Source organism: Mauremys reevesii, linkage group 1 (genome assembly GCF_016161935.1).
Source record: "Mauremys reevesii isolate NIE-2019 linkage group 1, ASM1616193v1, whole genome shotgun sequence".
Classification (NCBI taxonomy): domain Eukaryota; kingdom Metazoa; phylum Chordata; order Testudines; family Geoemydidae; genus Mauremys; species Mauremys reevesii.
Genome location: NC_052623.1, coordinates 28,007,904 through 29,161,336, shown reverse-complemented (window position 1 = coordinate 29,161,336; position 1,153,433 = coordinate 28,007,904). Strand labels below are relative to the sequence as shown.

Genomic DNA, 1,153,433 nt, shown 5'->3' with positions numbered 1-1,153,433 from the left:
AAGAATCGCTTCTCAAGCTCATAAAAACCTGATGAGATGAACTGATCGGCTAAAGGTGACAAAGCTATCAGCGCTTGTTAAAATTAGGCTTATATAGGGTTAATGGTTAATATATACAGTGTCTGTGTTTAATTTGATTTGTCCACCTGAAGCAGAAAAAGATTGGATTCATGCCCTGCCTGTAGTAAGCTTGTAGTTCAAGAGGTCTCTCTTCCCCAGCAGAGTTGTGGCCCTCGAGGATAAGGAGAACATAATCAAAGTAAATGGAGAATGTAACAGTGGTGGGGAGGGGAAAGAGAAAAAGGCATGAAAAAAATTACATCTGTGAGCATTGTGGATGACCCACCATGTGGGCAAAGTCCCTTTTTGTTACAAAGCTAGTAAACTAGTCACAGAGCCCTTGTTCCCACTAAATGTGACCCCCTACTGTGCCACTAGGGAAGGCCTAAGCTATACTGTGATTTTAGCCGCCATTGTTGCTGCACTGGTACAAACAATTCTCTGTTCTGCTACAGACTTCCTCTGCAATCTTGGACCAATCACTTCGGTTCTCTCTGCCTCAGTTCCCCCATCTGTAAAGCAGAGATAACAGTATTTCCCTACCTCAAAGGATCAGTTTTAACTAGTAAACCAGTTTGAAAAATGCACACCCAAAAGATGCAGTTCAGATGGCCTGATTCCTGCTGTAGACATCGCTAACGCCTCTTGAAGAGGTGGGTGGAAGGGAAAAATGGAAAAACCCTTTCTGTTGCTGTAGCACGTGTCTACACTGGTGCGGCACCACAGGTGTGCCACTATAGCATCTGTAGTGTTGCCAGCACCTTAGCATCTACAGAGCTGAACTCTCGTGCCTCTGAAGGTGGATCCCTCCCTCTGGTTGACTGCGATGTGTAGCCGCTCCTTTCCCTGACTCATGCTGAGATGTGCATGTGTCTTGTGCTGAGTATTGGGTTTGGTCTGGGTTCTCGCTATGAGGCAGCAGCTCCTAAACACAAGTGTTTTGGGGGAGATGGGGTTGGGGGAGAGGTATCTAACCTCAAAAGATTTCTGTGTTAAAGCTAATAGGCCCTGAATGTGGCACAGAAATCTGTCACATGGTCAATCTATTCCTTGTTGCTGCACTTCTGTTCACTGTCATCTAAGTAATTCTGTCCTAAAGGGTGACTGATCGCATTCACTACAGTGCTTACCAAACGGGAGCCACAGAAGTCAGTGTGTTTTCTGAACTTGATGCCTCTTCAGACCACCCTGCCCATCAGTACCAGCCTTCTTTAGCTTTCTAGCCTCCCTCCAGCTCCCACTGTCTACCAAAAGAGACTCACTCACAAGTGAGTGGAGAGCTGTTTACTGGCTCTGGCCTATTCACCAGCACAGAGATTGGAGCTGGCTGAAATTGTTTTTGACCAAACAGTTTTCTGTCAGAATATACAATTCGGTCAAATGCTAAACATTCCATGGGAACATGATGATTTAAACAAAATTTTCAACAGGAAAAAGTAAAAACAAATAGTTTCCATTTCCTTCATTTCAAGACATAAAAGTGTTTTGCTTTGATTTTATCACTTTGATTAATTTCATTTTGATTTGTATATTGTATTACATAATATTAACTTTAATAGTTTAGTTTTACATTCATGTTAAATGCTATATAAAATATACGATATTTTATATAATGTTTTTATATTATCAAAACAAAATGTTTGTACCTTGTAAAAATGAAACATTCTGACATTATCAAAATACAACATTCTGATGGTTTGAAATAGTTCAGAATTTTCACTCCATGGGAAATTTCCACATTTTGGTTTTTTGTTCCAATTCGTAAAGAAAAAAATTTGAAGCAGCAGAATTTCATGCAGAAATTCCATTTTGTGAACAGCTCTAATTGGGATCCATGCCTGGGAAGTCTTGCTTAAGCATCCACTGCTGCCTTGAACTGACCATTTCCAGCTGGACCCCTGAGTAAAGGAAGGGGCTCATCCTTAGAGCTTGTCTACACAGTGCTTTACTCTGCACCAGAGGGATGTACATTTTAATCTGCACTAATGTGTTGCACAGTCACTGGCCCATGTGGACCCTGTTGGCACACACTAAAGATTCCCTAGTGGCCATTAATGTAGACCCGTTTCAAACAGTACTACATGAACACACACTAAGGAACTTTTAGTGCGCACCAGTAGGGTCCACACAAACCAGTTAATGAACAATACGTTAGGAAGGACTAAAATTCACACCACTCTGGTCACTGGTGTGAACAAAAGCACCATGTAAACAAGCTCTGAGGTGGCCAGTCAGAGAAGTGAAGTGAGGCCAGTCAGGAATTCCAGCCTGGTTCTTTATTCTAGCAGCCACAGACTCCCTTTTTTCACCAGCACAATGACCACTAATGGTCCCAAACTTAGCTCAGAAATTAGCCAGTCTCCAGATGAGAGCCACTTGAAAAACGGTCCATTTCCTAAAGGATAATATGATCCAGTTTTGGCAGCCTTTAAGAGGTACAAGGACTCCTGTTTTGATCCTCAGTGGAGGCCCTATGGATCTTAAGACAGCACCGTCCACCTGTACTAGGATAAAAACAAAAAGTGTAGATTGTATAAAGCATTTAGCCCACAGCAAACCCTTTGATCCAATGCAGTACAATTTGGTATGCTCTTCCTATCGTTCAGTGCTGGTAAATTCAAATGGAGATCTTATTTTCCTAGCAATGCCGTCTATCTCCATCTTTGTAACAATCAGCCACTTGAGGCCAAAGTTTCATAAAACTTTGTGTGTATGCAAACTATACAGACGTGTAGGCAAGCATGCAAAGCCAGGCCCTAGGAACATGATGCCTTGTTCTGCTTATACAGGTATACATCCTCCATCTTGGCCGGGGGTTAAACTAGATCAGGGGTTCTCAAACTGGGGGTCAGGACCCCTCAGGGGGTCACAAGGCTATTACATGATGGGTTGTGAGCTGTCAACCTCCACCCCAAACCCCACTTTGCCTCCAGCATTTATAATGGTGTTTAATATATTTAAAAAGTTTTTAATTTATAAGGGGGGGTCACACTCAGAGACTTGCTACATGAAAGGGGTCACCAGTAAAAGAGTTTGAGAGCCACTGAACTACATGATCCTTGCAGTCCCTTCTAACCCTATGGTTCTGTGATTCTTTACTGGAGATATGTATTGTACTCACATGTGCATATTTTGCCTGCCCAGCTTAAATGCCTATATTTTAAAATACCAATACTTTACACATCAGTGCCTTTCATAGAAGTATGTCAATCAGTCATTAATGAATTAATCCTCACAACACACTGTGAAGTTTCCCATTTTACAGATGGAGAAGCTGAATCCTGGAAAGGTAAAGTGATTCCAACAGGATGTACAGAGATTTAATGACAGAGGCAGGGAATAGAACCCCAGACATCTGAACCCCTCTGCTTTCACCACTAAACTATGCATCTTCCTTAATCTAGCCCTTGATTTTTGTGTAACTAATATAATTCACATACAGCCAGGTTCTTACAATGTTATACCCATTTAGTCTCATACTCTACAAGTAGATGGGACTAGTTGATGAGGGAATTACTACTCTTGACATAAAAGAGAGAATCATAGGACAGGAAGGGACCTTGAGAGGTCATCTAGTCCAGTCCCCTGCATTCATGGCAGGACTAAGTATTATTAGACCATCCCTGACCAGGCCCTCTCAGAGCTCCAGAGAGGCCTGAGCCACTTCCAGCTTTTGAGCCCCCTAACCATAATAAAAATAAAAAGCGACAACACATGAAAACAAATTAAGGCACCAAAAAAACGAGTGAGAGATAATTTGAATATTTTTTATTTAACAAATGCTTTTCTGCCTTTTTCTGTGTGACTGCACTAATTATTGAGGAAAAATCTAGCTTTCGTGCAATGTCACAGTTGATATTAAGCATGGCGAACCCATTCAAATGCTCCTGTCCCATAGTTGAATGGTGATAGTTCTTTACCTGCTTCAGCACATTGAAGGTGCGTTCTCCTGAAGCCACTGATGCAGGCAAACTGACAAAAATACACAACGCAATTGTGATATTAGGAAACACCCCAAAGAGTCCAAGTTTGAGTATTTCTCGAAGCATAAATAATTCCTTAGTCAACTAGATGTAAAACTATAAAGACACTAAAATGTAACAATTCTCTACCTTTCAACATGCACTTGATCCAGCACCAGCCACCAGTAGTGGTTTGTTTATATAATCAGCTGATCTGAGAGGACATGTTCCTCACGGTCTAATCTTGTGCCATCAGAACCGATATATTTTATTAATATTTATGAACATTTTTCACTCTTTAATATGACAAAATCTATATCAGTTAACAAAAAAATTATGTCTTTACCAAAACACAGCTCTTATTTGCTTAAATGTGCAGCTGTAAGCTGAGAGAGTGTGCCACATTTTGGTCCGATAGGGATGCGCATAAAAACAAGTGGCAAAACTTATCAAATGCCAAAAAGTTAACAAGTGTCTAAATTTGAGGCCCCCTTTGAGCTTGAGGCCCAGGCCAAATGCCTCCCCTCCTCCCAATTGGCCCTGTCCCTGACAGGTGTTTGTCTAACCGGCTCTTAAAAATTTCCAGTGTTGGAGATTCCACAACCTCCCTAGGCAATTTATTCCAGTGCTTAATCACCCTGACAGTTATGAAGTTTTTCCTAATGTCCAACTAAACTGCATCAGAATCTGACCCATATGTAATAAACGTACCAAGCAGGGGCAGCTCTAGGTATTTTGCCGCCCCAAGCACGGCAGGCAGGCTGCCTTCGGTGGCACGCCTGCGGGAGGTCCGCCAAAGCCGCGGGAGCAGCGGACCCGCCGCAGGCATGCCGCTGAAGGCAACCTGCCTGCCGCCCTTGCGGTGACCGGCAGAGCGCCCCCTGTGGCTTGCTGCCCCAAGCATGCGCTTGGCGTCCTGGTGCCTGGAGCCGCCCCGGTACCAAAAGCTGCAGACTTCTTCAATGCTAGTTTAAACTTTTAGGATTAGGAATCCTAAAATCTAATACTAAGGACAATAGTTAAACTCATTTTGAAATTACTTTTACACTTATCTTCTGAGAGTCTAATACTTGGGGAGAATCATAAGTTAAAATTTAAAATACTGCTTCTGGCTGAATTTGTACTACACTTGTTATGTAGTTTTTCTGGTGCAGAGATTTTAGCTGTGGGGGGAGAGGTTTCTTATATAAATCCTGTGCTTATAGTAGTTGGGTGCATAATTAACAAACCAATACAAGTGCAGCTAATTAAAAAAGGCATTAAGAAGGCAAAGTCTAATTGTGGCTCTTAAACTTTATAAATGAGACAGAGCTATCAGGCAGAGTCAAAAAAGCCCCTTCTCAGCAGAGAATAATATCTGCAATGCACTTTGTCCTTCAGGAAGGATGTGAAACTTTCTGACAGAAACATGAGATGGCAACTTAACTGAGTCATAATGTCACAAGATCCAACAGTAAAAAAACATAGAGGAGATTAGGCACCAGCAACCTCCTGGCCTGTAAATATTGAGGCTGTTCAGTGCTAAAATATACCAAAACCCTAAGGTGCCAGTAGCATGCCAGGTGTACTGTGACTGAGAGGCAAGAGCTGTAAGTGCTTCAGCAATGAGGCCTTGTAGGCACTAACCCTGGTGGGTCCCAATAGCCACTCACACACATGGCTAAGTGAGATGGTATTTTACTAGGGCTGGCAGGGATGATTGCCCATACCCAACCGTAAACAGTTACAGTTCAAAGTGAGCACTAGCATTTAAATGTTTGGATGCCTGGGGAAGTTCAGTCGAGGGTTAGGTCTCTTCAGTCCTACTGTCTCTCCAATCCCGTCTCTATCCAAGCAAATAGGGGTTTGCAGACATCCAGGCCAGGCTCAGAGAGAGGGTCTCACTGGGCCCTGCCCAGCTGCTGCTGCTGCCCCCCAGAAGTCCCACACAGACCTGCATTCAGTTGTAATGTCCAGCAGTCACAACCTGTTCTACCACATCCAGCTCTGCGTAGCCTGTGGGGACTCTGCCTGCATCCAGCTTCTCCCAGCTCCTGGGTAGCAACGTGGTATCTGCTACAAAACAGAGCCAGCCAACTAACTCCTGGCTCAGGATCTTTCCCTTTGGGGACAGGACAGGATGGAAGGGTCCCTCTTGGCCATGGGAAATGGGAAGTGCAGTGGGGAGGGGCTGGTGGGAGTTGTAGTCCCCTGCTTAGCAGCTCTGCCATATCTCTCTTTTCATCCTGTTTATTTCTGAGTGATACCCTTCAGGCATTGTAATTGTTTCTGTTGCTGCGGCCTCTTTGGCTGTGTATATTGGGCCCAATGTTTCAAATGGCCATTTGCCACATGGTATTATTTACATTCTCTGCACATTTAATGCTAGTCCCTATAATTTTAATGAAACATCCAGGGAAGTCGGGGGATGGCCTCTTTACTCCTTTTAGGGGCTACCTCACTTATGGCTTATTCAAAGGCACCACGGGGTGGGCATGTTTTGACCCCCATCCTTCTCACCAGTGTTCCCCGTACACAGTGTGCACATGCGGTCTTGCAACAAGCGTCTGTAGGCCACGCACATCACAAACCATGCCACACACAACTTCCTCTGTCCTAGGGATGGGCGCTGCAATGGCCAGGCCAGCGACTCATGCCAGGCAGGGCTCTGCGGCTGCTGTGGATGGAAGCAGTGGTACCCAAAGAGGCTGGGGCTGGATCGGGCCAGGGAGCCGGTAGGAACGAGGGTAATTGGGCCTGAGACCAGAAGCAGCTATCCGTAGTGAGAGAGACAGGAGCTACTGGGACCCCACTTCCCAGCCTGGAGCCAGCTGTCCCTCCCACTGAGTCTCAATATCGCCCCCCCGTCCCGAAGCAGAGCACTCACCCTGCTCCTCCTGCTAACCCTGACACCCCCATGGTCCCCGGCTCACCAAGCAGAGCACCCACCCTGACACTATGACTCACCCCACTCCTCATACAGAACACCCACCCCTACATCCCCCCACTGCCCGGCATTCCCCTGCTCCCTCTACCTCTGACACCCCTGTTCCCTCATTTCCTATGCAGAACAGCCACCCCAACTCCTCTTCTGCCTGACATCCCAACTGCCCCCAACTCCCTATGCAGAGCACCCTCCCTGACACCTTCTTCTCTCCCTGCCACCCCAGCTTTCCCCCAGGGACCTGCTGCCCCTGGCTCTCCCCATGAGCACAGACTCAGCGGAGCGGCAGCTGTGACACATTGACAATATTCTGAATGAACTTTACTGAATTAAGTTAAACTTTATTTAACCTTATTCAATACCTTTGGGGTCCTTTGTATTAAAAAATGCAATTGCATAGGTGCTACTGTGGAATTTTATGTACCTTCTCTAGTAGGAGGAGGATGCTAATGTACTTTCTGTGTTATCACTCCTTTAAGTCAGCCCCGCCTCCCCAGAGTTCAGACAGGATTCTCCAGAGGCCAAGAAAGGATTTTTGAATAAATAGCCTGGTTTTAAACTGGCTAAGGACCTTCTTCCTAATCTAATAAATGGACAGGACCCCTGGTCCACAGAGAGCACCAATCCTTACAGAAGGGTTGGAAGGACTTGGCCTACTGAGAGGCCCATAAGACTGGGGCTTGTTCTGAGCTAAAGCTGTGATGAACGTGTGACCACAAAGGACACCCTGAGGTGGGGGTGTTGAAAGTCTGCTGCATCCAGAGCCCATGTGAGAGTTGGGGTGATGTCTGGTAAGCTTGTTAGCATGAGTGTACTCTATTTAATGTTTCTAATATGTTTTCTCTGTAATGCTTTTACCTTAAGAATAAAGTAGGCTTGAATAGAAAGAATTGTGAGATGCATTATAACTGTAGCAATTACACCTGGTAATGGTCTCTGAAAAGAAAGTGAGCAGGTGTGCTTGGGCAGCCTGTCTCTGTGGGGAATAACACAGTAAAGGCAGGAAACTGTGCAGCCTGGAAATACCCCAGTCAGAAGGGAGAGACACCCAAGGAAGGCAACTGTTGAGGAGCTGGAATCCTGAGAGTGGGTGCCCTTGCTGGGCCACTGAGAGGAATAAAGGTGCAGCTGCCTTGAACTGTGACCGCTGCGTCACCTAAGAACATAAGAACATAAGAAAGGCCGTACCGGGTCGGACCAAAGGTCCATCTAGCCCAGTATCTGTCTACCGACAGTGGCCAATGTCAGGTGCCCCTGAGGGAGTGAACCTAACAGGCAATGATCAAGTGATCTCTCTCCTGCCATCCATCTCCATCCTCTGACGAACAGAGGCTAGGGACACCATTCTTACCCATCCTGGCTAATAGCCATTTATGGACTTAGCCACCATGAATTTATCCAGTCCCCTTTTAAACATTGTTATAGTCCTAGCCTTCACAACCTCCTCAGGTAAGGAATTCCACAAGTTGACTGTGCGCTGCGTGAAGAAGAACTTCCTTTTATTTGTTTTAAACCTGCTGCCTATTAATTTCATTTGGTGACCCCTAGTTCTTGTATTATGGGAATAAGTAAATAACTTTTCCTTATCCACTTTCTCAACATCACTCATGATTTTATATACCTCTATCATATCCCCCCTTAGTCTCCTCTTTTCCAAACTGAAGAGTCCTAGCCTCTTTAATCTTTCCTCATATGGGACCCTCTTCAAACCCCTAATCATTTTAGTTGCTCTTTTCTGAACCTTTTCTAGTGCTAGAATATCTTTTTTTGAGGTGAGGAGACCACATCTGTACACAGTATTCGAGATGTGGGCATACCATGGATTTATATAAGGGCAATAATATATTCTCAGTCTTATTCTCTATCCCCTTTTTAATGATTCCTAACATCCTGTTTGCTTTTTGACCGCCTCTGCACACTGCGTGACATCTTCAGAGAACTATCCACGATAACTCCAAGATCTTTTCCTGACTCGTTGTAGCTAAATTAGCCCCCATCATGTTGTATGTATAGTTGGGGTTATTTTTTCCAATGTGCATTACTTTACATTTATCCACATTAAATTTCATTTGCCATTTTGTTGCCCAATCACTTAGTTTTGTGAGATCTTTTTGAAGTTCTTCACAATCTGCTTTGGTCTTAACTATCTTGAGTAGTTTAGTATCATCTGAAAACTTTGCCACCTCACTGTTTACCCCTTTCTCCAGATCATTTATGAATAAATTGAATAGGATTGGTCCTAGGACTGACCCTTGGGGAACACCACTAGTTACCCCTCTCCATTCTGAGAAATTACCATTAATTCCTACCCTTTGTTCCCTGTCCTTTAACCAGTTCTCAATCCATGAAAGGACCTTTCCTTTTATCCCATGACAGCTTAATTTACGTAAGAGCCTTTGGTGAGGGACCTTGTCAAAGGCTTTCTGGAAATCTAAGTACACTATGTCCACCGGATCCCCCTTGTCCACATGTATGTTGACCCCTTCAAAGAACTCTAATAGATTAGTAAGACACGATTTCCCTTTACAGAAACCATGTTGACTATCGCTCAAGAGTTTATGTTTTTCTATGTGTCTGACAATTTTATTCTTTACTATTGTTTCAACTAATTTGCCCGGTACCGACGTTAGACTTACCGGTCTGTAATTGCCAGGATCACCCCTAGAGCCCTTTTTAAATATTGGCGTTACATTAGCTAACTTCCAGTCATTGGGTACCGAAGCCGATTTAAAGGACAGGTTACAAACCTTGGTTAATAGTTCCGCAGCTTCCTGTGGTGGAAGCATTTGGGCCCCCTTGATTGGGGCCCTGTTGTCCTTTGGGGCAATAGTTTCCCTCCCCCCTTCTGGGTTCAGCCCAGCAACGCTGGGCTCAGGCCTCTCTGGGTGCCAGGGGCGAGCCTAGATGTTGGGAGCAGGGCAGCCAGTGACCCCATCCCAGCGAGCCTCCTCAGAAAATCCACCCCTGCACACACACACACATTGTAACTGTCCATCCTGACAGACATATTGCTTTCATGGAGTTAGGGCATTAGTGTAAGGATCTGAGGTGAGGGTCAGAGTTAAATCAGAGGTTTACAGAGGGCCTGATCCTGACAGAAGAAGTCCTTAGTCACCCAAGTCTCCTAACTGAAGGCAGGGGAATTGAGAGCTGCTGGGTTCTGAGCAATTTGGAAAATCTAGATACATGACTTCATGTATGTGCTTCAGTGGGAGTGGTTGGGCACTTAGCTCTTTTGAAAATCGAGTCCGGTATGTCCATCAGGACTGGAAACCCTCCATTACAGTTTGTGTTTTGAGAGTGGGCTTGGGTGTGTTCAAGAAACTTGAGCCCCTGTCCTAAAAATAAAGTTTCCTTCTTTCATTAAGGTCTCCTCTACTTATTTCCCCATAATTTGAGCCCTGGGAACATCCTGTTAATACCACTGGAAATGTAACTACTATGACTGGCAAATGTCCATTTGCATTGGCACCCAGTGAAGCTTAGCAGGATGTAAATAGGAAGCACAAGGGACTGGCGTGGGGGGAAGGATTTGTGCTTTCTGTGCCCAAATAAAGGGTCTGATCCTGCAAGGGCCTCAGTGCCAGCATCTCCCACTGAAGACAAAGGTACATTGAACTTTTTTTCATTTATATTGCAGTCTTTACGACAGGCATTATAACTTTGTTGGCATTGGGGACATTTTGCAAAAAATGAAAACAAAAATATCTCACCCTTGCTAATGCTGGTTCTGCATCACTGCTGTTGGAAACACTGAGGAAGCTAAAGGGGATGGTTAATTGGCTTCCACTGGTATTTCAAGTTCTATGCCAGTTAAACCTGCTCATAGCAAGATTAGATATCAGGGACTTACAAGCTACACACTCCCACCATGACTAGTACAAGCCACGGAGCCAAACTCATGGTTGGAAACTACTGCAAGTGTAAACTAGGCTCATGAGGCATAGGCGATCTGATGTGAAGAAATACTGATGTATCAGCAGTCAGAGGTTTGCAGGAGGAAGTGGCGAAGTCACAAGATGTTGTGCTGTGGTTTGGCTGCTTCAGCCCTTCTTCCAAGCAGTTTCGTTTGAATCCTGGCTGCTGGTTAATTTTCTGCATTTAACTATTCAGACCTAGTTTGACTTCCGGAGTAATGGTCAATTTAATTAGCTCTATAGTGAGCAAATGAGAGTGGGAGTTAGCAGATTTTTATTTTTGAAGGAATAGAGAAAACTTCAAAGCTGTCTGAAAAGGAAACCCCAACCTATTTATTATATTTGTTCTCTGGTTGTAATTACCTTGCCTCTTTCCCATTCTGTTATTAAACCCTGATTCCAAAATGGTATTTTAATAAACCCTATGTGCTCTTCTCTTCCTGTTTAACACTTGCTCCTTTTTTCACTCGCTGCTATTATACTGCAAAGACCGTCAACTTGTACAAAGTTGTCTGGTTCTAGGAAACATTTTTGTGCAATCAGGGCTCGTGGGTATGTATGAGGCACTGATGAATGAGTAAATTTCATTATCTTTTCTGTTAGCAAGGAAAGAAAATAGCTTTTGAAAAATAAATGGTGAAATCGATTAACAATAGCAAATAGAACTGTGTGTTAGAGATGCCATGGCTGCATGGTGTTAGAACACTATATTCTAGCTATTGCATCTGTCAGGTACAAGTAATGGGCTAGACTCTTGGGTGGTGTAAATCAGTGTTGCTCCATTGACATCACTGGAGCTACGCTGATTTACACCACCTGAGAACCTGGTACAGAGATGTCAGTAATTTACAGGAAGTACTACACACTTAAAAAGTAAGTAAAAGACCAAATTCTGCCCACGGCAGCTGTACCCTGCTGATAAACTTACGGAAACAATTCCCTCCACCAAGTGTGTAGCTCTCATTTATTATGAATGGGAATTACATGTGCACATCAAAGGGAGTATAGAACCCTGAGGCTAGCTCCAACTTGCTTTAGACTTTATCCTTGTTTTACTACAGCATATTTTATCTGGAAATTTGGAGTATTTCATCATGAAAAGAATGTCCTGACCAGTAGTGCATTTTCCTGTAGAAAAGGATTTGTTAATTTCAATTTGTGGACACTGTGAAAATTAAAATATCTTTAGACCAAAACCAGCAACTCCCAGTCAGAATCCAGCTCAGGCCAGTGGTTGCTGATTGTTGTTGATCTCATGGCCTTCTGGAGGCATATGCAAAATGAGTTTGGTGGTCTGTTTCCAGACTCTAACGGACAAATGTCCATGTCCCAGCAGCTGGCACTGATTGGTGGCTTCTCAGCTATCTCAACAGAGAGACTAAGAACTGATTAGGCCAGAATAACTGCCCTCTTGTCCACAAAGCTAATTCCCTCCCAAGCAAGATTGAGCCCTATTAGCAGAACAGGAAGGAATCTGTATTCATACATCCATGAGGTACCTGTTCTCTGGGTGAATGCAGAGGGATCTGGCTGTTTGATGTCTTGCTCCTTCTGAAGTCTTTAAATTTGTGCATTGTGAGTGTAAAATACTAATGGATCAGATTAATGTTTTATATATTTTGTCCTGATGTAAGGTACAAAGCATTAGGGAATCCAGACCCAGAGGACTTCAGTCTCCAGGTTTGACTATCTGGTACCTTTGATGAGCCCACATAATTTAGAAAAGTTTCTTCAAACAATAAATTCCATATAAACGTCTTCTGCCAGCCTTACATAACCACAGAATCATCATCATTATGTTCCTATTACATCTCTGGCGTTTAGGGCAGTGACAAAGCTCCTTCACTCCTGTCTGTTTCTGGCAAGTCTTTTAATGGTCCCCATCTGTGCCCCAGGTTTTTCAGCTCAGCTTCCACAGCTCCTCGCCATGTTGTTTTCGGGTGGCCTCGTTTTCGCTTGCCTTCAGGTGTCCATCGTATGCTACTCTGGTGATGGAATCAGTTTCCATCCGAAGCACATGACCGATCCATCTCCAACGCCTCCTGGCAATGATGGTGCTCAGATCCTCTTGGCTGCACTGCGTCAATAGATTGTGGTTTGAGATTGTTCTGGGCCAAAGGATACGGAGAATTTTTCTGAGGTAGGTTGTATGGAATTAAAACAGTTTGGACATGTCATACTTTCTCATTCCCCAGCATTCTGCACTATAAAGTAGTGTTAAAAGTACACAGCTCTGATAACTCTTGAGTTTGTTTTTGGTGTTGTATGTTGATGATTTCCAGACTGTATTTAAGCTTCTGAAGGTGCTCCTGGCTTTATTGATTTTGTTCCGGATGTCCTGGCTTGTTCCACTGTCCTGGCTGATGGTGCTGCCCAAGTATGTGAATGTTTCTACATTGGTGAGAACATAATCCTCTATCTCTACTGGTGATGGTGAGGCAATACTAAAGGTCATGATATCTGTCTCACTGCGATTAATTTTCAGTCCAATTTGCTGGCTGAATGCATTGAGTCTTTGCATGTCTTCTGTTGTACGCCGCATTACCCAGTCAATAGCAATGTTGAAGAGGATTTTAGACATGACACACCCTGATGTACTCCTCTTTTGACTTCAAAACTGAGCTCACTGTGATCAACGCTGCATGTAAAGTTGAAATAGAAGCTTTTGATAATGTTGATTATACAGAAAGGAATTCCATATGCCTGCAGAATGCGCCATAGGCTGGTCCTGTTAATACTATCAAAAGCCTTCTCAAAGTCTATGAAATATATGTAGAGTTGCTGTTGCCATTCTAAGCACTGTTCTATTATGTTTTGTAGAGTGAAGATCTGGTCTGTGCATCCACGCCCTTTCCGAAAACCAGCTTGCTCTTTTCTGAGAACGCTTATCAACTGCCTCTGATATACGCTGGACTATGATCTTACACAATACTTTACTTGGCACAGAGAAAAGTGTGATACCACACCAGTTATTACCATCACTGAGAGTTCCTTTCTTTGGTATCTTCACTATAACCCCATTGGTCTACTCATCTGGCACTTTTTCCCTTTCCCAGACTGATGTAAATAGAGGGGCCAGGATAGATGTTGCTAATTTAGGATTTACCTTGAACAATTCTGCCAGGAGCTTTCCCATTTTTTAAGGATTTGACGGCTTGAAAATCTCTTCCTTAGCTGGTATCAAGATCATCTTCTGACTCCTGGATGTTTGCTTTCTCTTTAGGTGGCTCCCTGTTCAGCAATTCTTTGAAATGCTCCGTCCAGCACATTTCTTGTTCTTTTTCAGTTATTAGGAGGTGTCCTTGTTTGTTCCTAATGAAAGAAGTTTGTTGGTGTCTGCCGTTTACCACTGATAAGCCACGTCACTTTGTAGACGGTTTCTTGTTCACCATGAGCAGCTACATCCTCTGCTTCTGTTGCCAGATTATCAATATAATGTCATTTGTCCGCTCTCACAAGGCGTTTGACCTCCTGGTGTGCTTTGCTATACTGCTCGTGGTATTTGTTCTTAGCTTCTGGGATTTTGTGTCTAAAACCTTTTTCCTTCAGGGCTTGTCTGGTTTCTATGGCGTTCCATGTGCTGGGTGTAATCCACTCCTTCCTCTCTTCTGCCTGTAGCCTAGACAGGCTTCACTGTTCTGTTTATAAATTGCTGTTACTTTGTCCCATTTCTTGTTGATCTCCTCATCTGCATTCCCCTCCTCTTCATCCAGGTCTGCAAGTGCTTGAAACCTGTTCTTTAACTGCTGAACCACAGAGAAGTGTGTACATATTAAAAACAAACAAACAACAAAAAAACCATCGTACCAAAGCAAAACACTTCACTGCGCACACAATTCTCCCCCTGGGGAGTTGGTGAGAGAGAGAGACTGAGCCACGCATGACAGATGTTAATCACCTGAAGAAGAGCTCTGTTTGTACCTTCCACCAACATATGTTGGCCCAATAAAAGATATTACCTTACTTCCCTTGTCTCTCACTTGTCTCATGTTGTTTAATGCACTATTGGAAGGTGCCCGGAGACTATGCTGAGAGGAAGGTGGCATATGAACCTATATACCAGTGGTCCCCAATGTGGTGCCCACGGGCACCATGGTGCCCGCCGGGGCATTTATATGCACCCGCCTAGTGCCCAGCAGGGGAGAGAAGCCGCGGCCCCACACCTGACGGGGACATAGAACTCAGGCTGCGAGCATGATGTTCTCTGTTCCCAGCAGGCGTGGGGCCCACCAAGTGCCCAGCAGGGGAGAGAAGCCGGTGCCCCGTGCCTGACAGTTCTCTGTCCTCGCAGCTTCTCTCTGTCTTCTCTCTTCTCTCTGGATTCATATATTATGTTATATTAAATATGATGATATTTCGTATTATTTAATGTACAAATACAAAATAAGCCTTGAAAAATTGTTGGCGCCCGCCACACTCTTCTGAAAACATGAATGTGCTACTGGCCACGGAAAGGTTGGGGACCAGTGCTATATACAATAGAATTCCCCAATTTGCACAAGTATTTGACATAACTGCATGCATAAATTAGGCACACAACTGCCAGTACATTGAAACTTTAAAAAAATCTAGCTCTTAATGCTGAAGCACTAATCAAATCCTTTTCTTCCCCAGCTCAGATTATATAAGGATATATGTGTGAATAGATAATACAGGGTCCTTTTCCTTTTGTGTTTTATTTCTGTATATAAATCACATTCTCTACAACATTCTGTGAGTTCGTATTTAATTGAATAGCCTGTCAAGTTTCACTCCACAGAGCTAGCCTGGTGGGAAGGCTGCACAAAGTCAATTGAGAGATTCTGAGAAATAATATTGTTTCGTTTTGGTTTTTTTGAAAATACACTAAGAAAAAGCCACTGAAATTAGTCTTGTTCTTAGTGGGATCCTCCACTGTGCAGTAATAATGAAAGAGCCAAAGCCTCTGTACAGCCGCCCACATATATGGAAAATGTTCACTTAATAGGCTACATCCGGCTCAACTGCTGGGTAACAATGGCTGCCTCTTGCGGGCCAAAAACTTAATATGAGAGGTGGGTGGTACAGGGCAAATTGTTGCTTAGTTCCTCTCACCATCATCTCTCTCCACAGTTAGTGGATTGTATTTTAAACCCCAGGCAGACTACTGTGCCTGAGTCCTTTGAACAGAGTTTGGAATCACACCCATGTTCTAGTGCTATGTGCGTCAGCCTGTCCTCTTTGGGCAAGGACTGTAAAGATCAGATCCATAGAACTGCACCTGTAATTCCTGCTGGGGCCTGAGCATCCTCAATTCCTATTGCTGGCAGTGGGAATTGAACTTCTCAACAGTTATTCAGCATCTTGTATGACTGGGTCCAGGAAACTCAGTGGGAGGTGCAAATGCTAAGCAGCTTTCAGGATATGGTCTCTAGTAATTTCAGTAGTAGTAACATAGATACTCTGCTGCTAAAAATAATTATCTTGTTATCTATAGCTATAGAGTAGGATATGCTTGACAATGGCTTTCCCTTAGGTGCATCAGAGTAGAAGGGAAACCTAAATCCATGGAGAACTGCCTGGTTTCGGCTCCCGCTGTAAACTCTATGCTCAGCCCAGCTGTGCCAAAAGGTTAATGAATTATTTGAATGTTTGTGCACGCAGCTAGTCTATGCTAAAACAGCCTTGTTGTCTTTGCTTCTCCCCACCTGCTTGTTGAATTCATTCTTCTGCTATATCTTGTCTTTTAGTATCATATTTTGGGGGCAGGGATGGTTTTTTATATGTTTGTACAGTGCCAAATACAACGAGGCCTGATTTGGCAGATGCCCGTGGGCACTACCACCGTATAAATAATCAATTTTCAAATGATTTACAGCTTTGGGCCAAAACCTTGAAAGGGAGAAAAAGGGGGTAATCTCATGGACTCAGCAACTTTGAATGTTTGAATTTGGGTTTTCCTGTTTGTTTAAAACCAAAGCTCAAGACAGAAGTAGGGAGTGGGGAGGAAGGGAAGTGAAAGTACTGTGTTTAACACAGATCTTTAATCTGTTAGAAAACAAGCATGGAAACTCTCTAGTTTGCAATGTGACAGGGCAATTTCCTGCCATGTATTGGGGATCCCATGTGGCATTGAGTGTGTATGAATGGTTTATGTATCATTATGGGCCAGCACTCCATAGAGGGAGGGGAGCCACAGCTCCTACAGAAAGTGAAAACAGCAGAGGATGATTCAGGCAAATCACTCAGGTTCTAACACCTCCAGAGAGGTACCACCACCTGGGGACGCTCATGTATTCTGGTTCAGATTGAATTCTCCAGTGACCAACAGACAAAGAACGGACAGTTGGATAGATAACCCTAGCTTAAGGTGACTCAGGGCCTCTCCCTGATCCAGCAGACAGGATCTGCTGTCCAAGGAGGGCCCAACCCTTGTGGAAGAGTTGGAAGGACTTTAGCCTCCCAAGGCTCCATAAGACTGAATGGTGACTGCTGGTGAGCTGTTAGCTTGCATATAGGAATGTTTATTCATTTTGATATGTTTTCTCTGCTGTGCTGTTACCTGAAGAATAAATGTGCTTGCTTGTAAAGAGCTGTGGGGTGACTTGTAACTGCTGGCAATACACAGTTCTTAGTCCAAGGAGCAAAAGCAAAGTGCAGGCACTGGCCATTTTATGCAGACTGGCTTGCTTGGGGTATTGCAGTGTAAACTATGGAGCTGTACAGCCTTAAAACCCCTGGTCAGGGGTATCTGCCCAAGAGAGGTAACAGCTGGGAGCTGGAAACCTTTAAGTGGATGCCTTTGAGAGACCACAGAGGGCGGGGGGGAAACAGGTACAACTGCTATATTTGCAATTCTCTGTTTTCCTAGCCAGGACCTTGCTTAATCTATGGATGGGAATTGAGTGATAAACTCCCCACTGTCTTTTCATTTCCATGGCACAGGTGTACTGACTTCTATGGAAACCTGGAAATTCTGTGACAGGGTGAGATGCACAGGAGAATATTAAAAAAAGGAAGGGGGTGATGGCAGTTCTAGTGTCAGAGATTAGTGGTATCTTTTTACAGAACAGTATTGACTGTGTTTACCTTCTAATATTTAATTTGTTTAAAACCCCTCTCTGGCTGTCTCTTCTGCCCTTTCAGGTTCTTCATTTCCAGTTTGCCGGAGGATCCAGTAAATGCATGGCACAAAACCCCAGGAATTCTTGATGCAGAATTCAGGGCCAGTGTTCTGTATGCCTCCCTGTGCTTCCTAGGGGGAGAGGGAAGCAATGGGTGAGAGGGAAAATGATGGGAGACAACGACCCAGAATTGGGGAGCAGGTGGGCAGACAATGGCAACAAATGAAGTGTGAAGGTCACCAGGGAAATCAGGTGGAAGTAGCAACAGGCAGGCAATCCACCCGGGGGTGGGATGGGGGGTAAGGAGAATTCTTGTAGCCTTGTTTGCTAGCAAACAAGAAAGTGGTATGATCTCTCAACAGTTGTCCAGTATTTCTTTAGATAGAGGATTCATATAACCTTGTCCAATCAAATACCAACTATTATTCAGGAGCCCTGTAATGACCCTGGTACTGGATAACCCATCAGCACACTGGTCTCCAGAGCAAGAACTTTCTTGTTCTCTTTCCCCTTTGTATGTGTGCAGGGTCAGGCAGGACGGTCTTGCAATGTAAGCACTTGCATGGGACACAGGTGATCTGGCTTCAATTCCCAACTCTGCCAGAGACTCAGTATCCCCTATTCTACTGATTTCAGTGTGAGTCTTGTGGTATATCTATTCTTCTTAAAGCCCCACTTCCTGGAGTCACGTGAGTATGTTATAATCTCAGTTTTCCTATTTCTGTGGAGTAAAAGCTTGGAAATGTGAACGCTGAAGGCTCAAAAAACAAAAGACAAGAACAATTCCATAGGCTACTGTGATACTCCCGCAAACACTGGAGATTTGTTTCCTACTTAACACTTTTATCCTTGTCCATTTCTTGCACTTTAATCCAGCTGTGTCTTCAATTTTCCAAATCAAGCATGGAATCCCCTGGAAAAAATGTTTCTTTCAGAGAGCACTTTATGAGCAAGCTGGACCTTTCCACGCACAGGCAGAAGGAAGGAGCATTGTAGGTCTGTAAGGTGCTCATGATTTTCTATGTAAGTTTTTCCAATGTAAAGGATCTCTTGGTTTCAGCACATACAGGGCCCACGTGTCCATTCTGCCAACGTTCTGCATAGCACAGCAACTGAGAAGTAGGGACAAAGGTGTCTTAATTCCACTTTAAAGCCTTCTCCAGTTCTGAGGCTGGCCCCCAGCATAAATCAAGGGCACTTCGGGGCTGCTCTGATGTATGCTACACCTCCACTGACCCCTTTCCTCTAATCTGTCCCCTACACTGGGGCCTTTGAGTAGGAGTGATGAAAGGTCAGCATAACAGCTCTGTTCCATCCAGGGAATCCTCAAGTGCCATGGGCATTCTCCAGTGACCAGATCTGCTGGCTTCATTGCCACTTTATAGCACCGGGTCAGTGTAAAAGAGCCATAGCACAATGGAGAATTGGGCCTAGAGTGTCTTTGGAATGCTTGCCTCCTTGCAAAAGAAGCCAAGGGTGTGCCCCCCTTTAAGTCCGGGGGGGATGGATAAGGAGGAGGGATAGCTTAGTGGTTTGAGCATTAGCTTGCTAAACCCAGGGCTGTGAGTTCAATCATTTAGGGAACTGGGGTAAAAATCTGTCTGGGGATTAGTCCTGCTTTGAGCAGGGGGTTAGACTAGATGACCTCCTGAGGTCCCTTCCAACCCTAATATTCTGTGTTCCCCAGAGTGCCATGAAGAGGTTGGGGGCTTAAAAAGGGAGAATCTGCTTTCACATGACAGGCACTTGCTTCCACAATGCTGCCTGGATTCCTCTCTCCCTCCCTTTGCTTCTGCAGGAGCCCTAACTCAGGGACTTTCCCAGATCTATTACAAAGTGCAGTGTTGAAACCCAAAGTTATGCAAGCAACTGCAGAGTCTGCAAAACTTTGCCCCAGAGGTTTGGATAGAGAGGAGGAATTGCCAGAAGTCAAGTCAGCCCTAACCTGTGGAAGCAGCATAGGCCAGCAAATCCAGAGGGACTTCTGTGGGGTAGGAGCAAAGGGAGCATGCCATAGTCATATCTCCCCTTTTCCTGTGTTTCCAGAGTCCCAGGGTGTGCGCTTGTCTCTGCTCACAGAAGCAGAAGGGAGCATTTGGCCCTGAATTAACAGGTAGTATAAATACACACGCACATACTGGCAGACCCTGTTGATATATACCATAGGGAAAACCAAGCATTGTTCTGAAGTGGATTAAGGGTGGAGGCAAAACCTTTGATTTTTCAGGCTTGTCTTTGAATGCCAATGTTTTTATGAGTCAAAATCAGATCCTGTTATGTTTAACATTTTTTCCCCATTCCTTTTCATTGTGGTGAGGGGAGTTTTTTGTTTGTTTGTTTGTTTGCTCGTTAAAAGCATCCTCATACTAAAAACCACTGAAAATGTAGCACATAAATAGAAATGAACTGGAACCTATTTTAAAAAAAAAATCAAGATCTGCGTATTCAGTGATTTTGCAGGTAAAGAAAAAGGCTTAAACCAGGTTTATTGCATCTGGAAGGTGCCAGCACAAGGCTCTGCAGTGTTTTAGTTAACTGATGAACAGGTACAACCCATGTGGTGTTAGTGTGACCTTTTCCACACCAGAAATATCCCTCAGACCTTGATGTGAGCAGATCTCCTCTCAGAAAACAGGACAGTTCAATCCTGAGTGGCCATTGAATGCCAAATGTTGTGGAGGTTTGCATCGGTGGCAATCCCTCAAGGTCGAGGATAATCTCTTTCACAGGTTTTATTTTTCATGGGTCCTTTGGTGACTGAAGAGTCTGATTCTTGAGCCACAGGTTCGCTGGCAGACATTGCAGGTAGTGCTGGAAGACAGGTTGGGCTGCGATTGCTGTGTGACCACTGTCTTTCCTTTCTCTTCTGGCATTTTTCTGCGACCAGGGCAAGGCGATTTTCCCCAAGGCGATTTTCCTCAAAAGTGGACATTCCCTCTCTGACAAATCTTCGTCAGTGATCTTTATCCTGGGCTGCTGTCTCCCAGTGTGTGGTGTTGATGCCACATCTCTTGATGTTTATCTTGAGGGTGTCTTTAAAGCATTTCTTTTGGCCGCCTCATTTCCTCTCCTTTGGTGAGTTGGGCATACAGCAGTTATTTTGGTAAGTGTACATCAGGCATGCACCCACCTCAACTGGTGCTGGATAATCAGGGCCTCAACCCTGACGTTGGCCTCTGTGAGGACACTGACGTCCCAACTCTTCTCTGTGGCTGTGAGACTTGGGTGACCGGTGTTCCCTCTAATTTTTTATGTCCATGTGTGGAATGAATTTTGTTATGTGCAACAATATGGAGGTGATGTGTGACACATCAGCTTCATATTGGTGCACATAACAAAATGCATGTGGTGGGGCCAGGGATGAGGGATGCAGGAGGGGTCTCAGGACTAGGGCAGAGGGTTGGGATGCAGGGGATGTGGGGCTGGGGATATGGAGTTTGCGGTGCAGGCTGCCCAGGGGCTACAGTGGGGAGAGATGACTCCCTCTAACCCCCAGCCCTCTCTCACTGCAGCAGCTCGGAGCCGGGGGAGAGGCGCCTACCGCCGGCTGCAGCAGCTCTGGCGGGGCTGGGCTGGGCCGAGGGAGAGGCTCCTCTCCCCCGGCCGCAGCAAGTCCGGGGCAGCTCCGTGCTAGGGTCAGTGGGGAGGAGCACCTCTGCCTCCTGCAGCAGCTCTGCGCTGGGGCCATGAGCCCCTGCGTGGGGCTAAATAGGCAGCTGCGCTGCCGCGCAGCATACAGGGAATGTAGTGGGTGACCTATAGAAAACACCTGAAAAATCTGGAACACCAGCACCAGCACTTTCTTTGGAAGATCCTCAACGTAAAGTGGGAGGATTGTTGCAGACAAAGAAGAACTGGAAAATGTAGAACACTTTGCCTATCTTGGCAGCCATCTCTCACAGAGGGCAGACAGAGACATTGAGATTCAGCACAGAATTTGCTGTGCCAGCCTTGCCTTTGGCAGACTTTCTTGCCGGGTGTTCAACAATCACAACATCAGAACGCATACTAGACTTTGAGTTTATAAAAGCAGTAGTAATCCCAACTCTTCTCTATGAAGGTTTATGCCATTTGTTCATTGTGTACTAGGAACATTTCATACAGGCCACTGAACCACCATTTTGCAGTCAAGCAGTAACTGTAAGTCACTATACAGAAATAATGAGGTTGAGAAGAGACGGCATCCCGCTCTGATGTCAGAGACCTGAGTTCTGTCCAGTGCTGTGGCTGACCTGCTGTTAGACTGTGACCAAATCACTTCACTTCTCAGGGCCTGTTTCCCTCCCTGCCCTTTGTCTGCCTTGCCTGTTTGGATTGTAAGCTCTTGGGGGTATGTTTGTCAAGTGCCTGGATATCATCTGGAGCCTTTAGGCACTACCATTACAAACTTAATAATCGACCTGGGCTGCATGTGAACTTACAACCCAGGTGAAAATTTTCACAGAGATGAAAGTCTGCGTCTCGTTACCCATGCCCAAGCCATGCCACCCTGGCCACTAACTATAATTTTACAAACCATGTACAATGCCTTGTTCAGCCAGGAAAGAAGACATACCCTGCACAGCTCTCTCTCCCCTGGTGAGTTATATGAGAACTAACAAATAATGTAGTAGATTTTATCAGTAACGGTCACAGAGGAAACGTTTCTTGCACAAAAACGATGCTGTCCTCAGAACATGAATCCCGTTTCCATTGTATATGTTCAGTCTGGCACCTTTCATCATCATCATCATGGCAGATTGAGTGCCCCCAAATCAATTCTAGCTAGGTCCTTATGACAGTCTGGCTGGATCGATGTTCAGTCTGTGTCATCCCTGGCAGTCTTATCACACCACTGAAGCTTTTGGCAACCATGTGATTGCTGGCCACGTTGCAGCGTTATCTGGCATCTTTCACATATATTCAATTCACTTGCGGGGAAGAGGGAGAAGGGGAATCCTCAGCAAATCTGACAAACAGCAGCCCCAGCATTCACAGGGACCCATGAAGGCAGGCAGCTAATTGTCCAAAGATGCATGCTGAGCAACCAGTTGCTTTTTTGTAATGCACATATTTTGTGGGCAAAGCTCAGTTGCCCTCTAAAAGCGATTTAGCTCAAAAGCTTTTGAGTTAGAGCAGCACAAAGGATGATATAAAAATGGGTGAAATTAAACTCCAGGAAAATTGAAATGATGCTTTTTATGTCAAGCATTAGATATAAATGGGATGTGCCTGGGCATGTCACCAGCCTTTCCATCTTTGATGGAGAAATTGCATCAGAGGCTAGAAGAGGAGGTAATGCAGGTATCAGCAATGATAATTGGGCTTTTCCCACCTGAAGACTGAGGTCAGGTTTCAGTCCCATCTCCCACACAATGAGCTGATAAATGTTAGGCACAGACGTAATGGCAGCAAGACTGGATTACTACTTAAAGAGCTGTATTGTGGGCTAATGAAAAGGCTGCCTGGAGCTAGTACAGAATGGAGCTGCATGATAGCCAGGGATGTGCCAGGGGATTCTGCATACATGTTGCTTCCTTCTCTGCTAGCTGCCTGCTGGTAAACAGAATGAGTTCAAGATCTTGATCACATTTGAAGCTGTAATGAATGGATCCTCAGGATATTACTAAAATTCTGGCATGCTAAGGACTTACTGAATGTGGGTAAAGGGCTACATAAGTGCTGATTAACATTACTGCCAATTTGCCTCCCCTTCTCAGGTCAGAGGGTAAGAGCACTTGGAGTGGGATGTCTGCAGAGAGAGTGGATTTTGTACCTTCTTCACTACAGCCCTGGAGTGCACTCCTCAGGCAGGGCACATACTTGACCTTATCTAAACACACATGTACATATAACTTCAAAGGGCACTCAGCATTTCAACTGAGTTACTTGTAATGAGGTTTTAGTTGGCTTTATGCACGGTGCGCAATCATGCTGCCACAAGCAATGCTGACTATTACGGTGTGGTGGCAAGTGTCAGAGGGGTAACCATATGAGTCTGGATCTGTAAAAAGTGACAGAGTCCTGTGGCACCTTATAGGCTAACAGACGTATTGGAGAATAAGCTTTCATGGGTGAATACTCATTTTGTCAAACGCATGATGGCAGCACCTAGTAGCTCCCGTCAAGGACCAGGGCCCCATTGTGCTAAGTATTGTACAAACACAGAACAAATAATGGTCCATTTTTCACCAGCGAAGCTGGGTTGGGCCTAGTCTGTACTTGGAAGATTGGATATAAACTCAGGTAGATATAGAGGACATGTAGAGAAAGCACAGATGCTGCAGAAAGTAGTGCTGGTGATTCAATAGGTGGCACCATTCACCAGTATGCCAGCACGGTTCTAAGGGTCAATGTGCTGCTGGGTGTCCATACTAAGCTCCTGATTAACTGGTCATTATGAATCACGTGGCATTTTAAGCAAGAACTAGAACTGCTATCTAGTGCCTCGCCCAAATGTCCACTGGGATAATTACATTCTGACTATATGAAGGCACTCTGCATTGTCAGTTGGAGATGGTATTCCTCACTTCCTGTCCCAAACTAGTGTGTAGCATAGCTGTGTGCTGCTAAGCACTTTGTCCCCTTAGTAGGGGAAGTAAGATATATAGGTCTTGTCTATAAGGGGTTTCTTTGCGCTGATAAAGTTACACTCATGCGGTGTCCCTGCTCCCCAAGTGTAGCTACATTGCACTAATGTAAACTGAGGGCAATAACCAGAGCAACTTACCCCAGTAATTTACTGAGTTCAGTCACACTGCAGCAGCAAGCCACATTTCACACCAGTGTAGCATGCCTACATTCGGGGTTAATGACCCTTCAACACCGATGTAATTACATTGATTTTATTTTACCTACACTGATGAAATTACATCAGTGGAAATTACCCTAATCTAGCGGAACCTATTATGATGTGTAGTATTTGGTTTGGGGTTTTTTTTTTGTTTGTTGGTTGGGTGTTTTTGTTCTTTTTTGCTTTGTAAAACTTGACCAGGTCCATCTGGATGAAAGGTGGATCCAAGGAAGAACCTTACCCTGCAATAAAGAATGCTATGGAAAATAGGGACTTGCAGCTTTATAAACTGAACACATATATTGTTAAAATCATTGTTTTGTAAAATACCCAAGTATACAAAGCTTCAGATATAAGACAAGTTTCAGAAAGGCTCAAATGCTTGAAAATTGGTGAACAGGGGAATCCTTGACACATCCTTAAATCCCTCATGGGCCTGAGTCTTACTTACATGGGGGCCCCTTTACATTAGTAGCTTTAGCTACTACAAAATTATATTAAATTAATACACTTACACCCTTTATCATAGTAGTAAGCAGGAGCCCTAGTTCTGGACCCTACTGTGCTAGGCACTGAACAGACGGTCCCTGCCCCAAAGAGCTTACAATGTAAGGGCATGTCTACACATACAGCACTGCTGCAGGGCAGCTGCACCAGCGCATCTGGTGAAGATGCTCTATGCTGACAGGAAAGAGCTCACCCATCGGCATAATAAAACCACCACCACAAGTGGCAGAAGCTGTGTCAGTGGGAGAAGCTCTCTTACCAGCATAGTGCTGTGCACACGAATGCTTATGTCAGTGTAATTTATGTTGCTTGGGGGGGAGCGGTATTCACACCCCAAAGTGACATACATTCTGTCAACATAAGCTGTAGTATCAGAGGGGTAGCCGTGTTAGTCTGGTTCTGTAGAAGCAGCAAAGAATCCTGTGGCACCTTATAGACTAACAGATGTTTTGCAGCATGAGCTTTCGTGGGTGAATACCCACTTCTTCGGATGCAAGCTGTAGTGTAGACATAGCCTAAGTATAAGTGTAGCCATGTCTACACTACCACTTACGTTGGCAAAACCTATGTCACTCAGGGGTTTGAAAAAGACAATCCCAGAGCAACATAAGTTTTACCGGCGTAAGTGGCAGTGTGCACAGAGCTTCTCCTGCCAACATAGCTACCGCTGCTCATGGAGGGTTTTATTATGTTGACAGGAGAGCTCTCTCCCATCAGCATAGAGCAGCTATACAAGTGTTCTGAACAGCCACACAGCTGAATCAGTACAGCTGTGCCCCTGTAAGCTTGCTAGTCTAAACATGACCTCGGACAAGAGAACAAGTGGATACAATAGCTGGATGGGGGAAGCATGAGATAGTATTGGCTTGCGTGATAGGCAGTGGTCTCAGCACACCAGCATCCTAACCAAACTGGTATAAAGTGGCCTTAGTGTAAATAAGAATCAGGCCTAATGGCTCTATAATGGGGCTAAGCTGCTCTCATTTAAATAAAGACTCTGTGTGTGTGTGTGTGTGTGTGTGTGTGTGTGTGTGTGTGTGTGTGTGTGTGTGTGTGTGTGTGTGTGTGTGTGTGTGTGTGTGTGTGTGTGTGTGCGCGCGCGCGCAAAAGAAAGCAACAATGGGAAATCAGAAGGGGAAAATTGAGAATGGGGAGAACAGCAGGACAAAAGGGAAAGGAGAGGAGCTAGCGGGGAAAAAATGGAGAATCTGTGCTTTCATAACTCAAAGACATCTGTTGGCCATGCTTTCTCTACATGTTGAGATAAAAGGCTTTGGGGTTGGACCATTTCTCATATAGATAATATATGTTGGGGGGGGGGAGAAGGCAGGGGGGTCTGTTCAGGAGGGAGTTTGGTTTTTTAATACAGTGTCAGAGGGTGAAAAACAATTAGGCATTGAAGCTGCTGATAAACAGGCAGGCAATTAGAGTACATTTTTTGAGGAGGATGTTACTCCCCCCATACCCCCCAACCCTTCAAATCTGATGGAAAAATGGAATGTTAGGTTTGACAAGATTTCAGGAAAAGTGCTAGAAATTGACAAGCTCTTGACATACTTAAAATGCTTCAATTCATAAGGCAGCTTGGATCAACAAGCAAAGAACTGAAAGATGAAAATTTAAAAAAAAACCCTCGAATAAATAATATACGTTTTCAAAACCCCAGGAAGAAAAGCAATCGTTAATATATAGGGCATTGAACATTCCTTTTAGTGCATATAGAGGTTAATTGCTACTTAGTGTAGAGGTCACACTATGCAACTCAGCATGCGTATCCATCTTATGCTTTACCTAAAATACAGCTTCATTTTAAGGCGAAGTGTGATTTGAGCTGGAAGGGCAGGCAAAAATAATAGGTTAAGAACAATTCTATTAAACAGTTGCATGATTGCAAATTTCCATTGGTTTTCATTTCTCCTCAACAAGGAGCATGTTGCATATCCTACCGAGACAGAAGCTTCTCTTACATTTGGCAAACAGCTATAAATAGCTATAAAAACCCAGGGGCTGATATCACTGCTCTACAGCCAAAATGCTTCTGAAATAAATGTAGTCAAACTTTACTAATTCTGGGTCACTGAGAACGAAAATGATGCTTAAAATTGTTGATTGGCTCTAGTTTTCAAGACATGCTATTGGGTCAGTATATACGACCCTTGACTTGGGAATAGCGGAGGATAAGTGAGTTATAAAGGGAAGGGATCTCAATTTAAACCAGAAATTACTAAAATACATCTTTGACTGGATCTATGAATAAATCTATGACTGGGTTTGGACAGTACTTGCTTTTTAGGCAAAACAATGAATGATGTAATCTGAAGCTGGTATTGCGTCATACATGATATTGTGAAAGTAGAATAAATTATATTGTAAAAATAAGAATGGATTAAAGAAATGTTGTATGTACCTTTAAGCAGAAATAAGAAATGTTGAAATTCAGGTGCCAGGAAAAAGAAACATTAGGCATAAACAATGGTGCTAATGGCAAAACATTAACAGAAGATGGGTAGTAGTTAGTAAGGGAATAAAATATGCATGCCTAACCCAGGTAAACTTATCTGATTCTGCTCCCTTTGTTATCTTGTTAAGTTCTCATCCTTTTATCTGTATAAATAAGATAGTTTGTGTCTTGTATGGGGCTCACATTATCTGGGTGTTATTAGCAGAAGCGCTGTGCTAATAAAACAGAGTGGTCTGACAAACTGTGAGTCCTGAGTCTAACTTTGACAATTTGGAGGTTCCACCGAGATGGCAACCGTCTTCACTGGGGCTGTGTGATTCCTGACTGTTTTTGTAGGATGACCGTGGCAGCCGGCACCTGGGCATTTGGCCCGAGCGGTCCTCCACTATAACAAGAAGGGTGCACAACCACAGTGAAGTCTACGCCATCGAACCTGTTGGTTCCCACTCTGTTCTGGTAGGGATCCCAGGATCTGGCATCAGGAATCTGGTCAGGTAATTATTTCTGTGTTTTGTCCGGACTGAGGACTGTTCTGTCTCTGTGTCTATCCGTCTTCCTGTGGAGTGTTTGAGTCTGGGGGCTTGGCTACACTTACAAATTTGCAGCGCTGCAGCAGGGTGTGAAAACACACCCTCTGCAGCGCTGCAAATTGCGGCGCTACAAAGCGCCAGTGTAATCAAAGCCCCAGCGCTGGGAGAGTTTTCTCCCAGCGCTGGCGCTTTGACTACACTTAGCGCTTCAAAGCGCTGCCGCGGCCAGCGCTGCCGCGGCAGCGCTTTGAAGTTTAAGTGTAGCCATAGCCTGGGTGCCATCTCCGTCCGGGGATCGGCCAACCAAGGGGTTCCTGTCCCTGTGGTCTGAGTGAGTGGAATCTGCACAATTGCAGCCGCACCACACTTTGGGTAAATCCCTGGGTGTGAAAGCAAGGGCAATTGAGGCAGTAGCCTGTGGGCTCCTTTTGTGTGTTGCACTGGGCATTGCTCTGACAAACCCGAATTTCCTTCTTGTGCGATTGGTGTGTGAAGTCCTCCTGTATGGGTAACCAGACGTCTAAGTAGGGACAGTTCTCAAAACCGGCTCATTTTATGTATTTAGGATGGGTCCAGACTCCTGTAAGAAGGGTCCGACTCCTGTAAATTTCTGGAAAATGGTCTAGGCTAACTCAGGGGATCCCAAAACTCAGTGGCCACTGTTAAAATCTTGGAACAAAGACCGAGTGGACATCTTAAAGGACAAACTCGGCCAACCTAAAACTAAATTGGCTAAAGAAGAGGTTAATTGTTTCATTCAGTGGTGGGAAGAGGCAAATCGTAGCTGGACAAAATCAAAAACTCGCCTCTCTCAAATATTCAAATAATAAGTTGAAAGCTTTATTAAAAGCTTCCTCTCCCACCACCAGACCGAGCGCCCCTTTACTCAAAAACCCACCCCGGATCGATCCAACCCCTTAATACTCCCATCTCATTGTAAAAGGACAAAAAGCAGGATCGGGCCCAGAAAAGGAGGCAAGCAACAGGAAAAAGAAAAAAAAAAAAAAAACCGAAAACCAGGTTGGAAGCCCTAAGGGCATAGTGTAAGGAGTAAGAAAAGCAGTAAGTGCAGGCATGAACCCCTGGAACAATACTTAAAATGGTGAAATCTGAGGTGATAAAGGTGTTATTTTGGGAGATAAACGAGTGATTTAAGGAAAGAGAGTGAAAAGTTAACTCTACAAAGGCTGGAGAGAATTAAGCAGTGCAAAGGAATGTTAAGGAAAAGAAAATGTGTATGTATCTAGTTGTCTGTGAAAATATGTAAAGTTCTAAGAATCTAAACCAGCACATCTGGTTTGTAAAACTCCTGTTTTGTAGGTGTAAGATAAATTAGTTTTGTTTTTGTTTTAATGCCACTAAAAATTCATTTGACTCTTAATTCAAAGTTGCAAAACTGACAGACCTTTTTGCAAGACACAGGTAATTAGTGTTGTTTGGCTTTGGGATTTAGCATTTAACCCTTAAGGGGTAACTTGATTCTTTATAAAATTTAAAATGTTTTTTAAATAAAAACCAAGTCATGGCTGCAATAGGGCAGTCAAAATCAGGAGAATAGGGAGAGATTCTGGAGTCTTTTTGTTTGGTTGGTGGTTGTTTTTTTTTGATAACAATAGCAGATAAGAGCTGTAGTGAAAGAATTAAAAAAAATATATTTTAACAGTGCCCCTCTGAAGCAACAGCAGAGGTGAGGTGCACAAAACAAAAAGAAGCAATGTTAAAAACACTGAGCCTTAAAATGGCTCTGTGTAATCAGACTGTCACTTTTGATAAGGGTACATGAAAACTCTGTAAGAAAAAAGAAACAGTTACATCGTATGTAAAAATTGATATGGCTAATGTTTAAAAAAAAAAAAAGTTGTAATATAGAAGGAATGTGCTTTTTCCCTAGGACATGTGCAGTGTATATTGTAAAAAGGGGTAAAAGAAATACAAATGAAATATGCTACTGAATTAAAATCCTATTAGGGCTCCAAAAAGAGCTGCAATAGACTGTTTTCTTTTTCAGATCTCTGTGTGTTTTGTAAGCAGGAGTTGAAAGTGGAAAGAAATTAAAACTCTGGTGGAAGTTAATTGTGTCCCTTTTAAGACAAAGTCTCTGAGCTCTGCTAATGGCTTTGAATCCACAAGCCAAGCCTGTGTTAATGCAAATTACCTAACTGATAAAGGAAGGTAAAAACTGCCAGCACAAAAGAAATTGCCTAAATAAAAGACATGGTATAACAAGATCCCTTTAAGAGATTTGATGCTAAATGTTATTGTTAATATTAAACATTGAAATAAATTTAATGTTAGTAAGTACCCTGTAACAACGTATAGTGTGTATGATTTTTGAAAAAACCTTGAAGGTAATATGGTAATAATGCTTCTCAGCTATTACCTGTGAATAAACTTAAAGCTTAACACAGCAGGAAAACATTACAAACTTGGTCTGCTATATAAGAAGAAAACTTTAGTTATTAAATTCATGAGGTGGTATACCTCAACAGTGGAATAATTTCCCATAACTCTTAAAAAGTAGAACCCATTAAAACCTGCCCTGCCTATAGAACAAAAAAAACAGGAAAATATGGAGGTAATTCCTCTGTTTTCCTGCAATCAGCAAGGGTATTTGTAAAAGAAAGGACTCTTTTAAGCGACAATCGATGCCACCCTGAAAGGGGTAGAAAAATGTTTTTTGTCTTTCAGAAAATCAAAAAAAAAGCTAATACCAGCTACAGAACAACCTATTACAAAAACAAATGAAAGTTAAAATAATACCAGCTACAGAACAACCTATTACAAAAACAAATGAAAGTTAAAAAAAACATACTGCAATAGCTATGAAATGTACTGAAATGCAGATATTTAGAACATAAAATGTTTTGGGTAATATCAGAAAATATTAAGGTTTTGATGCATCTGTTAAATCAAAGGAAAAGATTATTGTTTAATACCTATCAATATAACTGGATGCAGTATGTCTCCAGTACGGTAAGACAAAATTTGTTAAGTGAAGAAATTGTTGTTAAAATTGCACACCAACAGGCTCTGAAAAAATAAAAATAAAAAGTTAGCCCACTCCACAGATTGCACCTGGGATCCTTCTGGCTACCTCAAACCTCAAGCCAGTGGGCTGGGGAGGAAGGGAAACTATTGGACACTAGAGGTTGTACCAAGTGAACTCCTCAACAGTGGGTATGCTTATCCATGCCTGTTGCTCCAAAGCCCTGTAGTAAAGGCATCTCACTAGGATCCTGTATGTGGGATACAATTAATAATTAGGCCAAAGTATTGTATAACGGGCAATGTGTGTGTTAATTCTTGGAAAGAAGTGTTTTAAAAGGATAAAAGTGTTAGCAACCCATCAGTAGACAAATGTACATGTAATGTAAGTACTGTGTTTACTAATAATCACATTTACTATTTGCCACAACCAAAAGTCTCAGCTTACTGTAAGCACTGATTTAGCTGAGTTCTCTATCAGTCTTGGCATTAAATGGCAAACAGTTACCCATTATCTGTTTAAAAAGGTAACAAAACAATGTGGGAAACAGAACCATTCATATTATCTGGATGGTCTCCCACAACTACTGGCATACTAATGTTACTACCCCTAATTGTTTTTGGTTTTAAATTGTATGTGTTTAATTAAAATGTTTAAAATATGCTGGTAAATAAAACAAATGTATGCACAGCTAAAGCCACAGGCCCAAATCACCTCCCAGTATTTTACTACATAAGAAGTGACACTGGCGATTGATAATCTTAGTGTCAAAAGGGGGATAGAGCTGGACTTTATAATGTATAATTTGATTTCATCCTACCAGCCACCCTTTTTGAATAGCAGAAAGAAATGACCCTCTGGGACTATAAGATTCTGTTTTCCCATATGCATTACAAATTGGGCCCTCTCTAACTCTTTGTTTTAAGATTTAGGTAGTAAGAGACAGGATTCTCTATTGTGTCTATGTTAAGTAAATTAGAGAAACATTGAAGGCCTGGGTCTCAATGTAAATTGTCTTGGTTAATTGTAAAACTTAGCAAGGTTTAATTTGCAATGCCTTTTTGCTCAATATAAAATACTACTGTTTGTATTCTCAATCTGTTTGTGTGAATGAGGAATGAATGCATCAGGAAAAGATAAGGTGTGAAGGCCATTGTTATAGCCAGAGTCAAGAAAAGAAGCAAAAGACTTAAAGAGTATCAAAGAATCATCAGGCACTGCTTACTACCCAAACTGCTGTTAAACTGTCTGGCATCCGCAGCATGAATACATGCTTTGCCGTGTAAGAATGCACCACCCCAGCGAACCAATCACCACCTCAGGACCACGCAGAGTCAATTTTGACTCCAGAAGATGACGGAGGAACAGCCTGCAATACCTTACAATCTACTCTCGTAAGGGGTGCCAGAAGCAGACGACTACCTAAAGCAAGGCCCAAGAAAAAGCAGTAGTGAGCCTAGCGCCTGCTGCCTGGTGGACATAAAACTGTGACTACAGTTCCCTCAGCTGAGGTTGTCAGAACCAGAAGGGCCCTGCCTCCAACATGTGGTGCCTGTTCCTCGGCTGTTGGTGTCTGAAGGTCGGGGGAGTCCACAATGACAGCAGCAAGTGTGGATAGCTCAGACCCTTAATATTTCTAAATGCTGGGTCTGCAGCCACATCCCAGCCCACTGTCAAACTGATGTTCCTGTCCTGGCTATCCCACTCAATTCCCCAGACCTCACTGGAGGACCTTGTCCGCTTAACACAATATGGAACAGTAATGACACCTGGGAAGAGACTATTGGCAGTTCCTTTAACCCACTTAGGGGAGTAATACACCGGGCAAAAAGGCTCCTGAGGTTAAAAGAAGTAGTTAAAATAATGGCAAATAAAACTGGAGAAAGTTTTAAGAGCCCTGGCCAAAGAAACAGGGGCGGTCCGACAGGTGGCCCTCCAAAAACGTCAGGCATTGTACATAGTGCTGGCGGCCAAAGGAGGGACCTGTGCACTCATTGAAAAAGAATGTTGTGTGTATATACCTGACAATACCAATGAGGTAATAGATCGCGCTAGCCACTTAGAACAAATCGCATATCTTCCCCATGAAGAGCCGAGTTCTTTATGGAAGTGGCTAAGCAACCTGTTCAATTTCTCTGGCCTAGGAAACTGGTTGTTTCAGGGAGCCCTGACTATCCTGTTTGGAATCTTAGTGATTTTTGTATGTTTTCAGTTAATCTCCTGTTGTATCCAAAATTGTGTAAAATATGCCACCCAGGTGACTGCCCCAAAACAGAGTGCTAATACAATAATTTTAAATATTGCTAATGAACAAAGAGATAAAAAAACGGTTAATATGTAAAACCCAGTAAAATTTTGGTCATGGCGTAAGCTTGACCAAAAGGAGGGATTGTGAAAGTAGAATAAATTATATTGTAAAAATAAGAATGGATTAAAGAAATGTTGTATGTACCTTTAAGCAGAAATAAGAAATGTTGAAATTCAGGTGCCAGGAAAAGAAACATTAGGCATAAACAATGGTGCTAATGGCAAAACATTAACAGAAGATGGGTAGTAGTTAGTAAGGGAATAAAATATGCATGCCTAACCCAGGTAAACTTATCTGATTCTGCTCCCTTTGTTATCTTGTTAAGTTCTCATCCTTTTATCTGTATAAATAAGATAGTTTGTGTCTTGTATGGGGCTCACATTATCTGGGTGTTATTAGCAGAAGCGCTGTGCTAATAAAACAGAGTGGTCTGACAAACTGTGAGTCCTGAGTCTAACTTTGACAATATGAATTGCATCATGTTATTCCTAGAAGTCATGGATGATGCAATCATAACAAAGCTTACATCACTCTGCTGAACAAATTGCCCTATATCAGTTCTAGAAATCATACAGTGTCGTGCTCTCTTATTTGTCAGTGTTTGATTTTGCAAAGGGACACATTTCTGTTTAGCCAAAGTAAGCAGAGATGCCTCGTACTTGTGTGAACAGTGCAGATAACTTCTGCTATGTTTGTGGTGAAGTGACTTTTGCATCACAAAAGCGCAGTATAACCACTATGGTTAAGAAAGCCTATCACCTTTATTTTGGTTGCAAAATTGGAGATCAGGACAAGAGGTGGGCCCCACACATATGCTGCAACACTTGTGCAACAAATCTTCGCCAGTGGTTGAACAGGAAAAGGAAATCTATGCCTTTTGCAGTGCCAATGATTTGGAGAGAGCCAACAGATCATACCAGCAATTGCTACTTCTGCATGGTGCCTCCAGTTGGGAAAGGTGTGTCAAAGAAGAAAAAGTGGACTGTGCATTATCCAAACATTCCATCAGCTATACGCCCAGTACCCCACGGAGAAGGACTGCCGGTTCCTGATGCACCAGAATCATTCTCACTTGAGTCAGACGAGGAAGAGGAAGAGGATGAAACTTCTGGTCCTGAACCATCAATGTCACAGGACCCACATTTTCTCCCAGCCTCCTCCTCTGAACCACACCTCATAACACAAGGTGAACTGAATGACCTTGTCAGGGATTTGGAACTACCCAAGAGTAAGACAGAGCTGTTGGGCTCCAGACTACAGCAGTGGAATCTCCTAGCAGGTGATGTTAGGGTTTCCATGTTCCGTGACTGTCAAAAGGATCTTGTCCCATTCTTCTTCATGGAAGGTGATCTTGTAGCCTGCAACAACATCGATGGTGTGATGGCAGCCCTCAACATCGTTCACGATCCAGATGAGTGGAGACTGTTCATTGATTCATCGAAGATGAGTCTTAAAGCTGTTTTACTGCATAATGGCAATGTTTTGCCATCAATTCCAGTTGGTCATGCAGTCCATATGAAGGAAACCTATGACAACATGAAACAACTTTTGAGGTGCATAAACTAGGACCAACATCAGTGGCAGCTTTGTGGCGATTTGAAGGTTGTTGCTCTCTTGCTTGGTCTGCAGACTGGATACACAAAGTACTGCTGTTTTCTCTGCGAATGGGATAGTCGTGCAAGAGATTCCCACTACATCAAGAAAGATTGGCCACTCCGACAGTCATTGGAGCCTGGGAGGAAAAGTGTTCAGCATCCACCACTTGTTGAATCAAGGAAGATTTTGTTACCACCCTTACACATCAAGCTGGGTCTGATGAAGAACTTTGTCAAGGCCATTGACAAAACACAAGCAGCTTTCAAGTACCTCCATGGAAAATTTCCAAGGTTAAGTGAAGCTAAGATAAAGGAAGGTGTCTTTGTTGGTCCTCAGATTCGTGAACTTCTTCGAGATGATGCATTTGACCATGCACTGAGTGGCAAGGAAAATCATTCATTCATTCATTCATGCCCGTCACCCCAACCGGGGTATGGGCCGCCAACCACAGATCTCCAGAGTCTTCTATCCTGGGCCATTCGCTCTAGCTGGTTCCAGGTATAGCCCATTTTTTTGCTATCAACCTGAAGGTCGCGTCGCCAGGTATTTCTTGGGCGGCCTCTTTTCCGCTTGCCTTGGGGGTTCCACCGCAGTGCCTGTCTGGTGATGTTGGTTGGCTGCTTGCGTAGGCAAGGAAAAGACGGCATGGAAAGCCTTCCAGTTAGTGGCAATAAATTTTCTTGGAAACAACAAGGCAGACAACAGGTTGTTGGTGGAAAACCTCCTCAAGGCATACAAAAGCCTTGGTTGCAACATGTCACTAAAGATACATTTTTTGCACTCTCATCTAGATTTTTTTCCACCGAACTGCGGAGCAGTGAGCGACAAGCACGGCAAGCGATTTCACCAGGACATTGCAACAATGGAGAAACGCTATCAGGGCAAATGGAGCCCATCAATGCTTGCAGACTATTGCTGGACAGTGACAAGAGATGCTCCATTTAATGAATACAAGAGACAAGCCAAGAAGCGCCGAGTAGACACTGAATAGGACTAAACTATGTACATAATAGTTTTTTGCCTTTTGTTTCATAATAAATTTTAGTTATATAACCCTTTTGCTGATTTTTAAAGTGTTACATAAACAGGACAGATGAAATATTATCATGTAAAGCAACCATAAACACATTAAAAGACCTAGGTTTACAATTTATGATTAAAACTCTACTATCTACACAATATACATAGACATAAAATGTAAAAACTTAAATACCTTAGAAACAGTCAGTTGTTTTAATTGTCATATTTGAATTCAGCACATCAAAATACATAATAAATAGCACATTTTATCTCTGAAGCAGACAACTTCTCAAAAATTGTAGACCAGTGTATTTAACTGAAATCTTGCCTTGTTCACCCTTACCTTATCAGCCTGTACAATGCAGTAACGGCTCATGAATGTCATGTTACACCCTGGCCATTTGTCATGTCCACATACACTATCTAAGCTGTTGTTTTCTGAAAGTCTCTGAGGTCTATTGCCATATTCTATAATATGAACGTGCTCAGATGTAACTGACGAGCTCCTTGTCTAGTATAGATGAAACCCTATGTGAGCAAATGATGACCAGTACCACAGAGTAGGAATATGTGCATAAGGGTGGGGGAAAGTGTTTGAAGTAAATACAAACTAACCCTAATCTGCAGTCCACTCATCAGACCAATCCTTGAATTTTTAAATGGCCTAGTTAGCCTTTGTTTCCTCATGCATATTGTGCATTTCTAGGTCCTAAACAGGTCCAGCAGGGGCTACAGTAGAACCTCAGAGTTACAAACACCAGAGTTACAAACTGACCAGTCAACCACTCCTCATTTGGATCCGGAAGTACTCAACTAAGCACTAAATGTAAACTACTAAAAAATAAAGGGAAAGCAGCATTTTTTTCTGCATAGTGAAGTTTCAAAGCTGCATTAAGTCAATGTTCATTGTAAACATTTGAAAGAACAACCATACTATTTCCTCCCTTGGTATCCTGCTATTAATTGATTTGTCTCGTTAGACTGACCTCACACTTGGTAAGGCAACTCCCATCCTTTCATGTATTTATACCTGCTCCTGTATTTTTCACTCCATGCATCTGATGAAGTGGGATTTAGCCCACGAAAGCTTATGCCCAAATAAATTTGTTAGTCTCTAAGGTGCCACAAGGACTCCTCATTGTTTTTTCATAATATTTTGTTGAGTATTGAACATTACAGTTACAAACAACCTCCATTCCCAAGGTGTTCGTAACTCTGAGGTTCTAATGTATTCCAAAATACTGAAAGAAAAGCTTTTCTCATGAGAACTCTAGTCCTACGAAGTAGCAAAAATCTGTTTGGCTGCAATAGTTATCTGTGAAACTGCTGAGTTTCCATCTACAGCAAATTTACAGAAGTTCCTAATTTTTGTGTTTAAGAGAAGGATGTGTAATTTTTTATATTTTCACCATTTAAAAAACAAAATGCAGAAACAAAAGTTTTTAAAAAATCTGACTACTCCATTTGGTTCTTCCACTGACTTCATTCTGAGATTTAGGCAAAATACTTAATTTTTGTGCCTCAGTTTCCCCATATTAGAAATGGAGAACAGGTTTGGAAATAACCGTGAAGCTAAAAATTTAACCAAGCAAATACTTGCAAAGTGAAATGCTTTAGATTTGTAACTACTTATTTACATGAGAGTTGATTGGAAATTCCAAAATTTCATTTTTGCTCTGTTCTTATTTAGTTCAGACTGATATGGTTGTCCCTGGTATCAGGATTTCTAGTTTCCATTGCCACCCACTTTTCCACTTGACCCAAGTACAGAGTCATAAGAACATAAGAACGGCCATACTGGGTCAGACCAAAGGTCCATCTAACCCAGTATCCTTTCTTCTGACAGTGGCCAATGCCAGGTGCCCCAGAGGGATTGAACAGAACAGGTAATCATCAAGTGATCCATCCCCTGTCGCTCATTCCCAGCTTCTGGTAAACAGAGGCTAGGGACCCCATCCCTGCCCAGTCTGGCTAACAGCCATTGATGGACCTATCCTCCATGAATTTATCTAGTTCTTTTTTGAACCCTGTTATAGTCTTGGCCTTCACAACATCCTCTGGCAAAGAGTTCCACAGGTTGACTGTGCATTGTATGAAAAAATACTTCCTTTTGTTTGTTTTAAACCTGCTGCCTATTAATTTCATTTGGTGGCCTCTAGTTCTTGTGTTATGAGAAGGAGTAAATAACACTCCTTATTTACTTTCTCTATGCCACTCATGATTTTATAGACCTCTATCATATCCCCACTTAATCGTCTCTTTTCCAAGCTGAAAAGTCCCAGTTTTATTAATCTCTCTTCATATGGAAGCCGTTCCATACCCCTAATCATTTTTGTTGCCCTTTTCTGAACCTTTTCCAATTCCAATATATCTTTTTTGAGATGAGGTGACTGCATCTGCACACAATATTCAGTATGTGGGCGCACCATGAATTTATATAGGGACAATATGATATTTTCGGTCTTATTACGTATCCCTTTCTTAATGATTCCCAACATTCTGTTCACTTTTTTGACTGCCACTGCACATTGAGTGGATGTTTTCAGAGAACTATCCACAATGACTCCAAGATCTCTTTCTTGAGTGGTAACAACTAATTTAAATCCCATCATTTTATATGTATAGGCATCAGCCTACAGGATACTAACCAAACTCCAAATTAACTTCTCTGCTTTCGTTTCCTCATCCTTCAAAGTAAAAAGAATAGCACTTAACAGGGATCATGTGGATTACTTAGATCAGGTTTGTAAAATCCTTTGAAGACCAAAGTGTTTAATAAGTACCAACCATTATGAGTGAAATCTTGTCTATATGAGAGAGTCACCAGTTCTGATGACATTTCCTTTAAGAAAAGTAAGTTTTGAGGTCTACGAATCTTGATGTCACTTCACCATCTGCAACTCACTTTCTGTTTTCTTTACATCTTTTTAAAAATATGTCTGTCTGTTTAAATACCTGCATTAATACAAGTGAAATGAACATTTTCACTTTAATTTCTCTACATTTAAAATATGCTGAGCTCCAGGTAGTTTCTAAGATAATGGAATTTTCATATTGCTTTAATTACTGTAATATTTCTTGTTAATCTGCCCTAATTAGAGCAGTACCTGACAGTTTTCTAATCAACACTAAATTTGCATTATTATTTTGTTGGCCCTCAAAATAAGTCTCAAGTAAACCTCCAGCATGCACATGTTAACAAGTGAAAAGGTGCAGAGTGAATAACTAGAAACTTGAAATCAACATTGTTTGTTTAAACCAAGAACAGATTTTTCAAGAGCAATCCTGTACATATATAGAGTCTAGAACCATGTGAGCCACCCACAATGAAAAGTTGGCAGGATTATTTTTATTTATTTATATTACTGTAGCACCTAGGAGTCCTAACCAGAGCCCAGGACCCCACTGTGTTAGGTGCTGTACAAATGCAGAACAAAAAGTTTCCAACAAGCTTAGAATTCATTAAATGACAAAACCCAGACAAGGAATGATATTTACGTGTCTACAACCAGATTCTCCTAGACTTGCTTTGGTTGAGTAATACCCAGAGGTGAAAGTAAGCCCGTCCAGTCTGGCAGGGCTGCTGAGGGGGGAAAAAAGGGGCACCTTCCCTGGGGCCCAGGGCTCCCGGCAGTGGCCAGAGCCCCTGGCCCTTTAAATCACTGCTAGAGCCCTGGGGCTCCCAGCCACCGCCGCTGCTACTGCTACCATGGGGCTCCGGCCGCCGCTACTGCAGCTCCCATTGGCTGGGAATGGTGAACCGTGGCCACTGGGAGCTGCGAGCGGCCGTCCATGCAGACACTCAGGTAAATAAAGCGTCTCACAGCCTGCCAGAGGCTTACCCTGAACATGGCACGAACCAAGTTTGGGAACCACTGTTCTAGAGATTATGTTTAGACAGGAACCATGAGGAGCCACACCATCAGTCAGCCAAGGAACTGCATTGTCTCCTGCAGACCTTTGGGCTAGTAGATGTCCGGAGACTCTCTCACCCCACTGGTAGGCAGTACTCTTGACTGAAGGCTACTCCTAACCAGGTCTCGGGGCTAGACTGGATCGCTTTGATACCTTCAAGGCCAGTGTGAATATGTTTGTTGAGTCTTCCATGTCTCCCACTCACTTGTCTGATTATCATTATGTCTCTGTCAGTATGTCTCTACCTCTTCCTGCCTGCACTTTCCACTGGGGCTCTAACACCAAATTATTACAGGACTTGAATTTCACTCAGAGGTTTGCTGTTTTGGGAGCGTTGACGACAGTATGAGGCCCTGTATGAGTCCCTGAGGCAGTGGTGGGATGTCGGAAAGGTCCAGAGCCAACTGTTCTGTCAGCAGGATACCCAGGCTGACACGTGGTCCTTGCATCAGCACATGAGTGCCCTGCAACAAGACATCCTGGGCCTTCATGGCAACCTTGATGTGGGAATCCCAGTGCAGATTCACTAAACCTTAATTGAGAAGTACCAGCTCCTGAGGTGCTTCTTGGAAGAGAAGGTGACTGGTATGGGCCCGTTTTACTCTGCTCTGTGAAACTGACACTCCCACAAGGTTCTTTTTCAGGTTGGAGAAAAAGTCTACAGACCATTGACAGATGTTTTGCCTACATCTGCCAGATGGTTGTCTAGGGTTGATGGCTGTCTGGTCACCCTAGCCCCATTGTCATTGCAGGAGCTCTCTGTTGCAGTCCAGCAGCTCTCCTCAGGCCAGGCCCCAGGCATTGATGAGCTGCATCTTATAAGTCCTGACGTTTTTCTAGTGGTGCTGGAGTGCATCCAGGAGAAAGAGCTGCCCCGCAGTTTCCGCAGGGCAATGATCACCTTGCTGCACAGAAAAGGGGACCTCTGTGACTTACAGAGCTGGAGACCTTTTTCTCTTCCTGGTTCTGACTATAAGATTTTATCCAGGGGTTTGGCCAACCACTGAATGACTGTCTGGACTCTTTGATACAATCAGATCAAACATATTTTATTTGTACCTCTGTATTTTTGAGAATTTTTTTTTAATACAAGTATCAGAGGGGTAGCCGTGTTAGTCTGGATCTGTAAAAGCAACAAAGAATCCTGTGGCACCTTATAGACTAACAGACGTTCTGCAGCATGAGCTTTCGTGGGTGAATACCCACTTCTTCAGATTCAGCACTTTTTTAATACAAGACTTTTTTACTGTTAGCAAACTTTGTAACCCAGATCTGAGGCTTGTTTCAATGATACCAGGAGAAGGCCTTTGAAAGAGTTAACCATAGCTATCTTTTCAAAACATTAGAACAGAGGTGGGCAAACTATGGCTCGCAGGCCACATCTGGCCCGCGGGACTGTTCTGCCCGGCCCCAGAGCACCTGCCCCGGGAGGCTAGCCCCCGGCCTCTCCCCCACTGTCCTTCCTCCCCTGCAGCCTCAGCTCACTGCACCGTGGGCACAATGCTCTGGGCAGCGGGGCTGCTAGCTCCTGGGAAGCACAGCTGCAGAGCCTGGCCTGACCTGGTGCTCTGTGCTGTGCGGTGTGTGGCTTGTTCCAGCTGGGTGGCGCGGCTGCCTGTCCTGGTGCAGCCAGGCTGCCAGCCACCGGTGCTCCAGGCAGCACCGTAAGGGGGCTGGGAGTGGGGGAAGGGGCTTGGCTAGAGAGCAGGGGAGTTCAGGGGATGGTCAGGGGCTGGGAGTGTGGATGGGGTCGGGGCGGTCAGAGGGTGGGGAACAGAGGGGTTGGATGGGGCATGGGTCCCGAGAGGGCAGTCAGGAAGGAGGGGGCTTGGATGGGACAGTGGGGAGCAGCCAGGGGCAGGGGTTCCAGGGGTGGTCAGGAAGGAGAGGAGGGGTTGGATGGGGCAGCGGGGGGCAGTTAGGGGTGGGAGGGTCTGGGGGCCATCAGGGAACAGAGAGCGGGGGGTGGTGGATGGGGCAGGGTCCTGGGGGGGCCGTCAGGGAGCAAGAAGCAGGGAGGGTTGGATGGGGGGGGGGCCGGGCCATACCTGGCTGTTTGGGGAGGCACAGCCTCCCCTAAGTGGCCCTCCATACAATTTCGGAAACCCGATGCGGCCCTCAGGCCAAAAAGTTTGCCTGCCCCTGCATTAGAAGCTTTCAGGATTGGGTCAGTGTTCTCTTCATTTATTTCTTTATTGTACCACAATGTTTTTAATGTCTTAAAGATTAATGGGGTTCTTAGCCAATGCTTCCTGGTTTGTTCTTGGAGTGAGATACAGTGCTCGCATTTGGCCGGTTTCCTGCCTGGCTAACGTTTTGCTGGTTTGGGCAAAACTAGCTGTTTTGAAATCTCACCCGAACAGAATGGCCAGGGTAGAGTGATGTGAGGTGCTTGAGCTGTTCCATGCACTGTTTGTGGCCTGGCTGCAGATTGATTACAGCTTTCACAAATTGACTTGTAACCTGGACACTTTTTGGTTGACTTGGTGTGTTAACAATATTTTGAGTGAACTTGGTGATGCTGCTGCTTTAGTGATCCATGTTTAATGTTTCCTTAAAAGGTGTTCTGCTTTATTTTATTCATATATTTTTGTGTATAAAAACTTAAAATGTTATACAATTAAATTATAATGTAATTGTATAGGGATAAAGGTGTTTTTCATAACATGTCTCTCTCTCTCTCCCCTCCCCTGCACCCTTCTGTGAAAAGGTCTCAGTTTCATTCCTTTTCTCACTGTAAACAAACAAACAAAAAAGTCAGTGAAGACAAAGCCTTTGTAGACAGAGCTTCACTTTTCAAAACAATGCAAGGAGGGACAGGACTACACTTAAAACATTGTAGCTGTGCTGCTGTAGTGCTCCAGTGAAGACGCTGCCTACGACGACTGGAGGGCTTCTCCCCTCGGTATACGTACTCCCCATGTCTATACCAGGGGTTAGGTTGGTTTAACTGCATTGCTCAGGGGTGTGGATTTTTCACACCCTGAGTGACGTAATTATACTGCCCTAATTCCATAATGTAGAGCTGGCATAGGAGACAGACCTGCAGAAAACTGTCCACAGACAAAGAATAACAGCAAACAAAGTTTACTTGTTGAAATGTTAACTTCAACGCCTACTCAGGACTATATAAATGCTAATGTTATAACATCCTGGCTGTCAAAGAAACAAATCCAAACTCTATTAGACTCCTGTTGAGTTTGTGATTTACCCAGCACTTTATAATATTAGCATTTAAATGGTCACAGCCCAGACGTATCATCTGCTTCTCTCTCCTCCCCCACTTTGCCAATACAGAATTCTCTAGTCTTCCTTATGTCATAAGACACTGCACTGATCAGGGAAGGTAGCTAAACCTGTGAAAGAGACAAGGTGGGTGAGGTAGCATCTTTTATTGGACCCACTTCTGTTGGTGAAAGAGACCTGCTTTCAAGCTATGCAGAGCTCTTCTTCAGGTCTAGGAAAGGTACTCAGAAAAGTTGTTCCAATAAAAGATACTACCTCACCCACTTTGTCTCTCTAATATGTTGGGACCAACATGACTACAACAGAGACAAAACTGTTAACATTTCTGTTCTAAACTACCAGGCTAGAGCTTACTGCACTGAAATCTGCAATATCGAGGCTGAATCTTACCTAAGGCCTAGTCTACATACACGGTGGTAGGAGTTTAAGGTTGTATCTACCCTCTAAAAATAGGTGTGGTTTTTATGTATAGTCCTAGCAGAGACATGGCACAGGTAGCTTTTAATTCCATTTAGCTACTCAAGGTAAATGTCAGGTAGGGGATAGAGGTTGAGTTCCACTAGCTACGTGGAGGTAAAATCTACTCGTGCCTTAGACAAGGATTTTATATCATTAGCTAGCTCAGTGTAAAGACACACCTGTATTTGCAATGATGACATAAGAACAGCCATACTGGGTCAGACCAAAGGTCCATGCTAGCCCAGTATCCTGTCTTCTGACAGTGGCCAATGCCAGGTGTCCCAGAGGGAATGAACAGAGCAGGTAATCATCAAGTGATGCACCCCGTCACCCATTCCCAGCTTCTGACAAATATAGGCTAGGGACACCATCCCTGCCCATCCTGGCTAATAGCCATTGATGGGCCTATACTCCATGAACTTATCTAGTTCTTTTTTGTTGTTGTTGTTGAACCCTGTTATAGTCTTGGCCTTCACAACATCTCTGGCAAGGAGTTCCACAGGTTGACATAGCCTAAGGGTGTGACTCTAAACAGATTTAAGTTAAACAGGTGCAACTTAGCGTGTAGACAAGCCTTCAGAGACCATCAACTACAGGTGGAAAGGGAGGCACAAAGCACAGTCCAAACTCATATACAATCAATGTGACAGAGGTCAGATTGAAGCTTGGTCTACAGTACAAACTTACATAGGTATAACTAATTCTGCACCCTGAGTGATGTAGTTATACTGACCTAAACTCTGGTGTAGACAACACTATGTCAACAGGAGGGCTTCTCTCATCGACATAGCTATTGCTTTTCGGGGAGGTCGAGTACCTACGCCGTCAGCATAAGTACTAAGCGCTACAGTGGCAGAGAGCTAAAAGTGTAGACAAGCCCTGAGATAGAGATGCTTTCTGCTCCAAAAGAAGAGGGAAGTGCAAGAAGGATATTTCCTCATATTATCAAGAAAACTTGCCTTCAGAAAGTGAGGAGGTAAACATTGTTCCCTGCAGGGCCGGCTCCAGACCCCAGCGCGCCAAGCGCATGCTTGGGGCGGCGTCCCGCGGGAGGGCGGCAGGCAGCTCCGGTGGACCTCCTGCAGGCATGCCTGCGGAGGGACCACTGGTCCCGCGGCTCCGGTGGACCTCCCGCAGACGTGCCTGCGGAGGGTCCGCTGGTCCCGCGGCTTCGGTGGAGCATCCACAGGCGTGCCTGTGGGAGGTCCACCGGAGCTGCGGGACCAGCGGACCCTCCGCAGGCACGTTTGCAGGAGGTCCACCGGAGCCGCGGGACCGGCGACCGCCAGAGCACCCCCCGCAGCGTGCCGCCCTGCTTGGGGCGGCGCAAATCCTAGAGCCGCCCCTGGTTCCCTGACATCATGGGTGAAAGGTGAGAGTCAGACGAGATGGCATCATGCCATGTAGCCACCAGTCACAAGATCAGGAACAGTCAGAAATGGCAGTGCATATGGAAAACAAATTGTAGCTACCTTGGACATATCCATTAGGGGCCTGTTCCTTTTTTATTTTGGTACCTTGACAACATTTGTATAGCTTCTCGTCCCAACAAAGTCTCACTGAACTGAAGTCATGCCAGTTTCCTTATCTGCAATGTGGGAGGAATTTTAGTTCACCCACCTTTGTAAAACCTCTAATGATAGTCTCTGAATAAGTGCAGTGTGTTATTGTTTTTCTGTTCCCCTGAATAAGGACATTTACCAGCAATGTTGACATTGAAACTAATTCCTCCCCTTGAGGATGACTGGAAGAAATTAAAACTGTGAAGTATTGGCATTGAAATCCAGTGCTCTGGTTTAACTAAAGATGTGATTTTAAGCTCATTTAGTTAAACTAGTGCAGAAGACTGTGTGGACACTCTGATTTTGGTTCTAACCAGGTATAGCTTAACTCATTTAGGAATTGATTTAAACTAAACTGATATAAACCACTTTTAAAACAAAATAAGTAAATAACTAAAACAGTTTAAAAACACACCGTTAGTCAAAGCAATGCCAACTCCACTAGCATAGGTTATTGCTATATATCTTACTCCCCCTTGCTCCTCCCCAGAATCCATTCACTCATGCTTAAATTGTCTAGCATCTCTGGCTGTAGACATAACCCTCAGAATAGAAAGCTATGCACGTTTGGAATCTGCAGACACAATGAAACAACAGCCATTAAGAGAAATGTGAACTCTTTCATTCCAGGGCTTTGCTTGCAAATGCTCACACAGTTAACCATTTCACTGTTGATGATCAGGAATGCTCACTTCATGTGCTTATCTATTGTTACTGGATATACCTGTCATATGCTGGCAGCCTACTCATTTGAAAGGACCTTGTAAGCCACTAAGGCCAGGTCTACACTACAGCACTATATTGGTACAACTACGTCTTTCAGGGGTGTGAAAAATCCATGCCCTTGAGTGAGCCCTAACCTTCTGTGTAGGCAGTGCCATGTCGACCGGAGAGCTTCTCACGTCAACACAGCTACCGCTTCTCTCTCGTCAGCGAAGTAGCATCTTCACTAAAGCGCTTCCCTGTCGCGCTGTACGTGAAGAGAAGCCCAAAGGCTGCAAATCTGAGTATTCCGACAGGCTATTTAGCTAGTACATGTCCGTTGGAAAATTCGAACATGGATGCTTGCTACTGTCTGTAAAAATTATGTGTTTTGTCTACTTAGAATGTAAGCGCTGCAGAATAGGGACAGTCTGCTACTGTGTGCTGTACAGTGCCAGTGTTAGGTAAAAAGCAAGTCCTTACTCACCTCTCCAGCACCCGAGTTTGTGCGGAGTTGGTATGGGGCTCACAAATCTGTCAGAGACCAGACAATTCGTTGATCAACGGGCTCACACCATCCTTAGCTTACAGAAAAGCTTCGGAGTAAGTGTGGCAAGTTTATTAGGGGTGAGCATCAATGTTTATACACAGAAGTAAACAAAGTGATTAACAGATCATAATGGTCATGCATAATCAATCAAGATTCTACAGGATAAAACAGGTTAAAATGTAAATTAGAGAAGACAAAGGAGATGGCTACTTATTGGGAGGGGGGGTGTCATGAGTAGTTCGCAGGTCAGAGCTTTTGATTAAAAGTTTCAGACACAGACATGTAGTCTGAGTTAAGTTTCAGTTCATAAAGAGTTCAGACTCAACATTCCTCCATTTGTAGCTATTGGGATAACTATTTACCAACAGCTACACCCCATTTTAAGGAGCCAAGGGTCGCTATAATTTCAGCCTGGGCCAACTCGAAGAGAGTAAGGCCTTTGGCTGAAGTAGAAAAAGAATAAACTGACCCACATGAGTTTATGAGGGAGGGAACACACTGAATACAGCAACACAGTATTATAAGGATTACTATGGCCCCAACAATACCCACCAAGAGGTTTTTAACCCACCCAAATCCAGGCAACCAATTCCATAAGGCTCCCCACCAATCATAAGGTGGCTGGCCAGAGGAGTAGTTCTTAGCCATTTCCCTTAGATGTTGCATTTACTGGTTCCCACAAAAGTTGACCCTTTTTCTTTAACAAAACACAGTGATCCTGTCTGATTTGTTACCCTGAGATATCTGTTAATTGGCACTCCTGTTTTGTCCCATGTAAGATTGTGTTGGACTGGATCTTTTATTCTAGCCGTGGCATCCAAGTCATATTAGCAGTGGTCAGGGGAATGGGTGTGAAGGGGAGTCCCTGTTCTGCATTTACTGGAAATTGAGTACATACCCAGCAATTACTTCTATTTCCTAAAATACGAGTTTTAACCTCGTGGGAATATCTAATAAAAGCATTATCTTCATAAGCAGAAAATAAACTAAAAAGGCATAATAAAAAACATACAGTTGTCAGAATAAAAGGTCCTCTCATTTTTTCCGAGTCAATTTAAGTCTGATGTCTGAAAGAGGTAAGCTGGTCCACTGGTCAGAGGCAGTGTCCTCAGTGGTGGCAAGAGCTGCTGGTCCGTCACTGTGGTCCACTACGGCTGGCTTGACGGGAGTGGTGGATCCAGGATTTGCGCCCTTCCAGGAACACTGCAGTCTGGGTTGTTAAAAGAACCTGGTGGGGTCCAGTAAACCTCGGCTGGAGTTTGGCCCAGACGAAGTCCCCTGGTTGGAACGGGTGGATCTGTTCTTCCAGCGCACGGTCTGGGAAAACTGTGAGGCTTTCCAAAGGGTACGGAGGCGAGCCTGTAGGGAGAGAAACTGGCACGCGGTCATATGATCCTCCCAATAGTGAAACATCAGCACGTGGTAGCGCCCCGCCTTTGAAAGGGGGATGTCCATAGAGCAGTTCAAAGGGGGATAATCCCAATACACGGGTTGGGCGAGTACGAAGGTGAAACAGGACCAAGGGAAGTACCTGAGGCCACTTTAACCCTGTTTCCTGACAGTATTTAGCCAATGTAAGCTTAAGCTCCCTATTCATACGCTCAACTTTCCCGCTAGACTGGGGGTGGTAGGGTGTATGAAAGGAGTGTGAAATGCCCAGTCCTTGTTCTAAACGGCCAAGGACATTACCAGTAAAGTGGGGTCCGCGATCTGAATCAAGTATAAGAGGGATGCCAAACGGGTGCAATGTCTCTAAGGAGGATCTTCGCCACTGTGGCAGCAGTACAATTAGCAGTAGGAAAAGCTTCGACCCATGAAGTCAGAGGGCAAACCAAAACAAGGAGGTGCTTTTTCCCAAAAGCCTTTGGCATATTTGCAAAGTCAATTTGAAGATGTTGAAATGGAGCAGCAGGCGGAGGTCTTTTACCCTTAATTTTGTTAAGAGGCGGAGCAGGTTTATTACGCTGACATGTGCTGCATGCTTTCACTATTGACAGGCAGTAGGGTTGAATGCCTGGAGCATACCAAAAGCAGCGATGGTGTCCACAAGGGCGTATGCGCGTGTGACCCCCCCTATCATGGTGCCAGCGAACTGTCACGGGTATGTGGAGCGAGGAGGCAGGCTCGGCCATCCGGCATAAGCCAGGTCCTTTGACCAGAGTGGCTCGAGGCTCTCCACGACTGTAGTTCAGCAGTGGGTACTGGTACGGGTAAAAGCATACTTGCTATCAGTAAAAATGGTAACGGTCTTACCAGCGGCCAACTGGCAAGCTCGGGCCAGGCGGCTTGGGCCGGCTTGGCTCCCCAGTTGCCTGGCAGTGAGGCGGCCTCTTGAATGTCCCATTCAGAGGTGACTGCATAACCGTGAAACGCTTGCCATCAACATAGAAGGAGCTTCCGTCCGAGAAGAGGATGCAATCAGGGTTGTCCAGTGGCACGTCAAACAGGTTGTTCCTTATCTGTAAGATGCTATGAACTACTTCCACACAGTCGTGCTGTTCCTGGAGGACTGGCAGGTCAGGAAGCAAGGTAGCTGGATTAAGGGGCCCACACCTTTCAAAAATTAGGTTAGTGTCTTCTAGGAGTTCGGCCTCTAGCTGCTGCTGACGATGGGACGAAAAGACTTGGGTCGTGCCTCATTACGGAAGGGCTGACAAGGCATGAGAGGTCCAGACCAGGGTAAAATGGCCCAGGGTCAGGCTCTTTGCCTTTGTGATCAGCAGGGCAGCTGCTGCCAGAGTCCAGGTGCAGGATGGGGTTCCCTGAGCGACAGGGTCGATCTGCTGGGAATGGGGCCCGCTCAGCTGGGTAAGGACGCCACTAGCAATTCCGCCCCTCTTGTGGACAAAAAGGTGAAAGGGTTTGCTGTAATTGGGGGGGGGCGGAGAGACATGGAGGAGGCCACACTGTCCTTGAGTAACTGAAAGGCTTGGATTGTGTCTGGGGACCACTGCAAAGGGTCAGGAGCAAGGTTAGCAGTGAGTCGGTGGAGCGGTTTGCTTAACTCCCCACAGGACGTCAACCAAGGGTGACAGAAGCCAATTAATCCTAAGAAACCTCGAAGTTGTTTCTTGGTGTTTGGCAGAGGGCAGTTTTGGATAGTCTTTATGCGGACTGGGTCCATTTGTCTCCCCTCTGGGGTTAACAGGAAGCCCAGATATCGAACCTTCTGTGAGACCCACTGAATCTTGTTAGGGTCTACCTTGTGGCCTCTGGTGTGTAGGTATAATAAAAGTGCCTTACCATCGATGCGGAGGGCGGCTTCTTTGCGGTTACCTAGTAGGATGTCATCTACGTATAGGACTAACATGGATCCCTGCAGACTGGTGAAGCCTTCCAAGGCGTGGCGGAGGCATTGGCTGAAAATCGTGGGGCTGTCTCTGTAGCCTTGAGGAAGTCACACAGACATAACTTTGTCCCTCCCAGGTGAAACCAAAGAGATATTGAGAGTCTGGGTGTACAGGAATGCTGAAAAAGGCTGATTTTAAGTCAATAACAGTGAACCATTCAGCATCCCAGGGGATTTGGCTGATGATAGTAGCTGGATCAGGAACTACTGCATGAAGACGGACCACATACTGATTAATAACCCGTAGATCCTGTACAAAGCGCCAACGAATAGGGTCTCCGTCCTTTTTAGGAGGCTTTTTGACAGGCAGTATAGGGGTATTACAGGGAGTGCGCTGAGGGCGGACTAGCTTTTGTGCAATGAATCCCTCGACAATGGGGCGGATGCCTTCCCGAGCTTCCAGCGACAGGGGGTATTGGGGGACTGACAGGGGGCTAAGGAGGGCTTCACTTGAATCCTTACTGGCTCTGCTGAAAGGAGCAGGCCAACATCCGTGTCAGATATTCCGCAGCGGGTTGCAGGCAAGTCAGTGCGGTCCGGGGAGAGAGGGGGGGGGTTTCCCAATTACCCTGAGTTAGGGCCGACTCTCCTCACACTGTCATCAATAATCCTACCCTTCAGGAGTGCAGGTTAAAGTAGCCTCAAGCTTACAGAGTAAATCCTGCCCATCAAAGGGATCGGACAAGCTGGGGAAAAAGAAAACGGTGAGAAAACATTTATCAGCATAAATAACATTTAGAGGCAAAGTGAGTCCCAGAGACTGTGGGTTGCCTTCCACCCCAGTTGCAGTTTTAACCTCAGAGGATAGCCAGGGAGAGGGGGCATGATTTAAAAGAGAGAAAGTAGCTCCAGTATCAATGAGGAAACAGACAGGCAGTCCCTGGACTGAAAGGGTTAGATGAGGCTCTTTGCTGGGAGGGGAGAAAGTGAGGAAAGAGCCGGCTAAAGACATTAAGGAAAAAAGACCATCACATTGTTTGCCTTCGCCCCCGGGGTACCGTCATTGAGAAGGCTGAGTTCGCTGCAGCTGCTGCTGTTGCCTGTAGTTGATCCAGGCCTGAGGAACGGGCTGGGCTGGTGGTGCAGGAGTGTATTCGTCCCTGGTGTAAGTATCTGCGGATGCGACCGGACCTCTGGGCGTCCCCAGGGGCATTCACGTTTAAAGTGACCGGGTTGTCCGCACTGAAAACAATTTCCTGGTGGCTGGGGTTGCCAGGACCCTCTCCCCCGAGCACCCTGAGATCCCCTGCCACGGCCACGGCTTCTGCCTCGAATACCACCGCGAAAGCTAAAGCCATCAACTTATATTCTTCCTTTTTCTCTTTCTTTCTGCTACTTTCCCTTTCTCCCATGCAAAACTCCTCCCGAGGTGTGCCCCTCCATTTCCTCCTTATCCCTCTGCAGAGATTCCAATCTGGAGTCCTGCAGATTCCTCTGCACTCTGGAGAGAGTCCTTGCGGAGGAATAGGGCAGGTGCAGTGGGGACCAACTGACAAGTTAAAACACGCCGTGGTTTACACCCTTCATCGAAATAACATGGAGGGGTTCACTCGGAAGAATACCTGACTGCCATAATTTTTAAAGATTTCCACAGCTCTGCTGCTGTGTCCCAACAAAACCAGTAACATAACTGTCCCGGATGGTCTTTTCGATCTGGCTCCTTACTCCTCTTAAGGCAGCCTGTTCGAAAGAGCCATACGAAGGCCACCTCATCTCCGGGTCGGCCAATACCGCGGTATACCCAGTCCAATTCCTTACACACAGTGTGTACAACTTCCTCCTAGACATTCCTGTCTGTACTGGGAGTTTCCCTTCATTCCATAACTTATTTACAATCCCCAGCGGACTCTCAAGAGGCACGCTAGTCCCTTGACCCATGGTGTCTGACAGGAGCCCTCCAACTGGCGTTATCCTGCTGTCAGTACACGACCCTCAATATTGAATTGGCTGGGAGAAATCTCCGTGGCGCCTGCCAATTCGTATGTGAGTGGTCTGAACACTGGACAGAGGCACCGCACCAGAAGGAATCCCGGACGAGCCCCAAATTGTTAGGTAAAAGCAAGTCCTTACTCACCTCTCCAGCACCCGAGTTTGTGCGGAGTTGGTATGGGGCTCACAAATCTGTCAGAGACCAGACAATTCGTTGATCAACGGGCTCACACCATCCTTAGCTTACAGAAAAGCTTCGGAGTAAGTGTGGCAAGTTTATTAGGGGTGAGCATCAATGTTTATACACAGAAGTAAACAAAGTGATTAACAGATCATAATGGTCATGCATAATCAATCAAGATTCTACAGGATAAAACAGGTTAAAATGTAAATTAGAGAAGACAAAGGAGATGGCTACTTATTGGGAGGGGGGGTGTCATGAGTAGTTCGCAGGTCAGAGCTTTTGATTAAAAGTTTCAGACACAGACATGTAGTCTGAGTTAAGTTTCAGTTCATAAAGAGTTCAGACTCAACACCAGCACAACAGGACCCTCTTGTCAGCCGGTCCCTAGGCATTACTAAGCCTGATTAATAATTATGGGGAAATGATGGGAGCACTAGCGGAGACAAACACTAGTGGCTGCCATGTAATCATGGTGCCCTCTGAGCAGAAGAGAAAGGCGGGTGGGAAAAGGGGACGCTATGTTTTACATTTGAACAAACTGTATTAAAATATGAGGGAGAACCACAAGTTCAAAACAAGTCAGGATTTCTCTGACTGTGCAAGTCACACAGGATGGTTTGTGAGGAGCTGGAGGGGTTCCGTGGTTTGGTTTTGCACTTCCTTCTTTGTAAGTTTGGAGTTTGCAAAACTAGGCAGATTATTTGAGGTGCCAAAAGCCAGTGGAGGGATAGCTCAGTGGTTTGAGCTTTGGTCTTTTAAACCCCAGCTTATGAGCTCAATTCTTGAGGGGACCATTTAGGGATCTGGGGCAAAAATCTGTCTAGGGATGGGTCCTGCTTTGAGCAGCAGATTGGACTAGATGATCTCCTGAGGTCCCTTCCAACCCTGATGATTTTTTTTTTAAAGGGGGTTGGGAGTTTGCTCCATCTCTGCAACTCTTCAACTGCCGGGGAATCTGCACAGTCTGTTTTTTGTGGGGAGCGTTTTTACAGAGAGAGTTTGACCCAGAGGAGTGCTGAGCCACAGCGCGGTAGGGGGGGGGGAAAGAAGAGAGAGCCACCTCCCCGGCTCCTGGCCTCTTGTCAGTAGTCTAGTAATAAATAATGAATAGGGGTTTCACATCATGTCAATCATGTAAAAAAAAAAGCAAAAAAAAATGGAAAAAAAAAAAAAAAAAAGTAAAAAACAAAAAAAAAAAAAAAACAGACAAATCAAGGTGGTTTGAGTTTGATTCTGTAAAAAACTGGTCATTGGAGAGTTGCCAAATCAGATCTAGGAACCAATTTGCTTCTGGCATCTATTTCATATGAACCGCCCCTTACCCACAACCCCAAATTCAGTGGGAGGTGGAAGAGGGAAGAACTGGCAACATTGGTTTTGCCCCATCTCTTGAAATGTTTGACTAAAGATTGTCGTTGTACTTCAATGAGGACTTTGTCAAAAATGAAATGTTTGGGGGGGGGAAGCGAGGGGTGATTTTTTTTTAAAGGGAAGAAAATACACCCTTTCCTGCCCAGCGCCAGCCCGCAGCTTGTTCAGTGGGGGCGGATCTGCTACAGCAAAGTCTCTGCCTCTGGCTCCGTGTTGTCTGAAGCCCTGGGGAAGCTCATGCATGATGCTGGGGGACGGTGCGCGGCTAGCCGGGGATAACAGACCTGACACCCCACGAGGGAGCTGGGTTTGCTGCTGTATCCGCCTTGCTGCACCCAGCAGGCCAGCTGAAGAGGCCACGTTCCCCTTCTCCACGTGACCCCTCCGGGGCGGGGCGGGTCTGGCCCTGGATCCCCGGCGGCCCCAACCCGGTAGCGCGTAGAGCTGCGGGAGGGAGGCCGCTGCTGCTGCTGCTGCTGCCCTTGCTGGACTGTCTCCGCGCCGCCCGGTCCAGCTCGGCTCCCCCAGCAGCGGGGCCGTGTGGAGCCGCCGCCCGCAGGCATGGGGCGCTTAGCATGGTGCCTCTTCCCCGTCCTCCTGCTCTGCCAGCTCCGGGGGTCGCTGGCCGACACCCCGGCCAACTGCAGCTTTGCGGACCTGGAGGGCACCTGGATCTTCCACGTGGGGAAAGGGGGCCAGAACCGCCACATTAACTGCTCCGAGATGGGTAAGTGCTGGGGGGCATTTATTCCACCCCTTTCTCCACCCGGTTTTCTCTTTCTTTTTGCCTTTTTTCCTCTGGCCAGCCCGATAATCAGCTTGTGACAATCTCAGACAAACACGCTTTAGTTAAAATCCTTTTTTTTAAACGAACAAAAAAGCCCCCTTGGTCCCTTAAGAGTGTTGGCAAAACACGTTCTGTCCCCCCTGGCTTTTTAAAAACCGTGCGGCATGTCTGATCCACTCCTGTTTGAACAGATCCTTTCCCCCCTCCCCCCCCCCCATGCTGTCCCCCTAATTTATTTAGTGGGAAACTAAAACCACACGGGATATTTTCGTAAAAGGGATTATCTGGATTACGTGGCCCTTGGACCCCCTAAGAACTCCGTGGAAACTTGTGTATTTGTTTCTTCTCTTTAAATGACTTGTTTCTGGTTAATTTTCAGCTGGCCTGTTAGGAAATTCCCACTCTGATGTATCAATTCAGATATCAAAAGAGGAAGTAGAATGAGAAATTGGGTGTTAGCCCCCGCAATTCTGTAGGGAACTGAATGTGAGCTGTAAAAACTGTTTCAGAACTTTTCTCTTCCAAATTTAGGCATTTTGATTGTTACTAAGCAGCAATATGTTATGACAAGTTCAGGTTAGAATGGGAATAGGGACTAACAATGGAATTTCCCTCCCCTCTCACCATGCGATGCTAAAGGGCACATTGGTTACAAGTAAACCAAGCCTACAAATGTGAGTAATTTGTGGTTTTTAAGACTTGTAACTTTAAATAGGAAAGTTACGTCTGATTTCATTTTACTTGTCTTTTTTACCTTGCTTATGTCAGGAACAAGACTGCTACTTTTGTGTTTAAAAAGTGGTTGCAGTTAGTCTTGGATATCTTTTCTAATAGGGGTAGGGGCCTGCATTCACAAAGATACTTAAAGTCTCTAACGCCCAGATTTAGGTACCTAATTACCATTTTTAGAAGCCACTGTGATCTATAAAACTTCTGCTTGACTGCAGCTTAACCCTGTAGGTGCTTACATTTGCTTGGCACCTACATTTTTGCAGTAAAGTGTGCCTGACCCTGCCTCTGGGCATACACCAGGCTGCGTCACTCTAGGGATATTCTACACTTTGAGCTGAGTGTGTGATTAATGCCCAGCTTAAGGAGGGACACAGGCTAGCTCTCCTCAACCTCCTGGACTAAAAATGGTTGCTGTAGTGCAAGCAGTGTGGGGGAGGGGCTAATCACCCCAGTTAGGGCCTATCATAGATTCTGCTAGCCCCGCCCACCTCTTGTGCTGCCACTGTTCTGCTTTATTGTTAGCATGGGTATATTTCCTCAATCAAGGAATCACACTGTTGCCGGCCCAAAGGGCCCGAGAAGGGGCAACAGCGGGGTTTGTTGCCCGGTGTGCGTTGCACTAATTAACACACCAGGGTGGAGAAGCAAACCAAGTTTATTTGAGCTCAAATAAGGTGCCAGGGAGAAAAAGCAATCTCAAATCCTGCACACCCGCACGCAGGCGGGGTCCCAGCATTTATACCCCCCTTGTTTTTCCCCTTCCTCCCTCCCCCTTGCAACAGTTACACTTAACACTATAATGTAGCTTGTTAGAACTGTTCTCATTCGCATGTTTATCTATGGCCTTCACAGCACAGACGCATGCAGACTTTCCTCCCCCTTTTCCCTCGTCTTACTGCTGCTTTTTGCTGTTTCGAGCTATACTGCAGCTGCAAGCTAAGAAAGCTGACAGTTACACATTTTGCTTGCTGTTTATTAGCATCTTAGGCTGGTTAAAGTTCACAGCATGGAAGAATTTTGGTTTACTCAGGCCTAGAGTCACAACTTTGGTTCACTTAGGCCTAGGGACACCAACAACACCCAATCTCAAAGTGTAAATATGCCAGGACTCCTAAGCCCCAGAGCGATCCACAGAGCAGGGAGCTGCCTTAGAATCATAGAACTATAGGATTAGAAGGGTTAGGGACCACAAGGGTCATCTAGGATAACCCCTGCCAAGATGCAGGATTGCTATCAGATGGCTATCCAGCTTCCTTTTGAAAATCTCCAGTGAAGAAGCTTCCACAACCTCCCTAGGCAGTCTGTTCCATTGTCCTACTGGTTTTACAGTTAGGAAGTTTTTCCAGAGATTTAATCTAAATCTGCTATGCTGTAGTTTAGACCTGTTGCCTCTTGTCCTGCCCTGCGACCTGCCAGGTAGCCGATCTCTGTTCAAATCCTTTCTCACCTGGCAGAGGAGGGACTTGTAATGAGGGTCTCCCACATCCCAGGGCACATCCCAGGCGAGTACTTTAGCCCCTGGCCTAAATGTTTTGCGTGGGGTTCAGCCTCTGAGTGCACCTACTGGATTGGTCCTATACCCACAAGTTAGGCAGAGGAATAACTGTCTTCCCCTGGTTTCAGACCAGAGATAGGCACCGCCTACAGCTGGAGCTTAGGTGCCTCTCTCTGAAAGGGTGGATCTTAGGCCATGGCTACACTTGCAGATTTGCAGCGCTGCAGCAGGGTGTGAAAAAACACCCCCTCCAGCGCTGCAAGTTGCAGCGCTGCAAAGCGCCAGTGTGATCAGAGCCCCAGTGCTGGGAGCGCGGCTCCCAGCGCTGTACGTTAATCCCCATAGGGAGGTGGAGTACGGACAGCGCTGGGAGAGCTCTCTCCCAGCGCTGGCGCTCCGACCACACTCGCACTTCAAAGCGCTGCCGCGGGAGCGCTAAGTGTAGCCATAGCCTTAGACGCACTCCTGTCATCAACATCTCCCATTGGCTCGTTTAGGCATCTCCCTGCCCAGCTTGCTACAGTTTGTGGATCACATTCTAAGGCACCTGTCTCTCATCATGCCTTGTTTGGGGAGCCTGGGTGCCTGACTCAGACTGTGACTTTTAGGCATCTAAAAGTCAGTCACAGCAGTTGATCCAGGCCAGGGACCTTTTCTTTTAAAACAATTACAGTGGTTTGGAACATGGCTATGTGCAAATTTGATTGCCGCCGCGTATTTAAAAATGGTTTCAAAAATATTTTAAATGTCCTTTGTGGATGTGAATTTAATCAAGTGCCATTGGTGAAACTGTCCAACAGCTGCCTTCTCCCCCAGCCCAATATGGGGAATGCACATAAGTCATCTAAAATTGGGTCTCTTCCTCATATTGCCCCGTGGGAGTTTTATTTGTTCCTGCCCTAAATTCCATTCTCCTTCCACTCACTCCACCATCCATTCTCTGCATTTCACTCACCTGCCTCCATCTTGATGGCAGACTTCTGGGACTCTTCCCTCCCCATTCCCTGGGTGTGTATGGGTGGTATAATATAGCTCTATTGTGCCACTTGGCACTTCATAGCCTGAAGGAGTTTACCATCTACAGGGAAGGGAGGCGGGAGAGAACTGCCCTGAGGAGAGGTCATTTTCTCTTTCATATATTTCTGGGTTGGCCATCTTTTATTTTCAATCTGACTGGTGCTCTGCTGCTTCTCTTGAGATTTTAGTTGTGGGAAGCAAGCTTGGAGGAGGGATTCTGAGACGAGGAAGGGTGCCTCTGTTGGAACTGCCATGCAACGTCTGTTCTAGGCTGCATGGCACTAAATGGCAGAGCACTGATAATACCTAGCCACAGATGTGTGTTAAGAAGCCACTTATAGCTTTGCTGTGATTGGGCCAATCATTTCACTGCTATTAATATCCAGAGTTAAGGAAGCTTCTGTAATAGATTCCACTGCAGTAAAATAAACCTATTCCTGCAACAGGTGCTCAGTACTTCTCACATGCCAAACCCAGATATATAAAAACCATAAGTCTCTGAAAAAAGTCTAGTGCACCAAAAGGAAAAATGTATCAAGCAAAAAACTGATCCCGATAAAAGTTTATCTGCCTAGTGCTTGCTGCATGTCACATGAGACATATTTTACACAGCAGCCCTAAGGCCAGTATTTTATTTTCAAGTCTGGTAATGTAAGTTTGTAAGTGGCATAGTAAATTTCTGTTTTAACCCATCCATGTAAAAACTCTCTCATCTCTGCAGGACCTGTGGAAAATAAAGTAGTTGTGACTCTTCAGAAGGTGGCTGTAGCTCAAGATGATCTGGGCAATTTTGGCTTCTTCACCATAATTTACAATCAAGGCTTTGAAGTTGTAATAAATGATTACAAATGGTTTGCATTTTTTAAGGTAAGTTTTAATTTTTGTTATATTTGTCTTCCCCCTTCCCTACCCCCCAAAATCTATCTGTATTCTGGTTTCTCTTCATAGCAATGTTGCCTAGTGGTTAGAATACGGCCCTGGGACTCAAGAGACCCGAGTTCCATTCTTGACTCTGCCACTGGACTGCTGGTTGACCTTGAGCAACTTACTTCACCTAACTGTGCATCCTGCTCTTTGAAAGGGGAGTAACGGTACTGACCGCCTTTGAGATCTAGTGATGAAAAGCACAATATAAGGACTCCTAAGTATCCTTATATTAAAAAAAACCCCCTCAAACTATTCACCAGTGAAGGGTGTGGATTGCTGAACCAGACATTCTTGCTTGAGCCATCTATATTATGGACACTCTTTTGTCCTGATGAAAAGGAATGACAGTCTTTCATAGGGAAAATACTTTCCTGAGAGACTGATAGGATCTTGTCCAGGTATTACTGGGTGAGGTTCTCTGGCCTGTATATGCAGGTCGTCAGATTAGACTATCATAATGGTCTCATCTGGCCTTGAAATCTATGAAATTTTAAAGATTATAAAGTAGGAAAGAATGAGATCTAGTTATGTTTGCTTTGCATTGCAGTTCACCTGGGACATTGCAAAGGTAAATCCCTAAATGAATTTTAATTGCTTCAAGGCACTACGTATCACATCATGAATTATGAATTGTTGCTGTTACTAGGGTAATGGAGCTCAGTGTACTGGCTTGTTTTCTTTCACGCACTTAGGACGGAACTATTAATTCCACCTGCCAGAATTGAACATAATAGTGTTATTTGCCTTGACAGACACGCTTAGGGGAAATACTAGACTGACACAGACAGTGGGATCCTTAGGCTGATGTCTTTCACATTAAATGTGAAGAGTTGCTTCAAGAGCCAATAAAGTGAACAGTTTAGATAAATGTCAGTTATCAAGTTACATCTTGATAAACTGTCGAAACAGCATGTGGCTTCTGAAAGGAATGTAAACAAGTTGCATTTCCACAGATAGGCTCCCCTGGTGCAAGAGTTGCCGGGTAACAGTGCTGCTCCAGTAGCATTCACAAGAGATTAAACTTGGCTCTTGTGAAATCAAAGTTCATTTGGAGAGCACTAACTGAGTCAAAGGACCATGGAAGTCAGACTGATTAAAAACACCGATCTGACCTATTCTTTTATGTTTGTGAAAGCTGGTTTAGTGCCTTGAAATGTGGTGGTAACTGCTACCTAATGAGTATTCTGACTATGCCTCAAATGTTTGCATGAACAAGGAAGAATGAAGCTGTTTGAGATTCAGAGGAAAAAATCCAAGACTCCCTACTGCATGGCAATTTGACCCATTCCTGGTTTTGCAGATGTTGTTAGTAATTGGGACATAAGGTGCTTATTGAATAGGTAGGCTATTAGACCACTGTTGATTACTAATGTTTCAGACTCCTTCAGCAGGACACACCTGGGTTAAAGTCTTCCTTCTTACAAACATTAGGTTGGACTATTTGAGTTGATCATTAAGCAAATTATAACTAACTTGCATTTCAGAATAAGTCCCAGTCTCATTTGGATTCTGTAAAAGCAATTATTGAGACAGTTTATAAAAGAAAGGCAAAGATTGTTTTGGAAATCATGAGTAAATAGTACAGATGCTTAGCCTATGTTTGCACTAGCACCTTTGTCGATAAAACTCAGAGGTGTGAAAAAACACACCCCAATCGACATAAGTTACACTGACAGAAGTGCCGGTGTGACAGCGCTGTGTCTACAGGAGAACTCTCTCCTGCCAACATAGCTACTACCTCTCATTGGGGGTGGTTTAATTAACAGCTTAGAGCAGCTGTACGGAGACCTTAGGGCTTGGCTACACTTGCAAGTTAGAGCGTATTAAAGCAGCCCCAGGTGCCCTAACTCCCGACCTGTCCACACTGGCAAGGCACTTAGAGCGCCTGGACTCTGCAGCTGGAGCGCTCCTGGTAATCTGCCTCCACCAGAAGCATAACGCTGCTTGTGCCTTGGCTGAAACGCCCCAGGGTCATTGTGAATGAGGTGGTGCATTACTGCGCTTTGATCGGCCTCCGGAAATGTCCCATAATCCCCTTAAGTCAAGTGGCCACTCTTGTCATTGTTTTGGAATCATATCTCCTTTCAAAACTCTGTTTCTGACACCCAGCATGCTTATCTGCTCCGGAACAAAGCAAGCCATTAGTGTGGAACGTTGATTGCTGTGAGTGTGTGAGAGAGCGGTGGGTGGGGGGGTCTGAACTTACAAGCATGCTGACACACTCTCAGCACCCCAAAAACCCACACTCTCTTCCCTCACATACACACAGCACATTCCCTGTACACTCCACCCCACCCCCCGCATTTGAAAAGCATGTTGCAGCCACTTGAACGCTGGGATAGCTACCACAGTGCACTGCTCTTGTTGGCATTGTAAGAGCTGCTAACGTGGCCACACGAGTGCACTTCCACAGCGTTTTCCCTGCTGTGGTCTCCGAAAGCTGGTTTAACTCCCATTGCTCTACATCTGCAAGTGTAGCCATGCCTTTACAGCAATGCAGCTGCAGCACTACAGCTGTGCCACTGTAAGATCTTTAGTGTAGACACAGCCTTAGTGTTCACAACTCCTGATGCAGCTTTTTCTAAGGGCTAGACAAGAGTTTGCAGTTTCTACTCTGGCTGAACAAGGGAAGATGTTGTGTTTCTATTTCATGGGTGCAAGTTGGAAAGTTAAGATGCTGAGGAACATGGGGGAAAGCATGTCTCTCCTGTAAATTTGCAGATCAGTGAATCCTAGCTTTAGTCTGTTTCATATCTAAAGCTATCTGGGCCAATCTCATCTGATGTAAATTGGCATAGCTCCCTTGAAATCAGTGGAGGTACATTAGTTAGCAACAGCTGATGATGTGGTCCACTTATCTTCTACTGTAAAATCTTTAGGGAAAGGACTACCTGACTCTTAACTTCACAGTGCCAGGCACACTACTTACCTGTTCTAAAATGTTCAGGACGTTCCAAGTTGAAATGCAAAATATTATTTTAACATTGATCCTTAGAAGTGTTTAGATATAAAAGGTGAAAATAAAAGGTGACCCGGAGAGCAAAAAACAGGGTTTGTGCCATTTTTAGCTTTAAAAGTTGAGACTGTTTGTTTGTTTTTTGTGCTACCCTGGAAATGCCAGGAATGTCAAGTCTTGTTTTCTTTGTCTCTGTGGAGGATCCAGAGATGTGGATCCAGCTCTTAACTGAACAGGGACTGAGTGCTGAGTGTTTAGCGAGAGCTTTCATTCTCTTCAATAACTGCATTAGCTCAATGTTAACACAACCCACCAGTTCCTATTACTGCCCCCCCACCCTGGAGTGATGGAACAATTGGAACAACTTGTGTAGTGGGGGTGCTGAGAGCCATTGAACCAAACTGTAAACTCTGTATATGATGGAAACCACTTCAAGCCAGAGGGGTGCAGAAGTACCCTCAGCACCTCTAGTTCCAGCACCTATCCAGAGAGGATGAGTTATTACAGTGTGAAAGAAAAAAAATCACTTCCTCTGTTGGCTTGCTTTAGTTGCTTGGTGTCAGAATGCTTGTCCAGAAGACAATTCCTGTGTCCTCCCTAGTGTACACAGAGCACACTGCTACTAACTGCAGTTTGTACTGGGGTAAGTCATTTAACCTTTAGCTCTTGCTCTTTTCTGTAAACTGGGCATCATATTTATTTAACTCAGTAATAGTAGGGGTGTTGTGAGCTTCTGTACAATGGTTATGACAGGGTATTATGCCTTAAGGATACATACATGAGAAGTTTGACCTTAGTACATGTCTGCTATTGATATATAGATAGATAATATAATTTTCCTTTGTTCTTGCAACCTACTTACCAGTCACCCACTGTAAAATTTTCTTAGGATCTCACTGATTTTACAAGTCACTTGTTCTTACGCCTGGGCACTGTGGGGAAATGAGTTGTCACGCCAAAGGAATGGACTGGGTGAGCTTATCCATATATTTTTGTAGCTTTCAGTAGCTTGTGTAACTATTACCTAGCAAAGGAAGGCTTGTTTGTGTTTAGTTTTTTGTGTGGGCCCAACTTTAGAATCTTGCTCTTCCCCTCCCCCTCCCCCCAACCTCCTCTTAGCCTTGGATCCATTAAAAATGCAGAGTCCTACTGCATTTTGGCAGAGTTCCCATTTGTTACAAGTCATAGTTTTTATGCTGAATGTTTATTGCAACGTATGAAAAGGGGAGGATCTTGTAGCAGTGGTCTCTTCAAACATGCAGTGCATTTGCAGTGTGCTACATAAATAGCAACTCACTGATGTCCCAAAGAAGGAGGAGCATTTAACTTGAGCCAGGTATACACTTCAGACTTAAGGGGAATGGCTACACTTAGAGCTGCACAGCGCTGCCGTGGGAGTGCTCCCGCGGCAGCGCTTTGAAGTGTGAGTGTGGTCGCAGTGCCAGCGCTGGGAGAGAGCTCTCCCAGCGCTGCACATACGCCACCTCCCCGCGGGGATTAGCTTACAGCCCTGGGAGCCGCGCTCACACTGGCGCTTTGCAACTGTAACTTGCTGCGCTCAGGGGGGTGTTTTTTTCACATCCCTGAGCGAGAAAGTTGCAGCGCTGTAAAGCGCCAGTGTAGCCAAGCCCTAAGTGGACTTAACTAATGTTGCTTGGGGGTGTGAAAAATCCACACCTCATAAGCAACGTAGTTATACCAACCCTAACCTCCTCTGTAGACAGCACTACGTCGACAGGACAGCTTCTCCCATTGACCTATCTACCACCTCTCGGGGAGGTGGATTTACTACGCCAATGGGAGAAGCTCTCCCATCAGCGTAGTAGCATCTTCACTATAGCGCTACAGCAGTGCAGCTGTAGCACTGAATGCGAAGACAAGCCCTTGGGCTTTCACACCTATCACACAACTGGAGTTAATCCTGGCCTGCTCCACTGCAAAGACAAGGCAGGTAGCTATGCTGTCCCTTCTAAAGGTGACTAATAAGATTAAGCCTCTTAAAACTGAACTTTTAATGAATTTTGTAGGTACCCACTATTAAGAGGATCATGTAACTTTTTAAGAATGTATCTTGTTTTTTCTACAGGTCCTGAAATTTAGGCCCACATAGGATTGCTGTATGCTACATGTTGAAATCCAGCGTGCACTATATCAAACCTACCACAAATCCCATTGGAACTGGATTCTGTAATACAGGGTCTCTTCTAAAGTTAGTCCGTTATCCTGTGTAATAAACAGTTTCAAACTTTGCAATATTAAAACAGTAGGGTGAGATCTGGAGGATAAAATAAGTGTTATTCTCCCAAGCATCAGCTCTCTCATGATGCCAAAATAGGTGCCAGTCACAGATCTTAATATGGTTGCGCATCTCCTTTCTCTGCTGCTTTGATCAGCAGTGAAATAGGTACATCGGAGTTCATGTTGAAATCACGATATTAGCCAACGCCCCATGGATATGAATGTGAGCAGTTCCCATTTCTTAGAGCTGTTTGTTAATTTGTAGATTCAGACAGACCTCAGTATCAAGGACACTTGACTTACATTTTAAAAGTTGATGTTTGCAACCATACAGAACAGGCTCTTAAAGGTGAGTTACAAAGAGGAAAAAATGAGTTTGTGACCTTTTTTACTAAGACCCGAACAGTTTTTACAAAGTGAATTTTCAGTGCTTGTTTCTCACGTTAGAAATTCTTTTCTTTAGAGCCTAGCACGTGATGACTGGAGATTTAGTAAAACAGTGACATCACAAGAGCTTAGAGTGTGAAAGTTGAGCAAGAGGGGAAGAATTCAGTTAGTGTTTAAATCTTTTATGTTAGTTTTTGGTAACACCTATTTAACCTCAGTGACTAATGTACATTTTGGGGGCAGGAAGTCTGCTTATGACTCAACATCTCTGCCTCCTTAATTAAGGTATAAGCCAATATACAACCTCTGAGGCCTACCCTCCTCCAGCAAAACCAGGGAAGACTAAAGTTTGACATTTGTGATACAATTTTTTAATTTAAAAAGGGGGGTTGTTGCCACCCTTATGTATCAAAGGTGTTTTTAAAAAATGTCACAAGCCCAATTTGTTTTAAAAAAATAAAATCCCAGTTTAGATTCTGGAGCACAGAATGATGGCTAAAGTGCCTAGTTGCTAAGTGGCTGCAAACTGGCCTCACCTGGCCCCAGCAAAACAGGAACTTGCTGGAACCACTGTAAGGATAAAGCTTAGGTCAGTAGTGTAAGACATCACCAACATAGTGCATGCTGGGTATTTGCAGCAAGTAATAGCTGATTTGTGGGCCTAGACTTCAGGATCTGCCAAAGAAATAAGGTATGTTCTTGGTAGGTTTTAAATTTGAATGCACCTTGGTTTGGACCATTAGATTTGTGGATCATCTTTTAATCCTGTTAGTGAATTGAAATTAATAATTTTCACACTTCTGAGTGTGATTTTAATTACGTGCACCTACTGTTTGCTTACCCTTAATGTGTGAAATATAAATATATTCAGTCGTAAACCACCTTCTGCTGCAGAATAGCTGTCTGGTCTGCTCTCCTGATGCCAGTGCAAAAATGCATTTCCTGTCCAGTAGTTTACATTTGTGTAGATAGTGAATCCAATATTAGGCAGCAGCATGCAATGGTATACTTCTGGGTAACATCTCATTCTGTCAACATTTAGGTGTGCATTGCCCATTAATGTGCCCTGGAGTCCTATTGCAATTATGAAATAAGTCTTTCTCAATAAAAAGCTTAAGCATCTCACTATAAATTTCGCAGGAGAAAAGGAGCAAATGGGAGGAAAATTGTTCAAGATGTTAGGCTTTCTTAAAGACGTTTTGGCTTAACATAACTATTCCACGCTGGGCTCTGAACCATGTTCCTGAAATTTTTAAATGTTTATGTGATTGAGGCAAAAGAACTAACATGATCCTTGGATATTTAAATAAGGAAATATGGAGCAGGAGCAGGAAGACAGTATTACCTCTCTTTAGGTATTGGTATGCTCACTGCTGGCATACTGTGTCCAGTTCCGGTCTTTACAGTTTAAAAAGGATGTTGAAAACTTAGAGAAGGTTTCAGAGAAGATCTGTAAGACTGAAAAACATGCTTCATAATGGGAAATATAAGAAGCTCAACAGGAACAACTGTAATTATATAATCTAGAATGACTTACACATGCATCTGATGAAGTGGGCATTCACCCACGAAAGCTTATGCTTCAATACATCTGTTAGTCTTTAAGGTGCCACAGGACTCTTTGTTGCTTTTTACAGATCCAGACTAACACGGCTACCCCTCTGATACACTACAAAGGGAGAAAAGATGACATTAAAGGAGTACTTTCGTCTAGCAGAGGAATAACAATATCCAATGGTTAGAAGACTTTAAATCAAGATGTGCTCTCACTGCACCTGAAGTTAGGGGCTCAGTGCTTGAATCGCTTGGTGAATATCTGTGGCCTGCATTATACAGGAGGTCAGCTGGTTCCTTATTGGTTCCTTCTGTCCTAAAATCTATGAAGTTAGAAGAATTCAAACAGAAAATAAGTTTCAAGTTCTTAACAGTGAGGATAATTAACCACTGGACCAGAGTACCATGGGATGCAGAAAATTCTCCATCATTTGGAGTCTTTTTAAATAAAGACTGGATGCATTTTAAAAAGGCAGCTGTAGTTCAGCCACTGGTTGTTTTTCTAGTTAGTGTTCATGTACATAGTAGGGAAGAATATTTCCTCCACACCAGGCTCTGTTGGGTAAAATTCTACCTGTGTATGCAGGAGGGCAGACTAGATGATCAGATGGCTCCTCTTTGGCTTTAAAATCTGTGAATTTGTGCTCTTAAATCAGATTAGGTAGCAAGATATACTGCTGAGGGAATTCTGCACCACTGTGCAATGCAGAATTTTGCAGAAATTAACATGCTGCGTGCAGAATTTCCTTTCCCCACACAAATGGGCTGCAGTGCTGCTAGCTGCCACTAGGGGCCACTGGACCCAGCAGAGCCCAGTTCACACATGGAAGACAGTGCTGGGGGGGGGGGGGGGCTAGAGCAGTGTTTCTCAAACGGGGGTTTGCAAGGGTACTCCAGGGAGTCCGTAGGCCCTGCTGATCAACCCCTCCCCTCCCTCCCTCAACTACTCCTCCCTCCCAGCACCTCCTGCAAGCCGAGAAACAGCTGTTCAGTGGCGTGCACTGGAGTGGCGTGCACTGGGGGAGGAGCGGGGATGGGACAGGCTCGGGGGGGAAGGGGTCAGAAAGGTGGGGAAGAGAAGGGGCAGGTGTGGAGCAGGATTGGGAAGATGTGGGGTGGGGCCTTGGGGGAAGAGGTGGGGTGGAACCTAGGGCTGAGTGGGAGGCTTGGGGGGTCTGTGAAAAGTTTTAAATCAAAATGGGTGTCCTCAGGTTGCTAAAGTTTGAGAATCACTGAGCTAAAGGGTTCCTGGCAGCTGCAGTTTTCAGCACGGCCTGAGGGAAGGAGGCAGTAGTGCGCAGGAAACTCCATGCAAGCCTAGGACCGAGCATCAGGCTGTGTTTCCCTCTGGATCTCTGGGGAGTGAGGGAGTGTGGGTATCCGGGCAAGGGGGCCGAGGCCCTGTGGCTGGGCTCTGGGGCAGAAGGGGTGCAGATATCTGGGCTGGATTCTTAGGGGGGAGAGGAGGGAGTGTGGGTATCTGGGCAAGGGGGGGACCTGCAGCTGGGCTCTGAGGGGGGGTACTGGTATCGGGGCCAGGGGTCCCCATGGCTGGGCTATGGGGGGGTCCCTGTGGCTGGGCTATGGGGGGAAGGGGGTTTAGGTGTGTTGGCTGTGGTGGGCTCGGAGGGAGTGTGTGTGGGTGTCTGGCCCCCCGTCTGGGCTCTGTGTGGGGGAAGAGGGCAGAAAAATAGGAACTATATTGTCATAGGGGTTTATTTAACTCTCTGCTTCTTGGGGGGAATTTTTGTGTGTGTCTGTATTGTTACAGACATATTTTCTGCCAGGTATTTTGAAATAAATTACCAAAATAATTGAAACCGGTGTTATGTAGTGTTATTTTGACAAATAAAATTTGCAGAATTTTAAAATATTGTGCGCAGAATTTTTAATGTTTTGGCGCAGAATGCCCCCAGGAGTAAAGATCTCATGGGATTTTGATGCTGCATTAGCTGTTTGATGCTATGTCCTCTAGTGGACAGTGCTGTGCATTCTCTCTTCACCTTAAATCACTGTTCCCTAGCAGCAGCAGTTCTGAAGAAATCCAGGGCTGAGCAATAAGGAAGAGTGTTACACATTTTCTTGGGGGTGTAGTTTTTCTGCTGGAAAAAGAAATCTTAAAAATAAACGTAAAGAAGTTGGCAACCCACTTGTGTATCTGTGCTATTAATTGACAGCAGTTTTCGCTGTAAATTTCACTTCCAGTTTGCAAAAGTTTATTCTGGCCTTAGTTATCTCAGTAAAATGCCACACTATTTTCTCATGCAATTTGTGGGCAAGGCTACTCATGTCTTAAAGATGACCTCAGGATTTTAATAAATTGGTTTCTTTTGGACTCCTGTCGTATGTAAAAAGTATGCCTGAAAGGGGTTTCTAAAAGACATTTTTTGTTGCTTGTATCTGAGATATGAGGACTAAACTTATCTTCCCATGTTTTGTTGGATTGGTTGTGTATATCTGAGGATGTATAGCTCTTGCCTTAATGGAAGGGGCAGAGATGCTGAATCTTTAACAAAAGTTTCCTGTCTCCAAAATGTTAATTGCACATTGGAGGTTACAATAGTTAACTAATAGTCTGATTAAAAATCTCTTCGTTTCTTAGGCTGTGTCTACACTTTATGATAAATGTGGGCTTGCACATTGGCTAACAGAAGATCCTAGTGTAGACAAGGCAAACTGTAAAGGGGGGAAGCGATTTCCAGCCTGTTCAAGACCCGAACCTGCAGGCTCCACAGCAGCCCCCAGGGCTAAGCACCCACTCCCTGAGTCCTGTCCCCAGCGAGAGCAGGATTGCTCCATGACCCAGTTTGCTGAAGTCCCTGCAGTCAGGTTCCTCGGGCCCTGATGCACAAGGCATCCTTAGGGCTTAACCCCTTCCTGCCCGTGCTGTAGCCAGAGGGGGCTGGGTTATGTCAGTGGCCAGCAGCAACCTGGAGGTGTTAGCTGCCTTTCAACACTGTGCGGGCACGAAGGGACAAGCTTCTTCCAGCCACACTGGCGGGGAGGGAGAAGAGATGAGCTCTGGAAAGACACAGACCAAGTTGTCCTCTTTTTCCTCCTCCTCCCCTCTCCCCCCACAGCTGGAAGCAGCTCCCATCCCTTCCCTCCTGCACAGTGCTGAAAGGCTGCTGCTGGCCACATTCTGATGTGAACCCTGGCAGAAATCTGGAGAGAGGGGGCCTGTGACCCTGCGTGCCCCCCCCCAAGTGTTGCCTTGGGACGTGGCGCCAGGTACCAGGAGACGCAGGTCCATCCTGGGGGCCCAGCCAGGCATGGAGGGGAGGGCTGGTCAGTCACCCCTGCTGTATGAGAGAGGTGTACAGGTGTGTGTGTGTGTGTGTCACCTCTCTCTGTGTATGTGGGGGCTAGGTGTGTGTATGTCACCCCTCCCCATGTGAACCCTAAAGCCTTAAAGATAAGAAGGTAAATATAAAGAATCCAACTATGCAAGTATTTCTTTTTAACAGGCTCAGTCAACTTGATGTTAATTTGAATGTTTGTACTGCATAGTTCGGATTGATTGCTGTTGAACTGGCTTGAATACAAGTAATTTTACAAGGTGTCCCGTATTCAGCATAGGGAAATGTCGTTACCCTAAGTCAAGATAAACCCCAGAAAGTGTTAAAACTACAGCTTGCCTTGTCTACACTGGGATCTTATGTTAGCTAATAGACTAAAACCCCACCCTTTGTCATAGTATAGACATAGCCTAAGAAGGCAAAAGATTAACACATACGGGGGTTTACTTTGACCAGCTAATGTGTGTTAAAACTACAACTTGCTTTGTCTACACTAAGTTTTTTAACACATTAGTTACCAAGTGTTAAAAACACACCCATTTTTAGCAACCATGTCAAACAGCTGAAGTGAACATGTATCTTCAGTTCTGTGAATGACTATGTTGTTCAGGTTCTGAAGTGCATACGCTTATAATAAGCCTGCTTGAGGGTATATTCTGCTATACCAGTGCAGCACTGGCATACAATACTCATTAAAAAGGGAAGGTTTTAAAGCCTGAGGCCTTGGCTACACTTGCAAATTTGCAGCGCTGCAGCAGGGTGTGAAAACACACCCTCTCCAGCGCTGCAAATTGCGGCGCTGCAAAGCGCCAGTGTGGTCAAAGCCCCAGTGCTAGGAGCGCGGCTCCCAGCGCTGTCCGTTATTCCCCACAGGGAGGTGGAGTACGGACAGTGCTGGGAGAGCTCTCTCCCAGCGCTGGCGCTTTGACTACACTTAGCGCTTCAAAGCGCTGCCGCGGCAGCGCTTTGAAGAGCAAGTGTAGCCAAAGCCCTAGTTCCTGCGGGTTTAAAACAAGGGTTTATTTTTAATTTAATCTGTAGTTTTTGCTTAAGTTCATGAAATTTCAGTGTTGAGTGTTCAAATTTACTGAAAATGTTATGAGGCAAGGAAAGAGGACAAAATGCCTAAGGCTGCTTATTACAAGGATATGAGTCATTTGGTAATTTCACATTCTCCTATTGTAATATCTTATTTATGGTGCTGTTATACACCAAGGTGTTCTATTCATCTGAATAAAATCTGTCAATGATTTTCATTTCTAAAGACTGAGTTTTAATTTGCTTAAAACCAATGAAACCACTAAAAGATCCACATAGAAACCAGTCAGTTCCAGAAGATGGATGGGCCTGCAGCAAAGGGAATAAAACTGGGCTTGTGACCTCTTATGTTTCTTCATGATTTATAAAGAAAGCCTGAAGTTTTTTAACCAAAAGAGGACAGGGAGGCAGTTTTAGACTATTAAAATGCAGGTCCTGTTGGGCTTAGGTGTATACTGTTAGATCACATAAATAAATAGTGAGCTAAATAGGGACTTCAGCCAATGTTGCCACCATCCTGTTTTGAACACAAGACAAATGCTGTGGGCCTGTGTCTGGCTTGTTAGAAGGAGGATGGCAAGCGACTGGATATGGATTGTTAAGATTCAAGGTCGATACTCCTCATGAACATCACTATTCAGGGAGAGCCGAGTACAGTACATTCACAGTGAATGTTTATCAATGTAAATTTAATAACTTTCTGCTTGTGATACAGAACGTCTGGGCTTTATCAGCACTGTTGTGGAGAATCCCTCCAGACTATAGAACAAATCCTTTGACACCTCCCTCTCCCCACACACACACACACACCTCAAGGTATTCAGCAGACTGTATTTCTTTTCCCTCAGGCACTGTCTGTTTATTTGCACAGTAAGATGGGATGAATAGAACAAGCTAACAGGGCCGGCCTTAGTGAAAAATGGCGCCCTGGGTGGACTTGCATTTTGATGCCCCTACCCCTGCTACTAAGTTTCCTAAGCTGCGTGGCTGCCTATTAAGCCCTGTGCAGGGGCTCAGGGCTTCAGCGGGGGAGAGGCCTCTTCCCCCAGCGCGGATCTGCCACGGCGGGGAGAGGCGCCTCTCCCTCGGCCCCCAGTGCTGTGGTTAGAGGGGGGCTGGTGAGGAATCCTCTCTCCCTGCCGCAGCCCTGGGACAGCCTGCACCTCCAAACCTCTCATCCCTGGCCCCACCCCGCATCCCCCCACACCCCAACCCTTTGCCCCAGCACTGAGTCCCCTCCCACACTCCAAACCCCTTGGCCCCACCCCCACCACATGAATTTTGTTATGTGCATCAATATGAAGCTGATGTGTCACACCACCTCCATATCGATTAACAAAATTAATTCTGCACATGGATGTAAAAAATTAGAGGGAACACGGGCCCAGTGTCTCCCCGGGCTCCCCCCCACAACCCCCGGGTCCTGCTCCCTCCCCATTGTCCCGAGTTGCCTTCTGCAGCCTCACACCGGAGGCCTGCCCTGCTCCTTTTCTCCTGACCATGCTGCCCTCCTGACCACAGCACTCACCCCTAAGATTGGCCTGCTGTTGCTTTCCTACACCTCTGCCCAGTGACGGGTTTACTGTGGCTCCATGGAGCCAGGCCCATGCTCAGAAGAGGCCCCCGGTCTGCTCTGCTTGTGCCCCAAGATCCTGCTGGCTCCCCCTGCCCACCACTTGCTCCTCTCGGCCTGCCCGCCATCTGGCCGAGGGCTCCTCTCCGCCCGCTGGCCCCAACCCCTGCTCCTCTCAGCCCCTTGGCCAGACCCCAGGGCACCTCTGGCTCTGGGCAGTCTCTGCTTCCTACCACCTGTGGGGCCCCACCTGTCTCGCCGGAGCTGAGCCGCCTGGGACTGGAGCAGAAGCCTGGCCAATCCCAGCCAGGTGGTGGGGCAGGGGGACAATGTGGAGGACTTGGCTGGGCCCGTCCAGGCAAGTGTGTCTGTAGGGAGCCTGGCTGGGGCAGGACCTGGCCTGGCTGATCACGCCACTCCCGAGGGACCGGAGCGATTCTCTGCCCCGGGACCAGCCCTGGCTGTGCTGCCGGCTCAGCCTGGCAGACAGTCGCCTTCCAGCAGGCTGATGAGTGTGGCCGAGAGGCAGGGTGTGGGGGAGTGGGTCTCTTGGGGGTCGGGGTGGGGGGCTGGGCTGTGAAGGGGCAGGGAAGATCTGTGTTTTGGGGCACTAGGGAGTGGGGGTTCTGCGGGGGGTGCTGGGCAGTTGTGGGGCTGTGGGCAGTGGTGGTGTTGTGCAGGGCGCTGTACATTTGTGGGTGCGTCTGGGGGGGCACTGGGCATAGTGGGTCCGGGGGGGCTCTGGCCATAGGAAGTTGGGGGGTGTTGAGTGAAGGGGGGGCTGTGTGGTGTGGCGTAGAACTGCCCCCAAGGGGAAGGGACACGCTGGCAGCACAGGGCTGGGCAGGCCACTGTGCGTCTGTCAACTGCCGATTAGTATATAGTGCCCTCGCATTGGGAAGAGCGGGGCCGCCCCTGCCATGCCAGGCCCCATTGCCTCTGGCTGGCCCCTTGCTCCGGGGACTGACCTCCCCACGTCAGGCCCCATTGCCTCTGGCTGGCCCCTCGCTCTGGGGACTGACCTCCCCACGCCAGGCCCCATTGCCTCTGGCTGGCCCCTCGCTCTGGGGACTGACCTCCCCACGCCATGCTCCATTGCCTCTTTGGGGGCCCACAAAAGGTTAATCCGACCTTGCCTGGGCAGGAAACAGCAGCAGCTGCTTCTGCTCCTGATTCAGCTCAGCAGCCCCCCCCCCCCCTCCCCACACACACACACTCTTCCTCTAAACCAGGGGTTCTCAAACTGTGGGTCGGGACTCCAAAGTGGATTGTGACCCCGTTTTAATGGGGTCACCAGGGCTGGCGTTAGACTTGCTGGGGGCTGAAGCCCAAGCCCCACCACCTGAGGCCAAAGCCCAAGGGCTTCAGCCCTGGACAGCAGAGCTCAGGTTACAGGCCCCCTGCCTGGGTCTGAAGCCCTTGGGCTTTGGCTTTGACCACCCTACCTGGGGCAGTGAGGCTTTGGCTTTGGGCCCCCCAACCCAGGGTGGTGGGGCTCAGGTTTTGGTCCTCGCACCTGGGGTCCTGCTCTAAACCAAACCTCCTCCACACCCCAAGTTAGTGGGATGTTTCCTTCCATTTACTGGCCAAACTCCCCCCACTTCCCCACACCCCCATATGCTGCTGTGCTGGAGCACGCAGAGGCTAGGCTCTGTCTTTCTATGGAGAGGACTAGGAGAAGGAGGAGGTAGTGTCTCTCCTCCCCCCATCCCCCAAGGCGGAGAGGGTAGAGGGGCCTCACATATCTCACGCACTTGTATGGTGTGGCCAGCCAACAGTGTGTGTTGTTTGTGAGGAGTGCTCCTCAGCTGTCCCCTCCCCCAAGCAGTCAGGCCCCCATACACAGCTGCTGCAAGGGAAGGGAGAACAAGGAGGATGGCTTCCTCACCCAGGCCCCCTGGTGCCAGCTTCCTGGGGGGAGACAGAGCCAGGGCTGGCCTCCTCAGTGGGGATCCCCCAGAGCATGTTTGGGGAGAAGAGAAGGAAATGGGGGGGTATCCTCAGCCACCCCCCCAAATGGGGGGGGGGAAGCATGCCCTGGGGCACCTTAGCATGTTCCCCCCTCCTCTCCCAGTCTGCGCGGCTCACTGGGCACAGCAAAGAGGACTCTGCTCCCACCAGGCAGTAACTACACACACAGATACACAACTCTCCCCACCCCCAGCCAAGGAGGAGGGAGAACCATGTCTTTTCTTTTTTTGGGGGGGGGGGCGGGAGGAGGGGTTAAAGTACTGGTGAAAGACAAAGGTTTTGTCTACAATTTAGCAGTGTAGACATACTCTCAAGTGACAACATGGTTGCAGTGGTTCCCCAGACACTCTAGTGTAAATTGGCCCTAAACAGAATCTCATCACCACCACTCATTTGACACTCTCTCTTTCTAAGGCTGAGTATTCTGCTTTCAAAGCCCTGTTAATCCAGAAAGAAAGATATCAAAGCTTTAATATAAGGCTGAGCAGAGAGATTGATCTCATTAGATAACTTAATCTTTACCCCACTTTTAACCGGTGAAAATACTAGAGGGTGTAACGTGGAATGAGTGTTGGCTTTCAGAGATAAGATGAACAGGGAAGCATTGAAGTTGTAATGCACTGGAAATAGTATTTGTATTTAGCAAATCAATACAGCATTTATATGCAAATGAATTTCAGTAACACATCACCCTGTTCTTTGAAGCTGCCTTCTTTGAATCAACATTCATGGGGGAGGGAGGGAGTCTAGAATAAATTTTTGTTTAAACTGTCAAGGTGAACCTGTTTGCTTACATACAGTTAACACTGCTCACAAACTAGAGGAAAACTTGCCTTCTGGTCCAGCTCTCTGAAATGGAAAAACTAGGAGGTGTGAAGGTGCAGTGCTGTCTGAAGAACTATAAGGAGATAAAGCTGTGTGTCACACCAGGGTCTTTTGTCACGCTTCTTTCACTGACCTTATTTCATGGTCCCTGTGTATATGTATATCTTCCTTCTGTATTTTCCACTACATGCATCCGATGAAGTGGGCTGTAGTCCACGAAAGCTTATGCTACAATAAATTTGTTAGTCTCTAAGGTGCCACAAGTACTCCTATTCTTATTGCCACAGTACCTGAGGGCCAGAAGTGCAGAGGATTCTAATGCCCTGCCTGAACTACTGATTTTAACCCAGTTTGTACCAGTTTAGGACTTGGTTGGTAACCATAGCACTAAATGTGGTTCGCCCTTGCCAGAAGCCAAGCTAGAACCTGATTGTCTTCATATAACAAGTTCATAAGTTTAACTTTATTGTGTGGACAGGACTCTATCCGGTGGCTGGCTCGCTTTCCTCCTAGGTCTGTGTTCTCAGATGTCCAGAATGCATTGCCCCACATGCACTGATACTACAGTGTGAATGTCCTCCAGACACACTATTACATGGTGAAGCAGGGTGTATTGCCAGTAAGATTTTTCCAGACTACAACTGATACATTGTTCTGTGGAGAGCGGCTTAGTAGCAAATTACAGGTGTCACCCCTTAAACTCAGGTATCTTGATGTGGCTGTACATGTGTCTAACAGAGTTTGTTTGGTTTTCAGTACAAAAAGGAAGGACAAAACGTAACCAGTTACTGCCATGAGACCTTTCCAGGATGGGTGCATGACGTGCTAGGCCATAATTGGGCATGTTTTATCGGAAAGAAAGTTTCGCCCTCTCCTTCCAGCATTCATGTGAACCAGCTCCCTCATCAGAAACCAAGGGAAAGGTGAGTGCACACAGTGAATGGAGGATGACTTTTTATTTTGAACTACGGTGACAACAGCAGTTGTGCTTTAAGTTCCAGACTAAAATGAGTGGACTGGCTTGGGGGCAAGATACAAAGCTATAGTATCACAGCAAGTTTGTGGTCCAAATGAAACTAAATTCCTTAGGCCTAGGGGAAGCAAGTAGTGGTGATGGGGCCGTTTAGTGGACAGGGTTTCCATTTTCTTCAGATCCAGCATGCTGTCTTTAAGCTCAACTATAATCACAGGCAAAATGGAAAGCTACATTTAATTTGTTTAAAAAAGATCTGGAGATGTTCATAAAATTCCTGGACTATACGTGCAGAATCTGCAGCAATAATTCCTGATTAAGTGTTGTCAGATGGCGGCCACTCATTTCCAGCTGCTAAAAGCTAAATGGTGAATATCCTTACTTTTCAACATAAGAAATTACTGTGGTCGCTGGATATTATTCAGTCACAAATCCAAATAGAAGGAGAGGTGGTCTTAGTCAAGTTTTGGATTGAGATTTGATCCACCGCCTGAAAAAGTTGGAGAACCTCTGTCTAAATAACTTGGTCTGCTTGTCCAGTTGGCTCTCTGAGGTACACTCAGACTCTGAACCTTAATCTAGCATCAAACCAGTTCTAATAGAATAGAAGATCTAAAGCACTGGTGTGGGAATTTGAAAGACGAAGGTTAGGAAGTGGTCATTCCTGGATTTTCTGAATGCAGAGAATAGAGGAAAAGTTCTGAATTTAAATCTTAAATCCAAATAATCCCTTTCCGGCAAATGGTCCCATGTAATGTCCTCTTTAAATTACTGGGTCTTCTTAAGGTAAAAGGGGAGAAATGATTGGCTTGATATTTGTTTCTCCCCCACTCCACAAGGCAAGTCTATGCTTAAAACGCTGCTTCGGCGCAGCTGTGCTGCTGTAGTGCTTTAATGAAGACAGTAAGCTGACTGGAGAGAGTTCTCCTGTCGGCATAGTTAATCCACCTCCCCAACGGACGGTAACTACGTCTGCGGGAGTGCTGTCTACACCAGGGGCAAGGAGTCACTATAACTACGACGTTCCGGGGGTGGGTTTTTCACAATGTAGTTATGGCAATATAGGTCAGTAGGGTAGACCATACTTCAGTATTACAGCTGGTTTACAAGAGCCTGCTCCTAACCGAGTGGCAAAGTGTTAAGTTGTTTAATCACAGCAGTTGCGTGAATAGTGAGTAGTCTTCAGGCCAAACTTTTATCTTATTGTATTGTTCCTGATTGTCTGCAGGTTTTCAAGGAGGCCTTATGTACACAACTTTGACTTTGTGGAAGCTATCAATACTGTTCAGAAATCCTGGACAGCAACAACATACAAAGAATATGAAAACCTCTCCCTGGAAGAACTAACTAGAAGAGCTGGAGGTCTCAAGTCCAGAGCTCCGAGGTATTAAAGTTTTCCTACTTAGGTCACTCACGAGGCCTGCTGGTGAGAATCATTCTCTGAGTTCTTTGGAGCTGTGCTGAGTATCATCAGCTATGGATCTGGCTCCTAGTTCAGATTATATATAATATACTATGAAATCCAGATGTATTCAAACCCCTTACCAGTATGATTGAGTGCCAGCATATTTGCCTATTTGAGTCCTGATGATCCAAACATATCTGGCTGTCTTGCAAGCACTTCTGATGAATGGAAGTTTTTGCTGTTTGATCCAGTCCTGAAATTGCCTCAGAATATACAGATTAAAGGAAGAGGTGATAACATGGGTGTAGAATGGGAATTTTAGAATTAGACTCTTAACCATCCATCACTGAGGTTGTGCCCACACACAGCTGTGGCAAGCAGTTAGGTATTTTTATCCTTTAAATAACCTTAATTAAGAAGTGTATAACCTTCAGTCCAAAAACAGCCATAGGCAATCATGGCTGAAATACAGACAATGCAGATTTTCAGAAGTTCTCTGTCACTATATCAAATTGCCCATCCCAGTGTCTCCTTCTATAGATAACTTGGGGAGAATGCTGGCCTATATTTTATACATAGAGTAAGGCACACACCGTTCCATATCCAGCAGCAGGGGGTTGTGTAGGCACACCATAACCTCTGATTTCAGTACAGTCTGACCAAACTTGTAGGTGGCGGTAGAAATTGTTTTTCCTTTGAAATTTCCCATTGTGTAGCTGTTCCCTTCAGTATATTGGCAAGAAAGAGAGTAAAGCTACCTTCCTATCCCCTATGCCTAACATTGCTTTGCAATGTTTTAGCTTTGCAGATGTCTTTTTTCTCTCTCAGATGATTGACTCTCATGGTGTTGAGCCATGTCCTGAGGTAGGAGGGGGCTGTAGGGAAGAAATATTGTTCATACTTTCCCCCAAAACTTCACTGTACTGTAGCACTCAAGTGTGCAGGTAGAATTTGAAATGTCTCTAACTTTTGCTACTCTGATTATGAAGAACTCCAAATATTTGCTTTGTGCACGCAGATAATGTTGGGGCTTTCCGATACGTGGATAAGATTATGCGTTGTCTCTGTGAAGACAGTCACGTGCCCTCACAATCACAGAAAAACAGCGCTAGGTACAGACACACAAACATTAGACCCTCCATCATCTGGGTGTAATGTTAGATCTCTGTAGTGCACTTGGAGCAGCACTTGTTGGGCTGATCTCTCCAGTCTGCTGTGAGTAGGAGTGAGCCTGATGCTCGTCACAAGCGCTTGACTTTTAAAGGGAGTGGAATGCTTAACTGTGCAATCTTTTCGGCTTGTCTGCACTATGACCGTCCTCCAGCAACGGGTGCAGGTGAGGATGGTTTAGCTGCAAGTGTAGACCGGGATAGTCAGCATTCAGCACCACTTCAGTAGCTGCAGCGAAAGTCGGCTTCAAGTAGCTGTCTCCAAGCATCCTTTAACCGTGATCATCGGAAGCGTGGCCGGACACTTTGTCCTTGTCAGCGTTTGCAGTTAAACTGTGTTCACCTCTGACTGATGCACATTGACAGTAATTGGTGATTTTGTGTAGTTTCAAGAAACCCTGTGTATTCTTAATGAAATTTTGTTGATAGCACAGACATTCAGTAGCTGTTCGAAGTCTGTTGTAAGGCTGCCATTCTTGATGATATTGTGGTATTAGTTCAGCACTTCAAAACAAAAACAAACTTTTGGACTGATTTAACCAGGAGATTGTTACGGCACAAATAAACCCTTATCTGCTCCAGCAGGGATTATGACTATTTTCTCCTTGCCATATTCCATCCCACTGAAGCTAAGTACCTGTGAGACTTGACACCCATTCAGTGTGCATGGAGGGGGTTGCTAGCTCTAGATACTGTTAGGCAGTGGCGGATTAACACACAGGTCCTGGCCAATATGGGGGCACCTGGGAGCATTGGAACTGTGGCCCCGCCCTCTGCTCATCCTCTTCCCCCCTGTCGCCCCGCCTCCTGGCCAGAGTGGAAGCTGGAGCCATGCCAGAACTGGCCAGGGAGCCCTGGACCTTTTGCCTGCCCTGGGCAGAGGGCTGGGGGACCAAAGTCTGTGTCCTTGCCCCCTGGGTTGCACCATCCAGGACAGGTGGATAGTCTGGGGGCCCAGGGTCACCAGAACTGGGGGGCCAAGGGGACTGTGCCCTCCCACTTTTAATACAAGAAACCTGCCTTAGTGATGGGTGAGAGCATGGAGCCCCGTATCATCAGCGTTGGCCCCTGCTCAGCCAGGGCCGGCTCCGGGTGTGGCTGCAGCTCCCAGCCCCAGATGACTCCAGTTCTGGGCAGAGGGAGGCCGGCTTGGGTTGGGGGTTGGGTTGCAGTGTCCTGAGACAGGCAGTGGATGGATGTAGTTTTGGGGAGAAGTTCCCCCCCCCCACACACAAAAAACGGGTAAGGTGTGGAGGGGTGTTCAAGGGATCATGTGCCGTTGCCCTCCCCCACCATTTCTGCAGCTCTGAGCTGCTCTGCTCTGCCTGAAGGGGGATTGGGGACAAGGAGGTTGGGGGGCGGGGAGAAGCAGAGGGAAAAGAAGGGGATGAGAGGGTGGAGGAGGGAGAGGGGTGGGGCAGTGGTGAGGGGATGGGATGGGGAAGAGGCAGTGGGAAAGATGGATGGGATAGGGCAGGGGAAGGACAAGGAGAAGGGGGATGGGCTGGGGAGAGGAAGCTGAGGGGGAAGAGAAGGAGGATGGGGTGGGAAGAGAAAGGGGGAGTGGGAAGAGAAGAAGGAGGATGGGGTGGGGAGAGAAAGGAGGAGGGGGATGGGGAAGGGGGCAGTGGGGAGAGGCACTTTGCATCTGAATTGCCTGAGTGGCCACAGCTCATGCACTCGGGTCACTGCAGAAGCAGCCGCCACCCCCATTAAACTATCCCCCACAGCACCGGCAGCCCAGGTACCACTCCAGGTGAGGGAGGCAGAGCCAGGAGTACTGGCTTCAGCACACACATGCTGCCCCCCAAATGTAGCAATCAAACTATGCTTATGGAGGGGACGCACCTCTCCACCTCCCACCGCCCCAGGACCCACCTTGGCTCTCACTGCCCTTTAAGCAACGTTTAAATCCGTGGATCATCTGAGCCCTGTCCCAGAAGACTCTGCGCCGCGCGCTCCCCGCCTCAGTGCCCAGACCACCTGGCAGCTCGCTCCACAGCGCTGCTGGAAGGGGCTGCCGCACCTGCTCTCCTGCTCTGCTCCTGGCGGCGCTGGTGCTGCTGGGTTGGGACTTTGCAAGTTTTTGCTGCCGATTGTGGCAGCTGCAGTGCTGAGTGTAGGGGCCAGAGGGCAGCAAACCAATCCCAGGGGCTCCAGCAGCCTCTGCCCTGCCTATCCCTGTGCCTACCCTACACAGTGCACCACTGCACAGAGCCCAGTATCTCTTGGGGCACCCGCCCCTAGAGCCTGGGATCCCATTCTCTATAGCCAGAGATCCTACTGCACCCCCAGCCTGAGGTCCCCCCTACCCCAGAGGATACATCCCCTACAGACCAGGATCTCCTGGACACATCCAGTCCCCAATCCGGGATCCCCCCATCCCCTGGGGACACACTGAGAGTCCCCCACTAACTTGGCCTCCAACCTTCCCTGGACACCTCCCTGTTGCGGTTTAAACTGCTTGCAAAAAGCCAAGCACGTCTGAACCCCTCCCCATGCACATCCTCTCTCCAGAGCCCAGGATGTGACATTCTTCTCCCTCCACCCTCAGGTGAAACAGACACCTTCCCCCAAGACCATGGAGGTGAGGATCCCCCAGGCTGGGAATGGTGTGCGGATCTCACCAGGGGCGGCTCTAGCCATTTCGCCGCCCCAAGCACGGCGGTACGCCGCGGGGGGCGCTCTGCCGGTCTCCGGTCCTGCGGCTCCGGTGGACCTCCCGCAGACGTGCCTGCAGAGGCTCCGCTGGTCCCGTGGCTCCACCGAAGCCGTGGGACCAGCGAACCCTCCGCAGGCACGTCTGCGGGAGGTCCACCGGAGCCGCCTGCCGCCCTCCCGGCGACCGGCAGAGCGCCCCTTGCAGCATGCCGCCCCAAGCACGCGCTTGGCGTGCTGGGGCCTGGAGCCGCCCCTGGATCTCACATTGCTGGGAAGGTATCTGCTGGGATTGTTACCCTGCTCTGCACCAACCAGTACTCTGAGTAACAGGACAAAATCAAGAGGGGGGAACTCTCTGCTAGGAAGCAGTTCTGCAGAAAAGACCTAAGGGTTACAGTGGACGAGAAGCTGGCTATGGCTCAGCAGTGTGCCCTTGTTGCCAAGAAGGCTAACGGCATTTTGGGCTGTATAAGTAGGGGCATTGCCAGCAGATTAAGGGACGTGATCATTCCCCTCTATTCGACATTGGTGAGGCCTCATCTGGAGTACTGTGTCCAGTTTTGGGCCCCACACTATAAGAAGGATGTGGAAAAATTGGAGAGTCCAGCAGAGTGAAACAAAAGTGATTAGGGGGCTGGAGCACATGACTTATGAGGAGAGGCTGAGGGAACTGGGATTGTTTAGTCTGTAGAAGAGAAGAATGAGGGGGGATTTGATAGTCGCTTTCAACTACCTGAAAGGGGGTTCCAAAGAGGATGCATCTAGACTGTTCTCAGTGGTAGCAGATAACAGAACAAGGAGCAATGGTCTCAAGTTGCAGTGGGGGAGGTTTAGGTTGGATATTAGGAAAAAAGATTTCGCTAGGATGGTGTTGAAGCACTGGAAGGGGTTACCTAGGGAGGTGGTGTAATCTCCTTCCTTAGAGGTTTTTAAGGTCAGGCTTGACAAAGCCCTGGCTGGGATGATTTAGTTGGGAATTGGTCCTGCTGTGAGCAGGGGGTTGGACTAGATGACCTCCTGAGGTCCCTTCCAACCTTGATATTCTATGATTCTATGATTCAAAGCTATCAGGGGAAACCTTCCTGGCAGTGCGATCTCTGTCTTAAGAATAGTCTCCCAAGGGAAAGGCTGGAAACCTCAAGGCCTAGGACTTTTAAAAGGAGACTGGACAACAGGGGCGGCTCCAGGCACCAGCATGCCAAGCGCGTGCCTGGGGTGGCAAGCCACGGGGGGCGCTCTGCCGGTCGCCGCGAGGGCAGCAGGCAGGTTGCCTTTGGCGGCGTGCCTGCAGAGGGTCCGCTGGTCCCGCGGCTTCGGCGGACCTGCAGGCGTGCCACCAAATCCGTGGGACCGGGGACCTCCCGCAGGCAAGCCGCCGAAGGCAGCCTGCCTGCCGTGCTTGGGGAGGCAAAATACCTAGAGCCACTCCTGCTGGACAAAACATGCTGTAAGGAGCAACCCTGCATTGGCAGGGAGATAGACTGAGACGGGATGATCACAGAGGGATTTTTCTTCTCTATCTGCTATAATTCCATCCCACTATTCTGGGAGTACAAATTCAGGTACTAAAGACCTGCAGCCTGGATCCCATTGCACTGGGCTGGTGAATTCGTGCCCTGACATGCAACTCCTACTGAGCCAATGGTGCTATTAGTGTAGCTGTTTGCAGGTGCCCTTGTATTCAGCTGAACCCTTACACTCAGGGGTTGAGTGCATCCCCGCCATATTGTGAGCATGGACTCTGACACTGCTACCCTGGTGTGTGGATCCCAGCATCCTTGTACTGTGAATTTTCAGCCTTCACATCCTGCTGTATGTGTCTCATTTTGCTGGTAGTGCTAGTGCCAAGGTGTGGTGACGACATTATGCTAGAAATATGAATCCTGAAAATAGTGTCCTGGTGTGAGGGTCATTCTGGGCTGTTAATGCGAATCCTCCATTCTTGTATGCAGTGTTGTTGTAGCCTTGTTGGTCCCAGGATATTAGAGAGACAAGTTGGGTGAGGTAATGTCTTTTATTGGAGCGAGTTCTGTTGGTGTGAGAGACAAGCTTCCGAGCTTACACAGAGCTCTTCTTCACTCACCAACAGATGCAGGTCCACTAAAAGATACTGCATCACCCACCTTGTCTCTCTAATGTGAATCCTGTCATTATGGCCTTGTTGGGTGCATCCTAATATATTGAGGGCGTAAATCTTGGCCACTAGAGGAGGAGTGTAAATCTTAATGCTGGTAGCCTGCTGTTTAGATCTTACTCCACTCTGAGCCTGGGCGTTTTAATCTTGCCATGTGTATTCTGATGCAGTGAAGTTTGGAAATAAGGTGAACACGGGTCTGGCCATTACGGGTGGGCTCCGTGGCCAGGGGAGTGCTGTGGTCAAGAGGCCAGGAGCGGGATTGGGCCTGGGGTATGAGGCCATGGAAGGGATCTAGGGGCAATGTGGGGGAGGCAGTGGGGGCCAGGGGCAATGGGGGGCGTTCCTCCACCACTTTGGCCTTGGCCCCGCCCACTTTTACAAAAGTTTCATCACTCTTGGGCTCCCTCAGTGACCTGGCTCCCTGGGCAGCTGCCGCAGCTCTTACCATAGCCTGGCAGGGCCTCTGGGGAGAGGAGGAGCAGGGGCGGGGCCCATGGCGAGAGGGGTTGTGGGGGGCCCAAAAGTTCTTTGTGCCCAGGGCCCCAGTAAATCTTAATGTGCCTCTGCTGTTAGGAAATAGTCTGTGGAAGCAAAATGGCTGCAGGTGTCAGTTCCTCATGCAATCTCTTTTCCTCTGTCTAGAGGGTGCGATAGTATGTTAATGTCAAATGTATGTTCTTGTGTTTTAGACCGAAGCCTGCACCGTTAACGCCCGAATTAGTCAAACGAGCTTCAGGTTTGCCAGAATCCTGGGATTGGAGGAACATTAATGGTGTCAACTATGTCACTCCTGTACGAAACCAAGGTACTAGGTTTTTCATAATCCCTATAATGAGACTGTATACAAAGAGTACCTCATACTTAATCTATTCCACGTCAGTATCGTGAAAGATCTGAATTTGCTTTGCTGTATGGTTCCCTGTGATAGGCAGTAGAACACACCTGATATATAAACTCTCTGCTAAGGCTTGGAAAAGTTTTGTCTCTTAATACTTCCTGCCAAACTAGAAAACTACTTCCTGTCAGACTATCCGGTTCAGTACAGGAGTGAAAGTCAATTACCATGGCTCTCTGTATGGAGATGGTTAGCAAATTCTGTTTGTCCAAACTGTCATCATGATGAATTTCTGCCCACCACAATCTCAGAACTGATACAGTACAAGTTCAGTTATTAATTTTTTTGCTAATTGCTGCTGACAGCATATTATCATACAATTTTAACCAATAATCTCTTGAAGAATTGTTTATACCATCCTCAAGTCTCATTACTTAAATCTTTTTAGGAATAATTAGTTACATGACTGATCCGTTACAGAAATAGGTGTCTGTTTATGCTTTGGAAAGTGTAGACATTGGTAAACGTCTGATACCCCCCCCCCCAAACAAAATGCAACCATTGTAAAGCTTTCTCCTCACTCCTGCACTAGTACAGATCTTCCTTCTTAGCTGGATTTAAAGGTTCAGTCTTACTAGTATTTATTTGTAGTGGTTCAATATCTCCTCTTCAGGCAAATGGAATGGAGTGCTGCTCCAACGAAGTGGGTATTCACCCACGAAAGCTCATGCTCCAAAACGTCTGTTAGTCTATAAGGTGCCACAGGACTCTTTGCTGTTTCTATATAATGAAGTTGTTTCCTTAAACCATTGGTCCCTTTCCAATGCATGAGGAGAGTGTGTGTATGTGTGTGCGTACGTGTGTGTACTGAAAAATTCCTAACAGGATTTTTTTGGGGGGGAGGCAAAGGAGGATGATGGGGGGTGATGGAATGTGAGAGAGTTGGTTCACAATCTGATTTGTTGCTGAATGATGATAGGAAATACTGAAACACTTAAACAGGGATTATCAACAGCTAAAGGTAAAGACCTATGCTTCCTTCATACCTTCAGTTCACTTGAGAAATGTGGTATCGTCCCTTCTTCATTCAGTGGGTAACAAGATCGAAGGCAGTGGGTCTCAAACTTTTTTACTGGTGACCCCTTTCACATCGCACGCCTCTGAGCGGGACCCCCCCTAATAAATTAAACACACTTTTTAAAATATATTTAACACCATTATAAACGCTGGAGGGAAGCAGCATTTGGGGTGGAGGTTGGCAGCTCGCGACCCCCCTCATGTAATGACCTCATGACCCCCTGAGGGGTCCCGACCCTGAGTTTGAGAACCCCTGATCTAAGGCTTCCTCTTCCTGAGCAGCATTGTAAATATGTTCTCAGTATGGAGAATCTTGCTTTGCTGTTTTCAGGAATGAGAGTTGGCTAAACCCCCTCATACTGTGTTCACAAAGCACCTCCAACACGTAAAGGAATTTAGGTGGACTGTATTTGCATGTCACATTCAGCCAGAAATGAGCATCTTTGATATGATAAAGAGCCAAAAAGACAACCTTATTAATATGCGCAGTGCTGACATATCAGATAACCATCTTCTTTACAATAATTAACTATTGTAGATTTGCAGAGGCATCAGACATCAATGACTGTAAATAGTTAGTAAAATAGTGGCACAGTATTAAGATTTAGATGCTGAAAGTTTGAAAATGCACCGAAGACTAACAGAACCATGAGCAATAAGAAGAATGTTTTTTCAAACAGCCAATCATGCTAGGCAAACTTTCACGTGCTAAGCTGTTGAGACACTGCTGCATTCACTGAAAGATTATGCCTTCTTCATCTGTTGACTGTTAGAACCATGTGACTGCTACTATTGTCCCAAATGGACAAGAATTTCATAAGGACGAAGGTGTAGTCTTTGAAGATAATCCTTCAAAATTGCAGAGGCAGGCCTCCAGCCACACTTTTCTTGGTTTGTAATCTTTGTTTATGTGGAGATATACCTATGTCATAGAGCTGGAAGGGACCTTTAAAGGTTGTCAAGTCAAGTCCAGTCCAGTCCCCTGCCTTCACTAGTAGGACCAAGTACTGGTTTTACCCCAGATCCCTAAGTGGCCCCCTCTAGGATTGAGCTCACAACCATGGGTTTAGCAGGCCAATACTCAAACCACTGAGCTATCCCTCCCCCTATCTATGATAGCAAATCAGCATTCCCTAGTATAGTCAGTCACCTTTTTTTAGGTAACCACCTTTACTTACTATTAGGTACAGTAACTGAATTACTGTACCCTTTAATGCCAGCTAACACTTTAAGAGATAAAGGCCTGATGTACACTACAGATTTAGGTCGACATAAGGCAGCTTATGTTGACCTAATTATGTCAAAGTCTGACCACAGCCTCGTTCCCTCTGATGTAAGTGCTCTGCTACATTGATGTAAGAACTCCACCTCCACTTATGTCAGTGTAGACACTGTTAGGTATGTTGGCTGTCATTCTTGTCAATTTCATGGTGCCCTGCTGGAGCCTGATACTGAGAGAGAGGCCGGTAGGTTCCCTTCTGTGAATCTGGCATCCTCAGGCTGGGGTGGATGAGAGGTTCCAGCTAGAGGCCAGCTGCCCCCTGGGTTCTGGGAGGCAGAGCTCCCCACCCGGAGTGAGGAGCTGGGGAGTGGGGGCAGCTGGGCGGGCTGCAGGGAACCCAGGCTCTCAGCCCCCCACACGGCTCCTCTTAAGTCAGGGGAATCACTCCTGACGAGGACACGCACCACTGACAGAAGAGGCTAGTGAACCCTGGCAGGTAATTACTGCAGCGGCTGTAAGTCAACCTAACATAGCTCGGCTTAAGTTTGTAGTGTAGACATGCCCAATGCTCAGTTTGAAACTAGAAGCGAACAGAACAAAGAACTCTAATACAAATTAAGCTTCAATAAAATCACTGTCCCAGGAACCCCCCCTTCCCGTGCTTTAGATATCTTCTGCAGAAGAGATTAGTTTGAGAGGCTGCACTGCTGTCAGTTTCTACTGTGGGGAAATATTGTTGGGCAATTACATCACAGTAAGCACTTTAGCCCGGAGACCTAGGATTCTCAATAAATCTCTGCTCTGGCTCCTGTAATCTTCCTCTCAAACCAGAGTAGGTGGAAAAATATAGTGACCTACTGATTCCTCGCGTTTTAAAGGTGTTTTATGCCCTTTAATCATTTTTCATCATTTAATGATCCTTTTGCTACAGACTGAGTGGAATCTAATGCAGTGAAGTCTGTGATTGACTTGGAATTGAATTTGTGGGGAGCATCCAACATGCAACAGTTCCAGCAATTCTCTCTGATCTGCACTGATATTCCATTTCTGTGTGGGTGCCATTTAGGAGCTTCCCAGAGTGTACTGCTGCCGTTAATAGGGGAGAATGTTTTTTTTAAAAGAAGTTACTTCCAGGACAATGATTACATGAATGGACTCTTATGTATCTTTGCAAATGAGACCTGGCCTGCTGTGGCTTGGCCAATCAGCAAAAGATGGTATGATTGCGTAAGAATGGGTGTCACCTTTCACCACTTGGAACATGAATGCTCTTTGCCCAGCAGTGTGATCAGAGAGCAACTTCCACTCCCTCCTCTTCAGAGATGCATCCAACGTCTTAATGTTGAATAATGGTACAAAGTCCTGCTTTTATAATAGCCCTGTTTGATGCCCTCCTACACGCAGTTTGAGACATGAGGTAGTTTGGTTTTGTATTCCCAAAGCCTCATTCCTTTTTTAAGCTTTGCGGTTTTTTCCTTTGTAGTGGGTAACTACAACTGAGGGCCCTCCGTGAGGGGAAATAGTCAGAATAAGACCTCAGCTAAGCAACTCCCCTTCTGCAGTGAGGCTACTTCACTTTCAAAGTTTCTCTTACATCACAGAAAACACTGAGAGGGGGGCGGAAGGAGCTAAAACTAAAGGCAACACTAAATTTTGGTGTAAAATACGATGCTAGGTGATTTATCTTGTTGCCTGCCACCAGAGGACAACTACTCTGAAAACCCAGAGTATGACTGCATGCTGCTTGAGAGAATCACAAAATCCACAATATTAAACCTCACACTTACACTGCCAGACTCTAAAACAAGCCATTATTTTAGAAGCAGCGGTATAAGTATAGTGGTGCAGTGGGAAACTATGGATCTAAATATACTAACATGCTGAGGATATCTAGAATAGTATGTCCAGAGTTCAGTGGACACAGTCTCATAGGACACCTTATAGGAGGGCTTCCTAAAAAGCAGCCTCGAAGAGTTGGTTATGAGCATCTTCCGCACCATGCTAACAAATATTCTTTATATGACCATTCAGAGGCAACAGCTTAGCAATTATGCAGCTTTTAAAACTAGACAATTAAAAAGTTAAACTTAAAATTTTTAATAAGAGAAACGATATTAAAAAAAAACAACTTCTCTGTATTGCTGCTTCCTCTTAGGAGACATCAAACCTGCTTTATGACCACAGCTGATCTTTAAAGGGATTTCTAAATACTGACTTCAGTGGGGCTACTTTTGTGCTTACAGTTAAGCATATTTAAATAGCTCTCTTGAACTGGAGCCTAACTTTTGGTCAAACCGAAGACAATGTCAAAGCAGGGTTGACTTGATTCAACAACCTGTGCTCCTTTTACGGCACCCTGGTCTTGTTTAATTTACTGATGTTTTGTATTTCCTGTTTTCCTCAGCATCATGTGGCAGCTGCTATGCGTTTGCTTCCATGGGCATGTTAGAGGCAAGAATTCGTATCCGCACTAACAACTCTCAGACACCAATCTTCAGTCCTCAGCAGGTTGTGTCCTGCAGCTATTATTCTCAAGGTAAGTGGACTGGAGATGTTCTCCTGGTATTGAGGAGATGGGGGAGGAACACCACCCCAAGGATTTTGTCATTACAGGAGAGGAAGGGTTGACAGTCTCTTCTCATTGATTGGCAACCGTTTTTGTAAGCCTGTCTGTGGTCTCGGGGTGGGAAGCTCATTTGCTGTGAAATAGCAGCTTCAGAAAGCCAGGGTATTAGAACACGCTTCTTTCATGACTGAATGAGATGACTAATTCTTGAGTGTCACATGCTTAGGACTACATTTTATGGTAGCTGACTTCTGTGACTTCATCATAGTGATCCAGATTTCATTCCAGGGTCATTAGAGTCCATTTTGCCATGTACCTGGGAATCTTGTAATGAAGTTGAACCACCAGTGGTTTGCTTAACACTAGCTAGTGGTCTGCGGAGGCTTGCTACTCATTTGGTATCTGCTAAACTACTTCTCCTGCTGCTTGTGCAGGCATCCAGGCGCTTCATTGTAAACAGCCTTGGATGGCTGCAAAAAGCAGCTGGAAACAAGGAAAAGGAACCTGTCTAGGGGAATTTGCTGTGTTGGGGAAAGATCCTGGAGCTGTAATCCACCTGCAGAGGAGAGGGAATGTCTAGGGGAGCAGAGGACATTGGAATTGGGCAGTGTGTCCAGGGGAGTTAGGAGAAGGCCACCAGACTGGGTAGCACATTTAGGGAGAAGGGAACAAAATGTCCCTGAAGCATGTACAGAGGGAGGAAGAATGGAGGGGTGGAAGGAGGCAAAAGGAAAAGCAAAAATCAGTAGACTGTGTGATTCACTTGTGGGAAAAAGGATACCACCCCCACGGTATATGACAGCTACAATACATATGGTTTTTTACTAGTGCTATGTTTCCATGTAAGGAATTGCTGTGGTTACCATGGGGATGTCACACGGGTACAAATGGCTGAGGAGATGGATTGTGCAATAGGGATGAGGGAGTTAAGGTGGTCCACTCTGCCAGTCAGCTTGAGAGCCCCTGGGTGTTAAAGGAATGTTAGGCATTGTTTCCTCTTGATCTCAGGGGAGAGATAATAGCGGTTCCCTTTTAATTGTAACCTGCATTAGCCATGCTCAGTCTGATACAAAATATTGAGGATAATAAAGACTTGTGGGCATTTTTAAAACAATGAACTTACAAAATTGCAGCTTCCTCTCCTACCCCAAAAAGACCTTCTGCATGGAATAATCAGATCTTTTCTGACTGTTTCAGGTTGTGATGGCGGATTCCCATACCTCATTGCTGGGAAATACGTCCAAGATTTTGGTGTGGTGGAGGAAGAGTGTTTCCCTTACACAGCCACAGATTCTCCATGCACTCTGAAGCGGAACTGTTACCACTACTATGCCTCTGAGTACCACTACGTTGGAGGGTTTTATGGAGGCTGCAATGAAGCCCTGATGAAGCTTGAACTTGTCCTATTGGGGCCAATGGCCGTTGCTTTCGAAGTTTATAGTGATTTCATGCTCTATAGAGGAGGAATCTACCATCACACTGGGCTGCAGGATGAGTTAAACCCCTTTGAGTTGACCAATCATGCTGTGTTGCTCGTGGGGTATGGCAAAGATCCAGATACTGGTGAGAAGTTCTGGATAGTGAAAAACAGCTGGGGAAGCTCCTGGGGAGAAAATGGTTACTTCAGAATCCGCCGGGGCACTGATGAATGTGCAATTGAAAGTATAGCAGTGTCTGCAACTCCTGTCCCAAAATTATAAACCAAAACTCCTTTGCCCAGTGCCTCATTTCTGGGAAGCAAATTTCTCAGCCGTAGGAATGTATTGATTATATTATGTACTTGGAAAATTTTACTGCAGTATTTTAAAGCTTAAGAATGAGATTTTTCAGAATCATGTGAGCAGTTTTCACTCTCTACCACTGAGGACACTTCAAAATTCTGTTCTTTGTTTATGATACACAAAGATACACTTCCTGGCAGTAAATTCTTTAAGAATGCAGTTGCTGTTAGATTAACGGTAGTTATTCATCATTTATAAAGCCCCAATATTTTTTTTTCCCTTGGACAATCTTAAAACTAGATCTCAGAAGGAAATGATTGTTACAATCATCTATAATTATTTAAAGGGACACTTTTTAAAGTATTGTGCCTTACACAATAAATCAGGGAATCACTGCCTTTTAAAATTTGGCATCATCAGAGGATGATTATACTGTGACTAAAGGGAAACTTTAAAGCTTTAAGTGTTTGGCAGACGTGCAAGCAAAATGTCAGATGTCAAACTCTCTGAACTTCAAAGTTCGTTTTACATATTGGCCTTTTACTGCATTTATGTGGAGTTTTTTTAAGTTCCTGTTTTTATGAATGTCATTTGAATTCAATTCCAAGCTGATCCTTAATAAAAATCTGACTCTATTGCTGTGGGAGTTGTTCTTTGCTGAAGTTGATGCCTTTTTATTGCTATGACCTACACCAACAGCTTCAAAATTGAGAAGGGATATTCAGGTATTTTAGCATAAGGAAGATTTTGGCGTGGGTGGGGGAGGGGAATTACAAATCATCTGGCCTCCAGCCAGTTCTGTTCTGTATCAGTTCTTACTCTGCATGGTGTTGCTTTTTAGTGCAAGTGCAAGCAGAGTCTTTGTACAGCACCTAGCCCAGTGCAGTCCCAGTCCATGATTACAGCTTCTTGGTGGTATGGCAGTATTAAAAATAATCTGTGCATGAATGTAAATAAGGCTATGTCAGCTGTAATCCTCTTCACCAAGATGTAATACCTCAAGCCCCATACGTATCTGCTCCCTTATTCTCATGTCCGTATGTAGGTAAAAAAAGGAATGGCGAACGGGTATGACTGAAAAGATGTGAGCATAGACAGGTCCTCTGCAATGGGATGATGTCACATCGCTTCCTCCTGCAACTAGAGAGGAATAATGTGGCAGATGCATAGCAAGGCCCTTATCAATGCAGGATTGTCCTCCATTCTGTGTCCTTAACTGGCTCATACTTTTTACCAGGTATACAACAGTAAATCTGTGCTGTGCAGAATCATACTCCTTATATCTGGACAGACAGTCTGTTCACAGTGCCTCTTTATTTGTATTACAATAGCGGCTAGAGGCCCCAACGGAGATTGGGGGCCCCAAAGTGTTTCACAAACTCATGGTAAAATGGTCCCTGCCTCAAAGGTTACAGTCTAAATAGACCAGAGAAAGGGTGAAAGAAAGGCGCTATGACCCCTCTTTACAGGTGGGCAACTGAGGTGCAGAGACTAAGTGCATAACCTCTCAACAGTCCCTCAGTGCATAGGAATTCCCAGACTGGATCAGACCAGTGGCCAGCATGAGATGCTTCAGAGGAAGGTGGGAGCAGCCAGAAAAGAAGGCAGATACGGGATAATCTGCCTGCCATTCAGGTCTCATCCTAATCCCTAAAATTGGCTGTAGCATCAGAGCTGTCTCACACAGAACCAGAATAGGCTAGAGGTCTTCCCTGATACCCCTGAGTCATCTGAGGCTGTACTTCTACTTTTCATTTCCTTCTTCCCTTATTCCTGCTCTCTTCTCCTCTTCTATCTTTGAGTCAACTTAATACAAGCAGACAAGCTATTTGTAGATATTAGCTACCAGCCTCAGTCATCCATAGCCTGTTATTCTTCTATCATATTACAGATCCTTTAGGTTACTACTGGGATCTAGGGTAACTTTGAATAGCATTTTTCTGCTGTGGTAAAATCAATAATGCTTGCAGCACTCTTTCTCTTGTGCTTTACTATGGAGCTATTTAAATGCCCATTTTGTTTGCATATACAGAGGGCGTAACAGCTGGTATACTACAGCATGTTGCTGACTGCCACTAGGCTGGCTGGCAGTAAAATTGTTTAACTTCAGGATACTTAGCAATTTTGTTGGCTTGTTCTTGTCCACTAAAAAACTGCAGCTTACAAGCATTCAACTCAATTACTGTAACTTTGCAAAGGTGGCATGCGCCCACATGAGCCACTGGGACTAGCTGTAACCATGGTGAATGTCTTTTTCCCACCACAGCCCTCCCTCAAGCTGTTGCAGTCAAAATTTTTCATTGTAACCTTTTCTGATGAAAATTAGTTTTATCATCAAAATTGAAATTTCCATGGGAAATGTCCAGTTCTGAAACTTCCATGCTTTTGTTGCAAAAACCATTTTTTTGTGTATACTCATCTTTTTATTCTCAACCTCCGATGAAAGACTAATTTTTCTTAATTAAAACTTTCCCATGAAAGTTCGACTAAAACACATTTCATGACCTGCTCTGTTGCAGTACCTGTGCCTTATGGTATATAAAACAACCTGTTTAACAAGAAAAGCTTCATGGATGCAGGTACTGTACATGATGAAACTAAACACATGCATTAAATTAAACGCTGAAGTAACTCCAGAGTATGTACATACTGCAAAAAGTGCCCATCACAAACCAGTTCCTGGAGTATTGTGCTCTTTTTGTGAGGACCAACTGATTGGTGTAGGCAACATCAGGACTCTCACTCTATATTAGTACTGCAGCTGTGCACAGTTGACCCAATTCAGGATATAACTTGCTCCAAGCAAATGCACTTGCGGTGTTGTAGACAGCATTATAAACACCTGTGTGATTGTGAATGTGAGCTGTATTTTCCAAGTGGAAAAAGGCCTGTTTTCAGTCTCACAGTCTGAGGCCACTACACAATGGATAGTCATGGTTTCATCCTTAGTAACACACTTTGAACATATTGTATGTTCAAGGGTTCCTGTTCTTTGGCTGTCATCACTGTGTCGCCAACTCTCAACAATAACTGGCATGTTTCTTAAAGACCTGAAGTCAGGTAAATGCATCAGCTTCTCGGCTTTCCTTTAAAAAAGGGTTGTATGGTTATGGAGATACTCTTGAAAACATGAATGCGTCTTGATAAAGTTCAGAAGGCAAATAATTCCCAATGGATTTTTTAAAAATCTCATGGGTTTTTTTTTTAAAGCTTGGGCATTGTACTGGGGTGTGTGTGTGTGTGTCATAAACAGTTAGTTAAGGGTTAAGGTTTTTGTCTACCTGTAAAGGGTTAACAAGCAGTACCTGTGGACACCTGACCAGAGGACCAATGAGGGACAAGATATTTTCAAATCCCTGTGGAGGGAAGTTTTTTTTCCCTGTTCTTTGTTTTCTTAGAGAGTCTCTCTTGGGAATTAAGAGAGTCCAGACATCTTAATCAAGTCCTCCCAGGTTTCTGCAATAAATTCTTCTATTTAAGCTAGTGAGTATTAGCAAGGAACTAGTATTCTTATACTTTTATTTCTGTATTTGCAATTCTGTGTTTTGCTATAGCATTTCTTTAATTCTGTACTGTTATTGCTTTTACTGAGAAAGAAAGGAGGGGGAATTCTCTCCAGAGATTGATAAGTTTAGATCTGTATATTGTTCCATCTTGGTTACAGAGACAGTGACTTTCTTTTTTATTCTTTAATAAATTATTTTCTATTAAGGACTTGGTTGGTCTTTCCTTGGGTGGATTCTCAGGGAAAGGAGAGGAGGGAGGTATCCCTCTGTAGTTGGATCCCGGTATCTCTCCTAGGAAAAGGGAGGGGGGAGGAAGCAGGGGGGAATGGTTTATTTCTCCTGGGTGTAAGAACTCCATGGATTTGGGGCTCTTGGGATCCCCAAGGATTTTGGGGAAGGACTGTGTCCCAATCCATGTACCTGATTGGGTGGTGGCAGCTTTACCAGATCTAAACTAGGATTTTAGTTTAGAGGGAAACCAAGGCAGGTCCCCACTTTGGAACCCAACAGCTCTAAGTGGGGGTGAGACCTATGACAGTGTGTAAGTAAAATCTCCCACCATTACACTCTTACGGGCACTCATGGTAATGGTGGTGTAGAAAGGACATTGGTATTCACTATTACTTATCATGTCATCCACACCTGCTCCAAGCCAGTAAAAACACTGGTGTCCCCTCTATTACTAGCATTCCACAGGGGCAGTTGAATATAGTGGCGGTCTTCCCATAATCCAGTGTGATCACAGACGCACTCAGAACCAGACTCATTTGTTTTCATCTGGCTTGTAGTGTCCCGTATTTAATTATCATATTTCAGAAGTGTCAAACACGCAGCCCACTTCAGCTATTTACATGGCCAGCATGAGTCACTTGGAGTCTGTGGATTCTAAGATTTTATTAGTTTTCATTAGGGATTGTATGCTAAGAGGAATGGAACGAACCGTCTGCAAGGGATGGAGACATCAGGACGACATGCTGTCTTCCTGGAACCAGGATGTGACTGCAAGATTGGATAGGATTCTGGAATTGGCAGGCAAGGCCTCACTAGTGATAGTGAATACCAGTGGAGACACTGCTTCACATGATGCATTTGTAGATTATAAACTACTTCAGCGAACTCAGACATTCCCCTTCTTCAGTGGCCTGCCAAGTGATTTCCTTAGAGATCCTTCCTGTACCACAAGCAAAGGAAGACACAAGATTCTGGAAGTAAACCACTGGCTATGTAAGTGGTGTAAGATTGAAGGTTCTGGTTTCATGGAATATTGGTCATAGTTTGAATGGCCTCCATCTCAGGAAAAGGGCAACCAATCTTCAGGGAGACAGGCTAGTCAGGGGACTAGTGAGGACGGCATTAAACCAGCAAAGAGGCAGAACAACTGAACATTCATTTAGCAGAAAATCAAGGTGTCAAGAAAAAGATTAATTAAGGCATGAAGGGATGTGAAGAGAAGAAACTCTTTCATTGTCTATACATCAGTGCTAGGCGCCTAGCACTGATGTATAGACAATGAAAGAGGAATTTGAATTGCTCACTTAAGAGCATAAATTCAACCTAGTTGGTATTATTGAAACTCATTGAGAAGATTTGTGTGACTGAAATGTTTATCACTGGTATAACTAGAGCTGGTCAGAAATTCTGTGATGGAACATTTTTCTGTCAGAGAATGTTGATTCGTCAAAATCAAACTCTTCTGCTAAGACAGTTGAATTTCAATGAAGTCTGATGGAAAACAGGCAAGGTTCCTTGGAAACCAGCTTGCCCACCCAGCTCCTTAGCAACCCACTGGGCAGGCTGCAGGTAAACCTGGGCTTCCAAGCTCCTTGTTTTTCTGGCAGCTCACAAGGCCTCTTAGTTACGTGCCTTGTCTTTTATGCCCACCACTTTGGGGTAAGCCACATGACTGGTTATCTCAGAAAACCTCTGCCACCATTTTCCTACAGTCAACTTTCCAACACCAAACTTGTTAGTAATGGACCTGTAGCAGTCTGGGATAGCCAGATTCTAGGTGGTTATAGCAACCTACTTGTGGACCAGCATGGCTGCCCTCATGCACATCTTTATGCTGGGCAAGCTGTTCACGGTGCTCCAGAAGCTTTCTTTATGCAAACGTTCTGGACCCATTGCTCGTCATCCCAGGTCTGCATGACTATGTGGTTCCACCCAGTCTGTGCTTGTGACCCTGCCCCAGAAGTACTGATCTACATACAGGGCAGTGACTATACTGAGTGTCATGAGCAGCATCAGCCAGTTTGAGTCTTCCATGACTGTCACCTTCCTTCTCCATCATTAACTCTGCCAAGCTCCTTTGATGGGTCAGGAAACAACACTAAGGCAGATTTTAAGTGGTTAAAGGGATAGTAAACAGAACAAAGCAGATTACTCAGTAAATAAAAAAAGATGTAAACTGAGCTTAACACACTAGATAGGTAGGATATAAATTAGCAAATTTTCACCCTGAGTGATAAACAGGCTGGCAGATTCTTGTGCCTTGGCTTTCCCAGGTTTTCTTACACAGGCTAAAAATCCTTCCAGCCTGGGACCATCACTTCCCACAGTTCAGTCTTTGTTCCTCAGGTGTTTCCAGGTGTGTTGTTGTAGGGAGAGTGAGGTCCCTTCGTGTTGTCCTTGTCCCTTTTTGATATCTTCCCCCCACTTGCTGAAAAGTTTTGTGGTTTTTTTGCTGTGACCTGGGTCTAACAGTTCCCATTGTGTGGTGCTATCTCTGAGAGGTCTCTGCTGCACACAGTTCCTGGGCTGATCCTTATGCTTGTGTGCATTTCTTCAATAAGCCGCTAACATTGTAATGTAGCACATTTGAAATACAGAGACCTGGTCAATATTCCCAGCTTCAGATACAAAAATGATACATGCATACAGATTGGGTAAACACATTCCATGAATCATAACCTTTCCAATGATACCTTACATGAGCCATCTTGCATAAAGTACTCCTCAGTTATGTCATATCCATATAATAAGCATATTTTCATGAAGAATATGCAGTGTAATGTCACACAAATGATCTTTAATACTTAGTGATCAGTTGTCTAATAGATAAAGCGCAAGATGGGGTACTATTCAGACAACCAAATCACACTATATAACAGAGTGAGGAGCTCCTTGGGCACATATCTGTAATGTGAAGGGAACCTGGATTATCAGGGGACATCTGTATGAGTGACATATATTGGAGGACACATGCTGCAATACTAAAACATCCCTGGAACTTTTAAAAACCATAGGTGACAATTTCCTAGCTCAAAAAGTGTTTCTTCTGACCTAGGATAATTCTGTATTATCCTCACCTTGACAGATAAAGAGGAATCGATCACAGAACTAAAAATTAGTGGTTGCTTAAGTACAAGTGATCATGACTTGATTACATATATGTGCAAACAGAATAAAGTCCCAACCAGTAACTATATATATATTTGATACTTTAGAAAGGCCAGTTTTAAAAAGCTGAAAACAATTGAGCCAAATCAACTGGGAGAAAGAATTTAATCAGAAAGATATGATGGCAATTGAGAACTCTTAAGAACACTTTATTAGATGCCCCAAAGCCAAAAATCAAGAGAGACGGCTACACTTATTAAAACCACCACCTAGATTAGAAAGGAACTGAGAGCAGAAGGTAGTCAAACAAACACCCCTCCCCTCACCCCCCCATATATAACATAGAATAGAGGGGAAGTTGATAGCAATAAATATGATTTAGAAGGCAGAAAATCAATAAGGGAACCAAAAGGATACAAGGAGATGTCTCTGGCCACCAGAGTTAAGGACAATAAGGAGTTTTTAAGTATATCAGGAACAAATGGTACCCCATCAATGGTATTAGTCCCAAGACCAGCCTTAGAGATGGGTGATCTGGGCAATCATCCAGGGTGCCAACATTTCAGATGCCAAATCATCACATTCAGGAGCATCCAATCTCTGGGAGAAGTAGTGTTTTGTTCTCTGATTTTGGGGGTGGGAGGACTGAAAATATTTTCTGTTGTACGCTCCCAAACATTTAGGACCATCGCTGATTGGTCCATTACTAGGTAGAAATGGTAGAATTGTTCCATAAATATTTCTGTTCTCTGGGGAAAAACCCAGATGATATAGCTATATCAGATGATGATGATGATGAAATAAAATCAGTAGGTACCTACATGAGAAACAGAATAAAATAATAGAGAGCTCTTTAGTTAAGCAGACAAAGGTATAACAACCAGGGCCGGCTTTAGGAAGTGCAGGGCCCAATTCGAACATTTTCGGCGGGGCCCCAGCAAGGATGACTAAAAAAAAAAAATGTAAAAAAAAGCCTTTCATTTCTTAGCAACCGGTTCCCTATAAAAAGCTCTGATTTAAGGGATCTGCCACAATATGTATTTTTTGTACCAATAGGGTTACCATACATCCGTGTTTTTAAAAATTCCTGCCAGATGGCAATTTGAGAACCAAAAAGCCTGACATGTCTGGGAAAATACGGCTGTATGTTAACCCTACCTAAAGTTCTTTTTTAAAAAGATGGGCCTGAACTAGAAATGAGCTCTGTTTCACATGTGTGGGTCCCCGCCACTCCCTGGGGGGTGTGATAGGGTGACCAGATGTCCTGATTTTATAGGGACAGTCCCGATTTTTGGGTCTTTTTTTTTATATAGGATCCTATTACCCCACCCCCTGTTCCAATTTTTCACACTTGCTGTCTGGTCACCCTAGGGTGTGCACATGTGTGGGTCCCAGCCGCTCCCTGCCACCCCTCATTGAAGCAGGTGTGCAGGGTTATTGCCCTGGGAACTGCAGGGCACCAGTGGACATGGGGCTGGCTGGAGGCAGGGCAGGGGCTGACTGGAGGTAGGGTCTGGCTGCAGGCAGGGCAAGGGGTGCGGGGCTGGCTGGAGACAGGAGGATGTAGGGTGGGGTGGGCTGGCTGGCTTCAGGCAGGGCCGCAGGGGGTGCGGCAGGGGTTGGCTGGAGACAGAGAAGTGCGCGACTGGCTGGCTTCAGGCAGGGGGGTGCAGCAGGGGTTGGCTGGAGACAGGGCAGGGGGTGCGGGGCTGGTGTGGGCAGGGCAGGGGGTGCGGGGCTGGTGTGGGCAGGGCAGGGGGTGAAGGGCTGGTGTGGGCAGGGCAGGGGGGTGCAGCAAGGGCTGGCTGTGGGCAGGGGGTGTGGGGCTGGCTGGAGACAGGGCTGGCTGCAGGCAGGGCAGGGGGTGTGGGGCTGGCTGCGGGCAGGGCAGGGGGTGCAGCAGGGTCTGGCTGCAGGCAGGAGGTGCGGGTACAGGGGGTACAGCCCACCCTGTACAGTGAGTGCCCCCTCCTCCTCCCTCCCACACCGGGGTAGCAGCAGCAGCCTGGGGCTCGGGGGCTATTTAAAGGGCCTGTGGCTCCCCTGCTTCCACCACTCCGGCCCTTTAAATAGCTGCGGAAGCCCTGGGGAAGCGGTGGGGCTCCTGTGGCTATTTAAAGGGCTGGGGCGGTAGAAGGAAGGGGAGTCCCGGACTTTTTAAATAGCCCCCAGAGCCCCACAGCCCTACTCCAGGGCTCCAACAGTGGGGCTCTGGTGGCAATTTAAAGGGCCTGAGGCTCCAGTCCTGCCTGCCGTGCTTGGGGCGGCAAAATAACTAGAGCCGCCCCTGTATAGCAGATATTCAGTTACAGGAAATTTTAAAATGAAGATTGGATGTTCTAAAAAATTTGCTCTTATTCAACCCCATCTGCTGTACTTGAAGCAGGAATTAATTCAGGAAAGGCCAGACTGGATTGTCAGAATGGTCCCTTCTGGCCTTTGCTTTTAAAACCTATGAAAGTTTCTAGTTCATAAGACTGTGAAGTTTACATTCCAAATATAAACTGAGGATAACATTGTGGTTTTGTCATCTTGGGACCTTGTCCATCCCAAGGATTAATTAGCCCAATTTTCAGCCATCGTTGTCGAGGAAGCAGTTTAGCTGCATCGGTGCAAGCCTATAGTGTACACAGGAAAAGCCACAATTTGCACCAGAGAAGTTTATCATTGTAGCAAGGTTTGGAGGGTGTTATACAAGCCAGGGACATACTAGGATAAAGTATTTGTTTATTATGAGCTGGAGACCTCACCCATCATGCTCCCGTCCAGTGTTGCAGCTTTAATGCAAGGCCCTAAACATGATGAATGCTTAAATTACAGCTGCGTTTTATCAGTTTTCATCCCTGAATTACTGCTTTGTGTATATGCAGCTAGAAATCACACATTCGATGCTGATATTAAGTGGTATCTTAGCTGAGGCAGAAAATGACTTGCAGTTATTTCCAAGTTCAGTTTAAGGTATTTGTTTAGGCCTGTAAGACTGAATGATCTGGGAGCCAGTTTTGAGAACAAATTCCTCTCTGTATATGCCCCATTGAGGTTAAGATCACTGGGACCCTTAAGGTTTCTACTCTTCCTAAGACAGGACTCTCTGGAACAAGCAACAAGTCATAAGGCATAGTGGGTCCTTAATCCTTGTTTCTCAAAAACTTACCCTTCAGGAGACAACTAATGAGCTGACAGGACAATGGCAAATGTTTTTTCATTGGAAATTTAATTTTGTTTTGTTTTTGTCAAAATTTTCTATGACTTTTGTTGTTTTCAGAAAAAAAAATAACTAAAACCCATCTAATATGTTATTTTTATTTAAAATGGGTTTTAATTATTTTTTTCCTGAAAACAACAAAAGTCAGAAAATTTTGACAAAAACTGTATATATATATACACACACACACACGTGGATGCTGTAAAGATTTTCCTTTTAGGAAACTTGAAATAACTTTTTTTTTTTTTACTGAGAATGTCTTAGTTTTCACTTTTTGATTTTTGGTGAGCTCCCTCCTCCAATCCCAGAAAATGTCATTAAAATTATATTTTTCCATTAAAAAGTTCATTTTTTGAGGAAAAGCCATTTTTTGTCCAAATTACTTTTCAATCAATTTTATTTTTTTCAGCCAGCTTGACTTCTGGGTGTTGTAGTCTCTACAGCGATGGGTGGGAGTCAGTAACAACGAGCTATCAGAGCAGTGTGATATCACCATCCTATGCAGATGGGGCTGTTTAACTGTATGTTGAAATAATGTGAGGAGCCTCAACAGTGTTCCAGAGCCACCTGACCTCTGGGATGTGATTTGAACAACGTAAGATGTTAATTTCCTGTATGTTTAAATAACAAAATTGTGAACATGGCTATAGCTATGTAATTCTCTGCTATCCCTAGTGTGATCATTTCTGATTTAGCATCTTTTCCCTCAGCTTTACTGCTGAGCTTGGGCAAGTAAAGTCATGTGGGCTTGAGAAACGTGTTGTCTAGTAGTAAGAGGAGGAAATGGAGTCAGGATTCTTGGGTTCTATTCTGAGCTCTGCCAATGACTCTCTGTGTCCTAAGTCATTTAACCTTTGTTGTTGCAGCAGAACATACAGGCCATAGCCAGGTTGGGTCCCTTTATGCTCGTGTAACCCACTGATGAGTGTGTGTTACACTAGGCCCTATACAGACATATGATAAATGTCAATCCCTGCCTCAAAGACAATCAAAAAGACATGATGTAACAGGTGGCTGGGACAAGCAAGCTGGCTGAGAGAGGGTAACAAATATAATACAGTATGCACAAACCTCTCTGTAAATACAGGGCTTGCTACCGCTACCGCACCGGGCTCCTGGGCCTTACTGCGCCTGATTCACCCTGGCGTTATTCCAGTTTACACCTGTGTAATGAGTATAATCAGGCCTAATATTTGCAGAGTGCTCTGACAGCCTTTGATCCAGGCCATCCCCACAATGTGATCTTTATGGCAGCTGTCAGGCCCCTATTTGCCTCCCTGTGGGACTCTCTCTCTCTTTGTAATTTTAAGGCTGTTTTCATTGTATTTTTGTTTAATTATCATGAGCTGCTGGGGAAAAACACTTCAAAGGCAAAGTGTTTTTAAAATAACCACATAGGGATAATTTTCTGCTCTGCTCCTGAACGCCTCTCTGCAGCATATCCTGCATTTATTTGATAGATGGGAACTGCGGAGGAGAATGTGTGAACGGGAGCCATGGGCCAAAGAAGAATGTTGTGCAGAAGGTTAATGACCATTTAAGAAAGGTTCCAAATGGCTTTTGAGTCATTTCTCTGTTTGAATGAAGTTTTTTGTTTTTTTTTGCCATGAGGGAATGAGGGAAAAGTTAGTGTAAAATAAATAAGGTAGTAAATCTGATACAGGCTAAAGGGGAAAAAAATCACTATATGTCCAGTTTAAATATCCTGGTGATTCCCACTCGCATGTGCATGTTTAAAGTGATCAGCAGCTTTACAGTTGTGAAGAATTTCCTTCTCCATCCCCACCCCTAGAGCCCACTGGGAGAAGTTCACTTTCCTCTGGCTTCTCCTCCTCATTACCGACAGCTAAACTGCCTCCCAAGAAGCTAAACACATGAAATACTATCGTATCTGTTTACGTGGGAAATGAATCTAATTGCTACAGCTGCCACATGGATCTTGCATGTAGAAAGGTGGTCCCTGCAACTGCCAGTGAGCTGGGAGGTTGCCCTCATCTGTCATTCCTCCATCAATGTACGGTGTGAAGTGAACTACAAACAAGTTTAAGATTCCCTTGCTATAAATTACCCTGCAGCTGCAGGAGTGCAGATATTGGTGAATCTGTGTCTTTCCTCCTCCAGCCTCTAAAATGCCATCCACGGAGGAGCTCTCTGCCATGTTGTTTGTCATTTTTTTATTCCTTTAGAAGAAATTGAATGTAGTGCTTGGGCTGGGGAGGTGGGGCGTGGGGAGGGGGAGGGAGAGATTGACAGCCCAGCAGATTGAAGTACAGCATGGGCAACAGCTTCCCTATGCTGCCCTGCCAGTCGGCCCTTAAATTGACCTGAAGGGACAAATATAGCTCAGACTTCATTTAACAGGTGCCATAGAGTTGAAGGCCAGAAGGGACCATGACATCATCTAGTCCAGGGGTTCTCAAGCTCGGGGGGTCGGGACGCTTCAAGGGATTGTGAGGTAATTATATGGGGGGGGGCGGTTGTGAGCTGTCAGTGCCCACCCCAAACTCCGCTTTGCCCCTAGCATTCATAATGGTGTTAAATATATTTAAAAGTGTTTTTAATTTATAATGGGGGTCGCACTCAGAGGCTTGCTGTGTGAAAGGGGTCACCAGAACAAACGTTTGAGAACCACTGATCTAGTCTGACAACCTGTATAGCACAAGCTCTGAATTTTGACCCCGATACTCCTATATTGAGCCCAATGACTTTAGTTAAACTAAAGCGTTTCTGTTCTAAGAAAACCAAACCTTGTTTTGTCCTTCGCCTTGTTGCTGCTAATTAGTAACAATTGCCATGGTGGCTGTTTTTATAATGGGGATACTAGTCCCATTATTATTCATTTATTTATTTGTATTTTCAACACTCCTAGGAAAAACATGCCCAGATTGTTTTGGAGGAACCAACTTAAGGCTATCCTCTTTGCCTACACAAAGAAGCCAAGGACTGAATGAGCAGGAGGACAGTCACCCTTCTCCCTACTAAGGCTACATCAATCCGTGTTTCTCAAATGTGGCCACTGAGGGCTTTTCATGTGGCCACAGCCTCCTGGGCAATGATTGGGGCTGGAGGGGGGAAGCCTTGGTCCCTCTTCTGGGGCTGTCAGCAGGGGCTGGGCCCTGCCCCTCTCTGGAACAAAGAAACAGGCAGGTGGTGTGAGTCCCTCACCTTCCCTGGAGAGGTGGGGCTTGGGCTTCCGGCTTCAACCCTGGAGTGACGGGCGGTGGGCTCCATCCCCTGGCTGCAGGGTTTCAGGATCTGGCTGCGGGATCACGACCCCGGTACCCAGCCATGTGGCAGTGGGTGCCAGCCCCTGAGCTCACCCTCCCCCCCCATTGCTCCTGGTCCCCGCTGTGTCCTCCAGCCCTGGGCTTCGTTCACACAAGGCTCCAGTCGCAGGCTCACCACCACCCCATTGTCCCAACCCCGGCTGCCTCCCCAGCTCCTCACCCACCCACCCTATTGCATCTGGCCATGGCTGCCTCCCTCGGCCCACCATCTATCCCCCCATTGCCCGTAGCCCCCGCTGCCTCCCTACCCACCTCCCCATCCAAGGTTTATTTTGTCCTGCAGCTTGCCAGGGCTGAGTAAATCTGTTATGAAGTGATATCTGTATGTTTGTTAATATCACTTGTCCCTGCCTCCCAGCTAGCTAGCAATTCTGCCACTGTGAAAGAGATATTAACATACAAATATCACTTTTCACACAAGCAGACTTACTAGCTAGCACGTCTAAAAAAAAAAGCAACTAAGAAAGCAAAAGAAACAACAAAAAAGACAAGAACATACAAAGCCCCTTATTTGTTTCTATTCTGTTTAGGTCCAGTAAAGAATAGAGACAACCGTGCGTTATTTTATTGTTGGGTCTGCAAGAAACCCTACATAAATAAATTACAATGACTTGGACATGTATATGTGCATATTTATTTGTTTTTCCTAAAGTTAATTAAGTATTTTAGGAAAAATTGTCAGTGCGGCCACCAGCAACAGTTGGTGGCCGCACTCTGAGGCCACCAAAAATTTTGTTGTGAGACCCCTCTAGAGCTAGCGGTGTGATTTGCCTGCTCGTGTACCCAAACTTACGCTAGCTCTCGTTCAGCTAGTGCCAGTATAAATAGCACTGGCTCCCGAACCCTGGCCCCGCCCTCCCCACATGCCCTTTCTCCCTGATCACCCGCCCCAGTACTGCCCCTTTCCCCCCAAGCTGCTGCCCTCATGCCAGCTCTTCCCCCCTGAGGCCCTGCCCTCGCACCGTTGCTTTCCCCCAAGACCCGTCCCCCGACTAGCTCCTCTCTGTGCCCTTCCCCTGTGTTGCTCGCCCATACAGCTGGTAAAAAGTGATGGAGCCATGGCCCCCTGGAACCCCTGTTCCAGTGCTGCTGCCAGTAGGTATGTACTTGGCATGGCTCAGCCAGGCCTCTGCTGCTGCTACCCTTGCTTCTACAGCTTCACTACTATTTATACTCACACTAGCTTGATGAGTGCTAATGGTAGGATGTGTAAACGAGCAGGGGAAATCAAACCCCAGCTTGTAGTGTTGACGTAGCCTTAGTAGGGAGAAGTGTAACTTCCCTCCTTCTCATCAGGGCCGGCTCTAGGCACCAGCCCTCCAAGCATGTGCTTGGGGCAGCACTTTCCAAGGGGCAGCACTCCGCCCCCACTTTTTTTATTAATATTTTTTATTTTTTTGCTAGGGGGCGGCATTGCCGTGAGCCACTTGCCCTGTCACTGTGGGAGTCGGGATCCATGCCCCCTGCCCATCCCGGCAGGGCCTGCACAGCCCACACAGGGAAACGCCGCGCTGCCCTGGGGAGACTCGGAGCGTCAGCGGCAGCAGGACCCCTCCTCCCTCCCTGCATCCTGGGCCCCGTCTCCCTCCCTCCCCGGCTCCTCACACATTCCGAGCCCGGGCTGCGGTGGCGGCGAGAGGGGCTCCCAGAGTGTGTGAGGAGGCGGGGTCCCCTGGAGCTGAGCCCAGGCTGCAGCAGCGGCGAGAAGGGCTCCCAGAGTCAGGGCCGCCAGGCGGGGGGGGGTGCAAATGGGGCAATTTTCCCCAGGCCCCGGGCTCCGCAGGGGCCCCCATGAATATGTCGGAGGCTCCCCCCACCTCCTTCTTCTCCCATCCCCTAGTGTCTCAGCTGGTTACGGGGCGGGGCTGCGAGCTGCAGCCGAGTGGCGGGAACTCAGGCCCCACTGGAGACACCATGCCGCTGCAGCGCTGTCCAGGAGAGGGGGTAAGCGGCATGGTAAGGGGCTGGGGCCAGGCACCCCCCCTGACCCCCTTCCCCCCCAGCTCCGAGCCCAGCCCCTCTGAGCCGGGCACCCCCCCGACCCCATCCCCCACAGCCCTGACCCCCAGCTCCGAGCCCAGCCCCTCTGAGCCGGGCACCCCACAGCCCAGACCCCCAGCTCCAAGCCCAGCCCCTCTGAGCTGGGCACCCCCTCCCCACAGCCCAGACCCCCAGCTCTGAGCCCAGCCCCTCTGAGCTGGGCATCCCCCAACCCCAGCCCCCACAGCCCTGACCCCCAGCTCCAAGTCCAGCCCCTCTGAGCTGGGCACCCCCCGACCCCATCCCCCCCACAGCCCTGACCCCAGCTCCGAGCCCAGCCCCTCTGAGCCAGGCACCGTCCAGCCCCTCTGAGCCTGGCCCCCCCAACCCCATCCCCCCACAGCCCTGACCCCCAGCTCCGATCCCAGCCCCTCTGAGCCAGGCACCTCCCCGACCCCATCCCCCACAGCCCTGACCCCCAGCTCCAAGCCCAGCCCCTCTGAGCCGGGCACTGCCTGACCCCATCTCCCCACAGCCTTGAGCCCAGCCCCTGTGAGCCAGGCACCCCCCAACCCAGAGCCCAGCTCCCCACCCAGCCCTGGGCAACAGCAGCACCACCCCCAGGCAGCGACAGCCCATTGGCACCAACCATCACCATCACCCAGCAACAGCCCATTATGTAATTGCAAATGTAGACAGACCAGTAAAGCATTTAATGTTTTTAAATAATGTATTTAGTGTATTTTCAAATTATTACAAATTAATTTTTAATGTATTTCACTAGTTATTTTTTACATTTCCAAATAATTGTTACTATAGTATTGTAACTTTTTTTTACAGAAGGGGCCCCCGAAATTGCTTTGCCCCAGGCCCCCTGAATCCTTTGGGCAGCTCTGCCCAGAGTGTGTCAGGAGCGGAGAGGGAGGGAAGCGGGGTCCCCTGGAGCCGAGCCCGGGCTGCGGCGGTGGCGAGAGGGGCTCCTGGAGTGTGTGAGGAGGTGAGCGGCCGGCTGGGCTCGTCGGTGCTGAGCCCGTAGCCCTGCAGCCGGAGATCCTCGCCTTCCCGCCGGCTGGGCCAGGGCACCGTGAGGCTGAAGAGCAGCAGGTCCGGAGGGGCTCTCCAGGTCCTCGGCCACCAGCATGTCGGGAGGTGAGGGCGGTGAGCACAAACTGATCCACTTTGGCCACCAGCAGCGCCGCAAAGCCCAGGGAGGGGGCCATGTTCTCTGCCCCGCGCCGCCCCGCAGCTGCACCACCACCTGGAAGTACTCCTGCTCCGCGCCGCTCAGCAGCTCCACCCGCATGGGGACTGAGTCACAGCTGGGCCAGGGCTCGGCTGCCGTGTGCTGGTAGCGGATCCCACGTTTCGGGGGGAGCCCAGTGCTGGGGCGGCAGGAGGTGCGGGTGGGGGCACTGGTAGGCGGGAAGGGGAGCTCAGGGCTGGGGGGGGGCAGCCAAAATGTTTTTGCTTGGGGCGGCAAAAAACCTAGAGCCGGCCCTGCTTCTCATTCTATCCTTGGCTTCTCTCTGCAAGCAAAGGGGTAGGTGTTTTGCGCATGGACAACTCTCTGCAAAGAACTGGATTGAACCATCACATCTTGCTGTAAATGTGCCCAAAGACCCAGATACAATTAGGGCTCCCCTGTGCTAGGTGCTGTACAATCTCAGAGCCCATCAAGGTGTGCTGGGGACTGTGATGATATTGCAAAACTCTCTTGGCACAGGACAGCAAGTGGACAGTGTGAACAATTTTCAAAGCCTCCTAAGTGACTTAGGAGCCTAAGGCCAACTTCAAAAGTGACCTTTGCATGTCAGAGCCTAAGTCTTATTGAAAGTCAATGGGCCTTAGGCGCCTAAATCACTCAGCTGCTTTTGGAAATTTTGCCCTGGATTTAAACTGGTGACAGAAGTGAGAGCTCTGTATTTGTTTTCTTTAAACTGCTTTCGATGACCTGAATTACAATAAGCGACTGCACATGATGATGAAAAAGGAGTTGGAGACTCACACCCCTTCTGGGTGTGGCCCAAGGAATCTTGGGTGATCAGGAGGAATGCCAGGGAATTCAATTCCAGCAGGCTTTGCACTCATTGCTGGTTGCCATGGTTTCTATAGATGACTGTGCGCTGGGAAAAGACAATAAGCCCCACATGTTATGGCAGCTGGGAAGTTATTACTGATGGAAGGAATTAGGTTGGAGGTTTTTCCTCCCCAGAATGGGCAAATCCAATACATTGACAGAACCGCGTCTTGTACTCAGTTGATTCTGAGAGGGCAGGAAGAATGTGAGCCCAGAGCTTTCTAGGTAGGTCAGGCTGAAATGGGGACATGCATGTGTACAGTTCACAGAAACCTCCCCTGCTACCAGTTCTTCTTTCCTAATCATTTCATTCAGGTCAATTGGCTTGATCTTGCAGATGCGGTTTAGCATGAGACACAGTCTAAATTAATCTCTCCTTCGTGCTAACATCTTCGTAGCAGGAGAACTTAACCCTTTGCTAACCAGCTAGCTAGTTGTAGCACCTCAAGATGTGTATGCATATGTTTACATTTTCAGAAAACTACCCAGGCCAATATATTCCATTCCCTCAGTTAACTCATTAAGTACGTTCTTATTGAGGCTGCTTTTAAAGGATTGACTAGAAAAGGCCTTACTGATGTCATGTTGGAGATGTGATGAGTAATAAATTCAAGCAATATCGTGAGTGAAAAAGCGAGCAAGGGAGTAGTCCTTGCACCTGTGAGAATGTAGTAAGTAGATTTTTTTTAACTTGTCATGGATTCTTGCTAATTCCCAACGATTCTGATACTCTGCATGTAATAAGGGAAAGTCTTCCAAAGGATCTAATTATCCCCATTGAACTGTTAGTTAATAAAAAATGGATGGGTAGTTCTTGTCACCAAAGGAATTGCACAAGAATTTCCTTCTAAATCGTCTACAATAATATTGCTGCTGAGGTCGTGCTTTTGTAAATCAATTACAATTCCTCCTCCTTTCCCTGAGCCCTGTATTAACCTTGAGATTATATGCACATGTTTAAATTTCAAGCAGGATAATAACTGAAGGAAATTGCATCCAGTAGTGGGGAAAAAAACAATTACAATAAATTGGCTAGAAGGCTAAATCAGAAATATTAAACTCAACAGACGGAGGATAAAATACAAGAAATCTGACACTTGTTTTCATATTTATTTATTTGGTGTGCATTCACCTTGGGGAAAGAAGCAGGAAAAGCTGATTAATTCCTTATAGCTGCTATAGGCTGACTTTTCAGGCTTATCATTAGCAGGGTGTTTGTTTGTTTGTTTGTTTCTTAATTTAATAAGGAAACTGACCAAACACATACAAAACCTCCAGCGGAATCTGTACAAAAGAAGATCTTTAATAGGCAACCTTCCATCTCAAAAGATCACCTCAAACTATCCCCACATGTGCTGAGTACAATTCTGTTCTCTTTGTATTCAGCAACCAATTGTATGTTTGAGCCCTTGAGAGGTCACTTAAAACAGGTTTCACATTCACTTTCCATCTAGCTTATCTCCCCATCTAATCCCCACTGCCCTCCCCCGCAAAACATGAAAAATCATGGAACTAACATGAGATTTGCCAACCATCATATATGTGTGTGTTATATCTACAGCTGTTTGAAAAAACTTTGAAGGAAACAATTTACATCCAAGAATGTAGTTCTGCCCTAATTGAAATGCTTTGCAAAGTAGTATTAAGTTAATCAAAAGTACATTTTGGAGAAAACATGGGGAAAGAAGTTCATGAAACATTTCTATTTTTTTGTCTTGAAATAATTTGCATTTAGAATGTTTTCTTATTTTGTATTACATATTGTATACTATCAGTCAAAATCAAATCAAAATATTTTCAATTTTGTCTAATCAAAAGGTTTCAGTTGATCCACGTTTATTTTCTTTTTTGGAATTTTGCTTTGCAGAGCATTTTGAAATTTCCAGGTTTCATTCTGATTTGGAATGAAGTCAGAGTTCAAAATCTAGATATTCTGTGTGCAATAGAATTTCCATTCTCAGCACAGCTCCAGTTATGGCCCAACACCTGCCCTGTGTCTGCCTTGTTGTCACACTCTCTTCAGGGAGTCCAGAGCCATAAGCCATTGTGTTACCCCTCTCTCTCAGCAAGAGAGAGCTTTGTTGGCACTTAAGCTTTGTGACAGCTCCCTGCCACATCAGTGTGTCTGCCTAACCAGCAAACTCCTTGACACTCTGCCAATCCAAACCTTACCTTGCAGGTAACATTCAGTGAGCCCCAATTCCCAAGTTCCTCAGACATGTCTCTCTATAAAGAGCAGTCCTTTCTCTGGGCACTCACAGAAATATTGAAGTCTGCTGTTGCAAAGAGACATACACACACTAGCCTGTTAGCCCAACTGAGGACACACTCTTTACCTTAATACACAGCACTGAGATGGTTTATAGTAAAACTAAGACTAAGTTTATTGTGGAAGTAGAGAAAGAACTGACAGGGATTTGAAGGGGATTTCAATGCATGACAGTCTCTGTTAGCAAGAGTCAGGCTAGCTGTAACCCTAATAACACAAGATTTGTAGAAGCGAGGATTGTGTGAGGCGAGTGGGAAAGAACTGTGTGAGAAGTTGTTGCGACCGTGTGTAGATAAATATGGAATGTAGACTAGAGTCTAAATAAGTGAGAAAGATAAGTTATCAGGATTACCTATATATAAACAAAATGCAGCTGTTGCTTATTATTGTCTGTGTAGTGCTGCTTATTATTGTTTGTAATAAAGGTATAAATGCTTGCTGTAATTGTTTACCTGTAGAGAGACCTGCCTAGGAGGGGGAAACCCTGTGTCCTAGCGCACTTTCTCCCTCTATGCAATTGGTTGAGAATAAAGTATCTGACTTTGCTGCACCCAACCAGAGAGTTAGAACTATGTTTTTCTCCGACATTATTAACAAAGAACAGAGATTTAAGTTAATACTAAAGAAAAAGAGATAGGTATGGTTACAAACAAAACAAAAATAACACACTATCAAGTGCCTAAAAATTAGCTTTAGCAAGCTACAACTTTGCCTAAGCAGCTTTCTCACTTAGATCAGACCCTGAAGCCAGAGGATCTACTGATCACAGAATCAGAGAGTCCCGACCCCTTTGTCCTTTAAGTGATGGATAACTAAGGGATCCCTCCCCTTCATTTTATAGTCCAGAAAACCTTTGAAATGTATTCTTCTGAAGTGTATCCCACTGTAATGATGCTGCCTTTGGCGGGACACTTCTAAGAGTATCAGTTCAGGACAAATTGCTTAGAGCAAGGCAGTTACAGCCCAAGGCTGGGGTTTATCCACTACTAAGGCACACCAAACCAGCCAGAGAGGACTTTGATTTTACCCCACTGGCTAACCATAAGTCATACAAGCAATTCCCTTAGCCATTCCAGTTTCCCAGTATCACCACCAGTGCCACTCGTCCTGGGGATGAATGGTTATGAAAACCAATACCCCAGTAAAAGAAAAAAGGTTCTCCCGATTCCAGACCCAGGTTAATATACAAATTAGATCTTACTCACAAATCACACTGTTGCCAGTCCTTTAGAATCTAAAATCTAAAGGTTTATTCATAAAAAGAAAGAAATATAGATGAGAGCCAAGATTGGGTAAATGGAATCAATTACATACAGTAAAGGCAAAGTTCTTGGTTCAGGCGTGTAGTGGTGATGGAATAAACTGCAGGTTCAAATCAAGTTTCTAGAGTACATCCACAGCTGGGTCATTCAGTCCTTTGTTCAGAGCTTCAGTTTCTAGCAAGGTTCCTCCAGAAGTTAGAAGCAGTATTGAAGACAAGATGGAGGGGTTTTCAGGGCCTTTTATATTCTCTGCCTGTGGAAAATTACAGCAGCCAGATGGAGGCTGGAGTCACATGGGCAAGTCACCCATCCATGCATGACTCATTTGCAGGCCAACACCATCGTTTACATGTTAATTTGAACGTTCCCAGGAAAGCTCTGATGTGGATTGGCATATCCCAAAGTTCATTGTCAGTTAAGTGTTTCTTGACTGTGCACTTACTGAGAATAGTTCTTTCTCAAGAAGCTAACCAAATGCTTCAATGAGGCTACTTAGAATCAAAACACATTGAGATACAAGTACATAGCCAATAGTCATAACTTCAACTACAAAAATGATACACACATTCAGATAGCATAATCATAACCAGCAAATCATATGTTGCCTGATTTAGGGTGTACTAATATTAATTTGGATAATATGGGAATTAAATTTATTTAATTTTTACTTAATTTAATAATATCAATAGTAATTAATCATTAATATTAATTAGTATGGGTTCTAGGCTCGCCAATCTGTTTGATCAGAAGATAAAAGTTCTTGTCCTGAATCAGGCTCCACAGAATTTACAAAGGACCCTCAGGGGTACGACAGGAAGCTTACACTGAGACAGATTTAGCCTTAAAGCTTTTTATTAAAATCAATAATAGTAAGTAAATGGTAAAATAACCAGAGTTACAAAGTTACAATTGCATTACTGCTATTCAAAAGATACATATGATAATATAGTATTATATGCAACAAAGCTTTGGTTAACATACTCATACCCTTCCTTGATAACCTGGTGGTAAGTGACGCAGGAACAGCCTTGCGGTTCAGGTTTCTCAATTCTTGAGTGAGGGATGCAGTGCTTAGTCAAGTAAACCCTATTAAGCTTGGATAGCTCTTAGCATTTTCTAACTTAAACTTAAATCAAAACCTAATAAACAAAGAATAAAACTTAGGGAAACCAAGCTTAGCCTAGTTCCTTTGAAACTTAAAGTTTAAGAACAAGTATAGCCTACTAATAGTAGCAGTCATCGTAGATAGGCAGAATAGATAAAGTGGAGGAAGTAAGTGAGAATAGAGTAAAGTGAGAATGGAGATGGAGTAAAGTGAGAACTGGAGCTACTCTATTGAGGTGGGTTACCTCTTTTATAGGGCAAATGCTGGAAATCCTTCCTCTTATGCCCAAATTTCATTCCTCACCCACAGAAGTGTTAGGGTACACTTACCCCATAGGCTAGTATGTAGGTGCGTATTGATGACAGGTATGTACGCACATCAGTCTCTTGTGGTGTACTTGTTAAGTCTGTGGGTACAACATTGAAAACCCCCTATGCCATTCCCCATTGTCTATTGGTCTAAATAAAAGGTCATGGACATAGGCGTGAGTACTCATCTATTTATTTCTGAGTAAAAGGTCTTAATATAGATATGCTAACTTTGCTTTAGCTTAACATACAGGATATGGCCTGTAGGTCTCTTGCATTACAGCCAAACTTAATTTAATATAAATCTATAAATCTATTACAATAAACCAAATACTTAAACTATAAGAAAAGATATATATATATAGCAAGCAGGTTAGTCCTAAAGGCTACACATAACCTCTTTATAGACACCTCACATGACAACCTTTGTACAATATTCAGTGCCACTACAGGACCTTGATTTCCACAATGCCCTATTTGGTTCCAGTTTGTGTCAATAACATCACAATCCCCAGAGAAAATTTTTCTTCCCTGCTGTTTGTCCCTTCCTGTGGACTTCTCATCCCTCTGTTGTAAATGAGGCTTTCATTGTTTTAGTTCCACAATGCTTAATTTTCATTAAAGACACAAGGAGACAGCTACCTTCCCTCCTGGCTGGGAGAAAACCTGTTTCTCCCTTTGTTTGGTCACGGGCTGTAAAGCGTAATAGCAGTGAGTATCCATAATTCCTCCTATAGTATTAACACAGACATTTCACAATATTAATCACCAGTGTGACACCATCTTTCATAAAAGACCTTACTTGGTATATTTGTATACTACAGTACTATTGTATACAATCAGTTGATTCAACAGCTTATTCTTTGGGGCTCAGACCCCTGTTTTCCCAATGGGATGTCTAGACTCTGATTGTCACACTTGTATATTTAGATTGTAAGCTCCTCAGGGCCAGGACTGTCTGAACATTATGTCTGAACACTGCCTAGCAGAATGAGGCTCCATTCTTGCATGGGCTTTGAGGCACTGCTGTAATAAACATGATAAATAACAAAGATAATAATATGGAGGAAACTCAGGTCCAAGGTCTCATATACAGATGCCCAGCTTGTCAATGGTGATCACCACTCTATAACTCCTGCCCGCTTGCTGGCTCTTAAATTATCAGTGCCATAGAATAATAAATCTATACCTAAAAGCAGTTTAAACAATTTGAAAAATACTAACAAGCTGTGCATGCCCCAAGGCATAACTTCTGTTCTTTTACTCTTCTATCCCTCATTCTTCCCACCCTGCTCCATTTCTTCATTCTTCCTTGCGATGCTACAACTAGCTTAGTGCCAAATTCTGCACATCAGTACACAATACACATAAATCCTGTTATGTTCATCGGTGTCTGAATATCTGAGGGCTGAATTTGCTCCTTACATTGTAAGTCTCTAGGGACAGGGACTCTGGGAAGCTAGATGCTCTGTTGGTGTAAATTGGTGGAGCTTCACTGACTTCAGTTAAGCTTTGCTGAGTAACTCTGGCTGAGGATCTGGAGCTCTCTTTGAGTTGCCCGTAGAGGGTCATGAATACCTGTGGCGAGAACTGAGGATTAAAGGGCCACTTGGGTCATTTTACCAACATTCTGAAAAATATTATACTTTGTATACTGCTGGGTTTCTGATGTGTAAAATTCTGCCAGATTCCATACTCCTTTGGCTAGACTATATAAGCCACTTTGTGATACAGAAGTCATTCTGATTCCAAATATAGGCTCTCTACTAGGCAAAGCAGTTTCTGTAAAAAGGAAACCCTTAAATATGAGGCTGGAGAAATGGAGAGATGGACGGATAAGGTAAATTCATAGAATTAATGAGTTCCATTCAGGCAAAATAAAGGTTCTAATGAGAGTGGTGAGATACAAAGCTTACGCAGTCTTTGTCATGCCTGTACTGTGTCTCAGAGGAAAAAGTGTGACGGGGCCTCTGTGATAATCCTTTACTCAGGCCAAAATCCCATTAATTTTAATAGGAATGTTTGCCCAAGTGGAGAATGCAGCATGTTCTGTGCTGGGGATGCATAAGCTGTATACATTAGGGCTAGAATCTGGACCACGGTAGCAGCATGCTCTACCACTTTGATTCATGGCCTGTGTCAATGCCTACTGAAGTCAATGGAGGTCTTCAATCAGAATCATATAGAAGCTGTATTCTCCAGGTTAGCCAGGGAGAGCATAAAGTACCTAGCACAATGGGGTCCTGAACCTGAAAGAGGTCTCAGGGCTCTACCGTAGTATGAATAAAACCCATAGTAACTGGTTACAGTATGCAACACATTACACTTATTATCATACACCAAGCTGGAGTTCCCATCAAGGTACCATAGTCACGTCTTCCATGCCAGTGGAATGTCATGAGAATTCATTTTTAATGTACCAGGGGAAGGATTATTATTATTTTTTAACAATAGGCTCTTAAAAATGTTTCTAAATTAAGTTGTATTGAATCACTTCACTTTCCACAGAGGAAAAAATATAAAAGCCCTCATCTCTGCAGGTATAAAGCAATCCCTTTCTTTCTTGACCTTTCCCTTGCAAGAAGCAATGATAATCTTTTCAATAGCTCCTATAAATGGTAATCTAATGCACTCTGTGTCCCATAAAGGCAATAGGTATACAGTTCAATATGTCTTTGCTGCTTTGTAAGTAGTGGCAAGGGAGGGGTTGCCACCTCTTTAACAAGTGTCTAGATTGGGTCATCGCTCATGCTGTGCCTCTCTTGCATATTCTAATTTTACACCTAAATATTAGCAACCTGCTTTCTTATCAGGAGAGAATGAAGGCATAGTAACCACTTGGAGCAAGTGGTGGGTGATGGATCCATATAGGCCTTTGAACAGTGAGCACTGGAAAACTTCCGCTGGACTCTGGGCTAACGCTGGATGAAATTTTCCAAATTTTGATTTTTCATTAAAAAAATAAGTGTTTTTTTTTTTTTTAGAAAACTTTTCCCATTTTTTATCCATCATTACTCTGGGTCAGATTACCCTTCCTCGCAATTTGTAGAACCGTACCCCCCGGAGTAATGCCATTGACTTCAGTGGGATGGCTTGGATAGTAACACATTGATCCTTGTGAGTCAGAGTGGCAGAATCTGGCTTTCTGGCACTGAATTTACTTGGAAATTGCAGCAATGTTTGTTTTTGCACAACCTCTGTTGATATTTGTATGTGGTTATTGTCACAATTAAGCCTGTTGTTTCACATAATCAAGAAGAAAACATCTTTTTAAAAGATGAAGTTTCCATGATGGAAATTTATGTTTTCTAGCTTCTGGTAGGATTTGTCAGGAGAAGCACTGGCAATGATTCACAAATCCTTCACAAGGATTTTGAAGAGGAATGCAGTGATGTACACAGCAGTATTATCTTTATTTTTGCTATTGTTTTCTTTGCCTTTATGCCTTTCTTTAAACTTTAACATCTCATATCCATAGGCTGCAACACTCTCTCCTGCTGGAAAGCCATGGACAGGACTCACAGCAAGGAAACCTCCACCAGGACCTCATTTACAGAGATCTTCCCTGACTAGTCTGTCACTGATGTGGTAGGGCTTGCACTTCCTCCTCTATCCAAAATAGATTATGGAGCCTATCAGGAGCTCCATGGAAGGCATGGGATCCACATGAATCACTTGGGATCTGCTGGGCTTTCCACACCTTATTGCTGCAGCCTGTTAGAGGGCTTTCCCTTCACCCTCTCCCCTGGTTCTTGTCATGCAGACAGAAAGCAGAAGACCAGAAGTGAGGAGTGAGGTTGTGCTATCAGGGGCAGGTATTTCTTTAGCCTTTTAGTGTTTTACCTTCTTGCCCAATGCCCCCTTGCCCCTCCCGACTTGACCTTGCCTTGAGATAGGAGTTGAGGCAGTATTCAAGTGTGTGCTCGTATATTATACTCCCACCATGCCCGTAACACTTTAACTGTTCTTATCTGTTCCCATTATCCTAACAAACCCATCTGGCTAGACAGAAGCAACTTACCCAGTGTCTTTGTCCTTTGTTTACACATATTAGTAAGGATTCCTTTATTCACATATATTAGTAAGAATGTAAAAAATCAAACAGGCAAGCAAGACCCAAAATTCTATCTCAGGTGAAAATACAGGCCTGAATTCTACATTGTCACTAGCACTCTTAACACTGCCATTTCTACCTGTTAAAAAAGAAATTCTTTAGCAATCAAGAGGACATTGTTAACATGCTCAGGAGTTTACCAGTGCTCCTTGCTGGGATTTCTGTTCTTCTGATTCATTGTCCTTTATGTTCTCATGCTTCCTCTATCCCCTTAGGTAATGTGTAACAGTTCCAAAAGCACCTACGAGCAAAATTTAGGCTTATAAATCACTTGGGTGTTTTTGAAAATTTTACCAAATGTAACTGGGCTCCATGGAGAGGTGATTGCTATTCCTTAAGCTTTGGTTATCTCTTGTTTGACTGTTAGTGCCAGTGTTAGTTAATGGTGTGGATTTAGGCAAGTACAATATGAATTATTCCACTTTCGTCTTCTGTGCTCCATGGTTCCAGAGAGGATCTGGCAATGGACATCAAGAGTTATAGATAAGAGACTCTCCAGCAGGTACTGAAGAGAGGAGATTGTGTGTTTGCATCACTGCGGAATCAGACCTGTTCAAGAATTTATGAATGTCTCACCCTCTAATGTGAATACTTCTGCCTCCAAGAATTTTTTATGCCAGTAACGTCAACCAACCGGAGTTTAGCCAACACTAGACTTGCCCCTAAGTTCAATTTATCATTTGGAGAGTGGAGGGGGACAGAGAATAGAGGCAGTTCTGTGTAAGCCCCTGGTAAACCATCAGGGACAACAGAATTCAACTCAGTAGTTTGTACCTAACCATATAGCCCTATGCAGTCACATATCTTCAGGCCACTCTAGAATGCTGTGGAATCAATCCTGGAAAGTAATTACTAAATTATTTAGGTTTCAGAGTGGTAGCCGTGTTAGTCTGTATCAGCAAAAAGAACGAGGAGTACTTGTGGCTCCTTAGAGATTAACAAATTTATTTGGGCATAAGCTTTTGTGGGCTAAAACCTACTTCATTGGATGCATGCAGTGGAAAATACAGTAGGAAGATATATTTCCCCATGCTTATTTCTCCCTCACACACACTGTTACTCACACCTTCTTGTCAGCTGTTGAAAATGGGCCATCCTGATTATCACTACAAAAGTTTTTTTCTTCTGCTGATAATAGCCCCTTAATTGATTACTCTAGTTATAGCTGGTATGGCAACACCCATTTTTTCATGTTCTTTATGTATATATATTTTCCTAATGTATTTTCCACTGCATGCGTCCGATGAAGTGAGTTTTAGCCCACAAAAGCTTATGCTCAAATAAATTTGTTAGTCTCTAAGGTGCCAAAGGACTCCTCATTCTAAATTCTTTAGGTAAATGGCAAAGTCTACAAGAGCTTAGTAATAGGTTTTCACCAACTTTGGCTAGCAATGATGTTCAAGAGTTAGACACCATTAAGAGTTTAATTGTTCCTATGTGGAGGTTCTGGGGACTTGTCCACTAATTGTCAGTCTTGAGGACAATTGGCCCTTAATGCCATGGCCTGTTGGTAGAGCGCTTCCCTTTAACATCCAATGAATGTTCCATCACTTCTACTTGAAGCTTATAGCACTGAGTAAAGCCAGAGCTAGCAACGTACCTTAGGAAATTGATCTATGTCCACTTTTCCACTGGGCTACAGAGGACCATGCATTCCCTCACTGAAAGCCGGGCAGGAATTTCATGTTTCTTTGGAAAGGTTGTTTCTTATGCATCAGGTTGGATGCACTGCACCAGTGTAAACCTGATGTCACCAGCTTTTCATGGTTTACATTGGTGTAGCATGTCTACACTGGAGGTTTATTTTAACCAGTGCAGCTACATCAGATCATGGCCTGAGACAAGGCCTGAAAAGTTATTTTCCCCCTCCCAACTCTCCCTGCCTCTGCTCCTATGCTGATTCCCAAGCAGGGGCCTTCTTTTCTCTGGAGAAGGTAGAAGCAGCTGGATCTCTCACAAAGCCCTGATATACGCATTGCTCATGATTTCTCACATTGACTGTTGGCAGTCTTACAAATCCTACTTCTGGCCTGATATGGAGAAGTGTTAGAACAGGAAGCACAGATTCTGAAACAGCAGAGGGACAGATGAGACTCCGACACAGACAACTGCAGCTGGTTCCATCCCTACCATCTCTGCATGTGGCATTTGTCAAAGGGGGTGGCCCACACAGACATATGGCCCAGCTTGCACTGATTTACAGAACCCACAAGTTGCCACCCACAGAGCAGACAAGGTGAGCTAGGTAATAACTTTTATTGGACCAACTTCTGTTGGTGAAAGAAACAAGCTTGTGAGCTTAAACAGAGTTTTTCTTCAGGTCTGGGAAACATACCCTGAGCATCACAGCTAAATACAGCGTGGAACAGACTGTTTAGCATAAGCATACCCACAGAGCCATCAGTCATATGGATTATGCCCCACATCCTCCTAACAAACAGTTGTAGCTACAAAGGAAGGCCAAGAAATTCCATTATGCAGTGGAGGAAAATTCTTTCTTGGCACTTGTATCACCCCATTACCCGTGAGCAAAAGTACCACAATTAAGCCTCTCATTTTGGATGACTGTGTTTCTTTCTATTCAAAATTAAAATGATCTGATATTGGAGAAAAGTATGAGTACGGCATGGCTGTCAGTGGAAACTACCCTTACACACATTGCATCAGTAATATGATGTATGCAACCCATTGCCCATGTCCTGTAAGGTTCCAAGCTCCTCTTCTGAAGTGCCAAGTGGCCTCAAATCCCACTGGCTCTGAAAGGAGCTGAGAGTACTTTGTATCTTCTATGAATGGGTCATAGGACCAAGACCCTATATCAGTTTTCTTGTGATGGCTGTTATAAGACAGGCTATTAATGTACCCTACAGCTCCTTGAGGGGCTTCACTGTGCAGACAATTCCCTATGTGGTGAGACAATAGCAGCAGGGTACAAATGAAGCAAAGAAGATTGTATCTGATAGAACTGTATAAATAAATTGCACAAGTTCCCGTAGAAGTGGGCAACCAGTCTAACTCCTAACACAAATGACCCAAATCATTTTGCTGGATGTTCCTTAAACTGAGTCTATTGCTGCAGGTCTTTTCCTGTTGGGCAGAAGAATAACCCTAGGTTTTCGAAGCCATGTCTGAAGAATGGAGCGTATAAACTGTACTCCCTTTTAATATTGTGATGGGGGAGAGGAGAAGTTTCATTTATTTTTAGTTTCTTCACTTTGGGGGACAAATTCTCAACTTGTGAACATCGGTGTAGTTCCATCAAAGTCTGGGAAGTTGTGCCTGTACACACTAGCTGAGGATCTGCTCCTTTACATTTACATTTTTTTGAAAGTGATGGTAGTGCTGCCTTAGAGCCTGATGTTCTCCATGTAACATGAACAGTGGCTGTACAATCTTCACCAATGAGCCTCCAGTGTCTTCTAGAGGGGCCCCTCTCTAGGGATGAGAGGCTTCTTCAATCCACATGCCCATTCTGGCTGTGGTCTCTCTGATGAGATGCATGTGCTAATTGTGGTGGTGGGTCATGGTTTGGGCACTGATCCATTAGAAGCTTTGCCAGCTAATTTGAGACATAGCTATCTGGAGGGCAGCTGCAGCTTACGTCCATCTCTAACAGTACCTCTCAAGCCTTGGAGGGGGCTAAAATGAACTCACTGTTAGATGTCTGGTCCAAATTTTTGCTTGTAGCTTCATATTAGTGAGACTGAAACTAGCTTGATTGGTTCACTAGACTCACTTCAGCAATTACACTTGCATCCAGTTAATTGAATCTGCCTTCACTGAAGCTGTACTTTTCAGAATAACTGTGTACTATGGGCTAGTTTTACTGCTGTACTAGCCCCAGGGACAAGACATTTCATTTTTCTCACAGTAATATTGCATCTTTGTTATTAGATTTATCCATGACAGATGTCCTTCCCTTTATTACTTTTCACTTGGACCACTTCCATGCTTCGCTAGGTGTGCATTAAAATGCACTGGCTCTAAATTACAGTGCAGCCCAGCCACAACTTTTCTTTCCATTTACAAGTGGATTAGATCTGGGGTTTATACTGGCCCAAATCCTGATAAGTGGATTCAAGGGAGAAAGGGAAAAAGAAGTCATTGCAATGTCTCTTTCCCTCTTGGGAGACATTCATACTACAGTGATGGGCAATGATACAGGAACCTCCGTTGATAGGAGTGATGCACAGTGCTCAGCATCTCTCAGAATCTGGCCCATTTTAACTATGTTTGACCATTCCCGTCTAATTATTTTTCTAATAGGATGTAAGTTCTCAATCATTTGCCATTTGTAGTGAGTCTCTTAGATAGGGTACCCAATTTAGTTGCAGGTTATAAGATATCGTTCTCTGTTTTAAACACATTACATGTGTGTGAGTGAGCAGTGTGTGTGTGTATGTGTGAGGAGGGGGGATTGGGGCCTTTGGGCAGCAAGACAAATACTAATGAAAGTAAGAAGACTGATAACAAAATTAGCTTGACCTCCGTATCATGCTACACTGTGCTATATAGCGCTTGGAATTTAGGATTCTTTGTGCAGTGTAGGCAGAGCCTGTAGTGCTACCTGGACTTAAGGTTGCCCGGCAGTTCCCATTATATGACCCTGTTACCAGGTGCTTATAGTTTTGCCAAGCTTTATCAATTTGGGTTATCATTTGGGTGTTTGCCTCAGACAAAATTATTTTAAAAAGTTTCAGCTAAAACAGTTCAGCCATTTCAGAGAACAAATGTTAAAATTCTGGTGACCTTTTCCTTGAGATGTGCTAGCACACCCAAGCTTTGGAGCTGGAGCTTGGAATTTGACAAAGGCGTGACCTTTATGTAAGCACGTACCTTTTGCCAAACTACCCACATTTGACAGTGTTCTAAGCCCTTGAAAAATCTCATTTACGGTTACCGAGTCTTGTGATTTCACTAGAGTCAGTCTCCCTATTATATTTAAATAAAGCCTGGGGCCACAAACTGAATGATGAGGAACAAAAGGAAGACTGAATACTCATTCACTGACTGAGCATGAGTCCGGTGGAAAAAAATAGAATGTGAACATGTATTTAAAGACTATGTCAAAGCTTTGGAGTACTTGACTTTGCAACCTCAACTTTTTTCGGAGGACTTGCCTGTTTTTAGGACATAAATCAGTCTGGCTTGCTGTACTGTTTCTATAACAAATTAGTTTTGGAAGTAATGGCTTTCTAGGCCTGTCTACCCTATCCAGCTCATAGGAATGACATAGAATCATAGAATGAAAGGACTGGAAGAACCTCGAGAGGTCATCTAGTCCAGTCCCCTCCACTCATGGCAGGACTAAGTATTATCTAGACCATCCCTGACAGGTGCTTGTCTAACCTGCTCGTAAAAATCTCCAATGATGGAGATTATACAACCTCCCTAGGCAATTTATTCCAGTGCTTAACCACTCTGACAGTTAGGAAGTTTTTCTAATGTCCAAGCCAAGCCTCCCTTGCTGCAATTTAAGCCCATTGCTTCTTGTCCTATCCTCACAGGTTAAGAAAAAAAATCTCCCTCCTTCTTGTAACAACCTTTTATGTACTTTAAAACTGTTATCATGTCCTCTCTTAGTCTTCTCTTTTCCAGACTAAACAAACCCAATTTTTTCAATCTTCCCTCATTAGGTCATGTTTTCAAGACCTTTAATCATTTTTGTTCTTCAAAAAATGGCTGATGTAAAGTGCAAAGACGTTAGGACAAATGACAAAGTTAGAAGAAGAGTAGGATGTGAAATCAGGGTCCAAGACTGACTACATACAAAAATATTTCAATGGTGAGAACACAGCAGAAGACAAACAGATGATAGGATGGCAAAGAAAATAATGAAGACACAACCTAGGTCATCTGATCTAGAAGAGGACCCCTGACTAGATGGCAGGACAATGTACACAAAGACATGACAAGGCTGGGCTTAACGAAGGAACAAGCTATAGACAGGAATGAATGATGATGCTGTACTGCTCCAAGTTTCTGTAAAGTAATGCAAAGTAATGCACATTGGAAAACATAATCCCAACTATACATATAAAATGATGGGGTCTAAATTAGCTGTTACCACTCAAGAAAGAGATCTTGGAGTCATTGTGGATAGTTCTCTGAAAACATCCACTCAATGTGCAGCGGCAGTCATAAAAGCGAGCAGAATGTTGGGAATCATTAAGAAAGGAAGAGACAATAAGACATAAAATATCACATTGCTGCTATATAAATCCATGGTACGCCCACATCTTGAATACTGCGTGCAGATGTGGTTGCCCCATCTCAAAAAAGATATATTGGACTTGGAAAAGGTTCAGAAAAGGGCAACAAAAATGATTAGGGGTATGGAATGGCTTCCATATGAGGAGAGATTATTAAGACTGGAACTTTTCAGCTTGGAAAAGAGACAGCTAAGGGGGATATGATAGAGGTCTATAAAATCATGACTGGTTTGGAGAAAGTAAATAAGGAAGTGTTATTTACTCTGTGATGGATTGGATCACAGAAACCCCCTTGGGACTGCCACCTGATGTGCTGAAGTTACCTCTAGGCCTGTTTTCCCTGGCAGTTTGGGACTACAGTACCCTGCCTGGTTGTGTCAGACACCTAACCTGCTACAAACACAGACCCAGGTCTGAACCACATCCCCCAAATACTGCAGGCTTAACTGAAAATAGCTTAAGAAGTGCTCCTGTCTCCTACACACAGATACCCAGTTCCCAATGGGATCCAAACCCCAAATAAATCTGTTTTACTCTGTATAAAGCTTATATAGGGTAAACACATTAATTGTTCACCCTCTATAACACTGATAGAGAGATATGCACAGCTATTTGCTCCCCCAGGTATTAATACTTCTTCTGGGTTAATTAATAAGTAAAAAGTGATTTTATTAAATATAAAAAGTAGGATTTAAGTGGTTCCAAGTAATAACAGATAGAACAAAGTAAATTACCAAGCAAAAAACCCACAAAAGCATGCATGTCTAAGCCTAATACAGTAAGAAACTAAATGCAGGTAAATCTCACCCTCAGAAATGTTCCAATAAGCTTCTTTTACAGACTAGACTTCCTCCTAGTCTGGGTCCAGCAATCACTCACACCCCTGTAGTTACAGTCCTTTGTTCCAGTTTCTTTCAGGCATCCTTTTGGGTGGAGAGGCAGCTGAAAACAAAATGGAGGGGTTTCCCAGGGCCTTATATAATCTTTCTTTTGTGGATGGAAACCCCTTGTGTTCTCCTGTGCAGAATCACAGCTACAATATGGAGTTTTGAAGTCACATGGGCAAGTCACATGTCCATGCACGACTCAGTTCTTTACAGGCTGATGCCATTGTTTACATGTTAGTTTGAACATTCTTAGGAAAGCTTAGATGTGGATTGGCATCTCTCAAAGTCCATTGTTAGCTAAGTACTCCCAATTACTTGAATAACCCCTTCACACTATGTTGACCAAATCTGCTTTATGTGCTTCCTACAGCAAACACTTTAAATACAAGGATAGAGCCAACACTCATAACTTTAGGTATAAAAATGATACATGCATACAAATAGGATGAATACATTTAGTGGAACATAACCTTTGCAAAGATATGTTACATGCCATATCTAGCATAAAACATATTCCAGTTATGTCATCTTTACACTCATAAGCATATTTCTATAAAGCATTATGGGGTGCAGTGTCACATACTCTTTCTCATAACACAAGAATTAGGGGTCACCAAATGAAATTAATAGTCAGAAGATTTTAAACAAACAAAAGGAAGTATTTTTTCACAAAAGTACCATATAAGTTCATGGAGGATAGGTCCATCAATGGGCAGGATGGATAGGGGTGGTGTCTCTACCCTCTGTTTGCCAGAATATGGGAATGGGTGACAGTCAGAAGACAGGATACTGGGCTAGATGGACCTTTGGTCTGACCCAGTATGGCCATTCTTATGTTCTTCTTCTATGCATTTGATCATATATTTTCTTTGTGTATGTTTCATTTGTATTAAAATCCTAATAAATCATTTAACTGAAGAAAAAATGATTTAGGGCATGTTCCTCCTTATGTTGTAGTAAGTAGGAGTTTTGCTATCAACTTCAATGGCAGGAAGACCATGATGTGGACAGGTGCAGAGGATGAAAGATAAAACAATCAACAAGGCCCTGATTGAGCAGTTCATTCCTTTACAGCAAAGCATAACTAGGCACTAGATAGTCAGCAGCTTAGACTGCCTTAGAGTTAGGGGGTGGAGAAGGGTGGTGGTGCTCTTTCAAACTCCAATCACAAAATAAATTCCACCTTTCTGAGTCATCAGAATGACACACCGCACACAATATATTATTGAGCAAAAAAAAAAAATTTTTTGCATGGTCTCTTCACTCACCTTAAATTGTGAAGATCTGTGATCCTGCTTCTCTGTTCTTACATGTGGAATACAAACATGTTGGTATGTAAATAGCCATCACTAGGCATCTGTGTTAACTCCTCACTGAGAAGAATGGGGCAGCTCAGAGCTTTGTGCAGACTCACTGAACATCTCTGCATCAGTTACAATCGGTTCATGTTCTTGCGGTTTTCTTTGCAACCATGAGAGCTAGAGACTTCCTTAAGAAAGAAAGCTGAGATTCTGGAGGAAAAAAGACAGTGGATTTGGAGGAGTTTTGGTAGGGCATATTGGTACAGATGAGCGTTTCCAATCCTTTTGTAACACCCATTTACTGGCATGTAACTTGTTGACTCACTAACTTTATTGATTGATTAATTGATTGGCTTTTCTACGGCAATCATCACCATATTATCTGATCAATGCCTAAAATGAAGCATCTTCATTCTACCCATTTCATTTCAGAAAAGCCTACTACATGGAATTATTTCAAAAGCAATTGAATGCTGTGATAATTTTTTAAAAAGGACCATGCCCTTCAGACATGGAACAACCTATGAATTTGGTAAATAATTCAGCATTAGGAAAAGAGGAGATGGTTAATGCTGATATAATCTTGTATTCAGGAAAAAAAAGCATGATTTTAACTTAATGGTAGTATCTTGCTGATGCACTGCTCTAACTCATGTAGAAAGTACAATGAATCATGTAAAAGCAGCAAAGAATCCTGTGGCACCTTATAGACTAACAGATGTTTTAGAGCATGAGCTTTTGTGGGTGAATACCCACTTCGTCGGATGCAATGAATCATGGCCTTTCATACAAGTGTTTGCTTTACAGCATGATTTGAGTAGCTAAGTGAGGTCCTCTCATCAAAATGGGTGTTTGTGTTAGGGAGCTTTTAATTCTCATTTTTAAAATAGGATTATTAATGCACTAATGGATTTTAAAATTTGGAATCTATTTGCACCTGATTTTTGGCTCTGTGTGGGAAGATCCCCTGGACATAGCCCCACTGATGTCAATTAGTTCCATGCAGGGGCAGGATTTTACCCACAAGCCCTTCATTGCAGGATCAGGACCTATAGTATTAAGTCACTTTAAGTCCTTCTCTATACTGTGACTTAGCTCTGCTAGAAAAATGCTCCCAACCATTGTGGATAGGGGTGTTTCTGAGGTTAAATAAACCTTGCTATAGACTTCCCCTAAAAAATTGTCTATAGCCTGTTTTAGTCACGGAGTCAGAACATAATTCAGGGGAGGAAACCCATGCAAACCACACCTCTGATAACATAATTTCAACTGTCATATGGACTGGGATTTCAAAGTCTTAGTACCAATGCATGTTGAAATTCTAACCTATTTCAGAATAATAACCACTGACACTTGACCACAGGAACAAATTAATAGCTACCTCTCTAGATTGTGCAAGAGATTGTTTGTATATTAATGCAAATGTTTTTTCTGATAAAATGTCTGTCTGCAAGTTAATTATAACTTAAACACAATAATTTAATCAATGGAGCTCTATAGCTGTGTTTGGTAAGTCAACAGCCATTCCATTACAGGTGTGTTTGATGAGTCAACAGTCAAGGAATGTCTTCATCAGAAGAACTTTAGAAATAGAGAGAAATCCAAATGAATGCAATCTTTCTTGTCTTAAGGAGAAAAGTGGAAGGAAATGTACAGCTTTCCCTAAAACAGTATATTTCTTGGTAAAAGGATGTTTCTGCTATGTGTTAGTACCCCCATAACAGTCAGTGAATGTGCCATGACAAATGAAGGAGATAATGTGTTAATGAAAGGTGAACTCTCTCTTATTTAGCAAGCTACAGATACTAAGACACAGCATAAAAATAATCTATGATCTCAGAGTTTGGCAGAAGCCTAGGCTTAAAACTTCTTTTCTATGATTCATATTACTTTTAAAGAGAAAAATCTAAAGTACAAAATAGTCCTGTGTCATTTGAGTTTTGTGTAATTTTTTTTTGTTTTACTTCCTTCTCTGCTCTATATAATGCAAATTCTGTTGTATACTGTTTGACTGAGAGCACAGTCCATGCCATCTAAGACATGTGAAGCAATCAGAAACTGCACTGATGGGTGTTGTATAAAACCTAGATAGTTAAGTGCATATGAGTTAAGTACATGCATTTCCCATAGTCCCAGTCAGCCTCTTTGACTAAAACTATGGAAACCCAACTACTTTTGCATAAAGCCATTTCACCACCCAGAAAAATATTATTCACCTGTATTGCAGCAGCAACCAAAGACCTTGGTGAGGATTGAGGCCCTACTGTACTAAGTGCTGTACAAAGACGTGGTGAAATCCTGGGCCCCAATTACTACTGACTTCAATGAGATCAGAACTTCAGCCATGGTCCCTGCCGCATAGGGTGACCAGATGTCCCTATTTTATAGGGACAGTCCCGATATTTGGGGCTTTTTCTTCTATAGGCGCCTATTACTCCCCACCCCCTGTCCCGATTTTTCACACTTGCTGTCTGGTCACCCTACTGGCCCAAAAGACTGATCTCTGGAACTGATGTCTGAGCTGTAATGAGAGAAATTCTAAAAAACACTACTGTAGACAGGGTTACACATCTTCCCTCAAACTACTACATTTAGTTTGTTGCAGCTTTCTGTTCTTGTTATTTATAGAATGCCTGGTGTGTACGGAACACCTACCAGGCCACTAAAAGTGACAAATTCCCGCCACAAGGATTTTATACCTGAAACAGACATAGCATAGCAAGAGATGACAATAAATCTGGGCTGAGAATGGGGGATGCAAGTACTTGGATTACAAAGGTAAAATAACATGAGAAACTATTATTGTCACATACGTTGTCATTTTAAAAATAGTTTGTATTGACAATAAAACAATTAGTCTATATGTGTTTGTTAGCGGAGACACAGATTATTAAAAGCTGAACATTAAAGTACCGAATAATTTGACATTTTGTTTACAGTATGCTTATTCCCTGGATCTCATAGAAATAGACTGATGGACTAGTCAAGATGTATAGAATAAGGTCACACACCAACAATAGAGAGAAAAGATTGTCTTGTGGTCCCTTCCAGTCCTACGATTCTATCATTTTTGAGTCTATTATTTTAAGAGGTCTCTGAGGGCACGAGTTTAGCAAGATTCAAAGAGGGATTGGACATTTTTATGACTAACAGGAATATCCAGCATTATAATAGCTAATACTAACAAGAATTTTGAAATGGATATAAAACCTCATGCTTCAGGGTTTAAGCCAAAATCTGACTATTAGAGATTGGGATAAGACATTAATATGTGGCAAATTATCCTACACCTATCTACTGTGGAGTTTCTTGCACCTTTGGCCATTAGTATTGGCCAGTGTCAGAGATAAGATACTGACTAAATGGATGTTGGGTCTACTCCAACATGTAAATTCCTATATTTTCTATGTTCCTAACCACTCTTTGCATCAGTTTTCTAGTCTGTGAAATAGGGTCACTAATACACCCTTCCTCACAGGTGTGTAGTGAGCACTCGGAGATCCTGGGCTGGTAAATGCTGTGTAAGTGCAATTTATTTGTGTTCTAGAGATATGCAGGAATAAGAGTCACATGTTGTATACCCAAAGGTAACAATGCAAATTCAATGCGTGGTTTGACAACACAGGATCGGGCCAAAGTTAGCAACTGTTTGGATGGAGTATGTTGACTTTTCCCCTAAATTGTTGTCATTTCAGTCTGGCTGGCTACAGTCAACATAGCAGCTATTTAGACTCTGGGTTTGTCCAAGACACAGTGAGGAGGTGTGATCCCAGCACATCAAGGCATACCCAAGCAAGCCGTCATTGAGACAACTCACAAAAAATAGCAATGAAGCCAAGGCAGCTAGATGTCCCCAGGCGGGCTTGTAAAGCTAATGCCATGCTGCTATAGCTTCACTGCTGTGTTTAGCAAGCTAGCCCAATTAAAGAGAGGTATGCCACATGTGCTCAATCACACCTCCAATATACAGTGTAGGCATGCCCTGTCAGTAAGGCTAAGATTTTGTCATGGATATATTAAGTAAAAGTCATGGACAGGTCATGGGCAATAAAGAAAAATTCACAGAAGCCGTGACATTCTCTGACTTTTCCAAAAATATCTATGATAAAATGGGAAGGGGCTGGGCAGCTGTGGGGTGGCTGGGAGCTCTGGGCCCCCCCACCACCGGTGGGGGCTCAGAGCTCCAGGGTCCCCCTTGCCACCAGCAGTGGAAGGAAGCTGCAGTATCCCCCTGCCCCCTCCCCAGAGGTGGGGAGCTACAGGGGTCCCCCTGCTGCCTCGGGGTGAGTTGGGAGCTGCAGGGTCCCCCTGTCCCTGCATGGCAGCAGGGGAGCTGTGGGGGTCACTCTGCCCCACTGTGGTGGCGGGGAGCTGCAGGGATCTCCCTGCTGCTGCTGCTGCTGCTGCAGTGGTGGGGAGCTGCAGCGATCCCCCTGCCACTGCTACAGTGAAGAGCTGCAGGAGGGTGCTGTGGGAATCCCCCTATCTTGTGGCACCGGCTGGTGAGCTGCTGGGTCCCCCTACCCCACAGCTGCAGTGGCGTGATCTGGGGGTCCTCCTGCCCTGGGGTGGTGGCTGGGGAGCTGCTGGGGAGCCCCCCCATGCCTGTGGCGGCGGCTGGGAGCTGTGGAGTACCCCTACTGCCCCTGGCAGCTGAAAGCTTGGGAACCCTCTGCCTCAGGCAGCAAGGGTATCTCACAGCTCCCAGTGGCCAGGGCTGAAGTCACAGAGGTCTTTGGAAGTCACGGATTCTGTGCCTTCCGCGACCTCCATGACAAAGTCGTAGCCTATCAGTGTCATTGTTCCACATAGAAGGGCTGCAAACAAGAGTGAATTGAAATTTTTTGAAAGAAAGGGTTTATTTTATCTTTTAAAACAAAAGAATTTCAAGAAAAACTTGACTTTTTTGAAATTTTCCATTTTCACAAAATTTTTTGCAAAACTTTTAAATTCAATTTGTACAGAAGTTTTTATGAAAAATATTATTGAAATGGTTATTGGAATGTTTTGTTTACTGAAAACCTGTATTTTAATAAATGAAACTTTTCACTAATCATTTAAATAAACATTTGGATAAAATGTCTATGAAAAAATGTAAAAAAATTGAAAAAAGAATAAATGGATTAGTTCAAACTTGGCAAAATGGAAATAACTTCATTTTTTTTCCATTTAAATATTTATAAATATTTTTTATCAATCTACTTCCTATTTAAGTTCTCTTACCACATCTGTTACCATATTTAAAAATCATCTATAATGGAAAATCCACCATGATCACTGGCAAGTTGTTGCATTCATTAATTACTCTCATTGTTAAAAATTTACACCTTATTTCCAATCTGAGTTTGTCTAGCTTCAACTTCCAGCCATTGGATTGTTTTTTCCCTTCTCTGCAAGACTGAAGAGCCCATTATTAAATAGTTGCTCTCCATGTAGGTACTTACAGACTGTGCAATAGTAATTGTATATCATTCTAGTTTCTTAATCAAAATGTCGTGTGATACCAAGTCAAATGCCTTACAGAAGTCTAAGTATATTACATCAACACTATTACATTTATCAATGAATCTTATAATCTCATCAAAAAATATCAATTACTTCAACAAGATGTATTTTCCATAACACCATGTTGATTTGCATTAATTACATTACCCTCGTTTAATTCTTTGTTAATTGAGTCATGTATCAGATGCTTCATTATCTTGCCTGGGATCCATGTCTGGCTGACATCCCATTTGCCCTTTTTAAAATATTGGTACAACACTAGCTTTCTTGTAGTCTTCTAGAACTTTCCCAGTGCTCACAGACTTATCAGTATTAAGAGTCCAGTGAATTCCTCAGCAACTTAAAAAACTCTTAGATGTAAGTTATCTGGACCTGCTAATTTAAAAATGTCTGACTTTAGTAGTTTCTATTTAACATCCTCCAGAGATACTAGTGGAATGGAAAGAGTTTTATAATCACCTTGTAATAAGACTGTATCATCTGTTTTTCCTCAAATACAGAACAAAAATACTTACAGAACACTTCTGAATTTTCTGCATTATTACTGATAATTCTACCCTTTTCATCTACTAGTGGACCAGGGTTCGTTTTGTTCTTAATATATTTAAAGAGCTCTTTTTATTGTCCTTAACACTGCTGGCCATAGAGGTCTTCTGTGTCCCTTGGCTTCTCTTATCAATTTTCCACAATTCCTAACTTCTGATTACCATGATAGCTCTCAAAATTAAAGCCTAGGTCTCCTAGCCTAGGCAAATGGGACCACTCACACTGTGTAAAGTTAAGTATACATATATGTTTTTGCAGGGTTGGGGCTTTTGATTTTGGCAAACAGAGCAATGACCACCAATGTCCATATTCTGCAATACTGTCCTGTTTCTCATGAGTGAAGTTTATCAGCATTCCAGGAAAACACTGCTGGAACTGGTGTGCATCGTTTCATTTTAGATTCCAGTTCTATGGACAGGAAGAGCAACACTAAATCAGTTGTGTGGAGTGGCTATGAGCTTGTCTACCCTTAAACGGTATACAATCTTAACTATTCCAGTACAGTTAAAGTGGTACAAATTCTTTAATGTGGAAGCAGTGATATTGATATAAAGATGCTTTACATTGGCATAACTATTCCTATGCGGGAAAGGGAATAAGTCACCTTTGCACTGGAATAACTTCATTCACATGAAGGCTTTTAGTGGCTAAAAAAAACCTTGCATCCCTAACCATAGGTATATCAGTAAAACTTTTAAGTGTACAGCAGGTCTTAGCCAAGCTGTGATGATCTGAAAGGAAATTTCTTTTTCTTCTTTTTTTGTAATGCCTGGTATGTTGTGTGCTTGTTGAAACACACAGAGGGGAAAATATCCATTATTAAAGGATGAGTGTTCTTAAAAAAACCTGCCTTAAATCTAATTCACACATGAGGGACTCTCAGTGCAACAAGCAGTGAAACATGGCCAGGGCTGTCTATTGCATTGTCTTCCATGCAAACCCTTTAGTCCCCACGGTACTACTTATCCCACAGACACACCTCACACTGAACTCTGCAAAAAAGAAAAGAAAACTTTGTTGGAAGACTTTTCCTGCTTGATTTGCTCTCATGTTTCTTTCATCCTCCAGCTCTGCTGGCTGCTGGATCTGGGCGTTGCTGCTTCTGTGATAGGGGAGAGAGCCTCCACCTCCCTTCACTTCTTCCCTCCCTGGTTCCTCACTCCCTCTCTCCCGCTCAGCCTGGCAGGATCCTACCAGCAGAGCATGCAATCAGGGAGCAGCAGCAGCAGGGAAGATGCAGAAGCCTAGTCAGAATGAGCATCTCTACAAGCTACTGGTGATTGGGGACCTGGGTGTGGGCAAAACCAGCATCATCAAGCGCTACGTCCACCAGAACTTCTCCCCTCACTACCGGGCCACCATTGGGGTGGACTTTGCCTTGAAGGTGCTCAACTGGGATGCTGAGACGGTGGTACGGCTGCAGCTCTGGGATATTGCTGGTTAGTACAGAGGGGAAGGGAAGTGACAGAGGGAGGGGTCCAATTCCCTTGCCCCCACATCTGTCTAGTATTGCACAAAGTATTAACCCAAAACAGCATCAAGCCTTGAACTGGGAACTCTTGATGCTTTAAAAACAACGGAGGAGACCTAGGAGAGAACACCTCAGGTTAGATCAGAACTTCAGCGCTCCCCCAAAGGGTGGAGGAGGGAGGGTACGCCCTCCCCTTGGGGATTCAGTGCTAAGGCAGTTCTGCCTAGTCTCGCTCATCTTCTTCCCCACCCATGTACATGCACACTGTGACAGGGGCACATTGACAGAGTCTCTCATCACTTTTATGATTTTTTCCCCTCTCATTCAAATTGTTCTCACCCACCTTGCCTGACAATCTTAAGAGGTTTTGGGGTTGGGGTTGGGCTTTTTTTTTTTTTTTTTTGTGGGAGTAGGAAAAATGGTCTCCTCATTGTACGTTTTCTGGAGGAAGAAAAGGCTCATCAGGATTGTTAATGTGATTTTTACAGTTGTTAACCGAGGAAAGGCTATTGTTGGGTTAGTTTAGCAAACTTCTTTGATTTTTTTCCTTTCTGTTCCTCCCCCCTGGTGCAATCCAATAGAGCTATTCACACCGCTTTTTAAAAAATCACTATTTCTATTTGAGGAATAACCTCACTTGTCAATAAATGGTTTACTAATATTTCCTAGACATTTTACAGTAATATAAAGCAAAATTTGGTAAATTATTCTACACCATGAGAAAAATAATAAAAAAGGAACAATATTCTATCATGCCTGTTTTATTTCCATTTTTTAAACAGAATAAGGCCACATCATTGCAATAGATATTTTGGGAAAGATTTTATTTTTTTGCATTGGCCTATATTTTGCTTCTAATTAAAATCATGAATTTTCATTTTCAGTCTCTCTTTATAACCATTAATTGGGTTTCAGTGAGCAAAATGTAAATATGTCTCAACAGCACATTTAGCATGTCAGTACCAATTTTTCATTTAGTCTATATAAGAGAGAGAAACCGTAAATACTACTACTATAACTCAGAATTTTTTATACTACTATAACACAAAGCAAGGCCTTTTTCATTCAAATGAATTAAGAAGTTACCTTTACAAGTAAGGAACTGCAGAGAAAATTTTATCTGCTCTACTTACATTCTGACTTCTGACCTGTATTTTAGGTTTATTGACTTACTCTAGAATTACACCTACTGAGGCCAGTGAAATAAGAAAATTCTTAGCATTCTTTTTGAATAAGGGGATTTCATATACTTGTGTATTTGGCATAGACAGATAAGCTAGCTCATATCTGAGCTCTGAATTTGGCACTGTACTATCAAAACTACTAACACCACAGAAGATGGTTTATGCACAATCTTAAAACTATTTAAAAACAGATGCAGCATATCTAATGAGACATGTACTCACAGTTTTTAAAAACTTCTTTTGCATGCCTTGTTCCAGAGACTATATTAAACTGCTAATCATGTGATGTTGGATCATATGATGTAGCTTTCAGTCAGGCAGCAGAAGGTTTGAAAGCAATTACACCAAGCAGTAGTATTCAGTGGCTAGCACAATCTCTGAGTGATCACACATGACAGAGAGAATTACAGTACTTAAACTGGATTGCTAAACTCCAAAAATCTCAATGAAGGTCAGCACAGTGCTCAATAACAAACAGAAGTTACCATCTGAGTTCTAGTGTCTGGCTTCTAAGGAGTTTTAGTTGCTGACCAACGTAAAATAGAAAATAACTTCTGTAAGCTACACTTTAAATTCAAACCAGCACAATTCTGGTGTTAAAGCTACCATGAGTAAGGCAGCTGGCTGGTGTGGAAAACAAGTTGCTTGAAAATCAGAGGGAAGTAAATTTGATTGGGGACAGGCAGTGAACACAAGCAGTGTTTTGTTTTGTGTCTTTTATTCTGACTGTCGAGAACCACTGCGAGCAAAATACAAATATCCAAAGTATAAGAGAGGACAAGTGAAATTCCAGAGCTGCTCTGGGTCTCATTTTGGAAAATATCTTTATAAGGCAATGCTTAGCTTTGCAGAGGAAGCAATGCCCTTTATCCTACAACACAAATGGGTAGGTTTGGCTTTGTATTAGGGCAACACTAAAATCAGAAGATCCTGCAGATTTATCAGTCTGAGTTTTATAAGCTCCCCACTTCAGTGGTCACTGAATGTACTACCAAACATGGTGCTTACTCGCATGAGTAGATCAATTGTCCATTTCAGTGGAGCTACACGTGGTAGTAAATTGCAGGATCAAGCCCATAATTTGCTCAGCAGTAAAAGCACGGGGCTCGATTCTGAATGGTGCTGAGCATTGACAATTGCTATACTATACACAGCACCAGTGGAGATGAGAGCCCGGGGTGGCTGCATTATTTCTAGAATGAATTTATACTTTCCAGTGAGGTGTTTGGGCACAGTATAGCTCATTGAGACATAGAAGTAAGTGATGGAAAAGACAAAACTAGCTCTTTCAGTGCCATCCCCTGCCACTGCAGGAGTATCCCTGATGGGATATCTTCTAGTATTCTTATTGTAGCAGAAAAAAAAGGCATAATGAGATCTAATAACTAGAAGCTGAAACTGGATTAAATTTAGATTAGAAATAAAGCACAAACTTTAAACAGGGAGGGTAATTAACTATTAGATCAATTTAACAAGGGATGAGGTGGATTCTCCGTCACTTGATGCCTTTCTAAAAAATATGCTCTAGTGAAGTTATGGGCTTGATGCTGGAATTACTGGGTGAAGCTGTACAGCCTGTTTTCTACAAAAGCTCAGACTAAGTAAGCAAAATAGTCCATTTTGGCCTTTAAAAAATCTATGACTTTAGTGTTTTAATCAAGGCAAGTTCTAAAAATTCCAAGCAACTGTGTTTCCGGCACATCCATGGGGAGGGTATTCCACAATCCAATACTCCAGGAAGTTTTTCCTAATTCACAGCCTACCTTTTCCCTATCTTAACCTCATCCTATTACTCGTAGTTATATTTCAGAGTATGTCCCTATATAAATACTCTTGCAACTTGGATTTCACACCCTTCAAATAGTTGTAGTCTGTTATCCAATCCTCCTTTAGCTATTGATTAGCCAAGAGGCAGATAATTAGCTCTGTTAATCTTTCAGTCCCTGCATCCCCCTTATCTTTTTGTTGTTCTTTTCTGAGCTCCCTCCAATTTGTCGGTGTACTTTTGGAAGGTGGTGCCTAAACCTTAAACCAAAAATACCAGGCATAGTTTGAATCAGAGCCTTGGAGACAGACACTATTATCTACTTGGCCTGCAGTGGTGTGCTTGGCAAATACAGTCGAGAACTGTTTTGAAGCCACAATGTATTATGCTGCAAACTTGTCTAATTTGCTGTTCACTATCACTCCCTAGGTCTCTTTCAGAATTATAGCTTCCAGGTTTCCCAGTCCCACTGAGCACATGCATGTTGGATTATTTCTTTCTCTGATATATTGGTTTGCATTGTCCTAGCTTGGATCGACTCCTGTTACTTTTTGCCCGGGTCTGCCCCTCATATTGAAGACAGCAGCATTGTATTACGAATGGGTTTGTTTCCCATCCATGCCATTTTCACCTTCAGAGACAGACACATTCGCACAGATACTATTCAAATGTTTAACAAGCTGTAAAGTCTATAACAGCATTAGGCTCTATCACGAGCAAACGAGCCTTGCATTAATGCTGAACACATTATGTCCTCAGTAGATCATGCCCTTAGTAGGATGCCAAACATTTTGGGTCATATGCACAAAGAAGATAGTCATGGTGATTTCTCAGCTAAGCTCCCTTGAAATTACTGCTCTGCAGTCATAAAGAAGAAGCCCCATGTCCTTAAATGTGCTTCTTCTTTCACTCTTGCACAGAGACTGTCTGTGATTTGTGATGTGATCTGTCATCATCTGTGGGCCTGGGCCAGCACACTATACTTGCAGCCTGATTTCCAAGCTGCACACGTCTCAGTTGATGGCAGAGCTTAAATCCACTGCATGCCAATTTAGCAACCAGTCCAGCCCCCACTGAAGCTAATGGCAAAATTCCCACTGATTTAAATGGTGCAGAGTCTTCCCCATAACCAGAGAAAGGCCATTTTGAGGTGGAAAGTCCCAGCCCGAAAGCTACTCACTGGGACAGTGGAGGGAGGGGGGAGGAAGGAGAGGGGCATGGAGGTTTCAGAGCTCCCTGAAGAAAGAAAGCTCTTGACCCTGTCCATTCTCCCAACAAAGGTTGCTGGTTACTTAAACCATAGGGATGGAGGGATACATTTAATCTCTTGTAGCTCCCGGTGGATAAGCAGATGGACCTGGGCCTGGTTTTGAACTGGATTTTTTGTTTTAATTTTCACTTGAAAGTGGAGGTAGAAGGAGATGTCCTGCTCATCACTCCCCCCAGTCACCAGAGAATATGGGCAAAAAAGGGAATTTGGGCTCAACTATTTTTAGGCTGCAGGTGGAATTCTCACATTACCCTAGAGTCCATGGGAGAATATACCACTCTCTCCAAGACCCTTTGTCACTTTTATTACCTGCAATGACCACACTGTCCCCCAGACATCCTTAGCGTTCCCATGTATGAGCATGTCCTATTTTCCACACTGCCTCACTGGAGTGAAGTTCTACTTTAATGCCACCCTTCATTGACTCACTGGGCAGGGCTATACTGCACCTGGGAGCGAACCTTCCCTCCCAATGTATTCTCTATCTCCCCTGTTCCTCATACATATGAGGCAGCTGGGGGGAGGGGGGAGGAGAAGGAGGGAAGTGAGGTAGTTTGAGCTGCAGTTTCATTAGTATGTGGACAACAGTCAGATTTACTTCTACTCCTACACCATCACCACCAACAATAATAAAACTGGGTGGGGTAGTGACCCTGATTTCCAAGGGCATTTGCTATAGGGGCTTGAATGAGGGTGAGCTGGCTGAAGCTCAAATCATGTAATATGGGAATGCTGATAACTGGCTGCAGGGAAATATCTGCCCTCCAGTATTTGACTTCCTCTTCACTTCCAGGTGCAATTGAAAAGGGTGCTAGTGACTTATAAAGCACTATGTGTTTGGGCACTATCTCCATGGGCAGCGGGAATCATAGGCAGGAGAAGGCTGTGCCTTCCCAAACAGCCAGGTGTGGCCCTGCCCATGCTCTGCTCCCAGGCCCCCTCCTGCTTCCCGCTCTGGCTCTTCCTAGTTCCCCTGTGCCATGGCCCCAGCTGGGGCTGCATGCACCACCCACCCTCCTGACACTCCGGGGCTGGGGGCACTAACTTCAGGCAGGGGCTGGTGGCCATGGGAGGTGGGCTCTGGGCTCCAATGGATGGGGCGGGGCCTCGAGCAGAAGGGGTGGGGTTGGGAACTAGCCTCCTTGAGCTGGTGGTACACAGTCCGCCCATGACTATCTGCCCAAGAAGTCACCTCTCCATGATCTTCTGTTGCAGCCAAAATCAACTACACTGCTTGACCTAGATTTAAATGTCTGGGAGCAGCTGGCAGGGTGTCTTTAGTGGAGGGCTCTCAATTCTGGAATTAATTTCCTCCAGTGGTGGCCTACAAAGCCTACCTGTTCCACAGACTCTAACCAGATAGGCGATAGAATTGTGGAGCAGAGAGTGTTCGTTTTAACTTTTGGTTTATATTTTTCAGACTCTGAGCAGATACAGAGGCAGTTTTTAAAGTATAACTGGTCAGCTACACGTTCATGGTTGCAGTATAAATTATGACGTGGTTACTGGTGAGATTATGTAGGATCCATTTTTAGAAATCAATAAAGCGCAGATTTCGGTGCCCTTTATCTTTACTTGTGTCGAATGATACCTTAAGCCTCACTAGTGGTTCCACTGAGACCAATGGTACCATTTGTGGAGTGAGGTTGTATTCAGATCCTGATTGCTCATGGCGTATATGACCTTATTCCAGTACCTTGAGCTCATTGGGGGTCACTTGTAGAGTAAAACACATGAGTGAAGGTACTCTGAATCTGGCCATAAATAAATAAATTGTGTGATCTGGAAAAAGATGCACTGTTGTACCCATGAGCCAAACAAACAACTATTCCTTAAATTTCTGCTGCTTCTCATGACAAGTTACAGCCCAGCCCCCTTCTGCCCATCCCTGTAAAGGAGGAAACCAAAGACCCTGTGAGGAGCAGGAGATAATCCTGGTGTCTTGATCAACACTCCCTCTTGCAGTAAAACAGGTTCTAATGTTCAAGGCTGTGTTTGAGATACTGCTGAGTGCATGATGACTGGTCTGTTTTCTAACTCAGTCACTGCACTGTCTGTGTCTAACTCCCCACTCTAGCTATAACACCACTTCAAAGCACCATTCAAACATTAATGCAAGGGATCACTTTTCCTTAATGAGGATCACATCTTAATAAAACACATGTGTAGTTTGTGGAGAACCTCTTTTCCCATTCATAATTATACAAAATCCTTATGGCATCTAATGTAATTGGAAAAAGAACACCAGGAAAGAATTTAGGCCCAGACCCTCAAAGGTATTCAGTCACCTAACCCCCATTGCATTCAGTGGGAGCTAGTTGCTTAAATACCTTTGAGGATCTGGGTCTTGGTTACTTTGCTTTGCCGTTGGCTCCACTCTCTGCACATCTTCTTTTTTCCTCCTCCTAATGTTATGAGGTTGCTAATGTGGTCTCCACTTTGTGAATAGCTGCTTTCACATGCATCCAGGCTCTTCTTTGCAATGAAGAACTTGGACATCTTTTAAAGCGGCAGGAAGCAAAAGGCAGGGTCAACACTGTAGCACTTGCCAGCTCTTCAGGGACCACCAGTGGCCAGCGGAGCACACTCTGAGAGCCTCTGCATTAAGTAATTGTTTTGATTATTAGTGACTTTGAACCAGGGATCCCTTGATGCCAACCAGCAGCAAATACAGGGAGGTGCATAGGGTTTTACAGGAATCCCCTGGGTCAGATATCTGACTAATAGCTCACCGAAGGGTGGTATGTGAGGTCTCTACCAAAAGTCATAAGAACATAAGAACATAAGAAAGGCCGTACCGGGTCAGACCAAAGGTCCATCTAGCCCAGTATCTGTCTACCGACAGTGGCCAATGCCAGGTGCCCCAGAGGGAGTGAACCTAACAGGCAATGATCAAGTGATCTTTCTCCTGCCATCCATCTCCATCCTCTGACGAACAGAGGCTAGGGACACCATTCTTACCCATCCTAGCTAATAGCCATTTATGGACTTAGCTACCATGAATTTATCCAGTCCCCTTTTAAACATTGTTGTAGTCCTAGCCTTCACAACCTCCTCAGGTAAGGAGTTCCACAAGTTGACTGTGCGCTGCGTGAAGAAGAACTTCCTTTTATTTGTTTTAAACCTGCTGCCCATTCATTTCATTTGGTGACCCCTAGTTCTTGTATTATGGGAATAAGTAAATAACTTTTCCTTATCCACTTTCTCGACATCACTCATGATTTTATATACCTCTATCATATCCCCGCTTAGTCTTCTCTTTTCCAAGCTGAAGAGTCCTAGCCTCTTTAATCTTTCCTCATATGGGACCCTCCACCCTCTCCAAACCCCTAATCATTTTAGTTGCCCTTTTCTGAACCTTTTCTAGAGATAGAATATCTTTTTTGAGGTGAGGAGACCACATCTGTACACAGTATTCAAGATGTGGGCATACCATGGATTTATATAAGGGCAATAATATATTCTCAGTCTTATTTTCTATCCCCTTTTTAATGATTCCTAACATCCTGTTTGCTTTTTTGACCACCCCTGCACACTGCGTGGACATCTCCAGAGAGCTATCCACGATGACTCCAAGATCTTTTTCCTGACTCGTTGTAGCTAAATTAGCCCCTATCATGTTGTATGTATAGTTGGGGTTATTTTTTCCAATGTGCATTACTTTACATTTATCCACATTAAATTTCATTTGCCATTTTGTTGCCCAATCACTCAGTTTTGTGAGATCTTTTTGAAGTTCTTCATAATCTGCTTTGGTCTTAACTATCTTGAGTAGTTTAGTATCATCTGCAAACTTTGCCACCTCACTGTTTACCCGTTTCTCCAGATCATTTATGAATAAATTGAATAGGATTGGTCCTAGGACTGACCCCTGGGGAACACCACTAGTTACCCCTCTCCATTCTGAGAATTTACCATTAATTCCTATCCTTTGTTCCCTGTCCTTTAACCAGTTCTCAATCCATGAAAGGACCTTCCCTTTTATCCCATGACAGCTTAATTTACGTAAGAGCCTTTGGTGAGGGACCTTGTCAAAGGCTTTCTGGAAATCTAAGTACACTATGTCCACCGGATCCCCCTTGTCCACATGTTTGTTGACCCCTTCAAAGAACTCTAATAGATTAGTAAGACACGATTTCCCTTTACAGAAACCATGTTGACTATTGCTCAACAGTTTATGTTTTTCTATGTGTCTGACAATTTTATTCTTAACTATTGTTTCAACTAATTTGCCCGGTACCGACATTAGACTTACCGGTCTGTAATTGCCGGGATCACCCCTAGAGCCCTTTTTAAATATTGGCGTTACATTAGCTAACTTCCAGTCATTGGGTACCGAAGCCGATTTAAAGGACAGGTTACAAACCTTAGTTAATAGTTCCGCAACTTCACATTTGAGTTCTTTCAGAACTCTTGGGTGAATGCCATCTGGTCCCGGTGACTTGTTAATGTTGAGTTTATCAATTAATTCCAAAACCTCCTCTAGTGACACTTCAATCTGTGACAGTTCCTCAGATTTGTCACCTACAAAAGCCAGCTCAGGTTTGGGAATCTCCCTAACATCCTCAGCCGTGAAGACTGAAGCAAAGAATCCATTTAGTTTCTCTGCAATGACTTTATCGTCTTTAAGCGCTCCTTTTGTATTTTGATCGTCAAGGGGCCCCACTGGTTGTTTAGCAGGCTTCCTGCTTCTGATGTACTTAAAAAACATTTTGTTATTACCTTTAGAGTTTTTGGCTAGTTGTTCTTCAAACTCCTCTTTGGCTTTTCTTATTACATTCTTGCACTTAAGTTGGCAGTGTTTGTGCTCCTTTCTATTTGCCTCACTAGGATTTGACTTCCACTTTTTAAAGGAAGTCTTTTTATCTCTCACTGCTTCTTTTACATGGTTGTTAAGCCACAGTGGCTCTTTTTTAGTTCTTTTACTGTTTTTCTTAATTTGGGGTATACATTGAAGTTGTGCCTCTATTATGGTGTCTTTAAAAAGGGCCCATGCAACTTGCAGAGATTTCACTTTAGTCACTGTACCTTTTAACTTTTGCCTAACTAACCCCCTCATTTTTGTATAGTTCCCCCTTTTGAAATTAAATGCCACAGTGTTGGACAGTTGAGGTGTTCTTCCCACCACAGAGATGTTGAATGTTATTGTATTATGGTCACTATTTCCAAGCTGTCCTGCTATAGTTACCTCTTGGACCAGCTCCTGCACTCCACTCAGGATTAAATCTAGAGTTGCCTCTCCCCTTGTGGGTTCCAGTACCAGCTGCTCCATGAAGCAGTCATTTAAAGTATCGAGAAATTTTATCTCTGCATTTCATCCTGAAGTGAAATGTTCCCAGTCAATATGGGGATAATTGAAATTCCCCACTATTATTGGGTTCTTAATTTTGATAGCCTCTCTAATTTCCCTTAGCATTTCATCATCACTATTACTGTCCTGGTCAGGTGGTCGATAATAGATCCCTAATGTTATATTTTTACTAGAGCATGAAATTTCTATCCATAGAGATTCTATGGAACATGTGGATTCGCTTAAGATTTTTACTTCATTTGAATCTACACTTTCTTTCACATATAGTGCCACTCCTCCCCCTGCACGACCTGTTCTGTCCTTCTGATATATTTTGTACCCCGGAATGATTGTGTCCCATTGATTGCTCTCAGTCCACCAGGTTTCTGTGATGCCTATTATATCAATATCCTCCTTTATCACAAGGCACTCTAGTTCACCCATCTTATTATTTAGACTTCTGGCATTTGTGTACAAGCACTTTAAAAACTTGTCTCTGTTTATTAGCCTGCTTTTTTCTGATGTGCCAGATTCTTTTTTATGTGACTGTTTATCATCTGATCCGGCCCTTACATTATACTCTTCAGTCCTCTGCTCCTGACTATAACCTGGAGATTCTCTATCAGACTCTCCCCTAAGAAAAGTCTGTGTCCGATCCACACGCTCCTCTGCAGCAGTCGGCTTTCCCCCATCTCCTAGTTTAAAAACTGCTCTACAACCTTTTTAATGTTTAGTGCCAGCAGTCTGGTTCCACTTTGGTTTAGGTGGAGCCCATCTCTCCTGTATAGGCTCCTCCCATCCCAGAAGTCCATAGCCAAATGGTCATCATAATCATTGCAAAATGTATTGTTACAGGGTTGGGCCAGATGGCTACAGGAGACTGATAGAAGGCAGATATATTAGCCCCAGGTTAAGCAGGTCCCTTTTCCCTGGGTAAAGTAACAGGGGAAGTTCCAGAACAATCAGGAACTTGCTGGAACCAATTAAGGCAGACAGGCTAATTAGGATACCTGGAGCCAATTAAGAAGCTGCTACACTCAATTAAGACAGGCAGGCTAATGGGGGCACCTGGTTTAAAAAGGACCTCAATTCAGTAAGGAGCTGAGAGTGAGAGGGTGTGCTGCTGGAGGACTGAGGAGTACAAATGCTATCTGGCATCAGGAGAAAGGTCCTGTGGTGAGGATACAGAAGGTGTTGGGAGGAGGCCATGGGGAAGTAGCCCAGTGAGTTGTAGCTGTCACACAGGTGTTACATGAAACACTGTAGACAGCTGTGATCCACAGGGCCTTGGGCTGGAACCCGGAGTAGAGGATGGGCCCAGGTTTCCCCTATCCCTGCCCAAATCCCTATTGGAGACAGGAGGAATTGCCTGAACTGTGAATCCCACCAGAGGAGAAGGTCCCTGGCCTGTCTCCCGACCTACTAGGTGGGTCAGCAGAGACTGTGGGGATTGTTCTCCTCCCTTTCCCCATGCTGGCCAGTGGAGAGGTTAGCTGAGTGAATGGCAGGTTTGAGCCACTAGCAAAAGTGGCCAAACTGCCGTGAATCTCTGAGGTGAGCAAATCCACCAATAAGCGCAGGACCCACCCAGGCAGAGGAGGAACTTGGTCACAGTATGTATAGATAATATTTAAGGAGTTATGTATCCATACTGAAAACTTTGCTCTTAAGGTCTTGGAGATAAGGCAGGTGGTCAACAGGAGCTAACATACCTCTGAGATTTCTTTTCAGTCAGCAGGTAACTGACACCTATCTCCCTCTTTGACCACTTGTGTATTGTATGCCTCACATTGTATGACTATTTGCATGCTAAGCCAGGTACAAACTGAGAGACTGAATTCGACAAGGAAGGAGATCTACAGGATGAAATGAACTGCAGAGGGGTATCCCATTTATGAATAAAGACAAAAGATGAGGTGATATATCTTGGAGTGCAAAAAGACATACCTTCACCTAAGAGGCAAACTGATAATGTGCATATCTCAGAAAGAAGGGTCACAGCCTGTCTAGCTGTAAAGCACTGTAAGGGTTTGGGGTGAGCAATACTTTATTAGACACGAGAGTATCTTCTTATTTAAGTCTAGGCTCTAGAATGTGTGTTATTTTGTATATCACCATTTATTTCCAATATTTCTACTTCTTGCTGCTATAGCAATTGAATGTCCGTGCTTTGTTAAATAATCGTATACTTTATTTCACCATTAACATATCTAAGTGCTGTGTGTTAAGTGGAGCAGAGATCCGAGTTGGAACTGGTAAGCGGTGGTGTATTGATTCTTTGGAAGAAGTGGATCGAGTGTCAAGGGCTGGACTCTTGGGAGATGCTTGGAGGGATCGAGGGTTGGAATGTGCCAATTGCTAACCTGTAGAGTGATGGTGCGACTGCCAGGCCTAGCGGAGAATGCTTGTGTTGCCTGCGGACAGTGGAATTGGGGAGCTGACAGATTCGGCTTCCTCATACTAAGGGCAAGGGTAGGCAGGAGCCTCACAACCCTGGGTAGCCCCAGGAAGCATCACAGTGACAAACAGCCTTATGCTGCAACGGCATTACTCGCAAATAGATCATAATGGATTAACTACAATAAAGTCTTCAAATTTAGCCCATAACTTCAGTGATTTATCCCAACAAAGTTTTTTAAATACATGCAACATCTGGACTGAATAATGAGGCCATTAGTTACACTCAGAGTATATCTTATGCCAATTTACCAGTCATTAGTGTTACGCTTGTCAGTTTACTGATACGGTGACTTGATACGGTCATGGTGCAGTACTTTACAGGGTACAGAATATTTAACTCATAGTTTCCTTCGAAAATAATTGGAGTTTAGTGAAGTGGTTTAGTGTGTGTGTGTGTGTGTGTGTGTGTGTGTGTGTGTGTGTGTGTGTGTGTGTGTGTGTGTATGATAAAACTGTTTGAATACCTAGGACACAATTCTTGCCCATTGGTTCATGGGCTGGTGACCACCTATGTTTCAAAGAAATAATGTGATTGTAGGAAAGATGAAGGACAACCCTTTTTTTTTTTTTTTGACACAAAAATGCCTACTACCTTACATGCTCTTGCCAGGAGGGCCTTGTCTGCTAGGAAAAGGACTTTGGCTAGTGGCTGCAGAGTAGCTGCTTCAAAAAGACTGAGTGGGTTATTGTGCACAGACCTGTGCTCTCAGCTGTCCAAGGTAACAAAAGTCCAGCTCACATTGTTATATTACATTGTTTAGAAAAAGGTCCAAAAGTTAAGACAGACTAGATTAGTCTGAACAAAAATGTCTGCTGATCCCACCCAAGGACGGTGTTAAGAATATCACCAGTAAACGAGAGTCTGGAACTGGAAATTAATGGCCCAAAATGGCACGTCAGAAATTAGGCCTAATTGGTGAACAAAATTAGGCCAGGGACCATTCCACCCATCGTCCCTTTCTGGAATCTTTAAAAAAGAGATTTTTTTGGGGAGGTGGGAGAACAAAATGTGGAGGACAGGTAGGACGAAAACCAGTGAGCTCTACCATCATGATTGCCACGCCAACCATCTCCTGGGACCCAAGGATCCACCATGACACTGCTGGGCCTTCATTTTCCTGACCAGACTGGGCCAGAGAGAGGGACCTAGATGACACTGCCACCTCCACCAGCGTCAGCTAAATCCCGAACACCTAGAATGTAAGCCTTGGTTTTCCTGCTTCCACCTCCTTCCTCGTGTCATTTTCCTTCCTCACTTTATTTCTTCTCTTTCCTCTAACTCTTTTTGCTTTTTGTTTAATGAACACTGGGCTTAGCTGGCCAAGACTGCACCTTTTGCAACACTGCTGTGAGCCTGTGACTAGACAGGCAGCTCAAAACAATGCCTGAAGCAGCCCAGTGCTGGTACCAGTTTGGCAGGTCTTGGTGTGTCTGACCAGACCATATGCTGTGCCTGTGTTTCTCCAGCAATGAGGTTGTAAGTTAGAGTCAGCGCCAGATAAAGCTGCATTTTCTGTCTTTGCCACTCCCCTTTTGCATGTGTTTGTCTTCGTTTGCCTTCAAGGAAATGGAAGAACAGATTCATGAGGGATTCCCTGCAGAAAGGCTGCCAGGCCTCTGCCTCGCTCCAGAGACTCTGTCCTTCGTTGGTAAGCCTCTTTGGGATGCCCAGACCATCGTCATGCTAGTGAGGATGCTTGACCATCACCACTGGATCATGAAAGACCCCAGCCTCATACATGTGAAACCCTGCTTTATCTCCCAACTTCCTCCGGTCCTCTCTCTTGGCTTTTCACCTGATCCTGAGACCGCCTATACTGCACAGCAATGGCACAATGGGATGGGTCTACGCGGCCTGGGAAGGATCATGAAGGAGAGGAACCCAGTCAAGCTAGCCAAATGGCATCCCAGGCTGGGGCCGTCAGGCAGGATCTAGAGCAAGAGCTGTCATGGCCGCTTACCATCCATGACTGACCAGCCACTTTGTAGAGCCCTATTTTCCCACCTTCACCAGACTATCTCTTGTTTTGTGTCTATCTGTTTTGTCAAAAGCAGGAAAAATAACCGCTATTCACAGCAGTCATCTCAAAAACCAACAGAACTAACCCTTTCTTCCCCACTAAGAAGAATTGCTTGACAGAGTAAGGGACTGTAACTGACAGGCTCAGTCTGAAAAAGGGACTTTGATAAATTTTGATTGTTTGTTTGTTTGTTTTGCATAGCCACTCAGTTTCAATTTCAAAAGGCTTTGTTTAGTTTGCAAGGGGACCCAGTAGGCCAAACCCTCTGTAGTCGAAACCCTGAACCAGGACTAACTCTTTTTATTATTCTATGGTGAGTGGATCATGTTAACAGCTTAGACTCTCTTTTATTCCATCAAAATTAACACACCAGTGAGTAAATCTCTGGGTCTGGGATTCTCACATTTTTTAGAACGTTGGCCACATTTTAGAATGTTGGCCACCCCCACTCCCCTTCCATTTGCTAAAAGGCCGCATCCCTGCAGTGTGGACAGGGGGAATGCCTGCCTCAGGTGGTGGTCCATGTCCTATCCACATTAAGTCTCCTAATGTGCTTCTGAAGTGGTAGCCAATTACTTGAAATCAGGTCTGGTGGAGATGACCTCAGTTTATTAAAGGTGACTCGTGAAGGATTGTTTAAAATTGATCTTTTACCCTCTTTATGCTCATGATGTTTAATGAAGGCCTGACAAGCTTGTTTCTAGCTTAGAAATATCAGGAAGCTCAACTCTGGTCTCCCCTAGTTTTGCTGGTTGACTTGTTGGAGACGATCTCAGTGGATGTAAATTGTTCTCTCTGACCCCTGGTTTGAAGAGGTGAGAGGGGGCTGATTTTTTAACAAGGTCTCCACATCTTCAAAATGTTCATTAACCAACATTTTAGGCAGCCTTGACTAAAGTTCCTTCCCCCTCTCATTTATTCAGCTTTCACACGCTAGGTTACCGTGACATTATCCTTCCACTCGTTCTGCAATCCGAGAGTTCCCCAGGAATTTTTACTGTTAAAACACAAGCAGAAAATAAAACATTGAAACAAAACCAAAAACTTTTCAGGCTTTCTTTATCCCGCAAAAAGAAGCGGAAAAAACCATCCCAAGTCCAGGTTTTTTTGTCCCACCCGCCCTGCTTTGCAGGACAACTTTTTAGTCTTCCATTCTGACCCTGGCTCAGGGAGCTAGTGAGAGGCTTTCTGCCAGCGTAGATTCTTTGTCCAGCCAGGTTAGTGAGGCTGGTGGAATGAGAGAAGAATGCCATGCAGAAGGCTGTACCAGAGGAGAGGAAAGGCTTCTCTTTGCAAATGGCCATGATGGTGGGCATTGACTGAGCTAGCCAGAGAAGAGCCATAGTGGTGAGCTGTAGGACCAGCGTGGTGAGCTTCCCAATGCAAGGGCCAGAGAGGTTCATTGTGAAGGGCACGGTAAACACCCCAGTGTTAAAGATCAATGAGGCCTTGTTTACCCTTTGATGCATCACTGGACATTCATTCACTTTGGCCAGCATGGTCCAGTTTGCATAACTAGTTTTTTCCTGGTAAATAAGTCAAGATTCTGCAATATATTTTGCAAATGTAATTTAGAAACGCGGGGCCTCCCTCCTTGCAGCACCTTGCTGTGAAATCCTCGCTGGAAGGTGGAGAGAGGCCAGCACTGGGGGTGAGTGAGATCTTCAGTAAGCACGTTAGTAGATTTGCAAGGTCCTACTGGGACTGGAGGCATGTTATATATATGCACTGATCAGGGCTAGACTGAACTGTTAGGCTCAGCCCAGAGTAAGAAGTGGGGAGGTAGCTGCACCGCCCCAGGAGGAGACCTGGGAAGGAAATGTGCCTTGGAAGCACAGTCCCTTCCCACCCCACTTGCTTGGGGAGGAAGGAAGTTACTGCCCCCCTGTGCTCCCAGCTAATTACTCTGGCCGGTGAGCGCAGGAAGCAGGGTGGAACCAGGGGTCCTTTAAATCAGGGGTCAGCAGCCTTTCAGAAGTGGTGTGCTGAGTCTTCATTTATTCACTCTAATTTAAGGTTTCGCGTGCTAGTCATACATTTTAACGTTTTTAGACGGTCTCTTTCTATAAGTCTATAATACATAACTAAACTACTGTTGTATGTAAAGTAAAGAGTTTTTTAAAAATGTTTAAGAAGCTTCATTTAAAATTAAATTGCAGAGCCCCCCAAACCAGTGGCCAGGACCCAGGAAGTGTGAGTGCCACTGAAAATCAGCTTGCGTGCCACCTTTAGCACACGTGTCATAGGTTGCCTACCCCTGCTCTAAATCATTCTCCTCTCTGTCTCATCCCTGCTAACTTAGTGCCAAGGGGCATTATCTGACACTCACCCTCATGGCAAGAACTGTAGTCTGAGCAGTCTTTACTCAGCCAATTAGAGAACATAGAAGGCAGGGAGACTACTTCCATGTGAAGGAAAGCAAGGACTAGCCCTTGGCGAGCAAGAGACCATGAGCCTTGTGTATCAGAGTCGTCTATTCCAAGCGCTGCCATTGACTTGCAGTGTGACCATTAGCAAGTTTCTGAAGGTGGCTGAGCCTCAGTTTACCCATCTGTAAAATGGATACGATCGTTATTGCCATCAAAATGACACTGTGAGGCACAAGTTTACTGATCTAGTTTTTTATTTCATGCTTATCACCAGTGTCAATCCCTTGAGAGCCTTCCATGAAAAATAGGAAGTGTTACTGAGCCATGATACACGAACATTATTTATATCTGTTCCTGTTGTCGATCCTAGGCCGTTGGACAGAAATTAACTTTTGTCTGGAAAAAAAAATCTTCCCAACAAGTAGATTATTGAATAACACATGACTTAGCCACTCATCTGATTAGCCCATTGACAGAGATCATAAGACACTCTTATAAAACATGTCCGTAATAATAGTTCAACATGACCTTATGTTTTCCAGCAATGACATGTCCAAGTCTTCTTTCATCAATGCAGAGCAGTGTTTGTTTAAGGTATACGAAACCAAGACTAATTTAGAAAAGATGGAAGTTCACTCTTGGCTTCTGTATCATGTGAATGAATATCTCCTTGTTAGCCTGAATGTTAACCTAGAAAACAAAAGCTAAATATCTCAGATCTGCGGTACTGTCTGCGTAATACACATTCTCAGAATTCCACGTGCTAGTGCTGGGTGTGCTTTCTCAGTGTGACTTCCAAGAACTGGAAGGTAGCATGGAAAGGCAATGGGGCCTAATGATGAGAGTAGGCATTCCAGGAGCCAGGACTCCTGGGTTCTATTTCCAACTCTGTGGTTCAGGTTCAGGGTATGTTTCCTCTGCAGCTGGTGGTGTCACTTCCAGCCCAGGTAAAAGTAACCACTCAACCTTTGATGGCTCTAGAGTGCTAAAAAGAGTAGTGCAGTTGCAGAAGCACAGGCAGTGGCTTGGGGTAGGCACTGAAGTACAATCCTGTCCAAGATATTGGGTGCGTACTTGGGTGGCGAGGCTGAGCTGCTGCTCGTACCGCCATGGCTATCCTGCTATTTTTAGTGTTCTAGCTCGATCAAAACTCGTGTACGTGCATCTACGTGAGCTGGAAAACATGCCTCCTGCGGCAGTGGAGCTGTACGCTGCACCCGACCGTGCTGTGTGACCTCACAAAATCTCTTCATGCAAAATTCTACCTTGTATTATGTAGGAGCAAAGAGCTATGGAGGCTCCATGCCCTCCCATGCTACCCTCAGACACATGCAACAGGGGCAGGACAGATTAGATTGAGCATTCCTCTGAGTGCTAGGCAGGGCTCTGGTGTGACGAAGCAGGGCTTTTTTGTAACATTTTGATGAAGCCTATTTGTGCCTCAGTTTCCCCCCATACTTTGCATTCCTACCCAGGGGTAGGGTAGTAGCGTGCCCTGAAAACAAAGTTCATTCTGCCAGGAGAGGAGGGGTGTGTGCGCCACCTAGCTGTCTGAGTGGATTAAATGTGATTGAAAAGGCTGGCTGAGGCCAACCCATATCAATGGAAAATCTGAGAAGACAATGGGAGCAACTAACCAACAACCCAGAGGGAGGAAGATTTCTCCATCTTTCATCAGGGAAGCTAAATACAGATCCCAGCTCTAGAACAGAGGACTGGGTGGAATGAGGCAGGATAAGTGCGAGCTCTGGAAGAAGCTTGGGCTCTCTGACTTTGGAAGTGACTAAGGTCTGGTCTACACTAGAACATTGTCAGCTTTACTGTCACTCAAGGGTGTGAAAAATCCACACCTCCTGAGCAGCATAGCTGAGCCAGCCTCATTCCCAGTGTAGACAGTGCTAGGTCTATGGAAGAATTCTAGTGACCGCCTCTTGATGAGGTGGATTACCTATGCCAACTAGAGAACCTCAGAGTCTGCAAATGGAGTTTACCACATCTTGGAGGGTGAGTTGTTATAAGCTGACCAGAATGGACTATACTTGAATCTTTATTTCTCTCTGCTAACCTAAGCACATGCAATGCTGTGTTGCACCTGACTAGCAAACCCTACTCTGTTTTGAAAACACTGTTTGGGGTGTCACTGTAAAAACTGCCTGGGGTGCAGGCAAAGAAGGGACAAGTCTCTACTAGGAGTCTCTCTCAGATGGACTCACTGGACAGAGCTCAGTGTGTGAACAAGGAATGCAGGAGCCCAGTATCTCAGTCTAGGAGGCAGTGAGGTTGTATGGCCTACCCTGAAGGAAGAGTGAATCCTCTTGGTTCTTCCAAGAGACTGTCTAAAAGCACAGCACAGATACTATGGACCCACAACACTTGGCTATTATAACAGTAGCACTCCAGAGCTCCAAATGCACGTTAACAAATAATTTGGCAGCATGGCCAGGCATTAGTCTTGCACATATGCTCCTATTGTCATGAGGTGCATATTACTCCTTCTTGGAGCAGTAATCATGGGCTTTACTATGGCACATGTTGCTCTCAGCGTGCATGTGAACCATTAAGCCCTTTGGTTAACCACGGCTGCTGTACTTCCCACAGTGCATTTTATTCTTGTAAGGCTAGAATTTTGCCCTTAGTTTCTCTAGTACTTTTGTTTTCCCATCTGTAAAATGGGATAACATTTATATGCTTTGTGAGATGTATTAATATCTGTAAAGCCTGCTAAGATCCTTGGTATTTTCCCATAGGCCTGGAAACCTACTGGCTTAATAGGACTCTAGCACTACTAATATTTGAGCTTATGATAAAGTTATTACATTTCCTTAGACTCTAGCCCTATTAAACGCTTTCTGCTCTCTACACTCACTGGCATTTTCACACAAATGAGTCTATCACTCTGTATTATTGTTTAGATGAATTGTAGCTTTCCAGCTTTACAGCATTAAACTCCAGGCTAGATAATGTTCTGCCAGATAACACACAGGCATGTGAAATATTGACTCAGCCTGGAAGTGATGATTCAAATGATTTTTTCCCCTCCCATCTTCATCACAGGTCAGGAAAGATTTGGAAACATGACACGGGTCTATTACAGAGAAGCCATGGGAGCGTTTATTGTCTTTGATGTTACAAGACCAGCAACGTTTGAAGCGGTGACAAAATGGAAAGAGGATCTGGACTCTAAGTTGATTCTCCCGAATGGCAAACCCGTGGCAACAGTTCTCTTAGCAAACAAATGCGACCAGGGAAAAGATGTGCTTACGAACAACGGTCTCAAAATGGACCAGTTCTGCAAGGAGAATGGGTTTGTGGGATGGTTTGAAACATCGGCTAAGGTAATTACATTTCCTTTTTAATAAACCAAATGTGTGAGAAGCATTCCCCAAATGCAGAGACATTCACTACGAAAATGGGTTACTCAGTCACAATGTGTTCCTTGCAAAGCTCTTATCTCTGCTGAATTAATGAAGGGTAAATGGATGCACTTTTAAAAAACAGGTTTCAGAGTAGCAGCCGTGTTCCATTCTATGCATCCGAAGAAGTGGGCTGTAGCCCACGAAAGCTTATGTTCAAATAAATGTGTTAGTCTCTAAGGTGCCACAAGTACTCCTGTTTTTTTAAAAAACAGTAACACCTTTGGAAGAGAATGTATATCTATATTGAACCTTTCATCTCAAAGGATCTCAAAGCACTTTAGAAGCTAAATGCAGCACTCTGAAATGCAGCCACTGCTAAGGTGTGTATCTGATGCACAGCATATGCACAACAGTGTGAGGAAGAAGGCGTATTAGCAATGGACACCAGAGCTCCTCTTATGAAAGATGCCGTGAGCTCATTCATTCCCACACACAGAAAGGCTGCCTCTTCTCTAAGCTATGGCAGTTCTAATGTGCCCATCATTGCAAGTATTCAGTCTGAAAGATCTGAGCTGTCAGGGCCTCACATACAGAGAGAGTTTGGTCTGGTGATAAAGGCATGGACTGTTTGAAAGGCATGAAGCACCATACACATCTTGGGCTGTCTGTGTATTCAGTACTCCATAGTCTTTATCTTGTTAATAAGTAGATCATAAAACTAGTTCCAGTCGGCTGCTTTAAGGCAGTGGCTCTCAACCTTTCCAGATGACTGTACCCCTTTCAGGAGTCTAATTTGTCTTGTGCGTCCCCAAGTTTCACGTTACTTAAAAACTATTTGCTTACAAAATCAGACATATAAATAAAGTGTCACGGCACACTATTAATGAAAAATTGCTGACTTTCTCATTTTGACCATGTAATTATAAAATAAATTGGAATATAAATATTGTACTTACAGTTCAATGTATATAGAGCAGTATAAACAAGTCATTGCCTGTATGAAATTTTAGTTTGTACTGACTTTTTATGTAGCCTGTTATAAAACTAGGCAAATATCTAGATGAGCTGATGCAGCCCCTGGAAGACCTTTGTGTACCCCCAGGGGTATGTGTGCCCCTGGTTGAGAACCACTGCTTTAAGGGAATCAGTTTGCCAAAGTCTGTAGCTTGTCGTTTTACTTGTTAGAAGTATTTTTCCAGTGCTAAAATTTCTTGCATTCTTAGGACTAGATACTCAGCTGGTGTAAGTTTGTGTAGCTCGATTGAAGTCAGTGGAGCTCTGCTAGCTTACTCTAGCTGAGGATCTGGCTACTACAGTCCAGTGTTTCACTCCTCCTGGTGGTGGCAGTTGTTCAATAGCATCTAGTTTTTTATGGTATTTTGACACGTCCACTTCCAGGCCAGACTGGAAACCAAGAGAAGAAAAACATGAAAAAAGTGTTTAAGCGTTAACAATAAAAATTGTTTGGTTTAGATTCAAGAGATGGGTGAAGATGTCTTACACAGGCTTCTGCACAATAACATTGGCAAAACAAGAGAGGCCAGACAACATGTCTCATGCATTCAAAAAACAAAGACAAAAGAGGCATTAAGAACAGCAGCTAAAACCAGGAGGGGTGGAGGAGTTAGGGGGTTTAACTCAAGGGGAATTAGGCAGTAGGCACTTTTGAAAATAGCACGAGGTACCAATCTGCATCTTTAGGCACCCAAATACCTTGGTGTTTAGGGCCCAACTCAAAGGTGATGTGTAAGGTGAGGTATGCTAGACTTCTATAGACTCAAATTGTCTTACAACTACTTCCACCTTCTTATTGATGTGCCTGGGAATCTAAGTTCATATCATTTGCATGCTAGGGACCAGACAAATGTAAATTTAAGTTAATGTCTGAAGACAAGAAAGATTCAAAAAGTCTTTGATCAAATATGAAAAGCAGCTAAATTTAAGTTCCCTGACCTAAAAGGCTTAAAAATTAATATCAGTGGGAATAGGATGAACCAAGTCATTATTTTTTAGACTATTCTGCCTTTCTTAGTTACAAACCTCTAGGTTACCAGTTCAGGTTAGCAAAGTCATTCATTTGATCACTGGTGTTTGACCTGTGAGAAGTGAGTTTGTGGTGTTAATCTGATTCCTAGAAGTTAGGTGTCCCCATGGTAAAAATGAACACGGCAGTCATCACCCAATTGTTGGCAGTCTGTTCAGAGAAGCCAAGCAAGCCCTCTGAACTCAGCATTCAGTCATGTTGATGGAGCATGAATGTACTGCTGAGCTCAAGGATTGCTCATCTGTGGCAAAGTATTTTGCCTGGTGATGTCAGGAAGTTATTCTGGCTGGAACCTGGAAGAGCAGAGGACAATGAAAATGGAAGAATACCGTGGGCGGAGCATTAATCCAAACTCCTTTGAACCAAAAGAGGTTGGATTTTTAGCTAATTCTAAATTAGGGAAAGCTGTGGTTCAGATCTTATATTATTTAGTTCCCACATCTCTAATAGTCAAACAGTTCCCAAAGCATAGTTTGAACCATGTAGAGGTGGGGAAGAAATCAAGTATGACTGAGTTTTGAGTCCTGCGGCCATGTTAAAGTGGACAACCAATTATTATTTAATGGTCAGGGGGCACAACGCACATCATCCCCTCTCTTTTGCACATGTACACTAATGGATGAAGATCTGATGTCTTGAAATGTTCAGATACTTCCTTCACTCCCAACTGTGATTGGACACAGAAGTGCCACAATTATCCTGAGAAGCTGTTCTTTGTAAATTTCCACACCAGTTTTTCAGGCTTAGCTGGTAGAAATAATTCAGATAAACTTTAGATTTGTATCTAAACTTTGTGAACCTGATTGATTCATCTTAGGACCTCATCTTGCAAACACTCGCTCATGTAAGTAGTCCCATTAAATCCAATGAGACTACTCACATGAGTAAAATGACTCACATGTTTACAGGGTCAGGACCTTAGAAAGTTGCAAATCAGGAGTGATTCCACTGAAATCAGGGGAGTCACACCAGTGTATAACTAGTGTAAATGAGATCAGAATTGCTTCCCAGTTTGGTCTTAGTTCTGAATTTAAGGCAACGGTGTAACTTTAAAAAAAAGTTATGATTACAATTACTTGAAAGGCTCTAGTCTTTTTCAGCCAGGGGCAAATTAAACCATTGAACTCAGGGGTAGGGAAAATAAAAATCCACCTACATTTTACATAGAGAATAGAAATTATTTTCTGAAGTAGAATACTACTTACTGAGAATCCATCATACAGCAGCTAGCAGTTCAAACAGGTAATGACTCTTTTTTTGCTCAATTCTGGTGTAATTAGCTCTCCAGAGGTTTTTTTGGAAACATGCTTGGAATTGTTATAGCTTTCAGAGCAGAGTGAATATGATTCATGCCTTTTGGGAAAAGAAAGGTGATTATTTATAAAAATGCCCCCTTTAGTTCTGGATACATTGCAGAAGGCTGTGTTATATACATACCAATCATCTTTCAGACTGTCAGGGAGTTTAAAATTCCATTTGAAACTGTTGGAGAATTATACCATAGGATATTGTTGTATCATTCCTTGGTGCTATTTTTTTCTTAACTTAATAAGCTTAAAAACAAAACATTTGGAGACACAGAATGTACTCATATTGTTTTGGTTCTTTGATATTTGTAAGGGAAATATTTAATCAGTTTCAGTCTTCAGGGTACTGAAAGGATTTGGGGATTCACTCTGACAGGTTGCCTTGCTGTGTAAGAACACTGTGCAAAACAGTCATAATTGATACTTATTGCTACATTCTCACTTGAGGGGCTGGTCTCTCTTTGATGTATGCTTATCGCCCAATATTTTATTTAGTTGTATAGATTTCAGTCTAAAAAACCTTTCAATTTTTTTAGGCAATTCTGTCATAAATTTAAAGCCACAATATCATAGCAGATGTAAAAGATGCATTGTCCAAAGCAGCAAGACTTCTCCTTCCTACCACATACCATTTAAATAGCCCTCGTATGACCAATAAAGCTGAAAACCTCCTCCGTGCTTTGCTATCAGACAGAGATCCATGACTTTCACCACACACCTACGCATCACCACTATTGCCTGTTCAAATAGATGGGCTTTAAACTGTGCCTGCAAGGGCAATAATTTCAGCCTCATTGTCATTTCCCAATGAAAATGGACGTGATTTGTATGTGGAAACAAGCCAGGTCAGGCAAAACTAGATATACTTTTAAGTCTTGGCTCGGAAATCACTTGAAAATGTATTGCAAGTTGCTAAAGTTTTCTCTAGTTCTAGTTTGATTACCTCCTCTGCCATCTTCCCCGCCCCCCAATATATACATAATTGCTGGCTGACATTACTAATTTATGCAGGAGAAAGGGAAATAATTTTTGTCCTAAGTTGTCCAGTAAGTCTGTTAACAATGCTTTGCATATGTATAGTAACTTTAATCCAAAGAACTTTACAAACTTTGAGTAGGTGCGTATTCATTCCATTGAGGTTATACATAGGTAAATTGAGGTTAATTAACTTTCCTAAATTCATATAGTGACAAAGCTGGGATTATACTGAAGTTGACTAGTCCCCTACCCTAACAACTAAACAAAACCCCTGAGGTAAGAATAGGAAGTGTGATTGAGGTACCAGACTAGCAAGTCGGTGATTTGGGTTTACACCTGGGATCTGCTACTGATTCCCTTGTGATCTTGAGGAAGTTATATAATTGTTCAGCTCTTCATCCCTGAACTAGGGATGATAACGGTAGCCTGATAGACAAATGAACTATGTACTTCCTCTTCATACTGTGTGTCCTAGTGGCAGCTAGTGTGCAAGATGGGGACTTGGAGGACCTGTGTTCTAGTCTTGCCATTGACCTACTGTGTGACCTTCAGCAAGTCACTTTCCTTAGTGCCTCAGTTTCCCCACCTATAAAATGGAGATAATGTACTGACTTCTTCGATAAAGCATTTTGAGATCTATGGATGGAAAAGTGCCATGTAAGAGCTAGGTATTTATTTAAGTAGTATGCGTGTCTAAGTAGCAAATGACTATTAAAAACAAGCCACATTGAAGATTCTCAATGGAACAGGGTAGCTAGTTTTGATCTCCACAAAATAAAACTAGGCTGGGACATGTATTTGACACATCAAATCTAATCTGTTCTTCAGTTAATTGAAACCAAAGTGTCCCATTTGAAATTGCCAGGCTGGATTCATGACACACTCTTCCCTAATTTCCCCTTCTTAATTCATCCAAGGAAGTTTCTAGCACATGTGATCGCAAAAGTATCAGCTGCTGCTGTTATACACTGTCTGCTGGAGCCAAACTAGTAGTTATCTGGTTACAGTGGGGACTGAGATCATGGGCTCCCAGGTGGTTGATTCAGTCAGTCTGTTCCAGTGTTTGGTGCGGAAACTGTAGGAAAAAATGGTAGATGAGTGAGAGCGTGGGTCTGTGCCCCCATCTAGTGGCTGGAGGTTTATGCATCTGCTACTGCTTGCAGTTAGAGGGAGGTATTTTCCTATCAGTTCCCTTTTAGCTCAAGTGATAGAGGCTTGTACTCTTACCTCTGAAAGTCCAGAGGCCAGACCCAAGCAGGGTCAACTACACCTGCATGTGTCTAACTCTCATTTATGGATCCCTGCCGATTTCAGAAGCAACACATTTGCAGTCATAGAAAGAAGCTACTTGACAATAGAAATCTAGGAGTAATTTTGCACCCGAGGGCAACCCGGGCAATAAATCCAAGCTCTCCACATTGCAAAGAATAAAATGTTTCATTGGAAGTGTGAAAGGCCCATAAAACTAACAAAGGTCCTTTTTCATCAGTAAAGAAATAAAAGCCAGTCTAGTCCAAGGGGATTTATTTCAGATATTAAAACTGAATGCTCTTGATGCTAATGGTTTGCATTTGTGTTAGAATGAGATGACAGATGAGGGGGACCAGTCAGGAATACTAAGTAGCACACACACACACTGTGTAGTGCTTGGAGACCCTTTCAATAAAGTGTTTATTTTCTCATTCATTTAATGTAACATTTCTAGACAAGGACATTATTTCTGGTAGCAATTGGCTAAAAAGTTGTAAGCAGGGCCGGTGCTACCATTAAGGCGAACTAGGCGGTTGCCTAGGGCGCCAAGATTTGGGGGTGCCAAAAAGCAGTGCCCCCCAATTTTTTTTACAGCGTTCCTCCCCAAGCGCGCGATTGCCGCTCCACTTCTCCCACCTCCCAGGCTTGCAGCGCCAATCAGCTGTTTGGCGCTGCAAACCTGGGAGGAGAATTAGAGGGGGCGGTGTGCTCGCGGAGGAGGTGGAGCAGAAGTGAGCTGGGGTGGGGAGGTGCTGCACGGCTCCCCGGGCTGGGGGGGTGGGGAGCTGCCGCGGGGGTGCCTCAGGGCGGGGGGGAGGGAGCTGCCGCAGGGCTCCCCACCCCAGCTCACCTCTGCTACGCTCCCTCCCTGAGCACACTGTCACTGCTGCACTTCTCCTTCCTTCCAGGCTTGCGGTGCCACAAGCCTGGGAGGGGAGGAGAATTAAAGCGGGGGCGGCGTGCTCGGGGAGGAGGCGGAGGAGAGGTGAGCTAGGGTGGGGACTATCAGGTGCTAATCTTTACTGTTATATTCCTGGCAAAGTAGAGAAGAATGGAATATGTAGAGTGCTAGCCTGGGACTTGGAAAACCTGCGGTCAGTTCTGTTCTGCCAATGAGGTCTTGTGTGACCTTACACTGTAGACAAATCACTTAAGTCGCTCACCTGGTCAATGGAGATAATAGCACCCCCCCTTGCTCACTGGTGGGGTTGTGAGATTCTGCTATGGTGATGGGGCCCTATAAGTATCTTGGATAGCTAGAACTTCCATATTCTTTGGACATCTATAAAGGTGACTTAACAGGAGGCTAAATCAGGAGTGGCAGCAATCCCAGGTGGGGAGTAGCATCCCCCACAGTATCTATGGGGCCAGGTCCATGATGGTCTGAAGTGGCACTATCCCAGAGATGGGTTCTCTATTGCACCCTATAGAATGAAGGGAAGAGCATACTCAACATGCAAATAGAAGGTGATTAAAACATAAGGAAAAGCCGAGGGTGGACTGAGTGTTTCAACATTTTTGTTTGAATTGCATTCAGCAATGGGATTCCCGTGGCCTGTATTGTACAGAACAAAGGCAATAAATAAGGGAATGGTAAAGGAGGAGAATGGAAAGACACCATTTCAGTCTGTCAGTTGCTCCTCCTATGTTTTTTGTCTATTTTAGAAGACAATGAATGTTATTTCTTGTTATACTGTGAGCTGTTTCAGTACCAGCACTGGGGCATGTTTGATTAGTCTAACCTATCCATCAGTACCATCTTACGGTGTGTTGTCTTTGTTAGTTATCTTTTCTTTTGCTTCCTTGAACACACCCTTCCCTTGATTTTTCAGCACATCCGACTCTCTAAAATCCATGAACCTGTGGGTGCCCGTGTTGGGATAGCAGATCACCTTCTTTTGTCTACAGCTGCTTTGCAGTCTAGTGGGCTATTGATTTAGTTGAAGAACACATTGGGGCTGGAGGTGGAAATCAATATTTCATTAGGTAGATCAGAGCGGCAGCAGTAATACAGCAAAGATCAATCCACGGCCCTAAGATGCTGAGTCACACACCATGAGATTAGGGGCACAACAAAAGGTGATATAAACATAAGATAGCAAGCGGCTAAGGAACTGAACTGGGACTTGGGAGCACTGGATTCACTTCCTGGCATTGCTACAGACTTCTTGTGTGACCTTGGGCATGTCACTTAACCTCTTTGTGCTGCAGTTCTCACCTGTACGATGGGGATAGGTAATACCTCCCTATTTCACAGAGGTGACATGAGGATAAATTCATTAATGTTTATGAAATGCTTAGATTGGGCCACAGATATACTTGGGGGTTAATTAAAGTGAGTGGTTTAAGAGAGATTTTGTGGTAACTAAAATGTTAATAAAGATGTTTAGAAAATTATATTTGAAAAATTAAATGATTAAAAACCAAGGACTCATCCTGTTCATCAGGCCACTGAATGTAATAGCAGGGTGTTTATTTATGCCTTGGTTGAATTCAGAGATACAAAAGACCAAAGGCTGTATGGGGGCAGATGATGTGTGAATGGTATATTTGAAATTAAATTAGGCACGTATTGTTATAATGAAACCGCTCTAAAATATACACCACCTGTCTGGAGCATATGTGCAAGGTATAAAATAAGAGGCAACCAGCTGTATAATACCGAGATTTGCAGGTTTGTTTATCCTCCAGCTTAGGGTCTGATCCATGAAGTCCATGGGAGTTTTTCCAAAGACGTCAATGTCTGAGACGTTAGGCACGTACTTGAGGCTGCTAGCCCCTCCCACTGCTCCATCGCTGTGGTGACACTCTCTATTTTTAGCATGCTAGCTCAATAGGAGCTAGTGCCAGTATGTCTCCTTGAGCTGGGAGTCACACCCCCTCTGCAGCTCAAAGTGTAGACATACCCTAAGAGTGACATATTTCAATTTAGCTTAAATGTGTTTCTAATTGACTTCATCTAAGTGGAATAACTGATTTAAACTGAAACCTGTGTCCCTGTGTAACCCACACACCTTCTGCATATGGTGTTGTGTCCCATCTAATGGCACTGAGACCACTTAGAGAGAGAGAAAAAGCAATTAATGAGTCTGCTCTACAGCCTTAGCTAACAGCCAGTTGGCTTTTAGCTCATGCACTAAGATCCAGAGGTCTCATGTTCGATCCCACCTGCTGACAGCTGGGGTCTGTTGACGTTACACATGCAGCCTGTTACACCAATCTATCAGATTGGGTTTAAAATAAAACCATGAATTAAAACTGTGGAACACTGCATGTAGACAAGCCTGTGTACCACCTCTGTAAAGCCAGTATAAGTGATAGTGCAATCAGTCCCCCACTCATCCAGAAGCAAACTCACTAAGCATTTGTGTCCAGTAGGCAGCACAGGAATATGCTCATCCTCAAAGCACAGAGAAATATTGTAGAATATCAGGGATCTCAGGAGGTCATCTAGTTAAACCTGCTGCTCAAAGTGGGACCAATCACTAAATGGCCCCCCTCAAGGATTGAACTCATAACCCTGTTTAGGGTGCCAATGCTCCAAACCACTGAGCTATCCCTCCCTCCATGTACTTAATCCTCACTTCATGCCTGTGGTGGCAAAAAGCATGTCTTCAGCTGTTTTTACAGAACAGGAAACTGAGGTAGAGAGGTTACTCCCTTTAAATAATTTGCCTAAGGCCACAGAAGGAATCCATGAAAGGTTGAGACCACAGGCAGATTTTGTTGACCTCATCTAATCATAGTGGAGATGCATCTTATGCCAGCGATAGAGTTCTTTTGCTGGTATAGCTTATGCCAGATTCCTGAAAAAAAACCCAAGGTATATCAGCAAAAGGCCTTTTTTGCCAGTCTAATTGCATCTATACCAGGACTTTTGCCAGGATATTTGTTTGCTGGGGTATGACCCCCCCACACACACACTCTCCTAACTGATGGAGCTATGCTGGCGAAATATTTAAGTGAAGGCCAGGCCTGGCTCATATAGTTCTATGCTTTAAATTGCAGTTCACACCTCCCTCTTGCTCATTTCCAGTGTTCCCTTCCCTTCTATCATCCCCTTAGGAGGTTTATTTCAAGCCACTAACAATGAGGCATTTTGTTTCTGTTTTTAAATATTACTAGAGTTTAGGTAATTTCCAGATAGTCGAAGTATTCCTTAGAACTCCATCCTGCCTCTCCAGAAGGGAGGCAGCCTGGGGGTAGATGGAATATTTGTCACTTTATTAAGGACATCAAAGTGTGTGTGTGTGTGTGTCTATTTCATCTTCTTTTTTCTAAACCAGCACTTCGAGATCATTTTCTTGTTGGCCATGTCTTCTAATTAAATTTCACAGTGCCCTGAAAATGACTTGTTGCATGGCTGAGGAATTTGGGAGTCTGGTCTCAGAAAAATCATGTGATGCACTGTAGTTCTGAAGTTGCAGGTGGTGTATATTGATTCCCAGTTCTACACTAGCTGTTATATTTATAAATGTCTTGTGTTATGATTTGTTTGTTTATAATCAAGGGATATTATTTATAATTATTATTTATTGTTTATAATCAAGGGATATTCAAAGTTGAAATATTTAAGCACAGTCGTGTGTGTGTGTGTTTGTGTGTGTTTGAGTGAGAGAGAAATCCTTTAAAACCCAGGAACCAATTAAAAGACTGATCAGCTCCCTAGATTTCAGCTCTTTATTTTAGTACAAAGAGATGAGACCTGGTTCCATTGCATCTATGGAGTGTTGCTGTTGGCTACAAGGGGAGCAGGAGAACTAAAGACGTGAAGGCAAATGTATAAAGATATGCCGGGCTTCTGAGCCTCACTCCTCGGGATCATGATCTCTATCTCTGAAGCTAGACTAAGAGTGATATTGCTTTCTGAGAATTAAATAGGTGCAAACTCTGTATCTATAATAGACAAAATAATGAACCCAAATATCGCATTAGAGATTACTTGTATTAGGAGAAACTCAATTCTGTATCTGTATTCAGAGATCTTGTTCATCATGTATTGTTTTGTGCACTGGGCAGAAAAATCAACTGAAAAAATGGACAAGATTTTAAAACACAAATGCGATTGAAGGCAGTAATGACTGCTGAGTACTCAAGACTTTTGAAAATCAGGCTACTGATGCAGTGAAATATATGGCTATTTATTCAGGTGTACCCATTTTTGAAACTCTCTGCTGGTATGTTTTCTTTCATAAAGCAATACAAATGACCAGTGGTTTCCGTAGGCTAAATGGTACTGCTGTGTGTTATTTAATAGATATTTGAATGACGATGTATATAATGCCTAATTAATATAATCTGTACAAAACATTATTACATGCTGTCAATTCTTAAAGTCTGCTTTTATAGGAAAGTAAACGTTAGACGTTACCCAGTATTGACCTTAGAACATAGATATCCGACATGGTGTGTCTACTGTTTGGCTAATTAATTTCTCTCTCTCTTTCACCTGCAGGAAAACATAAATATAGACGAAGCTTCCAGATGCCTGGTGAAACACATAATTGCTAGTGAGAGTGATCTAATGCAGCCCATTGAAACGGATATTATAAAACCACACCTGAATTCTTCTAATATTGTCAGTTGTTCAGCTTGCTTTAAATCCTAAGGGACTCCCAGACTATTCCTGGATACTAGAGCTGAGCAAATAGTTAACAATGAATAATTTATCCAAAACACACAACCTGTTTTTCTGCTCACAGAATATCCATGAGCAGACTGCAATTTTCTTAAATGTATGTGTTGTTTAAAAATATTCAATGATTTTTTGACTTTTTGGATTGATTATAAACAGTTCACTTTAACAGTAACTATTCAAATTGTTTTGGTTAGTTGTGATTGGTCAGATAAGTCACATGGTGGTGTTCCTACTCCTTGATTAAATGAGTGAGCAAGAAATGCTCAGGCAAGTGATTTTAAAATTTGGTTAGGACATAAAAATGGCTATACTGGGTCAGACCAATGGTCCATCTAGCCTAGTATCCTGTCTTCTGACCATGAGCAGTGTCAGACGCTTCAAAGAAAATCAACAGAACAGGGAAATTGCAAGTGATCAATCCCCTGTCATCTACTCCCAGCTTCTGGGAGTCAGAGGCTGACGGATACCCAGAGCTTGGAGTTGCATCCCTGACCATCTTTGTTAACAGCCATGGACCTATACTCCATGAACTTACCTAATTATTTTTTGCACCCAGCTATAATTTTGGCCATCACAAATTTCCCTGGAAATGAGTTCCACGGGTTGACAGTGCACTGTCTGAAGAACTACTTCCTTGTATTTGTTTTAAATCTGCTGCCTATTAGTTTTATTGGGTGACCCTAGTTCTTGTGCTAGGTGAGGGGATAAATCAGTTCCCTGTTCACTTTCTCCACACCATTCATGATTTTATAGACCCCTGTCATATCCCCCCATAGTTGTCTTTTTTCTAAGCTGAACAGTCCTAGTCTTTTTAATCCTTGGTTATTGCAAATACTTACTCATATGACTTGGAAATTTGCTTTTTAACCATATTTTTCCAGTAAAATTTAAATGCATGAATGGTGACAGAAAGTAAAAACAAAAGGGGGCTGGAGTGAATATTCATAGGATGGTTTTTGCAGTATTTACCTAGCTCTCTTGGGTACTATCACAGGGTCTGCACAGGCTTCCTCCTTCTCTCCCTGTGCCCAGGCTGGTAAAATAAGAGCTCTCAGGCCTTCTTCTGCTGTTTCACCTTGTACTTTATTGTACAGTGCCACTACATGGTAGCACTGTATCCCCTTTCTAACCCATTCCAGGGTCTCTTGGCCCTTGAGGCTCCCTTCCTGTGGTGAGGAGACAGAGTTGTAGCCTCCTGTCCCCTCCCAGGCTAACCTCTTAACTGAGTTTGGTTCAGGGCTTTTATAGCACGCCCAGCCTTCAGCCCAGCTGTCGCTGCTTAGCTTAGCCTATTGAGGTGAGCCAGCTCTCGTTAGGGCCCGCAGCTGGGCTCTCTGCTGGCTGCTTTGGCCTTGGCCCTGGCTTCTCCACCTGAAAGCAGGGCTTAGCCAGCATTTTAGCAGGGCAGTCAAGAGGTTTTACCCCTGCCCTGCCACAGGTACCTATTATGAACACCACAATAACACATGAAATCTGAATTGTGGCAGCGTGGTCCGGTACGTAGCGCCTGGATTCTATTCCAGCCCTGCCACTGACCTTCTATGCATCCTTGGGGAAGTCACGTTTGTTTCCCATCCAACTCTTTGCCTAGCTTATCTTTTGGGGTAGTAAGCTCTTTGGGGCAAGGACTGTCTCTTCCAATGTACAGTGCCTCGCACAATGGGGTCCCAATCTCACCGGAGGCAGTTAGACACTACTGTAATATAAATAAGAATAATTCAACTGAATGCCAAGATGGAGGTGAATGGGTGGGACACACAGAGGCCAGTGCTTAGGTCTTGTATGGAGCAAAACAAAGTGTCCTTAAATTATGAAAGAATATTGAGTCAACAGGTCTTAAATTTTGGTCTGTGACTGAACCATCTCTTCTTATTATTATACATGCATTATAGAGTAGATCCAGGGACGGAGCTGTGATCAACCACAGCTTGCTAGTATTTGGTTTAAAGCCTCAAATTGTAAATATATTTCTGTCAAGTATTTTAGAGTCACAGCTTTTTAAAGCAAAAAAATGCCAGTGCAGAACAGTCTGTGCTGTCTGTATTTAGGGACAGGTGTCATGCATAGGGAATTGCTGAATTCAAGTCCAACCTCTGACACAGGCTCCTGCTGTGGCCTCAGTCCAATCACTTAACCTTTCTGCCTCAGTTTCCCCATCTGTAAAATAGAGTTAATAGAATTTGCCTACCACACTGGGCTTTTGTGCAGGTTATCGTCTGCATAGTGCTTTGGCAATTAAAACAGCTGTATAAGGCTAAGCATTATTAGAGTGAAGCATGATGGCTGCTTCGCTATTGCATGACTACATGGCTCTCTGATGTCTGCAAATAAAACTAGGGTTTGTCTTCACTGCAACAGCTGGCTTGAGTTACTCCGCTCCAGCTAGTTTAGCTTGAGTGACAAAGGCCACACTGTGAAATAACAAGCTACACACTGATTGGATTAGCAGCTGATGAGTTGTGCTACCTCGAGCTTTGGCCTGTGGCTGCATCCCCACTGCATTACTAGCTTGAGAATCAGCAGCACTCAAGCTTCAACCCACATCTCTTGCTAGGCCAGCTAGCTTGAACTTAAAGCACTGCTAAACTCCAGCTAGAGGTTTCTGTACGTGGACAGGAGTCAGGTCATCATCACTCAAGTTATACCTTGAGTTAATGCAATGAGATCCAGACTCCCTGGGACTAGGGTGCCTAAATACTTTTTGATCCTCAGTGCTTTAGGTAAGGAACTAGATGTCTCAATGGGACCAGAGACGTCTGATGTCTTGCTTTTCCAGAAACTAATATATATGAGATTGTGGAGCTAAACTGTGTTGTAACTTGGTCTCCAAGTATCAATGTGCTCTAGCTGTCCTCATCTTTACTTGTCCACAGCAGATTCCAATCAGTGTTCCTGAAACAGAAATGTAACCTCCTCCCAGATGTGCCTGTGGGAGAGCTTTGCCTGACCAAAGAGTTAAACATATTTCCTTGTTAAAAAGAAACAAAAATAAAACTAGTTTCTTTCCCTTAATGTACTGTCTTAATGTCTAGTAAGTTCCACACCTCTCATCCTTAGTTTGCTGTGTGCTTTTTGATCAGTCAAAGATTGGGGCCCAACTTTCCATGTAGGACAGATACAGATCCATTACCTCATCTATCAGGACCGAATTCTGCCCTGACTCTCTATGGATTGCATGACACGTATGTCAGTGCTGTGGTCATAAGTAGTTTCTCTTTGTTATGCTGAATAAAACACTGCAGTGCAGTGAAGAATCAGGCCCCTTTAAGGTGTGTAAAGGTAACATCATTCCAGATTTTTTTCCTGACGGCTGTGCACTGTTTTTATTTTATTTAGATTATGAGTAACTGCTAGGACACTTGCAATAAAACAAAAAATACACAACCACCACCAGGGTAAATGGAGATGCCGCATGCTGAGAGGATGTAAGCACTCCAGAGAGAATGCATGAATGTGATCACGTTGTGCCTAGATCCTTTCAGGACTGAGTATGAAATTTAGTTTATTGTTTAAATTCCTGACTGGATGGGATTTCCTTGGGTGTTACTGATATATTTCATATTAGCTTGCCCTATCTAGTGCTGGGGAGTGAGCTTTTGAATTCCATGGGCATTGTGGCAAAAAGGCTTTCGCTCTGGATTTCTGGAATGCCTTTGCCCTGCTATAAGAAATGAAGGGTGGCCATGATTCTCCACTGCCTTGCACATTGTGTAGTTATTGGCATCTGTGCAAAGTGGGGTTAAAATGATAACAGATTAGAATACACCATTCGCACCACACTGTTAGCTTTTTACAGTATTTTAGCACAGGTACAAATGAGCATACAAGCTGCTAGGCAGTGGAGAATCAGGCTTGAAATCTCCTGATAAGGAGACATGTCTCTTTATTCAGAATTTTGGGAACATTTTGATGTTTTAGTGCCAGACTTTGCAAGTTTCTCCCTGCCAAACATGGTAATGTTATTTTGCATTTTTATGTTGCTTTATATCTTTAGAGTTCTGTACAACCAGGATCTAACTGATTCCTACACACTCTTGGAGAAGCACGTAAGTATCATTAACACCACATTTCAGAGGGGGAAATTTACACACGGAAGGGCAAGTTTGGGTCTCTTACACCTGTATGACCCCAGTGAAGTTGGTGGGGTAAACTCCCATAAGAGCATCAGGCGTTTGGCCCCTTTTAAAATCAAGCTTCATTCTTCTTATGCATCATGATTCCAGAGAACAAAGTTGGCCTTAACTTTGGCCAATCAGAAATCAGCTTATTCCCAACAATACATGGTTTGGCCTTTGTGTACATATCCTTAATTGACTGAACAGCTGATATTTTGTTTCTGGAGCTCATTGGTTTTGGTTTAAATCTACAGATAATTAGACCTCTTTTTTTGGCTGTAGCTTGGTTGCCCACAGGTCTTTAAAGAAACTTGTCCATCTGAATTAAATGGAAATAGCCAATATATTTTAATGCAGGGAAATGCAATTTATGTCAATTGCTGGGAAACAGTTAATGCAAATACATGTAGTGCACCTGCATTTAAGCATATGACAGCAGGTTCTTATGGTAATAATAATAATAAAAACCATTTCTGGCAGAACACAGAATATGTATGTTCTATAAAATTAAACAAAATAGTGTATATGAATCCTTGTTTAACCATATGCAAATTCAACTACTCTCATACAACGCATCTCTGCTTCATGATTTTCTTTTTAGAATTGTTTCCTTTTGACTGTTCACTTGTTTTAGCACACTATATATAACCTGTCCCTTAATCTTTTAAGATAAGTGTTTGGCATTAATAAAAGTATTATATACTTGAGAAAGAAGCTTTTCCTTCCCTTTTCCCCTCCCTCCTGCCCCATTTAATCTTTTCCATTTTAAAGAGGCAGTTTAAATCCCCGATTTCTGAAATGGCCTCAATTCAGCTTCTGATTTTACAGGCATATTTTTGCGTCCACAAATAAATGCACCTGCAGTTTCATGAGCCTATCTGAATGGAGCATGCAGTCATGGAACTCAGATGGGTAACACGCTGCCTGTGCTTACAAATCAGGTAGCTCTTAACTGGACCCCTCATTAACTGTGAATGCAAAATTGTGCTTGCAGCACTATTGCCCATCCCAACCATACAAAACTGAGTCAGCCAATGAGTTGACTCTCTCCAAATGTGAGATTGGCTAAAAATTGAGAGATTTAAAAAAAAAATTTAAGGTAGGGTGACTTTGGGTTTTGAATCCTTTTGGGTTTGTATTTTCAAGCTTTTTGCAGCCAAGAGAGCTAGGGATTTTATTTAAAAAAAAATGAAAACAGATTCCCAGATTACGTGACTCCAGGAGCTGGGGCTTTAAGTAAAACAGTAAATATTGTGAGACTTGTGATAAAAACCACAACATGTGGCAACACATGTTGTAGTATTAGAGTGAGTCTCAAAATCAGGCCTTAGCCACATCAAATAATTTGGGAATATTAATCTGATGAAAGCAACAATCAATTGATTTGCCACTGCAGCACATAAAGCACCTAACTACTGGGCTGAAGTCCATATTCTTTTTTATGGTTTGAATATAGGAATATCAGTTTACAAAGATAAGGAGCTAATCCTAGCAGAACTACAGCAACCTACTACCCAGAGTCAAAGCGAATCTGATGAACATGCCCTGTAGACTTGTCTGCAGTTCAACAGCGACAGAAAGTTATTTGCCAACAGTTGTGTGTTTCCCTATAGGAGATGAGCTGGGGGCGGGAGGAGTGGGGGAGAGGGATATGTCTCAGTCTAATTCTCAGAGGGCTGGTTTTCACGCCAACAAAAAATACTGTGCTCACTCTGGTTGGCCAAGAATTAAATGGACATAGAGCAGTGGCTCTCAAACTTTTGTACTGGTGACCCCTTTCACACAGCAAGCCTCTGAGTGCAACCTCCTCTTATAAATTAAAACCACTTTTTAATATATTTAACACCATTATAAATACTGGAGGCAAAGCAGGGTTTGGGTTGGAGGTTGACAGCTCGTGACCACCCCCCCAAGTAATAACCTTGTAACCCCCTTGGGGGTCCCAACCTCCAATTTGAGAACCCCTGACAGAGTATGAGCTACATTTCCCCTAGAAATGGAACCTCAATTATAGGCTCATAAGAAGGTTGCTGTGGGGGGGGCTTGCACTGTGCCCCACCTGTACTTTAGCTTGTCTGCAGAAAGCTGGAGGATCTTTCAGGCCAGGATATCTCACAAGCATAACATTTGCATTTAAAAGAAACACCTTCCTGATTAATTTGTGCATGTATTCTTTGGGCTTGCACTAGCATCACAAATGATAATGACCACCGAGAGGCATTTCTTTGGGAATGAGGCCTCAGCCATGGATTGCACACAAAGAAAACAGATAACGGGTCCAAAGAGTGTGTTAGAATTACAAAAATCCTCAAAGAGCAGGTAAACCTACAGGTTGGGGAGGAAGTGTCACTAGTAGTACAAAAGTACTGTCAGGATGGGAAGAAGGAACTCTGCAAGAGTTCCAAGAAGACCAGTGTGAGGAGCAATACCTGGGGAGGGAAAAGAGCAATCAGTTGTAATCTTAAAATGTTTTTTTCCCATAGAGTTTTCTTACTAGAAGGCTGCTCCAAAGTGCTCTCAGGGGATTCACTGGGCTGAGCAACTAGCTCAATATACAGTATCTATGAACTATGGCTTGCTGTTAAGCAGCATTGTGGCAACCTCAAATGTCAACTCAGGAAACAATGGAAGACATCGAAACCTTTGGAAACATAATCTACAATCACAGGGTGCCTTAAAAATACAGTAGAAGGGCAATAAAGTAGTGCTGGGTTTAAATGACTTCCAATGCTCTCTATATGAGTTTCAGTAGGGAAGTTGTGTGCCAGTGTGTGCTCTAGACTTCTCTGCTCTCTCATTTGCTCTAGCTAATAATATATATATAGCTAGCTGCAGTGCAGCAAGCAGCAACAGTCAGGCATACCTGCTTACCTGTGCTGAGGTATGCTTCTGGCAGTTGTGTGTACTTGGCAATGCCAGCGTACCGCTGCTCACTGTTACTGCTATATTATATTTATATTATTTATATTACAAGCTGTTCTTATGAGTATGTGATGCTGGCTCTATAGTAGTGTAGTGATGTAGTGTAAAAGATGCTGTAGCTCAAACACAAGATGCAGGAATCACTGGATGAAATCCTCTGATCCTGAAATCAGTAGAGTGTAGTGTGTCAGATATCACAGTCGTCCTGGCTTTATAAATATATGATATAATATGAATCAAAGAATACATTTTTATCCATTTTCATAGGGACTTTGTTCACTGTTGGCTACCTTGAATAAACCTGCTATTTTTTTTCATTTTCTCAGACAGCTTTCAGTGCAGTTCATATTCTACCCTACCTTCAGCTTTCTTTTTCATCTCCATCTCTCATACATTCAGTGAAGAAGTTTCAGTGAAGAAGTTTAGCATTAGCTGTCTCCATTGGGTTTATGGATCTTTTCTCTCTTCACTCTCAATCTCACCTTACTCTTCTGCTTTACAAAGACTGCAAACAAAATCATCATCATCACATTTCATTCACACAAACAGCAAGCACAAAGCACATTGACAGTCCATCAACCAACCAGTCTGCAAGAGCTGCTGCTGCAGCCTAAGCTAATAAAATACAATATAATTACATATTTCACTATCCGCGGATCATCAGATCAAGATCACGGGTGGCGATGTGTCGCATCGCATCTAGTATAGAAAATGCGCTATAGCGCGCTAGATGCTCTCGCACCTCACCTCTTCTTTCCAAATGAATGAGAGAGGCAGAGTCAAAGGGAGGCGTCGCAGAGTCAACGGCTCACGGTAGTGAAGATCTCTATAAATGGTGAACAGCCGCTATTATTTGTCAGCTGATTATGCATCTAGATAGAGCCCCAGCCCTCATAGTGTAGAAGAGCCCTAAGCCCCAACCTACTACCAACTAAGAAAGCAGGACAACTAGAAGAAGCTAAAGACATAAGTTTCCCAAAGGCAACTGCTTATTGTAGCCTATTGGTTACATTAAGATAAGGGGGATGTAAGACATCCCTCAGACTGGCTAACATGATATTCTTATTATGGGATTTAAGGTCTTGCTAGAAATATTGTGTCCATTGCCTACCAGGACAGAGTAGGCTGGGAGGGATGCATTGGACAAAAACACAGGACACTGCCAGTGGGTATGGGGAAATGTATATACTCTCAAGAATGTCTATGGTTCTGTTTTTATTTTTCCTAGCTGAAAAATCTATGACTATATCATAGTAATTGACCATCAACCCAAGACTTGGCCAGTTCAGAAATTATGGCACATAACATGACATTTGGTTCTCAGTAGGATCTTTGCTAAGGTCATTCTGAGGCAAAGCAGACAAAAATTTAGGCCTAAGTGACTATCTGAAATGATGCAACTTCTCAAGGTGCCTTTGGAGGGCAGCTACTTAGACATAAAAGGTAAACAGAATCCGTTGTGTTTGGAATGAAGGGGGAATACAAATGAAGAACACATTGAAGTGAATGCCAAGAGGAAGAGAGAAATTAACAGATCAAATGAAATTGTTTTGTTAGGTTGGTTGATTGACAGGCACTGCTTATCCAATTAGAAAATTGATGTGCACACAGCACATGGAAGCCAGCCATTGCCTGTCAGACTTGGGAGGCTGACATTACTGTGAGGTTTGTTGTTCATTTGGGATCAGATTGTGCCAATTAAGCCCGAAGTAGGGGGCAGTGGAGAAGGGCATCATCTCAAGGTGAGTTCCATGTAGCATTGCCACTCCAAGAGGCTTTCTGAAGCTCCTGGGGAGTACAACCCCTGTGCCATGCCCTAGGAGGAGGCAGCATGTATTTCTCTTTGTTTCACAGGCGAAAAACAAATAAGTCAATCAAGTAGCCTGTTGACATGCCACCTGGTGATGTGATCTCATCAATTCTATATGCTAAGTATTGTTGGCTCTGTCCAGTACTTGGATGGGAGACAACCCAAGAAAGCCCAGGGTGCTGCAGAATAGTGCTATTGGGCAAGAAGTAGCTGGTACACTTTCCTCTTGGTGTTAGGGGACACTGTGCTGATTTAGAAGTTTTGGGGAGAAGAGAAGTCAAGTTTCTTCTGGCAGCCCAGTCCTATCCTAGGGAGAGAGGAAGGTTCCTCAACTCTGATGTGGTATGTGAGAGCTGGGTGACTAGGAGGAGTGGGGGAGTGAGAATTGGGGATCTGGGATGATTCAGAGAAGGGTATTGAAAGATACTGGAGGAAGAAATTGAGGAGCAGGGCTAGTGCAACCATTAGGCAAACTAGGCAGCTGACTAGGGCGCCAAGATTTGAGGGCACCAAAAAGCAGTGCTCAAAATGTCTGGGATGCTCACCCAGCGCCGTCTAAATGTGTAACCCTCTTTCTGCCGCTGTGCGAGGGGGCGCTGCAGCTTTGATCAGCTCCAGCTGGCCGGGAAGTGATGTCATTCCTCCTCCAGCTGCCGAGGGCACTGCACTGCTCCCTGCTGCTCTGGCTCTGCCCAAGGGCCCCACCCCTGCTCAGCCCCACTCTGCCCCCATTCCCCTGAGCTCTGCAGCAGGGCCGGGCCTGCACTCACCGCCTGGGGGGAAGTGCAGAGACCCGGCCCCAGCTGCGCCTCCGGGGAGCGCTGGGGGGTGGTTCCCCCCTGCCCCCCAAGCCAGCCCCGCCCCCCCAGAGGCCTGCCCCCCCAGAAGCCTGGGGCGCCCCCACCCCACCCGAGGACCCTCCCCCCACAGGGGGGCTGCATAGGGCCCCAGAATATCTAGGGATGGGCCTGGTACCCACCTCCCTGCCCACAGCCAGCCCCACACTCCCTGTCTCCAGCCAGCCCCTGTCACACTCCCCTGCCCTGCCCGAAGCCAGCCCCACACTCCCTATCTCCAGGCAACCCCTGCCGCACCCCCTGCCCTGTCTCCAGCCAACCCCACACCCCCTGCTCTGCCCGCAACCAGCCCCACACCCCCTGTCTCCAGCCAGCCCCATACCCCCGGTCTCCAGCCAGCCCCACACCCCCTGTATCCAGCCAGCCCCACACCCCCTGCCCTGCCCTGCCCGCAGCCAGCCCCACACCTCTTGTCTCCAGCCAACCCCTGCCGCACCCCCCTGCCCAGCCCGCAGCCAGCCCTGCACCCCCCTGCCCGCAGCCAGCCCCGCACGTCCCGTCTCCAGCCAACCCCTGCCGCACCCTCTGCCCTGTCTCCAGCCAACCCCACCCCCCCGTCTCCAGCCAACCCCACACCCCTGCCCTGCCTGCAGCCAGCCCCACACCCCTGTCTCCAGCCAACCCCTTCAGCACCCCCCTGCCCAGCCCGCAGCCAGCCTTGCACCCCCGTGCCCACAGCCAGGCCCGCACCCCCTGTCTCAGCCAACCCCTGCTGTACCCCCTGCCCTGCCTCCAGCCCCGCATCTCCTGTCTCCAGCCAACCCCTGCTACACTCCCTCCCCTGCCTCCAGCCAGCCCCACACCCCCTTGGCTCCAGCCAACCCATGCCACACCCCCCTGCCCGAAGCCAGCCAGCCCCACACCCTGTCAGGTTATTCATTTATTTTCATTAAATATGTAGACTAAATAATGAAATTAATAAAATTTAAAGCCGAACTTGTATTAATTCTAATGAACAATGCCATATTATGCAGTATTCATTTTTGAAAGTTTATAATCGATGCTCTGAGGGGAGGTGCAAGGTGGAAGTTTCACCTAGGGCGCAAAGTATCCTTGCACTGGCCCTGTTGAGGAGTGATTTAAATAGGATCCAGATGGAGAGGAAGGAGGAACATAAAAATACAGAAAGAAGGAAAGACAACCCATACAGAGAAAGAATGAGGGAATGGCAAGAGAAAGAGAGAGAGAGAGAGAGAGGAAATCAAGTTGAAAAAAAAGACAGGAAAAAAGTGCAGTAAAAGATTGGAGTGAAGAAGCTAAAATGACAGGAGAAAGCCAAGGAGTGTTTTGAGGTTTTATTTAATATTAGATTAATGTGATAATGTTTGCTATATATAAATACACATATACACACAACATTGCACTAATGTTTGATCTATATTTACACACTTACACATACAGTAATGCACTAATGTTTGCTATACACGTATGTGTGCATTCAATGTATGGATACAATTTTGCTCACAATTATTTGCACTTAAGTTACAGACACCTGGGTACCATACTGCACCTTTAGGTCAGATACTTGGTGTGTAAATAGCCCTAATTGCATTCACACAAGTAATTGCAGGTGTGTAATTTTGCTCAATTTTTGCAAGCACAAAATCAGTGGAGTCTGTCATGGCTATACCACGTACTGGCCTCCTACTCTGTTCACAATAAATCTATTTGGGATATGATTTGGCACCTAATAAGGCAAATGAGGGGGAAAAGATTGAAAAAATGGAAATTAGAAAAGGCAAATGAGGACAAATTCATTGCAAAATGTCTCTCAGATGTTAAGGAACATATAAGAGATTATCTTAGAATGGAGATTCATACATGGCTAATCTTATTGAGAAAACAATTTCAAGTGTGAATACGTGCATATGTCAAACAGATGTGGTTGTCAGCAGGAGCATAGTGGAGCTATGTGTCACAATGAGTAAAGAAAAGACTAGAGCCTTGAGGAAAGTGAAAAATGACATGATAAAAATTATTTCTATTTAAATGGGAAAAAGACCACTCTGCATAATTATAAGGGAAACAAAGAGAAGTTACTGGAGCTTTTTTTTTATAATTGGAGATATAACTATCTCCTAGAACTGGAAGGGACCTTGAAAAGTCATCAAGTCCAGCCCCCTGCCTTCACTAGCAGGACCAAGTACTGATTTTTGCCCCAGATCCCTAAGTGGCCCCTTTAAGGATTGAACTCACGGGCCAGTGCTCAAACCACTGAGCTATCCCTCCCCCAAGGCAATGAGTAAAGGAATATCAACAGTACTAAAAAAGTAGATTAATATAGACTTGTGGTATTTGTGAGAGGAGAAACTAGAGGCCTGATCCAAACTCAGTTGAAATAACTGTGCTTTGGATCAGGCCTAAGACCACTATGCTTGATGCAAGTTGTTTGAAGAGACACAGGCCAGCATTTCTTAGGGTTAATGATCTAAATTCATATTTAGGTACTTAAATGAAAATAGACTGATTTTCAAAAGTGCAGGACATCCACTGAACTCAATGGGAGCTCTGCCATTCTGAAAATCCAGCCTTCCACATAGTTGTAACAGGGATTTTGATCCCTCACATTAAGCATTTAGGACTGAAATTTTGGCCACAAATTATAAGCACACACTTCCCTTTAGCTAGAAAAACATTATGCAGAAATTATGTCCACATGTTAATGACTCACTCATTGAGAGAGAGAGAGAGAGAGAGAGACTCTAGTTCAACCACAAGTTGAGAAGCAGGAATCCCTTGGAGGAATTCCAACGCCTGTGTTGTGTAGGAGGTCAGACTAGTGATCATGGTGGTCCCTTCTGGCCTTAAAATCTATTAATCTGAAAATCACGAGTTTTAAATTGCAATTTAGGCCCGACATTTTCAAAGTGGCTACTGATTTTAAGAGATACAAATTTTGAGTGGCAAACTTGAGGCACCTAGGCCAGATTTTTAGAAGCACTTTGATGTAGTGCTGGCTCCGTATTGCAAGGCCTAAGGGATTTGGACAGCTAATTTTCAAAAGTGACTTAGACACTTAGGCCCAGATCCTCACATGTACTTAGCATTGTTCCCCTTGCTATTGTGAAACCTGCCTACCAGGCCATCTGCCACATACTAGAATACTCAGCTTCAAGTTAGGCATCCAGGCTTCCCATACAATGCATGGGGAGAGTTAGGTGCCCAGGAAAGGGGTCCTCAGAAGCCAGGAAGTTCATTGGGAAGCCACCTAAACTAGCCAGGAATGAAATGCCAAGGAGATGGGAGGGATGAGGACACCTAAGTGTCTGACCTGGTGTGCCCGGCTGATGTGAAGAGACGCTCTCTACAAATCAAGTTGAAGCTCCCCAGTCTAGTTTCATAGTCCACAGTGAGTAAAATGCCAAATATCCTGGTGTAAATGTAGAAAAGTAGATTCGATATGAGAGATCCTTTCAGTTTTAATAATCTAAAGTTAATAGTAACTGTTATAAGAGTGTTTTTCAATATGATTTTTTATCTTGAAAACATATCTTTAATCTCTGAGAACTACATTTTTCCCCCTATATAAATTAGTGCTGTTTTCCATTCCCATGTCGGTTTGTTCTTAATTTACTCTGCCATTGTATCTGGTTTGAGGGCCTTTTACAAATTGAAGACAGCCATCAAGTTGTTGCGTGTGCGTGCGTGTGTGCGTGTAATAGGTGGTTATATGTCATTTACCATAATGTCTTTCATCTTGTATGAAAGTCAATAATGGCTGATGGCTAAGAACCTTTATTTCTTTCTTTATTTTTTCAGTCTAAGAAGAAAGGTTATAGCCAATAATCACACACTGCAATGAATATTCCCCTGCAGGCCAGGACACACATTTTGAAGTATAAGCACTTCTGAACAACCGTATGTGCGTTAAGTCTGTGATAATATATCAGTGGTTGTTTGGCTAGTCAGTCTAAAATAAAAATAGAAGCTACTGGTCCAATCAGTGACACAACCTTTGCATGTGTTCTTCCTGTGAATGCATTTTATTTATTCCTTCCTGTCTTACTTTCCCCTTTACATTTTGTACAGTTTGGACAGTTGCTGTTGACCCCTTTACATTGATTTAATTGATTGCCTGAATTATGATGACCCAACAGCTGCATTAATCAACGTAACACATCTGACTCATTTTCTCATATTAGCCCTCAGGGAAATCCTCTAGCAAATTATGTCCACATGTTAATCTCCTTTGAATAATCAGTTCATTTAAAGCCTCAGGCACTAAAATCAATGTATTTTCTTATAAATCAGCTTCCTAATTTAAAATGACATAGCCTTTTTTCTTCCTCAGGTGAAAGCCAAATTATACACCTAATTCATATCCAAACAACGCTCATTTAAGGCGGGGGGGATAGGATGAGCATCATATCCTTCAATGAATGTGAATTGTAAGCTTTCAGAATCTAATGAATTTACCTACAGCATTCAAGTTCAAAGAGCATTCTCATCCTTAATCTTCTCCAATAATGAACTGCAATACTGATAATCATCAAGATGAAACAAAGGTGCTCACTCTTCATCTTCTCCAGGAAATCTTTCCCTCTCATAATCTCATGCTGTGTTTTAGATGTAATACCAATAGCCTGAGTGAGGACAAAGCAGGTCAGGTTACCTGGTTTATTGTTTCTAGTGCCTTCTACAAGGAATTTCAAAGGTCTCACTTTGTAAACTCTTACACCTAATTTGCAGGTAGAGTTACTGCAGTTCTGTATGCATATTGTGCATTTGTGCAGATAGATGACCAGTTATATGCACAAATGTGAGTGCAAATACTGGATTGGCATAGATCAGTGGTTCTCAAATTTTAGCAACCCAAGGACCCCCATTTTTATTTAAAAATTTCCAAGGACACCCCATGCCAGCTTCTAATTTTCCCCAGGGGTACTCAATCCTGCTCAGCACCAGGCCCCACCCTCACTTGACCTCTTCCCCCAAGGCCCACTCCTGCCCCACCTCTTCCCAACCCACTTCACCCCTGCCCCTCCTCTTCCCTGCTTTTTTCCACCCCCTCCCCCAAGCGCCCCTTGTCCTTGCTCCTCCCTTCCCTCCCAGCACCTTCTGCAGGAGGCACTGGGAGGGAAGGGGAGGAGTTGATCAGTGGGGCTGGCAGCCCCAGACATGACTCGCAGACCCCCTGGAGTCCCCGGACCCCAGTTTGAGAACTGCTGGCATAGATGATTGTGGTAACTGTATATACAAAACAGGGGTGAAACTCATCACCTCCCAGAGGGCTGGTCTATGCACTCCTTAAGCGCTTAATTGGCTCATAAGTCTTATTCTGTCTAGCTGCATATGAATGAATCTGCCTCTAAATGTACAAATTAGAAAAAAAATCAGGTCCTAATTTTGCCATAACATGTTTGGTAAAAGTCGGTGTTTAGGTGGGTATCCATTATCAAAACTCTCCTTCCTTCCTGGACTATTGAATACGGATTGTTGTTGGTTTTTTGCACTTGACTCCAGAGATGCCTGCTTTCAATGGAGCTTTCTGTGTATAAGCCACATGGGACTTTGGATGGAAGACATCATGTAAGCATCAAGTATTCTGACTGAGGCAGGAAGCAGATAGACAAAGTGATGGGTTATTTAACAGTAGATGTTTTAAAGGATCTGGCTGGAGAAAGATTTAAATGAATCGCTGCTCAAGCATGGTGAGAAGTCAGTAGTTCTAGCACTGATGGCACAGCATTAGCCAATCCATTAGGTATGGGCTTTTGTCAGAGGCACAGTGCTGTACTAGGTGGACCAATGGTCTGCTCCTGCATGGTAACTCCTATGTTCTTATGCTAAACACATGCAATGAAAGTAACTCCAAAATGAATGAACAGTTATGGGCCCTGCCTCCAAGAGCTTACAGTCTAATTATAGATGTGGCATGATGAATGAGAGTAACAAACAGAGTCTGGGGAAGGACAAATGTTACAGCATTAGGATCACATGGTTTCTTATCATAGGCATGTGAATTACCTGCATGTCTCACTTCTAAGAAAGCTTCTTTAAAATAATTATTATTGTTGCTTTGTTTCTTACGGGATCATGGAAGCAGTGATTCTTAAGGCGGGATCTGAGAGAACAGGCAAATTATACAGTATCCATTACCTGAAAAGAGTTTTTGATTCTTCCCTCAGGGAGAGGATGCTTTTGAAGTTACTGTGGATAACTCCCTAGACAAATTATTCAGCTGCTCTATTCTTCCTAGGAAATCTTAAAAATGGCATTGAAATGTTAGCTCAGTGTATTTTTTACTAATAAAATTGCTCTGTGCGTGTCTTGTGTGTGGTGAACCAAGAAGAATTAGGAAACATCTGTATGGCAACATTTCTACACTTGAGTAAGCCTACAATCTAACCTACTGTTGTAAATTTTAATAGATTCCTCACTCAATAAGATGAAACTCATGTTAGCAGAAGTGGTTTGGTGCTAAGTGCATACAAAGAAATATTGACAGTTAAAAGTTACATTAGAATCATAATGGTTTCAAATCCCACAGTGTCTTCATGGCAGGAAACGTAACAGGAGTCTTTACAAACCTTCTCATTAGAGTATCCATCAAATTACTCTAACAAGTTTTCCTCTCTGTCCACATTAAATTGTGAATGGACGTGTTCTCTCATTCTCTATAAACAGGTTGTTTCGAGTTCTAAGCAATAAGAATAGGCTTCCTTTGTTGGATTTAGACAATGTTTGGTATATTTTATAGATGTTTAAGCATCAAGTGCATTTTCTCATGGTTATAGCAGATGACTGAGGATTAAATCTTGTACCCATTGAAGTCAATGAGCAAACTCCCCATTAACTTGAATAGAGACTGAGAGAAATAGGACTCCTGGGTTCTATTCCTGGTCCTGCCACTGACTCATGGGACAAATCTCATAGGCCTAACTTTACAAAGGTTCCTGTGAAGACATGCAATTTCATATATCAAAGTTTATTTACCTGCATGCCTCTTTTCAAACCATTGAGCTGGTGGAAAATTAGGCCTGAATAATTCATAGACATGGTATGGCTAATCAGTGGGATGTTGAAAAGATGCTTCTGTGTGACAATCACCGCTGACAACTCTCACCTCCTCCCATCCCTGTTTTCCTCCCTCATCCTCTCTTCTTGCAGTCTCTCTTCAGCTCATTTTGGAGCAACTGCAAGGGATGCTGAAAAGCAGACACGGGCCTGAAAACAGGCCGCTATGAAATAGAGTTTAAGCACTTTGATTTGCTCCAGTGCTGCAATTTTGGAATGCGGATGGCAAGGGCAGGCTGGACAACACAGTGTATCTACGCAAAGGATCTTTTACTGTGCATACTTTCCCGTGACAAAAGGTATTTGCTTCTAGCCTGGTGGACTAGACAATAGCACCGAAGGACCTCTTAACTGAATTTAGTTGTGGGGGAAGAGCTGAGCAATGGGCATAAGGAAAGAACTTGCCCTTACACAAAATATCCCTCATTCCAAGGAAACTATAGGAACAAATCCACTTTCCACCCCCTGGAAGCAAGTTCCTAGAGGGATCACAAACCTGGTAATGTTCTAGTTTCAGACTCTAAGCAGCTCTACATCATCTCAAAGGATTGTCCCATTGTGGAAAGCTTAGGCTGCCCAGGAATCTCAATGGCAGCCCAGCCTATGGACGCTCCATCAGGATTGTGAGAGATCAGCACATAGCTTGTTCACCCTGGCCGCACCGGCACTGTCCTATTTTGGTGCTGTGCTACTCAGCTCTAGGGCTCCCAGGGTCAGTGGGAATTGGGGGTGTCTTGTGCCTCTGCAACCCTCCTTCAAGCCTGAAAATGTGAAGCAAGTGACTCCGAAAAGGCTCAGAAACTGGAAGGCAAATAAAAAGATTTCAAAGTTCATTATTCAAAACAAGCTACTAGTTTTAAGCCAATCTCATGATTTTTTGGGAGCTTGACTCATGATTTCAGGAATTGTGGGACTGGCAATAATGTTACCGCTTTTCAGTCTGACCAGTTAACCAATACTCAGGGCTTTGTGGGAGGAGAAATGGGCCTTAGAGGCAGGTAGATCTTTGATGGAGTCTTGTTTGTTGACCAAGAATGTTCATTTATAAAACCATAGGAGGACAGGTAGGGACCTCCTGGGTCATCAACTTCATCAGGAGAGGCTGAGGGAGCCCCACATGAGTGTATACCATAGCCAATGGCTAGGGCACTCATCCCTCTTCACATCACGTCTCCCTGTCAAATGAAGGACGGACTTGAACTGGAGGTCTCCCATGATCCAGGTAAGTATTGTAACCACAGGGCTTGTAGAGGAATGCTAAACTGTATTACACTTCAGCCAGTAGGTGGTACTGTGTGAATCCTTATTTAAGCTAACCTCAGCCACACCTCATAGAACATTAAAGTTGTGAGGGAGGTCATGCTCCGCACCCAGCCTCTTGCTGAAACAGTGCAGGCAGAGGCTGCTTTAGCTGTAGGCAGACAGGCAGCTGCCTAAGGTGTCAGGTTGGTGGTGATGGGGGATGAGGCTGGTTGGGAGGCTGCTAGCCTGGGCTCCAAGGAATAGGCTGCCAGCGAAGCACTTGCCTGCCTGGTGTGGGTAAGTGTAGTGAGGCGGCCTGGCTCCCGGCCGCACCTGAGAGAGAGGAACCAGAACAACCACCTCAGTGGGCGGAGCCACCACCACCTGTCCCCGCCCCCCAGAAGTCAAGGGGCGGGACAGGAAGTATAAAGGCCCGGCCCCAACGCTCAGTTGCAAGCCGGCGGCCGGAGAGGACAGACGCTCCTGCCCGAGCTCCTGCTAGACCGAGCCTTCCCCGAGCCAGGTCTCTGGAGGTGGACGGACCGAGCCTTCCCCGAGCCAGGTATCCGGAGGTGGACGGACCGAGCCTTCCCCGAGCCAGGTATCCGGAGGTGGACGGACCGAGCCTCCCCCGAGCCAGGTACACAGAGGAGGACTGGCCGAGCCTTCCTCGAGCCAGGTACCCTGAGGAGGACTGGCCGAGCGTGCCCCGAGCCCGGTACCCCGAGGAGCTGTTGGAGCGTCCCCCCGACCTGAGTCCTGAGGAGCAGCCTGAGCGAGCCGGCTCTCAGCACGGCGAGGAGCCCATGGTGTGGGACCCAGCGCCCGACCCCAGAGATGAGCAGGTATCCGAAGAGGGAGAGATGGAGTGTAGCCCGGGGGTAGCCGACCCCTGTCAGGCTGTAGGCACCGAGGTGCCCATGTCAGTGTGTTGCGGTCAGGACCCCACTGACCAGCGGCAGTGATAGCTGCTAATAGGGCCCCGGGCTGGGACACAGTGGAGTGGGTGGGCCTGTGTCCCCCCTGCCACCCCGCTCAAGGGTGGCAGCCTCCCCCTCCAACCAGCGCTCCGGCATCGTAGCCTGCACTTACCTGCTGTTGCTCAGCTCCTGCTACAAGGACCTGAGCCCTGACTTTGTTATTGTTGTTGCTCAGCTCATGCTACAAGGACCTGAGCCCTGACTTTGTTATTGCTGTAGCTCAGCTCCTGATACAAGGACCTGAGCCCTGAACTATTATTGCTGCTCAGCCCCTGCTGTAAGGATCTGATCCTAGAACTGCTGTGTTGCTGCCCCGCCCTGACTGAGGGCCTGGGCTTCCTGACTTTGTTATTGCTCAGCTCCTGCTACAAGGGCCTGAGCCCCTTGAACTATTGTTTGCTGCCCCGTCCTGACTGAGGGCCTGGGTTTATCTCATTGACTCTGTGCCGCTCAGCCCTGACGGAGGGTCTGAGCTTAGAACTGTTATTTGCTGCCCCGCCCTGACTGAGGGCGTGGGCTTTATTGACTGCTTGCCTTTTGTTCAGCCCCTGCCTGAGGGGCGGAACCCCTGGACCTTCGGAGACTGATCACTGACTTAGGCCGTGTAGTGAGGCGGCCTGGCTCCCGGCCGCACCTGAGAGGGCCGAGCCCCCGCACCGAGCCCCCGCACCGAGCTAAGATTATAGCTGCAGCTTCGGGCTGCGCCTGCCAGCACCAGGGCTTTGACCACAAGTGCAGTGATCCACCTGACTACATCAGCGTTGTGCCCGGGAAGCCACTACTCCAACTCTACTGTGTCCAGACTTTGGAGGGGTCACCACTGAGTGGGTTATGAGTCTAAAAGGGAGGAGCTAATCCGGAAAGGTGTGGGGATGCCGGCTGGGCTAGGTGGGAAGAAACCTGCCACTTCCTCTGTGAGGGGGATCAGCACAGGATGGGAAGTTCATTCTGCCGTTACCTGTTAAAAGTTATGCTACGCCTCACCTCCCCTAAGTTTCTTTGTGGATCTATCCCTGTGTGTCTAATGAACCAGTGAACGTTTCCGGGGAGTAAGAAAACAATCCTCACATACTGGAAAGATTTATGCCTCCTATGGTGGAGGTGCATTTGTTTTGCTCGTTAATTAATCAGGGTTGCGATTCCACAATTCTTATACTTTTAAAACTCCCGCACACTAATAAGAATGGATGTGAGCACTAGTGGATGCGGTGTCTTATGAAAGGGCAACATAAAGGTTACATTGCTCAGCACCTCTGGAAATCATTTTTATTCAGGAATCTAAATATGGATTGTGTCCAGCTTTAGACAGCGACATCTGAAAGTTTTGACTTAGGTGACTTAATTCACTATGCTTGCTGTTGCACCATTTTGCATTTGGAGAGTGAACTCTAAATCATGTCTATAAAAATTGTTGCCTCTTTGCATATTTTGGTGGATACGTCACTTCTTATCCAATAAAAAATATTGGAACAAAAATTAAAATAGGGGTTAGGGAGAAAGGTTACATGATATGGAAATTTTTATCAAGTGCGCATATAACTCATCCCATCTAATTATTTTTCCTAGGAAAGGTGACTTCTAAAAAAATAAGATACATTTTTCTTGGCTGCATTCCTCTCCTGCATGAGTTGAGGCACCATCTCACCTGAGCATTGTACCAAAATAAGCAACATCCTCATCAAAACTATCTTTTATTACAATTTAATGTTTTGATAGAATTTATCGCAATTATCTTTTCCAGTGTAGAACGTCAGTGAATATTGACCTCATGTGTGCAGTACAAAACAGTATGTGTAAACATTATAAACATGAACTTTCTATTCCATATGCATCATGTATTCTTCAAGTGAGATGGCTGTTCAGGCCTGCTGATTGAAGACTATATATATTCAAAACAGATTTATATTATAAGGTCTTTGAGGTAGGGACCATCTTTTGTACAAAGGAGTCCTGATCCATGACTAGGGCTACAAGGCTAAATAACAGAAATTCCCTTTCTACTTCACCATCCACGGCCCCATTTCAGGAAAGCATTTGAAGTACAGGTTTAACTTTAAGGGTGTGTTTTCCCATTTAACACATGCATGCATCAAATGGACTGAAGCATGTGCAGAACCTTCACTGCTTTTCCTGAATCGTGGCCAAGCCTGACATTGCAGATGACAACCACTTTGTCACTCAAAATTAGAGCAATCAAAACTTTTCCATGTAACTATATTTTTGATGGGAAAAGGCTTATTCTGTGGGCAAAAAAATCAGCGAAAACAATTTTTTTTTCACAAAAAAGCCATTAGCCAACAGAAATGCATTTAAACAGAAATGCTTCAACCAGCTCTAATTTTCAATAAAAATGGTAATGTAACAGAAAATAAATTCATTTTCATCGATATTTTTTACTGAAAAAGAACAAAATTCCCAACCTGATTTACCCAAAATAAAACAAATTAACTTCATGCAACATCCTCTCTCATCTTCAGAATCCACCAGTCCCTGTACACCCTTGGACTTGCCAGCAGACAGTGTTGGCAAACAGCCAGTTGCAGAGGCATTCAGTGACCACAGAGGCATTGCTTTCTGGGGTGGAAGGTGACCTCCTGCAAACACACCTCTGAGCTCTAACCAAGGACAGCCAACTGGGAGAGGGGTGCAGCGGAGGCAGAGAGTGACATGTTAAAGCAGGGGTTCTCAAACTGGGGGTTGGGACCCCTGAGGGGGTTGTGAGGTTATTACAAGGGGGATCACGAGCTGTCAGCCCCCACCCCAAACCCCGCTTTGCCGCCAGCATTTATAATGGCGTTAAATATATTTAAAAGTGTTTTTCATTTATAATGGGGGTCGCACTCAGAGGCTTGGTATGTGAAAGGAGTCACCAGTACAAAAGTTTGAGAACCGCTGTGTTAAAGTGACTTTCGTTTGTTGACTTTCCCACTGCAAGGTGGGAAACTGAGGCAAAGTACACTGCCCAGTGCATTGTGGGGTTGGGTCTGCTTATGGTTGAATGATTTTGAATGTGATTGTGGTGTTTTTCCAAATTAATGCTTGATTCCCTTTCCCTTTTAATAAAAGTTCTCCTTTGTTCTACGCCAACTCCGCACTTGCGAGAGGGGAAGTATTGTCTCAAAGAGGCACCCAGGGATGGGATTAAGTTTTGCCAGGTTACTGGGTGGGGGCTCGAGCCAGTTCTGTTTAGTATTGTTAAAAGGAACCCTAGGTATTGAACCCAGTCCTTGTTGCTTCCGACTCCACCTGGCAGAAGGGTTACATAAGCCCATGCGTCAGGGCTTTGCTGAATTGGGGGCTGTGGGATCCGACGCGGTAGGTGCTCAGTGCATCTTATAAGGTTCTACATTCCCTCCACACCTGCTGATACAAAATGTTCTTCATCTGGCTAGATTTGTCCTTATTCCATAGCTCGCTGTGTGACAGCTTCTCAGAGCCCAAGACATTTATCACTTTTGCATCACCACTCTGTGCTTTTGCTGTGCTGTAGGAAGATGTGTGCTATTTATCACATTCGAAATACAAGAAACAATTAAAAAGTCCCACTCTTTTAATGAGATGGTTCTTCTTGTGTCAGTTTTTAGAAATGAATATTGCCAACACTTTTTAAGTGCGCCTGATTAGCATTCGTCACTCACTGTTCTCAAGGCTAGAGGATCATGCTCCTGACACTTGCAGAATCTGCACTGAGCCTACCTATTGGGTAGCTGTCATGTTTAATTATTATCAGTCCCTGCCACTGAGTCTACTTCTAAGCCCTTGGCTAGATACAGTGAATTGCTTTTCTAGGTAGGAATGTATTCATGGTGTGTGTTTCACTAACTTGTATAAATATATGACCTGCCAATCTACAAAGCACGAAAGCTAGAGAAATGATTGCTTTCTTACCATTTAAACAGTTTAAATGTTGTGCATGACAAAGAATCTATCTAAAATTATCTAAGCATATTGATGGTCTTGTAAAGATACCATTGGTATATAAGTATGACCCTGGCAGATAAAACCCCAAATAAGCACTGAAGAAAATTCAACTCTTTCTCATTACTCAAGCTGTGACAACTGATCATTTTCAAATACTGCTGTGTGTAATAATTGATAAATGTTGACTTTTTAAAGGCAGCCATTGTATGTATTAAAGTGACAGAGAAAATATTTTGGACTCATTAAACAAAAGGATGAATGTGGTATATTGACATCTAGTAAAGACTTGATATGGCTGATTCATGCAGAACCAGAATTATGTAAGCTCATGAAATTGCCCTAGGAGACTATTAATTTGTTGTGCTGTGGCAACAGAGACCTACTGTATCTATTTATGAGAGCTGCATTTGTCTAAGCTACATCCCTATTTAACCCCTTGATTTATGAAACTCTATGAATATACAATATGAAACTGGAGAAAAGCCTGTTGAGAGTCTTTGCGTTAAGTTTAGAGGCGAGAGCAACAAGGATGATGTTGTGGTGGATGTCTGCTATAGACCACCACACCAAGAGGATGAGGTAGATGAGGCTTTCTTTGGACAACTAACAGAAGTTTCCAGATCACAGGCCCTGGTTCTCATGGAGGACTTCAATCACCCTGACATCTCCTGGGAGAGTAATACAGCAGTGCACAGACAATCCAGGAAGTTATTGGAGACAACTTCCTGGTGCAAGTGCAGGAGGAACCAACTAGGGGCCATGCTCCTCTTGACCTGCTGCTCATAAACAGGGAAGAATTGGTAGGGGAAGTAGAAGTGGTGGCAACATGGGCAGCAACGACCATGAGATGGTTGAGTTCAGGATCCTGACAAAAGAAAGAAAGGAGAGCAGCAGAATACAGACCCAGGACTTCAGTAAAGCAGATTTTGACTCCTTCAGGGAACTGATGGGCAGGATCCCCTGGGAGGCTAATATGAGGGGAAAAAGAGTCCAGGAGACCTGGCTGTATTCTAAAGAAGCTTTAAGGATTGAGGGTGCAGGAACAAACCATCCCTATGTGCAGAAAGAATAGCAAATATGGCAGGTGACCAGCTTGGCTTAATAAAGAAATCTTCAGTGAGCTTAAACACAAAAAGGAAGCTTACAAGAAGTGGAAACTTGGATAGATGACTAGAAAGGAGTATAAAAATATTGCTCAAGCATTCAGGAGTGTAATCAGGAAGGCCAAAGCACAATTGGAGTTGCAGCTAGCAAGTGATGTGAAGGGTAACAAGAAAGGTTACTACAGGTATATTAGCAACAAGAAGGTGGTCAGGGAAAGTGTGGGACCTTACTGAATGGGGGAGGCAACCTATTGACAGATGTTGTGAAAAAAAGCTGAAGTACTCAATGCTTTTTTTGCCTCGGTCTTCACAGATAAGGTCAGCTCCCAGACTGTTGCACTGGGAAGCACAGTATGGGGAGGAGGTGAGCAGCCCTCAGTGGTGAAAGAACAGGTTAAGGACTATTTAGAAAAGCTGAACATGTCTAGTTGGCAGCTGGTATCAAGCAGAGTGCCCCAGGAGTCTGTCCTGGGGCTGGTTTTGGTCAACATCTTCATTAATTATCTGTATGATGGGATGGATTGCACCCTAAGCAAATTTGCGGATGACACTAAGCTAGGGGGAAGAGGTAGATACACTGGAGGGTAGGGATAGGGTCTAGAGTGACCTAAACAAATTGGAGAATTGGGCTAAAAGAAATCTGATGAGGTTCAACAAGGACAAATGCAGAGTCCTTCACTTAGGATGGAAGAATCCCATGCACCGCTACAGGCTGGGGACTGACTGGCTAAGAGGCAGTTCTGCCGAAAAGGATCTGGGGATTACAGTGGACGAGAAGCTGGATATGAGTCAACAGTGTGCCCTTGTTGCCAAGAAGGCTAACAGCATATTGGGCTGCATTAGTAGGAGCATTGCCAGCAGATCAAGGGAAGTGATTATTCCCCTCTATTTGGCACTGGTGAGGCCACATCTGGAGTATTGTGTCCATCTAAGGGCCCCTCACTACAGAAGTGATCTGGACAAATTGAAGAGAGTCCAGGGGAGGGCAACAAAAATGATTAGGGGGCTGAGGCACATGACTTATGAGGAGAGGCTGAGGGAACTGAGGTTATTTAATCTGCAGAAGAGAAGAGTGAGGGGGGATTTGATAGCAGCCTTCAACTACCTGAAGTGGGGTTCCAAAGGGGATGGAGTTAGGCTGTTCTCAGTGATGGGACATGACAGAACAAGGAGCAATGGTCTCAAGTTGCAGTGGGGGAGGTTTAGATTGGATATTAGGAAAAACTATTTGACTAGGAGGGTGGTGAAGCACTGGAATGGGCTACCTAGGGAGGTGGTGGAATCTCCATCCTTAGAGGTTTTTAAAGCCCGGCTTGACAAAGCCCTGGCTGGGATGATTTAGTTGGGGTTGGCCCTGCTTTCAGCAGAGGGTTGGACTAGATGACCTGAGATCTCTTCTAACCCTGAGATTCTATGATTCTATTCAGCCTCTGCACGTAGATCCAGATTCAAGATCATGACCTAAGTTTGTGAAATCTTTTGGGAATCTTTCAAAAATGGTAATACTCTCCAATGAGTCAACAGTGTGCCCATGTTGCCAAGAAGGCTAACGGCATTTTGGGCTGTATAAGTAGGGACATTGGCAGCAGACCGAGGGATGTGATAATTCCCCTCTGTTCGACATTGGCGAGGCCTCATCTGGAGTACTCTGTCCACTTTTGGGCCCCACACTACAAGAAGGATGTGGAAAAATTGGAGAGTCCAGTGAAGGGCAACAAAAATGATTAGGGGGCTGGAGCACATGATTTATGAGGAGAGGCTGAGGGAACTGGGATTGTTTAGTCTGCAGAAGAGAAGAATGAGGGGGGATTTGATAGCTGCTTTCAACTACCTGAAAGGTCCCTGTGATGGGTTAGATCACAGAACCCCCTCTTAGGAGCTGCCACCTGCTGTGCCAAGACTACCTCTGCTCCTGCTGTCCCTGCCAGCTTGGGACCCCAGCACCCCATCTCGCTGAGCCAGGACACACCTGTTTGCTCCAACAAAGACCCAGGGTCTGAATTATTTGCCCCAAAGCTGCAGACCTAACTGAAAGCAGCTTACAGAAGTGTGCTTGTCTTTAACACTCAGATGCTCAACTCCCAATGGGGTCTAAACCCAAATAAATCTGTTTTACCCTGTATAAAGCTTAAGCAGGGTAAACTCATGAATTGTTTGCCCTCTATAACGCTGATAGAGAGATATGCACAGTGGTTTGCCCCACCCCCAGGTATTAATACATACTCTGGGTTAATTAATAAGTAAAAAGTGTTTTTATTAAATACAGAAAGTAAGATTTAAGTGGTTCTAAGTAGTAACAGACATAACAAAGTGAGTTACCAAGCAAAATAAAACAAAACACGCAAATCTAAGTCTAATACAGTAATACAATTGAATACAGATAACGTCTCACCCTGAAGATGTTTCAATACATTTCTTTCACAGATTGGATGCCTTCCCAGTCTGGGAACAATCCTTTCCCCTGGTACAGCCCTTGTTCCAGCTCAGGTGGTAGCGAGGGGATTCCTCATTATGGCCCTTCTCTTTGTTCTGTTCCACCCATTTAGATATCTTTTGCATAAGGTGGGAATCCTTTGTCTCTCTCTGGGTCCTCCCACCCCCCTTCTCAATGAAAAGACACCAGGTTAAAGAGGGATTCCAGTTCACGTGACATGATCACGTCACTGCAAGACTTCATTACCCACATGCCAGCACACGTATAGAGGAAGACTTACAGGTAAAACAGATCCGTCTGCAATCAATTGTCCTGGTTAATGGGAGCAGGGCCGGCTCTAGGCACCAGCCCTCCAAGCATGTGCTTGGGGCAGCACTTTCCAAGGGGCGGCACTCCACTCCCACTTTTTTATTTTTATTTTTAATTTTTTTGCTAGGGGCGGCATTGCCGTGAGCCGGCCCTGGCGCAGCCACTTGCCCTGTCAGTGTGGGAGTCGGGATCCACGCCCCCTGCCCATCCTGGCGGCGCCCTGCACAGCCCACTCAGGGAAATGCCGCGCTGCCCTGGGGAGACTCAGGGCAGCAGCAGCAGCAGGACCCCTCCTCCCTCCCTGCATCCCGGGCCCCACCTCCCTCCCTCCCCAGCTCCTCACACATTCCGAGCCCGGGCTGCGGCGGCGGCGAAAGGGGCTCCCAGAGTCAGGGCCACCCGGGGGGTGGTGCAAGTGGGGCACCCATGAGTATGTCGGAGGCTTCCCCTGCCTCCATCTTCCCCTATCCCCTAGTGTCTCAGCTGGTTAGGGGGTGGGGCTGCGAGTGGCGGGAACTCAGACCCCACTGGAGACACCATGCCGCTGCAGCGCTGTCCAGGAGAGGGGGTAAGCGGCATGGTAAGGGGCCAGGGCCAGGCACCCCCTCCGACTCCCTTCCCGCCCAGCTCCGAGCCCAGCCCCTCTGAGCTGGGCACCGCCCGACCCCATCCCCCACAGCTCTGACCCCCAGCTCCGAGTCCAGCCCCTCTGAGCCGGGCACCACCCGACCCCATCCCCCACAGCCCTGACCCCCAGCTCCGAGTCCAGCCCCTCTGAGCCGGGCACCGCCCCCGACCCCATCCCCCCCACAGCCCAGACCGCCAGCTCCGAGCCCAGCCCCTCTGAGCTGGGCACCGCCCCCGACCCCATCCCCCCCACAGCCCAGACCCCCAGCTCCGAGCCCAGCCCCTCTGAGCCGGGCACCACCTGACCCCATCTCCCCACAGCCCTGAGCCAAGCCCCTGTGAGCCAAGCACCCCACAACCCAGAGCCCAGCCCTGGGCAACAGCAGCACCACCCCCAGGCAGCGACAGCCCATTGGCACCAACCATCACCATCACCCAGCAACAGCCCATTATGTAATTGCAAATGTAGACAGACCAGTAAGCATTTAATGTTTTTAAATAATGTATTTAGTGTATTTTCAAATTATGACAAATTAATTTTTTAATGTATTTCACTAGTTATTTTTTACATTTCCAAATACATGTTACTATAATATTGCAACTTTTTTTTATGGAAGGGGCCCCCGAAATTGCTTTGCCCCAGGCCCCCTGAATCCTTTGGGCAGCTCTGCCCAGAGTGTGTCAGGAGCGGAGAGGGAGGGAAGCGGGGTCCCCTGGAGCCGAGCCCGGGCTGCGGCGGTGGCAAGAGGGGATCCCAGAGTGTGTGAGGAGGTGAGTGGCCAGCTGGGCTCGTCGGTGCTGAGCCCGTAGCCCTGCAGCCAGAGATCCTCGCCTTCCCGCCCACCGGGGCTGGGCCAGGGCATGGTGAGGCTGAAGAGCAGCAGGTCCGGGGGGCTCTCCAGGTCCTCGGCCACCAGCATGTCGGGGGTGAGGATGGTGAGCACGAACTGATCCACCTCGGCCACCAGCAGCGGCGCGAAGCCCAGGGAGGGGGCCATGTTCTCTGCCCCGCGCCGCCCCGCAGCCGCACCACCACCTGGAAGTACTCCCGCTCTGCACCGCCCAGCAGCTTCACCTGCTTGGGGACCGAGTCGCAGCTGGGTCAGGGCTCGGCTGCCGTGTGCTGGTAGCAGATCCCACGTTTGGGGGGGAGCCCAGTGCTGTGGTGGTGGGGGGGAAGAGAGAGCCCAGTGCTGGGGCGGCAGGGGGTGCGGGTGGGGGAGCACTGGTGGGCGGGGAGGGGAGCTCAGGGCTGGGGGGGGGGCAGCCAAAAATTTTTTTGCTTGGGGCGGCAAAAAACCTAGAGCCAGCCCTGAATGGGAGTCATGAAGATTACAAACCACCATTAATGGACCACATTTTGCATAATTACAATAGGCCCTCAGAGTTATACTTCATATTCCTAGTTTCAGATACGAGTGGTACATTTATACAAATAGGATGATCACACTCAGTAGATTATAAGCTTTGTAATGATACCTTACAAGAAACCTTTTGCATGACGCATATTCCAGTTACATTAGTATATTTTCATAAAATCATATAGAGTGCAATGTCACAGTCCCTTCCAACCCTGATAGTCTATGAAATATTAATAATAATTGGAGATATACCAATCTCCTAGAGCTGGAAGGGACCTTGAAAGGTCATTGAGTCCAGCCCCCTGCCTTCACTAGCAGGACCAATATTTTTGCCCCAGATTTGAACTCACAACCCTGGGGTTAGCAGGCCAATACTCAAACCACTGAGCTATCCCTCCCCCCTATATATATAATTAACATGATTACTACTACTAACTGCTAACTCATTATATCTACCAAGAAGATAACTTTATGAATGTACTGTGAATAGCATGCAGAATAACATTGCTTTTTAATAATTTTCAGCATGATGGTTGTGCACCAGCACTAAAAATATGCTGTGATTGGCTACAAAATCTGCCAAGGCCAATAAAACCCTGAACTGAGCAACAACAGGAAAACAATTAGCCCAACATCCGCTGAAGCAGAAGGTACCAGCATGTCAGAACTCTGTTTCCTATTTAAGAAGCATTGCCTTGATTATTCCATGACAATGTTGGCATGCTTTCAATAACCAAGGCTGGTGGTATAATGACCTCCTCTTTCTGAAAGCAATTCAAAGCCAGGGAAAGAAATGTAGACCTTCGATTGCCAAGAAACAGGTTTTACATAGTGTGATGCTACCTAGCTGGCTGCCAGCTCTGACCAAGGCAACAGGTTAATTCACTCGCATATTAATAGAAACCAAAGAAATGAGAAAAGGTCATAATGTGTTCAAGCCAATTTGCTTGTTAGGATAGGCCAAAGAGGGGTGTCTTCACATTACATGTACATGGCATATGCCAGATAATTACATTTGCCCTAAATGCTTGAATACTAGTGAAATGCTAATATTATTGTCTTCACCCATCTTAAACTTATTGATTTACATTGCATTTAGTTAGCTCTAGATCAAATGGCTGTATTCGCGTTTAGATGTGAGTTCACTTAATATGTAAAACTTCCTGAAACTAATGAAGGATTGTTTCGGGCTATCACATTACTCCTGTAAACTAATGAAAGATTGTCTGGATGGCTGTAACTAAATGCATTATGTATAATTACCCATGAAACGGGATTGGAGCCTTGGAACTGTAAATGAAGTCACATGTTAACGTCAAAGCATGGGTCTTTGCATTCAACAATGGAAAATCCACAAACTTTGTCTGCATTTAGTCAACAAAGCAAGAGCCCATGCTATGCTGAGAACATTTGCCACACTGTTTTCAACTAGAAGAAGGAACCCTGGGAGCGATTCTGCTTCTCTGGACTGATGGATTCTGACAGAGAGAAACCTGAGTGATTGGATAGAGGTCCCCAAAACCTTTTGAGTAACCATGAGAGACTTATGAAAAACCAGCAGATTATTATTCCTCTGCTAATCATTTGGATTTACAAACTCTGACTCACCTGTAATGTATTTTACCTCAATAACTCTCATTTCTTTTTTCTTAGCTAATACATCTTTAGTTAGTTTACTAGAGAAATTGTCTACAGTGTTGTCTTTGGTGTGAGATCCTGAGTATCCATTGACCTAGGGTAAGTGACTGGCCCTTTGGAGCTGGGAATAACCTAATGTGAGGTGATTTTTGGTTTGAATAACATTTAATCTCTTAGATCTCTTAGTCCAGTTTGCCTGGGTGGCAAGATGCTCTGGGGAGCCTAAAGGGGACTGTTTGTGACTCGATGATAAGATTAATATAGTGATCCAGGAGTGCACAGCTGTCACTGGCTTGGTGAAATCTAATAGAATATACCGCCAGTTTGGGGCATCTGCCCTGTTTTCTGACAGCCTGACCTGAGATTGGCATTCTCAGTTGTGACACAGTTTTTAAAACAGACCCCTACTACATAAATATATTACAGTAAAAGCCATTAAGACTTTCATTGCTTTCTAAACCCCAGATTGTGTTCTTTTTAGGCTATGTTTTCCTCCAAGTGACTGGCCCACATAAGATGATAAGAGTTTACTGCTAGCAGTTAAAGAAGTTACTCCTTATGTTCAAGTAGCAGAGGCTTATGCTTCCACTGCTGGAGATCTCAGGTTCAGTTTCCAGTAATGACTATTTATGGTAGCTGCTACAAATAGGGGTTCATCCAGAATTGGAACTTGTCATGGACTTCAAGTCCACAGAATGAGCTCCCCAACCTGGGCAGTCTGTGACCCAGTGTTCAATGTTTTATATCTCTTCCAGTGGCTGGTTCCAGAGGATATAATCTACTATGGTTATCAAGTTGAGGGGTTACTCCTTCAGCTCCATGGTAGAGATTCATGCTTTTCACATTGGAGGGCTTAGGTTCAGATACTGTTGATGACCCAGGATGGAAATCATTACATAGGCACAACATTATATGAGTCTATATTTCCCACAAAAACAAAGGGTTTGGGGTTTTTAAAGTTAAAATTAACAGATTATAATATTGCTGCTCCAGAAAATGTTTGCAACAAACCTACAATCATCAACACCTCCTCTGGGTTCAGGTTTAGTTAGAAACTCAAAACTCAGTACAGGTTCACTGAATTCCCAATGTCAGACTGGTAACATTACAGTCATGGAGAAGTAGACACTACTGGCCATGATAATAGTTTACTCATCTTGATCTTGCCGGTGACGAATGGGATTTCTCATTCTTTGACAAGAATGTACGGCAATTACTAATATAGTCTGGTGGAGCTTTATGACGCCATCTTTGGGAGTGACTATTTTCCTCTATCCAAATCGGTCTCCTCAAGATGCATGGGCCATTAAGGGGTATTATCACTCCCACTTCCCATCCAGAGATATTATATGTTGCCATCAACATATAAGTGGCTTTGGAATTAGTTTTATGCTGAAACCTTCTGTGATGCTTCCCAGGAGTACCCAGGGCTGTGAGGCACCTCGCTACCACCTGCCCTTAGCACGGGGGAAGCCTTGTCTGAGCCTGCAGTGGTTCAACTCCCCAACTCCACCAGTCACAGGCATCACAAACATCCCTCTCTGGGCCTCGCAAGCTCTGCAGTCACTGCACAGGTTAGCAATTGGCACCAACCCCCAAGCCCACTGAGCATCTCCTTGAAGTGTCCAGACCTGTTCCTCCGGACACTTGCAGTATTAACAGATGCGCTGCTTCCAAAGAAACAGTACACCCCAGCTTACCAGTTCTACCCCTGATCACTGCTCATCTTAGCGCTCAGTACTGAGGTATGTTTATAGTGAAGTCAAGCATATTTAACAAAGCACAGAGATTCAAGTGATAGCAAGAAGAAGTATTGGAAACAAATGGTTACATATGAAATCATAACATGCATTCTAGAGCCTAGGCTTCATTAACAAGCGACTCTTGTGTCTAATAAAGTATTGCTTACCCCAAATCCCTGCAGTGCTTTACAGCCAGACAGGCTGTGACCCTTCTTTCATGAGACATGCATGCTGTCAATTTGCCACTTAGGTGAAGGATTCATCATCTCTCTTTTGAGACCCATCCTTTGTCTTTATTCATAATCAGGACACTGCTGTGCAGTTTATTTCATCCTGTAGATTTCCTCTTGTAGATCTCACAATCTCTCAATTTGCACAGGGCTCAGTATGCACATGGGCATACAGTGCGATGCATACAATATACAAATGGCCAGGCAGGGAGATAGGTGTCAGTTACCTCCTGCCTGAAAGGAACATCTCCGAAGTATGTCACCTCCTGGAGACCTGTCTTAATTCCAAAACCTTAAGAACATAATTTTCAGCATAGATACATAACTCCTTCAATATTATCCAAACATACATTTTGCATTGATTATGATCACCAGTGGGCTACTGCCTCTCAGTAGAGACCTCACATGCCACCCTTTGATGAAGTATTATATATATATATCTGTCTCAGGGGATCCCTATACAACCCTTGTGCCTTCTCCCAGTTTCCGTCATGGGGTCCCTGGGTCACACCTACTATAGATTCCTTTCTTTCGTCTTCTTCTGGGAGAAAGCTCCATGTTTGTGGATCCACACTCAGCTCCTCACAGTATTTAAACTTCTGAGGTTTTTAAACGTCAGGTTATAATCTGTTGTCCCAAAGGTCCATGCTAGGACCAGTATTATTTAATACAGTTAATGATCTGGGGAAGAGGGTGAAGAGTGAACTACAGAATCTGCAGCTCACACAAACAATTTTAGGTTGGAGAAGCCTGAATAATAAAGCTAGGAGGATGGACAGCATACAGGCAGCAGACCAGCTCATATTTTTCTTTGACCTTTAGATTCTTCCTCACTGCCTCACCCAACCCACCACTCTAATGGCAACTTGCAAAATGTTGATGGGAAGTGAGTGAATGTAAGTGGGAAGAGAATCAATGTTTCTGAGAGAAATCCTGTAAAGTAGTTGATGTACAAGTACTTCTAATGTAATGCAGTAGAAAAAAAGAAATATCTAAGAAACACAAAATGTCTGTGGAATCCTACAGATGATGCAATGCAGCCCTTTTTATATCAGACACCATTAAACTTTATTTGCAGAACTCTAGGGCCAGATCCACAGCTAGTGGAAATCAGCATAACTCCAGTGACTTCAGGGGAGCTATGGCAGTTTATACTACTTGAGGATCTGGCCTGAGCTTCTGTTTATATTTCAGACATTAACAACAATGGAAATAACACATTAGCATACAGGGGTGACTGGACCCCTTGTGGCACCCATTATCTGCATGCTTGTGCAGTTTTCATCTCAGCTCTCCCCTTAAGCTGCACCATGGCTAGCAGCTCATTGCACTCCTGCTGAGATATATTAATGATGCCCTGCTCTCAGGCGATAATGGTGTCATTATTTTGTGTCACCCCAGTCTTTACAGATTTCTAGAAAATATTCCCATAAAGCATATAAAGATCCCATAAAGATCGATATTTTCCAAGAAACATCTGCAGCACAATAGCAGTAAACTTTCTGTACTTGCCATAAACTGCTCCAGTGAGCCCATTAAATTTAGTAGGAACTCAGCACACGGGAGCACTTGATTGCTTCATTACTGGTTTTATCTCATTTTAAAACCTGCTCACTGCAGAAACAAACAACGAAACAAACCTTTTAAAGATAAATAGAGAAGTTCTGCAGAAGTTAATCTATCACCGGAACCTTTAACACACACTGTGTTACATATGGCATATTTGTAAGCAGAGTGTAATAAAATTATTTGGAAAGTGCGAAGGAAAACATTACATTTGACAGTTTAAAAAATCTGATTAAAACCACACAGAATTGATTGTACTGTGGTACTGTTGTTTGCATGTGGCCTCCTAGACAATGATGTGTAAGAATCAGGGTAATAACCTGGCAGACTGCAAATCCTGGAGCACAAATCCCTGGGTCCTATGAAGATATGGAATCTGAGCAAGTGGAAAAACTTTCCAGTCTGATTTTCAACAGCCAGGGTAGTTCTATTTGCTTCAGTCTGGAGAATCAGGCTCCTTGTTTATCAATTTTGAAAGACTGGTATATTCAGGTGGCAGAGCTTGCTTCATTTGAGCATCTCATTTGCATGATATGATGGGGCACAACTCACCACACTAGCACCTCCTGCGGGTCCTCTTGTGGATCAGCTCCACAGGTCGGTACACTCACTCTCGGTGGTGTCTCACTTGCCATCATTTCTACTCCTGGAGCCATGTCGCTCCAAGGAGCGCAGCATCCTCTTCAGGACGCAGCCCTCGGGCTGTGCCACAGTGTGCTCCCTGCTTCTGGGGGACAGTACCAAAGTCCAATGGTCCAGCCACTTCCTCAGTGGCAAGTGGGATTGGGGACCCAGGTCCACCCACTACTCTGAGTCCCGGCCTAGGGATCCTGTAGATGGCAGCTGCATACTGCGTCCCCTCCAACCCCTCAGTCTACTTCCCTGGGCCACTTCCTCACAGACCCAGCACCATCTCTGCTCTTACCTCTGGGCCTCAACATGCCAGTCTTAGCAGCCAGCCTGGTGCTCGCTTTCACTCCCCTGATCCTGCTCAGCACTGCCCTGTCCAAGGTGCTAGCAGTCTTCCTCCTGCAACTGAATCTGCTCTGCAGCTCTTCTTATATGGGCCTGCCAGGCCCTGATTGGCTGCTCCTCGCAGCCCCTCTCTAATTGGCTGCCTTCTGCGCAGCCTACCTTGGGCTCTATTAACTCCTTATGGGCCTGTGTGGGGCAGAGGCTCCATTACACATGTTTAAAGACAAAACTGAGGGTGCTAATGTGATGCAGCAGGGGTTATCTAAAGGAAAGCAGAGATGTGAAAATGACACATCCATGAGATCACTAGGGTTGTGGAGACATGGCACATGGGCAGTGCTGGTGAAGGCCCTGATTTTGTTTCTGTAAAATATCTCTTTGTTGTTTCCCTTTGTGTTTGTTGCTTTTAAAAACTTTGTTTTGTGACGTTATTTTCGCCCTCAGTCAAGAAGCCCATCTCCAGATCTTCCTCAAATAGCAGCCTGGAGAAACACTCCTCACAGCTGCAAATCACCACCCATATGTAGCTTCTCCAAAGAACCTTTAGCAGCCACTAAGAGTGTTGCAATTTCAAGTGCATCTAGTTTTTTCTTTCATAGATTTTTCTGCCTCCTGCCCCAGGGGAGACACAGCATTATGTGTTGTGAGATTATATTATCCCTGCAATCTTTATGCTCTTTCACTGCACTCCTCATCATCCACTACCATTATCTTCATAATAGTGGAGGTCTTAATCTTCAGTATTATCTTCATATCATCCTGGCTGAGCCATGGCTCTTAGTCAGAGACTATAAAGAGTTATAGATAGCCAAGACATTTCAAATGACCAACCCCATTACCATGCATATGCATGACAGGATCTTTTGTATGACAGGCCCTGTTACCCCTTTATGAGTGTGAAAAAAATGGTCCAACCCAGCTATTTCAGAATAACTCTTCTACATGGACACTATTTTCCAGAATAAAACTGATTTTAATTTGGACTGATTACTTGGCTTGGTGAGCAGAGTTATTATTCTGAAATAAGGTCACTTTTATTCAAGATATTATTTTATTCACATGATAGCTATTCCAGAATAGCTACTGCAGAAGAGTTATCTGCAGTTACGTAATGGTTGGGATAGCTTTTCTGGTTAATTTCCCCACGTAGACAAGCCCATAGTGTTTCTTTCATCTTGCTATTATAAAGTAATATACAACACTCTCACCCTCCCATATTCCACTGCATTAAGTGTATTATATTATTTATTTTCCACAACCTAATCTAACCTAACATGGAAAGGTCCTATGTATCCATTGTGTTGCACTAGCAGTTTAAAATACTTATATTGTATATTTATTCAGATCCTTCATAATGAAAAATTCTATAAGTGTTTTATATGAGAGAAAGACAGACATAGAGACAGGGTAGAAGCACAGGTGGGTGAGTAAGGCTGGAGAAGGCTCAGCACCCTCCTTATCTGAGCCAGCCACCTGCCCGCATGCACAGCCCAGCTCATCAGGTGAAGCCCTCATCTTTGGCAGTACCAAGGCCAGATGAACAGAGAGAATCCCTGGAGCCCAGCGGTGGACAGGTGAGTCCACAAGGCCCTGGAATGGTGATGTGAGCAGTCTGTCATGCGAGCAGAGCTGGGATTGGTGCCAGCAAGGGAAAGAGCGAGACAGAGGAAGGAGAGGAGAGGGGCTGTGGAGGAGGGAGGCAGACACAGTCAAAGTCTTCTGTGACCAGCCAGCATCGGCACCACCACACAGCTCCTTGCACTCCCAGCCACCCTGCTCACACATTCTTCCACCAAAGCCCCGCAGACAACCCTCACTCCAGCCAACCCACATTGCCATAGCCTCAGACCCCATAGGGATGGCCATGCTGGAGATGGGATATTGGATGAGGAGGACTAGGGTTGTGAGGTGGTACCAAGCGAGTGCTTGGCTGGCTGGTTCTTGTTCACATGCGATCACCAGATGTGGGGTTGGGAAAGATTTTTCCCCCGGGTCAGATTGCCAATGACCGTGGGTTGCTTTGGGTTTTTTGCCTTACTCTGCGGTATGTGGGTCCAGGTCACTTGCCATGATTACCTGGGTGTACCTCACTTAATTATTTCCCTGCCATGGCGGGGGTCTTGCTGTCTGTGAGCTATAGTATTTTTGCTAATGGTGCTAGCGTGAGTGTGCTGGGTGGTGTTGGTGACCTGTGACACACAGGAGGTCAGACTAGAAGATTCCAACTCACCCCTCACAGCTCCCAACCCTCCTCTTTCAGCCCCCATCCAACACCAAATAACCCTCCCACCCAGCCTCCACTTAAACCCATCCAACCCCCTGCTACCCTAAACCCACCCAAACTCCTCCCAAATAAACCCAAACCTCACAAAATCTCCTCCAGCCACTGCCCCACCCATCCCACCTCCCCACTACACTAACCCCCATCTCCCCAAATAAACCCACCCATCCCATAACCCTGCAAATAAATGCCCCCCATCAAATATCACTTTGCCAAAATCCTCTCCAAACTCTCCACATTGTTCACCATATTCCTAGCCCAATTCCCTGATAAACCCACCTCCTAAAATCTCCCCTACTCCCTATCCCACTATCCACACCATACCAAACCATTTCCTCCCTCCAACCTCCTTTTTCACCCCTGCCACTCCACCATCCCTTACTCCCCACCCCCCAAGCCTTTCTGCTGCTCCCAGCACCCAAATCCATCTACTCTAAAGATCACCCCAAATGCACCCCAACTGCTAGCTGCACCAACCTCACTCTTCCTTCTTCAATTGCTCCAGTCCCCTATTGCTCACCCAGGAACCCCTCCCCACCCCAGGACTCCTCATCTCTTAAGCCTGAGCATCAGCATCCCATCTTCACTTTGGAGTGTTAGGTGAGGCTGGTGACCTTTTTCCCCCTCCTCTCCTCTCCTACTTATCTTCTTGGGGCAGTCAGATGGCTAGTCATAATCTCTTTACTTGGGGTTCTTTGATCTGCTCTGGCTGTATGACTCATACTGCGTGATTCTGCAACACACACACACACACACCAGCCGCTCATTTTTCGAACAGAAAGCGCTTTCACTGTCTTATTTGTTCTGGTCACAGATGTTTGCAATGCAATTCCTCATCGGGCCTCAGAACCGCCACTATGGATGCAGGTGAAAATATTTTCTAACCCTCACCACTTTCATATCATTCTAATTTGTCACATCTTGAAAACTGCTGCAGTCCCTGTGATCTGAGAGGAAGAATTAAAGAGATAAGAAATCCTATTATCTTATTGCCAAAATCTATTTTAGCAGAATTTCCTTAGCAATCTTGCATATGACCATGACATGGTTGATAATACTCAGCATGGCCAACATTCTAATCTCATTTTCATCAGAAGAAAACCACAGTGACTCTAGGCTGTCAGTGGAATAATTTCAAATTTCTCCTAATGTAAGCGGAATCAGAATCTGGCCTTGGTTCTTTTACTTTAATATAAATATAATTTGCTACCTATAAAGTTTCCAAAGCAATGGAGGGTATGAAGTCACCAATCCTGGTTGGATAGCTAGCCTTGCCTACAGAAAGTGGTTGATGCACCCAATATGCTATTGTTTTGCCACTCTGGTGGATCCCAGTTATTTCTACAGTGTACCTATTTCAATGCTCTAACATCAGTGCCAGTCATACAAAACAAAAAGACATAAATATGTAATGAGGCATACAAAACTCTGGGTCTCCTTGTACATTTTATCACATCCTATGGCTAATCTTCTCGTTCAGCACTGACGGTCCATTAGTTTGACTCCCAACTGTATTCATAAAGCCAACTTGGAATTTCTGTGCAAGACTGAAATCTTCCACCCTATCTGCTAATCTAAAAGGCTTCGCCACACAGCATTTGAAAGGAAGAAATGAATATTTATTAAAAACATTACTCTTTTCAAAGCTTTAGAAAACATTTGGATACGATAAGAGCCATGGAATATCGAATGCTAAAATGACACTGCTGTCCCTCGTCACCTTAGTTCTCAGAAAATGTTCATGACAAGACTGAAATTCAGATAAGAGGCCTTTTTCCCCCTATTATTTTTTAATCCTCCAGATCCCATTGACACTCTGCAGTATGTTAGAGTGGTAACTGTTAATTTACCTTTGTTGGCTACAAGCTCAAACAAACATGTAGACAATCCAGCTGGGTGTTTTTATTTTAAGCTGCCATTTTGTTCCTCAGGTGATTGGAGCATCTGTGTCGGGATGTCCCAACTCACCTTGCTGAAGCCCAAGGAGAGAAATGTGAGAAAGACTATGTGTGACAGACTTCCCCGGGGGGTGCAACCTGGGACTGGGGTACTGCTAAGCCTTCTGTCTCACCAGCTTGGGTTCCCTTATTCAGCGTGATGCTGTGATAAGCTGCAGACCTCTCCCAGTCCTGCAGTCACACAAGCATTTACACAGGCAGGGACACACCCACCTGGAGTTACATGAATGTCTTTGCCAATCACTCAACAATAGAGAGGCTTCAGCCTCCAGCCTAGGACCCAGAGCTGTACCATCTTGCCCTGTTCAAAACCCTGACCAGTGTAAGTTTATTTCCCAGTCCACCCCTCCCTCACTGTGGAGAGGACAATGCATCAGCCCCTGGTCCTGAGCAGATTTCCCTTTTGCACTTCAAACAACACACTGCTTTAGGTAAAAAATATATAACAGGTTTATGAACTACAGAAGGATAGATTTTAAGTGATTATAAGTAATAGCGTACAGATCAAAGTTGGTTACCTAAGAAATAAAACAAAATCGCAATCTAAGTTCTATACACTAGACAGGATTTGAATCAAGTAATGTCTCACCTGATGGTACAAACAGTTTGCAGATCTTCCATATACAGGCTGGGATTCCTTCTTTCCTACCTGGAACCACCTTCCCCAGTTCAGTCTTTGTTCCTGAGGTGTTTCCAGATGTTGAGTTGTAGGAGGAATGAGGCCCAGTGATGATGTCACTTATCCCTTTTATAGCTTCTTTCATGTGGAGGGAACTTCTTTGTTCCAAGCAAAGTCCCCAGAGGAGTTTGTGGAAAAGTACAGGCACAAGATGGAGTCCGGTATCACATGATCTAGTCACATGCCCTTGCATGCTTCGATGAGTCATAGCAGCCATTACTCATATACTGGCTGAAGTATCCACAGGAAAGCCCATCACGTGAGGATAAGCTTTTCCCATGGCCCATTGTGTTCACTGATGGGCCATTACCTTGAATGATCCACTCACAATGTGCTGGCTAGACCGGATGTAAACTAACTTGTGGGAATTACCCAGGAGCAAACACATTTGAAATACAGATGCATAGTTAATATTCATAACTTCAGGTAAAAAATGATACATGAATACATGAACAAGTAAGATAATCATATTTAGCAAACCATAACTTTTCCGTTGATACCCTACATGACACACTTCATACAAAACATATCAATCAGGTTACCATGGTAAATATGGGGGTGCTAGGGTGTTGCTTTGGGGTACAAAATCACACTGTGAAGATCCACACATGGCATGAGCTGGTGGTTTGGTAGTCTCTCTGCCTATTTAATTACATTAGCCAAAGAGCAAGAACTGTTGTCTAGTGGTTTAAGCAACAAGTTCTAATTCTGGGCCACTTATTGGTTGTGTAACTTTGGGCAAGCCCCTTCGCTTCTGTTTTCTATTGCTAATAGAACAATAATACTTGCTTTTCCTACCTCACAGAGGTGCGGTGAAAGTAAATATTGCTACAGCACTTAAATAGTATTAAAGATTCTGGCATGACTGTGGGCTGGTGGAGCCCCTAGAGTAAATTAGAGATACCCAGAGTGTGGTCTAGTTTGTGGTAGCTGTCTGAGCGCTGCACATGACTATGCCACAGCCCAAAATATCCATAGTGCTCTGTGCTACAGAAGCTACCTCTGACCCCTCTTTACGGTGTCCCTACTCCATAGAGGCTTGCTAAGGAAGCAGCATAGGCCTAATTATATCAGACCCACATTGTTCCTGCACCATGGGATTTCTCTCACTTCCTTGGGGTAGCTTTGTGGCCTTTGTACACTACCAGAAGAGAGAATAAAAGGGGTCTGGCATGAAGAAGAATCCCTCTTCTGGTCTTTAGCAATTAAACAAGGACAGAGTCATTGTGCGGGGTTGCTAAGGATTTAAAGTAAAACTTTTAATAATATTTTTGCTTCTTCCGACCACCTCAGCAATGCCTTTGTGGTGAGAGTGACTTTCTTCAGGAGGGAGGGATAGCTCAGTGGTTTGCACATTGGCTTGCTAAACCCAGTGTTGTTAGTTCAATTCTTGAGAAGGCTACTTAGGGATGTGGGGCAAAAATCAGTATGTGGTCCTGCTAGTGAAGGCAGGGGGGTGGACTCAATGACCTTTCAAGGTCCCTTCCAGTTCTAGGAGATTGGTATATCTCCTATTATTATTTGAGAGGTTAGCCTTACCATGGTGGATATATGGTTCTTTCAGTGCCATCCCTTCATTGCACCAAATCTGCATAGTCAGAAGCAGCACCATTTGTAAGTTACTGACAAAAAGTGTCAAGTATCAGAGGGGGAGCCATGTTAGTCTGGATCTGTAAAAGCAGCAAAGAATCCTGTGGCACCTTATAGACTAACAGATGTTTTGCAGCATGAGCTTTCGTGGGTGAATACCCACTTCTTCGGATGCAAGTGTGTGGCAGACATCACTCTGTAACTAATCATCTAGATTCCTGTCTATTGTTCCTTTAAATTTCATCTCCTGTTTGCAGAGACAGCAGCAGCCATGTTGTGAAGCAGAGTTCATGAAGTGCGTTACACATGAAATACACACTGGCTCTCTTATGGAGACATTTACTTTTCTTTTTTGTTGTTTCCTTTAAAATATAAAAGTCATTTTGATGGAAAGCTTGTGATTGTTCTTTGTCTCTGGAAAACCACACCAGAGTGCTGCCCTGGAATATTTGATTCAGCAGAGTGGCGATAACAGTGTGAATGGCAGCAGGAAACTTTACAAAACTGAGTTTCAATATCCTGAAAGATTCTTTCTGGTGTAAAAGGATCAGCACTCACCCTGATAGCTGCATTTAGCTCATGATATTACCTCCTGAAGTTTTACAGTGGGACGCTATCCCCTGTGTAAACGATAAACTGGAACTTCCTGGAGCTGTGAACTAGTCAGCTGGGCAAAGCAGCTGGACCATAGAACAGTAAGCCTGGAAATGATTAAAACAAAGTAGGATTTATGGTGTGCAGAGCATCAGTTATTTCAGAGCTGAGGCTAAGGCTTTAAGGTGTGAGGCATATTTTTTTCATAACTAATTTTCTGAAGAGACTGCCAAATTTTCTGACAAGCACCTTAGCTCACAACTAGCTCACCAATGCAATTTTTCTTTCTCCACCTTTAATTTATGGTGTTAAAGCAGAGACAGAGAGCAGAATGCTGAAACCAGCTAGTTTAACTAGATGAAAAGATAGTTAGCAAGAGACATGCACAGTTCAATGCCTCCAGGGTGAGAGCACTCTCATTCTGGGGCACTGGGCAGAGGAGAAGATGTGAATGAGGATAGCTCCAGGACCTCAGAGTCACCATTCCCATACACATTGGAAATATGTAATTATGTCTGCAGGTAATAATGCAGGTAGCTACTCCCTGCTTCACTTTTGGCATCCAATGTAGCTGCCACAGGAGCAGTTCCTTCATGTGAAAGAAGGCCTAATGCTGGAAACACAGAGAGTAATTCAACAATGCTTTCTGAAAGAGTTGTTACACTGATGATGTGCTTATTCTACAGGAAATATCAAAAGCCACACACACCGCATTTGAATGCTCTCTTGAAACATGCCAGTAAAGTCAGAATGGCTTGCTGAAAAATTGCGAGCTTGCAGGAGAGAAATTATACACTATCAATGCCTATGGAGCTGAACCTAGGACAGACAAGAACACAAACTCCTCAGGCCTCAAAGCCATGACTCCTGAATTAAAAAGACACCTGAAAGATGATCACCCAGATGCAGTATGAACATTCATACTTAACCTTACACTAGCTACAGAATGACTCAAAAAAGTAATGACTCCATCTGTTCAGACAATAGTGTACCAAGCTGAAGAAGATTGTAGTGGTGTATCTCTTATCTTATAGCCCGGGGACAATTCTTATCCACTTTAAACATGAAAGGGAATGACAACCAGTTTTCTTTTAAAAGGACTAATGGAGGTCTACCAAAGGAAGGGCATTGGTATTCTGACAACAATTACCCTCTGAGGGTCTCCACTTAAACACTCTTATGTCAAATGAGAAACAGGACATTGAGAAAAGAGTTATACTGACTCTGTGACCAAAAATATCCAAGCATCCACCAGCCAATTAAAACAGATGGCAGTTCAAAAGACAGAGGGCATCTGCTTACGACTCAGTCTTTCCAAAAGAGCTGGGAACTTTAGACAGAACTCTCGACAGATCTGACTCTTTGTTGGCAGGAATATAGCCATATCCATATGGCAGAAGATCTGCTGCTGATGCAAATACAGAGTAATACCAGTCATTGATGGAAACATTGCTACACAGATGGTACATTGGTCTATCGGGAGGATCACAAAGCACAGGTGGACAAGCTATCTTGAGACAGTTTCAGAAAAGCACTCTGCCCCTGAATTTAAAATGTGAATGCATAAAAGAAATTTTGCTGTCAGAATATTTCCTCACATTGACATTGTTAATCAGAGGTAGAAACAGGAAGCCAATTAAGGACACATTATTTCATAAGTGTTTTATTGTTAAAGAAATTACAACTAAACTATTCTTTACAGAGTTGTAACACTAACAATGGTTCAATTCCCCTGATTCTGTGCTCTTTCTGCATTTTTTCCTCTCTTCTTGAAGCATCATTGCCAGCTGAAAAAATATCATTTTGCACCGTTACTAAAATAATCAAGGGATGCGTTTGTTATCAAATATGTCGAGGCATTGTTTGCAGTTGGTGGCGATTTTATATATTCACAGCTGGTCCTTTTATGTTCTTGCTTACTTGAATCCAACACATTCTATATGTTTATACGCTGCCTTACAGAAAAGATACTAAGTGATATGGAAGGATAGTTTATATCAGAATCTGTCTCTCTCCATAGGCATAGTGCAAGGCCTACTGAAATCAAAGAGAGCCTTTTCCATTAATTTCAAAAGGCTTTTGATGAGACCTCACATGAATACAACACTTATTGTATTGACCAAACATTTTAAAAGTCTTGTAAATTGTAATATTAATTTTGTGTTTATAGGGTCTGGAGGATAATAAATAAAAGAGAGAGAGTTATACAATAATGGGTAACAGCACAAATATTGTATGGGCTGATCTATCTGTTCTGCTAATCATAGTTCATATAAGATGAACCCTCTAAAATATCCAGCATTGGCCAGTTTCAGAAATAGACTATCTGACCAAATGTGTCATTGGTTTGTTCTGTGATGGTACTACTGGTTACTCCATGAAAATCTATGTTAGTACACACACATGCCCATTGCTATATACATATTTTACAACTTGGCTTATATGCTCTGAGCAATGCTGCTCACATATAACTTCCAAATCTTGTGGGATATAAAAGAGCTTGTGCTGCTTATCATGATCACATATAAACAATTTTGACTCCCAAAATAGATATATTAATGACATGTTGTCTTGTATGAATCAGGTTAAATTAGGTCGAAATAAAAGATTAACAGAAGTTTTGGACAATAATTTATACTGAAAGTTCTAGCCATTTTAAACATTAACTCTGAATGCCCCCCAGATTGTGTAGGCTCTCCTAATTCATACCCATTTGGTTTGCAATAAAGCCTTTAGCACTATCCCTACTTTTGAATTGCACTCTTTCCCATAGTTAGCCAGCAGGTATTCTCTTTAAAGAGCTCATATTCTTTCCCCCTCCAATCCAATTGCCTCAGTATGATACATCCTTGTCTTTGGTAGTGTGCCCATTAAAATAGAGGTCTCATTAGTCTTCTTTCTGGTAACATTCTGTGATCTCTGGGCCTCATGTTGAACTGACTACCACCTGTTTGTTTCAACCAATCTATCTGAATCAACTTCATTCTTGTTTCTTTGGCTTGATTATGGCTACAGTCCTATGACCTCATGCCATTCTTCAGGAAAAGGCAGTCTTATGGTACCCATCTCTCCTAGCAGTATTTGACAACTACGGAGACAGAATTCTTGGCTGTTGCAGTCTTGAGAGGATAAGATCTTCAAAGATCTGTGAATGAATTTTCCTCTCCCTAAGTCAAAACAAGCCCATAGCAACTTCCTGGAGAGACTGAAATCTTTTTGGTTTCCTTTTCAGGATGTGTTTTCTGAAGTTTATTTCTGGTGTTGGGCTGTTGGATAAATAGTAGATTTCCTCTTGGATTCTTTATTTGATTACTGAGCCTGTTGCCTTTTCAGAGTTTTCTAGTTGTAATTTAGTTCTGGGCAGCACTCAAATGAGTCCAACTGAGAGAATTATGGCATTTGTCAATTGATTAATTTTTGCAATTCATTGTCGTTATTCTTCAGTCTCTTCTTTCACATGTTCATTGCAAAACTAAAAATCACTCCACTGCAAGCTTTTTTCTCATTGAGCCAGCTCCATTGATTTCAGCAGGTTCTGAGTGAGGTCCACTATGCACAAAGTCCACTCCTCTCTTCTCTGAAGGTGTTCATAGCCTACTGACAGCAGAAGTGGTGGTAGGATGGTGTAACATTTGGGGGGAGCCATGCAGTTCTGATTCTTTGAAGCTTCCTGTGAGTCATAAATAGGGATCAACATGGGAAAGGGGGAAGATCTACTGCAAAACAATTCTTCCAATCCTCCTCCCCCAACCCCAGTAGAAGGCCAACACAGCCTTAAGGGTGCAGTAGCAGCTGTAGAGAGGATCTACAGCCACTCTCTGGCCTAAGATAGGAGGACCTCTTGCAAAAATCATGTATGAGGATTGTAATGAGGCCCAGGCTGCACCCCCCGGTATTCGGCCCCTGCCCTCCCTCTTTAATGAGTCAGGGACACTCCAGTCTGGTGCAACACCTGTACTCTATTCTATATTCTCAAAAGGTTTCCTACCACCAGTTCCCAACTATATACAGGCTTCACAGCTACTTTGCCTATAACAGGCTTGGCCAGCAACAGACTAGGAGGCTCCCACCTCCTTCAGTGCCTGACCTTTCCCTTTATCTCCCCCCCTCCTTTCTCTGGCTTCCTCCCAGCCTTTATAGTTCTGGGCTAATAAGATGGGCAGGTGTGGCCAGTTACCAGGCAGGCCCAGGGCTATTCACCCAGCCCCAATCTATCCCCCTTGATTGGGGCTGGAGTGGCAGGAGCTGATTAAGGGCTTCTCAACCAGCATCCTGCCACAAGAATATATATATCAAGACAACTCAGTGGTAACCTGTCATCTGCCTACCAAAGCATCCCCTCTGCATAGTCTATTAACTCTGTTTCATTCTAGAAATGGGTAAAACTCAAAAGATTGGGAGCTTGGATGTGGTCCAACAGTTGGCACAGTCAGCAGGAACACCAGAACTTCTTAAGTCTGTAAAACTGGGCTGAATGTCTCATACGAGCTGCTTTCTTGTGAGGTTTCCACCACTCCAGGCAGGGAATAGAAATGTCACAGCCAATTACTGATATGTACGTGTGTATATAGTTATACATAAAAATGACCTGGAGTATTTTCTAACCCTTTTGGCTCATCTCATTATTATTTATTGTACAACAATAAAGAACATTTCATTATAGAAAGTGTAATAAAAACATTCTACAGCAGTGCATATAAATCAAAGGAGAGAAATATACCAAATGGCAGCTATCCTTGCTGATGATTAATACTTAGGGTGACCAGATGTCCTGATTTTATAGGGACAGTCCTGATTTTTGGGTCTTTTTCTTATATAGGCTCCTATTACCCCCCACTCCCATCCCGATTTTTCACACTTGCTGTCTGGTCACCCTATTAATACTAGTTGTTTAAAAGTTACAGGTACACATAACGATTAAGAGATTATTCTGTTCTTCAGGCACTGGCTGATTCCTTAATACTCATAAAAGGAATAAATAATACTGTCTACTCTCTATTGATTTGAAATGAGAGCACTCAGGTGTGCAGACATGAGTTCTGAATAACTTTAGCATTTCCTTTGCCTGGTATTAAGACCATGTAATATAATAGGCAATTACAGGAAAGCCTTCAAGGCTATTGCTTTTGTAAAAATATACTAGCACAAAACAAATATGGATTGCAGTTTTCCCTGGGGAAGAAAAATATGATTGAAAAACCTATGAATCTAGTTGGCACAACAGATGAGAGCATTATGTAAGACTGTGGATAATTGGAAGAAATTACTATAGAACAACAGTACTGCATTTGATAGACAGAAAACTGACAGGATTAATCTGAAATGTTTTCTCTCAGAGTTCTAAAATAAATACAAGAGATAATATTCAATTTTCAAATTACTGGCGAAAAATTGAATCAGTAAAAGCCACATTTTTATCACACTTTTATGAAAAAATTAAATCCTTCTCTATAAGCACAGATAGTGGAACAGAATATGCATATGCACAAAACAAAATGTTCTTAGAGACTCAGATTATAATTGATAACTATCATTTAGCATTAAAGGGATAGAATCCCAGACTAAGCCCACCCCCAACTGAAATCACAGTGTAATCTGTGCACCCAAAAGAAAAGCATGCAGACTAGTTGCACCTGCAAAGACATTCATCTATCAGTGCAAACTATTGGTATATGCAGCAACAATTTTGCATGTGCTATTTTTTCAGGTAATTTGAGTAATTTGGAGGAGGGGTAGGAAAACCTGTTATATTCAGGTTTGAAAAATTGGCCCTTAGAATGAAGTCTGAGACACTATCTTTAGGAGAATGACCATTGTGCAAGTATTTCAGCAAACATAGTAGATCATCCTTTGCTCACAGAAGCTTTAGGCCTAGATGCACAAAGGGAATTGGGTGTTGCAATGCTCAATGTCCTGGCAATTTTTAGGCAACTAGAAAAAAAAAATCACAGGAACACACTACGATTCACAAAGCCTGAGTCAGGCATCTAAACTCTTGATGCACGTTCTGGGGAGAGAAAGGAACCTTAGAATGTGGCTCACCAAAGCCAGCATGCTAGATGGGGAGACCTCTAAGCTAGCCAATAGGAGATGCCGAGGAGGTGTGCTGAGCCTCACCCCTCTCATGGAGACAGGCACCTGGCTGCAGAAAGGTGCCAACCTCAGATTGCAATTCTTAGTTGTGAACCCTTTCCTGGAGTTAGACACTTTTTACAAGCTGGGGTGGTGGAGAAAGAAAGGGAAAAAGAAGAGCACCTCCCTGGTAACTTTTAGCTCCGGGTTATGGGTACTCCTCTGGGATGTGGGAGACCCCCAGTACAAGCCCTCCATCTATCTGATTAGGAGGAAGGATTTGAATGGAGATTTGCTACTTCTACAGTGCATGCCATAGCCACTGGCTATAGGATACTCTGATGGGCAGGGGCTCTCCTGTTGAAGCGGTTCTGCTTTGGATAAATAATGAAATAGTCATTATGCCAGAGAGTGAGATAGAGCACAAACATGTGAATGACTCTATAGCCTGGTGGCAAGTGCATTCATCCAGGATGCAGGGGATCCAGTCCCCCTGCTCCAATCACTCTTTTATTAGCTTCAACAGGAGAAACTGAGGGAGGCCCACATGAAAATATCCTGTAGCCCAGTGGCTAGAGCATACACCTCAGAGTTGGCAGATCCCTGTTCAAATTCCTTCTCATCAGATAGCATAGGGGTATGAACTGGGTGACTCCCAGATGAGTACCTAACCCTGGCTAAAAGTAATGACAGAGGGCATGATGACTGGCATGTGTGTTGCGTTCCTGTTTAAGGTTCTGTGTGTGCGTACAGAGTTGGTTGTGTGCAGCTACTCAGAACCCACTGATTCATACTTGCTGTTTGGATTATTATGTTCTGTCCAGACTATTGGCAAATTTGACACCATTAGCTCAGGACTAAACAACTACAAAAGCAGTTTCTCCTCCCTTGGTGTTCACACCTCAACTGCTAGAAGAGGGCCTCATCCTCCCTGATTGAACTAACCTCGTTATCTCTAGACTGATTCTTGCCTGCATACTTATACCTGCCTCTGGAAATTTCCATTACATGTGTCTGATGAAGTGGGTATTCACCCAAGAAAGCTCATGCTCCAATACATTTGTTAGTCTCTAAGGTGCAACAGGACTCTTTGTTACTTCTGGCACCTTAGCGACTAACAAATTTATTTGAGCATAAGCTTTGTCTCCTCTCATAAAGCCAATGGACTTTCAATGGGACTTAGGCATTTTTGAAAAAAATGATTCAGTTTATTCACAAAATAATTCACATATCCCTACTGAGGAGCTTCCACGTTAACCACCACCTAATGATGTAGGTTTTACTAGATTTTAGGGCAAATGTGAATAACTCGGAAAAATTCACAAAAAAAATCTCTAAGGAAACAAATCCCTGAATTAAAATGTACTGAACCACAAGAAGAAAAGGCCTCACACCTGGAGTCAATACATTCATGGGCTGCTGAGAAAGCAACAAAGGAGAAATTGTTTACAACCAGACCTTACTTCTGGATGCCAGAATCCAAAATAATTAAGTTTAATTTGAGCAATTAGTGTTCCAGTTAACCCCTGTTAAATTTAAGAGGGGTATTTATGCATATTTTCCCAACCATATAGCATATGAACTGCGTTTAGGCACTTCATATAACTCTGGCTTATTCTTCTATATTCCATCAACGATTTTCAAGCAATCCCTGGTTTGACCTTGTATGCCAGGTTTTAGCTCAAAGCAAAATTAACATCCTGAATTATAAAATCCTGATAACTGGGAATTATAATGGGAAAGCTGATGGTCCCTTAGCTATATTTATGCTATTGGGCATGATTAATGTAACATTCTGAAGATAGACAAATTAGAGAGGGAATAATAGTGCAACCAGTTCTCTGAAACATTAATCAGAAGAAAGTGATTTCACTGGAAACATTCACCTGAAAGGCTTTAGCTAAACTAGTCAGTCTATGGATGCGCTGAAGACTGAAATCACAGCAGAATCATAGAAATTAGAAATGGAATGGACCTTTTAGGCCATCTTATCTGATTTTCTGCCAGTCCCAGAATCCAATCCATTTTAAGCAAAAAAGCAGACAGAAAACTCCACAAAGTGAGAAATATTTCACTACTTCCAAATTAAGGCTGTCTGGATATATGATGGCATCCACAATTAGGAACACTGCAGCTGGTCAGGACTTTGCAGTTGGTATGATGAAGGATAAGGATTTGGATTTTTTTTCTTCATCTCCACAAATCCATAGAATAACACTGTAACCATTATCAATTTTGCAATGGAATAGACCATCACTTGAACCTCTGTCCTACATGGTTCATTTACAACAGGTCATCTGTGTATCTAGAAGATCTGTGAGTAAAAAGAAGATTTCAGAAGACAAGCATATATTTGAGAAAAATCATATCCAAATTCTATAAACTATGCAACCACTGCTGAATGCCTCATTCAAAGGCCCGAAGGCAGTTTTTAACCAACTTCAAACAAAACAGAATGGGAACTACTTGCCTTCATTTCCTGAGACCTCACACATGGAAAGGAGAGCTAGGAACATATTAAAAACAACAAACAACAGGCCCCCTGGCCCCTTTAAAACCCCCACTCATCAGCTTACAAAGGCATTCAACTTGATTGCTTGGGTATGCAGTTTACTATCAAATTAGAGTCTGATGTTGAGTGACTTTACTTCCAGATATGTTTAGATGAAACAGGAAATGAAATTCTAAAGTTCCCAGGGCTATTCCTGTCTACCTGGCCAGTGCATTGGAGTTGAGAGTGCTGTCCAGAGTGGTCACAATGAAGCACTCTGGGATAGCTCCTGGAGGCCAATACCGTCGAACTGCGTCCACACTACCCCAAATTCAACCCAGCAAGGTTGATTTCAGCACTAATCCCCTCGTCAGGTACCAAGAGTACCAAAATCTATTTTAAGAGTCCTTTAAGTCAACAGAAATGGCTGTGTTGTGTGGACGGGTGCAGCATAAAATCGATCTAACGCTGCTAAATTTGACCTAAACTCATAGTGTAGACCAAGCCTAAGACTAGGTTTCCAAGTCAACTCAGTAGAACTTTAATTGGTGGGTGGTAAATATATACAAACTTCCACTATGAAGATGAGAATGTTTATATGGAATCTACATGAAAACATATTTCCAGTTTCTAACTTCTAAACAGTTTTACTAAAAACCTAGTTTAATAATAACACTGAGTCTTTCATATTTTAAAGACCTGTGAAATCTAGCAGCAACATCTTACATGTTATTTTAGAAAATGCAATATGTAGGAGCTGAGATTTGCTTGGCGTGCTAGAAACACCACTGTTTGTAGAAACCTACAGTACAAAAATACTTACAAGCTTCCCTCATTTGAAATTTTAATAAAATTTCAGCAATGTAGAGGTTCAAAGCAACTTCCCTAATCATCAGTGCATACTGCTAGTGAAAATAGAAAGAAAGGAAAGCTAGAAAACAAGTCAAAGCTTAGGTGAAAGCTAATTGCTATTTAACTTTCTTACTGTGTGTGGAAAAAACTTGAAAAGGTCATTTCTAAGAAATATATATATATATAAAAGCTCCCACACAGTCTATTCCAGGGGCACTGTGCTCATCTAAGGATGACAAGTGGATTATCTGTATATCAACCATATTATTCCCTAGATCCTTAACTTGAAAGGCCAAAGGAGCATAGCTAAGGGGCATCCGTGCAAGCAAGAGAGATTCATTTCATCTCACAAAGTAATCGATCCCTTAATAAATATCACTTACTGGAAGTACTTAAAATTAGTTTATTTTGTTCTGTTTGCATCAAGGAAAAGAAGGAAATATTCATCCTTCCATTCAATAAAAGGTGCGGCCATTTTTGGTTTGTTTTTTTTTTAAATGTAGCATTCTGAACCGTGAGGCAGATTTCCAGGACAAGCCACAGGGTTCTTACTAGAGGTGTTTTCTCAGATAGAATGCCTAATGAAGTCCATAGGCCAAGTCTTGAGATCCTTGCTTGGTATGAAGGAAGTAGAGATTTGCCTTTGGCAAGAGGAGTTGCCTGTTTATGTGATTAAATAAAACATTGAGTAAGAACATCGGAATTTGATGTAATTAGAATTTTTACCTCAGTAGGGATGAAGAAAAGAACACAGGATTAGGTCTTTGGTAGTCCAATACTGGGAATTGGAGACATGATTTAAGACAGTGGTTCTCAACCAGGGGTATGTGTACCCCTGGGGGTACACAGAGGACTTCCAAGGGGTGCATCAAGTCATCTAGATATTTGCCTAGTTTTACAACAGGCTCCGTAAAATTCACTAGTTAGTAGAAACTAAAATTTCATACAATGACTTGTTTATACTGCTCTATATACTGTACACTGAAATGTGAGTACAATATTTATATTCCAATTGATTTATTTTATAATTATGTGGTAAAAATGAGAAAGTAAGCATTTTTTCAGTAATAGTGTGCTGTGACACTTGTATTTTTATGTCTGATTTTGTAAGCAAGTCGTTTCTAAGTGAGGTGTAGCTTCGGGGTTCACAAGACAAATCAAACTCCTGAAAGAGGTACAGTAGTCTGGAAAGGTTGAGAGCCACTGATTTAAGGGAAAAGAGATCGTTTGAAGGGAAGGAAAGCTTCCAACCATTATTGAGGTTATAAGAAGCTTTGGGTTAGTTTCTAAAGATTTGTCAGCAATGAGTGAATGTCAATACATTTGCTGAATACAACCAATATCAGTCATATTCAACCAGACCAATATTAAACTTCCAGATTTTGGGGAGCTTGCATAGCAAAATCGCCAAGCCTCATAGGAGTATCCCAGTCAATCGGCATGTGGGTTTAGTCAGTCAGTCCTGTAAACTATGTGACTTAGCAATTTTACGGCAACTTTTGGATCAGGGGCAGGGGGATGGGAACTTTTTCAAGTGTCACTTATGTATGTTTGAAAAAAAAAAAAAAAAATATTTTAGCTTAGGCGCAATATCAAGTATGATGGTGAAGTCTTGTGAAGAGAGGTGCTGCGGTTCCTGGGCAATCTCAAATCCCAAGGAAAGGAAGGAGGATTTTTTTTTTAATGATGAAAAAAGCCATCCGACGGACGGCAGGAGTGAGAGGAGAGTTCAGGTCATGAAATGTGCCGTTATATGGCGCTCTCTCAAATTTCAATTTTGGTGGGATAACTGCTGCTGAAAATCTTGAGCCCAAAACAGTTCAAAACCATGAACAGCAGGGTTTCAATGAAAGTTTGTTGTTAACCTTGTTCATGTCAGAAGATGCATATTGTGTTTGCACCCCGGGAACTGAGAAAAGAACCATTTTACAGTGTTTTTTTGTTTTGTTTTATTTTGTTTTTGCACCATATGTGCACCCTCCTTATCCTATCTTGTACAAACAGGCATATTTTATATGGCCTTCAGACTTAGTTACCACCCTCATAAGACAAACGGCTGTTCTCATGTAAAAAAAAAATCCATGCTGCAATGCACATCCTAATCCTGTCCTCAGAAGTAAAAACTTCCCATAGTTTACAATTCCCAAGTCTCACAAACACCAATATTTTTCTGAACATGTAAAGAATTTTTTTAAAACAGATACACAACAGAGATTTTCTTTTCAATCTTTTCAATGGAGGGAAAATATCCTATCACTGCAAAAAGAAGTCTGATCACTTTCTTAACCCAGGACACCTCTTCTGGAAACTGTGGGAGGCAAATAAAACCCATTTCTGAAAAGACATAGCAAGATAAACACCAACAAAAATCACACAACTGCAGGAATTCTGTAGGGACCGCCACCAGTGCTAAATTCATGCATATAATAGCAGTGTGAAAAGAAATGAGGCATTTATGAGTAACAGGGCAGTTAATTTCAGGGAGGATAGGGACAGATTTGCAGCAATTCTCTAATAAACCAAGGCACTGGAAGTGGTTTCCCCACTGTTTACTGTGCATAAAAGTGCCTAGCACAGCTGACAGTATAAATAGTATTAGAACTGAAACCAAGAAGGGATGAATTAAACTTTTGAGGGCCGGACAATATAGATTCCGCAAATTCTCATGACAGTCTCTTTAAAAATAATCAGTTGATGCAGCTAATTGAGTCATCCTGAGCTGTCTGCATAGCTTTTTATATAATTTCTTCTTTATTAGCTCCCCTAGAATCAATTACAAGTTCACTTTTGTAGTTGTGTTCATCAGAGTGTGACTCTAGTATAATAATAGTCTCATATTAGATACAACAATAAATTAACATCTGGTTGGGTGAGTTTGTGAAGGCCTTACGCTCAACCCAACAGCATTGTTGTGTTTGTCTATTTGTCTGTAAGTATATGACACAATAACTTTTGAACACCATATCTGATTAATTTCAGGGTAAATTCAAGGCATCAGAACCATCTGATTTTGGAGGAAATCGGAAAACCAAAAATGGAAGATGAGAGATACAAGAAGCCCCTGCCAGCGGTTTAGCACAGTCATAACTTCAAGAACCTCTGCCATTGTCTATTGATCAACCAACCAGTTGATGACACCCTTTAACGCCTTCCAGGATATACTACTATCTCAACTCTGCCTGTGCTCTCAACAGAGTTTAACATGTTGACACTCTGAATGACTTATCTCCAAGACAGAAAGAGGAATTATGGTAGAGCAGAAAGGGGAATTGAGATGTGCAAGTAGACCCTGGCCTGGAGGATACAACAGGGAAGAGGGGAGGGAGGAATGGGGCACACATCACTCCTGGCAGACGGGGGAAGTTGGAATGGGTACATTAATGAAAGACAGAGCCTATGGCACAAGGGGAAGAGTATGAGGGTAATGAGTGTTCATACAGAGTCTCTGCTATGGAGGTAGGGGAAATTGGGCACACACAGAGCCCCTGCCATGGGGGAGATGGGGAATCCTGGAATAGGAGGAAGGGGCAATGAGGGCAAAGGGATATGGGGGTACACACAGAGTTCTGCATGGAGGGGGTAGAATGCAGGAACTTGATATGGGGCATACAAAGCCCCGGGCATTGGGGAGATTGGGCAGAGTTGCTGGGAGTCTCTGACAAAAAAAAGAGGGAGATGGGAAGGCAGCACACAGGAAACTTGAGAGGGGGGATGGAAGATGCAAGGCGTCCCTGGAGTGTGCAGTGAGCTCAGCCTACACAATATTTGCATTTAAACCACTGAATCTTATTTTTTCTCCTTATTAATATGAACCCAGGCCAATAGCTCTAATACTGTGTCTCTTTTCCATATATTACTCTTTATTGATGGGATCCTTCAGTAAGTTATGGAATGCACCATTTTTTCTGTCTTGTACCTGCACCTGCCTTCATGAAAATAATTCTTAAGAAGAAATATTACCAACAAGTTACCCAGCTGTGCTGCGTTAATCTGTTTCAGTTAATGCATAGGTCTCAAACAGCTACAGATTGCAGATAGGTTTAAACCAGAACACACAATGGTTGATTCAGTTGTAAATTTGTGTATCCTGAAGACATCTGTGTCACCTAATCTTAACCACTGTATGTACTGGACACTAGTTGATCAGAAATGAAAGTGGTGTTTGGTAGAGGCTGGTAGGTGGTTCCTCCAATGTTTTATTATGAATCATAGCAGTAGGACTACTTATGTACTGAGGATGTGGATGGCAATGTACAAGAATGAAAGGAAATACAGTTTCTAGTTTGGAGAGCTTACAACTGATAGATGTAGAACAAAGCCCTGATCCCTTGATATAACCCAAATGGGTGGACTGCTGGAGCTAAGCAGAATTAATGGAGCTCCATTCAGATGTCATTCTGTGAGGAATAACCAGCAGTATCAGGACCTAAAACAGGATGCACAAGAAAATCCATAGGAGGGAAATGAGTCTTTCGGAGGGATTTGAGTAAGAAAAACTAGCTGCTTAGTAAACCAAGACTAACTGTCCATCTATGGTACCTATACATCCTCCAGTAAGGTAGTGCCTGAGAGCCTCACAGTCTTTAATGTATTTATCCGCACACCTTTAGGAGGTAGGGAAGCACTTTGAGTCCTAGATTACAGAGAGGGAACTGAGTCACTAAGTGATTTGCCCAACTTCACACAGAAAAATCTGGCGGTGCAAGGAATTGAATCTAGGTCTCCTAAGTGCCAGGCTTGTGCCCCTAAGCACTGTACCATTCCTGTTGGCAGGGCATAGGTGGGTGGGGTCCTTCCACCCATAAAGATGTCTAATTCGGGAAACCATCTTCCAAAACCAGACAGAGTAGCAGTGGAAGGAGAGACAAGAATCTGTGATGAGAAACAGATGGGGAGGACCTCCAAGAACATGGAAGAGTTCAGAATAACCAACAAAGGTGACCATAAGAGACAGCAACTCCAAAGGATGCAGAGGTTGGGCAGTCAATAGGGATAGCATAAATCCCAGGGTGATGAATGCTATATAAAAATCTAAAGCAGTGAGAGCTTTAATGCAGAACCAAAGGCAAAAGATCTATTTTGCACAAAGTGAAGTTTATCAACTAGGGTGGGATTTTCAAAAGCTCTCAACACTGTCTTAACTCTGCTCTCACTGAAGTCAGTTGGAGTTTTGTCATTGACACTGACAGGAGCTGCTGAGTAAACATGTATTGCTTTGAAAAAATCCCACTCCAGATCAGAATACTGGAGATCGAACAGTTACTCAGAGTTCAGTTTCTTTATCATCATGGTGGGGGTCTACTCATCTGTATACAGTTCAAACAAAAATACTCACATTTTGCAAGAGGCATATTTTGAACGTTAAATGTCTCTGGAATGCTCTTGTAATTAGCAAATGGATAAAGAAAAATTAAGGACACAACATGACTAGACTCCCAACCAGGTTATTATTATAGCTTTTATTTTTCTTATTGTATTTTCAGAAGAGATTCTAATATGGGACTTGATTCCTGTCAAGAGAGCACCTGAATAGAGTAATGCTTGTACATGGTGTTTATATCTCATAATGCTGTCTATTTAGACATAGTTGATTCTTCATGTAAGGCTGATATGGGGACCTTGAAAAATAACAGCGTGATTCTCATTTATTTTCTTCTCAGGAAACCTGTTTTCTTCCAAGAATTTAAAAAAAAAATACACTCAGTCCTTCCAGCTGTGTTGCTGTATTCTAGATTTATAAAACGCAATACTTGCTCTTTTTTGTTACCAGGCATTGCAAAAATTTAAGTGACCCATCAGTCAAGATTTCCCACTGTGGTAAAAACAATTTGGTAATTGTCCTGTGAATTAGGGAAGTGAACACTGGTAGGATTCTTGAATTGGGTATTTTCTTGGGCGATGATGTGGAAATAATAGATTTAATGAGAACTGTGTAACAATGTGGAATACAATTTCATTCTTGAATAAATTTCACATCTTTCTAACTACACAATAGATTAACGTAAAGAATCAAGTACTGTAGGGAACAAGCCAGGAGAACCTGCTGCTAAACACAAAGACAGTATTGCCAGATTTGAGTTGCAGTAGATTTTGTGCAGAACAACAAAAGAAAGACAAATAGAAGGCAAGGAATGGTGGTTATAGACAGAAAGGGTTGAATTTTAACATAGTCCCAAGGAATTCACCCATGCATTCACTTCCCTGCCCTCCCCACCCTCACCCCTCGCAGCTTCCCCCTCAATTGCCAATAATGAGAATTGCTTCATTAAATCTCTGAGCATCCCACTGAAAAAAATATATCTCAACATGTGCAGTAATAGCTAGGCATTATGTTTTTAGAAATCCTTTACCCAGAGAGTGGCTCTACTTTAATTACACAGTGCCTATGTGTGGTGAAAGGCAAAGGATTAAGAATCACAGATTGCCCTCTACTGTTGTCTTGACATATTGCAACATGGTTTCCACATGATTGCAGTCCCTGAGTGGTGCATTAGTCATTCCAGAGCAGTCAAAAGGCTCAGTGATACATGTGACTAGACAAACTAAAGACTGAGAGTATGCCGGTTATGGCATGCCCAGTCCAGCATTAGGGCACAGCTACATAGGCCCAGAGAGAAGCCTCCCTCAGCTCCCCAGTGTATAGAGTCACTTCTATGCTCCTTACTGGTATTACAGCCAGTGTTCTTCCCTGCAAACTGAACCTGCTCCATCTGCCAGGCTCCCTGCCTTTTCCCTCCAGGGCCGCTCAGAGGATTCAGGGAGCCTGGGGTCTTCAGGGGCGGGGGCCCCCCGCTTCGGTGGTAATTCAGCGGCGGGGGGTTCTTCCGCTCCGGGACCCGTTGCCAAAGTGCCCCGAAGACCCACGCCAGGGCCCCCCCGCCGCCGAATTACCACCGAAGACCCGGCACTTTGGCGGCGGGTCCCGCTTCGGCGGCAATTCGGCGGCAGGGTGTCCTTCCGCCCTAACGGAAGAAGCTTCGGGGGCCCGGGCCCCACAAGAGTTTTCCAGGGTCCCCAGAGTGAGTGAAGGTCCCTGCTCCAGGGTCCCCAAAAAATTCTCGTGGGGGCCCCTGCGGGGCCTGGGGCCTGTGGCAAATTGCCTCACTTCCCGCCCCCCCACCTCTGGGCAGCCCTGTTTCCCTCCATCTCCTTTAGGGCTGTGTCTGCCCCAAGAGAATTGGGACAAGGCAGTCGGCTCTCGCTGAACAGGGACTGCAATTCTTTCGTGGCTCTTAATGGGTGCTGTGCAAACTGAGGGATGGGGACAAGGAAGGGGCTAAGGCTTAGTGCATCCTATCTCCCTTCTGCTGTACACCTGGGAAAGATCAGGCAGAATCTTTCCCAAAGAAGCTAAACAACCATTCGCACTGGAGGTTTGTCAGGTGTAAGCTATTGTACTTTGTATCTGAGGTTGTGTTACAGAACACACCTTTATGGTCAGGACCTACAGAAGGAAACTAAAGGAGTAAAAAGGAAGACAGATGAATACATGAACCAGAGGTTTGGTCAGAGGGATAGCCAAAATAGTGAGTGATGTGGCGAACATTTCAAAAATGTTAGCTGGCAGATTTAAGCACAGTGCAACTCCTGGTTCCTGACAGTAGAGATGGCTCTGGGGCCTGAGGCAAGGGGAGGGAAATTTAGCCAAGACAGCTTTCGTTACCATCCAGTATGATATCATCTGAATATGCTGATTTCAAAAAAATTACGGTTGAGCATAAGAGTTAAAGGGACAATGTCAGTCCTGAGGTAAACAGATACAAATCCATTGACCTCATGAATATTGACTCCATGGATCTCAGTGGACTTGCATCCGCTAACCTCAGACCTGAATTTGGCCAGAGGAACCAGGGATGGGCAGAAAAGAGGGAGACTATCAGGAGATATAATATAGATTTTGGTGTCATTTGCATAGAAGTCATACAGACGGCTGGATTCACATACTCAGAGGAAAACTGTGTTCATTTTATATAACAGAATGGAAATTATAAAAATATTGGTGAACTACCTAGCCATCTACACTACACCTATCACTGTGATATCAGAGCAGCACTGCACTGATGCACCTTTGCAGCCCCAATAGCTATAAACCTATGCTTATGGAGAACAGAGAAGTGGTTAATGTAGGCCTGGCAAGAGGCAGGAAGTGGAACAGCTGAGTTTATGTTCAACTCCACAGATGTGGAGTTTGTCTCGGATCGACCCTGCCGGGTCGGTCACGCCCCTGGTGGGCGCCGAGAAGAGACGGCCGAACTGACTATCTAGAGGGAAGCAAAAAGTCGTATAAGGTTTCCGAAGGTGAACCCGCGAAAGGATCATTACGGACCGACCGGCTGCGCGCGCGCCGCCGCTCGGCCCCGCGCGCGCCCGCGAAACCGGCCCCGCCCCGCACCTCATGCTACAAAACAGCTTCTACAGATGTGATGTCAGCATATGTGGGCTAATGTGTTTTAAAAGTCTATTTTAAACAGGGCCACACTTCCATGTTAAAGCGGTAAGTTAAACTCAAACAGAGAGCCCTGGCTTTAACTCAAGCAATGTAATACGTGCTGAAGGCAACATACCTTGTCTAGACAGACTAGACTTTTCAAACATGTTAACCAACATGTGCTAATATCACACCTTTACATCTGAGTCTAGGCAAGGCCAAAGAAGGTGTCCTCCAGAGCACAGATGCTTGGAGAACAGCAAGAAGGACCCTGAGGAAAGGGCTCAGGGCTCTCAAGTCAAAAAATCCTAGCTAAGAGCAGAAGTTCTCAGTGTGGACAGACCACTTTTCTGACCCACTACATGCTTCTTTGGAGGGGCACTAGCTGCAGATGGGCTGGGCTGCATTCCAAGAGTGTGTGCTATCTTTTCTTCTCCTCTGGGCCTTGGTGAAAATGTTCAGGTGTCCCAGGATCATAAGTCTTGGCCACTCTGCCAGGACAAACAACAGCACTCAGAAACCTGCATTCTTTGGAAGCCTAATAGGAAAGATTGTCTAAAAGGGATTCCCCACCCTCACTCCAACCCCGCATGAAGGGATCTCTCATGCATGTGAAGTTGGATGGAAATAGAAGGACTCTGTCCACTCTGAACAAAACTTAATCTCTAGTTAGAGATTGGGGAGTGTAGATTTGTGAGCATATGTTTATATGCAACAAGCCAACGGATTTTTTTTAAACCTTCCTTCCCACTAGCACCAGCTGCTGAGTCTTCCTTGACATCCTCCCCTGTGCATCTCAGTGCATGTTCAGCAGTTTATCTCAAGAGGGGGAGGGTGGGAAGAAGAGAGAGAGCAGCCCATTAGCAAGTAGTCTGACCGCATTAATAGTTCAACTCCAGCCCATAAGGCTATTTTCAGACTCAATTCAGGAGATAAGGTTATAGACCTGCACTATACAGGACTCTGGCCATGTGATGGATATCTTAGCATTTTGTGCTGCTCACAAGGCTTTAATTCTATCAGTGATCAAACTCACAAGAGAAGAATCCCTATTCTTCCCTTAAGATATTTTTCTCTTTGATTATTACCTTCTGCCAGGGTAAGTATCAGACAACAATCCCTGAACAGCTTTTATACTTCTCTGAGTCCCCTTGTGGCAAATCAGTGGTTTACTGCGTAGCAGAATCAAATCACTCCTTTTAATGTAATGAAAGCCTTTTCGATGCCTGTGGGGATTTTCACCAGGAAGTACTCAGATCCCAAAGCAGCAGCTCTAGTGCTTGCACTACAAGAATCTCCAAATAGCTGTCAACAGTAATAGCAGAAATATCCTTTTCCCCAGCCCTCTTGCCACTAGCAGGCAAGACCATCCTGATTTGCTGACAACTAACATGTTAATTTAAAGTAGCATCAAAATGGGCATCTCTCAGATCTCTAGTGGCCTGAGCGTATGAGCTGAGATTCAAGTAAATCACAGCAGCTATCCACAGCATTACACTTTCAAAGTAGCACTTAAGCTCTGCAAGAAATAATGCTTTGTGTCCGATATTGCAAACTGAAATTAGAATTGAAAATTCTGTTGGAAGTTGTAGGGTTTTGTCATGGGGTGTATAGATCCCATTCTGGCCTGGCAACCAAAGAGTTAATGCAGCATCTACCAACCAGTGGCTCATTGGCAGCCTCATAGCAGCTAGGAGAATAAAAGAGCTAAGCCCAGAGGTGGGGTAGCTAACAGAGGAGCAAGCAGAGAAGGAAAATCCTGCCAGCCAACTGGCGAGAAGCCACTCAGAAACACCACCCCAGAGAAGGGGCAACCAGATCTACAGGCTGGAGAAATTTACAGAAACATGGGAGGTAGGAAGGAGCTCAGGCCACAGCAGGAGGAGGTGTTGAGGCTTCAATCTGCCTGCTTGCCTGGATTAAGGGTCCTGAGCTGGAATCCAGTGGAGTGGGTGGGCGGGGGTTCCCCTACTGATCCATCAATAGAGACTTAAGAACCAAACGGGTCTCCACCCTTGAGGATCAGGACCAGCTATCCCCACAAAGTAAAAGGGGAAACCTCTACATCCCAATTGGACTGAAAATAACACCATTCATAGCCCCGAACAGGACTACCAGAGAGACCTAGGCAAGAGGGGCTGACTGACTAAACAGGGAGGAGTGGTAGATACGCTGGAGGGTAGGCATAGGATACAGAGGGACCTAGACAAATTAGAGGATTGGGCCAAATGAAACCTGATGAGGTTCAACAAGGACAAGTGCAGAGTCCCGCACTCAGGACAGAAGAATCCCATCCACTGCTACAGACTAGGGACCAAGTGGCTAGGCATCAGTTCTGCAGAATATGACCTAGGGGTTACAGTGGACGAGAAGCTGGACATGAGTCAACAGTGTGCCCAGGAAGGCTAACAGCATTTGGAGCTGTATAAGTAGGGGCATTGCCAGCAGATTGAGGGACGTGATCATTCCCCTCTATTCAGCATTGGTGAGGCCTCATCTGGAGTACTGTGTCCACTTTTGGGCACCAAAGTACAAGAAGGATGTGGAAAAATTAGAGTCCTGTGGAGGTCAACAAAAATGATTAGGGGGCTGGAGCACATGACTTATGAGAAGAGGCTGAGGGAACTGGGACTATTTAGTCTGAAGAAAAGAAGAATGAGGGGGAATTTGATAGCTGCTTTCAACTACTGGAAAGGGGGTTCCAAAGAAGATGGATCTAGACTGTTCTCAGTGGTAGCATATGATAGAACAAGGAGTAATGGTCTCAAGTTGCAGTGGGGGAGGTTTAGGTTGGATATTAGGAAAAACTTTTTCACTAGGGGGGTGGTGAAGCACTGGAATGGGTTACCTAGGGAGGTTTTTAAGGTCAGGCTTGACAAAGCCCTCGGTGGGATGATTTATTTGGGAATTGGTCCTGCTTTGAGCAGGGGGTTGGACCTCCTGAGGTTCCAACCCTGATAGTCTATGATTCTATGACTGCTGCACCAGCCCACGCAGACTCTGTGCAAAGCTCTTTCTGAAGAAAGGGGGCACTGTCACATTAGCACACCACCTCACAGGTCTACAAGACCATTCTTCTGTAAATATGTGGTCATAGGGACCTCAGGAGATAATCTAGTGCAACCCCCTGGCTCAAAGCAGGACCAATCCCCAGACAGATTTTTGCCCAGATCCCTAAATGGCCCCCTCCAGGAGGGAACTCACAAGACTAGGTTTAGCAGGCCAATGCTCAAACCACTGAGCTATCCCTCCCTCCTCACCTGATGAAAAAGTGTAGCAACTGCTGGCTGGACATTGTGCCTTTGAATAGTTCCTTTTTTGCTGAAATATCATTAAAACAAAGTGTTAAAAAAGAAAACCATAAAAAAGTAGCCAGTTCTTTTATAGCTTCTTTAAGGTAATTCATTAATGCTCTTCAAATAAAACAATTTAATAGTCCAGTCACATGACTTATGAACAACTTAAATCTAATAGCTTATAGTAATTAACATGCATCGCTAGAGTATATCAGATAAGGCTATTTCCATGCTATGAATTTACCATTCAGTTTTGTGGTTCTTGCACACACAGTGCGCCTGCTTCAGATTTCACTTACATTGGTGTAAATCGGGAATAACTCCCAATGAAATCAGTTGAGGGACACTCATGTAAAACCAAAAAGGACAAAAAGAGTCATACAATATAGCTTAATAACTGGAACTTTACTGAGAAACACCATTGCAGTGCTTCTGGATAACATTAATTCTTCTGCCAATACTGAAACAAAACCATTTGCTTCCCAATTTATGTTTGCCCCTGAATTATAAGGTTCAAGTTAGATAATAATCTATTTGATGTAACAACTCCTCACACTTTTCATCTTCAGAGCATTTTACAGCTGTTACTAAGCTAAATATAATCATTAGTCCCCTGCAAAGTAGGTACAGTCAGTTTAGTTCACTGAGCAAAAGTCTACCTAATAATCAGCATTCGTATTAAAGCCTACTAATTTCATAGAATCGTAGGACTGGAAGGGACCTCAAGAGGTCATCTAGTCCAGTCCCCTGCACTCCTGACAGGACTAAGTATTATCTAGACCATTCCTGACAGGTGTTTTCTAACCTGCTCTTAAAAATCTCCAACGGAAATTCCAAAACATCCCTAGGCAATTTATTCCAGTCCTTAGCCACCCTGACAGTTTGGAAGTTTTTCCTAATATCCAACCTAAACCACCTTTGCTGCAATTTAAGCCCATTGCTTCTTGTCCTGTCCTCAGAGGTTAAGGAGAACAATTTTTCTCTCTCCTTCTTGTAACAAACTTTTTAAAGATTGAGTTATGAAAAAATAAGGCTCATCTAGCTGCATAATTTGTACAAGCAAGTCCTTTAAAGAAGAGCTTTAATATATCAAAAATTAGATCAGAAACTATCAAATTAAATTTCACAATTTTAAATTGAAAAGATTTTATCTGAGGTAAGATTCTTCGTGTTCGTTCCCCTCTAATCATCGTCTTTTTATAAATGGGGAGACAAGCTATGCGATTAAGGCCTCCAACTCTGCCAAACACATCAAAGCACACAAGTAGTCCCACTGAAGTCAATGGGATTTCTCGCATGCTTAAAGGTGTAGAAGATCAGGGCTTAAGCCCAAGGTCATAGAAAGCTAAAGTCACTGCCAGAATTTCCTGGCTCCCAATCCTGTACTCGACTTCAAAGGGAATTTTCCCTTGGTAAAGTATGAATTAGCTCTTGGTTATTTATGTGTAATAAATGCCATACTATGCTCTGACTCCCAGTTCTAGACATTGTGGGTGAAATCCTGAACCCACTGAAATCAGTGACAAGATTCCCTTGGATTTCAACAGGGCCAGGACTTCACCCAGTCATCTTGCTCTGCATACTTGCAAGTAAAGCATATTTAAACCAAAAGATTCTTGCCATATGACATGCTTATGATAATTGATAAATGAATGCATAACATCTCATTTACCAAGCAGCAGTTCACCACAACACCACCCCTGCTTTCATTAACTACGATAATAATGAATATCTGCAATTTGCCACAAGAGCACTGTACAATAATGTACACACATTTATATTAGACTTGGATTTTAAGAGAGACGTTTTCTGAAAACCAAACTTATAGTCTTCTCCCCAATACCCTAATGGTCCAAAAAGGCTGAAATGTTACTTCAATTTGTGCTTTATTTTCCTGATATGTTTTGTAAAATCCTTTTAAAGTAAATGAACAGCCTACACAATGACTCATGACCAGCTTTTCCCACTTATTTTTTTTTCTAAAGATGCCCAGTGGTGTTAAATAAAGAGCATTTCTCCTCCTCCTCCCAGGTTAATTTTCCATATGTAAAATCTTCTATTTTACGGGAGATGGTTCTTATGAAACAAATCTCACCCACCCTGGGATTTAAAAAAACAACCACCTTAAAGCATAAACAATATGGAATAACAAGATAAGATTCCAGTGAAGATTATTAAACATGCTTTTAGTTTATAAGAAAAAATGCAAAAAAAATATGATTTTGATAAATTCTGAGACATCCTTTTTTTTTTTTTCAAACTGGATTACATATTTACTATTTCCCAAAGGCATTTGCCAATAAGTAAAAGTGGAGGCTAAATTATGCTTGTCCAAACAAGCTTCAATTTGTTAAAGTATGTCAGGGTTGGAATTAGAATTGAAATGCGGAGACAATGGTTTAGTAGTGAGTAAGAGTTCGGTCGAGAGACAACCAATTAAAGCAGCTAAGGCCCAATCCTGTAATCAGGAAAACCTTCCCCTTGATAAAAAGGATAGTCTGCCTTGCCCTTATACAGATGCATGGGGAGGGCCCTCTGCACTGGCCTGTAGAGTGGGATCAGTGCTAGGGGTGTGTGCCAAACTCCCTGTAGAGATGTAGTAGCTGCTGCGTTCACCCTGCAGTCCAGTGAGCTCAGGGAGACATTGTGTTGCATGCCTGATGCTGTTCCTGAACCCTGCAACTCCACACTGCTCATGACTGTTGGCTATGTCTAACTAGCACGGTCCAGCCCATAATCACTAGATCTGGCTACAAAATGAAAAACTAGTTTCGTGAAAAATTTCAAATGTTTTCATTTGAAAGGGCTCAAGAGGCCCATTTTTTTTTTGTTAAATTGAATACTTTGAAAATATTTTCAAGATGCTTAGTTCTTATTTTACTTAGCAAAATCACAGTTTAAAATAAATGATACTGACATTTAGTTTTCGATAACCATTTAATTTTATTCAATAAAGTTTTCTGAAAAAAAACAAAAATGACATTTCTTTACCAAAAATTCCGTTTCTGAAAAATAGCAGTTTTTGGATTAAAAAAAAATCATGTGAAATATGTTGATGTTGACAACCTCTAAGAATTACCTTGAAACCAACGGGACTGTTGTCATATAAGAACCTTGGGGTCCAGTTGGTTGTGACATTGGGCTCAAAGATGTAAAGATCCCAACTTATTTTCTATTGCACATTGAACTGTTAATTGCGGTTCATAGATTTTGTGCAAAGAAACTCTGGCCTGCTTTTACCATAGCAACCAGATCAGAAAATATTTTCTGAACAGTTAGCAAAGACACCCAGAGCAAAAACACATAGAATTCAAAGGGCTAATGATTTTTCATTGTGGGGAAGTTGCTTTATATGGCAGGGGAAATTGGTGTTTAAAAGTCTCCCACTGGTGCCAAAATATTTTCATGGAGAAGAGTCGAACTCCTCTACAAATCCTTTTGGTTCAGTTATAGTTCTTAGGATGGTACCTGCTGTCACACCAATGCTCCACAAGAGCAGAAGAGAAAAGACAGGGAAAAGGTAAACTTCTCTCTCCCTGATGTTTGCTTCATTCACGTGCTGTAGGTGTGATATGAAGACATGTCGGTCATGCACAGATATGCTTTAGATGCTGGACCCTGGGATGATTCCTGGTTACATAGGGAGACATGCAGGTAGATTGGCGGCTGTATGACAGCAATCTCCACCCTGCACTTAGACCCTGGTGAAGTCCACACCTCAGAGCTATTGTTTCTGCAAACTCAGGCAGGCACCTCTGTATCAGTTGTATTAACTTCACATTTTGAAGATTTTCTTTGCAACCATAAAAGCTAGAGACTGAAATGAAGGCAACGAGACTCTGGAGAACAATGGAGAGGCCTGACGGCTGTCCCAGAGAGTGTTTCGTGTACTACATGCTGGGTAATAACACGAAAGGACTTCATTCTTATTTCAACTAACCTGGCCATTTAATAAAGCAACCATTTAAAGAGCTGCTCCAACTGCAGCCATGTGCACATGGACTGAATTCCAAGTGCCTCCTCCAAATTGCTCCCTTCTGCAACCCATGTAATGGAAGGTATGTCAAAATGTAAATCAACCAGTTTGGTAAAATAAACTGTCCTCACATCTTCAAGAAAAATAACCCACTAAGAGATAAAGTAAAACTTTTTACACTGACAAATTTTGCTATACAAATGTATGAGTGCGATTGTGTGATGGGGTTGCTTGTGATGGTAGAGGGCAAGGCTCAGCAGCCCTGGGGCTCACTTCGGTTTATAGCTTATGTTCCTAAATGCTCATGCTTCAGGTTTTCAGCTGGCCTCCTGTAGGAGTCAGGCAGGGATTCCCCCTGCCCCCCACCCCCATGTATTCCCCCATGTATTCTGATTATTTATTTATCTCCTTCCTCTGACATGTAAGGGATGGCTGCGGCCTGAGATGAGACATTGGATGGGGAGGGCCAGGGCTCTGACATGGCACTGAGCATTCCCTCTCTCAGGTGCATGGCTGGCTGGTTCCTGCTCAAACGCTCAGAATCTAACTCATCACCACATGTGGGGTCAGGAAGGAATTTTCCCCCAGGTCAGACCTTGGGCTGGAGTGGGGGTAGTTCAACTTCCTATGCTGTGCATGGATCCAGATAAATTGCCAGGATTATCTGGGTATATCTCACTTACTCATTTCCCTACCACTGCAGGGGCCTCAGGCATTGGTTCACCTCAGTCCCTGTTATTCCCTGCCTGTGGCACATTATAGTCTAGTCTCCCGCAGGCTGTAATACTTTGGTCTAATTCTGGTGTGCAGGTGCTGGGTGGCCTGTGATACATAGAAAGTCAGACTAGATGATCTGGTCGTCCCATCTGGCCTTAAACTCTATGACCCCAAATCCCTCAGGAGAAGTTTCCTCCCATGATGCCCAAGAGAACAACTGGAGCTTGTCACATGTCTGGAAAATTAACAGATCCAAGATCTGGTGGACCTTTTAGTACAGTTACTAATCTCATAGACTCGTCTTATTCAGTTAGTCTGGGAGCTAGCCAGAGAACTACAGAAGTGTCTGAATCAGCCTTGGCCAGCATAGTGATCATACAGCGTTGCCGACTCTTGCCGTTTCTCGTGAGAAATGAGATTTTGACTGGGGCTGGAGCCAGCCTGCCCATGACTGCAGAAGCTTTAGCCCTGCCTGAAATTCAACACCATTCTCACTGGAGGAAAGAAGAGAGGAGAAAGAGCCCAGCAGCTCAGGGAGGCTCTGCTCCCCACTCCTCCACTGAGAGTAATGGGTCAGTCTGCTCTCTGCTCCTCCCAGCTCCATCTCCAAAGCAGCAGGGCTGAGAAGGTCCCCCCTCGCCCCGGCAGCCTGGGAAAGGAGAGAAGGGATCCTGCTGCATCTTCCCACCACCACCTCCCCAGAACTGGGAGATAGGGTGACAACCATTGGAGCAGCAAGAGGAGCAGATATGCAGCTAATGGGACAAAATAGATTTGGGGTGAGGGTGCATAATTAATTGAGGGGGTAGAATTGATGAGGGGCCTGGGGTGACAGAACTGATTGCTGGCCAAGGGATATAAGTGCAATGTTGGAGCTTGGGGGGAAGTTGGAAGCTCTGCACCATCAGGCTGCCAGAGAGAGGAGACCAAATCTACTGTAATCACTAAATTTGAGAGAACTGGCAACACCTTGGAGGTGGGCAGGGGAGTTCAAAAGCTTTTAAATTGTTTTTTAAAAGTCTTGTGATTTGGGGGCCAGACTTATGAGCCGTTAGGGTGTGATTCATGAGTTCTGAACTCTTGGGGTTGGTAATACTGACTGCGTTAGTCTTCTCAGTTATGAAGGACACTTCACTTGAGCCAAGGATATAGGTAAGGGAACCTTCATAGGTGAACACCCTGCTAGCAGTCCCCTCACATTTCATGAGAGAAATGCAATTGGACAGCTGCTACTGATCACAACTGTGGCAGCATCCCATGGAGTGAAGTGTGTATGTGGGGTCTCAGCTGGTCCCAAACCATGCAGCACTCGGGAACTCTACTAAGAAGCCAACTGGCAACCACCACGTGCCATGTTTTGGCCATGTCATGCTGGATCTCAGTAGGAGGAGGATCAATCTCCTTGGGCTCAGGGTGGTAGAATAGTCAGGAAGGCATAAAACTAATAACAAAAGGAGAGGGTAAAAAGGGAAGATAGAGAAATCCGTTAGAACAATTCAAGAAGATAAAAACACAATGAATGAGGGAACCAAAAAACACCAAGAGAAGAAATTCTTTAATTGCATATATATTAACGCTAGGAGCCTGGGTAAAAGAGGAATTGGAATTTCTCATTTATGAGCATAAACTCAATCTGGCTGGTATTACTGAAACTTGGTGAGATGATTCACATGATTGGAATCAATGGTTCCAGCCTATTTAGGAAGGACTGAATGGGCAAAAGGGGAGGGACAGCAACACACACTAGGTGAGTGTACACTGCAGGATTCTTTGGGCAGTGTGTAATGTACATACACCAGCGGTGGGCAACCTGCAGCCCCCAGGCTGCATGCGATGCATCCCATCAGGATAATCTGATTACGGGCTGCGAGACATTTTGCTGACATTAACCGTCTGCAGGCATGGCCCCATGCAGCTCTCAGTGGCCCTGGTTCACCATTCCTGGCCAATGGGAGCTGCAGGAAGCAGTGGGTCACAGGGATGTGCTGGCCACCGCTTCCCGCAACTCCCATTGGCTGGCAACAGAGAACCATGGTCACTGAGAGATGTGGGGAGTGGTGCCTGCAGACAGCCAATTCCAGCAAAATGTCTCGTGGCCCACAATCAGATTACCCTGATGGGCCACATGCAGCCCACGGGCCACTGGTTGCCCATCAATGCCATACATGCATAGCCCCCCTCGCACAGTGTAGACAGTGAGGCATAGATTAAGCCAGTAAAGATACATCTGAAGGGTATATACCCTATATGTTCTCTCCTGGCCCAACCTGTGCCTCCCAGCTACACTACATTGCCTCCTATTGCTGGAGCATTTCTCCTGCAGAAATGATGGGTGGGAGGGGGGAAATCAGGAAAGTCTGCCAGCTCTCTACTGTTGGAGCCCTTATCCACCCCAGGGAAAGACTCTGGTAGAAGGGAAAGGCTCTGCAGTGAGGGAGGCAGTGGGGAAAAAGGTTCTGCCTTTCACACAGGGCCAATTTCACAAAGCTGAAAACATTTATGAGCCAAATCAGCTGGGAGGAAGAATTTAATCATAAAAATGTGACTGATAAATGGGAATTGTTTAAGAACATGTTAGATTCCCATAAAGCCACAATCGAGGAAGAAGGTCATATTGGTTAAAAATACCTGGCCTAGATTAGAGGGCAGCTGTAAATAAAATAATAATAATAATATATAACAAATAGAAGTGGAAAATTAAAGTTATTAATAGAGATCAGAGGCCAGGAATTGTAGAAAGTTGATAAGGGAAGCAAAGGGACACAGACATCTATGACCAGCGAAGCTAAGGAAAATAAGGTTTTTTAAAATTATATTAGCATCAAAAGAGTGCTATTGGTCCCTTAATAGATAGAAATTGTACAATTATCAATAATAATACAGAAAAGGCAGAAGTGTTCAATAAATATTTCTGTTCTGTGTTTGGGGGGAAAAACAGATCATGTAGTCATATCAAAACTCTTTGCATTCCACTAGCATGTCAGGAAATGTTACACAGAAACTACTAAAATTACATATTTTTAAAATCAGCAGATTCAGATAATTTGCATGCAAGAGTTTTTAAAAGAGCTGGCTGAGGAGCTTGTTGGACTGTTATGCATTGATTTTCATTAAGTTTTGGAACACTACTAGTGTTCCAAAAGACCAAAGGACAATTAAGGTTTCCTGGGGCCTGGGGCCAAAGCAAGTGTGGGGGGCCCTCCCCACCCTTTCCACCTGCATTCCCACCCCTGTTCTATCCTTTCCACCTGTAACCCCAAGTACAGCCCCTATTCCACCCATGGTCCCACACCCTTCCACTCCCCCCCACTGCAGCAAGCAACCCATTTGATCTTTTCTGCCCCCATCCCAAAGACCGTAGAAGCTCTGTTCCCCACACTGCAACCCCAGGGCCGCAGTGGGTAGTGAGACCTCCCCCCAGCCCTGAGGCTGTGACAGGGAGCGAAAGCGCCTCCAGTCCTGGGGGGTGGGGGGCAGCCACAATTTGAGCATATGAGTGGATAATCATCCCAGTTTGATGCTGTGATCAAAAGGGCTAATGTAATCCTTGGATGCATAAACAGGGGAACCTTGAGCAGGAGAAGAGAGGTTATTTTACCTCTGTATAAGGCATTGGTGTGACCACTGCTGGAATACTGTGTCCATTTCCGGTGTTCAAGAAGGATGTTGATACACTGGAGAGAGTTCAGAGAAGAGTCACAAGAGGGATTAAAGGATTAGAAAATATGCTTTATAGTGATTGAGCTATTTGGATCTATCTATTTATCTTAACAAAGAGAAGGTTAAGAGGCCACACAATCATATAATCATACAATATAATGGGGGCTAATTTAGCTACAACTAATCAGGAAAGAGATCTTGGAGTCATCATGGATAGCTCTCTGAAGATGCCCATGCAGTGTGCAGCGGCAGTCAAAAAAGAAAACAGGATGTTAGGAATCATTCAAAAAGGGATAGAGGATAAAACGGAGATTATCTTATTGCCCTTAAATAAATCCATGGTGTCATAAGTAGTTAGTTAAGGGTTAAGTTCTACCTGTAAAGGGTTAACACAGACCTGGTGAAACACCTGACCAAAGGACCAATCAGGGAAGAGAATTTGAAAATCCCAGAGAGCGGGAACTTGGGTCTCTGTGTTCTTTGTTCTGTGTTCTTAGCCGTCTGGAACTACACCAGCCCAGATGCTTAATCAAGTCTGCTCATCTTTCTGAACTAATTTCTTCTATTCAAGCTAGAGAGTATTAGAAGTACTGGGTAATTTCATATAAGAATCCTGTGTCTGCAATTCTGTGTGTTTGTATTGATTATTTGTAATTTTGCCTGTATTGTTTGTACTGAGGAAAAGGGAGAAATTTCTCCAGGGATTAATAAGATTAGACCCTATGAATGTCTATCTTGGATTCATAGAGATTGTGTATTTTTTTTCTTTTTTTATTCTTTTAATAAACTCTTTTAGGTTCAAGACTTGGTTAAGTTCCTTACCTGTGGATTCAGGGGAAGGAAGCTAGGCGCCACTCTGTGGAGACAAGGGTTGTCTCCAAGCAGAGAAAGCAGGGAAGGGAGAGGGAAGTGAAAGGAATCTTTCTCCCTCTGTGATTTGATCTGTGCTTCCCCAGGAAAGTCTCTGGAAGGAGGAGGGGGGAACAGAGGGGTGTCTCGATTCACCGAATCAATCGAGTGGTGGCAGCGAGAAGGAAACCTACCCTAAGGGTTAGGGTGGGGGGAGAATACCTGCGGGTCCCCATCTTTGAACTCACAAGCTCAAAGTGGGTGTGAGACCCTAGGACACATGGTATGCCCATACCTTGAATACTGCGCACAGATGTGGTCTCCTCAACTCAAAAAAGATATACTGGCATTGGAAAAGGTTCAGAGAAGGGCAACTAAAATGATTAGGGGTTTGGAACGGGTCCCATATGAGGGGAGATTAAAGAGACTAGGACTTTTCAGCATGGAAAAGAGGAGATTAAGAGGGGATATGATAGAGGTATAGAAAATCATGAGTGGTGTGGAGAAAGTGAATAAGGAAAAGTTATTGACTTGTTCCCATAATATAAGAAGTAGGGGCCACCAAATGAAATTAATGGGCAGCAGGTTTAAAACAAATAAAAGGAAGTTCTTCTTCACACAGCGCACAGTCAGTGTGTGGAACTCCTTGCCTGAGGAGGTTGTGAAGGCTAGGACTATAATAGGATTTAAAAGAGAACTAGATAAATTCATGGTGGTTAAGTCCATAAATGGCTATTAGCCAGGATGGGTAAAGAATGGTGTCCCTAGCTGCTATTTGTCAGAGGGGGGAGATGGATGGCAGGAGAGAGATCACTTGATCATTACCTGTTAGATTCACTCCCTCTGGGGCACCTGGCTTTGGCCACTGTTGGCAGACGGGATACTGGGTGGGATGGACCTTTGGTCTGGCCCAGTATGGCCATTCTTATGTTCTTAGGTGACTTGATTGCAGTCTGAGTACTTACGTGGGAACAAATATTTAATAATGGATTCTGATCCACTGGCTGGAAGCTGAAGCTAGACAAATTCAGATTGGAAATAATGAGTACATTAAGTGAGAGTAACCATTGGAACAGTTTACCAACAGTTGTGATGGATTCTCCCTCACTAGCAATTTTAAAATAAAGTTTGGATTTTTTTTCTAAAACAATGTGTTTGGGGATTATTTTGTTCAGTGGCCTGTGTTGGAGGTCAGATTAGAAGGTGCCAGTCATCTCTTCTTGCCTAGGAATCTAATATGCTCAGTGTGTTACAATAGTCTAATCTCCTGGCTGCAGAGACATGGATAATTTTTTGGCCCAACATACAATCAAACTAGTCACTGTCAGTCAACCAAAATCTGAAGATCTTTTAAATGTAGAAAAAATAAAAATGATTTTACAGTAAACCCCTTTTTATGATGATTGAGGAGTTCATAAAATCAAAAAAATCTCAAAATGTAGTAGGTCTGGCACATAAGAGGCAGTATAGTGCATTGTATCACTTTCTTCTTATCCTTCAAACCACTGCAAAGCAATTTCCAGAACACTGAAGGCATCGGAATGTGAAGGGCTGTCGATTTGTTCTTCATCAACATCATTTTTGTCCCTATTCCACCTTCTCCGCCTCCCCCCTCACCCCGGCTGTTGGTAAACAATGGTTGGTATAACTGGTTGTTCGTAAGAATTAATGTTTGTAAAATCAACTTGCAACAGTACTTGGCATCACATAGATTAGCATATTGTATGTCAGTTTAAAACAAGAGTTTTAAGGACCTCTTGAACCCACCTAGAGAACAGATTGTTGCCACTATATTTTCCTATTATTAATTATATTGGTTTAGCACCAACAGAACTCAGCTACACAAACACAAAATAAAGCTAAATGTTCCAGCTCCAAACAGCTTGCAATCAAAGACAAATTAGGTGTTCTAAGCTGAGCAGTTCTAGTAAAGGTGCTTGAAAACTTCTGTGTAAACATTACATTGCCTATTTAACACCATAATTAAGACTTTTTTTTATTTTAAACTTGTATCCTTCCTTCTCTAGTTTCAGGCCATTACCGGAAGCAATATGTAGCAAAAGTGGTATTAATTATTCCTTCTCAACCCCCTTCAGCTACCAAGAATAATTCCTACCCCACCTTCTATATTTAATAGACCATCAAATCTCCTAGCAACTGCCACATTACCAAGTTATTCAGTTGTTCCAAGATTTGCTATGAAAATGGTATTAGGTGACTGCCAGATAAAGCAAGGCTTGAAGCATCTTTCTAGTTCATCATTCTCCCTTCTAGCAGCAGTGACAAAAATTGGATCCCGGTTGCTGTTTTAATGTTACTAATTTTGGCACATATCTTTGCTCTTGTGCTACTTGCACAACTACAAAAGTTAATGGGAGTTTTGCATAAAATCAATGGTAGAACATGACAATTCCTGCTAAATTCACATTCCCATAATTTAATTTAATTACATCTCTAATTGGTCACCCATGGCAAAGATCTTGTTATATAATGTCTACTATTTTATTTAGGTGGGTGCATGGGAAGGTTTTAGCATTTTCTCACAGAAGCAATACACATGCTGAGTGATGATTTAAATGTTTCTCTAAAGCTGTCGTGGAAAAATATGAATAATAGGAGACCAAGATGTAAAAAAACATTGCAACTACCTCAGACACCTCTTAAAATAAAAAAATATCAAATACGGACCTCATAAAAGGTCCTAAAATCTTAACTAATACAAATAAGTAGTTTTTTCCAAATCCCTCCCATGCCAAATAATTCCACAGGAGTCTTCCCCACTTTTCTGCTTTTCTAAAATGCACAATACATTCCCACTTAATTTGAAAAAGGACAGTTCACAGAAGCAGTTGGCACCAGTATTGTCACTCATCACTTTAAGAAAGTAGTCTTTAAACATGCTTCGATAATCAGAGACGCTTGGGCAATAAAATACCCACTCCCTGCCTTCTTCTTACATGATTCCTCTCTTATCTGCCCCTCACTGAACTCTTTCAAGAAGTTTTGCTTCCAAAAGTCAGCATTTCCAGAAAGGAAAATTTGAATTTCAACAAAGTAGCATATCTGGGTTAGAAACATGGAATCATAGAAATGAAGGGGTGGAAGGGAGCTCAGGAAATCCTTTCGCCTGAGCTTGGTCAGAATTAGTTATACCTAGACATACATCATGTCCATCCAATATCGTGGAACAGTCTGAGCCTGTGGCACTGTCTATGTGTCTGAAAGGAGGAGCGCAGGGACTGAGTTTGACTCAGTCACAAAAGTCAGTTTATGCCAAATCCTCTAATTGAGCTGCAACTTCCAGTGTAGATGACCTTCCAGGCTGACGTGTGCACTTCTTGTAAAACAGCCATTCGGATTGCAAGGAGGAGGGTAAAGAGCTACAGTCAGAGCTGGTCAAAAATTCAAGGTTCCATTCCCTGGGAAATTCTGACATTTAGAAGTTTTCTTTCATCCCAAATCAGAAGAGAGTTGAAACTTCCTGTGAAACAAAACTCTAAAAAAATATTGTGTCAGAATGTGACATTACCTAGGGTATAATCTGTACCATTTAACAGTCATGTACCCTCAATTCTCCAGCCTAGGGTTCAGGAGATAAAGTCTGTAGGGATGGGAATCTCTAGATGTTTCTTTGCCAACATGTAAATTTCTCACTCACACCCTTTTCCCTGCTAAAGAATGGCCACTTAGGCAATAGTCTATTTGATTTTGTTCATACCTGGCTGAGGCATCAGTTTGCCTTTTGTCTCCGAGGAAACAGTTTGTGGCTGCTCTCTGTAATATCATATAGTAGAATCTTACAACTTTACATACAGTATTGCCACACGTATTTTACCAGGATGGTAATGATCAGCAAGTCATGAGTTTTCAAATGATACCGCACAAGGCATAGTTTGTACAAAATCTATCTTATTATGCAAAAGGGGTGAACATAGATTACAGACTTTCACACAAAAATATCTAGCTGAAGCACCTCGTTGTGACTTTAAACTATTATTTTTTTCTAGTTTAATGCAGAGGTTCTCAAACTGTGGTCCATGGACCACCAGTGGTCCATGAGCTCCATTCAGGTGGTCCACGGATAGTTCCCTCTAAGGTGCACACTTGCATGGCCACACATGAGAGAATGAAGGGCCACCCACCTAATTAGTGGAGCTGTGCAGGACCCTAGATAAGAGTGGGGTCAGAAGAGGAGGTGAGGGGAATTTGGGATGTGCAGGGCTGCAGCAGCCAAAGAAAGAGGCAACTTTCCCCAGCTCCAGGACTGCAGCTGCTGGAAAGCAATGGTCCTCCTTCCCAGCCCCAGCTCGGGGGCTGCCACTGCAGGGAGAGAGGGCATATCCATCACATTAGAAAGGTAAGACTACTGATATTAAAATATGAGTTGTGTGCTTTTATTTGTAGAACAAAAAACATTATTAAAGTTTTTTTTAATATAGCGCTTTTATCTAAAGAGCTTTAAAATAGTTAGCTAACAGTACAAACAACATTTGGAAAGATCATGTGGTCTACTGAGACCCCCAGCAATTTTCAAGTGGCCTGTGGAAAAAAAAAAGTTTGAAAAACCACTGGTTTAATGTATTATGTAACAGCTGAAAATATAAAGTCAAAGCGCTTCATTTTAACTTTATTAAAACCTTTGTTTTGATAATTTTGTCAGAATCCATACTTGCCATGAAATATTTCAGTGTTGTCAAATCAGCATTTTCTGATGGTACACTGTCCCATAAGAAAACTTTCAGCCAGTTTGTAGGGGGCAACCCTCAGACCCTGCTGTCCATCATTCATACTGTCTTCTGCCCTGCCCACTACCAGTTTGTAGCACACAAGGGGTTCTCTGAGTCAGACAACAGGCAAAAGAAGGGTCCTCTCCCCTTATGAGAGAAGAGTGAAGACAAAGGTAGTCTGTCTCTGAGGCAGTCTTTCTGGATTCACCAATATGAGGTTGGTGTATCAGAGTCTATTGTCCCTTAGTGGGGCCTACGCTGAGCTCCTCCTCCTGGGGCATACTGCTTTACAGTTGGTCTGTACAGCTCTGGGAGTGGTGGAACCTGCGACTGTCTCCTTCTCGGCTGACGTGTCTGCTGTCAGCCGTCTCTGAGGTGGAGCAGCCCTTCTTCTGATCACCACCCCCCTTTCTGTGGCAGGTTTCCTTTTTTAAGCTCCTCCCTCTCCAGGCAGAACAGATGCAGGTGTGCCTCATTAGTGCTGAGCAGGCCCAGAAGAGCTTGTTAGTCTCTTCTCCAACAGAGTGGGGGCGTGTCCCTTCACACAGCTCTAGGTGCTGGGTATAAGAACCTGAATAGAACAGTGTAGGAGTCCTCAGAGGGCCAGGTGGCCTAGTGGTTAGTGCATTTGATTTCCAGTCTCTTGCCTCCCAGCAGGAAGGGCCTTCTGTCCAGTTCTTAACTCTTGTATGTGGCTTATCCTCACATCAGGGTTTTCAGTGTCCTTACCAGAAGAGGAAGAAGGGTGGAAGTGAGGATTATTTCTCACCTGCAACAAGGACAGTTTGGTAGGAAAGTCCAGGCCCTCCCCCTCCACCAGGCTCTGACCCAAAACCCTATGAGACAAAACAACATCCCATAGCTGCCTCCCTGGGTCACTTCTTACTATCCGTCTCCCCCAAAGTCTCCAAGTTCAATATTAGATAGCAAAGGGGCAGGGCTACCTGGGCCCAGTATTGTCCTTTAATCCCTTCAGGCCCGGTGTGGGGTTTGTACACCCCATCACAAACAGAAAAACAGAACTCATGCTGTTGGACTGACACCAGAGTGTGAGAACCTAGAGAATAAGGGAAAATAATAATGCTGGCTCTGGTTAATGGGAAGAGAAGGAGGATATGCATCCTTCCTATAGCTGGTGGTGCTGCTATTTCAGCATCCACTCTGACTAATGCTTGTTTCCATGGTTGCTGCAGAATCTGCCCTTGTTTCTACTGCATGTGCCATTAATGCATCTGCTCAGGACTTGTTTTCAACCCCTATTTAAAATAGCAGGAGCTCTTCCGCTCTGCTCCCGCCCCCCAAGGAGCTGGGTTACAGAGGAAAGTTTCATTGCTATTCTTTGCCCTCTCTCACTTCATTGTTGAGAACACCTTGCCCGTGATATTTTATGCACAGGGTCTGCCTTACTGAAAATGGTGCCCTGGGCGAACTTGTATTTTGGTACCCTTCCTCCCCTATCACCCCTGGCTTCCTATGGGCAGCGGGCTCCCTCCCCCGTACCCCCCTCCCCCCCATCGCCTCTGGGTCATTACCTATACTTCATATGGAATGTCCACAGGAAAGTCCATTCAAGGTAAATGGGCATCTTCCATGGTCCATTGTGAGTTAAGTGTTCCTTGATGAGCCACTTACTTTCACTAGTCCCTTCAAGATGTGCTGGCTAACTACCTTGTGGGTGTTACCCCAGGAGCAAACATTTGAAATATAAGTATAAAGCCAATACTCATAACTTGAAATACAAAAATGATACATGCATACAAATAACAAACATTCAGCAAATCATAACCTTTTCCTAGACATCTTACATACCACATTTTGTACAAGATTTGTTGCAAATATATAACAGTGGTTACAACAATGATCTATATGGTCATATTTTAATCAGATAACGTCACAATGAGTAACTGATACAACTAGCAAATTCCTAGGCCACTGTCAGCAGAAGTGCAGAAGGAAGGCATGGCACATGGTCTAATTACCAAACTTGCTTCTGTGCTGCTGCGGTGACTTGTGGTGCCTAGCGCTTGGTCTGCGGCTCAAGGCAGGCTTCATGCTGTCACATGGGGGCTGCATCTTGCCAGATCCCACGGCCCTCCTGCAGCCCCTAGCTCACCATGGGCATTTTGACAGGAAGTACCAAGAGTAATAACAATAATAATAATACAATTGTGTGTGGGGGGGTGTGAGAGAAAGCCAGTGAGCGAGCCAATGTGTGTGTGTGTGTGACTGTGTGTTGGGGGATTGTGTAAGAGACAGAGTGTATGTGGGTGTGAGCCTCTGTGTGTGTGTGTAAGTTTGAGACAGTGAGCACACTGTCACTTTGAGTCCCCCCTCCCTGCCTTCTCCCCCACTGCTCAGCCCAGCTTCCCGCCCCCCCGTCCCCGTGGAAGTTTCGCTCCTCCTGGCCCCGGCCTGGCAGGCCCCTTCCAGAGACCAAGCAGTGCAGGGCCCTAGCCAGGGAGGGACTCGGCTCTGCTCTGAGCAGCGAGCGGTGCCACTCTGGGCTCCCCGGGGTTGGGGAAGAGGCAGAGCCCTTCGCCGGCCAGCTGAGGAGCGAGTGAGGGAGAGGCTAAGGGGTCAGGGAGAAGCCCGCAAGCCCAGTGCGGGGGAGGGGCGGAGAAGAGAGGAGTCTGGCCACAGCCAGCCAGGGGAAGCCCGAGCCCCTTGTTGCACCCCCATGGCTATGGAGCCCTGGGCGTGGGCCCCATTTGCCTGGCCCTAAGGCTGGCCCTGTTTATGCTTTATTAGGGGGGAGGCCTCCTTTCGTCCAGTTATTTTGCCAGACACCTTCAGCTCTCCACTTGAGTGTGAGATAGATCATATCAGTACAAATCTGGCAAGAAAACAGCCTACTGGTATTTTGCATTAAGACATAGTCTGTAGATGGAGTTCCCTGTTAATATCCTGGCCCTCAGTTGAAGGGAGGATTGGAAGTATTCCCCTGCCTATGATGGAGCTCAGCCCTTCTCTGCAGTATTGTCAACCCCAAGTGTTCAAAAAATTATGAGTCAGGCTCCAAAACACTTGGAATTGGCTTAAAAACATGTGATTTTTAAAAAGCATTTATTTGCCTTTTGGAGTTGAAAATGTGAGCCCTGAGCATCCCAAGCTTTTTTCTGCAGCCATTAGAGTTATAAACTATCATAAAACAGTCACCAGATTCCAACAGCTGTAAGTCTAACAAAAACAAAAAGCAATTGCTGCAAGACTCACGATATAATTGTGAAAGTTGGCAAGACTGAAACAGTCGAATCAGCCCTGGCAAAGATTAGTTACTTGAGAGACTGATGCAAACAATTTACTTTCCAGAATTATTTGTCTTTGAAAGGGACCAGATTGACAGGTATTGATAGCTGACAGGTATTTAAGGACAGATACCCTCTGACCCCAACCCTTCCCTTGTAGGTGGGTCTGGGGATTAGTTCTCACCCAGTCTGGCACCCCTTTCTGTCAGTTGACCACACTGCAGCCTCTCTCTGGGACTAGGGGTGCTCCTTCTTCATGACTTAGACCTCCAGCCAGGTCATTATTTTTTCAATTCCTTCTGGGACATCAAAGTCCCACTGGACAAGCTAGCCATATGCTGTGTCAGGCAGTCTTCTAGCCCAAGTCCAGGTCCAGTGCCACCTTCCAAGCAACTGGTAGAAGAACCTGGGCCCATCCTCTACTCAGAGTTCCAGCCCAGGGACCCTATGCCTAACAACCAGGGTCTACTCAATCTGAGACCCTGTTGCTGTTTTCCTGGGCTCCTTCCGACCTCACTTCTTTATCTCTTGACCCACCTCTGGGTTTACCAGCTCAAGCTTCCTCTGCTCCCAGTGGCTACTCCACTGCTTTCAGCTGCTTGACAAATTTTGTAGTTCAGGGAAGGATCCTAGGGTTTACATGCCCCAAAACTCCTTCTTGTCCCTAACCAACTCCCTTTCTCCCAAGGGAATGACTGCAGACTTCCTCCCTGCAGCTCCATCTTGCTCTCAGCTTCCTAGCTTCATACAAGCCCAGCCTGTCCCTGCCCAACTGAGCTTCTTCTTCAATTAGACTGTATTCATCCTGGCTCTCCTCCAGGTGCAGCCTATAAGGTAATTGACCCCTTTTAACCTGCTCAGGCCCTTGGGTGGGATAGACACCCTGTCACACCCCTCCAGAATATCTTCTCACCAGTTTCAAATGACACTGCGCTACACTATGAATACACTCAATAGCTTGTAAAGGGCAAAACATGCACATTTTCACCAAAGCACATCTCCATAAATAGTTTGGTTTCCCCAGAGCCATTGCATCCCACTTTGGATACAGCAGTGAAGGTGGTTTTGCTTAAATGTGAACAAATCCCCTGGTCCCTCACTCCTTCTCTTTGCAACCCCACCATCATACTGTGTTGTCACAGGCAAAGGGAGAATATTTTTGTAGGAGTCTGTGACTGTGTTTCATGTACACAATGCTGGGTAATCACATGAGGGGACGCTGTACTTGTAGAACTCAAACTGGCTCTTTATTAGGACATCTATTTGTAGAGGTACTGCTATCGGCCATATGCTTACGGACTGACTTCCTGGTGTCCCCTTCAAACTTTTCCCTCCTGCAAACTGTGCTCCTCCCTCCGAGTTCCACATGGATTGCTATAGCCTGCTCCACCATTGCCACCCCCCACAACAGCCGCCATGTTGAAAAGGGTTACAACCGAGAATGAGATTCTACTGGGTCCTGGAGGGAAAATTTCCTTTAGTGCATTTCCCCTGTCCTGCCACCTATTTAGAGGCTGGGAGGATGTTCATTTCCAAACTGACATTGACCACCTGCCTTGAGAAGGAGCTGCTGAAGGCAATTCACATGAAATGGGGATCAGAGTATTAGACCTTGGTATGAGACCAAGAGCCACCAAAAGCTCATGAACACATGAGCAAAGGGCTGGGTACAAGTTATCAAAGCATCTAACCCTAATTGCAGAGTGAGTCTGCAATTGAACTTGCAGTAGGACTCTCCAGATGATGCGTCTATGTCCTTTCCTCTTCCCCTGCTCAATATTCTCATGGCTTCCTCTGCCCAAAAGAAATATAAAAATTGTATAGGTCAGCACCTAACAAAGGAGGAGCCTTCTACAAGGCAGTGAACAAACTGGATGAGACAGAAAGTGACTGAAGAGTTAAGGGATGATGCCTCTTGACTCTTTTTAATTGGGCGTCTCGTACCTAGTGTAACCAGAAGAGGCATTACCAGTCAGCATGCCCCAGAGGAGTGAGTTGGACATTGAAGAGACTGGAACAGCTCTAATTGCATGCTTCTGTCTCTCTTAGGATATTGCCTCCTGGTTGTCAGGATAGAATACCAAAGAGGGAGTGTCACAAAGTGATTGCCTGGTGGGCTAGGATGACCTGAGCAGCACAGGAAAAAAGAAAAGGAGGGAAGGGGGGGTAGGAAAAAATAAAGGAGCCAGAAAGAAAGTAGTAATAATTATAAAGGGGTGTATCAGTATGTAGTTTATCAGCATCTATAGTCTTTAGTCCCATTTCCCCATAGTTCTTTTACATTTATGGCTAATCACAATTTTCCTAGAGATAGCCCATGCTATCAATTTTCCTATTGATAGCCCACGCTCCCCAAACTGGATACCTTTTCCCCAAGATGTTTGTTTCTTCCCCTGCCTCTTTCTGGAGCTGCTTTTCCTAGACACTCCTTCCACCCCTGTCTTCTTGAGTGTAACCTCATCCTTCTCTCCTCCTTGGAATGAGCTGGGTCTGGCTTTTACAGACACCCTCCCACTCCCAGCAGCCTCTAAGAGGACTGGTTAATTGGAATCAGCTGCTTGGGTGTTGTTTCCCGCCCCCCAACCCCATGTGACACATAACTCTGTCACAAGGGGGCTATTAATCTTGTTCCACACCAAGACCAATGACTCAATACTGTAGATGGTGATAACCTGGAAGCCTTTAGAGCAGTTTAGAGGATTGCTACACAATAGCAATAAGCAGGGAAGAAACAAAGCACAATGGTAATATCTAGCCAGTGAAGGGAAAATCTTGGCAACCATGTTTTATTTACAGAGATATCCAGATGAAATAGTAGATTTAGAGTCTGATCCAAAGCCAAGCCAGGAAGTCCTTACTCAGACTTTTGACTAAGTATGTGAGCAGTGAGAACTTAAATAAAGATTTAAGGATTTGGCCCAAGAGAAGCCAAAGTTACATGTAAGCTAATTAACAAACGTGACTGCGCTAATAGAAACAGTCACTGAATGCTAAAAGTTCAAGTTCGCTCTTGAATGTCTGTAGTGACAGAAGATGCTCTTTACAAAGTTGCACTTTTAAATAATTCCTAATTAAAGAAATTTGAAAAGCTCATTTCCTCTGGATTTTTTCCACTAAAAAGGCTTTAAATGTAATTTTGCAATATGCATGACTATTTTTAAAAGGCGTTTAAAATAAGTTGGCAATCTCCCCCCATTTCAAAGTTGATAATCCTTTCTGAATAAAAAAGAAACATTCATCAAGTGGTTTTTGTTTGTTTCCCCCTCCATAGCTCCCCCATCCCCGGCCATAGAGCTTAAGGCCAGAAGGGACCATTTGATCATTTAGTCTGACCTCCAGTATAACACAGGGCATTAAATTTCACCCCGTTACCTCTATAGGGAACACAATAACTTGGGTTAGACTGAATCATTTCAGTCCTTAGGAGACTAAACTGTTGTATGCCACAGGCAGACAGTAGGAGAGATGAAGGTGCCATCAATACTTGAAGCTTCTGCAATGGCAGGGAATTGATTAGGTGAGATATGTTCAGATGATCCACAGCCAACCTACAGAGAAGGGGAAAAACAAACAAACAAACAAAAAAACCCACCAAGGTCCCTGCTAATATGACTCGTGGAAAAATTCTTTCACAACCCCAGAACTGGCAATCAGCTTGACCCTCAATATATGAATGAGACACAACAGCAAGGCTCCCAAGAAAAAGAATTCTCTGTCCCACCTCAGAGCATAGGCCCACCCTGTGTGGAATCTTGTCTATGGCCGTGGCCAATCCCTGATGCCCACAATTTAACCCATTTAAGTGTTAGAGTGGTGTACAGGGCAAGGGATAGCTCAGAAGTTTGAGCATTGGCTTGCTAAACCCAGCGTTGTGAGCTCAATATTTGAGGGGGGCCACTTAGGGATCTGGGGCAAAAAATCAGTACTTGGTCCTGCTAGAGGAGGCTGGACTTAATGACCTTTCAGGATCCCTTCCAATTCTATGAGATGGGTATAGCTCCATATATTATTATACCTGTGCACAGATCCCAAAGTGATGCATGTGGTATAAGAAATTAGGTAGAATAGATTTATTTCAACTGTATTTCAAAACAAATCTTACTGTGCTGTAGTGAAATATATCCAATTTCTGTAGATGTACTGCTATAAACCACATTAATAGTCAAAGATGCCAAGGTTAATATACTGTTAAATGTCACCTGACTGTAAAATTTAAAAGGCCTGATTCTCCTTTCACTTATGCTGGTTTTAGTGGGGTTAATCCTGATTTACCATAGTGCAAGTGAGAGGAGAATTGAAAGTGCTTTCTGACTTCTACATTAGTCATCCCACTCAATGACGCTCTAGAGCAGTGGGGGGCTTCCCGCAGCTCCCATTGGCTGGGAATGGTGAACTGTGGCCACTGGGAGCTGCGAGCGGCCGTGCCTGCAGATGGTCAATGTCAGCAAAATGTCTCGCAGCCCACAATCAGGTTACCCTGAAGGGCCGCGGGTTGCCCACCACTGCTCTAGAGGGTGAAAATCAGGAAAGCCTGCCAGTTTTTTAAGCTGAAAGCACATTCATTTTATACACTCATGCCCTGTAATTCTGAGTTTGTTCCTAGACGTCTGACACCAACACTTCTGTGAGATCGAGCTGGAAGAGCTAGCTGGGTTATTTGGCTTGGAGGAGGGATAATTATATAATTTGATATGCTTGTTTTCATACCAACCCCAGAGTGCTTTTCCAGCCAATGCTGGTGTCTGAACTCTAGGTACACGCTCCGGAGAGTGAGTCACAGTCAGGAAAGCACAAAGCTTCTTTTGATAGGATGCTATAGAGCATGTAAATAGCCACGTTGTGCCATTAGCTTTTTTAAAACTAGTTTATCAACATCCATGCACTCACTGTAACAAATTAATATCAAAACAAAAACTATCATCCCCAGACTATGGTTGATAAACTCCAGAAGGGACCCCATTGTCTTAAACCACTATATTAAAATAACTCCAAGGATGCCAGTATAATTTTGCTTGACCTGTTAAAAGCACATCTCTGCAGGCAACTGATTTTAGCAGTTCCCTTGGGTGAGTGCTTGCTTAAAACAGGTTTCACTGTATTATAAAAGACTTACAGCAAAATATTATGTCTAATTACTTCTTATCACAGTTTAACTTTTCGATGTTAATTAAATGCATTAATTTCTGTTGCCAGCCAACATGATCTTAGTCATTGGGTGAAAGTTACAAGTCTGTTATTATTATAAATTGGGTTCATGAGTATTAAAATCTGTCATTTTCCATGGACTTAATCAGTATTTATTACCCTCAATAAATAAATTTTGTCATTAGCATACAACTGACACTTGATATACATCAGCCACTTTATAAATATATCTTTGCCATAGCTGTAACAAAATGGGAATCTCTGGTACTTCTTTATAAAGCACAGAAAAATAGTCTGTAGGTTATTATTTATGCTGTTTTATGGCATGGCAGAGTGAAATGGATTTAAATAAAATTAGAACCCCACTAAATTTTCTGTCATGCTGTCTGGAGTGGCTCAAGAGTGTGAGTGACAACCTCAGGGCAGACTGTTAAGCAAGGCACAAAACCCAAACTGGTTGTGAGTTCTATACTTGGATTTGACATGTATCAAGTGTAAACTCCTCAGGCATTTTAACAGCCTAACCATGGAGTCACAGACAGTACCCTGGGATACTCCAGTTTACCTTGCAAGCTTGCCTTTGGTCCCATACTCCAAAAATCATAGCAATATTCAGGTTACTCCCAGTCCCAAAGGCTAAGTCACTTACCCCAGGTCAATTACACCTTAGATCTTACACCAAAGACAACGTTGGTAGCCCACCCTGTAATAATAAAAAGAAATAAGAGAGTTGTTTACAATGTTAAGGAGATAAACATACATATACCAATGATTTACAGTCTTAGGTTTCAGAAGATGATAGAAGTTGGTATAATAAGCAAACTGTATATATCTGTTAGGGCTAACCCAGACTAAGCAGCTGGGGATCTCTTGCTTATGCTTAGAAATCTTGTTTTCTTACAGTCCAAGCAGCATAGAGATAGTTTCTTCTTGTCAAGGATTTTTATTCCCTTCTCCCAGAGTTCAAGCTTATGGAACAAGTCCACCTGCACATTTCTCCTTCATGGGTGTGGGGGAAGCAATCAACAAAGTCTTTTGTCCTCTGATATTCCACAATGGCTCATTTGGTTTCAGTGGGCCTTCTTCTGGGCAGGACCTAACACCTCCTGTGGTAAACTAGTATTTCACACTGGGAATGCTTCTTTCCTGACTTTGGGGGTTTCAGTTTCATCACAAACACTTTTAGAATCACAGAGCAAGCACTTAAATATTACCTCATAACACGGGATACAGATATCATGAGATAAATGCATGCAGCAATTTACAAGTGTTTCATAAAGTCTAAACACTAAATACTAAATACATTTTCATAAATCTAATACCTGCTTTAACAATAGTAACACAAAGTGAGCCAATGTTCAGCTGAGCCCTTGGCATGAGCTGGCACCTGATCTGCCAGCGTCACATTTTCATCTAGAACTAGATGATGTTTTTCAGGTTCACAAAATGTATCAACTCCCCCCATTATTTTTTCATTCTTGCACACCTGTGCATGTCTTACTCCTATTTGGGGCTGTAAGCAAAACTATGAACATACTGTTAAGGTTATTCTCATGGGATCTCTAGCCCTTCCCATAGCAGTAAGTGCCTGAAGTCTCCGGATGCACAGGAGAACGAATAAAAGAAATGAATGTAGGGATGTACCAGAGTTGTGGGCTGACAAGATTGACTTTACAGTGGGAGAAGGGGAAAAAAGTTTTGTGGCTGGAAAAAAAAAGTGTTTTGGATGAATCAACGAGTCAGTGGAGGAGAGGAGAGAGCAGGAAGGAAGAGGCTGAATAGTCATGGACAATGATGACTATGCCCTGGTCTACACTAAGCTCGGGGGTCGAACTAGGGTACGCGAATTCAGCTACGTGAATAACGTAGCTGAATTCGAACTACCCTAGTTCGACTTACCGTCCAGACGCGCGAAGCGAACTCCGCGGCTCCAAGGTCGACTCCGGCAACTCCTCCTGCCGCGGTGGAGTACCGGAGTTCGAACTAGCGCTTCCGGGGTTCGAACTATCGCGTCTAGATCAGACGCGATAGTTCGAACTACGAGCAGTCGAACTCGCCGCGTCGACCGTCCTGGTAAGTGTAAACGTACCCTTGGAGATCTTGGAGGGGTCTGGTGGAGGGGAGGGAGCATAGGTGAGTGTGCAGTATTGAAGGAGTGGAGGTGTGTGGCCAGAGAAAGGGAACTCTGAAGGAGAGATTAGAAAAGCAATACGGTGAAAGACAATGTCAGGTGAGCAATTACATTGGTGAGTGAAAAAGTTAATTCAGGGCTGAAGATCAACTGAGGCCGAAGGTGATTAATGGATCCGATGGGACTTGAAAGTGGAAGCTGAGGTCACTAAGGATGTGGTTGGGTGACTGAGATGAGAGGAAGAGGGAGAGCCAGATGTCAGAGATGAGTCACTGGGTAGATGGCAGCGGTATGGAAGGGGAGAGAAAGAAGAATCAGAGTGATGCTCAAAAGGAGCAGGAACTGAATGGGAGGAGGGGCTGGAGCTGGCAAAGTGGCAGAAGCAGGAAAGGAAATGCCTGATTCTCCCACTGTGATCCTTGGGAGCTGGCTCCGGGGGAGGGGCGTAAGAGAAGAAAGAGCTGCCATAAGTGACAGTGGCTACAGAGGTGCTGTAAGATTCATAGATTCCAAGGCCAGAAGGGACCAATATGATCAAACAAAGATGGGAAGATGCTGAGACTTAATCAAATACCATCCTGGATGTGTGAGAATGTAAGGAAAAAAGGGTTATAAAAGATTGTGAGGCCATCTCCTCATTGGGATATTGGGATGACAGGACAATGGAAACCTTATTATCCTTCCCTCTATGGTGCTTCTCCACTTCCTGTTCATTCCATCTTCACTTCTGATTGTCTTGTCTCCATAAGGTTGTGGGTATATGCAATGCAGGAGGTCATTTTGCTACACTTATCTTTCTTTCTGTGGCTGCTTGTATGCTTGTATACTTGTATGAATTTGGGTACTAAATAAAGTCTTTGTGTTTCTATGCACATGTCTCAACGATCTAATTTCCCATAACAAATCTCAAATAGCCACCTGATAAAATAACCTGTTATTAGAGCCTTGTGCATTTTGCACCCTAAATTAATCATAGGCGACAGTGAGCACACTTAGCAGCTCACGCTCATTGTTTACAAGTGCCCAACTGACCATGCCAGCTCCATGCACTAGATGTGCTCCTGCTTGGAGGAGACAGGAAGTATTGGATATGTTGGGGCTGTGGGGAGAAGACTCTGTGTAAGCACAGCTATAGACTAGCCACAGAAATGTGGACATCTATGTGAAGAATGCCTGGGGGATGCAGGGGATCAGCAGTGCTGCATGAAAGCAAAGGAACTTCACCAGGAACATCATAGGTTTCAGGAGGGGCAACAATAGAACTGATGCTGCCTCGCATAACTGCCTCTTTTACAATGAATTGCATGCCATACTTGGCAGAAACTCCACCAGCACCCTAAAAATCACCATGGATATCTTGGAGGTGTCTGAGACAAAGCCCCCTGCCATGAACAGCAAGGAGGAAGGGTGGCAGGGAGGAGATGCGATGAGGGACTCCAGCCATGCCACAAGCCAGAATTTGTTAGAGACTCTCCTACAGTCTAGCCAGTCCCACTAGATGCGTGCAGATGAGCCTGTTGAAGGAAAAGGAACCCAGAAAAGTGTGTGCACACGTTTTTCCTTACAAAGTTTAAATCTGAAGATGGCGTCCATTCCATCCCCAAGTTAACAAGACAAAGGTTTCAACTTTTCGTTGTAGGAGAAGAAGTTAAATGCAAGCATGGGCAATGTTGTGTGAATGTGTACAGTAAATGAAGATATCCTTAGTCATACTGAGCAGAGAATTGCTTAATCAGATTTTCTTCTGAAAATTCTCCTCTCCCTGTCTCTGAATTGAACAGTGCCAGGGTGGAAGATGGTGGCACATAAGAACGGCCATACTGGGTCAGACCAAAGGTCCATCTAGCTCAGTATCATGTCTTCTGACATTGGCCGGTGGATGTTGACAGACAGACACCCGGTCTGGGGACCAGTCCCATCCAGAGCCTCACAGCGCCTGCCTGATTCACTTTGGTGTTACTCCAATTTAATGCCATTCTCCAAGGGGTTATGCTGGTGAATGCCATTCCAGAAGGATGTTATCAATGAAAGAGAAGTCAGAAAAAAGCCTCAAGACTGATTCACAGGTTAGAAACCCTGCCGCCTAGTGAGAGACTGAGGAGCTCTATCTCTTTTGCTTAATGAAGAGAAGGTTACGGGGTGACTCAGTCACAGTCTCTAAGTACCTACATGGGGGGCTGGGGAGGGGCTGCAGGGAGCCAGGGTCTTGCCCACCTCTGATGCCTGCAGTCCCTTTGTGATGTCAGGACCCGCCTGGTCCTGGCCCTTTATGATGCGTCACTGGAACAAACAGCCCCTCAGGCGAGATCCAGCCACAGCAGTAGCAGGGAGTGTAGTGTCTCCACGCCCAGTGCGCGTCCAGACCGTCCTCCCCAGCATGTTTGACGCAGGAGTGGGGATCATGCAGAGCTGGTTCTGTGCCTGCTTTGACAGCTCCTGGGTGTTGTACACCTGCATCCTTCTGGTCCTGGTCATCTGGGTGGCCATGGCGACGCAGCACAGCTTCTCCTGGAGAAGCAGGATGGTAGGAGGACCCTCCCCAACCCCCCACCCCCAAGCCTTCCTGCGCTCTCAGCAGAGCTTGCCTGGACACAGCCTCATGGAAGGGAGGGTGGGTGGGTGGGTGGAAGTGCCCGAGGCCCCCTGTTCTAACCAGGCCCCGTTGGGCTGGTGGGGCACATCCACAGCGAGAGACAGGGCCACAGACAGAGCTCGTGGCTCCATTCATTGGTTGTTCCTTACTGCACCGACCACCAGCTAGTGCTAGAAATGCCAGGGCTCTCCCTCGTGGTCCCAGGGTTCCCGGCACCCCTGGCACTAAGCCGGCTCTGGCCAGTTATTTCTCTCCGCTGGGGGAAGCTGAACAAACCCTCCCAGCTCCCTCCCAAAGCCACAAGCTTTCCTGGGTCCCTGGCCTCCCAGCCGGCCAGGGAGAGGGCAGGCAAGAGGTGGGGGGAGAAAGAGGGAATCCAGGACAGATCTTTGGGTTTGGTCAGTTGGGGATCCTGCCTTGGGTCCCAGATCAGTTGGGGAGCTGGGCTCGCAGGTGGGAACCAGGGGAGACGGGGAGAGAAGAGGAAGCCAGAGCACATTGCGAAGCCCAAGGGCCTGGTCCCCATTCGACTCATAACACTGGGGGCAGAAATCACCCACTCTGGTGTGGCGATGCCCCGATGTCGGGGGGTGGGGGACCCAGGATTGTTCCAATGACACTTGGGTGGGGAGCCCGGGGCATGGCCGAAGGATCGTGAAGTTCCCCAGCTGCAGGAGGTGGAGGGAAGCATGGGCACCCCTGGCACTGGGCTGGGCGGGAGGCTGGCACTGCACGGCCTCAGTCTGGGTACCACGTAACTCTGCCGCTTCCTTGGCTCCCGCAGGCTCTTCTGGTCAGCAGGCTCCGGTGGAGGGGGACGGAGGACGAGGGAGAAGGTAAGGCCCTGCCTCACGCTCCCTAACGGCTCCCTGGCTCAGAATCCCAGGGCTTCTCCCAAGCCCTCCACCCTGGCCCAGGGGTCCCACACGAGGCCTCCCAGACTTGGCCTGCCCCTGGGGATGGGAGCAGGAGCCAAGGTGCTGACTGGAGCCGGGATAAGCTGACATGCTGCTAACGAATCGTCGTCTGGGGGCTTTGCAGTGATGGATGCAAACACCCGATTGTCCCCTCTGGCAGGTTGTCCCCATGTCCTCCAGGGCTTTGCGCAGGCTAATGGTGAGCATCGGGGGGGAGCTACCTGCCCTTCCCAGAACAGGGCAGCTTTGCCAGCAGGAGGCACTGCCCACTGCCCAGCAGATCTTGTCTTTATTTCACCCCATCTGCTCTGTCTTGGATAGGGGTGTAGCCCCCTGGCACTCCATTGCTGTGCATCATACCAGGGCTTGCAAGGCCAAGGCTGCTAGGTGCCGCCAGCCCCTGACATTTGCCAGAGAGATTTCCTGGGATCCCGCACACTGGCGAGACCCATTTCTGCAGGATGGGACACTGGCTGGGTTATTTGCACCAGGACCATGTGCCATTCGGGTTTTTGGTACTGGGATAGCACACCGGCCAGATTCACGGCCCTGGCACGATGCCTGGGCCAGATTCCCGGCGCTGGGACTTCACCGTGGCCAGGTTCACAGCACTGGCAGTGTTTGAGAGGGGGCCTGGCGTGGTGCTGGCGGAGTGTTTCATCGGGCTCCGGGCTCTCACAAGCTCAGCATGCCTGGTTCTGGAGCAGCAGCGCAGAGTGGCCTGGGGCCAGGGCACTGGAATGAGGGGGCCGGGGGGCCATGCCCTCTGACTTTGGACTGGCTGTAAGGGCGAGCAAGAGGCAGGGCATGCAGAGAAGAAAGAGCAAGCGGGTAGCAGGCTCTTGGAGGGAAGCAGTGGCAGAGGAGCGGGGCTTGGTGTGGGAGCGAGGACTCAGGGGGAATGGGTCACAGGCGGGCAGGGCGCTGGGAGAAGGAGTGGCATGGGGCAGGGTCTAGGGGTTAGGAGCAGTGTGGGAGTGGGGATTCGGGGTTGGGGTGGTACGGGTGGGTGGGGTCACGGTTCGGGTGCCCGTGGCCGCCGCTACGTTCAGGCCCCATCTCTCCTCAGAAGCCCTCTCTGCTGTTCTGTTTTAGGTGCAAAGAAGCAGTGGGTGAAACAGCCGCGTGACCGGCTGTGCCGGGACCCCCCACACCGTGCTCGCCAAGCCGCCAGGCGCAGCTCCATCCGCCAGTTGCTGTGTGACAACTCAGACTGTGCCCTGTGCAATGAGGCGGCCTGGCAAGCCGAGCGGCTGGTATATGCCGACAGGGCCAGCGCGTGGGTCCCTGCCGGGCCAGGATCACCTCCTGCTCCCGCATCCTGCTCCAAAGGCAGCGTGGAGCTCAATGTGAGGCACAAGCACATCCAGTACCTCTGGGCTCTCCCCACCCTGTACGCGGAGTCCCTGGCCAAGATGGTGCCCTGCCCGCCCGTGCCACCCACCCCCCTGCTGCCCCTGGGTGTGGCCATCGAGTTCTGCCCCCTGGAGACCCCCTTCATGGCCCCCGAGGGCCGGGAGCTGCTGGAGAGGCATGTCCTGAAGAAGCGGCTGCAGCACGAATGGGGCCTGCCGGGCCTGGTGCGGCGATCGCTGAGGTGTTTCATGCCACCCACGCGCCCCAGGCCCAAGGGGAGCGACCGGCCGGCAGCCATGGAGCTCCGTGTCAGCAGCAGGGCCCCTCCCATCCCTCTGGCCACCAAGAGGGAGCTGGAAGCCCAAATCCGGCGGAGGGTGGCCGAGAGGAGGTGGGGGCTTCCCAGGAGGGTGCAGGAGTCCCTGTGGGGCTTCATGCTCCCCACGACCGCAGCTCCGGGGACACATCCAGACACTCAAGGCAGAAGGGCCAGCCGGCCGCTCAGGGGGCTATCAGCGAGAAGGGCTCCAAGAGAATCACCCTCCAGGGCGGCACCCGTGGGCCCCACAGCGGTGGCTGTCTCCTTAGCCAGGCCCCTGGGAACTGCATGGCGCCAGCAGCTCAGCCGGGACACGTGCCACCAGCTGCTGGAGAGACATGTGACCAGGAAAAACATAGAGATCCGTCTGGGCCTGATCCCCCGCAGGGCCCAACAGTCACAGGAAGCCGCCCGCCGGGTGGGAAAGCTCCCCTTGCCCCGGCTGATTCGGCCGGGCCAGAGATCCCTGGAGCTGCGGCCCCGGGAGCTGCTCTTCCTGGAGCAGGCGGCCTCGGATCACCTGGAGCTCAACCTTCTCCACAAGCACCTGAGCTTCAGGTGGGGGCTGCCCACGCTCTACCGACAGTCCCTGGCCAAGCTGTTCCACGCAGGCCCCTCGCCCGCCCCGCCGCCCTCCAGCTCCCGCACAGCTGGGGCCGAGTTCACGGAGCAGGAGCTGACCTTCCTCCCACCGGGAGCCCGGGAGGAGCTGGAGCTGCACGTGAGGAAGAAGAGGCTGCAGCACGAGTGGGGGCTGCCTCTGATCATCCACAAATCCATGCGGGGCCTGATGGCGGCTCCCCCCCGCCCCGGCCAGCCCAAGGCCCCTCCGCCAGCTGACGAGGACGTGGCCGTTCTCCAGCCCGAGCTGTTCTTCCTCAGAGAGGGCAGCAGACGAGAGCTGGAGCTCAGCCTCCGCAAGAGACTCATGCACCGGCGCTGGGGGCTGCCCAGGAGGATCCAGGAGTCGGTGCGGCTGCTCCAGCCTGCCTCAGCCCCTGCGGAGTTCAGGCCTCGCAGCCGTACAGAAAAGGATGCAGAAGGGCCTTTCCTGCTGCCCTGGCACAAGAGCACCGTGCACCTGGAGCGGGGCATGGGGAAAGCCAGGAGAGCGGTCGCTGCTCCCCACCAGCGGCTCAGCCTGGGACGTGACGCTCAGGAGCGGCTGCAGATCCATGTGGCAAAGAAATGTGTGGAGATCCGGCTGGGGGCCGTCCCCACTGCAGTGAGACGCTCTTGGCAAAGGCTGCATCTCGTATCCCGGCTGCCCCTCCCCAAGCTGATCCCTGCTGGGGACAGGCCCCCGAAAGCCAGGAACCCCCTGCTGCCCTTCGTGCACCCGGTGGGCGTCTGCCACCTAGAGCTGAATGTGCAGCACAAACATCTCACGGCCCTGTGGGGCCTGGGCACTCTCTACACCCAGTCCCTCAGCAGGATGGTCCCCAGGGCACCCCCTGGGCCGGTTCCACCCCGTGAGGCTGAAGTCGAGTTCTGGGCGCGGGAGGCTCTGTTCCTGGGCCCGGAGGCCAGAGAGGCCCTGGAGCTGCACGTAAGGAAGAAGAGGCTGCAGCACGAGTGGGGGCTGCCTCTCATAGTCCAGAAAGCCATGCGGAGCCTGATGGCGGCTGCCCCCCACCCTGGCCAGCCCAAGGCCCCTCCGCCAGCCGACGGGGACGTGGCCGTTCTCCAGCCCGAGCTGTTCTTCCTCAGAGAGGGCAGCAGACGAGAGCTGGAGCTCAGCCTCCGCAAGAGACTCATGCACCGGCGCTGGGGGCTTCCCAGGAGGATCCAGGAGTCGGTGCGGCTGCTCCAGCCTGCCTCAGCCCCTGCGGAGTTCAGGCCTCGCAGCCGTACAGAAAAGGATACAGAAGGGCCTTTCCTGCTGCCCTGGCACAAGAGCACCGTGCACCTGGAGCGGGGCGTGGGGAAAGCCAGGAGAGTGGTTGCTGCTCCCCACCCACGGCTCAGCCTGGGACGTGACGCTCAGGAGCGGCTGCAGATCCACGTGGCAAAGAAATGTGTGGAGATGCGGCTGGGGGCCGTCCCCGCTGCAGTGAGACGCTCTTGGCAAAGGCTGCATCTCGTGTCCCGGCTGCCCCTCCCCAAGCTGATCCCTGCTGGGGACAGGGCCCCGAAAGCCAGGAACCCCCTGCTGCCCTTCGTGCACCCGGTGGGCGTCTGCCACCTAGAGCTGAATGTGCAGCACAAACATCTCACGGCCCTGTGGGGCCTGGGCACTCTCTACACCCAGTCCCTCAGCAGGATGGTCCCCAGGGCACCCCCTGGGCCGGTTCCACCCCGTGAGGCTGAAGTCGAGTTCTGGGCACGGGAGGCTCTGTTCCTGGGCCCAGAGGCCAGAGAGGCCCTCGAGCTGCACGTCAGGAAGAAGAGGCTGCAGCACGAATGGGGCTTCCCTGCACTCATCGAACGGTCGCTCAGAGCCTTTGTGCCGGAGCCCCCGCTGCCGGGGCCGACCGCAGCCCGCCAACGCGCCGAGCTGCACGTCCTCATCCTGGGGCAGGAGACTTCGCTCATGGACGGGGACACGAGAGGCCACCTGGAGCGTCACCTCCGGAAGATGACGCTGCAGCGGAGGTGGGGCCTTCCCCGGAGGATCCAGGAGTCCTTGCGGCTGTTTGCTGCTACTGCCCTGCCGGCTGGCCCGCAGCTTCCTGGGGCCGGTGGAGAAAGGGGCGTCGGGCAAAGCCGGCTGAGGCCCAGCCAGCCAGACGTCCCCGCAGGCAGCCGCTTGGCAGGAGACAGCAGAACCCATGGCCTTGCTGCCGAGCGGAGGGACAAGCTCCAGCGGCACCTCGCGAGGAAGTGCCTAGAGATCAGGCTGGGGGTGAGGCCGGCCCTGGTGAAGAGATCCCAGAGAGTGGCCAGGGACGGGGAGAGGATCCGCCTCCCCAGGCTGATCTGTGCAGGCCAGAAGCCCCCCAAACCCAGGGGCGGCTCCCTGCTCTGCCTGCCGCCCACGGCTGTGAATACACTGGACATGAACGTGAGACACAAGCAGCTGGTGCATTTCTGGGGGCTGCCCACGCTGCAGGCGGCGTCTCTGCAGAGGATGATGCCGAAGGCTCCAGCTGTGCCGCTGGGGCGTGCAGCAGGGAGGGCCCGGATTCAGATGGGCCTGGCTGGACGCATTGGGGCTGAGGAGCCGGAGAGGAACGGTTACAAGGAGCCGCCTCTGGTCACGGGGCCGCCTCTGATCACAGCCGAGGCCAGGGACCATCTGGAGAGCCACATCCTGAGAAAGAAGCTCCAGCACGAGTGGGGCTTACCGCGGGTGGTGCTGAGATCCCTGGGCGCGTTCACACCCTCACCGCCTGGGAGGGGACCCCCGAGGCAGGCCCAGGCCCCAGCCAGCGAGAGCGTCACCACGGGCAGCCTGCTCTTCCTGCACACGGAAACCAGGGAGCACCTGGAGTCACACGTCAGGAAACTGGCCCTGGAGCGGAGATGGGGCCTGCCCAAGAGGATCCTGGAGTCCCTACAGATGTTCCTGCCGCCTGCCCAACCAGGAGCAGAGCCCAGAGGCCAAACCCAGCCCCTGCTCCAAGTCTCCCCTACACCCCCCCAAGGTCCTACAGCCCTCTGCATGGGTCAATTGGAAGAGCTCCAGCCAGGCCCCGGGGAGCCCCTCACCCACCGGTCCCAGCACTGGCTTGAAATGGGGGTAAAGGAGGGCAAAGCCAGCTGCTCTGAGGCAGTGTCCCAACACACCCTGGGGAGCAGCAGCAGGAGAAGCCAGGAGACCTCCAAGATGAGCAATAAGGAAGGGCCCCCCAGCCTCATCACTCCCAGCCTGTAACCAGAGACAATGCGGGAGACAAAGTTTCGTCCGCAGCCTCCAATGAGCTTGTGGGCCCCCTGTCCAGCAGCCGGGGGCCAGCCAGCCCCTCGGAGCAGCGCCCGCGGTCTGCAGAGGGGCTGTCCCAGTTCAGCACTGAGGGCGAGTGGGAGATGGTCGGGGACTGGGACAGCGAAGCCGTGGCAGCCTGGGATGCGGAACGAGAAGGCAGCCTGGGGTGGAAGAAGAGGAGGGACACCAAGGGGCAACGCGGCATGAGAGAGATGCCAGCGGAGGGGACAGGCCCCAGGGCTGGAACCAACATGAGGCAGACAGACGCCCTGGTGCTGACTGAGGCACCGCCCGGGGCTGAACAGCCGCCCCGTGCACCTCCAGGGAGAGGGGCCGAGTCACCGTCCGTCCCCTGCAAGGGGAAGGGCTCCACCTTCAGGGGAATCATGCTGGGCTTCCTCAAACGCGTCACCTCCAGGGCATCGGTGGAGAAGAGAGGGCAGGTCGACAGGTCAATGGCTGCACCACACGGAGCCCCACCGCCCCCTCAGAAACTCGCCCCATCCCCCAAGAGCGTGACCTTCAACGCCAACGTCCACGTGCGGGCAGAGGTCAGGAGATGCCAGCTGTGTTCCAGCGCGGAGGAGATGGACGGTGCTGGGAGAAAGGAGCCAGCCGCAGCCGCTCGGACCAGGGGGCTGCCAGGGAATGGGGCTCCCCAGGAATCTGGGGCAGCCTCCCCCGATGCCAGGCGAGGAGACAGTGTGACCAGGGGAGAAGAACCTTCTCCAGAGGAAACAGGGCCCTCAGCAGAGTATGGTGGATACCAAGAGCGGGTGACCCTGAGAGTGAGCGAATGCAGAGAGGGGCAGGTGCATGACCCCAGTGGGACGCCAGCTGTGCCAGCAGGACCTTCCGCCCAGTGGCCACCACCCCCAGCCTGCCCCGCTGCCAGGGACGCCAGAACAACCGGCAGTCACAACGGAGAAGGAGGAAAAGGAGTCTCACAGTCTGGCTCAGCAGCCCGGGGCTCCAACCAGCCGTCTCCCAGGGAGTCCTCCAGAACAAAGCTCAGAGAGCAGAGGGGTCGGGGACTCAGCCCTTCTCGCCCACGGGGTCTCTCCAAGAGCCAGGTGGAAGGCCCGCGGTGCAGCGGCAGGGCCAGAGGACCAGACAGCGAGGGGATCCTGGCCCGCAGCAGAGAGTGGAGATCCAGCAGCAGAGGGAGGCCCACCGGCAGAAGAACAAGGTCCAGAAGCAGAGAAGGGGAATCCCTGGTGGGAGAGGAAGTCCAGGATCGGCAGGGCACATGCAGGAGGCCAGGCAAGGCCAGGTCACACAGGGTGGCCACACCAGCCAATGGCGTGGGAGGAAATGCCACCGAGGACACATCTGGGACACTCGGAGTGTCTAATCTGGAGCGCTGTGGGCACCGGGCCAGGCTGGAAACTGAGCTTCCGCAGCCAGGGTCACGTCCTGGCAAGAGTGCAGGCCAAGTGTGCTGGTTCCACCAGCATGGTGCTCACGCCCACCTTCGCCACGTACACGACAGAACGCCAGCGCTGCGCGGAGAGAACCTGTGTGCCCTGCGGGAGAGGATGCAGGCCCGGCGGAGGAAGCTGTCCCCGTCACTCAACAGCGCCGCCTCCGAAGAGGAGAGCCGCCTCCGGGCCTTGGACGAAAGTTAGGGTTGGGGCTTGCAGGTGGCTAATAAAGCTCAATTTTGTGTGCAATCCACAGGAGTGAACTGAGGCCCAACACAGCAGCAGAGGGGAGGGCAGGGTCTAGTGGCTGGCACTACTGTTGCCAGGTGTCCAGTTTTTGACAGGAAGGCCTGGTCGAAAAGGGACCATGGTGGCTCCAGTCAGCACCGCTGACCAGGCCATTAAAAGTCCACTTGGCAGCACAATGGGGCTAAGGCAGGTTTCCTGCCTGCCGTGGCTTCACCTGGCACCCAGAAGTAACGGTATGTCCCTCTTCCAGTTCCTACGCATAGGGGCAGCCAGGAGGCTCTGCACGCTGCCTCCACCCCAAGCGCCAGCTTCACAGCTCCCATTGGCCGTGGTTCCCAGCCAATGAGAGCTGCGGGGGCGGTGTCTGCAGACAGGGCAGCGTGCAGAGCCCCCTGGCTGTGCCTCTGGGTGGGAGTCAGAGGGGGAACATGCCACTGCTTTTGGGAGCTGTCTGAAGTAAGTGCTGCCTAGATCCTTCACCCTGACCCCCTCCTGCGCCCCAACCCCTGTCCTAGCCCTGACCCCCTCCCACTCCTCAAACCCCTCATCCCCATCCTCACCCCAAAACCTGCACTCCCAGCTGAAGTCCTCACCCCCCCGCACCGCAACCCTGAATTCCTCATTTCTGGCCCCACCCCAGAGCTGGCACTCCCAGCCAGAGCCCTCACCCCCTCCCGCACCCCAACCTCCAGAGCCAGCCCAGTGAAATGAGCGAGTGAGCGAGGGTGGGGAGAGTGAGCGTCAGAGGGAGGAGGGATGGAGTGAGTGGGGGCGGGGCCTCGGAGAAGGGCAGGGTCAGGGCAAGGGTGTTTTGTGAAAGTAGAATGTTGGCAACCCCACCTGTGCAGCGCCTGGCACAACAGGGTTTGATCCCAGCTGAGGCAGCGCCTGTATCTCACACTGTGTCTGGGCAGCGCCTGGCACAACAGGGCCCTGATCCCAGCTGGGGCAGGGCCTGTCTCTCACGCTGTGTCTGGGCAGCGCCTGGCACAAGGGAGCTCTGATCTCAGCTGCAGCTGTGAGATAACTAATGATAACGAGCAGAAGCTGAGCTATAATTAGCATCCTTGGAACTGCATTCAGGCCCGTCAGCCCCATCCCGGAGCAGGGTGCCCTGTGCTGGGCAGACATGGCATACAAGCCATCTCCTGCCCCACAGGGCTCTCAGGCTTAGGCCCCGATCCTGTGGTGAGCTCCCTATGGGCACAGCTGTGTCCCTACATGCTGCACCTCGCAGGAGTGGGGCTAACCTGGGACAAGACGGGACAGGTGGGTGAGGGGCAGCTGCCCGGCCGGCCGTGGGTGTGCAGAGGAGCTGGGTGTGATTGGGAGATGGCCTCAGCTGTATTGTTAACAGAGGGGAACAAGGCTCATAGGGTAGGAGCCCCCTTAGGAAGGAATCAAACGTGGGGGACCCAGTGGCGGGGCACTGGCCTGACACTCAAGAGGCCTGGGTTCAATTCCTGCTTCAGACAGGTCCATCCTGGGTGATCCTGAGCAAGTCACTGCGGCTGGACCCACAAAGTCTCTGGGGTAGAGCGATGCAGCATGGCGTTGTCAGTGACTTCAATCCCTGGGCTCCACAAAGCAGAGCTCGGCGCCTGGGCTCCCTGCACAGGGTCTAGGAGAGGTGGGTTGCCTGGGAAGGGGACCCACAAAGCCAGCACACCAGGAGGGGAGCCACATACGCCAGCCAGGTGCTAACCCCCCCAACACTGGAGCCAGTCTCTAGGAAAGTATCAGAGGGGTAGCCGTGTTAGTCTGGATCTGTAAAAGCAGCAAAGAATCCTGTGGCAGCTTATAGACTAACACGTTTTGGAGCATGACCTTTCGTGGGTGAATACCCACTGCATTGGATGCAGGTAGTGGAAATCTCCAGGGGCAGGTATATATATGCAAGCAAGAAGCAGGCTACAGATAATGAGGTTAGTTCAATCAGGGAGAATGAGGCCCTCTTCTAGCAGCTGAGGTGTGAAAACACCTCATCAGGGATCTACAACCCATCCTGGACCTTGACCCCACACTTTCACAGGCTTTGGGTGGCAGTCCAGTCCTTGCCCACAGACAACCTGCCAACCTGAAGCATATTCTCACCAGTAACTGCACACCGCACCATAATAACTCTAACTCAGGAACCAATCCATGCAACAAACCTCGATGCCAACTCTGTCCACATATCTACACCACCGACACCATCACAGGACCTAACCAGATCAGCCACACCATCACCGGTTCACTCACCTGCATGTCCACCAATGTAATATACGCCAGCAATGCCCCTCTGCCATGGAACAACAAACAAAAGTAGAGGAGTTATGTGCTTTTCATCCCCCATGGGGTTAGGTGGGGGAGGGGGCCATGTGGACCATTTTGTGTATGTACATAGGGATGTCCCTTTTATCCTCCTGAGAGATCTTGATGAAATTTTCAAGGAGATACTCTGCCATCTTCTCCCAAAGGTTTCTAGGGATGGCAGCCTTATTTCTTCCTCCCAAGTAGGATACTTTCTCATGCTACCTCAGGATGAGTTTGGCTGGCTCTGTTGCAGTAAACAGAGTAGTGGCATAAAGTCCCAGGTGACTTTGTGACACAAGTAGCAGCTGTGTTCTACATGTCTTTGTGACTCTCAGGAGTGAGATATCAGCTAAAATCACCACCACCTATGCAAAATAGTACCAATATTCAGTGCCACTGCCCTATACTTGTACTCATAGAAAAAGGACTGAAAACTTATAGCTTCCTACAACAGAAAGTCCTCCCCCTCCCCCCCCCCCCGAGCACATATTCACCATGGCTAGGGCTGGAGAGCGCTGTTATGCTGAGCTGTACAAAGGTGAAGCATCAATAAACATTTCTTACTAAAATAATATGGGAAGGGAGTTTTGAAACTTATCTTTCCCTTTCCATTGTCACTGTAAATCAATGGTATAGCTGTCCATTTTTATAAGTAGCTTCTCATGTGGCAGCCTGGAGGACTGCTCCCATCCATGCCCACAGAATGCCTGGCCCTGATGAGGTGAAAAAGGAATAGGACTAGGGAGGCCATGTTCTGCAAGATTCTTCAAACAGTGTTGCATTGGACCTTGAATAAAGGGAGAAGGCTAATATGACCAACAGTATGGAGAAAGACAGAGGACAGAAGAAGGCCCAGGAATCTCAGCAGAACAAGGAGAGAGAAATGCACTAGGATATAATGGATCTTCTCAGGCAGTAAACACAATTGCTGCGGACTCTGGTTGAGCTACCAGATTTGGTTGGTCCAAAAATTCCAGATTCTGTATGATTTTCTATCCTTGTAGAACTCGATGGTCGCTGTTCCCTGCACCTCCAACATACCACATGGTGTCTCAGACTGCATCTTAACCTCTACCACTCCATCCTGGGGGATAACGAGGAGAACTGTAGCTTCATATACACTGACCTGTAAGAATGAGGGTTGGTGTACGTGTACCCAGAATGAACTACATTTGTGCTCTCAAATGGACAGAAATGTTTACTCCCTTTCTAATTTTAAATTTTCACCCCATTAATTTATGTTAAAAATTGTATAACATTGTCTGTGGGTTTTATTTACATATTGATTTTCTTCACTCCCCCCCCCTTAGTAAAATTCTATTTTTAGGAGAATCACATTATCTGTATTAGTTTACAACTAATATTGCAAAATGCATAGCTGTAGTCAAACCAAACAGTACTTGTAAAGCTACACAATTCTTAGCAGCATCCAAAGCTCCAGGCGCAGAGAACACTCCTATGCAGAACATTCTGTGACAGACAGGTAATGTTCTCTTTCAAAGTCTCCCTCAACTGCATAGCACCATGTTGAGCTCTTGCAACAGTCCTTGTGTGTGGCTATTCAACATCAGCAAACAGCCACTCACCCTCTGCCCTGGCAGCAGATTTTCCCTCACAAATATTATGCAGGACATAACAAGCAGCTGTAACCATGGCGATATTTTTCTCACTGAGATCCAGTTTAGTGAGTAAACACCTTCAGCATCCCTTCAGTCTACCAAAGCACATTCAGCTGTCATTCAGCACCTGCTGAGCTGATAGCTGAATCTTTCATTGGTGCTCTTGAAGTGGCTGGTAGGCTGATTCATGAGCCAAGAGATCAAAAGGTAGGCTGGATCCCCAGAATCACCACTGGCATTTCAATGTTGCCAATGGTAATTGCTGGTCAGGAAAGAATGTCCCTCTTTGCAACTTTCTGAACAGTCCTGTGTTCTTAAGGATGAAAGCGTCATACACCTTCCCTGACCAGTCCAAACTGATATCAGTGAAGCATCCTCAGTGATCCACCAATGCTTGCATAACAATTGAAAAGTTGCCCTTTCTGTTAATCTACACTGATGCAAGGTACCAAAATAAAACTATACATGGTATATATCAGCCTGCCACAGTTCAAATCCATCTGGCTGCAAATCCATCTGCTATTTCCTGCTCATTGCCTAGAGTCACAGTCCTGTGTAGCAGGAGATGATTAATGGCCCTACATATTTTCATAACAGTCCCCACTGTGGATTTTCCAACTCCAGAATGATTTCTCACTGACCAGTAGCAATCTGGTGTTGCAAGCTTCTGCAGTGCAATCACCACTTCCTTCTCTGCTGTCAATGACACTCTCATTCTGGTATCTATGCACTGACGGGCTGGGCTGGGAGGAGCTCGGCACACAGATTCAGGAATGTTCTGCAGCCACTGTTCGTCACCCCATACCAGTCAGTTTTCATTTCTCAGGCCTAGAAGTGGTGCTCCACCATCAGTTGCTGCTCTGTGAACACCACCACCAACTATGAACTATGCTTTTTTATGTCCCTCACCAAACAGTCTTCAAAGAAATCCTCATGTCCCCTAGGTGTTGTGGTACTTCCTGAAGGTCTATAAATACAGGAGACTCCTACATCCTATATTTGCAAAGTTCATGAGAAAGTGCAGAGCTCTATGGGATCCATGTCAGAAATGGCAGAGACTGAAAAGTGCCATGCATGTTTGTGTGATTTTTAAAGGAAGGCATGAAAATTATGGCATATGAATGGCATTATGGGATGGAGAACATTCTGTGCCAGGAATTTGACCCCTAGCTCCCAGAAATCCCTGGGCAAGTCATTTCTATCCCACAATATTTTGTGAAAATTTCCCCAAAGGCATTGTGCTAGATGGTGGTGCATGACACACTGGGATACCTACCCATGGTGCACTGCACTTTACAGCAACATAGGCGTTCCTCATGAGTATGCACAGCACTGACATAAGCAGCCAAGTATGCATGCAACCCAAATGATATACAGACTTTGCTGGCTGTATGCTGGCGTACCTTGCATTAACCACAGTCTGTAATGTAGAGATGGCCTAAGTATTTCACCAATATCTAACTGTGTATACATCCACATAAACAGAACTAGCAAGATGGTCTGACATATGACAGAGTGGTGACTTCACCAAAGGTTCCAGTGGTGGCACTACATGTCACAATGAAGTCTTTCAGGGTGTCTACACTGCAACTGTGAGTGAGCCTTCCAGTCGGGGCAGACAGACTCATGCAAACAGGGTTCATCTTGCATGCTAAAAATATCTGTGTGGAGGTTCAGACTAGCCACCCGAGCTCAGACTCACCTGACCCGCAGGGTCCAAGCTCAGGTAGCTAGTCCAAGACTCTGCTGGTGCTGAAATATCTGCACTATATTTGAGCAAGATTGAACAAGCCATGTTAACCCAAGTCTCTGTCCCAGCTTGCTCCCAGCTGCAATGTAGACATACCCTGAAAAAAGCCTTCTGATGCCACCAGGATTTGGGCCTTTGACTCCAACAGGAGATTTGCCTAAACAGGAATGTCAGGACTGGCTGCATACATGACTGTGACAATGCACTGGCATTACACCAAGTGTGTTTTAAAACATCTCCAACCCATGATGGTTTCAGAACATCTCTTTTAAGAGGCAGTTTTTTAAATCAAATTGCAAAAGTGTTTGTGCTCCTGTTACACAAATTGTAAAATCCAGCTAATTGTTTTGGGAAGGAACTAATTAGGAGAATTATCAAGGACAAGATTAAGCTGAATGCAATTCACTGTCTTCAAGAGGGATGTGTTAAAATGGCACTTCTCCTGTCGTCAGCAACTCATTGTAGTTAACTGGGGTGAACTGGTGTTTGCAACAAACTCACAATTGTGTGACTCCTTGGTCATTTCATGCTGATTCCCTACAGTAATCAAGGGGGGGGGGGAGTCACATTTTGGTGTGGCCAAGATCATTGTACACACCAGAGGCCCCTTACATTCTTCCATTTCCTCAAGCTCTCTGTGTGCCACACTCTCATGCCTCTCTATTTCAGGGACTCCCTGCAACCCTTTCCTCCATTCATGTCCCCTACTCACCTATCCCCCTATGCCAGGAGCTGTGTGCTCCCATTCCCAGTGCTCTGTGTGTCTTGCATTCTCCCCTGCCCCCACCATACTAAGGTCTCCCTTCTCCCCTCTACCAGAGGCTCGGTGTGCCCCCCATTCCTCTCTCCACCCTATGCCAGAGTCTGCCATTCTCTCCCCATATCAGGAGCTCTGTGTGCGCCACATTCCGCTCTGATCCCCCATTTCCCCTTAGCATTCTTATTTATTTTCTTTCAGTCTGGAGATAATTCATTCAGGGTGTCAGTATGTTAAACTGTATTGGGAGGATGGATATAGCTCAGATGAGAGATTTTGTTATGATGGAAGGTGTTCACCGCTACCATTAAGTTGTTTGATCTATAGCAGGGGTAGGTTGCACATGAGCTGATTTTCAGTGGCACTCACACTGCCTGGGTCCTGGCCACCAGTCCGGGGGGCTCTGCATTTTAATTTAATTTTAAATGAAGCTTCTGAAACATTTTGAAACCTTATTTACTTTACATATAACAATTGTTTAGTTATATATTATTGACTTATAGAAAGAGACCTTCTCAAAAGGTTAAAATGCATTACTGGCACGCAAAACCGTAAATTAGAGTGAATAAATGAAGACTCGGCACACCACTTCTGAAAGGTTGCCGACCCCTGATCTATAGACAGTAACAGAGGCGTCTGAAGCTGCTGGCTCTGCTAACCAGAAGCAAAAGGCTCCAGGTGTTCCTGTGATGGGGTATACAAACTCCACATTGGGCCTGAAGGGGTTAAGATGCAATAGTGGGCCCAGGTAGCCCGGTAGAGCACGCTCCAGCTGGAGGAGAGAAGGAGCGGGTTAAAAGGAGCTCAGAAGCCCAGGCAAGGAGTGGTGGACAGGTTGTAGTAGAGAAGAAACTTTCTCCAGGAAGCCAGACAGAAAGTGGCACCTAAGCGGGGGACAACAGAGCTGATAAGGCCCCAGGCCAAGTCTTAGCCAACCACCAGCCACTTTGAGACCCAGCAGGTCATAGACCCATACAGTTAGAAGGGACCACAAGGGTCATCTAGTCTAACCCCCTGTCAAGATGCAGGATTTGTTGAGTCTAAACCATCCAAGACAGATGGCTATCCCTAGGCAATTTGTTCCATTGTGCTACTGTTCTTACAGTCAGGAAGTTTTTCCCGAGATTTAATCTAAATCTGCTATGCTGTAGTTTGAGCCCATTGCCTCTTGTCCTGCCCTCTATGTCAAGAGAGAACAATTTTTCTCCAACTTTTTTATGGCAACCAGTGATGGGGTGTTCACTGCTACCCTTGCTCTGAAAAGGTTAACGAAGACTAAGCAGGGGGCTAGCTAACCCAACAGACAACAGATGAAAGGAATCAGGTGGCTAAGGTCCCCAGACTGAGTGAGGGAGCCCAGCTGGGGAGGAATGACCAGGGCCAGGCTTATAAAGACAGGAAATTGTCAGCAGAAAGGGGGCTGCTGGGAAAGGCTGCAGTCACTCCCTGGGAGGAGGGAGGTTGCAGAGATGTGTAGCCTGCAGTAGCTCTCTGTGAAGAGGGAGTGATGAAGTTGGCAAACCCAGAGAGGGGAAGCACCAGATGTTAAGAGGAGGGCTCAAAGAAAGGCAGTAAGATCCAGGGGGGAACAGACCTTGACTGCTGGCTATAAGGTCCCGGAGCTGGAACCCGAAGTAGAAGGCCTGCCTGAGTTCCCCTGCCAGCCACTGAGGGAGTAGCACTATATGGCAGTGAATGGGAAGACTGCCTGAGGTAGCTAGTGTGGGGAGAGATTTTGAAAGACTTTGTTACCCTGGAAGAAGAAAATGCGTAGAGTGACCTGGCCAGAGGGCTGAGTCACAAAAAGTCAGCAGCAGCTCGTGGAGTGAGAGAGGGGCTGCAGACCCAGAGAGATAAGCTGAGAGACAGTGTGCAACTGTGGGAAGGGAGGTTGACTTTATGAGCTATTGCCCAGAGTGGCCAGGAGGAGGTGCCAGCCTAGCAATGAGTGGAGCCCCTTGTCACACAGCATTTCAAGTGTTTGAGGGGGGGACCTGATCGTGTTCTTCAATCTCCTCTTTTCCAAATTAAACATACCCAGTCCCTTCAGCCTACGCTCACGTGGCTTGCATTCCATCCTTTTTATCATTTTTGTAGTTTGCCTCTTCATCCTTTCCAGTTTCTCTACATCCTTTCTGTATAGTGATAACCAAAATTGAACACAGTACTCCAGCTGAGTCTTAACCAGTGCCAAGCAGGGTGGTACTATCACCTTCCGTGACTTGCATGCTATGCCTCTGTTAATGCAACCCAAACTTGCATTTGCTTTTTTCGCAACATTATCGCATTGTTGACTCACATTGAGGTTGTGATCTAGTACAACTCCCCAATCCTTCTCAGTAGTGCTCCTGCCAAGGCAGTTATCCTCCCTTCTGTATTTGTACATTTGGTTTTTCTTCCCTAAGGGTAGAACCTTACATTTGTCTTTGTTGAATTTCATTTTGTTGTCTATAGCCCATTTCTCCAATAGATCGGGTTCCCTTTGAATTTTAGTTCTATCCTTCAAAGTGCTGGCAACCCCCTCCCTCAGCTTTGTGTCCTCTTCAATTGATCAGTATGTTCTCTATTGCTACGTCCAGGTCATTAATAAAGATGTTAAACAACACCAGACCCAGAACAGATTTCCGTCTAACCTCACTTGAGACCTCTCTCCAATCTGACATCATTCCATTAATAGTTACCCTTTCTTTGTGGTTGTTTAACCAATTATGAGTTCACTTAATGGTGGTTCTACCAAGCCTACATTTCTCCAGCTTACTTATGAGAATGTAATGTGGGACTGTCAAAAGCCTTGCTGAAGTCCAGGTACATTATGCATTTCCCCCATCCACCAAACCAGTTACATTACCAAAGAAGGGAATCAAGCTGGTTTGGCATGGTTTGTTCTTAGTAAATTCATGCTGGCTGCTGGGTCCTGTAGAAACGGGCTCATCTGGACCTTTTATGTGAAGCTATTGACTGTTTGGACTACAGGGGCCATGTCCCAAACTAAAGGAGCACATAGGTAGGAAGTAGCCCAGTGTGGCAGACTTAGTCTCTCTGTGTGGGGGAACCTGCCAGTGTTATTTCCCACAGGGCCCTGGACTGAACCATACTGAAGAGGGAGGGTCCAGGTCCTCTTACCATACTCTACTTAAGGGCATAGGCCCAGACAGAGTGGGGGAGGCCAAAACATTCCTGGCACTGCTACCACACCGGGCACCATTCCCATTTGCCCCACAACCACCCCCAGGACACAGAGACAAGGGATTGAAGTCAGGTGCACTAACCACTAGGCCAGCTGGCCCTCTGAGCACCCTATCTCAATATCCAATTTCCTCCTTTCAGTTTTCCAATTTTCATCAGAATCAACAGAGTTTTTCCCATCAATGCCTAGAATATTCCCTGAAGTTTTGGAATTGTTCTGATATGGCACTTGTGATGGTACCTCCCACAAGACTTTATGGAAATATGCTTAGAATGTGTTTTTTGTTACATATGCCATGTTACATATCTCCATAAAGGTTATAATCTACTGAATGTATTAATCCTATTTGTATGCATGTATCATTTTTTGTATTCGAAGTTATGAATGTTATGAATGTTGGCTGTGTACTGGCTTGATTTCTAAATAACCTTAGTAGAGCATTTGGTCGGTTCCTGGAGAAAGGAATGTTGAAATTAAGTATCTAATCAAGAAATACTTAAAGGACAATGGATCTTGGAATGCTCCAATCCACATAAGAAGTCTACTTGAGGACATTCAAGGTAGCATGTAAACAATGGCTGCTACCTGTAAAAACTGTGAGTCATACATGGACATGTGACTTGTCCAGGTGACTCCTAAACGCCATCTTGGAGCTGGACTTTGCATAGGAGTGAGGGGGGGAGTCTCCAACCACAAGAGAAAGTCTATTTAAACCCCTGGGAGACCCCTTCATTTTGTCTTCAGTTGGCTAATGAGAGAGGCTCTTCACCCCCAAGATACTTGGAAGAAACTGGAACAAAGGGCAGTAACTAAAGGGGATGTGAGTGATTGCTGGACCCAGGCTAAAAGGAGATTAGTCTGTAAAAGGGAGCATTCTGGAACTGGTGAGGATCTTATCTGTATTCAGTTTGATTAGACAGAGATTTGCGCATTTTATTTTATTTTGCTTGGTGACTTTGTTCTGTCTGTTACTACTTGGAACCACTCAAATCCTGTATTTCTGTATTTAATAAAATCACTTTTTACTTATTTATTAACTCAGAGTATGTATTAATACCTGGGGGAGCAAACAGCCATGCATATCTCTCTATCAGTGTTATAGAGGGCGAACAATTTATAAGTTTACCCTGCATAAGCTTTATACAGGGTAAAACAGATTTATTTGGGTTTTAGACCCCATTGGGAGTTGGGCATCTGAGTGTTAAAGACAAGCACACTTCTGTTAGCTGCTTTCAGGTAAACCTGCAGCTTTGGGGCAAGTAATTCAGACCCTGGGTCTGTGTTGGAGCAGACGGGTGTGTCTGGCTCAGCAAGACAGGGTGCTGGAGTCCTGAGCTGGCAGGGAAAGCAGGGGTAGAAGTAGTCTTGGCACACTGGGTGGCAGTTCCCAAAGGGGGTTCTGTGATCCAACCCATCACAGCGCTGTGGCAGGTAACAATATTCCCAGTTTGTGGATGGGAAAACCGAGATGCAAAGAGGTTAACTTGCCATAGGTCACAAAGCAAATCAGCAGAAGAGCTGAGAACAGCCTTGTGTTCTCTTGAGTCCAGGTCTAGTGCCCAAGACAATAGACTACACTGTCTCTTCTATTGCGACTCCTTGCTGAGTCACTCACACTAACATATAAGAACATACAGTTGCTATAGTGGATCAGATCTGCTGATTCATCTATTCCAGTATCTAATCTCCAATAGTGGGGAGTAACAGCTGCTTCAGAGGAAGGTGAAATAAACTCTGAAACACTTATGGGAAAACCTGCCCTCAGGAAAAGTTTACTTCTAACCCAATCTCTCACCAATGGGGTTTATGCCCTGAAGTATGAGAGTTTATATTCCTTTCAAATCTTGCCTAATCCCTCTGCCAAGTGCCAATGGCAACAACAAGGGCTTGGTTCAATGACTAATGGCAAAAAATAAATAAAAGAATGGCTTGATCTCCCACACAGGGTCATACTCATACTTATATATCATACTTGGTATGATATAACCTTTTCCAGAGGGTTTGGCTATGGTATGATATAACCTTTTCCAGAGGGTTTGGCTGGAGAGTCTTGCTCGCATGCTCGGGGTTCAGCTGACTGCCATATTTGGGGTCGGGAAGGAATTTTCCTCCAGGGAAGATTGGGGCCCTGGCCTGGAGTTTTTTCCTCCCTCAAAGCATGGGGGGGGGGGGTCGCTTGCTGGAGGTGGGGTGGGATCGTGGCCTGCATCTTGCAGGAGGTCAGACTAGATGATCATAATGGTCCCTTCTGATCTTGAATTCTATGATTCTATGATTCTATGATACTCTTATTTCTGGCTCTGGGAAATAAAATAGAACTTCTCTGATCACCTTTGCAGGTGTTTCCCCCTCATCTATAGGCACTCCCATCTTTGGGGAACAGGGAACAGAGAAATCAGGGGAGACGAGAACACAGTCCGAAGAAACATGAAAAAACACCACCACCAAAACATGTAAATGAATAGTCATATAAGGAGGAGATACTCACATAAGTGCCCACCTGCTGGGTGTCTAGAAGTCTGCCTCACCACAAATCCTACTCTCAGTCTCCTCAGTGGTAACCAAAGTTATGTGAGGGTGGCTGTCCTCTGATGGGCTGTTCCAGTCTGAAAGAACTGCTCAGCCAGGTCAAAATCAAAGGGGCAGTCACTTGATGCTATTCAATGATTTTGGTTCATTTCCACTATCTCAGTTGGCCAGAGTGCAGTGAAGGCAGGTTTCTGCCACTTCAGTCAGTCCTGAGTATGCTTCTCCACCAGTCCACTCAGGCCTCATTCCCATATAGGACACAAGATCTTTAGATGAGGGAACCTAATATAAAATAGGACAGTTGCTTCCAGAGTTAGAGGTCCTTGTGGGAGCTGGATTTTATAATGCACTATAAGAATTAATGTATTTTTTGGAGCTGGATTTTATGATGTCCTATAAGAATTAATGTATGATTTGATTTCATCCTGCTAAACACCCCTTTTTGAATAGCAGAAAGGAATGACAGACCAGAACAATCCTTCTGACTGATTATGGTCACCTTTTGTTTTAGGATGTGTTATAATGTCTACTATGGTTTCCTATATGTGTTACAAATTAAACACTCTAGTCAAATATAAATTTCTTTGTTTTAAGGTTTAGCAAGTAAGAGACAGGATTCTCTATTGTGTCTATGTTAAGTAGATTAGAGAAACATTGAAGGCAAGGTTTAATTTGCAATGCCTTTCTGCTCGATATAAAATACTACTGTTTGTAGTCTCAATCTGTTTGTGTGAATGTGGATGTATGCATCAGGAAAAGATAAGGTGTGAAGGCCATTGTTATAGCCAGAGTCAAGGAAGAAAAAGTAAAGAGACTTAAAGGACATCAAAGAATCATCAACGCGCATCCATAATGAAGGGTAGATTGACGACCCTGCGGTAAAGGATGGCACCCCTGAGGACAATTGACTAAATCAAACAAAGGACAGGATGACCCTCTCGGAGGTGTATTGGAATGTTTACACCAATTCACAAACTGACACAGCAAAATCCATAGACTTCAACAAAGGAAAAAAACCTATAAGAACCAAGATGCTTGGCCATGGGACGTTGGGTTCGTCTTGCCACACTCCAGGAGCATCGGATCGTGTCCGACAAGAGCCCAGCTCCACACTCATGCTCAATCTAACTGGCCATTAGATTGACTCAAGCTACAACAGACTGGTAACTATGAACAGCACTGGCAGGACTCTGAGTATATGTGTGTGTGTGTGTGTGTGTGACTGAAAAGCATATGCTAACTGTTGTATTCTCAATAAATGCTGTGTATTTACCTTCCTCTATAAAGATCCCGTGTCCTTTGTATGAGCATAACATCCTGACCTCTAGGAGAAAAAATTATCTCACCTTTCTTGTTGTAATTCATTTCTAGTAATGTCATGGTGACCCTTCATGCAAGGTATATCATGCACAGTTCTTATGCCCTTTTCTTAAACCGTAATGATAATTATATTATCACCTTTGCACATCAAAACTTAAATACCAACTAAAACAAAACACAGTAGATGGAATTATGTGTAAATAAGATGTAAATGAAGCTGTCCAGAGCTGACTTCTTTCCCAAAAAAAGGCAGCAAAGAGCTCTAGATTTTCTGGCCATGGATGTTACGTCTGTTTACGCACACATGTATACACTACTATAACTCTCATACTATTATCTTAACTATATTTAAGATGCTTTGCGTAATCGTTACTTTTAAAGAAATTAATGAAATAAGAGCATCTCTCAACACAGTGTTTTTCTTCGATAAGTGGGAAGCTGGGATTGGCACATTTCTGTTTCCACTTAGATCTGTGACAATTAAAAAGATTGTATAGTATTGTGTGTCACTGCACAACCACACAGATGGTCTATAGTTACTAGAAACAACATGTCAAGAAAATTAATATTTTTATTAATAAATGCTTGTAATCTTCAGTTTTGCTTTATATTTAAGTAATTTATGATAAGTATCTTCCTGCCACAGATTTTTTGAACACCAGTCACAGCTTCACAATTGTTCTCAATTTCATGTTTAAAACTAAGAACCCTAATCACAATAGTATAATGAATTGGGTCTTATACATAAGTCAAATTAAATAGACAGCAGGAGGTTGTTGGTTGTTTTGTTGTTGTTGGTTTGGTTTGGTTTTGTATTTTAAAACAGCAGTGTTGAGTTGCTTTGACTTAAGCATATACAAGATCAAATATTTTCCCGCTCCACTCACATTCCCCACATTGTTATATAACATTGTCTTTTCATATTTTCATTCCTGTGATCCTGTTGCTATGGAAATCTTCCTCCATAATGTCTGCAGACAGGACTTACAAGTGTTGAGGACCTGTGAACCTGCAGCATTCCAATGTATCTTATGATCAATTTAGTACAGCACCAAAGGAATGCAAGTTAAAACATAGTTTATAAAGAGATCTCTGCTGCTCAGCAGCTAAAATGGCTAACTGTTTTTAATGACTACTAAAATGCAACTGCCTTTGGGATGGAACTCAGCAATCAATCTGGGTACATTTACACTACAATCAAACGTATTATTGCAGCTCAGGAAGACATACCCATACTAGCTTTAATTTAGCTAGCATGGCTAAAAATAAAATGAAGGCAGAACCTGGCACACACTAGCAATGCAAGTACATGCCCTGGGTTGCAGGCTGCTTTTACAGCCGGTGTCACACAGCCGCATCATCACTGCTAGTCTTAGCCACATTAACTAGATTAAAGCTCGTGTGAGTAAGCCTAAATGAGCAGCAATCATACCCCCAACTGCAGTGTAGATGTAACTTCTGTGACATCTGTTCTTTACAAAAGGATTATTCTTTTGGAGGAAAAGTTAAAAATAAAATGTCAGTATTTTGCCCTGGAATTCAGGGAAATGTTACTCCAGAATTTGGTCCAGCTAATTGCAACCACAATGTATGCATTCTGCCACCATGAATTAATAAACCAGAACACCACATAGTTAAGAGTTAATTTGAACAAGCGGGGCTTCCGGAGGCAAGGTCAAATGCTAGCTGCAGAATTTCAGAATGGGAGGAGGGGAGAAAAGCGTCAACAACTTGAGACTGGAAGAAAATAAGTGGATGGAGACCCTGAGTTTGGGCGCCTTTGATATAGAAGCTTATTATAACTAAGAAGAAGTGAGCTTTAGCTCACGAAAGCTCATGCTTAAATAAATTTGTTAGTCTTTAAGGTGCCACAAGTACTCCTGTTTTTTTTTTGTTTTTTTTTTTTTTTTGCGGATACAGACTAACACGGCTGCTACTCTGAAACCTAAGATTATTAGGAATGTTTCGTTGAGAAGTAGTTTACTGAAGTTTGGAGAAGTGATGATCCAGTTGGGGTCACTATGAGCTTTGCATTTTGTAAAAATTAGTTATAAAAAGACTAGATAATAATTTGGAGCAGTTCTCTGAAACTATCCTGAGAGACTTTTTCCAGATACCATACTCCCTGGTGGGGAAGTGACCAGCCATCTCTGACCTGCTGCTAATTACTCGAAACCCTCTCAGCTTCTAGGTAACTATTTGGGATGTTCTAAACCTATTGCTTATATCCCTGTGTCCTTAAATCTAATAAATAGTAGGTTTAGATAAGAGCAAACTTACTTGTATTAACGTTTCATCAGCCGGAAGTGCTGGGTTCCCCTTGATTTATTCCTGACACCTCCTGGAGTGAAACAGTTAAGTTATCACTGCTTCGGGTTCTGGAAACACTGGGTAATAAGTAGTCAGAATGCAATCGCTATTATAGCACTGTTGTATTTAGTTAGATGGAATAAATGGGCCAAAAGGTGTTAACATAACCCACTCACGGTCCAACATTAAACAAGGTCCAGGGGTTGGTATACAGAGACCTCAGCTTGCTTAGTACCATGGTGCACACACCATTAAAATTCCTATTAACATTTTATTAAAGATGCAGAAAAGAAGGACAAACAGTTCGAGCATTTGAAATGTAAATAAGGCTTTCATTTTAACATTTCTTGTTCCCTTCCCCTTTAGCTGGAGAGAGTTTTAAAAGGAGAAACCCTCTTGTTTGACAGTCTCTTAGATGGTATCAAAGCTGTTGTTATTGCTGCAGCTGTTAAAGTCCTTTCATTCCAGGTGGTGTTTGGGACTCAGATGGAGCCGGTAGGGTGGTGATGTCATCTGACTCTCTCTTTCTGTCCCGGTCTGATCTGGACATTTCTCAAGATCAGGATGATGAAGGCCCGGGGTCCCCGTAAACAGAGGGGGTGGCAGTCATGATGGTGAAGCTTGCTTCAGGAGTCTCAATCTATTCTGTTGAGTGTTCTTTTTTTTGTTTTCTCATACTTCTCACGGAAAATCTCTTTCTTTTAAGGACCCAAAAAGGGCACAATGGCTGGAATAGCCCATTACCTCATTATTTTGTCTACCAATTAGATCCAACATCCAACATATGAATTCTGGCTAATTAACATCTGGCTTCACATCTCCTGTTTTTAACAAGCATAATTTCAACAAAATCATATTAACTTGGCCTTTTTGTTTACACTAATTTAGTTATTCTGTCTCCCTTTCATAACTTTTCCCATCAACATTTGTTATTATAATATCTTATGAACATTTAGATGCTTTTCACAGGTGAACTCACAATTTGGATAAATTTGTAGGTCCAGTTATCACAACATAATCTCTCTCTTTTTTGAATCAGTTCCACCTAGGATTGGACATTTGTTCATAAAACCACAATTACAAAAAAAAACCCAAACCCTAATTTTAGTTTAAATATATACAGGAAAGAAAGGGGTGGAAGTACTTGGCTATATTTTAAGGTTTGCAAATTCCTTATTTGTAAATTGGTATTTACAAATATTACTTGATCAAATATTACAAAAAAATTACAGCTAGTAAGGCTTTGGACACAGTGCCACATGACATTCTCATAAGCAAACTAGGGAAAAGTGATCTAGATGAAATTATTATTAGGTGGGTGCACAACTTCTTGAAAGACCATACTCAAAGAGTACTTGTTATCAATGGTTCACTGACAAACTGGGAGGGCATATTCAGTGGCATCCCGCAGGGGTCACACTTGGGTCTGTTACTATTAAATATTCATTAATGACTTCAATAATGGTGTGGAGAGTATGGTGTGTTGTTTTTTTTCATTGCAGATGACACCAAGCTGGGAAGGGTTGCAAGCACTTTGAAGGACAAGATTAGAATTGGACTGAATTCAAGAACATGAAATTCAATAAAGACAAGTGCAAACAACTTTATTTAGGAAGGAAATCTCAAAAGCACAACTACAGAATGGGGAACAACTGGCTAGGTGGTAGTACTGCTGAAAAAAAGGTTCTGGGGCAGGGTACAGTGGATCACAAATCGAATATGAGCCAACAATGTGATGCATTTGGAAAAAAGGCTAATGTAATTCTGTAGTGTGTTAACAGGAGTGCCAAAGGTAAGACATGGGAGATAGTTCTCCTGCTCTACTCAGCACTGACAAGACCTCAGCTGGCGTATTCTGTCCAATTCTGGTACCACTCTTTAGGAAAGATGTGGACAGATTGGAGAGAGTCCGGGGGGAGAACAACAAAAATGACAAAAGGTTTAGAAAGCCTGACCTATGAGGAAAGGTGAAAAAACTGGGCATGTGTAGTCTAGAGAAAGGAAGACCAAGGCAGGGCCTCATAGCAATCTTCAACTATGTTAAGAGCTGTTATACAGAGGATGTTTACCAATTGTTCTCCATATCCACTGAAAGTGGGACAAGGAGTAATACTGTGCTTAAGTACTGGAATAGGCTACTAAGGGAGGCTGTAGAATACCCATCATAGGTAATTTTTAAGAATAGGTTGGACAAACAGCTGTCAAAGATGGTCTAGGTCTACTTGGTCCTGCCTAAGCACTGGAGATGGACTAGATGACCTCTTGAGGTCCCTTCCAGCCCAACATTTCTATCATTCTATTATTATAAACCCAGGAAATTCAGACTTAAATCTAAAAGAAGTCCACATATGTTGGTTAGAGCTGGGGGGTTTTAATGTATGTTTGGCAAAAAAAAAATAATCTAAATTTTACAATGAAAAAACTGAAAAACTAGGGTGAGGGAAAAGAGAGAAGAAGGTTTTTTAAATGTATTTTATTATAATTTTTTTGTCTTTTCATTTAAAAAAATCAGACAAATTTGAAAGTACAGTTTCAAGGTTTTTGTTTATTTTTAAAAGGACCAGATTTTTTTTTTAAAGTTTCACATGAAACATTTTGGTCAGTTGTAATGCTGAGATATGGAAATGCACAACTGAAGGCACTGAAGCAAATTTATGGCTGCCCTGCAATGACACCGAACAACTTCCATACAATTATAACTAAGGCATTTTAATGTTTGTGGTCCCTCCCAGCTTAAAAGAGGGAAATTTTCTGTGCACCATCAAAGATCTACAACCTATTCTGAAAGACGATTCCTCACTCTCACAGATCTGGGGAGACAGACCAGTCCTTGCTTACAGGCAGCCCCCAACCTGAAGCAAATACTCACCAGCAACCACACACCACACAACAAAAACACTAACCCAGGAACCTATCCTTGCAACAAAGCCCGATGCCAACTCTGTCAACATATCTATTCAAGTGACACCATCATAGGACCTAATCACATCAGCCACACCATCAGGGGCTAGTTCACCTGCACGTCTACCAATGTGATATATGCCATTATGTGCCAGCAATGCCCCTCTGCCAGGTACATTGGCCAAACTGGACAGTCTCTACCCAAAAGAATAAATGGATACAAATCTGACAGCAGGAATCATAACATTCAAAAACCAGTAGGAGAACACTGGTCTCTCAGTAACAGACTTAAAGGTGGCAATTTTGCAACAGAAAAGTTTCAAAAACAGACTCCAACGAGAAACTGCTGAACTAGAATTAATTTGCAAACTAGATACCATTAACTTGGGCTGGGTCATTACACAAATTGAATCTATTTCCTCATGTTAAGTATCCTCACACCTTCTTGTCACCTGTCTGAATGGGCCATCTTGATTATCACTACAAAAATTTTTTTTCTCCTGCTGATAACAGCTCATCTTAATTAATTAGCCTCTTAGAGTTAGTATGGCAACTTCCATCTTTTCATGTTTTCTGTATGTATATATATCTTCTTACTATATGTTCCACTCTATGCATCTGATGAAGTGGGCTGTAGCCCATGGAAGCTTATGCTCAAATACATTTGTTAGTTTCTAAGGTGCCACAAGTACTCCAATTCTCTGTAAGTCTCTCTGAAGGAGAACACCGTTTTTCAATCTCTACTGAAGGAGAAAACATTCATTATGAAGAACAGAAATAATGATCATTAATCCTGAAAAATATTTTAAACACACACACACACACACAGAACTACCTCTCCCTACCAATTTTTATGCAGATGGGCAATGCCTGAGATTGAGCTGAGATCATTTGAAATAAAAGAAGTCTGGCACAGGTTGGTACATTTCTTAAAGGACTTTTTAAAAAAAATGTTCCACAAATTAATGGGTTTATTTGGGTTTATTTGTGCTAACAGTTTATTTGTGCCAAACAATAAGTGGTATAAGTCTGGGGAGAAAGAAGTGTTTTCTTTATATGTATTAGAGATTGAATCCCTACTTTAAGTGCAAAACTCAATTCAGTCTTAACAATCGAGCCATGAGTGGTGCCCTCATAATATTGTATGTATAGCAATTGTTGTACCTACTAGTGAAGTGCACATAGGGGTGTATTTAAACATACACTAAATATACTGAATTTCACCAAGACAGTGAATATCCCTACTCCTATGAAAAATGAAGTGGGATCTTTAGTAATCACAAGTGTTTGATATCTAGCTGCTAGATCTCATCTGAAAGATAGTACCTCTAGCAGCACACTACTCCTATTGCCCTGCTGGGTATTGGTTCAGTATTGACTTGTAGATAGCACTCTTCTCTCACATCACATCCAGCAGCACTTACCCTGGGGTTTCCCTGGAGGTCTCTCATACAAGAAATATAGCAATACCTTACCATACATGATGAATTTAGTCAAAGTTAGTGATGTTCCTCACTCACCCCCATCAGGAGTCTGATCTATATTCTTTCCCTCTTTGCTTAGATAATAGTTTCTGAAGGAGGAATGTTCATTGTGTCAATGGGTTCTTGTTGCCTAGGAACAGTTTTCAATTTGCCACTCTGTAAGTATTTAGGTCACTAGTGAATTAATCTTTTTTAAATTATAGCTATGTAGTCAATCACTAATTCTGAACTACCCCAGTGAGAATTGGCAGTACAGTACTTAGTTCTTCATGGACTGAAAACTTAAACTGATGTTCCACTTCCAAAGAAATTCTGGGGGTCGTGTAGGAGAAGCTGGTTCTTGTTCATAATTAGAAAATGTTAGTGCTTTGTAAAAAATAACTCTGGTTATCTACTCATTAAGATCTAATTTGCCATTATTGTCTAAAAACTTGTCTACACATGAAAATTAATTTGGAATAAAGTAGGGTTTGCATTTCAAGTGGATTAACTACTCCTACATGGATTATATTAATTCATAGAATGGCACTCATTTCAGAATAAGAATGTCCACACATGGGGTTAATCAGGAATAGTTAATCGGGAACAGCTATTCTTGAATAACTCTCCATGTAGACAAGCCCTCTGAAGTCATCGAAAAAAATTCCAATAACTTCAGTGGTCCAGGATCAGAACCAAGGTTGATAATCTGTTACGATGCAGAAAATAAGTTCTCTTTCTTTGAAGCATTATTGATCTTAAGAAGATGTAAGGGTATTTCAAAGTCTTTCAACCTTATACAGATGGCAGAAATGCCCATTACTCCACAAGGGTTGCTAATACCCATCATTCCTGGAACACTTCAAAGGGGCAAAGGGTTTTTTTGTTTTTGTTCTGTTTTAATCTTTTAATTTGCAGGAAAGTGACAAATAGTACTCACTGTAAACCCAAAATTGCCATTAACCGCATTAAAAAGAAGGCACAAGTATGCCACTACTGTATACTAAATAGCAAGTATCCAAGGCCCTTTAATAAATGTAGAAGACTCCCATGGCTCCACTACCCATTACTTAGCCAGGTTGTACAGTAATGAGATAATTGTGCCTTGTTCTTGTCTGTTACAGCTCCATTTTGTTTCTTAAAGCTGCCCCCTTACTCCATTTTGTTCTTGTTCTCCTCTGTGGCCGCCCCTCCCTGGCTGTTAAGTTGTTTACCAGGGCCTCTGCCCTTCTCAAAGGGAGGGCCCCCTAAGTTGTTTAACAAAAGCCATTGCCCTTCTCAAAGGGATGGCCACTTATGCTAAGTGGGACCACTGCCCTGTTCAAAGGGTTAGTCCTGTTATCACCTTGTTAAAACCTGGGCTTGGTGTAGGGTAGGCTCTGTCCAGAGCTGCAAGACCTATTGTGTTTTTAAGATCCTGGGCATGAGTCATACCTCTGGGCTCAGGGCTAGTCCAAACATGCCTATGTGGCTACCTGCAGTTTTTCCCTGCCTGCTCTCCTCCCTGTGAGAAGGGGAGCCAATCAGAGTTACTGGCGGGAAGCTGCCAGGGTTTGCCTTTAAAAACAGACATTTTTTGAACAGACTTCAGAAAGGTTCTTGCATTGTTGCCTGGTCTGATCAACCAGGGGTTCTGGGGGTCCTTTCTCCGCTCTCGTTTCATTTTTGAGCATACCCCCATTTTTGAACCCCCCCCACGAAGAACGAATTGCTGCCTGAGAGATCTCCTGATTATCAAGACTGTACCAAGCCTTCTGATGTTCTTGCTGCTTCTGCCTCTGCTGCTGCCTTGTGGGATGGTAAGAATCCCTCTGTGAAACTTTCTATACTTTTATTTTATTATTTTAGCTGCTGGCTCTGTCTCCCCAGCACACAGACTCAAGCTAAACCTTGGTCTGTGTCCTAAAACCTCTCTTACAATCCCCCCTCCATCCTGGCTGCTGGCTCTGTCTCCCCAGCACACAGACTCAAGCTAAACTTTGGTCTGTGTTTTAAAACCTCTCTCTTAAACCCCGTGGCACTCTGCCACTGAAAATAAGTTTGTGCTGCTGCTAAGTTCTGCTCCTGTGGGCTTTGCCTTGGACTGTTTTCAGCTGTATCCACTGCTGCAGTCACCCCCACCCCCCTCTTTGGAGCTGTGTCCTGGACACACACCACTCAGCCCTCTGGAACTATCCTTAGCATAAGGTGCACCCATTAAGTTAAGTTTAGCATTATAATTTGTAAGTTAGGCTTAGAGAATTGTTGCATTGTGTTTTAATTTCTGTAGTCTTGGTTAAGTTAGCTCATAGATAAGATTTTGCTGTGTTCTGTATAATTGTAATTGTCTGTCTTCCCACTGCAACACCCCCCCAGCTTCTCTGTGTCTTTCTACCTTGTTACACTCTCTCTGCTGCTTAAGTTTGCAGCCTGTTTGCTCTGTCTCACTAAGTTTAAATCTCTAGCATAAAACCCCATTGGTTACTTTCTTCCTTTCTGATACCCCTCACATTCTACATTTACACCACTGTGACACATTTTTACCTAAAATTGTTTGTTGTTTAACACATTTTATCCATAACTGTTAGTTGGTTATATGCTGCTGTGACACACCTTTTTACATAGAAATCGCTAGCTACCTGTTACATTTATACCTCAGTGTTAACTGATTACCCACTGTATTGTATCCTACTGTGTTGTACCCCACTATTGAAACCCCCTTACTGTTTACCAAAAAAAGAAACCCCTGCCCAATTGTCTACCTTAACAACCCCATACCCCTCACTATTGAATTTTCCCTGTTTTTGTATTTTCTTAATAAAGTTTATTTTGCACTCCACCCGTGTGGTAATTGTTCCCCAAGATCCCATATACCTGCAGGCAGGGACAATTCTATCATATATTACCTGAAATTTTGATTTTAATGTGAGACCTATTTTGTCATTTTCCTGGTAATTAAAAAATTCTGTTTACTCCTCACCCTTTAGAGTATTCCAGCAGCAGCCCTTACTGGGTGATAGTCCTGGTCAGAAGATGCCCACATTCATTTAATATTTCTTTATTTATCAATCCCTCCAGCTCCCTCCTGATATCTCTTGCTTATCTCTGAAGTCCCTCCATTTTGTCAATATCTTTCTGGTGCCCGGAACAGAATACGGTATTCCACCTGTGGTCAAACGAAGATCTATAGAGAGGGACTATAGCTGCCTTGCTCGGTAGTGTGGCAACTGTATATGCAGAACAAACTAGCAATTAATTATGCACAGAAGGGTCATTCAAAAGGAATTCAAATGATGAGTGCTATGGGCGGGTATGGAGACAACATTGACAGTGTTCATTCCATTCACACCAAAAATATCCTACCTGCTAAGGTCTTGAATTCCTCAGATTCCACTGAAGTCTTCTAATTCTTAATGAAGCAGTACATAATAACGCATTTGGGACAAGATACAGGCCAGATCGTCTGCTAGTGTGAATTGGTATGGCTTCAGTAGGGTGACCAGAAAGCAAGTGTGAAAAATCGAGACGGGGGTGGGAGGTAATAGGCGCCTATACAAGACAAAGCCCAGAATGTCAGGACTGTCCCTATAAAATTGGGACATCTGGTCACCCTAGGCTTCAGTGAAGTCAATGACAGTATGCTAATTTACATCACCTGGGGATTTTGCCTATTATATTACTGCCATGATATCTAAGTTTATGAGAGCAAACAGAGAGCCAGAGGATAGCCCAGAGGAAAAGGTTTCAGCCTAGACAGATTTGGAATATGTAAAGAGAAATGGTACAACATAAAAAGACTCATTTGCATTGTAAACTTTAGATGTACAAATTGAAATGAAAGACTATACGTATTTGTCAAGCCACATTTAGGTACTAGGACTCAATCTGGAGCACTGTCATATAATCATAAAAATGTAGGGCTGGAAGGGTTCTTGAGAGGTCATGTAATCCATTCCCCTTCACTGAGGCAGGACCAAGTAAACCTAGACCATCCCTGACAGGTGTTTGTCTAACCTGTTCAAAAAACCCTCAAATGATGGGGGCTCCCTAAGCCTTCCTTGGTAACCTGTTCCAGTATTTAACTATCCTTATAATTTGAAAGTTTTTCCTAATTTCTAACCTAAATCTCCCTTGCTACAGATTTAGCCAATTACCTCTTGTCATATCTTCAGTGAAAAATAATTAATCGCCATCCTCTTTATCACAGCACTTAACATAGTTGAAGACTTTATCAACTTTTCTTTTCTCAAGACTAAACATGCCTAGTTTTTTTAGACCTATTTTAATTTTTCTTGCCATCTTCTGGACACTCTCCAATTTGTCCACTTTCTTAAACTGTATCAGAGGGGTAGCCATGTTAGTCTGGATCTGTAAAAGCAGCAAAGAATCCTGTGGCACCTTATAGACTAACAGACGTTTGGGAGCATGAGCTTTCGTGGGTGAATACCCACTTCGTCGGATGCATCTGTGACACACTCCTAGATACATTCTCCCAGTTTGACAGTGAACCATTGCTAATTATTATTTGAGTATGGTTTTTCAACCAGTTGTGCACCCAATTTATAATAATTTAATCTAAACCACATTTCCTTAGTTTGCTTATGAAAATGTCACATGGGACTGTGAAAATCCTTACTAACCTTAGGCTATATCACATTTGGTGCTTGTTTTGGGGATCAATTACAACATTCTTGTAAAGTTTTTAACCTAAATTATTGAGATGTGGTATCAACCTTAACTCCAGCTGAATATAGTTTATTCCTAGACAAAACAGTGGTGTGTTTCTATTGGAACTGTAAGACTCTTATATTATCAGGTGAAATGAATCAGCTTAGCAGCCATAGGTCAGCTGAAGCGGGGGAGGTTCTATGGCATTTGAAAGGATGGTTGGTGCAGCAGATCGAGGGATGTGATCATTCCCCTCTATTCGGCATTTGTGAAGACTCATCTGGAGTACTGTGTCCAGTTTTGGGCCCCACACTACAAGAAGGATGTGGAAAAATTGGAAAGAGTCCAGCGGAGAGCAACAAAAATGATCAGGGGGCTGGAGCACATGACTTATGAGGAGAGGCTGAGGAAACTGGAAGAGAAGAGATGACTGAGGGGGGATTTGATAGCTGCTTTCAACTACCTGAAAGGGGTTTTCAAAGGGGATGTATATAGACTGTTCTCAGTGGTAGCAGATGACAGAACAAGGAGTAATGGTCTCCAGTTGCAGTGGGGAAGGTTTAGGTTGGATATTAGGAAAAACGTTTTCACTAGGAGAGTGGTGACGCACTGTAATGGGTTACCTAAGGAGGTGGTGGAATCTCCTTCCTTAGAGGTTTTTAAGATCAGGCTTGACAAAGCCCTGGCTGGGATGATTTAGCTGGGGATTGGTCCTGCTTTGAGCAGGGGGTTGGACTAGATGACCTCCTGAGGTCCCTTCCAACCCTGATATTCTATGGTTCTATGTGGGGAGTGGATCAGGTAGACAGGGTTCCTGAGGAACCTGGAAGCGACATTGCCATGAAGAAAATCCTACAGCCCACTCCTCTTGGGCAAATTCAGTATTGCTCCAACCCTGATGGAAATGTTGGGAAGTGCGGGAGGTGAGAATTGTGTGTGAGAGGAAATCATGTTTTTCACCCTCCAATCAAGAAGCATTTGTTTTGCAAGAGGAGATGGGGCAGAAATCCAGGAGGAAAACCTCTTTTCTAAAGTCATGTTAAGCTAAGAAGAGGGAAGTTGAGGTTTGAAAGTTATTAATGAGGAATTGTTTTAAATGTGATTCTTGAAGGAGAAAGGAGTTCAAAAGAAGAGAGAACTTCCACGTCTTTGGGTCTGATCCAAAGTCTCCTGAAGTTAATGGCTAAAAACGTCAACAGACTTTGAGTCAGATCCTTAGAGATGTCTGAGCTTTTCCCAAGTCAAGTAGAGGTGACTGGAGAAACTTAGAACAGGGAAACTCAATTCCAGAGGACCAGGCCTGATCCTTTGAATAGAGGATTAATCCCTCGACCCCAGTGATTTTCTTCTATTGTGTTGCTGGGCTTCCTGAATCAAAGCCCCACCTAGAGCTAGTGGTTTGTCACAAGAGAGTTGAGGAAAGTCACAATAGGAATGTCTGTGATCTTAACCTAGCTCAGCCCTGCAGCATCCCTTTATGTTTAAGTTACAGGTATTCCCCATGCCCCAAAAGGTGAAATCCCTTGAATACACCTAAAAAGCTCCTGGTGCAGCCACATTGGCTAATCAAATATTGGGACTTTAGAGGGAGTAGAACTGGAATTTGTTACTAGCTGAAATTCAGACAAGTGTTGATGAAGTGCAGAGGTGTGAAAAAGAAATGGATCATGCAAAGCACAGGGTTTGTCCTCAGTGGGCTGTGGAGTAGCACATCTACCCTTCTTCTTCTTGTTACCTTAGTTCTGTTTTGTTCTTGTTCTTCCTTATTATAGAGAAACTCAGAAGCTGGTTAAATTTCACCCCTACGGAAATGGTTTCCATCACCTTCCTTCACTGGTTACCAAGAGTTTTATGGAGGCTGAATCTGCAGCTGAAATTAGTGTCTCATGCCCAGCAGTATTTGACTGATAGAACAGATTCTCTCCTTCAGAGTAAGGGATTAATCTTCCCCAAACATTTTATTCTGCCTGTTAAAAATACAGGGTACATAACATATGCTGACCTTTTGGAAATAATTAGCAGATGATGGAACCTGAGGGGTATGAAGTTAAAGGCCCTGGCAGATCATCATACCATTATCTAACATTTCTAAGTGACAGTGGTTGAATGTGGCTTATCATTAAAGATTTCCTAAGGGAGTGGCACCAACTATCCCTTTTGTTTTCGACAGGCCGGTAGCTGGCTGAGCCACTCTGAGGGGGACTCTCCAGTCTTAAAGGGCAGCTGATCTCAGAGAGCTCTCTAACATCAGAAAGGGAGAGGATCTTCTTTCTCAAGGGATGCTTCCTCCCATTCCCAACCAGCTGTAGGATGGAGGCTTCTTCTCCCAACATCTGCTTTCTGGAGCAGAGTTAACACAATAACTTTGCCTTCACCCAGAAAAACAAATAAACCAAAAACAGACAAATGTGTTACTATGCCAGAGTACTATAGCTAAGTTGCAATGGGCCAGGGTTGTCAAATGTTGTCAGCCTGCCTGCCTCTTCACTACAGTGACCAGAAATGGGTCTGTTATTCCTTTAAACTGTATTTTCTTATGTTTAGCAAAAGTTATTTGGCTATGTCAATCATAAGACACTGGCATATCTAGTGTATATGTGGCTTATTCTTCTTTTCAGTGAAAAGGAGCATAACAACTTGCCCTACTGCTCCTTCTCTTGGATTCCTGGCTCTCGAGAAGGCTCTTTTGCTAAAGAAACTGTACACGTTTACTGAGTTTCTTAACCAAGATAACATAATAAACATTTACTATTCTTAAAGCTACTCCAGAGGAGGAAGACAACAGTCATTCAGTCACTTATACAGTGCAATCATTCCCTTTTATCAGCTAAATAAATAGAGTACTGAGTGCAAACAGATTTGCCTAAAGATTTTCCTTTCTTTTTAAAAAGCTATGGGCTGAGAGCGCTGCACAGGAAGTGAGCAAGTATCTGGGCTTTGCACAGGAATTTTCCCTGGGTGCTAAAGGTGACAAAATTCTGTCCCCACAGTTGCACCACACCTGAGGAACTGTCCTGCTCCTATTGCTGCAGCCTCAGAGCTACAGTGCACTTTGCTGTTTTGCACTCGTTGTCTGAGTGGGGTTTCGCTTTGGAAGAACTTCAAAGCCTCTCTACACAGTGACCCAGACAAAGCCGCCATGGAAGAATCCCTCTGCGTGTCTTTCCCATTTGTAGGTGTTTCCTATGCTGTTTTAGAGGTCTTGCATTGCCATGCTGCATTCTGCAAAATCTAGCACAACAGGGTCTCAGTATCTTGGTTGGGGCCTCTAGGCACTACAGTTATACAAATAAATACTAATCCAAAATGTTGTCAGTGTCAATGAAAGCTTCACGTCCATCTAAATGCAGAGAATGTTGCCCAAATTATGTTTACTTTGTTTCAGTTTTATGGGTAACAATAAGCTAATGAAAGATTATTTGCAAATTGGAAGGAATAAATAATGTGGACTCTAGAAGAAAACAACTACAATTTCATTTCTGTAACCATCTGTTGAAGTTTACAAATAATATGTATTTATTCTAGGAACCTTTGCTTATCCAGACTGGAAAATAAATCTTTCTTGGCTATATGTAGATATTAATAATAACTAATAATGACACTATGTGTCAAATAACAGGTTGTGGAGCATAACTGGATTTAAGGTGACTGACAGATTAGAAAAGGCTAAAAAAAGACTTAATAGCACAGTCTTACAGGTCTAAAATATGTTCACTTGTCTAATCTTTTTAGAGCAAAATGCGTCAGTTCAAAATTCTTAGCCACACACCCCATTATTGAGCGTACGTCACTTTTCGCTTCAGCCTGTTGTCAAACTTCTTTCATCAGGTAGAACTTTCACAAAGCCAGAAAATTGCATGAGTCTTTACTAAGTCATGTTATGTGGCTCAACAGCTCCCAAGGGAGGGAAATATTGGACAAACTGAGGGTACATCAGTAGTTTCTGGAAGTGACCAGAGATACTTATGAGCAAGCTTCCATGAAACACTTAAAGCCATTTTTCTTCCCTTGGCAGCTTTTATCCATGCAGGGACATCTGACTGGCACACGGTGATATGAAAATAGTCAACTGACAAAACCACTAGATGTTTAGTCCTCTGGACCAGCTCTTTTCTTTTATTACCCTAGCTTTTTCAAAACCTCTCAAGTATGTCTCCATTAGCCTCTTTTCCCACTCACCCTTTTAGTGTCTGATATTTATTTCTCATACACAAGCTTTCAGGATGGAGGAATTTCAGTTGAGGTTAAGGAAAAACTTGAACAAAGAACACATGCAAATTCCCACGAATGAGCACACACAGTGGGCCTGAGTCATCCCTGTGCCAGTGCTGAGCCCAGCACAGGGAAGGAGAAGGGACGCAATGTATCACTCCAGTCCTGGATCTGTTAAGGGCTTGTGTCCCTCCATCAACTCCCATCCAATGCAGGTTAGAGCTGCCCTGCGATGTACCTTAACTTGTGTCCTATAGAACTATAATGATAACTATTGTCATGCTATCTGGAGTGGTTCACGACCATGAGTGCCAATCTCAGGGCACACTGTCAAAAAGCAGGGCAGACACCCCAAACTGGTGGTATGTTCTATAATTAGATTTCATCAGCCCAGTAACAAATGTGAACTTCTGAAGCACTGTAACCGTCTTATCATGGACTGGTCATTCCAGTCTAGCTTGCCACCCACGCAAGCTGGACTTAGTGATAAACGGTCACTTACACAAAAAATCAGAAAATATTCAAGTTGCTCCCAGTCCCAAGAGACCAATCACTTACCCCAGATCATAGACTTTTGAGTCAGAAGGGACCATCGTGATCATCTAGTCTGACCCCTGGCACTTTGCAGGCCACAAAACCTCACCACAGACCCCTAGCCTCTGGCTCAGTTATTGAAGTCCTCAAATCAATGTTTAAAAACTGCAAGTTACAGAGAATTCACCATTTACACTAGTTTAAACCTGCAAGTGACCTGTGCTGCAGGCTGCAGAGGAAGGCAAAAAAAGCCCAGGGTCTCTGCCAATCTGACCCAGGGCAAAATTCCTTCCCAACCCCAAATGTGGCAATCAGTTAGACCCTGAGGATGTGGGCAAGACCTGCCAGCCAGATACCTGGGAAAGAATTCTCTGTAATAACTCAGAGCCCTCACCATCTAGTGTCCTGTCTCCAGCAGATGGGGATTTATACCTTAGATCTCACACCAAAGACAATACTGGGAGCCAATCCTATAGTAAACTAACTAAGAATTTATTAACTAGGACAAAGAAATGAGAGAGCTATTTACAGGTTAAAGCAGGCAACATATAAGCACAAATGAGTTACAGTTTAGGGTTCCAAGAAGGGACAGAGATGTAATAATCTGTCCACTGAATGTCTTTTAGGGCTAACCCAAGTTGACCCAGGAGCTCTCTACTTTTGTTTCTTAGCTTCAGCCCTCATGAGAGTCCAAACAGCAAAGAGATCCAGGCCTGGTCTTCCTTAGGTTGACATAAGCTGTTTTGCATCAACTTAGCTGTGGAAGTGTCTTTACTTAAATTTGGCTCCTGCTGACATAAGTGCATCTATGCCAATTTAGTGACATCATCTCCCCAAGTGGCGTAGAGTCACCACTGATGTAATTAAATCAATGCAGTGTCAGCGCAGACACTGTTGTTTACAGTGACTGTTACTGGCTTTCAGGAGTCATCCCACAATGCCCCACACTGACAATACAATCAATACAAGTGCTGCTGGTGATGACATGCACCACTGACACAAGGAGCCAAGTGTGCGCACACACAAGCGATTTAATAACTGCGACAGCTGAATGCCAACATTAGGTCGACATAATTGTGTAGACATGGCCTCAGTTACTCCTGGACAGGGATTTTTAATCCCCTCCACTCCAGAGTCCAAAACTGATGGGATGAGTTCATGCATAGGTCTCCTCTTCATGGAGGGAGTTAGGAATGTATTCAGCAGGCCCGCTGTCCTTTGAAGGCAAATATGTAGCATCAGTGAGGCATCTTACATGCAGGATGAGCACTTATCCTTAATTAATGCTTCTTTTCCTGTTTGGTGAGTTACACAATTACAGAGGTTTACAGTGCAAACACTCAATATAACTTTATACCATGGGCTATAGAGATTATAAGCAAGATCAATACATGCAGCTGCCTGCAAACATTTCATAAAGTCTAAACACTAAATGGAGTCTTATTATCTTAACATCCAAGAGCTATTTTGAACATGCTAATACACAGGTGAGCCGGACTGGTTTCCAGCTATGCATTTGCAAGTGTTCGGTGAGGCCTGGGGCCCTGGCATGAGCTGGCACCTCATTTGCCAGCATCACACCGATAAGCCATTGTGGCAGCTGCAATAGCTGGACATCAGAGTGCCCCAGCCATACCACCTGCTTCCCCTGGCCTGCCCAAATATGCTTCAAGCATGCCTCCTGCACCAGGAGTTCCTAAGGGAGAGGAGGGGGGGGCTTAGCTTGGCTCTGCCTGTAAGGTTCTGTGCCCTGTCCACCAGAGATATGTGGATGGAGGAACTCATGGCTGCTTTGTGTCCATTGTATCCTGGTGTAGAAATTACCTATTACTAGTGATTGTCTAACAAGGGATGGTTGAACGCCTTTGATCTGTTCCCTATTACATACAAAGGGCTTGTCTACACAGCAAGTCACCACATGGCAAATCGAGGTGTGACTCTACAGCACACCAGCTTGCTGCGCAGTAACATGCCACCCTGCAGTGAAAGTTAACAAGCCAAACTTTCAGGACTCTGTATCAATGTCCACACAGGACATTCCTGCACAGCAAGCTGGTGCACTGTAGATTCACACTGTGGCTTGCCATGCAGTAAGCCCAAAGCCTGTTGTATTGCTATTTCTTACGCCCTTTATTAAGCATTGCAAAAAGCCTATGGTAACCTGAGAACTTTAACATGGCACTATGTTGCACATACAACTCCATGGTAGCAGCGGAGTTAGGCCTCAGATCTTCCTGCCCCAGAAGCACAGGTCCTTGCCATTTAAGCTAAAAAGAGAATCCCCTTCATCTATTAGCACTGGAGGGTCTATGAATCATACAGTGATGATGTTCTGGTTCCCTCTAGTAGAATGTAGTGGAACACATCCACTAGCCAGTCTATGACAATATCTTCTAAAAGGGTTTTTTAGTTTCCTTTTTTCTCCTGTCCCCATGCCAACTACCTTGAATCAGGCTTGTACATTCCTAAATATTTCACCATCTAATCCCCCAAATACTTTCTAAGCCTCTCTTCTTGTTTGACTAACCTCCATTTGATGTGTAGGTAGGATTTTCCTGATAAAGGCAAGATGCTGGTATTAGCCGTTTTCCAGGTCCCCAGAGAGAGAGCTGACAAGCTTTGCTAAAATTAGGATTAGGCGAATAATGAACAATGTTGTCAGGTTTGCCTCTTTTTATTACAAACTCTCTTCAAGAGGAATGCAGCTTTATTTTTTCAGACAATTCTCCTCTCAAACCATTTTCACAGGGAAGTAATTCCATTGGCTTGGACGCACTTGAACGCTGGTGTAAGTGAAAATGCTTCCGGATATAAGCGCGGAAAATCAGGCCTGTTATTTTGACTGCCAGAGGGATTCCATAGTAATGCATTGGAAACATAGTAAGAATAATTAAATAATAGCAAAGTAGTTTACTACATAGGTTGAGTTCAAAAATGCCTGCTTTTCTTGGCTTTTGTCACGATCTACATATATGCAAGATATCACAGTCGCATCCCTTGCAGCAGTTACAGCAATTATTTTGATGGGAAAGCATGGTATTTTTAGCTTCTTTTAATGCAATTTAGCAGCTAAAAATCAAAAAGGTGAGTTGCCATCAAGAGACAAGACAGCTCTTTATAATCCACTAGTAAATGCTCTATGGTCCATGGCTAGACAGCCACTGCATTAAGGAAAATAAGATTTGCTTTGTTTGTGTGCATTATTTCCATACTGAAACCCAGGAAAGCTGTCAATGTGAGTTATTCACTTGATAGCAGCTCTCCCACTTTCATATGGGGCTGGGTTCCAGCTTGAGCACCTCTGCTGACTGCAGCAGCAGCAGGGCAGTATAGCAAGAGAAGCTGCCTCAAGGAGGTCAAAACAAACACATTAAAGTCCAAGAAACCAAGAGGCAATCACTGCAGATCACATAGTGTACTGTGCTCACAGCAACATCTACCATTGACACGGCTGCCACACTGGATCAGTTTCAGTTCTTCAGTGGCTCTCAGATGTAGCTCCATATAGAGCTGATTACACTATAATCTCACAGTGAGTACATCTAGATTGCAATAACTGGGTATGATTGCAGTTCAAGTAGCAGTGAAGCTGTGGCAGCTTGCATTTCGGCATGTACTGTACAAGCCCTTTAGGAACCCTGCTCCTGTATGCAGGATAGCTAGATGAAAGCTAGTTTGGGTATGTCTGCAAAAACTGCATTCACAGCCTCTGTTTGCAATCTAGACATACCCATGACATAAGCATGTATGACAGAAGTGAGGTCCCCACCTGAAAAAAATGGATACAACTGCCTGAACTGCTCGTGAACGGGCTGAGAATTATTCATAGAAATCACTCCATTAGTAATCTTGAACAACCAATACCTCTGTGAAAGTTGTAAATTGCTCATGGGCAATTCATAAGCAGAAAAAGAGGCAAAACTCTTCTCACAGATTAGTTTCTATTAAATATTCTATCAAATCAAATGACAAAGGATAATAAATAAACAAACTGCATTTCCCCCGCAGCAACCCAGGAGTGATCTACCCTGCTGGAACCTCCTGCATGGCATAGCATGTCCCATGGCCTTCAAGTTACATATACTCTGAACAAAGGCAGATTTAGTGCAGTTCAACTTTAACAGGACTAAGAGTTTGATCCTGCCAAACTCCCACATTCTGCAGTGCCCTAGGATCATACGCTAAAAAGGCTACATGGCATAGAGAAGTTCAGTGTTCTTCCCATAAGTAAGTATTTAATACTGGAAGTGAAGAAAGTGATGATGTAACACAAACCTGTTGTGGACAGCAAGTTAAAAAAATACAGATAAATCACTGAGCACAGCATCTTTCTGCCAAATGGGAAGTTGGATTTACGGCATCAGCAGGCCTGAAAGGGTGATAAGGAAGTATCTCTATATGATGGGGAGGATTTGTCAGAGTAACAATGTACTCTTTAAATATATCAGAGGGATAAATACCAGGGAAGGAGTGGAATTATTTCAGCTCAGTGCTAATGTGGACACGAGGACAAACGGATATAAATTGTCAGTCAGGAAATTCAGGCTTGAAATTAGACGAAGGTTTCTAACCATCAGGGGAGTGCAATACTGGAACAGCCTACCGAGGGAAACAGTGGGGGCGAAGGACCTCCACGACTTTAAGATTAAGCTAGATAAGTTTATGGAGGAGATGGTATGATAGGATAACGGGCTTAGTCAATAGGTCAATTAAGTGCCACACTGGTAAATAGTACAATGGGTCAATGATATGATATAACCTTTTTCCAGAGGGTATGGCTGGAGAGTCTTGCCCGCATGCTCGGGGTTCAGCTGACCGCCATATTTGGGGTCGGGAAGGAATTTTCCTCCAGAGAAGATTGGCAGTGGCCCTGGAGGTTTTTCGCCTTCCTCCGAAGCATGGGGCAGGGGTCGCTTGCTAAAGGAGTGGGTGGATTGGCTTATGTGGCCTGCATCTAGCAGGAGGTCAGACTAGATGATCATAATGGTCCCTTCTGATCTTGAATTCTATGATTCTAGTATCAGGAAGAAGGTCAAGCTTATGAGTGTCCCATATCTGACAAGAAATGTCAATGCCATTTACTTGCTAATAAAAATAGACTGTTCTCTCTTAATTGAATAACGTGGCTAGTTTAGTTTGGTTGTTCAGTTTAATTACTGACGTTTCTCCCAGTCCTCTAATGTGAATAGCTGCTTAAAGACAGCTACGTTCCTCCAGTCTCCTCACAGAAGTGTGGTAAATCTGGGTACCTTTGTAGGTAGTAGTTTTGCCCCAAAAGCACAAGTAACTGAGCCCAAGTACTTTGAAAATCATAATTGTCAGGCAGCACATTCTACTTCTCCTTCTTTTCGTCCATGCTTCTGTTGGCCAGACAGTGATATAAACTACCTAGACTTGCACAATAAGGGCCCAATTCAGGAAAGCACTTGAGAAGTCAGCCTTAAACATGCGCTTACGTCCTATTGATTTCAATGGTTTGAAATATCAGTCTAAAAATTAAGTTCGTGTTTAGGTGCATTCGTGAACTGGGGCCTCCAGGGCCGGCTCCAGGCACCAGCGAAGAGAGCAGGTGCTTGGGGCAGCCTATGGAAACGGGCAGCACGTGCAGGTCTTCAGTGGCAATTCGGTGGTGGGTCCCTCAGTCCCTCTTAGAGCGAAGGACCCGCCGCTGAATTGCCGCCGAAGAACGGAGCGGCGTGGTAGAGCTGCCGCCGAAGTGCCATCTATCACGGCTTTTTTTTCTTCCCTAACTTTGCCGCTTGGGGAGGCATAAAAGCTGGATCCAGCCCTGGGGGCCTCAGAACACACAAGTGACAAAAATAAAGTCCTGATAGCAGTTTAGTGAGTCTTCTGCCTTCCCCTTTCTCCATTTCAGTCTCTCTCTTGCCATCACAGATCTTCCTCCATTTTTTTCTCCCTCCATCCTATTTACCCACTCCTATATTCTGTTCCTTTCATGCCTCATCCTCCTTCCATAAGTTGTCTCCCTGCCACTGATTTTGGACATCCAAACAGGGTGCATGGAACCTTCGCAGCACTGAACCCATCCATCTCACTGTCTATCACTGGGTTTGGAGGTATGTTCAGGAGGAATAGGTTTGGGTTCTTTTGCTTGTTATTTTTTTTACTTTACTTCACCCATGGTGTTTCCTTTATCACAGTCAGCAACACACTGAAAACTGTGCCACAAAGACAAATTCGTCCTTTCTGTGACTTGAGTGAAATCAACAGAATTACATCAAGAATGAATTCCCCCCCATATAGTTTAGGTGAACAATGACTAAGGGGGATATATTAAATATTTACAAGTATGTTAAGGAAGTAAACACCACGGAGCAAAAAAATATTTCATGATGATACAAATCAGTCTTGTGCTTAGCAAATTACAATACAGCAGAGGCAGGTTCCATCATCAATATCTAATATCACCATTAGGGCTTTCAGGTAAAATACTCCAAAGTACTTAAGTGACTTAGGATCCTAAGTTCCATTGACTTTCAATAAATGTTCCTACGTCACTTCTGAAAATGAGACTCTCATATTGTGAAAGTAGAATGAATTATATTGTAAAAATAAGAATGGATTAAAGAAATGTTGTATGTACCTTTAAGCAGAAATAAGAAATGTTGAAATACAGGTGCCAGGAAAAGAAACATTAGGCATAAACAATGGTGCTAATGGAGAAACATTAACAGAAGATCGGTAATAGTTAGTAAGGAAATAAGCTATGCATGCCTAACCCAGGTAAACTTATCAGATTCTGCTTCCTTTGTTACCTTGTTAAGTTCTCACCCTTTTATCTGTATAAGGGCTTGGCTACACTTACAAATTTGCAGCGCTGCAGCAGGGTGTGAAAACACACCCTCTCCAGCGCTGCAAATTGCGGCGCTGCAAAGCGCCAGTGTGGTCAAAGCCCCAGCGCTGGGAGCGCGGCTCCCAGCGCTGTCTGTTATTCCCCACAGGGAGGTGGAGTACGGACAGCGCTGGGAAAGCTTTCTCCCAGCGCTGGTGCTTTGACTACACTTAGCGCTTCAAAGCGCTGCCACGGCAGCGCTACCGCGGCAGCGCTTTGAAGTGCTAAGTGTAGCTACAGCCTAAATAAGATAGTTTGTGTCTTGCATGGGGCTCACATTATCTGGGTGTTATTAGCAGAGCGCTGTGCTAATAAAACAGAGTGGTCTGACAAACTGTGAATCCTGAGTCTAACTTTGACAATATCTAGGCATTTTAAAAAACGTCCTTCATGTCCTAACGTTTATTTCATATCCCTCAAAATCCTAATAATTCTCTGCAGTTTTCTTATAGTCCATTGAATTTCTTAATTGTCTCATCTTCCTTCCAAATCTTTACAGACTTTCGCATTATGCCAACAAAAGAACTAATAAGCATTTTATTTAATTCTTTAGAGAGAGAAACGAAAACATTAGGATTCCAGCAGCATGAGTTTCTCAAGGATGATGAGACACGAAGTTGGGAGTGTCGGACTTTCTATTGCCAGTTTATACAATGTCCTGTGGCTCTATTGTGCAACTCTCTGTCAAATGACAAAAGCCTAGACATTAAGAGAAAATGGAATTGCCAGAAATGAAGAGTTAATTCCCTTGCACAGATTGAATCTTCCGGGATCTGTTGTAGTTGATAATAGCATTGTATAATCAATTATCCAAAAGGGATCATGCTTTAAAAGGCAGAGAGAGAGAGGGAGAGAGAGAAAGTTTTGTTTCACATTTACCTCTGCCACGAAACTTTGTGGGAGTCCCATTGATAGACATATGGTACAGTGTGTTCTGTCAGGGAAATGACAGCTACTCTTTCACCCTTGGGCAGTAAACGGAAAAGCTGCTGGTTTATAAGCAGAATTCTAAAAATAATGAATGTTTCTTTAAAACTGCAGTATAGTGTGACTCATGCATCAATCTAGTCTAAACTTAACTCCAAACATGTGATTCATCACAGTCAAGAAGTTATGTATGAATACAAAATTCTGTGAATTTTGGCTTTAAATTTTTTTTATTATTATTTGTGAATCTGCTGGGAATTTTTTGTTAAGTATCACAAGCAAGTCTAGATATTACTTGTGGAGTATCTAGTGCTGCTCTTAGTAGTTATTTGATACCTAAGCTTTGAAACTGGTCACCCAGGATATGAGTGTGTGTCAAATATAAGCAATGGATGTTGTATAACATATAAACTAGTTTTAAAGCCTTGTGAATCAGAAGATTATCCAGTGGTTAAAGCACCAGATGCGGCTGAAGGAGATCGAGATTCAAATCCCAATTCTGCCACAGACTGACTGTATAACCTTGGGCAAGTCACTAATTCTTTGTGTGCCTCAGCTCCATGTTGCTAAAATGGAGCTAACAGTATTTCCCGTTTCCCACTCTTTGTCTGCCCTTCAGGGCAGAGACCGTCTCTTACAGTGTGTCTGCACAGTGCCTAGCACAATGGGTCAGTATTTCTGATGGTATTTGTGTTGGCTGAACACACAGACCAGGATGAAACCATTGTTAGCGCTATGGCAGCTAACTGATAAAGTATCTGCATTCACAGCTAAGCCCTGGTTCAGGGCTCTGCTGAGCTTGGGAGGGTGCTGGCAGTGGCCTCCTACTCAGCGACCTCTGCTAAGGTGGGTGGGGGAAGAAGTCTTCCTCCTCTGGGATGGATCCTAGCCCACCAGAACACAGGGACTGGTGGTCCAGGGAAACGAGCAGTCCCACCAGGTCCCAGAGGAGTTGTGGTGACTCCTAGGTAGCCCAGCAGATGTTCTGGTTGACACCGAAAATAGGGTTGGGGCCCCAAGTTGAGGCATGACTAAGGCTCCAGATTGTTTTACATCTGGCCCTGCAGGCAATTGGGATCATTTATCATTTCCGCTGTTTTGTGATAAAAACTTCTGTACTCATTAGCACAGTCATTTGAACAATAGGATTCTCTCTTTCCTGTTTCAGATGTGACCACTGAAATCAGCTCTACAAACAGTGGATCTGCAACAGATGGGAACATTTAATACTTTGAAAGAAAGTTATGCCATTTTTTATGCATCTGTGAAGCTATGACAGCAAACACGACATAGAAATATACACAATAAATACAACAAAGCACTCCAGATGAGATAATTTGCTCATTTTGTTGCTGTCACACCCACTCCGTAACTGCATAATCATAACATATAGGGGCAGTAAGCAGAACATATCTTATTACTACACCAACAGGCGCATATTACTACTGTGGAGTGTTAATTTTAGCTACATTATGCAGCCTCACATAATTAAGCAATTAATATACAGACATAACCAGCCTTTCATATGCCCTATCTCACCTCTAACAACTTTTCTAGCGCTGTGTGGCCATGCCAATTTTTACTTTGCATAGATTTTGGGGGAAATCCTGTACTTTCGGCAGAATTCTTAGCATTACCATCCAAATGCAAGAGTCCATGAAATTAGATTAGTTGCAAAGCACTTTAAAGGAAAAAACAAAGTAGATATATTAAAAAGGCTGTTTTAATGTGGGCTGCTGAGCTCAATGCAGCAGTAAAAGGAAGGTTCAAAGATTCTCCTGAAGAGGCATAGAAAGTAGCCCCAGCTAGCAAATAAAGGGCTGAGCGCTTCCCATTGAATGATTAGTGTCTATGGAATGTGGGGTGCTCAGTACATCAGAGGCCTAGTTTACACTTAAAATGTAGCTGTGGTGCTTAGGGGTGTGCTGTAGTTATGCCAACCTAACCATTGGTGTAGACACAGCTAGGTCGGTAGAAGAATGCTTCTGTCAACTTAGCTACTGTTACTGTTACTGAGGGAAATGGTGTCCCTTTCCATTGCTGTATGCTGTATGCTGTGTCTATAGGGTTATGCCAGTATAGCTACAGCATCATAGCTATGCCAATATAGTTCCCGTAGCGTCGGCATGACCACAGGAATTGCTCCAAAGTCTCCAAATTCAGGTGTGACTTCTGCTTAACTTGGAATGTTGTAAATTTAAGGTAAAAAGTGATGAGAAAGACTCAGATAGTAGGCTGCGTTCAAGAGGCAAATTACTCCTATCTAGTAGCAAGAGTAAGGCTTACACGCACAGCTAAGCTCCTCATTAGCATGATGATTATCACACTTCCTTGTATCCTCAGACACATCCACTGCCTCACTTTTTTTTTTTTTTTTGCAAGGCACATGATTAAAAAGTTGGGACAGGCAGGTAGGGGATCCAAAAGTACTAACACCCAGTGGAGATGACAGAGAAAGAGGGGTGAAAAAGAAAACAACAAAAGGCTAAGGTGAATGATTAAAGAAAAGAGACAGTCAGGTGCTCTCTCATCCCACAGTGTTTATTCTTTGGAAAGTGCAGTTTATCCATCTGAAGATGCAATTGAGAGTCCTTGATAAACAGAACAATGAATGCAGCCTGTCATTAAGTCTATAAAAGTCTTTACACTAGATGAATAATAAATGTTAATGCAGTTTACTTATCTTGGATAAAAAGCTAACACTGTTGCTTATATCCTAGTGACGTGGCCAGAGCTAGTTTGGGTTTTCTGGCTGTACCATTAAACACGGTAGCTGGATTTTAAAAATATTGGAAAGTGTTATGAGTCTGACCAGGATAAAAATGGGCTAGTGAAATCCTCATGTTTCAGGGCCATAGATGAAAACTGCAGGAGTGTCTCCCACATAGAGCATTGTATCACTGATGTTGTTTGTGTCTGGGGCTGGGTCTACCTTTCTCTGACAAATTAAGAATTAGCTTCTGATCTTGGAAAACCTGCAGATTTTGCATTCTACAGAGGAGTAGACTGGGGAGAAGCCTAAATATTAAGATGGGTGAACTTGAGTGCCTTGGAATTAAATGAGGATATTGATATAATAGACATCACAAAAACTTGATGGAATGATGATAATCAATGGGACACTGTAATATCAAGGTACAAAATATATAGGAATGACTGAGTAGTTCATGCTGATGGGGAAGTGGCACTATATGTGAAATAAAGCATACAGTCAAATATAGTAAAAACCTTACATGAATCAAACCATATAATAGAATCTCTATGGATAAAAACTTCATGTTTGATTGATAAGAGTATAGCAGTAGGGAGATGCTAACAACCACCTGACCAGGATGGTGACATTGATTGTGAAATGCTCAGGGGGATTAGAGAGGCTACAAAAAACACTAATTTCCACTACTTGCATCCGACGAAGTGGGTATTCACCCACGTAAACTCATGCTGCAAAACGTCTGTTAGTCTATAAGGTGCCACAGGATTCTTTGCTGCTTTTACAAAAAACAGAAAGCCTAATAATAATGGGGGATTTCAACTCTCCCCGTATTGACTGGGTACATGTCACCTCAGGACAGGATGCAGCAATAAAATTTTTAGGCACCACTAATGACTGCTTCTTGCAGCAGCTAGTCCTGGAACCCACAAGGGGATAGGTAATTCTTGATTTAGTCCTAACTGGCTCCAGGATCTGGTCCAAGAGGTAAATGTAGCTGAATCTCTCAGTTATAGTGACCATAATGTCATTAAATTTATCTTTGTTGTAGGGGTGGAAATGCCAAATAAACCCATTGCAATAGTGTTTAACTTCAAAAAGGGAAACTACACAAAAATGAAGAGGCAAGTTAAATAGCAGTTAAAAGGAATAGTCACAAGAGTGAAATGCCTCCAAGCTGCATGGAAACTATTGAAAATCATCATCATAAAGCAACAAAGAATCCTGTTAGTCTATAAGGTGCCACAGGATTCTTTGTTGCTTTTACAGATCCAGACTAACACGGCTACCCCTCTGATACTTATCATCATAAAGGCGCAAGCTAAATTTATAACTCAAATTTAAAAAAACAAAAAACAGTAAGAGGACTAAAAAAATTCCACCATGGCTAAACAAAAGAGTGAAAAAGGTGGTTGGGGCAAAAAAATTGCTTTTAAAATTGGAAGTTAAATCTTACTGAGGAAAATAGAAAGGAACATAAACTCTGACTAGTCTAGTGTAAAAGTATAAGTAGGCAGGCCAAAAAAGAATTTGAAGAGCAACTAGTAAAATACACAAAAACTAACAGCAACATTTCTTTAAGTACATTAGAAGCAGGAAGCCTGCCAAACAATCAGTGAGGCCAATGGACAATTGAGGTGCTAAAGCAGGGGTCGACAATCTTTCAGAAATGGTGTGCCGAGTCTTCATTAATTCACTCTGATTTAAGGTTTTGCGTGCCGGTCATACATTTTAATGTTCTTAGAAGATGTCTTTCTACAAGTCTATAATATATAACTAAACTACTGTTGTATGTCAAGTAAATAAGGTTTTTAAAATGTTTAAGAAGCTTCATTTAAAATTAAATAAAATGCAGAGCCCCCCGGAGCAGTGCCCAGGACCCAAGCAGTGTAAGTGCCACTGAAAATCAGCTCGCGTGCCGCCTTCGGCACCAGTGCCGTAGGTTGCCTACCCCTGTGCTAAAGGAACACTCAAGGAAGGCAAGGCTGTTGCAGAGAAGCTAAATGAATTCCTTGCATTGGTCTTCACTGCAGAGGGCGGGAAGGAGATTCCCACACCTGACGCATTCTTTTTACGTGACGAATCTAAGGATTTGTCCCCGGTTGAGGTGTCAGTAGAGGAGGTTTTGGAACAAATTGATAAATTAAACAATAATAAGTCATCAGGACCAAATGATGTTCATCCAAGAGTTCTGAAAGAACCCAAATATGAAATTGCCGAACTACTAACTGCGATATGTATGTAACTTAATGTTTAAATCAACCTCTGTACCAGATGACTGGAGGATAGCTAATGTATGGCCGATTTTAAAAAAGGCTCCAGAGGCAATCCTGACTATTAGAGGTTGGTAAGCCTAACTTCAGTACCAGACAAATTGGTTGAAACTATAGGAAAGAACAGAATTATCAGACACATAGGTGAACAAGATATGTTGGGGAAGAGTCAACATAGCTTTTGTAAAGGGAAATCATGCTTCACCAATCTATTAGAATTCTTGGAGGGTGTCAACAAGCATGTGGACTAGGGAGATCCAGTTAATATAGTATACTTGGACTTTCAGAAACGTTGACACCAAAGGCTCTTAAGCAAAGTAAGCAGCATTGCCCTGATTAAAAGATAGGAAATAATGGGTAGGAATAAATGGCCAGTTTAAACAGTGAAAAGAGGTAAATACAGGGTCCTCCAAGGTTCTGCACTGGAATCTGTCCTGTTCACCGTTTTCATAAATGAGCTGCAAAAGGGGGTAAACAGTGAGGTGGCAAAGTTTGCAGATGATACAAAATTTGCAGATGATAAAAACTACTCAAGATAGTTAAGTCCAAAGCAGACTACGAAGATCTACAAAAGGATCTTGCAAAACTGGGTGACTGGGCAACAAAATGGCAGATGAAAGTCAATGTTGATAAATGCAAAGTAATGCACATTGAAAAACTTAATCCCAACTATACATATTAAATGATGGGGTCTAAATTAGCACTTACCTCTCAAGAGAGAGATCTTGGCATCATTATGGATAGTTCTCTGAAAACATCCACTCAATATGCAGCAGCAGTCAAAAAAGCAAACAGAATGTTGGGAATCATTAAGAAAGGGATAGATAATAAGACAGAAAATATCATATTACCTCTATATAAATCCATGGTGCACTCACATCTTGAATACTGCGCGCAAACATGGTTGTCCCAACTCAAAAAAGATATATTGGAATTGGAAAAGGTTCAGAAAAGGGCAACAAATATGATCAGAGGTATGGAACAGCTTCCGTCTGCGGAGAGATTAATAAGATTGGGACTTTTCAGCTTAGAAAAGAGATGACTAAGGGGGGATATAATAGAGGTCTATAAAATCATGACTGGTGTGGAGAACTGTTATTTACTCCTTTTCATAACACAAGAACTGAGGGCCACAAAATGAAATTAATAGGCAGCAGGTTTAAAACAAACAAAAGGAAGTATTTTTTTCACACAATGCACTGTCAATCTGTGGAACTCCTTGCCAGCGGATGTTGTGAAGGCCAGAACTATAACAGGGTTCAAAAGAGAACTAGATAAATTCATGGAGGATAGGTCCCTCAATGGTTGTTAGCCAGGATGGGCAGGGATGCTGTCCCTAGACTCTGTTTGCCAGAAGCTGGGAATGGGTGACAAGGGATGGATCATTGATGATTACCTGTTCTGTTCTTTCTCTCTGGGGCACCTGGCATTGGCCACTATCAGAAGACAAGATATTGGGCTAGATAGACCTTTGTTCTGACCGAATATGGCCATTCTTATGTACTCAAGATAGTTAAGTCCAAAGCTGACTGTGAAGAGTTACAAATGTATCTCACAAAACTGGGTGACTGAACAATAAAATGGAAGATGAAATTCAGTGTTGATGTGTGCAAAGTAATGCACACTTGAAAACATAATCCCAACTATACATACAAAATGATGGGGTCTAAGTTAGCTGTTACCACTCAAGAAAGAGATTTTGGGGTCATAGCTGCTGCTGCACCCACTGGCATGAAGTGGTTTCCATCATATACAGGGTTTACAGTTTGGTTCAATGGCTCTCAGCACCCGCTTGGAGTCATTGTGGATAGTTCTCTGAAAACATCTGCTCAGTGCAGTGGCAGTCAAAAAAACAGAATGTTAGGAGCCATTAAGAAAGGGATAGATATTAAAACAGAAAATATCATAATGCCACTATCTAAATCCCACACTTTGAATACTGCATGCAGCCCTGGTCACCCCATCTCAAAAAAGATATATCAGAATTGGAAAATGTACAGAGAAGGGCAACGAAAATGATTGGGGGTACAGAATAGCTTCCATACAAGGCTCTGTTTTCTGAGTAAAGAAATGACTAAGGGGGGATATGATAGAGGTCTCTAAAATCAGGAATGGTGTGGAGAAAGTGAATAAGGAAATGTTATTGACCCCTTCACGTAACACAAAAACTAGGGCAACACAATTAAATTAATAGGTAGCAGGCTTAAAACAAACATACTTCTTCACACAATTGCACAGTTAACTTGAGGAACTCATTGCCAGGGCATGTTGTGAAAGCAAAAACTATAACTGGGTTCAAGAGATAATTAGATAAGTTCATGAAGTATAGGTCCATCAGTGGCTGTTAGCCAAGATGATCTGAGACACAACCCCAGGCTCTGGATGTCCCTAAACCTCTGACTGTCAGAAGCTGGAGAGGATCACTCGATAATTGCCCTCTTTTGTTCATTCCCTCTAAATCATCTAGCACTGATCACTGTCAGAAGACAGGATACTTTGCTAGATGGATCATTGGTCTGACCCAGTATGGCCGTTCTTATGTTCTTATGAGAAGAATCTTACACCCTGATGGAAATAGTCATGTGGGTTTTTTCTATGTAGAAGAGATTTTAGTACTCAATTCTGACTCAGCCAAACACCATAAGCTGCAAAGAGACTTTAGACTGAATAAGGACAGATGTTTTTGTCCCATATTTAAAAAATGAAAGGGACTTTCCATTCCTATGTATTTATCAAGCAGTGTTTCAGCTCCCTGAACATAATTTATAAATTTCCTTCCTTGGAATGAAATTACGTGCATTGATTTGCTTGCAGACCTGCTGTTAACAAGATTTGTTTCATTACAAATGATTAGCAAGAAGTCCAATTGTTGTTCAATAAGTGAAAAAATCTAATTTATCACTTCAATGAGACTCCTTTACAGGCTGCCAGGCAGTGGGAAATTTTTAAATCTGAAGAAGAAGGAGAAGAAAAAACAAATACCCAAAAGCATTTACAGCACATAACCCCTGGGTGAAACTTTTGATGTCTTCTCTTTAAGAAGAGGGGGGGAATCTATTCTAATTGCTATGCCATAATGAAGAACAGCTTGCCTTCATGTTCTGTGTCTTTGATGGTTACTAGCTTGTTCAGGTTGTATGCACCAGCAAAAAGTGTTTGTCTAATTTATGGAAAACATAACAAGGAAAAACTTTTGTCTTCTATAGCAAAAGTTCATCCAAGTGATCTGAATATCAAAATAAATCTCTGAACAACTAAAATTCATCTCCTGTGTTCACATTTCTAATCCCAAAAAGACTATCTACTCATTCTTCCCACCATGTGAAATTCAGGATGATGACCTGAAAAAATGAGAGGAGTGTCCTATTCGTTTTACTATTATTATTATTATTATTTTAAGGAATAAAAAGAAGTGGAAGGAAGACAGATTTTGTTGAGCTGTGCTAGAACAGGGAACAGCAGACTGCAGATGTCAGGGAGTCAGTATTACTCTGCCCTTCCCATATTACTAAATAGAAGAGGGGGATCCCGGATGGATGAGAGAAGGGCCCCAGGATGGAAAATATCTAGAGCCACTGTGCTAGACAAACTGCTGATTTAACTTGGTGGCAGAATACATACTTCCAAAAATGACAAGTCATCCCTATCCAAAAGAATTGGGGCCACATGGATTGGGGCCAGAGCTCATAACTTACTTAGAGGTAAAATATAGAGCAGGAAATATGATGGTCTCTGGCTCAAACAACTTGCCAACATGGCTGTTCCCTTAGAGAACTATGGCACAGCCCAACATTAGGGAGCTACACTTCTGAATAAAAGTATAATTATAATATGGCTTTGGACACCAGGACACAAATGCAGCCCTAGCCTTCTTAGAAAATTTCGAAAGGGCCTGCCTTGGGTACAGCATCTCTACAGACCAGTATATGGTGGAGCTGAGGCTGCAGCTCAGTGGACCCTTAGCAAAGGTGGCAGCTGAAATGCCTAAGGAACACATGAACAGCTACAAACTTTTTAAAACCAAGGCCAGAATTAGAATGGGACTAACACCCGAGCACGCCCATCAGCGGTTCAGAGCCCTAAGGTGGAAACCAGACGTGATATTTTCCTGACACGCCCACCACATTGTAAAAAATTGGGATGCCTGGATATCAGGAGCAAGCGTTAAATCTCTGGAAAATCTGCCTTTCCTAATACAAATAGAGCAGTTCTTAGAGGGTGTTCCTGAGGAAATAGAAAGGTATATCCTAGATGGGAAGCCCAAAACTGTAATCCAGGTGAGGGAGATTGGGACCAAATGGATAGAGGTGGCAGAAAAGAAAAAAACTAGTAGCAGTTGGAGCGAATATCAGAAGGGGCAACCCGAAACCAAACTCTACCACCGGGGCATCCCAAGTCCCCACCTACATCCCAAGGAAAACCCCTTATCGTCCCACCACACCAGTCTCCAGCAACCCACCTCACCCCAATGACCAGTCAGCTGGGCGACGTTTTAAATGTAATGAGCTGGGGCATATAAAGACCAACTGCCCCAAGAACCCCAATAGATTGCAGTTCATTACATGAGAATCACACCAAAGGTCCCCAGACCCTGGGCAGGAAGAAGGTTATCGCGTGGAGGGACACCGGAGCACAAGTGTCAGCTATCCACCAATCCTTAGTGGACCCCAAATTCATCAACCCAGAGGCCCAGGTGATGATTCAACCCTTCATACTCTCTAAGCTTGCCTACAGCCAAGTTGCCTGTTCAGTACAAGGACTGGTCAGGAATGTGGACTTTTGCAGTCTATGATGATTATCCCATTCCCATGTTGCTGGGGGAAGACTTGGCCAACCACATGAAGCTAGCCAAGAGGGTGGGAATGGCCACCCACAGCCAGGCTAAGCAAACCTTCACACCTAGCTCCATTCCTGCACCTTCTATAAGGGCCCAGTCTATGTTACCAGAGACTCAGACTGAGGTCATGGAACCGGACCCTATGCCAATGTCTGCGGCAACAGTAGTGGATCCAGTCGCAGAGACCCAGACAGAGCCCGTCCCAGAACTGGAACTGGCAGAGCAACCAGCACCAGAACCATTGCCAGCCCTGAATCCAGCACTTGCAACCCCGTTTACAACTCCAACGCTAGAGGGCACTAGTGAGCCTGCACTGGCAGCAGCAGATAAACCTACGCAGGAGGATCAGCAGAAGCCTGAAATACAACATAATGTGCCAGCGGAGAGCGGTTCACAGTCAACAGAAACAGCCCCATCACCTACATCACTTCCAGAGGGACCAAGACCAAGTCCACAATTCAATGAGGAACTGATGTCTCCAGCCTCAAGGGAACAGTTCCAGGCCAAGCAGGAAGCAGATGAAAGCCTCCAGGGAGCTTGGAGGGCAGCACGGAGCAACCCACCGCCTTTTAGCTCTTCTAAACGATCCCAGTTTGTTGTAGAAAGAGGGAAAGAAGTGTCGTGGGAAGGGCCATTCATGGTCCAAGAACACCTGGGAGCTGATAACTATCTCATAGAATCCCCCACCTCAAACCTAAAGTGCACCACGTTAATTCTCTAAAGCCCTTTTATTCCAGATAATTAAAGGCTTGTCAGTTTACAGCCCAGGGAAAAGATGATGCTGAGTGGCCTGAAGATGTCTTCTACAAAGAAAAAAGTGACGGTGGTTTGGAAGAGGTGAACTTCTCTATGACCCTCAGATGTATGCAGCGAAAGCAGATCAAGGAGCTGTGCACTAACTTTACGCCGATGTTCTCAGCCACCCCAAGACGGACGGAACAGGCATATCACTCCATTGACACAGGTACTGCTACCTACCAGGTGTAAACCTTGCGGATACAGACTAACACCTACCGGGTGTCTCCTCAAGCCAAGACTGCTATAGAATGGAAGATCCAGGACATTTTACAGATGGGTATAATCCGCCCCTCTAACAGTGCAAGGGCATCTCCAGTGGTTCTAGTTCCCAAACCAGATGGGGAGATACGCTTTTGCATGGACTACCATAAGCTAAATGCTGTAACTTGCCCAGGCAACTTTCCAATGCCACGCACAGATGAGCTATTGGAGAAACTGGGATGTGCCCAGTTCAGCTCTACCTTAGACTTAACCAAGGGGTCCTGGCAAGTACCACTAGATGAAAGGTCAGCCTTCATCACCCATGCAGGGCTGTATGAATTTAATGTGCTCCCTTTCGGGCTGCGAAATGCACCCACCACCTTCCAAAGACTTGTAGATGGTCTCCTAGCAGAATTGGAAGAATCTGAAGTTGCCTACCTTGATGATGTGACCATTTTTTCTGATTCATGCGCAGAACACCTGGAGCATCTGCAAAAAGTCTTTGAGGGCATAAGGAAGGCAGAACTAACTGTTAAGGCTAAAAAAGTGTCAAATAGTCCTAAACAGAGTGACTTACCTTGGACAACAGGTGGGTCAAGGAACTATCAACCCCCTACAGGACAAAAGAACAGGAGTACTTGTGGCACCTTAGAGACTAACAAATTTATTTCGTGAGCTGTAGCTCACGAAAGCTCATGCTGAAATAAATCTGTTAGTCTCTAAGGTGCCACAAGTACTCCTGTTCTTTTTGCGGATACAGACTAACACGGCTGCTACTCTGAAACCTACAGGCCAAAGTGACTGCTATCCAAAAGTGACTTGTCCCAAAGTCAAAGAAACAGGTCCAATCCTTCTTAGGGTTGGCCGGATATTACAAGCGATTTGTACTGCACTACAGCCAAATCGCTGCCCCACTGACAGACCTAACCAAAAAGAAACAGCCAAATGCAGTTCAGTGGACTGAAGAAGGCCTTTAACCAGCTTAAAGCGACGCTCATGTCTGACCCTGTGCTAAGGGCCCCAGACTTTGACAAACCTTTCCTAGTAACCACAGATGCGTCTGAGAGTGTGTAAGAGCAATTTTAATGCAGGAAAGACCGGATCAAGAATTCCATCCTGTCATGTTTCTCAGCAAAAAACTGTCTGAGAGGGAAAGCCACTGGTCAATCAGCAAAAAGAAATGTTAGGCAATTGTATACACACTGAAGAAGCTACGCCCATATGTCTGGGGACAGCGTTTCCACCTACAAACCAACCATGCTGCACTGAAGTGGCTTCATACGGTCAAGGACAATAACAAAGAACTTCTTCGGTGGAGTTTAGCTCTCCAAGATTTTAATTTTGAAATAGGACACATTTCAGGAGCTTCTAACAAAGTGGCTAATGCACTCTCCCATGAAAGTTTCCCAAAATCAACTGGTTAAAATTGTCCTTGAAATGTAAAAAATACTGTTAGGTTTATATAATCAGTAGTATATCTAGACGTGCATGTGTCTTATTATTTCTGTTTTCTCCCAGGGCTCCAGGAAGAAATCACAGCCAGTGTGGAGCAGACTGTCCAGCCCTGTCTGTGATTTGGGGGGGCGTGTCATAAACATACAGCTAAAGGTAGCATAAAATCCCTAATTACCCTGTAAAGGGTTAATTCCTCTTTTACCTATAAAGGGTTAAGCAGCTCAGATAACCTGGTTGGCACCTGACCAAAAGGACCAATAAGGGGAGAAGATACTTTTAAATCTGTGGGGGAAGGTTCTTGTTTGTGTCTTTGTTTTGTTCTCTCAGAGTCAGCAAAGGAACCAGGACAGGGTAAATATATCTCCCTAAGCCATATCTGGACCAAGCATCTAGTATTGCAGAAATAGTAAGTAATAGCAAAGAGATGTGTTAGATTATCTTTTGTTTTAGCTTGTGAATTTTCCCTGTGCTAAGAGGGAGGTTTATCCCTGTTTTTGTAACTTTAAAGTTTTGCCTAGAGGGGAAATCCTCTGTGTTTGGAATCTTTTTGTTACCCTGTAAAGTTATCTTCCATCCTGATTTTACAGAGGTGATTATTTTATCTTTTTTTAAAAATAAACTTCTTTTATGAACCTGATTGTTTTTCAGTGTCCTAAAGACCCAGGGGGTTTGATCTGTGCTCACTTTGTAACCAGTTGGTTAGGATATTATTCTCAAGCCTCTCCGGGAAAGGGGGTGTAGGGGTTTGGGGAGATATTTGGGGGGAAGGTAGGGCTCCAAGTGGCCCTCCTTGAATGTTTGTTTAAATCACTTGGTGGTGGCAGCGATCAAGGACAAGGTGGAATTTGTACCTTAAGAAAGTTTTAACCTAAATTGGTAAAAATAAGCTTAGGGGGTCTTTCATATGGGTCCCCACATCTGTACCCCAGAGTTCAGAGTGGGGAAGGAACCCTGACAAAGCCAAAGTTAAAAACAACCCCTTGGAAGAGCTGCTGAGCCCCAGAGCTGAGGAGGAGGAAAAAACCAAAGCTTAGGTTGAGAACTGCCCACGGCTAAACTACAGAGGAAAAACCTCATTTCCTCTCCCCCAGACCCCTATACCAGTTGGAATGTTTTACTCGCACTTGAAAACCTTTCTCCTAAGAGTAAGGGTTTGAAATGAGGCTATAACTACACGAGCAGCCCAGTCTTCTGCAAAGCTGTGGTAGTGGGTAGTGGTGGAAGTGCTTTGATGTTTATAGTCTCTTGAGAAGAACTGTCAGTGAAACCTTAGAGAGAACAAATCGCATTTCCCCATCTGCCTGCCTGTGGCACTCGCTTCAGAGGCAGCCGGCCTGCTTAAAGTTTAACTTTTAATTAAGTTCTGTTCAGGAGCACTGAAAGTTAGTCTCCAGTTTGACTTTATATGGAAATGTTAAACTTCAAAGAGCAACCCAGCCGCCCACAAGGGCTGATGAGCAGAGTAGGCAGGCAGATGCTAAAAAGAGACAAATGGCACTTTTTGTCTTTGCCATGTGTCTATGGGCATTGAATGGAAAGAAGGACCGAACAGGGGATAAAAGTGGAGAGGAGAAGACAAGTGAGAAGAGAAGAGAGAAATGGAAATAGGGGACAGGTAGGGGGAGGAAATGGGAAATGGAAAATACTGGGAATGACTAGAAATCAAGCCCAATGTAAGTAAGGGTGGCAGAAACTGGCCTTGCATTTTTTAATTCCCTTTTTGTTTTGCTGTTAACTGTCCTTTATGCTAACAGCACTTTGTACTATGCTGACGGTGTAAAGGGGGTGTCAAGGTCGCTTACATTTGTAATTGTAATGAGGTGTTAGCATACATGAGAATTCGTGGGATAGGTACTACTCAGTAAGGGTAAGTCTACACTGCAGTCGGAGGTGCGATTCCAGCACATGTAGACATATCTACGCTAGCTTCAGTCTAGCTAGCTCAGGTATTGGTAGCAGTGAAACTGCGGCAGCATGGATGTCAGCACAGCCCAGCCGCAGTTAAGGACTCAGGGTCTCAGGCAGGCTTGTACAGCCTGGGTTGCCACCGCTTCACTGATATTGGTACCCGAGCGCTTAGTTAAAGCTAGATGGGGTATGTCTACATGTGCTGCAATCACAACTCCACTTGCAGCGTAGATGTGCCCTATGTGAGTGTTCAATGGGGGCAGTTCCCCGGAAGATGCCCTGGTAAAAGAACTGTGACTCAGTCACAAACCCTTCTCTGTTCCCCCTTCCTGCAGCCCTTTACTGGTGTACTTCCCCCTCTTGCCAGCTCAGCTGCACGGCCTGGTGCATTGAGGGGGGGCTGGGTGAGGAGAAAGCCAACTCCCCCTATCTGCCCCTCCATTGCGCATGCTGCTGGACATGCGGCCCACTTGCTCTATGGGAGGAACAAAGACATGGAATGGGCGAGGTGGTCTGATGCTCCTGTGTGCCTGGGTTTGCTTGCCTCAGCCGTAGCCCAAACTAAGTTTTTATTGCCACCTTCCTCCCTACCCACCTCCCACCCACTTGGAAAGCGCTTTGAGACCCCACACTAAGGAAGAAGGGGTGGTGGGGCAGAATTGAGCCAAGAAGGCCCCATCACTCAGCAACTGCCAGGCCTGCTCCCTAAGGAGGACCTGTTTACAAGGAAGCTCTGGCAGTCCAGCATGGAGGAGAGACTGGATGCAAGAAGGCAGACAGGCTGCAGTTGCTGAGATAGAAGCACTCTACAGAGGAAAGACAGGGCCTGGGAGTAAGACTTAGCCAGGATCCCGCTGCCCCCGGACTAAGGGGGCAGGGGGAACTGGACTTTGAGGGTGAGCAGTGTGAGCAGTAGGCTGAAGAGAAACAGGGAAGATAGGGAGTGGCCCAGGAGAGACTGATCTGGAGTGCACCCAGAAGGGAACGAGCCATCTCTCACCCCTTGGGTCCTGGGCTGGGACTTAGTGGAGAGAGAGGGCCCACGTCCCCCTATTCTTCCCTCTTCCTCTACTCCCTGGCCACCTGAGAGATCCCAGACGGCTCTGGGGTGGTGACAAACTGGCTTGGCCCCTGGGCCCCTGGACTGCCCAGAAGACCTGCCTCAAGGCTCACAGAGACTGTTTGGCCACAGCCTGACCACTAGGCCTGCTGTCCCCTGAGCGGAACCTGCTACAAGATCATGTGACAGAAGTCTGGCTACTTATTAACTACTGGGTAGATTTGAAGGTGTTGATTTTGACCAGCACAGCCCTAAATGGCTGGCTGCTACGTATGTGAAAATCTCCTCCCGAGGTGTGTCACAGCTGCATTCAGCAGGGGCCCCCGAATGACAGTCCTACTTATATAGGAGAGAGGGGACAGCTGGCTGGGTGTTCCCCAGGATAGAGGGGAGCTGACTGGCCTTTAGGGCATGCTGTAAGACCCACTTGTTTTCCCAAACCGTGAGGAATGGGAAGGCTCAGGTGGGAAACCTTAATATGTTTTGTGCTGATGGTATATTGCTTGTGGCTGTGAATAAGCTGATGGATGGTTGAAGGAGCAGGTCTGTTTCATGCTCATGTATTAAAGAATCAAGGGATAAATCTCTCTTTTTTAATGGGCATCTGTATAACACTAAAGAAATCAATATAATAAAGATTTAATCTCAACATAATACTATTAGTAACCTGATTAAAGGATGTTCTGGGGTCATAGGGTCTCTTCTCAGATATTTGAATTTGTCACCCTGCCGCAGAGGCAAATGCCAATAGCCAAGCAATGCAGACCCTGAGGAGGCTTAGGGTAAAATTTTTCCAAAAGTTCTTAAGTGACTTAGGAGCCTAAATCTCATTCCCATAGTCTTTCTCCTAAGAAATATGGGATTTCTGGGATTTAGGTGCCTAAAGATCAAGAGAGGGGCCTACTGGCATTTTCAAAGGTAGTCATAGAGTGTATAATGCAGTGGGTCTCAAACTTTTTTACTGGTGACCCCTTTCACATCGCAAGCCTCTGAGTGCAACTCCCCTAATAAATTAAATACACTGTTTAATAAATTTAACGCTATTATAAATGCTGGAGGCAAGCGGCGTTTGGGGTGGAGGTTGACAGCTCGCAACCCGCCATGTAATGACCTCATGACCCCTGAGGGGTCCCGACCCCCAGTTTGAGAACCGCTGGTATAGTGTTTATGGAGAATTCATGATATGATCCATGTCATCTTTTTCTTTAGAGTATATAACATAGCAGCCAGCTCACAGTAGTCCATTCCAGGTTTTGGGTTTCTACTGGAGAGTTCAGTTAGTTATGCTTCGGGAAACTGCATGCAGTGTGCAACTGGATTAAACAATGGAATCTTAATTTGAAACTACATGCAGCATCTGTGTGATTTTTTCCAGAAGCTACTACTCAGGCCACAACAGGGTGTGATTGCAATGTGTGTAGACATACTTAAGCTAACTTTAAACTAGCTAGCTCCAATTCTGGAGCAGGGAAGCCATGGCCACATGCTGTTCCGCACAGGCTAGCCCCACAAGTAATGACCCAGACTTCTGAGCAGGCTTGTATAGCTTGAGCTGTAGTGCACCGTGGCATGGCTTCACTGCTCCAGTATCTGAACAAGCTAGATTAAAGCTATCTTGGGTATTTCTACGCGAGCTGCAATCCAGCCTTGCAGTGTAGACTGCAGTGTACCCTCTGTGAGGGTATCTCCCATTAACTCTGAAAGGGAGTTAAGCACTTAATCTTCACAGGCACTTTTATAAATCATGCTAGGCGCCTATCTGCATCCTTGGGCACCTAGATATCATTGTAAATCTGCCCCTTATGCCTTTTTGAAACTTTTACTCAACATGCTAAGCTGAAGGACTGGAACAGTGAGAAAATGGAGAGTGAGGGTTCAGCTAACAATGACAAACGGAACCGAGAAGGAGTATTCTCTGGAGAGCAGCGAGTGAGGAGGGCGTGGGAGGAGAAAAAAGAATGGAATGACAGATGACATGCCCTCAAGCCTTCTCTGAAGACCGTGGAAGAAATTAGCAACAGTGGAATTCTGACATAGAAGTCAGAGGAAGGTGATAGCCACAAGTCATCCAAGCCACTCAAAATCAATATCTGTCAAGGCATGCCAAGAAAAAAGAAAAATATTGCAATGGGGTCAGGCTTCTGGAGCATTCAGTGGTGCCTAGCAGAAAAGCAAAATCTCAGGGAGCTGGCTAGAGCCGCAAGAGGCAGCAGTTTGAAGAAGTAGGAAGAGATCTGTTCATTTAGGTCAGATGGGCAGTGACTTGGGGGGGGGGGTTGTTTGTTTGATTTTACCTTCTGCAGCATGTGGGTACATGTCACTTGCCAGGATTATCTGGGCATATCTCATTTAGTCATTTCCCTCCCCTTGCAGGGGCCTTGAGCACTGGTGCACCTTGGTCCCTCTTATTCTCTACCTGTGGCACATAATAGTCTAATCTCTCATGGGTCTCATTTACTTTGGTCTCATTTCCGTTATTGGGTTTAGTGTGCGAGTGGTGTTTGTGGCCTGTGATATACACAGGAGGTCAGATTAATTGAGTGCTCCCTTCTGGCCTTAAAAATCTATGACTCCCTCTCTTTTGCCTCAGTGTCCTTTGGGCAACATAGTGTCCTTTCTCTTGACCTCAGAGCAACAATGGAACTAACCCTTTTAAGTCCTTCAGTTTCACATTGCCTTCTGCACATGACATTTGTTTTATTCCAAATTCTTTGGGCCAAAATATTTCTCTGTGTTCATTCTGTTGCATCCTTTGCAGAACAACCATGAAAATCCTACCAGCCCATGCCCAAAAATCTGCTCACCTTCATTTTACCATGATGATAAATGATCATGAAAAATTAATATTTTACTTGCCTTGCCTTCGAGAAATAACATTTTATAATCCTCTTTTGACGTGATTGGAGCTACACCAGGGATGTATTTGACCCATTATTATTATATTTCTTGATACCATATAAAGGTTAAGGTCCCAATATAATCATTTAATAAATTTAAGCTATGTTTCTTCATGCTGACATATTTAAGTAATTAATATGAATAAGAATTCTCTTCACATGAGTTGTGATTCCACAGGATAGACTCCCCTCTTCCCCATTCAAATAATTTTTACATGGAAGAATAAATCTAAGACTAATCTTCAGTTTATCTTTTGACAGTAAGTATCTCTAGGGTGGGATATTACAGTGCAAGTCCAGAAATCTGTTCTGTAGTTCAACTAATTTAATTCAGGGATTTATGGGTGAATGTATTGTGGAAAAGCTAGAAATGCCAAAGCACTGGTCTGTTTATTTCTTAACAAAATTCAGAGTATTAAAACATTGTTAAGAATTGTATTACTAATTGAATCAAAAATTAATTAGCTTATTTGAACCTTTAGTAACTCTTTTCATACCTTATCACAGTTCTCTTCCTTTTTAATTTACCAGAATTGTATTAACAGAACTTCAATTATTTTTAATCGTCATCGGAGTAATTTACTCCAAATCTTTTGCGGCTGGTTTACATGGGCAGATTATCCCTAAAGGTTCACAAATTCTTGGGGAGTTTTAGAAATATTCTTTATGTTAAAAGGTCAATAATGATAAATGACATAGTGCTGTTTGTAGGTTTGCATGCACCAAATTTGTTGATGTCTGCACCATTTTCACCTAGGTCAGCTCACCTCCCCTTAAGAAATTCATTCTTATAAAGTTTCTAGATGATTTATGATAATCACATCCAAACAATTGACTAAACAAAGCCTCTACGTTTCTCCCAATTTTTTTTAGCAAAAAGAGGCTGAATGCCTAATTAAGTACATTTGCACCAAATCTGCTATTGCTCACATCCCTCTGTGCATTGTGTTTCAAACACCCTTCCCTATTTCCTCCTGTACAAAGCTATAGAAAATGGCATGTGAGAGTGTGACAGGGTGTATTCAGCCTTTGTGGTTCCCTGGTGGGGGCCCCACAATCCTACTATGTTCCACCCCAGGAAGAACCAAATGCAGAGGAAAAGAACAGTGCAGATGGGTCCTCCAAGCTTGCCTAAAGAGGACTCTCTGAAAGCAGCCATTTTGGTAAACACAAAGATCTGGTCCTCCAAGGGCTAGAGGCACTAGCAACAGCCAGTCAGGGTTCTGCTGGCCCACATACAAGGAACTGCTTGGCCTTAGTGGGTCAGTTCCTGGGTGGGTCCAGAGGAGTGAAGAAGGGTGCCCCTCTCTGGCCAGAGGAACCTGACACAGAATTGCATAGCAGAGATTGCAGGGAGAGAGAGAGAGAGAGATGATGACATTGGCCCCGAGATAGGCCTGGAGATAAAATGGCCTGGTAGGAAGAGGCCCATGGCAATAGCAGTGAAGGATTAGAGTAAGCAGTATGTGACTGTGGTGCATAGGGTCCCTGGATTGGAACCCAGAGTAGTGGGTGGGCCCAGTTTCCCCTACCAGCTACAGGTAAAATGGCATAAACCCCAAGAAGGGGATAGGCCTTATTTGAGAGCCCAAACAAAGGGCTGATTTTAAAGGTCCGAGAGCCAGGCCTGAAGACCCTAACAAGGGCAAATAGTCTGTTTATTTACTGGACCCTTTAATACCCCAGAAGGGGTTCATCCAGACTTTGTGATTTGGCTGGAGGACTAAGCCATTGAAGACCTGCCAAGGTTGGCAGGCACCCTGCAGGGAATAGCAAGGTTGAGGAAAAAAGCCTGCAGAACCACATCCTGCCACTTGGAGGAGCCCAAGAGCGGAATGCCCTTTTACAGTGAGGAACTCCCCAAGGATTGGAAGTGGAAGATAGTTAAGACCAAAGCAGACTGTGAAGAATTTTAAAAAGATCTCACAAAACAAAGTGATTGGGCAACAAGATGGCAAATGAAATTTAATGTGGATAAATGTAAAGTAATGCACACTGAAAGAACAAGGGGCCACCAAATGAAATTAATGGGCAGCAGGTTTAAACAAATAAAAGAAAGATATTCTCCATCTTATTCTCTATTCCTTTTTTAATGCTTCCTAACATCCTATTTGCTTTTCTGACTGGCGCTGCACACTGCATGGACATCTTCAGAGAACTATCCACGATGACTCTGAGATCTCTTTCTTGATGAGTTGTAGCTAAATTAGCCCTACCATCCGGGGTATGCCCACATCTTGAATACTGCATACGGATGTGGTCTCCTCATCTCAAAAAAGATATACTGGCATTAGAAAAGGTTCAGAGAAGGGCAACTAAAATGATTAGGGGTTTGGAATGGGTCCCATATAAGGAGAGATTAAAGAGGCTAGGACTTTTCAGCTTGGAAAAGAGGAGACTAAGGAGGGATATGATAGAGGTATATAAAATCATAATTGGTGTGGAGAAAGTGAATAAGGAAAAGTTATTTACTTGTTCCCATAATATAAGAACTAGGGGCCACCAAATGAAATTAATGGGCAGCAAGTTTAAACAAATAAAAGGAAGCTCTTCTTCACCCAGTGCACAGTCAACCTGTGGAACTCCTTGCCTGAGGAGGTTGTGAAGGCTAGGACTATAACAGGGTTTAAAAGAGAACTAGATAAATTCATGGAGGTTAAGTCCATTAATGGTTATTAGCCAGGATGGGTAAGGAATGGTGTCCCTAGCCTCTGTTTGTCAGAGGGTGGAGATGGATGTCAGGAGAGTGATCACTTGATCATTGCCTGTTAGGTTGACTCCCTCTGGGACACCTGACATTGGTCACTGTCGGTAGACAGATACTGGTCTGAATGGACCTTTGGCCATTCTTATGTTCTTATGAAGGGAATTCACTTTTCCCCTGTGGCAGTGAGTAGGATGGAGTAGGATCGATCTACAGCTGGCATTTAAATCTCTGTGACCTGCAACCATTGTAGACCCTCTAAGTTGGAGATAGAAGTAATGGTAGCCAGTGGAGTATGTAGACACTGACTCCTGCCATGAAACAGGGTATTGCGTCTTTTGTAACCAGGGCCGGCTCCAGGCACCAGCGCAGGAGCAAATGGGAAGGGGCGGCATGTCCATCTCTTTGGCAGCAATTCGGCGGCGAGTCCCAATTGCCGCTGAATTGCCACTGAAGAATGAAGCGGCGGTGGTAGAAGTGCCGATTGCAGCTTTTTTTCCCCCCCTGCTGCTTGGGGCAGCAAAAACGTTGGAGCCGGCCCTGTTTGTAACCTTGCCCCATGTCATGTGACCAGAACCAGAAACTAAAGACCAATGATCAGTTTCTTATTCATCTCTGAACCACACCATAGCGTCAGAAGAAAACTGAATCTTTGGCAAAAATGTAGCAAATAAAACCATCTGAATCCTTCAGCCTGGAATGGAACCTGGTAGAGAATTAGAGGAGGTGGTTGCAGGAACTGCAGAAAGAGGAGTTTGAAGTAAAACATTACCGAAGTACTCCCTACTTCTAAAAGAAACTCTGCTGTGATTGTAATTTCCTTGGGACAGGACTGTCTCTTATTGTTTGTATGTACAATCTCAGTTGGGCTACTGCAATTATAAAATAATTATCATAATAGATTTCAAAATGAAGCTTCTTTTAAAAAAAATTAACACAATAAGAGCATCTGAAATATTAACTGGTGCAAAACAACACCTCTCTCAAAGATAGCTGTTCCAAATCTTACCAATGTTTCTTCAAAACCTTGTCCAACACACTGAGAATAAGCATAGGAAACTTCATCCCAAGAAGTAAACTATTCAGAAACTTGAGTATGAAAGCAGGAGCTTATAATGAACGAGATTTCCCAACCATAGCTGTGTTATTGCTACTGCCACGTGGGACTATTTGTTCATTTTTCATCGTTCCAATCTAATTTTTGGAATGACATGCCAGAATTAATACAGATACTAGAATAAATGTCTTGTGCGTCATGATGTAGTATTTTGTCTTTACATTGTTTCATTTTTGATGGCCTTCATTTTTCAATACCACCTGTTTATTATAAGGGTTTTGTTATTGTTCTAACACATATTATTTCATAAGTAACACAATGGAAATTAATTCACATAACATTTCAGTAGAGCCATCCCACCGACCATAACACTCAGATCGCACAGATCCCACCGAGGGTTCAATGCAGGGTTCAATGCACTCTGATCATTAAACACATACATGTAGCAAGTAGTATGTTTTATTAATGTTACATATTCCCTATCATTGATGTATTTCAAAGATTACATGCATTTCTTTTGGCTGAATTCCCCATTATAGATTTTTCTATGCTGTTCAGATTCCTGCTCAGACTTTAAGATATCTTGCTTTTCCTTTGACAAAAGTCTGTTTGATAAAGGCAAAAAGTTGGCCTTCAAGCTAATAAATCATACAATTGTAAGCACAGGGAAAGAGCATGTGTGCTCTACTAGATGTTCCTAAGCAGCATGACACTTCACATAAGTTCTTTTTGCAGCACAAAAAGTGACCTTGGATTATTACTTTGGCTCATGTCTTATATTGTGTCACAGAGCTTCAGCATGCAGAATTTTAATTAGGATAGAGAGTGGAGAAAATCAACACGTTTGATCCATTGGCTTTTCACTGCACTGGAAATCGTTCTGATCTGTGAGGTCTGGCAGCAGGCATAGGGAGTTTCAGGAATGATTGCCTAAACAGTGTCCAGTTTGTTTTTAATGGGAGAATCTTTGGGACTCTTCTTCATCCTTCTCCTCAAAAGGGCCCACATCAAGCTGAATGCAGTCCTTCTGATTTCAGAGAGCTGAATGCAGCTATCTCTGGAGCCACACAGCTACAGGATTGACTGGAAGGGTGTTATGTCTGCATTGTACCCACAAGGCTGAGCATGCTGCCTCCTTTGCATTCCTAGGTCCTGTCCATTTGAGGAGCCAGGAATTGTGACTGGCTTTGGAAGCCATTCTGTTCAGCTTTCGAAGGCATCTGACTGAATTGCTCACATATGCTCGTAAGTAAATAAACCTTCCTCTTCAGATTTATGGACTTGCAATTTAACAGAATGTTCCCTTGCTCTGGTAGTTTGACTTCTATCACTCTGCTCAAGCAGCTATAACACCGCTGGCCCCTTACTGAAGCTGCCCCTTGTAAAGTATTTTCTATAGACTGGGAAATGTAAGGGTAGGTTTTCTATCCTCACATCCTTAGATGTGTATTGATTTATTCTCCGACAGGTAGAAATCAAAGCCACACGCAACAAGAGTGAAACTAAACAAATCCTTCCCTGTAATTTCTAAGGATTTGTCGTTATATCCTCGAGGCTGTCCAATTCTGGGGACATGAAGCAATTACAAAAATAAAAATGAAAGGCACCACTGCAAAAAGATCCTCGTGCCTGACCTCTGACAGGGAGTCATTTCCATCCCAGCACTTCCTTCCAGCTGTGCTCATTCATTTCAGTCTCACTAGCAAAGATAGGCAAAAGAGAAGCAGCTAATGTACTTACACTCAAAGCTACAGACTACCAATAAGAGTAAAATAAATAGTTATAAGTAGCTGTCTTGGATATCTTAAACAACAAAACCTTTCTTGTTCTCTTTCTTGTCTATAGGGAGAGAGAAAGAAGGAAAGAACAGTGCTTGCCAAAGGCATAGCCTCACTAATCCTAGAACTATGATCCATTATTTTTTAATCTTCCCAAGAGAAATGGACCTGTCTCCCATCTAATAATCATTTCTCTAGAGGCATTCCAAAAATAGTAATAGATCCTGAAGTTTTCCAAGGCCGCAGGCACTAGTTAAGGTATCTCTTGAATTGCTATGCTGGCTACCCCTGAAGAATGTGTAGGGTTGGGTGGATATGGGCAGACACGATATTACAGTCCACTGACCATTATTCTAAAGGCTTTAAGACGTGGTGGGAAAATAGAGAGCAGCCATTTTGACATTAATTGACATCAATTGGAGAAATTTTTTTAAAAAACATAGATCAAAAGGAAACACTTGCAAAGCAATCATAAGAACAGCCAACATGGTTTATTGAAAGTACAAACTGTGCCAAACTAATTTGTTCAAATTATTCAAGGCTGTTACTGAGGCTGGTTGAGCCTTGAGAATTTCCAGGAGCTGCAAACCTCTTAGGCTATTTTGGAGGTTCGCAAAATTAGCTAAACCTGTTCAACTTTGTGAATTGCTTCCTTTCCTGTAATTTATATAAGACTCTAGTAATATGAATTTGCAGAATTGGTCCCTATGTTAATGCAGCATTAAAGGTTGAACATTTAAAAGGCTTTAACATTAGGATACGTATTGGTCCTAGAGCAACGTAAACTCAACTGATTTACAAATAGGATGCCGTGATACAGTGATACATGGTGCGGGGGAAGATCCCTTTTATGGACACCTAGCCATCCAGTTAGCTATAAAGTCCCTCTTGGTGGCTGCTTGAATTATCTGTAAAGGGTTAAAAGTCCTCAGGTAAAGAAAAGGGAGTGGGCACCTGACCAAAAGAGCCAATGGGAAAGCTAGAACTTTTTAAAATGGGGGGGGGGAGTTTTCCCTTTGTCTCTCTGTTGTTCTTTGGACTTCAGGGACATGGAGTAGCAATCCTATAAGCAGCAATGCTGTGTAAGGCTTGAACAAGGTATGTAAATTCATCCTTTATACCTGGAAGAAATCATTTGGCTAGGGAATGTTTAGTTAGACACAATTAGATTTATTTTTTATTTTGGCTTGTGGATCTCTTCTGTGCTACCCCAGATGCTTTTGTTTGCTGTAACCTTTAAGCTGAACCCCCAAGAAAGCTATTTTGGTGCTTGATTTTTGGAATTGCTCTTTTAAGATCTAGCAAAAAGCCTAAGTTCCAGATGTATTTTTTTCCTTTTTATTTTTAATAAAATTTACCTTTTTTAAGAACAGGATTGGATTTTTGGTGTCCTAAGAGATTTGTACCTATGCTGTTTGATTAGCTTGTGACAACAGTTAATTTCCTTTGTTTTGTTTCTCAGCTCTTCCCTGGATGGGAGGTGAAAGGGCTTGAGGGTACCCCACAGGAAGGAATTCCCAAGTGTTCCTTCCTGGGTTCAAAGGGATTTTTTTTGCATTTGGGTGGTGGCAGCATTTACCAAGCCAAGGTCAGAGAGAAGCTGTAACTTTGGGAGTGTAATACAAGCCTGGAGTGGCAAGTATTAGTTTTTTTAAATCCTTGCAGGCCCCCACTTCCTGCGCTCAGAGTGACAGAGTGGGGATTCAGCCTTGACAGATGCGGTGGGGGGCACACCAGTTAATAAACTGCCCCCAAATTCCAGTCCATGGGCAATGGTGGAGGAACCTCATTTGCCCCCCACTCAGGCCAAATCTCTTGGTTCCCTTCCATATTTTTTGGGAAGTCAGGAATTTACCCAGAAGTAAATGTTTCATTCAGATACATACTAATGATTTCAGCCACCAAGAGGGCAGAGACAGAACCACAGTCATAAAAATGATCCAAGTAGGGACCCCTAGGGGAAGTCACATCTCAACCCAGCAGTAATACAATGCACTGAGTCCCTGATGCTTCTGTAACAGAACAATCCTAACTTAACACACTCAGACACAAAATGGTCCAAACTGCCTTCAGCCTCTTTCCCCTTGCAGCGGCTGCAGTGCTAGCTCAGAGTAGTCAGGTGCAGTCTCTAATGCCTTGCCAGGTGTCTCTTCCTATGGTCAGAGTGCTGGTCAAGGCTCCCTCTGTTGGGTCTGGATCTCTCTGGCAGATGGGCTGCAGCTGTACACCCAGGCAGCTGTCTAGGCCAAATTCCTAGCTTTGGGCTCAGTCTCTGCTCAGGTTTGCTCCCTATCACAGCAGCAGCGACATGTGATTCCTGCCTCTTCCTAGTGGCCTCCTGCCAGCACGAACCATGCACCTGCCTATTAGCCCAGAACCAACCTGGCAGCAGGGCCGGCTCCAGACCCCAGCGCGCCAAGCAGGCGCGTGGGGCGGCATTTTGCCGGCAGGGCGGCATTTGGCTCCGGCGGACCTTCCGCAGTCATGCCTGCGGGAGCTCCACCGGAGCCCCGGAATGAGCGGACCTGCCACAGGCATGGCTGCGGAGGGTCCCCTCTTCCCGCGGCTCCGCTTCAGCTCCCGCAGGCATGACTGCGGCGGGTGCGCTGGTCCCGCAGCTCGGACGGAGCTCCCGCAGGCATGCCTGCGGATGCTCCGCCGGAGCCGCGGGACCAGCGCACCCGCCGCAGATGCTTCTGCCCCGGCCGCGGGACCGGGGAAGGGTGGCGAGCGTGCCGCCCTGCTTGGGGCGGTGTAATTTCTAGAGCCGCCCCTGCCTGCCAGCCTGTATCAAATCCCCTGTCCACACTTGGGCAGGGCTGAGGTATGGCACAGCATTCCCCTCCTCCAGTGAAAGGCAGCCTGGTAGCAGGAAGTCCTGCCTGTGCCTGATCATTAGCTGACCAGGGCACTGAGGGTTAAGGGTATAGCTACACTGCAATTAGACACCCACAGCTGGCCCATGCCAGCTGACTCAGGCTCACGGGGCTCAAGCCAAGGGGCTGTTTAAATGTGGTTTAGACATTTCAGACTTGGGCTGCAGCCCAATCTGTCGGACTCTCCCACCTCACAAGATCCTAGAGCCTGGGCTCCAGCCCAAGGCTAAATGTGTACACTGCAATTAAACAGACCCTTAGCCCAAGCCCAAGTCATAAGAACATAAGAATTGCCCTGCTGGGTCAGAAAAAAGCTCCATCTAGCCCAGTATCCTGTCTACTGACAGTGGCCAATGCCAGGTGCCCCAGAGGGAATTAACAGAACAGGTAATCATCAAGTGATCCATCACCTGCCGCTCATTCCCGGCTTCTGGCAAACAGAGGCTAGGGACACCATTCCCGCCCATCCTGGCTAATAGCCTTTGAGGGACCTATGCTCCATGAATTTATTCTAGCACTAGAAAAGGTTCAGAAAAGGGTGACTAAAATGATTAGGGGTTTGGAGAGGGTCCCATACGAGGAAAGGTTAAAGAGGCTAGGACTCTTCAGCTTGGAAAAGAGAAGACTAAGGGGGGATATGATAGAGGTATATAAAATCATGAGTGATGTCGAGAAAGTGGACAAGGAAAAGTTATTTACTTATTCCCATAATAAAAGAACTAGGGGTCACCAAATGAAATTAATAGGCAGCAGGTTTAAAACAAATAAAAGGAAGTTCTTCACGCAGCGCACAGTCAACTTGTGGAACTCCTTACCTGAGGAGGTTGTGAAGGCTAGGACTATAACAATGTTTAAAAGGGGACTGGATAAATTCATGGTGGCTAAGTCCATAAATGGCTATTAGCTAGGATGGGTAAGAATGGTGTCCCTAGCCTCTGTTCATCAGAGGATGGAGATGGATAGCAGGAGAGAGATCACTTGATCATTGCCTGTTAGGTTCACTCCCTCTGGGGCACCTGGCCACTGTCGGTAGACAGATACTGGGCTAGATGGACCTTTGGTCTGACCTGGTACGGCCATTCTTATATTATGTTAGTTCTTTTTTTAACCCTGTTATAGTCTTGGCCTTCACAACATCCTCTGTCAAGGAGTTCCACAGGTTCACTGTGCATTGTGTGAAGAAATACTTCCTTTTCTTTGTTTTAAACCTGCTGACTATTAATTTCATTTGGTGACCCCTAGTTCTTGTATTATGAGAAGTAGTAAACAACATTTCCTTATCTACTTTCTCTATACAAGTTATGTTTTTATAGACCTCAATCATATCTCCCCTTAACCGTCTCTTTTCCAAGCTGAAAAGTCCCAATCTTATTAATCTCTCCTTATACAGAAGCCATTCCATATCCCTAATCATTTTTGTTGCCCTTTTCTGAACCTTTACCAAATCCAATATATCTTTTTTGAGATGGGGCGACCACATCTGCACACAATATTCAAGATGTGGGCGCACCATGGATTTATATAGAGGCAACATGATATTTTTTGTCCTATTATCTATCCCTTTCTTAATGATTCCCAGCATTTTGTTCACTTTTTTGACTGCTGCTGCACATTGAATGGATGTTTTCAGAGAACTATCCACAATCACTCCAAGATCTCTTTCTTGAGTGGTAACGGCTAATTTAAAACCCATCATTTTCTATGTATAGTTGGGATTATGCTTTCCAATGTGCATTACTTTGCATTTATCAACATTAAATTTCATCTGCCATTTTTTTGTCCAGTCACCCAGTTTTGAGAGATCCTTTTGTAGCTCTTCACAGTCTGCCTGGGTCTTAACTAGCGTTAGTAATTTTGTATCATCCGCAAACTTTGCCACCTCACTGTTTTCCCCCTTTTTCCAGATCATTTATGAATATGTTGAATAGGACTGATCCCAGAACAGACCCCTGGGGGACACCACTATTTACCTCTCTCCATTCTGAAAACTGACCATTTATACCTGACCTTTGTTTCCTATCTTTTAACCAGTTACCAATCCATGAGAGCACCTTCCATCTTATCCCTTGGCAGCTTACTTTGTATAAGAGCCTTTGGTGAGGGACCTTTGTGGATTGCCACGGACTCGCAGGGGCGAAAGAAAATGCAGGCCTGTTATTTACCAGGCTGCACGTGGCAACAGACTATATTGGTAAGGGATGCAAGGGGAGTGTGGGTCACGATGCAAACTGCAGACACACACACACACATACACTAAACTTAATCAATTTAAAAGTTTTATTGGGGATAATTACAAGGGGTAAGGGAGCAGTGTATGATTAGCTAATAGAGTTAATGAAACTACTTTTTTTTTGAATAACAAATTAAAAAAACTTAAAAAACAAAACTGTGATTGATAAAAGAGAATTTCTTTGTTTGCAATTGCATTATTTGTTGAGGCAGAAATATATGTACATATATTTGTAACTGAAACCTTTTTGAACTTTGCACAAAAATTGGTGTTAATATACTATGATTACACCCCAACCATGATTTTAAAATAGTGTGGTACCACATCTTATATATATATATTTTTAAAAGGGTATAAAATTGACTTTTGTTGCAACAAAATAAAAATAATAAAAAAAAAAATAGTCATGTGACACACACAACATACAAGACAAACTTACAATTAAAAACAAATGGCGCCAAAATTCTATTCATATTTGTACAAAATAACACAACCAAAAATAAAAAGTAAAAGGGTTAAACATTTGAATAAATAAATTATTACCTTATTTAAAACTTGTAGCATAAATTTGATAAAAATATATTAGTATTTGCCAAATGTATTGTATTAATTCGGTAACAAGGAATTTTGCATTACTTTATATTTAACATTATTTTAAAACTCTGCTATATGGAAATAAGAAAAGCCCATGTTACAAATATTAGTTAGTGGTTAGAATAAGAAGCAAAGAGTGCACTTCTGTTGCTTGGCAACCATATCTTCAAGAAAGTTAGGAATAATTCCAGCTGTTGCATTCCTGAAGGGTTAAAATAATTAATTTACCATATTTAAAGTTTTTACCTTGTTTTCTTTTTGTTTCTTGTTTTGTTCTGTTTTCAATTGCTTTATTTTTTGGAGGTTTCTGTAAAAACTATAGCTTTTAATTTTTAAAACAAAAAGAGAGAGCCGAAGTGAGGAGAGGCGGAGGAGGGAAAGGGGGGGGTGAAGAGCAACCTAGGAAGGTAGCGAGACCTGAGCCAAGAAAGATTAACTCCATCAAGGTTAGTTATCGCAACAGGCAAAGCTTCTGCTACAGTTTTAGATTCAGTAAATTCTGGGGCTGTTGGCAGAGCTGGATACAGAGGAGTTTTAGGAGCTTCATATGGGGGTGGCAAAATTTTCTGAGAGGGACTTGAGGGGGGGGGATAGTGATGGGCTCTACCTTTTCTGTCTTCTCCTCATTATCATTTTTAGGAGAGCCTGGGGCTGCCTGTTTAGCTGCAAACATTGTGCCCCCGTGGAGGACAGAGCACAGATCAAGGGCCTTGCATATCATGCTAAACAGGACGGTGGAAACATCCTCAGAGTGTCTTCCAGGGTTAATGGCACAGTATAGCCTTTTAGAGTTTTGCCCGAGCCAAGGGAACAGATCCATTCTATTTTTGGATTGGTCGAATTTTGGCTAGTAAAAAGGTGAAACTGCAAATGTTGGAACTGTTCAGTTTCATCATCTGCGTGGTCTGCAGCGTGCCACGGGCATGGCCCAACTTCCTTGCATCCTGTTCGTGACGCCATGTGGATTGCCACGGACTCGCAGGGGCGAAAGAAAATGCAGGCCTGTTATTTACCAGGCTGCATGTGGCAACAGACTATATTGGTAAGGGATGCAAGGGGAGTGTGGGTCACGATGCAAACTGCAGACACACACACACACATACACTAAACTTAATCAATTTAAAAGTTTTATTGGGGATAATTACAAGGGGTAAGGGAGCAGTGTATGATTAGCTAATAGAGTTAATGAAACTTAAAACACACGACTAAAATATCTACTAACAATATTTATAAACAAAGATGCAGCATTTAGTAATAACTGATACTTACAAATACAAACCAACGCATAACGACCGGCAAACGTAGAAGCTCTGTTTGAAACATGTGAGCTGAGAGAGAGGCTTCGAGGTGATCAGGCTCGGTTACGGGCATACACAGGATACACGGGTATACACAGGATACACGGGTATACACAGGATTCGTTTTTCTTTCTCCTCTCCCTGCCTGCACATGGCAGGCAGGCCATAAAGTACCCACAATGACATCATAGAAGTGTCATAGGGGACGGGGCCCAAAACCTGTTTGTGTTTGTTTCTGATTGGCACAAGCGAAGTTAGCACCATGTAGGGGAGCAGGTGCCTTAAAGTCTGGCTTCGCCCCCAAAAGGTGAGGAAATGCATATTGTCTTAGAATGTGTTTAACACTGAATGACAAAAAGAGGCCAGGGCAATACTGGTATGGCAAGTTCTACAGGATGCAGACAGGAACTCATCTCAACAACCTTGTGAAAGGCTTTCTGAAAATCTAAGTACACTATATCCACTGGATCCCCTTGGTCCACATGCTTGTTGACCCCCCTCAAAGAATTCTAGTAGATTGGTGAGGCATGATTTCCCTTTACTAAAACCATGTTGACTCTTCCTCAACAAATTATGTTCATCTATGTGTCTGATAACATTGTTCTTTATTATAGTTTCAACCAGTTTTCCTGGTACTGAAGTCAGGCTTACAGGCCTGTAATTGCCAGGATCACCATTGGAGCCCTTTTTAAAAATGGTGTCATATTAGCTATCCTCCAGTCATCTGGTACAGAAGCTGATTTAAATGATAGGTTACAGGCTACAGTTAGTCATTCTTCAGTTTGGGGGGAGGGATAGCTCAGTGGTTTGAGCATTGGCCTGCTAAACCTAGGGTTATGAGTTCAATCCTTGAGGAGGCCACTTAGGGATCAGGGGCAAAAATTGGTCCTGCTAGTGAAGGCAGGGGGCTGGACTCAATGACCTTTCAAGGTCCCTTCCAGTTCTAGGAGATTGGTATATCTCCAATTATTTATTTTTTAATTTCACATTTGAGTTCCTTCAGAAGTCTTGGGTGAATACCATCTGGTCCTGGTGACTTATTGCTACTTAATTTATCAGTTTGTTCCACAACCTCCTCTAATGATACCTCAATCTGGGACAGTTCCTCAGATCTGTCACCTAAAAAGAATGGCTCAGGTTTGGGAATCTCTCTCACATCCTCAGCCATGAAGACCAATGCAAAGAATTCATTTAGTTTCTCCACAATGGCCTTATTGTCCTTGAGTGCTCCTTTAGCACCTCGATCGTCCAGTGGCCCCACTGGTTGTTTAATGGGCTTTCTGCTTCTGATGTGTTTTTTTTTTTTTTTTTTTTTTACATTGCTATTACTTTTTGAGTCTTTGGCTAACTATTCCTCAAATTCTTTTCTGGCCTTCCTAACTGTATTTTTACACTTCATTTGCCAGTGTTTATGCTCCTTTTTATTTTCCTCACTAGGATTTAACTTCCACTTTTTAAAAGATGCCTTTTTGCCTCTCACTACTTCTTTTACTTTGTTGTTTAGCCACGGTGGCTCTTTTTTGGTTCTCTTACTACGTTTTTTAATTTGGGTATACATTTAAGTTGAGCCTCTATTATAGTGTCTTTAAAAAGTTTCCACGCAGGTTGCAGAGATTTCACTTTTGGCACTGTACCCATTAATTTCTATTAACTAACCTCCTCATTTTTGTGTAGTTCCCCTTTCTGAAATTAAATGCTACAGTGTTGGGCTGCTGTGGTGTTTTTCCTGCCACAGGGATATTAAATTTAGCTATATTATGGTCACTGTTACCAAGCTGTCCAGCTATATTCACCTCTTGGACCTGATCCTGTGCTCCACTTAGGACTAAATCAAGAATTGCTTCTCCTCTGGTGGGTTCCAGGACTAGCTGCTCCAAGAAGCAGTCATGTACGGTGTCAAGAAACTTTATCTCTGCATCCTGTCCTGAGGTGACATGTACCCAGTCAATATGGGGATAACTGAAATCCCCCATTATTATGATTGAGTTTTTTATTTTAATAGCCTCTCTAATCTCCCTGAGCATTTCACAGTCACTATCACCAGCCTGGTCAGGTGGTCGGTAATATATCCCTACCACTATATTCTTCTTATTAGAGCATGGAATTTCTATCCATAGAGAGTCTATGGTACAGTTTGATTCATTTACAATTTGTACTTCATTTGATTCTACACTTTTTTTTACATATAGTGCCACTCCCCAACTAGCATGACCTGTTCTGTCTTTCCTATATATTTTGTACGCTGGTATTACTGTGTCCCATTGGTTATCCTCATTCCACCAAGTTTCTGTGATGCCTATTATATCAATATCCTCATTTAATACAAGGCACTCAAACAAATCTTTGTTATAGCCCGGGTGCCCCCTTCTGCAATGTATCTCACTTCAAAATGTGCTATCATCCTTATATTTCATTTCTGAATTTTGCTTATCATCCTTGCACTCGTGTTCAGCAAATAACTCAAAATGGGAACTGCCTGACTCTGCCATCATCATCATTTATAATCGTAATCTTTTCCCCACTGCTCAAATCATAAAACAGGAAAAATGAGAGTAGACCAGCACTGTCTCACACATTACTGTCATGAAAAATTCACCTGGTGGATATTCCAAAGTACACATGAAAATAAGTGACACTGTTACCCACCCTTTCCCCCTTGTATCTTTGATCCCCAGGAAATAAAAAATTACCACACCATTGGCCTCAAGCCAGCTGGAGAACTGAACACTATTTATAACCTGTGTCCCAGGTTAGTCTTCTACAGTGAGAGAGCAAAGGGCACTTTGCAGTTCAGCGCTTTACATTCGCATGTGAGCAAATGCTTCCTGTCTCTCGGGGCTTGATTCCGATTGTCCTTACACCAGTTGTAACTGCATTATCCTCTGTGCGGTCACTTATGATTTACAGCAGCGTAGTGAGTGAGATGAAAATTAGCTCCTTTGAGGTAATCCATACCACTGTCTTATTTTCATCAGTTCCTTCTTTTTGTCTCTGATGTATGAGAAGGTGCTATCTTTGGGGCAATCCCCATACGTGGGGCTCCTCACAACAGTTCTTTGTAAATTATCATAGCTCCAATTACACCAGCTGAGGATCTCCCCCAACTGTATAGGAAAGGAGGCAGGATTCAGAAATCCCTTTCAGGGATGCACACCACCCGTGTGCACCAAAAAGCCTTTCTCCACAGAGTTCCCTATGCATCAGGGCAGAGCAGGGATTTAGAGGAACAGCTGAGCAAAACTGTTCAACCAAAACCTTTTTCAGTGGTGAGACAGGCAGGAGGTTGGAGTGGGAGTTGCTACTATGTGGCTATAAAGGGAGGTGTATAAGCAATTTGGAGGTTACTCAAATCCTAAGGCTGCACTGCCATTCCACAGCCTATGTGGGAGGATAACATGCTTCCCTAACCCCCTGCCCACACTCCATAGCACACCCCCAGCTACTCTGGGAATGATTTGAGCCTTGGTGCTTTATCTAATGGTTCCCAAACTAATTATGGCATGTGATCATTTACATGAAGTTTTAAACCTCTATAGCTGCCTTATTCTGATTGCAGTAGGTCTACAGACTTTTCCGTTCATGCTTGAAGTTGCAAACCCAGCTGACAGACGGGCTGCCATCAGACCCACCAGCTGCTGCTGTCACCTTCCTCATCAGCATATAATTGGCTCTGGCAAGATGCTCCAGTTGTATGCAACCAGCCAAAACAAATTCAAGATCCAAAACAAACTTTCGCGACCCACAACATTTTTAAAAAATAAACACCCACATTTAAATCTGTGAAGAGTTTTGATGCTACTCAGCATTTTTATAAGTATTTTTATGGGTATGTTGGCTCCAATTTACATGAAATCTGACTCAGATTTGCAAGAAACTAAAAAGAAAGAAAAGTGATTTACCATAACAATGAAATCTGCCTTACTTAAGCCTTAAAGACTAGAAATAATTGACTGTGGCCTAGAGATGGGGTAAAAATTCTCAAAGTGCTTATGTGACTTAGGAGCCTAAATCCTACTTTCAAAAGTGAAACACTTCATACCCAAAGTCTCATTTAAAGTCAATGGGACTAAATCACTTTTGAAAATAGGACTTAATTTCAAAGTACCTAAGTGACTTAAGAACTATCACCACAGTATACTTATTTGGTCGATAGTTAAAGACCCACAGGTGACTGGAAGGTGGTCAAGCAATGGAACAAATTGCCTAGGGAGATTGTGGAATCTCTGGCCCTATTTCCATTTGAAACCACATGCCACGTATGAGCAGGAAATAGAGGTGACTTATTGGTTTCTTCTGAAGCTAGATGTTTGTTAAAAAAAAATATGATGGTCCTCTGACCTGCTATACCTCACCAGTCTGATGTTATCTGTTTCCATGGTGTTTTGAATGTCTGCAACAACTTTAGGCACCAATCCTGAAAAGGGATCTGCAGGTGCATCCTCTTGAGTTTACAGGAGTTAGTTCAAGCACCAGGCGTACACTTGAAAGTACCTTTATAGACACAGTGTTATGATATAAAACTTTTATTGCCCCATTTTTACTTGAACTGCTGCCAGTGGTGGTTAGAGTGGCACAATGGTCTGTCAGACAGGCCAGTTACTATCATATACACCAGCTGCAGCAGTTGCCAGCCTTGTCAGCATATTGTGAGCTCTGGCGCGCTGCCTCATTTATGTGCATTCACAGAATACTCCATATACTTACCTCCCAGCCCCCATACCAGTTAATCAATGACACCTTCAGAAGGCTCAAGTTTCACACAGATAAATGGGATTTTACCCTGAGCTGGTTCTCCCATGCAGCAGGCCTGAGTCAGGTTGAAAATGCAGGCAGTGCTTTTCACAGCCATGGGATCCTACAGGAATCTAAGCTCTTGGTAGATTTTTAAGGCAGGCCCCTTGTCTCCTTTGCAGTGTACAGAATGCGTCAGCAGTCCAAAAATAAATATTAATAGCAGTTGTGATCAATCCAGATGGAGAATAACAAAAAACACCACACATACCAGAAAGAATGAATTCCTAGGGGATAAAAACTAAACAGAAAAGGCAGTTTAAATAACTACAAGTGTTTTCCAGAAGAGAATGACTATTGTTATGAGCTGGGTGAAACCTTGCGTAAGCGGGATGCATCCAACGAAGTGGGTATTCACCCATGAAAGCTCATGCTCCAATAAGTCTGTTAGTCTATAAGGTGCCACAGGACTCTTTGCTGCTTGTGTAAGCAGGATCTGAATGAATGCTTCCCTGAGAGCTAGCTGGGATGGGGAGAGACTTGCATTCGTTTATGTGTTTGTTCCTGCTCTGCTTACATATTCAGCAAAAAGTGATCAACTTTGGCTGGTGTTGGGCACAAATCACCTTAGCACTGATGCAGGGGTAGTGAAATATGGTTACCAATGTTGTAATTATTGTAGGAATACTGGAAAGTAGGACTGTGCTTAACCTGCCACCCTCAGTTGACAGAACCTCATTGTCAGGGGCTCAAATGTCAGAGCCCTGTGAAAGTAAGAGGGGTGGGGACAGGCTAGGAAGCTGCATAGCCTCCCTAGACTGGTTTAAACTGTTCTTCCCCACTGTTCAAAGACAAGAGCTAAATAGCAGCAAAGAGTCCTGTGGCACCTTATAGACTAACAGAAGTTTTGGAGCATGAGCTTCCGTGGGTGAATACCCACTTCATCGGATGCTAAATAGAGCTAAATAGATTTCATTAAGAGCCTTTTTATGTTATGTTCAATGCCCAATCAGAGCTGAAATCAGTTGTGGTAGGACTATGTTTCTGCCCAGCCTGCAAAGAGCTGAAAATTACTAAGAGACTAATGTGCAGAGGTCATGGCAGGTGGCAGCAGAAGGCAACTGACAGTCAGCTGGTGAACGAGTGGCTGGTGAAGCGGCGAGGCACAATGAGCGGGAAGCAAGGTGGCTGGTGGAGAGGTGTGGTGAGAGTGGTGAGCAGGCAGCCAGCAGGGTGGTGGCAGAGAGGCATGACAAGCACCCAGCAGGGCGACTGGTGGAGAGGCACAGTGAGCAGGCAGCCAGCGTGAGTGGGGTGGCCGGCAGAGAGGGGCAGCGAGTGAGTGCCTGAGCAAGTAATACGCCTCTTTACCCAGGGGCGGCATGCCTGCTGCGGCAGGACCTGCCGCAGTCATGCCTGAGGTGGGTGAGCTCCCTAGAGCCGCCTGTCTTTACCCCACCCAGGGTGAACTCTGCAGATGCACCTCTGAACTCTGGGTCTGCATTGACTAAGGACAGCAACTGTGAGTGGGGTGCAGAGAAGGGTCAGGCATGTGAAAGGGACTTCTGGGTTGCTGGACTTAAGCACCTGAGGGGGAAAGGACATTGCCCAACTTACTTAGTGGTGGGTCTTTTACTCATGGGTTATGTTTATGAACCCTGTTTGCGGTGTTTTCCCAAATTAACACCGAGTTACTTCCCTCCTTTTATTAAGTTTCTTTTCTACACTCAGACTCTGTGCTTGTGAGTGGGGAAGTATTGCCTCTCAGAGGTGCCCAGGGTGGTATGTAAATTTCCCAGGTTACTGGGTGGGGGTTCGAGCTGGTTCTGTGTTTGTATGAATGGAAAGGAACCCCTAGATATTGAACCCAGTCCTGGCTGCTGCTGGCTCCACCTGGCAGAAGGGTTACACTTGTTATGGGCAGAATTAAAATCTTATTAAGGCTGATGGGTATGAATGCATCCTTCAGTTAGCATAACTGTAAGGATAAATTAATCACAAACCTCTACTTAAAGCAAAAAGGGTTATAGGAACCCACCCAGCAGTTTTAGACTGAGTGGATGGAGGAGCTTTTGCTGAGTAGTGTTTTGGGTAAAGTGTGTGGGAGGAAAAAGAGAACAGAGACTCAGAGGCAAAAAGCAAGCAAGCCAAGCAGAAGTCTAAGCATGGTGAGACTCTGGAGAAGTGTCGAGGAAGGTTCTGGGACTGGTGCTGGCTATAGAAGCTTAGAGATGTAAGCAAAGAAGCTATCCCCTGTTGTTTTGGTTCCTCCTGAATTCAGAGAAGCAGGACCTTGCACCTTCCTTGTAAATAAACAAGACAGCATCAGATTAAACAACAGACTCAGTTATCAGTCTGTACTCTCCACTGGAACATCACCAGGGCCCTGAATTTTGATTAGCTGCTTGGGTCAAAAAGGGGCAGTGTTGTGTAGCTCAACGAGAACTTCTCAAATACACCCTTTATTACCTTCCTAACCTGAAGTCTGTGCGCTAAGTGACATAAAGGTGATAGCCTTATCGGGTGGTGTTCTTCACATACATTGCATGAGACATGAGGCCATTGTGGCTATTAGGTGCTAGGCAGCCCTGGGGTGGTACGGAGAGGCACTGCCCCAGGAGAACTCCAGACCTTTGGGGCACACTCTTGCAATTCATACATTTGTAAAGCCAGATGGGATCATTAGGTCCTCTGGTATGATTTCCTATATATCACGGACCATTAAATTTAACCCCGTTACCCCTGTCTTGTAGAGAGCTAAATAGTTTGTGTTTGACAAACACATCTTCCAGGAGGGCATCAAGTTTTGTCTGAAGGCATCAAGAGATGGAGAATCCAGTAGTTTGTTCCAGTGGGTCATCACCCTCACTGTTCAAAATGTATGCCTTAATTCTGACTTGAATGTGCCTGTTTCAGTGCCAGCCAATGGCTCTTGTTGATCCTTTCTCCACCAGATTGAAGAGTCCTCTAGTGCCCAGTATTTCTCCCCCAGGAAGGTATTTATACACTGTAATTAAGTCACTTCTCAACTTTTTTATTTATTTTTATAAACTACACAGCTGTAAGGCACTTTTTTCCAGCCTTCAAATCATTTCTATGGTACTCTAAGCATTTCTCTCTACAGCTGGCTCTTCTAGTCAGTAGAGAAGTGTCACGCACCCACACCTTTTCTCCTTTCTCCTCCCTGTCCCCTCTGGGGAGGCTAGCATCCATAGGAGTGCTGTAGGAAGCAGCCCCTGCAGCTGCTGTTAGGCCCAACTCCTTGCAATCTTCCATTTAGCACACAATGTGGCCCATAACGTGCGCTTATAATTTTCTCTTTTCTGCTGATCTGGACTCCAACAGATGCTATTCTTAACACAGAGATGCAAAGGAAGGGGTTACCTAGCAACACGAGCCACGTGACCCCTTTCTGAATATTTCTACCTCCTACTCAGATTTCTGAAGGTTCACAGGCACAGAGTGTTTGCATGGAGATGCAGCCACCTAATGTCCTCTGGATCAAAGCGATGATCACGGGCTAGAAGTCTACATCATTAGTGAGCTGGGAAGCACCTAGGGTTTGATGCTGTCAGACATGGTGTCAGGGAAGTCAGAATAATCTCCCTCAGGTTTCCAGAACTATTTCTTCCTTCACAATGTCTGCCAGGAAATTTGTTTTAATATATTTAAATTGATCATGAATTTCCAGTGTTTAAACTAAAAAATAATCCGTTTTTTTTCCTCCAGAAGTATGCCCATACAAGACATGTTTGTCTAACACTGTCCTTCAAATTGTAGTGGTTTAGAATAAATAGAACCAGGCTATAAATGAAAAACCCACCCCATCCTGGAAGCTCTATTCTGAAGATGGGACAAAAACAATTTTTTTTTTCATGTCTCATGTTCTCATCTGAGGGTAACCAGGCCCAAAACAGCCTTGCGTTTGCGTCTGGATTACAAAAGTTATGTTTCCCCATACACAAAGAGCAAATAGATACTTCCAGCTGGAATATCCTTTTATTTCAAATTGAGGTAAAAACAAATCCTAAAGTAAAGTCTTTGCGAGAGCATGTGTGTCCTCCGACAGTCGGCACTGACATGAGCACAAAACAGCTGCTTGTCTCTAGTGACAACAGAATCCCAAGGGAGGGAGTGGTTCAGTACACAGCAAAACAAGATACATAAGAGTTACAACCTAAGAGCACTGCACATAGCTGATACTTACACTGACAGAGCATTTATCCCAAGGCCCTTCATATATTCACAGTTCTGTACACTACATGGCAGCTTATCTGGGGTACTTATATGGCTGCCATCACCTTAGTAGCTGAGTACCTTAAAGCAGGAGTTCTCAAACTGAGGGTCAGGATCCCAAAGTCAGTCGTGACCCTGTGTTAATGGGATTGCCAGTGCTGGTGTTAGACTTGCTGGGGTCTTGGGCCAGTGCCAAAGCCCATACCCCACTGCCTGAAGCCAGAGCGCCACTGCCTGGGATCAAAGCCGAAGCGGGGCTCAGGTCTCTGCTTCAGCCCTGGGCAGCAGGACTCAGGTTACAGGCCCCCTGCCTGGGGCCAAAACCCTTGGGTCTCAGCTTTGCCCCCCCCCAATATCCTAGGGTTTGAGCTTTGGCTTTGCCCTCCCCCACCCCCACCCCGCCTGGGGTGGTGGGGTCAGGTAGGCTTAGGCTTCAGTCCCCCCTCCTGGGGTTGTATAGTGATTTTGTAGAAGGGGTAACAGAGCAATGAAGTTTGAGAATTGCTATCTGAAAGCATTTATCCTCAACACCCCTGTGAAGTAGAGAAGTGATATTATACCCAGTTTACAAGTGGAGGAAACTGAGGAACTAGATTTGCCTGTGGTCACATAGGAACCCTGCAGCCGAGTAGGGAACTGAACTCAGCTCTTTTGAGGCCCACACTCACCGCCCTTAGCCACAGGACTCATTCCTCTCGAACTACATCCTCAAATTGCATACATGTTATCGCACAGCCGGGGCGGCTCTAGGGATTTTGCCGCCCCAAGCACGGCAGGCAGGCTGCCTCCGGCGGTTTGCCTGCAGGAGGTCCACCGAAGCCGCGGGACCAGCGGACCCTCTGCAGGCAAGCCGCCGAAGGCAGCCTGCCTGCGGCGCCGGCAGAGCGCCCACCGCGACTTGCTGCCCCAAGCACGCACTTGGCGTGCTGGGGCCTGGAGCCGCCCCTGCACACAGCACACACTATCCTTACCGCTCATTAGTCAGCTAACATTGAAAAAGAGACCCTTTTTCATGAAGAATTACTTTAGACCAGCCTGGGTCCTATGCATGTGCCTTCAGAATGTCACATAGCCTGCAGTGCAAGGGAATCACCTCACCTTCCTTCACCATTCAGAAACTGTTGAGAAAGGAGGTACCGGTAACTCTCATTTTCCAACTATGAATTTATAGAAAAAGTTCTTCATCAGTACTTCCAAATTCCAAAAAAGTCACTTTTTAGATATAGTTCATAGAGTGCTCAGCCACCATTGAAATGTAGCCACTTCTGTGCCAGTGACATGACAATAGTTTGGAAGAAAATAAATTTCCTCTTGCAGTTTCAGTGAAATAAGTTAAGAGGACAGAAAGTGAGCTAATTATTTTGGAATTTGACTAGGGTAACATGGCTAATACTCCTGCTCTCACAAAGTCAGAATGTTGGTTCAGAGGGGCAGGAGTGTCACTTAGTGAATCATTAAAAAAAAAATCAAAAGGCCGGGCGGGGGGGGGGGGGTGTACACCCGCACCCTAGGGGACTGAGCACAAAACTGGGAACCAGGAATGTCTACATTCTAATCCTATCTCTACCAAAGAGTGGATATATTTCATATTCGATTTTTTGCAGAAACTTGTTTTGTTTGCATTTTTTTGGTTGTTTCCTTGTGTTGTTTTTTTTGTTCAAACAAAAGTTCCACAGATTCAAAGCCAGACAGAAAGATAAAAGATTGGGGTGGGGGGGAGGTTGGAAATTATAGATGCTAACTTAGTGGGGGGGGGAGGAGGAATAATAGACATTGTTTGGCTCACGCTGTCAGTTTTGGAGAGCATAATAAAATAATATGAAGTTGATAAGTGGTAAACAGTTACAGTCACCTGTGAAGGTGCCAAAATGTGCACATCCCAAAGCACCATCATATTTTAAATGCCTGCCATTCAGAGAATGGAAATGCATTTCCCAAAGGGCAAATTCATTGTTCATTGTATTTTAGCTTGTCAGTTTGGGTACACTAGTTTGCTGTTTTCATGTAATTATCCTTGAAAGCATTTCAATTAATGCATTTGCAGCTGAAATTATAGTGCGGGACATTATTATAATACCTCAGGTTAAGGCAGCAAATCACTGCTGTTCTTAAGAAGAAATAAATTAGTGTGATAATTATCTGACCACTTAGACTGGGGTTTTCTTTTAGTAGAGTGGCAGTTGTGAACTTCTGGTATAAAAAACCCAATGAAACTGGGTAGTATGAACCAAATGAAATATGTATTCACAAGCCATTCTCTGTCTTTATATTAGTATTTGTAGTTATCAGAACAACAACAGTTTCAGCTGAGGTGCCATAAACTTGATTTTATTCTTCACCACTAAAATCCACCAAAAGTATTGCTCATTGCTTCCTGTGTAACATATCAAGTGCTGAGGATAGCAGGTTATACTGATAATTCTGCTACCTGGAGCTTGCCTGGAGCAGGGAGCAAAGTTGTCAGGTGGAAGGTGGTTCTCTGGCTGCCAGGATGTTGGTTCCCTGGCTGCCGCTCCCCATCCCTGCAGGACGGCCACTTGCTCCCAGGGGCGGCTCTAGGAATTCCGCCGCCCCAAGCACGGCAGCACGCCACGGGGGCGCGCTGGCGGTCGCCGGTCCCGCGGCTCCGGTGGACCTCCTGCAGACGTGCCTGCGGAGGGTCCGCTGGTCCCGCGGCTCCAGTGGAGCATCCGCAGGCATTCCTGCGGGAGGTCCACCAGGCCGTGGGACCAGCGGACCCTCCACAGGCACGTCTGCGGGAGGTTCACCGGAGCCGCCTGCCGCCCTCCCGGTGACAGGCAGAGCGCCCCCTGCGGCATGCCGCCCCAAGCACACGCTTGGCGTGCTGGGGTCTAGAGCCGGCCCTGCTTGCTCCCACTCCAGCTCTGTCCCTTGCTCCTGGGTCCCATCTCCCTCATTGGTGCTGCGTGTGCAGGGGTGCCCGGGCAGCATGCACTGTGAGGGTGGCAATTGGGAACCAGCCCCCAAACTTCCCCATAACCTCCCAGAGATCCCCTATTCCTGCCTCCCCAGGGGCAAGGATAAGGTATCCTCAGAACATATTGCCTTTGAGTAAAGCTAAAAAGGAACCCGGCTTAAATGAGAAAAAGGAATTAAAAAGATGTTGATGGCATTTTGCCAGCTGGTTAGCAACATCTGGTTGGCCTTCTGATGCTTCACTGCAGAAGGTAATCCTGCTCTAAGGTAGATTAATTTTCAGGTTTAAACTGTAGTTGCCATAGTCCACACAGATCCAGGATTGTGGCCTTCATGAAGCAGGTAGCAGGACGACTAGGAAGTGGGTATGACTCAGTTCTATGACTTTTCCATTCCCACTTTGGTTACTGTGGCTTTGATACATTATTTGAAAAAACAAACAAACAAAAACCCCACCCACTTTTATATCCATGCTAAATTTCTATGTAATACATTTGAACCAACCTTCCTCCTGCCCCCAAGCACTTTGGACGAGTAATAAGAAGTAAGAATATTGGACAGCAAAAAGTAAAGAAAGAATACTATCTAGAGAAATGCAAGGTTCTCTTTAGCTCAGGGGGAGTGAGCTATCGGAGATGGTTCTCAACCCCAAAAAGATAACACATAGGATCAAATCCTACTTACCTTATTCATGTGAGTGAGTATTCCTGTTGAAGGAAAAAGGAATTATATCTGAGAAAGGACTGAACCCAGGACTCCAGCCTTTGGCCTTATAAAAAGATAAGGGATCCCCAAGGGTTGTTGGAGCACACTGGACCCCAAGCCTTGGGGATGCACTTCACTACTCCGCAGCTGGCAACAGCCAGGCTGTGGGGTGGGGAATGTTTTTCCTCTGAAACCTACATTTTATGTCAAACTTCAAAACAAACAGGCAAAATTAAATGTAAAAAAACCAAATACCTCCATTGAACATCCCATTTTAAAAATAAAGAATTTCAACATTTCATTTTACTAGTTTGACAGCCCGGGAGACTGATGTTCTAATTATCTTCAGAACAGGTGCACATGGGCATTTTCCTGCCAATGTGACTCAGCCTAGAGGTGGAGAGCCCAGTTCTTTGGTTAGATGGTAGTTCAGTATAAAGCCTTCTCAAACTGCTCTATTGAGACAGCCACCAAAGGAGCTAATTATGCAACTTATGTATTCGTGATCCTTATGGGCACCTGAGTCCCCTCAATCACACCGCCACAGTTAGGAAACAGGGTGAGCAGTAGAGTTTCCCACAGTGCAGCACATTACTAGGGCTAGAATGTCAATATTGGAGGGTGTCAGGTATCAGAGGGGAAGCCGTGTTAGTCTGGATCTGTAAAAAGGAACAGAGTCCTGTGGCACCTTATAGACTAACAGACGTATTGGAGCATAAGCTTTCGTGGGTGAATACCCACTTCGTCAGATGCATGACGAGTGGGTATTCACCCATCTGTTAGTCTATAAGGTGCCACAGGACTCTTTGTTGATTTGGGGGTGGGGGTCTAGGCACTTTGGGATACATTTACTTTGACATGGGTCTGTGCACTGCAGTGTGGATGCCAGCGCCCTAGGTTCTGGCACGGGTCAGAATATTCTTAACCTAGGGTTAAAATGCATTGGAGACACTCAAGCCCAGATTCCCTGATACAGGTCAGCTGACTCAAGTCCCAGTAACCTTAGGCTAACATTGCTGTGTAGACATAGGCAGACAGGTGATCAAACACTGTGATGACTGCCATAGAAAAGCCTGTATGTAACATTAATGTAGGTGGAGTGTCAAAATTCTGCTATACAGTAACCCAGCTTGTGATCACTCCTTTTTGTGAAGAGTGATTCCGTTTCCAGTCCTGCTATTATCCCACATTTACTAAGTACCGGAACATACATTCCATTAAAAAATGCACATCATCCTCATTCACCTTTAACCTCCCTTTAACATTTCATCAGTCACCCAATCTATTTTCCTTCTCTCCTTGCTTTCTGTGTAAATGCGCAGTTCTCCTTTAAAATTTTTTGGTTTACAAACGAGTTTGGTTTTTCACACCGGAATGAATGGCATCTTTTGCTGTGCTCTTCCATATAGGACACAGTGCCAAGATGGGACAAAGGTATGGCAACACTGTGCATTCAGATGGCTATTATCCAAGGTGAAAAATTGTTTTAACATTAATATTTCCACTGATCTTGTCCTTCAGAGAGCTAATAAAAGGGTAGAGGGCCAGGGTCTTACAGGAACCCTCCCATCACTCTAAAATACTACAGAGTGCCAATGAAGCAAAAACTGATGGATTGTGTCATAATCATTCCCTAAATGCCAGAAGCTGTATGTTATGTTCAAGGTGTTTTGAGAGATAAGAACTGTGATGGCTTGGGTGGCTGAGAACTGATATCACTGGTTATCTGAAGGCAATCACTTTATCTGAGTACAGTCCTGTGGCTGATGAAAGAATGGTGTCAGGGTGAGATAGGTAGGCAACTTGAAAGAGATTACTTTTAGGTTCTCTTATTTCCTTTTTTAGCTTCTTCCAAGCACAGAGGGATGACTCCAACCTCATCGGGGTGATGAGTATGAACGGGAGGATTCCTAAAATATTAATAAACCCCCCTCTTCTTTTTGAAAAGAGCTGGTATCCTGCCCATTTCAGTAGTGAGAGAGAATGGGTGCCAGGGGATCTCTCTTTTTATGTTAGCAAATGATAAAAACACATCCTAATAAACATTCTCCTGTGATAGAACATTTTGATTACTGCTGTATTCCTTTAAGTATATGTTCAGGAAGAGAGAGATAATTGAACTTCTCTCTGTGAAAACTCTTACTGTGTAAATATGCTAAGACACGGCTATATATAGATATAGATATAGATATTATCAAAGGAAGACATTGTTCCAAGACCAGGCTGGAGCACCATCTTTTTCTCAGCCTCTTTGTACCTGATCATTGCAGGATGTACTTTAAAGACTCTTAGCAGAGGACTAGATACACTTCATTAAGTAGGCACATGTGTCTGAGTTAAGGGAGCTAGAAGTGAAGTATTATTTCTTGGAGAGAAGTTGTACAGACCAGGGTCAAAGTACTGAAGGTCCAGTCCTGCCTAGATGAAGTCAATGACAAAACTCTCCTGGACAATGTTGAGTGCCTCCTGGAATATGTTGTTGAAATCAGTGGGGAAGTGAGAGTGCTCTGCACCGCCCAGGCCTGCTAGTGGTAGGTGTATTTTATGAGGCACAAGATTGAAACATATGACAACTTCAACAGGTATAATATTTGAGATTGAAATTATCCTCCCTTATTTAGGATTGGAGTGCTCCTCTAAAATTTGGTCTACACTACCAATTTATGTTGGTTTAACGCTGTCACCAGGGCATGCAGACCTGACCCCCGGTGTAAACAGCTTGGGGAGGTGGAGTAACTATGCCAGCATGTCCTGTCAGCATAAGTAGTATCTTCAATAAGCGTTACAGTGGGTAAGTGTAGACAAGACCTAAGACACAGCCCTTGGAGAGGCACACTGAAGTGGGCAAAGGTGCAAGGGGAATAACTTTCAATGCCCTTTTAGGGAGTGCCTCATAGATACCCATGTGCCTAGTAAGTCGAACCAAGGTTCCCTTCTCCCTATCTGCCCCTGCCCACTTGCTCCCAGAGGAGAAGCACCTTGGGTGAAACCAGGAGCCACCTTCCAGGAAGCTTAACTCAGGTGGTGCTGGGGCAAGAATCAATAATGAGTCTTTACTCTCCCCACATACAGCCATGCATGGTTGCGTAGGGCTATGCACCTTAATTAGTTAATATTTATAAAGCACTTTAAAAATTGTAGAAACCTTATGTTATTGTCATTATGCAATTCTGGTTCATTGAACTTCCTGATGGTTCTGGCTGACACCAGAAGTGAGCCAATGAGCAAAGTGCACCAATCATGGGATATTTTGGGAAGGTTCAATATATATTTTTTTATCATTTAATACCTGACAGTCAAACACCATCCATTAATTTAAAAGGGGCTTACCAGGCAGGCTGTGAAATGCCTTGCAGTCTATTACAATCACAAACCAATTGGGGGAAAGTTATTACCAATACTATACTTCTGGGGAATGAAAGCAACACGGAGGTGGGGAAAAGTCTCCTGAGAAAATGAGTGCAATTAAACAAAATAAGAAAGGTGCTGAATTTAGGGGAAAATAAATCACACCTCGCCAAAGGCAGACTGTGTACAGTTAACATGGCATACATAAAAACAATCTAGACTTAATTGATTGCCACTGCTGCCCAACATCTTCCATGGCGGGAGGGATAGCTCAGTGGTTTGAGCATTAGCCTGCTATACCCAGGGTTGTGAGCTCAATCCTTGAGGAGGCCACTTAAGAATCTGGGGCAAAAATTGGTTCTGCTAGTGAAGGCAGGGGGCTGGACTCAATGACTTTTCAAGGTCCCTTCCAGTTCTAGAAGATTGGTATATCTCCAATTATTACCTTTATGTACTTAGTGCATCATTAAGTCAGATAGGGTCTGTGGATTAAGCTGCACCATAAGGAGATGGGGTGGACTGGAGCCAGAAAAGCATGATATGAATCAGACATTTATTTAATGAAGAGATATTTTCTGGAATTCCTAGTAAAGCCAAGCTTCTGGTAGAGGGATCATTAGACCACGGCATTATTAATCTGGTTCAATGCCAGAACATACAGCCTAACCCAGGGGTCAGCAACCTTTGGCACGCAGCTCACCAGTGTAAGCACCCTGGTGAGCAGAACCAGTTTGTTTACCTGCTGCATCCCCAGGTTCGGCCGATCACAGCTCCCACTGGCCGTAGTTCACCGCTCCAGGCCAATGGGGGCTGCGGGAAGCAGCACAGGCTGAGGAATGTGCTGGCTGTTGCTTCCCGCCACCCCCATTGGCCTGGGGCGGCGAACTGCAGCCAGTGGGAGCCGCGATCGGCCGAACCCGCAGACGCGGCAGGTAAACAAACTGGCCCAGCCCACCAGGGTGCTTACCCTGGTGAGCCGTGTGCCAGAGGTTGCCGACCCCTGGCCTAACCTAAACACATTGAAATCAAAGACTGCCATTGGCTTCAGTGGGCACCGAAGCAGGCTCATCCAGAATAAGTACTTCAGGTATGAGAAACAACAAATTCAAACTATTTCTCCGGAGTTGTGGAACACCTATTAATAAGTAATATTCTAGTGTCTCTATCACCTTCACAAAGGTTGTCTTATGTCAATATTTTGCAATTGCAGCCACACCCCACCAGTAAAAGGTACAACACAGCTAAATTAGCCTAACTCATAGTCCATTAGTTCCTTAATACAAGTATCTGTCCTCCCCCCTTGTTAAGACAAGATTGAACAGGTAGTTTAGCATAAGTCAGTTAGCCACATGGGGCAGGGAGACAGGAAGGGGTGAACGGTCCCTTAGAATTTTTGCTAACTACTTATGCTAGACTATCTGCTTGATCTTGTGTTTACCTGGGACACTGAGTATCTTTCCCAGACCTGAATTATAGCTCTGTGTGGCTTGAAAGCTTGTCTCTCTCACCAGTAGAAGTTGGTCCAATAAAAGATATTACCTCATCCATCTTGTCTCTCTACTACCCTGGGACCGACATGGCTACAACAACACTGCATCTATCTAACTTTGTAGTCACCTAAGTCACTCAGCACCTACAGTTTCACTGTAAAAGTCCCCATTGCACCCAAGTTTCAGCTTCTGGGCATGCGCAGGCATCACCCCACCTATCTCACCTGTGGGGCCAAACGAGTAGATGTGCTCAGAACATGTTTAATTGTACACAAAACAGTTGGGGAGAAAGGAGAAGGATTCTTCCCTTATAACCTTCAGCCCAATGGTTAAGAAACTCCCCTGGGATATAGGAGAGCCTGGTTCACTTCCTCCTCTACCTGGTGGGAATGGATCTGAACAGGGTTCTCCTCTCAGGTGGAGCCCTGAACTGTGGGATATTTGAATGCGTGTTTCTCTCAGTCTCTCCTATTTGAAGCCATTCCACTTTGCATAAATAATTAAATGTTCAGTGGTTAGGGCACTCACCTGAGAAGAGGCAGCAGGAATGGAACTGGGGTCCTTTTTCTAAACCAAAAAGTGAGTGTTGCTTAATTTTCCAGAAAATTTATAATTCATTGCATCTCACCTCTCTTTTCTTCTAGGGTTTATTTGTATCCTGAACTGTTATCTTGTCATATGTATGATTAGTTTTTGGAATTTGTATTTCATCTTAGCTATGCTACCATCTGTTATGATCTAGTTCCACCTGCCAAAATAATTCAGTCAGAATCCAATTACATCCAAACCAGGAGTCAGGAGTGTGTCTGTTCAGAAGTGTCATAGTTACATCAGATCATAGAACATTATTGTATTACCTCTACCTGTTTCTTAACCTAATACAATATACCATAAAATCCTGCCTCAGCCACCTTAATCTTGATCCAGAGTTCTTGACAGCTAGATTTTTCTCAGATACCAATAGCTCTTTTCAAGCCTGAATTTACATTTTTGGCAGACATTTCAAAATCTGTGAATTATTTATTCCTTATGTATCTTTCAATCACTTAACTCCCCTGTACTGTAAGTTCATTATATTTTCAGTAGACATGTCTCTATATACCATAATTCAGAAGTTCTCAAACGGCAAGGTTTGGAAGGCTCATCTCTTCCAGAGATAGTAGGCGAGTGGAAGAATATTTTGTTATTATTTGCTGTGGCTTTCACTTAGGACTCAGGAAAAGCAAAACTATCTATTATGTGCTGAACATCAAAGGGGTGAGTTCTAGTCTGATACAAGTAAGGGAAAAGACAGAGGCTTTTTGCGCCATATTTAAGGATACAAGTCTAGAAAATCCTCTTAAAAGCTACTGCTGCTGCCTACCCAGCAAATCAATGAACTCACACCTTACTTTAGAAAGCAGCCACTTGAAATGTAAACAACAATGACTTTTTTTCATTTGTGGAAATGAACAAATTGGACAAGTTTAATTCTCGTGGCATTCTGTTGAGGTAGGTGCGTGTTGCTCTACCTATTCTGCAGAAGGGGAAACTGAGATACACAGTGGTTAAGTGATCCCAAGGTCCTACGTCAAATCGGGGAGAGCCAGAAGAAACAGCTAGTTACTGTAACTGCGGTTCTTCGAGATGTGATGCAGATGTGTATTCTGCTTTGGTGTTTGCATGCCCAGTGCACCAGAGCCAGAGAATTTTGTCTAGCAGTACCTGTAGAGGGAAAGCACTTTCATCTCGTGTCCTTAGGCCAACTCGTGACTATATGAAGCAGAGCTGTCCTGATCCCCCACCCCCCTCAGTTCATTTGCACCAAATGCCCAGACTCTAGATGCTGATGCAGAGCAGATGGAGAATGGGTCATGAACTACATGTCTGCATCACATCTCAAAGAACCAGGGTTACAGTAAGTAACCGTTTTTTCTTCTTCAAGTATGTGCAGCTATGCATTCCACTTAGGGTGACTCAAAACCAGTACCTGCCTGTGGCAGGGCAATGACTCACCGGCACAGCGCCTCCTGCTGGTCATCCTGGGAATTAGCTCTTACAGCCCAGAGTGCCCTCTGAAGGCTGGTATCTCGCCTGCCGCCAGCCCCCCATGTCCCTCCTGGACCCTGATGCCCTTTAAATTAGGGTTCTGCTCCCCGCAGCAGCCCACAATCTGGGTCCCCCCACCCAGGGGAACCCCCACTCCTCTATCCCCACCTTGCCTCATTGGCTACTGCCAGTCACCATCTAGTCCCCACTCACTAGGGCAGACTGCAGTGTAAAAGCCTCTCATCATCAGCAAGCGGGGTTAGGACCTGCTGCCTTTGCCTATCTCTGGTCTGCCCCCTGCAGCCCCAGTACCTATTTGGCCCTTTTAGCAAGGCCAGCAGCCTGGGGTTTCTCCTGGCTGGAGCTCCCCAGCTCCCTCAGCCCTCCCCCAGCCCTGCTCCACCTCAGGTGCCCTTCTCAGCTCCCAGGCAGCCAGGTCCCTCTCTCTCAGGAAGCTAGAGAGAGTCTCTGTGTGCTCCTGGCCCACTGCCCTCTTATAAGCAACAGCGTAGCTAGGGGGGGTGCAGGGGAAGCCGCCGCTTCCCCTCAGCACATTTTACAAAAGCGGCAGCTTAGTTAGGCGCTACCATGGCACCAGTGGGTGGGGCCCACACTCCAATCTGAAGCTTGGCGTGCCAGGCTGGTGCTGGGCTCCTGCAGGCAAGGGGGCAGCATGGCCAGAGAAGCCATGGGGGGGCGGCGGGCACGGCCAGAGGAGCGAGGGGGATCGGCTCCTCGGCCATAGCGCCCCACTCTCAGTGCAGCCCCAACATCACCGCAGCTGCCTCCTGCAGCGGCTCAGGGCTCGGCGGCCAAGCGCTCCCGCCCCTTGCTAATGCGGCAGCAGCAACATCTCCCGGCAGTGGCTCGCAGCCTATTATACAAGTGTGTAGGGGGAGGAGAGGGACCAACCATGCACTCCCTGCTTAAACCAAAGCTAACTAACAGTAAATGTAACTAACAGCATACTGAGAGTACTAACTATATACAACAAGAAAGTCACTCAGAAACAGAGAGATTGTGAGGTTAGAAACCACACAGAGCAATGACTCCAGCCACAGGTGGTAAGAAGGTACTGAGGCAGGATCAGGGCTGCACCACCTCATATTGCCAGGGAAGGGGCTAAGGCCAAGAGGCACAAACAACACCCTTCTACGTGTACTGCTAGGCAAAATTCTCCGGCTCCAGTGCGCTGGGTGCACATACACCTAAATGGAATAAACAGCTGCATCTACTTGAAGACAAAACTGAAACCACGTCTTCAAGACAATCCTCTGCTCTACCCACTAGACCATGCTCCTACTAACAGGTTGGTTTAAACTCACAGAGAGGTTTTTAAATCTCTCTTAAATGTGAGATAGAAGGCTCTTTAATCTAACAAAGGCATAAGAAGTTCCAATAGCTGGAAGTTTAAAGCAGTGGAGTTCAAACTGGAAATGCGACAGATTTTAACCATGAGAATAATTAACAAGTGGGACAGACTACCAAGGGAAGTGGCTTTTTCAATCAAGATCGGCTCTCTTTTGAAAGTAGTGGCTCCAACAGAGAGAAGGGTTCTGTGGTGCTAGGCACTGTACACATACAGTGAGAGACTGCTCCGAAAAGTTTACAACCTAAAGAGCTAAGACAGATATAAGATGGGAGGGGAAAGAGAACAGTGAGGTGACTCGCCTGAGGCCACACAGCAGATAATGGCAGAGACAGGAACAGAATCCAGGTCTCCTGACTCCCTTTTCCCCGTTGAACAGACTATGCTGCTGCAGTGCTAAAACTGCTGGACTGCAGTGTTATTTTGCTGTCACCACAGTCCTTTTCCTCTGCTGTTTGCCATCTTGCCCACTAATGCTTATTGCCTGTCTCAAACTTTGTCCGTAATGGCTCTTCTCAATAACAAGTATTTTCTTGCATAAATGATCTTGCCAACTTTCTCTCCTCTTTCATTATGGGAACCGTTTAGTGTCATTACTCCTCTAACCTAATTTTCAAAGTCAATTATGATTCCATTATCTCTATCTTACTACATTATACACCCATATAATGTCTAACGTGAGATTAAAGCTGTAATATGTAATTGCCTTCATTTATTTAGTATTTATTTGAAAATGAAACTATAAAATATAAAACAGCAGGATTTCTTTATTATTAAATCAATGTAATTATGACAAATGAGGTGAAAGAAGAGTAAATATATTTGTGAAATCCCAGCAGCAGTTCTCAGAAAGAAAGGAAGGATCAGTCATGGATTATGAATCTCCATTTACACTTTACAACTAATAAAAATCTATACACCCTTGTTATAAACAATCAACACAAGGTTACATAACCTCATTTTTTATTTGTATTATGCTAATACCTTGCACCCTGGTGTAATAGGCACTGTAAATAAGAGTCTGTCCCTGCACCGAAGAGTTTACAATCTAAATATTACACTGTAGACAACAGCTGGATAAACAGGTGGTGGGAGAACAAGAAAATAATGAGACAACGTTGATAATTGTAGATGATACTGGTCAGTTATGTGATGGCCATAAATATGTAATTCTTTGCCCTGAGTTAAAACTGCTGGATCTGATCAATGATAATGTACTAGTATAACACAAATCTGTCTTTGACATACATCAGAATTGATATGATCACATAATATGTATTTATAGAATGCCACTTATACAGTGCAGTGAGATTCAACATGAATCAACACCAGTTTATATGCAGCTGGAGGAGATAAAAGCAGCATACAAATAAAAATGCAAACTAGGAGAGGTAGAAACATGAGTGTGCCATGTGATGTAATGCAAGAGGAAATCCTGGTCTAAAGTGTATTAGCAGCTATACCTTGTATAGCCATAGATATTATCATTCCTCTGTACCTATCCGTAATCAAACCACACTGGGAGTACTGTGTTCAGTCCAGGGCAGAATAGTTTAGAAAGGTCATTGATAAGCTGTAGGCCGTCCAAAGAAGGGTGAAAAAGTGATTAAGACTGGGGTTTCCACTGGAGCCTAAGATAGAGTTAGGTGGGCTTCTAACTGCCTTGGGTGCTTTGAAAACCCCAGCCTAAATGATTACCAGGTACATCCTAGCTGTGGTGCTGGAACGAGGGGTGCTGGCTTGAAGTAGTAATAATAAACACCAAATACATGATTTCTAGCCACACCCCCACCATAAAAATTGTTCCTGCAGCCTATGTGAGAAAAATGAAGGGACTGGATGTGCTCATTTTAGAACAGGCAGCAAAGAAAAGACATGATAAGATGCTATGGGCCAAATGCTGCATCGTGCCAGGATTACCATTAAAATACCGTATTTTCCGGCGTATAAGACGACTTTTTATACTAAAAAACAACCCCCAAAAATCGGGGGTCGTCTTATACGCCGGGTATAAACAGCGGGCAGCCCAGAGCCCTCTGATTCCCGGCCGCGGCTGGGATTTAAAAGACTCTGTGCTCCCCGCCGCAGTGGGCAGCCCAGAGCCCTCTGATTCCCGGCCGCGGCTGGGATTTAAAAGGCTCTGTGCTCCCCGCCGCAGCGGGCAGCCCAGAGCCCTCTGACTCCCCGCCGTGGCTGGGATTTAAAGGGCTCTGGGCTTCCCGCGGTTTCAGGCAGCCCAGAGCCCTCTGACTTCCCACCGCGGCTGGGATTTAAAAGGCTCTGGGCTCCCTGCCGCAGCAGGGCTGGACTTGATGACCTTTCAAGGTCTCTTCCAGTTCTAGGAGATTGGTATATCTCCAATTATTACCTTTAAAATTACCATTTGCTGTAGCTTTGAAAACACTCTTTACTCAGGTTAGTCAGTAGGCACTTTTCGCTCCCTTTGGGATTGGACAAACAAAACCAATCGGCATTGCACAATGCTCCAGCAGCTTCCACAAAACTGTGATGAACTGAAACTTTATGCCTATAACATTACTGAGTGAGGTAATATCTTTTACTGGACCAACTTCAAGCCGCAAAGACCTCTTCTTTTACCTGACCAGTCTCGTCTCTCTACTATCCTGGGAACGACAGCTACAAGTACACTGCATAAAACATTAATGACAACGTGGGGATAGACACAGCTTTTCTTTTTATCTTGTTAAGTCTAAAGTTAATTAGCCATGTTGTTGATCCAAACTGCTCTGAATTGGGCTGCTTTTGAGGGTATCATTCCAGCATAGATCCTTGAGTAAGGGAGCAGGAAATTCTGCCTAACATAATAATTGTGTATTACCCATTGGCTGGATTCTCAGACAGCAGCAGTTTTATTGTGCTCATAAGAAGATAAGGATTGGTTAAAATTGAAGTTTTGCACCTGTTATGTGTATGAAGTCACTATATAAGCAAACACTGAATTACCAGCAACTTCCTTCCTCCTAAATACCCACAAGTACTCAAGGGCACAGCACAAATGCAAAGTGACCCCCTTCACCACCCACCAAATTACACTTCCTAACCACACCACGCATTTCGGTATCTGGTGGCTCTGCACTGGTATGCAGCCCCACCTCTGCTGTCTCTGTCCAAGAGCTTGGCAAGATGCTGTTGCCGTGTGTTCTCCCTCCGAAGGGCTGCCTTCCCAGTCCCCACACATACTGTTCCTATAACCAATTGCTTCAGTGTCTGCTGCATTCAGTTGGGGACAGCAGGAAGCCTGAATCAAAGAAGCTGTTAATTTTTCCCACTGCCTGCTAGCAGAAGCAGCTCTTTGAAGTGAAGGCAAGAGCTTGGCCCACCTCCTACTGTCCCTCTGCTCTCCTATCCATACCTGCAGCTATCTCTCCTTTGCCTCTACATGCCAGTTGAATATGGGGAGGAATGGGAAGGAGATATTCATGGAGCTTGACTTTTCTTCCTGTGGCAGTATTGGCTTTCTGCAGGTTTCCCCAGTCCTGGTTGGGCTGCTGCGAGAGGATTTATGACCATCTGGAAAGTTTTTCCTTTCCAGTGGTCTTCTGGGAAGCAGGAACTAGTGTAGGTTCCTGCTAGATGGAGATCACCTAATTCAAATGATTTTGTCATGTGGGCCTAAGACAATCATGCAAGCTAATACCATGGGGAGAAAAATTCTTTCACTTAATTATCATCTATTATATGTATTAAGTCACATATAGGCACCTCTCAGGATCAGGATCCCATTGTGGTGGGTGTTGTACATACACAGAGGTCTGAACAGGAGCTGTTCAAGCAGTTTGCCTCTGATATTGGCTGTTGTAAACTTGAGGGTCAGCATTTCCATTTGTATTGGGGATAAGGCTCTAGGACAGGACAATCCTACATTGGTAGGGAGTTGCATTATAAAGATCAAATGGCTCTTTGCCATGTCTAACTTCTCCGGTGCATATTTCCTTCTAGTTTAAATAACGTTGAGCCATCAGTAAATCTGAATCCCTGGGTTGTCAGTAAAAGTCAAGATAAAAATACCCCAAACTGCACACAGCAAGCTCCATCCAAAGATACCATTTCTTGGATAAAATGCACGTCATTCAACATGACAATAGACTCTAGAAATAGGAGCCCCATTGTGACATTGGCACATTAAATTATTGCCTTTTGCATGAAAAGCTCAACAAGCCAAGGCAATAAATGGCTAATATTAGCACTCAAAGTTGCTTTTCATATTTCATTTATCAAATATTTTCCTTCTGTGTCACTTCTCTTGTTGCTTTCTCACCTTGAAACAAAAAGCCAACTCCTTCTTGTTTGCATTAGGAACTGATTTCCTCTCATATTATTCACAATTGCTAATAGTACTTCCTTCTGGGAAAATGCCTTTACAGAGCCCAATCCTGCTCCCACTGAAGATACTAATCAAACTCCCACTAACTGAAGTGGGAGCAAGGTTTGGCTCTTGGGTCGTATTGTTGCTCTCTTTAGTTGTGTAGAATCAGAGACTGTGATCATCAGCATTAAGAAGAGGCAGTAGAGAAGTCAGACACTCATGACGGGGTTAACTAAATCCTGCTCCTTTGTGCAAGAGTTTGCAGCCTCACACTGCCTTGTGAGGAACAGTGGCATTTGGCAAAGTTTTCAAAAGCCTTAGTCAGAAAGGAGTGAAACAGCTAAAAGCTTCGGTAGCAGCATCCTATCCTAGCCCTTAGTGCCATTCTTCATAAGCGTTCATGTATCACTCAGCAGGGTAAGAAAATGCAGCTGTTGAAAGGTTATGGGCTCTTCCTGCTCCTTGTTAAAGCAACTTTGTTCTTGAATAGCAGCTTGATTCCTGGCCACTTCTGCCCACAAGAATTCAGAGAGAGTAATGCACTATGCCTGGCTGCCACTTGGGTCTGCAAAGACTGGGGACAGGGTGTAAAAAGTCTCCACCACCCTCAGACCTCCTGATCATTTGCCAGGCATAACTGCAATTTCTGCACTGCCCCACGCAGATGGGCTGCTGTTTCTTAGCAACCTCTGGATACAAACACCCAAAAAGGAATGGGAAGGAGGAAGGGCCATGCCCCCTCCATGCTGGCCAGTCAGGAGCTCTGGGTTCCATTCTGGCTCCGGGCAACTTCAGGATAGTCACTTGACTGATGTGCTTCTGTTTCCCAAATCTGCAAAATGGTATACTACTGACCTTAGATGAGGGGTTTAACATAAGAACGGCCGTACCGGGTCAGAGCAAAGGTCCATCTAGCCCAGTATCTGTCTACCGATTGTGGCCAATGCCAGGTGTCCCAGAGGGAGTGAACCTAACAGGCAATGATCAAGTGATCTCTCTCCTGCTGTCCATCTCCATCCTCTGACAAACAGAGGTTAGGGACACCATTCCTTACCCATCCTGGCTAATAGCCATTTATGGACTTAACCACCATGAATTTATCCAGTTCTCTTTTAAACGCTGTTATAGTCCTAGCCTTCACGACCTCCTCAGGTAAGGAGTTCCACAAGTTGACTGTGCGCTGCGTGAAGAAGAACTTCCTTTTATTTGTTTTAAACCTGCTGCCTATTAATTTCATTTGGTGACCCCTAGTTCTTGTATTATGGGAATAAGTAAATAACTTTTCCTTATCCACTTTCTCCACATCACTCATGATTTTATATACTTCTATCATATCCCCCCTTAGTCTCCTCTTTTCCAAGCTGAAGAGTCCTAGCCTCTTTAATCTTTCCTCATATGGGACCCTCTCCAAACCCCTAATCATTTTAGTTGCCGTTTTCTGAACCTTTTCTAGTGCCAGTATCACCTTAATTCATTAGAGATCGTAAAATGCATTGAGATCCTCAGACGAAAGGGCCTATTTAAGTCCAACCCACTGAACCATCCCTGAGCAGAATGCAGCTTGATTAAAACATGAGGCTTTTTTAAAGTCCTGTGCTGTGCACCACAAGTTTCCAGTGCACAGAATGCTAGCTCTCTCTCTTTGGAGGGGTGTTGTCAATCAAAGCAATCAAGGATGGGAAACCCTAAACAAAGTTATCAATACTCCCCCATCAGAATTATTCCAAAGAAAAACCACCTGTTACTTTGAAGTGTTCCTCAAACATGCACCAGACAAAGATGAGGTGCAAGCATAAGGATACAACTCAGAAACAGAGTAGTTCAACTCACACACACACCCTCGACCCTTCTGCCAGCTGTGGAAGCCAGTAAATAATTAACAAGGATTTGAAGAGATCTTAATGAATGTTAGTTAGCAAGAGTCAGGCCATACTGTAACCTTAATGACGTAAGACTTGTAGGAGCAAAGATAGTGCGAGGCGACAGGACAGGAACTGTGTACAAAGTTATTATGACCTTGCAATCACTAACCAAAATGCAGGCTTGCTTTTCTTAGGATTGAGACAAATAAGATAAGCCTTTTTGCTGTGTATAAACAAAATGTAGTTGTTGCTTTTTACTGTCTGTATTATTGTTAGAAATTGTCTGTAAAAGGTATAAAGGCTTGCTGTGATTGTTTACCAGTTGAGAGACCTGTCCAGGACCCTGTGTCCTATGGCACTCTCTCCCTCCATGGTAATTACTGGAGAAATAATAAAGTATTTAATTTTGCTGCACCCAAACAAAAAAGCGAGAACTGAGTTTTTCTTCGACACAGCCTAACAGTCCCAAGGGAACATCGGAGCTAGGATTACCATACATCCGTGTTTTCCATGTTTTCCATGTTTTCCTCTTTTTTTATCCTTTGCCCTCTGTCTGGGTGGATTATTTCAAATAAAAGGAAATGTCTGGGATTTTTGTGGAGCAGACGTTGCAGCTCAGAAAGAAAAAGCTGGCTCCATGTTCTGATTGGTCCCTCCGCTGTGCCTGATCCTGCCCACCCAGGCCCCGGCTCCCAGCAGAGATGTGCTGATGGCTGGCTGGCACTGCATCCCAGACCTGCACCAGCCGCCCTGCCACGTGACAGGGAACAACACTGCCCCCAACTCAAGAGTGCGGCTGCAGGTAACCCCTCAAGCACCCCAAGTACCCCTACCCAGTACATTCATACTCACTTCCTGCACCTCCCAAATACCCCCCACCCACAACTTTACCCTCCTCCATCTCCCCTCTTCAATTGTGTCTTCTTTTTAGGAACCTGAAAGAGGGTAACCCTAGTCTGAGTGGGCCACCAGCTCATGGAAGACAGCCTGTTTCAGGAGGGCAGCCTTTTCTGACATGGGGAGGAAAGCATCAGGCCTCTACAATTAATTTAATATTACATTTCTGAAAATGTGCCTTGACCCTGGACAAAAACAAAAAATCAGGTAACAAGCTGTGATGGGATGCATGAATACTAACGTGTGACAAGGAGAGATCTACTCACGCTGACAAACAGTGAGGGAAGGAAAGAATCTTCTCTTATTGGACTGAATCCATCTAATGTGTTGATATTTTTAATGAGGATCACATCAATGCATCCTTTGGTCTTGTTTTTGGTATGATTAAGTTTCTTCACACAACCTTTTCAGGCATAGCATTATCACTATTTACTGTTTATATTGTGACATTGCCCTCAGGTTCCAATCAAGATGAAGGCCTCCTGGTGCTAGGCACTCGACAAACACATATACATGTTACCTGTCCTGAAGAGATGATAATCTAAGACAAGAGTGATGTGTACGGTGGGGGAGGAGGTCCATATAGCCTAGCCTATACTATACCAGTCTATGCACTATGGTGAGCTAATATTAATGTCTCACTACAACCATGTCATCGAGCACACTGCTCCCATAGTGACGTTCTTTTCTACCATTTGAGTGATGATCCACTTCCTTCCTGCTATTGCTTGCTCTTCTTCCCCCAAGTCACAGACCCCCTGCCCTCTTTGCACCTGCCAGTCATCAGCTATGGATTCCATCAATTTTAGCTGCCACCTGAGCTCAAATAGCCTCTCAGATTGCTTTAAACAAAGGCAGCAGCGGCAGCAGCAGCAGCAGTCCGTGCTCATGAGTGGCTGAGTGAGGAAGAACTGGGAGCACTACTGAGAATCTACTCAGGGCATGAAACTAAAGCTCCAAGTTACATGAGCTTCAATCAAACTTTAGGGTACCACTGGAACCCCTGAATGTAATTATAGCCCCATCATTCACAGCTGCTTGTTATTTATCCTCTATTTATTTAATGGACTTAGCAAAAAGAATCTCATTGCCATTTGACAACATGAAAGTGCCATATTCACAGTTGCTAAATACGCTCAAGCGGGCTGTATTTCATCGCTGTCAGGCTACACCTCTGAAATATGGTTATTTTAAAGTGCAGGAACCCCTGGCTACTGGTATAGAATATTAACTAATAAGATGGAAGCATGGGAATGAATTAATATCAAGTGTATAATGGCTGGCTGAGTTACCGCTCCTATCACAAACCTGCCACCCTCTATGCCTCAATTTATATTTTATAGTTCAGGCAGATTAGTTCTGATTGGTTTGAGCTGCAGGTATTTCTGGGGGTGGGGAAGTAACTTGGCTTGGCTTTGCTTGCTGTGCACTTTAAACAATAAACAAGCCCCATATGGCACATTGTAGCAGCATATTTCCATCAGAGCATTTTCACATAGGTCTTCCGTTAATCAGCTAGACTTTGTTATGTGTAGACAGTGAAAAAAGAGGAACATATACACACATGCTAGTAAAAAGGGGTGAACTAAGATGTGGGCAAAGTAGGGTCCTTTGGGGATAAGTTTAATACAGCTCTTAATTTTGTACTTGGAGTCTAGATGATACAACCATGGGCATATTAGTTAGGCAGGCAAGAGTGTATGTGTGTGTTTGGCTCTGGCCTAATATTAAGTTCATGCATTTATAGAAACTGTATTAGGTTCATACATAGCAGTCTGGCAAAGTGCACCAGCGTGGTGCTTCTGCACTAGCACTTACTATACTGTTGCCACATTGGACGCACGGATCGCTTTGTATTACTAGTTCCAAGGGCTGCCATTTTAAGGGCCTCTTCCTCCCTCTAAAGGCAGAATTGAAAAGTTTTTATTTTAATTGATAGGTTACAGAACTAAACCTGAAACCTGGGTGGGAAAATGGAAACTAAGTAAAGTTTAAAAGAATCAGAACAACTGTTCTTAAAAAAAAAGTTTACCCAAAGTATATGTGTGTGTAGGGGGGATCAAAACTAGCACCAGAGCCATGACACTGTTGTGTTCCTGTCCTGCAACACTGCGATATCATGGACAGTCCTAGAGTAACAGAACCATGAAGATATAAAGTCCAAAACAGAGTTTCCACTGACTGATGGAATTAATAATGACAGGTGTTTGTAATACTAGGCCGCTAGCACAGAAATTCCATCTGCCAAGATAAAGGAACTATGATGGGTTCGGTCACAGAGATCCCCTTGGGGCTGTCACCTGATGTGCTGAAATTACCTCTGAGCCCATTTTCCCTGCCAGCCTGGGACTCCAGAACCCTGCCTTGTTAAGCCAGACACACTAGACTGCTGCAACACAGACCCCAGGGTCTGGGCCACAGCCCCAAAGCTGCAGGTTTAACTGAAAACAACTCAGCAAGTTACTTGTCTCCAGCACCCAGACACCCAGCTCCCAATGGGGTCCAAACCCCAAATAAATCCATTTTACTCTGTAAAAAGCTTATACAGGGTAAATTCATAAATTGTTCACCCTCTATATCACTGATAGAGAGATATGCACAGCTGTTTGCCCCCCAGGTATTAATCACTTACTCTGGGTTTATTAGTAAACAAAAGTGATTTTATTAAATATAAAAAGTAGGATTTAAGTGGCTCCAAGTAATAACAGACAGAGCAAAGTAAGTCACAAAGCAAAAACATGCAAATCTAAGCCTAATACATTAAGAAACTGATACAGGTAATATCTCACCCTCAGAGATGTTCCAATAAGCTTCTTTCACAGACTAGACTCCTTCCAAGTTTTGGACCAATCCATTCCCCTGGTACAGTCCTTGTTAGTTCCAGCAGACACCTTAGGTGGTAAGCAGGGACTTTCTCATGACTGGCAGCCCCCTTTGTTCTGTTCCACCCCCTTTTAGAGCTTTGGCACAAGGCGGGAATCTTTTGTCTCTCTGGGTCCCCACCCCTCCTTCTAAATGGAAAAGTTTTGATGGCGGGCCATGAATGGAAAGATTGATTTCATTATCAGGTTACATGGTCACATGTCACTGTAAAACCCCTAATCTCTATTCCCCATGGGCTGGCCCGCACATACAGAGGAAGGTTTGCAGGTAAATAAACCATTTACAACCAATTGTCCTAGTCAATGGGAGCCATCAAGATTCTAAACCACCATTAATGGCCTACACTTTGCATAATTACAATAGGACCTCAGAGTTATACTTCATATTTCTAGCTTCAGATACAAGAATGATACATGCATACAAATAGGAGGAATATATTCAGTAGGTTATAACCTTTGTTATGATACCTTACAAGACACATTTTGCATAAAGCATGTTACATCATATTTCCACTCATAAGCATATTTCCATAAAACATATGGAGTGCAACGTCACAGGAACCCATAGGCAATGGAGAGTCTAAGGAATGAAGGAACCTTGCCAATAGAAGGATGTTGATAAATTGGAGAGGGTTACAGAACTAAGAGAATGATTAAATGATTAGAAAGCATGCCTTATAGTGACAGAGTCAAACAGCTCAATCAGTGAAACAGAATGGTAAGGGTAGACTTTTGACCACAGTTTATTAGTACCTTCATGGGGGAAAATATTTGATAAAGGTTCTTCAGTCAAACCAAGAAAGTTATAACATGATCTAATGGCTGGAAGTTGAAATAAGATAAATTCAGACTGGAAATAAGGTGAACATTTTAAGCAGTGAAAGGAATTAACCATTGAATCAACTTACCAAAGGTTATGGTAGATTCTCAGTCATTGGCAGTTTTAAAATAAAGACTGTTATTTTTTATTTAAAAAAAAAAGGTATGCTCTAGGAGAGGGGTGGGCAAACTACTGCCCGGGGGCTGCACCTGGCCCTTCAGACATTTTAAACTGGCCCTAGAGCTCCCTCCAGAGCCCTCACCCCCTCACACCCCCCAATTTCATGAGCATTCATGGCCCACCATACATTGATGTGGCCCTTGGGCCAAAAAGTTTGCCCACCCTTGCTCTAGGAACTACCTGGGGAAGTTCTATGGCCTATGTTCTGCTGGAGGTCAGACAATGGTCTTGGAATCTATGAATCTTTAACAGCTTAAATTAGCTCGAGTCCCATTTTCTCAGAGACTTCTCTCCTTTTACGCTGTGCTTAACTGGGACATTTAGAATATGGACACCTCAAGCACAAAGTGCAAAGCTAGGGCAAAGATGTGGCCCTGTATTTGTCAGTCTGACTTCACCCAGTTACAGCTCCTGCTTTAGAATAGATGTGAATGGAAAAAAACACCCCTAAGGAAAGAGATGTCAAGCCTAGCATTTTCCTTCAGCGTCACTGGCAACTCAAGTTACCCATTAGGGTTAGATGTCAAAGAACCTGAATAGAATAGAACATACCCAAATTAACAACTGACCATTGTTTTGTCTCTCTTTCCTAATGGGCAGAGAAAGATACAACAAGATTAAGTAGCTGGAAGTTAAACTAGATAAAGGCAGAGTGGATATAAGATGCAAATTTTTAACAGTGATGGTAATTAACGATTGGAACAACCTACCAAGGGTTGTGGTAGATTCTCCATCACTGGCAATTTTTAACATCAAGATTAGATGTTTTTCTAAAAGACCTGCTCTAGTTCAGATTAGTTCAGGGAAGTGCTATGCTCTGTGTTATGCGGGAGGTCAAATTAGATGGGGCTAGATTCACAAAGAAACTCAGGCATGGCAAAAGAAATTTGGTCCAACTGTGAATAAAGAGTCATTAGAAAAAGAGAGAGGTTTTATAGCCTGGTGCTTAGTGCATTCATCTAGGCAATGGGAGAACCAGTATCCACTCCCTCTTCTCCAAGGACTTTTTAAATTACTTATACCCGGTGGGATAGATTCAACAGGAGAAACTGGGGAGGCCAGCATTAGAATATTCTATAGCCCAATGGTTCGAGCACTCATGTGAGTGGTGGTAGAGCCTGTTCAAATCCTTCTCCCCCTCAGGCAGAGCTGCTGACTGGGAGGGGTCTCCCAGGTGAGTACTTTAGTCACTGGGCTAAAAGTTGTGAGGGAGGTCCTTCTCCTTGTAAGCTTGCCTATAGGGGCCCGGTCCAGTAGGTGAGCTCTGAGCACACTTACTGGATTGGGCCCCGCAGGCATATTAGGCAAAGGAACATCTATCCTTCCACTATTCGTGCATCGGTCTGATCCAGGCATCCAGATACCTGGCATGGTGTTGCAATAACGTGCAGAGGCAGAAGTATAGCTGATGAGGAAACTTTAACTGCAAAAATGTAGGTGCCAAGTGAGCTTAGTTGCCAATAGCATTCAGCAGCAGCTAAGTCTAGTGGGGGAGGCTGTGAATCCCAGCAGGGCCTGATTCAGGGATATGGGCACCTAGGCCCTTTTGTGAATCTAGCCCATGATATCAATGGTCTCTTCTGGCCTTATAATCTAGGACTCAGTAGGGTCAGAAAAGATTAGAATATGGCAAACCTGGGTTCATTTGACTCTATATAGAACTTCAGGCCCTGGATATGATCTGGACAAACTGGAGAAATGGCCTGAACTAGAAAGGATGAAATTTAATGAGGACAAACACAAAGTACTCCACTTAGGAAGGAACAATCAATTGCACACATACAAAATGGTAAATGACCACCCAGGAAGGAGTACTGTGGAAAGTGATCTGAGGGCCATAGTGGATCACAAGCGAGCCAACAGTGTAACATTTGCAAAAAAACCAACTTCATTCTGGGATGTATTAGCAGGAGTGTTGTAAGCAAGACATAAGAAGTAATTCTTCCGCTCTACTCCGCGCTGACTAGGCCTCAGAGGGAGTATTCTGGGCACCATATTTCAGGAAAGATGTGGACAAAATTAGAGAAAGTCCAGAGAAAAGCAACAAAAATGATTAAAGGGCTAGAAAACATGACCTATGAGGGAAGATTGGAAAAAAATTGATTTGTTTAGTCAGGAGAAGAGAAGACTGAAAGGGGACACGATAACAGTTTTCAAGTACCTAAAAGGTTGTTACAAGGAAGGAGAAAAAAATTTTGTCCTTAACCTTGGAGGATAGGACAAGAAGCAATGGACTTAAATTGCAGCAAGGGCAGTTTAGGTTGGACATTAGGAAAAATGTCCTGTCAGGGTGGTTAAGCACTAGAATAAATTGCTGAGGGAGGTTGTGGAATCTCCACCCCTGGAGATTTTTAAGAGCAGGTTAGACAAACACTTGTCAGGGATGGTTTAGATAATATGTAGTCCAGCCATGAGTCAGGGAACTGGACTAGATGACCTCTTGAGGTTCCTTCCAGTCCTACAATTCTATGATTCTACATTAGTTCCACAGAAAAAATGAATTAGCCTGTTTTATAAGGTCTTGAGCATGCTCCCACAGCTCTATTCGTAGCACCCTTGTTACAGAGTGGCAAGATGAGACACAGGAAGGTTAAATAACTTGTCCAAGGTCACACACTGGGTCAGTGACAGACACAAAGTCCCCAGATTTAATTTCCCTTCTCTAACTATTAGGTAACACTGCCTCCAAGTGGGTTATTCCTGTATACCTGCAAACTCATGGGAACCTTCATTAACATAAATTTTTAAGGACTAAACTGAGAAAGAATTAACTAATTACACTGATAATGCTGCAACGTGGGATTGCTGCTGTTGTTATAATACAGGAACATTATGTCCTGGAGAGCCTCCAGGATATGATGCAGGTTGGGTAAAGCATCGAGGTTACAAGCAAAATGTGAATTTTTATTCTTTTCATTCCCTCCTCCATTTATTCCCTTATTTTCATCATTTCTTTTTCCTTCCTTTTTTTGTTTCTATCACCCATTAAGCTGCAGTCATGCTGCTCACCCCTGCAGCGCTGAATGGGGACTTCATAATCAGCACTTTAGACATATGCTCAGTATAAAATCTGAGTGGATTTTAAAAACTGATCTCAGTAATTCCCAAAAGTGCTTTTAATCGGTTTGACAATTATCTGGACAAAGATCTGCCCCAAAGATCTTACATTCTAAGATGTAAGGTCGGTGCTGGGGCCGGTTTTATTCAATATCTTCATTAACGATCTGGAGGATGGTGTGGACTGCACCCTTAGCAAGTTTGCAGATGACACTAAACTGGGAGGAGTGGTTGATACGCTGGAGGGTAGGGATAGGATACAGAGGGACCTAGACAAATTAGAGGATTGGGCCAAAGGAAATATGATGAGGTTCAACAAGGACAAGTGCAGAGTCCTGCACTTAGGACGGAAGAATCCCATGCACTGCTACAGACTAGGGACCGAATGGCTGGGCAGCAGTTCTGCAGAAAAGGACCTAGGGGTTACGGTGGACGAAAAGCTGAATATGAGTCAACAGTGTGCCCTTGTTGCCAAGAAGGCTAATGGCATTTTGGGTTGTATAAGTAGGGGCATTTCCAGCAGATCAAGGGATGTGATCATTCCCCTCTACTCAGCACTGGTGAGGCCTCATTTGGAGTACTGTGTCCAGTTTTGGGCCCCACACTACAAGAAGGATGTGGACAAATTGGAGAGAGTCCAGCGGAGGGCAACAAAAATGATTAGGGGGCTGGAGCACATGACTTATGAGGAGAGGCTGAGGGAACTGGGATTGTTTAGTCTGCAGAAGAGAAGAATGAGGGGGGATTTGATAGCTGCTTTCAACTACCTGAAAGGGGGTTCCAAAGAGGATGGATCTAGACTGTTCTCAGTGGTAGAAGATGACAGAACAAGGAGTAATGGTCTCAAGTTGCAGAGGGGGAGGTTTAGGTTGGACATTAGGAAAAACTTTTTCACTAGTAGGGTGGTGAAGCACTGGAATGGGTTACCTAGGGAGGTAGTGGAATCTCCTTCCTTAGAGGTTTTTAAGGTCAGGCTTGACAAAGCCCTGGCTGGGATGATTTAGTTGGGTTTGGTCCTGTTTTGAGCAGGGGGTTGGACTAGATGACCTCCTGAGGTCCCTTCCAACCCTGAGATTCTATGATTCTATGATTCTAAGGAGCTAAGACAAAGAAAGAATGGGAGGAGATAGAGGCACAAAGGGGGAGTGATTTGCCCAAGGTCCCACAGCAAGCCAATAACAGGGCCAGGAATAGAACCAAGGTATCCTGACTTCCAGTCCAGTGTCCTGTCCACTAGTTCACAAGAAGCACGTCCACTCCCTAGGGAGTCTCACAGAGGTGACATTAGTTGCCCTCTTGTTTTCAGACTTTGATGCTTAAAAGTCACCATACAACATCAGGTGTTATACTATTCACTATGAAGAGAACTAGAATCTAACCATAGCTGGGCATAATTTTAAAAGCAGAGGGTCTTGGAAGAAAGTGGAGGTTGTCCCAGTTTAGACTTGGCTCTGAATTTGGCCCTGTCTGTATCGATTATATTAACCACTCACTAGTGATTGTGCAATTTCCCTCCCCTATTTTGGGAGATGTCATCCCACCTAGCGTATATAATACACATGATATCTATATTCATGTTTAACAAAAGGGTTAAATCTAGCCATTTTCGAGGCTAAGCTGTTCGGGGGGATTCTGTTGTACAGCACCTATCACCGTGCAAGCACCAACAGCAACAAATAATAAAAGTAACAGTGATGATAACATTAGCTGATGTTTGCCTTGAGTTTTTGGATAGATCTGGGAGAAACTCAATTTCCATTCCATGGAAATTCTGACATTTTGAAAACGTTTTCATTCTGACTTGAAGTGAAAAGCAGAAAAGTTGAAGTTTCCTGTGGAAAGGAAAATCCAAAATAATTTTCAAAAAAAAAAAGTTAAAAATTTCCTTCTCTATAACTAATTATTAGACTGACAATGCTTTATCAAGGTAGAATGATCAATATATTTAATATGTGACCCTTTTGCCAGGTGTTGGAAGCTGCAACCAGGGCCAGGCTCAAATGTCTAGAGGTTACTCTTGAAATTAACCAACACCATCAGCTCAAGCCCCCACCTAGAAACTAAATACCTTCCCTGGGTTCATTAAACAGGCAACACTTCCCTGATCACAAGCACTGAGGCCACATATAAAACAAGGAAAGACTTTATATAGCAACTATATATATATATATAAATGAATAATGAGTAAAACACTCACTACCACAGTAACTTTGACTGTAGTCCTTTACCTCAGTTCCCTACCCATCAGTGTGAACATCCAATAGCCAAATGTCCTTTTAATATTTTACTTCCCTCAATATCTCTCTACTACACCCCACTCCTGGTTTGGTTTCTGTGGGCAATGTATGCCCAGAATCAAGGAGTGCCCTTGGTCAGGCCCGTATACAGCACCTAGGGGAAATGCTGCCTTGCCTGGTCCTGAGGTTTCTCCACCTAAACCACTGTAATGATCTCAGCTGTATTGGTGCTGGACAGAGGGAGCCCTGACCAGAATTCACTCAGCTCAGTTGCTGCTTTCTGTAGCTTCACTGAAGCCCCACCCCTTCCCCCCAAAGCTGCCTCTGCACCTGTTGTGTATTTGGTTGTCATGGTTTTTGTTGCTATGGCAACTGAGTTAGATTATTATGGGTTAGCTCAACCAGTTTCAACCGGCTGAGTGAGCTCTCTGTATATCTGTAAATAAAATGGAGGTTTTGGTTAGCTGCCTGCTCTCTGGCCTCAAGTGATTGCTTCCTACACCGGCTGCCCCAAGGATTTAACAGCACCCCTCACCTCTTGCTAAAGAATGACCTCTGCATTGCCTCTTTGCAAAGTCTCCAGTGCAGGGGAAATCAGTGGCATATAAAAGCCTTGATCACACTCCTTGCCACAAAATAGGAGCCCCTTTCCCACTGCCTTTCCTTTCTAGTCAGTCCCACTGCTCCACCAATATCCAGCGTATGTAGTTCTTGTGAGTCTCAAGTGTGTCACTTGGAGGATTTCTGGGTAGAAAGCTTATGAAAATGAACTCCTTCTGTAGCTGTACTTTCCCCTGTTCACCAACGTATAGTAGTACCAAGCTGCCTAGTAGCTAGAGCTTCAGACCACACTACTTACAAATGGATGTGACGGACGATGTAGCTCGCACCGAAGGCACATGGCAGGCTAGGTCTGTTGAGGTAGAATCTAAAAATTAGAGAAATGTAAATGTGGATGCTAGAGTTTGGGTGTTGCTTTCACTAAGGCTGATAACCTGTGCACTCTGCAGTGAGAATCAGGCTAAATCACTCTAGGGATGATAAGTATCAGAGGGGTAGCCGTGTTAGTCTGTAGCCACAAAAACAACGAGGAGTCCGGTGGCACCTTAAAGACTAACAGATTTATTTGGGCATAAGCTTTTGTGGGTAAAAACCACTTCAGCTGCAGAAGAAGTGTTTTTTTGCCCATGATAGCTTATGCCCAAATAAATCTGTTAGTCTTTAAGGTGCCCGCAAACTCCTCGTTGTTCTAGTGCTGATAGTCCTCCAATACCTTCCCACAATCCTCCCTACCCCCAAGTGCCTAGAATCACAGACAAGTTCTCTCACAATTCACTGGGAATCAAACAGCAGCTCAGCTTACTGCAACACAAAGAACCACGGGATCTGACGCCCAAAAGGCCTAGTGGGACATTCTGGGGAGTGCAGTACCAGGGAAGACATAGTAAGTCAGATAGGGCTTTGCAGTGCAGTTGCTCCACCTGGGCTAGGCTAACCCAGATGCTTATCACCCAGATTAATTGCAGAGAAGACATCTAAGTGGGTAGCTGGGGATCCCCCACATTTAGGTATCTGATTTTCAAAAGGTACTGACCCCCCACAGTTGCTACTGAAGTTAATGAGAGCTGAGTATGCTCCAGTACCTTTTGAAAACATCAAGTCCATTTTATTTCAATATCTAAATGTAACCCTTCTGCCAGGTAGAGTCAGCAGTAATAAGGGCTGGGTTCAATATCTAGGGTTCTTAACAATACAAAACAGAACTGGCTCAAGCCCCCTGGGAAAACTAACCACCACTCCTATCACAAGTACCTGAGTTGGCACCTATTGCAAGCACTGAGTTGGTGTATAGCAAAGAAAACTTTTAATAAAGGGAAAGGAACCTGGCATTAATTTGGGAAAGTGCCACAAACATGATTTGCAAGCAAATGACCATGAGCAAAACACCCATCCCAGAGTACATTGGGCAGTGTCCTTTGCCTCAGGTTCTCACTTTGCGGAATCTGAAAAACAAATGTGCCTTTAATATGCCCATTCCAGCTCCCTCCATCCCACCCCACTCAGTTGTCCTTGGTCAGTGAAGACCCAGAGTTCAAAGGTGCTTTTGTGAGAGTTCACTTCCCACCCCAGCGTGGGAGAGGAGGGGAAGGCACTGAGCAATGCCTCAGCAGCTGTTGCTGCACCATTCTCTCTTTCTCTGCCTGCTGATACCACCGCACCATCATCCACGCAGGCGCTGGCTGCCCTGCCATCAATCACTCTGCCACTGCACCATCACCTGCTGTGTCATCACCCACTCCACCTCTGGCCACCATATCGTCAATCACTCTGCCACTATACCTACACCCACTACCCCTTCATCCCCTGTGTCATACTGCAACCTCTGCAACGTCTTGAGGTCCCCACACTTATCACAGCTCTCAATAATTTCAGCAGTTAGTGGGGGAGCATCACTACTAGGGCAGGCTGGTCAGTTTCTTCCACTGGAAATGCTGCCTCTCAGTAGATCTAAGGTTTAACACTTTGATGTGGTTATCTGTGATTTCAGCTTTTGTGATTCCTAACAAAGCAAAAGATACCTAATTGATTCTGATCAGCTCTGTCATTAAACAGTGAGAGGAGAAAGATCAAATAGCCTCCAGAATGCCTCAGGCAGAGACCACACTAGGTGCCAGTATTTATCCTCCCCATTGCATCCACTAGGATTTGGCACCCCAACCCCCCATGCTTAGTGCAGTTCAGTTGAGGATGACCACTCTCAGTCAAGGTACGTCAAGCACAGTTCTGCTGCCCTTTACTCACACTACAAGAGTAACTACACTTTATTACACTTGCACCAAATACCAAAATGATTTGCAATCCAACGTCAGCCAAAAGTGATCATTTGGGCAAAACAGCTCCATCATGCTGTGTGCCTAGGCAGAGTAGGCATGTCTATGCAAACAAGGTTGGTTCCTAGAGTCTTTCCCCCAGCTCATCACTAGATGTCAGGGGAGAGCTCATTCAGACCCAGCTTATGTAAGTATGTATTTAGACACCTAGAACTTTAGGCGCCCAGGTTTGAAAATTCTGAGATAGAATCAAAGGAACAGAACCAATCAGTTGAGGAGATTAGAGCTATGCTGATTTGCAATAGCTCAGGATCCAACCAATTTTTTTTAAATGAGCTTAGATACCAAAGCACAACTTCTGGAAGGTGGACCCTGGAACAATTGTGCAGGGCCCTGACTCTGAATTATTCTAGTAATATCTGGATGCTGCTGAATGAAAGCTTTATACAGGAATAAATCATAAGATATATCTAGTCTTAAAAAAATATTGCTATCCTTCAATGTCAAAGTGCCCAACTGCTTTTTCTTTAGTTCTGTATGTCCTGTTACTTCCTCCTGTGTATGCCATGTATTTGGTCACTGTGGTCCCAGTCCTGTTACCACTGCAGTCAACAGGGCAGATTCTCCCCACCTAATCATAAGTAAGGTCCCATCCAAGCCAAACTGCAGAATTTGTTTATTTTGTCTCTGAACAGTCTATTTCCCTTTAGAAATACTCAGTGTCTGAATTTCCTGTGGGTTAAATATGTTTGAAAGGAGACTCTTCCTTGACCTAACACCGATATGAGCTGTGGTCTGTTTATGCTATGTTAAATATTCTATTCAAAAGCAATACATTATCTGAATTCACATCCCACTTTTTGTGTAATAAAATTATCATCAAAATTAGACGTGGTACTAACCTAATTTGATTTAGCTAATCTAATTTGTATTTGTAATTTAGCACAGCAGCTGCTGATAAATTTATATTGTAGTGACCAAAGAATGCCTCATGTCTATTTGTTTATAAAGATATTAATAATCATTTTTTTCTCCTTTGCATTTCTTTTCACACATGTATACTTTCAGATTCCCTGACTGAGGAAAGCATTCCTTATCCAGGACAGTATGTAAGCACATGTCTGACTTTAGCTGTTGAAGTTATATGGACTCAACACATGCTTTAAGTTGAACATGTATCTGCCTGCCATTCTGAATAGGGATAGATGTAACCAAGGGCTTATGTATTTTCATGAATCAGGGCCTATGTTTCCATACAGTAGCTCAGCAGGAGTACATCTAAATACAGGTCACAAATACCCATACAAATATTCATTCTGAACAGCTTGTGAACAATTTTGCAGAAGATGCATAAAATAATCATGACTAGTAAATACATAAGTCAAAATCAAGACTTGTTTGCAGATCAACCACTAACTGAAAAACTTAGTGTGAAATGATGGTTATTCATTGCAAATTGTTTGCCCAGCTACAGCTGCATGCCCTAATCTAAACCACAGTCTAAACCCATTTGACAATTATTCCTTAATTGTTTCTGACCTTGAAAATAAAAGACAAGTGTCCTTAGCATCTTTCTATACCTCATAAGGGGCAGATTCGAGGACAGGACTGTGATTTCTAAGACAAAGACATTTTGTATACAATATTTTTGTTTCCTTATTGGGGATAGCAGTTGCTAAGAGCTTAAAGGGTTGAGACAGAGTCAATATAAGCTTTTAGCATTTTATTGTGTCTGTGTCTATTGTTTGATCTGCAATTGTCTTTTAAAGCTGGCTAGCACAGTACCTAAGGGACTGTATCCTGCACAACAGAATTAAGTAAGGCCACAGAATATTTATGTCTACCGTGAAGAATCCAGCATAACCAGTTATAGTTTAATTCAAAGGATGCATTGCTAGGGGATAAACGTGACATTGAAATCTTTCCTTCACTGTTCTTCCAATATCTGCTGCAGTCAGATAAAATATAGGAGGAAGGGGAAACTTTCATTTTTAGTTTCTAAAGCATGTGGATGCTTTTCTTCGCCTTTTATTTTATCTGCTTTTAATTGTCTGCTGAGGAATTATTATGATTCTTCAGTATTAAATCCTAAAGGATGTAAAATTGCCTCAGGAGGAGCTCTTCCTCATCTGTAATTTTAGAAAAGAGAAAGATTGGGAAGTGTGGGGGGGAAAACACAGTATCCTTCTACTTTTAAACTATTATGAATATTTGTAAGGAATTGAAGCTATTTAAGATGAAAAGCCTTTCATCTAACATTTGGGTGAACTATTTATACTGAATAAATTCCATATTCCACAAGTTGAGCCTTTTTTCCCATTTGCAAATTACTCAAAATGGTTTGCAAACACTTCATGCAAATATATTTCAGCCCGTGGGCCATTCATAGGGTGACCAGATGTCCCGATTTTATAGGGACAGTCTCAATTTTTTAGGCTTTTTCTTATATAGATTCTATTACCCCCTAACTCCTGTCCTGATTTTTCACCCTTGCTGTCTGGTCACCCTAGCCATTCATGAATTATTGTCTTGGACCATTTGCTACTTAGTACTCATATTTGGTTGGTCACTTACGTCACATGGCATTGTTTCTGCTTTCTGATTGGATAGTTTAAACAGTTATAAAGAAGATGAGGGAAATAGGATTTCAAGATGGCTGTGCAGACATTTCCAGTGCAAATGTTCATGGAAGTGCACTCATTGAGTGCTCACCATATTCATGATTTTGAAGGACATTTCTGGGGGAAAAAAATCATCAGTGGCACTAACATTCTTGAGTTACTAATTCAGATTTGAACATAGGCAATAGTTAAAGAGACCTCAAGTACCGAAGCTCGATTGGTATTTATTAACTAATTTTTAGTACAGCACAGAACAGAAAAGCACACACTTTACCAAGTCTGAGGAAGTGAAGCTTGCAGTTGATGACAGGTATTACAGACTGATTTCAGTGCTGTCTGATTTGATTCATTGCCTACCATTGAACTTTATTATAGGTACCTTGTTTACAGTTTTGCTTTAGGATGGTTCTTCTTTTCATATACAAACTTATTCATATTTTTAGCACATTTCCAAACTTCCTGACATATTTCATTACCTTCCACCTGTAAGATCAGTGTCTGGTGCTTATTCATTGTTTGTATCATTTATAAATAGATATAAACTTCCAATAAATATATTAAATTTTTCAGCTTAACATCGGTTAGTCTTGTGGTTAGTACACTCCTCGCAAAATCATTTATTAAGCCAGGGCACTATATTAAAAGTCATTTTCTATCTTTTGCAAATTGGCCTTTTCCACATCACACAACAACTTAACAGGATTATCAAAGCATCTTGGGAGTTTGGTTTATCTGGTTGGCCTAGTATAATTTTTGCCCACCAGTCAACACTTGGAAAACAAAAGGTCAGCAACTCAAAGTGGACTCATGCACTGAGGTTTTATTATGTGAATTTGGAAAACACAGATTGGAGGAAGGAAAGGACAGCTCTAATTATATCATGGAACTTCAAGGAAGTTGAATGTCCCCAAAGATATCCATGGAATAGAACTGGCAATTACTTTAGTACATTGGATTTTCTATCAGTAGTAGGGCAAAGTTTCCATCTTTTTTTCTAACTCAACAACAAGTTATTGGGATCAATGGGGTCCACTGATGTAGTGGGGAAGAATAATCCCCTACATTTCACTGGGTGTAATTCTGTAGCCTATATTATATCTATGAATCTATCACATTGTGTTGCTATAGTAATGAAATTAGGCAAATTTGTCAGCAATTCTCAAGATAACATCAGCAAGAATACCTGCCCAAAGATCAATAAGAGATCAACAGAGAACACCTTAAACTTCATAATCAGCCAGACAAACATCTCGTGGGTAAATCAGATATTCTAAAATGTACTATAATCCAACAGACACCTTATCAGCTACTTGTAAAAAATGGTTAGTGAGATTGATCAAATGAAAGTCATTTAGCCCTTGAAGAACAAACTGTCAAGTGTTTATTGCTTCTAAGGCAAACATCAATCTCTGATTATTTATGGTCTAGCAGCCATCGTTTGTTTATTTGATGGCTCAAACACAGATCTACTAAGGTTTGCCAAAGTTTATCCATGCGGCAGCAGTAAAGAAATGTGCTGCAACTACAAAACTAAGTTGTATTGAACATTAATCTTCTATCTGTTTTCAGCTACATGGGCTGTCTGCTACATTTCAGCTACTAATGGTCATTTGGTACAATAGGCAAAAGGTAGAGTAACTTTGCTGCTGTCTATCCAGCTGACATAGTAGACAGTGAAGCTGCTTGGGAGTGGGTAGGTTGTCTTTTCATAAAACTTAAAGAAAGCCAGAGTCTGACAATGTTATTTCTCTATGTGAAAGACTTTTTAAACACATTTCTAGCTGTAATAGGTTCAAGTTTGTTACTTGTTTCACCTACAGCACAAACTTTCCTGGACCATTTTTTCTTCCTGATACCATTAAAATACTTAATGTTTTACTGACTTAAACACAGAATCACAGAAATGTAGGACGTGGAGGGATCTCTAGAGGTCACCTAGTCCATCCTCCCATGCTAAGGAAGTATTAAGTATACCTAGACCATCCCTGATACGTTTTATTAAAACTACTTGGCGCCTGAGTCAGATTTGTATTTCACGTAACCCCATTAGCTTCAGTATGATTACCGCATGGATGAATTTGGATCATTGGTTTAGAATCTCTCTCCTGAAAACAAAATAATAATTGTTATTGAACATGTTCTGCCTTAATGTTCTTGACATCTGTGGGTGTGTCTTCTGTAGGAACAAGAGCCTATTCTTAGCTAACACAAAGTAAAACCCTAATGAAGGCAAGATAATCTGTAGTTTTCATACATGTTACATCGTGGTAAAGACTATGGGGGAGACCTAGAGGTTACCTTGACGTGATAACTCATGTTTAAACTACAACTGCCCTGTCTTCACCATGGCTAGTTTGTGTCAGTTATCTCACATTAGCTAACATGAGATTAGAAAACACATTTTTCCTAGTGAAGACAAAGCCTGTGCAATCACAGTGACTTCGGTAGAGGAGCATAGAGTGTAAGTCATAGCAGAATTTGGCCATGTACCTCTCAATGTTAGTAGAGGAAAAATGAACAGTGCCTACTACTCTCTGGGCCTGATGGAGTTATTAGTGGAAAACTGCATAAGACTGAAGAAACACCATCGTGAATCAGCCTTGTTACCTTCCACCTTGCTTCACAACAGAATCTCTGCTGATTTAATGATGGGAGGGAATCTAATTTTTTGTGTTCTCTTTTCTAAGAGTGAGACATTTTGATGGTAACTTGTGACAGCGAGGGCTGTTACGCTGAGTCGACAATATAATAACATGAGAGAGGCCAGGTGAGTCAGGTAATCTCTTTTGGGGGCCAGTTTCTGTTGGTAAAATAGACATGCTTTCAAGCTCCACAGAGCTCTTCTTCAGGTCACCTGAAGCTTTCTGCATTTGTCAACAGAAACTGGTCCAATAAAAGATATCACTTCACCCACCTTGTGCCTCTAATATCCTGGGACCAACATGGCTACAACAACACTGCAAACATATTGACATGCTCAGGCTTAGAGGCAATAGAGTTTCAGATTTTTTTTAAGTCATGAGAAGGTTTACTCGCCCAGTTTTTCTTACAATAGCTTTTTATAGCAATAAAGGAGTCATAATATCCAGTGTTAGACAGTATTTGTTATATTCGCCTGTTGGCTCTCAACTTAGACTGTAAGTTCCTTGGGGCCAGAGTGTCTTTTATACAGCACCAAGCACAATGGGCTCTGATCCCTGATTGGGGTATCTAGCACCACCATAACATTGTGACCCTTGTTGACCAAAGCAGCCAGTCAAAGTTTGGAGCCTTTCAGGTATGCCAGGTAGGAGTAGAAATTGATTTGGACTCTAGTATTTTCTTTGATGCCATCTTATTTATTTACAAGGAAGGCACAACAAAAGCCAGTTGTTTTGTTCAGTGTTTCCAACTTCAGTTGTTTTGTTCAGTGTTTTCAACTCAAACAGCTTTTTCTCTTAGCTTTATCTTAGGGACACATTACGGTGCTTCCAGGCGGTGTCCGCTTGACTTTCTCTTTCTGCTTCTGTCATGCTTCTCTCGCTCTGTCCCTGTGTCTCTCTGCTTGATTACTCTCTGGGCTTGTCTACACTGCCCCAGATAGAACTCTCAGTGTTTTTGTTCTGACTGCTTCGCATATGCTACATGGTAGAACTGAATGACTGCAAAAACAAATGCCACATTTCTGGTTGCAAAACATTTTGAAATATAGTGTGTAAAGTGTTTTTTTCCCCCTCACATGTACACACTTTCTTTAAAAAGAAAGGAAGACACAGTGGGGAACCCCACAATCCAGAAACGGACTGAAACAAAGCACAGGGGAATGGGGATTTAGGTTTTACAGCCTGTTCTATTGGTAATGCCAATCCTGCTAAATAGTCTGACTAGCTCTTCACCTACCTTTTTGACAGGAGCATTCCTTAAAGGGCTAGCCTCTGAATATCAGATCACGTACTCATCCCCATAGACCACTTTTCTAGTAGAGCCACAATACATATGTCCATCCTTTTGAAAGGGGTGCACACTAAAATAATTGGCATCTGTTTGCACCTCACACTCTTACAGAAGGACAGTCTATTGATCGTGGACAAGTCTTAAATGTCCTCATCACTGTATTGATACCAGAGTAGTCTCTTTTCCCAGGCAGTCTGTAAGGGGGATCTGATAGGCTAGACTGTAGATGTGTGTCTGCTATAGCCAGCAGCTACAGAAAATATTCCTTAACTCAATCTGTAGCTCTAGAGGTCTTGGGTTTGATCTCTGTGATGACCAAGATCACTACATTTGTATATGTGCAGTGTCAGTTCATGCCAGCTTCCCTTTATAAAAAGCATTTAGCTGGCCAGTTATGCTTGGTGGCCTCTATGGATTAAGGACATGGCATATGAAATGGGAAGTTGTTCTAAGCATAGGCTGCAGTATGGGAGAAAAATAGAGGGAGTATTAAGATCAGAGGACTCAGAGGAGAGAAGGTTTCAGCCTGTAACACGAAAGCTCTAAATTCCTGCTCTAAAAGGACCCATAACTTAGATGGAGATTCATAATAATATTGCTCACCTTCACTGGCTCATGAGCAACAGTTCTGCTCTCTTTTCAAGGTGTTTAAGAGCCCTTTTGAAAAGTGTCTTGGAAGGCAGCCACTACGCACAGGATACGCAGCAGCATACAAATGGGATTTGCTGTAGAATACCTGGAGATTTTCTCTATGCTACTAATGCACAGTGAGAAGAGAAGAAAACTCAGGACTCAGCTTTGAGAAACTCATTTCAATGGAGCAGACATTATGGAACAGGAGACTTTGACAAGCTAATACGAGCTACCTTCCTTCTGAAGCCAGGGTGGCAGGGTGTAGATGTCCTGCCTGGGTTCTAGTGGACTGGATGCTAACTCCCTGCTAAGAACTTCACACCCACATGGTTAGAAAAGTGAGGTGTTAAGGTAGGAATCCTATGTGTGTATTCAACCCCCATTACCTACATCAGTGGTCCCCGACCTTTTTTACCTGATGGGCGCCAGAAGACGAGCCACGGAGGACCGTGGCAATGGATAAGCATCTGCCAAAATGCCACCGACAAGCAGCAATGTCAATAGGCATCGCTGCCAACAAGCAGCATCATCCAGAGGCATGGCCACCAAAAATTGGCAGCATTTTGGCGGCGATGCCTCTGGATGACGCTGCTTGGTGGCATTTTGGCGGATGCTCGTCTGCTGACCAGTATGCGGGCGTACTTAGATGCCTCGGCGGGCGCCATGGCGCTGTGTTGGGGACCCCTGGCCTACATTTTACTTTATGCTTAGGGGAGCCCAGGGCTGCTACCAAGATGGTCCCCCTGGAGGGCAGACAGGGGAGTAGGTGTAATCACAAATCTTAAATGCAGTTTTAGAATTTCCCTATACAGTATAGATCTCTGGGAGGCAACGAAGGGCAGTGCTTTACAGACCCAATCTAGCCATATGACCCTTCCGGGCCTCAGCTCAACCATCCAAAAAAAACCCAAGTGGGATAATATTTCCCTGAAGGGTGCTGTAATGCTTGTGATGCTGTCTGAGCTGCACAGATGAAGCGTGCTATGCAGTGCAGTGCTCAGTATTGTTTTTGTTAGGGCTCAAACTGGTAGAATGTGTCTGAGAAGTTTGTATGAGGACAGCTATTGGATCACATAATTTGTTTCCATTAGTCTCCTCCAGCACTTCCATCACTAGTACAGTATATATATATCCTCACCCCTGATCTGTTGACAGTCCCAGTTGCATTTACGCCACAGTCACTGACAGACTTGATACAATATTATTGATTGAGCCTGGTGCGCTCTCTCTCTTACCTGCAATTATTGACGAGTCAGCAATCACTGTTCTGTATTTTTATGTCAGTTGGGTATTTAGACATCGATATATCTTCCACTTTGATTCATATGTTCCTTTTAAATCAATAGCTAACCACCTCGACTAATGTTACCTTCATCAATTTTTTCCTATAATAATTTCAGCAATTGTGTAACATGAATCATAATATTTGTCATGAACCAAAAAAGAATTAGTATATTACACACAGAGCCCTGGGAGATTGTCCTTTGGCTGGATACTCATTCAGCTGCTGTGTTTGGGACACCTGTGCTTTAAGTCTCCCGAGTCTGAACAGACTCCAGGTATTATCCCTGGCTCAGGTTTCTAGGAACACTCAGAGTGAAGCTCCTCTCTCTAACGCCCACTCCTGACAGCTGGGAGCCCACAATTCCACTATCTAGCCCCTGGGACTAACCCCTCAGGCTCCCTCATAGCATAAGCACAGCCTCTCCCAGAGCTCCAGTCATATGGTTGCTTTGTCTCTATAGCCCACCTCTTCAAGGGGACATGACAGTGAAAGCCAGACACACATACAGACATTGCACAGGATTCCAAACAAAACTACTCTTGACTTAGATAGCACAAGAGATACACAACTCTAGACAAAATAATAAACACACCTGTATGTATTTTCCTGCCTCAGTTTCCTCACCACTTTGAAGACTTCTCTGAGCTTAGAGCAGAGCCCACTGAGGGATCCAGGATCCCCTCCTGTACATGGCTTCTCTTCAGAACCACGAAGTGTCTCTCTGACTCTTACTTCTGCAGCCTGTGCCTTTCTGCTCTCTTCTCAAAATAGCTGCTGCAATGCTCTCTTTTATAACCTCCCATCCCCTTTGGCAGGTAACCCTCTATTAGGGTCATCAGGTGATCCAACTCCTTCACCTGGTGATCATTGATTTGTTACCAGCCCACCTGGGCAGACTGGTTCTTCGGGGCATCAGCTAACTCGTTGTCCAGGGGGGCTTCTATCTGAATAGAGGACCATCAAGGTTTAACAAACATCCCTTATTAACTTTATGCTATCACTCCTTGGAATTTCAGTCTAGATGGGAGGTAAAAGGACAAGAGAGAAGGCAGCAAACCCACATTCAAAATGGAGTCTGTAGTCTGCCACAGGTACCCTTGAAGATCCCCCCAATATCAAACAGATTTCATAAGCTGTGCATAGACAGATGTGGACAAATGACCAGGAAAGAGTATAAAAATATTGCTCAGGCATGCAGGAGTGAAATCAGGAAGGCCAAATCACACTTGGAATTGCAGCTAGCAAGAGATGTTAAGCGTAACAAAAAGGGTTTCTTCAGGTATGTTAGCAACAAGAAGAAAGTCAAGGAAAGTGTGGGCCCCTTACTGAATGAGGGAGGCAACCTAGTGACAGAGGATGTGGGAAAAGCTAATGTACTCAATGCTTTTTTTGCCTCCGTTTTCACGAACAAGGTCAGCTCCCAGACTACTGCACTGGGCAGCACAGCGTGGGGAGGAGGTGACCAGCCCTCTGTGGAGAAAGAATTGGTTCGGAACTATTTAGAAAAACTGGACGAGCACAAGTCCATGGGGCCGGATGCACTACATCCGAGGGTGCTAAAGGATGTGATTGCAGAGCCATTGGCCATTATCTTTGAAAAACTCATGGCGATCAGGGGAGGTCCCGGATAACTGGAAAAAGGCTAATCTAGTGCTCATCTTTAAAAAAGGGAAAGAGGAGGATCCGGGGAACTACAGGTCAGTCAGTCTCACCTCAGTCCCTGGAAAAATCATGGAGCAGGTCCTCAAGGAATCAATTCTGAAGCTCTTAGAGGAGAGGAAAGTAATCAGAAACAGTCAGCATGGATTCACCAAGGGCAAGTCATGCCTGACTAACCTAATTGCCTTCTATGATGAGATAACTGGCTCTGTGGATGAGGGGAAAGCAGTGGACATGTTATTCCTTGACTTTAGCAAAGCTTTTGGCACGGTCTCCCACAGTATTCTTGCTGGCAAGTTAAAGAAGTATGGGCTGGATGAATGGACTATAAGGCAGATAGAAAGCTGGGTAGATCATCAGGCTCAATGGGTAGTGATCAATGGCTCCATGTCTAGTTGGCAGCTGGTATCAAGCGGAGTGCCCCAAGGGTTGGTCCTGGGGCCGGTTTTGTTCAACATCTTCATTAATGTTCTGGAGGATGGCGTGGATTGCACCCTCAGCAAGTTTGCAGATGACACTAAACTGGGGGGAGAGGTAGATAGAGTGGAGGGTAGGGATAGGATACAGAGGGATCTAGACAAATTAGAGGATTGGGCCAAAATAAATCTGATGAGGTTCAGCAAGGACAAGTGCAGAGTCCTGTACTTAGGATGGAAGAATCCCATGCACTGCTACAGACTAGGGACCGACTGGCTAAGCAGCAGTTCTGCAGAATAGAAACTGGGGATTACAGAGGATGAGAAGCTGGATATGAGTCAGTAGTGTGCCCTTGTTGGCAAGAAGGCTAAAGGCATATTGGGCTGCATTAGTAGGAGCATTGCCAGCAGATCGAGGGAACTGATTATTCCCCTCTATTCAGCACTGGTGAGGCCACATCTGGAGTACTGAGTCCTGTTTTGAGGCCCCCACTACAGAAAGGATTTGGACAAATTGGAGAGAGTCCAGCGGAAGGCAACAAAAATGATCCGGGTGCTGGGGCACATGACTTACAAGAGAGACTGACGGAACTGGGCTTGTTTAGTCTGCAGAAGAGAAGAATGAGGGGGGATTTGATAGTTGCTTTCAACTACCTGAAAGGGGGTTCCAAAGGGGATGTATCTAGACTGTTCTCAGTGGTATCAGATGACAGAACAAGGAGTAATGGTCTCAAGTTGCAGTGGGGGAGGGTTAGGTTGGATATTAGGAAAAACTTTTTCACTAGTAGGGTGGTGAAGCACTGGAATGGGTTACCTAGGGAGGTGGTGGAATCTTCTTCCTTAGAGGTTTTTAAGGTCAAGCTTGACAAAGCCCTGGCTGGGACGATTTAGTTGGGGATTGGTCCTGCTGTGAGTAGGGGGTTGGACTAGATGACCTCCTGAGGTCCCTTCCAACCCTGATAGTCTATGATTCCATAACAGATCCCCAAATTGTCACACACATGAATTGTATTTTTAAGAAGAATTAGTAGTTGTGTTAATGCCCTTTCAATCAGCTCAAAAGATAAAAGAAGTGAAACATGGGCTGAGAAATAGAAGTGAAGAACTGATGTTCCAGTGATGGTTTGTCAGAAACATCGATCACTGATGAATGTATGAAACACATGCTGAGTAGCATGAAGTATAACAGAACAAATAGCATTAGGGTTCTGATCCACGTCCCACTGAAGTCAGTAGAAAGACTCCCATTAACTTCTGTTGGACTGGGTCACAAGAGATGGAAAAACTTCAGTTAAAGAAGCATATCATTAATATTAGATGAAGCTTACTTTTTTGGTAAGAACTGGTTTTAATGAAAGGGTAAAATACAGCAAACGGTATTTAGTGAAGAAATCCAGTGATAAATTGTTACATTAATATAATGGATGATTATTATTAATATCACTACAATTATGTAAAGAAACCTTGCTCAAGATTGAGGTCACATGGTGCTAAGTATTTCATAAAAATATGTGAAGGTATGTTCCTGGCCCTAAACATCTCCCAATCTATATAAAATATTTAAGGGGGGGTGGACAGAGGAGAAAGGAAGGATGGCCCAGTGGCTGGGACCTTATCCTTGACTGTAGAAGACCAACGTTCAATTCTCTGCTTGGCAACAGGTTTCCTGTGTGACCTTGGGTAAGTCACAGAGGCTATCAGTAAATTGGGAATGTAGCCTTTCATTTTATTAAAGTGAAATTTGTAATGTGGTGGTACACCCCCATGGGTTCGGCTCTGCTGGCTACAGTTTAAAGCTTAATAGAGTGAAAGTCACCTCTGCTACTTGCTTCAGATTTAGAATCTCTAGGAACACATAAAGACCGAGGAGAGTGTCCATGCAGACTTTTACAAGTATAAGGTCTGGTGTCCTTTTTAAAAGTTTTATTAAAGTTACAATTAAGGTTATGATTACCGAAGCATATAGAAATCCTATAAAGACCTATGCATAAGTTACAAATGTAGTCATACTCACATCCTTAATGATATTCTTAGGGTCTGATGGATGCCCTGCCAATTAATCATCAGTAGAGGGTCGGTTCCTGATGGAGTTTTCCTGTAGAGAACTCATTTTATCCAATCTAGGAGTTCTCTTTTGTCTTGCGATTCTGACTACACCTACGCACTGCACATATACGTGAAGCTGTCCACCCTCTTTTTTCTTATTTGTATTGTGTCCCCTAAGAATATTTGGGTACCCTGTTTTTCATAGGTTGGTTATAGTTCCTTTTGTTCTCATTAGCATTTACGTATGATGTATACCCTGTGGTTAGGGCACATGTTAGAACAATGTGACTACTGGGTATCTTGTAGTCAAAATTCTCTTATGGTTAATTTTTCACAATACCACCCATCGGCACATCTTTTCCTGTAATTTTGTGGCATTGAGTAAATCTTTGTCACTTACCTATGGCCTAATAGGGCTAAACTAAAATCTTTCAGGCCTCAGCTGTAGGCCTTGCATTTCAGCCCTACTTAATGAGATACCTAATACATACTTTTCACTTCTCAGTATTTATCAATCTTGTACTTCTCTAATCCTACAACTTCAATCTATTTATCATACAATGACATGACATGACATAGCCATGGCATGGTAGTTAATCATAGCATCACACCATAAAACAATGATAAAATGAAGTAATTGGCTATAGCTAGAATAATGTATTTATCCTCACAGCACCCTTGTAAGTCAGGGAAGCATTGAAGATTGTGAAGCCCTTTGAGATCTATTGATGAAAAGTGCTCATTAAAGCATCATCACCAAATGTGCATAGTTACTAAGATCTGTTGCCCAAGCCAGAGTGACCACATTCAATGGCATCATAGAGTGAAGTTCCCAGTTCTTGCTGAATTCTCAAATCTGGTGCAGCAACACCACACAGGGTCAGTCCTGGAGACGTGGCCAGAAAGTGTGCAATGCCACTTCTGAACATAGTGAGCAATTGGAGGACAGCCAGATTTCTGCAAGATTAGCACATTTTGCACAGTCAAACCACTTTATACTCACAATTTGATGCTGAGAGTGCATATTGTGACAGTGCCCCCCATAAGGCTTTATGGAATATGCTTATGAATGTATATATGACAAAACCAGAATATGTTTTATGCTACATATGCCATGTAACATATCTCTGTAAAGGTTACGATCTACTAAATCTGTTAATCCTATTTGTATGCATGTATCATTTTTGTACTTGAAGTTAGGAATATTGGCTGTATACTTGCTTGATTTTAACTAGCCTAGTAGAGCGTTTGGTCAGATTCTTGAGAAAAGTGCAAATTAAGTGTCCAATCAAAGACCACTTAAGCCAACAATGAACTTGAAGATGCCAATCCACATCTGAGTTTTCACAGGGATGTGGCTTGGCTGGTAAAAACTGAGTCATGCATGGACATGTGGCTTGCCCACGTGACTCCAGAACTCCATCTTGGAGCTGGACTTTGCATAGAAGAGAGGAGGGCATCTCCACCCAAAAGAGAAAGTCTATTTAAACCCCTGGGAGACCCCTCCATTTTGTCTTCAGCTGGCTCAAGAAATAGCCTCTCCACCTCCAAAGATACCTGAAAGAGACTGGAACAGAGGACAGTAACTACAGGGAGTGTGAGTGATTGCTGGACCCAGGCTAGAAGGAGACTAGTCTGTAAAAGGAAGCTTACTGGAACTGGTGAGGTTTTTATCTGTACTCAGTTGTCTTACTGTATTATAGACTCAGACTTACATGTTTCATTTTATTTTACTTGGTAATTCACTTTGTTCTGTTACTACTTAGAACTGCTTAAATCCTACTTTCTGTATTTAATAAAATCACTTTTCACTTATTAATTAACTCAAAGTATGTATTAATACCTGGGGGAGGGGGGCAAACAGCTGTACATATCTCTCTATCAGCGTTATAGCAGGCGAACAATTTATGAGTTTATCCTGTATAAGCTTTATACAGGGTAAAATGGATTTATTTGGGCTTTGGACCCCATTGGGAGTTGGGCAACTGAGTGTTAAAGACAGGAACACTTCTGTAAACTGCTTTCAGTTAAGTCTGCAGCTTTGGGGCACGTGGTTCAGACCCTGGGTCTGTGTTGGAGCAGACAGGTGTGTCTGGCTCAACAAGACAGGGTGCTGGAGTCCTGAGCTGGCAGGGAAGGCAGGGGCAGAAGTAGTCTTGGCACATCAGTTGGCAGTTCCCAAGGGGGTTTCTGTGATCCAACCTGTCACACATATGAATACATCTATCCACTCCAACTCTGCCCGAAAGAGGGTCCGAGGTTTCTGACCCATATAGCAATACAGGCAGCACACAGGTCTGACAGATCTTAATTTTTTTTCCATCCAGAGGCAAGACATGGATTTCATGCAGGAGGCAGCGAGATATAATCATTGGAGTATGTCTGGTTTGCGGCAACTGATTGAACTCTGCTTACAGCTTAGGTAGATGAACTTGTAAATGTTCTCCCCAGTGCTCTACCCCACCCGCACATGGGTTCGATTTGACCAGCTCCAGAAATGGAGGCGGAAGCATCCATTAAAAACAACATACCTGGGATGGATCAAAAAAATCTGAATAAACCATTTTCCTGTTGACAAATGAAGTATTGTCAAAATGGAAATTTGCTGTGGGAGATCAATTTCAGTGGAATTTTCTGTTGGGGAAAATCTGAATGAAAGGTTTAATTTCAGCAGGCTGGAGGGAGAAAGCGCACACCTTCCTCCTAAATAACTTTCCCTGTAATGGCACCTCTTTTACTTTTTAATCCCACTCCATCGTGTGATGATGAGCAGGAAACCTGGGTTCTACTTGTAATTCCTTACAGGCTGAAACTTAACAAGTGTCTTTATACCATGTCACAGCATCATTTCCTGCAGCTATGAAAACTGAGTCACAGAAATAGCAAGTGACTTGGTCACTCAGTGAGTCAATAGCAGAACTATGAAGAAGACCCAAAACACCTGGCTCATGGTCTCTTCTTTTAACCACTATGAACACGAATTGGCAAAGTTCATCCATAGCAATATTTTCCAAACCCATAAATAAAGAGAAGACATAAGTCATTCACAAGCTCATGACTCATATTTGTACAGCTCCATACGTTTTCCTGATGTTCAAAATCACAGGCATTGTTTAAGGAGAATTAGAATTTCTTACGGAATATGGAAATCTGGGCATGACTGTCTTTGTCCTTTGCATTTGTCAGCAGTGCAAAATTTCTTAGTCACTTGCTTTCCACCCAAATTTTTAATTCTATTCATTAACTACTTTTAACTCATATTCAGATTATGGGCATACCTCCTCAGGCTGCACACTGGACATTCAAATTTATTCAAGACAATGAAGGGCCTTCAAGAAATTAAAACATGACTGTGGCTATCTTCAAGTCAAGATAAACCCCAGGTGGGAGAGATAGGACTGACTTCAACTAGCTACATTGAGATGTAAACTGCCTGTGCCTTTCCTCTACTAGCATTTTATATCAAGGTAGCTATATCAGTGTAAACACACACACCCCTATTTTTTTCAGTGAAGACAAAACCTGTTTGGGTAAGTCTTTGCTGCAGAATTAGCTTGATATCTACAATAGAGCTAACTCTTCTTAAGTTAGCCTTACTCCCATGAGAGCGGCCACACTGCAAAATAACACTCAAGAGGCATTGAGCGATTGGATGAGCAGCACAAAGTAGTTGTGTGTCCCCTGCATTACAAGAGGTTGAGCACCTGCAGCAGTGAAGCTTCAACCCATATCCCTAGATGGGCCAGCTAACTCAAGTTTAAAGCACCACTTAACTAGAGCTAGAGATTTGTGCTGTGTGGACATGAATTTGGGTGAGGGCAACACTCGAGCCACCACTGCATTGAAAACAAGCGCTATGGCTTTAACAAAGGTTTCCCATCAATTGCCTTAGATCTAGGAAAATACTGTGTCCGAGTCATTTAAAACTTGACAGGGCAAAGAACTGAAGAGCACACAGTAAAGAATATTTCTGCCAGTGAAATATTCTGCCATTTCTGCCAGTGAAATGGAGATGACTTAATAGTTTTTTTCCACCTTTCATGTCCTCTGCCAAATCAAATCTCCTCTGTGATTTTTTGCAGAGCAATTTGCAAATACATGCATTTTCAGTGTCTCTAAGTTATAAATCAAGTGGAAAGATCTTTGCGTATTATGAATCCCACTGTATTTGAATTATTTTCACAATGTAGCAATGGCTTCTGTCTTGAGAGTCTGCATCATATTTCTGAGCAGATGATAGTTGTAGATTTTAACCTCTCTGAGCATCTAGAAACTGCAGACCTCTCTCAAGAGAGTGGGGTTTTTTGGGGGCAGGGGGAGGATGGAAACAAGGAAGATTTTACCTAATTTACAGGTGATACTAAATTAATCCTAACTACTGTTACCGATTAATTAACGTGATAGTGACACTGGCAGACCAGGTGCCAGCTCATGCCAAGGTACCCATGTCTCAGTTGAACACAGACAACTACATACCTGGAATCAATCTGGATCACCTGTGTGTTAGTATTGATAAAATAAGTATTAGAATTATAAGAATGTGTTTTCGTGTCTAGACTTTATGGAATGCTTGTAAGTGGCTGCCTGCATTAATCTCATTTACAACATCTGTATACCAGCTTGTAAGGCAATATTTGAGCATGTGCACTGGGAGCTCCTGTAACTGTGAATCACCAGACAGGACAGAGGACACTAACTAGAATGAAGGTGATTCTATGACTTCTTATCCACCAGGAAAGGTTCTTTGACGCCAGACAGAGTATTGTGGGACATTAAAATGGATAAAGGGCTTTGTTGTTCTGCGACTCCTAACCCCACATGAAGATGAGCTATGCAAGTGGATTCCTCACATCAGCTGAATTTGGAGTGTCCATTCACTCATCATGACCAGGCTCCCATGGCAAAGAGAGTGAGCTGCTGATCGGGGAGAGGGTGGTCGCACTTCTCTGCTGCTGAGCAGAGGCTGACACAATCCAGGGTGCAAAAGTACCAGCACTCCATTCCGGCACAAAACCCGCGCTGGACTAGTGTTCCAGAGCATTCCAGCTCGACTCGAGCTCTCAGCTGTGACTCACCCTCCACTTCCCAGGAGGTTTCTGCCACTCTGACAGCTTCCATTTGCTTGTGAATTAAGAAACAAATTTTACCACTTTCAGCCCCCAATCTCACCGCTTTGGCATCTGAAGAGACATGAGACTAAGCTGTTCACACTTGCCCAGAACTGGTTCTGGACATGGAAGGCTACATTGAAAAGCAGTGCTCAAGAATAATGCCCTGCTTCAAGAGTCCAGCTCCATATTGGACTCCAGATTTGTGGCCTCTCTTCTGCCTCAAGAGGTCCAGGGATTGGCTCCCTGCTCAGTGCAGATTCCACTGGCCTAAGACTGGGGCACTTCATTGGGCCGGATCATCTGCTGGTGTAGATTGGAAGTGCGTCAATTTGCACCAGCTGAGGATCTGGGCCACTGAAGTGCAAACTGGGTTCAGATTCACTTCAATATCTGCTGAACTTCCTGATTAGAAACCCCAGGCAACCTCTTCAGGATCAATTACTTCTAGACTAGACCCTGGAATAACCCTTCGATTGAATATCTAATCACCACCAAATTACATCCACAACTAGTTAAAATGTAACCTTTAAAAAATGTTAGATCTCAAGTCTCAGAGAGATTGTAAATTTTTGGATCAACACATGCTTTGGAATGATTGAGCACTAAAGAAGTAGGGCTGATTGTGCTGATCCAGCACATTTTTGTTAGAGCAAGCACAACACAAGCTGGAAACCAAGAAGTTTTCAGTTTTCAGCAACAAGAATGAATTTTCTTTTTCACTTTTCAGCAACCCAAAATCAAAATGTTTTCATTGGAAAGGTGAACATTTTCACTAAAACCAAAATAATTTTGCCTGACTGGCTAAGATTTTTTAGTTGTCATAAAGCACAAAAAAATCAATTTGGGATGGGTTTTTTTGACAAAAATAACATAAGAACATAAGAATGGCCAGATTGATAAGACCAGTGGTCCATCTAGCCAAGTACCCCATTTTCCCGCAGTGGCCAATGCCAGGTGCTTCAGAGGGAATGAACAGAACAGGTAATCATCAAGTGATCGTCCTCCACTCTCAGCTTCTGGCAATCAGAGGCTAGGGACACCAAGAGCATGGGGGTCGCATCCCTGGCCCCCTTGGCTAATAGCCATTGATGGACCTATCCTTCATGAACTCATCCAATTCCTTTTTGTACCTATATTTTGGCCTTCACAACATCCCCTGGCAATGAGTTCCACAGGGTGCCTGTGCATTGTGTGAAGAAATTTTCCTTTTGTTTGTTTTAAACCTACTGCCTACTACTTTCATTCTGATTCTTGTGTTATATGAAGGAATAAATAATACTTCCTTATTCACTTTCTCCATGCCATTCATGATTTTATAGACCTCTGTCATATCCCCTCTTGGTCGTGTTTTTTCCAAGTTGAAAAGTCCCAGTCTTTTGAAGCTCTCCTATACAGAAGCTGTGCCATACCCTTAAGCATTTTTGTTGCCCTACTCTTTAACTTTTCCAATTCTAATATATCTTTTTGAGACGGGTGACCAGAACTGCATGAAGTATTCCAGGTGTGTATGTACTATGGATTTATATAGTGGCATTATGATATTTTATGTCTTATCTACCTCTTTCCTAATGGTTCTTAACATTCTGTTAGTTTTTTTGACTGCCACTGCACGTTGAACAAATGCAATCACCACTCACTTCTCAACTGTCAATGCAGCATTCATTCTGGTGTCCCTGTGCTGGAGGCCTGGGATGAGTTTGGCACAGAGATCCAGTCAGGGATAGGTTGGGTCCCACAGGACTACTCCACACCAGCGGACAGTCAGAAGAACTACAGCTTCACATACACTGACCTGTGAGAGCCATGGTTGCTGTATGTATAGCCGAAATACACTCAAAGAGACATGAATGCTTTTCCCCTTCTTAAGTTCTGTTCCATTAATTTATTTCAGAAGTTTTTATTGTATTTGCCTTTTAATTGCACATTGTTTTTTTGCACTGGTTTTGGTATGCAATAAAATCTATTTTTGCTAAATAATTAATCTTTCTTACTTCACAACATATGCTGCAGAATGCCTAGCACTACTGAAAGAACCCACTACTTGTTATTGTACAAGGCAACAGAACTCACAGGATCAGTGACAAACACAGCATAATAATTATAAATATACAGCAAGCACTGCAAAATGAATAGGTGCATTAACAAATGGTGTTACATTCATAAAGGTACACCGACACCCCCCAAAACACCTGGGCCAGGTAGAGCACAGTCTACCCCAACTCAGAACTGTGGCTGTTAAAGTCCTCTTTCAAGACCTCCCTCAGCGGGCACAGCTCCATGTTGGGCTCTTCTAATAGCCCTCACGTCTGACTGTTCAAACCCAGTAGACAGCCACACCACCTCTGCCCCAGTGGCAACTTTCCCCCTTTGCCTCACAGATATTATGCAGGACACAGCAGACAGCTATAACCATTGGGATATTTTTCCTCACTGAGTTCCAATCTGGTGAGGAAACAATACCAACCTCCCTTCAATCTAACAAAAGCACATTCAATTGTCATTCTGCACCTGCAGAGCCAGTAAACTAATCTTTCCTTGGTGCTGTTGAGGTGGCTGGTGTACAGCTTCATGAGCCAGGGGAGCAAGAGACAGGCTGGGTCTCCCAGGGCCACCATTGGCATTTCAACATCACCAATGCTAATCTTCTGGTAAGCAAAGAAAGAATGTGCCTGTTTGTAGCGTTCTGAACAGTCCTGTGTTCTTAAAGGTGTGGGCGTCATGCACCTTTCCTGACCAGCCCACACTGATTTTGATGAAGTGACCCTAGTGATCCACCAGTGCTTGCATAACCATAAAAGAGTAGCCCTCTCCATTGAGGTACTCTATGGCAAGGTGGGATGATGCCAAAATAGGGATATGTGTGCCCTCTATTGCTCCACTGCAGTTTGGGAATTACATGTCTGTAAATCCATCCACTATGTCCTGCACATTATGTTACTGATAGTAACAGTCCTGCATGGCAAGAGATGATTAATGGCCCTGCACCCTTGTACGACAGTGGCTCCCACTGTGGATTTTCCAACTCCAAACTGATTTCCCACTGACTGGTAAAATTTGGTGTTGCAAGCCTCCACAGAGCTACCACCACTCACTTCTCAGCTGTCAGTGTAGCTCTCGTGCTGGTCTCCCTGTGCTGGAGGGCTGAGGTAAGTTTGGCACACAGATCCAGGAATGTGACCTTTTGCATCTGAAAGTTCTACAGCCACTGCTCATCATCCCAAACTGCATTATGATGCGATCCCACCAGTCATTGATCCTTTCCCAGGCCCAGATGCAGTGCTCCACTGTCTGTAGCTGCTCCATGAATGCCACCAACAACTTTGAACTGGTTTTCGCTATGTCCCACAGCAATCCATCCTCCACAAAATCATCATGTCCCCCAATGGTTGCGTTTCTTCCTGTGGGTCTGCAAGGACCAGAGGATCATTCGTTCTGTGTTTGCAACGTTTGTGACAATAGTGCAAAGCTGGCTCCATGCTTCTGTCAGAGATGAGGCCAGCAAGAAGTGCTGCACTGGTACATGGGATTTTTTTTTTAAACACAAAAATTATGGGATATGGATGATATTATGGGATGGAGAAAGATGCATGACAGGAACTTAACTCCATGCTGCCAGCACCCTTGCACAACTTGTTTCTGCCCTATCATGCATGGCCAATATTTCCCAAAAGACAGTGTGTCTTGTGATGGCCAGTTGCATGCAGTGTGCATTGACACAAGCACTTCTAGTGAGTATGTGCAGTACAGACACAGGGAATCAAGGATGCATGCACACAAGCATTATACTAACTGCAACAGCTTTACGCCAGCACAGCTTGTGTTGACCAAAGTTTGTAGTGTAGACTTGACTTTAGGCACTTTTGAAAATTTTTCCCTCCAAATAAATGAAAAGTTAATAAAATTATTGGTAGCTGTCCACAATTTCAGATTCCTAAATTTGAAGTTCATAAGAAAACTGGAACTATTCACAACTAAACTCATTCCTGTTGCCCAACCGGCTATAAAAGTCCAGGGTCAGAATTTGGGTGAAGAAGATTCAGTCCAGTTCTTATTTTTTATTCCAGACCAGCTAGCCTTGTCAGAAGATCTCCTCCTACAAGTATTATTCAAGCAAAACTCCCACTGATTTGTAGCATCTATATGCAAATGCAATGGGCCCAATTCTCCACTCCCTATCCACCTGTGTAAACCAGGAGTGGCTGCTGACACCACTGGAGTCACCCTGGTGCAAAACCTGTGTAAGTAAGAAGAGTACTGGGCCCAACATAGCTAACATATTATTTCTTTGCACACTTCCTCACATTTTAGTACTTCTGTTATAAAATATATTTTATTTTCTCCAGCTCTCAGGTATTTTGTGTATTGTGTTTTGTCTTCTTATATAGATGCATCCAGATTTATATCACTGCAAGGAGCTTTTTAGCTGTTACAAGGCCCAGCAGACAAATTGCTCATTATTTTGGAGAAGTTTAAGACTAGGTTATGTTTCAAGGGCAAAAATGCAGCAGTATGATAAATGGTATACCTGATTCTTTTTTTTCTTTTTTGTTAATGCTTTTTAAACTGTAGGTAGGAGAAGCCTGGGCTGAAACACATTGGTGACAAATGTGTATGCACAGTAAGTGCCATTTTTATTGATGGGATTTTTATTTTAGCTTAAAAACTATATCTGGTTTATACTCTTTTTTTTTTTTTGCTTCAAAGAGACTGTGACAGGGTGTGTAACGTCTTTTACTCAGTGCTAGCCTCATGGGGATTAGCTCTTCTGGGTCTGATGCTCCCTTCCATCACGTATTCCCACCACAGTTCCTCTTGATTTCCAGGAGCTGGAGTGCTTGCACTTCATGGCTTTCCCTCTGGCTGGCCACTTTGCAGTTTTCCTCTTCCGGGGTAGACAAGTTCCTCCAGACAATCTGCCCATGTGTTGTCTCGGGAACTCTTCTGTGCCACTTTCCCAGTGGCTGACAGGAGAACCTGGGGCCACTCACAGCTCTGGATTCCAGCCCAGGGACTCTACAACAGTGGTGGGCAACCTGCAGCCCACGGGTCACATGCAGCCCATCAGGGTAATACGATTGTGAGCTATGAGACATTTTGCTGGCATTGACCATCCGCAGGCATGGCTCCCAGCAGCTCCCAGTGGCTGTGTGTGATGGGTTCAGTCACAGAGATCCCCTTGGGACTGTCACGTGATATGATGAATTTACCTCTGAGCCCATTTTCTCTGCCAGCTTGGGATTCCAGAACCCTGCCTTGTTAGGCCAGACATGCCAGCCTGCTGCAATACAGACTCAGGGTCTGGGCCACACCCCTAAATCTGCAGACTTTAACCAAAAACTGCTCAGCAGGTCACCTATCTCCAGCACCCAGATACCCTGTTCCCAATGGGATCCAAATCCCAAATAAATCTGTATCAGAGGGGTAGCCGTGTTAGTCTGGATCTGTAAAAGCAGCAAAGGGTCCTGTGGCACCTTTTAGACTAACAGATGTATTGGAGAATGAGCCCACGAAAGCTCATGCTCCAATACGTCTGTTATTCTATAAGGTGCCAAATAAATCTGTTTTACTCAGTTTAAAGCTTATACAGGGTAAACTCATAAATCGTCCACCCTCTATAACACTGATAGAGAGATATGCACAGCTGTTTGCTCCCCCAGGTATTAATCACTTACTCTGGGTTTATCAATAAACAAAAGTGATTTTATTAAGTATAAAAAGTAGGATTTAAGTAGTTCCAAGTAATAACAGACAGAACAAAGTAAGTTACCAAGCAAAATACAGCAAAAACACGCAAGTCTAAGCTTAATACATTAAGAAACTGATTACAGGTAAAATCTCACCCTCAGAGATGTTCCAATAAGCTTCTTTCACAGACTAGACTCCTTCCTAGTCTGGGCCCAATCTTTTCCCCTGGTACAGTCCTTGTTAGTTCCAGTAGGCTTCTTAGATGGAAAGCAGGGGTGTTTTCATGATTGGCCACCTCCTTTGTTCTGTTCCACCCCCTTTTTTATCTTTGGCACAAGGCAGGAATCTTTTGTCTCTCTAGGTCCCTATCCCTCCTTCTAAATGGGAAAGCAACAGGTTTAAGATGGATTCCTGTATCATGTGACATGGTCACATGTCCTGTGAGACCCCAGCTTCCATTCTTCCAGGGCTGGCCCACACCCACCAGGAAGGTTTTCAAGTAAACAGATCATTTACAACCAATTGTCCTAGTCAATGGGAGCCATCAAGATTCTAAACCACCATTAATGGCCTACACTTTGCATAATTACAGTAGGACCTCAGAGTTATACTTCATATTCCTAGTTTCAGATACAAGAATGATACATTCATACAAACAGGATGAACACACTCAGTAGATTATAAGCTTTGTAATGATACCTTACAAGACATCTTTTGCATAAAGCATGTTCCAGTTACATTATATTCACACTCATAAGCATATTTCCATAAAACATTACGGAGTACAATGTCACACCGTGGTTTGCTGTTCCCGTTGCCCATCACCGCCCTACAATTAGCAGCCAACATCTACAACATCTCAACCCTTGCTGCCATTTCCCTGGGCTTCTCCCTGCTGTGCCCTCCAAGGCTTTCTTTTCCATCAGCCCTTTGGGTAAATCCTTCCTTCAGGGTCAAGATCCCAGGGCTTCTGCTCCCCTCTGTGTTTCCTCCCCTTCTCCTCACTAGGTCCAGAGAGCAACCTAGAATTCCTCACTGAAGCCCCGTCTGCTCTCACTCCCTGGCTCTATACAATTCTGACCTTAAAGTCTATGAGTCCAAGTCCCACCTACTCCTGCCCAAATGGGTTCCATCTTCAATCAGTTCATGTCAGTCAAGCCTAAGTCTCCCCCAGGTGCAGTAGGTTAATTAACCCCTTTTGAGCCAAGGTGACCACCCATCACAGGGTGGCTTGCCTCTTCAAGGGCCAGAGGCCTGGGGCCAGCCAATCCTAGTTAATAAGTAGGCACCCCTGAGTAGGGAATCAGGTTATTCCCTATAAGTGCAGCGGGGAACAACAGAGAGGGGAAAGTTCAATCAACAAAAGACAGTAAGCAATGCCCCTGAAGGGAAGACATTGAGACCAAGGGCAGCAGGGAAGATCCTGAGACATCGGGGAATCTGGGGCTTGGAGGGCAGACTTTTATATTTCTTTTTGGATTTTAAGTTAATAAACTAGACCGTAAGGAGGACTGGTGTTATTGGACTTGTAAAAGCCTCTTTGTGAGTTTATTGAGGAACCAAGAGGTGAAACTGAGGGAGAGAGGTCACTTGTAGGGCTGCCCTGGGGGGGCGTGTCCTGGGTGAGGCCACTCATTGACAGAGAGAAACAAGTCTGCGGAACGTCTTTGTTTCCATCTTTACACAGTTAGTATTTTTCCATGCTGTCAAATTACAGTAAACTGATACTTTAGACAGTTAGAGAAGTAAAAACTGCTAGTGCTGCTTGATGTAGCAATGGCTTTCCTTCTCTCTAGGCAAAGGTGGCCATTGCCTGGATTTCCCTCACTGCTAGCTAGTTTAACTTTCTAACTGAAGTGGAAAAACTCCACCTTATCCAGGATATAAGGATTATCCAGAATTGTGCTGTCTCAGGGTTACAGCCCTCTCTCAAGGCTCTATCCGCCTTCACCCCAATCTGGGGTATAATAGCAATACCCCCAGCTGGTCCCTCAAGTCAAAGGGGAGCTCCCAGTTCTAAGAGTCCAGCCTTGGGCCCAAGACAACAAAGCAGGCATCAGGTCTGACCACAAATTCTTCCTGTTCAGCTTTATCCCTCCATGGCTACCGTCATGCTTACAGGGTGAGCTGTGCTTTAGCCCATTTTTAGTCCCTCTCTAGTGCACCCTTCTAGTGACAGGTTTCGTATCTTCTCCCCTCTCTGCCTGGAGCCATATGGTCCTACCACTCAGACAGGATCCCTGGGTTGCAGTACCTTTGCTTCCCCACTATGATAACATGACAAGCCCAACTGTATTTGGCACCTTTCTTCCAGGAACCTGTGACCATCAGCAGATTAAAGTCACTCCAGAACAGCTGCTTCACAACAAACTTCTTGATTATTCACCCAGAGGAGCATAGCAAGCTGAGAACCTTTAAAAGGTTAAAATAACAACTGTCTGTCTCTATCTGGTCTCACCTAAACTTCCTTTCCACTCGGCCCAGGACCCTTACTTATGATCTGGAGAAACAGACAGCTGTCCACTTCCCCTCTTCCTTTTTAGGCAATGTTTTTTTGTGGTTTATTGTCCCTTTGATCCTAAGCTCTAACCCTGGGAAAATAGCCTGATAACCTGGCTAGAGACATCCAGGTAGGTATTTCCCAATAAATAGCTCTCCCACTGTTCTCTTAAACCCTTTGTATTCCCCCCCCCCTTATCTCTGTCATTGTTTCATTTCCTGTTAGGGGGAAACAAACAGCCTCCTTTGATTTAACCCTGCGCAGTCGTGCCTAATATCATGAGGGGCACAAACTAAAGTGCATATCATCTTTATACAAAATAATATTCATTCTCCACAGCTCCCTACTTTGCTTTGCCACAGTCTCTTCATTTCCCTTTAAGGGTCTTTAGCCTAAAACAACATCTCTTCCACAGCCGCCTCACTATCTTGTCTCTGCACCATGTGTTCAAAAGCCTTTCACAGGCCTGTAGACTGAAGAGAACTGGAGCACTTACCCCTTTGCGAGAGAAAGAGAAATATTATTTTTATTATATATTAGAGCGGGTTGGAAAATGTCCCCAACTCCCTGGAAAATTGTAATTTCTCATTTTTTTAAAATGAAAACCTCAAACAATGCCTTGTGTTAGATCTTCAGAGGCACTACATATTCATCATTCCCACTGAAGTTAATTAGAGCTGTTAGTGCCCTGCACCTCTGCAAATCAAGCCCATGGTGTCTCAAGTTGGAAACCCAAAACAGGTGCAGACAAAAATCTATGAACGCTTCAGTCTGTTTGGTTTCATATTTCTGTGCTGCAGTTTCCCTATCAGTTAAATAGGGATAAAGATGCATAACCACCTTTTGTAAAGCACTTTGACAAGTACAGATGAAAAACAAGTGCTAAGTACCATTATTAATGTATTATTACCATTGAATACTGCAGTAGACTTTAACAAGCTAAAATACTAGAACCACCTTCCACGGGGATGTTCCAAAAGATTATTCTGCAGCTTATCTGATAGTGCTTTGAGCCATTACAGTGGAATGCTTTATTTTTAAGCATATATATGGGAGTATCTGTGATTGTGTTGACCTCCTGCACTTGCATGTTTTCTTTGGCCTTGCTGATACATTGACCTCTCCGGACAATATTCAGTCACTAGCGGTAGGATCCACAAAAGTACTTAGGTGCCTAAACCCCAGACTTAAGCATCTAAGTCCCTGTTTTGGCTCCATTGTGATCCACAAATCTCCCACTGACTGCTATAGGCACTAAACTCACTTGGTGCCCAAGTTTTCAGGGTAAAAGCTCCTTCGGCACTTATGTTTCAGCTCCTTCTAAGCATTCAAGACACCGCTCTCCTGTTTAAGTTCCAGAGCAATTCACAAACTAGGGAAAGACAGCCACTTAGCCACCTAACTCACATGTGGGGCCTGATCTGATAGGTGGCCTCTGAGCATGCCTACCAGATCGGATCACATTCAAAATCTGGGGGCTGGAGGAGGAGATGGTGCTGCGCACCTTATAACTTTTAGCCCAGTGTTTAGAGTAGTCACATAGGATATGGGAGACCGAACTTCAGTTTCCCCTACCCTTCCCTACCCCATCAGAAGAGGCAAAAGGAGACCCCTGTTCAAATCCTACATTGTAGGAGAGTGCTCTAACCATTGAGCTATGTGGGATTCCCTCAGTCTCTCCTGCTGAAGGTGTTCCACTGTGGATAAATTATGAAAGAGTGGTTGAAGCAGGGGGACTGGCCTCAGGGTCTCCCAATTCCCATGGGACTAAAGAGGCATTTTCTCGCTTGCTCTACCTGTTCTACTGTGGATGAATACTAAAATGGTATTGGCTGGGCAGAGAATAGGGAAGTGAATCTGCGTCTCCCATATCCCAGGTCAGTGCTCTAATCACTGGGCTAAAACGAGTTATAACGTAGGCTCTTCCTCCGTGCAGAGCAAGACAGACGGCAAACCTATCCTCACAAGAAACACATTGCCACCTGACTGCAGGAAGCTGCCTCCCATTCCTAAATCACTAAATGGAGATAGGCACCTAATTCCAGGCTTCAAGGAGGCACCTATCTCTGAAAGAGTGGCAGGGGTTAGGACTCACCCCTCTTGTCAGCCTCTCTTATGGGTTAGCTTAGGCAGCTCCCCACCTAGAATGCTAGCTTCTGTGGATCACATTCTTGGGCACCTATCTCTCCTCATTCATTGTGTAAAGTGCCTAACTTGGCTTTGTGGATCACAGTATCGTTCCTTTGATTTTCTAGGCACATGTAAGTTCGGTGCCATGATGCTCAGCATTGCAACGCCTAAGTCCATTTGTAGATCCCACCTTAAGTTGATGATAAACAGGTCTTAAGTGTCCTTGTCCCTGGGTCTAAAATAAATCCTCCATTCATGACCATATTCCTTTTGTCTGGCCTGTAGGCAAAGAGTGCCAATGAGCCTCAGACTTCATTTGATCAAAATATGGCCTATTATGGTAGGACAGACCTGACCCAAAGACCCAAAATCTTGACAGGAATATGTGGAAGAGTCAATGCCCCAATTATTCCAATGTAGCCAAGAATAAAATTAAATATATTTAGAATATAGAGGTGAAATATAAGTATTAATTAATGTTGTAACATAGGCCTCAGACCTGTAACAGACATGTCAAGTCTCACTCATTGGACTTGAGACTCACCTATTAGCATGCTATCTCACTCTCACACACATTCCTAACCTTATCTCATGAATTTTGACTAAATATATAAAGATTTAAAATATTTTTGCTCAGGCGCAATAAGAGACAACACTACATCTAGGGCCTCAGGCCCGAGGCTTAGAGCTTGGAAAGCCGCTTTCCAAGCTTGTTTACTTTGGTGACCATGGAGACTACAGGCCTGCATTCTGTGTGCACATGAGAGGAGAGAGGAGGCTATGCAAGGGGGGAGTTGTGTGTGTGAGTACTTGGTCAAAAAAATATGAGTTTGCCCAAAAAACGAGCAGGACTTGATCAAAAGTTTGCAGGTTCTGCAAAATACAGTTCAAAATTTAAACTGCACTGGGCAAATGTATGGCTTTTTCCCTGTAATAGGCAAGACTTATTTTTTTAAATATATACTGTATCGGCAGGAGGTGTCCTGTGGCCATCAAGAAGAAAAAGACGTGACTCGTCATTTGCCAAGTGAAATACACTGTACAAATATCAGAGCAGTCTTCACAGCATTAATTCCTTTAGTACCGGTGCCGAATCCCCTCTCTGATAAAGTAGATTATGTATGTTTAATAATTATGATTACTGTTATTATTAATTAATTATCATTATTTGTATTGTTGTTGTTATTGTTATTTATTTATTTATTTATTTATTATTAGTCCTCTTCAGAGCACTTGGGTTTCCAAGCAGTAATTTGTTTGCTGACATTTTTTACTTTGGTAGTGCAGTAATTTATTCCGAGTACTTTGTCAGAAACTCTGTTTGCAGTGTTCTTTCACAGTGCTCAGTCTTGTTTGAAAGAATAAGACACATTTAGAGTAACCCTTGGACTAGATGGGACACTGTCCTCTATTATCCAAGAGAAGCTGGAAAATCCTGACCCATGTTTCAAGTTTGAAGAATTTAAAAAGAATTTATAAAAACAGCAAAGGGGCCAGATGGTAATATAACAAAGCACGTGAATAAAATATGAAACTAGATATTAGATATTAAAAGAAATGTGGAATCTCAATCCTTTATCTATAGTTCGTTAGCTTCAAATTAATTAAATTCAATTAAACGACTATTTATTTTTAACATTCATTTCATGTACTGTTTGGTTGTGTTTTATTTTAATGATTTAATTTTAATTAATTTATTTTGCATTTATTTATTTTGGAATCTGATTACTTTATTTTAGTTTTCTGTAATTGTAATATGATCAATAATATACAAACCAAATAATATTTGTACTGTAAAGTGTTTTTCAAATGGATGATCTCTATGGCAGGGTGATATGCAAAATAAACATATTGTTGTCTTGATAAAACAGTTTTCTTTTTTGTTAGGTTTATGTAAAATATTTCTCTTGTTCTGTCCACTGACTGTGTGCCTAAACCAGGGGTTACTAACTTTGGTCCTCAGAGATCTCCAACCATCCAGATTTTTGTTCCAACCAGCAAATTTTATTAAAATCTACTGGTTTGTACCGCATATACAATTTTCACATGCCCTAGACTTTAGTAAGAATTAGGACATTTAAGTGATTCGTATGCAATATTAAGCAGTGTACATTTTAAAATAAACGATTTTATTTTATTACTCTATATTGGATTAAAAACCCTGGACTATTGGATGTTGCTAAGGACCAAAAATGAGAGTCCCAGACTTAAGCATTGACCTAACACACCACCTGGAAAGTCTCACTCTTTGGCCTTGAATCTCACTCTTTGAGGGCCTCACGTCTCGCTCTTAAGGACAGCTAACCCTTGGCATCTCTGCTTTAAAATATTCAGCTTAGCCATACAAGGCCTTAAGCCTGAAAAAGGTGGCATGACTAGTTGACTGCAAGATAATCTGTACTAATAATGTGTAAGATTGCAGTGAAAGATGTGTCGAGATGTTCTGGAAACTATGCAACAATAGACTGGAAAATATGCTGCAATGTGCCAGTTACTACCACAAGATGCTTGATAGTAACGTTTTGGAGGATTCTGTAATAACCTCAAGTTGCTATGGTAACTCAAGAGAGTAGATGTTAATGAGAATAAAGGGAACTAAGGAGATAGCCAATGAGAGATGGGGCACCCCTACATTGGGGTGTGGAAGTAGGAATAAGGAAAAAAGAGTTGGAACTCTTATGCATATGTATGAGCCTGAGTAGGCATAAGCATAACCCAGGATAAAAAGGTGTTGCCCAGCCTGTGTGCTGGTGAAGTGGGGGGAGGAAACACATGGGGAGACACCAGGGTGGCAACCATGGGTGACTATGATAACAATGAATATGATGATGAGGAAGATAATGACTGACACTCCAGGGTCCCCCAGCAGGAGATGTGAGTCAGAGCGTTGTACTTCAGTGTTTGTGGGATAGTTTATCTGCTTAGTGGATTTGTTAATGAAGAGACTTGTTATAAATTTCAATTGCTTCTCGGTGCTTCTAGGGTCTATGATTCTAAAGATACTACTAATAATATTCATGATGCTGTAGCCCTCAGGAAACCAGTGCAGTCTAAGTGACTGATTTGATTGATTAATCAGTATTAATCACCAATCCATCAATAAGGCTACACCAAAAAGAGAAGATGATAAACTGGAAAAAAAAAAAGGAAACAGTAAAAAGCAGAATAAACAATAGCAACAAGAAAAAAAGAGAAAAAAATGGATTGGTTAACATTTCTCCCATAATATCTTTTTATATATAACAAAACCCTGAAAAAAATGACAAAGTTTGCCACACTAAAGCATTAGTTATTTCAACACTCACTGTCCTCTCTGATGTCTTATTTATCTTGTGTGTTTCACGTACCACATGCTGGGTATCACCAGGAGAGAATTCCATGTTTCTAAAACTAAACGGGCTCTTTATTAAGATAATTATATTATGCTGAGATGTACTGGTAACTGCTTAGATCACAAATGTCTTTGAGATTGGGTGTGAATGCACCCTTCAGTTAACATAACTGGTCATATGAGTTAATCAAAAGCCCCCAGTTTACAACAAAAGGCAGTTGTGAACTTTTGCTGAGTGTTGTGTGTTGCTTTTGGGTATGTCGGCTAAAGGGATTTGGGGTTGTAAACTAAGAAACTGCTTCCTTTGTTCTTGGTTCCTCCTCAGTTAAAAGAAACAGGATGTTCTACATTCCTTGTAAATAAGATTCTGTCAAAGAAAATTTCAGACTCCATCAATTTCTGTTTTCAACTGGAATGTCACCAGGGCCCCAGACTTTGACTAGCCATTCAGGTTGAAAAGGAACAATAACTGTTTACAGAGACACTGCATCTGCAGCTAGCATTGCAGCCACGTGCACATAGAACTGGCTTCCCAGGGCCATTTCCTAACTCTTCGCTCCTGAAACCTGTTCTCCTCCCTTCAAGTTCCATCAGGTTGCTACATTACGGTCCTGTCTCTTACTCTTGCTTTTCTTGTATTTATGGGGGGGTTGTTCATCTTCCCCAATGACAAACATTTCTTCCTCCTTCATTTGTCTAAAAATCACCCCTGTACCCCATTTAGGACACTCCTTTTCCTACCCTTCCCTCAGCAACATCTAGCAGTCATTCTGATTTCCCCTTCTCTTTCTAGTCTCTGCTCAGAGTCCTTCTTTCTCTTCTTAATACCCTCTGCTCTACTCAGGTTAGCGTAACCCTCCTTGTCTCCTACTTCCCCTTTTCACATTCATGTCAAAATGCCCTTCGCACCTATTCCCAGTTCTGCCACCAACTTGCTGCATGACCTCATGGCCGCCCGGGGGGGGGGCAAGTGGGGCAATTTACCCCAGGCCCCGGGCCCAGCAGGGGCCCCCACGAGAGTTTTTCGGGGCCCCTGGAGCAGGGTCCTTCACTTGCTCCAGGGGCCCTGGAAAACTCTCGCGGGGCCCAGGCCCCCAGAGCTTCTTCGCTCCCGGTCTTCGCTGGCGGGGGGGTCCTTCCTCTCCGGGACAGAAGGATCCCCCGCCGCCGAAGACCCCGGGCCCCCAGAATCCTCTGGGCGGCCCTGCATGACCTTGGGCAAATTCCTTCATCTCCCTCTGATTCTGTTTCCCCTCCCTTTGTCTGTTTAGATTGCAGACTCTTTAGGGCAGGGACTGTCTCTTATTATGCATTTGTACAGCGCCTAGCACAATGGGGCCCTGATCTCAGTTGTAACCTCTAGATGCTGCTGTAATACAAATCAGGGTGGACTTTTCTCCCTCCCACTTAATAAAGTTTGAATACTGGTCTGTAAAGCATAAACAGATATAGAGACACAGGCACATGCTGCTTTGTCCATCTCGCCATGAGTGCTCTTCTTAAAATTAAAACAAGAAAAACACATCAAGACTACTTGCAGTTAATACTTTCAGTATTTGTGCAGCATTGTGAATGAAATCCTGGCTGGTATGTACACCTGACTATTCCTTTATATTTTCTTGGTGCTCTGCAAGAAAGTTTAAGTTGCTGCATTCATTTTTTTATCTTCTCTGAATACAAAGATTTTTAGTTTTAAAAATTCATGAATTCTGCCAAAACTGTTGGGCCAGATCTTCAGCTTGAGTAAACCAACATAGGCGCTTTGTCATCACTAGAGCTATGTTGAAATGTACCACTGGTCTCCATTGTGTCTCGTTATGTTTAGGGGGAAAGCTTAAAAATAAAGATTACCTTCACTGTCATCCTGCAAATGAAACTTAGCTCTTATATAGCCTTGGTATTAGTTGAAAGGTGACCTCAAATGACACTAAGTATTATACATGAATATGCAATGTACCTAAGGCAAACTCAGATTTGTCCTCACTCCTTGCTCAGGTAAGCTCCCACTGATGTTTGCCTAAGACCAAAGACGTGATTGTAGCTGTCCCCTGCACAGGTGTAAAGGAAAGTGTACAAGGAAATATTCCCAACCCCACCCTATTTATGGTCTGTGTAAGAATCAGTTGCAACGTGGCTAGGGAGCACCAACCATGGGAGCACTGAAAGAGACTGGAGAGGGACTGGGTGAGGTCATTGACTCCCTGTTCAGGAGAAATAGGTAGGCATGGAGGAGAACATGTGATGTCCCTTCTCGACAGGTAGCAGAGCGACTGCCCCAGGAGCCCCAACAAGCAATTCTAGTGGAGCTGGCCAGAATTCCTCCTGGAGAATAAGGTTGCAGTATAGCCCCTCTGCAGCCCCTCCAGCTTGCGAAAGGCAGACACTGTCCAGGTTTTCCAGCACAGTAGGATTTCACATGCTACATAACCTCTCTCTTTATTTAAGAGGCAGATACAAAGAAGAGATGAGTCCTAAAGTGGTAATAAATGTAAGACAGGATTTTTTACATATGTGCTTAAGTAAATGAACAGAATGAGAAAATTACAGCTGCTGCTGTTTACATTTCTGAAATGTATAGGATGAAGAGTGTTTAAAAACAACTTCCCTGTGATCAGGTATGGTCTTAAGAGTTATCGTAGCGTTCAGTTACAGAGACGGTTAATAATTCTTCCATGTATCCATGCCAGTATGAACACTCTCCTCCACTCTGCTTTCAGGAAGCCAGTACAAGAGGCTGCCTCTTACTCATTATGACTTAACCAGTCAAGAAGAGAGTTATTTCTGTCATGCAGGAGACTACTGAGGCTGATAATGCCATATGTTTGGAAAGAAAATATATGTTTATGGCTCCTAAATACTGTGTGGATTCCCCAGACCTGTAGGCAAAAAGCTTCTGGCTTTACAGTCTAAATAGACTCTTCAATAAAGTATATAGGCCAAACTAAGATGCCTTCATTTTTCTTTCTTCCCAGTTTCCTGGCAGCGGTATATTAAAAAGGACTGTTTCCTTCTTGTACAGCTGGTTCCATTCCTGATGAATTTACCTTATTGCAATTACACCAGGCTTTCCAGCAGCTCCTAGTGACTTGGGGCCTCGTCGACCAAGGTGTTGCACAACGTCAATGCCTATTGACTCTACTGGGAGTTGGCACGGTAATGTTTTCCGTATTATATCCAGCCTTTCCTTAATACAGTCTAATGCTTGTCTTGCTTTTTAGACAACAGCAGCATATTGATTACAAGTTTTCATTGACTTGTTCCACAATAACACTTCACTAAAGGCCCTAACTGGAGCCTTTATTAGCAGTTTCTGTGGAGATGCCACATTGAAGGAGCACAGAACCTGTCATGTCCAGGGAGGCAGAATGGTGTAGTCAGTGGATAAGGAATCGGACTGTCAGTCAGGCACCCTAGGTTCTATTTCTCATTCTGCCACTAAACCTGTGGTATGACTTTGGAAAGTTATTTGACAGTTCTGTGCTTCTGTTTCACCTTTCATCCCTTGTCTATTTAGGTTATGAGCTTTTCAGGGTAGTGACTATCTCTTAGTAGGTGTTTATATAGCCCTAATACAATGGGATCCCAATCTCAGTTGGGACTTCCTTGGTACTGCTGCACTCTAAACAATTAATAATAACAATGCAAATATATGATCTCTCCAAATTGCTATTGACACATATTGGTGGAGTGGTTTTGGGAAGCTTGTACCACTTCCTATACTGTGCCTGTTTAGGGGATAGAAAACTCATTTTAGCTTAACTAAGGATGAGCTCCACAAAGTTATCTTCATAAATTAATAGTTCAAAGTAAAGAAGTAGCTCAGTTGGGTATATCTGTGCTTTTCAAATACTGTAAGATCAGCCCAAAAAATAGATCGACCCCAATCCACAAAGGTGTTTAAACTCCAAACTTCCACTGAAATAAATGGTAATTAGTGTCTAAATACCTTTGTGAAACTGGGCCATCATTCCCATCTTCCAGCCTATTTCTTTTTAGCACTCTATGCTTTTAGTTAAGCCACCTGGGATCACTAGAAATCCAAGAAATACATTTCCTTTATACTCAGATATCTTCATATTTATATTACAAGCCTATTTTGTATCCCCAAGTACATCTCATCCCAATATTGTTTTTATAGGAAAACGTATAAAAGTCACTTGCATTTTTACAATCAGAAAAATGCAAAAGAAAAGAGTCGGAGGAATGTGAAAACTGACAAAAGCAAGAAGCACAGAAACACCTTGCAAGATCTCCCAGAATCAACTAACCATCTCTCCTTCTGGCTGGTTACAAGGCAAACAAGATCAAAATCTTGTAGGCTCCTGCACAGTGAAATCACACATGTTTCCTGGTTCTTTAGGAAAGACAGACAAAACAATGGCCAATCGTTATTTTGGATATGTTCTAGTCTATTCAGGTTCTTTAATACATAACCCTAACAAGTAACTTCAGTTGCTAATGACACTGAAGAAAATGCTAAACCTGACCCTATTTACTTTTAAAGGGTGTCAGTCCAGGCTATTCTGAAAGAGCAGTTGTAACTGGGTGAAGCTAGACTCCCAAATGCAGGGTCGGAGCCTTTACCAAGCTGAAGTGTCTACTTTCTAAGTGTCCCAGTTAAGCACAGATGACATGATGGTGTAAAGAGAGATAAGCAGTCTCTGAGAAAATGGGACTTGAGCCAAATAAACATCTTCCAACATGTTATGGCAGGTGTCACCAGGTAGCAATTTTTCATTTAGTCTTCCAAGTTCTTATTCTTAGAATGCAAGCAACTGTTCCGTCTTGGCAAGACATGCTGTGTTGTTCTTAGTTTGGGCTATTCAAAGTTCACTGGACAGGCAGGATCTGATTAGAGAGAGCTGTGCAAGCAGCAGGCGAGTTTGCTGTCTGCTACAGTGTGTGATTAGACCCAGTTCTTGAGGCTGAGTTGCTTCCTGGGAATTGCGTAATGGCATAAGGCTGAGATTCCCAAAAGAAGGGATTGTTCTGCATGCTCTCTGCAGCCATCTCTCTTCCTAGAACAGAGTATATATGTCAATTAAAAAAGTTGCCCTTGGAATATATCCAGACCCCACATTACTCCTTTCTCCTCCACTGTTGATCTGCAAGGCCACAGACATCTGCTACCACTTGGCAGAGAGACAATAATAAGAATCAGTATCTTGAACCCAGAATTCATTTGTCAGCTAGAAGAAGTACTGGTCTGATGTGTTCTTGCAGTTTGCCATATTTACAAGACAATATGCTGTGCACTGCTGCAGTAGCTACAGTCGCTGGGACGTAGGAACAGCGTGTATTTAGCAAACAGATAAAACCCTGTGGATACCAGAGAGGAGTGGGTGCAGCTATCCGACCTGCCAGTAAAAGGTGTGGGCAGTGCTGGTATGTGGGTATCTAGCAGGAGTTGTGCAAATGCCTAAAATAGAAGGACCTTGAGACTGCACATACCTTGGCCATGGCAGGGTTAGATTTCCTCCATGGAAGGTAAAGTCACAATTCCTGCCAGTTCCTTAAATTGCCCTTCCTGCCCCACACTTACTAACATAACCCCATGAGTCCCTGGACTGAGACAGCCACTTTTCAACCAATATCCCATGGATTCAAGCTATGTGAAGTAAAGAAACCACATTGTCCTCATTTGAGGAGCAGACACAGAGCTGGGTTTCATCAGCATATTGGTGATGTGGAAACCCATAGCACTTGCTGGTGATCTCATATAAATGTTAAATGAGAGCGGCATCAGGGTACTGACACCGCTTAGGTGCCCCAGGTGGACTATTGCAGTAAATAGAGGGATTTGTGGCCCCACTACAAGCAGAAAGGTAGGAATTAAGATTCCTCTCTATAATCCAAAGTAGCAGTGTGATGTCTTTGGGCTTCTGGCAGCAAGACTGTAACATTAACAAGATCAATCGTCAAGGGCTCTTATAATATGTTGAGAAACCTTGTTTCATTGAAAAGTGACCCTGTGACAAGTAGGACTGAAATCTAAACATCTGCCTGTTAATATTGCCAGAGGTGCACCTGGGAAACCACAGGTCCTGATTGCATTGGGGCTATGGGCACAATGGAGTGGTTAGCATGTAATGCTGTCAGATGGCATGTTAGGAAGGCAGTCTGCAGTGACTGGGCTACATGACAATTCCCAGCAAATCAGCCAGTGGTGTTCTCATTCTGTGTCTGTTACACTATCGGCTGGTATGTCAGGGATATCAGACCTCCAGGATGCACTGTCATGTGTGGTGTAGTTAGGGTGAGGGAGATGAGGCCATCTGCACATAGACACACACATACTTGCTGTGTGATGACCTCCTGTAGATCAGTCACATAACAGCACTGCTTTGGGGGGGGTTTCAGATCTCAATACTCCTCCCTGTTAAAGGAGGACAATGTCACAGATCACTACCTCATGGTATGTTAAAAGGATATAAAATGACAAGTAACAAATGCTTTGGGCCAAAAACCTTAATATAAAAGACAGACTTAAAATTCACTTTTTTATGAATAATCTCTCCTTGTCATATGCATGTGTGAGCACATGCACCCACACGCACCCACATTCTACTAACATAGGTATTATGTAAGAGGCCAGGTTAGATTATCATAGTGGTCCTGTCTGGTCTTAACACACACATATATGTGTGTGTATATTAAGATCACATACATATATTTGTGTGTCTCTGTGTCTTATTGTAACTGAGTACTTAAGCCAGCAAAACACTTCAGCGTGTGCTCAATTTTAAGCAAAGGAGTAATCCCATTGATTTCAATGGGACCGCTCCTGTGCTTAACTTTAAGTGCATGCTTAAGTGCTTTGCTGGATCAAGACCTTTATGAAAAATAACAAGTTCACAGCCACAAGGAGTGCAGTTACCAAGGTTTGCCATTTAAGTCTTTTGTATATCATGTTTTTCCTGCTCATCTTGATAATACATTATATTCTTAGAGGATGTAGTTTTTACCAGACTTAATCAATTGTTTACTACCCATATCAGTTGCACCTGACAGGTTTCATTTCCTGTAAAGAAATTGCTGTTGAAAATGAACTGAGTTCTATGAAATCCCTTAAAGATTCAAACGATTGCTCAAAACCAGCTGGCCAGTCCAGGTGGTGTAATATATATCAATCAGCCATGTGGAGTCATCCTCTTATGCATTACTAGTGATCAGCCCACTTTAGATTCATTACATATTGCCATCTTTAGATACGCTTTCCAGAAATTTACCACAGTAATTTTATGTCTTTCTGCTAATGCTTCAAAGCTACCCAGTATATATAATTACATACACACATCTACATTAAAGCAATGTTGAGGTTGCAAGTTAAACACTCAAAATTTAGGAAATACCAGGATTAAAGTTGCCCATGCAACCTTGATTTGCCACCCCACCCCCTTACGTATATGCCTTATGATTCATTCTTTAATGATCACATGTTATTTCCCCTCTCCTGCCCTGGAGCCCCTGCCTCAATCACTGTACAATATAGAGAGTGCTTAATCAGTGAGCAGCTATTCAATATTTTCTTTTCTTCTATTTTCATTGTTTCATGTACGGTTCCAGGCCTTATTTACTGCACACTGTTCAAAATCTGTTCTGAAGACGGAGCTATTCATGTCCTGATGGGCTTTTCCCTGATGCTCATCACTGTAATATCTGAGTGCTTCACAAATGCTAATGGATTTATTTTTACAATACCCCTATGAGGTGGGAGGCTATTATTCGCCATTTTTTACAGATGGGGATCTGAGGAAGAGAAATTAATGTAAAAAATTTCCACTAATTTTGTGTGACCAATTTGAGATGCCTAGCATTACATAATACTTCATATGTTCAGAGCACAGCTCCCACTGGCTTCATAAGAACGGCCATACTAGTTCAGACCAAAGGTACATCTAGCCCAGTATCCTGTCATCCTGTCACAGTGGCCAATGCCAGGTGCCCCAGAGGGAATGGACAGAACAGGTAATCATCAAGTGATCCATCCCATTGCCCAATCCCAGTTTATAGCAAACAGAGGCTAGGGACACCATCCCTGTCCATCCTGGCTAATAGCCACTGATGGACCCATCCTCCATGAACTTATCTAGTTCTTTTTAAAACCCTGTTATAGCCTTGGCCTTCGCAACATCCTCTGGCAAGGAGTTCCACAGGTTCACTGTGCATTGTGTGAAAAAATACTTCCTTTTGTTTGTTTTAAATCTGCTTTCTATTAATTTCATTTGGTGACCCCTAGTTCTTGTGTTATGAGGAGTGTATAACACTTCCTTATCTCCTTTCTTCACACCAGTCATGATTTTATAGACCTCTATCATATCCCCCCATTCGTCATCTCTTTTCCAAGCTGAAAAGTCCCAGTCTTATTAATCTCTCCTCATATGGCAGCCGTTCCATACCCCTAATAATTTTTGTTGCCCTTTTCTGAACCTTTCCAATTCCAGTATATCTTTTTTGAGATGGGGTGACCACATCTGCATGCAGTATTCAAGATGTGAGCATACCACGGATTTATATAGAGACAATATGATATTTTCTATCTTATTATCTATCCCTTTCTTAATGACTCCCAACATTCTGTTTGCTTTTTTGACTGCCGCTGCACGGTGAGTGGATGTTTTAAGAGAACTATCCACAATGATACCAAGATCTTTTTCTTGAGTGTTAACAGCTAATTTAGACCCCATCATTTTATATGTACAGTTGGGATTATGTTTTCCAATGTGCATTACTTTGCATTTATCAACATTGAATTTCATCTGCCATTTTGTTCCCCAGTCACTCAGTTTTGTGAGATCCTTTTCTAGCTATTTGCAGTCTGCTTGGGACTTAACTATCTTGAATAATTTTGTATCATCTGCACATTTGCCACCTGTTTACCCCTTTTTTCAGATCATTTATGAATATGTTGAATAGCACTGGGCCCAGTACAGACCCCTGGGGGACACCACTATTTACCTCTCTCCATTCTGAAAACTGACCATTTATTCCTACCCTTTGTTTCCTATCTTTTATCTTTTCCAGTTACTGATCCATCAGAGGACCTTCCCTGTTATCCCATGACAGCTTACCTTGCTTAAGAGTCTTTGGTGAGGGACCTTGTCAAAGGCTTTCTGAAAATCTAAGTACACTATATCCACTGGATCCCCCTTGTTCACATGCTTGTTGCCCCCCGTCAAAGAACTCTGAGGCATGATTTCCCTTTACAAAAATTATGTTGACTCTTTTGTTCATCTATATGTCTGACTCAGTTGGAGTTGTGAGTGCTCAAACCTCCTCAAAATCAGATGCAGGATCTTGAGTGAAGCATTCAGAAAATGAGGAGCACACAATTAGTGACCACCTGTGAAAAGTCTGGTGACTTGCCCTGTGTCAAGTAGGAACACTGTGCCAGAGGGCAGGAATAGAATCTGATTCCTCCCTATGGCTCTGAAGCATAAGCATTCAGCTGCTTTTACAGTAGAAAAATAACAATTAGATGCAACATGCATCATTCAGACATTTACAGTTATCAATTTTCATTTAGCATCAATTCCTGCCTAATGGGATTCCCATTAATATCTTAGTGAATTGAGCTGACATTAAATTTAACCCTTTGAGGTTCATCTTATAATGGATATGCCTATACTCACTGCTATACATTGCCATTTAGTCTCAGTGGGAGCTGACGTGTGACGAACTCTTTAGGAAATCAGACCATTTATTCAGGTGCATAAGTATGAACGTAGAACCATAATTTGAGACACCCTTTTTAAAAGGTTTTCCCTCTAGTATAAGCTTAAAGGAATGAAAAAGGGCCTATGAATGTACATTGGGCAGCAAGTCTGCACATTGTGTTGGTGGACAAGCTGAAGAACAAATGACTTAGACCTAGATCACAGTATTTCAAACAGGATTAAGCATGCAATAGACCAAGATCTGCATGTAATATTTTTAAGCAATATTATTGCAGGAAGGCTGTAGGAGGTAGAATTTAAAAAGTTAAGTCCTGTTAATGTAAAGTCATAATACACCTCTACCCCGATATAATACGACCCAATATAACATGAATTCGGATATAACGCGGTAAAGCAGCACTCCGAGCAGGGGCAGGGCTGCACACTCTGGCGGATCAAAGCAAGTTTGATATAATGCAGTTTCACCTATAATGTGGTAAGATTTTTTGGCTCCCAAGGACAGTGTTATATCGGGGTAGAGGTGTATATCTGCCTACTTGTCCAGCGGTCTATGAAAGTTCTGTCTATGTGTCTTTGGTACAATATGGAAATGATCTATAAAATTAACTATTATTTGTAAAATCTTTGAATTTCTCTCTTTCTTGTAAATTTATTTATTTATTCGTTTATTATGTGTGTTTTCAGATAGGATTCCCCGGTTACCCTCTTCCACTGGTAAAAACCTTTAAAATTGAAAATTAATGATGCATGTCATGAACAATAGTTTTGATGGAACAAGAAGAAACAGCAAGCCACTCACTGAGTGTAACACTACACAAGGAGGCTACAGAATTGAAAGGCATCCCAAGAGCCAACTGCCTTCTTTGACATATATACACTAAGGGAGAGATGAGAGCAAAGCACTCAGGCTGCTTATGAAGTTGATGGCTTTAATGGTCTTTTGCACTGTACAATTAAGAGTAGGTTAAGGGGGTCAAATTGCAAACATTAATGCCATTTTTATGCCAGTTCATAGTGGGGGGGGGTTAACCCTGAATTTTTAGATCTTTTGTGAAGTTTGGGGAGATCAAGTTTTTTCCCTGCAAGGTAGAGGGAAGAGACATATAAATTGTGTGTGAAAAATTCAACCAGGAAGAATAGTGTGAATTTTTAAAGAAGAGGAGGATGTTCCTCCCCCAAAACTGTCTAGCATGTTAAAAATGGGGCCGAACCAGTAGGGTCTGGTTTTGCATTTATCTCCACATGCAGGGTGAAATTCACATAGCAGAAGGCCTATGCACAATGCCAAAGTCCCATTTAAACCCTCAAAAATGAATTTAATTAAATGCGAATCAGCTTCAGTGGTGCTCCTGCTGACCCTTTCCATTGGGGAGAACTTCATCTTTGCCTACCACTTTACAAATGCAGATTGCCTAGACTCCATAGTAACTCACCTTTATCACCACTTTATACAGGGGAAACTGGCTAGGTTAAATGACTTGGTGAACATCATCCAGCAGGAGTCAGAAACACAATTAGAACACACATTTCAATGCTAGTCCCAAATCTAATCTAACAGACCACAGTGCTCCCTACCCCCAGCTAAACTATTTGATTTTCCTGAAATTTGATTTCCTCTTCTGTGAACCTGAGTCAGTAATATTTCCCAAGAAGAGAAATCTGTACAGACACATAAATGTAAGATGTCTTCAGTCACCGGTTGGATAAGTAAACATTGTTTATGAATTTAAAAACTGAGTCTCAGAAATGCCCATCGCCACCCCCACACAAAAAACGTCAACTGACTTTGGTTTTGCAGGAAACGTGAACTTGAAAACATCCTGATTTTGTCAAGGAAAAGAGCCACTTTAATAATGAACATTTCACCCAGCTATACCATAGTGCAATCATTTCTCAGCTGGAAATGATTCAGTAGTAAGTAATTTGGAATATCAGCAAGGAGCTATATTTAATACACTGCATGTTTTATCAGGTCCAGGTATTACACATATCCTTCTTCTGCCTGTGGTCAGAATGGTTCCCCTGATTAATATCACTGTAGAATTTTCCTAATTTCTGATTTTAAAATAATTTCCTTTTTCCATCTTAGACATTTATATTTTGATTACTGTATGAGACCAGTACCAGGAGCTTTTAAAGCGAGAACAATTTGCTTTTTAAAAGTGGTCACTTTGGTGAGAATTTTCTCTGCACGCAACATTGTATTAGAGACATCTGACAAAGAAGTATATCCAAGCCAGTGACGGTTACAGATGGAGGTGTTCATTTTTGGTTAAGACCATGCACTGGAACTCGACAGGTCTGGATTCCATTCCTGGCTGTGTCACAGTCTTCCTATGTGACTCTGAACAAGTCACTTAGGTGACGGGTTCTAAAGGGTTAGTGTCTCAATGTCCTTTGATTTTTTTCATTGTGTTACTCATCCCATTCTCTGCTTGATCCACAGTGGATATGGATTTGTTACAGCTTTCTGCCTGAGAGTGATTCTTTAGCTCAAACAACAGCAAATGTACTCTTTTAGCTCTGAGGTCCCCACTTCAATCCCTGATGTGTCTCTGCCATCACGCCACCGTTCCCACAGTTCTCCGTCTCGCAGGGATGTTGCAAGAAAAATGTCAGGGTTTGTGAGGTGCTCAGATATTACAGTGATGGGGGCCAGATAAGTACCTGGAAAGATAATTGGTCTTCAGTTAACCACATGTTGGAGATTCAGAGGAAAAATATTTCTTAAGAAAACGAACAAAAAATGAATTTTGTTTATAATTAGGCCACAGCAGGAGGAATAGTAATGATATGAGTAGCATTGACGGTACTTAGCATTTGTGCTCTTATTCTATAGGCACTTACCTGGCCCCATCAACACATCATCCCAAATGCTTGGGAGGCGCTCCTCGTAAACAGCCATACAGATGCCTCATTATTAGGGCCCTACCAAATTCACGGCTGTGCAAAATGGGTCACGGATTGTGAAATAAGCCCTCCCCTGTGAAATCTAGCTATTGCGGGGAAGGGGAAAGGGCAGGGCGGGGGGCACACCAGCCCGGGGCTCCTACCATTCCCTGGACTCTAGTCCCTGGTCTGGGGCATAGGCGGCAGGTTCGTATAATTTTTGGTGGGGCCCAAAATGGTGATCCCCACCCCCGCTCTCACCCTGTAAGCTGATATAAAATGAAGCTACAATGCGTCAGCACCACAAGATTACAAGGGTCACTTAAAAGTGGAAAGTCAGAAGCAGCACTTGCCTATTAATACCTAATATACGGTATTAAATTTTGTTGCACCTGTTGTGACAAAGTGGGAATGTTCTTAATGTTTTCTCTGAATACTGTGTGGGTGCCTCAGTTTCCCCTGCAAAGTGCCAACTGACAGTGTTGGGGACAAAGAGATCAGGTGGCCTCCTTGTCCGGAAGAGACACAAAGGCCAGATGAGGGAGTGTCAGTTTGGAGCTAGCTGGGGAAATCAGGAGAGGCCCAGAACTTGGGTCTGGGCTCCCCACCCCCCAAGATGGACCTGACTGAGGGGTCCTGTTTTCTGTACTTACAAGCTCTGTTTTAGACTGTATCCCTGTCATCTAATAAACCTTCTGTTTTACTGTCTGGCTGAGAGTCACATCTGACTGCGGAGTTGGGGTGCAGGGACCTCTGGTTGCCCCAGGACCTGCCTGGGCAGACTTGCTGCGGAAAGTGCACAGTGTGGAAGGGCATGCTGAATGCTCCGAGGTCAGACCCAGGAAGGTGTAAGCTTCTTGCCCTGGAGACAGTATGCTCAGAGAGGAGGCTCCCCCAGAGTCCTGACTGGCTTTGTATGGAGTTGTTCCAAAGCATCCCAGCATCCCCTTCCACACCATGCGCTTCCCGGAAGTCTGCACAGGCACTGACACTCCCTCCTCTGGCCTTTGTCTCTTTTCCAAGCATTAGGAGGCCACCTGATCTCTTTGTTCTCCAACACCTTCAGTTGGCACCTTGCAGAAGAGTGGCCCAGGCCATCAGTTGCCTGGAGGCAGGGTTGCAGCCATTCTCTGTGCCGACGGCATCACACTGGCCCTCTAGGGCTTTACAACAATCACACCCCCTTATCCCACCATCTAGAGCCTTAAGAAATGCATTGGGGAAACTGAGGCACACAGACAGTATTCAGAGAAAACACCTGTATACGACCAGTTACATACTTTGAAGGGTGTAAAATGATCAAATATTGTGCTAAATACAATGATACTCCAAACACCTTCAGTTGGCACCTTGCAGGAGAGTGGCCCAGGCCATCAGTTGCCTGGAGACAAGGTGTCGGCCATTCTCTGTGCAGACAGCATCACACTGGCCCTCTAGGGCTTTACAACAATCACACCCCCTTATCCCACCATCTAGAGCCTTAAGAAATGCATTGGGGAAACTGAGGCACACAGACAGTATTCTGAGAAAACACCTGTATACGACCAGTTACATACTTTGAAGGGTGTAAAATAATCAAATATTGTGCTAAATACAATGCTACTCCAAACTGACCACCAAATTTAAGTTGCATGTTTTTCCCCTCAGGTGAGGGTTCTGGGGTGGGGCTGGGGATGAGGGGTTCACAGTGCAGGAGCGTGCTCGGTGCTGGGGGTGCAGGCTTTGGGGTGAGGCAGGGCTGAGGATGAGGAACTTGGGGTGCAGACAGGCTGCCCCAGGGCTAGGGCCAGAGAGGACTCCCCATCACCACCACTGGCAGCAGCAAGCTCCAGGGGAGGGTCCCCTCCTGCCCCCCATGGCACACACACTCTGCACATGCTCCTAGAGCCCCTCTCAGGTCCAGAAAGCTCACTCCCCTCCCCTATGATGGGTACTGGGGGCACAGGTGGCCTTCCATGTTGCTGCCCCTCACCATAACTTCACTGTGGAGGATGGGGCTGCCTTGCCCAGCATGGGGCAGAAGTGGGGTAGGCAGGGTGGTGGCTGGCTATGGGGTGGGGGAGCAGGGTGTCATAAAATTCACCCAAGCCCCAGCTGCTCAGGTCTAGGAAGCCTCCCTCTCCCATCCCTCCTGTGGCGGGTGGGTTGGTGGGTGCTGGGGGAGGGGGCATTGCCTTCACATGTGGCTTCCTGCCTCCCCTGTGCAGCCTGCTGTGCCTCACTGGGGGTAGGAGTGGGGGCTGGGACTGGGGCTGGGGCTGGGGCTGGGGCAGGGGGGGAATCATAGGGTCAAACACTCAAACATAATAAAAAATCATAGGGTCAAACACTCACGGAAGCCCCAACTGCTGCTAAGGTGAATGATGTCTGTCTCCTGGCCCGTTTGTGTCTCCTCCAGGTAGGGGCAGGGCAGGGGAGGGGAGGGGAGGGGAGGCCCCCTCCCCTCCCCTCCCCTCCCCCTCCTGAGTGCTTCAGCAGTCGTTAGCACTTTCCTCTTATGCTAATGCTGCAGCCCTTAGGCTACCGGCAGCAGCAGCAAAGGAGAGAGAGAGAGAGACGTGCTGTGCGCTCTCTTTACATTCAGGCAGGGAAACTCCGGGGAGGGGGAAAAATCTAATATTTCCAAATATTGGTGGAGCAGAGCCCCTGATTATGAATATTCCTGGGGCTTTAGCTCCAAGAGCCCATATAAGTTGGCGCCCATGGTCTGGGGAGGGACAGGATTTACTATTCCCCCGCACAGCTGCTCTCGGGGGAAAATCAGACCCACCTCCGGTACCTCCTGCGGCTGCAGGAAGCCCAGCTCTGAAGGCAGCACAGAAGTGAGGGTGGCACTCCCACGACCTCCCCTGTGACAGCTTTATGACCCCCTCACAGCTCCCTTTTGGGTCAGGACCCTCTCGATTTCAACTCAGTGAAATTTCAGATGTAAACATCTGAAAATGTGAAATTGACTAATTTTCAAATCGTATGGCTGTGAAATTGAAATTTATCTGAGCTGTAAAGATGGGGAGGGAGGGTGATGAGCAATTGAATCAAACTGCATGCATGCAATATTAGTGTATTATAAAAGTGTAGCAGGTAAGATCTTTTATGAATGCCTGAAATACACCAGTGATTAATATTGTAGAATGTACATTTTAGCACTATATAAGGAATTATGGATATTCATTGATAGTTTGGCCAGACAGGAGGAAATGTGAGAGCTATCCAGGACTGGTGCAACCATTTAGGCGACCTAGGCAGTCGCCTAGGGCGCTAGGATTTGGGGGGCGCCATTTTCTTCGGCAGCGACTGCGGCGGCCGGATCTTCGGCCACCCCAGTCGCCGCCAGCATTTAAGCAGAGGGATCTGGGGCAGGGGAGCACGGGGAGGGCTGCCTGCAGCAAGTAAGGGGCGGGGGGCGGCACGCAGGGGAACTCCCCGCCCCAGCTCACCCCTGCCCCGGCGAGCACGCCGTGGCTGCTTCACTTCTCCCACCTCCCAGGCTTGTGGCGCCTAAGCTGATTGGCGCCGCAAGCCTGGGAGGCGGGAGAAGTGAAGCACACGGCGTGCTCGGGGAGGAGTTGGGGCAGGGGTGAGCTGCTTCACTTCTCCCACCTCCCAGGCTTGCGGCGCCAATCAGCTTAGGCGCCGCAAGCCTGGGAGGCGGGCGAAGTGAAGCAGCGACAGCGTGCTCGGGGTGCTCATGCACGGAGCAGGGGTGAGCTGGTGCTGGGGTCGGGGTGGGGAGCTGCCGCAAGGGGGGTGCCTCAGGGCAGAGGGGGGGAGCTCCCACGGAGGGGAGGGTGCCTCAGGGTGGGGGCATGGGGTGGGAGGGCGCAAGGTGGAAGTTTTGCCTCAGGTGCAAAACATCCTTGCACCGGCCCTGCAGCTATCGACCCGTCTTCAGTGTAAATTAAACATAGTAGACTCAGAAACAATGGAAGCTCTATTTACATTGAACTCTTACAGTGGGATGGGAAGCCCACAGGAAGGGAAGAACCGCCCTGCCTCTTGAAACATGTTCGTTTCACTTTGGAAGCTATAAGGACAGAAGCCATTTTAGGCATCCATCAGGAGACAGACACAAGGGAACAGAGCTCTTGCAAGCTGAGAAAGATGGGTTCTTCAGCCAAGCAGGGAGGGTTGAAGTCTCTGGGAACTAAATATAGGTGCAAAATCTGCTTAGGCAAAAATCTTTCACTGAACAAGAGAAGGGAAGCCATCACCTCGTACTTCTGTGGAAGGTCCTGATGGAGGGAAAGTCAGCCATGGCTGGGAAGCAAAATGGCTGGCGAGAGAAACCATCTTGAACAAAGCCTGTGCCTTGCTAGATTTAGTTTGAGACTTTTAGAACAATATTTTGTTTTGTTTTACTTGTAGCTTTTTCTATTTTCATTCCTTATATTTGAACTCACTTAATCCTATGTATATTTTGTTAATACATTTATTTCATTTTACCATAAACCAAGACAGTGCCGTGTTTAAAAGGAAGGGTGTATTCACCCCAGTTAAGCTAATAACCTGCGATGTGTTTTGTGTCTTTAGAAGATTTCTCTGAGTTGTCCAGGGAAAGCTGGACATTGCAGAGCACATGGTTTTGAGGAAATTGGTGATTGACAGTGTGTTGGGGTCACCTGGCTGGTTGCAACCAAGGCTGGTGGAAGCCAGACTGGGGCAGACAGGCTGTTGGGTCAGAGCTGACAAACCAGGGCTGTCCAGCACACAGACGCTCAGGTGTGACCTGCATGCTGGTAGGCTGGCAGTGAGTGGCCCATGTAGGGAGCTACAACAGCAAAGCATCGTGAGGCACCCAAGGTTACAGCGCAGATGGTGACACAACCCCTCAGTGGTCTGGACTGCACCCCACAACATGACAGTAGAGAAGAAGAGATATTTACATTTATAGCATATTTTTAAACCTCCAATTCAAAAGAGAGAGTAGCAACAAAGACAGCACATATAGATGATTACACTACGTTGCTAGAATGTAAATTAAAGAACACAGAATTATTTCTATATGCAACATTCCAGAATTCCTTAGGAATCTTTACTGTTTCAAAAAAGGATGAAGGAGACTCTTCCTGGGGAAACAATGACATCTGCTGGCGTTTAATGAACAAAATTCAGTTTAATTCCTGTATGTTTCAAAGCGGCACATTGTACTATGGCCCCAATGTTCCTGTGTAAATGCCAATTACTGTGACAGCAATGCAATATAACCAAATCGCAGCTGTTTCTTGAAAAATATGCAAAAGACAATTTGAAGGTCAGCTTCATAGAAAGAAATACAATGTGCCTTCATTGAAATGAGATACAAATCACAGGAATTTATAGGAATTTCTCTTAATCTATATTTTCAGTTCTCTGAGCAAAAGACTCAATTTATCCAGAGTCATTTTCTATCATTCCATCATCAGTACATTTAAAAAATATTTTTATATTTTTACCAGTAGCACGTTCAAAAGAATTCTTCGATTCTGTTCTGTAACTGAAAACAAAAATAGATTGTACACAATAACATGTCAGCCAATGGATAGTATGAAGTGGAATTCATATTTACTGATCAGCACTTGTACTGACCATTTGATTGTATGCATCTCTTTTTATTTTTCAATAAACAAATCATGCTGGGGGTATTCTACTGCTGGGGGGGTACCATATGCAAAATTAGAAGTAAAACTGAGGTTTTTCTGAGTGCTTATGGAAATATACATGGCGGTTCTTGGAGGGGTAGCAATTTCTGTTGGATATGCTGTTTAGTTTCACTTTGTGTCCTGAACGGCTGTATAGTGTTGCTGGTCATTGATAAGAAGTTGTGCATTTCAGGGCAAAGGTGCCTTTATTTCAGAATTAGAATAATAGAATATCAGGGTTGGAAGGGATCTCAGGAGGTCACTTAGTCCAACCCCCTGCTCAGAGCAGGACCACTCCCCAACTAAATCATCCCAGCCAGGGCTTTGTCAAGCTGGGTCTTAAAAACCTGTAAGGAAGGAGATTCTACCACCTCCCTAGGTAACCCATTCCAGTACTTCACCATCCTCCTAGTGAAAAAGTTTTTCCTAATATCCAACCTAAACCTCCCCCACTGCAACTTGAGACCATTACTCCTTGTTCTGTCATCTGCCACCACTGAGAACCGTCTAGATCCAGCCTCTTTGGAACCCCCTTTCAGGTAGTTGAAAGCAGCTATCAAATCCCCTGTCATTCTTCTCTTCTGCAGACTAAATAATCCCATTTCCCTCAGCCTCTCCTCATAAATCATGTGCTCCAGCCCCCTAATAATTGCTGTTGCCCTCTGCTGGACTCTTTCCAGTTTTTCCACATCCTTCTTGTAGTGTGGGGCCCAAAACTAGACACAGTACTCCAGATGAGGCCTCACCAATACCAAATAGAGGGGAATGATCACGTCCCTCGATCTGCTGGCAGTGCTCCTACTTATACAGCCCAAAATGCCGTTAGCCTTCTTGGCAACAAGGGCACACTACTGACTCACATCCAGCTTCTCATCCACTGTAATCCCCAGTTTCTATTCTGCAGAACTGCCGCCTAGCCATTCGGCTCCTAGTCTGTAGCAGTGCATGGGATTCTTCCATCCTAAGTGCAGGACTCTGCATTGTCCTTGTTGAACCTCATCAGATTTCTTTTAGCCCAACCCTCTAATTTGTCTAGATCCCTCTGTATCCTATCCCTACCCTCCAGCATATTTACCACTCCTCCCAGTGTAGTGTCATCTGCAAACTTGCTGAGGGTGCAATCCATGACATCCTCCAGGTCTCTAATTAAGATATTGAACAAACTGGTCCCAGGACCAACCCTTGGGGCACTCCGCTTGATACCGTCTGCCAACTAGACATGGAGCCATTGATCACTACCCGTTGAGCCCGATGATCTAGCCAGCTTTCTATCCACCTTATAGTCCACTCATCCAGCCCATACTTCTTTAACTTGCTGAATGTAGTGATCTGCTATCACAAATTGTGTATTCATTTTAGTTCATCCAACACTTTCAGATCCTTTGGAATGAAAGACACTATATGAGTGTCGGTATTATATGGTTATATGCGAATACCAACAGTGGTAGGAAACACTCTTCTGTGCTGGACTAGTCAAATTATTGTGCCTATTCTTCTCAGTTGAGGATGTAGCCACATTGACCATACTTTTACCACCTCCAGATTAGATCTGTTTTTGACCCCTTTACTTCTCACTTCTGTTTAAGTAAAAGCAAACCACTTGACATTCAGGAACCCCTACTTTTCTTCTCTGTAATTTGAACATTGATCATGGTTATGGGTGTATCAGAGCTACATAGACATTGAAAACCAATGATGCAGCTGACTCTGTGGCAGAACATAGCTGCTGTTTAACAACCCATGGCAACAAGAAACAGCTTTTTAGGACAGGAAGTTGACAATAGAGTGTGAAGAATTTTATGTTTTCACATGAAGCCTCCAAGCACTGTAGACGGTCTTCAGCATCATATTTTCCTGTTAATGACTTAGCCCAGCGAAAATGTAAGTTGACAGTGAAATAGTAAAGTCATCTAAAGGCAAAAGATATTTTCTATCTTGTCAGCAATTTGAGTGAAAATATTATGATGATTCAGGGAACAACTGTAGAAACAGTCAGTCCTCAGTAGACCTGCAAATTTTCAATAGAAAGCCAATCACCAGAAGCTTAAAGTTAGCATAATTATATTTTATGTATAGTAGTGAGAAAACTTATAAGGCAGAAATGGCAGAGGACCAGCATCTACTACATCCTAATTAATACTTTAAGCATGGTATCACAGGTGGCTGAAACAGAACAATGCAAACATTAAATACAAGGGAGAACTTAATTGTATTTTACTGAGCTGTGCATCTCTCTGCTTACTGTATAACCCACTTGTTAGAGGGCTTCCCCTTCATCCTGTCCCCTGGTTCTTGTAGCACAGACAGAAAGCAGAAGATCAGAAATCTGAAGTGCAGGCAATGCAATGTTTATTGGGGTTGGTTTCCAGCAAACATGTATACCATAACTCTGACGCCGCAAAACCTTGTTTCCCAGCATCCCATTCCCACCTCTGATGCTGAAGAGCGTTTTCTCCGTCTTCCTTCTTCCCAGCTCTGATGCCGCAGAGCCTGCCTGTGTCCCCTTTTCCAATTCCCACCTCCTCCTTCTTAGCAGGCCCAAATATACCTGTAATGCACGCCCTCCGTCCCGTCCTTTACAACTTATGGTCATGTTCCGGTTTGGAAGGTTGTGTGTCTAGGGTCTTTGTCCCACCTCTTTTGTATCCCATGGGAGGGGTGAGGAGTGAGGCTATGCTATGGACAGGGACAGGCATTTCTTTGGCCTTTTATACCTTCCCCCCCAATTCCCGCTTGCCCCTCCCAACTGGCTGCTTGACCTTGGCTTGAGAGAAAAGCCAGGCAGGCTTCCAGTGTATGCTCATATATTACACTCCCACCATACCCTGTAACACTTTAGTTCCATCTCTCATTTCTTTTCACCTCATCTGCTTTTGGGCAGATGTAAAACACAGTGTCTTTGTCCTTTGTTTACACATATTCGTGTACAATATAAGAGTGTCAAAAAGTCAAACCCAAAATTCTATCTCAGGCTGCCAAACCAGCTTATATGCTAACACCTCTTCAGAACTGCATACATTGCTTTGCAGTTGTCTGCTTCTTTGTTGCCTTGTCAGTTATTTAGATGTTGTGTAACCATATTAGTTAATGTGTGTGCAGTGTTTTGAATAGATGACTCACAATACAGTCACTAAGTATTATTGTTGCCCCTTTTCAACCTGAGTGGCTAGTCAAAGTTTGGGGCCTTGAGCATGTTCCAGTTGGAAGTAGAAATTGATGGAGTTTGATATTTTCTTTGATGCAAACTTTTTTTATTTACAGGGAATGTACAAAGTCCTGGGTCTCTGAACACAAAAGGAACCAAGAACAAAACGAATCCGTTTCTTGGCTTATAGACCCGAAGCCCTTTTAGCCAACACTAGACCCAAAAGAGTTCTCTCTAGCTTTTTCCAAGGTCAAACTGTGCTTATAGGCTCCTATTTGGCTTTCTTACCTCTTCCTCTCTCTCTGTTCTTGTCTGTTCTCAATTTCTGTGTGAACTCTCTCTCTACACACACACACACACACACACACACACACACACACACATACCTCTACCCAAAACAATATTCAGCTCCTGGGCAGGTTCACACACACCTTTTGTCTTAGGTGGGGGCTCATACTTATAGTTATGTTAATTTAAGGGTGAGTTCACACCTATCAATTGCAATGGCATTTTAACTCAATCCACAGCAACCTCATAATACCCAGATCATGACACTGTTATTTCCATTAGGTTAAATCTTAGGCTACGTCTTCACTACCCGCTGTATTTGCGGGTAGCAATCGATTTCTCGGGGATCAATATATCGCGTCTCATCTAGACGCGATATATCGATCCCCGAATGAGCTCCTGTCGACTCCGGAACTCCACCAACCCGAACGGCGGTAGCGGAGTCGACATGGGGAGCCGCGGACGTTGATCCCGCACCATGAGGATGGTAGGTAATTCGATATAAGATACTTCGACTTCAGCTACGTTATTCACATAGCTGAAGTTGCGTATCTTAGATCGATTTCCCCCCGTAGTGTAGACCGGGCCTACATAACATAGCGAAAAGATAGTGTTTAAAGTCAACTAGTCTCATTTCAAGAATATAACCAGGGTATTTCATTACATTAAATACTCAAATGACTTGTGTTTTTGCAACACACCTAACAATTGTTCAGGCACAGTGTCCCATTGGGTAGAATCATAGACTACCAGGGTTTGAAGGGACCTCAGAAGGTCATCTAGTCCAACCCCCTGCTCAAAGCAGGACCAATCCCCAACTAAACCATCCCAGCCAGGGCTTTGTCAAGCCTGACCTTAAAAACCTCTAAGGAAAGAGATTCTACCACCTCTCTAGGCAACCCATTCCAGTGCTACACCACTCTCCAAACAGATACCACCCTCTCCATCCAGTATATGGAGTAGCCAATATAAGGCTTGAACCCATGACCTTGGTGTTAGTCACACCATGCTCTGACCAGCTGAGCTAGCTGGCTCACAAGGTGTGGATCCATGCTTGCCTCACCTAGCATGCAGATTGTGGCAATTAAGTGCAGAGTATAGTAGACGGGCAAATCCGCTATTAGTGTTAGTGGAGTCTACTGAGATTTCAAGCTCCACCATTGCAAATAAGAGCTTAGTCCTGCCCACATTAGGAGCTGAACTGGCACAGCTACACTAGTGGCTATAATTGGGGTAAATCCTTAGTCTAGACAAACCCTAGATTGTCAATTTTTGTAGGAAGGGCCCTGCCTTTCTTGGATCTCTAAAGCACCATGTCCATCCATGGTACCTTGTAAATAATAGCAGTAAAGTTAATAGTTTTGTCTGCATTAAGCATCCGTGTTCTTTCTACTGGCTTTTTAGCAGATGTTGAATAAAACCAGGCAAAATTCCCATTGAAATCTAACAAGATTGAGTTGATCAAGCAGTACAAGTTACACATGACTCATTGGCTAGACGTGGGTGTAACTTTCATGCTAAGTCGCAAGGAGGACAGGATTGTAGTAGGAAAACAACGATCATAAGATATGTTACAAATGTGCAAAATAGCACAGGTTGTGGGGGCTGCCTTATTTGACACCTTTTTACTCTTCCTGCTGGCTTGTTTTCTTGCTACACCCTACCATCCCATCAGCAGGATACTTTCCTTGATATATTCCCCCTTATGAGCATGGAATGTACTCAGCCATTTACATTACATCAGTGAATTTGGCCCTGCATAAGGCCAGCGGGATTTTAATATACAAAATCAGTGATTCTGGCACATAATCAATTAAGGGGAAAAACAAGTGCGTGTCAGCTTCAATTTCAATTATAAGCACATAAGAAGGGACAACAGTCTTATTGGTAAATAGAGAAACACGTGGGGAAATAAGTGTTATTCTCAAGTTTCTAAGATAATATTAATAATAGTGGAACAAGCATAAAACAAACTAGTTAGTTCTTGAAAGTGTCCTTTTAATGTGTTTTACAAAATACTGCACCAAAATAAATGTTTACACAATAAGCCTTCATGTCCCTGAAGCAGCCAGCAGTGTCCATTGGACCAGCCATATTTAACTCCAGCATGCATCCAATACAGTAGTTAAATTTGCAATCATACCATGAATTATAGCAGCTCTGAGAGCGTTTCAATGGTCTATCTGCATTACAGAAACGATTTGAACCCTCTGAGAAACTCTTACCTCCATCCGTCCCTTTCGAATTCACATTAAAAATCATAAGCAATTGACACAAATCATAATTGTTTCTAATAGATTAAAATGTATATCTACAGAATGTCTCAAGTCAGCACATTTCTATCTATTTATTGATTCTGCTGCAGGATCTGCATCACCGGACCTTTCCACCAAGGACAGATTTAGGGGCAGACGACCCATGCAACCACGTGGGGTGCTGGTCTTGAGGGGCGCTGGGCTTGGGGTGCTGTTTTCATTGTTAGTGATAAAAAGAAAAATAGAATGTTTGAAGTTCAATGTTTCAGGCATTCCATATATGGAATTACGCTAAGCTCCTAGATGTTCTGGATCTTTGTAGAATCTCGTGGAACCTTCCACACTTTCTGAGAACTACATTTTCCTCAAACTTCCTGGAATGTTGTCATCTATGCCCTCGGAGGTGTATAAGAGGCGTGGCATCGTCAGGCAGTCAGTGAGATATAAGAACAAACTGAAGTGAAGTGAGAACCCAGCTGCGATATTGTGAACCTTGTTTTATTGTGTAATTGTGAAAGTGTACTTGTGTTTTAAGACTTGAAGAGTGTAAGTAGCAACTAATATAGGACATATTTAATGAGATGCCAGAGTTATGTATTGAACCTCATCTATGCACAGTATAAAAGAAATATTGTTACTTTTTTTGCCACGCTTAACACATAAATGGAAGGAGGTCAAGTCGAGGCTCAAGCTGAATAAATGCATAGATGTAGAAACCCAGCATTGGAGGAACGTGTTCAAGCGTATGATCTCAATAACCCTCTTCCTTGCAAAGAATAATTTGGTTTTCCTGGGCTTGTTGGATAATTTGTTCACTGAACATAATGGTAATTTACTCAGTTTGGTAGAGCTCCTTGGGAAATAAAACAATGTCATGCGTCAGCACTTATGTGAAATAGTTCATAAAGAAGCTATGGACCATTATGGCAGCAGAACAATTAAAAATGAATTGATTGACCGTATGGCAAGGAAGGTACTCAATAGCATATTGATGCCACTCAGCAAAGCAAAGTACTAGGCTTTAATACTGGACCGCACTCCCGACATTAGTCACAGTGGAAAGATGTCATTTACAGTAAAATTTGTTGATGACGAGGACGGCTGTATCCAAGTAAAAGAAGACTTTATCTGTTTCTGGTCTGTGGACAACTCTTCTGGAAAAGGCCTAACAGAGCTGTTTATGAACATTTTGAATGACAATAAAATAAAGCTTCAGGAATGCTGCAGCCAAGGCTATGACAATGGCGTGAACATGAAGGGAAGAAACAGTGGCATCCAGGCAAGGATCCCTGCGCTGAATCCAAAAGCTTTCTTTGTGCCTTGTGGCTGCCATTCCCTCAACCTGGTTGTTTCAGATGCAGCATTAGATTCAGTATCTGTCTTCAGAGTTCTGCAAAGGATATACATCCTGGTCTCAGCATCAATTAACAGGTGGAAGAGACTCACAGACAATGTTACAAATCTGACCATGAAGCCTCTAAGTGATACTTCCTGGGAGAGCTACATTGACAGCGTAAGACCAGTGAGGTACCAAGTGACTGAGGTTTATGATGCCCTGATGGAACGGGTGCAGTCGAGTAAAGCTGAAACCAGAAGCGACATGAGATGCAAAGCCTGGCAAACCAGATCACTGACTTCAAATTTCTGGTCTCAGTTGTGGTTTGGCACGATATCCTGTTCCAAGTAAGTGTTGTAAGCAAGGCATTGCAAACTCAGTAGATGGACATCGTGACCACTACTACTTCAATGAGAAGCTGCCTTGATTTTGTTGTGGCCTACAGAGACGAGAGATTTGAAGATGCTATCCCTGCTGCCAAAGAAATGGCGGAAAACTTAGGAGTTCAGCCTGTCTTCAAGAAAACTCGTATTCATCGGAAGAAGAGACAGTTTGGTTATGAGGGCAGAAATGAGGTGATGGGAAGCTTGGAAGAAAAATTCAAGAGGGGATTTTTTTGCTCGCTCATTGACACTGTTCAAGTGTCCATTGAAGAAAGGTTCGGACAAATGAAGCACCACAAAAAGACCTGGGGGTGGGTGTGTATGACCTTAGTAAACTGTTGACAGACCGGAATGTACTCTTGAACAATTGTACAGACCATCATTGGATTCTGGCACATGGGGAATGTTCAAAGGGCAATGATAAAGACCTCTATGTTGAATTGGACAATATCCGTCACATTTTGCAACAAGGGTAGCACCCTCCACTCCAGGTCCTCCAATTCATTAATGATGCAGAGAGCTGAAGGACACTTTTCCTAACATGTGGATAATTTTGAGGATTTTGCTCATGCTGCTGGTCACAGCCGCAAGTGTTGAGTGCAGCTTTTCAAAGCTCAGGTTCATTAATCTTCGATCGACAATGGCCAAAGAGAGACTGACATTGCTTGCTATTTTATTGCTTGAAAATGCCATTGGCCAGTCTCTGAATCTCTCTAATGCTGCGCTTCAGTTAACAAGGACAAAAGTGAGAAAAGCAACCTTTTGAACTAGGGCTAACATTCCAAGTCTGTTGCCTACTGTAGCTCTACCTAATACCAATCCACACAATGTTGGTGCACAGTTCAATTTATTGATATGAGTACGTTTCAGTCAGTTGTTCTTAAAATTAAAAATGTTTTTGTTTCCTCTAAGTTTATAGAAAATGTTATTTGCTTATAAATGGCACGACTACCTACAGATTTACAGATCCTAGCATGAAAATCTATCATCTTATAAAATCGTGAAATGGGCTACAAATGCAATAAAGAATAAGGTATTGAAAAGTTTAACAAATAGAAGGGAGGTGCCAAAGATGCTCCTCGCCTAGGGTGCCAACTGCTTTCTACCCACGTGAAGCTGCAGTGACTTTGATGGGGCTCAGAGTGAGTGTAAGGGTCTGGCCAACACACATGCGACTGCAGGATCAGGAGCTATGTCCTTATTTAGCTGCAGATGCACCATGCTATTTAGAGAGACATTGACAAGCCCATGTACTTTTGGCTCTTCTCTGGGCTAACTTATGTGAGGAGGAAGAACCCAACCTCTATTCTGATGAATGAGCCCCCTGCCAATGCCATGAGTTAGATCCACCTCTTTATACCTCTGACCTTTGGAGCTTCAGAACCCACAGATGTCACAGGGTTGAATGGAGCCTTAAGTTATGACCACATGACTGCACAAATTAAATGCACAGGATATCATCAGAAGTGAAGCTATATCCTTCACACTCGTGTACCTCAGTATTAATATAGAAGATGAGCCAGATTCTGCTCTCATTTTCACTGCTACAAGTCCACTAACATCACTAGGGTTGCACCAGAACAAGTGAACAGAATTTGGCCCACTGTGTCAAAATCACTGATGTTCAACGCAGCAGGGAAACTTATATACAAATATTGGTAACAGGTACACTTCAGACACTATCCTGGAATCAGTTCACAGGACAAACTCCTAGGGACTACACAGGAGTTTTTCCTTCTGCAAGATGAGCAGTATCAGTTCCCTAGTGATGAAATTCCAGGCCCATTGCTTTATGCCTCCCTTCCCCCCAATGAGAGCAGGTGCATGATGGCTTAGAAATAAATTCAATAGCAGAGTAGCACAGTAACAGTTTGAGTGTTAATAGTCCAGACCTATTAGAAATATGCAAAGGAAAAACTTGATCTAGGGTAAAGGCTGCGAATATCTTCACTGCTGTTTGCCTAAGTGACTTAACTGGAGTTACTACTATGTATGGTAGAGGTGATCTTGGCTCCTCAGCCATAAATATCTTTAGTCAAGTTTTCTATGTATATCCCCTCCACCCCCAGAGCATAAGTGAAGTAGGTCATCTTTAAATACTTTCAAACTTCCACATATTATACAGTATATTGTGGATTCTCACAGCTGGAGGTCAAGGTTCAAGCAACAAAGGAAAAGAATCTGCCTGTTCTTCCAAATGTTCTTGGGTGTGTCTACACTGCAATAAAACACCTGTGGCTGATCCCCATCAAGTGACTCAGGCTCACAGGGCTCAGGCTGCAAGGCTATAGAACTGCAGCATAGACATTTGGGATCAGACTGGAGCCCGAGGTCTGGGATCTATCCCCTTTATGGGTCCCAGAGCCCAGGTTCGAGCCAGAGCCTGCATGTCTAGACTGCAATTTTTTAGCCCAGCAACCCGAGTCCTGTGAGCCTGAGTCAGCTGGTACAGGACAACCACAGGTGTTTTCTTGCAGCATAGACATATCCCTGGATACTGTATTTTGAAAATATGAATTGGATTGAGATGGCCCCTATTTCTTCTTCTAAAACTTAAATAACACTTTGGAGCAGCCCAGTGCTGTTTAAATTCCAGTCAGATCCACCTTCCAATCTTCACCATTTCCTAAGAAATGCCATCTGGGGCTGGCAAATAGGAAAAGCTGTTAGCTCATCTACTGGCCCATTCTGTGAGATTAATGAATACATCAGGGGAGAGGTCAGAGGCAGCATGGAAAAGAGAGTCTTTGCTGTCTCTGCGTCTTTCATAAAGGAACACAGAAATTATTTTAATCTCAGAACATCCCTCCAACTTTCCAATTTAGTAAACTACCACCTTTGGCAAAGGTGATGCAGGGGAGACCTGTGGTTAAAATAACCTAGCAGCCTGGGAATTGGCGGGAGGGCAATGTTACCAAAATCTGAGAGCCAAAAATGTTATCTGCATATCCATGCAGTGAGGGGGAGAAATTAAGAAGCACAAGATTATTGCAGCCAGAAAGCAGGTATCTAGGGACAAAAGTGTCATCTCATCAAGTGATGCCGGATATCAAAGCGCTGCTGCTATTTAAATTTTTGGGCTCAGTTCTAATACAGGAACACAGACTGATAAAAGCATCCATGCATGCTAGCCCTATTACAAACTTCTTTGCTGTTTCTTGCTGTATTAACTACCTCAAGTGTTTGAAAAAATGATATTTTAAAAAATAATCTCATAATTTTTATGACAATGAATTTTGGATTATTTTGATTTGCCTTCAGGTTTTGGAGCTTTTAGGGTTTGGTTTTTCAGAATTTTCATTATACCCAAGAGGGCTAGCCACTTCTTTTTTTCAAATGAAAGCTAAAGTTCTCCTATAAGCACTTAATTCCTGAAGAAAAATTGAAGGGCGGGGAGGAAGTATTGTGAGACTCTCAATAAAACAGGGGTTCTCAAACTGGGGGTGAGGACCCCTCAGGGGGTTACAAGGTTATTACATCGGGGGGTCATGAGATGTCAGCCTCCACCTCAAACCCCGCTTTGCCTCCAGCATTTATAATGGTGTTAAATATATAAAAATGTGTTTTTATTTATAAGGTGGGGTCGCACTCAGAGGTTTGCTATGTGAAAGGGGTCACCAGTACAAAAGTTTGAGAACTACTGCAATAAAACAGCATGAGTTGGCAACATGTGTTTGTGACCTTGACCCATTTATAACCAAACACACAGTCATTGACATTTTTTTTCTATTTAAAATTTAATTGTTAGGTGCCAATTCCTAAAAGGCTCTGTGGCACCTCAACAAAGGATTGAAAAGATGCCCCTAACCCTGGCTCTTCTAATCTAGAGTTGTGTCATAAAACCTGGAGATAAAGCCACCAACTGAGCTTCTGTGAGCCAATCATCCTGCACAATACAAACATGGCATCTCAGGTTGTTACCCTGGGGCTAGCACATTCAACTGTACCCTGTACAGCTGAGCCAAAAGAAAATAAAAACAAATTAGGAGCAACGTGCAATTACCATCAGCAGCCACTTTGAGGTACTAGCACAGGGGTAGGCAACCTGTGGCACGCGAGCTGATTTTCAGTGGCACTCGCACTGCCTGGGTCCTGGCCATCAGTCCAGGGGGCTCTGCATTTTAATTTAATTTTAAATGAAGCTTCTTAAACATTTTAAAAACCTTATTTAATTTACATACAATAATAGTTTAGTTATATATTATAGACTTATAGAAAGACACCTTCTAAAAACTTTAAAGTGTATTACTGGCACATGAAACCTTAAATTAGAGTGACTAAATGAAGACTCGGCACACCACTTCTGAAAGGTTGCCAACCCCTGTACTAGCAGGTAGTGGTTGTCTGGCCTACATGTCTTTGCACCAAAGAAGAGTTAGTAGCATCATTAGCCAGTTCCCCTGCCTAGTGGCTCAATGGAGTATGATTTCAGCATTCAGTCTGGCTTCTGAACAGGTGTCCTGAAGTGAAGGGAGAACAAGCCTCTTCCTCTCAGTCTCAGCACACCTCTGTGAGATGAGGCAGTATATAGTCTATAACTCATCAAGACTATGGCAATTATGCCCATATAAATTCATGAATGGAATCAAAAAACAGGAGGTGAAGAAAAGATGGGCCAATTCATATATGCCTATCCCTGATACACTGATTAATGAAAAATATCATGACAGTGCCCTGTAAAACCATACATCCAGAGAGAGTTTTATACAGTACCCGATGACATCTGCATGTTTTTAAAAGAAGATAATTTAAAGGCCACATGTGGAGCCAAAATAAGTAGAAGCCAGCAACAGACACCAAAAACATTGAACAGTATGCGATTTAATGAACTACTGGAGAATTTAACATGCACTTTTTTCTGGATCATAGAATTTACCTGACTCATAGAATTTACCCTGTACCATTTGTCTAGATGACAAATGTAATTTGAATAAGTTGTGGGGGGGGGAGATGAAGGACTCCATAGTAAAGCTAAAGGGGGTACAATCAAGGCTCAATTTAGTGATTAAAATCCTTTGTGATGTATTTATTATGCCAGTTATACAGACGGAAGAACAAAGGCATGGGGAGTTTAAGTGACTTACCCAAGTCCACAGAGCAACTCAAGGGAAGAACCAGGAACACAACCCAAGAATTCAATCTCCTCTTGCTGTAACTAATAGACAAAACTGTCTCAGTACAAAATACAGCTGTTTTTCCCCTGTGACTCATCCCATTCCTCCCTTCCAAGTACTTATTCTTCAAACCTTTCCAGCTTCTGTAGGCATCTGAGTGTTTAGAATACCAAACTGCATTATCACTTCCTTACGACTTTCTGTTGTACAGCAATTCCTAGGATTTCTGCAGAGATAATCTATTTTCTTTTTCCCTCTGACTAGCTGCTGAAGGGGAAATACAGCACTATATTGTTGCTCGTGTATGTATCTCTCCCACTGACAGCTCATCGGTTTGCCTTACATTCTGATTCATGTCTTCTGAAAAGCATAGAAAGCATCAATAAGGGAAGCAATAGAATCAAAGGGGCCTTTTCAGGACAAGTTATTTTCATGCCATTATCGGGTGACCAGATGTCCCGATTTAATAGGGACAGTTCCGATATTTGGGGCTTTTTCTTACATGGGTGCCTATTACCCCCCACCTTCAGTCCCGATTTTTCACACTTGCTATCTGGTCACTCTATGCCATTATTGCAGAAGATGACCTTGCAACTCATTAACATAATAGGCTCTACAAATGGCATGTTAGGTATATGAATCCATGTCAACAAGCAGAAAGTGGGGATGACTATCAAAGATGAGAAAGGTAAAATGTTGCATGGCTTGACAAATGATAGCTTTGCATGCCCTGCCCTCTACATCATCTAGTGTACCGTGCCTTGTATAAGCTGATGATGCAACACTGAGCAGAGAAAGAAGTTTGTTCTGTTTACAGATCTGTAAGCAGGAAGTCAAGTTCTGAAGTGGTAGCACAAGGATGTTTTGTGTCATTACACAAGCCTACCTGAGATGTGCTTAACAGATAGAATACTATTGTCCACCTGTCAAAGAAGTGGAGTGGAGATACCGTCAAATGAAATGACATATGGAATCTAACAGTGGTGAACAGAACTTTCACAGCTATAGTGCACTGCAAACCCTTGTAAATACTCACCTAGCAGAAGCATTTGTGTGAAGTCGTGGTGTTGAGGGAACATGTGGGTCATGTCTACCAACACTTCAAAGGCTGCAATGAACCACAGAGTTCCAAGCAAAAACAAGGCATCCCCACAGCATCTCCTCTGTTCATAAAATATTGACAGACTATTTATGGATCTCCTCAGACAACTGTTTGTTGTTTTTCAGCATTAAAGTAATATGAAGGTGCTTCACATCCCATAGGTCATTTGGCTTTCATGTGTCCATTCTGGTACCCACTGGCCCTTCTGCAGTGATGATGTTATGGAAGATTGCAGTCATTTTCATTTCACTCAGATTGTCATATTCAACTTTCTCTCCCCTCTGAGGTTGGAGTTCCATTATTTTTGAGAGCCCCAAACAGTTAATTCCATTCAACGGCAGGAAGAAACCCAACTCATCTTAGATTAAACACACATCCTGGGTGAAATCCTGGCCACACTGAAAATGTATCAGATACAGATAAAACAACATAGATTGTATATGCTTAATATGGGATCCTGTGTGCCATTCTATAACCGTGGTATACAATAACGGTGCAGTTTAGCTTTGTGCCCCTAGTCAGAGCTATGCATCTCTCTATCTCGCTCTCTGTCAGAGAGAGCTAGTCCCCCAGGACAATGATAATCAGAGCACAATCTTATGTAGGATACCCCCTGGAAAAGAAGGTTGCTTCTCAGGCACTCGATCAGATATAGGTACCTGTGTGTTTGTTCATAAGCTATTACAGTTCTCAATACGCACTAGTTTACAATATCCCTCTACCAACAGAGAACAGTATTTGACTATTTGCACTGTGACTATTTGTATAGCACTAACCGAATGCTACATTACATTATAGACAACTAGTAAGATGTGGTCAGGGCCGGTGCAACTACTTAGGCAAACTAGGCAGCCCCTAGGGCGCCTAGTGGTTGAGGGCGCCTAAAAGCCCACTCAGGTGAGGAGGTGGAGTGGAGGTGAGCTGGGGTAGGAGGGGGGTGCAGGGAGGGCCACCCACAGTAATGGGGGGGGCGCACAGGGGAACCGCTCCCCGCCCCAGATCACCTCCACTCTGCCTCCTCTACTGAGCACACAGCCCCCACTCTAAGTCTCCTCCAATGGCCGCCGCAAGCCTGGGATGGGAGGAGAATTAGAGCAGCTCCGGCGTGCTCAGCGGAGGAGAGCTGGGGTGGGTTCCCCGGGCAGGGTTATCTACCGTGGCGGGCGGTGTTAGCTGCCATGGAGGGGGGCGGGGTTAGCTTCCACGGAGGGTGCTCCCCAGGCCAGGTTAGCTGCCGTGGAGGGGGGGCTTGCAAGGGAGGGTAGCTGCTGTGAGGGGGCTCCCGGGTGGGGGTGGGTTAGCTGCTGTGGCGGGTGGGGTTAGCTGCCGCGGGGGGGGCTCCTCGGGTGGGAGGAGTGGGTGGGCGTGGTTAACTGCCATGGGGACGGTGGGCAGGGTAAGCTGGGTGGGGGGGTGGTGCAAGGTGGAAGTTTCGCCTAGGGCACGAAACTTCCTTGCACCGGCCCTGGATGTGGTCCCTTCTCAGCGAGCTTACAAGCTATGTAGACATCATACAAATGTAGCAGGGGGAAAGGGAGGTCACAAGAAGCCAGTGTGAATGATTGGGGAGGTAAGACACCTGTCTTATTAGTGCCATGATTTTTGCCTTTAAAAAAATAGGGGGAAGGAAGTTAGAAGAATTTTCCCAAGGGACTGTAAATTGTTTCCTAAATAGAAGATTGAGTTTTGCAGTTAAGTGCATATTAAAAAGGAAGCACCATGAAGAGGAGAGAATGGGGATGTTGCAGCCCAGGTTAAGGACTGCATGTCTGGTAGGGAAGAATGAGGAAGAGGTCACATAGAAGAAGAAGTGGAAAATAAAACAGATGAAAGGGTTGGTGAGTGAGATGGTGTGGCCAGCAAACTTCTTTCCCCCCATTACAATTCTATCCAATTGATTCATATGACAGCTGTATTTTATAGCCTTCACAATAATGCTTCCTCCAATCTCAGTCCAACATAGCTCATCAGAAGGGGACTTCTATTCTCCAGCTATGAAACAAAACCTATTCTTTCATTCAAGTGTCTCCCAGTACTCAAATCTGTAAGCGTGTTTCCAAATTAGCCCTCTTATTCTTTGGCTAAAGATTGCCCTTAAGATCTTCCTTTCAGTGATCACAAAATGCTGCCAAATAAGCTTCTTGAATAATGTTCTGCTAACATCCAAGGGAGTGAACAGAGAACAGTTTCAGGGACAGCCTCACTATTAGTATGCACAGAAATTGCTCTGTTGGCAGGTCGGCCCCTTGTATAAAGAATAGCTCAATTGCACGGTCCTTGATCACACCTTAAAACGGAGCTTTGCCATAGAAAATAAACTGCATTGTCTCAGAAGAATGAGAGGACCTCAGTTAGTCACAAATGGTGAAGTAGTCTAGGAGATAGCTGAGTTCCTACATGTCAAGGACTAAAATAATTAAGACCAGGGCCTTGAAATGGAAGTAGGGAGCCAATGTCAGATGCAGTATGTTCTCTACGGTGTTTCCTGCTTCACGAGTGGACTGCTACATTCTGCACACACTATAATTTCCATTCTGCACCTATATGCAGCTCCAGATTGGAGTCATTTACTCTGCAGTGATACATAGATGATCAATAATACTGCAATTTGCTCATATTACCCTTCTCATCTTTCCATCTTAAATCACTTTCCAATGGAGAGTGTCATTATCCTCAGATGGGGAAAAGGAGGCACAGACAGGTGATGTAACTTGTCCTAGGTCATTTACTGACAGAACTAAATTCTGAACCCGACTCCCATTCCAATGTCCTGCCCTACCTGGAGAAAATTTTATTATAAGCATGTTTTCAGTTATTATTTTAAAGCACTAATTAACAAGCCCTTCTATTGATAAACCATTTAGAATTTTTTTAAATGCCACTTTTTGATTCAATCAATTTGACAGTGTTCCTTTTAACATTCGCTTGTGGAAAATGCTTCTTTCACACACAGTTTGAGCAGCACATTATTGGACAACTGAATTTTTAATATGATGTGTCGTGATTAAAAAGACATAAAAAGCCACATATTTCCCCATATCCTCACTCCATTCTTAATGTTTTCTGGCACTATTTGTAGATAATCTGACCAATAATGTTTCTTGTATGCTAAGTGCCCGCTCATACACATTGGCTTTACTGGTTAAGTTATCAGGAAACAGATAAAAAAAAATCTCCCCTTCCTTCATGGAAAAGCTTTCTTGGCTTTTGGCATCATGCAAATACTGTTATTTAGTTGAAGAGTTATGACAATCCTGGGAAAAGGAGATTAGACTGAATGTATTTGACAAAGTAGTGTATCAACATTCTAAACATGGCTTGGTTATGGAAATGAAATCTGGGGTGGTAATTCAACTATTAAAGCATAAAAATGCTTAATTAAATGGAATTCTTGCATTAAATTTCACTTTATTCTCCACATATAAAGTTGCTTTCTTCAGTTCTGTAAATTAGCACTTGCATAGCAACATATAATTAAAAACTAATATCAACTCGTTTTGAAGTTATAAAAAGTGTTCCACTTAACGCTGTGAATGCTAACCTGTGTTACAGACAGACTTTCATGGACTGAAAACAGAAACACCTTTTATATACATTATTGGAATGCATTTGAGGAGTTCATGCCTACTTTCTGTAAAAAAAATATTGACTAGAACTGGGGGAAAAAAGCAACAGATTCATGAGTATATTCAATATCGAACACCTGCCGCGTAGTTGGAAGAAATGTTCTCAGCTCCTGGAATTTTCACAAATGTCAGCATGAATAATTAAACTTCCAAAAGTTCATACCAGAAGGTGCATTATTTGCTATTCATCATTCTCTTGCTTAAAAAGCATCAGTCATCCAATCAAAGAGCAGAAACAATGACATGTGACTTAGGGTGGCCAATAATAGGGACATTTGTTTGCCAATATCCTATAAGCCAGGGTTGGCAGCTTGTTCAGCCCTCATTACTGAAGGAAAGATTAGCCAAACAGTGGGTTCTTGCAGTATGCTCTTAATCATACAGTCATAGAAGATTAGGATTGGAAGAGACCTCAGGAGGTCATCTAGTCCAACCCCCTGGTCAAAGCAGGACCAACACAAACTAAATCACCCCAGCCAGGGCTTTGTCAAGCCGGGCCTTAAAAACCTCTAAGGATGGAGATTCCACCACCGCTCTAGGTAACCCGTTCCAGTGCTTCACCACCCTCCTAGTGAAATAGTGTTTCCTAATATCCAACCTAGACCTCCCGCACTGCAACTACAGACCATTGCTTCTTGTTCTGTCATCTGCCACCACTGAGAACAGCTGAGCTCCATCCTCTTCAGAACCCCCCTTGAGGTAGTTGAAAGCTGCTATCAAATCCCCCATCACTCTTCTCTTCTGCAGACTAAACAAGCCCAGTTCCCTCAGCATCTCCTCGTAAGTCATGTGCCCCAGCACCCGAATCATTTTTGTTGTCCTCCGCTGGACTCTCTCCAATTTGTCCAAATCCTTTCTGTAGTGGGGGCACCCAAAACTGGAGGCAATACTACAGATGTGGCCTCACCAGTGCTGAATAGAAGGGAATAATCACTTCCCTCGATCTTCTGGCAATGCTCCTACTAATGCAGCCCAATATGCCTTTAGCCTTCTGGCCAACAAGGGCACAGTGCTGACTCATATCCAGCTTCTCATCCACTGTAATCCCCAGTTTCTATTCTGCAGAACTGCTGCTTAGCCAGTCAGTCCCCAGCCAGTAGCAGTGCATGGGATTCTTCCGTCCTAAGTGCAGGACTCTGCACTTGTACTTGTTCAACCTCTTTAGATTTCTTTTGGACCAATCCTCCAATTTGTCTAGGTCACTCTGGACCCTATCCCTACCCTCCAGCATATCTACCTCTCCCCTCAGCTGAGGGTCATCTGCAAACTTGCTGAGGGTGCAATCCTCCCATCATCTAGATCATTAATACAGATGCTGAACAAAACCAGCCCCAGGACTGACCCCTGGGGTGCTCTGCTTGATACCGGCTGCCAACTAGACATCGAGCCGATGATCACTACCTGTTGATCCCGATGATCTACTCAGCTTTCTATCTACCATACTGTCCATTCATCCAATTTATACTTTTTTAATTTGCTGGCAAGAATACTGTAGAAGACCATATCAGAAGCTTTGCTAAAGTTAAGATATATCACGTTCACATATCCACAGAGCCAGTTATCTCATCATTGAAAGCAATCAGGTTGGTCAGGCATGAATTGCCCTTGGTGAATCCATGCTGACTGTTCCTGATCACCTCCTCTCCTCCAAGTGCTTCAAAATGGTTTACTTGAGGACCTGCTTCATGATTTTTCCGAGGACTGAAGTGAGGCTGACCAGTCTGTAGTTCTCTGGGTTCTCCTTCTTCCCTTTTTTAAAGATGGGCATTATATTTGCCTTTTTCTGATCATCCGGGACCTCCCCCGATCTCCGTGAGTTTTGAAAGATAATGGCCAATGGCTCTGCAATCACATCAGCCAATTCCCTCAGCACTCTCAGATGCATTAGATCTGGACCCACGGACTTGTGCATGTCCAGCTTTTCTAAATAGTCCTTAACCTGCTCTTTCACCACTGAGGGCTGCTCACCTCCTCCCCATATTGTGTTGCCCAGGACAGCAGTGTGGGAGCTGACCTTGTCTGTGAAGACCAAGGCAAAAAAAGCATTGAGTACTTCAGCTTTTTCCATATTATCGGTCACTAGGTTGCCTCCCCCATGCAGTAAGGGTCCCACACTTTCTCTGACCTTTGTGTTTTGGCCTTCCTGATTACACCCCTGCATGCTTGAGCAATATTTTTATATTCCTCCCTAGTCATCTGACCAAGTTTCCACTTCTTGTAAGCTTCCTTTTTATGTTTAAGCTCACCAAAGATTTCACTGTTAAGTCAAGCTGGTCGCCTGCCATATTTGCTATTCTTTCTGCACATCAGGATGGTATGTTACTGAGGTACTGTCTCTTTCTGATCTATGTACACAAGAGTCCTACACCAGGAATGTCCTGCTCCCGCTCCTGAAACGTTCACTCTGTTCTCCGACAGTCACAGCTTTATTATATAAAATCACTTAAGATGATATTCAGCTTTCAAGCAATTTTCAGCTCAGTTTCCTTACTTATACACCCCAAGTGAACCTCATGACCCCCACAATACATCACATTCTCACAAAAGTGTGTTCAATGTCCTGAAGTTGGAGAGTAAATTCTTCTTAGAGCTTCCAAGATGAGAATATAAGCTAAAGAATCTGGATAACAGAGCACTAGAATATTTACTGGATGCTACTTACAGTAGCTGTGATATTTGTTAGCCAGCCAGTTCAATAACTACCCTCATCATAGAATCCCTAAATTTTTCCATGGCAGTTTGCATCTCTGTTATAAAAATAAAATTCCAGTTACAACTGATATATCTTTGGCGTCTGGGGATTTAAAGACACAGGAAAACTGAGGAGATGAGACAGTTATGTTGGTAAAGAAACAAACGGGTCTAAAGGGAATCTCTCATCAGCATAATAACTGATCACTCCCAGTGTACCAATTGCTTTAATGAATGTGCAGTGAAACTGAGTTACTACAAGCGACACTGGACCAGGATGCTAATTACATTCTATGACATAGAAACAGCATATGCATATAGATAGATATGCCTTTCTCAAGCTTACAGCTACTTAACATATTGTGTGTGTGTCAAAAGCTAAGCAAACAGTTTTAGACAAGATACAAACACTGAAGGATGTGATGAACTCCTTCAATATGTTCACTAGCCAAAATTCTGACAGCAATGTAGATAGAGCACATGATGCAACAAGTTGATATTACAACAAGGTCTCACTACGCCATGATGAACAGATGAAACTGCATTAAAATACCTGGGAAGACGTGTGGAATGGTTTTTTAACTCTCTAGCAAAAAGACAAACAAGAGGGAACAGGGGATGGGGTTCAAGGCACCTTGCCTAAGACAACAGCAGGGATTGAATACAGGAGCTTCAGCACTAAGGCTACGAAGCAGCAGAGCACTTCAATATGTTCTTTCCCATTGACTTCAATGGCACTGAAGCATAGGCATAGAATTGAGGACATGCTTAAGTACTTTGCTAAATCAGGGCCTGAAAGCATGAACCTCTAGTGACTTCAGCTGGCAGCTGTAGCAGATTTATCCTGTTATGTGAACCAGCCACTAAATGGGGACAATTACCCACACCCTCCTAGCAGGGGTTCCAGAAACTCTACAGTGAAGCAGAGAGAAGGGGAGTGTAATTTTACAGATAATACCATTTTTTTAATTCTAAACAGAGTTTCTTGTTCAGTGTGGAAGATGCCAGCTTTCTTTGATTCTTCACTCTTGTCACATGCTGATAGCATCCTATCATGTTAAAATAGCATCACGCTGTGACATTTCAAAGGGCCCAGAAGTGATCTGGAGACCCGCAAATGTCCAGCACTTAGAGGATGAAGGATTGTCCTGTCAATATCAGATCAATCCAGGAAAACCTAGACAGAATGACAACCCTAGTCTAGACATCAATGCCAAATATTTCAGCAATGGACCCAATATCTGGTTAACTCATTAAAAAAGTAGTTTACTTAAAATAGCCAACACTTACCAGGTACCTGTTGGTTAAAGGAGAGAATGTCTCACTCATCTTAATCCTTCTTGGCCCAGCCTTGTTTCACTTCATTCCACATCTGTCCCCATGTTTGAAAGGCTTCCACAGAACTCTGCTCACACTAACAAGTAGTGTATCCGTTTAAGGAGTTGGTGTTCTTCACAAAGTATCCTTACATCAATGGCCCAGTCACAGGAGAGGCTCTTGAGTAGGAGTGAGGAGAACTATATTCTATTCCAGACTCTTCCACTGACCTACTATGTGACTAGTCAATTTACCTTTCTGTGCCCCTGTTTCCCTTTTGTGTGTCCTGTCTATTTAAACTACATGGTATTCAGGGCAGGGCTGCCTTTCACTGTATGTTTATACAATGCCTAGCACAGTGAGATTCAAACCTCAGTCTAAGCACCCCAGTAACATAAGGCAAGTTACAATGAACAGTGAACAAACAACTCTTCAACACGGTTTCTTTAAAACAGGGATCGGCAACCTTTGGCACGCAGCTCGCCAGGGTGCTTACCTTGGTGGGCCGGGCTGGTTTGTTTACCTGCAGCATCCGCAGGTTCGGCCAATCGCGGCTCCCACTGGCCACGGTTCACCACTCCAGGCCAATGGGGGCTGCAGGAAGCGGCGCAGGCCGAGGGATGTACTGGGACGCCACTTCCCGCAGCCCCCATTGGCCTGGAGCGGCGAACCACAGCCAGTGGGGGCCGTGATCGGCCGAACCTGCAGACATGGCAGGTAAACAAACCGGCCCTGCCCACCGGGGACTTACCCTGGCAAGCTGCATGCCAACGGTTGCCAATCCCTGGTTTAAAATGAATGAATTATACTTTGGAAGGAGTATAACCATTTTATATATGGAAACGTCTCTATGAAAATCAGCTTTGACTGAAGACAAAATATTGAAAATCAGTTTGTCCCTGGAAGTTGGGCTGGTAACTGACCAAGCAAGTAATTAATCATATAGAGCAATGATGGACAGGTTCCAGACAATAAATCCAACCAGGATTTGTAGCATTTGTTAAGTTGCATGAAAATAAACATGCACATTTGTGAGAAAGAGGTTTAGGTAAATTAAAACAAAAAGCCTTATAAAGGGTTCAATCATTACTTTTTATAAAGTAGAACCTTAGGTGACAAACATAAATATTTACCGTGTGACAGATACTGTCCTTTATACATCTAATTTAGTTAATCATTTCTTTCCTCCAAGGCTTCCACTGAATTCAGAAAACAATGGCTATGAGTCATTTATCACACCTATCACTGAAAAGGAATTATTAAAATCAGCTCCATTCCTCTAACAGCTGAAGGAGACTGGTTCAGTAAATACAAGTTTTCATGTTCTACTACAGTATTTTTACTTTTAAATTTGTTTGGAGGGAAAAACTAATTAACATATGATAATTAAAAACAAAAAGAAAAAGAAAATTCAAGACAAAAACGTTCAGGAATGCAATCTGCACTGGGAGTAAGAGGTCACAATTCACTATCTTACTCCCTGGGTAAGTAAGCTGCACTGGTCCTTTCCCAGGTACAGATCACTTCCCCCTCCATGCCAGTTCAGCTGAACTGTGTTCCCAATAAGTATTTCCCAGTAAGTAGAGTTGGAAGTTCCTGTCAAGGTCACTTTAAAATGCATTTTATTTTGTCAAAGATCTTTTGCTGCAAAATTCATGAATCACAGAACATGACCAAACTGACATAAATCAGAACCAGAATTTGAAAACCACAAGCTGCTGTTTTTAGCCTATAATACAGTCATTCTTTTTAGTGTCCAGAGTAGTCCATTCAGATTTTTTAAACAGATTAATATCTAATTCATATTATAGGCTGCCTTAGAAAATGAAGACCAAGTATTTGGCCTCAGTTCAGCAAAGCACTTAAACACATGCTTAAGGCCCATTAACTTCAAAAGAATTTAATCACATATTTAAGTTCCTTTAAACTAATCGGTCTCATTGTATGTTATTTTTCCATACGTTAGCTGTTTGATGAACTTTAAATCTTCATCTAACTGCCTGTTATGCAGATGAGAAGCTGTGTCTGGATTTTGAAAATGAAAGTGAATTCCTATTTCTAAAGCCGTTACTGCAAAGACTTGTACAATGAACAAGCCATGTAAAACAAACACCTACAAAACTCTATATTTGTCCGCACAAATTTGCATGCATAACTCAGGTAACTGCATACAGCTTGTGTGTGCAGTTGCCTTATTTGTTCACGCAAACCTGATGTACATGAACGTGAAGGTTTGCAAATGCAATGGGTACTCATGCAATTCGTGCAGCTTGCCAGCTTCTTAAAATGTCCCAATGGCACTTTGCACAAGAATATGCTGCAATTCAGAGGGAGGAAGAGAGCCTTGGCTAGTGTGGAATATCCTCAAGAAATAAACAATTAAGAGAAGTTTCGAGTTTTCCTTCCCATCTCTACTTTCAAAGACAGTGGTTCTCAACCATTTCCATCCCAGCGCTCCCATCATGCTTCCCTATAGACGTGATCCTCATCAGAACCACCATCACCACAACACACACACACACACACCCCTATCATTTAGCAACTGAGGTTGGGAGCAGGTTAGCTGTGACCACCTAACACATATTTGTCACCTCCCTATGTATTGTGATCCTGTTTTAAGATTCTACTAGGGTAGCAGAGGAGTCTGTTCTTCTGCTGATATAAATAAGTGTTGCCATCCACACAAGTTTATTGGAATTACCCTTTTGGATGTCCCTGTGTTGAAGAGAGAGTTAAACCACTTTGGTAGCTGTATGCGGACTTAACTTGCATCGACCAAAGTTTGTAGTGTAGAAATGGCAAATTTGACAAAATTCAGTATATGTTATGATATCTTCTTCACCTTTTCCTGAGTTCTCAGTGGTAGAAATTAGCTATAATTTCTGTTGAGTTTGTTTAAAATAAAAGCTGATTTGTGAGGCAGACAATGCTTCATTCAAACCAGTTCTGTTTTTCTCTTTATTACTTTTTGTTTTACTCTCTTACACTGTAGTCTCTTCCATTTCCTAAATCCCTTAGTTTAAATTTGAAGCAAAATAGCTTCCAGATGTAACTTTACTGCTCCCTTGACCACATAATGAAAACTAACAGACACTGCAGAACCCTACTGAGGGAGTGCTATTAATAAGCTAAGCAAATACCTAGCATACATTTTTTTTACTGCGGTGCTGTATGAAAAAAATAATGCAAATCACCTGGAATAGCTACCTGATGAAGTGCAATGACAATTAAACAGTAACAGATTCATTCTTTGCTCTGCCCCTTTCTGATAGCACACACGATTGATAGCTGTTGTTTCAAATATGGATATATACCACGTACGTTTTGAAATTCACTACTTGTAATTTTACTACTTTAATATATGCAAAATTATTCCACTTGCCTTTCAGATATATTTGTGTGTTAAATAAGGTTGCAGCGAACGTTCACTCACTGTTTGTTCAGAATGCAAAGTACTAATCTGTTCTAATTAGATTTCCAATAGCCCTTCTGCAGAGTCAGTTTACAGCTTCTTAGTTTATAACTATCATTCAAAAATACTTTGCATGGTGCATTAAAATAAATGTGAGGCTTAAGTCAGAGAAGATTCATGCCTAATATTGAGTGATAAGACTGCCTCTCCACTCAGCTAGCCTAAGGAGTTTATTTTCCACAATTAATTTTTAAATGTAGCAGAAATTAGAATTCAAAAGCTGCCCTTATGGTGGAAATGTAACTACTTTAGCCTCCCACTCTCAAAGCTGCCTTCAAACCAGGCAGGCTTTTTTTAATCACTTTGACCGAAGCAAGATAAAAAAGAGTGTACGGAAATCCAAAGACCTGATAAAGAATTTTTACTGGAAAGATAACATTTTTGAAGCATTCAGAGCCAAATCCACTGAATCAGGGTAGTGACAAAATTAAAGAAAGAAATTATTGTCAACATTAAAATTTAACCTACGACACGCACATTTCTTGGTGGATTGTTAGGACCAGAGAAAATATACCTGATAAATGTAGTGATGCCCTCTAGCCAGAGTCTGACCTCAGTGATATCAATGTAAAAATATGAATCAACTACACTGAAGACAGTAGAGTTACTCAGGATTTACACCAGTGGAAAATATCATAACCTTCTAATCAGGGCATGAGTTGCACAGAGCTAACAGCATGAGGTTCCAGACCTGGCTCTTCTGCGAACTCATGCCTCCTACCAACTTCAGCTAGCCAAATGGCTTGGACCACTCTTCTCCAATGCTGACTGTAATTCACTCTTCTCTGGGTTGATCCAGGGGCCTACCCAGAAGCCATAGCTAGTGCAACACCTACTTCCTTAGCAAATCAAAACCAACATGAACATTTTACACCAATGCTCTATGCACTGTACTGGCTGCCAGTCAGATTCCCAGGTCCTCATCTTCAAAGCCTTGAATGAGCTAGCTCAAGAATGTTTATTAGGATGTCAGCCCAGGTTTCAACTTGTGAGGGTAAGGACATTGAGGTCAATGGTAATTGGGACAAAATACAACATGGTTTTACAAAAGGTAGATCATGCCAAACCAACCTGATCTCCTTCTTTGAGAAGGTAACAGATTTTTTAGACAAAGGAAACGCAGTGGATCTAATTTACCTCGATTTCAGTAAGGCATTTGATACGGTTCCACATGGGGAATTATTAGTTAAATTGGAAAAGATGGGGATCAATATGAAAATTGAAAGATGATAAGGAACTGGTTAAAGGGGAGATTACAATGGGTCATACTGAAAGGTGAACTGTCAGGCTGGAAGGAGGTTACTAATGGAGTTCCTCAGGGATCGGTTTTGGGACCAATCTTATTTAATCTTTGTATTACTGATCTTGGCACAAAAAGTGGGAATTTTCCTCCAGGGCAGACTGGCAGAGGCCCTGGAGGTTTTTCACCTTCCTCTGCTGCATGGGGCACGGGTCACTTGCTGGAGGATTCTCTGCATCTTGAGGTATTTAAACCACAATTTGAGGACTTCAATAACTCAGACATAGGTTAGGGGTTTGTTACAGGAGTGGGTGGGTGAGATTCTGTGGCCTGCGTTGTGCAGGAGGTCAGACTAGATTATCATAATGGTCCCTTCTGACCTTAAAGTCTATGAGTCTATGAGTTCTGAGTAAAGGACCCACAATTCTGGGATATATTTCTTCAGGCTGTCACTTACTCCACTAGCATCCAAGTGCTGAGTCACCCTGTGCAGCACAACTCATTCACTAGCACCTGTCACTGTTCAAAAATGGTTTCCAAGGAGAATAAAAACAACTCTACTTTCCAGGGGCAAATTCTGTCCTTTAATATTGTGAGGTGCACATATGCTGCTGTAACAAACATCCAGGGTCATTACTGGGCACTCAGAGCCATTCAAAAATTTTTGACTGAAATCGTGGTTATTGAAAAATGTAGTTTTGTCAAAATAAAAATGTTTCATGAAAATAGTTTGATGTTAATGAAATGTTCATTTCATTTTGATTGGCCAAAATGAAATGAAAATTTCAATCCAAAACGAAAGAATGGCAGCTCCACAAAGTCCCCAGCATGGGCCAGTGGCTGAAGGCTTCAGTCTGGCCCTATGCAATATGCTTATATTCATGTAAAAGACATAGAGTAGGGCATCGATCTTGGGTACTAACATGAAAATATGTATATAGTATATAAGCATTATTTAGCAGATACAAATCCATACAAATTAGTAGCTTCAGCAGTTGAACTTATAACAATGTCAGCAAGTGGCTGATTTGTTTTGTAATAAACTTGTATTAAGTGCGTGGGCAGGGGGATAGAGGGCAGAATTCCTACCTAGCCTGACAAACAGCAGTGTTTTGCTGCATAGCCCCCATCTTTGAGAAAAATAAAATCTTGAGATCTGTCAAACATGACTGAGAATCCTGGGTGCTACCATAATGCAAATAATAAAAAAATAGAAGAACACGCCTAAAATTCCCTGCTTCCTTGAGATGTCCGGCATTTATAAACAGGGAAAGGGATATGTTTGGAGGGCTGTACCCTTGATACATGAAAAAGATAAAGTGATTGATGTGATCAAGTGGCTCGGTTACTGAACTGCGAGTCAGGAAATGTGGATTCTATGTCCAGATCTACCACTAACCTGTTGCAAGCCCTTAAGCAAGTCATCGTGCCTCTCAATGATCTTGTTTTCCCTTCCAACTTTGTCTTATCTATTTAAATTGGGACAAGGACTGTCTCCTGCTATGTGCATGTTCAGTACTTATCAAAATAATTGGGGCTCCTAGGCTCTGCCGTATAACAAATAGTAAGAGATTAAGCTGATTGAAGACGTGCAGAAGAAACAAGCATAGGAGATTGTGATAGGTTACACCTCTCTGACATCCTCTTGGGGAGAGGGATGTCTTGGACATTCTTCTCTGGATGGCAGTTTGACTGTAATCTGAGTTCTATATTTGGGGTACAGGAATATTAACATTTGTGATGACTCTTGAGTGAAATAGTATTATTGTCTATATGTCTCTCTGAAGGTTGTGGTAACCTGTATCTGAACTGTTTAATGGATAAATTACCCTGTGCTAATTGCCAGGATGTTTGGGAGAAAGAATTAAGCCTATTGTTTGCTCAGGCCAAAAGGTTGCTGGAAATGTATAAGAACCCTGGGACACAATCCTGCTTCATCTCAGATCTGCTTTTGGTTTCAAGAGGGGGAAACCTTAAGCCATAAGGATTGAGATCCCCAGTCATTGACTGGAGTCACCTTGAATATGGACATTGGACTATAACCTATGGACTATTTCTAAAAGGACTGTTGGCAACTACAAGCTCACTTCTGCCATGTATCTGAATCTCAAGAATTGAATTCAAGTCTGTATGTATATTCATATTTTAACCAACACTCTCTCTCTTTTCTTTTTTAATAAATTTTAGCTTAGTTAATAAAAATTGGCTAATAGTGTGTATTTTGGGTAAGATCTAAGTTATAATTGGACGTGGGTATGTGGCTGATCCTTTGGGATTGGAAGAACCTTTTATTTTATATGATGAGATAAGATTTTCAGGAATCATCATCATATCTGACAGGTGTGTCTGGATGGAGGCCTGAGGCTGGGCACTTTAAGGGAACTGCCTTGTTTGGACTTCTGAGTAACCAGTGAGGTAATACCGGAGCTGTTTTGGGCTGGCTTGGTAAATCTAAGTATTGGAATATCCACCAGCGTTTGGGGTTTGTCTGCCCCGTTTGGTCTGCAGTTCACCCTGATTGAGTGACCTCAGCTGGCTCCCACGGGCAGCACCATCACAATGTTATCAATGAAAGACTGATTCAAAGGTTAGAAACCCTGCCGCCTAGTGAGAGACTCACGGAGCTCAATCTCTTTGCTTAATGAAGAGAGGGTTACAGGGTGACTCTGTCACAGTCTCTAAGTACCTACATGGGGTGCTGGGGAGGGGCTGCAGGGAGCCAGGGTCTTGCCCACCTCTGATGCCTGCAGTCCCTTTGTGATGTCAGGACCCGCCTGGTCCTGGCCCTTTATGATGCGTCACTGGAACAAACAGCCCCTCAGGCGAGATCCAGCCACAGCAGTAGCAGGGAGTGTAGTGTCTCCACGCCCAGTGCGTGTCCAGACCGTCCTCCCCAGCATGTTTGACGCGGGAGTGGGGATCATGCAGAGCTGGTTCTGTGCCTGCTTTGACAGCTCCTGGGTGTTGTACACCTGCATCCTTCTGGTCCTGGTCATCTGGGTGGCCATGGCGACGCAGCACAGCTTCTCCTGGAGAAGCAGGATGGTAGGAGAAGCCTCCCCAACCCCCCTCCCCCAAGCCTTCCTGCGCTCTCAGCAGAGCTTGCCTGGACACAGCCTCATGGAAGGGAGGGTGGGTGGGTGGGTGGGAGCACCCGAGGTCCCCTGTTATGACCAGGCCCCGTTGGGCTGGTGGGGCACATCCACAGCGAGAGACAGGGCCACAGACAGAGCTCCTGGCTCCATTCATTGGTTGTTCCTTACTGCCCCGACCACCAGCTAGTGCTAGAAATGCCAGGGCTCTCCCTTGTGGTCCCAGGGTTCCCGGCACCCCTGGCACTAAGCCGGCTCTGGCCAGTTATTTCCCTCCGCTGGGGGAAGCTGAACAAACCCTCCCAGCTCCCTCCCAAAGCCACAAGCTTTCCTGGGTCCCTGGCCTCCCAGCCGGCCAGGAAGAGGGCAGGCAAGAGGTGGGGGGGAAAAGGGGGAATCCAGGACAGATCTTTGGGTTTGGTCAGTTGGGGATCCTGCCTCGGGTCCCAGATCAGTTGGGGAGCTGGGCTCGCAGGTGGGAACCAGGGGAGACGGGGAGAGAAGAGGAAGCCAGAGCACATTGCGAAGCCCAAGGGCCTGGTCCTCATTCGACTCATAACATCGGGCACAGAAATCACCCTCCGCAAGGGTCAGACCCAGGGCCCACGGACAGCAAAGGAGGAACCTGCTGCCCCTCCCCCCAGGTTACTCTGTGGCTGATGCCGTTTCGGCTCCAGGCAGGGTGCCCAGCCGGCTACAGTGTCTGTGTTGGTCACCCAGCTCCCCAAAACAACCGGGCGTTGAACGGCTCAGCCGGCCCCAGTCCCAGAACTAACATCCCAGCACATGGCCCTGCTTGGGCTTCCTGGTGCCGGGGTCCCCAGAGCCCCGGGGGCGATGCGGCAGCTCCTACAGCCTCGGTTTCTTGAACAGACTGTAATCCGCAGCTCAGCTGGTACCAGAATGGGGCAGCCTGGAATTCAAGGGGCTGAGGGAGTGCCAGGGGCAGCCTGGTGCCCAGGCAATAGAAAGGGGAGCCCAGGGCAGTCCTTCCAGCCTGTGTTCCCTGGCGTATGGCCATGGGCTGCGGGGGGTAGGGGGCAGTGGTGAGCCAGGGACCCCTTGGCATGTGGTTGGAGAGGGAAGCCCAGGTTACCTGGCTGGGAGGCTGCAGAAAGAGGCCACTCCGGCTCTGTGGCTGCCCCTACCCAGAGCTAGGGGGCGATTCCCAGCTGGCATGGGGTTCTCACGCTAGCTCTCACCGACTGGTGGCACGGGCAGCCGGAGCCGTGGCACAGGCTAGCTGCCCCCATCCGTACCCATGGCAGCCAGACGGGTCTGTCCTAGCCTGTGCTGCTGCTGTGCGCGAAACCACGCTTACATCTCTGGGTTTAGCGCGCTAGCTGGAGGGGATGTAGCATGAATCTGTCTGTGCAAGCTGGGAATCACCCTGCCAGCTCCAGGGGCAGATGGGGCCCATGCGTGTGGGTCCGGGGGCAGCAGAACATCCCAGACACTTGGCGTAAGCTGGCTCCAGTGGGGCGCGGCTGCAGAGGCTGTGGGCACAGCCTGGCCTTTCTCCCAGGGCCCTGCTGTGACTCTGGTGTGGCGATGCCCCGATGTCGGGGGGTGGGGGACCCAGGATTGTTCCAATGACTCTCGGGTGGGGAGCCCGGGGCATGGCCGAAGGAGCCTGAAGTTCTCCAGCTGCAGGAGGTGGAGGGAAGCGTGGGCACCCCTGGCACCGGGCTGGGCTGGGCGGGAGGCTGGCACTGCACGGCCTCAGTCTGGGTACCACGTAACTCTGCCGCTTCCTTGGCTCCCGCAGGCTCTTCTGGTCAGCAGGCTCCGGTGGAGGGGGACGGAGGACGAGGGAGAAGGTAAGGCCCTGCCTCACGCTCCCTGACGGCTCCCTGGCTCAGAATCCCAGGGCTTCTCCCAAGCCCTCCACCCTGGCCCAGGGGTCCCACACGAGGCCCCCCAGACTTGGCCTGCCCCTGGGGATGGGAGCAGGAGCCAAGGTGCTGACTGGAGCCGGGATAAGCTGACACGGTGCTAACGAACCGTCGTCTGGGGGCTTTGCAGCGATGGAGGCAAACACCCCATTGTCTGTCCCCTCTGGCAGGTTGTCCCCATGTCCTCCAGGGCTTTGCGCAGGCTAATGGTGAGCATCGGGGGGGAGCTACCTGCCCTTCCCAGAACAGGGCAGCTTTGCCAGCAGGAGGCACTGCCCACTGCCCAGCAGATCTTGTCTTTATTTCACCCCATCTGCTCTGTCTTGAATAGGGGTGTAGCCCCCTGGCACTCCGTTGCTGTGCATCGTACCAGGGCTTGCAAGGCCAAGGCTGCTTGGTGCCGCCAGCCCCTGACATTTGCCAGAGAGATTTCCTGGGATCCCGCACACTGGCGAGACCCATTTCTGCAGGATGGGGCACCGGCTGGGTTATTTGCACCAGGACCATGTGCCATCCAGGTTTCTGGTACTGGGACAGTGCACCGGCCAGATTCACGGCCCTGGCACGATGCCCGGGCCGGGTTCACGGCGCTGGGACTTCACCGTGGCCAGGTTCACAGCACTGGCGGTGTTTGAGAGGGGGCCCGGCGTGGTGCTGGCGGAGAGCTTCATCAGGCTCTGGGCTCTCACAAGCTCAGCATGCCTGGTTCTGGAGCAGCAGCGCACAGTGGCCTGGGGCCAGGGCACTGGAATGAGGGGGCCGGGGGGCCATGCCCACTGACTTTTGACTTGCTGTAAGGGCAAGCAACAGGAGGCAGGGCGTGCGGAGAAAAAAGAGCAAGCGGGGGGCAGGCTCTTGGAGGGAAGCAGTGGCGGAGGAGCGGGGCTTGGTGTGGGGGCGAGGACTCGGGGGAATGGGTCACAGGCGGGTGGGGCGCTGGGAGAAGGAGTGGCACGGGGCAGGGCCTCGGGGTTAGGAGCAGTGCGGGAAAGGGGATTCGGGGTTGGGACAGTACAGGTGGGTGGGGTCACGGTTCGGGTGCCCGTGGCCCCCGCTACGTTCAGGCCCCATCTCTCCTCAGAAGCCCTCTCTGCTGTTCTGTTTTAGGTGCAAAGAAGCGGCAGGTGAAGCAGCCGCGTGACCGGCTGTGCTGGGACCCCCCACGCCGCGCTCGCCAAGCTGCCAGGCGCCGCTCCATCCGCCAGCTGCTGTGTGACAACTCAGACTGCGCCCTGTGCGACGAGGCGGCCCGGCAAGCCGAGCGGCTGGTATACGCAGACAGGGCCAGTGCGTGGGTCCCTGCTGGGCCAGGGTCACCTCCCACTCCCGCCTCCGGCTCCAAAGGGAGGAATCTGCTCGGTAGATCCATGTGGAGAGGCCTGGATGTGCTACAGTGGTGCGGCTTTAGGACATCTATGGGCGACCAGGTCCTCCCACCGGCGCAGGGCCCCTTCCCACCCAGCAAGTCCCGCTCCCCTCCCGAGCAACAGGCAGGCAGCCGGAAAACGGAGTGCCGCCCGTCGAGGGAGGATGAGGAGAGGCTGTCCCGCCCACAGCAGGCCAAAGGCTCCTCCACAGAGCAGGACGAATGTCTCTTCTGCTCCTCTCTCTGGAATGAGACTCTCCTTCGCGGGCAAGAGCACGCCCAGAGCTCCTCTTCTCTACAGCACGAGCCGCCCCTACTCGCTTGGGAGCTGAGAAATGGATCAAGCCAGCACGAGCCATTTCTTCCCAGGCATGAGGAGCACCCCGGCCCCGCTCCTGCCCAGCACGAGCCCTTCCCTCCAAGCCAAGCGGAACATGGCTGGGTCGGGAGTTTCCTGCGCAGAGGCAGAGCAAGGAGCCCCCAGGCCGCTCCCCAGAGGCATGTGCATCCCCCCGATTGGGTGCCGTTTCTGGCCAAGTCCCCAGGCAGGACCAGGATGTCAGGGCGGAAGGCCAAATGGCAGCGAGACCAAGAAAGCACGGCACCCAGGGCCACGGGGGAAGCTCCGATGTCTCTGGCTGGGAGACCCCTGGCGCGGGTCAGCCCTGGAGCCCTGCGTGTGGCCGGCAGGCTCGAATTGGCCGAAGTGGAGACTCCCTTCCTCCAGCGCGACGTCAGGGCGAGTCTCGAGTGGCACGTCCAGGTAAAGAGGCTGCAGCTCACCCTGGGGCTGCCCTGCACCCTGCAGAGCGCTTTGAAGATCTTCATGCCCCCAGCACCGAAACCCATCGCAAGCAAACCCTCGGGGGCAGGCATGGTGGTGACGATGCCACAGACCCTGCCCTTCCTGAGCGTCGGCTCCAGGACAGAGCTGGAGCGGCATCTGCAAAGGATGGTGCATCTTAAGAGATGGGGGCTGCCCAAGAGGATCCAGGAGTCCCTGAGGCTGCTGATGCCAGCCACACCTCCACACCCCCGGCTCAGCCCCCTGCCGTCTGGGAGATGGGCTCCAAGGGGGCCAGGCCCAGTGACAAGGGCAGCCCAGATGCCCGGCCTCAGAGCTAGAGCCCCAGCCCAGGCCTCCCAGGGCCCCGCCAGAGCATCCAGATCCGCGCCTGGCTCTCACTGCTACAGAGACACCCGGGAGCTGCAGGTGCACATTGCCAGGAAGGGCTTGGAAATCAGACTAGGCGCACTGCCCGCCGTGCTGAGGAGCTCTCAGAAAATGGCTGCCCTGGGGCGCAGAGACCTGCTCCTGCCTAAACTGATCCCCCCAGGCTGCAAGGCCCCCCTGGCCCGCCACCAGCTCTGCCCCCTGCTCAGCTGCAAGGCAGGCAGCATGGAGCTCAACGTGAGGCACAAGCACATCCAGTACCTCTGGGCTCTCCCCACCCTGTAGGCAGAGTCCCTGGCCAAGATGGTGCCCTGCCCACCCGTGCCACCTGCCCCCCTGCTGCCCCTGGGTGTGGCCATCGAGTTCTGCCCCCTGGAGACCCCCTTCATGGCCCCCGAGGGCCGGGAGCTGCTGGAGAGGCATGCCCTGAGGAAGTGGCTGCAGCACGAATGGGGCCTGCCGGGCCTGGTGCGGCGATCGCTGAGGTGTTTCATGCCACCCCCGCCCACGCGCCCCAGGCCAAAGGGGAGCGACCGGCCGGCAGCCATGGAGCTCCGTGTCAGCAGCGGGGCCCCTCCCATCCCTCTGGCCACCAAGAGGGAGCTGGAAGCCCACATCCGGCGCAAGGTGGCCGAGAGGAGGTGGGGGCTCCCCAGGAGGGTGCAGGAGTCCCTGCGGGGCTTCTTGCCCCCCACGACCGCAGCTCCAGGGACACATCCAGACACGCAAGCCAGAAGGGCCAGCCGGCCGCTCAGGGGGCTGTCAGTGAGAAGGGCTCCAAGAGAATCACCCTCCAGGGCGGCACCCGTGGGCCCCACAGCGGTGGCTGTCTCCTTAGCCGAGCCCCTGGGAACTGCATGGCGCCAGCAGCTCAGCCGGGACACATGCCACCAGCTGCTGAAGAGACATGTGACCAGGAAAAACATACAGATCCGTCTGGGCCTCATCCCCCGCAGGGCCCAACACTCACAGGAAGCTGCCCGCCGGGTGGGAAAGCTCCCCTTGCCCCGGCTGATTCGGCCGGGCCAGAGATCCCTGGAGCTGCGGCCCCGGGAGCTGCTCTTCCTGGAGCAGGCAGCCTCGGATCACCTGGAGCTCAACCTTCTCCACAAGCACCTGAGCTTCAGGTGGGGGCTGCCCACACTACCGACAGTCCCTGGCCAAGCTGTTCCACGCAGGCCCCTCGCCCGCCCCACCGCCCTCCAGCTCCCGCGCAGCTGGGACCAAGTTCACGGAGCAGGAGCTGCCCTTCCTCCCACCGGGAGCCCGGGAGGAGCTGGAGCTGCACGTGAGGAAGAAGAGGCTGCAGCACGAGTGGGGGCTGCCTCTGATCATCCAGAAATCCATGCGGGGCCTGATGGCGGCTCCCCCCCGCCCCGGCCAGCCCAAGGCCCCTCCGCCGGCCGACAGTGACGTGGCCGTTCTCCAGCCTGAGCTGTCCTTCCTCAGTGAGGGCAGCAGACGAGAGCTGGAGCTCAGCCTCCGCAAGAGACTCATGCACCGGCGCTGGGGGCTGCCCAGGAGGATCCAGGAGTCGGTGCGGCTGCTTCAACCTGCCTCAGCGCACGCGGAGCTTAGGCCCCACGGACCCACGGAAAGGGATGCAGAGGGGCCTTTCCTGCTGCCCTGGCACAAGAGCGCCGTGCACCTGGAGTGGGGCGTGGGGAAAGCCAGGAGAGTGGTCGCTGCTCCCCACCCGCGGCTCAGCCTGGGACGTGACGCTCAGAAGTGGCTGCAGATCCACGTAGCAAAGAAATGTGTGGAGACCCGGCTGGGGGCCGTCCCCACTGCAGTGAGACGCTCTTGGCAAAGGCTGCATCTCGTGTCCCGGCTGCCCCTCCCCAAGCTGATCCCTGCTGGGGACAGGGCCCCGAAAGCCAGGAGCCCCCTGCTGCCCTTCGTGCACTCAGAGGACGTCTGCCACCTAGAGCTGAATGTGCAGCACAAACATCTCATGGCCCTGTGGGGCCTGGGCACTCTCTACACCCAGTCCCTCAGCAGGATGGTCCCCAGGGCACCCCCTGGGCCGGTTCCACCCCGTGAGGCTGAAGTCGAGTTCTGGGCACGGGAGGCTCTGTTCCTGGGCCCAGAGGCCAGACAGGCCCTCGAGCTGCACGTCAGGAAGAAGAGGCTGCAGCACGAATGGGGCTTCCCCGCACTCATTGAACGGTCGCTCAGAGCCTTTGTGCCAGAGCCCCCGCTGCCGGGGCCGACCGCAGCCCGCCAACGCGCCGAGCTGCACATCCTTGTCCTGGGGCAGGAGACTTCGCTCATGGATGGGGACACGAGAGGCCACCTGGAGCGTCACCTCCGGAAGATGACGCTGCAGCGGAGGTGGGGCCTTCCCCGGAGGATGCAGGAGTCCTTGCGGCTGTTTGCTGCTTTTGCCCCACCAACTGGCCCGCAGCTTCCTGGGGCCGGTGGAGAAAGGAGCGTCGGGCAAAGCCGGCTGAGGCCCAGCCAGCCAGACGTCCCCGCAGGCAGCCGCTTGGCAGGAGACAGCAGAACCCATGGCCTTGCTGCCGAGTGGAGGGACGAGCTCCAGCGGCACCTCGCGAGGAAGTGCCTAGAGATCAGGCTCGGGGTGAGGCCGGCCCTGGTGAAGAGATCCCAGAGAGTGGCCAGGGACGGGGAGAGGATCCGCCTCCCCAGGCTGATCTGTGCAGGCCAGAAGCCCCCCAAGCCCAGGGCCGGCTCCCTGCTCTGCCTGCCACCCACGGCTGTGAATACACTAGACATGAACGTGAGACACAAGCAGCTGGTGCATTTCTGGGGGCTGCCCACGCTGCAGGCGGCGTCTCTGCGGAGGATGATGCCGAAAGCTCCGGCTGTGCCGCTGGGGAGTGCAGCAGGGAGGGCCCGGATTCAGATGGGCCTGGCTGGATGCATTGGGGCTGAGGAGCCGGAGAGGAACGGCTACAAGGAGCCGCCTCTGGTCACGGGGCCGCCTCTGGTCACAGCCGAGGCCAGGGACCATCTGGAGAGCCACATCCTGAGAAAGAAGCTCCAGCACGAGTGGGGCTTACCTCGGGTGGTGCTGAGATCCCTGGGCGCGTTCACACCCCCACCGCCTGGGAGGGGACCCCCGAGGCGGGCCCAGGCCCCAGCCAGCGAGAGCTTCACCACGGGCAGCCTGCTCTTCCTGCACACAGAAACCAGGGAGCACCTGGAGTCACACGTCAGGAAACTGGCCCTGGAGCGGAGATGGGGCCTGCCCAAGAGGATCCTGGAGTCCCTACAGATGTTCCTGCCGCCTGCCCAACCAGGAGCAGAGCCCAGAGGCCAAACCCAGCCCCTGCTCCATGTCTCCCCTACACCCCCCCAAGGTCCTACAGCCCTCTGCACGGGTCAATTGGAAGAGCTCCAGCCAGGCCCCGGGGAGCCCCTCACCCACCGGTCCCAGCACTGGCTTGAAATGGGGGTAAAGGAGGGCAAAGCCAGCTGCTCTGAGGCAGTGTCCCAACACACCCTGGGGAGCAGCAGCAGGAGAAGCCAGGAGACCTCCCAGACTAGCAATGGGGAAGGGCCCCCCAGCTCCCCACGCCGCTTCCTGGAGGACAAGGCAGAGCTGACATCCACCCTGGACTTTCCCAGGAAGAAGGTGCTGAGAATTTCCCACAGGGCCCAGGAGTCCCAGAGACGGACCTTACGCCGGGTGGCCCATGAGTCTTACCCACAGCAGAGAGAGCAGAACTCTGAGGAAATTCCTGGGCAGTGGAGGACCCACGATGGCGAAGGAGCTCCATGGATGGCGGGGACCGGCAGGCGCTCCCGGAGCTCGTCTGTGGAGACAGCTGTTTGGAATGAGAAGAGGATCTCGCGGGAGCTGGAATCCAGCTTCAGGAGAATAGCCCGGAGCCGCAGCCACCATGGCCCAGGGGGGAAGCAGCCTCTGTCTCTGGAAATCGTGGGCCACCTGGAAATGGGCCATTGCACATGCTTGGACTGCCCTTGCTGCAAGATCAAGGGGTGGGACGGCGCCCGCTCTCTGGGGGCCAGCTCTCCTGGGTGGCAGACACAGCGTATCCATGCAAGGGGGTCAGCAGCTCTCCTAGGAGATGCGGCAGCTCCAACCCCTCTGCATGCTGAGCCCGGATGGCAGGGGCAGGACACTCCCAGTGTGGCAAAATATGAACCGCCTGCCTCCTCTCAGTCGTCTCCGGAGGGCAGCGAGTCCAGGGCCTCTGACTGGTCTGAGGGAGAAAGCTCTCGCGCAGCCTCTCGCCCAGCGCCCAAGGGGCCCACGCTGGCACGGGTGCATCTTGCTTCTCCGCGAGCCGCAGCACACCGGCTGGACATCCACCTGGCACAGAAGGTCCTGGGCTCCTTCATCCTGCCGCCCTGCGTCATACACTCCCAGGCCATCTATGCCGACATGGCAGCTGAGCGGCTGAGAGCCGCTGCCCAGGAACACAGGCGGGAAATGAACATCCGGCTGCAGCGCAGGAGGGGCCGGAAAAGCCAGCTGGGAGGGCCCCGAGATGATGTCAGTACAGCACTTGGCCAATAGACAGTAAGATTAAAACCATGATAGATCCTAATACGATCCACAAGAGTTTCTGGTCTATCATATAATTAGCTATTTAGATCTATCATGACAAGCACAATATTTTAGGACCTGCCCTGCCATCTGTAATTGAATTTACCCAACAATATTTGTACAATATTATTCTTTACTATAATAATTTAGGGCCCAATCCTATTTCCCCTAAAGTCAATAGAAGTCTTACCATTGATGTCAATGGGAACTAAATCAGGTCATAATGCTTGGCAGTGGTACTGTTCGTCAGCCTATAATTTCCACTCAAAGAAACATTTGTGCCCATTTCTTGCATTTATTTGCTGTTGGTTTGCAGTGATGGGCACATAAATGAAGCTGGCAAGGTTCTGATCCTATTTACCAGCACAAATCCAGGGGAGCTCCATTGCATCCCAAGGAATTACTTTGTATTTAAATTGATGTAACTGAGATCAGAATCCAGCCAACCATATTCAAACTAAGACATATATTCTGTATTCTTCTCAGAGAAGGTACATTTCTCATGCACAGTAAAAAAACAAACACACACACACACACACACAACACACACACAACCCTCTACATTCTCCTTTTGTTTCTACCACTTTTTCAATCAACAATGTCCTCATAGTTATCAGACTCTAAGCTACAGTGCCAAACACTATGGGCTGGTCTACACTACCGCATAATTTAACCTATTGAAAAAGACACACACACCCCAAGTGACGTAAGTTACATCGACTTAAGCACTGTCCACACTGGTGCTATGTCAACAGGAGATGCTTTCCCACTGACATAACTTCCGCCTCTCACGGAGGTGAGTATATTAAGTCTCTAGTGTAGACTTGCCCTATATTTAAGGAGACTTTATTCTTTTGACTTGATTGATTCAAATAATTTCAGGCAAGAAGTTATTTCCATTTTGCACATTGGTGCAGTGCCAAATAGACTTGCATAATGAAAGAAAGGTTATCTGAATCTGACCGCTAGAGAGAGAATGTAAAGTAATATCTAAGGCAGGCCTGCACAACTCGTAAAGCGACGAGGGCCACATTCCTCCAAAGAAAACAGCTAAGGGCCGAAACCTCCCGGCCCTGCAGAAACACCCCACCCCAAGGCCGCCCAGCCCTGCGGAAACAAACCCTCCTTCCCCAGCGCTGCCCCACCAAAACAGCTGTGGGCCAAAAAGGAAGGTTGGGGGTGGGGAGGTGATACTTCATTTTAAATCAACCAGGGGCTCCCAGCTGAAGAGGTGGCTGGGAGCCCTCAGGGGCAAATTAAAGGGCCCGGGTCTCCGGCGGCTGGGGGAACCCAGCAGGGCCAGCTCTAGGTTTTTTGCTGCCCCAAGCAAAAAAAAATGTGGCTGCCCCCCGTCCCAGCCCTGGGCTCCCCTCTGTACCCCCCTGCTGCCCCAGTCCTGGGCTCTCCCACCACCCACACACACCCCCTGCCGCCCCAGTGCTGGGCTTCCCCCTTTCCTCCCCACCAGTGCCCTCCCTCCACCCTGCTGCTGCCCCAGCCCTGGGCTCCCCTCCACCAGTGCCCCCCCACCTCCTGCCACCCCAGCCCTGGGTCACTGGTAACTCGCTCCCAGGGTGGGTCATTCAGCAGGAATTTTGGATGTGCACAAAACACAGACTGGATTGGTTCCCATATGGTTACAGAGCTGCAGTAAAGTGGAACAATTTTCAGCTTGTGTGATTGGAGGATATCTGGATCCATATTATAAGACTGTCCTCCATAAATGAGGAAAAGTTGAGGTGCCTGTATTATTCTTTTGTTCCACTCTTTCTTTCTATGGGGAATTTGCCAATGCAATATCACTGTCTTCCTTTTAAACAAACAAAAAGGCAATGGCTGTTGAAAATATCAATTCCAGTGCTAATAAGCATTTCTTGCTCAATTTTATCCTGCTTTTTCTACAGCAAGTTACAGTGGATCAGTATATTTGATTTGGGAGAAATGAAGTAACAGCTGCCCAAACTGAGCTTGAGCACTCCTGAATTTTGAGGTGTTCAAATCTGGAAGGCAGGTGCTGAGGGAGGGGGGCTGTGGGCTCTGCGGGGGAGCATGGCAGCAACATGTCTGGAGCTGCATGGAGCCAGACACGCTGGTCTGAGTGGCACGGTAAGGGGGCTGGGGTTTGGAGAAGGGGTAGGGAGTTCCAGGGGGCAGTCAAGGGACAGGGAGCAGGAGGGGTTGGATGGGGCGGAGGTTCGGGGGGGCAGTCAGGGGACAGGCAGGGGGTGAGGCATGGGAGTCTCAGGGGTTCATCAGGGGACAGGTAGAGGGTGAGGTCATGAGGGGACATTGGGGGGATCTCAGGAGGGGGCAGTTGGGGACAAGGAGAGGGGAGGCTTCGATAGGGGCTGGGGTCCCAAGGGGCAGTTAGGGGCAGGGGTCTTGGGAGGGGGCAATCGGGGGACAAGGAGCAGCGGCATTTAGATAGGGGGTGGGGTCCTGGGAGAGGGGTATCAGGGGACAAGGACCAGTGGTGTTAGATAGGGGGTGGGGGTTCTGGGGGGCAGTTAGGGCAGGGGTCCGTGGAGGGGGCAATCAGCAGCCGCGGGCCAGGATTCAAAGGGCTCTGGGCTGCTCTCCGCTGCGGGCAGCCCAGAGCCCTTTGATTCCCCGCCGCAGCTGGAATTTAAAGGGCTCTGAGCTCCCCGCGGCTGCGGGCAGCCCAGAGCTCTCTGACTCCCGGCCGCGGCTGAGATTTAAAGGGCTCTGGGCTCCCTGTGGCTGCGGGCCGTATGTTGTGCAGGCCTGATCTAAGGCCTCTGTTAGACTTTGCAAGGCCCTATTGGAAAAGTAAAAGTAGAACTCTTTTTTGTACTGTCTTTAAGGAATACCGGGCCTGACTCGTCGCTCATTTACTCCAGCTTAAGACTGGTATAACTGCATTTACCTCGGTTGAGTTTCTCCACCTTTATACTAGTGTACGCTGAAGAAGAATTAGGTGCCACATACTGAAAGTGCTTTGACTTGTGTTGTGACTACCTTTGATAAGCTTAAAGCCAATATTAGAAATCTAAGTCATACATTACTTGTATTGTGCACATCCAGCTTACCTATGAGGTATGCACTTAAATCTTTTTAGGATCCAGGTCTTAGGGTGCAAGTAACTCATGACAAGGCCTCATAACTACAGTATGGACTCAAATGTGCCTTTCCGGGGCATGCAAGGGAAGGGGGAACAGGAGGCACCTAGAAGAGACTACAGTAGCCTTAATGTTGCACAAGTGCTGTGCAGAAAGGGACTTTTTTTAGAAAATATACAATTTTGTGGGGCTTGAGGTTGGAAGACCAATTGAAGCATATTCTTTCACTATGAAAAATAGTTCCTATGATATGCAAATATGGTATGAATAAGTTCAATGCTTTTTCTCTGCTCTATTTAATATTTTTTTCCTAACCCCACTCTCCTGGACTATTTATTCTCTTTCTCCCTACTTTCATTCCCCCAGAAGCCTGGCTGACCTTTCAATGGCCCAAATCTGCTTTCAAGTTTCTTTCTGTTAGAAAAAAGGCCTTGGGAATATTGATCCTAAGTCTCAATTTATTTTTTAAAATAGAAAATGGTCAAAAAACCACTGGGGGACCATAAAATGCTGTTAAAAGTAATGAATTGCTCAGAAACCTAATGGTAAGAACATGCTTAAGTGTTTGCAGGATCAGTGTCTTAGGCTGTAAGCTATTTAGGACAGGCGCTGTATTCTATTTTATGTGTCTGCAACACCTTGTACAATCAGCCCTCCACCTTGGGCACTACGTTAATACAAATAATAAGAGTGAACCTTAACCTACAGATTCACTACAGTATCATTGTCCTTGTGAATGGCTTGTTTTCCCTTCAAGAGTTTTAAAGGAGAATGTATTTGATAGTACTCAGAGTATTTAGAAATAAGTGATGATTGCAGTCAAACATTAGGCAGCCTGATGAGTGCAGAGTTACTAATTACTGACTTACAGAGCCAAAAATGTACATACCATAAGGAAAAAGCAATAATGAATCTATAAAAATCAGTTTCCAGAGTCTGCTTTGTCTGGAGCCCTCGGTGTTCTTACTCATCATGGTTTAGAACTGTAGGTATCCATCTCCTTCTTGGCCAGTTCCTCAGCCAGAGGCAGCTCGCTGGAATAATTTACAGCTTTGATTCTCCCATGACATTTGAGGAAGATTTAGGCAAAAGGTCAAGTTGGAAGCTAGTTGTAATTTCAATATTTCTGTAAGAGTCACCCATACTTCTCTTTACCAGAAATAAAAAGCATGTTGTCTACATTATCTTGACCAAGGAAAGTCCATCCATCTGCTTTCACTCCTACTCAGCCAGCCATTGACATTCACAGTATTGTTTCCTCATAGCCGATAATGATACTAAGTAATTTGCTATATCTTTAACCTCAAATGTTTTCAGAATGTTCCACAAACTGAGGGTCCAAGTTTTGCAGTCTTTACTTAGGTTAAACAGCTACAATAATGTCCAAGTGTACAGGGTCCTATAGAAAGGCATCACTTCACTCAGCTCTGTCGAGCAACCACCATTGGGATAAAGCTGTTTTAAGAGTGTACAGCAATACTACACAAAGATTTTGTATCCAATTGAAACTGGATACAGGCCACACTGCAAAGTTCAGAGCTGCTGGTTTGTTTTGGCCATTATAGCAATAAAGGACTGAAACAAAGTCTGGTTTTGAATCCAGAATTTTGGGGTATTCATATCTGGAGTTGGTATCTCTGACTGAACTTGCAGAGGATTTTAGGACGCCAGAATGTAAAATGTTTCTTCCAATACTACATCTCCCCTGACGTGCCTCTGTCTCTGGGTTCAGAAGACCGCTGCCACCATGTCATGGTCTTACCCTCACTTGAAACTGGGGGGTTTCAAGTTGAGGACCAGCATGTATCCCCCCACCCTAATGTAAAATGTTTCTTCCAATACTACATCTCCCCTGACTACCATGCTGGCATTGGCTCATTACTGACTCATCAGAAGTGCTATTTATACAGCTGAACATATATAACCTTATGTATATAGATTGGCTTATTAAGCTCACTCACCATTTTAACTGAAATATAGTGCTTAACCATCACAATGGTTCTACCTACATGCTAACTTTTTTCTTGATTATAAGAATCTCTGCCATATTACTTCAGATGCAGGAAGATTGGTCCTGCTTTGAGCAGGCGGTTGGACTGAGGTCCCTTCCAACCCTGATATTCTATGATTCTATGATTCTAAGATATATTTTCCCTCTGTTTGTCTACACAAACATTTAGTTTGCAACAAACTGGGGTGTGAATATACCCTGCACTAGCCTGCCACTCACACCCTAACTGTCCATGTGGACCCTGCCGACAGACACTAGCAGTTCGTTAGTGTGCTTTGATCTACTTAGCTTTGAAATGGGAGTAGATATTGGAGCAGAAAAGGGATGCTCTGGGGCAAGGTTTTAACTATGTTTTGGCTCTACTTGGCTGACCACCTAACAGGCAGTGGGCAGCCAGAACAAGATAGAGCAGTACCAGCCCCAGAATCCAGGAGACAGAAAGTTGGCTTATAGATACCCTTTACCCTTCTCCAAAGCCAGAATCAGGGGGGTGACAGGTTGTACCCTCCAGGGCGCAGTCTGGGAGCCATTGGAACACAGACACAACACCCTGAACAAAGACCAATGGTTTACACCAGGGGTAGGCAACCTATGGCATACATGCCGAAGGCGGCACACGAGCTGATTTTCAGCGGCACTCACACTACCCAGGTCCTGGCCACTAGTCTGGGGGGGGGTCTTCATTTTAATTTAATTTTAAATTAAGCTTCTTAAACATTTTTAAAACCTTATTTACTTTACATACAACAATAGTTTAGTTATATATTATAGACTTATAGAAAGAGACTTTCTAAAAACGTTAAAATGTATGACTGGCATGCGAAACCTTAAATGAGAGTGAATAAATGAAGACTCGGCACAGCACTTCTGAAAGGTTGTCGATCCCTGCTTTACACACATGTGTTTCCTTTCCTGCTGCTCTGGCTGTTCCACTGCTTGTTTTACTTCTGGACTACTGGAGTCCCAAGGAGCAGAACAGAAGCTCAGCCAGCTCTGGCTGTTTCACTGTGGCTAAATAATGTGTGAGTGAATGGAGCAGGGGGGTTGGACCAAGAGTCTCCTGCCTCCCAGGTGGTGATCTAATCATTGGACTGCAGAGTCATTCCCTCTCTAGCCCAATGGTGATGTAATGATTTATCCAGTGGAACAGCTTTAGCATGAGAGATTGAGGAGCACCACCTCAGGCTGTCCCATAGCTCTGTAGTTAAAGCACTCTTGCAATGCAGGAGACCCCCTGCAGGAGACCCCTTTCTCCCCTTTGGCAGATGTGGTAGAATGTAACCTGGGTTTCCCACACCCCAAGTAACGGTGTGAACCACTAGTCTGTAAGTTATAAGGCAGGCACTTTCTCCTCCTCCAGCCATTTTGTGTGGGGTGAGGCAGTTGCCTACCCCATTCCCACAAGAAATGCTTTAGGTGCCTAAGCCACTTGACTCTGGGTGATGGGTTCCCATTCATAGATTGCTAGGCAGAGCTAGGCACCTCTGTGCAGTCCAGACTTAGGTGCCTCTTTCTGAGAGAGGGGCAGGACTTAGCTCAAACCCGTCTCCTCAGCATCTCCCATTGGCTAGCTTAGGCAGCTCCCCACCTAGCATGTTGGCTTTTGTGGACCACAGTCTTAGGCATCTATCTGTCTCCATTCATTGTCCAGGAAGCCTAAGGCACCTAACTCAGTTTTGTGAATTGCAGTGTTGTTCCTATGATTTTTTAGGTGCCAAAAGTTAGGCACCATGATGCTCAGCGTTCCAATGCTGATGTCCATTTGTGGAGCTCACCCTGTGCTCCTAACTCTATTAGGCATGTCTGAAAATTTTACTCTAGATTTCATGGTGGCACCCCTTTTAAAATTTCTTTTCTATGATTCTTTACATTAGCATATACCTCCCCATATACCCCTACAGCAAATCAATTATAAGGATTTAATTTCTGAACCTGATAATTAAGAGTGTCTAGGATTTGTTCCAAAACAAATTCTTCCACGTCTTTGAAGAGCTATCACTGCCAGAAAGGGACAGCGATGACAGATATATGCTTCCTTCTTAGTAACCATTGAGGACTCCCCATTCTAACAAAATCTATACAGTTGCTTGAATTACTTTTGGAACTTAAAGTTCAAGTAAGCTCATTTAAAAATTGATTATATGAATAATTTTTGTGACATTCTAGTTTTGCATGCTTCGAGCAGTGCTACCAACACATCCCTCTCCTCTGGTGGCCAGATCTTGAATAGGACCTGATCTGGTAGGTGTGCTCAGAAGCTGCCTACTGGAGCAGGCCCCACATGTGATATAGGCATTCAGCTGCCTGTCATCCCACAATTTGCGATTCACTCTGTGGCTCAGGTGGGAGATAGGCCCTGGACACCTACAGAGAGGCAGCACTGCGCATGTTCAAAGTCAGAAACGTAGACACCAAGTGAATTTAGGCACCTACAGGAGTGGGTGAGAGTTTTGTAGATTGCAGTGGAGGCTAAACTGGGATTTATGCACCTAAAGCCAAGACTTAGGCCCTTAAGTAGGGGGTGTAAGCGCCTGTGCAACTTTTGTAGATCCCACCTCTAAATCCCATTTTCAAAAATGACTTAGCCTAACTCTCACTGAAAGTGAATGGGACTTAGGCACCTAAGTCACTTACGGCTAGATCCCCAGAGGAACTTGTGCATGGCAACATTCAGGCCTGAAGTAGATGTCTAAGCTCCCTATACATTGCTCAGAATGGGATTCACTGGCTAAGGTAGTCCAGTAGGATATGCAGAGGAGAGGGTGTGGCCTACAGCACACATAAGATATAGGTATTATTATTATTATTCCTTCAGTATCATGTCCTCTACTGAAGTAGGGTTAAATACTGGTGATTTTTCGTGTAGCAGAAATTCTGAAGAATTCCCATTATTTACTCAGGCCAGACAGAACATTAAGTGCCTTCTATTTTCACCTCAAGCTGTTAACTCTATTTTGATCACTAAAGACTCCCAAACAGGTCTCTACTGTTTAATTAAGACTCTCTCATTATCTTACTGCCATACAGTTACAGTAGGAAAGGTATTAAACTGGGGAATGATAACTGCCATTATCCATAACCTTTCAAGAACACTGTGATTATCTAATCTTCTAGGTGTGTGAGAAAATATTTAAAAGAAGCATGTTGCTAATACTGGGGGGAAACAGATCTGCAAACTGACATTACTTACTATACCTACAGACAGTTTCTCCTTTGAAAAGAATGCCTTAATTATGGAAGATACCATTCTTCATTTCCCTTATTATCCTCCAGAACTTTGTGAAGAATATTACCTTGACCAGAGGAAGTCTAGGTACGCCAATTAAGAGCATTTATTGACTGGGTAGCTAATGCAATTGCATAATTAAGTTAGACATTTCTTTTATACCTCCGAAGTAGCACAGTAAAAGAAACTGTCTGAAAAATATCTGTCACTGCAGCTAGGAAAAATCTTCTGCCTTGTTTCTGCTCCAAACACACAAGCCCTATGTTTTCTCTTAAGCCCTTATCATGGATCTTCAGGACTTTATGTATGTGGCACCCTGTACCTCAAGGCAGCACCTGGAACTCCCATATTCACCATTGTCATATAATTATGATGTGTTTTGTACAAAGTGTGCCTTTTGAGGTATCATTTTAAAAGTCTTGATGTTGTGTTTGTTTAACATAAATATGTTGTGTATGTGTATGTGTTGTATTGTAGTGTGAAGTTTTGTTCTGCTAGTGTGTTACTGAAATATGTTGTGTGTCAGGAGGACCAAGGTACAACAATGGAGTAGCCAGACATGCTGATGGCCCATTAAACGGAATCCACTGTCTCAACAACTGTATACAATGGAGACTTCTCATAGAGAGCAGGTAGACAGTGGAATCTGCTCAGCCCACATCATAGCAAAGAAGAAAGCAAGAGCTGGAGAAAACTATAAAGAGAGAAGTGACATGACTTGGCCTCTTCCCTCACTGCATCACCTCACACCAAAGAAGACAGACTTGGGAGGGTGGAGGGGGGGTTAAGGAGGGCTTCAGAGAGTTTTTTGTTTTGTTTTTCTGCTTTGTGTTTGTGTTGTCTGTCAGTGAGGTGAGACACTATAGCTCAGTGGTTTGGGTTGCACTGGCCTGCTAAACTAAGACTTGTGTTGTGAGCTCTGGGGGGGGGGGGGGGGAGGGCAAAAGGGCAAATCAGCACTGTTAGTGAAGTGAAGGCAGAGAGCAGAGCTTAATCTAGTTTTCTTTTCCTTTCCTTTGAGATAGGTATATATTATTATATTTTATTTTTTTTTTTTTTTTTTAGTTTTTTAGTATAGAACTATAGAACTTAATTTTTTTTTTATTTTTATTTTACTCACTTGCTACTTTGCTCTCTAAATCACGTAAAATCTGTCTTCTTCTCTGTTATAAATGTGTTTATTATTTTACCTAAAACTGTGTTTTGGTTAAAGTTACTGGGAAATCTCAACTCAGTTTACCAAGGCTAGTGTATGTCCTTACCACATGGAGGGAGAGGCGGACTGGATATCAGTCTTCTGACCAGTGCAAGATGGTACAGTTCTGGGGTGCCAGGCTGGAGAGGGGGGGAAGGCTCTCTTGTTCTCTGTTTTTTGGTTCATGGTGGTGAGATGCATTCATGTAAATCGGTTGGGTGTGTCTCTGCCTGTGGATTTCTGTGTAAATGCAATACCTGCCAGAGGTTTGTAGCTTGTCACAGCATCACAGTGTGAGAGGGATACCCCAGGTTGCTGAGACAGGTAGCTCAGCAGTCCCACAGTTCAGGTTGCACCCCGAGAACGCAGTTACAATGTCTTTCCTCTGCAGTGGGTAAATTTCACCCATATAGCACAGGCCTAAATCTTTGCTGAACAATGTAGAGTAAGTTTATGGGCTAATACTTTCATCACTGGATCCTAAAATGTTTTAAAGGCCCTCATACACTTTTGTGATAGGCTCAATACAAAAAACTGAATTCACAGATTCATAGATTCCAAGGCCAGAAGGGACCATTGAGATCATCTGGTCTGACCTCCTGTATAACACAGGTCACAGAACTTCCCCAAAATAATTCCTAGAGCAAATCTTTTACAAAAAACATCCAATCTTGAATTTAAAATTTCCACTGATGGAGAAGCCACCACAACTCTTGGTAAATTGTTCCAATGGTTAATTACCCTCACTGTTTAAAATGCATGCCTTATTTTCAGTCTGAATTTGTCTTGCTTCAACTTCCAAACCATTGGATCATGTTGTACCTTTCTCTGCTAGATTGAAGAACCCATTATCAAATATTTATTCCCCAAGTAGGTACTCATAGACTGTAATCAAGTCACCCCTTAATCTTCTCTTTGTTAAGCTAAATAGGTTGAGCTCTTTGAGTCTATCACTATAAGGCAGGTTTTCCCAGTTCTTTAATTATTCTTATGCCTCTTCTCTGAAATCTCTCCTATTTATCATCATCCTTCTTGAATTGTGGGCACCAGAGCTGGTATTCCAGCAGTGGTCATACCAGTGCCAAATATAGAGGTAAAATAACCTCTCTACTCCAGACTGTCCTGTTTATACATCCCGAGATTGTATGAGCCCTTTAACCATAGCATCACATTAGGAGCTCATATTCAGCTGATTATCCACCATGATTCCCAAATAGTTTTAGAGTCACTGCTTCCTGGGATAGAGTCCCCCATACTATAAGTCTGGCCTACATTCTTTGTTCCTAGATGTATATATTTACATTTAGCCATATTAAAATGCATATTGTTTGCCTGTATTTTATGCTTACCAAGCAGTCCAGATTGGTCTCAATCAGTGACCTATCCTCTTCATTATTTACTACTCCCCTAACTTTTGTGCCATCTGCAAACTTTATCAGTGATGATATGGTTTCTTCCAGGTCGTTGATAAAAATGTTAAATAGGATAGAGCCCAGAAACAATCCCTGTGGAAAAAACACCCAAACGATTATCATCTTTCTAATGTATTTCTATGGAACCCATCAATCGTAGTGCAGGAGCACTTATATGAAGTATTGTGTTAATTCGTGTCACTTATAGATTATTGTCAGAGGTGAAAGTAAGCCGGTACGGGCCGCTACGGAGGACCGGTAAGAAAAGGTGCAGTAACTACCGGCAAGAAAATCGAGCATTCTCTCCCTCTCTGCCTCCTTCTCCTGGCTCCAGCAATATTGAGGGTCTGAGCCCGGCTCCACAAATGTTCGGGGCCGGGTCTCCCCCCTGGTCCCACCTGCTGCCCCCCCGCGCCTCCCCTGAGTGTGCCCTGGCCCCGCTTTGCTGCCCCCATGCACCTCCCTGGGTCCCGGAGCAGAGTGTTTGTCTCTCCCTGTCCCCTGCAGCTCCATGCTGCCTGCCTGCATTAACTGCCGCCACAGGGTCCTAGTGCCCCCCTTCACTTCTGCCAGGGCAGGCTGCCCTTCCCCCTTGGATCCTTTCATTTTCCAGTGGGACCCTCCACCAGTCCAGCCACCCCCTGCCTGCAGTCACTGCTCTTGCCCCATGCTGGGCAAGGGGCAGCCCCAGTGAGGCTACAATGAGGGGCAGCAGCGGGGAGGAGGCGCACATGTGCTGGCAGCCCCACCCCCACCCCACACCTGGCATGGCACCCACCATAGGGGAGGCGAGGGGGATTCCTGGACCTGAGAGGGGCCCTAGGAGCATGTGCAGTGATGGGGGGGTGGGTGTGTGTGTTGCTGGGGGGGGGGGGGAGACGGGGGTCCCTACTCCAGAGCTCGCTGCTGCCAGCAGGGAGAGGGCTGGGGGGAGTCCTTCTCTCTGGCTCCAGTCCCAGGGCAGCCTGCCTGCACCCCAAACTCATCCCCAGCCCTGCCCACACCCCCAGCCAGAGCCCTCATCCCCCTGCACCCTAACCCTCTGCCTCAGCCCTGAGCCTCTCCAATACCCCAAACCCCTCATCCCCAGCCACATCCCAAATCCACTCCCAGCCTCACCCCACAGACCTCACCCCTGCACCCCCTCCCTCCACACTCCCTCCCATCCCCAAACTCCCTCCCAGTACCTGCACCCCCTCCCTCCACACCCCCTCTTATCCCCAAACTCCCTCCCAGTACCTGCACCCCCTCCCTCCACACTCCCTCCCATCCCCAAACTCCCTCCCAGAGCCTGCACCCCAGCCCCTGCCCCAGACCTCCTTCCCCACCCAAACTCCCTCCTAGAGTCTTGGGCAGGTGGGGGGTGGAGTTTGGGGGGGCAGAGTTTGGGCAGGGGCAGGTTCTGGGCACCTTCAAAATTTCTACAAACCTATCACCCCTGCCGGCAAGAGCTGGTGCACCATACCAGGGTGGACCGGCTTCCTGAGGCAGCAATTTAAAGGGCTGGAGCCCAGGGCCCTTTAAATTGCTGCCGGAGCCCTGCTGCCAGAGCCCTGGGGTAGCAGCTGCAGGGCTCAGGTGGCAATTTAAAGGGCCCAGGGTTCCTCCCGCTGCCTCTGCCTTCCTAGGCCCTTTAAATAGCCACCGGAGCCCTGCCGCTGCTACCCCAGGGCTCCAGCAGCAGGTCTCCGGAGATGATTTAAAGGGCCCTGGAGGGTAGCGGCAGCAGGAGCCCCGGGCCCTGCTGCTGGAGCCCCAGGGCTCCGTCAGCAATTTAAAGGGCCCGGGGCTCTGCTGCGGTAGCAGCAGCTAGAGCCCCAGGCCCTTTAAATCGCCCCATTTAAATTGCCCCCGAACCCCATGGCTCTCAGCCACCTCTGCAGCTGGGAGCTCAGGGGGTGATTTAAAGGGCTTGGGGCACCCAGCTGCTGCTACCACAGACCTAGCCCTGGGCCCTTTAAATCCTGATTTAAAGGGCCTGGGGATTTAAAAGCTCCTCCTCTTCAGGTGGAGGCCACGCCCCTCCTCAGGATTCCAGAGTACCGGCAAGTCCTTTAAGTTACTTTCACCCCTGATTATTGTCCTTTTTGCTGTTAAATGCCCTTGTGTTTGCTAAGGGATGATTTAGTAGCCATTTTATCAAGAAATTGGAAGCAGACTGGGCTTCCTTGTCTGTCTTCTCCAAACGACTGTGACATTTCTTTTTGTGGTCAGACTGCCCCAGGTTATTGCAAAAAAGGTGGCAGCAAATTATGCCCTGCTGGTATTCAATCCATTCAGCCTACTGCTGAATGCCTCCTTCAAAAATCTCATCTGAACACTTCTACTGGATGAACTCTACCAGTTTTCTTTATGGCAGAATCCTACTGAATTGACAGTAAAAGACCAGTAGTAGTACAACCCCCACTCCCTCACACACTGCACGCTGCTCTCTGGTATGAAATATGGCTTGCCTTGACTATAGGGTCAAATGAAGAGTTCTGTCCTCTTTCTAGTACTAACTGAAAGTGTTTTCCATTAAGGTTGTAATGAATCAACTAGCATAGCCGAAGAAATATATAGAGCAAATGACACTTCAAAAAAAGCAATGTTTTTATCTAGAGGATACTTACACTGCGTTTAGATTTTCATAGCTTCTAGAGCCGACAACAGGAAGTGGGTTATATAGCAATACAGTATGGAAGAAATGGAAAAGGGGAATTCTCCATACATCAGGCAGGTTGTACGGTCTAATGGCTAGAAAAGGCAATAGGGAAGTCATGCTTTTGAGTTCTATTCCTAGCTTTGCTACTCATTCACTAAGTACCAGATTCTAGGTCCTCAAAGATATTTCGGTTCCTAAGTTCCAATGAAATCAATGGAAGTTAGGAGCCTCAACACCTTTGAGGATCTGGACCCAGACTCTGATAAACTTACTTGTGTTCACTAGTACCTTACTCCTTGAGCAGTCCCATTGATTTCAAAGATTACATTGAAAATTTTAATTATTATTAAAATACATAGGTAATCTTCACCTCCATTTCCCTGGGTGACAATGAGCCCTATTCCTTGTCCTTGTGCAGGTCCTTTATCTGCTGGTAGGATTAATAGGGGATATAATGGCATCTTCCCAACTTGTGGTCTACCCTACAATTCTCAGCAGCCTCAGCGGACTTTGTCAAAACAAGTGGTTGTTTATGTGCAGTTAAATGTGATGCGAAAGGTTTTTTAAAAGTTTTCATAATATATATCTGAATACATATGTAAAGAAATTACAAAGGCCTGTTGAGAATATTGTGAATATCAAAATCAGACAGCTGTATCTCCTATCACTCTGCTGGAAATCTTTATCAGATCATCCCCGGTCTGCGGTCCTAGTAATAACAATTTTCATAGATATTACATAGGCAATAACTGATTCTGGTGGGCCATCCCCAGAGCCCTTGTTTAACCCGAGCAGCTAGTCAAACTTGAGGGCTTTGGGGATGTTCCAGTTGAAGTAGAAATTGATGGAGTCTGATATTTTCTTTGATGCAATCCTGTTTATTTCCAAGGAATGTACGAAATCCTGTGTCTCCAAATGCAGACAAAACGAAGAACAACAGGAGCAGTTTCTTAGCTTACAGTCTGAAGCTTCGTTAGCCAACAGACATAAAAACTCTCTCTCTAGCTTTCTCCAGGGTCACACTGTGCTTACTGGTTACTGCTTGGCTGGCTTTCTTTCTTTCTTTCTCCCTCTCCCTCTCTCTCTCTCTCTCTCTCTGTGTTGTCTGCTCTCAGTTTCTGTGAGCTCTCTCTCCCTTTTTCTCTCACATACATGCACACACCACTACCCAAAATAATACTCAGCCAAAAGTTACTGGCTGGCTTCACACACCCCTTTTGTCTAAGATGGGGACTTATGCTCACATTATGTTAAATGAAAGGTGAGTTCACACCTATTAATCTCGTTGGGGCTTTAACTCAAACCATAACAAGTTTTCACCCAGCTCATAACACTGGCAATCAATGATCAGCTACATTACAAAAGGAGCCCTTTGCCCAGACAGTCATTTATTGCCAGGAAATTCATGACCTGCAGATGATAATAGTGATAACAAAATCTAGGCCAGTGTTTTTAAAAATTAAAGAACATTTTAAAAAGTTTAACTACCTCTTTAATGGCTCCATTCTCAGCTGGTGTAAATTGCTGCAAGGCCTTTGAAGCCAATGGAGTAATATCAATTTACATCAGCTGAGATTCTGGCCCCGTATGTGGAAAAATTGAAAATGGAATTACATATTTCTGTGGGTATTGCGGTCCATTTACAGTGCTGGCCTTTCCTGAGCAGCTAAAGAGCAGCACAGTAACAATTAGGTATGGAGTTTGCTGCCAACCTTTCATTAGGTTTGTAAGTACATTGATTGATTCTGCTGTCTAACCAAAGTAAACTGTGGCAGAAGGTCCAATTTGGATTTCACATCTTTTGAACCTCTAGATTCTTCTGCCCTTATTCATACTGAGTAGTACTTTTACTCCTTAAGTGTTTCCAAAGGTAGTATTAATGCAGTAAGTTACTAATCAACATAAAAGTGGCAGGGTCTTGCCTGTTGCAAATACTGTGTAAATTACATCTTTGTGAGTCCATTGAGTTCACTGGGATTTACTCCTTAGTTATGCCAGTGTAAGTGAACACAGAATCAGACCCATAGTCTTTAACAGTATGTCTACACTGCAGCTGGGAGCGTGCCTCCCAACACATATAGACAGACTTGTGCTGGTAGGGCTCAAACTTGCACACTAAAAATAGCAGTGTGGACATAGTGGCGCCAGCAGTGACTCAGACTAGCCACTCAAGCTCAGGAATAGGTGGGCTCAGTGCTTAATTCGTGGCAGGGCTGAGTCCTGGCACCTCTGGGCTTGGTAATTCAGCGCTCCAGGACCTCTGGGCTTGGTAATTCAGCGCTCCGGCACCTCTGGGCTTGGTAATTCAGAGCTCCGGCACCTCTGGGCTTGGTAATTCAGTGCTCCGGCACCTCTGGGCTTGGTAATTCAGAGCTCCGGCACCTCTGGGCTTGGGAATTCAGAGCTCTGGCACCTCTAGGCTTGGTAATTCAGAGCTCTGGCACCTCTGGGCTTGGTAATTCAGAGCTCTGGCATCTCTAGGCTTGGTAATTCAGAGCTCCGGCACCTCTGGGCTTGGTAATTCAGTGCTCCGGCACCTCTGGGCTTGGTAATTCAGAGCTCCGGCACCTCTGGGCTTGGGAATTCAGAGCTCTGGCACCTCTGGGCTTGGGAATTCAGAGCTCTGGCACCTCTAGTCTTGGTAATTCAGACCTCCGGCATCTCTGGGCTTGGTAATTCAGAGCTCTGGCACCTCTGGGCTTGGTAATTCAGAGCTCCGGCATCTCTAGGCTTGGTATATCAGAGCTCCAGCACCTCTAGGCTTGGTAATTCAGAGCTCTGGCACCTCTGGGCTTGGTAATTCAGAGCTCCGGCACCTCTAGGCTTGGTATATCAGAGCTCCAGCACCTCTGGACTTGGTAATTCAGAGCTCTGGCACCTCTGGGCTTGGTAATTCAGAGCTCCGGCATCTCTAGGCTTGGTACATCAGAGCTCCCGCACCTCTAGGCTTGGTAATTCAGAGCTCTGGCACCTCTGGGCTTGGTAATTCAGAGCTCCGGCACCTCTAGGCTTGGTATATCAGAGCTCCAGCACCTCTAGGCTTGGTATATCAGAGCTCCGGCACCTCTGGGCTTGTCATGTCAGTTATGAAAGTAAAAAAATTGCTTGAGCCCTGGCACCTCTTTCATTACAAATGAAGCACTGGGTGAGCTTGAAAGTTTCAGCTGCTGCCTGCGCTGCAACATCCACACTGCAATTTTTAGAGCACTGACTCGAGCCACCCCTAGTGCTAGTCTCTCTACCCAAGCTGGGAGGCTCACTCCCAGCTGCAGTGTAGACATTCCCTTACAGTAGACTTGTAACAAGTTAATTCCCTTCACATTTGATGATCAGTTTAATTCCAGTTCTCGGATAAGCCCCAGAAACTAAAATACCTGGCCACAGGCAAAAAAGAAAAATTCACAGAAACCCATGACCCGTCCTGACTTTTGCTCAAATATCCATGATAAAATGAGAAGGGGCTGGGCAGATGCTGGGTGGCTGGGCGCTCCAGCCCCGCTCCACAACATGCCGGCAGCCAGGGAGCCGCGGGAATCCTGCTGCCATCGCCTGTGGCTGGGGAGCTGCAGGGGTTCCCCAATGCCACCCATGGTGGTCGGGGAGCTGCTGGGGGAGCTGCTGGGTCCCCCATGCTGCACGAGGCAGCTGGGGGGGGCTGCATAGTATCCCCCAGCCCATGGCGGCTGGGAGCTTGGGGGCACCACTGCCTCAAGCGGCTGGCATACCTCCCAGTTCCCTACCACTGCGACAGGCTGCAGGACCCTGTAGCTCCCAGTCCCTGGGGCTGAAGTCACGGAGGTCTTTGGAAGTCACAGATTCCGTAACTTCCATGACCTCCATGACTAAATTGTAGCCTTAGCCATGGGGGTATAAATAAGTGAGACTAATACATGCAGCATCCTACAAGGTATTCGTAAGTGCTAAGCGCCAAACACATTCTTACAACTCTATCTATCTTAATAATACCAACATACAAGCGAGCCAGACTAGTTTCCAGCTCTGCATTTGTTAGTGTTCAGAGAGCCCTGGGGCTTTGGCATGAGCTGGCACCTGGTCTGCCAGCATCACAATCAATCATAGATTAAGTCCTTCTGATGAGAAGCTGAAAATCAGACAAAGCGTGAAATAGAACATTATTCTTCCAATCACATCACAAAGAATTAAAGAGGAAAATAATAACAAAGCGACAATTTTTAACATTGACATTTTGTTGTTTCTTGCTGTACAGCATATAATTATTTTCACAGTAAAAGTTTCATTTCTTTTCTGACCCACAATTAGATCCTAGTTCTCTGCCAAAAATACATACAGGATAAGAGGCTTCCGCTTATTATCAGTGTTGCCATTTTGTTACACGATAAACTATTAGTAAACACACACTAGCTGCAGGGGGGGAAATCTAAAAATCACACAGAAGAAAAGAGAGAGAGATGAATGAGTAAAACACTGATAACCAGAAATTCATTTGTAGCCAATAGAGCAGAAAATATCAAGCTAGAAAACTGACAGAAACAAACAGGGTTTTCCATTATTGTATCTGAACTAAGAAGGAGATTCTGTTAAGGAAATATCAGTGTCACACCAAACAACTGAAAAGAAGACACAAACACGATAATTATTTTCTTCACTTTCTGCTGAGAAGCTTGGTCTTTCTGGGGAATCTTAAATAAAGTTGTGTGCTTACAGGGCCGCCCAGAGGGGGGTGCAAATGGGGGGGCCCCGCAGGGGCCCCCACAAGAATATAATATTCTAGAGTTTTGCAACTTTTTTTATGGAAGAGGCCCCCCAAAATTGCTTTGCCCCAGGCCCCCTGAATCCTCTGGGTGGCCCTGTGTGCTTAACAGCTGAACTAAGAGGAAGGATGATCTAATGCCCATAGCATTGGCTGTGGAATCAAGAAGATGTGTGTTCAATTCCTGCCTTTGTAACGGGCTTCCTGTGTGGCCCTGAGGAAGTTGATTAAGGTCTGATCCCACTCCCACCAAAGTCAATGGCAAAACGCCTGAAATTTGGCTGGAATGAGAAAACCTTTAATTCCTCTATCTCCTGTCTGTTAAATGGGGATCATAATTACATCTGGTTGAACAAAGGGACAATTTCTTTGCAAAAATTTGCCTTTTTTCAGTCAAATGATTTCACAGTTAGAAATATTCCAACCAGATCTAATAAAATGGTTCCTTTCTCCCGCCATCTGTCCTGTCTGCTTATATTATAAGCTCTTCAGCGTAGGGGGTTATCTCCTACTCTGTGTATGTACAATGTCTAGCACAAGGGAGGCTTTGTTTCACTTGGTGCCTCTAGATGTTGTGATACAAACAATACCAAAGTTGGACCTTTTCAAAAAATATAGAGCAATGTTGTACAGTCATTTTTTTATTTTTTAAACCTACTAGTCATATAAATAGAGTATTTTTTTACATACAGGATCTTGCATTTTTCATTAAAGATCAAAATCCTAAAATTGTCTTTCCTGAAGTTGCAAAATAAACAGAGGACACATTAAAGATGTTTCACAGGAGATGAGGAGAAAGCTTCTAGAAAGCTGATTCTAGATGGCTTTTACTCTGGGCCACTTCTGCTGGAAATAGACTGTGGAAGTGACATTCAGAACCAGATTAGCTTTAGGCTTTGTTTGAGGCTATTGTTCACATGTCAGAGAAAAACAGGAGTAAGGATTTGGTGTTAACTGCATTGAAAACTTGCAAATTAAAGTCAGTGAAGCTACTCGCACTCTGTAAAGTCAGGTGTGTCAGTGCACTGTTGCAGGATTAGGCCTAACAGATAATACTAGTTTTTGTCTCTAGTACCCCTGAGCTTTCACATAGGGCATGGCAGCGTGGTTCGAAGGCCAGATGGGAGTTAGGCACCTAAATACCATTAAAAATCTGGTCTTGAGACAACGGGACACCTTTTGCCACAGTTTCCATGCTGTCTATCCCGACCCTTTGCAATCCGGCATTGTTAGATACATAGATGCACTTTTAGACATCTTGAATGGTAAAACTCTTATGAGACCAGCTGTTCCTACACTATTTTATCTGGTATTGAAAATAACCCCCTTTCAGTTTGGGATCTGACCCTGCACCTAAACTAATGGGTGGCTTGTACCGGAATTTGAATTCAAACCACACTCTCCACTGTAGCCCAAAACATTTCCTTTGGAGAGATTTCAATCCAGAGTTCCAATTTTGGCCCATTTCCAATGGAAAACAGGAGAAATGTGAAGTATAAAACAACCACCCTGGGAGGATGATGAGCCAGATTCTAGTCATAGTGACATCCGTGTGAAGTAACTGCTCTGCTGTAAAGATAAATATTTATACCACTATCACTGAAATCAACAACAGTCACTTTATAGTTGATGTAGTTTATTATCATGTTTAAATTCATCTGTCTGGTTCTATTGCATATCCTGATATGACGAGGTCCAATCAGCACTTCTGCAAGAGAAAAGCTACACCTCTTTAACCTACTAGAGCTCTTGAGACATAGCCATGACACTGCCAAGAATCTCGGGCAAACCCCCTCATAAGAGGCTATTATGAAAACTAAACAGTAATGGTTCAGAAACTAGGTAAGGCCAAAAACAAAGAGTACATGGCCAAAAGGCTAGTGGTAGCTCTTTAGAAAAGGGACCGTCTGCTCACAATGTCATATGTCCTCTTTGCACAGTGTTTGAAGTCTACAGCTCATTCAGTTTCATAAATGCTTTGCCAGTGCAATGTTCCTCAGTGGGTTAATAAGCATTCTTCCCACTAAGATTAGCTGTGCCACGTATTGACTGAAGAACGTATACTAAGGATTTAATTCAGTTCTGGTAATCCTATTGGTTGAATGATTGGTACCACACAAAGTTTTCATCAAATGATTATTTCAAACTAGAGAGGAAAAAGAATTGTCAAGCTTAATTTCCACCACGTTCATTCTTCTGCTTTCTTAAACAGATGCATATAGGGTGTGCACAGACTGTAAACAAATAGGAGCAGAAATGTTGGATTTGTGTGCTCCTATAAATCATAGAAGCACACAATGCTGTACCTTTTCAATAGAGAAGAGACTGAACAGCATTTTATTGCTTGTCTTAGAATCTAGATATGGGAAAGACCTAATCAGTCATCCTGTACTTCCCTTACCGATGCAGGATTTTTATCATCTATATAATTGTATTGCTTTTTCCAGTCCAGTTTTAAGTAACCCAAATAATCTGTCTATTCTTACCAGCCACTTGGTTTAGTGACAAGAAAAAAAGTGCAGAACGTGGTCCAACCTTAGCTACCATCAGCAGCACAATGACAGCAACAGAGTGATGATGGGTTTGTGTATTTCTGTACATTGCCAGACTGACACAATGTCCTTGGATAAAGTCTTTAGAAAATATGTGTCTTGTTGAGCAACTGCAACTGAAGAAAAAATGCCGTCATGTTAGTGTAAAGGAGCAAATACCATTTCTTCATGCCCTAGTTATTAGATAAAGTATAGCTTGAGAGGCAAGAAAATCAGAGACAAAATGCTCCACCAGCTCTCCATTGAAAGAGTGCAGTATTCAGGAAAAATCTGACTCTTACAGAACATGAAAGGCCAGCTAGTAAAGATTCTACTTGCCAGGTTATCAGCAAGAACAATGAATTACTGATGATACCTAAAAAAGAAAAAGCACTTAGAATCCTGAGAAAGCACAGACACCTTTAAAACAGAGAGGTGTTATGTAGTATGTGATATGATTGAGGACTGTATTGCAGAAACTAATTGCATGTGCTTTAATATAATAACAGGGCAGTGTCCTATCAAAATTACTATTTAGTTCAATAATTATATCACTGTTATTGTAAAGATGCATTTTCCCACTTCTTCCCCTGTGATGTTTGGGCTTCTCTGCATGTATGTTGAAGACGTTGTTGTTTTTAATTTCTTGTAAAGAAACCCAATTTCCTGTGCTAGTGTGACAGAGGGCAATTTCCTGCAATATCCTAGATAAGCTTTATTAAATTAAGTTTAATAACTTTGGGGTCCATTGTATTAAAAATGCAATTGTTTATGTGTTCTTGTAGGACTGTAGGTAACTTTTCCAGGAGAATGACTAATGTAAACCATGGGTAAATGTTAAGAACTTCAAAGATCTGTTTGGGATTTAATACATAGACCCGTAGACTTAAGGTCAGAAGGGACCATTAGGTCATCTAGTCTGACCTCCTGCACACTGTAGGCCACAGAATCTCACCCACCCACTCCTAGAACAAACCCCTAACCTATCTCTGAATTACTGAAGTCCTCAAATCGTGGTTTAAAGACCTCAAGGTGCAGAGAATCCTCCAGCAAGTGACCCAATGCTGCAGAGGAAGGCGAAAAACCTCCACAGCCTCTGCCAATCTTCCCTGGAGGAAAATTCCTTCCCGACCCCAAATATGGCAATCAGTTAAATTCTGAGCACGTGGGCAAGATTCACCATCCAGACACCCAGGAAAGAAATCTCTGTAGTAATTCAGATCCCACTCCATCTAACATCCCATCACAGACCATTGGGCATATTTACCTGCTAATAATCAAAGATCAATTAATTGCCAAAATTAGGCTATCCCATCATACCATCCCCTCCATAAACTTATCAAGCTTAGTCTTGTAGCCAGATATGTCTTTTGCCCCCACTACTCCCCTTGAAAGGCTGTTCCAGAACTTCACTCCTCTAATGGTTAGAAACCTTCGTCTAATTTCAAGTCTAAACTTCCTAGTGTCCAGTTTATATCCATTTGTTCTTGTGTCCACATTGGTACTAAGCTTAAATAATTCCTCTCCCTCCCTGATATTTATCCCTCTGATATATTTACAAAGATCAATCATATCTCCCCTCAGTCTTCTTTTGGTTAGGCTAAACAAGCCAAGCTCTTTGAGTCTCCTTTCATAAGACAGGTTTTCCATTCCTCACATCATCCTTCTCTGTACCTGTTCCAGTTTGAATTCATCCTTCTTAAACATGGGAGACCAGAACTACACACAGTGTTCCAGATGGGGTCTCTAACGGTACTAACACCTCCTTATCTTTACTGGAAACACCTTGCCTGATGCATCCTAAAACCTCATTAGCCTTTTTAAGGGCCATATCACATTGGCGGCTCATAGTCATCCTGTGATCACCAATACTCCGAGGTCCTTCTCCTCCTCTGTTACTTCCAACTGATGTGTCCCCAATTTATAACTAAAATTCTTGTTATTAATCCCTAAATGCATGACCTTGCACTTTTCACTATTAAATTTCATCCTATTACTATTACTCCAGTTTACAAGGTCATCCAGATCTTCCTGTATGACATCCCGGTCCTTCTCTGTGTTAGCAATACCTCCCAGCTTTGTGTTATCCGCAAACTTTATTAGCACATTCCCACTTTTTGTGCCAAGGTCAGTAATAAAAAGGTTAAATAAGATTGGTCCCAAAACCGATCCCTGAGGAACTCCACTAGTAACCTCCTTCCAGCCTGACAGTTCACCTTTTAGTATGACCTGTTGTAGTCTCCCCTTTAACCAGTTTCTTGTCCACCTTTCAATTTTCATATTGATCCCCATCTTTTCCAATTTAACTAATAATGTGAAGTGGGTTTCCTAAAAGCTACTTTTGAGGCCTTTTGAAGCTACGGCTTGGGGAGAAAAACCAGTTGTCTCCTGAGTACCTGCAGATCAAAGACCCTGAACTGTATAAAAGATGGAGTGGATTAGTCTTTTCCTGTATGCTAGTTCTGAGGTGAGACTGTTATGAACTTGTGACCATAGGAGAGACCCTTCTGTGGGATCTGAAGGACTACTCACCTACTAGAGCCCATGTTGGAGTTGAGATGATCTTTGGTAAGCTTATTAGCATGCGTGTAGATTCTTTTATTGTTTCAAATATGTTTTCTCTGTAATGATTTCACCTCAAGAATAAATAATCTTGCACAGGAAGAGCTGTGTGTTAGCTTGACTGTGGGCAGTTACACTCTTCCTCTCTGAGGAGAAAGCGAGCGGGTGTGTTTGGGCAGTCTGTCTCTTGCTGGGAATAACACAGTGAAGCAGGGAACTGTTCAGCCTGGACATACCCCAGTCAGAAGGGAGAGAGATGCCTGTATCACATTCTAGGGTCAAACCAGACCAACAAGTGATTGTATCTCCACCTGCCCTGCAACTTTGGGCACCTCACAAAGCTTTGCTGTTGTAGCTCCCAACCTGGGCCACTGACATAGAGCGACAGATCACACCCTGGGTGTCTGTGTTTAGCTGCAGTCCTGGACCAGCAACTTTGATCCCAGAAGCCTGTCAGTAACACACTAGCCACCCTGTGACTTCCAGCAGCCTTGATTACTCCCTGCAGGGTGACCCAAACACATTCCCAGTGCCAAATTTCCCCCAAAACTTGTGTTCTGCACTGTCCAGTCCTCTCCTGGACAGTTCAGATATTATAGGGCTGTTGCTCCTGTAAGGGGTCAATATGCAACAGCCCACTACTTTAAATGGAGTTACCAACCAGCTCAGTTTAAACACAACACTGGATTAGTTTAGATAAAAAACACAAGTTTATTTAACTAAAAAGGGAGAGTTTTTATGTGAGTACAAGTATAAGGTATTAAAGTCAGAAATGGTTACAACAGAAATAAAGATAAAACATTTTCTAGTAGCTAAAAATTAACACATTAGGCTTGGTTCAAGGTAAAATCTTTGCCACATGCTCCCAGTAACTTTGCTGACGGGTATATTAAAGATGGATACACTTGCACTGAGGCTGAGATAGAAGTGGGAGGCAGACTTGTTGAAAGTTTTCTGGGTAAAGTTAAAAAGGGTAAAAAACAAGGATGATGTCATTGTAGGGGGTCTAATATAGACCACCTAACCAGGGACAAGAAATGAATGAGACTTTTTTTAAATAACTAAAAAAAATCCAAAGCACAGGATTTAGTAGTGATGGGGGACTTAAAGTATTAAGATATCTGTTGGGAAAATAGTACAGCAGGGAACAGATTATCCAGCAGTTCTTGGAATGCATTGGAGACAACTTTTTATAGCAGAAGGTGGAGAAAGCAATTAGGGGAGATGCAGTACTAGATTTGATTTTGACAAATAGGGAGGAACTGGTTGAGAATTTGTAGGTGGAAGGCAGCTTGGGTGAAAGTGATCATGAAATGACAGAGATCATGATACTAAGGAATGGTAAGGAGGGCAAATAGCAGACTAAAGACAATGGGCTTCAGGAAGGCAGACTCTAGCAAACTCAGAGAACAGGTAAGTAAGATCCCATGGAAAGCATTTCTAAGGGAAAAAGAGATCAGGAGAGTTGGTAGTTTTTAAAAGAGACATTATTAAGGGTACAAGAGCATAGGAAAGATAGGCAATATGGTAAGACTGCCTTAACCAGTAGATCGTCAATGACCTGGAACTCAAAAAAGAGTTATATAAAAAGTGGAAACTAGGTCAATTTATGAAGGATGAATATAAAAAACAATACAAGCATATATGGACAATATATCCTGCCTATCCTTCCTGAACAAGCTGTACCCTTTTACATCAATATTTCAATCATATGAATTATTCCATCAAATCTGTGATGCCAATTATGTTGTAACTGTGATTATTCTAATATTGCTAGTTCTTCCTGTTTATTCTCCATACTTCTTGCATTAGTATACAGACATCTAAGAAAGCAGCAAGGAGTCTTGTGGCACCTTATAGGCTAACAGACGTTTTGGAGCATGAGCTTTCGTGGGTGAATACCCACTTCGTCAGATGCATCTCTGACTCTTTGCTGCTTTTACAGATCCAGACTAACACGGCTACCCCTCTGATACTTGACATCTAAGAAGTTCATTAGATTTTGCCTCTATATTCTCCCTTGTCTCTCCTTTGTCCAAGCTGTGATGTTACCCAGGGTTCTTTCAACCCAAAGCTCTTGGTAACTTTACTCTGTGCGAGGAGGTGTCAGGAAATAAATCAGGGGAGACACAGCCATCCGACCAATAGATGGCTGGCACAAACAGGACAACACAAGAGTGCTTTCACTGAAAGCTAAACTTTACTTAGTCTCAAGCACTTACACACGTCCGCAACAAGATTAGTAAAACACCCCCAACCCTCGATAATTACCGAAGCTGAGTGTGGCTCTCGAGTGGCACAGTGGCAGCCTATCTGCCGGTGGGGAACACAAGATGCATCCAGAGGGAGAGACCAGTCCTGAAGAGTCCCCCCATCTCAAGCTTTTCCCCCTTATTTATACATTAGTAATACAATGACATGTCCCTTAAAGAAACCTTGTTAAGTAAGTAGTTGTGATGATCCAGCAAGAGGTTCCTTCTGATTATTGATTAACCAGGTGTGGGGTTTTCCGGAGTTTGCAGCCTTGAGACCCCAATAGACATTCCTGGGGCATATCCTACTCTTTTCAAATGCATGTATCAGCAATTTCAACACAATTCTTATCAGGAAGGACGCGGGGTCAAGCTGCCCTTTCTGTGGCACCCCAAAACCCCCTCCCCTCCTGCCTTGGTCAAGCTGCATGGCCACTTTACAGCCTGCTGAGTAGGTTGCTTTTTAACAATAAGCCAAAGTGGTTTGCCAAAGTCTCCCTGTACAGTGATTCCCCATGTTCCTCCTAGATTCCAACCCTTCACCCAGGTCTCCATGTTTTGGACTTACCTATGAGCTTTCCCTCCTGCCCCCATTGAACCTAGTCTGTATCCGAAGATACTCTTCTCCTTCCTTGATAATGGACCCCATCTCTGCTCAGCAGTCCTTCCCAGAACAGCAGCCCATGGCTGAGGAAGCTGAAGCCTTCCTGGCAAAACTATGCCACCTGCCCACAAAGCAGGTAAGCACACATGCTGCATTCAGTGAAATAAACTGGATAGCCGCCACTCCATGGCTGGATTTCTGCCTGAATTATTTTTACTCTTACAGTTGTTGTCGTTATTGTTGTTGTTTACTTGGGAGTTTTTTGGGAGGGGGGAGACTTCACTGGCCTATGTTTAGAGAATGTTTGTTAGGTGTACGTGGCTCTTGCACTCCCTCTCTAAACTCTTTCGCAAAACTCCCCTGTTCGTTTGTGCATCCTCTGCTTGCTTAGGAGCTGGCTTTTTAGACCACTCAGTTAGCCTCACCCCCTCACGAAGGGACCCTAAAGGGATTAGGGATCAAAAGATGGCAGGCGAGAGCCTTATTAAAAAGCTCCCAGCCTTGCCTAGGAGACCCCCAAACAAACCACGCTCTAAACAGCAATTAGAGAATCAAGCCTGTTTCTGTTTTTGTTTCCTTTGAAGCCAGCTAGTTGTTTATTGACCTCAACTACCTAATTTGGGAGCATTTGAAATAATCACAAGAGCTATTTTGTTCCTGCTGACTGAAAGCGACCTTGGAACTGTTAAACTAATGGGGCCAAATCCTTAGCTGGTTTGGCATAGCTTCACTGCTTTCTACAGAGCTAGATCTGCCAATTATCTAGCAATGTGGAAAGGAAAAGCTGTTACCATGGAGCTCCTGGGAAGTTGCATTTGCCCACAGAATTAGTTATGAAACTAGAAAACTAGCTGGCAGAACACTTTGCTGTAGTAACGTCCTGGGATTGGAGAAAAGTTACAAGGAGAATAAATTTTTCTCTAAATGAGCTATTTCCTACCCCTTGAAGTTGCTAATTTTTCTAAGAATTGATACCCTATGGTGATATCCTAAATCAGAGCTGGGCAAACTTTTTGGCCCGAGGGCCACATCTGGGTGGGGAAATTGCATGCAGGGCCATGAATGTAGCGCTGGGGCAGGGGGTTGGGGTGCGGGAGGGAGTGCCGGGTGTGGGAGAGGGTGCAGTGTGCAGGAAGGGGCTCAGGACAAGGGGTTGGGGTTCAGGAGGGGTGCAGGGTACAGAAGAGGGCTCAGGGCAGGGGGTTGGGGTACAGGAAGGGTGCAGCAGGGGGCTCAGGGCAGGGGGGTTGGGGTGCAGGAGGTATTCAGGGTGTGGGCTCCAGCCCTGCGCCGCTTACCTCGAGCGGCTCCAGGGTGGCAGCAGTGTGCAGCAGGGCTAAGGCAGGGTCCCTGAGGGCCCTCGCCCCCCCGCCACTCCCGGAAGTGGCCAGCATGTCCAGCAGTGGCTCCTGGGGGTGGGGTGGGGCAGGCAGCTCCACAGTGCGCTGCTCTCAACTGTGGGTACCATCTCCTAAGCTCCCGTCGGCCACGGTTCCCCATTCCCCACCAATGGGAGCTGCAGGGAGCGGTGCCTGCAAGCGAGGGCAGCACACGGAGCCCTCTGCAACCCTGCCCAGGGGCCGCAGAGAATTGGTGCAGGCCACTTCCTGGAGCAGCGTGTGGCCAGGGCAAGCTGGGAGCCTGCCTTAGCCCTGCTGAGCCACAGGGTTGGCAATCCCGTGGGCCAGATTGAAAGCCCTGATGGGCTAGATCCAGCCTGCAGGCCGTAGTTTGCCCTCCCCAGTCCTAGAGCATATGGGTTTTGCTTGTAAATAAAGCTGGGTGTCTATGGTCTGAGTGAGATTTTCCCCTACCCATGTAGTAATTGCCCGGCCAGCGCTTGCTGGATGTTTAGCTCTAAGTATTTAGTATTGAATGTTTATATTGTCATATGTTTGTTTAATTGTTCTATTGTTATATGTTATAGAGTTAACTGAGATTGTTATTGCATTTGGCGTGTCTCTTATTTGCCACGCCACTTCATCCTTCTATTAGTGTATTACTTTTATTATTATTGCACTGTATCTTTTTGTTGCCGCACCACTTATCTTGATCATATCTACCACTTATCATATCTATCTCTAGTCTTTTATTGTAACCAGTCACTTCTAAATAAATATTATTTCTGTTTTCAAAGTATTACTGCGTGTGTGCCTATTCTACATCAGAGGGCTGTGCCTGCGTCCTTTCAAGGGTCCGCCAGGCTAGCTTGCTTCCTTGGCAATTACTTTCGGGAGGGCTACAACCTTGGCTACCGGTTTAGATAATTAGAATATAACTGAATTAAATCTTCCGGTAACACTATCCCCATCATACCTCCTTCCCTGTTTCAGGCAGGGAGGCTACATCCTGGGCCCTCGTGTGCCACCCTCCCAGCGAGGGACTCGGACACCCCTACACAGCTTTGCTTAGCTCACAACGCAGGAGCACACGATCGCGCTCCCTTCTGGGAGTTGCAGTTTCCCACCCCCGCCCGCCATCTGAGCAAGCTGGGGACTACAACTCCCAGAATGCCCGGTGGGCTATTGCTGCTGCTGCGTGATTCAGAGAGAGCTGCCTGCTGGGGAGGCTGGGTGACACCACACTAGATAGATGACTGTGTGCTGAGCACCCTGACCCTGCCAGGCCCCTGGGCTGACATTGAGACATCGAGGATCATCCAGCCCACTGACTACTCCCCCAGGCTTCTCATACATGTGGGCACCCATGATACTGCAAGTTATGACACTGAGCAGATCAGAAGAGACTACAGAGCTCTGGGAGTGAGGGTGTGGGTGCTAGGGGTGCAGGTGGTGTTTTCATGTCATGGGCCCAGGCAGAGACAGACACATCCTGGAGGTGAATGCCTGGCTTCATTTGTTGCAATGAGCTCATGGCCCTCAGAGACTGAGTACAAGGTTTTGAGACTGGAATGGCTGAACTGGAGAAGCTAAGGGAGACAGAGAGGTACACAGATGAGACTTTCTGAGACACAGTACAGTGGGTTCCACCCCCAGTCTGACAGTTTCTGTGCTGTTGAGGAGGATGAAAATCTCGTGGAAGGAGAATATCAAGGTGCTGTAGAGGGAAATGATCCCATAGTTGGGACTCTCCTTCCAGATGATGCCAGGGTATCCTTTTGCACTGAGGGACCCCAGTTGTTAAGAACTGGCAGGTAACAGACATGGGGGCTTTGATCATTAGAAATAGAGATAGCTGGATTTGTGACGACTAGGAGCACCACATGGTGAATTGCCTGCCAGGTGCGAAGGTTGTGGACCTGTCCAGACATCTAGAAAGACTTATGTGCGGTGCTGGGAAGAAGCCAGTGGCTCTGGTACATGTAGGTACCAGTGACATAGGGAAGGATAAGAGAGAGGTCTCAGAGGCCAAATTTAAGCTGCTAGGTAAGAGATTGAAGTCCAGGACCTCCATGGTAGCATTCTCTGAGATGCTTCCAGTTCCAGACACATGGCCATTTAGACAGGCTGAACTGCAGGGTCTCAGTGCATGGATGAGATCATGGTATAAGGAGGAGGGTTTAGGTTTATTAGGACCTGGGGAACCTTTTAGGAAAGGAGGAGACTATACAGGAAGGATGGGCTTCACCTAAACCAAAATGAAACCAGAAGGGAGTTATTAAAGGAGCTGCTCTATAGTCTTGTAAAGAGAAGAGGATAGAAGTTGATAAAGTACAGGCAGGAACTGAAAAGAGACAGTCAAACAAAAGAGTACCATTCAATTACATCACATGAAGGCAGAAAACTAAATACTGACAAATTTTATAAGTGCTTGTAGACAAATGCAAGAAGTCTAAATACTAAGATGGGTGAACTTGAGTGCTTGGCATTAAATGAGGATATTGATATAATAAGCATCACAGATACTTGGTGGAATGATGATAATCAATGGGACACGGTAAAACTGTGGTGTTAAGCTGTCTAGGGCTCACAACCATGAATGTCAACTTCCGGGCAGACTGTTAAACAGGGCACAAAACCCAAACTGGCTGTGTGTTCTATAACTAGATTTCACCAACCCAGTATCAAATATGACTTTCTCAAGCACTATAACAGCCTTACCATAGAGTCACAGACATTCCTCTTGGGCACTCCGGTCTGTCTTGCCACTGAGGAAAGCTTCGGTTTGTGATAGATGGTTCCTTACACCAAAAATCACACAATATTCAGGTTACTCTAGGTCCCAAAGGACCGGTTACTTACGCCAGGTCAATCGCACCCCACCAAATACCACACCTGTAGCCAATTCAGTAATATATTAACTAAAGACTTATTAACTAAGAAAAATGAGAGTTATTTACAAACTTAAAACAGGTAAACATACACACACGAATGAGTTACAGTCTTGGGTTCCAAAAGCTGAGAGTAGCTAACCCAAACTAAGCAATTTGGGGAAACAATGTTCTCTGCAAATTCCAGGCAGCATACTGATAAAATTCCTCCTGGTTAGGCATTTTTATTCCCTTCCTCCAGAATTTAAAGTCATGGAACAAGTGCCTGCGCCTGTCTCCTCTTTATGGGTATGTGGTGGGGGCAAATCAACAAACATGGGGTCCTTTGATGTTTCACAATGGCTTATTTGGTTTCAATGGGCCTTTTTGTATGTAGGACCAGCACTTTACACAAATTAATGCTTCTTTCCTCTTTGGTGAGTTATACAATTAAAGATGTTATAAGTGAGATCAATACATGCAGCATCCTACAAATATTTCATCAAATCTAAAGCCCAAACACACTTATCAACAGAACAACTATTTTAACAATGCTAACACACAGGTGAGCCAGCTATGCATTTGTCAGTGTTCAGTGAGGGCTAGGGGCCTTGGCATGAGGGGAGGATTTATTAAAAGAAATATTCTATAACCTAGGAAACAGGAGAGGATAGAAGTTGAAAAGTTACAGGTAAGAACTAAAGAGAAACAGTGAAACAAAAAAAGAGTGTCATTCAATTACATCTCAGGAAGACAAACAACTAAATTCTGACAAATGTTGTAAGTGCTGGTAAACAAATGCAAAAAGTCTATATAATATGGGTGAGCTCGAGTGCCAGGTATTAAATGAGGATATTGATATAATAGGCATCAAAGAAATTTGGTGGGATGATGATAATCAATGGAATACTGTAATACCAGGATATAAAATATATAGGAATGACAGAGTAACTTGTGCTGGTGGGGGAGTGGCACTATATACAAAAGAAAGCATAGAGTCAAATATAGTAAAAAAAATCTTAAATTAATCAAACAGTACCATAGAATTTCTATGGATAGAAATTTTATGCTTGAATAATAAGAGTATAGCAGTAGGAATATACTACTGAGCCCGAGTCACAGGAGGGTGACTATGGCCTGGTCTACACTAGGGGTGGGGGGTTCGATCTAAGGTACGCAACTTCAGCTACGCGAATAGCGTAGCTGAAGTCGAAGTACCTTAGTTCGAATTACTTACCCGTCCTCACGGCGCAGGATCGACGTCCGCGGCTCCCCCATCGACTCCGCCACCGCCGTTCGCGGTGGTGGAGTTCCGGAGTCGACGGGAGCGCATTCGAAGTTCGATATATCGCGTCTAGATGAGACGTGATATATCGAACTCCGAGAAATCGATTGCTACCCGCCGATATGGCGGGTAGTGAAGACGTACCCTTTGATTGTGAAATGCTCAAGGAGATGAGAGAGGCTACAAAAACAGACAATCCAATAATAGTGGAGCATGTCAGCTATCTCCTTATTGACTGGGTTAATGATTGCTTCTTGGAGCATCTAGTCCTGGAACCCAAAAAGGGAGAGGCAATTCTTGATTTAATCCAAAGTGGCACAGGATCTGGTCGATCCAAGAGATTAATGTAGCTGAACTGTTTAATAATAGCAACTATATTGTAATTACATTTAACATTTTTGTTGAGGGGAAAACAACAAAGAAACCCACCACTGTAACATTTAACTTCAAAAATGGGAACCACACAAAAATGAGGAGGCTAGTTAAATAAAATTAAAAGATACAGTCACAAGAGTGAAATGACTGTAAGGGAAATCACTGACCAAGTATTATTTTATCAACTACAATTGGTTAATAACATAGCAAAAGCATCCTGATTGGTTAATAACTTAGATTGGTTAATTATTAAATCACACAGTGTTTTAATATCATGTGCTGCAAAGAGCCGCGGGAGACACATTAAAGAGCCACTTGGAGCTCACAAGCCTCAGTTTGAGTGTCACTGATCTAGAGACTCCTGCAGCACGGGATGGGAACCTGAGGCTGCACCACAGGAAGAGAAGCTGGGGAAGACAAACACACTGGTGGACGGGTGGGGAAGAAGGCACTTGCATTAGAACTTTTCGGGGTTGCAGTAAAGGGGCTGTCTGGTTTCACTCTCCAACCCCAACTTTTTGGTCAAAATTATTCCTCTTTTAACCAAGCTTCTAACCCCTGAGCTTAAGGTTGTGCAACAAGAAAGCTAGACAGGGGCCTAGAAAGTGCTATTCTTTCACCCTGTCATGTATTACTAACCCAATTTCACTAAAAGGGATGAACATTATGGGGCTCTGTGACACACAGGCCCATGTGTGGTTCACTACTCTGTGTCAGCAACTTTTGTCAGGCCTGACATACTCACTACACCTAGCAGACTGTTGTCATGCAAGATGTCACTGGAACCCAATAAATCACTGTTCATTAATATTCTTGCATGATGTATGTACGGGGTGTGTTGAGTCTGGGGACAAAACAGTGAGTTTAGGCAGATATAAGGGGAGAGAAGAAGCCATGTTGGCTTCCATCACTGGAAAGACACAAGGGGCCAGAGCTCTTGCAAGCTGAGAAGGATGGGGCCTTCAGCCAAGGGGGTCAAAGCCTCTGGAAACTGAGTACAGATGAGAAACCTGCTTAGACAAAGATCTTTCACCTAGGAAGACAAAGGAAACCAGCACCTTGTACTTCTGTGAAAGGTCCTGACTGAGAGAAAGTCAGCCATGGCTCGAAAGAAAAAGATTGTAAGAAATCTACCTTGAACCAAGGCTGTAGCTTGTTAAGTCTTAGCCACCTGTGTGTGTATTTTTACTTTTGTTTGTTTGTAACCCAATCTATCTTCAATCCCTTTTACTCGGTATCACTTAACCTATGTCCTTTTGTTAATATGCTTGTTTTACTTTTAAACTAAACTGACCTAGTGCTGTGTTTGAATTGAAGTGATTGTTAACTCCATTTAAAATGATACGCTGCACTTTTGTCCCTTTAAAGGAGCAGCAAACCTTATTATTTCCGCGGGTGTTCCCAAGAGAAGGCAGGACACGTCAGGGTAGATGGTTTGGGGGAAATTCAGGAGTAGGTGTGTTGAGGTCACCCTGCAAGTAGTTACCAAAGCTGGTGAAGACCAGGGTGGTGTTATTGTGTTGTAGACAGGCTGCTGGGGTCAGAGAGCTGAAGCAGGGTGGCACAACCCACAGACACTCAATGATCTACATGTTTGTCCACTAGCTGTTGGTGTCCAGGCTGTGAACCACAGCAGCAGAGCATTTAAGGCACCCAGAGTTACAGGGCAGGTGATGGCACAACCTCTCACTGGTCGGAATTGCACCCCAGAATGTGACAGGCTCCGTCTGAGGGAGCCCATATCAGAACAAGAATTCTTAGCTCCCATATGTGAGACTCACCTATAAGGTAATTACACTGAGGTGTTTATCAAACATGACACAGTAACACAAATGTTTTGTCCCTGAAAAAGGCAAATTAGTTTATCGCTCTAGGGAAAAACATCAATAAATCAATCAGTAGAAGGTAAACTCCATGAGTGAAATACGTAATGACTGTGCAGAAGCAATTGTCTCACTGGCAGCCTCAAGAGATCAGAGAAAGAGGATTATGTAAGTGATGAAAAATACAGATGTAATTGTGATTATGAAGTTTAAAATGTAATTATTCATTTTGCATCAGAAGAGAGAAAAACAAGCTTTTAAGAATCACTGAGGCCACAGATTGTCATGAAAAGCAGCAGCTGTTTCAAATACCCAATAGTGAATCTATTGAAAGAACAAAAAGATCACTGTTACTCTTAAAACATTGTTTGACTGTATTATGAAGTATAAACAAATGTCATAATGGATTTTTTCTGTAAAATTCTGTTATTGCCCTTAACTTAAAATACGTTAAATGTTATTCCTTTTGAGATACTTGTTTAGGCTTGACATTTAAATATAAGACATTGTTTATGCAGTTCTTAGGCAGTTTGTCCTTCAGATGCACTTGAGGGAAATGGCTTTAAAAACTCAGCCATGTCTGCGTAAGATTTTTTTTGGAAAAGAAAGTAGATAGCATAGCAAATAATCCAAGTGTATCACTTCAAAGGAACTTTTGTGGCACACATTCCAAGAATCAAAGGATCAGACGATAAACAACAATAAAACCTTTTACCCCATCCTTCAAGGTACTGACTACCTCTGCCATACACGACCATTGGCTTCAATGAGGATTGAGGATGCTCAGCATCTCACAGGGTCAAACCCTTACTGTGGTATCCACCTTTAGTGTTACAGAATCATATTAAGTCTTTAAATTATAATCAAATATTTGTTATAATGAGTTAGGAAGTCTTCTAAGAGTTCATTCAAAGGTGGATTAAAAATGCATTTTAGGCGGAAAACTTTATCATGTTTTCACTGGAAAGCAAGTTCAATGCATATTAGCAGGTCTGTTATGAGCCAGACAAGCTGTTGGGTTTTAATTTTCCCTCCTTTCCCTCTCAAAGGTCTCAGGCCATGTTACAGTGAAGTCAGCTGTTTTGGACTACAGTTTTATAGATTCAAAGGCCCGAAGGGACCGTTGAGATCATCTAGTCTCACCATCTGTGTATAACACAGGCCACAGAACTTCCCCCAAAGTAATTTCTAGAGCATATCTTTTAGGAAACCATCCAATCTTGATTTTAAAATTGTCAGTAATGGAGAATCCACCAGGACCCTTGCTAAATTGTTCCAATGTTTAATTAGTGTCACCATTAAAAATGTAGATCTTATTTCCATCTGAATTTGTCTACCTTCAACTTCCAGCCATAGTTATTCCCCATGTAGATACCAATAATCTTTAATCAAGTCACCCCTTAGCATACTCTTTGTTAAGATAAATAGATTGCCCTCCTGGAGTCTATCACTATAAGGCAAGTTTTCTAATCCTTTAATCATTCTCATGGCTTTTCTCTGAACCCTCTCCAATTTATTAACTTAATTCTGCATTGTGGACACCAGAACTCAAAATAGTAGTCCAACAATGGTCATACCAGTGCCAAATACAGATGTAATATAATCTCTCTACTTCTACTCAAGTTTACTGTTTATGAATCCCTGCTTATGCACTAGCCCTTTCGGCCACAGGGTCACCCTGGGAGCTCATGGTCATCTAATTTTCAACCCTACCCCAAATCTTTTTCAATGTCCTTCTCTCAGGATAGAGTCCCCCATCCTCTAATAGGGCCTACATTCTTTGTTCCAATATGTATACATTTGCATTTAGCCATATTAAAATGCGTATAGTTTGCTTGTGCCCGACCTACCAAGCAATCCACATCACTCTGAATCAGTGACTGGTCTTCTTCATTATTTACCACTGCCCCAATTTTTGCGTCATCTGCAAACTTTATCAGTGATAATTTTATGTTTTCTTCCAGATCATTAATAAAAATGTTACATAGCATAGGGCCAAGAACAGATCCCTGCAGGACTCACTAGAAACACACCCATTTGATTATGATTCCCTATTTACAATTACCTTTTGGGACGTATTAATTAGCCAGCTTTTAATTCATCTAATATGTGCCATGTTCATTTTATATCATTCTGGTATGGTATGACTACATTAACTGTTTGTTTCCCAATTACAGAACAAAAATATTTATTGAACAAGTCCGCCTTTTCAGCATTGCTACCATTTCCATCTAATAATGGAACAATAACATTGCTAGGATTCTTTTTGTTCCTAATATATTTTAAATACTCCTCCTTATTGTCCTAAATTCTGCAGGACAGTTTTCTCTTTGTGTCCTTTTGTTTCCTTTATCAATTTTCTACAATTCCCAGCTTCTGAACTATACTACCGTAATTACTATCAACTTCCCCTTCCTTTCATGTGTTATATGTTATTTTATTTTAATTTTATTTTTTATAGCTGCCTTCACCTACTCTCTAAAGCAGATCAGTTTTTTTTACCAATATGGCCTTCTTTCTCGATTGTGGTTTTTGGGGCCTCTAGTAAAGTATTCTTAAATAATTTCCAATCATCATTTACATTTTTTTTATTACATTCTCCCTACAGCTACTTTGGCTCACTGGTCTGGACTTGATTCTGTTTGAACATTATAAATGTGACCAAATCCTAATCACTTGTACCTTGGTTACCATTATTTTTTAATTCTGTGATAAGTTCCTCTTTATCTGTCAGTAATATAGAATATTATAATATAGAATTCCACCATGTTGGCTGAAACACTTTTTGAATTGTGAAATTGTCATCTATAATGTTTAGAAATTCCAAGTATGTTTTAGTAGTGGCAGCATGAGATCTCCTGCACTGTCACTCAAAGTGAAGTCCTTCATGATCACGTAACTTTTTTTCCCCTACACTTTATAGATAAGTGTATAAGAAGCCGGTGTTCCTGTTCCCTAGTATGATTTGATGGTCTGTAGCAGACGCCAACTAATATCCCATTTGGTGATTTGCCTGTTAGGACACTCATCCAACAGTACTCATGATCATTTTCTTCCAAGCTATATGTGACTCAGAAACATGTATGCCATTTGTTACACAGGGGGGCACTCATCATCCCCTTTTGCCCACTCAATAGATTATAAAGATTGATTTTAACATTCCAGTCCTGGGAATCATCCCATCAGGTTTCAATAATACCCTCTAGATCAAGTTTATGTTCATAAATGAGGCATTCCAGTTCCTCTTGTTGGTTACCCAGGCACCTAGCATTGCTGTATGGCAATTACATAGTTTCTTCTCTTCATGTCCTTGGTTCCTTTATTAATTTTGTTCTCAACATCTTGATTTTGTGCTGAGGTGTTCATATCTTCCCTCTTTTTATCCTCCCATTTTCTTATTGGCTTAACGCTCTCTAGCCTGCCTATCTCCAAGAAGGCCACCCAAACTATACAACCTCCTTGTCTCACAGAAGGTGGACCAATGTTCTACAAAACCAAAATCTACACCACTTACGAGGCCAAAGGTTCATAGATGCTGGGTCTGATGGACTCAGTAGGAATATTGCCTGAGCAAGGACTGCTGGACTGGACCCAATATAGGTCTTAAGGGATGCTTGTTTAAAGGCACCTCAACCCTACACCCATTGCTGATATCATTTTGTATTTTTTCACAGCCTATATTTTTAAAAAGTGGCTTGGGCTTGCCAAATTAGACTGTGTAATTGTGTGTTCCTATTACTGTCCTTTTGGGATGCATTGTAACCCCTTTAGTCTGTCCAGAAACCACCCAGGGTTTTCCTCACTTCATCCTAGAAAGGGACTCAGCAGCTTCTGAGACATTGTACACCCCTCCCCCACCACCAGACACATGCACAAATGTGCACAGACACTGACCCTGTGCTGCCTGATCCATGCATTTGGGAGCCGCATGAATGAGGGAAGGACACTATGTGGGCTGAAGAGATGCACATCATCTCCCCTCTCAGCCACAGCCTTGTGGGTTTTACCCAGAAAAGATAATTCACCACAATGAACCAGACTAAGGTTCTGAACACCTTCTGTTCTAAGTCCAGCTGCTTGCAAGGGTGGTTGAGTTTGATAGCCAAAAAAAGCACTTATTCTTGAGTGGAGCTTCCCTTCTTTCCAAGAGGAGAGTGTTTTTCTCTGAAAGCAGAGCCTTTTTGCAGTGGGTTACAATTGACTATAATTGCTCTGCTTCCCATCTCTTCCTGGCCTTCATTAACCTTCCACCATCCCTAAGGGAAAGGAGTTGGTGATCTTGGTCCAATTCCAAATGGACAGGTCTCCACATCACACGTACTCTCTGAACAGATGGAAGAAAAGCAGCCCGTCGTATTAACAACTCAATGGAAATGGTGCAAAAGTGTATACAAAACTATATAGAAATGGAGCTGTAGTCAGCAGGCTCCAGGCAATTCACCACTGCAGCCACCTGTATATTGCAAAATGTGGATGTTTCCTGTACTTACATTATACGCAGAGGCAGCATTGCAATATGGGCCAGAGCTCATTCCTTTCTGTGTGGTCTCACGTGGTAAAATATCCTGTGGTCTAGGAGAGATTTAACACCAAGAAAGCCTTCAGTGGGAGAAACACCTTTAAGAAAAAGGGATTCTGGTTCATAGGTGCACAATGTAAACACAGCAATAGGTGAACATTAGGATGTGTGTGCTTGCAGCTACATTGTAAGGGGCAAGAGAATAGACTTTTCAGTGGGAGTAACACATCTGGTGCAGCAAGCTCCCTGCAGCAGTTAATGATAAAAAAAAAAAGGTACCAAGATACTGTAATAAAGACTACAATGGAAAGCTTTAGAGAAACAGATGCAATTGGACTGAGCACGTCAGGTCAAATTGCAAAACCCCAAGAGTGGCAACAAAGAGCAAATACAGCTCAGAGCCACAGTGCAAAGAACTTCTGGACAATCGGCTTCTATTTTTGCACTGTGATCTCAACGTAATCTTTTCCTGGTGCCTGGTGTGTCCTCCCTATCAGCTACTCCTGATACCTTGTAGAGTCCTCAGAGTGACTCCTCAGGGCAACTGAGGGAGTTTCATCCAATCCTCTTCCTTCAGAAGGATGGTGGCTGGGACTTAGGATCTGCAGAGACAAAGCAACGAGAAATGAAGACGCATTTGCACGCTCAGCCGCTAAGAGAACAGAAATGATATGGTAAGAATTATCCCCTGATCAGAAAAACATAACACAGATTGAATATTTGCATCTAGTCCGTGGACTAACAATTCTAAAGGATGCACTCAAATAATGAATCCATTCCAGCAACTCAGACTCTGCTCGGGCATATTCTAAATGGAGAAAAGTTGGCTAAAACTGTCAAATTATCCATTTTACCCTAGTCATGGATTCATTGCAGGAAGTGAGTGAATCACCAAGAGAATCTTCTGTGGCACCTTGACTTCTCCCTGCAGGGCTGCCATACAAACACTGAACAAGCCAGATGCTATTTAGGTTGAGATCTGCAAAACCACCGCAGAAGGTGGCATAAATGACAGCACAATAAAACCTTTGAGGGAGGTCTCCCTGAGAAGAATCTTGGGCTGCTCTAGGTCTCTGAAAAGGCAGCTATGAATCTCCTGAAGGGCTGGAGTCTGAGATGTGCCATGATTCTGCAAAGTCCTCAGGCATATGCTTAATACTGCACTGCTCATTGCTTCCTTTTTCGAGCTGGGAACTATTTCTCATGAGTAAGGGTAGCTGAGGCTAGCCCTTAGGTTGTAGTGCTGTACCACTCTGTTCTGGTTTTGCACCTTTGCTACAGCACTTTCAGTAGTGCCATGACTAATGGCATTTGCCCATTTCTTTATCATAAAGGATTTTATAGTTTCTTCCTAAGTGCTCCAAGAGCTTCTGTATAAACCAGTATTCTGAGTTAGTAAGAGTTAGTGCCCAGGCACAAGTATGTTGATAACTTTTCTGATTAATGATAATATTAGCCTCTGACTGTGTGTCTCAGCTCTTTCTATCAATAAATATGCAGGTATTTTTCCTTTGGTATGAAAGGACAGACAACATGAAAAATGACAAGCACTAATATTCCTGGGACACTTGCCAACCTGTTTCCCTTGGCATTTGTCCATGCCAGCAACACTCTAACCAAACCCTAAGTATAAACAAGTGGTACTGGTACTTTCCCTCAGCTTTTTCAAAGAGCTTCTACCTTTGGGTAGTTTCCCATTACAGAATAAGTACTTTCCTTTGCTGCTGTCTGTGCAGCTTCATTAGGGTTTGCAGACTGTGCTATTTTCTTATTACCACAGTGTGGAATCCATGAAGAGACTTGGGTGTTGCAACACTGAGTCTCATGACACCAAACTTTTAGGTGCCTAGGAAATCACAGGAACCACACTGAGAGATGCAAAGCTGAGTTAGACACCAAGGCTCACTCTACAATGGCAGGGGAGAGATAAACACCTTAGAATGCAATCCGCCAAAGCTGGCACAGTCGGCAGGGAACCACCGAGCTAATCAATGGGAGATGTCTATCTGCTAAGCCCCACCCCTTTCTCAGACATTGGCACCTAAGTCCAGCCACAGGGAGGTACCTATCTCTGCTAGCAATGCACAAATGGGAATCTCTCCCCGGCCTTAGACCTCTACGCAGTTTCTTGTGGTAATGAGTTAGGCGCTTGCCTCACTCCACACAAAATGCTGGAGGAGGAGGTGCCCGTGTCCAACTTATAACTTTTAGTCCAGTGTTCAGAGCACTCGCCTGTGGTGTGAAAGACCCAGGCTGGACTCCCCTCTCCCTGGGAGGAGGTTAAGAAAGGATTTGAACAGGGGTCTGCAACCTCTCAGGAGAGTGTGCTAACCACTGAGCTCTGGGATATGTGTGCTGATGTGGGGCTTCCTAAATCTCTCCTGCTGAAACTGTTCCACAGGGGATAAGTACTGAAAGAGTGATTGGAGCAGAGGGATTTGAGCCAGGATCTTCTGCCCCCCGAGTGGGTGCCACCCACTGGACTGCAGAGTCATTCCCAGTATAGCTCTCTCTCTCTCTCTCTCTCTCTCTGGCCCAATCACTCTTTCTGTATTTATCCACAGTGGAACAACTACAACAGGAGCCATTGAGGGGGCCCCAAATCAGAATATTCCAGAGCTCAGGGGTTAGAGCTAACTCCTGAAAAGTGAGTCATCTGTTCAAATCCCTACTCTTACTCTGCCAGGGCGGGGGGATTGAACCTGGGTCTCCCATATCCCAGGTGAGTGCTCTAACCATCGGGTTAAAAGTTCTGAAGTGGGCACGCTGTGAACACACTTACTGGGTTGGGCCCCTGGGTCAAGTCAGCCAAATGCCTATCTTCCCTTGGCTCTGGGGTTTAGTGGGGTAACAGGCATCCTGACACCTAGAAGAAAGCTGCTGTGAGCACGACCGGAGGCAGAAACTTGGGCGTCTCCAGGGTTCAGCAGGAGTTTGGAGGATCACAGAGGGGGACTCAGGTGTATAAATCTGGACATAAGCACCTTACGTAGTTTTATGGATTCCACCCTAAATGCTTCCCAAACACCAGCAAAATAGTGGGCGAAGCCTTGTGCATGATGGAAAGTGTGTTCCCTCTTGAAGATCCAGCATCCAACCAACAATAGGGTAAGAGATCATGGTAGATATATTAACATTTAAAAGCTTGGTATTTTACAGACTGTCAACTATTAAGGGACAGATTATTATGGGCTCTCCCTGCAGAGAAAGTGCATGAGAAAGAAACTGCAGAGAAAGTGGCATCCGCAGTCTATGATCTTAGGAGAGAGCACAGGAGGATCAGCTCCACAGGGCACTGTGAAGGGGACGCCCTCCTCAGCCTGCATAGGGCAGAGTTAGGGTCATGAGACTGGACTGGGCACAGAATCTGCAGTTTCACATATACATCAGGCCTAACACATGTGCCAATGGCATATAGGAGATAAGGCTCATGTCTGCTGCTCCAGAGGAGACAGCCACTGAGGGAACATGGGGAGCTCTAGCATCCTGCGTCCTAGCTCCAGGTTTGGGGATGGAATTTGCTCCCCTAGGCTCTCAAAACTTCACCCATAGGCAACCCATTTTCACTGGGGTTCACATGGATGAAGCAAATTCATTTCATTTAATATATTGATGCATGATCAGAGGGCCAGAGAAATTGAGAGGAAAAGGAGGAAGCGAGCACAGCATGAAATAAGTCTCCTGGGGACTGATTCTTCCCTGCCTTGCACCTTCAGTAGCCACTTACACTTGTGCGAGGTGGATGCAAAATGCAACAAGTATAAATGACTGCACAAAGTACAAAGCAGGAAAGAAGCAGGCTCAAGGATTCTTTTTGTCCGTGCAGCAGACGGAAAGAGCAGAGATGGGAATGGGGTGGTGTGTGGATTGAGTCATCCACTTATACTCTTTTGCCCACACTGTAAATCTGCTTTGAAATCATTTACATCCTTCAGCTGTACTGCATTTAACAGCATAGTCATTCTTTACATGGAGCTGCCTGTTCCATTTAAACATTATATTTTACCTTTACCCTTAGAAGGTTGACTATTAATCAGGAGACAGGAGAGATCGGCAGCTAAGGGGGAATTAGGGAAAGTTGGAAGTATTTATTACAGCCATTTGGGCTCAAGGTATTCCAGGCTTATTTAATGTGCTGGTGCGGTGAACACAAAGTGGCTTTTTATCATTGCCACTCAGCTCTGATATATTAATTATACCAGCAGATGATCTGTACAGATATGCATATTTGGACTGGCCTACAGTTATAACAAAATTCATTACATCGATAACAGCTGACTAGACGGCAACAACTTACACACAAAATCAGGACCACAGCTAAGCCATTTGCCCTTGTGAAAGCACAGCTGGCCCTCTGCTTTAAATGTTAAGATCTGCGGAGAGCAGAACCACTCGCCACCCACCCTTCTATTGAGGCAACTGCCTGTTAGAGAGAGAGAAAAATACCCACTTCATCACTTTAGGACACTGGGGCCAGAACAAGGTAATGAAAAACAGACGTCATTTCCATTAGACTGTGAATGGACTCATGTTAGTATTTGCATTAAAAATTGCTTGTATAGTGCCGGACATTTACATGGTACTGTCTAGTCAGGTGGGTAGATTCTAGCCCCTCATGCCAGCCCCTTCGTACCAGTCTGGCAGTAAGAGGCGCCAGAAGGCTAGCATAGACAGCTGGTACAAGGATTTCTCTTGCATGGGGGAATCCCAAGGTGGTACAGAGGACACCACATCTGGCTCCACACTCAGTATAAGAGACATGTTGGGGTGTGCTGGTGAAGCAGGGGGCAGACTGTATTCTGTCAATCCTTGGTGGATCCCATGGACATCCTGAAGGCCCCTCTAACCTACGGCAGGGATCATCATGACCCTGCATCCACCCTGGGACTGTAGGAGCATAAGGGTGGCTTAGAGATAGAGACTTATGGGAAGAAACTTGGCAAAACGAACACAAATTTGCAAAATGTATCAGTTTGCATTTTTCACTAGAAAAAAATGTGGTCAAAAAATGTCACCCAGCTCTATTTCCAACCCCATTGCTCCTCCTTTTCTGGACCTCTGCTGACTGCAGCTTGGCCTGACTAGGGAATCTGGCTCCAGATGAGGCATGCCCTAGGCCCACAAAAGTTTGCAATCTGTGAGCAGTGGGCCAGAGATCCTCTGGTGGTGCAAATCTGTTTGGCCTCGTTGACTTCAACTAAGCTCTGCCAATTTACACCACCTGAGGATCTGGCTCCATAGCTGAACTCTTCCTTTCTCCTGTGTCTAGGATATCTATTCTCTTTGCTCATGTGTGTTATAAAAAAGAGAGTTAGATTATAAGGCTCGAAGGGACCATTATGATCGAATCTGACCTTCTGCAGACCACAGGCCTCTTATAGGAATTTAAATAATTCCTATAAATTCCTGTTTGAATCTGAAGAGATCATTTAGAAAAGCATCTAATCTTGATTTAAAAATTGCCGGTGATAGGGAATCCACCATTTCCAATTATTAATATTACCCTTGCTGTTAAAAATTTGTGCCATATTTTGAGTCTGAATTTATTCAATTTCAGCTTCCACCCACTGGATCTTGTGGTACCTTTGTCTTCTAGAGTGAAGAACCTTCTAGTATCAAATTTCTGTTTCCCTTGTAGAAACTTTTAAAATAGGCTTGCACTCATAATTCATTTATGATACTCTCTTTGTAATATATTGTTTGCCAAGTGTCATGATGTGAAATATAAAAGGATGAAAATTATGATTGAAACCTTCAGAAATGGCATTTTAATGTATATTCTGCAGGGGACTGGAGCCAGCGGAGCAGCTAACAAGAAGATCAAAATGTCCACTGACATCCGTAATGGATCTGCCACACATTTTTCTCCCTTGTTGTTTTTGTTTGTTTGTTCTGAAACCATTAAATTAGGCTGCAGTTTGAAATGCACTGCTTCCTAGTTCATTCCCACCCTTAGACTAAAATCAGGATTTGCCATTTTAAAAACAAGATTTGTGGGGGTCATTAAAGATCAAGGCATTAATTAAATTAATACATATTCTCAAAGTTGAGCTGCACGACCTTAGCACAGAATGAAAAGCAGCTCAACACAGCAGTCGATGCAGCTGTCTTCCAAATCTAATCAAAAGGGATCAAATCAAATTCTCAAAACTTCAGGGGCTGCATGTGTCCGGGGGAGAGGGAAATGGCATAAAATCGCTGCTTCAGTGATTTGCAGTTGCATTTATCAGAATCCTGCATAAAGGTAAAATCCACCTCTGCAGGAGCAAGGAAACCTTCTTTAATTGTCTGTTCTTGTTTACAACTTAATCAGCAATTCCTGCACAACAAGGAAATGGGGGGGGAGGAATTAAAGCAGCAATTCCGAATGATTTAAAAGCTGATTTACAAGAAAGAAAACAAAACCTGCCCAGATCATTGTTAATGGAAAAATATTAGGATGCCAAAGAACTAAAATCTGCCATGTAATGCCCTGTTTTACTAGGCATCACATCTAGCTCATCTTTCGCCAGGTTCATCCCTGTGCTGGGGCGTGGGTCAGTGTAGGAATGAAGGGTAGGCAGCCTGTGTTCCCTCTATTCACGTGCAGTGAGGGCTCAGAACAAGGCCCCTAGGTGTTGTCTACACAGCAATCAGGAGGCGTGATTGCAGCACATATAGAAATACCTGAAATAGCTTGGATCCAGTTAGCTTGCTAAAAATAGCAGTGTAGCTGCTGCAGATGCCACACTACAATCCCGCCCAGGATCTTGGGGACATGTGCCACCATGGCTACAGTGTAGAGTATCAGAGGGGTAGCCGTGTTAGTCTGGATCTGTAAAAGCAACTAAGAGTCCTGTGGCACCTTACAGATTAACAGCTGTATTGGAGCATGAGCTTTCGTGGGTGCATCCGACGAAGTGGGTATTCACCCACGAAAGCTCATGCTCCAATATGTCTGTTAGTCTATAAGGTGTCACAGGACTCTTTATTGCTTTTACATGGCTACGGTGCTATTTTTCTCGAGCTTCCCCAGTCAAAGCTAACTCATCCATGGCTATAGGCGCTGTCCCAACTGCAGTGCAGACATAGCCTTTGTATCTTAACAAGGGATTAGAATCGTCAGGACGCAGATCTGCCCTAACCACACCTCCTCCCACCCTCTCCTTCCTCTGCCCCACCCCGGCCTGCTCCAAAAAATACCCTGCCCCCATTCCCTCCCTGTGCTCCGGGTGTTCCTGGGGGTGGGATGGATGTGGTGTGGACCTGTGCCTGCCCTGTGGCCTCTTTGCTGCAGCCTAGCTAGTATAAAGAGGCTACAGGGCAATGATGATTTGGGCCTTTTGTTCACATCACACTGAAGTGATTGGCCCAATCCTGCAGCCCTTACTCACTGGAGAAGTCCCTTTGAAGTCCATAGAACAATTTGCTTGACATAGGCCTGGTCTACACTGGGGGCGGGGGAATCGATCTAAGTTATGAAACTTCAGCTACATGAATAACGTAGCTGAAGTTGACGTACTTAGATCTACTTACCACGGTGTCTTCACTGTGGTAAGTCGATGGCTGATGCTCCCCCGTCGACTCCGCCTGCGCCTCTTGCCCTGGTGGAGTACCAGAGTCAACAGGAGAGCACTCAGCGGTCGATTTATCGCGTCTAGACTAGCGGGATCGATCGCTGCCGTCGATCCAGCACGTAATGTAGACAAGCCCTAAGGCTAAACTCATGTGAGTAAGGGCTGTAGGATCAGGGCCAAATGAGACACCCCACGTGAATAAAGTGAGCACGGTTTGGCTCTAGACTTTTTCCCAGTGCATTGTGTGGTTGATATAAGATGGGGTAGGATAGTGGACTCCATAAAATGAGACATTCATAACTCCAGTGGAACTGGAGTGCGGAAGCAGAATGCTGCAGCATCACTACGGACCAGTCCCTCCATACGTAGCTTTTCAAATTAGCAAAATGCAGAGAAACAGCCTTTGTCCCATGTGTGATTTAATGATCTGCTGAGCCTGGAATGCCACATCTCTGCAAGTGTCTCAAAGTGTGGACAGAAAAACAGAATCTGTGTAGGCTTCAGCACAGTTTATGTCCTTCCAGGCGAGTGATGCACTAACTAGGAAGTGACATTACAACAGTTCATTACCACTCACTGAACAATGGGTGCTTTTCAAAGTTTAGTACAAGATATAGTAAAACCTCATTATACCATTGCCTGGGGAGATTTATAGGGGTTATATCCATCTAACATTTTAGCCAAATTTCAAAGGGGAAAAAAAAGCACTGAAAAAAAGCTTTCTTGCATTGCTTCAGTCTAAGTTTGCAAGAAATGAGGTGTTGTGTCAAATGTTGACTCCCACCTTTGCTCTGCCAATGTCGCCAGCCTTCACCACCCTTTTGTTACATTTTTAAAGATGCTCTTTTGCGCTTTCTCCCATGCTGCCCCTCATGCATGGAAGAAGCTCATCATACACATCTGCAAGCCACCTCATTGTCTCCCTTAAAACACTTCTCTGCCACGATGCTTAAAAAATACATTGTTAGGCAGATGCACTGTTGTGGCTGTTGCTTTAGCATGCTGACAGCATTGTCTCATTGTTACCTTGTGCTCTACCCTCTCTGTCTGTGGTTTCTTGTTTTAGGCTTCGATTGTCAGCTCTTTAGGTCAGGGATGATATTTTTGTTCTGTGTTTGTGCAAAAAGGGGCCCTCAGCCATGAATGGGGCCCCTACATGCTACGGCAATACAAATAATAAACAACAACCTGCATGCTTTAGCTACAGAGATGGCTTAGGTACTAAGTGACATATAAACAGCAAATGTTCATTATTACAGTTTAATATAAGCTGTAAGTTTACTACGGTTTAATATAAGTTTGAAGATGATACTAAACTGCTCAAGATAGTTAAGACCAAAGCAGACTGTGAAGAACTTCAAAAAAGATCTCACAAAACTAAGGGATTGGGCAACAAAATGGCAAATTAAATTTAATGTGGATAAATGTAAAGTATTGCACATTGGAAAAAATAACCCCAACTATACATACAATATGATGGAGGCTAATTTAGCTACAACTAATCAGGAAAGAGATCTTGGAGTCATCGTGGATAGTTCTCTGAAGATGCCCATGCAGTGTGCAGCGGCAGTCAAAAAAGCAAACAGGATGTTAGGAATCATTCAAAAAGGGATAGAGAATAAGATGGAGAATATCTTCTTGCCTTTATATAAATCCATGGTAAGCCCACATCTTGAATACAGCATACAGATGTGGTCTCCTCATCTCAAAAAAGATATACTGGCATTAGAAAAGGTTGAAAGAAGGGCAACTAAAATGATTAGAGGTTTGGAACGGGTCCCATATGAGGAGCAATTAAAGAGGCTAGGACTTTTCAGCTTGGAAAAGAGGACACTAAGGAGGGATATGAGAGAGGTATGTAAAATCATAAGTGATGTGGAGAAAGTTATTCATTTGTTCCCATAATATAAGAACAAGGGGCCACCAAATGAAATTGATGGGCAGCAGGTTAAAACAAATAAAAGGAAGTTGTTCTTCACACAGCGCACAGTCAACCTGTGGAACTTCTTGCCTGAGGAGATTGTAAACCTAGGACTATAACAGGGTTTAAAAGAAAACTAGATAAATTCATGGAGGTTAAGTCCATTAATGGCTATTAGCCAGGATGGGCAATGAATGGTGTCCCTAGCCTCTGTTTGTCAGAGGGTGGAGATCGATGGCAGGAAAGAGATCACTTGATCATTACCTGTTAGATTCACTCCCTCTGGGACACCTGGCATTGGTCACTGTCAGAAGACAGAATACTGGGCTGGATGGACCTTTGGTCTGACCCAGTATGGCCATTCTTATGTGTAAGTACGGTTTATGGAGTTATTGTCATGTAAATAACTTTCAGAAATTCTGGCGTGCGTACAAGATGCTACATGAAGGTCTCTAAAGTAATGGAAAAATTGAATGGCATGTATATTATTGGAGAGAGAATATATTGTAATTGGAATATGGCTCATCAGCTCTGTCAGAACTGGGCTGTGGACATGGCTATATGCCACCTTTGCACTTCCTAATCCTCAGAAGCAAAATCAGCTCTCATTGTAACTTTGAACAGCCTCAAGGCTGTGCTAGATTACACCGAAAGGGGCAGTTACACCAGCTGGATATTGCCAGAGTACAGCAGGCTCTGGCCATGTTTTCTCCAACCCGTTGTATGCTCTGGCATATTTTCTATGCCAATGAATCCAGAAGGGGATACTGGACAGCTGGCTCTGGCAGGTGCCTGTTGAGGGAAATTTTACTGTAAAGCACCAAAGGTTCGTAGCATGAGCCAGAATCTCCCCTTGTGTCATAATGCACAAGCAGGCAGAGTTAAGGTACCATGTACAGCCTTAACTTTGCACAGTTAAATGCTGACATGTCAGGATGCCAATATTCTCCATGTAGTTTTTGGGTTTTGTTTTTTAAACGGACTAAGGTTTTGATTTTAAATAGAGAAGTAATAGCTACAAATAACACTTTTGTTCAATTGTGCGGATGTTTGCCAGCCTCAGCAAAAACTGCAGCACGTGGTTGCAAATTGAAGCACATCGCTGCAACCAGGGAAACATTTTGACTAAGTTTACTGCAAAAAGCAAATACCAAAATAATATTGTAATGAGTTTTGTTCCTTAGAACCGAAGTTTTCTAGCTGTCATGAGGCAAGCCTGAGGGGCAGCTCCTCAGATGGTATAAAATGAGCCTAGCTCCACTGACTTGAAGAGAAATTGACTTTCAAAACTAGTGCACCTGGCATGAAACCAGGCTTGATGCTGGAAACCCTTACTCGTAGAATTAGACCCACTGACTTCAGGTTCACGCAAGTAAACACTATTCCCCTGAAGAAGGATAGTCAAGATCATGCTCTCACAAAGCAATCTCTCTTAATTACGTTAGACTTTTATGTATTATTTGTGCAAAATTATTTGCCTCTATAACTATTTTGTATCAATGGTTCAAGTCACTTGAAGCCGCTTTAGCATATGTTTAAACTAATTGTAAAAGGAAGCTCTGTAAAGGGGGTTGAGCTTTCTCTGTGTCACTTCCATGCTGAGCTCTTTTGATTGGTTTTTGGAGCTGTATTAGAGACAGATAGCAAGAAAAAATGCTCAGAGGAGGGTAGTCTTATGACTAAAGCACTGGCCTGGGGCTCAGGAGCTGGTTCAGTCCCAGGTTGACCTTGGGGAAGTCACTTAATCCCTCTGAGTCTCAATACCTCACCCTGTAGGGCTATTCCTTGGACCGTTCTTTGGGCTATTCCTTTTGTTGGCATTTCCATACCCCGTTCTCAGGCTCTGGTAGGGGAATCCAGGCCCACCCTGTACTCTGAGCTCCAGCCCCAGGACCCTACATTAAGCACCTAGGTCTGCTTGTTCAAACATAATGTTTCCCTGGGTCACTTCCTACCTCTACATCCCCTTGTATTGCTTCTCCACAGCCTGTGCTTACACAGCATCCCTTTGGTTCTCAGGAATTAACAACTCTTCTGCCCTTCTGAGGCTCCACGGAAGAGCTTTTACTGACCCTAACTCAGGGCTTCCTCCACAGGACACTAACCTTCTCTAGCAGAGCTCTTCCTTGTTGCTTCTTGTCTTAGCAGGTTTTCTCTCTCTGCCTCCCTTCCCCAGGGACTCTGGTAGCCTCACCTAGGGATCTTTCTGCTCCTTGTAGGCCCAGGCTCATGACCTCCTTGCCTACACTGCTCTATGTGGGTCCTCTTACCTGACTTCCTGCCTGTGTAAACACTATCCCAGGACTCACATCCACAGGAACCTGATCCTATACCCTTAAGTTCTCCTACCTGCAGGAGAGTCCTGCCTTCTCCTCTGTGTATAGTCTCTTCCTTACCTTTCACTGATGGGGTCACTAATTATCCTTAAGATGCCATATCACCATCAGCTGGAGCCCATGGGCAAAGCTGAGCTAGCGACTCCTTGGTAAATTGTTCTAATGGTTAACTACCCTCCCTGTTAAAAATTTACACTTTGTTTCCAGTTTGTATTTGTCTAGCTTCAACTTCCAGCCATCGCCCTCTACACTGAAGAGCCCAATATCAAATATTTGTTCCCCCGTAGGTACTTAGACTGAGATCTCTTTAACCTTCTCTTTGTTAGCCTAAATAGACTGAGTTCCTCTAGCCCATCACTATAAGGTGTGTTTTCTAATCCTTTAATTATTCTTGTAACTCTCCTCTAAACCCTCTCCAGTTTAACAACATCCTTATTGATAACCAAAACTGAACACAATATTCCAGTACTGTTCTCACCAGTGCCAAATACAGAGGTAATATAACCTCCCTCCTCCTACTTGATATTCCACTGTTTATACATCCAAGAACTGCAATGGCCCTTTGTGGATACAGTATTGCAATAGTACAAATAAAGTGAGCCTTAGACTTTGAGTTTTACAGGTTCATAAAACGGGGTCAAAAATAATTAATGGAGAATGTGATGAGACATAAAATTCTAATTATGTTCCGCTAGCACATTTCATTCCAAAGGATCCCCAAATGCTCACTTTACTAATCACTAAAATGCAGCCAGGGCTTGGATGGAACACAGCAACCTTGTAACAATGCAAAAAAAAAAATTACACAGTTTAGGATTATTAACCAAAAATTGTAGATGTCTGAAATAAGGCATCTAAATCCATATTTACCCACCTAAATAAGTGGTTTGCATTTTCAAAGTTGCTAACCAGCTACAGCTGCTACGGACTTCAATGCGTTTTATGCGTGCTTGGCATTGTGAAAGTCAGGCCCTTTTTATTTAATTCTCTGAAATGGCTTTAGGAGCCTAACTTGGAGAAAAAATAGACTGGAAGTTTCAAAGGGGTCTAAAGAGGTGAAGCCCCCAACTTTCACTCCCAGCATTAATTTAAGTGAATGTGAAATGAAAATCTGTAACGTACACCCAGACAAAGTGCATTAAAAGCTACTGACTAGCCACGGAAGCTTGTTAGCCTCCTGATTGGCTGTGGAAAGATGAAGCGATTTATTCTCTAAACTGAAGAAATAATAAACAGTATTGAAACCAGAGTTGAATTTTATGCAGCTGATTCATCCTGTTAGTGCTGAACCAAATTTAGATAGTTTGAGGAGATCTGACAAGTCACTTTACATTGCTGTGTGATAGATCGATTAAATAAGGTGTGACAAAGTTCCTCCTCTACCTTGGTGGGTCCTGAGCTTATTGGCAGATTTGCTCACCTCAGTGATCTTCCCCACAGTCTGGATCAATTCTGGATCAATTCCTTCTGTGTCTGAGCAGGAATTGGGAGGTTTGGGGGGAACCCGGGCCCGCCCTCTACTCCGGGTTCCAGCCCAGGGCCCTGTGTATTGCAGCTGTCTATAGTGCCTCTTGTAACCACTGCATGACAGCTACAACTCCCTGGGATACTTCCCCATGGCCTCCTCCAAACACCTTCTTTATCCTCACCATAGGACCTTCCTCCTGGTGTCTGATAACTCCTTAGTCCTCCAGCAGCACACCCTCTCACTCTCAACTCCTTGCTCCCAGCTCCTCACACACACTTCCTCTCCTCTAGCTCCCTCTGGTCTGACTGGAGTGAGCTCCTTTTTAAACCCAGGTGCCCTGATTAGCCTGCCTTGATTGGCTGCAGGTGTTCTAATCAGCCTGTCTGCCTTAACTGGTTCTAGCAGGTTCCTGATTACTCTAGTGCAGCCCCTGCTCTGGTCACTCAGGGAACAGAAAACTACTCATCCAATGACCAGTATATTTGCCCTCGACCAGACTGTACCCCACTGGTCTGGGTCTGTCACAAAGGGTATAAAATCATCACAGAATGTGTAGAAGCTTTACAAATGACCAGAAAACTCCAAAGTGAACATCCCTACCAAGAAATGAAGTTGCTGACAGAGAGCTTAAAAATGAATGCAGATCATGTCATAACAGCCAAGGAGGCTACACAACACTGAACAGAACAGCACTGGAGGAACTTTTCAAAGACCATACGGCTGTGTGTGCTCCAAGAAAAAGATTCAGATTATATGTTAGTGCTTGTTGAAACTGTTGAAATTCTGCAAACAGAACCAGGACGTCCCTAGCCATTATGTGCATAAAGAATAGAATGAAACTACCTGTATGTATGGTTCTTGATTTGTAACTCCAGAATTATTTTTTATTGAACTGCCATTGAATTTCCCAAAACTCTTAATTGGCATATGCAGCTTGATTGTCAAATTGATAGAGACCTATATTAAGGACTTCTAATTTCTTACTGGTACCAAAATCACCTCCCTAGAGTTGAATAATATAAGTTCTCCCCTGTATTTATTATTTCTTGATAAGTTTTTTTTTCATTTTATGTTAAAATCATTCACTCAAACTTTGTAAACAGTGTCCTATAACCGTTTCTTCCTGTAATCTTATTTATTTTTTAACAATACCATACACATTTACAAGACTCTTGTCTGTAACGTGAGCTAAGCAACCCAAAAGTTAATTAATTTGTGAGAAACCCAGTAGGTGTAATTTATTAATTATTTAACTAATATAGATTCAATACAATATCTTCCCTAATGTTCACATGTACAATCTAACGACCAGATTTAGCTATCTTTAATCACACTGAATAGCACCTTGCTCTGCAAATAATTCCATTGATTTTAATGGAGCTACTACAGGAGTAAATTTGATACTCAAAGTGAGTAAGAGTAGATAGAATCTAACTTTTAGTGAACATAAGAACATCAGATTGGCCATACTGGATCCGACCTACAGTCCATCCAGTCCAGTATCCTGTCTTCTGAAAATGTCTGGTGCCAGATGCTTCAGAGGGAATGAACAGAATAGGGAAATTCTTGAGTGATCCATTCCCTGTTGTCCAGTCCCAACATCTGGCACTCAGAGCTTTATGGACACCCAGAACATAGGTTACATGCCTGACCATCTTGGCTAACAGCCATTCATGGACCTATCCTCCATGAACTTATTTAATTCTTTTTTGAACCCAGTTATATTTTTGGCCTTCACAACATCCCTGGCAATGAGTTCCACAGGTTGACTGTGTTGTGTGAAGAAATACTTCCTGATGTTTGTTTAAACCAGCTGCATTTTAATTTCATTGGTGGCCACAGGTTCTTATCTTATTTGAAGGGGCAAATAACACTTTCCTATTCACTTTCTCAACAGCATTCATGATTTTAAAGACCTCTACGTATGCCCCTTATTCATCTATTTTCTAAGCCCAGTCTTTTTAACCTCTCCTCGCCTGAAAGCTGTTCCCTCCACCAACCATTTTTCGTTGCCTTTCTCTCTACCTTTTCCAATTCTAATATATATGTCTTAAAATGGGGCAACCAGAACTGCAGGCAGTATTCAAGGTGTGGGGACACTTTGGTTTTATGTTGTAGCATTATGATATTTTCTGTTTTACTATCAATCCCTTTCCTAATGGTTCCTAACATTTTGTTCGCTTTTTTGACCATTGCTGCACTTTAAGCAGATGTTTTCAGATGACTACCCACAATGACTCCAAGATCTTTTTCTTGAGTTGTAACAGCTAATTTAGACCCCATCATTTTGTATACATAGTTAAAGTTATGTTTTCCAATGTGCATTAGTTTGCACTTATCACCATTCAATTTCATCTGCCATTTGGTTGCCCAGTCACCCCGTTTTGTAACTCTTCGCAGTCTGCTTTAACTATCTTGAGTAATTTTGTATCATCTGTCAACTTTGTCATCTCACTGTTTACCTCCTTTTCCAAATAATTTATGAATATGTTTAACAGCACAGGTACAGTGCAGATCCTTGGAGAAGTCAGATATTTACCTCTCTTTACTGTGCAAATTGACCATTTATTCCTACCCTTTGTTTTCAATCTTTTAACCAGTTACTGATCCATGAAAGCACCTTCCTTCTTATCCCATGTCTGCTTACTTTGCTTTAGGGCCTTTGGTGTGAGACCTTGTAGAAGGTGTTCTGAAAGTCGAAGTACACTATATCCACTGGATCACCCTTGTCCACATGCTTGTTGACACTCTTAAAGAATTCTGATAGATTTGTGAGGCATGATTTCCTTTTACAAAAGCCGTGTTGACTCTTCCCCAACATATCGTGTTCATCTGTGTGTCTGATAATCCTGTTCTTTACTACAGTTTCAACAAATTTGTCTGATATTGAAGTTAGACTTGCCAGGATCACCTCTGGAGTTGTTTTTATAAATTGGCACCACTTCAGCTATCCTCCAGTCATCTGATCCAGAGGCTGATTTAAGAGATAGGTTACATACCACAGTTAGGAGTTCTGCAATTTCATATTTGAGTTCCTTAAGAACTCTTGGGTGAATACCATGTACTCCTCATGACTTATTAATACCAATTTGTTCTAAAACCTCCTTTTTTGACATCTCAACCTCGGACAGTTCTTCAGATTTGTCACCTAAAAAGAATGAGTCAGGTGTGGGTATCTCCCTCACATCCTCTGAAGTCAACACTCATGCATAGAATTCATTTAGCTTCTCTACACCGGCCTTGTCTTCCTTGAGTGCTCCTTTATCACCTCGATCACTCAGTGGCCTCACTGATTGTTTGGCAGACTTCCTGCTTCAAATGTACTAGAATTAAATTTTGCTGTTAGTTTTTGCATTTTTTGGTAGTTGCTCTTCCCATTCTTTTTTGGCCTGTCTAATTATATTTTTACACTTGACTTGCCAGAGTTTGTGCTCCTTTCCATTTTCCTCAGCAGGGTTTGACTTCCAATTTTTAAAGGATTTTTTTTGCCTTGAACTTCCTCTTTTACTCTGCTTTTAGCCATAGTGGCATATTTTGATCCTCCTACTGTTTTTTTATATTTGGGGTATACATATAGTTTGACCTTCTATTATGGTATTGTTAAAACATTTCCATGCAGCTTGCATGCATTTCACTCTTGTACCTTCTAATTTCTAGTTAACCAGCCTCCTCATTTTTTGTAGTTCCCCGTTTTTGAAGTTAAATACTACTGTGGTATTTTCCCCCTACAAGGAAGTTAAATTAAATTACATTATGGTCGCTATTATCAAGTGGTTCAGTTACATTCATCTTTTGGACCAGATCCTATATGCCACTTCAGACTAAATCAAGAATTGCTTCTCCCCTTGTGGGTATCAGCATTAGCTGCTCCAAGAAGCAGTCATTAATGGTCTCTAGAAAAATTTATCTCTGTATTCCATCCTAAGATGATATATACCCAGTCAATACGGGGGACAGTTGAAATCCCCCATTATTATTGGGTTTTCTGTTTTTGTAGCCTCTCTAAGCTCCCTGAACATTTCACAGTCACTGTCACCATCTTAGTCAGGTGGCTGGTAATATATTCCTGCTGCTATACTCTTATTCAAGCAGAAAATTTCTATCCATAGAAATTCTATGACACTGCTTCCTTTCACATATAGTGCCACACCCCCACCTGCAAAACCTAATTTTTCATTCCTATGTATTTTGTACCCTGGCATTACCATCTCCCCTTGATTATCATCATTCCACCAAATTTCTGTGATGCCTGTTATTTCAATATCTTCATTTAATACCAGGCATTCAAGTTCACCCATCTCAGTATTTAGACTTCTAGCATTTGTATACAAACACATATATCATTTGTCAGTATTTAGTTGTTTGCTTTTGTGAGATATAATTGTATAATGGTGGTACAATGAATGGAGGTGAGAGTAGGCAGAGGAAAGGGAAGAAGAATGACAGCTATATAAATTCAGTGGCCATTTAGTTTAGGCATGTTCACATCATGGTGGTTCAGTGAAGGGTTATTTTTGATGGGCTCCATTTTGAGCTATACTACATGCCTGCACAGTGGGAAAGAGGCAGGGGCGGCTCTAGACATTTCGCCGCCTCAAGCACGGCAGCATGCCGCGGGGGGGCGCTCTGCCGGTCGCCGGTCCCACGGCTCCGGTTGACCTCCCACAGGCGTGCCTGCGGAGGGTCCGTTGGTCCTGTGGTTTCGGTGGAGCCGCGGGACCAGCGGACCCTCCGCAGGCATGCCGCCGAAGGCATCCTGCCTGCCGCCCTCCCGGTGACTGGCAGAGCACCCCCCGCGGCATGCCGCCCTAAGCATGCACTTGGCATGCTGGGGCCTGGAGCCGCCCCTGGAAAGAGCGTTTATGGACTCCTTTTACTCCCTTTGCACAGGCTAACCCCACATTTCCAGAACCTAGGTGGGAAGAGGGGAGCTGCTATTCCCCTTCTCACATAGATGGGCGGGGAGTGGGTGGAGCTTTGACATAGAGGGAGAAACAGAAACCAGATTAGGATTGACACATTCAGGTTCCTTCCTTGGTCCTGAAGCAGCATAGCTATGAGCTGCCACCTATTTGAGTTGCAATGTAGGGTCACGAATCCAGCCTCTGTGTCTAAAAGGTAAGGGAGATAAAGAGAAGAGAGTGGCCATCCTTGACTCACCTGTTGTGTGTATTGCAGAAGAGGTGAGTTTCCAAAAGAGATGTAAATACAGAGGGTGTTCTCATCTGAAAGGCAAAGAAAATGTTCATTAAATTATTTAGTGGCATCCCTTCTCTCGCTTTCATATCTTTTTACATAGGCATTCAAGCTCGGAAAGTATATTTCCAAGTGAACTAAGAAATTAAAATAAATCAATGTTTAAAATTTTATGTTATTTTATTTTATTTTGTTGTGACAAATGATTCATTTTTTACAACAGCCTAAATCAAAGCAGTTCACCTAGTGGCATTTTCTATTGGAGCTGCCATTATAAAAAACTGCTCTAATATATATTTTAACTGCATTGATCAATTTTTGTTTTTATGTCCTCTCCCTCTTGGGTGTAATGGCTCATAAACTGAATGTCATGTGTGATTAAATCAGCACTGTAACTTGACAACAAGGCCTTTAGGAGGGTGTCATAAAATAGAAAATATGCTATATTTGGTTAATTATGTTGTAATCTAAAACCTAATGATATTTTATAGCCTATGCTAATTCTCCAGTTAGCATTGGTTGCCATTAGTTTATAGGCCTGATAATTCAAGTGAGAGGAAATAGTTGTTAAACTGGAGTAACTTGTTATGAAATCAAGCCCTATATGGCACTTTGAGCCATCTTGTGATAGGAAGAGGCGTTCTGATTTATGCATTGTTGTACTAAGATCTCATTACTGAGGAGCTGATAGATTAGAACTGGTTTAAGCATTTTAATTTTTTTACACTTTGTTTCATAGAATTGAGCATTGCAAAAGAAGCAAAGCATGAAGAAGTTTGTTCTTCTCTTGATGTAGGCTCATGACTCCCATTAATTGTTATTATGCAATTAATTATTAATTATTATTATTATTATTATTTGGGGGGGTGTTTGTTTTTCGGGTTGTCTGACCCTAACAGTATCCCAATGCAAGGGGCTCATCGTATCTGGTAATGAGTTTCAGTTGGCCTGACCAGTCCAGTGTACCCCAATTTATTAATGTCATAAACTATATCTGATATGAGTCATTGGAAAAGTAATAACACATTGATCATTAATATTCTTCTGTTGTGTGTATATGGTTAAACACCCAAGGGATCATACAAATATGAAGGAAATGTGGAACTAAAATGTGTTTACCAGACAAGTCTGGGGAGCAGGGGTAGCTCCTGGCACCAGCACAGCAAGCGCGTGCCTGGGGCGGCCACAGGGGCGGCCTGCCGGTCGCCGTGAGGGTGGCAGTCAGGCTGCCGCGGCTTCGGCAGCAATTCAGCAGCGGGACCAGTGGACCTCTTGCAGGCATGCCGCCAAATCCGCGTTACCAGCAGACCTCCCTCAGGCATGCTGCCGAATCCACGTTACCAGCAGACATCCCTCAGGCACGCTGCCGAATCCACGTTACCGGCAGACATCCCTCAGGCATGCCGCCGAATCCACGTTACCGGCAGACATCCCTCAGGCATGCCGCCGAATCCACGTTACCGGCGGACCTCCCTCAGGCATGCCGCCGAATCCACGTTACCGGCGGACCTCCCTCAGGCATGCCGCCGAATCCACGTTACCGGCGGACCTCCCTCAGGCATGCCGCCGAATCCACGTTACCGGCGGACCTCCTCAGGCACGCCGCCGAATCCACGTTACCGGATACAGATACTCGGTGCATGCATGTCTGATGGCTGTCGGTATCTAGGCTGTGAGCCACAGCAGCAGAACATTTAAGGCACTCAGAGTGAGAGGGCAGGTGGAGACACAGCTCTTCACTGTTCTGGTGTGCTCCCCAGAACATGGTGGGGTGGAGAGACGAGAAGTTGGACACGTCCTTCATCTTCTCAAAAGACGACCTTTGGTAATATTCAACCATGATCCCGTCTTCCATCCAGATCTTCCTGACTCCATTTTCTTTGGTCCTGGAGGTTACTTTTGATTTATGTTTAAAAAATGTGTCATCCTTCCCAGTGTTTTCAGCTGCCAAACATTTTGTTTTGTTTATTATTCTCTTGCATGTCCTAGATAACTTAATGAATCTAGACCATGTTTTTTAAAGTACCCTCCCAGGTGCATATTACTGGATTTCAGGTCAATGGAAGCTACTGCATGGTTAGTATTTTTTTTTTTAAATCACACGGTCAACTTAGGGTCTTAAATATGAACTTAGGCGTATACTGCTAGGTTCCTGTTTCTGAAAATCTTTGGTCAGGTTTTCATTTCTTTCTCCCACAAAGATATACAGTAACTTTAGGGCTTTCCTGTCCATAAGGATTTGAATATATTAGTTTAACAATAATAAGGGAGTCAATTTATCCACAGTGATAATTTCCCTTTAACTAAAAGATAGTGAATTTTTTTTCCATTATGGATGAAGAAAGTATGTGCTGCTATTTTTCAGTTCATAGAACATTTGACTATAAAAATCCCATTTCTATTTACCAGGAAGGTAGACTGGTACTCACTATAACCCAGAAACCAAACGAATTGAAAGAAGGAAAGAGGTGATTTGTCTTTGTATCAAATGCATTTTTTAAAATAGTGTGCTCATGCCAGCTTTCATGTCCTCAGGTGTAACAAATTAAGGTTCCCAGCCCAGTTGCTGTGCAAAGAGACAAGGGATAAGAGACAGAAACCAGAAAGGGCTGCACCTCATTAACACTCTAGGAGATCAGACTAGATGATATAGGATGGGGTGGCCAAACTTACTGACCTTCTGAGCCACGTACAGAAATCTTCAGACGTTCAAGAGCCGGGGCACACCTGTTGGGTCTCAGGGCTTCATCCCCGCTCCCGCTGAAGCCTCGAGCTCCAGCAGGCGCCCCCTGTGGGGCTGCAGCCCAGAGACTCTCCCCTCCCCGCTGGGCAGAAGCTCCTACCCCACTACCACGCTGCATGACAGAGGTCCCAATCTCCCCCGCCCCGAGTCTGGTAGGTGGAGAATGGGGAGGACATGAAGGACTCTGCAAGCCACACTTTAACAGTAAAAGAACCGCCATGCGGCTCAGCAGCCATGGTTTGGCCACCCCGATATAGGAGGATCAAGAAGAGGAAGACAGCTCCTGGCTCCTGTGATTGGTTGTGCAAATCCAGCCACAAGCACTTGCTGTTATTTTGCTATAAGGAGAGGGTATATAGCTAGACGGAATCCCAGAGAGAAGACGCTTGCCTTATGGAATGACTATGAATCAGTGTCTCTGTGAATCCTGAGACCAGGCAGGGGCGGCTCCAGGCCCCAGCAGGCCAAGCGCATGCTTGGGGCAGCATGCCACGGGGGGCGCTCTGCCGGTCGCCGGGAGGGCGGCAGGTGGCTCCGGTGGACCTCCTGCAGGCATGCCTGCGGAGGGTCCGCTGGTCCCACGGCTTTGGTGGAGCCGCGGGACCAGTGGACCCTCCGCAGGCACGCCTGCGGGAGGTCCACCGAAGCCGCGGGACCAGCGGACCCTCCGCAGGCACTCCTGTGGGAGGTCCACCGGAGCCGCGGGACCGGCAGAGCACCCCACACGGCATGCCGCCATGCTTGGGGCGACGAAATGTCTAGAGCCGCCCCTGAGAACAGGGAGAGGTTTCTTGTGTTCTGGTTATTCTGTATCAACAGGGAAGAAACCTAATGGTTAGAGTTGCTTGAGCTGTGCACTCTGGAGAGAATATGACAGAAGTACTTGGGAACTGTCACCCAAAGCACCCTGTAGTCATACCCTACTCTCCACTGTGATAATCTTTATACAAAATATACCTTGTGATATATCATCTGAAAATGAATAACTCACTGGTCAATAATGTCATGGTGAAATCTATGTAGCAACATTATATGTAAAGTTGTGTCTTTCCCCTGTATAATGTTACTTGTCCAAAAGCAGCCAGCCCTGCCCAGGCAAAAGTTATTAAACAGGCCTATCCTAAACAAAGGAATGTGTGTTTACCTCAATTTATATATAAGCAGTAAACAGAACCATCAAGGCAGCAGAGTGTGTGTGTGGCGGGGGGAATATCATGAAATTCCTTCTCCATGAAATGCCATGTCAGCTTCCTCACTCTTTGAATAAGTTACTTTGAGGGGTAACCTTTGGGACAATCCATTTCAAATGTTCTCTATAAAAGAAAGGAGACAGAAAACCTCGCATTATCTCATTCACCTAAGAAGACAAAGAAACCAGCATCTTTGGGCCTCTGGAAGAGATCCTGACCAAGGAGGGGGTCAGCCACCATCTTGATAGAAGACTGGGGATGAGAAAAACTGTCTTAAACAAAGCCTTGAACCAAACCTTGCTAGATTACATTTTAGACTTGTGTTCTCACTTTTATTTGCTTGTAACCATTTCTATCTTTATCTCTTATACTTAACCTTACTTAAACCCCTATCTTCTTTTGCTAATAAACTTGTTTTACTATTAATCTAAACCAGTTGGGTTTGTACTAAAGTGAATGTTGATTGATTAATGTGGCAGGCTGGTGGGTTTTGTCTCCTTAAAGGATCAAATGGATCTTATTATTCCCGGAGAGAGCTGGACATATTGGAGCACACAGGTCTCAGGAGGTTCAAGGCTGGGGGAGGTGCTGGAGCCACCTGCTAACATTAACGGCTGATAAATGTTAAGGTGTTACGTGTGGTACAGACAAAACCGTGTCTGTGACAACCGCTGACAAGCTGTTGGTTCACAGTGGTTGAATGAGCGCTGCACAACGTACAGAACACAAAGGGCACACTGGCTGCTGGCTGTGTGTATGTGCCAGGCAAGGAGCCGCAAGTAGCAGAAACATTTTGGGGGCACTCAGGGTTATAACACAAGAGGTGACACAACCTCTCACTGGTCAGAATTTCACCCCAGAACATGACAGGAATGTGGCATAGCAAGTTCAGCACGTGGACTTGATTTCCACCCTGGTTGGTTAGGCCCCAAGATCAAACCTCTCCGCGAGTAAGTGGGAGCTCCCTATCTCCTTAGCATGGAAGAGGGAGCCTGTTACACTGCTGCCCCATGTCCTTTTTTGTGGGCTCTGATTTTGCTCAGCCCCAGCATGGGGACACGAGGGAGGTCTGCTCTTTGCACCTCTGAAGAAGGATAATATGTGATATAGCCCTAATATGCCCTTTTTCTATGCCATATGTTGTGGGTAGGGCCAAGGATCACTATTTAAAAATAGTGTGTGTCTATCTTCCATTCACAGCTGAGTCAGAGAAGGGCAGATAATCTGCTTGTGAGGGCGCTCTGATTTATTCAGCTCCCAAGCTGCAGTTTACAGAAAAAGTCAACAGTATTCAGTGTGGGCTTCAGTCTCATTGACATTCATTGACTCCACTGTGGTCTCAGCTGAGCTCAAGATTTCAGATAATAGCTTGAGTATTTAGCCAATAAGTAATGCTCATGTGAATTCAAGAAATGCCAGATTAATATTTATGCTAACAGGTAGATTCACTCCACAAAACAATCTCTTTACTGATAGATTATTCTATATTCATTTATGAATAGTGTATACCAGTTTGATGGGAAAATTCTCTTTTTCTCATTCTACAGTAAAGTGCTTGAAAGGTAATAAGAACACAAATTGCCTTTAGATCAATACAATACTTTTTTCAAAATAATTCCTTATCTTTCCATCATGGATTGTTCTGAAGACTAATCTACCTTCCTTATCAATACAAATGGAAAATTCCAGTAGGCCGTCTCATTAGAGTTGAATAAATGATTGATTTTTCAACTCAGTGGCTGAACCGAAAAGTATATACAAAAAATGTTTCCTTTTGAATGAAAACTGAATTATTATTTTTTTTTTGGTTTCTTGTGGAAACAAACACACATTTTTCTGGTTGAATTAAATGACATTTAAAATAAGAAACATTGAAACAAATGTTTTGTTTCAAAATAAAATGCTGAAATGGTCCACTGTAAAAATGTGAAAATGAACTATTTTTATTTTTTCAAAAAAATGTTCCTCATTTTTTATTCAGCCAAAACTTCACTTTTAAAATATTCTGACATGCAGGAAACACTTTCTTAAAAGACCATCAACTTCAATATCATCAACTTGGTATGTATGGTGTGGAAATTGCAATGGGTAAACTTCTAGCCCTTCCAAGGAGAAACCCCCAAAAGAAGTAGAATGAAGAGTCATTTCCCCTCATTGACAGGTCAAAACTGAATTTATTGAAAGGGAAATATGCTACCAGCTACTTTTAGGGACACAATGGAAGGCATACACATGAATATTGGGTATATATCCACCTATTTTCAGCTTATTCCCTATTTATTAGTTGTGAACATTGAAGCAAAAAGTTTATATAACAGATTCTAATTCACAAACCTTTGAAGGGTAAGTTTAGGAGATGAAGAGTTCTCTTTACTCATAGACTCGGACTTTAAGACCAGAAGGGACCATTATGATCATCTAGTCTGACCTCTTTGAGGCCAGAGAAACTCACTCCCCTGCATCCTCTGTCCCCCATCCCTCCCCCCGCACACACTTCTTGTAGTAGATCCATAACCTCTGGCTGAGTTACTGAAGCCCTCAAATCTTGATTTAAAGATTTCAAGTTACAGCAAATCCACCATTTACTTTAGTTCAAACCAGAAACCCCCCAGGGTCTCTGACCTGGGGGAAATTGCTTTCCAACCCCAAATATGGCAATCAGTTAGACCCTGAGCATGTGGACAAGACCTAACAGCCAGACACATGGGAAATAATTATTTGTAGTCACTCAGAACCCTACCCATTTAGGGTCTTTGGTCCTTAAGGTGCCAATTCTGTAAGATGTTCTGGCCAGCATACAAAACACCATTACAGTTAAGAAGGCTCTTTGCTGGCTCAGGGGTCCACATAACAGCTTGCAGGACCAGGGCCTTAGCCCATTTCAACCAGATCAGGAATATTTCCCAAACTGATTTCAACCCAGGAGATGGGACTCTCATTTCCCTTGGTAGATATTTCTAGAGGCTAATCAGTCTCATAATTTGAATGTTTTCCTGATATTAAGCCTAAATTTTCATTTTTAAAAAATGCCAACCCGTTGCGTATAGCTGTGCTCCCTTGTTAGTTGAACACAGAGTTTGTGATTCACTAGTGGCCTATGGCCCCACAATTTCTAATGTACAATATGTGCAGCACTTCTGAATCTAAAATGACTACTCCACCACCTGATATTACCTAAAATAAAGTCCATGGCCTGTGAACAAATACAGGAGTCTTACTTGAGTAAAAACACAGTAAAGAACTTCAAGATTTGGTCCAGTGATTTTTTTTTAATTAAGAAAATTCCAAAAGAAAATGTCCAAAAATCCATTTAAAAATTAAAAAAATCCTTCTAGAAACAGCAGAATCTACAATAATGGCCTAATAATCACAACTGCTGAAGTTCCTTTGATAAAAGTTCAATAATGGCATCTCAAATGTCCTAAGTCTCTGCAGAAAATGGTCCAGTGAAGAATGATGAATTATGCCTATCTATTCAGAGCATCTCAGACTAAAGCCTTATAATGCAACAATCTTAGGATCCAAAAGTCCAATATTGTGGGGGTGGGGAGGATTTGAATCCAGTATAATTCTGTGCTATACATAAAGAATATGACAACAATCTACTAGTTTGATTGACTGGACGGATCAATCTGGCCCTAATCAGCTAGAAGACAAATAAATGGGCAAACAGGTCTTTCACACGTTAGGTCTGTGGTTTCTTGTCTAGACCATGCAAGTGTGCGATACAGCAAGAGTTTGAAAAATAATGGTAAAATGTACCTCTGTTTAAATTGTATTTAATCAGGTTTCAGGCTAACTGCAAACTTTCCAACATAAAGACACAGAGCTGGATGAATAAAAGCCCTAGACAAAAAACATATTAAATGTCCTTTATAACAACAGAAACAAAGAAACCGGTGGAAGTTGATGGAATAGATCTAAATGCTTCCTTCCAACATGGCTCCCCAATCCTGGTCCCACTTTAATACAAGGGCCGTCTAGTTAGAACATGGCACAGCTTTGTCTACATTTGAGATTAACAATCAATGGTAGAGGTTTTTCTATTAGACCCACTGGTAGTAAGTTTTTACTTTGCAGCAATTGTCAGTTTAGAGTTTCTAAACTGTCCTGCCAAACATGTTTGATACATTTCCCCTTCCTTATTATTTATTGTGATGTAAGGCTATTGTAATGCAGTTCATTTAACAACTTTTAATAATATGCAAACGTTTGGTTAATAGTAACAGAAAATGTGGAGGGGTAGGAAGAGGAGTCCATGCATATACTGTACTGGCTCATCTATTGGGTCAAATTCTGTTCTTGCTTCTACTGGTAAAAACCCAGGATAACTCCTTTGAAGTCAACAGAGGAGGAGATGGTATGATAGGATAACGGGCTTAGTCAATAGGTCAATTAAGTGCCACACTGGTAAATAGTACAATGGGTCAATGATATGATATAACCTTTTTCTAGAGGGTATGGCTGGAGAGTCTTGCCCGCATGCTCGGGGTTCAGCTGACCGCCATATTTGGGGTCGGGAAGGAATTTTCCTCCAGGGAAGATTGGCAATGGCCCTGGAGGTTTTTCACCTTCCTCCGAAGCATGGGGCAGGGGTCGCTTGCTAAAGGAGTGGGTGGATCGGCTTATGTGGCCTGCATCTAGCAGGAGGTCAGACTAGATGATCATAATGGTCCCTTCTGATCTTGAATTCTATGATTCTATGAGGTATATGGGGTTTTCTATTCTGTGACTGAGAGCAGAATGGATGATAAGTTTTATAATAACATGCATCAAGCATTAGCACTTCAGAGATGCAGCAGTACCAAGGAAGAACTCCTTAATACAAATGTTATTGATTTTAAGCCATTTCTATTCAGTGGCATTGAACTAAAATTAGTGTAATAAAACAGACAATTGCTTTGAATACTATATTAAGTAATTAATTATAAGTGTACTTTCAGTTTCCTTTTTTTTTTTTGCCATTCCCTGAAGCAATGAGGACAACTTTATGCATAGTGAACAGGGCTTCAGTTAGCATGATTTTGAAAGCATGGTACAGCTCTACCCCAATATAACGCAACCCAATATAACATTAATTCAGATATAACGCGGTAAAGCAGCGGTCTGGGGGGTGCGGGGCTGCGCACTCCGGCGGATCAAAGCAAGTTCAATATAATGCGGTTTCATCTATAATGCAGTAAATTTTTTTGGTTCCCAAGGACAGCATTATATCGGGGTAGATGTGTACTAATTCAGGAACCTGAAGGAACAGCCAGAAATAGGAAGTATAGAGAAGTGGGAAACTTCTGGTTTATTTTTATGTGACTCAGTTTCCCTTTTGCATTGCGTTGTTTCCTCCCAGATATAAAGGGGCTAATATATTTCGTGAAGCAAGACAAGAAACACAATGACTGAAGGGAAATCACTAAGCATGAATGAACTATCAGAAACTAACATTAGATATCAACTACCCAGACATCTGTTGGGAAAATAATTTAGCTGGAAAAGATTATCCAACAAGATCCTGAAATGCATTGAAGACAACGTTTTATTACAGAAGGTGGAGAGAGACACGGACTAGGAGAGAGGCTGTTCTAGATTTGATTCAGTTAAACAGGGAGGAACTGGTTGAAAATTTGAATCTGGAAGGCAGCTTTGGTGAAAATGACCATGCAATGATAAGAGTTCAGTATTCTAAAGAATGGTAGGAGGGAAAACAGCAGGGGAAAAACAATGGACTACAAGAAGGCAGCCCTTAGCAATCTCAGAGAATTAGTAGGTAGGATCCCATGGGAAGCAAGTCTAAAGGAAAAAGGAGTTCAGGAGAATTGACAGTTCCTTAAAGAGACATTATTAAGGGCACAAGAGTGAATTATCGTAATGAATAGGAAGCTAGGAAGAATGGTAAGAGACCACCATGGCTTAACCAGAAGATCTTCAATTACTAGAAACTCAAAAAGAGTCATACAAAAATGGAAACTAAGTCAAATCACAAAGAATGAATATAAAAAAAGAACTCACAAGCATTTAGGGACAATATTAGAAAGGCCAAGGCACAAAACGAGATTAAACTAGCTAGGGATATAAAGGGTAACAAGAAAAATGTTTTACAAATACATTAGAAGCAAGAGGAAGGCCAAGGACAGGGTCGGCCCATTACTCAATGAGGAGGGGGAAACAAAAGCACAAAATGCAGCAATGACCAAAGAGTTAAATGCCTGTTTTGCTTCAGTTTTCACCAGAAAGATTAGCAGTGACTGGATGACTAACATAGTGGATATTGGTGTAAACAGGGTACGATCAGAGGCTAAAATAGGGAAAAGAACAAATTAAAAATTAGTGAGACAAGTTAGATGTCTTCAGTCAGCAAGGCCTGACAAAATACTTAAAGGACTACTTGAGAATATTTAAGGAACTGGCTGAAGAGACACTGAGCCATTAGCAATCTTTGAGAACTCTTGGAGGACAGGACAAGAAAAGGGTAAATATAATACCTATCTAGAAAAAGGAGACTAAAGATAATTCAGGGAATTACAGACCAGTCAGCTCAACTCCAGAAAGATAATGGAGCAAATAATCAAACAGTCAATTTGTAAGTACCTAGAAGATAATGAAGTGATTAACAACAGTTAACATGGATTTATCAAGAATAAATCATGTCAAACCAACCTAACATCCTTCTTTGACACAGTAACAAGCCTTGTCGATGGGGTGTGTCCCCCACTGCCTAGTATGGGACACAGCTAAGAGTGCCAATCTCAAGTCAGACTGCCAGAATACAGGGCATATACCCCAGGCTGGTGGTGCATTCTCTCAAATGACTTCACCAAGCCAGTTACAAATATGTGCTTCCAAAATATGGTACTAATTATATGGAGCTGCAGACAGTCCCCTTCAGACCCTCTAGTCCCTCGGTTCATTGTTCAAAGCTCTCTTTGGTTAGAAATCACAGTCCAGAGATGTGGAGTAGGAAAGAGGCCAGGGGATGATGTCACTGTCTCCAATGTATATGTGCATGGAAAGTTATGGGCACAAACATGGAGTCAGGGGGTCACATGTTTTACATGCCCTTGCTGAGTCATGAGGTATCCATTGGCTACATGCTCTGAGGCATCCTCAGGGCGGGACCATTAGAAAAGTTGATTCTCCTTACTGGCCCATCAGCCATGGCTGGCTGGTCTTGATGTAAATCTGTCTTGTGGGTGTTAACTGAGTAACACAACGTGTTTGAGATAGTAAAGATTCATAATTTCATATGCAATGATAATACATGCATATAAACAGAACAACATTGTTCAATAGACCACAACTTTTCCAATGATACTTACAAGGCATACTTTGTATAAGATTTATCATAATTATGCACCAGTGGTGGTACATCAGTGGTCACAACAGTGTTGATACATCAGTGGTGATACCTTTCTTTTTCTATAGTGTCAAAGGTGCAAGCAGTAGGTGTGATATATCACAACTTTAGTAAGTCTTTTAATACTATCTTACATGACTTTCTCATAAACAAACTAGGGAAATATAGCCTAGATGATCCTACTATAAGTTGGGTGCACAGCTGGTTGGAAAACATACTCAGATAACAAACAACGAGGAGTCCTTGTGGCACCTTAGAGACTAACAAATTTATTTGGGCATAAGCTTTCATGGGCTAGAACCCACTTCATCAGATGCATAGAGTGGAAAATACAGTTGCACGTATATATACGTAGTACATGAAAAGATGGGAGTTGCCTTAACAAGTGGGGGGTCAGTCTAAAGAGACAATTCAATTAACAGTTGACTATCAAGGGAGGAAAATCACTTTTATCGTGGTAATGAGGGTGGCCCATTTCAAACAGTTGATAAGAAGGTGTGAGGAACAGTAGGGGGAAATTAGTACGGTAAAATTAGTTTTTGTAATGACCCATCCACTCCCAGTCTTTATTCAGGCCTAATTTGATGGTGTCCAGTTTGCAAATTAATTCCAGTTCTGCAGTTTCACATTAGTAGTTATTAATTATTCACAATCAAGTTGGAAGGGGATATCGAATGGGGTTCCATGGAGATCTGTCCTGAGCCCAAATCTATTCAATATCTTCATAAATGACTTGGATAATGGCGTAGAGAGTATGTGTATACAGTCTGTGGATGATACAGAGCTGGGAGAGACTTCAAGCATTTTGGAGGACAGGATTCAAAATGATCTTGAAAAACTGGAGAAATGGTCTGAAATAAATAGGATGAAATTCAATAAGGACAAATGCGAAGTTCTACACTTAGAAAGGAACAATCGATTCCACACATACAAAATGGGAAATGACTGCCTGGAAAGGAGTACTGCAGAAAAGGAGCTGGTGGGGATAGCAGATCACAAACTAAAAGTGAGTGTTGCAGGGCAGGTACATCCCACCACGGGGTGTCAGGTCACATGTGGTTCAAAAGAAGGGAAAGGCTGTACCATAGCGAGTTAGTTCTTATGCTGATGGCCTTTACTATACACATGGTAGTATGGCCTAGTGGCTGGTGCCAATAAGGTCAGCCTTCCACTTGGGGCAGTGTGGCCCAATGGCCAGAGTCAGTAAAGTAGCCCACCTCTGGGATTGCGTGGCCTGTTGGGGGAGTGGGGCACCATTCAGGGGGGTGTGGCACCCCAGGAAAGGGGACTGAGGCCCTCCCTGCTCCTCCAAGTCCCAGCCCAGGGCCCTGGTGGTGGAGGGATCCTCCTGCAACATGCTGACTGGTTCCCCAGTGTACACACCATCCAAAAGTTTAAGTCCCGTGGGCTGCTTCTTACCCTTTCCCCCCTTGTCAAAGCTCTTCAGTTCCTCTGGGTCTCTAGGGTCCTCAAATGGCTGGGCTCCTGCTAGTGCAGTACCTTCTCGGAACTTGTCAGGCAGCCTGGAGTCTGTCAGAAACTGCAAGCCATGGTCCTGCACTCGGGGCCTATAGCAACTTGCAGCCTGCATCCTTTCCCTCCAGCAGCTTATCTAGACTGAACAGGGCTGCTACCTTTTATATGCTGCCTCCAGGCTGAGCATGTCCAGCAGGGTCAGAGGGGCAGGGCTTCCTCAGTCTGCAAAGCAGAGTTAACCCTCTCAGGGGTGGTGCGGGGTAGGTACGCCCCATCAAGGTGAAACAACAATGTAATACTGTTGAAAAAAAAGTCAACATCATGCTGAGATGTATTAGCAGAAGTGTTGTAAGAAAGACATGACAAGTAATTCTTTCACCCTGCTCAGCAGTGATAAGGCTTCAAACAGAGTACTGTGTCCAGTCCTGGGCACTACACTTTGGGAAAGATGTGGACAAACGGGAGAACGTCCAGAGGAGAGAAACAAAAATAATTAAAGGTCTAGAAAACATGGAACCATTAAAAAAAACTAGGTTTGACTATTCTAGAGACGAGAAGATGGGAGTGGGGCATGATAACAGTCTTCAAGAATGTAAAATACGTTATAAAGAGTTATATATGTGTATAAGAATGTTATAAAGAGGAGGGCAATAAATTATTTTTTTTAACCACTGAGGACAGGAGAACAAGCAATGGACTTAAATGCAGCCAGGGAGATTTAGGTTAGACATTAGGAAAAACTTTTTAACTGTAATGGTAAGTAAGCACTGGAACAAGTTACCAAAGGAAGTTGTGGAATCTCCATCATTGGAGATTTTTAAGAGCAGGTTAGACAAACGTTCGTCAGGGATTGCCTAGATCAGTGGTTCTCAACCAGGGGTCCGGGGCCCCTGGCGGGGATCACAAGCAGGTTTCAGGGAGGCTGCCAAGAAGGGCCAGCATTAGACTCTCTGAGGCCCAGGATAGAAAGCTGAAGCCCCACCGCATGGGGCTGAAGCCCAGGGCCCTGAGCTCTGCCATCCGGGGCTGAAGCCGAAGCCTGAGCAACGTAGCTTTGCGGGAGCCCCTGTGGCATGAGGCCTCAAGCAACTGCCCCGCTTGCTACCCCCTAACAGGGCCCTGGCTTTTATATGCAGAAAATCAGTTATTGTGGCAGAGCTGGGCCAGGGATTTTTTATAGCATATTGGGGGAGCTTCAGAAAGAAAAAGGTTGAGAACTCCTGGTCTAGATAATACTTAGTCCTGCCTCAGTGCAGGGGACTGGACTAGATGAACTATCAAGGTCCCTTCCTGTCTTATGATTCTATGATTCCATGACTGTGAAGAATCTCATGCACTACTACAGGTTGGGGACTGACTGGCTAAGCAGCAGTTCTGCAAAAAAGGACCTGGGGATTACAGTGGATGAGAAACTGGATATGAGTCATCAGTGTGCCCTCATTCCCAAGAAGGCTAATGGCATATTGGGCTGTATTAGTAGGATCATTGCCAGCAGATTGGGGAAAGTGATTATTCCCCTCTATTTGGCACTGGTGAGGCCACATCTGGAGTATTGTGTCTTGTTTTGGGGCCCCCACTACAGAAAGGATGTGGACAAATTGGAGAGAGTCCAATGGAGAGCAACAAAAATGACTAGGGGGCTAGGACACATGACTTACGAGGCGAGGATGAGGGAACTGGGATTATTTAGTCTGCAGAGGAGAAGAGTGAGGGGGGATTTGATAGCAGCCTTCAACTACCTGAAGGGGGGTTCCAAAGAGGATGGAGCTCAGCTGTTCTCAGTGGTGGCAGATGACAGAACAAGGAGTAATGGTCCCAAGTGGCAGTGGGGGAGGTCTAGGTTGGATATTAGGAAAAACTATTTCACTAGAAGGGTGGTGAAGCACTGGAATGGGTTACCTAGGGAGGTGGTGGAATCTCCATCCTTAGAGGTTTTTAAGGCCCGGCTTGACAAAGCCCTGGCTGGGCTGATTTTGTTGGGGTTGGTCCTGCTTTGATCAGGGGGTTGGACTACATGACTTCTGAGGTCTCTTCCAACCCTGATAGTCTATGATTATATGACTACTAACAGGTAAATTACTACAAATCTCTAGACAAGTAAATCAGCAGAAGTACTGCCCCACTTGTAGGGAATTGCAGATACAGGTTTTGACCGGGTTAAAGAGACCCAGCAAACTAAGAACTGAGAATTGTATAAAGGGACAATAGAGAGGTGTCTCCCTCAGTCAATCCAAGAGTTGACATGAGACTTTAATCAAGAAGATACAGTCAAACCTTGCAATAACGCGCCCCGCCATAACGCGAAATCACATACAACGCGATCATAAGTTGGCTCCCCTTTAAGGCCTAATACCAGTGGTCCCCAATGCCATGGCGCCCGCCGGGACATTGATGTGCCCCCGCCTAGTGCCCAGCAGGGGAGAGAAGCTGTGGCCCCGCGCCTGCTGGGGACAGAGAACTCCGAGGCTACGGGCGCCGGTGTTCACTGTCCCTGGCAGGCGCGGGGCTGCGGCTTCTCGCCCCTGCTGGGCACTAGGGGCACTAAGCACTAGGTGGTGCACATCCATGCACCGCATTGGGGACCACTGACTTAAACTGACCGGCTTGAAACCCCGCTATACCGTGACCCCGCATTTATCGCGATGGAATTTTTTGGACCCCAAACATCGCGTTATAGCAGGGTTTCACTGTAAAACCTTGCTGGAAGGGTCCGAGGAACTCTGACACCTACCAGGATCTGCATGTGGAAGACAGGTTACACCAGGGCATACAGGCATGCATACATACGTACGTACATTTTTTCTGTAATGCTTTTGTTCTAAATAAATATTTTGCTTTATGAAGGCTGGCTGGTCCCTGGTAAGCCCTTCATCACTGTCCCTGGGAGACAGCAAGTGTTGAAATAACATAAATAATTTGCTTATGAAGGCTGGCTGGTCACTAGCGAGCCATTTGTCATTGTCCCTGGGACACAGCAATTGTTGAAACAACATAACTTTGCATTATGAAGGCTGGCTGGTGACTAGTAAGCCTTTGGCATTGTCCCTGGGCGACAGCAAGTACTGAAGTAAACTCAGACTTGCTAAGGTGATCACAGTGAAGAGGAGGAGGAATTACAGTCTGAATCTGTGGTCTGGAGGGACAGGAACACAAGTTCCTGCTATGACAGTTCCCAGGAGTACACAGGGTTGTGAGGCACCTGGTTTAGGATGAGGAAGCCTTGTCTATGCCTGCTATGAGTCAATTTCTCAACAGCACCAGCCTCTGATAACACAAGCACTTGCCTTCCAGTCCCCTGCTTTCTCTTTACAGGTTAACAACAGGCAACCCCGAATGCTCCGAGCATCTCCCTGGAGCCGCGGATCCATGGACACTCGCAGATCCTGCTCCCAAAGAAATAGGACAACCCCTGCTTAGCAGCCACATCTTAGATCACAGCTCCCCTTAACTCACAGCACTTAGGTATGTTTACAGCGAAAACAAGTAAAAAGTTTATTTCCCCAAGAAACGAGTGTGACGTTACACCCCATATTCTTCATAGAAATATCATTATGATATGAATCTGCTATAACTAAGATGGGTCTTGTGCAAGACGGGTCTTGTAAGATATCATTGGAAAGGTTAGAATTTACTGAATGTGTTTACCCAATCTGTAGGCATGTATCATTTTTGTATCTGAAGCTGGCAATATTGACCATGTCTCTGTATTTCAGATGTGCTACGTTGGATGAGGCCAAACAATGTTAGCAGCACCCAAGCATAAGGATCACCCCAGGAACTGTGTGCAATAGAAACCTCTCAGAGATAGCACTACACAATGGGGACTGTTTGACCCAGGTCAGATAGCTCTACACAAGGGGGACTGTTTGACCCAGGTCATATCAAAAAAAGATTTCCAGCAAGTGGGGGGAAGATATAAATGTGGGACTATGACAACATGAGGGGTCCCCACTCTCCCTTCAACAACACACCTGGAAACACCTGAAGAACAAAGCCTGAACTGTGAGAAGTGATGGTCCCAGGTAAGCTCTTTAGCCTGTGTATGAAAATCTGGGAAAGCCAAAGCAACTTGTGCCTTAAGAATCTGCCAGCCTCTTTATCACTCAGGGTGAGAATTTGCTAATTTGTATCCACCTATCTAGTGTCAAGCTTTGTTTGTGTGTTTTATTTCATTTGCTTAGTAATCTGCTTTGTTCTGTTTGCTATCCCTTGAACCACTTAAAATCTGCCTTTTATAGTTAATAAAATTTGTTTTGCTTATTATTAAGCCCAGTTTATTCAGTTTCTAACTGGGTGGGGTGGGGGGCCAAGAAGTCAGACATATCTCTCTTCACATTGAGGAAGAGGGTGGATTTTATGAGATTGCACTGTACAGATATTTGTCTACAGTGTAAGACAGTAGTATTTTGAGTTTGTCTCCTAAAGCGGGGGGAGCACGTGAGTGCTGGGGGAGCCCTCTCACACAGAGCTGACTTCAGTCTCTGGCTGCAGCTGAGTATGGCCCTGCCCATGTGTGTGTGCTGCAAGAGGCCAAAGAGCCTAATTCAGCAAAGCAGGGTGAGAGAACCCAGGCTGGTTGAGCAGGGGAGGCTCAGTTAAACCCCGGCACATAAGGTGGCATCCTGGACGAGGGGGAAGGGGATCCAACTCGTCACACAGAGATTCCAGCAGAGTCAATGGTTGCATATAAAACAAAACACGACATGCACTCTAGACTTACTTAACTAGTTATTGTCATGTCATATAGAGCAAAAAGCACATCGAAAATCCTTCCAGCATATTACAGGCTTGGCTGTGAGCTTCCATTCATGAGACAAATCACGCTGTCCTCTTACCTTCTCAGTGGAAAGATGAAGAGTGTTGCCTCTGTCCCTACAGTTATGGTCCAAACATCCATTGTCTTCACTTGCAAACGGGATAACCCCCATCACTTGGGTTTTCCTGTCTAGAATCTATCTTGGAGATTTTGCAATTACTTGATTAGTATTTGGCTCATACTATAAATGGATGAACTACACTTTACTCATACTATAAATGAGTGAACTCAATTTACAAGTGGCCAGATGGATAGAGAATCATTTTTTGCCTGAGAGAAACCTGTTTCTCATCTTCTGGTGACTAGCCCCCATTCATGGACCTCAAGAGTGTAATTTTCAGCATGGATACATAACTCCTTATGTATTATCCATGCATACATTTCACAATAGCTATGAGGACCAATGTGACACAAGCTTTCAGTAGAGACCTTATATGGCATTCTTTGATGAACTAATGAGTAGATACCAAACTCAGGGGATCCCTGTCACCCTTAGGCACCCTGTACCCTCTGCCAGTTGTCACCAAGAGGTCCCTGGGTCATACCCACCTCAAAAAAGGTGTCAGTGGAGGCCTGAGTGGGGACATCCTCAAGGAGGCCATGAAGGTCAGGAGTGCAGTTGCCTTGGGAACTGTGACAGCGTGATGCTACTATTATATCCTTTAAATCCCAGGACACACAGGTTTACAGTTGGGTAGTGTGATTTGTAAAAATTATTGTATTTCTGGATTTGACTATATGAAGGGATAGCATGTAAAGAGAAACAAGCTATATCCTGACGTTATGGTGCTAATTAATTGTAGAAGGAATGTTTTCTTAGCCACCAAATGGAGTGTAATTATCTCTCATTTCACATTAAAGACTCAATTCTCACCTATGTCGAAGTTCTGCTCCTTGAATGGGATTGGGGGAGAGGACCTGGGAGCCAGTTACAGCTTCCCAATTTTGCCCTGGCTCAGCCGTGATATCAATTACAGAAGCCAATGGGCTGCTCTAGTTGAAGTCACTGGTGGAAGGGCCCTTAGAGACCCTCAGGCTAGTAGTGAGGATCAGCATAATGGAGCTCTGTTCTGCAGCATCTCAGCCCTACATTGTGGTAGAGGGAGGTGATTGGTCCTGGAGCTGCCTTTGCCAGGTACACCATCAGAGAGTACCCCTCTACAAAGAGAATTCTTCTCTGTCCATTTACAGCCAAGATCTGGCCACTTTGCACCACCTGAGCTGCACACAGGGACTGGATCATATCAGTACACCTGCTCTTATTAATGTTCATAGTACTTGTGTGGTACTCTCCTCTGTAGCTAAAGCAGCTAAGTTCATAACAGGAATCCAAGAGAAGATGCCAGAGAGACAGGCTGAAATGCAGGACTGAGTGGAGGGAACCAGGTGAGGAGTGGAAATGTCAATTTGCATCAGTACAAATCTGAGAGCAGATGAGATCACTAAAAGTAGGGTTCAAACTGTGACTGCTTCCTAGGCTTTGCTGCATCTAAAGTTGCCCAGGAATAAGGCGGGGTAAATGCTAGTGTGCTGAGCATCCTAGAGAGGACATATCTGTGGAGGATGGGGTGTGGCACATACCCATTAAGCCCCAGGAGACCAGTAATGAGGAAAACACAGGGTGCATTTGTTCAAAAAGGTGAAGCAAGGGCCACATTCACTCCAGCATTCCCAGCGAGATTATGCCTGCCTTTGTCCCATATACAGATGTGAGTGCAGCCACTGCCCCTTAGGCATTATAACCTCTTATTCCCATTCCCAACCAATATGGTTCAGGCTCTGGAAACCTTTGGTTTATGAATGGTAGTTTGTGTGTGTTGTGGGAAGAACAACACATATTGAGATCGAGCAGATGCAGTTGGGATGACTGGCAGCCTTTTTCTTTAATGCATCAGAAAGGAATTATCTACCAAAAATAGTAACACTGTCTGAGCGAATTAATTTGCACAGTACAGTAACAGCTCCAATTCAGTTTTTAACCATTAAATGTTGATTTCACTGCACACACAAACCAACAAAAAATATTTTCTTCAATAATAACTGACATTTGCAGAAAGGTAAGACCCTTTGTCTTCAGTTTATTTTGTTTAAAATTTATCAGTATTTATTATAAAAGTTAAAAATGGGTGAAAATCTGTGCAAAAATTAATTTCTGTTTTCTGGGTAAATATTGGGTTTATTATTGAGGGATGGGAGGACAGAAAAAAGCAACAAATAGAGAAAAATAAGAGTATTGCAAATAAAAGCAGTTTAATGCTGTGGTTTATTTCATGAATTGTACGTTAACAGTATACACACACACACACACACACATGCTTCTTCCGTCACATTGCCTCCCTTATTTTAACAGACAGCTTCTCATTTACATTTGGACTAATATATTATTCATATCACCACATCTACCAAAGGTAATGTATTGGATTTTTCTTAACATAATGCATATTTTCATGTACCTGTGTGATCCAAAATTCAAGTGAAAATCAGTAACAAAAGACAAATAATAGCTTTTGTAAAACCCAGGAAAATTTCAGTAAAAATGTAAATTATAGAAAGATAAACAGCTTAGACCAGTGTTTCCCAAACTTGGGATGCCGCTTGTGTAGGGAAAGCCCCTGGTGGGTCAGGCCGGTTTGTTTACCTGCCGCGTCCGCAGGTCCGGCCGATCGCGACTCCCACTGGCCACGGGTCGCTGCTCCAGGCCAATGGGAGCTGCAGGAAGCGGTGCAGGCCAAGGGATATACTGGCCGCTGCTTCCAGCAGCTCCCATCGGCCTGCAGCGGTGAACTGTGGCCAGTAGGAGCCGCGATCGGCTGGACCTGCAGACGCGGCAGGGGCTTTCCCTACACAAGCAACGTCCCAAGTTTTGGAAACACTGGGTTAGACAAACACCTGTCAGGGATGGTCTAGATAATATTTAGTCCTGCCTTGAGTGTAGGGGACTGGACTAGCAGATCTCTCGAAGTCCCTTCTAGTCCTATGATTCTATGATTGGCAAAGTAAAAAAAAAATGCTGCTTGAGAATTTATTTGACTTTGGATTTAAGGATATTTACTTTGTATATTTTGATACGTGATTTTGACAATATGTGTTTTAATGGTTATAAAGCTTTAACTTTTTGAATCTCAACATTTACTGTCATGAAATTATTGCCTGACCTCTCTGCCCATAATTTCCCACAGTGTAAAAAACTAAAATTGATAAAAATTGAAAAAAATACTTAAACCCCATAATTCTGTGAAACGGTGAAAAACTTAAATGAATAAAAAGATTCTTAAAAATGCTTAAAACTAAACATCAATACTCCCTCAAAACTATAAAAAAATAAAAATATAATTCAGCCAAGCCTATGTGTATGTGATGAAGTGAAGTATTTCATTTCATTTGGCAGTGTTTCATTTGTGATTGTGTAGATCGTCTCCAAATGGAGTCCTGCTTCCATAATACAGAGCGATGTTACACTGTCAGGCAGATGAGGTAGTGCTGGTTTCAGACTGAAAGAATGCTCTAAACGTACATAGCTTCACACAAGACTCATGCTCATACTCCACTATTTGCATTCTATACACAGCACCCTTCCCCCCAAAATATAACAGATGGGATGATATCTGCCCATTGTAAACCGAGAAAGGAAAAGGTTTTTCAATTTGTCATTTGTAAACTCCCAGACAGCAATAGATGGCTGCTGTTCTCTCTCTCTGCATTCTAACTGTTATCCAGGCTTCATTTGGCAGAAAACATGTTTAACTTTAAATGGGACAGAACAAATATTCTGGGTTGGTTGTTTCTCCTTTGATTTTTGTTTTTAAGCCTCCTCCATTTCCCCACAAAGTCTATTACCATCTAATAGAGTTTATCTAAATGGACACTCATAGGTAAACACCTAAAACAAGTGTTTTGATGCCTACATATAAATTGTGCTCTATAATATTTAGCACATGTTCAAAACACTTTATAGATATTAACATGCACGTCTGTAAGGCAGGTAGTTCAGATACGAACCAGTAGGAACCTTTGCCCTGAGCTCAAACCAGCCCTTTCATGATGTTTAGTTCAGATTTCTTTTCAATGGTTATTTTTAGGTACTTGGGCTTCTGTTTCTTGCTGGAACTGGAGGTGAAACAGACTGTCATTAAATGCCTTGTTTAAAGCTGTTTGGGGCCTATACAACGCCAATGGAAGTCAATGGAAAGACTCCCAGGCACTTAGGGTTCAATCCTGCAAGGGGCTGAGCCCTCTGGCCAGATCCTTAATGTTTAAGTATTTTGCTGGATTGAGCTAGAATGCTCAATACCTTGCAGGACTGGGTCCTAACTGCCCAGGTTTTCTGGATTCAAGATGTGTGGATTATTCAAATCCAAGATGTGTGGAATATTCATTTTTGGTAAACCATCCAACCTTTGCCTATCTGAGTCTAAACCTACGTTTTCAATTTTTGGTGCCACACAAGAGACTCTCTAGCTGATTGTCTGATTGCGTGACAATTTGCCTATGCTATTACGCAATCATCTTTTCAGTGCTTCTGAGATCATATGCATCACTGATGCCATCTTGACCCTTTGATATTCTCCTTTAATAAACTTTAAAGGTCTTCAGTACAACTTGGCTCTGGTTTTAAAAAATGGACATAGTGCTAGCAATTCAAAAAAAGAGAGAAAAAGTTAATGGACCAAATATAATCTTTGGAGAAAACTATCTGAGTTGACTTGTGGAACATTTGCTTTCAGATCATTAGCTGGCTCTGTTTTTATTAGTCAGCGTTCGCTACACTGATTTCCCAAGAGGAAATATGTGCAACCATTACCCTCCTTTAGCAGTCCACGTTTATTTGATCTCCAGTATGAAAGAAGCTCAATACATTTATTTAGTAAACAAATGCATAAAACCCAGATATCTTCTTGCTATTCAGAATCCCTTTCAATAAGTCAGTCACTGATGCAAACAAAGTCAACATTAGCTAATCATTTCATCTATCAGCAGGAATTCCACTAAATAATTTTTGAAACTATTTTACTATATGTAAAATAAGTGCTTACAAAGAATGTAAAAATAATGTAGTGCAACATGAAAGCTGAAGGTGATGTTTTGTAAAGGGGATATTCGTTTGATCTGCAAATATCTTTGTTTTAACTTAGATAAAAGAGAAATCTTACACACCTTTCATTTTTTTTAAATAAATGGTTCCTGAGGAAAAAGTTCATGCTTTGTTTAATAATTCCATGCATTTAAAACAGATTTGTCAATCTCATACTTTTCATTGTCCAGTGCAAACTTGTGAAGTTGTATATCTAATGGGTCTCGTTGTTTTTATTAATAATTGTTATTAGGATAGTGCTGTAGATGTGTGTGTTGGACTGATAGACACAGGTTCCCTGCCCTGAAAATCTTCATTCTGTAAACAGCTGCTAATCACTGTAATAAGAACTACAGCCTCAAGTCACTAAAGCGCTTAAGAACATGCTTAACATTAAGCACATGAATTAAGGAACATCCTTAATTTTAAGAATGTGAATAATTCCAGTTGAAGTCAATGGGACTACACGTGTGCTTAAAGCTAAGCATTTCCCTCAGGAGCGCCACCAGCTTTTTTGCTGCCCTAGGCAGTGGAAGGTCCCGCCCCCGAAATGCCGTCCCTGACAGAGGCAGCAGAAGGCCCCCCCCCCAAATGCCGATGACGACCGAGGCGGCCAAAGATCCGGCTGCCATGGTTGCCGTGCCTCAAATGTTAGCTCCCTAGGCGACCACTTAGGTCGCCTAATGGGTTGCACTGGCCCTGATTTCCCTTGGTGCTTTGCTGGATCAGGGATTGCATCAGATAGTAAGTGTTTGCAGGATTAGGCCCTATATTAATAGAACAACAGGAGATGGATGTTTTATCTCCATTTACCTAGAAAGCCACCTGCATCTTTATCATCTACAGAGGCCAGAACCTCAGTAGGTGTAAAGCAACATAATCCGCTGAAGTCCATGAAGCTATGTTGCTTTACAACAGTTGAGAATCCAAGTGTCGTGGTTTTAAGGGACCCATAATCTTAGAAATGGAATTACTTGGTGTAATCATTGGTTTCAAGCCTGAAGGAGTTTGGATTGCAGGAGTACAAACTGCTTTTTGTTTTCACAGTTTATTAAGAAAGGGGTAACTGTAGTCTTACTTTCCACCAAGTGGTAGAACATCAAAGTTACAATTAGAAGTCCACTTTATACAGTACATTTTGATTCCAATTTAATAAGTTAGATACTGTTTTATTATTGAAATTGCACTATTTGGTGTGTATAATAAACCAGTTTACATCTATGTTATTGTTGTATCTATGATAGTTGTAAAATAAGCGAGTTAACAGATTCTTGCATCTGAAGAAGTGGGTATTCACCCACGAAAGCTCATGCTGCAGAACGTCTGTTAGTCTATAGGGTGCCACAGGATTCTTTGTGAATTTTACGAGTTAACAGAGTAGTTAGTGATCCAGTAGCTATGTGCTTTGACTATCCTAAGAAAACATCAGGTTTGTGATTCTTAAAACTCAAAATCTGAATAATATCTATCAAGTTTCTTCATGCATACCTTGAAAACAGTTCACAAAGAAAGGAATTGTTATATGCATTTTACAGGTGCGGAAACTGAGGCACAGAGCCTTACCCAAGTTCACACTGCAGGTCAGTGGTAGAGACAGAAATAGAACTCAGCTCTCCTGATTCCTCAGTGCCCTGCCCAGTGCACCATACTGCCTTAAAGCCTATCAAACTAATTTAAGAATAAACCGGTAAAAATAAGTGTATTTGTGATTGTCGTTGCAATGAAATGTTTTTATAAGTTTGTTAATGTGCAAATGGTAAATTAGAAGGATTTTTTGCAAAGCCAGATGCAATGTACATTTAATCCAACAGAGCAGAATGCATTAGTTTAGTAATTTGCCAGTGTTTAAAGTTGCGTATATAATGTTGTTTTAATTACAATTCTTCTACAGAATGAGAGTGGGAAACTCTCTCATGGAACTGTGTGAACAGTTGCACTCACTGAGTTTTGCTGGCTTGGAGGTTAAAAATGGGCATCAGTAGCCATGCCAGATCTACTGCAGATGCAAAGCAGGAAAGTAAATATTCTTTTAGCCGCTAGTTTTAGAGCCCAGAGCGGGAACATATGCACATCTGGAGTGTGTACAGTAAATGAGGAAAATGTCCCCTTCCCTGTTTAAAAAAGGAATGAACCTTTGAGTCTATGTTTTTGTTAAAAAGCTGAAAATTCACAAACAGGGGCATGATACAGAAAAATATTGGTGCCTAGGTACTATGATGATAGGTGCCCTAAGAATGTTTATCTAGTAATATATAAATGCCTGAATACCGGTAATATTATTCCATGAACGTAACCATAATGTACAGGGTTAGCATGAGGCTAAATACAAAGAGAAATAAATTTCACAACATATGTTAAAGATCCCAGAAAGTTAGAAGTTCATTCACTTCCTCTTGAAACAGAAACTAAGGGCAGGTCTACAGGGCAGGGATTGATGCTCTGAGACCGATCCACCCACAGTCGATTTAGTGGGTCTAGTAAAGACCCCCCAAATTGACTGCAGATCACTCTCCAGTTGATCCCTGTACTCTACCCCAATGAGAAGAGTAAGGTAAGTCAATGGGAGATTTTCTCCCATTGACCCCCCCACGGTGTAGACCCCATGGTAACTCGACCTAAGGTACGTCGACTCCAGCTACGTTATTATTTTTGTTACTCATGAAAAAGAAAGAAGCTAAAGCTCCTATCCCCAATTCTGTTTTCCTGTGGGTCGTGGGGAAGGGAAAAGTTAAAATGCTGATGGGTTGTCCCAAAGCACACAGCTGGACATGACAAATATAGCACCCAGTTTCAGATAAATTACATCCCAGAATTCAGAAGGAAGCCAGGAGGGAGATATGAAAAGTTTTGATGGAAGATTTTTGATACAGTAGCTTGCATGGAGAGGGAAAGAAAAGGAAAGACGAAGCTTGGATTTAATTTATTTGGACAAAATCTGTGCTACACTAAAATCAGCTTTAGAAGTGCCATGACCTAGGAGGAAGGAAATGAAAGGTAACAGGCCATTTGGGAGGAGGAGCAAGTGGGATTTTAGTAGTATTAGGTCAAGTTGTGTTCATTATCCCATATTTTACTTTCATTCAGAATGAGGCACTCTCATTGGTATGAATGGGAGTTCTGTGCAAAGGCTGAGAATAGAACAAGGCCTCTATGTTTATAAATAACTAACTGCAATTACAAAGTGACTACCTTTATTATATATGTGCATTTTAATTCTCTAATCAACAATGCTGAGAAGCACCTAGCAGAGAGTCATGAGGCATATAAATAAGTGTCCAAGATGAATAATAATGCTATCAAACTTCAGCAACAGTCTCTCCTAACAAGTCCATAATCTAAAAAAGCGGAGGCTCCAAAAGATTATGATTAAGACAGAAGACCTCACTGAAATGGCTCAGATTCTGTCAGAGGGAAAGTGTTGAGCCCTCTCGCCCAGGGACCCTACATATGGTCGCTGTGGTGAAGCATGGCTAAGTGGGCTCAAAGAGTAGCTACTCTCTGCAGAAGCATCCTTCTCCAAACCAGCGGAGCATGAAAAGCCCATTTCGTGTTTTCAGCACACCCTGGTGTGCAGGTGCAGCCAGAAAGCCCATGGGAGCAAGGATGAGAAACCTGGGGAGTATAGCATGGCCATCTGTCTGCCTTCAGTACAGCCAGGGCTCATTACCCTGGTATCAGAGTACTCTTTTGTAATCCACATGGGAATAAAGGGTATTGAGCCCTGGGGCCTGAGGGATTCCAGCACTCTAGTCAACTGCTGGTGCTCCAACTGCCTTCTAGGAAACATATGAAAAGTTTGATTGAAAACAGCGAGTACTTTGAAAGTAGCCACCCTGTAGATACACAGCAATAAATCTTTCTGCTCAGTACCACCTTGCCAAAAATTAAGTTACATTCAATTTGAGGGCTTGACTGTGTCTTTCATTGCAGTGTGGAATGCTGCTGCACTAATGGTCGTCTTGACAAGAAAGAAGGATATCAGTTTAGAACACAGACATTTATTTCTCACATTAAAAAATGCCCATTTCTGCATAATTTAGCCATCGGTCATTATAGCCTCAAAATTCTGTGTGTCCATTTCACTTAGGGTGAAATTCTCAAGACCTAGCGCCACATAAGTCCCATTTATGCCCTGTAATCAACACTGCACGATGATAAACACCTAGCAGAGAGACAGTCAGCATGAACCCGACCTTAATCCACAAGGTTTAAGTGGATTTTAAGTGGTTATTAGGTATTGTGCTGGTCTTCCACAAAGAGGTGCATTTCACCCGAAGCTAACTGAATACACAGCATTTTTATAAGACTACAAATATTTCTGCCTAAAAATTGTCCCAGAATGGAACATAAAACTAATGTGAGAGATAAAGGTGGGATTTTCAAAAGCACCTAAGGGATTCTGGAGTATTCACTTGGTGCTACTGAATATCTACCCCCTTCATTGTATTCTAAATTTAGCCTTGAAGGTTTACATGAGCCTTTGTGAATGTCATCCAAAGTGAATTAGGCACACAGAATTTTATGAGACTAGATAGAATTCTGCACAGAGATGAAATTCACATTTAAATACCTGGATATTTCAGCTCAGAAAGAGTGAGAAACTGGGTCATTTGAGTTACAACTTGCACAGAGACACACTCTACGAGCTTTATTCTAATTGCCTTTTAAAAAGTGTTCACCACTTGCGCATTTCGTTCAGGTCAGCAGTGATGAAATCCCACCTCTCTTCAAATATCAGTTTTCGTCTTGTTTATAAACTTTGCCAAGCTCAGAAAGAATTAAGGTCTCATTCAGCTCAGTTTTGATTGCAAACAGAGAGAGATGAGTGTAAGCAGCCAAGAGATCATATCTGTGTGCATCAAATGTTTCCACGTGGGAATGTAAAAGAATATAAAAACAATGAGTCCCCCCCACCCCCTAGCTTAAGTTTAAGGGATTTACTGTACTAATTCTGGTACTGCACAGACTAAGGATGAGAATTCTAAAATCATATAAGAAGCCAAACTCTGCTCTCTGTTACACAGATGTGAATTGGCCCCGGTGTACTTTGCCTCTGGAGAATCAGGATTCATGCATGGGAGCAGGGCCGGCTCAAGACACCAGCGCGCCAAGCGCGCGCTTGGGGCGGCATTTTGCCGGCAGGGCGGCAGGTGGCTCCGGCGGACCTTCCGCAGTCACGCCTGCAGGAGGTCCACCTGAGCCGCGGGACCAGTGCGCCCTCCGCAGGCACGTCTGCAAGAGGCCCCCCGGAGCCGCGGGACCGGCGACCGGCAGCGTGCCCCCTGCGGCGTGTCGCCCTGCTTGGGGCAGCCAAATTCCTAGAGCCGCCCCTGCATGGGAGGATAGAACATTACAGTGTCATTTGCATGCCATTTTTGGTTTCCGCAAGAGACCCCAAGGAAAATGGCTAAATAACTGTTCCATTGAATGAGGAACCTGTTTGGTTTTGATTTTACAGGTGAAGCCGATGTGTGACCTTGTTTATGGTCTTCTCTTGGCAGACTAGTCAGGAAACAGCTACTAACTGGAGCCATGAGAGGAGTGACAATAATCACTTGTCTCCGTTATGATACAGATCGTTATCGTGGCCATTCAATAGTTGCTCCAGTTCTGTGTGTGGGCAAATGCAATGATAAAGTAAATACCATTTGGTGGCCTCTTATCAGTGACAAATCCCTGCATACCACAGTAGCCTTACTGGAACAGAGCAACAATGTATGGTGCTCTGTTTGAAATTTTAGGTTGGGTTTAATAAAGGGGGGGAATTTTTTACCGAACCTACTACACAAGGTGAAAAGTAATAGGATTTTTTTCAGTTTTAATAATCTAAGGTGTTGTTAGTAATGCAGGAAGGACCTGATACTACAGTCCTTACTGATGCAGAATGTCCACTGCCTCCAATAGAGGAATTTTGCCTGAATAGGGATGGCAGGATGGACCTGGAAATTTTTTTTAGGAGTATGATTGTTAAACCAACAGTGGTCCTCTAGACAGGGGTTCTCACAACAAAATTTTTGGTGGCCTCAGTGTGTGGCCACTAACTCTTGCTGGTGGCTGCTCTGACAAATTTTCCTAAAATACTTAATTAACTTTAGGAAAAACAAATAAATATGCACATAGCCACATCCACATCACTGTAATGTATTCATGGAGGGCTTTTTTCAGACTCGATAAAAATAACGTATTTTGTATTTTGGTGCCCTTGGCCCGCTGCCTCCTCTGGCCCCCCGCCTGTTGCGTCTAGCCCCTGCTGCTTCTCCCCACCTCCCAGGGATCCCCCTGGCCCCCACTGCCTTCCCCCCTCATTGCCCCAAGTTCCCTTCCATAGCCTCGCTCCCCAGGCTCATCCCACCCCTTGCCTCTTGACCACGGTACCCTGTAAGGCTGGCCTGCTCAAGCCCCACCACTCTGGGCTGAAGCCCAGGGCTGGAGCCCCACAGCTGGATTCAGGGTATGGGGCGGGGGGCAAAGTCCCACAGCTGAAACTGGGGGGAAGGGAGTTGAAGCAAGAGCCCCGCTGCTGGGGGAGGGTGGATAAGCAGCTGAAGTTGTGGGTGTGGGGGAGCTGGAGTCTCCAGCTGAAGCGAGGGAGGGGAGAGCAGAGCCTCTGGCTGAATCGGGAGGAGGGGAGCTGAAGCCGCCCCTGAAGTTCCCCACCTGAAGCTGGACAGGGAGGGCTGAAGCCTGCCCCTGGAATCCCTGAGCGCTGCAGGGGTAGGGGGGTGCTGCTTTGCCCTCTCCCCCGTCTCTTCCCAAGAGACTGTTGTGGCCACAGGAAAACCCCTGATGGCCACGTGTGGCATGGTGGCCTCATCTGAGAAATGCTGCTCTAAGATATAATTGAACCTTAGTTTGGCTTTCAAATTTGCAAGCTTTAACAGATCTGCAAACTGCCAGACTAGAATAAAAATACAGCCAGCACAGAGCAAAGCAAATTTTCAGGATTTACGAACATTTTCACAAATACACAGCAGTTGACCCAATACTTGCATATAACAAATAATATTTTCCCAAACCAGTCTCAGCATTTTTATTTGGAAAAATATTTGTGAATTATTTTTAATATCCAACCAGCTCTACATACAAGTGTTTTTATTCCTTTGTTGGCAATATTAACTATAATCTCTGACAGATGCCATGTTATAAACAATTAAAATGCTTTCATTTTGCTCCCTTTTATATCGTGATAATAAACAGAGAAAACTGGAAAATAGAAGAATAGGACATTTAAGCCACAAATAACAAGAAACAAACTAAGTGACCTACGAACTCAAGCAACTATACTAGTTTGCACTGTATTCACTGCTATCACATTACTCTGCTTCCTTTAGGGCCATTCTTATAAACTGAACCACAGAAAATGAGAAATGTGAAATGCATTTGTTTCTGAAAATCAATTCTCTTGGAGATCATCTGATTGCTAAAATCAAGGTTTCCTTGCCAGTAATGGCAAAAACAGCTGCAAAATGAACCCTGGAAACCCTTTTAATGATTTATTGAGCAGTCACCCAATTGCTGCAGTTTATTTTTTGAGCAGTCATTCTGTTCCCTAGATTCTAGCCAACCTTAATTAAGCTCCTTAATATGCAGGGGGATTGGGGAAAGGCTGGTCGTCAGGGACTTCATGGATAACATATTTGAGTGTGGTTTTCCTGTGGCTAATTAATCTGGGTTATTTTAGAGGCGGTAACGGTGCCTTGGAGAGCTCTAGAAGAAAACCTTCTATTATAAGACATCAAGTAAGTGTTATGCAATCCTCAAGCTCTTTTTTTTTTTAATCAGTTGGTTTCTTCTACCTAACTGTCCCATAACTCAGTAGGATGTGAGCATCTGTTGATATGAGCTGAAGAATTTAGTTTTCCTGAAAGACTTTAATGCATATTTCTGAAAGTTTACACACACACACACACACACACTCACAAATACAGTAAAAAAGTACATAAATAAAGAGATTTTATCAAAGAACTGTTGGTAACTTGGGGCAAAATTCTCCCCTGTGCTAAGGAACAGCACAAGGCATCACATTTCAGTCCTTAAAGCGCACACAGTCCTAAGGTTTATGGTGAGACTTAACTGAGGCCTAGAACTTGTACTACCCCACAGCACCGGGGTGAATGCTGCCCTTAGAGCAACAGAGTTATGTAGGAAAACTAGTTAATATGCAAAAAAGAACAGGTCAAGAGGCAGGGCTAGATATTGCTGAATCTCATAAACAGGTCTCGCTCCTTGTTGGTGCAGTGAGATCTGGCCCTGCATGGGAGCACAAAAGGTCACCAGAACAAAGAGCCTTCCACCTCCTTTACACAGAGGCTCGGTCCAGTGGCAGTGCCTGTTTAACAGGCCTGCAAAGTGTATGTCTGGGAACAAAGAATGTAGGCTATATTTGTAGCATGGAGGACTCTATCCTGGGAAGCAGTGACTCTGTAAAAGATTTGGGGGTCATGGTGGATAAACAGCTGAACATGAACTCGCAGTGAGATGCTATGGCCAAACAGCTAATATGATCTTGAGACATATAGAGAGGGGAATCTTGAGCAGCAGTAGAGAAGTTATGTTATCTCTATATTTGGCACTGGTGCAACCGCTGCTGGAATACTGTGTCCGGTTCTGGTATCCACAATTCAAGAAGGATGATGATAAATTGGTGAGAGTTCAGAGAAGAGCTACAAGAATGATTAAACGGGACTGAAAACCTGCCTTATAGTGATAGACTCAAGGAGCTCAATCTAGTTTAACAAAGAAAAGGTTAAGAGATGACTTCATTACAGTCTGTTAGTACCTACATGGGGAATAAATATTTAATAATGGGCTTTTCAATCAAGAAGAGAAAGGTATAACACAATCCAATGGCTGGAAGTTGAAGCTAGACAAATTCAGACTGAAAATAAGGTGTATATTTTTAAGAGTGAGAGTAACAATTTACCAAGAATTGAGGTGGATTCTCCATTACTGGTGATTTTTAAATCAAGGTTGTATGTTTTTCTAAAAGATATGCCCTAGGAATTATTTTGGGGAAGTTCTTCAGCTTATGCTATACAGGAGCACACACTAGATGACCACAATGGTCCTGTTTAGCATTAGTCTCTCTGAATTTACAAGGTATACGAGGATGGAAAGAAGTCGTGAACCTTCCAAGCTTGTAGCATTGCCTTCCAATAGGGTCACTGTTGGAGGGCAGTTACCCCACTCCTGGGAGAAAAGGTAGGCTGATTTGAAGACTTCAATGGCTCAGACACATGTTTGATACAGGAGTGGGTGGGTGAGATTCTGTAGCCTGCGTTGTGCAGGAGGTCAGACTAGAGCAGGCCTGCACAACTCGTAAAGCGGCGAGGGACACATTACTCCAAAGAAAACAGCTGAGGGCCAAAACACCCCAGCCCCGCGGAAACACCCCCACCCCAGCACGCCCAGCCCCACGGAAACACCCCGCCCCAGCGCCACCCAGCCCTGTGGAAACAAACCCTCCTTCCCCAGCGCCGCCCCACCAAAACAGCTGTGGGCCAAAAAGGAAGGTTGGGGGTGGAGGGTGATACTTTATTATGAATTTTTCAATTAAATCAAACAATTTTTTAAATTTAAAAAAAAATTATGAATCATGGAAAAATGAAAAACATCTGTTCCGTTGAAAGAAAACATTTGTACTTTTCATAATTACCTTGCAAATTGAATGAGAGATATTACATCTTTTCGGCAACAAGCTTATCGTATTCAGGGGTCATATTTGAAGTAGATATTTCCATAATGTCTTCCAAATGGTCATCAGTCAGAGAAGAACGTTGCTTGTTTTTATTCATGTTCATGATGGAAAATGTTTGTTCACATATGTAAGTGCTTCCAAAAATGCTGAACGTTTTCAGTGCAACTTCGATAAGATTTTTGTATTTTTCATTGTCCAGACTTCTGTAGAAGTCCCACAGGCTGCTTTCTCTGTGCTTATTTTGGTAAACTGCCAAACATTGAAGTTCAATAACCTCCAGCTGCAAATCTAGTGGCACTTCCTCTGGATCCACAGAAAAGGGATCTTCAATCGGCTTCAACTGGATGTCTTCTTCTTTAGACAAAGTAAGTCTTCTGTCAAATTCTTCAATCAAAAGATTAATGTGCTTTGTGTATTTTTCTCCTAACTCAGTGTGTTTGTGCTGAGGGATATGCTGTGCACAAGTGGGAAAGTTACACATTTCACCTTTTGACAGCTGACATCTGAAAAGTTTCGGTTTCATTTTGAAAGCTTTCCCTGCTGCACACATTTGAAATATAAGTTGATTTTTTCTCTGAAGTTGAATGTTGAGATCATTCAGGTGTTCTGTAATATCACAAAAGAAAAAGAGATCTTGATTCCAGGACTAATTTTCAAGCTCTGGGAAATTTATTGGCCCATCTTCTAGGAATTTTGCTACCTCCTCTTTCAAAGCAACGAAAAGCTGGAGCACTCTTCCTCAACTCAACCACCTCACTTCCGTATGGTAGATTAAGTCGCTGCACTTGGCGTCTACCCCTTCAAGAAAGGCTCAAAATGTCTTATGTTTTAGTCCTCTAGAACGGATGTAGTTTACAATGGAAACTACCACTGACATTACATGCTCAAATTTTAAGACTTTGCTACACAAAACCAGCTGATGTATAATGCAGTGATGTTTGGTTATTTGTCTCCTGATAAAGTCTTCAAGAAAAGTAACTGCTCCAACATTTTTTTCCGCACATAGCTGGAGCACCATCAGTACAAATGGCTACCAAGTTTGTGAAATCTAATCCCAATTTATCGTTCATGCACTTTATCACTTCACTGGAGATTTCTTTTCCCGTTGTGTGACCCGTCATGGAGCACATGCCAACAAGTCCTTCAGTAATTTCAAAGTTTTTATCAATACCTCTAATAAAAATAAGAAGTTGGGCGGTGTCTTTTAAATCGGTGCTTTCATCCATAGCGAGGGAGCAAAAGCAGAATTCACTGACTCTCTGCTTTAACTGATCACTTAGATTGGTAGAAATGTCAGCTGTTCTTCTCTGTACAGTCATGCGTGATAGACTGACATTTTCAAATATTCCCCTCTTTTCTCAACATAACTCAGATACAGCAAGCAACATACACTTTTTTTAAAACTCGCCTTCTGTGAAGCATTTCCCAGCAGCAGCAATTTCCTTAGAAATTTGAAAGCTTACTTTAGTAACCATATTGCTCTCAGTGCTCACTTTCTTGAAAATTTGCTGTTCTCCACTAAGGTTTTTCACTAAACTGGCTGCTATAATTATTTTTTCATTTGGGTTCAATTTGGCGAGATTGGGATGTTTAGTTTCAAAGTGCCACCGAAGGTTGTATTCTTTCGGAACGGCTAATGTTTCGCGACACACCGAGGCACATTATTTTGTCTGTGGAAACAGTACACAAGTATTTATTCATCCATTCAGTGTTGAAAACTCTGTGCTCTGATTCTATTTTTCTCTTTTTCTTTTCATTCATGGTATCCATTATGAAGCTCAAGATTTTGTTGAATAAATTCACACACAGGGAAACACTCACAGTCACACACAAAGAGAAGAGATATCTCACGGCACATGGCACACTAGCAAGGCACTGACGGTGTGTGGAAGCCTGTAGAGAGGGAAGGAAACGGTGCGCATAGGGTGACCAGATCACAGCAGTGAAATAGGACCCGCCCCCTCCCCGCTCAACCCCATCATCACACCCCTCTTCAACCCCCCAGGGGTTACTATATTACTGCACACAGCAGTCAATCAATGCAGTTGTAGATAAATCGCTGCATTATGCATTTTTGTATAACTTTTATATGACTTTGTATTGAACCTTGGTAATATGTTATAGCGGGCTCCTAAGCGAGGCCGGCTCCAGGCACCAGCTTATCAAGCAGGTGCTTGGGGCGGCAACACCGGAGCGGGGCGGCACTTTCAGGTATTCGGCGGCAATTCGGCAGAGGGTCGAAGGACCTCCCGCTGAATTGCCGCAGATCACGATCGCGGCTTTTTTTTGGGGGTGGGGCTGCTTGGGGCGGCAAAACCCCTGAAGCCGGCCCTGCCCCTAAGATAGTATAATTAAGGTAAAAGAAAAATTTCTTCTGTGCACATTTTTGAAGCAGAGTTCAAATTTGTGTGCCATGAGACAAATGTGCCCAAGCGAGTAAAATGCTTATACATTTAAAAAGTTTTAATTTGCAATTTGTGTCAATTTATATGGGTTTTCAGATGGAGATATCATAAGAAAAACAAAAGTTTGTGTTTTAAATTGAAAATTTTCCTAAAAAATATCAATAAATGATGATCAGCCAAGAATAAGATATGTAATTACAAATGCATTTTAATTTCCTTATTGGTCAAAATGTCAAAGACTGCTAAACTAACCTTACTGTTTTTCCCCGCGATCCTTTTCATTTGCCCATTCAATATAAACTCTGTCCAGATCTATCAGTCCTCAATCCAGCTGGTAACTCTTAATACATGTCAGCACCTCACACTGAACCCCCTACTCACAGTTTCCCAATACACACAGATTTCTCCTCCCTCCTCCCAGTGCCCATCCCCACAACCCCACCACAACTAAACAATGCCCCACCCAGACCACCACTGCCCAGTGCCCTGACACACACAGATCTCCCCCACTGCCCAGCACCCCCAACAGGCCCCCAATGCCTAGCACCCCCAAACACACAAACTTCCCCCACTGCCCAGCGCCCTCCACACACCTCCCAGACACTCACTCCACCACACCCTGCACCCTTCCCTGGCCGCACTCACCAGTCCTGCTGGGAGGTCTCTGGTTCCTAGGGTGAGAGCGGCAAGGGGAGTCTGCGCTCATCACAAGCGCGAGCTCCATGGCTCCCCTTGGCCAGGAAAAGCGCCAATGGGACCTGCTGGAGCTGCAGAGCGGGGCTTGAAGCGCCGGCAGCACACAGACAGCCTAAGAACCAGCAGGTCCCTCTGGCTCCAAGATTTGGGGGGGCCAAAAAGCGCTCAGGACGGGGCGGTGTCTGAGCCCTTTGTCCCGCTGGGGGGGGCGGTGGCCCGCGAGGGCTCCATGCCCGTGTCCCTCTTGGGGCGGGGGGGCGGCGGTGCACGAGGCTCCGTGCCCGTGTCCCGCTGGGGGGGGGAGCAGCTCACGAGGGCGCTGTGCTCGTGTCCCGCTGGGGGGGGGGGACGGCGCACAAGGGCTCCGTGCCCGTGTCCCGCTCGGGGGGGCGGTGGTGCACGAGGGCTCCGTGCCCGTGTCCTGCTGGGGGGGGGCGGCAGCGCACGAGGGCTCCGTGCCCGTGTCCTGCTGGGGAGGGGGGCGGTGGTGCACGAGGGCTCTGTGCCCGTGTTCCACTGGGGAAGGCAGCGGCGCGCGAGGGCTCCATGCTCGTGTTCTGTGGGAGGAGGCGGCAGCACATGAGGGCTCCATGCCTATGTCCCGCTGAGGGGGGCGTGGCGGCATGAGAGGGCTCCGTGCCCGTGTCCTGCTGGGGGGGGCAGCAGCGCGCGAGGGCTCCGTACCCATGTCCTGCTGGGGAGGGGGGGCAGTGGTGCACGAGGGCTCCGTGCCTGTATTCCGCTGGGGAGGGCAGCGGCGCGCGAGGGCTCCGTGCCTGTGTCCCACTTGGGGTGGGGGCAGGGGTGAAAGTAATTTACAGGACTTACTGGTACTGCCGGAGTCCTGAGGGGGTGTGGTCTCATCCAGAAGAGGCGTGGTCTCATCCAGAAGAGGCGGGGCTTCTCAAGATTTAAAGGCCCTGGGGCACCAGCTGTGGTTGGGAGACCCAGAGCCTTTAAATCAACCAGGGGCTCCCAGCTGAAGAGGTGGCTGGGAGCCCTCAGAGGCAAATTAAAGGGCCTGGGGCTCCGGTTGCCGGGTGGAACCCGGAGCTTTGCAGGGCTGGGGCAGGGATTTAAAGGGCCCAGAGCTCCTGCCACTGAGGGGAGCCCGAGCCCTTTAAATCCCATCCCCAGCCCGGCCGCCAGAGCCGTGGCTGAGATTCAAAGGGCTCTGGGCTGCCCGCAGAGCGTGGTGTTTCCCGTGTGCGCGGGGTTTAGAATCCCTCCACAGGCCATATGTTGTGCAGGCCTGGCCTAGATGATCAGAATGGTCCCTTCTGACGTTAAAGTCTATGATTCTATGAAAGAGGCACCGGGGTCCAGGAGGGACCCGGGGGCCCTGAAGCAGGAGAGACACCGACCAGCAGGAGGCACTTCGAGTGCTGGAAATGAGCTAATTCCTCAACGACCAGCAGCAGGCACCAGGGCAGTGAGTGCTCGATCGGCTACAGGGCTCTTCACTGAAACCCCACTGCTTGCAGCTTGGCTGTTGCATTACTTAGCCCTTCTTCCTCTTCTCCACGTTTAACACTGAACCTCAGGTACGCTCCATAGACCTCTGCTTACACAGTAACAAATGAGTTTGTTGGGATTCTGTGGCAATGCCAGCCTGGGTTAGCATCTGAGTGGCACTTATCCATTTAAATGTTAAATGAATTCTTCAGTGCCTGACACAGCTTCAGATTTAATTACTTTTGAAATGAAGAAGTAACTAAAACAAGAGCCATAATTAAATTTTACATGCAGAAGAGCAAACACATCGGTAACACCAGGGCGGTCGCCTAGGGCGCCAGGATTTGGGGAGTGGCATTTTGTGCGCTCCAACGGGGTGCACGGGAGCTTCCGGTTCTGTTCCCGTCACACCGCCGAAGAAGGACCTTCTGCCAACGTGCCGCGGAAAACAGCAATTGAGCAGCTCAATGACTGCCGCTGTCGCCTGTGGCATTTTGGGGAGGGTCCTTCTTCAGCGGCGCGATGGGAGTGGAACTGGAAGCTCCCATGCGCCCCGGGGGGAGCACACAAAATGCCGCCCCCCGAATTCTGCCTAGGGCGCCAGAAACCCTGGCGCCGCTCCTGGGTAACATTGCCAGGCCATGGACTAACTACTCGTTTCTGCTCCTAGGTTTGTCTCTGTGGCACTGCCCACTCCAAAGGCAGATTCCTTTGGACGATAACATGACAGACAGTGGAAAAACCTCCCTGCTTCTAAGGAATAAAACAGCTGCTGCTCAGTGGGAGAAAGTTATTACTTTTTACTTAGTGCTATTGGTGTGCACACGGTTTTACCATAAAAGCTAAAAGACAGGTCCCTGCTCCAGAGTTCAGACTTAACACAATGCGGTATCACAATAAACGAGTGCTGTGCATGCTTGTGTGTGCTGGGAGGGATTTTGGAGATAAATCACAATGAAGGAAGCAGTGCGACTATAGACTTAAGAGCTTCCTTTAAGGCATCCATTTTAAAAAAAAAATCTTGGCCCTAGCTCTGCATAGCGCAATATTCAGACTGTGCAGTCGCCGTCATTTCTGTTTCTGTACCATGTATACAGTGCATAAACAAGAGGCCTGGCCAAGCAGCTGCAATTCTCATCAGTTCCATTGCAACTCAAAGACAAGCCCAGGGTGACTGATAAAGGACATCTACTGGTGTTTAGTAATATCCAGGCATGTGTTGTTAAGTTCATGTATAAGGCACCGTGGACAGCAGCTGTTCACAATGGGGAGTGACTAATTATTATATTCCCCAGCACATTCATGGGCCTGCTTTTTTTGAAGAGCAAGTTCTCAAATGGTAATGAGACCTGGGTGTTTATTAGAGCACACTGCTAATGTGTCCAGGGCAGATGAATATTAACTAAAGGCCTGGAATAAAGATCAGTCTAATGCCAAGAAAAATGAAATGAAATACGTAAGGACATTAAAGTATAAACCTGTATTGAGTTAATCAAATGCAGGAACATTAATGGAGACAAGACAGGCAGATCTGGCAATCCTTGAAGCTGAGTCATGTTTTCGGGAAGGAGACGAGGAAGCATAATTAAGTTCTTATGCCCCGAGCTTCTTGGGACTGATTCTCCTCTTCTTCACATCAGTACAGAGCAGGAGTATTCCACGGAGATAAATGGAGTTTACTGACAAGAAAAACAGTAAATGAGAGCAGAAGTCTCCCAGTTTCCTGAGGCTTATGCGGTTCTCATCACCACTGTATCAGGGAGCCAAAGATAACAATGATTCTAATTTTCAGCCCTACCACTAAGAAGCAGATGGAGGGTCTTCTTATATATATATGTGTGAATGAATCTATGAGAATGAGGGTGTTATTGTGGGAAAACCTCAATTTTCTGGTCAGCTGCAGGTGGTCATGAGTTTTTTTGCTGCTGAAGCTACTTGGCCTCTCAACACCCCACAAGGCCTTTGCGGCCCAAATATACAGAAAAATTTACCTAGAAACCCTTTGCCTCTCTCTGTGGCCCTTTACTTCAGGAGACTTCAAAGAGCTTTACAGCCATTCATTACTGGAAACAGCCAGTTATTTTAGTTTCTCAACAGTCCTGTGTTTTAAAAATCTATGAACTATATAGCAGAGAGTTATATGGTTCCATGCACAAGGAGCAGTCATGGCCTTCCAGTCGGAATACTCTGTATATCACATTCAGAAGCAGCACCATCACCAGGATGAACTAATTAAGGTCTCCAGGAGAGAGCACCAAGTAAGTGTATCTGTCTCTTCTGAGCGACTGCACTGAACTGAAGGTAAAACTGGCTTCTAGTCACTATTAGGAGAGCAGGCGGAGTAGGGGGGAGATTATTCTGCATTTAAAGGTACAGTGTCACAGAAAACAAGTCATAGCAGATAAAAATTACATATGCTACCCAGTGAATATTTCCTGACTCTCTCTCCTCACAAGCAGGATAGTGTTTATCCATAACAGGGAAGCAGAGTGATGGTTTCTGCAAAGCTGTTGCATAAGAATAGGCAGTGACAGGGATACCCCTTGAGCAAAGTTTGCCCAAAACAAGCTTTCATGTGGCTACTTGTGTTTTGCCCCATTCTGGCAAGTGAAAATAAACAAGTGCAAAAATGCAACGGGAAAAGAGCTAATATGAATACTATGCAGTTGTCCAGTAACCATAGCAACACTCCTGTGGGACAATGAAGCATTATTGTACCCATTGTACAGACAGGGTGACCAGATGTCCTGATTTTATAGGGACAGTCCCGATTTTTGGGTCTTTTTCTTAAATAGGCTCCTATTACCCCCCACTCCCTGTCCTGATTTTTCACACTTGCTGTCTGGTCACCCTATGTACAGATAAGAACATAATTGTCCCCTAGTTGCACAGAGATTATGATGGGTGTATTGTGGTTGAGAAATAAATAGAACCCAACTTTCCAGATTCTCACTGCAATGCTCTAACCACTAGAATTTCTGCTTTCCACCCTTGAAAATAATCATGCATGAATACAGATACAAATCACCTCAGATTTCAGTGGCAGCTAGGCAATATTTATATACTGTACAACCTGTAAAAAAACTGGAAAACCTCAAGCTCACATAGTAAAAGTGTCAAACAGTCTGTTGTAATTGTCTTTCTCTTTTATAGCGTTTAACTGTAGCTAATGAAAAGAGACATTGCTGCTTGATTTAAAGAAAGAAAGCTTTTGCGGGGAAAGAATCACTACACTTTGTTTAATCAGAAAGAAAACATTAACTGGCTTATGCTGGTAATTGGTGATTTAGCTTTGAAACCAATGTAATGAAAAAAATAACCCTGATTAATAGCATTTCTGGCTTTAGCTGATGACCTAGAACTACTGATGTAGTAAAGATGAAAGAGATACAGTCATGCCACTGACAAAAGGGTTTGTAATTATGAATGATAATGGCTAGATTTGGCCAAATACCAAACTAGTTTTCAGCGATTATCCACTTGTAATTTTTATTTGAATTTGCTATTCTCGTTACTCCTTTCTCTTGGTTTTCCACAAACATGCACGTGCTCATGTTTTATCTTAACTTATATTCATGGAAAACAAAGTCACAAATTTACCTCTAACCAAGCTCAGTGGAAATGTTTGTGCAGCCATCCATTCCAGGCAGAATGATTTGTCTGGCCAATCTTAACAAGTAATATAGCTTTTATATATAGTGCTTTTGATCTGTAGAGCTCAAAGCACTTTGCAAAGTGGGTATCATCTTCATTTTACAGACAGGGAAAATAGGGCACAGAAAGGTAAAGTTTGCCTATGTAACCCAGGAGGACAGTGGCGCTCAGATAACTGTTCTTTATCAAAATATGCTCTAGTTCAAACACGAATTAATTCAGAAAATCCTATGGCCTGTGTTTTATAGGAGGTTCAACTAGACAATCACAGAGGTCCCTTCTGGCCTTATAATCTAAGACTAAGAATAGAGTTAAAAATGTTCACGGAAAAATTTATTGGCGATTCAAAATAAATGCAAAGCAAGGGAGAGCTGCTTGTGAACATCTACAAAGTCAACATAGCTATTGCGAACAATTGTATATGGAAGGCATTTAGATACAACACTGATGGGCAGCAGTATAAAGCTTTAAGCTAGAACGAATACCCTGCAATCAGAAAGACAGGTTCTAAATGTGGCAAAATTTTTGGTGTGAATTATTGGCTCATCTCTATAAATCAGACTAAAATTCATACACGATCGGCACCTTCCAGACGTCATCTTAGAAATCTATTGACACTCATCATCACCTGTCCATACCATCATATAATATAACAGCAGTTTTCAAACTGGGGTCACCGCTTGTGTAGTAGAAGCCCCTGGCGGGCTGGGCCAGTTTGTCTACCTGCCCTGTCCACATGTCCGGCCAATCACGGCTCCCTCTGGCTGCGGTTCGCCGCTGTATGCCAATGGGAGCTGCTGGAAGCGGTGGCCAGTATGTCCCTCGGCCCGTGCCACTTCCCGCAGCCCCCACTGGCCCAGAGCAGCAAACCGCGGCCAGTGGGAACCGCGATTGGCCGGACCTGCAGACAGGGCAGGTAAACAAACTGGCCCAGCCTGCCAGAGGCTTTCCCTACACAAGTGGCGACCCCAGTTTGAGAAACACTGTAATATAATAATCACATACTGACACACTGACCAAATACTTCCACACTCATGAGCAACAGATTTTACACCATTCCTTCTGGCTCTTTTTTAAAAAATGGAAGTAATTGTACTTAAGGAGTAATTTTCATCCAAGGATTTTAGGATTTTAACAATATATGCCAACACTTTCACCCTGACACACCCCACCGCAGGAACAACAAGTGTGATGTATTAACTCAAGGCTTGTCTTCACTACTGGGGGTAAGTCAACCTAAGTTAGGCTACTCCAGCTATGTCGATGTACCTTAGGGCACCTTACCCCCATGTCTTCACTGCGCTGCATCGATGGGCGACATTCTCCCATCTACTTACATGGGAGCTGGAGTACCGGGGTCGACCGGAGAGTGCTCTGCCATCAATTTAGCAGGTGTTCACTAGACCCACTAAGTCTGCTCAGTCATGCCTTCTAGACCCACTAAGTCGACCCCTGCTGCATCGATTGCAGTAGCTTGAGTCTCCCCCTAGTGAAGACCAGCCCTCAGAGAGAAACAAGTGATATTGGCTGGTTATGTATTATGAGCCAGCAGGAAAGCACAAAGTTCCACATCTTCAAAAGTATTTAGATGCCTAAGTCCACTGAATTGCAGATCTAAGCCAAAGTAACTTCACTGGGGCTATTTGCATTGATATGCTCAGCTTGCTGTGAGCAATGGATGCAGAACTGGGATCTGAACAATACTGCTCTGTTCCTTCTCGCTGGAGAACAACCACAGACAGACAAAGGAGAAGTTTTGTTTCAATTTTAAAAAGTTCTAGTCTTCCCATTGGCTCTTTTGCCCAGGTGCCCACTCACTTCCTTTTATCTATGCATTGCAGTGATACTTTTGAACCTTTTACAGGTAAAGCAAGTAGAGAACTGCTACTAAGAGGGATTTTATAGCTAACAGGCTGGCTGGGTCCATAAAAAGGAGCTATCCCCTCCCCTTTCATTTATCACAAATACAAATGTAAATATTTTGGGGGGGAAATCAAGTTTCTTCCACAAGATTTTGTTTTTGAAAAAAAGGCCATTTCTGATTTAAAACATTGTCACTTAAATGTTTTTGACCAGTTCTACTCCTTGTTTGACATCTCCAAAATTTACTCACACTGGCAGCACTTACTCATGTGATAAATCCTAGTGAAGTCAATGGGCCTGCCTGCGTGAATAGTAAAGTGGCAGAATTGGGCCCCGAAATGCTCGTAGTTACAGTGCCAATCTGCAACATCATTTGTTCAGGTAGCATGAAGCTATATCACGTTGCAGGGAGCCCCAGACAACCTGCTGGGTGAAGAATCCAAAGACAAATGACTTTCCAATATATAATAGAAATACTAACATGGCCCGACAGTTCGATGCTCAGGCATGCTGTGTGGTTTGCCACTCAACCTTAATGTATTTCTTGTGCGAAATCACCACAGCATGGGAAGTTCAAATTCAAGTATCAAAAAGGTATTAATGACGGAAGGCCAAATTCCCCTTTTGCTCACACCAGCATAACCAACGGTTTAGTTGCTAACCCAGAGTAATCAATTTCGCTATGGGGATAACTAGCTTTTTCCAGGAGATTATTTTAGCGACTTCAGCCAGGAAGTGTAGCGACCCTCTTGATTTTCACACATTCTGCTCCCTTCCCTAGGGAACAGAACACTGATTTAGGACTCAGTCCTGCAAGGTGCTGAGCCCTCTGGATTGACCCAGCAAAAGATTTAGGCAGGTGCTTAACTTTAAACGTGTGAATAGTCCCATTAACTTCACAGGGATACTAACAAGGTGATTAGAGTTAAGCACATGAGTAATCTCACTGAAGTTAATGGGACTATTCACATGCTTAAAATCTTTTGTGGGCTCAGGCCAGGGGGCTCAGCACCTTGCATAATCTAGTCCTTACTCCCCCTGATCCAAAGCCCATTGAAGTCAGTGGGATAGTTCCTGTTGATTCCAATTGGTTTTGGATTGGATCCTAGAAGCAGATTTCCTCATAGCAGGATGGCTGATACAAATGCACAGATACACACCTTTCAAGACCTGCATATAACTAGAAGGGCTGAACAGCAAAGGGGATTTGTTCCCACCATTCAATCCCTGCTGGTTATGCCCTTGTTAAAAAGCTTCCTGTTCTGTTCAAACATCTGTAATCAATACAGGCCTGTGGAACACTGCCAATTCATAAATAAGGCAAACATTTACCTTTGGTATCTTTAAGGTATCCAGGCTTTCTCTAACTTCATTCCCCTGCGATGGATGGACATGAATATCATCCTGCTAACTAATTTAACCCTTCAGCCAATCCGCAGTCTCCCAGTGATGACAAATAAGAGCAGATTTTTCTCCCTGCGGTACATACACAGCTTGCCAATATCTTGATTATAGTTTCATTAATATATTCTAATCTCATTTACAAGTAACAGAACGGGCATTTCCTCTGCACCTGAGTCTGGTCCTCAGTAGAAACAAATAAATGGGCGATCTGTCAGTTATTTTAGAAACAGTGTGCTGGGGAACCCACCTCATCACTTATTTCAGAAAAAAAGAGTTTTCCCTAACTCCATGGTACTTTGCAACTCATCTGCTGTCCTTGGGCCTCACCTTGGGAGCAATTTACAAATGCTAAAAACAGTAAGGGCCTGATTCTGTTCTCTCTGACCCCACAGGGGGATTGTGAATTGTTAATTTGCAACAAACACTAAAACGCTGCAATGTAGTAAATTGATAGGCACACGAGGTGAGTGGCTAGGGACAGAGAGGGCTCAGCCCTCCCTCCCCCATGTCTATCTCTGCCTTGTCATTTTCTGAGCCACCTCAGTGCCCACACACATGCCCAGCTCAGCGGGTAAACCCTGTGTCTGGCAGTGCCAAGGAAGCAGGCAGGGCGCTGCAGGGAGAGAGCCCACCTGTGTGCTGGGTTCCCCGCAGGTGGATCTAGATTCCTCAGTCCCAGCAAGGGGCGCTGGCACCTGAGCGCTGCTTCCCGGGAATGTTTGAAAAGACCCAGTTCCAGGGGACTCTGCCAGGCAGGGAGGTTTGGGATCCACATCTGGAGCAGGCCACAGTGGAGGAGGAAGAAGAGGTATGGCATCCGGGAGCCCCGGCAGGTGAGCTTTGTCCTAGTGCAGGCTCTTGAGAGGAGGAGATGGGGCTGGTGGGGAGTGGCAAGTGGAGTCTCTCCATGTTGGGGATCAGGATGAGGCTTGCTGGGAGATGGTGAGAGTCCCAGGAGAAGAGGGGAGAGATCCTGAGGTGATGGGGAGGGAAAGAGGGAGTCCCGGGGGAAGGAAAAGCATCCTGAAGGAGGGCAGGGAAGGGATCCTGAGGGGATTACTGGGTGAAGGAGTGTGCTGGGGGAAGTGGGGAGGGATACTGCGGCTCCACATCTGCCAACACCAGGGCAAGGAAGGGGATAGGGCAGGCATTATTGCAGGAGGGCCCTGCCTGCACATCTATATGCACCCATCACATGACACTGTGGCAGGATCCTCTGAATCTGTGAGTAGTGCGAGTCAACTGGATTGGTCAAGGAACAGGGCCTACTCCCACAGGACAGGACCACCCTGTGGGGTGAGTGCAGGGCATGCTCAGTCCCCCCAACCCCAAGAATATTTTCACCAGTCACCTATGAGGAAAGGTTAAAAAAAACTTTTTTCGTATTTTTAGTGTTAAGAAAAGAAGACTTAGGGGGGACCTGATAGTCTTCAGATATGTGAAGGACTGTTATAAAGAAGACAGTGATCAATTGTTCTCCATGTCCACCGACGGTAGGACAAGAAATAGATTAATCTGCAGTAAGGGAGATTTAGGTTAGATGTTAGGAAAAACGTTCTAACTCTAAGGGTTGATAAGCTCTAGAACAGGCTTCCAAGGGAGGTTGTGGAATCCCCAGCACTGGAGGTTTTTGAGAACAAGTTGGGGTTGTCTAGGTTGTCCTGCGGGGGTTGTCTAGTTTACTTAGTCCTGCCTCAATGCAGGGGGCTGGATTTTGTGACTTCTCAAGGTCCCTTCCAGCCCCACGGTTCTACGATTCTATGATGATCTAACTCTCCTTTCAGTCCCACTGGACAATCGCACTGTTTTTAATACTGTAATAAAGTGATCATGCTAGAGTTAACTGGGTTAACCAGCGTATTATGGGATGGCTCCATGCTGAGTCTGCCCCTCCCATACTTCCTGTTTTAGTCAGTAGGAGTTTCACACACACACTCTGTTGTGATACAGTTAAATAAAGCAGCAGTTCCTGGCCTGCACTCCGATGAGTAGATTTATTTTTGTTGCACTGAGCAGTTCTCTTTACAAAAAAAACACACGAAAAAAATGGATTTGCAGTATCTTATGGTAATTCACTTAGCAGTAGAAATAAAACACATATCTTCTCAATATGCCGTCTTTGCTACACTACTGGGCTAGATTCATTCAGCGGTGCAGCTTATTTTTCATTTCATTCACAGCCATGGATGCATAAGTCACAACGTTTTTCAAGCTTTCAAACAAACGTTTTACTCTAAATTCTGCATGCAGAGTGCTTAAGTCCTTTTTTCTCTCTGTCCTCCCTGAGAAAAGAAATCTTTTGATAGAAAAGGATTATTTGTAGCGTTTAAAGCAAACTACAATAGCTAATGAAGAGCTAATGATTAGCAGTAAGAATTAGAAATATTTCCCCCATCATTTAGCATGTGGATGTAACAATTTGTGCTGGCAGTGAAGGACAATAAGACAAATGTCTTAGCAGTTAAAGCATGGATATATGCTGTAATGATTATATCTATTCCTCCATCTTGTTTTAGAATTAGCGAATGATTTTAAATTCATATGATAATTATTCTAGGTCAGTCTAAAGAGGTGGGGAAAAAACAAGTTTCAACACTTCTTGAAACATCTAAGGCTGAGTTTCCAAATACTGTGTTCTTGTTGAGCCAAAAAATATGTATGATTCATAGATTCATAGACTTAAGGTCAGAAGGAACCATTATGGTCATCTAGTCTGAGCTCCTGCACACTGCAGGCCACAGAATCTCACCCACCCACTCCTGGAACAAACCCCTAACCTATGTCTGAGTTATTGAAGTCCTCAAATCGTGGTTTAAAGACCTCAAGGTGCAGAGAATCCTCCAGCAAGTGACCCATGCCCCACTCTGCAGAGGAAGCAGCAAAGAATCCTGTGGCACCTTATAGACTAACAGACGTTTTGCAGCATGAGCTTTCGTGGGTGAATACCCACTTCTTCGGATGCAAGACTTGCATCCGAAGAAGTGGGTATTCAAGCTCATGCTGCAAAACGCCTGTTAGTCTATAAGGTGCCACAGGATTCTTTGCTGCTCTACAGAACCAGACTAACACGGCTACCCCTCTGATACTCTGCAGAGGGAGGTGAAAAACCTCCAGGGCCTCTGCCAATCTGCCCTGGAGGAAAATTCCTTCCCGACCCCAAATATGGCAATCAGCTAAACCCTGAGCATGTGGGCAAGACTCACCAGCCAGACACCCAGGAAAGAATTCTCTGTAGTAACTCAGATCCCACCCCATCTAACATCCCATCACAGACCACTGGGCATATTTACCTGCTAATAATCAAAGATCAATTAATTGCCAAAATTAGGCTATCCCATCATACCATCCCCTCCATAAACTTATCAAGCTTAGTCTTGAAGCCAGATATGTCTTTTGCTCCCACTACTCCCTTTGAAAGGCTGTTCCAGAACTTCACTCCTCTAATGCAGGGGTCCCCAACCCCCAGGCCGCGGACCGGTACCGGTCCACGGCCTGTTAGGAACCGGGCCGCGAACCGACCCCTAGCACATCAAGCGGCGTGTCTCCGGCGGGGCCCCTAAACCCCGCCCCGCTCAGAGCCGCATGGTGAGGGGGCGGGGCTGCGAGCTCCGGGCTGAGCACAGCTCCCTCCGCTCGGCGAGGAGCTCCCCGCCCCGCCCCCTCACCACGCGGCTCTGAGCGGGACGGAGCTCAGACCCCGCCGGAGACACACTGCAGCTGTCGGGCGAGGCGCTGAGGCTCCGGGTGAGGAGGGAGCCGGGGGTAAGAGGCTGGGGCCAGGGGGGTTGGCTAAGGGGCAGGGAGTCCTGGGGACAGTCAGGGCACAGAGAGGGGCGGAGGTTGGGGGCAGTCAGGGGGCAGGGAATGGGGGGGTTGGATTGTGGGTGTTCTGGGGGGGGTCTGTCAGGACTCAGCGAGGGGGTGATAGGGGTTGGGGCAGTCAGGGGACAGGGAGCAGGGGTGGGGTCCCAGGGTGGTGGGGGTCTCTGGGGGATGGTGAGGGGACAAGGAGCAGGATGGGTCGGGGATTCTGAGGGGGGTGGGCAGTCGGGGGGGCAGGAAGTGGGTGGGAGTCAGATAGGGGGCAGGGCTCCCACTAATTCTTCATTATGGTCAGTTGTATAATTATTTCATTATATATTACAATAATAATAGAAATAAAAGTACAAAAATAAATGTAATGCGCTTGAATCGTCCCAAAACCATCCCACAGGTCCGCGGAATTTTTTTTTTCTACGAAACCGGTCCCTGGTGCCAAAAAGGTTGGGGACCACTGCTCTAATGGTTAGAAACCTTCGTCTAATTTCAAGTCTAAATTTCCTAGTGTCCAGTTTATATCCATTTGTTCTTGTGTCCACATTGGTACTAAGCTTAAATAATTCCTCTCCCTCCCTGATATTTATCCCTCTGATATATTTATAAAGATCAATTATATCTCCCCTCAGCCTTCTTTTGGTTAGGCTAAACAAGCCAAGCTCTTTCAGTCTCCTTTCATAGGACGGGTTTTCCATTCCTCGGATCATCCTAGTAGCCCTTCTCTGTACCTGTTCCAGTTTGAATTCATCTTTCTTAAACATGGGAGACCAGAACTGCACACAGTATTCCAGATGAGGTCTCACCAGTGCCTTGTATAATGGTACTAACACCTCCTTACTGGAAATACCTCGCCTGATGCATCCTAAAACCGCATTAGCTTTTTTTAATGGCTATATCACATTGGCAGCTCATAGTCATCCTGTGATCAACCAATACTCCAAGGTCCTTCTCCTCTTCTGTTACTTCCAACTGATGTGTCCCCAATTTATAACCAAAATTCTTATTAATCCCTAAATGCATGACCTTGCACTTTTCACTATTAAATTTCATCCTATTACTATTACTCCAGTTTAATTATTCATATGATGGCCACACATGAATCAACAGATTCAGTCTTCCATCGGTTGTGTGGATTGTCACTTCCTCTCCTGCTCCTGATTCAGCAAAGTACTTAAGCATGTGCATCAACTTCAAAGTTTAACTTTAACTTTGAAGTCAGTGGGTCTTAACCACATGCGAAAGTGCTTTGCTGAACTGGGAGGGAAGATTATAAACCGCTCTAACTCTGCGTAGTTGAACCAAGCTTCACCTAATGAATTCAATTGTAAGTTTCTAATTCAATTTTCAATCTTTCCAGTTCTCATGTGTTATTCCAAATGCAATAATAATCATACACTCCAAATGTGCCGGGTCAATACCTGCTCTAAATGCTCTTGTGTGATTGGTTTAACCAGGTGTACTGTATGTTTGATTGTTCCCCATATATTTTGCTGTCTAAGGGTACGTCCATACTAACCGCCCGGGTCGGCGGGTAGCGTTCGACTTCTCGGAGTTCGATATATTGCGTCTCATCTAGATGCGATATATTGAATTCCGAACGCGCTCCCGTCGACTCCGGAACTCCACCACCGCGAACGGCGGTGGCGGAGTCGACGGGGGAGCCACGGACTTTGATCCTGCGGTGTCTGGACGGGTGAGTAGTTCGAACTAAGGTAGTTTGAGTTCAGCTACACTATTTGCGTAGCTGAACTTGCGTACCTTAGTTCGACCCCCCACCCCCACCCCCAGTGTAGACCAGGCCTAAGTGTTTCTCTACACTGCAGGTGGGAATGTACTTTCCAGCTCAAGTGGACAGACATGTGCTAGCTCTCCTTGAGCTAGTGTACTAAAAATATCAGCGTAGTCTTGAGTAGCGTTGGTGGCGGCTCAGGCTAGCCACCCGAGTACATAGCCAGGGTATCCAAGCAGGTCTGTATTCAGAGTAGCAGCCTTGTTAGTCTGTATCCGCATAAAGAACACGGCTGCTAGTCTGAAACCTGAAAGTACTCCTGTTCTTTAAGCAGGTCTGTAGTCAATCAGAGCCTGAGCTGCCACCCGGGCTACCCTCACCTACACTGCTATTTTAGCACGCTAGCTCGAGCAGCGCTACCACTTGCCCATGTACTCAAGCTAGGAAGCGGGCTCCCAGTTTAAGCATTTGCATTTGAAAAATGTGGTGCTTAACATACAAGGTAGGTAGTGTCAAGAGTCAGCCTGAGCCAGCACATAGAGCCACCCCCAAACCAGTGTTTCTCTGGTGGCTCCATCTATTTGTTGTACAGGTCATGACTTTTCATTGAAAAACAATTCCTTTCCTTCCCCTTTCACTGTGTCAGTTTTACATCTGTGTAGACCAGGGATCGGCAACCTTTGGCATGCGGCCCATCAGGGAAATCCTCTGGCGGGTTGGGCCGGTTTGTTTACCTGCAGCGTCTGCAGGTTCGGACGATCGCAGCTTCCACTGGCTGTGGTTCACCGTTCCAGGCCAATGGGGGCTGTGTGAAATGGCAGCCAGAACATCCCTCAGCCCATGATGCTTCCCGCAGCCCCCATTGCCTGGAACGGCGAACCGCGGCCAGTGGGAGCTGCAATGGGCTGAACCTGTGGATGCTGCAGGTAAACAAACTGGCCTGGCCCGCCAGCAGATTTCCCTGATGGGCCGCATGCCAAAGGTTGCAGATCCCTGCACCGTGCTGGATTCTCCTCTCATGCAATGTATAAATCAGGAGGAGAAGGCAATAGAGTTACGTGGTGTAAAAGTGGTGTAATTAAACGTCAGATTGAACTAGCTACATTGCTGAGGGCTGTGAAAAATTTTGCCCCCTATGTGACATAGTTAGTTTGACCTAACTCCCACAGTAAGCACAATGAGGTAAATGGAAGAATTCTTCGGTCAACTTAGCAACTGTATCTACTAGGGGTGGATCTACGATAGCAATAAAAAAAACCTTCTATCGCTGTACTAAGTAGCTACACTACACACTACACTACACCCACTATTGCTGTGCCGCTGTAGTACTTGTAGAGGAGACATACCCTGAAATGACAGTCAGGCCCACTGACTTCAGCTCAAGACTTGTCTACACAATTAAACTGCAGCAAGCTTGGGTGGGAAGTTACTCCTACAAGCCTGACCTGGTCTATCTATCCAGGTGCACTCTGCTGATGTGCATTAACAGTTCATGAGAGCAGGGCCACCAAGAGCGGGGTTGGGCCCCGGTGAAAAAACTTTTTCGGGCCCCCCAGCAAGGGCGGACCGGCTAAACAGGGCTGACGAAGCCGGGGAAGCCAGGCCCGGGCCCCCTTCCGGACCGCCAGGCCCTGGTATTTTGTACTGGCTTCCCGCCCCCCACATCGGCCGTGCGTGAGAGTGCTTTGAAACAGGGCTAGATCAAAGTGCAGTAGCCAACCGTTAATAGGCATCAGCGGGGTACACATGGAGTTAGACCCTGGCAGGCTAGCACAGGCTTGATTTGCACCTCAGCTTGCCACGAACTAAATGTTCATGTAGATAAGTTGAATTTACTCCAGTTTAAGTGAAAAGAGAATCAGGCCCTAGATTCCTACCCCTGATGGTCGGTAAATACTCTTCCCAACATGAACCAAGACCTGCTGTTTTCCTTTCCGTTCAAGCAGAAAAAGAACAATGGACTGGATCTTCAGCTTGTGTAACTGGAATAGCTACACCAAAGCTAACAGACGTACATCAATTTACACCAGCTAAGAATCTGTGCCAGTGGCAGTAAAAAAGGTATTAACTGACCCCATATGACAAATGCAATGTCTGCAGTGTTAATTGTTTCGCTGCTGGTCATTTTACCAGTAACATTCATGGGATTGTGGGCTGATCTTGTGTAGGATATCACCACTTTCATTTCTTTCCTATCTGAGTACTACTCTGGGTACAGTGCTGCTTTTTATTGGATCAAAACTTAATTATAATACATAAGCATTTGGACTAAAACTGTCTATTAAATCACTAAGTCATAAAGAGGATTTCCCATTTTGGACATGTTCTGTCTTTATAGTCTAATATGATGTTGTAATCAAAAGTTAAATATATGGGCCGAATTTTCTTCTCACACCCTCATGGAATAGCAGTAACTGTTTACATCAATAGAGTTACACCAGCCTACAGTCAATGTAAACGGGAGGAGAATCTGAGATGGGAAAGTAGCCATTATTTATTTGCATTAGTAGCAACTACAGGCCCCAACTGAGATTGGAGCCGCATTGTGCTAGGCCAGGGGTAGGCAACCTATGGCACGCATGCTGAAGGCGGCACATGAGCTGATTTTCAGTGGCACTCACACTGCCCGGGTCCTGGCCACCGGTCCGGGGGGCTTCCATTTTAATTTAATTTTAAATGAAGCTTCTTAAACATTTTAAAAACCTTATTTACTTTACATACAACAATAGTTTTGTTATATATTATAGACTTAGAGAAAGAGACCTTCTAAAAACGTTAAAATGTATTACTGGCACGCGAAACCTTAAATTAGAGTGAATAAATGAAGACTTGGCACACCACTTCTGAAAGGTTGCCGACCCCTGTGCTGGGCACTGCACCAACACATAGTAAGAGACAGTTCCTGTCCCAAAGACCTTATAACTCACTGTTCTTTAAATCAGTGGAACTACTCACATGCTTAAAACTGAATCAGGGCCTAAACAGACCTGCTAGATAAAGGATGAGAGGGGAAACTGAGGCACAGAGAGGCCGAAGCAATGTGCCCAGTGACATACAGCAAATCAGTGGCACAGCTGGGACCAGAACCCACTATAAAACTAGGAGTAATGAAGGAAATGGGGGTTCTGAGTGAGTAAGTCAAGGCAGATTTGGTCTTTGAGAAGAAGAAGAGGGAAGGCAAGGCTCCTCAAACGCTTGATAAGTGTTGGGTGCTGTGTCTTCCTACAGAAGTATTTCATATGTGACAATTATATTTCCTAAAAGCCTTTTTCCAGTCATCTGTCCAAACCCCCCTCCACATCACCTCCTCCACCAGAATCAGTGCTTCATCACCATGACTAATAGGGACCGGAGCTGAAGTCGTGCATTGCAGAATTTCAAAGATGTAGCTGACTCGGAAAAAAACGTGGTCATTTGTCACCCAGAGTGCTGGAGAGAGATTCTGACATTTAGCTCATTTGAGGATTTTTTTTTTTAAAAGAAGATAAACACTTCACTAAGGCGTATTCAAAACAAAAAGTCAATGGTAGGCGTGTTGCCTGGCCTAATAAGGGCCTGAGAGAGGCTCTGACATTTGGCTAATGTTTCCTTTTCTAAAGAACTTTACACATTTGTCATAAAAATGAAAGGCAAGTCTGCTGCTTGGGGTCCATGTGATGGGGGTCCAGGAGCGGCTCTGACATTCATTTTGTTTGCAGGTAGGTATGAGCAAGATCCACATTCCCTACAAACGTATCCTTTGGGGTGTGAGCAGTATAATGGGAGAGGAGGGTGGGGAAACTCTGTGATGCTTCATTTAATTACCTGCAGGGCTTCAATATTTTTTTAAAGTAAAATAGTTTTCTCGTAAAAGTCCATAGCAAGGACAACCGGGAAGAGGACATTGCCTTGTTATGTTTGCACTTGTGCATTTTATTACAGGCACAACTTTGTATGTTTTTAAGGATAATTTAGCCCCAAATTTAAAGGTTTGAAGTGTTTCCCCTGGTTATAAAAGCGTCATCAATATTTCTGAGATGATCAGACAGTACAAGTGATAAGTACCACACCACAAATACAATAATTTTATCTGCAAGGTACTTATATGACCCTCATTACCACAGTATCTGAATGCCTGATAATCTGTTTTAATATATTCACTCCCACAACAGCCCTTTGAATACCATAATAATAAGAATGAATCTGACACTATTATTATGTCCCTTTTGGCAGCCAGGAAACTGAGATGCAGAAAGACTAAGGGTATTTCAGCACCTTAAGATACATGTTGGTGTCCTGTTGGATTTTGAGATGCACTGAGCCATTTAACTTCCATTGAAGTCCACTTGGCCCTGAATAATTTGCATAAAGTCAGGTAAGGGCAGGAACTGAATCTTGGTCCCCCAATGCTGAGGCTAACATGCTGGCCGTGGGACCATCCTTCCTGTCTTCATTATGTTGCTCAGTCATGCCTTCGTTTTCTATGCACTGCCTCTTTGAAATCTCTAACGATTCTGCTGTCTGGGGTGACAGGAAACCATTTTTTTCAGTTCAGTGCAGACTATTAACGAGGGGCGCACACTGGGCACCTGTGTGTAACCCACACACCTAGGTGTGGTGCTCTGTTCCATCTAGTGTTACTGAGACCACTTAGAGAGAGAGATTAATGAGTCTGTGCTATAGCCTTAGCTAAGTGCTGTATGGCATTTAGCGCCTGGTTCAATCCAGTCTGCCGACGGCTGGGGTCTGTCGGTGTTACATGTGCACATTCTCTCTATTGCTAAGAATTTACTCTTATTCCTTCTTATTTTGTTGCTCTCCTAAATGTAAAGAGAATGTAATTTAGACTGAAAAAACCTGTTTGTGCTCTGTGTATGGAGAAACATAATGCTTGAAAAATGCGCAGTGTACCTCATCTCTCTCCCTAGGGGAAATGCAGAGAAAAACCAAAAGTGAGTAAGGGTGGAGGCGTTAACTTCTGAAGAAATGTTAAAATGACCTACAGAAACAGTGCTTTGTCAAATGTTGTCTAAGGAAGGTGAGGGGTTGGCTGGCAGAAGGATTGCAAGAACCACATATAAGTATTTGAAATGGGTAAGCACTAAAGAGGAAAAGGAATAATTTAGAGGTTATAAATACAGCTAATGGGATAAAACTAGACGATGCGAAATGTAGGCTGAATATTATCAGGAAAAAAATCATAGCAAGTTTCCAAATATGTCTGTCAGCCCATCTTTTCTCAGGGCCCAACCACATGTAGCCTCTGCCCACTCCCCTGACCTGATGTACTTTGCATTCTCCCCTCCCTGTGCTTTGCCAGTGATACCAGTCTTGACACCTTCTCTTACACAAATATCTCCCATCCTGCCCTTTATGCCTGGAACGACCTCCCTGAGCCTGTTTGCCAGATGATCACACCTCTCATCTTAGTCACTCACGTCCCTTCTAAAAATCACTCCTGCCTTTGAGAAGTGAGTGGGGGAAGCAAGGTAACACAGTACAATTAACAGCACCTTCACAATGTGTGCATGCCTCATTGAAAACCTTGGGACCTTTATTACTGTCCCTTTCAGGTATGAACTAGATACTAATTTGTCCCTCATCACTGTAGTATCTGAGCTCCTCACAGTCTTTAATCTATTTATCCCACAACACCCCTGTTGTAGGATACAAGACTATTATATGCCCATTTTACAGATGCAGAACTGAAGCACAGAGAGATTCAGAGATTCAAAGTCACACAGGGAGCATGAATCCCAAACCAGTGCCCTAACCACTGTACCAACCTTCCTTTCTCTTCCCCACCATTTTGACTTTCCCTGACACTGGCCTACTTATGTCATGTCAGATTCCAATCCTGTGGATTCCAGGCCAGGAAGATGACCAGCACATTTTGGGGCAGTCAAAAACTAATAATGCCAAAAAATTAGATCTTTTCGAGCAAAAGGTCTACTCAACGGGGGGACTGCAACTCTAGATATCCAACCAGCAGGTCATCATCAGCAGGTACTCCTACAATACCTGCTCAGCTAAATTTATGGAGTTGCTCCTCTCAGACTCCTGCGTTGAATTTTCGGCTTTGGTTGAGGAAGAGAGACTGATTTCCAGAGCCTCCCTTCAGGTGGCACTTGACGGGCAGATGCAGCAACCAGAGTTATGACTACTGGAATGGCCATGAGAAGGGGCTCACCGCTCCAAGTTTCCGGCCTCCCTATGAGGTACAGCAAACAATCCAAGACCTGCCCTTTGAGGGTGAGACTCTCTTCTCAGAGAAGACGGACAAAAGGCTAAACAGCCTTAAAGATTCCAGAGCCACCCTCAGGTCCCTGGGCCTCTATACACCTTCAATGCAGCGGAGACACTTCCGTCTGCAGCTCCAGCAGCAGTTCGGCCAGCAGAACCGCCAAGATAGGTCCAGAAGGAAGAATCAGAAGGGCAGGAGAAGGCTGCGCCAACCCTCTGGCCAGGGCTCAGGACAACCCAAACTGTCTTCAGGGGCCAAGCCGGCCTTTTGAAGGCACAGTCGAGAATGGTGTACCATACCTGACAATGGATCTACCCTGCCTTACCTTCTCGTCCCAACTGTCCCCTTTCTACCCCTCGGATCGATGGGTCTCCGCACAGTAGAGAGGGGATTCCTCATCCAATTCTGTGCCCTCCTGCCCTTCAACCCCCCTTCCCCATCCCTCTTCAGGGACCCATCTCACAAGCAGCTCCTTATCGAGGAGATGCAGTCACTCCTATCTTTAGGGGCAGTGGAGGAGGAGCACAGGGGCGAGGGTTTCTATTCCCGGTATTTCCTAACGGCCTCAGGACGGCCTCAGGCCCATCCTAGACCTGCGAGAAATCAACAAGTTTGTGAAGAAACTCAAGTTCCGCATGGTCTCTCTGGCCTCCATCATTCCCCTCATTGGATCCAGCAGACTGGTATGCTGCCCTCGACTGGAAGGACATGTACTGTCATATCACGATCACCCAGCCCCACAGGAAGTACCCCATGTTCATGGTGAACAACACCCACTACCAATTTACAGTCCTCCCATTTGGCCTGTCAGCAACACATTGTGTTTTCACCAAGTGCATGGCAGCTGTCACTGCGTTTCTATGCAGGCAGCGGGTACAGGTATTTCTGTACCCTTGACGACTGGAAGCTCAGGGGCCGCTCCGAGACCCAAGTGGAAGCTCAGTTCAGATTCATCAGAAGCACCTTTGACAACCTGGGTCTCCTTCTAAACAAAGCAAAATCGACTCTGTCCTCCATCCAGAGGATAGAATTTATAAGGGCAGTACTGGACTCGACCCAGGCCAGGGCATACCTGCCGCAAGCGAGGTTTCAGGCCCTGACTGACATCATTTGAAGGCTCAGACAGTTTCCCACCACCACAGCAAGAAACTGCCTGAAGCTTCTGGGACACGTGGCTGCCTGTACCTACGTGATGCAGCATGCCAGGCTCAGGCTTCAATCTCTTCAGTTGTGGCTCGCGTCAGTGTACAGCTTGGACAGGATAGTGACCCTGCCATGCCTGAGCCTCGACTCCTTCCTGTGGTGGCTCAACCCTCCGGAGGTATACTCAGGGGTCCCCTTCACCAGTCCACACCCACCTTTGTCGCTAGTGATGGATGCATCAGACTTGGGCAGGGGAGCACATCTGGGAGACCTCAGGACTCAGGCTCTCTGGTCTCAGGCAGACCTGGGTCTCCACATCAACATCAGAGAGCTGAGAGCGGTGCACCTGGCATGCCAGACCTTCCATGCACACTTAACAGGACAATGTGTATCAGCCCTAATGGACAACACTACAGCAATGTTCTATATCAACAAACGGGGGTGCACGCTCCTCTCCCCTGTGCCAGGAAGCCCTCATGCTGTGGGACTTAGAACATTCAATACACCTGCAAGCATCGTGCCTCCCTGGGGTACAGAACGAGCTGGTGGACCACCTCAGCAGGTCATTCTACAGCTACGAATGGTCCCTTCACCCGGATGTCGCGATTTCAATCTTCCAGAGGTGGGAGTTTCCCCAGATAGACCTATTTGCCATGTGACGCAACAGGAAGTGCCAGCAGTTCTGCTCCTTCCAAAATCACAACCCGGGCTCCAGCACGGACGCATTCCTCCTTCCATGGGGACGCCATCTCCTTTACCCCTTTACGCCCATACCACTAGTTCAGAAGGTGCTCCTCAAGATCCGGAGGGAACGAGCTCAGGTCATATTGATAGCACCAGCCTGGCCCTGTCAGCAATGGAACACATCTCTCCTAGACATGTCCGTGGAAGCCCCGATCACCCGGCCGCTCTTCCAAGACTTTCTGACACAAGATCACGGCCTTCAACATCCAAACCTCAAGTTGCTTCATCTTACAGCATGGAAGCTCCATGGTTCAACCTGTTGGAGCCCTCCTGGTCAGACCAGGTTAGAGAGGTCCTCCTTGGCAGCAGAAAACCCTCTACGAGAGCCACATACCTTGCCAAGTTTCAGAGGGGTAGCCGTGTTAATCTGTATCAGCAAAAACATTGAGGAGGCCTTGTGACACCTTAGAGACTAACAAATGTATTTGAGCATAAGCTTTCATGGGCTAAAATCCACTTCATCAGATGCATGGACTGAAAAATACAGCAGGGGTATATATATTACAGCACATGAAAATATGGGAGTTACTTTACCAAGTGGGGGGTGGGGCTCAGTGCTAAGAAGGCCAATTCAAACAGGGTGAATGTAGCCTGTTCCTAACAGTTGACAAGAAGGGGTGAATATCAACAGAGGGAAAATTACTTTTTGTAGTGCTAATAAGCATGGATGTGGCTCATTCTCAACAGTTGACGAGAAGGTGTGAGTATCAACAGAGGGAAAATTATTTTTGTAGTGACCCAGCCACTCCCAGTCTTTATTCAGGCCTAATTTGATGGTGTCCAGTTTGCAAATTAATTCCAGATGTGCAGTTTCTCATTGATGTCTGTTTTTCAAGTTTTTTTTGTTGAAGAATGGCCACTTTTAAGTCTGTTATTGAGTGTCCAGGGAGACTGAAGTGTTCTCCTACTGGTTTTTGAATGTTACAATTCTTGATGTCTGATTTGTGTCCATTTATTCTTTTGCGCAGAGACTGTCCGGTTTGGCCAATGTACATGGCAGAGGGGCATTGCTGGCACGTGATGGCATTTATCACATTGGTGTGCCGGTGCACATCTACCAATGTGATATATGCCATCATGTGCCAGCAATGCCCCTCTATTAATATTCACCCCTTCTTGTCAACTGTTGGGAATAGGCTACATCCACCCTAATTGAATTGGCCTCATTAGCACTGACCCCCCCACTTGGTAAGGCGACTCCCATCTTTTCATGTGCTGTAATATATATACCTGCCTACTGTATTTTTCACTCCATGCATCTGATGAAGTGGGTTTTAGCCCACGAAAACTTATGCCCAAATATATTTGTTATACCTTGCCAAGTGGAAGAGATTTTCAATCTGGTCAGTGTAGCGCCATTCATCCCTGACATTAGCATCAGTGCCGCTTATTCTGGACTACCTCCTCCATGTGAAGTAGCAGGGGCTTTCGTTGTCATCAACAAGGGTGTACTTAGCCAACATCTCGGCCTTTCACCCAGGCGAGGAGGGTCGCACTGTGTTTGCTAACCCGATGGTCAGCCAGTTCTTAGGCTCAACAGGCTATACCCTGATGTCCATCAGCCTGTCCCAGTCTGGGACCCCAACCTGGTCCTTTCTAGACTCATGGGACCACCTTTTGATCCCTTGGCAACGTGCTCCCTGCTGTACCTCTCTTACAAGGTGGCGTTCCTGGTGGCGATAACCTCGGCCAGGAGAATGTCTGAACTCAAGGCCCTAACCTGAGAGTCTCCTTATACCATGTTCTATAAGGACAAGGTTCAGCTCAGACCTCAGCCTGCTTTCCTACTGAAGGTGGGTCGCAGTTTCACATTAACCAGGACATCTTTCTCCCGGTATTCTAGCAGCAGGGAGCAGAGACTCCACTAACTGGATGTTCACAAGGCGCTAGCTTTCTACATGAAGAGAATGAAGCCGTTCAGAAAATCGGTCCAGGTTTTCATGGCGGACAGAATGAAAGGCCTACCTGTGTCGTCACAACACATTTCATCATGGATCACGTCCTGCAGCTGCGAGTGCTACACCCTGGCGGGGGTTCCCACACCCCCAATCACTACACACTCCACCAGGGCACAGGCTTTGTCAACAGCATTCCTGGCTCAGGTTCCCACACAGGAAATCTGCAGAGCACTGACATGGTCCTCCATCGACACTTTCACCACGCACTATGGGATCACCCAGCAAGCCTGAGACGATGTGGCCTTCAGACGAGCAGTGCTCCAATCAGTGGACGACCCCGACTCTGCCTCCTAAACTTGGGCTTGTTAGAGACTTGATTTGAATGGACATGAACAAGCACTCAAATAGAAAAAACGGTTACTCACCTTCTCGTAACTATTATTCTTCGAGATGTGTTTTTTCCTGTCCATTCCAATACTTACCCTCCCACCCCTCTGTCGAAGTAGCCGGCAAGAAGGAATTGAGGTGGTGTGGGGTCGGCAGGGCTCTATATTGGGCACCATGAAGGCACGACTCCAGGGGGTGCCCAGACCGACCCTACAGTTGCTGCTAGGGGGAAAATCTTCCAACTACAATGAATGGGTGCACGCACACACCTGATTGGAATGGATATGAACAACGCATCTCAAAGAACAAGTTACGAGAAGGTGAGTAACCGGGTTTTTTTTTTTCAATTTCCATTTTTTTAAATAAAAGCCTAACAATTTTTGAAGAAAAACTGTTAATGGAAAACTTTGTTGTTGAAAATTTCCCACAAGATCAAAACACATTTCCTGGCCAGCTCGGAATGTGACTTAGGGAAAGGTCAGGTGGCTGGATCTATTATTATCTGGGTCCAACACCCAGAAGCAGAGGATACTTCAACACTAAGGTACCAGCACCACCTGCAGAAAAGCGGTGCTGTGCTCTGTGGCCTGATGGGAGATTTGTCTTACTAGCCCTTTTGCTACTCTGGCTTAGTACATAGGATGTCTCACTGCCCCTGACCACCCCAAAATATTTATTCTGAGAGGTTCAAAATAAATAACATACATGCACAAGAAATAAATACATCAAACCATATAAGCACAAAACTGTATTGTCTCATGGCAGTGCAAAGAATATATGCAGACAGGACAGCATTTAACATATTAAATTGTCCATTTCCCACCTGTAGGCTAATAAAGAGAGCCAAAAGATTGCATAACAGGCCATTCTAGTCAATTGGGGTCAGCTGCTATCAGAATACAAGTTTTCTGGTCCTTCCAGGAAGGATTATTGTAATTTGGTACTCATGAGTCTTCTGTTGAATAGCTGATACTGACAACAACTGGTACAGTGTATCCCTGCTCATGTTCTCACGGGAACCGGGAAATAATATCTCTCCAGTTATTTCCAGACTGTATTGGCTTTTAATCTGTCTGTACAATGATAAAAAGTTCTACTTTAGGGTTTGATTTGTCTCAGTGGCAAGGCTTCTACACACTTGTCTGAACTGATTAGCCCCTAATAAAATCCAATTTAATCCCCCCCCTCCGAAAACCCAAAACAAAACCTACCCCCAGCCTTACTAGTCTCACCTCCCCCCCCAATCTAGAAAAAGTCAAGGCTGCTGCTAAGAGGTTACCTCGTTTATATTCTGTTTTATAGAGTGTTCCTACTTTGTTCCTTTCGGTTTTCTTCTTCTGATCTTAGTCCTGTGGGCCGGCTCTTTGAGACCTTCTCCATTCCAGCCTGTCTTCAAGCAGTTCCTCAGAAACTCTGCAGCTACTCAGATTCTTTTGTATGACATCCATCCATCCATCCGTCTAGTTTTGGGCCTTCCAACCCTTCTCTTACCCTCCACTTCTAAATGGAATAACCTGTTTCCTATACTTCTGATTTTCTTTTCAGCTGCCTAAACCATCTCAACATTGAGTCATTGAATTTAAAGCCAAAAAGGACCACTAGGTCATCTAATCTGACCACCTATGTATCACAGACCACCAAGAATTACTCAGGAGCCACACACTAAACCCCCAAATGAAAATGGGACCAAAGTATGACAGCCAAGGGAAATGATTAACTGAGATACACCCAGAAAACCTTGCCAAGTGACCTACACCACACACAGTAGAGGAAGGCAACCCTCCCGCCCCCCCCAGGTTCATGGCCAATTTGACCTGGAAAAATTCCTTTCCGACCCCACATATGGCAATTAGTTAGATCCCGAGCATGTGAGCAAGAACCAGCCAGTGAAGCATCTCAGAGAGAGATTGCTTGGTACCACCTTGAGCTCTGGCCCACCTCATCCAATGTCCCATCTCCAGCCACTGTCATCCTTGATGTTTCAGAAGGAGACGGTAACAAAAAAAACTCCCAGAATACATTGGGAGTAAAAAATCCCTTCCTGATCCCCACCAGTGGTGGCTGAAACCTTCAAGCATGAGCTTTAGGAACATAAGACATAAACTGGAATTGAGCCTGGATTCCATCAGCTTTTCTTTCATTGGTACCACTGCCGTACTTCCCCTAATTCGTTCACTGTGAACATGGTCCACCCTTGTGAACTCCAAGCATCCATCTTTACATTCTCATTTCCACTGTATTCAAGATCTGCTCCTGTCTCTTCCTTGGTACCCAGCATTCAGAGCTATACAAAAGTGCAGGCCTAATTTCCCTCTTCTGCATCTTACTTTTCAATGCGACAGGCATTCTCCTATTGCAGCTCATGCCACTCATGTCTCTGCCTTTAGTTCAGGCCTTTACTGTTCTATGTATAAGTTTGTCATTGAGTTCACCATTATCCTGTACCAGTGAACCCAGACACTTGAACTATACTGTTGGTAGTGGATGGCCATCCCAGACTCAGTCTTGATGTCTTCCTGCAGTGTACCATCAGATTTACATATGCTCTGTTTTATTTCTGCTGATTTTCATCCCATTTCTTACAAGTACGCACATTCATCTCTCTAAATCTTCATCCACTTCTTCTTGGCTCGCCCTCATGAGCGCTACATCATCTGCAAAAAGCATGCACCAGGGTGCCACACGCTGGGTGTTTTCTACAAGCACATCGAGCATCCATGCAAAAAGAGTAAAGGGCGGGGTAGTGCTGAGCCTTGATGCACTCCAGCTCTTGTTCCTTTCTCTAGTTTCCACATTTTTATATAGATTTAGGTCAGGATTTCCAAATGTTATGCGTTTGGGGGTCTTGGCTGCCTAATCTGAGACACCTTAAAGAGCTTGGATATTCAGTGGGTGGGTAGTCAGCACTAACTGAAAATCAGGCCCCTTTTAAGGAGTCTCAAGTTGGGCACCCAAAATTACTAGTCGTCTTGGTCTCTACTATTTGCTGTGATTAAGTAATCGGCATGACTCATCTTAGCAACCTCATGGTTTTATCTTCCCCTTGCCTGCTCTTCCGGCAGCCTCTCCCTCTATGTCATCTCCAGCTGTTTTTCCTCCCTAACGTAAGGCCCGAAAACCCTTTCTCACCTGAGTGGATCTATAAAGGTCCATGAGTAAGGAATGCTCAGCTGAAATAGATCTGCAGGATCTGTCTGTGTTGGGCTGGGATTCCATCTTCATTTCCTCTGTAAAGCACCAACCACTTTTTGCCTCTCTACAAACAATAATTGTATTGGAGATGTTTACACCCAAAAAGATATAAACTGTGTGCTGCTGCGATAGGTTACATGGCTTTCTTATAGGCCACGAATTAGGAAAGCATCCCCATTCAGTTAGAGCACTTACAGATATGCTTAACAGTAGCCTCCATGTGCTTAATCTCATTGAAGCCAATGGGACTTTAACACAAGTTTAAGTGGTTTTCTGAATACAGATGAACTCAAGCAGGTGCTTAAGTGTTTTGCTGAATCATGGCCATAGTGTGTATAAAAAAAAATCCAGTTTTCTTGTCAGTTTCCCTGATCAAAGCAAAGTTACATATCGCTGATATTGCAATGTTTTCTGTTATCAAAATGCTGCACAATGGATTTCATGAAGACTGCTCAGGTTTCTCCACCGTCATGCAAATACCACCTCATTTTCTTCTGCAAATTCCTAGTAAAAGAATTATTCTCTACACTTATAGTTTTATATCTTTCCTTTAACTGCGTCAGTTACTGCAATAGCTGCTCAACTATACTCTTTGATAGTGCATCAACTGTGGAGACAGAGTGCCACCTTGTGGACATGTTTAAAAATATGTTACACACCTATTGTGCTAGGAATGCATGCAGTTGCATTTGTATTAAAGATCATGGAAATGCCAACCTGATACTTCTAAAACAGGGGTCGGCAACCTTTCAGAACTGGTGTGCTGAGTCTTCATTTATTCACTGTGATTTAAGGTTTCATGTGCCAGTAATACATTTTAATGTTTTTAGAAGGTCTCTTTCTATAAGTCTATAATATATAACTAAACTATTGTTGTATGTAAAGTAAATAAGGTTTTTAAAATGTTTAAGAAGTTAATTTAAAATTAAACTAAAATGCAGAGGTCTCTGGACCAGTGGCCAGGACCCGGGCAGTGAGAGTGCCACTGAAAATTAGCTTGTATGCCGCCTTTGGCACCTGTGCCATAGGTTGCCTACCCCTGCTCTAAAATAATCACTTTATGCCACTGCAAAGAGAACACCCTCTTCTGTCTAACCTAGTGGTATACTTTTATTTGTTACGAGGCATATTATAGTCATAGAAATAATTTTAAAAATAAATTAAGGATGCATAGAAAATGAGCTTTCTGCATGTTCTGGTCACACCGCCTACAAGTAATCAAATAAGCCGTCCTTTCAGAGGTTCTTTGACTATCACATAGGGGCCTGAGCTAAAGTTGGTAGAAGTCACTATAAAGATGTCACTGTTGACATCAATGCTCTTTGGCTCAGACCCGTAACTAGGGCATAGTCCAGCTCCCACAGGAGTTTCTCTGTTTACTTCAACAGGAGTTGGATTAGGCCAATATCCAGCATAAACTCATATGTAACATCCCCATGCAGAGCAGGAGCTTAATCCAAAACTCAAGGAGTGAAATCCTGGCCCCACTGAAATCAATGGCAGAACTTCCAATGACTTCAGTGGGGCCAGGAATTCAGCAAAAGTGCATTCCTGGGATGCATTAGTGGGGTAGGGTGGGGAAGCATGGCCCAATATCAGAACAGGCTCTGCCATTGTTCATTTGACACATTTGTAGCAGCTAAAATTAAATGAAATTAATTTCTTGTTTCATTTTTGTCTATTAATGTACAATGGTGCACACACTTACCAAAAGAGAAGGCTGGAGAGAGGATGTACAATTTTCATCTTTGTTTACCAAATGTTATCAGTTAATATTTTTTCATTTGTCTGAGTAAAAAAAGAAAATCAAATGTCTGGGATGATTTTATCCCATCTTGATGGCTCATACCCTGGTATGACCTTAAATAATGTTCAGTAAAAGACAACATGCTGAAACACTGACATTTAAATGAAATCATTGCCCTTTTATATTACATACACATGTTCAGCTGTTATAAATGATCGCGTTGCCTCGCAGTGTCAGAGTGATTAGGGAGATGAAGAATTCCTGGACCCAGCTAGAGTTCTGGGGAAGCATTCCAGTGATACAACTGGTGATAAATGTCTACAGAGGTATTTATCACCTTGGCACCAAGCACTGTGTGTAGGAAAGAACTATCACCTTCCACTGAGGAAGCACAGGTGGAAAGGACATTTAAAAAGAGTACAAATCGTGACTTTTATTGGTGTCAGGGGGCTGTGAGTGGGGACGGCAACCAGCCAGAAAGAGAGAGAGATTTAAAATGTGAAGAAGGTTTTATCTGCCTAGATCTCCTCAGTGCAGGCAACGATAAGATAACTAAGGGGCCTTACACTGGAAAGGGGAGCAGAGGCAAAACTCCATGACAGTTACAGGTGAAAGAATCCATTTTGTGGGGAATGATTTTAACCAGCAAGCTGTCCCTGCAGAGTGAGTAAGAGGAAACAACTGCCCAGGGAGAAGGAACAGCAGAGTCAGGAGGACAGCTGGGCAGTTCAGAATTGGATTTTCTGCCCTGCTCTAATTAATATTCCCTGTTTATGTGCTGGAGCTGGTCCCAAGTGGTTTCTCACTTACATAGCATAGGAAGAGAGTCATATGGGGCACTCACAAACCACTTTCTAATGTTAATTTTCCATTTGTTCGTGCATGATCGAGATGCACATTGTGGATATTAAAGTTAAACCTGTGGAATGGTATTTCCTTTTGTTCGCTGTGTCCCACTTAGAAGAAATCCTCCAAATGTAGTCAGAAAATCAGAGAAATTAGAGATGGAAAAGACCTATTAGATCATCTTGACCATTCCCTGGCTCAGTGGTACAAAGTAAGTAGGGTAACTCACCGTGGGAGTCAGTCCTCCCATTCCCTTGACACTGTTGTGTCTATTAATTTGGTAGGGTGGAATGGATTTCATGTCCTTGTTGTTTTGTTAACACACACACAAAAAGTGCATTTTGTATGGTAGGGCTGAATTTTTCTGAATTTAGGCATAATCCCGTGGAAACTGTATGTGGGGAGGATGGGGGATTATTTTCTCACAGAGTAACAGTTCGTTTTCCTCTTTTAGTTCTATCATTTAAAAAAATGAACCCACTTAGCATATTCAGAGCAGAGAAAATGTTTGATAAGTCTTTGAAAATACACGTGCAAATGGGAGCTACCAAGAGACTCCAACTGTCAAGCTACTGGCCTTTGTGTCCTCTCTCTAGTGAAAGCACCACGGAGTATTTTCTGTGGTCAGCTGCTAAAGATTTGGGCAATGAATTAACGTCCATAGCAAACCAAGGGCTCTGCATACTCCATTTCCCCTCTGAGCATTCCATCCTCTCTAGCTGCTGTCACTGACAGAAGGGCTGCTAGCCACGCAGAATTCCTCCCGTGCAGTTTCTATGCATATCTCCTCAGACCAACAGGAAACTTGATGACTCATTTTCCTCCCTTGCAAAAGTAACTACTGGTGACTGGGAATCAAAAACTTCCTGTGGAAACAAAGGAACAAAAGTGTTGCCATGACAAGCCCTGCCAGGAATGAAACCTCTAAATCACAATGAAATCGCTAGAGATCAGCTGGCTAAGGCTGCTCTGTTTGTTCACTGATCCTCTCTCTCTCTCTCTCTCACCCTGTTGTGCTGCTGTGATCGCAATAGCTGGGAGTACGAATGATACCATCAGTGATCCAGGAGAAGCTGGATAAATGCTGTGGCGAGTCAAACAGGCACCTCATTGGTCTCTGGATTAAGCCTATCATGAATCAATGCTCCTGCCCACAGTTGCACAAGGAGTACTGTACCCCTGATGTACAACAGAGATAACTTTCATTTTACGAGATCACCCAAAGTAGTAGAACTGTTTTGTATTATATACCACAGTCAGCATTCCCATCCTGCCCATAACCGATGAAATTGAGACGTTTGCCAAACATAGCACATGAAAGTCCGTGTTTCCTTCCTCCCATGGAAGGCGGTGGCTAAGCTACCATTGGCTTCAAGAGGGGTAGGATCAAGGCCTTAAAGAGCGATTTGGTCTCAAGCAATTTGGCTGGGACTTCAATTTCTAATCCCAGGCCTGACACGGACTCTTCTGGGCCCTGGCCAAGTCACTTTAATGTCCTACTCATGCTGATTAATTCATGTTTGTTCAGTCTGGAACTTTTAGCACTAAATAACTGTGAAGTAATTTTATGAGGTTAGAAATAAATTCTGTATTTTATGATATGCAGAGTGCTTGTTCCATCAACATCTGATGATGTACAACCCCTCCCCCTCAACACAATAAAATGTTGCTACCACCATATCACCAAAAATCACCCCCACCCCAGGCGTGGTGGTCCTACTGGAAATGTGCACTATGGCCATTTACACCTCAGAAGGTTCCCATTGGACAGCTGTACTGGATTCTCCCCATTGATTTCAATGGGAATTTGGCTCAATTCAAGATGGCAGAATTCATCTCTTACACTTTACATTCCTATTTAGAGTTTATACTCCCTGGAACCAGGAGGCTGATTTCTTTGGTGTCTTGTACACACACTGTTAGTACTACACAAATAACCATAACAGACCGAAGCAGCGGGCAGGTGCTCAGATACTATGGTGATGAGTATGGTATAAGAATCTATAAAGAATAGCACAGGCTATCCAGTTCTGTCCCATCTCGGAAACAGGATGATCTGCTTTATATAGTTCCTGCCAGGAACAATTGCTATCTGAGGCTCACAGGAGTTTTGCATGTAGATCTGAGGATGGCTAAATGAGAGCTGTGCATACAACTTCCTGTAGATGCACTGAAAAATCCAGATTGCTCGATAATGTACATTATCCAGTTAACTTCCCTGACAGCTGTACTGTAAACCAGAAAACCTCAAGCCAGAGATCTTGCATATGCTGCAGTTCATCATCAGAGATTGTACTGAGCCAAGTTTCCAGCAAGGCTAACATGTGAACAGCACTATCAAAGGAGAACAGCACTATCAAAGGAGAAGTTATTTAATCAGCTCTGCTTTGTTCTAAATGCTGCAAACAGCAAGGGGTCATTAGGAATTCTGCTGGTGAGTGGCTTTAAACATCAGCAATAAGAATTCTGGTTCAATCTGGTTTGCTGGGAGTAAGCTAATTGATTTGGTCCTGAAGTTCCTTCAGTACATCCATGAGAAAGAGATTTAGAAAGGTCAGTAGAAGCCTGGGGTGGAAAGTGGCCTATTACTGTACGATAATAATCGCTCTCGTCTTGGCCTCTCTCTGGTTTCTTGTCCTGACTTTGAGTAGACTGTTATGGTTGGATGAGGGATTTTTGCTGCTGTTCACTGTGTTATCCAGTGAGAATTGTATCAAAGTTTACAGAAAGGAAATAATTTCGTACAGTCTTGATGCTCTTGTGCCTATAAATCTGCAGCTTTGAGGACGAGATCATGCTATTCAGTCACATTCCATTTCCTCCCCCTTCCCAATATTCATTAATTCCCAAACAGACTGCAGCAACATCCCCTCGGCACTCAGGAGCAGGAGAAAAATGTGAATTTTGAAATGCAAAGGGAACTGGATTGGTATTGAAAATATTAAATCAAAGTCCCTATTTTTTCTCCAGATCGCGTTGACTTATGACAGGCCCCATGTGCATGTAACATGGACAGACCCCGGTCATCAGTGATGGGATAGAACTGGACCTCTGGAGCTAAATGCATGAGAGTCTATTGCATGAGCTAAAAGCCGCATGGCCCCTAGGTAAGGCTGTAGAGCAGACTCATTAATCTCTCTCTAAGTGGTCTCGTGCCACTAGATGGGACAGAGCACCACACCCGGGAGGTGTGTGGGTTACATGAACATAGCTAAAGACAGACTGATCACTCACCCAGAAAGATACCTCTACCCAAACTTCCACCATATTAGAAGCAGCTGCTTTTCCCTCCTCCCCACCTTCTCCTGGTCAAAGATACTCTGTGTCAATAATGCACTTTTTGGCTCTGGTGTATAGTTGCTTGGTTGGGGCATGGTCACTCTTTGCAGATGCATCCCATTGTAGAAACTACTCCTCTCCTGCCAATGTTAATATTGACCCTGTGAATGTGAACTTCAGGTGAAGAGGGCACTTGTTCAGCCACCCACACAACCTACCTTGTGATGTTTGGAATGGAAGGATGACGTACAGACCCGAACACTTGGAGGAATGACTTTGAGGGTTGCCAACCCTAGATGCATGTAGGGATTCTGTTGGATGGAAATACAAGGCAAATTAGACAGTGTTTTGACCTGCTGCTTCAGGGAGGTTTGTAAACTGGTGTTTTACTAAGAGCTTCTTGGAAGGTTATGTGGAGTTCTAATGTCCCAACCATAAGAGCGGATGGGAAGGTGTTCCAGGAGAGTAAGGACTAGAAGAACCAGGTACCCAGCACTACAACACAGGATGTTCACATCACTTAGGGGCTTTTAGGTAAACAAGTCCCATAAACTTTCTATGGGATTTGTACTCTTAAGTCACTTAGGAATTTTGGAAAAATCCCACCCACTGCCAGTGTGGAAGAAATTAGGATCTATTCATTTTTCCCATAGTTTAGATACTGTTAACAATTGTCTAGTTTTAATATATTTAATGTTGGTTTCATTTTTATCTGCATATATACATATATGAGAAGGATGATTGTTTTGGAACTAAGGCATGAGTCTTGGAGCTAGGAGACTGATGTCTGGGCTACACTTCAAATTTAGCTTGCCCTGGCTATATTGCTCAGAGGTCTGAAGCTATGGCAACTTCTGGTGGCTAGGAGTCATAAAAGAATGCTTCTGTCAACCTTGCTAGCACTGCTCAGAGAGGTGGATTACCTACACTCGTGTGCTCAGCCTTATTACGCAGGAGGGTCGCACAACCTTGGGTGGCCAAACAGATTCTACATATTGTAATAAGATGTAAAGTCACCTGTATTGATTTATATTTTAAGGTCAGCTTGTTTTGTATGTATTTAGATAGGTTGTTTGTATGTACAGTATTGTCTATTTACACACTTGTGTAAACTAAAATGATGTAAACATGATGACAAAACGCTAATGAATCGGCCATTAGTATATTTTGTTGAAGCAGGGCGCAGGCCTTCTGAAATGCTCTGGTGGGCCAGGTACAGCCCTGTAGGTTGGGCACTCCTGACCTACAGTGAGAGAAAAACTTCTTCCGTCACTGTAGAAAGCATCTCCGCTACTCAGCATAGCTACAGTGCTGTATTGTAGCCAAGCCCTAGGAGTTCTTTTCTGGATTCTGCCACATTCCTTTATTGACCTTAAGTCAAGTAACTTAATTTCCCTGTGCCTCAATTGCCTCGTCTGTAAACTGAGGGATGCTCTGTCTCACAGGGGCTATTTGGGTCTTAATTCACCAACATTTATAAAGCACTTGGTGATCTTCAGATGAAAGATGAAATACACAGTGCAAAGTTATTATACATGATGCTCCTTGGTTTGTTCTGAAAGTAGAAGCTCCACTGTTTGTTTTCCATTGTTCTTAGGCTTTGGTGAGAGCAGATAGAAAACATTTAATCTTTTTTCCTTCATCCTGTCATTGTGAATGGTTACAGTTAAGTGAAGGAAACAGAGGAGAAAGTGCCACCATAAGTTTGATCTGCCTTAAAACCACGGTAAATTTAAGAGGCCACAGGAATTTTCTACTTTGCTCTGAACTGCTGCAACCCAAAGACCAGTAATGCCAGTGCAAATCTTGAGCAGTGCCACTGACTTGAATGAAGTTGCTCTGTATTTCACTGGCCTGACTTAGATCAGTGGCAGTGTTACAATAACCCTCCATAAAAGCCACTTGTTACTTTCCTTCAGGGAGATGTTAGCCATTAGCAGCAGCATCTTTTCTTAACTGAAGAAGGTAAGTGTGGTGCCTACAGGACAGCTCCCCTGTGCTGTTGGAACATCGTTTGTTGTATTTAAGACTGGGAGAAAGTCTGTGGCTGTGATGATATGGGGGAGGTAATCCAGGGAGAATGCAGCTGAACAGTTTTATACGCCCATTTGGAACTAGCATGCAAGGAATGGCCAAGGCACAGTGTCCTGCTGTTATTACAGTATGGGGGCAGTAAAATAGGAGGCACCACCATGAGAAACTGTGTCTGGAAATATACTGGCATCTACCCTGAGAGTTTTGCTCAAGCAGACCTGCCAAGACATATTGGCAATGGAACTCAGAATTGCACCTGGGCTAGAAGGTCCCTGGTATGTATGGAGTTGCTGTGCTGACCGAGCCAGAAGTATCTCACTGCCAGAAGCAGGCATACAGCTGGCATTGGCAAGCGCCAGTGGGCTATTTTGCTGGATGCCAGGTAAGTACTGGCAGGATGATCACAGGAGTGTCAGGAAGTTGAAGTGATTGGGATAGGGGTGGCTTTTAGTGACACCTGTAGCCCAAACACAGCAGAAGTCCACTGGCGACTTCTAGTAGCAGCAGCAGCTGCAAGAAAAAGCTGAAACCTTTATTCTAAGATGCTGCTGATCCCCTTCCGAACACAACCATGGGGAGTTTTGCCTACAAACTCAGTCCCGACTGAAGGAGAGGACTGATAAAAGGCCCACCTTGGCTGCCTTTAGTTGCTGGGCAGAGGCATAAGATGAGAGAAAATTGCTGATATTGTTTTAGCTTAGATCCGGCAGCACTGCCAGTAGCAAAAATCCACAACGGTTGGAGATGGGACACTAGATGGGAAGGCTCTGAGTTACTACGGAGAATTATTGCTCAGGTATCTGCCTGGTGAGTCTTGCCCACGTGCTCAGGATCTAACTCATCACCATATTTTGGGAAGGATTTTCCCTGTGTCAGGTTGGCAGAGGGGGTTTTCACCTTCCTCTGCAGCCTGGGGCCCGGGTCACTTGCAGGCTTAAACTAGTGTAAATGGTGAATTGTCTGCAACTTGAAGTCTTTAAACAATGAATTGAGGACTTCAGTAATTCAGCCACAGGTTAGGGGTCTATTCCAGGAGTGGGTGGGTGAGATTCTGTGGCCTGCAATGTGCAGGAGATCAGACTAGATGACCATGATGATCCCCTCTGACCTTCAAGTCTATGAATTCCTATACTGATATGGAGACTTCAGCATCTCAGCAGCCAGCACAGTGAGATAGCAGGCACGGCAGACTCCTTCAGATACACCCAAAAGAAAAAAATAATTGCATAGTTACATACGGTGAGGGCTATGGCCTCTAGTCACTTTCAAAGGAAGCCCAACTGGGAATGCGTTAGAGTAGCAGGACTCTAGGCTTGATATGACTGGAGAATTGCTTAGATACGGCTTTGAGGGCAGTCATCACTCAGCCACCATCTCAGCACAGGGCTACCTGCTGAAAGAGCAATCTACAGTGAGCCCCTCTCTCTGCACGTGTCTCCCCAGTGCCAGCTGTACAGCCTGAATAATCAACATCCCCGCCTCCATGAGCCTCACCTGAGCCTTGCTTGGTTGAGTTGCAACCAAACTCTCATCCAAATAAATGTACCTGTAGAATGGCCCAGTAACTAAGAGACCCTTCAGAGTGGCTTGACATTAGTGTCCATAATAGGCACTAAGAATACTTACTAGCTGATGGGAAGAGAGAGGCAGCCTGCAGCAATGAGATACAAAATGGCCACTTTGGGGCTGCAGCAGATTGCCTTTCACATTTAATAAGGGCCAGAAAAGCATGATGAGGAATGTTTCTATAAGAGGGTGCTTCCAAACTGGAAAGGGCAGTGGTGGCTTCATAGTGGAAGTAGCTCCTAGGAAAGTTCCTCTGATTTAGTTGGGGATTGGTCCTGCTTTGAGCAGGGGTTGGACTAGATGACCTCCTGAGGTCCCTTCCAACCCCGATATTCTATGATTCTATGAAAGGGGTTGAACTCCCGCAATGAGCCAGGGATCTGGGTGAAATTTATCTCGGGACCATCAGTGGCAGAGCCTGGTGGAGCAGAACTATCAATGACCATCTTCTTTTGATCTTATGACTCTAATAACAATCTCGAGACACTGTGAGCACCTGTCATTTCCTGTGTTTAAAAATACCACAGCTGCATCAGAACCCAGACTCTCCCCCAGTAGCTCAAGATACACATTGAGCAGGAGAGGGGACACCCGCTGAGCTCTTTGGCTCAGTGTTCCAGATGGGTGGGCCACCTCAGAGAGAGGTGAGGGCACTTTGTCAGAAGTTTTGATGGGAATCAAGACTCCTGCTCTCTTTACCCTGTGTGTGGGATGTACACCAAGTAGCAGGAGGACTAGGCATGGCTGATTTTCTGTGTTCCTTGCCTCTGCTCAGGCTGCAGCTTTAGAAATGTGTATAAATACCTCACAATCCATATCCTTCCATACCATTAGGACCCCTTTCCATCCCGTTTCTCAGCTCCTCCATGTGAAAGTATGTTCCCTTTTGCATCTATAGGAAGCCATGACAGTGTGCTATTAAGAAAGTCTCTGTTCCAGACAGCACTGCTCGATTACTGGGATATTACTGAGTCATAGAAGAAAAAGAAACCTGCCCAATGCTGCCCTTTTATTTGTACAAATCTTATGTCTAGTACGATGCTGATCTTCCATACAGTACATAGGGGCAGGGCCATTTGTACTCTCTGGCTCTGTGGAATTCACCCCTGGCTGCAGAATTATATGTGAGAAGCTCAGCTTTCTTTTTTTTAAATGTGTTTCTAGCCCTAATGGTTGCGGAGAAAACCTTGAAAACATCAACAGAGCATAAACCAATGGAGTAATGCCTTGAGTCTCCAAACAGCCTGAAATGATAGCTGAACGATGTGAACTACCCCATGCATCTTAATGGATTGTTAACTCTGAAACCTAAAAATGACGATTGGTGCCATATTGAAAAATGAAATTGCAAGGCTATTGTAAAATAAATTGAATAGTGAAATAAATAGCTCTAGAGTTAGTGGACTGATTGTATTAATTAATTATGATTATTATTAGTAGTAGTATTGTAGCACCTAGGAACCCCAGTCACTTTCATAGTCTACTCAGCAAAAACCTCCATTAAAAAAATTATCTGGTGCTACTGCAGAATTTCCATCAGAGTGCTGCAGAATCTAGAGGTAGTGCTGCAAAGTCAGCTGGGCTTTGCACAGGAGTGTTATAACTACACAAATATAACAGTCAGCCTAGAGTTATCCTGTCCTACTGAGCAAAGGGTGCCATGCAAACAATTATATCTATGAATTAGGATGTCATTTTCTGTCACGGGTCCAGACAAATAAACCTTGTGCTGTGCCCAGAAATGTCGTGTTCACAGGGATATTGTTTTTGTGTCCAAGGAGATGATTCTCTTTAACATATAAGAATTTTACACTAAACAGAAAGACGTAAATTAATTGTAAATTCACACTAACCTGGGAATTCCAGAGAGCATAATACATCCCTAAAATGTGCAAAATCTGGGCAGTGGACTAGCATGCAGCATATACACAACTGATTTTGTTTGACTTAAAAAGGAGCAATGATGAACAGTGTTTTCATAGTCGAATACCATGTACAAGACAGTTTGATATATTTCTTCCCCATCACTGAGTTTTAGTTTGGTTGAATGGCTACATTTCATAAACTCTTATTTGTAAGAAAGTTCAGCTATATTTTCCTCATCTATTTTTTTTATTGTTCACATTTATCATATCCACCTATGCTAGGAAAAAGTACAGAACAATATTTGCCACATAAAAATCCTGGCTCTGATCTGGTCACTTGGAAGCGGACTAAGGGGAGGAAATCTCAGCAAAGTTCTTTGTGTGAAGTTTTCTACGTAGTTATCCCATCAGGGGCAGGTTTGGTCTCATGCTGCAAAACAGGCAGCAGGGAAGTTCCAAAGCCCCTGGGATCTGCATTGGCTCCAGACTGGAGAGTGTCCAGAGCCATCTGTGTGGATGTTTGATGTACTCATGGTAGCTATGCCCATAGCAGCTCCTTTTCCCACCTACCTCCACTCCCTGGCAGCGGGTGTTCAGTGTGGGTGTTGTCATGGGAATGAGAAATTTGTCCCTTTTGAGATCCTTGGATGAAACGTGCTTGATAAATACAATGTATCATTAACATCTGTCTGGGACCCAAGTGGGGGTGGATCTTCCGTACCCTTCAGGCACACTTGATAATTCTCCCATTAACTACTGCTCTCATGTCCTTACCAGCATTACCTTTGAGGCCTTCCGCTGCGGCAGTCAAGGAAAAAATGGATGGAATTGATGCCAGTCCGAGGAGAACTATACTGTGACTAGAAACCAAACCAGTCTTACTCATTGCATTGCAGAGCACTGGCACCCAACTCTGAGTATTCATTTGACCTCTCTGTTTTAATTAGGAAGCAGAAAACTACCCTGGCCTGCACTATGCAAAACCTTCTCAGATCAAAGTGAACTCTAATTCACATTTATGCATGTTATAGTCAAAGGATCCGGCAATTAAAATGAGCCTTATATTTGTTTGATATGGTAAAGTATAAAAACCATCATGCTGAGGATATCCATGGTTCCTGGGCTAAACATTTACACTTCAAAGGACATAACAGAAAGGTGGTCTGGTTGTTGTCTTTGCAAATGTAAAACTTCAGGAATTGCAATTAGTTGATTGAAATTCCATGTCTTTACAGAAAAAAATACATAAAAAGTAGTTCAAAACCAAAGAATGGCTAAAAATATCTAGTAGAAAATGTTCTTTCTCCTTTATTAAATAATGAAAACACTTGAAAGTGTGCTTTGACCCCAAAATCAACATCAGATGTAAGACGGTTGATGCTGTGCTCATCCTGAGTATGTGTTAACCTCATATGATTGAGGGCAATATGAATATTCATGTCTTGCAGGAAAAAAGAGGCAATTTCTAAAATTGAGCCGCCAAAATTGATGATGCTCCACCTATTTCCAAACATCCTCCATCATCTATACTCCCACTCCAGCTCATTGTAGGAGTGTGTTCGCTAGAGGACTAAAAATCTAAAAAAGAAAATCCAAACAAAAACCCGGGAACCCAGGTGTGCACCAAATGATACTACTCAATCCTACTGCTTTGTGTGACATCCTGTCCCTATGCTAAACTGTTCAGGCCAGTGACCTGTCTGTGAAGTGCACATTGACTTCGTACAAATTAATGTCATATTGATGCTAATAGTCACTAATCAGAATGGAAAGATGGACAGAGAGCAAGGAGAAATGGAGCTAAGGCAGATACTGCAATCTAACATACACAAGTGGTGGGCAAGGGGCAGTCATGAGGTGAAACCTGAGGGTAATTGAGTAAAACTGCAATTTAGGAGACACGGGATCTTGTCAGTTTCTGCCTGCTCAATTTATACCAATATGGAGACAATCTTGTCTAGAAAGATTCACTGTTGGTGGACTCAGGCGATGCATGATGGTTTCCAAGGAGACCATTTTGAACTTTTCATTGACCAGTCACTGCTCAGATCCCTGAGATCCAGCATGAGCCTGATCACACCTATGTTTTTGAATGTCCTGAAGTGTCTTGGATAAAAACCCTTCCCTCTTTCTCCCTAATATAAAACTTTGCTGAAAGTGATTGGATTTCCTGCAGCAGCTCTTCCAAAACAGTCCAACAAGAGCATTCAAGTTTTTCTAAAAACCTGATTTTCTACTTCCGCAGACAATTCTTAGCGCCCAGGTATCCAAGATGACTGGGGGTGGGGGGCTTACCAGGCTTCTAGTCTGCTTCTGAGAGGCAGATTGTGGCAGGCTACTGAGAGTGGCAGGTTGGCTATATGCTTTGGAGCCCTTTAGATTTTGTTGGTTATGGAAATGAATCCTAGAGTATTTTGGCTGCTGCTGTTGGGGCTAAGCACAGCTGTGCAGGGATACAGAACTTCTGTTATGCCAGTTGACATGAAAGACTGCTTTCTAAGTAGAACCCTTCCTGTCCTTTCCCTGCCTTGTCGGAGGGGCTCTTTGTGGGATTCTACTGGAGAAGCAGGCCTCCATCTTTCACCTTTGTCAGTGAGGCCTCCACCTGCTTCCCAAAGCTCTCCAGTGTAGACAGGGCCTTGAGGTTTCCCGGGAGCCCCTGGTGGAACCCAGAGGCCTGCAGCTAGGCAGATTTTAGTTGCCCACCCTTGACTCAGCAGCTTTTGATACGTAAGATGGTATCAAAGGCCATCTGTGCATAATACCAAGCCAGGTCGACACTCTCACAGAAGCTTCCTAAGCTCTTGCTACTTGTGCTTGGGAAGAAACTGGGCTTGGGGAAAGGCCTTTGTCCAGAGCTCAATTTCACCTATGGACGTGAAAGCCAGAGTCAGCAACATGAAGGGTTTCATCTGTGGACTGGCAGAGACATCTGATGCTCCTTGTTGTGGGACACAGTACCATAATTTCAGCCAGTCTTCACTCTGATCACTGCTGTCCAAACTCCTGTGCACAGCACACAAAGCCAGCAGCCTCGTTGGGGAGAGTGAGTTTCTGTTCACTTTCCTCCCACACCAAGCCCAATACACTCTCCTCCTCCTTCCCTGTTGCTGAGACATTCAGCCTTCTCTCCTCCTCCAACCTCTCTCCCTGCCCCAGTGACCCCAATCCCTCACTTTCTAACATCCTCTCCTCTCTCTCCCCCTCTCTTGCTTTTCTTCTCAACCTCTCACTCTCCTCAGGTTCTTCTCCCATCCATTAACCCAACCTTGATACACCCCATCCCCTTTGACCTACCATCCAATCTCTCTTCTTTTCATCTCCAAACTCACTAAACATTCCATCTACAACTGCTCTTCTGGGTTCTCTTCCCTCCAGCTTTGCCCAGATGGAGGTGGAGGGGGGTGTGGGTGGGTCACATGCCCCATGCCCCTTTTCTTCTTCTCTCACCTCTTGCCGGGATGCCCAACAGCAGCTATCCTGGGGGGGGGGCTGGTGGTGGCACTGGTGCAATGTGGATGAGGGGAGGAGGAGGGAGCAGACCCCCCCCCCTCCCCATCTCCTCTCCTGCTCTTCTCTCCCCCTCCTGGAGTCCCAGTGCCTCCCTGCTGCTTTTGCCTGCCTGCTCACTGAGATGAGTCAGGGGGTAGAGGCAGAGGCAATGCATGGGAAGGTCACGTGCCCCCCACTATCCAGTTACATGCTGCCTCTGCTTTCCTCCAATTCCATTCTTGACCCTCTCCAATCTGGCTTCTTCTGCCCTCTAATCTCCACAGAAACTGCTTGCACTGAAGTCTCTATTGGCCTCTTCCTGGCCAAATCTCAGGGCCTGTACTCCACCTTTATCAACTTCTCCCTACTTTTTGAAAATTTGGCTCCTGTTGCCTTTCATGGTTCTATTCTCATAGCAGTGGCTTTCCTTCCTCTCTGATTGCTCTTACCTTGTCTTGTTTCATGGGTCAGCCACCTCCCCTCCCCCCACTCTGTGGGCATCCCTGCTGGCTCAGTCCTCAGTCACATTCTCCTCTTCTTCTGTTGCTAATCTTTGCTCCATCAGGGTTTCCAGCCTTTACCATCCTCCAGACCACTTCTCCCTTAAACAATCTATGCTTTCTGCCATGCCGCCCCTTATGAATGGGAGAGGCTCCCTGATAAAATTCAAACAGCCGCTGCCTTATCCTCCTCCAAATCGCTCCATAAGACTCACCTGTGCCATGCTGCCATGGGTAGATAGGTGGCAGGCTTATTCCTTCCTACAAAATTCCTACAATACATGTAACTAACAAAGCTGTGTCAATTCTAACCTTATTTTCCTCTGCAGTGGCAATGTAACTGTCATCATAGGATTCCTCTCTCCTCTAAATCCAAGTAGTGACCATCACTCAGCCTGCTCCTCAGCCTTCCCTGAAACAAGTGGGATTCTATAAAATCTGTGCAATGCAATGTTGTATAGTTAAGCAAGCAAAAATCAGGAAATGCAAAGGTAATGAACGGCTGCAACCTTAAGTCTGCCACTTTGCATGTATTATGATACATTCTTTAAAGTCAAAGTCATATTGCCTTAGATATTGAAATGTGTATGTGCTGAGTTAACACTGTGTTTTCAGCCTTGTCTTTTGCATTGCCTGACTATAGCACTTAATGTAATGTTAAGGCTGAACAGTTAACGGCTTATTGCATTTATTATATGGAACATCACTGAGTATATTCATATGGCACTTTTATACAAAATATTTTAAAATAAAAAATATTAGCAAAGTCCTGTCTTTTGGTTTATGTTGTAAAGTGATGCAGGTTAAATCTACAAAGCTTAGTCATACGAAGAATTCATTCACCACCACTGGATTTCCTTTAGGGTTTTTACTAACAAAAGTGAACAGAAAATTAAAAATTTTTCAAGAAGCAAATATATTACTGTCAGGGAGGAAAACATTAGGACTAAGAGTGCTTTCCCCTTCCACCCATCCTACAAGTACTTGACTCCAATACAAATAATAATTTAAGGTTTAAAATGTTTTATTTTTACCTTACATGACAGCCATTAAAAACAAGGATTATGAATGTAGGAAACAAGAAGACATGGACTGAACTGGTATCTAGATATTGAGAGACAGTACTCAACTCTTAACTCAAATACAGAGATCTATCAACATTTTCATTCCAACAAAGAAAATCAAAGCTAAGCTATTTGTAAAAGATTTTGAAAAGTCTGAGACTGGCACACTCACTCTACTAAATCCTGATAGTCTAGTACATCAGTTCTAAAATGTTACCTAAAACATCTAGCATTCAGACTTCAGGTCGTGTGTTTTAGAAATGCTAATGGAAAAACAGTCCTTCCAACATTTCTTCTACAATCCTGCCAGAGTTCAGTAGATTTTAATTTTTTTTATTTTTGAGCAATTTTAGTTTACCATTACAAGCAAATAAGATATTGCACACAAACCTAGCTTTCAAAATTTTACTCACCCACTCAACTTGGGCCATGTATGTTGTTTTCACAAGGGATCATAAGTAACTGATGATCATCATTGTTATGGTAAAGGATGGACAGGTAGGTTTTGTGCATGGGCTGGTACATTTTCATGACAAATTGAAAATTGTGAAATTAAATGAAAGGGTGCTGAAATGTGTTAAGACTGGGACAGCATTACCGTTATGACATAGGTTCTATTAAGTAGTTATTTTATTATGTGCGGCAAAAGTTTCCAGCAAATAAACCAGATTTTTTTTTAAAATACATACATCTTTACTTCCCATTCACAGGCATCTGTCGCATTTCCATTATCTGCTCTTTTTAGTCGAATGCAAGTAAAGCTCATATTTTCCCTGAAAAGCTAGGAGACTCTTATCATAATTCAGCCATGGCTGCCCTGAACCGCCTATAAGCAACAGAAGTAGTAAAGGAATTAGCATGTCAAGATTTCACTTTAGAATACAAAGGTGAAGTGACATTTGTAAAAATATGCAGAGGAAGAAAAGTGGATTTTGAGCTGATATATTAAGTACCGTACTAAACTTCATGGAATTGTCTATAGTCACGACTGTATGCTATATCAAGGGGAAAGCATTCTTCATTGATTAACAGGAACAACTGAATATGAAGAAACATGAATGAATGTGTCAAATAAAACTGTTTTGCTATGATGGTTGAACTTTAGGAGTTTGGTCCCCTTTGAAGGCCATTGGAATTGCAATTTAGTATTGATGCTTAAATCAAGTAGATTTCATCTAAACTGATACTTGTCAAGTCTTTTTTGAAAAACTGATTTTAGTGTGTGTGTTTGTATTTTAACCTGTCTACTGTTTGGACTACCCTCTCAAAAGCTCAACCATTGCATTCCTCCCTCTCAATGTCTTGTCATTTTCCCTTTGGCAAATATTAACTTCCACACACTGCTGTTTCTTAAGAAGAACAAGTCACTGACACCTGGCTTTATACATTTCCTTTGTTCATGGTCTACATCAATGGAATGACAGCTCTGGAGTATGATTTATGGGCTAACCAGCACTCTTTTGGTGGTGGGCTGGCTGTTTTTTATAGCAAAATCTGGGTAGAAATAGCCTAGTCTGAATAAAAAGTGGCTATTGGTTATTTTTAACATTTTCAGTGACTGGTGGATTTTTAAAAACACATATTTGAAATTCAAGGGACATTTCTCACCAGACTAAGAGTTTTAAGATAAGGTAAAACTTTGGACCTAAACCATCCTTTCTAATTTTGGAAATATCATTAGTTTTACAAAGATATTTTCTACTGGAATGAGCTAAAGAAATTTTGAAAATGTTATTTTAAAGTATATTTACGTCATAGGTGTATTTTAATTCTCTTTTCTATAGATATATTACTCATTGATTTAATTCAGTCAAGAATCTACCATATTGTCAATCAACTAAAATGATCCAGAAACAATTTCTGGCTATGGAAAGGGCTTAATTATTAAGCCACATCTTCCTACAAAGCTTCAGTATTTCTGATTGGTAAAAAGCATTTCTCATTGAAATAATACTTAAGTGGAGCACAAGTCCTCTTCCATCTATTTGACTGTTAAGTTAATTAACTCTTCAGGACAAAATGATCATATTTAATCACAAGAGAAAGTATCATTTTTCAAGACAGTTCAATTGGTAGCTCCGGTGGTACAGAAGTATATCTTGGGTCAAGCTTAGGTATGAAATTCTTGAAGTTCTTAGATGCTTCAGTACCAAATACATCTAATACTCGTCTATTCATGACAGCAAACCTGAAATAGAAAAGACTCATGATAAAATGAACACTTTTTCCATTTAATAATAAATAAAATTACTTTAAAGTTATTCTATGTTGTAATGATGAAATATTGCTCATATCTTTGAAATATAGGCTTGAACCTGCACGTCTTATGCAGGCAAAATACCTGTTCAAGTCAATAAGGGTATGTCTTCACTATTGGCCGGATCGGCAGCCAGAGATGGATCCAGCGGAGATCAATTTATCGTGTCTAGTCTAGACACGATAAATTGATCCCTGAGCGTTCTCCTGTTGACTCCTGTACTCCAGCTCGGCGAGAGGCGCAGGCAGAGTCGATAGGGGAGTGGCAGCAGTCGACTCACCACAGTAAAGATACCACAGTAAGTCAATCTAAGTATGTCAACTAAGTTGCATAAGTTAGATCGATCTCCCCCACCAGTGTAAACCAGGCCAAAGAGTTTAGTCAAGCAGAGGAAGAATTGTAGGATATGATCTTAAGTTTGCAATCAGATCTTTAAAAAAACTTTAACTGCATTTGGATTTCATTGATGAAATTTTTCAACAAGCTGGGTGCTAAAAGCTTTTACAAACAGAAAGTAAGTTTTAAAAATTGTACTGGATGCTAAGGGCAGACATGCGAGAGAGGTAATCCTAAATAGTACATAAAATGGGGACTCAATTATCATCTTATGTTCTTAGAGAATTGCAAGCTTTTCATTTTGGACAACAAGGGTGCCTTTTTATGTTTGAACAATACAAATGCTTATGAAGTGAATCACTTAGCACTTAGATTTAATACATTTTACTACTTCTACCAGGAAAAAAATAAGCCATTTTCTTGTCCCCAGGATGAGCAAAAGCACAGTTCTGTCTACATGTCTCCTGAGATCCCCTCACAAATTTTAGTGCCGTCACAACATTTTCCTATTTTTAAGATGTTTTCCCTCCCCTGTTGCTGTGAAAGACTCACACAAGCAATAGGAAAAAATGACTGTCTACACAGCAGAAGAGTCAAACAGATTATACACAAAGTGGTATCAAAACACAAAACAAAGTGAAAAACATGCAGCTTTCTCCCAATAATCTCTTTCAGTTACAGTAAGCTTAAGGCAAACTAATTCAGGAAGAAGTGTGATTTTCAAATTGACATATTGGCCTTTTGTGCATTTTGCACATTATCAAGTTATCCCTGTTCAGTTTGGTTCTGTTTAGAGAATTATGAGCTTCCATAATTCTTCCCATTTTGGTAAGTCTGCTTTTAGATTGCTTGTCAAGTGATTCATCTTGTGCTGCGTTCTGCTGCATTGTCAGTTTATATTTTAGTTCATGTATAAACAATAAATCAATTTCAGACAAAAAGATCAATTTTAAAAAGAATATTTTTGATTTCCAGTGCAAATACAGAATAAAACAGGATTCAGCTGGACATATAATCATAAACTTTTTTAGATTCTAACTGGTCAAAAAATTTAATAAGAAACATACCTTCCAACAAAAAATATGGTCTTTTTTCAGAAAAGAAGCTTTTTGTGAAAAATTGTCAAAATCTTAAAAGTTTTCAAGTTTTTGTGAGAATTCTTAATATGTCTATACATTTTTGTATTAATACCTTTACTAAAATTGTGTTTGAAATCACTGTAAAACATTATTATGTTTGGAAATGATTTTAAACATGATTTTTGGAAATCTGCACTTTTGGTAAATGACAATGTTTGACAACTTTGAGCATGATTTTGATTTTAAAAAGATGAAATTACAGGGATAATTTCCTGAAAAACAGATGATGGATCAATTTCAAACCCTGCAAAACAGAATCAGGTCTTAAATTCTGAAACTGCAAAGCTGTTTTTCAACCAAGATGCTCTCCAAAGATCCCAGTTAAACTGCCTCATGTTTAACTAGATACTCACTTTAGAATAACGTTTTAAAATTTCTGTAGAATATGAAATTAGGTTTTCTCACAAATTTTGGATCCAAAAGTTTTTGAAGTGTTGAATAAGTAACAGTCACATTCATATAATTTTGACATATATTCACTACCAATTTTACCTAATACCTCATATAACGCAGACTTCTCCAAGAAGTCTTTGGCAGCAAGTGAATTAAAGAACACAGTACCTGTCTAGCTAAAATGAAATTTGCTACTAAGCATTTCCAACCACCTCAGTTACTTACCTGCCTTTTGTCAGTCGTAATAGGAATTTCCAGTAAGAAGGTCTCAGGGTTTGAACTTCCATCACAGCCTACAATCAGAATATCGATCATAATTTCTCCCATTAAGTAATTAAAACACTGTCAGGCATAGATACTAAGAAAATGAAAGTGACCTACCTGCAATGCTTACTCTCTAATGATATGTAGTCACAAGAGAGACATACTCTTGGGTCTGTGCTAAGTGCAAATGGCTAGTGAGAGAACCATAGCTAAAGTCTCTGACCATCATATCACAGCAGGGTAGCATGTCTGTTCCCCTACATGAAACCCCAGTCACCTGAGATGCCTCAATCCCCTCAATTGTAAAGATAGAAAATATACCACTTTATGGGGATGCTTTGCGGGTGACTAGGGTTGTTTTGGTTAAGCACCAGTGAATAAGAATTGAAGGTAAGTAACTTGATTTATTCTGAAGGAATGGTGTAGAAAACAGATTCTCACTCCCGGAGAATAAAAAGCTCCAGAAATGCATTCAGCCTGAACAACAGAAGTTGGGTTGGCAGATTCTGACAGCAGCATTCAGATGCAGGATGCAGTAGCAGAAAGTGGCAGGTGACTTGATCAACACGGCCAGGGCCTTTGCAGTAAACGTGGGAGGTAGATTCAACCAGCACAGCCAGGGCCGGACTGGAAAAGGCAAGGAAAGAGAGGTGGAGTAAACCATGAAGGAAGAGGTGGTTTTGAGGCACTATAGAAAGGCGGTGAAGGAGTAGGTGATTCAGGAGAGCAAAGAGAGGAGACGACTGCAGCTTGCTTCAAGTTGTAAAACTGGAGGTTTCTTTGTTCTTTGATTTTTCAAATCTACAGTTGCAGTTAAAGTGGATTGAGTGTGAAATTTTCCAATTCAGCAGTACACTGTGGTTGAACATTAAGACTTACTGTCTGTCTCCTGGAGCAAAATACTAAGTGAGGTGAAGTCTCTGCCAATCAGTGCATTTTTAATCGTCTTTGGTTAATACATCTTGAGATTTTTTTCCATAGAAGTCAAAACCTGCTTATGATACTCGCATTACATTACAAATGGATAAACAGTCATGGACAGACTAAATTATCTTCCCACCATAACAATACAAAACCAGTGTGGCAGACGCAGGAATAGGAGCTAGAGTGTGCTAACTCCTGCTTTATTATGGAATCTCCATTTCAACCCATTCTTTTAATCAAAATTTGAAATGAGTTAAAGGAATTTTGCTTTTTATTTGAAGGCAAAATACTTACCGCCTGAAAGCAGATTGCTGTGGAAATGGCATAGATGATGCTGTCTGCATGAGGAAAATAGGGAACCTTTCCTGCTTCAATGCCTTTGAAGTACATGGTCTAAAAAACAAACAAAACACATGCTGAGTAAATCATACCAAAGGCAAACAGTATGGACTTTATCGTTAGTTATGGTCCCATTCCTGAAGTCCCCTGCCAAATTTGTGACAGCTACTGAAATTCATGTGACTTTTTCTTATGCAAGAGCCGTAACCTGCAAGCTCATGGGCAGTCTGTAATTTATGTATGGACTTTTCACACTGGAGTGAAGTATACATTCAGTGGCAAGACTTACTAACGGGCTTCCCAACGTTGTTGGCTGCAGACTAGCTGCAGGAGGAGGGCAGAAAAGAGAAGCAGTGGAGGTAAGGAAAGCTCTGTGAACTCAGATCCACCCCACACTTTACATCTCTGGGCAACGCAGTCTATTTTCTCTCCTTGCTTTTGCAGTGATTCCTGATGCAGCTAGCCATGGGAACAACTCCCCTGTTCCTGTGGCATGCAGCTCACTTGTACCCAATGGAAACACCAGCAGATTTCCATCCCCCTGCACCCAACAAGCAGCACGTAGCCTTCCAGAGAATGGGGGAATGTAATGGGAAAGCCACAAAACAAGGGGAAAGAGAGCAAAAATAAATTAAAATAAAATAACTGGAAAGCTTTAAAAGAGAGAAATAAAAATCTTGATGAGCAGGAAGAAAGAACAAAAACAAAAAAAATAAAGGCAGACACTATATAGAGCCTGGAGAGAAAAGCATAGGGACAGTGATACTCTGTACCAGGGGTTGGTATGAGGGACTCCAATCACTCTGAAGGAGGCGGCAAACAAACCAAGGTTGGGAACCAGGGACAATGTAAATAGATGTGTAGTTTGTCAGTGCATTGATCTTTAGAAGCCTACCATTAACGTAGCTTTTTCCATCTTCAATGCTATTTGAACATTAACTAGCCTTCAAATACCTCTATGAGGAAAGTCAAGAAATACCACCGTGACACTCTGTACCTCAAAATAGCACCCTGGAACCCCCATATTCACTGCTGTCATATAATTATGAGATGTTTTGTACAAAGTCTGCCTTGTGAGGTATCGTTTAAGAAGTCTTCATCTGTTGAACATTAATATCCTATTGAGGTGTATGTGCTGTCGTTGTATGTGAAGTTATAAAGAATTGCTGTGTGTGTGTTACTGAAATACATCATGAAGTGGGGAATACCCAGCTAGCATTTCATTAGCAACAAAGGAGCAACTATCATTGCCCAGAGAGGCACTGATGGCCCATCAAGAAGAATCCAGTCTCCCAGAGGCTCCTTAGGGAGGGCACATATGCAATTAGGACTGCCTGACCCCACATCACAGCAAGGATCTTTCTAGTAGCTGGAAGAAAGTATAAAAGAGGTACAGTGACATCATCATTTGACCTCTCTCCTCCCCCATATCAACACCTGGAAGATCATCTGAAAGACACAGACTTTGAACTGGGGAGATTGGTCCCAGACTGGGAAGGGAATCTAGCTTGTGTATTGACAACTATGAGCTGCCCACAACATCTATTAGGGTGAAAGACTGCTTGATTCAAATCTTGCTTAGTCTGTAGAATTCAGACTGCAAGTTTATTCTTATTTCTTATATAACCAAATTTGATCTCTATGCCTGCTACTTATAATCACTTAAAATCTACCTTTCTGTAGTCAATAAATCTGTTTTATATTTTACCTAAAGTGGGTGTGCTCTTGGTTGAAGTGCTGGGGGAATCTGAGCTCAGATTACAAAGACTGGCGCATGTCCATTTTCTTATGATGAAGTGGCAAACTAATTAATGAGCTTGCGCTTTCTAGGGGAGCCTTGAGCAGTGTAAGATGGTATATTTCTGGGGTGCAAGGCTGGAAGCTGGGGTGACTGTGCCTCTCTCTGTATGATTCATGAGTGGCTCAGGGAGTTTAGTTGGGTGTGGGGGCTCCACATGCTGATGGCTGAGTGATCACAGCACCTAGAGGAGTTTGCTGCTTGTTTCTAACACAGCATTGTGAGAGACAGCCCAGGCTGGAGAGTTAAGGGGGCACAGCAGTCCCACAGTTACAGGTTGTACCCTAGGAATCCCGTCACACCCACATTACAAATGTGACTATTGTGGCAGATGGCTGCAATGACTTGTCCAAGTCAACAAAAGAAGTGTAAATGCTGAGATTAGAATGCAGAGGCTCCTGGATCCTAATAAACAGCACTATGTTAATGAGCACTAGGGAACTTTTAATGTGCACTGGGGCAAGGTTTATTTGGAGCAATTAGTGTGCAATACATTAGTGCGCTTTATTAATCTTTCCCCTCCCCACATAGTATGTATTACACCACCTGCAGATAAACCTTCTGGTTCCTGAGTTCCTAAGGCACTTTTGAAAATGGACTTCTGGCTCCCAAGTCACCTAGGTTCTTTTAAATGTTTTACCCCAAATGTCTATATGACATTGCACAGCATGGATTTGTTTATTTTAAAGGGGTATTTTAGATCTTGGAGAGTGCAGGAGGTAATCTCTCTGATACGTGCTTCTTTTTAAAAAGAACAAAGCAAACAAAGCAGTAACTAGTCAAATTCAATGGATATTTTGCTACCCTTAAACAACTCGAAATCACATACTTTCTTTTTGAGAAAACATTTAAAGTTTATTTTCTTGAACACAGCTTGACCTTCCAAGCAGCACACGCCTCTTTGGTCAGTTACCCTTGGCTTGTGTAATATGGTAAAAGAAATAAAAACTGAAATAAACCCATGCAGTATTTTTCTTATTTCATTGTAGCCACAATGTCTCAGACTAAAGGGCAGAGAAAACCATCAGCAATACAGCATAACATTTTATTTATTATAAATGGAGCCCTGACATACGTAGAACTAATACAACAGTGATAACTCTATGGGACTGAGTTGTGTTGACATATCATTAGGTAAACCACTTTTGGAATTTGAGTGTGGACTGTAAGGAACATGTAGGACCATGTTACATGTTTCTCTTTGTTTCACATTTCATCTTATTCTTCACATTTTTCTCTCTTTTCTTTAAAGCAAATTCATAGCTGGCAAAGGAGCTGGAATAACAGTGTTAGAGATTGGAGTCCTGGAGGCCAGTGGAAGGACGAGGCAATGGTTCAGGGTCTAGGCATAATGGGCAGGCAATGTCAGTTTACCCCAGTGGGGCTGCTAGGGGAAGAGCCATGAATAACTCATGATTTCATAGAAAAATCACAGTGAAACTTAACAAGACTCCAAAGAGTGATCTCCCCTTTTCTATCCCAACTCACACATTGTTAAACTGTGAATATAAATGTGGTTGTATGAACAATCCCTGAGTAGTTGTTTGCATAAGCAGTCACTCTTCATTTTTACTTTTTCCCAGGCTAACATAATTTTAATAGCTCATAGAAGTAAAACAGAATGGACTTCCAGACCTCAAAAAAAATGCAACGTCACTGGTGGTCACTTTCCAGGTTAGAATTTGATCAATGAACGCGAACAGGAAAGCAATTTCAGCTGCATGCTAAAACCAAAACTATTTTGAGTTACCATAATTCATAATTTAGACTAATGCCAAAATCAGGGAACAGAGGCAGGAAGTCAGCTGTAGGTTTTGGCAATAAATCTGAAGGGAAGGACTAGTTCTGATGTATGTTTTTGGTGGAAATTGACAAAATGCACATTCTTGGAACTTTCAGCTTTGAAATTCTGCGAATGTGACACAACAGGGGGCTACCAAAAAGGATATGAGGGGGAAATGAGAGGGAAAATATGTGCAGATAAATGGACAAACTGTTAGACTTAGTTCTGGAAAGGAGGGATATGAAGGAAATGAGACCGCAGGACTTAGCCATCACTTGGGCACGTCTGGTATAATAGAGCATCGTTATACAATCTAACATTACATTTGTACTTTTGGCCAATGCTTGTAACATTTGTTTTCTTCCTCCGCCCTGTTACAATGGCTAAGAAGAAACGCACTGGAACTAGCAGTGTACCTTACCTCCACTAGTTTGGAAGCCAGGTACATGGAGATAGTAGTGCTTTTGTAAAACATCATAGAAACTCCTGCCAGGGATCCTGCAACAGTTAGAAAACAAAATTATTGGTAAGAGCCTCAACTGTTTCCTTGCTATTGCTCAACACAATTCTGACATAACACAAACGTGTGACTCTCTCTATTAGCATCTATTATAACCAATGTTCAGTGATCTTTCTGTGCTGCATAGGAAAGGGTCTTTTATGCTTTTTAGAAAGGACAGACCCCAGTAATTTTGACACTGAGAGCCAAATCTTTAGCCCCGTGACCAGCTCCCCAGCCCCAGATCCCCCACCCTGCCCTGCCCCAATTGGTCTAGAGCAGGGGTCAGCAACCTTTCAGAAGTGGTGTGCCGAGTCTTCATTTATTCACTCTAATTTAAGGTTTCGCATGCCAGTAATACATTTTAATGTTTTTAGAAGGTCTCTTTCTATAAGCCTATAATATATAACTAAACTATTGTTGTATGTAAAGTAAATAAGGTTTTTAAAAATGTTTAAGAAGCTTCATTTAAAATTAAATTAAAATACAGAGGCCCCGGACCGGTGGCCAGGACCAGGCAGTGAGAGTGCCACTGAAAATCAGCTCGTGTGCCGTCTTCGGCACGCGTGCCATAGGTTGCCTACCCCTGGTCTAGAGGATCCATACAGTGGTGGATGTTCTGGACCTGTCTCTACACACCCACATGCCTGCTGCATAGCAGGTCCCCAGGGAGCAGCACTGTGCACCATGCAGACTGTGCACACTTCATACATACTCACTTCCCACCCCATCACTCCATGGTGGAACTGCACCAGTTCTATTGCCCAAGGACTTTCTTTGGCTCCAGCGGAAGGGCCAGGTTCTGTCCCTCTTTTTAAATGAACATGCTAACGTATACAGAGCAACTTCTATTAGAAACTGGGAAAGATCAAAATAAAAAAGACAACCTTACTCTTATGCCAAGTACAAGTATTGCCCTTGATGCTAAAACACAAACAATGCAAGGATAATTTATAAAAGGAAACCTCAGAACAAAAGTTTGGCATTTACATTAAACCACCTAAATGCTGATTTTCATTTCAACACAAGCTTCACATTTACTTTCCTGTTCTCAAAGCACTTCGAAATTCCAGAACAGGAATTCGAGACAAACTTCCAAATACATGCTCTCCGGTAGTATTTCACAATATGGTGCTTTTCATCCCTAAGTATCCTAAGGCGCTTTACAAATGGTGGGGTAAATGCTGTTCTGTGTTGTGTGCATTCGCTGTGGGGAGAAGAGCACGCACATGAATTCTAAGTTGAAGTGTCAGAGTAAAGAAGGATACTGGTCTCTTGAGTGCTATACTGGGAAACTGGTTAATGTGGCCATCAGCACACCATGGTTCCAAGGGTTAGCCTGCTGGACTCCTGGGCTCATGTGCAGATGATGGAATGTACTGCACAAACAAAAGGGGTTACATGATATCTATGTGCTGTCCTATGTATGCTATCAAGATGGCCCGATTACCTCCTTTTCCTCCTGCAATGCAGCTCCTAAAGTGTAAAGGCAGAATTTTGCTCTCTATGGGTAGGTTTACATCGCAAGCAAAGGTGTGTTTGTAGCAGGTATATCATGCTAGCTGTAACCTGCCTAGCATGGATAAAAACATTAGTACAAACGTGGTGGCACAGGCTTCAGCATGGGCTAGCTGCTATCCTACAAACCCTGCAGGGACCTTGGGTACGTGCTCGGGTTGTTTGCCCACACTAAAATGCAGGTTTCCTTCTCTAAACTACCATTCTTGTCCATTCTAGCTACATTAAAGCTAGCATAGGTACGCCTATCCATGCTACAATCATGTCTCTTCTTGCTGTGTAGAAATATCCTATGTGGTACTTACACACACACTAGAGGGGAAGGCAGAAGTTATCCGGATAATCAGGCTTGCTGCCTTGGGGGCCAACTTCCAGGGGATGCCGTGCTGCTCAGCCTTTTTTTCTTTTTTTGCACTCTACTGACTGACTGACTGGCCGGCCCCTTTTTGCTCCACTGATTGCCCTGCTCCTTTTACCACCACCCCCGCCGCAACCTCTTGGGCGGGGAGGGAGGGTGCCAAAAACTAGCCTACCTGTCAAAATGCCTGCAGTCACTCCTGTGGACAATCTATGCACAGCACATTGTACAAGAGAAGGGGAGAATTTGGTTAAAGATACTGGGGGCAAGCCCCTATTCTTACAAAGTGTCATGCAATCTTTAATGGCCACACAGGGAACGGAGCACCTTGGGTTTTAAAGGCTTCCTTCATTAGATCTCCTGGGATTCAGGTTATGTCCTTTAGAAGGAAGAAAGTCTGTTTCATACACACACAGCCACGCCCGCCCCCAATCAGGATTTGAACTTCTGGTTCCAGTAAGTCTAGATGTTTTAGAGCTGCTGCTAGAGACTCAGCCATTCCCTCTGGCTAAGCAACAGTAGCATGTTTACATTTATGCATTTAATCCAACATTTTAAATCTAAAGTCAATGTTACTGAGTTGGGCACTATCCATTTCTTCTCATGGACTTACCCGCTATAAGAGCATGAAGTTCATCATCCAGGTTTCGCACCCAGCGCAGGAAGCAACTAGTACCCTGCATTTGTGGGGGAAATACAATAGCCTCAGTTAGTCCTTTATTTAAAATGTTATTAGTTTGGTTACATTGCAGTATAATCCAATAATAATTCATAAATATCTATATAAGATATTCATTAAGGATCAACAACCACCTCATTGACAATTGTCCCTGCTGCTACTATACCCATTTATAAGGCTCACATCACTGGGGCTCCTGGGTGCACTTTATGTATTTTATATTAAGAGCAAACAAAATTTTCTCAACATTTGGGAGCATATATTGTGTGATCACTGAAACTAACTTTAAACTTACTCTGAAGAGAGAAGGGAAAATCCACCTGCTGTCTGATCACTGTCCACATATTTGTAGCAGCTTAATTTGCTGATCAATCCCTCCCCTCCACCACTCAGCTGTGAGGAACAAGAGTAGCCAAAGAGGATGGGAAGGTAGAGGAGGGTGACTTTGGTTGATCTCCACAAGGGCCAGAACACCCCCCAATTCCTCATGTGTCCACCCAACAGGTCCATGATGTTTTGATAAATCAGGGCTCCCAGTAACCTAAAGAGCAACTTTAAAATTTTGCAAATAGCTAAAAGTCCTAGTGGAATTTCAGTGTTGTTGTTGCCATGTTGGTTCCAGAATATTAGAGACAAGGTGGGTGGGAGCTGCGATTGGCTGAACCTGTGGACGTGGCAGGTAAACAAACCAGCCCGGCCCGCCAAGGGGCCGATCCCTGATCTAGCTTTACCTCCTATACAACACAGGCCATTAACTTTCACCTAGTTACCCTTGTATTGAGCCCTCAAATTTGTCTTTGACTGAAGCATAACTTGTGTTTGGCTAAAGTATATCTTCCAAAAAGCATCGGAAGATATCAAGATTTTTTTAAGTGGTCCATGATGTGTCCTCACTGCATCTTCTATTCCATTTTTTTTCTTGCAATAAGTGAGTGATTAGAAGATACTATATAAGACCTGCTTACGTTACACTATGCTTAGTAGGTGAGGTATAGATGTGGTTCTCTGTGACATATCTCAAACTGGAAATAAAAAACAATGTAACCCACAAGCAGTCACCCTTAAAGAATAAAAACATCAGGCAGAATACTTCATCCTTTATAAGCTCCAGTAAAAGATCTGAGTAGCTGCCATTTTCGTAAACTCTCAACAGCTCATTTGTGCAGTTCCACCAAAATTTTTAGTCCTGGTAATTAACAATTACTTGTGTCTAATTCTAGTCACTTTAAATGAAAAGTAAAATTCTGTTTTCTTGCTTTGCAGCTGGTAACAGTTGATTACAAAAGTAAGACAGTAGTTTGTAGCTTTTGAATACTCACGTACTTATGTCTGAATAAGCAACTGAAATATTGTTAATTTGGTTAAGGATATGAAATTGCTATAGTTACCTCAACATTTGAGTACTGCAGCATGCTCTGCATGTGGCTATAGGTTGGGCCTGATTCTCAGCTGGTGTAAATCAATATAATTCTGTTGACTTCAAGGGAGCTGCACTAATCTACATCAGCTGACAATCCAATCTATCAGTTCAGCATCTGAAACTGGAGCAGAAGGTGGCTTCCCAAGTGGTGAGTGGAGTGTCATAGGATTAGCACAAGACACCTTATCCTACAATTTTTTGCTGGTAGCTTCAAGGTTGTTACAAGGAGGAAGTTGAAAAATTGTTCTCATTAAGCGCTGGGGATAGGCTACGAAACAATGGGCTTACATTGGAGCAAGGGCAGTTTAGGTTAAACATTAGGAAAAACTTCCTGTCAGCGTAGTTAAGCACTCTAACAAACTGCCTAGAGAGGTTGTAGAATCTCCATTATTGTCTAACCTGTTCTGAAAACCTCTAAACACCTGTCAGGACTGGTCTACTTATTACTTAGTCCTGCCTTGAGTGCAGGGGGTTGGACTAGCTGACCTATTGAGGTCCCTTCCAGTCCTACACTTCTATGATTCTAAGGTAGAATTGAAGATGTTGGTTTTGAGCTAAAAAACCCTAAGTGGCTTGGGAGATGCCTACTTGAAAAAGTGCCCCTTCTCATGGGCAATAGTCTCTGCTGCAGACAATAGAGGTGGCTGAGCTAGAGTCTCCTCCGTGTAACAGAAAGGGCTGCTGACACCATCCGTGATGGTCTTTTCACTTTAGAATTCACTCCCTTCTAGGTCTGAAATTGCTCAAATCTGCTCACTTTCAGGACATACTGCAAACCTTATCTGTTTTTTTGAGCACTTGTGGGGAGAATGGCAGAGTAGATCCTGAGCTTGGGCATTGGCTTGACATTTATGATTTGATTACAGCGAGACTCTGTTATGGGCCGAGGGTCTGTACAATGTCAGAATGTTTAAGTAAAGATGGGGCCTTTTTTGTTATTTCTGAAATCAACATAAATAAATTATACTAAGTTTTCAATGTTTTTACACTTACTTTGTATATACTGACAAAAGATCCCAGAAAAGCGCCAAGCTGGAAGTTTTCCTTGTTATAGAATAGAGAAAGCAGCCGGGAAGGTTTTGTAAACAGATGCCTGAACGCTGATGGAATTCGAAGGCAACACTGGATCAGGTAACCAACACTAAACATTCTAATGAAGCCCTGAAGGAAAAGTTAAGAAACAGCAACTTAAAAAAAAACAACAAAAACCATGAGCTACACGAGTGCACTAGTAGCTTATTTTTGAAATGCAGCATTTTAGAAGCCCACTTTGTTGACATTATTTGAAATGTACCCTCCTTTCTTGGAACTTGAAACTAGCTTTTTGAACTAACTTCCCTGTAAAATAACTAAGGAAATAGAATCCTAGACTGCCTAGATTGACTGCCGTTCTTTTAATTTAAATGGAGACTTAAAAGGCCTCAAAGGACACACACTATCTCTACTCCAAAATTCTGTTCCTTGAAACAGTCCTAATGGCTTAATTTCCAGATTATTCTCTCCCCGCCTTCAACCACAGTTGGGTATGGAAAGGAAAGCAATGTGGTGAAGAAAATATGCCACATACTCAAACATCTGGAAGAAGTGCTGAGGGAGGGCAAAAGCCCATAACAAAATAAAGTCCTTTCAGAAAATGTGTGAATTAGACAGCGACACTGACTCCTTGGCACATGCCCGGGTTTTCTCAACAAACCACCAACCTGGAGGCTTTGCAAAGTCTGCTGTGAAGAAAGTGCAAACCCAGAAGAGATCATGTGCAGAACCGTTAAAAAAGATAAACAGGCTCATATGAAATGTTTCCTACTGCTCCACCCTGAAAGGCCAATATGTCTCAGAGTTTGTTTTGTAAAATGCCAAAACTCAGATTGGGTTGGTTCTTTCGTTCTAAATTCTTTTCTTTTTCTGTTTCTTGTAATTTTCTCAAAAGCTTCTTATGCTTATTCTTAGCCCACAGGTGACCATCTCTGAAAAGTCTGAAGAAATCTGTCCGCTCATTTAAAAAAAATCATCCAGGTGTGAGGAAAAAAAGCTTCAGCCTTTAAGAGAATTATTTAGAGGCCTCTTTTTTCTTTTTCTTTTAACAGTTTGATAATTTAAGAACAGTTTATTTTAAAGCATAAATCTAGGTATTTATCTCTCTCTCTCCAAATAACAGAAAATGCTTTTTTGGTTCATTTGAAAGTATCTGAACATCATGTGCTGAGCCCTGGTAGTACATTCTTACTGAATTAAGCAGGCCTCTGAGTGGGAGGTTCCAAATGTTCAAGGTTTCTGTTATTTGTTTGTAAAACCATTGGGCAGAGGATTGGAATTAACAATCTGTCCAATTCAGAAATTAAAAATCTGTGCATCATACAGGACATTTTAATCCCTCATAAAGAGTCCCAAAGCTTTATTCTGGTTAAACATGTTCAGCGACACCCATTTCTTGCAACAATAATATTGCATAACTTGTTATTTGTAAAACTGTTTATGAAACAAAGTAAGTGGGGGACAACAGTTAAATAACAATGTTTGGAAGGGGATGGACAGTATTAGTGCATTCTAGAATAAATGTATTGTGTGTTTTACAATGTTGCTAGTGAAGAGGCAGTAGCCAGATGCATGAAATAGCTGCTATGTGTCCCTCTCATTTGGCTTTAAAAGCTAAGTAAATTATATTCTCTGAGGCTCTTTTATCTCATATTTTCTAAATAGTTTATATCACAGTGAGGTATGATCATATAACAAAAGCCTCTATTTCAAAGTTTATGGGTAAGGCAGAATTAAATTTACTCCATGAAACTTAACTCTGAATTTTCTGACTTCTATGTAATTAAAATGTCAAATTTAAGATGAATTTAGATTACGTAAAATTACAGGAAGTTTTACAATAGTCACAAGCACAGGACAGATGGACTAGAACATGACGTATTATGCTGTTCCAATCTGCAAACTCTCTAGCACATGAGAAACTCATGAACAGTCCCACTGAAATGTGTGGGTTTGCAGGATCAGGTCCTTAGCTCTCATGTGTAACAAACAGTAGCAAGACCTATAAATACTGAATCTTTATCATTAGTTCAGTGAGCAATCAGGAGACAATTTTACAAATAGTTTATAGCTGATTTGCATTACCTGTAGTCACACAAAAAAATCTGTTTTGTAAATTACAAGCTCATCAATTATAACTTTTATTCTCCACAGAAAGATATCAGATCACAGGCAAATGAGTGGGGGAAAAGAAAAATATAAACAATACACAAAAGAGGTAAATTAATACGCCCTGAAATCTCTATATTAACCCTTTCCTTAGGAACCCTTTCTACATTGCAGAAATTTTATGATTTTGATATGAAGAGCCAGAAATAGCAGTGCAATTAAATTACACATCTGCAAAAATCATCTGAGTTCAATTTTTTAAAAAAGATTCTTTAAAAATATCTTGATAGTATTAAAACTCAATTCCAGAAATGTACATATTCAAAACAGAGTTCAGTAATATACCAGAAGTCAGATAAATTGTAGCAATGAATCCAAATAGTATTAAATCTATCCTTTTTTTTATAAATTTGTTTTCAAATTAAATGTAGAATCATTTACAAATTGAACTGTTCAGTATAGTATCCCACATCTCTTGAAACAATAATGAAATAAAAAAATAACTAAACAGATTGTAACCACTGGAGTATTCTCCTAATTTCCTTCTAGTCACCACGATTATGAGGTAAACTATACTGCTCATCTGCTGTTATCATCAGCACTGGCACAGAGAAACTGAAGTTCATCATTTTATATACACACTGCTGGCTAATATATATCTTCTTTTAAATTATCTGCTGGAATCAAGTGGATCAAAGGAGAAAGGGAAGGATCTTCAAATGCCTTTGTTGGGCTAGACAAACCTTTATAGAAGTCTACAGAGCCAAGACACCCAGATTATTTCAAATTCTAAGTGAAGTTTATGAAAATGAGGTGATCCACTAGCCATCTATCAAAGATAAAGATAAAAGGCTACTGCAGGTTATACTAGCTGGCTAATATGTGTCTAAATATGGAGCAGGAAAGAGAAAAAGAGAATATGATGGTAATGTATGTATGGCTATGATAATAAGAAGACAAGATGTTCAATGGTAAGGGAAAATATAATACAGAGGAAAACTTTTGGCTGTAAGTAGTTCACCAGAACAATCTCGTATTAAAAATCAATTCAAGAACAGAATTACAAAAACATGCTAGAATTCTGCCAGTAGAGATCTATTTCTGATCTTTTCCAGAGCTGACCTTTGGAGGAGCTCAAGACTAAAAATCAGAAAACTAGCCATACTTAAAAACCTACAGTTCTTTAAAAATCCATATGAACCAAAATAGGATATGATTCCATAAACATATTTTTCACTTGTTTTATTAATAAAAACAAAAAATAATGAGATTACAAACCTATGAAAGCAAAGAAATGCAGAGGTCTGTCTGCCACTTAAACATTAATTCCACCCATCTGGCTGGATGTATCAGATACTATACTGAGGCCTATGAAAAATGAAAATATGAACCCAAAGGCGTAATGGTGTTCTCTAACAACAGAATAACCTTTTCTTTGAGCTTTGCTTTTCTTCGTTTAAAGTCAGGCTGAATATTAGTTCAACTTAATTTCTGTAAGAAAGTTTCTAGTTTTGTCTGTCTGTCTGTTTTTGGGCAGGGAAGTGACATGGGAGCTTGGGAAACAGCTAGGTGGATGAGATACTCCGCTATTTCCTTGTTGCTTTTCCCTCTCATCATGCTTTGCATTGGAGTGACCTCTTCTTCAGCATCCATTAACGCTGCTCCTGGGGTAGGACAAAGGGGGTGCTATGGAGTCACCAGCCCTTACTGGCACGAGGAACTCGTAACCTGAACTCAGATTCAGTGCACTGAGTTACAGATATACAGTAGTGCTAACCTAATTTCCAGTTCATCCTTATATTTTAATACATATCATATCACCATTCAGACCAATGGGAACTTCAGTCACATTTGAAGTACTTTATTCTTTGATGGTGTCAACAAACATGGACAAGGAAGATCCAGAGAATATAATGCACTTGGACTTTCAGAAAGGCTTTGACAAGGTCTCACAACAAAGGCTCTTAAGCAAAGGAAGCAGTCATGGGATAAGAGGAAGGTCCTCTCATGGATCAGTAACTAGTTAAAAGATAGAAAACAAAGGGTCAGAATAAATAGTCAGTTTTCACAGTAGAGGCAAATAGCAGGGTCTCCCAAGGATCTGTAATGGGACCAGTGCTGTTTAACATAGGCATAAATGATCTGGAAAAAGGGATAAACAGTGAGGTGGAAAAGTTTGTAGATAATACAAAATACAAGATAGTTAAGCTGAGTTACAAAGGGATCTCACAAAATTGGGTGACTGGACAACACAATGGCAGATTAAATTCAGTGCTGGTAAGTGCAAAGTAATGCCCACTGGAAAACAATCTCAACTATACATACAAAATGATGGGGTCTAAATTAGCTATTACCACTAAAGAAAGAGATCTTGGCATCATCACGGATAGTTCTCGGAAAATATCTGCTTAAACTAAAAGAATGTTAGGAACCATTAGGAAAGGGATAGATAAGAAGACAGAAAATGTCATAATGCCACTATATAAATCCATGGTACACCCACACCTTGAACACTGCATACAGTTCTGGTTGCACCACCTCAAAAAGATATATTAGAATTGGAAATGGTAGCGAGAAGGGCAACAAAAATGATTAGCAGTATGGAACAGCTCCCATGAGGAGAGATTACAAAGACTGAGACTGTTCAGCTCGGAAAAGAGATAATTAAGGAGGGATATGATAAAGGTTTATACGATAATGAATTGTGTGAGAAAGTAACTAGGGAAGTGTTATTTACCCCATCACATAACACAAGAACCAGGGGTCAACCAATGGAATTAAGAGGCAGCAAATTTAAAACAAACATAAGGAAGTACTTCACACAACGCACAGTCAACCTCCGGAACTTGTTGCCAGGGAATGTTGTGAAGGCCAAAAGTATAACTGGGTTCAAAAAAGAATCAGATAAATCCATGTAGACTAGGTCCATCCATGGCTAATAGCCAAGATGGTTAGGGATGCAACCCCATGCTCTCAGTGCCCCCCAGTCTCTGACTGCTAGAAGCTGGGACTGAATGACAAGGGATGGATCACTTGAGAAATTGCCCTGTTCTATTCACTCCCCCTGAAGCATCTGACATGGGCCACTGTTGGAAGCAGGACACTGGACTAAATGGACCATCGGTTTGACCGAGTATGGCCGTTCTTATGTTCATTAAGCTAAATAAATTGAGCTCCTTGAGTCTATCACTGTAAGGCAGGTTTTCTAATCCTTTAATCATTCTCCTGGGTCTTCTCTGAACCCTCTATAATTTATCAACATCCTTCTTGAATTGTTGACACTAGAACTGGGCACGGTATTCCAGAAGCAGTCACACCAGTGCCAAATACAGAGGTAAAATAACTTCTCTACTTCTACTCAACATTCCTCTGTTTATGCATCCAAAGATCACATTAGCCCTTTTAGTCACAGCATTACATTGGGAACTCATGTTCAGCTGATTCTTCACCCTGACTCCCAAAACTTTTTCAGAGTCACTGCTTCCCACATCCTGTAAGTATGGCCCTACATCCTTTGTTCCTAGATCTGTACATTTACATTTAACTATGAAGGTGTGCAATAGCTAATTATACGTTGTCTTAACTTAGGCCCTGATCATACAAACACTTATGCACATGCTAATGTTACTACTATGTTAAGTCCAACTGAAGACATGGAATTTTATAGAATTTATATATTAGGCACACAATTTTGAAAATTCTGGCTAAAATAATAATAAAAAACAGGTGCTGAGTGGTTCCTTTTTCTCTCATCCCAAGGGGGGTCGGGGGGAGGTATTTTCTGTTAGTTATTCTAGTTGTGTTGTTTTTATGTCACTTTTCTTTAGTAAAAAAAAAAAGTTACAGTTATCCTGAATATTTTGTAAATATTTTATTACACATTTCCAGATCTATTAAGCAAAACACTTCACGTCCCACTGACTTCAATGGAACTTCAGTACATACTTAAATACTTTGTCGAATCAGAGGCTACCACTGTCACTAAGTCTGCTGAAATATTGCATAGTTCAAACAAGTGGTAACAAAATAATATTGAACAAGACACTGAGCTGTATAAATATAAGATAATAACTATTGTATTATACCTCCTCTAGAGCTTTATCTTAATGTAGCAAGCCTTGCCATTAAAAAACCAAAAGAGAGAAATTCTAACAGAATGGACTATTTTTAATGGGGGAAAAAAAGCATTTTAAAGATAAAATATAGCAGAAGCATCAATGAATTTTTGCTTCTCCATAAATAAAAAAATGTAGATTATTAAAAGATCAAGAACTGCTGAAGTTTCACCCAAAACTAAGACCATGTAGCAGGTGGTCCCACCTGTGCCAATCTTCTCCACACAGTACTCCTCTGAAAAAATGCACTGTCCATATTATGGAGGAGGCTAATTCATGCCACTGGACATAGACAGCTCTCTCTGTCTGCAGCAACTGTGGACAATCTCCCATTACCCCTTAAAATAAATTAATAGACTAGTGAGTCCAAAATCAAACACCACTGTGCCAGACATGCACAGCTGTATGTGTGCCACTGCTGATCTGTCTGCCCAGCACAGCACATTCCAGGTGCTTTTTTTAGGATAGAGCTGCAAATGGGATCAGTTACGAAGGCCTCATGTAATTAAACAAGTTTATTTTTTGCTCATCCATTTTTTTCCATTCACTTTAGGTTCTCAGACTATTGTAATTGTATTTCCAAGTGAAAGAAAGAAAGAATCTTGCTCAGAAGATGGTTTTCACAAACTTATAACTGACTCTTTTTATAATGAAAAAGCATGACCAACAACAGACTTCAGAGGCTAAGACATATGGAATCTGCATTTGCCCATTATAACTTACATATTCTCTTTCTGTACTAAACTTTATACATTTTCACCAGTCTCTATGAGTGTTTACAAAAAATGCCAGATTCATACTTACTTTAATGCAATATGAGATGCAATTGTCTTCATAATGTTTACAGCATCTATGTCTTGGACCATGTTTGCATCTGCAAAAGAAACAACAAAATCCATATTAACCAGAAGCTGGCTTTACTGTAATCTATTTAAGATTTTGCAAACTTTCTCTTGTTAAAAATGTATACAATAGTCTCTTGCTATTTCCCCATTATTTATTTTGCATGCCACCTTTTGACAAAGGCCTACATGACATTCTCATAAGCAAACTAGGGAAATGCGGTCTAGATGAAATTACTATAGGGGGGTGCACATCATGTTGAAAGCTTGCACTCACAGAGTAGTTATCAATAGTTCGCTGTCAAACTGGGAGGGCATATCTACTGGGGTCCCATTGGGGTCAGTCTGGGTCTGGTACTAGTTAATATTTACATTAATGATTTGGATAATGGAGAGAAGAGTATGCTTATACATTTGAAGATGATGCAAGCTGGGGGAGACTGCAAGCATTTTGGACAGGATTGGAATTCAAAACAACTTGACAATTTGGAAAATTGGTCTGAAATCAACAAGATGAAATTCAAATAAGACAAGTGCAAAGTACTACACTCAGGAAGGAAAAAAATCAAGTGCAAAACTAAAATTGGTGAATAACTGACTAGGGTGATAGTAATGCTGAAAAGGATCTGGGAGTTATAATGTATCACAAACTGACTATGAATCTACAACGTGACAGTTGTAAAAAGGGCTAATATCAATCTGGAGTGTATTAACAGGACTACTGTATGTAAGACATGGGGGGTAATTAACCCACTCTTCTCGGCATTGATAAGGCTTCAGCTGGAGTATTGTGTTCAGTTATGAGCACCACACCTTAGGAAATATGGGGACAAATTGGAGAGAGTCCAAAGAAGAGCAACAGAAATGATAAAAGGTTTAGAAAACCTGACCTATGAGGAAAGGTTAAAACACTGGGTACCTTTAGTCTTGAGAACAGAAACCTGAGGGGGGACCTGATAACAGTCTTCACATAAGTTAAGGGCTGTTATAAAGAGGATGGGGATCAATTGTTCTTCACGTCCACTGAAGGTAACACAAGAAGTAATGGGCTTAATCTGTAGCAAGGGAGGTTTAGGTTAAATATTAGGGAAAATGTCCTAACTATAAGGGTAGTTAAGCACTGGAAGAGGATTCCAAGGGAGGTTGTGGAATCCCCATCACTGGAATAGGTTGGACAAACACCTGTCAGGGATGGTCTAGGTATAATTGGTCCTGCCTCTGCACAGGAAGCTGAATTACATAACCTCTTGAAGTCTTGTCCTACATTTCCATGATTCAATTGTAAGGCATGGTGTACTTTTATGAAGTCATCCAAGTACTGTACAAATAAAACAGTACTTTATTAGTATTTCAGAAGTATACGTATGTGAATTTTGATCCAATCCTCTTTTCCATGCTAAGCTTGGGTAAATGGGCTATGCCTATAAATTCCCCACTTTTGCCAATGGGAAGGAATTATGAACCATCCCTCCAAGGCCATAGAGCTGTAGCAGGGCCATTCTGCAGCCTATGATCACTGACACGCTCCCCCCCACCCACTCAAATTAGACTGATGCTGCTGTTTTGGCCCGGGATCCACTGGCCATACTGCAATCCCTGCCTGAACCATCCTGGGGCCTACTGGAGGAGGCTGCAGAGGCCTCTCTCAACCATGACCATTCCACTGCAGTGTAGTCCAGCTGTTTATGGTACAGATTTTCTGCCGCCCTTACTTGGGATTAGGGTTTGTCTCAAAGCATAAAGTGGAGATGATTTTAGGGAGGATGGGATGTGTGGACTTTACAGTAATTAGACTTGTATGACACAGAATTAAAGGAAAGTCATTTCATACTAGCTCCAAAAATGATATTTTCTTGTAGTCAATTATTTGTGGTTTAATACAAAATAAATCACATAATTTATATACTGTGTCAAATATCTTGGAAGCTTTGAATCATGTATTGTAAAGTATATTGGCCATAAATCACCCACAAGGTTAGTTTATGTAGCAAAAATTGTAACGAGAACGTGATCAGGTTACAGACATTTAGAATCAATTATATCTGAAAGGAAACATATGGAAGAGAAACTTGAGAAAGTATTAGGATTAAAAATGCAATGGTTTTTAAATGTATGGGAAGAGGGAATCTGGAAATCCCAAAGGAAGTATACTCAAAATTTGTTAATCATTTAGCCTTCTAATGTTTAATAAATACATTTTGGCTAAAGGGACACTGATCATGCCTCACTATTTTCAATTAGTTCACATCAGGGGTATTTAAAACAGAATAGGTATGAAGAACAAGAAAGGGACGGGCCTTCTAGCTATTCCTTAGCTCAATGCTGGAGGTAAGTGTTTCTTTCTATTTGAAGGGCTTCCAGTCTGAAATAAGAGCTCTTCACCACCCCTTTCACAACACGGAATACTTAGAACATCTGTTTATCTACTGCCTGTCAGAAACATACCATAACAAGGACCAAGTCCTAAAAAGGGGGCTGCACACCTTTCTCTCCCATATAAGTAAACAGGAGCTGAGAGTGCTCAACCCACCTACTCTTATTTGTGTGGGTTCACTATAAATGATGCCCGGCAGGAGGCTTCTGCTGTGCTTAATTTACCATCACCAGAAGTATTACAATGGAGATTTAGCTAGTGCTCCACCTGTAGACTTATACTGCAGTAATGCTGGATTTGGGACATGGAAGGTCAACCGTGTTACCAAATGAAGAAGGGACAGGTAGGTGATGGAGCCTTGCTGCCCCACTTCAAAACCTTTGTCTATGGGAGAAAACAAGGGGTTTAAGGCTCTCCCAATGTTTTTTGCTGCAGATGAGAGAATGGACTAGAAGCTGACCAGAACTTCCCTGCCAAAGTGGGGATAGTTGAAGGCTGTTCCTGGACCACTTCACCTCCAATAGGATGAGGAAGCAGTAAGTGAAAACCAGTGAGGATTTTAAGAGCACCCCTGGAACGTTCCTCCAGCATGGGCAGAAGAGCCACAACACAGTCCAAAAGTGCACTCTTTTGTGAATGGTAGAACTGTGCATATCGAAGACCAGTTTGAAAGATCAGTGGTTCAAGTACAGCAATTTAGAAGGCGAAGAGAAACAAATGGAAACAGGCAAATGTTTTGTTTTAAAATCACCTGCCCATTTCTCTGGAATAATGGATGGCGAGTTATCGGTGCCTGCTTTCAAAAATTTAAAATGGCGTGTTCCTGATATGTCATTCGATATAGGCCTGGCACCACGTGTAGCAATTAGTATTATGGTAATGATCAAAGGGACAAAGACGTAGGCCATATTTACAGGGTTGGGGACTCTATCCTGGGAAGTAGTGACCCTGAAAAAGATTTGGGGATCGTGGTGGATAATCAGCTGAATATGAGCTCCCAGTGTGACGCTGTGGCCAAAAGGGCTAATGTAATCCTGGGATGCATAAACAGGGGAATCTTGAGCAGGATTAGAGAGGTTATGTTACCTCTGTACTTGGCACTGGTGCAATCGCTGCTGGAATACTGCATCCAGTTCTGGTGCCCACAATTCAAGAGGGATGTTGATAAATTGGAGAGGGTTCAGAGAAGAGCCACGGGAATGATTAAAGGATTAAAAATCATGTCTTACAGTGACAGACTCAAGGAGCTCAATCTATTTAGCTTCACAAAAAGGGGTGACTTGATTACAGTCTACAAATACAAAGATAGGGAACAAATATTTAACAATGGGCTCTTCAATCTAGCAGAGAAAGGTATAACATGATCCAATGGCTAGAAATTGAAGCGAGACAAATTCAGATTGGAAAAAAGGCGCACATTTTTAATGGTGAGAGTAATTAACCACTGGAACAATTTACCAAGGGCGATAGTGGATTCTCCATCACTGACAATTTTTAAATCAGAACTGGATATTTTTCTATAAGATACGCGCTAGGAATTATTTTGGAGAAGTTCTATGGCCCGTGCTATACATGAGGTCCGACTAAGCGATCCCAATGGTCTCTTCTGGCCTTAGAATTTATGAAGCAGTAGTCAGTCATTAAGCTATTCTTAAAGGGAAGGGGCAAAAAACCCACAGAGCGCACCAAAGCACTCTGGTCAAGGGTCCAATAATTTAGAACTGATTTCGTTTTTATTCCAGTTATCATAATTAAATCTACAACTGAAGTTAAAGTCATTTAGGGTCAAATTTACAAAAGTGCCTGAGTGACTTACAAAATTAAGTCTCAATGACTTAGGCTCCTAAGTGACTTAGGTACTTTTGAAAATGTTACCCTAAGACTCATTTTCAAAAGTGGCTTAGGCACTTAGCAGTCTACATTCCACTGATTTTCAGTGGGATTTATTCTCCTAAATGCCTAGGTCAGTTTTGAAAAATAGTTTTGAAATGTTACCCTCAGTAATTTGCATAGTCTAAAAAATTAAATGCAAGTTGGAAAGATTGATCAGAAATCAACAAAACAGATTAACTAAATCTAATCTATTTAGAAGCAAAGTACAAAAAAGCTGCAATATTTATGAATAAACACTAAAAAATGAAGAGAAGGATTCTTCAAACAATTATATCAAGAACATTGCGGGTGCCTAATAAATAACAAGAAAATCTGAGATTCTTCAAAGCAATCTAAGAGTATTAGGTGCCAGCTCTCACTGAATGTAGACTACAACCACAACATTAACACTAGCAGCAACATATAAATGTTTTGCTATGGCTTTATGACTCTTTTTATAACTAACAATACAACCTCACAAAACCTGTGAAGTATTTGACATACTGTACCCAGCCACTATATGCCACTGAAGTGTTCAGTTATGTACTAAATATCACCCTAACTGCTCCAAAATTAAAAGAAATATACTATTTGCTTTTATATTACCTAGTTAGTGAATTGTATATCTTAAGTAATATAAGCTAATGCTAATAAATAGGTTTATCTTTGTTTTACTTTGCTTTTAATATAGCTCACCATTTTGTTATTGCTATTACTCAATAAAAGAAATATAAATCTCTTGAATACAAATTAAAAATAGCATGAAACACTGTTGTTAAATATAAATATATGGAGATATACCTATCTCATAGAACTGGAAGGGACCCTGAAGGGTCATTGAGTCCAGCCCCCTGCCTTCCCTAGCAGGACCAAGTACTGATTTTGCCCCAGATCCCTAAGTGGCCCCTTCAAGGATTGAACTCACAACCCTGGGTTTTTTATACTCACACTTTGTCCACAAGTTTCTTTGTTAGAGCAATTATGTTCATTCGCCGCGATACTTCTTCCCGGTGCTTTATCTTTCTGTCTATTTTTGAAAATGCTACTTCTGGTGAAAATGAATGTGTGGGAATTTCTTCTTTACCTACAATGAACCTGGAAGGAAAAGGAAAATACAAGGCAATTATATTTCTTACTTTACAAACAAATAAAAAACCAAAGTTTTCAAAAGTGAATTCCACAGAGTAGTGTTAATAATTTACTGCACCTTTCAGCTCTTCTTTTGAGCACGGCCTGAGGTCCCAAATTTAGGAGGCAGGCAAGTGTCATTATCCCCATTGTACCAAAAGCAACACAGGATCAGAGAAGTTGCACAAGGAAATGTCTGGCAGAGCTAGGAATAAAACCCGAGTTTCTAATATGACAGACACAAGACTTAACCATGCACTGCATCGCATATGGACCTGCTGTGTCTATATGCCTCCTACGGTGCCTGTAAAATGGAGCCACTCCTGTATTCCCAGAGTGCTTTGTAAATATAAATATTAACAAACATACAGGACCCAGGACAAGACACAGTAGCAATGGATTTCTGCTTATTCCCAGTAGAATGCTGGGATTTAGGATTCCTGTCTCTGGAAGAGGAAATGTTGAATGCTCCTTTTCTCACACACATCACCTACCCCCACGCATTAGCACTGTATTCATTAGCATTGTAATCCCCCTTTTGTAAAATAGTCACACATTTGAAAACTCTCCTTTCCTGCCAATTCTATATTATGGCCTCTTTGAAATATGCAATATGTCTCAAAATACAGGAAGGGTTTACAACAGTACGGTTTCTCTTAAGGAAATTCTGGCCTCCTACAAAGCAGCTTCCAGTATACACATTTCCCCCAAATGGTCAATTTGAGCTAAAACTACTGGTTTGGGTTTTTTTTAGATACTTACTTAAGTGCAGAGAATGTAAATCCTTTCAAGCCATCTTTGCACCTGAAACAAAAAAATTAGGCTTTTGGTTTTGTGTGACAATCTGCATGCAATGAAAATAAAATCTCAGAGATAAAATATTGATGTAAAGCTGCCCAAGAACAACAACAATTTGGGGATAATGATTTGATTGTTACAAAATCCAATAAAGGAAAATAAGTATGCAACTAATTTATAGCCAACGGGGACAACACAGTTTTCAGCATGAAGCACACCATGGCCTTTGGGAATTTCCTGGGAGACTGTGGACAGAGAATACCCAGAACCTCCTGCATCCAAACTGATAGGGATATGAAGATCTTTAAAGAAGAGAGATCTAGGTTCTACCTCTGCTGTGACCGTGAGACAAATGCTCTACAGAAGTAACAACGTGAATTCTTAGGTGGCCACGGATTTGTTAGTTTTACCAAAAAATGTATAATGAGCTTGACAAAACATAAACCTACTGAAAGGGATGAGAAGTGTTCTGCACACTTTTTTTTTTTAAACACACTCTGAGTTTGAGAGCCAGTGTCTTCCTTCATATGGGAGCTGAATCCTGTACTCCTTACTCTGGAAACAACTTCCACTGTAAAAGTCACAGCATGCCAATTGTATGGCAGTTGCTCAGGTTCTGCAGCTCTTCCCCATGAGTGTATGGGACTACTTTTGTGAATAAGAGTAGCAAGAAAGGGCCCTAGATTTGTAAATGTTGATTGTGGTATAAATGTGTAAGATTTGCTCTAATACTCTGATGTTTTAATTGGCAACTGGAGTTTCAGGAGTTTGCTGTTTTCTGAACTGGGTGTGTTGACTGCAATTGGAGCCTGCAGCTGCTATGGATTCTTCCTGGATGACTATTGGCGTACCAGTGTCCTGCTGCTAGGGAAGCAAAGAGCAGCACTTTTTACTCTAGATTTTTTTTCTTTTTAGAGGGCTGTAAATCAGAGGGGAATAGATCATGATGAAAGTGCATCTAGACAGAACATACAACACATAGAAAAGATGCTATTTTATTCTATCAGTTAAAAAATACATTTTATACTAACAAAAGATAAAATCCTGCCGTTATGATAGCCAGTTGCCAAGGCTGGGAGAGTAGCAGTGGTTGAGCGGAAGGTCCTTGTGCCATGCTGCCCACGAAGGCCAAGATGCCTCAGGAAACCTTGGGGCACCACCATCTCTAGGACATGTAACTGCTACTCCAAGAAAGGAGCAGGTGTAGAGCATTTAGTGCCTGCTGCTGATGGCAGTGTGTGTATGAGAAAGTGGGGGAATGGAATGGGAAAGTGGCTTGAATTACTGACCAGGCTTGCTTGGGACTATGTACCACTGGATACATGTTACACAACCCTGCACAGACCATCATTCAGTTGCCCTCCTGCTCTTGGATGTGCTAATGAGGAGGAAAAGGCTTCTCGTGCTGTCTTTTCCCTTTACCCCAGCAAGCCTGAACACAAGATGACAGAATGTCAGCCAAAATGTTTAGATACATTTAGCTGAAGAAAGAAATTCACAAATCAACAAAGTCTTTCTTTATGCTGGCGTCCGCATGTGCTCTTGGTGAGATGTCACAACACTAAGTGCCCTTGGGAAATGCTTCCGCTTCACATGGGAAAGGACTCACACACACACATTTAAAGGGATTTATTCTCAACTATGTGAAAAGCTCTCATGAACGCGCAAGCATAATTACACCCAGCATTAGGGAAGCAGAACCAAACATAGTTACTGTTGTAAAAGCTGCTCTGCCCCCAAAATATCATATTTTATACACGACCATAGGTGTTCATGATACCTTACAGACAATAAAAAACCCATTAATACTAACACCTTTAATGTACAGAGCCTTAGAGTTGAAGATTTAAAAGTGTTTTACAAACTTAAAGACTCAGAACACACCTATGGGGAAACAGCAGGTAAGAATAATTATACCAGTTTTACAAAGAGATAAACTGAGACACATAGAGTTAGGTGGCTTGCATCCAAAATCACACAGCAAGTCACTGGAACAGCTTGGAATGGAACCCAGGAGTCCCGACACCCAGCTCTAATAATAAATAAATAAATAAAAACCCTCCTGTATCAGGAGTTAGGCCCCGATCCTGCAATTGACAGCATGTGGGTGACTGCGTGAAGCCCCACTGACTTCAGGGAGTTCCATACAATCTGCGTGTAGGCGATCAACTAAAATTGGGGCCTAAGTTTCTCATTTTATTTTTTCACGTGGCAGTCTTCTTTGCTCAGAATACAAACAATTAAAATGTGCAACTGAAGTTTAAATACACAAACAGTCATTTGGAGAGTTTTATGCAAACAGTAAAGTAATTAGAGTGCAACCCCGAAAAGTCATTTTGCCTCAATTCTGCAGCTTCAGTTTGCAAATGCTGCAACAATTATTACATCATTACACCAGTAGATGTCCCTAATCAACTGTTACTCAAGCGGGGACAGATCTGGGAGAATTCTTGACCAACATCGTTTCACTAGTAATTTTCTTTTAAACTCATATCAAAGACAACAATTAATAAATGCGGCACTGATCTTAAAACACTACCAGACATCTAAGTTACTCAAATGCAAAGCACTTACCCTAGGAAACATTAAAAACATTTCTCTACAACCTTTCATAATGCTTATCCTTATTAGCCATCTGTGATAATTAATTCCCACCTAGTTGTTAGTTTGTGTGAGAGTCATTATCAGAGTTATGGTATCACTATTATTTACCATTGTATTCATGTGAAACTTTCCAAACAAAATGCACCACCAGTTACATATATGGCTTAATGCAGGGGTTCTCAACCTTTTCTTTCTGAGCCCCCCCCCCCCAACATGCAATAAAAAAACTCTACGGCCCACCTGAGCCACAACAACTAGTTTTCTGCATAGAAAAGCAAGGACCGGAATTAGGGGGTAACAAGCAGTGCAACTGCCCGGGGCCCCATGCCACAGGGGCCCCCAGGAAGCTAAGTTGCTCAGGCTTCGACTTCAGTCCCAGGTGGAAGGGTTCAGGGCCCCGGGCTTCAGCCCATTTGGTGGGACTTCAGCTTTCTGCCCTGGGCCACAGAGTCCAACACTGGCCCTGCTTGACGAACCCCCTGAAACCTGCTCACGCCCCCAGGGGGGCCTGGACCCCTGGTTGAGAACCACTGGCTTAGCGTATAAGCAATATTACAGATATCATTGTATTTGGAGTTCTGTTTACAGCTCAGGTTTATTTAGTTTAACAAAATGAAGGTTAAGGGGTGACTTGATTACAGTGTATAAGTACCTAGATAGGGAACAAATATTTGACAATGGGCTCTTCAATCTAGCTGTGAAAGGTATAACATGATCCAATGGCTGGGAGTTGAAGCTAGACAAATTCCGATTGGAAATTAGGCATACATTTTTAAGAGAGAAATTGCCATTGGAACAATTTACCAAAGGTTGTGGTGGACTCTCCATCACTGACAATTTTTAAATCAGGGTAATCTTGGTAAAGTTCTATGACCCGTGTTATACAGGAGATCAGACTAGATGATCACAATGGTCCCTTCTGAGCTTGGAATCTGTGAATCATTTCCATGTTCTAAACTGCTAACATACATTCAGCATATGGCATCTTTTCTCACAACCCTGAAAGTCACTGGGCCAGATTCTCAACCCCCCAGCTTGGTATAATTTGGGCATCCTGAGCAGCATGAAGGGCCCATACTCTGGCTGCAGCTGGCCAGTTGAGAATTTTCCCTCCAGAAGGGAATTACCCACTGATGCAAAGCCAGATGAGCCAGCTCCTATGCCAACTGTCTCTTTCTAGTACAGGGGTACGACAGAAGAGAGAGGGAATGGAGCAGAGCTCTAGGATACTCTAACTTACGTCAGGACTACAGTTGGGTGAGTGTGACAACCCCATAAACAGTCCGGGGATCCTCCAACTTCTTGTGCCCAACAGATCTTGGCACAGGAGAGACTCTGGTCCATGTTATCCAAAATATCAGATGATGAAAAATATAATTTGAGGCCACACACACACACACACACTTTCCCCTAAAGGGAGCTACTCTTGCCACAATCTAGCACAGCTCTCCTGTGTGGAAGCAAAATTCAGTCAGGCTTAACAGTCAAGTCTTGAACCAACTCTAATTTTGTTGAGAGAGTCACGCTTAACCTCTAACCAATGTGTGGGGAAGGGAAGAGGTCTCCTCACCAAGCTGTAGAGCTAAAAGCCAGCTATTATATTTTCAATTTCTTTTATTGACATTCCTTGCTAAGACCTTTCTAAAGGCTCACCCTCTGTGATTGACTGACATGCTCTGCTCAAGAAGTCAGCTGGGGAAAAGAGTTTAATTACTGTCGTTTCACTCACTGTACTTGTCAGGAGAATGTGACACATTTACTGAAAAATCACAATTACTTATGTTATCCTTCAAGGTAAAAGTAAATTAGAAAATTCAACTTTCCCTACATTGAATTTCATTATGGCTGTGTGCTTTGGGAATTAAGCTCACTATTTTGCAGGAAGAAGAAGTACCATGGCCTAACAATTTACTGGTTGTGACAGAATATGCTTAAGAAGGATTAACGTATAAAGTAGGTGTCACCTACCAATCCAAAGATTAAGCCTAGTAGCCAGGGGAGAAAATGCAAGTTGTGACACCATGAAGCCATCCCCCACAAACCACAGCCCCTGCAATTTCAAGGAGTAAAAGTTGTCCACTCTTCAGTGTGCACTGGACTTCTTGTAATGCATTGTCAACCAACTTCCTATTTTATACACTTTAAATGCAGGTTACACTCTCTCTTGCTTCTGTTGTAACATCTTGCCTTTCCTTGTTTCCTTCCACTGTGTCCTATTAAAACATATAATGTGTCATTTTCCTGAGTTGCTTTCTGTGTCTGTCTCCTCTTTTCCTTCTCTCTCCCTCTACCCACTTGCAACTTCTTTTTCTCCTTTCCTTGATAGTATTATTTTAAGCTCTTCCTCTACAGTTTCTCTTTCCTTTCTCCTATTTCTCTCCTGTCACTCCCAATACAATTATTTTTTTTACCTATCCTATCAATATCTCTTGCACCCACCAGCTCACAATAATTTTTTTGCCTCAGAATCAAATAGATTGGGAATGAAATGGTGGATTTTTAATTAATAGCTCTGGAGAAAAATGGTTTCTATATGATCCATGAGACACTGAAGCTCAAGTGGACATAATGGATGTCTGGGCCACCTCCACAATGATTTTGACCCAAAGACGTGGGCATGTAAGCAGGTATTATTAGCCCAAGCTTAGTTCTGCTGCAAGCCATCTGAGAACTGATTGTATATTTGATGGCTTTGAAATATGGAAGTGAGGTTCAGTAATGTTTAACTCTCCCATAAGACCTGAAAGAGATACATATTACTCAATGGGATCAAATGAATCTCAAAACTATTCATTCCAAGCCAATAATATCTTTACCATAAGCCTCCTTGTACAAAATGAAATATCAGACATATATGGACAAAGGTACAGCCAACCTCTCTCTCTGGCTGAGACCAAAGCAGCTTTAATAGCTGAGGCCAAAGCAAACTTTAATAGCTCTTTCTGGTGTTCACACCGGATGAGCGGGCCTTTTAGCTGTTAAGCCAGCATTTCTAATAACAAGCATTGGTAAGCTTTATTAAATCTGCACTGACTCTTCACTACAACTGAGCTTTGCAACAAGAACCAGATTCATCTCAGATACACCAATGTAAACACAAAGTGACTCCACTAACTTCTATGGAGTTAGTTGCTCCAGATTTACACCAGCATGGATCAGAGAAGAATTTGCTACAGTGTCTTACCATTAGAGATGGAAACCAAACCTCAAATGTGAACTCACAACCCAAATTTTTGGGTTCTGATTTGAAACCCTGGATCAAAACCCACACGTGTGGTTTTGATTCTGTGTGCGCTCTAGAACCATAACAAGCCTATTTTCCTGATCCATTTCCAAATGTGGCCCAAGAGGTTAAAATGTGTAAGTTTTGACATTTGGGGCTCAAATCTTTTGAGAACAGTTTACAACATTTCAGTGCCACTTATCCTGAACATGAACCATATCTACTGTTCAGTCAGCAGGTAATATATGTCATCTGAAACCAGACCTGGATTCAAATACTATTTCTTTAGTCCATCTCTACTAATTAGGCAGCTTTAGCAAGAAAGTATTGGAATAATCTATTTTTTCTTTATCATTTTGGCCTCGTTAATAACAATTACAATTCTCTAATCTTTGAGAAGATTAAATCATATCTTCTCAAAGGGAATATCGTCTCAAAGCTTACATACCCTGCAGAAAGGAACCTTTGATATACATATGACCAATAGAAAGCATCTATGCTACCCAAAAAAGAACCAGGTAGAGCTGTTGTGATCCTAGCTGGGCAGTCACCATTTTACAACAAGTCAAATTGTAACATAAAAGTCTTACAACCATTGAGCGGACATCATACCAAAGCCTCTCGGAGTGAAAGTAAGATATTCCATTCACCAGCTGCTGTTCACATTAAAGAATTCTTCCCTAATATCAAACCTAAGTCTTTGCTTCCTTCAGACTCCTTCTCCGTGTCCTATCACCTACTACAACTGTGAAAAATTCCCGTCCTTCATTTTTCTATTGCTTCCTATAAAAATCATGACTGGTGTGGAGAAAGTAAATAAGGAAGTGTTATTTACACCTTCTCATAACACAAGAACGAGAGGTCACCAAATGAAATTAATAGGCAGCAGGTTTAATACAAACAAAAGGAAGTATTTCTTCACACAACACACAGTCAACCTGTGGAACTCTTTGCTAGAGGATGTTGTGAAGGCCAAGACTATAACAGGGTTAAAAAAAGAACTGGGTAAGTTAATGGAGAATAGGTCCCTCAGTGTCTATTAGCCAGGATGGGTAGAGGCTAGGGACACAATCCCTGTTTGCCAGAATCTGGGAATGGGCAACAGGGGATGGATCACTTGATAATTACCTGTTCTGTTCATTCCCTCTGGGGCACCTGGCATTGGTTGCTTTCGGAAGACAGGATACTGGGCTAGATGGACCATTGGTCTGACCCAGTATGGCCATTCTTATGTACCTTCCAGGGAAGGCTGTTTACCAGAAGCTGAAGTGCTCTGGGTACATTGCCTCTGTAGAGGCGCACTGCGGCAGCACAGCCATGAAGTGCTGGTGTAGCGCACACCATTTGCCCACTGGGACTGTAGAGATTGGTTCGGCATAGGAATATAGCCTGGGATTTATTAACCTTTCCCACAGTCAGGCAGGTCCAGGCGCAGACATGGCGACAGGGAAAAGGTTGGGTTCCAGAGCTGGACAGTGTAGTGCACCACATTCCCAGAGCTGCTGCACAGGGCCTCTGTGCAGATGGACTATGCCAGGATCTCCTGTGGATCCCGAGGGATATGTGAGGTTTGTTGGTGGGCCTTGCAACTCATTCCACAGCAGAGGGGAGGGATAAAGCTTCCCTCCACCCCACCCCCGAATGATGTAGAAGAAACTCAGTGAGCAAATTCCTTCCCTTACCCCTCTTCAGGGCCAGCTCCAGACCCCAGCGCGCCAAGCAGGCATGTGGGGCGGCATTTCGTGGCAGGGAGGCATTTCGTGGCAGGGCGGCATTTGGCTCCGGCGGACCTTCCGCAGTCATGCCTGCGGGAGGTCCACGGGAGCCCCGGGACGAACGGACCTGCCGCAGGCATGACTGCGGAGGTCCCTTCTTCCCGCGGCTCCGCTTGAGCTCCCGCAGGCATGACTGTGGCGGGTGCACTGGTCCCGCGGCTCGGACAGAGCTCCCGCAGGCATGCCCCGGCCGCGGGACCGGGGAAGGGCGGCGCAGTGCGCCCCCCTGCTTGGGGCGACGTAATTTCTAGAGCCGCCCCTGCCCCTCTTCACCTCCATTTACCATGGAAAGTGCCTAGAGTTGCCAATTTTGGTTGGACATATTCCTGGAGATTTCATCACATGACAATCTTTAATTAAAGATTAATCTTTAATTCCTGGGGACTCCAGGACAATCCTGGGGGCCAGGCAACCCTAAAGGTGACAATCCTTCCCAGTGTGACAGAGAATATTCCAAGACTGTTCATACAGCCGTAAAGAATAACCATTCCCAGGAGCCGAGCATTTTATAACCACATTCAGAATGAACTGCTTTAAAATGGTTTGGGATCATAAGGCAAAACCCACGATCCTGGAAAGGAAATCTGCTGGGGCAATTATGACAGAGAAAGGCTTTATAAACATAACCATTTTTCTCTCACAAGTTTTCTCTGTTGTAAACTATACATTTAGTTTTTCTTTGCCCAAAGGGCTTATCTACTCAGACCAGTCCTGGGAAAAAAATATGAAGGAAATTATTAAAGATAGCATCAACAAAAGAACCTTGTTTCCCAACCCACTATTTTTAATGTAAATTATGTCATGTTAGCTGGCATCACCCTATGGGGAAAGGAAGAGTTCGGTGATTTAAAGGAAAATGTAAAAACACTGCAGTAATATAGTCTCAATTCAAAGAAATAAATAGAAAGTACATATATACATTCAAAAACTGAAGTCATGCTCTGAAACCATCTTTAAACAGATCTTGAATATTGTTCCAGGTTTCCCCATAGTGTGGACAAGGCGTAACTTTTCAAAAATATATTTCAAATTTCAGATTAAAAAATTAACTGCATAGATGTCAAAAGCAGATGATGTGAAACTGTTAATTTTACTTAAAACAGTCAATACTGCAGTATAGGTGGGGTACAAATGCAAGAAGAGAACAAACTAAGGAAATCATCAAAAAGAACAGGAGTACTTGTGGCACCTTAGAAACTAACAAATTTATTTGAGCATAAGCTTTCATGGGCTAAAACCCACTTCGTCGGATGCATGCAGTGGAAAATACAGTAGGAAGATGTATATACACAGAGAACATGAACAAATGGGTGTTGCCATACCAGCTATAATGAGAGTAATCAATTAAGGTGGGATATTATCAGCAGGAGAAAAAACACTTTTGTAGTGAAATCTTGTTTCATTTTTCTTCCATACATGAAAAGGATGTGGATGCAGGTAGTTAATTATGTAGCATGACTGCAATATAATTGTGTTCACATTTTGGCATAACCATAAGAAACATCTAAGTTCTAGTTACTGCTCCAGAGTTACGCAATTAGATTCCTTCTGAAATGTAGAAATGCTGAACGTGTTTTATCATTTAAATAAAATCAAAATGTCTTTTAATTGTGCTTGAATTGCAAAATGACCTCCTCTATTGATACCTCAGTCTGGGACAATTCCTTAGGGCTTGTCTTCACTTCTGCTTTCCCATTGACGTAATTATTCCACCTCAATGGGAGGCGGAAGCTATGTTGACAGGACAGTCAATGTAACTTATGGCACCCAGGGAGGTGTTTTTTTCAGACCCCTGAGCGACCTAAGTTACATCCACTTAAGCGGTAGTGTAGACAAGACCTTAGATTTGTCACCTAAAAAGAATAGCTCAGGTATGGGAATCTCCCTCACATCCTCTACAGTGAAGAGTGATGGAAAGAATTCATTTAGCTTCTCTGAATGGCCTTGTTTATCTTGAGTGCTCTTTTAGCACCTTGATATTTCAGCGGCCCCACTGATTGTTTGGCAGGCTTTCCTGCTTCTGGTGTACTTAAAAAATGTTTTGCTGTTAGTTTCTGAGTCTCTTGTTAGTTGCTCCTCAAATTCTTTTTTGGCCTGCCTAATTATATGTAATCCCTCTGGGGTATAAAGAGCATGGCCCCTTTAAACCTTTGTTTAAGGAGAGGAAGTGCTGATTGTCCCAGGAAATGCTGGGATTTTTTTTTAGGGGGGGGAGAGGGAGGGAGGAAGAGGGTGCATGTGTGTGGAGCTCCAGACAGAAGTGCTGCAGCAACAGGCCCTCACAGAGTGAAGCAGCCGAGAAGCTGCCTGAAGCCAGAGAGGTGTAGAGCGGCCGAGCGGGGACACCCCAGGACAGGAGCCAGAAGGAGCACCGTGCCAGGGAGGAATCGCCCGAGGACAGGCCAGAGCTGGACCCAGTATCAGGGCTGCCCAGAGCTGCATGGGGCTGGGAGTACTGGGGCTTGTGATTTTGCATTGGTAATAAGGAGGGAGGCTATAGTTAACTAGGTGGGGAGGTTGTCACACTGTGTGGGTTTGCAGAGAGCAGCAGAAGAGGGCACCGGAGGGGTTTGTTGGGGAAAGTTTACTGGCACCATGCCAAAGATGACCAGGAGCACCCAAGACTCACCACCAGACTGGAACTTTGCCCAGAACTTCCCAACTCTTAGTGCATACACATTGCTGTGTCTGCCCTTTCAGACTGTGGCACCACTGGGCCTGTATTGAATGTAATCCTGATTTACTGCTCCTCCTATATTTCCCCCTGTTGTTTTTCTCCATTCATCCCACTGTGAATACATATTTCTCATATTATTCTGGTGTCTGTGTGTGTTCACTTTGGGGGATTTGAAACAGGTGCCCCTGTGGTGGAAGGGACTTTCCCTGCTGCATTCCTGCATGTGCCTTTTCTTGGCCGGAGCTGTAGCAGACTCCATCTTGGCCACAAGGGCGCTAAAGTTACATATACTTTTACACTTGGCTTGACAGAGTTTATGCTCCTTTCTATCTTCCTCAGTAGGATCTGACTTCCAGTTTTTAGAGGATGCCTTTTTGCCTCTAGCTGTTTCTTTTACTCGGTTGTTATAGCCCTGGTGACATTTTTGGGGTCCTCTTACTGTTCTTTTTAATTTGGGGTAGATGTTTAATTTGAGCCTCTATTATGGTGTTTTTAAGATGTTTCCAAGCAGCTTGCAGGCATTTCATTCTTTTAATTTCTTTTAATTTCTGTTTAACGAGCACCCTCATTTTTGTGTAGTTCCCCTTTCTGAAGTTAAATGCTACTGTGATTGGCTTCTTTGGAATTTCCCTTTCCCAACATAAGGATGTTAAATTTAATTATATTATGGATGCTATTAACAAGCGGTTCAGCAATATTCACCTCTTGGACAAGATTCTGCGCTCCACTTAGGACTAAATCAAGAATTGCCTCTTCCCTTGCTGGATTCAGGATTAGCTTCTCCAAGAAGCAGTTATTAATGGTGTCTAGAAACTTTATTTCTGACTCTTGTGCTGAGGTGGCATGTACCCAGGGAATATAGGCATAGATGAACTCCCCTGTTATTACTGCATTTTCTATTTTATTTCCCTGAGTATTTCACAATCATTTTTCACCATCCTGGCAAGGGGCTGGTAGTATATTCCTACTGATATATTCTTATTATTCAAGCATGGGATTTCTAGCCATAGAGAGTCTATGGTGCAGTTTGATTCATTTACATTTTTTCCTATATTTGACTCTATGCTTTCTTACATATATAGTGCCACTCCCTGACCAGAACAATCTACTCGGTCATTCCTATATATTTTATACCCTGGTATTACTGTGTCCCATTGATTATCATCGTTCCACCAAGCTTCTGTGATGCCTATTATATCAGTATCCTCATTAAATACCATGCACTCAAGTTTAGCCATCTTAATATTTAGACTTTTAGCATTTCTATACAAACACTTTCAAAATGAGTGGGATTTCAAGATGGCAATAACATAGAAAAGGTCACTCAATTTCTTATATAACACACACAAAAACATTATTTAACAACAGTTAATAGTGCAACAGGATATGCTCCACCCACCCAAAATTAAAAAATATGCAAATAAAAAGTTAAGGGAAAAGTCTCCAGGATTCAATGCCACTTTTAGCACAGTTATACAGTCTAACACTTCCATCTTCAAAAGACAGAAAAAATATGCACCCCAATTTCATCAAATTGTGCTTTTTATACAAAACCTTAACTCTGGCCTAATGCTCTCTCATAGATTCATAGACTCTAGGACTGGAAGGGACCTCGAAAAGTCATCGAATCCAGTCCCCTGCCCTCATGGCAGGACCAAATACTGTCTAGACCATCCCTGATAAACATTTATCTAACTTACTCTTAAATATCTCCAGAGATGGAGATTCCACAACCTCCCTAGGCAGTTTATTCCAATGTTTAACCACCCTGACAGTTAGGAACTTTTTCCTAGTGTCAAACCTAAACCTCCCTTGCTGCAGTTTAAACCCATTGCTTCTTGTTCTATCCTTAGAGGCTAAGATGAACAAGTTTTCTCCCACCTCCTTATGACACCCTTTTAGATACCTGAAAACTGCTATCATGTCCCCTCTCAGTCTTCTCTTTCCAAACTAAACAAACACAATTCTTTCAGCCTTCCTTCATAGGTCATGTTCTCAAGATCTTTAATCATTCTTGTTGCTCTTCTCTGGACTCTCTCCAATTTCTCCACATCTTTCTTGAAATGCGGTGCCCAGAACTGGACACAATACTCCAGCTGAGGCCTGACCAGCGCAGAGTAGAGCGGAAGAATGACTTCTCATGTCTTGCTCACAACACACCTGATAATGCATCCCAGAATCACGTTTGCTTTTTTTTGCAACAGCATCACACTGTTGACTCATATTTAGCTTATGGTCCACTATAACCCCTAGATCCCTTTCTGCCATACTCCTTCCTAGACAGTCTTTTCCCATTCTGTATGTGTGAAACTGATTGTTCCTTCCTAAGTGGAGCACTTTGCATTTGTCTTTATTAAACTTCATCCTGTTTACCTCAGACCATTTCTCCAATTTGTCCAGATCATATTACTGACTCTCTCACATTCTAAACGTGTGCAGCCTTATTCCACTTTAACATTTCAGAGGTCACACTTAATATTGGTCACACTTAAAATTTCTTCTGCTTTTGAAAGATTCTACTAGTTTGAGATGGATTCCATGTACTTAAAATGAATGCTCCTGGAACTAGTAATATTGCTCAAAAAAGCCCATCTTTTAAAATGAGAACATTGTAAGTAGTGGATTAATGGACATCAGATCTTAGCAACAAAACAGAATATTTGATTGGCAATCAAATGTAAGGTTTTGACTTATAGCATTCCGCACTCTGAATTCAGAATTGTAACTTGACTTCAGTATAAACAGTTTTCCTTTTCACTTCAGTGTCACATTCTTGTTAGAATTGCTTATCTAAAAATGTAATTGCTTGGATTCCTCAGGTTGACTTGAATGGGATTACTCCAAGTTAAGCACACACACAAGTGATTTTCTGGATCAGGACTTAGCACTTTGCAGGATCAATCCCTAAAGGGTAGGTGGGGGCGAAGAAGAAAATAAAAGCAAGATAATGACTGTCCTCAGCATATGATGGTCATGTGATCAAAAGTGCATATTTTTTCTATCTATCTATCTATCTCCAAATGCCTCTTTTACATAGCCATTAGTAGTTTACAGGAAATATTTCAGCCCTTGAGTTTAGGGCAAGCCACTGACATCCGAATTCAGTTACTGCAGTGTTTTCTTTCTGCTTGGCAAAAGTGCGAGGACTGCTTGAGTACCAACTCTGAGTGACACTCAGATGCACACACTTAAAAATTCGTAGTGTGTCTGGGAAGAAAAACAGCCGTCAAAGAAACACAAAGGTCTGTATGAGAACTTGGAACTCTCAGTAGTTTACAACAGTGGTGTGGGTGTGTATTGCATTTGTGACTTACAAGGTGTGACTTACTTTGCTTTTCCCATCTAACATGCTTATTCAAGAGTGTACGTATTTGTCCAGGAGCACAGCATTCTGTACCAGTGACAAGTCATTTCTCTCCTAGCAAGACAATAGACACACCTCTGGAATTCACATTTTCACTGACCTCCAACTGACCCGTGATTACACAGGGAAAGACTTACCTGGTTCTTTTGTACATAAAAAATGGCTCTGATAGACCTAAAGCACTAACAATTATGTCTGCTGCTCCTATGTTCGTAATTTTATTTTGCAGCACAAGTTTCAGTTCCATTCCAGAACATAAATACACACAGACCATACCACCTTTAGAGGAAACTGTAAGACATGCCTTCCTGCGAAAGCCTTCTTGCAATAACATTAGAAGAATGACTGATATAGCAGAGATAAATTCCACATATTCTAGCAACGCTTAAGAAAGAAAGGTGCAGAAGATGCCAGTTCTGTGACCTAAACATGAATTTTACTTTAAATTGTTAGCACCAGAAACCAGAGTGATGGACATACTATAAATAGATATTATTACTGTTCTATCAAAAGATTTCATTGCATATAGAGCTGATTATTTTTAGGTCTTGTATTGAACGAACACTAGTGGTTCTGAACTTTACACATATGCTTGTCATTCAGCTCCTGAGATTACACATAAGACCCAAGTTTAGGCATTCCTTTATACCAATATACAATGCTAATACAAAAAAGTTAAACTAATGGTCTTTTTACAATCAAATCCTAACCTTTTATCCCATCTCATCTCCACACCAACTATAATTGCTGTTTGTTTTAACATTTTCATTTCATCAATATTATTTACCATGAAATAACAGCAGCATTCCTGTAGTAAGCTTTTTCAGTTCCAAACTTCTACCATACCAAGCAGCAGTCAGATAGCTTAAGAAGGTTAGCATGCAATTCACATTACTCTGAGTATTTCTTATCACCTAAAATTGGTATATACATTTACAGAGAGGAAATGTAGTTCACTTATTATGATATGATTGGGGGCCACATATTCCAAAATACCTAAGACCCATTGACTTTAAAAGAATCATAGAATATCAAGGTTGGAAGGGACCTCAGGAGGTCATCTAGTCCAACCCCTTGCTCAAAGCAGGACCAATCCTCAACTATATCATCTCAGCCAGGGCTTTGTCAAGCCTGACCTTAAAAACCTCTAAGGAAGGAGATTCCACCACCTCTCTAGGTAACCCATTCCAGTGCTTCACCACCCTCCTAGTGAAAAAGTTTTTTCTAATATCCAACTTAAACCTCCCACACTGCAACTTGAGACCATTACTCCTTGTTCTGTCATCTGCTACCACTGAGAACAGTCTAGATCCATCCTCTTTGGAACCCCCTTTCAGGTAGTTGAAAGCAGCTATCAAATCCCCCCTCATTCTTCTCTTCTGCAGACTAAATAATCCCAGTTCCCTCAGTCTCTCTTCATAAGTCATGTGCTCCAGCCTCCTAATCATTTGTGTTGCCCTCCGCTGGACTCTTTCCAATTTTTCCACATCCTTCTTGTAGTGTTGGGCCCAAAACTGGACACAGTACTCCAGATGAGGCCTCACCAATGTTGAATAGAGGGGAATGATCACGTCCCTCCATCTGCTGGCAATGGTCCTACTTATACAGCCCAAAATGCCGTTAGCCTTCTTGGCAACAAGGGAACACTGTTGACTCATATCCAGCTTCTCGTTCACTGTAACCCCTAGGTCATTTTCTGCAGAACTGCTGCCTAGCCACTCGGTCCCTAGTCTGTAGCAGTGCATAGGATTCTTCTGTCCTAAGTGCAGAACTCTGCACTTGTCTTTGTTGAATCTCATCAGATTTCTTTTGGCCTAATTGTGCAATTTGTCTAGATCCCTCTGTATTCTACCCCTACCCTCCAGCGCATCCACCTCTCCTCCTAGTTTAGTGTCATCTGCAAACTTGCTGAGGGTGCAATCCACACCATCCACGAGATCATTAATGAAGATATTGAACTTATGTTCCTGAGTGCCTAAGTCATTTTTTAAAATGTTATTCTAGATCAAGTTCTTGGACTGCACTCCATGGACCACCAGTGAAAAGGAGAATCTCTGAAGGATTGTGTTTGAGACACAAAAATGGAGGAGACTTGGATGTTAGGAAGGGAAGTTGTACATGAGCGGATCTCTCTCTTAGAAAAGAGTCTGCTGAACTGAATGGTTGGAGAACCCTAGATTAGATTTTCCCCCTCTCTGGTTTATTTTTAAACAGTTAAATTGGCTGTAGCACTGGTGGAAGGTGCCATAATGAAGATATGTACATTAATGCCTATGACTGCAAATTCTGAAAGATATTTTTGTGTTGTCACAGTCTTGGAGCATAAGACTTTGAACAAAGGCACAGCTGGAACTAGTGGGTCCCCTTGGATGAACTTCTGTTCCTTTCAAGTCCAAAACTTACATAAATGTGGTTTCTGAACCATAAAGATTGTAATTTCCCCAATTTTGATTTTTAATAATAAAAACATGAGGAAAAGTCAGACTCAGCACTTTAACAGGAACTAAACACTTATGGAATACAATCACAAATAGAAGCCATAGCAACAACCTAGACAAGTATAATAAAAGGAAACAATTTCCTGGGTATACAACATTAAACACTTTGTTATTAATTCATTTAAACTGAATAGCAGAACAAACTATTTATAATAATAATCCTCCAATTCGGAGTTACAGCTGGAAAAATTAAACCTTGTAGATATCTGCTGTTCAATTTTGGGGGACCGATAAAACCTTCGTACTTATTTAAAACTTATTTATAATATACCGACACAATAGAAATCTTCTGTATTTACTGCCACTATGTAGAAAAAGTAGCAATCAGTGTTGTCAATTCCCATGATTGTATTGTGAGTCTTGCCATAGTCTGTGTTTTCTTAAAGCCTCAGCTCCTGGATTCATAGGGTAACATGCAACTATAAGGTTTCATCAAAAAACAAAATGAATCAAGTTTCTAGCTCTCGTGATCGCAGCGAAAACCATGAAAATGTGAGTTGTTTGTATCCTAAAGGCTTAAAAGCCAGACAGCAGTAAAAAGAAACCCCCAGGTCTTTTTTTTAAGTTAGGCCTGGTCTCCACTAGGCAACTTATGTTGGTATAACTATGTCACTCGGGTGTGTGGAAAATCCACATCCCTGAGCGATGCAGTTATACCAACCTACCTCCCGGTGTAGACAGCACTACTGCCTCTTGGGGAGGTAGAGTACCTGTGCTGAAGGGGGAAGGTCTTCTGTTGACATAGGTAACATCTTCACTGAAGCGCTACTGTGGCATTGCTGTGCCGCTGCAATGCTGTACGTGTAGACAAACCCTTAGTTTCATGATTTTGGAGGCTTCAATTTTTATTTATGTATTATTTATTTTTTAACACATTTAGGGGTTGGAAATACAGAGCCAAATATCTGCTGTATTTTATTTATTCATAGAGCTTTAAAGTAATCTGGAAAAACATTGACCGCTGTGCATGCACAGTTAGGAGCAAGAATAAAATCAGAGGTGAGAGTAATTCACAGATTGGAGGACAATCAGCCCCCTCTTTTCTATGCCTACCTATGAGGATCCTTCACATCTAAAGAGTATTATAATGAAAAACTGAAGGTATTATGGTTCTGTGTTGCTCTCCACTGGGGAACACTGAAGTTAAAATAAGCAACTGAGGAAATACATCCATTTTACACTAACATCAGAAAACACCCAATTCAGAGAAACAAACATTTTAAAATAAACTACTTTAAAAACCTGTTACTCTTCCAGCCAGGGCTGGTTATGTGGGAGGTATATGCTTTTGTGGTCCTTTAGAACAACGCCAGAAGGATGCGTCATGTACACACAATTATGTGGTTTTCCAGATCTGGCAGTGCTTCATCAAAATATAAAATCCATATTCTAGTCAAGTGTCTTTCCTAAAACACATGGTTAATCCAGTATCTAAGTGTCTGACAGGCAGGCCTTGGCTCAAACACGCCTCTCTTGGCCGCTGGCATTTAAAATTGGGAGTGAAGGCTTTTGATTTCAAGCCATGCCTTGTTTTGCCTCTGTCCATTTTTCATTGAAATAAACGGTCACACAGGCTCCAAAGGCAATGTTCCAACTGGTGTACAATAGAGAAAAAATGGATACACAAATCCAAATAGATCCCTTCTGGCCTTAACATTTGTGAAATTATTGCAATACAGATGAGGATAATACATAATATATTAAATGTCCACTGTGCAGGCTAGGATTTTTTAAAAAGGAAGCCTGCAGTTCTTCTAAGTTCATATTTAGGCTCCTAAATAAAAGGCCAGATTTTCAAGAGTGCTGAGCACTTGGCCCCAGGTTTCTAAAGGTATTTAGACATTATGACTCCTAAATGCCTAAATCCCTTTTGAAAATGAGATTTAGGCTCCTAAATCAGGTAGGTATTGCAATACTGAGCGCCACAATGCCTAAATACGTGTAAAAATATGGGTCTTAGTAACTCGCATTAAAGTCAATACTTTTGAGAATCAAACTACTTATTCAGGCCTAAATATGGACTTAGAAGCAAAACTTTGGGCACCCATTTAAAAAAAAATAATCTTGATCCTAGTGTTCTAGGATTTTGAGACTACAGCCACAAATATGTCAGAGTACAAAGGATATTAAAATTATGGTATTTCCACCCCAAAAGGAAGTGATCTAGTAATACAATTTTAAAAGTGCACACTTCAACAGGAATAGGATAGTCTACCAGGGTGTAGGAATGCTGGGGAGACTTTATCTGGGTGTAGTGTAGCCAGGGAAGGATAAACTTAACACTCACACACTAGATAACAATAACTACTACTAATCCAACTACAAAATGTGCCCTTTTAAAACAACGTGGGCTCCCCTCACTATTTTTTCACTACGTTTAACTGCTGTAACATGATACTTGCTGAGATGTAAAGCATATAATGTCAAATAACATGACACATTGAGTGACCGATTTTGACATGTTAAGGTTAAACATGTAAACTTGCTTGGCAGGGCAAATAACTGGCCCTGTCAAACAGGAAGCAATTTATCTGGAAATATTTGCTAACATTATCTGAATGCAGACAAACCACAGAACTGAAGGCTGAGCCAAACCAAGTGCTCTTTTCAGCTCTGCAAGCCAAACAAATAATCCAAGTTGCTGGAGTTGACTATGCATACGTATCACTGCTGTCACACAGGGATAATGCCAAAATATTCTCAGTGACTGCTCATCCTCTGTCAGGCAGTTGGAAGCCTTCAGTAGCTGGCCTATTTCTAATCACCATATCTTAGGGAAAAAACAGCTATCACTGTAATATCTTAATACCATACAACAAATATAAGCATGCCCTAAATGGCAATGTCTTCAGTCTCCCTTGTTCCCACTGTACATATTTGGATGTGGGTTTTTTCCCTCTCTTGCCTTTCCTCAGTCTCCAATGCTCCCAGCTATGGGCTAGTTTTTAGTAAATGTTGTTACTGTTGGAAGGCACTGTCAAAGGGGTGGGTCTTCCATTTATACCTGCTCATTGTCATTGTTTTCTGATACTGCTAAGGTGTTCCATAGCCGGGTCCTGCTACTGATAATACTCTGCTCCAAAAAGCCTTCTCCTGCGACCATCTAATTGAAGCATTTCTTGTGCAGCGCAATTATCTTGGAGGACCCTGGTTAGATAGGTGACCTTTCAGGTAGTTGGTTCTAATCTAAGTGTTTGCTATATCAGGATTAGGACCTTAAATTCAATCTGAAAAAGGGGTAAAAAGACAGCACAGCTCACAGAATACTGGTGTGATGTGTACACACTTGCTTTTGCTTCAACTTCGTGGGGGCAGTCAGATTCATCCCTAATAGAGTTAATAGAGGTGACTGAGATGAGAAACACATCTGAAAGGAAAAGGAATAATTTCCTAACCAGCAGAAGATGGCAAAATATGTTTCTTGCCACTGATGCTATCTCCAGGTCCAAGAACACCGGGCCGCCTGGGGGGGCGGGGGAAGTGGGGCAATTTGCCCCAGGCCCCGCAGGGGCCCCCATGAGAGTTTTTCGGGGCCCCTGAAGCGGGGTCCTTCACTCGCTCCGGGGGGCCTGGAAAACTCTCCTGGGGCCCAGGCCCCCGGAGTGTCTTCCGCTCCCGGTCTTCACCGGCGGGGGGGTCCTTCCGCTCCGCGGCGGAAGGACCCCCCGCCGCTGAATTACCGCTGATGCGGGACCCGCCGCTGAAGTGCAGCCGGGTCTTCGGTGGTAATTTGGCGGCGGCGGGTCCTACCGTTCCGGGACCCGCTGCCGAAGTGCCCCGAAGACCCACGGCGGGAGCCCCCTGCTGCTGAATTGCCGCCAAAGACCCGGCTGCACTTCGGCGGCGGATCCCGCTTCGGCGGTAATTCGGTGGGGGGGGACCCCGCCGCGGGTCTTCGGGGCACTTCGGCGGCGGGTCCCGGAGCAGAAGGACCCCCCGCCGCGGAATTACCGCCGAAGCAGTGGGCCCCCGTTGCCAAAGACCCCAGACCCCCGGAATCCTCTGGGCGGCCCTGCAAGAACAATGAATATTCCAGCAAGAACCTAGGGCTTGAACTAACTTGGTTACCAGTGGTTGGATGCATTTAATTTAGGGTGTGCTGACTGTTCAGCAAGATCTTTGAATTTCCTGCCACTTCCTCGCTGCATTACCTCTGTCTTCCCTGGGTGCAGACTGAACTTTTCATCCAATAACCTATTTGTTCTAGGCACTGGGATATGTTGGTAATGGCATAAGCTACATCAGTGGAGACGGTCACAGAGCTGCTATCCATGTGTTCTTAACACTGAAGACTATGGCATTTCATCTCTCTAAATTATATCATTTTATATAGACTCACAGCACAAGGATTCCAGTTCTAATGATAATTGATAGCAGCTCATTGTCAGCTGCTCTGGCACCAGTATATATCTCTGTGTGTGTCTAGAGAGGAGGGGTAGGAGAAAGGCTACAACTAAACCTTTCAGAACCCCCACAGAGAAGCATGTGTCCATCACACTTCTAACCAGTCTGATAAGAATGAGCAGAGTCAGCAGGAAACTATTCCATGAACCACTCTTGCCAGGTACTTTTTATGCAAGCCAGTAACACTTCTTGAACAATGGTGTCAAAGGTTGCTTAAAGGGAAAAGATTATGAGCATTGAACTGTGGTCCCCATCTATCTCCATCAGGGCTAGGAGGGTGATCTCTGTGCCATGATCCAGTCTGAAGCACGATTGTGAGCAGCCCAGGATATCAATGGAGGTCAGGTGGTATTGGAGCCTGATCGCTACCACCTCTTCTGTGACATTGATCAGGGAGATTAAGGTGGAAACAAGACAACCGCTTGCAGTTCCTGTGTGTCAGTGACAACTATTTAAGGATCACTGGAGTTTTGCATGGTGCATGGAGGTTTACAGGGAGCCCTCCTCAATGGGGTGCCAATGATATTACCAGGGAGCCCAGTCAGGAGAGACACAGGTCTGATTCACAGGTGGTAGGTCAGACAAGTCTCTGGGTTTCAGTGTGGTTCATAGACCCAAAGTCTATCAGGACAGTTGGAACAGACCATGTTCTTGCTCCTAGTATGGCTTTCACATTCACTGCAAGACCAGCTGTGATTTCGTCAATCCTCTGAAAAGTAAGGCGAGAGCTGCTTGCACCTGGAGTGGCTTGTGTCTGATGGTGGGCATGGGCATTTCTGATCAGTCAGCCAGACAGCTCTTTGGTGTGGGACTTGGCAGGTATTACTGCAGGAGAAAACATGGAACTTTTAGCCTCTGTCGCAGCTGCAGCATGTAACTGAGGAGGGGCTTGTGCCATTGTTGCCATTTAGATGGGCAGTCTTCATACCACTTCTGTTCTAATTCTGTGCTTCTGGCTATTACTGGGTATAGTTCATCTGTGAATAATGGTGATCTATGGGGATGTGGGCATTGTGGAGTTAGTCAACAGTTTAATATGGTACTTGGTTATAGTGTTTCACCAAAAAGTCTATGCCCTGATCTTGCTGTTGAGTGGATTATCCCTCTAGGGTCCTATGGAAGTTTACTGGATCAGGAGTTTTCTGGAACAAACTATTTTCATTGTTTCATAGGCAGCATGAAGGCATATTTCTGTTCTACATAGCAGTGATGGTGTTTTGTTGAGGCAAATGTGGGCACGGTACTTGCTAACACTCTATGTGTTAGAAAAGAAGGAAGAAAGCCAGTGGATAGAGGATTTTCCCAATAAAATATTTCTTCAGATCTGGTAGATCTCGCTGGCTGATGTGAGTTTAGTTTGCAGTATTGTACAAGAAAGCACAACAAGCTTGGATTTTTTCCTCTTATGGAGAATACCTCCTCCTTTCTGGCTCCCTAGAGTTCTAAACATATGCTCTATCTAACTGCACCTGATGCTGACTAAAAAGCTAGTCCAGATGCTGCCAAGTCATGCGACCACATGGATAGGATTGTTTAATTTTTAATTATCAGCAAGAGTTGGGCTAAAGTTCCAATCATAAATTCCTGCTCCCTTTTAACAACTTATCAATGGTATGTAAACAATTATGCAGTCCTTTGGCGGCAGACATGGATTCTTGGACCTGCACTATTTCACATGTTTACACTATGGTACAGTTCATTAAAGGAGTAGTTGTGGAAGGAATTATTGTAGCTTCAGGATTTGGCCTGCAGTAATCTAAAAATAACCTGTGGAACATATGCACAAATTAATTTTAAGCAAACCATGCAGTAAAGTACCAGCTGGGTGTGTCAGGAGGTGTCTTGTCAGTAAGCATATAGACAAACTACTCATACAGAACCATTTAAGAGAAAGGCATCTCTATTAATGTTTCAGACAAAAGATACTGACAATTGAAGTATTTTTACAGGTAAAACAGAGGAAATAAAGGTTTATGAAATGAGGATCTTTAAATTCAGGACATTTTCAGGTGAAGCGTTGATGGTAGCAAGTCATGGATATACTTCTACACAAGTTTTCTGTCAAAGAATTTTAAGAATAGTGGCTCTTTCACAAGATTTAGGAAATCCAGGGCAGTTGTAAGAACTGAGTGATAAAAACCCTCAAACAATGAAGAACTTAAGTTTTCAAAAATGTGAAGAAGCCGTGTTTTGAAATTTTGTGTGTCAGTCTCAGACACTGAGAATAAGGAAGGGATTCATGGCAAGGATTAGGATGTTACAAATCATATGGGACATATGAATAGGCGTCTGTTTCTATGTATCAATAGAGGTTTTAATTTCTGAATGAGAAGCTTTACTTAGGGCACATTCTTCAGTGAGATATTCTATGGGCTTTCCAGAATGCTCTGGGTTGACAACATACTATAGACTGACTTTACACACCAAATTTTTATCATCTGTTATAAATATTTCAACTTATGCCAGACTTGCACAAGATCTTTTAAGGACTATGTTTTATTATTTTGTTTTAATACAGTTTTATAAAAGCAGACATGGTGTTTTTTCAGTGGGGGGGGAGACAACTTTTTTTTTTTTTAATTAAGACAAACTAGAAGTAGAGAAAAGTCTCAAACTTTGGTACTATTACGAGAAGTTTAATAATGAGAACCTGTGACAATTTCTAGATCATATCAACGACTATTAAATAGTTAAGGCTGCGAATAGGTATCTTAACCACAATTGTCCTGCCACTCTAGATGCTATCTGAAACCTAGACTTCCCTGCGAAAAAAGCCTCAAACAGCTGGACTCCAGCTTAGATACACAAAATAAATCACTTGTGAGTGAATTCCGCCTCAGCAGCTCTAATCAGGACTCCATGCAAGCAACAAAACAAACAGAACCCAGAAAGAACATTAACATCCCTGGTAACCAGTGTTTACTAATTGTGCAGCATCAGGAAAATTTCAATAGAAAAGCAGAGACTGAATGGGATCGTCTGATAAGTCCACTGCACTCACACACTCCACACAATATTCTTGACCCTTTAGGTCACAACCTTTGCTCTCAAATCACTCATGCAATGGAGATAGAGGGTTCGCCTCATTCAGTTAAATCCTTGTAATTATTTGCTAGGACACTCAGTAATATGGAATTATATGTACAATACTTTGATGAATTACTCATGCTGTTTCCAAATGAAAAATACAGTAGATACAAATGCTATGTTAAAAATAAAATGCCTAAACTACAAGGTAGCCTCAAAATTCCTATAGAAGACAAAAGGTACAATTTTGTTTCTTTGGGCTTTTATGCTCATTCATGCTCTGTGTAAACAAAGCAGATTAAATAAATGGCCTTTCACTTGCTCTCATATTAGGGAAGTGTTAATAATGTCACTGTCAAAGAACGTAAGAGCTTTATCTAAAGCTAAAACCTACAACAAAGACAATGAAAACAGCACTGGCTGGTAACTGAACATGAAAGAGAGCATGTTAGCAGAGGGTAATGTAGGCAAGAGCAAGCTTATGGACATTCAGATTTCCTTCTCAAGTGCCACAGCCATAAGGAGAAAAATTAATTTTGCGCATAACTCAACTGACTTCACACCAGGGATAAATCTGGCCAATTGAGCTGTATACCAATGTTTACTTTGCCTTGTGAATCACATTTCATCCACTTATTTTTACGACTTACATAATAAAATACACAATGCAGCTATAAAAGTTTTCACTGAAGAGAAGAACTTTTTATTTTTGGATGGTTGTTACCATCTGTATTCACTTTTTGATTTGTAGTTGTTAAATTGGCTATTTTATATAGTTTTTTTTATTTAGATAGCATAAGTTATTTTTTTAAAAATAATTTTATCTCTATGTGAAAAGAATTAAACATGGTAGCATGTGACTAATATTTTATGGGGCATTTGCAACAAACTAAAGATAGAGAAAATTAAACGTTGATTCACTTAGACTCAAATCCCTTCATCTCTGTGAGTGCGTAGGACTTGACACACAGAAAAACCATGATGGGTCCAATGACTGGAGAGTAGGACAATCTTGTGCAGGTGGTCTTCTCTCTTTGGGCTCAATCTTTCATATTGCTGAGCACTGCCACGATCCACTTACGCACAAGCTTAACTTTAATTATTTGGGCATTTCTATTAAAGTAAAAAGGATTATTCATATGATTGAAGTTAAGCTCATGTTTAGGTGCTTTGCTGAATCAGGTCCAAGTGCTCAGCACCGCAGGACCAAGCCCCTTGTGCACTGCGAAGTTCAGCTCTGTGCACAGTGATTCTTCAGGTGCGTGACAGTCACAAAAATCACTTCTTGAGATATATATGGGATTAGAAAATGGCAGCCAGTTCCTGAAGTAACTAACTAACAGGAATTCCATTTGTTTACAAAACTATGTACAAAATATCTACTTGTGATGTTATCTGATAAAAATATGACAATATAGATCATTGTTGCAACCACTGTTATATATCTAGTCTGGTAAGACTAGGACTGGGATGCCCAAGGAAACTGGTTTTATGACTTTTTAGCCAGTGAGGTGAAACAGAAGTTTAATTTTGTTGCTGGTTTGATATATCCTATCGGGGATTAGCCACCACTCTTGGGTTGTGTTTGCCCTGTTTCTCAGCAGTTTGTCCTTAGTTTGGCACTCAGTTGTGACCCACTGAGGCATGGTTACAACCAGTCATGGGACTTCTCGTCATCATTTTTATCTATAACCTGGAAGAAAATAAAATCACTGACAGAGTTTCCAGGTGTCACAAAAATTGGAGGAACGGTAAAAATGAAGAGACAGGTCACTGATACAGAACGATATGGATTGCTTAGTGAAGAGGGTGCAAGCAAACAATATGCACTTAATATGGCCTTAGAATCTATGAAAAACCTCTCAAACTGAACATGGAAAATGCTCAGCTTTCCTGTGTCACTGCACAGGGGGTTCATTAGTCTTTGCTCAATTCTAACCACACCCACTGAACACAATCAAAGTAATTTTTCAATCCACTATTTTTAAGTTCCACCTCCCTCCCCCCACAAAAGATCTTACTCATCATTAAGAATTACGTACAACATCCCTGCTCTGGCAACTATCTCTGCATGGATGGACCCCTGTGGAGCACCACTGGCTTCAAGACTAATGGCCCAATTCTTCTAAGTGGCATGATCAATCTGTGGCCACTATTCCAGTATACAGGCTGGAGATACAGTTGCAAGGACACTGCACTGCAGCCTCATTCTCTGTTCCCAGTTTGGAGGGTGCATCCCTAAGCAGAATTATTTCAGCAGCAAACAGTATTATGCAGAATTAAGTATAATTCTCAGTACAGCACACTGATTCAGATACATGTATTTTTAACTATTTCACCATTCTACAAGCCCCTCAAGTTCTCTTCCTGAGAAATCTGTCTTTTTTAGAAAGAAAGAAAGAAAGAAAGAAAGAAAGAAAGAAAGAAAGAAAGAAAGAAAGGTATTTTCTCCCTTCACAGATCCACAATGTTTGGCTGGATAGAACAGACTGATCACGCTCATCATGAACCTATTTAGATTTAAGAGATGGCGGCCACCAGGCCTGGGTAGTCTGTACTATATTTAGGAATATATGAATTCTCTTCCCCTCAAAGTAAATTGTTTATTTTTTCAACACAAAAAAAATAACTATCTTTGCCAACAGAAAGGTAGGTTAAGTATTTGACAATACTGTTCTTGTATATATCCTATACTCTGAGGTGTATTCCAAATATTAACATATCTCACAGAGATCTGAAATCTCTTCTCCAACTTTAAATAGTGAATTAAAAACAAGCTGCTTCAAGAGCAGCTTTGAGCAAAAGCCTCAGACATTTTAACACACTCTCTCACCATGCTGGGCTGATAAAGTGCTAGCATGGAGGACCTGGTCATAAAATGATATATTCAGTTAACAATCCAGCCACCTAGATTTTAGTCATGCCTTTTTTAAAAGGTCAGGTCTAAATCTATGCAATGAATAATGAGAGCCATGCATTGTTTCTTTCTGCCAGCAGCGAGCAAGAATTCTGCTGGAGATGTGAGAAAGCTGACATCAGCAGGCCTGAAACTTGCCTCTACTGTCACCTGAAGGAAAAGTCCCAGTAGGGGCATGACTTGAATTGTAGTCAATTGGAGATGAGCGTGCACAGACATGACAACTCTGGGCCCTACGCTAGTACAACCACAACCACAGTAATCATGATATTCAGGAATGAGAAAACAACTATAAAGGAAGAACTGCGTGTTACAACAACTGTTGAAGTCAGTGTACTAATTAGAGTTGTGTGAATAACTAATTTTTTGGTTCAGTTTCAAAAACTGAAAAAATCTCAAAATAATTGTTTCAGGTCAACCCAAAACAAATTTATTTTTGAAGTTTTTAAATGAAATGAAAATAAAAGTTAAAAAAAAAGGTTGTTTTAGATTGAATGAAATGTTTAGCTTGACCCACAATGAAACACTTTCATTTTTAACACCTTTTTTAAACTAAAATTTAAGTAAAATTTGAAATGGAATGTTTTGAATTGAAAAGATTACTTTTTTGGATTTTTTTCTGCTGAAACAATTCAGTAAATTCATTAAATGTTTCAGTTGACCCAAATATGAATTTTTCTGGTGAAAAAAAAAGTGTCACTCAGCTTTAGTGCTAATTCATTTTCCTCTGTAAAGCAGAGAACCTCGCAGACAAAATCAAGTCTAATAAAAATCAAGTCTGTATAATCCTTTAACAATGTCAGTGTTTTAATCTTAATTACGAGTCCAGAGGGTGTTAATAATATGCTGTAATTAACTCACATCCTCTTCAGCACAAAGTATACACCACTTGGGTACTTTAATTGGTCAAGTCACTATAAACTATACAACAACACTGCCTGTGGGTCTCATTATGTGTTGATTTGTTTCATTTAATTTCTTCTTTATCCTCTCTAATTTACAAATCCTGTACACTGGGAGAGTTTAATTAGTGAATGTCTATCAAGTATTCATAGAATGCAAGTTCACAAAAAGTTATTCCGACCTATTCTCCTTTTTTGCTGAATGTTTCGCCTGACTGATTCATCTATTTTTTCTTATTGAGTCGCTTCCTTCACTGAACCAAATAACCTTTCAACTACTATTTTTGTTAATAGTATCCCTTTAGATCAATGAAAATATCATGCAGACTCACAGAGAGTACAGTACGGTATTTGCATGTGAAGACACTCTAAAAGAACCATTCTGGCAGTCATAGTCACATACAGCTTGAGAAAATACATGACAAATATTTTAGGGTTACTTATTATAATCCATATTTCTTCTTGCAGTAAAACTGCTATGTTACAAAGTATTGTTTTTTAAATTATGTAAATCAATCTTATGTAAAAATTTGAATTGCCCATGATATAATATTTATTGTATGCTTGATGGAAATAATAAATAAATAGGAAAAAACCCTGTTTGGGTCACTATATCAAAATCCATTTTTTTCCTGCAGAAATCTGTTAAGTGTCCATACTTATGTATTAGTGATTTACAGCTTGTGAGAATTATTGAAAATAAAAATATTTTTATCACTACACAGTGATAAAACAGTAATGCAAAAAGCAGAAAGTAGGGTGTATGCAAGCAGGCATTTCTTAAAGAAATTAATCCTATGAAAAATGTAAGACAGCACTAATATTTTGTCTCTGTGGGAAAAACAGTAAAAAAAAATGTATTAAAATGGGCATTTGAAAAATAAAAAGAACAAAGACAATATTTTGATTATTAGCATGCTTTGATATTCATTAAGAACAGCGGGGTGGCTGAAGGAGGAGGAATTCCCACTTGGCTAACAGGTGTGGGGGGAAGCAGTCCCTTTCAGACTGATGAAGACTGCAGAGCGTGACTTAGCTATCAGCACTGGTGTGAAAGAGAAGAGGGATTGCCAATGATTGATGAGCGTGACTTGGATATCAGGGGAGCACCGGAGTAAACTGGAGGATGAATACAGATGTGTCATAATGTGGACTACTGCTGCTGAAAAAAATGATAAGAACTGTGGCACTCCATGTCCTGGTTCTTACAGGGAAAGTATATATTTTAGTGTAGAGTTTAAAGAGCTTATCAAAGGGACCCAGAGCTTGGGATGAGCACACGTGGTTGTATATGTACTATACATATAAATCAAATCAATCAATATCATGCAGTTGCTTTAGTACAATTAAGTACCCAAATCATTGAGTTCCTTTAAGTCACATTTCCAGCTACAATTGGTACAATATAATAAAGTGGTTTCCACACACTGCTTTAAAAACAGTTAGCAGCATTCATAACCATGCATTGTAGAATTTTATCTTTGTCTCTCAGATGCAGCATTTCAGTAGTCCCTGTATTGAGCTCTTTGAAGTGTGTAACCAGAGTCCTGCTTGGTACTATGTATATCCACTTTATCCACAGTGATTGATCCTTCCTGTTCCCATGCAATCTCTCAGGCTACCAATGCTGAAAAATTTAGATCTCCATGTAATAGGCCCAGATCCTGCAAGTTGGCAACTTATTTTGTTTCCTAATAACTTGGTGTTATTATGGAGTTATTTGCCTTCCGCAGTTTCTGGGCACTGGGTAAAATGCTTGACATTTTTCATGATGCCTTCTTCTATATTGATAATTTTATGCTCCATCTTAATTCATGTTTCAAATATCTGTACATTCTAACAACTGATCAGTTTTGGGGTCCTAAGATTACAGATTAAGCTAGTGTGTGATCTGACTTTTGGTTTCTGTCCAAAACCTTTGTTTCTGTTTTGAGTGATTGTTCTCATGGATTCCAGGCGAGGGGTACCATGTGCACCACGTGAACAAGATCAATTTTTTTTGGCCAGCAGCATCCATTGGAGCCATACCTGTGCCCTGGATGTCCTCTCCCCGCCACCCAATGGCAGAAAGGGCAGAGTTGGCCCGATTATCCCTCAGTTTCTTCTCACTGCCTGTGGCAATGAGGCAGAACACTTGCAACATCCACCTGCTTCTCTGTGACTCTGCTGTAGTTAGTGTTAGTGATTAGTTAGTGTACTTGTGAAATAATTAGCTAATTTTTCATTTTCCGCTTGGCTTAGTAACAAATAAATTTTTAAATATTTTTTGCTAATTTTTATTTATAGACAGAAGAAGCTGTTCAGCTGAAGTTTAGAACATTCTACTCAAAAGCAGGAAAGCCTCAACTAGACTGACTTACAAAGCTAAGTTGAAAAGGTTTTCTATTTGGTCATCTCGTTACCAACTGTTTCCCCTGACAACACCCATTTTCAGTAATCCTGGACAATTTACTGTTAGTTCTATAAGGGTTCACCTAGCAGCAACATCTGCACATCATCTTTCTTTCCAGAACCTCATTGTATTTTCTCACCCTGCAGTGGATAGATTCCTTAAAGACCTTATTCATGTTTCTCCCCCTGTATGTGTGCCCCCTCTCTTCTGGCTCTTCAGTATAGTATTAATAGGGTTGATGGGTCCCCCCCACCTTTGAGCCTTTAGCAACTTGTTCCATGTAGCATCTATCAATGAAGACTTTTAGAAGTTGTTGCATCAGCTCGTAGGGTATGGAAGATTTAAGCCCTGGGGGCACATATCCTTATAGATAAGGACAAGGTCCTATAGCATAAGGACAGGGTCACTCTTGGGCCTCATTCCAAGCACCTACCCAAAGCTGTTTCATGTTCCATATGACCCAATATATTCATTTCCCAGTTTTCTTCCACAAGCTTCACTTAACACCAGGGAAAGCTAAACTTCATGTAGTTGATGCAGTAAGGGCATTATTGCATTACTTTTACAGATCAAAATAATTCAGCAGCACACCTAGACTGTTTGTGGCCTTAGATGATCGGATTAAGCATCAGTAATATCCTCACAGAAATTATCAACATGGGTCTCCTATTGTATAAGAACAAGTTACACGCTAATCAGGTTAGAACACCTAGCCCCATTAGAGCTCATTCCACTAGAGGTCAAGCAGATTCTGCTACCTTTTCAAAGAACCATCCCTATTTCTAAAATTTGTAGAGTAGGTCCTTGGAGCTCAGTCCACACATCTACAAGACACCATTCTTTGACAGAGGCTTCTAGATCAGATGCCTGTTTTGGTAGGGTTGTCCTGTAGTCATTGATTGAGTACATCTCGTAGTAGCTACTTCCAAGCAGACAGACAACTGCATGTTAGTCACCAAGAGTGGAATCCACGGGGACAATCACTCGAAGAAAGAAGTGTCCCATAGTAACTGAGGTTCTCTGAAATGTGTTGTCCACATAAATTCCAGATTCTGTTTGGTTGAAGAAAGTGAGGGATGGTTGGGACTGCTCTGCCTTTTATGCCTTCTGGTGTGGGGAATGTGAGGACATCTGGGGTGCAGGAATGGCCCCTGTGGCCATTGCTGGCCAAAAGAATCTGATCATGCATGCCTGAAACAAATGTGCACCAAGAGTGAAATCCATGCAGACAACATCGCTTGAAGAACCCCAGTTCATGTAACTCTTCTTCTTGACAACACTTTTGGAAGCCTCTGGAGTAACTAGACCTGGTTTTGGTGGAGTTTTACTCATCATGATTTTTTCTCAGTTGCCAGACCTCCAACTGGTTTAAGCATTGCATGACAAACTTGAAATCCTGGTCAGGTCCTTGATTTAAGTTTTTGGAAACCTTCAACAGTACTTTCTCAGCAGGACTAGATGAATCATTGAGTTGTTCCAGTACAGTAATTTCTAAGTAAGTTCCTAACCTTAGAAGAACCAATTCAAAATCTGAACAGAAAATGAACAAAACCCTGTCTTGCTTATCTTGTAAATCTGCTCTACAATGGTCTTTTCAGTCAGTTTCTGCACAGGGCTTAGCCAGATAACTTCCAGTGACTTTATACTGTTTAATCCCAGTTCATTAGTGTATAATTAGGATACTATACACAATTTTAATTTAATTTCATGTTGAGATAAATATTACATTAACTCATACACTTATTTTTGTTAATGTGACAAATTGGTGAACCTGTTTGTACAATTCATGTATTCTGTCTGAGAGATTATGAACTCTCTGTATGTAGCTGCTAACTCCATTTTGCCTTCTTTTGTTGACTGTCCATCTTCATGCTGGGCTGAAATGCCAAAGGCTGGAGGTAAAAGAATAACAAGAGAAGATCGTTGACATTAAATGCTCTTCTATCTAAATGGAATAGCTCTACACTTGCTACCAAGCAGATGAACTGATTTAGCAAGGGAGAGGTTGCCTTGGCAATGAAGTCACCTGGCAGGGGTCTGTGACCACCTGAAGAAGCTGAGCAGGACATCACCTGATAAAAGGGACAAAAAGATGAGGGAGAAACAACCCAGTATGTAGCAGTGGACTCTGCCTATCTTCCTGAACACAGATGATCCCCCAAAAGAAGAATGAGCTCACAAAGAGCTTTGAGTTTAGGATGTTCATTGTGTTCTGTGTGATCTGTATTCTCTTGTGCTTTATTTGTTAAGTAAAAGAGCAAGGGGCGTTAGATTCCTGTGTGAAGTGCCTGTGTGTATTCTAAGCTTCATAACTATAATGAACCAAACTGAAAAACCAGAATGCTCACTCAGGGGGGAGTGTATGTTTAAGCGATGGGGGAGTCTGAAGGGTCAGCACTGAGCCTAGAGTCTTGGCAGAAGGTCTTCACTTTGGGAGTGGGCCTAGGAACCCCAAGAATTGAGCAGTGGCTGGACTTCATTCAAGGTGCTGGAGGCTTAAACACCCTGGGAAGTCCCTGAACAGCAGTCTGGGTGGGCCAGTAGTGGGAGCCCAGCAGATCTGTGACAGCCAATTTCACTTTATTAATCTAACTTTAGGAAAGATTGATTTAGAGGGTGGAAAAACCATAGGCAGGAAGAGAGTTCTCCAAAAGAGTCATTCTCTAGCATTCTGCCTGAACCAGCCTCAGCAGGGTCCGATACAAGCAAGAAAAGAATTCATGCACAAATGGAAATAACCACCACTGCCAACATTTAGAAAGCCCTAAAATAATCCTTTCTACCACTGTGCTGTCAGGGGTTCATTTCCATGGCTAAAAAAAAAGAAAAAAAAAAGTCTGGGACTGAAATGAAGCTATTTCCTGTTGTTCAGCACAGCACATAGAAACAGTCCAGTGTTCTTCACATATGGAAGAGGTTCTTGGTCTCTGAGGGACTCAGGATTCACTCACTGGCTATCTCACTAATGAGTTTGCCAGACTTTTCTGAACCTGCAAATATAAGGCTGTCAGAGTGAATGGAGTCTGAAAGCATCACATGCAGATGAGTACCTGTTGCTACTGAACAGAGATTTCAAGTGTGTTCCTATAATAATAGGTAATACCATAATGTTGTATGCATTTATATTTTGAATTTCCTGTATCCACAAGGCAGAGAAGTGTGAAACAGTTTCTATATTGCTCTAAGTTTAGGTATAGTTAAAAGAAAATATTTTAGCTGAATTATCCATTTGCCAGGTGTATGTAAAAAAATTCAGATGTTTGATTTTTCAATTGATTATATTTCCAGAGTTGGTCCTCAAAAATCACAGATCTCAGAAGTGTTTAAAAATGCTCTCTATTTTTCAGTTCTATCTCCCTCCACCTCCAAACACACAAACAAGTTTGTGGTTGTGAGAACCAGCAGGAGGAAAAAAGTCATTTTAGAAACAGGAAAACTTAACTGTAAAACCACAACAACTGACAGGGGAACTCAGATGTAGGACATGAAACTACGATTAACCCTTTTTACATAACCCCGTAGATTTTAATAGATGATGTCCCTTTGGAGAACCTATAATTGAATTTAGTAAACCTTACTTTTGCACATTTATATATAGAATAGTGCTTGTCGTGGATTGGGCAAAAGAAATCTGATGAGGTTCAACAAGGACAAGTGCAGAGTCCTGCACTTAGGACGGAAGAATCCCATGCACTACTAGACTAGGGACTGAGTGGCTAGGCAGCAGTTCTACAGAAAAGGACCTAGGAGTTATAGTGGACGAGAAGCTGGATATGAGTCAATGGTGTGCCCTTGTTGCCAAGAAGGCTAACGGCATTTTGGGCTGTATAAGTAGGATCATTGCCAGCAGATGGAGAGATGTGATCATTCCCCTCTGTTCGGCATTGGTGAGGCCTCATCTGGAGTACTGTGTCCAGTTTTGGGCCCAACACTACAAGAAGGATGTCGAAAAATTGGAAAGAGTCCAGAGGAGGGCAACAAAAATGATTAGCGGGCTGGAGCACATAACTTATGAGGAGAGGCTGAGGGAACTGGGATTATTTAGTCTGCAGAAGAGAGAAAGAGGGGGGATTTGATAGCTGCTTTCAACTACCTGAAAAGGGGTTCCAAAGAGGATGGATCTAGACTGTTCTCAGTGGTAGCAGTGACAGAACAAGGAGTAATGGTCTCAAGTTGCAGTGGGGGAGGTTTAAGTTGGATATTAGGAAAAACCTTTTCACTAGGAGGGTGGTGAAGCACTGGAATGGGTTACCTAGAGAGGTGGTGGAATCTCCTTCCTTAGAGGTTTTTAAGGTCAGGCTTGACAAAGCCCTGGCTGAGATGATTTAGTTGGGGATTGGTCCTGCTTTGAGCAGGGGGTTGGACTAGATGACCTCCTGAGGTCCCCTCCAACCCTGAGATTCTATGTTGCCATCCTTAGATAGTCTCAAATGCAATTTAAAAATATATATATAGCTATCTAAAAATTGCCATGTCAGTATATATTTTATAACCTCTTAATCAAAGGGTTTAGTAAATCTTAGAGCAAAAATTCTATGGTTTTCAAAAACGGATAAGTATTTTGTATCTTCAAAACAAGCAAAACTAACATGTAAACATTGAAGAAGGTGTGCAGAGCAGTACAGTCAGGGGGCTCAGCTCCTGGGATGAGTGACAACATCAAGTAATTCCCTTCAGTGAAGCGAAAAGGAAGAGGTATTATCACACAAGTGGAAACCAAAAGAAATAATTCTTCACATGTGGCTTGGACTGTGTGGTGGTTGGATATAAAATGCTTGCCTAAATGCCAGACTAAGGTTTACTACCGTTTACTCTATATGACATGACAACTGAACAGAATTCAAGGAACAAGAAACCAAAATTACACTTCATGGTGTGTATTTCAAATAGCACTTCATTTAGTGTATTTCAATGGAATGTATACCATCCATACTAAGTTCCCACTTTTGCAAGTATCAACTAAAAAGGTGGATATGCACAATAAAGGCTCACTCTGGAGATGATCCAAATTGTTTTATTTATGAATAAATAGCTTCCAGGACTAAGCTCATAAGTGTGTGTGTATATTAGTATAACTTGGGAAGTAGATCAAAGATTTCAGCTTTTACAAATGGGGGTATAATGCATCCCATTTTATGTACCTATTTTAATAAGTGAAAAAAGTTTAAACAGAAGGTAGTTTAGAGTGATTATTACATTGTTATCTTGTCAGCTCCGGATAGCTTAATTTAAATGACATTAGTGTTTTGGCAGAAAAATAGCAGCTTATTAGACAAAATAATATTGATATATGAACAAATATGGACATGCATGATAAGAATGAGGCTCAACAACTATACTACAACTGAAAGTTTGACGAGCAAGTGCCCTCATACCTCAATGCAGCATAAGAAACAGTTTGAACAGCAAAAGTCTGAAAAGCAAACACTACCGAAGTCACCACCCACACATTATCTTCTCTTCCACTGAACCCTCAAATAAAGAAGGTAGAATGATCCATACTGGATTTTTGAAACTCAACTGCAAAAAAATCCCTCTCCTATTCCTCCCAGGTACAATGGGTGAAATCCTGGCTCCACTGACGACAATGTCAAAACATTCCTTGTCCTCAATGAGACCAGGATTTGAGCCCCTATCCCTAAGCAACACATTAAAAATCTCTCAAGAAGACAAAAATATTTTGGCATCAAGGTTCCCATAGCATAAATAACCACAGATACAGTGCTTGAAACATGACTGCTGCACTTTCATTAAAATGTTGGAATTTCTCAGTTGGACCCCCGGCTACATTTTTGGAACCGATTCTACAGTTCCAAGCTCCCCTTCATTAACTTAACACACAGTTTCCTTTTGTTTCATATTTAACCTCCAAACTTCCAACTACAACCAGCACTGGTTTGTCTGCAATTTGGGAAGTTGAGTTCACTTATATCTATGGAAAAAGTCCCCATTTTTTAATTTACTGTTGAATATCTATGGGTGAACTGTAGGCTCTACTCTCAGCTACACTAAGGCCCCTTTTCTAGGCTGCGTGATGCAGTTCACAGATCAATAAATGGAGCATGCAAAAAATCAGATAATATTGGAATTTCTGATAGTGTTCATGTTTAGGCTTACTGCTATTTTAAATTTGGACTAATGTTGCTAAAAGGAATAATTTTAGCTGGCATTATGAGTAGCTATGGAGATGAATATTAAATTTGGCTACTGCATAAGCAGTAGGTAATTTTGAAAATGTCAAGAATGAAAGAGACAAGGTGAGTGAGTTAACATCTTTTATCGGAGCAGTTTCTGTTAGTGAAAGAGACAAGCTTTCGAGAGCTTGTCTTTTTCACCAACAGAAGTTGGTCCAATAAAATATATTACCTTAGGCACCTTGTGTATCTCATATCCTTGGACCAACTGGCTACACCAACACTGCAAATAAGAAAAAGAATGAAATATTACAGCTATTTTTGCTGGAAATCATTCTGCTCCCAATATCATTTGAGTTCAGCGTGTTCTATTATATTGTAATACAAAACCTTCATTTCTATAGTACAGCAAAGAGGGCAGAGAAAAAAAAACTGTAGAGGAGATGGGGGGAGTATGTTGTCCATAAGTATTGCAATTCAGATGTAATGCAAGATGTTCTAAGACTCTAACAAAGGACTATGTACAATACTTAATGTACAAAGCGATAAGAGAAGTCTAGAAAAAACACAAGGCCAGAATTTACTTGATTTTGTGGATAATTCTGACAGTGACACATTACACTAACGTTCTCTCTCTTATAGCAGACACATCTCACAATATACTAAGTAATAAGGATTACTTATATAATTATATAGGTATATAAATAAGTAAAAGACACAGTTCTTGACCAGAGGAGCTTAAAGTCTCAGCTAGATGTTAATTACAAGAAAATCATTTTTACATGTATGTAAATATACATTACTACATGGTAACTTAGCTTAGAGACTTTCTGTGGAAAAGACAGGAAGGCGTTAAATGACAAGATGGTGACTGGTTGGGGCAGAAGATTGTGTTAACTATCAACGGCAGCACAGATGAAGGTATGAAAACCAGGCCAGGAAAGACATACAAGGAGCAACTAAACAGGAAGCTTGTGCAAGGAGAAGGAGGAGGAGAAAGTGTATTACCTCGAGATCTCAGAGCCCTGAACTTGAGGACCAGAAGTTTGAACTTGATTTGGCAACTGAATGGATGGCTGTGAAAGGACTTGAACTGGGAAACAACATGGTCAAAGTAGCAAGAGAGGAAGGTGATTTTTGCAGTACAAACTTAAGAAGCCACAGGCTTGATAGGAGGAGCTTGCAATAGTAGAAGAGGGATATTTTGGACAGTAAACCCTATGTTAACAAACTCCATATTCTTTTAATAATAATAATTTTGCCCTGTTTATTATTTATAGTACCACATAATAAGTTTATTAATGTTTCCTTTTTCTTTTAAGCAGATAGTCATTTTAATGGTCTTTCTCCAACCAAAGACAAAATTTCAGACAGACACCTTCATGCCCACATGTCTACTCATCTTCCTGTACTTTCAGCTCTCAAGACTGCTGGATTCTCTACTGGTCACACAGAAGATGTGCACTAGCCTTAGTGCAGCAATAAGTTAGATGGATTTGCAACTAAGTATCATTTGATTCAAATTTAATATGAACATTCAATTGACAATACCTGGAACAAATTAAGCCAGAATGTCTGTCATTGAAGGCACACCATTAGGCAGCTGGAGGAACATGAAAAAGGGGCTGATCCAAAGAATCCCTCCATCACATGCTACTCAAAGAAGGAAAATTGATAGGATTTAACAACATAGAGGACACAGCAAAGAGTGGCCCAGGATAGACAGAGATGGCAGAGCCTTGTTTGTGTCCTAAGCGACATCTCACAGCACAGGATGGATTCAGATTTTAAAAATTGATTTAAAATTTAATGTGAATGTAAAGAACCTCATATTTTCTATTTCACTGATTTCCAAAATCCCAAATTTAGGCTGAAACTGTGTTCTGTGACCTCGTTATAATCCCTAAAAACCAGCTTTACAATAGAAATATGACCCCAAGATCATCATCATAATCTAACAGTTTGAGCTTGAACCATTTCAGACAAAACATTCCAAATTGGTGATATCCATTCAATTATAGTATTTTGGGGGGAGGAGGGGAAGAAAGAAAACCAAACATTGTAAACACATAATAAAGAAAAAAATATTTTGAAGGTACAACTCAAGGTTGTGTCCATTTATGTACAGATATTTTATTATATTTCTATCAGTACTATTAAGTTAAGGCATAGATGCTACAGTGGTTATTGCTCCAGAAATTGGATAGATACGAAGCCATTAAATAGGCTGCACACTTTTTGCATTGTAAACATGTATTTGTTTTCTGGTGTTGAACTCCTCACTGGCAAATGTCTTTTCACATTCTTAAATATGAACAATTGTCCTGTGTACCACAATTGTGTGATATAGATTGTAAACTCTTTGGGGCAGTGTGACATTGTGCAGTCTATATGGTTTTATAAAAAATTAATAAGTGAATATAATGTAACTGAGATATGCTTCATGCAAAAGGTCTCTTGTAAGGTATCAATACAAAGCTTATAATCTACTGAGTGTGATCATCCTATTTGTATAAATGTATCACTCCTGTATCTGAAACTAGAAATATGAAATATAACTCTGAGGGCCTATTGTAATTATGCAAAGTGTGGGCCATTAATGGTGGTTTGTAATCTTGATGACTCCCATTAACTAGGACCATTGTCTGCAAATGGCTGTGTTTTACCTGTAAGTCTTCTTGTATACCTGTGTGCTGGTAAGGGGTAAAGAAGGTTTGGAGTAACATGTGATCATGTCACCTGAACTGGAATCCATCTTTAACCTGGTGTCTTTCCAGTTAGAAGGAGGAGGTGGGAACTCAGAGAGGGACAAAGGGATTCCCGCCTTATGCAAAAGATATATAAAGGGGTGGAAGAAAACAAAGAGAGGAGCCATCATGAAGAATCCCCTAGCTATCACCTGAGCTGGAACAAGAGCTGTACCAGGGGAAAGAATTGTGCCCAGGCCAGGAAGGTATCCAGTCTGAGGAAAAAAAACTTACTGAAGAATCTCTGAGGCTGAGATTATCTGTATTCAGTTTGATTAGACATAGATTTGCGCATTTTATTTTATTTTGCTTGGTGACTTACTTTGTTCTGTCTGTTACTACTTGGAACCACTTAAATCCTACTTTCTGTATTTAATAAAATCACTTTTTGCTTATTAATTAACTCAGAGTATGTACTAATACCTGGGGGAGCAAACAACTGTGCATATCTCTCTATCAGTGTTACAGAGGGAAACAATTTATGAGTTTACCCTGCATAAGCTTTACACAGGGTAAAACGGATTTATTTGGGTTTAGACCCCATTGGGAGTTGGGCATCTGAGTGCTAAAGACAAGTACACTTCTGTGAGCTGTTTTCAGGTTAACCTGCAGCTTTGGGGCAGGTAATTCAGACCCTGGGTCTGTGTTGGAGTAGACGGGAGTGTCTGGCTCAGCAAGACAAGGTGCTGGGGTCCCGAGCTGGCAGGGAAAACAAGAGCAGAGGTAGTCTTGGCACATCAGTTGGCAGCTCCCAAGGGGGTTTCTGTGATCCAACCTGTCACAGGCAGTATGCGGCTTTTGGATTGCAAAGTCATATTCAAATCTCTGTCATGCTGTGTAAATAATTTTTAAAATATCATCTTTTTGGTTGTTTTCATATTAATTTGATGTTTAAATTGTCCATCCAGATGAATTATTTTCTGCCAAGAAAACAAAATGTACTCAACTATGTTTGCTTCCTGGAGCTCTAAAAATACAATGTTTTGGAGTCAATGTTGCCAAACTGCACTAAAAATGGCTTAAATGAACAACAATTACTTTTATGTAATAATTGTCACTTTAGGTGATAGCATGTTGGAAATTTATGAATAAAATATGTTTTCCTGTTGATTTTGTCCTCTTTCACTTGGGAAACATTGTATTTTGTTGTGCATATACTGTAGTACAGACAGTACTGTTCTGTTTACTGCATATCCCGGTGCGTGCATATGCACAGCAGTAATAGCAATGCCTGGGAACACAGTACGTCAGCTCTTTGCAAAGCCACATGGCATGCATTTTATACTTTGATTAACTGCTGGTCTTTTGGTTGACTGCAGGAGTGCCTCACAAGGGGGTCACACATTGGTTTTGGCATAATATGCATTTGAAAACTTACCTTTTTTTAGTGAACACTAACACTAGCTATTCTTTGAGTCTGACATGTTTGAATTAGGTCAGTTATTTCTAGTTAATTAACTTTACAATAATAGCAGATCAAATCCTTTACTTACTTTAAAACATTTCTGAAATGGATAGGAAAATAAAGTTTTAAAATAGGATTATTCAAACTTTTAATGTCCCAATAAACCTAATTATTGATACATATAAATTCCTCTTGCACCTTTAATTCAGAATTTTGCAAAATTTTGTTGGCATACCTATCAATGTTATTTTAACATATTTTATGGGGATTTACTATTCTTTCACTCTATAGCAGACATGACAATGGAAGCTGTTACCAACATTTTACAGATTCTTCTACTCCATTGCTGAACTTATGGAAAGATAACCTAGGTCACTTCTTTGAAGCACCAATGCAAAAGATTCTGGGGCACAGCTGAGATCCAAAAACATGCTTCCCTGGGTACTTCTCTGTGTACTGCTAGCATGCACCCAATACCCGCACTAAGTGTCCATGTATGCTCCCGTCTCTTCTGTTTTTCATTCTGGTGCATTAGACAGCAATGAGTATTTCACAGCTTACCTCAATGTCATTTTTTGGTTTTTTTTTCTAAAGAGTAGGAAATTCATGGCTGGAGGGAAGGGAGCATGGAAGGGACAGAAATCACTGCATTTCTTTGGCACCACACATTTACAGAAATCAGCCAGGTGCTGTGAATCCCGATGACCCATCCCAAATGGGTGAGAAATGTCCCAGTGATCATACTCGGAAAGCAGGGTGTGCACACAAGTGAACAATAATTTTCATTTACAGACATATATTGGACATTGTGCTAAAACAGTTTGAAACGGGAACACACAAATAAAACACCTGGTCAAATTCTCTGAGAAGGGGGTGAGTATTACTGCCTGTGGACACGTCTCCTTGCCCTTCCCCTCCCACTGACAAGAGAGGGATGGCTGTGGAATATTGAGAGGGTGTAACAAACAGGGATGTCTCCTGCATGGAATTTGGCAGCCGAACACAGGCTGAATCAGGCTCACTGTTTCCCCTCCTACACATTCTCCCTTGTCAGGAATTGCCAGGAGATTTTTGGGGGCCAGTGCAGGATCATCCAGCATGCTCCTTCTCTGCCCTGCCAGATAGTCCGGCAACAGCACTGACAGGGGCAGGAAAACAGAGTCACACCACAAGTGTATTTTCTTCTGTGAACTTTTGGATTAACACCGCAAGCCAGTCACCTCTCCACTGCTAAGGGACACAGCGTTGTGTTTGTACAACTGCCACAGTGGATACTTCACCCACCTCTGCTTCTCCTGGTTTCTGCAGAGTGCCTCAGTACAGGGAGAGATCAGACACCAGGGACGGGGAATGGTAATAAACATTTGAAATGGTCACAGGGATAATGCATCGCCATGACATTCCTTGCACAACCACATGGCTCCCTTTCTCTTCCAAAACCTAAACGGGCCTGCACACTGTTAGAAGTGTTAGAGATGATACTGTAGTATTCAGGCCTGTATATTCACCTGAGATAGAATTTTGGGTCTTTTTTGCCCATTTGCCTTTTGAAATTTTTACTAATATGTGTATACAAAAAACGAAGACAGTGTGTGTTACATCTGCCCACAAGCCAGATGGGGTGATAAGAGATGGAGCTAAAGTGTTCCTGGGCAGAGTGGGAGTGTAATATGTGAGCGTACACTTGAAGGACAGTCCTGCCTCAACTCCTCTCGCGAGATAAGGTCAAACAAGCAGTGGGGAGGGACAAGGGGGATGGAGAGGGGGAAGGTACAAGAATCACTAAAAGCCAAAGAAATGCCTGTCCCTCACTGAAGCACAATCTCACTCCTTACCCCTCCCAGGGGATACAAAAGAGGTGGTACCAAAGCCCCTAGACCGTCCAAAATGGAACATGACCATGAATTGCAAGGGGTGGGACTGGAGGCATGCACTACAGGTATAATTATGCCTGTTTAAGGAAACATTGCATTGTCTGCCCTTTGGACTTCTAGTCTTCTGCTTTCTGTCTGCGTAACAAGAACCAGGGGAGGGGTGAAGGGAATACCCCTAACACACACAAGCAACCAAGCACCCCCACTTTCCTTCCGCATGGCTATTGTTTATAAGGGGAAGGAAAGATGGATAAGGAGGGGCGGTGTTGGGTTTTTGCACAAATATCATAAAACTGGTCTTTCCCCACCTAGGCCCTTTCAGTGCCCACCACTCTCTCCCCTCATTTCTGCCCAATCTGTGCAGCCCAGGGATCATTGCTGCCAGAATGATGGCTGCAAAATGCACAGACACAGGTGCACAGTAACTGCTCATTAGTAATCTGGTAAAGAGTCCACTAAATGCTTTACAGTAGTTCACAGGATTTCAATTTAATCATTAATTTTAAACCTGTGTTTTCCTCCGGGAGCATGTTGGAGTGGGGTAGGCCAGCTTTAGGTATATATATTACTGGAGCAAAAGAGTATATTTCCGGGGAGTGTGGGGATGTATTGTAACTTACCGGCCTCGGGTTCTCGTTCCTGTAGCAGCTCAGGTCATCCTCAGGACCTCAATGGTAGGCTTCATCAACTGGGTCCACTGGGTAGAGATCGGGTCTCCTGGGTGTTGCTCCAGGACTTCCCATGAGAGACCCTGAGGCCTGCTCACCCTGCCCCTCATCTGTGTCTCATCACACAAAAGGGGGTTGTGAGATACTTCAGGCTCTGTACTGGTAGCCCTGGAGAACACCCCGTCAAGCTCATCATAGCATGGGCACATGCTACGCCCGCTTCTGGAGTGATTGTTGGAGTACTTCAGCTTCATTATAGGAGCCTCAGGTGCTTCATGCATTCCTGGCACTGGGACAGAGTCCGGTGAATGCCCAAGCCTCTAAGAGAGGTTGATGGTCCTGCCAATCCAGGCGAAGTCATGGAGGATGATGTACTTTGACTACACTTTGATCAACACCCAGGTGTGCTCTAGAGAACAGGCGGCAGCTCTTGGAACATGGTCCATGATCACGTGTGGTGACCAATACAGTTCACGGAAGAATTGATCTGAAATGCTTAGTGCAGGATACTACTACCACGAGGGGGGCCAGGGACCTTTAAACCTTTGAGTACGGATCAGGCAGCAAAGGGATCAATACATTGTGGGAATGACCCTGGCGGACTATTGATACCCATGACCTGGGTACACTCCTCTTGCCCCTGTTCACATTGCACTGTAGAACAGGTACAGGGCCATGCCAGAGCATTGGTGTGTACATACCCACACCCCTCATGCATGCTAGCTTTTGTTCTATGCACTCTCCTTCAGGAATGTGCATCAGAGCCACAACAATGCACACGTAACAGTGTACAGTTGCAAATACATAGGCATAGTAAAGGATGAGTCAAGAGACTCAAATTTCAAACACACTGCTTTTTAAAAAAGTCAACGTGCATATAAATACAACAGTGTTTTATGAGTATATGTGAAATACAAGGAAAAACTGATAGCAACTCTTAGTTCCTGGTAGTTATAGCTGAAATACTGTATTTTAAAGGGACTCATTAAACTTACATCATATTTCTGCCTCAAATAGTTTTATCTATTGTTTCAGACACCACTGAAAATTACTATAGTTGAAAGACTTTCAAGAAAAAATATATTTCTCCATTTTTAGTATGTGTACTTGGTAGGCGTGTGTCAGCATTTTGGTTTCAATATTTTCTTTAAATAGTGCAGTTAGCCCTGTTTGTGCACCTCTTTCATGAAGCAACACAAGAAAGGACAATTTTTTTGAAACAGGAAACTGCAAATGTAAAAGCATAAAAACTGGCAGTGGGACTCGGGGCAGGTATAGCACCTGAAACTGCCTGCATTTCATTTTTTGTAACTGATTAGCTTTCAACGTCGGTAATGATCCTTTAAAATGCTGTATCTCTTGGCAGAAGCTATTGATGAAAGGAAGAGGGCTGCCATTTCTCTTTCTGCAGGAGAACTTGCACTCTTCAAATAAGCACATACAAACATACACTAGACACACAGTGTGTGACCATTACCATCCGTGTTTGTACTGCATTAAATCACAGCAATATTCCGACTACTCCTTAATGAGCCTCCTCCCTTGTACAATCAATCTTTGTTGCTCCAGTGAACTGCTATTTGTTTTGTTAGCAGCCCTTCCAAGCCTCAAACTTTAGGACTTGTACAATTTACTATATTTTGGCATATGCTTGACATATCGGCAGAAAAATTATTGCGATTTCCAGCTTGGTTGCTCTTTAAAGGAGTGATGCTTCAGTCTTTACCCAAAAAAAACCTCCCATTGAAGGCAATGAGAATTTTGCATACCTTAGGATCTCAAGTACTAACTTGTAAGCAAACTGAATGTGAAATTTGGACCCACACACCACACCTTATTCTTGTAAATACTTACACATGTGAGTAGTCCTACTGAGTTCAGTGTCAATAACAGACTTGACAGCGTTCTTAGTTATCTTAGTTCAATTATTCACATACATGTTTGAATGATCAGGGACTAAATGCCTTTATAGGGTTTCACTGATATAATGTAAACTCATTTTTCATTTCAACTTGAACAGAAAAAACCTTTACCTTAGAATGTTTTGACATGGTGTAGTTATTCATTACAATTCCAATGTACTTCTTCTAATTTATTTAATAGATTTCATACACTTTAAGACCAGAAGGGATCAGTACATCATCTAGTCTGACCTCCTGTATATCACAGGGCACTAAATTTCACCCAGGCATCTCTATATTAAAGTCAAGGATTTTTAGTTAAAACAAAGCATTTTAGTGCTCACGAAACTACACTGTGTGCCATAGCGGAGAACAGGAGAGACCAAAGTGCTATAAATGTCTAAGGCCCCTGCAATAGCAGGAAATTCATCAGGCTCATTTAGTATTTGATTCAGTGATTTAATAATTGATGCAATATTTCTTTAGTTTCTCATTGGGCAGTTACATATCCCATCCTCTCCTTCAGATTAAGTGACATTCTGGCTCCATTTATGTCAGTGGGAGTTTTGTCAGTGACTTTAACAGGGCCAAGATTTTACCCTATGGGTCCAATCCTGCTCCTTCTAGAGCCAGCAGAGATAGTGCCATTGACTTCAGTAGGAACAGGGCCAAGGCCTAAACCATTATTGTATATGAAACTGATCACATTTTGTTGGTTTGAGACTACAGCTATCTAGGCTAAAATTATTAAAAATCCCCAGAAACATTCTCCTCATGTATTTTCTAGTCAATATATCCAAAATACAGCAGACAATAAAGTATGTCTAATTATACAGGTTATGAGAAAATATCCCTAAAACCTAAATTTCACAGAACTGGAAACAGCAATATAAAAGCTGCTTTATAAAGTATAGAACATATGCCAGTAGAAATAATCTATGACATGGTCAGCTGTTTGCACAGCATAATTTATATTCTTCTACCAAAATACTAATGAAGTGTAAGCAGAAGGTAGAATGGAGAAGAATGATGTAATTTAACGTTTATAAAATTCCAGCCATTTCAGCCATTTGGCAGGCTTGAAATTATGTGCAGGATATATTGTTTGATACCATGTTTTACACTGACATTTTATCTTAGGGCAAAAAGCCAAATGAAAGACCACAAACATCTACCCACAAAGTAGCTTTTATTTGACTATTCCAGTCAGCAATTAGCTCACAGGAACAGAATTCTAAGTATTTCCAATGTCTATAGTTAAAAATATGCACATTACTAAAATGAAAGATAAACATCACATGTCCCATGCTACAAAAACTCTCCGAAGACCTATGTTACGGAAACATTACATTAGGAATATACAAAACCTATACAACTTTTGTACATAAAATATGCAGTTGTGTATTTTGGTGCAAAGTTCTTTTCATATGCACAAGGTTATTTGTTTTATAGAAATACATTTTACATTTGTTTAAGTTGCCTTCTGCAAAACTGAGGCCCCTGATATCTCTTACTAACATACAGTCAATAGGATTACTTATGTGATTAAGGACTACAGGATGGGGCCTTACGTTTCATGACTATGATGTCATCCTCAGGAACTACAACTTTTTCCACTGGGGAAAAATCCAGCCCATTGAATTGTAACAGCCAATCCAACAGAGTCTTGCTGACAAAGCACAAGATTGGGAGTCAAGCATTCCTGAATTCTATTCCTACCACTGCCTGGTCACTTCCTGTGTGTATGTGCTCCCATCTGTTAGACTGGGATAATACAGCATTACCGAAATGCCAAGCATTCCTGAATTCTGTTCCTACTACTGCCTGGTCACTTCCTATGTGTCTGTGCTCCCATCAACTAGAATGGGATAATACGGTATTACAGAGATGTTAGAGATCAATTGGGTAAAGTTACTAAAGAATTTGAAGATACAATCCTTTGTAAATGTGAGGTTATTATTACCCATTTCAAAACTTCTTACTCAGGGCAACTTTTTTTTTTAAGTTTTATTTTATTTTATGTTGAGAGATTTTGGTGCTTCTGATTTAAGTTTAATAAATAAGAAACCAGATATAAATTCGTCAGCTAGGGCAAAATTAGGTATCTACTTTTTAAAATAGAACAACAGAGCAGCAGCATAAGCAGAAAGGAAACGCTTGAGGAGAGGAATTTAGAGATAGGGGAGAAAGGAAAGCAACAGGAATAAGAGCAGCATTCAATCTGTTGCACCTAACACACAAAGTGTATGCATAAGAAACAACATGCAAAATGCCTTTGGGGAAAGATTGGGGGTGGGAATTAGAGCAGAGTAAAAAGCACCTTTCCCTTTCTTGCATGAACTGCTGGTTGTTCATCTCCTTTTTCTTTTTACAAATGGCAACAATATGCCCACTGCGGTTTTATGGGAATAGGTCTTTTGTCCAGCTACCTGGAAGATAAGGTTTGATGCCCATTTATGGGTTCTCTGACAGCAGGTGCAAGAAGGGGGAAAGCTTATAGGGATGGACAGTGGGGCCAGGTAAGGAAAAGGTCATTGCATAGCCCTTGCTGCCAAATGGAAGAATGTGTGCGTGGGAATTGGGGGGGGGGGGGAGAGGTATTTATACCATATGCAGTCACAGAGAGACCCTTTTTACCAGAACTGGGCTGGCAACACCCACCTATGAACTTTGCAAAAGGACTAGTTCCCTTTTGACCAACTGTCGGCATTATGTTACTTGCTCCTCAGGGAGCTGGGAAGGAATTTTTCACTCACTGCCATATTGGCCAAGGCTTTCACCACAGCTGGTCTGGTATTTATGGAGTTGAGTATGGGGGTTAGGTTATAATGCCACAACTTAACCTGTAAACTTGTGGCAGATGTCCAGGGCAGGTATTATTCAATACAGAAGGGATACAGTTATCAGATACAACGGATTAGAAAAGGATTTGAAGGAAAATCTCTCTTATGGGAGTTGAATAGGGAGGCTTGAGGCTCCTAAGTCTCATTATTAGCGAGCTGACCCTCCTTCCTTTTCCTGGCCCCCTTTAAGGGAGCTGAGGAAGGGAGTTTGAGGCTCCTCCATCTGGATCAGCAGGGAGCTGACCTCCTCCTGTGCACTATATGTTGCTGAGTACTTCCAGATATTATAAGTGAATAGGGCTGCTGCCTGATTAAACGACATCCATGGCTTCCTGTCTTTCTTCCAGCATGGACGGACAGAGAGAAGATGTTTGAGAACACATCCTCAAGCTTGGACTCCCTCCCTTCCCTCTCCCCCATCCCTGATTCTACTCAAGAAAGAATAGAAGGACACTTCAAACCTGGATTGCAATTTTCCTGGCTTAAAAATGAAGTGCCTTGTTATGTAGTATTATAACCAGTCTTATACCACTTCAAAGTCACTAAGCCTCAGGTAGCAATTCCGTACCACACTCTAATTTCTAGTAGTAAATTACATACTGCAACAGGAATACAGAAAGGATGGTTTTCTAGTTAAGGCACTGGAGTGGCCCTCAGGAAATCTGGGTTCAATCTCATTTCTCCCAAAGATTTCCTATCTGAACATTAGCAAATCACCTAATCCCTCAATGACTCAGTTCTCCATCTGTAAAATGAAAACAGTGCTTCAGAGATGTGTGAAAGTATAAATTAATGTTTATGAGATACCTACTATACAGAAAAACGTGTAAATAAAAGCAAGAAAATAGTATATACAGAACTGGAAATTTAAAAGAAAATTATTTAGCATTCCTAGAGATATAAACTATTGCAATCACTGATGACTACTTGAAGCAAAGCGCACCCAGAATTACTTTTAAAATCATGTAAAAATAAAATACCACTCTCAAACCCTATGAATGGATCTCTTTAGATTCAGGATTAAAGCAGCCGGAAGTCTCCTCTGCACTGTTTCCACTTTGAGACCTTGGCACTTTTACGCCAGGATCAAAGAGAGAGAAATCAGATCCATGAAGCTCAATTGCTTTCCCATCATCTGACTTGTAACATCAGCCTTGTTCTGAACAGTGCCTTAGGAGCACCAAACCATAAGGGCAATGTGCTACATTGTTGTTGATCAAATCACTGCAGAAAGCATTCCAGGGCAGCTGGGACACACAGGTCCTCAGCAGCAACAAGCAACTTATTCTCTAGGGCCTGAGAACCAGAAGCTATTTCCTCTCTTTTATTTTGCATGTTAGGATGACAGAAACATGATAAATAGCCAAAGCCCAGTCACATCAATGTACTAGAAAGACAAAAGGGCTTTGTGATTGACAGAGGGAACCTAGAAAAGGGGAGGAGACCCACTTTTTCTTTCTCTAGGGATGGCTCTAAACGGAGATGCCTGAAATTGTAGACGTTAAAAGCTTCTCCCATTACTACCAGCTCACCTTGCAGGTAAACACTTTCCTGGTTCACTGAATCACAGTCACATATCTGAAACAGAATCCCCACTGAAAGCTGATAATGGTGGAAAAATGCTGTCTGTTGTACTGCTGTAATTTTTGCATTGCTTGTATGTAGGCAGTGTACTTCCTCTCTTGTGTAGTCCCTGCAATTGGATCTAACCAGATGAAAAACAATCCACTAAAGAGAGGACAGAATTTATTGTTATAAGAGGGCAGGTTTCAATAAATTCCAAGTCTCTATCTACCATATGTCCGAAAATGACTGAACAAGGGGAAAAAAGAGTGAATCTAACCGTTAGTTTATAGTTAATGGTTAGCATTTTCTTCAAAAGTGTTAATTTGGTGGTGTGGCAAATGCAACGAGCTATCAAGAACTATTGTGTGATATAGATTTACATACTGGTAAATAAATGCGGCAATGGAATTACATACTATATCTGTGCCAAGATTTTTCTGTTTGCCTTAATGATAAACACAGTGCACACTAGGACTAAACCTACATTTTAAAACTGCCCATAACTTCCTCAAAAAATAAATTCATGCTAAGTCTAAAAGTGGTTTTGTTGTTGCTATTGAAAGTCAGAAACATTTCTCAATCTCGAGTTATGGAAGAGTGAAGGGGGGGAAGACTTTTCTTTTACTGTCAGAATATTTTATTGACTTTTGGTGCTCTTGTAACTCAAAAATGGATGTGCCAGTTTACTTCAAACACACAAAATGGATCTTTGGGCTGAATATGAAAAGCTTCCATCACAAAGACACAGTTTCGAGTTCGGAGTGACTGAAATTGGATGTTTACACTGGAACCCCTTCTCTCACAGAGGATCAGGAAAGCTTACTACAGCAGTCTTTTTACATATTGTAGGATCAGAAGCTGAACAACTACTTTAATTAGTGGAAATCACAAAACAGATTTACAAAGTGGAACAAAGACTTCAGACCATAAAAAGTAGGTTTTTCATCTGGGTCTAATAGAAAGGTAATGTATTCTTAGGGAAATGTGGAAGATTCTAAATAGTAGCTCGAAGATGAGAATACAATGCTATCAAGAAAGGATTCAACTTTCCATCTCAGTGCACAGAAAATCTCTTTTTCAGTGTGAAGGAAATAAAGTGAGAAGTACTGATGAGGATATGCAAAATCTCCTTTAAAAACAACAAAGGTTGCTCGAAGGCTTGGATGTCACTAATGTAGTGTCTTTCTTTTTAAAAGAAGCCAAAGGGGGAGAGAGACACTTCGACTCTGGGTATATTGTTTGAGAGTATAATTAAGGCTTATGTAGTACAATACTTGGATAAGTGTAATTGGCTAGGTTCAAACAACCACATCTCTGCAAGAGAAAATTGGCGGGAGGGGCGGGGGGGGCGGGAGAAGAGCTAAAGATGACCCGATACACATAAATTAGATACCTGGATTGTCCAAAATTGCTTTCAAATAAGCTCTTTCAAGAAAGGACTTTATTAAAAGCAAGATCACAAAACAGGCATCGTAGTAAATGATACAGTTTTCTCCTAGTTCTAGCCCTTTAATTGTATTTTCTTCCTCATTCTTGCAGGCCTTACTCTTGTTTGATCTTTATTTTTCTACTCTGGATACTATCCTGGCTCCCCTTCTTATGCCTCTATCTTCTCTGGTAAGGCAGCATATCTGGCGTCTAAAGCAGATGAATGAGTCAGGAGATTTGGTTCCTGACTGTCAATGACTCGCTGTATGACATTGGGGTATTTAATTAATCGCTGGGACTCAGTTTCCTTATTTATCAAATTTGGATAATACTTTGAGACAAGGTTCAGGGGCACTATCTAGTCTCTGATGAACAAGGAATTAACTCCAGTTCAGCTTCCCTATCCTCTTGGACAAGTGCTCAAGAGAAAGTTTACATAAGTGGCTGCCGGGCAGACAGACAGGAAAGAATGCCATTGAGAAGACGACTTCCATATCAGGGGAACGGGACTGGTTGAATGTACTCCAGCTGATGAATTTTTATTTTCCTGTTATAAAAACTGCCCTCTAACCACCTTCAAGAATAAATGTTAGAAAAAGATCCTATGGACTTTTGCTGCTGAAAAATTACACCAGATTACAAATATTTATTTGTCTACTTAAAGTAGTAACACTTGCAATATAGAGCATTTTTTCTGATTTTGTTCTCTATTTCACAAATATGTTTTCTAAAATTTCTTACCAACAATATACTTGTATTTCTTTACATTATATTTGGTGTGGTATGATTGCCAAAAGTCAAAGGAGGTTTAAGAACTAAAACAAATACACAAAAAGGACTTCATTGAAGCTGGTATGCATTTTCTCTGAAGAAACTCTTAATATTATGGGCAATAGGCCATTAACAATTATGGACAAAGTGACTAAAGTTTCCCTTGAGTTATAATCAAGAAAGTAACCTAAAAACGCTTGATCTATTAAGAATAAAACAAGCTTTTAGTACTAGAGAATATTTTATGATTCTAAATGTCTGTATTTAGAAAGTACTCATGAATATACAAAATAATGTAATTTTTGAACCTTACTATATTTTTGTTCATCATAATTTATAATTTTTACTATCATACTAGATTCTCATGACAATTTGGAAGGGACCAGAAAAAGCCAAGATTAAATTAAGAGTCATTTGCCAAGAGTTTGATTAAAAAGCATATTTTAAAGTTTGAGAGAAGTATAATGAGACAATATAGCTGAATGGCGTAGATCCAACAGTACATATGCAAATGAGTAGCACACTAGTAGTAGGAAGGTCATATATTTTACACTTACGATCAAAAAAAATTACAGAGATCTTTCTTTCAGAGGGAGAAAAATAAAGTCAGCAAATTTCAACTTTCCTCCCAAATCAAAGGAGAGCTCTGAAACACTTTCCTGAATGAATAAAAAAATACAAACAAGGTATCCCTACCCCTTCACTAACTGGTCAGTGTCTCAAAGAAAATTTGCAAAGTCATTGCTGAGTCCTGTACTTTAGAGCAATGAACAGATGGACTTTCAAAAAACAACGTAATTTATATAAAAAATAAGTGAGAAACTATTTCATAACGTTTTGCACAATCTGTCAGTGTAGGGAACTGTTTCATTATATTAAGACTAAACGTTCCCTGCCTTAATTTTATCTCATTACTTTAGGTAATAACCCACTATATTAGTAAGTATATTTATATTATACCCCTCACTGTAATATCTCAACAGTTCCCTTAAAAGCTAAATGTTACAAAACTATTTCTCGCTGTACACTGTATGAGCCGAGGCTTTTGTACGAAAAAAGGCATGTGCTCATAACAAGAATAGCAAAATTCATATATGCAGAAAGGGAACAAATTAAGGTTGCAAGAAAATACATATTTCTAACATTTCCTAAATTCCAAATGCTTTACTTTGCAACTTTAACATTCTTTTAACTAGATTAACTACAGATTTCACTACCTGTAGCAGCTATAACTGGGATGATAAAGAGCTAATTCTTGCTCTGGAGAAGTACAAAATTCTCTCTCTCCAGAAGTATAGACACTACTAGGGAGATCTCTGGGAAACCCGACACAGCTCTGTCATTAAGCCTTTCTACCTGATAATAAAGCTCAATTAACCATAGCTAGGACAGCTATCAAGTCTAGAGTGCTGGACTCAGCTGATCAGAGACAGCTTATCTAAAGAATTTGCAGTTCCCCTGTTGATCTTTATATCCTTCTAGCTTACTTTATATCCTATATCCCAATATATACTACTTTGGTACATGGGAAAGGAAGTGGCGCATACTTTTCAGTGAAACACACACATCCACAAAATAACAGTATGTAGGTATATAAAACACCATTCCACATCAAACTCCCATAGGGGGACAAAGAAATGACAAGAAACAGAAAATGTATCATACAATTTTATCCCTGTAAAGCTCCACACTACATGTGCATGGACAGTCCCTCCAATTATTGGAAGCAGTTGTAATCGGACTGGCTTTTGTACTCGTTTTGGTGGCCATGTCCAAAGATACGGTATTTTGACAACAGGATAAATATACCAAACAATAAGATTACTGGACTCTGTTTTCCCCATTCTACTAAGAATTTTCCATTTAAACTGTGTTCACACTTAATGATGGAAAGAAATGTGATCATTGGAATTTGGGAATGAAATATACTACCTTCCCTTGCTAACTAACCACAAATAGCATGACTGTTAATGCCTATGGAGAAGACACATAAGGATACGGAGAAAGAGCAGGGGCATTCACAGGGGGGACGGACCAGCAGGGGCATGGACCCCCAAATAATCAGTAGGGGCACAGAACTCCTCCATCTCTGGGGCTCTAGCGAGAGCGGACAGCTCCTCTGCTCCTGGCTGGAGAGCAAGCTCCTCTGACCTCAGGGTTACAGTGGAGGCACAGAACATGCCCCTCCAAAAGCAGTCAAATTTAAATTCCTGTGCACACCCCTGAGAAAACGTTATAGTATTGTAAAGCTTAAATCTCTTTACAACTGTAAGCAGAGTCAGGATGAGCTCTACCCTGACATCTGGTGGTGAATTGTGGAAAAGAACTTCAGGGGCTGGTCTTGTTTGCATAAGAACACCCACCCTGCCCAGCATGAGCCCACAGCCACCCAAATGGTCACTTTGGCTGCTGTGGGATCCCCAGTTTCTCTGTTATTGGGCAGGAAGAATAAAGTGTTACCCTGATTATCTGAATCAAGGCCAGTGGAACTGTTTTATGACAGAGGAACTCACCATCAACTAAGTAGCAGTCGCTAGACAAGGGACATGGGTTCCAAAACCCAGGCTAGGGACAGATATTTGTACCTGATGGTATCGTCCCTTTTGAGGGCCTGGAACACCAATTGCACTTCCTTCTCTCTCCACTGTTGAATAGCAGAGCTAATTTTGATTCCATTAAGAGTCTAGTTACAGGTTGCTGTGCTGAATTTGCTTTGGGACAATGGTTTACCAGCACTGGGGCTCCCTTACTATGAGCAGAAATCACTAAAGAGCTAAAAATATCAGAGGGGTAGCCGTGTTAGTCTGGATCTGTAAAAGCAGCAAAGAGTCCTGTGGCACCTTATAGACTAACAAACGTATTGGAGCATGAGCTTTCGTGGGTGAATACCCATTTCACTGGATGCATGTAAAGAGCTAAAATTACTAAGAGCTGAGATCACTGAGTGCTGTGTTAACTAGTGGGGGAGCCTGAAGATATATTGCTAAGTGGCTGGCAGAGCGGGGAAGTTTGTGGGACAGTTGGAGCGGGACAGCAAGTGAAGTGGAGCGGAGCGGAGCAGAGCAGTTCGTGGGACGGCTGGTGGAGCGGAGCGGCTCGTGGTGAAGCAGAGCCCCATGGAGAGGCAGGGCAGTCGGCTTTGGACCATGTAAGGTGCCCCTTAACAACCCGCGCACCCCTCCCTCCCATTTCCACCTAGGCTCGGGGGGGGGGACTTTTGAACTCTGGGGCTGCACTGACCAGGGACAGAGACTTTTGGGGTGTTGGACTTTTGGGGTGATCTTTTGGGTTGTTGGACTTAAGACCTTGAGGGGAAAAGGATACTGCCAAACTTACTTGTGGGTGGGTCTTTTGCTTATGGTTTGTGTTATGAATCCTGTTTGTGGTGTTTCCCCAACATAATGCTGCATTGTTTCCCTCCTTTATTAAAAGGATTTTGCTACACTCAGACTCTGTGTTTGTGAGAGGGGAAGTATTGCCTCTTAAGAGGCGCCCGGGGGGTGGTATATAATTGTCCCAGGTCACTGGGTGGGGACTCGAGCCGGTTTTGCATTGCATTATGGAAACGGAACCCCTAGATACTGAACCCGGCCCTTGTTGCTGCCAACTCAGACGGGCAGAAGAGTTATACTTCTTTCTGTGAGTCTCCCGGAAGTTCATTGACCTCCTACCCACCTCTTTTCCCCAAACATTATCCTATGCGTTATCAGCTCCACTTGAGGAGCATGGTACACGAAAGATACATACTTGTTCTTCTAGAATAAAGTGAGTTACTATTCATTCTTCCTCATAAGGTTTTATACTTATTTAATACTGCCTTTTCTGAAGACTTTTCTGAACTGGCTACATAGATAGTGCCTCACTTTTTCACTCAACATTGTCTGGTTTGGAAAGCAACAGGATAAGTGAAAGTAGGTGAGTCAAGTGGGGGTTAACTCAGAATGGGAATCTGGGTTCTACAAGGAGTTTAGTGCCTTGCTACACACTCAGCCAATACACTAGAGGAAAGAGAAAGAAAAAAGGTTTTTATTTTGATGCCAAACCTTATATACAAACCAAAATCAAACCTCAGCTCCATCTCTCAAGAAACACTGCATCTTGAAAATCAGGTTAAATAAAAAGTCAGTTTTCAGCTAAAATTTTCTAATGTTAATTTGCTGTAAATCTAGTTCTGTGAGGTTGCTGGCAGTAGAACTTGCTTCTTTGTGCTGGATTGAAAGTGAAAATGGGACATACAACTACTGTTCATTTGGAAAGTTAACAATTATTACAGGTCAATAAAAAGTGAGTGAGAAATGAAACTTATTATTCAAATTTTAGGCATGCTGTGTGGTCCAGTAGGTCAGGCCCATGCAGACCTGGGTTCTATTCCCAGCTCTGCCAATGAAACACTATGACATTGGGTAAATGAGGTAAACTGTGGACAATGTTTACCCAAATGATAACTGTGCAAAAGCAATGTGGTCTAGTGGTTAGCATATAGGATTGGTGTCAGGGAGTGTAGGGTGCAATCCAGACCAGTAAGGAGTTCTGTCACCACTTGCGCTGCAACCCTAGGTGCTTTGCAGTGTCTTGCTGCTGTAGCACCCAGCCTGGGATGCTCACAGTCAGCCTACAAGCATGCAGGTCACACCCTGAGAGTCTGTGTGCTAGACAACTGAATCACCTGATTGTATGCAGTATTACTGTATTATAAAAGTGTATAGAGTGAGCTCTTTTCTGAAAGCTCATGGCACACTGGTAATTAATATCATTGTGAAATGTATGTATTACCACTATATGAGGAAATAAAAATGCTTAATGATATGTTTTGAAGTCTGTGGTAAAACAAGTTCCCTCCCAAAGAGGAGAGAAGGCAGCTATCTACCAGTCTCCAATGAAATTAAGCATGGTGTGACCAAAAACAACAGAAACCCCATTTATACAGGAATCAGCAGGCAGATGGGAAGACCATCATGAGGTCATCCTGCCTCTTGAAGCAAGGTCATTGAACATTGGAAGACATAAGCAAGGACAGAGGCCATATATGACATCCATCACTTAACAGACACAAGGGAAAAGAGCTCTTACAAGCTGAGAAAGATGGGTCTTCCAACTGGGGGGGGGAGAGGGGGGCTGAAATTTCTGGGAACTGAATGTAGGTGAGAACCTGTTAAGGACCTTGGAAGACAAAGGAAGGCAGCATCTTGTACTTCTATGGAAGGCCCTGGGAAGAAGAATAACTGGTGAGAGAAACCATCTTGAATAAAGCCTGTACCTTGCTAGGTTAAGTTTTAGACTTTTAAATGTGTTTTCATTTTTATTTGCTTGTAACCCTTTCTAACTTTATTCCTTTTACTTGGCATCACTTCATCTATTTCCTATTGTTAATAAATTTGTTTTCTTTTTTACTATAAACCAACTCAGTGCAGTGTTTGAAGGAAAGGTTGTATTTACCCCAATTAAGTTAATAAACTGTGAATCAACATTATTGTTTCTCGGCGCTGTCCAGGACAGGGCTGGACATTGCAGAGCACATGATTTCGGGACAGTATGGGACAGGGTGTGTGTTGGGGTCACCTTGCTGATTCTAACCAAACCTGGTGAAAGCCAGAGTGGGGCTGTGGGATGCAGACAAGCTGCTGGGGTCAGAGTTACTGAACCAGGGTAGTCTAGCACACATGCTCAGGGTGTGGCCTGCTGCTTATAGGCTGGCTGTGAGCATCACAGGCTAGCTGCTACAGCAGCAAAGCACTGTAAGGCACCCTCGGTTGCAGGGCAAGTTGTGACACAACCCCTTACTGGTCTGGACTGCCCCCTAGCTCTATGACAACTCAGAGTTAGGAGTTCAAGGTTCTACTCCTATTCTGATACAATTCGCTGTGCAATCTTGGGTAAGTCTGGGAGGTACCTACAGTATAATGATTAAATTTATTATACAGCATTTTGTTTGCAAATAGGATTGGTGGGGGGGGGGTTGTTTTGTTTTTGCTCCCCCAGCAATTCCATTTTAAACATGATAGAATTAATCAGCTTGGCAAACAGAATACATTTACCACACTCTCTAGTTTTTGATTCTTAAATTTAAATTTCCTCAAATTCTTCTTTAGCATTCTACACAGCAACTCTCATTAACTGCAAAACAAGCACTGCAGATTTCCATAAGGAACAATATTCTACGATTGTGTCAAGTCAAGCATACAAAGACATTAACATTCCTTCATTTCAGCTTGATCTGCTTCTGTTTGAAATCTAAAATGCAGGAGTCATTGTTTTTTTTTCCAATTGCTAGTCAGACCTGCAGCACCTAAAAGTTTCCAGAAATCAGACTTCAGCAGAATATTTAAGATTTTCCAATTAAAAGTGCAATTACTAAAGAAAAATTGCCTATTACTGATAAGATGATGGGACTTCAGTGACAGGTGATGCAGAATTCAAGCTACGATTTGAGGGGAAAAATAGAATAAGAGACAGAATCATTTGTGATGAATACATATTAAAACCTCTAGTCCAATTATGATCCTGATTTCTGATAATAAAAAGTGAAACTGAAGACAGCCTAAAAAATAGCTAATTGATGCAATTATAGATATACTGAATCTTGCTGTCGTGTTGAGATAATATGACGTCTTTTTACATGACCCTTTGTTCAGAACCAGAGTCGTAGAATACATTGGTGATAGTTGTCATCTCTGCAATTGAATATTAACCTGAATAAAGCAGTCATCACCAGCATCCAATAAAGTAGTTAAAAATCACACAAAACATTAAATACTGCTATGCATTCAGAAACAAAACTTTTAACCTGGCTCTTAACTTAGTGGTTAAGACTAAATGATAATGTAGTTAAACTAGTTCCAACACTTGATAACTTTATTCCTATTATTCTATAGCAGGATTAGCTTCTTTTTGTCATTTACAATCTATTGTTCTGCTAATTAGCCAAAAACAAGTACTAAAAAAGAGTTTTCACGTAGTAAGAAAGGTGAGGCATAAGCAATATAAAAATCTAAATAGGCGCAACTCCTCATAGTCCTAGCCTGTTCATATAATAGTAAAAGCAGAATACAATTAAAAGGCATCAAACAGCTCTTCACATGCAGTTGTCTAAATACAAAAGGGAGCTTAATTGATCAAATAAAGGGGACTGAAGAGGTGGAGACACCCGACACTTATAAAACAATTAGGGGCACTCTGAAATACCATTTCAAAAATACAGGATATATGTTTCATTGCTAAAGAAAAGCAAATAGCCATAATTTGAGAGCACTGCAGTTACAATAATGAAATGGAATGAGAACTCTGCATGCAAAGGGAGCTTTCTGATTGGTTTTTAGTGAATTTATACAAGATTCAGTAATGCATCTTAACTGAATGGTAGGAGAGGGTAGCTTTACTTCTCAGGTGTCCGCATCTCATTTTATATTACAATCATAAATATAATAGACAAATATGTTTATATACATACTTATATACAGAGTGTGAGAGAGAGAGACTTAGCACCTTTCATCCTGAGGATGAAAACCCAAATTAATGAAAAGTGCCATGAGAGAACAGTGGAGGGAACCTCTGACAATAAGCATTCATTGCCGAAAGCATCTATGTTACTATCTTTGAATCTCTTGAGACGACTGTTAACGGCTTCCCTAGTACAAATTACAGTATGTTATATTAAAATAAAGAATCATATCAGAAACAAGATGTGTAACTCAATATTCCTGCTTGCAAGAATTTTATGCTTTGTGATCAGGAAATCACAGAAATTTCCTTAAACAGAAAATACTGTTTACTCATACAGTATCTGTTTCAAATAAATGTTTAATAAAATAATATGCTTCTTAAATTCTTCCCCACAGAAGACAGTGACTTTATTCTGAATTTTATGTTCAAATCCATTAATCAAATCATTCTACTTCCCTTAATAACTAGTTTCAGCTCGCAAATGCAGCTTTATACTTTACTTCCCAGTATTTAGAGCAGATGAATTAAGATATGTCTATTGTGAATCGGTACTATGTAGTCTAAGGATTAATTACCATAGCAACCAGTCTAGGCCTTTGACAATATATCTTCAAACAAATTGCTGGATTTTCTAAAGGTATGTGGATAGGATTTATATTTAGGTGTTTGAAAGTTTTTCATTATGTGGATTTTTTACAAAAGTATACAGTACTCTAAAAAGTTTTAGTATTCTCAGCATATACAAAGCTGCAGCTAAATATGGAAAACAAAAATGCTACAAAAAAATCCAAGGTATTTAAATTTTATACTCGATATATGTAATAGCAATCCTCCATCTTACTGGCCCCTCCCTCCCTTCCTCTCTCACTCTCTCTCAACAAAGAGCATAAAGGTTCTGATACTAAAAAGGCCCAGTTTTAAACTATACAGTTATTCTGGAAAGCTATCCCTCCCACTTCCCCCTTGTATTTTCAGGACTGATTTAAGGTAATGTGGACTCAAAGTTTCATCTAAACCTCTCCTTCAATATCTCTCCCTGTTCCAGACACACTGGAAATGTTTTGGAACCAAGGACAGCAGAGGAAGAGAAGTGCAGGAAGAAATGGGCATAACAACATCATAAGAACAGCCATACTGGGTCAAACCTGTGCCTGGGGGCAGCCCTTGATGAGCCAATCGTCCAGGTAGGGAAACACCTGAATTTCGTGCTTGTGCAGGAAGGCTGCTATAACTGCCATGCACTTTGTGAAGACCCTCGGGGCCACTGACAGGCCGGAAGGCAGGACTGCGAACTGGAGATGGATGTTGCCCAATACGAATCTGAGGTAACGTCTGTGTTGAGGGATTATCGCGATATGGAAATATGCGTCCTTCAAGTCTACGGTGGCGTACAAGTCTCCTGGATCCGTGGAGGGAATGATGGAGGACAGGGAGACCATACGGAACTTGTGCTTCTTCACAAACTTGTTCAGACGCCGGAAGTCCAGAATAGGTCTGAGGCCCCCTTTCGCCTTCAGTATTAGGAAATACTGAGAGTAGAACCCCCTGCCCCTGAATTCCTGAGGAACTTCCTCCACTGCCCCTACAACGAGGAGGGACTGCACTTCTAATTCAGGAAGTTGCTCGTGAGAGGGGTCCCTGAAGAGGGACGGGGAGGGAGGCTGGTGGGGCGGGAGGGAGGAGAATTGGATAGAATATCCCCTCTCTACCGTGCGAAGCACCCAACTGTCCGATGTGATTCGGGACCAGGCACGATAGAAGGGGGACAGATGTGACGAAAAGGTAGGATTGGTAGGATCCAAAGTCCTGACTGGTAGGTCATCCTCAAATTTGGGGTCTAGGCCCCGACGGAGGCCGTGGCTGGCCAGACGACTATCCAGAGGGCTGTTGTTGCTTCCTCCTCCTGCCACTTCTGCTCTGCCTACGCGAGGGTTCCAGGCAGTTCTGGGGCCGGTACAGTCGCGGGGCCGGCTGCGGTCTGAATTGCCTGCGCTAGGTGGCTGGAGTGTGCAGGCCCAGTGAGTGTAAGGGAGCCCTCGAGTCCTTTAGGCTATGGAGCCTCTTGCCCGTTCTCTCAGAAAACAGCGTGGGCCCTCAAAGGGGAGGTCCTGGATGGTCTGCTGGACTTCATGTGGAAGGCCCAAGACCTGAAGCCAGGACCCCCGCCGCATCACCAGCCCAGTGGCCAGCGTGCGGGAGGCTGCATCCACCGCATCCAGAGATGCACGCGAAATCAGCTTGGAGGGATGCATGCAAAATCAGCTTCCCCTCCTCCACCAGAGCGGAGAATTCCATTTGTGATTCCTGGGGAAGGAGTTCAGCAAACTTGGACAAGGCCGAGCACGTGTTATGGACATACCGGCTCACTATAGCCTGTTGGTTGGCTATACGTAGTTGCAGACCTCTTGTTGAGTACACCTTTCTACCAAAGAGGTCCAACTTCTTGGCTTCCCTGGTCTTTGGTGTAGACCCTTGAAACCCCTGATACTCCCTTTGGTTGGTCGCATCCACAACCAGAGAGTCCAGGGGAGGGTGAGCGTATAGGTGCTCATGGCCTTTGGAGGGTACAAAGTAGTGCCCCTCTGTCCTTTTGGCCATAGGGGCCAAAGAAGGTGGTGTCTGCCAAAGGATGCAGGATGTGTCAGCTATCATTTTGATCAACAGCAGGGCAACCCTAGACGGGCCCAAGGGAGCAAGGATGTCCACATCCACCTCGACCTCCTCTGCCTGAATTGCCAGGCTCTATGCGGTACGTTTAAGTAGCTGCTGAAGCACCCGGTCCTCTAGAGCCGGTGCTGCTGAAGTTCCTGCAACTGCCTCATCCAGCGAGGAAGAGGAGGAGATCACTTGCAGGGGACCTTCCTCACTACTCTCAGCCTCTGCAGGGTCCTGCAGTACACGGTACTCTGGTTGCGTGGTGGGTGCGGATGCAGCACCGCGACTGGTACCTGGGTCGATGCCGAATGGTGAGGCGTGCTGGGTGGTGCCTGTGGCGTCGAAAACATGGCCCCCATCGGTGCTGGTGTCTGACTAGGCGATGCCAGATTCTGTTGTGGCACACTCCTGTCGGACGGCGGTGCCGGTGGTGGAGGCATTTGCGCTGGAGCCACCAACATCGAGGAGACTGACGCAGACCTGGAGTGCGGACCGTGCACCTGTCCCAGGGTCTGATGGTAAGCCCAGGGAGTCAGAATGGCCACTGGAAGGGCAGTTGCCACTGCTGCTGCCACGGTGCTGGGTAAGGTCATTGGCTTGCCTGTGAAGCCGACCTCCTGCTCCTTGATCTACTGGAGCGGTAGGATTCCGTCTCCAACTCCGAGGTTTCCGAATATGAAGACTGAGGAGGGACACTACCCACTGTCGCCGGTGAGCGGTGCCGCGAGGCTGGGGAACGCTTTCTTTGCACCGTTACTGCCAGAGCGGTGCAGGGAGGGGACTGTGGCATCATCATGGCCGGCTTGCCCCTTGATTGGATCGGGGGTCAGGCCATCCTGGCAGCTCTTCCCTCCAGTGCAGGGAGGCCAGCACTGGGAGGCTTAATAAGTCTGAGGCCGCCTCGAACACCTCCGGCATCGATGGGAGGTGCACATCCTCACTGAGCTCCGGGGACCTAGACCGGTCCAGACTCGACTGCACCCCCATGAGGACAGGAGTCAACGGGACCTTGGGAAGATGCGGCTGTAGCACGGCTTCTCCCACCACACTTGTGGACCCCGCTGGCCTTTTAAGGTCCTGGTGGGGTGATCGGCCCCTCACCGGCCTCTTCTTTTTCACAGGCACCGGTGATGGTGATCAGTGCCGCATGGAGGGCAATTTTCTATGTCCTGATTCTCTCTGGTGCCAGGACTTAAGAGTTCTTAGACTGGGCCTCCTCTCTTGCTAATGGTGCTGGAGCGCTGCGCACCGAGGATGAGGTGTTCGGCGCCGGGTCAGCAGGCTCGGGGTCCGAGTGTGGCCGTAAGGCCGCCTCCATCAGGAGCACTCTAAGTCTCTGCTCTCTGTCCTTAAGAGTCCTGGGACGAAACCCCTTACAGATACTGCACTGGTCTCTTTGGTGGCTCTCCCCGAGGCACCTCAAGCAGGGAGAGTGCAGGTCACTCTTTGGCATAAACTTCCTGCAGTCCGCACAGATTTTAAACCCTGGAGACCCGGGCATGCCCCAGGATGGGGCGACAATTATGGTGGGTGGGGAAGCCCCCCAAGAGCTATTAACTATCTTACAACTAACACTAACTCTAAACTATGAGAAAAAACAAACTATATACACTTAATAGAGACACTGATAGGCTTGCTGCGAGAGCGAGCAAAGTTCCAGCTAGCTGTCACTGGCAGTAAGAAGGAACTGAGGGGGTGGAAGGTCAGCGGGTCCCTATATAGGCCGCCATGGAGGCGCCACTCCAGGGGGCACACAGGCCGACCCTATGGCGCTGCTAGGGGAAAATCTTCCGGCTGGCATGCACGCAGCACGCTTGGAATGGACATGAACAATCACTCAAAGAAGAAGAATAAATCCAAGTAGAGCTTGTTGGCATCTCAAAGTGGGTAGGCAAAGTTTGGGTGTATTAGCATAATCGAGAAAGTGTGAGAGGTACTCTCTGAAGGCCCTGATGTCATGGTCAACTTTAAAGAAATGAGAGAAAAAATGTGGGAGACAACTGAAATAGAAGGAGGTATCAGCAAAAGACTGCATAAGAAGTTTAGAAAGGAAGAACTGGGATTGTCAGTAAAATATGCCTTTTCTTTGTAAATCTAAAACCTTTTATTCAACCTTGCCATACCACGGTACAGCTGATTTTTTCCCTGCATATTTTTTTCTATTCTATCCTCTGTTTCAGTCTTCTTCTCTCTTCCCTTGTCTCAATTTCCTTCCTTCTTTCCCTCCCATTCCTACTCTCTTCCTCTTTCATTCTTGCTCTTCTTCCTGCCGTTACCCTTTTGTCCCCCTTCAACTTTCCCCAAATTCACAGATTATAAAGTGAGATGGGACCATTTAGTCTGACCTCACTACATGGCACAGGCCATAGAAATTCCCTGAATTAATTCCTGATTGATCTATAGTATATCCTTTAGAAAAAAAATCCAATCTTGATTTGAAAATTGCTAGTGATGGAGAATCTATCATGATGCTTGGTAAATTGTTCCAATGATTAGTCACCCCCACTATTAAAAATTTGCCCTAATTCCCAGTCTGAATTTATCTAACTTCAGCATTCAGTCATTAGATTTTGTTAGACTTTTATCTGCTAGATTGAAGAGCCCATTATTGAATTTCTGTTCACAATGTAGGCACTTACAGACTAATCAAGTCACCCAATAACCTTCTCTTTTTAAAATTAAATACATTGAGCTCCTGGAGTCTCACTATGAGGCATGGATTTCAATCCTTTAATCATTCTCGTGATTCTTCTCTGAATCTTCTCTAACTTATCAGCATCCTCTTTAAACTGTGGACACCAGAACTGGACATAGGATTCCAGAAGTGTTCACAGTGTGCCAAGCACAGAGGTGTAATAACCTCCCTACTTCTGCTCAAGATTCCCCCATTTATACATCCAAAGCCCTTTTGGCCACAGCATCTCACTGGAAGCTCATGTTCAGCTGATTATCTACCATGACCCCCTAAGTCTTATTCAGAGTCACTGCTTCCCAAGATAGAGACCCCATTCTATACATATGACTTATATTCTTTGTTCCTAGATGTACAATTTTATATTTGGCCATATTAAAATACATATTTGGCCATATTAAAATACATATTACCAAGCGTCCCAGATCCCTTTGTATCCATGACCTGTCCTCTTCATTATCTACCACAATCAACTGAAATCTTCCTTTTTTCCCCCCTTTTCCCAGTTTAAGACTGTAACTCCACTCCCATAGTCCAAGCTACAGCACCCTGTCTGTCAGACTTCCTCTCTTCTTGTGGCTGGTGCATCAGATAAAATTATGTTTGGACAGTTCATCAGACTTTGCAGGAGGTTGCTTAAAAAGCCTGTTGATGCATCTAACAAACCTAGAAGGCAGCAGAGAAAAGCTGAAAGAAGAGTTGTTGGAGGAAGGGAGGCATTCTCAGAGATGCAGGATGCAGTTATGAGCACTGTGAGCTGTCAAGAATGAAGCTGGGGATAGCCACATCACAGACAGAGATGCAAAGATATGGGGCTGGCAGATTATTTGGAGGGGAAGCTTTTATATGTAGATGTCCTTTAACAATGGCATACGTCGGGGCAGTGTAATTGGGAAGACAGGGAGAGGGGCTAGCACTCCCACCCCAATATCTGGGAGAAGTGAAAGCCAGACCCAACTATGTTCCACACATAGGGAGTGGGGGGAGGGAAGATGGATGAGAACAGGATCTGGAAGAGGGGCTGGAGCAGATTCCATTTCCACAGTGCATGAGATCAGGTAGGACTCCCTGGTCCACATCGGTCCTTCCTTTCAGCCACCACAGGTCCTGGAGGGGACACTCGGCCTGTGGGAGGGGCAAGAACATGTGCACCAGCCAGCGGGGTGGGGGATGGGACAGCACACCAGCACAAGGGCAAGGGACAAGAATGTGTCGGTGCACAGGGCAGCAGCCACCAGGAAGGCAGTGGGCACCTGCCCTCTAGGGACTGACATAGGAGTGGCAGTAGGAACTAGCAGGATGCCCCTTCCCAGGCTGAGGCCTGGCTGCCCCTGCCGCCCCTCACAAAGTTTCGGTAGATCCTCTTGCTTCCCCTCCTATCCCCATACCCCTGCATTCACAGGAAGCTTCCTTCCCCCTACACTATGGTTGCCAACTTGGTAATATTTAAAATCTGGACACTCCGGCAGGAGTGTCAGAACCTCCCCTGCCCTGCCTATTCCCTCCAAATCCCTGGCCCGCCTCTTGTCCCCGAGGCTCCACCCCCATCCACGTCACTTCCCCCCTCTTCCCTGTCGCTTGCTGCTTTTCCCCTTTCACTCCCTCGCCTGGGTCAGGGGGGACTCGCCTGCGCAGCCAGGGCTGGGAGCTGCAGCCACCTGGCTCAGTAACAAAGCGAGGAACAACATCACAACCTTTAAAAATCAAGTTTGTCCTGCAGCAGTTTTCAGATGATCTGCTCTGATATCCCCATACAGCTTCAGGTCCTAAACCCAGGTCTCAGGAAGATATTAATGTACAATTTACCCCTATGTACTACAGCACTGATTGCCTTTCCCTTCATCTGGTGTCTTCAGCCTGCCCTTTTCCTCTCTCCTCTTTCCCAATCCCTGTAACCTGGGGTCAGCTGTACAATGGGAAAAACTGAGGACTTATTCAGGCCTTTTTAATAAGTTACTTTCAAGAGGCCAACATGAGAATTTTAATTAAACCTGTGCATTCAAACTACTTACACTGCATACTTAAATTGCCTTTGTATGTCAGACTTTGCCAAAAGGTTTGTAGAAAATTTGTGTGGAACTGCAGCTATTCCCAGTAGATACCCAGTATGTAAAACTATCATAATGCATTCTTTTACAGAAGTGCGTATCTTAAGTTATATTATCCTGTGCCAAGGCTATTAGTAGAATGATCCAAACCAACTTCTGCTAAAGTCTTAGGAACATTATATATATATTCTCATTTACTTTAGAACAGGAGAGCTTTTCTTCTGCCCAGAAAATTAAAAATGTGTTTGTCGTGACATCCACAGGTGGCAATGAGACCTACCAATTCCTAGAGCCTTCAGAAAACCTTTGTCTTCACATTTACTTGTGAATAGACCATGTTAGTAATGTTCAGGATTACAAGAGTGAAAGGGCAATGACCAGTAATGAACGTGTTGCCCCAAACTCTGAAAAAAAGAAAATGAGTTTTAAGCCTAGCAGGCCAAAGTGAATCACTCTCGAGTGATTTCCTGTTTATACTCCCTTTAAAACAAACCATTTTCTAAACCTTCCCTGCAAACAGAATGATTAATAATGATTGCTGACAAATTTCCTGAGCAAAATACTTTACTTGTAGCAAGAGAGCCCAGTTACAAAACAAAATGATCAGTCATATTTTTAAAATAATGGGATCCATCTGAAAAGAGCCAACTTAGACAATTTCAGCCATACAAAAGATGTGATCACTATAAAAGGAGCCAAGGCAGAAAAGAGTTAGCCAAGTAAAAGCAGACAGAATTATAGCCACATTTCTCTGCACAGATCCCACATGTAGATTTAGAAGAAGATAACTATTACTCCGAATTGTATCTAGTTTAATTTGGCTGTTTGAATAGCTAACGCCTTACAAACTTGCTCATTTGTAACAAAGATGGTTTGAAATGTAAGCTGTTTCTTAAATTCAGAGCTCATTAAAAGGTATTGGACTGATCTCCTGGGCACTGGCGTTTTCATGTTTAGCCACCTGTAAGAAAGGAAGGAATAATGTGAACTACTGACACACATTGCTGGGTTCTAAATTAGCTGTAACCAGCCAGGGGGAAAAAGCCAGGGGATATTTATGGACAGTTATGTGAAAACATCTACTCAGTGCGCAGTGGTCGTCAAGAGAAAAAAAAACGTTTGGCTACATAAAGACTAGTTTAGAAAATAATAATAGAAATATTGTAATGTCATTTTAGAGACAAGAGATATGCTGTCACCTTGAGCACCATGTTCAGGTTTGGTCACTCTTGTCTTGAAAGTGAAACAACAGAAATAGAAGTGGTCTGGAGATTAGCAGAGGAAATGAAGTGGATACATGAAAAGAGGAGAGACTAAAAAGATCAGGATGGCGTAGTTTACAGAGGAGCCAGATAAGAAGGGACATGAAAGAGGCATATAAAATGACTGATTACAAGAAGATATATAAGACAGCACCTGATTTAATACAAGAATAAGGGATTTTCCAACAAATGTAAAAGACAAAACTTCAAAAACTGAGTAAAGGAATTGCCTTTTTACACAATGCATAATAGGAAAGTTTGTGTGGATATACATGAAAATTTCCTTTCTCTGAATAATAATGTCCGCAGATCCATTAGGTAGGATCCTCAGCCTATTTGCTGCTTTGGAGGAAGACTCAGACATGCCAGACATTGACAGGAAGAGGTTTGGTCCTGCCAGTTTGAGATAAACTTCCACAGCAAATGGTAACTGCCTGATAAAATGGTCTATACTGAATTCACTTCACAAATAACTCCAGATAGATATTACATATACTGCAGAGCTTAACAGAAACATACACATTTATCAGCTAAGGTCATATCAGATCTTTGTTTACAATAGAACAATCACTTTGGGTTGGTCTGGATCTTTGAAATTCACTGTGCTGAGAAAGGAAATTTTATGGGAGACATGGAAAAAATGTCCTATTCTCATGTAATAGTGATCACATATTCGTTACGATGAGATCGTAGGGATGAGATGTGTTACAATGCCTCAAGGGAGAGAGAGAACCTTATTAAGATTATATATAGATATTGATTTTTTTCTCTTTTACTGGAGGACTACAGCACTTTTGTCCCAAAGGCAGCATCAGCCAAGATCAACTTGGAGAACAAAGAGCATGTGTGAACTGAACCATGTAGCTGGTTGGAAGATTCTCTCTTATAAGGCATGTGATTTCCATCTTCTTCATAAGGCTGTTCTTGCCACAGATAGACAGTTCCGATATTATCCACATAAATAATTGTTTTTGTGTTGTAGACCCTGGAAAAGGCAACCTTAACCAAATGGGATATTCTAGAACTGATGGACAAACCAAAGGCCAAAAACCTGCATTGGAAATGCTGTTGTCCCAAAATAAAGCATAGGTTTTTCCTGTGGGATCAATAAAGGGGGATAGAGAAGACGTTCCCCTATAGACAATGGGAAAATCCTCTATGTGATGAATGTCTCAGTAGATTTGGGTGTCCCCATGTTGGATTAGATATTTTCTGGGAATCTGTTGGAGATATTCCAAGTTGAGCTCCTGCTGGATTTGTTTGTCACCAGGAACAGGAGATTTGTTTGTGACCACGAATAGCATGCAGTAAAAGTCCCTGGGGTCTATTGCCCAACTCTGCACCAGATGACAGAAAGTTTAATGACTATTCTCCATGTGATTTGTCTTCTTTTCTTCCTGTGACAGCCCTTGTAGCCCTCTACACAAAGCTCCCTCCAGAGGCTCCTGGGAAAAGGAGCTTGGGGGTTGAAAGATTTATCGCTGATGGGTGACAGGACACGGTCCTGAGCGAAGGTCCTATCTGGGAACAGAGGGATTCTGCTGCAGTTATTAGGCTAACAATTTTCTCCCTTGTTGCAAACCTGACTCCAGGCCTGCAGATCCAGAGCATACTCTGAAGTCGACTGCTGCATGGGATTTCCCATTTGGGCCAGGTTAATTGAGAAAAAAGACTGGGAGAGACCCTGGTTCAAGAGAAGAAAAAAGGTATGGGCTTGAGGGCCCATTACTGAATTCACTCTTATCCTCAGAAACAGAACTGAGACCAACATCCTCCATCTGTAGTCTTATTTGTAGAGAATGGAAATATGGTGTAGCTGTACTTAGATCATGGCTGGAATCATGGCCAACATTTGGGCACCACCTTTCTCTTTTCTTTGAAGGTACTCTGTCTGACCCCTTATTGAATTGTCCTGGCTCCCCGTCTAGCTCCTCAGGGTTGCCCTTCCATTGCAGTCATTTTTGAGGAGGCAGGAAGTCTGTTCTGCAGAAAGGGAGAGACATTGTGAACCACGCCCCACAGGATTCTCCTCTGAGGGACCTTTGACTGCACAAGGCTCTAAAATCTACATCCCTCACTATGTGTGGTGCAGTGAGGTCATTGCAGACCTTCTGGGTTTATCTTTCAGCCACACTGCACAAAGGACAGCAGTACTTTCTCGGAAGAATCTTCTGGCCATGGTCTAAGATAGGTTATTCTACCAGTTGGATCACAGAATGGCAATTCATATGTTACTATAGCATGAACAGAGACAGTAAAATGTCCTGATGCTGCCTCATTAGTATGCTTCAATCCTGTCCTGATGTGACTGTGCTACTAGAAGAGAGAAGGTGGTTTTGGTATCCATCCAAGGGACTCTCAAAGCAGTGGTATTACAGAATGACACATTCAGTGATGTCTTTGATTAAGCAAGAATTTATTAGAGTATTTCACAGAGAACAAAGAGAATTTTTAAATGGCAACATACAATATATTGCTGTGCTAAATGCCCTACATAAGCTGGTTAATGTGCTGTACTAAGTTTTCATTTTACCTTTTAATTTCCCCTTTAAATCACTGGTTCACCACCACAGAAACAAACAAATAATTAGCAACTTTTAAAATAACCAGCATTCAAAACTTTCACAAAATTACCCAGCATTTTAGATTTTCTTATAAGAATTCCTCCAGACAGGTGTCTAGTATCAACATTACAAGTGAAATCCCCCAGGCCATTCATATGCTGCCATAACACAACTCAGGAGAGCAGCACATAACAAAACAAAGAGATGCCTGCCAATTTCAGAATCTTAATGGGTGGTGGATGAGGAAAGGAATGCTTTTTAGAAGCTTTTACAATGATGTTTCCCCCCTCCACAGTATATTCTCAGCCAATATTTATAAGTGATTGAATGGCTATGTAATTATGAAAAATAAAACAAAACAAAAAACACAGTTGCAAAACTCCAGGACCTCTACCAGAAAATTCTAACACAAAGGTTGTAGGTATATGTTATTTTAAGGAACGACTACCCAAGTATAGGGATGGAATGACTTTAGGAAACTGATATTTAAAATTCAAGCACTGAAAAATTACACGTTTTTAATATGCATTTCTTACAAACTAAGAAAAAGAACATTTTAAAATGAGTTTCTAACCCAAACCACACACTGCATATTTTTTAAAAGAATACAAATTGATATATAATAATAAAATATGTAAAAACAAATTAAAAAGCAGCTACACTCCAATTAAAAATAGGCACACCAAATAGGGACACCTGCACTCCAAAGATATTTTACAATCACTTCTTTTATTGTGATTTTACAGTTACTGAAATGATCAGTATACATGCTGTATATATTAGTTCATATGCTCCTAATATTTACTTATAAAGAATAACGACTATCTTCCTAGCAGTAAACCATTCAGAACAACTGGGATGGAATATAGAGGTTTCGTACCTACAATGGCTGCCTTAGCACAGTTTTCATTAGTTTAAATAAGTTCCACAGCTATTTATCTGCATGTGTGTATGTGTGTGTGTATATATACACACACACACATATACATTTTACACATAGATACATACCTCATAAACTCACTTTTCTTCTAAATTCTTTGGATAATTTGTCTTCATGCACCATTAAGTTTTGGAACTAACAGCAGCAAGTGGCACTAAGACCTATCCAGTAGACTTGCTCCAGGAATATATTAGGTGGTGGTATCTTGAGCTCAGAATTAAATGAGTTAGTGGACAATTTTCTGTTTCAAGTAATCCTTTAATATTAATAGAAATACTAGTAATATAACATACCTGAAAAAGAACATGAACAGAGCAGCTGTGATGCAGAACAAAAGGACCTATAAGAAGGAGAAAGAACATTATTACATAAGAAGGTTAGACTAACTCTATATCTAAATCTGTTTAGGATCAGGGGAGGCCTCACAGACATTAGAATGTGAAGTTTACCTTCATTTTCCATGTTGAATGGGCCTGATCCAAAGCCTATTGAAGTCAACAGAAATAATTATCATTTCAGTAGGCTTTTAGTTCAGGCCCTGTATAAATGAATCAATAAAAATATAAAACCTAGGGTCAGGATGGTGCAATGACAAAAACAGCAAAGCAGGCAGAGTTTGAAATAGTGCGAGATTCATTTCCTTCATGTAACGTTTTACATAACCAACCATAGGATGAAATGTTTTACAATTCACTCAAATGGAAGGATACCAAGGTTGTATGGAACAGAGATAAATTTAGCTCTGTGGGGGACAGCTGAGCAGAATATTTTTTTTACTGGTCTGAGAACATCACCTTCAAGACCACCCTAGGAATAGGAATTTGGAACTTTTATCATTTCATTTTTAGTGTTTTCCATTTGGAAATAATACAGAGCACAGTATATACAGTGTAATTATTCAGACATATCTTACAAATACTTACAGGCAACTTTCCCCCTTTTTAAAGTACCCTAATGTAAATATACTGTAGAGCTAAAGGCTAGAAGACTCTATAAGGAAAGACTAAATAAAACTGAAATGGTAACATGAGGGGAGAAAGTGAATGCTTATCATTAAATTATTGTAGGCCTTTCACAAGTGACCTGATAAGTTTGCTTATTGCTCCTCTTATTTTCTCCATCAGGGACATTCTAGACGACTCTTTAAGATAGTCAGCACAGGAAGGAAAAATATCTAATTTCCATCTGAGTGTCCACTAAGACAGGAATGTTGACCTTTTAGTATAGCACAATTCACAGTTATTTTTAGCATTTAATGAACTTTAGTGGGAACACTTGAGATTTGGCATTTAGAACTGTTACCAGTCTTTTCTACATGACAGAGATACGGTTTCCAAACTTTCACTATGCTAATATAGCATTTTTTATTTTTAAAGTGCTTTACAAACATAACTTTTACTATTATTCAGACAAATTGGATTTACGGAGGAACTTATTAGCAAGTTTCCAAACATTTTTCTTTTGTTTCCTTTTAAAGGTTGTCAGAAGCAGCACACAATATTCAGGATTGCCTTTTAGACATTCAAAGCAAAATTCTTGGTCCATGGAAGTCAATGGCAAAACTCCCATTGGCTGCAACGGGACTAAGATTTCACCACAGAAGAGGGATTTTCTCCCATCCGCTGTCACTGTAAAAGGGCCAGTTGAGTCCCATGTCCAGCCAGGGAAGAATTCCTCCTAGTGTAGGCTTTGGACAAAGCAGCTTACACTGTTCTATGAGTCTCCTGCCACAAGCCCCAGCATTGGAGGCATGTCATGGGCACAGGCAAGGTTGCGGTATATGCTGAAGGCAGGGCTGCATTACACAGTGCTGTGGGGAACCAGGGCAACATTATCAACCATAGGAAGCTGTAACTTAGGCAGGGCTGTCTACAATACTCTGGAGCCCTCACAGGTCCCTGCAATTGCCCACAATTGGGAGGACATAAAAATGGCTTAGTTCCCTGTGCCTCCTAGGGATGCAAGTTTTGTTCTGTGCCTCTGCACTCCAGGAACTTCTGGCCTCTTCTGGATTGCAAACTTCTTGTAAGGACTCAAACACTGCCGATGGCTGCCGTTTAAAAACAAGTAAACTTAGAGAGAATATTATGTTGGGACACAATGTTATCCAAAAGATATGGACAAATTGCAGGGATTTCAGAAGGGAGCTATGTAGGGTGACCATATGTCCTGTTTTGGCCAGGACAGTCCCTTTTTTAGACCCTGTCCCGGCTGCCCCAACTTTTTTGACAAAACTGAGCATTTCTCCTGTTTGTTCTGCAGGATGCAGAGGAACATGTATGAGATGGGGGAGGGGGCGAGTGACAATGCCAGCCCTGCAGTGGAGGGTGCGGGAGGGGGAGCGTCTCAGGCTGACCTGCCCTGCATGCAGGGAGGAGGGGGGGCATTGAGAAGCCAAGTGCACGGGCAGGTGGGTGCTGGGGGGGTGGGACTCGGACCATCAGCTCTGTGTATGGGCTTGGACGATCAGCCCCATGTGCAGGGGGAAGGGGTTTTCGGGGTGGGAGGGGGATCGCGGGTAGACAGCGGGGGGGGGGGGGTGCGGGCGAGAGCTCAGGCCAGCCCCGGGGTGTCCTATTTTTCCTTTGAGAAAATATGGTCACCCTAGAGCTATGAATATTTTCAAGAAGCAAGAGAAGAGGTTGAAAGAGCTAAATAAGAGGGAGAATAGTGAGTTAGGGTGCTGCATGGAGGTACAAAAGACCTTTTCTGTAACTGGTGTTCTTCAAGATGCGTTGCTCATGTCTGTTCTACAATAGGTGTGCATGCTCGCCACGTGCACCGGTGCCGGAAGTTTTTTCCCTAGCAGTACCCATAGGGGAGCACCCTAGCGATCCCCAGAGTGGCACCGTTATGGTGCGGTATAAGGAGTGCTGCGCACTCCCCCCATCCTCAGTTCCTTCTTGCCAGACAACTCTGACGGAGGAGAAGGAGGGCGGGATGTGGAATAGACATGAGCAACGCATCTCAAAGAATACCAGTTACGGAAAAGGTAACTGTCTTTTCTTCTTTGATTGATTGCTCATGTGTATTCCACAATAGATGATTCCAAGCTATATCTGTTGGAGGTGGGAAGGAGTTCACAAACTCATGGGACGGAGAATGGCCCTGCCGAACCCAGCGCCTTCCCTGATCAGAGAGACAATTGCAAAATGCGAGGTGAACGTGTGAACTGAAGACCACGTGGCAGCCCTACAAATGTCCTGAATGGGGACACGGGCCAAAAAGGCAGCCGACAAGGCCTGCACCCTAGTCATAGAATCATAGAATCTCAGGGTTGGAAGGGACCTCAGGAGGTCATCTAGTCCAACCCCCTGCTCAAAGCAGGACCAAACCCAACTAAATCATCCCAGCCAGGGCTTTGTCAAGCCTGACCTTAAAAACCTCTAAGGAAGGAGATTCCACCACCTCCCTAGGTAACCCATTCCAGTTCTTCACCACCCTACTAGTGAAAAAGTTTTTCCTAATATCCAACCTAAACCTCCCCCTCTGCAACTTGAGACCATTACTCCTTGTTCTGTCATCTTCTACCACTGAGAACAGTCTAGATCCATCCTCTTTGGAACCCCCTTTCAGGTAGTTGAAAGCAGCTATCAAATCCCCCCTCATTCTTCTCTTCTGCAGGCTAAACAATCCCAGTCGAGTGCGCCTTCACAGTTGGTGGTGGAGGGATTCCCGCCAGGTCGTTAACAAGTACAGATGCACGAGGTGATCCATTTGGAGAGCCGCTGAATGGAGATCGGCCAACCCTTCATGCACTCGGCTAAAGCGATGAACAGTTACGAGGACTTTCTGAACGGCTTAATCCGCTCCAAGTAAAAAGCCAGAGCCTGTCTCACATCCAGCGTGTGGAGGCGGCGCTCATCACTGGACGCATGGAGCTTGGGGCAGAGGACCAGCAGAAAAATGTCCTGACCCATGTGACAGGTGGAGACCACCTTCGGGAGGAACGAAGGGTGTGGGCGGAGCTGGACCTTATCTTTATGAAACACTGTGTATGGGGGCTTGGAGGTCAGGGCCCCGAGTTCTGAGATCTGCCTAGCCGACATGATCGCAACCAGGAAGGCTACCTTCCACGAGAGCTGTGACCAGGAGCACATGGCTAGAGGCACAAACGGGGGTCCCGTGAGATGGGCCAACACCAGGTTTAGGTCCCACTGCAGGACTGGGGGCCTAACATACGGGAATAGACGATCCAACCCCTTAAGGAATTGGCCAGTCATAGCATGGGAGAATACCGTGTGGCCCTGCACCGGCGGATGGAAGGCCGATATGGCCACCAGTGCACCTTGACCGCCCAGATAAACTTTATGTGTTGTACTGGGACTAATGTGGACTTGGTGTTGTTCACCAACAGGCCCAAAGTGGTGCACATGGACAGAAGGAGCGCCACGTGATCCAGCACCTGCGACCGGGAGCTGCCCTTGACCAACCAGTTGTCCAGATAGGGGAAGATCTAGACCTCCCCAGCACCTAAGGTAGGCCGCCGCCACCGACATACACTTTGTGAATACCCTGGGAGCAGTAGACAGGCCAAACTCATAGACTCATAGACTTTAAGGTCAGAAGGGACCATTATGATCATCTAGTCTGACCTCCTGCACAACGCAGGCCACAGAATCTCACTCACCCACTCCTGGAACAAACCCCTAACCTAGGTCTGAGTTACTGAAGTCCTCAAATCGTGGTTTAAAGATCTCAAGGTGCAGAGAATCCTCCAGCAAGTGACCTGTGCCCCACCCTGCAGAGGAAGGCGAAAAACCTCCAGGGCCTCTGCCAATCTGCCCTGGAGGAAAATTCCTTCCCGACCCCAAATATGGCAATCAGTTAAACCCTGAGCATGTGGGCAATAGTCACCAGCCAGACACCCAGGAAAGAATTCTCTTTAGTAACTCAGATCCCATCCCATCTAACATCCCATCACAGATCATTGGGCATATTTACCTGCTAATAATCAAATATCAATTAATTGCCAAAATTAGGCTATCCCGTCATACCATTCCCTCCATAAACTTATCAAGCTTAGTCTTGAAGCCAAATATGTCTTTTGCCCCCACTACTCCCCTTGGAAGGCTGTTCCAGAACTTCACTCCTCTAATGGTTAGAAACCTTCGTCTAATTTCAAAGTCTAAACTTCCTAGTGTCCAGTTTATATCCATTTGTTCTTGTGTCCACATTGGTATTAAGCTTAAATAATTCCTCTCCCTCCCTGATATTTATCCCTCTGATATATTTATAAAGAGCAACCATATCTCCCCTCAGCCTTCTTTTGGTTAGGCTAAACAAGCCAAGCTCTTTCAGTCTCCTTTCATAAGACAGGTTTTCCAGTCCTCGGATCATCCTAGTAGCCCTTCTCTGTACCTGTTCCAGTTTGAATTCATTCTTCTTAAACATGGGAGACCAGAACTGCACACAATATTCCAGATGAGGTCTCACCAGTGCCTTGTATAACGGTATTAACACCTTCTTATCTTTACTGGAAATACCTCGCCTGATGCATCCCAAGACCGCATTAGCTTTTTTAACAGCCATATCACATTGGCGGCTCAGTTATCCTGTGATCAACCAATACTCCGAGGTCCTTCTCTGATGTGTCCCCAATTCATAACCAAAATTCTTGTTATTAATCCCTAAATGCATGACCTTGCACTTTTGACTATTAAATTTCATCCTATTACTATTACTCCAGTTTACAAGGTCATCCAGATCTTCCTGTATGATATCCCGGTCCTTCTCTGTATTAGCAATACCTCCCAGCTTTGTGTCATCTGCAGACTTTATTAGCACATTCCCACTTTTTGTGCCAAGGTCAGTAATAAAAAGGTTAAATAAGATTGGTCCCAAAACCGATCCCTGAGGAACTCCACTAGTAACCTCCTTCCAGCCTGACAGTTCACCTTTCAGTATAACCCATTGTAGTCTCCCCTTTAACCAGTTCCTTATCCACCTTTCAATTTTCATTTTGATTCCCATCTTTTCCAATTTAACTAATCCTCACATGGAACCGTATCAAATGCCTTACTGAAATCGAGGTAAATTAGATCCACTGCATTTCCTTTGTCTAAAAAATCTGTTACCTTCTCAAAGAAGGAAATCAGGTTGGTTTGGCACAATCTACCTTTTGTAAAACCATGTTGTATTTTGTCCCAATTACCACTGACTTCAATGTCCTTAACTACTTTCTCCTTCAAATTTTTTTCCAAGACCTTGCATACTATAGATGTCAAACTAACAGGCCTATAGTTACTCGGATCACTTTTTTCTTTCTTAAAAATAGTAACTGTTAGCAATTCTCCAGTCATACGGTACAACCCTTGAGTTTACTGATTCATTAAAAATTCTTGCTAATGGGCTTGCAATTTCATCTGCCAGTTCCTTTAATATTCTTTGATGAAAATTATCTGGGCACCCCAATTTAGTCCCATTAAGCTGTTCGAATTTGGTAGTGTTCCTGCCCCACTGTGAAATGGAGGAAGTATCTATGCTCCTCGAATATATCAATGTGGAAGTACACGTCCTGCAGATCGAGGGTGGTGTACCAGTCCCCGAGATCCAGGGAGGGGATGATGGAGGCCAGGGAGACCATGTGGAACTTGAGCTTCACCATGTATTGGTTCAGGCCTCGCAGGTCCAAGATGGGCCTGAGCCCCCCTTTGGCCTCCAGGATAAGGAAATAGTGGGAGTAGTACTCCTTGTCTTTGAACTCACCAGGTACTGCTTCCACTGCTCCTAGGCCAAGGAGCCACCCCACCTCCTGCTCGAGCAGAGCCTCATGCAAGGGGTCCCCCAGGAGGGACAGGGGCAGGGGGCGGTGGTGGTTGGGCTGGGAGGAAGTAAACTGGAGGGTGTAGCCCTGGGAGATGGTGTTGAGGACCCATCGGTTCAAGGTCAGCTGCAACCACTCCAGGGGGAAAGCACACAACCAACTGGAGAAGGGAAGCTTTATTGAGGGTGGACCCCAGTGAGAACTGGCGGGGTGCCCCCAGGTGTCCTGTCAAAACTGCCTTTTCCCTGCTTGCTTGCCCTTGGAGGACCCAGGATATGGGGGTGGGGGGACGACAGGCTGAGACTGCCTTTGTGGGCATCTCTTATAGTGCCGTGACTTTGACTGGGTGGCCTGCGCAGGAGTCTACTGCGGCTTGAACTTAGGTTTACCCAGAGCCGGAACATAGAGACCCAAAGTCTGGAGACTCGTGCGGGAGTCTTTCAAGCCACACAGCTTTGTATCCATTTGTTCTGCAAACTGAGCTTTGCAGTCATAATGGGAGGTCCTGCAGGGAGGTCTGCACCTTACTGGACAGCCCAGAGAGCGGGAGCCATGACGCCCTTCTCATGGACACCGTGGAGGCCCTAGACCGTGTGGCCACGTCCGCTGCATCCGAAGCTGCCTGCAGGGTTGCCCTGGCAGCTGCTGTGCCCTCCTCCACCAGCACTTTGAACTCCTTCCTATTGCGCTCCTGGAGGGAGTCCTCGAACTTGGGCAGGGAGCCCCACAGATTGAACTCATACCGGCCCAGGGGAGCCTGGTAGTTCACCACCTGTAACTGGACGCTCAAGGACCAATACATTTTCTTCCAAATGAGTCCAGCCTCCTTGAATCTTTATTTTTCAGGGTAGGGGCTGGTTGGCCCTGCCGTTACCTGTGGTTGACCGATTTGACCACCAGGGAGTTAGAAGCAAGGTGGGTGTATAAGTATTCATGCCCCTTGGTGGGTACAAAATACTTGCGTTCCACTCTCTTAGAGATGGGGGCCAAGGAGGCCAGGGTTTGCCACAGGGCATTTGAAATTTTCACCACCCCTTCGTGGAGAGGCAAGGCCACCCTGCCCAGTGCCGAGGAGAACAGTACATTAAAGAGAGTCCGAGGGCTCTTCCAGCTCCTCTGCCTGGAGGTGGAGGCTTGATTACACCCTTTTTAAGAGCTTTTGGTGGGCCCTAAAGTCCGCCTGCGGAACGGAGGGAAGAAGGGCCATAATCGCCTCCTGCGGGAAGGGTGAGGAAGCCGGCGCGGTACTTTGTTTGTCCACTGGCACCGGAGGGTCCACCACCTGGTCGGTCTCTGGGCACGGAGCTGAGGATGTATGTCCCACCAACTCCTTCCTCAGAGGTCGGGAAAGGGAGGCTGATGGTCGTTCTGAGGCCCCGGCCACTGAGCAAGCCCCCACTGGGGCTGCGTTGGGGCCACGGTGCCCACTGGTACCATTGGGTCGGCCACAGGGCCGGGTGCCACCGCACCTGCTGTGGCACCGGTGGAGCTGGCTGTTCGGCCTGGCTTTCCTGGCTCATTGATGGAAAATTACAAAGGGATGACATACAACCCGCCGCTGTTTCTGGACTGGGAGGAGCGGCGGCGCCAGGAGCAATGCCGACCACGGGACCGCGATCCCTTAAGAACATAAGAACGGCAATACTGGGTTAGACCAAAGGTCCATCCAGCCCGGTATCCTGTCTATCAACAGTGGCCAATGCCAGGTACCCCAGAGGGAGTGAACCTAACAGGCAATAATCAAGTGATCTCTCTCCTGCCATCCATCTCCACCCTCTGACAAACAGAGGCTAGGGACACCATTCCTTAGCCCACCTTGCCAATAGCCACTAATGGACTCAACCTCCATGAATTTACCTAGTTCTCTTTTAAACTCTGTTATAGTCCTAGCCTTCACAACCTCCTCAGGCAAGGAGTTCCACAGGTTGACTGTGCGCTGTGTGAAGAAGAACTTCCTTTTGTTTTAAATCTGTTGCCCATTAATTTCATTTGGTGGCCCCTAGTTCTTATATTATGGGAACAAGTAAATACCTTTTCCTTATTCACTTTCTCCACACCACTCATGATTTTATATACCTCTATCATATCCCTCCTTAGTCTCCTCTTTTCCAAGCTGAAAAGTCCTAGTCTCTTTAATCTCTCCTCATATGGGACTCATTCCAAACCCCCTAATCATTTTAGTTGCCCTTTTCTGAACTTTTTCTAATGCCAGTATATCTTTTTTGAGATGAGGAGACCACATCTGTGCGCAGTATTCAAGACGTGGGCATATCAAGGATTTATGTAAGGGAAATAAGATATTCTCCGTCTTATTCTCTATCCCTTTTTGAATGATTGCTAACATCCTGTTTGCTTTTTTTGTCTGCGTGGATGTCTTCAGAGAACTATCCACGATGACTCCAAGATCTCTTTCCTGATTAGTTGTAGCTCCCGACATGGAGGACCGGTACTGTCAGTAACAGCTGCTCCGCGATCGGTTCCGGTGGGCGGACCCACGACGGTGAAATGCCAGCGATCGACGCCCAGGGCTGCAGAGGCGGTGCTGTGGCGGGGTCCTGGAGCACGATGACGAACAGGAACGATATCAACATTTGTGCCGTGACTGGCTGCGATAGCCCCTCTGAGACGAGGACCTTTGGCGTCATCTGCTTCGGTCCCATCAGTGTTCGCTCCTCAAGGCGGAGTGGTGCCAAGAGTCTCAGTCAGACAGAACCCAACCTGACAGCCTGGTGGGCGTCAAGGGCGATCCATGTGGACTTTGCCCTGAATGGACTCTGGGCGGCGAACAGCGTCAGGAACGTTCCCTCGACCGAGACTGAACCGGGGGCGACTGTGGAGATCCCAGCGGCGGCTTGCCTCTGGAGCGCGGGGCTGACATCGGCGGTGCTCCTGGTATCGGCATGGACATAACATCCCGGGCTGCCTGCAGGGCCTTTGGTGTGGAGGGCATCTGGACATCCGGGAAGGCCTGCTCTGAATAGGCCGGGCTATTCTGCTCGACTTGAGTCGAGGTCAGTGGGGATCGAGGACTGCCCAACATGGGTTTAGCCTCTGTCCTGGGTTTACCCTGTGCCACGGCGAAGAAGTCTTCTTCCTAGCCTTCTTGGCGTGCCCCGTGGACGGGGAGCGATGCCGACTAGTCGATGGCGCCCAAGGGTCGCCGCGCATCGACACCGTGGTGCCTGGTGCTGACTCAGAGTGGCGCTCCAGAACCAGGGTCAGCGCCCACTCCATCAGAATAGCTCAGCGCCTGATGTCCCTTTCTCTCTTGGTCCAAGGCTAAAACGACTTGCAAATCTTGCAGCGATCGCTGAGATGGGTTTCCCCCAAACAGCATAAACAGTCCACGTATGGATCACTCACTGGCATAGATCGCCTACAAGTGTCGCACGACTTAAAACCTGGGGAACAGGGCATGACCTGGCCCAGGTGCTCTAGCTAAACTAAATTAACTACAGGTACCATACGAACAAGCAGTTTTGGGGATGAGCTACAGCAAAACTGGAGCAGAGCAGATCCAAAGCTCCGTCACTGGAGGCAAGAAGGAACTGAGGGTGGGGGGAGCGCGCCATGGAGGCGCCATTCCAGGGGTCACTAGGGGAAAATCTTCCGGCACTAGTGCACATGGCAAGCACGCACACCTATTGTGGAATACACATGAGCAATCACTCGAAGAACTAGAAGAATGTGATAAAACTTAAAAAGGAGAAAATTAAGCTGAATATCAGGAAAAACTGAAATCTACTAAGCTCTGGAAAAGGGAAGTCATGCAGTCCCCACTGCTTGGGACTTCTATCAATTAGCCCGGCCAAGATACTGTAAAATGTAGAGTAGTGAGCTATCTTCTAACGTATTAGTCTTCTTCTCTAATTTGCGTTATTACTTTGTTTGGGTTGTGTTCTTAAATAAAGAATTTGTACCACATCTCAAGTCACACTGTCAGTAAAACAGTGTGGTAAAAGGAGGAGGATTTGTTTCAGTTTCGTAACTAGCCTGCTCAAACCAGAAGCATACTTACATTTATGACTAAAGTACTTCATTTCTGCAGTTAATGAAACTACTGTTGCACATATAAACACTGCACTTCTGGTGAGTACCTGCTCCTTCCCCCAGCATATTTTCACTGCTACCTCTCGGCATAGTCCCATACAGGATTTCCATCCACATGTGCTGTCACAGTTGTAGCTCAGCATGCTGGCAAAAGTTAATTATTTTGTTTTAGCAGCAGTGATGATATTGGCAGCAGTTCAGTTTGTTACAAGGTCGGTTTGATCCCAAACAGCCAACTGGGGAGCATGTCATTAGATAAAGACTGCTGTTCAGATGTATCATCTAGAAGTACTCTGCTGATTTTAGATTAAAATATCATTGTTGATATTTCACTGACCATTTATACTGAAATTCTGTGGTGAAATTACTTCAAATAAATGTAAAGTCCCCTTTATGAAAATCTGCTTCTAGGTCACCTCCACGTCGTATTCTGTTCTAATCTAATCTTTACAGTTTGCTAGCTTCATAAAGTAAACTCCTCTCTCATTACCACACTCACCTTGGGAAATAAGCACAAAGTGACGCAAAAGAGATTAAATTACACCTTAATATAAAGCAGTTGGGAGACAAAGTAAAACACCCTTAATTCACAAGAAATATTGTAATACTTAGGTAACTGAAGTCAATACCCAATTTATTATGCAACCAAGCTATAACCTGATGGGTCAGATCTTTCCCCTATTCATTTGAAATATAGTTACAAAGAGGAGCCTTCTTTTGAAGGCTAAACTTCTGTGCAAAGTAGTTTATGATGCAAATACCAAAACAGACAGTAAGAACTTCCTCCAATTTTACAGAAATAGTTTGCATGAATCAGTTGGTAATAGACTTACAGTAAGGAGGAAATCCTGGCCTTATTGAAATTGGTGGCAAAACTCCCACTGACTACAATAGTGACAGATTTCACACTAAATCTTAAATATGCTGTTAATTAAGAGGACATCATCAACTCAAAAATCACACTGTGTGAAAACATATCTATTAATGATTTTAGTAACATGGGAAGATTAACACAAGGAATTGGAGAAAAAAATGTCTTTTTGTTTGTTTACTTTGTGTTTAATTGATTTCATTGATCCTGATCCCAATGAAGTTATTCAAATAAGTAAATATGATTCAGCCTAAGGGTTACAAAGTCAGGCCCTTAGTTTCACTTGTTTGTGAGCATTGGGGGACAGAAAATTATTTTTTAAAACAGGAAAGGTAAAAAAAACCCTGAAATTGACAAGGGAACTATAGTAGGACAGGCATCCCCCGAAACTACTTTTAATTATTTCTTTAAAAAAAAAGGTGACTAGATTTCAAGATCATTGTGTCCTATTCATGTGTTTTATCTCTGCACATGCACTTAGAAATATTTGATAAACACATTTTATAAATGTTAGATTACATTTTATACATAAGCTGATTGTATTTTAAAAGTTTCCTTCATTTTGTGAACAAACAAAACAAGGAAACAGTTGTGGGACTGCAAAATGAGCTATGCCCACACACACAGATGCCTGAAGTAACCTCTAAACCACAAGGGAAAAAATTGGTTTTAGAATATTATTTAAAATAACAAACACCTCTCTGGATACTGTTTTTAAGGGAAAGATGTGGGAATTAAATCAAAACACATGGCATCCCCGAATAAAATGGATGAAAAACTCTTCCAACTTATACAGTTTGGTTATGACCAGAGTCATAGATTGCCTAGGATTCAGCAAAAAGAGCAAATCCATGTTCATATATCCACAGCTACCACAACATTAATAATTTCAACTGGAGTGATTCAGGGCTGCAAACATTAACCAATGTTTTATGCCTGAGCAATTGGAATGTTTACAGTAAGATGACAAAGTCTCACACATAAGGTAACCCCAAGGGAGATATTTTACAGAATGTATCCTTCATTTCCTATTACTGCCATATATTTTATTAATCCTCTTGTTATTCTGCAGCTTGTGTGTTTACACAGAAGTAGTTTTGCTTCCTCACAACATTAATGTTTTTAAACATTAATACCGTCTCATAAGAGTCTAAAAAAATAAACAGTAAAAATTGTTCCCTTCATAATTTAAGCCATTGTTAAATGAAAAAGGAAAAGGCTAATGCAGTACTCCAACAAAACAAAACAAATGCCCTCTGTGGATTTAAAATTGAACATTCATACAATCTATGAAGTGAAAAACATGAAATGTTTAATTATCTAAGAGGTAAAAATAAGTATAATATTTTCTATATTAATATTCTCTCAAAAATGCAAACAATGAACATATATAACCAAATAATCACATATATCAATCAAGTCCATTGGCTCCCAGGCTGAATTTGTAGGGCTAGTGATTAGAAAAACATTGTTTTTCTTGTAAACAGAGCACATAGGATGTGCAGTGAAGCAGGTAATTCCATGTCTTTTATGAGACTTTTTTCCCCAGTATAAAAGCACATAATATATCCATTTAAGAAGTGAGTATTTTTGACTTATAATTAATCTATTTTATCATTAAGATTTGTGATGACTAAGAGGAAATAGCAAAGTATTGCTTTACTCTTGATTTAAATTGTATAAGGCTTTGCCTACCGAAACCATTCACTTTTCCTATTTACCGTCTGTAGCCAATATAACTGACTTAAATAACTGGACCTAAAATACTTACGCAAATGGACAACGGGGAAGTAATCCAATGACAAAATAAAGATAATAAACCAGTCTGATGAAAATTTACTGGGCAATGAGATGAGGGTTCTCACGAGAGGGTGAAGTGAGAAAGAAAGTAGACAGAAAAATGTGAGGATAACCATTCAACAACTAAAAAAGTGTTGTCCCATAGTGAGATTTTCAGCAGGAAATATAAAATTATTTCCTGAAGCAAGACTCATGGAATTCACACAAGAATAATATTTCAAGCAAAACCTTACTAATCCTACAATAATTGTTGTAATTGCCACAAGGGTGTTATGAAATTGCAAATGGGAAAGGAAGTGGATCGATAAGACTGTCTCTATTAAGATGTGGTCAAAAATACAAAAAAGGGGAACCACTGGACTGGGGTAAAGTAAAGAGGATGGAACCGTCACATAAATAACATTACAAAGGAGTCTTCTCAATATCTAATTACTTTTGTGAGAACAGCAATAAAATTGGGTTTCTGTTCACTTTGAATTGTTAGACTGGCTCTGTAATTTGTAACGAGATAGCTATCATATTCCAGTTTATTTCTCAAAACAGAGATAGTGAGGGACAGTATAAGAGTCACACACACACACACACACACACTACTAAATTTTCTTTAAATTTTACTTTGTTGGCAGAGATCAAACACTAAACAGTAGTGTGTTACAATGGGAGTTACTGCAAGAACTCCACAAGTTCCCATATAAAATAAGTGCCAGACTAATTTATTTCTGGAAAGGAATTGGCATTTATCGTGGATCACAAATTGAACGAGAGTAAACAATAAGGTGCAGCTGCAAAAAAGGCTGATATTCTGGGATGTATTAACAGGTGTGTCGTATGTATGACACAGGAGGTAAAACTGTCCCGCTCTCCTCAACACTGGTGAGGCCTCAGCTGGAGTACTGTGTCCAATATTGGGCATCATGCTTTAACAGAGAGGTGGACAAACTGGAGAAAGTGGACAGGAGAGCAACAAAAATGATCAAAAGTTTAGAAAACCTGACCTATGAGGAAAGATTAAAAAAACTGGGCATGTTTAGTCTTGAGAAAAGATGACTGATGGTGACCTGATAACATTCAAATATGGCTTTTATAAAGAGAATGATGGGCAGTTGTTTAGATAGATAGAACACGTTGTAATGGGCTTAATCTGCAACACATGAGATGTAGGTTACTGTGACAGAACGGACTAGGTCTGGAGGGCTCGCAGCCCTGCCTCACTCCACCCCAGAAAAGAGCAAAGAAGCAGTCCTCCAGGCAACCTAGTGTGGCTGCAGAAGAAGCAGCCAATCATAGGGGCTTCTGGAGTGGCCAGGAGGGCCATATAAAAAGAAATAGCAGAGACAGATCACTCAGTTGCTTCCTGGAGCTGGAAGAGCGAGAACCGGGTTCCTGGCTGGTTGGCAAAGCAGCAAGATGACAGACATCTCAGTGCAAGCAGATCTGAGCCCAGGGAGGACTGCTGAAGACAGGGGGGAGCCAGGCAGCAGTTCCTGGCTGGCTGAGGAGACCAAGCAAGGACTGACCCCAGAACCTAGCCAGACCAAGTGAGGGTACCACAATAGGCTCTGTTAGTGTGTTTAAAGACTGAGCCCGGGAGGGAGGGAGACTGTCAAACAAGACACACCAATGGAGGGCAACACAATGGGCCCTGTTGGACTGTTATAGAGGATAGTGTCTCCAGGGAGGACTGGGGTTTGTTCTGTTCCATCTACAGACAGTCTGTGACTCGGCTGGAGAGCTGAGTCACTGAAGACCAGTGTTCCCTCTAATTTTCCCCACACATTTGCGAAATGAATTTTGTTATGTGCACCAGTATGGAGATGATGTGTGACACATCACCTTCATATAGGTGCACATATCAAAACTCATGTGGAGGTGGGGCTGAGTGATTTGGAGTGTGGGAGGGGGCTTAGGGCTGGGGCAGAGGGATGAGAGGGCTCCAGCTGGGGGTGCGGGCTCTGGGATGGGGCTTGGGATAAGAAGCTCAGGGCTGGGGCAGAGGGTTGGGGTATTGGGGGTGAGGGCTCTCATTGGTGGTGTGGGCTTTGGGGTGGAGCCAGAGATGGTTTGGGGTGAAGACTACTCCGGGTCTACAGCAGGGAGAGAGGACTCCCTCCAGCAACACCTGGGTTGGGGTGGAGGAGGGGAAAGGCGCCTCTTCCCACCACAGCAGCTCAAGAGCTGGGGCCACAGGATAGGCCAGGGCTGGGTTTGGGCTGCCGCTGCCCCTTCCCCAGCTGCAGCAGGTCCATGGCTGAGTTGGGGCCAGAGGAGAGGCGCCTCCCCTGGCCATGGCAGGTCCCAGCTGTGCGGATTCCCTGAGCGCCTGTGCGGCACTTAATAGGCTGTTGCGTGGCCGTGCAGCTTACAAGGAACTTAGCTGAAGACCTGCCGAAGAAACCATCAACCAGAGGGGGTTCTCACAAGAGGTAGGTGCCAATCCCTTTACAGCTAGATAGTAAGAAAAACTTTAACTATAAGAATAGTTAAGCAGAGGAACAGGCTTCCAAGGAAGGTTGGGGAATCCCCCTCTCTGGAGGTTTTTAAGAAAAGGTTGGACAAACACCTGCCCAGGATGGTCTAGGTATATTTGATCTTGCTTCGGCACAGGGGGCTGGACTAGATGACCTCTCGATGTTCCTTTCAGCCCTACATTTGTGTTAATTTTATAAATTAAAGACCACTCAGAGTGAGATGCAGGACCATAGTAGCACCACTAGAGGCAAAAGGAGGGGCACAAGGTAGACACAAAAATTACTGTAACCCTCATTCAACAAATATGACCTTTCAAAATCTCCTGCCTTATTTTCAGACAACCTTCAGGGCCAGAAAAACAGAAAATTACCTGCATTAGTCAAAAGAAGCACATGCAATATGTACTTTGCAGCCAGCATTCTCAATAACTACAAAACAACAAATATATTAAAGCAAAATTCAAACTTCAAAATTGACAGCAATCTTGAAAAGAGAAAAATACTAAATATATAAATAATATAATTCTGTATTTTGAGTGAATTAAAGTTGAAAAATAGTATCCAGCGGGCCGGAAGTCTACTCCAGGTTTTTTCCTTGCATGGTCCATCCACCACTTGATTTATGTTACAGGGTCAATAAACTGAGCTTGGCAACATATAGACCTTGATGTTTTCCAGCTGTAGAAACAGATAAATCAAGACGACAGTCTAAATGTTTGTAGAAAGAGTGATACACCCTGCGCCACTGCTTTTAAAACTAACATTTACACTATATTTTTATTTAAATGTCTTTAATGAGATGCACATAAACTACATAAAAAAGAACACTGTTACACGTAGGTCAGTAAATTTGATGTGTAAATGTTTTATAGGTTTTGAAAGTCACTTACTCTATCATATTACATTTTATAAAAGGAATAAAGTTGCTGACAATGCATAGGGGGCAGAAGTGCTCACAATCGACATCAGACTTCAAAAGAGCTCAACTCGCGTTTAAACACTGAAATGAAATAGCCAGATTTTCAAGTGTTCAGCATTCAGCAGCTCCCAACTGCAGTTACTGAGCACATTTGACATACAGCTGCGGAAAACCTGGCCGCTATGGTTAGGGTAGATAAGCATTAGGTTGTGTAGGAGTGCTGGGCTGTCTGCAGGTCCTTGGGTCAGTAGATGCTGAGGTGTCTGAAGAGTGTTGCGGTTGCTGGGGAGAGTAGATGCTTGGGTGTTTTGGGGGTTTACTGGATGCTATTTGAGAAGAGTCAGAGTGGCTGGGTGCCACCTGCTTGTCTTGGGCACTTTTTCTTGTTTGGATCCAGCAGGACGAGTAACTACAGGGAAACAGAAGGCCTGTCACATGTGATTCTTCGCATGAATGTATTATTTATAATAATACAAGTAGTGTCTTTTATCCTGGAAGATCCCAGAATGCTGAAAGGAACTATGGTCTTGATACAGAGCTGTAACAGGGTCCTCTGCTCGCCCCTCTTCCTGAGGCCCTCTGCTGCCCCAATAAAGCACAGAGAGGCTTCTCTTGCTGCAGCACCTGAGGCTTTATTTACACAAGTTCCCACCACCAGTGATACTATTTACAGAGTTTGCAGGCCTGACAATCTCCTCTCCTACACAGAGTCTGCCCTCAGCCTGGAAACTGACCTTCCCCTGGCCATTCCCCCTTCTTCTGGCTGCCAGCCAGCCTTTATAGCCCTTGAACCCTCAGGCCCACAGGTGCAGCCAGTTCTAAAGGCCAGGCACCAGGCTTCTCCCCAGCCCCAATCTATTTCCCCTGATTGGTGCTGGCTGAGCAGGGGCTAATTAGGTGCCTTTGCACCAGCACCCTGCTACACACCTCCCCCCTTTAAGCTGGTGCCAGGCCTGGTCTTCCTCGGCCAGGGATTTTACTCTGAGGTTCGGCCCCCTGCCCAGCCAAGGGATCCCCAGAACAACCCCATGGGGCTCTGGCACACCCCAACCACAAAAGGTGCATCGGGTAGGGGGTGAGGCACCCCACAGGTCCACGCGCACCCAGAGGTATTCACACGGCTGGGCCGGCCGTTCCAGAGGCTCCTCTTCCTTTTCTAGTGGGGGTGACGGCTCAGAGCCTGCTGCCCCGAGTCGGCCCCCTGTCTCTGGTCCAGGCCCTCTGTCCCTTTGCTGTTGGGCCTCCCCCTGTTGGGTTTCTTCCACCTTCCCCGGGGTTCCCTCCCCCTGGTGGTCCTGCCCAGGAAGCTCCCTTGGCTTCTCAGTTACTCCCTCAGGTTCCTTATTTTGGCTTGGTTGTCTAGGCTGCTTGGTTTTTGCCTCTGGAGGTTGTGGGGCCTTCCCTTGCTTCGGGTCCACCTCCACCAGGGTCTTGCCCTCTCTTTCCAGGGATCTCTTTCCCCCTTTCTTTGATGGTCGCTTCCCCATAGTCTCTCTCCCCTTCTGGGGAGGGCGCCAGTCCAGCCCCAGGACCACGGGGTAAGCCAACCCTTCGATTACCCCCACCCGCTTCCAGGTAAACCGCCCTTGCACTTCAAGGGGTACCTGGGCCACGGGACAATATTCCCTATCCCCATGGATGCATTCCACTAACATCCGTTCCCCTGGGATAAGCCAATGCAGCTTCACTAAGCGCCGCTGTATAAGGGAGCAAGCGGAGGCCGTGTCCTCTAGACCCCTCTGAGGCCTTTTCCCAACCCGCACCGGGATAGTGGCCAACCCACACCTCTTTTTCCACCCTCCAATCCTAGTCCATCCACAAAGTTCAGCTGCCCCACATTCCATCACTGGGCAGTCCCGACTTTTACGTCCCAGCTGTCCACACCGCCAGCATACAAGCTGCCCCGTGTGGCTAGGGGTCCCCTTGGGCTCCTCCCGTCGCCTGTCTACTGGCTTCGCCCCGGTGTGCTCACGGGGTTTTCTGCCACCCTCTGTGTCCCGCGGGGCTCGATGCTCCCTCGGTGGGAAGTCAGCCTCTGCATACTCCTCTGTTCTTTGCACGGCAGCTTCTAGGGTGGCCGGCTGATGTCGCCGCACCCAAACCCGCACACTGTCAGGGAGGCATTGCATAAACTGTTCAAGGATCACTTGATCCATTATCTGTCCCACGGTGTGGGCATCGGGCCTCAACCACCGTGTTTGCCCAGTCTGTTAATTTTTGAGCAAAGACCTGGGGTCGCACGCCCCCTGCCCACCGGGCTGCCCGAAACTTCTGGCGATATTTCTCGGTCAAAAGCCCAAGGCGGTCCAAAATCGCTGCCTTCACTGCATCATAGTCCCTGGTTTGGGTCGTCCGTCAGGGCCATATACGCGGCCTGCACCTCGCCAGCGAGATAGGTGGCCAGCCGCAGGGCTGAGGTTGTCCGGTCCGATCCTGCGCCCAGGGCCACCTGCTCGAAGGTATCCAAAAAGGCGTCAGGGTCATCGGCTGGGGCCATCTTACAATGGCTGAGGCCTGGGTGCCATCTCTCACAGCAGGACTCACCAGCTTTTGCAGGAGCTGCTGCTGCACAGTCGACTGCTCCTTGATGAAGTCCTGTAGGGCCTTCTGCTGCTCTGCCTGCCAAGCGAGTAGAGCCTGCCTCTCCACCTGGTGGGACTGCTGGAAGGACTGCAGTGCTTTCCGCATTTCAGTCTGTTGCTCAGTGAGCCACTGCAGGGTGCTCTCCATTGCCAGGTCACCAAACTGTGTCTTTGGCACTAGGATCCCAGACAAGCTCCCACTTGTAACAGGGTCCTCTGCTCGCCCCTCTTCCTGAGGCCCTCTGCTGCCCCAATAAAGAGGCTTCTCTTGCTGCAGCACCCGAGGCTTTATTTACACAAGTTCCCACCACCAGTGATACTATTTACAGAGCTTGCAGGCCTGACAATCTCCTCTCCTACACAGAGTCTGCCCTCAGCCTGGAGACTGACCTTCCCCTGGCCATTCCCCCTTCTTCTGGCTGCCAGCCAGCCTTTATAACCCTTGAACCCTCAGGCCCACAGGTGCAGCCAGTTCTAAAGGCCAGGCACCAGGCTTCTCCCCAGCCCCAAATCTATTTCTCCTGATTGGGGCTGGCTGAGCAGGGACTAATTAGGTGCCTTTGCACCAGGGGCGGCTCTAGCCTTTTCGCCGCCCCAAGCACGGCGTCTGCCAGTCCCGGGTCCCGCGGCTCTGGTGGACCTCCTGCAGGCACGTCTGCAGGAGATCCACCGGAGCCACCTGCCGCCCTCCCGGTGACCGCAGAGCGCCCCCCGCGGTGTGCCGCCCCAAGCACGCACTTGGTGTGCTGGGGCCTGGAGCCGCCCCTGCTTTGCACCAACACCCTGCTACAAGAGCCCATTGATGTCAGTGTGAGTCCCTCCTCTGACTTCAGTAAGCTTTGCATCAGGCCCTACATGTGCATACGCCACTGAAAAGCAGCCAGCTGTGCAGTGAAAGACAGCCAATCATCACTCTGCAATAGTATGGAGAAAGAAATTTTTGGCCACTGACATAGGTTACAAAAAGCACTGTGCAGCCTTCAACATTCGTGCATAGAAGACAATTCTCTGTTTTAAATCTTCATCTGAAAGATCCTCACACAGTGAAGTGCATGGTACACTATATATACTGAGTCAGCTGTGTTGCTGAGTCTCCACTCAATAACCCCTCTCTGTCATTTCTGAGAGGGATTTATGTGTCAGCAGAGAAAAAAAGTGAGGCTACGATATGAGCTAAGAAGCAGCAAATGTACATGAAAGCATGCGGGACAAGGCCTCTGGTTTACAGATAAAAAAACTAGAATGAGCCACTGAATTAAACTTCAAACTTAGAAAAATACTTAACTATTTCTCTTCCACCCCCTTTCTCCATCCTTCCTTTTCACCACACACTTTTTGGTTTCTCCACTCTCCCATAGCAGATGCATAGTCTCTGCAGGTCACCTACCCTCTGCTGACCCAGGAAGTGTATTACAGTAATTACAGGTCTATCTCATCTTACGCTGGGGTTACGTTCCGCAGTCAGCGCGTAAAGCGAAAATTGCGTATAGTCAAAATTACATTGAGTGTAAAGGCGGGCAGAATCACCCGCACTACAGAAACAGTATTTAAATTGTTATTTTTCTCTTTTTTGTTGTTTTTTTTTGTTGTTTTTGCCGACCGCGTAAAGCTGAAATTGCACGTGTTAAATGCGCCTAAGATGCGACAGACCTGTAGCAAGGAAGTGATTTCCAGAGATCCTGATCAAGTAGAGTCACCTTAAAAAAGGCATTAGAAAAAAGCAAGATATTACAGCACACTTTCTTTTGATCACGTGATTTTTGAAAAAGTTAAGAAGTCGTCTTGTTCACACATCTGTATTTGTACATCCAAGTATTTGTGAGCTTAGAAAAACAAAAAATACTGGAAAAGAGTAAGCTTATTGATTTCTAAACTCAGAGTTGATATAACCAATGGCCCCATAGTTCTTACCTATGAAAAAGCTCCTGTGGGGCAGGTAAAAAAATATGAGGTTTTAAATTTTCTTCACATAGTCTGTTTGGGAGAAGTTCTCCCACCACTATCTACCTTCCTCATGTCATGAAACAGGACATGGAGCTGGCCTACATACTCTATAGTAGGGGTAGTCAATAGGCAGACCACAGGCCAAATCCAGCCCACCAGACACTTTTGAAAGGACAGTCAAAATCTTTTTTATTTACTTATTTTTTTATTACCGTATATACTCATTCATAAGCCAAATACGTTTGGTAAAAAAGCGACACATCAAAGAGCGGGGGTCAGCTTATAAACAGGTCTACACCAAAATTTGACGATTTTAAACTCTATGGAATCATTGAATTGAATATCTAATACATTGTCATTTTGTTTACCTGGAGCGTCTTCAGGCATGGAGCCCCTCAGCTCCCTGTGGGCCACTTCCCGCAGCTCCCATTGTCTGGGAACGGCGAACAGCGGCCACAGGGAGCTGAGGGGCTCCATGCCTCCAGACGCGCCAAAACATCCCGATCCGCCAGAGGCTTACCCTGACAGGCCAAGAGCCAAACTTTTCCAACCCCTGAAATATAGGGTCGGCTTATGAAAGGGTCATACAGTTTTTGCTATTTTTACCTATCCATTTTGGGGCGTTGGCTTATAAACAAACAGGCTAATGAATGCATATATACAGTACTTTCTCTGGAGTCTGGACCTTGACTATGCCTTGACCAAGAAATCTGGACCTTGGCAAAAATAATTGACTACCCCTTCCCTATAGATTTCAGCTCTGTGAAAACTATGCTCCCAATGTGCCATTCTGAAGATGTCCTGACTGGGCTTCCCCCTAGGGATCCACACCTCAATGCAGGGAAATCAGAAAGTTAATATAGCCTGGGGCTGCATTAAATTTTCTGTGGGGACCTCTTCAAGGTGCTCTCTGGGCCTGCTCCCAGCCTCCATATTCCAAATCTGACCCAGCTATTTTTGGGTCCTTTCTCATTCAGGGATCCCCAGAGAGATCTCGTGGGGAACAGGCTAAGAGAGGGACTCCCGGGAGGCTGCTGACTCCCCTGATACTTTCAGCATGGGAGTATGAATGGTCATGGGAGCAGGAACTGGAGCAAAGCAGAATAAGTCTACGAACTAGAAAGGCAATACAGACAGTTATAATCTATACAGAAGAGAAAAAAGAACAGACAAATAGGTGATACTAAGGCCTTGTCTACACTACACAGTTTTGTCAACAAAAGTCAGTTTTCATTGACAAATCAGTGCAGTGCAGAGCACTGTATTGCTCCTCCTGCTGATTTTACTCTCCTGCTATGCTGACATAATAAAACCACTTTGATGAGCGGCCAAGAGCTTTTTGTGACGAGTCAGGGAGTGCCAGTACAGACACTGCGCTTGCTTATGTCATCTTAAGTGGCCCCCAGGAGCTGTCACACAATGTCCATCAAGACAGCTGTAGTCAGCAGTTTCAGTTCCGCTGCCCTGCAACCAGGTACACAGTCCTGCACCTCCCTCCCTTTAAGCCCTGGGAAATTTTAAATTTCACTTCCTGTTTTCTCAGTGTGGAGAGTTCACATAGCATCTTCCCAGCTGACTATGCTGGCTTTCTGCAGCAAAGCAGGACCAATCCTCAACTAAATCATCCCAGCCAGGGCTTTGTCAAGCCTGACCTTAAAAACCTCTAAGGAAGGAGATTTCACCACCTCTCTAGGTAACCCATTCCAGTGCTTCACCACCCTCCTAGTGAAAAAGTTTTTCCTAATATCCAACCTAAACCTCCCCCACTGCAACTTGAAACCATTACTCTTTGTTCTGTCATCTGGTCCCATTGAGAACAATCTCTTCTCCGGACTAAATAATCCCAGTTCCTTCAGCCTCTCCTCAGAAGTCATATGCTCCAGCTCGTTAATCATTTGTGTTGCCCTCCATTGGACTCTTTCCAATTTTTCCACATCCTTCTTGTAGTGTGGGGCCCAAAACTGGACAGTACTCCAGATGAGCCCTCACCAATGTCGAATAGAGGGGAATGATCACGTCCCTCCATCTGCTGGCAATGCTCTTACTTATACAGCCCAAAATGCCGTTAGCCTTCTTGGCAACAAGGGCAAACTGTCAACTAATATCCAGCTTCTCGTCCACTGTAACCCCTAGGTCCTTTTCTGCAGAACTGTTGCCTAGCCACTCAGTCCCTAGTCTGTAGCAGTGCATGAGATTCTTCCATCCTAAGTGATAGGGATAGCTACCCACAGTGCACTGCTCTCTGATGCACCAACTGTGGATGTGCTCTGCCACCACAGAGAGCCTTGTGTGAACATGCACAAGCGATGTAATTTATCAGTTTATGATTGTCAACATAACTTAAGTCGACTTAACTCTGTAGTGTAGACATGGCCTAAATGACACAAGTATTTACAGTGTCAGAGCTACAATTCAACACTGAAGAGCATGAAATACAGTGAACAGAAGTATTATCTCTGTTTCAACTGTTGGTGCATCATAACATCTCTTTTCAAGTGTGGGCCTAACATGTAAAACCACCACCTTCTTAACCAACCTCTTGGCTCCCTGTGTAAGAGGTATAGCTATATATCTAGTAAAAAAAAAGCAAATTTTACCACTATTAGAACTGCACAGACAATACATCTATACTTCTAGTGTTTGAAGTGTTTTCTGAGCCACCCAACAGCAGCTTCATCAGCATAATGAAGGGTCCTAAGGCCACCACCAAATCTAGTCAATTGACACTTGTTGACAACATGTGCCATTGACTGACAGAAGCCATATTAACAAGGTGGGTCATCGCACAGACCTCATGCGTACAGGTTGGCTGTGCATATTCCTTGGTCAGTTTGGAACCTGTTCAGCAGAGTCCAAAGGTGATATGGCAGATCAAATCCAGGTCAGATCAGCAACAAGGAAACTATTCCAAATGTCTTTAGCTGACCACTCACCATGAGTTGAGACTACAGTTGATACCTCGATGTAAGTCAGGGGTAGGCAACCTATGGCATGCATGCCAAAGGCGGCACACGAGCTGATTTTCAGTGGCACTCATACTGCCCAGGTCCTGGCCACTGGTCCAGGGGGCTCTGCATTTTAATTTAATTTTAAATGAAGTTTCTTAAATATTTTAAAAACCTTATTTACTTTACATACAACAATAGTTTAGTTATATATTATAGACTTATAGAAAGAGACCTTCTAAAAACATTAAAATGTATTACTAGCATGCGAAACCTTAAATTAATTAGAGTGAATAAATGAAGACTCAGCACACCACCTTTGAAAGGTTGCCGACCCCTGATGTAAGTCATGCTCTGAGGTGACAGGAAATGTCAGTGTATAGTGGAAGATCTGGATTGGAACATAGCTTTTCCACCAGTCTGGCTGTAGACTCTCTGCAGTGAATGTGTGGAGGGGCTATGTTGCTCAGAACTGGTAGCCATAGGCTAGGAGTGGGGTACAGCTATGGGAGCCATGGATTCCGTTCTGCTGAAGCATCACCATATTGTCAGCTACATTCTGACTGCAGAAATTTTAATGCTAGAAACCTTGAGAGAGAAATAACACTGCTGACATCCAGATCTCAGTGATGTCCTATGCTGGCAGTTAAAAATTATTAAAGTTTTTACAGTAACTAATATGACTAACACATTTTAAGTATATTGCTTAGTAACATACTAAATACCAATATGCTGTTTACTTTCCTAGTTGTTACTATTGTTCTATTATTTCATTTATCCTTATTTGTTGCAATGTTTCAGTGATTAATACCCTTCAAGTGTAATTTCAGAGATTTAGTGAAATGGTCACAAATATTTACTCTTGAAATACTGGATTTACACCAAAAAGCAAATTCATTTTTAAAAATGCTTAAAGTAATCCACCAGGTCACTGTAGCCATTGAGGAATAGAATTTTCTACTATTTCCTCTGCTGATAATGATTATAATCACTCCTTTGTTGCTGTACACCTACATTTTCAGAGCAGTTTCTAGAACTCTTGTTTAACTCTTATAAGTAATTTTAACATTTGACCTTAAAGAATGTTGTTGCTTTAATAACAATGATTTCTATCTATGGGCTTTCTATAGAGCCTATTACTCATTATTATTTGTTAAACAAACAAAGCTTAATTTTAAGTAAAGGTTACACAATAGAGTAGTGCTATGCCCATTTATGACAGCAATGGTTTTGGCGCGCATCCCTTGCAGTACAAGTGTTTGAGATCATTTCCTAAATACTGCATTAATATTTTTTGGTTTTTACTTGCTGCACCTAAGTTTCCTAAACTCTCTCCCAGATGCATAAAAAGCACCAAAGCCATTTTCAAGAGGGAGTCTAGAAGATCCTTTTCCACCTGTATTGCTTGCCCTTCTTTTTCTTTCTTGGTGTGAAGAATTGGTCTCTCCTGGTATTAAATGCTAGCATAAATACCTTAGCTCTTAGCAATTGGATGATTAGACACACTGGCTCTGTAGTCACAAAAGAAGGCTCCTTTGGTTAAAAAAAAAAAACATTCTGGTTTAGTCAGGAGGTGAAGGTAGGAATAAAGAATGGGAAAAAAAAAACATACACAATGTATAACAAATGGAAGAATGGGGAAGCTGTTAGCAATGAGTAAAAATTGGCAGTTAGGAAATGCAGATAATTGATAAGGGAAACTAAAAAGTATCAATGAAAAACTCTATGGCCACTAGGGCTAGGGACAATAAGAAGGAATTTATTAAATTTTTCTGGAACAAACAAAAATCACAGCAATAGCATAGGTCTGATACTAGATAAGCATAGTAAAATTGTCAACTGGGATGAAGAAAAGGTCTACGTTTTCAACAAATATCTATTCTCTGGAAAGAAGCAAAATGATGTAGTCATGTCTTACAGTGATAATGAAATATTTTCTATCATTAGCTATGCAGGATGTTAAACAGCAACTATGAAAGTTAAACATGTTTAAATCAATGGGACTAGATAACCTGCACCCAAGAGGGGCTCACTATATTATTAATGTTGATTTTTAACTAATCTTGGAACACCAGGGAAATTCCAGATGGTGAGAAAGAGCCAATGTTGTGCCAATATTTTAAAGGGATGAACAGAATGACCCAGGATACTATAGGCTGGTTAGCCTGACAACGATTCCTGGTAAAATTATGGCAAGGCTGAGGGTTTGTGTACGCACACAAATTATACTGTTTCAACAATATAGGACATAATAAAAGTGGTATACACCTTCCTCACCCCCAGTGTGGATGCAGTTATATTGATATAAAGATGCTTTATACTGGTACAGCTATTACCATATGGGAAGGGGATTAAGCTATAGTGTTTTATCAATACAAATGTGTCCACACTAGGGATCATACTAGTTGTGACGTTATGAGTGTGATATAATATCTCATTGAAAGATGACAGGGCCAGAAAGAGTTAATTAACTCACAGACTGACCTGACCTATGGCCGAACTTTGGAAACTGGTTAGGAAGATACAATGAATAGAGCTTTGTAAATGCAAGCCTGCATGGTTAGAGGTAGAAAGGTAGGTGTTTGCTCAGGTCTTCTGATGTAAGCAAACAACTCCTGTCTATTGCTATAGCTTTGATTCAAAGATCAAAAAAGGAATATTAACATTTAGGAAGATACTTGAGTGAAATAGTATTATTGTCTATATGTCTCTTCGAAGGTTCTGGTAACCTGTATCTGAACTGTTTAATGGATAAATTACCCTGTGCTTATTGCCAGGATGTTTGGGAGAAGGAGAGTTAAGCCTATTGTTTTCTCAGGCCAAAAGGCTGCTGGAAATGTATAAGAATCCTGTGACACGATCCTGCTTCACCTCAGATCTGCTTTGGGTTTCAAGAGGGGGAAACCTTAAGCCATAAGGATTGAGTCCCCAGTCACTGACTGGAGTCCCCCTGAATATGGACATTGGACTATACCCTATGGACTATTTCTAAAAGGACTTTTGGCAACTACAAGCTCATCTCTACTATGTATCTGAACCTCAAGAATTGAATTCAAGTCTGTATGTATATTGATCTTTTTTACCAACTCTCTCTCTCTCTTCTTTTTTAATAAATTTTAGCTTAGTTAATAAGAATTGGCTAATAGTGTGTATTTTGGGTAAGATCTAAGTTATAATTGGACCTGAGTATGTGGCTGATCCTTTGGGACTGGAAGAACCTTTTCTTTTATATGATGAGATAAGATTTTCAGTAATCATCAGCATATCTGACGTGTGTGTCTGGACTGAGGCCTGAGGCTGGGCACTTTAAGGGAACTGCGGTGTTTGAACTTCTAAGTAACCAGTGAGTTACTATAGAAGCTGTTCTGTGCTGGCTTGGTAAATCTAAGTATTGGAATAACCACCAGTTTCTGGGGTTTGTCTGCCCCATTCTGTTTGCAGTTCACCCTAATTGAGCCCGTCACACTAGTACAGAAAACTGTGTGCAGACCAAGCCTGATATGGAACACAGTCAGTAAATAATTAAACGATGGTAGCATAATTAATGCCAATCAATATGGCTTTATGGAAAATAGGTCTCAAATAAACTTGGTATCATTTTTGGTGAGATCACCAGTTTGGTTGATAAAAATATATAATATAGTCTCTGTTATATAACACAGAATTCTATATGATACTTAACATAGGACCACATGATATTCTGGTTAAAAAAAAACCAGCACTGTAAAAAAAAAAAATCAGTGTAACCTATATTTAATAATTACAATTGTTCAACTGACAGATCTCAAAAAAGGAACTTTAAGAGGGAATCATCATCCAATGGAAGTATTTCTAGTGGGGTTCCCCCAGGACTCTTTTCTCGACCCAATACTATTCAATAACTATCACTGCTGGTAACATTTGCAGATGAGACAAAAATTGGTGGAGTAGTAAACAATGAGGGGGAACAAGTCTGTTATACAGATCGACCTGGATCACTTGGCAAGGTGGAATCATTTGAACAACACATATTTTTAACACAAAGTCTACATTTAGAAACAAAAGAATATAAGTCACACTTAAAAGACAGGGGACTGTATCTGTATCTGAAAAAGAGTTTGGGGTAATGATGTATAGCGTTGAACATAAGCTTCCAATGTGATTCTGTAGGTCAACTGTGATCCTCGGATGTATAAAGCAAGGAATATCAAGTAGGAGTAAGGAAGTGGCATTACCTCTGTATGGGTGGAAAGGGTTCAGGAAAGAGCCACAAGAATGATTCACACACTGGAATCATTTTACAGTGAGTAAAGAAGCTCAGGCTATGGCTACACTTAGCGCTGCACAGCGCTGCTGCGGAACGCTCCCGCAGCAGCGCTTTGAAGCGCGAGTGTGATCGGAACGCCAGCGCTGGGAGAGAGATCTCCCAGCGCTGTCCGTACTCCACCTCCCTATGGGGATTAACGTACAGCGCTGGGAGTCGTGCTCCCAGCGCTGGGGCTCTGATCACACTGGCGCTTTGCAGCGCCGCAACTTGCAGCACTGGAGGGGGTGTTTTTTCACACCCTGCTGCAGCGCTGCAAATCTGCAAGTGTAGCCATGGCCTCAGTCTATTTAGTTTATCCAAGAGAAGCTTAAGAGGTGACTTGATCACATTTTACAGGTATGAAGTACTTACATGGGAAAGACTGCTCTTTAACATTGAAGAAAATGGCATAACAATGGCTGGAAGCTGAAGCTATGCAAAGTGAGGCTAGAAATAAGGTGACATTTTTTCTAACAGTGAAAGTAATTAACCACTGGGCCTCATCACCAATTTATCTAGGGATGTGGTGCATTCTCCATCACTTGCTGTTTACGTCAAGACTAGATGTCTTTCTAAAAGAATGCTATAGCTCAGCAGAAGTTATATGCTTAAAGCAGGATGAAGTTCTCTGGCCAGGATTATGGAGGATGTCATATTAGATAATCCTCATGATTCCTTCTGGCTTTAAAATCTATAAGAAGATGGCTGCTGTTTTGCTCTTTAAAATGAAAGTATTAGAATTTAAAACAAACAAATAAAGAAGATTTCCAAGGCTTTAAAGTTCTCATATCACGTTCTTTTAGAAAGCTGTCAAGATTTTAGTGTCCTAATATAATGACATATAATTCTAAGTAATTTCAATATGAGTTGTGTACGCACATCTAAGGACCAAATACAGCTCTATTACTCCGGTTACTCAAAAGTCATGCAGTATCTTCTTTTATTAAATTTATTCCAAAAGTTCTGAACTAATTCTATGATAGTCATGTCTCATTTTACCAGTTACTATTGTTATGCCTTTTATTTTTCTCTGAACTGCACCTTCAACTCCTAAGAATTCTGTCTGCAGAGATAACGGCTATTTAGTTCTCAGATTTGCCACAGTCTTTTACACAGACACATTCACACTCTTACACAGAAACTTTATCTTCGTTCTTTATTGTTTGCCTTAAATCTAAAATAAAAGTAATTTTAGATTGAAAGCAGGTGTTTGTTCTTTGTGTAAAGAAATATAACTATCCATTGATAAATCCATAGTTCACTTTCCTCAAACTTATATTTGTAGTAATCCCAAACTGTGTGCGCCAACAGACATATACCTTTTATTGTAAGGTGGAAACATAATATTAAACTGTTGTGGTATTTCAAGTCACATAACACTTTTCCTTCTGTCTACAGTAAATCCTATTACAATGTAACCCATATAAGTCTACAAACACCTGGTTGTATTTTCATAATTGAAATCCATGGTGCATTAGGATAGTTTTTAAACTATTAAAAGTTTTGTTATAAGCTCCTGTCATAATCTTAGGAAATCTGCATCTTTATCACTTTTTAGGTTAAAAATAAGTAAATTGTAAAGCAATGAGGCATTACTACTGCTTCTGAATTGACACGCTTTATGAGAATGAAGAAACCAATTTGTCAGATGCTGGTTGGGCGCTGGGCCAATTTAGCTACACCTACACCACTGCAGCTGTTGGAGACTCTTGAACTTTTTCTGCCAGTAAGCCCCAAGCAATCTGTAGACAAATAAGATCAAAAGGAATACTAATATGTGATACTAACAAGAGATTATGTAGATTCATGTTAAAGCAGTGTTGTTTGATCATAATGAAATGATCAGAACTGACAAATGTATAACAAAAATCAAGCCAAAATGGAGAGCACCTGTCAGCATTAGAAGAAAAAGAAAAACGAAATCCTCAGATTTTTCCGGTTCACTAACTTCATATAAACATAGTACTGTAGTTAAGCACTTCAGTAATCCTTCATTTGTATTCACAAAAAGACACTTACCAGTTTTTAACTGGATTTTTTCCTAATGCACATGAAAAGGTGCAGTAGAATTACCCCAAACCACTTCTTTCTAGTTTTACCATTTCACACAAGTTCCTTTATAGTCTTTTCTGAACAAAGCTTGAGAGAACACAGTACAAAATAGTGCTCAAGTGAAACACTAACTGCCACATTATCTTTATACTTCCTTTACATCATCATTCTGTTTATCTAAAAACAGAGAGGGATCACTAGTGTATAATGCTCCATAATTACAAGATATACAGTCAGTTGAAAGTATCAGAGGGGTAGCCGTGTTAGTCTGGATCTGTAAAAGCAGCAGAGTCCTATGGCATCCGACGAAGTGGGTATTCACCCATGAAAGCTCATGCTCCAATACGTCTGTTAGTCTATAAGGTGCCACAGGACTCTTTGCTGCTTTTAGTCAGTTGAAAGTCCATCATATGATGGGTCACTTGTAGTAACTTGAACAAGGAGTATTTGTGGCACCTTAGAGACTAACAAATTTATTTGGGCATAAGCTTTCGTGGGCTAAAACCCTTCATCGGATTCAGGCAGTGGAAAATACAGTAGGAAGATATATATACACACACACACAGAACATGAAAAAATGGGTGTTGCCATACCAACTATAACAATACTAATCAATTAAGGTGGGCTATTATCAGCAGGAGAAAAAAAAACCTTTCGTAGTGATAATCAGGATGGCCCATTTCCAATAGTTGACAAGAAGGTGTGAGTAACAGCAGGGGAAAAATTAGCATGGGGAAATAGTTTTTACTTTGTGTAATGAACCATCCACTCCCAGTCTTTATTCAAGCCTAATTTAATGGTATCCAGTTTGCAAATTAATTCCAATTCTGCAGTTTCTCGTTGGAGTCTGTTTCTGAAGTTTTTTTTGTTGGAGAATTGCAACTTCTGCACACATACATTTATATTTCAGCACTGAAACGGTTTGGAGCTGTCACATGTTTTTGTACCTTTCCAAATTAAAAACTATTGATTTTGGTTCATAGTAATTAAAGAAAGATACTTTCCATCCATTTTTGCTAAAAGGAGGAAAATGGCAAGAGGAATCAACAGAAAATACCATTTAATAAAACTTATTTGCTTCCTCCTGCATCTTTGCTAAGGAAACTCAATCAGGTTGAGCCGGTCAAGGTAACAATTACCTTCCTTCGACAAAATTTTCAAAACCTCAGTCACTTCAGACCAATTGGGAAAACCAAGGCCACTCATTTTTCTTAGGTGTATAGCACATCAAAATAAGTCATCAGAAATCTGTGACAGACTTGATCTCACACAAAACTAGTGTAGAGATTTGAATGTATAAGTGCAAAGTAAAAGATTATAAGCAGGGCAGAGGGACACTATCCTTCATTAAGGAGAGTTCTGTTTCACTGTTAATGAGTTATTCCTGCAGAGTAGGAGGACTAAGTCATAATGCCCCAATTCAGTACTCATTGAAGTCAACGAGAATCTTTCCACTGACTTCAGTAGGGCTTTGGATCAGACTCTAGGAGGGGAGTGTATATCAACGCACTACATTTGCATGCTGGGGATTACATTTAAACTCACATCTTTGTAGACATGCATTTTCCCATATCATCCCTTTTTTATTCGGAAGTTTTAAAAGGAAGAGTGTAGGAGCACAATGAGATAGAGACTTAATTCTGTTCAAAGGGGAGGACGAAGCCTAGCGCTTGCTTACCCGTATTCGTACACAAGGGTTTTTCTGCTTACTTTTGTAGTAGAGCACAAGCTTGCAGGAACAAGCTAAATAAGGTTCTTAAATTATGCTAAAACTGTACTGTGATACATTATGTCATAAATTTAAGTAACAAAACCCAGCTTTTTATAAATTAATATTTCTGTTGAAATAATAAACTCGGAATTATGATTTTTTTAAAAGTCACTTGGAAAGAAAAAAACAGTGAAAAAATGAATAACCTTTTTAATGAGCACTTAAAATAAACTGCATGACAAGTGGACACTACTTGTCTCTATAGGTAAGTCTAATGTCTCTATATATCCATAGATATACATTAAATGTGACACTACCACATTTTCAGTTCATTTCTCTAAAAGAGCTCATCTTTAACCTCCACCCCCACTATGACTATAATGCTCTCTGGTTGGTTGGCTGTTTTCGTTTTTTAGGTGTGAGGTGGCTTGTTTAGTCTTCCCTAAGAGCAAATAGTATGGCTGCTGTGATGATGCCTTGTTAAAGACTCCCTGGATGGTGGCGAACTTCAGTCATTTTCTGAACCCTAGTTTGTCTTTACTATATTTTAAAAACAAGTCTATGAACACTCATTAAAAACGTTAATAGACACATTATAGTAATATAATTATAGTTTAATTCTACTTCTAAGGAAAATGTGTAAAGTTATTCTTATGTTGAACATATTTTTCAATAACTATACAAAAAATGTAATTTTTTCAAGCAAAAGTTTTCCCACAAGTTTCTGTAAGTCCAAAACTAATCATGCTACAGAAAAAACTCTACTACTTTTAAGGGTTTCCTGCAGTTCATGGACTAATATTTTTTCAAATAAAATTCTACAAAGCACAGACTATAGAAAATCCTCTCTAAGATATTTCCAAAACACTCATAAATCAATGTAAAAGTCAGCTTAGCTATGTTTAAATACAAGTGTTGTCTCTGCCCAAGAAACTGGAATGAGATGAACAAGCGGTATCTCAGCATGGCAGAACAACTCAATAACTTCATGCTGTGAAGATGATTAGGAGTGAAGTGGAGTCATACGGTCACATGTAATCCTTCACAATGCTCAGGCACTTGGAAACTGAAATGGTTCAACTTTATCTTTCAGATTTAAGTAGTCGTGCACTCACAATAAACGGCTAATTGGGGTGGAGGTTGATGCACAAATGTGCTATATTTAACTAAGTTTCGCAAGGGTCAAAGAATGGATAAAAACCCCTGTGTATTGAAAACAATAAAATGCAGCAAAAATGAGGGGAACATTAACTTGCCAAAAATGTCATGTGAAAACATTGGTTTAAACCTCCACAAAATTAATGCAGTTAATGTTTTAATAGAAAAAGCCCTTGAGGAGAACAGATGGTTCCTGATACATATTGTTTATGAATGCCATGAGACTTAAAACTGTTCTATACATACATTCTTTCCTTCTAACCATGTTATGATTCATACTGTAAAAGTAGTGATATTGGTATAAACTATATTTCCTAAAGTAAGATCTGGGCTTTAACTGACAAAAAATGCATAGAGCCCCATTATGTGACTACAATTAATTGAAATAAAGCATTCTGAACTTAAAACAAATATGAGTTTTTACAGGTTCATTAAATAAACAAATCTGCATGCCAGGTGACTTCTCTGACCAATGATAAATTAGCACAAGGCAGGGAAGAAAGTGTAAGAGCATATGATGGTTAAGAATAAAGAAGTTCTCCTTTAAGTAATCTGAAGTAAAAACCACAGTGTTCTTTTCATTGCAGTAATAAAGGGTTTAGCATAAGTGCCTTTAAATTAGATCAGCACAATAATAAATGAGGTTATAATTCCATTAAGTGGTTTTTATGGCATCATAAACCACAAGAATGGTGCTCAAGTGATTTAGAATGTAAGGATTTACAATTATGAACAAGCACCTGATGTTGCAAATGCTTACATCCATGAACAGCTTTACTCATGGGATACTCCCATTGATGTCCACGTGACTAAAGTTACTCACATGTTTAAGTGTTCACAGTATCAGGCACATACCATTCTGGTGTTATTCAAATGGCTTTCATATATTAGATAGACAGATAGATAGATAAGATGGGCTCCATAGTTAAGGTTGAGTTTCTTTTCCATTTAAAGGAGGGATTCGACCCCTTTGTTTTGCAGGGAAAATATAGTCTATCTTCCCCAAACGTATAGTACTTTAATTCAATGAGCCTAGAATGAATTTTCTGAGAAATCAGTAATCATGACGGGATAAAATCTGGTGTCTAAACATCAGTGTAATCTAATCTGGTACCACAAACACTAAAGTCCCCTCTTCATTATTGTATCATTACTGCATGACAGAGTTATGATTATTTGGGTGCCTTATCTGTCCGTTTCTTACCTTAACATGTTTGGATTTCTTATCATTGTAATTTTAACTCTGAATTTCCTGTGTTTATAACGCCTGATATGGGATAATTGCAACATCCCTGTAATGTTTTTACATTTAAGTTACTGATATATATGACCAACCTTAATTCAATGTTAACAGTTTATTTTGTTTTGATTTCTGTTTTTGTGCATGGTAATGACTTTAAATTGTTTTCCTTACCACTTGTTTTTTTGTAATATGCTTCTACAAACCTGAAAATAAAAGCCTTTTGCATACCAGATTTGTCCTTTTCTATTTGACACATTCTTTCCTTTAGCTTAAATGATTCCTGCTATTTTTACAACCTAAAACTACAATCAGTTCCTTATCATTGCTGAACATCTTTGTGTACTATTTTGAATGACTGTTGTAAGCACAGTTCTGGAAATAGTGTCTGTTAAGTTAGCTAACAAAATATTATTTTACAATTTTTATGATATATGAGAACAAAAAACAAAGTACCGTAGTCGTTCCCTTGCCTTTGTCCTCTTGCTTCTCTGTAACCCATGCCTCCATTTTTGATACTAATCTATGTGTCTTCTCTTCCTTTCTCTCAAATTGACCTGATTTATTTTTTTTTTCCTTTTCTGCACGGAGTCTAATAATGATCCTAGATTCTATCATGTCTCAGTTTGGCTTTTTTTTTGATGGAAACAAACTCTGAAAGCTTTGTCATGATTAACATGGTAAACTCAAAAGTGGCAAGAAACTTTAGTCTAAGCAAGTTTTTAAATAGACTTAAAATACTTAGGTTCCTAATGTTTTTGTATTATTCTTTTGTACTAATTCATAATACTGTAAATGCTAATTGCTTCTTTATATCAAAAGATTCCATTGTATTAAATTTACTTTCAAAATGTCACGTTTATCCAAAAATACAACATATAAAAAATGTCCACAACACACACTAGGAAAAAGCAAGACAAGAATTTTCAAACGTTCTAATTATTGCTAATACTCCAAATAATTACATTATGTAATAGAATACAATTTCAGTGTTCCCTTTAAGATGTGTGGCCGCTCAAGAGTCAATCAAGTGCAGTGCACTTGATTAGTAGAGCTGCACACATCTGGTGACTTGTGTTCAGGTGTCCCTCTCCCTGCTGCTCTGCAGCCGCATTGCTCCTGTCCCTCTGCCTTGGAGCCCCTGGCCAGCAGCTCCCAGGACCCTCCTGCTTGCTGTGCAGAGTGAGGAGGAAAGGGGTGGAGAGGTGCTGATGTCAGGGTGTCCCCCTACCAGAGCAGGGTGGGGGGGCTGGACTCAGGAGTGGGATGAAACTGCTGGCAGCTGCTGTGGTCTGAGCCTTCAGACTGGTGAGTGCCTCTCTGCTTAAAGAGACAGCACAGAGTCTCTAATACACTTCCTGAGCAGCGCATGCACACACACACACACACACACAGTGTGTGTGTCTCTCGCACACACACATACACACAATGTATCTCTCACACACACACACTGTATCCGTACACACACACTCTCTCTCTCTCACACACACACACACACACACACAGAGTCTCTGTGTGTGTGTCTCTCTCACACTCACCTCCCAACACATACTTGTGTTATTGTTCTTACTTCTTGGTACTTCCTGCAAGGCACACATATTCCCTGTAATTTTATTCTTTCAAAGTGCTGTTATTTTAGTTTTTTGACTGGTCTATGCATTTCATAATTTTATTTCTCTCTCATGCTTAAATTTAATTCTTTGAGTAATGAGTTCCAAAATGCCTAACCTGTCCTGGCTGGAGTAATTATCCCTATGGTAACTTTTTAAAAAATATATTATATTATATCCAGGTTTTTTGTTTCTACTGGTGGCACACATCTGCACATTACCTCAATATTGGTGCATATAACAAAATTATTTCTGCTCATGATGGAAAAAATTAGAGGGAACATTGCAGCTGATCATTTAAAAATCATCAACAAGCTATAATACTTAAATGCAAAATGCATGTTTTGTTTTGCAATAATTGCTAATAATAATGTTTCAGTACGTATATATTTAAACATTTTAGAAATATAAGAATAATACACTATAATGCACTATGCAATACTTCTGAAAAGAATGACAACCATGAACCCATGCACACACAAACTTTAGGTGGCAAAAGATCATGCATATTTTGGCAGCAGGCACAACCATAGTCTCAGTTATATTCAAAACATTGCCTGGAACAGCTCTTAAAAATATACAGTGTAGGAGGAGAAAATCTTTCCACTTCTCTTTACATTCAGGAGGTTATGAGGGAGCAAAAGATGTCTCAAATACTTGAAATGAAAGCCAGTTAAATAAGCAAATATTCTAATTACTGCTATCTACCACTGCTATCTCTTGTCTTCTAAATATCTCTTTAAAATATGCATACAACACAAGAATATAAACAAGCTGTCAAAGTTTTGATATTTTATAAACCCACCTAATATGTTAGATTTCATACACTCTAAGAAATCCAAAAGTGGCAAAATGCTGAAACATTTAAACCTCTACAGATCATGCTCATGAAAATCACAGGGAGTTTTATGCCAGTTAAAGTATGCAGGATCAGATAGTCTCTGGAAAGAAAATCATAAAATATATACTGATCCAAACTTTACTCCTTCAAATACTGGTACACCTCACTTTTTTTTTTATGATAGTCACAAAAATTAGCTGCTTGGATTTGCACAGCAAGTGAATCAAGCACTGCTCTCAGTTATATTGGTGCACACCCTTACCAGCATAACAGAGCACACAATATGGCCCATGAGTGTTTACAACTCTGAGGAACAAATGAGGATTATGTGGTTGTGAATTATTCAAATTAAGATACTTTAAAGGTATAATTAATTAGTGATATATATTTAAACATAATGTTACAAAAGTATGTTACAGCAATACTAGTAGAATTCTGAATATTAAATCCATATGTAATCCTGAAATTTAAATCTGGTTACTTCTCCTACAAATATTACAAATGCAGTGAATACTAAAACAACAATAAATTCTCTTAGCATCCTTTGCATGTCTCTCTTATTAGACTTATAATCATGCCTCCTTAGTTCATGCTATAGATTATCTTCCGGAATTTAATCTACACCATGGGATTTTTGTGTTCCCTATTTTGTTCAGGAGGTCATATTCACTGAACAATTACAAGGTCTGATATTACCCTATTATGCAAAAAAAAAAAAAAAACCCCACAACCTGATACTTCTCCTTAAAGCACATGTACTAAACTAGTATATCCAGAATTAACACTATGTAAAGAGGTGTCAAGAAAGTAACTATCAAATTTCTGTATTGTATCCAGCAACAGAGCACTTATCCCAACAGGCACTGTGAAAATTATGAATAGTCATGGAGTGAGGTAACCTTCTATTATGTATTAGAAAACTAGTTAAGGAACAGAAAAAATAGTAGGAATTTTCAGCACTTAAGTATACTTTACAAAGTCACATAGTACGCCCACTATTATTTTAATCTATTTATTAATGATTTGAAAGAGCAGTGAGATTATGTTTGTGGGTGACAAAATGTTTTAGGGAAGTCAAGATTAGAGAGTATTAGGAACAACTTCAGAAGAATCTAATAGAACTGGATATCTGGATGGCAGACAAATTCAAAATAACAGCATTATACATCTTCACCATGAATATAGTCATCCAAACTTACAAAAAAAAAAACCCAAAACAACCTCAAAACAGCGGGACTAAAAAAGGGATTGGTAGATACTCAGTTTGATTTGATTTCTATAAACATTGATTTGGCTGAGGTCTACAAGAAAAAAGCTACATTTGAAGGCGTTAGCTAGAGGACAGAGTTTTCAAAGTGTAACTGGAAATTGGGTTACTGTTCTTCTGCAGACCCTAGCTCAAGGCTTCCACAGGAGCCTACCCACTCCCTGTAGTTTCAACCCAGACTGACCTCACTCAGTCCTTTTATGAGGCCCAGATGTCCTTTAAAACATCAGCTGATCCCTTTAGCGTTGAGAATTTCTGTAACAATATCCAGCTTCCTCTTGAGGTTTGTAAATACTAAGATCTGTACCTTTGCAGGAGGCTGCAGCTTCTTGCTCTGTACAACTTTCTCTCCTGTTTCCTGTTGCTGTCTCCCCCTTTATAAGGCCAGTTCCCTTCCCTTCAGACCATCTGGGAAGCAGGTCATTAGTCCAGGTGCACTGGACTCTGCTCCTCCTTTAAAGGGCCAATCAACCTGTGACAGTTCTTTAAGAACACAAGAATGGCCATACTGGGTCAGACCAATGGTCCATTTAGCCCAGTAACATGTCATACGACAGTGGCCAGTGCCAGAAGCTTCAGAGCGAGTGATCAGAATAACACAATTATCATATAATCCATCCCGTCATTCAGTCCCAGCTTCTGGCAGGCAGAGGCTCAGTGATACCAGGAGCATGGGGTTGCATCCCTGACCATCTTCACTAACAGCCACTGATGAACATATTCTCCATTTACTTTTCTAATTCTTTTTTTAACTCATTACTTTTGGAGGTTACTTAAACAGATTTCACTATATTTTTCATTCTCATTTTCCTAGTAAAAGGTAAGTATTAATCTAATAAAGGAGATTATTTACCTGTAATTATGTTTCTCTGAAGGTATTACATAGGATTACCATTCCTGGATCTCAAGTAACCAGCATAGGATGGGGTACCTTGTCTCACCCTGAGAACTCAAGGCCCAAAAGTGAGAATACCATAGGTCTGGTATCTTTATCTTAGTATACACCAGTGAACAACTCTTATAATGCACAGGGTAGCCCAATAAATGCTGTCAGAGCAGCCTTAACTTCTGAATGCCTGATTTACTATGCTAAACACTACTACTATTACTATATAGACACTACTTTTTAAATTAAGTTTCCTATTTCTCTGTCTCTGTATATAATCAATTCCCTCCCAAAAAAATTAGCCAAGTTAAGGTTGTTTGACTGTATTTCCTTGTAACAAAACAATTTAAAACAAGGAAGTTATGGCAATATTCATAACTGTGGAAAAATAGTATCTGATCATATAATTAAACACTGCATCATATGACAAACACACAAGGGGCAGAATTAAGATTACTTTCCATTTTGGCATTTCCTAGTTTGATTTGCTTTGGAAATATAGAGCAAAATCCTAGCCCCACTGAAGTCAATTGGCGTTTTGCCAAAATTTCACCCATAATGTTTTTAATGTACTTTTTTTGTATAGAATATAAATTTTAATCCATGCTTCAGTTGTAAATATCCCAATCTTAACTAGAGAGACCCTGATGCCCTTCCTTAATATATATTAAAACCACATATCATTTGAAGTTTTAAATCCACTTGTTACTTTAGTTAAATATACTTGTTAAAATGATCAAGAATTAAAGTACTCAATTTAAGTTATCTTTGGGTTTAAGAGCTAACAATCGCATTGAAATGAATTGGATAATTCACATCTGGCAGATATTTATTTAGACCGTCTGCAGACTCAGGAAGGCAACATTTAATAAATGTATACTAATTTCTGGTTTTCAAGGTCTCCCCCCCCCAAAAAAAAACAAAAAAAACCACCCACCCAATAACCATGAAGGCTCTATATATAACTTTTGTTTAAATGAAAATTTAGATTTTGAAGCCTCTATTTGATTATTAATATACTCAACAATATATATGAACAAAAACATTCACTGACAATTATTTTGACTTGGACAAAAATGATAATCATGCTAATAAATTAAAAATTAAGAAATTGATAAACTGATGCATGTATATTTTTACGATTAAACTAACTTGTCATATTTTTATGATACAGACGTGAATTAATTTTTAAATCTCAAAGAAATCAGACATATATCCTGCTTTCCATGCAAATCTTAATTCAACCTTAACTATGGTGTCCCAATATACCATAATCAGAGAGAGAGACAGAGAAAGAAAGATACACACAGAGTGGGAACCGTGTCTACATCTTGGTTATTAGTGATATTCACCCGGCTGCTTTCACCTCTTCATTTACAGCTGGAATTTGCATGTGTTCTAGTAGCAGATTTCAAAGAATGTCTGTTCGGATAAATCAAGCATCAGATGGATGTTCAGCCACAGTAAAAGGGTTTTAATAGAATACCCAATGCATCAATCCACAGCTGGTTAACAGAAAACACAGTAGACATACAGTACAGCAGAGAGAGAGAGAATGTAATAAGCTAGCATGTAAATGATGATTAACTTGAATCAGATCATTAATTCTGCAAAATATAGAGATGGTGAAAAAATATGTTTATTTTGACCTGGATTGTTTAACTTTTATTATCCAGTACATTTAAAATATACAAAATGACAGTTAGGGTTTCTTTATATTTTCAGATTTTTTTTATATTTGCTCTATGTTTGGCACAGCACTGGAAAGAAATGTTAAAGCAGTTGAAAGTGGCAAGTCATAAGATAAACACAATGAAGTGTGACTGTCCATAAGAGCGTAGCATGTATTAATATGCAAAACCACCACAGAGGTTTCATGAAAAAGAAGTTAATTTGTCAGGCTGAAATTCTTCATTAATAAACAGGAGGTATATTTTTAATAGAGCGTTGAATGACGCAGAAATGTATTCACATTCAGAAATAAAGATAAGGCTCCCATCCTGCAAAGATTTATGCATGTGATTAACTTTCAGCATGTAAAAAGTCCCCAAAATCTTTGCAGGATCAGGGTCCAATCGTTTTACAGAAATGTTTTCAAAGTTAACAGTAAAAAAAAAAAAGGGAGGGGGGGATGGAAATCACACTGATCAGAAGACTTGCAGATTATGTGTAATATGACCTCTCTTCAATCAAATCCAACTTCTTCCTTGGTGTCTTTAAGAAGAGAGTTAATACTTTAAAAAAGTTATCCCCACATCTGGATCTTCCAATGTGCCGATATTATCAGATTGTAAACTCTTCAGGACAGGGATTGTCTTTATTGCTTGTGTTTATACAGTGCCAACCACATTACTGGTGCTAATCAAATAAGATAACTTGTAAAATGCAACAGCTGCAGCTTCTAACCTTGTCTTGTAATTTGGTCTTTAAAAACACCATGATATTTTTATTTACTTAATTTTAAAATCATGTAACTTGATTTTTTATCTATACAGTATCTCAGTAACAGAATTATACAATATTTCATATGTATGAGAGAAAAGAAAGTGATTTCTTTTTCTTCATCTGTCAATATGTGGACCAGTACTATACTTTAATTTTATGCAGGAATGCATATTGAATTTCTCTTACCAGCATGCATAAAAAGTAGTTTAATGCTGGTTTAATGTGTGTGTTTCTTGTAGAAATATCTATGATTAAGTCAGATTGTTCAGTCATACCATGAACTACATGTTGCTGTTTTGGAGTGTTTGTTATGTTTTTTAAAGTAACAGATTCTTGAGAACATTTGAGGAGTGGGAGGAGAAAGGCATGGTAAGCACAAATCTAAAATGCCTCTCTCATTTCCCATGATAGGAGCCTCCATAATGTACAGCTGACATTAGCTGTCATCATATGATAAAATTAACCCCTCAGGATAATAAGATCTATTAACAAATAACATTTTGTACTCACTGACTACAGCAGAAGAGATACATAATCAAAAGAATTATTCAGAAGAGGGTGAAAGCAAAGATCACATTGTGTGTTGAATGAAAAATGTAGGTACATGCTATATATTCATTGGATTTGCTCACGAGCATGTAAAGTAAAACTTTCTTGTATGGTAAGAATACTTCCATGTACCTTGAAAATAAGAAAGTAAAAACCACTCCCAAATAGTCAGAATTTCAAATCATATTGGAAAAAATATTTTAAAAGCTTTAAGGTGTGTTTTATAACTACGAAGTAAAAAAAAAAAACCCCACCCAAACCTCAAGAACTCAGGTACAAACTGTGCCCTGGTCCAAACTGATGTGCCTAGATTTTACAAAGGAAAATAATATAAATAAATATAGCACCTTTCATTGTAAATTATTCTTATGTGCTTTACAAAACATATATAGTCCAGTTGGGAGGGAAATGAATTATGAAAGCAATCACCTGGGGGGTCAGAGGTCAGAAGAAAAGGGGAAATTTGGACTAAAATAGTACAACAAACTGCTGCTGTTACAGAAATCTTTCAGGTCCACACAGAGAAAGCAGAATCCCTTTTTGGTAAGGCTTCATTAAAAAGACAAACATAGTAAACTGTATTTAGCAATCATTATTTCAATGTAATTTGCATGTGTGATTTCTGAAGTATTTTTGTTAGTTTTCTGAGAATATACAAAAAATCAGCAGGATTAATGAATCTTTATTGAAGTTTATCAATATGCAGTATTTATGATATTGACAATTAACTATTACCGACCCATTATGTGACTTAGCAAAGTAATATAACCTGTCAGAGCCTTAATTTCCCCGAACTATCAGACTTAAGGTTTACAAGAGTCTTTGAGATTCTTAGAGGAAGGGTAATAATACTAAAAGTATAGTAGTACTTTCTGGTTTAACACTGATATTGAGAAGAGAGAGAAAAATAGAGCCTTCATCTATGTCTTATTGACTCAGTAACCGATATATTGGTCGTTTTAAATAATAAAACATAAGTTTAAGGGCAACTCACGTTTTAAAGGGTAGGTGTATACTTTCAGTGTAGAAAGAACCAATTTACATATTTATTAGAACTTAATGCCCATGTGTTCTCTACAGGTAGGAGAAAAATTAAAAACTAGTCACCCTATTATACAACTGCTGTAGTAGTACCTAGTTCAATTCACTGAGAATAGTTACAAAACAGAGGCCTGATTCTGCACCCTCTGCTCCCATATGTGATACATGCAGGATCAAAATCTTGCACTTTCGCAGAGGACACTGACGGCTACAGAGAAGCTAGCCAATGTTTCATTCCTTTTGTTAGAACAATTCTCAATACAGAGCAGTTAAAATATTATTACAACAAGAAAGTTAATCTGCAACCAGATTACGATATGACAAAATGCTATGTCTTTTTGTTGACTCCTCCTAAATGTTGGCCATAGAAGTATTTAGAGGTTGGCATAGAGATTTCTAGAACTGTTTATATAGCACAAAAAACAATTCTCAAAAAGTCACTTAGTATAAGGGTCACAATAGTATCATAATCTTTACTGTATCTATATACATGGTTATCAATTTTTAAAGTGATCGGTTTACAGAGCTGATCTTTATCAGATACTTAGGAAAAATTAGCAATTATGAAGACCAAATTCCTGCCCAGTTTACAATCTAAACAGAGCTTTCAAGATTAAAAACCATTGAACAAAATAGAAATAAAAATCTAAACCTGCTGAACTCCACCTTTCTACTTCATAAATGGGATGGGAATTTTAGTATCATATGTTATGCAATTAAATTAATTACAAGTTGGTTGCCTAAGAAAAGCCAGGATAATCCATTGGTGTCACATGCAGATACCACCCATTTTTAAGAACATAATGATGCTCATACAAATCACCTAGTTAGGAATTTGAAAGAGTACCCTTGTAAATGTACAGAGCTATGTATGGAGGTCACAGCTTTCTGCATTTATGACTTACCACACTATTAATCATGCAGCTGCACTTGGTTAGCTCTTGACATGATTACATGTCTCACCAAAGTCAGTACATGGTGGTTTCAAACCTCTTGATCTTCCTTTAACACACCTACGCAGGCATATCAAGCTGCTTTAACACTATCACATGTATAATACCCAAACTATTATTTGTTAATAAATAATCATTAACAAATAATAATTTATTTGTAATAAAAATACAATACTGGGTGTCATCAGAGAAGGCTCCCAATTTAAAACAAAAAAACCCTCATGTGACTAGAGACAGTAGACATCCTGACAGGGTTATTTTAACAGATAGGAAATATGAACACTCGCAGTGGGTGTCTATTTGGGTACTTCTGTAAGGGCAGAATGAGGCTCAGGATCGAGCTCTATGATATTGAGGGGCTAGAATAAGGGTTGTTGCCCTGAGGAAGTATTCTCTCCTTGTCTTGAATATGCTGAACATATTATACTAAAGGGGACCTGACCTTTTTGCTTGGACACTTATACAAACACATTAAGGCCCTTCTGGAGGAACTCAAGGCTATGTTTCACTTGTTTAACATGATAGTTAAACTATGGACTTTGCACCAACCTCTTTGCTGTCTTCCTTTTAAGGTCCATGACAGTAATAATCACTTCATCCAAGTATTCATTTTGAACCTTTGGTGTTGGATAGAGAACTGATTTTTGCAATAATAGATCTGCTCTGAGAGACAGACACTGGAAGATCCGATGAGAGGTTAATCAGGCCTGAGAGGCATAACCTCTTCATCCAGAAAGTCAAAGTGAATGGCTGCTCTCTCCTTCCCGTATTTTGTATGGTGCTGGGTGAGCAATGGAAAAGGTAGAAAGTTGGAAAGTACAGACGCTGGCCAGCTCTGTGAGAGGTAGTTCACCACCTTCCATCCCAGATCTCAGCACATAGAGAGCCTGCAGGACATTTTATTGCTGTTTCTAGATGCAAAGAGGTTTGTCACCAAGTCACTAAAACTGATTTACAATAGGTGAGATTACTTCTGGGTGCAGGTTCCACTCTGCTTAATCCAACTTCTGCCATCTAACTCTCAGTGTTCAGCTCCCAACTAATGGGCAGTGCAGCCAGAGAGGAAACTTTGCTCTCCCTGGGAAAGCAGAAATATATTCTGTTATCCCTGGAAGGAACAGTGCTCCATGACCTCAACAAATTACTGTGTTACAGCTAGTGGATGCTGCGCTCTCTCTTTCTAATACCCATTCTCCATTACCTCCAGCTAGCATAAGGATCACTTTATCTGGTTCACTAACCACAGTATCATAGAAATGTAGTGCTGGGAGGAATCTTGAGAGGTCACCTAATCCATCCCCCAGAACTGAGGCAGGACCTAGACCATCCCTGACAGTCTTAAAAATCTCCTACAGAAGCCTATTCCAGTGCTTCATTATCCTTACAGTTAGACAGTTTTTTTCCTAATATCCAACCTAAATCTCCCTTGCTGCAGATTAAGCCCATTACTTCTTGTCATATCTTCGGTGGACATGGAGAACAACTGATCACCGTCCTCTTTATAACAGCCCTTAACATACACTCTCCCGGGGGCACAGATGAACTTTTGGAGGGGCACAGTGGGGTTCAGGCCAGCCCACATGGGGGGGCACGGAGGGAGCACCTTCCTGCCCCTAGCTCTGCTCTGGTCTCGGCCCCACCTCCTGGCCCCATCCCCAGCCTTGGTGCGGCTCTGCTCGCAGCCCTGCCCCTACCCCCAGCCTCGGCCATGGCTCCATTTCTGGCCCCGCTCCTGGCACCAGACCCACCCCCAGCTGCAGCCCCAGCCCTCTTACCCCTGTCCACGTTGCTCCCCCCCCTCCCCTCCTGGTCCTGGCTCCAGGGGGGCAGATGGGTTAGGGGGGCACAACCCTCAAAAGTCTGGAGACCACTGTCTTAACATATTTGAAGACTGTCTTCAGGTCTCCCCTCAGCCTTCTTTTCTCAAGACTAAGCATGCTCAGGTTTTTTTTTTTTTTTTTTAACCTTTTCTCATAGGTCAGGTTTCCTAAACCTTTTATCATTTTTGTTGCTCTCATCTCTCTCCAATGTGTTGATATCTTTCCTAAAGTGTGGTGCCCAGAATTGGACACAGTACTCCCGCTGAGGAGTGGCGCACAGAGAGGGACCAGTATCTCCAGATGTTTTGCAAATTGATCCTATTGTTGCCCATGTTCAATTTGTGATTGACTATAACCTCTGAAGTGTTTTCAGAAGTACTACCACCTAGTCAATTATTCCCCATTTTGTAGCTGTGCGTTTGATTTTTCCTTCCTAACTATAGTGCTTTGCACTTGTCTTTAATGAGGTTCATCTTGCTGAATTCAGATCAGTTTTCCAATTTGTCTCAATCATTTTGAATTCTCATCCTCTACTCTAAAGTGCTTGTAATCATTCCCAGCTTGGTGTCATCTGCAAATTTTATAAGTATACTCTCCACTCCATTATCCAAATCCTTAATGAAAATACTGACTAGTACTAGACCCAGGACAGACACCAGCAGGACCTCACTAGATATGTTTCCCCCTCCTCAATTTGACAACAAACTATTGAAAAGTACTCTTTGAGTACGGTCTTTCAATCTGTTTTGCATGCACCTTTCAGTAAAATTCATCTAGCCCACATTTCCCTAGTGTGCTCATGATAATATCATAAGGGACTGTGTCAAAAGTCTTACTAAAATCAAGATACATCACATCTACAGCTCTCCCTTCCTTTGCCAACCCTCGCCACCCACTAGGCCAGAATCTTGTCAAAGCATGATTTGATCCTGACAAATCCATGCTGGCTATTACTTATAACCCTATTATCCTCTTGGTGCTTACAAACAGATTGTTTAATAACTTGTTGCAGTCTCCAGGTCACTGTCCAAAAAGTCTGATTCTTTTTATTCATCAGGGAGGGAAGGAAAATATACAATGGGAACTTGATCTCTGCCAACCTGTGTGATATGGTGGGATGTGGAAGAAATAACAAGAATTAGTGGATAGGTGTCATAAAAACTCTGGTTCACTGACACATGCCTGCGTATCGGCTCAACATTCCCAATAAGATACATTAAGAACTGTATATTTTTGTTTCTGTGATACCACTTGTTTTCCTTTACAGCCATCTTCATCTTCTGTTAACATTCTTCTGAGATGAAACCTTGTACCTGATAGTATTCATCCTCAGCCCATGTCTGTGTTAGACTTCCGTAGCACTATATATTTGTTCATCACGCTCCAGAAGTTGTAGTACTGGTTTCCCTATACAGAGTCTGATCAGAAAAATTGTACAGGAAAAGATAAGTGAATTTACATCTTTCGTAAAGTCAATATTAAGACAGCCTGGGAGCACCTGTCACATTAAATGGTAATGATCAAAGTTGGACCACAACCAGAAGAAACATGGCTGGGCAGAAGGAGGAGGAGGAGTCTGAACCCCATGAAAAAGAGGAGTCATCAAAAAGACAATGTTTCATATATTAACCTGGTTGAAACAGAGGCAAGGATTTGCATGCAGGTTTTGTAATCCTTCCACACAGGGCCAACGAAGGGGGGAGCCAGTACAAATTACCGGGGCCTGGCGGTCCAGAAGGGGTCCCAGGGCCCGGCTTCCCTGGCTCTCTTTAGCCAGTCCGCCCTTGCTGGGGGGCCCGAAAAAATTTTTTCACCGGGGCCCGAACCCGCTCTCGGTGGCCCTGCTTCCACAGGTCTATTTATCTCTTGTGCTATCTAAGAGCAAAGCGTGTCTGTTTAGAAATTCCTTTGCAGTGTGTGTGTTTTTCTTGATTATGATGTCACTAAGTTCCCAAACGGGGAAACATTAAACTAAAGGGCACCCATAGCGTCAGTGGAACTCTGAGTGCATGCAAAAACTACTGGGGAAGCTTGGGAGAGCCAGCACCAGTTTCTGGACCAAGCAAGGCAATTGGACTTCAGAGTCTTTACTGCCACAAGGTGTGTCAGACACAAGGTCTATACCTGGAGAGCATATCTAGAGGCCCAGAAACAGTGCCTACATTCTGCCCAGCCCCAGCAAGTTGAGAGCATGTGGGACCCAGGGTTTGGGTCCAGTAGAGCAGACCATGAAGTGTCTACCAAGAGGAGCTCATCACGTGTTGCACACATTGTTGTACTTGGTATTCTGTAAGAAAGTGTCTATTGTTGTTTTGTTTTGGATATATATTTTACTATTTGATTCCCTCAGTCTGAGTCAGACAGCAGGCCTTCCTCTTCTGAGGAGAAAGAATTCCCTTTTGTGTGTCCATGCACATGCGCGCGCACACATACAAATAAGAAATTTGAAATAAAGTTTGGAATTTTCCCTAGAAAAGGTCTGCAGCAGGCTGGCAGGCCTGGCTGAGCCTCTTGCTGCCAAGGAGGCACATACAAAGGGAGAACTCCTTTGTTGCCACACCTTCAAACTGCAAGCATTGTAATGGATCTGTGAATCTCAGCATGATGAAGAATCACATTTTTGTCACCATTCTGGGATAGGCTTTCGTAGTGAAATAGTGTACGTAAATTCAGATACTAACACTCTTTATCTCACTAATATATGCTCTGATTTAAACCATACATGCATCAAGTATTGTGTTGTTCTTATGGCTCCTTTCTTTGGAAACTGATTGTTGGCAATGGCATTAGACTGCTGATTGTGTTTGGTTTTAGAAGTTAATGTATCACTTTTTTAAAACACTTCATCACTTAAATACTTTTCTGAATTGGGGGTGTTGAAACATTTGGAAATGTTAATTATTTGATTTTGATTCATAGGTCAAATTTTATAACTTCCTCATGTTTTCATCAAATATCAGTGTTCACAGACTCAACCTCTGTACAATAGAATACAAGGAAACTCAAGATGCACTATAGTTAAATAACAAAATCATCATTCAATGTATTAAAATAAAGAGAATGTTAAAGTCACATGCTTATGCACTCACAATTCTTATAATACCATAGTTAAATTTGAGTGCAAAACCTTAACTCTGCTGCCTTGTGAATATGCATTACAGTATGATCATTAATTACATGATCACATTATTTCTCAAAGAATCCAGTGTCAAACTTTTCTATAAGACACATGTTGCAAATTACAGTAATCTGTACTGCTCTGTGGATGCCATGAAAACTACATATACCAAAAGCACGCAGTACTCTGCACTAAAAACTTTCAGATGAAGTATAACAGAAGAATAACGGTGAAAATATCCTGGGGATCATAATGAAAACAACACTACCTGTGGTGTTTCAGTAATAGGACTTATTTTAAGTATATTGTTACTGTTTAATACAATTAAATATTTTGCACCTGGAACTATTTTGATGTTAGCTCATGGAAAAACACAGGTTTCAACTTCATTGTTTAATTTTACTTAGAGATGTATTAATAAATTTCAAATCAAGAGTATAAATTATGTACTTTTTTTTTCATTACAGAAACTATTGAACTGCATTTTAAATAAGTACATCTCTCCTCTAAAGATATCACGTTGACTAAATTCCTAATCTTGGATTAATGCTTCCAGTGTGAAGTAGATAGGAACACCTGAAGTACTTTAACATTTTTGTCTGTCAGACACTAGTAGGCACTCTTTCTGTTCCTAACATTGCATTAAAATAGTTCTGCACTTAATTAGCTACTAAATGTTGATAAAGTCTTCATGTCTCTCTCATTAGCATGACTGGTGCTCTACCTAAGAACAATTTACACATGAAAGACCTGATCCATTTGGTCTTCTGTAAAGAACAAACAATTTTTAGTAGAGTGTAATAACCTAATAAGAGGTTTACTGATAATGAGAATAATTGTAGGAAAAATAGCTTTAAGCTGAAACCTCTTAACACACTGAACTGTAAATACAGGACCTTTTTTGTTAAAGAAGTTGATATAACAGTAAGATCTTCAAATACAACATCAAACAGCTCAAGCACTTTTCTTTCTGACTACATTTACTTTCCTTTTGAACTGTCTCATTAAGGATCACTGAGAGGTAAACACAGACTTGGAGCTTTATCTAGAGAAAGATTAAAGGACTCCACACAACATCATTCACTTTGAAAACCCAAATACCTCCTAAGATGATTCTCTGTTTTGTGGTGCAGCAGTACCTGTAGACTTAGATATTGCACATGTCCTATTTGCATAGTGACAAGTGCTGTAAAGTCCTATTTGATAAATGAGACAAACCGTTACAAGTAACTGAAGCACAGTGAACAGACAAAATGGTGAGCAAGCTGATTATAAAATGTTAGTTGCATGAAACTGGTTAACATTTTTAGAATTACGGATCTTTTTGCAATTCAAATGCCATTGTTTAATTCAATATTTGCTAAAGTGTGGGGTACAAACATGTCTTTTAATTGTTCTACAGAATCGTAGCCTTCTTTTTTTTTTTTTAATGAAGTCCCTAGCTGTTACAATTACAAAGAAAATCTTGCAAATATCACCCAAGTGTGATTGGTTTTAACCTCTCCTCACAACCTTGTTTCCCTAGACATGGTGTTATCTTTTAGATTCGGAGGAGATAGCCACCCTACTTGGACTTGCAGGCCCTTGTTAATGGATAAGTGAAACAGGACATCCACTAGTATTAGACTGGAAAAAAAAAACACTATTTAAAATCTAATCCTACCAATAACATTACACACACAAACAGGAATATGAACCAAACCATGGAAATTTTATTCTATACAAATGGAGGAACCCTGCTGAAAATGTCCCTTCCCCTTCCAGTCAGCCTTCAGTGTCAGAATCCCTTTTCCTCTCTGAACTTAGTCTGTGGAAAAGTGTCCTTGGAAGAAACTCATGGCTTATCTACACAGCACTAGCAAAGCACACCAGAGGGGAACGATTTCTAAAGCACACTAACTACCCCATGTAGATCCTCCTGGCTCACTCAAACAGTACTGCATTGCCATGTTCTATGCATCATTTGGAGCATACCAGCAGGGTCTGCAGGAGACAGTTACAGTGCAGCATGTTAGTGTGTTTTACAAGTCATATCCCATTAGTGCACTGTGCCAAGCCATGTAGACAAGCCTTCAGTCTTTCAGGTGTCTTGTGGTCCTGGCCAAAATCTATCTCAATCCCTTTCTATTATTCTGCTGCCAATTACAAATCCAAAATGGCTACTCAGCCTTAAGTCTCTCTTCCAGACCATCCTCTTCCAGACTAAGGGTGTATCTACACTATAGCAGCTGAACCAGCACAGCTACAGCTGTGCCATTTTAGCACCATACTGCAAATGCTTCGTACATCAACAAAAGCTGTTTTTCCGTTAACGTAGTTAATCCACCTCTCCAAGAAGTGGCAGCTAGGTTGACAGAGGAATTCTTAGGTGTGGCTACAGTGGCAGTTAGGTTGACCCAACTAAATCGTGCAGAGCCTTGAGCAAAGTAGCTTGGTCAATTTTTCGGTGCAGACCAGGCTTAAGCCTTGGCTAAGCACTTCTCCAGGAAGTTCAAAGAAACCCCGTTGATGGATCATTCTGAAAGAACAAACTCTGTTAACGGCTGATGGAATGATGTCTGCCCGAGTTTACAGAGCCTGAAACAATACCTATGAGATGTGAACTACCCCGTTTGTTTCAATGGGTGCTAACTCAGATACCAATGATAACAATTTCAATGTCAACATTGTTAATGACAGTATTTCATGGCTGACCAAAGCATGGCTATGTCTACACTACAGAGCCTATGCCTGCATAGCCCCTAGTATACCAACAGTGTATGCTCAACAGGAGCATTTCTGCTGGTGTAGGAATACCACCTCCTGGAATGGCATTAGCTGTGGGTTCTGTTGGCTTAGCTATGTCACTAGGTTGTGTGGTTTTTTTACCCCCCTGATTGACACAGCTATGGTGGTATATGTTTTAAGTGTAGAGGAAGCCTAAGAAAGTATACTATGAAAATTTACTTTAAGTGACTGCTTATTTTGGTTTCAGAGTAGCAGCCGTGTTAGTCTATATCCGCAAAAAGAACAGGAGTACTTGTGGCACCTTAAAGACTAACAAATTTATTGTAGCATGAGCTTTCGTGAGCTACAGCTTACTTCTTCGGATGAAGAAGTGAGCTGTAGCTCACGAAAGCTCATGCTACAATAAATTTGTTAGTCTTTAAGGTGCCACAAGTACTCCTGTTCTTTTTGCTTATTTTGGGTAACTATAAACATTCATCAGTGTATTATCTCATAAGAACATGCCTCTTATACAAAGCATAAGAATACATACATTCTTTTCCACATCATGATTATTCAAAGCCTGACAATATATAGTATATTTTGCCATTTGGGGCCTCTAGTGCTTTGAATTGGAATTTCCTGAATTTAACTGAAAGTGCATGATTCCTGAAGCGACGGCATTTGCTGTTAACATCAGGAAATTCTCAACAGCACTGTAAATATTTAACTCTGATGCTGGAAGATGAGCTTTGTAGTAGTCAAAAAGTATTACAATTTCAAATCTCAAATTTTACAACAGCTCAGCAAAGTAAAAGGGTCGGGGGCGGGGGGACCAAGACCCATGACACCCTGCATCTCCCCCCAGATGAGGAGGGGTATGAGCACCTGGATAGTGAGGAAAAGCCAGCACCCAAGGGTGAGTGGGGAGGCAAAGAGGTTATAGGTATAATCGTAAAATAATTAAGTCACAGACACTCTCACACCACAGATTCAATATATCAGGAGTGTTTTTTGACTGGAAATGAACATGCACACTGTTGATCTTTCATGACTAAATTTTACTAATATATCAGCAGTAAATGAAAACGGAATCATATATGAATACATGTTTTAGGCCAAAATAATAACAATGAAAATTCTCTTCACATTTCATGGAACAGTTCTGATTTTTTGAAACTGAATAATGTAATAGCTATACTATACTATCAAATGTAATTGTTATAACTGGTTTCACTTTTCCTCCATTTTTTATTTTAAACTTTAAATTAAAAAAATCCTTTTATTAGAATTTAAAGGACTTTTTTCCTTCATTTTATTCTGGATTTTAGAAGACGTTACTGACTATCAAAACTCCAGACTCACTTCTGTAAAAGATATAATTGCAATGCAATAAAGCCAGAGACTTGGCTTTGCTAACAATAAGTTGTCCCAAGTTGACTAACCGTTTTGTGCTGTACTTAGATAGAATGACGACAGACTTTTTGGCAAAGCTGAGATTTCACATTTTTATACTGTTAAATATGAAAACAAGAAACTATATAAAATGCCATGGTTAATTATGCTATCATATTAGCTGGTTCGCAAATTCAGGTCCAGAAAACTCAAGAACTAAAATAACGTTAATGAAAATTTCAGCAAGGTAATTGAAGTTAAACTCTGTCTTTCATCAGTGAGCAGGAAGCTCTAAGTAAGTCAGCAGTTTTTGCACAATTATATTTCCGGTCTATTTCCTGTGAGCTCTCAAAAGGCTATCCTGTAAAATTCAGCCCAAGTTCACATCCTCTTCTGCCAGGTTACATAAAATAATGATATCAGGCGCATACATAAGAGACTATTCTACAAGACCCTGGCATGCAAGAATGATTAGGTCAAATGAAAATAAACAATGGACTTCAGTGACTTCACTACTGAAACAAAATATTCTATTATTCCTTCGGCATGTAGCTCTAGCAAAGATATCAAATCTAAAAAGTTAATTTGTGGGGAATTTAGACACACCTGATCTCATTGTAACTATGGGCCTGATTCTCTAAACCCATATTCAGACATGAAGCCCTCATTCTTTGAGGCCTCAGTTGCACCAGAAGACCCAAAGACTATATAGCAGTGGGATTGCAAAGAGCTACTGAATTAACGCAAAGAATTAACTTTGCTTTTTATCCAGTATCCACAGAGGTGCAATATTAGCCCCCATTTCAGAGCATCCCAGCCAACACTACTATGGCCTTTACGCTTTGTTTCCAGGGGCTCCTCATCCGATTGTACTTTTCCTTCCTCCCTCTCCACAACTTTTGCTCATGAGAGCAAAATAAAACTTTTATGATTTGCAGTACGCTTATTCAAAGCTGGAGGTGGAGAAGATATGTTCCCACTTTGCTACTCCAAAACATTTTCTACCTTGTGTATCTTTGGTATATCATTCTCTTCTGATATGGGACTGCCAAATTATCCTCTACTGCCTGCTGAAGGAGACACACACAGAGACATAAACATGGGCAAATCTACACTTAACACGTAGCATCGGCGCAGCTGCACTGATGCAGCTATAGCACTTAAGTGAAGATGCTCCTACACCAATGGGAGAGCTTAGTTGGCGTAGTTAATGCAGCTCCTCGAGAAGTAATAGCTGTATCAATGGGAGAAGTGTCGGCACAGTGCTGTCTACACAGGGGGTTAGGTTGATATAACTGTGTTGCTCTGGAGGTGTGGATTTTCATCAGTTATACTGATACAGGTCTTTAGTGTAGACCTGGTCTTAGTTTTCCCAATGTTTCCACCCTAGAATCACTTTTTTTTGTTGAATCCACAAAATAAAATATTTTGTCTTCATAAAGTGGGCTCTCAGCAGCAATTAACTACCAATATAAGTCCCAAGATGTACCAATTTCCTCTTCACACTATCAAGCTGAGGTGGTGGTTAAACAGAAACAGTTTTGTTAACCTAACTCCACTGGAAACACTGAAAGAAAACATCTGTCAAATGGAAAAGGACAAAGCCTGTAAGAAAACTCCCCATCAACACCACCACTCCTATCCCAGTTCTTTTCAGGAAGCATTTAAACAATGGAGAACAAGAAAAAAGAAAGAAAAATTACGTGACAATTCTAATCTGAATTTAAGGACAAATTCTCAATTATGTCCATCCTGGCAGCTTGTGCTCCTAGAATCACCGACCTCCATACATAGAGGAAACAGGAAACATCATGTGGCCTTCTCAAATTTGTTATTATTTTCTTTAGCAAGGTATAACCTGACCTCATGTGGACCTTAATGTTTACAGGCCAAAGGGAATAATTATAAAAGTGGAGGGGGGGAAAGGAGACAAAACCAGAACAGGATAGGCAAGGCAGCACGCTATCCCAATGCAGTTAAAAATCAGATTGCTAGATCAGATTACACATATTCAAGTTAACAAACGTCATCATTTTAAATCAGCGTAAAACACAGACCAATACTTTCAGCTATCACATTACAGGAAAAAAACTGGTAGAAACACCACCCTTTTATACACAAAGTTATCTTTTTACCTGGACAATATGCTTATTTCATAACGTTTGCAATATAATAAAATATTTGGCTTGGAACACAAAGTAAATTTAATAGGTTATTTTAATTTTGGTGCACTAATGGCTTTTACTTTGAACAACTGTATTCCTTTAAAGCTCCATTTAATGCACTCCTGATCATTCATATTTGGCTGTATGAACATATCTCCAAAGTGATCAATAAGAATAACACAATAAAAATAAGATTTTTTTTTATTCCACTTGGAATCAGAGCTCAATTTTTAGGCACCACATTTAAAAAGAACAAAACTGAGAGGTATCAGAGAAAACCTTAAAATAAAGTTTTAAAGCGGAAAATGAGGACAATGTAGGAATTTGGCATTTACACTTTGTAGAAAAGAAGAATTAAACATTCAACCAATGCATAAAGGGCTGTTAGGAACAGAGCGGGGATCAGCCAGGGCAGAACAAGAAAGAGTAAATTTCAGTACAGGGTCTGAAAATGCCAATTCTCACCCACTGTGGGTAAGCAGTCAGCTTTCTTCGGTAAGCACCCCAAACTCCCGTAGAGTCTAAGCACTGATTTTTAAAATAGACATGTCTAGACTTTAGAGTTGCAAAGATAACCTTCCAAATGTTAACCAATGGCAAACCAATGCAGTGCTGTCTTCTTGAGTCTGCAGGCAGATTTAAGCTGCAGCAGAGCAAAACTTGAGTTTTGTAAGTTTTCTCTAGGACTATGCTATTCTGAACCTGTGGAAGCAGTGAAACTGACAATTAGGTCCATTTCACTCCCCTGCTTGAGAAAGTTGACAGCAGCAGCACTGCCAGAAACTGGAGCTGTTCACTGGGGAAGATGACTCAAAATGGATTGGATAGAGTAGCAGACATACACTCCTCAAGGGCGGCTCCAGGCCCCAGCACGCCAAGCGCGTGCTTGGGGCGGCAAGCCGCGGGGGGCGCTCTGCCGGCACCGCGAGGGCGGCAGGCAGGCTGCCTTCGGCGGCTTGCCTGCGGAGGGTCCGCTGGTCTCGCGGCTTCGGAGGACCTCCTGCAGGCAAGCCGCCGGAGGCAGCCTGTCTGCCATGCTTGGGGGCGGCAAAATCCCTAGAGCTGCCCCAACACTCCTCACAGCAAATATAAAGCAACAGGAGGGTAGCCAGGAGGCTCTGGATTACAGGGGTAACAGAGAGGACCCATCGTTCCAGCCGTCAGAGGAGGAATTTTTGTGGGGAAGGGGCTTCATATTCATTGGACACTTACTAGCCAGAGTGATAGAAAAGATTAAGCCCTGAAACAGAGTCAAGGGACAGCTTCCTGGTATTAATCTCAGCACCCTCCACGTTCCCAGCAGCTGAGAGTGAGTTGGTATCTCACCTAGGATTCACCCACAGTTTATTGATTTTGAACACACCATGATCAATCTACCTTAAGAGAGAAAAAGTATAGTGAAGCCAGGAAGGGAAAGAATGTGTAACAAAAGCAAGGAGACGTAGTGAGTTTCATTTTTTAAAGAATATTTACACAAGAAGTTGGCTGCCAATGTTAGAATTAAATACTGCATTCAATTATTCAGTACACAATAGGACTACACTATGAGCTAGAGGTGTGATTCCTGGTTCAAGTAGACAGTCACACTAGCTGTTGTCGAGGTAGGGCACTAAAAATAGTATTGTTGCAGTAGCATGGGCAGCAGCAAGTGGCAGGACAAGCTAGACGTGAAAAATACATACCCACAAGGTTCATGTGGGTCTGTACTTGGCTACTATGTTATTTTAACACGCTAGCTTGATGAGAGAAAGTGCAAGTATGACTACATGAGATGCAATCACATGCCCAGCTCCGAGACATACCTTTGGTTTAATCCTCTAAACTGAAAGCAATATGGCCTTGGAGGATGGTGACAAAGGTCCATTAGGTCTGAGTAAAACTTTTCAAGCCCTGCTTCAATGTAATCAAGTAAATTTAAGTTAATTAAAAGAGGAAAATTTACTACTATAAAAACAGTTAGACAATGGGAAATTGTGGAACTTCCATAGTTGGAGCTGCCGAATTCTGGCCTAGTCATCCCTCTACTAACAGTGATGTAGGAATAATTAAATCTGTCTTGCACAATGAAGGGGGATAGAGTAGTACACACATTAGAGACTCCTTTCAACCCTAATGATAACAGAATGTTCTGGATTTTCTACAAAATAGTATTTTTTTTTTAAGATTCTTGATAAAACCTACAAAACTAAGAAAACTGAGGTAAAGCTTCCATAGTATCTTAAAGTTGGTCTCTGTGCATAATTATTACAGCATCCAAGATACTCTATCGGGTGGTACCTGAACATTTGGCAATGTTACACACCATTTGGAAAGTATCTATTTCACTAATAGGATGGTCAAACTTTTGGGAAACACTTTTTGCAGAAACTGCCCATGATTGTGGCATATTCCAAGAGAATAATGTCTAATGTCATCTTAAAGGGAACTAATACACATTTGTAAAAGAAAAAAAAGTTGAGAAGCCCACATGAATCTGGTTCTCAGAGTTTTACCATTAAGTTCAAGTAGGTCCAAACTATGCAATAGCAGAAATATTGAACGTATGCAATATTCTTAAAGATGACTTGCAAAGGAAAACAAATTGGTTTTGTGTGTTTCCCCCATTAGGTACAGTAACTCCTCACTTAAAGTCATCCTGGTTAACGTTGTTTCGTTGTTACGTTGCTGAGAACATGCTTGTTTAAAGTTGTACAATGCTCCCTTATAATGTAGTTTGGCAGCCACCTGCTTTGTTCACTGCTTGCAGGAAGAGCAGCCCGTTGCAGCTAGCTGGTGGGGGCTTGGAACCAGAGTGGACCGGCAGCCCCTATCAGCTCCCCATTCCCGGCAGCTGCCCACCAGCCTATCAATTGCCAGCAGTTCAGGTGTCCCTCCCGCCCATGCCATGTGCTCCTCCTGCCCTCTGCCTTGGAGCTATTGCTCGGAGCCTCCTGCTTGCTGTGCCGGGGGCGGAGGGGGTGAAGGGAGAGGGGGGCTAATGTCAGGATGTCCCCCTCCCTCAGGACAGAGGGAGCTTCCTGGTAGCAGCTGCCATCTCAACTTGTTGATCTACTTAAAAAGGCAGTGTACTTAGAGTGGGTTCAGCATACTTAAAGGAGCAACACACATCTCTCTCACACACACACACAGTTTGTGTCTCTGCCTGTCATGCTATCTCCCCTCCCTCCATTTGTGCTGCCTTGTAGAGTGTGAGGTTACATTAACAACGAGTTAACCCTTGAGGGCTCAGCCAATTGGTAATTCATCATTTAGCAGCAAGGCATTCCCTGGGAAATATCCCACCCTCTGACTTCACCACCTCAACTGAGCTTCACAATCATCATCGCTGTGCACCAGAATTAAATTGTTTAAAACTTATACGTGTGTGTGTGTGTGTGTGTGTGTGTGTACACACACACATACACACACACACACTATATATAGTCTTTTGTCTGGTGAAAAAATTTCCCTGGAACCTAACCTCCCTCTCCACCCCCCATTTACATTAATTCTTACGGGAAAATTGGATTCGCTTAACATCATTTCGCTTAAAGTCACATTTTTCAGGAACATAACTACAATGTTAAGCAAGGAGTTACTGTATTCTTTACCTTAGAAATGACAGGTATCATGCGTCACCAGTCTTCTGAAACCATGCCTCACAAATCTGTTATGTTTGGGGAGAGTCAATATGGCTTTTGTAAACGGAAAACCTGCCCCACCAATCTATTAGAATTATTTCAGAGTGTGATCAAGTATGTGGACAAGGGTGAACAAGTTGATACAGTATATTTGAGAGAGACAAGGTAGGTGAGGTTTTTATCTTTAACTGCACCAACTTCTTTTGGTGGAAGGTACAAGCTTTTGACCTACACAGAGTTTTTCTGTGTACTCAGACTTTCAGAAAGCCTTTGACAAAGTCCCTTACCAAAGGCTTTTAGGAAAATAAGCAGTCATGTTTTAAGAGGAAAGGTCCTTTCATGGATCAGTAACTTATTAAAAAACAGGAAACAAAGGGTTGGAATAAATGGTCAGTTTTCAGAATGGAGAGAGAGGTAAATAGCAGAATCCCTCAAGGGTCTGTACTGTGACCTGTGCTGTTCAACATATTCATACATTGTCTGGAAAAGGCAGTGAGCAGCGAAGTGCCAAAATTTGCAGATGAAACAAAGTTACTCAAGATATGAATTAAGATCAATGCTTACTGTGAAGAGTTACAAAGAGATCTCACAAAATTGTGTGACAAAATGGCAGATGAAATTCAATATTCATAAATGTAAAAAGTAAAGTAATGAATATTGAAAAAATAATCTCAACTATTCATACAAAATGATGGGGTCTAAATTAACTTATCACTCAAGAGAGATCTTGGAGTCATTGTGGATAATTCTCTGAAAACATCCACTCAATGTGCAATGGCAGTCATAAAAACCTAACAATGTTAGGAACCATTAGAAAAGGTATCGGTAATACAACAGAAAATAAAATAATGCCACTAAATAAATCCATGGTACGCCCACACCCTGAATACTGGGTGCAGTTCTGGTTGTCCCATTTCAAAAATGGATATATCAGAATTGGAAAAGGTGCAGGGAAGGGCAACAAAAATGATTAGGGATATGGAACAATTTCCATATGAGGAGACATTAAAAAGACTGGAACTGTTCATCTTAGAAAAGAGACAACTAAGAGGATGTATGACAGAAGTCTATAAAATCATTAATTGTATGGAGAAAGTGAATACAGAATGTACCCCTTACATAACACAAGAACTAGGGGACACCCAATGAAATTAATAGGTAGCAGGTTTAAAACAAACATAACGAAGTCCTTCTTCATACAAAGCACAGTCAACCTATGGAACTTTTTTCCAGGGGATGTTGTGAACGCCAAAAGCATAACTGGATTCTAAAAAGAATTAGATAAGTTCATGGAGAATAGGTCCATCAATGACTATTAGCAAAGATGCTCAGGCACACAAGCCCGTGCTCCAGGTGTCCCTAAACCTTTAACTGTCAGAAGCTGGGACTGGACGACAGGGTATGGATCACTCGATAAACTGCTCTGTTCTGTTCACTCCCTCTGAAGCATCTGACTCTGGCCAGTGTTGTAAAACAGGATTTGAGGCTAGGCAGACCATTGGTCTGACCCAGTATGGCCATTCTTCTTCCCCCATCCCTTTTTTAAGCAGGTCTTTCCATGGACAATTTACATTGAGAGACTTCTCAGATCTCAACTGAATCTTTAGCCAGAAGAGTTGTTCAACTTTTTTTAAAGGCATTTGTGTTAAGTAAGCGTTAAACAATTTTAAAAAGTTTAAAACGAATCTGAATAAAAATCGTGTCCCCTCAATTAATCAGGTTTCATTTCCTTGATATTCCAGGATGTTATAAACCTGCCAATTCTCCACTCACCCAAAGGATCTTCTAAAAAAAAAAAAAAAACCAAGGAAAACCTAAATTTCTACTGAGAAGAATAAGCAGAATAAGAAATAAACTTTGCAAAAACATTTCAAACTTTCTTTATACATCATAAATAAGCCCACAAAAAGGTGGCACAAACCATTTCTCTCTCCTCAGTAAGTCACCGGAACAGCAGCTATTCCTGAAGATTGGAAAGTAGCCAAAATTAAGTCTATTTTCTAAAAAGAAGCCAAGGAAATTTCATGCCATTGAGTTTCGCATTGTTTCTGGAGATATTGATTAAGAGTACAGTTAAGAAGCAAGTACTGTATAACTTTGATAGGTGTGATCTATAAGCATAGTCCCTGAAAGGGGAATTCATATTCTTCTAGTTCCTCAGAATCTTTTTAGAAGTTTAATATAACAGACAAGCAAGTCTAGGCAGAGAATTTACTTGAATTTTCAAAAGGGCTTGGATAAAACTCCTTAAAAGAGGTTAAGGAAATTACTGTAAACACAATCTAAGGTATTGTCTGCAACTGGAAATTTACCAAAATAGGTATTCCAGAATAGTTATTTTCATACAAACCCATATGTGGACACTTACTCTGGAATAAGAGTGCATTTTTCCAATTTAGCTTCTCTGGAATAGCTATTTCAGTAAATATGTAAGTATAGACAAGCTCTTAGACTTGGGGTTGGACTGGAGACCTTTGAATATCTAGTTGGTGAATAAATGATATGAGCACTTCTGCAGGAGGCAATCTTCCTTTAAATTCTGAACACCAGTCTGGTGTTAGGAGGCACTGTGCTGTTCTACTGCTGTCTTTTGGATTAGATGAAAAATAGAGGTCCTGGGCATCTGTAGTTATTAAAGAACCGCTGGTGTTCTCTGCAAAAAAAAAAAAAAAAAGGGAAATAATTTGGTTCCTAGCCAAATTCTAACCTGAATAATTACATTCAGCTGACCTAAAATTCCCCCGGAACTTTCAGTTGGATACTATTCTTCTTGTTTTAAATTTTTGTATAGTATTGCTGTGAAAGGTTAAACAGATGCTACGTTTCATTCCAGAGGTGCCTATACCAGTATGGATAAAATGACCTCAACTGACATTTTCCCATAGCGCACATACCTCTTGATAAATGATTCCAGTAAGTCACAAAGAATTACCTTAGCACTTTGCTAACTCATATACCTACTTTGGGCTTATAATTGTCAGTCTCTTCCCACTGCCAAACAATTTAAAAGTTAAGTGTTATAGTAAGATATAATATTAAAATGTTAATACATTAACACTTATCTCACCACATTTCCTAATACAGCATGAAAAATTATTAAAAACAAAATTATAATTACAAATACTTTAAAGTTCATTTTAGCTTAAGTTACCCTTTTAAAGATGTATTCACTTACTGATTGGTTCACAAAATTGGTCATTAGTGATTTGTCTTGCAGTTGGTGCAAATTAAAAATGTTTTACTGTATTGTAAAAGTTTTACGATCAGTTTGAAACCAAACTGAATATAGTAAGACTCCATTAGGCTAATGAGGGTTATTTATCATACTGGAATATTTTGTGTGCCTAACTCATCAGCTTTAATACTCATCATAAAATTGCCTCAATTACCTCCGCACATTAAAATAAAACTATGAAAACACCTTTAGCTGAAGCAGTTATATGCCTGGCTTTCCAATCTTCTATTTAAATATGTTAACATTGTGAACCTCACTGCTCCAACAGTCCTAACAACTGTGGATTCCCACACAAAGTAATTTTCATTGGTAGATTAATTTATTGCCATACTTTCATTGGTAGATTAATTTATGGGCTAATGTAACGCCAATATTTAAAAGGGGATCTAGAGGTGATCCCAGCAATTACAGACCGGTAAGTCTAACGTCGGTACCGGGCAAATTAGTTGAAACAATAGTTAAGAATAAAATTGTCAGACACATAGAAAAACAAACTGTTGAGCAATAGTCAACATGGTTTCTGTAAAGGGAAATCGTGTCTTACTAATCTATTAGAGTTCTTTGAAGGGGTCAACAAACATGTGGACAAGGGGGATCCGGTGGACATAGTGTATTTAGATTTCCAGAAAGCCTTTGACAAGGTCCCTCACCAAAGGCTCTTACGTAAATTAAGCTGTCAAGGGATAAAAGGGAAGGTCCTTTCATGGATTAAGAACTGGTTAAAAGAGAGGGAACAAAGGGTAGGAATTAATGGTAAATTCTCAGAATGGAGAGGGGTAACTAGTGGTGTTCCCCAAGGGTCAGTCCTAGGACCAATCCTATTCATAAATGATCTGGAGAAAGGAGTAAACAGTGAGGTGGCAAAGTTTACAGATGATACTAAACTACTCAAGATAGTTAAGACCAAAGCAGATTGTGAAGAACTTCAAAAAGATCTCACAAAACTAAGTGATTGGGCAACAAAATGGCAAATGAAATTTAACGTGGATAAATGTAAAGTAATGCACATTGGAAAAAATAACCCCAACTATACATACAATATGATGGGGGCTAATTTAGCTAAAACGAGTCAGGAAAAAGATCTTGGCGTCATCGTGGATAGTTCTCTGAAGATGTCCACGCAGTGTGCAGAGGCGGTCAAAAAAGCAAACAGGATGTTAGGAATCATTAAAAAGGGGATAGAGAATAAGACTGAGACTATATTATTGCCCTTATATAAATCCATGGTACGCCCACATCTCGAATACTGTGTACAGATGTGGTCTCCTCACCTCAAAAAAGATATTCTAGCACTAGAAAAGGTTCAGAAAAGGGCAACTAAAGTGATTAGGGGTTTGGAGAGGGTCCCATACGAGGAAAGATTAAAGAGGCTAGGACTCTTCAGCTTGGAAAAGAGAAGACTAAGGGGGCATATGATAGAGGTATATAAAATCATGAGTGATGTGGAGAAAGTGGATAAGGAAAAGTTATTTACTTATTCCCATAATACAAGAACTAGGGGTCACCAAATGAAATTACTAGGCAGCAGGTTTAAAACAAATAAAAGGAAGTTCTTCTTCACGCAGTGCACAGTCAACTTGTGGAACTCTTTACCTGAGGATGTTGTGAAGGCTAGGACTATAACAATGTTTAAAAGGGAACTGGATAAATTCATGGTGGCTAAGTCCATAAATGGCTATTAGCCAGGATGGGTAAGAATGGTGTCCCTAGCCTCTGTTCGTCAGAGGACGGAGCTGGATGGCAGGAGAGAGATCACTTGATCATTGCCTGTTAGGTTCACTCCCTCTGGGGCACCTGGCATTGGCCACTGTCGGTAGACAGATACTGGGCTAGATGGACCTTTGGTCTGACCCGGTACGGCCGTTCTTATGTTCTTATACTAAAGTAATAGAAAATTCTTAACACAGTAAGACAATTGCATAATGTGTAGTTAATTGTGGGAACCATATGCTGGCAGATTAGACTCATTTAACACCTTACATCCTAATGATTTATTGATAATCACATGCCCCACTGTGCTGTATTTATTATCAGCTGTCATTTCAAATGGTTTTCAGTGTTGTTGCTTGGTCCCAGGATATTAGAAAGACATGGTAGGTGAGGTTACATCTTTTACTGACTAATTTGTGTTGGTGGGACAAGCTTACAGGCTTACAGAGAGCTCTTCTTCAGGTCTGGGAAAGGTACTAAGAGTGCTACAGCTAATTACAAATGGAACGGATAAGGAGTTAACATATGTTGCAAGAGACCATTCAATGTAAAGTGGACCAACAATACTCTACAGTCATTGGACAAAGGAGGGTTAATGGGTTACAGATTGTTGTAATAAGCCATAAATCCAGTGTCTTTATTAAGTTCATGATTTTTGGTGTCTAGCAGAGTTATGAATTTAAGTTCTCAGACTTGTTTTTTGAAGATGTGCAGGTTTCCTTTGAGGATGATGTCTGAGAGATCAGATTTGGCGTGAAAAGTGTTGGCCCGTGGGTATATGGTGGTTTTGTCTTATCATTTTTCTGTGAGAGCTGTTACTAGGGCACCTAGCACACCAGATGCAGTACACTACATGCTGAGATAGACATGTTTAGGACCCATAGATTTTGAAAGGTGTGTTGTGCAGGGTATTGATAATTGTAGCAGTGGAGATATGGCTTCAGGTTTTTCATGTGGTATAGCAGAGGCTGGTGCACTTTTGAGTTGGTGTGTCCTGGTCTTTGGGGAGTTTGCTTCTGATGAGTTTGGAGGGTTGTTTGAAGGCCAGAAGAGGGGGTTCAGGAAACATTTATTGCAGGATGTGGTCCCCATTGAATACAGGCTGTGATTGTTTAATGATACCCTGTACCGGTTCCAGTGTGGGGTGGCAGGTGACAACTAGGGGTGTGCAGTCAGAGAGTCCCCCCCCCCCCGTATTGAAGCAGGCTCTCTTGAGATATTTGGGAGGCCCATTCTAAGATGTGATTTACTTCTCTGGTTGAGTGTGCTTGTTTGGTGAAGGCAGTTTTAAGTTTGTTAGGGTGCGTATCCTGGACTTTCTCCTCAGAGCATATTCTGTGGTACCTGAGTGCCTGGCTGTATATAACAGATTTCTTGGTGTGTTTGGGTGGTTGCTGGATCTGTGAACTTATGTGGGTTTCTTGTATATAGTTGTTTGTAGGGTTTCATTGCTGAAGCTGACTGTGGTATCCAGAAAGTAGATGTTGACGTGGGAGTGTTCTAGAGAGAGTTTGATGGATGGGTTGGGGTTGAAGTTGTGATGGAAATATATGAGCATCTTTAGGTCATCTGTCCAGAGGATGAAAATATCAATATATCTCAGGCATATCATTGTTTTTATGGTGCTTTTGTCCAGAAACTCTTTCTCAAAGTGTCCCATGAAGAGGTTAGCATATTGGAGAACCATCCTAGTACCCATGGCTGTTCCCATGGTTTGGACACAGTGTTTGTTACTGAATGTAAAATTGTTATGGGTGAGGATGAGATGGATGACCTTGGCAATGTGTTTGGGGGTGAATATCTGAATGTTGTCCCTTGTCTTGTAGATATTTGAGGCAGACAGCAATTCTGTCATTGCGAGGAATGTTGGTGTATAGGGAGAGGACATCACTGTTGGTAAGAATGGTGTTTTGAGGGAGGTTGTTAATATTGTGGAGTTTCTGGATTCAGTTGGTTGTGTCCTGGATGAAACTGGGCACTGTGTGTGATGAGTGGTTAGAGGATAGTTTCTACGAGTTCCGATATTCCTTCATCATGCTCAGATCTGATGGGACTTCCAGGTTTCCCTAGTTTGTGTATATTGGGAAGCATGTAGAAGGTCCCTGAGGTATGTTCATATTAGATGATGTTGTAGAGTTTCTCTTGGAATTGTTTGGGCAAGGATTTGATGACACCTTTAAATTCCTAGGCGAATTATGACGTGGGGGTCTTCTTCTAGTTCTCTATAGTAGGTGGTGTCAGAGAGTTGTAGGTTGGCCTCCTTGATGTAATCATCACAATTGAGGACTATGATGGCATCCCCTTGGTCTCCTGGTTTGCTCACTATCTGGTGGTTGGATTTCTGGGACTGTATAGCAATCTTCTCAATAGCGGAGAGTTTGTGGTGGATGTGATGTTTGTTAAGGATTTCAGAGTCTTTTTTTTCTTTTCTGAAGCAATCAATATAATGATCAAGTGTATGGTTTCGTCCAATTTGGGGTGTCCAGTCAAGTGATTCTTTTTTCTTATGACTGTCAGTGGGGTTGTGGTAGTTGTGGTAGTTGTGGGTGGTGTCATCTTTCTTGTGAAGGAATTCTTTGGGGCAAAGTCAGTAAAATAATTCTTGTTTTCCACATGTTAGTATGGTCTCAGGTTCTGTGATGGTAGTTGTGGGTGGTGTCATCTTTCTTGTGAAGGAATTCTTTGGGGCAAAGTCAGTAAAATAATTCTTGTTTTCCACATGTTAGTATGGTCTCAGGTTCTGTGATGGATCAGACATTCAGTCCCTTGGACTTTCAAATGGCTCTTTTCTATTTGGAATGAAACGAAAGAACCTGAGTTGATATGAAAAATGTAAGGAACGGACAATGATCAATCTTTTCCATTCACACTGATCATTCAACCTCTAGTTCCCCTGCATATGTCTGGAAAGAAAATGAGGATGCTCTTTTAGTTCTGATAAGAAATTCCTGTCAGACTCAGAGCTTATCTAAACAGGGGGTTAACCCACAGCTTTTTGCTGCCCATCAGGTAACATGCAGTACACAAGCCACAATGTGCACACGGAATAGTGTACCCATTGTCAAGGCACATCACTGTGTATACATGGCAGTGTTTTGCTACAAACTAAGGGAACGGAGTTCTCAGAGGGTATCCCATGATCCTTTGCTTCACTGATGAGCAACATGCATTCTGAGATTTTTCTTGTGGCACATAGTGGGATGTATAGCAGAACCGAGGCTAGCCCGATCTGTTTTTAAACTCCCATGATTAATCTGGCTCCACCCTGTATTTCCTTCATGGGAAGGCTATGCCATTTTTAATAGCTATTGGCCACAGACCAAACAGTGTTCCACACTGCTATGCTGGCAACCTTGAATATGCAGAGGCTGCTTGAACTGTACTTCAGCACTCAAAGCCAGATTAAGTTGCCTGCCACACTCCCAAGCATGGGGAGATTGACCTTTGGGGTCATTGTCATGCAGGTATGTGATGCCATGAAAAAGATAATGTTGCACTGGGTTATAAAAAGCCTTGCGGTCCTATCACACCCTGCCCCAGAAAATGAGCATGAAGGTGGGTCCCCCAAGCCTGCCTAGAGAGGATGCAGGGAAGCAACCAATCAGAATGCAGCAGGCCCAGTTAAAAGCCGCTGCAAAGCATAAGCAGATCAGTTGCAGGCTGGGAGTAGAAGGAGAGGAGTTGAGATCTTCAGCCGTGAGGTAAGGGTGAAGAGGAAGAGACCATGTGGGAAGTGGCCCAGGGAATAGCAGCGGCAACTATTACAGGAAGTAGCACATAACTGCTATTTATAGGGTCCCTGGGTCGGGATAGTTGCCAAAACCCCAAGAAGAGGATAAGGCTTGTTTAGAGGCCAAGGGAAGGGCAGGACTTAAAGAGTCTGCAGGGAGAAAGTCCTGGGGGCACTGTTCTATACCAGGGCAGACATAGACTTAAAGCTACCCCAGGAAGGGGCTGAGGACTGAGCCCAGAGACAGAGTGAAAGATGGTAACAAGGACACAGGACAAATCCTGTTGGGAAGGGGTTCCTTCATGTGTTGAGACTGTGTGTGACTTCCTCAGGAGTATGAGTAGGTAGCAAGATGTCCAGTACAAAATGCAAACAGCTGGGACAACATTGTCAGTGATGCCTATTGCTCTTATTTTGAGTCTCAGGCTTGAAACTGTGCAGTTGTATATCTAGCTGTTAACCCAGGGAAGAGCGGTTGGAAGTGCTTTGTGCAGTTCAGTGTTATTTATGAACGGTAGAAGTGCAACATTGTGGCAATCCCTGTTGTATCTTTTATCTTTGCCTGCCTGTGTTTTTAAAACCTTATGAATTAGTACAAAGTTTATTATTTTATGTGTAAAAAGAATTGTCGACTCCTTATGAATAAAATTTTAAATGTTTTTACTGTTAAACAATCTATTATGTCACAGAGACAAATCTTTAACTGAAATGAAAATGAACCTGCTTTTAATTATGAAAAAATATATTAAAAACTAGCTAACCACAAAGAACAGCATGCAGTGTCATTATCTACCTCAGAGAGTGAGAACACTAACAAAGCTTCTTTTCCTGTAATCACTGTCTCAATAAACTTTTGCATTTCACACAAAAGAATGTTTTCCTTATTCAACTCTCCCATAGTTGATGGTGGAGTAGAGGCTGCAGCTGCTGGGGCAAACAGGATAGGAGGGGCTAGCACTCTCCATGTAGGAGAGCTGAGGAAAGGAGAAAGGAAAACAGGTACATGGGCATGTGCCTTATGTGGCATGGGCTTGAAAATGGTTAGTAATCAGGACTTGAGCATGAGATGGAGTAGCCACCGTTTTAGAAAAGTGTAGGGGGGAACAAATGGACAGCCTGGGCCAATGGAGGGAGCAGGAGATGTAGGTGGGGACCTCAGACATGGAATGGCTTTTAGCTCACATCTGCCTACAATGGCTGTGACCATGGGGCAGCCGAAACAGAAACTAACATGGCAAAATAGTATAATAAATTAAAACTTAGATAGTAAGTCATTTTAAAAAATTACATGCCAAGGTTCCTGCCATAGTCCCTGTCTGGGTTGCTGCCTGGAACTGGGGTTGACTGCAACAGGGCAGGAATTGAACGTGCCGTCTACCTGTCCAGCATCAGGGTCTTGAGTCCTGAAGAGAGCCTGTCTTCTTGGAGAGAGCTCTTTACTGGCTTCTTCATTCTCATCTTCCAATGAGTCTTGCTCTTCTTGCTGGACATCCTTGAGGGGAGCATGCAGGTGTAGAGAAGGCAGCCAGCGGGCTCCACAAGCTTCCTGAGTAGGTAGTCATGTGGTTATACAAAATCCTGTCCAACTCCTCAAAAAATTGATAGGTTACATGTCCCCTTTCAGATTTTTTTCCCTGTTGACCCTCATTTTAATGTAGGTGCTGCTGAGCTGTTTGCGCTTTATGTGGCACTGTTCAGCATCCCGGTTGTGGCCCCTTGCAGATCTGCTTCACAATGTCCATAAAAAGGTTTTTATTCCGATAGCTGGCCACAAGAACTTCCTGCATCTACTCTTCTCCCCAGATGGCGATGAGATTCAGGGTCTGAGTGCAGCTCCAAGTGGCTGCTCAAGGCATGTGGTAGGGCTTCTGGAATATTATTTCAGCTACTGTGATAAATCGGAATCCAGGAGTGAATGGACAAAATCTGACTGTGCACCTTGTAAAGAGAGGAGGGAAGACCCAGTCAACTTGACCCCCGAACAAGGGATGGCACAACAGGTCAGTAAGAGTCACCCGCAAAGCAGTGTAGGATAGTCATTGGAAGACTGCCAAAGTAATTCACAGCAGCATTGCATGCACACAAACAATAGACTGGACTAACTTGCTTAGTGGAAAACTTAGTTTACTTTGAAAGAGGACTCCAGGGTTTGCAATAAATGCAGAGTCAAGTGTTTTCAGACCAGATTAATTTGATTTAGTCTAGCTTAAACTCTCCGTGTAGACAAGCCCTCAGTTAGTGAAGTATTACATTAAGAATGCTCTCCGTTTTAGAGAGGGAAAAAAAGAAAGAGGTTTCTTAGCAGTAACTGTTGTTCTTCAAGGGACGAATCTATTTTCACACTCTAGGGACTCAATGTACCTCTGACACAGTGTTCCAGTACCTTCTGGAAAGTAATGCCCGCTGGGGCTAAAATGAACCCCACCTCACCTCACCACAAATATACTGAGTCCAAGGGCTACAGAAGTGTAGTATGAGCCTTAATCTCTCCAGTTTCTTTCTCCTGAACTCTCAGAGTCCAAGGAGGCATAGACAACTCTGAAGGAAAGGAGAAGGATATAGGGAATATGAAGAGATATCCCTTGAAGAACTACAGATACTGGTAAATAACCTCTTCATGTGCCTGTGCTTATTGCCAATCAAGGGAGACCAGCAAACAATGCAGCTTTGATGGATGGCAGACAGAAGAATTCTCAATTGAACAATGATTATAGAACTGTCCTGTCAAACACTGCATAAGAATGAGAAGTGCAGTCCAACATATATACAGTAGAACCCCATTTATCCAACCCTCCATTATCTGGCTCTTCGTATTAACTGAACCACCAGTGAACACAGGCTCAGAAGTGAGCAATCTCTCCTGTGGCTGCTAGACATGCTGCAGCCTGCCTCTCACTTTCCCATTCTTTGGATAATCCGAATTTTTGATTAACTTACCTGGCCCCAGTCCCATTTAGATTGGATAAATGGGGTTCTGCTGTATTGAACTCCCAAGTAGCTATCGTACAAATCTCTACAGTAGATATGTTTTTAAGCAGACCATGGAGGCAGCCTCAGACATAGTTAGGGCTGCAGATCTGTCATGGCACTTTGTAATAAAAAAAATCATGGAATGGTCATGGTAAATTTAGTAAAAGTCACAGTTTTTGTGATTTTTGATAAACAATGTGGATGCAAATGAGGAGGAGAGACCTGAGGGATGGAGGGTGGAGAGAACTTGCCCCATACTCACCCAGAAGTGGAGGCTCCTGCTCTGTGGGGCTGGGCACTCCACTCTTGGTGTTGCAACCTGGCACAGCCCTCCATCATGACCGGGGCAGGAGGTGGGGCAGCTGGGTCAAATTTGAGTGAGTGGAAGTGCAACCTGGTGTATAGGTCACAACACCACTCCAACTGGGCCCTAAAGTGCTTTGCTGGATAAGAGTGAACTTAAGCATATGCTCAAATGCTTTTTCTGAATTTGGGTCTTAGACCCCAATCCTGCTAACACATATATAAATGTTTAATTTTACTAATGTGAATATTCCCATTAACAGGTGTGTAAGTGTTAGCAGGATCGAGGTCTTATGACACAATTCTCTCAGTTCTGCTCAGCAGATCTCAATTGCAATATTGTCTTCTACCTGAGGCCTGGTCTACACTATGCGTTTAAACCGATTTTAGGAGCGTTAAACTGATTTAACGCCGCACCCGTCCACACTAAGAGGCCCTTTATATCGATATAAAGGGCTCTTTAAACCGGTTTCTGTACTCCTCCCCAACAAGAGGAGTAGCGCTAATATCGGTATTACCATATCGGATTAGGGTTAGTGTGGCCACAAATCGACGGTATTGGCCTCCGGGCGGTATCCCACAGTGCACCACTGTGACCGCTCTGGACAGCAATCAGTACTCGGATGCAATGGCCAGGTAGATAGGAAAAGCCCCGCGAACTTTTGAACATCATTTCCTGCTTGCGCAGCGTGAAGCTCCGATCAGCACAGGTGGCGATGCAGTCCCAAATCCAAAAAGAGTTCCAGCATGGACCGTACGGATGTGATCACTGTATGGGCAGACAAATCTGTTCAGACAAATCCGTTACAGAAGACGAAATTCCAAAGCATTTTAAAAAAATCTCCAGCCACAGCAGGGACTCAGCACACTGCTGCGTGACAAGCGTAACGGAAAGCCAAAGAATCAAATGGACGCTCATGGAGGGAGGGAGGGGGGACTGAAGACTCCAGCTATCCCACAGTTCCTGCAGTCTCCGAAAAGCATTTGCATTCTTGGCTGAGCTCCCAATGCCTGTAGGGTCAAACACATTGTCCACGGTGGTTCAGGGCATAGCTCGTCAATTTACTCCCCCCACCCCACCCCCAGAAGGAAAAGGGAAAAAAATCGTCTCGACTCTTTTAAATGTCACCCTATGTCTACTGAATGCTGCTGGTAGACGCGATGCTGCGGCAGTGAACTGCAGCATCCTCGCCCCACCCTCCTTGGTTGCTGATGGTACAATATCGGTATTACCATATCATTGGGATGATGCTATCCATCATCATCATCAGCCTTGTGGCAGATGGTACAGTACAGAAGGACTGGTATCTGTCCTCATCATCAGCCCATGAGTGCTCCTGGCTGGCCTCCCAGTCATTCCCAGTAGATGGTACAGAACGGCTGGTAACCGTCTTCATCATAGCAACAGGGGGCTGAGCTCCATCAGCCCCCGCCCTTCATGTGTAAAGAAAAGATTCTGTACTGCCTGGACTATCATAGCAGCGGGATGCTGGGCTCCTCTCCCCAACACTGCTTAATGTCCTGTCTGGACTATCATAGCAGCTGGAGGCTGCCTTCCCCTCATTTTATCTCACTAACAAGTCACTGTTTCTTATTCCTGCATTCTTTATTACTTCATCACACAAATGGGGGGGCACTGCAACGGTAGCCCAGGAAGGCTGGGGGAGGAGGGAAGCAACAGGTGGGGTTGTTGTAGGGGCACCCCCTGTGAATGGCATGCAGCTCATCATTTCTGCGGGATCTGACACGGAGCGGCTGTGCTCTCTGGTTCTCTGATACACTTGCCCCATATTCTAGGCAGGACTGATTCTATTTTTAGATACCATAAAGGAGGGATTGACTCAGGGAGTCATTCCCATTTTTGTCTTTTGCGCCCCCAGCCGACCTCAGCCAGGGGCATCCATGACAGCAGCAGACAGTACAGTACAGAAGGACTGGTAACCGTCATCTCACTGCCAATTTACAATGGCAGCAGACAGTACAGAATGGCTGATAACCGTCTCTGCTATCATGCAAAAGCAAATGAATGCTGCTGTGTAGTGCTGCTGAATCGCCTCTGTCAGCGGCATCTAGTACACATACGGTGACAGTGACAAAAGGCAAAACAGGCTCCATGGCTGCCATGCTATGGCGTCTGCCAGGGCAATCCAGGGAAAAAGGGCGCAAAATGATTGTCTGCAGTTGCTTTCCCAGAGGAAGGAGTGACTGACGACATTTACCCAGAACCACCCGCGACAATGATTTTTGCCCCATCAGGCACTGGGATCTCAACCCAGAATTCCAAAGGGTGGGGGAGACTGCGGAAACTATGGGATAGCTACGGAATAGCTACCCACAGTGCAACGCTCCAGAAATCGATGCTAGCCTCGGACCGTGGACACACACCACCGAATTAATGTGCTTAGTGTGGCCGCGTGCACTTGACTTTATACAATCTGTTTTACTAAACCGGTTTATGTAAAATCGGTGTAGACATACCCTGAAATTGGAAATTCCCATAGAGGTAAATGGGAGATGTGCACCTAGGGAGACCAGTGTTAAGATCCAACAAGAGGGAAATTGTAAGGGGAATTGATCTGTAAGAAAAACAAAATAATCTCAGCAGGCAAAAATAAAAGTTAATTTCTCCCTCATTACTCTTCCTCTCATTTGCCATTCTTCAGCTTTGCACAGCATCTTTTTTTAGAGTCCAGACAAAATGCCCTAATAGATGACGAAGGGGTGTATAATACATACATTTCTAATTCTGAATAATTAATGAAAAGCCATCCCCCCCTTACTACAATCAAAGCTTCCATATAGGAAAACGTAAACCGATTGATACCATATGTCTTCCTGAATTGTTATTCCAGATGTATTCCTTTGAGTCACAAAATACAAGTTCCTGTTTCCTTTAAATAACATATTCCTAAAAAAAGGAAAATGAACTAATTTTTTTTGCAGTAGAAACTAGCTTGTTAAAAGTGCTAAAAGAATTATTGAAAGTTTGTACATCAAAACTTCATTAAATTCCTTCCTTAATAAAATCTGTGGACGTTAACTATTGCAAATTTGCATCAATTAAATATTGACATATAAAATTGTGAAAAAGCTCAATGACACTAACTTTAGCATTATATGATTGATGTTTCTATTTCCACAAGTAGCAAACTTTCACTTTTTCATGCATTTGAAGAGTAATAAAGATTCATTCTTCATTAGCACATAAGTAGAAGTAGTTTGATTTTATCAGGCAAATTGGATGGAATATTGAGTATGTCTGGAGATGATTTTTTTAAAATTAAAAATAACATGCTTACTTGACCTTCACTTTGACATTAAGCTAAAACTAGGAAACAAAATGATGCATAAGTTCTTTTTGAGAGAATATTTGAGTTACTGAATGTTAACAGTGCTAACTGAAGTCCTCCAGTTAGCCACAATTCAGATATGGTGAAGGCAACTCAGCAGTAGCTTTCCCACATTGCCCTGCCAATGACCTCAACCTTGTTTGGCCATTTTCTCTGAGGGCGAGAAGTAATTAAGTTTCCTTGCTAAATCAGTCTTGACCCTGTCCTGAGCACAGACATCACTTAAGCTTAATTGTATGTGGTGTTGTGAACAGTAGCCCATTAGGCAGTCTGCAGAGACCAGTAAACTCATTTCTGTAACATCTGCAGGGGACCTGATTTAAGTTCCTATAACTGAAAGAGCATTATTTTATTAATTCAATCACCTCTGGAATACATTTATTTTTCTTGTAGCAAAGAGCACATTAAAAAAACAGCTTTAAAGTTAGGAAATGCCAGAATTAATGCTGCCCAGGCATTTTTTTCTAGCATGCACATGCACACCCTCTTTGACATTAAGTGCAGACAGTTTATCAATATGGACTGCATATTTTGAACCTGAGTCCATCAACAAGGAATTAGTGTTCAGAAAACTATAACTGACAAGTACAGATTGGTTTCATGGTACACAGTATGAAAACTGCACCAACACAGTTTGTTCATGCTAACATTCCTGCTGCTGGTAGATCAGCTTCTCAGCCATCGTTACTATCTCATACTCCGACACAATAGTTGAAGAGGAACATTTCGTATCTTTACAGACCAAGAATGAGAGAAACCAATTTAATTCTGCACAAATGTAAGAATGTACTGGTGCAGAGAATGATATATAGCCAGATGTGTGCTCACAGAGACAGCAACTGTTTGCAGAACCTACAATTTATTACATAAGAAGACTGGGCCACAGTATTTAAGCTACCTTCCCACTAAAGCAGCTTGTTTTAAACTTATATAGGTGTTTAAATGTTTGAGGCCCAACTGTTCCTTGAAGCAAGATAAATCCTCACTGTGGGGGGGGGGGGGGAAGGGAGGCGGGGCAAACAACTTTACGTTTGGGTTCTCAGACTTTCCCTGGAATTCTTCTGTCAAGCAACTAAGGTTTGCCTCACTACAGAACTGACCAGAGGTTCCTATTCCCTAAACCTACTGAGCTCTTTTAATCCATAGGACACTGTTGACAAGCCTCTCTCAGCCCCCTACACAGCTCTCATAGCTCTTTCTTTAAAATAAATAAATAAATAAATAAATAATAACTTGTAGGAGGATATCGTGCAGTAGTTCTCAACCTATTTATCATTGTGGGCCACATATGCAGCTCTCTTTGTGTTATGTGGGCCACATCCACACACTATGCATACACTGTATGGCCCTGAGGATGTCACACGGGCTGTAGCTGTGTGCTGATTGGGCCACAAGAGGTCGAACCTCTGATAAAATGAATAAAATGATATTCACAGAGTCTATTAACTTATCTGCAAAAGGTCTGGATTTTTGGAACTTTGATGTTACTTATCTGACCACTCCTGGGACACCCATCTTCACCAGTAGGTCTTGCAATCATACAGTTGGGAAAAGGATGCAGCACTTTCCACAGACCCAGGATCCATTGGATCCCATACTTTTCCATTCACAGGAGGATACTGGAACCCTTGACATCTAGTCAATATTAATGTAAACGGCATACTTTATACTCTGATTTTGGACTTTTTAAAAGTAACCTTTATATAAAAATATTTAAATACTACATTTTAGAAAAATATTACAACTTATCGAAGCATTCAAACTAACAACATTTACCATTACTTTAAAGTTGAAGTTTTGTAACTGGATGTACCTGGTATATAACTACAAAACATAAGACAGAGTTTGAAAGATGTCCATTAGAGCTCCTTGCACAGTCAATGCTGTAAAAAATGTCTTTTGCTACCATCTATTCTATCTATAACTCTTGTTTAAATCTCTCCTGTTCCTGCTTTTCACCTGTTTAAATCGCTTATCCACCTATCATCTAAAATTACTGGTTAATGAGGGAAGCCATCCTAAACATTAAGCATTAGTTTGCATTATTATTTTGTATATTTAATCCCAAATTTTTTATTTCAAATGGGAAACTATAGTGTATGACCTCTAGTCATAGAAAATAAAGGAGAGGATACATACATTTCAATGTTGCATTTAAAGTTATGAAACCTGTTTACATACAGTCACATTTTAAATTTATGAAAATGACACTGAGAATTTTTGGACCATAAGTGTTTTATGATGATAAATCCACTGGAGGTCTGATGCATGAACCAGAACTACAGATCAAACCTGACTTGGGACAAATGAGAAGGCAAGAAAATAAATATACTTAGGGTATATGTCTACACTACAAAATTAGGTCGATTTTATAGAAGTCGATTTTATAAAGTCGATTGCATATGTCCACACTAAATGCATTAAGTCAGCAGAGTGCGTCCTCACTACCGTGGCTAGCATCAACTTACGGAGCATTGCACTGTGGTAGCTATCCCACAGTTCCCGCAGTCTCCACTGCCCATTGGAATTCTGGGTTAAGCTCCCACTGCCTGATGGTGCAAAAACATTGTCACAGGTGGTTTTGAGTACATGTCATCAGTCGCCCCTCCCTCCGTGAAAGCAATGGCAGATAATTGTTTCGCGCCTTTTTTCCTGGGTTACCCTGCAGATGCCATACCACGGCAAGCATGGAGCCCGCTCAGCTCACTGTCACAGCTGCTGCTGTGGGCAAGTCTACTGTGGGGGCTGCTGTGATGCAAGTAGCCAATGCAATAATTGACGTTCTGTTATCAAGGGTAGTGACTCTGGGAAATGTGCAGGCCTTTTTAGATTTTAGGTGCATCATATTCCTGTCCTTTGTCGCTGGTAAAGAAGTCTTGCAGCCGTGCATTCCAGTCCAGTCGGCACTATAACACCCCATAGAACTTCTGTGGTTGACATATGTAACAGCTCCAGGGCTCTTGCTCTTCTGCCTTGGCAACTTGCCCTACCCGGACCGCCAAGCAATCGACACAGAAGCTCCTGCAGCAACTGGCATTGCTACACAGCAGCAGCTCCTTGCCTTCGCAGCAGATGGTGCAGTAAGACAGCTAACCATCCTCATCGGACATGTAGCTTGGCCAGGGGTTCTGGGAACATCTTCCCGCCCCAGCTCCTAGCAACCTCCAGGGCATGGTGTACAGCTCCACCACTTCCGCTGCAACTCTGCTCTCCTGCTCGGGGGATCCATTCATGAAGCCTGGACAGTAGTAAGGAGCAGTTCAACTATAGGCTGAGCAAGTGCAGAATGGTGGTAGAATGTGCCTTTGGACATTTAAAAGCTCGCTGGCACTGTTGGTCAGACCTCAGAGCAACCAACATTCCCATTGTTATTGCTGCTTGCTGAGTGCTCCATAATATCTGTTAGAGTAGGGGGGAGATGTTTATGGTGGGGTGGGAGGTTGAGGCAAATCGCCTGGCATCCGATTTTGAGCAGTCAGACACCAGGGCTATTAGAAGAGCACAGCAAGGTGCGCTGCGCATCAGAGAGGCTTTGAAAACCAGTTTCATGACTGGCCAGTCTTCGGTGTGACAGTTGTGTGTGTTTCTCCTTCATGCAAACCCGCCCCCTTTGTTGATTTTAATTCCCTGTAAGCCATCCTCCCCCTTCAAAATAAAGTAACCATTGCTTTGAAACCATGCATTCTTTTTTATTAATTTTAAAAAAATTAGATAATGGGCAAGGTAGCCTGGGTGGGGTGGGGGAAGAGGGAAGGACAAGGCCACATTGCTTATTGTAGCCACACTAAAAATCAAACTGTTTGAATGACAACCCTCTGTTGCTTGGGCCATCCTCTGCAGTAGAGTGGCTGGGTGCCCACAGCCTCCCTCCCCACATTCTTGGGCGTCTGGGTGAGGTGGCTATGGAACATGGGGAGAAGGGTAGTCGGTTATACATGGATGCAGTGGGGAATCTGTGCTCTTGTTGGCTTTCCTGCAGCTCCAACAGACGCTTCTTCATGTCCATTTGCTCCCCCAACAGATGCTTCATCATACCTGTTTGCTCCCCAATTAGCCTCAACATCGCATCCTGCCTCCGCTCTTCGAGCTCACTTAATTCTTTCCTGGCCTCTGCCACTGAATGCCTCCATGCATTAAGCTGTGCCCTATCAGTGCGGGAGGACTGCATGAGCTCAGAAAACATGTCATCGTGAGTGTGTTTCTTTCACCTTCTAATCTGTGATAACCTCAGGGACGGAGATGATAGGGGGAGCGTAGAAACATTCTACGCTCTACGATTCTGGGGGGACTGCATGGTCACCTGTGCTGCTGAGTTCGCCATGCTGACCAAACAGGAAATGAAATTCAAAAGTTTTCGGGACTTTTCCTGTGTACCTGGCTAGTGCATCGGAGTTCAAAGTGCTGTCCAGAGCGGTCACAATGGAGCACTCTGGGATAGCTCCCAGAGGCCAATACCGTCGATTTGCATCTGCACTACCCCAAATTCAACCCAGCAAAGTCGATTTTAGTGCTACTCCCCTCATTGGGGAGGAGTACAGAAGTCAATTTTAAGAGCCCATTAGGTCGACAGAATGGGGATGGTTGTGTGGACACAGTCATTTTTAAATCGACCTAACGCGGCTAAATTCGACCTAACCCCATAGTGTAGACCAGGTCTCAGATAGGTAGTGGTACAGTGTTTTCCTCTTATTCCTCTGGTCTCTTGATACAGAGGAAAAAACTTTGATGACAAGTCCAAAATTGTTCTTGGCTCTTCAGGTACTTGAGACCATCTTAGAATCTCTCTGTTGTCAGACTTTGATTTGTCTCATCAATAGGACTTTGAAGAAAGCCAGTTCTTGTAACTTCCATGGCAGATTTAGAACTTTCTTTACAAGCATCAACTGGAGTAGAATGTCTCTGTTTTTACTGGACCAAAAAATAAGCTACCAGCAGACAGAGAAAATGCCCTTCACACAAACACCTAATACATCACGTATTTGTATGGGATAGGGATTAATTACAAAGACGACCATTTTTTGAATCCCCTTCTTTGAACCTAGTCTTTTTTGGATTCAGGGTCCATTATGACCGCAGAAAACAAACTAATCCAGTTGAGGTAAGAGAGCCAGCTCCTGTGATATCAAGATAACATAAATCTCAAAAACTATTTTATGGAAAGAGAAACCTTAACAGCACTATTCTAAGTATTAGTTGTAACAAACTAGCTCCTAACTATGGAGGAAATGTCCCCAGGCAATAGTTGGCAAACAATGGAATCTGAGGGTATATGTACATTGCAATTAAAAACCTGCGGCTTGCTCATGCCAGCTGACTCGGGCTCACGGGGCTCAGCCTAACGGGCTGGTTAATTGCAGTGTTGACATTCAGGCTCGAGCTGGAGTCTGGGCTCTAGGGCGCTACAAAATGGAGAGCCCGGGCTCCAGCCCAAGCCCAAATGTCTACGCCACAATTAAACACCCCCATGAGCCTAAGTTGGCTGGCATGGGCCAGCCGCAGTTGTCTAGTTGCAATGTTGACATGCTCTGAAGGACCACAGGGAGTTCCAACTTGCAGCTTCAGTGGGTAGAAGAAACTGAGTGCCTTCACTTCCTTTTATAAACTAGTCAGAGCATTCCATGGCTCATGACAAAGTCCATGCAGCCCGTAATAGTCAAAATATTCCACGGGGTTCTGTGCTTTGGTGTAAGGTGAAGTCACATTCCCAGGGGGGACCTCATGACAATAGTTAAAGGAGCAAGTACAGAAATGCAGAATTAAGATTTTCACTCTATCTTTAGGACAGCTAAATACATACAGGATTTTAACACTTCTCTGGTCTATGAATGGTACCAATTTGAGAAAGAAGCACAAGCCAAGTTAGTCTGGGAGCATAATGTAGTACTATCTCATTCTATGGGTAAGTTAGTGATAGAAAGCTAAAGGAGGTTTTGTTTGATTTGTACAAATCTACAGATTTTTCAGATGGTGTCTACAGGGCAGCAGGGGGACTCGCTGACTCCCCATCTGCCAGCTCCCAACTCCAGGTGGAAATTTTTATATACGTCACTGGAAATCGGTCCAGTTAGCTAACATTCAAAAGCCCTTTCTCCCACAAACTTAGAGGTACCAAAAATGACAAACCTAGACAATTATGCAGCTATTAGAGAAACTGATTAAAAAAATCAATATTTTTTGTATTATACTTTAACACAGGCAAGTCAAACATTCAGCCCTCAAAAAAGACGGTTACTCACCGTTGTAACTGTTGTTGTTCTGTGTGTGTCATATATATCCATCTCCATTGTGTGCCAGGCGCTGCTGTTTTGAGAGAGACCAGAGTAGTCCAAGATGTGGAATGGGGGGAAGGAGGGAAAAGAATAGCGCTTCGTGAGAGCAGGAGAAACGCCACCACTTGGCCAGATAAGTTAACCCGAGTGGGAAGATACCACCCAGGAAAGAAGAATGAGAAACAGCGCAGAACAACGTACACCGGATCTCGGAGCCCGGCGCAGCAGCGTGCTGTGTGCTGCAGTGAGGACAGGTGGTGAAGCCCCCATTGGTGGTTAGAAGGACCCTAATTTGGCTCTTTTGGGTCGATTGATGCCTACGATCACAGTCCTGTCACGTAGCTTCTTCCTTTGCTCCAGGAGGGCATCGAACTCTTGACAGAGTTCTAGACCATTCACCTAGCCTCCTTGGGTTTAGGGGCTGGTGCTGCTGTCCGCGGGACGACACTGATGCATGGCTGGATGGTCCTGGAGGAGCTGAAAAGCCCTTGTTAGAGTCTCCCTCTCTAATTGACGTCGCTCGACGCGGCACCGGGGATCGGTACCGGGAGGCATACCGGTACCGAGAACGGGACCTGCCACCGGAGCGGTGCCGGGCGGTCGACTGAGATCGCAAGGCTCAATGTCGGGAGTGGCTACCTGAGTCCCGGTGCCTGGAGTGGTGCCGGGAGCTGGAGCGGTGCTGAGTGTACCGGGCCGGCGAACGGGACGCTGACCGGTGCCGCGAGTACTACTGGTACCGAAATGGAGAACGGTGCTGAGACTGTGAGCGGCGTCGGGACCTCGATCGGTGACAGGACCAAGAACGTCTGTGGGACCACGATCGTGAACGGTGCCGCTCTGCGGTGCCGACGGAGGGTGGTCTGATCAAGGCAGGCTTGCCAACCGACTATATAACCCGCACCGGCGGTGCCAGGGGTTGAGGCAGCGCAGACGCTGTCATTGCAATCAGCTCCCTCGCCGTGGAAACTGTCTCCGGCGCGGAGGGAATAGCGAGCTCGACCACAGCTCGCGCCGGGGAGCTTTCAGGCATCGGACTCGACGGCTCTTGCGTGGCCGGGGTTGACGGTGCCGGTATTGTCGGTGCCACGGCAGGTATCGGAGCCGGGCGGTCCGACTTAGTATAGCGCTCAGGCTGCGGAGCAGGCGGCTCTGACGCAGCTTAATAGTGAGCTCGACCATGGCTCGTACCGGGGAGCTTTCCAGCACCGGACTCGACGGCTCTTGCATGGCCGGAGTTAACGGTGCCGATATTGTCGGTGCCGCGGCAGACATCGGTGCCGGGCGATCCGACTTAGTATAGCGCTCGGGCTGCGGAGCAGGCGGCTCGGACGCAGCAAGAGTCTTGTGCCTCTTCATCCTCCAGGAGAGGGATCCATGCCAAGCGGACGTCAGAGCCAGCAACGGACGGTGCCGAGAGGCCTTGGCGGTACCGGCGATCCAGTGCCGAGGGAGCGCTTCTTGAAGACTAACCAGCGCTCAGTGCCGAGAGCGGAGGAGCAAGAGCTGCCTCCCTCAGGAGCTGCTTGAGACGAAAGTCCCGCTCCCCTTTTGTTCTCGGATTAAAGGCCTTACAAATGCGGCACTTATCTGGTAGGTGAGATTCCTCAAGGCACTTAGGAGAAGATCTCTTGTCGGCATCGGCTTGTGGCCGGCCGAGCGTTGTGAAACCCTGTGAACCAGGCATCGTATCCGGCACCGGGTGCGGGGAAGGGGATAATCCCCGAACCCCTGTGAACTAAATACACTAACTATACTACAAACGAATAAAGTTAACTACAACTATATAAATCTGAACTATATACAAGAATTAACAAGAGAAACTACGAGTAGCTAGGGAAGTGGAAGACAGCTAAGCCGCGCTCCACTGTTCCAACGACCGACACGGGCAGTAAGAAGGAACTGAGGGGCGGATGGGTCGGCAGGGGTATATATCCTGCGCCATAGTGGCGCCACTCCAAGGGGCGCCCAGCCGACCCACCGAGTGTTGCTAGGGTAAAAATCTTCCGACGAACGTGCACGCGGCGCGCACACACCTAATTGGAATGGATATGAGCAATCACTCGAAGAAGAATTAAATTGTGGCCCTCAACTGACACTATTGTGTTATCAGTTAATGTTCAAAACATACTTGATTAATTTATTTAACATACATTGAGCATAAGGAAAAAACTGAAGATGCTGGGACAAATGACACCTATGGGAGAGACTCACCTTACACTAGGCCAGTGGTGTCCAAACTTTTCCTATCCCACCTCCCCTTATTAAAAATGGAATCTTCCCATGCCTCCCTCCGCCCCCATGCCCATTACTGCACAGCCAAGACTTCTTCAACAGCAGAGCTTAGGCTGAAGGTGGAGCTGGGGATAGAGGCAGAGCTGGCCTGGGGGCGGAGAGTGAATGAGGGCAGAGCTGTGCTGGGAGTGGAGCAGGAGGTGGAGCGAAGCTGCAGCTGGGGGCGAAGCTGAGATGGGGCCAGAGCAGGGGGTAGAATGGAGCTGCAGCTGAAGACGGAGCTAATCTTGGGGCAGAGTAGCACTCCCTCCCCATCCCCTGTGTGGGCTGGCCAGACCTCACTGCATGCCTCCCGAAACATTCCTCCAATGCCCCCAAAGCCCTATGGAATGGTGTCCCGAGAATAACAGCTGCTTCTTCCACAGTAAGCTGGAAGCCTGAAGGCATCCAGTAAGCACAGTTTCAGTAAGTGAGACAGGTGAGAAACTATATGAAGCAGTCACTCTTAGCGAGAATGTTGCATGGAAAGTAAGGTTAAGTGGGTGCCCTGACCCAAAAGATGCCCATACATACAATGTTGAGTATCACATTGATTATTACATTAAGAATGTATGTGAAGTGTTGTCTCAAAAGGTAAAAGCAACAGAAACACTGATTTTACTACTGCAAACAGCGATTGAGCTGGAGTTCATAAATTGCCTAGCAGAGGCTCAACTGGATTGAAAAGTGCTGGCTTGAGAATGTCGAACATGGGGTCCTTAGGTTCAATCACTACCTCTGCCTGCAACTCCATGTTGCGGGCAATCCTGGTGAGCCCTGTGGTCAACTGGAGGAGGGCCTGAAGTTGAAGTCCTTACCACCGCCTCGTCAGGGGACAAAGATGAGGAGGCCAGAGATGGAACGGGGTCCTTATGGCCCTCCAGCTCCCTGACCTCCACCTGATCAGAGTCTGGGGCCTCAGTGATGACCATAGCTGTGGTGGCGGTAGCCTAGCCTTGCAACAGGTCTTGCCTCAGTCATCTCAACGGTGACCTGGGCTGGCGGTGGGGCTTGTGCCAAAGTTGCCTCAAATCCCCAGGGCATAGACCGGTTCTTGGCTGGCTGGGGTGATCGGAGGCCACTGAGTGGGAGCCCCTAGAGAAGACCCCCGGGCCCAATGGTAAGCCTATGGATCCAAAAGAGCCATTGTGCTGGAGGCTGCCACCGTGGGTGCCATGCCATCGATGCCTCCCTCTGTTGCCTGTCAGATCTATGTCAGCTATGACAGGAATAGAAGGAGTCACCATCTGAGTCTGATGAGACAGATCTCGACCATGATGACCATGGGGGAGCCAAAGGGTACTGCGCCGGGGACCGGTGCAGAGCTGATGATGCGGGGGACTGGTGTTGAGGCGCCCGTGCTGGGAATTGGGCGTTGGGGACTGGTGCCGGGAATCTGGTACCAGGAACCAGTGCCGGTCCTCTCTAGGAGCCAGAGATGGTGCTGCAGCATGCTCAGTGCTGGGGAAGGGGAGCGATTTCTTGCTGCTGTCGGGGAACCGCACATGGAATCCGATGCTGGAGCGTGGTGCCTTGGCGACAGCGATCTGGAGCGGTGCCTAGGTGAATGGTTCTAGGCAGGAGAGGGTGACTGCTGCATCATGGCCGGCTTGCCTCTTGATGGCACTGGTCGCAGTGGTGCCAGAGGCTTTCCTCTGACCTTCGGGGACTGAGGCGCCGTCATGGCAATTAAATCTCTAGCGACTTCAAAAAGCATCCGGGCTGGGGGGTAGCTCTAACTCTTCCACCTGGCACTGCCCCTCCGGGAAGCCGCTGGGCGCCGGATTCGATGATTCCCTCGGAGGAGCCAAAGTCAACTGCTCCGGGTGCTCCTTCAAGGGATGCACCGGTGCAGCGCCTGCCGGTCCCACTGTTTTCAGCACCAGAGAGCATCCCCTGTCTGTTTTTCTATGCTGCTTGCATGGCACTGGGTGCAAGCGGTGCCAGCTTGTTTCCGCGGCATGCGGTGCTGGAAAGTGCCAGTGCCAAGAGTCTTTCCTTGACACCGTGTCATGTACAGATGCCAGAGCACCCCGTATGGACGCGCTCATGGGACTGGGGACAGAAAGCGCATTTCATGAGCAACTGTTTAAGTCTGAAATCTCACTCCTTTTTTGTTCTAGGGCAGAAAGCCCTGCAGATCTTGCAACTTTTTGTCTGGTGTGCCTCCCCCAAATACTTCAGACACGAGTCGTGAGGGTTGCCCGTTGGCATCGGCTTACTGCAGGTTCTGCAGGGTACAAAGCCTTGGGCTCATGGCATGCCCCAGGGAGGGGACTAGGGATTGGGGAAACCCCGCTCCCAAACCTCACTATACACACTGCTAAGAATAACTACAACTAAACTAAAATAAACTAACTACAGTAAAAAAAGAGCGCTAAGGGAAGTACTTGCTAGGTAAGCCATCACCATTCCAATGACCATCACTGGCCGTAAGAAGGATCTTAAAGGAATATGACCAGAAAGAAGACTCTACAATATTACACAAGTTCAATACAAAATAATTGACACCACGAATGTCTCCGATATCACAATGAAGAAACTACTGTCTCATACTTGCACAAAGGATGAGTTAACCATGCACCTTGTAGGAAAATGCTCCAGAATGAGAAGAACTGTGTTATTGCATAGTGTAATGGAGCTGCTGCCCTCGCACTGTTCAGTGGAGTTTCTTTGTAGCTGCCAGGAGGAAGATGACACTAAGATTACTCTGGGTTTTTGCATAAGGCACACATGCTCTAGTGGTTTCTCGGAGACACTATCCCAGACTTCTGCAAAATTCTGTTTTTGTGCCGGCTGCTGGAGAACAGAATTGCTGTATATCCCTAAGAGATGTGTTCCTATCACCTGGACCATTAAAAGCCAGTGGACTGTCAGGTGTCCATGCCCTTTCAGGATGTGACCTACTGGTAGTTTGGCTGGAAAGACCAAATTATCTTATTGGAAGGCATTTGATTCAGTCTCTGAAGACACTTTCTTCACTCTGAAGATGCACAGAGACAGTCACTGATGAAGTTCTAGATGCACTGAAGGCGTTCATATACCGAGTTTACCACTGGAAGACCAACATTACGATGCTTGCAGAGCTAAGATGGTGGATGTTTTCCAAGAAGCAGGGAAACTGAGAAAAATTGCCATAAACAAGGGGTGTATTTATATTTGCTATCAAGAGGACAAAATTACAAAGCAATAGAATGAATGGCTCTGGGATAACTGAGCACATTCAAAACTGCCCTCTCCTATAGGGCATGGATGGGTCTTGGATGATGGACTGATCATATCAGTTATGTGTGAAATACCACACACTCCTGAATCAATCCTTCAGCTAATCAAATGCTTGTGTGCAAAGACCAGATGCTCACCACCTTGCAAATATTTGGCCAGCAGCCTGCCTTGTATAGAGATATGCAAGTGCAGCATAGATGAGGATCAAGTGTGACAATGTGTCTAGCAGCGGTGCCCTAGACAGAGATGACACTGATGACAAGTTTGATGAATAAATATTTTCAGTACTACATGTCAAGGCTAACTTCCCCAGGACTACAGATGACTGTCTTTTTTTACGTAAGCAATGCATCCTTGTGTGAATGTATAATAAAAAAATGATTCTTAAACATTTTCTTGAATATATAGCTACCTAATTGTTTTAGGTTTGTCATGTGGCAGAAAGGGCTTTTGAATGATACCCAACTCGACCCGTGATGAAACTGTATTATCAACATTTCTACCAATTGTAGAACCTGGAGCTGGGAGTCTGGGATGGGGGTCAGGGGAGCGAGTCCCCACTGCCATGACGCAGAGGGCGACACCATTGAAATTATGATTCTGTAGATTTTTACGACTCAAATGTCAACTCCCTTACCTTTCTAGCATTAACTTGCCCACAGACTTACACATGCTCTCAGACTAAGTACTATTGGGTAACAGCCTTCTGCCTAAAGCTATAGTCCTGCTAATGCAAACAAATAATCTACTCTGAAGATAATCTTGTTTCTGGTAGAATGACAGACTTTGAGAGTTGCCAGACTCTATCCTTGGAGGCCTAACCTATCTCATCTAGCCCTAGCTGACCTATGGCCTTCCTTCAAAAGGATGAAACAGGCAACAATGAAATAACAGTTAGCTTCAGCAAGAAAAAACTCAGTTCTTTATAAGCCTTCAGAGAATAAAAGGAGTTTTAGGTTTAAAACAAAAGGACAGTAAATTCATCCCTTACTCTTGGTAAGAATACCTTGTGTCATTGAACTCCAATTTATTATTCAAGATACCACAGTGGCAACTAAGGATGCTATTCTGCAGCAATTCCACACAAGAAGCCACTCTGGAATCAGACCCTCCTAACTGAGTTGTTTCAATGGAGAAATAAAAACCATACAAAACTGCTTTTAAGGGCTAAAAAGGGAAAAATTAAAAAGGTTATACACAAGATATTTAATTTCTAAGGGGAAATCAACTTGTGTTTAAGAGTTCAGACCCTGTACAGTCACAAATTATGAAGAAATTCTGCTTTCATCCTTGTCCCTATGGAATGTTCATCCACATCACAAAATCACCACATGGCAGCATCAGATTCAAAACTGGCTTTCTCTGAAAATACAGAGGAATATGACACACTCCTATATTTATTTGAAAACAAAATTGAAGAGTGAATCCAACATTGCTCACCATTTATTAACTACATTTTTCAGAGGAATGGACAATCGAGTAATATACGTTCAAAAGCTTGTTCGAAGCTGGTCCAATAAAAGATATTACCTTGTCTCTCTTTAATATAATATCTGTTTTGAGCTGTTGACTCTTAGTTGCTCCTTTTCTTCAATTTTAATTTTATTTCTATAGTTTTAAACTAAATTCTACCCTCAGACACACTTCACTAACAATTGTATGCCGCTATCTGTGGCCACAATTTGGGTATTTGTTCATCATGATATCATTTGTTTTAGAGCAGGTGTTTCTATATATTCAAGTGACAGTCATTTACTAAATGTATTTTATTTTTAATGAGAAGTCAAATAATTACAATTTTTCCTTATAAACTATTTCAACAAAGCAAAGTTAATTCACAAACTTATGCCCCAATTCTATATTCCTTGCACACCCAAAATTTCCTTTCAAGTTGGCACAAACTATACTGGGAACTGAATAGATTTTCTGGTTTCCATTAGATTATTCTATACATTTGTTGTTGTTTTATATTCTATTTGTCACATATGGTTTTGGTTATGCCAAAGAATAATAAATTCTGGAACATACTAGCAAAGCGTCAAAAAATTTCAAGGAGGAGAAGACAATTTTTAAAAGTTAAGGTAAAAGTATTTCTCTGCTGACTTCCTCCTAGAATCTCTTCAGTAGAGGCAACTAGCAAATATACCTGAGTTTAACTCAATTTTTACTTTACCTTTAAACTTTACAGATCAAGGGGCAGATACTAACATGCCATTTTGTAATAAAATTTAGAGAAAGGAATCCACCTACTCACTACCCTGTATTCATGTAGATTCCTCCCTAAAACTCACTTCTGTGGTGCCTCCAGTATATTCCCTCATTCTTTATCTACTTTTTTAACTTAAAAAAAATTACAGACCCACAAAGAGGTGCGTATGCATAAGAAGTCACCATTCTCCCCTACTCTTCATGGTCTCCAATTATATCAAGTCTACCAGTCAAATGATAAACAATTTGGAGTGAGCTAACCATTTTTATAGAAATCAGGGCATCTTTGGACACTATGAAATAAATAACTTCAGCTAAAACGTGTGTTAACAAAACAGGCAGAAAAGTTCTCAGCACTCAACTGAGGCTTCAAAACCAATTTACTCTCCTCCTTCATGGCTGAAACTCACTATTCAACCATTTAAAATGGATGATCCAAGAGAGATTGAGACTAAAGATCCAATAACAGTGGCAACTGACAGCTTTCTTGTATTTGACAACCAGTCTTCTTAGCTCAAAAGAGGCACTCAGTCATTTGTACACTGGAGTAGCGGAGCTTAGGAATCATTCTTCATGACAGAGGCATCAGAAGACCCATACACTGAGCAGTAAAGATAGCTTTGGAAGATGAATGTTCTGCTCCCCTCCTCCCCAAGGAAAGTACACTTACATTTTTTAATAGGAAATTAAATAATTTGAGCACTTTATCCCCCGAAAGCTATTATAATCTGCCTCTCCAATACAAGCTTTTAATTTTCAGTCACATACCATTTCCTGATAGGATTTCTTATTCTGATCTCCCTGACAAAGTTGACAATGCATATAGAGTTTCTGTAAATAAGTTACCTTTGCACTGTTATTCATTCTGATTTAGCAAAGAAATCTTCCAGCTACAAACCATATTTAGAAATACCTCTGACGTATAACAATCCTAAAGCTTAAAGATGAACAGCAGAGTAGTTTTATTTTTATGTTTTTGTATTTCCCCTTTACGATGATGTATGAAGGACAGCCTCAATGTTTTTATTGTTTCCTGCCCTTCCCGTGCCCCAAAAAAGGCTCCTCTAAAAGCATTCCTTTGGGGGACTCTCCATCTGCATGTGTATGTCCATGCTCCCAAGCTGGTATCAGAATTTACAAGAGTTTCAGAACACTAGTCTGGGATGCTTATACTGAAATAAAATCCTTTAAGAGCAAAATAAAAATGAAGACACAGATCTGCAGCCTAGATCCATGCATGGAGGTGACCTTCCCTATAAGAAAGAGGGACTCCATTGTGTTTGTAGGCAACTATCTTTCTTTGTATTTCTGCACAGAAACTCCCTTTTTTGAGAGGGGGAAAAAGAAGGTGGATACGCACCCTGAAACACACAGATTAAGCATTTAGTTTATAAGATTTATGTAAATACAAGAAAACATCATCCCCATAAATTAACAGGACAGCAACAAAGCATTCAGACAAAAAGGACAGAAACCAGAGATGTCAGAGCAATCCGTGAGAGCAGAACTTTTGAACCCCTGATAATAATGACATCTTTGTGATATGAAAGCAAAGGGGTTAGGGGATCAGATGTCTGGTATCACATCACCATTTGCTCTATAATGTGCCTGTAAGTGATTAGGCCTGGCATGCCCTTGAGCTGAAATCATAGGAAACAAAATGTGCCCAAAACAACATTAATTAAATCAGAATCAGCTTTAGAAGACTCCCATTGATTTTTCAATCTAAAATGGTAGAGTTTCTGAAGCCTTCTGGCACGTATTCATGCACCACAGACATCACATTACAAGTCTAACAAAACATGAACAGAAGAATCATTATGCTACAAAAGTTAAATAAAATGGTACAATAATTTTATAGCATTTAGAATAAATTCCTCTGTACAGAAAAGATGCCTTGCTATTGAAAGGAACTTTTCTAATACATTGTTCTTTTTATGGTACACAGGCTAAAAATATTTTATTAGTGATTTGTATTTAATGGTTTCTCTTATATGGGTTTCAAGGCAGGCAGTTAAACTGGAATGAAGATTTTACTAAAAGCTGTTGATGTAAACAGAAGGGAATACTATTGTACCTTTAATTGAATTATATAGTTTAACTGATCTATGGTTCTATGTCCCATTCTGCTGAGAGACATGGAGGAAGGTGGGGGAAAAAACAGTGGAAAGGACCTTGAATCTGCAAAACCACTCCAGCATTGCCTTTTCCTTCTCTTTAATTAGCACCAGGTGACTGGGGTTCCATGGTTCTACGGTGAGGTAGAGAAAAAGAGTATGCACAACATTCTCTCCAGTTGGAAAACTTTAACCTAAGACTATTCAAATTAGCATTATATTATTATATTTACCTTTAAAACCCTTCTGAGAGTTATAATAATCTGGAATCTAACCCCAATAGCATGGAATTTCTCAATATTAATGCATAGATGATTGTAGCAAAGCGAGACTCACAGGTGCGGTACCTTCTGCTGGTTGTCCTGGGAATTAGCTCTCCAGCATACAGAACGCCTCTTACTGACCGGTGTCTCGCCTGACGCTGGCCCCCATGTCCCTCCTGGCCCCCGGTGCCCTTCACCTTCTGGTGCTGCCCCAGCAGTACCCCACCATGCTCTGAGGAACCCCCAGAGCTTCCCACGCTTCCAGGAGAACCCCCAACCCTCTCACCCACCTTGCCTCAGTGGCTACTGCCAGTCGTCATCTAGTCCCCGCTCACTGGGGCAAACTGCAGTCTGTAAACCACTCATGACTGGCAAGGGGGGTTTGGACCTGCTGCCTTTTCCTGCCGCCCAGTACCTCTCTTTAGGCCTTGTGCAAGGCCTGCATCCTGGGGAGTTACCAAGCTGGTGCTGCCCAGCTCCTCTTGCCTTTCTCCAGCACTTCTCTATCTCTGCTACCCTGCTCCAGGCAGCCAGGTCCTTCTCTCTCCACAGCTAGAGAGAGGCTGACTTAGCTCCTGGCTCACAGCCCTTTTATAGGGCCATTTGTGGCCTGACTGGGGCGTGGCCCCAGCTGCGGCCGCTTCCCCAATCAGCCTAGCCTTTCACAGGAGCAGGGTAACTGCCCTGCTACAATGATAAAAATGCACAGAGTAGAAATTCAAAATGTATTAGACACTGGTGAACTTTTGGAGGAAGTAAAAGTCTGTATGAAGGAACTAGCTCCACCCAGACGGCTGGCACAGAAAATTAACAAGGTTTGGGGGAAGATAAATAAAGTAGGGGCAGAGGGAAACCTGAAACTTCTATGGGGCTTTCTGGTAGGGCAAAGACATCTGCTAGAAGTGTCCACAATACTAAGGTATTTATCCAGTACAGGATAAGGATGCTATTTACATATGTATTGGAGCAAGGACAGGTTGAAATCACAAAGGTAAATTAAGGAAAAGTAACAAAATATAAGAAAAGGAAGTTAATAAAATAGAAACCAGGGCTAAATTATGCATGTACATACACAAACACACACAAATATAAGAAGTTTAAAAGTAAAAACACGTGAACTAGACTGTTTGACCATGGACGCATAAGATAACAGGCATTACAGAAATATGATGGAAACACAAAAATAAATGAGATATTACAATAGATAGCTAGACTACGCTGAATGGATAGATTAACATTATAGATGTGGGAGAGTAGCTTTATATGAAAGAGATGTCATTTTAGCTAATTAGTTATATTTTTTTCAGTACAGAAGACCATACAGTGAAATCTGTATGGGTACAAATCCCGGTCATAAGCATACACAAATAGACTAGAAAATTGTACTACCGGCCTCCTGATCAGGACAGGGATATTGAGTGCACTACAACAGCGAAATCAAAGAGGCAATTAAGCAATAATGGGTGACTTCAACTACACACATATACACTAGCCAAATGTCACAACGGGACAAGATGCAAAGAAATTTCTCAACAACTTTAACTATTGCTTTTTGGAACAACTAGTTTTAGAGCACACAATAGGTGAGGAGGAGACATTATTCTTGACTTAGTCCCACTATAAGTAACACATAAAAGTTGATTCAAGGGGTAACTATCAGTGAGACATGAAGTAACAGTGACAAAATATAATTAAATTCAATATCACAGGAGAAGCCATTGCACCTACAATCGGGTTGGTGAAACTATCTCTGGGAATGCGAATTCTTTTTTTAAAAAAGGGGGTGGGGGAAAGTTAGTCAAAAAGACCCTAAAGGCAAAAGTAAGGTAACAAAAATCCTTGACTGTCGCTTGGAGGTTATTTACACATACCATAGCAGAGTCACAGAGGACATGAATATCCCTAAATAAAAAAGAAGCAAGAAAAAAACAAACAGTATAGTTAAAAGGGAAGGTACAAGAGTTGAGCCAACTGAAAGCCACCCTTGGGGAAGCCAAATGAAAAGAGCATAAAACTATTGCAGGGAAAACATAAAATGGAAACTAGCAGTGCTACGAGGGAAATCAAAAAACAAACAGCCAGGCATCAAAATAATTTTTAAGGCATATACAAGCAAGAAATCCATGTGAATCTGTGGTCCACTGGAATACAGGGGTTAAATGAGCAAGTAAAGAAAGTAAAGATATTGCACAGAAACTGACTGATTTGTTTCAGCGGACTTCATTACAGAGTGTGTTGGAAAAACACCTATCCTAGCTTTTCTCATTCAAAAGGTACAAAGGATGAATTACTGTTGAAGACTGAGGTGACAAGTGGAAGTGCTGGAAAAAAAATTATAAATTAAAGACCAATAAGTCCCCAAGACCAGATGGTATACAGTCTAGAATTCAGGAGACGCTTACAAACATACTAGCTGAGCTACTAGTAAAAATATACACTCTCTTATTACAAACACATACAATAGTGGAGGGTTGAAGGTTAGAAAATGTTATGCTGGTCTTTAAAAAGGTGCTGAGATGATTCGGGGAATTACAGATCAATAAACCTTATTTCAGTACCAGGTATTGTGCAGGTACAACTGTCCACCTGTACACTATCAATTATGGGATTGGAACCAAGGATTAGAAACTAGCTTAGAGACACATGCAATTATTCTGGAAAATAAAGTTTTAGTGATTTATAAATGACCGACATTTACTTGCTGCTGTTGTATCCATTAATGTACCAAAACTGAGAAAAACATACTTCTTTGGCTCTTTACAGTAGACTATGTTATTGAAATATCCATCATCCATGACACCCTTCTATCAAATGCAACCTAGTATCTTTGAACACATGGAATCAATAGCAAATATGGTTTTGATTTTCAAGTAAAGGACATTCTGCTGAACCAACCAAGGCTGGACAATGATTAAGTCACAAAAATACAAGACCTATCCATGTGGAAATAATTGCTTTCCTAGCTCTATTGCTCTCCAAGTTGGATCATAACAAATAGAAGTTTTCTTAAGAAACCTTCCAATTTTTTGAAAAACAAAACCCAGGTGTTCTGTGGCTATCCCAGTATTGTTTGTTTTGTCTCAGTACAAAATTATAGCACATTTATTTTTGTACTCAAATTAAAAGCAGAATCAGTATTACAAAGGAAATGGAGGCCATGCTGAAGATAGCCATCTGTGGATGAAATAGCAAATATGGAGCAGTTATAGACAAGGCCACCAATGCTTCAGTGATGTGTGCTGATGTTACATTCCTGTTTGACTGAGAGATGCACCAGTCTCAATGAGATAAGCATCTCCTTGACTGGCGGTAGAAGAAAAATGATCAAGGGCATAGTAAAAAATCTTATAAAAAAAAGATACAAACATTTTACTTCATGCCAATTTCAATTATTTAGTGAAGGCAGGTATCTGGGAGATTGTTAAAGATTAATATAGGTATTTCAAATACTAAACTAGATCTCATCATTCTAACAGGATCCTGGATAGCTTATTCCTTTTATTCAGTATTTCCCTAAGAAAATGACTTTGACAAGTGTCAAACAAGTTTCCAAGTGAATTTTCCTTTTTTGTTTTTAATCAAAAAAAAAATCAAGAAGTCAAATTTTCTCCCTCATACATTGTTCCTCAAAATTCCTGAAGGAACTCTGAAAATCCCTCTTTATTCTTCCCTCTGTACTCTCTCAGAGCCCCATGTCATGCACACCATCATTCCAAACAATCACAACTCAATATCAAAGTCTATTAAAGCTGTGATAAATGAAGGGGAGAGAGGAGGTAGCTCCCTTTTTTGGACACCCATTTAGCTATAAAATCCCGGTTAGTAGCTGTTCTCTACTTGCTTTACCTGTAAAGGGTTAAAAAGTCCACAGGTAAAAGGGAGGGAGTGGTCACCTGACCAAAAGAGCCAATGGAAAGGCTAGAACTTTTTAAAATTGAAACAAAGAATCCCCTTTTGTCTGTCTGTCTGCTGTTCTCTCGGAAAGCAGTGACAGGGCTGGAACTATGCTGTAAAAGCTTGCGCCAGATATAAAAAAATAAAAATCATAACTAAAAACTACTTATTTGAAACCCCAGATACGTAAGTAGATCAGGAAATGTTTAGGAAGACACGATTAGTTTTCTCTCTTATTTCTTTCTGGCTTGTGGACTCCTCTGTGCTAACCCCAGGTGTTTTTGTTTTGCTTGTAACCTTTAAGCTGGACCTGAAGAGAGCTATCTTGATGCTTATTTTTTGTAATTTTTTTTAATCTAGCAAAAAGCCTAAGTTCCAAATGTATTTTCTTCCTTTCTGTTTGTAATAAAATTTACCTTGTTTGTTTGTTTTTTAAATAACCCCAGGCTTGGATTTTTGTGTCCTAAGAGGTTTGTGCATGTTGTTTAATTAGCTGTGGCAACAGCTAATTTCCTTTATTTTCTTTCTCAGCTTTTCCCTGTGGCGGAGGGGGTGAAAGTGTTTGAGGGTACCCCACAGGAAGGAATTCCCAAGTGCACCTTCCTGGGTTCCACCGGAGGGGTGGGGGGTTGCACTTGTGTAGTGGAAGCATCTACCCATCCAAGGTCAGAGAGAAGCTGTAACCTTGGGAGTTTTGTGAGATCCTTTTGTAGCTCTCTGCAGTCTGCCTGGGACTTAACTATCTTGAGTAGTTTTGTATCATCCTCAAATTTTGCCACCTCACCATTTACCCCTTTTTCCAGATCATTTATGAATATGTCGAATAGGACTGGCCCCAGTACAGATTACGAAATTAAATGCTACAGTGTTTGGCTGCTGTGGTGTTTTCCCCACCACAGGGATGTTAAATGTAATTATATTATGGTCACTATTACCAAGTAGTCCAGCTATATTCACCTCTTGGACCAGATCTGAGCTCCATTTAGGACTAAATCAAGAACTGCCTCTCCTCTTGTGAGTTCCAGGACTACTGGCTCCAAGAAGCAGTCATTTAAGGTATCAAGAAACTTTACCTCTGTATCCGGTTCTGAGGTGACATGTACCTAGTCAATATGGGGATAGTAGAAATCCCCCATTATTATTAATTATTATTATTATAACCTCTCTAATCTCCCAGAGCATTTCACAGTCATTAACACCATCCTGGTCAGGTGGTTGGTAATATATCCCTACTGCTATATTCTTATTATTAGAGCATGGAATTACTATCCACAGAGATTCTGTGGTACAGTTTGGTTCATTTAAGATTTTTACTTAATTTGATTCTACGCATTCTTTCACACATAGTACCACTCACCCACCAGCATGACCTGTTCTGTCCTTCAATATATTTTGTATCCTGGTATTATTGTGTCCCATTGATTATCCTCACTCCACCAAGTTTCTGTGATGCCTGTTATAGCAATTTAATATGCGGCACTCTAGTTCACCCATCTTATTATTTAGACTTCTAGCATTTGTAGATAAGCACTTTAAAAACTTGTCACTTTTTAGCTGTCTCCCATTACATGATGTAATTGAATGGGGCTCTTTTTCATTTCACTGTTTCTGATCTGACCCTGCCTGTATTTTATCATCTTCCATCCTCTGCTACTCACTAGAACATAGAGAATCTCCATTAATAGATCCGCCCCTAAAGGACGTCTCTGTCCGAACCATGTGCTCCTCCGCACCTGTCGGCTTTCCCCCAGCCTTTAGTTTAAAAACTACTCAACGACCTTTTTAATTTTAAGTGCCAACCATCTGGTTCCATTTTAGTTTAGGTGGAGCCCATCCTTCCTGTTTAGGCTCCCTCTTCCCCAAAAGTTTCCCCAATTCCTAACAAATCTGAACCACTCCTCTCTACACCATCGTCTCATCCACGCATTGAGATCGTACAGTTCTGCCCGTATAACTGGCCCTGCACGTGGAACTGGAAGCATTTCAGAGAATGCTACCATGGAGGTCTTGGACTTCAATCTCTTACCAAGCAGCCTAACTTTGGCCTCCACGACCTTCTTCCCTATGTCATTGGTACCTACACGTACCACGACCACAGGATCCTCCCCAGCACTACACATAACCTATCTAGATGTCTCGAGAGAACTGCAACCTTCGCACCAGGCAGGCAAGTCACCATGTGGTTCTTCCGGTCATCACAAACCCAGCTATCTATGTTTCTAATGATCAAATCACCCATAACTAGTACCTGTCTCTTCCAATAACTGGAGTTCCCTCCCCCTGGAGAGGTATCCTTAGTGCGAGGGGATACCACGACATCATCTGGAAGGAGAGTCCCAACTATGGGATCATTTCCCTCTGCTCCAGTTGGATGTGTTGTCAGATGCTACCGGTATGGTGCTCTGCTCTGTTTAGTGTTGATATCACTCGGCTGCGTGTGTGTGTTCCCTCTGCGTGCTGTCCCAGCTCTTCGAAGATAGCTGAACAGCAGACCCAAAGAGAACCCCCAATGACCACAGAGTCTAGAAAGGTACGAAGGCACGTCGGCCAGCTTTATTGCCATATGGACACAATTGCAGTTCCCCCTAGATCGTTACTCTACAGGGTATACTACGAGAGAGTGCCTCTTGGCAATGGACTTGGCTCAGTCAGTGGCGGGACTTTCCACTGCCCCCTTGGCGGACAACGACACCGCCCCAGGGATGCATTCTTATACACAGGTACAAACAAGTTACACATCCCTCCTGACGTATGAGGTGCAACCCCTCTACGTAGCAAGGTACAACCCCTTTACGTAGTAAGGTGCCACCTCTCACCTTGTACATGTTAGTTCGAACAAAACAACTCTATCCATCATATTACCCTTTTGGCCCTGTCATTGGGATGGGTCAGCCTGTTCCTTATTATTCGTGTGGAATGTACAAGTATGTGAATGTTCTGATTATCTAGTGTTCAGTACCTTTTAGGTACGTATCTTCTTGCAGCATTAGCCCTTTCCTTGCCAGCTTCTGTGAGCAGGGCCTGCCTCTGGCTCACAGCTTAACTTTGCTTTATGTTAGCAAAGTCTTGACCATTACTTTAGTTTAGGCCTCAGGCCTCATACCAGGCCTCTGATACCAAGGTTTATATCTTAGGGCCTCCTCTTACTACAGGATGTTCTCCTTCCCTGAGACTTTCATTGTCCTCCACAGCACAGAGGCTGTCGGACTGGGGGTGGGACCATTCTACTGTGTCCCAGAAAGTCTCATCTATGTACCTCTCTGTCTCTCTTAGCTCCTCCAGTTCAGCCACTCTGGTCTGCAAAGCGCATACACGGTCTCTGAAGGCCAGGATATCTTTGAACTGAATGCACTCATATGCCACCTGCCCATAGGGCAGGTAATCATACATGTTGCATTGGGTGCAATAAACTGGATAGCCCCCACTCTGTTGCTGGATTTCTGCCTGCGTTATCTTTTTCCTTCTGCAGCTCATTCCCTTGTTGTTGATTTGTTTTTATCAGGGGATGTTTTTGGCTTTAAGTTTAAAGAATGTTAAGTGTATCTAGCACCCTCTCACATGACCCTGTAAACTCCCTCGCAAAACTCCCCTGTTAGCCACTCCTGTTCACTAGCTCCTCTGGTCGCTTAGGAGCAGGCTTTTTAAAGTCCTGGTCTTCCTGACCCCTGGTTAAGGGTTGATGGGTGCTAAAGGGCTTAGGAATCAAAACCTCATTAAGAAGCTCTCAGCCTTACCTAGCAGGCCACTAGGCTCAGAACATGGTCCCCAAAACAAACAGACCACACAATATATTTCAGTCAAGCAGCAAGCACACCACAGACACAAACACACACACTACAAACAACAAACTTACTTACAGTAATTCTGTTCAAAGCATGTGCTAAGAAACATTGCTTTAAATCTAATATAGTTTGTCAAGCTCAAAAGCATTTTAGCTTTATTTTTCTTGTAACCATTTCTGACTCTTATGCCTCATTACCTGTACTCAGTCAAAAATCTACGTCTTTGCAGTTAATAAACTTGTTTTGTTGTTTTACCTAATCCAGTATGTTTAAATTAAAGTGTCTGGGTAACACTATTTAAGGTAGTGTATATTATTCCCTTAAAGGAATAACGGATTTAATAATCTGACCTGTCCAGGAGAGGGCTGGACAGTACAAGACATACATACCAGACATACATTTTGGGGGGCGAATCTGTGACTGGGAGTGTGTGGGGATCACTCGGCAGAGGTAACCAATGCTGGTAAAAGCCAAAATGTAACCACATGGACCTTCAGGATGTGTCTGCCATGCTGGAAATAGCGACAACGAGTCCTGTGGCACCTTATAGACTAACAGACGTATTGAAGCATAAGCTTTCGTGGGTGAATACCCACTTGCGTCTGATGAATTGGGTCTTTACCCACGAAAGCTTATGCTCCAATACATCTGTTAGTCTATAAGGTGCCACAGGACTCTGTCGCTTTTTACAGATCCAGACTAACATGGCTACCTCCCTGATACTTGACACCATGCTGGAAATAGTGGCCCTGGTGGGAGCTACTTCAGCAAGGCTTTGTAACCTAAGTTTGCGGGGCAGAGTGACACTGTCCCCCACTGCTATGGACTGCACCCCAGTATGTCACAGTATTTATTCCTCATTTTCATCTTTAGAGAAAAAAAGACAGTCTTTTGGTTAAGGCACTGTACTAGCTCTCAGAAGATAGGGGTTCACTTCCCAGTTCTAGCATAGACTTCTTGTAGAACTTTGGTCATATCATTTAATCTTTGTGCCCCAAATGGGGATGACAATACTTCTTTTCTCCCAGCCTGTATCTGTCTCACCTGTTTAGACTGTAAGCTCTTTGGAGCTGGAAGCATCTCTTATTAGATTTGTACAGCACTTAGCACAATGGGCCCCAGACTGGGCATATAACAATATATTTATAATGATAAATCTGTGAAAAATGCTGGCTCAGTTCTTTGTAAGGAAAAGCCAGGCCCTGACTCTGCAAACCCTTAAGTATGTGCTTAACTTATGCCATCACTGCACCAATGTAGCTACACAGGTCTATTATTATTGCAATGTTCTCCATAAAATTTCTTATAGCAATAAATTGTCAGGAAAGCACCTACCATGGAGTGAGCACACCAATTTAATAATGGAATAAAATAATTACTTTCCTTACATTTGTATATTTAATTACAATTTTAATAATGTAAATGCACCAAAGATAAAACAATTATTGTATATTTGTATAACTGATAAAAATAATTTATTTACATTTATAGTATATTGCATTTAGTTTGCTTTATCCACAAACAAAAGCTTTTGAAATTCTCTTGTTAAAATAGAGACAAGGTGGGTGAGGGAATATCTTTTATTGGGCTAACTTTAACCAACATGGTAAAATACTTATTTACATTGTAAAACAGTTTCTTCCTGAATTCAAAGCTGTTTATAGTATGTAAAACATAAGAATTAATGGAACCAATCTTCAGTGAACAGATAAAAAGGATGAAATTTCCAAAAAGTATTAAGGGAGTTAAGCACCCAACTCTAGCTGGCTTTCAGTGGGAACATAAATCTCTTATGCACTTTTTAAAACCCCATCCAAAATGTCGTATGTATGGATTTATAAAAAGACTTACGAATGAAAAATGGCTAAAATCCAAACCTATCATGTAGAAAGAGATAAGCAGCTAGTGAGGTCTGAATCAAAGAACATTTTAATGGACTCTTGAAATCTTCAAGAGACATTCAAAACCCGTATTTTTAAACACATGCTTATGTTTCAATGTTTTCTCTTTCATCATTCAATATAATCTCATTTGAATTCAAACTGAAAAGTTTTACTTGGGTTTGCCACAGGAAAGTATTTGCAGTTTAACTTCCATGACTACATAATAAATATGCTTGCATAACAATATATATATATATGTTCCATTAACAAACATGTGCTTCTATATGATTCAAATTGGTGGCAGTTCAAAGGGTTTTGTTTCACTTTCCACTTCTGTTTGAAAGGAACTGATGTTTTTTTCAACATACTTTGCAATTTACTATTGTTAAGCTTTTCTGTGTTTTTCTAATAGTCATTTATTTATTTCTCATTATCTGCAAACTTTCTAAAAATATAAATAATACACAAACAATAATTAAAACAACAACCTACAACACAGAAGACAGACTGATTCATTTACCCAGGTCAAGGTGTGATGCAATCACCTGGGCACTGGGTTAAGAACCACACACTCTTCCATGCTAATCTTGGATTTGACCAAGACTCTTTGCGGTCTTGGGCAGGTCCCTTAATCTCTATCTGTTATGTCTGTCTCAATCTGTAAAATGGAGATAACAATACTTAGCTATTAATCTTGTAGCAATGTCCTGATGATTAATTGTTTGACATTTATTAAGCACTTTGAAGATGAAAAGCATAATTTAAGTGGTAAGTATTATTATAGCATTGAAGGAAGAAATATTTGCCTTTCAAGAAACAATAGATAACTTCTATTTAGTAGACAGCTTTCTCTCAGGAAACTTTCCAAACTAGCACCTGAAATGTCCATCAATGTAGTCTATGACTCTATTGTCGTCTCATAATATATTAACAATTAACAATGAAAAGAAATAAAATTAAATTACAATAATGGCAGGAACTAATGCACAGTTGGGATACAATATGGCAAAGCATTCCCAGTGGAGTTACCATAATATCATCACTGCTCAATGACACATTATCTGTGATAATAATCTAACTCAAACCACTTTAGTCTTAAGAAGGTTTTAATACAAAAGAGTTGACGTTTGCATTGTGATAAACAGTACATGGACACTGGGTCTGCTTTCCATATAATACAATTTAAATTAGATAAAACATAGCCTCTGTACATTCTGTGTACCAGGAGACTTGCCAAGTTTCACAAAAGCACTGTAGGTAAATTCATATAGATGGGAAGGGTATTTCTGCATCTTAGAGCATTTGAGCTTAAAATGTTTAGCTCAAATTAACAACCAATCAGTGTAACTAGAACGCATACGTCAAGATTCATTCTCGTCAAATCCTTGTGCCTTCTGCATTCTGCCATCCAGCCCACTCTTAAAATAAATGAAATGCTGCCTCTCTCCTGGATAAGGGCCACAGATGTAAACAAAAGCCATTACACTGATAATAGCTGGTGGACTTTCCCTATCTTCCACCAGAGCGGTTTGGTCTAGCACACATTCCCATCTCTGCCTAGCACACATTCCCCAAAACAGACATTAACAGAAAATTCTATGACAAGAAAAATATGCTGAATCGTGAAGTTAATTATACTCTTGGCTTTTGTTACCTCTCCTTGATACTATTAATTTTTTTGGCATTAAGTCACAGCACAGTTCTTAACACTATCTACTTCATTTGGATAAATGACACTTGGTAGTATCATTTCCAACTTCCATGCCAAAACCTCAACAGGAATTTTGTAATCCATATATAAATAGCAAAATGATACAGCATCACAACATAAATTTCCCATTTCTTCAAAGGTAATAAAGAAAAGGCTTAAAAGTTCTGCATCCATACAGAGGAGATGGCTGAAAAGATGAATTCCCTGATACAGAGAAAGGCTGCAAGCAGGAAGTGAGAGAGAAGGTTTCCCCCAAATATTCAACATTACAAATTTCAAATCTATCTGGTCTTGGAAACTGGCCAGACTTGGAGCAGTTAATGATTTCTTCTTTGTTTGATAAGAAATTTTTTTCCAATTTGTTCATTGCAATGCAACATGAGGATTTGTAATTAAATTCAAGATGAACCCTAGTTTTTCCTCTAAAGTTAAACATTCCTGCTCCCACCTACGTTTCAAATACTGCTATGAAAACGTAACTAAAATTTCTCATTAGGAGAGTTTCCCTCTCAATCTGGCCTTTCCAAGAAACAACTAGACCTCCTTGGATTTTTATTGCCAACTTAGCACTTCTCATACTGAACATGGTCAACTAGAGGCTTGAGTTCAAGCTTTAATTTCCTCTGTTTTGGCTCACCATGAGCACTTTCTTTTGGGCACCATTCAAGTGTCCAGTTTCTTCTTGGAAGAAATAACTGTGTTTTTATAGGACTCTAGACAGTTTTGCTCCTTTTGGGAAATTCATTCTATTTACTGATGTCACTTCTGATTTTCAGGCTCAGATAGCTGTAATTACACAATGGGAACTTGTATCCAAACATCTTGTTTGATTCACCAAACTTACGTATTCAGGTTTTAACATGATAATATATTCAAGGAAAAAAACCTCATGCACTCACCTTTCCTTCTTCCCCTGCATCCTTTCTACTGAATAACGCTGATCTAATTATGTCAGTGTCTACACTACAGACTTGCTCCCACCAGTGTAAGTGCCCTACTACACAACACACTAACTCCACCTCCACGAGAGGCGTAGGGCTTATGTCTGTGTAGTCAGGGCAACTACAGGGGAGCAGGGGGCAACTTATATCAGCTGTTGGCTGTCTTGTCCATTTCATGGACAAGAAAGCCAGGCAGCTGGAGCTCCCCTGGAGAGCTGGGCAGCTGGACCCTTCTCCCAGCTGGGAGAGAGGCGAGAATGGACCCTGGTCCTGACCAGGACCCGGGCAAGAAGCCCAGGTGGCTAGACCCAGTTCCTAGTGAGGGGAGCTAAGGCAAGAAGATTGGGCAGCTGGACCCCGCTCTCAGCTGGGAATGTTGGCTGTCTTGTCAATTTCACCCTGAGAGCTGTGAAATTGAGAAGGCTTCCCAGCTCCTGGTGGGGAGCATGTGGGACAAGGGGGAGAAGCCAGGCAAGCTGCACCCCATTCCCCAGGAGTGAGAAGCAGGGAAGAGAGAAGCCCCGGGTGCCTTCCCCACACTCCTGGCAGGAACAGGAGGCAAGAAGCCCCCGGTGGCTTTCTCTCCGCTCCTCCCCACACTCTCGGCTGGGAAGGAGGAGTAGCGGGGGAGGGGGGCAGGAGCCTGTGGTGCAGCTGGGCTCCTAGCAGGGAGCTTCCAATAGAGCTGAGAAAACAGGCTCTCAGCTCCCCCACACTGCCCCACTTGGGTCGACAGAAGTGCTCCTGGTGAGGATGCACACCACCAAACAAAGGAGAGTAGTATGGACATGCACCACCGCAATCACTGCAGTGGCTGTATTTACATTTCTAGTATAGACATACCGAGTCTCCTAAGCAAATACTTTAATGTTATACCACTCAGTGCTGTAATTTAGGTAAGTAAAAGTTCTCCCATCTTTATGCTATATTGAAGCGTTCCATTGTATCTTTATCTGGATTTACTACTTTTACTTATTATACTAGTAACTGGCGTAGTCTATAAATATCACATTCAGTATAATTAGTGCTCTGCATTTTCAGTTTTTACTGATTTTCACTAATTACTAATTAATTAAAAAATTAGGGTTTTTTTAATTAAAGGAGTTCCAGTTTTACTGATTTACACCCATTTATCAATCCACTCAATATTTTTTCAGGTACTTATTTTTGTTAACATTAACGCTTTACACGGTTATTATGTGCTGCAGCTCTGACACTGAAACAGTTCCGCAGTGTAAAAAATACACAGTGGAGGTCGGAAAAATCAACCAACGCTGATTGAGCTAAGACTGACTCACAAGGAGAGGCTGCCCGCCTATTTCTTTGTGTCTGTTTAGTGGGGCGCTGAATTTAAACAATCAAGTATGGACAGATAAGATAAAAATTTAAACCTGGGGCGAAAACACAAATCTGTGTCTAAATACCAACAATAAAATCAGTGCTTAGAAATTATCAAGAAAAGTAAAGACAGGAGTGAAGAGAATCAATTGTGCTTCAAGTACTGCACCACTGAAGTCAATGTTTGTGCTGATAGAATAAAGGAGCATGTAGAAAGCAAGCAACACAAGAAACTTGAAGAAAGTGAGCTTTTGGATAAACAGTCAATATCAGGAGCATTCATCAGGGCTTTAATGAAAGAGAGGACACAGCACAATTGTGTCAATGAATTTGTGTGTGCTCTTTGTTTCACCAGACAACCACTGTTAATTGCAGAGGGGCCTATTGGTGACTTTGTGCGACAATACCATCCCACAGCAAAAATGTTTACTAATGCAGACAACCCCACTCAAAAGTATCTGAAAGAAAATGATGCTTTAGTATCTAAACTGATGCAACTAATTGATGGAAATGTGGTGTCTCGTCTCTATTTTTGATGAGTCTCTTGATACTTTGGAACATCCAATTCTTGGCCTTTTGTTTTTGTTTTTTTATTTCAAATCAAGTAAACTCGCATTATTTTGTGCTGATGTGACATTCATCCTCTCTACTGGCTGCCATTTTCTCAACACAGCAGTAATTGACATGTTTGAGATGTACCAACTAACTTGGAAAAATGTGGCCACAACTAACAAAATTCTGCTTTCTACTGGCTAAGTTCACATGGGAAATTAAAATCAATCACAAACCAGAGCTGCTATGTATTACCTGTACTGCTCATCTGATTAACACTGAGCTGTCAGCAGCTACTGCTACAGAAGAAATGAAAGATGTGAAATTCTGCATCACTGGATTCCAGGCCATTTTAAAGCATGTGAACAAGCTGAAGGCTTTGATTTGCACAGTGAGAGATAACTGTAGAGTCAAGTACTGATTAGCTACCCCAGTTGTGGCACATCAGTGGATGTAAACAAAGCATGGACTGTGCCAATGTGTCTCCTAGAGATCATCCTGAGTTTGTTGGTTCTAAAGCAGAAACTCAGAAGAGGCTGACAAATAACCAAAATGACTACCTTAGTGTGCAGAATCTGGCAATGTTCATTGTTGAAAACTTAGAATCACTGTGTGACACACAGAAAACATTGGCGTTTTCTTCGACTACTGCTAATACGTTTGCTAATACAGACTTTACCTTATCCTAACAACCAAAATCTCAGCTAAATTGAGCACAAAAGCTGCAGGACAAACATATGATGAGAAAACCCAACTGTTTCTGAAAATCCAATAAACCAAGAAAGCATTCAAAATCTTCAATACAATGCTTAGCGAAAAATGGAAAATGACAGTGGCCCGTAATCTGAACCCTTAAGTGTTTGGTGCATATAGAAAATGCCTAAATGTAACTGGTCCCCTGGAACTGAATTTTCACTCAGTCAATTAATGCTCACCCTTAAAAATACTGGGTACATTCATACTTAAATTATATGTTCCCTGTCTCTGGTCTTTGACATGGTGGATTTATTCGTCCATCAAATAAAGGAAGATCAAGCAAAGTCACATAGATAAGAGGAAGCACAGTGGCAATTCACATATATTTGCCTGCATTGATTAGGGCTGACATTTAATTTCCATCACAAACTCAGGCATATCAGAGGCTTTCTCCACCAAGGAAGAGACATAGGCAACTTGGAATCTAGGCAATTTCATAAACTGTGTTTAAAGCATTTTAAGGTACTATATCTGCCTCAACTCCCATTGCCAGGATTTGAGGGTTTAGAATCACATTCTTTTATTCTTTACAAATATTTTTCTCTTTCCAGTTGTGTGAAAGATAGTCACAAAAAACAGAGGAATCAAGGAAAGTGGCTTTTCACAAAAGGGCTGTCAACAGCTCTAAGTAAACTGGAAAAAATATTTTTCTTCTAATCTTAGTTATAGTCAACTTAGGTATTACAAGCAACAATAATAGATCAAACATTTTCAGTGTGATATATAAATTGACAGTATGTGTATTCAATTCACAGTCCCTGTCCTAGCATAAACGTCTATAAGACATCAACGCTTTGAAGGGTCTGATAATAGAAGAAGTTGTTGCTGGGAAATTGGGAAGCAGGAACAATTTCAATTCAAACAGAAGGATACTAAAACCATATAGGAACAATAATCTTATTCATAAAGCACAGAATAAGCAGATAGTTCTAAAAAAACCAAACATTCAGAACTGGAAGGGCAGCAAAAGCCAAATACCCATCAATACAGACTTCCTGGCTGCCCACTGTAATGTCTGTACTACTAGCTTTCCATAGAGTAATTGTAAGAGAAGGTAAATGGCTCAAAAAAGCTCCTGCTCCACATTGGTCTATGATCTGTGAACGTAACATTGCAATAGGACTTTTTTTTTTTTAAATCAACAAGGTAAAAATAGTAGTATCAGAGGAAGTGATTTAGGACTGACATTCGTATTACTACCATAATGCTCATAAAAAAGATAATTGTTTGTATTAGTCCACTTTTAAAAAGTGCAAGATTTAGTTAATAACTCTTTAAAAAGCAAAATGAATTCTCCACAATCCACATGGATCATTTCAAGCAAACCACATTTCTACTTTACTAGTATTAGTGCAACATTCATTCTAACACATATAACTAAGTACACCCAAATGAACAGCCTCGTATACTGTGCTCTGTGCTATCATAAGAAACACCCAGAGATCATGTCTCTCAAGACACTTTCTTCGAAGAGGTGGAGAGAAGCTGGACGTGTTGCATTTATTCCATACATAGCATCCTGCTGGAGAGCGCATCATATTTCCCACCCTGCACTTCAAGATGGAGGTGTAATTTCCAGATCAAGGAAGCATACCCACATTAGCTCTGATCAAGCTAGCGTGCTAAAAATAGAAGTGTAGCAGTGGTAGCATGAGGGTCTAGCTGCTAGAGAGATCACTTGATCATTGCCTGTTAGGTTCACTCCCTTTGGGGCACCTGGCATTGGCCACTGTCGGTAGACAGATACTGGGCTAGATGGACCTTTGGTCTGACCCAGTACGGCCGTTCTTATGTTCTTATGCCCTGAGAACAATCCCATCTGAGATGCTAGGTACATACTCGGGCAGCTAGCCTCTCCTCTTGCACATGCTGCTACAGCTACACTTCTACTTTTAGCACATAAGCTTGACCAGAGGTAGCCCAGATATGTCCCCTTGAGCTGGAAATTACACCTCTATCCCGAAGTGTAGACACACCCATAGTGACCAGTTGCAGAGAAGGTGAAGAGCAGTATAGAAAAAGCATAACGGACCCCATGTTCAGAACTGCTATAGCAAGATCAGATCTCAAGATAAAGAAACCGGGCCAGGGGAAAGCAGACACCTTTGTCCGATGCACAGGTACTCTACTCCACTTAAATAGGGCGAAATTAAGGTAATTTCAATAGCACAGAAAGAGAATATATGCTATAATATGATTGGCAATGTACAGCAAGTGCTGGGTCAACTAGACAAACATTTTGCATTTAAAATCAACACACGATATGATGAAATCAGGTAGCCATAACAATACACTTGAGTTTTCTAGAGTAATGACCCAAAAATACTACAACTCACAATAGTTTCAATATGTAGTTTGGACCATTACTGAAGAATACCATAACTGAGTATAGTATTTTCCATGGAATTGAGAGCTACTTAATCAGCAGAATGCAAATAATAGTGTCTCCATGTATGTCAACCCAAAGGACAAACAAAAAAACCATCACATACAGACACAAGCAGATATGAACAATATAACAGTCATACTTTAATTAATGATTGTCAAGTACTTGGAACATGTAATTAACCCCCATAATATTCCTGTTAGGTAGTAAAGAAACAAAAAGACGAAAATATGAAGTAGCTTGCCCGTAGCCACCCATCCGCAGAACCAGGAACTTCTAAAAGCCAAACTCATGTTAATTTCTCAAGACCCTGCTCCCTCCTCAGAACGTTCAGTAAAGAACCATCAGGGCTAAGTATCCTCCAGTGAGTCACCTAGATTACAGCGCTGCATCATGATTCAATGTAAAATGAAATATAAAGAACATGCCTTTCCCTAATGCACAGGATCTGGGCTCTCTACTCATTTGCAACAAACTGTAAAGCAGATAGACACATTATCTACAAGACTATCAACTCTCCAGTTATCTGAATATATATCCTAAGAATTTACAAAATATTAAATTAAAAAATAAATAAAACTTTACACCATATATGCAAAAACCAGACATTCAATCTTACTTCTCCATGCCTTAAAGGTGTAATTGCTCCTCTTGCTACCCCCATTCGAAAAAGGGTTTCCGTGGCCTGCATATAAAAATAAAAAATTGTTATTTTGAAAAGACAATATAGTAATGATGACTATTATTGTTCAGCTATTACACTTATGACTAAAATGTAAGTCAAGCTTATTAATTGTTTTACTACTCAACCATAAATAAGAATATTCAGAAAAAAATCCTACATGGTAACCTTCTTTCAAGGGCTATCAAGCAAAAGAGACACTCCGGACACATCTTTACGCTGAAATCCCTGCATATGTGCCATTTTATTTATGTTGTCAGGGTTTTCAAAGTTTCTGTTTTAGTAATATGAGTGTAAAGTAATGAAGAAGCTTTGAAGGCCACACCATGGGATGAAACCAGTCCTTTAAAGTATCTGGGCCCTTATTAGCTCCTTGGTAGTAGTGACATCACAAAATGGGGACTTATAGTAGAGAAGCCAAGGAGCACAATTTTGGGCCTAAGAAATGGTTACTCACCCTGCGCAGTAACTGTGGGTCTTTGAGATGTGTTCCCATATGGGAGTTCCACTTGAGATGCACTAGTGCTCACCTATGCCCTGGTCAGAGATTTCTCAAAGCAGTGTCCATTCATCCTGCACATATGTGTTAATCTTGTGCCCTGTCCCATTGTCATATAGTGCTATGAGATCAAACTGTCCCCAGTTCCTTCTCTACCATAAAGCCTCATGGCAGAAAACTCCAAAGCAGAGGGGGAAGAGGGCAGGTAGTTGAGCACCCATAGGGACACATCTCGAAGAACCATAGCTACTGCACAGTCACCATTTCTTCTTCCTCAAGTAGTTCCTTATAAGTACTTCACACTAGATGAGTACTGAGCAGTACCAGTTAAGGTGGAGGGAGCTTCAGACTTCAATCCAGTACAGCAGAAAGTATAGCTGAGCTGCACTCTGTATCAGAGGTGGAGTTGTGAGTTATTGCATAGTATTCAGAGAATGCATGTATAGAAGCCCATGTAGTGACTTTATAGATTTGGATGATAAGTATGTTTTTGAGGAAGACCGTGAAAGTGGCAATAGACCTTACAGAATGGATACATATGAGTAAGGGCAGCTCAATGTTATGAGACCAGTAACAGGAGTTAATGCAGTCTGATAACTGTAAGTCGCTGGTCAGAGATTACCAACCCCTTTGAGCTGTCTGCTATCGAGACGAATAACTTGTCGACCTTTCTGAAGGGTTTCTTTCTGTCTTGATAGAAGGCCAGAGCTCTCTCGACATTCGGGATATACAGCAGTGCATCCTGGGGATTCAGATGTGGTTTTGGATAGGAGATAGGCAAGTGAATGGGCTGATTGGGATGGAATTCAGAAGAGATCTTAGGTAAGAACTTAGGGTGGGGCCAGAGCATGACCTTGTATTTAAAAAAACACTGTGAAGGGGGGAAGAGGGTATGCCATCAGGGTCCCTATTTCACCAACCCCTCGCACCAAAATGATGGCTATCAGCAATACTGTCTTCATTGATAATGGAGCAATTAGCAAGTAGCCAGAGGTTCAACGGGTAGTCTTGTGAGGCATTTAAGGACCAGGTTGAGGTCTTATACTGGAGAAGGACGTTGGACCAGTAGATAGAAGTTCCCCAGCCCTCGGAGGAATCTGGCTGGTGTCGGGTTGGGTAAAGATGGAATAGCCCTCTATTGGGGGTTGAAAAGCCATGAGGACCGCCCGGTGGACGATAGACTAGAGGTTTTCAGAGGCAAGGTATAATGGAGTGAGGAGAGCAGCCCTGAACTAACACTTGTGAGACCGAAGTGAGGTCCTCAACAGAATCTTCTTCCTCAAGTTCATTGAAGAATGGTGCAGCGGAGATCTGAGACGCAATAACTGGTACCAGGCAAACCTCAGGAGATCAGGATGTCCTTGGTACCGAGAGCACATCGGAGCCTAGGAGCAGAGAGTCAGGAGTCTCAGATACAACCAGGTCCCAGGGAAAATGGAACTCTTGCAGTACCATGAGGGGCACTGGTACCAAGGCTGATGACTCAAATAAAAGCAACTACTGATTATAGAAAAAACTAACACTAACACTAGTGCTAACTATGAGTAAAGAGAATTAGAGTTGAGATCTCAAAAGAACAACTGCTAGAGCTCTGTCTCAGGCTGAGGCACTTGGGAAGGAACTAGGGGTGCTTCATCTGTGCAGTGTTATATGACAATGGGACAGGGCACAAGACTGATTAACATGCATGCACAGGTTGAACGGACACTGCTATGAGAAATCCCTGATCAAGGGCATAGGGGGTGCTAATGCACTTAGAGTGGAGCACCCGTAGGGATACTACTCGAAGAAGAATCTTTTTTTTTTTTTTTTTAAGATTAGTTTTTATTTGTGATGATTATCTCCTCCTTTTCCCGGTTAGTAGGGACAATTAACACATATATCTGAAATAACTGGAGCTTACCGACTTCTCAGAAAGTGAATGAACTGCATGGCATTGCCTATGTACCTTATTAGAAGAGGAAAATCATGCAAGTGAAACATCTGTGGAAAAGTGTTTAGCACTGGTAAATATTTCTAGTCACGTGCCTGCGGGCTGGTGGCTTTTGCAGAAAGAAAAGAAACAAGAAGCACCTCACCCGTGTGACATGTCCTTACACTTATATCTGGGATGTGATCAGATATGAGAATAAATTTATTCCTTGCAAATGTGGACTCACACTTGAACATCATCTTCTATAATGTATTTGTTCTGAATTGAAGTAGTATGCCTTTCATATAATTTGGGGTAGTGGGCTTTAATTTAAACTGTCCATAATGAATATAGCCTTTTCAATAGAAAATGGATCTGTTCATGAACATAAAAAGTCTATGTTTAAGGGTAGACTATATAAATACACACAGAGAGAGAAAGAAAGTTTAGCAAGCTACAGTTTAGAAGACAAAAACACAGATAAACTATAAAATATATTCAGAACATGAAAAGTAATTAAGCAAAAATGGTTAGTATCTCAGCTCTATTTATTTCTAATTTGGTGACTTTACATAGTAATGCACAGTGATTGGTACAGTAAGTAGCTTGATGCTGAAAGAACTACCAGATTTGCTGTTTTCTTACCGCTGTGTTTCAGGATATCCACTACACAAATTCAAGTAAAAGACAACAGTATCTCATAAGTTTGATGTACTTTTTTACATAGCATAAATTCAGAATAATCTACTATTCCTCTTACATATATATATTATATATATATATATATATATATATTATATATATATATATATATATATATAATAGCTTACTATATACATGTTTATTTTCATTTTATTTAAAGAAGCAGAAGCAGATCTATGGAAGAGCTTTCAATTGTGTTGTACTGTCTTTTCTCCTTGTAAATGAATGCAACAGCTCCAGAACACTGGACTTCAGAATTTATTAGCTCATTTCCACCCACAACAATCCATAGCAAATCCAAAATCTGATCATTCTTCTTCATCCTCTCAAAGAATAAAGGGGTGAGAGAACCCCACACAACCTTTTGTATGCTTCAGAATTGGCTTCTTTCATCAGCTCTTGCCACCAACATTTTTAAGGATGTTTCAGTCAAATAGAGCATTCTGTCAATACAGCTAAGCTTCCTTTGTTTCTATTGAAAACCACTGGTGTGTGTGACTTCCCTTTCACCTCTGCTAGTATGAGCTCTCTTTTAATACACTTGTACTCGCACAGCTAAGACCAGATGTCAAAGCCATGCAGAAACAAGGGGCAAATTCACAGCATTTGCAAATCTGGCACCATAGATTTCTTGATAGGAGCACCACTCTTCATGTGCTGAGTGTCACTAAGAAGATTAACGCTACTATCATAGTTTCCGACCGAGAGAGGGGTGGGGGAAATGAGGCCACCTATAGCTATTCACTAATTGACAATGACATGGTCACTGAGATAATGATAGGGTTTTTTGCTATGTAAAACCCAAAGAAGGCAATAAGAAGCTGTGTATATTTAAAAGGGTAACAATTAGACAAAAGACAAAGATTGATAAATGTTTGAGAGTAAGGGGGTAGGTGTTCACATAATATACTGATTTTGTTAAATTAAAGTTAGTATCTCACCCATTCAGTCATAGCTATGCAACAACTGTGTTTGGAGATTCTACAACAGTGGTCCCCAAAAATTTTACCTCACCGCCCCTCCCCCCCACTCCTGTCCCTCTTCCCCACTACTACCTCCCCACGGAGCCAGGGGTGGGCCTGCAACTCTGGGAAGGGGAGACGCGGACAGGGATAAGGGGTCAGAGGCTCAGGCCACAGCTGTGAGCAGGGACAGGAGCGGAGCCTTGGTCAAGGGCCAGGACCAACAGCCGGGGCCAGCAGATGGGGCCAGGGCCAGGAGCAGATGTGGATGGCACTCCCTCCCCACCCCTGTGGGGGCAGGCTTGGGCCCAGCTATGTCCCTCTTCCCCCCCCCAAAAAAAGTTCCTCCTTGTCCTCCTAGGGGGGCATGCCCCACAATTTGGGGACCTCTGTCCTATAATAACTGGATGTCTTAAATGAAAGAAAATAAACATTTCAAAACAAACCTTTCACTTCTCATTAAAGTGATTTCATAATTCTTTACAAATTTTAAATATCACCACACTGACTCTGCAAAGCAGAAGACAGAATTTATCAGGATACTAAAGTTACCATGCATCAACAAGTAAGAACATCTCATACATTTTAAATGAAAAGTTATGGCTAAAAAAACCTGGGAATGAAATGAGACATCCCAATACTTCAAATCTTTAAAATGTATTTTCAAATATAGTATAGGTTGATAGAATCTTATTAAGGTTGCCCAACACTTCCATTATAAGACCTTGTTTTCAGTTGCCTATAACTTTGCCAAACTTTAAACATTTGGACTTACAGTTTCCATGCAATCTGTCTCCCTGAGGCTGCTTTTTAAAATTTATGTGTGTATTTATTTATTTATTAAATGTCAGCAACAACTGTTCAGCTGCTTCCAAGAACCATGTTAGGAAAAATGTTTTTTCCATGTTAAAAATTTCTGGCAACTTTTTCTTTCAGAAACTCTAGCATCCCCATTCTTTGGAAGAGGGACTTGAAATTTGGCAGGGGGTGGCCTTTTTAAAAAAAAATAAAAATAAGAAATTTGACTTCTGCTATCCTCATGAAAAACCACACAAATTTGGGTTTTGAAAAACCTCAGTTCACATATGCTCAGTAGAGATTGCTAGAGCTTTGCTGCTTAAGTTCCCAAATAGTCCATCTGCACTGGGCATGCTCCAGGACAGCTCTGAGCAGAGATTTCCCTTCCAATTGCAGTTCCTGGTTGCTCCAGGCTATGCCAGGACCAGACACCAGAACTTAGAGCAGGGAGCTTGTCTCTCCTGTGCTCTCAATGCTTCCTTACTACTGACACCCAGGTGGGAAGCTGTCTGAATAGCCTGCAGAAGGGACAAAAGTCTGGAAGGGAGAAGAGACAGGAGCAGTGGGGGAATTGGGATTGGGAGTTACAGGGGAGACTAGGAACAGCTAAGCAAGGAGCTGATAAGGGGAACTGAGATTGAGAGTTATAACGGAGATACCGAGGCTGGCAGGCATGGGGACTAGGAATTGTAGTGGACACTGGGACTGGCTGGCCAAGGAGACTGGGAATGTGCTACATGAGGAAAATTGGACTCAGATGAAGAGTCAGTGGTTGGGAAGAGACAGGGCTGGTTAGAAGGGAAATGGCAGAAGGGATAAAGCCTCAGGAAAAACAAGCAGAAGAGTGCACCCACTGAAGCATATTTCTTTCTAGAGCCTGTAGTGGAACCCAAGATTTTTGAGTCTCCCCATTTTTCTGCTGTGAGCAAATTTCTGTGAAACCCACCGGCAAAGTGTCCCAACCACCTCTTGTGCTGGTCCACACACAAGATAACCTACTACTGCTATCTGTTACAAACTCAAGTGGCAAAAGTCAGTGCAGTATATTTAAAGTTACCAAACCTACTAATGAACCATGTGGTTGTCACTATGATGCAACATGATGTAATTTGTTTATTTTCAGTTGGCTTTTTTAAAAACCTAATAAATCACATATCAAAATCTACATTAAAAGAACATTATTAAGGCTGCAAAGTCAAGTGCTCAAAAGTTAGGAAACCCCCCTTCTGCTTTTGCATTACGATACAGTCTAATTACAGGATCACAGTCACATTTCCATAGAATCCATGCATCATTCAGTACACAGGGTAGACCTGCTCTGGAGATGAATCAGGGTTGTGTACTGAATGAGACTTGTTTACAGGACCCTTGCCTCATTCGTTGCAGAAGTTGAAAGGTGTGTAGTGAATGAGGCAGGAGATGGCAGGAAGAGAAAGTATGGTCTCATGCTTAAACCAGGGGAACTGAATTTTATCCCTGTCCCTGCCACAGAATTCCTATATGATGCTAGGCAAGTCACTCAAACCCGGCTTTTCACAGATGACCACTAATTCTGTGTTCCTCATTTTCTGGGTGCCTGACTTGACTCACTGTCAATGGGAGCTGTGCTTTGAATATATAATATGCTACATAATGCTATGTACTCTGAAAAATCAGGATTTAGGTGTCTCAATTTGCGCATCCAAAATTATGAATATTTTTTACCTTAATCTCTCTCAGCCTCAATTTCCATGTGTTCCCACTATCAACATATATCATGACTTCTTCCAAAATACAGGCCACAAAAATTCACCCAATAATTCCTACAGTGAAGGGAATTATTCCTCCATAGTATATAATGTTCACTGTTGGGACGAGTAATTTGTGGCTGAAATAGAGCATGTCTTTTAAAAATAATATATTTCAGAAAAAACTTCTCAATATAAATAAAATATTGATATCAAAAATATTTTTAATAGTTTCTGACAAAGCTGTCAGCAAAGCTGTCAGCAGGTGGACAATAGAAAACTCTTCATTCTTCAATCCCCTATCAATCTCTGTTTTCTTTTCTATAAAGTTTTAAATCACCAAACAATTTTTAAGATCAGGAAAATAAATGCTTATAAATGTCAGGAGCTATAATTTCCTAATTTTTTCTGCAATTTCCCCCAAAGAAAGAAATCTATTACTCCACATAATAACTTGGAAAATCACAATATACCACAGTTCCATACATGTCCAAGTTGAGACAGGTAGATCTGTGAGTCGTCAGCACAGAGATGGTAGTTGAATTTGTGTTTGCAGATAAGATTACCCAGACATAAGGTATAGAAGGGAAAAGAGAAGGGGACCAAAGGCAGAGCTCTATGGAACCCCCCCGAAATGTTGGAAAGAAGATAAGGAAGATCCTTTGAAGGACATACTGAAAGAGCAATTGGAAAGGAAGGAGAAGAACCAGGAAAGGAGAGTCATAGAAGCCAACGCTAGAACAAGGTTTTGAGAAGAGAAGAGAAGAGAAGAGAAGAGAACCACAACCACCGCCATCACAGCAGAAGAGAGAAAGAGGAAGAGTGGAAATCCCATGTGCTTTCTGGTATACTCCAGGATGAAGGAGTAAACACAGAGGCCACGTTCAGGTAATCATTTCTTTTATATGTGGTATCCGCCATACTGAAACAGATCAGTGATCCATATATTACTGGCACTTATCTGCTTCAGAAAAAAATTATGTAACTACGCAATACTACATGATAGGTGAGGTTTCTTTGTGACCCATGCTGGTGATTAGACTGTGGTGAGATTCATACTGATTGACGTCCCCTGTAAATTTATATCCTAGATCGTATATTTGGAAATGCTGCTCCTATTCATGTGAGTACTTAATTAATTTTTAATCTCTCCCCACAAATAAGAAGAAAGAGAAAAGGATCAGTAATTATCCTCTAACATTTAAATAGGTTAAACTACTACAGTATGTAGTAATTTTTCCCTAGTTAAAAAAGCTTATTGGCTTGTCTGCCATTTTAACTAGGAAAAAATGAATTATTGATCAATAATGTTTGAAGATAGATACTAATGCAGGGATCCCCAACGCGGTGCCCATGGGCGCTATGGCACCCGCCGAGGCATCTATGTGTGTCCGCGTACTGACCAGCGGACAAGCATCTGCCGAAATCAAGAGGCGTCACCGCCGAAATACCGTCGAAAAGTGACATCACTAAGAGGCGTCGCCACTGAAATGCCACTGATTTTCGGCAGCGACGCCTCTTGACTTTGCCACTTCTCGGGGCATTTCAGCAGATGCTTGTCCCCCGGCCACGGTCCTCAGTGGCTCGTTGTCCGGCGCCTGCCACCCAGAAAAGGTTGGGGACCACTGTACTAGTGTATTGTGACTGCAATGGTTGAGAATAGATGCATGCTATATTATATTATCATCATATCTTACTGGTAGTCAAAGGAAGCATTTTACTAAACAGAAAAGATCAGTACAGTCTAATGGTTTAATTAAAATATTTTAATTAGATAGTATATTTTTGCTTAATTCTAAGTTGTTCATTTTACTACAATAACGAATATCAATATTCATGCCACAATGTGTTCTGCTACTATGCATTTCCACTAAAAAAAAAGTATTGTTTCAAATGGCAAGACCTAAACATGAGGGTGAAACTTGGCTAATCTTAAATCCTTTAAACACAAACACAGAATCCTGGATATATCAAACACTCCATTTTAACAGACCTAAGTACATGATATTTTTAGCCAAAGAATTTATCAGATAAACAAGAAGTATGCAGAGTGCTACTCCCCCATAAATGAATCTCTGTCGTTCAACCATGTACCACTTCATAAAATCATTTCTAAAACTTCATTATTTCAGCATGAGATTTCTGGAGGAAACATTCTGCATGTTAGGCATTATGTCAAGACTTGTCTTTCCACATAAAATGGTTTTATAATGTCTACTAGTCTCTCTTGTGCAAACTTCAATATCCTCATATGAAAAAAACAGTAGCTGATGTATCATCGTAAACAAATTAATATATATCCCTATTTTGAATTTTAAAAGAAAGATACGCCAATATTATAACTCTTTTTAATCTTGATTTGTAATATTCAACATATTTCTCAATAGACTTTTTTTGCATGAGCACCAAATTAGATCATATTTTCCACACGGATAACAGAAATTGCTACTTTGTTCTTCCCAATTAAACTGAAGTCTTTATTAAATTACCCTGCTTTTTACAGACGAAAAAAGATGCAAATCTACGCCAGGATGTGCAATTGTAACTATTATGTACAATTCATGGTGTTAAAAACATTTCAGTCCAAGTGGTCTAAGGATAACCAACAAAAACAGGAAGTCTTGGAAATGATAAAACTATTGCTTACAAAACATTTTAAGAGAAATAATAAAGTGGAAATACAGATTAGCCTTTAAAATGTCCCTAGTACTGTACTGCTAAAGCTTGGTGTTTAATTAGTTATAGAGCATTTGGGGACTGTAGAAAGTTATGATCTGTTTTTATTCAGTTCATTGGAAGCATGCCTTAAGCTCCATACATCTCAGTATTTAAGCAGTGGTTTTAGGAATACTGTAAGTATACTTCTGTTCAGAGATATGGGTTAGTAAGTTATCTAAGGATTTAAATTATCAGCAGATGGTTTGAATGGCTTCAATGTGAATTAAGCCAAATGCGTAGTTACTGAATCCAGAAGAAAAGTGTATGTTTTTAGAAATGTATGTTCTGTCATGCCATATCTGATGCAATATGAAAGTGCATCATACTATGTTTTGTTATACCTGTAACATCATGCCAATGAATATGAGAAATGCATGTTTTTTCATATAATTTTTCTATCACATGCATCATGAATCAAACCAAAGATGAAAATGAAATTGACAGAAGATGAACTAAAAGTAGCATCCATCAACATGAAAATCTGCTTCTAGTTCTAGTCTTTAAAAAAGAAATATGTAAAAAATATGCGGATAAGGGAAGTTCATAAGGATTCAGGAATCTTCTGTGGTTTCAATCTACCTTTGAAGGCCTACCCTTGGAGACAGATTTATGGAAGTTATGCACAGTGATTTAGTGATTTAACTGAAATGTAAGAAAGTGAAATTTGTCACTGCATGTGCAGATTACATCCATTTCATTCTTACACCACAAAATATTGTGTAATTCACCCTAAGCTTGAAGATCTTGGATTCTATAGACATGCCCTGGTCTGTAGAATGGGGAAAGCTTTCATCTTTCAAAAACCTCAAAGAACCCACAAAATTATATATTATGAAAATGTTTACATACAAATCTGTTTCAGTTTCCTTATGATATAAAATTTTAAATAGGACATATTTCAAAGCTAATTTCTATTCTTATATGTCCTGGATATGCTACTCCTGAGAACATTCTGTGCCAAAAAATTAAAAATTCTGCACACAATATTTTAAAATTATGCACATTTTATTTATCAAATAAATGTGGGGGCTTCAGCATGGCAGTGGGGAGCACAAGCCACTAGCAGCACAGAGATGGGAGATCACTGTGCAGCTCCCTCCCCTTCCCCTCCACGAGACACAAACTCAGAAGTGAGGCTGCACCCAAACTTGACTCAGCACAAGGGCCGGGCCTGCCCCAGAAACACCCCAGGACCCTACCCCTGTCTGGGCAGGCAGGCTCAGCAAGGCAGGATCCAAGTGTGGAGGGGCTTAGTGTGTGGGGATCCAGGTGTGGGTTGAGAGGGTTCTGTGTGGGGCAATCTGGGTGCGGGTAGCTCAGTGGGGGATCTGGGTGCAGGTGGAATCTGGATGCACAGGGGCTTGTTTGGGGGTTCTGGTACAATGGTAATAGGACTCTGCAGGGGAGTCCAGGTGATGGTGGTTGGGGTTCAGAAGGGGGGGGGTCTAAGTATGCGGGGGGGATAGAGCTCAGTGGAGGGTCTGGGTGTGGAGGGGCTTAGTGTGTGGGGATCCAGGTGTGGGTTGAGAGGGTTCTGTGTGGGGCAATCTGGGTGCGGGTAGCTCAGTGGGGGATCTGGGTGCAGGTGGAATCTGGATGCACAGGGGCTTGTTTGGGGGTTCTGGTACAATGGTAATAGGACTCTGCAGGGAAGTCCAGGTGATGGTGGTTGGGGTTCAGAAGGGGGGGAGGTCTAAGTATGCGGGGGGGATAGAGCTCAGTGGAGGGTCTGGGTGTGGAGGGCTTAGTGGGGGGTGCAGATGCTGGGCGAGTGGGGCTCAGTGGGGTGGAGATCCAGGTGCAGCTGGTTGTGGCTCGGTTGGGTGGTGATCCAGATGCGGGTGACTCATTTGGTTGGTCCAGGTGCAGGGGGAGTCGGGCTCTAAGTGCAGTGGGTGAGGCTTGGCGGGTTTGGGTATGAGGGGGTCTGGCTGCATGGGAGTTGGGCAGATGGGGGTGCAGCTCCCTGTACAGGGATCCCTCACCATAGAGCTGAGAAGCAACGGGTGCAGGAATCGGGGGGATGGGGAGTTTGCAGAGGTTCCTGCACCCGGGACAGAAATCTGGGGGTGGGTGTAACCCGGCCCCGAATGCAATGCAGGGGAAGAGGAAGTCCTAACCTTCCCAGCCCATCCGGGACTAGCAGCTGAGCCCAACGCAGGGTAGAAGCCACCAGCCAGGTCTTCCCCAGTCCCCCTCTCCTTCCCCACAGTGATTTACCTCTCTGCTGGTTGCCCTGAGCACCAAAAACATATTGCTGGGGAGGGTCGCATAATCACTGTTGTGGCTTCCCTTTGCTTCCCCATCAGAAAGTCATTTTTCTGTGGGGAAGCAAAAAAAGCTGTGAGGGACAAAAATTCTGCACATGCGCAGTGGCACGGAATTCCCCCAGAAGTAATAATATGCACATAACAGATATTTGAGCAGATATGGGCAGTCTACCTGAAGCTATAAATAATATGTTACAATACGCCTTTGTTTATAAATACATTTTGTTTCTATCCATCCATATATGTCTTTTATAAGGTGCCGGCACTGTAGTATCTGACAGTCTCACAAATTCACTAAAGCAAATGCAAGGAGATCTCCATAGCTCTCTCCCCTTCCATCCTACAAACAGAGGAAAGTTGGTATTTGGATATTTTTCTATAAATGTATTATCTTGTTGAAGTTTCCTCCTGAATAGTTTCTGAAAATAATCCAGCAAACTTTATAATTATGTGGTATTTTCCCCAAAATCCCAATTATAATGCAACCTTTTTGCATCTTCACCTTATTTTCAAGATAGATGATAGATGTACCTAATAAAAGCACATTTTATAATATACTGTAATGCAAAGTAGTTTCACTACTGTTGCTGATGCAATTACTGTTGCACTAAAAGTGGATTTATTTTTATTTTATTTTTTTTAGATTTGTATAATGAATCTTGATCATGGCAATAACAATTTAAGATGAACTGATGCTTTATAAAGAATAAAACTTATTACTAAAAATTATTCCATAATAGAGGGAAAGGAAAGAGATATTCATAGATTTTTACAGCCAGATGGAACCATTATCTTCATCTAATTTAACTAGATGACAGGTCAGTTGCTTTTCCGCCAGTACTTCCTGCACTGAGTGCAATAACTTGTGGTGGAACAAGATCATATATTTAGAAAGAAATGCAATCTTGATGTCAAGCAGAGTAAGATGGTCAGGTGATAGACAATCTACCACACTCTTTAGTTAGCTTTTCAACTGTTTGGTTATACTTATTGTTAAAAATTTGCACTATATTTACAGTTTGAATTTTTCTAGCTTCGACAATGGATTTCGTTATGCCTTTGTCTAATACATTAAAAAGCCTTCTGCTATTTAAGATACTCATCATAGTTAGGCACCTAAGGCCAGACATTTAAATGTATTAAGACACCTGGTGGGTTTTTTAAAAGCATCCGGGCACCTAAGACCCATTGAAAGCAATGGGTTTTGAAACTTGTTTTTGAAAATCCCACTACATGCCTTAATATCTTTTAAAATCTGGTACTTACAAAATGATTAAGACACCCTTTACTATTGCCTTCTATAACCTAAATCAATTGACCTTTTTAGTCTCATTGTAAAGCACATTTTACAGACCCCATATCATCAGTCTTGTAGCTCTTTTCTGAATTCTACAATTTTTCAACACCCTTTGTAAAGTGTGGACACCAGATAGAAGGTACAGTGTTCTAATACAACGCACAGAAGTAACATCTTGCCTCTCCTTCCTCCAGTAACACAAACTGCATGGTACTGCATTGTTACATTGAATCCAATCTGTGTATCACAGTCGGCCAGAGATACCACGTAGGGGGCTCCCTGTTGTCACCACATAACACTATACTCACAGCCCTCAAATTCCCACTGAATCTATTATGTGATTAAAAACATAAGAATGGCATACTGGGTGAGACCAATGGTATCCTGCCTTCCAGCAGAGGCTGATGCTAGATGCTTCTGAGGGAATGAACGGAGCATGGCAATTATTGAGTGATCCACTGCCTGTTGTCCAGTCCCAGGTTCTAGCAGTCAGAGGTTATGGGATACCCAGAGCATGGGGTTGCATCCTTGACAATCTTGGCTAACAGCCACTGATGAACCTATCATGCATGAACTTATCTTCTTTTTTTAAACCCAGTTAAACTTTTGGCCTTCACAACATCCCCTGACAATGAGTTCCACTTATTGATTGCGTGAAAAAATATTTCCTTATGTTTGCTTTAAACCTGCTGCCTATTAATTTCATCAGATGACCTCCAGTTCCTATGTTATGTGAAGGAGTAAATAACATTTCCTTATTCACTTTCTCCACACCATTCATGATTTTATAGACATCTAACACAGTAGTTTTCAACCAGGGGAGACCAGGGACTGGTTTCAGGGGGTCCACCAAACATTAGACTTGCTAGGGCCCAGAGCAGAAAGCCAAAGCCCCGCCACACAGGACTGCACTCCGGGACCCCACGCCCCGTCACTCGGGGCTGAAGCCTGAGCAACTTACCCTCACAATGCCCCCTGTGGCATGGGGCCCCAGACAATTGCCCTGTTTGCTACCCCTTAACGCTGGCCCTGGCTTTTGTATGCAGAAACACAGTTGTTGTGGCACAGCTGGGACATGGAGTTTTTATGGCATGTTAAGGGGGCCTCAGAAAGAAAAAGGTTCAGAACCTCTGCTCTAACATATCCCCCCATAGTCATCCCTTTTCCAAGCTGAACAGTGTGAGTCTCTTTAATCTCTCCTCATATGAAAGCTGTTCCATACCCCTAATCATTTTTGTTGCCCTTCTCTGCATCCCTTCCAATTCTAATATGTCTATTAGACAAAAACTGAATATAGTATTCAAGGTGTGGGTGCACCGTGGATTTATACATTAGCATTATGATATTTTATCTATCCTTTCTAACGGTTACTAACACTGTTAGCTTTTTTTGACCTCTACTAGAAATTGATCAGATGTTTTCAGAGAACTATTCACAATGACTCCAAAATCTCTTTCTTGAATTGTAATAGCTAATTTAGACCCCATCATTTTGCATGTATACTTGGGATTATGTTTTCCAATGTGCATTACTTTGCTTTTATCAACACTGAATTTCATATGCCATTTTGTTGCCCAGTCACTCAGTTTTGTGAGACCCCTTTGTAACAATTTGTAGTTAGCTTTGCTCTTAACTATCTTGAGTAATTTTGTATCAACTGCAAATTTTGCCACCTCACTGTTTACCCTTTTTTCCAGATCATTTATGAATATGTTGAACAGTATAGCTGCCAGTGCAGATCCTTGAGGGATCCTGCTATATACCTCTCTCCACCAAGACAACTGACCAGATATTCCTACCCTTTGTTTCCTGTCTTGTTACTGATATATGAGAGGACTTTCTCTCTTATCCCATGACTGCTTACTTTACTTAAGTGCCTTTGGTGAGGTGCCCTCTTTCTATAAGTCCAAGTACACTATACCCATTGGATCACCCTTGTCCACATGTTTGACGTTATCCTCAAAGAATTGGAATAAATTGACAGACGTTTTGCAGCATGAGCTTTCGTGGGTGAATACCCACTTCTTCGTATTCACCCACGAAAGCTCGTGCTGCAAAACGTCTGTTAGTCTATAAGGTGCCACAGGATTCTTTGCTGCTTCTACAGAACCAGACTAACACGGCTACCCCTCTGATACTGGAATAAATTGGTGAGGCATGATTTCCCTTTACAAAAGCTGTATTGACTCTACCCCAATCTCCTGTGTTCATCTATATGTCTGCTAATTTTGTTCGTTATTACGGGTTTAAGCAATTTGCCTGGTATTGAAATTAGACTTAATGGCCTGTAATTACCAGAAGCTTTTTTAAAAAATTGTCCTTACATTAACTATCCTCCAGTCATCCGGTACAGAGGCTGATTTAAGCAATAGGTTACTTAGCAGAGTTAGCAGTTCTGCAATTTCATATCTGAGTCCCTTCAGAACTCTTGGGTGAATACCCTCTGGTCCTGGTGGATTATTACTGTTTAATTTATCAATCACCTTCTATGACAAGATAACTAGCTCTGTGGATGAGGGGAAAGCAGTGGACATGTTATTCCTTGACTTTAGCAAAGCTTTTGATACAGTCTCCCACAGTATTCTTCACAGCAAGTTAAAGAAGTATGGGCTGGATGAATGGACTGTAAGTGGACAGAAATCTGGCTAGATCATTGGGATCAACGGGTAGTGATCAATGGCTCCATGTCTAGTTGGCAGCTGGTATCAAGCGGAGTGCCCCAAGGGTCGGTCCTGGGGTCGGTTTTGATCAATATCTTCATTAATGATCTGGAGGATGGCATGGATTGCACCCTCAGCAAGTTTGGAGATGACACTAAACTGGGATGAGTGATAGATACGCTGGAGGGTAAGGATAGGATACAGAGGGATATAGACAAATTAGAGGATTGAGCCAAAAGAAATCTGATGAGGTTCAACAAGGACAAGTGCAGAGTCCTGCACTTAGGACGGAAGAATCCCATCCACTGCTACAGACGAGGGACCGAGTGCCTAGGCAGCAGTTCTGCAGAAAAGGACCTAGGGGTTACAGTGGACGAGAAGCTGGATATGAGTCAACAGTGTTGCCAAGAAGGCTAATAGCATTTTGGGCTGTATAAGTAGGATCATTGCCAGCAGATCGAGGGATCATTCCCCTCTGTTCGTCATTGGAGAGGCCTCATCTGGAGTACTGTGTCTAGTTTTGGGACCCATACTACAAGAATGTGGAAAAATTGGAAAGAGTCCAGCGGAGGGCAACAAAAATGATTAGGGGGCTGGAGGACATGACTTATGAGGAGAGGCTGAGGGAACTGGGATTATTTAGTCTGCAGAAGAGAAGAATGAGGGAGGATTTGATAGCTGCTTTCAACTACCTAAAAGGGGGTTCCAAAGAGGATGGATCTAGACTGTTCTCAGTGCTACCAGATGACAGAACAAAGAGTAATGGTCTCAAGTTGCAGTGGGGAAGGTTTAGGTTGGATATTAGGGGGAAAAAATTCACTAGAAGGGTGGTGAAGCACTGGAATGGATTACCTAGGAAGGTGGTGGAATCTTCTTCCTTAGAGGTTTTTACGGTCAGGCTTGACAAAGCCCTGGCTGGGATGATTTAGTTGGGGATTGGTCCTGCTTTAAGCAGGGGGTTGGACTGAGGTCCTTTCCAACCCTGATATTCTATGATTCTATGAATTTGTTTCAAAACCTCCTTTAACGACACCTCAATCTGAGACAGCTCCTCTGCTCTGTCACTCAAAGAATGGCTCAGATGTAGGAATCACCCTCACGTCCTCTACAGTGAAGACCTACACAAAAAATTCGTTTAGCTTCTTTGCAATGGCCTTGTCTTTCCTGAGTGCTCCTTTCATACTTAAATTGTCCAGTGGCCCCACTGATTGGCTGGAAGTCTTTCTAGTTCTTACGTATTTTTCAAAAAATTGCATTTAGTTTCTGTGGCTTTTGCTAGTTGTGCTTCAAATTCTTTTTTGGCTTACCTAATTACACTTTTAACTTGACTTGCAAGAGCTTACGTTCCTTTCTTGGTAGGATTTGACTTCCAATTTTTAAAGGATACTTTTTTTCCTCTAATCATCTATTACACTCTGTTGTTTAGACATGGTGGAGTTTTCTGGTCTTTTTACTTTTATTTTTTAAATTTGGGGTATACATTAATTTGAGCCTCTACTTTGGTAGTTTTAAAAAGTTCCAATGCATCTTGTGGGCAGCTCACTCTTGTGACTGATCCCTTTAATTTCTGTTTAACAAGTTTCCTCATTTTTTGTAGTTCCCTTTTTGAAGTTACATGCCACTATGGTGGGCTTCTTTGGTATTTCCCCTCCCCCAACACACAAGAATGTTAAATGTAAGTACATTATTGTCACTATTAACAAGTGGTTCAGCTACATTCACATCTTGGATCAGATCCTCTGCATCACTTTGGACTAAATCAAGAATTGTCTTTCCCCTTTTGAGTTCCAGGAGTAGCTGCTCCAAGATGTAATCATTAATGGTGTCTAGAAATTTTATCTTTGCATCCCATCCTGAGGTGACATGTTCCTGTCATTGTGGACATAGTTGACATTCCCCATTATTATTGGGTTTCCTGTTTTTGTTGCCTCTTTAATTTCCCTGAGCATTTCACAATCATAGTCACCATCCAGGTCATGGGGGCGGTAGTATACCCCTGCTGCTATATTCTAATTATTCCAAGCATAGGATTTCTAGCCATATTCTAAGGTACAGTTTGATTCATTTAAGGCCTGGTCTACACTAAAGGGGGGGGGGGTCGAACTAGGGATCGCAAGTTCAGCTAAGCAAATAGCGTAGCTGAACTCGAAGTACCCTAGTTCGACTGACTTACCCGTCCAGACGCAGCAGGGTCGAACTCCGCGGCTCCAAGGTCGACTCCGCCACCGCCGTTCGCGGTGGTGGAGTTCCGGAGTCGACCGGAGCACGCGGGGAGTTCGAACTATCGCGTCTTGATTAGACGCGATAGTTCGAACTCCGAGAAGTCGAACTCACCGCGTCGACCCGGACGGTGAGTATAGACCTACCCTAAGATTCTTCCTGTATTTGACTCTATGCTTTCTTTCTTTTGTAGCGCCACTCCCCCACCAGCATGACCTACTCTGCCATTCCTATAGATTTTGTACCCTGCCATTACCATTTCCCATTGATTATCACCATTCCACCTAGTTTCTGTGATCCCTATTAATATCCTCATTTAATACCAGACACTCAAGTTCACCCATCTTAATATTTAGACTTGTCAATATTTAGTTTTCTGCCTTCATGCAATGTAACTGAATGGAACTCTTTCATTTGATTATTTCTCTTCAGCTCCTACCTGCACTTTATTAACTTTTACCATCTCCTCTTTATTAGGTATAGAGCATCCTTTCAAAATTATCCTCCGTAAAGGGATGTACCTGTCCAAACCATGTGTGCCTCTGTACCTGTCAGCTTTCCCCTAAACCTTAGTTTCAAAACTAAGACAGCTATGGAGCTGGAAAGGACATTTGTTTGAAAACAATTCAAAATGTTCAAATAATTCAAGGTAGGCAAGATAATATCCTGGGACCAACATGGCTACAACAACACTGCAAAATATTAACTAATTTTTGACAACCAAGCCACGAGGCTGAGATGCTAGGACTGAATGTGTTCCACCAGAGGACTTTGCTCTAGACGTAGTTAAAAGAATAAAGAAGTTCCACATATATTTGCCATGCAGTAGAAAATCAAGATAAACAAGTATAGAACAATTAAAGTGAAAGCACATTTTTTCTTGAAACAACTTGCTTGGAGAAAAATAAACTTTGACTTGACTCAGCCACCAAGATATGACCTCCTCCACCTTCTCCAATCCTCAACAGCCACAGAAACCCACCAGCATCTCTCAGACTTGGGAACCACTATCTGCAGCAGCAAACTTTCACAGAGTTAGGAGCCTCCACCTATGAGTGTCCTGCTGAGATGCATAAATGAAATGCAATGACTGTTGATAGGGAGGTGAGGAGAGGACACTTATAGATGGGATAGAGGTTATCTCAATAAACATTATGTAGGTTGTGGACAAGTGGATACTCCACTATAGGATGGGAATTATACTTTCTACCTCACTTTAAGAATTAAGAAAAGAAAATGTGTTGATGCATTTAAATCAAAGGATAGATTATTTGAAATGGTTAGAAAAATAGTATAGAAAAGGGTAAAAAAGAGGTAAGATGTGTGCAGTTGTGACATCCCACTTCCTACAAGTCCCAAAATTTAGGAAAAAGGGGGTATGGCTGGAGCAGTCATAAACCCTAGCGATTACCAACTACCAGAACAAACCTGTTGGAGTCTTGGGCAACTGGGCATAAATTAAAGAAGACCCGAAACTGCTCTTACTTATGTGATAGACCAACCCAGTCCTTGCCCAGCCCCAAGATCACTACACAGAAAGAAAGAGAGCAGACCAGTGAGTAGACGCACACAGACAGACTAAAGTCAGAAGAGACCATCATGATCATCTGGTCTGACCTCTCTCACATTGAAGGCCACAGAACTTCACCCACTCACTCCTATAATAGACCCAAAACCTTTGGCTCAGTTACTGGAGTCTTTAAATCATGATTTGAGGACTTCAAGTTACAGAGAATCCACTATTTACACTAGTTTAAACCTGCAAGTGACCTGTGCCCTTGGCTGCAGAGGAAGGCAAAAAAAACCCTAGGGTCTCTGCCAATCTGAGCCAGGGGAAAATTCCTTCCCAACCCCAAATATGGCAATCAGTGAGACCCAGCAAGACCCAATAGCCAGACACCTGGGAAAGAATTCTAGGTAGTCAATAAGATCCCTCCCCATCTAGTGTCCCATCACTGCTGTTGGAGATATTTGCTATTAGCAGTCACAAATCAGCTACATCCCATTGTAGGCAGTCCTTCCTTGGAACATTCATGTTTAGCTGCGCATCACAAACAGAATGGCTTTGCAGTCTACAACAGCTACATACACCCATTCAGTGCAATTTCTTCTGGTACCTACAACGTCTTTCAACTTGTCAAACAAAATGTGCTTTCTCAGGCTGTCTCCCGTCTTCTAATCCATTCTGCTTCTGCATAATAATTTACAGAGATTACTGCTCGATAACATACAGTAAAACTACTCTAGATGAAGTGGTACAATATTTATAAATGTTCTCCTTGGAGTAATGAGTATCCCAAAGAAATACTGACTTGAATCTCTCATTAGAAACAATTGGCTCCTGACTTCCAAACACAATTAGGAAATCTAATCAAAGCTAATCAAGCTAGTTTACACCTTTGCCAAGCATAACCTCTGGAAAGAAAAAGGACAGATAGCAAAGATGAAACCTGAATGATATATAAAATATGCTTTGCAGTCCAATACTGCTATTCAAGTAAGGCTCTCAAATCTCTGTATAAGCTCCAAGCAAGTCCACAGTCCTGTGAATCCTGTAAGTTTACAGCTGCAGAATTTGCAGCAGAATTTACTCCTTACTACAAAATGTTGCTAAGGAATCTCAACTTTCATTTATTTATTTATTTATATTTCTATAGCCTTTATGACTGCACAGATAAACTTAACGAGTGAATCAATAGTAAAGTGACGTAGCGATGTCAGCCTGAGTTGCAGAGAACATGAAACATCAGCACTGAGAGGTATGAACTGCTTAATGAGGGCTCAGGAATTCTGCAGATGCAGTATCTGGTATTTTTCCAAGATGCCACAGAATGCCACATTTTCATCACAGAACTCAATATGTAGCCACAGCCAGTGGTGATGCCCAACATTTAATTTTGTCTCCTGATCCTGTGGGGACCTTCCTGTAGCTCGGTCTAGTTCTCCAGGTTTCTCCACAAGGAAGTTAATTGTATGACAGTGCATGCTCCCCATCACGGTCCCTGGAGCCAAGCAGCAAAGGGTCAGGAAGCAAGGGAGAGGGCCAAAAAGTAAGCTAGTGATCTGAGCTACCTGGAGAACAACACAACAGCCAAGGCCCAGAGAGCCAGAATAATATGACATTCTAGCTGAGTACAAACTCCTGTTGCCTCCACATAAATGGGGAGGAGGGAGGTGCTTAGCATGGGCTACCTGGACACCACCACACAAGGGGTTGTGGACAGGAAAAAAGACACTGAAGTCTGCTAAAAACAACCCCCTTCCCTGGCGCACACTGGGGAAAAAGAAGTTCAAAGCCAGCCCTCCTGGAGAACATCACCAAAAAACTGTCAGAAATAATTACTGATGAATGAATTTATATGGTAGTGACAGAAAGGAGGGGGATGATAATGAAGGAGGCTCATACAGGTACATTAAAGCTGCAGCAGAGTTTAACGGTCTTGCTGTGGAATTAAGTTCCCACTGTGTCATGGATTATATGGGGCCCAGAACCTCTGTGATATAATATATTGTTGGGTTCGCTTTATAGATAAGTAGACTGAGGCACACACAAAAATTAAGTGATTTGACCACAGTCTCTCAGTGAGAGAGTGGCACAGCTGAGAACAAAATCCAAGATTCCAACACTTAGTCTTCTGTTCTAATGCATGGAAAATGTCAAAGATTTGACATTTTAATGACATGGGCAAATTATTCTAATAGTCTTGGATCATATAATAGGGATATGTATAAGTTTCCCATCACCAAAAAAATTAATCAGAGCTGCAAATTTAGAAGTCTATACACCATACTGCTAAGCATGTATCTAGAATTTCTGAATAATTTAAGGGAACAGTAAATGATGGCATTAACATGCTTTCATTGACCAGAATTTTTTTGCTATAGTGAATGTTAAGTGGATTCAATTCAACACATTTAGTATATGCTTTACAAGATTTATGTTTAATGTGTTTCACAACTACGGTATCTTTTCTTGAGATGATTAGCTCATCATTTATGTTTCCCAAAGGTAAAAGCAGTTTTAAATAGGAGACCTCAATATTTATAAATCAAATAAAAATCTCCTCTCTAAACTGGTTAGTTTCTATGTATTGTAATTTATTACACACATTTATAAATAAAACTAATACAAACCTAATTAAAATATTTTCAAACAAGTGATTTATCATCAGTGTTGTGAACAATAAGTATTACTGACTACATCTAGTTTGGGTCAGATATTCAATTCATTTACCAACTGTGTTGTTTAAACATGTGTATGCAATATAATTATTCTGAACTAATTAGAAACAGAATACATAGAACTAACCTATTTTGTGTTCAGTGCAGTTTATAAAATGCCTCCCTTCTGTCTAGACTAGTTTAACAGACGTCTGACTAGGGTTGTACGTTAAAGGATGAATTTATTTCTGAGGTAAACTGACAAAACTCATTGGTGTCATATTTAGATATGGGGTATCATATCCAATTATGCACTTGAAATCAAATGTTGGCAAACAATTAAAGATCAAAATAGATAATCACTAACAAAGGTCACAAGATCTCCTTTGTATGTATTACAGGGAGAGTGATAACTAACACTACTTTAACACTGCCTAACACTTCCCATTATTAAAAAACAAAATGGACCATTTTTGAAGAGCGCTAACACTTCCATGGATTGGATCCATTCTTTGAGATATGGCAGGAGCACAACCCGAGGGTCTGGCTCTTTTGCTGGCCTCATGAAAATCATTTTTATTTCACCAAGTTATAAGCTGTGGAAAATACTCATAAGCAGTCTGTATATTCAGAAGAGGTTGCTAAGGGCTCACAGACCAAGTCACTCCACCTTCCACTGGCAATGATCATTCTCTCCCAAGCATCTTGCTTCAAGCAAGCTATACAGAACTGAACTTCTGGATGAGGTGGACACAAAGAAGGATCCTCCTCTTCCTAATACTCTTTGGCTTACAAAAAGGTGAACTGAAAACAGTTACAATTGTATGGAGAATTCGTCTTTTTTTCTTTTTCAAAAGCACATCAAATTACATACAAAACCTTAAAAGAATGTCATTAAGGTTGAAAAGTCAAGCATTCAATCCCTTTGTGAACATGCATCATCATCAGGGCCACAGAGACGCTGAGATTCCACAGCACTGGAATTCACTCTTTGCAGTATAATTGTATTCCAGAATCTCAGCTTTTGTTTCGCGTGTGTGTGCGCGCGCATACACACACACGCGCACACACATTTTATATATAGATATAATTATATTTCTAGACATCATGGTTGCAGAGACAACCTTGAAAATATGGACTGAATTGAATGTGAACCAATGCAGTGCAGTGAAGTATGCCTGAGTCACCAGGGAGCCTATAACAATACCTTGGAGATGTGTAAACAGCACGTTTCATCTCCATCATGGCACAGAAAATTATGTGGCTGCAGAAAGTGGAATTTTTCTAAGATGCCACAATTCTCCATTTTGTAGTATATATGCTCTGCCATTTTGTTTTATACCTCCTTGGTGAAGCTGCCTGACCAGGCAAACAGGTGTTGGAGAACAAGACCTGATAACCAGTCTTCAGGCAAAGTGTGAGTGGCTTCAACAGTTTATGTGGTTGGAGGGGCTGCATGAAACCAGAGCAGCAGCCAGAGCTTGGAAAGCTTAAGATAAAGCTGGCTACAAGCTCCTCCACTCCTGACATACACCAGGCTAAAAGGAGGTTATGTGCCAGGCCAAATGGACAACATTCCAATAGCCAAGATCACTGGCATAAGCAGCCTGCAGAACATACTGGGGAAAAAAAAATCACTGGAAGTAATCACTGCCTAATTTTATGAATATTTTCAACTATAAACCATTGCTCTGTGTGCTCTCTGCGCCTGCAGATGGGGCAGCACGCAGCACAGCCACACATCTGCGTAGGAGTCGGGGGGGGGGGGGCACACATTGCTGCTTCCAGGAGCCACTTAAGGTAAGCTGGAGCCTGCACCCCTGAGCGACCCTCCCCTCCCAACCCCCGCGTCCCAACCCTCTGCCCTAGCTCTGATCCCCATCTCGCCCTCCTATTTACTTCAGAGCATTTCTCCACAAGGTTTTTCAATTACAGTATCAATGACCCAGTATGGACTTTTACAGAGAGATGGGTGATCCAGTAGGGCTTTTGCTTATATTTCAGAAATACGACATTACAACAGCTCAATATTTTTGGCAGCTCCTCAAAAGAGGCATCCAAAATTACTAGCCTTCTGCTATTTTCAAAATCATTACAGCTTTTGAAGAACAGGACGAAGGCAAGATAAGTATATTGTACCAAAATGTAGAAACTGCTATTGCTACTAGTTGATAAAAATACATAATCTATATACTTCCAACAAAGAAAGGAGTATTGAAGAGTATTATTCCACTGTTAGTATATGTGGTTTGATATTGGCCTTTTCATTTCTGCCGTGTTTTAAGTAACTTTAAGAATTTTATTATTAAACATCATAACATGACAAGTACAGGAAACAGATAAAAATAGAATGCAACACACATTAAGACACTGCCAGATAGTATAGATCATTGTTTAAATCTTTCAAAAATAATTACTCAAGCTTTTTTTAAAAAAATAAAAAAAAATATTTTCTTAAATTATTTTGGATCAGATGTAAGCGTTAGTCCTGCAAACATTTATGTACATGTTTAACTTTACTCCCGTAAGTACATTAAGGACATGAGTGCATATTTGTGGGTTTGTGGTCTTAGTTTTGTTTGTATTTAAATACAACCCAAACAATGAACTTGCTCCTCTAAGCAGTAGCAGTGGAACCTGTGTTGACAAAGAGACTAATATCTGAAAGCTATTTAGAAGTACCCTGAACCTTAGGATCTTTGGAACTTGTCAACCAGATTGTGATACTTGCCTTCTTTAAGTAATTAAAATTAATCAAGAATGTTACTTTTATTTTTAAGGAAGTACTCATTAGCAAAATGTTAGAATGTATAACCCAAAAATTCCACATCTGTGGAACAAGGTAGGTCACACTTACAAGATGGGGGACTATATACTGGAATGTAGTAACACTGAAAAAGGCTTTGGTATCATAATAGATAGTTCACTGAACATGAGCTCCCAGAGCTTTGCAGCAGCTAAGGGCTAACGTGATCTTTGAAGTATAAAGAGTGAAATATCAAGTAGGAGTAAGGAGATGATGTTATTTCTGAATATGGATTTTATAGTGAGCATATTACTGGAATACCTTGTCGACACTTGAAAGAGAATTTTGAAAAACTGAAAAGGATTCAGAAAAGAGCTACAAGAATGATCTGAAGTCTTGAAAAATCTGCTGTATAGTGAGAGCAGCAAAGAATCCTGTGGCACCTTATAGACTAACAGACGTTTTGCAGCATGAGCTTTCGTGGGTGAATACCCACTTCTTCGGATGCAAGTGGTGGAAATTTCCAGGGGCAGGTTTATATATGCAAGCAAGAAGCAAGCTAGAGATAACGAGGTTAGTTCAATCAGGGAGGATGAGGCCCTGTTCTAGCAGTTGAGTGAAAACCAAGAGAGGAGAAACTGGTTCTGTAGTTGGCAAGCCATTCACAGTCTTTGTTTAATCCTGAGCTGATGGTGTCAAATTTGCAGATGAACTGGAGCTCAGCAGTTTCTCTTTGAAGTCTGGTCCTGAAGTTTTTTTGCTGCAGGATGGCCACCTTAAGATCTGCTATTGTGTGGCCAGGGAGGTTGAAGTGTTCTCCTACAGGTTTTTGTATATTGCCATTCCTAATATCTGATTTGTGTCCATTTATCCTTGGCCAATCATATGCCAGCAATGCCCCTCTGCTATGTACATCGGCCAAACTGGACAGTCTCTAAGGAAAAGGATAAATGGACACAAATCAGATCTTAGGTGGTCTAAATGATCTCTACTGACCTTAAAATCTTTGGACAACAAAATGAACTCCCCTACCCAAATGTGCTGTACAAATACAGTCTACTCCAGAATATTAGACACTTCTGCAAAAGCAGATTCCGTTATCCCAAAGAAGTGGTGGTGTTTTGAGCTTTATTTTTAATTATTTTGAACCCTACCATTGTAGAGTTTTTCAGCTGTCCGTGTGCCCCAGGCTTTCACTCCATGAAATACCACAGATGGGAATCATTGCAGATGATGTTCATAAACAGGAAGGCCACATTACTGCTTCCAAAATGCCAGTGCCACAGAAAAATGGAGACATGAATCTTGATTAGACTCCAGAGGTTGTGGAGTCTGTATGGCTGGCACCCATGGAGGCAGTAACTGAATGAACTGGAACTCTGTGTGTTTTATAGCAACTGAGTAAAATTTCAGAAACTGGTACTCCTTCATTTGCACTAATTAAACACAATGCAAAACATTATCCTCAGATGCCAAACTACGGGTTTTAACAACCTTATAAAAAGGGCAGCAATATAGAATTCTTTGTTTTATTAAAGGCAAAAGGAACCAGCCTACCTTGTCACTAGACAAAAAAGCAGAACTGGAAAACTTCCAAAACTGCTCAATAAGTGTGATTTTACTGGCCTGAGACTTTTACTAAATATATTGTAAATGAACTTACACTTGCTAGGTGGATGCCAGAACACAACTGTATCACTGTCTTACATTTATAATGTATTTCAATTCTTCATTTTTTGTCTGAGTTTCAGAGTTTCCTGCACTAGTTTACTTCAGCCACTGACATTTATTTGCACCATAAATTACCCCCAATGCAGTTTAGCACTTATACATAAATTTTACAAACACAACACATACAGTACACAGGCTTTAGTGATTAAAACCATGCTTCCACAAATGTAATATTTCCTTTACCTTTTTTCACTACCAATAATTCTGGAAAATGCAGAGACTGTCTCTTTTCACAAATATGAACATTAACTCTGCAACTCCTCTATTAAACATATGCAGGGACTTTTGGAGGCAAGGGGAAGGAGAAGGGGCTCCTTTCGAAAACAAATGGCATGTTTAGTTATACACTCGTGAATGTGGTCCTTTCATTTAGGAAAAATTTCAAAAGGGTGTTAAGAAGTTACAGCGGCACCTCTCTACTCTCTAGTGTTCAGGGTCTGACATTGTTTCTAATAAAAACTGTTTAGTTATTTATAACTTTGCTATAAAAACTAATTTAGGAATGAAAAATTGACATAAATGGTTTAAGTCCAGGAAACTTTTAAAATGGTGTTTAACTGTTTCTTATAGGAGTGCATAAAATTGAGTTATTTGTTTAAGGTTCTTTTTAAACTCTATGGTAACTTAACAGGTTTGTAGTTTGCATTGGGATTTTAACATTTATCTTTCAGTTTGCTTCTTTGGTTTTTGTTTTGTTTTGTTTTAAGAAAATGTATTTAAAGTTTTGGTAAATACAATCATGATAGTAAAAATGTATACAACAGAGTTATATTCAAAAAGATAAATCATAAAAGTATATTACTCAAGAATATGAAAGAGGACAAAAAGAGCTGTACATAAGTAGGATTATTAGCAATAAGCTTAGATACTTTACTTATATAACATGTACAACTAGCAATCTAAACAAATTTCTCTAAGACATTTTTTATTTGTTTTAATATACAAACAGCATGCCATCCAAAAACACGTTTATAGTCTCCGCTTAAGAACTCTGTCAACACAGGACCTTATTTTCACAATGCAGTGACATGGCAAAGTCTACAAGAGTTTCTTGTATCCAAAGGAATGAAAACCGAGTTCTCAGCCCAAGTCTGAACATTTTGTCAGTCCAGTATAAGAATGCTGATTGGTTGTTTGCTATGCAACGGGGTTTGTATTACAGAAAACTGCAAGTATCATAATTTTATTTTGAAAAGAAGTCCTGTCTTGATATTGTTTCTCATGGCAAATTACAAGGCAAAAGTCCTTAATTTTACACTTAACATTTATAAAGCCATTTAATGTTTAACCAATTTAAAAAAAACTCCTAATTCCCTGTACTGGTCATGTATAGCATCAGATTTGTTAAAATAAATAAAAAGAACCTTGTGACCAAAATTAGTAAATTCCTGGCTTTTCATGAAAAAAACACTCAATGTATTGAGTTTTATCATTCAACTCAATAAATCAGCACCCACCCTCTGAAAAATCTGAAGGAGCCCTAAGATGGGCATCAAAAAATTGAAGCAGCTAAAGTCACTAGTCACTTCTGAAAATCACATTTGATAGACTCATTTAAAAGATCTGCAACTAGGGCTTTGTCTACCTTAATTATTTCAAAATTCCTTAATGTAAGAGTCTGTTAATATAATTAGACTTACGAGAAAATATTCTAATCAGTTATAGCAGGCTATGTTGCTTAAACAGCTATGTAATCTCATCATAGACATTGAATTTGTCATGGCATCTTTGTGACCAATTTAAACAACACAGCAGCACTTATACTGCCGTAAAACCTTATAGAATCGATAATTTACAAAAGCAATGCAGTAACTACTAGTGTTTGTTTTCACAGTGGTTTCTGGTAAACCAATCACTAGGATTAAAACTACTACAACATACGGAGACTTTATATCAGCCTTACTGAAGAGGCTCAAGTTAAATAAGAACAGAAATAGATTTGTCATAATACAATTTCAGTTTTCAAATATCTGGAGCCAATTAACTTTGGGAAGTTTTAAAAGGGCCACCCAGTAATAAAAACAAAATAATTTGTGTCTGCTGTCTTATTTGTGATAATTTTTTTATTGCTACCTCAGTTTCAGATGTCATTATAATGACTTCCACATTCTGATTAAAATGTGAATTGAAGCCATATGTAAAAGATGCTCATTCCCATCAAGATCAGCAGAAATGCTCTTATTTTCAACTTGTTATACAGTAAAGTATATAAAGCCTAAGAGTAATGCAATTTCATTTCTGACGATTCTTAGCAGACAGATTTTTTTAATGCCACTATTATCCAAATAATTTAACTCCAGTTTCACATGACCCATATGGGGAAACCATCTGTGACCATGTAATTAAATCAGCATCCTAATGCATATGCACAAGAGAATTGAGGTTGAATAGATAACCTAACTTTTGAATGCTTTCATTTGTAACAGTAATATTCTTAACAGTTTTTTCCATTAAATATGCATCTCTATAGGTAGGTCTCACCTTAAATCACAACCATTCTCTCCCATCCCCTACTGAATGCTATCAGTGCCACTAGCCAGTCAAAACCTTGGCGGGCGAGGGGTGGGAGGGAGAATTCAGAGGTACACCTGCTACTCCTGGGGGAATTCTGCACAAAAAACATTTAAAATTCTCTAAAATTCTGCATGCTTTATTTGTCAAAATAGCACAATATAATCAATCCACTTTCAATTATTTTGGTAATTTATTTCAAAATTCCTGTCAGCAAGTATGTCTGTAACAACACAGAAAACAAAAAAGATTCAGGAAACGTTTTTTTGACAAACAGATTCATTACTAGGCATATTAATTCCGAACTCTTGAGTAACAATTCATTTAAACTACAATACAGAAACGAATTTCCTGCATCCCTCAGAAGTAGCGCTAAGGCTTTGGAGAGTTAGAGGCAACGGAGGAGCTGAGGAAGAGGGAAGTAATTGCTGGGAAGGGACCTGGGCATGAATTCTGCCTGCAAGCAGAGCTTTGGGCCAGTGTACACACACACACACGCACACACACTTTTCCTTATTTGATCCATCATATACCCTCTTAAGATATAAAATTATTGAGGGCCTGGATAACAAAGTTACAGAGCCTTTCATCTGTATGTAATCAGTTTGTATAAAGCCCAGATCATTAGGGACTGAAAGTTGTTCCTATCAAATGGATGTTTTATGACCTTTATAGGAGATGTTTACATCTGTTCCAGCTCGCAGCTCTCAAACTCACCACAGTACTTTACACTAACTGGCAGTCTCAGCAGGGAGGCAGAAGCACTGCCTAGAGACAATTACTTATTAACCCAGAGGTAGTCTTCCTCTGGATCAAGGCTGAAGCATGCTGGCAGGGCCATGTGGGTAAAGAGTTTGCCCTGCTGCAGAAAAATTATTCACCAGGGCTTTCAAACTCACTCTTTAAATAAGCAACAAACTCTCAACAAAACAAATTTTAACCTTAAGGATAGGATTATATGCAAATTATAAACCACAATTTGCACAAAACGTCACATGGAGCTGCATAAACCATAGCAGTTATGGAAAACATGCTTTTGGATCTAAATCCCTCTGATGTAAGTTGATGTAAATAGTGCTGACAATAGCCAATGCAATAAAAAAAAAGTGTCAATATGAAGGTTCCAGACATAAAGAGTGGAGTGGAAGAAAGTGTCTGACAACTGGGGAAGAACTGAAGATAGGACAAGAGATGGCAGCCCCGATGGAAATGAGGGAGCTGGTGTGTGAAACTAATAAGAATCAAGAACATAAGAATGGCCATAGTGGGTCAGACCAAAGGTCCATCAAGCCCAGTATCCTGTCCTCTGACAGTGGCCAATGGCAGGTGCCCCAAAGGGAATGAACAGACAGGTTATCATCAAGTGATCATGCCCTGTCACCCAATCCCAGCTTCTGGCAAACAGAGGCTAGGGACACCATTCCTGCCCATCCTGGCTAATAGGTCCATCAATGGCTATCTTCCATGAATCTATTTAGCTCCCTTTTGAACCCTGTTATAGTATTGGCCTTCACAACACCCTCTGGCAAGCAGTTCCAGAGGTTGACAGTGCATTGCATGAAAAAAAATACTTGTGTGTTTGCTTTAAACTTGCTACCTATTAATTTCATTTGGTGGCCCCTTGTTCTTGTATTATGAGAAGGAGTAAATAACATTTACTTTCTCTATACCACCATGATTTTACAGACCTCTATCATATCCCCCCTTAGTTGCCCCTGTTCCAAGATGAAAAGTGCCAGTCTTCTTAATCTCTCTGCATACAGAAGTCGTTCCATACCCCTAATAATTTTTGTTGCCCTTTTCTGAACCTTTTCCAATTCCAATATATCTTTTTTTGAAATGGGGCAACCACATCTGCACGCAGTATTCAAGGTGTGAGCGTACCATGGATTTATATAGAGGCAATATGATATTTTCTGTCTTATTATCCATCCCTTTCTTGATGTTTCCCAACATTCAGTTCACTTTTTTGACTGCCGCCGTACACTGAATGGATGATTTCAGAGAACTATCCACGACTCCAAGATCTCTTTCTTGAGTGGTAACAGCTAATTTAGATTCCATCATTGTATATGTATAGTTAGGATTATGTTTTCCAATGTGCATTACTTTGCATTTATCAACATTAAATTTCATCTGCCATTTTGTTGCCCAGTCACCCAGTTTTGTGAGATCCTTTTGTAGCTTTTCACAGTCTGCCTGAGACTTAACTATCTTGAGTAGTTTAGTAGCATCTGCAAATTTGGCCACATCAGTGTTTACCCCTTTTTCCAGATCATTTATGAATATGTTAAATAGGACTGGGCCCAGTACAGAACCCTGGAGGACACCACCACTTACCTCTCTCCATTCTGAAAACTGACCATTTATTCCTACCCTTTAACCAGCTACCAATCCATGAGTAAACCTTTCCTCATCCCATGACTGCTTATTTTGCTTAAGAGCCTTTGGTGAGGGACTTTGTCAAAGGCTTTCTGAAAATCTAAATACACTATATCCACTGGATCTCCTTTGTCCATATGCTCGTTCACCCCCCTCAAAGAATTCTAGTAGATTGGTGAGGCATGATTTCCCTTTATAAAAACCATGTTAACTATTTCCCATGATAGTTTTAACCAATTTGGACTTACTGGCCTATAGTTGCCAGGGTCACCTCTGAGCCCTTTTAAAAAAATTGGTGTCACATTAGCTCCTCCAGTGTTACAGATGACAGTTAGTAGTCCTGCAATTTCACAAGTTCCTTCAGAACTCTTGGGTGAATCCATCATCCAAAACCTCCTCTAATGACACCTCAATTTGGGACAGTTCCTCAGATCTGTCAAAAAAAAAAGAATGGGGTTGGGGAATCTCATCCTCTCATCACAGTGAAGACTAATGAGAATTGCATTCAGTTAGTTTCTCCTATACTTATCGCCTTTTTAGCCTTTGAGTGCTCTTTCGATCTTCTAGAGGTCCACTGTCCACTTTTTGTTTAGCAGGCTTTCTTCAAAAAAAAAATAAAAAAAAATTGCTTTTTTTTTTGGTTTCTTGGCTGTTTCTTTTTCTTCTTTTTTTTTTTCTAATTATATTTTTAGTTAAAAGTTATTTTTTTTTTTTTTCTTTTTTTATTTTCCTTTTATTTTTTATTTTAAATTTTTTTTTTTTGCATTTTTTGCTTTCTTTACTTTAACCTTTTTTCTTTTTTGACTCTTTTTTTTTTTTTTTTTTGTTTTTAAATTGGGGGTGGGAGTGCCAGTTAAGTTTGGGAGGCATACCAAAGAATCATCTAACTAACCTTCCTCAAAATCCTTAGGCCACCCCTGTGCATACTTGCATGATTACAGTGAATCACAGTGAGGAGGGGGGTAGCAATTCAAAGGATAAATATAATTTTGCAGCCATACCTAAAAATGCTAAGTGGGCTCTTGTATCAAGCTGTCAAGGAAATAAAGTCAGACAAAACAAATCACTCTGACTTGTTCAGTTAAAGAGGTACAGTACAGAGTCTTGCTGAACCAATATAGACAACTTATTTATCACCACTAAAAAAATAACTTAGCTTGAACCACAGACTGCATCAGATTTCCCCACACACTTAGGATGTAAATGGTATGCTTTCCTGCATTACTGTAGTGTCTGCCAAATATCCAACTATAACTTTTTGAATTTTCAGCTGATCAAGAACTAGTTCAGTAATGAGTTTCGACAGACTCAAGATTTGCAGTAGCAGTGGAACACAAATCATTAAAAAACCTTAGTATATCAGATGACTTCATACACAACAAAATTCCTCAAACTTTGATAAGCCAGAGTGAGAGCTGCTGACCACATTTACAATAATTTAGTAGTCTACAATGATATTGATATTTAAAAATAAGAACAATTCATAAGGAAATCAGATTTTTAAGGTGAAAAAAATCAAGAAACTTGCCCCGGGGAAGGAGAAGTTCACAGGGTGAGTAGAGGTGTACACAGGAAAATCCAGCTACTGAGAAGGTGAAAGGAAAGACTTTACATTACTCCCTCACCTCACATTTTCTATGTTTTTTCTCTTTTTTTTTTTTAAACTTTTCTTCTCTTTCCCTTCCACTTCTTTCTCCTTGTCTTTGCTTGAATCTTCTCCCCTCTTTTTAATTCTCTCCCTAGCTCTCACCCTCATATTTGCTCTCTCTGCCACACATTCTATCACTTGCACTCCCAGGTCCCTAATCAGGATCACACTTAAGCACAGAGACCACAATCCTTTTTCTTCCCTTTCATTCTTTTGATTCCCTTTAATACACTGCTACAATCCTATGCTCACATGAGCTGCAGAAGAAGCAGCAAACACATGGATCCCAGCCCCGGCCTGGGTCAGTAATCACCGACATATAGTGGCCGTGGCAGCTGCACTGTTTGTAGTCTAACCACCCATAGCAGTGCCCAGGGTCTCAGACTGCACATGCATCTAACTATATGTGGAAGAGGCCTGTCAGTCGGTGCTCCATGGGACACTTTATGGGGGACAGGGTGACACTGTATGATAGACTTGAGTTTTGTCAATTTCACCATCTTTGCTGGCTGAAAGTTTCATCAGAGGCACAGTCTGTTGGGATTTACAAAGCCAGAGCAAAACAGATTTCTTCAAAATCAGGAGAAACAACCTTTGTAAACAAAGAATGCTCCCAGGTTCCACAGACATACTGTTGCCCTATTTATTTATAAAAACAAAGACTATCATGTCTATTCATACAAATGTATAATGTGATGGGATTGTGGTGAACAGAAGTTAGGGTTGGTTTGGTTTGTTTTGAGGTCATGAAGAGGGAGAGAAGTGGGACAAAGTTAATAGTATCTTGGAGGAGATGGCTTGGGGAAAAATGTTTCACAGGCCTAGCAAAAAATGCTAAGGCTAGCCCCTTGCTGGTGAGATGGGAGCACAGAGAGGTGTTAGAAATCTAATATATGGACTTTACGTATAGCAGATTGAAAAAGTATCTGTTGCATGAAAAACAGTCTGAATTAATTTGCAATAAGAATATATTGTCTGCAATGCAAGTAAGAGTTTCATTGAATATTTTATTATTATGGTAGATACCACAGAAACTGAACATGTGTTTATGACTTCTCTAACTGTAACAGCTTTTGATATTGGACTTTAAAATTTGTTCTCAACATTGCTGAAAATAATAGTTCAAGGCCATGAGATGCTACAAAAATCAGCATTATGTCTAGTTTTATTTTATTAGCAGGAAGATCTTTGATGAGAATATTGTTAAACTGTGGCATCTGAGATGAGTCTTAAATAATGAAGAAACAATCAAACAGAATCATGAACTATAATCAAATAAATAGCTTGCAAACAGGCAATTTTTCATGCAATTCAGTGAAGCAGATACCAAGGTAATGTGAATACAGATAAGGAAGTGAAAGCAGTGGTTATCAAACAGAGGTCCAAATAACATCACTGGTCTAACAACTGAATTTTGAACTTCAAATAGTGCAGAATGGTTCATTAAATGTCTCTCATCTACAAATTGATACACAGAATGAAAGCATGGCAAATCACTGCTTTTAATTTATTATATTATAAATACTCTGACCCCTTGCATCGTTATTGCCTAAGATCATTTGGCTCAGGAAATGCAGTAAACCTTAGATAATTGATCTTCTGTACATTGTAAGTGTGATTACTGCCCTTCCCAGCCCTCCAGCAATGCCTATAGTTAATGCTGCCGAACATTTTTCATTATAAGCTCATTTTCAATTGGCTGTAATTTATCCAAACTTTAACTGTTCTGAGTTGAAGTTCTCCATGACAGGTCTGTGCCTCGGCCTGATTCTCTCTCTCTCACACACACACACACACACACACACACACACACCCTCTATGTGATAAGATGCTAGTTGGCACAGAGACTGAGATGAATACAGTTCAGCCAAAAGATATTCCTGGATTCAGAGTTTGAAATGAATTTATTTTCAGGAAAAAAATTTACTGAATAGCATAGCTAGTTCCATTTACATTCTTTGGTTCTATGTATCATGCCTTCAGAATTTAATTTAATAAACTGGTTGGCTAAATTTCAAAAAGAAACTACATGATTTCATCCATTAGTAAGACTTTTCTGTCAGTGTTAGCAGCTACTCTAAAGTCCATTAAAATAGCAGTATCTTAAACCTATGGATCAAATAGATTCACAAATGGAATATTAGTAGGCATTTATGCAATTTAATAAAAATCCTGCACACATTTTTGGTGGTGCTCTCATTCTACCTCGTGCTTTGCCTTGGGCCACTAATTTACCACACTTTGCAAGCATTATCAAACAATGCCCATATTCAAGTTTAGTATGTCTGTTTCAACACATAATGCTTTATATTGTACACGAGAGTTGTGACTCAGGACTCAAGGAGCTAGTTTGTACAGCTTAATGTGCTCAAGAACTGGTTCAGTTCCCTACAACTGTAATTAAGCTAAGAATCAGAGACATGGCAAACATCAAGTTTTCAAAGTAAAAGCAAGAGGATTATTCTTCTGGGCAAAAGTGCACTTCAGAGGGCATTTCAGCATAACTTACTCATTGAAGTGAGTGATCATTTCTCCTTTATAAAAATGCGTAAATCTGTACAGCAACTTCAGGAGCATTAAAAACATCTTTAATGGTAGTAGGTCTTTATATAGAAAAAAATATTTTAACTATTTATGGTAGAAAATATAAGGCCTTTAAAATATTCATATCTAAAAAAATATACTGGTTACCTACAGCTTTTTATGAACAACAACAGTTGGCGAAAGAAATACTCGCACGTAGGACAGTGCATATTATAGTTTTATAAAATGGGTAAGAGAAAAATTATGCATATTCATTGTCATCATCATCAGTCTCTCTACCCCATTAGGTAAGCCTGCACTGAAAGTTTTCACCAAGCATGCACATTGAAAACTTTCCACATCAACACTTTGGTATGCAAAACCTTCGAAATGACAACGATAAAAGTATTACACAGCAGAGTTTTGACTCTGAAGATTTTATAAAGGACACTTACGACAAGGTTCAGTCATTAGTTATTTTATTTATTTAACCATCTTGTTCGTGATTTTCTCTACACTTATATAAACACATTTTAACCTTTTCATTTTGAAGTGAGGGGAGTCAAAAATTAGATTTTTTTTTTCAAATTTTCAAAGGTAATAACTTAAGGGGATAATTTTTAAATAGCTGTAAATTCATAACCTTTTAATGCAATTTGAAGTTTACTGGAAGAAAATCTACCACACTACTAGCACTTCTCACTGAAACTGAGATACATATATTTATTTCTGTAACCTAAATCAGGGCTTGTCTACACAGGGAAATTAATTTGGATTAAGACAGGGTGTGAATTTAAAGAGGAATATCTATTCCTGATAAACTTCACGTGTAGACACTTATCTTAAACCTGGAATAAGAGTGTTATTCCAAATTAGTTTAATCCTGCAATAAAAGCATCCACACAGGAAGCTAATCAGGAATAATCTCCCAAATAAACCCCTTAAAGTTGGAATGGAAAAATTAAAAACTCTTTCCCTGTCAGCTCATTAATGCAGCAAACACTTTTTAGGTGGAAATCAACTTGTTAACACTGTACTTGAAAAAAACAAACACAAAATAAAAACCCTCTAAATGAACAGCATTCTAAACCCACTGCTTGACCATTCTTTTTCCTTGGGAACGAGTCCAGGTTCCACATTCCCTTCTAGTTGCTAGCTTCCCAATTCTGTGTGATGTGTCTCAGATCCTCAAGAAAAGTGAAAGGAATTGCATATGCAGCAGCCACTGAGCCACTCTACTGCTGACTGGCTGGTGAAAGATTCTTCAACTCTGGATAAACTCTGCACATAGTCACATTGCTCAAATCGTGCTCCATTTAAAATACTGGACGCAGAAGCTCCTGCTGTGGCCTCCATGCACTGTGGCGCATAGAGGTGAGCAGAGCACGGCCAGTGGATCCAAGATTACGTGGCTCCTCTGAACAAACCCCCATGAAGCAGGGCATGGAGACCACTGCAGTACTGAGGCTTCACTAGTGTTTAAAAAGGGTCTGGAGCTCTTCATTCCACCCCCATCAGACAGGGACGATTCCAATCCCATTCACCTCCACCCATATTTTCCTGCACAAAACCAGTGTATTCAGGCTGTCTTCTGGGTCCGGGATTTGATAGTTAAGAGATGAAAGAACAGCACTTGTGAATTGTGAAATTTTACTTGTGAATGGATTTCAAATAAAGTTGTACTGAGCAAGAAAAATAGTTAGTTTTACATAAGGAACAAAAACATTTTTATCTCGATTTTCAATCTTACCACCAGTTAGTAAAGGTGTTGAATGTTTTAAGAGAATCATGATTAAAATACTTTTTTGTTGCAGCTAAAATGGTCAAATATTTATTTTTCCAAATGTTTCCCCTGTAAGAGCTCAGCTTTAGAGTAAGGAGTTTACCTTTCACTTTTCCAACACCAATACTGCTTACAAGCTGGACTGTCTCCCATCAAGACTGACATTTACAAGCTGCAATAGAGGTTGTCCTCCTCCACTTTTCTAACCTTATTAAAGGCATAAGGAGCACATCACAGAGACAAGATTCCACATGCTCCACCTTCTCCCCCAGAATGCCAAATCAATGACTGTTTACACAATTAAAACTTGGTCTCAGCACTGTTTAAAGTCTACAGATCTTGTAACAGCATTGTGTAAAGAACTTTTAAAAATCCCCAAATGCTAACATTTGCCAATTCACACAAACTGATGGCTACACACCAACACATCCATTACACATGATTATAAACAGAAGGGAAATTACTTGGTTATTTACAGAATCAAAAATACCTCTGAAAACATTTTGCACACCAGCCTATGGGCCCCATTATACAGAGCAGAAAATGCTTTCTCCCTCCCAGTGCATACCCAAAAGTGTGCATACAGTTATAACAAAGATGACCAGGTTATATTTTTATGTACATGGACATTATGCACCACAAAGCATTAAAAGAAAGTGAGAAACAGAAGGGAGCTGGCTGTTTTGTGATATTTTTCCAAAGAAACTTCCTGCTTTTAACTCTAACTTCTAATCTAAACTTTTTCACAAAGAAAGAATACCGAACACTATGCGATTTTTAAACTGGCTTGCTATGTTTTCTTCCTGTAACATTAACAGTGGTGCTAATTATTATACATCAGACCTCCAGTTTGAAAACAATGATCAATACCCTATGACTGGCCTTAAGAAAAATATTTCAGAGCAGAATTAGCAGTATTATATATTCATATATGAAGGGGGTTAAATGTTTGAAGTGTTCTATTTCAACTAGTGCATTTTTAAATACAAAAGATAAAGTAATACTATATTTTTAAGTGTTCACCTATGATTCATATTCCTCCCATAAGACCGACCCATGGTAGTTACATTACTACATGATGTAACTTTAAACCCATTTGAAAACATCCAGAATAAATAAAGTACTTCAAACAGAGAACTACATTTTCTCCTTAGGGTCTTCATTTTTAAAAAACAATATTGTATAAAATTTGTCCAGGATATATTCTGCATAGTGCTTAGCTGTATATCCCAGATATCATAACAACAGGAAACACATAGGACTGATCCTATAAATTAAGTCAGTGTGAGCGCAGATGTAATACACAACATAACTGGAGAGACTTCAACAGAACTGCCAAAACTGTAAAAGATAAAGTATGAATCCAAACCTCCACATGTTACTAGAAGCTTTTTTTATAATAGGAAGGCAGTGTAGATTAGTAATTAAGCTAGACAACTGATGTCAAAGTCTATGGTTTCTATTTCCAGTTCTGTCACTAACTCATTGCAAGACTTTAGCACAGGCCCAAATTTTCACATATCGCATCTAAATTTTGGATGCTTCTGTCCAAGATACAATAATTCAATTCAAACCTTTTCCTTATGTAATAAGGACTCTCTTTCTGGTGATTATTTCTTTAGAGAGGGCTCAGAAAATTCAAAGAGTAATGTGCTCTATGCCTTATTCTATGATTTGTCAACAGTATAAGGTGGTGTTGAAATTAAATTCCAACCTTTCATTATTATTAATTTTGTGTACTACAGCAGTACCTACGAACTCCCATCAAGGTTCAGGGCCCTGTTGTGCTCAGCAGTTGTAGAGGCATGTAAAAAAGAAGACCATCCCTGGCCCAGGGAGCTCACAATGTACATGATAGCCAGGATACAATAAGTGGATGAAACAAACCAGGTGGTGGTAAGTTCAGAGAATGAGGTAATAAAATCAATAAAGTTTAGCTCAAACATAGCTCACACCATGCCTAACCAAGACCTGACTGGAGTGATTGGCAGGCATCACAGCAGAAGTAGATCTTGAGGTGGGATGTAAACAGAGGATGAGGTTGCATCTTCATGAATTTTGATGAGGAGATGGTCCCATTAACGTGGAGTGTCATGGGAGGAAGTGCAGAGTTGCTTGCGAAAGAAGCAGATAAGAAGGCAGTTAAGACTCCCAACACTGACAAAGTGAAGGGAGAACCTATGTCTTGAAGGCTGGATTTCCGGCTAAGGAGTTCAAAAATCATAAGTAAGACCCTCAAATTCCTAAGATTTTTTTAAAAAAATCTTGAAATTGAGCCAAAGTAAAAATTGTTTTTTGGTGTGTCTTCTGATTTTTCAACGTTCCCTGCACAACTGATACGGCCAGTGTGCGTGAGAATTACATTGCTAACTCTTGCAAATTTATAGCAAGGTGACTTTGACCCCTCTGCAGGAGCTGCCACTAGAGCAGTGGTTCTCAGCCAGAGGTATGCTTACCCCTGGGGGTACACAGAGGTCTTCCAGGGAGGTATATCAACTCATCTAATATACATCTCTACCTCGATATAACGCTGTCCTTGGGAGCCAAAAAAATCTTACCACATTATAGGTCAAACCATGTCATATTGAACTTGCTTTGATTCACCCGAGTGCGCAGCCCCGTCCCCTCGGAGCACTGCTTTACCGCGTTATACCCAAATTTGTGTTATATCGGGTGGCGTTATATCGAGGTACTGGTGTATTTCCCTAGAACAGGCTACATAAGAAGCATTAGCAAAGTTGGTACAAACTAAAATTTCATGCAGACAATGACTTCTTTATACTGATTTATATACTATAACTGAAATGTAAGTACAATATTTATATTCAAATTGACTTATTTTATAATTATATGGTAAAAATGAGAAAGTAAGCAATTTTTCAGTAGTAATGTGCTGTGAAAATGTTGTACGTTTATGCCTGATTTTTGTAAGCAAGTAGTTTTTAAGTGAGGTGAAACTTGGGGGTACGCAAGACAAATCAGACTCCTGAAAGGGGCACAATAGTTTGGAAAGGTTGAGAGCCACTGCAATAGAGGACCCAATCAAAAATGGAGTCCCCATTGTGCTAGGCACTATATAAGTACATAGTAGGAAACAGTCTTCACCTTGGAGAGCTTCCAATCTAGTGCAAAGCATGGTGGTGAGTGTGCGACATGGGAGCTGGACAGGGACTCACAACGGGCCACCAAATATCCATTAGATGGGAACAATTTTTAAACCCTGCTTAGCTAGGCAGAACTGAAACTAGTCATTTAAAGTCAAAAGGCTCTATAGCTCATAAGCAATACTCTGAGGCATCCACCTTTGAGCCTTGCTACCTAAAAAAAGAAAAATACACTAACTCCTCAATTAACATTGTAGTTATATTCCTAAAAAATGTGACTTTAAGCGAAACGATGTTAAGCGAATTCAATTTCCCCACAAGAATTAATGTAAATGGGGGGGGGGGGGGGTAGGCTCCAGGGAAATTTTTTTCACCAGACAAAAGACTATATATATACATACACACACACACACACACACACACAAAGTTTTAAACAAACAAATTAATACTGTACACAGCAATGATGATTGTGAAGCCTGGTTGAGGTGGTGGAGTCAGAGGGTGGAATATTTCCCAGGGAATGCCTTAGTGCTGAATGATGAACAAGCACTCAGCTGAGCCCTCAAGGGTTAACACATTGTTGTTAATGTAGGCTCACACTCTACAAGGCAGCACAAATAGAGGGAGGGTCGACAGCATGGCAGACAGAGACAGAGACACACACCTTATGTATGAGAGAGAGAGATGTGCATTCCCCCTTTCAGTATGTTGAACCCACTAAGTACATTGCCTTTTTAAGTAGATCAGCAAGTTGAGACAGCAGCTGCTGCTAGCAAGCCTGTTGTGTCCCCCTCTCCCCCCGCTCTATGGAGATTGGGTAAGTGGGGGGCAGGAGCAGGGGGACACCCTGACATTAGCACCCCTCTTCCCCCTCCCCCCTGCACAGCAAGCAGGAGGCTCCCTGAAGCAGCTCCAAGGCAGAGGGCAGGAGCAGCACATGACAGTGTGGGGAGGGACAGCTGAACTGCCGGCAACTGATAGCCTGCTGGGTGGCTGCCGCACAGGGAACTTAAGGGAGTGGGGAGCTAATGGGGGGCTGCTGGTCCACCCTGGTTCCAAGTCCCTATGAGTCAGCTGCAATGGGCTGCTCTTTCTGCAAGTGGTTGACAAACCAAGCGGCTGCCAAACAATGTTATAAGGGAGCACTGCACAACTTTAAACGAGCATGTTCTCTAATTGATCAGGAAAGTAACAACAAAACAATGTTAACCGGGACGACTTTAAGTGAGGAATTACTGTACAGTAAAACCTACTTTAGAGACCACCGCTGAAGAGAGACCACATGCTCACAAGTGACATGGGGAAAAGCAATGGACATGTTATTCCTTGACTTTAGAAAAGCTTTTGATACAGTCTCCCACAGTATTCTTGACAGAAAGTTAAAGAAGTATGGCCTGGATGAATGGACAATAAGGTGGCTAGAAAGCTGGCTAGATCATTGGGTAGTGATCAATGGTTCCAGGTCTAGTTGGCAGCCGGTATCAAGCAGAGTGCCCCCAGGATTGGTCCCGGGGCCGGTTTTGTTCAATATCTTCATTAATGATCTAGAGGATGGTGTGGATTGCACCCTCAGGAAGTTTGCAGATGATGCTAAACTGGGAGGAGTGGTAGATACACTGGAGGGTAGGGATAGGATACAGAGGGACCTAGACAAATTAGAGGATTGGGCCAAAAGAAATCTGATGAGGTTGAACAAGTGCAGAATCCTGCACTTAGGACGGAAGAATCCCATGCACTGCTACAGGCTAGGGACCAAGTGGCTAGGCAGCAGTTCTGCAGAAAAGGACTTAGAGATTAACAGTGAATGAGAAGCTGGATATGAGATCCTTGTCGCGAAGACAGTTAACAGCATTTTTGTATGTATAAGTAGGAGTATTGCCAGCAGATCGAGGGAAATGATCATTCCCCTCTATTCGGCATTGGTGAGGCCTCATCTGGAGTATTGTGTCCAGTTTTGGGCCCCACACTACAAGAAGGATGTGGAAAAATTGGAAAGAGTCCAGCGGAGGGCAACAAAAGTGATGAGGGGGCTGGAGCACGACTTATGAGGAGAGGCTGAGGGAACTGGGATTATTCAGTCGGCAGAAGAGAAGAATGAGGGGGGATTTGATAGCTGCTTTCAACTACCTGAAATGGAGTTCTAAAAAGGATGGATCTAGAGTGTTCTCAGTGGTACCTGATGACAGAACAAAGAGCAATGGTCTCAAGTTGCAGTGGGGGAGGTTTAGGTTGGATATTAGGAAAAACTTTTTCGCTAGGAGGGTGGTGAAGCACTGTAATGGGTTACCTAGGGAGGTGATGGAATCGCCTTCCTTAGAGGTTTTTAAGCTCAGGCTTGACAAAGCCCTAGCTGGGATGATTTAGTTGGGGATTGGCCCAGCTTTGAGCAGGGGATTGGACTAGATGACCTTCTGAGGTCCCTTCCAACCCTGATAGTCTATGATTCTATGACTACTTGCAGAGGCCACAGGACAACACTATTGTCTGGTGTGCAAACCTCTGAAGAGAGGCCAACTGGTCACTCTTGGCAGGTTTTACTGTAGTTTGTTTTTAAAGGGACAGCTCCTCTTGACCAAATCAGGAGAGGAAGGCTAGTTAGGGTGCGCTAGCCGAGGACGTGGGAGACTGGGGTTCAAGTCCATTTTGCATCAGACTTTCTTCTAAAAAACGAAGCAGTTGTGTGACAATATGCTTACCTATCAAATAATTTACAAAGCCCAAACACTTAGCAGTTATGTCATCAATCTCACACTGACTATATAATAAACCTCCACACATTCTTATCATATTGAAAGAAAAATTTCACAATACAATTATCTGAACTCTGACCCAAAATATATACTATTCCTTATCAGCAGTCACAAGATAGAAGCACATTATAAAATGCTTCAAAAAAAAAATCAGACATGTATACACCAAATGACACACATTGATCAGCCTCATATACAAATCCACAGACACACAATTTTAACATTATTAAATTACATATATATTGTTCTTAATATACAGCAATAATAAAGTAATTCCCCAGAAATACTCTACTGCCAGTAGAAAATATTAACTGATATTTCCCACTTATATAAGCTTAGATAGTGTAATAAAGCTAACAATATATTAAAACAAAAATAATCCATGGCTCACTTTTACATCTATTGAACTTTGAGAGAAGTATTTCCATGTTCTTGATAAGAACAACATGTTTTGATTTATTAGGTAGCCAGTGTGATATTGATATTCTTCATAATTTGTTTCCTTACATTTAAGTGTTTGTGTTTTACACAAGTGATAGTTTCACTTACAAACCTGAACCAGTTTTTGAAATAAAGGTGTTGGGTTTTTTTTGAGGTTGTCTCCACCCACTGACCCCCATTTTCTAAATAAGAAAAGCCTCAGTTTCTAGACTAAGGGGGAAATTTATCAGAACACTAGTATGGAGGCAGGTTTACCTCTATGCATGGCTTATAGGGATGAGTCCTCTGTCAGGGAGCACTTGCTTAAGGTAAGAAAACACGCATCTTACTTTCCCCACTCCACAGAATGAAAACAAATATCTTTAGATATATATGTTGAACCATACCCCTGAAGTGGTCCTTCTCTGAAGCTCTACTTGGAAAAAAATTGGTTTTATTTATCACAAGGAACTTCACTACTGACTCAACAGCCAACACAGTTGCTGGTTACAACGATGCATGAATTATATCTGGAAAAACCCCTCATGCATGTTTTCTAAGAAGTGCTATTGCTTATTATGGTCTTTCAAGTAGACAGATAAGGAAGTCTTCTACCATTTTAAGAATCACTTCTGAGTCTGTCCTCATATGGCACTCAAACATGAAATTAAAAGTACAAAAAGACTAATAGCACAATGGAGTCGTTAAACTGGAATGATGTAATAAATTCCTGCAACCATTAATTCTTTGAAATATCTATGTAAGAAGTTTGAAAGGTGCCTTAGAAGAGTCAGCTCATAATATTCAACCTACAACTAAGAAAAAGATTCCAATTACACAAAGGAAGGGAACTTGCAACACAAGAATACCTTGCAAAAGTGAGTGAAGAACTGAGAGAATCAGATTAGATAGCATATGCTAATAACGAACATCTCAAGTGAATATCAGAACTCTGGTACAACAACCACATTAGGGACTCAATCCTGTTTAGACTTACACACCTGCTTAACATTATGCACTGTGAGTAAACCCACTAATGTCAATGGGACTACTCACAGTTCATAAAATTAAGATAGCACGTAAAACCTTGCAGGATGAGGGCCTAAATTTTCAGGATTACCTTGAGTTAGGGACAAGGGGTTTTCCAAGATGTAGCTCAGTAGAAGCAGCCAAGACTTCTCATGGCACAGAAGGGTTCTATTTATTTATTTGTGTTAACCATAACATTATGCAATTGAGTTAAATATACAGCTATATCTAACCAGAAGTTTTAGTAGCCTACCCAAAGGACTCACGAGACAACCTGTGCAAGATCATGATAAAACTCTAGAACTTCAAGAGTCCAGCCACCAGAGCCAAAAAATATGAAATATGCATGGACAACTGAATCATCTTCTGAACTCACGCATTTTAAAAGACTAAAGCAACATTACAAAAAAGCAATTACAGATGCAATTAACAAAGCTATTTAGGCTGATAATCAGATTTCTTTACCTACTATATTTAAGTAAATTTTAGAATCAAAACAACAAGAAAGGGGGAAAAACTGAGACTGTCAGCTAAGAGATCACATGAGAATAACCCTCAAAGTGCTTTTTACTAAACCTCCATTTTGAATGGTAGTGTTTTGTAGGCATCATAGCAGAGGTAAGTTAAGGAAGGATGTGAAGGCGAAGTATTTAGGTAACTTGAAAGAATTATTTATATCTAGTAAATATGAAATAGTGCTGAAAATCAGCAGATTCAGTAATGTTAAACTCCTAACAATGAGCTTGAGAGAGAATGGGTTCCACAACCTGAACTGGAAGTATCAGTCACCATTATGCTTTCTAAAGGATGTGAAGAAAACTTCAGAATTAGAAGGGAGTCTATAATTTATAACTGAACTGTCTTCACAACATGTGCAAATACACAACATTCTTAGGTTGTCTAAACAAGTGAGACTAAACAGCCAGCTGGAGAAGCATCAATTTACATTTCTCCCACAGAAATGTCAGACATATGAAGTCGCTGAACTAAAACAAAAAAGAGAAAATGTATGTCTTAAAGAAAAATTTGGAATAAGCCAAAATAATAGACTAAATAGACTTAACCTTGTTTTACAAAAATTGGTAGAAATGGTTGAGTTGGAGTCCAGGATTATTCCTACAGAAATAAACTTTCCAGGTGGGCGAAAAAGATGCTACTTAGGGAGAGTAAAGGGGAGATTTCTGATAAGTTTTTGGGAAGATAAACACTGTAAATGGTGTTTTAATGAACCAATCAGGTAACAGCTGATAAACTCATTGGAAACACCCATTCTGGGGAGGGGTTTAGTGGACAGAAAGGGTAGCAACTCATGAGTGAGCTAGGGAGGCTTTAGCTGTGGACATTTCACTTTGTATTTTTAATGTGTTTAAGGACAAAATTCCATGCATGTTTTGTTCCATTTAGGTTCTTCTATTGGGCTCACCAGATCTGCGCACCTAGAGCTTGGATACTTGCATTTTAAATGAAATACACGCTGAAATAAATTAAATTCAAACAACATTACAACCAGAAATTTCACAGGAAGCCACCAGGAAAAGGTTCATGGCTGAAAAAGAACCCCCACAAATCAAAGTGAAGAAAATACTGGTGGGAGAGATTTTGTTTTAGCTAAATAAGTACTTACCATAGTGCTTTTCATTTTCAAACAACATTAATAAATCCCCCCAACACAGCTTTGGGGGCAAGTATTACATTTTGTACCTTACACCTAGAGGAACAGGCAGAGAATTTAAATTACTTCCAACACAGCATATCAGCATCACTGTTTGTATTAGCATTTAGGACTCTGTGAATCCCAGCTCTGCACTCAGATGATTCCCGCTCTCAAATTAAAATATAGATTTCTAAATTATGGGACCACAATTGATTACCCTGATTTAGGATTTTAGCGATGATATTCTGAATTTCTCTTTAGGAAGAATATCAGAGCTCATGATTCAATAATATATCTTAGCTCCTTACACTTCTTACCAAGGAAAATGTTTGCCTCTCCTCCGGAAACCAACAAAATGAACGCCCTGTTATATAATCTCTTGATTTTCATCATTTTAGCCAAAAATCACTAAATATGGACTCCTTACTTCAAGAAAGTCAATAATGAGAAGAAACCTGTATCAAATTGTTGAGTTCACCAAGATACACTAGTCAAATAATATGCTCTTGATGTTGAAGTCCCAGAGATATAAAACATTACTTTCTTGGTCTACAACCTTGCAATTTTACTGAACTTGAAGATTTTATAAGTCATATAAAATGTCAATATGTCTATTCTCTTAGATTGCAACGAAAAAGTACATCACTGCAGTTCTGAGAGCTATGGCAATGGCTGTGGGCAAAGAAACACAGAGCAGGACTGAGGATGCTCAGGAAATTCGGCACTTCAAAAGTTGGTAATAACTGGGTTTTTTCAAACGGAAAAATAATGCATCAAGTGCAAACCCACTGCACTGTGACCACAATGAGGCCTACTGGTGACTACTCTGGGAGCATGGTCCCATTACCAGAACTCAGTATTGAAAGGGACATTGATTCCCTGTCAGTTATAATCATGCCTCGGGTAAACATCCCTGGCAGCAGATTCAATTGATCACTTTCAAACCTTGTCAATATTCAAAGGAAGATACAAAATATTCAAAGAAATCTAGTACACATACAGAATTGTTGAGACTGACAAGGGACAATCTTCAAATTCCAAAACTAGAGCTTCAACAGAACAAGAAAAATTGTGTGATCCAAAAGATACCAGTCAACCATCTGATCTTTAGAGACCCAAAACATTAACACCAATCTGACAAATGATTAAAACCCACGCCATGGGAACAGTAACGGCTATAAACTACCACCAAATCAAAATGGTAGCATTTTATACCCACTTTCAGTAGTATAAGTAACTATATAAGGTACTAGGCAACAGTGAATCAGCCCCATTATATTAAATCCAGAGAGGAAAAAGAGAACAGGGAAAAATGCTTTTTACTATTTCCTTTTCATTTAAGCCTTTAATATTATAGAAAAAAAGAGATGTTTTCTTCTTTCCAGCCAGACATCTTTGGTGCATTACCGAAAAGCTCTCTCTTATGACCCCACAATCTTTTAATGTATTTACCTCAGAACACCTTTGTCAAGTAGTGATAGTACTACTATCACTATTTTAGAGGTGGGAACTGAGGCACAAAGAGGCTAAGTGACTTGACCAAGATCACACAGGAAGTCTGTAGTGGAGCAAAGACTTCAACTCGGGTCTCTCAAGTGCTAGGCTAGTAATCTAACAACTGCACTATCCTTCCTCTCTATACAACCAGAACTTTGCTTTACACAATCACTGTTCACAGTCATACTCTAATTAGAATTGTTGTCTACATTAGAGCTAGCTGCCGAAGATCTTTTCACAATGTGAATAATAACTTTCCTTTTATCTGTGTTATTCATGGGATTCTCAATAGTTAGTTTCTAAAAAAACAAAGCACATAATTTTCCTTGGAAATTAATATTTTTCTAGTGTAAAACTAAGTATTCAATATCTGATCCATTACTAAGGAAAAGCTTTGTCTGGATAATCACTTTCAAGTATTAATTATAGTTCATATTGATATATTTGTTAGTTACCAAATGCCAAATCTTTCCTTATTTGCTCACTGTGGGGAAAAATAAATGTAAATGGATTAAATAAATTTCAAACTAAAATATTGTAGTATCAAGCTTTAAAGAGTTACACAGGAAAGTTCAAAATGGCAAAGCAGCCTTGCATAAAAGGCAAGAGACAATGTATTAAATGTTTTCCCTGGCTCCTGCCAAGCTTCCTGCGCTGAAGTGATAGAAGAGGTTTCCTGAGGCTAACATGCCAAAAGCAATTAGCCATGTCAATCCGCAAGAACGCCAGCTGCCAGGATCTAACTTTATTACAGTATGATTTAAAAGTGAAGACATCAGCAATGCTTTAGTATCACATGGCTCCTAATTTTAAAACTTGCCTTTAAAAGATTTACTGTGGTGGTAGTGACAATGACCTTAAGTTTCAGAATCCTATCAATTATCTATAATATGATTATGTTAAGCATTCGGTTAATCAAATTAGTTTATATTATATCCCACTCAAAAGAAAATAAGATTTTAATCTATTTCTCCTTTAATATGAGTTTTATGTCATTTTTATACTTAAGAGTAGCAGTTTATTTCAATGCCTGTTTTGTTTGCCCAACAGTCTATTCCACAAAACACGATATGCATAAAGTACATAACTACCCCCATTTAGGGCACCTAATTTTGAATTCCAAAATATAATCTTTGGAAAGTGTCTTGAGTCTTTATCGACTAATGTAAAACATGCTTGGTCTCTCATTACTTTAAACCATCTGCATTTGATTTTTAAGCAAGGAGTTTGGAAATGTTGATCATACAATACGTTTCCTTGCAAAGTCACAACAGCAAACTTCAATGACTCAGTCAAAAGGAATGGAGATACATTTTTCTCCATTTACTTATCTGTGGTGTAGCTCTGTGAAACAAGTATTACTGTTGTACAGTAAGAGGCTCTGCTTCTTTTGACTTTCCAAATTATGAATAATTTCATCAGCCTCTTGAGAAAAATTCTATTCTAATACCTTCCTTTTGCTAGGCACCCTACTAGTCTAATCCTACTTAAACAAACAAACTGTCCTCTTACCAAAAACTTTTTTTTTAAAAAACACTTCTCTCGCAACCCTTCCATCTTGTCTACAGTCAGCAATAGTACTGTTCTTCTTGGACGTTTCTATACCACTGAGCATTCTCAGAGCAGTTGACCCAAGTACACTAGAATGGGGTAGGCCAAAAACAGCTTCCTTCTTCCTGTAACCAAGTAACACTTTCCTACTTCTAATCCCTACTCAAAACTCCCTTTTTGACCAACTTTTCATCATTAATCCTCTGCCTGGTGCTTTCAACTTCTGCTCTCGCTCCTGAGCAAAAAATACATTACATAAAATAGTTACAATAAAAACACACAACAAGTAAGAAGCACTGTAACAATTAAGAAATGTAATAAAGAGAAAGCTACTTACCTCATGTAACTGGAGGTTCTTCAAGATGTGTGGTCTCTATCTGTATTTCACTGTGGGTATGGATGTACACCATGCGCCCAAAGCTGGAGAATTTTGAAAGAGGTATTCATTGGTGCACACATGGGCCCTGTCTCACTTTGTGCCTCCAACCGAGAAGATAAAGGGTGAGGAGGATCAACTGCTTCTCCAGTTCCTTCTCCACTATGAATCTGAGAAGATCTGAAGCAGAGGGGAAGGAGGGCAGGAAATGTACTACAGATAGGACTACCCAAGAAACTCCAATTACTATAAGGTAAGTAACTTCCTCTTTTTTTTCGAGGGCTGGGCTCTATGTGTACTCCACTGTTGACAAGCAGTACTCAAAACAGGGGGAGCATGCAAGGGCTCTGATGGCAGAGCTGAATAAAGGACTGCTGTTCCAAAAAGATGCATCAGAGGAGTCCTGTACCAAAGCAAAGAGTCTAGCAAACGTGTTAACTATGCTTCACATAGCTGCCTTACAAATATCAAGTAGAGGCACTTCTTCAACCAACGCAATAGGTGTCGTGTGTGCTCTTGTGGAATGAGCTCTTACCGTATGAGGAGGGGGAAGATTAAACAGCTGATGGAGCAAATTACAGGCCAAGATCCATTTCAAGATTATTTGAAAGGATATAGCCTGACCCTTTCTGCTCTGGCAACAAATAGTCTAGGGGTTTTTCCTGACTGTTTTCATTCTCTGCAGGTAAAAGGCTAAGGCTCACCAAACATCAAGGGAAGAGAGCCTTCGTTCTTTGGAGGATGCATGCAGTTTTTGGAAGAACACAGGTAACCCTTCCCTTGCTAGTGAAGAGGAACCCACTCTATATATCCTCACTATAAGGGAGATTCCACTTCATGTGAGAATGACCCCCGAGAAGCGGTGGGGAAAGGAATGCAAACTATATCATAGAGCCAGAATGGATGACTGAGCACCTATTTGTCCATTGTTATGTATTGAAAAAGAGTGCTCGATGACACACACCCCCCAAAGTGTGTATGGGATTTGGAAGTGTTGGACTCAGTGTTTTGCACCTCTCGGGCTCCCATCACGGGATCGGAGCGGAATGAGGGACCCACTGCAGAAGGTGTGGGGAAGCGGGTCTTCTGAGCTCTCTGCTTCTCATGGGATGGCTCAAAAAGTCTCTGGTGGAAGAAATATTGAGCCATCAGTCTAGGCTTGTATTGTTGCCGATGGAATTTTCTCTTCAGGGCAAGTATATATATTCTGTTATGGAATTATGCACTAGAGCATAGTGTGTGGAAAAGGTGTGTAATGAACTCCACCTGGCTGCCTTGCATATGTCTGCGAGGGGCATGTTGTGGAGTGTGGCTGTAGCTGTTGCCTGCACTATCACAGAATGGGCCCATACCCCTTCAAGTAAGGATCATCCCAATAACTGATAGCAGCATGTAATGCACCCTGAGACACACTTGGAGACTCTCTGAGTGGCAATGGCTTGCCGTTTGACTCTCTCCACTATGGCTAGAAAAAGCCTAGGATATTTCCAAAATCACTTTGTCTGCTCAAGATAAAAGGCCAACACCCTACGAACATCTAATGAAAGAAGCCTTCTTTCCTCATTAGAATCTTGAGGGAAAAGGTAGGTAAATGGATGGATAACTGAGGTGGAATTGGAAAACCATTTTGGGTAGGAATTTGAAGATTCATTTGAAGAGACTTTATGAGGAAATGGCTTGACCTTAGTATTTTCCTCCAAAGGCAACATACTGTCTGGGTGACATACAAACCTGATTCATCCTATTCAGGTAATAAGTTAAAGCACTCAGAACATCCAGTGCACGGAGCTTTGAAGACTCGTGCAGAAACTGTTACTTGCAAGTTCATACTGCACCTGCTTGGTTGATAGATTGACTTCAGCCACTCCTGAAAGGGTCTGAGGCAAAGTCTGGCATGTGATGATATGAAAATGCATGAAGCCATGTGACCGAGTAACCAGACACAGACTTTCACTGAAGTAACAGGATGAGCCTGAAGATCTGAGTAGTACAAAATCTGTTGAGGAATAAAGGCTCTTGCCATTCTTAAATTGAGGACTGTTCCAATTAACTCTGACAGTTGGGTAGGAGTTGGAATTAATTTGCTGTGACAGACTCTCTTCCTCGCTTGGCCTCAAGATAAAAAAACTAAGTTCATTTCCTCTGATTTGAAGACCCTTTGGCAGTGGAGAAACCAAACAGAGGCACTCTAAATTAACAAGGTGCACCTGCCACCAAAAAAATGAGATGCAGCTAATAGGAAGTATCTGACACATGAAAATATGTGGTAAGTTGAAAGTTATCAACTAGTCCATGGTATCTAGGGAAGGAATTTTGGAAGTAAGAATTACCAACTGTAACTTGATGCAAAAAATAAATTTGTTGTGATTCCTGAGACTAGGATAGTTCACCACCACCGCTTCTTTGGAATTAGGAAGTACAGGAAATAGAATTCTCTGCACTTGATCACTCATTCTATTGTACTCAGGTGAATTAGGAGAATCTACCTCCTGTTGAAGTGGACATTCATGAGAAGGGTTTCTTAAGAGGGACAGTGTTGAGGATAGGGAAGAAGCAGGGACTGAAACTAGAGGACAGCCTTTCTGAATGACGTCAAAGAGCACAGGATTTCCACTACACGCATTTCTGGAAAAATGAAAGGCAGGTACCAAAAGGAGAGAAGAGATCCTTACAGATTAGTCCAAAGCACTCAACTGCAGCATCAAATGTACTGATTTTGGCTAGATGCAGGCTGAGATATCAATTGAAGAAGCAAAACCATTCCTTTGTGATAACATGGCCTCTTTCTGAAAGATTCTGTAGGTTTCTGATTATAGAAATAAGAACAGGAAGCTAGATGACACTGAGGTTGCTCTGCCTGGCTGCCATGAGCAGTAAGAAGGAAGTGAGTAATAGTTGGAATTGCCCAACCCTTTATGCTTGGGGGGAAAAGGCACAAAGGCATGCAGGATGCATGTACAAACCCAGCACACACTTCTGGATAAAAAATTACAACTCTGGTGCATGCACACAAGAAGTGGGATCCATGTGGACGGACCTTGAGAAGTTATGCTTCATCGCAGATAAAACATTACATTCAATACATAAATAATCACACAGCAGAAATTGTCTATGGCAATGTTTCCTAATACATTTAAACCACAGGAGATTATTTTGGAAACATTACAACACCGTAAGAAAATGTTGGCCAGAACGCTAACAGTAATGAAAAATTATTTTTCCTCACGGTATTTGTAAAATGTTATCATTATAAATAATGTGAGAAAAACCATAGCCAAAAAATTAGTTATGTAAGAAAAAACCACACATTTTCTCAGGGGTAAGGTAATAAAGGTAATAACTGGAGATCTACCAATCTCCTAGAACTGGAAGGGACCTTGAAAGGTCATCGAGTCCAGTCCCCTGCCTTCACTAGCAGGACCAATTTTTGCCCCAGATCCCTAAGTGGCCTCCTCAAGGATTGAACTTGGGGGGACTTTGGTACTGCTGAAAACTTTAAAATATATTAGTAAACCTAAATACATTTTTCTTTCTGTTGTTTTGACCTTGCACTGCCTTCACTCCTGGACTTCAATGGGAATACTGCCAAAGTAAAAGCAAAGGATCAGGTGCCATGTTTTCTAAATGCCAAATCAGTGTATTCAAGAGAAAAAGACCTCCTACCTTATTCATATATTCTCATTCTCTCTCTCTTTCATAGGATGCATGCCTTTTTATTAACATATGCTTTTACAACATTCTACCAAATATGCATCTTATCTTTGCTGCTTAAGTATACATACATCTTAAATTAGCCCAATTTTTTGTAAAGTATTGGAAAACCTGAAGATTTAGGAATATTTCAGTGTGCTGGGGAAACACTACTCAAAAATTTTAAGGACCTAGAAAGAAATATGTGACTATATTAAAAGTTACTTTTCCGGTACACCCTGAGGAACTTATTTTTAATCCAGGCTTCAGGAGTCTGGCACACAGTTAGACCAAATATTTCATGTGCCAAAGTCTTAGGAATGCAACTGACTGTCCCTCTTTCTCACTGAGAGGGGAGGGATAGCTCAGTGGTTTGAGCATTGGCCTGCTAAACCCAGGGTTGTGAGTTCAATCCTTGAGGGGGCCACTTAGGGAGCTGGGGCAAAAATTGGTCCTGCTAGTGAAGGCAGGGGGCTGGGCTTGATGACCTTTCAAGGTCCCTTCCAGTTCTAGGAGATTGGTAGATCTCCAATTATTTCTATAATTTCTAATTTCTATTTCTTTCACTGAGTGATTGAAATGGCCATAATTTCGAATGAACACACACTTGGTCCACTTAGGCAATCAAAGAACAAAGCATTTGCTTGTACTTTCAGAGTATGTTAAACGGTAACCACTCACTGTCCCTTGGTTTTTATGACATATAGAAACCTGTGGAACATTTATTAGAAGGTATCTGATTAATCTCTTCTGTTTTATGTATTTCATTTTAACAAGATGAATATTTTAGAAGTAGCTTTAACTGTTGCTTAAGTAGATTTGAGTAAAAAGAACTGTATAGACATAGATGGCTGGCTGTCTCAAGGGAATGGTTACAAGTTAAACAGCTGCTCATTGGTGGGCTGAATTCAGCCCAGTATCAACCAAGAATTCTCTCTTGGACATCTACTGGACGCCTGTTGTATTATGAAACATTTGAGCCCGAAGATGTGTGTCAAATGTGTTAACTCTGTAACTGTCCAACATTAAACAGTTTTAAACAAGGTTCAGGGTTTGGTATACAGAGACCTCAACCTGCTTAGTACCATGGCAAATACATCATTAATTTTGTTTAATCTTTTAGTGAAGATATAGAAAAGAAGAGGAAAAAACAGTTAAAGTGCTTGAAGTATTAAATAAGGCTTACATTTTAACAATCCATTGTTCCCTTTCCCTTTAGCTGTTTTTCAAATGACACCGTCTTTATTTGCTAGTCACTTAAATTATAATAGCTATCCTTTTCAGGGAAAAGAGGAGAAGTTAACTGAAATGGGCTGGAGCTATTTTTGCTCAAGTCCAATCCCACTTCCTAGAAAACAAAACAAGACAAACAGATAAGCAGGAACAAAAAAGAAATGCAAAGATAGAAAATACAGTTTCTGTCTCTGGTGTTGAATCTCACTTGCAACCTTGCTGCTAGAAAAGCACAGGCACAGCACATGGTCTTACCAGCCACTTTGAAACCTGGCAAAACTTGCGCCAGTGTCAGGGTGCTTAGGGAATGTCTTTTTGGTCACAGGTTTCCGAGTGGTAGCCGTGTTAGTCTGTATCACCAAAAACAACGAGGAGTCCTTGTGGCACCTTAGAGACTTGGTCACAGGCTCACCAGCAGCGTGGGCTAGCTAAGCCAGACATTTATTAGACAGAAGAAAAAAAGGAGAGGGATAGGAAAGAGAACAAATAAGGTCAGGAAGAAAAAGAAAACACAGAGATGATGACAGGACAAAGTCTCACATCTGAATTCAGCCAGAATGAGCGGAGGTGATGGTGTTATCTGTGTCCCTCTCTCTGGCCCCATCTGGTCAGGACATCTCTGAGGATCAGGACAGCAAAGACCCAATGTCATGGTGGATCCCGTGATACCAGGAGACAAAGGTGGCAACCATGAATGTAATACTCATGACAATGGTTGTTGGCAGACAGCTGCTTCTTAATTTCCCTCCTTCTGTCCCCCGAAAGTCTTTTCTTTTAAAAAGAAGTGATGGGTGGAATAACCCATCGCCTCATTTTGTCCTCCAATTACACCTCATTTCTGAAATGCCAATTTTGGTTCACTGTTTTCTGGTCACGCACTTCTCATTTATTAGGCTTAATTTTAACACAGTCACTGAATTATATCAATAGGCCTTTTTGTTTGTACTAATTCAGTCGGTCTCCCGTTTGCACCTTTTCACATCAACATTTATTGTTATAGGTACTGTGTATTTTTATGAACTTTCACTTACTTCCTACAACTGAGCTCACAATTTGGGTAAATTTGTAGATTCAGTTATCACAACATGCCCCACCATCAGCACTTCAGTTTGGAGAAAGAAAGCTCGAACTATTCATCTTTACTCGTAACTATTCTCCAGCTTATTACTGACAACTCCACTATCCTTTCCATCACCCAGACTCACAGCCTCAATTGCATTTTTGTCTACATTATCTTCCAGCATATGGTGTAATGCTAAATTACTTCTTCCACTTCAATTTCACCAAAATTCATCCTTTATCTCCAACACTTGTCCATGCCATGCTCCACCTGGATAGCAACAGACTCCTTCCTGACCCTCCCCAGGTCTCACCTCTCCTCCATTGTTTGTCCAAAATGCTAATGCTAAATTAATCTTCCTCTTCTGTCATAACAACCCCCTTTACATAGCTTCCAGTCTCTTATCACATCAAATTCAAGTTTCACATCCTCATCCCCTTTTCTTCTGACTGATCCATTCATATCCTCTCATTCTCTAAATCATGACTTTCCTGACATTGCTACCTACGACTGGAATAGTCTTCCACTTGTCTAAGAGTCTCCTCTCTACTGTCAATTAAATTTCTTCCAGGTGTCTTATTTCCCTCATTTTCCACACACTGCATTGTGTTACATCTTCTTTGTCTGGTATTTAACCTGTGTTCCTATAGGGTGACTTAAGACATTTGATTTAATTATAAAATTCAAAATGTGTTCCCTGAGCCACCACTTCTACAACTGTCTCCAGAAGCTTCCCTGTAATCCGGGGGGCATCTCTGATGTTAGCCAGGAGTGCTCTAAGCAGCTGTTGTCTCTTCCCTGCTGCACCTGCTCAGAAGCTCCCTGTTAGCCTCTTCTTGCATCAAAGAGGAGCAAGGAAAGTAATACTGGTTGCTCCAATGCCTGACTTACAGGACTGTGTGAGGCCCCAGGAAAACAGGAAGGAGCTTGACTGGCACTGCCTAAGCCCAGGAGAGAGCCTAGCAAGAGATGACTTCCCTCTGACAGCCATACCTCTCAACCCCCACACTCTGAAATGAGGGACAGTGACTCTCAAAATGAGAAAAATGAGGGATGGGACACTGAGGGACATTGCCCTGCGGCATTACAAGCCTGGGCCCCAATCCTGCAAGGCCGTTTGCCCATGCAGAATGCCCCTGTGGATCATCTGATAGGAATGAGATCTTAGCACTGCAGTGATCACTGCCCTTTCAGGGGTTCCAGTCTCCAGGTCTCTGTCACTGGACTCTTCCCCTGGGGTTTTACTGCTTCCTCCATTCCTACAATCTCTGCAGAGCAATCATACCCACAGCAGACTTAGTAACTCTGTCCCTAGTCAGGGACAGGACACCTCCCCATTGCCTTGCAGACTCAGGGAAACATCTCATGTGGGTGAGCTGCACATGCACAGCCCTATCAGGCATGAGGCTGCAGAATCATCTCATCACCCAAAAATCAGAGTCAGACGCGGGATGCCCAGCACTATGTAGGATACTAGAGAGGTAGGCTCCCACCCAATCAGCAAAGGCGACCCAGGAGAAGGAAAAAAGAGGATAGCTTGGGGGCTGCTCTAACTGGTGCATTGGCAACAGCCTCTCAGCAGCACACTCCAAACTCTCCCCCTGAATGAAGGATTGCAGGGAGGGAGGCATAGGAGCCAGCACAGCGTTTATTCATAGACTCTAGGACTGGAAGGGACCTCAAGAGGTCATCGAGTCCAGTCCCCTGCCCTCATGGCAGGACTAAATACTGTCTAGACCATCCCTGATAGACATTTATCTAAGCTACTCTTAAGTATCTGCAGAGATGGAGATTCCACAACCTCCCTAGGCAATTTATTCCAGTGTTTAACCACCCTGACAGTTAGGAACTTTTTCCTAATGTCCAACCTAAATCTTCCTTGCTACAGTTTAAGCCCATTACTTCTTGTTCTATCATTAGAGGCTAAGGTGAACAAGTTTTCTCCCTCCTCCTGATGACACCCTTTTAGATACCTGAAAACTGCTATCATGTCCCCTCTCAGTCTTCTCTTTTCCAAACTAAACAAACTCAATTCTTTCAGCCTTCCTTCGTAGGTCATGTTCTCAAGACCTTTAATCATTCTTGTTGCTCTTCTCTGGACCCTCTCCAATTTCTCCACATCTTTCTTGAAATATGGCGCCCAGAACTGGACACAATACTCCAGTTGAGGCCTAACCAGTGCAGAGTAGAGCGGAAGAATGACTTCTCGTGTCTTGCTCACAACACACCTGTTAATGCATCCCAGAATCACGTTTGCTTTTTTTGCAACAGCATCACCCTGTTGACTCATATTGAGTTTGTGGTCTACTATAACCCCTAGATCCCTTTCTGCTGTACTCCTTCCTAGACAGTCTCTTCCCATTCTGTATGTGTGAAACTGATTTTTCCTTCCTAAGTGGAGCACTTTGCATTTGTCTTTATTAAACTTCATCAGGTTTACCTCAGACCATTTCTCCAATTTGTCCAGATCATTTTAAATTATGACCCTGTCCTCCAAAGCAGTTCCAATCCCTCCCAGTTTGGTATCATCTGCAAACGTAATAAGCGTACTTTCTATGCCAACATCTAAGTCATTGATGAAGATATTGAACAGAGCCGGTCCCAAAACAGACCCCTGCGGAACCCCACTTGTTATACCTTTCCAGCAGGATTGGGAACCATTAATAACTACTCTCTGAGTACGTTCTCTGAGTACGGTTATCCAGCCAGTTATGCATCCACCTTATAGTAGCCCCATCTAAATCGTATTTGCCTAGTTTATCAATAAGAATATCATGCATTCTCTATTCCCCTCATGCTGGAGGAAGTCGGAGCAAGAACTTGTAGATGTTTCTGCCCAGGCAGCACAAAGGGAGTGCAACAGGGCTAAGAATCAGCTCTTAAATATTTATTGTTGCCCTTTGACCTTTGGAGCTAACCACCGCAAGTAAGGTCAGGAGGAAGTACTGTGAAACCCACTGCCCTAGTGAAATCCACCTCCGTTCACCTCTGCTCAACATTGTGATTTTTTTGAATGACAGTCATTTGCCCCATACTGATCTTTATTCATTAACATTCATATTGTGGTAATGCCTAGAACCCCACCAGCTCAGGACCCCATTGTTCTACATGCAGTACGATCAGAATATACTAATACCTGGCTCATATAGCACATTTCCTCAGTAGATCTCAAGGCACTTCATAATCTCTCATATATTTATCCTCACAACATCTCCTGAGGTAGGGAAGAATTATTATCCCCCATTTTACTGATGTGGAACTGAGGCACAGAGAGACTAAGTGACTTGCCCAAGGTCACAAAGGAAGTCTATGGCAGAGCAGGAAATTGAATCCTGGTCCCCAAAGCCTTAGGTGAGTGCCCTAACCACTGAATCAACCCTGCCCAAAACAGCCTACAGTCTCTCTTTCCTGATGGCTTTTCACCCTCGTGTTCGTACATCACAATCCCTGTTTTCTTTTAATTAATTTTAAAGAGGGTGTTTTAAATAGTGTTTTAATGTTATTTTAGAAGTTACAAAAGGAAGAGTGTCAGAATCTGTCCCATAATAAAAACATTGTAACTCAGTTAAGTTTCTACCCCATGCAAATAATGGTGTCAGAATTTGGTCCTAACCATCTCTGTGGGCGGGGCTAGTGGACAGCTGCAGAGAGATTGCTTCAAAAATAAATGTATTAATTATTGCTTTCTTTGTCTACATTCTTTAGGGTAGAGAATGTGTCTTAGTCTTTAAGGCATATGTTTTTGAAGCTAGGTAAATGATAAATGGGTAAGCAATGACTGAAGGGTGAAACATTTACACAATACCATGGAGTCCTTAAGGTTTAGAGTCTGATGCTCTCCTATGTTCATACACTTCTGATCAGTCTTATTTTTAATCAGGAAGGCATAATCTAGTGGTCTGACAAACCCAGGAATCTTGAGAGCTAATAATGGCTCGGCAACTGACTCAAATCCATGATACTCAGATCTGTGTCCTATACAAATCTGTTTCTCAGCCTCCCTGCCTCTAAAATTGGGATAAACTTGTCTACAACACAGGCATCTTCTGATATTTAGTTAATTTTTGTGGAGCACTTTAAAAATAAAAGTTTATTAGGAGTACAGCACCATATAATAAGTGCACATGGTACTTCAAAAATACAAACAATTAGAGGTTCCCAACTCAAGGAGTTTACAGACTAAATTTCAGATAAGATACACGGAGGTGGTAAATAGGATAAAGGGGAAAAGGGGGACAAAAAATCAAAGTTGTTTAATTTATGTGCTTTTTATAGTTATATTGGTTGAGCAGTGGGTGCTAGCTAACCCGCTGCTTTTGGTTAGCTTTCCAGTGTTAAGCATAGTTGTGTGTTTATAAAAAGTGTATATTTCCCCAATAGCCAATATATCAAGTTGATCCTAAGCAAGGTTAGTCTTTTACTTATCTTGACATTCTATGCCTTGGTCTTTAACATAGAACATTCCTTCTACAAGTGCTAAGTGTGCTTTTCCTTCTCACCACCTTAAATTAATTTGAAGATGCTGTTAAGTAGAAGACCATGTAATTTCTACTAATGCTGAATGTTTTCCTAGTTCATAATACATTATGACATAACTTTTTGAAATCTAACAGCCATGTGTCTTATTTATTGGCCACCCTTATCTATTAATATTTTCTACCTTTTCAGCCAAAAACAACTTTGGTGATTATGTTTCATTTTCCACCTCTTGTTGGAATCTTGGGGTTCCCTTTGATCCTAAATTATCCTTAGAGGATCAATTGCAATACTTCATTTACCATCTTAGAAATGTCTTGACTTCAACATGTGCAATCCAAAATAGAACTGGAAAGGCTTGTACGTGTCTGGGTGGCCTCCAGGACCAATCACTGTAACACTCTCTTCCTTGGTATTACAGAAATGTTGATTCATATATTGCAACTGGTTCAAGATTCTGAATCCCACATTCTCAGCAACTTTAGATCTAACCATACTACTTTACTTGTAAAATCTTTGCACTGATTTACGAGATTGTTGATTGATTTTAGATTCTGATTATCAAAAATAAAATTCTACAGACTCTTCCCCTCTGCTTATTTCTAATTCTTAGTTACTTCCAAAAACCCAGTAACAAAAATACAGTTCCTATAGTTAGAAAACAGAGCTTATGATCTTGTCTGTTAAACTAGACTGGTAACTGCTGAAGTCAAGACGATTAAAGATTAAATAGTCGATTTTTTCCTCCCCTGAAATAACTTATTTTTCAAGCTGGCATTCTATGGTAGCATAAAGATGCAGCTAGTTAGTTTAGCTCACCACTGAACTACTCCTAACTTGCCAGAATCCTTGACCAAATATTTCTAGCAATCCCCAGGCTTACTAAATATGCCTCTTCTTACTAGAGTGAGCATAAGGCTAGGAAGCAGGAGTTCTGTTCCAACCTCTTTCATTGGCCTTAACAATTTGCTGCATTTCACTACCTCATTGTTAAACATCACATCAATCACCCCAAGGAAGTAGATAAATATCACTACACCCATTTTGTAGATTAAGTTCGTTCTCTGAACACAGATGGCCCAGTTCTACCAATGGGATTATAATCAGAGTTGCACCTGGATATCAATGATAGAAATGGTCTCAGAATACAGAAGACTTAAAGTGGCTGTCAAAACACACTGCAGCAGTAGCCAAAGTAATTGTTATAACATATAGAAAATCTAGCACTACCCATCTCTCATTTCTAAAACTGGACAAATTTATGTATGTAGCAATTATGTATGTAGAGGTACAAAAACCTCTATAAAGTAAAACAAAACTGACAGCTCAGACCTAAATACTGATTTTAGCAAAGTCTGCAGCACAATTTATATAAATACTTCATCCATAAAACATCTGCATAGGATAAACATAACAGTCCTATGAGAAAAAATGAATATTATTGTTCCCATTGTATTAATCATATCAGAAAAATGTAATGAATTAATAAAATATGCAATTAGTCTTTATTCATTTTTTTTAATATTGCTTCTGACCAAAGTGCAAGAAAGCTCAATATATAATTTCCCATTTTACTTCTGCTCAACAATTGTACTGCTTAGTAATTCACTTATAATACATCATGTTTAACTTCTCAAACCAAAGTGTTGTCATTAAATATTAAACTTTATAAGTCTCCTGAATAGGATATTCTTTCAATCCTAAAGATAAATGTATTAAGACTATAAACTAATGAAGATTCAAATCACCAGGCATGTAGAGGTGTTTGTATTATAGCAAAGCAACACAACCAAGAAAACACTAATCATATTATATGTACATATACATATATATCACAGTTAAACAGAGCTGATCAAGCAGGGCCCCTGTTATTATGATTTTATTATTGTTCGAAGTACATCCAGTTTTGTGATTAGAATTCTTAATCCCAACCCATCACATTCTAGAGAAAGTTCAGGATTCCAAACAGTCTCCATTAAATGTTGTTGCACTACTTGACTTCTCTGTGGTATCCTTCTCAGAGATCTCTGTGGTATAGAGCTTAAAAACTAATGTGACACAGACCAAATGCTACATTTTATTTAAAGGAATATTTGCCCAATAATTCAAAAAAAATCGTTAGGTTATTCCTATGATTTTTTTAAACAAGTCTTTTGAACTCCTGTCCTGAAAAGTCCTTTCCAAATGGATAACATCTCCTATTAATTATTACCAATCTTATAATCTACACTTCCTCTGCAAGATGCTTGAGCAAATTGTTTTTACTCAATTAGGGAAGAAAAATGTTAAATCTTGCAAGACTAGATTACTTTTATTCGGAAGCCAAAGCTCTGTTAGCTTATGTAGTTAAAGGTCTGTGACAAGTCTGTTAAAAATCCCAGTTTAAAAAAATGTTAATGTCCACTTCTCAAATTCCAAAGGAAACTTGGCATGCAACCTATTCTATTTTCTTTAATGTAGGATGGGAACGTTCCTAGTGGGTAACATATTTTAAAGCATATATATTGTATTACACAAAAGGGAAGGTTATTTCTGTAACTGGAGCTTCTTCAAGATGTGTTGTCCCTATCTTTATTTCACACGTGGGTGTGCATGCATACCATGCGCCTGAATCTGGAAGTTTTTTCCAAGCAATGTCCATTGATCAGCACATGTGCGGAACGTCTTCTCATGCTCCTTACCAAGGGTTCAAGGAGCAGTGCGGGTCGACCTCACTCCAGTTCCTCCTCTTACCACAGTGAGGTCAAGTCCGAAGCAGAGGGGAAGGAGGACGGATAGTGGAATACAGATAGGGACCACACATCTCGAAGAAACTTCAGTTACAGTAAGTAACCTCCTCATGTTCAGCAGATTATTCTCCACCACCCCCAAAAAAATTTCAGTCACTGCTTCCAAGGATAAAAGTTCCCCATAACAAAAGGAGGGCATACATTCCTTGTTCCTAGATGTATACTTTTATATTTAATCATATTAAAACGCATACTGTTTGCTGGTGCCCAGTTTACCAAGTGATCTAGATCGCCGTGAATCAGTGACTTGTCCTTTTCATTATTTACCACTTCCCCAATTTTTGTGTTGTCCTCAATTTTTAGAGATGATTTATTGTTCTCTTCCAGGTCATGGATAAAAATATTAAATAGCATAGGGCCAAAAACCAATCCAGGTGGGATCACACTGAAACACACTGACTTGATGATTCCCTATTTACATTTAATCCACTTAATGTGTTCCATGTTAATTTTATATAGTTTTAGCTTTCTATAAAAATGTCATCTGGTATCAAGTCAAACGCCTTAAAGAACTATAAGTATATTACATCAGCAACATTACCTTTATCATCCAAATTTATAAACTCATCAAAAAATACACCAAATATATCAAATAGACAGGACCTATTTTCCATAAACCCATGATGATTTGCATTAATTACAATACACATTTAATTCTTTATTAGTTGAATCCCAAAGCAGCCACCTTATTTTCTGACAGGGACTGATGTCAGGCTGACAGGCCTATAATTACCCAGGTCATCCCTTTTATCCTTTTTTAAAATTGGCACAACGTTAGCTTCCTTCCAGTCCTCTGGAACTTTCCCTGTGCTCCAAAATTTAGCTTGTCAGCTAGTGCTTTTAAAACTCTAGGATGCACATTATCTGGACCAGCTGATTTTAAAATGTCTAACTTTAGTAGCTTCTTTTTATCATCCTTCAGAGATACTTGGGGAACGGAAGGTGTTATTACCATATGATGAGACTGCATCATCTGTGTTTCTCCAAATACAGAACAGAAATATTTATTGAACACTTCTGCCTTTTCAGCATTATTATTCAAAATTCTACCATTTCAATCTAGTAATGAACCAATACCATCATCAGGATTCATTTTGTTCCTAACACATTTAAAAAACTCCTTTTACTTTTTTGTCAATTTTCTACATTTCCTATATTCTGATTAATATCCATTTCTATCAATTTCCCTTTTCTTATGCACACATGCACACTAATTACAACTGCCTTCACTTCCCCTTTAAAACAATTCAGTTTTCTAACCAGCACAGCCTTAGTGAACCAGAACTGATGCCACACTTTGTTCCAGTTATAGGCCAATTTCACTTGCTAACAGTGATGTCAAAATATTGGCATATTGGCAAAAGTTTTGGCAAGGAGACTAGAGAAATTATGGGGTCTATCATACACCCCAAAGAAGTTGGGTTTGTCAGAGGTCATTATGGCTCTGATAAGCTTTCACTGCCATATTAACATTTTTTCAAATATGATGAACCCCAGTCATTCTAGCCTTAGACACAGAAAAGGATTTTGAAAGGTGGGCTGGAGATTGGTCCAAATCCAAATATTGTGGTATATAAAACCTACGTTTAGTTTCTGGATTCAACTGCTATATTCTAGCCCAACCTCTCACATCACGACCAACAATGTGGTCTCGGATAACCATGTCTTCAGGGACACAGTTGTCGATGCATGAAAGTCTGGGCTATCCTAGCTATGAGTTACCAGTTACATCCTCAGTTTTGTGGACAATTGTCTATACGGGGCAACCCAGATTTACAAATTAGGAACAAACCTATCATTTGGAAGGAATGACGGAGTAGGGGCATCATACAGCCTTTCCAATTAATCAATAGTGAGGGCTTTGTCCCTTTTCTAATGCCAAAGCAGTACTATAAACTGCCACCCTCAGCTGAGTGGCAGCACTTACAACGAAGACATTTACTACTACATCGATTTGACATGGACACATAGGACTGCCAGAGGCCTCAGAACTACAGAGGAACTTTAGAAATATTTCATAAACTCTTCAGACCCAGACTCTGCATGTATGATTTACTAATGAAGAAGAACTCCAATAGTCTAGAGTTCTTTGTGAAAGCATCAGAAGAGGAGTTACCACACTCTTAAAAGCATCTCAATGGTATAACATACTATGTTATGTTTAAAACGCCTCTTTGAATCATAGACTATGCTTGATAAAACAAAAGATTTTATTTAAAGTGGACTGGACACTACAGATGTTGCATAAGATAAAAGTCTTATCTTCTGATGTTTGTTGGTGCTGTAATAAAATAAAGCTCTGCTATGGGCCTGTCCAACAGTCAGGCAGCTTTGGAAAGAGGTGACAAGCGTTAAAATGGTGCTTGACTTCAGCAGCCAGGCCTATGCTGAAAATTATTTTTGGGGATATTTACCCACTAAGCTGGGTTTAACTCCACCACAGAGACTTTGGTTCTTGAGGGATGCAATGATCATCAAGTGATTTTACAAAGATGTAAGAACACAGTGGTTTTCAGACCTGTCTGAATGAGCAGCCAAAGAAAGCTGAGATCAATTATATGAATTCAAAGATATATGGCCCCCATTTCTAGATACATTTGGATGAAAAAAAATCAACATTCGGGCTGCTTGAAGAATGTCAGATGTTAATTCTTTTTTCTTCCTATTCATGAATGTCTTCTATTTTATTACTCTAAGTCACCACCACCACGTCTTATGTCTACATAGCTTTGTCTCGTATTTGTACACTTTTGACAAGTTTGTAAAACTAATTTTATTGGAAAGCCTGCAAGTTTACAGTATTCAGGAACGTATACAAGCTGTAAATCATTATCCTTTTAACACTTTTTTGTTATTTTTCCTTCACAAAAATCAATTAAAAAAAAATCACACAAAAAAGAAAAACCTAGGCTGAATATTGCTTGTGGAATAACCACATCATTCTGAGTCGTATGATCATGAGACATTTAAAAGTAAAATTACTATAACATTTACTTTGCAATGCACCATTTACATAAACTGAACACTCATATCATTGATTTTAATGGAATTTTACAGAGAGTATGGATTATACAGCAATTTTAATCAAGATTACCATGTGGTAAAATGTGTGTATTCAGGTATAACACATAATATAAATCAATTAACTAAAAATACAATTTAAGTGCAAGGGAATTTGAGAGACTAGACTCTAATCAAAATCAAACACGAAGTTCTTTACATGTCTTTACAATTAAATTGCTGCTGATATGGTACATAGGATGAGCAACTGTCTTAGGGCTGAGGTAGAAGAGAATCTAAGCACCATATAGTGAACTACGTTTCAATCTTCACTCTGAAATTATTTGCTTTTAAAAAAGAATTGTCAAACTTTTGGCATTAAGATAATTTTAGTTATCTGAAAATAAAAAAATGTCAAGGTTTAAAAAAAGACAATTAACTTAAATTATTAAAATTAATTTACAATCTGCACTACCAATACCATATATATTTTTATTCTTGGAAGAAAGGATTACTTACCAAATTAGCCATGTAGATTGTAAGCAGACCTCTCCTATAAACAGAAATGATCAGATTAGTGAGTAAAACACACCAGTATTAATCACCCCTCATGCTGAAACAAATTACAGTTTAATATAACAACGTAACAAAAACAGAAAGTTTTCCTACAGTATCTAGATGATAGCTTTGGTTTACTTATGTAGGTTTCAAGCATTATCCATGGCAGAAAAAATACAAGAAGACTCTCCACAGAAACCATGCCAGTAACACTGTGCTCAAAAACATTGCTCCAAAGCAGTTCAGTGACAATTGCTTCTAATTCTTAGTGATTACTCAATGATCAAATAAAGTTTTAACAAAATCTACAACTGATTTCTTGGCCTAATTCAGTGGTTCCCAACCTTTTCTGGTTGTGGACCACACAAATCCCAGCAATGTCTCCTCAGACCAGGCCCTTATATAGTTGCTACCGTTTTCTTTCTTGCCATTTTCTGCCTGTTTTCGGTGTTTTGTCCTTTTAAACTTTTTTTTCCACTTGAATTTTTAAGAGTGTTTGCTCTTGCTTTGTAGCTCACTGTTCTCCATGCTGCAGATGGTTACAAGCCATTTGCGATAGGGACATATGCTGGCAGGTCCATAAGTTTGAACATATATGCTCATGCTCTTTAGTTGAGTGCCACTGCAGCAGAGGACAGAAGCTTGAGTCTGTGGGCTGTTACCCATATCTGCAGCCTTGTACGTGTGAGCTAATCCTATGACACTTTGCATTAGAGATCACGGTGGGAGCAAGAACAGAAGTTTCCTTTCAAGGAGCCACCCCTATTAGCCTACCAGTCACAAAAGCACATTTGCACTGTGAAAGGGCAGACACAGGGTTATGCAATTTTCACTAACCCCACTGTTCATATGTTCCTATGCCTTGGCGAATGCTAGTTTTTAATCAGTGTTGCCAACTCTTGTGATTTTATCACAAGTCTTGCAATATTTTCTGTTTTCAGTGATGCTTCTGCTGTTGGAATCTAAATATTGCATTAGAATCTCAGTCTCTAAAAGAAAAGAAAAAGATCAGTGTACATGCACAGTAGAGCCTTCGTAGATTCTGGCAGCTAAATTTGCCAAATATTTGCACTAAGCTTTCTCCAGCTCAGGGCTGCAGTTCCCGGCCAATGGGAGCTGCAAAGCCAGCACTTGGGGCGAAGGAAGCGTGCAGGGGCCCCTGGCTGCCCTTACACGTAGGAGCCAGGGGGGGGACATGCCGCTGCTTCCAGGAGCTGCAGGGAGCTTGCCTTAACCCCCCTATGCCACCAACTGGACTTTTAACAACCCAGTCAGCAGTGCTGACCAGAGCCGCAGGATCCCTTTTTGATGGGGGCAATCCGGTCAAAAACCAGACACCTGGCAACCCTAGCCTCAGAGACAGGGCTAAGAGCCCTGCACCAAAGACTATCAGCAGCTAGAACAGGTGGATGGAAGATGTGTTTTGACATTTTTGTTATTAAACCAGACTCCAAAAATGAGAGTGGTTATTGAGAAAACACTAAGCGTAAAGCCTGATTAACTGGGATAGAACTGGATACTAAGGCTGTGGCAAAGCCAAAGCCAGACTGGATAAACTCTGTTACAAGCCTCCTTATGCATATTCATAAGAATACAGGCCTTCTGTAAATGGATTAGATAATTTTTTTTCCTTCTCCAAGATGCTTGCCTCATTCTGTACACAGAATGGATGATACTCTGTAAATAAACCATTAGTGAATTTGGCTGTTATCTGTACAACTACACAGCATCCAGGTCAAATAAGTACCTGGAAAAAGTGGAAGAAACCCATGAGTAAACTCCTGAGAACACTCAAAAGTGTTTTTGATAACATGTGGAATCCCTCCCATTAAGATGTAATAGCCAAGAAGAACTCATTGATACAATCAAGCACTTCACTGTCTAAGGAAAAAGAAGTGGACCCCCTTACTCCTGGAAATATTGATGCACCTTCTTTTCAGAGCCTGAGGATACCTTGGGGAAAGCTTCTGTCTATTTTGCTTTAGCTTGGCAGACTGGATTTATATTCCACAGCATCAAAGACCATGCTACAAACCCCTACTTATCCCACTACTACTTTGGGGAACATCTCTGCTTCTCTACCCTTTGGACAATTTAAATGGACTAGTTTTGTTACAGCTCCAGAAATTGCTTCAGAGTTGTCTCATTCCACTGAAGTGTTGAAGGTTCCTTTGTGACAGCACTGAAAATGCTGAAGGCATCCACTGGAAAACAGTACTGTAAGAGGCACAGTTGAGGTGTTCCCGCCTCCTGCTTTTAGCCTTCACTGTGTTGAGACACACATGGCAGCCAGACACTGTTACAGAGGTTGCCCTAAATGTTGCCCTAAGGCACAAATCAAATGGAAAAGGCAGGAGAAGCAGCACTAGACAGCAGAAAAATCCTGGCTGGCAACTGGTCATTATCTTGCCTGGCAGAGCAAATGAGGACGAACCCAGATCTTGCAAAATTGCAAACTGAGCCAAATAATATTTTGTAAGAGAATAAACTATACAAACTTGCATTTTGCTCTTCCCTCTGCTGGGCCCCACATGACAAAATAAATGCTTTTGGAACATTATCCTGGTGTGGTTTTATATTTAAGATAAGCATAAAAGAACCCATCAAAACAACTTTACATATCTCGTTTTTATAAACAGATCATATATATGGTTACATACATACACGTATTGAGGATGACTGTGTGCATACTGTGTGATATCCATGTGATAATCAAAGAGCTGTGTGATCATTCTCACAATTATATGATAGAGTTTATCAATACTTCTACATCAACTTTTTAAAAAAATCATTTCTGATATGCACAAATTTAGATTGTTAATTTCTTATGCTATATATAACCCTTAAGAACATAAGAACGGCCGTACCGGGTCAGATCAAAGGTCCATCTAGCCCAGTATCTGTCTACTGACAGTGGCCAATGCCAGGTGCCCCAGAGGGAGTGAACCTAACAGGCAATGATCAAGTGATCTCTCTCCTGCCATCCATCTCCATCCTCTGATGAACAGAGACTAGGGACACCATTCTTCACCCATCCTGGCTAATAGCCATTTATGGACTTAACCACCATGAATTTATCCAGTTCTCTTTTAAACGCTGTTATAGTCCTAGCCTTCACAACCTCCTCAGGTAAGGAGTTCCACAAGCTGACTGTGCGCTGCGTGGAGAACTTCCTTTTATTTGTTTTAAACCTGCTGCCTATTAATTTCATTTGGTGACCCCTAGTTCTTGTATTATGGGAAGAAGTAAATAACTTTTCCTTATCCACTTTCTCAACATCACTCATGATTTTATATACCTCTATCTTATCCCCCCTTAGTCTCCTCTTTTCCAAGCTGAAGAGTCCTAGCCTCTTTAATCTTTCCTCATATGGGACCCTCTCCAAACCCCTAATCATTTTAGTTGCCCTTTTCTGAATCTTTTCTAGTGCTAGAATATCTTTTTTGAGGTGAGGAGACCACATCTGTACACAGTATTCAAGATGTGGGCATACCATGGATTTATATAAAGGACAATAATATAGTCTCAGTCTTATTCTCTATCCCCTTTTTAATGATTCCTAACATCCTGTTTGCTTTTTTGACTGCCTCTGCACACTGCGTGGACATCTTCAGAGAACTATCCACGATGACTCCAAGATCTTTTTCCTGACTCGTTGTAGCTAAATTAGCCCCCCATCATATTGTATGTATAGTTGGGGTTATTTTTTTCCAATGTGCATTACTTTACATTTATCCACATTACATTTCATTTGCCATTTTGTTGTCCAATCACTTAGTTTTGTGAGATCTTTTTGAAGTTCTTCACAATCTGCTTTGGTCTTAACTATCTTGAGTAGTTTAGTATCATCTGCAAACTTTGCCACCTCACTGTTTACCCCTTTCGCCAGATCATTTATGAATAAATTGAATAGGATTGGTCTGACCCTTGGGGACCACCACTAGTTACCCCTCTCCATTCTGAGAATTTACCATTAATTCCTACCCTTTGTTCCCTCTCTTTTAACCAGTTCTCAATCCATGAAAGGACCTTCCCTTTTATCCCATGACAGCTTAATTTACGTAACAGCCTTTGGTGAGGGACCTTGTCAAAGGCTTTCTGGAAATCTAAGTACACTATGTCCACTGGATCCCCCTTGTCCACGTTTGTTGACCCCTTCAAAGAACTCTAATAGATTAGTAAGACACGATTTCCCTTTACAGAAACCATGTTGACTATTGCTCAACAGTTTATGTTTTTCTATGTGTCTGACAATTTTATTCTTAACTATTGTTTCGACAAATTTGCCCGGTACCGACGTTAGACTTACCGGTCTGTAATTGCCGAGATCACCTCTAGAGCCCTTTTTAAATATTGGCGTTACATTGGCTAACTTCCAGACATTGGCTACCGAAGCCGATTTAAAGGACAGGTTACAAACCTTAGTTAATAGTTCCGCAACTTCACATTTGAGTTCTTTCAGAACTCTTGGGTGAATGCCATCGGGTCCCGGTGACTTTTTAATGTTGAGTTTATCAATTAATTCCAAAACCTCCTCTAGTGACACTTCAATCTGTGACAGTTCCTCAGATTTGTCACCTACAAAAGCCAGCTCAGGTTTGGGAATCTCCCTAACATCCTCAGCTGTGAAGACTGAAGCAAAGAATCCATTTAGTTTCTCCGCAATGACTTTATTGTCTTTAAGAGCTCCTCTTGTATTTCGATCATCAAGGGGCCCCAAGGGGCACCTTATAGGAAAGTGGGCCTCAACCACTTCATAAATGCAATGGCAACTGAAAACTATTAAACAATAGAAAGCTTATCTCTCAATGAGTACTCAAGAACATATTTGATTTAATATATTGCATTCACCACAATGAATCCTTATCATTTAGGCACCCCATTTGACATATTCAAAACAAACATTCTTTCTACAAAATACCCATTCATTTTTTTAAATATGTAATCTTGGTAATTTGTTATTAACAGAGATCCCCAATTTGGATAGCTGCTACCATAATTTTCTCAAAAACAAAGTATGATTATCCAGATCAAAGCCCTTTTGAGAAATTAAAGATTTACTGCCACTTTATTTCCTGTGAATCCTGCTGATTTTAGAAGTTCCTCTTTCTTCACTCAATAATATAGAAATAAAACAAGCTCAGGGAAAACAAGGTTAATTTCATGGTATGCATCACCTGAGTAAACAAGGTTTTCTATCTCGTAGAACAGGTTTTTAATACCCTTTAAACAATTCTGTATCTGAAACCATTTATACCCACATTTGTAAAGTTATTATTGCAAAATGACAGTTGTCTATCCAACATCAACAACAAATATGACTCCCATCCTCAAAACAAACTACTGGTACCAATCTTGTAGTTACAGCACTGGATGGGGAGCCAGAAGAAACTCTTCCATTGACTGGACAAAAAAAAAAAAAAAAAAATGGGCAAGCCACGTAGCCTCTCTCTGTCTTCATAAATTCATATATTCCAAGACCAGAAAGCGCCATTGTGATCATCTAGTTTGATGTCTGTGTAACACAGGCCACAGAACTTCCCCAAAATAATTCCTAGGGAATTTCTTTTACCAATCCAATCCTGATTTTAAAATGATCAGTCATGGAGAATAGACCACAATCCTTGGTAAAACTGTTCAAATAATTAATTACTGTCACCACTATAATTTACAGGAATATTGTAAAGTTCTCTCTCCATTTCAAGATGGGGAATTAAAACAAAAAAGTATTAAACTTAGATCTCCAGAGTACTAGTCTGGCACCTTCAACACAAAACCTCCCTTACCATAGGCTTCCTCTTTCACCTTCCACACAATCTTACTGTTGGTGTAAGTCATCTCTTCTGCAGCACCCGCCATCTAAAACAGTCTTCTGTCTGTCTGCCTCAACTCTCCATTTTCAACTCTGATCTGAAAACACCTCCTCTTTAGCCCAAGTCTTTTAATTTGTCCTGCTCTGTTTTTAGGTTTTTTTAACTTTTTATTTCTTATTTCTAAACTGTTTTGAGATACAGTTTTTATAAAAATGACTATATAAAACAAGATTATTGTGCATCAAAGGATTTCCAACAACTGAATCTCAATCAACTCCTCTGACAGGTGTAAAATTATCTTCATTGAGAAAACATGCAAAAAGCTGCTCTGAAAAAACTAAACTCTAGCATCTGCCTTATGAGACTTGCAAAAGACTATTTTTAACATGGTGATTTATGTGTAGGGGCAGGGAAAGCTATAGGGTACCATCTACCCTCTCCATACCTATCCAAAATATTGACTCAATGATTAAGTGCTCAGACTTCCCAGGGAGAAGTCGACATCAAAATGGTTCCATTTCTGTTTCCAGCTATACTTGATCAAATCACAACTTCTCTGTGTCTCAGTTTTCTCATCTGTAAAATATAGATAATACTTATCTCGCCCAACTTTAATAAGATTTTATTAGGTGACTGAGATCCCTTGGTGGGAAATGCTATAGAGATGCTCTGCATTGCATATTCACTACTAAAAACAACAACACATCATTTATCTCTGTCCACACCTTCAAAGTCTTTGGTTTGGCTTCCCACATCACTATGAATTTCATTGATACAACAGTTCCCAAACTGTGGTTCATGGACCAAAAGTGGTCTTCAGAAAGCTGCCTGGTCATACGATGCTGCCTTGCTCCTCATTACCCGCTGATACACCACACTGAAGACAGCTAAAAATACATTAAAAACTTTCATTCAATTAATTTTACATATACCGGTATATTATGTTGTTATGAATGGGAGGGAAGGTTATCCGCAAGATCTCTCTATTAGGATGTGGTTTGACAATGCCTGCACTGACAAAAATGCACACAATGACTTATCATAATGAAACATGATAATACTATACTTGTTATCTGGGGTCAAGAAATGATTAGATGATAAAGTTTTATTCAAGTTTTAACTAAAAATTCCCTTAAGGACTACTATGTACTTTTAATTAATTTGTGCTATTTCCCAGACAGAATTTTAAATTATAGCAGCACGGTACTGATTCCCAGGAATTTTAACCTAAGCATGCAAATATTGGGAGATGCTACAAAACAGAATCTACCTATTAGATTTTTGTGTAATTTTTGCATAGGATATGTTACTATTGCAACAATAATTAACTAAGAAAGCATGTTCAGGTAGCCAGCATGTCCAGTTACTTGATTTAATCAAGTAATTAATTATTACCTGCACAAAATGAACTAATATTATAGAGAAAAACAAAATTCATTATAAGAATGCTTGCATTTGTAGTTCTTTAACACATAGTAAAATGAAAAAAACTCAAACACTGAAATTTCATCTGAAGAAAAATGTAAGAAATAATATGCAAAAGTAAACTATTAAACTTACAAAATCGACAGAGACTTATTATAAATATATCTTTAAAAACATTTTAAATAAAAGTAATTTACATCAGATGGTAGCCTTCTACAAGATAGCAGATCATTGTTTTAGCAAGTTCTTAAAAAAGAAAGAATTTTAATTTTAAAAAGGTTTTAAAGCACCTGAAGAGATTTTAAAAGAATTTATATTTACAGAAAGATCACCAGAAGAGCAAAGTGTGTGACTTTATGTTCCAAATTTCCAGTTTGTTTTAAAACTTTCAGTCCTTCCACCTGGACTCTGATCACTGAGCTATGCACTCACGCTACTGTTCATATCAAGCTAAAAATAGACAAAAATCCAAGGACATAAAATTAACATTAATGAATATTAAATTTATTCAGCTCAACAATGCTGTAGTGTCTGTCCACAAAAATCCATCCATAAAAGTGCTTTGCAAGTGATGATACATGTAACAGAATAAAGAGACACTAATTTTTAACAGTCCTCCTAAGGATGAACTGCAAATTATCAAGATCTCCAGCTAAACCGCTGTGATCACAGCTCATCACAATATGCATTTTTTTTTAAATCACCCTTGGAAACATTAGGACCTTGATGGTATCCAGCAGTGGTATGATTAACGCACAGGAAGACGCTGCCATCATGCACTCTGATTAGAGGACATGATAGACAAACGCAACTATTCTAAAAGAGTGAAGTCTGTGTATATTTACAGTTGCGCACAAATACATTATACTGTACCTTGTGTATATATAAACATAGCGATGTTTTTATACATACAACATAGGCCTGACCATGCAAGACATGGAATAGCCTGATCTCCCACTAAAGTCAATGGATCAAGCCTCTTATTTAAGTTTAGAATGCTTATAACATTACAAAAATTAAAGTTCCACCAAAAATGACCACACGTAAGGCTGGTAAGGATAAAGTGAGACTACTAGCTGTGTTTTGGGAAGGGTTATTAGGAGGGGATTAGCCAAAGACAAAGGAGGGGAAGGGAGAAGAGGGAGGGACAGAGGGAGTGCAGCAGAGCATGGAGGATAGGTGGTCTGAAGTTGAGGAGAAGAGATTGGGGGGGGGGGAGGAAGGATTGGTGCAAAACTGCCAATATGCACTGGGGAAAACTGTAGAAAGCAACCTGAGTCATCAGTATTAGTACCTGCTGCAACTGCTTCTGCTTCTCCACCAAAGAGAGTTTCCTTTCCCCACACCCTTGCAGCAGATATGGGATTAAGGGGGTTTTCAAACAGGAGGTGGGACAGGGGTTGTTCCCTACACAGTGATAACTGGAGTCTAGCAAGCCTACCCCAATTGTGAGCTCAACTGTTGGAAAGTGAATGAAAGTTTATACCAAGTTACAATAACCTATAACAATGAATACTGATGAAAAGGTACAAAAAGGAGACGGACTGGATTAGTCTAAACAAAAAGGGCTACTGATACAATCCAAGGACTGTGTTAAAGACTAATGAAGAAGAAGAATTTGAAATTAATGAATCAAAATTGGTATGTGGACAAATTTAGGCCTAATTGATTAACAAAATAATAAGGGAATGACCTATTCTACCAATCCTCTCCATCCTTCCTTTGGGCTTCTTAGAAAGTGATTTTGGGGATCTAAAGGGTAGACCAGACCCCGAGGGACTCCTTGGCGAAAGATGACACGGCTCTGTTTCATCCAAGAGAGACTGTCCTTTCTTAGTGAGTTTCGATCATTGGGATGTCTAGACCAACACACTGTTGAGGATGCCTGACTATCATCGCTGGACAAGCGAAAACCTCAGGCTCATACAAGAGATCCTTCTCTGTCTTCCCTTTCCTCTTGCACTCCTTTCCATCCCCCATTATTTTCTTCCTATTCCGCATTGCGCCAACCCACCCTGTTCTGTTCATGTGTATTGAAATAAAAACTTCAAAGAAAAACAAGCCACGGACACAAAAAAGAAACCATCTAAACCCTCTCCACCTCAGAATCTTTGTCCTGAAAACAAAAGGTCAGCCTGGTTCCATAGGTCCCCATGCCTTCCACCATTCACAAATTCTGTGAACTAGAGTTTTAGATGCGTCATCCTGTGCCTCAAGACAAGGCAAACAACAGCTCTGCCATAGGTAGCATAAACCCCTGTGTTAACAACTGCCAGAGTCTCAGAGAAAACACACAGCAAATGTCTATCCTTCCTTATGGAGCCAGATTCTAGGTCATCTGGTGTCTGAAAAAGTCCGTAAGTCAGGCTGCGCACAAGCAGGCTCCTGTTTTGAAGCTAACAAATCCCAAATGTATACATTAAAAGAGCATAATAATATAAAGTACTCCATTTGTCTCCTCTGACCCAGAGCAGGCCGCCCAGGGAAAACCTTCAGATACTATGTGCTTCCCTCATAGGTTACCTGTAACATACAATTACAATGAAATACCTGCCACCATACACCCCTCTACTTGAAGGGAACTCTTATTTTGAAGTTGTAACAATGCCCCTCTGACACAATCTTCTGGACAATTCAGTACTGCTAAATGGCATTCTGAAAAATATTCCTTAAGCACCTAATAGATTCAGAGATTCCAAGGCCAGAAGGAAACATGGTAATCATCTAGTCTGATCTCCTGTAGAACAGGCCACAGACGTACTTCCCCAAAGTAATTCCTAGATCATACCTTATGGGAAAATGTCCAATCTTGATTTAAAAATTGCCATGGATAAAGAATCTATTATAACTCTTGGTAAACTGTTCCCTCACTGTCAAAAATGTATGCCTTATTTCCGACTAGCTTAAACTTCCAGCCATTGAATTGTGTTATACCTTTCTCTGATAAGATTGAAGACCCCATTATTATATATTTGTTTACTCACATAGATACTTACAGACTGTCATCAAGTTACCCCTTAGCCTCCTCTTTGTTAAAATAGTCAGATTGAGCTCCTTGAGTCTATCACTCTAAAGTATGTTTTCTAATCCTTTAATCATTCTCTTAGCTCTTCTCTGAACTATCCAATTTATCAACATCCTTCTTGGATTCCAGGCACCAGGACTGGTCACAGTATTCCAGCAGCCATCTCATCAGTGACAAATACAGAGGTAAAATATCTTCTCTGCTCCTACTCCCCCTGTTTATACATCCCAGGATCGCAACAGATCTTTTGCCCACAGCATCACACTGCAAGCTCATGTTCAGCTGATTATCCACCTCAATTCCCTTCTGGTATAACACTCTCATAAACTTTAAGCCAATACACTGCAATGCTGTTGCCTGAATTTGCCAATCGGAAAAGCACCTTAAAGCAAGTTATATGCTGGAAGGAGCCTACTGGACTTTTGCAGGAAAAGAACAGCTTTTCAGAGGCTGCACCCCCTTTTTCCCCACCAGTTACTCCATTTCTGCCTTGTGACATTTCCCAGTAATACTGGAAAATGAGTGGCCATCCTCTGCCTCCAAGCATGTGAACTTTACAGCTCCCCCACAGGTACCATCTGCCTGGGAGCACAAACCCCAGGTACCATATGAACAAGGCTCATAATGTCTGCTAATAGCGCCACAGGCTACTCCAGTCTGTGCACAGTAACTTCTAACTAAATCTCCAGACTCTTCCACCACCAAAGCCAAACAACTTACTGGAAGAATGAAGTTTCCTGAGCCTGAAGCCATCTTGGCAGGAAGAGGAAATGAGATTTCGCTTTCTCGCTCTCTCTCTAACATCATTCCGAGACCAACTGCACCACGTGGCATTAGCACAACAAGGTGAGATGGACCATCCAGCTCCACCCAGCCCGAGAAGGACCAGTGAAAGAGAGGAATCCAACTATACGAGTCAAGTGACAACCCGGGCCAGGAAAGCAAGTCAGAACAACAGCTGTCGCGACCAACCTGACAGCCCAGAGCATACACCACCTATGACTGAGCAGACACTGAGAACATCAAAATCTGTACCTTTTCTCCCACTTCTGTATCAGTCTCTTCTGTTAGAAGTAGGAAAAGCAATCACTATTAATAGCAGTCAACTCAAAATTCAACAACAGAACTTACCCTTCCTTCCCCATTAAGGATTGCTTGACAAAATAAGACTAACTCATATCCTCTCTCTGAAAAAGGGAATTTGGTAAGTTTTTTTTAATCAAGTTTGTTCTGCATAACCAATTATATCAAATCTGCAAAACCAATCCAAATTCCAAATGATTTGTGATACAGTTTTCTATTCTCTGCCTCTTATGTATCTTAATAAATTTCCAAACTTTGACATGAATATTTGTGTATATTTTTCATGGGACAAAGCAGGCCACGGTCTCTGTACTGAAAATCCCAAACCATCTTTAACTGTTTAGCATTGGACAGTAACCAGGTCAAGTTAATACCTTTGACTCTCTGGGCCCACTTACTCTATCAAAATTAACACAACAGACCAGCCAGAGCCTAGTGCCTGGTGTCGGGAGTGGGGAGGAGAGAAAGGGGAAGAGAGAGATGTGTTTTTCCTTGCACAGTTCTGGCTCCAAGGGGTCTAGTAGAATTCTGGCTCCTATTGAGACTCATTTCTGCCCTTTACATTGAGGTGTAGCTTTACCTGATTAAACTTAGGTCTCCTGCCAACTGAGTCAGAATATGACAACACAGGGTATCCCCTTAAAGTGACGGTTCTTAAAATATGATCCACAAAGCACTCATGGCCCATAAGAGCCCACCATAGTAGTCTGTAGAATTAAATTTTGAGTACCAGTCAGCGGGGGATGGGGGAAATTGGACAGAAGGTCTATGAAATGACTGCAGTTAGAAAGAGGAATGCAGAATTACAAAGGTGGAAAATAACTTAAAGAAACACTATTACATCAATCTTTCATAGATTATAAGGCCAGAAGGAACCACTGTGATCATCTAGTTTAACCCTCTGCATAACATAGGCCATAGGACTTCCCTGAATTAATTCTTGTTTGAAGTAGAACAAATCTTTTAGAAAAAACAACCAATCTTAGTTTAAGAAATTGCCAGTAATTGAGAATCCACCACAACTCTCGGTAAACTGTTGCAAGAGTAGAAGAATCACTGTTTAAAATATATACCATATTTCCAGTCTGAAGTTGATTAAAACGTCTAGGCCAGAGGTTCTCAAACTGTGGGTCGGGACCCCAAAGTGGGTCACAACCCCATTTTAATGGAGTCGCCAGGGCTGGCATTTGACTTACTGGGACCCAGGGCTGAAGCCAAAGCCCGAGCTCCCACTGCCTGGGGCTGAAATCCATGAGCTTCAGCCCTGGGCAGCGGGACTCAGGCTTTGGCTTCAGCCCTGAGTGGCAGGATTCAGGCTACAGGCTCCTGCCCAAGGCTGAAGCCCTTGGATTTCGCCTTTGGCACCCCTGCCCAGCATGGTGGAGCATGGGCTTCGGCTTTGACTCCCCCCGCCCGGGGCAGCAGAGCTTCAGCAGCCTCAGGGTTCAGCCACTCGCCTCCAGGGTCATGTAGCAATTTTTGTTGTCAGAAAGGGGTTGTGGTGCAATGAAGTTTGAGAACCTCTGTTCTAGGCATTGGATCTTATAATAGCTTGACTGAAGAGCCCTCTGCTATCCAATTTGTGTTCCCCATTTAGGTACTTATAAACGGTGATAAAGTCAGCCCTTTAACCATCCTTTTGTTAAACTAAAGAGCTCAATCGATCACTATAAAAGCATATTTTTCAATTGTTTAATCATTTTGTGGCTTTTCTCTGACCCCTCTCTAATTTGTCAACATCCGTGTTGAATTCTGGACACCAGAAATGGACACAGTATTCCAGTATCAATCATACCAGTGGAAAATACAGAGGAAATGTAGCCTCCCTATTTCTATCTGATATTCCTCTGTTTATACATCCAAGGATTCCATTAGTTCTTTTAGGCACAGCATCCCACTGGGAGCTCAGGTTCAGCTGATTATCCACCATAGCCCCAAAGCACTTTTCAGAGTCAGTGCTTCATAGGACGTGCCCTCCATCCTATTAGTAAGGCCTACATTCTTTGTTCCTAGATATATAACTTTACATTTCGCCATAGTAAAGGTATATTGTTTGCTTACGCCCAGCTTACCATATGATCCAGATCACTCTGTATCGGTGATTTGTGCTCTTATTTACCACTCCCCCAATTTTTGTGTCATCTACAAACTTTATCAGTGATGATTTAATGTTTTCTTCCAGGTCATTAATAAAAATGTTAAATAGCTTAGCATGCTCAAGAACTGATCCCTGGGGAAGCCCCACTCGAAACACACCTGCTTACAATTTACAAGTGTTTACAGTTACATTTTGAGAACTATCAGGCAGTTTTTAATCCATTTCATGTGTACCATATTCATATTCCATTGTTCTAGTTACTTAATCAAAAAATCATGCAGTACCCAGACAAATGCTTTACTAAAGTCTAAGTATATTAAATCAACACTATTACCTTTGTCAACCTCACTTGTAATTTCATCAAAAAAAAATCAAGTTAGTTTGACAGGATCTATTTTCCATAGATCCATGCTGATTTGCATTATATTACCATCCTTTAATTCTCTATCAATCAAGTCCCAGATCAACTGTTCCATTAGTTTACATGAGGAATAGGATTGTGGGCTGTACCTTTAAACCTCTCTGAAACTCTCTGCTTACAAGTGGTGCGGAAAGCTGAGTGATGGTGGAAAGGAGAATACCAGTCCAATAAGTATGGGAAAACATCTGAGGTTTGGCATCATAATTGGGAGGCCCAAGGAGTCCCTCTCTTCGATATCCTTGGGTTTGGGTATAAGCTGGCCCTATGTTTTGAGGCTGTTGACGGGACCAGGAAGGAACTGGGTTACATCCCCTTAGAAGTCTGCGATCAAACCCTTAGGTTTAGTGTTAGAAATGGAACCTTTTACCCCTTAAAAATTGGTGTAGACACCCAGAGACCTCCCTGCCAGTTTCAAAAGGCCTATATTGAGAAATTGACAGGCGAACGTTATCAAGGGGAGTGGTTTCCTTCATTCCTTCCCTTGGGTCCCATAAATGAGACCCGTGCATATTATATGGACGTCTCCTCTGGCATTTTATCACCTCACTCATCCCTTGTAAAAATCTCTGAATGCCAGGGGGCGCTAGTAAGCTTTACATCACACTTGTTTGCTGTTACATACTGTGGGGGTATCTTAAACAACACCCACTCCATGGGACATTTGAATGCATCCCATTGGCGGGGCCGGGGCCGGGTATTTGGCAACTCCAAACATCGAGATGTTAGGGTAGATTGGCGCCACCGAGTAGCAGGAAGCTCCCTCACCCTTTATTTACAGAGCCCCGGTCTGTATTTTATTTGTGACCATAATGCTTATAAAGCCCTCCCGCTGGGTTGGCATGGCCGGTGTGGTGTGGTCAGACTATTACCAGACGTTCAAGTAAACACCACACTGGACTGACACCAAATCCTCAACCTGGGGACTTATTCTCACAAACTCTTCACACCCTTGAAAGGGGCTCGGGTTAAACGTGCCAAAAAAACCCTAGTAATCAGGCAAATGGGATTTCATTCCTTTATACGTGGACTTATTCCTGGACTGGGGGTAGCGGAGCTGGAAAGGGCAGTGGTAAACATTTCTGCAGAACTTGAAAAAGCAGCTAATGCCTCCTTGGACGCTTTCCGAAAGTTACAACAAGAAATCGATGACATAGCAGAAGTAACACTGCAAAATAGGCGTGTGCTAGAAGCCATGAATGCTGAAGTAGGGGGGGCCTGTGCTCGCATTGCGGAAAGATGCTGTTTTTATATTAATCGTTCTGGTTTAATTGAGGAGGATTTGCAGGCCAACAAGGATGCAGCTGTTGTTTTTCACACTGTATCTCTTGATCATACCCTTAATTTTGAGGACCTCCTCCCAGACCTTGGGTCATGGTTTACTGGCCTTTTCCGTAAAATTGTCGAATGGATTATTTTCTCTCTTTTCTTTCTGTGTGTCATTTTGGGTAATGTTGCAATGTGCAAAATGTTTGTGTAGTGCTGTTACTAAGGGCTCTACTGTCCGTAGGAGAACACAATATCTCTCCCTCCAGCTTGATCACAAATTGCGTAATGGGACGGACAATTTGGATTATCAGGCCCGAAGGGGAGACTGTGACAGTCAGCAGCGACCCCCTAACAGCTAGTAGCCATATAATAGCTGGCAACCATTAGGGGAAATTGGACACCTCACGAACACAGTAGCCTGAACTTTTGAACTGTCTTCCCTTATCTGCCCAGCAGGGATGGGGGCCCAAAGCTTCAGCACCTTGGGAGGCACCTGCCAGGACTCAGGGCTTGCAGGGATGCCGGTCTTGAGGCAGTTGAAGCTAATCCTAAGCCAGTTTTTGTTGAGCAGATTGCAGAAGTGCAGGGTTTGCTAACCACCAATCAAATGCTAACACGACCGAAGCCTGTGTGTGAGTGTGTATAAAAGATTCTTGGTTTTTGTATGGAGTAGGGTCTTTGTACCAAGGTGCAAAACTCTACTTTCTTCTGCAGAATAAAGCAACCTTTCCTTATCCCTGTCTGGCTGTCATTGGCTCTCAGCTAGGTGGACCCGGCATTTCGGTAACACTAACACTGCCTAACATTCTGTTAGCTTTTTTGTCTGCTATTGCACAATGAGCAGATGTTTTCATAGAACTATCCATGATGAATCGAAGATCTCTTTCTTGAGTGGTAATAGCAAATTTAGACCCCATCATTTTGTAGGTACAACAGGGATTATGTTTTCCAATGGGCATTTACTTTGCACTTATCAACACTGAATTTCATCTGCTATCAGTCACCCAGTTTTGTGACTTCCCTTTGTAACTTTTTGCAGTCAGCTTTGGACTAAGTAATTTTGTATCACCTGCAATTTTTGCTACTTCACCGTTTACCCCTTTTTCCACATCACTTATGAATATATTGAAGAGCACTTGTTCCTGTACAGATCCTTGGGCAATTCAGTTTTTCACCTCTTTCCATTGTGAAAACGGACCATTTATTCCTACCCTTGGTTTCCTGTCTTTTAACTGTACTGACCTATGAGATGGCCTTCCCTGTTATCCTGTGACTGCTTACTTTGCTTAAGACCCTTTGGTGTGGGACCTTGTCAAACACTTTCTGAAAGTCCAGATGCACTAGATCCACTGGATTATCCTTGTCCGCATGCTTGATCTCATCCTGAAAGAATTCTAATAGATTGGTGAGGCACGATTTCCCGCTATAAAAGTTGAGCAGACACTTTACCAACATACTGTGTTCATCTGTGTGTCTGATAATTGTGTTCTTTCCTATAGTTTCAACCAATTTGCCTGGTACTGAAGTTAGGCTTACTAGCCTATAATCGTCAGGATCACCTCTGGAGCTTTTTTTAAAAATCTGAGTTACATTAGCTATCCTCCAGTCTGATTAAAGCAATGATTACTTACCACAGTTAGCAGTGCTACATGTTTCAATCCTATTTATCTTTCACAATCTTCCTGTTTATGCATGAACACCCAACTGTTTTATAGAAAGCATACACTTAATGAAATATTAATCAAAAAGGTAAGCTTTAAGGTTTAAAAATATCACTTGATTAAACTTCTTTATGTCTGAGATAAACTGAAATTAAAATAAGTTATCAACTGTGTGATGCTGGCAGACCAGATACCAGCTCATGCCAAGGCCCCAGACCTCACAGAACACTTACAAATGCATAGCTGGAAACCAGCCTTCCTTTCCTGTGTGTTAGCATTACCAAAATAAATATTAGATGTTAAGTAGATAAGAATGCATTTATTATTTTATAAAATACTTGCAGGATGCTGCATATATTGTTTTCATTTAAAGTATACCGCATGTTGTACAGTGATAGCAAGTATTTGCACTGTAAACCTTTGTCACTGTAAACTCAAACAGGGAAAAAGCCTTGTGTAATACAAATGACGGTCTCTAACAAGATGATATTAAATCCTTTTCATTAAACGCAAATGAGCCATTGTGCGAGATCAAATATCGAAGACTACTACGTGCATTCCCTCCCCATCCCCTCGCCCAATGAAGAAGAGACCTATGTGGGAACTGTTGCTGTCAGATGGGTTTCTGAGAGAAGCTATAAATATGGACACAAGGAAAAATTCTTCATCTCTTAGCTGTTTAGATTCTCACAAGGTAGAAAACTGAACAAGAAGGTGAAGATCCCCAGAGTTATTCTGCGTAGCCCTAAAAGACTTTTTTGGGAAACTGGCAGAACACTACATCTCTGCTACCTTTTTATACTCCCCTTTACATACATTTTTACCTGCTTTTTAACCTCTCAATAACTCATTTATTTTTCTCAGCTAATAAACTAGTCAGCTAGTTTACTATAGAATTGGCTACCAGGGTTGTCTTTGGTGAGATATCTGGGATCCAAACTGAGCTGAGTGAGAGACTGGTCTCTTGCGACTGGGTGTACCGAATACTGTGTGATTTTTGGTACAAGTGACCATTTATCACAAAGGCTAGCTTGCCTTAGTGGCAAAATAGACTGGAGTGTCTAAGGGAACTGTCTGTAACTCCATTATAAGACTATTGTAGTACTTTGGGAGTTCACATTTGGTACTGGGTTGGTGAAATCTAATTACAGAACATACTATCCGTTGGGGTGTCTGCCCGAAGGAGGGCACTCTCACTCGTCAGCCACTCCAGGCGGTGTGACAAATTCTATTTAAATTTCCAATGAATGAGAGCTCTTCAATGTATTTAATCTGACTTACAAAAACCAACAGCAAGTGCTCATCTCAGGCTTTGACTACCTTTCCCTGGTACCAGGAAACTTTTGATACAAAAATAATAGTAATGGAAAACTTACTCAATCTACGCCAAGTCCTGCTTCAACAGTGGTTAAGATGACATTGACTTCAATGACAGTACAATCAGATCTTCAATGTCTACATGTTAATACACTGTTTTTGTAACAATGTGTTAGAGAATATTCTGTTATCTAACTTGAGACCCTCTGAAAATTCAAAGAACAGCCTTACTCTTACGAGAAGTATTTTTTGTACCAGTTGAATAAGTTTCAGGCATGAGATTGATGGAATATTATCTTCTGCAATATTGTTGTAGCCATGTTGGTCTCAGGATAGGAGAGAGAGACAAAATGGGTGAGATAATATCTTTTTTTGGACCATCTTCAGTTGGTGGAAGAGAGAGAGAGAGAGAGACTATTATCTAACAGAATATCAATATTACTCCCTTGAAGCTGAAACTGAAATCTGTTTTCATATCAATTGTCCGTCTCCTTTATCTTGTTTGATACTGGTTTGATAATTCTGATTTTTCATTAATTCTACACTGTGGGATTGTATTTTTAAAAAACAGCTTTAAAATACTTATTTTAAAAGCGCATATAAAGGATCATATGGACTTCACAATATAAGAACAAGAACAGGTGAAGAACAGTATCAACATGGGTAACAGGAGAAGATACCTTTCCCCTTGCATGTGGGATAGGCTGATAAGATGTGCTTATAATGAAGACAGGTTTATCTTAATTAATTATATCTGTTTAATTCATCCTGAAGCATCTTAGGATATTTAAATCTATATAAACAACCAAAATGTGGCAGGTATTTTAACAGTGCACAGCAGCAGCACCACGAAACAATTTAGAACAGAAAGTGAAAAAGTACCATATCCAACTAAATAACTTTCTTTCCCTGGATGGCTGCAGAATAGCTGTTGAGCTGTTACATCTTCCTAAACCCATTGCCACTCATGGTGCTCCTTCACCTTTCCTGTAATAGCTCTTTATCTCCCATTCTTGCTCTCATCTTGGGGCCTTATGTTATATCGTTCCTATGGCTAGAAGAGCCTCCCACACTGTGCATCCAGCACTCTTCTCTCCTTTAAATGCATTTCTTTCATGAAACTTCTGTTTTTCTCGCCAATGATATTTCCACATTCTCCTAAGTTTGCAACATTGTCTTCTACGTTGCTTGATTACAAATCAGATTACAAACCCTTCAGGTCAGAGAATCTGTCTTAAAGAAACACTCAACTTAAAATCTAATCAATTGGAAAAAACAGTTAGCTAGAATTATTTTATTTTACCTATCTTGCATTCTTCTATCATATTTTCATTTTTTAAAGTTGCTGTTGAAAGATGCGTACAGACAGTAGAAACAGGCTACACAAAATGAAACAGTGAGGTCTGTACAAGTGTACACAAACTGAATAAACATCTCTTCCAGTTAGAATAATTCTTGCTATTAATTGTAACAATAATTGATCAAACATTTTCAAAATGAAGTGTGATTTAAGGTAACTGTGACCCTGTACGTGTTTTGTAAAACATATATATACAAACAAAACACTCTCAAGGCTAATTATCATCACGTATGAAATAAAGGAAACCTACTCTCAGAGCACAGTTTCTCTTTGGTGGATTCTATTTCTCCACATATAGCTTCCACAAAACTGAAGCAACCAAAGGAGAAGCTATTAACCAATTCCAAGATTTCAGGGAAAAAAATCATCTTTTTTAAGAGTGATACCCAAGTTTTTTTTTAATCTGTAGTTGAATTTAGTACCGATCAAGACACAAGAATTTATAGCACTGTTAAACAAAACCTATTTGCTATATATCTCTGTAACTACACCTCAGTCTTAAACTGCAAAATTCTTATTATTCTAGTCTTGGATTTCTCCTGAGTAAAAACTGCCAATCACGTCAGACTGAGTAGTGGTTCTGAGACGTGCACAAATGAGTACTAAAATTAGACAACTCAACTTATTTTCTCTTATGACCTATGTCAGGATTTGAACTACATATGGCTTTAATATACTGTAGTTTACCTTCCTAGAGAATATATATTCGGCAATTTTCCCATGAACTCAGGCTTGTATTCTACAGGGACAAATAGAAGTATTTATTAGCTGAAACACTGTTGGGTATTGTAACACAACTACCACCTTGGTTTAATTAGTTAAGCATTGTGTGGATTCTTTATAAATATGAAACCTACAATTAAACCTACAATTAAAAGTCCAATCAAGAAATTCAAAATTACAACAAAAATAGGGGGAAGAAGAGAACTTAATTTTGTTCCTGCTTCATTTTGGTTCATTGAAAACAAATGGTACGCAGCTTGAGAAAGAAAAAGAGCAAAAGAAAAGAAAGGAGAAGTTAACTTTGGCTTTAGTTTCTGAACAAAAGCTAAGAAGCTAACATAATAGCCTATAATAGCTCCCCAGACAGGATTTGTGGTCTCCAAAAAGAGGAAGAGCTTCTCCCCCCACTGTAAAACAGCCCACTTAATAACCTGTAAAACTAAATCAAAGATTGCTCAAAACACAATCAAATCAAGAGATAATTATTTTCTTCTTCCGTGCCGCAGAGTGACAACACAAACAGAGAAACTTATATTCTAGATATAAAACTGTGTTTTGTTCTCCGAAATAAGAGAAGCTCTACAGTTGATATTTAGGTTATAGTTAATCCCACACCCACCAATTTCCTACTAACAGTGGAATCCACTAGTTCAAAATTTCATCGAAAACCAGCAACAACAGATAAGTTTTCAAAATACTACAGACATATAGTATATGTCGAATATAAAACAGACATAAGCAGTGAGTTTTAAACCTATAAGAAACCAAACAAACTTGCTATTTTTTCAACTTTTAAACACCTAACAGCAGCAAGCTTTTCATGTGCAAAAAAAAACATTACTATTCAAATATCATCTTGTCACCATATACATTATAGGGATCCACCACCAACTTTTTTTTTTTAAAAAACTGTCATTTTCAATGTCAAAAGTCTGGATTGTAAGCTAAGGTAACAGAAAAAACAGACAACACTCCATAGGCCTTGTCCACACTACCGGGGCTTAGGTTGACTTACCAGTGTCTTCACTGCGCTGCATCGACAGGAGACACTCTCCGGTCGACTTACCTTACTCTTCTTGGGGAGCTAGAGTACCGGAGTCAACCAGAGAGCGCTCTGCTGTCGATTTAACAGGTCTTCACCAGTGTTGCCTCTAATTTTTCCCACCCATATGCAGAATGAATTTTGTTATGTGCACCAATATGGAGGTGATGTGAGACATGGGTTTGGGCCAGGGTAGCGGGGCCCTGGCAGAGTTGGGGGAGGGACACCCCGGCTGCAGCAGGCTGGGGCTTGGGGAAGGGTGCCCCTCCCCTGGCAGGTCCCCAGGTGGGTTCCCTGAGCACCTGCGCAGAGCTAAATAGGCAGCTGCATGGCCACGCAGTTTACAGGGAATTTAGGTCTTCACTAGACCCGCCAAATCAACACCCACTGCATTGATTGCAGCAGCATCAATCTCCTGGTAGTGAAGACAAGCCCATAGCGTAGGACAACAGGAAATGGCTCTAAAAATCAAAGCAAATACATTTCCTCATTCTGTTAAGGTTAGATTTCAACCAAAATGGTTACTTTTTTCTTTTTGAGCTATTCAGAATTTGTTGCTCTGTAAAGAAAGAGAAGTGAACTTGGATATGATGTTTCATTATTTTGGCTATATGTCTGAGAAAAGTGTACGAGAGAGAACCAGATATGGATAGAGGCCAAATGGAAAAAGATATTTACAGTAATTCACTCCAGTTAAATTAGCATCAATAATTCTTGCTGATTTTTCAAGCGGTGCACTACTAGCTAAGATCTACTGTTCAGAAATTTAACTGTTTCATAGTCTTACATAAGTTTCCCTTCACCATTTTTCCCTAATGCCCAGTGAGCCAAGAGTCAAAAGACTGGCCTAAAAAAAGGGAAACTAAAACATCTAAAACTGAGTATCTGGTGACATCACAAGATTCATGAAAAGAGAATTCAAATGCTAGAACCTCATTGGCAGGTTTTTATAAAATGAATGACTAGTAATTTCCAAAAGATTAGCACATTAATCAAGTTTCAGCAATAGAAATTGAGGCGTCTTAACATTATATTCTACAGTATACCTTCAGTATGTCTACCTTCTTTAACAGTTAGATGGTCAGCACAGTTACTATACTTTTTTTAAAAATACTAGCACCCTAAAATACAGGGGAGGGTTAATTACTCTTAAAATCTTTAAGGCTGGTACTGTTTCATTATCTTCTGTTTGTATATGTTTGGAGTTAATTTTTTTATAATAGGTATCTACAGGGTGTATAGTTATATTTGTTTTACTGACCGTATGAATGTGTTTCCTTTATAAGAATATAGTTTAAACAAAACACTATTGCTTTTAACACATTAAGGCCAAAAATGTAATAAAAAATTGCTTCTCTTTTTTTTTTAAATCATTTGATAATTATCTTCAATGGAATGTAACTCCATGAACGCATTTTTAATTTTAAAAAGGGAGATTAACTTAATTCTTTTAATATGAAAAGATGGGGTGCTCCCTTAGTGTATTGTTTATTTCTAATACATAAAAATGGCAACACTAGGGCAGAACAATAGTCCATCTAACTGAATATCCAACAGTGGCCAATGCCAGGTGCTTCAGAGAGAATGAAAAGAACAGGCAATCACTGAGTAATCCATCCCTAGTCATCCACTCCCAGCTTCTGGCAATCAGGGGCTAGGGACACCAAGAACATGAGGTTGCATCCCTGACCATCTTGGCTAATAGCCATTGATGGACCAATCTTCCATTAACTTATCCAATTCCTTTTTTAAACCAGTTATACTTTTGGCCTTCACAACATTCCCTGGCAATGAGTTCCACAGATTGACTGTGCACTGTGTGAAGAGGAGGTTACTTACCTTGTGCAGTAACTGACATTCTTCGAGATGAGTGTCCCTGTGGGTGCTCCACTTTAGGTGTCGGTGCGCCCCTGCGCTCTTGATCGGAGATTTTTGCAGCAGTACTCCTACCGGCCACGCATGCTCAGAGCCTGCCCCCTCCCCCCACTCTGAGTATAGCTCTAGTGAGCATGCGCGGCCGTTTCCCTCAGTTCCTTCTCTACATCGGAGGCTACCCCAACTCCGAAGTAGAGAGGAGGAGGGAAGGGTAGTGGAGCACCCACAGGGACACTCATCTCGAAGAACGTCAGTTACTGCACAAGGTGAGTAACCTCCTCTTCTTCGAGAGAGATGTCCCTGTGGGTGCTCCACTTTAGGTGACTTCGAAGCAGTGTATCTCAAGCAGGTAGGGACTTCGGATCTGGCAGAAATGCCATGGTTAATACTGCCCTGCCTAATCGAGTGTCATAGAGAGGACCCTGAACAAGGGCATAGTATTTGACAAATGTGTGCTCAGAGGACCAAGTGGCCGCTTTACAGATATCAGTCAATGGCACTTTACGTAAGAAGGCTACAGAGGTAGATACAGATCTTGTGGAATGAGTTCTGATGCATGCTGGTGGTGTAACCTTCTTTATCTGGTAGCAGAGTCGTATGCAATCGGAGATCCAGTTTGACAGTCTCTGGGGGGTGATAGGCATGCCCTTGGAGCGCTCCGCGATGGAGACAAAGAGCCTAGGAGAGTTTCTGAAGGGTTTGGTTCTGTCCAAATAGAATGATAAGGCTCTGCGTACATCCAGTGTATGCATTGTGGTTTCGAAAGAGTTTGCACATGGTTTTGGGAAAAAAGTTGGTAGATGTATTGGCTCGTTGACGTGGAAAGAAGTGTGAACTTTGGGAAGAAATTTTGGGTGCAAGCGTAAAGTCACTTTGTCCCTGAAGAAGATCGTATATGGTGGATCTGTCATGAGGGCTGCTATTTCTCCTGCACGTCTGGCGGAGGTAATTGCCACCAAAAAAGCTGTTTTCATCGAGAGGTGCAAGAGGGAGCAAGTGGCTAGTGGTTCAAAGGGTTGATGTGTTAAACAGGACAATACTAGGTGAAGATCCCATGGAGGGACAGGTGCCTTAATGTCTGGATATAAGGTTTGGAGTCCCTTGAGGAAACGCTTGGTTATGGGATGAGCAAAGACTGAGGTATTGTCAACTGTAGCATGAAAGGTTGTGATGGCAGCTAAATGGACTCTGATAGAGCTGAAGGAAAGGCCGGATTGCTTGATGGTCAATAGGTAGTCGAGTATAGAGGGAAGGGGTGCCGAGGTAGGAGACAATTGTCTAGTTGAACACCATTCTGAGAATCGTTTCCACTTCCGGAGATAAGTGGTACGGTGGATTGTGTTCTGCTGTGTAGGAGCACCCTCTGAACTTGGTCAGAACATTCTAGTTCTCGTTGTGAGAACTATGGAGATACCAGGCCTTGAGATGAAGCATGGACAGGTTCGGGTGAAGCAGCTGGCCGTGTTGTTGTGTTAAAAGGTTCGGGATGAGAGGCAGGGAGATCGGTGGTCGAATTGACATTCTGGTTAGGAAAGGGAACCACGGCTGTCTCGGCCATGAAGGTGCGATCAGAATCACCCTGGCGCGGTCCGTTCGTATTTTTATGAGGACCCTGTTGAGCAACGGTATTGGGGGAAATGCATAGAGTAAGTCCCGGTTCCACTGGATCATGAGTGCGTCTCTGAGGGAGTGTTTGCCCAGCCCCACCCTGGAACAAAAATTGGGGCATTTCTTGTTCTTCTCGGTTGCAAAGAGATCTATGGTTGGGAGACCCCAAGTGCGAAATATGTTGTAAATGATTCCCTGGTCTATCTCCCATTCGTGGTCCGAAGGAAAACATCTGCTTAACTCGTTGGCGGTGGTGTTCATCACCCCTGGGAGATAAGCAGCTGATATGTGGATGTGGTTCGCAAGGCACCAGTTCCAGAGTTTTATGGCCTCTGAGCAAAGAGAGTGGGAGCGAGCCCCTCCTCGTCTGTTTATGTAGAACATGCAGGTAATATTGTCTGTCATTATGCATACATGCTGATTTTTGATCAGTGGTAGGAAGTGGCGGCATGCATTGCGTATAGCTCGAAGTTCTAGAACATTTATGTGCAGGGAGGTCTCGGCAGGAGACCATAACCCGTGGACTGTTTGGTGAGAGATGTGGGCTCCCCAGCCAGTGAGAAACGCATCGGTTGCCATTATTAGAGTTGGGGAAGTCTGGAGAAAGGGGACTCCAGAGCAGAGGTTGTAGGGGATCGTCCACCAAAGAAGAGAGTCCTTGACTCGGTAGGGCAGGGCCAGTTGTTTGTTTAGTGAGTGCACATTGGGTTTGTAAACCGTGGCCAGCCAAGCTTGGAAGCACCTCATGTAGAGACGTGCATTCTGGACCACGAAGGTGCACGAGGCCATGTGCCCTAGTAGTTGGAGGCAGTCTCTGGCATTGACCCGAGAACTGTTGCAAAGTCTCGTAGCCAGCAGTTTTATGGTATTGAAACGGTCGAGTGGGAGAGATGCCAGCCCGGTTGTGGAGTCGAGACTCGCTCCTATAAACTCCAGGTCGTCAAACGTGGAGGCCTTCAGGAGGCAATCGTCGAGGTAAGGAAATATTATGACCCCTTTTTTCCTGAGGTAGGCAATAACTACCGCAAGGAGCTTGGAGAAAACTCGGGGAGCAGTAGAAAGACCGAAGGGCAGAACTCTGTATTGGTAATGTGTTGATCCGAGGGTAAAACGCAGAAAGCGTCTGTGAGCCGGGTGGATAGTGACGTGAAAGTAAGCATCTTGCAGGTCGAGGGCTGAAAACCAATCGCCCTGTTCCAGGGCTGGAATTATAGTGGTGAGAGTAACCAACTTGAACTTTTGCTTCTTGATAAACTTGTTGAGCCGCCTGAGGTCGAGGATCGGTCGCCATCCTCCAGTTTTCTTTTCTGTTAAAAAATAATGGGAGTAGAACCCTCTTCCCTTGTGGCAGTCTGGCACGAGTTCGATAGCCCCCAGGTGGAGGAGATGTTGTACTTCCTGCTGGAGGTGTAGCTCGTGAGAGGGGTCCCTGAAGGGGGGAGGGGGGGAGGGAAGGAGAGGAAAGGGATAGAGTACCCAGTTGTGATGAGCTCTAAAACCCACTTGTCGGTGATAATATTCTGCCATTGTTGTAAAAATGGCTGTAGGCGGTGTACAAAGATGGTTGTAAGCGGTGTAGATGCTGAAGTTGGGTGGATGTTTACGAGACCCTCAACCAAAGATTCAAATCTGCTTATTACTGGGAGGTGGCTGGGGCATCCCGGAAGAATTGGGGCAACGTCTCTGGTATCTGGATCTCTGGCATTGGTGTTGCTGCTGTTGATCCTGAGATCTTGGGAACTGCTGATTATATGAGGGGTAGCGTGGACGGTGGTATGGTTGATATCTGTACTGTCGCCTTCTGGTTGTAGGAGTTTGGATGCCTAAGGATCGAAGAGTTGCCCTTGATTCCTTCATCGAATGAAGCACCTCATTTGTAGTGGAAGCAAAGAGTTTGTCACCGTCAAAAGGGAGATCCTCTATGGTGCTCTGAACCTCACGAGGAAAGAGGGAAGAAGAGAGCCATGAACCTCAGCGCATGACCACCGCCGTAGCAGTGGACCTTGCTGCGGTATTGGCTGCATCCAGAGCTGCTTGAAGAGCCGTGCGAGATATGATTTGGTCCTCGGAAACTAAAGCGGAGAACTGTTGTTTCTTCTGTTCCGGAATGTGTTCAATAAAGTCCATGAATTTATTATAGTTTCTGTGGTCGTACTTTGCCAAAACTGCTGTATAATTGGCAATTCGAAATTGTACGGTCGAGGAGGCATGCACTTTGCGACCCAGCAGGTCTAAACTTTTGCCTTCCTTATTGGTTGGGGTATGGCGGGAATACTGTTGTTTATTCCTTTGATTTGCTGCGTCCACTACCAGTGAGTTTGGCGCAGGGTGGGTGAAGAGAAATTCAGAGCCCTTAGCAGGAATGAAGTATTTACAGTCCGCTTGTTTGCAAGTAGGCTGGCTCGTGGCTGGAGTCTGCCAGATAGACTTAGCAGGTTACAGAAGGGCTGGATTGATTGGTAATGCCAGTCTGGATGCAGAAGAGGGTTGCAGGATATCGGTGAGTTCATGTTGTTGGTCCGGTACTTCCTCTAGATTAATTCTGAGGTCACTGGCAACCCTTTTAAAGAGATCTTGAAATTTCGTAAAATCGTCTGAAGAAGTTGCGGGGGGGGGGGGAAGTAAAGCTTCTTCAGGCATGACTTCAGTTGGTATTTCCGTTGGTACTGGGTCTGGAGCCGGATTTAATTGATCTTGAGGATGAGAAGGTGCCGGTAACTGAGTAATATTATCTGGACGGTGGCGTCTCGTGGAAGTGGAATAGCGGGTGTGCTGCGGAGGGAAAGGTGCCCATGAGGCCCCAATACTGCCATGGTGGTGGAAAGGACATAGTCGGAGCCATCCAGGGGTTAACGCCCCAGGAGGCAGGATCTCGAGGACAGTCTGAGACCAGTGTCCTGTGCCCACGTTTGACAGGAACCTGAGGATGGAAGTCTTCCTGTATAGAAGCATCACCCTGTAATTCGGACTCCTCTTCACTGGAGGAATGCTGATCAGACCCAGATTCGTTTGTAAAGGAGAAGCAATCCTTAAGGAAAGGCGACTGCATTGTAGGTGACACTAATAGGTCACTTGACTGAGTAAACGGCAGCCGTGAGGTGACAGAAGGTGAGGGCTGATAAAACTGCTGCGCAGGAACTTGGGTTTGCAGCGGAGTTACAAGAGTTGGCTCAGTGCCAAGTAACGTTGTCAATTTCACCGCCAGTGTCGGAGCCGATGCCTCGCTGTTAACAGCGATCTGCGGTGCCTCAGGAGGGTCCTAGAATGTCGGTGCCGATAGGTGCCATAATCGAGGCAGGCAACTGAAAGCCTGTCGCCTCGGCACCGGAGCTTCACGTCGCCGCCGACAGCACAGGCGGGTTTGAAGCAATCCCTAAGGAGCCTGGCTCGTCAAAAGTGCTCAGCCTGGGGAGCACTGGTAAGGAGACCGTGGATCTCACTGGCGAAGGTCTGTATCCGAGGGCTTCCTTTGGTACTGACAGGGGATGCCCTCGTTTTGTAGATTTCTTGTGGTTTTTTGCCGTGGGAGAGCTGTGTTGGGCGGAGGCAGAGTCCGCGCCAGGGTCTGAGGCGGACCCTAAGGATTTTTGCAGTAAAATAAGTTTGAGTTTTAGCTCCCTGTCCTTCCTTGCTCTGGAGCTTAGTTTGGTACAATGTGAGCATTTCTGGGGAATATGAGTTTCTCCCAGACATTTTATACATTGTGAGTGCCTATCAGAAAGAGGGATAGCGTCCTTACATGAGGAGCAGCGCTTAAAGCTCGTGGAGCCAGGCATGTCTGAAGCGCTGAGAGAAAAAAAATTTTTTCCTTTTTTTTTTTTTAAAAGGTAGAGAAAAGGTAAGTAATACTAACTAACAACTAACTAAAGCGAAAAAATTATCTAATTCTAAGTAATTTAAAGATGAGGAAAGAAAGTATTACGAGTCTGCTGAGCTCCGTCTCAAGCCAGGGACGGTAGAGAAGGAACTGAGGGAAACGGCCGCGCATGCTCACTAGAGCTATACTCCGAGTGGGGGGGGGCAGGCTCTGAGCATGCGTGGCCGGTAGGAGTACTGCTGCAAAAATCTCCGATCAAGAGCGCAGGGGCGCACCGACACCTAAAGTGGAGCACCCACAGGGACATCTCTCGAAGAAGTACTTCCTTACTCTTGTTTTAAACTTGCTGCCTATTAATTTCATTGGGTGACCACTGGTTCTTGTGTTATGTGAAGGAATGAATAACGCTTCCCTAGTCACCTCCACAACAGTCAAGGTTTCATAAATCTCTATCATATTCCCTCTGTTGTCTCTTTTCCAGTCTTTTTAATCTTTCCTTATATGGAAGCTGTTCCATACCCTTAACCATTTTCATTGCCCTTCTCTGCAGCTTTTCCAATTCTAATATATCTTTTGTGAGATGGGTAGTATTCAAGGTCTGGGTGTACCATGGATTTATATAGGGGGGAGGGATAGCTCAGTGGTTTGAGCATTGGCCCGCTAAACCCAGTGTTGTGAGTTCAATCCGTGAGGAGGCCACTTAGGGATCTGGAGCAAAAATTGGTCCTGCTAGTGAAGGCAGGGGCTGGACTCAATGACCTTTCAAGGTCCCTTCCAGTTCTAGGAGATTGGTATATCTCCAATCATTACCTTTACCTATAGTGGCATTATGATATTTTCAATCTTATTATTTCTCTCTTTCCTAATGGTTTCTAACATTGTTAGCTTTTTTGACTGCCACTGCACATTTAGCAGATGTTTTCAGAGAACTACCCACAATGTCTCCAAGATCTCTTTCTTGAGTGGTAACAACTAACTTAGATCCCATCATTTTGTAGGTACAATTGAGATTATGTTTTCCAATGGGCATTACTTTGCACTTATCAACACTGAATTTCACCATTTCTTACCCAGTCACCCAGTTTTGTGAGTTCCCTTTGTAACTCTTTGCAGTCAGCTCTGGACTTAACTATCCTGAGTAATTTGGTATCACCTGTAAATACAAACAAATTTTGAAATAGATATTAAACATCATGCTTCAAGGTTTAAACTAATCTCTATTAGGGACTGTAAAGAAATCTAATGTGGGGAAATATTATTACACATCTGCCTAATGTTAGGTTTCTTCATCTTTCCTCTGTAGTGGTCTCCTGACTACAGGAGACAGAATGCTGGACTAGGCAGACCCCGTGTGAACCAATGTGTCAATTCCTATGTTCCTATATTGAGAATATCTTGGCCGTGATCCCTTACCACCTTAGTTACCAGTGCCAAACAGGGGTTTGTGGGCTTTTTCACATGGTGCTGTTCACTCTGGGATGTCCTTGTGCTCCAAAAGAGAGGACTGGCTAATTCAATACCAGAGACCTGGTTAGGTAGTCTCATCTACAAAGACCTACTGCTTTGTTACAACCCAATTACAGCCTGCTAATCAAAATTGTTACATAAAGATGGTCAAAATCCAGTTAGGAATCATATGTTAGTCATTTTGAATATGGAGTAAACCAAGTTACTATTTGCACAATCAGCATACACTTTACAAAACAACATATCCCAATCAAGTTTCACTAGAGCACTCAGTGGGGCAACTTCTCAGTTTGAATATCAACTTCACACTTTATTTGCAGTCAATTCAACTGTAAAGCCCATTTTAAAAAATGTAGCAATATTTTTACAAAGCGAAAAGTATAGTTTTTCTCCACTACCCTCATGTTTAGATGGCTAAATCACTTTTACATTTTTGTCTACAAAGTTAGTTTCTAAACACTGTGACTGAAAAAAAGGGGATTAGAATGGAAACATTATGCAACCTTAACTATAATGGCAGTAACTGCATCTGCTCCACCCTCACGTGCAAGGCTTTGGGGACTGAACAGTTGGACCTAAATTTTGCAGCACTCTGATGTCAGACAGTGGAAATTCTAGAAACCTGGATGCTCAACACCTCTGAAAACAGGGACACTTACTTAGGAGCCTAAATATGTGGTCTAAGTGTAGGCACCCAGGTTTGGCCTTAGCGTCTCACCCTTTCCCAAGGTATAACCTCAAAAGCCTTATTGCAAGAGCGCGTTTCAAGATGCATCTCAAGGCTCACTGGAATCATAGGGAGCAGCAGGAGGAAGAGGCTCTGGTGAGGCTAGGGCAAAGCATATAGTGCAGTAAGGAAGCTCTTCCCTTCCTCTAAGATCTGTTGACACTCAGGCCTCCTGCCAGCCACATTTCCCACTACTTCTCGTAGAAGTTACAAGACAGTTCCAGTCCTTCAGACAGTAAGAAGTTTACAGGATGTGAAGCATACTCCTACACACTAGTCTTTGCAGAAGAGGAATTCTGATCCCAAGGACTGATGGAAAGTCACAGTAGTAGTACTCCCTTTCTGCAGATCACAGGAAATCTGAAAAATAGGGACTCCTCTCTACAAGATGGCAAGTGAGGACAGTGGTTAGCATCGGTCACCAATGGCGCAAGGGTTTATTCCACTTAAGCTCCTAAATGCTACTTGATTAGGAGCTCCTTCTGCTGGGCTTCCTCAGATTTACAATAGGACTCCCAGTAGGACTATTATTTTAAAAACGAAATGAAATTCACAACAAATAACTTTGTTTCAAGCTATTTTCAGACTTACAAAGATAACATGGCTCACTACACATGCAACAGTATATAAGAATGCATGTTGTACTTGTTGAAAATTGAGAAACCTAAATCGTTGTTGTTGTTGTTGTTTTTTTAAAAGTAGCTGTTTCTTTTTCTGTTGTGATTCCACTTGGAATTTAATGTAAAATATTCTGTAAACCCTTCATTGAAAATGCCTTCCTACTGCACCTGGTGTATTTGTAAATTTACAAATACAACAGCTAATAAAAACGTGAAATGATAATACTAAAGGTTACAAACTATATGCAGCTATGCATTAAAACAGTGTAGTGCCAGTCTGCATCCTCCTAGATTACACAATCCAATTGTGTTATTAAGATGTCTTTGTGTGATGGGGTACCCAAACCCCACACTGAGCAATAAACTATTCTGGACTCGGTCAGTTCTGCCCCATCACACCTGTGAGAGATGTCAGATTTGGAGGAGCCAAAAGGGGAGAACACAATACCGTGGGCGGCAGACCAGAATGGACGGCAGACCTCCATTCTCAGCTCCTGAGAAAGGGGGTTGGCTGAAGGCAAGAGCTTCTCAGATGACCAATGTCTGATGGCCACTCCCAAGCAAGAAGGGAGGGCCCAATACTGATCCACTTTTATGGTACATCCATACTTAAACCACTACAACAGCACAGCTGGTGGCATAGTTGGATTTCTCACACCCCCGAGACATAGCTATGCCGATGCAAGTTCCCAGTGTAGACCAGCCCTAAGTGGACCTATTCTTTTGCATTAGCCTGTGAGTCTAGCCCCACAGCCAACCAGAAGCCCTCTGAAAAACAGACCCTTACCACACCCAAGGGACAAATCATTTGTATTCATTTCTTTTTGTGGAAAATGCAGACTGTCCTGATGTGATGGAACACCTGAATGCCATAGACCAGAGGTCAAGTGAGTGCGAAGGCCCTTGTGACACTTATGTAGAATTAAAATAGAAATAAAGTGTTAGATTTGGATGACAGACTGTCTGCAAGGAATTCATATCACTCAGTTAAAACAGAAAAAATAAACAAGCATTCATTAGGACAGATTCTGGCAAAGAGAGAGTAACATGTACGCTTTGCAAGCTATCTGAGAAAGTTAAAGTAATTCTTCATATACTCCTCCTACCATTAAAATACCAAATTTGCCTCTAGAATTAATTGAAAATGTACAAATAATGTCTTTACATGCTAAGAATGAGATTAAAATTTTACTTATAAGATGCTTACTTAAAATATATATACATTTGTTGTTATTAAGTATAATGTTCAAGTGCAAGCCAATTTAAAGTAACAACTTAAACTACATACCAAATCTGAAATCCTCATGATCCCATGTTATATAAAATAAATGTAATTACACAAATCTGACTTAGTTTTGCAACTATTCCCAAGGCAATTTTTGTCTATTGCCAACTGAACCTTAGATCAACAGAATAAAGTGTGTCACACAGCCATAGTGATCAGCTAGAAATACAGTAGTTTACAGATCAAACAGCCTGTACTACTTACACCGATCAATACGTAAACAGAAGCACAAGCCTTTCATTAAAGTTAGTGGCTTAGTATAAAGATTACTGAAAGAGGGTATATACTTTGAACGGTAAGAGTAACAGAGGCTTATAAACATAGGACACACCATTCATGAATTTCTATACTCCTATTGTCAAGTAAGAGGATCTTATCTAATGAAGCGACATTGCACGTGGGAGAAGAATAAAACAAAAATACAGAAGCTACCAATTATCAAATACAGAAAGTATGAGTCAATTATGTTTAGTCACAGACAATACATCTCCCTCTAAAACAACGTAAAGATTCACATATTTTAGACATATGTTAATACGTCAAAAGACTACTCTCTCTGGTATTTGAGCATTAATCTACATCTTCTCAAGACCTTTATAAAAAGTGCCTCTGATCAAAAGTTACATGAACTAACATACACATAAATGTATAAAGCACAATGGTTTCTGTAGTTCTTCATTCTGAGCACATTTTGACTGTCAGCTACCTTTACAAATGCAGTATTTGGTTTACATCTTGCTAGTATCACAGTGTCTCTTTATGACCTCCAAATCACACCCCTTTCCTTTGACCCTGGGCTGCTTCATAATCCCAGTATAACTTTAATGACAGCTGCAGTCCATAAGGCATTTTGAAGACTAATCATGATACTTTGTTGTCACTTATAAGATGCATTAACCAATGTGTTTGTTTGCATCAATACTATCTGCTACATTGTTTACTGTAAACTTTTCCATAGTGACCTGTCATTCTGTAAATCAGCTATGGAAGCTATAAGAAAACCAAGCTAAAGCAGCTGTATTAAACCTGAAGTAAATAGTCAAAGAAGCTGAGTGTTGACACTTCTTAGCTGATCTTCATAAAGCAACATTGCTTCTCTGCTTACTCATTCCTTCCTTCATTCTAATTATATAGCTTGCATAATCTCCAGTCATATCACTCCCCATTTGCCCATTCTATGTCTCAAGAAATCTTGACCCCATATGGAAACATTTTTCCCACTGAAATTAATGGAGATGACTTCATTAATTTTATTTCTAAGAACACTGGAAACATATGAAGGCAATTTGACCAAACTTTTATTTCAGGGAATTACATGGAGCAAAACACATGCAACCTTCACATCACTGCCCCAGAAAATTGTAAATGTGAACAAATTTGGATGGGAATTTACTAGGATATTGAAGTAATATATCCTCTTGAGGGGAGGGGGGAGAGAAAAGATAGCTTGGTGGTTTGAGCACTGACCTACTAAACACAGCATTGTGAGTTCAATCCTTGAGGGGGCCACTTAAGGATCTGGGGCAAAATCAGTACTTGGCCCTTCTAGTGAAGGCAGGGGGCTGGACTCAATGACCTTTCAGGGTCCCTAACTCTATGAGATAGGTATATCTCCATATTTTAAAAGTGCAGCGTTATTACAAATGCACAGAATTCAAGAGTTCAACTTACTATATTCTCCATTAATTTATTTTAAAATGTTCATGTTAGAAAGAAATCAGAATTCTTTCCCTTCAAATAATGTGTGTGGTAGCTTCCTTACTCATTTCTAAATTATTCATGAAGATAGAGTATCTCTGTAGATTAAAAAAAAGCTAGAACAAGTAAACCTCTTCTGGGCAGACACAAACTTTTTGGGTTTTGCTTGTACAGAGCCTAGTTCCAAAGTGCTACTCATTTGAATCAGATATATGAAGCTCTCCTCAGTAAGTTTTAGGAACTGAAAATGTCAAAGGACTGAATGCAACTATATTTTTTGTTTAACAATTTTTTTTAAAAAACTCCCAGACAAAAACTGCTATTCAGCCTTGGAAATCTGACTTCCCCTCCTCTTATGTCTGGCTATGCAGTACATGCACTAATTTGAATTCAATATATGAGAAAAGCAAACCTCAGAGTGAAGAACTTTAGAGTTCCAAATATCAGAAGGGTAGAGAACAAGTCTTCAATTTTATGTTTGTTTCACAATGTGCAATACCAATACCGGAAATCATGATATAGGATATTTTGTTTATTTTTATTGTTTTGCTTCATTTGGTATTGAGATGTGTTTTAACTTAAGCTCCATTTGGCAAATACAGAGCAGGGATGTTGCAGCAAGGGAAAAATTAGAAGTACATGATTCCTGTACAAGATTATATTTTGGAAATGTATATTAATTTGTAAGAGAGGCATGATTCTGACTTAAATAAAAAGCTAAATATAAAAGATGAAGCAGTAGGCTCCCAAGAGGGTGGGTACTGTATACAGGATTGTAAAGTACACGGTTAAACAAAACAAAGACAAATATAGATAATGGCCAGGACCAAATTAAGGCAATCTAAGGCCCTAGGCTCAACACATAATGGGGCTTCAGGGAGCACAATTATGTACACTTTGCAAATGAAGTTGAAACGCTTGCATTTGAAGTACTAAAAGAGAAGAAGTCAGAGAAGCACATCAAGAGTGGTATGGTCAAAGAGGCAGAGCGGGTTTAAGTATCACTATGGTTGAAACAGATGGGAATTGAGGTATAAAGAAATTAAGGAGACTAATTTTTAGCTCCAAAGTAAAGTTTTTGAAAACACATGAAACTCATTGGAACATGGGGACTTTTCAAAGTCCAACCTAAGTGTCATGGCCAGAATCATACAGGAAGCCTATGATAAAGCCAAGAACTGGACCAGGATCCCCTGAGTCCCTGTCCAGAGCTTTAACCTAAAGGCCATGCTTCCTCTTGATCATGAGTCAAACAAGCAAGGAAACGTCAAATCCTCTTACAAGTCAAATAGTAAGTCATAATGTAACCTGCCTCAACTCTGATGCATTACCTTTTTTTAATAAGTCATCCTCTACCACAATATCAATAAAGTAACTTGTTTGGCTTAAGAACAGAGGTTGTAAAACAAATTCTGACATAATAGTTTTCCCTGTCAGACAATGCTCATAAGAAATGTTCTGTAGGAATGAGTCTATTCCGTAAAATTTTCCAATGGAAGCCAGGCAGGCAGGCCATCCACCTGACCAGCTCCTCAGTACCTACCTGGTGGGCTGCCTGACTTCCTGGAATCCCCAACTCCCAAATTCCTAGGGCTGCCTGCCTCCATGCAATTCCTGGTTCACCTACAACCCACACGGCAGGCTGACAGAATTACCCAGGATTCTCAGGCTACCCAGGGACCATTTTCACAAGTATTTTGTGCTATGTGATAAACTTGTCAACAAATATACTTGCAGCAATAAAGCATGGATAACAAAGACCAAAAAAAATAACTCAAATCAATGAAACTGTTCTCTTTCCGTTCTAGAGTAACAATCAAAAATACAGACCAAAATTTGCAGGAGGCATTGCTTTATTACGTAGTATTTTTTTAGATTGGTGATGTATGAGCTTAATTACACCCTAGTATCATTTTAAATGGTTAAGGCATAAAACCGCTGGAGAAAAGGAAGTATTTTATGGAATTACGATTTCAAGTTCAAGTATACTGTATTGCCACGAACATGAAGCTGTAATAAAATGAAACTCACATAAAGCTATGTTTAAATTAAATCCAAAAAAGCCACCGAAATATTACATTACATATGTGCATATATAAGCACATATATTACAGTACCTCTTCCATTAATTATGCTACTGAATTTAAATTGATAACTGCTGTATGCTCCAAGAGACTGATGTGTTTACTACCTTAGTCACTAATCTCTATTCTGTAAATGTTTGTTTTCTTCTCATATGGCTGATATTTTCAGAAACACATATACAAAAATGGAGCAATTACTGCAATTCCACATGCAATTGTGACAAATGTGCATGCAAATGAACAATTAATGTCCTAATTGTCAACTGAATGGAAATGAGATAATTTGTACATCCACAAGGCTACGCTCAGCTCTAAAAATGTAATAATATTCTGCATTCAGAAAGTCTTCAGAATTCTAATGGAAAAAATTATCCATATTTAGCAGTCACTTTTCTAAATATAATACTTTTACTTATTCTAAAGTATTTTCAAGAATTTTAAATCTATAAACACACTACTACATATACTAAGCATATAATACACAATTATATGTTTTTACAATATACCAACAGTGCATCTCTCATAACAATTTTAAATTGTAGTTGTTTTCATAGATTCCAAGGCCAAAATGTATAATTGTGATAATCTAGTCATGGAGTTCTCAAACTGGGGGTCAGGACCCCTCAGGGGGTCACGAGGTTATTACATGGGGGGGTCACGAGATGTCAGCCTCCTCCCCAAACCCTGCTTTTCCTCCAGCATTTATAATGGTGTTAAATATAAAAAAATCTGTTTTTAATTTATGGGGGGGGGGGTCGTCGCACTCAGAGGCTTGCTATGTGAAAGGGGTCACCAGTACAAAAATTTGAGAACCACTGATCCAGTCTGACCTTCAGTATAACACAGACCATAGAACTTCCTCAACATAATTTCTATAGCATACACTTTAGAAAAACATGAAAGCTTGATTTCAAAACTGTCAGTGATAGAGCATCCACTACGACCCTTGGCAAACTGTTCCAATGGTTAATCACCCTCACTGTCAAAATTTTATGCCTGATTTCCAGTCTGAATTGGTCTAACTTCAACTTCCAGACCTTGGACCATGTTATACCTTTCGTTACTAGACTGAAGAGCCCATTATTAAATATTTGTTCCCTACGTAGGTACTTGCAGATTGTAATCAAGTCACCGTTTACCCTTCTCTTTAATAAGCTAAATTGAGCTTCTTGAGATGGTCTATCACTAGAAGGCAGGTTTTCTAATCCTTTAATAATTCTCATGGCTCTTCTCTGAACCCTCTCCAATTTTTCAATATCCTTCTTCACTTGTGGGCACCAGAACTGGACACAGTATTCCATCAGTAGTTGCATAATTGCCAATAATATGCAATAATTGCATAATACAGAGGTAATATAATCACTAGGGCAGCATCATAATGGGAGCTCATGTTCAGCTGATTATCCAACACCACCCCAAATCTTTTTTCAGTGTCACTCGTTCTCAGGACAGATCCCACCATCCTGTAAGTATGCCCTACATTCTTTGTTCCTCGATGTATACATTTACATGTAGTCATATCAAAACTCATACTGTTTGCTTGCACATCGTTTAACAAGCAATCCAGAGCGCTCTGAATCAGTGACCTGTCCTCTTCATTATTTACCACTCCCCCAATTTTTGTGTGATGTGCAAACTTTAATCTGTGATGATTTTTCTTTCCTTCCATGTCACTGATAAAAATGCATACAGCCAAAAACAGAACGCTGTGGGACCCCACTAGATAGAGGCAACCCAACTTGATGATTTCCCATTTACAATCACATTTTGAGACCTATCAATTAGCCAGCTTTCAATCAGTTTAATGTGCCACATTAATTTTATACTATTCTAGTTTTTAATCAAAATGTCATGTAGTATCAAGTCACATGCCTTACAGAAGTCTAAATATATTATGTCAACACTATTACCATTATCAACCTAACTTGTAATCCTGTCAAAAAAAGTTAAGTTAGTTTCACAGGAGCTATTTTCCATAAACCTATGTTGATTTGCATTAATTACATTACTGTATTTTAATTTTTTATTAACCAAGTTCCGTATCACCCATTCCTTAATCTTTCCCAGAATCCATGTCAGACTAGCAGGCCTATAATTATCCATGTAATTCTGTTTACCCTTTTTAAATATTGGCACAATCTTAGCTTTCTTCAGTCTTCTGGAACTTCCACAATGTTCCATGACTCAGTGAAAATTAGCATTAACAATCTAGTCAGCTCCTCAGCCAGCTCTTTGAAAACTCTTGGATGCAAGTTATCCAGGCCTGCTGATTTTAAAAGGTCTAACTTTAGAAGTTGCTGTTTAACATCCTCTTCAGATACTAGTACAGGGGTAGGCAACCTATGGCATGCATGCCAAAGGCAGCATGCAAGTTGATTTTCAGTGGCACTCACACTGCCCGGATCCCAGCCACCGGTCCAGGGGGCTCTGCATTTTAATTTAATTTTAAATGAAGCTTCTTAAACATTTTAAAAACCTTATTTACTTTACATACAACAATAGTTTAGTTATATATTATAGACTTATAGAAAGAGACCTTCTAAAAATGCTAAAATGTATTACTGGCACAGGAAACCTTAAATTAGAGTGAATAAATGAAGACTCAGCACACCACGTCTGAAAGGTTGCCGACCTCCGTACTAGTAGAATGGAAAGAGTGTTACCGTATGATGAGACTACATCTACCAGTCTCCCCTGAGGTATGTGCACACCTCTCATTGATGTTAATGGGACTCAAAGTAGACTACAGCCTTGAATTACTTGGAAAAGTTAAGGCAAATTTTTGTTTCTTGTGTTTTTACAGATGGGCATAGCTTTTATTAAAAACAATTAACAACAGTGTGTACATACCGACACTATGTGCATGCTGGAGATACCACTTTCCTGCTTCTGAATTTAAAGGGTAATATTAAATATATGAATTCATAAAATCATTAACAATAAAATATGCACGTCTGACATAATACAGAAAAAAAATCTTGTTTTATAACACCCTTGCTAAAATCTACATGTCATCTCAACATGTCATCACCCCCCTCCCTCAATTATCAAATAGTAAAAGACTGTTACCTCCCTTTTGTAACCGTTGTTCTTTCGAGATGTGCTGCTCATGTTGATTCCATGTTAGGTATGTGCAAGCCCACGTGCAAGGCGGCCGGTGATTTTTCCCTTAGTGGTATCCATAGGGCCAGTTCTGGCACCCCCTTGAGCCCCACGCTCTTGCACAGGTATATGAGGCACTGCCGGCCTTACACTGCCTTAGTTCCTTCTTGTCATCAATTCCAACAGTGGGGAAAAAAGGCGGGTCATGGAATGGACATGAGCAACACATATTGAAGAACAACAGTTATGAAAGGTAGGTAACTGTTTTTTCTTTTTCAAGTGCTTGCTCATGTCGATTCCATGTTAGGTGACACACAAGCAGTATCCCTGGATTTGGGCGCAGAGTTCACGGTCATGCTTCTTGCAACACTGCTCTACCGAAGCTGGCGTCATCCCAGGCCTGCTGGGTGATGGCGTAGTGGGATGTAATGGTATGAACTGAAGACCATGTGGTGGCTCTACAGATATCCTGGATCGGTACCTACATGAGGAAAGCCACTGACGAAGCTTGTACTGTGGTAGATTAGGCAGTTACGATGGCCAGTGGCAACATCTGTGCTTGTTCATAGCAGAACTTGATGCAGGTGATTATCCACAAGTAGATTCTATGAGAGGACACTGGCAAACCAACAGGATCTGTTGAACTTGCTCCGAGCAGGCTTGCTCCTCCGTGTTCAGAGAACAGAAGCCAGGCCATCAGATGCAGTGATGCTGGGTTCGGATGGAGCAGATGGCCCTGGTTCTGCGAGAGCAAGTGTGGTCAGAGAGGGAGCTCTAGAGGGAGTGTCACCAAGAGGTCCAAAAGTGTGCCAAACCAGTGCTGGTGCGGCCACGCCAAAGCTATCAGGATTACCTTTGCTTTGGCCTTCTTGACCTTCAGTAGGACCTTGTGAACCAGGGATATCGGCGGGAAGGCATAGAGCAGTGCTCCCATCCAAGGGAGCAGGAAAGTGTTGGACAAGGAGCCTCTGGCAAGCCTACAAAACAAGCAAAACTACTGACATTTCCTGTTCTGACTGGACATGAATAGGTCCACCTGAGGAGTCCCCCACTTTCTGAAGATCATGTTGACGACTTCTGAGTGGAGTGACCACTCATGGCAAGAAGAGAAGGACTTGCCGAGGAGATCCACCAGTGCACTTCGGGTGCCCGGGAGGTGCGATGCCTTGAGATGAATGGCATCTCGAACAGTCGTGAGCAGGTGGGCTCGGACATGTGCGATGAGGTCCAACATAGCTCAGAATTAGGACTCTGGTAGGTAGGCTCTGGCCCGGGTGGAGTCGAGTACTGCTCCTATAAACTCTATCCTTTGAACGGGGATCAGACTTGATTTTTGTTTGTTGATAAGCAGGCCCAGTTCCTGACAGGTAGCGTTCATCAAAGTAAAGCCATGCTGAACTTGGGCTTGTGACCTGCCTCTGACAAGCCAGTCATGGAGGCATGGACAGATTTTAATGCCTCGACACTTCAGGTAAGTGGCCAACACTGCCATGCACTTCATGAAGACCCTCGGAGCAGATAATAGGCCAAAGGACAGTGCTCTGAATTGGTAGTGGCACTGCCCCACCACAAAACAGAGGAATCTCCTGTGGCCATGGAAGATAGAAATATTGAAGTAGACATCCTTTAAGTCAGAGGTGAGCAAACTGCAGGGACCCTCCTGCATGGCCCTTGAGCGGCCCTGTCCCCACCTCCCTTACTCAGCTCACCGTGCCGCCCGTGCTCTGGTGGCAGGGCTGTAAGCTCCTGTCAGGCAGCATGGCTGCGAGAGACGGTGGCCTGCCCCGGTGCTCTAGACTGTGCAGCGGTGTGGCTGGCTCCGGCTGGGTGGCACGGCTGCCAGTCCTGGTGCTCTTAGCGTCATGGTAAGGGGGTGGGGGAGTTAGATAGGAGGTGGGGTCCCGAGAGGGGGCGGTCAGGGACAAGGAGCGGGGGGGAGGGCTGGATGGGTCGGGAGTTCTGAGGGGGATGGTCACGAGGTGGGAAGTGGGAGGGGTCGGATAGGGGGCGGGGGCCAGGCTGTTTGGGGAGGCACAGCCTTCTCTACCCGGCCCTCCATACAGTTTTGGAATCCGGATGTGGCCCTCAGGCCAAAATGTTTGCCCACCCCTGCTTTAAGTCCATGGCAGCGTACCAGTCTCCTGGATCCAGAGAGGAAATGATGGAGGCCAGGGAGACCATGCAGAACTTCAACTTCTTGAGATATCCGTGGAGGCAATGCAGGTCTAGAATGTGTCTGAGCCCCCCTTTGGCCTTCAGGATTACGAAATAACAGGAATAAAACCCTTTCCCCCTCATATCTTGAGGAACCTCCTCTATGGCCCCAGACATAGGAGGGATTCCATTTCCTGGATAAGGAGATGCTCATAAGGGTCCCTGAAGAGGGACGGGGATGGGGCATGGGAGGGAGGGATGGAGGAAAACTGCAGAGTGTAGTCAACTGCTATGGTGTTGAGCATCCAATGGTCTGAGGTGATCCTGGCCCATGCAGCGAGGAAGGGAAATAGATGGTTCAGAAACAAACAGGGGGATGGGTCCTGGGACAAGACTGGAACTCCATGCTCAGGCACACCCTCAAATTGCCTGCCGAGGGCCACCTGGGTAGCACACGGGACCCGACTGGGCAGCTGAGGGGGACGAGGTGGGTCAGCGGCATTTAAAGCCTCTGTCTTTTTTCTTGTACAAGCTCTGCCGCTGTGGACCCGAGAATGTAGATGATGGAGGTGGCCAAAAGTGCTTCATAGAGGCCTGCGGTATGTACAGGGCCAAGGAGCTACCCCCCGGACCCTCCCCTGCTGTCCTTTCTGCCCCGCAGCCTCAGCTTGCTCGCTCCGCCACCGGCGCAATGCTCTGGGTGGCGGGGCTGTGAGCTCCTGCGGCAGCGCAGCTGCAGAGCCTGGCCTGACCCGATGCGCTGTGCTCCATGGTGGTGGCAGCGGCGTGGCCTGGCTCCAGGCTAGCGCCGCCAGCCACCGGTGCTCCAGGCAGTGCAGTAAGGACACAGGGAGCAGGGGGGGTTGGATAGAGGGCACAGGAGTTCAAGGTGGTGGACAGGGGTGTGGATAGGGGGCGGGGTGGTTAAGGGGGAACAAGGGGTTGAATGGGGGCAGGGGTCCCGGGTGGGGCAGTCAGGAAGCGGGGGAGGGAGTTGGATGGGGCAGCAGGGGGCAGTCGGGGACAGGAAGGAGGAGTGGTTGGATGGGGCAGGGGTCCCGGGGGCCATCAGGAATGAGAGGAGGGGTTGGATGGGGCGGCAGAGGTCCAGAGGTGGTCAGGGGACAGGGAGCGGGGAGGTATGGATGGGGCAGAGGTCCCAGAGGGGCCATCAGGGAACGGGGGGGTGGATGGGGTAGGAGTCGGGGGGGGAGAGGCAGATAGGAGGTGGGGGCCGGGCCACGACCTCCTCCCCTAACTGGCCCTCCATACAATTTACAAAACCCGATGCAGCCCTCGGACCAAAAAGTTTGCCCGCCCCGATCTAAGTAACTGTCCATTAAATGACTGAATGCTAGTAATGAGATTGTCACTATCTCCTGGCATAAATGTAGAATTATTTCTATATGTTGATTTTCTGGAGGAAGAGCACATGTGCATTTAATTTACATTTCAGATTTTTAAATTTTAGCACTGTCCACAAGTTCTGCTATATGCAGTGTTGTTATAGCTGTGCCGATCCCAAGGTATTAGAGAGACCAGGTGGGTGAGTGGACCAATAAAAGATATTACCTCAGCCACCTGGTCTCTCTAGGTTCTGCTATGCAGTGTAGTTGTACTCGTCAGTCCCAGGATATTACAGTGACAAGATGGGTGAGGTAATATCTTTTATTGGACCAACTTCTGTTGGTGAGAAAGACAAGCTTTAAAGCCTCATGGAGCTCTTCTTCAGGTCAGAAGAGCTCTGCGTGGCTTGAAAGCTTGTCTCTCTCACCAACAGACGTTGGCCCAATAAAAAAACCTTATCTCTCTAGGTTCCAATATGACAGTTTTCACAGGTGAGATATCTGTACTAATATATTACAAGAATATTACTTAAGATGTATACAGATACATCATTATATGGATCTTGATCTACAGAAAAAGAAAAATAGTAGAACATTGCACATCAATTGGAGTTTGGTTGCAATTATTAATTAGCTCAAAAGCTGTATCTAGATGCTTTAATTACTACATAGCTGTTTACCATGTCAACTACCATGCCAATTTCTTGTTACCCTACAAATCTACAGCCAAAGCAAGCTTGTGATAGTAGTTTTATATGGACCAGCAAGATACTTTATACTCACTTAAATGAAACATGTTTTTAAACTCTCTCTTTTCCTGCCTTTTCCTAAGGTTTATATGGTACAAGAGTCTGGCCTAGTATACAAAAACAACACCACTCAACATCAGCAGTCTGATTTACAAGCATTTTGTTCCTGAATTCAGAGCCTGACAGGGATGCTGTGCAAGCAAATGCCTATGAGGAACCTAAAATAGGGTATCCACTTGGGAAGAGATTAAGTGATTAAGTTTTGTGCTCCGGCCAGCTGCTAACTAAAATTTAAAGGGCCAGCAACATGTTTATAAACTAAACACAAAACAAGTAGCTTCTTTGTTTCCCTGTTTTCTTCAATAGACTTTCTTTTTTAAGCCTAAAAAGGAGATAGTTGTAGCTGCCAGAAAGTGTCACCAAAAGTTTGATTTTCCAGACGTTTATAAAAGTTAAATGTAAAATATATGGCTTTTTACCTGCGATAAAGAGTGAACAAATAAATACATCTACAATTAGAAATACATATTTCAGTGCATTACTTTAATTACATTTGTCAGAATTATGAGCTTCTAACAAAAATATTTGGCATTAAAATATCAACTGTTTTCATAGATTATGAACTCCAACTACCTTTCTGATACTGTTTATCAACTTTTATTTTTTTTAATTAACACTACTACTTCACACTGTTCAGAGGCATCCATCACAGGAGTGGGCACTTTTACACAAATTTAACTAAAACAAAGACAGCAGGCAGCACCTCACTATCCTCCTCCGGCATAGCATATTTTATTTACTTGTTTTAGCATTATCATAAAGTATGTGATTATTTTGTTTTCCCAGTGCTAGTTTTATGCTAATCCTTTGCTAAGAGATGTTAACTATTTCCTATATATCAATGCAGTGGTGACAAATTCCCTTTAAGAAAACAGTATTTTTCATTTTTCTGATGCTTCTGGACAGGAACTTATATGACCCACATCACTGTAGTATGAGTGCCTCTCTCAGAAGCTCAGTTCCCAAATTTGGACTATCTTATACACTCTATATGTTTCATTTAACAAAAACCCAATGTCAAAAGTCACTCTACAGCCAACTGGCCATGGTCAAGGGGTTTGGGTTCTGCTCTCTACGAACACAACCTTCCAGGAATTCGTATTCCATTACAAAACTACACAGCTATGCTATAAGTACTTTTGTCACCTTTCATGCACATCTTTAAAACACAGTCAGGCTCACAGCAATTCATATTGTTTTCACCTTTCATTTCTCTCTCTCTCTCTCTCTCTCAAACCTTGGGTGCAAATGGCATGAAGAAAACAACTGATAATAAAAACTAATGCTTTTTTGCATTAGTACGAAGTGTGAGACAATCCTAATTTGCCGTCATTGAGTTTTACTGGGTCATTTGCCTCATTTTACTAATTTGTTTATTTTTAATTTGCAAGTTTTTCCAACTTCTTCCACTGTTGCACTAAATCCTAAATTATTTGGGAGTGTGATCGGTTTCTGTCCTTTGTTCATATATATTTGGAGAGCTAGAAGCAATTCACAAATATACTATCATCCTGATTTTGACACTTAATGTTTTAAGTACTTTTCTGAGTTTGACCTTACACTAAAAAAAATAAATAAATACATTGCCAGGCATGTAGTAAAAATCAAGTTGGCATTTGTCCCTGGCACAACTGCAGAAAATCTACTTGCTTATATCATGGAATGAAACACTGAAGCCAACAGGAGTGCTGGAATCTAAGCCGCTAGCTTAAGCAAAACCTTGCCAAAGTGAACCCACCCTCTGGGAAGTAACTCCAGAAGGGAAAATATCAGGCAGTCAGATTCCAAGACTTACCACAGAAGTAACTCACTTATGAAACAAAAGTAAAATACAATCAGACAGTAACGTTACCACTTAATATTGTTTCCCCTCCACCTTAAATGCCACTCTTAGAAATGTACTCTCCTTTCGAAAACCTTTTGATTACATTCAAGAACTACTTTCAGATAAAGAAACATATCTTGACTACACTACATTAGAATGAATATTATGGAAATAACGTAAGAGCTGCTAAACAGTTGGGACACTGATCAAACAGAGCTTGACCCAATTTTTCAACAGAATAATCATAAGAGGCATGTCAAATAGAATTTTTGAAATTAGCTCATTTCAAGAAATTCAAATATTTTAATAGTCCAGCCTTTAATTAGCATGCAGATTTAAAAAAAAAAGTTAAGGTTTTATATAGGTAGTTTTGCTCATATTTATACAGAAGTTTTTAGCAAGGTAGTGGGCAGCCTTACAGCAAAGGAAACAAAAAAAAATAATACATTTTCAAGCCTGCACCACTTCCCTTCAACTCTCTGCATGTGCTTTCTAAGCTTTTTCCTTTATTTGTGTACTTCTGCCAAAGCCACTAGAAGTGTTGCAACTGTCATTTCTCATTCCCCTCTCCCACTGCACCATACTCCCCCAGCATCCATAAAGGTATCTTAAAATGAAGACCACCCATCTGGCTGCTCCCCACTACCCTGCTCTAGCTACTCCTCAGGTACCAGGGAGCAGTTTCAGCTGAGTAGGGAACGGAGGCAGCCAGAGGAAAGGACTTCACCCGCCAGGACATCTGCATGGGTCCCAGTAGCAACAGGAGGTAGTTGATGAGGATGGACAGTATGGTGAGGGAGATCCTTCACTCCCAAACACCTCCATTCAAGCTAGGGAACAGAGCCGATAATGGGGGTGAAATGCGGGTCAGACAGCCAGAGGATGAAATAGTGGATACGCATTTTGCAACCAGTCTCAGGTGAAAGGACCTTTTGGACTTACTGCATGCAGTTGTTTCATACATGCATGATAGCTGAAAGTGCTCTTCCTCCTCCCATCCCTGTCTTTTGAATGTATGGTAATCTATGCTTTGGACATAAAGTGATGAAAGAGGTGCAGCATGCTTTACCAGGGCATGAGCCTGAAGGCCAACCAGAAACTACCACTGGTTTATGCAGTAGTCTGCCTTCTTAGTGGAGCAAACTATTCAAAGTTAGTCAGGCAATACTTGGTGGAAGCTGTCTATCAATATGAGGGACATTCCAAAGTCCTAGTCTTTACCCTTAAAGCCCTAGATGGCGCAGAGTCTGAATGACCACCTTTTACTATGCAGCCAGGCAGCCAAAAGAGAAACTCAGATTTAAAAAAAACTTACTGAGGCAGGGTGTACTCACAGGGTGGCCCTGGGCTGTGGAATTTGCTGCCCCCACGGTGAGACTGATAGAGCCTTGCCACTTTTGAAACACGTAGCAAGACATCCCTTTCTGCAAGCTTTTCACCAAGATAGAGAAACAGAACCAACTGTGGATTCAAGGAAATGTACCCTCTAGTTCTGAATCCTCTCAGCACAAAACGTAAAGAGTTTTTGTTCCTCACCTGAGTGATGTACTGTCACCTTAAAATTTTACATAACTAACATCCGGATACTACAGAGATTAGTGACTTTGAAATAATAATAATAATAATAATAATAATAATAATAATAATAATAATAATAGCAGCAATAAAAGCTAACTATAGAATTATTAATAAAAACATACAAGATTTCCATTAATCTTAAAGTAGAACTTTACTTGAGGGTATATTAACCTCAAGATGCAAACTAGTCTATTGACAGGAAGACATACCCTTTTTAGTTTGTAACTGACTAAATGTCAGCATTATTCATAAAGAAGCAAAAACAAACAGCTATCTTGATTCACTTACTGTATCTATAAGCAATAGCTGTGTCCAGTTTCACTACCAGTCCATGAACTAAACCAAAAAAATTACACTATATATTTTTTGCAAAGTCTACACTTTCCTTCCTGTTGCTTCTTAATCTGCTGTGTGGGGTTAATAAATATATACTATTTCAATTAAACTACTTTTTTTTAGCTTGGGTCCAAAAGACTTACAAATGGCAGCGATTTGAACTTCCTCATATTAGTTAAAGCACAGGAACAGGTATAATAAAAATGTATAACATGAAATGTACCTGCTTTTCCTTTCAATGAGAATGGCCACGTAGGAAGCTGGTAAAGCAGCTCCGAAGCCCGGAGTCCAAAAGTAGAATTTTCCAAGTATCCTCCTGAAAACGTAATTTTATATCTATTATATTACATGCCAAAGCATCAAGAAAGATAGTGTATGTTGCATGTGTTATGCTCAACATAAGACTGTATTATGTCCATTTTCCACCGACAGATACACATTGCACCCTTTGAATTAATCCATATTGCACAGACACCAATAGTAATACTTTTACACTTACACGGTTCTTTTCAGTGAAGATCTCCAGACACTTCATAAACATTAGGTCCCATAATGCCACTTAGGTACATCAGTACTGCACCCATTTCATTCAAAGAGCTTTTATTAAAGCAGACAGTACCTTAGCCCCCAAGTGATATTTATGAAAGGTTAAAGAATTATGTAGAACTACACAAAAATTGTGACTGCTACTGTCTCTTCGGCAGTCAGGATAGCCTCCTCAGAAAGATTGAGGTGTAGGGAATGGATGTGAGGCTATAAAATGAACCAGGAGGTGGTTCAAATAAGTACACTTCACAACATGTCCTGAAGACAGATAGGGAAACTGATGCTGAGAAATTAAGTGACTTCTCTAAGGTCACCCGATAAGTCAATGTAAGAGCTGAAAATAGAATCCAGGGTTTATTAAACTCAAGAATCGCAAACCTCCCATTGACTTCTATAGGACCAGGATCTCACCCCAGGAGTCCACAACTTCAGGAATAATACAAATAAAAAAAAATCTTATAAATTCAGGGCACATTAATAAAACAAAATCATTCTGAAAATGGATTTATTACACAAAATAATGACTAACTGTAAGGAATTAATTTTTTGGACAAAGATTAAATTTGTTACTGTGGAAAAAGGGAAGAACATCATACACATTTGCTAAATGTAAATTACAGTAGCAGCCCAATTGTCTAGTCAGTTATTAAAAACTTGATTCTGAACTCTTGCATATCCAGCCTACTTAGAATGGACTGTGGAGGCAATAAACCATCTCCAAGCAATGGGGGTACTTGTGAAGTGGAAAGATTGTACACAGTGCTTTAACAAGCAATAGCAGCTGATTCAGCAGCACAATCTCATTTGAGACTCTATCCTCATAAAACAGTGCAAGTAACATGATAAATTCATATGAGGCAATGAAAAGAGATGAAATTACATATGAGAAATGGCAACACATAATAAAGAACTAGTGAAATTAGAAACACCATTTGGACCAGCTCAATTTTATCCTTGTCCTAGGAAGGGCAAAGGACTTGCCTCATTCAATCTTTGCCCTCAATATGCCACGAAAACGATACAAACAATTACGACCAGTTTATGTTCAAAAGTGAGAAGAGTCAGTGAATCAGCAACGAATGATGTAATGGTAATTATACACACTATACATTCCCACGGCTGCAGAAGGATAATTTCACTGGACAAGGCCAAATGCTGCACCAGCTAAAAGTTCATTATTACAGGAATCTGTTGTTTTGGCACAGTTTTGAATCATTCTACTACTACTTACATTTTCAATTTTACAATAAGATTTAAAAGACAGCAATATACATTTTACATAGTGCAACTGTCTGCAAATTCAAACGCCAAAAGCATTCTCACCATGAAGAATCTAAAAATATAGATAGAAATAATAAGGTTATTGTTAAGTATCAGAGAAGTAGCCGTGTTAGTCTGGTTCTGTAAAAGCAGCAAAGAATCCTGTGGCACCTTATAGACTAACAATAACAAAGGTTATTGTTGTGTTGTCTAGTGGTTAGAACAGGGAATTGGGAGTTAGAAACCTAGGTTCTCTTTTCACCCCTGCCATTGATTCACTATGCGACCTTTCCCAAAGTTTAAGGCTTGTCTACACACAAACATACAATAATTTAGTTAACTGGGAAAAATCCCTACGTAGACACACTTCTATTGGTCTAAACTAGTTTAACTTGCCCCTGTAAACTAAACCAATACAAGCCAAGTTTAAACCAATATAAAAGTGTCTACATGGGGCTGGCACTGGTACAACTAAATCTGTTTACAATCATACCTTTAGGTAACGAATCCAAGTGTATAGACCAGTAGTAATATTTTCTAATGCGCTCTTAAGTGACTTAAAAGCCTGAAACTGCTAAGTGCCCACATTACTTTTGAAAATTGGACTTAGGTGCTTTTCAAATATTTACCCAAACTGTGTCCCCACAGTTATCCCATACTTAAAATATTTATACACACTTTTGAAACCACTTTAACATCTTTGGATAAAGGCTGCCATATAGGTACAAAGTATTAACATAATTATAATGGCAAGGTATTTATTTGAAATTCTGCTTCCCTGAAGATATCTTCTTCCAGAGGTCTCACTTCTGGTTCTTCCACCCCCTAGTATGAGGAAGGTAGAATTCTCAAGGACAGAAGACAGATGTTTGAGCACAAGCTAGACACCTTACTGATTGTTACCCAGGATGCATTGTGCTTAACTCAATCCTTGGAACCTTCCACTCAATTCCAATAGAGCAGAAAGTGAAAGAGCCTCAGAAAAAGTCAATCATTAAAACTAAAAATGACTGGGGGAGGGGGAGAGGAACTAGCAGCTCAAAAAAAAATTAAAAACAGAGATGTAAAATACAATGCCAGTTCAAACAGATTCTGTTCCAACCTCAAAGAGATAAATGGATGATTTATAATCCTGAAAGGTGAAAACTTCAGAGAAGCAAAATTACAAGGGAAGCATTTGTTCATGTCAATTCCTATCAGGTGATTACCAAGCCCAAATTTTGGAGGCGGGGTTGGAGCTTAGGTATTCACTGACTGTAGCACTGCTCTACCAAAGGCTGTGTCGTCTCTGCTCCGCTGGGTGATAGCATAATGCGATGTAAAATTATGTATTGAGGACCACATCATCATTCTGCATAACTGCGCCAGGAGCACTGCTGAAGAAGTCTGTGCCCTGGTGGAGTGCGCTGTGAGTGGTGGGACAGGCACCTCTGCCAGGTTATAACATTCTCAGATGCAGAACGTGATCCACTACAAAATTCGTTGAGACGAGACTGGAAGCCCTTTCATCCTATCTGCCATGGCCATGAACAGTTGGATTGACAGTTTTGTTATCCTGATGTAAAAGGCTAGCGCTCTGCAAACGTCCAATGAGTAAAGCCTCTCTCCCCGCCGCTTGAGTGCGGCTTAGGATAGAACACTGGAAGGAAAATGTCCTGGTTGATGTGGAACTGAGAGACAACATTCAGGAGGAAAGCTGGATGTGGCCTGAGCTGAACTTTGTCCTTACAGAACACCGTGTATGGGGGTTCTGATGTTAAGGCCTTGAGCTCAGACACCCTCCTGGCTGAGGTTATCACTACCAGAAACACCACCTTATACAAGAGGTAGAGCACAGAGCAAGTAGCCAGTGGTTCGAAGGGCAGCCCAGTCAGTTTGTAAAGACCAGATTAACATCCCAGGCTGGAACCGATTGTCGGACGTGTGGATATAGTCTGTCGAGACCTTTCAGGAAACGGCTGACCATGGGGTTGGCAAAGATCAACCGGCCCTCTCCACCTGGATGGAAGGCAGAAATGGTGGCCAAGTGAACCCTTATTGATAACATGGACAGCCTCTGCTGCTTAAGATGGAGAAGGTAGTCCAGTATAAGTGGTATAGATGTGAGCACTGGAGACGGCCGGTGCTGCGCCAACCAGATTGAAAATCTCTTCCTTTGGCCAGGTAGATAGCCCTGGTGGATGATTTCCTACAGCCAAGAAGGACTGGTCTGACTGGGTCCAAGCAGGAGAGCTCCATCAGATTTAGTCATGGAGCTTCCATGCCGTGAGGTGCAACAACTCAAGGTTCAGGTGCTGGAGATGACCGTGATCCTGAGTTAAGTCTGGGAAGAGCGGCAAAGTGACCGGGGCTTCCACGGACATTTGCAGGAGAGATGTGTCCCAGTGCTGGCAGGGCCAGGCTGGAGCTATCAGTATCACAGAAGCTTCTTCCCTCCGTATCTTGAGGGCCAACTTGTGAACAAGAGGGATGGGCAGGAATGCTTACAGGAGATGGCTTCCCCAGGGGAGGAAGAACACATGCTCGATGGAGCCTGGGCTGTGATTAAGGAAGGATCAAAACTGCTGGCACTTCCTGTTGTGATGTGGGGTGAACAGGTCTATCTGGGGAAAGATACAGTTCTCGATATCTGGGTGTAGTCACCACTAGTGGCAGTGGAATGACCTGCTGAGATAGTCTGCCAACTCCCGCAAGGTACGATGCTTGTAGGTGTATCGAATGCTCTACACAAAAGTCCCACAGCCTAAGTTCCCTGTAAGCTGTGCAGCTGCCCAGTAGGCTATCAAGTGCCATGCAGTTCAGGTGTCCCTCCCCCCACTGCCATGTGCTGCTCCTGCCTTCTGCCTTGGAGCTGCTTCCGGGAGCCTCCTGCTTGTTGTGCAGAGTGTGTGTGGCGGGGGGGTGCTAATGTCAGGCTGTCCCCCTGCCCCTACACCCCATCTCCACAGGGAGGGAGGAGGGACACACGACAGGGCTCAAGATGGAGGGAGCTTGCTGGCAGCTGCTGCTGTGCCTGAATTTGCTAAGCTACTTAAAAGGGGAGCGTACTTAAAGTGGGGTCAGTACTTAAAGGGGCAACGTGCGTCTGTCCCTCTCTCTCTCTCTCTCTCTCTCTCTCACACACACACACACACACACTCTCTCTCTCTTTCCATACTCACCTCCCAACACATACTTGTGTTGTTGCTGTTAGCTCTTGATACTTCTTTCAAAGTGTGCTATTTAAGTTTTTTGACCGGTCTACTCATTTCATAATTTTTATTTCCATCTTATGCTTAAATTTAATTCTTTGAGTAGTGAGTTCTAAAATGCCTAACCTGTCTTGGCTGGAGTAATTCTCCCTATGGTAACTTTTTAAAAATATATATATCATATCTAGGTTTCTGGTTTCTACTGGTGGTGCACATCGGCACATTACCTTGATACAGTGCACATAACAAAATTCATTCTGCACATGGATGGAAAAAATTAGAGGGAACATTGCCCCAGCATGAGGGTTTCCTGGCACAGGGGAGAGGAACATGCATCCCCCTGTTTGTTGATATAAAACATTGCTACGGTGCTGTCCATCAGAACTGATACACATCTTCCTGCCAAGTGGGCTCGGAAAGTCTGGCATGCTAGGCAAATCGCCTTAAGTCCTGAGGTCTCCCAGATGTTCTCCCCAGCCCAAGACTGATGCATCCATAACCAGTGAGAGGGCTGGCTGAGGACTGGTGAAAGGGACCTCCGTACACACTACCTGCAGGTTGAGCCACCACAGGAGGGAGTCAATGACCAGGTGAGGCAGAGTCATGACCCTATCCAAACTGTCCTGAACTGGCCGATACACCAAGGTTAGCCATGATTGGAGAGGCCAGAGTCTGAGCCTGGCATGTTGCACCACATAAGTACAAGCAGCCATGTGTCCCAGGAGCTTCAAGCAATTTCTTGCTGTGGTGATGGGGAACTGCCTGAGGGCTTGGCTACACTTATATTGCAGCGCAGCACAGTGTGTGTGACAACACCTGCTCTGCTGCAAAATGCGCGCGGCGCTAAAAGCCCCAGTGTAATCAAGCCCAGCGCTGGAGAGCGGCCCCGTGTGTCCCACCTGGCTCCCACAGAGGGAGCTGGGAGACACGAGCGCTGGGAGCGCTTCCAGCGCTGGGCGGCTGACTACACTTGCGCGCGCTGCGCGCGCCCTGCTGCGCGCGCTTGCCGCTGCAGCTTTTGATAGCCTGAGACTTCGAATGATATCACCCAGGGCCCAGAACCTCACTTCCGGGAGATATGCCCTGGCCTGGGTTGAGTCCAATACCACCCCTATAAATTCTATCCACTGAACCAGATCCAACAGCTATCCTTTTGGTGGGTCTCCCCTAGACACTTCAGACACAACGTGTGCAGATCACTTCTGGGCATACACGTGCAGCAGGTTTTGAAACCCACAGAACGTGGCATGCCCCGGTGCCGGGAGAGCATAGGAGGGGACACCTCCCCTCCCCACAAAGGAAACTTAAGAAACTAACCCTAACTAATTTGAACTAACACTAAACTAAAAATAACTACGAACAAAATAACTATATACACTGCCAAATGCGCTTGCCAAGACAAGAGCAAGACAGTTCCAGCGAACCGTCACTGGCGGTAAGAAGGAACTGAGGGTGTGGCAGGTTCCTATATTGAGCGCCATGAAGGTGCGACTCTAGGGGGCGCCCAGGCTGACCCAACAGATACTGCTAGGGGAAAAATCTTCCGGCTGCTGTGCACGTGCACACACACCTGATTGGAACTGCTATGAACAAGCACACAAAGAAGAATTTTCCTCTCTCTAAAAATGCCAACTGTGCAGGAATCACACTCCTAGTTGGTAGGGCAACTCCCACCTCTTCAAGTTCTCTGTATGTGTGTGTATATATATTATATATATATCTATATATACCTCCTTACTATATGTTCCATTCTATGCATCCAATGAAGTGGGCTGTAGCCCACGAAAGCTTATGCTCAAATAAATTTGTTAGTCTCTAAGGTGCCACAAGTACTCCTAGAGACTAAGTAGCTCAAGAGATGCCTCAAAAGAATGGGTTAACACTAACTGCGACAGACAGCATAACGTAGGAAAACGTATCTGTGCCTTACCTGAAGATGAGCAAGAAAACTATAAGGGAGGTGCGAATACCTCAATAATATCAGTGTTAAATCAGAAAAGCCTGAAGTGTGTCCAAATTTAGTCTTTAAAAATGTGGCCACCTCAAATAAGGGATCTCTCTGAAAGATAAACTTCTCACAGGGATCCCCGACTTTGGAAACAGTTTCTGAAGGACTGAGAGGCTGAATCTAAACAACTGTGCTTTGTAAATGTATTAAGCAAAGACCACAGTGGTTTTTTTAATACATGTCTGAAATGGCCATGAGAAGTCTTCACAACTTGCCTCTGCCTCCTATAGAGTGCATCAGGTTGGCTGTGACAACTGCCAGCATTTTGTGAAATAAGAGGCAGACACGCTGGCCAAAAAAGCAAAATTCAGATTTAGTAATGCTGTTCTTCTACAAAAACGCAGATACTTCCAGTGCTAGAGAAGTACCCCTATGTGCATGCAAATGTTAGCAAGGTCCAGGAAGGCAACCAGCTATGCTCTCTGGATAAGATGGGTCCAAGAATGACCAATTGGAATTTTTTCCTGACCAAATGCCAATTTTAGCTTCTAGAAATCCCTGATTAACTGAAGCCCTCTTCTCTTTTGGACTGTCAGGAAGATTTTACACTACTGGAAGAAGCACTTCCTTCCTTCATCTGGCAGATGAAGCTAACCAGTTGTCTTTGCCAGGAGACCAGATTTTCTGCAGACTCTCTATCTGATAATGTACCCAAGCACCTTCTCTGGGGATGTGAGCACGCAATCTGGAGGGTTTCTGAAAAAACTGATGTGGTAGTTCCAGCCAATGCTGAGGACTAATGTATCCATGGTGAGAAGGGGCCATGAGAAGTTAAAAGCTCCCAAGTTTACAGTTAAGAAGGTTGGTTAGTTCCAAGAGCAACAGTTAAGCTCAGAAGGCGAGAGAGACAGAGAGAAGTTAGTATGAAGTGGAAATTACTTTCCGAGGATGTTAGAGGTGGACCAATATCAGGTTTATAATGGAAAGCAAGTCTCAGCCTTAATTATCTCCACAATTGCTTGCAATACACATTGACTAGATCTATTGCGTAACAAAGTGTCACCTAGAGTCACTTTTCAGAACAAAGCCACACCTTAAAGAGAGTTTTACTTCTGTCCCTAAAAAGGCTGACAACATCCCTTGTCATGAAGCGGCAAAAGGTTTGAAAGTCAGGTTCATTCTAGTTCAGTGCTACACAGATGAGTTAGGGATTGTCTATATGGAGGAAACTGACCAGCATAACTTTGGTATAATATAAGTATTCTGGAGTATCTCCCACATGTGGACACTTTCAGAATAAAAAGTGATTTTATTCCAGAATTACTCCATTTCGTGAGCAGAGTACCTATTCCGCAATAAAGATACTTTTATTTCAGAACAGAGGGCTTGTCTATACTACCCACCAGACTGGCAGGCAGCGATCGATCCAGCGGGGTCGATTTATCGCATCTAGTCTAGACACGATAAATCAACCGCTGAGCGCTCTCCCATTGACTCTAGTACTCCACCGGAGCAAGAGGTGCAGGCAGAGTCGACGGAAGATCGTCAGCAGTCGACTAACCGCAGTGAAGACACTGCAGTGAGTAGATCTAAATATGTCGACTTCAGCTACGTTATTCATATAGCTGAAGTTGCGTAACTTTGATCGATCCCACCCCCAGTTTAGACCAGGCCAGAGTCTCCACATGGGAAGCTATTAAAGCATACCTATTCCAGTCAATTTCCTTGAGCAGAAAAGCCCATTGTCACAGCTCAAGAAGGAAGAACAATGGCTGAAAGACAGAACAATCACATTCACCCAGCCAGCCAAAGAGAAAGCATTAGCAGCTGTATTGAAGCTCTGCTCCCCTTCCTTTATGACCAGAGTTAAGGTAATAAAGAGAAAGTTACCAAAAAAAATTCATTTATTATAATATTTACATCTGCTTCAGGAAGGTAGAAATTAAAGGTCAATATCAATCAGCTATACCATTTCCTCCAAAGGACTACAATTTAAATCAGGCATGCTGTGCCAGGTATTACACTTCATGCACGTATAAATATTGATGAAGTACAAAAGGATGGAAAATATTAATTCACATAGTGGTATACTGACAAAAACAGCGGGAAAAATATGCACTTAATTAGTCAAGACAGAAAACAAGATGGGAGAACCTTTCATTTGGTCATTTTCTTATTCCAATAAAAGTGTGGCTGCTTTTCAAAGAAGTCACAATAGGAAGCATATCGGAATAATTCTACAAATAAAAAGGAAAAACTGAAGATATTATATAGCAAGTCATTCTCAAATATTTAGCATAGTGTATACCAACCTTAAAATGCAAAAAAAAGCAATATACAAGCTCCCATTCGCAGTCAGAAAGGAAGTTGACTGCAAAATCTCAGGTAGCAGTTTGTGCAGATAATAGTCAAGCTTTCGTTTCCTGAGAACTGCTGCAATCTGGAGGGGGGAAAAAAAGATGCACACTTTAATTTAACTAACTTTTTTACATTGTAAAGAAAAAAGGGGACTACTGCGCAGGGAGACGTTCATGTAAACAATAAATCAAAGCCTCTTAATTTACTGACATACTGTACTTCTATGAAGCAACAAAGAGTCCTGTGGCACCTTAAAGACTAACAGATGTATTGGAGCATAAGCTTTCGTGGGTGAATACCCACTTCATCAGGGAGGAGAAACTGATTTTGTAGTTGGCTAGCCATTCACAATCTTTGTTTAATCCTGATCTGGTGGTGTCAAATTTGCAAAAGGAACTGAAGCTCAGCAGTTTCTCTTTGAAGTCTGGTCCTGAAGATTTTTTGCTGTAAGATGGCTACCTTTACATCTGCTATTGTGTGGCCAGGGAGGTTGAAGTGTTCTCTTACAGGTTTTTGTATATTGCCATTCCTAATATCTGACTTGTGTCCATTTATCCTTTTACGTAGGGACTGTCCAGTTTAGCCGACGTACATAGCAGAGGGGCATTGCTGGCACATGATGGCGTATATAACATTGGCGGATGTGCAGGTGAATGAAGCAGTAATGTTGTAGCTGATCTGGTTTCCTGAGAAAACTACAATGCATTGGTGATCTCCCAGAAAACACTATCCTAGCCACCATGGATGTGGAGGCTCTCTACACAAACATCCCACACACAGATGGAATACAAGCTGTCAGAAACAGTATCCCTGATGATGACACAGCACAACTTGTTGCTGAGCTCTGTGACTTTATCCTCACGCACAATTATTTCAAATTTGGTGACAATATATACCTCTTGACCAGTGGCACCACCATGGGCACCTGCATGGCCCCACAATATGCCAACATTTTTATGGCTGACCTGGAACGCTTCCTCAGCTCTCGTCCACTCACACCCCTTCTCTACCTGCGTTACATTGATGATATCTTCATCATCTGGACCCCTGGGAAGGAGACTCTGGAAGAATTCCACCACGATTTCAACAGCTTCCACCCCACCATCAACCTCAGCCTGGACCAATCTACACGGGAGGTCCACTTCCTAGACACCACAGTACAAATAAGCTATACCAAAACCCCACCAACCACTATGCCAACCTTCATGCTTCCAACTTACACCCCGGACACACCACACGATCCATCGTCTACAGCCAAGCGCTGAGGTACAACCACATTTGCTCCAAACTCTCAGACAGAGATCAACACCTAGAAGATCTTCACCAAGCATTCTCAAAACTACGATACCCGCACCAGGACATAAGGAAACAAATCAACAGAGCCAGACGTGTACCCAGAAGCCTCCTGCTACAAGACAAGCCCAAGAAAGAAACCAACAGAACTCCACTGGCCATCACCTTCAGTCCTCAACTTAAACCTCTCCAATGCATCATCAGTGATCTACAACCCATCCTGGACAATAATCCCTCACTTTCACAGACCTTGGGAGGCAGGCCAGTCCTTGCCCACAGACAACCCGCCAACCTTAAGCATATTCTCACCAGCAGCCACACACCGCACCATAACAACTCTTACTCAGGAACCAATCCATGCAACAAACCTTGATGTCAACTCTGCCCCCATATCTACACCAGCAACACCATCACAGGACCTAACCAGATCAGCCACAATATCACTGGTTCATTCACCTGCATGTCCACCAATGTTATATACGCCATCATGTGCCAGCAATGCCCCTCTGCTATGTACGTCGGCCAAACTGGACAGTCCCTATATAAAAGGATAAATGGACACAAGTCAGATATTAGTAATGGCAATATATAAAAACCTGTAAGAGAACACTTCAACCTCCCTGGCCACACGATAGCAGACGTAAAAGGTAGCCATTTTACAGCAAAAAAATTTCAGGACCAGACTTCAAAGAGAAACTGCTGAGCTTCAGTTCATTTGCAAATTTGACACCACCAGATCAGGATTAAACAAAGACTGTGAATGGCTAGCCGACTACAAAAGCAGTTTCTCCTCCCTTAGTGTTCACACCTCAACTGCTAGAAGAGGACCTCATCTTCCCTGACTGAACTAACCTCGTTATCTCCAGATTGATTCTTGCCTGCATATTTATATCTGCCTCTGGAAATTTCTATTACATGCATCTGACAAAGTGGGCATTCACCCATGAAAGCTTATGCTCCAAAACATCTGTTAGTCTTTAAGGTGCCACAGGACTCTTTATTGCTTTTTACAGATCCAGACTAACTTGGCTACCCCTCTGATACTTTTACAAAGAATACCATAAAGATTTCCTCTGAACTTGTGCAGCTGTGAGGATACCAGGAAATGCAGAGGCAATCCCAAACTATGACCATAAGAAGAATTTTATTACCTTGCTGACCACAAGAGTGGAAGAAGGCTAGCTGTTTTAAGCTGATGATAAATTTTCACAACACTTTATGTTCCAAGGTATTGAAATGAATACAGGTTAAAACATCCCTAAGAAGTCCAAACATAAGCCTTATGCAGACCCCCCCATAAAATAATGAAATATTTCTGTAAATTTTAACTTCAAATACCCTAACTTTATTTTTTTTTTTAACCTTGACGGGCAAGTCTTCCTAAAAAAAATTCATTCTGAGGCTAGAGATCAGAAAGAACGAGCTTAGAATAACCATATCATTTATACAAAGCATCTCTTATTAGTAAGTCCTCTCTTGCAAAAAAAATCACACAATAAGTGTCAGCCAACAGATAACAGACTAGATATAGACAATAAATATACCTACAGGTTAATTTAATTTCTGCTTGTATGTTTTATAAGAAGGGTGCGATTACTTGCGAGAAAAGCATATAGCGTTTTAGATTCAGTCTGTCAACTAGGACTTGCAGGTAGGAAAAAGCTCACATAATTGTTCTGAATTTCAATGAAGTTAGTATAGTGGTGAAGGACAAAGATATATTCATTTAGCATTTCCTATTCAGATTTCCACTACTGCCTTTCATTCTTTCCTCCACTTCTCTTCCTCTCACCTGAGTGGACTAGGGCACCAATCCTAGTGCAAATCAGCAAGTGACCCGTGCCCCACACTGCAGAAGGCAAAAAACCCCAGGGTCTCTGCTAATCTGACCAGGTGGAAATTCCTTCCCAACCCCAAATATGACAATCAATGAGACGCTGAGTGTGTCAGCAAGACCCACCAACCAGAAACCTCAGAAAGAATTCACTGTAGTCACTCAGAGCCCTCCCTCATCTAGTGTTCCATCTCAGACAACTGGAGATACAGTAGAACTTCAGAGTTACCAACACCAGAGTTATGAACTGACCAGTCAACCACACACCTCATTTGGATCCATAAGTAGGCACTCAGGCAGCAGCAGAGACAAAAAAAAAAAAGCAAATGCAGTACAGTACTGTGTTAAATATAAACTACTAAAAAAATAAAGGGAAAGTTTAAAAGAAGATTTGACAAGGTAAGGAAACTGTTTCATTTAAATTAAGGTGGTTAAAAGCAGCATTTTTCTTTTGCATAGTAAAATTTCAAAGTTGTATTAAGTTAATGTTCAGTTGTAAGCTTTTGAAAGAACAGTATCGAAGTTCTGTCAATGTTTTTCAAGAGTTACAACCAACCTCCATTCCCAAGGTGTTCATAACTACTGTATTTACTACTAACAGTCGGAGATGGATCACATACCATTGTAGGCAACCTCATCATACCATCCCCTCCATAAACCTATCAAGCTCAGCCTTGAACCTAGTTAGATTTTTTGTCCACACTACTCCCCTTGGGAGGCTATTCCAGAACTTCATTCCTCTGATGGTTAGAAAACTTCACCTAATTTCAAGCCTAAGCTTTTGATGGCCAATTTATAACCATTTGCTCTTGTGTCAATATTGGCCCTCAACTTAAATAACACCTTTCCTTCCCTGCCGTGTATTCCTCTGAGGTATTTATGGGGAGCAATCATATCTCCTCTCAACCTCTGTTTGGTTAACCAAGCTCCTTAAGTCTGCTGTCTTAAAGTAAGGTCTCCATTCCTCTGAGCTTACTAGTAGTCCTTGTCTCCACCTGTTGCTGTTTGACTTCATCTTTCTTCAACATGGGAGACCAGAACTGTATATAGTATTCTAGATGAGTGCACCAGTGCCTAGTACAAGGGTAATGATACTTCCTTATCTCTACAGGAAATACCTCGCCTGATGCATCCTAAGATTGCATTAACCTTTTTCATGGCCACCTCATATTGGTGGCTCACAGTCATCCTGTAATTGACCAGTACACCTACGTCTTTTTCCTTCTCTGTCACTTCTAACTGATGTGTCTCCAGTTCATAGCAAAAAAATTTATTGTTAGTCCCAAAAGGCATGACCTTGCAATTTGCACTAATAAATTTCATCCCATTTCTATTACTCCATTTGTCATAGTCATTCAAAACTTCTTTATGATAGTTAAGTCCTCCTCCGTACTGGTTACATCTCCCAACTTTGTGTCACCTGCACATTTTATTAGCACACTCCCCCTTTCTGTGACAAGGTCATTAATGAAAATGTTAAATCAGTGTGTACCATTCTTCTTTCCCTGTTCCTGAAGAACCTGTCAATGGGGGCTCCTCTGGATTACAGGAGACTAGGCAAGTGAGCCAGCTGGATTCCACTTTATTCTCCCTCTCCACCCCCCAAATCCTGCAGGGGAAAGCATCACTAAAGTCGATACTGCCAGAAGAGAAGGAGGAAAACCCCTTTCAGGGCGATCTGGAGGCAGCTGCAGGTAAGGGCAGCTCCTGACACACAGCTATTGCAGGAACTATGTTGTCCAAAGGGCAGCAGGAGATAATAGAATCAAGCTTCAAGACAGATCTAGCTTTAAAGGCTGAAACCTCAAGCAGGGGGTTTGTTTAGCAAACCAGCTTGTAAGCAAAGTATGGGTAGAAAACGCTAAACTGAAAATTATTGTGTTTTCCCCTGTTATAGATTATTCCTGAGTAAGATGATAGCAAGTATTAGCCCCACTTTACATATGCAGGAACTGAGGCAGAGATATGTGACTTGCTCATAGCCACAAATACAGTCTCTGAAGTCACTGACTCTCAAGCCCATGTGTAGGCTACTGTTTGAGCATGAAAAATCTATTCCCCACTGGGAAGTTGGAAGTTTCCTCTAGCAAGCAAGATGGAGGGAAGAGGAGCTCTGACCAATTTATTCCAAAGATAAGATAAGATAAAATAAAATTTGAAAGCTTTTAGTACTTATGTTTATAAAGATATGTTTCTAAAAGCAAATCAATATAGTGCTGTCTTCCTGAGTATGCAGAAAGAACATTCCAACACTACTGATGCTCTCCTCCCAAACACCAACAGAGTAAAATTTACTGGATTGAGCAATTATACTGCTGCCATGCAAAACATGTGGTCACATTGGCATTCCTCCAGAAAGTTATGAGCAGAGGTGGCATTGGAGCTTATTCAAGGGGGAAAACAGTCAAAAAAAATCACAGACTAGTGGGGGAGTAGCAAAATCTTCACTGCCTCAACATTAACAGTCAAGAGCTCAGAAGATTTGGGGAAAAGAGGATGAGAAAAATCTCCTTTCCATCAACCAGATAGGGCACTTGGACTTAAAATGTAATCAGATACGTCCTAGTTTATACTGGAGCAAGGCCTTAGCAGGCTGCTGGTAGGAATCCCAATACCTTCTCCATTCTCAGCAGCAAGGTTGGGAAAGGATGGCTCATCTGGCCCTTCTACTGATTAGTGTCAAAACTCGTGCTCTGTGGAAAGAGAAATGCATTCTGGGGCACAACTGGAAGAGTGGGCAAAGGAATGAGTTAGAGGCTCTAGTAAGCGGGGCCCAGTAGGATTTGTAGAGAAGGTGGGACAGACTACTTTGGTACAGAATATGAAGTTTCTTACTTGTCAAACTTTCAAAATGGAGTTGATTAGTAAGGGGGAAATACAACTGTCAGAGTGGGTTAGGCCCAAAGAGAGGTGCATGCTGTGTGTTTTGCTAAAAAAAAAAAAAAAGGGGGGGGGGGGAACTGTTGTAATTTTATCTCCATGATAGGTTTCTCCATTTCTTGTCCCTCTTCCTTTCACACTTGGACTGCCCTGTATCTTTCTTTCCCACTTCACATCCACCAGGCACTGGTCCTTTATTTCCCAGCTGGCTCGCCCTTGTTTTTCTGCTCCTCATTCCTAATTATCATGTTTCTTTTTCGAGTGCTTGCTCACAACCATTCCATTGTAGGTGTGTGTGCTTGCCATATTCACCAGGACTGGAAGCATTTCCCTCAGTGGTATACGTAGGGGACCATCTCTGGTGCCCGCTGGAGTAGCATGCATATGCGCCGGTATAAGGGGCACTGGCTCCCCACTCTCTCAGTTCCTTCTTACCACTAGTGACAATGCTGGAACATCTCCTTGCCTCAGCAGCCTCCATGTGCTATGGCAACAGGCAAGGGGCAGCTCATTCGTTGGCTCTGTGGCAGGAGGCCCTCCGTCTCTGGAATTTCTGCATTCAGCATGCAATCCACCTAAAAGCCTTTCACCTTCCCGGCATTCAGAACATGCTGGCGGATCACCTCAGCAGGTCCTCCTTCTCTCACCACGAGTGGTCCCTTCCCTCAGAGGCTGTCAGAATGCTCTTCCAGAAGTCAGAAGCTCCCGAGGTAGACCTGTTCGCCACCAGATGGAACAGAAAATGTCATCAGTTCTACTCTCTGCAAGGCCTCGGCAGAGGCTCATTTTCCAATGCCTGTCATGCTCAGGAAATCTGATGTATGCCTTTCCGCCAATTCCACTCATCAGCAAAGTCCTCTTAAAAATCAAGAGGTAAAAGGCATGGTTCATTCTGATCACCCCAGCATAGCCTCGCCAGCATTGGTTCAGCATGCTCCTGGACTTGGCCATAGCAGCCCCGTGGCCAATTCCTAGTTCCCGGAGCTACTCTTGAAGGATCACTGTCAGCTCCTGCATCTGAACCTTGCCTCTCTCCACCTCACAGCTTGGATGCTGCACGGCTGAATCCAAAGGAACATGCCTACTCTACTCAGATACAGCAGATTCTTTTGAACAGCAGAAAGCCCTCCACCAAATAAATGTACCTGGCAAAGTGGAAGCATTTCTCCTGTTGGGCGTCAGAGCAGAGTATCTCCCCAGTCATCTCTGCAGTCCATTCTGGATTACCTGCTTCACTTAAAACACCAAGGCCTTGTCTTCTCTTCAATCAATGTGCACCTGGCAGCCATATCAGCCTTCCATCCTCGCATCCACAGTAGATGGGTATTCTCGCATGAGAAGACGATCAGGTTCCTGAAAGGCCTTGAAAGACTCTTTCCGCCAATCCAGGACCCGGTTCCCCAATGGGACCTCAACCTGGTCCTCTCCAGGCTCATGGGTCCACCCTTTGAGCCTATGGCTTCTTGTTCCCTTTCCCAGCTGTTGTGGAAGGTCACATTCCTTGTAGCTACTACCCTGGTGAGACGAGTCTCCGAGATTAAAACCCTCACTTTGGAGCCCCCATACACAGTATTCTACAAGGACTAGATCCAGCTGCAGCCCCATCCGGCCTTCATGCCAAAAGTGGTGTCGCACTTCCATGTCAACCAGGATATCTTCCTCCCAGTGTTCTGTCCAAAGCCTCACACAACCAATGAGGAGAGGCATCTGCACACTCTAGATGTGAGGCATGCCCTGGCTTTCTATCTGGAACACACCAAGCCCTTCCGCAGATCGACTCAGCTCTTTATTGTGACAGCTGACAGGATGAAGGGCCTTCCAGTGTCCTCTCAGAGGATTTAGAATTGTATCACCACCTGCATCCGTATTCGTTACAAGCTGGCACAGGCTGTGCCTCCACCGATAGCGAAGGCTCACTCTACCAGGGCTCCGGTGTCTTCAGCTGCCTTCCTGGTACATGTCCCTATCCTGGACACTTGCAGGGCCACAACATGGTCTTCAATACATACGTTCACAGTGCATTATGCCATCACCCAGTAAGCCAGAGATGACACTGGATTTGGCAAAGCAGTGTTGCAATCGACACATCCATGAATTCCTACCTGCCTCCAGAAGTACTGCTTGGGAGTCACCTACAATGGAATGGACATGAGCAAGCACACAAAGAAGAAAAGATGGTTACTAGCCTTTTTTAACTGTTGTTCTTTGAGATATGTTGCTCATGCCCATTCCATGATCCACCCTCCTTCCCCCCTGTCAGAGTTCTGGCAAGAACGAACTGAGGGAGAGGGGAGCCAGTGGCACCCCTTATACCACGCATACGTGCGCCACTTCGGAGGGTGCCAGAGCCTACGCATACCACTGAGGACAAAACTTACAACACCAGTATATGTGGCGAGCACACACACCTACAATGGAATGGACATGAGCCACACATCTCAAAGAGCAACAGTTACAAAAGGTTAGTAATGGTCTTTTCTCCTTTCTATCCTTTAGACCACTCGTACAGCCCCTATGTCTGACCTTACCCTGATCTTTTCACATCTACCATCCTGAGGTGTACAGGTGCTCCAACTTTCTGATAAGCATGCACATACAGGTGCTTCCCATTGCTTTCACACACAAGTATTTCCAGTGTTCAGCTGTAATGTTCAGGAAGAAATTATTGCCTCTCTTTCCTACACACAGCAGGAGTGGTGGAGGAAATGCTAAAAGATCGGTACTTCTTTTCTTCTGTACACCTTGTTGGACTCAGGACGATCAAGAATTAGGAGCTTGTAGCTGTGGGTAGAATGGAGATGGGGTGCACAAGAGGCTGAATGGTGGCCTAGTTGATAGGGCAGTGGGCTGGTACTCAGCAGACTTGTATTCAATTCCCAACTCAGACCTGCCATGTCATCCTCAGCGATTTGCTTGAACTACCCTGTGCCTCTGTTCCCCATCTGTAAAATGGAGAGAGAACTTCCCTATCTCACAGGAGTGTTGGAGGATAAAATCCATTAATAATTCTGAGCTGCTTAGATATTAAGGTGATGAGGGCAATATATGTATTAGATAGGAGAGGCTGAAGAGTCAACATAGATATGGAGTCTTGCTTGCTGGAAGGAGAAGAGTGTTCAGTGTATTGTGGGCAGCATTGAGAAGAGCTGCAGAGTCTGTTAGAGCTGAGCTTCTTAGCGGTCAGATAGTTTGTTAACATAACTGCAGGTAGAGAAAGGGGTGATTGACATTTGGTGACCTTGTTATTTAAATCTTAAATCCTCTGCAGTGCACAAAGCTCCACAGAGCAGGAAAATTTAAATTGTGAGGGCAGCAGAATCCCAGGCTTCTCCCTCTTTCTCCTGAGGTCTGTGTTTTCTTCATCAGTTTCCAAGAAAGCCTCCTAGATATCTTGGAACTCTGTCAGATTAAGTAATAAATGCTATCTTTTTCTCTGTGCATAGATACTAATCCTTAATTTTGGGCACGAGTGGATTTTGCCAACAATGATTATATAAATCCTTAATACGTAACTGTAAACATATCCAGACTGGATATCCTTCCCCCACAGGAAACAGATCTGTTGCCTGAAGGTGTCATTTCTTATTTGATTTTTTTTTGGGGGGGGGAAATGTACTTTAATTTCGGCATTGCACATAAATGGATATTTAAATTGGGTGTTGAATGGTTTGTTTGCCAAAGTAAATAATTAACATTGTTTTCTGATCAAGCAGCTCTAACTTGAAAAGGCTGGAAACTATCTTTGCATATTTGTAGACTCGACCTAAACAATTTTCTTCTATAGGACTCTGCTAGGAAATACTGTCTTAGTATGAGAGAGTATTCTTTATATCCAGCTTCCGAAAATTCTGTTCTATGTAGCTTCTTATACAGCCCTCATCAACATAGTCTCTGAGTGAATTCCTGTCATGCATTAGGTGTTGATAACACAATTTCTACATCTAGTGTGTTAGGTCTCTTCTCACACCCCTGAAATATAGGGGAAGAAGGTCTACGTTTCCAGCAGCTTTATGTACTGTATAATATTTTCAAAATTCTTATTTAATAAGAAAACATTTAAACTATTAACTTTGATTATTCATTAAAAAAACTTTGCTAACCATGCATTGCTCCTTAATGACTACTAGCATACTAAGTCTGAAGTTTTAAACAAGTTAGAGATATCAAGTGAAAACAAGAGGTTATTAATGGAAACTAGTTTGAAATCTTAATTATAGATTTCACAGTATTATATTTTGACCCTCAAACCTGAAAAATTAAACATGGCACTACAGTCCATTATATAGAACACCAACACTTTGTAGAAAAGTATTTCTGCCACTTTTCTTTCAAAAATGCTCACAGATTTAATCTTTTTAAAAATATCTCTAGTCTTGCAAAGTTGTCATAAAAATGTACTACTCCAGGACCTAAAACCTATTCATTCACCCTCTATTATGGGGAACAAGAGTAATTCAAACACTAACAGTATTTTACTCACTCTTCAAAATAGAACTATTTGCTCTGTACAAGCAGACTTTTGCAAGATAGACTAGCTCAATTAATACACTTTGCTAGGAAATAAACACAATAATTAGAAAATATTTTCAGCACAAAAACTATGCATTAGCATTTAAAGACATGGGGCCAAAATTATAAAGGTAGTTAGTGACCTAAAGATGCAGACAGGTACTTAGTGGGGTTTCCAAAAGTGCCTGAGCTAGACACCTTTGTAAATCTGGCCCATAGTCACTACATTCAGTTATTGTTTCTACAGAAACTGTTGTTCATCTCTTCCCTTTGCACACCTGCAGTATATAGGCTATTAAATTTATTTCTATATAGGTAGAAAATGTAGCCAAATCATTGTTCCCAAGCCAACCACAACTTTGAATTTCCTAGAAGTTTAGCATTTACGTTTGCAATTAAAACTTACAAAGTTTAACTGAATTTCCCTGCAATTTAAAACTGTGTTCTAAATTCAGCATGTTATTGAACATTCATACTATGGCAGCATCCATAGGCATCATGGCACCCACAGGCATCAGGTCAGGGCCCCATTGTGCAAGGCACTAGACAAAGATCTAGCACATTATATGAGAGATTCATATGATGCAACATTTTAGATATGTGCATGCTACTAGATGCAATATTCTTTTTAACTGACTGTAGCAGGGTGGACCCTGCTCCGGCCCAGAGGGGTTTAAAAGTGGCCTGACAGGGCTTGAGAGGGGCGGTTCTTAAGACTGGGCTAATTGAGGAAGTGGCTGCAGGTGAGGCCACGCCCCAAACTGAACCACAGCTGGCCCCTATAAAAGGCCAGGGAGCCAAAGGCAGTCAGTCTCTCTCTGCCTACAGAGGGAGATGGGCCTGGCTGCTAAGTACCTAGGGTGAAGCAGGGCTGGGGAAAGGCTGAGGAGTTCTAGCCAGGAAAGCCCCAGGCTGGGGCCTAGCACAAGGCCAACGGGTACTGGGGGTTGCAGAGGGCAGCCCAGGGGTAGGCCAAAGCAGCAGGTCCAAACCCAACCCTGCCAACGATGAATAGGCTGATACTGCAGTCTGCCCCAGGGTGTGGGGCTAGACAATGACTGACAGTAGCCACATACTACTACCGCAAGGTAGGGATAGAGGGTGGGGGTTCCCTGAGACAAAAGGGGAAGCCCAGAGCGAAAAGGGGTTACTGCCAGGGGGCAGCACCCCGGAGAAAAGGGGCACCGGGTCCAGGGAGGGACACGGGGGCCTGAGAACAGGTGGATCACCAGCCTGTAGAGGGCGCTCCGGTGCTGAACAAAGCTAATTCCCAGAGTAACCAGCAGGAGGCGCCGCAGGGGTGAGTCGACCCGTTTACACGGACTAATCACAATTAGTCTCACTATACAATAAATGCCCTCATTAGTGTGCTTTGTAAAGTTTTATTTCAGTGTATGGATATTCAGATATATGCATGGCTGCACATAAGCAGGGCCGGCCCACAACATTCTGGAATCTGAGGTGGGGAGCTCAAGTGTCGCCCCCATTCCCCCTCACTTGGGCCAAAACTTTGAAAGGTCTCAATTCTGCCTTCTTCCTGTTCTACTCCTCTCATCGTACCCCTCTGTTACCTACCCCAATAAAGGAGAACTAACAACTTAAAATGCCTTTTTCAAAAATTTTAAGTAACACTTAACTTTCAAATGCCTGAAGAGCAAATGTAACTTTTCTTGTATGCATAGTAAACGCTGGCATTTTTCTCTCTTCGAATAATCAAAGTGGTGCTTTCTGTGCCGCCTTGGTTGCAAAGATTTGAATAGCTTCCTGCTGAAGGTCCACAGTCTGGGCCAGCTCATGCTCTATTGAAATGGTTGCAAGGCCAGCCAACCTCTCCTGTGTCATTGTGAAGCGTAGATGTGTTTTTATTAACTTCAGCTTGGAGAGCTGCATTCTCCACTGGCAACTGTTACAGGAAGTGTTAAAAGTATGCGCAGAGCAACAAAAGCTCTGGAAAGAGGGTGGTCATCTTATTTGTGCACATATATTCCAGAACAGCCTTTGAAGTTGATCCTGCTGAAATGCATCTTGAAAGGGCTTTCAGTTCATCACCTAAATCACTTGCATCAATATCACGCATGTCATGTGTCAACACTGTCTCTAGTGCCCTGCGTTGCTGGTGTAAGTCTTCTTCAGGTATAGTGAGGAGTTTTGGAATATCATACAACATCCCAAATATACTGCTGTGTTCCTTGAGCTGCATGAAACATTCTTCAACTGACATTCTTCAACTTCATTCTTCAACATTCTTCAGGTGCTAGATTGCACAATCTAGCACCTGGTTAAAGAATTCAACTTTGAACTGTTTTTTGGGGTCTCTTATGGGATTATCCCATGCCCCGTAATCAAAATGTCTTCTTCTTTGGTGACTCTTGTATTCTTGAATGGGTGGGAAAATAGCTTCAGTGTGAAGTTCCTCTGCCAACTTCTGTGCACTCTTCAGAACGTTTTGAAATCCCTCATCTGACCAGTAAGACTGTAGGTATGACTTTGCTTTGTCCAGTTGTTCCATTGCTCCAGATATATCAAGGTCAACACCTTGGAGTCTCTTGCTTATAACATTTACTTCAAAGAGTATGTCATGCCACAACACTAAGCCACACAGAAATTTGAAGTTATGTATGTTTCTAGTGATTCCATTTCTCTCTTCCACTGTTCTCCCATGAACAGTTGCTGTCATAGCATTATCCTCCATAACGGCAACTATGGCATCATCTATCTTCCCAATTTGGTGTTTGATAGGCTTTATCACCTCCACTCGACTTTCCCATCATGTGGCACTCAGTGGTTTCAGTATCAGAGAGGATGTTCCCAGATGTTGCTTCAAAATTTGCCATCCATGAGTTGATGCAGAGAAAAATACATAGATGCTTTGAATTGCATTAAAAAATTCAGCAACCTCACGGGAAGCTGATGCTGCATCACTGACCACCAAGTTCAATGAATGAGAATTGCATGGGACAAAAAAAGCTTGAGGGTTTAAACTCTCAGATCCGTGTCTGCACTCCTCTGTTCTTTCCTCTCATATTGGCACCATTATCGTAGCCCTGACCTCTCATGTCAGCTATCGCAATTCCCGTATCTTCCAGCTTTTTAAGAAGCACATTTGTCATACCAGCTCCTGTAGTATCATCAATGTCAATACATTCTAGAAAATGCTCTCTGACAGTCACCATTGCAGGGACATTTTCACTAGGTTCTGGTGTTGTTACAAAATGCACCATTCAAGTCACTTGTTCCATATGGCTGATGTCAGGTGTGCAGTCCAGAATAACAGAGTAATATCTTGCTGACTTCAGATCTGCCACAATCTTCTGTTTGAGTTTTGTTACCAGTAACTGTATGATCTCATTTTGAATTGTTTTTCCAAGGTAGTGGTGTGTTTACATTTCTTGGGTGGTGACTCTTCTTAGATGCTCCTGAAGTATAGCATCAAACTCAGCCATCGGCTACACAATTTTAAGGAAGCTTCCATTGTTTGGCACATACAGCAAATTTGAAGTGCCACACAGTGCAAGGTTTTGGGTAGCAAGCATTCTCACAATGGCAATGAGCCTTTTCAGAACATTTGCCAGTAAAGAGACTCTGAGGGAATCTTCTCTTGATGCTGATCATCTATGGTGGCCTTTAACCATAGTCTCATCTGGAAGAGTTTGCAACAAAAACAGTATGCAGCAGTCTGGGTTTTTGAGCACATAAGCCATGGCCTCTCCACTTTGTCACCATTGGGGATTTCACGCCAGTAATGTGTTGGATGGAAACTTCTATTTTCATTGTCTTTGGGGAACATGAAGTTTTTCACTTGCTGTGGCCCATGCAGTACAAAGAAGTCCCTCAGGCTACTGTTCAAGTGGGTCCACAGTCCTGGATCATCTAGACTTAAGGAACTAAACTCAGCAGCAGCTGTTTCTTGCACCTCCACCACACTCTTCTCTGATCTACACTTTTCTTCAGGAATGTGCATGGTTACATCCATTTGAGATGGAGATATGGATGCTGCAGTAGCTGCCAGGTCACCTGCACTCTGACTAACTGGAAGATCAGACATCTCCTCACCACTCACATCCTCACTGGGGCCGGAAGGCTCACCGTGAACATTTGTGTCTATGTATCTCAGGAGAGCTCCTTCCTGCTTAGATAGAAAAGCTTTCTTTGCTTTCTTTCTTTTTCTAAATGTTGCCCCAGAGGGGTGTTTTCTTCTTTCACTCATGACTGTTGTTCTGTGCCAGCTATAGTGGCTCTCAACACTCAGTTGAAGGGGACAAATAAGCAGGCTGGTAGCAGGGCCTAAGTGAGGGAAGATATCAGCGTCTTAAGAGCCTAACTGGCTCCTAATACTTCAGCTGACTGCCTGTTCTCCTCAAGTGGGTTCAGAGAAGCAGCAGGAAACAGGAAGCTCCCTGAGAAGCTGGTGTTAATCAGTCCAGGCTCCTGGGGGTGCCAGACAGGTACATAAGAGCCGCCTCCTCCTCTCTGTCCCTGCAGCTCCTGCTGCTTTCTGTTATTCCCTCTCACCTTTTCTCCTGCATGCCTGTTATGTCGCTTGTGCCCTCCTTCCTCCAGCACAGCACTCCACCATCTCTGTGCATCTAGAGCAGAGAATACATATGCACCAGCAGCAGACCCAATTTCCTACACTCTGGGTCGTAGTGGCACCCCCCCACAGTCTGGCACCTGGCCGCCTCAGTTTGCCTCATGGTAAAGCCAGCCCTACTATAATCTATTTTGCAACCAGTTGTTTCTCAAACCTTAGCAAGTCATAGGTCTTACAGAGCACTATGAGTTAACATAAGTACAAAGATTTCAAATGAATAAATTGGTATTTTAGTTATCCAAGAGAAAAACACAGATTTTTATCATCTGTGGCCATGTAACTCATAAAAAAGCCATAATGAAATGTATTAAACATTTATTAAAAATAATTTGTGCTGAATGGGCTTTGAATAGAAGTGGCTGCTCAATAGCCACAGCAGCACTATGATTAGTAGCTATCCAAAAAATGAACCATAAATTCAATCTAAAACTTAGAAACTTACTACAGCAATGCAAATTTCACTTTTCCTCAAGTGCAAATGCACAGAGATGACTGTCTCTCCTGAAGGTTTCTTAAAAATCATAAGTTATGATCATAAGAAATGGGTTTTACCAGCCAGGACAGACAAACATGTTAAGCCCTGTCAACATTAAGAAACTGACATTTTAACCTCTTCACAAGGCAGCATGGTTCCAATGTGCAGCTTTGGGCACTAAAAAGTTAACTCCACAAAAATGGAAAAATCAATCCCCACCAAACATTGATGCCTGGCTCAGTGACATAGCTAACCTCACAGCTAACAACTGGCATTCCACACAAGAGGAATGCTTGAAAAATTCAAAGCAATCTGGGCTGACTTTCTAGAGGTCTATGATTAATGTAGACGCTAAAGATATATATGTTTCTTCCTCTCCTCTCCCTTTAACCTAACCTTGTTTATTTACTCAGTGTATTATGATGAATCTGATATTTTAATATATCTGTTTTTGGAAAATTCAACAAAAAAATTATAAATATAAAAAAAGGAAAACTGACACTTGAACTTCAGGTGTCAAACATGGCTCTTCCTACGAACAAAGATGAAAATGCATCTGCCAATCACAGACAGGGTCAACCGAGTTCAGCATCCATTTAAGAAAGTATAGTCCTACCACAGTTCTAAACACTGGCTAACCACGCTTTCTTACAACAGTTGCTGAACATGGGTTGCTCTATCTATGCCAAAAGGACAACAGTATTAAACACGGGGGGAAGAAAACTGCATTTGCATGCACTGGAAACAGCTGATTTTTAAAAGTAAAATTAGCCTTAAATACTTAGCTATGTGTATCACAAGCATTAAGAATATAAGGACGGCCATACTGGGTCAGACCAAAGGTCTATCTAGCCTAGTATCCTGTCTTCCCTCTCACAGTGGCCAATGCCAGGTGCCCCAGAGGGAATGAACAGAACAGGTAATCATCAAATGATCCATCCCCTGTCGCCCATTCCCAGATTCTGGCAACAGATGCTAGGGACACCATCCCTTCCCATCCTGGCTAATACCCATGGATGGACCTACCCTCCATTTATTTATCTAGTTTTTTTAACCATGTTATAGTCTTGGCCTTCACAACATCCTCTGGCAAGGAGTTTCACAGGTTGACTGTGCATTGTGTGGGGAAAAAATACTTCCTTTTATTTGTTTTAAACCTGCTGCCTAATAATTTCATTTGGTGACCCCTAGTTCTTGTGTTATGAGGAGTAAATAACACTTCCTTATTTCCTTTCTTCACACCCATCATAATTGTATTAACCTCTATCATATCCCCCCATTAGTCATCTCTTTTCCAAGTTGAAAAGTCCCAGTCTTATTAATCTCTGCTCATACGGCAGCTATTCCATACCCCTAGTCATTTTTGTTGCCCTTTTCTGAAACTTTTCCAAGTCCAATATATCTTTTTTGAGACAGGGCGACCACATCTGCACCCAATAGTCAAGATGTGGGCATACCATGGATTTCTATAGAGGCAATATGATATTTTGTCTTATTCTCCCTTTCTTAACGATTCCCGACATTCTGTTCGCTTTTTTGACTGACACTCCACATTGAGTGGACGTTTTCAGAGAACTATCCATAAAGACTCCAAGATCTCTTTCTTGAGTGGTAACAGGTAATTTAGACTCCATCATTTTATATGTATAGTTGGGATTATGCTTTCCGATGTGCATTACTTTGCATTTATCAACACTGAATTTCATCTGCCATTTTGTTGCTCAGTCACCCAGTTTTGAGAGATCCTTTTGTAGCTCTTCGCAGTCTGCCTGGGACTTAACTATCTTGAGTAGTTTTGTAATACTGCATTATGCAAACCCAGCCAATTTCTGATGCATCTGACACTTGTTCAGTTTCAGAAAAATTCAACCCATGGCCAACTGGAGCACAATAGATGAAGAGGTAAAGAACCTCAGACATTTCCTGTCCTTTATTTGATCCTTCAACTGGGAATGTTCCTTCATCCCTCTCCTTTCAAATTTCTTCACAAAACTTTGCAAAAACTGAAAAAGTTTTGTGAAGCAGGCCAGACTGACTTGAATGTGTTTATGTTACTGATGCATGTAAGTATGTCAGTACCACTCAGGCAAGACTTAACACTGACTTCACTGAAGGCCTCATGCTGTGCAGGAATCTGTATCAACAATTCATATATCCTCAGCATGTGCAAACTATTTGCCCAAAAATAAGTAATTCAGAGGTCATGACAGCTTGATGATAATGTTAGAGGCCTTTTCAGCAATCTATGATCTATATTCCTGCTTGTCTCAAATCATGGGAAGAACACCACATGGTATGATGGATTTGACCAGAGAAGAACAAGAGACTTATGAAACACTTGGCAAGAATCAAGTGACACAGTAATTCCTTAGAGAGCCTCACTGACTTTCAGTGGATGCAACTTCCATCTCAGGGTCTAAACTGAGCTCCTGGGAGGACTCTTGAATAGAGTGTCCTTCAGCTCAGTGAGATTTCTTGGCTCATTCATCTGTGAAAGTCACAGATGATTTCCTCATTAAAATCACATCTTCTGGGTTATAAATTACCCGTAACAACGTTTTCATCTTCTCCCACCCCTCCCCTCCTATCCAGGTCAACAAATCTTCATGCTGATGAATTTTGTAAGTGTACATGCTGCTTCCTTTTAAATTAGCAAATGAAGATCTTTTCCATTATTGGATAAAAGGCTACATTTAAAAGACTGTCAAATTGAAAGCTAGTCAATTTCAAATTTTGATTTAGAAGCTTCAGGTATTACAGCTACCCCAAACCCTCCTGCCAATTATTACAAGAATACTGACATTTTCCTTTTAAAAAAAAAAGTGCCACTCTTTGTTAATGCATGAAAAGCCCACACAAACGAGAATAAATTAACTGAAATATATAAGGAACAGTAAAACTGAGTACTATTAAAAACAACAAAAGAAAGTGAAAAGACGAGGACATTTTCTTCCTCTAGTCAAAAGTGTCTCTTGTAACACTTATAGGTAACATTTTCAGACTGAATTGTGATTTTCAAGTTGTTGCGGTCCATTTAGAAAGTGACAGCGAATATGTAAGATGAAAAAAAGTAATCCCATTAGACAATTTAATAACCCATGAAAGGAAAAAATTATAACAATTATGAATAAGTTATCATGCTAACAAAGAGCTTATAACCACTGAACTGTGAAAGCCAAAAAAAAAAGTGTCTTTTGAATAATCTAACGGTTACAACACCGCTCACTAGGTATCGAAAAAACATGTTTATTTCTTGCAACGGCTGACAATGTTTATAAGAAGTCTTATATAAATCACTGTTAACATTCAATGCAGTGATAAAAACATGTGCATTCACGTGCACACAGATCTCTTTCCCTGGCCACAGTATAATCAGCAAGCATGATTACAAATGTATTTATGATAATAATAATAGTAGTAATGCCAGTTTTTCCTGCCAAGACACTAGCACATTATCTGATTACTGAGAACATGGAATGTTTACATTATTACATTAATGTCATGGGTAGAGACAACACAGTTTGAACAAATACTAATCAGGGAAATTCTGCTAGAACAAATGTGTTTAACATATACTTGTAGCTACCATGGTTCTGATCCCAGTGCAGACAGGGACAAGCATTTGGTTATACCAGAGGTTCTCAAACTGGGGTCGGGACCCCTCAGGGGGTCACGAGGTTATTACATGGGGGGTCGCAAGCTGTCAGCCTCCACCCCAAACCCAACTTTGCCTCCAACATTTATAATGGTGTTAAATATACATTAAAATACTTTATATAAGGGAGGTAGCACTCAGAGGCTTGCTGTGTGAAAGGGGTCACCAGAACAAAAGTCTGAGAACCCGTGGGCTAAACTGTCAAAGGCTTTTTCACTCTGTCCTCAAAATAAAAGTTTCCAACTAACTAAATGTTACTGGAAGTCAATGGATGTTGAACATACAAATAGAGGAGGATAAAACTCAGCCCCATGAGGGTTCCTCTGGTTGCATTATGAAGGGAAGGAACAGATAAATGTATCATGTTTAAAATTTTTGAATGAATCAGACATTTTAGAATTGTACTTCAACAAAAGCAAGTAAATGTAAATAGTCTCGAGTAATACCTTAATTGACATTAAACCAGGCTGCACAAAAATATACAGCTAGAGCTAAACCCTCATATCCCATGCACAGCACATGTTACATCCTACAAAAATGTGCCACTGGGCATGCATCTGCAAGTTAATTTTTCAAGATACGACATTCAGGTTGAAATGGGGCTTAAATTAGAGTAGACATGCCTCTTATAGTGTAATCAGGGTTCAAAGGTTAATATTTATTGGAGTAAAAATTGTATTTAAATAATTGTTTAAAAATTTTTGCCTTGATTTTCATTAATAATTTCACTACAACCTTCTCGAACACCACCAGCAAGTAAGGAAGACCTTTAGGGCCTGCAGGATCCCTATGCAACCTACCGAACATCTACAAATTTTGCCACCACCAGTGTACAATTAATACATTTTTTTTCACATTGATCAGATTAAACCTAAAAATAGCAACAGAATAATTATTTTCATGTTTCAGAGGTGAACAAAAACAAACCACCTTGTAATCTGGCAACTAGCCACTAAATTAAATGTTCAAGCAGTATCATCTCCAGGATTATAGACAAAACAGGTTATCACACGTGGACAGGATTTACTATAGACTATACAACATACACAGCCTTTACTAACAGATAGGTGTACAAGATTCTTGCCCTGGGGACCTTACAACAGAAATCACACACGCAATTAAGGAGCAAACAGTGCCAAAAAAGAGATCAGCACTGGAATATTAAATAGAAACAGTGAACTCTAAAGAAGGATTTGAAAGGGAAGGTGCTAAGTGCATCAGATGAAGTGGGCTGTTACAAGCACAGGGAAATGACAAAGTCAAGAACGGAAGAGAAGGACAAAAGGAGCACTAACGTCAGGGAATAAGGCACAAAAGAGAAAATTAAAAAGAACTGGACTGGGACTCAGAAGCCTGGGTTCAAATCCTGGCTCTGTTACAGACTCCCGGTGTAACCTCAACAACTTTCAATCTCTGAGCCTCAATTCCCTATATGTTGGCCCTACCAACTTCAAGGCCATGAAAAATGTGTCATGGACCGTGAAATACACCCTTCCCCGTGAAATCCAGTCTCCTTCATGATGCTGGGAGTGCCCCAGCTGGGCTTGAGAGGGACAGGACTTGTTCTTCCCCAGCAGGGTCAGTCTCGGTATGGAGATCAGACCCACCTTCGGAGGCAGCGCAGAAGCAAAGGTGGTACACCCAGGGCTTTTGCACTGCAGCAGCCCCAGAGCTTCCTGCAGCTGGGAAAGGTAGCTGGAGGGAATCTGATCTCCCCACCGAGAACAGATGTGCGGGGGAAGAGCACGTCCTGTCCCTCCCCAGCCTGGGCAGGAGCTGGGCTCGGGGCTTCCATGCCATGGCTTCTGCCAGGGCTTCCAACCTGCGGCTCTTGCTAGGACTCTCGCCTCCACGGCCCCTGCCAAGGCTCGAGGCACCCGGGCTCGGGGCTTCTGCTCCTGTGGCTCCTGCTAGGGCTCAGGGCTTCTGACCTCTGGCTCCTGCCAGGGCTTGGGGTGCCTGGTCTCAGGGCTTCCACCCTGTGGCTCCTGATGAGGTTCAGGGCACCTGCCCCCCAGCTCCTGCTGGGGCTCAGAACACCCAGGCTCAAGGCTTCCGTGCCCATGGCGTCTACAGGGGCTCAGGGCACCCATTTTTCTAGGCCCCTGTGGGCCCATGCGTTAATCCGCCACTGGCTGGCACTCCCAGCAGCACGGGGGAAATCAGACCCACCTCCACCTCTGGAAGCCTCCTCCGGCTCCAGGAAGCTCCACGGTGAAGTGAAGGTGGCAAGCCCGTGACCCCACCCACCCACCCAACAACCATTTTGCAATCCTCTCACAGCCCCCTTTTTGGGTCAGGATCCCCATGGTTACAACACAATGAAATTTCAGATGTAAACACCTGAAAACGTGAAATTGACTAGTTTTCATGTCCCATGGCCATGAAATTGACCAAAATGGACCATGAATTTGATAGGACACTACCTATACGTAAAATGAATACTACTTTTCTCCCTTACATTGTCAGTATTGTCTAAGGTCTAGTCTACATCTGAAAGTTTTATCAATATAACTGTTTCAGGTAGATACAATATTTTTTAACCAAAATAGTTATACTGGTAAAAGCCCCAATATGGACAGAGTTTACTATGGAAGGAATACTACACCAAAAAAAAATCTGCACACAATATTTTAAAATTCTGCATATTTTATTTGTCAATAAATGCATGTGGAGGCTCCAGCATGGCAGTGGGGAGCACAGGCCATTAGCTGCACAGAGGTGGGAGATCACCCTGCAGCACCCCCCCACACACACACACACACCCCAGGATATGGACTCAGCAGTGAGGCTGCACACGTCCCTGACACAGCACAAGGGCCAGGCCTGCCCCAGAAACACCCTGGGGCCCCACCCCTCCATGCCAGGTGCACCAATATAGCAAATGAGAGGGACAGTGTCTCTCACAGCCGATCCAGGTGTGAGGCAGGCAGGTTCAGCATGGCAGGAGGGGCCTACTGAGCGAGGGATTCAGGTGTGGGGTGAGAGTTCTGTGTGGGGCAATCTGGGTGCAGCAATCTGGGTGCGGGTGGCTCAGTGGGGGATTTGCATGCATGGGAAATGGGACTCTGCGGTGGGGGGAAGCCCAGGCAAAGGTGGTTGGGGCTCAGTGAGGAAGGGGCTGAATGCGGGGGACCCAGCAGGGAGTCTGGGTGCTGGGAGAGTGGGACCCAGTGGGGTGGGGGTCTGAGTGCCAGTGGTAGGAGCTCAGTGGGGTGGGAGTCTGGATGTGGGGAGCTCATCAGTGTTGTCCAGGTGAAGAGGAATGGGGATCATTGGGGTGGAGGTTTGAGTGCAGGGGGCTCGCAGGGGGTGGTCCAGGTGGAGGTCTGGATGCAGGGGGGGTCTGGGTGCGGGGGGCGGGAGGGCAAGGCTCAGCAGGGTGGGAGTCCAGGGGGCTCGGCGGGGGTTGTCTGTATGAGGGGGGTCAGGTGGATGGGGGAACAGCTCCTCATACAGGGACACCTCCCCACACAGCGGAGGAGCAATGGGGGCAGGAAGCAGAAGGGGGCCCCACACGGATGCAACACTTTCTGCAGCCAGGGAAGGCTTCTGAGGATAGATCTGACTGGCCCACAACTCCTCCTTGAAGGGGAAGAAGTAATCCCATCCTCCCCTGTCCCCAGCCCAGCCGGGGCTAGCAGCTGAGTCTGATGCAGGCTAGGAGTCACCATCCAGGGCACACTCAGCCCCTCTCCCCGCCCCCCCCGCCCCCACACACACACAGTGATTTACCTCTCCACCAGCTGCTCCAGGCCCATGCTACTAGGGAGGGGCATGTGACTGCTCTTGCAGCTTCCCTTTGCTTCAGGAAAGCATTTTTCTGCTGGAAAGCAAAGAAATCTGTGGGGGACATGAATTCTGCATGCACACAGTGGTGCAGAATTCCCCCAGCATAACAGTTATACTGAGATACTGGTGACTTACCAGTAAAGTTATTCCCCTTTCCTTACATGAATAGCTATACTGGCATAAAGTATAACTGTGTTCACATCAGGAAGATTGTACCACTTTAACTATACTCCATATAGTTAAAACAGTACAATTTTCTAGTGTAGGCGAGGCTTAATTAGATTGTAAGTTTGGGAATATGATAATTATTTGATAATTTTTGAAAACTAGCACATTACAATATGATCACCTGATGATAAGACTAAAAATCAGAATAAAATATTGTATATTACTGTAAAATTATCTTCAGATGGAAATTATAGCACTTATAAATGGCTAAGAGCTTGAGTTCAAGGCAATTTTTTTAAACATTTTTCAGAAAAGCAGTGACCCACCAAAGATCTTCTGCACATAGTGAGCACAGTTAAAAAGTAGTATTTGTGGCAGTTTCAGAACCCAGTGTCAGAGACTGTAAGCTAGTTGCCAAATTACATAATACTGCTTTAAGAATGAGAGAGACAACGAGTAATATATACACACACATTGTTTAAATATAAAATTTATTTTTGAATCAGAATGGTCTAGTGAGGGGACTAGAAGAAGAGGTTACTCACCCTGTGCAGTAATAGTGGTTCTTCAAGATCTGTCCCCCTATGGATGCTCCACTTCAGGTGAGTATGCACCCCATGCACCTTTGATCAGAGATTTTATGTAGCAAGCCCTGTTCGGCCCACACATGCACACTATCCAGCCTTGTGCTCTCCACTGTGGCTATATAGAACTGTACAGACGAACTGCCCTCAACTCCTTCCATAGCCGAGAACTCCAAAGCTGAGGGGATGAAGGATGGGTGGTGGAGCAGCCATGGGGCGGGGTCACATCTCAAAGAACCACAGCTATTGCACAGGGTGAGTAATTTCTTCTTCAACTAGTGTCCCTATGGGTGCTTCACTTCAGTACCAAACAGTACCCTCTAAGGAAAGGAGGGCTTCGGAGTGGAGTCCAAAATTGAAGACAGCACAGTAGAGCCTAGCATAGCATCAAAAGCTGAGTCATGAGTTACTGCACAATGTTCAGAAAAGGGATGTATGGAGGTCCACGTTGTGGCTCTACATATTTCAGTAATGGGAACATTTTTAGGAATGGTTATCAAAGTAAAGAAGGGGTTACTACTCTGGAAGGAGGTTGAAGATCATGAGACTGACAGATAATGAAGTCAGATATCTATCTAGAAAGTCTCTGCTTGGAAACTGGAGATCCCTTAGATCTGTCTGCAATAGACATAAAACAATCTGGGAAATTTTCTAAATGGCTTGGCTTAGTCCTGCCCAGGTAAAAGGCTTAAGCCCTTCTGACACTGAGTGTGTGCAATATCAAATCTTCCTTAGTCAGGTGTTGTTTAGGGAAGAAAGTGGAAGATGAATAAGCAGGTTAATGTGAAAATCAGAGGACATCTTTAGTAAGAATTTGGGGTGTAGTCATAATGTGACCTTGTCTCTGAAAAATACTATAAAAGGAAGACATGCGATCAGAGCCCTAATCTCCCCAACTCTTCAAGCAAAAGTAATGGCTACCAGAAGGCCACTTCCAACAATAAGTCAAGGAGGGAGCAGGTTGCCACAGGTTCAACTGGGGCTCTTGTAAGGCATCTAAGCACCAAATTGAGGTCCCAAATCAGGGTAGGATGTTTGACTTGTGCAAAATGATTCCCCACTGTGACACTCTGTATCTTGGGGGAACACCCTGCATCCCCATGTTCATTCTTATAATATGATTGTGTGGTATCCAGTGCAAAGTTTGTCATGTCAGGTGTCTCCTGAAGGCTCATTATGCACTGAGCATTGTTGTTATAGTAATGTTATAGTTACGATATAGGTTGTAATTTCATGTATATGGTTATGAGGCTGAAAATGTATCCTCATGGCTTAAAACAAGCTCAGGGCAAAACTCTCCAGGAACAGAGGGGTAATTCACACTCACCAGGGCATGTACGGGACAAACTCAGCCCAGTCTCACAGGAACAAAGGACACTGGCCTAGGCAGCAACAAAAAAATCTGTTAGACTCTTGAGGGAGTCACCCCCCCTTCCCTTGATCAGCTTGGGACTATGATGAAGTAATGCTCACTTGACTCTGAAAGGGGGGGGGGGGCGAGCAAAGCCAAGAGGGAAAAAAGAACATGATAAAAGGGAGAAACATTTGCTATGCTCTTCCTCTCTCTTCCACCTCGATTTAGAGACAGCACCACCAAACAACTGAAGCACTGATCAAAGGGGAGAGCCTGGCTCAAGGGCAACCAGCCAGCCTGTGATGAGAAGCATCTAAATTTGTAAGGGCATTGAAAGTGTTACGGTCAGCTTAGAATGTGTTTTGCTTTTATTTCATTTAACCAAATCGGACTTCTTGTGCTTTGACTTATAATCACTTAATCTCTCTTTTGTAGTTAATTAATTTGTTTATTCTACCTGAAGCAGTGTGTTTGGTTTGAAGTGTGTCAGAGACTCCCCTTGAGATAACAAGCCTGGTACATATCAATTTCTTTGTTAAATTGACAAACTCATATAAGCTTGCAGCGTCCAGCGGGTGTAACTGGACACTGAAAGATGGAGGTTCCGAGGGTTCTGTCTGGGACTGGAGATACTGGCTAGTCTCATTCGGTTGCACAATCCAAGCAGTGGCTAGCCAAAAGTGTTCACTCACATAGCTGGGAGCAGCTTACATGCCAGAGGCTGTGCGTGAAGAGTCCATGAGTGGGGGGTTCTCACAGCAGAGCAGGGTAAGGCTGGCTCCCAGAGTCGAGGATTGGAGCGACCTAGCAGATCACCAGTCCAGATAACACCAGGGGAACATCACACCCACCCCTTGAGAAACCTCTCCACTGGATGGCTGAATACCAAAAAACCTTCCACCAGGGAATGGAACATCATAACAGCTGCCAAAAGTACTCTATAATCGAATTCAGAAACAACCCTGTCTTTTTTACTCTGGTTACCTCCTCAGAACAGACTGAGTCTAATCCCATGAGCCATTGATTAGCCATGCTTTGAGGCGAAGAACTTCCAGGTTGGAGTGAAGAATTTGACAGGCATCCTGAGAGAGAAGATGAGGACATCTGAAGGGTGATCGGTTGACAAACAGCCAACTAGATGAGAAAAGGAAACCATGTCTGTCTTGGCCACATTAGGACCACCAGAATAACCCTGGCCTTATCTTTCCTTACCTTGATCAGCACTTTGGATATTAGAAGAATTGGAGGAAAATGCATACAGCAAACCCAACATCTAATGAAAGAGATAGACATCTCCCAAGGAGCGGCGACTCAATTCACCTCTCAAGAAATGGATGCATTTCTTGCTTCTGGCCATGGCAACAGGTTTACCTGCAGGATGCTCTACCACCATAATATGTGGTGGAGCATGATGGGATCTATTTTCCATTAGTGGTCCTGAGCAAAAAGGTGTCTGCTGAGGGTATCCGTGATGTTTGGAATGCCCAGAAGGGAAACTGCTGTGATTTCATATGCACCAATTCCAGAGTCTCATCACTTCAGCACAGAGGAAGGGTGATCTTGCTACCCATTAATGGTTTATATAAAACATACATGACATGTTATCTGTCATGATCTTCATGTATTTGCCCCTGATCAACAGCATAAAATGAAAACAGGCATTCCTGAACGCCCGGAGTTCCAGCAAGATGATGCGTAGAGTGGGCTCAGAAGATCACCCATCTTGAGCAGTGAGTGTGTCTAGATGAGCTCCTCATTCAAACAGGGATGCATTTGTTATTACTATCATCAGAGATGGCTGAGCAAACGGGACTCCTGTGCAAACATTGTGAGTGTCTTTCCACCAGTTGAGGGACTTTTTCACAACCATGGCATTAAGAGTAGCTTGTACAAGCTGTGTTTGCTTGGTGAATAAACAGTTATAAGTCACTTGTGTGAGGTAGCACATAAGCAGCTACCCCTTTCCCCCGTCCCCATGTGTCCCTGCATCCCCACTTCCATTCAGCTCCTGCCCGTCTGTGACACCCCTCCCAGTAGCCGCATGTGCCCCACGCTGTACATCCCCCCCCCCCCAAATCCTGTGCCTCCTGACCTGGCCCCAACAGGCAGGGCGCTGTGAAAAAGGCAGCCTCTTCTCTTCCCTATCCACAGCTGGGATTGCCCGGGAGCCACTGCTCTCTGTTCTGGCGCCACAACAGGCTCTGGCGAAAGGCGTAAGTGCAGCACCTTTCCAGCAGAATGTATTTTCCGCAGGGGGAAAATTCCGCATGGCACATGAATTCTGTCCACGCGCAGTGACGCAGAATTCCCCCAGGAGAAAGAGTTCATAAAACTGAACTTCTCAAAATTACAGTAGGCACCGTGCATACGTTGTTCTATGATGCACCACATCACTTTCTTCTTGTCCTATAAACACTACAAAGTGATATCCAATGCATTGAAGGCACCAGAATGCGAACAGACGGCAACTACAATAGAATCTCAGAGTTACAGACACCTCAGAAATGTAGGTTGTTTGTAACTCTGAAATGTTCATAACTCTGAACAAGATATTATGGGATGCTCCTCAGGATGGACTGCTCAGAGAGAGGGCTCACCTCTATGCCTGCGAACTTCAGTGTCTTCACCTCCTATCTGTAAGTGGCTGCCTAGTGAGCGGGATGTGCACAGGCAGCTGGTTCTAGTCCCCAGGCTGCAAGGGTGATGAGTGAGGCACTGCAGTGTCAGTGGGTATGTGGTGCAGGCTGTGGCCTTTAAAACTGAGCTGCTCCTCCAGAGCGCAACATCCAGGCAGGAGCTTGGGCTCCCACTGCAGCAGCAACACTCGAGGCCAGGTTCCTGCAAGAACTCAGGAAGCTTCTTTTTCGGAGGGGGCGGGGGACTGCGCCCGTGGCTTACAGGAAAGCTGCAGACTCCAGCACTGCTCCTGCTCAGGAGCCCACAGCTGTGCCTATGAAACTCAGTGTCTTTACCTCCTACCTGTAAGTGACTTCCCCCCATGTGGCAAATAGGGGGTGGGATGGGGACAGGCAGCCCAGATGTGCCTACCTTTAAGATGCAATACAGGCACAGTACAGTATTTGCTACTTTCGGGGCGGGGGGGGAGGTGGTCTCTGCTACTGTCTGATTGCTTACTTACGGTTCCACATGGTATCCGGTTGACCAGTCAGTCCGTAACTCTGGTGTTCGTATCTTTGAGGTTCTACTGTACTTCTTCATATAGTTTCATAATATGATTGTCTTCCCTCCAATTGGGAAAAAATGGTTCATAAAAATGATCACTGATAATACTGGTATTCAAAAAAGTCTAGATTCTACTGTATTGTCACATGGAACAGAAGGCAAAGATACAAAGCAGTTAATGCCTCTTTGTAACCTTCCTCCTCCTCTGGCCCCAAACTACCTCCAGATGCCACATCTCCTTCCCCATGAACTCTTTCTTCCTCCCTGCTTTAGTCTTTAATGGGATCATTCTGAAAAAAGGTTTCAGCTTTGCCCATTAGAGCCCTATCTACACTAGAAAGTTTTGTTGCCAACAACATAGCTCAGCAATCGGTGCACCTGAGCTAGCACTGAAAATGATACAAAGTTGCCCAAACCTCAAAGACAGTTTATGAAATCACGGTAAAGATCATTTGTTCTTGTCTACACTTGTGTAGACAGGACCAAACCATGTCTAGCATTACTACTTCTGCACTGGTTCAGCAGCACCCTCTTGCTGACATTCACTACAAGCAACAAGAAAATTTCTGCCTGTTGAAGAGTTTAGGTCATTAAAAACTTGACAACAATTAGGCTACTGGTGTGTGGAGACCACAGCCTATCACACTGACCAAAACTGTCTCATTGTTTCCTTGTATTCCCCTGCCAGTATGTCTGCTCCTGTCTTACACTTAGATTGTAAGCTCATTGGGGCACGATCTGTCTTTTTGTTCTGTCTGTACAGTGTCTAGCACAATGGCATCCTAGTTGTGACTGGGGCTCCTAGGTGCTACAATGATACAAATAACAGGTTATCCATCATTAGTGCTTTCTCCTCCTCTAACACAATACTATTTTGTAATTATACTTTTTATTCAGACATTTTGCAAAGGGCTTTTTAAATGTATATTTATCTACATACACTATGCAAAAACAATTATTTCTACCACCACAGTAATTCAGCCACCTCTGAGATGAAATACAGAAGGTGTTTACCAACAGTTTAGAAGAGGAAGTGAAGAATACTTTAGCAAAATGAAATTGCAAGATTAAATTCTGTCTATCATAATCAATGAAATTTTAATCATGACACTAGCTAACACTACTGCTTTTGAAGAAATGTATCACAAAAATTTCAAATGTTCACACCGAGCAATCAGGATTTTTTTTTAAGTCTGTCATTCAGGAGACCCACATACAGCAAGTGGACAAAAGATCATGATATCCACATTAAAAAACTGAAGGGTTAAAATAGACCTTCCTATAATTTGAACCTATAGCTCCAGAGGCCTACATGTTTCAAACCTGATACTTCAACTACCTAAGGTCCTCCTTTCCAGCTTTAAATATTTTAAGTGAAGGAGTCTAAAAAAATCATTTTCTCCTCAGTCTGTTTGCATTCGTAGGAAGTAGGCCAACTCTTAATGACTCAAAATACAAAAATACACTTTTATATTCTGTTCTGCTTCCTTTCCATTTTTAATTACTAAATCTTATTTATTTACTGGGCCTTATTTACACTGGACTTTTGGTCATATTTTCTTGGGCACTCAGGAGGCCTTTAGTCATGACCACCTTTAAAGAAAAACATTATTATAAAACTTATTCCAGTCTTTTTAGCACTACTGTCAACTAACTATTTTGCACTTTTTCCTACAACACCTTCCTTCTGAAGATAGCAAAGTGAATGACAAGTATTAAAGAACAAAGCCTTACAATGACGCTGGTAACAGAGGTATTATAGAATACTGGGAGTCAAAGACACGAGCCATCTACTGTTGCCTCTTCCATTATATTACATGTTCTGTTTCCAGTATTCAAACAAGAGTGCTCTATTCAACAGACACACTCCTGACCATCAGCAATACCTCACAAGCAGATACTAAATACTCTTAAATGTTACAGTTCAGATGTTTTATAGGAACAGCTAAATTAGAATTACATTTTTAAAAGATAACATGTCTACATAGTACTGGCAGCACTTGTACATATGGCTAGCACCATTTCAAACACTAACAGAGTTAGGGTGACTAGATGTCCCGATTTTATAGGGACAGTCCTGATTTTGGGGGCTTTTTCTTATATAGGCACCTATTACCCCCAACCCCCTGTCCCGATTTTTTACAATTTCTATCTGGTCACCCTAAACAAAGTAGGAAGAGTAGGACCAGCACAGACAGGTCTGTGATGTTTCAACAAGCTTGGGCATGGTTTTAAAAGCATTAGCAGTAATGGATAGATAGCTAGCCTCCTGAAAGCATTATTTTTGGGCTGCACTTTCATAGCTATCCCTGGCTTTTGAGAGAGTCATTGGCCACAAGAAAAATCAAAATGTGCCCACTCAGGATTATTATTGGGAAATCGGGAAAGGATCGCAGATCCAGCAGTCAATGAGTTCACCAGCAGCCAACAGTGTCTGTCTGCTCAGAGATTCCTTGGCAGCTCAAGTTAGTGGAAAAATAGAGCATCTAAAAAATGCCCACTATTTTGGGGACAGTTCGGTACCTCCTTTAAGTTGTCTCTGGCTAGCCAATCTGTCAACAGAAAGTCAGTTGCTGTAGCTGTTCCTGCTCTAAGATTGCTGCCTTGTTTATACTTGACACTCTTTGGAGCTCAGAGGTTTGGTATGATTACATCTGCTGCGAAAAAAAAAAATCCCTAGACTTTTCTAAGTAATAATTTTCACTTTTACAGAATTTTTTGAGTATCTCAAAGTGTTTTACAAGTATTAATTATCATGCCTCATGCCACTAATTCCTCAAGTTTGGTCTCATGTGGATTAGTATACCCATTCTATATATGAGAAAATTGAGGCACACAAAGGTGAAATGATTTACTCAAGGTCACAGTAGCAGGCTGAATAGAAGACCCAAAAAACCTGATTCCACAGATCACTGTTGACCAATAGACACACTATTATATTCTCTTACATCCACTCACATTTTTCTTAAGCCCAACTGAAATCAAGACAGTATATCCAAACCCATTTAGAAAACAACAGTTTAGGACAAATACTGAACTAAGTTTTTAAAATGACTACTTCTTTCCACAGAAAAGGTTATACAATTGAGTAAATTTAATATTCAAATTATAAATGACAAATTCGCATAATTCAATTTACTTATTCACAAATTCAATCTACTGCACTTTCTGATGTATAACATGCTTCTGCTATAAAAACGTGAGGCAAATGAAAATTCCCTTATTTAGAATAAAGATCAATCCTGGTTTCATTAAATGAAATAATATATCTAGTGGGGGGAGAAACCTCTATAGCGCCACTAAACTTGGCAGGTCAAGGATTTAATGAAAACTGTGTGGTGAAAAAGGAGACCACACCACTACCTCAATATAACACCACCCGATATAACACAAATTTGGATATCACGCGGTAAAGCAATGTTCCTGGGAGGGAGGGGGGGTCAGCGCACTCCAGTGGATCAAAGTAAGTTCAATATAACACGGTTTCACCTATAACGCAGTAAGATTTTTTGGCTCCCAAGAACAGGGTTATATCGAGGTAGAGGTGTATTTAGCTTTACGCATCATCTTTCATGTTCAAGTTATCTAGAAACAGTTTAAAAAGTAGCAAGTTAAATACATGTGGTGCATTAGGGTGTAAGCAAACTGAGCCGCTATTCAGCACTCAGCAGTTCACAGTTTTGGATATTTGGATCCATTGCTGTGACAAAGAGAAAGGATTTAGAATGTTACTCAGTATAATAGCATTTATTCATTACTCTTTAAAAAAAAAAAAGTTCCATGAGATCTTTAGCTTGCAGTTATGTGGAGTTTGATCCAAGAGGTGCATGCTTCTTAATATTATACTTCTGATTAGGGCTCGTCTACGCTACAGATTTTTTTCTACTCATGCAGTTGGTCCAAAAATACCAAATGTAAACAAGCCCTGTGTTTTATAGGTTTCCTTGAAAAGGGTAAAAGGTGATATTCTGTTTTTGCAACTGGCCTTGCATTTGAAGAAAAACATAACTTTTCATATTTAACTTTTTTTTCTTAGCTAAAAATTTTAAACCACATCACTAAAATTATTATTTATGTGGCTTTCAAATTGTAGATATAATTGAAGAGAAAGATTCTGCTTCACTCAAACTGAGTGGAAGTAAGTAAAAAATACCAGTGAATGTAGAGCTTGTCTTGGCTTGTAGGTTTAGTCACACTCTGACTACCAAAGGTCTGAGCTTGAAAGGAGCTGATTCAGAATTCCTATTGACTTCACTGAGAACTGTGATGCATTAGACACATCAAATTCACACACATGACTAGCATGTGTATTAGCAAATGGTTTCCTTTGGGTAATCTGCAGAAGGTTTGAGCAGCCAGCTTTAGAGGGGGGTTGCGATGCAGGAGGGGTTATGGGGTGCTGGCTCTGAGAAGGGGCTCAGGGCTGGGGGTGCAGGAGGGGGTTCAGGGTGCAGGCACAGGGCTGGTGGTTGGAATGCAGCCTCATGCCAGGCAGCACTTATCTCCAGCAGCTTCTGGTTGCTAGTGTAGCATGGCTGCCACTAAGGCAGGCTCCCTGCCTACTCTAGCCCCCACGCCACTCTAAGAAGAGGCCAATGCGCCCCTGCAGCCCCTGGAGGGGGGCGCAGCATATGGCTCCGCACGCTGCCCCTCTTTGCAAGCACTGCCCCTGCAGCTCCCATTGGCCACAGCTACCCGTTCCCGGCCAATGGGACCTGCGGGGGCAGAACTTGCAGGCAGGAGCAGCACGCGGCGGGAGACCCCTGCCCCCCCGCCCCCGGGGCCACTATCTTAGCGGCTGCTCCACTGTGCCACCAGAGATTGCGATCGACCAGTTGGTGACCACTGGTCTAGGGCTTCAAGTGGTAGTTGGTCACGCCAGAAGTTGTATGAGTTGGCATTTTGCTATGCACAAGTTGCATGGGAGCCCATGTTGGTGGAATTTTCAGAGACAATCATTCAAATTTAATGGGTGCTCAAAGCTGAGCAAAAGCACCCTGTAGATGTAAATTGATCTTTTTATTTATGATGGAGGTCTGGACATGCAGTATAAAAGCAGTCTATTTTCAAATCCCTTTGTAGAGTGGCCAGATTCACAGGATTGGGAACAAGGAGAAGTTTTGGGGAAGATGGCACAGGGAATTAGGGGGATAAGAAGAAGGCAACTATTCAGATCCAAACACACCATAATTACAGAAATGAGGTCCCTCAATGATGAGTTATTGAACAAACATTCAAAAACCCTTCCTACCAATATAGAGCAGACACTTTGTATTCTGGATGTAAATTGCATAAATAACGCAGGGAGCAATGGCAGGCCATAGGAGTCATAGCATGGATTGGATAAGCATCTCAGAAGCTATTTGTGCCTACATGAGCTTCTAAATGTGTGTGTCAGGAAGACCCACTGAGAATTACCAAGTAAACAGACAACAAAGTAAGGACACTACAATTAAAAGTACTATTTATTTTGACAAACTGCAGTTTAGGGGCAGTTACTTTTAATACTTAATGTTTATCCAGCCTCTTTTTGTTCTGTGTTTGTCCAATGCCTCATGCAACAGGGTGCTGCTCCACAATTAGAGCTCCTAGGCACTACAATAATACAAATAACAGACAGCAACAAGGCTCATCATAACAAGATAGTTATATGAATATTGACAGCTTTACTTATATAGCTGATTTTAGGTATACTGACTGTCAAATATACTCCTTAAAGGATGCTGTCAATTTACTGTAGGTCAATGGCAAAGGTTTTCCAAAATTAACTGAAGCAAAGCTAAAGACAGTTGGAACACTAAGCTTGCAGGCTTATTTTTACCTAAAGTACATTTAAGCACATTACATGGGTGTGTAAAAAAATATCAGGACTGCTTAACAATATAAAAAGACAGTTTGGGGCCAACATTTCACTTACAAATAATTTTAATCCAATGCTGGCTACATTTAATTGGGTCAGTCAGTCTCCACAATTGACAGAGAGGTGGGCAAAGATTTCAGAAGTGTAAGCTGTAGATGTTACAAATTGGGACTATGGCTCACAACGGTCCCCAAACGTGTTCATTTCCGTACCACTGGCCTCTGGCCAGTCACTCTCTCCTTGTCTGTTCACTCTAATTTACTCCCACACAAGCTTTTGGAAGATTAAAAGTTTAGTTATCTCCACTTACCTAACTTATTAACTTGTGGCACCAGAGAAACAGACAGACAGAGACAATTACATGCTTGGCAGAGAACAAGGCCAGGCATGTAAATTTCTACTGCTGTGAAGAGGACAGGGCCTAAAGTAGTACTGGAAACAGCACTTAACTACCCACTAATAAAATTAAGAAGATGAAACAGAAGCTGTAAAGCACATAGAACAGGAAGAACTTAAAGTTAGAATACATAAAATGCAGAATTTGATTTTTCTTCACACAATTTGGATTTTTTTACTCATTGCTGTGAGTTGTTCAAACAAAGATCCAGGTCCTGCAAACACCTCACACGTGCACTTCACTTTACTCACAAGTGGTACACCCCACTGAAGCTAGTGAGATCACTCACATGGGTAAAGTTAAGCATGGTAAACAAAAATAACAAGGTTGTGTAAAGATTGGTGTGCGAATTTCTCTCTATGGAACAACAAACTTGAACTCAGAAGCAAGCCTGTTACCATTTTCATTCAATGAGTGCTGTTACAATTCAGGGTTCAGATGTGCCATAAGTCTTACTCATTTTGGATTCTCCTTCAAGTTTCCCTCTCTTGTAAGGAAGGATTGCGTGAAGTATTTTAATCCAATCTTTAAGCTGGTATTTTCGAAGGAACTTAAGTGGGTTAGGTGGCCAACATCCATTAAATGGGTGCCTAATCTATTTGCACTCCTTTGACAATCCATGCTTAACACATTGTCAGCCTGACTGTCCTCTTAATTTAAAAAATGCAGTTTCCACTGACTCCAATGGGAGCTGCACAGATGCTATTGACAGAATGATCAACACTCTAAATTTTCTCTTTTAATCTGTCACCACTTGAAACAGCATACAAATCTTGTAAATTTTAATCTCTCTCCTGCCAAATGAAATATCACTATTCACCTAGTCAAACTAGGAAAATATCTCATCAGGCCTCACAAGCTACTGCTGGGAAGGTGAAGATACATCTTGCATAACTATATATGTGTGTATATATATATATATATATATGTATATGTGTGTGTGTGTGTGTGTGTGTGTACGTACACATACACACACACACACACACTCTTCTGCACATGTTCCCCAGGATCGGGGCTGGCTCTACAGTTTTCGCCACCCCAAGCAGCGCGCCGAATTGCTGCCATGGACGGCGGGGGCAGTCCCTGTGCCCTTAGGGCGGCAGGCGCGTTTCCGCGGCGGTGGCAATTCGGCTGCAGCTTCTATGTTTAGCTGAAGCCGCCCCTGACAGCTAAACATAGAAGCTGCCACCGAATTGCCACCGCCGCGAAAATGTGCCTGCTGCCCTAAGGGCACAAGGACTGCTCCCGCCGTCCGCGGCGGCAATTCGGCGAGCTGCTTGGGGGCAAAACAACAGGGACTGCCGCCCCTTGCAGATTGCCACCCCAAGCACCAGCCTGGAATGCTGGTGCCTGGAGCCGGCCCTGCCCAGGATACAGAGGCCTGTAAATTACATAGTTAAAGGTAGGATATGTATACTTAAAATTAGGAATACAAACTTTTGATGGAAGCAAAGGAGAGGTAAGCAAGAGACAAGCACGTAACTTCCTGAGAAAAAAATGTACTTAGAAAGGAACAGCTAATACCTCCCAAAGTGGAGGAAAAGTAGGAGAGAATACCTACAGTTAAGCAGGGAGGACATATCCCAGATACCCCAAAGATGTACAGGGTGCAGAGAAAGGGAGGCAGGATGCTCATCCCTGATGCATTCCAAAATAAGGAGTAACATACCTTAATCTTACATCAGAATTCATCCCAGAAGCCTCCCTATCTAAAAAGACCCCTACACATATAGTTTCCACTTTGGGGAAGGAGTATCTCAAGCACTGGGAATGGTGCCCAATTTCCCCAAAGTCACCCCATCCCCAACACCCCTGCCTCACCCAGGTAGGTATCCCCTCACAAGACAGAGATACCACCATTGTTCTCTACCTACTCCCTGTAGGATCTCCTGATCCTCTCTCCTGGTAAAGGATGCTGTCATCCCCAGTGCCCTGCATCCATGTTCCCCTCACTGTCCCCAAAGGTCAAGGGCTTTCTTCCTCTCTCCTCCTTCAACAGAACTCACCCTGGTGACCTCCTCCTGTCCCACTGGCCCTCCCCCCACCTCCCCTGTCCCATTCAGGACTCACCAGACACAGGATGCTTTGTTCCCTTCTGCCCCCACCCCTTGTCCTGATCCTCTCCACCCTACTCAATGTCATCCCCCCAATCCCTGCCCTGGGCTTGCCCAACCTCCCCGCACAGCCCCTGCCCGTCCTCCCCTCTACCCCCACGTTCTCCCCCACAGCCCCTGCCCCGCACATTCTCCCCCCCTGCCCAGCCCCCACATTCTCCACACACACACAGCCCCCGCAACCCCATATTCCCCCCCCAACCCCTGCCCATCCTCCGCCCCCATACCCCTCCCCCCGGGCCCGGGCTCACCAGGTAGAGGGTGCCGTAGATGCGCAGGGACTCGGCCAGCGCCCCGTGGGTGATGTGCACGAAGGCCTGGCCGCAGTGCGGGTGCCAGGTGTGCCCGATCTCATAGCAGTTGTGGGGGATGGACTTGCTCAGCGCCGCCATCTTGCCGCTCTCCTGCGACCGCCGGGGAGGGGGCGCCGCGGCACCACTAACGCAAGAGAAAGGTCGCGCGGGCAGCTGGCGCGTCTGGGGTTACTCGCGGCCAAACCCGCCCCCAGCGCGGCTCGCGTGAGCGCTGCAGCCAATCAGCGCGTCCCGCGCCCGGGCGGGATGAGCAGAACGCGACTCTCAGCCCTTGTGTTGCCCGAGGCTGGCGGCCACCCGCACTGACCCGGCGGGTGGAGGAGCCAGGGGGACAGCGAGCCCCGCATGGGTGCATGCTCTGTGGGGTGCCGAGGGGCCGGGTCTGTGAAGGCGGGTTGGACGGGGAGCCCCGTGCATGGGCGGGGTGGAGCGGGCCGGACGGGGAGCCCCGTGCATGGGCGGGGTGGAGCGGGCCGGACGGGGAGCCCCGTGCATGGGCGGGGTGGAGCGGGCTGGACGGGGAGCTCCGTGCATGGGCGGGGTGGAGCGGGCTGGATGGGGAGCTCCGTGCATGGAAGGGTGGAATGGACAGGGCTGGACAGGGAGCTCCGTGCATGGGAGGGGTGGAGCTGGCCGGATGGGGTGCTCCGTGCATGGGTGGGGCGGTGGAGCGGGCTGGATGGGGAGCTCCGTGCATGGGAAGGTGGGGTGGAGCGGGCTGGATGGGGAGCTCCGTGCATGGGAAGGTGGGGTGGAGCGGGCTGGATGGGGAGCTCCGTGCATGGGAAGGTGGGGTGGAGCGGGCTGGATGGGGAGCTCCTTGCTTGGGCGGGGTGGAACGGGTTGGATGGGGAGCTCCCTGCATGGGAGGGTGGGGTGGAGCGGGCCGGATGGGGAGCTCCGTGCATGGGCGGGTGGAGCGGGCCGGAGGGGGAGCCCCGTGCATGGGCTGGGTGGAATGGACAGGGCCGGATGGGGAGCTCCGTGCATGGGCGGGGTGGAGCGGGCTGGATGGGGAGCTCCCTGCTTGGGCGGGGTGGAGCGGGCTGGATGGGGAGCTCCGTGCATGGGAAGGTGGGGTGGAGCGGGCTGGATGGGGAGCTCCGTGCATGGGCGGGGTGGAGCGGGCTGGATGGGGAGCTCCGTGCATGGGAAGGTGGGGTGGAGCGGGCTGGATGGGGAGCTCCGTGCATGGGAAGGTGGGGTGGAGCGGGCTGGATGGGGAGCTCTCTGCTGGGGCGGGGTGGAGCGGGCTGGATGGGGAGCTCTGTGCATGGGCGGGGTGGAGCGGGTTGGATGGGGAGCTCTCTGCTTGGGCGGGGTGGAGCGGGTTGGATGGGGAGCTCCCTGCATGGGAGGGGTGGAGCGGGTTGGATGGGGAGCTCCCTGCTTGGGCGGGGTGGAACGGGTTGGATGGGGAGCTCTGTGCATGGGAAGGTGGGGTGGAGTGGGCTGGATGGGGAGTTCCGTGCATGGGAGGGTGGAATGGACAGGGACGGATGGGGAGCTCCGTGCATGGGGTGGGGTGGAGCGGGCTGGATGGGGAGCTCCCTGCATGGGAAGGTGGAGTGGACAGGGCTGGATGGGGAGCTCCGTGCATGGGAGGGGTGGAGCGGGTTGGATGGGGAGCTCCGGGCATGGGAGGGTGGAGTGGCCTGGATGGGGAGCTCTGTGCATGGGAAGGGTGGAGCGGGCTGGATGGGGAGCTCCGTGCATGGGTGGGGTGGAGCGGGCTGGATGGAGAGCTCCGTGCATGGGAAGAGTGGAGCGGGCTGGATGGAGAGCTCGGGGCCTGAGGCGGAGAAGGTGAAGAGGGTTGGATGGGGAGCTCCGTGCATGGAGGGGGGGTGGAGCGGGCTGGATGGGGAGCTCCGGGCCTGGGGCAGAGGAGGTGAAGAGGTCTGGATGGGAAGCTCAGGGCCTGGGGCGGAAGAGGTGGAGCGGGCTGGAGAGGAGGTGGAGCTAGTATAACTTATGTCACTCAGAGCTGTGGAAAAAAACCCACCCCTCTAAGTGACTTATGTTACACCAAGAAAAGCATCAACATGGACCGTGCTATACTGCCGCTTGTAAGCTCTCTAGTGGAAACATGCTTCATACCGAGTTAACCCCCAGTACAGACTGTTATGTTGGTGAGTCTATTCTTCTGTCGACATAGCTGCCATAAGGAAAGTGTGGGTTTGGGTGGTATCCACAAAGGGATCTCCCCTTTAAGAAATGCTACACGGTATGTAAAGTGATGGAAGCTCTCTGCTGAGGTCAGAGGAGCCAATTTTCTAGACTTCAGGCTCCATGGTATTGCTGCCCAAATCTGTCTTGTGAAGCAGTGTCCCTCTAGAAAGCAAAGTGACTGGCAATGCCCCATTGACCTATATTTCTCACTTTAAACATAGCATTTTGCTATACCCCACTACTTGCTTAAGTCCTGGGGGCAGTCTTCTGCTCCCATTTTATGGTCTCTGTCACTTCCTCTCCATTATTAATGATGAAGAGTACTCCAGCTTTTCCACCTTGATGTACTGGTTCCAGTTCTGTACTCTTGGTATTTAATTGTTTTCTGATCCTAACCAATTATTCTACTTTGTTTAGTTGCTTATTTTGGGATTCCCCCCCCACCCCACCCTGTAAGAAGACTGAGAGCTATCTTCTGTCCTGCAGCAGGTGTGGTAACATGAGTCTCCCTCTCAGCCTTCTCCTGAATCTGTAACAGGACTGTTTGTGGTCAGAGGGAGTCTCTCTCTCTCTCTCTCTCTCTCTCTAGTCCTTGCCACCAGCAATATCCTGCCATTATCAATGTTTTTTTACTAATAGAGTGGGAGATCAAGTCATAAAAACACGTATCACTAACAGGGCTGCACATTACCAAAGTGCTGTGCAAACATCAGCTAATTAGGCTCTCCACCTTTGGAGATCAAAGTTTTCTCTGAGGTGTCAGCTGAAGGACATTCTGTTTAACAATAATTTTGCTTATGCTGCTATGTTATATTTTCCATATACCTCGCCCTTTTTTTAAAAAAAAAGATATCAGTAGTGATACAAGCAGTACCTTTCAAGTTTAGGGTTTTGTCTGCCAAATCCTGAATTTGAAGTAATTAAGAATCCAGAGGCAAGTTAGAGAATAATTCAGTGTAATAAGAACCTAACAAGCCAGAGAACTGCCTACCTCCCGAGGCTCACCCAGCAAGGTATCAAATGTCAACACTCAGCCAATGAAACCTTAAGAAGCATTACATCATCGGAACAAACTCTTTGGCTGATCCCAACCTTGGCTTCAGCAGCTCTTTCAGACTTCTGTGGACTGTACCTAAGTTTCTTCTGCATACAAGGCTCATAGCTCACATTCATTATATTAATGACTCCTGTCCACCCCTCTGAACTAAGTTTAAACTTGGTAGCATTTGAAGGATATAAATGCTTCTCTTGGACAAGAGGCGTATTCTTAAAGAGCTCCATCCCCAATATCTCTCTTTAAATCAGATATCCTGATTTCCTCAGCTCATCCATGATCCTGAACTCTGTCCTCCTTCATATCTTCCCTCTCTGCAAATCAGCCTGTCACCACTTATGCAATTTTCCCCATGTCCTATCCAACTGTGATTTCATTCACATCCCTGTCCAAGCCTTCATCTTCTTCTCCAGTAACTATTGCAGCTCCTTTATATCTGGCCTTCAAATCCCACCTGTGCAGAACACATTCTTCACTTTGCCCCCTACACCGTGCAAAAGTCAAGTCAGGAGAAGGCCACAGCAGGAGCTGGACAGAAAACAGGCCCCAGGGTGAGATAGGAAGAAAACCTCCTTTTCCATAAAATAATAACCCAAGGGATCAGAAAAATTTCAATACCCCCATCAAAGTATGGAGTTGGGACAGTTCCAGAGAGAGAAAATAACTCCTTTATCCTATAGTCAACTTCCAGGCCCTTCTTAGGGAGACATGTGGAATCTCATTTAGCAGGTTGCAAGCAGTTTTTACAGTCCCAACTAATTCCTGCAAATTATCCATTTATCTGGCACCAACCTCCCCCCATCTCTTCCAGCAAGTTTCCCATTGCAAGAGCTGTTGACTTGGTAGCACCTACCATCAAGAAAAAACAGCTTCCTTTCTGCCTATTCTTTTAATATTCAGAGAGCACCAACAGAGTGCATGTAATCACACCTGGGAGAGTAGTTGCACCACACCATCATGAATGGGAAGGGAAGTGGTCTGCAAGGCAGCTGTGGGCCATGCCAGAAAAGTTTGAGAATTACAGTACCCTATTTAATTTGATACTAATGATTTGTTTTACCCTTCCCCATGATTTTTCATTGTCAATGAACTGTAGGATGTTGTACTGAAAACACAGAACCAAGTTATAGATGGCCGGATATTTTGGCCCATGGATAGGGAAGGGCCAAGACTTTTGGTATCAGGAAGGTGTAGGAGGCATTTTGGGTTTGTGGAATAAGCTGGATGTTAAAGTGCTCAGCAGTGAAATACTATACAATGTTGATACTGAAATTTGCATATTCAGCTTTCAAAGTTAATAGAGGCGATTGGGGCAGTTCATGCTACTCAGAGCTATTGACAATGGCTGTTTTCAGATTCAAGGGCTTGTCTACATGGGAAGCTTACACCGGTATAAACTAAGGCCAGGTCTACACTCATAGTGTTTAGCCAGTATAATTGTGATTGGAAGTGTGAAAAACATCACACACACCCAAACCAGCATAGCTCAGCCAGCAAACCCCCCTATGTAAAGGCAACTTATACCAGCAAAAGAGTCCTTTTGTCAGTATAATTTATGTCATTTGGGGATGTGGTTTAACTAGACCAGCAAATATAAGCTGTTTCTCCACTAGAAAAGCCATTGTAGTGTAGACTACCCAGACACTACATATTTCTGCGGGCAAAGCTTTGTCAGTTAGGGGAGTGAAGAGGTGTGATCTGTGACTGACATAGCTGAGCCAGAAGTAGTCCCTAGTGTGGATGCAATTATACCAGCAAAGCAGCATTTTTACTAGTTGTGTTGCTGTATGATTGATATATGACCATTTATATCATTGGATTTGCCACTGTTAGACAGTTGCAATGTATTTCGTACAAAGTGTGTCATGTAAGGTATCAATGGAAAAGTTGTTTGGCTAAATAAGATTATCCTGTTTTAAATCCGTGTATCCTCACTGTATCTGAAGTTATTTACATCCAGTCTAGCCAGCCCATTCAAGCTGGATGTCCCATTAAGGACACTTCACTCTAACAATGGGCCATGGAAGAAATTCATTCCACCCAGATAGCTCTTCCTATGGACGCCTCAGCATGGATATGGGTAATGGCTGCCCCCCTGTGAGTCATCAAGCCATGGCGGACATGTGATATGCTTGTGTGACCCTGGACTCCATCTTGTGCCAGTAACTTTCCACAAACTAGGCTGTGAGCTTTGTATGAAACAGTAAATTTCCAGGTACATGACTCCATCTTGCCTCTCTACTGCCCTGATTTTCTGGACTGTGGATTTACAGCTAAAAGGAGCATATTGAACTGTGGACTGAGGACCTTCCAGTCTTTCGGAAGGTACCAGAGAGACTTTACAAGCCAGTAGTCTATAACATCACTGCTACAAACCTGATATAAGGACATTGCAATTATTGTATGTATATGATCTATTAATTCTCTTCTTTCTTTTCTTTTATTAATAAACCTTTAGATTTTAGTTACTAAAGGATTGGCATCAGTGTGATTATTGGGTAAGATCTGAGTTAGACATTGATCCGGCCCAGTGGCTGATATCTTGAGATTGGAAGGATCCTATATGTGATGAAATTGGTTTTCAGTAACCACTCATCATAGAGTCCAGTGTCTGGGTGGGAAAACAAAGGCTGGAATGCCTAAGGAGACTGCATTTTTTTACTTCTTGTTAACCAGTGTGGTGAGACAGAAGTTTATTTTTGCTACTGGCTTGGTATAATCTAATGATAGACTAACCACATGACTGGGATGAGTCTGCCCTATTTTTCAGCAGTTTGTCCTGAATCTGGCATTCTCAGCTGTGACCCACTGAGGCATGGTGACACTGATACAGCTTGTTTCGCTCATGGGGGTCGATTCACTATACTAGTACAAACCACAGCTTTGCTGGCGTGTTTGCATCCAAACTTGGAGCACTTTGCCAGTATAGTACACTGGTATTCCTAAAAGGTGTAGTAGTGTAGATATGGCCTAAGGTGTCCATTTTAACCAGTATAGGGATATAACCTCCTTTATGGACACTCTCATTCAAGTATAAGAGGACCTTTTTCAGTTTATCTTATGTCACTTGGGGGAGAGAGGGGAGTTAAGCTAAACTGAAAAAAAAAGCCATGCTGGAATAAGATTGTTTGTACAGTGGTCTATACTGGTTTAACTATAATGATATAAGTGGTAAAATTTTCCTGTGTAGACAAGCCCCCAGGAAGACAGCACTGCATTGATTTGTGCTTTATTCACATTTACAAACAAAAGAGCTAGGAACTTCAGATTTGGGTGGTTTTGTTAGTGAAATGGTTGAGCACAGTTCTGAGACTAAGGGTGGGTTCTGTGGCAAATTGATCAGCTACAAAATTGTGGCGTACATTGGGTCCTGTTGATATCATGTTCTTAACAGGACAAAGACTAAACAAACGATAGTTGTGTTGCACAGCTCTCTTTCAGCTGGGCTGGCAGTTTGAAGAGACTGTAGTAGTTTTCTTTCCCTGACAGGGCAGGTGGCTGTGTGGGGGAAGTTAAGGCTCTCAGTGAGCCTGTAACAGTTGGGCTGGGGTTGTGAAGGATTCTGCAGGCCTCCTCAGTGTCTGGAGCTGAGGCTGTGAAGTTTTCTGGCTGGGAGCTCTCAGGAGGCAATAGTACTCTAGCTAATTGGATCAAAATTAGATGAGGAAAGAAAGGAATGAGATAATCCAAAAGAAGAACTGAATTTAGCAAGAGGTTTTGAATTCCAAATGTATGGGGGCCTGGGAGTCCTTCCATGGAAACATTTTTAAATGTTGAATCAGTCTGAAAGTATTTTAAGTAAGAAGAAACATGACACCCTTGCCTCTTTTCTCTTACAATGCTTTCAAACTTGGGGTCTTTTCTGTTTTGAATTTGGTTTTTCTACCTTGGATTAGGTGATTTAGGTCTTCCCAATTATACATGCTCAGTTCAGAGCCTGAATTGGCTCTTCTGGGGGTAGCTACTCTTGCCTTTAACTGATAAGAGATGCTGATTTTAGCAGAATGGTTTCTCAATCTTATCTTCCCTTTTTGTCTGTTTCCTCTTCTCCAGTTCTTCTGCTATCGTCTCTGTTTGTTTCTCCTTTTATGATGTTCTCTCCCCAACTCCAGTGTCTTTCCACTTACCCTTTAAAATGCTTGGATATCCTGACATGAAAGATTGTATGAGTGCTAAGCACACTGTTTTGGGCCAAATTCATCCCTGATGTTACTCCACTGAAGTAATTTGATATATGAATGTGTGTGTTTGTGTATACACATGTGTAAAATAGGGCAGACTCACCCCAATCTTGTGGTTAGTCTATCATTAGATTATACCAGGCCAGTAGCAAAAATAAACTGTCTCACCACACTAGTTAACAAGAAGTAAAAAAAAAAATGCAGTCTCCTTAGGCATTCCAGCCTTTGTCTCCCCACCCAGACACTGGACACTATGATGAATGGTTACTCAAAACCAATTTCATCACATATAGGATTCTTCCAATCTCAAGAGATCAGCCACTTAGCCAGGTCAATATATAACTCAGCTCTTACTTATAGTCACACTGCTGCTAATCTTCAGTAAGCAACAAACTAATAAGAAAAGAAAAGATGTTTTAGTCTTGTCCTGAAAGATGGTAAAGACATAATCTGTAGAATGAGGGGAGAGCATTCCAGAGGAGAGCTGCAGGCCCTCAAAAAAGAAGGCCTGGAATTCCATCCTATCTATATACATACCTAGGGACAGTCAACTTCACCTACCTGTTTCTTGTCAGGACCACAGTACAATATTGTGACAGCTATGTAGGAAACAAATAGCAAGCTGATAATAAAGGAAACCATTTCTATTTGCACCTATCCTGATAGTCTCTAATGCTTGGGAAGTCAGTGGAAGTTAACTGAACTGTATTTTTACAGATTGTTCTCCAGGGAAATAGGGACTCCTTAAGCTAGAAATTTCAGCCTTCACCCTGAAATCCCTCTAGTCTAGATTATGTGTGTAAACCTGTTCACATTATTTGAGCATGTTTTCTTGGTTGCTTGCAATTGTGCATGTTACTCGTTCATTTTTTAGTAGGGAATGATCTCAAAATACCCTTGTGTCTGCTTATATTTAAAAGGTAAGGGAATTAACTGGAACGTTTCCCGTTTTCCAGATGTAATATTTTCCATAAATACGGGGTGAACTGTGGGATAATATCATGTGAACATTTTGAGTCACACAGTAATATCCTGCAGTTTGTAGAAACCTGGATTTTTTCCAAAAATAAATTTGTAGTCTTTCTTACAGGGATACTGAATAACAAGAAAACAGAGTCATAGCGCTAGCCACACTTACCAAGACATGATATTGGGTCAATTTTATACCTGCTGTAATTCTATTGGCTTCAATAAAGTTGCACACAACTGAATCTGACCTATTAAGATGATGTGCTATTGGTCCAGTAGCTAGTATCTTTCTCTTAATCACTTGGCTAAATTGAACCATAAAGTTTTTAAGTAACAATTAAGTTCAACCTTGGATAAATAGTAAAGGACAGTGTGATGTATGCCATCACAAGAGAAGCCTGGGGCAGGAATTGTGACCTAGAGAGTCACAACTTCTCCTTTGACCCTCTCTTCCTCCAAAGGAAGTAGTTTACTGCAGCCATGAAAAGGGTGCAGGTTACTTCCTCCCTTGTACTAGGTCAGCTCTGTTGGATACTCTACTCGACCCACCTGCTTGGTGGGGCAGTGTCGCTGCCATGTTTGATACTCCCTCCCACTGGCCAATACTCTTTCTTTGCTTTATTCAGATACCTCCTAAAAACCCACTTCTACAGCATCACCTACTAAAGATGAACTTGTTCTATGATGGAAAAAAGTATACCACCAAGATGCATGTCCAATCTGCCGAATCTGAATAACCTCATAATCATATCTGTGGTGCCATGTCCTTCTTCCACACTCCCCTTTCCTCTATTTGTTTTATGAAGTTAATCATTTAGAGCCAGATGGTGACCTGCCATGCATGTCCTCAATGCCCTTTGATTCCCGTGCACTGGCGGGTAGTAGCTCAGGTGGCGACAGTAGTCTTCATATGGCCACAACATTCATCCCCTCACCATCCATAATGTGAGTGGGAAGGAGCAGAGCTTCAGCTCCATCCACAACCTGCTGATCAGCACAGCTGCATAGTCATGCCAGGGGACATATGCTGTGCCAGGTGTAGTGTTGACGCAGAGTATACTCCCCAAAGCAGGGGAGAGAGAACCAGCAGAGGGAATCTTTGAGTCACAATTTGTTTCCCAGTCTGCTTTTGCGGCAGTGCTACAACTTCTTTCTTTGATTCCTGTCCACCAGCTCAGCAGCGACAGTGGGGCCAAGTGAAGTCTTTGGACCACTTTCTGTCTTGTACCAGCTTCAGAGCCTTGTTCATCTTTAAACCTTTTTGTTCTGTGTCCTTCTTCACCATGTCTACTCAGTGCATCCTCAGTATCCTTTTGGGGTACATGTTGTCAGTCTCCTCTCCCTCCTTCCCTCCGTGAAAGCAACGGCAGACAATCGTTTCATGCCTTTTTTCCTGGGTTACCTGTGCAGATGCCATAGCATGGCAAGGATGGAGCCCTGTAGTGTAGTTGGGAATCCCACCTTGGGGGGGTATTTGGTCCAGGGTGATGAAAAAGTCCTGGCTGCCGGGGAGAACGGATTCACCGCTTGCCTGCTGTGCATTCTCCTCCTCCTCTTCCTCATCCACAAAATCCTCCCTGTTGCGTGAGACTCCCCCCCCTTGCAGGTATCCACGGACAGTGGTGGGGTAGTGATAGGGTCACCCCCTAGAATGCCATGCAGCTAATCATAGAAGCGGCATGTATGGGGCTCTGACCCAGAGCGACCATTTGCCTCCTTTGTCTTTTGGTAGGCTCCTAAACTTTCACGCGGCACTGCTGTGTGTCCCTGTTGTAGCCCCTGTCCACCATGCCTTGTGCGATTTTAGCATATATATTAGCATTTCTTCTTTTTGATCGAAGTTTGGCTTGCACAGATTCTTCTCCGATCCAGTGTCTCCCTTTCGGTCCATGCTGGAGCTCATTTGTGATTCTGGAGGGACTGTGTGGTCACCTGTGCTGCTGAGCTGGCTACGCTGACCAAACAGGAAATTAAATTCAAAATTTCCTGGGGCTTTTCCTGTGTACCTGGCTAGTGCGTCGGAGTTCAAAGTGCTGTCCAGAGCAGTCACACTGGAGCACTCTAGAATAGCTCCCGGAGGCCATTATGGTCGAATTGCATCTGCACTTCCCCAGATTTGAGCCAGCGAGGTTGATTTTAGCACTACTCCCCTCGCCGGGGAGGAGTACAGAAGTCGATGTTAAGAGCCCTTTAGGTCGACAGAACAGGGTTGGTTGTGTAGATGCATTCATTTTAAAATCAACCTAACACAGCTATATTCGACCTAACCCTGTAGTGTAGACCAGGGCTAAAGTTATTCTCTGTCCTCCCATACAACATCACTCATCTCGTTTCACCTCTTGGTGCTACCATCAATACTTCTACTAGTACCAAATTGAACAAATGTGGTGATATCATGCATCCTTGTCTCACTTCTGTGGTCATCCATCGGCTTCTTGTCTGCTCTCACCAACTTGTGGTAGCCGTTCTCTATCAGCTTAATCAGTTGGTTGGGGATGCCAGATATTTTCAAGACATTCCACAACCCTTTATGCCAAATGCTATCACAAACCAGGTTGACGTCTACAAAGTTATTGTAACAGGTTTGGTAGTGTTCTATGTACTTCTCTAATATGTCTTATCACAAATATCTGATCTATTGTACTTCCATCCTGTTCCTCTGCAAGCACCACTTCCATGTACCTCTTCATTTTCCTGGCACAACATGTTACCCCAAACATAGGGCTCATAGCAAAGCTGTGCTTGAGCCCTTAAACTGTAACCTCATAGCACCTGGACCCTTCTTTATCTGTTACCTGTGAAGTGCCTAGCCCACTTGTAGCAGCTATAAAATAACAATAACTTTCAGAATGCAAGATCTAGGCCTAAAGCTGGACCAGGAGAAGGCCAGCGGAGGGACAAAGATAAGCAATCAAATAAGGTCACAAAGTCATCAAAAAGAGGTAAAGTATTTACACCACGGGAAATGAAAGCTAAGATTTTTTTTTTCATGGGTGCCTAAAATTAAGCTCTTAAATCTGTATTCAGGTACTTTAAAGTGCTGAGCACCCATTTGAAGTTCATTACAGCTGCTGGGTGTTCAGCACCTCAGAAAAATAAGGCTGCTGATTTAGGGTTAAATTGTCAAAAGGACCTAGTGATTCAGTGCCTTAACTTTAGCACGTCCAATTTGAGACATTTTACAATGACTTTGTACTCAACTCGCACACAGTCTATAAAGAGTGTAAATGAAGCAAAAATCAAGGAAAGAAGTGGAAACAGCCTGGCAAAAACTCTCACTAGAACTGCTTCTAACTGTATCCACCTTCAATGAATAAAAATTCCTTTTTCAACGCCCATGGCTCCTCCACGTGAAACATTTCTTCACTGTGTGCTTAGCATTGATGCAGCATTTTAAATTTCAAATAACTTGTCAGCAGTCAGCCAGGTTCTGATCTTATTTACACAAGTAAATATGGACTTCAGCAGTCACAACTGGTGTAGCTGAGATCAGAAGGGTTTTGAAGCCTTAAGAGAGTTAAGCGCCCAAATCTCATTCAATGTGAGTTGGGCACCTTAATTCTCTTGTTTGAATCCCATCCTTGAAGTATTAGGTTACCTTGTCAATTCCCCTTGCTGAAGCAGGATTGTCCCCTGGAATATATTTTCTAGTGCTTTGCCTATTTTTAAATATAACTGAAATGCATCATGGACTGGGACTGTAAGCATGAAGCATGAACTCCTGGGTTCTAATTCTTGGTTTGCCATAAACTTGCTTAGTGGACTTAGCCAAGCCCCTTAGCCCAATTGTGCCTGTATAAAACTGGAATAACAATGCTTATCTCACAGGCATGTCTCATAGATTAGTTAGTTAAATGTTTGTCCAGCTCTTTGTATATGTTAAGTGCTATGAATTATTGTTATTAAACAACTTAGGTGATTGGGCTTCCATCACTCTCTGAGAGAGGGTATTTCGTAGTCTAACAGATCTCACTGTCAGGTGGGTTTTCCTGATATTTGGTGTAAATTTTCCTGACATTTTTATAGCATTTTTCAGCCAAACAACCCAAAGCATTCTATAAACTTCACAAACTAGGGAGTGAAATGAAAAGAAAACATGCTGCTTTGGCCATCATTCCAGGTTGTGTGGAAGGGGTATGGAGGGGACATGGTATCACTTTTCCGCCACCATCCCCTGCCACCTCCTTTCATGGAAGCCCCTCCATGCATATTCTGTGTATTTGGCACTCTCTTTTATTTGATAAGGGAGAGGAGCAGTGGGGTTGTTTTATGTATATTCTTGCTCTGCTTTGTCAAAAATCCCATGAGGGAGACTTTTGACCCAGGAATCAGTGCTGTCTTTAGAGCAAAGTCCTGATATCTGTGGTTCATGGGTCTTGTACAGTGAAGCATCCCCCAATGGGATGATTCAGTGGAAGTTCAAGGATATTGATTCAGTTCTGAGTCAGAAAGTGACTTCTCGGAGGCAGGACTATCTTTTACTGAATCACCAAAACCATTTCCAGCAGTCCCTCATGCAAACCTCTTCTCATATCCTTTACTCGACATGACAGAGGAGTACTCGCTGGACTCATGATTTTTAATCCTGGCAAGCCTGGCTCATTCCTTCCTCATTCTGAGGTAGATACAGTGAGTTCCATGCTGCATGTGAGCCTTTCAGAAAAGACCTTAAAACTGAAGTCCTGTCAGATTTGCAAGGAAGTTCTTAAGTGGAGAGGGTTGCCCTGTTTTTATGGTCAAAATCTCCCTTAATCCCCACTTCTGTGCTGCACTTAGAGATTAGCTGCATTTTAGTGGCATAGGGAATGATTCCAGTATGTATTTCAAGACTAATTCTCCCTTGCTTTGCCCTGTGAGCTTCAAAAGAAGAGAGACCTTTGTACCCTGGCATATTCCATAGGTGATTCCTCCATATGTGGAATTATTGCATGTTCCCCCTCTGTTCAACTGTGCAATGATTTCATCCTCTCATACAGTATCATTGCCCGTTGTAGCCTGCAAATTCCATCTTTGGCTAATAAGAGGCTTTGTCTCTTGATCTGTACGTTTTGGTTGAAACCCAGATTTCTTTGTTTTTGTATTCACATTTTTCACAAGCTTAAAAAAAAATGTGGGGTCAAAATAATCACCTGAACATCTCGCATTATTTCGACCACCCAGGAACTGAAGTACCATGGTAATACCAGTTCTCATGTTATTTTGGCCCCATGAAAGACTCCCTGAGGAATTAAAAATGCCTCTGAACAATACAAAGGTAAATACTAGAATTCACATGCACATTTACTATTTTCTAACCTCCTGTATAGGTCTAACGGTTATTAGAGGAATTGTCAGGCTACAACTATAAATGATACTGTTTCAAAATGAGAGATGATTCTACACTCAATTGTGTCTGATGCAGCAATAATATTATCTTACAATTGTGCATTTCCTGACAAAAATGCTTTACGTTGCGAGGACGCCAGAGTGATGAGCACTAGATCAAAAGCTAAAATACAGACAGATGGCAGATTATAGGCCTGATTCTTTACAGACTTGCACCTCGTGTAATTAGCTGCATGTGCCAGGTGAGCACAAAGTCGTCATAAAATAACTCCCCAAGGTACCCACCCTATCGAGCATCAGACCTTCTCTGCTAGATTGTTTTTAAAAGGGGGGGTGGAGAATAGAAAAATGTTTATTGGTTTTATATATTTTTTAATTGAGGGGGGAAGAGGGGGTTTATTAATTTTTTGTGCTCTGCTTTAAGCCCCAGGCTGGTGCTGGGCAGAGCAAAGACCAGTCAATTACCTCTTTGGCTGCTCTTGTACCTGTCCTGAATGGGCAATTAGGGTACCAGGCAAAGATGAGATCAGCTGAATACCTCCTCACCTGCTCTGGAACCTGTCTTGAATGGGAGTGGAGGCACTAGGCAAAGTTGCTCTTGGCAGCAAGTTGAAGCCAGTACTCTGAACTGTCAGAGGTAGACAGGCATGTCTGAAGGGCCAACAGAATTAACACAGCTGCAGCTCCTGTACTTCCTTTCTGTCCTAGCACCAATAACTGTTCAAAACAAACTGTTTTAGCCAGATTCTTTTACTAGACTTGTCTGGAGCTAGTGCAGTTACAAGGCATGTGGAATGCTTGTGACACATTCGGAGCACTTTTGTGAACACACAGAGGGATACACGTGGGACTACAAAGTGTTACCGCCACCATTTTAAGTGCTTGAATGAGTTTTGCAAAGGCCAAAAGTCTCTAGCACAGAAAGGCCTTCAGTGGGTGTAATAGTGACCTGTAAGATTAATTTACCAATTTCAATGCTAATTAGATGTTGTCCCAAAACTTGTCAAACCAGTCCTACTCAGAACCTAGCATCAAGTTTAAGGTTTTGTCTTCACACAAAAATTCTGCCACTTTTATATTTTATATTATACCAGAAAAGTTAAAGTGGTTCAGCCCCCTAGCATGGACTGAGTCATATTGGTATAAGGCACCTTATACCACCACAGCTATTTCTATAGGAGAAGGGGAGTAATCTAAGTAAGGCATCTTTGTACCAGTTGAACTGCATCCACACATGGGGCCATGCCAGTATAACTATATTAGTAAAAGACCACACCCCTAACTGAAATGGTTGTACCAGTTCCCAAAGACCAGGCCTTAAAATCTCAGACAATGGCCATCCAGGGACACATGGGTCATTAAAAAAATGATGATGAATCCAGAACAGAGGGGAAGAATACAGTTTGACCATGTCTGAGATTCAAAGACTGCATTTGAAATGGCCCATATGTGAATGAATGGTATCTGTGAAAATTGGACCATCCTACTGCCTATGTAATTGCCTAATTCTCATTTACACTAAGGGTCATTTACATCACTCTGGAACTTTAAAGGGGCTTTAATAATTTATACTTGCTTTAGGGCTACCTTGCAGTGTCATAGATCATTGAATCTCAGGGTTGGAAGGGACCTCAGGAGGTCATCTAGTCCAACCCCCTGCTCAAAACAGGACCAATCCCCAGACACACTTTTACCCCAGTTCCCTAAATGCCCCCCCCGGACTGAACTCACAACCCTGGGTTTAGTAGGCCAATGCTCAAACCACTGAGCTATCCCTCCCCACAGATGTTGTCAGGCTAGTGTAAATAGGCTTTTATGTAAATGAGAATCAGGCCTATAGTTTCCATCAGCAAGGGATACAGTTTAACACTACATCAAGTTGCCTTTTTGCATATTCACAAAATCTACAAAGGGAGTGTGGGTATAGCTCACCCAAGCTCTGGGCAAAGGCAGGACATTCTTTCCAGGAGAGTGAAAGTCACCTGTCTGCGATATTAAAAAACAAGGTTACTTTCTGCCCTGGTTGGCATGTTGTTATAGACTGTAATGTAACTAAGCAGGACATGCTAGTTCACATGCTTTTTTTGTGGGGAGAAAATAGTCCATTTAAAGATTCGCCGGCATGTTCTGACTGCTTTGTGCTGCTCCAGTTACACAAAGCAACCATAAACCTGGAGTAACTGGCCAGTTAAACCAGGATACATCTGCTTTGCATCAATGGAGCAGTGCAAAGCAACTGGGATCGGTGAATCTGGCCTCTAATCTATCATTTATGGCAGGGTTTATCTGTAGCCCAACTTGATCTTCAAAGGCCATGTCTACACTAGGAGTGCTTTGCTGTATAACTATATTGGCATTCTGTACCAGCAACGTGCTCCTAGTGAGAATGCAGCTTATACAGGAAAAGCTCCCAGTATAGCTTATTCCACCAGCAACCACCCCATCTCATCCCCCAAACAAAACGAGCTATACCAGTAAAAGCAGAGCTTTGCCAATGTAACTGATTACTCTAGGGGCTTCTGCTGGCACAGTTAGAGATTACAGCTCCTCACACCCCTGCCTGACAGAGCTATGCCAGCAGATGTCTGTAAAATAGACATGCCAAAGTCTAATAATTTGTTTAAAAGATCATGTGATTTCCATAAGTAATGGATTTAGAGGGAAAGCAGTGACTAATGCTTTCAAAGAAAGTATGACTTCTCTGTGCCATAGGTGAGCTGAGTGACAGCTGGGTTTCTGGTCATGAGTTAAAAGAAGGCTGCGCTGAAATGCCACAGGGGGATTTGCAAGTACAACGTGTGCAAAGAGGGACAAATGCACAGGAAGTAACCAGTGAAACTCTTATGTAATCAAATTAAAAAGGGAAACAGGAAGATCCAGTTGGAAAAGGAACTTTGGAAAAAGGAAATCCGTGCAAATTTGCAAAATGACACGTGACCTGTAAGAGAAATGTATCTCAATTTCTCTTTCCAATGTCAAAGTTAAATAACATCCTGAGCATGCTCTGTCTATTATTTCCAAACTTCCAGACCAATTTGGGATTGCAAAACAAAAGTTTTTCAATCCAAGCAAAATGTACATTCCTCCAAGACTGCACACTGTACATGCCAAATCTGAAGTTATAAAACCAAGCTGGTTTTGAGTTATCAGAGTGTAATAAAGCCCCTGAACAATTTTTGTAGGTGAAAAATATTTATTGTTTCCAAAAAAATAATAATTTTCTGAGCTAAAATCAAGCCTGGGAAATTTCAACCCAAAAGGTTCATCTTTGAAAAAGTTATAAGCAAATGAAAGTATCAGTTTAGAATGAAAGTGATATTATGTAGATCAGTATTTCTCCATAGTTCAGGCTGAAATTTGCTCCCCATTAAGTCAGGTTTTCAAATTGTTATCCACCAATTTTCCCAAACAGGAACAGATCTTCTTTAAATTTGACATATTGCATCTCTTTACAGTGTAGAGGTTTCCTGGCAAATATGGTAAAAATCAGACAGCAAGTTTTAAAATTCTAATGGTTTCGCAATGAATTTTTTTTTAAGATGTCCTAATGCTTTTTGGCTAATCAGATCTCAATAATGGCTTGGCCTAGACAGCCCATATTTGTTTTTCTGGTCTTGCTGAGGATATGGACTTTTTCATATCTTGAGGGGGGAGACTGGGCAGCAATTGAAAGGAGATAAAAGTTGTTTTTGTAGCAATAAATAAAGCCAAGTCCGTCAGTCTGTTTCAGTGGAGGAGCCCCCGCGGGGGTTTTTTACGCCTTTTTATTATAATGGTTACATAAATTATTTTATTATGCACATGTGCTAACATAATTTAATTACTTTGCCCCCTCCCCTGATTGGTGCTTTATGCATTGCGTGTTTCAGTGGTAAACACCTAGTCAGCGCTTAATTTGTGTGTTTTTTGATTGAGTGTGGGGGGGTGGGAACCACTTCAGCCGCTCTAAATCCGGGGGCGGTTTTCCAACCCCCTTAGTGTTTGAGAAGTGTAAAGTTCCTACCGTTTTTAAGTGTACAAGAGCAAATATAAACTGACCTCACTCCAACTACCAAGCTGAGTCAGAGGTGAACAGCAGACTATGGTAATGTGATGAGGCAGGAACTGGGGTTAGGAGACTACTGGGGGCCCACAGAACCATGAATGGTAGTATGGGTCACATTGTGGGGTAGGACAGTGTTGGAGCATGAGGACAGAGAAAACACATAGAATGAGGGAAAGGAGAAGTGGGTTCAGGTAACCAGGAGAGGTACTTAGGATGTATCTACAGAGGACCTGGGCAGATAGCCTAATTTTTGGTAATTAATTTGGCAATTTTATCTTTGATTATCAGCAGGTAAGTATGCCCAGTGGTCTGTGACAGGATGTTAGATGGGGTGGGATCTGAGTTACTACAGAGAATTCTTTCCTGGGTGCTGGCTGGTTAGTCTTGCCCACATGCTCAGGGTTTAGCTGATCGCCATATTTGGGGTCAGAAAGGAATTTTCCTCCAGGGAAGATTGGCAGAGGCCCTGGAGGTTTTTCGCCTTCCTCCGCAGCATGGGACACGGGTCACTTGCTGGAGGATTCTCTGCAGCTTGAGGTCTTCAAACCACAATTTGAGGACTTCAATAACTCAGACATAGGTTAGGGGTTTGTTCCAGGAGTGGGTGGGTGAGATTCTGTGGCCTGCATTGTGTAGGAGGTCAGACTAGATGATCATAATGGTCCCTTCTGACCTTAAAGTCTGTGAGTCTATGAGATAGAGACGGGGATGAGGTAAGGGGGAGTGAGTATAGCTTCCAATGTAGATAAAAGCTCCCAGTTTTCTACTCCACTACTCCTATATCCCAAACAGGAAAAAAATCCCACCATCACACGCACATACACGGACTTGCTACCTGGAGGAGAGGCGCCCTTCTCTGGTAAGGCTTATAAGATGTGTCTCAGCAGGGATCCACTCCTGCAGATCTGAGATGCTAAAGCCAGTTTCAACATCTGTAGCTCATTTAAAAAAAATACCCATGGAAATTTGTTTTAAAATGTTAATTAAGATAAAAGTTATTGTCTAAAGTCTGTTCTAGTTGAGTCCAGCTAATGAACAGTTAAGGGATCCAGCAAATTTACCACGATTTTATAACCTTCCATCATTCAGTGCCACCCGCAGAGTTTACACTATCCATCCAAACTCAGCTGAATTATTTAACATTTATATTGCCGTGGCACCCAGAGGCCCCAGTCAGAATTGGGGCACTACTGAATGAGACAGTGTACAAGCATATAATCAAAGGCTCTCCCTGCCACAAGGAATTTATAGTGTAAGAAGACAAGTGACATGCAGAAGGATGAGGGGAGAGTGAAGAAGTCAAACTTAGCATTGCCTCATAGTATTTTTAAAAGTACACCCAAAGATCAAATCACTGGGGGCTACATTCTCTTAGCCTTGGTCACACTGAGCAGCACCATTCTTCATGAGCATTCCCATGGATTTCAGTGGGAGCCCTCCTGGGAAAATGTACTGTTCGACATGAGTAAAGGGAGCTGGCCCTAGGAGATTATTGGAAATTATTCCCTTGATTGAGAAATGGGATTTTATAATCTCCTAGCATGAAATTCACTTCTGTGTATAGGGCCTGGACAAGGCCTGTGCACCACTTATATCTCACAAATAGACACTCATCCCTGGGGGAAATAAAATAGACCAAGGAATATGCACAGCCCTGACCTCTTTCTTCTGTGGGAGTGTGGGACAGTAATTGCATTCAGCAGAGAAGCAGATTATTTCCGCTTGTAATGCTCCAATTTGGGGTCCTGCAGGAGATGCAGTAACTCACCTGTGTCTCCATCACACATTCTTCAGGTCTGCCAAAAAGTATCTATCATATGGAAAGGCACTGAATCACTCCCTCCATCAAAGTTTGCCTACTGGACTTCCATGCAGACAGCACCATACCAACCTATCCTAGAAAAATGTATTCTCAGAGCTTACCTTAGGCAAAAAAATCCTGCTGAGACAGTGTAAAAAATGTAAACAGGTTTCAGAGTGGTAGCTGTGTTAGTCTGTTAGTATCATCCAAAATAATGAGGAGTCCTTGTGGCACCTTAGAGACTAACAAATGTATTTGGGCATAAGCTTTTGTGGGCTAACGCCCACTTCATCAGATGCATGGAGTGAAAAATACAGTAAGCAATATATATATTACAGCATGTGAAAAGATGGGAGTTGCCTTACCAAGTGGGGATCAGTGCTAACAAGGTCAATTTAATTAATTAGCACTGATGCCCCATTTGGTAAGGCAACTCCCATCTTTTCACGTGCTGTAATATATGAGTCTATGAGATTCCTAGGTACCATAGGTTCAAATCCTATAAGAACCAAAGCAACCTATCTTCCTTCTGAGACAGATAAAGTGAGTGTAATACAGTGAGTCTTCTGGAACAGAACTAAAAACCAGAGGCTCTTTGTTACCATCAAAGTTCCCGTGACAGTTTCCGTAAGATAAAACTTTGTCAATATTAAAATGTCCCTTTCTCCTCCTCCTTCTATGCAGTATACAGTGCACCAGTTGCCACCATCTACCCCATAGTAGCTGCATCACAGTAATATTGTACATAATAAATAAAAGGCACAATCCTCCTCCCACTGAAGTCAATGTCAAAACTCCCATTGATTTTAATTTAAGAACATAAGAATGGCCATATTGGGTCAGACCCATGGTCCATCTAGCCCAGTATCCTGTCTTCCAACAGTCGCCAGATGCTTCAGAGGGAATGAACAAAACAGGGCAATTATTGAGTGATCCATCATCCCCTGTTGTCCAGGCCCAATTTGAATTGGGCACCTAGCTCTCATTTCTGCCTTTGAAAATCTCCCCCTACATTCTTTGGAGTGGAATCTCATACTATGTGTATTACACCACAACACTTACCCCAGTGGGGCCTGAATCTCAGTTTATTATTAATCATTATTATTAGCAAAGGAAAATGCAAAGTGATCGATGGCTAAGTGCAACTGACATTCAAGTTATCTACAAAATTATTATGAGTTTGCCTATCAAAAAGATGCACAGAATGGAATATCCACATTAGAGATAGGGCCCAGTCCTGTAGTTCTTATGGAGACCAAACTGCTTTTGACTTCCAAAAAAAAAATTATAATAATTGGAGATATACCAAATCCCCTAGAACTGGAAGTGAGTCCAGCCCCCTGCTTTCACTAGCAGGACCAATTTTTGCCCCAGATCCCTAAGTGGCCCCTTTAAGGATTGAACTCACAACCCTGGGTTTACCAGGCCAATGCTCAAACCACTGAGCTATCCCTCCCTCCATGTGTCACTGGGAGTGGCAGATTGCTGTAGTCCCATGTCAGTACACAGGGAATTGCATATGTAAATCCCAACACACTAGGGCTAGTTTGCCACTTTGTTACATCTGTTGTATGCTGGTGCGACTTCAGTGAAATCACTGGAGTATGCTCAGTGTCAATGATGTGAGTGGAAGCCCACTGAGTTCAGAATACACACTTAAGTAACTATTAATTTAAAAAAAAAATTTTCTCCTGACTAAATAATAATGCCTATCACTGACATATCATGTAGCAATTACCTAATATAATAATGTTGCATATGTACAGTGTCTTTCATTCAGAAAGATTCCAAAATGATTTTAAAATGTTATCAAACAAAATCAATATTTTCATATTGTAACAAACTTGTGGCCACTTAGGACATAACAGATGTCATTTTTCTGCACACCATGGCCATTCAGAATTTCATAGGGAGAGAAAATGGCAAATGAAATTTAATGTGGATAAATGTAAAGTAATGCACATTGGAAAAAATAACCCCAACTATACATACAATATGATGGAGGCTAATTTAGCTACAACTAATCAGGAAAAAGATCTTGGCGTCATCATGGATAGTTCTCTGAAGATGTCCACGCAGTGTGCAGAGGCCATCAAAAAAACAAACAGGATGTTAGGAATCATTAAAAAGGGGATAGAGAATAAGACTGAGAATATATTATTGCCCTTATATAAATTCATGGTACGCCCACATCCTGAATACTGCATACAGATGTGGTCTCCTCACCTCAGAAAAGATATACTGGCACTAGAAAAGGTTCAGAAAAGGGCAACTAAAATGATTAGGGGTTTGGAGTGGGTCCCATATGAGGAAAAATTAAAAAGGCTAGGACTCCAGCTTGGAAAAGAGGAGACTAAGGGGGGATATGATAGAGGTATATAAAATCATGAGTGATGTGGAGAAAGTGGATAAGGAAAAGTTATTTACTTATTCCCATAATACAAGAACTAGGGGTCACCAAATGAAATCAATGGACAGCAGGTTTAAAACAAATAAAAGGAAGTTCTTCTTCACGCAGCGCACAGTCAACTTGTGGAACTCCTTGCCTGAGGAGGTTGTGAAGGCTAGGACTATAACAGCGTTTAAAAGAGAACTGGATAAATTCATGGTGGTTAAGTCCATAAATGGCTGTTAGCCAGGATGGGTAAGAATGGTGTCCCTAGCCTCTGTTCGTCAGAGGATGGCGATGGATGGCAGGAGAGAGATCACTTGATCATTGCCTGTTAGGTTCACTCCCTCTGGGGCACCTGGCATTGGCCACTGTCGGTAGACAGGATACTGGGCTAGATGGACCTTTGATCTGACCCGGTACGGCCGTTCTTATGTTCTTAAGCAAACACAGCAATGAAGCAATTTAAATATTTATTTTATGTTATAAAGGTAAAAGGTAAAAAAAAAACAATGGTAGCCCCTTTTCTGAAAATATATTCTTGTTCATTGTGACTTTAAACACTGCTTCTTCCCTAAGTCAATTAACCAGTTCCATGATGGGCAGTAAGTTTTGCTGTGAAACCCACTGAAGATATAATAGCTGAATTATTTCAGAGGCATTAGGCAGGTGGCCTTCTATGGAGGCAGCAGGTGCTGCTTCAGCACCTAACTGGGGCAGAAGACTGCACATTACAAAGGATATGCTGTATTGGGGCTAAGATTCATAGATTTTAAGGCCAGAAAAGAGAACCATGATCCTCCAGTTTGATTTCCTGCATAAGACCAGCCAAAATATCTGACTCCATGTGACAATATTTTGCCTATGACTGCTATGCCTATGACTGCTTCATTTCATGGAGTTTTAGTGTGCATGTTGTCCAGTTGCTTGTGTCTGATTTAGATAGCAAGCACTTTGGATCATGGACTGTATCTTCTCTATGTTTGTAAAGCACCCTGGGCATTCATAGTATTATAAAAATTATTAAGAAAAATAGTAAAATTTAGAAGCAGCAAAGAATCCTGTGGCACCTTATAGACTAACAGACGTTTTTTGAGCATGAGCTTTCTTGATTGAATATCTCTTCGAGAAGAAGAAGAAAGAATCCTTTCTTGCATCCGATCAAGTTCACATTCACCAAAACTGCAAAAAAAAAATATGTCTATAAGGTAGGATTCACAGGCTTCTTTGCTACTTCGAGACCAGACAGACACTACTCCTCCTCGATAGTAAAATTTAGTTACAGCAGACAACACTGGTGGTTAAAAATGGGACCTACAAGAGCTGAGTTCAATTCCTAGCTTTGGCTTGGTCACCCTGTGCCACAGCTCCCCATCTTTTTAAAGGATATGATAATAATACTACTACTTCCTTCCAGGGATGTTGTGAGGCTACATTTCTTGATGTTTGTAGCTAGGGCTGAGCTATTATGGTGATGGGGGCCATCTAAGTCCCTAGATTGATAAAAGTCTAGTTAAGATACTACTTATCTTATTAGATGCGAACATTTTAATGACCACTCAGTACTCAAACATTCTCACTAGCAGTCGTGTTTATTCGACTTTGGATGGAGACCAGGAAGGCAGCAGTAATAACATCCTGGATCCAACCAAGCTGCTGCAGGAAACCTGGCAGTGGCCATACCTGGAGCAGGTCACGGTGTGACCTTTGCTGTGATTGACATTTTCATCCATCATCCACAACCTTGCAGAGGAGGAAAAGAGGCAACTAACATCTGCTTCGGTAGATTAACTGGTCTCCACTGACTAGTGTGACTGGGAGACTTAAGGGAGAGTGGAGCATCTTTGAGAGCAAGGTATATATTTAGAAACTCATACATATGTTCACATCAAAATACTGTATATACACACACAGTAATAGGGCTCTTAAATCCAGATTTACAAACAGTTCCAAAGAGTTGTACAAACATCAGTTAATTGATGACACATTTTTAAAAAGAGAAAACCAGAACTCATGAGAGATGCAAAACAGTGCTTGGAGGTCTCAAATCTGAGCCCATTTCTCTATTCTTACCTTAATTTTTGACACGATGCTTTATACACAATCACAGAAGTCAGAGATAGAAAAGACCTACTAGATCATCCAGTCCATCCCACTCAAAAGTCAGGATTATATTTAATTTATTTATTTATCTTATTTAGGTTTATACAAATGCCAAAAAGGGCACTTACCCGTATATTCTAGGTGCCCTTGACATAACAGTACAACAAAATTAATACCCAAACATAACTAAAGTGCAGCCATACAATTTAACTCACTGCCAGCAACCCAAGATAATGGAAAAGCCCCAAACCCCTGACCACCCCCCAACACAGACACTTTTCACATACACAGGGAAAGAAGATTAGGTGTGCTCTGAAGGTCATCAAACTGAACCTATTTTTTTGGACCAAGGAGAAAGTGAATTCTTAAGCTATGGGGCCCTCCCATAGGCACTATGCCAGCAACTTGCTCTTATCAATACCAGCGGGGATTTAACTTGAGCACCTCTGTGGTAGTTGGGCAAAGGGAGAAATGTGAGCTTTTACAGGTCAAATTAAACACCTTAAGTGTCACCCACAAACCAAGAAGGAACCAGTGCAAATCACAGAACTTGTTGAATATACTTGTTGAAGACACTCCATTAACAAATGGGCCATCACATTCTGCATATGAAGCCTTGTTCTTTATTACTGTGTATAATTGATGAAGAGATGGCTAAAGATTTTCAGTATCCAAAATAAGTCTATTTTTAACTTTTTTATGTTATGGTATTGGTGGTGGTGGGATTCCCCCCCCCAGCCCATTTTTCAGTAAACAAATTTCAATAACCATTTGGAAAATGTTTTTAAAGTTTTTGATAAAAAATCAGAAAAAATATCCAAAAACCCACCACATTTTTCACAAAACACAAATTTGTTTGGCAACGTCGACAATTTTTTGCAAACAAAAAACTGTGTTAGAAAAAAAGGCATTTTTCAACAATAGCAATAAACCTGTAGTTTGAAAAATATTAACCAACTGTGCTCAAAATGTAGGATTAGGGCACTGATGGCAAGAAGTCCTCAAGAAATTGCATTTGCCCATGAACATAGAATCATAGAATCATAGAATCTCAGGGTTGGAAGGGACCTCAGGAGATCATCTAGTCCAACCCCCTGCTCAAAGCAGGACCAAACCCAACTAAATCATCCCAGCCAGGGCTTTGTCAAGCCTGACCTTAAAAACCTCTAAGGAAGGAGATTCCACACCTCCCTAGGTAACCCATTCCAGTTCTTCACCACCCTACTAGTGAAAAAGTTTTTCCTAATGTCCAACCTAAACCTCCCCCTCTGCAACTTGAGACCATTACTCCTTGTTCTGTCATCTTCTACCACTGAGAACAGTCTAGATCCATACACTATTATAGTGAGAGATGATTATAATTTTTTCTTGTGAATAATGCCTTGGCTTGAAATTATTATTAATTATTATTACCTGTATTGCCATAGTGCCTAGGAGCCCTGGTTATGGATCAGGGCCCCATTGTGCTTGGCACTGTACAAACACAAAGACTGTCCTCCCTCAAAGAGTTTATAATTTGGGGGCTGCACTGTACTACACTACAAAGTTAGTTCAGCTTCACTACATCACTCAGGGCTGTGAAAAATTTCACGTCCTGTGCAACATAATTAAAACAACCAAAGCCTCCCTACAGATACTGCTAGGTCGCTGGGAGAATTCTTCTGTCAAACTTAACTACAGTACTGCCTCTTGGAGAGGTGGATTTATTACAGCAACAGAAGACCCATCTCCATAGTAAGCTTCTGCACTTCAGCAGCAGAGCTGCAGCTGTGCCACTATAGCATTTCTAGTGTAGACATCGCCTGACTAAGCTCCTTCCTTCTATCTTTAACACAAATCCTGCTGTTACTGAATATGCCCAACCACCAGGCTAATGTGCATCTTCACTTTCATATGTAGGCTCTACTTGCAGCATCCCACTGATTTGGGGAAGAGAAGAAGAAAGCAGTTTCTTGGCCAGGTTGCTGGCATCATTCTGATGTTACCATCTTGGAGAGGGAGAGAAACAAAAAGCTCAAGTCACATGGCTATTTCCTACTGGATTGACTTTGACATTTGTGCTGCCCTGTATCTTATCAGGCACTTATGCCACTATGATTAGCAGGAGCCACTTGCTACCCAGGTGGTAGACTGTGTTATCTTGGAAGTGGTAGTGTGTAGAGCCGGGGTAGGATGGGACGCTTGGGGAATGGAAAAGTGTGAATGAGGGTTTCCCAGTATGTCCCTGTGGGGGCTAAGAGTCAGAAGGGGTGCAGGAAGGTGCTCCTTAGGAAGGGAGTTTGGGGCATTGCACAGCGGGTGCTCAAGGGTTCCCAATGGGGGGTTGCTGGCTGACTCAAGGGTGGAGAGGAGGGGAGTTTTTTCCTAGGAGTTCTGGGGATAAGTTGGGGCAGGAGGGTTCCCGACGGGACAATGCTGGATGAGTCAGAGGAGAGGATGCAAGACAGAGGGGCATTTTCCAGAGGTGTTGGTGGGTAGGATGGTTCCCACTGTGGGGGGAGGTGGGGCATTGCCCAGGGGTGCTGGGGGGAGGTGGGTGATTTCCTAGGAGTGATAGGGGAGTTAGGAGGGTACCCACTGTAGGGGAAGTGGAACATTGCCCCAGAGTCTGGGGAAAGGGTTCCAAAGAGGGTCCGGGAGGGGACATTGGGCATTACCCCGGGTGTGGGGGAAGGGCTCCTGGAGGGGGTTGGGTGTGAAATTGCCCCAGGGTGAGGCGGGATGTTTCCTGGAGAGACATTGCGCTGGGGTGCGGCGGGAGGGTTCGGAGTGGGGTGGGTAGAGGGGCATTGCCCGGGGGTGCGGCGGGAGGGCTCCACGGAGGGATATTGCCCCGGGGCGGGGGTGGGGGTGGGGACCATTGTCTGGGGGCGGTGGGAAGGTTGGGGGTTGGGGTCATTGCTGCAGGGTGCGGGGGAGGACTGCCGGAGAGACATTGCCCTGGGAGGGTTCCTCCTGGGAGTCGGGGGCATTATTCCAGGATGCGGCAGGAGGATTCCGGGGCGGCGGGGTTCCCGGGAGGGATCGGGGCATTGCCCGGGAGTGCGGTGGAAGGGTTTCCCCGGAGGACATTACCCGGGGTGCTGGGGAATGTTCCCAGGAGGTGGGTGGCGGGCATTGCCCGGGGGTGCGGCGGGGCTCCCGGGGAGCGCTGCCCGGGGATGCGGTGGGAAGGCCCCGCCGGAGGGACACTGCTCCGGGCCGAGGGCTGCCCGGACTCTGGGAGGGCAGTCGGGGCCGCTGCTCCGCCCGCCGTCCGTGGGTCGCTCCGTGGGCGGGGCGGGGCGGCGCGGTCCCTCCCTGGGCAGTGTCTCCGCCGGGCCCTTTAACCGCCGGGCGCCCCGCCCCGCCCCGCGCTGTCCGGCCGGGCCGTGTCCGCAGAGCGGCAGCGCCGAGCCCGTCTGGCCGGGGCAGCGGCCGGGCGCTGCAGGGCGGGCGGGCCGCGTGGGGCTGGGGCTGGGCCCGGGCCATGGGGCTGCGGGGCCGGGGCCGCCTCCTGCTGCTGCTGCTGCTGCTGGGGCTGGGGCTGCTGCCCGGCGCGGCGCGCGGCTTCGGGGAGGACGAGGAGCGGCGCTGCGATGCCATCCGCATCGCCATGTGCCAGAACCTGGGCTACAACGTCACCAAGATGCCCAACCTGGTGGGGCACGAGCTGCAGGCGGACGCGGAGCTGCAGCTCACCACCTTCACCCCGCTCATCCAGTACGGCTGCTCCAGCCAGCTCCAGGTGGGTGCCCGGGCCCCCGAGTCCGGCTGGGCGGGCGGAGGGTTCTGGGGGTGCCAGCCGCCGCCGAGCGCGGGTGTCTCTGCCCCGGTGCCCGCCTTGGCAAGCCCGGCACGAGTGACATTCAGCGGCGCCGCTCGCGCCAAGGATCTCATCTCTGCAGCGGCCAGAGGATCCCTCCCGGGGAGCAAACCCGGCCGGAAAGGGGCAGATTGCAGGGAAAGTGCTGCAGTTATGCTGCCAGCTGCACCCCCGAAACGTTGTAAATTCCCCCCAATGACACCCCCACCCCAATTTATTTCCCAACCTAATCTGGTCCTCAGGTGCTAAAAACTAATGGTTTCTAGCGTGGCAAAAGGCAGTTTCGCTTCCAGCAGCAGGGACTATCCCGAATCCCTCCCGTTTTACTTCTTGCATTTGTTCTGCGAACTTCCCACTGACTCCAAGTTTCAATCTGTTGCATTTCTTGCCTTTGTTTTGTAAATCTACTTCAACCTAGTTTCTCTGTTGCCTGCTGCCGATTTGGGAGCAGTCGTGGGCGGGTTTCAGGTTATTTCTCAACCCAAGTTTCTAGGATAGAATAGCGTGAAAATATCTGCTGGTGTAAACAAAAGTTTTAAAAGAAACTATTAAAAGGGTTAAACAAAGATACATTTGGAAACTTCCAGCTGCAAAGTGGCTCAAGATTAGCTTTCCCCTCTGGGTGTGAATCTACAGAAAAGAAGGTAGAATAAAGTTACAATAGCATTTAATCTCACAGGGTTTACAGTTGCTGAGAGACTGAAGTAAAATACACAAGGAGCCCCGTTCCCAGTCCTCTTTCTGGAGTAACCTACACACAAAGTCAGAAGCCAGGAGAAGAAGCCAAACTTCCCTGTCGATTGGCATGCTGTACTTGTCTGTGTTCCCTTTGGTAGCCCAGGAATTTGGACTAAGGTGAAGACCAAAGAGAACACTCTAAATCAGGGTTAATAAATTGGCTGATCTCTCTGTATGGGTTTGAAAATGTCATTTAGCCTAATATTAAAAAAAATGACTTTTACAGATCAAGGCGTGTGAACTTTCTCACTGACTTCTTAAAGAAAAATATTTATCCTTGAACACCATGAAAGTACAGAGTATACTAAACAGATAGACAGCTTCAAGGACATGACTTTCCAGTTCAGATGCTTGTACATAAAGCCCTTCACTTATAACCATAGATGACACAGTTGTTATGTGTAAGGAGCTGGTGAACCAATGTGCATCCAGAAATAATGGACAGAGGAGGGTGCGTGTGTGTGAGAGAGAGAGAGAGAGAGAGAGACTTGTCATCGTAAAAAAAAACAAAGGGACATAGCATAAAATTGTTGTAAGAGAACCCCCTTCAGTAACTTCACTGTAGGAGTTGCCATCCCATATTAATGGCAAGATCCTTGTCCTAACCCATGACTTAGATGTTGCTGAATAACCAACTTACGGTACTTCTTCAGATTGTTATATCCAAACTAATAATTGCTTAGCATTTTTTAAAAAATGCTAAGTTTTTACACATAGGTCTATTTGCTTTGTATGTACCAGAATTATGAGTCAAGTACTGAGAAAATTACAATATCCTAACTTCATTATAAGAAAAAATATGATTTACACAAAGATCATATTCAACCATGAATGTTGTTAATTCAAAGAGCTATTAATATTTTAACTGTTTTGTTTCAAGTTTTAAATATCTCTGTGCAGTCTCGAAAACTAAGGTCTATATATTTGTGTTTAAGTTTAAATTACTTATTCAGTTTGTGTTTTGCCCCTTAAATTGTAAATTTGAGGCTTAGCTCTAGGGCTAAGGTCTGTTCGCCTTGTGTGAATTTGGCCCATTGACTTCAATAAGGCTAATTCTAGTGAGTAAAGTGATCAGGATTTGGCCTCAAAACACTTTTTGAACTGAGAACAAGGGCTGGGGGTTTTACGATTTTTTTCCCCTTGGTTTCTTTACTACATGCTGCTCCTTGCTTCCTTAGGCAAAGTACTGAACAGTACTGTTAAAGAGAATAGTGAGGGAACTTGCTATATAGCCTACCATTTTTATCTTCCTTTAAGCACAAGTTTGACTATTGTTTTTCTCTTCCAGTTCTTCCTTTGTTCAGTCTATGTTCCAATGTGCACAGAGAAGATTAACATCCCAATAGGTCCCTGCGGTGGCATGTGCCTTTCCGTCAAAAGAAGATGTGAACCTGTTCTGAAAGAATTTGGATTTGCCTGGCCAGACAGTCTAAACTGCAGTAAATTTCCACCCCAGAATGACCACAACCACATGTGTATGGAGGGTCCAGGGGATGAAGAGGTTCCCCTTCACAGCAAGACATCCTTGCAGCCAGGAGAAGAGTGTCACACAATGGGATCTAATTCAGAGCAGTATATCTGGGTAAAAAGAAGCCTGAGCTGTGTCCTTAAGTGTGGCTATGATGCTGGTCTCTATAGCAGATCAGCTAAGGAATTCACTGATATCTGGATGGCCGTGTGGGCTAGTCTGTGCTTCATATCAACAGCCTTCACAGTCCTGACCTTCCTGATTGATTCATCCAGATTTTCCTACCCAGAGCGCCCCATCATATTTCTGAGCATGTGCTACAATATTTATAGCATTGCTTATATTGTGAGGCTGACTGTAGGCCGGGAAAGGATATCCTGTGATTTTGAAGAGGCAGCAGAACCTGTTCTTATCCAAGAAGGTCTTAAGAACACAGGATGTGCTATAATTTTCTTACTGATGTATTTTTTTGGGATGGCTAGCTCCATCTGGTGGGTGATTCTGACATTAACATGGTTTCTAGCAGCAGGACTCAAATGGGGCCATGAGGCTATAGAAATGCACAGCTCCTATTTCCATATTGCAGCTTGGGCTATCCCTGCAGTGAAGACCATAGTCATCTTGATTATGAGACTAGTAGATGCAGATGAGCTCACTGGTCTGTGTTATGTCGGCAACCAGAACCTAGATGCACTCACTGGCTTTGTCGTTGCTCCGCTTTTCACCTACTTGGTTATTGGAACTTTATTCATAGCAGCAGGCTTAGTGGCCTTATTTAAAATCAGGTCTAATCTTCAAAAAGATGGAACTAAAACTGACAAGCTGGAAAGACTGATGGTCAAAATTGGTGTCTTTTCAGTGCTATACACTGTCCCAGCTACATGTGTAATTGCATGTTACTTCTATGAAATCTCCAACTGGGCTATCTTCCGCTATTCAGCGGATGATTCCAATATGGCAGTGGAGATGCTCAAAATTTTCATGTGTTTGCTGGTGGGTATTACATCTGGCATGTGGATTTGGTCGGCCAAGACTCTGCACACGTGGCAGAAGTGCTCTAACAGACTGGTGAACTCAGGGAAAGTGAAACGAGAGAAGAGAGCGGATGGTTGGGTGAAACCTGGGAAAGGGAATGAGACTGTGGTGTAAACAAAACCTCTGTGCTGACTTCTCTCCCAAGAAGGACTTGTGTATAAACACTTGCAGTCGAAATGTTGCTGGGAAGGTGTGGGGAGGTAAAGTACAAAATCTGTCTCTGAAAAGAAGCCTTAAAGAATAAGCAATAATTTCAAAAACAGAATAACCATAAACCGCCCTGCCTAAAATACAAAAGCCCAGGGAGGCTTGGAACACTGTGAAAAATCTGAACATTTTGTCACATTTTTGTAAAGCAGGTTGCAATGTATGAATGTCATTAGAAGCCACAGGGTCTTGCATCTTGTTACTTGCATTGCCGATTTTCCTGAATCATGTTATAGTGCATAGAGGATGAGGGTCAAGTTCTGGGCTGATTTAGGGTCCAATCCTGTGAGGGGCGGGTGCTCTCAGCTTCAGTTGACAGCATCACTCCCTCTGAACTCAGTGTCTTAAGGCAGGGGTCCCCAATGTGGTGCCCTTGGGTGCCACGGCGTCTAAGTGCGCCTGCATACTGGCCGGCAGACAAGCATCGCCAAAATGCCGCTGACAAGCTGCGTCATCCAGAGGCGTCGCTGCCAAAATGCCACCGATTTTTGGCAGTATTTCGGCGGTGACGCCTCTGGATGACGCTACTTGGCGGCATTTCAGTGGCGACGCCTATTGACGTTGCTGCTTGTTGCTGGAATTTAGGCTGATACTCGTCCGCTGCCACGGTCCTCTGTGGCTGACGCCCACCAGACGAAAAAGGTTGGGGACCACTGTCTTAAGGGATGTGGTCAGCACCTTTTAGGATTGGATCCATAGCTGGTACAGCCTGTTGCCTTCATCGGTGTTGCATGGTGCATAATTCAGCCAAGGATTAGGTCCTCATGTAAATGCCAGCTAAGTTTTTTCCAGGTGTGAAAACAACTCAAACAGTGAATTTGTAGGATTCAGTTAGGTGTTAGGATGGATTGCTGTATACCTCAGCTGACAACCTGATACTAACCTCTATATCGGCACACTCTTTGCTGTCTAAAACATCAGTACTTTGTTTGAGGTGTTTAGAAGCTTCATTCAGTACCTTTATCAGAAGTAGATTAACTTGGAGACTGAAGCATAACAGCATATATAGTTTCCATTTATCTCCTCCCCACACTTTTCCCTGCCCCCTTTTGTCCTTTTTGGATAACCTAGCTATTTCCAGAGTCTGACTACTTTATTCCTCCTCATTAATAACAGGTTTTTTCTTTTAATAGCTCTCCTTCCTACTGCAATATACAGCTGAGGGAAAGTGAATGAAGGCTCACTTTGGACAAACTCTTTATTCAGCAGAACATGTAGTTTTTCTCCAAGTAAACTTATCTGGCTCTCCCCAGAGACCTATTGCATTAAGCAATTAAGACTTAATATATTTCACTCTGTGTGATTACATCTATGCAGACGCCAGTCTGGGAGAAGTGAAATGTTAAGTTCCTTGGCAACTTCATGTTCACACAGATCAGTTGTATAATTATGTGTGCTAATTAAAAATAAAAGTACATTCTCCAACCATGACATAGCAGTACAGCTGACTGGCTCAAACTGATGGTCACTGAGAGTGACTTTAAAAAAAAAATTATATGTAAGAATGTTATCAGACTTCAGCAACAATGGAGACATTTTCCTTTTTGAAAAGGGCTCCATGGAGAAGAAATCCAACTTCTTTTTGGTGAGTAATTATGTTTCATAGTTAGTGGCAAGGTTCCTTGCCCTTGGCCTGTCGCGTTCATAGGGAGCACAAGACTATGAATGCCACAGTCCTGCTTGATTAACAGGAAGTATAATGTAAACATAAATAAAGAGCAGCATTTAAATGCTGCCCTTGAAGGACCCACCAGTATCTTCACCTGTGTGCCCTAAAATCTTGCTTCATCTTCAGTGTATGCGGGCCTGATCTAGTGAGGTGCTGAATGCCTTCAATTCCTGTGGACTTAAGTGGTAGCTGAGGGTATTGTGGTCTTTTGTAGGATGAGGCAGGCCTGAAAGGGGTCCCCCCTCTATCTCTCGAACTGCATGCATTGTGTCTGTGCTGAAATATGTGCTTAAAAACAAAACAACCTCATCTCTGTCTGCGCAGTTGGGATCAGTCACTAGCAGAGCAAGTGACAACTTGACTCATTCTACCCACAGCACACCATTATGTACTAGCTGAATGTTCCAAATCCAATCCTCTCTCAAGTCTCTTCTATTGGACAGTAATGCCTGTTGGATCTATGTATTCTGGTCTGGAAACAGAATTCTGCAAGAATGAAAGGTGTGGATGGCTGGGCTTCACCAAAATGCTCGAGCTATTTACGATTGGATTAAGGATGCCAAATCAGATGCTGGTTTCAAATTCTGAGGGATGAAGGAGAGAAAGTGAGTGGGCCAAATTCATCCAGGCATCCCTCCAGTGAAGTCACGGGTTAACGACCCTAGGTGAGTCATACACACTGAACTTCATGCTATTTGATGTGATTGACCTATGCATTTTTATCCTTGTCATCCCAGAATGTATGGTTAAGGGGGTGACTGTTCCTGTTGTAATTGAATTTCAGAGCATGATTAAGTGAATCTCTTACTAGAATGGTAGCACTGGTGATTAGTGACATCTAAAAGTGAGTCAGATGAGGATGGTGTTTCCTTACATTGCAGGGTGAAGGGAAGATAAATCCATTAAAATTGTGAGGCACTCAAATACTATGGGGATAGCAGTCACATAGCGGTCAGTTGTCTCTTGGAGGCATTGTGCCTGCCTGAATTCTCTTGCAGTTATGTACCAGAGCTCAGTGAATTTATTCCTGATTCACCTCAAGGTAATGAGGCAGAGCATCTGACCCAGTGCCGCAGAAGCCCCTCTGAAAAGGCACAACTTAACTATGTGCATTTACCTTGCTGTTCTAGATGTTCCGGCATTTGTGATTGGAAAAGCCACTCTACATCAGTGGTTCCCAAACTGGGGTTCGCAAAATGTTACAGGGGGTTTTTTGGGGAAAAAATTCCCTAATGGTGGACAGAGCTGTCCCTGGACTTCCAAGAGCTAAGCAGATCAAAGCAAGCATATCTATCACACTGAGGAGATTTAAACTTCAAGACTCCTTATAAGAAATGGAAAGAGGTGGATTTTTTTTGCTATTTTTAAAATTAAATAGGCGGCTTGTATTGGTTTTTAAATTATTATGAAGAACAAGTTTAAGCTTTGTTGTAACGTGCGTTGTTTGCCTGGACGGCTCAAGACCTGAATGCTTGTGTAGGAGGAACTCTTTGAGTTGGCTTCTTAAATACCTTTATGCTGTTTCACATCTGATACTCCTTGATGAAACATAGGAGCCTTGTCTTATAACAGGCTTATTCAAAGTGATACAAGCTACGAAAGTGAGATCTTGGAAGAGTGTTGCCATTTTCGTAATGTAATAAAAATACTGTAATGATAAATAATAAATAATAAATAGTGTGTAATAAGCATGTCATAAAACAAATTTTATAGTTCCAAGATCACTGCTTTTTTTAATTTACACTCAGGTAAAGGAGAAAATCCCTGGAAATATTCATTTTTAGTAGGGGGTTCACTAAAATGTCAAGTCTCATGAAAGGGGTTCACAGGTTGTTAAAGTTTGGGAACCACTAGATCAAGTCTGGAGCACGGCAGTTATGAAGATTGAATATCTGCAACTCAGTTTCTCTCATTTCAACATAGTTATGAATTTAAAACCAAAAAATGTGTGACTAATCCTGCCTTGAAAGTGCAGTTGCTGTGGCTATAGAGCTCAAAACTTTACAACAGTTACTTTTTCTGCACAAACCCTTCTTTTCCTTTCTCTCTCAAGCCAGTCCCACCCGCAGTTGGTGTTTTGGGCTGACATACAGGCTTCTGAAATGTCTGACGGACAGGTACCAGCTAAACTACTTATGATAGAGCTTCAGAAAGAGAAATTAACTTGTCGAAGGCAAGGGACACTGATAATTTTTTAGATGTACAGAAAGTATATCTGCATTGATGTATGTACTGTAAATTTCTAATTTATCACTGTACAAAAAACTTTGCTATTTAATTTTTGTATCAAAATAAAATTTTGTTAACCTCTGTGAATAAGTAATGGATTCTGACTGTGTCTTGATTTTTTTGGGGGGGTAAGTTTTCTTTCAGAATCCTCCTGTTGTAAACACAAAGCACTGTGGGTTTTTTGTGTTTTTTTGTGGCCCCCCTCCCCCCACTCCTTCCTTTCTAAGTGAAGTGTCATGCCAAGCTCAGGGCAGATTGTCAAGAAGTAGGGCAGGGACCTGAAACTGGTTGTGTGTTCTATAATTCGATTTCACCAACCCAGTAACAAGTGTGAACTCCTGAAGCACTATAACAGCATTACCTTGGAGTCTCAGACAGTCCCCTTGGGCACTACAGTTTATCTTGCCACCCAGACAAGCTGGACTTAGTGATAGCTGGTTGCTATACACCAAAGATCACAAAAGATGCAGGTTGCTTCTGGTCCCAAGAGACCAGTCACTTAACCCATGTCTATTTGTATCTCAGATCTCACCCCAAAGACAATGGTTGTAGCCAATCCTGTAGCAAACTGACTAAGGATTCATTAACTAAGGAAAGAAATGAGTTAGTACAAGATTAAAGCAAGCAAACATATACACTGATTTTACAGTCTATGGTTTTAAAAGGTGACTATTGTAGTAATCTCTCAGCACTGTATGCCTTTTAGGGATAACCCAGGTTGGCCCCGAGGTTCTCTGCTTCTGTTCCATAGCTCCAACCCTGTGAGAATCCAAACAGCTAGAGAGATGAAAATTCTCTTGTTCCCTATCTTTATTTTCTTCTTGCAGAGTTCAAGCTGATGGGAAGAGCCCTCTTGCATGTAACCTCTTTGGGTGTAAAGGGGCAATTGACAAAGTATTTGCATTGTGATGTCTCATAATGGCCCATTTAGTTTTAATAGCCTTCTTGATGAGCAGGAGACAATCCCTTCCGACAGGCTGACAGTTTCAGGGCAAACTTTTTTTTTGTTATAAAGCAAAAACTTAAATATTGCCTTACAGTGTGTGATAAAGATATGTCAGATTATTTTATGCAGTAATTTACAAGCATTTCATATTGTTATGAGATCAATACCCATTTTAAGCATACTAACATGCAAGTGAAACAGACTGGCTTCCAGCACCTGGTTTGCCAGCGTTCCAAATGCTTAGCTTAAATGAGTTAGAACTTTGGCCTCAGACCTACATTTGGGCCCAAGCTGCAACCTTTGATGGAAAGAGTGCTCCCAGCTGTCATTAGTGGACAACAGATAAAACTCAAGACACGCTTCAGCTTCTTGGGCAGCCTTATTCCAGGAAGCCCTAAGTCTGAGTGAGGGGGTGCTTGGATTCCACAGCCCAATGCACTGGTGAGGCAGTAGGACTGAGCTGTAGCTTTTCTGCAGTGCATCCAGGCTTGCCTGAATGGATAGAGTCAAACATCTTCACATGCCGAGATGTATGGCAGAGCTCTAAAACGATCATGGAGCAACCTACTGCAGCTCTATTTACTACTGCTCTATTAGTGACTTTTGGAGAAAAAACAAGCAACGCAAGGCCTGGTCCTGCTATTTTTGCTCGAGTAAGGCTCCCCTCTGCTTCAAGTATGGAAGGATTGGTTTTAAAATGTGGAATGCATTCAGAACCTAGAATTAAGGTACATAACTTCAGCAAAATCATTTATCTACTAAGGTCCATAGGTGGTGAGTTATATGGGCCCGTGGTGCCTGTGTTCCACCAATGTTTGGGCTTACTGTGCTTTGGGGGTCCCTGTGCTTGAGGGGGCACAGGGTCCAGGGGAGCCTGGGGAGCTAGCAGGGGGCCTGGCACCGGCAGCAGTGAGCAACCCGGCCCCAGCCTGCCTCTGCTCTGCCCTATCCCTGCCCCCATTCCACCCCTTTCTCAAAGTCCCCACCCTGCCTCTTTCCAGCTTCCACCCCCTCCCCTGAGCAATGCCAAGAGCCGGCAGAGTGGGCTGGGGCTGGGTCACTCACTGCTGCTGGCACCAAGTCCCCTGCTAACCCCCCAGGCTGCCCTGGACTCCTTGTCCCCCTGAAGCACAGGGCCCCCCAAAGCACGGACCCTGGGGCAATTGCCTAGTCCATCCTATGGATGGGATGGCTCTGCTTGGATCCATTCTGGGCACCACCAAAAATTATACAAACCTGGCACCCATGCTAAGGGCAGTTCACTTAGTATTGCTGGTGGCTTTTGTGAGGGCCAAATTCTGTTCTTAGTAATCTCTCTGTAAATACATTGGCTAGTATAGAGTTATTCCAGTGCAACTGAAAGTCCTTTTTTTTTTTTTTACTCCATATACGTTCATCAGTTAAGAATTGTTGTTTTCTGCTACCCAACTTGTCTGTTAGTCTTTTCACCAGCCAGTTTGACATCAAAATTACAGCTTATGGTATAATTATTTTACAACTGACAAATCGTTTACATTCGTAGGAGTGCACAGGCTTACTTAGATTAGCATAATCTTACTTTAATACTTAACTAAATCACAAGATAGAGCTGATAGTAATCAGCTCTTATAAAGGAGACAATAGGAGCTGTGTACTACTCTTTAGAGATTTATGATGGATCAAGTACACTTATACAAGGCACTGGTGAGACCTCATCTGGAATAATGTGTGCAGTTCTGGTCTCCCATGTTTAAGAAGGATGAATTCAAGCTGGAACAGGTACAGAGAAGGGCTACTAGGATGATCCGAGGAATGGAAAACCTGTTTTATGAAAGGAAACTCAAAGAGTTTGGCTTGGTTAGCCTAAGCAAAAGAAGGCTGAGGGGAGATATGATTGCTCTCTATAAATATATCAGAGGGATAAATACCAGGGAGGGAGAGGAATTATTTAAGCTCAGTACCAATGTGGACACAAGAACAAATGGATATAAACTGGACACTAGGAAGTTTAGACTTGAAATTAGACGAAGGTTTCTAACCATCAGAGGAGTGAAGTTCTGGAACAGCCTTCCAACAGAAGCAGTGGGGGCAAAAGACATATCTGGCTTCAAGACTGAAAGCTTGATAAGCTTATAGAGGGGGTGGTATAATGAGATTGGTCTTTGACTATTAGCAGTAAATATGCCCAATGGCCTGTGACGGGATTTTAGATGGGATGGGATCTGAGTTACTACAGAGAATTCTTTCCTGGGTGTCTGGCTGGTGAGTTTTGCCCACATGCTCAGGGTTTAGCTGATCGCCATATTTGGGGTCGGGAAGGAATTTTCCTCCAGGGCACATTGGCAGAGGCCCTGGGTTTTTTTCTCCTTCCTTTGCATGGTGGGGCACAAGTCAATTGCCGGAAGATTCTCTGCGCCTTGAAGTCTTTAAACCACAATTTGAGGACTTCAATAACTCAGACGTAGGTCAGGGGTTTGTTATAGAAGTGGATAGGTGAGATTGTATGGCCTGCGTTGTGCAGGAGGTCAGACTAGATGATCACAATGGTCCCTTCTGACCTTAAAGTCTATGATTCTAAGTTTTCAAAAACAGCACTGGAATCTAGGTACCCCAAACAGGATTTACTCACACATTGGGGAGCGCTTCATCCAAGTCACCCAATGCTTAATCGCTTAATGTAGGTTCTTTTGAATGCTATTGTGGACTCAAAGTTGAATACTAGAAGTAGGCAGGTCCAGATCCTCCAAAGTATTTAGGCTCCTAACTTGCACTGGAATTAATGAAAGTTAGGAGCTTTAAATGCCTATGTGCATAGATGCTGGAACTAGGGATGCTGGGGGTGCAGCCACACCCCCTGGTTTGAAGTGGTTTCCATTATATACAGGATTTACAGTTTGGTTCAATGGCTCTCAGTACCCCTACTATAAAAATTGTTCCAGTACCTCTGCCTATGTGCCCAAAAGTAGAGGCCACTTTCAAGAGCTGACCCGATATGACAAATCAGTCTCACTTTTTCTAAAGATGGGTCATCATTTGATACGAGTCCACTTACCTCATACAGAACCTAAAGTGAACTTTCCACTGGTCCTTGTCAGATTTTTTAACTGAGAAATTAACAGCACAGTTCCCTAAAGTTCTCTGGCCACAGAACAGAGCCAGCACTGGTATGGACAATGTGAGTTAATTCACGCTAGCATGCCTCAATCCTGACCTGGGGGGATGCAAGAGTTCGGGAGAGACTAGCTCAGTCTGCATGAACCTATAATCCATGTCCTCTGCTGAGCCAGCAAGCTCGTAGTAACTATGGGGATGGATGTTGTGAGGTGGACACTCTTACTAGTAAGAACAAAACTATGTTCACACAGCTTTCAGCGACTTTTAGCTGCAACGTAGGGTAGCTTTGAACTGGTGACCTGGAAATGAAAGCCACAGACGCTGCCCCTCTAGAGCATTCCAGTATTCCCTGCTTGTCAGTGGTCTAGTCAACAAACCTACACAAAGAGGTTTATATAAGACATCAAAATAACATGCCTAGAGCTTGTAGCACTGGATTTAATCCAGGAGAGTTCAGTTACACATTGTCAAAGTTTAGGGAGTTAGAGCACTGTAGTACAGAACATCTTCTCATCCTTGCAAAACTCCACCCAAACTCTGTCAGAGGTGCAGTGGGTGGTCCTGATTTACAGCTACGTAAGACCACTTTGTACTGCTCCACCAAAAGCAGTGTAAGAGCATCATCCCAGTGCAGAGGGCTCTTCTGGTCATGTAGAACTGGTACACTAGACCCTACACCACTGCTGCTTCCTCCAGCTGCCAGAGGGAGCATGGCTAGGGGTCCTCTGCACCCTGGCAAACTCCAGCTGCTGTAACAGCCTTTGGTGGTTAACAGACAGCTGTTTTGGTTTAAGCTTGGGGTTGGGACCAGTCCAGTGCATAGCCAACCTAGGAGTGGGGGAGTGAAAAGGTGGCTTAAAGGGTAAACGCAGCTAAAGAGAACTAATTTGGCAAGGTAACTTAAGGAATCACTGCTCTTCCATCTTCCTAGGTTATTTATAGTTTGTCCATCACCCTGGAATCTGGGTGTCTGTTCTTAAGGGTTTACGTTAACAGAACAAACATACAAATTAAATTCCAGACTAAACTCTTGTTATAGTGCAAGGTTTATTTTTGTTTATAACTTCAGATTTGTTTCTTGGCCTATTTGCCTGACAGCAGTCTAGCAGTAAAAAAGCCAACTTATACAGCTACATTTCAGAGGCAGTGTCTGTCTTCATTTTTCATTTTCTAAATCAATAGGTTAGAACATCCAACCACCAGTAAAAGAACTCAGTGTTCGCAGATATGCCAGTAAACGGGCCTTCCCTTTGTATTAACATCAGTATTTAGCTAATATCCTGACTGCTTCTCCTATTTCCTGAACTTACTCTGAAGAAAGAAAAACATCCGGCTGGAAAAATAAATGTAAATAATTGGAAAATCTGCCTCTCTAAAGTACTAGTAAGGAGTGATAAATAATACTCGTAAGATGCTTATTGCAGGCTACATGCAGAAGCGGCCAATATTAAATATTGTAGACTGATTGGGTAACTGTAAATGTTCTAAAACATATTCTGAAGTGATCCAGGTAACAGGCATGAAGTCAGTACTATTTTTACTCAAGTGCTTAAAAATGATTACAAATAAAGATCCACCCAATATTAGAATTTTTTACAGCCAACATAACTTTCTGCTTGAAAACAAGGGACAAATGCCATCTAGTGGTAGCATTGGGATAGGGGTTCTCACAACAAAGTTTTTGGTGGCCTCAGCGTGCGGCCACCAACTCTTGCTGGTGGCCGCTCTGACAATTTTTCCTAAAATACTTAATCAACTTTAGGAAAAACAAATAAATATGTACATATACAGATCCAAATCATTGTCATTTATTTTTATTGGTGTTTTTTTTGTAGCCTCAATAATAAAAATAATGTACGGTTGTCTCTATTCTTTACTGGACCTAAGCAAAATAGAAACAAATAATGTACTTTGCATGTTCTTTACTTTCATTGTTGTTATTGTTTCTTTTGCTTTTTGTTTGCTTTTTTTTTTTAGACTTGCTAGTTAGTAAGTCTGCTGTTGTGAAAAGTGGTATCTGCATGTGTTCTATCACTTTGCACAGCAGCAGATTTGCTAGTTAGCAGGGAGGCTGTGAAAAGTGAAATTAAAAAACATACAAATATTTCTTTTCACAACAGACCTACTGAGCCCTGGCAAGCTGGGGGACAAATTAAGCCCTGGATGGGGAGGTGGGGAGGCAGTGGGACCCAGATGCAATGGGGTGAGTGGGGTTGGGTGGGTGAGGGGTCTGGGGAGGCAGTGGGGACTGAGGGCGATGGGGTGTTGGTGAACCTGGGGCCAGAGCCCAGGGACTGGAGCTCTGCAGCCATGTGGCTAAAGCCTGGGGCCGGAGGATGCAGTGGGGACCGGGAGCAATGAGGGGTGGTGAACCTGGGGCCAGCACCTGCTGCCACATGACTGGGGGCCAGGGCCAGAGCCCATGGCCCCGGGGCCAGACCCTGAAACCCTGCAGCCGGGGAATGGAGCCCACTGCCTGTCACCCCAAGGCTGAAGCCAGAAGCCCAAACCCCACCAGCCCCGGGAAGGTGGGGAACTCACAATAGCTGCCTGCTTCTCTGGTGTTTGTGGCTCCAGAGGGGGCAGAACCCAACCCCTGCTGCTAGCCCTGGGGAGGGGCCACTGCTTTGTGCCTCCCCTCCATTCACTCCCCAGGAGGCTGTCGCCGCACGAAAAGCCCCTGGGGGCTGCATGCAGCCACGCTGGCCGCTTTTGAGAAACACTGCATTGGGCAGACTCTCTTTCATTCCACGCTACCTGCAATCCACCTACGTGACCCCCATTCATGCTGGAAGCGTACACACATTTCAAGGACAGTATGTAGCACATCCTTTGGGAAAATGGGAAAAGTTAGTTATTCTTGTCACTATTACAGTGGATATGGCACCAGGCTGGGAATTAAAACCCAAGGTTCCTTCCCTAGCCCTTCACACAAGCGAAACAGGATGCTTTTTTGAGGATACGTGTGAGGAAGGACACCTATCATCTCTTTGTTCAAGTAGTGACAAAAGGAGGCACTCCTACCTGCTGCCTCCTCCAGGGAGGTCCAAATCCCAGGTGTTGGAGTTCCTGGACTAAAGCATAATAGTTACCCAGGAATATCCCTAACCTAGCTATTGGTGACAGGAAATCAGTGCAGCTGCACAGGTGCTTACCCCTTGCCAAAGAGTACATAAATCGAAAGGGGTACTTCTCAATGTTATTGCAAGTGCTGGTGGATCAGAGAGGCTGTTTCACCAACATCAACGTGGGATGTTCGGGAAAAGTGCATGACGTGTGCATCTGGTCTGTTCAGAAAGCTGCAAGCAGGAACTTTCTTTCCAGACTGCAAAATAACCATTGGTGATGTTGAAATGCCAATCGTGCTCCTGGGAGACCCAGCCTATACCTTGCTCCCATGGCTCATGAAGCCGTACACCGGCAGCCTGGACAATACTAAGGAGTGGTTCAACCATAGGTTGAGTACGTGCAGAATGGTGGGGTGGAATGTGCCTTTGGATGTTTAAAAGCCCACTGGCGTAGTTTGCTTACTAGGTTAGACCTCAGTGAAAGCAATATCTCCATTGTTGTTGCTGTGTGCTCCATAATATCTGTGAAACAAAGGGAGAAAAGTTTCCGGCAGGGTGGGAGGTGGAGGCAGATCACCTGGCAGCCAATTTTGAGGAGCCAGACACCAGGGCAATAAGAGCACATCGAGGCATGCTGTGTCTCCACGAGGCTTTGAAAACTAGTTTAATCAATGACCCACAGTAATGTGACACTTATGTGGTGGCCGAAATAAGGCAGCCCTTCCCTGAAACTTTCTGCAAAGGATTGCAGAGTACCTCCATGAAAGCTTCCTAGATATCTCAAGGGAGGATTCCCAGGCCATCCCCAGGCACATAAACAGTCTTTTTCAGAGAGCACCCTCTGCGTAGCTGGAGTGACAACCGATAACTTCTATCCCAATTTTTTTATTCAGATCCAACATTAAAAATAATAGCATGTAACCCCTACAGTCTGATTGAAAATGTGCACTCACCAGAGGTGCCTTCCCCGGCATAGACTCATAGACTTTAAGGTCAGAAGGGACTATTATGATCATCTAGTCTGACCTCCTGCACAACGCAGGCCACAGAATCTCACCCATCCACTTCTATAACAAACCCCTAACCTATGTCTGAGTTATTGAAGTCCTCAAATTGTGGTTTGAAGACCTCAAGCTGCAGAGAATATTCCAGCAAGTGACCCGTGCCCCATGCTGCAGAGGAAGGCGAAAAACCTCCAGGGCCTCTGCCAATGTGCCCTGGAGGAAAATTCCTTCCCGACCCCAAATATGGTGATCAGTTAAACCCTGAGCATGTGGGCAAGACTCACCAGCCAGCACCCAGGAAAGAATTCTTTGTAGTAACTCAGATCCCATCCCATCTAACATCCCATCCCAGACCACTGGGCATACTTAACTGCTGATAATTTGGCAATTTATCTAAAATTCTTGTTATTAATCCCTAAATGCATGACCTTGCACTTTTCACTATTAAATTTCATCCTATTACTATTACTCCAATTTACAAGGTCATGCAGATCTTCCTGTAGGATATTCCGGTCCTTTTCTGTGTTAGCAATACCTCCCAGCTTTGTGTCATCTGCAAATTTTATTAGCACATTCCCGCTTTTTGTGCCAAGGTCAGTAATAAAAAGGTTAAATAAGATTGGCCCCAAAACTGATCTCTGAGGAACTCCATTAGTAACCTCCTTCCAGCCTGACAGTTCACCTTTCAGTACGACCCGTTGTAGTCTCTCTTTTAACCAGTTCCTTATCCACCTTTCAATTTTCATATTGATCCCCATCTTTTCCAATTTAACTAATAATTCCCCATGTGGAACTGTGTCAAATGCCTTACTGAAATCGAGGTAAATTAGATCCACTGTGTTTCCTTTGTCTAGAAAATCTGTTATCTTCTCAAAGAAGGAGATTAGCTTGGTTTGGCACGATCTACCTTTTGTTGGCATGATCTACCTTTTGCATCACGCTCCGCCGACAATTGGTCCTGTAAGAGGATGGGCTCCAGGGTTAAAAAAAGTTCTTGGCTGTCGGGAAGAATGGATCCTCCACTTGGCTGCCTCATATTCTCCTCCTCCTCAACAATGTCCTCCTTGTTGTTGCCTGAGGTCACCCGGGGCTCCTGGGAGGTATCGACGGAGTGTTTTGGGGTAATGGTGGGGTCGCTGCCTAGAATCGCATGCAGCTCGTCAAAGAAGCGGCATGTCTGTGGCTCAGAACCAGAACAACTGTTCGCCTCCCTTGTCTCCTGATACACTTGGCAAAGCTCCTTTATTTTCATGTGGCACTGCTGCGTGTCCCTGGTGTAGCCCTTCTCCCCCATTCCCTGCACGATCTTGGCATAGATGTCAGTGTTTCTTCTGCTGGATTGGAGCTCTGCCTGCACAGAGTCTTTTCCCCAGACAGCAATAAGACCCACCACCTCCTGGGCGCTCCATGCTGGAGTGCGTTTGCAGCTTTGAGTATCCATTGTTAGCTGTGCTATCGAGCGCTCCACGCCGATCAAACAGGAAATGGAAATTCAAAAGTTCCCAGGGCTTTAACGGGGGGTTGGGGGGGAGGGCTGTTTCCTGTGTACCTGGCTGAAGTGAAGTGAAGTGGAAAGTGCTCTCCAGAGTGGACACAGCGGAGCACTATGGGACACCTTCTGGAGGCCAATTCATTCAAATTACACAGCACAGGCACAGTGTCTACACTATCCCCATGTCGACGTGTGGATGTCGACTGAAGCATTACCAGAATTCGACTTTACAAGCCCTTTAGGTTGGCGGAAGGGACTCGGTTGTGTACAGATACACATGATTAACTAGACCTAATGCGGCTTATGTCGACCTAACTTTGTAGTGTAGACCAGGCCTTCAAACAAGAAGCTGATTTTTTTAAACCACCAACATAAAATCTGGGGTTAGAATCAGACAGTCAAGCTGCGTCTTCTAGGCTCAGATGTGTCATCAGCTGCAGACCAGATGTGCACAGTCCTATCTGTGTAACCATCCTGCCTTCAGCAGGGCTGTACAGGTGTAGTGGAGGGCAGAATCTGGAGACAAGGGAATTGCTCTTGGTGAAGCATGAGCCATAAAATCATTCAGTGCAGCTCTGGTGGTACTGCAGGGTTGACAAGAGAGGACAGTGATATAGACATCCTTTTGCCAGTAAAGTGAGTAGCTATAACGCTAAATCCTCACAGGGAGTGGGTGCATTCAATAAGAAGGGCCCATTTTTACAGTTTACTCATTAACGTGGCAGTTGGAGAAGGCGCTGCACTGGGAGTCAAGAGACCTGAGTTGTATTTGTGGCTTTACTGCTGGCCTCGTATATGACCTTGGGCAAGTCACTTCCTCTTTCTGTGCCGGTTTCCCTTCCCACCCTTTGTCTGTCTTGTCTGAATAGAGCGGAAGCTCTTCAGTGCAGGGACTAACTCTCTTACTATGTGTACAGTGGCTAGCCCAGGGGAGCTCTGTCACTCAGCAATCTACTGCCTGTGAATTGTGAATCACAGACTGACACCATGAAGGGGAAAGCCGAAGAGACAGACTCTGGAACACTGAAAATATACAAGAAAAATATGCTGTTAATTTTAGGTCCCATAGGAACTGAAATAAAGTACAAAGATTTCCATAGCGATGTCAAACCAATATAGCTTCCAGCTCAAGTAATGTTCCTGGGCTGGCTGGGTACGAGTGTGTTTCTTGGCACTCCCTCTGACAGCCCCTTGAGGAGACAGCTCCTCCCAGATGGTCTCAGGACTGACTAGGAGAGGAAGTTCAGGGATGGGAGTGTGCGCTTCCTGCCTCAGGAGCAAGCGGGACTGGTTTTGTCAGCAGCACCAGGGGACCCTCTCTTCCAATAATAACGTGTGTGGTCCTGTCATTCGCTGAACTCGTGTGGGCGTCTTCACCCTGGGGACTCCGTCTGCTGGGCTAACCCACCCATATGTAGAGCATGAGGTCCTGGGCAGTAAAACTTCCCAGAGTCAGAACAAGCTTTTGTCTAAACTACACCAAACTCTGTCCGGGGCCTGGCTTGTGCTGGCCTGTCCCAGGCTAAATTCAGTCTTTCAAAACTGGACTTGACCTCAGTCTAAGCTGGGGAAAGTTTATAGTCTCTTAGCCCCCATGCCCATCACATACTAAACTCCAACCAATCAGCATTCACTCTCAATGACAGGCCAATCAGCTGGAGCCTCTGGGGGCTACTGCAATATTGTAATTAATACAATGCCTCTCTTTACTGATGGTCATTATAACCCTTCTGCCAGGTGCCAATGGCAGCAGTAAGGGCTGGGTTCAATCTGTTTTGGGATTCTTTTCTGAAAAATAAAACAACCCTGGGTCTGGGAAATTAATGTAAGTTCTCATCTTTGCAGGTGGTTCTTCCCCATTCAAAAGCACTCAGAGTCCTCTGGGAATGCAGAACCACAACTAGCATTTTATTTGGGGGAAAGGGAAAAACAGTTAAACGCAACATGAAATTCCTCTATGTGTGTATACCCAAGAAACAGAGCCACCCAAATCAGTGCCCCAGGAACTTGGTGAACTCTACAGCCCCAAATAATAATGGTCTGACATACTGAGGCCAAAACTCTTAGCCCAACCCCACCCATCCACTTAGACTCAGTGGCAATCAAGGGGTGGTTCTCCTCTTCCAGTCCACCACAGTCCAGAGAGAGCCATTCCAATGTACAGCTAGTTCAGTTCTGTGATACCAGCTCTACTTCTGTTGGCCTGGCAGGCCAGAGCACTGACAGGTCAGTTCTGCACCGCTATTACAAATCCAGTCAGGCCTCAAGACAAAGGCTTCTCACATGGACCATTCTTGCAGATTCATTCCAGGAACAGAATCTGTGTATGAGTTTTGTTACCAACCAAAAATCTGCTACCTGTAAATGTAACCCACACACTTCCTGGGTGTGGTTTCTTTCCAATCTAGTGGCACCAAGACCACTTAGAGAAAGATTAATGAGCTTATACAGCCTTAGCTAACAGCCAGTCAGCTCTTAGCTCATGTGGTAGAGGCTCATGTACTACGCTCCAGAGGTCCCAGGTTCAATCCTATCCAGCAATGACCCTGGTTGGTCAGCATTACATAAACTCAGTGTGACCCTCAGTCACTCCAGGGAATATCCCACACAATTCCTCTCCCTTTCATGAATACAATAATAGCAAATCACTTACACAAAAACACTTAGTAGATGGAATTATGGGTAAGCAACAATATAATTCATATAAATGAAGCTGGCCAGAACTGTCTTTTCATCTTCTCTCCTACAGAGAAAACAGAGAATTCCATCTCTTTAAGTCTTCTAGCCCTGGGACTTCTATTATCATGGTCCTCAACTTAATGGGCTGTAGGTAGGTGGGAGAAGACAGAAAATCAGAATGAGTTTGAGAAGCAATTGAAAAGGGAAAAGCAGGCAGGGAAGAGAAGCCCCAGACTAAGGCCTGGGTCCTTTAGCTGGTGATATAGGAGCAGGAAGGAAATAGGCTAAAATATTCAGACCCAGATTTTTAGCTAGGGTTCAACTCAGCCTCTTTCTGGGGTATGAAGTTGTGCCTGCAAAAGGGAAGCCACTTCTCTGAAAAGCCAGCCCTTTCTCCACTTGCCTTTTTGTTCCCTCTCACCCCCTGCTTTGTTTTACTCAGCTGCATTTACCATTTTTGTCTTTCATCTACAGAAAGCTTTTGAAATTATATTTGCAATTTAGATGCACTGAAATTTAAAAGGAGAATCTACATCAAAATATTTTTGAAGTGCTGTCTGAAGTCTTAAAAGGGATCACAAAATTCTCAGGAGTAGAGGAATCTTTTATACTCTTTAAACAGGTAAAGAAATTAAACTACAAAGAGAATAGATACCACACGTCTATCCTGGATTCTTAAATAGAGGCAACATTTTTTAGTGGTTTAAGCCTAGGACTTGCCTGGAACTCAATAGTCTCAGCTCTGACACTGACTCACCCTGTGATCTTGAGCAAGTCACTTGGGCTCTGATTCAGAAAAGCACTTAAGCACTGCTTAATTTTCAGCCTATTTAAGACTTCAGTGGGATTTAAACATATGTGTGCTTTGCCGATTAGGGCCTTAACTTCTCAGTTTTCCCACCTGGAAAATAAAGATAATGACATATACTTATCTACCATTCTGTTACATCAGCATAAATCCAGAGTAACTATTGGCTACATTTAGTCAGATTACTAGGGGTAGCTTTGATAAGCAATCTGCCATATCAACAATGTTGCACGTTTTAGAGTATCCCCAAACATTCCTACCTCCAATTCTTTTTAAAAAATGGCTTTTTTTTGTTCAGCAATATAATTTATACATCTGAAATATTTCTTCAGCTGAGGAACAGTCCCCATCTCTTGCCACATGAAGGCAGTTAGAGACAGCCACTTGTAGTTTTGTAAAGAGGTTTGTTTTGCTGTTACGTTGAGTTCACACTTTCCTTTGCCATAGTTTTCATAACACCTGCTTTTGATTCAGACAAGTTCTTTTTCATTCTTATTTTCTTGCTGCTCTTTGCAGGATTTTTTTTTAAAAAAAAACTGTCGGCCTACATTTTTAGAAGTGACTAGTAATTTCAGGTACCCAACCTAAGATGCTTTAAAGGGACTTTCAGAAATTGCTGATCAATCACATTCTGAAAATCAGGCCCCTTTAAAACATCTCAAGTTGGGTCTCCAAAATCACTAGTCACTTTGAAATTGGAGGCCTGTGGCTTTAATTTTTTCTTTGCCATTTGGGAGCTGTCTCAGTTGGGGATTACTCAGTTTCTGACCATCCCATGACTTCCGAATCTTACACTCCACAAATCTCCCTCACTCATTCCTACACCTACTCAGACCTTGTAAATGTTTCACTACTTTAACTTATAGTCTACCACATATTCACCAAGGTTTGTGACCTATTAATTGTAGTCAGTCATCTCTCCATGCATAATTTGACTCCCCACCTCTTCATCACATACCGACAGCCTGTAAATGATTTATCCAATTCTTCAGAACACTGACTATATCTCCCCAGTCAGTATCTAACACACTCACAGTGTTGCTCCTTTTTAGTATTTCCAGATTTTCTAACAAATTTTGTTCAGATCTCTCTTGCTCTCAGGAACATTTTCATTTAATTTTCTGATCATCCTGAACACTGCAGATTATTGACCATGTTTGAAAAGCTCTAGGCATGTAACCATGGTAAGTGCAAGTGCCCTTATTAGCTCTACAGATGTGCAGTTACTCCACAAGTGCACAGGCAAGATAATCCCATCCATGAATTAGGCATTCAGCTGCATTTTGCACATGCAGTTGCATGTCTATAGTTTTGGAAAACGTGGCCCTATATCTTGGCCTTTGAAGCCTCTGAAAAGACATACCTACTCAGCCCTCATCACTGCAGTATTTTAAAAAGAACAGGAGTACTTGTGGCACCTTAAAGACTAACAAATTTATTTTAGCATGAGTATTTTAGTAGCAGTGGCTGAGCAGCATCTCCTACATCACTCTGCCAGTGCGCCTCAGTCTTGACCTGCAGGGGATACCCTTTGGAGCCAGAGAGCTCAAACTCTGTGCCACTAACACTTTTGAATTCTTGGGTGAGGTTGCCAGAAAGGATGCCAATGAGTGCCACTCTTGATGACACTTTCTGATATAAACACCCATCTCTTAGGAACTGGACTGAGACCGCCCACTCATTTTCATGGAACATTTAACCACTTTCCAATGATCCAGATTACATCTGACTGTCGGCAGAATTACTGCAACATTTGGAATGAGTCACTTGAAGGTTAACAGTCGACCAGAAATTTAAACTCTGATAAACAAGCTGCTCCAGACCTGTTTGTAAAAGCTCTTGGATTTATTGACAGTTTCCCCTTAGGCCTGGAATAATCAGCAACTCTGAAATACTGCCACTGTTATTATGGCATTACAAAGCTTCTGGTAGACTTGGAAGAAGCACAGGAGATAAAGAAGTAACTGAACTTCACAGCTATACCCTTACCAAATGTTTAGAAAAAGATCATTGGCCTAATCTGATTCTAAACACTCGTTTCCTGACTCATCGTGTGCATGTGAGAGAGACAGCCAGGTATTTATTTGCACATACATAGATAGATAGATACTTTCTTCAGACACAACATTTCAAAACCAAATCTCACAAACATAGTTTCTGAAACAGATCTCAAACCTGGAAAGTCTAGTTCAAGTTGTGAGTCACAAGAATGGCTAGTGCCATGATTTTTGGATGGTTCAATGATTGGGGAATTAGCTTAGGAGCCCACAGACGTCCAATGTAATTGTGGACGGATCACCTAGGCCCAAATCCTGAGCAGTACTGAGGTATGGGGCAACAGATTATTCCTAAAAGTGTGTGTGTGTGGGGGGGGGAGGGCAGAGGATGAGGCCCCGCTCACTCCATGGCCCCGCCCTGCCGCTCCTCCTCCCCCTGAGACCCTGCCCCTGCAGCCAAGCCAGAAGTTGGAGCCGGGAGCCCAGGGCCCTCCAGCCTGCCTGGGGTGTGGAGGCCTGAGAGCAGCCCCCACCCTATGTCCCCACCCCCCAACCGCTCCACCCAGGGCAGATGGAGGATCTGTGGCTCCCCACAGTTGCCCATGCAGCTCTTACCCCGACCCAGCTCTGGCTTCCGGCCTGGATGGGGAGGGGGGCTCAGGTGCCAAAAAGCCACAGCCAGACTATGGTAAGAGCTACCCGAGCAGCTGTGGGGAGCTGTGGACCCTCCATCTGCCCTGGGTGAGGGATCTGGGGGGTGGGACATGGGCCGGGGGCTGCTCTCAGGTTTCTCCACCCTGGGCAGGTGAAGGGTCTGCATAGGGTTGCCAACTTTCTACTCGCACAAAACCAAACACCCTTGCCCCGCCCCTCCCCTTCTCTGAGGCCCTGCCCTGATCTCTCCATCCCCCGCATCCCTCTGTCGCTCGCTCTCCCCACCCTTACTCACTTGCTCATTTTCACTGGGTTGGCTCAGGGGGCTGAGGTATGGGAGAGGGTGAGGGCTCTGGCTGGGGGTGCAGGCTCTGGGGTGGGGCCATAAATGAGGAGTTCAGCATGCAGGACGGGGCTCCAGGCTGGGGCAGTGGGTTGGGATGAGAGAGGGGGTCAGGTATCTGGCTGGGGGTGCGAGCTCTGGGGTGGGGCCAGGGATGAGGGGTTTGGCATGCAGGAGGGTGATCCGGTCTGGGGGGGTGGAGCTGAGGGGTTTGGAATATGGGAGGAGGCTCCAGGCTGAGGCAGGGGGTTGAGGTGTGGGAGGAGGTATGGGCCCTGGGTTCCACGGTAGGCCCAGAAATGAGGGGTTCAGGGTGCAGGAGGGGGCTCCGGGCTGGGGCAGGGGGTTGGGGCATGGGGGTGTGTGTGAGGACTTCGGCTGGGGGTGAGGGCTCTGGAGTGGGGATGAAGGGTTTGGGGTGCAGGAGGGTGCTCCAGGCTGGGACTGAGGGGTTCAGAGGTGGGAGGGGGATCAGGGATGGAACAGGGGGTTGGGGTCTATGGGGGGAATGAGAGCTCTGGTTGGGGTGCAGACTCTGGGATGGGGCTGGGGATGAGGGGTTTGGGGTGCAGGAGGGTGCTCTGGGCTGGGATTGAGAGGTTCAGAGGGTGGGAGGTGGATCAGCAATGGGGCAGGGGCACGAGGGAGGCTCAGGGGTGCAGGATCTGCATGGCGCAGAGGTTAGCAGGGAGCCTGCCAGCTCTGCTGCACGGTGCTGCCCAACCAGACAGTCAACAGCCCGGTTGAAAACCAGACACCTGGTCACCCTAGGTCTGCAGTTCCCCACAGCTGTCTGAGCTCCCTGAGCCGCTCTTACCTGGGCCAGGCTCCAGCTTCCGGCCTGGCTAGTGGGTGGGGTCTCAGGGGAAGAGAAGGGGCAGGGGGCCAAGCCCATGGCAAAAAGTGGATGGGTTAGGCTCATCCACATTCAAAAGTGGGAGGGTCACGGCCCTTTGGCCCCCTCCTACCCCCCATTCCGGCACCCCTAACTGAAGTGCCTAATTCCACTGATTTAAAAGTAAGTTATACGCCTAAAGTCCCTTTGTGGATCTGGGTCTTAGTCTCTCTGTGCCTTGGTTCCCCAACTCTAAAATGGGACTAGCAGCACTTCCTTAACTCACACGGTTGTTGTGAGGATAAATATAGTAAAATATTGCTAGATGCTCAGATAGTACAGAAGTGGGGGCCATTCTAGTCGTAGGTTGTTCATCAAAAGGGTGCCTGGAACTTTAACTTATTTAATATAGCAAAACACTATTAAAATGAAGTGGAATTAAAGTCCCAAATTACTTCAGGGAAATAATACATTTAGCCTCTAGATGTCACTGTTGTTCCACAAACGTAAGGGAGACATAGCCAATAGGAAGGAGAAATGGCTACAGTAGTAGTTGACAAAGAACTAAGTCAGATCAGGCCTGCTAGATCTGTACGTGAAAGGCAAAACCTGTGTGTGGATTTGACCTTTCCTTTATGAAAAGAGGAGGAGAGATTAGTCACCTCCACAGCACTGTTCCTAGATCCTGCCGACCACAGGGAAAGGGTGGAAGAAACTGGGCTGCTGGCACTAGGAGCATGTGTAACATGCCCCTGCAATCCCACATGGAATGGGCCAAAGAGTTAACAGAGTATGAATTTTCCCCCAGAGCCTTGTCCTTCCATATTGAGGGACTCTTTTTAGGGCGCTCCCAGGGACAGCAGCAAGCAGGTGAGTCCCTGGCAATGTGGAATCTGAACCTGCAGAATCATCTCCTTATGTACGTACCTTGCAAACTCTTTGGGACAGGGAATGCCAGTTCATGTTTGTTGGTACAGAACTTAACAGAAGGAGGCCCCACCCCAATCCTGATCGAGGTCTTTGGATGCTACCATAAAACAACAACAACTGGGCCTTCTTAATTCTGCTTATACATGAAAGCAAAACCAGCAGCTATTTTGCTTTTCCCTTATTTGCAGTTGGATTAAAAGGTAGGTGTTTCAGAGAATCTGGGCTGCTTTCACCCCCACCCCACCCTACTCTGAGCTATAGCCTGATCTCTACCTCATTCATCACCATGTATTCACACAGGTGTGTGGCTGGAGATTTTATACACTAACTTATGCGTGTGAGAGAGGGGTCCATTTAATTGTTTACTCTTCCTCTCTGGAACCTGCCTCCTCTACTAACAGGCAGCCTTGTAGTTCTCATATCTTGCTTTAGCAGGGGTGTCTGTCCATCCGTCCATCCAGCCTTCTCTGTTCACATCAGTCAGTTCTAGCTCATTCAGGCAGATTTCTTGAGTTTACTGCAATGCTGATGTACTGATGTGTGGGTTTATGTTCACTCCTATAGGAATGAGAAGGGGGGAGTCATGTTAGGCCACAATGGGAACAGCATGACCCATGTAAAATCGAGTAAGTTTCTTAAGGCTATGGCTACACTTAGCGCTGCCCAGCGCTGCCGCGGGAGTGCTCCCGCAGCAGCGCTTTGAAGCGCGAGTGTGATCGGAACGCCAGCGCTGGGAGAGAGCTCTCCCAGCGCTGTCCGAACTCCACCTCCCTATGGGGATTAACGTACAGCGCTGGGAGCCGTGCTCCCAGCGCTGGGGCTCTGATCACACTGGCGCTTTGCAGTGCCGCAACTTGCAGCGCTGGAGGGGGTGTTTTTTCACACCCCGTTGCAGCGCTGCAAATCTGCAAGTTTAGCCATGGCCTTAGGGTATATTTTCAAGACTGCGTGTGGGAAGTGGGTAACGACTCCCCTTGGCATTAATTAATGTTCGTAGGGGCTGCGTGGCTAGTCTGCTCATTGCTTTGAAAGGGTGCTCCTACAGCACGTCAGCACAGTGGTTAAAGCATGTCAGTCTCAATACAGGAGGACAAAGCCATCACTGGCCTAGCTTCATTAACTCTGAAGAGTTACGTTGTGCGGGAATTCAGCCTATATCGTCTAACACACAAGTTTTGTCACTGAAAATAATAATTATCACAGTGGCAGATAGCTTGGTGGAAGCTTGTTATCCCTGATATGCCTGGAGAATCACTCGCTCCCATTTGTTTTATAATATTAGAGTTCTAAGTGCACTCATTTATCACACACATGTACTCAGCCCATTGCAGTCAGCACAGGGGACTGGCAATAGGAGGTTGGGGCTGGAGGGACTCGCTTTATAAGCTCTAAGGAGTGGTTGGTATGTGAGCACATGGACATTTTAATGGTTTTCATTTTTCTAATTACATTCTAAGGGTGGCAGCTTTGTGATGGGAAAGATCAGTTTTATTTCATGCTGACTAATTGAATTGGCTATTATGGACTTTGGGTACATGACAATAGGCTTTCAGCGTACTGGGGATAGGAGCCCCTGAACAACAAAGGGAAGCCAAAACTTCTATAAGACAAGCACAGGCTGAGCTCAGACTCACTAGTGGTTCATGCAGTCATTGATCTTAGACTGTTAAAAGGCACCTCGGTTGGTGGGGCGGGACCAGGACCGGCTCTAGGCACGTGCTTGGGAGGCACAATTCCAGGGGCGGCATTCCAGCCATTCTTTTTTTTTTTTTTTTTGCTTGGGCAGTTGCGCTTTTGGCTCTTGGGGGTGGCAAAACTAGAGCTGGCCCTGGAAGGGACGAGAGGTTGAAGGTTGATCCTGTGGTAAAGGCACTGGACTGAGACCTAGGAAAATTGTTCTGGATTCAATTCTGTCACAGGGTCCACTCACCACTAGGGACGCCTCACCCTGGTCACTGTAGGGTTAGAACTTTCCAGGTGCTGCGCCTTCCTCTGGCAATCTCCCCACCTGCCTTCTTCTCTCAGCCTGCAGCCCCTCTCACCAGGGCTGCCCAGAGGATTGAGGGGGCCTGGGGCAAAGCAATTTCAGGGGCCCCTTCCATAAAAAAAGTTGCAATACTATAGAACACTATATTCTTGTGGGGCCCGGGGCAAATTGCCCCACTTGCCCCCCCCCCCCGGGTGGCCCTGCCTCTCGCTCCAGGAACTAGAGCTTCCTCTTCACGACTTGGACCTCTGGCCAGGTCACTATGTTCCTCCTCATCCAGGGTATCGAAGTCTCTCAGGGAAATCTGTCCCCAGCAGTCCGCTCTCCACTACCTGGTCTGTGACGCTTCTCCAGTGGCTGCCTTCTACTCCAGGTTTCAGCTCAGGGGCCCTCTCTTCAGCAGCCAAGGTCTGCCCTATCTCATACCTTTCTGCTTTTCCCAGGAGCCTTTCCTGCCTTTCTGGCTCTCTCTGTGTTCTGATTTTGCCAGGTGCACAATTCCCTCCTTCCAGGGTGTAACTGAAGACTACTTGCCTCTATATCCCCAAACACACCTCCCTTCCCCCAGGGAGGGCCTGCATCCTTGTAGCCACATTCTGCTCTCAGCTCCTGGGCTTTATACAGGCCCCACCTGTTCCTGTCCAGCTGAACCTCATCTAAATATCCCTGCTCCCTGGCTCCTCCTCCAGGTGCACTCTGGGCCATTATTTGGCCCACCTGGCCACCTTAACCCCTTCAGGCCTTGTGTGGGTGGACACCTCATCACAAATTCCCACTTGTCAGATCCTTAGTGGGAGTTAGGCACTGAAATAGCTTTCAGGCTGGGTCTCTGTACCTCAATTTCCCCATCAGTAAAACTGGCGTAACACTTCCTTTCTCTCTCCCTTTGTCTATTTATTGTAAGCTCATGGAGGGACAGTCTTTTACTTTGTGTCTATATGGTGCCTAGCACAATGGGGCTCCAATCTCAGTTATGGCCTCTAAGCATTACCACAATATAATAATGGGGGAGGAGGGGGTTACCGTACATATGGGTTTTCCTGGACACTGCCTCTTTTTTGATCCTCCATCCTCTGTCTGGGTGGATTTTTCAAATAAGGGGCAATGTTCTGTTTTTTTGCGGAGCAGATTTTGCAGCTCCAAAAGAGCCCTGATGAGTCTGCTTCCTGATTGGTCCCTCCCCTGCATCTGCATCTGATTGGTCCCTCACAGCTGCTGGATCCTGCCTATCCAGGCCCCGCCTCCCAGCCTTGGGGACGGGGAGAGCCCCTCGAGTATCTCAGGGAGACACTGACTGACAGCTGTGTCCCATGGCTGGGCCAACCATCCTGCCACTGTAACGGGGGCAACACTGCTTCCCCACCTCAAGAGTGAGGCCCCAGGTACCCCCTCCAAAGCTCCCAGCACACACACACACACACACACACACACACACTTCCAGCACCCCCCAAATAACCCTTCCCAGTACACAACCCCTCCAGCACCCCTATATATCCCCCAGTACACCCCCCCAACACCCTAAACTGTACCTCCCCTCCAGGTTCCCCTCCCCTTCTGCCCCTCCAGCTGTGTCCTCCTTTTGGGAACCTGAAACATGGTAAAAGACGGTTACTCACCATTGTAACTGTTGTTCTTCGAGATGTGTTGCTCATATCCATTCCATGTAGGTGTGTGCGCGCCGCGTGCACGTTCGCCGGAAGACTTTTACCCTAGCAACTCAGTGGGTCGGCTGGGCGCCCCCTGGAGTGGCGCCACCATGGCACCGGATATATACACCAGCCGACCCACCCACTCCTCAGTTCCTTCTTGCCGGCTACTCCGACAGTGGGGAAGGAGGGTGGGTTTGGAATGGATATGAGCAACACATCTCGAAGAACAACAGTTACAACGGTGAGTAACCGTCTTTTCTTCTTCGAGTGATTGCTCATATCCATTCCATGTAGGTGATTCCCAAGCCTTACGTAGGCGGTGGGATCGGAGTGAGATGTTACAGAATGCAAACTGCTGAGCCAAAGGCTGCATCATCTCTGGACAGGAGACCAAAGAGCAAAGGTCCGGATCGAGGACCAGGTAGCAGTACGACATAGCCCGGGAAGGGTATGTGAGTCGGAAAGGGAGCAGAAGAAGCCTGAGCCCTGGTGAAACGAGCAGTAAGGTGGCTCGATGGAACATGGGCCAAGTCACAGGAGGTGCAAATGCATGACGTCACCCAAGATGGAAAGCTCTGGGAGGAGACAGATAGGCCCTTCATCTGGTCTGCCAATACAACGAAGAGTTGGGGGCGTACAAAAGGGCTCGCCCGCTCGACATAAAAAGTGAGCGCCCTACGGACGTCTAGGGAGGGCAGATGTGCTCCCGTCGCGATGAATGGGCTTCGGAAAGAAGACCGGAAGGAAGATATCCCGGATGATATGAAAGGTCAACAGCACCTTAGGGAGGAAGGCCGGACGTGGTCACAACCGCTCCTCGTCCTTACGCCACATAGTGTACCGTGGGTTCACTGTGAGAGCCTGAAGCTCGGAGACTTGCCTAGGCGATGCAAAGGCTACAAGGAAAAACTGTCTCTCAGGACAGGTACCTCAGCGAGCATGTTGTCAGCGACTCGAATGGAGCAGGCATAAGTCTGCTTATAATCAGGTTGAAGAACCATGAGTTGGTGGGGCGGTGAACTCGGGGGCATAAATGCCCCAAGCCCTTGAGGAATGTAGAAACCACAGCGTGCGAGAATATGAAGCGGCCACTCTCCCTTGGAAGGAAGGTACAGACGGCTGCCAAGTGCACCCTTAATGATGAACTGCGCCAGGCGCTGCTGTTGGAAGATCATAGGCAATCCCAGAGGAAATAGATCGGAGCCTCTGTGGGGGAAACATTTTGTTTCGTAGCAGCAAGAGAAAGACTGCCAGGTGGGCAGATACGTTAACCGAGTGGAAGGCTTCCTACCACCCCAGGGAATCCTGTAGGACCGAGGCCGAACAATGTAACTCGGATCGGTTTAGGCCTGCAGCAGGCATGCGGAGATGTGCAGGGATTGCAGGTCTAGGTGGTAAAGTCTGCTGTGATCCAGCGTCATGAGGTCTGGGCAAAGAGGCAGGGGAATCGGATAGCTACCGACAGGTCTAGCAACCTGGTGTACCAGTGCTGCCTGGACCACGCTGGAGCGATCATGATCCGATGCGCTCTGTCCCTGCGGAGTGCTAGCAGGACCTTGCGAACCAGCGGGAGCGATGGGAAAGCGGACGGCAGACGGCTCGTCTACAGCATCAGAAAAACATCCAAGATCGAGTCCTGGGAGAGGCCTTGGCATGAGCAGAACTTGTCTCTCGCTTTGTTCCCACGAGAGCGAAGTTCGGGAAACGTAATGGATAACATCCAGAGGAATCAACCACTTGAGAGACCGGAAGGAACTGTTAAGGCGATCCGCCAGAGAGTTCCGGACCCTTAGGAGAAAGGGCGCTACCAGGTCCGTCAATTGAGCTGTGCAGGAGTCCCGGAGCTGGCTAGCTCCCTGCAAAGAGAGGAGGACCGTGCTCCTCCATGCTTGTTTATGCAACGGGTGTCCATTGTGTTGCCTGTGAACACCGAGACACAAAAGCCTCGTAGGTGCTGCTGAAGCGCCTGGTAGACAAGGCATTCATTCATTCATGCCCGTCACCCCAACCGGGGTATGGGCCGCCAACAACAGATCTCCATAGTCTTCTATCCTGGGCCATTCACTCTAGCTGGTTCCAGGTATAGCCCATTTTTTTGCTATCAACCTGAAGGTCGCGTCGCCAGGTATTTCTTGGGCGGCCTCTTTTCCGCTTGCCTTGGGGGTTCCACTGCAGTGCCTGTCTGGTGATGTTGGTTGGCTGCTTGCGTAGTGTATGTCCTATCTAGCCCCACCTTCTCCTTCTAATTTCTTCCTCTGCTGGGAGTTGATGGGTCCTCTCCAAGAGGTGGATGTTACTGATGGTGTCTGGCCAGCGGATCTGGAGAATCCTTCTGAGGCAGCTATTAATGAAGGTCTGGATCTTCCTGGTGGTTGTTTTGGTTGTCCTCCAGGTTTCAGCTCCATACAGTAAGACTGATTTCACGTTGGAGTTGAACAGTCGAATCTTTATTGCCAAAGACAGCTCTCTGGAGCTCCAGATGTTCTTGAGCTGTAAGAAGGCTGCTCTTGCCTTACCAATCCTTACTTTGATGTCTGCGTCTGTGCCCCCCTGCTGGTCGATGATGCTACCTAGGTAGGTGAAGGACTGCACTTCTTCCAGGGGGCTTCCATTCAGTGTGACTGGGTCGTTGCTGATGGAATTGATCCTAAGAATCTTGGTCTTGTCCTTGTGGATGTTGAGGCCAACCTGTGATGACGTGGCTGCCACTACGTTGGTCTTCTCTTGCATCTGCTGTTTACTGTGCGAAAGGAGTGCAAGGTCGTCGGCAAAGTCCAGGTCATCAAGCTGGGTCCACAATGACCATTGGATTCCATTCCTACGCTTGTAAGTGGATGTCTTCATAATCCAATCGATGACGAGAAGAAAGAGAAGTGGTGACAACAAGCATCCTTGTCTGACTCCGGTTCGCACCTGGAAGCTGTTTGTGAGCTGCCCTCCATGGATCACTGTACAGTGTATGCCGTCGTATGAATTCTTGATCAGGTTGACCACCTTTGCTGGGATGCCATAGTGCCGAAGGAGCTTCCAGAGGGTCTCTCGATCCACGCTATCGAATGCTTTCTCATAGTCAACAAAGTTGATGTACAATGAGGAGTTCCACTCCATAGACTGCTCGACTATGATGCGGAGCGTTGCTATCTGGTCCGTGCATGATCTGTTCTGCCGGAAACCTGCCTGTTCATCTCGTAGCTGTGGATCGACGGCATCCTTCATTCTCTCTAAGAGGACTCGGTTGAAGACCTTCCCTGGCACCGACAGGAGTGTGATTCCTCTATAGTTGGCACAGTTGCTGAGGTCTCCTTTCTTGGGGATTTTGATGAGATATCCCTCTTTCCAGTCAGCCGGAATCACTTCTTCTTCCCATATTTTCTCAAAGAGGGGGTACAGCATTTCCACTGAAGCATCCAGGTCTGCTTTCAGGGCCTCTGCTGGGATATCGTCAGGTCCAGCCGCCTTCCTGTTCTTCATCATGGTGATGGCTTTTCTGATCTCGTCTCTGGTTGGTTTATCGCAATTGATTGGGAGGTCCTCGTTGGCTGGGTCGATGTCTGGTGGATTTGGTGGTGCTGGTCTGTTCAGGAGTTCCTCAAAGTGCTCCGCCCATCTGTTCATCTGTAGTTCTATTCCTGTTATAGACTTTCCCTGCTTGTCTTTAACAGGACGTTCTGGCTTGCTGAACTTTCCAGACAGTCGCTTGGTAGTATCATACAGCTGTTTCATGTTACCGCTGTATGCTGCCTGCTCTGCTTCTGCTGCCAGTCCATCCACATAATCTCTCTTGTCCTTCCTAATATTCCTCTTCACTGCTCTGTGGGCTTCAGCATACTCTTTTTGAGCTTTGGCCTTTGCTGCTCTAGTCCTGCTGTTGTTGACTGCTGCCTTCTTCTTCTTTCTGTCTTCTATCTTTGTCAAGGACTCTGCTGTGATCCACTCTTTCTGCTGGTGTTTCTTAATTCCAAGCACTTCCTGGCATGCTGACCTAAGTGTGTCTCTCACTTTCTGCCATCTATTGAGTACACTGTCTTCCTCTTCCTCAGACCGATCCTGTAGTACTGAAAACTTATTCTTCAGCGTCAATCCAAAATCTTCCTTGGTCTTATGGTCCTTCAGAAGGTTGACGTTGTACTTCGCTCTTCTGTCTGACGCGTCTATCCAGTTCTTCTTCAGCTTCAGCTTCAATCTGGCCACCACTAAGTGATGGTCGGACGCCACGTCTGCTCCTCTTCTAACTCTAACGTCCTGCAAGGATCTTCTGAACTTCTTGCTAATGCAGACATGGTCGATCTGGTTTTCTGTCATGCCTGCTGGCGATACCCAGGTACTCTTGTGGATCCGCTTGTGAGGAAAGATGCTGCCTCCTATGACCAGACTGTTAAGTGCACACAGATCCACAAATCTCTCTCCATTCTCACTCATCTCTCCCAGAGCATGGGTCCCCATGACTTGTTCGTATCCTGTGTTATCAGGTCCAATTTTGGCATTAAAGTCTCCCATAAGGATGGTAATGTCTTTGTCTGGGAGAGTCTCTAATATTTTCTGGAGTCTGTTGTAAAAGTAGTCTTTGTCCTCCTCTTCACTGTCATTGGTTGGAGCGTAGCACTGAACAACATTCATCTTAATCCTCTTCATTTTAGTTCTGAAGGATGCTGTGATGATCCTGGGACCATGTGCCTCCCAACCAATCAGTGCTCTCTGTGCCTGCTTGGACAACATGAAGCCTACTCCCTATGTGTGGTGTGCGTCGCTCTCTTCATGTCCTGAATACAGCAACAGCTCTCCTGTCAACAGTCGTCTCTGTCCAGCTTGCGTCCATCTTGTCTCGCTAATGCCTAGTAGGGTCAGGTTGTTGCTCCTCATCTCTGCTGCAACCTGCGCCGTCTTTCCTGACTCGTACATGGTCCTCACGTTCCATGTGCCGATGGTAATCCTCCTGGCTGCAAGAAGGGTGATCGGCTTAGTGGCTTCCTCGCGGCTTTCACCACCCAGCGTCATGCATCTTCGAGTTGAAGACCCTTCTTTTTCTAGGCTAAAAGTCTCTGTTAACTCTATTGTTGGCGTTTCTGTAGCAAGCTGATTTTTACAGGGTGGAGTTGCTAGCCCCACGCCCAACCCTCCTCCTTTACCCTGACTTGGGACAGGCAGATGGCCCCAAAGGACCTCTCTGGTGGAGTTGTAGACAAGGCAGACTGCTCTCAACTCCCGGACACTGATATGCAAGGGCAGCTGTTGAGCCAACCAAAGGTCTGGAGTGGGAAACTAACCCAAGTGAGCACCGCAGTCAAGAGATGGGGGCGTCCATCCTGAGGGACACCGAGGGTGAGGAGGATGGAACAGCACCCCTGCACACATCAGGGAGGGTATCGACCCCCAGTCGAGGGAGCCTAGGACGCTCGGGGGGATCGAGGCGACCATGACCATGCTGTCTCTGGCCGTGTGGTACACTGATGAGAGTCACGGTTAAAGTGTACGGAGGCGAAGCCTGGCATGTTCGGTTATGCATGTGCAGGCAGCCATGTGGTGCAGAAAACCTCGGCAAGTTCAAGCCAAAGATGCCGGGAAGGTCCGTAAACCTTGTACAATGGTTACCATTGCGTGAAAGCAAGGCGTAGGTAAGCAGGCTGTGCGATACTGAAGTCCCGGGTGGCCTCAGTTAAGTGTATTCCCTAAGTGGGAATCCGGGTGGATTTCGCTATGTGGATTCTCAGGCCTAAATGCAGGAATAGGACCTCATCAACGCCCACAGGAGTGGTAACTTGGGCCTCGGTGGTCCCTGGAATGAGCCAAGCGTCCAGACACAGAGAACGTGTGTCCGACGGTGGCGGAGTGGGCGGCGACTACAGGCAGACACTGTGAATACACATGGGGCTGTATAGAGGCCGACCGGGAGGACCATAAACCGGAGGTACCTTCTGAGCGGAGGATAAATGGCAACGGGAAAATACGCGCCCTTCATATCGAGGGTGGCATACCAGTCTCTGGGATCCAAGGATGGGATGATGGTCCCCATGGATACCATGCGGAACTCCAGGTATATCATAACTGGTTGAGTTCCCGCAGGTCTAGGATAGGTCTGAGACCTCCCTTCACCTTGGGGATCAGGAACTAGTGGGGCTAGAACTATGCCCCTTTCGACCATGGAACCTCCTCTATAGCTCCGATGGTGAGGAGCGCCCGCACCTCTTGCAAGAGGAATTGCTCATGAGAGGGGTCCCTAAGAGGGAAGAGGAGGGATAGGCTTTTGCCCGATTGGTGGTTGGGAGGACTCTGATTTTGGTCCCTTAGGGGTCCCCACCAACTCCTACGACTGCCTCAGCGTCGCCTGCTGGCAAAGCCCTGTCGTTTTCTAGGCGCAGGGTAAGGGCGGTGAGGCTGGCGGAAAGGTCGGCGGTGAGACATCGGCATGTACACGCCGAGAGGGAGTGCATAGTGACCTCGCTGTCCTTTGGGCCTTGCAGCCTAGGGCCAGTTTTGAGAACAGGCCTTTGTCATTGAAGGACAAGTCCTGTATAGTGTGCAGCAGCTGCGAGGGAAGGCTTGATAACTGGAGCCATGAAATGCACCTTGTGGCAACACCCGAGGCCAGAGCTGTGGCAGTGGAGTCCGCTACCTCCAAAGGTGTGGAGGGAAGCTCTCGCCACTTTGAGCCCTTTTTCCAGGAGGGCATCAAACTCTTGACGGGAGATCTGAGAACCCGAATCCGTAAAGTCTCCCACTAGATGACAAGGGAGCAGGGGGAAAGACGTACATGTAGGTGCCCGTCGCCCCTGGAGGATACCATGCACATGCATTCGACTCCCGTGCCCACGGGCGGGATAGTGGCCACTTGGAGATTCATAGTGAATGCCACCCATCTCGGGAGGTCCTGATGTGCCCCCAGGCCGATTAGGGGAGGGCCCAAGGAGCACGCTTCTGCCACCGCCTCATCTGGAGAGGGGGCAGACGAAAAACTGGGGCAAGTGGGTCTTGTGTGGGCTCACGCTCCTGGACGACCTGCTGATCTGTTGGGATGTGGGAATCCGGTGACAGAACCGGACTCCCGCCGTACCTGTCGGAGGGGGATGACTAAGTGTCACCCCTGGTACCCAGTGCTCTGACGGAACAGAGCGCGATGGGAGCACAGGTAGCGTGCCCAAGATGTACAGGGCAGCCACTGATGGGGTTCAGGGTCCTGTCCTGGAACACCCGGAAGACTCTGGTGTGCACATCTGAATGGATGGCCATGGAGAAGTTAAAGCCCTGAGCGGAGTCTCCCTCTCCAGCTCATGGTGCTCGACGCGGCACCGGGAATCGGTACCGTGAGGCCTACCGGTACTGGGAGCGAGAATGGGACCTGCGACCGGAGCGATGCCGGGAGGCTGGCCGAGATCTCGAGGCTCGACGCCAGGAGTGGCTACGTGAGTTCAGTGCCTGGAGCAGTGCCGGGAGCTGGATCTGCACCGAGTGTACCAGGTCGGGGAACAGGCCGCTGATCGGTGCCGTGGGTACGACCGGTACCGATATGGGGAACGGTGCCATGACCGTGAACGGTGCCGGCACCGGGCTTGGCGACAGGACCGAGAACATCTGCAGGACTGCGATCGTGAATGGTGCCGCTCTGTGGTGCCGACGCCGGGTGGCGTGAGCAAGACAGGCTCGCCGATAGACAATATAACCTGCACCGGCGGTACCGGGGGTTAAAGCAGCGCAGGTTCTGCCCTTGCCATTAACACCCTTGCTGTGGAAATGTGTCCTGCGTAGAGGGAATAGTGAGCACAACCACAGCTCGCATCGGGGAGCGTTCAGGTGCTGGACTCGACGGCTCCTGCGTGGCCGGAGTCTACAGTGCTGATACTGTTGGTGCCGCAGCAGGTACCGGTGCCGGGCAGTGCGGCGTAGTAGAGCGCTCGGGCTGCGGAGCAGGCGGCTCGGACGCAGCCTAACAGCGAGCTCGACCACGGTTCGTACCGGGGAGCTTTCCAGCAGCGGACTCGATGGCTCTTGCCTGGCCAGAGTTAACGGTGCGGATATCGTCGGTGCCACAGCAGACATCGGTGCCGGGCGATCCGACTGAGCATAGCACTCGGCTGCGGAGCAGGCGGCTCGGACACAGCTTCAAGCGAGCTCGACCACGGTCCATACCGGGGAGCTTTCCAGCACCGGACTCGACGGTTCTTACCTGGCCGGAGTTAATGGTGCGGATATTGTCGGTGCCGCGGCAGACATCGGTGCCGGGCGATCCGACTGAGCATAGCGCTCGGCTGCGGAGCAGGCGGCTCGGACGCAGCTTCATAGCGAGCTCGACCACGGTCCGCACCGGGGAGCTTTCCAGCACCGGACTCGATGGCTCTTGCCTGGCCGGAGTTAATGGTGTGGATATTGTCAGTGCCGCGGCAGACATCGGTGCCAGGCGATCCGACTGAGCATAGCGCTCGGCTGCAGAGCAGGCGGCTCGGACGCAGCAAGGATATTGTGCCTCTTCATCCTCCAGGCCGAGTGGACGTCGGAGCCAGCGACGGTCGGCGCCGAGAGGCCTTGGCGGTACCGGCGATCCGGTGCAGAGGGAGCGCTCCTTGAAGATTAACCGGCGCTCGGTGCCGAGAGCGGAGGAGCAAGAGCTGCCTCCCTCAGGAGCTTTTTGGGACGAAAGTCCCGCTTCCCTTTGTTCTCAGATTAAAGGCCTCACAAATGCGGCACTTATCTATGAGGTGAGATTCCTCGAGGCACTTAGGAGAGGATCTCTTGTCGGCATCGGCTTGTGGCCGGCCGAGCATTATAAAACCCTGTGGACCAGGCATCAGACCCGGCACCGGGTGAGGGGAAGGGGATAAACCCCGAACCCTGTGAAATAAATACACTATACTATACTACAAACAAATAAAGTTAACTACAACTATAAACGTCTGAACTATATACTTAACGAGAGAAACTACGAGTAGCTAGGGAAGTGCAGGTCAGCTAAGCCGCGCTCCACTGTTCCAACGACCGACACGGGCGGTAAGAAGGAACTAAGGAGTGGGTGGGTAGGCTGGTGTATATATCTGGCGCCATGGTGGCGCCACTCCAGGGGGCACCCAGCCGACCCACTGAGTTGCTAGGGTAAAAGTCTTCCGGCGAACGTGCACGCGGCGCGCACACACCTACATGGAATGGATATGAGCAATCACTCGAAGAAGAACCCTAATAATAGTGGAGCAGTATGATGAGCTCCAATGACTTTTCTAGGAGCTGAGAATCCTTGGTACTTTGGGTGGCAATCTTTCAGGGCTCTTCAGCAGAACTAAGAGATTTTGCAAATATCAGGTAAGCACTGGCAGGAAGGTGCATTGGTTCTGCCAGTTAAATTGATGCGAGAAGTGAGCAGAGTACCAGCAGAGTGAGGTACACCCTGATTGTCCCTTGGTTTACCAGAAGCCTGCTATGAGATCATGCAGAGAGGATGCATTCTGGAATCAGACTGTTTATACAAGGTGTGCCTCACAGCAAATAGTGAGCCTGAATTATGCTATAAAAACACACTTGTCTTTGTTGGTTTTACTTACAGTTTATCCTTGTCTTACTGCATTTGTTTTACTTGTTCATGTAAAACTAATTTTTTCAAAAAGGTTATAAATAAAGCTGTGCAATCTGGTGGCATGTCTCATACCCCTGGCTCTAGGATAACCTACTGGGATTTTCTGGCTACAGGATCTCAGTAGGAGGACTTGGTAAACTCTGACAAGTTTGTTCATTTTCTGATAATGGAATTTAAACAGCACATCCTTACAGCAAGGAAGATTAATTTTTGAAGTTCAGAAGGCAGCTGGTCATAATGCTAAGCAAACAGATGGAAGTTCGGCATACAAGAGATGTTCTAGCTCTCAGTATGGCATTGCGCTTTGAGGTGGGCAACTAGTTTTCTGGTGCATTTTTATCATGATCAATCTGGAGCTTCTGTAGTGTACACACAACCTGTCAAATCTGTCTGATAAGGATCAGCACACAGGAACATTAAGAAGCAGCAAAGAATCCTGTGGCACCTTATAGACTAACAGACGTTTTGCAGCATGAGCTTTCGTGGGTGAATACCCACTTCTTCGGATGCAAGATGACTTGCATCCGAAGAAGTGGGTATTCACCCACGAAAGCTCATGCTGCAAAACGTCTGTTAGTCTATAAGGTGCCACAGGATTCTTTGCTGCTTCTACAGAACCAGACTAACACGGCTACCCCTCTGATACAGGAACATTAAGGACAAACAACGGTTGTTAGAGGGCTTTCCCTCAGCCCTCCCACTTCCCTGGTTCGTGTCACGCAGACAGCAAGCAGCAAAAGACCAGAAGTATGAAGTGCAGACAATGCGATGTTTATTGGGGTTAGTTTCCAAGCAAGCATATTCTGAAATCCTTCACACCAGTCGGGCTTATCTCTATACACCAATAGGGCCTGTTCCCCAGTGTCCCTCTTCCCAGCTCTGATGCCGCAGAGCCTTGCCTGTGTCCCTGTTCACCGTTCCCTTTTCCCTGTTCCTGCCCCCCCCTTAGCAAACATGATTCCAATTTCCCTTCCACTTCCTGTTTGACCCCAGTTTATATAGTAATATTCTCAGCTATACCTTAACCAATCATTTTACTGAAATTTAACTAACCAGTCCTAACATATTGTAACACAATTCTCTAACCAATTATATCCCACTATCCTAATTGACTTACACCTAGCAAAATTAATTATACAGCAGACAGAAACAATTAGAGAAACAGACAGATTAACAATAGAAAAGTGGGGGCCATGGAGATAAAGATAAAACAATACAGAAATGAGGGTTTCCCAACCACAACTATTGATAAGTGATTTCTTACCAGACAGGATGCTATCAAACTACGTTTTCTTTAACCATCTTAAGATCCGTTTCTTTATCTGGTGGTGATGGGCACTATCAGGACAGGATCGTTTCCTAACAGCCAGTAGCACCTTATTTCAGTGTGATAGGTTAGGAATGTGAGGATGTGACTATGCTTCCCAGCTTTAAGCCGATTCCCCCAATTCCTTGGAATCTGGCCCCGTGCCTTAGGTGTCTTTTTAATTTTTAATTTTTTATTTACTCACCCGGTGGTGGGGGAGGTCTGCTCCGGGTTTTCGGCGGCATTTTGGTGATGGTGGTGGTGGTGGGCGGTCCGCTCCGGGGCTTCGGCGGCATTTCAGCGGTGTGGGGGGGTTTCCGCTCCTGGGCTTCAGTGGCATTTTGGCAGCGGGGGGTCCTTCGAAGTGCCACCGAAGCCCCGGACCGCCGCCGGGTATTCAGATCGGGCCCCGGCCTTCATAAAGCCGGCCCTGCTTCCCAGCTTATGGCTGCCCCTGCTGCTTAGCCGACAATAAGTCCCAGTAATGTGTCTTTCTGTAATGAACTGAGCCAGACATTGTTTACTTGCCAGATTGAATGACCCCTGTAATGATTCCTGCCTGAGAGTTAACTGTAGTCTGCAAATGCACCAGTTACCTCTGTGTATTAATTTCTGTTGCAACCACCCTGTGTAGGACCCAAATAATGAATCACTGTATTTGTACTACTACATTTTTTTTTACACAGCAATACACAGATTAACATTTCTTGCAAGAGACATGACAGTGAGCAGAACTCGCTGAAGTGAGGATCTCACAGCTGTGTGTAAGTCCAGCTGACGTTATGGAAAATGCCCTTAGAGGTGGAGTGCAAGGGGTACTGCGATGGGTCGGGAACATGAGAGGAATGTGTGTGGGAACTTTGGGGAGGGCAAGGGAGGCAATTCTGCATGGGTGGCAGTGGCGGATTAACAAATTTGGTGCTCCAAGGCCCTAAAAAATCCCCCCCCCCCGCCAGCTCACTTCTGCTCCCCTGCGGTAAGCCTGGGAGGGAGGGGGGAAAAGGAGAGTTTTGGCGCGCTGGGGGGATGGCAGTGGTGGAGTGGAAGTGAGCTGGGGCAGGAAGCAGTTCCCTGCCCCCCCCCCAAGAGTCACTCCCCGCGCCCGCCGGCCCCAGCTCACTTTTGCTCCACCTCCTCTGATCGCGCCGCTACTCACTTCTCTCTCCCTCCCTCCCAGCGTTTTTGCGCAGTGAGCCTGGGAGGGATGGGGGAGAAGGGCAGTTGCGGCATGCTTGGGGGATGGCAGCGGTGGAGTGGAGGTGAGCTGGGGCGGGGAGTGGTTCCTGGCCCCTGGGTTACTCCCCGCACCCGCGGGCCCCAGCTCACCTCTGCTCTGCCTCCTCCAAGCGCACCGCTACTCGCTTTTCCCTCCCTCCCAGCGCTTTCGCGCGGCAAGCCTGGGAGGGAGGTGGAAGGAGGGAAGCACGGGGGGCCTGGGGGAGGAAGTGGGCCGGGGGTTTGGGGAAGGGGCGGAGTTGGGGAGGGGTCATGAGCAAATTTGCCGCCCCTGCAAATTTGCCGCCCTAGGCCTAGGCCTTGTTGGCCTAGGTGATAATACGCCACTGATGGGCGGCAGGGGGAGTCAAGTACGCACTCACAGGCTTGAATCATAAAAGTTACATACACCTCTTCCTCACTTTCCCTTGGCAAGCACACAGCATGGCCAGATGCTAAACATGGTGAGAACATAAGAACAAAAGAACGGCCGTACCGGGTCAGGCCAAAGATTCATCCAGCCCAGTATCCTGTCTACCGACAGTGGCCAATGCCAGGTGCCCCAGAGGGAGTGAACCTAACAGACAATGATTAAGTGATCTCTCTTGTGCCATCCATCTTGTTTGGCCCAAAGGGGAAAAGTACAATATGGGACAAAGGATCTGGGTGCTCTCAAAATGGGATCACTACAAGCACCTAGGGACACTATTCTGAATTCTGGCACCATTTTCCACAGGTGGGGGTGGTCGAAGCTGAAATCACACTACTGATGGTAACCAAAGAGGCCAGGGTGCATCTTCTGCATGCATGCGGCTTCAGACTGGGTCCTTATGCTGCTCACCTGTGTGCTGCTTTGGTTCATCCAGAAGTAATTGCCAATTGACATGGCAATATTTCCTACAACGGGGGAAGAAACAAAACAGCTCTGCCCAGGAACCTTTGGCAGGGGGTTGCACAGTATCTGCAGGACAGTTTTCTAGAGATCTTTATGGAGGATTCCCAGGAGATCTCGATGTGCATTAACAAACTTTTCCACAGGGCCCACAACTGTGTAGCGGCACGGGGGAATGAGACACAGATGCAAACAGTACCTAGTGGTGTTAATTTCAAACCCTTTTCCCCCATGCACCACGTAACAAAATAAAGGACCCCTCTACCGCATGTAAATGTGCACTATCAAAGCAAAATGAGTACTTACAAAATGAGGAGCTCCCCTCTCCTGCTTCATGCGCGCCAAGGCCAGACTGATGAAACTGGCTAGATACCTCTGGAATCAAAAAGAGGTCTTGGCTTGCTACACTACCAGACGAGCCTGTCACCTGTCCCACATCCTCCTCCAACGTTATCTCCTCATCCACCACTTTGTCCTCGGGGTTGGCTCCGCTGGCCACTGCATCCAGTCTTTTTAAAGTATCCATGGGACTCTTGGCAGTGGAGGTGGGTTTGCCACTGAGGATGGTGTGCAGCTCCCTGTAGAAGTGGCATGTTTTCGGCGCCACACCAGAGCGATGATTGGCCTCCCTTATTTTCTAGTACACCTGTCTCAGCTCCTTGATCTGAGCACGGCACTGCTGAGTGTCCCTTTCGTGCCCCTTCTCATCCATGCCATGAGCAATCTGCTCGTAGGTGTCAAAGTTCCAACACCTGTTTCGGAGCTGCGATTGCACAGCCTCCTCCCCCACAGACCCAACAGATCCATCAACTCCAGTGTACTCCAGGCGGGAACACGTTTGCTGCAGAAAGCCGGCATGGTCAGCTGTGAGCAATGTGAGCTGTCCACGCCGAATAAAGAGGAAGTGGAATTTCAAAAATTCCCCGGGGCTTTAAAGGGAGGGGGGGAGACATGCCTGTGTATCTGGCTGCAGGGACTGCTGACCAGAGTGTTCAGGATGGACATTGTCGGACACCTCCTGGAGGCCACTTACGGTGACATAAGCAAGCGTAGTGTCTGCTCTAACTTTGTCACAAAGAGCTCTATGCTGCTTGTTGAGGTGGTTTCCTTATGTCGGCGTAGCAGGAGGGTTAAGTCGGCGAGAGAAGCATTGTTGTGTGTACAGCTCCACTGTTTTGTCGATGAAACCTGACTTTTGTTGACAAAACCGTGTAGTGTAGACAAGGCCTACGTTTTGGTTTTCTGAAATAAACAGCCCATCTCTTTTGGGAGTGTGGCCTTCCTTCTCTGTGTGTAAAAAGGGTCTCTTGTTGATAGAAAGGACTTTGCACCTCATTTATGCCACTGATGGCCATTTGTGTGATGTATTCAATGACTAATCTTACCAATATAATACAGGCTGATTTAGCCTTTGTAGCTTAAAATATACTTAATTACTGTGATTTAAAAAATAGATTCTGTATATATGAGCTACTCTTAACCTTTAAAAAAAATGGAAGTGGTTCCCAACTGACTGAATCCATAATTCCCCTCCACCTCATAATGAAGACTGTCAGAGTAAGGTGGTAGCTTTCTGTAATTAACTTTCTTCACATGTCCAGTTGGAGGAATTTGCAGCTACAGCCTGCAAGGAAGCTAACTAACAAAACTAACATCATGCCTTGTCCCATGTGTCATGAGTTCAAAAGAGGAAAAAAAGGACACAGACGTGACTACAGACTTTTTACATGCCAAGCATTGCACAGAAATTTAATTAGTGCTCACACAATGGAGTGTTACCTCAAGGAGAGTAAGGCAATGCTTCAAAGGAAAACTTTAGAAATGGTAGGGGAGAAATAGGAAAGGAAAGCCCCTTTTCTCAGAAGATAGATACAGGAGGGAGTCGAGTTTGTATCACCAGTGGATTTAGCCTCCCTCCTTGTGTGGTGTAAATAAAATAAAGAGGAGACAAGGTGATTTGGCACAAACAAAGGTAAGTGTATTCAGGGTAAAGGTACAGAAAACTGGGAGGAATAGGGGAAAATGCAAACTTAATTAATACAATGAAACAGTGACTGGCTTTGGGAGCTTAAAGCTCAGGCCCATAAACCCTCCCTTGGAAACTGGAAAACAATAAATGATGCCCCAATACAGAAACCTTTTCCTACTGTTCAGGTGCAGTGGATACCATGTATAGGTGAGATGCCCAGGACCTTCCACTCTCTGGCTGATTTAGAGCCTTTGAGGAGGAGCACTGGGGAGTCCAGACGACTGTTGGATTTCGTTGCTGGCAAGGAGGCCCTCTGGGATGATGGACACCAGGAATGCAGGATGGCAGGAATGGTGATGACAGGCCTCCTTTTCCTCAATCTCACTGCGGGACTGATGGTATTCTTCACTCTTCAGCTCTGGAGCACTGTGAAGACCTGACCGTGTACGTACTGTCACTGGAGTGGACAGCCCTGCGCAGGCACTGAACAAGTCCTTATATCACTTTTGTGGTGGGAAAAGTTCTGAGGAGATGGAATGCTGAGGGCTGGTTTTGGCAGGAAAACCTGGTTTTGACTGGTTTGAGCCTGTGTCTTGATGGTAAACAAGTCCACTCTCAGAGATGGAGTCCAAGGGTCAATAGTTCATATACTCCATATTGGATCTTATTTTAAAGCCAGTGATTTACTTCATAAACACCTTATTAAACAACTAATTGAACATATTAAACAGTTTATACTTCTTACACCTAACAGGAGGCTGCTCTATTCTTCAGCACTTAGGAGAAGAGGGTATGTTTTGGAAAAGTGCAGTTAACACAGAGGGACGTAGAGCTACATTCATCCCTGGAGGAATTCCAGTGGAGTCACACCAGGGATTGGTCTGGCTATATCAGGGGTCGGCAACCTTTCAGAAGTGGTGTGCCAAATCTTAATTTATTCACTCTAATTTAAGGTTTCACGTGCCAGTAATACATTTTAATGTTTTTAGAAGGTCTCTTTCTACAAGTCTATAATATATAACTAAACTATTGTTAAGTATCAGAGGGGTAGCCATGTTAGTCTGGATCTGTAAAAGCAGCAAAGAGTCTTGTGGTACCTTATAGACTAACAGACGTTTAGGAGCATGAGCTTTCGTGGGTGAATATCCACTTCGTTGGATACATACAACTATTGTTGTATGTAAAGTAAATAAGGCTTTTAAAATGTTTAAGAAGCTTCATTTAAAATTAAATTAAAATGCAGAGCCCCCCAGACTGGTGGCCAGGACCCGGGCAGTGTGAGTGCCACTGAAAATCAGCTCGCATGCCATCTTTGGCACCCGTGCCATAGGTTGCCTACCCGTGGGCTATATACTCTACTCTAGTAGGATTGGGGGAGGGGAAGCTCCTGTAGTGTGTTCATAACCAAAAGATGGCAGATACTGTCAAAAGGGTAAGTGGTTTGGATACCACCATTGCCTGCTGACCTAGCCTTGAACTATGTCCAACAGAAAAGAACAAGAGTGTTGTCAGATGCTACCGGTGTGGTGCTCTGCTCTGGTCAATGTTGATATCAATCGGCGTGCGTGTGTTCCCTCTGTGTGCTGTTCCAGCTCTGCGCAGATAGCTGACACAGCAGACCCCAAGAGAACCCCCAATGACCACAGAGTCTAGTAAGGTACGAAGGCACTTTGGCCAGGTTTATTGTCAAATGAAGCACAATGATAGTTCCCTCTAGATTTTACGCTACAGGACATACTACGAGTATGTGCCCCCTGGCAATGGACTCAGCTAAGTCAGTGGCGGGACTTTCCACTGCCCCCTAGGCTGGAAAAAGACACTGCCCCAGGGATGCATTCTTATACACAGGTACAAACAAGTTACACATCACTCCTGACGTATTGAGGTGCCACCCCTCTACGTAGCAAGGTACAACCCCTCTACGTAGTAAGGTGCCGCCTCTCACCTTGTACATGTTGGTTCAAACAAAACAACTCTATCCATCATATTACCCTTTTGGCCCTGTCATTGGGATGGGTCAGCTTGTTCCTTGTTATCTGTGTGGAGTGTACAAGTATGCGAATATTCTGATATCTGGTGTCCAGTACCTTTTAGGTATGTCTCTTTTTGCAGCATCAGCCCTTTCCTTGCCAGCTTCTGTGAGCAGGGCCTGTCTCTGGCTCACAGCTTAACTTTGCTTTATGTTAGCAAAGTCTTGACCATTACATTAGTTCAGGCCTTAGGCCTCATACTGGGCCTCTGATACCAAGGTTTATATCTCAGGGCCTCCTCTTACTACATTCCTCCACTTTTTGTCTTTTTATGGGGAGGATGTTTACCCATCGTCCCGGAAAAGCATAATGCATGGGCTGAACTCTGTTATGTGGTTATCTTATTTTACCATCCATACACTCATGCCCCATCTGTCTCCTCTTACTACAAAGAGTATATATAAAACCCCTCAGCAAACAAATGGTTATTTTTCAGTACTAGAGGGTGACTTACTCCACTCTCTACAGCTTTGAAAATAGCATCTCAATGCCATTGTCTCCTCTTCGCCCGCAGCTTCCAGCTCTTCAGACACAGTTCCCGAGTCACCTTGCCGTAGCATTAACGCTGAATGATGTCTCCATTGTACTCTTTCTTCTACTGTAGGGAAGAAAAAGTCTCAGAGTCCCTGTGATGTCCTATCCCTTTAAATGTTCAGAGGGCTCTATGCTCTCTCCCCCATCCCCAGTATAAAGCCTCACTTCCTGTTAGTTTCAGTTTTGCAGTCAGAAGAATAAAGCTACCACAGCAGATAGCTGTGTGTCCATCAGCTCCCTCTGCGTCTGTCTGTCTGTCTCCTCTGCTGGGTCCAGAAATATAACATTAGCAATGAGTAAGTCTGTGTGTCTGTCACGGAGGTCACAGAAGTCATGGATTCCATGACTTTCAGTGACCCCTGTGACTTTTGCAGCGGCTGGTGCTGGCTCAGCAGTTTGGGTATCTGGGAGGGGCCTCAGGGCTAGAGGCAGGGGGTTGGGGAATGCGGAGGATGGCGCATACCTTGGGGTGAGGGACTCACTGGCTCCCACTGGCATGGTCTCCAGCAGCTCCTATGTGGTGGAGGAGCCGGGGGACGAAGGGAGGGCACCATGCTGCACACTGCCCATGCCCACAGGCCCCACCCCCACAGCTCCCATTGGCTGTGGTTCCTGGCCAATGGAAGCTGTGGCAGCCGGCACTTGTGGCGGGAGCAGCGGAGCCTCTGCCCTGGCCCCTGTCTCCGCTACCTAGAAGCTGCAGGGATGCGGAACTGGTCAGAAGCCCCCGCCAACCCCCCTTCCCCCAGTACCAGCAGGGATCCCGGCTCACATCCCCCAGCACCCACTGCACCCCTGGACCGCTCCCTCCCCAGAGTACCCCTGCAGAGTTTTAGTCAGGGTGGATATTTTTAGTAAAAGTCATGGACAGGTCACGGGCCCGTGAATTTTTGTTTACAGACAGTGACCTGTCCATGACTTTTACTAAAAATAGCCTTAGCAGTGAGGATTTCTAGTCCATGCATGTCCAGTGCTCCCATTGCAAGAAGAAACAGTAAGCAAATAATACTATTAAATTCACCTAGAGGCACAGAGTGACAGACAGCGGGTTTTAGCATATGCCAGCCAGTTGGAGAGGGGGAAGTAGGCAAATAAAGATAGAACACAGGATAAAAGTAGTGCAGTTACTGCTGGAACTGTCCAAACAGAGCAGTGAAGTGGAAACAAGCAGCCATCTTGACAGACCTCGTGCAAGCTGGCAGACAGAGGAATGGCTTAGCCTGCACTGAGTCTCTGTTGCCAGCAGAGAGGGACAAAGTACGGCCAAAGGAGTGTGTAAGCACACAGCTTTCAGAGGCTGAAGGAGCGCAGATAGTGCAGTAAAATTTACCTGTGGAACAGAAGGCATCCAGGAGATGTGAAGTCCGACAGAAGAACGGAGAAATGGCACCTTTTGTGGGCAATGTTGGTGAGTTTGAAGACAGACGCGAAGCGTGGGTGGTGTACCGCCAATGTTTTGAGCAACGTGTAACCAGCATCACCATTCCAGATGGATGAGTTTCAACCTTGCTGACAGCGATGAGTCTGAAAGTATATGGACGGCTGCATGACCTATTGTCTCCAACTGTGCCTGGAACTCCCATGTATGCCACAATTATTTCAGCAGCGCAGGAACATTTTTCTCCTATCCCATCTATAATAGCAGAATGATATTGGTTCCATCAGCGACACCAGGGAAGTGGAGAGTCAGTAGCACAGATTGTTGCTGCTTTAAGGAAGTTGTCAGAGCACTGTCAGTTCAGACAAACGTTACATGATGCACTCCGTGACCAGTGAGTCCCTGAATTATGCAATGACCTGTTGAAGTAACATTTGCAATGGAGACTGCAGAGAAGGATTCTCTGGAATTTAGCGTGAACTGGGAAGTTCACCTCCTGAACTGGCGAGACAGAAAACCACAGGAACGAGAGGAATTTCTGTGTGGCCATTGTGTGCAAACTGTACGTTCTGAGAAGTATTGCTGGGCATGTCAGGTTATTTGCAGAAAGTGCCAGAAGAAAGGACTCATCGCCATGACATGTTGTACAGTTCAATGACCAACAACACAGAGTAACCGTACATCCCAGAGCATACCTATGGAGACTGAACCTAAGAAAGGATCAAAGTCAGCAATTCATAATGTGGAAAAAGACAACAGCTCTAGTAACTAAGACCTAGCACAACATGTGTTATTGGAAGTTGGAGTCAGAGATGTCAGCTGGGTTACACCCTTTAACAAAGGAGTTCCTACAAGAATGGAGCTTGATCACTGGAGCTGCTGTTTCACTGATTTCTGTATCTAACTATCACCAGACTTTGTCACAAGTTCCCCTTGAAGAAACCTGCATGATTTTAAAGACTTATACTACATAAAAGTTGGTCCCAAAAGGGATGCTCCAGGTGAAAGTTCAACAGTCATTTTACCTTTATATGTGATTGAAGGAAAGTGAACTTGAGTGACATGAAGACAATCTCAAAAGCACTTGAAATCTTCAAGAAATACTGGACAGACATTCCACAGTCTTTGAAAAAGAACTTGGATGGATGAGCAATGTGTCCGTGAAGTGCACTGTTAAGTCTGACAGACGACCAAAATATTGCAAGCCCAAAGTTATGCCTTATGCTTTGAAACCTCTGGTGGTGTTCTCATTTAGACCATTTGGTGAACATTGAAGTCTTGTCACTGATTTCACATGTTGCGTGTATAACATTCCCCTCTGGTGTTATTCGGACCGGTGATCTCCTAGGCCACTCCAATCCTTGACTCTGGGAGCCAGCCTTACCCTGCTCTGCTGTGAGAACCCCCACTCCTGGGCTGTTCACACACAGCCTCTGGCATGTAAGCTGCTTCCAGCTACTTGCAAGTGAATGACACTAGCCAATATCTCCGGTCCCAGACAAAACCCTAGGAACCTCTGTCTTGCAGTGTCCAGTTATGCCCACTGGACGCTGCAAGCAGGGCCGTCCTTAGGATTTCTGGTGCCCTAGGCAAGATTATTAAACTGGTGCCCCTGTGCCTGATCTGCTCTTAGCAACACAAATATAAGCATACAGTATTGGAAAACTTGCCACATTCACATTATTAAAACCAGTTTAACTTAATTAAGCACACTGTAATGCTGATGCACTAGCACTAAAGAAGTAGCACTATAGAAAAAATTCTGATTTGACAGAATGATGCAAATAATATAATTTTTTTAATTTGTCAAAATTTTATTGGAAATTTATATGAAGAGGTATTGAAACAAAGATTTGTTTTTAATTAAAAGCAATCTTTCTGGCTTTTTTGGCTGCAAAATCAGTTTAACAAGCTGGGTTTCCAAACAGTGGGAAAATATAACCCTAGTTTTACTGCTAGGTAAAGCACAAAATGACCAAAATGAAGTCAGCACAGAATCATCTCATCTAGATTAAGGTAGCACAGAAATGTTACAGAAGTCCTGTTGTACCTTATTTTTGTTTGGAAAGACATTAGCAATAGCAGCACATTCACATGATAAAATACATGATAAATTACTGCCTCTAAAGTTCCATCAACAACTGACATTTTCACAGCTCTAGCATGATCTGCTGTACAGATTCTTCACAAGGAAGTGTCCCTGGCCTTTTTAACTCATGTTAACTATGTATTTACTTTATGAAAGTTGGAGAAAACATTGTGAAAACATAAAACATTGGCTGCCCAACTTCTGGGCTGGCAAAAGCTATACTGACTCACAGGAAAAAAAAAATGCAGGAGAATCTTAGTACAACATATGGTCAGTCTACACCAGGGGTCGGCAACCTTTCAGAAATGGTGTGCCAAGTTCACTGTAATTTAAGGTTTCTCTTGCCAGTAATACATTTAAACGTTCGTAGAAGGTATCTCTCTATGTCTATATTATATAAATAAACTATTGTTATTATCTGAGGTCCTGGCCACCGGTCCTGCTCAGGCCACTGCCAGCTGAGTAAATGAAACCCCAGACCGGCAGCAGGCTGAACGGGACTGGTGGCTGGAACCCTAGACAAGGATCCCAGGCCCTGCTCAGCCTGCTGCTGGTCTGGGGTTCTGACCACCAACTCCTGCCAGCCAGGATCCCGGCCGCCAACCCCCCTCAGCCCGCTACCAGCCTGGGATTCTGCTCACCCAGGCTGGCAGGATGCAGAGTGGGGCCAGTGGCTGGGCTCCTGACTGGCAAGGGGCTGGCAGCTGGAACCCCGGAGTAGCAGTAGGCTGAGTGCTGCCGGCACCCCAGACTGGCAGCAGACTGAGCCACTCAACCCCCCACCAGCCCTGCTCAGCCCGCTGCCGGCTGAGTGAATGGAACCCCAGGCTGACAGCAGGTTGAGTGGTTCAGCCGGCCTGCTCAGCCCGCTGCCAACCTGGGGTTCCTTGGGGGTCCCCAGGCCAGCAGCAGGTGCTGAGTGGGGCCGACGGCCGGTATCCCAGCTGGCAATAGGGCAGCAGCTGGAACCCCAGAGCAGTGATGGGCTGAGCCGCTCAGCCTGCCGCTGCGTACCATCAAAAATCAGCTCACCTGCCACCTTTGGCGCGTGTGCCATAGGTTGCCGACCCCTGCTTTATACACTAGTAAGGAGATGAGCATATTACAGTTGTTGGAGGGCTCTTATCAGGAGTAACAGGCTATAGGAAAGTCAGTCAAAATTTTTTGTTTCTCTGATGAAAACTGGCCCACTCCCTGCCTCAAACCAAACCTGTCACTAATAATTGTCAACAACTTAATTTTCTGTTTTTGGCTAAGATATTGATTTTAAAAAAAAATATTGAAATTGGATTCAGGATTGTTAGCAAGAATTTTTGGCAAACAAAGTTGTTAAATGACAATCTAAATGGCAACACAGTACTGCTTTCATGCTTGGCTCACCCCCCAGCCTGCTGGTCCAACAGCTGCAGTAGACCCCAAAATCCACCTCTTGGGGTGCAGATTGGCAACAGCAGCAGCAAACCCTCAGGTCCAATCACACGCCAATGGGCACCACCACCCGCCTTACGGACCATGGTGAAGTTAGCACAGCATCTGATCTCAGGGACAGGTCACCCATGGAGCCACAGCAGCTCATCCTGCCCTATGTAGCTCCCCCCGGATGAGGTGGATCGCTGGCAGCTGCCAGCCCGGGGGAGAGGCGCTCCCCAGCTAGAGTGCCCAGATCCAGATGTCCTGATTTTATAGGGCCAGTCCCGATATTTGGGGCTTTGTCTTATATAGGCACCAATTACCCCCACCTAGAGTGACCAGACAGCAAGTGTGAAAATCAGGACGGGGTGGGGGTAAAGGAGCCTATATAAGAAAAAGACCCCAAAATTGGGACTGGCCCTATAAAATAGGGATATCTGCTCACCCTACCCCAACCCCCTGTCCTGATTTTTCACACATCTGGCTAACCCCAGCCCAGCCCTGTGTGACATTCCAATCCTGGCCGAGGAAGTGAGTTACTTTCACTTTCATTCCTCAGCAGGCAGCCAGCCAGCCTCCTCCCCCCACCTACCCCCCAGCACCTCACCCAACCCAGCCCTGACGGAGGGGAGGGAGGAGAGAGAGAGGGATGCTCCTGGGGAGGAGGGAGAAAGGAGGGGGTGCTCCATGGGGAAGGGGGGGAGAAGAATGGATGTTATGTGGGACAACAAAGGATACTGGTTCCAGAGCCGCAGAGCCTGCCTCACCTCACCTCAGCCTGGGGGGGGGGGGAGAGTCACACTCACAGGTGAGCTCCTTCTCCAACCCCTACCACCTCCCCTTCCCAGAGACCCAGCAGCCAATCCCCTCCCTCAGACTGTGCTGCATTCGGCTCTCTCTAGGACCCAGCAGCCTGCTCTTACATGCTCCACTGCTTCCCATCTGTCCAGGCTCCCGGCAGAGCGGTGCCCCCAGACCTAGTGGTGCCCTAGGCGGCTGCCTATTCTGCCTATGCCTAAGGACAGCCCTGGCTGCAAGCTTATATAAGTTTGTCAATTTAACAAAGAAATTTATATGTACCAGGCTTGTTATCCCAAGAGGAGTCTCTGGAACACTTCAAACTAAGCACACTGCTTCAGGTAGAATAAACAAACAAATTTATTAACTGTAAAGATAGATCTTAAGTGATTATAAGTCAAAGCGTAACAAGTCAGATTTGGTCAAATGAAATAAAAGCAAAACACATTCTAAGCTGATCTTAACACTTTCAATGTCCTTAAAACTTAGATGCTTCTCACCACAGGCTGGCTGGTTACTTTTCAGTCAGGCTCTCCCCTTTGATCAGAGTTTCAGTCGCTTGGTGGTGGTGGTGGTGTCTGTAGATGTAGGTGGAAGAGAGAGAGCATGGCAGAATGTCTCTCCCTTTTATCATGTCCTTTCTTTCTCTTGGCTTTGCCGCCCGCCCTGCAGAGTCAGGTGAGCATTACCTCATCGCAGTCTCGAACTGACTAAAGGAAGGGGGTGACCTCGTCAAGGGTCTAACAGATTCTTTTGTTGCTGCCTATGCCAATGTCCATTGTTCCTGTGAGGCTGGGCTGGGTTTGTCCCATCCATGCCCTGACGAGGTGTGAACTGTCTCTCTGTTCTTGGAGAGTTTTTGCATGCACTTGCTTTAAGCCATGAGGATACATTTTCAGCCTCATAACTTTATACATGAAATTATAACCTTACTATAACATTATTGTGACAAGTACTATAACATCACTATAACAACCATTATCAGTGCATTATGAGCCTTCTGAAGACACCCAATATGACAAACTTTGCATTGGATACCCACAATCATTTTATAAAGATGAACATGGGGGTGTAGGGTGTTACCTCACATACAGAGTGTCACAGCGTGGGCTACACCCATCATAACAGTGGTCAAGAAGGATGGGCCCATCTACTTTCAGAAAGTGGCCCCATGGCATCCTTGGTTCTGGCGCCACTGTCCCAGGGCTCTAGCCACAGGGGAAAGGGAAGAGCCGCAGCAGAGCGTGGTGGGAAGCAGGAGGGAACCTGGGGGTGGAGTGTTGGCAGGGCCACACAGGCAGTTTGGGTAGGCTTAGCCTTCCCCTGTCTTTGATACCCACCACCCATGATTGTAAAGATGAAGACCATAGCCTGGAGTCATGTCTGGTGGCCAGGGATCAACAAAGACATTGAGAGGAAGGCAAAATGCTGTACTATATGTCAGCAAATTCAGCATGTTCCTGGCCCAGGTTGTCTACACCCTTGGTTGTGGCCTCAGACTCCTTGGACACATATTCATATGGCTATTGCTGGACCTTTAGAAGGCTATATGTTTTTGGTCGTAGTCAATGCCCATTTAAAATGGCCAGACATTTTCAGAATGACTTCTACTACAGCCACCAAGACCATTGGACATGCCTTGTTTAGCCAGTTTGGTTTATTGCTACAGTTGGTGAGTGACAATGGATCTCAGTTCTGTTCTGAAGAATTTCAGAGGTTCCTAGCTTCAAATGGAATTCACATACTCTCTGCTTCATACAATCCTGCTACAAATGGACTGGCAGAATCCTTGGTACAAACTGTTAAGCATGATTTAAAAGCCAATAAGGCTAGTCCACGTCATCAGCAGAAACTGGACAATTTCTTGCTTGTCTGCAGGAATATGCCACATGCTGCTACCCAAGAGTCACCTGCAACTCTTTTCTCAAAGCAATCTTCGCATACTTGTGACCCCACTATGTGCTGATATTGCTTCACATGTATCCAAATCCCAAGTGATGCAAATTGAGCGATGACGTGAGATTTATCGTCCTTCTTTCAAGTCGGAGACTTAGTATGGACTCACAACTGAGGTTCTGGAATGTAATGGGTGCCTGAAGAACTTGTAAAATGCACAGGACCTGTTTAATTCATGGTAAAACTATCCAGTGGTATTTTATGGAAATGATACATGGATCAGTTATAGTCTCGACTAATGCTGGAGTCCAGAAATATTCCAGTAGGACTTTCTGTTCCTCCAATCAAACCTCCTTCTGTTACAACTCCTAATTTTTCTGAGTTGGTGGAAGAAACTTTGGTACCTCATGCAGTTGATTACTTTCCACTGACTGTTCCTTTTGTTCGGGATGGTGCCGCATCATCATTACCACGTTATTCCAAAAAAGAGAAAAAACCAGTTGTGCGCCTGAATTTAGAAGTTGTTTAGTTAATGAGCTGCTATTCCATGGCAGAATAATCCCTTGCAATTTAAGAGTCTGTGGTAGTCCACCTGCAATTTTGAGTTAGGTTATATAATGTTTCATATTAGCCATATAAATGACAATACATATGTGTTTGGAAAGTGTCTTTAAAGTAGGGTGGAGGAATGTGATGTCCTGTCCCTTTAAATATCCACGGGGCTCTGTTCTCTCCCCAGTGCAAAGCCCCACTTTTGTGTTAGTTTCAGTTTTGCAGACAGAACAATAAAGCTACCACAGCAGACAGCTGCGTGTCCATCAGCTCCCTCTGCATCTGTGTGTCTATCTCCTTCTCTGCTGACTCCAGAAATGTAACAGTCCCTTCCCTAAAATAAAAATAATGCATAGCAGTTTGAGACAGCTCCCCTCCTGTACATCCTTCCTGCTCCCACAGTGGCTTATTGTCTCCCACCACACCCAGCCAGCTGGCCTCCCTCACTTCATATTTATCACGGTAGTGCCTAAGGGCCGGCCAGGAATGAGGCCCCATTTTGCTAGGCACTGTACTGACAGTAGTGGATGGTCCCTGACTTGGAGAGCTTACAATCTAAACAGACAGACACAGGATGGGAATGGGTAGCAGACACACGCAGAACAAACAATGCGATAACAGCAAATATGTTAGTTCCATGATTTTTTCGGGGGGATGGGAGGGGGTAGGGATGGAGGGTTTCGTTCAAAGGGGATCCACTAAATGGAAAAAAAAGGGAAGGGAAGGGAGGTGAGGGGGACCAGGCCTGGGAGAAGAGGGTAAGATGAGATTCACATATGGAGTGAAGCTGTGGTGAAGAGTCAGAGACCATGAGGGAGGGGTAAGGAGAGGGGTGGAGCAAACAGCTAGTCAGCATCAGGCAGAGGAAATCCAGTCGGCAGTGGAGACAGTGCTCTGAACGTCCAGGGGTCCCTGCTTTGGTTGCTTCTGCCCTGACAGGCTGGACACTTGGCTGGCTTCTCAATGCAGTTCTCCCCTAAGGCCACACAGTGAGGGAGACAGGCCCAGTAACCCCCCAAGTGTGTGCATGAGTCTCCCCTGTACAGTTCTGGGTCCAAGCACTGCTGCGGAGAGGGGCATATTTTAGCCTCTTCCCCCAGTGCAGTTGTCTCTGTTTTGGCTGCTTCCGTTTCTACCGGCTGGATTCTCTGGTTGGCTCCTACCTCCAGTTCTCTCTGATTATGCATCCAACGGTGGACCGCTCTGTGTGGGTTCTTCTCACCTGCAGTGAGGGCAAACTTCTCTTTTTTCCTTTGGTAGGCTCCACACTGGTTTCCTGGGATGCTAAACTGCTCTAGCTCATTCTGGTCTCCATCAGTTAACTAGTACAGAGACCTAGCCCAGATCCTTCAGGCTTCCTGATTCAGCCTCTTTTCTGACTGTTCCCCATCACGTAAGTACATATACGGGGCTCTATATCTACATGATACATAATTGGTTAAACAACCACAAACAAAGAGTAACTATTAATGGAATTATGTCAGATTGGAGCGAGGTCTCGTGGGGTTCCACAGGGATCTGTTGTGGATCCTGTCTTGTTTAACATCTTTATTAATGCAACCATCTATTATTGGTTGCATCTGAAGAAGTGGGTTTTTTACCCATGAAAGCTTATGCCCAAATAAATCTGTTAATCTTTAAGGTGCCACCGGACTCCCTGTTGTTTTTATGGATACAGACTAACACGGCTACCCCCAATCTTTATTAATGACCTGGATGTAGGAATAGAGAGCACTGTAGCAGGGTGGACCCCTGCTCCTGCCCTGAAGAGGTTAAAAACAGCCCCTGGGAAGGGGCTGTGGCTTGAGAAAGCAGCCTTTAGGCTGGGCTGATTGGGGAAGTGGCTGCAGCTGGGGCCATGCCCCAGCTGAGCAACAGGGCCTTATAAGAAGGCCAGGGAAGCCAGAAGCCAGACAGTCTCTCTCTGCATTCAGAGGGAGATGGGCCTGGCTGCAGGGAGCTAGACCGGGTACCTGAGTGGAGCAGGGCTGGGGAAAGGCAGAGGAGCTGGGGGGCTCCAGTCTGGAAAGCCCCAGGCTGCCGCCTAGCAGAGGGCTAACAGGTACTGGGGGTTGCAGAGGCAGCCCAGGGGTAGGCCAAAGCAGCAGGTCCAAACCCTCCTTGCCAGTGATGAATAGGCTGATACTGCAGTCTGCCCCAGGACGTGGGGCTAGACAATGACTGGCAGTAGCCATACACTGAGGCAAGGCGGGGATAGAGGGTGGGGGTTCCCTGGGGAGGGGAGACCCTGAGAGAAAGGGGTTACTGCCAGGGGACAGCACCCCATGTGAAAGGGCACCGGGGTCCCCGGAGGGACTCAGGGCCAGAGAACAGGCAGATCACTGGCCTGCAGAGGGCGCTCCATGCTGGAAACCAAGCTAATTCCCCGGAGTCACCAGCAGGAGGCGCCGCAGGGGTGAGTCGGCCGGGTTACAAGCATACTGATCAAATTTGTAGATGACACATGGCTGGGTGGGGAGAAGGGATTGCAAACACTTTGGAGGATGGAGCTAAAATTCAGAGGGATCTTGATTAATTGGAGAACTTGGGTATGGACAACAAAATGAAATTCAACAAAGACAAATGTAAGATGCTATGCTTCGGGAATTAAAACCAAAGGCACAATACAGAATGGGGGATAACTGGTTTGGCAGCAGCACTGCTGAGAAGGGTCTGGGAGTTGTGGTGGATCACAACCTAAACATGAGTCAGCAATGCAATGCTGTTGCAAGAAAAGCAAATGCAAGTGTAGGTTGCATTAAGAGAATCATAGCATGCAAGTAACAGGAGGTGATAGTACTGCTTTACTTGTTGCTGTTTAGGCCTCAGCTGGAGTGCTGTACAATTCTGGCCATCAAAGTATAGAAAGGATGTAGAGAAACTGGAAAGGATCCAGAGGCGAGCAACAAAGATGATCAAAAGGATGGAATGCAAGCCACATGAGCAAAGGCTGAGGAACTGGGTATGTTTAGTTTGGAAAAGAGGAGATTGAGGGGAGACTTGAAAGTGGTCTTAAAATACTCGAAAGTCTGCCATAAAAAATGGAGAAAAATTGTTCTCTCTTGCCATAGATGGCAGGACAAGAGGCAATGGGTTCAAATTACAGCATAGCAGATTTAGATTAAATCTCAGGAAAAACTTCCTAGTTGTATGACCAGTGGACAATGGAACAAACTGCCTAGGGAAGTGATGGGAACTCCTTCAGTGCAGGTTTTCAAGAAGAGGCTGGATAGCCACTTAGTGTTTCTCAAATGTGGCCACCAGGGTCTTTTTGTGCAACCACAGCCTTCTGGGTGGTGATGGGGGCGGAGGGAGGAGGGGGAGAAGCAGCGGCCCCTCTTCTGGGGCTGCCAGCAGAGGTTGGGCCCTGCCCCCCTCTGGAACCACAAATGCTGGAGGAAAAGGCAGCCGGTGTGTGTTCCCCACCTTCCCAGAGGTGGTGGGGCTTGGCCTTCCAGCTTCAGCCCTGCAGTGGCAGGCAGCAGGCTCCATCCTCTGGCTGTGGAGCTTCAGGCTCCAGCTCCGGCCCTGGACTCACCCCCCACACCCCATCGCTCCTGGCCACCACTGGTTCCTCTGGTTCCAGCTCCCAGCTGCACGACAGCGGGTCTCCCATCTCTTATGAGAGTGCTCTAACCACTGAGCTCTGGGCTATTCTGATGCAGAGCACCCTCAGTCTCTCCTGATGAAGCTGCTCCGCTGTCTATAAATAATTAAGCCAGAAGCTGGGAATGGGCGACAGGATGGATCACTTGATGGTTACCTGTGCTGTTCCTTCCCCCTGAAGCACCTGGCATTGGCCACTGTCGGAAAATGGGATGCTGGGCTGGATGGACTTTTGGTCTGACCCAGTATGGCCGTTCTTATGTTCTTAGTGATTGGCACAGGGGGACTGGACCCAGCGTCTCCCGTGTGGGTGCCCCAATCACTGGACCGCAGAGTCGTTCTCTCTCTCTCTCTCATCCAATGACTATTTAAGTATTTATCCACAAAGGAATGGTCATTAGACGAGAGAGAGTGCACAGGCGCCCAGATTTAGGAGAAATGCAGGTTCTAATCTGAATCTGAATTTTATGGCTCAGGCTTGTCTCTACTTTCTATTAAAATTTCCTCTTTTCTCTGTCCTCTACTTGGCACTTAGAAATACCACGATGGATGGATAGATAAATAAATGATACCCTTTTTTTCTATTAGAGAAGCAAAAATTCTTTCCAGCCCAAGTGACCCATCTGCAGTTCTTTTTGTTTAAACTGGCAAATCCATTTTCAGGTCAGACAAACAACTCTGACAAATACAGCCTTTCCCACCCGATATTTGTAGATTAGTCACTGTGCATTTTCTCCATTCTGTAAGGTACAGCGGTACAGAGAATTTGAGAGAATATCGTGTGTGGCTTTAATGACTGCACAAAATTCTGGCAGAGGAACCACAGGAAAAGTGAGTCACACACGGGAACACTCCAAAGCCTCAGTCACATCACTATCAGTCTGCAAACAGATGGTGGCTGTCTCCCAGGAGACTATTCCAGCTTCAATGAGAAGTTCATGTGAGATAATTCATGAGTCCGTACTGCGCATACACATCTTTGCATTAGGTCTTCTCACCGACTCAGGGCCTGATCCTTTACCACGCGGAGCACCATCAACTCCCATTGGTTTGAGCATTGCTCTGACTTCAGTAGAAGGGGAGTGTGCTCAGCAACTTGCAGGACAAAGCCCTAACTCTGGCAGGGTGTGTCAGGAACTGGGTTCTGAGTAGGGCCTTGCCGGGAGAGAAGTATCAGAAGGGAATAAACATCTTCTCTGGATAAAAGGTACATGTTGGGATCACCCAGTCGAGGAAAGATACTGAAATACAAAAAGGGCCACAGGAGGCTAGAGTGCTGGCCTAAAAGACAATGTCCAGAGCTATTTTAAATGTATTTAGCTCAGTAATTTATTAAGAGCCCGTCACCAAACAGGCACCTGGTTGTGTATAACAGCAGTACATAGTTAGAAATAATAAACTGGGTCCAGTGGGTTCCAGCATCCAATCCTGCTCACCCAGGGTAAGTTAAGTGATCATAGACAAAATGACCCAAACGGAAAAGCTATACAGGCAAGTATTGGAACTAGGCACGGAAGGATTCTACCAGACACTTTGGAGATGGAGCTCCACTGAAATAACCTTGCTGCTTTCCCTGGCCGTGGTGGCACTGGGGAGTGAAAAGGAGTTATGCCAGTATCTCGTTCCTAGCTGACTGAAGAAGCAATGTGGTTGAGTGAACCAGGCATGGGCCTAGAATTCACAAACTCCTGAGGTCTAGTCCTGATGCTGCCACTGAGTTGCTTGGGATGATGGGCAGCTCATATAGCATCGTTCCCCCACCCCCCATTGTCTTCTACTCAAGAGTTTTGTAAAGGGTAGTGAATATTTGTGCAACTCCAGGGGCCAAATTCTGAGTTTCTGAGCAAGTGATTTTACAGTTTAAGATGCTGGACTGGTACTCAACTGATTTGGGTTCATTTCTCAGCTCTACCACAGACTGGGCAAGTCATTTAATCTCTCTGGGACTCAGTTTCTTGCCTGTAAGGGATGGATAATAAATACATCCTTACATCAAAGGGGGGGGGGTTTGTGAAGATACATTTCTTAATGTTTCTGAATTGCTCAGATATGATGATGATGAAGGCTATATAAATATTAAGTACGCAGATAACTAGAACTCCCATTGACTTCAACTACTAAACATTATTAATTAATGATTAGTAGTATTTATTATGAAGTGGCCAAAGTTTGCTGTCATTACTTAGGCAAAACTTTCACATCACTTTGTTTGAGCCATAACCTTAATGGAAGTTTTGCCTACATGAGCAATAAGGAATATTATAATTTTTATTATAATGCAGAATATTGTAATATATTATTATTAAATCATTTGCCTGTCTAGCAATCTGTTGAAGGCATGTTTCTATACTCATCACTGTGGGAAGTGAGGACCTAGAATACTGGAGGATATTTATCAGAGGTGTTTCTTCAAAAGTAAGCTTGTCCTCTTTGAAATTGAACCAGGTGAGATTTCACTTTAAGTTCACAAATCTCTACACAGTGTCATCTTGTTGTAGCTCCAACCCAGATGTTTTGCATTTTTCTTGCCTGAGTCATGAGCAGAATGCCTGGTTATTGACCCAAGTTGGGGGCAGAACATCAAGAAATCTTTTGTGGCAAACAGTTTCCTGTCAGCTGGAAAAATATTGGAAACCCTTTCTCATGAACTTATGTCCTACAGCAGCAGAATTTCCTGTGGAAGCCTTTTCAAAACTGCTTGGCCCAGTGACAATTTTATTTTATTTTATTTTATTTTAGTCTGTCTAATATATAAACAATGATTAGAGGAAAAGAGAATGTAAGTGACAACTTGGGAAAACTATGCAATAACTATGTTTTCCTAAGTCAGTTTGGTTCTTGGAGCAAAAGATACTTATGGTCAGAAGAATATGGTAATTGTATTATGCATGTTATTCAATTTAAATTTTAATGATTAGATATTAGTATTTATTTCATACATACATAGCACCAAAAGATGTTTGGCATTTTATGTATGTCAGTAATTTAATCTCTGCAGTGGTGGAAACAGACTGTTTTTTTTAATTGCTTTGGGTTTTTTTAAAAAGAAAAATGTGTTTAGAGCCTGAGTGATTCCCATTGAAATGAACACAAAATGTGAAATTGATTTCACCAGGAGTTGCACCAGGTCTATAAGGCAAATCCATACTACTGTGCTTTCAATTCTTAGGTGATAAGAGACAAGAGAAATGAATTTGAAAGCCTATGGTTGTAACAGGCTGGCAGTGTTTGCCTGAAATACCCCAACCCATCAGCACTTGTAGATCCTAATGGGAAAGAGGTCAGTGAGTTCTGCACACTCACTGAGATCGATATCTTGTTACCACATCTAGATATAAGGGAGGTGAGAGTGGCTCTCTAAGGAAAGATCCAGGGTGAAGGCTGAGCAGTTATTAGGAAGGAACTCTAGGAGAAGCCTGGAATAAAGACCTGAGTTCAATGTTGTTATGGTATCTTATTGTTTGGTTTTTTTGTCAATGAAGCAGGAAGGGGGTAAGGTTTTATATAGTGTGTGCACTGTGTTTACTACTTATGGTAGTCATCTATGATCCTAGATTTACATGACAAATATAGAGCATTCAGATTCCATGCTGATGGGTACTATTATAAGGTCCTAGACTGATAGCTCCTGCAGTTCCTCAAAAAAACCTCCCATCTAGCTCCCTTACTAAGAACTGCAAGATCAAGCTCCAGGATACAAAATGTATTTCACATTATTTTCTCCTCGGCAACACTGAATGTAATCTCATGAGCCGCACTGTCCCTCAAGTGCACACACATAGGACACCCACTGAAATCATGGAATGCTGGTACACATTCTATCCTGTCTTTATACTGTACTGTCCATTAATAACATGCTCCAGACCATATAACAGAGTTTGGCTGGGTGAGTAATGTATATCTGCGTACCTAAATGGTCCTGTGAAGGGAGACACTCACACCAATCCAGGAACCAAACCCTGGAACAAACCCTGGTGCCAACTCTGTCCACATATCTATTCAGGGGACACCATCATAGGACCTAACCACATCAGCCACACCATCGGGCTCGTTCACCTGCACATCAACCAATGTGATATATGCCATCATGTGCCAGCAATGCCCCTCTGCCATATACATTGGCCAAGCTGGACAGTCTCTACGCAAAAGAATAAATGGACACAAATCTGACATCAGGAATAATAACATTAAAAAATCAGTAGGAGAACACTTCAATCTCTCTGGTCACTCAATAAGAGACCTAAAAGTGGCAATTCTTCAACAAAGAAACTTCAGAAATAGACTCCAACGTGAAACTGCAGAACTAGAATTAATTTGCAAACTGGAGACCATCAGATAAGGCCTGAATAAAGACTGTGAGTGGTTGGGTCATTACAAAGCCTAAACCTAATTTCCCCAAGACTAATTTCCCCCCACTGTTTCTTACACCTTCTTATTTACTGTCTGAAATGGACCGCTCTCATTACCACTTCAAAAGTGGTATCTGTTGGTAGCCTGCTGTTAATTGAATTGTCTCGTTAGACTGACCTCACACTTAGTAAGGCAACTCCCTTCCTTTCATGTATTTATACCTGCTCCTGTATTTTCCATTCCATGCATCTGATGAAGTGAGTTCTAGCCCACGAAAGCTTATGCCCAAATAAATTTATTAGTCTCTAAGGTGCCACAAGGACTCCTCATTGTTTTTACGTACCACCAGGGCCACCTAGTGGTCAGGTGGGGTGTGGCAGGTTGTCTTCTTTCCAGGCACCTTGCTTTCTTACTGCGCTCCACCCTGCAGCGGTCTGTCCTTCCAGTGACTCTGCTGTTTGGCCAGATCACATATTCCTGTCTGTCCCTTTCAGCATATGCCTAAAGCATCCCACAATGGGGGAGCCTTCAGGATTAAGCAGGAGGCTATCCCTCTCTGTTTCCTTCCCTCTTAAAGGATGGGGGGAATAAAGGATCTTCTCAGTTATACCGATGTTTCTTCATTTGCTCCTAAATGCGATCGCTGCAAAAAGAAGATTTATTCTGTATCACATGTAGGAATTAAAAAGAAATCAGTGACTGTGGTCGCTAAATGGCAGCCGTTCAGGGGCCATACAGTTCTCTTTGGCGCATTGTGCTGTAGTTGACTAAAAGTGACTAAGCAAACTTCTTGAGCCAACTAAGACCAGAGAAGCAAAGCGGACACCATCATCCTGTGCCAGAGTTTGTTGTGTATCTTTAACCCAGATGTCCCTGCAGACGCTTCTTGTCTTTTGTATACCATTCTCCAGGCTGTGAAAATTCTGGCAGACTGAATTGTTGATTTTATTAGTTGCTAATGGAAGTGCAAGTTTCAAAGTGGGAAATGGCAACATCTAACACAGACTGTGTTTTAAAGGATAAGCCTTTGCATGGCAATAAATGAGATGACTGAAATCAAGTTACAGCCAAACCAGTCACACCCTGGAAGGGTCTGTGCACAACCCTTACTTACTTGGACGACTATTTGCATGAGTACTCCCAATGGGCCTGATTCTCTTCCCAGTCCAGTGTTAATCATGATTAACTCAAGTGTAAACTAGTGTAACTGAGCGGAGAATCAGCACCATTGATTTCCATGAGGTTCCTGGTGGGGAACTTACCCCCCTTGAAGATTGCAATTGGGTGGGAAGTGGGGCAGCAAGAAATACAAAAAAATAATGGATAATGCCACACAGGGACTTTGTTGGCATGCAGTATACAATGTTAAGTACACAGTCAGTGCTCAAATAAAGTAATACTAACAATTCCATCATATTCCACCACCAATATGGCATGAGATGGCCATGAATATTAAAAAGTTCTGGGCCTGATTCTGCATTCTCTTTCCCCATGCATCTTCATTTGCACCTCTGCACAGTGATTGCAAAGTGGAAATAAAATGCTACCATTCTGATTCACACCGATTGTTCTGTCTCATCCGATCATCACTGTTAACTTGTGCTCCACCTGTCTGTGTGTTGTATCCACCTGTTTTCTCTCACCGGAGATTGTCAGGTATTTGGGACAGAAACTGTCTTTTTGTTAAGTGTTTATACAACATCTAGCACAATGGGCCTGGAACTTTTAGGCACAACCTATAATAAATATTCAAGTATAGATCAATACACAAGGTTGTAAGGCAGTGGAGAATAATGCCTACCAATTTTCAAAACACTTCATGTTAAAGAGAACTAAAAAAAAAAAGTGGGCAAAGATTTTATAGAACAAAATTTCATCAAGAGAAAATTGGCACATCTTACCAAATTGAAAAGAACAGCAGTGATTCATAATTAATTCCGCATTACAGACTCTTTCCTCACAAATCTGCCAAATATAATGGATTCACAATCCAATTTTCTTTCACCATCTATGCGGGAATAAATCCAAACCTCAAATGATCTTGCAAAAGGTTTTTCCTTTGTAAATAAACTTTTCCTTTCTCCCACCTGAAATGACTGAATTGTTAAAAAATGATGATTTTTGTGGTTCCCTAATGCTGGCTACCCTCTTCTGTACCCCCTCCAAACCCCCCCACCCCCGCAACAAAAACAGATTTTTTTTTAAAAAAGCAGACAATTAATGCTAGAAGTAGTACAGAGTTGCAAAAGCGTTCGTTCCCTATAATACACAATCTACCCCATAACATAAAATGAATAATCCTAAAGAGAAACAAAGCTTTAGAGATAATGGGTCTGTTTTTCTCCTGGTATTATTGAAGTTTTCAATGAACAACCTTGAACAACTAAATTATCTATACAAGATTCAGCTGCTGCTTTTTTTTTATTTGCTAAAGAGTCTATTTCTCTTAGTGCCATATTTTTCTGTGTAAATACACACACTGTTCTTTTCTCTTCCCACATATATTGTGTTCAGCTCTCAATGATGTGTTTAAAACTTTATATCTTTGCCCCCATCAGCCTATATACTACATTGGTTATTATTATAAAAACAAGAACACCTACACAGATATTATTTGACATTATTATAGAAGGGTATCTGGTCTTGTAACAGGGTGTGCTGTCTCTTTAAGACTAAACAAGGCCTGCTGGGAAGGGGGATGCAAGCTGTAAAAGGGAGGTCTTAGTCTTCAATCTAGAGACCTGATGTGGAGCAGTAGCTTACTGGGGAAGGCTCTTGGTGACTGAAATCTGGTTCACGCATTGGTGGAGCAGAGTCAAGTCTCTGTCCACTCATTCCCCATCCACCTACACAGCAAGGGTAATGGTGGCCCTGCAGAAGCTGCTTTTCTGCATGTGTAGTCCTTAGGGGGTGGAGTGGGTAAGACAACTTACATCCCTAACTCCTCTGAACAGGTGCACAGGGCAAACCACAGTCTTCCCTTTTATAAGAACATTTTTCGACAGGGCAAAAACTGATCAGTCTGGCAATAGTGGTCCTTGCAAGGCAGAGGCAAGGGGGTGCATTTAAGTTGCAATATTTGTACGGGTAAGATCAGAGTGGGCAACAGAGAATATCTAATGGTGTTTAGTTGTAACTAATAGAATCAAATAGGCTTCCCAGTGCCAGGCATTATCCATTTGGCCCTGGATAGGCCCTTTCAGGATTGTTGTGCTCAGGTACTATGATGATGGGTTTGTTATAAATACCTAGGTAGAGACAGAGTGGATGTTTTGTTAAAAGATATGCTCTATTTCAAAAGGAATTTGTCTAGGGAAGTTCTTTGGCCTGAGTTATGCAGGAGGTCAGGCTAGGCGATCACAGTGGGCTCTTCTGGCCTTAGAATCTCTGCATACAAAATATATTTACTCCTGTTGTTTGCAAATCTACTGGCCACGTGACTATGGGCTGGTCCACACTAAGAAGCGGGGTCGAACTAGGGTACGCAAATTCAGCTACGTGAATAGCGTAGCTGAATTCGAAGTACCCTAGTTCGAACTACTCACCCGTCCAGACGCCACGGAATCGAAGTCCGCGGCTACAAGGTCGACTCCGCCACCGCCTTTTGCAGTGGTGGAGTACCGGAGTCGACCACGGCGCTTCCGGAGTTCGAACTATCGCGTCCAGATTAGACGCAATAGTTCGAACTCCGAGAAGTCGAACTCACCGCGTCAACCCGGCTGGTAAGTGTAGACTAGCCCTATGAGTTGTACAAGAATGACCTATTCATGACAGCGGTTCCCATGCACAGAAATATTTACATACAGGTATTTTTTGTGGGGGGAATAAATCTATTGCACATTTGTTTTTTAACACTGTGCCGGTCTCCCCCCGGAGTTCAACCTGGAACTGAGGTACCACTGAGCCCCCCTGACCTACCAGCTCGGGTTCCCTTTACACTGTACTGCTGTGACCAGCCTGCCCTTTAACCAGCACACATATCGGTAAGGGACACACCCAGCTGCAGTTACATGCACACAGGTTCTTTAATCAGCCCCTGCATGGGGAGGCACAGCTAGGGCACCTCCCAGTTCCTTAGGCACGCATCTCCCTCTGGAGTGTAAACCCAAAATTATACCATCTTGCGCTGCACAGGGAACTGTACGGAGTAAGCTCATGAAATTCATCCCCTCCCTCAATGTGGAGAAGAAATATACAACAGCTTTCTGCCCCGAGTTATGACTTCCGTACACACTGGTTTTAGACAAAGCAAAAACAAATTTATTAACTACAAAAGATAGATTTTAAGTGATAAGGGATAGCAATCAGATCAAAGCAGATTACCTAGCAAATAAGCAAAACATGTAAACTAAGCTTAATATACTACACAGATCAGATATGAATAGTAAATTCTCCCCCTGAATGATGATGCAAGCAGGCTGCAGACTCTTAAGGGGCAATCTGCACTAACTTATAGCTTGGAATCCCCAGGTGTTTCATTCACAGGCTAAAAATCCCTTTAGCCTGAATCCAGCACTCCCCCCCAGTTCTGTCTTTTTTCCTCAGGTGTTTCCAGGAGTCTCTTTGGCTGAGGAGTCAGTGAAGAACCATGATAATGTCACTCCTCTGCCTTACATAGTTTTGGCATATGTGGGAGCCCTTTGTCTCAAAGCTTGGTTCCCACGCCAGTCAGTCAAAAAACACTGGTATCCCAAGATGGAGTCCAGCACCAGGTGACCTGATGACATGTCCCTGTAGTGTCATAGCAGCCATGAGTCAGAGGCTGTTTGTAGCGTCCTTAGGAATCCCCCGTGGGAGATAAACTTCTTCTAAGGCCTATTGTTTTCTCTAATAGCCCTTTAATCTGATTGGGCTCTTCCCAGCCAGCCATCTAGACTGAGTGCATTCTGCTCAGTGAGCATTCCCCATGTGTAAACACATTTGTAATACATACATAGACAATATTCCTAACTTTAGATACAAAAATAATACATGCATACACATAGGATAATCATATTCAATAAATTATAACCTTTCCAATGATATCTCACATGACCCGTCTTGCATAAAATACATCAGAATTATGCCGTAATCATAACATAATAATATCTCTATGAAGACTATGGGGTGCAGTGTCACAAACACAACAATATTTTTTTCTACCAACTACTTGCTATGTTTGTTCAGATCTATGGAATGATGTGTCCTGCTCTGGTCCATTTACCAGAATATGTGAGTGAGGTGCAAAGAAAAGCCTGAATTGAGATCAAATAACTGCCAGCAGCTCACAAGACAGTGACATACCTTGGAAATGGATGCTCGTGGTCACATTCTTTGCATAGTCACGCTCTTGGCAGTAGCGGGATCCCTCTGCTCTTGTTGCTTCCTTCTATCCCATCTAGTGCTGGGTGTTTACTTAAATTCCACAGGGAGAGATTTTCAGCTGTGAGCATCTCTTTGCCAAGTACAGTTTTCTAGCTGGAGTAATATGATGAGTTTTTTGTTGCTCTTTTATTTAAGTTTTATGTTGTTGAAAAGTGAGGCACTGATTTGGAAAGCGAAAGCTCCCTTTAGCCACAGAACAAACATATTACTGGGAAGTGTTGCTCACATTGGTCTTGATCCTGCAAGAGGCCCAGTGCTCTGGCCCCAGTCTAGCAACACACTTAAGTACATGCTTAAAGTTAAGTGAAAACGTAAGTGCTTTGCTGGATTCAGCCCCTTGCAAGTCCTTTGAGCATCTGTACAATAAACTGAAGCAGCATTGAAAAGTCTAACATTTTAGATGCTCAGATTCTGCTCTGAACACTTGCTTGTTTACTTTCTCCTGGAAATCTAATTTGGTGGTTGCTGGGCAGAAGAACTAAACCCCAGCGCATATATGTAGAATCTGTGAATCTATACTGTAAATGTGATGTGTGAGAGATGTGTTGCTAGGTAAACTCACCGTGTGAAAATAGATTCATTGCTCCTAAGTCCAGAAAGGACCATTATGACTAATGCTAAGATTTTGTCATGGTTATTTTTATATTTTCAGGTCAAGGGCAATAAACAAAAATTCACAGGAGCCGTGGCCTGTCCAAGACTTTTACTAAAAATAACAGGGGGAGAGAGAGCTTGGGGGGGGGGGGGGGAGGAATGACAGTTGGAGTCCCATGGGGGGAATGACAGCCCCAGCCCCACAGGGGGGCACAGCTGCGGCACTGCACCGACCCAAACCACGGGGAGGGGGGAGGGGAAGGAGAGGGGAACACAGCCCAGTCTCCAACCACAGCTGTGAGCTATGGGGGTGGGGGTGCACAGCCCCAACTCTGGCATCGGCTGAAGCCGTTGGGCGCATAGTCCCGGCTCCAGCCCTGGATGCAGCTGCAAGGGGGTGCACAGCCCAGGCTCCTGCCACAGCTGTGATGGGGGTGCACAGTCCGGGCTCCAGCACAGGTCGAAGCTGCGTGTGTGTGGGGTGTGTGTGTGGGGGGGGTGCACAGCCCAGGCTCTGGCTGCAGCCAAGGTGGGTGGGGCATACAGCCCTGGCTCTAGCTGAAGCCGCGGGTCAGGGACACACAGCCCCATCTCCGCCCCCGGTGCTGACAGCTGAAGTGAAGTCACGGTGGTCTGGTAAAGTCACAGAATTCCTGATTTCCCTGACCTCTGTGACTAAATCGTATCCTTAATTATGATCATCTAGTGAAGTCTGACCTCCCGTATAACACAGGCCATAGAACTAGTGCCCAATAATTCCTAGAGCAGATCTTTTAGAAAACATCCAGTCTTGTTTAAAAATTGCCAGTGATGGAGAATTCACCATAAACCTTGGCAAATTGTTCCAATGGTTAATTACTTGCACAATTAAAAATGTAAGCATTATATCCATGTCTGTATTTCTTGCAGAGCTTCCTGCTTGATGGCTTAGTATAGTAGAACCATCTTAACTGGCCTACTCCCGAAGACCCAGAAATCTGTCAATTAGGTGAGTTTCACAGGATTACATTGTGTCAGGGGACTTTCACATCCATGTGTAAAAGAAAATATCAACCCTCTTATTCATAAGGGACAAATACTGTGGACCTAATATACAGGAATAATGAAATTTGTCCCATTCAGGTTCTACTGGGTCTCCCTTTTAAGGAATCCAGTTGAGTGAACTGGCAAATCTCCATACATGCAGCATAAGTGTTTGCTGTTATTATTACTTGGTATTTATTTAATGTTACTTAGTAGCACTCAGGTGCCCCAGTCAAGATCAAAACCAGGATGCTGTTGTGCCAGGTGCTGTACATGGAGGTAAACAAGGTCTGTGCCCCAAAGAACTCATGGGGATTCTCTCTTGCTGACAGGTAGAATGGATAGGATAAATCTTTCACAAGATCCACTTACCTGTTGTATGGATATTGATCTCAAAGCCTAAAGAGTTATACAGCATTAATAAACTCTTTCACTGTCCAATATGACCCAGTGATAGATAGGTTCAGGGTTACCATTCTACAGATGCCCTAGTTCTTAGGTAATAATTGGAGATATACCAATCTCCTAGAGCTAGAAGGGACCTTGAAAGGTCATTGAGTCCAGCCCCCTGCCTTCACTAGCAGGACCAATTTTTGGCCTAGATCCTTAAGTGGTCTCCTCAAGGATTGAACTCACAACCCTGGGTTTAGCAGGCCAATGCTTAAACCGCTGAGCTATCCCTCCCCTCTCAGTTATTTGGCTAATGCCCAAAAGCATTCATTCAAATTAAAGTTTATTGATAAAACACAAGAAAACAAAAAATTATATTGCAGCTATGGTTGAGTGATTATGCAAAACAAACTTTGTCTGATCTTATCAAAGTCTCTCTTTTTTGGAGTCAAAATATCAGAGTCTCTTATTTTCAGAACAACCTTTCTTTGATGAAAATGAGAGGTTAATTTCACTTTCAGTCCTGATGTAAAGAGCATTCACGTATTCTGTTCTTAACAGACAGACGGACACAAGGTGGAGTAGAGCTAGGATAGAAAAAATGGATGAAATATGGATTTTGCTGATGTTTTTGACCACTGGTGAGTTATGAGTGGATGCTTTGGCTGGTAAGTGACCCAGGACATTTGCTGCTTGGACCCTGGTTAGTTGCAATCTGGTCAGGACCATCATCTGGTTGGATCCTTTTGCCATAGACAAGGCAGGTTTGGATTAATGCAGTATTTTGACTTCAGGATTCAATGGAAAGCCAAGAGAGGGAGCTAGGACAGGAGGGGAGAAACAGTGGGGCAGAAAATAACACAGCAAGAGAAGAGAATAAAATACAGTAACTCCTCACTTAAAGTCATCCTGGTTAATGTTGTTACATTGCTGTTCAATTAGAGAACATGCTCATTTAAAGTTGTGCAATGCTCCCTTATAATGTTGTTTGGCAGCTGCCTGCTTTGTCCACCGCTTGCAGGAAGAGCAGCCCATTGGAGCAAGCTAGTTGGGGGCTTGGAACCAGGGTGGACCGGGAGCCCCCTTATCAGCTCCCCTAAGTTCCCTGTGCCACAGCCACCAAGCAGGCTATCAATTGCTGGGCAGCTCAGATGTCTTTTCCCCCACTGCCATGTGCTGCTCCTGTCCTTCGCCTTGGAGCTGCTCCCGGGAGCCTCCTGCTTGCTGTGCAGAGGTGGAGGGAAAATGGGTGCTAATGTCAAGGTGTCCTCCTGCCCTCCTCCCCCGCTTCTGTACCTTATCTCCACAGAGTGGGGTGGGGGGGACACGACAGGGCTCAGGACAGAGGGAGCTTGCAGGCAGCTGCTGTCTCAATTGTTAATCTACTTAAAAAGGCAATGTACTTAGAGTGGGTCCAGCGTACGTAAAGGGGCAATGCACAACTCTCTCTCACACACATGGTGTGTGTCTCTGTCTCTCTCTGCCATGCTGTCTCCCCTCCCTCCATTCATGCTGCCTTGTAGAGTGTGAGGCTACATTAACAACAATGTGTTAACTCTTGAGGGCTCAGCCAAGTGCTAGTTCATCATTTAGCAGTAAGGGATTTCCTGGGAAATATGCCACCCTCTTTCACCCTCTGACTTCACCATCTCAGCCAAGCTTCACAATCATCACTGCTGTGTACAGTATTAAATTGTTTGTTTAAAACTTATACTCTGTGTGTGTGTGTGTGTGTGTGTGTGTGTGTGTGTGTGTAGTCTTTTGTCTGGTGAAAAATATTTCCCTGGAACCTACCCCCCACTATTTACAATAATTCTTATCGAGAAATTGGATTTGCTTAACATAGTTTCACTTAAAGTAGCATTTTTCAGGAACATAACTACAATGTTAGGTGAGGAGTACTTAGTACAGGATCTTATAGAATCATAGAATCGTAGGAGTGGAAGGGACCTCATGAGGTCATCTAGTTCAGTGCCCTGCACTCATGGCAGGACTAAGTATTATCTAAACCATCCCTGACAAGTGTTTGTCTAACCTGCTCTTAAAAATTTCCAGTGATGGAGATTCCACAACCTCCCTAGGCAATTTATTTCAGTGCTTAATCATCCTAACAGGAAGTTTTTCCTAATGTCCAACCTAAACTGCCCTAGATGCAATTTAAGCCGATTGCTTCTTGTCCTATCCTCAGAGGTTAAGGCGAACAATTTTTCTCCCTTCTTCTTGTAACAACCTTTTATGTACTTGAAAACTGTTACCATGTCCCCTTTCAGTCTTCTCTTCTTCAGACTAAACCCAATTTTTTCAGTCTTCCCTTATAGATCATGTTTTCTAGACCTTTAATCATCTTTGTTTCTCTTCTCTGGGCTTTCTCCAATTTGTCCACATCTTTCCTGAAATGTGGCACCCAGAACCAGAACAATACTCTAGTTGAGGCCATATCAGCCTGGAGTAGAGTGGAAGAATTACTTCTCGTGTCTTGCTTACAACTCTTGCTAATACAACCCAGAATTATGTTTGCTTTATTTGCCACAGTGTTACACTGTTGACTCATATTTAGCTTGTGATCCACTATGACCCCCTAATCCCTTTCTGCAGTACTCCTTCCTAGGCAGTCATTTCTCATTTTGTATGTGTGCAACTAATTGTTCCTTCCTACATTTCATTTGTTCTTATTGAATTTCATCTTATTTACTTCAGACCATTTTCCCAGTTTGTCCAGATCATTTTGAATTTTAATCCTATCCTCCAAAGCCACTTGCAACTTGTCCTAGCTTGGTATCATCTGCAAAGTGTGGTTTCTATGCCATTATCTAAATCACTGATGAAGATTTTGATCAGAACCAGACCCAGAACTGATCCCTGTGGGATCCCACTTGATATGCCCTTCCACTACTGATAACTACTCTTTGGGAATGGTTTTCCAATCAGTTATGCACCCACCCATAGGTGATGTGTAGGGGGGGCATGCGGGGTCAAGTGCCCGCTGATTTCGGCGGGTGCCAAGCTGCCCTTGCAGGGCTTGCTCTGTTCAACCTGCCATCGGGGGAGGGTGGCTTTGTCCTTGTCCTTGCACCTCTCCCCTGGCACTTCCAGCACGCTTGGCCGCTCCCCCAGCAGCCGGGCCCATGTGGGGAGCTGGGACGGTGAAATAAAGCTGCTTCTCACACCAGCTGACTCCGCTTAGGGTCGCTGATAATTAGATGGGGAACAAGGGCCGAGTGAGCCGGAAATGTAGGGGCTCTGGCTCGCTTGGCTCCCTGTATGACAGCCAGGGCCGGGCTGGGAGTGGAGGGGCTGCCTCCCCAGCTGGGCTCTCGCAAACAAGCGCCGTGCTGCACAGAGACAGAGACCCTGAGCAGAGTCAGCTGGCATAAGAAACATCTCTGCCCTGCCCGGGCCCGGCTGCCAGGGAGCGGGCCTAGTGAGCTGGAAGTGCTGGGTGGGGGAGGCGTAGCAGGAGAGGGACAGAGCCCTCCTCTGCATAGGTAACTCTGGTGGGGCGGGGAGAGCGTAGTGGCCCTGGGGCAGGCGCAGGGCAGGGGGTTACTGGGGAATGCGCCAGGAGCCGGGTCCCTCTGCTTAGCTGCATGTAGGGGCATTGCCCGCTCTCTTCCCCCTGCTGAGGTGTCTGTGAGGGACAGGAGCTCCAGGGAGCCACTGATGCTTTGAGTTGGGCTGAGGCTCTCTGGCCCAGCCCAGAGGCATGTGCTTCCCTCTCTGGTGGTTCCAGTCTCCCAAAAAACAGCATGATTGGCTGTCCTGGCCCAGGGAGGTGGGGCTAGAAGGTTCCTCCCAGAGGTGACATATGGGTTGGTCACATGGCTGCCCCTTTACATGGTGCCACCCCCCCCCCCGCCCCCAGTATCATCAGGCATGAGTCATCTGTACATCCACCTTATAGTAGCTCCATATAGGTTGTATTTCCCTAGTTTGTTTACGAGGTCATGTGAGACAGTATCAAAAGCCTTACTAAAGTCAAGATATACCATGTCTACTGCTTCCCCGCCCCATCCACAAGGCTTGTTACCCTGTCAGAGAAGGCTATTAGATTGGTTTGACACAATTTGTTCTTGACAAATCCATGCTGACTGTTACTTATCACCTTATTATCCTATGCACCTTTGCACCCCCTTGGTTAACTCCATCACCCATGAGGGCTGATGGCATGATAATGTGATGGGGTGGGTGAAAGAATATCTTTTATTGGACTAACTGTTGGTTGAGAGAGACAAGCTTTGAGCTTACATAGACATCTTCTTCAGGTCTGGGAAATGTACTCAAGCTGTCACAGCTAAATACTAGGTGGAACAGGTTGTTTAGCATAAGTAGTTAACACATATTTAAGAGACCGTTCAAGGTGAAGTGAAGCTGGCCTTCCTCTCAGGAAGAAAGTCCTTTAGGGCTTGGCTACACTTACAAATTTGCAGCGCTGCAGCAGGGTGTGAAAACACACCCTCTGCAGCGCTGCAAATTGCGGCGCTACAAAGCGCCAGTGTAGTCAAAGCCCCAGCGCTGGGAGCCGCGCTCCCAGCGCTGTCCGTTATTCCCCACAGGGAAGTGGAGTACGGACAGCGCTGGGAGAGTTTTCTCCCAGCACTGGCGCTTTGACTACACTTAGCGCTTCAAAGCGCTGCCGCGGCAGCGCTTTGAAATGCAAGTGTAGCCAAAGCCTTAGATGAAACAAGATGACTTGCAGTGCTGGCAGATTGGGGGATGAGCTAGGGTAAAAGGATTCTATTCCACCCCCTCCCCCAAAGACTATTGTTAAGAATGTCAAAAAGGTGTAAAAGTGGGTGGCATATTTTATCCTCATTCTTTTGTCCACCAATTAAATCCATTTCCATAAGGCCAAACTGGGCATAGGTAACTTTGTTCCCACATTTTCTTGTAAACCGAGTATGATCTCACCACTGTCCTTGACTTGTATCAATAGGTCGTTTTGTTTGGACTAATACAGTTTCTCTATCTGGTTTGCTTGCACCTTTTTGTCGTAAACAACTCGACCTATTTTTCATGGTTATTGTAACATCTTATCAGCTTTCACATACTACTTACAACTGAGCTTAGGATAACTTTGTAGGTTCAATAATTACAACATACCACAGGTCCACTTACAAAACCTTCTCCAAAAACATGAGTGCTATTTAGCTGTATTAAGGGAAAATTCATTCTCCATGTCTATGTATGCCTTACTATAAAATATTTGTACGTACGAGCACTTCCTTCACTTCAAAATGGTATATGTCTTTTCAATATCTTTTATTGTTTATCTGCAGAAGAAAAACAGTAGAAAGGGACTGATCCTGGTTTTTGTTACACCATTGTAACTAATACAATAAAAAATATATGGAGCTATACCTAGCTCATAGAGCCGGGTTCAGCCCCCCACTTTCACAACCAAGTACTAATTTTGCACCAGATCCCTAAGTGGCCTCCTCAAGACTTGAACTTACAATCCTAGGTTTAGTAGACCAATGCTCAAGCTACTAAGCTAGCCCTTGAAGGCAGTGGTGTTTATTGGGTGGTGCAACAAGTAGAGACAGATGAATGAGCTTTTAAGTGGTTTGGACAATGTAAGTGCATCTTGGTGCTTAGATAAAGCACCTGCTCTGCTGCAACTCAAACATCTGCTACTGCAATAGACTCAACTCTATCCCACAGATATTCTGTGTTCTCCAGAGGCAGCATTTCCCCCCTTAAATGGCCACAGGAATAGTTATTTTTCTTCCATGCTGCTAAGTGGCCAAGTCATTTCCTGTCTTCCCATGCAGTTTCTCTAAAGCTGTGGATTTGGTCAGTGTTGGACGGCAGTGAGCATGATCGTAATGTGCACTGACCAGGGCCATCCCTAGCTATTCTGGGGCCCTAAACAGCCCTCCCCTGCCCCATGGGGGTGTGTGTGGGGGGGCAGGCCTCTGCGTGGGGGAGGGCTGGCTTGGGGGCAAGGGGGAGCCATCCCCCAACACTCACTGGTGGCATGGCTAGGGTCAGGTCCCTGCTCTTCCCACCACTGGTGAGTGCCGGCCCGGCCCTGCTGCACTCCTCAGGGGCGGGAAGAGGCAGGGCAGGGGCAGAGAAGGGTGGGGGCTTTGGGGAAGGGGTGGAGTGGGGGCAGGGCTGGGGTGAAGCAGGGGCAGGGGCCACAGGGAAGGGGCAGGACAGGGGCAGAAGCAGCACACAGCTGTGCAGGGCACCAGGGAATTTGGTGCCCCAAGTTTCCTGGTGCCCTACGCAGCTGCGTACTTTGCGTATGGGTAAGGATGGCACTGACAGTAGGAATACAAAAATGAATCTCTCTTGGTGCACATTGATTTTCCTTAGCTGAAGCTGCTTTGTTGTAATTGGAGATGACTGGTGACTTTTCATTATGCCTTTCTTTGTTCTTGTAATTAGTTCTATTTTCTTATCTTCAAAGTAAATGGTGCATGTAGTGCTTTTCACCCATAAATCTCAGACAATAGGAGAAAGACAGAAAAGCTCCAATCAGAGGGGATGTAATCACTGTCTACAATAGTCACTAAATGCAACAGGAATAGGCAAGAACAGAGTAAAATAATAGACAATAATTCAAAGATTCTTGCATGTTAGAGAGTAAAACCCATTCACTGAGAGAGTTTCTGCCTGATGCCTGCCTCTTAGGGCTTGGATTTGCATGTGTAGAAAGAGCTTTTGCCTCACTCAAAGAGATCAAGTAATAGGTTGGTAAGCAGTGGGAAGCGGAGGCCAGCACATCCCTTGCCCCGTGCCGCTTCTCTCAGCCCCCATTGGCCTGGAGAAGCGAATCACAGCCAGTGGGAACCTGTGAATGCGGCTGGTAAACAAACTGGCCTGGCCCCCGAGGGTGCTTACCCTGGCGAGCCGTGTGCCAAAGGTTGCTAATCCCTGATCTATATCAATGATCTGAAAGAAAATATAAAATGATTGCTGGTAAAATTGGCAGATGGCACAAAAACTGGTGGAGTGCCAAGGTCCTACCTCTAGAAATAAAGAATGAAGAATGGGGGACTGTGGCAGGGAAAGCAGTGACACTGAAAAGGATTTGGGGGTCATAGTGGACAAGAAACTCCTCCTGAGCTCCCAGTGTGATGCTGTGCCACAAGGGGCTAAAGCGATCCTTGGATGTATAAACAGGAAAATAGTAAGTAGGTTTAAGGGGTGATTTTACCTCCATACACAACATTGGTGAGAACAAACTGGAATACTGCATGCAGTTCTGATGTCCATACTTCAAAAAGGAAGCTTCCAAATTGGAAAGGGTTCAGAAAAGAGCTACATGAATGATTAGAGGCCTGGAAAACATGCCTTATAATGAGAGACTAGAAAAGAGAAGGGTAATAGTCTAAAAGAACCCATGTGGGGAAGAGATTTCTGATATTAGACACCTCTGTAATCCAGAAGAAAAAGGCATAAGGAGATCTACAGAAATTGAAGCTAAACAAATTCAGACTAGAAGGTTTCTTTTTGTTTTTGTTTTTAACAGTGAGGGTAATAAGTCATTGGAACAATTTACTCATGGGTGTGGTGGAATCTCCATCCTTTGTAGACTGGATATCCTCTTACAAGAAATGCTGTAGCTCAAACAGAAGTTGTGGGTATTATGAAATATTTACTCCGTGAGGTTCTGGCCTCGGTTATGCAGCAAGACTAGGGGATCACAGTGGTCCACTCTGGCCTTAAAATCTATTAATCGATTAGAAGACACTGTTCCTGCTCCTTTCATATTAGGTCAGCACTCCCAAAACTAGGGTCTGTAGCAGAAAAGGGGAGGGGTAGAAGGTGGGAATCATTATTCAGTAAAAATGCACCCCTAAAAGTTTGTATTTTTTCTTGGCTAAGGGCACTTTCACGCTGGGTAATCCAGAGACTTCTAGGGCACTTAGCTCTGAATGATCTCTGTGTTCTCTTCCCCACCTTGGTAACAGTGATCCTAGATGCAGGGCAGTGAAGGAATTAATGCTGAATATAGTGAAGACTATGACGTTGATGTCAAGTGCTGGCATGTTGCCAGCCCACAAAGGACCCACTGCCACACCCAAAGACTCTTACTAGGCACAGCTTTATTTTCCAAAAAGGCAAAACCACAAAATACTTAGCCCAGCCTCCCAAGGGATTTTCCCCTTTGCCTTTCACAGTCCTTCCTGCCACAGAGCCCATTACAGAATTCTTCTTGCCCCTTTCACTGGGAACTGCCTCCCAGGGCTTTCTCTCTGGGGGGTCCTTTTCCCCCAGCAAGTGCCCATTGCTTCCTCTCTCAAGGAATGTGCTGCCACCACCCCTTCCTTGCTGACAGCCTGTGACGTTATATGATTCAAATATGACCATGTAGATCGGGGGGGTCTCAAACTGGGGGTTGGGACCTCTCAGGGGGTCATGAGGTTACTACGTGGGGGATTGTGAGCTGTCAACCTCCACCCCAAACCTTGCTTTTCCTCCAGCATTTATAATGGTGTTAAATATACAAAAATGTGTTTTTAATTTTTCAGGAGGGTCGCACTCAGAGGCTTGCTATGTGAAAGGGGTCACCAGTACAAAAGTTTGAGAACCACTGATGTAGATAGTTGTTGCTACCACTGTTATAAAATTGCAACAAATCTTGTGCAAACTATGTCATGTGAGGGGTCAATGGAAAAGTTATGATTTGTTGACTGTGATTGTCCTGTTTGTATGTGTATATCATTTGTGTATCTGAAGTTATGAATATTGACTATGTACCTGTATTTCAAATGTATTTGCTCCTGTGGTAACGCCCACAAGGTAGTTTGCATCCAGTCTAGCCAGCACATTGTGAGTGAACTATTCAAGGTGACGGCCCATTAATGAACACAATGCACCATGGAAGAAGCTTATGCTTACCTGATGTACCTTCCTGTGGATGTTTTAGCCAAAATATGGGTAATGATGGCTTCTGTGACTCATTGAAGCATGCAAGGGCAAGTGACCAGCTCATGTGACACGGGACTCCGTCTTGTGCCTTTACTTTCCCACTATCTGTACTAAAAGCAGACCCTCCACATGGCAGAAACTATAAAAAGCCAAGGAAGCATCTCCATTTTGCCTCTTTCCTGCTCTGATCTCTGGACTTTGGACTTGTACTAATGGGAGCATTCTAACTAAGGGACTGACGCCCTTCCAATCTTTTGGAAGCAACCAGAGACTTAACAAGCCAGCAGTTTATTCCATCACTCCTTCAAGCCTGATCCAAGAACTTTGCAATTATTGTATGTATTAGATTCCTTCAACCATTTTAACTCTCATTTCTTTCTTTTCTCATCTCTTATAAATAAACCTTTAGCTATTAGATACTAAAGGACTGGCAACAGCGTGATTATCGGGTAAGATCTGAGTTATATATTGACCTGGATATGTGGCTGGTCCTTTGGGACCAGAATAACCCTTTGGTTGATGAAATTGGTTTTAAATGACCACTCATCGTTAAGTCTAGTGTCTGGGGGGGGGAGGGGTGAAAGACTGGAATACCTAAGGAGGCTGCATTTCTAACTTCTTGCTAGCGAGTGGCAGAATAATCACCAGTTTTGATGTGTGTCTGCTCTATTTCTCAGCAGTTTGTTCTGAATCTGGTATTCTTGGTTGTGACCCACTGAGGCACGGTGACACAGCCTGACTCTTTATAGCCCCAGGTAATGACCTGCCCTCTTAATTGGCCAATCTGAGAGCACCTGTTCTAGCACAGGGGCACTGGACAAGTCACCCCCTGACAGTCCTTTACAAACAAAGGGCCTTGCTCTCCACTGTCTTACTCTGTTCTAGGTCAGTGTAATGCCACTGAAATCAATGGAGATTCACTGGAGTAATGTAGTAGTGAGTGTAACCGATGCCTGGGATGGGCCACACTGAGGATGCCACACTCAGGGCAGAATGCAAGAAATAGGGCAGACAATACCCAACGCTGGTGGTTTACTCGATAATTAGATTTGCCAAACCCAGTAACAAAAGATCTTCTGCAGTACCACACTGGTTAACCAGAAGCCTAATTCAGTCCCCTTTAGGCATCCCAGCCCTTGGCTCCCATCCAGGCAACCCATCTAATGTAGTGAGAGGTTCTTGCAAACCCACTTCCCCATATGTGAGATTCTTTCTAATCCCAAAGGAGCAGACACACATCCCCAGGTGAGTATGAATCTCAGATCTTACCCAAATATCACAGTCCTTAGTAAACTAACTAAAGAATTACTAGGAAAAGAAGAGAGTTATAAATGGTTAATCGATCATATACATACACAATTGCAAAGTCCTTATGTCAGGTTTGTAGCCCTGATGGAATAGACAGCTGGATTGTAGAGTCTTCCAAAAGACTGAAAGTTTCTCAGTTCAAGAGGCTCCTTTTAGTTGTAAATCCACAGTCCAGAAAATTATAGCAGGAAAGAAGCAACATGGAGGGAATCTCAAAGTTCTTTTATATCTTTTGCCTTGAGCATGAAAAGTTACTGTCCCAGACAAAGCCCTCAGCCCCTATATGTGGAAAGTTACTGCCCCAAGATGGAGTCCAGGGTCATATGAGTATATCACATGTTCTAACATGTTTTGCTGAATCACTGGGAGTGGCCATTGGCTCCTGGCTGTCTGAGGCATCCTCAGGAAGAGCTATCTGAACACCATGAGTTTCTTCAATGGCCCATTGTGAGAGTGGAGGGTCTTTGATAGGCCACCAACACATAGCTGTCTAGCTCTAATGTAAATTCTATCTAGGGATGTCACCCAGGAATACAACACAGGTTTAAACTACAAGTGCATAGCCAATATTCATAACTGCAGATACAAACATGATACATGCATATAAACAGGATATTCATACTTAGCAAATCATAATTTTTCCATTGATTTTTCCTGAGATACTGGTGCAAGCCCCACCCTGAAGGCTCTGCAATATTGCCACCATCTCCTTAGCTTAGCAAGATTATCTTTGGATCCCATCAACTCTGCTCCTTATCAGGCTGGAGGGATTACTACAGAGTACAGAGAGTACAGAGTGATGTGAGACATTTACCCCAGAGCTCCCTCTCCTTTCCATCCCCAGAAAAAGAATATAACTAAATGATATACATTAAAATGAAAGTTCGATGGGGGCTTCAGGGGCTGGCTGTCACAAGATGGGCCAGGTTCCTTCTCCAAATGTTTCTTAAAGTAAGAGAGAAAAGTAAATTACCGCATTTCCCAACATAACTCCGATGTAGTAACAGTCTGTGTGTACAGTGCAGACAGCATGAGAGCCCTGCTCTGTCTGAGAGATCTCCCTGAGTCATTCTTTCACCTAGATCAAGAGGAGAATACACCCCAGTATAGACCTTCAAACATAAGCTTCAGCACCCTGGTCAGCACTCACTCCATTACAGTCCTGTATTCTTACACTATGTGACATGCACACTTGGGCTCTCACTGATGTGATCATACAGAAATAAGGCAAGAAACTAGCATTTCACTATCAAGTGGTTCCATACGTATTTCTGGAGGGTAGCTGGGCTTAGGTAAGGGTCTGACTGTAGTTTGACACAGCAGGGGCTGGGTGTATAGGAATTAGAGACATTAGTAGAGGAAAAGGAATTCATGGTCTACAATGTAATACAAATATTCCTGGCAATATTTTTGTAACACAGTCAAAACCTTGGCTTTTAGCAAAGGGTGATAAGTGATTTAGGAGGTCCATTTTCAGGCCTGGTCTACAGCCTGTATGCTGGGGAGGATTTCTTCCCATTACTCTGATCCTCTGATGACAAAGCCAGAGGATAGAGTGCTTCTACCATGGCCAGTAGCTGGCTCAGATAAAGTAGTTCTGGGGTTCCCTTTGTCAGGGAATCTTAACCTTTTTCGTGCTGGGACCGCCCTCAACATGCTATAAAAATGCCAGAGCCCATCAGGGTTGGGGGGATGGGACTCAGGGCTCTGGGCCGGGGTAGGGGGGTATAGGGCAACTAAAATGATTAGGGGTTTGGAACGGGTCCCATATGAGGAGAGATTAAAGAGGCTAGGACTTTTCAGCTTGGAAAAGAGGAGACTAAGGGGGGATATGATAGAGGTATATAAAATCATGAGTGATGTGGAGAAAGTGAATAAGGAAAAGTTATTTACTTGTTCCCATAATATAAGAACTAGGGGCCACCAAATGAAATCAATGGGCAGCAAGTTTAAAATAAATACAAGGAAGTTCTTCTTCACGCAGCACACAGTCAACTTGTGGAACTCCTTACCTGAGGAGGTTGTGAAGGCTAGGACTATAACAGGGTTTAAAGGAGAACTGGATAAATTCATGGTGGTTAAGTCCATTAATGGCTATTAGCCAGGATGGGTAAGGAATGGTGTCCCTAGCCGCTGTTTGTCAGAGGGTGGTGATGGACATCAGGAGAGAGTATCAGAGGGGTAGCCGTGTTAGTCTGGTTCTGTAGAAGCAGCAAAGAATCCTGTGGCACCTTATAGACTAACAGATGTTTTGCAGCATGAGCTTTCGTGGGTGAATACCCAATTCTTCGGATGCAAGCAGTGGAAATTTCCAGGGGCAGGTGTGTATATATAAGCAAGCAAGAAGCAAGCTAGAGATAATGAGGTTAGATCAATCAGGGAGGATGGGGCCCTGTTCCAGCAGCTGAGGTGTGAAAACCAAGGGAGGAGAAACTGGTTCTGTAATTGGCAAGCCATTCACAGTCTTTGTTTAGTCCTAAACTGATGGTGTTAAATTTGCATATGAACTGGAGCTCAGCAGTTTCTCTCTGGAGTCTGGTCCTAAAGTTTTTTTGCTGGAGGATGGCCACCTTAAAATCTGCTATTGTGTGGTCAGGGAGGTTGAAGTGTTCTCCTACAGGTTTTTGTATATTGCCATTCCTAATGTCTGATTTGTGTCAATTTATCCTTTTCCTTAGAGACTGTCCAGTTTGGCCAGTCTCTAAGGATCAGGAGAGAGATCACTTGATCATTGCCTGTTAGGTTCACTCCCTCTGGGGCACCTGGCATTGGCCACTGTCGGTAGACAGGATATTGGGCTGGATGGACCTTTGGTATGACGCAGTACAGCTGTTCTTATGTTCTTATGACCCTTGGGCATAGGCATAGTTTTACTTCTATTTCAGGGGGCAGGGGAGAGCTGGCAGGGCTTGAGCGAGTTCTGCACAGGGGGTCCAGGGAGGCAGCACCACCTCTGCCCTCTGACTCACTCAGGAGGCCACCCAGCCTGTCTGGGCTGTGGGGAGATGCAACCAAAATATATACCTCAAAGTGGGGGGGGGGGACTCAGTTCAAAAAGTTTGAAAACAGCATAGGGTGCAGGGAGGGGGTAGCTCGGGTGCAGGGAGGGGGTAGCTAGGGGCTGTGTGCGGGAAGGGGGTAGCTCAGGGTGCAGGGAGGGGGTAGCTCGGGGTGCAGGGAGGGGGTAGCTGGGGCTGTGTGCAGGAAGGGGGTAGCTCAGGGTGCAGGGAGGGGGTAGCTGGGGCTGTGTGCGGGAAGGGGGTAGCTCAGGGTGCAGGAAGGGGGTAGCTGGGGCTGTGTGTGGGGAAGGGGGCAGCTCAGGGTGCGGGAGGGTCGCTGGGGCTGTGTGTGGGGAAGGGGTAGCTCAGGGTGCAGGGAGGGGGTAGCTCAGGGTGCAGGGAGGGGGTAGCTGGGGCTGTGTGCAGGGATGGGGTAGCTCAGGGTGCAGGGATGGGGTAGCTCAGGGTGCAGGGAGGGGGTAGCTGGGGCTGTGTGTGGGGAAGGGGGTAGCTCAGGGTGCAGGGAGGGGGTAGCTCAGGGTGCAGGGAGGGGGTAGCTGGGGCTGTGTGTGGGGAAGGGGGCAGCTCAGGGTGCAGGCAGGGGGTAGCTCAGGGTGCAGGGAGGGGGTAGCTGGGGCTGTGTGGGGAAGGGGGTAGCTCAGGGTGCAGGGAGGGGGCAAGGCTCCGCAAGGCTCCCTGCCGCCCTCCCAGTAGGGGGGGCAGCAGGGGCAGGCTCCGCTCTCAGGGCCCCTACCTGAGCTCTCCCCCACCTCCCCCGGCCAGTTACTAGGGCTGGGGAGTTCTCCCCCCCGTCCCTCGGGCTAGCCCTGGGGAGGGAGAAGGGAGGCACCGGTGGGGAGGGTCCGGAGCGCTCCCCTCCCTTCCCCAGCTGTGGGGGCACCTCTGGCTGCACCCCGGGGGCCAGCAGGGGCCAGGGCCAGCGCGGCCCCTCCCCCCAGCCCAGTACCTCCCAGGGAAGGGATGGGCAGCGCAGCCCCCTCCCCACAGCGGGCTCAGCCCCCTCCCCAGCTGCGCGCCGCGGGCACCAGGCTCGCTCCAGCTCTGCGCTCCCGTCCCCGCCGCTTCTTGCGGGGCTGGCGCCGGGACAGGAGCCAGCGGAGATGCCGCCGGTGCTGGGGGGCGCGGCGGTGCCGGGGCTGCTGCTGCTGCTGCTGCTCTCTGCCTCCGGCGTGACGGGTGAGTGGGGCGCCGCCGCGGGGCTCGCTTGGCCGGCGGGTGCGGGGAAGGAGCCCGCCCCGGGGCGCTCCCGGCTCGCAGGGACACGGAGCTCCAGCCCCAGCGGCGAGTCTTGGCCGGGGGCATCAGCCCGCCTGGGCAGGGCGGTCCCCGGGGCGCAGGGCAGCGCTTCCCCTGGCGGCAGCAGCAGCGCCTCGGGGGCAGGCTGGAGCCGCCAGTCCCGGCGCAGGAGCTGGCTCGGCTGTCCGGGGCGCCCCAGGGGAGGCGCAAGGCAGGGGCCGCTCCGCTCCCCAGAGGGAAAGCGGCAGCGGTGGCCGGGCGGGAGTTGCAATGGGACTACAGAGCTGGAGGGGGCACGGCTGAGCCCGAGCTCCCCCAGCGCGCAGCCTGGGTGGCCAGTTGGAAACGAAGCTGGCGGGAGGGAGTCAGTCCTAGCAGGCAGGTGTCTGAACGTCTCCTCTCCTGGGAGGCAGATCACAGACTCTGGCCAGGCGATACTCAGCCCGAGGTGCAGGCGCTGCAAGTGGCTCTTTCTTGTGTCTCCCGGCCCTGGAGCTCTTTGCAGCGCATGATGTGAGACCACAGAGTGATTTAATTATTAGCCAGGCTGATCAGGATGCTTTTGCTATGTTATTAACTAATTGTAGTTGATAAAATAATACTACTTGGTGAGTCATTTTGCTCTTAGAATAATCTATATAAAATATTAAATGAAACAATGAATTCACACTACTGTGGCCCTTTTGGGTAATGTTGATTGCTAATTTGGTTCCTGAACCACAGGTCTGAGTATCACTGCTGGAGATGGAATCTAAGAGCTGCACTTCCTACTTTTGAATGCAACTTCAAAGTTGCACAGTTAAAATTAACATGGGGGAGGGTTAAATTGGTTGTTCGTTTTTTTTTTTAAATGTGTGCATGTGTTTGTGATGGAGGGGGTGTGTGTGTGTGGAATAAAAGAATTTGCTTGCGTTTAATAATCCTAGTAGTAGTTCCAGTCAGAGGCATGATCATGCTCCAAACTGAAGTCAGTGGTAAATCTCCCCATGACTTCCAGGGGAGCAAGACTGCCCCCAGTTTTTAAATTAATACCTAGCGGAGATGAGTGGGGAAGAGAGATGTGGCTTCCCTGCTTTGGCTGGAGGCAGCTTCCTGTTGGTTTACTAGAGCTCGGCGAAAGTCTGTTCTGTCAGAACTCTGTTCTGTCAGAAAATGCAGTTTTGTCAAAATTAAAATGTTTCATGAGAACTCATCAATTTCTTCAGAACTTTCAACAGGAAAAAGTCAAAACAAATCGTTCTGATTTTCTTGTTCCATTTTGAAAAGGTAACCTGTTTTATTGCAATGATCATTTTTATTCATTTTATTTTAACTTTTATATTAAAATATTATATTTTATAATATAATGTTTTTATCTTAAAACAATTGGACATTATTGAAACAAAACATTTTGGCAGTTGTAAGTCAAATTATTTCAGAACTTTTGTTCTGCAGGAAATTTCAGCTATCCTCTCCAATTCAGAAAGAAAATAAATTTCAACAGGTCAGAATTTCCTATGGAACAGCAATTCCATTCCTGACCAGCTCTAGGGCTCACAGAGTGAGACTTCATGTAGCAGAAAAAGACAAAGTGCACATGTTTCAAAAAAGGTTCCTAAATCACTTACTCATGAATCCATTGACTTTAGGCATTTCTGAAAATTTGACCCTAATTTGACCCTAATTTTCAACGGTGTTACTCCTGTTTTACACTGGTGAACCTGGGAACAATGAACCAGTATGCCACATTTTTGTCTTGCTATAGTGTAAATCAGAAGTATTCTACTGAAATCAAAGGAATTCCAGCAGTGTAAAAGCAAAGCTGGTGACTTCAGTCAAGTATCAATATGGTATAAAATATATGCAGTTGGGTGTAATGTCCACCTGGAGAACTACTAAGGCCTGGTCCACACTGGGGGGCAGTGTCGAGGTAAGATACTCAACTTCAGCTACGGGAATACTGTAGCTGAAGTCAAAGTATCTTATCCCGACTTACCTCCCGTCCTCACCGCTCGGGATCGACGTCCGTGGCTCCCCCGTTGACTCCGCTACTGCCACTCGCTCCGGTGGAGTTCCGGAGTTGACGGGAGTGCGTTCGGGGATCGATATATTGCGTCTAGATGAGATGCGATATATCGATCCCCGCAAAATCGATCGCTACCCGCCGATTCGGCGGGTAGTCTGGATGTACCCTAAGTTAACTAAAAGCAAAAGGGAGTAAGCCAAGGAGTTTTATTGCTTCCTAGATCATTTTAAAGTGCATTTCCTTGTGTGATGCACTAGCATAAAATACATCTGAACTAGTGCTGGTTGGGATTGGGAATTTTACACTGAAATAGTGGAGTCTCCCAGGGATCTGTACTGACTGTGCTGTTTAACATATTTATAAATGATCTGGAAAAAGGGGGTGAACAATAAGGTGGCAAAATTTGCAGACCACACAAAATTACACAAGATAAGTCCAAAGCTGACTGCGAAGAGTTACAAAGGGTTTTCACTAAATTAGGTGACTGGGCAACAAAATGGCAGATGAAATTCAATACTGATAAGTGCAAAGAAATGCACATTGGAAAACATAATCCCAAATGTATATGCAAAATGATGGGGTCTAACTTAGTTGTTACCACTCAAGAAAGAGTCATTGGAGTCATTGTGGATCATTTTCTCAAAACATCTGCTCAGCAAGCAGTGGAAGTCAATAAAAAGCTAACAGAATGTTAGGATAGGAACCATTAAGAAGGGGACAGATAATAAGACAGAAAATATCATAATGACACTATATAAATCCATGGTACACCCTCACCTTGAATACTGCATACAGTCCTGGTTGCACCACCTCAAAAAAAGATATATTAGAATTGGAAACGGTAGAGAGAAGAGTAACAAAAATGATTAGTGGGATGGAACAGCTTCCATGAGGAGAAATTAAAAAGATTGGGACTGTTCATCTTAGATAAGACAGAACTCATGTGGTATATGATAGAAGTCTATAAAATCATGAATGGTATGGAGAAAGTGACTAGGAAAGTGTTATTTACACCTTTACATAACACAAGAACCAGGAGTCACTCAATGAAATTGATAGGCAGCAAGCTTAATACAAAGGTAAGGAAGAACTTCTTCACACAATTCACAGTCAACCTGTGGAACTCATGGCCCGGGGATGTTGTGAAGGCCAAATGTATAACAGGATTCAAAAAATAATTGTATAAGTTCATAGAGGATAGGTCCATCTATGGCTACTAGGCAAGATGGTTAAGGCTGCAAATCCAGGCTCTGGGTGTCCATAAACCTCTGACTGCCAGAATCTGGGACTGAATGACAGGGGACGGTTCATTTGATAATTGCCCTGTTCTGTTCATTCTCTCTGAAGCGTCTGGCACTGGCCACAGTTGGAAGACAGGATATTGGGCTAGACAGACCATTGGTTTGACCCAGTATGACCATTCTTATGTTCTTATGATTTTTTGACAGAAAATGCAGTTTCAAAAAAATTGAAGTTTTAAATTTTTTTTTTTATTTACTGTTGTGAAAACTGAACATTTCCATTTAGGATTTGTTTGATGCAAACTGAAATATTTCAGTTTGTTGAACTGACCCAATATGTTTTGATTTGATTCAGTTCAACATTAAACTACGTTTCCTTGTTGTGTCACATTGCCTCATGGGAGTTGAAGTTCGGGGCCTCATTCTCCCCTATGAGACGGGGCAGATTATATCTCCTCTGATGCAACTGAGTGTCTCCAGGATCTGATCAAGCTGCATGGAGTATCATAGGAGTCATTTACTTGCTGATGACTCATGGGAGATGTAGTCATGTCCTGGAGCCTGGTTTGTATGGGAGAATGCAGGCTTGAGGCACCACAGATATAACTCCCATGAGGCAAAGCGGCATAATAGGGACTGAAATGATTTGAATTAAAATGTTGCCTATTTCCAAATAAAAATATTTTGGAAATTGCTGTTCCACAAAATATTTCAATATTTTAACTTTTCAGTCCCAATTTGGGACAAAACCAAATGTTTTAATATTGGAATTTCCCATGGGATGGAAATTCAATTTTTTGCTCAGCTCTAAGCTGAGCCTCTAAGAGGCATGAAGCTGGTACAACTCCCAGCTGGAGCAGCAGTTGGCACTCAAAATGCTTCAGGTCCTCTCTCTGTCATTCAGTTCCAACCAAAAGCAAAATTTTGAATGGTATTTAGGTCTATCAGTCTCTTGTATTTGGCACATTCCAGTGAATGCTGGCTGTGAAACAGATTTCAGCCACAGGCACTGACTTTCCAATGTGTGGGGGGGAGGGGGCCTGATCAGCGGGCCCTGCTGGCGGGAGGGAGGGCGGCTGATAGAGGGGCTTCCATTTTTTCCCCATGGGTGCTCCAGCCCCAGGGCATCCACGGAGTCAGCGCCTATGATTTCAGCTGTCTTCTCTTATTAGCTGAAAGCTACGCTCACCTAAGGGAAAAGGAACTCTGTGAAATTCCTCTCATGGAGTTTTCCATACTTTTTCCCATTGGTGGATGGTGTTTGCTCTCTGAAACCAGTGGATTGAGCCCCAAGATCTGTGTAAATCCACTGGCATTGGTAGAGGCATGGGATATTTGTGCAGAGGTCCTGTATCTTTGCACAGGCTACCACTGCCTCTCTGTCCTCTTCAGGAACTCACAGGGACTTCCTTACTAGTTGCTTGACCTGGGTGCTCTGCAAATGAGGTAAGGGGATCCCCCACAGAGAAAGCACAGAAACATAGGTAATGTAAGGTAGTGCCTACAGGTTACACATTAACATACAAGATTTCCAGATGGATTGATGAGACAACACCACCACCTTGGTGGCTCCCACCTCCCCCCTCTCTGCCTCTGATCTGCCATGCATCCCACCATGCCCCTCCAAACTCCCCACCAGAAGAACAGAGAAAGATAGATAAAGAGCAGGAGGGGAATGATGTTTTTCCACTAGTTTGAGATCCTATCCTCTCCCTCCACCTTCCCAGTACTCATGGAAGCAGAAGGTACAATATGGCCTTGGCTGAGAAAAAAAAAAGGACTGTCTGTCCCAATTCTCCACCCTCCCCCCAGCCCTGAGGGGAAATAGAGAAGGAATGATGATGATGAACTCAAATATAACTCTGTTATCATTCATATTCTAGGAAATGTATGATAATGCAGCCAGATAAATAACTCAGCCAGAAAAATAGAGAGTATTAAGAGAGAAGAGAAAGAAAAAAAAGAAAAAGTGAAATCTGAACTTTTCTAGCTGGCTCCTCTCATTATAAGTCATTCAAGCAGCTCCAGCTCAGCTGAATGTAAAAAATATAAATATATGTATAAATAAAATAATGATATAATATAAAAACACACACTGAACTGACTGCAGAGATAGAGCTGGATGATGCAGGCTGAACTGGCTGGCAACAGGCTAGATCCACCAGGGGCTAAAGTCAGCCCAAGTCCAACATTGACCACAGACTCAGACAGATACACCTTGCCAGCACAATGCACAGGCACATGCCTAAGGCTAATGAAAGCCATTTCAAGGGCCAAGTGTGCAAAGCACAGTGTTTGAAAAACAAAGCAAGCAAACTATAAAGGAAACTGCATCTAAAAAAGCAAAGGCTTCTCCATCTTTTTCTTTTGGCTTTTTGCTACACTGAAGCTCTGAACAAAGGACTAAATCTGAACAAAGTGTACTCCAGAGACTTGATTTGAGCCTGCAGTTTATTCCATCACTGCTACAAGCCTGAACCAAGAACTTTGCCATTGCTGTATGTAATTGATTACTTTGACCGATTTTAACTCTCATCTATATTTCTTTCTTTTTATGAATAAACCTTTAGATGTTAGATGCTAAAGGATTGGTAACAGCATGATTTGTGGGTAAGATCTGACTTGTATATTGACCTGAATCTGGATCTTGGTCCTTTGGGATCGGGAGAATGTTTTTTCTTTTACTGGGGTATTGGTTTCATAATCATTCATCCCCATAAGGAGGGGTGCTGGTGGTAAACTGGAGTGTCTGAGGGAATTGCTTGTATGACTTCTGGCTGGCCAGTGGGGTAAAACCAAAGTCCTCTCTGTCTGGCTAGTTTGGTGTGCCTTAGTAATAAAGGAGCCCCAGCCTTGCTCTGCTCCAAGCAATTTCTCCTGAATTGATACTCTCAGTAGTGTCCCACCAAAGGCAGCGTTGTTACACCTTAGGCATTGTAATGCTGAGTCCTGCCACCTAGTAGGATTCACAGCCCTGAGATAGGTCCCAGTCTCCCTATGCAATGCATGAGGAGAGTTAGCCATCTTAAAAGGGGACTCAGAGAAGCCAGCACACTAAGCAGGAGCTCCCTATGGTAGCCAATGGGAAAGGCCTAATCCTACCGTTCAAAGGGAGGGAGGCACTTCTTTTCACATGGGATTCACTGCTGGCATTAGGGCTGACCTAGTTTAAATCACCTCCCAAGTGAGTTCCCTAACCACTGGCCTATGGGGTGTTCTAGGGTGAGGCTTCCTCAAATGCTCCTATTCAAGCGGTTCCACTTTGTATAAATAATTAAATATTCAGTGGGCCAGAGAGAGCATGAGAATATAGCCCAGTGGTTTGGGTGCTCACTTGGGAACTGTAAGACCTGTGTTCGGGTCCCTGCTCCAAATCAGGCAGAGTTGGGATTCAAACCTGAGTCTCCCACAGCCCAGAGGTGTGTGCTAGCCACTGGGTTTTTTAGTATAAAGGGGCAGGGGGCACCACCATCACTCCATTGGTGTGCATAGAGCATTCCTATAGGATTGGGCACTGCAGGTAAGCTAGGTGGAGGAATGTCTAGTGTGTAAATCCATCACCACACCAGTGGCCGGAGGCCCGGGCCCTTTAAACAACCACTGAAGCCTCAGGCAATATGGACCGGGCAGCACTGAAGGTCTGGCTGGGGGATTTTGGCCCCAGTCTCACCCCTTCCGTGCAAGGCCCCGCCCCTTCTGGGGGCCCAGAGCTGCCCTCCAACTTTGCCGAGGACCCTGGCTGCCTGAACAGATAACATCAACGTAGTTCACATCAGCGGGGTCTACACGGCGCAGCTAGAGCACTACCTGTTAGAGCACTCTGCAGTTCCCACGCCTGGTCTGTGGCACCATGTGAAATCACTTCTCCCAGAAATCTGCCGTGCATGGCAGCTGTCGAGTTTGTCTATAACTAGAGCAGCCTTTGCATGAGAATTCTCTGTGTCACCTGTCATCATAGGATCATAGAAATGTAGGGCTGGAAGGGTCCTCGAGAAGACACTAAGTCCAGCCCCCTGCACTGGGACAGGACCAAGTTAACCTAGACAATCCCTGAAATGTGTTTGTCCAATCTGTTCTTAAAATCCTCCAATGACTGGGAGTCCCTTGGAAGCCTGCTCCAGAGTTTTGTACTCCAGTTATTGTAACTTTGTCTGACAGTATTTAAAGGCTTATAAATCTATAAAAATCCCTGAATGTATTTGCACAGGTGTTCTGTCACATTACTCTGTGTCTGCCTCACTACTTTCTTGTGCGCTGTAAGGGTTGGAGGGTCCTGTGTGTTAGTGTGTTAACTTTTTAGTTAGCAGTACAGAAAACTGGGGTGAAAAAGCTGGCTCTTGTTGAAGTCCATGGAAAAATTCCCCTTGTTTTCTGTGTGGCTAGGATTTCATCTCGGAGGCATTAACTGAATGAGCCCTTGCAGATTATCATGTATAGCTGCAGGAAAAGAAAATACAAGGGATACAGAGATTTAAGGTACTTAAAATTACAATTATACTCTTTCAGACAAAAGCTTCATATTCACAACATGATAGGAATTGGTTTATGATTTTTGTGGTTATGTTATGATAAGCAAAATCTATTTTAAAATTGTGAGTCTTTTTATATTCCATGGCTGACCACTGGCATTAATTACAGAATTTCTGACTTCCAATGGCCTATCCAGACACAAATATAACCCTCACAGCAGATTTAATTGTATTCTGATTCACACTGCATTATACCAGGCATACAGTGCTTTGGGCCACCTCTTCAGCTGGTGTAATGCCAATGAATCACAGAATCACAGAAATGTAGGGCTGGAAGGAACTCCAAGAAGTCATCAAGTCCAGCCTCTGGCACTGAAACAGGACCAAGTAAACCTAGACCAGGGATCAGCAACCTTTGGCACGCGGCCCATCAGGGAAATCTGCTGGCGGGCCGGGCCAGTTTGTTTACCTGCAGCATCCTCAGGTTCAGCCGATCGCAGCTTCCACTGGCCATGGTTCGCCGTTCCAGGCCAATGGGGGCTGCGAGAAGCAGCAGCCAGCACATCCCTCAGCTCATGCCACTTCCCGCAGCCCCCATTGGCCTGGAATGGCGAACCACGGCCAGTGGGAGCTGCGATCAGCCGAACCTGCAGACGCTGCAGGTAAACAAACCGTCCCAGCCCTCCAGCAGATTTCCCAGATGGGCCGCATGCCAAAGGTTGCTGATCCCTGCTGTAGGAGATGGGACTCTGCTCCTCTCCCCATCCCCACCCTCACATGGGGAATATGGGTGGAGTCATAGCCAGGAAACCTTGGGGAATGTCAGGGGATCAGTGGAAGAAATCCACTATTTTGCCTCACAGGCTTGGAAGCCCAGTTCTGTAAGTGCCTGGGGGTGGGTCCTATCCCCTCAAGGCCTGCATAGTTCTTGTGGGAAAAGCCCTCTTACTCTGGCTTTACTACTGGGATCAGATTTGGGGCCTGAGTTATCTAATTACTTCTAGTTTCCACATTTTAGATGCCATTTCCCAGTTTTTTTAAACCCCTTGTTACTGAATTTTTAATACATGTAACTATCAATGCCTTAGCATTGTGAGACTCTTAGTTTAAGCCATTATATCTTGTTTCCAGTGACAAAAAATCCTTAACAACTCCCATAGCCTGCCTTTCTAACACAGGTTCTTGTGATCTGCTGACATCTCTATTGCCCACAACTGTCCCCTCTTTGAAGACAATACGTTCATTTCTAAATAGCAAAAGAGTCTTTGCAATTCGGACTCGCTTGATACAGAAATGGCTGGTTCATGTCTATTAGTATGCAGACCTTTCCCCTCTAAAGAGTCCTCTTTGCTTTTCAAGACTGACTTATGCACTGCAATTTCTATGAGAATTAAAATAGCTGCAGCTGCACCACCTCAGATCATTGTATGGCTGTAGGTTCAGAAACAAATTATACTTTTTGGAAACATAAAAGCATAGATGAAAGTTTTCATAAGGGCATTGAAGAATTAAATTTTCATAGTTATATATTTTATTCATTATATTCTTTATGAGAAAGCCATTAAAACTCAGCATAAAAATGCACTCTTTGTCCTGGGAATGTTCACTGGGAAGCAAAGAAAAGTATGTGTGTGTGATGTATGTTTTGGGGAGAAGGGGACAATTGACTAAGTTATACATGAGGCTAACCAGAAAACGAAGTTGAGAAAATAAAGACAAAGTGCTAGCAGCTAGTTCATTTGGACAGAAGGAGACATAATGGGTCACATCCAAAACTTTTTGTGCATCAGAGATGTTTATCCAATCCCCTTGAAACTGTCAAATTGGGCTGGAAGACTTCTGACACTTCTGTTTTCAATCCTGCTCTGAAATCCCATGAGAACAGTCTCGTAGTATTTCAGTGTTTCCAGTTCCTGCCACAAGCCAGAAATACAAAGGCCTCCGAACATGGGGCGAGATGTTACTGGAATATTTCAGAACCTCAAATAGGCTTGGCTCTAAAAAGGGGCAGAGGCTTAGTGGCTTGGGGGGAATTTCTGAGTCAGTTTGCCCATTCCTTAGAAGATGATAGTGTCTTCTCCCCGCGTAGTCTTGCACGTTGTGTAGTCATGTACACTATGCAGAATGAGGGCACAGTGTGTGGTATAAGTACAAATGACCACACAAGACACAAAGCAGTGCAGAATTAGGAGCAGGCCCACTATGTCCATGAAATGAGACAAAAGACTAAAAACATTCATAGATATGCAAGCAAGGGTAATAAATATATTCAGGAATCATGCTTCAACTGATTGCTTGCCAGAATCAAAGTGTTATGTTTTACGGCATACAATCAAGAAGTTAGATAAAAACATAGACGACTCTTGCAGGAACATAACACTACTTTATTTCTTAGAAAGCAGAATGGTAATGCAAAGGAACCTCAAAACAGAGAAAGACAAAGCAGGCTGCTCACTAAAACAGAAAGGCCACAACTCACCCCACCTTACTCTAGGCTGCCTGTCTGTTAACTGACTGCTGCTAGGCCCAGTTCCTGAGTTTCCCTGCAGAGTTCCCTAACCTGCAAACAGGACCAGAAAACTCAGATAGCATTTAAAGTGACAGTTTACAATTTTAATACAATTTTCAATACACCACACTGAGAACTCTTTCCTTCATTGTACAAATGGCTAGGTGCATTATGCATGGAGGGTGTTGGGTAGGGATGCCAACTTTCTGATTGCAGAAAACCAAACATCCTTGCCTTGGCCCTGGCCTGCCCCTTCCCCGAAGCTCCACTCCTGCCTGCCCCCTCTCCAAGGCTCCACCCCGCTCACTCCATGCCCCGTCCCTCCGTCACTCTCTCTCCCTCACCCTTGCTCACTTGCTCACTTTCAGTGGGCTGGGGCAAGGGGCTGGGGTGCAGGAGTGGGTGAGGGCTCTGGGGTGGGACTGGGGATGAGGGGGTTGGGGTTCAGGAGGGGGCTCTGGACTTGGGTCGGGGGTTGGGGTGTAGGAGGGGGTGCAGGCTCTGGGAGGGAGTTCAGGTGCAGAGGGGGCTCAGGGCTGGAGCAGGGGGTTGGAGTGCAGGCTCCGGGTGGCACTTACCTCAGGCGGCTCCCGGAAACGGCCGTCATGTCCAACTCCTAGGCGTAGGGGTGGCCACAGGGGCTCTGCATGCTGCCTGTGCCCACAAGCACCGCCCCGCAGGCACCACCCCCGCAGGTGCTGCCCCCCACACCTTCCATTGGCCACAGTTCCCGGCCAATAGGAGCTGCAGAGCCGATGCTTGGAGCAGTGCAGCATGCAGAGCCCCTGTGGCCACCCCTGCACCTAGGAGCTGGACATGGCGGCAGCTTCTGGGAGCCATGCAGAACCAGGGCAGGCAGGGAGCCTGCCTTAGCCCCACAGCACTGCTGAGGGCTTTTAGCAGCCCAGTCAGGAGAGCTGACTGGAGCCTCCAGGGTCCCTTTTTGACCGGGCATTCCAGTCAAAAACTGGACACCTGGCAACCCTTGGGGTCAAATGTCAGACAAGATGGATCTTTGGTCTCATCCCATATTGCATATTTTATGTTTCTAGCTGAGGTTAGGTGGGAAGAGAACACTTTGGTGGAAGCACATGGAAGGAAACGGAAACAAAGCTCATTTGGAAAATGTATCTTTATTCAGAGTGGGCTAAAGATGGGTGACAGATGTTAAGGATGACAGATTGCACCAGACATTTTATGCTTATTAGGAAAAGGAAGCATTAGGGTTGCAGTACACAGAATCTATTTGTGAACCTTTATAGCGGATGCTTGAAAGAAGGGCTTATAAAGGAAAAAAATAGTTTCCATCAATCTTTGAGAATATGAGAAAAACCAATCAGCCTATAAAATTAGTGCCATATCCACAGTTGGTATCAGTTGGGGTAGTTCCACCAAAGTCAATGAAACTATGCTGATTTTACACCAGTTGTGGGACCTGCTCCTTAATCTCTCTTTATGCTCTTTCTTCAGTTAGAGTTGAGATGTTTATCAAAAAAAACTAAGAACGCACTTTGTGTGAGTAGTGTCCTCCACTGCCGTAGGAACAGAGTTAATGCCATTACTTTACTCATTAATAGACATAAATGCACAATGAAATCCAGTTTTTAATTGTATAGAGAACTTAAAACAGTGAAGGCTTTTTCTTGACAAACTCAGCCTGTGGTTTTTACTCTCAGTCCTCTGGGGACTAATTTAAGCTTTTAATGGTCTGAAAGGTTCCGAATACACAAGTAGGCAGAAAAAAGGGATTGAATTCATAAAAAATGGAGAGGAGCAGCCTTAAAATATTTCCCCCAATTCATTAAAAAGTAAACTGAGCTGTGGGGATTGACATATAAATGATAGAAAGTCTTTAAACTGAATTGCCTCACTTTGAAATGTGCTGATGGGCTCTTGTGAGCTTGTGAATTGATGTGTTTTACGAACTCCGTTAAGGAGACTGTAAAATGATAGATGAGTTGAGATTTTCAAAGCTGTCTAGGGTGATTTAGAGACAGTAAAATTTTCAAAAGCACCTAAGTGATTTAGATTTCTTAAAAAGTGACTTAGACACATAGGATTTTCACTGACTTCCTATGAGACTTAGGCTCCAAGTGTTTAAAAGCCAGATTTTTAAAGGTATTTAGGTGCCTAAAGATCCAAATGTCATCAAAATGTATAAGCCCTGTTCCTAGTGTGCCCTGGGATGTGCCCTGCCCCAAGCAGAAGGTATTTGGAGTGAAGAAGCTGGCCTAGGAACAGTGCTAGGGGACTGAAAAGGATTTGAGGCAAAGGGACAGCAGCAAAAATGCAAATTACCGACGGGCTTGAAAAAAAGAGGCTATTTTAAACCTCTCTGCTGCTGGGAAGCAGCTGCTGGTACAAAGGCAGGTGGGCTTTGCAGAAAGGAGTTTACGTCTGTGGGAAAAGGAGCTTTTGTGCCTTTTGGCAAACACAGAAATGAGTTCTCTGGGGCAGAGAGAGGGAAGCTGCACGGAGAGAGGGAGGATCACAACAGGGCTCTGACACTGTCAGGGAGCACTGGAGCATTTGAGGCTAAGGTGGGTCTGCTCCTGCTTCTGTAGCTTCCCCTTTTCTTATTAGTAGAAGGGAAAACAGCAGGGACTCTATTCAGCATGGAAACACCCTTAATCGCATTCCATACTCCAGACTGCGTGCATGAGTATAGCTGAGGGAAGGATTTTCCTCACTGTAATCTTGGCGGGCAAGGGGGGAGGTGTTGAAAGCAGATTTTTTCTTTCTTTTTCCTAATCATGTTGAATACAAAGGTTAGTATAATTTTTAGAAGGATCTCACCAAAACAAAACATCCAGCTTTTCTGTCACACAACTACTTCTGTCTTCCTATTCATTTAAAAACACAACCACCGCCGCCCATAGAAGCCATGAAAACAGACCTTGCAAGACACACCTAGTCCAATAGGAAATACTTCCTGAATAAAAATCTGTGATCTTTTAATCGATATTACCTGCCTCAGAAAGTGGGAGGTCGTCTTTGCCATTTGAAACAACTTGTTTACTTCAGATTCTTGCTAGACTATATAGCCTGTCAGAAGCTCCAAAGTTACATCTGTTTAGTATTCCTGTTCTGTCCAACAGAACATCTGTTTTATGCACTTCAACTAGAAAGAATCTTTCTTCTATATATACACATACCGGAGCAATAAAGTTGTTTTCTTCATTCTATACCTCCAAAGTCTTTGCACTGTGGGGCAGATTTTCAAAGGCATTTATATACCTAAAGATGTAATGGGATTTTCAAAAGCTCCTAAGAGCCAGATCCATGAAAGGACTTAGGCACCTAAGACCCACTTTTGGCATCTAAGTCCAGAATATAGGCACCATTGAGATCTTCAAACATCCTACTCAGCTACCGTCTAACTCTGCAGGTGCCTAAAATTCTTTGGCACCTAAATTTTCACTGTAAAAATACCCTTGGAGCCCTTTGGGCATGTGCACTGCTGCCTCAAGCAGCCCCCTGGGGGCTAGTCTTATACCTAAGCCCCAACACCAGGCGAGGACTGACCTATCTCGTCTGATCAGGAAAGGCCCTGTGTGGATCTGGGCCTAGGCACTTAACTCCCATTGAAATCCCAAGAAAGGGACATAATTGATTCTAATGGTAGTGAGGCTCTAGCTGCCTATCAGCATCTTTAGGTGCTTAAATATCTTTGAAAATCTGGCCCTACATGGCTTTTTGCAGTAGGATTTGCCATGAGAGTGTCAATCATGCAAGACAGAGCTGGGTCATCTACTGTATCCCATACAGATCAATGCAGAATTGTTCCCAACAATCTACTGACCAGAGCTATGTATAGCTTGGTTTAAAAAATGTTGGGATTTCCACTGCTTCCCTTGGGAGGCCATCACACAGTCTTAACCAGCTCAGCATTAGTAATTTTTTCCTGTAATTCAGCCTAAATGTTCCTGTGCTTAATTTCATCCTGTTATTCACAGTCATATCTCTCATGGGCCATCTTGAACAATTCCTCTCCCTTCTTGGTATTTAAATCCTTCGTGTATTTGCATGGTAGCTGAATTTAATATTTGGACCAAGCTCTACATGTTTAGTTTTTTAAATACATCTTTCCACATAAATCACTGTCTCTACCCCTTTATTAACTGTTGTTTTTCTCTGAATTCCTGTCAATTCATTATGCTTTTCTGGAGCTGAGGTGCCCATGACCTGAGAACTGCATGTAACTATATTGTACACTAGATCAGTGTAACAATCACCAAGGTCAAAGCTTCACATGCAATTACAGGAAAACTAATAACCATTTCATTTCTCATTCGGCCTGACATGGTCTTAGCTTTGTAGAAAATAGTGCAGTTGCTGGGCTGTGCTCAGAGTCAAATCAATACCATAAAAATCCTCAAAGCAACATGCCAACACTGGACAAACCCACTCATGCTCCACTGCAGATTCATTTTCCCGTTCTCCTTCCAGCTGGACATTACGTTCTCCCAGGCACATGTATTTCCCCCATGTACATTATATTCTTTCTTTCTTTCTTTCTTTCTTTCTTTCTTTCTTTCTTTCTTTCTTTCTTTCTTTCTTTCTTTTCCTTAACAAGAAATAAAAGTAAAGTCTCCATGAGAGAGAGCATACAGTGACTCAGTTAACATTCTGCACTGGAACTGAAACACAACAATGGCAATGGCCTCCCAGCTCTCCCTGACACAGGCAGGGAGACACTCTTGGGGATGGCTGGAGGGTTTGGTGTTTATGCCACGCTTATTGATGATACTCTGGGCTCTGTCACCCAGTGGCGACAGTCCACAGCCATGTCACCTAGCAGCAAGAGTCAGTGGCCGTGTCACCCAGTGGCAAGAGTCAATAACTGTGTTACCTAGTGGCTGGAGTCTGTGGTGCTATCGCTCAGTGGTGAGAGTCTATGGGTGTGTTGGCTAGCAGCAGGAGTCAGTGTCTGTATTACACAGTAGTGAGGGTCAATGCCTGGGAGTAGGGGAACCTGGGCCCTCCCTGCTTCACAAGGTTCCAACCCAGAGCCCAGTGAAACAAGAATTCAAAATATATGGCTGAGGGGGCAGGCACCACTATACCTGCTCCCTGGGCCATTTCCTACCCCACCTTCGGTTCCTCTGCTGGTGCCACTGGTTCAATTCTGAATTCCCCCTGGAGTCCTCTCTGGTTGCGGTCTGGCAGGTCTTCCTCTCTCAGTCGGGGCTCATCATTGCTTTCCTCTGCGGCTGAAGGGCCTGTATTGGCTTGGTGGTGGGGCCCATTCTCAGCCACCTGGGGCCCCAGTGGCTTCTCAGCAGGAACCAGCACCACACAATTGCTCTCCTGCTCAGTTGGCTTAGACTGAGCTGTGCTGCTCCATTTTGAGCTCAACTTCCAATGTGAGCTTGCCCAGCAGGAGTGGCTGGGTGTGGCTTTCTGGACCCAGAGCTGCTCCTTAACCCTTCCCTCATCAGTGTGGGGCTTGTACACCCCATCACACACCCTCTCCCTCAGGCTAGAACCCAGTGGTTGTCTTCTTCCTGCTCTTACCCCCACCCCCCTTCCCAGGAAAAAAATGTCAGCATTTGAATGTGCTTTTCTTTGGCGGTGGAGCACCTGGAAGTCGTAGGGTTGTAGGGAGAGGTACCACCTCATAATTCTGGCTTTAGTGTCTTTCAGAGAGTTTAGCCAGCAGTGATGAGTAGGAAGGAGTTGACTAACAAGTAATAATGTCCGGCCTCTTTGGCCAACTTCACAGCCAGGAGGAGCAACAATAACCTATCACCTGGTTCAAAAGTTTGCAGCCTGGCCCCCTGGATGTAGGCACCTTACTGTGTTTGCTGGGCTTTTAACAGGTTTTCCTTGGCTAAGCTCCCTACTGTCTTCAGTCTCTCATGGAGTTGGAGGACGTAGGGCACTGAGCCCAAGACCTAGGACTCCTGCTCTTCTCAGGCTTCCCAGAGGAGGTCCAAAATCCCCCTGGCTGCCTCCCATCTAGAAGCTCAAAGGGCAAGAATCTGGAGGAGGCTTGGGGAACAGTAATGATGGTAGTAACTGGTCCCAGTGTCAGGGGTCTGAGTTCACGAACTTTATCAGCAGGGCCTTTAGAGTCCCACTGAATCACTCCACCAGCCCATCAGTCTATGAGCGGTAGCTGGAGGTTTTGAGAGTCTTGATCTTTAGCAATTTACTCAGCTCCTACATTAGTTTAGATGACATGTTAGATCAGGGGTTGGCAACCTTTCAGAAGTGGTGTGCCGAGTCTTCATTTATTCACTCTGATTTAAGGTTTCATGTGCCAGTAATGCATTTTAATGTTTTTAGAAGGTCTCTTTCTATAAGTCTATAATATATAACTAAACTATTGTTGTATGTAAAGTAAATAAGGTTTTAAAAATGTTTAAGAAGCTTAATTTAAAATTAAATTAAAATGCAGGGCCCCCCGGACTGGTGGTCAGGACCCGGGCGTGTGAGTGCCACTGAAAATCAGCTCGCGTGCCGCCTTTGGCACGCGTGCCATAGGTTACCTACCCCTGTGTTAGATCCTGGTCCATCAATATTTCTTTTGGTATTCCGATTCTCGTGAAGACCTCATGAGATTGTTCACTATGGCAGACACGGAGCTCAATCAATTTGCATAGTACTGAAGTCAGGTTTACCAGCTTGTAATTGTCAGGATCACCTCAGGAGCCTTTTTTAAAAAGCAGTGTTACATTAGCTACTCTCCAGTCATCTGATATAGGAGCTGATTTAAGTGATAGGTTACATACCACAGCTAGTAGTTTTGCAGTTTCATATTTGAGTTCATTCAGAAGTCTTGTGTGAATACCATCTGGTCCTAGTAACTTTTTACTGTTTAATTTATCAATTTATTGTAAAACCTCCTCTTTTAACACCTCAGTCTGGGAAAATTCCTCAAATTTGTCACCTCAAAAGAATGGCTCACGTGTAGAAATCTCCCTCACAACCTCTGCAGTGAAGACTGATGCAAAGAATTCTTGCCATTTCTTTGTAACACCTTCGTGAACACACTTTTAAATTCTTGTCTATTTAAGTGTGTCTTAATATCCACCTCTGCATTTTTTGGAGCTTGTTTTGCTGCTTTGTCAGCCATGTCATTTCCAGATATTGCAATATGCACTGGAATCCATGCTATTGTTACTCAGATATCTGCTTATTTTATTTCTGTAGTTGGGAATGTTATTTTACTTATTACAGAGACAAAATGTTTGAGGTAATATCTTTTACTGGACCAGACTCTGTTGGTGAAGGAGACAAGCTTTTGAGCTTACACAGAGCTCTTTTTCAGGTCACTGAACAACACTGCACACATTTTTACTTATTATGCCATTATGCCATTTGTGCTTTCTGAAGCCCCTGTTCTGACTGTCATAATGCCTGACATGGACTCAAATAAAATTATAGATGCAGCTGGTCACACATCTCTTTCCCAGGTTAGTTCCAACATTATCCTCATTAGTTCAGCCATCAGAGGGGTCATATCATTCAATAGCTTTTTAAATTTCTGGATTTCGCTAGCATGACAGTGGTATTCTAAGTTCTTGAGATGCAATAACCATATGCCAAAATCCAAGGCCACCCTTGGCAGATTATGAAGATCAAACTATGATCATGCTGGGGTCCTCAGACTTGGCTTCTCTTTGATGGGCTTCAGATGCCCTCCTGCCCCCTGCTGGGTTTGACTCCCCTTGGTAGGACATGGATACCTCCTGGGACTTGGTTGTCTCTTGAAGAGGCACAGGGTACTATCTGGGCTCTTCCGGGCTCCCAGCGTTTGACTTTTCAGTGGACTCAAATGCCTCATTGGCCCTTTTGTGGAGCTAAGATTCCCATCTGGGCTACACTTCTCCCCTCTCAGCTTGTTCTGCACACAATCCAGGCTCCAGCCACTCATGACACAGCGGGTCATCTAGATCTTCATAATTGTGATTGTCCCTCTTCTTCCTTCAGTGTTCTGATTAGCAGCGAACTAGTAAGCAATGGTGACTTGCTTAAGCACAGGGACTGCAATTGTGACAGGCCTTTGAACAGGACACATCTTGGGTCATTATGCCTTCCTCCTTGTCCCCCATTCCCCCAACCCAATGCACCCATGTAAAGGTCTCCTAGTCTAGACTATACTGATGAATGATTGGGCTGTATTGCTCAACCTGTGCAAGAAGCTGCTGTACTATCAGGAGAATGTGTGCGCATGTGGGAAGGAAGATTTAAATATAAAGCCATTAAAACATCCAATTAGATAGACACTGAAATAAATGAATGTGAAACATGTCCTGTCTAGAAAAGCTGATGTTTGTGACACTACACATGCCCTCAAGTTCCTGCTGTGCAGAGAATTCATTTAGCCAGCATGACACAGTGAGTTTTGATTACATTTCCGTTTTTATTAACTGATCACAATGTGTGGTAATTGCCAGACATTTAATAACACAAAGATCCAGGAGCTAAGAAGTGGGTCTGCAGTAACGTCAGGAAGCAAAATCACAATTGGATAGAATATGGGACTTGTAGGACACTCTGTTCATTCAGAGGGAAGCCATATCAGACAAAGGCAGTTTAAGTATGTCACAGGCTGTAACCGGTTTCAGCATGGGCCAGCCATCCTAGAACAAGCCTCCTGAAGACTTACAGCCTTGAGTTGCTGGCCTGCACCAGGTTCTATGCCACTGCATCTTCACTGCTTACCCAGAGAAAGTAGATTAAAGCTAACATGTGTAGAGATATCCACACTACAGTTACACCTTAATTTACACTGTAGACAGGATCTGAAGAGATCCGAGAGACTAGGCACATCACTCAGGGCCACTCATGAAAGGGATGGAGAGAAAGGTGTTCTCTGAAATGGTTTAACACAGCTGGGTCTATCCTCTGACATGACTGCTGTTCAGTGCTGCGTGATCAGTGCTCCACGTTAAACTATGGGCCTGAAAAAATTGTGTAGTGGCATGTCTGTGTAGCAAAAAAAAATTTAAAACATGCACTGATTTTTACAAGTGTTTCTGTGCAACTGGAACATTAAATAAGCTCTTGAAGTTTCTGGTGGCACTGACTGTAGCCAGCCCTTCATTATCTATTAAATATTGTAGATAGACTTTCTGATGAAATTTCATTCACTGGCTGTACTAAGGAGAGCATTGAGTGCTGAATAGTGTTAATGCAGAAACACTGATCAGGTTGCAGTGATCAAGGTGAAGGAAATATGTGCCAGGTGTCCCCACTAAGCTCCAGGAGCACCTTCTATGGGCTACTAAAAGTATTTTCTTGTTTGTAAGAGAAAGTGTGCTCTGAACAGAGGCAAAGAAGGAAAAAGAGCTAGGCAGTATTTCTGGGTCCCTGTATAGATACTATTGCATTGGGCACTACGTCTTTCAAGCCTCTCTCTCCTGCCGAGGAATTCTCTTTAGAATCGATTTCTGATCATATCTCATCTGAGCTATGACCTAGGTTTCCTGGTCCAGTGATGAGTTTGCTGCCCCGTGACAGCTGAGACTGCAAATTTAATTCCTCCTCCAGCATTTGTCTGGAGCCTCAGGGGTATTTCACAAACCATTGTGTGGTTTGCCCATGCTTCTTCTATTAGCAGAAAAATAAGTTTTATACCTTGGATTGTCTAACCAAACTACTAACTGTGACAATTCATTAACCTCCTTCTTTAAACCATTGTTTTTATCTCAGTCTCTTCTCTTTTAAATTGGGGTTCATTGAAGTGTGAATTTCACAGTGAGAGGCCTTCTCAGAATTCCAGCATTTTGTTTTTTTTTCTTCACTTAGTTCATTCTATTAGAGATGGGTCTGGACTGGAACCTCAGATCTAAACACTCCCTAACCCATATTTTAAGGGTGCTAGAGATTTAGACCTCTAGAAACTGGATCTGCCCCAACAGATTTGGAGATAGACTGGAATCAAAACCATAAGAGGCCTGCTCTTTGGTTCTGTGTCCTTTGCAGTGCAAGATAATGGAAATTTTTAGAGAACCACTGATCTTGAGAAACCTATGCCATTCAAGATGGTAGACATCTCTCAGTCAGCTGTTTTTATGTTTGAAATGCATAAAGTAGACATGCAAAAAACGGCGGTCTTAACCTCACCTGGTGAAAATTGTAGAATCGTAGGACTGGAGAGGACCTTGAGAGGTCATTTAGTCCAGTCCCCTTCACTCCTGGCAGGACTAAGTATTATCTAAACCATCCCTGACAAGTGTTTATCCAACCTGCTCTTCAAAATCTCCAATGATGGAGATTCCACAAACTCCCTACGCAATTTATTCCAGTGCTTAACTACCCTGATAGTTAGGAAGTTATTCCTAATATCCAACTTAAACCACTCTTGCTGCAATTTAAGCCCATTGCGTCTTATCCTATCTTCAGAGGTTAAAGAGAACATTTTTTCTCCCTCCTCCTTGTAACAACCTTTTATGTCCTTGAAAACTGTTATCATGTCCCCCCTCAGTCTTCTCTTCTTCAGACTAAACAAACCCATTTCTTTCAATCTTTCCTCAGAGGTCATGTTTTCTAGATCTTTAATAATTTTTGTTGCACTCCTTTGGACTTTCTCCAATTTGTCCATATCTTTTCTGAAATGCGTCCGTGTCAGCATAGAGTAGAGCGGAAGAATTACTTCTCATGTCTTGTTTACGACACTCCTGCTAATACATCTCAGAATGATGTTTGCTTTTTTTGCAAGTGTTACATTGCTGACTTATATTTAGCTTGTCATCCACTATGACCCCCCCCGCACCCTCCCAATCCCTTTCCACAGGACTCCTTCCTGGGCAGTCATTTCCGATTTTGTATGTGTGCAACCGATTGTTTCTTCCTAAGTGGAGTACTTTGCATTTGTCCTTATTGAATTTTATCCTATTTACTTCAGATCATTTCTCCAGTTTGTCCAGATCATTTTGAATTTTAATCCTATCCTCCAAAGCATTTACAACCCCTCCCAGCTAGGTATCGTCCACAAACTTTATAAGTGTAGTCTCTATGCCATTATCTAAACCACTGATGAAGACATTGAACAGAACTAGACCCAGGACCAATTCCTGTGGGACAGGGACACATTTAATATGCCCTTCCAGCTTGACTGCAGACCATTGATAGCTACTCTACTCTCTGAGAACAGTTTTCCAACCAGTTATGCACCCACCTTATAGTAGATCTATCTAGGTTGTATTTCCCTAGTTTGTTTATGACAGGATCATGAGAGACAATATCAAAAGCCTTACTAAAGTTGAGATAAACCACATCTCTCTCTTCTCCCCTATCCACAAGGCTTGTTACCCTGTCAAAGAAAGCTATTAGGTTGGTTTGACATGATTTGTTCTTACAAATCTATGCTGACTACAAGTTATCAGGAACAGTATCCCTGATAATGTCCCGGCAAACCTGGTGGCTGAACTTTGTGGCTTTGTCCACACCCACAACTATTTCACATTTGGAGACAATATATACCTTCAAGTCAGCACCCATCTATGGGTATCCGCATGGCCCCACAGTATGCCAACATTTTTATGGCTGACTTAGAACAACGCTTCCTCAGCTCTTGTCCCCTAACGCCCCTACTCTACTTGTGCTACATTGATGACATCTTCATCATCTGGACCCATGGAAAAGAAGCCCTTGAGGAATTCCACCATGATTTCAACAATTTCCATCCCACCGTCAACCTCAGCCTAGACCAATCCACACCAGCGGTCCATTTCCTGGACACTACTGTGCTAATAAGCGATGGCCACATAAACACCACCCTATACCGGAAACCCACTGACCGCTACACTTACCTACATGCCTCCAGATTCCATCCAGGACACACCACACGATCCATTGTCTACAGCCAAGCTCTAAGATACAATCGCATTTGCTCCAATCCCTCAGACAGAGACAAACATCTACAAGATCTCTATTAAGCATTCTTAAAACTACAATACCCACCTGCTGAAGTGAAAAAAACAGATTGACAGAGCCAGAAGAGTACCCAGAAGTCACCTACTACAGGACAGGCCCAACAAAGAAAATAACAGAACGCCACTAGCCGTCACCTTCAGCCCCCAACTAAAACCTCTCCAGCACATCATCAAAGATCTACAACCTATCCTGAAAGATGAAAGATCCCTCACTCTCACAGATCTTGGGAGACAGACCTGTCCTCGCTTACAGACAGTCCCCCAACCTGAAGCAAATACTCACCAACAACCACATACCACACAACAAAAACACTAACCCAGGAACCTATCCTTGCAACAAAGCCTGATGCCAACTCTGTCCCCATATCTATTTGAATGACACCATCATAGGACCTAATCACATCAGCCACACCATCAGGGGCTCGTTCACCTGCACATCTACCAATGTGATATATGCCATCATGTGCCAGCAATGCCCCTCTGCCATGTACATTGGCCAAAAGAATAAATGGACACAAATCTGACATCAGGAATCATAACATTCAAAAACCAGTAGGAGAACACTTCAACCTCTCTGGTCACTCAGTAACAGACTTAAAGGTGGCAATTTTGCAACAGAAAAGCTTCAAAAACAGACTCCAACGAGAAACTGCTGAACTTGAATGAATATGCAAACTAGATACCATTAATTTAGGCTTGAATAGGGACTGGGAATGGCTGAGTCATTACACGGATTGAATCTATTTCCCTATGTTAAGTATCCTCACACCTCTTGTCAACTGTCTGAAATGGGCCATCTTGATTATCACTACAAAAGTTTTTTTTCTCCTGCTGATAATAGCTCATCTTAATTAATTAGCCTCTTAGAGTTGATATGGCTACTTCCACCTTTTCATGTTCTGTATCTATATATGTCTCCTTACTATATGTTACATTCTATGCATCTGAAGAAGTGGGCTGTAGCCCATGAAAGCTTATGCTCAAATAAATTCTCAAAGGTGCCACAAGTACTCCCGTTCTTTTTGTGTCCCACCTGTCACTATGCTGACTGTTACTTATCATCTTATTATCTACTAGGTGTTTGTAAACTGATTGCTTAATTATTTGCTCTGCTATCTTTCTGGGTACTGAAGTTAAGCTGACTGGTTTGTAATTCCCTGGGTTGTCCTTATTCCCCTTTCTATAGATGGGCACTATATTTGCCCTTTTCCAGTCCTCTGGAATTTCTCTCATCTTCCATGACTTTCGAAGAATACTCAAAAATCCAGTCCTTTCAATTTCTTTTGTCAGCCAAGTTATTGGTAACATAGATAAGAAGTTTTATTTGAAAATTACCAGTCTTATCTTGAGGATGTCCCTGGTGAATGTCTGTTCTCTGCGGTTTTCTGCTGTGTTTCTGATTAGAAAGCTTGCTTGGCCTCTGGCGCAGAAAGTTTTTGATAAGTAATGTAAGAGAACTACTTCTGACCCCAAATAGGTGTGATAACGTCAGCTGTCTTATCATCCCTGAAGTTATCGCTCCTTGTAAAATGCAGTAAGAAAAATCACTCCTCCAAGGTGATTGCTAAAAAATTCACTTTGAATCCTGGAACATTCAACATTCAAAGGACTTCAAATTCAGTTCATACATCAGAAACCCTAATGCCATCACCAATAACAGTGTGTGTCTCTCTCTGTGCTCCAAGATGTAACTCTTCCAGAACATGTTTGGACAATTAGGCTATTGCACAAGTACCCAGTGCCAACATTGTAATAATCCCCAAAGATCACAACACAGAAACTCTTACTCTCATTAGCAAAGCTAAATTGCTCAGGGCTATGGGCAAATGGAATAGCATTAGTGTCCTCTGGTATAAAATTCTCTTCTATCTGTCTCTCAGGAATTGTATACATATACACCTTAAGAGAGCGAGAGGGATGGAGGAAGGATGGATTTTTATACATTGACAAGATTTCTTCCTAGCAGTCTTCCCGCTGCACTGCAAATCTTGCTGTCAAGGAGGCATCTATTAATTTAAAAATTAAAATTTCAACCTTCCTTCTGATGGCAAGGAAGTTTATGGTAATACATAGTCGTGCTTAGTTAAGTGTGAAATGCAAAAGCTCTTTTGTACCTTTTGTTTCTCTGAAATCACATAATAACATCCAGCTTGCTAAGCTGTCCAGTAGGTCACTGGTTCTCAACTGGGGGGGGGCCACAAGCAGGTTTCAGGGGTACCACCAAGAACCAGACTTCAGCCCTAGGTGGCAGGGCTTGGGCTCAGGCTTCAGTCCTGAGCAGCGGGGCTTGGGCTTTAGCCCTGGGTGTCGCCTCCGGTTGGGGATCCGCAGGTTTGTCTATTTAAGTTTAGGGGTCCCTAGGTTAAAAAAAAAAAAAGGTTGAGAACCACTGCAATAGGTGACTAAGCTATTTGGGGTGGGGGCCATGGATGGAATCCTAGCCCCATCAAAGACAATGAGAGTTGTGTCATTAACTTCACTAGGGACAGGATTTCACCCTGTGTCTGTACAACACCTAATACAATGGGGGCCACAATCCTAACTGGGGTTTCTGGGCACTGCTGTAATAATAATAATAATCAGCAACCAATTGTAATCAGTTGAACACTGCAGGCAGCCCCAGAGATTCTTAATGCAGCCCAGCTGTGCAGTGTCAGCAACACCAACCACATCCATTGCATGCATAAAGAGACCTGCCGAGAATGAAGAAAGAAGGATCTTCTTCAGGCAGAAGCTGGAGACCAAACATGGTTGCACCCTCCTACTCTTCCACCAGTACCATTTCAGGATGAGGAGGCACACTGCAGTCCGATTTCCCTCCCAAGTATTCTGCTTCTTCCCCCAAGGAGCTGTAAAGATGTGCTGCTTCCTGGGTACTATACATTTAAATGGAGAGGGAGGTCTGTGATGGGGTGTACAAGCCCCACACTGATGAGGGAAGGGTTAAGGAGCAGCTTTGGGCCCAGAAAGCCACGCCGAGCCACTCCTGCTGGCCCTGCTCACAATGGAGGCTGAGGCCAAATGAGAGCAGGTCAGCTCAGTCTAGGCGGCAGATCAGGAAAGCAGTTGTGTGGTGCTGGCTCCTGCCAGTCTGGCTGGGACCAGGCCCCACCATCAAGCCAACGCAGGCCCTTCAGCTGAGGAGGACGGCAGCGAAGAGCCCCGAGCAAGAGAGAAAGACCCTCCAGACCATAGCCAGACAGGACTCCAGGAGGAACTTGGAAGCAAACCAGTGGCACCAGCAGAGGAATGGAAGCCAGGGTAGAAAGATATCCAGGGAGGATATTGAATTGTTGTTTCACTGGGCCTTGGGCTGGTAGAACCCACTGGAGCAGGGAGGGCGCTGGTCGAGTGCCATCTACTGGCATCTTGTTTATTAACTAATTATTTACATATATACAGACCGAGAGTGCTCCAGTTACAGGAGACAAAGGGGAAGGCACTTGCCTAAGGCCACAGAGGGAGTCATGGCAAAACCGAGATGAGTATTAAGAACATCCAGATTTCCAACCCTACATTTATCACACTTACTTACATTATGTGCTTCTCAGGGGAGGGACTGTGCTTTCCTTTAAGTTTGCATAGCACCTAGTGCACTGTAGAAACATCAGCTGAATAAAAATACTGAAGATAATATGCAACCCCCTCCCAGACAGGCTTGATTGATTAAGCAGTGGTTGGCCAGACCATGGCATTATGATCTGTCACTGACCTGCTCACCCATCACTGCATCCTGACATTATTTATAAAAAGAGGAGATGGAAAGGGGAAAAGAGTGACTCACTGAGTAGGGTAATTTAAGCAGGACATGTGCCAGTTTCATGCTGCGATATTAAATGTGGAGAAGAGGTGGCCCAGGTTGGCTGTAGAGAGGCGTAGAGCAGTCAAATGAAGCAAGTTACTCTTAATTACAGAGCTCTTTTAGGACAGCTAATGCATGAACTTCTACCCCTCTCCTCACCTGAGGAGTTACGCTACCTTGGCAGATAGCTTTGGGATTGCACATCACGTTTAGAAGAAAGAACAGCTTCCACAAATGGGCCAGATCCTCCATGCACAAGGAGCTGGGTACAGTTGCTGTCTCTTTGCACTGGGGAGGTGGGGACACAAAGGACTAATATGCTGCATGCATCCCCATGGATGCCTTCCTTTGGGGCTAGGAAAGAGACTGATACATCACCCTGTCCCTCTCCACATCTGCCCATGGATCTTGCCAGGGGTGGAGAGGGTAGCAGACCGTATCGCCACATGTGGCAGGGAACTTCAGAAGGGCTTGTGCCTGTTGAAGCACAATTCCTCACACGGCTGTTTCTGGGACAGGTGGCCCCACGTTGCCCCCAGTGCAAGGCAGTGGCAAAAGACCACAATCTGGCCCTTCGTGTCAACCATTTCATTTATATTGAAGAAATTAAATAGATAGCTTCAAAGTATGTTGGGTAGTGTGGAGCCAGACCTTCCTTTAGGGAGATTCAGTTCTGGTCTCATTCCACTGATGAGGGAGATCTGGTAGTCTACCCCCTCTCCATGGCAAGGTGTCTAATACACTGCCTTCTGGCATCCCCTTCCTCCCAATTTACGAGCTTACAGAGCAGCACAGTGGTCCATTGTATATCCATTAGGTTAGGAAGATACATAATGGTGTGGTTAGGTGGCGGTGACAGGGCATGATAAAGCAATCTGAAGAGATTTGCCCATGCTCATAGGCTGGACCCGAAGGTTGAATGTACTCAGTAAACTCCTCAGGGTAAGGACCACCCTTCTGCGAGGTGTCTGTACAGTGCCTTGTGCAGTGGGGTCCTGATCCATGACTTGGGCTCCTATATGGTACCGCGACACTACTAGCAATGAACACAGCTAGAAGGGTCCACCAAAGACCTTTCCCCAGAAACTGATATGCCCAGTGATTGCAACAGAGGATCCATGCTCAGTAATCTCTAGGCTAGGATTATTATTTGTATTACACTCGTGTGTAGCGGCATCAGCCAAGTCACTGCCCCATTGTGTATATACTGCATAGACACAGAATAAGAGACATCTCTGCCCCAAAGAGCTTAACACTTAATTAGACAAGACCAAATGTAACAGGTTTGGAGGGAGGATGGCATTGGCAGGGAGGATGGAGTAACAATAATAACAGTAGCAATAATCACAGTAACTGCAACTCACATTTGCCTAGTCTTTATGATGATTTTGCGGGGGTTGTTTTTCTCAGTTTTCTTCAGAAAGGAAAGGGTGCTGTTTGGAATAAAGTTATACAAGAATTTAGTTCACCCTATCAGACCTTGGAGAAATGCAAAGCAAAACATTCCTATATCTTAAGCAATCTGGCCTGAGATACACTGGGTCATTCTTAGATGTTGTCAGACTCTGCTGCTCTGCGAGGTTTACCAATAAAACTACAGGCATTAAAAATGGAGAAAAAACATGTTAAGTCATTGACTCCATGGGCAGAATCGTTCTGCGGGTTCCTGTTCAGTCTAGTTGTCAGTGACTCAAACAATGGGGTTTCCACCACTTCCCTTGGGACACTATTCCACAGTCTGAGGCCTCACTGCTGGGAAACTTCCAGCTACTCTACTCAGCCTAAATTTTCCTTTACAAAGTTTCCTCCACTTACTCTTAGTTCTATTCCCTGGGGTCTACCCTGAGCAATCCTTCTTTGGTGCTTACACCACTCAGTTACAGTCCTTGTAGATGTCTCATATTTCTCCCTCTCATTTATCCAATATTCATGTTGGTTCGTTTTTTCTTCAGAAATCCATCCCTTCAGCTCCCACCCCATCTCTGAATTCTCCAGTTTACTGATATCCTCCTGTCTGGTATTAATGTGCCTGTGACTGGATCCAAGGCCCACTGAAGTTAATGGAAAGACTCCCACTGACTTCATTAGGCCTTGGATCAGGCCCCTAGAGCTAAAAACAGCCATAGGAAGAGGAGGTCTCATTTCCCAGCCCCACAATGTGAGGCATCTGCATCTTCAGTTTAAAATCACGTTGGCTTTAATCCACAGTTCTATAGGATCTGAACTGGTCGTGCATGTGGGTTCAGCATCCGGACATCCTCATTCACAACAAGAAATCCGTCCCTGTGAGAAGGGATGTGTCAGTGAGTAAGTGCAAATGGGGGGAAAAAAGAAGTAAAATGTCATCTACCAAGAAAAACTGCCCAGGTTTGTCTTAATGAAATGGGAATTGAGGCAAATTCCTCTGAGACAGGAGATAAGCATATTGTTGTGCTGCAAGATGTTAATGGCTGCCATGAAGCAGGTGTTTGATATATAGACAATCACAGATTTTGTTAAAGCTAATGGGTGTGCTAAGCACCTTTCATTCAGGCTGAATGGAAGGAGCAATTAAATGACTTTCATATAGCAAGAACTGGAAAGAATAGGAAGCCACCGTGCAGGGGATTGCATGGCAAAACTTGAGCAGAGTGAAGCTGTGTAGTCTGAGGGGTTTCCCTGGAACTATTTGTAAATTCATGGGCTAAGGGATTTTTTGTCAAGCTGTGTGAGAAAGGTGAAAGCAAGCACAAAGCAGCACTGCATGAGAGAAGCAGTGATGAGTATGGCCCTGGGAGGAAGATGAGAGACAGCGATTCTTACAGGCATAGTATTAGCTGGAAAGGCAGACTTGGATTTCTGAACAAGGAAACAGTCTGCTGTTTGTTTCCACTGTGTTCGGAGAAACGGGATTTTGTGTACATTCTTTGTAAATAAGCAGGGTTGCACCAAAGAAATACCTGACTTGTAGCCTCATTTTCTCCTCCTAATGGAAACAACCCAGCACGACTCCAAATATTGGCTAACCTCTTGGGCGCAAAGTGGCAACAGGCACTCAGTCCCTGCTGTGTAAAGATTGATTTTCTCAAACTGAAGTGATTGTAATTGAAAGTGTGACACCACCTTCAATAAATGTTAGGCAAGATTCCCTGCACTACACGTTTTTATCTGCCAGCGCAATCCCTCCTTGTCTTTTCTCCTCCTTCTCCCTACCTGGATCGATATAAAAGCTTTTGAAATTGTTTAACCAATGGCCTTTTGAACTAATGAAACTGGCTGCTCTAAGGAACCGTGTTGGACTGTGTTTCTGATATATACAATTACAGACAAAGAATCCACATGTCCTTGTCTCATTTTCAAAAATCATTAGCAACTGGCATTTCTAGTACATTAAATGAGAGCAGATGCTATGTCTTTTGTATCTTTCAGTATAATATTAAACTGTTTTCTCCCCTAGTCTGGCTTCTAAAAAGAGCAGAGTTATTTAGTTCAGTGGATTTTGGATGCTGCTTCCTGCCCTTTATGATTACTTAAAGTTATTTCATGGGGCCCACCAACATTTTCTATACCCAAGAGAGACCATATGTTAATTCAGTCAGTGACTGGGAGCTTAAACAGAGTCATTGATTGCTTTTCTTCAAGGCATCTGCAGCATCACAGTGACTTTTCTTCTAGTACCTGGGCATGAACTGAGTGCACTTTGTTACTGCTTAGGTAGGTCTCCAAGGCCTCAGCTCTGAATTCTGATGTTGGTGCTCATGCAGACAATGTGCAGTTTTTCACTTTTCCACAAAGTCCGGAGTCAAGAAATAGCCATGTGTGGTAGCATGATGCCAGTGGGTCTGAAGATCCTGCGTCACTCAGTACCGAGGGCTAGACTGACACTTTCAAGCCACCAGAACAGGGTGCAGGAGTCTCCAAGCAGAATTCCTCCTTGGAGCTCTCAGGCAGTTTGGATGCGCCACTGTCTTGCACCTTATGTGGCCATTTACACTTGTGCAGAGAGAGTGTAAAACGCTACCATTCTGGCAATGGAGAATCAGGCCCTATAGCTTTATCACAAGCCAAAGGTACAGTTTTTCTCATGTAGAAAATCCTCTCCATTACTATTATTAAAACGCTGGATCCAGGATGTTCAAGAAATCTTCTCCCAGCAGGAAGAGGCATCTTATGAAATAAGAGGACAATCTACAAACTTCAGTCAGAGTCAGACTCCACTACCCAGATTTGGAAATGACATTTTGACCCAGCATACTATACTGAGTGCCCAGGCTGGAGCAAGGTCCCGCTAAAGTTGCCCTCAAAGTGCTGATCTCAAAGTGCCCTCAAAGTGCACTCTCACTCCATTCACTGCAGGTATCAGACATCAACCCCTTCTCATCTTGCCAAAGCCTGTGCTGTGAAAAATTAGAATATGTGATAGTTGTATAAAAATCTGAGGCAGAATAACATAATAAGAAAAGTAAATATTACAGAGAAACAGCAAACTTGAACAATCATCTGTGTTCTCTCTTTAGTGCGGGAATGGCCGTGTATACTTTTTGCATCTGTTTAATAAGGATAGCAGTCTATTTGCATATAATTTATGCCAATGAAAGAAGGGTCTTGTGCACCAGCAGCTTATCAAAATGACATGGATTCTAGGATTATTGCATTTGCAATCCCCAGGGCAATCCTATGCATATGTTACTACGGTCTACAAGGAGTGTAAGCAAACAGATGGGTTAGGTGAAAAATGACCCAATAATTGTAGCTGCTGGAAAGTTGTATTTTTTTTTTAAAAAGACCTCTAAATGAATCTTGATAAGAGCAGAATTAGCTTTTGCAGGAGCTTCTTAATTGCTGCTGCATTTGGACAATATTTCTTGCAAACTTTGCTTTCCTCAGTACAACTGAATGGCCAGATTCTGCTACTCCATGCTCACACTGAGTATTATTACTTATTTGTATTGAAGTAGAATCTGGAGACCCTGTCATAACTCATAGGTTTTTAACCCAGACCCATAGGAGCAGACACACTTCAACCCTCCATCTGGCAGCCTGCTGACAATATCTTATCTGGGATCCATGAAGCCCAGCCTGAGGCCCAATTGATGGAGTCCCTGAGCTGCTGATTGGCCTGCTGGCCCTACTTATGCAGCAGCAGGAACAGGAAACTCTCTGAACAACTGGGCCCCTGCCCATGTCATCTGATTGTTGGCCTCCAGTCTCTCTCCTGCCTCTGATCCCTTAGTATCCTGACCCAGTCTGACTCTGGTTCCTGACTTGTGGTTCTGATCTCCAGTTTGACTCCAACCTCTGATGCCCCTGGTGTCCTGACTCTTGATGCCTTTCTTGTGACTGCAGATTCTGGTTCTGGTTGCCCATGACCCAGTCATGACAGGTCCCAATTAGGAAAAGTCTACTGCAGTGGTCCCCAACGCGGTGCCCGCGGGTGCCATGGTGCCTGCGGGGGCATCTTAATGCGCCTGTGTTCTGGCCCCCGGGAGAGCACCCGCCGAAATGCCGCGGCGGGGACGCCTCTTGATGACGATGCTTGTCGCTGACAAGTGACGTCATCGAGAGGCGTCGCTCCCGAATTTCGGCGGGGACACCTCTCGCTGACGCCGCTTGCCATCGACAAGTGACGTCATCGAGAGGCGTCACTCCCGAATTTCGGTGGGGACACCTCTCGATGACATTGCTTGTCGACGGCAAGTGGCGTCATCGAGAGGTGTCGCCGCCGTGGCATTTCAGTGGGTGCTCCGCCGCCGCTGTGGTCCTTCGGCTGGCGCCCACCAACCAAAAAGTTTGGGGACCACTGGTCTACTGTATACATTTATCATTGAGATAATCCCTGCCCCAAGGAGCTTACAATCTAACCATATGAGGAGAGACAAAAGATGGAGACAAACAAACAGAGGGGGAGGACAAGGTAACTGTGAAATAATCATAGATTTTAAGGTCAGAAGGGACCATTAAGATAATCTAGTCTGACCATATTAAGTAATACTTTAATATTAAGAACATATTAAGAGAGATTCTGATTTCCTTCCCCAGACCTGAGTAGTTTGAAAGCTTGTCCCTTCCACCAGTTGGTCCAATAAAAAATATTATCTCACCTCCCTTGTCTCTCATATCCTGGGAGCACCACGGCTACAACAACACTGCAAACACCATATTCAGTATGGTAAGCAGCAGTCATGGTGTGCCTGCTCCCTAACCACTGGGGACTGTCTTGTATTCATCACAGCAGATATCAGTGTTAAATAGTGGGACCTTGAAATAATGGGGCTGCTTACACAGTAAGGTGCAGTGGGTGCACTTAAAGAGTCTTCCAGTTAGAAATATTCTACCTGTTTGCAAGAGGAACCATACTTTTAAATGGGAAATACTGGAAAGGGTGGTAGTTCCCCTCTGACTGATAGAAACCTTGTGTGTGACCACTGTAGTGTTCAGTGAGATGAAGGGTGGAAAAATCAGGCCTTGATTAGAGAGATGATCTTGGAGGAGAATGGTGACTTTTAGAACTGCTTTTGAAGAAAAAATATTTTAAAGCTGTTTCTCCATGGATTCCCTCAGGGTGCCTATGGATGGATAACGGCTTTCGAAACACTTCATGCAGTGCTTTGAACTTGGATGAAACACCACATGGAAAATGTAACTACTCAGCTACTCTCTTTGCTAATAAAGTCAGAGGGGACATGCTGAGCATACAGAACGTGCAGTATGAAAAAACCCTCATGTATGATAAGAGAAGGGAGAATGGTCTGGGGGGCAACAGGAGGGTTTAGCTTGGCCATAAATTCTCTGAGCCTGATTCTCCATTGGTTTGTACCTTGTGGAGTCACTTACCCCTGTGCAAAGTGGAGGAAAGACTCAGTTATGGAAATCAGGTGTAAATGGCTGAATAAGACATGATGCAGTCAAGAATCAGACCCATGTGTGACTGTGGTGAAACCACTTAATGTCCATCTCTGTGTGGAGATGTGATATACAGGAGTGCTGTGAGGCTATAATTCCTAGTAGTTGAGTTGAGGAGTCTGAGGTAAATGAGAGCAGAGACATAAGCCCCAATGTACCTATTCACAGTCCTAACGTTAAGGATCTGATTTCAAGTGGGTTAGTCATGTGCTTAAAAAAATACTTTAAAAAGAGTATCTTGCTGAATTAGGGCCATAAACAGGATTGGAGCCTTTAATGCGAGGACCATGAACTTGATATTGATTTGGTAGGCAACTGTGAGATAGAGAAGGGATTCAAACAGGGGATTGACATGGTTTGAGCAGCTGGGGAGGGGAATCTGGGTTTGGTTTTTTTGCAGCATTTTTTGATGGGGGGAAGGATAGCTCAGTGGTTTGAGTATAGGCCTGCTAAACCCAGCATTGTGAGTTTTAATCCTTGAAGGGGCCATTTAGGGAACAGGGTAAAAATCTGTCTGGGGATTTGGTCCTGCTTTGAGCAGGAGGTTGGACTAGATGACCTCCTGAGGTCCCTTCCAACCCTGATATTCTATAGACCTGGGAAGGGGAGTGTGTGTGGTAAACAGCAGTGAGGCATTGTAATGAAGTGAGTGCTTATTTCATTGTCATATCAAGCATTGCCTCCAAACCCTGCCAGCTTAAGAAACAGCAGATCTTGGACTATCCTGGTCCTTCCAACTAGCAGAGCCTTTTTTCACTGACTGTAGGAAGTACAGAACTTCAGGCTAGTGTAACTTTCAGTTCCTGGAGTAATGCAAATACACTGTACTGATCATGCTAAGGCAGATTCAGCATGTGGGAAAAAGCATCTTACCTGTCAGATGTTATCCTAAAAGCTTTGAGGTGCCAGGGGCACTGCACCTGTGAGTGGCTTGTTTGTTTGAATATCTTCTATGATGTAGGAACCTTCCCCCAATTTGTTGCAATTATTTTGTTTTTAACACCTGTACAACCTGCATGGCTGTTTTCCCTTGTAACAGCAGAATGTTGTTCAAAGTCAGTTTTCCATTTTCTCTCTCCATGAATTCAACACATTCCATGCTCTAGCTTTTGGCTTCTTGTTCCTTCCTTTACTGTCACTACCAACACACACCTCACTGATAAATGGCTGATCCCGACGGGGATCTACCTTCATCCAGTAACATGAAAAGAGTGGGGTCTGAATTAACTAAACCAGATAGATTAAATCCTCAATCACTGTGGATTTTGGGTCTATAGAAAATCAGATTTGTTGGGCCTGATTCTGTTCTCACACCAGTTTTATGCTCATTATGGACAGAGATGAGGGTACTTAGTTGCTTCAGGACAAATTAATAACACACGGATGCAACTCTACTGACTTCATTGTACTTACTCCTGATTTAATTTAGTGTGAGAGAAATCAGATTAAAGCTTCCTATGCTTCTGTTTGAAACTTTGGATAATGTTATATTTAGCCGCACTGAACTCAAGCGGCTGGAAAAAAAGTGTTTATATTTTTAAAATTAAAGCTCACAAAATTAAAGCTTAAAACCATTCCGGTTAATTTCCCAAGCAACATAACCTTTCTGTGTCTTCTAATTTCTCTTTTCTTCCTAACTCTTGGCATACCATCCTATTTGTTCTGCTGGTTTTTAAATCTGTTTCAGGTGCAATCAGGTAGAGAACCATCTAAATGTTAGCCAAGTTGCAATTCCAAACACTTTAGCTGTTGAAAAAAAAGACAGCGCAATGTGTCAGCTAATGTTTACCTTATTCTAAAATGAGCCTTAGCTGATCCAGGTACTGCAATTGTTTATTTTACGTCCCCTCCCCAGTGTCAGAGATTTTAGAGTTTCTCCATCACTGTTTGCAGATCCTTCTCCTGCTCAGCCTTTTTCACGGGTTTTGACCCTTGCTTCATTCCATTAAGTTGCTTTACATTAACTATCACAATTCTGTCCAGGACTTCCTAAATGTGACTCTCGTCCCATCTCTACATTTTTGGGTCATCATGCTATTGTGTGTTCCTTCTTCTGTGTCACTGATCTATAAATTGAGCAAAACTGGCCTTAACACTAAGCATCACCGAACTCCTATAACTTCCTTCCATCCCTAGCCATTGCCACTTACAACTACCATCTTCTCCAGCTTTTGCTATCTGAGTCAGTCCTTTATGCTAGCAAGTAATTTACCATTGTAGGCAGCATGGTCTAATGCAGATGTGGGCAAACTACGGCCTGCGGGCCACATCTGGCCTGCGGGACCCATCCTGCCCAGCTCCTGAGCTCCCAGCCGGGGAGGCTAGCCCCCCTCCCCTGCTATCTCCCTTCCCCCGCAGTCATGCCACCGCACGGGCAGTGCTCTGGGCGGTGGAGCTGCGTGCTCCTGCCGAGCAGAGCGTCCGTGTGTCTGGCTCCTGCCAGCACAGCAGCCAGACACGCTGCTCTGCATGCTCTGCTTGGCATGGTGAATGGTAAGTGGGCCAGGGCCTGGGGGTTGTATAAGGGGTGGGGGGCTTCGGGGGGCAGTCAGGGGACAGGGAGCAGGGGGCGGTTGAATGGGGTGGAGGTTCTGGGGAGGAGGTGGTCAGGGGATGGGGAACAGGGCGGGGGTTGGATAGGCATGAGGTTCCAGGGGGACTTTCAGGGGCAGGGGTGTGGATGGGGTCGGGTCAGTCAGGGGACGGGGAACAGGGGGGTTGGATAGGGGGTGAGGCCCCGGGGGTGGGCGGTTTGGGCTGGGGGGTCCCGGGAGGCAGTGGTCAGGGGACAAGGAGCAGGGGAGGTTGGATGGGTCGGAGGTTCTGAGGGGAGCAGTCAGGGGGTGGGAACTGGGAGGGGGCGAATAGGGGGCAGGGGCCAGGCTGTTTGGGGAGGCACAACCTTCCCTACCCAGCCCTCCATACAGTTTTGCAACCCCAATATGGCCCTCAGGCCAAAAAGTTTGCCCACCCCGGTCTAATGTATGGAGCACCATGAACTCCTGAGCTCTAATTCTGGTTCTACCATTGATTTACTGTGTTCCCTTGACCAACTCCCTTAACTTCAATTTTTCTCTCAGGGTAATAATATCTGCCTTCCTCAGAAGGGTAGTGTGCAGGTTGGTTAGTGCTGGCACAGTACTCTGAAGATGTTAAATGCACTTGATTTAACTGCCTTGTAGGTTTCATTCATTGCATTTAAGCTCATGGCAAATGCTGCATTGATAGCCTTGGTTCATGAAGTCCTCAAAGTAGCCACAGAAGAAATACAGTACAAGCGGCAGCAGTAATGCAAGCTCCTGCACACTGCCCTGCCATACCTCTGGGGTGAGAGGGTAGTTCATCTTTCTTGTGCCCTCTGCTGAGGCTGCCAACAAGAATGACAGCTGTAATATTTCATAAGCCTTCCATTCCTCAAAGCATTTCACAAACCACATGCATAAAGCACCACTGAAATGCTGTTACTTCTGGGGATGACTGAGGTCTTCCACCAATGTACAGCATGCTGCCCAGCAACTGAGAGGTGGGGAACCCTTATTCAGGGCCTATCAAAAAGAGGAGATGGGATTTGGTTTTGAAGGCCTCGTTTAGTATCATGTTTTGTGTGGACCCCTCTGAACACTAAGCACACTTACATGTAGCATAGAGAGCCTCCAAATAGCTATTGGATGATAATGACTGAAATGCTCAATGTGGCTCCGCCTCTGTGGATATGATCATAAGAATGGGCCAACTAGTGCTTGCTCTGAAGAGCTTACATCTCTGTGCCGCTAATTTGGGTCTCAGGCCTCTGGGCACTATCAGAATAGCAGTAAATAATAACAAACTATAAAATACATGGGCTATTGTTTTACTAATTTTTTTATCAGACTAACTTGAGACTACAGTTTACAATAGGACTCCAGGAAAGTTGTCTAACTTGTTACTGCTTTGTCCTGTTTAGATGAGCAAACAGAGCTGCCTCCCTTCTCAGCAACTGGAGGACTCCACTCAGTTTTGGAGGACACCGTGTCACCAGCCTTCAGTGCTACTGTTATCATCATTGTTACTGTTATCCTATCCGGGAGTGCTTATTTGTGTTTCCTGAAATACATCTGCTCTGGATGCTGCAAATCCACACAAGTGGAACCAGTCAGAAGAGTGGATCCTAGCAGATCCGAAGAACAAGTGTAACCTAACCTAAACACTCAGCTCATCACCATTTTGATGGGCCCCTTCACGAGATCTCCTGGAGGACAAAGGCATGGACAGCCTGTACCTGGAATTAAGAAGAAATGTCGGAAAGGCAAGGCAGAGGAGATGTGGCTTCCAGGGAATTAGGTCAGCTGCACGACCTCTGTATAATACCAGAGACTTACCATGCTTTCCCTTCTGTGTCTGCCTCTGGTTTATACTAGATAGAGTTAACCTCCTTTGAAGGCCTTATTAATCAATTGTTATTACAGATCACACATTCCTGTCCACAATGTGTCTTTATCACAGTGTGTGGGGAGAGATAGCTCAGTGGTTTGAGCATTGGTCTGCTAAACCTAGCGTTCTGAGTTCAATCCTTGAAGGGGCCATTTGGGGCAAAAATCTATCTGGGGATTGGTCCCCCTTTGAATAGAGGGTTGAGTTACATGACTCCCTGAAGTCCTGTCCACCCCTAAGATTCTGTGATTTCATTCTTTCCAGTTAAGTTGGTGACATTTGGTTTATTATGGGTACACCTGTTAGCCTCTGTTTGACATTGTTGGAGGTAACCTTTGGTCCACTGGGGAATAAGAAATCACAGAGAACTGCAATGTTACCCAATCTTCTCTGCTAGTACAGACTCATCAGTATGAGATACCAAGAAAAGTGGAGGATTCGCCATCTCTTGAAGTCTTCAGATCAAGAAGGACACCTTTCTGGAAGATGTGCTTTAGTGAAACAAAAATCATTGGGCTCAGTACAGGAGTAACTGGATTAAGTGCTAAGGCATGAGTTATGCAGGAGGTCAGACTGAATGATCTAATAGTCCCTTCTGGCCTTAAAAATCAGTGAATGTTCTGATTTCTCTTGATAAGAAGTTTCTGAAGTCTGTATGTTACTTTGTCTTGGAGTATTCCCAGCTCATGCAGATGCACCTGCGCTAGCTCTGCTTGAGTTAGCAGGCTAAAAATAGCAGTGTAGCCAGGATAGCATGGGTGGTGGCTTGGGCTAACTGTCTGAGTATGTACCCAGGGAGTCTAGATGGGTGGCTAGCTTGAGCCACCACTCATGCTACCCTGGCTACACTGCTATTTTCAGCATGCTGGCTCAAGTAGAGCTAGCTCAGATATACCTATGTGAGCTGGGAATCACCCCTCCTAGCTCAAATGTAGACATACCCTTTGATGCTGAAGTACTTTACATTTCCACTGTAGTGAAACTGATATGAGGCAGCTAATGGAACTTGGATCCTATTGACCCTTTGGAGGAATTGTCTCACCGTACAACATTGTCTGACAATGCAAAATGTATTTTTGCATGTATATTTCCTACCTGGTGGACAAAGAACATTAGAATATTCCTGGGGGTGCAGAATTCATATGGTCTGCATATTTCTGTGCCCCCCACACAGAAAAATGCAAAAATAATCTGTGGGGGGACACACACCTCTTCCCCAGCAGCCCAGGCAGCGCATCTGTTCCGGGGGGCAGGAGGCTGGACATGTGTGCCTGTGGGGGAGATGTTGATCATTGATGGGGCAGTGCTGGCTATCCCTCTTGCTTGCTACTGTGGTTTGCCGGGCATGGAGGGGGGTAGGTCTTTTTATTATGCACGAGAAAGGTTCTGTCCCCGAGGCAGAAATGTAGCAGCCTGCCTGCTAGTTAATTGATCTCATTCTCTGGCACAGAAATGTAGCAGCCTGCCTGCCTGCCTGCTCAGTAACATGTCTGTAACTTCTTGAGAATTGAAAAAAACACTCAATTAAATATTAGTATCAGTAAAAACTGAAAATTGTTTGTTTTTAAATTGAAGAAAATAGCTTTTGTAAAAAAAAACCAACATTTTGTTAATGTTGCTGTTGATGGTTTATTCATCTCATTCCTTGAGGCAGAAATGTAGCAGCCTGCCTGCACAGTAACATTGTTCATGTTCCTATTGTTAGTTAACTGTTCCCATTCTGAGTCAATTCCCCTAGGAGCATAAAACCTGTAAAAGTTTTAAGGCCCTACATTGCCAGAGTGATGTAAAGCCTTATAAATGACAGTAAGGGAATCAGCTAGGAAGATCTATGTGCTTTCTCACTTTTTTCCTGTGCCAAAATGGCACAACGGGGTTAGATTACAGCTCAGGATTTATTTTACTTATCCATTTAAAAAAAAGACTTTGAGGGCAAATAAAACATTTACCAAGCAGTCAATAAAATGTCACGACAATCAGAACCAAGCACTTCCCAAAGTATCCAGCCAGGTCCAGGACAATGATTAGTAAAACTGTATGACTTTCATGTGTGAAAGTCTGAGCTATTTAAAATGACATTCTACATGTTTTGCGGGGGGAGGGGGAGGGTTTGTGTGGTTTTTTTGTGGGAGGGGGGTGTCCTGTAATGTAATTTAAATGAAAATCCAGGATTATAGCTGGAATGCAGGATATTAGTTCCAAGTGTTTGTAACGTAACTTTCATGTGTTTAGAAAATGCTGAATAGTTATTGTGACTTTTTTCTCTATTGTAGTTTAAATAACTTGCCAAAACAATTGAAACTGGTGTGATTATATTGCATTATTTTGACAAATAAAATGTGCAGAATTTTGCAGAATTTTTAATTTTTTGGTGCTGAATCCCCAGAGGAGTAATTAGAAGTGGGAAAAGCAGTTCAGATGAGAGAACTAACGTTGAATCTTTCTGAGCTTTGGTTAAGTTTTTCTGTGCCTCAGGTTTAGCCAAGAAGAGTAAGCTCAGAACTAATCAGTGAAATAGCTCTTTTTGGGATAATCTTGGCGCAGTCAGATCCAGATCATGCTGAACAACCTTGTGAGGGAGCCTGACCAATTTCCAGGAGATACAGATGGCTTCTGATAAGAATCCATACGTTGCTTATTTGAAGTATATCTGCATCAAGCCTCAAACAATGATCCATTGTTAATTACTGCATCATGTTGCCAACTAGTGTGATATTTTTTATCTTTCCTGGAGAGGTGCAGTTACAGAAGAAGAGTGGCTTTTCCTTTTAAAAACAAAAATACTTCTAGTCTTAATGGTTGTGGAGAAAATCTTGAAAATGTGACTCAAGTGTACTGAAAAGACTCAAACAGCAGAAGGAAAATTTAAGAGCTCATTTATTAGTTTTTAAAATCTCATGATTGTGGGGGGGCCTGATTCATGATTTTTTGAACAGCTGGGGTACAATCCTGTATGTCAGACTGTTATTGGACCCCAGCCTGTGTTCCTTGTGCATCCAAAGCTCCCATTTCAACGTTAGAATGATATGCAAGGACCAAGCCCAGTGCTATTTTGGGATAGGCCCAAACCAAAACCACAGATCCAAGCACTTCCAGGCTATGTGGTGCTCCAAATGCTGATCCAGACCCTTAATTTTACACATTGGACAAACCCCTTTGATCGTTACACAGTAGTCACCTTTACTCGATTTAGACTTTTCCTATTCAAGACTGGAATGTCAGCCCTATTGAGCCAGAACTGTGTGCAAAGTTATGCCATATAAAGCTTCATGTGCATAGACAGTGCTATGTGATTGTTTATATTCCTGTTAATTTATTCCAAGGACTGATTTATATCATGGGAAAGGTTGACTTTTCATAAACTCCTTTACAAAAATCTTGGCTTCTCCTTCATTGTATAAAATGGGAGGACATTACATTATTTGTAAAAGATGCCAGGATAATTACTTGTGAATAGCTATCTAGCTGAGTTCCTCAGTCCAAGTGAGCCAAACAAAACCCACAAGCATTGCTAACGTTCTTCTGGGAACTGTTGACTTATTTGTGTTTTGCTTAGATTTTGTTTTCCCTGAGTGTTTGGTTTCCAAACTTACTAATTTTGCTTGATAATTCTAAATAAAGGTCTGAAGACCTCATAACTTCGATGCTTCCTGTTTATTAATTTGAGTGTTTCCCTACTGTCTACTTGTACTTTGTTGTCTTTCAATTTGGTTCATTCCTCTAAGCTCTTTGACATTAATTCAGTATGCTGCCAAGACACCTGTTTTCCAGTAGTTTGGGTCTCCCAAGTCCCAGGCTTGCACCCTAATTCAACTCCCCACTCTGTCACAGGGGACAAGCAACAGCAGACAAGTCACTTAAGCCTGGAGCCACAAAGGGACTTAGGTGCTGTAATGCCTAACTCTTAGAAAATCAGTTGAACAACAAGGGGGTCTACAAAGCCTCAGTTAGGCACCCAGGCTCCCTCTACTATGTGTGGGGGCTGACAGGTGCCTAAGAATGAGATCCACAAAAGCTAGATAGTGAGCCACCTAAGCTAGCCAACAAGAGGGGTGTGTCCTAAGACCTGCCCCTCTTACCAGGGTAGGCACCTATCTCTGCTTGCGATCCACTGCCAGGAACCCTTCTCCTGGAATTAGATGGCTTAGGTGCCTACAGTGTTTCTTGCAAAAATGAGTTAGGGCCCTGCATAACTCCACATAAAATTGCCGATGAGGTGACCCCTCCCCAACTTTTTAGCCTGGGGGTTAGAGCACTCACCTGGGATGTGGGAGACCCAGGTTCAATTTCCCCCCCTCTCTCTGATGGGGGAAGAGAGGATATGAACATGGGGTCCCATAGCTCAGCTCTTCCCACTGAGCTTGGGATATGCACATGTGGGGTTCTCAATATCGCCTGTTGAAGGTCTCTAACTACTAGACTATACAGTCATAGAACCATAGAGTTAGAAGAGACCACAAGGGTCATCTAGTCCATAGGTTCTCAAACTGGGGGGGTGGGGCCCTTGGGAGTGTGTGCAGAATGTGTTCTGGGAGGGCATGAGAAGCTTTAGGGAAAAAACCTTACTGCATACATTTTACCCACAGCAATGAATAACTAGCAAAGCTGATTCCTCCAGACATATCAGGTCCTCGGTGCTGTGCATTTGACTCCAGAGGGCGCTGTGCATTTTGACGGATTTGTTAAGCTTGCAAAGCATTATGCCAAATTGTTGCCATCTGTACATTAATCCATTTGCTACAATGTGTTGTGCACATGTCATTGTGAGCATTGACCATGATCGCAGTTTGGCTTTTGCTCTTATTACATTGGATCGTTGGCTCTGTTTGAATCACTGTTTTTAATATATAGTGAAAGTTGCATGTTTTTTATTGGTATATGTACTTGTGTGGCGGGAAGGGGGTAACATACTACAGACACAAGGAAGGGGGTGCGATCGAACAAGGTTGAGAACCACTGATCTAGTCTAACCTGCTGCCAGGATGCAGGATTAGTTGTGTCTAAACCATCCAAGCCTCCTTTTGAAAACCTCCCAGTGAAGGAGATTCTTTTTAATGCAGACTTTCAAGTAGTTGAACACCGCTAGCATGTTCCCACTTAATCTCCTAGTTTCAAAACTAAATATACCCAGTTCCCTCAGCCTTAGCTCATATGGCTTGCATTCCATCCCTGTGATCTTCCCTCTCTGCCTGCCCCCACAGACTATTTAAGTTAATTGTTAGGAGACTAACCTTTTTCCAATCTCCCTGCCACTTCAAGCCCCATTAGTTAAGTGACTAACTTCCTTCAATTGTGGCTTTTCTTATAGATATGTCATAGGATCCAGAAAACTTAGTCTATTAGGGCCCTGTCATAAACAGATAGTTAAGGGTTAATGTCTCTTTTACCTGTAAAGGGTTAAGAAGCTCAGTAAACCTGGCTGACACCTGACCAGAGGACCAATAAGGGGACAAGATACTTTCAAATCTTGGTGGAGGGAAGTCTTTTGTTTGTGCTTTTTGTTTGGGGGTTGTTCGCTCTTGGGACTAAGAGGGACCAGACATCAATCCAGGCTCTCCAAATCTTTCTGAATGAGTCTCTCATGTTTCAAACTTGTAAGTAATAGCCAGGCAAGGTGTGTTAGTCTTATTTTTGTTTTCTCAACTTGTAAATTGTTCCTTTTTGCTGAGAGGATTTTACCTCTGTTTGCTGTAACTTTGAACCTAAGGCTAGAGGGGGTTCCTCTGGGCTATATGAATCTGATTACCCTGTAAAGTATTTTCCATCCTGATTTTACAGAGATAATTTTTACCTTTCTTTCTTTAATTAAAAGCTTTCTTTTTAAGAACCTGACTGATTTTTTCCTTGTGTTAAGATCCAAGGGGTTGGATCGGTGTTCACCAGGAACTTGGTGAAAAAGCCTCTCAAGGCTGCCCAGGGAGGGGAAGGTTTTGGGGGGACAGAAAGTGATCCAGACACTAAAATTTCTGGATGGTGGCAGTGTTACCAGATCTAAGCTAGTAATTAAGCTTAGAAGTGTCCATGCAGGTCCCCACATCTGTACCCTAAAGTTCAGAGTGGGGGAGGAAGCTTGACAGGCCCTATTTCAGGATTGATCATACTTTATTACTATTTTGTTTTATCTAATTTTAAATAGCCTGTGGACTTCGATTAGGTAGTACTTTGGCTTAGAAAATAAATTAAGCTTTTTTCTTACTATCTGGGACAAAAAAAATACACGTTAACTCTGAATTAATGGAGTCTTGCATAAAGATTTGAACTTACACCCTTCTGTACCAAGTTCAGCTATGTTAGGCCCCACTCCAGCAAAACCTTTAAGCAGCTGCGTACCTTTAAGCAAGTGAGTAGTCTGATGGCATTTCGGTTATGTATGTGCTTAAATGCTTTGCTGGATTGGGATCTTAGGGGACAATTTTCAGATGTCTTATAAAAGCAGCCACCAGAGGGGGTCCTATGAATGTAACAAAAACAGACTCATGCTGGGACAGAAATTTAAACATTTAAAAAATGAAGTCTACAGCAAGAGCAGAGATTGTTCTTAGTACATACAGGTCCTCGTACCTCTCAAATGAGGGTTGAGCCTGCAAGAAGGTGAGCCCTCTGACCCTAATCCAGCAGAACACTTAAGCACCTGTGTAACTTTAAATGAGTAAACAGTTCTACTGAAGCTAAGTCAATGACATTGCCCATGTGTAGAAAGTTAAACGTGTTTTGTTGGATAGGGGCCCAAGTGCTCAGTACTCAGCGGGATCAAACCGCATATGAGGAGAAAAGAGGAGTTAATGTACTTCTTGGCTTTTGATTTGCTCCCTCACAAGCACTCCTCTTAAAACTAACGGTGAGCAGGAGCCACAATGTCCTTCAGATTTTGGTCCACAATGGAATCCATGGAAGCAAACCCGGGGTGATGCCTTTCCTTCTGGGTTAGAGCTGAACCCAGGCTGGGGTGGTGTGTGTGTGTGTGTGTGTGTGTGTGTGTGTGTGTGTGTGTGTGTGTGTGTGTGTGTGTGTGTGTGTGTGTGTGTGTGTGTGTGTGTGTGTGTGTGTGTGTGTGTGTGTGTGTGTGTGTGTGTGTGTGCTCCCTTTGTGTTCTCATGAGATTTCTGTCATTTTGAATCTGTCTGACAAGAAATACAAAAGAATGAAATTATTATACCTTCAGCTCCAAAGCCTGGGATCAAGGCTCTCATTCACCCTGGATTCCAGACCCACTTCCAACCAAATCCAGATCAAGCTATCATCCTCCTAGCCTGACTCTTGCTAAAGCCATTTGTGGCATACTGCAACAGAGCGAGTACCAGATAGCTCTTCATTTAAAAAAAAAAAGTGTGTGTGTGTGGGAGGAGAATCTTAGTGCTTGGAGTCATCATGGAAATACCCTAGTTTAAAAATATCAGCACCATACATTTGCCTTAAAAATATCATTTGCAAGGAATCTCAGTGCCTTGAGCCTTTGTTAAAATGGAGTTAAATAGAAAAAACAAACAAAAAAACCATGGGCTTTGCCCTCCTGGGGCCCCAGATCCAAATTCTGGTTTAGGTCACATGTGCTTAGGAGCACGAGAGTCTATGCTAATCCCTTTTACGCATCTCACAAAAACCACCACAGAGACTGATATAACTGGCAGGCTCAAGAGTGGAATAGCAGAGGCAGTGACAAAACACAAAACGATGCCTGCTTCGATAAGAATACTCTCTGATGAGGGAAAATCATCACCATGGCAAATCCCAAAGGAATGTCACATCCTTGCAGATCAAGCATCACCCAGATGGAGCTCTAGCTAAATCCTTAAGATAGTCTGGCTGGATGTTGTCTGTGTCTGTCATTGGTGATCTTATATCAGTGAAGCATTAGGCAACCACGTGATTGCTAGCTGTATAGCAGCAGTCCTTGGTAAGCAGGCTCTGTAATTTGTTGGTCTTCCATCTGGGTTCAGCCATTAATATTCTCACTGCTTTTGTCTTGCCACTTAATATGGAACAGCAGACAAAGATGGTGCCAATTGAAAATGTCCTTCTGCTGCTCTTCAGCCACCCATGTTCACTACTGTACATTGGAGCTGGTGTAACTGCAGTTCTATAGATCTTTGGCTTCACAGCAAGCTTGATAGCATTAAGTCCCCATCATGGCCACTGAAGGGCCTGGAATGTGGCAGTCGATAGGACACAAAGCCACCACAAAATTGGAAAATAATTAGGATCTCATTTTTGTCACTATGTGAAGCATGGAATGGAGCAGTGGTAGGTATAGAGAAATAGCTAGAATTCCTTAGCCTTAATCTCAGCGCTAGCACCAACTTCCTTGAGCAAGTCACTCAAACTCCCCATCTCACTTCCCACACCTGTAAAATGGGCGTGTTGATATTAACCTTTCCATAGGCTGCATTAATATTTGTAAGATGCTTTGAAGATGAAGTGCTAGTATTATTTTCACAAGTTTTATAGGCTGAAACATCAGTGCTCCTGCTCCACACAGTTTATAAGGTAATAAGAGGAGTTTTTACCTTCTGAGTGTTCAGATATCTGCCATGGTTAGTGTGACCATGGTGCCTGAGAATTCTTAGTCAGGGCAAACTGCAAGGAAAATCCCCCAAACTGGCGGTCTATTCTATAATTAGATAGATTCACCAAGTCAGTAACCAAACAGCTTCTGTAAAACCACACTGGTTACCAAGAAGCCAAACTACAGTCCACTTTAGGCAATCGAGCCTTTGGCTCCCATCCAGACAGTCAAGTCTAAGAAAGTGAGAGATTACTGAAAACCTTGTTCACCATACTTAAAGTTCTATCAATCCCAAGAGACCAGACACATTGCACACCAAATCAAAGAATGTTTCAGATCTCACCCAAATATGCGCTTACAGCCAATCCTTATTAACTAAATCTAAGATTTATTAATAAAGTAAAAAAGAAAGAATTATATATGGTTAAGAGATCAATATATATATGAATGTGCAAAGTCCTTAGGTTAGTTTCATAGCAGAATGGTGAGGCTGCTGATTTGTAAAAGTCTTTCTGGAATCAATTTTAAACAGAGGCCCCCAAACTGTGGGGCACCCCCCAGAGGGTCCTGGAGGAATATTCAGGAGGGGGTGCAGTGGGCCAGGCCAGCTCCCACAGGGCACAGAGAGGGAGAGATACCATCTCCCTCTGCCCCCAGCTCTGCTCCAGCCCCGCCCCCAGCCACAGCCGGAGCTCCCAGCCCTGTGCTTGGACCTGTCCACAGCCTCAGCACTTGACTGCAGGCCCAGCTGCCAGTCCTCACTGCAGCCTGGCTGTGGCTCTGCTCCCAGCCTGGCCCCCCAACCCCCAACCTCGGCCCCTGGCCACGACTCTGTTCCCAGCCCTGGCCCTGCTGCTGGCTCCAGCCCCACTCCCAGCTGTGGCCTCAGCCTTGGCCCCCTTACCTCTGTCTACCCCCTACTCCCCCGAGCCACAGCCCTGCTCCCAGCCCTGGTTTGGGGGGGGGGGACCAGGGGGCATGGACAAGGGTAAGAGGGGCCCCCTCGAAAGTCTGGGGACACTGGTTTATAGTCCAATAGGCAGTCCATGTACAGAGTTTGTTCAAATTCTTCCCTAAGAATTCCATGGTAAATCTAGAGTAAACCTGGAGACCTCAGTCTTGTGGCTTAGACGTTCCCTGTCAAAGTTTAAGCAGATCTGAGATAAAAAAGGATCAGGCCCAAAAGCTGCATTTCAGCCAGCAATTGTCACAGCAGGGCCTTCCTCAGATGAAGAATAGGTAATGGACATTGTTGCTTTGAAGCTAATCTCCTGTTTCCTATGCATACACAGGTAACTAGTGGTATTCATTAACAGAAGGATATTAACCATTCAAATTATGAGGACAGTTCATTATGGCATAGACCAGTGGTTCTCAAACTGTGGGTTGGGACACCAAAGCGGGTTGCAACTCCATTTTAATGGGGTCACCAGGGTGGCATTAGACTTTCTGGGGACCAGGGCCGAAGCCCAAGCCCCATTGCCCAAGAGCTTCAGCCCCTGGTGGTGGGGCTCAGGCTTTGGCTTCAGCCCTGGGCAGTGGGGCTCAGGTTACAGGCCCCCTGCCCAGGGCTGAATTCCTTAGGCTTCTGCTTTGGCCCCCCCACCTGGGGCAGTGGGGCTCGGGCGGGCTCAGGCTTTGGTTCCCCACCTTGGGGTCATACAGTAATTTTTGTTGTTAGAAAGATGTTGTAGTGAAATGAAGTTTGAGAACCATTGAGATATAGGTTAACATCCACCCGTTGATTCTCTAACAATACAGGCAAACATATTAAAGATTCTAGTCTACTTAACATGGCTTTGATAACTATCTACAAGGCACGGCTCTGTTTACCATTTCAGTGCCTCCTGTTAGGTTGTTACGGGTCACACACAAGTTGACCAGTCTGTCAGTGTCACAGTTAGGAATGCTTATTCAGTCTGTACTTGGCTAGAAGGTTCTGACCATTCCTGGTGGATGTGGACGCTGCTGTGATCAGCCCTGCCTTTATCACCTCCAGACCAGATTAGATTGTTACAAGATGCTCTACATAGGGTTACTCCTGAAGATCACGGAGACTTCAGTAGTGCAGAACACAGCTGTCTGTAGAGAAGCATATTACTTTACAGCTGTGCTCCACGTGACACCGGCTTCCAATTCATTTTCAAGTGCAATTCAAGTTGTTGGTGTTGATTCAGGCCTACATTGTTTTAGTCCCAGTATCTGAGATTCCCCCTCCCCCTGTGCTTTACCAGGTCACTGATGTGTTCAGACTTACAGCGGTTCACCCACAACTACATGGAAGGGCTGGCCATTTTCAGTGAAGCGTTCTTAACTCTGGAGTTCCTTCCTTGATCCAACAGAACAAAAGTACGTTGACCTTTAGGGGGTGCTGAAAAGCTCATATTTCTTGGTCAGTTTCAGTAAAGTGTGTTGAGGGGGCAGATCATAGTTAATTTTGTGCATGTGGTGGTAGGGGAATAGGTGTTTTTAGAAATATTTGTACCTTTAGTGCAATTGTGCACATTGCCTAGAAATTCTGATAGGCCCTTTGCAAACAGATGGCTTTTAAAATGTTCCCCTTAACAAAAAGAAAAGAAAATACCAGGTGTGTTCTCATCGCAGTGTTTAAGACACCTCAGATTTGCCTTCAGTTAGGGTCTGATAGATATGGCAGCAGTCTTTGGAGACTGCTTTTATTACTAGCAGGTTAAGTATGTGCATTCTCTCTCCAAGTGGAGGGATGTGTATTGAACCTGAGCCTCACAGAAGGCATTACCTTTGTGTATAAAAATATCTTAATCATTGGGTCCAGATCATCAGGTCCAGCCAAGCTATGCCCAGAACATGACACAATAGGAGGGTGGGGGAAAATGCAGGCATAAGCCACCTCTCCACTCTTGGAAGCAGTTGGGAGCTAGAACAGCCTCTAGGATAAGTTATTAGAGCCATCTTTTGGCTACAATTGTACTGGCTGGAACCACAAGGACTGCTCTGCCTGCTGAGGATCATGCAGAGTGCCTAGCACTTCAGCTCTGCTATTTTTACATCCTTTCCCCACCCTTGGATCCACCCCCTACACCCAGGAAGAATCTCTGACTGCTGCTTTAGGGCAGCTCCTCTTCTCCTTTGCACCACTAGAGCAGCAAAAAAGTAGACAGAACCAGGCTCTGTCCCTAGAACTGTGGTACGATGCACTTAATGGTAGGGGAAAGAGACCAATGAACCCAAGTCTGGGGCATTTCTCATTTAATTCAGTGGGCCCCCTAAAAAAAGTGTGTGCTGGTTCAACAGGAGCTCTGAGTTTTCTGCAGACATCGTTGTTCTTTGAACCCATAGCAGGATAAATGCTTTAAAACAGCAAAACCAGTGAACCTTGAGCATAGTCAGCCCAAATTTCCCACGAGAGTTTGGTACAATTGCCTTCCTTCTATTTAAGAAAAATTAGCATTATTCCCGCTACTGAAGGGCAGAATGTTTCTGGGGCAACAGTTTAAAAACATGCATGATACAATTGAAGCACTTGTATGAAAAATGCCACAGAGAGCATAAGATGGGCCTTCTGACACTGGTGAACAAAGAAGCCTTTTAGCCACATGTCATTTCCATTACAGAACAGGGTAAAGTCATGTTCAAAGGCTCGCGCACGTAAGAAAACAGTACTGCTAAAGTGACAAATGGCAGGGAAAACCTTCAACACCCACAATGTAACCAAGCTAAGGGTGATGCAGCAAGCAGTATATTTTACAGCGGAACAACCTAGTATTGTGCAGAAGCAACAAAGAAGAGGAATTGGAATTGCTCATTATGATCTAGCTGGTATTACTGAAACCTAGTGGGATGATTCACACCACTGGAATGTTAAAAACCAATGGTTATAACATATTTAGAAAAGTTCAAGTGGGCAAAAGGGGAGGGGGAGTGGCACTCTCTCTCAAAAATGGCATTATCTGTTTCCAAGTCACTGATAACTCAGAAGAAAACAATCTTGAGTGCGTATGGATCAATGTCCTAATAGATAAAGCACAAGATGGGGTGTAGTTGGTGTCTGCTTTAGACCACCAAATCACACTAGGGAACAGGATGACCATCTCCTTATGCACCTATAACATGTATGATAAAGAGGACTGGATCACAGAACTAAAAGTTAAGGTAGTTTAGGTACGAGTGATCATGACTTGGTCATACTTATAATATGAAAGCAGAACAAAGTGCAGACCAGTAATAGATATATACTTGGTGTTTTAACAGGGCCAATTTCACAAAGCTGGAAACAATTACGAGCCAGATCAGCTGGGAGAAAGAATGTAATCAGAAAAATGTGAATGATAATTGGGAATCATTTAAGAACACCTTACTAGATGCCCAAAAAGCCACAACATCACAATAGAGGAAAAAGGCTGAACTGGTTAAAAAACCAACCTGGTTTAGAGGGGAAAAGGCAGCTATGAAAATATAAACAACAAAGAATCTTGATGCTGATATTGGTCTATTACTAGATGGAAGTGGTAGAATTAGGAATAATAACGCAGAAAAGTCAGAAGTGTTCAATAAATATTTCTAGTCTGTATTTGGGGGAAAACAGACGATATAGTCTTATCATGTGGTGATAACACTTTCCATTCCACTAGTATCTCTGGAGGATGTCAAACAGAAGCTACTCAAGTTAGACATTTTACCTATGTATTTGCCACTGGTGCAACCACTGCTGGAATACCCTGTCCTATTTTGGTGCCCACAATTCAAGAAGGATTCGATAAACTAGAGAGAGTTCAGAGAAGAGCCACAAGAATGATTAAAGGATTAGAAATCATGTCTTATAATAAGAGACTCACGGAGCTTAATTTATTTAGCTTAATAAAGAGACGGTTAAAGGGTGACTTGATTACAGTCAGTAAGTATAACATGATCCAATGGCTGGAAGTTGAAGCTAGACAAATTCAGAGTAGAAATAAGGTACAAAATTTTTAAAAGTGAGAGTAATTAATGATTGGAACAATTTTCCAGGTGCAAAATTTGTGATGGATTCCATAGGTTCCAACTTTGCCTGGCGCTGATGGGTGCTTGACCCTCACATCGCTGGTGGCCTGCCCTGACTCCACCCCAGCCCCGCTTCCTCCTGGCCCTGCCCCACCCCCATTCCAACCCCTTCCCTTAAGTCCCCATCCCAACTCCACGTCCTCCCTGCCCCATTGGACCCCTTCCCCAAATCCCTGCCCCGCCTCTTCCCAGTTGTTTTGCAGCGGCAAGTTCTGAGAGCTAGGGGGAAAAGCGGGAAGGTGCACTCATGGGAGGAGGTGGAGGAGGAGGCGGAGGTGAGCTGGGGAAGGGAAGAGAGCTGCCGGTGGGTGCAACCCACGGAGTTGGCACCTATGCAAGGCTGGCCCACAACATTTTGGCACCTGAGGCAGAGAGCTCAAATGACGCCCGCATGCCCCCTTGCTTGGGTCAAAACTTTGAAAGGTCTCAATTCTGCCTTCTTCCTGTTCTACTCCTTTCATGGTTCTGCTCTGCTACCTGCCCCAATAAAGGAGAACTAACAACTTAAAATGCCTTGTTCAAAAATGTTAAGTAACACTTAAGTTACATTTGCTGTTCAGGCATTTGGAAGTTTTCTTGTCTGCATAGTAAACACTGGCATTTTTATCTCTTTGAATAATCAAAGTGGTGCTTTCCATGCCTTCTTGGTTGCAATGATTTGAACTGCTTCCTGCTGAAGGTCCACAGGCTGGCCAGCTCATGCCCTACTGAGATGGTTGCAAGGCCGATCAGCCTCTCCTGTGTCATTGTGGAGCGTATTTATTAACTTCAGCTTGGAGAAGCTGCATTCTCCACTGGCAACTGTTACAGGAAGTGTTAGAAATATTCGCAGAGCAACAAAAGCATTTGGAAAGAGGGTGGTCATCTTATTTGTGCACATATACTCCAGAGGAGCCTTTGGAGTTGATCCTGCTGAAATGTATCTTGAAAGGGCTTTCAGTTCATCACCTAAATCACTCGCATCAATAGCGCGCATGTCATCATGGGTCAACACTGTCTCTAGTGCCTTGCTGGTGTAGGTCTTCTTCAGGTATAGGTAGGAGTTTTGGAATATCATACAACATCCCAAATATACTGCTGTGTTCCTTGAACTGCATGAAACATTCTTCAACTGACTGTATTGCACAATCTATCACTTGGTTAAGGAATTCAACGTTGAATTGTTTTTTTTTGGGGTCTCTTATGGGATTATCCCATGCCTCGTAATCAAAATGTCTTCTTCTTTGGTGACTCTTGTATTCTTGAATGGGTGGGAAAATAGCTTCAGTGTGAAGTTCCTCTGCCAGCTTCTGTGCACTCTTCAGAATGTTTTGAAATCTCTCATCTGACCAGTAAGACTGTAGGTAAGACTTTGCTTTGTCCAGTTGTTCCATTGCTCCAGATATATCAAGGTCAACACCTTGGAGTCTCTTACTTACAACATTTATTTCAAACAGTGTGTCATACTACAACACTAAACTTAAATTTTCTGTGTGGCTATGTATGTTTCTGGTGATTCCATTTCTCTCTGCCACGGTTCTCCCATGAACAGTTCCTGTCATAGCATTATCCTCCATAATGGCAACTATGGCATCATCTATCTTTCTAATTTGGTGTTTGATGGGCTTTATCACCTCCACTCAACTTTCACATTGTGTGGCACTCATTGGTTTCAGTGTCAGAGATGATGTTCCCAGATGTTGTTTCAAAATTTGCCATCGATGAGTTGATGCAGAGAAAAATACACCTCTACCCTGATATAACTCTGTCCTCTGGAGCCAAAAAAATCTTACCTCATTATAGGTGAAACTGCATTATATCGAACTTGCTTTGATCCACCAGAGTGCGCAGGCTCCCCTCCCTCCCCCAGAGCACTGCTTTACCACATTATAGCCAAATTCATGTTGTATCGGGTCGCGTTATATTGGGATACAGGTATACATAGATGCTTTGAATTAAATTTAAAAAATCAGCAGCCTCACTAGAAGCTGATGCTGCATCACTGACCATCAAGTTCAATGAATGAGAACTGCACGGGACAAAAAAAAAAAGCTTGAGGGTTTAACTCTCAGATCCGTGTCTGCACTCCTCTGTTCTTTCCTCTTATGTTCGCATCATTATCGTAGCCCCGACCTCTCATGTCAGCTATCGCAATTCCCGTATCTTCTAGCTTTTTAAGAAGCACATTTTTCATACCAGCTCCTGTAGCATCATCAACGTCAATAAATTCTAGAAGATGCTCTCTGACAGTCACCATTGTTATTCCCTCTCACCTTTTCTCCTGCCTGCCTGTTATGTCTCTTGTCCCCTCCTTCCTCCAGCACAGCACTCCACCATCTCTGTGCATCTAGAGCAGAGAGAATACATATGCACCAGCAGCAGACAAGTTCCTACACTCTGGGTCCTAGTGGCGCCTTCCCACAGTCTGACACCTGAAGCAGCTGGCTCAGTTCACCTCATGGTAAGGCCAGCCCTGTGCCTATGGTGGAGTAAGGGTTTGTGAAGATTAACTTCTAAGAGAATCAAATGGAACAATCCACAATGAAAGAGCTATAAATAAAGACAATCTTCCTGAGTTCCTCAAGGGATCAAACACACTCATTCTATAGTCAAACCTATGTGAAACCACTGAGTTTTGTATGGTTTGAGCTTGAACAAATTCCCATTGCACCTGAACTCAGCCTGGACTTGTCAAGTCTTCCACAGGCTTGGCCAGTGTTTCAGCTAATGCAGACCAGGTAGCGTTTACCTGCTTTGTGTTTCTTTCCTGCAGTTGAACTCGGTGTTAGTCACACAGAATTGTTTTCTTTCTCAGGAGCTTCTATTTATATCTCCATTTCTCATCAACATCTTAAACTAGCCCATTTATTTTCAAAGTGGTGAATTCCTGTTTGCCTTTCCTGTATTTGAGGATGGTGAATTCCTGTTTGTTTGCAGGATTCTCTCTCTGCTCATGCATGTCCCCCCGCTAGCTGGGATCACAGGGCCTCAGCTGCCACCAGCACTTGACAGGAACTTTTAAAAACACCCTCACAGCTTTATGCATAAGCATGGCTTTTGTTGTTTTGGTGGTTTTTTTGTGATGCTTTCCCCCTTCACCAGCATGTAGATAATTCAAAGGACTAGTAACCACCTAAAGGGCTACCCAGTCCTCCATATTGCCACCTAGTATCCTGTGTGGTGCCCATCTTAGCTGCATATCCTCTCCACAACATCAGCCTTCACAGGAGTGTGATGTGCTCCACGCTGTTGAAAAAGAGGTAAAAGGAGGAGGAAAGAAATGCCCCCTATCACTCTCAGCACACTCCATTACCTCCCGTAGTCAGCATTGCCCATGGAAGGACCATCATGCACATCTTATGGACTACAGCACAATACAACACTGCCAGTCCCTTGGAATCTGGAGAACTGGACTACCTGCACCATCAGCATATCTGGAACCCAATTACCCCACACTCTCCCAAATCCCAACCTTCACTAGACTGAAAAGAAATCTTCCAGGAACACCGTACCAAAAGACAAATCCTAAAGCCCAGGCACCTGAAGCCAATGTTCTATCAGGAAAATTGCTAAACATTGAGAAGAAGAAACAACCTAAAGCAGTCAATAAAACCAGCACCATCCATGATCTCATTTTGGATTAAGCACCCAGCCTTCCTTTGCCAAGATATGATTCAATGCCACCTCCACTCATACCCTAGCACAGGTGGTCCCCACAGGATACTCAGAATGTCACACGCCAATGCCCGCCTGCAGGCACTGTCCCCGCAGCTCCCATTGGCTGCAGTTCTCGGTCAACGGGAGCTGCAGAGTCAGCACTTGGGGCAGAGGCAGCATGCGGAGGCCTCCTGCCCCCAGCCCCCATGGCCTCAGGGACATGCTGGCCACTTCCGGGAGTGGCGCGGAGCCAGGGCAGGTAGGAAATCTGTTCCCCGGCATGCTGGGAGGGAGGGGGAGGAGTTTCTCAGCAGGGCCCATGAACCCCCTGGAGTATTCTCAGGGACCCCCAGGTGTCCACGGACCCCAGTTTGAGAAATGCTGATCTAGCAGGAGTAGATGGTCCAGCACTACAGTGGCTCCAATTTTTTCCTCTCCAGCAAAACTCAGAGTGGTGATGGATAACTGCTCCATCTCTTCAAAGCCCTCCTCTGTGGTGTCCTGCAGGGATCCAGACTATCCCTGCTTCTCTTCTTGGAGAGAGTGAGACACCTTGGGCTAAGCTGTTAACAGTATGCTGATGACACTAAGGGTATGTCTTCACTAGCAGTGTTAAAGTGCTGCCACATGGCTGTGTAGTCACGGCACCAGTGCTGGGAGAGAGTTCTCCCAGTGCTGTAAAAAACCCACCCCCACGAGGGGAGTAGCTCCGAGGGCTGGCGCACTGTCTACATGGCCACTTTACAGCGCTGAAACTTGCAGTGCTCAGAGGGTTGATTTTTCACACCCCTGAGTGAGAAAGTTGCAGCGCTGTAAAGTGGCAGTGTAGACAAGGCCTTAGTTATATATCTCATTCTCAACAGATGCAACCAGCACCACCGCTAACACGTCAGAATGACTACAGGAAATCAGCTCTTGGATGATGAGCAGCTGGTTCAAACTGAACCCAGGCAAGACTGAACTGGTGCTGGCTGGAAAGAGGAAATGCGTTGAAGAACTAGCCAAGACACTGTTTCCACCTTCCATCAAAGGCTCACCACTCCCATTCATCATAGGAGCACAAAGCCTCAGCATCCTGTTTGGCTCCTCATTAATCTTGGATGGCCAGTTAGTATCAGCTTCTAAAACTGCCTTATTTGACCTCCAGCTAGCTAAAAAACTTCATCCCTTCCTCACAGACGGGGAGCTAGCCAGAGGAATCCATGAATTAAACTCCAGACTGGATTACTGCAACTGACCTTTTCTAAAACTGGATGTGAAAAAAAATGCACAGGCTCCAGCTGGCACTGAATGCAGTTGCCCGACTTCTCCAGGGCTTAGACTGCCCTGAGCTTATCAGGCCCATGCTCAAGTCCCTCCATTGGCCCCCATAAGATTTGGATGCCAGCATAAGGCCTGGGTCCTAATTTTCAAAGCAGTCAATGGATCAGCTACATCCAAGACTGAGTTTCAATCTGTGAACCATCACAGCAGCTGCACTCCTCTGGGACAATGCGGATCACAAAGACAAGGACAAAACACATAAGAGCTAGAACAAAGCATTTTTTTTTCAGTCAATGGAACAAACTCCAAGAGGAGATCAGACAAATCCAGAGGAAATCCAGTTTAAGGAAACACTGCAAAACCTTCCTCTCAGTGTCAGCTCCGTTAAAGCGTGACTCAATCCCACTGCAATTAAACATTGTTTTCATTTCAGCTGCATGTCTCCAAGGTCACTTTTGAGATGAAATATTTACTGTTTATGCTAGATGAACACTCGCTGTCTGGAAGTAAAGAGACAAAAAGTACATCATTTTCTTCAGGAACTGCTCACCATTTAGACTGACCTTCCTTTGCAAAATACCCTTTGAAAAGAAATGTCTGACCCAAGAAACTGAACTCCTTTAAAAAAAAGTCACTAAACTGAACTATTTGGAACAAACAGATGATCTATGATCTAAATTAGAAAACCAAGGAAATAAGTCTCCCTGGTGCCACCTGACAACAATGACATTTAAGCCATTATTTTCCCCAAAGCTTTGAATATATTACTTATAATAATCTGTATTATGGAAACACCAATAGGCACCAACCAAGGCACTGTACATACACACAGTAAGACAGTCCCTGCCCAAAATTGTTTCTTTTCTAAAAGACCTAGGGTAGGTGAAAAGAAGCCTTATTATCCCCATTTCACAGGTGGGGAATTGTGTCAGTGTTTAAGTGACTTGTTCAAGGTCAGATAGCAGAGCCAGGGATTGTAACGTGAGCTCTTTAGACCCAAGACCAACCTTCCTCTGAGCCTTTACCCACATAATCCCATTCACTTGACTAGGAGTCACATGACCAAATCTCCAGCCAATGCTTTGAAAATGCATAGTGTGGACAGCAGGTTTGGTACTCAAAGATTAGGCCTTCTTCTGCAATTACCCATGACTTGGCCAAGCTAATTCTTTTGGGCTGAAGTTTTCAATGCTGCTTCTTATCACAGTGGTGAACTTTTTAGAACTTCAGAGTAAAACTGGTTTACGTGCTGCCTGCCCTACCCCCACCCCTAGGGTGACCAGATGTCCCTATTTCATAGGGACAGTCACAATTTTGGGGTCTTTTTCTTATATAGGCTCTTATTACCTCCCAACCCCTGTCACAATTTTTCAAACTTGCTGTTTGGTCACCCTACCCACCCCCCGGCCTCCAAAACAACAAAAGATATCTCTCAACATTACAGTTCCAAAGAAGTTGGGTACAAGTTGTGATTAGTGTAGACTTTAGAGAGTGTGGAGGACAGATCTTGTCAAATGGAGGGTATGTGACCACTGTTGGTAGCCTGCTTTTGAGCTGGCACCATGGGTTAACTATTTATTGTTTGCATTGTGGTATTACTGGGAGCCCTGGTCCATAACTAGGATTCCTGTGCAAACAGAACACAAAGCCAGTCACTTCCCCAAAGAGCTCACAATTAAAGTAGTTAACGCACTCGCCTTACCTTTGGAGACCTGGATTCAGGTGTTGGTTTAGGAGTCAAGTGAAGAGAAGCATGGGAGCTTCTGCTGATCTCCATTTGTGCATGTCACAAACTACTACATCCTTGGTTATAACTGGCAGGCTTTGCTACAGAGGTTGAACACTGCAACAACAGGGACTGTTACATTCCAGAACTCAGGTGTTCCAAAAAAAACGGAGAAAGATTTGCACAGCACCTGCCTTGCTCAAAAGAGTCTTGTTTGCTTGATCCCCTCCCCAAATCAACTCAATCTAAAACAAACAAAAAAAGAAACAAGTACCCCCTTGTAGTGATACATTGAGCTGAATTTTCAATGCATAGTAAAGTTCGTAGATAAATTTGGTCAGTTAAACTTTATTAATAAAGCAAAAGAAGTATAAAGCCATGTATAAATATAGCAACCTACCCATGCCAAAGGACATGACTCACAATATTACAAGCTATAATATTTATGGAAAGTTGGCAGGGTTTGGAAAAATATGGAGTGGTCTTGGTTAGCTAGACTTCATCCAGAACCAGACACTGGCTGAAGCGGCTACAGGGCTAAATCTAAGAACAGTAGTAGTGGTCACAATGTTCAAACCAAAACATCTAAAGTTAGGTTACAAAATCCATATTTTAAATAAAAAGCAGTCTGATTTTGAGAGGTGCTGAGGCCCCACAAAAACCACTGAAGTCAATGAGAACAGCAGGAAATCAGCAAGGGCATCAATTTAGGTGCAAAAATGTGACTTTACCAACTTATCCGAAGGCACCCAGCTTTAAACATTTTGACAACCATTTTTGGTACTTCCTTACGAGCAGAAACTATGTTTCCCTCTTCACATAGCACCTAGCATAATGGAGTCTTGATTCTTATTGGGATGTCTGGGTGCTACAGCAGTAACTACATTACATATTTTATGTTAGTGATGTCCCTATCTGGATTATTCAGATAACCTAGAGACCTTTTCAAGGAAGCAGAAAAGAAGTCATTTTCTTGCAGTCATTTAAGAGTGTTTAGATTATGTGATAGTGCCACAATGTAGGTTTACAATTTATATAAGTGTACCTATCATGATCTCTAGGTGCCCGAGATCCCTACCATAATATAAATATAAGTGTCAAGTACATCAGTGTAAGTAACTGAAATATAGATCTGTGGCCATAACAACCATGGCCATACCAAATCCCTGAGAGAACACCCCAAACTTTCATAGAATCATAGAATCTCAGGGTTGGAAGGGACCTCAGGAGGTCATCTAGTCCAACCCCCTGCTCAAAGCAGGAACAAACCCAACTAAATCATCCCAGCCAGGGCTTTGTCAAGCCTGACCTTAAAAACCTCTAAGGAAGGAGATTCCACCACCTCCCTAGGAAACCCATTCCAGTTCTTCACCACCCTACTAGTGAAAAAGTTTTTCCTAATATCCAACCTAAACCTCCCCCTCTGCAACTTGAGACCATTACTCCTTGTTCTGTCATCTTCTACCACTGAGAACAGTCTAGATCCATCCTCTTTGGAACCCCCTTTCAGGTAGTTGAAAGCAGCTATCAAATCCCCCCTCATTCTTCTCTTCTGCAGACTAAACAATCCCAGTTCCCTCAGCCTCTCCTCATAAGTCATGTGCTCCAGCCCCCTAATCATTTTTGTTGCCCTCCGCTGAACTCTCTCCAATTTATCCACATCCTTCTTGTAGTGTGGGGCCCAAAACTGGACACAGCTCTCCAAATGAGGCCTCACCAGTGCTGAGTAGAGGGGAATGATCACATCCCTTGATCTGCTGGAAATGCCCCTACTTATACAACCCAAAATGCCATTAGCCTTCTTGGCAACAAGGGCACACTGTTGACTCATATTCAGCTTTTCGTCCACCGTAACCCCTAGGTCCTTTTCTGCAGAACTGCTGCCCAGCCATTCGGTCCCTAGTCTGTAGCAGTGCATGGGATTCTTCCATCCTAAGTGCAGGACTCTGCACTTGTCCTTGTTGAACCTCATCATATTTCTTTTGGCCCAATCCTCTAATTTGTCTAGGTCCCTCTGTATCCTATCCCTACCCTCCAGCGTATCAACCACTCCTCCCAGTTTAGTGTCATCTGCAAACTTGCTAAGGGTGCAGTCCACACCATCCTCCAGATCGTTAATGAAGATATTGAATAAAACCGGCCCCAGCACCGACCCTTGGGGCACTCCACTTGATACCGGCTGCCAACTAGACATGGAACCATTGATCACTACCCATTGAGCCTGACCATCTAGCCAGTTTTCTATACACCTTACCGTCCATTCATCCAGCCCATACTTCTTTAACTTGCTGGCAAGAATACTGTGGGAAACTGTATCAAAAGCTTTGCTAAAGTCCAGAAATAGCACATCCACTGATTTCCCCTCATCCACAGAGCCGGTTATCTCATCATAGAAGGCAATTAGGTTAGTCAGGCATGACTTGCCCTTGGTGAATCCATGCTGACTGTTCCTGATCACTTTCCCCTCCTTTAAGTGGTTCAGAATTGATTCCTTGAGGACCTGTTCCATGATTTTTCCAGGGACTGAGGTGAGACTGACTGGCCTGTAGTTCCCTGGATCTTCCTTCTTCCCTTTTTTAAAGATGGGCACTACATTAGCCTTTTTCCAGTCATCTGGGACCTCCCCCAATTGCCATGATTTTTCAAAGATAATGGCCAATGGCTCTGCAATCTCATCGGCCAACTCCTTTAACACCCTCGGATGCAGCGCATCCGGCCCCATGGACTTGTGCTCGTCCAGCTTTTCTAAACAGTCCCGAACTACTTCTTTCTCCACAGAGAGCTGGTCACCTCCTCCCCATACCGTGCTGCAGAGTGCAGCTGTCTGGGAGCTGACCTTGTCTGTGAAGACAGAGACAAAAAAAAGCATTGAGTACACTAGCTTTCTCCACATCCTCTGTCACTAGGTTCCCTCCCTCATTCAGCAAGGGGCCCACACTTTCCTTGACTTTCTTCTTGTTGCTAACATACCTGAAGAAACCCTTCTTGTTATTCCTAACATCTCCGGCTAGCTGCAACTCGAAGTGTGATTTGGCCTTCCTAATTTCACTCCTGCATGCCTGAGCAATACTTTTATACTCCTCCCTGGTTATTTGTCCAACCTTCCACTTCTTATAAGCTGTTTTTTTGTGTTTAAGACGAGCAAGGATTTCACTGTTGAGCCAAGCTGGTCGCCTGCCATATTTACTTTTCTTCCTACACATCGGAATGGTTTGTTCCTGCAACCTGAATAAGGTTTCTTTAAAATACAGCCAGCTTTCCTCGACTCCTTTCCCCGTCATGTTATTCTCCCAGGTGACCTTGTCCATCAGTTCCCTGAGGGAGTCGAAGTCTGCTTTTCTGAAGTCCAGGGTCTCTGTTCTACTGCTCTCCTTTCTTCCTTGTATCAGGATCCTGAACTCTACCATCTCATGGTCACTGCCTCCCAGGTTCCCATCCACTATTGCTTCCTCTACTATTTCTTCCCTGTTTGTGAGCAGCAGGTCAAGAAGAGCTTTTCCCGGAGTTGGTTCCTCCAGCACTTGCACCTGGAAATTGTCCCCTACACTTTCCAGAAACTTCCTGGATTGTCTGTGCACCGCTGTATTGCTCTCCCAGCAGATATCGGGGTGATTAAAGTCACCCATGAGAACCAGGGCCTGTGATCTAGCAACTTCTGTTAGTTGCTGGAAGAAAGCCTCGTCCACCTCATCCCCCTGGTCCAGTGGTCTGTAGCAGACTCCCACCATGACATTACCCTTGTTGTTCATACTTCTAAATTTAATCCAGAGACTCAGGTTTTTCTGCAGTTTCATACTGGAGCTCTGAGCTGTCATACTGCTCTCTTACATACAGCGCAACTCCCCCACCTTTTCTGCCCTGCCTATCCTTCCTGAACAGTTTATATCCATCCATGACAGTACTCCAATCATGTGAGTTATCCCACCAAGTCTCTGTTATTCCAATTACATCATAATTCCCTGACTGTGCCAGGACTTCTAGTTCTCCCTGCTTGTTCCCCAGGCTTCTTGCATTTGTGTATAGGCACTTAGATAACTCGCTGATTGTCCCGCTTTCTCGGTCTGAGACAGGAGTCCTCCCCTCTTGCAGTCTCCTGCTTGTGCTTCCTCCCAGAATCCCACTTCCCCACTTACCTCGGGGCTTTGGTCTCCTTCCCGCGGTGAACCTAGTTTAAAGCCCTCCTCTCTAGGTTAGCCAGCCTGCTTGCAAAGATGCTCTTCCCTCTCTTTGTGAGGTGGAGCCCGTCTCTGCCTAGCAATCCTTCTTCTTGGAAGACCATCCCATGGTCAAAGAATCCAAACCCTTCTCTCTGACACCATCTGAGTAGCCATTCGTTAATTTCCACGATTCGACGGTCTCTACCCTGGCCTTTTCCTGCCACAGGGAGGGTAGACGAGAACATCACTTGCACCTCAAACTCCTTTATCCTTCCTCCCAGAGCCACGTAGTCTGCAGTGATACGTTCAAGGTCATTCTTCGCAGTATCATTGGTGCCCACATGGAGAAGCAGGAAGGGGTAGCGATCCGAGGGCTTGATGAGTCTCGGCAGTCTCTCCGTCACATCGTGAATCCTAGCCCCTGGCAAGCAGCACACCTCTCGGTTTTCCCGGTCAGGGCGGCAGATAGATGACTCAGTCCCCCTGAGGAGAGAGTCCCCGACCACCACCACCCTCCTCCTCCTCTTGGGAGTGGTGGTCGTGGAACCCCCATCCCTAGGACGGCGCATCTCATGCCTTCCAATCAGTGGAGTCTCCTTCTGCTCTGTTCCCTCAGGTGTATCATCCACTCCACTCTCTGCACTAGTACCTGCGGAGAGAACATGAAAACGGTTGCTCACCTGCATCTGTGTTTCTGGTACATGGATGTTTCTGGTACTCTTTCCCCTTCTGGAAGTCACATGCCGCCAATTATCCTCGCTGGCCTTCTGTCCCCGCTGCGTAGCCTGCTCTGAATCTTCAGAACATTGTGCCCACTGAAGCTGATCCTGACGTCTATCCAGGAAATCCTCATTTTTTTTTAATGGAACGCAGGGTTGTTATTCCTTTCTCCAGACCTTGAATCTTCTCTTCCAAGATGGAGATCAGCTTGCACTTTGTACAGACAAAGTCGCTTCTATCCTGTGGAAGGAAGACAAACATGGCGCATCCTGTGCGGGTCACAATGGCAGATCGCTCAGCATTCATGGTCTCTTCCTTCTAAGAGCTCTCTCCAGGCGAACTCCTTCTGTTCGCCACTCAGCTGGTTCGCAGCTGACTGCCTTTTTATAACAGTCAGGCCCAGCTGGAACAAAGCACTCCCAAATCAAACTGGTCAAACAAGCAATCAAACAATCAAGCACACAGTCAAACTGCCCCCCCAACAGACACTCAGATACTCACCAGCGCAGTCCCCCTACTGCAGCACTTAGCGTACCTCTGCTCAGAGGGATCCCAGGCAAACTCCTTCTGTTCGCCGCTTTGAGAAAGTTCAGATCCAGATGCCAAATGGGGATCCTTCTCTTCAGCGGGCAAGGAAGCTATTACTGTGCTACGGAATCAGGTTTTTCTGAGAATTGTTTGTTATCAGAAGAGGCTAAAGCATCCAGCTTCATTCTGATCGCAGAAGCCTTAGACTAAATGGAATCATAGAAATGTAGGGCTGCAGGGCCCTTGAGAGGCAGGGCTCCCAACAGTCCCTTATTACGGGTCAGTCCTTATTTTTTCATCTCTGTACAACAAGAACAGAAGTTTCTGAGTGCTGCAAAAAGCAGCAAGAAATATCCCTAGCTAATGTAGCTGAGTACTGCTTATTATTATTATTGATGATGATGATGATATCAGGGGGTGGGGTGCAGTGGGGGTGCTAAGGAAACTGTCCTTTATTTTTGACATACAATGCTAGCAACCCTATTGAGAGGTCATCTAGTTCAGCCCCCTGCACTCAGGCAGGACCAAGTATACCTAGACCATCCCTAGCAGGTGTTTGTTTAACTTGTTCTAAAAGACCTCCAATGCAGAGGATTCCACAACCTCCCTTGAAAACCTGTTCCAGAGAATAACTACCTTTAGAGTTAGAAACATTTCCTAATTGCTAATGTAAATCTCCCTTACTGAAGACTAAACCGATTACTTCTTGTCCTACCTTCCACGGACATGTAGATCAATCAATCACAGCCCTCTGTATAACAGCCCTTCATGTATTTGAAGACTTATCAGGCACCCACCTCGGTCTCCTTTTCCTCAAAACTAACCAGGGCCAGTTTTTTAACCTTTCTTCAGGAGTCAGGTTTTTTTTTTTAATCTTTTTTTCATTTTTGTTGATGTTCTCTGGATTCTCTCCAATTTGTCCACATCTTTCCTAAAGTGCAGTGCCCAGAACCAGACACAATATTCCAGCTAAGGCCTCACCAGCAGGGACCCCCTGTGTCTTGCATCCTCCTGTTAATACATCTGTGATGAGGTGTTCACCCCCTGCAAGCCCTGAGCAGGTTAATGTGGGCTAGGAGGGTCCAATTAGCCTTATATGCTGCATCTGGAGGGGAGCCAAGGCTTGATAAGACCCCGCAGCAGGAGGTGCTGGGATTGAATTATAAAGGAAGTGAAAACAGGAGTGGGGTGGGCTATAGGGAAAGGGCCTGCAGTCACTTCTAAAGGAAGAGAGAGTAGGGTAGGGACAAGGAGGAAGTCCAGGGGGAGAGTAAACTCTGATATCCTGTCCTGGATCAGGGAATTTGCTTATGAGAATGTCATGTGGGACAGTGTCAAAAGCCTTATTAAAATCAAGCTCTATCACATCTGCGGCTTCCCCCATCTACTAACTTGTAAACCTATTAAAAAGAAATGAGGTGGGTTTGGCATTTTGTTTTTGACAAATCCATGAACTCCGAAGTATACACAACTCTGTGGGGTTGAATAGAGTGTAACAAGATAAACTGTTAACAAATGTGAGGGTTAAGCAGGGAGATCAGAGCAGGACTCCTAGGCTCTGTTTCTAAATCTACCACTGATGTGGGCCAACTTACAGAGGGTATGTCTACACTGTGTCAGCTGACCTGGAGTTGTGGGGCTCAGATTGTGGGGCTATAAAATTGCAGTGTAGATGCTTGGGCTCAGACTGGAGCCTGGACTCTGCCAGGGTCCCTGAACCTGACTGTCTATACAGCAATTTTATAGCCCCACAGCCTGATCCTCACAAGCCCAAGTCAGCTGACACAGGCCAGCTGCAGGTGCTTTACTGCAGTCTAGACATATCCTTAAGGGCCAGCTTTTCAGAAGTGCTGAGCACCCACAATTTCAGGTGATGTTAAGGGCAGCTGCAAGTGCTCAGCATCAATGCAGATCAGGCCCTTCTGTTCTGTTCTACATAGGTTCTTATAACATGCTCATCAATGTAGTGTCCAAGGGCCTTCCAGTAATCCATTAAACAAGGAGACTAATTATGACACAGGCAGACCAGGTGCCAGCTTATGCCATTCTTAACTGAACACTGACAAATACAGAGCTGGAATCAGTCTGGTTCACTGGTGTGTTAGTGTTGTTAAAATACATATTAGAAATATAAAAAGGTGTTTAGTGTTTATTGAATGCTTGTGAGTTGCTGCATTAATCTCACTTATAACATCTGTGTCCCATATTGTAAAGTAATATTTGAGTGGTTGCATTGTGAACATCTGTGACTGTGTAAATCACCAGATAGGAAAGAGACATTAATTAGTGTGAAGGTCTGACCTTCAGCAGAAAGTGTTATACTCTTCCCAAAAGGAAAGGTCCATCAATACCAGATGGACTATTGTGGGATCTTGCAATGAGAATTTCCCTACGTACCATCAACAGGAGGACAAAAGACTAGTTGTTCTTCTCTCCTGCCCATAAAGATGAGTCATGCAAGTGGACTCCTCCCATCAGCTGTGTTAGCTGCCCAGAGCATGTGGCAGGAGTGGGATAAAAACCACAAACACAAGGAACTTGGTATTGCTGTGTTGCTTGGACTCGGATGGGAGGGGGAGTTTTTCTGAGCATAAGCAAGAGATCCCCAGTTGCTTAGCCTAGGTTAGACCTAAAGGGCATAAAGAGCTTACTGAGCATAGAAGCTTTTATTAACTTTTGAAGTGTAAGATTGTAACTCATTTGTGTATCTATGGTTACCTGCTTTAGCCTTATAAATAACTCAGGTTTCCTTTTCCTGCTTCATAAATCTTTATATATTTTATTATAGGATTGGCTAAAAGTATTGTCATTGGGGTAGGATCTAAAATACGGTTGACCTGGGGTGGGTGACAAGTCCTTCTGAGTAACCTGAGTATTGATTTGATTCTTGGTGTAAGGGACCATCTATCACAAAGGAATGCTCACCTGGGTGGTGAGATAAATTGGAGTATCCCAGGGGACTGCCTATGACTCCATATTAAGGCTGTTATAGTGCCTGAGGAGTTGACAGTGGATAAATGGTCGGTGAAATCTAAGTATAGAACTCACAACCAATTTGGGGATTAGGAACCAGGGCACAATAGTCTGCCCTGAAGTTGGTTTTCAGTCATAAAGAGAACAAATTGCCAAGTAAGGCAATTGAAGTTAATGATATAGCTAAATTTGAGCCAGGCTCTTTATCAAGAGAAGTATTACAAGCTTCAGTAACCAAGCAACATAGGGGTGGGGGTGGGGGTCCTGAGATAAGATTAATGAAGAAAGACTAGTAGAGCCAAGTGCCTTTTTCCTGTTTAAAAAAAGTAAAATCCTAATGTCCTTATCTGACTAGAGGATAGAGTGGGGAGGTTCTTCAGCAGAAGAGTCACACTAAGTGATCTGACAGCAAAAAGAAATAATGGAGAGGAAAGTAGTTAGGGAATCAATGACCCAGCAACAAGACTCTGGGTTAAGTTCAGCTCCAGATATGGCTTCAAATATCTTGGGCCCAAGCCTATTTCTAGGAACACTGCAGAGGATAATCTTGTTTTAAAGACAGATGTGGATGTTTCATTTGTCAGTGCAGAGTGGACAGGCTACAGGCTTCCAAGAACCCATGGTACTTGCTGTTTTCACTCTCCCTGAAGTCAACAGGAGTCAAGCGTGCTCAGTATCTTGTAGGATCAGGCCTATGGATTGTAAGTGTCTAGGCCAGATTCAGCACTGTGTTACTCCAGTGAACTGCTAATGGACATAATGCCTACTTAGCTCTTATACAGTGTTTCTTCAGTGGATAGCAAAATACTTTACAAAGGAGGTCAGTATCATTATCCCCATATTCCCATGAACTTTTAAAAATGAACCAGTAACTTAGGCTCAGCTACTCCATAATACCATTAGCAAGAATAGCATCCTTCTCTTCTAGCATATTTCACTACTGCCAGATTAACCCCTTGTAGCAGTTAGCTAGCAAGATGCACCTGCAAACTGCCTCTAGAGCCATTCCACTAAGAACCGATGTTTTAATTAACATCCAGCTGCAGAATCTTTAATATTGGTGATGAAAGAGCCAGGAGAACCCCAGCCTGACTTTAGGCCTGATGCAACACTCATTGAAGTCAGTAGAAACATTCCCATTGACTTTCAGGGTCACTGGATTCAGATTTGATGCTGAGTTTGTAGCTCTAGCAGCTATAAATTCAGCAGATTAGATCTGGATGCCAGTGAGAGACAATAAATATGGCACAAACTTAGTCACCTTTCAGTGCAGAATCTCCCTCCCAGCAGGTTTGCACTGAGCAGTGTAACCTTTCACAAAGTGTGGTGATGATAATAAAATGTCATACTCTCAATTTGTGTGCACATACGGCTGCCTAAAAATAACTCTTCTGAGCATCTCACAACACTTTACACATAGTTAATTAAACTTTATGAGCTAGATGACTATTATACACTTTTTACAGCTGGGTAAACTGAAGTATAGAGGAAATAAATGCCTTGCTCAGAGCCATAAATAGAACCCAGGAGTTCTGGCTTCTAAGCCTCCGCTCCCACTGCTAGCCAATGCAACTTCTCGAAGACATTACATTATTTGCTGTGGTGTAGGTAGAAAATAGCTGCTACCTACACCTGGGACTGTCTTATGCTGTCAAGGTGGCCGCTTCCAGAAGGTGTATGCTTTATTAGAGCCATGAAGAGAAGCCTGTGCTGTACCTGTTCTGTGGAGAAGTAGGACCTCAGTCTCTAGGACTACCAGCTCAATAACGTTCCTGAATTTAAAATTATAAAGAAACAGGAGGAACAACTTAATTTTACTTACTATGATGAGGATTAATCCCCATCACCTATAACCTAATCAGTGATTCTCAGCACCAGGAAAGTGATTAACCCATTGTCGCCTGGCCAGACGAGGTGGAGCTAGGCCAGTGGTTCTCAAAGTGTTGTACTGGTGACCCCTTTCACATAGCAAGCCTCTGAGTGTGCCCCCACCCCTTATAAATTAAAAACACTTTTTTATATATATAACATCATTATAAATGCAGGAGGCAAAGTGGGGCTTGGGGTTTAGGCTGACAGCTCATGACCGCCCCATGTAATAACCTCACAATGCCCTGAAAGGTCCCAACCCCCAGTTTGAGAACCCCTGAGCTAGACTGTATAAAGAGCTGAGGGTGATCACCTAAGGGGAAAAGATCCAGGAAAGAAAAAACACTAGGGTGTGGTCCTGGAGGAAGGTCTGGTAGGCAGCAGAGCTACAGGAGTAGGGTTAATTTCTATGGTGGGGCCCTAGCGTGGAGAGGGGCTGTAGAGAAGGATTGGGAGTTGTAGTTCCTATTCCCAAACTTACAAGACTGACCTTGATCAACTAAGGCACAGAAAAGCTGAATTACTTGTCTGCAGTCTCAATCTGTAAAATAAGGATAACAACTCTTTATTTTTAGAGGTGCTGTCAGGCTTCATTAGTGTTTGCAGCAAGTAGATATTGCAAAGATTACCTACCACATGAATATAGTGGCAGACAGATTGCTAGGACTCATGGATGAATGACTAAGCATAGTAATTACTGTGCTAAAAAGACATATTTCATTGTCTCAGGAGACATTTTTCTGAACATCTGAGTTAGAAAGAACTAGTGGAAACAAAGACGAGATGTGAAATTCTTGCTAGCTCTCCTTTAAAACTGAAAGATTAATCAACTCCTCTAGATACTGTAGTCTTTCCTAGCTTACTTCAGGCAATGAGAAGCATCACCCTACACAGTCAAGAGTAGCGGTTAAATATCTTCCAAGGATGGTTGCTGAGAAATTTTAAAATGCAACATCCTTTGTGTTTTTTACACTGAGCCTCTGTTAACCCACAATAGTTATTCTTTCTCACAGCTTTCATTCTCTTGGTCTCTAAAAGTAGAAGGCAAAAGTTTGCAGAGTTAGCTATAGTTTTCATCATAGCTTTTCTCTTTGTTAGCACACAATTTTATGTGGGTTAAAGATCAGCATTTAAGCAGCACACAGCGACCATGTGTGACAATCAGAGTCCCAGGGAAGAACAGAAGATTCAGGCCCTAGAAATGAGCAGTGGGATCAACTGATTGTATACAACATTATTGTGCTAGAAAAATGTTAAGAAAGGTCTTTTATGAAAGCTTGTAATGTTCTAAGCTTACTCATTTTGAGATATATATACAGGGTATCGTTATGAATGTATGTACTTGTATATAAAATGGTGTTCATAATTTTGTGCTGCAATATTCAGCTACACCTAGGGTTGCCAATTTTTGCTGGATGTTGTCCTGGAGGCTTCATCGCATGACAATCTTTAATTAAAGATTATATCTTTAATTCCTGGAGACTCCAGGACAATCCTGGAGGGTTAGCACCTCACAGCAGGGTGGTGAGAAGTTAAGTGAGGAGGGGCACCTCCCAAACCAGGTGTTCACACACAACTGGCTTCAAGCAATTATCCATTGCCTAGCCCAGGAAAGGACTATGGTGGACCATTAAAGTTAATGGAAAAAACATTGGGGAAATTTACAGTTGTCTCAATCTGAATAACCACGAGTCACTATAGTCTGAGGGAGGAGGGCAGGGGGAGCCTTTAAAAGGAGGCTTGAAACTGAGGTCTTTATCTAGAAGCTGAGGGACAGACACATGGTGAATGCTGTCCATAAAATGCTGGATCCCCTCTGTGACCAAAGAGTATGCTGGAAAACTGTTCAGAGGCGATAGGTGACTTGTACTAGAAAAGGGAGTTTATCTAACTTAAGAGTATAAACCTGAGGCTGCATCTGTTTATTTTCTGTGTAAATTATATTTGCTTTTCCTTACTATTTTATCTTTGACTTTTCTGTTAAATAAAACTTTTGTTTGTTTGTTACCCCAAGCAGGTCTCTGGTGTGCAAACTGTGTGTGTGTGTGTGTGCGCCAAAGTAAGCTGGTGACCGGGAGCCTGGTTTCAGGCCTTTGGGGTTGACTAACCAAAGGGGAAAAGTCCAGTGTCAGATACTTAAGAACTCAGAGAATATATCTGAGGAGACTTGGGGCTCTTGGTGTCACCCTGCGAAGATTAACTAGGCTGGTGGAAGCCAGGGTGAGACCTTGTACTTATAGGAAGGCTCCTGGTGTCGGGTTTGAACCAAAGCAGCACAGCATAAAGGCACTCAAGGTTACAGGGCAGGCAGTCATAAGAACCTCCATACTGTATCAGACCAATGGTCCATCTAGCCCAGTATTTTCTCTCTGACAGTGGCCAGTACCAGAGCTTCACAGGGAGTGAAAAGAACAGAAGAGTTGGTGTGATTCACTCCTGACTTCTCCTCCCCTTATGTCCTTCTTAAGAACAACTTCAGAATACCAACCAGAATGCATAAGTTGCACAGACAGATCCTCAAATAGTCATAATTATTGTACTCTGTTTAACAGATCCAGCCTTTGTTTAGTAGCTGCCTCTTTATTATACAAAATGCAGTAAGTAATTAAACAGAACACTACTGGCCCGAATGTTGGGTGCATTTGGACTTGGGATTTTGGTAACTAACTGTCTCAATAAATGAAAGCTGCAGGCTGTTAGTCAATAACAAGTGGATGTGACATTGCACCCCATATTCTTCACAGTGGTATTATGATATGATTAAGATATAAGCATAATGTATTTTATGCAAGATAGTCATGAAATGTCATTGGAAAGGTTATGATTTGCTGATTTGTATGTATGAATCATTTTTGTATATGAAGTTATGAATATTGACTCTGTATCTGTATTTCAAATGTAGTTACACCAATAAGGGGACAAGATACTTTCAAATCTTGGGGGGGGGAAGGTTTTTGTTTGTGCTCTTTGTTTTGGTGGTCCCTCTTAGTCCCAAGAGCGAACACCCCTTATTGGTCCTTTGGGTCAGGTGTCAGCCAGGTTATCTGAGCTTCTTAACCCTTTACAGGTAAAAGGATTTTGATGCCTCTGGCCAGGAGGGATTTTATAGTATTGTATACAGGAGGGTTGTTACTGTTCCCTTTATAGTTATGATACACCCCCTAAATCACAGATAGTGTTGGACAGCTGGTTCCACACTGGCTGTGATTTCTTCCTGAAGCTCTAGGAGAAAACTGAGTTAATAAGACACATGCATCTTTATACATACTACTGATTATATAAAACTAACAATATATCCCACATTCCAAGAACAATTTTTATCTGTATCTGTGTGGTTGTTTGTTATATAAGGTACAAATGGGTAAACAACAGTATTCCTTTTTTACAGATGAGGAAACTGAATCACAAAGTGGGCAAAGTAGCTTGCCCACAGTCACACCAGGAGGTCTGCAGCAAAGTGAAGAACACAACTGAAGTCTCTTGACTTACAATGCTTTGTTTTAACCAATAATCCACATTGCCTCTTAATATTAATTTAAAAATTGTACTAAATAGTACATGTAATAAAAAGAGATTTGAAAGCTATGAATGGAAGATGCTATAGAAGTGCAACGCATTACTAACCACCAAAACTCCAGAAGCATAATCACTCGGCTCTTTTAGTGTAGTATAGTAGTTCTCTCAAACACTGCTATCTAAAAACATCAGCTTCTTACTCGATAGAGGGAGCACAGACTGAGTCAAACTTAACCCATTTTGACTACTTTGTACTACTGCTAGCCCTATGGAGCCAACACAGCTATGGGAGCGTGAGATGGATTGTATTCTGGCTTGCACATCAGCAGAATTGTTGACTCGTTTCCAGTTGCAGCCTCTCCATTGTTAGTGATGTCAGAGTCGGAAAGCACCCAGCTTGACTCCCAGGATTCAAGTGGAATTTGCAGGGATGACAGAAAAAACATTTGATTTGTAATTTGAGCAAATTTACTTTGGAAGTGGCTGAGAGGCAAACACGAAGCCCCAAAATATTGATTTGCAGAATCACTTTCAGAGCACAGCTGCACGTTAAAATTGGGCTAGACAAGGCCCTAGTGTGCTCTCTAGGGGAGCGATTCTAAAACTGTGGGTCGAGACCCCAAAGTGGGTTACAGCCAGGGCCGGCTCCAGACCCCAGCACGTCAAGCGCGTGCTTAGGACGGCGTGCCGCAGGAGGGTGGCAGGCGGGAGGTCCACCGGAGCTGCGGGACCAGTGGACCCTCCGCAGGCACGTCTGCAGGAGGGCCACTGGAGCCGCGGGACCGGCGACTGCCAGATCGCCCCCCGTGGCGTGCCGCCCTGCTTGGGGCGGCGCCATTCCTAGAGCCGCCCCTGGTTACAGCCCCGTTTTAACTAGGTCACCTGGGTTGGCATAGACTTGCTGAGGCCCAGGACTAAAGCCAAAGCCCGAGCCCCACCACCTGGGGCTGAAGCCGAAGCCTGAGGGCTTCAGCTCTGGGTGTTGGGCCACAGGTTACAGGTCCCCCTGCCTGGGGCTGAAGCCATTGGGCTTCAGCTTTGGCAACCCCCCCCCTCCCTGTGCCCAGGGCTGTAGGGCTCTGGCTTTGGCTTTGGCCTTCCTGCCCAGGGCGTTGGGGTTCAGCCAGGTCAGGCTTCAGTCCCCCATCCTGGGGCTGTGTAGTAATTTTTGTTGTCAGAAGGAGGTTGCGGTGCAAAGAAGTTTGAGAAACCCCTGCTCTAGGGAATTATTGTCCAAGAGCAGAGGGCTGGACTAGATGATGTAACCAGTCTTTCCCAACATTACTGTCTATGATTCTAAGTCATTAGAATGCTACTAAGGACAAAGTAGCAGCACAGATTTGGAAAAAGGATAAATTGCTGTAAAAGTTGATGAAACTACTAGGACTGCTGGTTTATGATGATGACTTCATGACAAGATTTCTTTCAGTTAATATGATGCTATGAGCTTTTCAGAATACTCAGAAATCACTGGCAAAGGGTAGTGCAACCAAACAAAAGAACACAAAGAGGAAAATGTCTTAGCGGCTGCTGTCAGAATCAGTCTGTGAGATGGAAGCAAAACCAGCAGGCAAATTGTAGGCCTTCTGTCAAAGATAACAGCATCCAGTGCATTCTTCTGTCACCTCCTTCACTCATGGCATCAGATTAACTCACTCTGGTGTTTCATCAGCAGAAAGAGAAAAAAAGGGAGGTTTTAAAGGCAACATGTTAAACAGGACAGAAGCTCAATGGTTCAGAGAGGAAGCAAGTGACAGATAGATGAGGCAGTACAAATGAAAAGGAAACCCCCAGTGTACTGAGTCAAGGGGAAGGAGAAACTGGAAAACAAGATTAGGGGAGTAAATAGGTGGGATTGGAGGAGTGGGCAGGGTAGCACACGCTGCTGCATACATGCTGCTGTGCTCCCCCGCGGAGCCACAGCCCCCGCTCCCCCAGCACCTGCCTTCCAGATTTGAACACCTCCAAATTCAGGAGTGCTCAAGCTCAGTTTGGGCAGCTGTTACTTCATTTCTCCCAAATCAAATATACTGATCCACTGTAACTTGCTGTCGAAAAAGTAGGATAAAATTGAGCAAGAAATGCTTCCCAGTGGTTATTAGGACTGGAATTGTTATTTTCAACAGCCATTGCCTGTTTGTTTGTTTGTTTGTTTGTTTGTTTAAAAGGAAGACAGTGATATTGCATTGGCAAATTCCCCATAGAAAGAAAGAGTGGAACAAAAGAATAATAAAGGCACCTCAACTTTTCCTCATTTATGTAGGACAGTCTTATAATATGCATCCAGATATCCTCCAATCACACAAGCTGAAAATTGTTCTAATTACTGCAGTTCTGTAACCATATGGGAACCAATCCAGTCTGTGTTCTGTGCACATCTAAAATTCCTGCTGAATGACCTGCCCTGGGAGCGAGTTACCAGTGACCCAGGGCTGCGGCAGAAGAAGGGTGCAGGTGTGTGTGTGTGTGTGTGTGTAAGAGCCCAGGGCTGGGGTGGCAGGAGGTGTGTGTGGGGGGCAATGGTGGAGAGGAAGGGGGGAGTCCAGAGCTGGGGTGGCAGGAGGTGTGTGTGGGGGGCAATGGTGGAGGGGAAGGGGGGAGTCCAGAGCTGGGGCGGCAGGGGGTGTGGGTAGGGGAGGAGAGCCCAGGGCTGGGGCAGCAGGGGGGGTGCGGTGAGGAGCCCAGGGTTGGGATGGGGGGCAGCCAAAATTTTTGTTGCTTGGAGCGGCAAAAAACCTAGAGCCGGCCCTGGTCCCTAGGGAGTGTGGGGCCCTGGACAACTCCCTCCGCTCTGCCTCTTCCCCCCGGCTCCACCCCTGGTCCACTCCCATTCCACCTCTTTCCCCAGTGACCCCGCACTCACCAGCAGCAGTGGGAAGCGGAGCAACCCAGCCCCAGCCCGCTCCACTCTGCCAGCTCCCAACCACGGCACTCTGCTTCCAGCCGCCGGTGAGTGCGGGGAAAGGATTGCCCCTGCACTCACCGGCAGCAGGAAGCGGAGAGACATGGCCCCAGCCTGCTCTGCTTCCCTTGCCCCGGCCCCAACCATGTCTCTCAGGTTGGGGAAAGGACCGCCCCCGGCTCTCACTGGCAGCGGGAAGCAGAGGGCCATGGCTGAGAACTGGAGGAGTAGAGCAGGCTGGAGCCAGGCTGCTCCACTTCCCGCCACTGCCAGTGAGTGTGTGTGGAGGGGGGGGGGAATCCCTTCCCCAAGCCCCATCACCCGAACGACATGGCTGGGGCCAGGGCGAGGGAAGCGGAGCAGGCTGCTCCCGGCCCCCCGCTAATCCCCAGGCTACTCTGGGCCTTTGGGGCCCCCAAAATTGGCCCGCACAGCTCTTGCCTCCCAGACCCTGGGCAGGGAGCCTGGGGCCCCACACAGCCGCCTCACGGCTAATGGCTAGGGACACCCAAATGGCTAGGGACGGCCCTGGTGATACAGTCCTATTTGTTAGAGAAAGACTCATGTGGGCCACAGCATCTGTAGACCAGGCATTGTATGGTCAGATTACATGATCCAGAAGTCTAAGGCCTTCTGCACACACAGGCTTGTAACTGCCCAGTTTTCAAACCTGTTTACACATGTGACACAGTTTGTGTCCATGCTCACAGTCGCAAACAATGTTACAGCCCCAATAAGAACTAGTGAACCCCCTGATGCAGTCTGTAGCATGACTTAGACTAGTATGTTTGTTTAGGGGAAGAAATTACCCATCTGCAGTAGAGCATCAAACCCAGCTCTCTACTGCTCTGACGCTGGTGCTTGAGAGAACCTTTGAAAAAGTGAGTGTAGTTTGTGTGGCATCTGCTCCAGGGAGAAGAGGCCCGGTGAGGCACTCCACTAATATGTGCTTAAGAATTTTTAATGGCTGGGGAGAAGAATGGAAACAAAGAGCCACACTTGATCCAGGATTATTCAAGGCCTTGACTTTCCTGCCAAAGAGGACAGGTCAGACATATTTGGGCTTGTGACCAAGCCCCTTGCGTGACTTCGGAAAGTTAACATGTAAGGGGGGGGAGCTTTTATGTTGCTAAATGCTTCAGATTATTGATGAGAGGAAACAAGGATACAGGAAGTGACGGAGGTCTTTTTTGTTTAATAAGCATGTATCAGCCAATGATGTAAGAGCAACAGGAAATCCTGTTTGAGGGTCACAAAGTGAGTGTGTTCCCAAACCAAACTCTCAGAAGAGATTTGGTGGAAGCGAGAAAGTCTTTTGGCTAACATGGCGTCTCTGTTTTGTATTTGACCTAACTCAGGGTCAGAACAATGGAATTCAAATCCAGGACCAGATCCTTATACAAAGTTCCCCAAATTTCACAGTGGTTTCTGATTTGCTTTTTCTAGTTCAGGACCATGCCCTCATCCTGGGAGACATATCCAGCAGTAAACAAAGCTACTTTCAGGTTAAGAAAGGAAAGAAAAGGAGACTGGTGGCACCAAAAAGCACAAGATACATGGCACTACCAAAATGGGGCAGGGGGGAATAAGTCAATACAATCAAATGAGTTTTAAATACTAGGTCAGGGGTTCTCAAACCTCGTTGCACCATAACCCCCTTCTGACAACAAACCCCTTCTCTCACACACACACACACACACCAGTGGGGCTTGGGCTTCGGCCCTGGGCCCCAGCAAGGCTAATGCCAGCCCTTGGCAACCCCATTAAAATGGGGTCGTGACCCACCTTGGGGTCCCGACCCACAGTTTGAGAACCATTGTACTAGGTGATTAAACAGCAGCATGTCAAATCATAGTTTTCTTAATGTCTTTAGTGAATGTAATCATTTCTGTACCACTGTAAGGGCACACAAGTTAAAGAAAGAGCAAAATCCCTGCCATGAAGATCCTACAAGCTCTTCAGCACAATAGGGTAGAGCAGAGTGAGCAAATAGAGTGCTGGCTGGTGCTTGTAGTTAGATTGTGTTGGGAAAGAGTTGATTGACCTTTCCTTCAACATCTGCCCAATACTCTCAGTTCAATTGGCTCACCTTATGACGGTGGGCACAGTACAAGAGCCTGAATAGAATAATTAAAGATGTACCAAAAAGGGAACCTCAAATTGAAACCCCTTTGAGTTTTAAGAGGAGAAGGGGTCACATTTCAATCTCCAGATCCAAACAGACCCTGTCCTTAAGATATTTATATGGCCACTATTACTGTAGTATCTGAAGACCTCCTAAATTTTTAAGTATTTATCCTCACAGTGCCCTAGTGAGAGAGAGAGAGAGAAGTACTGTTATTTCCATTTTGCAGATGGGGGAGCTGAGGCACAGAGGGCCAGATCTTCAGAAGTATTTAGGCTCCTAACTTCCATTGAAATTTATGGAAGTCAGGAGCCTAAATACCTTTGACGGTCAGGGGCAGAGGGACTAAATTCCTTGAAGAAGGTCACAGATGGAAACTGTGGTAGATCCTGCAGGATTTCTACCTTCCAAAATAGCATAAATCTCACCTGGATTGCTAATCGTGAAATTTACACCATGTTGGAAATCTTGCACAAGATCAGATCACCTGATTTTACTATTTAAACCTTAAACCAAACCTTATTTTGTCTCAAATTTGCACTTCACCCAGAATCACGTAGAGCCTCCTCAGCTGGTCTCTACTAATAACTTATATATTAATGTAGTCTTGGCACTACATTCTACAGTAATCTGAGTGTGTGACCTCTGTCCTAGAACACACTGGTTAGTTGCGGTGGTGCAATGTAAGTGTTTGTAATTTTTCTGTAGAAGCTGCACATAATTATTTAAGGTTATAGGTTAAAACTACTGGCTGGGAAGTTACTGTTTCAAAGCTTCACCCCTTCCAGGGTACAGAAAGCCCCAAATGAACAAAAATTCAACCCCTCATCCAGTCTCTCTCTCTCTCTCCCTCTCTCTCTCTCGGATCTGAGGATCTTCTTTCTTCCTTCTCCTGGGTATAACAGCAACAGTTCTCCCCTTGCTGCTGGCGTGATGGGGAGCTCCCATCTGTCTTTGCCAGAAGACTGAGTTTGGTCCCAGAGAAGGAAATGACTCCCAGTCCATCTCTTTCACACATCTGGTTGAGCTTCTCCCACTGAACACTCCCCAGACTGCTGTGAGGGAATCCACATGCTGAATCCCACATGCCCTCAGCTTGCTGGGGCTGGGCCACTCAGGCATGCACTCCAGGTGCAGATGTCAATTTGACATTCCTCTTTGCAGTGGGGACCCCACAGTCCAATTGCCTAGGCCTTGAGCTAGTACCGTCTCTTCCAACCCTCTCCAGTAGCTCTTGTACATTCCATGGAATCCCACTCATGCTGTTTACCTTCTGGGTTACAGTTCACCTCTTAAGAGGCACGTGACAGTGAAAGCCAACAGAGACCCAGACAGACTTTACGCCATTACTCTTAGGTGGCATGAGAAATACACAGATTATAAAATTACAGATTACAAAATTATAAACAGCCCGAAATGCATTTCCCTGCCTCAAGTTCCTCACCACTCTGGAGAGTTTTTTGTGTGGTAAGATGAGGCCCTGAAACATAAACCGTTGTATCGGAGGCCCGGTATGAGACCTAAGGCCTGAACTAAAGTAATAGGCAAGACTTTGCTAACATAAAGCAAAGTTAAGCTGTGAGCCAGAGGCAGGCCCTGCTCACAGAAGCTGGCAAGAAGAAGCCTGATGTTGCAAATATACACATACCTAAGCACTAGTAATATAAACATGTGCCAGGATGGTACCAGAACATTCCGGGACTAGCACATTCCCCATAGATAACAAGGAACATGCTGACCCATCCTAAAGACAGGGGCAGGAGGGTAATATGATGGATAGAGTTGTTTTGTTCGAACCAACCTATACAAGGTGAGAGGGGGCACCCTAACCCGTAGAGGGGTTGCACCTCTATACGTCGGGAGTGATGTGTAACTTGTTTGTACCTGTGTATAAAAATTTACCCCTGAAGGGTTGTCTTTGTCTAGCCTAGGGGGCAGTGGAGAATCCCGCCACTGACTGAGCCGGTCCATTGTCAGGGAGCACATATTCGTAGTATGTCCTGTAGAGTCTGTGGGAAACTATTATTGTGCTTTGTTTGACAATAAACTTGGCCGGGTGACTTTGTACCTTATCGGAGTCCGTGGTCATTGGGGGTTCTCTCGGGGTCTGCTGTGTCAGCAATCTGCAGAGCTGGGGCAGCACACAGAGGGAACACACGCACACAGCCGACGGTTATCATCATTGAACAGAGCAGAGCACCATGCCGGTGATGTCTGACGACATCCCTCAGCAGATACAGTACCTCCTTTTAGGATGGATACATGGTTCAATTGTGGGAGGTCACCCAAAACTGGAAGAGGCATTAGAAAAACTTAAAAAACTGGGATGATGGCCTGGAATGAAAGAGGATTTAAACCTGCATAGTCATAGCTGTTTGACGTGTGCTAAACAAGACCCTGCTAGCAGAAAAAGATGTGGAGAGTTAATGCATCAAGCGTTAAAAGGCCCCTCCAACACTTACAGGTTGATTTTGTAGGACCGTTGCCTACCACCCCTAGAAACAATAGATTTTTGTTTGTAATCATGGATAGTTTCAGTAAATGGGTGGAAGCATTTCTGACTAGAAAACAAAACGAGCTGGGCCACCACAAAAATATTAATAACTGAAGTTTTTCCTAGATGAGGTCTGCCACACAGCATTGATTCCGACAATGGCCCTGCCTTTATCAGACAGGTATACCAAAGTAGGGGTACTTGGGCCGGTATTCCCCTACCATTACACATCCCCTACCATCCTCAAGCTGGGGGACTGGTGGAAAGGATGAAAAAATCTCTTAAAATTGAACTATCTAAAGTGTGTAATGAGCTGGGAACAAATTGGGACATGGTACTTCCATGGGCTCTGATGAGGCCCAGATGCCATCCAAACCGCAGGATTTAGTCCCTATGAAATACTCTGGGAGACCTATGCCCGGCTGGGAAAACTTGCTGTATCCCCCAGATTGGGAAACAATTACAGCATTGGCAACCACCATCTGGATGAACAGCTTTAAATAGTGGTTGGGCACAGTTCAAGGAGCAGCTGCAGCACAGCAGGCTGCAGAACAGCAAAAAATGAATCAGGCATTTGATGAAAACAGTGATATCAAACAATGGCAAATTGGAAGCCATGTTATGGTTAAAATTGAACTAGCTCCCAAGAAAAAATTTCCCAAAGGGGAATGGTTAGGTCCTTGGGCAATTTGGGATAAATTAGGGCCCTCTCTGTACTTGGCTGAAATAGAGGAGCAGCCTTGGTGGAAACATGCCATGCAATTAAAGGAATACAAGGGTTAAACTGCATATTACATGTTTTGTGTTTTTTTACAGAAAAACACACAGGATAAGTGGTTAAGGTAAGCACAATGGAAACTTTCCAAATGAATAATGAAAGTTTTATGAGCTTTACTCTCTGAGCTCCATCAGCTCCCTGATTGTTAATGTATATTGCTTGGGATCAATTAAAAAGATTTGAGGTATCCAGACCTTACCCCATCTGACAATTGAGTGCAAAAGGACAAATTATGTGGGGTACTGGTAACATGATCACCATCTGGTGGAATGATAAAGACATGTCTGTGTGGAGACTGGACCAAGTAGGAAAACAGCCTTTGTGGATGTTGGGACCAGGAATCTCATGGATCAATACCACACCTATCGTTCCCTTGGGAACGAGATTCCTGTTCATGAATCCATTAAGTGACCAAACAATTCTGGCATTACTGGACCGGGATTATATTCCCATGGAGCAGGCCAGCAAAAAACGTAAATGGCTGGAGTGAAGTTAAACCATTCAGGCCCTATAACACTAATAGTCTGATATCACCGCTGCTACTGATACTGTTGCTGTAAAAGAAAAAAATTATACTCATATACATACATTGGTATATTCATGTCAGTACATATTTACCTATGAGAGAGAAATGAGTGTTGTTTTATATTTTTATAGATTATGATGCCAACCTGGATAGGGAACCTGTTGGGTGTCCTGGTAATGGCCCAAGGGGCAAAGGGACAATCCAGTGTCAAAAGGATCAACCAAACACATTCAGTAATCAGAAATCTTAATAACTCCACCCTTGCTGGCATGCAGCAAGTCAAGCTCACTGTTATGTGGTTACCTTATTTTACCATCCATATACTCATGCCC

General features: G+C 43.7%; 7 protein-coding genes and 4 long non-coding RNA genes across 14 annotated transcripts; 8 read left to right on the top strand and 3 right to left on the bottom strand.

Moving 5' to 3' along the window:
• The first annotated feature begins 53,816 nt into the window (after positions 1 to 53,816).
• On the top strand, positions 53,817 to 90,591 carry CTSC (cathepsin C). The gene is made up of 7 exons (XM_039541400.1): positions 53,817 to 54,118; positions 58,144 to 58,289; positions 74,947 to 75,113; positions 76,392 to 76,547; positions 83,225 to 83,340; positions 88,074 to 88,205; positions 89,433 to 90,591. Exons 1-7 carry the CDS (start codon positions 53,953 to 53,955, stop codon positions 89,933 to 89,935), a joined length of 1,386 nt encoding a protein of 461 aa, XP_039397334.1. The 5' UTR covers positions 53,817 to 53,952; the 3' UTR covers positions 89,936 to 90,591.
• A 9,921-nt stretch (positions 90,592 to 100,512) lies between these two features.
• Positions 100,513 to 163,296, top strand: RAB38 (RAB38, member RAS oncogene family). Its single transcript, XM_039507204.1, has 4 exons — positions 100,513 to 100,601; positions 131,928 to 132,298; positions 151,744 to 152,024; positions 163,081 to 163,296. The coding sequence occupies exons 2-4, from the start codon at positions 132,094 to 132,096 to the stop codon at positions 163,231 to 163,233; spliced, it is 639 nt and encodes a 212-aa protein (XP_039363138.1). The 5' UTR covers positions 100,513 to 100,601; positions 131,928 to 132,093; the 3' UTR covers positions 163,234 to 163,296.
• Positions 163,297 to 253,075: 89,779 nt separating this feature from the next.
• LOC120403084 lies at positions 253,076 to 261,529 on the top strand. Its single transcript, XM_039533836.1, has 3 exons — positions 253,076 to 253,327; positions 254,181 to 254,232; positions 255,409 to 261,529. The coding sequence occupies exons 1-3, from the start codon at positions 253,076 to 253,078 to the stop codon at positions 259,803 to 259,805; spliced, it is 4,701 nt and encodes a 1,566-aa protein (XP_039389770.1). The 3' UTR covers positions 259,806 to 261,529.
• Positions 261,530 to 281,552: 20,023 nt separating this feature from the next.
• On the top strand, positions 281,553 to 289,437 carry LOC120395917. The gene is made up of 3 exons (XR_005592887.1): positions 281,553 to 281,839; positions 288,080 to 288,238; positions 289,298 to 289,437. It is a non-coding gene; the product is annotated as an uncharacterized LOC120395917 (long non-coding RNA).
• A 108,758-nt stretch (positions 289,438 to 398,195) lies between these two features.
• Positions 398,196 to 405,503, top strand: LOC120396120. Its single transcript, XR_005592999.1, has 3 exons — positions 398,196 to 398,267; positions 403,769 to 403,949; positions 404,935 to 405,503. It is a non-coding gene; the product is annotated as an uncharacterized LOC120396120 (long non-coding RNA).
• Positions 405,504 to 447,742: 42,239 nt separating this feature from the next.
• Positions 447,743 to 458,074, top strand: LOC120403031. Its single transcript, XM_039533709.1, has 5 exons — positions 447,743 to 447,994; positions 449,810 to 449,861; positions 451,044 to 452,757; positions 453,315 to 453,463; positions 453,604 to 458,074. Exons 1-5 carry the CDS (start codon positions 447,743 to 447,745, stop codon positions 456,984 to 456,986), a joined length of 5,550 nt encoding a protein of 1,849 aa, XP_039389643.1. The 3' UTR covers positions 456,987 to 458,074.
• A 32,937-nt stretch (positions 458,075 to 491,011) lies between these two features.
• On the bottom strand, positions 491,012 to 591,360 carry LOC120402963. The gene is made up of 6 exons (XM_039533614.1): positions 591,111 to 591,360; positions 582,995 to 583,087; positions 513,919 to 513,983; positions 495,988 to 496,079; positions 495,449 to 495,530; positions 491,012 to 491,282 (listed from the first exon to the last, which is right to left on the bottom strand). Exons 1-6 carry the CDS (start codon positions 591,358 to 591,360, stop codon positions 491,223 to 491,225), a joined length of 642 nt encoding a protein of 213 aa, XP_039389548.1. The 3' UTR covers positions 491,012 to 491,222.
• A 1,861-nt stretch (positions 591,361 to 593,221) lies between these two features.
• TMEM135 (transmembrane protein 135) lies at positions 593,222 to 961,386 on the bottom strand. 4 transcript variants are annotated; one of them, XM_039504345.1, is made up of 16 exons: positions 961,027 to 961,384; positions 924,041 to 924,168; positions 915,007 to 915,099; positions 867,180 to 867,213; positions 800,719 to 800,784; positions 692,445 to 692,480; positions 692,289 to 692,335; positions 621,239 to 621,280; positions 620,297 to 620,443; positions 615,065 to 615,134; positions 607,998 to 608,165; positions 605,519 to 605,582; positions 602,952 to 603,028; positions 598,905 to 599,003; positions 597,648 to 597,715; positions 593,222 to 595,485 (listed from the first exon to the last, which is right to left on the bottom strand). In XM_039504345.1, exons 1-16 carry the CDS (start codon positions 961,165 to 961,167, stop codon positions 595,353 to 595,355), a joined length of 1,413 nt encoding a protein of 470 aa, XP_039360279.1. In that variant the 5' UTR covers positions 961,168 to 961,384; the 3' UTR covers positions 593,222 to 595,352. The 4 variants fall into 4 exon arrangements, with proteins under 4 accessions (XP_039360279.1, XP_039360282.1, XP_039360280.1 ...); XM_039504347.1 differs by having other exon boundaries at positions 595,337 to 595,485; positions 597,652 to 597,715; positions 961,027 to 961,386; XM_039504346.1 differs by lacking the exon at positions 692,445 to 692,480 and having other exon boundaries at positions 593,224 to 595,485; positions 961,027 to 961,383.
• LOC120385332 lies at positions 624,849 to 652,928 on the top strand. Its single transcript, XR_005589379.1, has 3 exons — positions 624,849 to 625,135; positions 647,841 to 648,090; positions 650,952 to 652,928. It is a non-coding gene; the product is annotated as an uncharacterized LOC120385332 (long non-coding RNA).
• Positions 961,387 to 988,597: 27,211 nt separating the features above from the next.
• FZD4 (frizzled class receptor 4) lies at positions 988,598 to 992,871 on the top strand. The gene is made up of 2 exons (XM_039519452.1): positions 988,598 to 988,855; positions 990,960 to 992,871. Exons 1-2 carry the CDS (start codon positions 988,598 to 988,600, stop codon positions 992,286 to 992,288), a joined length of 1,587 nt encoding a protein of 528 aa, XP_039375386.1. The 3' UTR covers positions 992,289 to 992,871.
• A 136,175-nt stretch (positions 992,872 to 1,129,046) lies between these two features.
• LOC120395594 lies at positions 1,129,047 to 1,136,972 on the bottom strand. The gene is made up of 3 exons (XR_005592715.1): positions 1,136,900 to 1,136,972; positions 1,130,490 to 1,130,630; positions 1,129,047 to 1,129,287 (listed from the first exon to the last, which is right to left on the bottom strand). It is a non-coding gene; the product is annotated as an uncharacterized LOC120395594 (long non-coding RNA).
• Positions 1,136,973 to 1,153,433: the final 16,461 nt, after the last annotated feature.

Coding starts and splice junctions, on each gene's coding strand:
- CTSC (XM_039541400.1), top strand. CDS start 53,953: ATGGGGCGCTTAGCATGGTGCCTCTTCCCCGTCCTCCTGCTCTGCCAG. Junction 58,290..74,946: donor AATGGTTTGCATTTTTTAAG/GTAAGTTTTAAT, acceptor TTTGGTTTTCAG/TACAAAAAGGAAGGACAAAA. Junction 75,114..76,391: donor CATCAGAAACCAAGGGAAAG/GTGAGTGCACAC, acceptor GATTGTCTGCAG/GTTTTCAAGGAGGCCTTATG.
- RAB38 (XM_039507204.1), top strand. CDS start 132,094: ATGCAGAAGCCTAGTCAGAATGAGCATCTCTACAAGCTACTGGTGATT. Junction 132,299..151,743: donor GCAGCTCTGGGATATTGCTG/GTTAGTACAGAG, acceptor TCTTCATCACAG/GTCAGGAAAGATTTGGAAAC. Junction 152,025..163,080: donor GGTTTGAAACATCGGCTAAG/GTAATTACATTT, acceptor TTTCACCTGCAG/GAAAACATAAATATAGACGA.
- LOC120403084 (XM_039533836.1), top strand. CDS start 253,076: ATGCGTCACTGGAACAAACAGCCCCTCAGGCGAGATCCAGCCACAGCA. Junction 253,328..254,180: donor TCTCCTGGAGAAGCAGGATG/GTAGGAGGACCC, acceptor TGGCTCCCGCAG/GCTCTTCTGGTCAGCAGGCT. Junction 254,233..255,408: donor GACGGAGGACGAGGGAGAAG/GTAAGGCCCTGC, acceptor GTTCTGTTTTAG/GTGCAAAGAAGCAGTGGGTG.
- LOC120403031 (XM_039533709.1), top strand. CDS start 447,743: ATGCGTCACTGGAACAAACAGCCCCTCAGGCGAGATCCAGCCACAGCA. Junction 447,995..449,809: donor TCTCCTGGAGAAGCAGGATG/GTAGGAGAAGCC, acceptor TGGCTCCCGCAG/GCTCTTCTGGTCAGCAGGCT. Junction 452,758..453,314: donor CTCTGGGCTCTCCCCACCCT/GTAGGCAGAGTC, acceptor CTGTCTCCTTAG/CCGAGCCCCTGGGAACTGCA.
- LOC120402963 (XM_039533614.1), bottom strand. CDS start 591,360: ATGTCTCAGCAACAGGGAAGGAGGAGGAGAGTGTATTGGGCTTGGTGT. Junction 583,088..591,110: donor TCTGGCTTTCACGTCCATAG/GTGAAATTGAGC, acceptor TCCATCCAACAG/AATCCCTACATGCATCTAGG. Junction 495,531..495,987: donor CACTCTGAGGACTCTACAAG/GTATCAGGAGTA, acceptor AATCTCTCCTAG/ACCACAGGATATTTTACCAC.
- TMEM135 (XM_039504345.1), bottom strand. CDS start 961,167: ATGGCGGCGCTGAGCAAGTCCATCCCCCACAACTGCTATGAGATCGGG. Junction 924,169..961,026: donor TCTACGGCACCCTCTACCTG/GTGAGCCCGGGC, acceptor TCCCCCCTCCAG/ATTGCAGCAGTTCTCAGGAA. Junction 615,135..620,296: donor AAGAAACTTGTGGACAAAGT/GTGAGTATAAAA, acceptor TTTCTTTTGCAG/ATGCAAACATGGTCCAAGAC.
- FZD4 (XM_039519452.1), top strand. CDS start 988,598: ATGGGGCTGCGGGGCCGGGGCCGCCTCCTGCTGCTGCTGCTGCTGCTG. Junction 988,856..990,959: donor GCTGCTCCAGCCAGCTCCAG/GTGGGTGCCCGG, acceptor TTTCTCTTCCAG/TTCTTCCTTTGTTCAGTCTA.